At 40.2% G+C, this 1,055,290-nt stretch overlaps 4 protein-coding genes, 1 long non-coding RNA gene, 1 other non-coding gene and 4 pseudogenes across 27 annotated transcripts in view, besides 46 other annotated features; 5 read left to right on the forward strand and 5 right to left on the reverse strand.

Annotated features, from left to right (window-relative positions):
• Positions 18,123-19,322: an enhancer, noted in NCBI's record as "P300/CBP strongly-dependent group 1 enhancer chr2:72107588-72108787 (GRCh37/hg19 assembly coordinates)". NCBI's record gives its function as "activates an origin of replication core promoter dependent on BRD2, BRD4, P300/CBP, MED14 and CDK7 cofactors, with strong dependence on P300/CBP, by STARR-seq in HCT116 cells {active_cell/tissue: HCT116}" and the evidence as "EXISTENCE:reporter gene assay evidence [ECO:0000049][PMID:35650434]".
• Positions 31,006-31,507: an enhancer, noted in NCBI's record as "H3K4me1 hESC enhancer chr2:72120471-72120972 (GRCh37/hg19 assembly coordinates)". NCBI's record gives its function as "activates a minimal SCP1, AML or CMV promoter by ChIP-STARR-seq in primed H9 embryonic stem cells {active_cell/tissue: H9 hESC(primed)}" and the evidence as "EXISTENCE:reporter gene assay evidence [ECO:0000049][PMID:30033119]".
• Positions 31,508-32,007: an enhancer, noted in NCBI's record as "H3K4me1 hESC enhancer chr2:72120973-72121472 (GRCh37/hg19 assembly coordinates)". NCBI's record gives its function as "activates a minimal SCP1, AML or CMV promoter by ChIP-STARR-seq in primed H9 embryonic stem cells {active_cell/tissue: H9 hESC(primed)}" and the evidence as "EXISTENCE:reporter gene assay evidence [ECO:0000049][PMID:30033119]".
• Positions 35,521-35,702: a silencer, noted in NCBI's record as "fragment chr2:72124986-72125167 (GRCh37/hg19 assembly coordinates)". NCBI's record gives its function as "represses an EF-1alpha promoter that drives an FKBP-Casp9 reporter gene in an ReSE screen in HepG2 liver carcinoma cells {active_cell/tissue: HepG2}" and the evidence as "EXISTENCE:reporter gene assay evidence [ECO:0000049][PMID:32094911]".
• Positions 67,535-68,035: an enhancer, noted in NCBI's record as "H3K4me1 hESC enhancer chr2:72157000-72157500 (GRCh37/hg19 assembly coordinates)". NCBI's record gives its function as "activates a minimal SCP1, AML or CMV promoter by ChIP-STARR-seq in naive H9 embryonic stem cells {active_cell/tissue: H9 hESC(naive)}" and the evidence as "EXISTENCE:reporter gene assay evidence [ECO:0000049][PMID:30033119]".
• Positions 69,602-70,481: an enhancer, noted in NCBI's record as "H3K4me1 hESC enhancer chr2:72159067-72159946 (GRCh37/hg19 assembly coordinates)". NCBI's record gives its function as "activates a minimal SCP1, AML or CMV promoter by ChIP-STARR-seq in primed H9 embryonic stem cells {active_cell/tissue: H9 hESC(primed)}" and the evidence as "EXISTENCE:reporter gene assay evidence [ECO:0000049][PMID:30033119]".
• On the reverse strand, positions 121,806-122,136 carry RPS20P10 (ribosomal protein S20 pseudogene 10; annotated as a pseudogene).
• Positions 148,395-148,895: an enhancer, noted in NCBI's record as "H3K4me1 hESC enhancer chr2:72237860-72238360 (GRCh37/hg19 assembly coordinates)". NCBI's record gives its function as "activates a minimal SCP1, AML or CMV promoter by ChIP-STARR-seq in naive H9 embryonic stem cells {active_cell/tissue: H9 hESC(naive)}" and the evidence as "EXISTENCE:reporter gene assay evidence [ECO:0000049][PMID:30033119]".
• Positions 148,896-149,396: an enhancer, noted in NCBI's record as "H3K4me1 hESC enhancer chr2:72238361-72238861 (GRCh37/hg19 assembly coordinates)". NCBI's record gives its function as "activates a minimal SCP1, AML or CMV promoter by ChIP-STARR-seq in primed H9 embryonic stem cells {active_cell/tissue: H9 hESC(primed)}" and the evidence as "EXISTENCE:reporter gene assay evidence [ECO:0000049][PMID:30033119]".
• Positions 150,531-151,031: an enhancer, noted in NCBI's record as "H3K4me1 hESC enhancer chr2:72239996-72240496 (GRCh37/hg19 assembly coordinates)". NCBI's record gives its function as "activates a minimal SCP1, AML or CMV promoter by ChIP-STARR-seq in primed H9 embryonic stem cells {active_cell/tissue: H9 hESC(primed)}" and the evidence as "EXISTENCE:reporter gene assay evidence [ECO:0000049][PMID:30033119]".
• LOC105374798 (uncharacterized) lies at positions 150,576-171,465 on the reverse strand. 4 transcript variants are annotated; one of them, XR_940236.3, is made up of 4 exons: positions 171,376-171,465; positions 170,376-170,582; positions 169,521-169,665; positions 150,576-151,708 (listed from the first exon to the last, which is right to left on the reverse strand). It is a non-coding gene; the product is annotated as an uncharacterized LOC105374798 (long non-coding RNA). The 4 variants fall into 4 exon arrangements; XR_940235.3 differs by having other exon boundaries at positions 170,070-170,582; XR_940237.3 differs by having other exon boundaries at positions 150,576-150,666; positions 151,528-151,708; positions 169,521-170,582.
• Positions 151,032-151,532: an enhancer, noted in NCBI's record as "H3K4me1 hESC enhancer chr2:72240497-72240997 (GRCh37/hg19 assembly coordinates)". NCBI's record gives its function as "activates a minimal SCP1, AML or CMV promoter by ChIP-STARR-seq in primed H9 embryonic stem cells {active_cell/tissue: H9 hESC(primed)}" and the evidence as "EXISTENCE:reporter gene assay evidence [ECO:0000049][PMID:30033119]".
• Positions 158,545-159,193: an enhancer, noted in NCBI's record as "OCT4-NANOG-H3K4me1 hESC enhancer chr2:72248010-72248658 (GRCh37/hg19 assembly coordinates)". NCBI's record gives its function as "activates a minimal SCP1, AML or CMV promoter by ChIP-STARR-seq in naive H9 embryonic stem cells {active_cell/tissue: H9 hESC(naive)}" and the evidence as "EXISTENCE:reporter gene assay evidence [ECO:0000049][PMID:30033119]".
• Positions 159,194-159,842: an enhancer, noted in NCBI's record as "OCT4-NANOG-H3K4me1 hESC enhancer chr2:72248659-72249307 (GRCh37/hg19 assembly coordinates)". NCBI's record gives its function as "activates a minimal SCP1, AML or CMV promoter by ChIP-STARR-seq in naive H9 embryonic stem cells {active_cell/tissue: H9 hESC(naive)}" and the evidence as "EXISTENCE:reporter gene assay evidence [ECO:0000049][PMID:30033119]".
• Positions 169,080-170,279: an enhancer, noted in NCBI's record as "CDK7 strongly-dependent group 2 enhancer chr2:72258545-72259744 (GRCh37/hg19 assembly coordinates)". NCBI's record gives its function as "activates an origin of replication core promoter dependent on BRD2, BRD4, P300/CBP, MED14 and CDK7 cofactors, with strong dependence on CDK7, by STARR-seq in HCT116 cells {active_cell/tissue: HCT116}" and the evidence as "EXISTENCE:reporter gene assay evidence [ECO:0000049][PMID:35650434]".
• Positions 174,428-175,095: an enhancer, noted in NCBI's record as "H3K4me1 hESC enhancer chr2:72263893-72264560 (GRCh37/hg19 assembly coordinates)". NCBI's record gives its function as "activates a minimal SCP1, AML or CMV promoter by ChIP-STARR-seq in primed H9 embryonic stem cells {active_cell/tissue: H9 hESC(primed)}" and the evidence as "EXISTENCE:reporter gene assay evidence [ECO:0000049][PMID:30033119]".
• Positions 222,958-223,458: an enhancer, noted in NCBI's record as "H3K4me1 hESC enhancer chr2:72312423-72312923 (GRCh37/hg19 assembly coordinates)". NCBI's record gives its function as "activates a minimal SCP1, AML or CMV promoter by ChIP-STARR-seq in primed H9 embryonic stem cells {active_cell/tissue: H9 hESC(primed)}" and the evidence as "EXISTENCE:reporter gene assay evidence [ECO:0000049][PMID:30033119]".
• Positions 242,750-243,249: an enhancer, noted in NCBI's record as "H3K4me1 hESC enhancer chr2:72332215-72332714 (GRCh37/hg19 assembly coordinates)". NCBI's record gives its function as "activates a minimal SCP1, AML or CMV promoter by ChIP-STARR-seq in naive H9 embryonic stem cells {active_cell/tissue: H9 hESC(naive)}" and the evidence as "EXISTENCE:reporter gene assay evidence [ECO:0000049][PMID:30033119]".
• Positions 265,601-266,380: an enhancer, noted in NCBI's record as "H3K4me1 hESC enhancer chr2:72355065-72355844 (GRCh37/hg19 assembly coordinates)". NCBI's record gives its function as "activates a minimal SCP1, AML or CMV promoter by ChIP-STARR-seq in primed H9 embryonic stem cells {active_cell/tissue: H9 hESC(primed)}" and the evidence as "EXISTENCE:reporter gene assay evidence [ECO:0000049][PMID:30033119]".
• On the reverse strand, positions 266,903-285,527 carry CYP26B1 (cytochrome P450 family 26 subfamily B member 1). 6 transcript variants are annotated; one of them, NM_019885.4, is made up of 6 exons: positions 285,296-285,527; positions 281,654-281,878; positions 272,809-273,084; positions 272,426-272,581; positions 270,688-270,972; positions 266,903-270,284 (listed from the first exon to the last, which is right to left on the reverse strand). In NM_019885.4, exons 1-6 carry the CDS (start codon positions 285,497-285,499, stop codon positions 269,892-269,894), a joined length of 1,539 nt encoding a protein of 512 aa, NP_063938.1. In that variant the 5' UTR covers positions 285,500-285,527; the 3' UTR covers positions 266,903-269,891. The 6 variants fall into 6 exon arrangements, with proteins under 6 accessions (NP_063938.1, XP_047301075.1, XP_005264490.1 ...); XM_047445119.1 differs by lacking the exon at positions 285,296-285,527 and adding an exon at positions 282,489-282,669; XM_005264433.5 differs by lacking the exon at positions 285,296-285,527 and adding an exon at positions 282,002-282,669.
• Positions 273,491-274,454: an enhancer, noted in NCBI's record as "H3K4me1 hESC enhancer chr2:72362955-72363918 (GRCh37/hg19 assembly coordinates)". NCBI's record gives its function as "activates a minimal SCP1, AML or CMV promoter by ChIP-STARR-seq in primed H9 embryonic stem cells {active_cell/tissue: H9 hESC(primed)}" and the evidence as "EXISTENCE:reporter gene assay evidence [ECO:0000049][PMID:30033119]".
• Positions 276,383-277,346: an enhancer, noted in NCBI's record as "H3K27ac-H3K4me1 hESC enhancer chr2:72365847-72366810 (GRCh37/hg19 assembly coordinates)". NCBI's record gives its function as "activates a minimal SCP1, AML or CMV promoter by ChIP-STARR-seq in primed H9 embryonic stem cells {active_cell/tissue: H9 hESC(primed)}" and the evidence as "EXISTENCE:reporter gene assay evidence [ECO:0000049][PMID:30033119]".
• Positions 284,203-284,725: an enhancer, noted in NCBI's record as "H3K4me1 hESC enhancer chr2:72373667-72374189 (GRCh37/hg19 assembly coordinates)". NCBI's record gives its function as "activates a minimal SCP1, AML or CMV promoter by ChIP-STARR-seq in primed H9 embryonic stem cells {active_cell/tissue: H9 hESC(primed)}" and the evidence as "EXISTENCE:reporter gene assay evidence [ECO:0000049][PMID:30033119]".
• Positions 284,915-285,416: an enhancer, noted in NCBI's record as "H3K4me1 hESC enhancer chr2:72374379-72374880 (GRCh37/hg19 assembly coordinates)". NCBI's record gives its function as "activates a minimal SCP1, AML or CMV promoter by ChIP-STARR-seq in primed H9 embryonic stem cells {active_cell/tissue: H9 hESC(primed)}" and the evidence as "EXISTENCE:reporter gene assay evidence [ECO:0000049][PMID:30033119]".
• Positions 288,842-289,017: a silencer, noted in NCBI's record as "fragment chr2:72378306-72378481 (GRCh37/hg19 assembly coordinates)". NCBI's record gives its function as "represses an EF-1alpha promoter that drives an FKBP-Casp9 reporter gene in an ReSE screen in K562 erythroleukemia cells {active_cell/tissue: K562}" and the evidence as "EXISTENCE:reporter gene assay evidence [ECO:0000049][PMID:32094911]".
• Positions 313,649-963,698, reverse strand: EXOC6B (exocyst complex component 6B). Of its 13 annotated transcripts, none has more exons than NM_001321729.2 (23): positions 963,463-963,698; positions 878,969-879,134; positions 870,736-870,783; positions 868,820-868,910; positions 868,672-868,717; positions 855,768-855,972; positions 713,157-713,333; positions 697,118-697,186; positions 652,708-652,791; positions 652,299-652,345; positions 650,797-650,917; positions 637,566-637,637; positions 636,119-636,216; positions 634,119-634,224; positions 633,095-633,204; positions 629,983-630,094; positions 618,281-618,415; positions 602,825-603,004; positions 517,394-517,535; positions 472,612-472,685; positions 321,740-321,852; positions 320,559-320,570; positions 313,649-317,126 (listed from the first exon to the last, which is right to left on the reverse strand). In NM_001321729.2, the coding sequence occupies exons 1-23, from the start codon at positions 963,573-963,575 to the stop codon at positions 317,000-317,002; spliced, it is 2,448 nt and encodes an 815-aa protein (NP_001308658.1). In that variant the 5' UTR covers positions 963,576-963,698; the 3' UTR covers positions 313,649-316,999. The 13 variants fall into 13 exon arrangements, 10 of the variants coding, with proteins under 10 accessions (NP_001308658.1, NP_001308660.1, NP_001308663.1 ...); NM_001321731.2 differs by having other exon boundaries at positions 320,518-320,570; NR_135773.2 differs by lacking the exon at positions 472,612-472,685.
• Positions 373,925-374,426: an enhancer, noted in NCBI's record as "H3K27ac hESC enhancer chr2:72463389-72463890 (GRCh37/hg19 assembly coordinates)". NCBI's record gives its function as "activates a minimal SCP1, AML or CMV promoter by ChIP-STARR-seq in naive H9 embryonic stem cells {active_cell/tissue: H9 hESC(naive)}" and the evidence as "EXISTENCE:reporter gene assay evidence [ECO:0000049][PMID:30033119]".
• On the forward strand, positions 426,397-426,780 carry RPS15AP13 (ribosomal protein S15a pseudogene 13; annotated as a pseudogene).
• Positions 683,675-683,916: a silencer, noted in NCBI's record as "fragment chr2:72773139-72773380 (GRCh37/hg19 assembly coordinates)". NCBI's record gives its function as "represses an EF-1alpha promoter that drives an FKBP-Casp9 reporter gene in an ReSE screen in HepG2 liver carcinoma cells {active_cell/tissue: HepG2}" and the evidence as "EXISTENCE:reporter gene assay evidence [ECO:0000049][PMID:32094911]".
• Positions 776,106-776,835: an enhancer, noted in NCBI's record as "H3K4me1 hESC enhancer chr2:72865570-72866299 (GRCh37/hg19 assembly coordinates)". NCBI's record gives its function as "activates a minimal SCP1, AML or CMV promoter by ChIP-STARR-seq in naive H9 embryonic stem cells {active_cell/tissue: H9 hESC(naive)}" and the evidence as "EXISTENCE:reporter gene assay evidence [ECO:0000049][PMID:30033119]".
• Positions 776,836-777,564: an enhancer, noted in NCBI's record as "H3K4me1 hESC enhancer chr2:72866300-72867028 (GRCh37/hg19 assembly coordinates)". NCBI's record gives its function as "activates a minimal SCP1, AML or CMV promoter by ChIP-STARR-seq in naive H9 embryonic stem cells {active_cell/tissue: H9 hESC(naive)}" and the evidence as "EXISTENCE:reporter gene assay evidence [ECO:0000049][PMID:30033119]".
• Positions 832,605-832,899: an enhancer, noted in NCBI's record as "tiled region #2924; HepG2 Activating DNase matched - State 8:EnhW". NCBI's record gives its function as "activates a minimal TATA promoter and a strong SV40 promoter by Sharpr-MPRA in HepG2 cells {active_cell/tissue: HepG2}" and the evidence as "EXISTENCE:reporter gene assay evidence [ECO:0000049][PMID:27701403]".
• On the forward strand, positions 859,471-859,668 carry RNU2-39P (RNA, U2 small nuclear 39, pseudogene; annotated as a pseudogene).
• Positions 888,727-889,571: an enhancer, noted in NCBI's record as "OCT4-NANOG hESC enhancer chr2:72978191-72979035 (GRCh37/hg19 assembly coordinates)". NCBI's record gives its function as "activates a minimal SCP1, AML or CMV promoter by ChIP-STARR-seq in naive and primed H9 embryonic stem cells {active_cell/tissue: H9 hESC(naive and primed)}" and the evidence as "EXISTENCE:reporter gene assay evidence [ECO:0000049][PMID:30033119]".
• Positions 898,199-898,267, forward strand: LOC124900538 (small nucleolar RNA SNORD78). The gene has a single exon (XR_007088729.1). It is a non-coding gene; the product is annotated as a small nucleolar RNA SNORD78 (small nucleolar RNA).
• Positions 909,549-910,050: an enhancer, noted in NCBI's record as "H3K4me1 hESC enhancer chr2:72999013-72999514 (GRCh37/hg19 assembly coordinates)". NCBI's record gives its function as "activates a minimal SCP1, AML or CMV promoter by ChIP-STARR-seq in primed H9 embryonic stem cells {active_cell/tissue: H9 hESC(primed)}" and the evidence as "EXISTENCE:reporter gene assay evidence [ECO:0000049][PMID:30033119]".
• Positions 910,051-910,550: an enhancer, noted in NCBI's record as "H3K4me1 hESC enhancer chr2:72999515-73000014 (GRCh37/hg19 assembly coordinates)". NCBI's record gives its function as "activates a minimal SCP1, AML or CMV promoter by ChIP-STARR-seq in primed H9 embryonic stem cells {active_cell/tissue: H9 hESC(primed)}" and the evidence as "EXISTENCE:reporter gene assay evidence [ECO:0000049][PMID:30033119]".
• Positions 962,693-963,203: an enhancer, noted in NCBI's record as "H3K27ac hESC enhancer chr2:73052157-73052667 (GRCh37/hg19 assembly coordinates)". NCBI's record gives its function as "activates a minimal SCP1, AML or CMV promoter by ChIP-STARR-seq in naive H9 embryonic stem cells {active_cell/tissue: H9 hESC(naive)}" and the evidence as "EXISTENCE:reporter gene assay evidence [ECO:0000049][PMID:30033119]".
• Positions 963,050-963,099: an enhancer, noted in NCBI's record as "active region_16020". NCBI's record gives its function as "activates an Ori minimal core promoter by ATAC-STARR-seq in GM12878 lymphoblastoid cells {active_cell/tissue: GM12878}" and the evidence as "EXISTENCE:reporter gene assay evidence [ECO:0000049][PMID:35858748]".
• Positions 963,290-963,459: a silencer, noted in NCBI's record as "silent region_11625". NCBI's record gives its function as "represses an Ori minimal core promoter by ATAC-STARR-seq in GM12878 lymphoblastoid cells {active_cell/tissue: GM12878}" and the evidence as "EXISTENCE:reporter gene assay evidence [ECO:0000049][PMID:35858748]".
• Positions 1,021,116-1,021,276: a silencer, noted in NCBI's record as "fragment chr2:73110580-73110740 (GRCh37/hg19 assembly coordinates)". NCBI's record gives its function as "represses an EF-1alpha promoter that drives an FKBP-Casp9 reporter gene in an ReSE screen in HepG2 liver carcinoma cells {active_cell/tissue: HepG2}" and the evidence as "EXISTENCE:reporter gene assay evidence [ECO:0000049][PMID:32094911]".
• Positions 1,024,925-1,025,314: a silencer, noted in NCBI's record as "silent region_11626". NCBI's record gives its function as "represses an Ori minimal core promoter by ATAC-STARR-seq in GM12878 lymphoblastoid cells {active_cell/tissue: GM12878}" and the evidence as "EXISTENCE:reporter gene assay evidence [ECO:0000049][PMID:35858748]".
• Positions 1,025,073-1,029,823, forward strand: SPR (sepiapterin reductase). Its single transcript, NM_003124.5, has 3 exons — positions 1,025,073-1,025,401; positions 1,025,979-1,026,269; positions 1,029,012-1,029,823. Exons 1-3 carry the CDS (start codon positions 1,025,098-1,025,100, stop codon positions 1,029,200-1,029,202), a joined length of 786 nt encoding a protein of 261 aa, NP_003115.1. The 5' UTR covers positions 1,025,073-1,025,097; the 3' UTR covers positions 1,029,203-1,029,823.
• Positions 1,025,953-1,026,127: a silencer, noted in NCBI's record as "fragment chr2:73115417-73115591 (GRCh37/hg19 assembly coordinates)". NCBI's record gives its function as "represses an EF-1alpha promoter that drives an FKBP-Casp9 reporter gene in an ReSE screen in K562 erythroleukemia cells {active_cell/tissue: K562}" and the evidence as "EXISTENCE:reporter gene assay evidence [ECO:0000049][PMID:32094911]".
• Positions 1,029,845-1,030,346: an enhancer, noted in NCBI's record as "H3K4me1 hESC enhancer chr2:73119309-73119810 (GRCh37/hg19 assembly coordinates)". NCBI's record gives its function as "activates a minimal SCP1, AML or CMV promoter by ChIP-STARR-seq in primed H9 embryonic stem cells {active_cell/tissue: H9 hESC(primed)}" and the evidence as "EXISTENCE:reporter gene assay evidence [ECO:0000049][PMID:30033119]".
• Positions 1,031,184-1,031,273: an enhancer, noted in NCBI's record as "active region_16021". NCBI's record gives its function as "activates an Ori minimal core promoter by ATAC-STARR-seq in GM12878 lymphoblastoid cells {active_cell/tissue: GM12878}" and the evidence as "EXISTENCE:reporter gene assay evidence [ECO:0000049][PMID:35858748]".
• Positions 1,031,674-1,031,963: an enhancer, noted in NCBI's record as "active region_16022". NCBI's record gives its function as "activates an Ori minimal core promoter by ATAC-STARR-seq in GM12878 lymphoblastoid cells {active_cell/tissue: GM12878}" and the evidence as "EXISTENCE:reporter gene assay evidence [ECO:0000049][PMID:35858748]".
• Positions 1,035,266-1,036,627: an enhancer, noted in NCBI's record as "VISTA enhancer hs1025". NCBI's record gives its function as "enhancer in: forebrain[7/8]" and the evidence as "EXISTENCE:transgenic organism evidence [ECO:0001131][PMID:17130149]".
• Positions 1,038,950-1,039,731: a transcriptional cis regulatory region, noted in NCBI's record as "candidate enhancer chr2.2721 targeted for multiplex CRISPR interference". NCBI's record gives its function as "positively regulates EMX1 gene expression with high confidence in K562 cells {active_cell/tissue: K562}" and the evidence as "EXISTENCE:mutant phenotype evidence [ECO:0000015][PMID:30612741]".
• On the reverse strand, positions 1,039,642-1,040,596 carry LOC100419678 (zinc finger MYM-type containing 1 pseudogene; annotated as a pseudogene).
• Positions 1,053,670-1,053,839: a silencer, noted in NCBI's record as "silent region_11627". NCBI's record gives its function as "represses an Ori minimal core promoter by ATAC-STARR-seq in GM12878 lymphoblastoid cells {active_cell/tissue: GM12878}" and the evidence as "EXISTENCE:reporter gene assay evidence [ECO:0000049][PMID:35858748]".
• The window catches only part of EMX1 (empty spiracles homeobox 1), an 18,703-nt gene continuing 17,266 nt past the window's right edge, over positions 1,053,854-1,055,290 (forward strand). The window contains exon 1 of one of the 2 annotated variants that reach the window (XM_011532697.4): positions 1,053,854-1,054,729. In XM_011532697.4, the coding sequence (XP_011530999.1) occupies positions 1,054,723-1,054,729 (7 nt within the window). In that variant the 5' untranslated portion in view covers positions 1,053,854-1,054,722. Of the gene's footprint in view, positions 1,054,730-1,055,183 lie in introns of those variants that run through there. The other variant, NM_004097.3, reaches the window with a different exon arrangement.
• Positions 1,053,931-1,054,548: an enhancer, noted in NCBI's record as "H3K4me1 hESC enhancer chr2:73143395-73144012 (GRCh37/hg19 assembly coordinates)". NCBI's record gives its function as "activates a minimal SCP1, AML or CMV promoter by ChIP-STARR-seq in primed H9 embryonic stem cells {active_cell/tissue: H9 hESC(primed)}" and the evidence as "EXISTENCE:reporter gene assay evidence [ECO:0000049][PMID:30033119]".
• Positions 1,054,549-1,055,165: an enhancer, noted in NCBI's record as "H3K4me1 hESC enhancer chr2:73144013-73144629 (GRCh37/hg19 assembly coordinates)". NCBI's record gives its function as "activates a minimal SCP1, AML or CMV promoter by ChIP-STARR-seq in primed H9 embryonic stem cells {active_cell/tissue: H9 hESC(primed)}" and the evidence as "EXISTENCE:reporter gene assay evidence [ECO:0000049][PMID:30033119]".
• Positions 1,054,549-1,055,290: part of a biological region, named in NCBI's record as "H3K4me1 hESC enhancer GRCh37_chr2:73144013-73144629", that runs on past the window's edge.
• Positions 1,054,980-1,055,290: part of a silencer, noted in NCBI's record as "silent region_11628", that runs on past the window's edge. NCBI's record gives its function as "represses an Ori minimal core promoter by ATAC-STARR-seq in GM12878 lymphoblastoid cells {active_cell/tissue: GM12878}" and the evidence as "EXISTENCE:reporter gene assay evidence [ECO:0000049][PMID:35858748]".

Consider the following 1,055,290-nt stretch of genomic DNA (forward strand, 5'->3'; position numbering starts at 1 on the left):
GATATTTTCCAAAGTGTACTCTGAGTTGCCATTTTTTCCTTCCCTCCCTCCCTCCCTCCCTCCTTCCCTCCCTCCCTTCCTTTCTTCTTTCTTGAGATAGGGTCTTGCTCTGTTACCCAGGCTGGAGTGCAGTGGCGTGATCATGGTTCATTGCAACCTTGATCTCCCAGACTCCGGCGATCCTCCCACCTTAGCCTCCCAGATATCTAGGACTGCAGGCTCATGCCACCACACCCAGCTAAGTTTTTGTAGAGGTGAGGTTTTGCCATGTTGCCCAGGCTGGTCTCCAACTTATGGGCTCAAGCAATCGCCCATTTCGGCCTCCCAAAGTGCTGCGATTATAGGCGTGAGCCACTGCACCGGGCTGATCATTTTTAATATATTATAAATACTTGAAAAAGAGGTGTATTCTGTTTGTAGGATGTGGGGCTTATAAGCATATTATTCCTGCTTTATTACCCAGATGCTGTATGCTCTTGCTTGTGTAGTTTGTCAAATGGTGAAATGGGCTTGCTGAATCTCCCATAATGCCATGCTCCTGTCAAGTTCTTCTTGCATTTTAGCAGATTTTTCCCTATAAAGTCCAGCAGTAGGCTAATAGGTGCATAAATGTTGGTGAGTACTGAAGCAGATGTATCCTTTAGCATTTATCAAGTGATCCTTTGTCCAATTATATTGTTTTGTTGGACATTACTGTGACTTCTGCTCTCTTTTTCCTCATTTGTTTGACATTCTTTTACTCATTCTTTGGCTGCTGTCCTCTGTGCCACGTTAGTATGGGTGTGTCTTTTGTAATTGGCATGTCCTAGATGGATATGCTAGACAGTCATCATCCATTCGTGTTGTGTACCCTTCCTTTTGAGGCTGTTTCATGTTCATTATAGCTCTTCTTTGCTATGTGCACTGTTTCCTTTCCTTTTTCCCAAGTTGGCTTCAAGTTGGTATGGAAAGAGAAGAGAGGCTCTCTGGCGAAGATGGCTCATACCCTGGGTACACTTTGGAGGCTTGCCCAAATTTTTTAAATCTAAGGGCAGTACCCAGATGCGGCACAAATTAAATCATCATCCTCAAACATCCGAGGAGTGCATTCTCACTACAAAAGCCAGACTCAGGGACACTTGGTTCCTGAAGGAGAGACTAGCCCCGCCTGAGCTGCCGAAGGCCCTCAGATCCACCTCGCAGTTGGAGGGAAGCCTGGGAAGCTCTTTGAGCCTGATTTACAACCTGTGGGGCGGCTCTATCCAATACTGGATGTCTCAGACAGAAAAACAAGGTCATGCAGGGTTATGTCAACTCACTAAAGTAAGTCTAAGAGATTCCCTGGTGAAAACAGCAGGCCTTGATAGATAAATGATTTCTTAAAAAGTTAAAATCTTTCCTGGAAGGGGAAGGGAGATCCCTGCCAGATTTCTTTCAGCTTCCACAACCCTGATTCACCTGACTTCCTGCCTCCCTGAACCTGGGGCTGTGTACTTCCAGGAATCTAGGGCCCCACTGTGACTTTCATGGACCCCAAGCACCGTTGCCTTTGTGAGCTTCTTCCTCCGTAAAAAAAAGTATGTATTTATAATTACATTTTACAACTGTGTTGGTAAAAGACTAATATAATTCAATTATTATATGTTACTTTATCTATACTTTTCTCCTGATTTTAATAGTAGATAAAACTAAAACTCTTTAGTGGGTCCTTAAAAGTCTCGTGAGCCCCAGGCACTGTGTCTCCTATGCCTCACAGACCAAGGCCGCTGCAGACCCTAGGGCCATGTGTCAGGATTGGCCAACGGCAGAGGCGATGGGGAGGACTTTGCAAGTGGTTTAAACTTAGGGGTGCTTGCTTCTGAGGCAGAGAGCCCAGGCTGAGAGAAAGCTTCATAGGTCAGCCAGAACAGACAGGAGGAGCGCAAATTGTCTCCAAGCCACAAATGCCTTTCCATCTGCGAAGGCACAGACCTGCCAACCCTCGAATGGGTATGTGGGGATGTGGGGAGGTGCCAAAATGCCCTTAAGGTTTCTGACCACAACCAACAAGAGGGAGAAAAGGCCTCCACACATATGCTGGGACAACAGAGATTTTGTTATGAGCCACACAGTCAGGTGCTGAGGGAGAGAGAGAGCAAAATGAGACCCACCTGGACCAAGTGGCTGCCCAAGAGAGTTCAGGGAAGACTTCCAACATGTTTGGGGTGCTTGTGTTTATCAGAGGTGACCCCCATTCTCTGAATCAGGCTTAATTCTGGTTCTTTTCAAACTGAGTCTCTGAACCTCAGCACTACTGACATTTGGGGCTGGATAATTCTGGGGTTGAGGAGGTGGGAAAGGGCTTTCCTGTGCATTCCAGAACATTGAACAGCATCCCTGGCCTCTACTCACTAGATGCCAGCAGCATCTACCTCCCCAGGTCATGACAGGCAAAAATGTCTTCAGACATTACTAAATCCCTCCCAGTTGAGAAACACTGTTTTAAGATAGCAGTAAAGGGAAATTTCAGGTCACGAAGGAGCCTAAAAATGAGTCATTGGATACCCCAAAAGTTAGACAATACTTAGATATTAGCATAGCCACCTGCTGACAAACTTGCCTCCTTTCCTCCCTCTTTCCTTTCTTCCTTTCTCCCTCCTTCCTTTCTTCCTTTCTCCCTCCCTTCCTTCCTTTCTTTCAAGTAAGGTCTAGGCAGGTCTACCCAACCCCCTAGTTTTTTTGTGGGACCAGATGGACACAGAAGGTTTTGCTCACAACTGGTCATTTCCTTCAAAGGGGAGAGATACCTAGACCCCTTTTATAACATCTTGGGGGACTAGAATTATTGGCCACGACGAATGTCAATCATAACTCTATGATCTCATTTGAGAATAATGAGTAAGTTTCTTTCTATGTTCTGCAATAACAACATTTACCAAACTGGTGCAATTTGGGGCAGAATAATTTGCACAAGAATGTTGTCATTCTTACACATTTCATTTGTCACTATTTGTAAAATTCATCTTTATGGAAAGGTGCACACACATTCTAGGGCCACTGACCTCTTTACAATAGAAATCTGTTAAAATTTGTTAATCTCATTATTCCTTGAGAGAAAATTAATTAATTAATTCTATGATAAGAATGAAGGGACTGTAGACCTATCCAGGGACTAGAAGAGCTTACAGCTCATGAGAATAAAGGTGCCCTCGAATTCCTGTGGTTCGCATCACTAATTCAGGAAAAGAAAAAGACAGTAAAGACATTGGCTGCCCTCAGGGTATACACGAAGTAGGAAGGTGGAGACGGGCAGTCCTGGGGGAGGTGGCTTCACACTGGTTCATGGGGAGCAGGAGTGGCTGCATTCCCATCCTCGGTCAGTAGACTTCCTGAAATGAGCCCAGGGTTCTGTGCAGACTATGCCCATGAGTTTGCCTCTCACGTTAGGGTGCCTGATTACACACAGGACAGCTGTGACAAACAAGAGGCTCATCCCCTACACACAAGCGGGTTCTAGGACATGTGGGATAGATTTAGGAAATGACGAGGGATTTCCAAGTTGCCTTGGGAGGCGGGAGTCATCCAGTCATTTCTGGCCATTGTAGCAAGAAATTTTCGGGCAAACCTTGGGGCAAGCTTGCCTTATGCAGGGAAATCCGATGCACAACTCCAGAAATTAAGTTTGGAAGTAAAGAATAGGCCAGCATTGATGAGCTCTGCCAACCAAGCAAGAAAAGAGGTCAGTGACAGTCTGCTCCCACTCTAGGTGCAGGCAGAGGCTGGGGGAAAAGGGATTGAGTCAGGCAGGAGGCAAAGCTACATCATAGGGTTGTGCACGTTACGGACTGCACAACTGCACCAAAGCTAAGGGGGCATTATTTAATCATAGTCATCAAAGGCCTGTATATGTATTAGCACAGTTTTTAAGAGATGGAAGCAAAGGATCTTGAGAAAGGAAACGACATTTTCCAACTCACATAAAGACATCTTGTGGACAAGTATTGGCCCTGAAAAGTCATCCATCTAATGGTAGTTCCTCCTGGTGGCGAGAGTTCCAATGCTGTTCATATAAGTGGGGTTTTTCTTTTTTTGGTACTTTCATTTTGTTTATTTATTTTTAATGGTGGTATAACCTACATGCAATAAAATGCATTAATCTTAAGTATACAGCTTAATGAATTTTTACATATGGATATGCTCATGTAACCACCTTTATATCAAGTTATCACCTGAATGGCTTAGCTCAATTCTTTTTTGTTTGTTTTTTGTTTTGAGATAGAGACTCTCTTCATTGCCCAGGCTGGAGTGCAGTGGCACAATCTCAGCTCACCACAACCTCCACATCCCAGGTACAAGTGATTTTTCTGCCTCAGCCTCCCAAGTAGCTGGGACTAAAGGTGCCCACCACCACATCTGGCTAATTTTTGTATTATTATTAGTAGTAGTAGAGATGGGGTTTCACCATCTTGGCCAGGCTGGTCTCGAACTCCTGACCTCAAGAGATCTGCCTGCCTTGGCCTCCCAAAGTGCTGGGAATACAGGCTTAAGACACCACACCTGGCCAGGTCAATTCTTTATGGTCAAAAAATTAATGAATCTAGAATGGAAGCTGTACATAGCAATGGCCATGTAGGCCCCAGATAGCTTCTCTCCAATTTTGGACAAGTGTAGTCATTTTTCTTTAAACCATAACCACAATTACTGAGATCCAAGTCTATGTTTTACAGTGCTCGCTGACAGTCCTATTCTATACCCTCCCCTCTCTTGAGTTCTTTATTGCTGGATTATGTCTTCAAGTACATATTTTTCTTCTAGGAAGGGAACTGGGTGCAGTATTCTTTGGACCCTTACATATCTGACAATAGCCTTCGCACATAGGTGGCAATTTGGCTGGTTTGTGTTTCCATTGTAGGACCGTACTGAATAATTTTGTTGCCGTAAAAATCCTCTGTGATTTGCCCATTCATCTCGCTCTCCCTCCTAACCTCTGGCAACCACTGATCTGTTTACTGTTTCCATAGTTTTGCCTTTTCCAGAATGTTATATAGTTGCAGTCATATAGCATGTAGCCTTTTCAGACTGGCTTCTTTCACTTAATAATATGCATTTAAGTTTTCCTCACATCTTTTCATGGCTTGATAGCTCATTTCTTTTTAGCAGTGAAAAAATATTCCATTGTCTGGATGTACCACGGTCGTTTATACATTCACCTGCTGAAGGACATCCTGTTGCTTCCAGGTTTGGGCTATTATTAATAAATCTGCTATAAACTTCTGTGTGCAGGTTTTGGTATGACCATGATTTCAATTATTTTGGGTAGATACCAAGGATTGCAACTGCTGGATCATCTGGTACATGGAGTGTGCTTAGTTTTCTAAGAAACTGCCAAACTGTCTTCCAAAGTGGCTATCCTATTTTGCATACCCATGAGCAATGAATGAGAGGGTTCCTACTGCTCCACATCCTCACCAGCTTTCGGTATTATCAGTGTTCTGGATTTTGGCCATTAAATAAGTGTGTAGTGGTGTTTCATTTTAATTTGCTTTTCTCTAATGACATATGTAGTGGAGCATCCTTTCATATGTTTATTTGCCATCTGTATATCTTCTTTGATGAGATGTCTGTTGAGGTCTTTTGACCGTTTTAAAATTAGGTTGTTTGTTTTCTTATTGTTGAATTTTAAGGCTTCTTTGTATATTTTGTACAAAACAGTCCTCTTGCAAATATTCTATCCCAGGCTGAGGCTTATCTTCTCATTTTATTGACAGTGTCTTTCATAGAGCAAAGGTTTGAATTTTAATGAAATCCACCTTATCAATTATTTCTCTCATGACTTGTGCCTTTGGTGTTGTATCCAAAAAGTCATTACCATACTCAAGGTTATTTAGATTTTCTCCTATGTTATTTTCTAGGAGTTTATAGTTTGCATTTTACATTTAGGTCTGGGATCCATTTTGAGTTCGTTTGTGAAGGGTGTAAGGTCCGTGTCCAGATTCACTTTTTTCTGCATGTGGATGTCCAGTTGTTCCAGCACCCTTCATTGAAAAGACTGCCTTTGTTCCATTGTATTGACTTTGCTCCTTTGTCAGAGATGTTGACGATGTTTATGAGGGTCTATTTCTGGGCCCTCTATTCTGTTCCATAGATCTGTTTGTTTATTCTTTCACCAATAACACGCTATTTTGATTATTTCAGCTTTATAGTAAGCCTGGAAGCCAAGTAGTGTTAGTCCTATGACTTTGTTCTTCTCTTTAAATACTGTGTTAACTATTCTGGGTTTTTTTTTTTTTCCTCTCCACATAACTTCAGAATCAGTTTGCTGATACTCAGAAAATAACTGTCTTGGATTTTGATTGGGATTGTATTAAACCCATAATAAGGCTGGGAAGAAGTGACATCTTGACAATATTGAGTCTTCCCATCCATGAACTCTTTTAATAATGATGTCTCCTCATTATCTTCCTTGGCATTCTGGGAAAACTTCTCAAGCATCCTTCACATCCTTGATCCTCTGCAATGTCAAATTCCCCTTTCCATTTCTAATGAAGATTAAATTCTGTGATGGCATTTCTAATTTCCTTACTCTCTTTATCCATCACCAAACTCCTCTTTTCTCTTAAATTCTTAGTCTTCTCCTTTTTCATTTCAGTCTGATATTTCATCATGTCCTCTTTTATCTCCTTTTTCATATAGTTCACATTTTTTGAATTATTTGAGAATATAAAACATTTACTTCCCAATATTTCTTCTGTTTCCTGTTCTTAATATTTGACAAAAGTGTAATTGTCATATGCATCTTAATTGTGGTGCTTTATTTTGCAGAATCTCTTTGATCCATGCTAGATTCTTAGGCTTCCTCCTGAGGACAAATCAATAAGACCTGGTGTCTACCCAACCAGGGCAACCAGTGAGTGGATTGTCTTTAATTCCCACCACATCTTGATTGCTCTACACATTCTGCTGCAAGATCTTCAGAGGTGACTGGTGATAATTTACGCAATCAGTTCAAAGTGGGAAGGGAGGCAGAGCGATGAGCATGCTAGCAGGGAAGTCGTGTGTCTGGGATACTGGCTTGGTGTTTGGGGAAGCTATTTTCTACTTCCATTTTCCCATTTGATCTGGCCTTCATACTAGGTATAAACCATAGCCTGCTAAGCCTCCTTCCATGGATCAGATCCTTGCCCTCTGCTATGGTTTGAATGTGTCCTCCACAAAATTCACGGTGAAATTTAATCTCCCTGGTGGTATTCTTTTTGGAAAGTGATGAAGTCACAATGGCTTCACCCTCATGAATGGACCAGAGGGAACTAACTTAACACCTTTTGCCTTTCTGCCATCCCACCATGTGAGAACACAGCCTTTGTCCCCTCTGGAGGACATAGCAAAAAGGCAGCATCTTAGAAGCAGAAAGACTGGGGCCTCATCAGACACTGAACCTGCCAGTGTTCTGATCATGGACTGCTCAGCCTCCAGAACTGTGAGGAAATAAATTTCTGTCCTTAATAAATTACTCAGTCTCAGGCATTTTGTTATAGCACCCCAAACCAACTAAGTTATCCACTCTACCAGGAGCAAACTCTACTTCCCTGGAGGCTTTCTGTGCACTATCGCTGCCACTCAAAACCTGGAGCCTCACAGAGCCTCTTACACATGCTGCTGCTCTGTGACAGGGAAGGAGTTCATGTGGTTTGTTCCTCATTTGCTCCAGCTCACCCTCCTCTCTCACCCTCATCCCTCGAGTTAGGGCACGGTGGTAGGGTCTGCAGGCTCTCCTCAACTCACTTCTCTTGAAGGGTGCTGCTCCTCGGAGGGACCACGACAGACCGGCTTTACCACTGTCCCTCAGTGTGTGATCTTGCAGAGTGCCCTTGATCTTCTGCATGTGAGTGGTCCTCTCCCATATTGTCAGTGATGCTGCACATTTCCTACTTACACATTTCTAATACTTTGGTCATTTCAATGAGAATCTTGGGGTGCGGCGAGTAGGAGGAAAGGAGGGAGAGACTCCTGTCCTCACATCGTTTTCTTACTCAGAACCCAGTCACTCTGTCCACCTGTCCATTCATCTAGTTAACTGTCCAGGAGGGTCAGATCTCGGTGAGTCTGGACCAAGTCTCAGCATCCTGTTTGCTTCTGACTCAGCTGACTTGGTCTCATCCTCCTTTTCGTATATCGGGAAACTGACCCCATAGTTCTGGATGTGTTTTTATGTGTCTGTGGATTATCTGATACTATATTTCTAGATCATTGGCCAGTCCAGAGGAACTCGATCAAATTCAGTTGAAATCAATAGGTATGGATGAACAAAAGACATTTCCTTAGAGAGGAGAAGGCACAGCCTGGCTGGGGTGGGGGACTGGTCAGGCTTCCAGCTCTATCATTAATAGGCTGGACTGTCCAGGGAAATAGCCTTCCTTTTGGGGGATATCAATTTTCCTCCTTTTTTATATGAAAGCATTGAATCTCTAAGGTCTTCCTCACTGCTATTTTTGGATTTTGCTGTGAGCCAGGCCCTGCTGTGGAAGAGACAAGAGAAAGGGGCTGGTCATGTTTCTGGTTAAAGAGGCAAGATGGATGCTTGCATCCGCTCGAGGAGCCCTGTACTGTCAGGCAAGAGTAAACTTGGTAACCAAGTATGGGATGCATAAGACTTTGCTGGGAAAACAAAGTGGAAGGGGCCAAAAGGAGAACACAGAGCAATTGGATAAGAAAGAAACGGTGGCAGTCAGGCGGGGTGGCTCACACTTGTAATCCCAACATTTTGGGAGGCCGAGGCGGGCGGATCTCTTGAGGTCAGGAGTTCGAGACCAGCCTGGCCAACACAGTGAAACCCCATCTCTACTAAAAAAATACAAAAATTAGCTGGGTGTGGTGGTAGGCGCCTGCAATCCCAGCTACTTGGGAGGCTGAGACAGGAGAATCGCTTGAACCCGGGAGGCAGAGGTTGCAGTGGGCTGAGATGTCGCCACTGCACTCCAGCCTGGGCGACAGAGTGAGACTCCGTCTCGAAAGAAAGAAAAGGAAGGAAGGAAGGAAGGAAGGAAGGAAGGAAGGAAGGAAGGAAGGAAGGGGAAAGAAAGAAAGGAAGGAAGAGAAGGAAGGAAAGAAAGAAAGAAAGAAAGAAAGAAAGAAAGAAAGAAAGAAAGAAAGAAAGAAAGAAAGGTGTGAAAAAAGAAAGACTAAAAATAAGAAAATAAGAGAGAGAAGGAGAATGAGCAGGAAAGAGGACAGGAGTGGTCAGATGCTGTGGAGTAACAGGGTGGGGAGGCCCAGGATTGGGCTGGGCTGGTGGGGGGTGGGGGGAGATGTACTGGGGAGGGTGTCATTCCTTCTGGATACTGTCTGAGGTGACAAACAAGCTCTAAAGGTCCCATATGTCCTAGTGGCTGCCTCCTTCTCACGTTACATTCACATTCCCAGCCCATCCCGAGCGCGGGAGAGGGAGAGGCAATGGTGCAGTGACGTCCCGGCCCACTAGGCGGCCGCGGGCTCCTCTGAATTCCAGGCTCAGCACAGAATTCAGCCCCTTGTAACCAGAGACCCATTTCCTATTTCCTCTGTTCCCTGGAGAAGATGGGATGGACTTGTGATGAAAGGGATTCTAAATAGAATAAAGGAAACACACACACACACACTTCATGGAAGCAGTTATTGTGTGTGAAAACTAGAACCACTGCAGAGGGGCTGAGGCCAGCCACCACCCATTCTTACCTGGTTTCCTCCTGTCTCTGAAAGCCAGCAGATAGGGGTGGGGGATGGGTTTGGGTCCAGGGTTAGGGTCTATCTTTGGTTAGGGTTAGAGTCAATTGATGGTCAGTATCAGGATCCATATGAGGCCAAGGTCAAGGCTCTGTCTGAGGTCAGGGTTGGAATTATACTGTATTTGGGAAGCAAAGTAACTATGGGATTGCATAAGAAATGAACCATGATGTTCTCTAAGGAAAAAAACCAGGGATGATTCCATGGAGGGGCTAAGCTTCTAGTAAGACCTTGAAAGAGAAACCTGGCAGTGGCAGAGGAAGACCTTGAGGGACTGAAAAGAATGGCTGGACACAATTGAAGGTAATATCAGTGCAAGTCCCCAAGAGATGCTGCCTCCTGATCAGAGTCCAGCTCATCAGCAGATGCTATGTGACCTCCCTCCTGAGTGAGAAGGAGAAGGAAGACACCTGAGCTCCCAGGCCACCCTCCCTGGCCCTGTGGGGGAAGAGGATTCTCCACTGGGTTTGGCCAAGGGCACCTTTCCACACATTCCTGGCCCTGAGTGCCCCTCGGCCCGGTGTTTGCACTTGGGCTGCCAGGGCAGGGGCTGGTGTCAGGCAGGGCGGACACAACCTGGAAATAGGGAGCGGCCGTGGAAACAATGTGGGTCTGGCAAAAGCTCGCTGGCCATGCCCAGGCTAGAGATGGGCTGGGCTGCCCCTGGGGAAGCTGGGGCCTGGGGACATGGAGCAGAAGGGGCCCACTCAGCCCAGAGCCACCTTCTCCAGGCCTCACCATCATGGCCACCGAATCTGATGGCTGCAGGAGGCCCAAGGGCCATCCACCATGTTCCCTGACGGTTTTTATTATGGTCTGCAGCATGCTTTTCAGCTCTGCTTTCTCAAATGATAGCCACTGGAAACACTGCCCTTCTCTCCAGGCCCTTCTGCAGGTATTCCCACACTTGCCGGCCGTCTCCCACCTCCATGAGCGTGGCCTTCGCCCATTAGTCAAAGGCTCCCTGAAGACAGTCCCCTTAGTCAGCAAGTGGTTCTCTGAAAGGCTTTCTTTCTCCTCAATATGAGGAAGGGGCTTCCTGAGGAAACGGTCCCCTCAGCAATCTGGAAAAAGCCCGAGGAAACACCGCACCTCCCCATCAGTCTGGAGACTCTCAGAAGGGATACTTCTCCTATCAGTCTAGGGGCTCCCTGACAGGGTTCCTCCCTCAGAGTCTCCATCATTGTGGTTAATCAAGGAAGGGTCTTCTCCATCAGTGTGGGGTCCTTGAGGGGATGCCTTCCCCTGCAGTGTGGGGTTCCTAAGAAGATACCCCCAGCAGTGTGGGGCCCCTGAGGGGATGCCCTAAGTAGTGTGGGTCCCCTGAGGGCCACAGCTTCAGCAGATTGGGCAACTCTTGCCAATTCCTGGACAAGAGCAGTCAAAGTAAAGTGGAGGTGTCAACCAAGAATCTGAGTCACGCTCAAGTTGATGGTCAGGATAGGATGCCAGTCCACGCCCATGCAGGTTTTAAAAAGAAAATGATGGTGGGCATCATAATGCTTATGAAGCTGGTAATGAAGAGGGCAGTGATACCTGGTGGTGGTGCCAGTGATGGTATGGATGTGGTGAGAAGCTGGAGGCCTTGTGTTTGGTAGTGTCAGTGACGGTGGAAGAGGCAGTGCTGGATGTGGTGGGGAGAACTAGGGAGGTGGTATTGATGGTGGTTGCAACAGTGGGGGTGGCCACAATTATGGATGAGGTTGGCACTGGTGGTGGAAGTGGTGGGTACTGTAAACCAATCGCCACCTGCTGGAGACCTGCCCTAAAAGAAAAGGGTCCTGTGCCAAGGAGAGCAGAGAGTTGAGGGAAGAAGAGGGACATTTATCCAGAATAGCTGGGGGAGAAGCTAAACCATAGTGGAAAGGGGAAACCAAAGCTGTATTTGTATTCAAAAGTGGTTCAAGTTAGACCTGAAACAGGAGCACCAGTGACCAAATCTGAAGCTGTGGAAGTTATAAGCATCTCAAAGTGTGATCCCAGGACCAAGACTGGGAAGCTGAGAGGGGGGAAGCCTCGTTTTTATGGAGTCCCTTGCAAGATTGGGTCTGAGGGCTCTGAAGACCCACAGTGAGCTGTCATGCCTCCGGACTGGCCAGATGAGTCTGGCAAGTCCAGGGCTGCTCCTGACCAGATGGGGAAGGACTCATGGCCAGACCTGTGCCTTTCTTGTCCCTCACCCTCTTTGTCTTCCACTCAGAGGGAAGGTGGGGCTGTGGAGGGAGGTCAGAATCAGTTGGTGAATGTTAAAAATATAAACACACCTCTTCCCAACATGAACTGGGCAATCTGACTCAGTTTGTCCAGGGTGGGGTCTGAGCATAAGTATTTTTAATAAGCTCCCAAGGTGATTCTGATATAAACACACACAAACACACACACACAAACACACACACACACACACACACACACACACACACACTCACTCATCAAGATCCATGCCCAGATACGATATTTGGCAACCCCTATCTCTGCCACTGGGCCGGGGGTTATTTATAGTAGAAGGCAACAATATTTCCACATCATCACTTCTTCACCTGCTCCACCCATAAGGTCTTGGGAGCTGTAGGTGAATAGATGATTTGCCAGGTGAAGAGGTGGGGCCCAGGACTGCAGCAGGGGCCTGGGATGGTCATTTCTTGGTAACGATCTCATGTCAGGGGCCAAGGAAGAAAAGGGAAGTGTTGGCATCCAGCACTTTCTGCCAAGACCTGACTCCACACGGATCCCTGGATGCCCTTGAGAGGAGGCCTTTGGGAGCTTACAGGTTGAGGGAAGGAGCTGGGGAACGTTGAGTGGATCAGTGAAGAAAGAGAGAAGGCTGAGCTTAGGGTGAAGGTGCGAGGGTGCTGGGCAGGGGCTCTCAGTCCCCTTGAGGGGGCTATGCTTTCTGTGTGTAGGGCCCTCCACAGTGCTCTCCAGGTGCACCTGCCCGTTCTTCTAGACCAGCTCCCACTCAGCCTGTCCATGAAGCCTTTCCAGATAGCAGGGCCCTCTTCTTTTGCTAGGCTCACAGCTTGAGTTCTTTGTGTTGGGGATTACACAACCCAGTTCTGATAGTTTTTCTGTTGTGCCATCCCCACTGGATCCCCCTTTCCCCTACTGCCTTCACCGATTTGCAGCCTCCCTGAAGGCAACCGCAGTAGCTCGCATCTCCGCATCCCATTTGTCTTTCTCTGGGCCTTCATTATCAACATGCACATTCAGCATAGAAGAGCATTTGTTAAAATGTTTGGCCTTGATGTGAGAGCGGGATGAGCACCCAATGGGAAGTCAGAGCCCTCGGGTTCTAGCTCCAACTGGGGCCCCTTTCCTGGCTTCTAGGGACCCAATCCAACGGGAAAGACAGGAAAACAGCTTATTCTTGCTTCCTCTCCTTCTTCATCAGGCCCTGGAGATTCTGTGTCCCTGGTTCTAATGTAGCAGCCTTGAGCCCACCAGCAACAGAGAGATAGGTCCTCTTCCCTGGTGCCTACAGGTGAGACTGCAGGAAGAGAAGGGGACCTTGAGGTCACCTTTTTGATGCTGACAATCCCATTCTCTCTCCTTGAGGCTCTGCAAGGGGGCCGCCTCAGGACACAGGCCTCGGGGGAAAAAGGGCAAAGTTTGGCAAATCAGGTTGATTTGACTTGAGTTGATCAAAGGAAACTTCTTAAAGGGGGAGGAAAGCAAGAATGGCCTTGGGAATGGGCCCAAGGACAGCAATGGCTCACTTTGAAGATGGGGAGGCCCTGAAGTGAAGGAAGGGGGTAGCTCGTGGCTGGGCTAGCTGGAGGGAGAGGGGTTTGAATTGGGGTTTGTCCAGGTGGGGAAGAGTTCAGGGAGGCCCAATGTGGGAGGTTTAGGGGCACAAAGGATTTTTGGACCTCAGGTCCAGGGGAAGAGGGAGAGACTGAGGGATTAAAAGCAGCCAGGAAAGCGATGGGCTTTCTCGAGTTCCTCAGTATGTCAGCTGCCACTCGGTCACCTGAGGCTGGGCTGGGCAGCTGCTTCCAGGTGAGAGCAGGAATCTCAGGTCAACTCCACCTCCCAGCCAGAACCTGCAGGGAGTCTGAGGGACTTCTTACCTTCTAAGCCCTCAGCCCGGCAGCTCCTGTCCCTCTGCTGCAGAGGGTGTGTGTGTGTGTGTGTGTGTGTGTGTGTGTGTGTGTGTGCGCCCTTAGGAATGAAGGATGTCAATCTTGGGGAGGGAAGGCAGGGTCCCTGCCTTCTGCCCAGTGGGAATAGAATGGTGCTGGTGGATATTTCTCCATTCTAAATGGGGGACAAGTGAGGAAGCTTCTAAAACTTTGCTCCATAAGCAGCCACCTGTGGAGGCAGAGACCCTGGGGAGGACGAGTCAGGAGCCCCTAAGGGGTGTGTGGGGTGTGTGAAAGCTGGCACCTCCCAGGATGCCCCACCTCTCCCCCTGGGGGCCTGTACAAGGCCCCAGCCAGGCCTCAGCAAGGTGTTTCCCACCTTCCTCCTCTCCCACATCCCTCTCAGGATGTCCTCCCAACCAGGGTCCCTGCTCCCACATTGGAGGTGTCCATGCGGGGAGGCAGTGATGAGGGAAATGAGAGCATATGTCTATACAAAGTTGTGCAAAGACTCATACGCAGATGTTGAGCAACTTTATTTGTAATAGCCCCAAACTGGAAAAACCCCAAATATTCATCAACAGGTGCGTGGATAAACAAATTCTGGTATATCTATCCCATGGAACATTAGTCAGCAATTAAAAGGAATGAACTACTGATTCATGCAACAGCTTGGAAGAATCTCAAAATAATTATGCTAAGTGAAAGAAGCCAGGAAAAAGAGTACATGTTGTATGATTCCATTTATATAAAGCTCTGGAAAATGCAAACTAATCTATAGTGACAGAAAGCAAAGCAGTGGCTGCCAGGGACAAGGAGTGGAAGTTGGAGGGGAGGGAGGGAGGGATTACCAAGGAGCAGGAGGAAACTTTTGGAGATGATGAATATGTTCATTATCTTGATTGTGGTGATGGTTTCACAGATGTATGTATATGTCAGACATGATCAAACTGGGCACCTAAAATAGGTGCTGCTTATTATATGCTCAGTTATACCTCAATACAGCTGTACTAAAAGATGGGGTTGGTGACCGTCATGATGATGGTGATAAAGCTGAAGGAAAAGTTGCTGGCAGGTCAACCACAGGCATGAGTGAGGCCATCATTCTCTAACAGTAATTTAGATATTTGCCTTTCTCTGTGCTGTAGTTTGAATGTGTCTCCAAATTTCATGTATTGGAAACTGAATGCCCAAATGTATACGTTGATGGTATTTGGAAGTGGGACCTTTGGGAGGGAATTAGGATTAGATAAGGTCATCAGGGTGGGGCCTCCACAATAGGACTGATAGCTTTATAAAAACAGGAAGAGGCCTCCTGCGGCAGCTCATGCCTGTAATCCCAGCACTTTGGGAGGCTGAGGCAGGCGGATCACCTGAGGTCAGGAGTTCGAGATCGCCTGACGTCAGCAGTTCGAGATCAGCCTGGCTAACATGGTAAAACCCCGTCTATACTAAAAATACAGAAAAATTAGCTGGGCACAGTGGTAGGCGCCTGTAATCCCAGCTACTGGGGAGGCTGAGGCACAAGAATTGCTTCAACCTGGGAAGTGGAGGCTGCAGTGAGCTGAGACTGCACCACTGCACTCCAGCCTGGGTGACAGAATGAGAGTAAAGAAAGAGAGAAAGAAAGACAGAGAGAGAGAGAAAGAAAGGAAGGAAGGAAGGAAGGAAGAAGACCTGAGCAAGTGCGCCTGCTCTGTCTCACCACGTGATGCCTCCCGCTGTGTCATGGCGCAGCAGGTGGGCCCTCACCAGAAGCAGGTGCCAATGCTCTTGGACTTCCTAGCCTCCAGGAAAATGTGCTGAATAAATATCTATTCTTTATAAATTGTGCAGTCTGTGGTGTTCAGTTATAGCACTAACACACGGACAAGACATCCTAGAAACTGGGGATGGATGAGACTGTGCCTTCTTCATCTCTTCCCCAGCACTCTGTGCGGGGTTCACAGGGTAGCAGGCAGGCCATAGAGTTCATGTGGTCATCTCAGCAATGTCAACGGAGAGGAACAAATGCTACAGCATGAGATCCCCAGGGGGCTGTGGGAGCACAGAGGAACATGGGTGCCTGACACAAATTTTGTGAGGCGGGCAGTCCATGAAGGCTTCCTAGAAGAGTCATATCTGAACTGAGCCTGGACAGGTATGTAGCAGGTATCTAGGCAACGCAGGCTGGGGTGGAGAAGTGTCCCAAAAGCAGGGATGAGTTTGTTGTGTCTAGAAATCATAGGGATCCCCTACCATGAAGTGGGTACAGAGGTTGACATTGGAAGGTGACAGTGATGTCCCAGAGGTTTCCTTCTGATGTGAGAGAGGTCTCTGTCATCTCAATTATCTTGCTGTTCCACTATCCACGTGCCTGCCCTGTTACTAGCCCATCAAAAGTAGGGACAAGGATGCAGAAGATTGTAGAGGTACCCACAGACCCCACCTGCTGTTCCCCTCAATGGAAGAGAGACTGTGTGACTCTGGGAGGCGCCTGATGGATGGGCTTCCTCTCAGGCAGTGTTATGAGATCCCCCTTGAATTTCCACCCTGTGTCCTGTGATGCTCAGGTCTGGAGCCAAGGCGGTGGTGTAAACAAGGCCTGGCCAGTGAGGGTGGGTGTGTTGTTTGCTGATAGATGTCAGCTGGAACAACCTGAACTGGCCCCACTGGTCCCTAGGGGCAACAGGAACAAAGTGGGGAGGATGCGGGTCATGCCGGGCTCTTCCAGGCAGACCAGCTGTGCTCCCCACACACAGGGTGGCCTTGGGCAGCACAGCCAAACCTGCCTTGCAGGCTTGGGGTGAGCCAGAGAGGCAACCTCTTGCCCTGGCTTGAGCCCACCCTGTGTGTGGCCATAGCTTCCATGACCTGCCTGGAGCCCCAGCTCAGCTAAAGCTTTTGTAGGGTGCAGCCACCCACCATAGCAGAGCCTGCCACACACCCTGAGGATTCAGTGTCCTCAGCACTCAGTGACTAGGGGCTACAGGGACCACTCATTCATGGGCGAGGAGATCCCACTTGTGTGGATTTGTCTTGACATGTCATAGTACCTCCCCTTCCCTCTGGCTCCATCATGGTTTCCGAATCATCCTTTCTTCTATACAACAATCCCTCCTCACCGCTGACACTATCCATCTAAAGCCATCATCCGCCCACACCACTCCCTGCCCCTGGAGGGACACTGCTGTTTATTGCGCACCAGCTCACACGGCCACCAGCCCCACCCTGTGAGATCGGGACCCTGACCCAGCTGGAGCATCTGTTCACATCCTCTGTTGATTATTTAAGCGGCGTCTGTCTGCATAGAAGGGTTACAGTATTCTGAAGGGCTGCCGTCCAGCCTTTTCTCCAGGGCTAGCTGCTTTGTTTAACCAGCCTTTGGGCTCCTGGGCAGGTGGTCCCAGGGACTCTGCAGCTGCAGAGATGGCTCTGGGCTCCCACTACCCTTCTCCAGCTTGGCCTCATGCCAGGCAAGAGGCAGGAGCAGGTACCCTTCCTCCCTGCCGGGACCTACCCCACTGTGCCCTCCATCCCTTGTGTCCCTGGAGGCACAGCATGCCGGGAAGGCTGCTCCCTGCTGGCCCTGCTCACTGCCCCTGCTCACTGCCCCATGCTGGGGAGGGGGACGCGGCATCCTTTTCACATGGCAGCTCCACTGATGCCCACAGCAGCACATTCCAGGCCCCAGATCCTTCCAACCAGGACTGTTCCATTCACGAGTCACAGCTCCACAGCAGCCACGTCTCTGCCATGTTCTTGAAAAACAGAGAAGGAAAAAGAAATGTCACAATGACCACTGCACTCGCCATTCCAGGGCTTCTGAGGCCTTTGGTGAAAGCCAACTTGAATCCAAAGCTGGCAGGGGTGGCAGTGGGTGGGGCCAGAAAGGCGGCTGCTGATTGATTGTTGGCAGAAATCACGAGGTTTTACCGGAAGTCAGCCCCTCCCCTTCCTCCAGCTTCTTCCCTTCTGCCTTCTGGAGAGGTCAGGGATGCCTGGCGGACGGCCGTGGCTGCCCCTTCAAAGGTGCTTCCAGGATGCAGACCTGGAAAGGAGCTTAGGAATATGATGACTGTCTATCTGTAGCCCCAAGCCACGTCTGTGTGTGACAAGACCAAGGGTGGTTCAGGAGGCAAAGCATTTGAGAAGCAGATGGCTCTGGAAAATCTGGCCTGCAGGGCTGAGACACTTCCAGGCCATCAAGTCCAAACTCTTCTCTTATAGATGGTGAAAACTGAGTTCTGCCAGCACTGACCTGGGATTTCTGAACTCAGGGTGCTAGGAGCCCTATGGGTTATCCAGGCCTGCCCTTTAGTTTCCTTCCTCATGCTCCCTCTACATACATGTGTGCATACACACGTGCACACACGTGTACCCACACACACAGCTAATTCACTGACACCTCCCTGACTTTAAGATTGTGAGAGTGACATGAGACACATACATGGTGCATGCCTTACACTTACAGGGAGGCCATCACACCTGAATAGGTGCAGCGAACTCTGAGAGGTCTCAGCAGGGTGGAGACAGAACCTGACTGCACCAGGCCCCTCCTGACCTGGGGTTTTCTCGCTGAAGCAGAGAAGGTAGACTGCAGCCCTTTGGCTAGATATTGGGGAGACCAGGAATATGGATAAAATGAGAGAAGGTTTTGGGAACATCAGAGTGGCCCCAAAGAAGGGAATCCCTGAACCCAAACCAGCTGCCCAGCTACTGCTGGTAGCCCAGGTTCTGAGGCTGAGGAATGGGGAAGCCCCATCCCCACTCTTCAGCACCCAGTTGATTGGAAGAGGGAGGAAGCTGGCAGCTGGGGAAAGGTCTTGGGCCAAACATTTTTCCACTGGTGAATCAGAGGACAGCAGTAACAGGAGCCAGGCTGGCCTGACCCCAGCCACCTCTGTGAGTCATAGCTGAGGTCCCTGTGCTAATCTTAACCCCTCAGAGAGGACTTGTTGGGACTTGCCACCAAATCTTGACCACCAAAATAGTCTTGGAGCTGACGTGGCCCTGGAAAGCCCTGGCCCATCACAGAAGGGGTCAGAGAATGGAGCCAGGGTAGAGAGGGCTGGTCTGGGAGTTAGGCTGTGCCCCAGCTCTCCCGTGACCTTGAGCAACTCACAGTGAAGTGTTAGCAAGATGGGCTCCCAGGTCCCTTCCAGACATTCTCCCAGACCAGAGCCAAACTGGGTCTGAGAAGGAAGGAACCAGGACCTGAGGCAGCAGAAGGTTTTCAGGCCAGGTCTGGCCCTGCCCTCATCACAGTTGCTCACCAAGGTCCTCGCCTTTTACAGTGCACAGCTAGTGACAGCAACCTTGGTTCTGGGGCCAGCTGCATCCAAAATTTGTTCTGGGATTTTTGACAAGTTGCTTCACAAATCTCCTTTCTACAGGGAAGGCAGTACAGCTAGTGGTTTAAGGCACTGGACTTTGAAGTCAGACTAACCCAGGTGAGAATCACTTAGTCGCTGGGTGTCCTGGGGCAAGTCATTTAAATGTTCAGCAAATTTCAGCTGCTATCATTACCAGCTAGTATGTCTGGTCCTCAATTATGTCCTTCTATAAAAAAAAGAGGATAGCAAGAATGATTTCTAAGTCCCTTTCTCTAGCTGTCCTTTTCTCTAATCAGGTCCTTGACCCTGCACAATCAATTCAGGGACTGGGACCTTGTGGCAAATGAGAGAACAATGAGTTGAGGAAACATCTCTGGGACTACAGAAAAGGGATTTAAGATGCAACACAGGGACTGTGGTGAAACAGAGGTGAGCTCTGGAAAGGCTTGGTGCAGGAGCAGGAGCCAGGCCAAGTTCTGAAGCTCAGTGCAGGGGGCTGAGGCTCGGGTCTGGGAGACTGGAACCTGAGCCCTGATGGCTGGGAGGAAGCCTTCTCCCCAGCTCAGGCTGAGCCTCAGGTTTCCACTGCATTCTGAGCAGAAGAATCTTTCTTTTCACATCATTTCCCCAGATAATCTTTTCATCATGGTCTGAATGACCATTGTGTCAAATTATCTTAAAAGATTATTGAAAATGTTGCACCCCCTCCTTTTCTTCTAGTGTGCTGGTGTGCATGCATGTGTGTGTGTGTCTGTGTGTGTGAGAGAGAGAGAGAGACAGAGAGAGAGAATGGGGGGAAATTGAGCAAGAGAAAGAACAAGAGAGATGCAACTGTGAGTATCCATTGGTGTCCTGTTAGGGCCATATGAACAGACAGATAGGTACATCCTTACTGTCTCCCAGGGATGCTGAAGCCATGGCCGGATGCTAAGGTGAGAAGGTGGGGGCCTAGAAAGGTTGGACCTACAGCACCAAACTCTTGCACAGGCCAGAAAGAGGCCCTGCTTTCTTCATGCCCAACACTAGGACCTGTCTCCCAGAAGGTCCTAGAGCCCCAGAGACAACAGAAGCCTTCTTCTCCCGGTGGGAATGAGTGTGGGGACCTCACCCTCCAGGGAGCTTGGATGGGGCCAGGGTGAGGGCAGAAAGGATGGAGGTGACCCCTCTTGGGAAGGTAAGACCATATGTGAGCCTAAAAGGAAGATGGGTCCTGGGAGGGGTGTGGTGCTGAGTCTGGAGCACCTCACGCGGGTGGGCCTGTTAGACTTCCTCCTCCCAGTCAGGAGAGTCCAGGAGCACTCAGACGTCCTGGGTGCCTGGCAGGGGAGACAAGTCCAATGGATCTGGGATGCAGGGTGCTGGTGGCACAGTGAAGACACAATGGACATTGTTTATAGTGTTGCCAAAGGCTGGAGACTGCAGAGGCCGCTAAGGAGTGGAGAGTGGAGGAGAAAACTACAATTAAATGGCAACCCCAGCGCCGTCTCAATTCCTGCCCTGATAGGGAGGAGAGGGCAGAGCTAATATGGAAAGGGTAGGAAGGGACAGGGCAATCCCTTGACAGAGAGAGCTTTGACTCAGGGGTCAAGGGAACAGCTGTGGAAGCCTCGGGCACATCTGGCTGGGGCTGGGCTGGAAGAGGGTGAGCCTGTGGCTGGCAGGGAGCCAGGGATGTGGTAGAGACAGATAGGGCCTGTGTTTACTGTCCAGCTGAGGTGTTGCAACAGGAAGCTGGCTGGGGGTGGCAGGGAGGAGGCTGCTCAGGCGGAAACTATTTATCTGAAACAGAAGGAACAGCTGGGGAGGGAGGCCAGGCGCAGCAGCCAGCTTTCCAAGGCCACGCAGGATGCCCGTGCCATGGCAGCGAGCCACCCTATCTCCTGCCCAGCCTGCCTGCCTCGCTGCACATCCAGCCCTGCTGTCCTTGTCCAGAGCAGAGCCAGCTGACCAGTCGTCCCCATTCCTAGTCCCCAGCTGGGGCTGTGCTTCCCAGTGGGATGCCCCACCAGACTGCAGGTTTGGCCTGTGGCTGACTACGCTGTGAGGATCCACCATGTGCCAGGCATTGTGAGATAGGTGTGCGTGTTCTCCAGTTTCCAAAGGTGAAAACAGAGGGCATAAGGGATTTGTCCAGGACCACACAAGAAGTTAGCATTGTGGAAGAAACTGCAACCCAAGTCTGTCATATTTACAGAATCGCTCAGGTGTTCCTGCACACGTGGAGGTGGGCTGTGGGCCTGCCCTTGGCCCTGTGGGACTCACCTTCATCCAGCTCACAGCCCACCACCTGAGAAATCAGCAGACCCCACAAACACCCCCTCCCACCAGGAAATGATCCCTCTCCTAAGTCTCTGCACCCACAGCTGGGCACATGGGAACAACAGCAGCCTCTGAGCAAAGATTTCCTATCACAACCAGGTAAGAGGACCCAGTCTGGCAGAAATCTCCTGGAACTCTCCCTCACCTCTACGGAGGGATCTCCAGAATGATTTGGAAGCCTAGGAAAACCGTGAATGCTGACTTCCCTCCTGAAGGAGGCCCGGAGAAGGTGGGAGCATAAAGGAGCAAAGTGGCCCCCTCTTAGGAAGACCTCTGGATTTCCGTCCAGTTTTGAGACAGTGAAGAAGAGGCAGGGGGAGCCCTACCAAAGCAGGACAGGCTTCACCTCATCCCCACTTTAATACCCATCACGGAATGGAGGCTCCAGCCCCACATTCAGTTGATTCTCAGGGAATGTCATTTCCCACCTGGAGGGATGTTGCATTGCCCATCTCACTTTGTGCCCCAGCTGACACTGGGACCTACCTCCTCCAGGTCAGGGTCTTCGCCTCCTACCTCTCTGTATCCATTCATGGAAGGGGGATGAAATCAACAAGAATGGAACATCTAGTATGTGTCCCTTCATGGGCCAAGCACTGTCACTTTCAGTCCTTGCACACTCCTATGAAGCAAATGTGGCCACCTCCAGTTTTCAGATGAAGAAACTGAATCTCAGAGACAAAGGGACTGGCTCAAGTTCAAATAATGAGTCAGCAGCTGGCTTAATTTCAATGGTTGCGTACTGCACACATATTTCATGTCTGTGTGTTGGTAAAGATAAGTGAAGTTATGCCACATAACAAATAGTCCCTACATCTTAACAACAAAGGTTTATCTTCCTCTCACTGAAAATCTGCAGCAGTACTCTTCAGGGCAAGTATCTTTCAAACTTGTTTGGGGCTGGCTTAATCTGGGGCTTTGTCATCTCATCAGAAGACTTCTCATTCACTGGGGTGGGTGATGAGACTGTTCACTGATGAACTGGTCAGAACTAGCCACATGGCCCTGCTCTACCTGCAGGGGAGCAGGACAAATGGGGGAACAGACGGAATGCTGGTGGGCATGTGGAGTATCTGCCACGGCCATGGATGATGCCGGACACTGGGTCCAGTAGCTTGTGCTGGACCCTAAATGACTTCCCACACCCCCTGGGAAGTCCTATCACTATGAATGCCCTCAAGGGGCTCTGAGCTCTACAGTCGCTCTACCCAGGCCGAGCTACTTCAGCTAGTGTAAGCGTAGGGCCCAATCTCAGGTAAGCCTGGAAGGAAAAACCTCTGTGATAGAATTCAAATTAGACCAAGTCCATATTGAAGTCCTATCTTCTTAGTGGCTAACTTCCCTAGGTAACATTCAGTGGTGACCACCCACTGGGGTCACTTAGCTCTTTCCCTTTCCTGTGTCCTCTAATCCCTTCCCAAGAACAGCCTAGGCAGCAGCATTGCCCACCCCCCCCCCCACCTTCATTTGCAACTGGAATACAGAGAAAGAGCCCGGGGCCATCAGAAGTCCATCCCACTGACTCAACTCATCTTGTCCCCTGGCAAGAGGGGAACTCAGCTCTCACTCTTCTCCTCCTCCTTCCATCTTTCCTCCTCCTTTGCCCAGCACCATAGCTATTTCAATGATTCCAAAAATCCCTAGAGAAGTACAGTATTTTGTATCTGGGCTCCAGGTCCCCCTCATATGTCTAGGGCTGAGCGGTTCCCACAAGCACCCCAACCCTACCTCAGAGGATCTCCTTTTTCTGCCACCAGAATTTCACTAAATGAGGCTCTGCTTTCCCATGCCCAGGACACAGGCATAAGAGAGCAATTATTTGTACTTATCCATCCAGGTCAGATGGGGAGAGAGCCTAGAGGAGCACTGGGTTCCTCAGGGACCTTTTCTGTCCACTCCACAGAGGAACAAGAAGAACCCATATGGTTTCAAAGAAGCAGAGAGCTTCCAGTTGCCTGGACTCAAGTCCTCTAGACTATTAGAAGGATTAACAAGATAATTACATAAAATGTTTAGCACAGCCTTCAAAAGATATTGGAAAAGCATATATAACAACATTACCTTTAAACTCTCTGGCCTAGACTGCTCTCCTGGGTCTCAGACCTGCATATGTGACTCCCCGACATTCCTACCTGGATACTGCACAGGCCAACCTGGTTGATGCTCTCCCAACAGCCATTCATCCTTCACTGCCCTTTTTCTTTTTGTCAGAATCCACCTCCCACATGGAGGCTGTGAAGACCAGAGAGTTGTTCTCCCAGCCTCCTTTGCAGCTAGGACGTGAGCATATGACTTCATCCTGATCAACAGACCGAGGGGCTTCTGGGAAAGTTTTTCTATTAATATAGGCTCAGGAATGGAAGCTCTTCCCTTTGGCCGGAAGTTACTATTTAAAGGTGGTGCCAGGACCTCCAGCAGCCACTTTGTGACCATGAGGGAATAAACCTAAGGTGCCAAGGTTGGCAGACCAAAAGTATGAGAGAATATTGTCATTATGTGATTGAATCAGTGAATGAACCCTGGGATTGTGTGCTATATAAGATAACATGTGCCTTTATTCTAAGCCACTTCCAGTTAGGTATTCGTTTACACCTCTTAATCAGCAAATATAAAAACAAACCCATCAACTCCTTCCTGAGTCACTCTTCCTCCAGAATTCCTCTTCTCAACAAAAGAGTTTCTTCTGCCAGAAATTCTACATCATCACTGCTTTCTTGTTCCTCACTTTTTCCATCTAGACTGTCACCAACCACCTTGACTCTCCTTCCAAAATCACTTCTGTTTCTTGATCCTGCAGGACAACCTCCTACAGGGAGGTCACAGGAAACCCCCTATGACCACCTCCTGCTGGTTTTCCTTGATTCTGGTTTCTTGCCTTCCGCTCCATTCTCCACAGTCCACTGAGTGCCTCCCTGTCTTCTCTGGATGTGCCATGCTCAGTCACACCTCCAAGCTCTTGCATTTGCTGTTCCCTCTGCTAGAATGCCCTCCTCACTTCTTTTCACAGGACTCCTCCTTTTCACAAGGTGTTATTTTGTGAACCCTTTATTGACTCGCCCAATCAGAGCCCATTGAACTTGCTTTGGTGTTGTACTCATCGGCCCTTTTTAGCAATCAGCGGACTGTAATGCCTCATTACCCATATATCTCCCCTGTAAGACCACACCTTATTGAGGTGAGGGAGGGTGTCTCAGTCACCTTTGGACTTCCAAGATCCAACAATGCCAAGCAGCAGCTACTTAGAAATTCTTAGCACAGTGAATGAACAGCTATGTAGAATAAGCTGACTTCTTCTTGAATGTGGACACCTATCGTGGTTACCTATTGCTGTGTAACAAAACTTACTGGTTGAAAACAAAAGTGACATTTATTTTGCTCACAAATCAGATATTTTGGCTGAACTCAGTGGAGACAGGCAGTCTCTGCTCCACCCAGCATTAGCTGGGTTGGGTCAAGGGCTGGGGCTAGAAGCATCTGAAGGTCCGTCTATGAACATGTCTGAGAGTCATTGCCAGCTGTTGGCTGGACCTTAGCTGGTGCTATAAGCTAGAAAACTAATGTGCAGCCTCTTGTGTGCTGGGCTTCCTCACAATGTGTGGCGAGGTTCTGGGGTGAACATTCCAGCAGAGCCAGGCAGTGCTGCAGTGACTTTGATGACCCAGCCACAACGGTCACACGGCATCACTATCACATTCTACTCATCCAGACAGTCATACATGCCTGCCTAGGTTCATGGGGAGGGGAAATAGGTGCCACTTCTTGTTGGGGAATGACAGGTAATATGGTTTGGATTTCTGTCCCTGCCCACAACTCATGTTAAATTGTAATCCCCAGTGTTGGAGAAGAGGTCTGGTGGGAGGTGACTGGATCATGAGGGCAGACCTCCCCCTTGCTGTTCTCATGATAGTGAGTGAGTTCTCACGAGATCTGGTTGTTTAAAAGTGTGTAGCACAGCCCCCTTTGCACTTTTTCCTCCTGTCCCATCCATTTAGGACATGCCCGCTTCCCCTTTGCCTTCTGCCATGATTGTAAGTATCCTGAGGCCTCCCCAGCCATGCTTCCTGTGGAACTGTGAGCAAATTAAACCTATTTTCTTTATAAATTACCCAGTCTCAGGTAGTTTTTAATAGCAATGTGAGAACGGACTAAGACAACAAGGTTCAGGAAGAACATGTTGGACCAGAAATATTGTTGTAGCCATTTTTTTGTTTTTTGAAAATTCAATCTCCTGGCCCAGCACAGTGGCTCACGCCTGTAATCCCAGCACTTTGGGAGGCTGAGATGGATGGATCACAAGGTCAGGAGTTCAAGACCAGCCTGGCTAACATGGTGAAACCCCATCTCTACTAAAAATACAAAAGTTAGCCAGGCGTGGTGGCATGAGCCTGTAATCCCAGCTACTCGGGAGGCTGAGGCAGAAGAATCTCTTGAACCTGGGAGGCAGAGGTTGTAGTGAGCTGAGATCAACCCATTGCACTCCAGCCTGGGTGACAGAGTGAGACTCTATCTCAGGAAAAAAAATAAATAAAATAAAATGCAATCTCCTTTCGTGCCTTTTTAAAGTATTTTAAGTCAACTCTTTGTCTGCCATTCTCCCCAAACTGTCATTTGTCTTCCTTATGAGATGCATGCCCAGGCCTCCCTTGTCCCCTCCTCATAGTGCACTTCTCTGAACATGGCTTGTGGTTTGGTGGAGTGAGCTGGTAACAAGCTGTTAGGAGAGCTGGGTTTGTGATCCAGCTCTACCACATTCGGATTCTGTTAATTTGGATAGGTCACTGGAATTTCATGGGCCTCATTTATTTCCTTGGTAAATAGGAGCTGATGGTCCCTGTGCAGAGGGCTAAGTGAGGTCAGGGCTGAGAGGAGTGGTCGTGGACATCAGGGCAGGGTGTGAAGGCAGCATGTCTCAACCACGGTTCAGTTGCAGGAAACAGAAGACACTGAATCTCTGCTAAGCAGAAAGGGACTTAACACCAGTAATTAGGTGATTACAAAATCACTAGAGGGGCTGGAAGAGTGGGATTGAGGCTGACCTTCTGGGAAATACTTTCTGGATGTGGCCAAGGGAGCTTGTACGCCCATCAAAACCAGGACGGTGAGGAGTCAGGAGGCTTCTATGGGACTGGGGTCAGGAAGTCACCTCCACCACCCCACAAGTGGGTCTCAGTGTTCAGAAGCTGATGACTGGTGTCGTGGTCATCAGGGTTGTTCACCAAGTGTTTCTAGTTCTCCCACAGGCAGATGGTAGGATTAGCCTTCTCTGCCCCCCTGGAGTTAAGTGACCCTGTGACTCAATGAAATATGTGCCACTTCGTAGTGGAAGCTTTAAGTACTATTCTTTAATTTTCTGTATTCTCTCTTTCCTTTGTCACAGTGACCTCAATGCTCCAAGTGATGGTTTTTCCACCAGCCTGGGTTCCCAAGTGTGGTAAACAGAGGCCAGCAGCCCCAACCACCCATGTGATGTGGGGCTTGCTTATTTCTTAGCATAGTGTAGCCCATTCTGATGGGCACAACTGGACACTGGAACATTGCTTGCCTTAGTTATGCTTGCCCAAGGCAAGAGCCAAAGCAGTGGGAAGATAGCACTTGCTGCAATTCCACTTTCCAAATCCCACATCCAGGGGGCAAAACCTGATTTGCATCCAGAATCATAGCTTTAGAGAAGTCTGGGAAATGTAGCTTTTAGCTTCCCAGCTTCTGTGATACTAGGTGTCACTCCCAGTGGATTGATACCAAGGGCCCACCCTTGATATCACACCCACCACAGCATACCCACCACAGCAAACACACCCTGGGGTTCTAAGGGTGTTCCAGCTCAAAGCCAGGGAGAGAGGAGTCTGCAACCTGATAGTTGGGCTGGGTAAAGGGACTCGAGGTACAAAATCACATGAGATGGACTTGGAAGGGCAGGTGGAGGGGAGAGAGCCGGGTTAGCCTTCTACCTCAAATGAAGACCATGATAATACACAGAGAGGGAGAGAGAGACTATGTGTTCTATGTGATGCCTGAGAACATTTCAAGGACCCTAGGCCTAGCTGATTGAATATATTTTGCTTTATAAGTATTGCTTTGTAAATTATCAAATGCTGTGTGAAATACTTCCATTAGACTATGAGCTCTGTATGGGCAGGGAGCATGCCTCATTCATCTATGTACCCTTCACATCTAGTACAGTGTTGGGCACATAGTAGGTGCTCAATAAATGTTTTATGAAGGAAAGAATTTGCCAATGTTCCACTGAGAAATTATCTTGGAGAACTAGACCCAATGTTCCCAGTGTGGTCTGACTAATCAGAACCTGGTGGGAACGCCCCTCCCTGGGTCTCAATATTATACTTCTATTAACGTGGCCCAAGATTGCATGATTCTCCTTGGCAGCCACACTGCACAGATGATTCATATTGAGCTTGAGGTCAACTGGAGTCTCTGGGTCTGTTTCACATGAGCAGCTATTAAGTAAGGCAAGGCTTCCCCATCCTGTCCATATGCAGTTGATTTTTTGAACTGAATGCCTTATGTAACATTTCATCCTGCAGAGTTATAGTCCATCCTTCAACTTCTCAAGATCTATTTGCATCTTAAGTCTTTTCATTCAATAGGCTATTCATTTCTCTTAGAGTTGCGTCATCCACAATGGTGTCGCAGAGGAGTTCTCTATCTCTATGCACTTTCATGACAAAAATGCTGCACAAGTCAGGCCACCAGGGACCTCCCTGCATGTGGATGTCAACTTTTTAATCAGTGTAAATAGAGAATAATCACTTAGCCATCTCTGATTCTGTCCACAAAATGGACAGACTGTCCCAAACTGAAACAATGAAGTATACAGAACTCCCTTGATCTCTGGGACCTACACCAGAAGGGGGAATGAGTTCATTCGGGAGCATTTGCCTTTCACAAAGCCACACTGGCTCCTAGAGATCCTCACATTCTCTTATGGGCTGTCAAAGACATTTCTTGGTTTATCAATATGTATCAAGAATCAGGAAGATGTTCAAATTATCAGAACTACTAACCCACAGCAAAGTTAACAGCTGTTATCTAAGAGTCCGGAGGCAGGGAGATGGCTGAGTGGATTGTGAGATATCCTCTCCATGGAACAGCATGTGCACCATTACAACAATAATTCAAAACACTTAAAAACCCAAAAAACTATGTGGTGAACACAGACAACAAACTTAAATAAAATGTGAACTCAAAAAAGCAAGCTACATGTTTATGTGCACTCCACGAAGGAGGATTTGTAAAGTACTATGCATGCATGGGGAGGATTCAGATATTGTACAAATTGGGTGAGGGAGACCAGATGATGGGTGATTTCTCCTCTCTATTTTGCAAACTTTTTCTACAGAAAGCAGCTTCTGAGGCAGAGGTTGAGTGAAGGCATTTTCCTGGGGATAGTGGCCCAGACAGAAGGCTGGGAATGAAGTGGGGAGTAGGGAGGGAGCTGACCTCCAGGATAGATGGCTGGTTGCTAGGTCCCCTGGCATTGCCCAGGAAGGCACAGGAAATGCACCTCAGGGCTGCCTGCCTTGGGGGACAGTGGGGAGCATTTCTCAGCTTCTGCTTCACGTTGCTCTGAGGTAGGGGCCATAGAGCATTAACTCTCTGGCGATTCCGGGTTATGCATGTGAGGAGATTCCTGGGGAGCCCCTGCCGCAGCACCCGCAGAGAAGCCCTGGGGGTGGGAGGCACCCTCAAGTGTTGCTCACTGATGGTGCAGCAGAGCTGGGGTCAGAAGTCAGGCAGGGCTGAGAGAATCCAATGCACTGTACAGGATGGATCTGACCTAGCTCTGCTAATGATTTTATAAATACAAAAACCTGCCCTGTTCTATGGCTGGAGATAGGCTTCCCTGTCTCTAGCTTCCAAAATCTATCTTGAAAATCAAAAGTCTTTATCCATCTCTGGTTTCCACCTTTCTTCTCTTATCTAAGGGGTTTTGTAGGTCATTTCTCTTGGAGCCCAAAACCCAACTCATGGCAGTCTATTAGAGTGACTTCTGTGCTCTCCCAGACCAAGCCAAACTTCTCCTGGGTGTCAGGTGGCCGCCCCCACATGCACACTGTTCCGAGGGAGGCTTGCTCACTCTCCAAAGAAGACAGGAGCATTTTCAGGAGGCAAGGGTTCAGCCATCCCTCTCATCAAAAGCCCTCGTAAGTTTTGAGGCATTCTGCCCTGGGGTCTGCCTTCTTGACACATTTGTACCATCTGATCTGAGGACTTGGGTTTTTTTGGTGGGGGAGTTATTTTTGTTCTTGGCTGTATGCTGAATTTCCCTTCTCCCACCACCCTATTTCTTGTTTGGTGGCGGTGGTGGTTTTTGTTTTTTTGTCTTGGATTTTTCAAGGGGCCACATTGATCTTTTGAGTCATCTTCTTTGGGCCACTATATTCTCTCTACTTGAAAGCAATCTACTTTCTCAAGGTCCACCCTACACAACTGGTGTTGCCACCACTCCCTTCCTGTAACATTGTGAAGGATGATAAAGTCCTTTTCTTCCCACGCCCCTGTCATTTTACCACTGTGCCCCTCTTAGTTGATCAGAGTTCAGTGTATCCTGCCAGTTCCACTTGTTGCTTTTTGAGAGATTAAATTATCAGCCGGCAAGAATGTAGCAGTCATCCTGGCTTTAGCAGATGTCCTTGTAACTGCAGTCCCATCACTCTGGCCAGGAGCTGGCTTCCGACACTTCAGGGCCTTGATCTTGGACTTGGAGACATACTTCCCCTTCACCTTCCACAAGAGGGCCAGGAGCTCTCAGCCCCCAAGGAGGGGCCTGGGAGAGAAAAGTTGATTAAAAGGCTGTTTTCTCAGAGCAGGTCTTGCAATCTGTTGGAAGCAGAGAAGTGGAGAGTGCCAGGCTTCAAATCTCGGATGCACCACTCACTGGATGTGATTTGGGACAAGTTACTTAACCTCTCTGGGCTTCAGTTTCCACATCTGTAGTTGCTAGAGCTTTCTTGATCTTTCAAAAAAGTGTCAGGAACTGTGGTTTTCCACAAAGCCACCATGACTTCTGCCTGGCTGACAGCAGTTGCAAGATGCCATTGACTATGCCCTGATTTCAGAGAGGCTAAAGTGAAAAAAAAAATGTGCATCTTAGAACCAACGAAATAGTGTAGTATCTACCCATAGAGTTGCTGTGAGAATTACATAACTTAAAATATGCGTAGCGCCAAGAGCAGTGACTGGCACATAGCACCATCTGTGTGTTAGCTATTTGGCTACTGAAGAGAAGAATGGCATTGATGAAGATCTCTGAGGAATGGACGATGAAATGACTCACTCTCCATGGTTCCGCTCTGTAGAACAGGAAATCAACTGTCCAGGGAGGTGCAGTCCCAGCCCCTCTTTCATCCAGACGTATAATGTGCCATGTGACTAATTCTCACCAATGGTATATGGGGGTCTCTTCTGAGCTAAGGGATTATGAAAAATAGTGTGCCTTCTCCACATCCTGCCCATCCACTGGATAATGGAGAGGCCTCTGAGACCCTGTGGGACAAAGGAGCGGCAAGAGGGAAGAAACCAGGATCCCTGAGTCACCACGTGGAGGAAAGTCCTCGGTCAGCCAATAACTCCTACCTTGGATGGCCGTATAAGTGACAGACGAACTACAGTTGAATGAGGCACTGAAATTCAGGGGTTAATTTATGCCAGCACCTTAACTAAACACACACCAATGTGGGCAGCTGTGGGGAGGAAGGGCACCTGTGGTGGGAGCTTGGAGAAATGGAAGAGTGCAATGAACTACAAAGTCAAGGGCTCGCTCAGCATATGCCAGTGCCTCAGAAAACAGTTGACAACATCCAGCCCACCACTCGCCTCCCCAACGCAGTGCTGACTTTATATTGAAGTCTTCATCAACAGACCATTCATTCAACATGTAATACATCTCTACCATGTGTTAGCACGAAGTCCCAGCATGACGGGGCTCTGCTGGGTGTGGTCCCAGCACGGCCCCCCGTCCTGTGGTCAGGCCCCCTCCCCGCAGCCCATACATCATCCTGATGTGCAGAAGAGACCCCATTAATCACAACACCTCATTTGCCAATGTGACTTCCTCGGCTGTGTTCCGCCAGGGAGGGAGGCCCTGCCGTCCTGCGGTGGGTGGGTGGCTGTCCGGGACGGCAGCCTGCACCCTGCAGATGGACAGCATGGCTTCCAAGCCTCAGTTCTGGGCCCTAGAGACAGGCTTCCGGGGGCATCTGTCTGTGATGGGGTCACGGAGGCAAAGCTGAGAGGTTTCCTCAGGAAGCTGTCAGGAGACCAGGGGCTACTCCAGCTCCACCTGGAAGGTTGCAAAACCCCAGCAGCACTACCTGAAGTGAGCTCTGAGTTTTATTTCTTTTTTGTTTAAAAAAATAAAAAATCCAAACACAAAAGGGTTTGTCTGCATTTTCATTCAGTATGTGAATATCAAGATTAAATGGCCTGCGGCTGCTCCTCTGTTCACCTCTCAGATCATAAAACCTCCACAGTGACTGAAAGCAGGAGCCCATCAAGTGGCTTTCTGTTTCCCGCTCTGTCTCCCCAGGGCGAGTTACAAGGAGTCCAAGTTACAAAGTGCAGGCTCCAAGTGGCCTGGCCCCAGGTGGCCTCAGAAGTCCCTGGAATGAGGTTCTCAGAATCCCAGGGCCACAATTGAGTGTGACAGGTTGACCCACGTGGATCCACATTTTCCAAGGTGCCCCTTCTAGGCGCCCAGGCAGGGAGCTGCTGAGCAGCCCCTTTCCCCAACCCCAGCACTTGCCTGGTCCAGCGGGTGGGCTCTAGACAGGGAGCTGGAAGGACTGTCCAGAAGAGAGTGGCCCCGCCTGCTGGTGAGATGAGCCCCTCTCATGCGAGCTCCGTCTCCTCTCACCCCTCCCCAGGATGGCTCCACTGCAAGCCCTTCACAGTGATTCGCACCCATGAGCATTTTACCCAACAAAATGTTACAACCTGGGAAAGATGAATTTGCTCCAAAATACAAAAGAGAAAAATTGGAGATAATAAATATTTAATGAATGCATTCAAATTTTATTAATTGTTCAATTTCATCCTCATGAAAGTTTCTTTCCATTTGAAAACAATTTGTACCTTCGATTTTCTCGCCTTGTACGGATGTCTGGGTCTGATGATGGCTGGGAAGTCGGAGCCAATCGTAAACTAAGCGAGTAAACTTAAGCCAAATAATTTCAAAAGCAAAATTATAAAAATTCTTTCCAAGTATTTTATAGCAAAATAATTCCATTTAATGTGGGATGTGGGTGCATTTTAATTCTTTTATATACTCTGGGGTGGGACCTACAAAAGTTAGACTGTCTGGTTCCCAGGAAGGCCCCACTGCTTTCCCTCTTCCTTTCCTCTCTCCCTCCCTCTCTCCTCCTTTTCTCTTTGCTCCTCAAAATCCTTTCCCTCTGCAGTTTTAAGGAAGTATCAAAGAATCTCCTGCCAAAAATGTTAATTTTTATAAAGATTGATTTGTTACATTTCTGAGGTCTCTCCTGGAGAGAGTCACTGGTGCTGATAGGGATTGCTATTTTTTGTCTCTTCCAGTCCCTCAGCTATTCTTACGAACAACAGTCCACTGCAGTGGACACTTCCTCACAGCAGAAGAGCTGAGGAAACTGCCCCTGGCTCCTCTGTGGCTGGCTGGCCACCTCACTCCGGCTGTAGGGTACTGGGCTAACGCCGTAGGGCATGGAGTCAGTGAATTTGGAGATAAGCCTAAGGGCTCAGCCAGCAACCAATCCATATGCAACCTGCGGTTTGGCTGACAGGCCCTTTTTCAACCAGACAGGTTGGTCACCCAGCAGCCTAGCACCTTTTTGCCAAAATGCTCGGCACCCCCAGGGCTCACGGATGGCCTCCTGTCTCCCAGGAAAACTTGCCTTGAGCACCTGAGTGACTCATGGGGCGGACTCATGAGATGCGGCCCATAGACCCCTCAGCAGGCCTGGCCATTCACAGAACCTAGGGTGCGGCTGAGAGAGCTCCTGGCTCAGGAGAGAGGACCCAAGGATACTCTCTGGAGGCCCACCTGGGACCTTCTCTAACAACCCTGGGGAGGGCCAGTTGTCTCAGCCTGGGGGAGCAAGTTCCAGATTATTTTCCAAGGGCCTCCTAGGAACTTAGCTACACCTAACTCTGCAGTTCCCCTTGCCAGGCCCCTCACCCCCTGTACCCCAAATGGCAACTCTTGAACAGCCCTGCTCTGCTGCCTCAGCCCAGAGTCTCTGTTCCAGCAGCCTCCTCCTGCACTGCTCAGGGCCCCAGCCCCACACCTGGCTAACTCTCCTGTCTTCTTCAACACTGAGCTAAGTTGCCACCTCTTCCCAGCTCCTTCTAAGGTACCAGGAAGGCTTCCCCAATCAACTCTCCTCTCCCCCAGGCCAGACTGATATATAGATAGATGATGATGATGATAGATAGATAGATAGATAGATAGATAGATAGATAGATAGACAGACAGATAGATAGATAGATAGATAGATAGACAGACAGATAGATACATATATACATACATAGATTTAATTGTCACCTCCATCAGACTGTTAGGACACATAGGGAGCATTATCTGTCACTGTGCTGCCCCCATTCCCAGCACAGAGTTGGGCACACAGTAATGATGGATGGGTGGATGGATGGATGGTTGGAGGAGGGCAAGTCTTGGGTCGAGCAGGAAGCTGGCAGATGTCCAGGGGTCTAGAATTAATTGCCAGCAGCTGCTGTCTTCAAACCTCCCCTGGATAGTGTGGGCTTTTGTGAGGCCCAGCGACGAGGCTTGGGGGCCAGATGATTTCCAGTTTTGCTCTGCCCCTCTTCTATCATCTTTTGGGTGACAAGTGTGAGTGTGTTCTCATCTAACCAGGAATATGAGGCCCCAGACCATCTGTCAGCCAGCACGAGCTCTGCCCTTCCTCCCCAGCAGCAGGGACAGGATGGAGAGGGTATGCTGTGATGATTAAGGAGCAGCCTCCAGTGCCAGGCCACCTGAGCGCCAGCCCTGCTCCACCACCTGCTCACTGTGTAATTTGGGGTACATTATTTTACTTTACTGTGCCTCGGGTGAGAGTAGGACTTGCTTTGCTGAGTTGCTGTGTGGATTTAGATAAGTTGATATGCACAAAGTGCTCACACTAGTTCCTGGCACATAGTAAGGAATGTGTGGTTCTAGTGCCCGTAATGCTAAGCCAGGCCCCCAGTCACCAGCCTGAAGCAGGGTTGTGGTCAATGTGAGGTCGGTTAGCATCAGTCTGAATTCAGGGTCAAGATGTGGCTATAGTTCCACCATATGTGGTTTGGGGTCTCCCGAGACATGCTTAGCAAGTTCCTCATTAAGCCATGAACACCCCCTTCAGGAGGTAGGCAGATGTTCTGGCTGCAGGGTGTGCTGGGGACAGAGGTGGTCTCCCCGCTTGCCAGCCCAGCATCCTCCGTGCCAGCCCATCCCAGGGAGGGGCCCAGAACCCTCCTCACAGCCAGCTCCACGTGGCCGTGAGCACCAGGCACTGCCAAGGGCAGGCCCAGGCCCTGGCCATGCAGCACGTGGGAAACACTGGGCCTGTTGCCATGGTCCCTGCCCAGGAACAAGCTAAGTACCTACTATCCGCCTGCCAGGAGGAAGGAAGCCATATTCTGTTCTGGAAATGTCAAGTTGCTCCCCTACCCCTCAGCTCTGCACCATGCAGTGCCTGCCCCAGATAAGCCAGGCAGCTCTGCCCTAGGCCTCCACCTCCACAGCCCTAAAACCAGGCCTGGGGACTAATCAGAAGCAAAACCTACTCCAATTTCCCTTCCACCCAAAAACTGTCGGGACTTCTGTGTGATAAGAAAAGTCTGTGGGAATAAGGATATAGTGACACAGTATAGAGTGGCTTTTCTAAGGCTTGCTTTCTAGGAACCTGACAAACAACAAAATATGAGCAGTTCTATCCGCACATCAAACCTGGCTAGAACCTCAAGACCCAGTTTGGTCTTCTCCAGAAAGCCTTCCCTGATTGCACCAACCCACTATGCCTTCCTTTTCTCAATTCTGTCTGCAACTGTTCTAAATTAGCCCCTAAATAAGCACATTTGACTAGGCCAGAGGCCAAGCTGAGGGCAGCAGGAGGGGTGGGAGCAGACGCCCTCCCTGCACTAATGCTGTTCTCAGGTGGTTCCCACACCTGGGCCTCCCCATTGCCTCTCAGCTTGCCTGCAGCAGGCAAAAAGCAGCTGGCTGCTTATCCCCACCGGAGCACACATTCAGAACCATTTGTCAGCCTCGGAGTCTTCCCAAACCCAGCACTTGGGGGCAGGGGCAGGGGCGTAGGAAACCCAGCTGATCTGCAAACATACACAGAGCCTGCAGCCGGTCTTTCCTCTGCTCGCCCAGGTAGGAACCCTAGAGCCTTTGTGCTTGGAGGACTTGGAGAGGCTCCCTCCTCAGCTCCGTGTGTCCTGTGAGCAAAACTGCAATCCATGCAGGACCAATGGAAGCTGGTCCATCTCTTCTTGAAGCTGGCCCAGCTCTCTTTGTCCATTACTTATTTTACATCCAGAAAACGTTCCCTTATATCTGATTCTACTTCTTCAGGTCCCATTCCCCAGAGAGGTGGAGAACACTGTCTCCATCCTCACAAATCTGGCCCCGACTCAGTCTCTTTTGTTCACTCTCTCTCCTGAACCCCTCTCCCCCAGGTAACTAACTCCCCCTTGTCGGTAGCCTTCCCTGGTCAGCTAGGGGCTGCCCAAAGGACTCCACTGGGGCCTGAAAGCTTTTCCTCACCTCCAGGGCAGAAGCGAAGGGCTGCCCATAAAGTGGGGAGGCATCCAGCCCCCACCTCCAGGCTTCCCGCAGCCTCACTGAGCGTCCACCCCGCTGAAACCCCTGTACGCCCCTGGCCTCAGGCGCATTTCTGAGGGGCAGCTTTTATCTTCCTCCCTTTATCTCTTTGCTCTTTTGGTGGCCTTCCTGAGTCCCTCCTCGTCACCCCACTCAGGACACCAAGGAATAAAGGTTCTATCAAACCATCTGGCTCAAGATGCATGCGGTAAGTAAGGAGTGGGGTACATTGCAGTGGTTCTAAACCCTAACGGGGCTCAGCCATTACCCGAGGGGCTGGTGTCAGACTGGATTCTCTGGCCCCATGTCCCATGATTCTGAGTGGGTAGATCTCGAGTAGGACCTGCACCCTCACCCAAGGTCACATCTCTTGTCTTCGAGCCCTGTGTTCAGCTGCACGGTAAGGGAACGGAGGGAAGAGATGAGGCCGTGCTCTTTAGGAAGTTCACCTGCTCTGCGGCTGCGCACACATGAAACCACTTAGCATAGTCAGCACTGATTAAACCGCCCGGCACTACACGGGGCAGTGAGTTGACTGCCTGCTCAGGGGAGGTGAGGGGAGCATTCAAAGGTGGCTTCATCGATGAGGCAGGACTTGGGCTGGATCTGGGGGCCTGGCAGAACCTGACTTGATGAAGGGAGAAGCAGATACATCCAGGCACGGGGACCGGGGCTCCACGGCTCTGGGGGAAAAAGTGCCAACGGCGGTGTTTCAGACACCGTGGCAGGCTGATGGATGGACCATTGGAGGGATTAACAAATGACGAGGACACAGAGAAGGAAAGGACGGAGAAGAAGAAAGAGCGCTGATATGGTTTGGCTCTGTGTCTCCGCCCAAATCTCATCTCAAACTGTCATCCCCACACGTCAAGGGAGGAACCTGGTGGGAGGTGATTGGATCATAGGAGCAGTTTCCCCCATGCTGTTCTCGTGATGGTGAGTGAATTCTCACGAGATCCGAGGGTTTTAAAAGTGGCAGTTTTTCCTGTGCTCACACTTCTCTTCCTTCTTGCCGCCATGTAAGATTTGTGTGCTTCCCCTTCCGCCGTGATTGTATGTTTCCTGAGGCCTCCCCAACCATGTGGAACTGTGAGTCAATTAAACCTCCTCCTTTTATAAATTAGCCAGTCTCGGATATGTATTTACAGTAGTATGAGAATGGACTAAGACAAGTGGACTCCCCGAAAGGCTGGGATGAAATGTTTCAAATATCTAGGTCAACCCTAAATTCTGAGTTCTGATACCATTTTTCTCTTTCAATCATTAGGGTTAGAGTGAAAACGTGCTCTTTAGGAAGTTCACCTGCTCTGCGGCTGCACACACATGAAACTACTTCCCAGGTTTGGGAGAGGAGCATGGCCAAGAGTGGTCCTGGGCACTGGGACCTAGGCAGGGTATCCTGCAGCCCCAGATCACCCTTTGCTTGGCACCAGCTCCCAGTGTCAGCCTTTCCTACCAGGGCAGCTGACCTCCAACCACCTAAGTACTGTGCAGACCCACTTCTTATTTTTCTACTGAAGTGTTTCATCTTTTCTTATTGATTGATGTAAGTCCTCTCGCATTTGCATTCTCTCTCTCTCTCTCTTTCTCTCCACCCCCACAACTGCTTTCACTATTGTTGCCTGTTTCACTGTCTTGTCCTTTATGCAAGATTCTCATTCTTGCTGCTCAGGTATAATTCCCTAGCAGTAAATACATTTAGGAGATTATATTGCACAGTGGTTAAGAGACTATGCTCTGCAGCTACTCAGTTTGGGTTCAAAATCTATCTCCACTATTCATTAGCTATGTAACTTTGGGTGAGTTACTTAACCTCTCTGTGCCTCAGTTTCCTCACATTTGAAATGGGGATAATAATAGTACTTTCTTCATGCAGTTGTTGAGAGGATTAAGTGAGAAAATTGTTGTAATGTTTAGCATAATGTTGAACACATAATCAATGTTCAAGTGAGAATTATTACTCTAAAATGGAATATATTGATCCTTTGTTTGTCATTTGTTACAAATGTACTAAGAATCAACTGCCCTCTGGGGTCGGTGGCGACTGTTAACTGCAGGCTCTAAGTTTTGCTGAGCTTCAAAGATTGGGGTAGTTTTGCTTATGAGACAAAGCAGGGAAGAGCTGTACTGCTCTGCATAATAGAAAGGGAAGAATTTGGAAGTGGAGGACTCCTGGAAGGCAGAGTGAGGAGGAGAGATGGAAATGAGAGAGGAAGAGGTAAGAGTGAAAGAAAAACATGAGCAAGTTCCAGAATATGATGCTTCCCCAGGACCCTCAAACCTTCAGAGAAGCCCACTGGAGGCTTGGTGCAAATGTGATTCTTTTGGTCTGATTTCTGCACCCCAGATGACATGAAGTGACATCAAGCCATGAAGCTGGGGGACATCAGAGCCAGTTATCCTTGGGTTTCCCTTGCTCCCTTAACTGATAAACCCAAACCATCAAGATGCCTAGGAGAACCAGGAGTTGATATTTGGATTATGCAAATAATTTTGAACCCAGTTTACCGTTAGGCTATGCATTTTCTCTGTGGTTGTGGTGGACACTGTGATACGCCTCCCAGATCTCCTTCTGGGACTGCAGAGCTTGCTCACCCAGTTGCAGAGAGCGCTGCTCACAAAAAGTTCTCAGTGGTTAGCCAACTTGCTCAAGATCACACGTGTAATAGCCATCCAATGTAACAAATTATTCCCAAGCAGAAGCCTAAAACATTTGTTGTCTTGAAGTCTGTGGGTTGGGAACATGGGAACAGCTTAGCTGGGTGGTTCTGGTCTCTCATGAGGTAATAGTCAAGAGTTAGCCAGGGCTGCTGTCATCTAAAGGTTTGACTAGGGCTGGAGGATTGGCTTTTAAAGGTGCTCACTCAAATAGCTATAGGCACAAGGTCTTGGTTTCTCACCCAAGGGGCTCTATGGAGGGCTACCTGTGTGTCCCCACAACATGGCAGCCTTTCTTCCTTCAAAAGGGAAGTCCAGGAAGAAGCTGCTATGTCTTTTATGACCTAGCCTTGGAAGTCACATGCCATCATTTCTGCCACATGCTATTTGATAGAGGTGACTCATAAAGACGTCCAGTCCTCCTGCAAAGGGAGAGGAATTAGAGCTTCCCAATTTGTGGACATATTTTTAAACCACCACAACCCTGCATTCCTGGAGGAACCCACATATCCAATTTATGGTCACCCAAGAATGTAAAGGCCAGGGCCCTTCCCCCAATTCAGGACTACTCTGAAGAGCCATACCAGCTTCAGAGCTCCCTGTGGGGTCAGCTGAAGCCTTCATTGAGATACAACACAGCTCAACTTCCCACTGCCCAATCCTTCCTTTCCTTTCATTTCCTTCCTTCCTCCTTTCTTTTCCTTTCCTTTCCTTTCCTTTCCTTCCTTCTTCCCTCCCTCCCTCCCTCCTTCCTTCCTTCCTTCCTTCCTTCCTCCTTCCCTCCCTCCCTCCCTTCCTTCACTCTTCCTTCCTTTTCACATGTGATGTTCCCAAGAGCACCCTCTGATCAACCTGCTACCCTCTGATTTCCACCTCAGAGTCAGCTTCCTAGATAACACACCTGTAAAAATGGTGGTTGGGTTAATGTGCTAACGTATTTTTCTAGTGTTAAATCTAGCAATCTCTTTCTTTTTGGATTCTGCCCTGTGGGAGTGTTCAGAAAGGCCTTCCAATCCTGAGATGAGATAAATACCTAAATTTTGTTCTAGGTAATTTATGATTTCAAATATAATTGGAGGTTTTAGAACATGTCTTGTGAGATTGGGATCTAATTTCACTTTTTTTTCAGTGTTTCATCAATTGTCCTAGCACCAGTTTTTTAAAATAAGTTTTCTACTGACTTTAAATAACACCTTTACATATGTACTAAATTCCACCATATAATTGAGTTTCTGAGTTTTTTATTCTACTCTAGACTCCAGCCAATTTTTTGATTGTTATATTTTTGAGGTAGATTCTAATATCTAAAAGTACAAGCCATTTTTCTTCTCTTTCAATATTGTCATGAGTTTATGCTTTTAGGATAATTATAGAGTCAATTTGACAAGTGCTCCACCTCCCAAAACTGCACTGAGATTTTGATTGGAATGTATTAAATTTATTGATGTCAGTTCTTCCAAAATATCTTTATAATATTAAAACTAACTTCCCATCAAAGGACATATGTCTACTTATTAAAGTTTTGTTTGAAATGTTTTTTAAAGTTCTTTCTGGTATGGTTGTGTGTATGGAAGGGTATGCATGGGGAAGCATGTATGTGATCCTGTATGAGGGGTTATGTGTGTGTAGGATGTGTGCACGTGTGTTTACATGGATCTCATTGTGCTTATTAAGCTTATTGCTAGATATGTTATGGCTTTTATTGCTATTGGTGATACATTTTTTTTCTTCACTATGCCTCCTAGTTTGTTATTTTTAGTGTATAGGAAAGATTTGAGATCTATGTATCTATTTTTGTTAATAAGCCACTGTCCCTTCTGTTTCTAATATTTTTCTAATTGCTTTGCTTTGGTTTTCTTAGGTAAACAATATTATAATCTGCAAATAGTGACATTTTTCTCTTCCACTTCAATATTTAGACCAACAAAGAGGAAAGCATGACCCTCAAGAGGAAGAACACATATTTGCCTTGTGCTAGTTTTGTCTCCTTTTTGCACACAAGTACTATATGTACATAGTTCAAAATTTTTTTAATTAAACTGACTTGAAATGCAACCATCTATCTTAACATTTGTATTTTCTTTTTCGATTATTTTCTATGCAAATTTATATGTGTATATATTTTAAAATATGAATTTATAGATATAAAAGTAGACGTTATTTGTAACGTGGATTTTAAACTTTCTATATTATGAAAGCATTTTCAGGAACATAAATATATCTATACCATACTTTCATATTGCTGTTATGTCTTTGAATTGTAATTTATTCAATTAAGCTTCTATTTTAGGACATTGAAATTGTCTCCAATTTTTAGTATTCTAAATAGACTTACAATATACTTCCTTTTTAGAATAGTCTAATTACTGTGTCCTTGCCCTGTCCCAGTTAGGATAAATTCCTAGAAATGAAATTGGTGAGTCAAATGATATACATATTCTAAAAAATATTTGATTTACGCCATATTGTCCTACCAACAGTTATAAGGGGATTTATAATTTTGTTCGTTTTGTTGGAGCTTGCCTCATCTTCGCTCTCACTAACTGATTTTATCATTCTTTTTCATCTTTGCCCATCTGAAAAAAAAAGAGGCATCTTATTTCAATGTGAGTTTCTTTGATTACTAGGCAGATTGAATACAGTTGGAAATTGTATCCTTCTTTTGAGACAAACTTACATAGTTGTCTAGATTTAGATTTTAAGAGGGGTGATTATGTAATTTTGTTATTAAATTTTCAGCATTCCATGCATATAAACAATATTAACCCCTTTTTGTTAGACATGTGGCAAATATTTTTCACAGTTTACATTATGACATAATAGCCATATAAAATCACATAGTAAATATCTGTGTATTCTGTCACATGGTCTTATGAAATATCAAGAACTCGTCAATTCATCTCAGAAAAAAACTTTTAAAAAAAGCAGCAAAACACTTCCATTATAGTTGATGTACTCCCTGTTCTTCCTCATGATTGTATTTCCATTACTCCCTTCCAAATCTAATCACTATCCTAATATTTTTGTCTATCATTCCCATGCATGTTTTAATAGCAGTAAAATATATATGTGTATCCATAATTGATGTATATGATAACTGTTTTTTGTGTTTCATGTTTTGAAACATTACATAAATGGAATCATACTGTAATCTGTGTCCTTCCGTAATTTGTTTTGTTCAACATTATGTTTTAGAAATGTATTCATATTGAAATATCAGCTTTAATTCATTCATTTTAATGGAGGCATTATACTCTATTTTATAAGCGTACCACAATTTATCCCTTTTCCTGTATTAGGCACATAGGGTTTTTTCTAAATTATTATTAGAAGAACAACATTGCAATGAACATTATTGTACATGACTCTTTATGCAAGAGTTTCTCCAGGCATATGCCAATACGTGAACTGTCTGCATAACTATGTACACATTTTCAGAGTCCCTAGATAGTGCCAAATAGTTTCCACAAGCAGTGGTACCATTTTACTCTCTTACGAATACTGTCTTTTTCACCCCAATTTCTAGTATTATCAGACTTTACATTTTGACAATGTTATGGGTGAAAAGTGGTATCTCATTGTTTTATTTTTACATCTCCCTCATTGCAAGTGACTTTGGTTCTCTTTTCATGCACTCATTGGCCATCAGGGTTCCCTCTAAGGCAAATCCTTACATGGTTTGCCAATTCTATTTTTCCTTCCCATTGAATTGCAGTATTCCTTTATAACTATACATGTTGCAGATTGTTCTACTGTCTCTGGTTGGCTTAATAAATTTGCATGGTGTCTTTGTCTCAAACCTTAATGTAATCTCACTTATCAGTCTTCTTCTTCAGAGTTTGGGCTGTGTGTGTTTGTTTTAAATACGTCTTTCCTTACCCAAAGATCACAAAGATAGTCTATACTTCCTTTTAAAAATTAAAAACTTTTGCTTTTCATATTTAGATCATTAATATACTTAGAATTTATCTTTTATATGGTGTGACATAGGGATTTAATTTTATTCTTTCCAGATGGATAGCCTGCTCTCCCAGAACCATTTATGAAATAGTTCATCCTTTGCCACTGGTAAGTTACTGCCTTTTCTGGCATATCAACTTTCTGTATCTGAGTGATTCTGTTTCTGTGATCTCTGTCCTGCCCGACTGCTCTCCTTGCCAGTTCCTCCGATACCACATTATATGAATCAGAGCTTTATGGTGTCTTGATGCATGATCAAAAAATTTCCTGTGCAGGTTTTTTTTTCCGAAGTTGTTTTTTTAAAATGTAGTCAAATATAACATTTTCCCACTTATATTTAGTTTTGTGTTTGGAAAGGTATGCCCCACCCAAGATGGCATAAATGTCAGAGGGACAATATATAAATAGTTGATAGCTTTTTCCATCCTTCTCTGTGCCAAAGACTATTCCGTATCTGTTTACTTAGATTCCTGTTTCTTTATCATGTTTACAAAGAATTGGTAGAAAGAGCTGCAGAATCAGAAGGAGCTAGAAAAGAGGTAGGGAGACTTTAAATAGAAAGAGAAATAATTCTAGTAAAAGAAAAAAGTCTATCTACAGGAGAGGGAAGAAGAAGACAGACTTGAGCCATGAATTCTCAGTTTCAGAAGTTTTTGTTGGAAGTTTAAGGGTGGAATAAGGACAGAATTTTGTAGCTACCAGTTGCTATGCATGTGGAGGACACAGAGAATCGCAGAGATGTGGGGAAAGTTTTTTAAATGTTTTGTGGTTCATCAAGAATGTTATTCTCTTATGCATGTGTATACTATCACTACAGCGCATTGGTGTTTACTAGAGAGAGAAAAGATTTAAAGGTCTTTCAACTGTTTTTCTGTATGACGGTTTGACTGTTATTCTGTATAGACTGACTCTTATTCAATGTTGAGACTGAACTGTAAGCTGCCCAGGTTTTATTTCAATAAGTAAAATTCACCCATTTGTTTTTCAATCTTTCATAATTCAATTTACGATTTATTTTAATATGTAACAAATGTACATAGTAGAAAAGAGATGTCCCTCTCATGCCTGCTCTCCAGTCTCCAATTTATCTTCTTCAGAGGCAAATTGGATGACCAGTTTCTTAGGTAATTTTCAGATTTTTTTTCCACATAGAATGATGCACTATATAAAGTGTTTTATATGTTTTTGTCTCCACTGAACACTTTATTTGGAGATCATTCCTCATCAGTGATGCATAAAGGTCTTCCTTCATATTTTGAAGAACAGCATCATATTTTATTATATGGACACAGCAGTGGATTTATTCAGTCCTTTGTAGTGGGCCTTTAAGTTTGTCCGGTGCTTTACTGCTGTAACTGGTATGTTGAACAAGCATGACTCATGACATCATCAAAAGACAACTTTTTCTTCTATCATTGCTTTACAAGTATTTCTTTAGGATAATACTTCCTGCCTTTGTTTGAAAATATTGGCTTTTCTCATGATTTTTCCCTTTTAGTCAAAAACACAGCATCAATTCAGAAGTTAGATCTATTCCTATGTAATAAAACACTGAACTTGACCTACTGTTACATCTTTCCCCCTCTGGCAGGAAACCTGCAGTGGGGAAAGGGCCTTGTCTACCTGCCTCTCTTCCCTGCATCATCCCCCCACTAGTTGCTGTTCCATTACCCAGTGAGGGTCAAGGTGGGGCTGTTGGGGAGTGAGAAAGGAAAGGTGAAGGGAAGAAATCGTTGTTGTCATTTGGCTGAATGATTCTGAATTCTCTGCTTCTGATGGATGGCTCATGCTGCCTCCTTCTCTTATGGAGCTTTTTGGGAGTTTTGGAGGCAGCTCTTCCCTACAGTTCTTCTGATCTGTTCCTGATGGTCTTTTGGGACTCCTTGGCATGGGCATGTGGAGCTATCTCCTTCTTCTGACCTGTTCCTGGTGGTCTTTTGGGACTCCTTGGCATGGGCATGTGGAGGTATCTCCAACCTTGCTCCACCAAATTCTTCTTGGTCTTATTGAACCAGACCCAGGGAAACCTCGGGCTGGTCCTACCTTGGGCACATGGCCCATATCTGGTCTTGGAAACACTCATCTGTCCCTTGACCGAGGTGTCCCTGGTCCCAACACAGCAGTGATTGCAGGGCTCTGCCACTAAAAGTACAAGGCAGCCCTTCTTTGTCTTCTGGATTTCATAGAAGAGTCAATCCCTGGCCCCAGGCCAGTTTAGCACCCTCAAGTCCAGCGTGGGCATTGGTCTTCTGTGTCTCTCACTGCTGGAAGTTCCTCTTGAATTTATCCAAGAGATTCTATGCAACCCCCCTTCCTAGTTGTCATGGTAGGCTCCCACGCTGCTCCCCTAAAGGTACAGTGAGGACCCCATAAAAACAATAGCTCTAAAGAATTCCTTCTCCAAGTCTCCCACCCTGGCGGTCTCTGACCTTGTTTTCATCCTTGATCTGGCTGAGTAACCCAAGAATCATTGCACAGATTCTAGGCCAAATTCCTTTGTCCATCTACAGTAACAGAGGGATCCTATGACACATTCACTGTGGTGTCCTGAGCCAAGAAGATTTCCATGCTAGTATCTTGTTATAATATCATAAATAACACTGCCATTAATATTCTTGTCCAAAGATATTTATTTATGCACATGGACCGGTATATCTACATGAATTGCCAGATGAATTAACAGAAAAGAAATGGTAGGGCCAAAGCGTATGAGCATCCTTTTATTTTACTAGATATTGCCAAATAGCCATCCAAAGAGTTGCACAAATTTTCTCTTCACAAAAAATGTATGAGTACCTGTTTCCCACCCCCTTGATTAGCTTCATATTTACATCTACCTGGATTTATTCTGATATAAATCATATTTTAACTCCTCGCATATACTCCAGTCCCACATATATTAAACAGTAAATTCAAGTGTATTTACTGAATAAATGTATCTTTTCCCCACTGAAATGCCACTTTGATCTTGCAATACATTCTTGAATATTTCTGGACTTTTTCTGGGCTTTGTGTTTTGTTCCAACTGATGTGTTTTGTCTATTCCTGTCCTAGTTCCATATGATTGTGATTATTGCAACTTTATTATACATTTTAATATTTGGTAGGAAAACTCCCATTTCATTACTCTCCTTTTTCAAAAATTCCCTAAATCTTCTCAAAATTTATTCTTTCAGTGACTTGTAGAATCAATTTGCCTAGCTCTAAAAAAAATCCATATGGATTTCTATGAAGATCACAAAAAATTTATAATTTGTGAGAAATTGGAAACTTCCCAGTATTAAATGTTCCCAAATGAGAACGTAATAGTCTCATTAGTTATTTTTTAAAATTTTATCATTCAAATGAGCTTTGTAATTTTATTCATACAATCTATTCCTGTCTATTTCTATAAACCTAAATATGTATGACATTACATATTTGTTACTATTGTATTAAATCATTTTCCCATTAATTTTTAGTTACTATTGACATACAAAAATCTTATTTTTGAACAATCTTTCTAGTCATTTTTAGCTTGTTTTCTTGGGCTTTCTAAATAGGTAATCGTATTATCTGTAAGTAATGATAACATTACTAACTCCATTCTAACATCTATACTACTTATTTGAATTTTGTTTAATTCCCAAGGTTTTCATGGCTACCACAAAATTAAATTTGTAAAATTCACATCTATTAATGTCTCCAAATCTTGACAAAAGTTGTGAGGATACATGCCAAAATGTTAACCGTAGTTATTTTGTCATAACTTCTGTATTTTGGTAATATTTACAGTAAATATCAGCAAAGTCAGCAAAACTAATTTCTGCAATTAATTTGAATCTATATTTTTGTAGTTATCCAAGTCAAGAATGAAAAGAGTATCTACTCTTCTACTTCTAGTGATGATGAATTAACAGAGATAGGATTTGCCCTCCAACCTAAACAATTAGAAGTTGAAATAAATGAAATGACTATTTTTAGATATTGGACAATAGGCAGCTGAGCATTATGGTTCCTGAAGAAAGAAAAACAAATGACGAGATCCCTATGATTGCACTGGGCCTGTAAGCTCTCCAGACCATCGAACAGGGAAGGGATTCCAAGATGTGAATGGCAGTCTCACAAATTTGAGGAAATAATTACCAGGTGTAGTAAGCCATGTAGCAAAAGAGCTTGAAAGATATACATAAAGGTCCCCTTTGGTCTTTGATGAAATACTAAGGTGGTTATAGAATGAAGCTTCATGAGACTGGGAAAAGAATAATCAGGGAGCCACAAGCTGAACAATTCTAAGAGATCAGGGATGGGAGATTCCTTATTGAACATGCAAAGCATTCAGTAGAGATCCTAAAAGAATCACATCTTAGTAGTAGGACTAAGTTAGCCCTAAAGGCCCAGCAGAAAAATGCTTAAAAATAGTCTGTGAAAAGATAAAACTGAACCACTAGTACCTTAACTACCCACTATAACAAAGCTCAATGCTATTTAAAGGAAGACAACAAAATCCAGACTCTCAACAATGTATCAGCATTGATACATTGCCCAGCCTCCAATTAAAAATTTTTAGACATGAAAAGAAGCAGAAAATGTAATCCATAACCAGAAAAAAAATCACTCACTGGTGACATAGGTTTAAAGATACAGAAGGTATCAATGATGGAATTGTCAAAGGTTGCTTAAGCAGCTATTATGAATATATTCAAAAAATTAAACAAGAGATATGAAAATAGTGAGTGGAGACAATGGAAGATATATATATACACATATACATACATACATACACAAACATACACATACCTGAAATGAAAATTACACTGGGTGGAATCAATAGAATATTAGAAACAGCAGAAGAAAATTAGTGAGCTTGAAGGCATAACAATGGAAACTATACAAATGAAGCACAGAGAGAAAACTGGGAAAAAATGAGCAGAGTCTCAGTGATGTGTGAGACAATATCAAGGGATCAAGGGTATAATGCGTACCCATTTGTTATTGGAGTGTCAGAAGGAAACAGGAGAGGTGCATAAAAGTACTCGAAGAAACTGACCGAAAAAAATTTAAATTTGATGAAAATTATAAACCCACAGACCCAGAAAGGTCAACAAACCCCAAGAAGGAGTAACACAAAGAGAACCACACCATTACAAAAATTTCCAAAAAGAGCTTTCATGGGTTTTCAGATTTCTTAATGACTTTTTAAAGAGAAAATCTTAAAGGCAGCCAGTGGAAAAAGAAACATAATATACAGATAAATATAAGCTTATCACAGACTTCTCATCAAAGACTATGCAAGCCAGAAAACAATGGAATGAAATCTTTAAAGCACTGAAACAATGGCTGAGCACCGTGGCTCAAGTCTGTAGTCTCAGCATTTTGGGAGGCCAAGGTAGGTGGATTGCTTCAGTGCAGGAGTTCAAGCCCAGCCTGGGCAACATGGCAAAAAATATAACAACAACAACAACAACAAAATAGCTGGAGGCTGAGGTGGGAGGATCCTTTGAGCCTGGGAGGCAGAGGTTGCAGTGAACTGAGATGGTGCCACTACACTCCAGCCTATGCAACAGAGTGAGACACTGTCTCAACAAAACAAACCAAGACAAAAACAACAAAAAATAAAGCACTGCAGCAAGGTGTCAACCTAGAATTTTAAATCCAGTTAATATTTATTTTTTAAATGTAAGTACAGTTAAGTCATTTTCAGAGAAAAACTGAGATAATTCATCATCTATAGGCTTTCACTACAGGAAATATTAGAGGAAGTAGTTCAAGTGGAAGAAAAATTATATCAGATGGAAAATTGGGATCACATCAAGGAATGCAGAACACTGGAAAGGGTAAATACATGGATAAATATAAAATGCGTTTTCTCATTTTAAAAATTTCTTTAAAATACAATTGTTTAAGCAAAAAAAAGTAGCAATGCATTACAGGATTTAAATCTATGAGGAGGTAAAAATATATGACAACAAAAGCACAAGAGATGAGGAACTAGAAGTACATCATAAGGTTTTACATAATACATGAAAAAGTATCATACCATTTCAAGATAGACTGTGATTAGTTTAAGAGACACATAATAAACACTAGTGCAATCTCTAAAAATGAAACAAAGAAGCATGGCTAATAAGGCAATAATGGAGATGAAGTAAAATTATTAAAATGATTAACTCAAAAGAGATAAAAAGAAAATGTGTAAATGAGACAGACAACAAAGAGTATGATGACAGCCTTCTGTACAACCATATTTATATCACATTTAATGTAAACGGTATAAACCAGAGTTTGGCAAACTTCTTCTGCAAAGGCCCAGATAGTAAATATTTTAGGCTTTGTGGTCCATACAGTCTGTGTTGAAGCTACTCAACTCTGATATTGTGGAGTAAAAGCAGCCATAGACAATACATAAATGAATAATGTGGCCATGTTTAGTCCACAGGGTGTAGTTTGCTGACTCTTGATCTAAATGCTTCAAATAGAAGGTGGAGTTGTCAGTCTATGGAGAAAAGCAAACCCCAACTACATGCTGTAAACTATATTAAATATAAATTCACAGATAGTTGAAAAGTAAAAAGATGGAGAAAGATAAGCAATGTAAACATTAATCATAAGAAAGCTGGAGAGGCTATTTTAATATCAAGATTAACTCAAGAACAAATTATATGTGAGATAAAAATATTTCATAATGATGAAAGAGTAAGTTCATGAAAAAAATATAACAATCATAAATGTGCCTGCACCCAATAAAACAGCTTTGAAATAGATGAAACAAAGGCCAACAGACTGAAAGAAAAATTTGACAAATCCATAAGTATAATTAGAATTTTTAACACTTCTTTCCCAGTAATTGAAAGAATAAGTAGAGAGAAAATCAGCAAGTCTATTGAAAACCCAAATAACACTATTAAGCAACACGATTGTTATGAACTGAATGTTTATGTCACCCTACCCCAAATGTTATGATGTTTGGAGGTGGGGCCTTTGGGGTAATTAGGTTTAGATGAGGTCTTGAGAGTAGATGATGGGATTAAGTTTCCTGTAAGAAGAGGGAGAGACCAGAGACTTTCTGTCCACCATGTGAAGGCACAGCAAGAAGGTGGCTGTCTGAAAGCCAGTAAATGGCCCCTTACCAGGCACTGAGTCCGCTGGCACCTTGATCTTGAACTTCCCAGCCTCGAGAACTGTGAAGAATGTGTCTGTTGTTTAAGCCACTGAGTCTATGGTATTTTGTCATAGCAGCTCAAGGTGACTAAGACAATGACCTAATTGAAATTTATAGAAAGTCTATACATCAACAAAATATATATCTTTTCAAAGGCATATGACACAGTCAGCAGACAGATCATATGCTCAGCCACTTATTCAAAAATCTCAATAAACTAGAAAAGGATTGAACTTTATAGAGTATGTTATCTGGAAACAATTGAACTAAACTAGAAATCAATAAAAGAAAGATATTTGGAAAACACCCAAGTGCTTGGAAATTAAACAAGTCATTTATAAATAACCAATGGGCCAAAGAAGAAATTACATATACAATCACAAAATAGTTTGAAGAGAATGAAAATGAAAAAGGTCTATCAGATTCATGGTCTCTAGTTAAGGCAGTGCTTAGAGGTAAATTTATATCGCAAACCGTTTATATTAAAAAAGAAGAAAGGGGATCACACGTCATCAGGATCTCCTGAGGCTGTGCCATGGGAAAAGAAAAATAAAAAAGAAGAAAGGTCCAAAATTAATAACATAACTAATCAGTCTAAGAATTTACAAAAAGAGGAAAAAAATTAAGCCTAAGGAAGTAGAAAACAGTGATATTAGTAAGAGCAGTAATCAAAGAAATAGGAAACAGAAAAACATGAGAGAAACTCAAAGCAAAAGTTGGTTCTTTGAAAAGAATTTTTCGAATTAGAAATCTCTAGCTAAATTTATCAAATTAAAGGAAGACACAAATGACCAACAGCAGGAATAAAAGAGGGGAAGTTAATTCAGATCTTATATACATTAAAGAGTCATAAAGGAATTTGGCTATGACAATAAATTTGACAACTTACAGGAAATACATAATTTTTATAAGTAAGCAATCTGTTAAAAGTAGATTTAAAATTAAAAACAGTCACACAAAACACTAGGCTCAACTAGCTCACTCATGAATTCTATCAAATATTTAAGAAATAATATTTCCAATATAACTAATCAAGATATAAACTATTTCATAAAATAGAGGAAGAGGCCAGCATTACCGTAATACCAAACTAGATGCAGACATTGCAAAAAGAGAAAATAACAGGACAATATCCCTCACAACATAGACACGAAAATCCTCAACAAAACACTAGCAAATTGAATCCAGCAATATGTATAATGTTGAGCAAAGGAGGTTTATTTTTCCCAGGAATGTAAGGTTGGCTTAACTTTCAATAATCAATCAATGTGTTTCACCAAGGTAAAAAATAATACAATAAAAATTTCAATCAATCAAGAAAAGCACTTGACATAATGCAACTTCCTTTCATGATAACAATTTTCTTTATTTTTATTTTTATTTTTATTTATTTACTATTATTATACTTTAAGTTTTAGGGTACATGTGCACATTGTGCAGGTTAGTTACATATGTATACATGTGCCATGCTGGTGCGCTGCACCCACTAACTCGTCATCTAGCATTAGGTATATCTCCCAATGCTATCCCTCCCCCCTCCCCCCACCCCACAACAGTCCCCAGAGTGTGATATTCCCCTTCCTGTGTCCATGTGATCTCATTGTTCAATTCCCACCTATGAGTGAGAATATGCGGTGTTTGGTTTTTTGTTCTTGCGTTGGTTTACTGAGAATGATGATTTCCAATTTCATCCATGTCCCTACAAAGGACATGAACTCATCATTTTTTATGGCTGCATAGTATTCCATGGTGTATATGTGCCACATTTTCTTAATCCAGTCTATCATTGTTGGACATTTGGGTTGGTTCCAAGTCTTTGCTATCGTGAATAATGCCGCAATAAACATATGTGTGCATGTGTCTTTATAGCAGCATGATTTATAGTCCTTTGGATATATACCCAGTAATGGGATGGCTGGGTCAAATGGTATTTCCAGTTCTAGATCCCTGAGGAATCGCCACACTGACTTCCACAATGGTTGAACTAGTTTACAGTCCCACCAACAGTGTAAAGTGTTCCTATTTCTCCACATCCTCTCCAGCACCTGTTGTTTCCTGACTTTTTAATGATCGCCATTCTAACTGGTGTGAGATGGTATCTCATTGTGGTTTTGATTTGCATTTCTCTGATGGCCAGTGATGGTGAGCATTTTTTCATGTGTTTTTTGGCTGCATAAATGTCTTCTTTTGAGAAGTGTCTGTTCATGTCCTTTGCCCACTTTTTGATGGAGTTGTTTGTTTTTTTCTTGTAAATTTGTTGGAGTTCATTGTAGATTCTGGATATTAGCCCTTTGTCAGATGAGTAGGTTGTGAAAATTTTCTCCCATTTTGTAGGTTGCCTGTTCACTCTGATGGTAGTTTCTTTTGCTGTGCAGAAGCTCTTTAGTTTAATTAGATCCCATTTGTCAATTTTGTCTTTTGTTGCCATTGCTTTTGGTGTTTTAGACATGAAGTCCTTGCCCATGCCTATGTCCTGAATGGTAATGCCTACGTTTTCTTCTAGGGTTTTTATGGTGTTAGGTCTAACGTTTAAGTCTTTAATCCATCTTGAATTGATTTTTGTGTAAGGTGTAAGGAAGGGATCCAGTTTCAGCTTTCTACATATGGCTAGCCAGTTTTCCCAGCACCATTTATTAAATAGGGAATCCTTTCCCCAATGCTTGTTTTTCTCAGGTTTGTCAAAGATCAGATAGTTGTAGATATGCTGCATTATTTCTGAGGGCTCTGTTCTGTTCCATTGATCTATATCTCTGTTTTGGTACCAGTACCATGCTGTTTTGGTTACTGTAGCCTTGTAGTATAGTTTGAAGTCAGGTAGTGTGATGCCTCCAGCTTTGTTCTTTTGGCTTAGGATTGACTTGGCAATGTGGGCTCTTTTTTGGTTCCATATGAACTTTAAAATAGTTTTTTCCAATTCTGTGAAGAAAGGCATTGGTAGCTTGATGGGGATGGCATTGAATCTGTAAATTACCTTGGGCAGTATGGCCATTTTCACGACATTGATTCTTCCTACCCATGAGCATGGATAACAATTTTCAATGAGCTAGGAACAAAAGGTAACTATATCAACCAGTTTTTTAAAAAATCTATGAAAAACCTATACCTCAAATAATACTTAATGATGACACACAATGCTTTCCTCCTAAAGTGGAAAGCAAGACAAAGATGTCCACTCTGACCTCTTCTATTCAGTGTTTTACTGGAGATCCTACCAAGTACAATAAGGCAAGAAAATGAAACAAAGGAATAAATTTGGATAAATATTAGTAAACTCTATTTAGAGATGACATGATCAGGTACACAAATCATAGGGAATCAATCTACCAAAAAAATTCCTACTAGAACAATTCTGTAACTAGAGTTACAGAATAAAATGTCAATAAACAAATATACATTGTACTTTTATATAGTAGCAATGGAACTTCACTGGAAATTAAACATTAAAAAAGCACCATTTGCAATAGCATCAAAAACATGGTATGTTTAGGAGTAAAATTAAAATATATATTTGTATGATCTATACCATGCAACTTACAAAACACTGCTGAGAAAAAGTAAGAAAATTTAAATAAGTAGAGAGAGAGATCATGTTCTTGGGTTGGGAGATTCAAAATCATTAAGATGCATATTCTGCCCAATGAATCGATAGATTCAACTACAAACTCAATCAGCATCCCCGCAAGCTTTGTAATAGAAGTTGACAAGTTGATTCTACAATTTATATGGGAAAGCAAAGTAACCAGAATAGTCAAAATAATTTTGGAAAGAAGAACCAAGTTTGGAGGACTTACAATACTTGATTTCAAAGCTTACTATATTTTACTGAACAAAAGAAGACAGGCACAAAAGAGCATTACTATATGATTCCATTTATATTAAACTCTTGAAAAATTAATCTAGAGAAATAGAAAACAGAGTAATGGTTTCCTGGGGCCAGGGGTGGAGGTAGAAGGTAGAGATTAATTGGGAAGGACCACAAGTGAAGCTTCTAGGGCAATTAAAATGTTCTGTATCTCGACTGTAGTAGTGGTTACATGGTTATATACATTGTCAAAATTTATCCTTCATATGCTTTCAGTGTGTGCATTTTATTGTAGTAAATTTTACCCCAGTGAAGTTTATCTTTTAAAAGAGTACCTATCAAGCTATCCCCATAAAACATAAAGCTCTGGTACATGTTTATGTTTTGTTATGTAATCCCACATTCCTCCTCTCAATTTTTGTCAAGTAATTAGATATTTTTACTTCAGTAGTGTCATTATTGTTTTTATACATTTGTCTTTTAAAAATAGAACTTAAAAAGCCATCTGCTTCAAAACAATATTAAGGACAATTGTTTAGACTTAGTTCTGTGTTTTACGTTACTTCAGTAATCACCACCATTTCTTTTATACCATGACCTCCCCACTTGTGAATTCACTATATTTTTAAGTAAGTCTTTTCAGAAAATGTAGACTTGTGGTATTTTCCCTGAATATGTATATAATTGTATTGCCTTAATACACAAATGACACCTTATCTTGCACATAGAATTCTTGGATCACAACTTTTCCTTTCAAAATTCTACAGATAGATATCTAGTTTATTCCACTATCTAAAGTTGCAAAGAAATATGAGCCCAGCTTGATTGCTTTCAATCTTGAAAAATCTTTCTCCCCTTAGTTTCTGCGCTTGCACGGCCTCCTGATTTCCTCCTATTTCTTAGGACGCTGCTCAACTGCTTTGCAACACTTCTTCCTCTGCTCTTGAACACTAGTGTTCCTTGGGGTCCTGTCCAGGCTCCTTCTTCTTCTCATGTCATGCCAAGCCTTAGATTCAGTCAAGTCTGTACATTAAAGCACTCAATAAAACACATTGTTTTCTTGAAAAATACGAATTGCCACATGAATTCAAGAAGCATAAAGCCTTTAAAAAACAATAAGAAATAAATTGAAAAGATTGATGCAGAATTACCTTCAAAAATAGTACAATAATCTGACTGTTTTGTTACTCAAATGCTCATGAAATTGAGGATTTTCATGCTACACAAACTGTTACAGAGAGTAAAAAAAGATGTAATAGATTACAGTCAGTTTTTTAAACCTAGGTTAATTATGATACAAAAACCCAATAAATACACGAATAGCATAAAATAAACTACTTAACTACTTACCAATGCTAGAAAATCAAATCCAACACTACAGTAAAAGAATAATATAACATGAGGCAATAGACATTATTAAAAATAATGTAAACATGGTTTAATAGGAGATCTATTAAAGTAGTTCACTGCATTTTTAGGTCAAAGGAGAAACTCTATAATCATCTAGATAGGTATGAAAAGGCAAGACAAAATCTGCTTTCTCTTAGGATGCAGAAAATCACAAGGAAATGTTACTTCCCCTCCATAAACAATGTTTGTAAGAAGCCAGAAAATCTACAAAACTGACTTTTCCTGAGCCCATTAGAGCGCTGTTGTCACAAGGCTATAAGATGAACTGGATTTCAAAGAGTGAAAAGCCCATTTGAGGAGAGATGGAACATGCAAACTGGTTTCCTTTGGCAGAACACAGAAGAAAGAGGTGGCAGCAGCCCACTGCTGGAAGACTTTGCAAGCTCTGATATGGTAAAGATAACTGTAGCAATAACAAAACTGAAACTTAGTTCAACTATTGACTAGATTAACTTAACACTTTCCTTACCTCCCCTTCCCCCTGCCACACACTAATGGCCTCACATTAAAAAAAAAAAAAAAAAAAAAAAAAAAAGAGGCATCCCTATCTCAGGGTGTGAGTACTATTTTTTCCTTTTCCTTTTTTAAATTAGAAATGGGGCCTTTCTGTATTTCCCAGGCTGATCTTGAACTCCTGGGCTCAAGCTATCCTCCTGCCTCAGCCTCCTGAGTGGCTGGGATTACAGGCACATGCCACTGCACCAACCCCAAGGTGTAAGTACTATTTATCTCCATCTCTGCTATTTTTCTATACACCATGTCTAATATTCAAAAAGAAATTATAAGACACAAAGAAGCAATTTAAAAATTATCAAGAGATAGGGTGATCAACAGAAATAGACCCACAGATGACTCAGATGTTGCAATGATAAAATAGGCACCTTAAAATAATGGTGATTAATATATTCAGGGATCTAGTGAAAAAGGTGAGCAAAATACTTAAACAGATGAAAAATTTCACCATAGAGTTTGAGACTATAAAAATGTCAAATGGAGAAAATATGACATCAGAGACAGAGAAGAATTTGTTTGACAAGCCTATCAGCAGACAACGCAGAAGAGAAAAGAACCATTGAACTTGAAGATAGGTCCATAGACATTTTCTAAACTCAAGCACAAAGGAAAAAAAGGTTTTAAGTCAGATCCAAAAGCTGTAGGACAACGTGAAATTGGAGTCCCAGAACAAGAGACAAAGAACTTGGAAGAAGAAATATATGAAGAGGTAGTGGGTGACAACGTTTCCAGAATTACTGAAGGAAAACAAACTATAGATCCAAGAAGCTCAGAGAAAAAAAATACAAAAAAGAAATAAAATCTGACATATTACATATAGTCAAACTGCCAAAAACCCCAAACTTTCCCCATATTGATCTATAGTTTCAATGAAATCCCAATAAAAATTCAGTGGGTTTTTTGGTAGAAATTGACATGCTAACCCTAACATTTATATGGAAAAGCAAGAGAACTAGAATAGTCAAAATAATTTTGAAAAACAAAGCTGAAAGACTCAGACTACCTGATTTTAAGACTGTGGTACTGGTAAAATGATAGGTACTAAGATCAATAGGACACACTAGAATCTAGAAATGGACCCTCACATATATGGCTTATTGATTTTTGACAAAGGATAAAAAACAATTCACTAGAAAAAGCATACTCTTTTCAACAAATGGTGCTAAAGTAATTGGACATCACAGGAAAAAAAAATTTCAGTCTATACCTTACTCTATACAAAAATTAACTACAAATGTACCATATACATTAAGGTAAATTCTAAAACTATAAAACCTGTAGAAAAATACTTTGGAAGAAATCTTTTTGACTTGGGGTTTGGCAAAGCTATGACCTAAAAATCATAATTCATTCAAGAAAAAAAATTGATAAATTGGGCTTCCTTGAAATAAAAACTTCTGCTTTTCAAAAAACACAATTTTAAAAAACAAAAAGACACAACACATTTGGGAGAAAATATTTTAAAACACAGATGTAATAAAGAATTTGCATGCAAAATATAAAAGTAACTCTTAGAACTTAATAGGAAGACAATTAGCCCAATTTAAAAATGTACAAATGATTTAAACACTTAACCAAAGAGGATACATGGATAGCAAATAAGCACATGAAAGGATGCTCAACACCATTAATCATTAGGAAAAATATAAATTAAAACCACAATGTGATACCACTACACCCCTAAAATGGCTAATGTTAAAAAAGTTGACAATACCAAATGCTACTGAGGGATGTGAGTAATTGGAACTTTCAAACATTGCCAGTGGAAATGCAAAATAGTACAGCCTCTTATGAAAACAGTTTGGCAGTTTCTTATAAAGTTAAACATACTCTTACTATATACACATGACTCAGTAATTCTACTCCTAGGAATTTACCCAAGAAAAATAAAAACATATGTTCACCCAAATGAGTGGTATGTAAATTTTCATGAGTTTTATTCATAATAGTCCCAAACTGGAAGTAACCCAAAAGTTTATCAACTAGTGAATGGATATACAAATTATATCTATACAATGGAATACTACACAGCAATAAAAAGGAATGCAATATAGTTGTCCCTTCTTAATCATGGTTCTGCATCTGTGGATTCAATCAACTATGGACTGAAAATATTTGGAAAGAAAAATAGATGGTTGCATCTGTACTGAACATTTACAGACTTTTTTCTTATCATTATTCCCTAAATGATACAATATATTACATAGCATTTACATTGTATTTGGTATAAGTAATTTAGAGATGATTTAGAGTATATGGGAGAATGTGCATAGCTTAAATGCAAATACTACCTCATTTTATATCAGGGACTTGAGCATCCATGGATTTTGATACCCATGGGGGATCCTGAAGCAATCTTCTAGGGATGCCAAGGGATGATTGTATTGATACATGCAACAACATGAATGAATCTCAAAAGCATTATATACAAAGCGAGAGAAGCCACACATGAAAAGCTACATGCTATCTGATTCCACTTATTTGATGATATGGTTCGCATTTGTGTCCCCACCCAAATCTCATGTCAAATTCTAATCCCCAGTGTTGGAGAAGGGACCTGGTAGGAGGTGATTGGATCATGAGGGCAGACCTCCCCCTTGCTGTTCTCGTGCTAGTGTGTGAGTTCTCACGAGATCTGGTTGTTTAAAAGTGTGATACCTAGGCCAGGCATGGTGGCTCACGCCTGTAATCCCAGCCCTTTGGGAGGCTGAGGTGGGTGGATCACCTGAGGTCAGGAGTTCGAGACCCACCTGGCCAACATGGCGAAACCCCATCTCTACTAAAAATACAAAAAATTAGCTGGGCGTGGTGGTGAGTGCCTTTAATTCCAGCTACTTGGAAGGCTGAGGCAGGAGAATTGCTTGAACCTGGGAGGCAGAGGTTGCAGTGAGCAGAGATTGCGCCATAGCACTCTAGCCTGAGCAGCAAGAGCAAGACACCGTCAAAAAAAAAAAAAAAAAAAAGTGTGGTACCTCCCCCTGCTCTCTCTTCCTCCTTCTCCAGCCACATAGGATGTGCTTGCTTCCCCTTTGCCTTCTGCCATTAATATAAGTGTCCTGAGGCCTCCCCAGCCACGTTTCCTGTACAGACTGCAGAACCATGAGTCAATTAAACCTCTTTTATTTATAAATTCCCCAGTCTCAGGTAGTTCTTTACAGCAATGTGAGAATGGGCTAATACATTTGACATTCTGGAAAAGGCAAAGCTATAGGAATAGAAATCATCTAGTTCTCCCCAAGTTCACAAGCATAAATATTCTCCATGTTAATTCCTTCCATGCAAATAAACTCACACAAAAACAAATTTGTGTGGGAAAAACTCAGATTCAAGCTTTCCCATCTTAACATTCAGAGGGATGTTTATTACCCATGTTATTTATAATAGACATTTAAAATAAAAGTTCGGCAGACAAGAAGGCAGGCATCCAATTATGTTATAGAAAATGTTAATGACCCAGGGAGATGTTTATGTCAGAATAGGAAAAATAGAAACACTAATAGCTCACAACTATGGACTGGCCACTGCACAATAGGCAGCCCTCTAGATACTTTCTATGTGTTACACCGTTTCATCCTGGCAACTACTATATCATTATTGCTGTTATTGTTTTGTCAATTTCAGATGAGGGACCGGAGGTTTAGGAAGTTGATGAAACATGCCAGCAAGTAAGTGGTGGGGCTGAGATTTGAACTCACGTAGTCTACTAGACTCAAAACTCTAACCATTACACTTTACTGTTTTCTATTCTGCATGGCTTTAAATCTGTACTTACACACACACACACACACACACACACAACATAGGCCTAGAAGCAATTGTACCAAAATGTTAACAAGTTACCTCTGAGTGGGAGTTATAGGTAGCTTTTCTTTTATTTTGCTTCTCTATGCTTTTAGATTTGTACAAAAGACAAAGAGTATGATGTTTATAATGAAGAAATCATATATGTGGTTTAAATAGCTGAAGACACAGTCTTGTCTCAAAAGTTGCATACTCAAGAGACATTACATTCCAAGACCAGAGCTTAGTCCCTGTAAAACAAGTATGTCACCCTAAGGAGGACTTGCACCCCCCCAGCTCTACCCTCTTCTCTCCAGTCCCCCCACCTCAGGAGTCTAGGATGAGCAGAAGCACTGTCTCCAGAGAAAAGCCTTCCAGTGCCTCTGCCAGGCATGCTGGATGGCAGCCGGAGAGAGTCTAGGAAAGTCTAGCTCCCCCTGAGTCTGATGCCACTAGGGCTGGCCCTGGGTCCTCAGCTGGGCACAGGCAGCAAAGACCCAGGTCTCCCACTCCTGAGGATGGGGTGGCCAGATGATAAAGGACATGGAGTCATGAGGCAGTGGTGGCAACAGTTAATAGAAATAAGAAAAGACCTGTTTGATTAAGCCACGTCTTTCCTTCCCAGACCCCCTTTTCTCTCCCTGGGCTGTATTCAAACCCCATTGCATTTGGAGGGAAATCCAACCCATGTGTTTCTGATTCATTTACACTTAACTCATCAAAATCCTGTTTTGAAAGAGGCCATTGGATGGTCTACAAAGTCTGAGCAAAGCTCCCTGCCGCCGCGGGCTGGTTGTGGACTCACCAAATACCCCTTCTAATCCACCAGGCCTGTGGGCAGGCTCTGCACCACAGTGAAGGCTGTCTGAGTGTCTGCTCCCCAGCCTCGGCCCCCTTGGAGCCCTCCCTCACCGCCTTCTGCCTCTTTGAGAACTCCCAGGCTGCCTGCGAGGGTCTGGAAAACTCACACATCCCTGAGGGACAGGCACAAAACATGCCACCCTTCCTGGGCCAAAGCTATGTTTAAAATGAACTTGTAAAGCAAATGCTGAACCCAAAAGAGGGAGGCTCATGGTGAGATCACAGGCATGGGTGGTGCATTTCAGGGGCCTGCAGAGGCCTCCATCACAGTAGGATGCTGTGCTCATCTTAGAGATAAGTGATGGGAGAGATGAGCAGTTGCCTTGTTGCCCAGGACTGTCTCCCACCCAGAGTCAGAACCTAAGTTATTTCTCAGCCTCGGACCTTCTTGGATTGGATTTGAAAGAGAAGTCAGTCTTCCCTCAAGAGCAGGACACCTAGTTCCCATCTTTGGGGCTTGGCAAATTTTCATGGGTCTGTGTGGGGTGGTGTCAGCTACTGGTGCAAAGGCAAGTTCTCCCAGGCAGACATTTGGAAGTCATTAAGCCAAAATATGGTTGACTCAGATACAAAGCATGCCAGAGCTAGAAAAGACCTTGGAGAACTTTGTGGTCCAGCCCCCATGCTTACAGATCAGTCCCCATGAGATCCCCCTCCAGAAGGAGTTGGAGTAAGCCAAGCTCCTCCAACTTGCTGTGTTGGGAGAGCATGGGGTGTGGTCAGGAGAGACAGGAAGTTTGGGTCCCCTCCAAGCAAGGCCTAAGATGAAACACATGGGAACCAAGAATGGAACTAAAAGAGTGAGGACCTAGGTCCTTCCATGTGACCATTACAATGGGCTTTGACTTCGGGGCAACCCCTTCCTTGCGTTGTTCCCTTTGCCCCGTGGTTACTGGAGGGACAAATCTTCAGAACTTGCTAAGAGGGTGTATGCAGTTGGGAACCAGAAGGCAAGCAGTGCTCTGTGGGAAGCTGAGGGGGACACCAGAGGCTGACTGAAACAAGAGGGTAGATGGATGAATAATAACAGAACTGTTTACTGGGGGTCCTTCAACCGTGGAGCTCAGAGAGGTTCAGTAATTTTTCCCATATCACACAGCTACTAAGTGTTGGCACCAGAGTCCAAATCTACATCATCCTGGCTCTAAAAGTCATGCAACCAAATAAATAGTCAGGGGATGGGAGCACAGAGGGGGAAAGAAAGCTAGACATGGCTCTGTGCTCACTGTTGTGCAGGGTTGATACTCAAGGAAGCTCCCAGAAGGAGGTGCTGTGTGCAGGGTCTGGAAGGAGAGGAGCAGCAAGGCTTATGGTGGAGGGGAGGAGGATGGTCCAAATGGAGGGATCAGGTGGGAGCCAGTTGAGGCGCAGCTGCTCTGGGCACTAATGGCATGTGGTGGTTGCACCTGGAACCTACCAGCAGGTGGCAGTATTTCAGAACAAGAAGAGCGTCAAGTCGGTTAGGATAGTGATAGAAAGTAGAGATGCTGAGCTCTTAGCGTGTATTCCAGGCATTGTCGTAAACATATTATACAGAGCATTTCATTGAAGCTGCACGACAACTCTTTGAGATAGGTACTATTATTAGCCTCATTTTCCACATGAGAAGGGTTTAGTAAGGGTTTAGTAAGAGAAGGGTTTAGTACGTTGCTCAAGGCCTCAGAGGCAGGAAATACTGGAACCAAGATTCTTACCAGGCAGTCTAAACCCAGGCCTAAGTCTCTGTAGTTGTAACATCATAACTCAACTGATAGGCAGATACTGCATTTCTACCATGCATTTAGCATTGCACTGGGCTAGGGACTCAAAAGAGATCTAGACAATATCCTTGCTCCTGGGGCCCAGCCAGCTGATTTGGGTTTTACAAATCAATGATTCTAAGCCTCATAATGATTGACAATAGGTACATGCAGGGCAGCAGGTGGTGGGGCTGAGCAATGACCAGAGTCCTCAGACCCGGACTCAAAGCCTGGCTCCTCCACTTGCTGGCTGGGTGGCCTTGGGTATGTTCATTGATGTCAGAGGGCCTCAGTTTTTTCATCCATCTATAATTGGGTATAATATTGACCTCATGAGGATGAAATGTGAGAACACATGTAGAGAATTAGGCATGGAGTAGATCATGTGTTTTACCAAAATGACAGCAAATATCAAATACAAAAGGCAATGGGAGCCTAGAGGAGCAGTCTTGAAGTGAGTTTCCAAGACTGAGCAGTTTGGCTGACAGAGGAGGGTGAGGAGTGCAGCCTAGGAGGGAAACACTGACAAGCCATGGAGATTAACAGGCCATGATGCCTGAAAAAACACGAGCAGGGAGGAAAGGAGCTCAGTGAGCACCCTGGAATTCCATGGAACCAGGCACTGCCATGGGCTCAAGGACTGGGAAACATCACCTTCAGAGGGTTTCAAAACGAGCTGGATTTAAACAAGCAAGCAGATGGCACCAAGCACTCCATCAGCACACGGTCATTCAACCAGCATCTCATGGGCCCACTAAGTGCCAACCACGCTTCTTGAGTTGGTCCAGCCTGGGCTTTTCTTCCTGCACTGTAGGGGTGTCTCTGCAGTTGCTCAGAGCACTGTCTTCCCCTCAACTGGACCCAACATGCTCCGGCCCCTGCTCTGCCCAGAACGTCTGTGAGCAACCTGGTTCTTGTCAGAAGTTCCTGACAAGCTCTGCAAAATCCAGCCCTCTTGTGACTCCACCAGACATACCCCCAGGGGAAGAAAGGGTACCCCACCAGGGCAGGAGGTGGCAAGACAGTCTCTGCCCCCCGGGAGGGGTGAGTCATTCAGGGAGGATGCCTGCCTCAGGCACTGTGGGAGATGAGGAGGAGCCCCGTGTATCTGCAAGCACAGGGTCACCTGAGGGCGTGCAGAGCTGGAAGAAGCTGAGGCATTCAGGCAGCAGGGCCTGTGCCTCCTCTCCGCCTCCATTTCTGACTTCCAAGTCTTCAGAAGCGACAGCTAGGACATCCTCTGGCTCCCCTCCAGCCACACTGTGCCTCCCGCACACACACCTCCCTCTGATTCTAGCCCTCCTTCTCGAGATATGGCAGGAACTAAGGCCAGTGGCTCTTCAGGGTGGATGGGGGTTGACACGAGGGTGCATCTGGCTCTGGTGCTATCTGCACAGAGGTGCGTTCCTTCCCTAGGCCCCCCACTCACACCCAGAAACATGATCATTCATTCCATCATACACCCAGCTGGGGCTGGGGGAGGCCATGACAGGTGGGCCAGCAGGGGTGGTGGGGATGGGGCGCCGCGATCTTCTCCCAACCCCCTCAAAAGACAGATATGTCCCCTCTGAACATGCTGGGGGAGATTATTTTAACAAGCACTTTTGTACCAGGAAATCAGTGTGTTTAACCTAACAAGCAAAGAACAGCCCAGCGGGGCCCATAAATCTAGTTCCCACCTATTAATTTTACGGCCTACATAAAGCAGTGTTGAAGTCCAAAGTATATGTGACCTAAAAAGGCATTGCTCATTCTGACACATATACGACGTGGCCAGGACTCGAACCCTGACCCTGACCCTCACTCCAGGAAGCCAGCTCCCAAGCCTTACAGAGTGCAGAGGCTCATGCTGCAGAAACCCACCCAGGCTCCTTGTGAAAGAACAGGACAGCTGGAGGCAACAACTGTGGAGAGGGCTGGAGGACGTGGGCACCGCTGAGGCTGGGTTAGTGAGGACACCCTGCTAGAGACCCCAACCGCTCCCAGGGCTGACGTGTACAGTAGTGCAGGTTGGTCACTGCCCAAAGGCACCCAGATGAGAGGACAAGTGGAGGCTGAAATCTAACCTGCACCTGATGTACCATGCCTATCCCACAGGGACAGGGCTGCTTCTGTCCAGAGAGGGGCCTTTTAAAAAATCCATGCAAAGGTACTATACAGATTGTCAGCTCCCTTGGATAAATCTCGATCCCCATTCTAACTGTTTCAAATATTGACCCCTAACCAGTGACTCACTGTACTCCCAAACCAATTACATGCCCTCCCACCAGGGAAATCCATGACCACTGTCGACGCCTAACATCAGTTCCATGGGATAATCCCCAACCCCAAGCATGATTTAATAGGGTCACCCACCATGCAGTGACCACAACTGGGCTACTCTGGCCGCCCATAGCAACGGCACATTGATCCCCACAAAGTCATTAGGACAAGAACAACCTCAAAGCTAAGCCAGCTCAATTCCATGCTGATACTACAATAGAAGAAACAAGCTGAGGAACCTGAATGCCAGCGACCCACTTACTACACCCCTGGCCACATGCCGATTTCCCAACCCCGAGTGCACAGCAGTGCTCAGTACCTGCTGTTTTGCCCCTTTAGACTTATGCCCCACCCTCCTCCACCCTGTCTGTACCCAGGAGGCTGACCTCCAGGAGGTACCCCGCACCTCCCCTGCCCTCTAGCTCAGCTGGGGTTCCCAAATGGAAGCCCCTACTAGTGAGCTAAGGCAGGGAGCCCCCACTTCAGAGGCTCGTGCTCTCTGTCAGGGCTTTTGCTTTATCTCCAGGAGTCATGTGGAATTCATGCTCCACAGTCTGTCTTTGTTAGCTTTACCACTGAAGTGTCTTTCTGAGGTTAGGTTCCCGGGAGGAAGCCTGAGACAAGGGTGTGAGAGCAAGTCCTTGTACTTGGGGCTGTGATCCCAGGAAACAACACAAGGCAGTGGCGCTGTGAGCTGGGGAAGGAAGGAAGCCCACCCCAGGTAGATAAATGAGCAAGAGACGATTGCAGGCAAGGCACTCAGGCAGGCTAAGGCCCTGCAGCCGGGGTATTTATCTACCAATTCCTGCCTGTCTTCGTGTTGGCCTATCGCTGGGCATTGGCATCAGGCCGTTCCGGCTTGCTCAGTGCGGACTGAGCCTGCTCCCCCAGCCAACACCCTCAGACAGAGTCACAGGTGCTGCGGCACAAAGCTGTCAGCATATTAAGGATGGTGAGGACCAAGGGTGTGTGGGCAGTAGCATTTGCTGCACTGTTTTTGCCCAAATATTCAAGTAAGTTCGATCATTGGGTCCCCTGGTTTCTGCATTCCCTAAGAAGCCCCATTTAAGAAGGTCCGTTCCCAGGACTTCCCACTCGAAACCAAGTACTGACTCCATAAACTCCCTTTCCACCAATTCCTACAGCCCATTCTCACCCTTGTGTCACAGCGACAGTGACCTCCAACCCCTCTGCATGTGGAACCCTGGCCCAGGTTGTTGGCTCATTCTGACTCAGCCTCCAAGTGTCTGTTTATGAGACTTCCTTCCTCTAGGAGTCATCCTTGAGAGACTCCTCATGCACCCTTTCCCCAACTTCATCCATACCCTAACCCCTCCAACTGAACCTCAAACACTCACTACCTAATCCCCAAACACACACTGCCTACCCCAAATCTGGCTGTACCCTGACCCTCAAACCTATGAACACAATAAGCAAACACCCTCACACTGCAAGCACAGCTGCACCTCGAATCCTCAATCACAAGTGACCCCAAATCATGCTGATCCCCCAATTCCAACTACACACTGATGCCTCAGTTTCATCCCTAACCACACACTGGCCCAAGACACAACCACATTGGAACATTTAGCCACGTGTTTCTCTCTGAACTCAGTCACACATGGCGATGCCCCAACCCCTAATACACACCGGCTCCCTGTCCCAGACAACACACACGCAAACCCTCTCAATTCTAGAAGACACTGATCCACCAAGCCCCAGCTGTTTGCCAGCTGCCCAACCACAGGCCGACCCCAATCTCAATCATGGCCTGTCACTCCCATCTCCAGCCTCCCATGGATCCTAACCCCCCTAATTAGAGCCCCTGGCACAGACACCCCAAGCTAAACACTCACTGACTCCATGAACCTTAACCAAACAATGACCTCAATCCCAGCCAACCCAAGACCTTAAAACAAGGCCACACCCTTAACTCTAGAACTTCACCTCATACGAAGACTTACCAAGCCTTACCAAAGCTGATTCACCAAACTTCACCTCAGACCAACCCTCAGTGTCTCAAGCTTACACTGATCTTCAAACCCCATCCATGCCCTAACCTCCAGCCCAAGTCTACCTAACAAAGACATGTCAACCCTGAAGCCAAATGTCACACTAATGCTCAACCTGGCTACAAGCAGAACACCCCGTGCCAAACCTCACTGCCCCTCCACTTAAAGAGAGGGCACTCTGATGGCAGCCCTAAGCTTGCCCACGGTTCACCGATCCCCTAGCCACATTGAACCCCCAGCTACACTGGGCCTTCAAGTCCTGTACACACACCAACCCACCACAAAACATGCCCAGCCCAACCTTATTCAGTGCCCTTCAATCTCACCCACACCTCAAGGAACCTTTGATTCCATTCTCACAGAGACTACCCAAGTTGAACTGCACCCTTCTTCTCTAGCACAGCTTCACCCCAGGGACCCCGTGACCCCACACAAGCCCCCACCACCACCACAGGGATCATGTTCAAAGGGGGACATCTGCAGCCTCAGTGGTCAGCAGCACCACTCCTGGCTCCTGAAACCCTCCTTCGTGTTCATCTCCGCAACTCAGGGAAGGCACCGGAAGCTGTTGTCTAGCAGCACTGGGACAGCCCAACAATGCTCCTCCTTTTGTCTGTACCTCTCTCGACTACCAAGTTCCTCTCCAAAACACTGGCCTCTTCCACGCGGTGCAATTCCCTTGTTCCTAGTTCAGGTCCCTAGGACCCACCTTGGTAGGCTATACTGAGCTGGTCGTGCTTGTCTGTGCAGCCTGCAGGGCAGAGGGGTCCAGAGCCTGGGCAGTTGTCCTGCTCAGTTGCCCACAGGTTTTATGATCTTGGCTGGTCACTTCTCCTCTCTGGGACTTGTTTGATCCTGTGCATCAGAGGTCAGCACACTACTGCCTGCCAATCAAAACCCACCCTGCCCACTCAGTGACCTATTATCCAAGGCTGCCTTTGCACTGCAGTGGCAGAGAACAGTAGTTTCAAAAAAACTATGCGGGGCTCAAAGCCGAAAATATTGACTATCTGACCCTTACAGAAAAAGCTTGCAGCCCCCCTGTTTTGCATCCCCCTACCTTCCTTTTAGAGGATGTAATCATACTGGAGAGTTCTCCGTGTGAAGGCTTGAAAACAGGATACCCCTCTTCCTTCTCTGGGCTTCTCCAGGAAGATGCTCTTTAATAACGTGTTGATTATTCATTATGCTGATAATAAAACCTGTGATTTCCTGCCCCTCTCCCTGTGGAGGAGGGGCTAAAGGAAGACCACAGGGTCAGAGACAAGGCCTCAGGGGTTTGATAGCAATATTGGGATGCCCCAGTCTTTGTTTATTGTGGAGGTTCTTCCGACATTATTGCTTTTGTTTATTGAAACCCAACCCCCATGGTACTTAGCACCCTTGGCAGTGGGCCCAGACCTGCCCAGGCCCCAGCCTGCCACTCCTGGCCAAGAAGGGAGCCGGGTAGGGAGAGCACTGGCCAGGCCCAATTCTGGAGTCCTGTTTGCTTACAGCCTAAGGCGCGCCCGCTGGCCCCCCTTCTTAACATCTTGCTTACAAGACAAGCATTTGGAGACAATTTCTCATCAGACCTTCTTGTAAACATCCTCCTGGATGCAGCCGGCCTGAGGAGCCCTTATTAGAAACACCTGTGCCCGATGCAGGCCTGGTGAGTGACAGCTTGCAGAGCCACCACTGCCCCCCTGCCAGGCCTGGGGCTGGTGAAATGGGTGGGATGGGAGATGGGGATGAGGGTTCGGGTGATGAACCTCGGGAGGATGAGCCTCCTCCCCACATGGGCTTACTCCCGCAGGGCCAGTGTTGCTGAGGCAGTGCCCCTCCCCTTTCAGCATGGGAGACTCGGTGGAGTCAGGCAGGCCTAGTGCACAGAAATCTCTCATCAGTTCATTCTTGTGGTGCCCCAATTTCCCTACATTAGTCACTCCTTCGAGTTACACATGGTCCTCTTCAGGTTCTCTAAATAAAATGCCAGCTACCCTTCTTCCTCATGCCTGCATCCCTGGGAGCGTTGACACATTGAGTTTCTCACCACTTTAAATGAATGAGAATATTCAAGACTTTCAGCACTGTCCAAGCTTGAGGAGTGATACCTGGGGAGAGGCAGATCTGAGGCTCCCTACATGGACTTTTCAGGCTGGAAGGAACATCGCCATGCTGGTAGTTACGGAAAAAAAGCACAGCCCGAGCCCACTGGCCACGTCTTCCTCCCCAGGGCAGTTGCAAGCCTTCCTCCCTGTACCAACCAAACGTTGTAGCTGGTGTTGATCCAAATCTCCATTGTGCTAAGAGAAGGCAGGAGGAGAAAGGAAGGAGTGGGAGGAAGAGGACCTACCTAAACAGGGCCCTGCACTCCTACATCAATCCTTGGCCACTTATGTCCTGCCACTGGTCTTTTTGTTTTTGTTTTTGTTTTTTGAGACAGAGTTTCACTCTTGTCACCCAGGCTGGAGGAGTGCAATGGCACATTGTGGCTCACTGCAAACTCCGCCTCCTGGGTTCAAGGGACTCTCCTGCCTCAGCCTCCTGAGCAGCTGGGATTACAAGTGTGCACCACCACAGCTGGCTAATTTTTGTATTTTTAGTGGAGACAGGGTTTCACCACGTTGGCCAGGCTGGCCTTAAACTCCTGACCTCTTATGATCCGCCACCCTTGGCCTCCCAAAGTGCTGGGATTACAGGTGTGAGCCACCGCGCCTGGCCTGCCACTGGTCTTTGATGGGACCTTTGGGCACTCCCTTCAGCCTTCCCATGGCCACCTCACTTGGAACTCCTAGCCAAACACCTGAAGCGCTTGCTGCAATCGTGTTTGCTGAATTCCCCTGCCACTTGCCTGCTGCCCTGTCCTAGGACCCGCTGAGGCCAGGTCCTGCATTGGGCCATCTCTCAGCCTCATGGGGGCCTTCTTCTGCTTCTGGGGCTGGACATCTTGATGTGGCCTCCCTGCCTAAGGACTGGATTGCTCTAGATGGAGTAGAGGCTCGAGGGTCTCTCAGGGCCCAACTGAGACAGCCCACACTCCACCCAGCCTCACCTCTGACCTCCCAGGGGACCACATTGCCCTGAGTGGGAAAGAAGAGAGCTGGAAGGAAACCTGTCTCTAATGAGGTGGGCAAAAAGAGGAAGCACACGCTCCGTGAAATAAATTAGTGGAATCTCAATTCCGATAAATCCAGTTTCTTAAAAAAAAAAAAAAAAAAAAAAAGCAACTGGTAGGAAAAGAAAATGTAATTTATGCTCATTGAAAGGAGGCCAGGTTTAAATTGATGAAGTCTCCTGTTTATGTAATAAATCCATTTCCATTCATGTCACCAATATATTTATCCATACATCCTGGTCCAAGTCAAATCTTCATTATTTTATTATTCAACGGGGGGCAGAGGGAAGGGCAGGGGAACAGAGTTCTGTGTCGAATTAATAAAGTCTCACTCTCTCCCCCAGATCCCCCCTCACACAGGGACAATTTATTCCTAAGAAGGAGGCAGAAGAACTGGATGCAATTTATGTGCTTTGAAAGAGACCCAAACGTAATTAGGCAAAGTCTCAAGTTCACCGAGAAATAAATCCCAGAGAAAGTAGCCGGGGGTAAAATTTACGTTCCCTGAAAGTCTGAAAGCTTGTCTCCCACTGGTTCCGCCCCTCCCCCAGGCCACCGTGCTTGGTTCCCCAAGCCTGCCAGGCCCCAGGATTCTCTTCAGTGCCCCCACTTCCATGGGGCCATGTGCCAATAGGCCCCCCAGGGGGAGTCGCCCTGCCTCTGCCTCTCTCCCCACCCGCCGTGGTCCTCAGGAGATCTGAGGGGCTAGTTATGGCAGCTGATGGGACTCAGACTTCTCACCCTGCCCAGTGCATTCACCCCAGAGAAAGGAAGAGCTACCAGGAGTCTCTGCCACCACAGCCAGACAGACGGTTTTTGGGAACAAGGCAGTTTCCTTGTGATACGCCAGCCCCTCCTCAGGGTCCAGCAAGTCTTGCTTTATTCCACTCCTGCAGCTCCACTTTGTTCACACTGGGCAGAGGGTCAGGAGAGGGAGTGCCTTGTTCCCAGGAAGTCAGGAGAGCGTGGCTGGGATAAGGTCTACCTCAAGGAGGGCTGTGCTGCTGAGGTGGACCCTTGGGTGGGGTGGACAGAGCAGAGCTTCCCTACGCCGGAAGCACACAGACTACCAGGAGCTCTGTGTGGGGAGCGCCCACCTGCTCCAGGTTCTCAGTTTGGAAACCTCCATTTTCCTCCTCCAGCCACCAGACAGGTGCCTTGGAACGTAGCTTAGTGTGGCCCTGGGAGTGCAGATGACCTTGGGGCTGGTCTGCCCTTGGCGAAAGGCTTCTGAGCACAGCACACAGGGCTGGGAGTCTGCCCTGCTGGGGGTCATGTTGCTCCTGGCACCGCGAAGAGACCACTTCAACCCACTGTGCCCCAGGGCCTCCTGGTAGAGGGACAGGACCATGTCCATCACCATCCTGGCCCTGCTCCCTGCAACTAGCAGGCATCCTGCCCCTGGCAATGAAGGCAATTGCCCTCGTAAAGGGGACTGGACATTGATGATGAGGACTGACCGAGCCCAGGCTGGGCCAACAGAGAGGGCAGACGTGGCAAGTGACCCACAAGGACTCCTGCTGGGGGCAGGACTGGAAGGGAAGGAGTTAGGGGCAGCTCCCAGGTCTCTGGCTTGAGCAACAGAGTGACTCGGGCAGCTGTTTGCTGCGATAGGGAGTGCTGGGGGCAGAGTTGGGTGGGCACCAAAGATGAGTTTACCTGAGGAGGAGCAGGTTTGGGGGAAGGGCAGGAGGGATAAGCTGAGTTCAGTTTTCTGCAAGAGAGATGGCCAAGACTGCTGTACTTGTGGGGAGGTGTCCAGCTGGGACACAACAAGGCCTTCAGAAGGGAGCACCTGAGAGTTGTTGCCACAGAGATGGTCACTGATTCCAGGCGCAGCCACACTCGTCCAGGGTGTGTGGAGTGAGCCTGGCCAAGACCACAGGACAGAGGGCCTGCAAAGGACCACAGAAGGCACAGCCAGTGGAAGCAGGGGGCATCACGAAGGGGGACGGGTCCAACAGTGTCCAATGCTGAGGGAGGACAGTGCACTGAAGACCAAGATACTTGCATCACTGTTGGTAGTGGAGGATCCAGATGGTCTCGGCAAGAGCCCTTTGGAGGAGAAATGGGGCAGAGCAGAGGCCAGATCTTGGAGCAGGGAAGGAGAAAGCTGGCTGCAGTGAAGCCGAGGAGCAAGCAGAGCTTTGGGGATGAGGTTAGATGCTGGAGCATATTTGCAGCCTGAACAATCACTGACACAGGATGGCAACATGCAGTGCTGGGACCAGGGCTTGCAGAAGGCACCAGGGGGCAGGCTCCCAGGATAGAAGACGACTGGAAGCTTGGAGAGCATGTGAGGCCCTTTTCACCTGAGATGGGAAGGAAGGCAGCTCCGGGCATGAGATGGAGTCATGTGCCCAGCTTGGGGGAGGGACAGGGAAGTGGCATGTTAAAAGCACTCTCTCAGAATGTTGGGGGCACTGCATATTGAGACCCAGGTCCTGCCTTTTCTTTCCAAGCTGATGTTCTTTGTAAGGATGAATCTTGGATTTTCAGCTTTTGCCGGCCACTGGCTGACAAGGTGACCTGTTGAAGGCTGGCCACTGGGCCAGGGCTGGGGAATGTCCAGACTCTAGATAGCACCTGGAAGTACTAGATTCAGGGTCTACTCTCCTTTGCTGTGGTTCAGGGAAGGCTCCTCAGGTGCAGGGTCCCAGCTACAGAGCCTTTTGAGCTTCCTGTATCGAGCAAGCACCAATTACCCATACAAATTAGCAGTGAACTGGATGCCAGGAATGCTGATGCCTTTCTCAAAAAGCCCCAGCCTGGGCACCAACCATGGGCATACTGCCTCCAGAAGACTGCTTCCCATGAGCCACACCTCTGGGGAACAGTCACTGGAACAGCAGGGGGCCAACTGATCCAACGTCCATGTTATTGCTCAACAGCAGCCCGCGGCATATGGTGACGGGAAATGGGCTCACAGTTCAGCCAAAGGGCTGCTGTCTTTGATGATGCAACAACTGCCTTATCTGTGACATGGCAATCTAGAGGGTTCAGAAGGGGAGCTCTTCCACCCTCAGCAACCTCTGTTGCTCAAGCCAGAAATCTGGGAGCTGCCCCTAACTCCTTCCCCCCAAGTCCTGCCCCCAGCAGGAGTCCTGTGGGTCACTTGCCATGTCTGCCTCTCTCTGTGGGCCCAGCCTGGGCTTGGTCAGTCCTCATCATCATGCCCAACCCCCTTTAGGAGGGCATTTGCCTTCATTGCCAGGGGCAGGAGGCCTGCTAGTTGGGGGGAGGAGGGGCAGGTTGGGGATGGCCATGGGCCTGTCCCCCTACCAGGAGGCCCTCAGGTTGACTGTAGGTGACCTGGGCAGGTGTGGCCAGGTGGTTGTAAAGACACTGGAGGGGGTGAGGACCATCTTATGGCCTGGGGGTGGAAAGACTGTGGCTGCTGCTGCCTCTCTGGGGATGATCTCCACATAGTCACATAGCACTAATGGGGACCATTCAGTCTCAGACTGACTTCCCTGATCTGGGCAGCAGAGACTCTGGCTATAAAATTCCTGTTTTATGAGGTTCTCTGGGAAGCCAAAACTCCCCTGGCAGGCCTACCAGGGCAGCCCCAGAGGAGCTCTGCAGAGGAAGCCTCGCTGCCAGGACACATTGCATCTTAGTCACGCTACGAACAACTCAGTTCTCAAAAGCCCAAACACCCAGCCGGCTGTCACAGATCTCAGAGGAGGTCTCTGGCTTCATTATGAAGGGCTGACCATGAATAATGACCCCAAGATCCGGCTCCCGTTGACCCAGGCACAGTAAGAGAAACAGGGTGCAGGGGAAAGTCAGTGCAAGTCCAAGTCTCCGCCTCCATTCTTCGTCAGTCCCCTAAAAGTCCCCCTAGTAGACCTGAGAGAGGGCAGTGCACTGACTCTCCCAGGGAAGAGGATTCATGTGCAAGTGACTCATTGAGGAAATGTTCCCAGGAGAGACCCGCGAAAAGAGAGGGGAAGCAGGGAGGGACAGGGAAGAAGCTAAGTCAGGGTGTGATTTCAGTTGAAGCCCCAGCCTCTGCCTGACCCCGCAGGAGCTCCAGAGCATAGAGTAACGTGCGTCTGTCATCCTAGAGATAAAGAACCTGAGCTTTCACGTTCCTACACGAATTGGGACTTAACTTCAATCTGTCCCAGGTGCATAGAAACTCTTGGCACTTCTAGATCTCCTACAGTCCGGGTGAGGCAGCTCCAGTGACCCGAAAGTAGCTTTCAAAGGTGCACACTCTTAGAAGCAAAGCTTTCAGGAGCTGGGGATGGACACACAGGACTGGCAAAGGGTATGTGGGTAGAGCCCAGTGGCATCCTTTACACCTGGTGATGTCATTGGTTAGAGGTTGCCTCCCAGAGCTGAGAAAATGTATTAAAAGGCCTCTTTGCTCCCAGAGCTCTGAAACATTTGCCTAGGTGGTAGGCCCAAATTTTTGCAAACTGCCTATTCCGTTTCCTGGGTGGGTGCCCACAGGCCGGACCTAAAGCCAAGTCTCTCGTTCCCACCAAAAGGACAAATCCTCTGTTCTGTCAGGATTAGACATACCAGCCTGTTGCTTTCAATCTTAGCAAGAGGTAGCCACTTCTTGTTCTGTAAACTTCAAATGTGGGATCACAGTGACTACCCCCACTGATCCCTGTCACAACATTCCACCCAACAGAGGCCCCAGTTGAAAACCATCCACCCTCTTCCCAGAGTGGATCACACTGGCCTGGCCTTCGGCTCCCAGGCAGGAACCTCTGGGCTGTGTGGTTTTAGTGTTGAACAGATGTGTCCTGAGAACCTTGATGCCCACCTCACAACTCTGGAATCACATAGGAAAAGAAAAAATCCCGTTTTTAAGTGGGATAAGGGAGAACTGGTCCCTAGGCCCCTCCTTTCTCTCTGGGACTTGGAGCATTAGGTTCAGCTGTGTAGCTTTTGTATGATCAGCACAAAGACTAGACTAAGGGACATGACAAGCACCCACTCCTGCAAGGGCTCCAAGCCATCAAGGCTGTGCACTTGGGCCATGACCTGGGCCTTTCAGAACTAAAGTCAATAAACTCTGAACCTGAACCTGAGCTCTTGCAGAGAAGCAATGGAAGATAGACTCTGTGGTCATGGTTCACTTTTCTTTTGGTTACAAAGAAGCTGCCATCAAAATGTTATTAGGAACCAACCATAGTTTGCATTTTTTAATATAATTTTTCCCTTACTTTCCTTTTACTCTCTCCACACCCTGCCAGGTTAGGGGGCTATCTACCCAGACATTTCCTTTTGAGGATTCCTTAATTTTCATGGAAAGTAGCAATCTTCTTGCCTTCTTGCTCAGCAGAGCTCATGGCCATGTCTTAAATCAACAACAGAGGATATTTTCACTCTGGTTGTTTGCCTGAAATTTTAACCTGAATTCTGCTACTCAGTTCTATTCAAAAGCTTGGTTTATAGAAATGGTCATCATGAGGGTAGGAGGGTGATTCGTGGTAATATTGAAAATCTCATTCCCAAATCAAGCCCCGCCATCCTGTCATGACAGAGCTCCTACCTGGGCCACATGGCTTTGAACTCCCCTATAATTGCTGTTATTTAATTGTCTTTTGGGCCTCAGCTTGCATTTCATTTCTATAATCAGTACTAAGTTTTGTATAACTGTATATATGGTTTGAAACTTTGTAAAGTTATCTGAAATGTACTATTTATTATGAGGAATTGCATAAACCTCATCTGTCACAGTACCTATTGCTCCCAGGAGCAATTCATAGGAGAAAAATCTCTCTGATCTCATGGCCAAGAAGCCACAGCCACTGGTCTGCTTTTGAGAATCCTATAAATCATCATCTGTTTCTCTTTGCTTCAGCTGTTAGGAAGCTCCAAGCCAAATTAGCATCCTATCTCTATTAGCACATGTGTGAGAGTTTCTATAGACTAGCTGGGTGGGGGGACGCACATCTTCAACTTTACTGGGTATTATCAATTTATTGTCCATGGAGGCTGCAGCAATTTACACTCCCATCAAGTGAGCCACAGGGTTCCTGCTTCCCCCTGTCATCATGTCATGATGCTTGCTTTTTGCCAAGCTGAGATGTCTGAAGTGGAACCTCATTGCTTCTTCAATTTGTATTTTCCCAATTTTTCAGGGGCACCTTTTCATGTATTTATTGGCCTTGGGGTTAACTCACTTGCAAGTTGCTTGTTCAGAGCTTTCGTCCCTTTTGTTCCATCAAAGTATTTTTCTTTTCCCCGTTGGTTTCCCAATGATTTGTAAGATCTTCCTTTTACTCCTGACTTCATCTTATGCTCTAATCTGTTTTGCCCCCATCTTGATTTCATTCACTATTTATTTTTATATTATTGCTATTATCTGCTCAGACCCTGACACTCAGCAGTGCTGCCCACCAGGGAGAGTCCAGGTCCAGACCCATTCCCTCCCACCAATGCCCAGCATCCCTCTAGGGCTGGGGCCTGGCACAAGACCCTCTGCCCAGCATGTGCTGCATTCACCCTGGGAGCCCAGATCTTTGAGTCCTCTCTGGACCTGCTCGGGGAGATAAGAGGCCATTTCAGGCATGGGGGGTGGAGTGTGGACAGAAAAGGGGCTCTGGAGTTAGGCAGGCCTGGGTTCAAAGGCTGTCTCAAGTCCTTCCCAGCATGTAACCTCCAGCTGAATGGTAAGTTCTTCTGGTCTTGGTTTTCTCATCCTTGTGATGAGAATAACAGTAAGACCAATATCTTGGAACCAATGAGGATTTAAATAAGAAAACTAGATGTAGACATCTCATGCAGCCACCTGGGCCTTTCAGTGAGGGGCTTGTTGAATCTTAATTATCTGTGATATTTGTGGGCTGAGGGGTCTCCCCAGGGCCCTCCTTGCTGCCCTGAGCTGGCCATGCCAACCTTCTGAGGGATGTCCACCTCTGGCCCTTCTCCCTCTTCCTTGCAGCCTTTGGGGGCTGAACCACAGCAGTCAGCCCTCCTGGGTTTCCCACCTAGTGTCTCTGCTGGCTCCTGCCCATCTCAGTTGAGCAGCTGCAGATCAATCCACGGGAGCTCCACCACACCCCACCCCTGCTCACACTCTGCCACCATTGCCTCCTACCCACTGAGATGGAACTCCTCTCTCTCGAGCTGAAAGCTCACACCATCTCCACACTGGGCTCTCCACACACCCCTCTCCCCAGCAGGGACCTCGGCTCTCACCTGCCAGCCTCCACGCCAATGCTCATGCATTTGTCCGTGCCTGGAATCTCAACCACTGTGAAATCGACTTGCCCTTCAAGGCCCTAAGCAAATCCCACTCCCTGCACAAGACCTTCCCAGGAGTCACCCACTACCCTCACATTCCTGGTGCTCAGCTCCCTGTTACTCTGCTACCCTTGCTTGGCTGTGCTTCACTGATGATTGCCTATCTGGTTGAGCACCCAGCTGTGGGGCCAGGTGGAGGCTCCTCTTGCCAAGAGATTGGCCCTGGGGAAGAGCTGTGTCCATCCCGAGGAAGGAGTGCCTTTGTCTAACATGCGCAAAGGTACCATGTGGGCCAGCGGCAGCCCCATCCTGCCCTAAGACAGGAAGTGCTCAGTTCAAGGTGGGGCAGGACATACATGTGGGCTCGGCTGCCCTTGCCAGACAGCACCCTTGCCGAATGGGCAAGTCAGCAGCCTCTCTCTCGAAGCTGCCCCTTCTGTCCCCCCATGCTGCTCCACAGTTTCTCAGGGTTCAGGAATTGTCCCCCGCTGGAGTCAGATCTAGAGGAAGGTCCCATGCCTTCCTTTTCCAGGAGTTGTTGGACATTGAGACCTAAAACCCAGAGAACAGCCAAACCCAGGAGACATAGGTGCCAGGCTGCAGCCCATCCTGTAACTACAAGGCGGTACAGCTCCCTGGGGCCAGGCCAGCAGCACTGGCTTCCTGCAAAGCTTGACCAGAGTGCCAGCCAAGCCTCCGGGGGAGGAGGTGAGGAAGGAGAACAGAGAGGAAGAGGAGGGTGGGGAGGCTACCGAAGGGAGAAAACCGGCTAAGCCAGGGCCCCTCCAAGAGCCCTGCAGGCTGTTGACTGCATGAAGAAGGGCTACCGGAAGGCCAGTGACAACTGAAATCATTCCCCCTCCATTTGCTGCGTGTTTCCTGCCCAGGACGGGGACTCCAGAGGAAAGGGTGTCTAGAGAAAGAGCAAACCTTCCCTGGGGACCACCTTGAGATGTCATCCCTTTGTCCTTTTTTCACTCCCTCCTGGCCCTGCTTCTGCCCTAACCCAGGATGGGGAGAGGGGAGGCTTCATGTAAGGAGGACCCAGAAGTCACACTCCCAGAGGGGCAGGGTGGCCTGGGGCCTGGCCTTCTGCAGACCCCTGGGCCAGCTCCCAACAGCCTGGTCTGTGGAAATTGGATGATGTCCCCCTCCCTTGACGCCCCAGCCCCTGCCTCCTCCTCTCTAGCCCCAGTTGGCAGGGCTTAACTGGACACTCCCTCTGTCTGAGGCCAGTCCCCACCGGGAACCTGGCCAAACCGTCTGAGGCCAGGACGCATGGACAAAACAACCCAGGCCACCTCTGCCTCCACCCTATGGTGTGCACATCTCCCCTGGCCAGAGCACTGCCCAAGAGGAGGCATCATGTTCTCCCACAACTCCAGGGCTGGGACATTCTCGGGCCAAGAGCCAGGAGAGTCCAGCGCAGCAGGCACCTATGCTGACACTCATTTGGTCCAAACTCTTCATTTTGTTGGGGCAACTGTGGTCCTGGAAGGGGCAGTGGCTAACTGTCTCAGGCTCTCCAACAGCCCAGAAGCTCTCTGCAAGGCCCAGGGGTCCCCCTGATTGCTGTAGCAGGATCCCACATCCCTTCTTCTTGGGGAAATGATAGAGTTGGTTACATGTGCTTTGTCATCAACTCTATTTGAAAACTGTGAAAGGATCCGAGCTGCTTGGGAAGAGGCAGAGGGAGGCCAGTAATAGTTTAGTCTTAACAAAATAAAATTTTATGTTCCTTAAATACATGAAGTCACCCAGAACGGCCATTAACAAAGTGTGGTCAAGGAAAGGTACTGGCTGCCTCAGAGATGAGGTCAGAGTTCACTTGTGATTGGCATGCTAACTGCTCCCATGCAACCGGGTGTTGCCAAAGGGCACAGCACTCCCTCTGCCATCTGGAACACAACACTTGCCCGGAGGCCAGTAGCTCCTGTTATTATTATCTTGTTCCCACTAGGAGTTTGTTCAGCACATGTTCCCATCAGCAGGGTCCAATTCCTCTCTGGCCTTGTAAAAGCATCACAAATTCTAAATTAGAGGTGTCTGAGCTAACGAGGGCCTCTCCCTACTCTTCTTAAGTTTCTTCCATTGTGTGTTTCTCATCCCCACCACCGTCTCCCGGCTAGATCTTTAATTCCACAGAGACAGGGACCATGTCTTCTATTTCATCCATTCAACAAGTATTGATTGACCACCTGCCATGGGTTGTACCAGGTGCTTTGGGGAATACAAAACATGAGAAAGCCACGTCTCTGCCCTCAAGAAAGAGACGATGGCTCTGAGTGACTGCGTTGCCTTGCTTTGTGTAGCCATCAGTATTTTTAATGCTATTTTAGACTCTAGCTCCTTTAATACCCACAATAGTCCTGAGGGGGTGGGAGGAGCTATATTGTTTCCACATGTCAGATGGGTAAACTGGGGCTCAGAAAAGCTACCTGACTCCCCCAGAGCCACACAGCCTATTGGTTGTGAAGCTTGAGCTAGAACCCCTGGTTTCCTATCCTTTCTAACAGGGGGCAGTTAGGGACATGCATGCTCACACACACAACCTCCTCTGCCAGCTTGTTGGAGGAGGCTGGATCATGCCCTCCTCTTCTTTGGCCTTGCCTAAGATAGCCCCAAATGTCCCCATCCCCATCCCAGCATGTACAGTTTAAGCAAGTGTAGCTTCATGAAAGTAGAGTCTGTTCTCCCTCACTGGGGGCTTAAAAAAGAAAATGAGAAAAGCAATGAAAAAAATGATATAAGAAATTTTGTATTTAGCCAAATGCTCATAGGAGAGGAGGGGCCTAACTGGCAGGAAGCACCCCCCAACTGCACTCAGCGCCTCCCACAGGGTTCTGCCAAGAGCTCTGCGAAGGAGGTGTCTATCTGTTCAGTGGGTGGATTTTGCACACAGCTTTAAAGAAAACAGAGGCCCCCTAGTTGGCTATAACATTGTCCTGTGGGCTCCCTGGGGACAATAAAGTGGTTCCATCCCAGGAAGCAGCCAGCAGGCAATGATTTTGTGTCTGAAATGCACGCCAGCCTTTTATCTCTAACCCAAAGGGGCCAAGCATGAGTGTGCTGATGGCTTGGTGTCGCCCATCTTCACTGCTAGGGACAGAGCTCTGGGGCAAAAATGGAAGCCTGGTGAACTAAACCGGGATGGGGCACTGGGTATCCTCTCTTCCCTTTTCACAAAGTACCCCCTGTTTATTCCATGTATTCCATTGCTTGACTGCTAGACGATGCTAGCTCCCCTGAGGACATTTCGTGGATGTGGCCAGCCAGGCGCGAGGGGCTGGGGGAAGGGGAGAAGGCAGATGTTGCCACCTGGCCTTCACTCCACAGGCCTGGGTGGAAGTGGGCAGTCAACTTAAAGAGTAAAGAGTCCATATGGGAGGAAGCGACTTCTGGGGAGGAGGCAGGGTTAGACCCCAGAGGGGCCTGCCTGGGAGCTCCCTCTCAGGGATCACAGCAGAAGAGAAACATCTCACGAGTCTGGGGAAGTTTTGTCCCAGGATAGCTGTGGTTTTCAAACTTGAGTGCACATCAGAATCCTCTGGGGGGCTTGGGAATATACAGATTCCAGGGCCTCACCTCTTCCCACCTCCAGTTTCTGATTTATATTTTTGGTCTGGGGTGAGGCCCAAGAATTTGTATTTCTAGTCAGTTCTCAAGTGATGCTGCTACTCTGGGGTCACTTGAAAATCACTGGAGTTTTCTAGAAGAATTGACAAGTTGACCTGCTATAGGGGAAGGTTCAGAACAGAAGATGAGCAAATGCCTGCCTTCAAAGACCTCCTAGCCTGTTCTCCAGTGGTGGTCTGGGACAGTAAGGCAGGGAAGTGGACCAAATGGCATGGAGAGGGAGACATCAAGGCTGAGGTGAGGGATCAGGGGGAGTTGGGTGGGGCCTCCTGGTGTGCGTGTGTGTGTGTGTGTGTGTGTGTGTGTGTGTGTGTGTGTGTGTGTGGTGGGGAGATGGAGTTAGCCTTTCCCTGCCTTGGGAGTTCATTGGAACTGCTAGCTCTGCTTCCACTTCCTACTATTTGACCTCATATAAGTGTCCACAGCTTTCTAGGACTCTTCCTAACATGAAAGTAATTTCATGGGGATTCCTCTCTGTGTCTTCTCCATCCTCCATGCCAAGCCAAACCCCTGCCTCCTCCGGGAAGGCTTCTTTGGCTGCTCCAGCCCTTCTGGGCCTGTGCTCCTGGCTCTCCCCAGGCCACAGAGGCTGGACCACATGTGTTCCTTCTCCTATTGAGCTCCTAGTGGCCTTCACGTGGCTGGGCCACAGCAGGAACTCCACGAAAAATACTAAGCTGACTTAGATTTAGAGCAGAGCTAAGACAGCCAAGAGTGGGAGGCAAGGGATGGCAAGGCCACGGGCTCCCAACTGCTGAGCTAAAAGTGGAAAGTACGATCACAGCCGCGGAGGCTTGGCCTTCTTCCTTCTCTCTCCATCTGCTTTGCAAGGAAGGGAGCAGAGAGAGGCCACAGCACGTTACTCACTTGCTGAAGTCATGGACTGAGGCAGTCAGGGTGAGAGGGTTAGGGAAGGAGGCTGACCTTTCTGTCCCAATGAATGTCCTTTCTAGCCTCTCTACTTACTCAGGCCCCAAATTAGGACATTTCCTGGCCCTCATCCAGTTCCTCAGGAAGTCCATCAAGTCTTCCTTTAACATACACTCACAGCCATCCATGCCCCCTGCCTCTCACTGACACCGCCCTTGTCCGGGCCACCTTCACTCGCCTGGCCCCTGCAGTAGCGTCCGCTCTTGACACTCTGCTCTAACTCCTGTTCCCTCTAATCCACGCCAGCCAGAGTGAGATTTCAGAACTGTAGGTTAGTTTCATCCCTTCCCTGATTAATGCTTTGAAAGGCTCCTCATTGCTCCTATTGACAGAATAAAATCCCAACTCCTTGCCATGGCCTTCCAGCCCGGAGCTGGTCCCTGCTCCCTGCTCACATCTCCCAGCACCCCCGCTGCTCTCCTCCTCACTTTCCTGTGCTGTGGCCACATCAGCCACCTGTGTGTGTTGGGGCCCTCACCCCCAGCCTTTCTGCACAGGCTCTTCTTCTGTCAGAAATGCCCTCCCTGCAACTCCTAACGCAGTCACTGGTTCATCTACAAATCAGGCACACGCTATAAGCTAATGACCACTGGAGGATGGCGTGATTGGATGTTGTAGACAACAATAGCTCCAGGAGGGGTTAGACAGAAAGAATTCGCAGCCCCATGGCAGGCTTGAGGGCAACAGGTTTCAAAGGAAGTGGATTCTCAACTTTTTATTCCTCCTACTGGGAGACCCAGACACCTCTGAGGCTCAGACAAGCAGGGATTCTTCCCAGCGCCCCCGGGAGGCCTGAGGTCCTGCCTCCTGCCTGGGTGGGCATCAGGAAAGCTCAGGGGCAGGCCCGGGCTGCCATCCACATCATACTCCATGTGAATGATCCCCTGTGGTGTGAGCCGCCTGCGGTGTCCTGTGGAAGACACTGTGAGAATCTGTTTCTTAGGGGAGCCGGGAAATAGACCAGTGATGCCTTTTCTTGGGAGGAGGGGTCAGTGAAAATAAGGAACTCACGTCCACTTCCAGGTTTCCACACAATGGCTTCTGCAGGGGGAGTGATAGGGATGCCGGGGAAAGTAGGAGCCATTTGGATTTCAATTATCTCTGGAGCTCTGCCTCATCCCCTAAGGGTCAGCTTTATTTCACGTGTTTGTTGCTACGAGGGCCTCTGGTTAAGGTGATCCTAAGTGATCAATAAGAAGCAAAATGACAGTATGTGATCCCTGTGTCCCTACCCCACTTTGGATCCTGCATCCCATTCTACAGATGGCTGAACTGATAGGCCAACCCCATTGTCACTGGGCTCCAGGACAATTACAGAAACGAATAGCTGTGAAGCCCCTAGCACAGTGCCTATCACAGGCTAATCACAGTTGTCCTGGGTTCTGTTGATGGAGCAGCGATGGGGGCGGGGATTTTGGAACAACAAGAACTTCCTGGCACCTCTAAAATTATACTCCAAAGAGAAAGAATTGGAAGAAAGAGAAGAAAAGGGGGAATGACAGTACTGCTTCCCGATATGCTTCTAATTTGGAGATACTGGCAGAGGGCTGGGAGACAGCGTGGCGGGGGGAGCAGAGCCCTGACCCAGGGCCAGGAGCCTGGGGTCTAGAAGCTGCTCCTTTGAGATCTCGGGCCATGACCTCCCCACTCTGCCTCCATTTCCCCTCTGCGCATGAAGGGGCCAAGGGGAGAGCACCCCAGGCCAGCTCCCGCCCAGCGCTGCAAGTCTGGGATTCTATTTAAGAACATGCAGCCCATCTGGTTCCCATTGAGGAGGCTGCGTTTTCTCAAATGCTGCCTCCCCCTCCCCTGCAATCCACAGATTCCCACCATGTGACTCCATCTTCTCCCAATGGTGTCTGTTTTATGACTTGTTGTTCTGTGTGCGTGATTTGAGTTTGGGGACTTTTTTTTAATCCCCCACACACAGATTCCCCTCCCTCTTCCAGAAAACGTGGAGCCTGAACTTTTGACTGCCTGAAACCCTCAGGAGAACAGCCATGAGGACAGAGAGCAGGAGGAAATGGATGTCTCCACCCGCCTCCTACTGCCGATGTCTCGGCTTCTTGTTCTCTGTTTGAAGCGCTAGTCCTGATGGGTCCTCACGAACCTGGGAGAGCTGAGGCTGGAGAGGCGGCTGGGAGAAAATCAGTTTGGTTTAACAGTTCAACCAGCCAGTGTTTATTGAGCCACCCAGGCCTGTATGTGCTGGAGCTGCAGAGAGGAGAAGCCAGGCTCAGGGCAGAAGGTGGCCACACGCGGCCCAGCAGGGGACAGGCTGGCTGTGGGCTGAGTGCTCACCTCCACCCTGGCAGGAGAGGGCCACAGAGAAGGCTGCCTGGAAGAGGCCATACCCCATCATTTGTTCATTCAGTCATTCCACAGCTATTTATTAGGCCCCTTGTAGGTGCCAGGTCCTGTACTCATGGAAGGAGCTTATAGTCTGGAGAACAGACAAACATCAAACAGATAATGATAAACACGGAAATATACAGGCACACCTTCGAGATATTGCAGGTTTGCTTCCAGGTTACTGCAATAAAGTGCATATCACAATAAAGAAACTCACGAATATTTTGGTTTCCCAGTGCATATAAAAGTTAGGTTTACACTATTCTGTAGCCCATTAAGTGTGCAATAGCATTATGTCTAGAGCAACAATGTCATACCTTAATTTTAAAATACTTATTGCTAAAAGATTCTAACGATCATCTGATTCTTCAGGGAGTCACAATCTTTTTGCTGATGGAAGGTCTCGCCCCATGTTGACGGCTGCTGACTGATGAGGGTGGTGGTTGCTGAAGGTGGGGGTGGCTGCTACAATTGCTTAAAATAAGACAACAATGAAGTGTACCACATCAATTGACTCTTCCTTTCACCAGAGACTTCTCTGTAGCAGGCAATGCTATTTCATAGCATTTTACTCACAGTAGAACTTCTTTCAAAATTGGAGTCAAATCCTGCCACTGCTTTATTAACTTGGTTGATGGAATATTCTAAATGCTTTGTTGTCATTTTAACAATGTTCACAGCATCTTCACCAGAAACCAGTCAAGACACCACTTTCTTTGCTCATCCATAAGAAGCTACTCCTCATGAATTCAAGTTTGATCATGAGATTTCAGCAATTCAGCCACATCTTCAGGTTTTACTTCTAACTCTATTTCCTTGATATTTCCACCACATCTGCAATTATTTCCTCCACTGAAGTCTTGAACTCTTCAAAGTAATCCGTGAGAGTTGGAATCAACTTCTTCCAAAATCCTGCTGATGTTGATATTTTGACCTTCTCTTAGGAATCATGAATGTTCTTAAAATGACATCTGAAATGGCGAATCCTTTCCAGAAGGTTTTCAATTTATTTTGCCAAGATTCATCAAAGGAATCACTGCCTATGGCAGCTATCGCCTTACAAAATACATGTCTTAAATAATAAAGCTTGAAAGTCTAAATTACTACTTAACCCATGGGCTGCAGAATGGATGTTGTGTTAGCAGGCATGAAAACAATATTCATTTGACAATCCTGGCTAACACGGTGAAACCCCGTCTCTACTAAAAATACAAAAAATTAGCTAGGCATGGTGGTGGGCGCCTGTAGTCCCAGCTACTCAGGAGGCTGAGGAAGGAGAATGGCGTGAACCTGGGAGGCAAAGGTGGCAGTGAGCCGAGACCGCGCCACTGCACTCCAGCCTGGGCGACAGAGGGAGACTCCGTCTCAAAAAAAAAAAAAAAAAAAGAAAAGAAAAAGGAAACAACATTCATCTCCTTGTTCATCTCCATCAGAGTTCTTGGTTGACTAGGTACATTGTCAATGTGTGGCAATATTTTGAAAGAAATCTTTTTCTTCTGGGTAGTAGTTATCAACAGCGGGCTTAAAATATTCAGGGAACTATGCTATACACAGATGTGCTGTCATCCAGCCTTTGTTGTTCCATTTATAGAGCACAGGCAGAGTAGATTTGGCATAATTCTTAAGGGCCCTAGGATTTTTGGAATGGTAAAATGAGCATTCACCTTAACTTAAAGTCACCAGCTGCATTAGCCCCTAGCAGGAGAATCAACCTGCTCTTTGAAACTTTGAAGCCAGGCATTGACTTCTCTTTAGCTGTGAAAGTCCAAGCTAACATCTTCTGTTAATGAAAGACTCTTTCATCTACACTGAAAATCGGTTGTTTAGCGTAGCCACCTTCATCAATGATCTTAGCTAGATATTCTAGATAACTCGCTGCAGCTTCTCCATCAGCAGTTGCTGCTTCACCTTGCCCTTTTATGTTGTGAAGATGGCTTCTTTCCTTAAATCTCATGAACCAACCTCTGCTAGTTTCTGACTTTTGTTCTGCGGCTTCCTCACCTCTCACGGCCTTCATAGAATTGAGAAGAATTAGGGCCTTTCTCCAGATTAGGCTTCGGCCTAAGGGAATGTTGTGACGGGTTTGATCTTCTATCCAGACCATGGAAACTTTGGCCAACTGTTTGGCAGAAGGGGCCTAGCTTTTAGCCTGTCTCTGCTTTCAACATGCCTTCCTCACTAATCTTGATCATTTAAAGTGAGAAACAGGTGACTTTTCCTTTTACTTGAACACTTAGAGGCCATTGTAGGGTTATTGATTGGCCTCATTGCAATATTGTTGTGTCTCAGGGAATGGGGAGACCTGAAGGAGAGGGAGAGAGATGGGGAACAGTTAGAACACACACAACATTTGTCAGTTAAGTTCACCATTTTCTATGGGCATGGTTCATGGTGCCCCCAAAAAAATACAATAGTAACATCAAAGATGACTGATCACAAATTCCCGTAACAGATATAACAAAATGAAAAAGTTTGAAAGATTGTGAGAATTACCAAAATGTGACACAGAGACACAAAGTGAGCCCATGCTGTTGAACAAATGGCACCAAGAGACTTGCTCAGTGCAGGGTTACCAAAAACCTTCCATTTGTAAAAAACGCAGTATCTGGGAGGCATAATAAAGTGAAGCGTAATAAAACGAGGTATGGCCTTTTGCAGTTATAAAGTGTGAAAATGCTAAGAGCGATTCTAAAGGGGGTCTCACTGAAATGATCCTTAAGGAAGTGACATTTAAGCGCGATTGAAAGAAAGAGAAGGAGTTAAGAGGGAAAGCGTCTTCCTGGTGGAGGAGAGTGCATAGAGAGGCAGGAGCCTGCAAGAGCTTTCTACCTTCCAGCAACTGAAAGAAGAGCAATGCACTGAGAGCATGGGGGCGGGGTAGGGCAAAAAGCCAGGGCAGGGAGGTGGTGGCCAGATCATCTGGGCCATCGGGAGGCCAGGACTCAGCCTGAGGTCAGAGTCAGGGGTCATTCTGAGGTCAAGTTTAGGGGTCAGTCTGAAGCGAGGCTTATTGCACAGGCACCAGAGTGACAGGCTAGGCTCAGTCTGTGGCCAGGGTTAGGTCTTTGATGCCAGAATTAGGGGTTGGTCTGTGGCCAGGCTTAGACTCAGTCTGAATTCAGAGCGAGAGGCATTCCGAGGGCAAGTGTAGGGGTCAGTTTGAGGACAGTGTTAGGATCAGTCATTCATGAAATATTCACTAAGCATCTCACTGGCCAACTCCCTAGGAGTAGAATGAAGGCCCTGACTGTACCCCTGCTATCCTGCGTCTTAGAGTTAAATGGGAAAGACAGTCATTAAACAAGGAGTTGCCAGAGTAGTTCATTAATAATCATGGCGGCGAGTGCTGCGGATGAAATGTTAGGAACCTGAGACCTCAGAGCAGGGTTACTATGTGGCTGCATAGCAAATGACACCACAACTTTGCAGCTTAAGACAGCCATGGATTGTGCTCCCAGAATCTGTGGGTTGGGAACTGGAAAAGGCATGGCAAGGATGGCTTGTCCATGCAGTCTGGGGCTACAGCTGGGTAGACCCACAGGCTAGAGCTGGGGGCTGGAATCGTTTGAAGGCTGCTCACTCGCACACCTGGCACCTGGGCCAAGGCTGATGACTTCTCCCTGTGGCTTGGCTTCCTTGTAGTATGGCAGCCTCAGGGCAATCGATGCCCACCAAGAAACAAGGAAGGGGAGTTCGGCCCCTCCCCTGATGCGGGTGTGGTGTGATCACACCATAGAAGAGCACCTGGATTAAATGTATTTGGAAACCTTTGAAAAATGTCATCTTCCATAGATACCAGCAAAAGGCAGGTCACTTTAGGCTGTGGTAAGGGGTCCATCCCTGAATAGAAAAAGAGAGTTTGCTCCTGGAGTACACATGGGACCCTTTCATGGTGGAGCCAATCCCTTAGCTAGGTAGCCCCAAACCCACAGGACACACTGCAAGTAGGGTGGGAGGATTCAGGATCGAAGAAGCTCTGCAACTGACCAGGTTCCAAATGCTTCCACCCCTGTGCAGTAGAGAGAACTAACAATTTTTCAGACCTTGGCTCTAATTCTTTATTCCAGAGTCAGTTTTCCCCTGATAAAATGGGGGTTACATTCTCCTGGCCAGAGCAGATTGGAGACCAACATAGTCCAAGCTGATTTGCGGGTTCCCTTAAGCTTGAGGAACATATACACAGGCCTAACTTTGACTGGATGCCAAATTTTAAAAACATTTTATGCTTTTCAGGATGGTAGTTGTTAATAACATTTTGCTGATGAAATTAGAAGTTTTATGAATCAAATTTCCTATGAAATACTAGAGAACTCCATGCCTTAATGGAATCCTATGGCAAAGCTGTCTCTAAAATGAAGAATACTTTGTAAAGTTAAGAATTTCTCCCATTTCAGCTTTGTTGAAAATGCAGATTTGTGTTGACCTGATTTGGGGGAGTGCAGCAGCTCCCTCCTCAGGCTCCAGGCTCAGATTAAACACCTCGTTTGCTCACACTGGTCTTTCTCTGTCATCTGGAGCTTTGTCCTCTGTCTTGGGGAGATGAGAGGAAATGGGTCCTAACATCAGCAAGGATTTAAATCAGAAGTGGACAGAGCCTGGGTTATGTGGGTCTCCAAGAAAAATAAAGACAGCTGGACCAAGCACCAACTGGGAGACTGTAAGGATGAAACTGGAGCAGTGCTGCCTCTGGGACCCCTTCATGCTGTGAATAGAAAGGGCTGCTCACGGTTTGGCTGCTGCCTCCCTGAAAGGGCTGTCTCTGGGCCTGTTTCCTCTCCTTGCCAAGTTGCCCCTGATGCCCATTGCACAGCTCTTGCCCTGATCCCGACAGCACCCCACTCACCTCTGCTCCCTTGGCAATGACCAGAGTTCTGCAACAGCTTGTGGCATAACTCCCTTCCTCACTGGCCTTGGGAAACTCCATGAACTTGGCCCCAGGGCTAGGGTCAGGCAGGAAGTGTGACCCAGATGACCTCATGCTGGGTTCTTGCCCTGCTGTTCATCCTTCAGCAGCTAGTGACTCACCTCAGGGGGGACAGGCCAAGGCCATTTGAAAACGGAAAGCCTTTGGGCCTCTTCCCTTCCAAGGGCTCCAAGAACAGGCCTTTGGCAGTTTTTAATCTGCTCTTCCCAAGGACCCAGAATGAAAGGCTAGATGTTTCCAACCAGGGTTTTTGTTCCCTAGGAGCAGGCAAAGCATCGTGTCTTCCCCATCTGACTTCTTGGAGCCAGGAGCTGAGAAGCCCAGGCCCAGCCTGACTGTGTGGTGGTGACTATGTTCCTTGCCCTCTCTGGGGCCTATCTCTGCACTGCTAAGCTCCAAGCCCTCTGCTCTCAGTCCGTCCCTGCCCTCCTCTCCAGCCAGACATATCAGTCTGCCCCCACACTTCCCCAGATCCTCATGCATCTTAGCCTCAGGAAGCTTTAGCTGCATTTGGAAGAGTTCTGTGGCAAAGCATTTCTTGTTCCCTGAATATTCATGTGCCCCCTTATACTTTCCAGCCCCCTTGCAGTTAGGTGGGGCCTGGTGACAAGTTCTGACCAGTGATTACCTCTTGGCTAGAAAAGCAAACAAGAGTTCTCCTCACCCTGTCCTCTCCTGACACCTGGGAAGTGCACAAGGAGACCTCATATTACAGATCTGCACTTTACAATGTGGTGGCAACCAGCTGCATGTGACAATTTAAATAAATTAGTATGAAATAAAATGTAAAATTCCATTCCTTAATCATACTAGCCATATTTCAATTCCTCCATAGCCACACGTGGCTAGTAGCTACCATAGTGCACAATGTAGCTAGTAGCTACATAGTGAAAGTCCTATCAGACAGCATTGCTCCAGATGGTGACACTGCAAGATGTCAGGTTGCCACCAGCCTGGGTCCCCAAGGAGCAGAGCCTTCTGCCCACCCACAGTGTCCATGCAGCATGAAGGAGAAAGAAACTTGCATTCATAGTGGAGTTGTTGCTTCTGCAGAGCCCAGCCTATCCTGACTGGGAGAGCCTACCTGCATGAAATAAACAGGGAGCAGCAAAAGCAGGCTGAAGAGGACCAAGTTCTAGCTTGCTGGGCAAATGCCATAGGCAATCCAAACAATCCATGTAACACCGAGTCAACACCTTGCTGGCTTTGTTGAGGGAGCTGGCTGAAGTAAAATCAGGGGAGAGCTCCTAGAGATGAAATAGGAATGGGCTGTGGAAAATGGGCAGGGTTCGCATAGGCTTGTGGTTTTCAACCTACAAGAATTTTTGGCGGCCCACCTGGGAAAGCTGAGATAGGTCAAGGAGAAGGGCAGGCATTCCAGTGGGAACACCAGGAGGGTAAAACACATGAGCAAAAGAGTTGGTGAGAATATGAAGGGACTGGACCATATAATTTTCCTTGGGGTATAAGGGGATCTTAAGGAAGCTTTGGAGCTAAGTCAGATGGAAATTGAGAGGTGAGCTTCCCTTTATGTTTCTATCCAGAGTTGGCCAAAAATAAGGAGTAGAAAGCGTAGAGAAGGAAGGATGAGCTAATATTGTCATTAGTGATAGTCAAGGGTGGGGCTGACCTCAGGAATGACAGGCCTGAATTCAATAACTGGGGTTGCAGAGTTCGACTGGAAATTCACAGAGGCAGCATTCTGCTTAGGAATGATCGGTTAATTGGTGATTAATTCATATCAGAAGCTAGTTAACCCAGAGATCCTCCTTCCAAGTTGTAGGCTCAACTTTCCAATCCTCCACTTGGCTTCCCCAGCTGAGTGTCCTCTCAACACCTCAGCCTCTGCCTGGCCAACATGCCACCCTCCCCCCCAACCTGGCAGCAAATGTCATGGCAATCCAAGCACATGGCTGTGGCCTTAGTATCCTCTGGTAGTCACCCAACCACACAGATACACTCAACAAGTCCCACTGGGGCCTCTTCCAGCAATGCCCAGCATCTTTTCCTGCCCTACCTTCTCTGGCACCCCTATATCATAACTGACTGTTTTTCTCCCGGAACACAGCAGCTTCTGAACTGCAAGGCCCTGCCTCCTAACTTCACTCCTTCCAACCTATCCTGCATTCCAAACAAGAGGATGTTTGCCTGGGTCACGCCTCTGTGCAAAAGCCTTCAGGGGATCTCCGAAGAAATCTAACCTCGTCAGCTTGGCATTCAAAACTTTCTACTTGCTGGTTCAACCTGATTTCTTACTACTCCTTCACACACACACACAAAATCCTCACTCCTGCCGTACAGATCTCCTCATTGCTGCCTCTGTCCCTCACTCCTATCATACCCCTCATGTCCCTGGAAGCCCTCCCTGATGGTTCTCTTTTCCTGTCACCTTTCTCCTACTGTTACTGTGAAGTTCAAAGGGGCAAACAAAGGTCTGAAGGCTGGGGCCACCTTCTCCACTTGCTGCCTGTCTGGCCTTAGGGAAGTCACAACCTCTCTGAACCACAGACTCCTCATCTCCTAAGTGAAAATAGTATGAACTTCACAGAGTAGCCAAAGTCTGGAAAATCGCTTTGTCAACCTTGAAGCAATACACAGATGGCAGGGATTGTGTTTCACTTCTGATGCTTTTTTTTAAAGACTTAATTTTATAAGAGCAGTTTTAGCTTCACTCACAATTGGGTATAGGAATTTCCCATGTACCCCCTTCCCCTACAAATGCATAGCCTTCCTCATTATCAACATCCCCCAACAGAGCGGTACATTTGTTACAACTCATGAACCTACATTGACACATCATTATCACCCACAGTCCATAGTTCACATTAGGGTTCACGCTTGGTGTTGTACGTTCTATGGGTTGGGATAAATGTACAATGACATGTATCCACCATTATAGTATCATACAGAGTAGTTTCACTGCCCTAAAAATCCTCCATGCTACACCTGTTCATCATCTCTCTCTCTCTATCCCCTGCCAACCACTGACCTTTTTACTGCTTTCATAGATTTCCATTTTCCAGAATGTTATATAGTTGGAATCATAGAGTATGTGGCCTTTCTGGATTGGCTTCTTTCACTTAGTAATAGGCATTTAAGGTTTCTTCAGGTTTTTTTCATGACTTGATAGCTAAATCCCTTTTACTGCTATATAATGTTCCATTGTCTGGATGTGCCACAGTTTATTTATTTATTCACTTACCTAGAACATCTTTGTTGCTTCCAGGCTTCAGCAATTATGAATAATTGCTAGATCATATGGTAAGAGTGTATTTAGTTCTATAAGAAACTGCCAAATGCCTTCCAAAGTGGCTGTCCTATTTTTCATTCCCATCAGCAATGAATGAGAGTTCCTGTTGCTCTACATCCTCTCCAGTATTTGGTATTGTCAGTGTTTCAGATTTTGGCCGTTCTAAGAGGTGTGCAGTGGGATATCATTGTTGTTTTAATTTGTATTTCTCTAATAGCATATGATGTGGAGCATCTTTTTATATGCTTATTTACCATCTGTTCATCTTCTTTCATGAGGTTTCTGTTAAAGATCTTTAGTCTATTTTTTAATTGGGTGGTTTGTTTTCTTATTGTTGATTTTTAATAGTTCTTTGCATATTTTGGGTAAGAGTATGTCATCAGATGTGTCTTTTGCAAATTTTTTTATTCTGTGTCTTGTCTTCTCATTTCCTTGACATTTTCTTTCATACAGCAGAAATATCTAATTTCAATAAAGTGCAGCTTATCAATTATTTCTTTAAGGTTCATACCTTTGGTGTTGTACCTAAAAATTCATCACCATACCCAAGGTTATGTAGGTTTTCTCCTATGCTATCTTCTAGGAGTATTTTAGTTTTGCATTTTACTTTTAGGTCTAAGGTTCATTTTTAGTTTATTTTTGTGAAAGCTGTAGGCTCTGTGTCTAGATTCATTTTTTTGTATATGGATGTCCAGTTGTTCCAGAACCACTTGCTAAAAAGACTATCTTTGTTCCATTGTATTGCCTTTGCTCCTTTGTCAAAGATCAGTTGACTCTATTTATGGGGATCTGTTTCTGGGCTCTCCATTCTGTTCCATTGATCTATTTTCCTTCTTCACCAGTAACACACTCTAGATCACTACAGCTTTATAGTAAGTCTTGAAGTTGGATAGCATCAGTTCCCCAATTTTGTTCTTCTTCAATATTATGCTGGTTATTCTGGATCTTTTACCTTTCCATATCTTCAGAATCAGTTTGTCAATACCCACAAAATAACTTACTAGAATTTTGATTGGGACTGCTTTGAATATATAGATCAAGTTGGGAATAACTGACATCTGGACAATATTGAGTCTTTTTGTTCATGAACATGGAATGCCTCTCCATTTATTTAGTTCTTTGGTTTCTGTTTTCAGAGTTTTATAGTTTTCCTCATATAGATCTTTTCCATAGGTTTTTATATTTATACCTATTTTTTGATGATAATATAAATGGTGTTATAGTTTTGATTTAAAATGCCATTTGTTCATTGCTGGTATATAGAAAAGTGACTAACTTCTGTATATTAATTTTATATCCTGAAACCTTGCTATAATTGCTAATTAGTTCCATGAAGGGTTTTTTGTCAATTCTGTTAGATTTTTTACATAGGCAATTAGGTACTCTTTGAACAAAAAACAGCTCTATTTGTTCCTTCCCAATCTGTATGCTTTTTATTTTCTTTTCTTGTGTTAGTGCATTTGCTAGGACTTCCAGTACAGTGTTGGAAAGGAATGATGAAAGGGGACAGCCTTGCCTTGTTCTTGATCTTAGTGGGAAAGCTTCTAGTTTCTCATCATTAAATATGATGTTAGCAAAAGGGTTTTTTGTGGATACTCTCTATCAAGATAAGGAAGTTCCCCTCTATTTTTAGTTTACTGAAAATTTTTATCATAAATGGATGTTGAATTTTTATCAAATAATTTTTGGACCAGCCCAACCAACATGGAGAAACCCCATCTCTACTAAAAATACAAAATTAGCTGGGTGTGATGGCGCACACCTGTAATCCCAGCTACTCAGGAGGCTGAGGCAGGAGAATCACTTGAACCCAGGAGGCAGAGGTTGCAGTGGGCCAAGATCATGCCATTGCACTCCAGCCTAGGCAACAAGACTGAAACTATGTCTCAAAAAAAAAAAATGGAATTATACCAACCATAATCTCAGACCACAGTGGAGTAAATATAGAAATCAATACAAAGAAGGTATCTCAAAGCCACACTGTTACATGGAAATTAAACATTTTGTTCCTAAATGACTTTTGAATAGACAACAAAATTAGGGCAGAAATTAAAAAAAATTATGTGAGGCAAATGAAAACAGAGACACAGCATAGCAAAATCTAAGCAAAATCCCAAGCAAGGATGCAGCAAGAGCAGCCTTAAGAGGAAAATTTATAGCACTAAAAGCCTACCTCAAAAAGTTAGAGGGATCTCAAATTAATGATCTAACATCATACCTAGAGGAACTAGAAATACAAAAAACAAGGAACTAGAAATACAAGAACAAATTAACTGCAAAGCTAGCAGCAGAAAAGAAATAACTAAAACTAGAGCAGAACTGACTGACATTGAGACCTAAAACTCTGTATAAAGAATCAATGAAACCAAAAGTTGGTTGTGTGAAAGGATAAACAAGATTGATATACCACTAGCTAGGTTAACAAAGAAAAAAAGAGGGAAGATCCAAATTAATGCAATCAGAAATAAAGAAGGTGACATTAAAACCAATCCCACAGAAATATAAAAGATCCTCAGAAACTATCAGGACACCTCTATGCATGCAAACTAGAAAATCTAGAGAAAATGGATAAATTCATGTAAACACACAATCTCCCAAAATTGAGTCAGGAAGAAATAGAAAACATCAACAGATCAGTATTGAGTTCTGAAACTGAATCAGTAATAAAAAACCTAGAAACCAAAAAAAAAAAAAAAAGCCTGGACCAGATGGATGTATAGCCAATTTTGACTAGACATACAAAGAATAGCTGGTACCAATTCTACAGAAACTATTTCAAAAAAATCAAGGAGGAAGGACTCCTTCTGAACTCATTCTGTGAAGCCAGCATTACTCTGATACCAAAATCTGGCAAAGACACAACAACAACAAAAGAAAATTATAGGCCAATATCCCTGATCAACATAGACACAAAAAATCTTCAACAACATACTAGCAAATCAAATCCAACAGCATATCAAAAAGTTAGTTCACCAAGATCAAATAGGCCTTCATTCCTGGAATGCAAGTTTGGTTCAACATACACAAATCAATAAATGTGATTCACCACATAAACAGAATTAAAAACAAAAACTTATGATCATCTCAATAGACATGGAATAAGGTTTTGATAAAATCCAATATCCCCTCAGAATAAAAACTCTCAAGAAACTAGGCATTGAAGTAACATACCTCAAAATAATGAGTCATCTAAGACAATCCTACAGCCAGCATCACACTGAATGGACAAAAACTGGAAGTATTCTCTTGGAGAACTGGAAAAAGACAAGAATGCCAACTCTCACCACTCCTATTCAACATGGACTGGAAATGCTATCCAGAGCAATCAGGCAAGATAAAACAATAAAAAGAAAAAGCCAAACTTTCTCTCTTCACAGATGTTAAGATTCTATACCTACAAAACCCTAAAGACTCTGCCAAAAGGCTCCTGGACCTGAAAAATGACTTCTGTAAAGTTTCAGGATACAAAATCAATGTATAAATATCATTAGCATTTTTATACATCAATAATGTTCAAGCTTGGAGCCAAATCAAGAACTCAATCCCATTTACAATAGCCGTATAAAAAATAAAATAGCTAGGAACACATCTAACTAAGGAGGTGAAAGATCTCCACAAGGAGAACTAAAAAACACTGCTAAAAGAAATCATAAATGACACAAACGGAAAAACATTCCATGCTCATGGATTAGAAGAACCAATGTTGTTAAAATGACCGCACTGCCCCAAGCACTTTACAGATTCAATATTATTTCTATCAAACTACTGTTATTTTTCACAGAATTAGAAAAAACTTCCAAAACTGACATGAAGCCAAAAAAGAGCCCAATAGCCAAAGCAATCCTAAGCCAAAGCAATCCTAATCCAAAGCCAGAGGTATCACATTACTTGACTTCAAACTATACTATAAGTTTACAGTAACCAAAACAGCATGGTACTGGTACAAAAACAGATACATAGACCAATGGAATGGGATAGACAGCCCAGAAATAAAGCTGCACATCTACAGCCATCTAATCTTCAACAAAGTTGACAAAAATAAGCAATGAAGAAAGAACTCACTATTCAATAAATGGTGCTGGGATTACTGGCTAGCCATATGCAGAAGAATGAAAGTGGACCCCTTACCTTTCACCACACACAAAACTTAACTCAAGGTGGATTAGAGATTTAAATGTAAGGCCTCAAACTATAAGAATTCTAGAAGAAAACCTAGGAAACACCATTCTGGACATTGGCCTTGCGAAACAACTTATTACTAAGTCCTCAAAAGCAATTGCAAACAAACAAAAATTGACAAGCAGGACCTAATTAAATTGAAGAGCTTCTGCACAGCAAAAGAAACCATCAATAGAGTAAACAGACAACCTACAGAACAGGAGAAAATATTTGCAAACTATGCATCCAACATAGGTCTAATATCCAGAATCTATAAGGAGCTTAAACAATCAAAAGATGCAAAAAACAAACAACCCTATTTAGAAATGGGCAAAGGGCATGAACAGGCACTTCTCAAAAGAAGACATACAAGCAGCCAACAAACATGCGAAAATGCTCAACATCACTGATCATCAGATAAATGCAAATCAAAACCACAGTGAAATACCATCTCACACCAGTCAGAAAGGCTGTTACTAAAAAGTCAAAAGACAACAGATACTGGCAAGGCTGCTAGGAAAAGAGAACACTTATACAATGTTGCTTGGAATGTAAATTAGTTCAGCCACTGTGGAAAGCAGTTTCAAGATTACCCAAATAACTTAAAATAGAAGGACCCAGCAATTCGATTACTGGATATATATCCTAAAAGAAAACAAATCACTGTACCAAAAAGACACATGAACTTACATGTTCATCACAGCACTATTAACAGTAGTAAAAACACGGAATCAATCTAAGTACCCATCAATGGTGGACTAGATAAAGAAAATGTGGTACACATACACCCTGGAATACTATGCAGCCATAAAAAAAGAATGAAACCATGTCTTTTGCAGCAACATAGATGCAGCTAGAGTCCATTATCCTAAGTAAATTAACACAGGAACAGAAAACCAACTACCATATGTTCTTACTTATAAGTGGGAGCTAAACACTGGATACTCATAGACAAAAAGAAAGCAACAGAAACTGGGAACTAGTAGAGGGGTAAGAAGGGAGGGGGTCAAGGGTTGAAAAACTATTGGGTACTATGCTCAGTACCAGGATGATGGGATTATTTGTACCCCAAATCTCAGCATCACACAATATACCCAAGTAATAAGCATGTGCATGTACTCCCTGAATCTAAAATAAAAGTTGAAAATAAAAAATAAGAAAATATGAAACAAATAAGTAAATTTCCCTCTAAGCATTTCTTTTGCTGCATCCCAACAATTTTGATAAGTTGTATTTTCATTTTCATTTAGTTTAAAATATTTTTAAATTTTTCTTGTTATTTCTTCTATGACTGATGTGTTATTCAGAAATGTGTTGTTTACTCTCCATGTTTGTTGAGATTCCCCAGTTATCTTTCTGCTATTCATCTGTAGTTTAACTCCACTGTGATCTGAGAGCAAATATTGTGTAATTTCTGTTCTTTTAAATTTGGTAATGTGTGTTTTATGGCCTAGAATGTTACACATGAGCTTGAAAAGAATGTATATTCTCTTGTTGTCAATCAATAGACATCAATTATGTCCAGGTGACTGATGGTATTGTTGAGTTCAACTATGTCCTTACTGATGTTCTCCCTGCTGGATCTGTGCATTTCTAACAGAAGGGTGTTTAAGTCTCCAACTATAATAGTGAATTTATCTACTTCTCCTTGCAGTTCTGTCAGTTTTTGCCTTGTAATCCTCTGTTATTAAATGGATACGTGTTAAATATTATTATGCCTTCTTGGAGAGTTGACCCCTCTATCTTTATGTTATACCTTTTTTCCCTGATAATTTTTCTTGCTTTGAAATCTCCTCTGTCTGAAATTGATATAGCTGTTTCTGTTTTCTATTAGTGTTAGTATGGTATATTTTCTCCATCTATTTACTTTTAATCCATATGTGTATTCATATTTCAGGTAGGTTTCTGTAGGGAACATATAGTTGTGTCTTGTTTTTTGGTCTGCCCTGACAATGTCTGTCTTTTAATTGGTACATTTAGACCATTGACATTCAAATTAATTATTGATATAATTGAATTAATATCTACCATATTTATTGCTATTTTCTATTTGATGCACTTGTTCTTTGTTCCTATCTTTGTCTTCCACTCATTTTCTGTCTTTTCTAGTTTTAATTGAGCATTTTATATTATTCTATTTTCTTTCCTGTCTTAGCATATCAGTTATATTTCTTTTTTAAAACTATTTTTAGTGGTTACCCTAGAGTTCGAAATACACATTTACAACTGTCTTAGTTGGTTTGTGCTGCTATAACAAAATACCTTACGCTGGGTAACTTATAAACAACAGAAATTTACTGCTCATAGTTCTGAAAGCTGAGAAGTCCAAGATCAAGGTACCATTATGATTAGGTCTTAGTCTTTCAGTAAGGCTATGCTTCACAAGTGCTTCTCAGTCTCCAACCTTCTTAGGTGGGACAGGATGACTAGAGTGAACTGGAGTTGCATATTTTCCTTCCCCAGGTCAGTTAGGCTCTGATAAAACCTTAGCAGGTTAGGCTCTCATTAAATAGTTTCTCCTGAGGGCAGGCCTTGTTAAGAAGAACAGAATGCTCTGATGTATTTCAAAATGGTTCCTTTTCCTCCTCCCCATGGCAGAAGCATGAGGGATTTTTTTTTTCCCCTAACATTTACTGTGACAATCTGGTTAAGCTCCTGGAGGTAAAACTCACAGAAGTGTGGGAACCCCCATATAACTGAGTCCCCTGGGAGTTTTAAACTGTGAACCTCAAACAATTCATCAATTACAGTGCAGGTTTTCCTACCCTGGCCCTGGTTCCCTTGGAGGCTTCTGTTCCCAGGTCTCTTCCATAAGCTGTGACTTCCTGTATTTGCCTGTCTGTCTCTTTGATCTGGGGGGCAGTGGCTGCTCTGTGTCCTCATCTCTCTTAGGGATCCAAGAATAGTTGTTGATTTTTCAGTCTGTTCAGGCTTTTGCTTTTTGTTAGGACAGAATGGCGACTTCCAAGCTCCTTACATGTGGATTTGGAAGCTGAAAGTTCTGATCCTCTTTTTATACACACATCTTGCCTACTTTTTTCTCTCCTATAGCATCTAGGTCACAGCAAGGACTCACTAAAGATGGCAGGTGGGAGGCATTTGAGGCCTCTGGGGTAAAGCTTTTTTGGCATCTAGAATGCTCTGTGGGAGCTGAAGAGCTCACTTCTCCCTCCCACTTCAGTATGCACATTCCTAAAATGAAAGGGTTGGACTAGGAGGCCTTGGGGAGGGTGGCCCCAACGCTGCACGAGATGTCCTCCTGCAGGCAGTGTCAGGATTCAGCAATGGGGTCCTTCAGGGAAGGCTGAGAGCCCAGAGCAGGGAGAAGCCAGGGGTTCCTCTCTGTTCTATCTGTTCTCTGAGAAGGATTTCTAGGTGGACAGAAATTGAGTGAAAGGGGGATCAAAAGTGAGGGGCATTTAACTGCGTTTCTATTTTCTGATTACCAGTGCCACTTGATCATTGCCAGGAGGGAATTTTACACCCAAACCTCTGCCAGCTGCAGAATCACAGCCAAGGACTTCCTATTTTATACCCTGAATACCAGCAGGCCCTGTGTGACCTGGCCCTGGCCAATCTCCCTAACCTCATCCCTGCCCCTGCCCACCAACCCTGCCTCTGCTCTCTGTGTGCAGCTATCCTGGTCTTCTGCTTCCTACCGGCCTCACTCCCTGCTCCCGAGAGCTCTTCCATGTGCTGTTCCCCATGCCTGAAGTCCTACTTTCCCCTGGTTAATGCCCACCCACCCTCCAGGCCCCAGCTCACAGGTGGTGTCCCCAGGACCCCAACCACCACTACAGCACCCCATAGATGTTGGTCCCTCTTATATGCTGCCATGGCTCACTGTGCGGTCTCCCACGGTTCTCTCATGGTTCATAAGCACACACTGACATGCTTATTTGCTTCATGTCTGTCTCCGCTATCAGAATGTGAGCTCTAATGAGGACAGGGACCAGGCCTACTGCACTTACCATTTCATCTCCAGCAATGAGTCTGGCATATAGTAGGTGTTCAATAAAGATTTCAGGAATAGACGAATAAGTGAATGGGAAAGATGGGATAATTTTTTTAATCACGCAGAAGATCTTCAGCACCATGTAGGCTGACCACCCTCCAGGCCCCCACCCTACCCCTTGCCATCCTCTGCCCACACCCTGCTCATCCTCACTAGACACAGGAGAAAGGGCCGCTCCACATGGCTTCAGCTGGCCCAGACCTCACACCAAGGCTGGCTGGGCCTGGGTTTGTAGAGGATAAACAGTCCTAATCCAGACAAGCCTTGCTTTGCCCAAGAACTGGGCTTAGACACAGAATTCCGTGAATCTGATTTCCCCAGACCCCACACTCCTCCTCCCTGAGCTGCTGCCTCTACTCCCCTGGTGGGGCCTCTGGATGGGAGCCAGGACTCTGCCACCCTCAGGGTCTTTTGCCTCCCACAGTTCTCTGGCCCCCCAGCTCATAATCTCCCCTCAGCGATGTAAAAATATGTTTCAAGGCACTAACTAGGGAGGTCATTACTTCAAAGACCCTCTTGGCAAATTCTTTTATTGGCCCCAGTTTAAAAAGCCAGAATCTTCTTATAATGGGGCTTCTTAAAGCAGGGCCCACCTGTGAAAATACTGCCCTCTTTAGGGATTGAGCCGGGCAGGGAAGGGCAGGCACCAGGCCCCTTTGCTTCTCCCGGAGGAAGGGTGAGGAGGAGGTTCAGAAGAGCTTAAGAAATGGTCTTTTCCTAAAAAGAGGGAAACTCCTCCTGGCCGAAAACTCCAGATGGGAATTAACACTTTCAGAACCTAGCTGAAGCAACCAGCCAAGTTCTGGCCCCGGGCAGCAGTCCTGACAACTCCTCAGTAGGAATTCTGTGTACTAATGGGATCTTGGTCCAGCCAAAAACTCCCAGCCCTCTGAGCAGAGAGCCTTGCCTCCCACCACCCAGTGAGGGGGGACCTGGTGGAGTGTAAGATCCTGGATCTTCTGCCCCCAGATGTACAAGGCTCCTTATGCCTGGCCCATGTGGCCTCAGTCCCTCCCCTCGGGTTGACATCGGGGGAGTTGTGCTGTCTGCTATAAGCCTCTGCCCTCCCTCTGGGTTTCATCCCCAACGAGGGTCACACAGGCATCTCCTCCTGCCTTCTCAGGGACATCCCTCTTGTGGTTAGCACTCCTGTCCTCGTTATTCAGTCTCTTGCTCTCTATCTGCCCCTCCCATTGGCATTTGCCCAATTATCTGCCACGTTAAAACCACAGCTCCAGCTCCTGCCTTAGCTCCCTCTCCCATCCACAACAACTCATTGGAAGCACACACACTGGCTGTCTTTCCTTCCTCTCCCTTACTTTTTCTTCAGTCCATGGTAGCGTGGCTTCTGTCCCCACCACTTTCCTGAAACTGCTCTCTCCAAGGACCCCAAAGGCCTCTCCTTATTGCCAACTCTGAGTTCAGCAGCTTATGGTTCTGTCTCTTCATCTTTGTTTATATTTTTTTTGTAGGGAGAGGAGTCTCACTATGTTGCCCAGGCTGGTCTCAAACTCCTGGACTCAAGCAATCCTCCCATGTGGGCCTCCCAGAGAGCTGGGATTACAGGCATGCACCACCATGCCCAGCCCTGTCTCTCCATCTTGAAATGCTCCTTTTCCTAGCTTTTCCTAGCTTCTCCATACAACCCACCTGGAGCTGGATCCTACCCTCTGGCTGCCCCTTCTCCTTCTCTACTGTGGGCCCTCTTCAGAAGTCTATTATTGACTCTCCTCTTTTTCTTTCTTAATGTGCTCTCTCCTAAGTGATCTCATCCACATCCATGGCTTCAGTGATTCAAGAATCTTTATCTACAGCCCAGACCTCTCCCCTGAGCTTTGGACCTATACATTCATTCTTTCATTCAATCATTCATTCATTCACCCACTACACAGACTGAGCACCTACCATGGGCCAGGCACTGTTCTCAGGAACAAAACAGATCTAGTTTCTAACAATGTAGTGGAGACAAACAGTGCATAAGAAAGCAAGATCTCCCCATGCAAGGTAAGTGCCACCAGAGTGATAGGCTAGTGTGAGTGGGGGTCAAGAAGGCTGCATCAGTTTGGCTTAAAGCAGGAAGCAGAGCCACTGTGAGTGTTAAAAGATGGGGGCATTGGTTAAAAATAAGACAGTATGCAATTATGGGGAATGCTTGGGGAGCAAAGGTCCTACATGGGCAGTTAGAGGATCAGAAAAATGTCACTTTTAAGCCCCCCTGAAGCCAGACATGCCCAGCCAGAAATGGGAGCTGAGGAAAGTCGGTAGAGAAGTCTATGGAAGGCTGTTTCCTCTATACCTGGTGCTGCAGGGCTGAAAGTAGAGAGTAACTCAGGGATCCATCGGCTCTCAACAGGATTAGGGCAGTTTCCTAAGTGGTCTGCCTGACACTACTTTTATCCTCTTCCAATATGTCCTTCACAGCGCAGCCTGAGCAATCTTTCTAAAATGCAGAACCAGCCATGCCAGGCCGTTTCTTAAAACCCTTCTGCTCCCATGACCTTCAAGACACTGCTCAGACTCCTCTGCAAGGTTTCTGTGGCTGACGGGCCCATCATGACTCTGCCTCCCACCCAATGCTTGATTTCTGCCTCTAATACCACTGCCCCTGTCTGCGTTCAGTTCGGCTGTCCAGATCCTCGGTAGAGAAAACTTACTTCAGCCTCTCACACTCGCGCTCTCATCCAGACCTCAGGACACTCCTTGTCCTCTCACATTCTTTTCCTGGCCAATTCTCACTCATCCTACAGGACTCAGCTTAGACTCCTCCTCCTGTAGGAAGCTTCTATGACACCCACCCCACACACATCTGGGCCCTTCCCACATGCTCCCCCAGATCCCAAATGTCCTCTCTTGGTCCTTGGAGCTGGGTACCTGTGGGTTCGCTTGTCCATGTGCCTCACTGACTGCAAATGCCAGGAGGAAAGAGCTCATGCCTGGGGCACTGTAGGTGCTTGATAAATATTTGCTGAATTAACAAAGGTTTATAAGAACTGTGCAAGAAATCATACAATAATTATTCCATAATGTTCATGTAAAAAGCAGAATACAAATTTTGTGTATTGTAAGACTGTGATTTGTAAAATAGATAGAAGAAAAATACATGTACAGTAAAATAAAAGGGAGGGGTGGAAGGAACTAGATGAAACTGTTAATAAAGTTTTCCCTCTGGCTGGTGGGGCTATGAGTAACTTTTCCTTCTACATTTTACTTTCATATTGTTCTTTAAAGTTAAAAAAAAAATTAACCATTAAATTTTTTTCAAAAGCAATAAATTGCTCTCTTACCACCCAATCCTATTTTTACATTCACATTCCTTCCTAACCACATTTGTTCTATACTTCCTAGAATGAAGATCTCTGTCTTGGACAGAGAAAGCCAAATTTTTCCTTTCAGTAGGAGTTGACTGACCTGTCTTCTCTTTGTCATCTGTTCCCAGATACCATCTGCCAGAAAACGTGTTCCCATCCTCCCTCATTTTTCTTGCTTTGTATGACAAAAGTAATCATGGGGTTTTAAGTTGTATCAGAACAGCCTACTGATGGATATTTATAGACTCACAAATGGCCCAGGTGTGGGCACCCAGATCCTGCTTGCAATGACAAGCCTTCCCCAGAATTCCCAAAGGAAATATAAGCACAGAAGACAAAATAAAGCAAAGGGGTCCTTTGCTCCCAGCTGGGACTTTGCCCAAGACCCAGTGCAGAAGTGAACCAGGTCTCCCTTGGCCATGCTGCGCGATCTTCTCTTCTCCAAGTGAGCCCAGTCTCAGACACTGGAGCTCTTGCCAAGTGAGGAAGGGCAATCCTGAGCACTCCAGCCCAGGGAAGAAGATGAGGGTACATGATGAAGAGTGTTAGCCCTAAAACCCAGAGCAGCAGTGATCCGGGAGGCCCATTCCAGCAGTGGGAGCATCTACCAGATTTACCCAACTTGCCAGAGACTGAATCCAGGAGAGAAAGCAGACCATGCCTCTGGCATTAAGGACTAAACTTTGACCTTGAGCATCTTCATTATCACCTTGAGCATCTTCTCTCTAGTGGCAGCCTGATCCCCCCACTAGAGACCAATACCTAAGACGACTTTTGCATTTTTCCCAAGCCTGAGCTCATTTTGAAATCTTATTTTCTTGAGACAGACCATTCTTCGTCTTTGCTTCTTTCTTTCTTTCTTTCTTTCTTTTCTTTCTTTCTTTCCTTCTTTCTTTCTCTTTCTTCCTTCCTTCCTTCCTTCCTTCCTTCCTTCCTTCCTTCCTTTCTTTCTTTCTTTCTTTTCTTTTCTTTCCTTTCTTTCTTTTCTTTGAGATGGAATCTCAGCCTGACACCCAGGCTGGAGTGCAATGGTGCAATCTTAGCTCACTGCAACCTCCACCTCCCGGGTTCAAGCAATTCTCCTGCCTCAGCCTCCCGAGTAGCTGGTATTACAGGCATGTACCACCACGCCCAGCTAATTTTTTGTATCTTTAGTAGAGACAGAGTTTCACCATGTTGACCAGGCTGGTCTCGAACTCCTGACCTCATGATCCACCCACTTTGGCCTTCCAAAGGGCTGGGATCACAGGCGTGAGCCACCGTTCCCAGCCATCTTTGCTTATTTCGTATTGTATCTGTGCTCATCAGAGAATTCCCTGGGAAGCTCTACATGAAACCATTTGAAATAATTTCTGAATGCCTCCTATTCATCTTAAGGCACCTTCCTTTTATCATTTTTATCATTTCAGGCCATGTTAAGACATTTGAACTTGATCCTGCAGCAAAAGGGTGACCCTTGAAATTTGCCCTTTAGTAGACAGACTTTGTTGGTTTAGTGCCCTGAAAAGGACAGTCTAGCATCAATAGAAAGAATGGGTAGGGTCGGCTGAGAATTGAGGCAGGAGAGTTGCCAGAGGTCATTACGGCAGTTCATTGAGAGACAATAAAATCCTGAACTAGGGCAATTTGAGGAGATGCATCCAAGGGAGTAGGGGAAGGTTTGAGAGCCATTTCTAAGGGAGAGTTTATAGGGTTAGAGGGGGACGGTTAGAGCAGATGAGGAGTTAAGATTGTATCTTAAGATTTATAGCTTGGGAAATAAATTAAATGGTGATTACTCCAAATATGTAATGCAGGAGAAATGGATATCTGAGCAAATGATAATGAATTTGAGATACCCGAAAAGCACTGACATAGTTGGATATTTGTCCCTATCCAAATCTCATGTTGAAATGTCATCACTAATGTTGGAGATAGAGCCTATTGTGAGGCGATTGGGTCATGGGGATGGATCTCTCATGAATGGCTTTGTGCTGTCCTCATGATAGTGAGTTCTCAGGAGATCTGGTTGTTGTAAAGTGTGGCTCCTCTCCCCCATCAACTCTCTCGCTCTTGCTCCTGCCCCCTCCATGTGATGTGCCTGCTCCTGCTTTGCCTTCCACCATGAGTAAAACTCCCTGAAGCCTCCCCAGAAACCCAGCAGGTGCTGGTTCTGTGCTTCCCATACAGCCTGTAGAACTGTGAGCTAATTAAATCTCTTTTCTTTATAAATTATCCAGCCTCAGGTATTTCTCTATAGCAATGCAAGAATGGACTAACACAGGCATCCAGGTAGAAATTTTCAATATATGTTTGAAGATATGGGCCTTGGAACTTGGGGTAGAGATTGGGTATAGAGATGATATAGATACGGATATACATGTAAGTACGGATACAGATAGAGGTGTAGATATAGATGAAGATGCAAATACAGACAAAATATCAATATAGATACATATGAAAGACAGAGATAGAGATAGTCAGATCTAGATATAGCTTAGCACACAATAATTAAAGCCCAAACCAGGATGACTGTTAGAATTTTTCAAGGGAGAAATAATAGCATTGATGACCACTTAAGTATATGTGATAAGAGGTTGTAAGTAGTTAAAAATGATTTCAAATATTTGAGTCTTGGTGTCTGGAAGGACAGGGGTTCCATTGACAGAAAGGCAAAAGATCAGGCTGTGTGGGGAAATGATGGCTGGTTTCAGAGTTGTTGAGTTTGGGATAATGGTGAGACATGCAACTAGAGATGCTAAAAAAGCAACTATGGGATCAGAGTTCTCATTAAGTAAGCCTGGAGATGTAGAATTTGGAATCACAAAACCATAATATGTTAGAGCTGGGAGGAATTTTAGACCCTGCCTAATTAAATATCCTCCTTTTGTGGATGAGGAAGTTGAGACCTGGATAGATTAAAGGCTCTTTCCTCACTTACAGAGCCTTTGCTAGCAGAACCAGAAGTCGAACCCAAGTCTGTCTATACCTAGACCAAAACTTCTGTTACCTGCACAGGGGTGGGCACTGAGAGTATGAAGATAGATATGACAACTTTCTGAGAGAAGAGTGCAAGGAGCTGCTGTGACATTAAGTCACAGCTCTGAGAGATCTGAAATGGTTAGAACACTTGGTTAAAAGTGACAGAATTTTTTTTCAAACTAACTCAAAGCACTAAAGAGGACATTCATTGACAAATGTAATCAATCCATAGCAAGAGTAGGAATGGAACTGGCCTCAGGGATAGCTGGATCAAGATAACAAATACCATGTGGACTGTTTTCTTCATCCATCTCTCTTATCTGTGTGTGAGCTTGATTCTATCAAACTGGTTCTCATACATGATGGGGAACATGGTCACGAGCAGACTCTAGGACTCTTCTCCTTACAGCTTTTGACCCCGGAGGGGGGGGATTTGATTGGCCAGCTGGGATCATATACTAATGCCTGATCAAACTGCTATGATCCAGAAGACATCACGTGGCTGTGGCCAAGAAATTATTTTTCACTGGAAGAGAGGTATAGGAAAAAGGTGCTGAGCAGAAAGAAACAACAGACCCTCTACTATACTCAACAAAAGCTTTAAACACAGACCAGAAAGCCTGAACATCCGGGGATAAATAACATAAGAGAGTTGAATAAGGGAAGACTGTGGGTATAGTTAAGTAATTTGTAAGTTGAGATTCTGGAAACCAAACCAGATATCTATCTGCAAAACATGACAAAGAAGGAAAGGAAAATAGGAAAGGATTAGATGCACAGAGTGGAAGAGAACAGGAGAGAAAGAAATTAGTATGTCGGGTACCACGTGGAATGCAGTTCATGCTAAATCCAGAAGCCACGCCTAGAAAAGAGCCAGAAAGAGCTGTTGTTCCTTCAAGGGTAGGAGAACATGGAGAGGGGCCCATGGCTGCCTACATGGGTAGTCGGAAAGGCTGGGTAAGCTAGGGAGAGGAGCCAGAAGAGAAGCCTGTGGATTAACTTCTCCAGGAAATAGCAGTAATCTTAGGACCCATAAAAGCATGGATCATTGTTTGATAGGGTTACTAGGTGCTATGGTTTGAATGTGTCCCCTCCAATATTGAGATGATGCCAACGTGGTAGTATCAAGAGGTAGGGCCTTTAGGAGGTAATTAGGCTATGAGGGCTCCTTCTTCATGAATGGAATTAGGTGTCCTTATGAAGGGGCTTGATGGAGAGAGTTGATCCCCTCTGGCCCTTAAGCTTTTCACCATGTGAGGATCTGGCACTTTGATCTTGGACTTCCTAGATTTCAGAACAGTGAGAAAATAAGTTTCTGTTCTTTATAAATTACCCAGTCTCAGATATTCTGTTATAGCAACACAAAATGGACTAAGACACTAGGCTAGTGATTAGTAACGTGAGGAGGATATAAAGTTGCAAAAATAAAAATAACCTGTAATCACCACTCTCAGAGGGAACAGTATTGCATTTCAGACAACTGGTTTACGTAAATGCATTTTTTTTTACTAAAATTGAACCTTATTGTACATATTTTTATAATTTGCCTTTTCATTTAACAATATAATATAAATATCTTTTCATGCCAATGCTTGTATTTCTACAATATTTTTACTGGCTGCATATACTTTTATTGTATGCCTATGTCATCATTTATTTAACTAATTCCCTACTAGGGCAATTTAGGCAATATTCAGTTTCTTATAATTTACTACAGCTAACCATTATACACATGATCCTTAACTTAGGACTTAGAATAAAATTTGGACATGTAGTTCCCACTGGAATGTAAATATGTTGTGCCTTTTTTGTTGTTATTTTGCTAGCAACATTCCTTTCCACCTATTGCTGTTAAAAATAATATGTCTAGTATTGGGGATATATTATAAGGGTCTCTTTTCAAATATTTGCAAAGCAGATGGGGAGTAAAGGAAAAATACTATACTACATTTTGTAGGTTTTTATTGGGTTATTTTACTTTTTATCAATAGGTTCTAAGAATTCTTTAAATATTCTTTTAGAAGTCTTTTGTCAGATATGTGTATTTTAAATATTTACACACAGACACCCATCCAGGCTGTGACTTAATTTTTTTATTTTCTTAATGATTTTTTTAAAGAACAGAAGTTTTTAATTTTGATGAAGTTTAATTTTTTGAGTTTTTCTTCTTATGATCATGCTTTTATGTCCAAACTAAAAAATATTTGCATACCTCAAAGTGATGAAAATTATCTCCTACGATTTCTTCAAGAAGTTTTATTGCTTTAGCTTTTACACTTAATTCCCTGATCCACTGTGAATAATGTTTTGTTTATGGTGTGAGGTAAGGGTCAAAGTTCATTTGTTTTTTCACGTGACTATCCACTTGACCCAGCATCATTTGTTGTAAAGACTGTCCTTTCCCTCACTGAATCAGCTTGTCCTCTTTCTTGTAAGTCAATTGGCAATATACATGTGGGTCTATTACAGAAGTCTTTATTCTGTGCCATTGATCTATATGTTCATCCTTATGACACTATAATACTGTCTTAATTACTGTTACTTTATAGCAAGTCTTATAGTAAGACACCACCTATTAAATTTTTAACTTTTTGAATTCATAGCTTTCTAAAACTGATTTACCCTGGCAACCAATGTGCTTATTTCAAACTGTATTGAGATAGCTCAAAATCTCTTTTACGGTAAGAAGACTTACCCAAGAAAATTATGATATTGTGAAAGTTATGATATTGTCAATTATGTATTTGGCCTTTTATGGCATGCAGTTCCCAAAACCCTTGGAATCTCCAGAGTGATAAGAGTGACTTTTGAATGCTAATGAGATGATTGGTGGCTGGGGCACCCTTGATAGCTTCAGAATGGGGGCTGATCATTGGAAAGACTAAGCATGATTAGAAGGTTGAGACTTTCAGCCCCACTTCCACCCCTCCAAATTTCTTTTCTTTTTTTTTTTTAAGTGAAAGCAAGTTTAATAAAAAGTAAAGGAATAAAAGTGGCTACCCCATAGGCAAAGCAGCAGTGTGGGCTGCTTGATATACTATGCCTATGATTACTTCTTGATTATATGCTAAACAGGTGGATTACTCATGAATTTTCCGGGAAAGGGGCAGGGAGTTCCCAGAACTGAAGGTTCCTCCACGTTTCAGACGTTGCCATGGCATTTGTACACTGTCATGGTGCTCCATCACCCAACTTCTGGGGATGGGAGGGGAGTGAAGGTTGAGTGGATCTCCAGTGGCTATTGATGTAATCAGTCATGCCTACATAAGAAAGCCTCCATAAAACCCCAAAAGTACAGAGAGCTTCTGGATAGCTGAACACGTGGAGGTGCCTGGGGGATGGCATGCCTGTAGAGAACATGGCAGCTTAATGTCCCTTCCCACATTTATTGCCCTACGCATCTCTTCCATCTGGCTGTTCATCTGTATTCTTTGCAATATCCTATATAATAAATGAGGAAATGTAAGTAAAGTGTTTCCCTGAGTTCTGTGAGCCACTCTGGTAAATTAATTGAACCCCAGAAGGGGGTTTGTGGGAAGCTGTATTTATAGTAGCTCAGTCAAAAGCACAGGCCACAAACTGGCACTTGCAATTGGCATCCAAAGTGAGGGCAGTCTTATGGGACCAAGCCCTTGACCTGTGGAATCTGACACTATCTCCAGGTAGATTGTCTCAGAAATAAATTTAATTATAGGACACCCACCTGGTGTCCACTGGAAAATTTCTTGGTGTGTGGGGAGAAACCCACACACATATGGTGTCAAAGTGTTGTGTTGAGTGGTATGTGAGAGTAGAAAGAAAAAATTATTTGTTTTTTTCCACCCGAATGGTGCACTGGGTGCACCATTCCAAGTGTAGAAGGTGGGAAAGGTATGTCTTATATCAGAATCACCTGTGCTCCTGAAACACTACAGTTTCATGAAAATGCCTAAGAATAGGCAGCTTGAGGCTTTTAGAATGTTGATACTTTTCAAAAAATACACAGTTTTATAAAAGTATATACCAGTGTAAAACATTTGGAAAATGCAGAAAAGTATAGAAAGACATTAAAATTATCTGTAATTTACTACTCAAATGAACACTGTTAATAAAATTTTCTATGCATATTTTAACTTAAGAATCAAACTGTTTCTGTAGTTTTATATGTTAAGAAGTTAATATTATTTGGGGAATATTGTCCCATTTCATTTAATCTTTTTGAAAACCCTATTTTAATGTCTATATATTTTTAATATATTGATATACCATGATGATATACCATAGTGTAACCATCAACTATTGCTGATTATCTGGACTATTTCCACTTTGCTATTATAAATGTGTACTACTCATCCTTAAACACATCTACATCATTTATTATTTATTTTTAATAAATTTCTAAAAGTGGATTTACTGATTGAAAGAACATAAATTTTCAAATGTTTCTTGACACAGAGGACAAATTTATTTCTAGAAAGTTTTTTTTATCAGTTCATACTCCCACTAGCTGTGAACAACAGTGTCATATCACTCTTGCAAGCACTATTTTTTAAATCTTTGTTAATTTGATAGGTGAAAAAAGATAACTTATTGCTACTTTAATTTGCACATTTTTTGATTACCAGTAATTAATTTTTAATGTGTTAACTTTTCTTCCGCAAATGTTGTTCTCATAACTTTGTTTCAAAGTTCTTAATATGTTAAGAACATTATTTTTTGCCATACATGTTGGAGATATTGTTCAATGTTCTAAATTGTCCATGGACATTTGAAAATAGTACATATTCTTTTTATCTAGGATGCAAATTTTACATTACTACTTAGACTGTTTCGATAAATAATGGTTGGTTTAAAAATGCCTCAAGAAATTTTGCTTTTTAAATCTTTTTCTGCAGAAACCACAAGTGGTAATGCAGTATCCTGGGGCTAGAAATGGCAGGGAACCATCACTTTTCTTAGGCTGGAAAGAGAAAGGAGTGAGAGCAGATGTGGAAACATGGAAACTGGAGGGCCAAAAGGAAGGGCTCCTCTATGGCAACTGACCTCAAGTAAGGAATAGCCAACCTGCAGCCACGCTGCGGGACCACCGCTGGGGAACTAAGTGCACCAGCCCCACCTTCAATCTCCCCCACAGTCTCCTGCTGATGCTTCCTTTTGGCCAAACCCAAGTAGAAGCAAAGGGTGAGAGAGCTGTCAGTGTGGTCCCTCCAAGTCAGCCTCCTGGGACCTAGAGCAATGAGGAGATGGAGGAGGAGTGGATAGCCGGAGGAGAACATGGAAGGCGTTCAGCACAAAGACCCCATCTTGTTAAGAAGTCCCTGCATTTTAACTCTTACCAATAGAAACTGACCTTTTTGTGATACTGTAACTCTGCTTTTTCTGATTTCTTACATGTTTTTCTAATATAACTTAACATATGCATTATTTAATAGTATAAGATTAATTTGATTTTATTTGTTATCTATAGTTTGCACTTATGTTTGAGGATTTCAACTGCAAGCTTACAGGAAGGGAAAAATGCAGACACTGGGCAGAGGATGCAAGTTGTCTGCTAATATCCATTTCCCTCTCCTCTGTAGGAATAGAACCCTCAATCATCATCTGGGCACATAGCTGTTCAAACTAAAGACTACATTTCCCAGCCTTTCTTATAGCCAGGGTGGCCATGAGACTAAGATCTGGAATAGGATGTGAAGGGAAGTGATGTAGGCAATACTTGTCGTTTCCCTGAAGGATGATGCATGAGCCTTCTTTCCCCTTCCTCCACCTCGTGTGGATCGTGGATGTGGTGGGGAGTCATCATGGACCATAGGGATGGCAGAGCAATGAGGTCCCTGGACCACCTGGATTGTTTATCTCCAGACACTAGATGAGAAAGAAAGAAACTTCTCTTTTATAAGTCCCTGTTATTTTGGATGTTACACAAAGCCAAGCCTAATTCCTAACTAAAACGGATATCAAGGGGCAGAATTTCAGCCATTCATTTAAATGGAAAAAGGGAATGGAGATTAACATTTTCTGAGCACTCTCTACATATTTTCACCAATATTATTGCATTTAATCTTCTCAACAATCCTGCAAAATGGGTATTATTCCCATTGTTACTCTTGAGACTGGGGCTGTTAGCTTAAGAAACTTCCTCATCATCACACAGCTATAACCTGACTATACTGGGGTATGACCAGGATGTATCTGTCTGACTCCAAAACCAAGTTTTCCTTCATGTCCTCCTGATTGCCTGAAGATGAATGAGACTCCCAGCTGGGTCAAGAGTAAGCTTATATTCATGCCTTAATCATCTCATATCCTCTAGAACCAGTGTGCTTTTGAGAAACAAATAGATAAACCATAACACCTTCTCATCATAGCAACTACTGTTTACAACTCACATTTATTCTTCAGCTTAAGAATGGCCAGGATCCCTCAATTCAGGGAATTTATGAGTAATGGGAAATGCAAGAACTCAAGCCTCCTATGTCAAAGAGGGAGATTTAGAAAGACTAAGATAGCTCATGCACAAAGTTAAACATTTATGACTCATATACCATTGCCAGCACCATCCTAATACTGCTCTTGATTCAAAAAATGTAACATTCCCTAAGATGTGATTCTATTTGTTTTATTTGTATATTGATGACCAGGCAACAGGAGAAAGGAATTGTAGAAGCTTTGGGTGGTTTTTGTATTTCTCAAGGGTAGTAAGAAAATGAATTGGGTTAGGGAATGTGTCCAGTTCCTTGATATCATTGAGTCATCATTATTACTTAATGAGAGCTCTCTTTTAGATTACTGCTTTGGATCAGCGCTTGGTGGGATGCACTATGAAGTTAGCCTATCTCTAATAATAGTCAAGTTGTCACTGCTATTGTCTAGCACGAGCCTTCATTACTCATTCCAAGGTACATATTCCATGTGCTACTGAAGCTTCCAGTCACTTGGGTAACAGTTTGGCTGGGTTCTATGTGAAAAGGAAGAGAATGACCCCTTTTGTATCTATTTGCCATTTGGCCCCAAAACAACTCTGAATGGTGGTATTCTCTTCATGTCTCTCTTTAACATGTTGACTTCTCTCTTCTAACACACAAGTATGAGGTATAGGTTCAGATTTTTTTGATATGAATATCCAATTGTCACAACATCACTAATTGAAAAGACTTATTTTTATTGAACTGCTTTTGCAACTTTGTCAAAAATCAATTGACCAACCTTACACCATATACAAAAATTAATTCAAAATGGACCAAAGACCTAAATATAAGTGCTAAAATTATAGAAATTATAGAAGTCAACCTAGATGTAAATCTTCATGACCTTCGTTTCTAGATATAACAACAAAAACATGAATAATAGAATAAAAATAGATAAATTGGATTTTAACAAAATTAAATGCTTTTGTGCATCAAAGAACATAATCAGGGAGGTAAAAAGACAGCACACCGAATGGATGAAAATATAGCCTAGGCAATGTATTGAGACCCTGTCTCTACAAAAAATAGAAAAAATTAGCCAGGTGTGGTGACATGTGCCTGTAGTCCCAGGAACTTGGGAGGCTGAAACAGGAGGATCGCTTGAGCCCAGGATGTCAAGGCTGCCATGATGATGTCACTGCACTCCAGTCTTGATGACAGAGTAGGACCTTCTCTCAAAATAAGGGTTTAGTATGCAGAATATATTAAAAACTCTCACAACACAGTAATAAAAAGACAAATAACCAAGTTTTAAAATGGACAAATGATCTGAATAGATATTTCTATAAGGAAGTTATACACATGGCCAATAAACACATAAAAAGATGCTTAGCATTACTAGTCATTAGGGAAAGATAAATTGAAACCACGAGGTGATATCACTTCACACCCACTGGAATATCTATAATTAAAATGTCCTATAATAACAAATATTGGTGAGAATGGGAAGAAATAAGAATCTTCATTTATTACTGGTAGAGAAATGTAAAGTGGTATAGCCACTTTAGAAACAGTTTGACAGTTCTTCAACAAGTTAAATATAGAGTTACCGTGTGACCCAGCAATTCTACTTCTATATATCCAAAATAATTGAAAACAAGGGCTCCAACGACAACAACAAAATTGTACGCAAAGGTTCAAGGCAACATTACTCACAATGGTTAAAGGTGGAAACAGTCCACATGTCCACTGACTGAAAAATGGATCAACAAAATATGGTATATACATACAATGGTATATTACTTAGGCATAAAAAGAAATGAAATGCTGATACATGCTACAACATGAATAAACCTTGAAAAGATTATGCTAAGTGACAAAAGCCAGACACATAAGCCATATATGGTATAATTGCATTTATATGAAATATGCAAGATAGGCGAATCCATAGAGACAGAAATCAGATTAGTGGTTGCTAGAGGGGAGAGGCAAATGGGGATTGATTGCTTAATGTGTACAGTGCTTTCTTTCTGGGTGATAAAAATGTTCTGCTGCACAGTGGTGTGTTCCTATAATCCCAGTTACTTGGGAGAATGAGGTGAGAATATTGCTTGAGCCCAGGAGTTTGAGACCAGCCTGGACAACATCATGAGAGCCCATCTCAAAAAAACAAAAATGAAAAATGGTTATGGAGTTCTGGAAGAAGTTAGTTATGATGGCTGTACAACTTTGTGAAAGTACTAAATCCCATTCAATTGTACACTTTAAGGTTTTAATTTCATTGAGTTCAAATAACCTGCTTTTTTTTCTTTTGTTGCTTATGCTTTTGGTGTCACAGCTAAGACTCTTGTCAAATGCAAGGTCATAAAAATATACTGCTATGTTTTCTTCTAAGAGTTTTATAGCTTTACCTCTTAGGTCTTTGATCAATTTTTACTTAAAGTTTGTGTATAGTATGAAGTTCATAAAAAATTTTAGAACTAGCTTGTGTATATCTACAAAAATATCTTGGTGGGACTTTGACTGGAATTGCCTTAAGTCTATAAATTAATTTGGGGAAAATGAAATCTAATGTGTTGAGTCTCCCAATTCATGAATATAGTATGCCTCTTTATTTTCTTTTTTTTTAAATTATACTTTAAATTCTAGGGTACATGTGCATAACGTACAGGTTTGTTACATATGTATACATGTGCCATGTTGCTGTGCTGCACCTGTTAACTCGTCATTTACATTAGGTATATCTCCTAATGCTATCCCTCCCCTCTCCCCCAACCCCATGACAGGCTCCAGTGTGTGATGTTCCCCACCCTGTGTCCAGGTGTTCTCATTGTTCAATTCCCACCTATGAGTGAGAATATGCAGTGTTTGGTTTTCTGTCTTTGCGATAGTTTGCTCAGAATGATGGTTTCCAGCTTTATCCATGTCCCTACAAAGGACATGAACTCATCCTTTTTTATGGCTGCATAGTATTCCATAGTGTATATGTGCCACATTTTCTTAATCCAGTCTATCATTGATGGACATTTGGGTTGGTTCCAAGTCTTTCCTATTGTGAATAGTGCCGCGATAAACATATGTGTGCATGTGTCTTTATAGCAGCATGATTTATAATCCTTTGGGCATATACCCGGTAATGGGATGGATGGGTCAAATGGTATTTCTAGTTCTAGATCCTTGAGGAATCACCACACTGTCTTCCACAATGGTTGAACTAGTTTACAGTCCAACCAACAGTGTAAAAGTGTTCCTATTTCTCCACATCCTCTCCAGCACCTGTTATTTCCCTCGCTTCTGCCTTGCAGTTTGATCTCAGATTGCTGTGCTAGCAGTGAGCAAGGCTCCATGGGCATAGGACCCTCCAAGCCATGCGCGGGATATAATCTCCTGGTGTGCCATTTGCTAAGACCATTGGAAAAGCACAGTATTAGGGTGGGAGTGCCCCGATTTTCCAGGTACCATCTGTCACAGCTTCCCTTGGCTAGGAAAGGGAATTCCCCGACCCCTTGCGCTTCCCAGGTGAGGCGATGCCCTGCCCTGCTTCGTGGGCTGGACCCACTGTCTGACAAGCCCCAGTGAGATGAACCTGGTACCTCAGTTGGAAATGCAGAAATCACCCGTCTTCTGCGTTGCTCACACTGGGAGCTGTAGACTGGAGCTGTTCCTATTCAGCCATCTTGGAACCTCCTCCCGCCTCTTTATTGTCTAAGGTCTATTTTTATTTCTTTCATCACAGTTTTATGGTTTTCAGATTCTATGTATGTTTGGTAAGATTTATACTGCAATATATTTTGGAGCTATTGTGAATAGTATTTTTTAAAACTTCCAGTTCCAAAAGTTTATATTCACTGCTAGTATATATGAAATATGAATAATTGTGTGTTTACCTTATATCTTCCATTCTTGATAACTCACCTATTACGTCTAGGAGATTTTCTTCAGATTTCTTGGAATTTTCTATGTCATCTGTGAATAGGGAGACTTTTGTTTCTTCCTTTTCAATCTCTATGACTTTTATCTCTTTTTATTGACGTATTACACTTCTAATGCAATATAGAGTAGGAGTGGTGAGACTGAATCTTCTTGCCTAGTGCAAGGAAAAGCAACAAAGGGAAAAGCATTCCATCATTTAGCATTAGGTGTGATTTTGGCTGTAAATTTTTTGTAGATGCCCTTTATCATATTGAGAAAGTCCACTTCTATGCCTACTTTGTTGACTTTTTATCATGAAAGGATGTTGAATTCTATCAAATGCTTTTTCTGCATCAATTAATGTAATCCTATGATTTTTCTTATTTAGACTGTTAATATGGTAGATTATATTGCTTAATTTTCCAAATAGTACTGAATCAATGTGCGTTCCCTGAGATAAAGCTCATTTGATCATGGTGTATTATCCTTGTTATACATTATTGGACTCAGTTTGCTAATATTTTGTTAAAGATTTTCGCTTCTATGTTCGTGAGAAATATTGATCTATAGCTTTCTGTTTTCTTTTTTGTTCTTTGGCTTTAGTACCATGGTACTGCTAAACTCATAAAATAAGTTGGAAAGTATTATCTTCTCTTCTAATTTTTTTGAAATTGTTTAAAATTGGTGTTACTTCCATAACACAATGAAAAAAAACAAAGTATATCAGTAACATTAACATGATGAATGGAACAGTATCTTACATATGAATATTAACACTGACTATAAGGAGCCTAAATGCTCCACTTAAAAGATACAGGTTGATAGAATGGATAAAGAATCACAAACTAAGTATCTGCTGTCTTCAAGAGACTCACTAAATATACATGCACCTCACTGTTAAGCTCCCAGATTCATAAACCAATTATTACTAGACCTAAGAAATGAGATAGACAGCGACACAACAATAGTAGGGGACTTCAATACTCCACTGACAGCACTAGACAGATCATCAAGACAGAAAGTCAACAAAGAAACAATGGGTTAAATAACACCCTACAACAAATGTACCTAACAGATATTTACAGGGCATTCTACCCAATAACTGCAGAATACATATTCTTCCCATCAGCACATGGAACATTCTCCAAGATAGACCATATATTAGGCTACAAAACAAGCCTCAACAAACTTTTAAAAATTGAAATCATATCAAGTATCTTCTCAGACCGCAGTGGAATACAACAAGAAGCCAACTCCAAAAGGAACCCCCAAAACTATACAAATGCATGGAAATTAAACAATCTGCTCTTGAATGATTTTTGGATTAACAATGAAATCAAGGTGGAAATTTAAAAATTATTTGAAAAGAATGATAATAGTGACACAAGTTATCAAAAACTCTAGGATACAGCAAAAGCAGTGCTAAGAGGAAGGCTTATAGCACTAAACACCTACATCAAAAAGTCTGGAAGATCACAAATTGACAACTTAATGTCACACCTCAAAGAACTAGAGAAACAAGAACAAACTAAACCCAAAGCTAGCAGAACTATGAACACCTCTATGCAAACAAACTAGAAAACCTAGAGGACATGGATAAATTCCTAGAAAAATACGACACTTCTAGATTAAACCAGGAAGAAATAGAAACCCTAACAGACTAATAACAAGCAGAAAGATTGAATCAGTAGTAAAGAAAAAAATGCCAACAAAAAATCCCAGAACCAGATGAATTCACAGCCAAATTTTGCCAGATATTCAAAGAATTGGTACCAATCCTACTGAAACTGTTCCAAATATTAAGAAAGAAGGAATCCTCCCTACATCATTGTATGAAGCCAGTATCACCCTGATACCAAAACCAGGAAAGGACATACCAAAAAAAAAAAAAAAAAAAAAAAGAAAAGAAAACTACAGGCCAATATCCCTGATGAATATAGATGCAAAAATCCTCAACAAAATACTAGCTAACCAAATCCAACAGCACATCACAAGGAGAATACATCATGATCAAGTGGGTTTCATTCCAGGGATGCAGGGATGGTTTAACATACATGAGTCAATAAATGTGATACATCACGTAAACAGAATTAAAAACAAAAACCATATGATAATCTCAATAGATGCAGAAAAAGTGCTCCATAAAATCTGGCATCCCTTTAGGATGAAAACCCTCAACAAACTAGGTATAGACGGGACTCATATTAATAAAAGCCATATATGACAAACCCACAGTCATCATCATACTGAATGGGGAAAAGTTGAAAGCATTCCCCGTAAGAACAGGAGCAAGACAAGGATACCCACTTTAACCACTTCTATTCAACATAGTACTGGAAGTCCTAGCCAGAGCAATTATACAAGAAAAAGAAATAAAAGGTATCCACATTGGAAAAGAGGGAGTCAAACTATCACTGGTCACTGATGATATGATTGTATACCTAGAAAACCCTAAAGCCTCCTCCAAAAGATTCCTAGATTTGATAAAAGAATTCAGTAAAGTCTCAGGTTACAAAATCAATGAACACAAATCAATAACACTGGTATATACCAACAACAATGAAGCTGAGAATCAAATCAAGAACTCAATCCTTTTTACAACAGCTGCAAAATATACCTACATATATACATGTATGTATATATATTTATATATATATATATTCATAGGTGTATATATGTACGTAAGAATATTCTTAACCAAGGAAGTGAAAGATCTTTACAAGGAGAACTACAAAGCACTGCTGAAAGAAATCATAGATGACACAAGCAAGTGGAGACACATCCCATGTTCATGGATGGAAGAATCAATATTGTGAAAATGACCACACTGCCCAAAGCAATCTACAGATTCAATGCAATTCTTATCAAAATACCAATGTCATTTTTTCACAGAATTAGAAAAAACAATCCTAAAATTTGTATGGAACCAAACAAGAGCCCAAATAACCAAAGCAATCCTAACCAAAAAGAATAAATCTGGAGGGATTGTATTACCAGACTTCAAGTTATACTATAAGGCAACAGTTACCAAAACAGCACGGTACTGGTACTGGTATAAAAGCATTCACACAGATTAATGGAACATAATAAAGAACCCAGAAATAAAGCCAAATACTTACAACCAACTGATCTTCAACAAAGCATACAAAATCATAAACTGGGGGAAAGGTCAAATGATGCTGGGAAAACTAGCTAGCCACATGCAGAATAATTAAATTGGATCCCTATCTCTCACCCTATACAAAATTCAAATCAAGATGGATCAAAGACTTAAATCTGAGACCTGAAACCATAAAAATTCTAGAAGATAATCTTGGGAAAACTCTTCTAGTCATTGGTCTAGGCAAAGAATTTACGACTAAAATCCCAAAGCCAATGCAACAACAGCAAAAATAAATAAATGAGACCTGATTAAACTAAAAAGCTTCGCACAGCAAAAGAAATAATCAGCAGAGTAAACAGAGAACCCACAGAATGGAAGAAAAATATTTGCCAACTATGCATCTGACAAAGGGCTAGTATCCAGAATCTTCAAGGAACTTAAATCAGCAAGAAAAAAAATTCTTTCAAAAAGTGGGCCAATTACATGAATAGACTTTTCTCAGAAGAAGATATACAAGTGGCCAATACACATATGAAAAAATGCTCAACATCCCTAATCACCAGGGAAATGCAAATTAAAGCCACAATGAGATGTCATCTTACTCCTGCAAGAATGTCTGTTATTAAAAAGTCAAAAAACAATAGATGTTGGCATGAATGTGGTGAAAGGGGGATTCTTACACACTGCTGATGGAAATGTAAATTAGTACAGCCTCTACAGAAAACAGTATGGAGATTCCTTAAAGAACTAAAAGTAGATATGCTAGTTGATACAGCAATCCCACTACTGTGTATCTACCCAAAGGAAAAGAAGTGATTATGTGAAAAAGACACAGGCACATGTGTGTTTATTGCAGCACAATTAACAATTGCAAAGATATGGAACCAACCTAAGTGCCCATTGACCAATGAGTGGATAAAGAAAATGTGGTATAGATACACCATGGAATTCTACTCAGCCATAAAAAGGAACAAAATAATGTATTTTGCAGCAATTTGGATGGAGCTGGAGGCCATTATCCTAAGTGAAGTAACTCAGGAATGGAAAACCAAATACCATATGCTCTCACTTGTAAGTGGGAGCTAACCTATGAGTATGCAAAGGCATACACAATGATATAACGGATTTTAGAGACTCAGAAGCGGGAGGATGTGTGAGGAGTGTGGGATAAAAAACCATATATTGGGTACAATGTACACTGCTTGGGTGATGGGTACACTAAAATCTCAGAATTCGTCACCATATAATTCATCCATGTAACCAAAAACCACTTGTACCCCCAAAGCTATCAAAATTACACATGTATTATTATTACATAACTCAATATAAATTATATAAATTTATAATTATAAAATTCAATATATATAACATATATGTTATATACTCAATTATATATTCACATGTAATTGAATATATGTTATCTATACTGAATTATATATTCATATAATTCAATATGTATGTTATCTATACTGAATTATATATATGTTATTTCTTCTTTAAATGTTTAAAATTCATTAGTGAAATGATTTAAGGCTGGAGACTTCCTTTTGAGATGCTTTTTAACTAAATTCAATTTATTTAATAGTTATAGAACTTCAGATTATCGATTTAATCTTGGTTGAATTTTGGTATTATTCATTTTTCAAGGATTTTGTTCATTTCATTAAAGTTATGGAATTATGTATTTAGAGTTGTTTATTTCCTTATTATCCTTTTAATGACTGCAAGTTCTGTAGTGTTATACACTTTCAGCACTGATATTGGTAATTTGGATATTCCCTCTTTTTTTCTATTGGTCTTGCTGGCAACATTAATTTTTTCATTTTTATTGTGCTTTTTTTTTTTTTTTTTTTTTTTTTGAGATAGAGTCTCACTCTGTAGCCCAAGCTAGAGTGCAGTGGCCTGATCTCAGCTCACTGCAACCTCTGCCTGCCTCCCGGGCTCAAGCAATTCTCATGCCTCAGCCTCCTGAGTAGCTGGGACTACAGATGCGCGACACCACACTGGCTAATTTTTTGTATTTTAGTAGAGATGGGGTTTCACCATGTTGCCCAGGATGGTCTCAAACTCCTAAGCTCAGTTGATCTGCCCACCTTGGCCTCCCAAAGTGCTGGGATTACAGGAATGAGTCACTGCACCTGGCCTTTTATTGATATTTTATCTCATTTTATTTTAACAACTGGTAATCAATTTATTAAAATAGTTGACTTAAGCATCTGCAATGATGACTTCCACCTCAACTCCTGGCTCAGTACTGATGGAAGTAATCTGCTTAACAATCTCAGAAGGACCGTGCAAATCAATGAGTCGCTTGTGGAGTCTCATCTGGAAACGATCCCATGTCTTAGAACCTTCACCACAAGGAGTTTTTCTTGTAGTGATTCTCAAAGTCTTGGTAGGCATTCAAACTGGTCCTTTCACTTTGAGATTCTTTTCCTTTACTTCTCTGATCAAGTCAGCACACACTACAGGGAAATAAAGATCAGGTTTGGCTTGTTTGATTTTTTTATTTTAAATTTCATTGATGTCTGCTCTTATCTTTATTATGTCTTTATTTCTGCTTGTACTAAGCTTATTCTACTCCTAATTTTCCAGTTTCTTAAATGTGTAAATTTAGATTATTGATTTGAAATCTTTCTTCTTTTGTAATGTAGGAATATGAGGCAAGTAATTTCCCTCTAAACATTGCTTTAGCTGCATTCTAAATTTTTAGATTATATTTTTATTTTTATTTCAAAATATTTTTAATATCCCTTGAGACTTTTTCTTTACCCATATATTAGTTAGAAGTACATTAATTTCTATGTATTTGGAAATTTTCCATTTATCTTTCTAGTACTGACTTCTAGTTAATTCCATATTGCCAAACAACATACTTTGCATAATTTTAACTCATTAAATTAATTAAGGTTCATTACCTGACTCATGATAGGTCTATCCTGGCAAACAGACCATGAGCACTTGAAAAGAATGTGAACTCTGCTATTGTTGAATGAGTGTCCTATAAATGTTAATTAAATGTAGTCAGTTGATGATTTGTTCAGTCTTTTTGTATCCTTACTGGTTTTTCTATCTGCAAGTTCTATCAGTTTCTCAGAGAAAAATGCAATGTCTCTAACTATAATTTTGGATTTATCTATTTCTGCTTGTAGTTACATTAGTTTTTGCTTCATATATTTTGAAGCTTTGATGTTAAATGTATATACACTTAGGATTGGTATGTCTTCTTGATTAGTTGAACATTAATCATTATATAATGCCCTGGTAACTTTCTTTGCTCTGAAGCCTCTTATATCTGATATGATTAAAGCCATTTCAACTGTCTTTTGATTGATGTTTGAATGGTTTATCTTTTTCATCTTTCTATTTTTAACCTACTTATATTATTATCCTTGAAGTAAATATTTTGTAGACAGCATATGCTTTTTAATCCATTTTTACAAGCTCTGTGATTTCATTGGCACATTTAGACCACTTACATCTAGCATAATTACTAATATCTTGGGATTTAACATTTACTTGTTGTGTTTGTTCTCTCATTTTTGTTCTTCTGCTTTTCTTTCCTGCCTTCTTCTGAGTTATTTAAACTTTTAAAATTACGCTAACGTACTTATTGTGTTTTGAACATATTTTTGTGCTGTTCCTTTAGTGGTTGCTATAGGGTTACAAAAAACATGCTTAACATTTCAGTGTTCTTAAAAATCAATATTTTAGCATTTTGAGTGGAATGTAGAAACATTACCACTATATAGGCTCCTTTACCCTTCCACCTTTATGTTTTAGTTATTACACTTACATACATTAAAGACCCTATTAGTGGAAAAGCATGATAACTGAAATTTAAAACCCAATGGATATCTTTACAAGTAGATTGAGCCAAGCTGAAAAGAGGATTACTATACTGAAAGATATCTGAGTGGAAACGTCTGGATTGAATCATGAAGAGAAAAAGAAAAGATAGAAAATGCAGAAAAGAGCATAAGAGACATATGGAGCCTAGTGAAAAGACATAACATGCATGTAATTAGAGACCCAGAAGGAGAGGAGAAAGAGATGGAGCAGAAGCAATATTTTAAGAAAACCAATGAGTCAGTAATCACTATGAACTCTAAGAATGATAACTGCAAGGAAAAAACACACTTATGCACTTCATAGTAAAACTGCTAAGAATGAAAACCAAAGAAAAAAAATCTTAAAAGATCCAGGGTAGAAAGACAAATTACCTTCAGGGAAGTAAATAGCAGGATTAATCTAAGTAAATATTGACTCTACATAACAGTAATAATAAGGTCTTGTGGAGTACAAAACATATGTGAAATTAAAACACATGGGAACAATAAGACAAAGCCAGGATGGGAGGCCTTTGTGGCCTTTACATTGCCTGAAACAGATCAATAATATTTATGATAATCTCTAGTGTTAATATATGTGGTAATCTTCTATATCCTTGCTGATTTTCTGTCTATTAAAATAATAATAAAAGAATGTGTACCAAATAGGTGAAAAAAGAGAAAATGGAGTCTTAGGAGATACTTGTTTAATGCAAAAGAAGGCAATAAAGTTAAGTAAATAAAAGCAGAACAATTGGTTTGAATAAAAAACAGTAATATGGTAGATACATATCCCAATAGATTAGATGTAAATGAACTAAAGCCTTTAATCAAAAGTCAAAGATTGTAAGACTAAATTAAAACAATAGCAGCAGCAAAAACAATATGGTTCTTATAAGAGAGAGACTTTAAAACAAGAACAAAAGAATATTGAAAGTAAAAGGATGCAAAATGATATACCATGCAAGTTAACTAAAAGAAAGTTGGTGTAGCTATATTAATAACAGGAAGAAAATAGATTTCAAGGCAAAAAAAAAAACTGGTAGACAGACATTTCACAATAAGTAAGTGTCAATGCAGCAGTGAGACATAACAATTCTAAATTTGTGAACATCTAATAATTAGCCTCAAAATATATAAGAGAGGAATGGACTAAACCACAATGAGAAATAAACAATTCCAACTATGAGTTGGAAATTTTAACACATCTCTGTTGGTAACTGATGGAACAAGAAGACAAAAATCAGTAAGATTTTAGAAAATTTGAAAAAATGTGGTTAACAACCGTGACCTAATTAATAATGGCATTCATTGTACCAAAGAATTTCAAAAGTCAAATTTTTTAAGGATCATATGGAATATTTTCCAAAAATGCTGGGCCATAAAGAAGGCCTCAATCAATGAATTTATGAAAATAGAATAAAACAGATCATGTGCTTGATCATAATAAGGTTAAAAACCAATAACAAAAAGAAAAGTAGGAAAACCCCTAAATGTTGGGAATTAAAAAATATATATCTAAATAACTCATGGACCAAAAGAGAGTAACAATAAAAATTAGAAAAAAAAATTAATTGTATAATGAAGATACAATACATCACAATTTGTGAAATCCAGCTAAAATTATGCTTTAAGGGAAATGGACAAGTTTTTGTTTTTGTTTTTGTTTTTGTTTTGAGACAGAGTTTCGCTCTCGTTGCCCAGGCTGGAGTGCAATGGCGTGATCTCGGCTCACCGCAACCTCCGCCTCCCAGGTTCAAGCGATTCTCCTGCCTCCACCTCCCTAGTAGCTGGGATTACAGGCCTGTGCCACCACACCTGGCTAATTTTGTATTTTTAGTAGAGACGGGGTTTCTCTATGTTGGTCAAGCTGGTCTCAAACTCCCAACCTCAGGTGATCCGCCCGTCTCGGCTTCCCAAAGTGCTGGGATTACAGGTGTGAGCCACCGTGCCCGGCCATTGGACAGGTTTTTTTTTTAAGTTTTTGTTTTGTTTTGTTTTGTTTTGTTTTGTTTTGTTTTAAATACTTCAAGTTCTGGGATACATGTGCAGAACATGCAGGTTTGTTACATAGGTATACACGTGCCAGGGAAATGGACAGTTTTAATGCATATATTTAAAAAGAAAAGCTGAACATTAAATAAGTATCCATCCTAAGAATTTAGAAAAAGAAACAAAAGAAATCCATCCTAAGAATTTAGAAAAAGAAACAAAAATTAAATACATAAAGGGTAAAAGGAAAGAAGTACAAAGATGAGAGCAGAAATCAATGAAAGAGAAAGTAAACATATAATAGAGAAAATAAATAAGAGTTTATTCTCTGAAAGTCCGGTAAAAATTAGGAAGTCTCTACCAAAGCTTATTTAGAAAAAAGTGAGGAATACAAATTATTAACTCAGTAATTAGGCTGCCCAGCTAGCTCAGTCAGTAGAGCATGAGACTTTTAATTCAGTAATTAAAAGGATACTTTATTACAGCTTCACCATAACCCCTTTAAGGGGAGTCTGGGCACAAATCCTAATGGCACTGGAAAGATAATAAAATCATATTATGAACAACTTTATGCCAAAAAAAATTCACTTAAACGAACAAATTGCTAGATAATCTAACTGACCAAAGAGGGCATGAGAAGAAACAGAACATCCGAATGTTCTACTGCATGTATACTACATACATACTACATATGTCTTAAACATTGAATCTATGATTTGAAACCTTCCAACAAAGAAATCTCTAGTCCAGGAATTTTCACTAAACATTTAAGGAAGAAATAACATCAATGTTACACAAACTCTTCCAAAGAATAAAAAATGAGTACGCACTTCCCAGCTAGTTTTATGAAGATAGATGCAAAAAAAAAATTATGAGTTTACCTAAAAGTTATATTCATCAAATTACTAAAACCCAAGAACAAAATCTAAATCACTAGTAAATAGAGAAATACAGATGCAAGTAATAACGAAATGTCACTTTATTCAACAATACCTATTCTAGAGAAGACGTGGAGGCAAATAACTCTAACATTGTTGGTGGCAATGTGAAATGTTATGGTTTTATGAAAAGCAATCTGCAAGTGCCTATAAAATTTACATATATATGCCTATAACCTAATAATTTCACTTCTGGGAATCTAGCCATAACATTAAGAGCACTAGTGTATAAGGGTATATATTTAAAGACATTTATTGCAGAGTTGTTATTGTGGCAACAAAATTAAAACCTGGAAGTGAAATTAATGCCCATAAATAAGGAGATGGCTGAGAATATATGGTTCAGCCATACCATGGAATATTATATAGCTGTTTTTTAAAAATGAGACTAGAAATTTACCTTTCACCCTAGAGGGATTTACCTGAGGTTTTATCGAACAAGATGTGGAAAAGAGTATATAATATTCCTTCTTTATATTTTTACAAAAAACAACAGAAAACTCATTATGCATTGTGTGTGTGTGTGTGTGTGTGTGTGTGTGTGTCTGCACACGTGTATGTGCAATGTAAATGATCACCTCAGCATGGAGAAAAATATGGAAGGTAACATACTGGATTCCCTTTAAATACTAGTTCACTACCATGAGTTCACGTGCTATTAAAGGAGGAGGGGAGAAGAAAAGAGGGAAAAGATGCTAAACAAAACCAAAAGAAACCTTTATTTCTTTATGTAAAATGATCTGTGTATGTGCATAAAGAAATTAAATAACTTTAAAAAACAAAGACCAAACAACAACTTTGTAGTCCTCTTATGAAAGATTAAATAATTTAACATTTTTGCTTCTTCTATCTTTCTGATCATTTCAGACATTTAAAAAATTTTAATCCAGAATTATAAACCCCATTATTTGCTTTCAAAATATGTTAATAATTGAGCTGTTTTTTCCCTTTTTTCTTGTACTTTTATTGAATATTTACAACATTTTTACTTTTAAAAAGTCTTAAAAATGCTCAGTACCATAATTATAGCTTGCCTCATCTTTCCTTTCTTTATTTTTTTCATAACATACATTGCCAACTGAGATCTTGCCATATGCTCATTTTCCTACTGTCCCCCACACCGGAATGCGCATGCGCCAGGCAGGGACTGGGTCTATTGTTTACCGCTGTGTCTACAGTGCCTGAAGGGGTGTCTGGCAGACAGTAGGTGCTCAGTCAATGCTTGAATGAATTTGTGAATGAATACATTTTCTATTTCAACTTCTCTATACTTGAGTTCATTTCACTTACTCATGAGTTTATTTAGCACATATTTAAAGAAGTCTAAATACCGAGTTAGAAATAGGAATAAATGAAGGTAGAAGACATGGTCCATTCCTCCCGAACAGTAAGTGTTCCAGTGGGAGAAAAGACCTGAAAGTCAGTGATTGTTCAGAATGATATGATAAAAGTAAGCATAATGCATTGACAGAGTACCGAGGAGGGGCACTTTAGTCAGACTACTTGGGGGTGCGGGTGTGCAGAGACTTTCAGATCGCAGTCCCCCCGTGAGGGAATCCAGGGCGGCTGGGGAGGGAATAGCTCTAGGACAGCAAGCAGGGCCACATGGCAAGAGCCAGGATACCCAAAGGAATCCCACAGGCCACCTGGCTGGAAAGAGCTGGAGGTGAGCAGGCAGGAAGGGCAGCCAATGACTTCCAGGTCAGCATGACACTCAGGGTCAAGTGGCACAGGTGTGATTGTCTACTGAGGAAGCCAGATGGAATTACGGTAAAAAATATTGTCCTGTTGTCTCTACTAAAGTCAAGTTGGAGGAGAATGGGTCAAGGCAGGTTAGTACTAAATCCTGGGCACCCATTTCCAGCAGAGTTTGCTGGGTCAACCTCTCATCTGAATCATCTCTGGGCTTCTGCGAATGGATTTCTGCCAGTGTTTCTCTAGGGAAGGTGAGATGCAAAGCCTTGAGATGCTGCTGCAGGACTCAGTCCTATGGGTTTGCAGAGGAAGAGGAGCCTGAAAGCTTCCAGTGGGATTGTCTTCTCATGTCTGAGTCAGTGATGAGCTAAGAACTCCTCTTCTTTATACAGCAGCCGTATCTATACATCTCGTGTGAATTCTGGCAATTAGTTATAACAGTTTTTTGCTTAGCGCACTAATTCCCCTTTTCCAGCACTCTTGGGATTAGTAATGATAATAGTAACTATCTATTGGGTTATTACCATGGCTTATCTAATCTTCACAAAAATTCTATGAGGCAGTCACTATTATTAGCCCCATTTCCCAGATGGAAAAACTGAGACTTGGAAGGATAAGTAGCTTGCACAAAGCCATGCAGCCAGAAGGTGACCCAGGTGCATACCCTGACACTCCAGGCTTTACCAACTTACGAAGCCACACTTCCCTTTAATCCTCAAATCACAGAAGTCAGAGCTCCTGTCCCTTGCCCACTCTGTTTGGACTTCCTCAGGAATATTGGTGTGTTCACCCATTGCCTCCTGTGTTCTTCCCACCCTATATATCATCTAGCTCTGGAACAATGCATGTTCAACGTGTTGCCTTTGGTAGGCTCAAGATCAGCTTCCCTCTAGATACTCCTGCTCTCCTTGTACCATCTCTTTCCCAAATGTGGGAGTATCACCCTCCTGCCTTTCCTCTGCTGAAATGAGATTGGGATGTAGAATTTAACACAAGCTGGCTGAAAGGTAGGCTATGGCAGGCAGGATTATCACCCAAGGGGTTTACACTGAATATTATCAATGGCTTCCCTCAGAGTCCACGGGCCCAGTATCCTTCATGGGGACCCTCTGCTGCCTTCCTCTTTTCCTGGATTCCGGCCTGCCTTGCTGGAGTAGAGGCTGAACTGCATGCCCTGTCCCCGCGTGCTACTTGTCACTAAGGCCATGCCAAAGGAGGTGTCCTTCAGTGTGACAGCCAAGGCAAGATCCAGTTGAGTCATATCCCAAGGCTTACAGACAGAAGGCAGTTTCCCTCCCTTAATGCTAAGGTCCACCTTCAAAGTTTTTATTTTCCAGCCCTATGATTAACCCTCCATAAGCATGATTGACAATGGAAAATCAGCTTCCTTCAAGAAAACCCCAGCCCCATCCATGGGAATACAGTCTTGCCCTTTGGCCCTTAAAAGATACCTGAACAGAAAGTTTCAAGTCCAGACATTTCCCAAATTCTAGATTATTTAGTCTTGAAAAACATCTTCTGTGACCTATTAATAGTCTTAGCCAAGCCAAAACCCTTTCTTTTTCATCCTTCCTCCAGCAACCCTGTTGACCAAGCCTGCACAGGCTTTCTGTCATCTTCAGGGTCCCCTCCCAGATCCGTGACCAAATGCTTGAAGAGTAACATAGAAATACCTCCTGAGAACAAGCAGTATGATACCAAGTAAGACAGCCTGATCCAGTCGTTGTGAAAGAGGCATTCCTTTAAAGGAAGTAAATCTGTCTACAGAGTGTAATTCTGTCCACCCCTCTCCACCTCCACCACCCTCATTCATGATAACCTGTTAACATTGTTATGCAGAGAAACTCAGCTCTTTGGAAATCCATTGCCTTTGCTTTGCTTAGTCAGAAGGGTCATTGCTCAAGAGTGAATCCAAGAACCCACCTTCAGCAACAAAGGAAATCACTTGAACCTTTGATTTCATGGCTCTGTTTCAGCTTCAACCCTCCTCATCAGACTATATAAACCCCAGGACCAATGTTTTCTTTTGAGGACCAAATTCAGAATGCCTTGACTTTTTCTTCTGTCAACAGCCTCTGCAAGGAGGAGATTTCCAAAGCAGGTGATTTCAGAGCAACAGTAGCTATCATCGCACCAAGCATCCTTCACACGTTCTATCTTGTTTTCCAGCAAGGAGAATAAAACTCAGTGAGGTTGAGTGGTTTGCCTAATGTTCCAAAGCTAATAACTAGGAGAACCATTATTTGAACCCAATCAGTTTGATTCTGGCTCCAGCCCTCTTAACCGCTTTTCAAGTGGGGAATGAGAGTCTAGCCTGGGAATGAGAAGAATTGCAGACCCATCTCCCCTCTACAGCAGACTGTGGGTACTATGGCATTCTCTTGGTGTGGATTGAGGTCAACATCCCTCCATGGCATATATAGCCAATATTCAGTATTTAGATGACAGAGACACTAAAACCTGATCAGCCTGAACCTGCAAAATCCTTCCCCTGCCTCTACGCTAAACCTGGAGGAGAATGTGGCTCTGTGATGCAGACTCCTCCATCTCCCCACAGTCAAGGAGAGCCAGAGCCAGCGTGTCATCCCTTTGGGATTCCCTTCTTTCCTTCCTTGCTTTTTTTTTTCTCTTCTCTTCTTTTCTTTCCTTTCTTTCTTTCTTTTTTTTTTTTTTTTTTTTTTTTGAGACAGGGTCTCTCTGTCGCCCAGGCTGGAGTGCAGTGGTGTGATAACAGCTCACTGCAGCCTCTACCTCCTGAGCTCAGGTGATCCTTCCACTTAAGCCTCCCAAGTAGCTGTGCCTGCAGGTGTGTGCCACCACACCTGGCTAATTTTTTAATTTTTTGTAGAGATGGGGTTTCGCCATGTTGCCCAGGCTGGTCTCAAACTCCTGAGCTCAAGTGATCCTCCTGCCTCGGTCTCCCAAAGCTCAGGGATTATAGGCTGACATTGTAATTTCTGTTGGTCCCAGCTCATCTCCCCAGCCTGACATCTGCTACAGTTGCTCACTCAGCTCAGTGGGCCCTGACATCACTGCAGGCTCCTTCCCGGGGTTCCATATCAATAAAGTCTTTGATTGGAGGCTACAGGACTAAGTAGAGAGAAGGAATTGGTCAGAGGGAAGAGGTCGAACTGTATGCCAAACTAGTGAAGGTTACCAGCTTAGCTCGGTTCTGTCTATTTTTCTTTCTCATTAGAGTCACTTATTGTGTGCATAGGGCTCTCTCAAGGTTCTCTTTCCCCCTTAGTTTACTGATCATCCTGGTTATTTGTGCTGGATGCTGAGATGGAGTTTGATAACTCTTTGTGGTGTTTCCTAATCCAGGCTCATAAGCCCTGTGTTTAGCAGAGACTCCTTTGCATCTGTGGTATTTGGTTGAGTAAGTGTATGGGCCCCTTTATTTAAATTATTTTACACAAGAGGTAGCTTTAAATGAATTCAGGTCTTGGATGAATTCTCAGAGCACCAAATATCATTGCAAATGTGATTACTGAACCATTGTTGATAATGTTTTTGAGGTCATAGAGAACTAGAGACGGGCCACAAAACAGAAGATTGACAAATGTTGAATATTTTTCACATAGGCGAGGTGGATAGCATGTGGAAATTGCAAACTGATAAGTGTGACATCTCTTACCAATAAGATACCAGGATGGACCACTGAGTAGACAGTTTCTGCACACTAAATCACCATGCATAAACATGGGTTCTCAAGAAATAGCTCATGCCAAATGACCTAGTCTGTTTATACTTGCTTATTTGAATCAAGGATCAGGAAGTACTATAGGCATGGCTCTTCCTGACTGCAGTGAGATATTTGAAGAAGTTTCTTTTGAAATCTTAGTAGATAAGATGGAGAAATGTGAGTTGGCTACTGGTTAATTAGGCGGATTTGTAACTGGCTGAACAACTATACCTAAAGAATATTGATAAAATATTTTTTAATCAACAACTCACACAAAAGTATTTATGACATGCTTATCATCATTTACAAATGATGCCAAACTGCAAGGGATAGCTAATAATTTGGATGACAAAATTAGGATTCTAAAGTATTTTGCCAGACTGGAACTTGGATTAAAGCTAACAACAACAAAGTGAATGGAGATAGTGTGGAGATTTTCCCTTCAGGTGTAAAAAAAGAAATTGTATAAGCACAGGAAGGGTAGACATGAGTTAGCAGTAATTCCTTGCATTAGTTGGGGATGCCTTTGGCTGCAAGTAACAAAAATACCTGATTCAAGATGGATAAGGCAATTTATCATCTCCTATAACAAGGAGACAGGCAAAGCAGCTGTGGGTGTGAAAGCTTTACTTCTCTGAGATACTCTAGGCTAGCAGTTGTCAACCAGGGCAGTTTTGCCCCCAGGAAACATTTGACTATACCTAGGAACATTTTTTGGTTGTCACAACTGGTAAGGTGGGAGTATGCTATGGCCTTTAGTGGACAGAGATGTCATGGATGCTGCTGAACATCCTACAATGTGCAGGATAGCTCCCACAACAAATAATTACATGGCCCAAAATGTCAGTAGTTCAAGACTCAGAAGCCCTGATTTTTTACAGTAATCCAGATCTACTGTCTGGAGCCTTCCCTGAAGTCACATGGGGGAAGGGTGGATAGCTGAGCAAAATTGGGATTTTTTAGGAAGGAAGAAAGGAGGGATGGATGTTGGAGAGTCCGCCATAAAGATACTACATTCATATCAAAAATATTTTTTAATTGATTATGAGCCAGGGTCACTGCCAGCCCAGAAAAGATCTTTGTGTGATTTAGAACTAAGGCACCCCCCTTCCTCAGAAACTTTACTGCCATCTGCTGGAAAAACTACTGAAGGAAATATGTAAATCTACAATAGGTTGTAAATAGAGCCCCCTAGAGTTGTGCCACACATAACCTCACGATAATTTACAGCATGCATCCCTTCTGTGAGTCTAACATGATCCAGCTATATAAAATGGCTGTCAAAGAAGTAGCTTAGGACTTTACAAACAGGAACCATGTGTCCCAAGTAAGGAAGGTCAAAATCTCACCATATCCTACATTGGTCACACCACAGCTGGAATTCTTGGTAAATTCTTGGTTTCATAGTTGAAGAATTTTTTTTTTAAGTGACCAAAGAAAGTTGGACTGGAGGAAGAAGTATCAAGGAGTCATAATATATGAGAAGTGTGTGTGGAGAAAGGAAGGAACTGGAGATGTAGAGCTGGTGAAGAAACACTAAAAGTCAACTGGAGCGTTATCTCCAAGTATCTGAAGGGTTTTAAGGGGATAAGGACCAGACTGAATCTGTGTTTCTCCAAAGGGCAAAACTGGGTCCAATGAGTGAAATCATAGACTCATGAGATATGGCTGGAAGTGACCTTGGTGGTCAACGAATCAAACCCATTTTTCAAACATCCCTCCTACAGTACTTCCACAGCAGCTACCCTGCCAGCACACCTTCAGTGTGATCTTTAGGTGATGCTAAAGTGTTTTACGTTACATTGAACTCTGCCTCCTCTGGCTCTCATCCATCATTCCCTGTCTCCTTAGCTGCTCTCTTGTGACAAGTAGGTTTCAGAGACAGATTTGCTCTACATAACAAAGGAAGTTTCACAACCAGGGTTTCCATCCAGTGGCTTCAAGTAGAAGATGGACTACCATTGGTCAGGGATCAGATCCCTCGTCTATCAAATGAAAGAGTTAAACCTAGAAGATTCTAAGTTATTTCCTGCTATCCAAGTGGATTATGGTCTCTGGGCTACAAAAGTAAGAGTTTGATGTTGCTGCCAAGTTTTTCTTCTCATTTCCTCATCCTCCCTGTACACGTTTGCACGATTTGGCACTTGATTTTACCATAATTAATTTAATCAGCCCCCAACTCATGAACCTTTAGAGTGTTTCCAATTTTTCATTATTACAAACCATACTGCAATAAACATTCTTATATATTACTTTGGGGCACTTGTGTAAATATTTTTATAGGTTAAGTTCCCAGGAATGGAATTGTTGAGTAAAAGGGATAGACATTTTGAACTTAATCTGCCTTAATGATTTGCATTAATTTACCCACACCAATACTGGACAATTGCACTTAATCATTTCTGTCAGACTGAAAAATCTGTATTTGATTTTTTACTTCTTTGATTATTAGAGAAGTTAAGCATTGATTTCTATGAATTGCTCCTCTTCATAATCCTTGTCCATTTTTGTATGAGTTATCAATATTTTGTAAAAGTTATTTATATATTGTGGATATTAATGACTTGTTCAGGTGTATTTATATTCAAATATTATTTCTAGTTTTGAATATGTCTTCTTAGATCTATTTAGATATTTTGCTAGAGAGAAGATTTTAATAAAATCTGACAATGTTTTATGTTATATATTTTAGGCTTTAAGTTATGCTTAAAAAGATGGAAATATTATGCAAATATTCTCCAATACTTTTATGGTAAGATGTTTCATGTTTCATATTTAATTACTTAGTCTGAATTTTTAAAATGCAGTGTCAATTTATTATGTACATTTTTTAAATGAATATCCAAATATTCTGATCCTATTTATTTAAAAAAATACCCTCTTCTATTATGATTGCCACTTATTTACATATTTACTTCCCATTTGTACATATGTGTATCTATTACACTTCCAATTCTCTTTCATTCAACAACTTACCTTTTTCTGTACTTGTATCGTACAATTTTTAATACTGTGGCTTTATGGTGCTTTTTGATTGCTCGTAGAATAAATTCCCTCCTAATTTTCTTCTTTTACAAAAAAATAGAATTGTTTTTCCTTGGAATTCAATTAAATTAATGGAGCAATTTGGGAATAATTGATATTGTTATAGAATTAAATCTACCCATCCAAGAACTTGTGTCTCTTCACTTACTAACTCAAATATTCTCCTATATCTTTGAAGAAAATTATTTAATTTTTATGTATGCCTTATACATTTCTTTTTAAATATGTGACTAATTATTTTGTAGTTAAGCATGCTCTTTGAAGAATTTTATTAAAATTTTCTAACAGGTTTTTGTTGCTATGTAGGAAGCCTATGGATTTTCATTTTTTAATATAAATTTAATCTAGATGCTTCACAGAACTCAGTTTACATACTTGATGGCTGATTCTCTTGGATATGTCATCTATTCACATTATCCACAATCATGACGATTTTTCCTTTTTAATTTACTACATGTGGTTCTTTACTTGGCTTTTTCATTATTTTGGCTAGAACCTCCAGAACAATGATAAATAATAGCCGTGATGGTGAGCATCTTTGTCTTATTCTTGATTTTGGTGGTGTTTCTAGTGTTTAATCATTAAGGATGATGTTCAATGATTTTATGATACTTTTTTTTTTTTTTTGAGATGGAGTCTTGCTGTCGCCCAGGTTGGAGTGCAGTGGCGCGATCTTGGCTCACTGGATTTTATGATACTTTTGTCTATTTAGTAAACTCTCCTTATTCTCATGACTTGCTAGGAGAATATAACAAGGACAAAATTTGAATTTTGCCAAATAAGATTTTGGCATCTATTGAAATTTTGGCATCATTTTTTTTCTTTAGCTATTAATATAAATGTATGGATATCTACTACTGAACCAGACTTGAACTTCTGAAATGCTTAGTCATGATATTTTATCTTTTAATACATTGTTTCACTGAAATTTTCAATAATTTATTTAGGATTTTTACACTTCCATAAATTGGTCTATATGTTGGCACCATCTCTGTCAGATTTTAGTATCAGAGCTAAATTAGTCTCATAAAATTGCTCAGGAAGGACTTCATCTCTAAGTATAGATAAGAAATATTTGCCCTATGGAGATGTGATAGATCTCACTTATAAAACCATCTACCCTGAGGTATTCGGGGTGTTAAGTATTTTATTACCTTTGCCCTTTCTTCTGTGATTATTGGTCTTTTAGATCTTCTGCCTTTTCTTGAACCATTTTTGCGATTTATACTTACATTAGTGGTCATTTCATCTAGAATTTCAAATTTACTAAAATAAATATGTATGTGATATTAAATTTTTAAAAATTCCCTCTACATAAGTAGTTGTATCTTGATATGGCTTGGCTGTTTTCCTACCCAAGTCTCATCTTGAATTGTAGCTCCCACAATTCCCACATGTTGTGGGAGGGACCTGGTGAGAGATAATTGAATCATGGGGGCAGTTTCCCCCATACTGTTTTCGTGGTAGTGAGTAAGTCTCGTAAGATCTGATGGTTTTATAAAGGATTTCCCCTTTCACTTGATTCTCATTGTCTCTTGCCTGCTGCTATGTAAAACATGCCCTTCACCTTCCACCATGATCCCACGTGGACTGTGAGTTTATTAAACTTCTCTTCTTTATAAGTTACCCAGTCTCAGGAGTGTCTTTATCAGCAGCATGAAAATGGACTAATACATATCTACTTTCTTACTGAAGAAATTATGTATTTGCATTCTTTTTTACTCCTTTTTTTGCCAGTCTTAAAAAAGTATCTATTTTTTAATAATCTTTTCAAAAGAATTTCACAAGTAGAAAAATCACATCTATTTTGTTCATCTCAGCATCCTCAGTGACCTTGTGCAGTACCTAGACATAGGCACATAATAAATATTTATTGTCAAGGTAAATCAATAGAAACTTGTTTTGGTTTTCTGTATCAATCCTATTTTTCTCTGTCTACTGCTTCATTTTTTTCATCTACTTTATTTTGATGTTTTGTTGTTTCTCTTCTAGTTTCAGGAATAAAACTCTCAGCCAGTTCTTTTCAAACTTTTATTTATAATAAAATAATTAAACAATGAATTCTACTCTGAGGGTAGCTTTGGTTTCACCCTATAGACCTTCATATATCTTGTTTTTTATTATTAATTTTTAAGTAGATAGCAATTTTTTAAATGGTTATCAATGATTTTAGTTTTAGAAAACCATTTATTTTTGTTTATTATTCCTAGTTTTATTGCACTATAACGGTTTTGGAAATATCTTGAGCTTCTGTTTATATAGTTGTACATGGTCGATTTTTGTAAAGAATTTACAGGTATTCAAAAAGGATTTTTTTTCTATGTATTCGGTATGAAGATAGGAGAATACACAAGAAGAAGCAGGTTTGGGAGAAGATAATGTGTCCAGTCTTAACTTACTGCTTTCAAGTTGCCTGCAAAAATGACAAAGTGTTGGTGTCAGTACGTGGGGCCAACAGATGGGTCTGGGGCTCAAGAAAAAGATGCACCTGGGAGTCATTGCTGTGTGTGGTAGTTAAGGCCAACATGCATGAGATTATCCCAAGAACGTGTAGAGTGAGAAAGGCTGGCTGCATGGGCAGTTGACCACACAGGACCCGTGCTCAGAGGGCATATGCTTGGTTTAATGCTTTGCTGTCGCCATCTTGAATTTCTTAATAATTGTTGAACCATGGACCCACATTTTCATTTTGCACTGAGCCCTGCTAATTATGTAGCAGTTTCTGAGTGTGAAAAGGACAAAGACAAACTGAAGCACCAAGCTCAAAGGGGTGGGCAGTGCAAGAGAAGCCGGGGAGATTTTGATGGAGCCCTGTGCCAGGTTGGAGGAGATGTTGGAGAGTTGGTTCATAGGAGTGACAGAGGCCAGGGTCTCACAAGGGCCATGTTATGCAGAAGAGTTGTGGATGAAGAGGTGTGGAAAGCAGCCAGTTTGCACTGTTTGAGGTGTGAAAAGGACAGGGACCTGTAGGCAACAAGAGTGGACAAAACAGACTTCTAGTTTGGTGACACAGTATGGAGAAAGATTCAGATTCTGACCTCTTCTTCCACCTTCTACTGCCACTATTGTAGTTCATACCCCCACGGGCTCCTGTCTGCACTACTATAGCAGCCTCCTGACTCCTCCCTGCTTCGTCCTTGCCCCCAGTGGTCACGATGATTGTGCTGAAACTTCAGTCAGATCACATTACGCCTCTGGCCAAACCCACCAAAGGCTTCTCATCTCAGAACATCAAGTCTTTCCTGTGGCCTCCGAGGCCCTACTGGGTCCAGTCCCCACCCTCCGTTGCCTGCTACGCTCCCCTTCACTCACATGGCTCCAGCCACACTGGCCTCCTTGGCTTCTTCCTGCACTCTTAACCTGCCTCATAGCTTTACCTGGAATGTCCTTCCACCATTCACTCCTTGACCAACTCCCTGTCTTCCCTGGGCTCTGCTCAAATATAGCCTCTCTGGGAGCTCCTCCCTGGCTGGCCTGTCCATGCCTGCTCCTCCTTACTGTATTTTCATCACATCGCTCAACACCACCTATCTTACTGTGTAGTTACTGGCTTGCTTTTTGTCTTCTCACCCCTGGGAGAGTGGACTATTGGCTTTGCTCACAGTTTGTCTGTTTGGATGCTCTTGTAGAAGGACAGTGGCCCAGGAGGAGATCAGCAGCTATGTGGACCCTATTTCCCAAGCCAAAAACTATGATATGTTGTCTAGTAATGACATAGAATATGTATTTATTTATCTGTTTGTGTATACACCTCTTTGTTTCACAAAAGGATTTAAGGCAGTTTACAAAGATGCATAAAATTCAGCAGGACGACATAAATTAGAAGCAGGTGAGAAAGAAAAAAAATGTAAAAGCAAGGGTAAAGCCATAAAATGGAGCCAAGGATGGGACTAATACAAAATAAACATACTATAAACTTTGATCCATTTGCTAGGGGTGGGCCACAAATTTGGCTCTAAAATTTCTAACAGCCAGTGCCAAGATGAAACATGATCAACTGCACAATTCCCAGGATCCTCAAGATTAAAGCAAACCACTAGCCCAGGAGAAATGCATACATTCCTGATGTCCCAGAGAACAGAAAGAAATGGCTCCTTAACCCCTCCCAGAGATGACAAGGGATAAGACAGCCAGCAATTTGCTCAGAGGCATCTTTGCAGCAGACACAGCCATGAACTTTGTTTCTTACATTTCTTAGCCAGGCTTATGGGAGTCTGACTAATGTGAAATGCAGTTATCTGGTGGGCTAGGGCACAGGGTTCTGTCCAGCCATAGGAGTGCCTGAGCAACTGGTGGAGGGTGTAATCTCCAAATGCTTTCTTTTTTTTTTTTTTTGAGACAGAGTCTTGCTCTGTCACCCAGGCTGGAGTGCAGTGTTGCAATCTCGGCTCACTGCAGTCTCCACCTGCCAGGTTCAAGCAATTCTCATGCCTTAGCCTCCTGAGTAGCTGGGACTACAGGCTCATGCCACCACGCCTGGCTAATTTTTGTATTTTTTTTTTTAGCAGAGACAGGGTTTCCCCATGTTGGCCAGGCTAGTCTAGAACTCCTGACCTCAAGTGATCCACACACCTCAGCCTCCCAAAGTGCTGGGATTACAAGTGTGAGCCACTGCACCCAGCTCGAGTAATGCAGTCTAAGGAGAGCTTCTTTAGGCCAAGCTTCAGGCAGATATCGGGGGACTGTGGGTTCTCATGACTGTCATGAGAACATGACAAGACTAGGTGACAAAGCTTTGTTTGAGATCCACTAGATGTCAAACTGCAAAGAGGTTGGACATCGTCTAGGAAAAATGAAGCAGGTCTAACAAGGACTTGTTCCCTCTCTCAAGATGAGCAAGATTCTTCCCAGAAAACAAGACCGAGATTCTAACAAGACGAAGATTCTTCCCAGGAAATAATGATGAGCCCAGTGCAATAGAGTGCAAGTGACTTCAGCCTGGGAACGGTTTAAAGCAGACCCGTACAAACACCTACCTAATTTGTGTGTGTGTCAGTAAAATCTCCTTCCTGCTTTACCTTCCAAGATAAACCCTTTGTGAAACACATGCCAAGTTAACTGAGAGGAGACCTGCATGGGATAATTAACTGTCGTTAAAAGCCAAGGGACAACCACCAAAAATAATGACTTTGCTGATAGAGTATTTGATCTGAAATCTTTCTTTCTGGCAATAATTAAATAGCAGGGCCAGCTGTGTCCTGGGATTGAATACTGAAATCAAGCTGCCCCAGAAAATCCAGACTGCAGGCCTGTGGGAGAAAGAGCAGAGCCAGCGTGGCCCCTCCCCGGGCCCGCTCCCCACCCCTGATAAGGATCCCAGCCACCTCCCTGCTTCCCTGGGGTGTTGAAAGTCTCCAAGATAGCAAAGTGCCCCTCCTCTGAGATCCTGGGAAGGAAAGTGCTAGGCAAATAAGAAACATGGCATAGGACAAAGAGTAGCTGGAAGACTGGAATTGCAAGGAGGGCTCTGGGCCTCTCAGTTCAGAGCCCCGGCTCCTGAAAATAGGATCTCAGCTCCATGGCCAAGTCAAAGAAATGGGTTGGCAGCCTTTCTGAGTATCTTCCCTAAATTTTCCTTGGCACAGATTAAAACATCCTGTCAGATCCACGAATACTGAGCACATTCAATGACCAAAGTCCAGTATATCAATGTCCTCAAGAAGTGCCCTGCTTCCCTCCTGGCCACCTAGCAACTTCCTCGCTCTGTGAACCACTTCTCGACCTCCCGGCCTCCCCGCACTCCTCATACCTCTTTCTTTTACCTCACTGATACCTGCAGCAGAATTAGCCCCTATAGAGAGAAGTCAGTCCTAACCCTGTGGGCTACAACCCCTGGCCTCCCTGGTCCCCTGAGCTTTGATCTGGCTGCCCTTCTCCATGTTCACACCCTCTTACTTGTTCTCTGGGGTTAGTCATAATAACCCCTCATGTTAACGGGGCAGGAGATCACCTTAGATCTGCCCCACAACCACAAGGAGGTGAGTGGTTGGAGGCTAATTATTATCTCAATTTTACAAATAAAGAAACGGGCTCTGAATCATCCCGTGGTTTTCCCACAGCCGGACCCCACAGTGTCCAGGCAGGGAGCAGAACTCACAACTTCAGGCTCCCAGCCTATGAGCCGCCACACCCATCTCTAAACCCAAAACCAGCCACCAGCTCCAGGAGGAGTCATCCTTGCCCATTGAGGGCAACTGGAGTGCACAGTGTGCAGGTGTGTGTGAGGGGCAGAGGCCAGGAGGTGGGGAGGGCTCTCTGGCGTTCCATCACTTCCATAGCTCCTGCTTCATGGTATCGGGATGACCCAGCCAGAGGGAACGCACGAGTTTCCCCATTGCAACCCTTCACTTTACAGATGGGGAAACTGAGGCTCAGGATCCTCAGTAGAGTGCCCACTATATGATGGGAGCTGGGCACCAGCACCCCTAGGTGAGCACTGGGGGGCCAGATTCTCACTTGGCCACGCACCATGCACACACCTCCCCCTGCCCCTCGAGTTCTTCTAAGCCACCCTGACAAGGCCTGGCTGTGGGTTCTTCTGGAAAGAGAATTGGACTGCTCACCAGTAGCTCCTCCTTCCGGGCCTAGTTTGGCAGCTGACCCTTGGGGTGGCCTGGAACCTTTTCTTTACAATTTAAGAGCCTGTTCTCAGCCTTTCCCACAAAGGGCTTGACCTCAAGAAGCTGATCAGACTCTGGCTTAATGTTTATTCTAGGATTCCAGGACTTCCTTCAAGAAAGGAGTACTCTCCTTGAACAGACAAGCTGTGGCCAAGTGAGGTGGGAAGCCACGGCGGGCAGAACTGGTGGAGTGAGGGCTGGATGGCAGTTGGAGGTGGAGGCGGGAAGCCTGCCTGGAAGGAGGGGTAAGGCTCTGAGGAGGAGGAAGAGCAGGTGCCCCAGGCCAGGGAGAGGGCAAAGAACAGGTTCTGGCCCATTTGGGGCTCCATGAGGCTGCAGCCCAGCCCAAGGCCCTGAAGTCCTAGGACATCCAGTCCCTTGATTCCTCAGCTGGAAAAGCCAAGGCCACCTTTAACTCATATCAACTTTGAATGGTCCTGGCCAGACACCTTGACACACAGGGTCTCCTTGCTGCTTCACAACCTATCTGTGCCTGGGGATTTATATTCCTATTTTGCAGACAAGAAAACTGGGGCCAGATAAGTAAGGTCAGAGCAGAACTACAGCAGCAGCAGGGATTGCAGGGCCTGGCCAGTGCTTTGTCCTCTGCGTAGCCCTTGGCCCCAGCATACCCCGTCATGACCAGATCCCATGCCTCTGGATTGATGAACACAAATGCGTAGCTCATGAAGATGGGCTGGGAATCTAAGACTGCTCCCAGCCAGGGAATCAGAAGTATCCTGCCCCAAACATCAGTATTTCATGTTCAACACTCAACTCACCCATATGCTAATCTTTTTATTCATTTCACTCATCGAGCAAATATGGATTTAGTTCCTTTTGTGTGCCGGGCACTGTGCTCCACTGGAGTTACACAGTGTGATTAGGGCATGGGCTTTCACATGTTATCACTATGGTACACTCGAGCATTGCTGGAATGTCTAGGGGGAAGCTCTGCACCTGAACCCCCATCCCCTCCTGAGAAGCTGTATCCTCTGCCTGACTCTATCGAGGTGAGGGGTGGAGGCTGTGGGAGTCAAGGAGGAGGAGGGAGAGAGAAAGAGCCTGAGAGAGCTGTAAAAGTGAGACAGTAATCACTGGAGAAGTTCTCTCCATCATTAAAGAGGATCTTAATTAAGGTCCCTGAAACAGACACCCAAAACAAGCAGCAGCTGTGGGAACCAGGACTGGCAGGGGGAGCACAGCCGCCCAGGGGTGCTGGGTGTTACTGGCCAGCGCCTCACCTGTCATTAGGGAGTGGGAATTCACCCCACATCAAAGTCAGCCAGGAAAGAATGTGACAAATGCCATTCACCTTCAAAACAGTGATGAAAATAAATGCCAAAGCCTGCCAACCATTGTGTGCGAAAACTCCTCGGGCAGAAGGCCGATCCCCAGAGAGAGGTGAGGTGTGTCCAGCTGAGAAGCAAAGAAGAGGTGCCTGGGTCTGGGAACAGAGCCTTCCCTAGACTGTGGCTGCCTGGACCTGGACACGCCTCTCCTGGCCTTTGGCCTTCAGTTTACCTGGTGCTAAGACCCTGGGAAATCCCTTTCCTCTACTGTCCCACCACTCTGGGATACCTTAATGTGGTTGCTTTACTCTGCTGGTGCCTAGGGAATCAGAGGACATCCTGGGTGGAGTCTCTCCCACCCTTGAAGAAGGACATCGTCATGGCCCGTCTTGGACCCCCTGACTTTCCTCTTCTGGGAGGAAATAACTGGGAGGCAGTTATTTTCTCTTTGTTGTTTATAATATGGACAAACCTTGACCAAAAAAAAAAAAAAGAAGAAGAAAATAACTTCTGAGTCTGGATGCTTCATTACATATGGCGTAATCCAGAATTCGAGGAAACGGGGGCAAGTCGACATCTCAAGATGAGTTTACGGCTGATGCAGGCAGGGGTTAGCCAGTGGCACCAGGCTGGCGGCATGAGGTGGCAGAACGCTCTTAGTGCCGAGCTGTGTCCACACACGCATCGGGTTAATACCGGGAATTGTTCATCTAGGAGTCTTTGGGAGCCTGCCTTTAGCAGAAAGCAGAGAAATCATGGCCCAGAGACTGAGAGACAGAAGCAGAGGTAAAGAGAGATCCAAAGAGAGTTGGGGAGGCGGGTGGGATGCATTAGCCACAGAGTAGTCTTTACTGAGACACCTGTGTTTCCCAAATAGCTTTCTTCTGCCGCTTGAGCTGCAAACCCAACACAAAGAGGCCAGCCTCTCCTCTCCTACCCCCACCTTGAACTTCAGATCCTGTGAATATCCTATGGCAAGTTCAAAGCAAGTTCCAACAACCCCTCCCATCCCTCAGAAGCAAGTGTGGCTGAGGCTTCATCACAGCCTTCCACCAGGGAGGACCCTGAGCTCCGGAAGGCAGCAAAGCAGGTCTGTTTTATAGCCTCTGAAGAGACTTTGTCATACTGTCACCTCACGCTGACCAGACTTCAGTAATCGTGGGGGAATGAGGAGGGCCCCTAATCTACCTTGGGCCTACTTCATATTGATACCAAGGGCCAGAGGAATTCAGAGAGCCGTGTGGACTAGAAAGGCCAGGGAAGGTATCCTGGTGGAGGTGGCATGTGATCTGGGCCTTGAAGGGTGGATAGGAGTTGCAACAGAGAAGAGAAGACACCCTCTGCAGTGGCACCTGCAGGGCCATGAATTGGTGGTAGGGTAGACATACGTGGCTTGAGCCACAGGCGATAGGATGAAAGCCACGTTGGAAGAACAGCTGTGTGGCCCTGCAGTCAGAGGCTGCTCTGGGTTGGGGAGGATACCGTGGAGATATAAATCAGGAAACAAGACCACAGGGATTGCACTAGGAGGTGGCATGCCCAGGAACTGGGGCATCTCTCCTTCAGGACCACATCTCTCCTTGTGGTCACTGAGACACCTTGAAGTGTCTCAAGTGGGACACCAGACCATCCTCCTCTGCATTAAGCATAAGGGAGGCACGAGGTGTGATTTGGCTGCAGCACGCAGGCTACAAGTCTGACCTAAGGGGGAACTTCCTGACTGGGAAAGTGTGAAAATCTCCCAAGAGTCAACGGTGATCTTAGAATCCTTTGCCCTGAAGGCCTTTAACAAGGCCCCTGTCTGCTGACTGCTGGGCCCCACTCCCCACCTGTGAATTGCAGATCCTTAGTTTCCAGGGAGTGGGACTTAGAAAGGTCAGAGTTTGGCCTCTCTGCCACTCTCACAATAATAACAAATAATTACGATTATGGCAGCAGCTGACATTCTATGTTCCAGGCACTGTTCAAAGCGCTCCAAGTGCGGCAATTCGTTTAATCTTCACACGGTCTTATCAGGTACTATTTTCCCCATTCTACAGTTGAAGAAACTAAGAAGCAAAGGCAAATCACTTGCTCCAAATCACTCGGCAAGTAAATGTTAGTGTGGAGATCTGAAGCCGTGATTCTGCGCTCTCTACAAATCTGTGTGTCTTTGAATATCCTCCACTTTGCTCTCACAGCATTTCCCAGGAACCCTCCATACTCCCAGGTCTGTGCATCAGGCAGAGCAGAACTAACATGAAAAAATCAAAGCTACAGCAATTTCATGAATGTCTGAATGCCGCAAGCATCTCTATATGTTATGAAGTTTGGCATGGAATAAAATCAAGCGGCCATTTTTCCAAATTCTAAACGTGAGCCCAGCGTCTGACAAGCGGTTAAACATAGAACACCAAGATTTACAGGAAGCCAGGTGTGGGGTTTGCACTAGGCTCACACGAAAGACTGTGGCTGCTCAGCAAGGGCAGTGGTCTTGAGACTGCAGACCTCGGGGGCACCTCTGTAGAGGGGTGAGGAGGAGACCCCGGCCAGACCTGAGGGCACGGAGGACACTGGCTGTAAGCCAGGCAGCTTCAAACAGGGGCAGCAGCAGGGGCAAAGTGGAGATGAGTGCTATTGTCTAACAAAAAAAGGTGACCCTGAATGTGACCGTCTCTTCTGCTGCAGGAGAATTTGCTAGGCGAGGGGGAAGAGGGGCACCATGGTAGCATGGTCTCAGGTTGGTAGCATAGCCCATGCTCTTGTGATCGTGCCGTCTCAGCGCAATTTAAAAGTAAACAAATATGTAGAGGACAGAGGCTTCGATCAGTGCATGATCTGGACAACATCCGCAGGGCCCATTGTTGGTGCCCTGATTCCAATTTACCCTTCGGTTGCTGGTCTCATTAGAAAGTCACAAGTGTGTTAAGGCTTCCACTCTCAAGACACAACTATCAACTTTTTAAGTATAAACACACTTGAAAAGAAGGGTAAAACAAATTTCCATGCCCTGGTGGTCACTCACACAGCAAATAAAGCGTGAACTACACAAGTTTGTGTGCAGGACAGTGAAGGAAAACTGGGCCAGTGCATTGGAACCGGCTTTCTGACAAAGGATTCCAGAACCTACTTGACAAATGGAATTTCCACTCCCGTCCTGGGAGAATGGCGCACACAGACATGATTAGCTCACCTTGTTTTAATGATCCTGAAGTTTCCCCAGCTCAGAAATCACAGCTGGGCAAATCCCCAGCTGGATGAACACAGGCGAGAGGGTGTTTGTGGTGGGTGGAGGCCCTGTCCTTTCTCCGGTGGAGAAAGCCATTTATGACCTCACGGGATGAAAGGAACTAACCCAGGCCCACTGAGCTGTTATTATAACAATTATCAAGACCTATCACCTCCGTTTGGGAAATGTCCTTTCAAGTTGCAGCGGCCTGGTATACCCTGGCTCACTATTACTCACAATCATTACTGGGTGCCCAGGGCAAATTATGAATGCTTTTCTTCCGATGTGGATGGATACGATCCTGTTTAAAGGGCTGTAGCTTTGCAAGGGGTTCATTAAAGCCACTGCAGGTTAGTGGTAGGGAGCATGTGTGTGCATGGGCGTTCAAGTGCCTGGCTCTTCCATCCCATGGCAGTATTCCCCCAGCTTGCCCAGGTGACTAAACATGCCAACACGGACAGGCGTGGACGGTGTTGATCCTGCTCAGCCTCACTGCTCGGGAGCACCAGGAGGAGAAGGGAGGAGGACAACGGAAATGTTTTCCCAATTTTTTCTCCTGCTGAGTGACTCAACCCTGCCACACCCAACCAGCAGAAGCCTCTGGACACCGGGTTTGGGGCTCCAGGACACGTATGGGCCCTATTTCCTTCTAGAAGTTAACTCAAGACCAGAGTTCTCCCACTTGGGCCTCGTTGTTGTTGTTGTTGTTGTTTTGAGACGGAGTCTTGCTCTGTCGCCCAGGCTGGAGTGCAGTGGCACAATCTCAGCTCACTGAAAGCTCCGCCTCCCAGGTTCAAGCGACTCTCCTGCCTCAGCCTCCCGAGCATCTGGGACTACAGGTGCCTGCCACCACACCTGGCAAATTTTTGTGTTTTTAGTGGAGACAGGGTTTCACCATATTGGCCAGGCTGGTCTTGAACTCCTGACTTTGTGATCCGCCCACCTCGGGCTCCCAAAGTGCTGGGATTACAGGCATGAGTCACCACGTGGGTCTCTTTTTTTGTGGATCCAAGGCCACTTGGAGAAGGAGGCTCCCTCCTCCCACCCCAGCCACTACTAGACTGTCCCCACCACAATAGGCCAATGGGTGGGGGCAGGGGCAGGGGCGGGGGCGGGGGAGGAAGTGGCAATGGATTCTTGGGGTTTTTTTATTCACTACTAAGAGTCAAAGCAATAGATACTTGAGGAAATAGCGTCAAACCTTTAGAAATATCTATTATATCTATACATTCTGTTCATCTTGTAGAAGTGGATACTAAGGCTCAGAGAGGTGGATGCTTTGCCCAGAGGCACACGGCTGTGAGTGGCAGAGACAAGGTGAACCCAGCATTCCCACTCTGGGATACCAAAAAATAGATTTCTGTGCAATCACTTAGGAGGCTGTTTATGCTTCACTGAAAAATGTTTTTGAAATGGAACATTTTTGAGAAATGTCTTTCGTATTGAGTCCTTTGGGACTCAGTAATTTAAGCCTCATGTTAACACTATGAAAAAAGTAGGAACATTATCATCATTTTAAAGATGAGAAACCCAAGCCCCAGAAAGTCACGTGTTCAGGGTTACACAGCTAGAAAGCGGTGGAGTGTGAATTCAAACCCAGACAGCCCCAGTCATGCTCTCTGCACCTTAACATCAGACTCCCAATCCTTCATGTCCCAGCAGCAGACAACTCTTTTGAAAAGACTTCCCACACCCTAGAGTGGCGACTGAATTTCTCCCTCATATCTAGAAGCCCTTCAGGGAGTCAGTCCACTGGACATGAGCTTTGGAGGATAGGCAGGTCTGGCTGGGGCTCTCAACCCTCCCAGAGCGGACAAGGTGTTTTGTACTTAGTGACACTCGACAGATGCTCATGGAGCTGCCTGGACAGACAAGGTACCTGAAAGCAGAGCCTTCCTTTACTGCCATGCTCATCTTCCTACCTCAGGTCATCCTCTTGTCTAACTAACCTTACACGCCTTCAGGATTACAATAATGTTGAGCTTCTAAAATGTATTATATTTTATTTTATTTTATTTTATTTAGAAATGGGATCTTGTTCTATCACTCAGGCTGGAGTGCAGTGATGCAATCATAGCTCACTGCAGCCTCAAACTCCTGGGCTCAAGCGATCCTTCTGCCTCAGCCTCCAGAGTAGCTGGGACCACAGGCGCATACCACCATGCCCGGCGACGGGCTTCTTTTTAAAAGGTCAATTCTGTCCTCCAACAGGGACAGGAAGTGAGATTTACATAGCAACACATTCCAAAGAAGGTATCACAGGCTCTCTCGGGTTTCTGAGCAACATTCGCTTCCTCGGGTTGACTCACTTGGCTTCTCTGCATGGTCAAGACCATCAGCCACTGACCTATGTGGTCCAGTCCTTCAGTTTCCTCCCACGTGGATTCTAGAAGCTTCTGTCTCCTGCAGGTGTAGAGGGTTCCTCTGTCTCAGTCTGGGGTGGAGGTGCACAGGCATCCCGGGTCCAGGACAGGGCTAAGGCAGAGGCAGGGAGGAAAGGAGACAAGCTGAATGGAAGGAGGGCGAGAAGGAGGGAGAGAGCTAGCAGGAGTGTGAGATGACAGGAGAAGAGAAAGGAAGTGAGAGGTGTTTACAATCAGGAAGGCAGCCTCTGGAGGTAAGAGGACAGGAGGTGTGGAGGAGAGAGGCAAAGCAAGAGAGGTGAGGAGTAGAAAGAGGCAAGAGAAAGAGTTGTGGATGGAGAGGACCACGAGGTCCCCAGGAAGGGACAGTGTTGTGCAAGAAGCCAGGGGAGGGACTTGTTTCCCGTACCCTGGGGCTGCCAGGGTTGTCCTTGGAAATAGCTCCCACAGCAAGGCTGCCCCTGGGTCAGGTCAGGGAGAAGCGGGACAGAGGGTGGGTGAGCAGAGACAGCGGTGGGGAGATGGCCTCCCTAGGAAGCCAAGGACACAGGAAGGGAAGAAAGGGGAGAGCGAGAAAGCCTGCCTCTCCGGGCTGGCCCAGGGGTCCCTGGGGTCCCCACAGGCCCCCTGACACAGCCTCACCTTTGTGAAACGGCCCTTCTTTCCTCCAAGCTCTGACGTCCCCCTCCCCCGTGGCCAGCGACACAGCCATGGGGTTGAAAGAACCCTTGGGAGGTGGGTGGGGCAAGGATTCTTCCACCCATTCTATAGACAGGGAGACTGAGGTTCCAAGAGGCAACTCTTCCTGCCTGTCAGTGGCAAAGTGCTTAGAACAGACCCTGGGCACACAGCGAGTGCTTAGTAAATATCAGCCATGGGTATCACTGCCGAACCTGGACTCCTCTGCTCATTTGGACCCCTCCCAGGGTGTGCTCTCTCCACACTTCCCTGGGCCCAGATCCTAGCTCTTGTTTCAGGGAAATGAGTGTCCGGGAAAACCTACCAGGGGCACTGGCAGGAGAGGAGGAAGGGCAGGTGGTAGGCTCCAGCCTGCCCGTGGGCTCTCAATCCAGGCTTCAGGAGGTCCATGTGAACTTGGGTAAGTTACTCAACTTCTTGAGTCTCAGTTTCAGCATCGGTAAAATGGAGGTGCTGATATGTTCCTGGAAGGACTAAAGAGCTAACCACTGTGCCAGCAGCTGGCACCTGTGGGCACTCGACAAACACTGGTTCCTTTTCCTTCCCTAAAGGCAGCCTTTCCACGAACAGCTCATATTGCCATCCAGGCACAAGGACACCAGAGGAGGCACGAAGCATGGGATGCAGGCAAAGGACCCCAGGCCTGTTTTTTTTCCCACGGTCCCCAATATCTAGCAAGGGCCTGGGCTGGACGGCAACGCCAAGAGAGCCCTGTGGGCTGGGGTGGACAAGAAGGAGTTTGAGTACAGGCTTCCCTTGAAATGCAAGTTGTGAAATGTCAATGTAATTATGAAAATGCAGACACAGGAACATTTGCTTATGGGAACTAATGGTTTTTAATGAAGGTAATCAGCTTAGTTAAATCAAATTATTAGCTTTGACAATAGATGTGTAAATAGGTACTTAATGAATTTGTTGATTGTCCCTGCCTGCTAAAAAGACACCACAAGAGTTGTTCTAGGCCCAGTACACACATCTGGGCTCTCCTCTCTGGTTGGGAAACACGCCCCTCCACTACCACACAGACACACAGACACACAAACCTAGACACAAACACATTGGGAGCTCCCCGAGGCAGAGACTGTATCTCTCCCATCAGCTCAGAGGATCTCAAAGGGTGGGGCCCTTCTTTGATTTCTTATGTTTTCGCGTCTCCTTTTATACACTCTCTCTGTGGTTGCTGTCTTGGGGAATCTAAGGTTGAGGGGACAGAGTCAGGAGGAAGACGGAAGACTGTTAAGACATTGGGCTCCTGTATTCCCGCAAACTTGCGCATATATGATCTCATTTCATCCCTCAAGGACCCTTCCTACTATGATTCCCATTTTACAGCTTAGGAAACGAAGGCACAGTGGGAGGGGTGGGTTGGTGGCAGTAGATAGAGGTCAAGCCTGGCTGGGAAGCAACTTGCATTTATCTTACCATGGGAGTGACCTAGGGCCAGGAGGAGGCCCTCATCAGCTGGGAGGAGCGAAAAGGAAATTGCCTAGAATGAGGAGGTAGGAGCCCATGGAGGCAGAAATGAGTATTAGCAGGGGCAGTCAGAAGACGAGGGCAGGTAGGACCCAGGGCCCATTGCTAGGATTCCTTGTGAGCCAGAAGATGGAAATTGGGCCTCACATCTCTGGAGACACCCTGGCAGCAATCACGTCTCCAAGGCTTCCACCTAGGAATGTGTCAGAGAAGAAGTCATGGGGACTAGTTCAGGAAGGGGTACCCAGAGACCCCCCCTCCCCTGAAACACACACACTCTCACACCCCCCACCCCCAGTATCAGCCAGGCAGGTGTCTCTCACAGTGCTGGGGGAAGGGAAGCGGGTCCTAGGGTTCTATGAATAATGCAATGGGCAGGTTGGGGGCTGAGGCAGACAGGCAGGCACTCCCAAGAGACAGCTCACCCACACCACCCTTGGAGATACCATCAGGCAGTTACGCTGCAGACACGGCCGCTCGCTCACAAGGGCAGCAGCAGAGACGCTGCTGTGTCTCACGTGGGGCTTGCAGATGGGACTATTAGTCAGACAGATGGAGGGAGGGAGAGTGTGCTGAAACCACCTCAGGCCCTGGCCAGGTTCTCCTGTCAACAGGCCAGCCTGAGACAGTCCATGGGCTCCTTCCTGATCTGAGGCTAGGGAGAGACAGAGGGCAAGGCCCCGCCCCTGCCCTAGGCTGAGGGAACAGACACAGCCCCTGCTGTCTGACCCCTGGGCTATTGGTGAAGGCAGTTCCCACCATCCAGCAGCCGGGAAGAGCCAGGTCTTACTTAGGGGAGTCACACGTCCTACACGCTGACTTTTGGAGCCTGCAATTAGTTAGAGAGGCAAAATATTCCCCATCAGGAGACCTGAGATTGAGAGCCATTATCAAGAGATCTAAACCAAGGGCTAGGAAGTGGGATATGGGCAGGAGGGAGCAGAGTAGGAGGATATAAGAGAGGCTTCTGGCCCACTGTCCACAGCCCCACACAAGGGGGAGAGGAGACAGCTCCAAAAGGGACAACGATGCCATGTCCATGCATCTTGTTGACCTGGCATGGAGGTGCCTGGACTCTCTGTGTCCACATCTTCCCAACGGAGCCTTCGTGAGGACTCCAGCCCATTTCCAGAGAACTTGTCCGTGACCTCAGGGTGCCTGGACCGGTGTGGTGGGGCTATTTGGTAACTCCATAATTCCTTCCCAGAAGGAACAGGTCTCTTCTCAAGTTGAACCTGGTGATTTAGAAACAGGAAACTGAAAAATTAGCCTGCCCCTGGACCCAACCCTAGGACAGGGGTTCATCGGGATGGAAGAGTCAGACCCAAGGAAGATCGACAGAGGCCTCTTTTCAGCCCCTGGCCCCAGCCATAAATGGTTCCACCCTCTCCAGAACTCTCATCACATATTGTACATTCCTCTACTAGTACAGTGTGTAATAATTAAATATGTACCTCCTTCACTAGATAATGACCTACTTCAGTGCAGGGATGGTGTGCCTGACTCAGAGGGGGTGCTTGGTATTTCCGGGGGTGATCAATGGGTGAAGAGATGAATAAGCAGATATATGGATAGATGGATGGATGGATGCGTGGATGGATGGATGCTTGGCTGGCATATGGACAGATAGATAGATGAACACTACACCCACATCCACCAGCATCTCTAGTGGCCACCGTATGGTTTGCCCTATTCTTGGGTTGGAACTGTATCAGCCCCTCTCCATTCTAGCTCCATGCAACTGATCCAAATGTCCACACAGGTGTCCTTGCCCAGCAAAAATCTTCTTCTCAGTAGTTACCTAGAGGCCAAGAACCATTTCCCCCCACTCTTCTAAAATCCCACTCAGGATTGTGGTTCCATCAGAGAACTTCCACAGCCCCTTTGGCGTATGAACAATGAAGGGGAAAGGTCAGAGTCAAAACTGGAGGGTCAAGAATGGAGGAGCTTCCAAGGGAAAGAGAAACAGAGATCCTGCTTCCATCCAATCCCTACCTGGTCTCTAGAGAGGAAGCAAGAGGTCACTTCAAGGGAGGGATAATCTGGGCACTTTCTATCCCCAGACCCCCTCTGATGGTGAGGCAGAACCTTCAGTAATGGGTGGAATCATGAACTAGAGTTACCCTTACCCTGCAACTAACCCAGCCCCAACCCTTAGTCTAACTCCAATAACAATAGAATAACAAACACTTACATAGCAATTACCATGTGCCAGGCACCAGCCCAAATGCTTTACATACATTTGCTTATTTAAACCTCACAACAACCCTATGAGGCAAGGATTCTTGTTTATTCTCATCTTACATATGAGGAAACTAAAGCAGACTGAGGTTACGTAGCTTATTTAAGGTCAATAGCTAATAAGTGGTAAAGCTGTGACTTGAACCTAGAAATCCTGGTTCCTGAGTCCTTACTCTTAACTATCAGATCATCCCACCAAATGCATTTATCTCTGTCCTGAATTCAAACCCCATCTCAACCCTGATGCCACCCTCCTATAACCCTCACTTCATCCCCAACTCTTAGCACTGCCATCCCAACTCATCCTTTATAATTTGACACCCTCCCCCCCACCCCATAATAGAATCCTCTGGAGATAAATTCCATTGCTAGAAAATATGAGATAAAGGAAAAAAGTAAATACCAGAAGGAGGCAAACAGACAAATCCGGAATGTGGGACATTCCACTGAGCCAACTGACCTGGTTTCTGCAAGAAGGCAATCATGAAAAAAATTAAAAGGGGAGAGAGTAATTCTCTAGACTCAGAAATTTAAGAATTATAACAACCAAATATGAGATATGGCTCTTGTTTGGATCCTTCCATGTTTGAATAAACCACTCATAAAAAGACATTTTTAGACAGCAGGGATAGTTTGATAATGGTTTGGGTATTCAATGATACCAAGGAATTGGTGTTAATTTTGTTAGATGTGATAATGGCATCGTCATCCTATAAGGAAATGTGTGTAATACTGAAGTGCAGCTGATTCTTGTTCACAGTGGTTTTGTTATATAAATTCACCAAAACACTGAATTAGCAAATACTGAATTATTGCTCCCAGAAGAAATAGAATGTTAGGTTCCTATGAGCCTCTGATCACAATGTTTTCCTCAGCTGATACATAATCTTTTTTTTTTCCTTTTTTTTTTATTATTAAAGTTTTAGGGTACATGTGCACATTGTGCAGGTTAGTTACATATGTATACATGTGCCATGCTAGTGTGCTGCACCCACTAACTCGTCATCTAGCATTAGGTATATCTCCCAATGCTATCCCTCCCCCCTCCCCCCACCCCACAACAGTCCCCAGAGTGTGATGTTCCCCTTCCTGTGTCCATGTGATCTCATTGTTCAATTCCCACCTATGAGTGAGAATATGCGGTGTTTGGTTTTTTGTTCTTGCGATAGTTTACTGACAATGATGATTTCCAATTTCATCCATGTCCCTACAAAGGACATGAACTCATCATTTTTTACGGCTGCATAGTATTCCATGGTGTATATGTGCCACATTTTCTTAATCCAGTCTATCATTGTTGGACATTTGGGTTGGTTCCAAGTCTTTGCTATCGTGAATAATGCCGCAATAAACATACGTGTGCATGTGTCTTTATAGCAGCATGATTTATAATCCTTTGGGTATATACCCAGTAATGGGATGGCTGGGTCAAATGGTATTTCTAGTTCTAGATCCCTGAGGAATCGCCACACTGACTTCCACAATGGTTGAACTAGTTTACAGTCCCACCAACAGTGTAAAAGTGTTCCTATTTCTCCACATCCTCTCCAGCACCTGTTGTTTCCTGACTTTTTAATGATTGCCATTCTAACTGGTGTGAGATGGTATCTCATTGTGGTTTTGATTTGCATTTCTCTGATGGCCAGTGATGGTGAGCATTTTTTCATGTGTTTTTTGGCTGCATAAATGTCTTCTTTTGAGAAGTGTCTGTTCGTGTCCTTCGCCCACTTTTTGACGGGGTAGTTTGTTTTTTTCTTGTAAATTTGTTTGAGTTCATTGTAGATTCTGGATATTAGCCCTTTGTCAGATGAGTAGGTTGCGAAAATTGTCTCCCATTTTGTAGGTTGCCTGTTCACTCTGATGGTAGTTTCTTTTGCTGTGCAGAAGCTCTTTAGTTTAATTAGATCCCATTTGTCAATTTTGTCTTTTGTTGCCATTGCTTTTGGTGTTTTAGACATGAAGTCCTTGCCCATGCCTATGTCCTGAATGGTAATGCCTACGTTTTCTTCTAGGGTTTTTATGGTTTTAGGTCTCACGTTTAAGTCTTTAATCCATCTTGAATTGATTTTTGTATAAGGTGTAAGGAAGGGATCCAGTTTCGGCTTTCTACATATGGCTAGCCAGTTTTCCCAGCACCATTTATTAAATAGGGAATCCTTTCCCCATTGCTTGTTTTTCTCAGGTTTGTCAAAGATCAGATAGTTGTAGATATGCAGCGTTATTTCTGAGGGCTCTGTTCTGTTCCATTGATGTATATCTCTGTTTTGGTACCAGTACCATGCTGTTTTGGTTACTGTAGCCTTGTAGTATAGTTTGAAGTCAGGTAGTGTGATGCCTCCAGCTTTGTTCTTTTGGCTTAGGATTGCCTTGGCGATGCGGGCTCTTTTTTGGTTCCATATGAACTTTAAAGTAGTTTTTTCCAATTCTGTGAAGAAAGGCATTGGTAGCTTGATGGGGATGGCATTGAATCTGTAAATTACCTTGGGCATTATGGCCATTTTCACGATATTGATTCTTCCTACCCATGAGCATGGAATGTTCTTCCATTTGTTTGTATCCTCTTTTATTTCATTGAGCAGTGGTTTGTAGTTCTCCTTGAAGAGGTCCTTCACATCCCTTGTAAGTTGGATTCCTAGGTATTTTATTCTCTTTGAAGCAATTGTGAATGGGAGTTCACTCATGATTTGGCTCTCTGTTTGTCTGTTGTTGGTGTATAGGAATGCTTGTGATTTTTGCACATTGATTTTGTATCCTGGGACTTTGCTGAAGTTGCTTATCAGCTTAAGGAGATTTTGGGCTGAGACAACGGGGTTTTCTAGATATACAATCACGTCATCTGCAAACAGGGACAATTTGACTTCCTCTTTTCCTAATTGAATACCCTTTATTTCCTTCTCCTGCCTAATTGCCCTGGCCAGAACTTCCAACACTGTGTTGAATAGGAGTGGTGAGAGAGGGCATCCCTGTCTTGTGCCAGTTTTCAAAGGGAATGCTTCCAGTTTTTGCCCATTCAGTATGATATTGGCTGTGGGTTTGTCATAGATAGCTCTTATTATTTTGAAATATGTCCCATCAATACCTAATTTATTGAGAGTTTTTAGCATGAAGGGTTGTTGAATTTTGTCAAAGGCCTTTTCTGCATCTATGGAGATAATCATGTGGTTTTTGTCTTTGGCTCTGTTTATATGCTGGATTACATTTATTGATTTGAGTATATTGAACCAGCCTTGCATCCCAGGGATGAAGCCCACTTGATCATGGTGGATAAGCTTTTTGATGTGCTGCTGGATTCGGTTTGCCAGTATTTTATTGAGGATTTTTGCATCAATGTTCATCAAGGATATTGGTCTAAAATTCTCTTTTTTGGTTGTGTCTCTGCCCGGCTTTGGTATCAGAATGATGCTGGCCTCATAAAATGAGTTAGGGAGGATTCCCTCTTTTTCTACTGATTGGAATAGTTTCAGAAGGAATGGTACCAGTTCCTCTTTGTACCTCTGGTAGAATTCGACTGTGAATCCATCTGGTCCTGGACTCTTTTTGGTTGGTAAGCTATTGATTATTGCCACAATTTCAGCTCCTGTTATTGGTCTATTCAGAGATTCAACTTCTTCCTGGTTTAGTCTTGGGAGAGGGTACGTGTCCAGGAATTTATCCATTTCTTCTAGATTTTCTAGTTTATTTGCGTAGAGGTGTTTGTAGTATTCTCTGATGGTAGTTTGTATTTCTGTGGGATCGGTGGTGATATCCCCTTTATCATTTTTTATTGCGTCTATTAGATTCTTCTCTTCTTCTTTATTAGTCTTGCTAGCGGTCTATCAATTTTGTTGATCCTTTCAAAAAACCAGCTCCTGGATTCATTAATTTTTTGAAGGGTTTTTTTGTGTCTCTATTTCCTTCAGTTCTGCTCTGATTTTAGTTATTTCTTGCCTTCTGCTAGCTTTTGAATGTGTTTGCTCTTGCTTTTCTAGTTCTTTTAATTGTGATGTTAGGGTGTCAATTTTGGATCTTTCCTGCTTTCTCTTGTGGGCATTTAGTGCTATAAATTTCCCTCTACACACTGCTTTGAATGTGTCCCAGAGATTCTGGTATGTTGTGTCTTTGTTTTCGTTGGTTTCAAAGAACATCTTTATTTGTGCCTTCATTTCGTTATGTACCCAGTAGTCATTCAGGAGCAGGTTGTTCAGTTTCCGTGTAGTTGAGCGGTTTTGAGTGAGATTCTTAATCCTGAGTTCTAGTTTGATTGCACTGTGGTCTGAGAGATAGTTTGTTATAATTTCTGTTCTTTTACATTTGCTGAGGAGAGCTTTACTTCCAAGTATGTGGTCAATCTTGGAATAGGTGTGGTGTGGTGCTGAAAAAAATGTATATTCTGTTGATTTGGGGTGGAGAATTCTGTAGATGTCTATTGGGTCCTCTTGGTGCAGAGCTGAGTTCAAGTCCTGGGTATCCTTGTTGACTTTCTGTCTCGTTGATCTGTCTAATGTTGACAGTGGGGTGTTAAAGTCTCCCATTATTAATGTGTGGGAGTCTAAGTCTCTGTGTAGGTCACTCAGGACTTGCTTTATGAATCTGGGTGCTCCTGTATTGGGTGCATATATATTTAGGATAGTTAGGTCTTCTTGTTGAATTGACCCCTTTACCATTATGTAATGGCCTACTTTGTCTCTTTTGATCTTTGTTGGTTTAAAGTCTGTTTTATCAGAGACTAGGATTGCAACCCCTGCCTTTTTTTGTTTTCCATTTGCTTGGTAGATCTTCCTCCATCCTTTTATTTTGAGCCTATGTGTGTCTCTGCACGTGAGATGGGTTTCCTGAATACAGCACACTGATGGGTCTTGACTCTTTATCCAGTTTGCCAGTCTGTGTCTTTTAATTGGAGCATTTAGTCCATTTACATTCAAAGTTAATAGTGTTATGTGTGAATTTGATCCTGTCATTATGATGTTAGCTGGTTATTTTGCTCGTCAGTTGATGCAGTTTCTTCCTAGTCTCGATGGTCTTTACATTTTGGCATGATTTTGCAGCGGCTGGTACCGGTTGTTCCTTTCCATGTTTAGCGCTTCCTTCAGGAGCTCTTTTAGGGCAGGCCTGGTGGTGACAAAATCTCTCAGCATTTGCTTGTCTGTAAAGTATTTTATTTCTCCTTCACTTATGAAGCTTAGTTTGGCTGGATATGAAATTCTGGGTTGAAAATTCTTTTCTTTAAGAATGTTGAATGTTGGCCCCCACTCTCTTCTGGCTTGTAGGGTTTCTGCCGAGAGATCCGCTGTTAGTCTGATGGGCTTCCCTTTGAGGGTAACCCGACCTTTCTCTCTGGCTGCCCTTAACATTTTTTCCTTCATTTCAACTTTGGTGAATCTGACAATTATGTGTCTTGGAGTTACTCTTCTCGAGGAGTATCTTTGTGGCGTTCTCTGTATTTCCTGGATCTGAACGTTGGCCTGCCTTGCTAGATTGGGGAAGTTCTCCTGGATAATATCCTGCAGAGTGTTTTCCAACTTGGTTCCATTCTCCCCATCACTTTCAGGTACACCAATCAGACGTAGATTTGGTCTTTTCACATAGTCCCATATTTCTTGGAGGCTTTGCTCATTTCTTTTTATTCTTTTTTCTCTAAACTTTCCTTCTCGCTTCATTTCATTCATTTCTTCTTCCATCGCTGATACCCTTTCTTCCAGTTGATCGCATCGGCTCCTGAGGCTTCTGCATTCTTCACGTAGTTCTCGAGCCTTGGTTTTCAGCTCCCTCAGCTCCTTTAAGCACTTCTCTGTATTGGTTATTCTAGTTATACATTCTTCTAAATTTTTTTCAAAGTTTTCAACTTCTTTGCCTTTGGTTTGAATGTCCTCCCGTAGCTCAGAGTAATTTGATGGTCTGAAGCCTTCTTCTCTCAGCTCGTCAAAGTCATTCTCCATCCAGCTTTGTTCCCTTGCTGGTGAGGAGCTGCATTCCTTTGGAGGAGGAGAGGCGCTCTGATTTTTAGAGTTTCCAGTTTTTCTGTTCTGTTTTTTCCCCATCTTTGTGGTTTTATCTACTTTTGGTCTTTGATGATGGTGATGTACAGATGGGTTTTTGGTGTGGATGTCTTTTCTGTTTGTTAGTTTTCCTTCTAACAGACAGGACCCTCAGCTGCAGGTCTGTTGGAGTACCCTGCAGTGTGAGGTGTCAGTGTGCCCCTGCTGGAGGGTGCATCCCAGTTAGGCTGCTCGGGGGTCAGGGGTCAGGGACCCACTTGAGGAGGCAGTCTGCCCATTCCCAGATCTCCAGCTGCGTACTGGGAGAACCACTGCTGTCTTCAAAGCTGTCAGACAGGGACATTTAAGTCTGCAGAGGTTACTGCTGTCTTTTTTTTTGTCTGTGCCCTGCCCCCAGAGGTGGAGCCTACAGAGGCACGCAGGCCTCCTTGAGCTGTGGTGGGCTCCACCCAGTTCGAGCTTCCCGGCTGCTTTGTTTACCTAAGCAAGCCTAGGCAATGGTGGGCGCCCCTCCCCCAGCCTTGCTGCCGCCTTGCAGTTTGATCTCAGACTGCTATGCTAGCAATCATCGAGACTTGGTGGGGTAGGACCCTCCCAGCCAGGTGCAGGATATAATCTCATGGTGCGCCGTTTTTTAAGCCCGTCGGAAAAGCGCAGTATTCGGGTGGGAGTGACCCGATTTTCCAGGTGCCGTCCGTCACTCCTTTCTTTGATTAGGAAAGGGAACTCCCTGACCCCTTCCGCTTCCCGAGGGAGGCAATGCCTCGCCCTGCTTCGGCTCGCGCACGGTGCGCGCACCCACTGACCTGCGCCCACTGTCTGGCACTCCCTAGTGAGATGAACCCGGTACCTCAGATGGAAATGCAGAAATGACCCGTCTTCTGAGTCGCTCAGGCTGGGAGCTGTAGACCGGAGCTGTTCCTATTCGGCCATCTTCTACATAATCTTGTTGTGTGTGAGTTTCTGCTTAAAGGCACCTTATTTAATATATATTGTTGATTCATTAACAGCAAGCTCATGGCCACCAGCACTGTACCTCATGACTAGATAAAGCTTACCTAACACTCGTATTTCCTCCGTAAGACACATCACAGCTTTCTTGTGCTTAAGAACATCAGACAGCCCTGTGCTTGGGGACCCCTTTAAACAGCAAAATCACCAATAAAAGGCACCAAGAGTGTGAAAAACATGGTACTGAAGAGACCATGAAAAGGACCCTTTAGAGTATGAGAGCAGAAACTGGAGGCAGAGCGTCACGATGTTTGGCCTCACCTGGGAACCTAACATCTGGTGACACATTTTTCACCAATGTGCTCGTGTCTGCGAATGACCAAGAGGGCATGATGAGTGCTGATTTTGCATTCCAAATGAATTTTTAAAATAGGCAAATTTGCAAATGCAGACTCCATGAATAGTGAGGGTGAACCGCATTTAAGAATAAAATGGCATGGCGTCCGGGATTTGCTTCTAATCACTTCAGTGGGGAAAGAAAAACAAAAGGATGAGGAAAGGATAGATGAAGCAAATGTTGGAGATGTTGCTAATTGCGGACAGTCATGATGGGTATATGGGATTGGGGGGTCTGTTGCTTGAGGTCCTCAAAGAAGCAGGAACCAAGGTGAGATGAAAGGTGTTATTTTATTAGGGGACATGCCTGTGAGAAAGGACATAAAGGAGGAGCCAGAAAGGCTGGGAGAGCTAACCATCATTCTAAATGCTAGTCTGACCCTGAATGAAGGAGGGAGGGAGAGAAGGCTGGGTAGGTGCACCCTGGAGAGCAGGGCAGCCTCCTGAGTATACGGACAGTCGAGCAAAGCCTGGGAACGTCCCTGAGTGAAAGTCTCTGACAGAGGGTCCCACAGCTCCCATGAAGGAGCTTGCCTTAGGATTCCTGCTGCACTGGCAGGGTCCAGTCCTTGGGAGATGCGGCCTCCACACAATCAGGGTGAGGGCTGAATGCCCAGCACCAGGCCTCACACGCAGCAGGGCCCCTGCAGCAGGAAGTCCGCAAAGCATGCTCTCTTTGTCGCCACATGGAGGTTCATTAAACTAGTCTCTACCATTGAGTATTTTTTGAAATATTTTTCAATAAAAATTAAAAGAAAAAAATGAGGTGGGCAGAAGAGTGTAGGGAGGAGGAAACTGTGACGAAATTACCATGTGTGGCAACATTTGGACTCACAGCATGCAGGCTGATTGGCAGCAGACCAGCCATGTGTAATTCTTCTCCTTTTTTTTTTTTTTTTTTTTTTTTTTTTTGAGATGGAGTCTCACTTTGTCACCCAGGCTGGAGTGCAGTGGCACCATCTCGGCTCACTGCAACCTCCGCCTCCCAGGTTCAAGCCATTCTCCTGCCTCAGCCTCCTGAGTAGCTGGGACTACAGGCGTGTGCCACCGCATCCGGCTAATTTTTGTATTGTTAGTAGAGACGGGGTTTCACCATGTTGGTCGGGCCGGTCTCGAACTCCTGACCTCGTGATCCACCTGCCTCGGCCTCCCAGAGAGCTGGGATTACAGGCGTGAGCCACTCTTCTTATTTTAATACTACAAACTTGTGTAATAATGTCACACAGTTTCCAAATTACTTCTGTGCCTCCCCATTGAACTCTCACACCTACTTTAAAAGATGGGCAGGGCAGGCACTTGGGTATCATTGTACCTGCTGGGAAGATGAGTAAATCTCTCTCAGCACCCAAACCTCACTTTGGTTAAGAGAGTGGCCCCATCACTCAGCTGAGTAGGAGTCAGGTGAGAAGGCTGTGCCCGATCCTCAATCTGGTGACCTCCTACTACCCTTCCGTGGCCCACCCTTCTGGCATTGATACTCAGGCTGGGAGCAGGGTGCCTCCAGACCCTCACTGAGCTGCCCACACTGCTGGGCCCAATGTCCCTTGGAAGAAAGAATGCTTATCTTGTGGGATGATGAGTAGGGTTTAAAGGTCAGCCTGGTAGCGGGGCTTAAAGCTCTGAGGTCAGGGTTAAGGTTTAGTCTGAAGCTAAAACAGGGTCACCCTGAGGTCAGGATCAAGGGACTGTGAGGGGTAGTGACACCCCTCAGCCCCTTGTAGGCCATGGTAGTGGGGATCAGTCCCCTACCTGGCCCACACAGCCCTCTAACTCATTCTCCTCAACCCCTCTGGGTCTGTGGACCGGAGCGGGGGCTGCATCCACACAGAGGTGCCCTGAATTTGTCCCTCAGGCCCATTTGCATCTGGTGCGCCTTGGGCTCACCCAGGAGGATTTCCCCAAGAACATTTCGTAAGCCACCTGCCTGGGTTTAAGCCCACTGACAGCAAGAACAACTCTGGGACAAGCCTTGTCCAATTCCCCACCCATTGCTACAGACTTAATTACAGACCCCAGCTGCACCAAGTGGCCACCTTCCGCCCCCACGGGGGACAGAGAAGGGGGGCCGGTTTGTGCTCCACTAGGAGGCATCAGCAAGAGAAATCAAGAAGCGTTTCCCAATAGTGCAGCCTGGGAGTGCGATCTGTCTCGATGAAACTGTGACCACGGTGGCTACATTTTCTCAGGTCCCTGGTGCCTCTCACTCCTCTTTCTGTGTACACCGCCCCCCACCCCATCTTGTCCCCACCGTTGTTGTTTCAGTCTAATCCCTTATGAGCCCCAAAAGAGAAAGTCTGAATGGCCTGGCACTCTGTAAAAGGAGCCTGAAGGGGGCAATGCTTAAGCCCAAAAGAGAGTGATCCCCTGCTGGGGTGGCGGGCACTATGGCAGCAAATGTGGAGTCTTCCTGATGCTGCAGAAAAGGAAGGCCCAACCAAACTATGGCAGCAATGACTTTCTCTTCTTTAATGCCTTGGCCCCTTGCCAAGGCCTCCAAATGGGCGCCCCCTTGAGAGACAGGCAAGCATGCAGGGTGCTGCTGACTCGGCTGGCAGTGACGGTGCTTCCATGTGCCAGGTCATCCCCACCCCATACCTAATCACCAGCCTCGGAAAAACCTGGCAGTTCCTTCCTGCCTCTCCAGCCACGCCACCCCCCGCCCTGCCGTGGGCCCTTCTCCCCTCTCTCCAGGACCTCGGCAGCAACTTTCTACCTCTTCTCTGCTCAGTGCCACAGTGCTTCAAGGGCATCATTCCCTACAAGAATAGGTCTAAATCAGCGGTGGGCAGGCTACCTGAGGCCCCCAGGCCAAATCCATCCCACAGCCTATCTCCCTAAAGCCTCACAAGCTGCCTGGCTTTTACAGGTGAAGATTTGCCATCAGTGTGATGGTAGGCACCACTTTTACCCCAATTAAGCAAAATATTACACACTCCCTCTCCAAAATTGTAATAGACCTATGTTATTTTCTTAATGTACTCTATTGTTATATTTTAAGTTTCCTTACTAAAAAGTTGTAGAAACATGCTTTCTCTCTTTTTATATAAGTGCCTATAATATCCTTGGTTTTTCCTCCTGGCCCTCAAAGTCCAAAAGGTTTACTGTTTGTTTGGCCCTTTCCAGGAAAAGGTTTGCTGGCTTCTGGTCTAAACTCTTCCTTTGAGTATTCAAAGTCCCTTAATCATAAGCACCCCCTGCCAACCACACTTCACCCCAGCCCCCAACCCAACCATACTGGGTTCAAGTCCCGGCCCTTCCATTTACCACCGTAAGTTATTTGTATTCTTCATGCCCCAGTTTCCTCATCTGTGGAATGGGGATAATGAGAGTAGGATAACTCAGTAAGTTATACGGGGATTGAATGAGTTAGTATTTATAATGTATGTAAAGCAATGCCTGCCACATAACCTGCCTATGTACATGTTTGATAAAGAAATAAAACCTCTTACAGCCCAGTGCCACCTTGAGCACTCCATTCAAGAAGTCCCATCTCCTCCATGTGGCCTCCTCCTCCTTTCACGGAACCCCTACCTGCATATCTTATCTCTGGCTCACAATGGGAGCAGTGATGACTGTCACTTTCTGCTCCCTCTGCCCTGTTTCCTGAAAGCTCCTTGAGGGCAGGAATAATGTCTTATCTTCCTTACTTCCCAGAAGATTACAAAGCTGAATGTAAAATGAAGATACACACATGTAGGAAGAAGTAATTTTCAACAACTAGAACAAAGAAGAGCTTTCTGAACTTAAATGTGAACGGAGCAGTGGTGAAGGGAAATATGTTCAATTTGATTGCCTGGAATGTAAGTCTTCTCCATTTCAAAAAAACAAAAAGGCAGAATATAAAAATCAAATAGGAAACATGGAAGCAATATTTGAAACAAACATGGCCAGTAAAGGGAGAGTTAATCTTCTTAATAAATATACAAAGAATTCTTACAAATCAATATGAAAAAAAAAATCCTAGGATCAAAATAGATAAGTAGTAAAAAGACTTAAATAGAAAAAGTGGAAATATAAATGGCTAACAAAAAAGTAAAATTATTTATACTCATTAATAATTCACAGATGCAAATAAAAAGAATGGCAATGAATAATTTAGCACATGAAATTAATAGATAGTTTTTAAAATAAGAGTATTCAGGCTTGGCCAGGGAACATGAAAATGAGCACTGCTGGTGAGAGTATCAATTGAGCAACTCGGTGAATTCAGCAACATGATTCAAAGGCCTTTAAAACAGTCTTACCCTTTGGCTCAGTATTGCGACTTCTAGGAGGCCAGCCCAAGGAAATCATCAGACAGGTGGATAAAGATTTACACACAGTGTTGTGAAAAATGGAATACAACTCACATGTCCAACAATAGGGGATTGGTCAAATAAATTACGGTCCACCCATATGATGGTAGATTATGCAATGATTTAAAATGATGTTTACAGAGAGTGTTTCATGACATGAGATACAAAATGGTACAAATAATTCAAATGCAAGTATGCTTTGTAAGTGCATAGAAAAGGGACTGGAAGGAAAGAGGCATGACTCCCCAGCTCCAGGACAGGATTGTGGTGCTCAGCCTGCATACCGAGACTGTGAGGTGTCCGAGGCATGGGCATGGATTTCCACGCAGGCCTCTGTGCATCCGTGTGCACTGGGGCACAGTTTTGTCTGTGGTTATGTGAGAAAATGTCTTCATGTGTGGACATAGGTGTGAAAACATGTGCAGAGTATGCTCTGAGTGTGTGCACGTATTTCTTATGTCCAAGTCTTCATGTTCGAGCAAAGCAATTAGCAAGTGATATGGACACTTCTCAGTCTGCACACCTTGACCGTAAAGGGGCCAGCAGCCATTGCCCCAATAAAAAAGTGTTCAGTGCCCTCGGCCCTCAAGCTGGCCCTTGCCAAGGACACTGCTACACCCAAGCTGGGAGTCCAGCAGACATTATGGGATCACAAGTGGAGTAGGTCTAGCCCTGCGAGTTGTGATTAGACGTAATTTGAAATCTCAAGGGCCTAAAAGGAGACTGCAGATGCTTCCTAAGGCCCTGGAGGGCCTGGATCCATGGGGCTGAGGACTGACCCTCGGCTCACTCCGACCCAGCCTGAGAACTGCCCACATGTGGCACCATAGAGGGAAGGCCCACCCGCCTACCCCAGTTTGAGGGGAGCCTGAGCTCTTTGCACAGGCCCACACACTTCTGGCCCATATCTTCCAGGCCTTTCTGTTCCCGTTCCCAGGAGGAGGCCGTGTGGTGTGGTGATTTTCCACTGAGGAGTGCCTGTGCTATTGCCATCTCCCCAGGGCCAGGCTGGCTCCACCTGCTGGCCTGGTTGGCGATAAGTGGGCCCCACCTGTTGCCCCTGCCCCAGGAGCAGGTGGGGGCAGGCCGCCGGGGGTGTGCCAGGATCCTATCTGGAGCACCCAGCCCAGATCATGGGGTGTGAAACTCCATAGACACCCCAGCACCTTCCCCAGAGTCACCTGACCGGGAATCGAACCCTGTTCTCAGTCACCTGACCTGTCTTTTCCCTCCTCCAAGGACTCACCCTCCTGCAGCCAAGTCATCCTGTCCATCCCTCTGCCTCCAAGCTTGGCTGAGGCTCAACTCGGCACATGTTTGTTGAGCATCTACTCAGGCTCTCAGGAGCTCCCTCAGAGCCAGGCCCAGCCACACCGGGTCTGAGTCACCAGCAGCCCTCCTGAAAAACGAGTAAGGGATGACTTAGCCAGTTAATGGGGAAATACCCACAAAACCCAGCCAAGGGTGTGCAGACTCTCAAAAGGCAGGGGGAAACAAAGAGGGACAGAAGGAGCCGGAGGGCTTTTCTGTGAATAGGGAAGAGAGAACTCGGACATTCCTTCAATAGCAACTTTCGAACTCCCACTGCAGGCGGGCACATGCTAGATGCTGGCCACCAATGCCATCTTTGCCTCCTTGGAACTTATAGTCTAGTGGGGAAATGATATTAATCAAAGAAAAGTAAAGTTGCAATGGCATTAGGGGATTTAACCCAAAAGTTCATGGTGCCAGGAGAGCCCGCAGAGACAGTGCTTGCTCTGCTCCACACCTGGAGGGCAGCCTGCCTCCGCCCCACACCACAGGCCCATGGGCCTGGGTTTCCAGCACTGTGTTAGCATCGCCTTTCAGGCCCTCCAATCTCCTAACGTCAGCACAAGCCTTGATCCAGAGTTGTCCGCATGCTGGGTGGTCCTCCCAGGCAGCGGGATGTTCCTGGTGCCCCCCACCCCATGCCCTTTTGTAGCATCAAAGGGCTTCCAGACATCCCCAATGTGAAAGACAAAATGCATGTTCTAACAAACCAGCCTTGAGCAGAGCAGCAGGTGTGGAATGGGGGCTCCACAGAGAGCAGGGGCATCTCCTGGAGAAAGTGATGTCTGCGAGAGAGCTGAGTTCACAAGCTATGGGGCAGAGCGAGGGTAGGGGCCAGACAGAGGGAACGGTGAGTGCCAAGGGCCTGGCAGAGAGGCACATGGCATGAGCCAGGAAGTGCAAGGTGGCCAGGGTGCTACGGAGGGGCCTAGTGGGAGATGGGAGGCAGCGTGGGCCGGCCTTGGGGACAAAAGTCAAGTTCTTGTTCCTACCCTAAGGGTACTGGGGAACCATTGAAGGACTTTAAGCAGAGAGTGACATGATGAACTCTACAACTTAACATCCCACTGGTTACCATGTGGGGAACCAATGGGAGTCCACCAGAGAGGAGCTAGCAGACTGTCGGGAGGCTCCACAGCAGCCCAGGCCTGGGGCCCTGACTCAGAGGGGCAGGTGGGCAGGAGTGGACAGAGTCGAGAGCCATGAAGGAGCAGCCTCCACGGGAGAGTGTGAGGAGGCGGGACACAGGGCATTGTCTATTTCAGAGGGAGGAAAGGAGCACTTAAGAGTGGGTCAGAGAGACAGAGCCCTCCATGGGGAGTTCAGCCCCAGAGCCTCTCACTCCAGGCGTCTGTCCTGTGGGCAGAGATTGTGGGGAACTTCAGGGACCACCTGACCTGGGCTCCATTAACCCACTGGACGTCCAAGGAGAGAATGTAGGGGATTTGGGGATTGAATGCGGAGAAAATTACACCATTATTTTCACCAACGCCTAACTCAACTTTCTTTCAGTTATGTGTGGAGACAACAAACCACAAAAGTATGTAAAAGTACCTGTGACTTTGTTAGCAATCGAAATCAGATATTTTCATATCATTACAGTTGAGAAGACATCTTGAAATATCAAAAACGCTCATCCACATCTTGAAATATCAAAAACGCTCATCCCAATGCAGAAATTATTATACAAAAACTATTAGACCCGCTGCTAGATCTTGTGATGTAAATCACTAATGAGAAGCACATATGTTGCCATAGCACAGACTTGAAGCTGAGTTGCCTCCACTTGGCTTTTCCACACGCCGCAAGCAGCCTCGATTTCACCCACCATTCTCATCAGGGAGGAACAAGGCAGCTGGTCAACCCATGATGGCTAATAATTTGGTGATCTCAATAAACCGCTAAAATTTTGGCTTATCTATCTTTTATTCAGGAGAAATGGAAAGAAACAGGTTTTCAAACAATATAAATTACATATGTTTTTATGTTCAGAATAAGGAATTAACAAGTTGAAGTAATGTAATATATTTTTCCTTATTTGAAATTGTCTTCATTTTATAATCTTCCCACTTTTTATAACTGGCCACTTATAGCCACATCCTCTAACTTATATACACATCATTACTAAGGCTTATTTACAGCATATTTAAAAATTGTTTTATTCTGGTTCGTGGTCACTCACTGCCAACACCTCAAGTTTTTTTGTTTTTGTTTTGGTTTTGTTTTGTTTTTTAACAGGGTCTCACTCTGTTGCCCAGGCTGGAGTGCAGTGGCATAATCATGGCTCAAAGCCTTGACCTCCCAGTTTCAAGCAATCCACCCACCTCAGCCTCCTGAGTAGCCAGGACTACAAGTGCACCTGGCTACCACCACCCCTGGCTAACTTTTTATTTTTTGTAGAGACAGCATCCCACTGTGTTGTCCAGGCTGGTCTCAAACTCCTAAATTCAAGGGGTCCTCCTGCCTTGGCCTCCCAAAGTGCTAGGAGTACAGGCGTGAGCCACCATGCCCAGCCTGCCTCAAGATCTTGGTCTTTGTTTTCCTAAACTGGATCTGTGTCTGAGAGTCATGTCAAAGACTCTAAGCTTTATATCACCCTTTCTCAAAAAGCAGAGCCGTATGCACCAGGTATTATTTGGTTGCAGGATTTGGGTCGGTTGCAGCTTTGAGTCTGGGTCCCAGGTGAGAGGCGTGGCATATAATCGTGCCATGCAACATGTGCATCCTTATTGCAGAAGTACACAATCAAAATAGGTTGGCACAACGTTTTCTTTTTTTAATTCTACTCCAGGGCGTTGTCTACATCAGTGGGAGTGGAGCTTATTTGCATTTTGTCAGTTATAGCGACGTGGTCACAGTGAAACCTGAGTTAGGTAGCATCCTATTTCCAGCTTGAACCGTTTGTGCCCACTACTGACTGGCTACCTGACAGATGCCCAGATTGCCTTTCTCTGAATTAGGTTCTACCTGCCGAGGGAAACTGGTTTTCAAAAACCCTCTTCATGGTGCCCTGAATCAGCCCCTGCACCCCCTATACTAAGAAGCCCGAGACCCACTAGGAATTTGATTGAAACAAGGCAAATCTGAACTAGCTGTTAGGGCATTGGTAAAGAGTGAGGATGGATTATTGTGGAGGCTCCAAATAGACACGGTCTTCCTATAGCACGGATATGAAGTGGCCCAAGGTGTCTCTGCTACCCCACCTTCCCTTGAGGTTCTCCGGTCACCCTCTTCTCTGCTCCCACTTCCCCCAGCCCCCTACCCAGGGAAGAAACTATTTGCTGGTGCCATTTACAGTGATGGGTGCAGCAGTATCCTTTCAAGGAAATTCATCTGTGGTGAGGGGATGTGCCCTGTCCGAAAGTGTGAATCACCTCTGCTGGAACTCTGGGCACTGTAACATGCAATCAGGGGCTCTTTGGAGAAGAGACGTCTGCATACACCTCGAGGAATACAGTCTGCCTGTCTGTAGGGTTGGCCCTCCCTCCAAGCCCTGATCCTTCTTGAGAAAGACTCTGGCTTCCTAACTTCCCACGATCTCTATCAGTAAGGTAGGTATCCTACGAGCGGCCCCTTGCCCTGTTCCCTGGGAGAGAGGACATGACCCAGGAAGTCTCCAAGTACAGGCTGTGCCTGGGGAAGAGGAGCCGGCCGGGGCTGAGGAACCAGAGGAGTTAGCGCAGGAAGGCTTCCTGGGGGAAGAGGGAGCAGCCCTGGGCCCCTCACCAGTACTGCCCCGAACATTCCATAGGCATTCAGAAACTTCTGCAACCTGACCCTCCTGCCCACTCATACACATACCTTATGTTCCTGGCCCCTGAATGTAAGTTCATCCCATTCTGCTGGCTGCTTCCCTGTCCAGAACGCCTCCTACCCACCTCGCTTCTCTGATATTCTTGTGATAGCCTCCACGGAGCTGCTGGGCACTCAACCCACTCAAGGCTTCTCCCACGGCCGCTCTCCAGACCTGGCTGTGCAGTTGTCCTCGAGACTGTTCTTCAGTGTCCATGCCTCCTCCTTCTCCTGTTACCCACAGTGCAAGGGGAATCAGACTTCTTGAAGGTCACAGCTTCCTTCCCTAGCTCAGAGAATTGGGGCAAAGAGTTGGAAATGGCGACCAGATGTGGGGACAGTAGTGACTGTAAATGGAAGAACTCCTGTGTCAGACAAGCCTGGGACTGCACCCTGGCTCCCTGTTTCCCAGCTGGGCCCTCTTGAAACAGCCTTTCCCTTCTCTGAGCCTCAGTCTTCTCATCCACAAAATAGGACTACCCGTATTTGAAAGTGTTTTGCAAACTGCAAAATACTGAATATCAGAATGGAGATCATTACTCAGAAATGGCTGGCCCCATGGATAGATAGACAAGTGAGTGAATTCCAGGCCAGGGCAGGGATTTGGGGCAGACGTGGGTTGCTGCCTGCCTTACCTGTGCATAAGACCAACCCTGGGCAGGAGTTCCTATTTCTTCCCCTGAAATCCAGGAATTTGCCAAACAGGCAGCTCTCACCTGGAAAAAAAGTGACTCAGGCCTCCAAGAGAGCTGGGATGAATCAGGAAGGCAGGGACTGAATGTGGGGCCCCCACCCAGGGGCCTGGGCCTCTCCCAGCAGGAAGAACATGAGTTGGTCCCCAGCCCTCACTGGGTAAGAGGGCAATCCTGCCAAAATGCGCCCCTGGCCAGCCAATGGGGCACAATAATCATCACCACCACACTCACTCCCACATTCCAGACCTGTCGGGGCGCCTTCACGAGTGCTATCTTGTCATGCATAATCTCTGAACCCCAAGTCAGGGAGGCCCGGGTTCCAGCTCTGCTGCTCGTCCTCGGTGTGTGCCCAGGCAATCACGTAGGCCTAGTTTCCTCCTCTGGTAAAGGGGGTGGTGGACTCAGTCGGCCCCAGCCGCTCCTCCTGACGTGGGTGTGGATGGGAGGCAGTGGCTGCAGGAGACAGGAGCACCTGGGAACAGCCCGGGGTTGCAGCCCCAGCCCTGCCATTTGCCAGCTGTGTGGCCTGACCACTTGCTGCTGTGCTTCCTCGGCAGTCCCTAAGAGTCCATCCTGCTCTGACAGGAGTGTGACCTGAGGGAGGTCCTCAGCTGTGACCTCTGTCTCCCTATACCTCCCACTGGCATGGCCAGCTGCTGTCCCTAGAACTCTGCCTAGAATGCACACTAGGCAGCTCAAACCCTGCATGCCCAATATGAAACTCTGATCATCCCCGAATGCCACAAAAGAACCTCCTTCACCCTGTATCCCAGTAAAAGGCAGCTCCATCCTTCCAGTTGTTCAGGCCCAAAATTTGGACTCCTCTCTTTCTCTCTACCCCACAGCCAATCCAGCAGCAAATACTCTGGTGCCACCTTCAAAGCAGATCCAGAATTCCACTGATGCTTGCTTCACCTCTTCCTCACTGGTCCAGGTCCTGTGGTCCTCTGGGCCATCGAGGAAGCCTCCTCTGGGTCACTCTGTCCCACGCTTTGCCACCACCACCCCCCCCCCCCCCGCCGCCCACCATCAGCATTCCCTGCTGCAGCCAGAGGGATCCTTTTAAACCTCAAGTCAGGTCTGGTCCCTTGGGGCCCAAACTCCACAGAAGCTTCAGAGTAAAAGGCAAAGCCTCGAGGGCAGTGCACCGTTCTATTCTTGCAATAAAACCAACTCGGTTTTGGGAAAAAAACTCAAAAGACCTTACAATGGCCGACAGGGCCCTGCATGCTGTGTCCTCCATTACCTCTCGGTTCTCAGGCCCTTCTCCCTCCTCTCCAGCCGAAGCACCCCTTGCTGTGTTCAGCTCCTCTCTCAGGGCCCATGCATGTCTTTCTCCCAGGCAGCCACACGCTCCCTCCCTGACCTCCTTCAAGTCTTGGCTGAACCCAGGCTCTCCTCGGCCTCCGCACTTCCATTGCAACACCCTTCCCTGGCAGCAGACCTGATCCACTTGACTCTCCTTTGTTTTTCCCCAAACCTCATATGACCTTCTAACATACTCTGTCATGCGTCTATGTTTGCTGTTTATTGTCTCTCTCCTCCCTCTAGAATGTTAGCACCAGGAGGGCAGGGCTTTTTATCTATCTTGTTCTTTAAAGGATCCTTAGCATCTGGCACACAGTATGCGCTCAATCAATACTTACAGTGTGACTGAGTGAATAGGCATCAGTAGACTGTAATGGAAAAGAGAACTAGTAATCTGCCATTTCCTAACTGTGTGACATAATCTCTTCATGCCTCAGTTCGCTTATTTGTAAAATTAAGTTAATAATGGTACTTGACTCATGGGGCTGGTGTGTGGATTAACATGTGCTCAATAAATATTGACTGTGACCATGATGCTATCTGCAGAGCATCACTAGGAGGCAGGTGTGTCGCGGCCCACTGAGCCCCTTTCCAGGTCAGGAGATGTGCCCGGAAAGCTTCTCTCAGCTCACCCGGCAGGCTTTTCTTGCCCAGAGCCTAGGGAGGGCACCCCATGCTAAGGAGCAGGACCCCGCTTCAAGGAAGTCGGAGCCAGCCCTGACTCACATGCTCGGTCACCCTTGGATGCTGGGAGTGTGGCATGGAGGAACCCAGGCCAGCAGGGAGGCAGTGGCCAGAGAGCATGGGGCCTCAGATGGGTAGTGGGTCTCTCGGGGGTCAGGGGACAGTCATTTATATAATAGATTTCTCTCCTAGAAGCTGAGAGTAGGTGGCCTTCCCAGCCTGAGCAAACTCTCCCGTTTCTTCTTTGAGCAGCAAGATTAGTGGGCAAACCAGCTCTGACCAGAGAAATCACTAAATCCACTCTTTGGCTCAAGGGAGCCTCAAAGCAGCCCCATAAGAGCCAAGGTCAGGCCCCTCATCAAATCCGTTTAACACTTAGATAAACAGAGGCCCAAGGGGCAAGAGAATCTTCCCAGGGTCCCACTGCCAGAGACAGGTGGAGCTGGGACCGGCAGTCAGGGCTTGAGACCTTAAACCCCGGCCAGTTTCCTTCCGCAGAGAGCTGCCGTTTGAGCCCAGGCCCCTACTCCCTTTCTCCTCAACTGAAGATTGCAGCTGCAATTTGTTTCCAGGTGTTCAGGCCCCAGAAGACTCACGTTTTCACACCCTGTCGCTTGAGGTTTTCTCCATCCAAGGGGGAAAGGTATAGGATGTTTGCATGAGTCCCTCTTGATGGTCTATGAGTTTCTCCAGGCCCCATTAATTGACTTATGATTTATACTCTACCTACTTCCAAAGAGGACATGAAGTAGCTTACCATAGAATACATGCATATAATGCTGCTAACAAAAAATGATAATACATAAAAATTCAAGAGGAGAAAGAAAGACTCAAATACGCCAAACACAGGGGCTAACACAGATCGTGTGATTAAGGGTTAACTTTCTATCTGGGCTCCTAGCAGCTAAGGTACAAGTTGGTGCAAAAGTAATTGTGGTTTCTGCCATTAAAAGGCCACACTACTTTTGAAATCAACCTAATAAAAAGGGCATCTTCGGGAGGCACTGAACCATCTTTTCATCCTCCCCCAGCACCTGGCGTCAAGGAAACCCTTGAAGAATGCTTGAGGCTGACTGAAAACATGGGTGGCAGCCTAAGTTCATGACTTGCTTTGGCCAAGTGACCCCACGGGGACCCATATCCTTACTCTCTGGGTCCCTCCCCAGAGGTCAGTCCTGGGGCACGCCCTGGGTGCCTGTATGGCTCTCTTCTCCGCCCACAGGAAGTGTGACCCCGGATCATGACGTCATGGCTGACCTTGGCATCTGTCCTGCTGCCTTAATGAATCAGGCCTCGCTAAGGAGAAAGCCCCAAGTGGCCAACAGGAATGACTCAAAATGACTTAATTGATTTAATTAACTGAAAAGAGAGGAAAAGAAACCAAACCCTTCTGAGGGCAGTTTGAGTACCTGCTTGGGCAATGAGTGCAATGGAGATGCCCCCGGCCTGGTGGCTCAGGTTCAGGAAACACGTCTCACCCTGGCCCCACCCTAGGGTCCATGGTGCCGGGGCAGGCCGGGCCCTGATCCTCACTGTCTCAGGAGAACCAGGCAGCCAGGGATCACAGCAAGGCCATCCACAGTGGAGGATCAGCCCTGGCTTTTGTGACTTAGCTTTCAAGAGCCAGGCCCTGGCAGACGTCACCCTCAGAAGCTTCCTGCAGGGGGTGGGTTGGGTCAGGCAACCCAGGAAGGACGGGTAGACATAAATAGGTAAGGCTGAGGAGGAGAGGCTTTCTTACGGTGAAGGACAGAGGAGAGCTCTGTGGAGAGGTTGGGCTGAGCCCTGCAGGCCCAGAGTCCCTGAGAAGCTACAAGGAGCAAGGGCGGGCAGGGGAGGCTAGATTAGACATTGCCTTCTGACCCTCTTCAGTGAGAAAACCCTGCTTCTGCAGGGGTAAAGATCTCAGCCTCACTGAGCTGCCCTGCCCTGTGGAACCCCTGATGTGCTAGGGACAGACTATCCCTGACCACTGACATCTACTGAGCAAGTACAAGTGCCAGACATGCTTGGGGCTTCCCAGAGTGTAGCCCATTCCATCTTCATCATTCTGCAGTAAGTAATGCCACTGGCCCCGTTTTGCAGGTGAGGAAACTGAGTTCAGAGAGGTTCAGAGATTGGCCCAAAGACACACAGCTAGTAAATAGTGGAGCCAAGGTTAGGGTCCAAGTGTGTTCAACTGCAGCACGCAAGTTGCTCTTAGCCCCTCCTTGGGCCCCCCCCCGCCCCACCATGGGTGACTGAGACACAACTCCTGACCATGGGGCTCTCCCGGTCTGATTGCCGTGTTCTGTCCTACAGAAACTTGGTCCAGCTGGGAAGCTTTGTTGCTGCTCTTAGGAAGCTCCCGGAAAAGTGTCTAATGGCAGGGCAACAGTGGTGGCGGGGGTTGTGGGTTCCCTTTCATCTGGGAGCTGTAGCCAGCAGGGGCTGGAGGAAGGATGCTCCTTAGGAGGCATCACTGAGAAGTGGACTAAAGAGATAACACCAGCAGAATCCACCTGTATCTTCTCTAAGGCTGAGGCCTCCTCTCCATGTGGGCCTCTCCCAGCAAGGGGGGCAGACAGGCACTCCCCACCTTCAGGGAGCCAGGCTGCCTGGCAGGCGGAGCACTTCAGCCTGGAGCCAGGAGATCTGAAGGGAGGGAGATGCGGTGCTGAGAGGAGATCAGCCCAGAAACCCCCTGAGTGTCTTTCATGTCTGTGCAATGGGTCCATCTGCAGCCAGGGCCAGGGCCCAGCAGAGGCCAGAACTGCGACTGTCTGAATCAAAGCCAGTCCACGGCCAGGGTCAGAGGTCAGTCAAAGATCAGGGTCATGCATTAGTCAGAGGCCAGCTTGAGGTCTCAGCTATAGGTCAAGGGTAATGGGGCTGGGATCAACTTTTAAGCAGTGGGCTGCAGAAGGAAGAGGCTGGGAGGTCCCTTGAACAAGGTCTGGATCAAGAGACTACAGTGAGTCACCAGGGTGACCCCTGGGGTCCTGTTGGCTGTGGTCACCTGCTAGGGAGCGAATGCAAGCCGGGGCTGCGGATGCTCCAGGGGTAGGCAGGGGCCTGCCTACAGACTCCGCGCCCCTCATTCCTCCTGGCTGAGGTCATTCCATTGGCCCAGCCACCCCAGCCTGGGAGGGGAGGCAGAGGTTCTGAAGTGGTTCCCCCAGAGTACCTGTGAGTCATGATCCCTAGGACTGCAGCTACTGGGCCTGGCAGATCGGGGTACCCCAGGACGCTGCTCCCAGCCCCAGAGCCTCATGTGTCAGCAAACGAGAGTCAGTTAAAGGCTAAATCCTACTGAGACTAAGCTATGTGCCAGACACAGTTCTAAAGCTTTATATACATAGTTTCTTTTAATCCAGTGATGTGTTATTACTCAGTTTATAGATGAGGAAACTGAGGCACAGAATGGTTAAATACATGACTCTGGCACTTAAATCCATGCATGGCTTTAAATGAGGCAGCCAACCTCACTCTGAACCACAATATGATTTCAGAACAGGATGAGACTAACCCTCCCCCAACCCCACCAACTCAAGCAAGCTGTGGCATTGCTAAAGGGCTGTGGGCATGGGGACTGCAGACTCCACATCCCTACCATGCTACTTCCTCATAGAAGAAGCTTAAAGCCAGAGTCCAAATCTCTAGGGATGAAATTCCAGGCAGCAGCAAGTTGAATCTTTGGAGCAGGGTGGACTCCTGGCAGTATCAGCCAGGAGTCTCCATTTTTCTTGATCCATGAAATGCCGCCATCCCCATTTGTTTCTTTTCTATTGGACATGGGGCCTTCCAGCAGGCAGCGTACCTTGGGAGGGACTCCCAGTGCGATGTGCTGGCCTCCCAGTGCAATGTGCTGGCCTCCCAGGAAAGTGAGCTAAGAAACATTGCACTTTGGTGGAGTTGTGAGATGCTTTGGTAACTGCGCTTCTATTTGATGTAATGGGGTTAATGAAACTGGGTTAAAATACAGGATTCTCAGGATATGGGTTCCCAAAGGCAGGAAAAGGGATCAGTAAAGACAGTTAAAGGACACAGGACCCCAGGGGCATCGCATTTGATCAGCAGTTTACTCATTCCAGGCACTTCCACAGGTACCTTCACCAGAGTCTCACAGGGAGGAGGTGCTAAAACTGAGATTATCAACCTTTTTCACAGATGAGAAAACTGAGGCCCTCGTGGGGTAAGTGTCGAAGACGCTTTGGAGGCTCCTCTGCAGATGTTCCACCTTGCCCCCTCCTCTGTTGCTGGGAACTCCAATTTTGCCTGAAACTCACCATCCCCAGTTCGTGAGAAGGACGCCCCCACTCAGCTCCAGGGTCTCTCTATTGGCTGAGGCCAGTGGCTTGCCACCTTCCCAAACCCAATCCACCTTTGATAGAAAACATTTTGAGCCATCCCCTTTACTATCCTGAAATGAAATCCATAGATAATATAATTTCAAAGGGAAGCATCAACACAATGCCTTTAACATAAAGGAGAAATATAAGAAGAGTAATTTCTAATGAGCTAAACATGTTTTGGTGTGCAGACGATCAAACGGGACCACAGCACAGGCTGCACTGTGCCGGTGGCAATGCAGACCTCCTGGGGCGCTGCAGCCACTCACACCCCATGGAGCAGCACTGCCAACACTTTGGGACCTTCAGAAGTGGCAGGAGGCTCTCAGTCAAGTTCCAAAGAAAACCATGGAGTATTTTCTCCCACTGTACCTGGTAAACATTGGGCAAGGATGCTTCTATAAAATAGAGTTAAGGGCCTACGCCTGGATCATAAAAAACAGGTTTCTCACCTTCATGAATGACTGACATGACATTAAAGGTCACAGAAGGGACAAATTATTCTATGCAATGCAGGACATTCAAACTTTCCCTGCACCCTCCCCAAACCCCTCCAAATGCCATCACTCCAACAGTCACAACACGCCCGCAGCTTTCTTCTGTGAGCCAGTGCTGTAAGCTGATGACACAGTCATCTATCTCCTTGCCTGAGTATGGCCAACAGGACATAGGGGGGTGGAGGAAAGTTTTCTCATCATGATTGAGGGGAGAGAGAATTACCCCCACTTGTTTACCAGATGTCATTTTATCACTGACCACCCTGAGGGAGACATGGCCAACTGCTGTGTTAGACAGAGGAAGGATGGAAAGCTCCCAGGCCCCTGGGAGTTGAGGGGACTGTCAGCCTGCAGATCCATCTGCCCCGGAACCACCCTGAGTATGGACTCTGCTATGTGAGGCAATAATCCCATCTTGCTTAAGCTATTCTGAGCTGGGCCTTCAGTTGCTTGTTCCCATGGATGTTCAGATACAAGAAGTGGCTTTTCCTGACTTCACAGCCATTCTGGAAATCAGAGCTCAAGTCTCCTGGCCTCAGATGGGTTCTCTCTCCACCTAGTCCTGAGAGATGGAAGCAACCAGGCAGGGTCACTTCTCGGGAAGCTTTCTGGAAAGGAGGCCTCTGAGCCTTCTCAATGGGTGGAGACTCTGAAGGGGCAGACGTCCTGGGGATGGGAAGGGGACTGTCCCCTCCCCAGCTCCTTCCCTGACTCAAGAGACACTAGGATTAGCAGCCACATTCCTCACTAATGTCATCTTTTATGCTTTCGGTGCTTTACAGGCGCCTATTAGAAGACAAGCACTCCACCCAAAGGTGTCTGCCCAGCAGCCAGAACTCCCTAAGTGTGACACAGAGGCAGCACCAGCCTCATCTGCAGTGAGCATCAAAGGCCTCCCTGGGGAAGCCCTCAGCACAGCCCCCAAGGGTGGGAAGGAGTAGGCGGTATGGAAGTGGTGGAGAGGTGGTCAAACCCTCTGAGAAGACCCCACAGTGATGGAAACACAGCAGGACACAAGCTCCTGCTTGACTTGCATCCATCTGCCATGGACCTGCAGATGGAACTGCCATGCAGCACCTACAGACCTCTGCGCAGATTCTCAGCTTTATCCAGGTCCAAGAGGAGCCATCCAAGGTTTGAAGCACAGGGTGACACAGCCACTTCAAGTCCTGGTTTCCCTGAAACCCTTGAGCATCTCCACAGGCCTCCCACTGCAGAACCATGCTGTGGCCTCGAGTTTGGTCCTCAGTGGGAGCCAGCATCTGCACAGCTGCCTTCATGGACAGGGATAATGTCCCTGGTCCAAGTCTTCTGGCCCTTGGGTGTCAGGCGAGGAAGCAGGACACACTCTAGCCCCGAGTTACTTCTCGATACCTCACTTGTAACCCATCATTCCCATGCTCAAGAAGCCACCATGGCTCCCTACTGCCCAAGAGGTCAATTCGAAGTCCACCATCTGCACCCAAATGGCCTCTCAACCTTTTCCCTTTTGTTCACAAACACCAACCCCGAGGTCCCAGCAAGCTAACCTCACAGCGCCCTCGACTTTCCCACCTCCACACCACTGCCTACACTGCTTCCCCAGCCTGGAATGGCTACACCCCACAGGCACTCACATCATCTACAAATCCCACCCATCTCTTAACAACTGGCCCTCCTCTCACAAACGTCCTAATGATTTTCCAGCTCCTGCCGCCCTTGACAACTCCTCAGTCCTCAAAACAGTGGAGATATTCAGCTATCTACCATCAGTCTCAGTAATTACCTTGAACAGTCTCTTTCATCCTGTATTGCTTTTCACATTTTCAGCATTTGTGTTCTTGCCCACCCCCCACTCCATTGTAAACTCTTGGAGGATGCAGACCTGTCTTACTCACACATTCCCAGCACCCAGCATGCTATTGGCACCCACCTGCTAGGAGCTCAGCGAACGTTCTGTGGTTTTGAATTGCTTTTGCTCCAAGGAGTGACTCAGTGATGAAATTGCCTATACAGAGATAACTGGGTGGGGGGAGGTTGAGGGAAGGGTCCCTCCCTCGAATTATTATCATCACCAATGAGTATTTGTTGCATGACTTTGCAAAAGTAATTAGGGAGGAGATTGTTCTTCTAGTCTGTGATGATGGAGTGAACTCCGCAAGCAAGAGATGCAAATGGAACAAGACAGAAGGAACAAGACATGGGATGGAGAATGGGTAGGGACAGAAGCAGAGATTTGGAGAGGGAGCAAGACAGTGACAGGGACAGACAGAAACAGGGCCAGGGATGGAGGAGGAGAGGTACATGTGGAAACAGGCAGGGACCCAGAGAGACGAGCATCAAAGAGGGCAGAGAGGGAGAGAGGAAGACCAACAAAAGCTGAGAGAGGCAGAGGGCAGCAGGGGAGTGGGCCCCTCCCTCCCCAGCTGCTTCCCAGCCAGGCTGGGCCCTGCATCCTCAGAGCCACTCCTGAAACTCCCACATGTTGGGACACGAAGTCCAGGAGGAAGGCAGCCAAACTGGAAAGCAGCCGAGGAGCAGCTGCCAGGCAGCCATGCACCCAGGAAGATGGCAGTGATGAGGAGACGTTGTCCTGTCCCGTGGCCCCACCATCATACCCCCCCAACACACACACACCTGCACACACACACACATACACACACACTGACCTAGCCAAGGTACACTCCTGCACTGGCTGGCTGAGCTTGGCTGGATGAGGAGTACTTTTTCAAGGCTTGACTCAGGTGCCTGCTGGTGACAGGGAAAGGGAGTGGCCCAGCTGAGACCATGGAAGCTGCAGGGGTGGGGGGGTCAGAAACGAAAGGAAAGCTGGGATTAAAGTTTCAGTAACCTGCCTCGAAAGTGCCCAGGTGTTGTGTGGGCCAGGATTCCTGGGTGCTGAGTAAGGCAGCCATCCCCGTGTGGATGAGGAGAGGAGAGGTGCTGGCCACTGGTTGGTGTGAGGTGGGCAGGGGGATGGAGAGTCTTGCCGGGGACTGTGGCCTCCTCATCACCTCTTCCCACCACGCAACACCTTCCTCACAGTCCAGGCACCCATTGATTGAGGGCTCAGACCCCCGCTACTAAGAATGGAGTGAGGTGGTAGGTTGAGACTCAGGGAAGCCTGGGCCTGGGGAGGTCTAGGAACGATTCCTGTGTGTGTGGTGTGGTAAGAGGGATAAAGGATGCCGAGAAAGAAGGGACGAAGAAAGGCAGGGGCTGAAGGGCTTTAAGAAGACTTAGCCTGCCAAACTTCGCTATTCATTCGTGCACTTAAGCAACATTTATTGACACAGGAGAAAAGGGGGGTCCAATCAGAAACCAGCGTGAATAGACAAACCCCAAACCTGATCACAGACTGAACCCTAAACCTGGCCTCAGACTGAACTTTAACCCTGGCCACAGACTCACTGCTAAACCTGTCCTCAAACTCACCCCTAATCCCTAGTACTCCAGCTACACTGAGCCTAGTCTTGGCTACTGGCCACCTCAAAACTATATGTCTCTATCTGAAAAGGTACAGGGAAAGACCATATAAATGTTTCTTGAGATCCCTGTCATCGCTACCACCAACACACAGCACATGGCAGAAGGGCCTGACGGATGACATTTGGCTGCACATTGGAAGGGGTTACAAATGCCATGAAAAGCCCTTGTTTTTCTCTAGCATAGCCCTAATGCCCTTCACAGTTGAATTGCTTCTCCTCCACACCATTCCCTCTCCCTGCCTGCCAGACAAATTTGCCCACTGTTCCCTGACTCCGGACTCCTGACCCTCTCAGAGCCCAATTTCAGAGCCCCTTGAACCTAATCTTACCAGCCAAATACAATCTTTATCTCCTCCCTCTAGCCAATCCCAGCTAGAAGGCTGTCTCCCTCCTCTGAACTACTGCCTCAATGTAAGTTAATAATCCATTTGGCCAAGAATGGCCTTCTATTGTCTTCTTAAAGTGTTATTTTCATTTGCAGAATGACTGCATGTTAGACATACATTCAAATTATCGCCCCAAGTAGGTAGTAATTTTTCCATTGTTACAATCAATGCTGTGATGAACATTCTTACAATATATCTTTATGTCCTTGTATACTTTAAAACATTTCTTCAACCAGAGGAATGTTCTAAACATAATTTTAAAAGTCTAAAAGTCAAAAAAAATTATGATGAAAATTAACAGTATCCTGGCCCACTCCCCCTGCTTCCCTGAGGCTCTTGCAATTTCTTTAGCAGTTTTTCTAGTATTTAACTGTATATATCTAAATAATTTGTTTATATTCTGCTTTCTTGATTAATCAAATTTACATCATTTACTGACTTACTACTATGGAAGATGAAAAAGGGAGCACTCTTACATTGCTACACACAAACATTTCCCCTCTCCCTGGTCTTCTAATAGATCTGAATTACAACATTTCCAAATCTGAGTCAGGTAGTATACTATGATTGCATTTGCTTTCCTGTACAATGTTTAGTTCCTCCTGGAGTCAATAACGGCCTTGATTTTATTTGCCTAGCTTGCTCAATACTTATAGTTAATTCTCTCCAGGCTTTCTGACAGAACCATAAAACCTCTCTAAATAAGGTCAATATCTTCCATTTTTTCTTAGATTTCCTTAACATAGCTGCTGCTCCCATCTGTTCTGGCTGTCTCACATGCCAAAGCACCGTTTTTCTAGTACTTCTTTCACTAACATCTTAGGGATTCATTTTGCTTTTATCTTGTGTTGGCATCTTATTTCCTGGCTCCCCTGTCAATATTTTCTTAGTTTATTCTTTTATTTTGTTGGAACACAACCTCCAGTAGTTTCTTTGGAAAAAATGAGAGATACAAGTTTTGAAAATTTAGATGTCTGAAAATGCTTTTATTCTACTCTCAATATTGATTGAAGGTTTGGCTGGGTATAAAATTCTATATTTATTCTTTAAAGAGCCTTCTCACTAAAATATAGCCAGACCCTAGAAAAATTGCCTTAAATACAATTTCTATTTTTGTAATCATACTCACAAAACATAAGGAAAATGAAAATAACAAACTTAGGAAACTATTCTTTCATCATTGAGATCTATAATTTAGGTCAAGTATTCCCAGCATTGGCTTTACACTAGAATCAGCTGTGGAACTTACTTAAAAAAAAAAAGAAAACTGATACTCCAAAATCTGATTTAATTTGTCTGCAATAGGGATGGGTATAGTTTGTTGGTTTTTAAGGTTTTTCGTTTGCTTGTTTGTTTGTTTGTTTTTAGTGAGAGACTTCTCCCAGTCAGATGTAGAATACTGAATTTTTTATGTGTGTTTTAAAATATACATAACCTAAAATTTATCATATTAGCCATTCCAGTTTGGTGGCATTAAGCACATTTGCATTGTTGGGCAACCATCCCCACCATCCAATTCCAGAAGCTTTTCATCTTCCAAAATGGAAACTTTGTACTAATTAAACACTGACTGTCTATTCCTCCCTTCCCCTAGCCCCTGGCCACTACCATCTTACTTTCTGTCTCTATAAATTTGACTTGTCTAGGTACTTCATATAAGTGCAATCATATAGTATTTGTCCTTTTTCGACTGGCTTATTTCACTTAGCATAATGTCTTCGAGGTTAATCCCTATGATAGCATGTGTCAGAATTTCCTTCCTTTTTAAGGCAGAATAATATTTTATTGTATGTGTATTCCACATTTAGTTTATCCATAAAGCTACTGATAGACACTTCAGTTGCTTCCACCTATTGGCTATTGTGAATAATGATACTATAAACATGGGTGTACAAATACCGGTTTCAGTTTCTGCTTTCTTTCTTCTGAGTACATACTCAGAAGTGGAGTTGTTAGAGTACATACAAATCCTATGTGTAATTTTTTTTTGAGGAACCACAGTACTGTTTTCCATAGCAACTGCACTGTTTTACATTCTCACCAATGTAAAATAAACACTCCCACAGTGTTCCAATTTCTCCATACCCTCATCAATATCTGTTATTCTTTGTTTTGTTTGTTGGGTTTTGTTTTGTTTAGGGATTTTTAGATAATAGCCATTGTAATGGGTATGCAGTGGTATCTTATTGTGGTCTTAATTTGCATTTCCCTAAAGATTAGTAATATTGAACATTTTTCATGTGTTTATTGGCCATTTGTATATTTTTTTGAGAAATGCCTATTAAAGTCTTTGCCTGTTTTTAAATCAGTTTTTGTTTTTGTTGGTTGTTAAGTTGTAAGAATTCTTTTTATATTCTATATATTAATTCCTTATTAGATATATGCTTTGCAAATATTTTCTCCCATTCCATGAGTTGCCTTTTCACTCTGTTGATAATGCCCTTTCGTACATAAAAGTTTTTAATTTTGGTGGAGTCCAGCTTATCTATTTTTCATTTTGTTGTCTATGCTTTTGGTGTCATATGCAAACAAGCACTGCCAAGTTGAAAGTCATGTAGCTTTTATACTGTTTTTTTTTTTTTCTAAGAGTTCTATAGTTCTCACTATAATGTTTAGGTCTGTAACCTATTTTGAATTAATTGGTATATACAGTGTAAGATAGGAATCCATCTTCATTTATTTTTGTGTAAAGATATCCAGTTTTCCCAGCATCATTTGTTGAAAACACTGTCCTTTCCCCCATTGAATAGAGTTGGCTCTTTGTTGAAAAGCATTTGACTATGTATCCAAGGGTTTTTTTTTCTGGGCTCTCTGTTCTATTTTGTTGGTATATATGTCTGTCTTTATGCCAATACCACACTGTTTTTATTACTGAAGCTTTGTGAGAAGTTTTGAAATCAGTAAGTGTGAGACCTTCAACTTGTTCTTTTTCAAAATTGTTTTGGCTACTCAGGATCCCTTGGGATTCCATATAAATTTTAGAATAGATATTTCTATTTCTGCAAAAAATGTTATTAGAATTTTGAGAAGAGTTGCATCAAATCTGTAGATTGCTTTCACTAGTATTGATATCTTAACAATATTAAATCTTCCAATCCAGGCATAGACTTAAAAATAACTCACAATAAAAGACTGTAGATAAAGCAAAGAGCTAGTGTTCTTTAATTTGTCTTTGAATTTACCTTGTCTGCCAAGTCATTCAGCTGAAAACTTCAAAACATCTTTATTAGTAGCTTCATATGTTAATCGATGAGGATCATAATTACTTTTCTTTCTATGATTTATCAATAAAGAATTCCTCAGAATGAATAGCTTCTAGTTGGGATTATGCGGCAGAATTAGCTAAGAGATTTTATTTTGTCTTGTATTACTGCAAAATCCTATTTACCCTATCCTTAGTACATACTGAATCGTAATTTCTAGGGATTTAAAAATAAAACAAAATCTACCTCTAGGTTAAAAAAAAATCTAAGAGCAAACAAAAACAATCAGAAAAAAAAAAAACCCCGAAAAAATAAAAGGAAACTAGAAGAGGCAAAACATAAATAAATATGAAAGAAATAGTGACCCTGAGGGAAAACGCCAATGTTAGCATGTGGTAGAAAAATGAAGAAATCAACCACAAAACTCAATTTGAGAAAAATAAGCACAGGGAAAACAGAAAGCACAAGGTTTAAAGATGTCAATAATCACTACAGTCAAATCACTACTGTTAAATGATGGATATGATCAGAGTCAACTTTTTAAAAATTTATCTATGTGGTGTTGTAAAATGACACACATAATGCATGAAGACAGAGAAAGATTGAAAGTTAAAGGATAAAAAAAGATGTTGTAAGTAAATACTTACAAATAAAAATAGCTAGGGAGCTACATCAATAAAAGATAAAATAAACGTTGAGATGAAAAGCATTATTAAGGATAAAAAGAGTCACAACTTAATGAGAAAAAGTTTAATGTACTGGCAAGATAAAATAATTACAAACTTGTTGGCACCTATTAGAATAAATGATAGACCCAGGGAGGAATGGAAAAATCCGCTATAAGAGTCAGCAATTTCAACACAACTCACTCAATTACTTATGGCTGAAAGGGAATAAAAATCAATAAAGATGTATAGGATTTGAAAGATACACTGAAGAAGCTTGATTTAATGGCTATTTCTAGATCTCAGCATTCCTCAATCAGAAAATACATATACTCCTTAAGCACACATGAGTGATTTACAAAAACTGACAACATACCAGAACATGAAGTAAGCCTTAACGCAATTCAAAGAACTGCTATCATTTCAAACTACAATCTCTAATTACAGTGCAGTTGAATTAGAACTCAATAACAAAAATATAATTATTGTAGACACACATTTCTAAATAATGGTTCAAAAAAAGAAACCATAATAGAAACTTAAAAATGATCAGAGCAGTAGAGCTCAGCTTCTAGCCAACATGGAGTAACGATGACAAGATTTACCCTTTCACCTTACACAATCAGAAAACCAGACAAATATACAAAGCATTGGATAGCAAGCAGCACAGAACTTGACCAACTGAGAGAAGAAAAGCCAAATGTGCCTATTATTTTACCAGCTTACTGGCTCCTGGTCAGAAGGTATGTGAGACAGAAGACAAAGGAGAGACATCATCAAGTAAGAAAAAAAAAATCTGTCAACCTAGATTTTTTACCCAGATAAGTATTGTTTTCAAAATTTAAATAAAATAAAATTTTTAGACAAAATTCGAGAGGATTCATTGTCAGCAGACCTGCCTATAAGTAAAGTTAAAGTGGCCGGGCACAATGGCTCACGCCTGTAATCCCAACACTTTGTGAGGCCAGGGCAGGAAGATTGCTTAAGCCCAGGAGTTTCAGACTAGCATGAGCAACACAGTGAGACTCCATCTGTACAAAAAAATTAAAAATTTAGCTGGGCATAGTGGCACGCACTTGTAGTCTCAGCTCCTTGGGAGACTGAGGTGGGAGGATTGCTTGAACCAAGGAATTCAAGTTTACAGTGAGCCATGATTGGACTACTGCACTCCAGTCTGGCTGAAAGAGTGAGACACGGTCAAAAAAAAAAAAAAAAAAAGGAAAGAAAAGAAAAAGAAAAGAGGCCAGGTGCGGTGGCTCACACCTGTAATCCCAGCACTTTGGGAGGCTGAGGCAGGTGGATCACGAGGTCAGGAGATCGAGACCATCCTGGCTAACACGGTGAAACCCCCTCTCTACTAAAAATACAATTAGCTCTGGGTGTGGTGGCTGGCACCTGTAATCCCATCTACACCGGAGGCTGAGGCAGGAGAACTGCGTGAACCCGGGAGGCAGAGCTTGCAGTGAGCTGAGATTGCACCACTGCACTGCAGGCTGGGCGACAGAGCTAGACTCCATCTCAAAAAAAAAAAAAAAAAAAAAAAAAAAAAAAAAAAAAGGAAAAGAAAAGAAAAGTTAAAGGAATGTCATGGGCAGAAAAAAAATAATACCAGATTGAAAAATGGATCCACAAAAAGAATAAAGAGCACTACAAAGGATAAAAATCACATTTTAATCTCTTGAGAAGATAGCATACTGTTTAACATAAAAATAATAACAATGTGTTTTGCAGTTTACCCATATGTGAAGGAAATGTATAAAAATAGCACAAAGGATGAAGGAAACGGAAATATACTATTTTAAGGTTTGTATAACTATATGTGATGTGACAGTTTAAATTACACTATGATAAGTTAAAGATGTTTATAGTAAACCACAGACAATAATTAAAACATAAAACAAAGTCATAGAGCTAATAAGCCAATAGTGGAGGTAAAATGGAATTTTAAAAAATTATTCAAAAGAATGAAGGAAAGGGAAAAGGGGGGACAAAGAGTAGATTAAATAAAAAGACAACAAATAGCAAGATGGTAGGTTTAAGTTGAAAAATATTGGAATTTTTATTAAATATAAGTGGCTTAAGCACAGAAATTAAAAGGCAGAGACTTTTATTAGATTTTTTTAAGCAAGACCAATTATATATTCTCTAGAAGATACTCACTTTTAATATAAAAACACAGGTTAAAAGTAAAACAATGAAAAAGATATGTCATGCAAATACTATTCATAAAACAGCTGGAGAGGCTATTTTAATATATAGTAGACCCAATATTATCAGTGATAAAGACAGAATAAAGGGGTAAATTCATCAAGAGGACATCACAATCCTAAATGCATATGCAACTATTAGAAGAGATTCAAAATATATGAAGTAAAAACATACAATAGAACAAAGAAATAGATACATTTATGATTACAATTGGAGATTTCAACATTCCTCTTCCAGTAATTGATAGAACAGGTAGACAGAAAATTAATAACAATATAGAAGACTGGGCTAGGTGCGGTGGCTCATGTGTTTAATCTCAGCACTTTGGGAGGCCAAGGCAGGAGGATCACTTGAGTCCACAAATTTGAGACCAGCTTGGGCAACATAGCAAGACCCCATTTCTACAAAAAATTTAAAAATTAGCCGGGCATGGTGGTGTGCACCTTTAATCCCAACTACTTGAGAGGCTGAGGTGGGAGGATGGCTTGAGCCCAGGAGAACAAGCTGCAGTGAGCTATGATCACACTACTGTACACTAGCCTGAGTGACAGAGCAAGACCCTCTCTCTTAAAAAAAAAAAAAAAAAAAGAATACAGAAGACTTGAACAACACTATCAACCAACTTGACTTAATTGACATCTACAGATTACACCATCCAACTATAGCAAAAGACACATTCTTTTCAAGTGTTTATGGAACATTGACCAAAACAGATTATATTCCGTGTCATAAAACGAATCTGCCTAAATTTAAGAGTATTGAAATCATGCAAAATTTCCTTACACAACAGAATTAAACTAGACATAAATAACACAAAGATTTCTGGGAAATCTGCAAATATTTGGAAACTAAACAACACATTTCTAAATAACCCAGCCTTCCATACTTCAAAGAATTCACAATTGAAGTAAAACCATATTTTGAATTGAATGAAAGTGAAAGCACAATCAACCAAAGTGGGTGGATTACAGATAAAGCAGTGCTCTGACGGAAATTTGTAGCATGAAGTGCTTATATATTAGGAGGAAAAGATTATAAATTAATAGTTTAAACGTCCACCTAAGAAACTAAAAAAAAATTTCAAGTTAAACCCTAAATAAGAAAACAAAAGGAAATAATAAAGAGTATAAATTAATTTTTAAAAGGGAACAGAAAAAACAATAGATATCACGAAACAAATAACTAGTTCTTCAAAATACATGAAGTAGGAATTGACACCACGACCATGGTCTCTAAACCTACCAAAGATTCCCTGGGATTATGTCCTCAAGACAAAATAAATAGATAAACAAAATAAAAAATAAACCTAACAAAGACTACAAAAAAATCTCAAACCAATGTCGTTATTCATTATATTAAACCTAAAAAAAATCCTTTATTTAGTCACTTGAATCCAGCAATGCATCTCTAAAAAGGGTAATACAGCAAAACCAAATGGGGTTCATCCCAGAAATGTAAGGTTGGTGTTTACAAATGGTTCCCCAAAAGACATTTGTAGCTTAATCCCTGTAAATTTACATTAACTTATTTGGTAAAAGGGTCTTTGCAGATGAGATTACATTCAAGACTTTGAGATGAGGGGATTATTCTGGATTATCTGGGCAGGCCCTAAATGCCATCACAACTCTCCTTATAACACAGAGGGAGATTACACACCCAGCAGAGGAGGAGGCAATGTGGCCACAAAGGCAGAGTGTGGCATGATATGGCCACAAGTCAAGGAATGCCAACAGCCCTCTTCAGACAACAGACCTCACGATCTGCCAGGGTAGGGGCGGGGCAGGCACTCAGTGGCACAGATTTGGAGAAGGGTCTCAGAGAGTTAATTCCCTTTTTTTTTAACTGCCTCTTAAACAGCTTTCAGAGAAGTCTTTCTATGTTAGCAACTGTGAAAGAAAAATAAATCTCAGGACCTCAAAATCACTAAGCCAAAGGGAAAAGTCAAGCTGGGAACTGTGTCAGGCAAACCTGCCTCCTATTTATTCCTAAATAAGATAGCTACAAAGATTTTTTTTTTAAGTTACATACCTCCCTTACAATTTGCCAACTAGGAAAATCCTGTGGGCCCCAAGATGTAAATGGATAGCTTATCTTCACAGGTGCAGGACAAAGGACAGAACACTAAGTCATCCCTCTGCTCGCCTGAGACAAATGCATATCTGATTGCTTCCTCTAATGTAAAAATGCAGATTCTCTGAACTAGACATAAGTGTTCCTCTACCCAGCCCCCGCCCCACATGTAAATTGTGTATTCAGTGAAAGACTGATTAGACTCAAAAGAATGCAACTGTTTGTCTCTTACCTATCCACACCTCTTAAAAATTTCTTCCTCTTTACCCATTATTCCCTCTTTGCCCTTTAAATATTAAAGCTTTCAAAATCATCTTTGGAGAAGGCATAGACCTGCTTGCCAGGCATGTGTCCTTAACCTTGGCAAAATAAACTTTCTAAATTGATTGAGGCCTATCTCAGATACTTTTTAGTTCACACAACACACATTCCTTCCATCACCTCCTTCCAGAGGTTTCAATTCCCAGGTCTTTTGAAGGTCTTGTGATACAATCCAGGTGAGTTCCCAGGGTTGTAAGATTTGTCAAGTAAATTACCACTCTTCTATTGGCTTTCCAGCTAACAGAAATGGGTTGCTCCCCACGCTGTGGATTCAGGCCTTTTAAAACAATCCCTTTACTGTAGCTTTAGAAAGATTTTGGAAAAGAGCAAAATTAAATACATGTGTTCGATTTGCCGTTCTCCGCTAAGGCTTCCATTTTTCAACTTCCGAAGCTGTGTTGACAACTTTATTCCATTGTCGTCTCCTTGTTATTTTACACTTCTCTTTTAACTTTAGTCAGTCGAGTGGGATTTTAGGAGAGGGCAGAGAGAAATCCACATATTCAATCTATCATGTTTAACTCTCCAATTATCTGCGTAGGCTACATTCCTTCCCAGAAATGGAACTGCTGGTGTCAGAGGGCTTGCACAATTTTAAGACTCTTGATAGAGATGGTCAAATAGTCCTCTAGGAAGTTTGTACTAATTTATACTTGAATCAGTAAGTTATGAAAGTGCAGATTTCTCTATATCCCAATAAGCATTGTGCAATAATATTCCTGTTAAGCTTTGCAAATCTGCTAAGGAGAAAAAATATATCTCATTTTGCATTTATTTTTACTACTGAATATCAATGTATTTATTTGTTAGCTGTTAGTTTTGTGAGTTGCCTACTCATGTAATTTTCCAGTTCTTACAATTAAGCTATACATTTCTTAGTGATTTTTAAGAGCACTTTGTATAGAGAAGATTGACTCCTATATTTTTATTGCAAAAAAATTCCACTTTGATACTTTTTTCTTTTACTTTTTTCATCATAATATTTTCCACAGTATGAATTTATGCTTTTTATGTAGTCAAACTTATCAGCATCTTACTTTACTGCTTTGTTCTAGTGTCAAGAGTAGAAAGGATTCCTATTTGAAATGTATTTTTTGTAAAAAATAAGGAAGAGAATCCAACCATATTTTTGCTTTAAAAGAATCCAACTATGCATGTGCCATTTACCAGACAGCCCACTCTTTCCCTACTTCAATGAAATCTTATCTTTACCTTATACTAAACCCTTATAAACACTTGTCTTTGTTTGGACTTTCTATTTAATTCCACTTTTACATTTGTGTGTTCTGATGTTGGTGCCATACTCTTTTTATTTTTATAGTTTTAAAATTCTGTATATCTTATTATCTGGAAGGGTAAGTATCTTTTCATTACTTTGCTTTTCCATAATTTTGTTGACTCTTCTTTTATATTGAATCTTTACATAAACAGAATGTTTCTGGCAGGTTGAAAAAATCATTCAGAATTTGTGGAAATTATGTACAACCAACAGATTAATTTGAAGATAACTTATCTATTTATGATATAGTTTTCTCACATAGAAATTAAATTAAATGTTATATCTCTAATTATTGCTATTGGGTTGAATTGCATAAAACTGCTTATATTTGACCTTTTGACCTACAAAAACTAAAATTTTATGTTTTAACATAATAGTACTCAAGAAATTGTTTCTTAGAATTGTATTTTCATTCTTTCAATGGAACTCAGATGTAGAGAATTGAATTAATCATAACCATTGGTTTATGACTCATTCTCATTGGTCCACATGTGACCTGCTTTTATGCATTCATTTATTTAGTTAAGTAGGCCATGTGGTAGCTTGTCTTCAAGTCAGGTGCCATCAATTCTTCCCTTTCTTGTATCACATGTTTTTCATCCTTTGAGAGGTAGAGTCTATTCCTCCTCTTGCCTTGATTTCTGAGACTAGGTCATAAGAAGACTTGCAGCTTCTACCTGGGCCTCTCAGTGCAGTCACTCTTGGAGTCCTGAGCCACCATGTAAGAGGTCCAACTACCCTGAGGCCGCCGTGTTGTGAGGAAGCCTAAGCTAGCCCCATGGAGAGAAAGGGAGCAACACCTGACCAATCCCAAGCTGTTTCAGCCCCAGCTGTTGGACTCATCCAAACTGAGACCCCAGCTATGTGGAACAAGATAAGCCTCTCTGTGCCCTATCTCAACTCCAGAGAATCATAAGGTATAATAACAAAGGTTATTTTAAGTCATTTGGCTTGGGATGGCTTGTTATACAGCAATAAGTAATTGAAATGGATAGTTTTAGTTAGTTAGTTAGCTTTAATGATTACATAAGCATCTATGAAACCATCACCCAAAACAGAGGCTTGGGCCTTGACAATAACCTACATCTAAATATATGATCTCCCTCCATCCCATTTCCCTGCCTGTCCCAACTCAAATGAATCATCATCCATCATCCCTGTATTCATCACTTAAATATTTTCTTTTTGTATAGTTTTTCTGCATCTATATATTCATTAAAATATACATTTTTTATTTTAACTTCATAAAAGTGGTATCATGCTGAATCTTTTGGGACTTACATTTTTCACTTAATATTATATTACTATGATTCATCCATATTGTTGTATATCATTTTAGTTCATTTGTTTTGACTACTATGTAATATTTTATCATATGAATTTATAACAATTTATTCATCCACTCTTCCACTGATGGGCATTTAAATTGCCAGATTTTTGATATTTGGAACACTGCTATGAACATTCTTATGCCTGTTTCCTCTGTTGTACGTGTGCAAGTTTCTCTTGAGTATATGTGTAGGATTAGCTCAAAAGGTAGGATAAACTTTAGGAGGTAGTACCAAACTGTTCTCCACATTAGTTGTATCTATTTAAATCCCCACCAGCAAGATTATGAGAAAGAGGTCCTTTGGTTGCATATCCTCTTCAACTTTTGGTGTTGTCAGATTTTCTCATTTTTGCCAACTGGATGTATATTAAAAAACATCCCATTGTGGTCTTAATTTGCATTTTCTGATCACTAATGATGCTGAGCATCTCTTCATCTATTTATGGATGATATGTTTCCTCTTATGTGAAATGTCTGTTCACAGTTTCAGGAAATTTTCTATTGGGTTGTATGTGCTTTTCTTATTAATCTATAGGAGTTCTTTATATATTCTTAATGCAAATCCATTATCTGTAGCTACTGCAAATACCTTCTCTCAGTTTCTACTTTGTATACTTTCTTTTTATTTATTTATTTTAATTTTTATTTTAGGTTCAGGGATACATGTACAGGTCTGTTACGTAGGTAAACTTGTGTCACTGAGATTTGTTGTACAGATTATTTCATCACCCAGGCGCTAGGTTTAGTACCCAGTAGTTATTTTTTTCTGATCCTCTCCCTCATCCCACACTCCACCCTTCGCTATGCCTCAGTGTCTGTTGTTCCCCTCATTGTGTTCATGAATTCTCATCATTTAGTTTGTTCTTATAAGTAAGAATATGTGGTATTTGGTTTTCTGCTCCTGCATTAGTCTGCTAAGGATAATGGCCTCCAGTTCCACCTATGTTCCCACAAAAGACATGATCTAATTTTTTTTTTTTTTTTTTTTTTTTGAGATGGTGTCTCGCTCTTTCACCCAGGCCGGACTGCAGTGGCGCTATCTTGGCTTACTGCAAGCTCCGCCTCCCGGGTTCACGTCATTCTCCTGCCTCAGCCTCCCGAGTAGCTGGGACTGAAGGTGCCCACCACCACACCTGGCTAATTTTTTGTATTTTTAGTAGAGATGGGGTTTCACCGTGTTAGCCAAGATGGTCTCAATCTCCTGACCTCGTGATCCACCTGCCTCGGCCTCCCAAAGTGCTGGGATTACAGGTGTGAGCCACCGCGCCCAGCCATGATCTAATTCTTTTTTATGGCTGCATAGTATTCCATAGTGTATATGTACCACATTTTCTCAATCTGTCACTGATGAGAATTTAGGTTGATTTCATGTATTTGCTATTGTGAATAGTGCTGCAATGAACATTCATGTACATGTGTCCTTATGGCAGAATAATTTATATTCCTGTGGGTCTATACCCAGTAATGGGATTGCTGGGTTGAATGGTAGTTCTGTTTCTAGCTCTTTGAGGAATCACCACACTGCTTTCTACATGGTTGAACTAATTTACACTCCCACCCACAGTATACAAGCATTCCCTTTTCTCTGCAACTTTGCCAGCATCTGTTATTTCTGGACTTCTGTTTTTTTTTTTTATACTTCAAGTTCTAGGGTACATGTGCACAACGTGCAGGTTTGTTACATAGGCATACATGTGCCATGTTGGTGTGCTGCACCCATTAACTCGTCATTTACATTAGGTATATCTCCTAATGCTATCCCTTCTCCCCTCCCCCCACCCCCCAACAGGCCCCGGTGTGTGATATTCCCCTTCCTGTGTCCAAGTGTTCTCATTGTTCAATTCCCACCTATTAGTGAGAACATGCGGTGTTTGGTTTTTTGTCCTTGCGATAGTTTGCTGAGAATGATGGTTTCCAGCTTCATCTATGTCCCTACAAGGACATGAACTCATCATTTTTTATGGCTGCCTAGTATTCCATGGTGTATATGTGCCACATTTTCTTAATCCAGTCTATCATTGATGGAGATTTGGGTTGGTTCTTAATAATAGCCATTCTGACTTGTGTGAGATGGTATCTTATTGTGGTTTTGATTTGCATTTCTCTAATGATTAGTGATGTTGAGCTTTTTTTCACATACCTGTTGGCCACATGTATGTCTTTTGAAAAGTGTCTGTTCACGTCCTTTGCTCACTTTTTAATGGAGTTTTTCCAGTTTTGCTTGTAAATTTGTTTAATTTCCATATAGATGCTGGAAATTAGACTTTTGTCAAATGTATAGTTTGCAAATATTTTCTCCCATCCTGTAGGTTGCCTGTTTACTCTGTTGATAGTTTCCTTTGCTGTGCAGAAGCTGTTTAGTTTAATTAAATCCCATCTGTCAATTTTTGCTCTTGTTGTGATTGCTTTTGGAGTCTTCATCATGAAATCTTCACCAGATCCTATGTCCAGAATGGCGTTTCCAAGGTTGTTTACCAGAGTTTTTATAGTTTTGGGTTTTACATTTAAGTCTTTAATCCATCTTGAGTTTATTTTTATATGTGGTGTAAGAAAGGGGTACAGTTTAAATCTTCTGCATATAGCTAGCCAGTTATCACAGCACCATTTATCGAATAGAGAATCCTTTCCACATCGCTTGTTTTTGTCACGTTTGTCAAAGATCAGATGGTTGTAGGTGTGCTGCCTTATTTCTGGGCTCTCTATTCTTTTCCATTGGTTTATGTGTCTTGTTTTGTACCAGTACCATGCTATTTTGGTTACTTTTGGCCTGTAGTATAGTTTGAAGTCGGGTAATGTGAGCCTCCAGCTTCGTTTGTTTTGCTTAGGATTGCCTTGGCTATTCAAGTTCTTTTTTGGTTCCATATGAATTTTAAAACAGTTTTTTCTAGTTCTGTGAAGAATGTCATTGGTAGTTTGATAGGAATACCATTGAATCTGTAAACTGCTTCCTATCCATGAGCATGGAATGTTTTTCCATTTGTTTGTGTCATGTATGATTTCTTTGAGCAGTGTTTTGTAATTCTCACTGTAGAGATTTTTCACCTCCTGGTTAGCTTATTCCCAGGTATTTCATTCTTTTTGTGATAATTGTGAATGAGATTGTATTCCTGATTTGGCTCTCGGTTGGCTGTTGTTGGTGTATGGGAATGCTAATGATTTTTGTACATTGATTTTTTATCCTGAAGCTTTGCTGAAGTTGTGTATCAGCTGAAGGAGATTTTCAGCCAAGACTAAGGCTTTTCTAGGTAAAGAATCATGTTGTCTGCAAACACAGATAGTTTCACTTCCTCTATTCCCATTTGGATGTGCTTTATTTCTTTATCTTGCCTGACTGCTCTAGCCAGGACTTCCAATACAATGTTGAATAGGAGTGGTGAGAGGGGGCATGTTGTCTTGTGCCAGTTTTCAAGGGGAACCCTCCCAGCTTTTGCCCATTCAGTATGATGTTGGTTGTGGTTTTGTCATAGATGGTTCTGATTATTTTGAGGTATGTTTCTTCTATACCTAGCTTATTGAGAGTTTTTAATATGAAAGGATTTTGAATTTTATTGAAAGCCTTTTCTGCATCCATTGAGATAATTGTGTGGTTTTTGTCTTTACTTCTGTTTATGTGATTAATCACATTTATTGATTTGCATATGTTGAACCAACCTTGCGTCCTGGGAATGAAGGCACTTGATCATGGTGGATTAGCTTTCTGACATGCTGCTTGATTCAGTTTGCAAGTATTTTCTTCAGGATTTCAGCATCAAGAGGCCAATGTTCATCAAGAATATTGGCCTGAAGTTTTTGTTGTTGTTGTTGTTGTGTCTCTGCCACGTTTTGGTGTCAGGACAATGCTGACCTCATAGAATGAGTTGGAGTCCCTCCTCCTCAATTTTTTGGAATAGATTCAGTAGGAATGCTACCAGCTTTTCTTTGTACATCTGGTAGAATTTGGCTGTGAATTCATCTGGTCCTGGGCTTTTTTTGGTTGGTAGGCTATTTATTACTGATTCAAATTTGAAGCTTGTTATTGTCTGCTCAGGGAATCAATTTCTTCCTGGTTCAGTCTTGGGAGAGTGTATGTATGTGTCCAGGTATTTATCCATCTCTTTTCGGTTTTCTAGTTTTTGTGCACAGAGGGGTTCATAGTAGTTTCTGATGGTTATTTGTATTCCTTTTGTGTCAGTGGTAACATCTTCTTTGTCATTTCTAATTGTGTTTATTTGGATCATCTCTCTTTTCTTCTTTATTAGTCTAGCTAGCAGACTATCTATCTTATTAATTTTTTCAAAAAGACCAACTTCTGGATTTGTTGATCTTTTGAATGGTTTTTCGTGTCTCAATTTCCTTCAGTTCACCTCTGATTTTGGTTATTTCTTGTCTTCTGCTAGCTTTTGGGTTTGGCTTGCTCTTGTTTCTCTAATTATTTTTGTTGTAATGTTAGGTTGTTAATTTGAGATATTTCCAGCTTTTTTACACAGGTGTTTAGTGCTTTGAATTTCCCTCTTAACACCGCCTTAGCTATTGCCCAGAGATTCTAGTATGTTATAACTTTGTTCTCATTAATTTCAAAGAAATTCTCGACTTTAGCCCTAATTTCATTATTACCCAAAAATCATTTAGGAGCATGTTGTTTAATTTCCATGTAATTGCATGGTTTTGAACAAATTTTAAAATCTCGACTTCTATTTTTAGGGTGCTGTGGTCTGAGAGTGTATTTGGCACAATTTTGGTTCTTTGGCATTTGCTGAGGATTGTTTTATATCTGATTGGTCAATTTTGGAGTATGTGCCATGTGGTAATCAGAAGAATGTGTATTCTGTTGTTTTGGGTGGAGAGTTCTGTGGAGGTCTATCAGATCCATTTAGTCCAATGTTGAGTTCAGGCTCTGAATGTCTTTATTAATTTTTTGCCTCAGTGGTATGTTTAATACTGACAGGGGAATGTTGAAGTCTCCTACTATTATTGTGTGGGAGTCTAAATCTCTTTGTAAATCTCTAAGAACTTGCTGTAGGAATCTGGGTGCTCCTGTGTTAGGTGCATATATATTTAGGATAGTTAGATCTTCTCATTGAATTGAACTCTTTACCGTTATATAATGCCCTTCTTTGTCATTTTTTGATCTTTGTTTAAGTTTGTTTCATCTGAAATCATGGTTGCAACCCCTGCTTTTTTCTGATTTTCATTTGGTTGGTAGATTTTCCCCCATCCCTTTATTTTGAGTCTATGGGTGTCATTACATGTGAGATGGGTCTCTTGAAGACACCATACCATTGGGTCTCGCTTTTTTATCCAGGTCGTCACTCTGTGCCTTTTAAATGGGGCACTTAGCCCATTTACATTCAAGGTTAGTATTGATAAGTGTGGATTTTCTTCTGTCATTGCGTTGTTAGCTGGTTGTTATGCTGGCTTATTTGTATACTTTCTTTTATATGTCTTTTAGGCAACTAAGATTCTTAATTTTAATATAGACAAATCTATTGATCTTTTCCTTTACAAGAAAAACTTTTTGTGTCTTTTTTCAAAAACATTTTTGTACCTGGAGTTTTAAATTTGGGATATTAATGCGTAAGTTCACAATCTATCTTGAGTTGATTTCTGTATGTGGTAAAAAAGAGGATTCCAATCTTGTCATCTTCTATATGAATAACCATTATTTTCTAGTTATGTTAACATCTTTGCTGATCTGACATGACACCTCCTTCTTGTACCTAAATTCCACACATGTCTGGGCTGGACTGGGTTCTCTATTAGTATTAGTATTTGATGATATAACTTTTTCCTTCCTTTTACTTTTAATTTGTCCTGGTACTTAGCTTTAAATGTGCCTTGTAAATAGCATAAATTTATATTTTAAAGTCTAATCTGTCAATCTTTGCATTTTACCTTGTAAGTCAAATTCATTCACATTAATTCTAATTATTTATATATATTTGGACTAGTTTCTATTGTCTCAAATTTTCGGTTGTCCTATTTTTAGATGTTGCTTTTCAATCCTTTATTTCCTCTCTAATTTGACAAGAATTTTAGCACACTTTCACATTCCTTTAGTCTTCCTTACGTTCCAGCCTCAGTCATGTTGATATCATCTATACCATGGCTTCTCAAATTCTCAAAGGATGTATAGCCCTTCTTAAAAGGCAGATACTGATTCTGCATGATTCTGAGATGGGGCCTAAGACTTTGCATTTATAACAAGCTCCTAGGTAGTAGCGACACTGGTGCTGGTTCAAACACCACATTTTGCATAGCAAGGGCCTAGATTTGTGCCATCCGATATGGTAGCCAAATTTTGGGTTTGCATTTTCTCTTTATACCCTTCATTCAAAATAGCTTTTAGTGTGGATCTTTCTATGACAAACCTTATGAAACTTTCTGGGATTAAGAATATTTTTATTATGCCCTCATATTTAAATGATGTTTTTTGTTTTTCCTTGAGACAGGGTCTGGCTCTGTTACCCAGGCTGAAGTGCAGTGGCACAATCTCAGCTCACTGCAACTTCTGCCTCCCAGACTCAAGCCATCCTCCCACCTCAGCCTCCCGAGTACCTGCGACTACAGATGTGTGACACCACGACTGGCTATTTTTTTTCTTTTGTGTATTTTTTGTAGCGACAGGGTTTCACCATGTTGCCCAAGCTGGTCTCAAACTCCTGAGTTTATGTGATCCGCCTGTCTCAGCCTCCCAAAGTGCTAGGATTACAGGCATGAGCCACCACACCCAACCTGATGTTTTGATTTGATATAAAATTCTAGTGTCTAACTTCTTTACTTCTAATATTTTAAAAATAATATTCTTATGACTCCCTGTATCCAGTGCTTGTTTGAAAACTCTCTGAAAGTCAATCTGATTTTTGTTCCTTTGTGTGAGAACTACTCTTTCTCTGAAAACTTTTAAAATTTTCTCTTAGACTTTGCTAGTCTTAAATTTCACGTTCCCATTTAGTTTTCTCTACCTATTCTCTGCAGCTTCTTTCAATCTAAAGTCTTCTTCTTCTCTTCCTCCTTCCATTCCTCCTCCTCCCCCTTCCCTTCTACTTAACTTTGGGAAATTTATCACCATTATTTCTTCAAATATACCCTCCTCCACATTTTTTATGTTTCTCTCTTTCTGGGTCTCCTATTGTATTAGTCCATTTTCACACTGCTATAAAGAACTATCTGAGACTGAGTAATTTATAAAGAAAAGAAGGTTTAATTGTCTCACAATTCTGCATGGCTGGGGAGGCCTCAGAAAACTTACAATCATGGTGGAAAGGAAAGCAAGGCGTGTCTTACATGGTGGTGGGAAAGAGAGAGAGCAGGGGAAACAGCCACTTTTAAACAATCAGATCTTGTGAGAAGTCCCTCACTATTACAAGAACAGCACTAGGAAACCACTTCCATGATCCAATCACCTCCCACCAGTTCCTCCCTTGACATATGGAGATTACAGTTTGAGATGAAATTTGAGTGGGATCACGGAGCCAAACCATATCGCCTATTATCTAAATATTAGCACTTCTACTTTTCTCTTCCACATGTCTTTGCTTTTTAAAGAATATATTTTCTATTTATTTGTCCTTTTCTTCTTTTCTAAGGGAGATGATTTCAATCTGGCCTTCCAAATTACTAATTTATCCCCCCAGGTAGGTCCAATCTACTACTTATCCTAACTACTCTTTTCTTTTGTTTTTTTTGAGTCTCACTCTTTTGCCCAGGCTGGAGTGCAGTGGTGTGATCTCAGCTCACTGCAACCTCCGCCTCCTGGGTTCAACCAAATTCTCCTGCTTCAACTCTTGAGTAGCTGGGATTACAGGCATGTACCACCACACCTGGCTAATTTTTATATTTTTAGTAGAGATGGGGTCTTGCTGTGTTGCCCAGGCTGGTCTCTAACTCCTGGGCTCAAGCAATCCTCCCACCTCAGCCTCCCAAAGTTCTGGGATTACAGGCATGAGCCACCACGCCTGGCCCAATTCTTTATTTTAACTACTATGTTTTTCATACCTAATATTTCTACTTCACCTTTGTGTTTTCTTGTTCTTCTTCTAAGATATTAGATACAGCTGAGAAATAAAAATAAAATTTGAAGCCCCCCCACAACTGACTAAACAGACCCTGCTCTTGGCCAAGGGGACCCCAGGGAAACCTGAGTTCCTGACAATGATGGGATGGGCGGTTGGACAGGCTTTGTTATACCCTCTTCCCTTGCTAACTGCCATTATGTTTTTTCCTCTAATGTTTAAACAAACAGAAACCAGCCCTTTTAAAATATTCACTTCACTACTGATATCAACCAACCGACTGATGCTGCCCCTCCCTTTTTGCAGTTTGACGCAACTGACCAGCATTCCTTCCTAAGAGACCACAGACCACTGAGTGGTTCTGGCCAGTCTACAGAGAATGCACAGTGAGGGTTTTCATGTCCTCTGCTTCATCTTTTGACATCAGAGGCTGAAAACTACCCTGGGAGCATGCTAATGCCACCATTTTTTGTACATGTGATCCATGAAGGGGCATGAAGCTTAATGGCCCATGTGCAGGTTTCTCTACTCATAAATATTCATGACTCCTCCTAGAGCCTGTTGAATATATATATATTTGCCACCCCATTCAGCATAAATCTCTGTCTTATTCTTCTGACCCTTGAAGTGCTTGTTTCTGGCTTCTGACCAGAGGCTACACTTTCCAGTCTGTGGGAATGGCCTCCCTTCAGGCTGTAACTATTTATGAGAAATAAAACTTTCCTTTCAAATTTATGAACCTCATTATTCTTCAGTTGACCCTGCTAATTAATATATTCTCTTATCACTTTTAGCTTATTACTCTAGTTTTACATTGGCGGTTTGTCTATTTTAATATTTCCTTCTCTGAAGAAATCTGTACTCTGGTTGTGCGTTATTTTTTGTTTGAAATACTGTGAGTCTAATCTGTCTTATTTTAACCTGAACTCATTTTTTCCCTGGGAATATTGCCTTCTGTGTTAGTTAATACAACTAGGAAAAGGCCAGACCCCTGTCTATGTGAGTTCCAGTGAGCTGAGGAGATGGAAGAATCCTAGGGTGAAGAGGCTACAAACAGAAACTCATCTCAACCATTAGTCACCCCACAAAATAACTCTTTGGGACTGGGCTTCATACACCCTTTGGATCCCAGAAAGAAGGAGCACTGTGAGAAGGTTCCCCATCCCCAACCCACCCCACCCAATATAAGTCACCTTCCCTGAGGACTTGGAGAGGGAGGGGTGAGGAAGCAAATGTCCAAAGTTAATTAATCTCTACCTGTTTTTCTTAGTTCCTCAAACTTACCTTGCATTTCTGGAATGGGCCCTATTTTTATAGAGCGTATTATTGTTTTCACATACGAATGCTCTTGATTTGCTAATGTTTTATTGATGGCTTATTCACTAGCATATTATTCGGTAGCTTTCCATTTTGTGCTGTTTCATCAAGTTTTTGTATTAGGTTTAAAAAATTTATTAAATAAATTGAAAACTTCTCCTTTTTTATCTATGCTCTAGAGCAATTTAAGTTGCATAAACATTCTCTCAGGTTTGAAGTACATCACTTGCAAATAGATCTACTTTCTGTTCCTATGGTGTAGTTTGAAGAAGATGGATACAGGTGGCAAAGTTCTTCATAAACTTCTCAATTTATTTCATATTTTTTGCTATATTCAGATTTTCTAGATCTTTTTAGAGTCTATTTTAGTTATACTTTTCTTAAAAACCAACCAATTCATCTGGATTTTCCAATTTATGCATCTTATACTGTTCTTTTTAAAAATAGCTTTACTGGGGGAGGAGCCAAGATGGCCGAATAGGAACAGCTCCGGTCTACAGCTCCCAGCCTGAGCGACGCAGAAGACGGGTGATTTCTGCATTTCCATCTGAGGTACCGGGTTCATCTCACTAGGGAGTGCCAGACAGTGGGCGCAGGTCAGTGGGTGCGCGCACCGTGTGCGAGCCGAAGCAGGGCGAGCATTGCCTCACTTGGGAAGCGCAAGGGGTCAGGGAGTTCCCTTTCTGAGTCAAAGAAAGGGGTGACGGACGCACCTGGAAAATCGGGTCACTCCCACCCGAATATTGTGCTTTTCCGACCGGCTTAAAAAACGGCGCACCACGAGATTATATCCTGCACCTGGCTTGGAGGGTCCTACGCCCACGGAGTCTCTCTGATTGCTAGCACAGCAGTCTGAGATCAAACTGCAAGGCAGCAGTGAGGCTGGGGGAGGGGCGCCCTCCATTGCCCAGGCTTGCTTAGGTAAACAAAGCAGCCGGGAAGCTCGAACTGGGTGGAGCCCACCACAGCTCAAGGAGGCCTGCCTGCCTCTGTAGGCTCCACCTCTGGGGGCAGGGCACAGACAAACAAAAAGACAGCAGTAACCTCTGCAGACTTAAATGTCCCTGTCTGACAGCTTTGAAGACAGCAGTGGTTCTCCCAGCACGCAGCTGGAGATCTGAGAATGGGCAGACTGCCTCCTCAAGTGGGTCCCTGACCCCCGAGCAGCCTAACTGGGAGGCAACCCCCAGCAGGGGCACACTGACACCTCACACGGCAGGGTATTCCAACAGACCTGCAGCTGAGGGTCCTGTCTGTTAGAAGGAAAACTAACAAACAGAAAGGACATCCACACCAAAAACCCATCTGTACATCACCATCATCAAAGACCAAAAGTAGATAAAACCACAAAGATGGGGAAAAAACAGAACAGAAAAACTGGAAACTCTAAAACGCAGAGCGCCTCTCCTCCTCCAAAGGAACGCAGTTCCTCACCAGCAACAGAACAAAGCTGGATGGAGAATGACTTTGACGAGCTGAGAGAAGAAGGCTTCAGACGATCAAAGTACTCTGAGCTACGGGAGGACATTCAAACCAAAGGCAAAGAAGTTGAAAACTTTGAAAAAAGTTTAGAAGAATGTATAACTAGAATAACCAATACAGAGAAGTGCTTAAAGGAGCTGATGGAGCTGAAAACCAAGGCTCGAGAACTACGTGAAGAATGCAGAAGCCTCAGGAGCCGATGCGATCAACTGGAAGAAAGGGTATCAGCAATGGAAGATGAAATGAATGAAATGAAGCCAGAAGGGAAGTTTAGAGAAAAAAGAATAAAAAGAAATGAGCAAAGCCTCCAAGAAATATGGGACTATGTGAAAAGACCAAATCTACGTCTGATTGGTGTACCTGAAAGTGATGGGGAGAATGGAACCAAGTTGGAAAACACTCTGCAGGATATTATCCAGGAGAACTTCCCCAATCTAGCAAGGCAGGCCAACGTTCAGATTCAGGAAATACAGAGAACGCCACAAAGATACTCCTCGAGAAGAGCAACTCCAAGACACATAATTGTCAGATTCACCAAAGTTGAAATGAAGGAAAAAATGTTAAGGGCAGCCAGAGAGAAAGGTCGGGTTACCCTCAAAGGGAAGCCCATCAGACTAACAGCGGATCTCTCGGCAGAAACCCTACAAGCCAGAAGAGAGTGGGGGCCAACATTCAACATTCTTAAAGAAAAGAATTTTCAACCCAGAATTTCATATCCAGCCAAACTAAGCTTCATAAGTGAAGGAGAAATAAAATACTTTACAGACAAGCAAATGCTGAGAGATTTTGTCACCACCAGGCCTGCCCTAAAAGAGCTCCTGAAGGAAGCGCTAAACATGGAAAGGAACAACCGGTACCAGCCGCTGCAAAATCATGCCAAAATGTAAAGACCATCGAGACTAGGAAGAAACTGCATCAACCAACGTGCAAAATAACCAGCTAACATCATAATGACAGGATCAAATTCACACATAACACTATTAACTTTAAATGTAAATAGACTAAATGCTCTAATTAAAAGACACAGACTGGCAAATTGGATAAAGAGTCAAGACCCATCAGTGTGCTGTATTCAGGAAACCCATCTCACATGCAGAGACACACATAGGCTCAAAATAAAAGGATGGAGGAAGATCTACCAAGCCAATGGAAAACAAAAAAAGGCAGGGGTTGCAATCCTAGTCTCTGATAAAACAGACTTTAAACCAACAAAGATCAAAAGAGACAAAGAAGGCCATTACATAATGGTAAAGGGATCAATTCAACAAGAAGAGCTCACTATCCTAAATATATATGCACCCAATACAGGAGCACCCAGATTCATAAAGCAAGTCCTGAGTGACGTACAAAGAGACTTAGACTCCCACACATTAATAATGGGAGACTTTAACACCCCACTGTCAACATTAGACAGATCAACGAGACAGAAAGTTAACAAGGATACCCAGGACTTGAACTCAGCTCTGCACCAAGAGGATCTAATAGACATCTACAGAACTCTCCACCCCAAATCAACAGAATATACATTTTTTTCAGCACCACACCACACCTATTCCAAGATTGACCACATACTTGGAAGGAAAGCTCTCCTCAGCAAATGTAAAAGAACAGAAATTATAACAAACTATCTCTCAGACCACAGTGCAATCAAACTAGAACTCAGGATTAAGAATCTCACTCAAAACCGCTCAACTACATGGAAACTGAACAACCTGCTCCTGAATGACTACTGGGTACATAACGAAATGAAGGCAGAAATAAAGATGTTCTTTGAAACCAACGAGAACAAAGACACAACATACCAGAATCTCTGGGACGCATTCAAAGCAGTGTGTAGAGGGAAATTTATAGCACTAAATGCCCACAAGAGAAAGCAGGAAAGATCCAAAATTGACACCCTAACATCACAATTAAAAGAACTAGAAAAGCAAGAGCAAACACATTCAAAAGCTAGCAGAAGGCAAGAAATAACTAAGAGCAGAACTGAAGGAAATAGAGACACAAAAAACCCTTCAAAAAATTAATGAATCCAGGAGCTGGTTTTTTGAAAGGATCAACAAAATTGATAGACCACTAGCAAGACTAATAAAGAAAAAAAGAGAGAAGAATCAAATAGACGCAATAAAAAATGATAAAAGGGATATCACCACTGATCCCACAGAAATACAAACTACCATCAGAGAATACTACAAACACCTCTACGCAAATAAACTAGAAAATCTAGAAGAAATAGATAAATTCCTGGACACATACACTCTCCCAAGACTAAACCAGGAAGAAGTTGAATCTCTGAATAGACCAATAACAGGAGCTGAAATTGTGGCAATAATCAATAGCTTACCAACCAAAAAGAGTCCAGGACCAGATGGATTCACAGCCGAATTCTATCAGAGGTACAAGGAGGAACTGGTACCATTCCTTCTGAAACTATTCCAATCAATAGAAAAAGAGGGAATCCTCCCTAACTCATTTTATGAGGCCAGCATCATTCTGATACCAAAGCCGGGCAGAGACACAACCAAAAAAGAGAATTTTAGACCAATATCCTTGATGAACATTGATGCAAAAATCCTCAATAAAATACTGGCAAAACGAATCCAGCAGCACATCAAAAAGCTTATCCACCATGATCAAGTGGGCTTCATCCCTGGGATGCAAGGCTGGTTCAATATACTCAAATCAATAAATGTAATCCAGCATATAAACAGAGCCAAAGACAAAAACCACATGATTATCTCAATAGATGCAGAAAAAGCCTTTGACAGAATTCAACAACCCTTCATGCTAAAAACTCTCAATAAATTAGGTATTGATGGGACATATTTCAAAATAATAAGAGCTATCTATGACAAACCCACAGCCAATATCATACTGAATGGGCAAAAACTGGAAGCATTCCCTTTGAAAACTGGCACAAGACAGGGATGCCCTCTCTCACCACTCCTATTCAACATAGTGTTGGAAGTTCTGGCCAGGGCAATTAGGCAGGAGAAGGAAATAAAGGGTATTCAATTTGGAAAAGAGGAAGTCAAATTGTCCCTGTTTGCAGATGACATGATTGTATATCTAGAAAACCCTGTTGTCTCAGCCCAAAATCTCCTTAAGCTGATAAGCAACTTCAGCAAAGTCTCAGGATAGAAAATCAATGTACAAAAATCACAAGCATTCTTATACACCAATAACAGACAAATAGAGAGCCAAATCATGAGTGAACTCCCATTCACAATTGCTTCAAAGAGAATAAAATACCTAGGAATCCAACTTACAAGGGATGTGAAGGACCTCTTCAAGGAGAACTACAAACCACTGCTCAAGGAAATAAAAGAGGATACAAACAAATGGAAGAACATTCCATGCTCATGGGTAGGAAGAATCAATATCGTGAAAATGGCCATAATGCCCAAGGTAATTTACAGATTCAATGCCATCCCCATCAAGCTACCAATGCCTTTCTTCACAGAATTGGAAAAAACTACTTTAAAGTTCATATGGAACCAAAAAAGAGCCCGCATCGCCAAGGCAATCCTAAGCCAAAAGAACAAAGCTGGAGGCATCACACTACCTGACTTCAAACTATACTACAAGGCTACAGTAACCAAAACAGCATGGTACTGGTACCAAAACAGAGATATAGATCAATGGAACAGAACAGAGCCCTCAAAAATAACGCCGCATATCTACAACTATCTGATCTTTGACAGACCTGAGAAAAACAAGCAATGGGGAAAGGATTCCCTATTTAATAAATGGTGCTGGGAAAACTGGCTAGCCATATGTAGAAAGCTGAAACTGGATCCCTTCCTTACACCTTATACAAAAATTAATTCAAGATGGATTAAAGACTTAAATGTTAGATCTAAAACCATAAAAACCCTAGAAGAAAACCTAGGCAATACCATTCAGGACACAGGCATGGGCAAGGACTTCATGTCCAAAACACCAACAGCAATGGCAACAAAAGACAAAATTGACAAATGGGATCTAATTAAACTAAAGAGCTTCTGCACAGCAAAAGAAACTACCATCAGAGTGAACAGGCAACCTACAAAATGGGAGAAAATTTTTGCAACCTACTCATCTGACAAAGGGCTAATATCCAGAATCTACAATGAACTCCAACAAATTTACAAGAAAAAAACAAACAACCCCATCAAAAAGTGGGCGAGGGACATGAACAGACACTTCTCAAAAGAAGACATTTATGCAGCCAAAAAACACATGAAAAAATGCTCATTATCACTGGCCATCAGAGAAATGCAAATCAAAACCACAATGAGATACCATCTCACACCAGTTAGAATGGCAATCATTAAGAAGTCAGGAAACAACAGGTGCTGGAGAGGATGTGGAGAAATAGGAACACTTTTACACTGTTGCTGGGACTGTAAACTAGTTCAACCATTGTGGAAGTCAGTGTGGCGATTCCTCAGGGATCTAGAACTAGAAATACCATTTGACCCAGCCATCCCATTACTGGGTGTATACCCAAAGGACTATAAATCTTGCTGCTATAAAGACACATGCACACATGTTTATTGTGGCATTATTCACAATAGCAAAGACTTGGAACCAACCCAAATGTCCAACAATGATAGACTGGATTAAGAAAATGTGGCACACATACACCATGGAATACTATGTAGCCATAAAAAATGATGAGTTCACGTCCTTTGTAGGGACATGGATGAAATTGGAAATCATCATTCTCTGTAAACTATAGCAAGAACAAAAAACCAAACACTGCATATTCTCACTCATAGGTGGGAATTGAACAATGAGATCACATGGACACAGGAAGGGGAATATCACACTCTGGGGACTGTGGTGGGGTGGGGTGGGGGGAGGGGGGAGGGATAGCATTGGGAGATATACCTAATGCTAGATGACGAGTTAGTGGGTGCAGCGCACCAGCATGGCACATGTATACATATGTAACTAACCTGCACAATGTGCACATGTACCCTAAAACTTAAAGTGTAATAAAAAAATAAAAATAAATAAAAATAAATAATAAAAATAGCTTTATTGAAGTATAATTTACATTCAAAAATTCATCCATTTTAGGTACAGTTCAATGTATTTTAACAAACTAATGCATTACTGTAACCTTCACTGAGAATCTGGAGTATTTTTTACTAGTTAGAGTCATGCCAAAAGTACTGACTGCAAAGGCAGTCGGTATCCTCCCCCAACCTCTGCCCCAGGCAACTGCTGGGTTGCTTTCTATCAATACAGCTGTGCCTTTTCTGAAATTTCATATGAATGGAATCAGATAGAATTTGTCTTTTGCGTTTGGCATTTTTTGCAAAGTATAATGTTTTTGAGATTCATCCATGCACGTATCAGTTTTTTGTCCCTTTTTATTACTGAGTAGTAGTATCTTGTATAAATATACAAGGTTTGTTTATCCATTCACCAGTTGGTGAACATGAGGTTATTTTAAGCTGATGCTCTGGTGGGCTGAAAAAAATGCCCCCCCCACCCAAAAAAATATTCAGATGCAAATCCCTGGAACCTGTAAATGTTACTTTACATGGAAAAAACACCTTTGCAGATGTAATTAAAGATTTTGAGATGGATAGCTTATCCTGGATTATCAGGGTGGGCCCTAAATGTAAGCACACATATCCTTATAAGAGGCAGGCAGAGGGATATTTGACACACACACAGATGCGAAGACCGAGCAGAGGGAAATTTGAAGATGCTGGAGCAATGCAGCCCCAAGTTGAGAGATGCCAGCGACCACCAGAAGCCAGAAGAGGCAAGGAATGGCTTCTCTTGTGGAGCTTGCAGAAGAAACACGACCACGCCAACACCCTGAATTCAGCCCAGTGAACCTGTTTTTGGACCTCTGGCCTCCAGAACTGTAAGAGAATACATGTATGTTGTTTTAAGCCACCAAGTCTGTGGTTAAGTTGTTACAGCAATACTACAAAGAAAGCTGGTATAAACCTTTGTATACAAGTCTATCTGTTGGCATGTTGCTCATTTCTCTTAGATAAACAGAAATGGGATTGCTGGGATATAGGTCTAAATTTATATAAGAAATGGACTGTTTTTCAAAGCAATATATGGGAATTGTCATTGTTTCACATTTTTATCACTATGTGATGTTTTAGTCTGTTCATGCTGCTATAACAAAGTACCTGAAACTGGGTCATGTATTAATATAAATAATCAAAATTTATTTCTCATAGTTCTGGAGGCTGGGACATCCAAGATCAAGGTATCAGCAGATTGGGTGTCTAGTGAGAGCCTGGCCTCTGCTTCCAAGATGACACCTTGAATGCTCTATCGTCATATGGCAGAAAGGCAAACAGGACTTAGTTCATGCCCTCCAGTCCTTTTATAAGAGCACTAATCTGTTGATGAAGGCAGAGCCCTCATGATCTATCACTCCCCAAAGGCCATACCTCTTTTTTTTTTTCAGATGGAGTCTCTCTCTGTTGCCCAGGCTGGAGGGCAGTGGCATGATCTCAGGTCACTGCAAACTTCACCTCCCTGGTTCAAGCAATTCCTCTGCCTCAGCCTCCCAAGTAGCTGGAATTACAGTCACATGCTACCATGCCCAGCTAATTTTTTTGTATTTTTAGTAGAAACAGGGTTTCACCAAGTTGGCCAGACTGGTCTCGAACTCCTGACCTCAGATGATCTGCTCACCTTTGGCTCATGCTTGGATTACAGGCATGAGCCGCCGCACCTGGCCACCATACCTCCTAATGCTGTTGCGTTGGGAATTAAATTTTGACACGAATTTTGGAGGGGACACAAACATTCAAACCATAGTACTTGGTATGATTGATTAACCTTTTTAATTTTAGTCATTCTACTACGTACATAGTGATACCTCATTGTGGTTTTGATTTATATATCCCTGAGCATCTTTTCATGTGCTTTTTTTTTGTCATTCATATATGTTTTTGGTGAAGTGTTTATTCAAATCTTTTTATCCATATTTTTATCCCAACAAGTCAGTTGTTTGCCTTCCTATTATTAAGGCGTAAGAATTCTTTATATAACAAACAGATATGCTTGCAAATATTTGTCCCAGTCTATAGCATATCTCTTTCATATATGTCTTTCAAATAGCAAAATTTTTTATTTTGATGAGTTCTAATTTAATATTTTTTCTTTTACACTGTGCTTTTATGTCATAAGAAATCTACCTAACCAAATGTCACAAGGATTTTCTTTTATGCTTTCTTTTAGAAGCATTATAGTTTTAGCTCTTACATTTAGGTCTATGATCTATTTCATGTTAATTTTTCGTGGTGTGAGTTGAGGATCAAGGTTAACAATTTTGCATATGTATATCCTTTGTTCCAGTTCTAAGTATTGAAAAAGAGTATCCCCATTGACACCCTTGGCACCTTTGTGGAAGGTCAACAGACCACATCTGTTCTATTGATCTGTGTGTCTATCAATCATCACACCAACTCCACACCGTCTTGACCACAGCTTTACAGTCATGAAATCAAATAGTTTAAGTCTTTTAACTTTATCCTTTTTTACAAAATTGTTTTGGATATTCTAGGTCTTTTGTATTTTAGAATCAGCTTGTCGATTTCTATCCCTTTTTCCCCCTGACTAGAAAAAAAAAAAAAAACCTGCTGGGATTTTTATTTGGATTGTTTTAAAATCTATAGATCATTTGGGGGAATTAAAATCTTAATATTGAGTTCTCTAATTAATGAACACAGTATATCTTTTTATTTATTTCAGTTGTATCTAATTTAACTCAGCAATATTTTATAATTTTCAGTATACATGTCTTGCACACAATTTGTTATACTTAGGCTTGATTATTTTAAGATTGTAATGCTCTTGCAATTGAGGTTTTTAATTTCAATTTTCAATTGTTTATTTTTGTATTTTTCTTTAGAATTTTCTCTTTCTAGAGATTTATGCTGTTTCTCATTCATAATATTTTGTGAGCTCTTTTTTGTCTTATTAGCACTGCTAAAGGTTTTCTTATTTTATTAGCCCTTACACAAATAAATACTGGTTTGTCAAATCTGTTGACTTTTCATTTTCTAATTCATTAAGTTTTGCTTTTGTCTACTGGGGCAACCCACCCCCAATATTTCAACACAGGTTCTTTCTATTTTCCATAAGTGTCGGCCAGCTGAGAAATAGAGATAGTACAAAGAGAGGAATTTTGCAGCTGGGCTGCCAGGGGTGACCTCACATATTGGTAGGACCGTGATGCCCGCCTGAGTCTCAGACCAGCAAGTTTTTATTAAGGGTTTCAAAAGGGGAGGGGGTGTAAGAACAGGCAGTAGGTACAAAGAAAGAAAGATCACATGCTTCAAAAGGCAAAAAGCACAACTACTAATAAGGATCTAACAAGGATCACAAGGCAAAGGGCAAAAGCAGAACTACTGATAAGGGTCTATGTTCAGCGGTGCACATATTGTCTTGATAAACATCTTAAATAACAGAAAAGAGGGTTCGAGAGCAGAGAACCGGTCTGACCGCAAATTTACCAAGGCAGAGAGTTTTTCCCCACCCTATTAAGCCTGAGGGTACTGCAGGAGACCAGGGCATATCTCAGTCCTTATCTCAACTGCATAAGACAGATACTCCCAGAGTGGCCGTTTATAGACCTCCCCCCAGGAATGCATTCCTTTCCCAGGGTATTAATATTAATATTCCTTGCTAGGAAAAGAATTTAGCGATATCTCTCCTACTTGCACGTCCATTTATAGGCTCTCTGCAAGAAGAAAAATGTGGCTCTTTTTGCCCGACCCCACAGGCAGTCACACCTTATGGTTGTCTTCCCTTGTTCCCTAAAAATTGCTGTTATTCTGTTCTTTTTCAAGGTGCACTGATTTCATATTGTTCAAACACACACGTTTTACAGTCAATTTATACAGTTAACACAATTATCACAGTGGTCTTGAGGTGACTGACATACATCCTCAGCTTATGTAGATAGATAGCAGGATTAAAGAGATTAAAGACAGGCATAAGAAATTATAAAAGTATTACTTGGGAACTGATAAATGTCCATGAAATCTTCACAATTTATTCTGCCACGACTCCAGCCGGTCCCTCCATTCGGGCTCCCTGACTTCCCACAACATTTGTCATTATTAATTTTTTTCCTTTTGCTTTCATTAGGTTTATTTTGTTACACATTTTTAAAATTTGTTAACTGTTGAATGAATTTTGATTTCATTCTCTCTTATTTAATTATTGAGATGGCATTGTACTGTGACCACTTAGCTAAGCTTGAAGAACTACATTTCACAGAATTATCTTCCTTACATGGGTGCTGGTTAGATTTGGCCCCGTGGGAAATTTACATTGGATTTGGAAGGCAGGGGTAAAGGAGCAGTCAGTCTTTAAAATCAAAGGTCAGTGTAGGGCCAGGTACCACTGATTGCAGTTTATAAATTGTGGAGTATCTGCTTTCTGACCTTGCCAGTGTGGGCAGCACCCAGGCTCTCAGTTCCCACTGGGTCTCCTCCTGCTTCTCAGAATCCTGGTCCTGTTGCATGTGCTGCTGATGCCAGCCTATTACAGGTAGTGACACAGATTCCCATTTGTCCTGATGGGTCTCAGTTCATCCTTACTGTCCCTTACTTCTCATCCCTCTCCCTTCCTGACTTAACCTAAACTGGGGATTTTCACTGGAATTAACAGATGTTTTTGGTCCATGTCATTACTATAAATTTATTTTTAACTTGGTTAGCTCTCTAAAGAGTTTTTTCTCTCTCTTTATTAAATTTTTAACTATGTTACTAGCAATAATGTATATATTACCGAGTTTTATGGTTTTGTTTGTTGCCACAATTTCTTTTACAGCACATCTTTCATATTGGAGTTCTCATTTTTATTCACTTCTCAGTTTTATTTCCTCAAGCAATTTTTCTGAATGAATAGTTTACTTTCTGAATCCTAGTATATCTAAGAATGTCTCTGTGTTGCCTAACTCTCTGCTCTAAGCTTGGGATTTTCATAGGTTTCCTAGGTAACCTGTCTATTCACTTCCCATGCAAGACATAAGCTTGCTACCCCTCCCCCAATCCTAAAGATTCTGAAATGGTAAGCGTCTTACTTTCTAAGGAGGTCTATCAGCACACAAGTGGGGAGAGGAAGAGAAGAGTTGGGGGTGGAGCGCACACAATGGGAAAAGGAATATTCAATATTCTTGAACTCATATCAAACTCAAAGTAAAACTCAACAAAATCTTTTTGACTGGAGATACACAAAGATAGGATGAGAAAATTTTGCAGGGGCAGAGATATTGAGAAACACAGCATCCAGTTCTACCCAGTAAGTCTCGGATTGACTGGTGGCTTCCTTTCTATGTTTTAAAAGCAAATGCAGATATAGAAAGGGTGGATGAATAGGCAGATGGATAAACATAAAGGAAAAAATGGTATTTCAAAAATACAATGATGGTTTGAGCTACCTTGCCTGTCAGAGGGCAGCATTCCATTTAGGAATTTTGTTTCCGTTTTTCTTTAAAATATCTTAGTAACTGTAGCAGAAACTATCTGCTGTCTACCAAAATGCCATCTCCCTTCCCTCCATAGTGAGTTTTATGTAGGAAGTGAATACCAGCCTGACACCACTCTTCCTAGTCTCACTTTCCCCAAGGCAAGGCCACATGACCAGTCTCACCATAGAATGTGAGCAGCAGTGATGTGCACAACTGCTGAGCCTGGCCCGTGTTCCCCAAGACCCACCTCTCCGCATTCCCTCAGCTGACTGAGGTGGTAAGGACTGGAACATCCTGGGAGGTGAATGCTCACATTGGCAGTGTTGTCATCAGCCTGGTTTCCTGAATGACTGGCTGGAGCAGAGACTCCTCCCATCATCTCCCTCTACATGAAATACATCAATTATTTTCAGTCACATGGTTTTGAAGTCTTTTTTTCCATAAGATTTTTCTAATTATTACAATGGAATTCTCAGTGAGTCAAAATCAATTTCTCCCCATTCCCTACCTTCCTGCTGCTTCCATGGTATGAAAAGAGCACAGAAGAAAGGTTGATTGTTCTACAGAAGATTGTGCTCTCACACACAACAGTTTTTATGGGCAGCTTGGGAGAGGGAGAATGAGGTCAACTGGAATGTGAAGAGAAATGTGGAGACAAAAGAGGACCACGGTGACACGGAGTACAACAGAGGAGTAGTCTGATAAACTCTCAGTGGTGGGCATAACTGAGTACAAAAACATCTAATACTCAATGTGATGCAGTCCCTTGGACCTTCAATAAATCCCGCAATGCAAAATTGTCTCCTGTTAAATGTTTATTAGGGCAGAGATTACAGTGTGGTCAAGCAAGTGTGGTGTTGGAGAAACAGCATAAAGTTTAGAGCCAGATTTGGATTCAAGTCCCTTCATTTATGTGTCTGCACAGCTCACATTCTGCGAGCTTGAGTTGCCTCATTATGAAATGACTATATAATTTCCCCTAAGTCTTCCAATTAAACATGGCAGATCGAGCCACTCTTCTGCAAAGTCCCACTCCTACAAAAGTAAAATAATTTTTTTTTTTTGAGACAGAGTCTTGCTCTTGTTGCCCAGGCTGGGGTGCGATGGTGCGATCTCGGCTCACTGCAACCTCCACCTCCCAGGTTCAAGCGATTCTCCTGCCTCAACCTCCTGAGTATCTGGGATTATAGGCATGCACCACCACACCTGGCTAATTTTGTACTTTTAGTAGAGACGGGATTTCTCCATGTTAGTCAGACTGGTCTTGAACTCCTGACCTTAGGTGATCCGCCCGCCTGAGCCTCCCAAAGTGCTGGGATTACAGGCATGAGCCACCAAGCCCGGCCAAATAATTATTTTTTAGGCACAAATTCACAAAGACAAATAGAATAGGAGTAAACAGTCACAAAATATTAAGAAGTCGTGAGTAGACAGCCAAATGATACCTGACAAGACACTGGGGAAAACTCAAAGCCAAATGAATTGTTGGGGAAGACCAAAGATAGGTTCGCTGCGCTTCAGAGCCCCTGAAAATCTAAGAATTAGAAGTACCAGGTAGGCTGGTCGTGTGGCTCACACCTGTAATCCCAGCACTTTGGGAGGCTGAGGTGGAGGGATCACCTGAGGTCAAGAGTTTGAGACCAGCCTGACCGACATGGTAAAACCCCATCTTTACTAAAAACGCAAAAATTAGCCTGGCGTCGTGGCAGGTGCCTGTAATCCCAGCTATTCAGGAGGCTGAGGCAGGAGAATCACCTGAACCATGGAGGCGGAAGTTTCAGTGAGCCGAGATCATGCCATTGCACTCCAGCCTGGGCAACAGAGAAAGACTGTCTCAAAAAAAAAAAAAAAAAAAAAAAAAAAGGGAAAAGAAAAAGAAAAGAAGTACCAGGTATTCCTTGGAAGTGAGAATGCAGGTGGGGCTGAAAATAAAAGGTTTGATTGCAAGTCTTTATGAGGGTCAATTAGCCCCCCCCCCCCCACTGCCCTCTTCCAACCTAACAGAAGACTAGAGTCCCTCTCTCTAAAGAGATCGAGACAGAAGCTCTGAATTCAGCAGCACTGTGAGCAACCAAGGATGGGGGAGGGGGAATTCGAGACTGTAAATAGGAAAATTAGGTGAGCAGAGAGTGCAGTCCCCTCCCCCAACTCTGCCTCTACACTTCTGCATCAGCATTTATGCATCACCCCCACCCCCAGGCAGGAGATTGTGAATCCCTCTATGATTAAACCAACTATCCCCAGAGAAAAGACCTATGGACACTGACATGCAGTGGTTCCCCAAAGAATTATCCAGCCACGCTGTCCTGGAGTGTCACCATAGTCAGTAAGCCTCATCCATGCACATTGTTTCCAGTTTTTCAGTGCCCCACTCTTAAATATGATCCAAGGATTGCCAACATATGATGAGGGATGTTGACAAGAATAGAATGGAGGCAACTGGTTGTCAATGTTAATGACAGTATGTCTGAACTGTTGAGAGAAGTTTTTACTTCCTTCAGAGAGATTTATCAGTGAAAGTTATAGACATTAACAACTAAAAATGGACAATTATTAACCCCAGGGGAAACAAAAAGTTGCACAAGAAAGGAAATGTGTTCATGGGACACTACATGGTGCAGCTGCAATGAATAGATTATGTGGACATAATACCAAGAGTAAATATTGGTCCAACCAAAAAGATAATATAATTCCATTGGAAGACTAGAAGAACAAATACATCTGTATGCTGGGAAAAGAATGGTAGCAAAAACCTCATTTTTAATAGTAGAAGACCAATGCTAATACTTAAGCCTACTACAAAAGTCTGTATAAGCATGATATTTAAAAATATGGCCACTAATGTCACAAAAAAAACTCAAAGTAGCTGCCTCTGGGAAGTGGAATTCAAGCAAGATGAAGAATAAAAATGTTACACTTTTTAAACCATGAACATGTATGACTTTGTCAAAATAAAACACGTTTAAATAAGGTGTAGAAGTTTGTGAAGACGTTTTGTAAGTTGACTTGTACTGCACCTGCATAAATTGTCAAGAATTCTTTTCTCTTTGTATGTTTTAATATGATGTATCTCTCTGCAATTATTAGCCTTCCTGAATTTTTTCTTTTTCCCCTGTGTTCCCTCTTCTCCTGGTTGGGTCCTAATGATTGAGGACAATAGTGGTAGCAATGACAACAGCAATGACAGCTGCTAACCTTCATTATCTTATTTAATCCTTGCAATCTGGCAACAGCACCATGGGGTTCGTACTTCCGGTTCTTAAAGAAAAGCAAACTGAGTCTCAGGAAGATCCTGTAACTTTGCCCAGGTTGCATAATAGCAAGGGGTGGATCAGGGGTTTGAACACAGATATTGTGACCCCGGAGGCTGTGCAATGACACTTCATGCCATCCAGCTCCCTGTTACTGAAGCAGATGGGAAATTAGACGCTTCAGTCTGACTGTGGCTGCTGACCTCAAACCTGTGGCAGCCAAGAGCCATGAGTGGGAACCACCATTAACATAGCACGTGCCATGCCCACTTTGACCATGTGGTTGTTACCTCGCCTGCCTGGGGACCATATCCTTGCTCCCTGGCAAGGCCCCTGAGCGGGGATCTCCCAGTCCCATGATTGAACCTGGTGCCTAGATAATGCTCATAGATAGTACATGTCATCAGCCTGATACCTGACCAATACAACCCCCTTTCCAGCTCCTGGGACCCTCTTTTACTGTCTTCGTTAAGCATCTTCTGCATATAACTTGTGGCCTGCAGCACCTGGCTAAGATCTTCCTCCACTCCCTCCCTGGGAGACTGCACAGCCTAGCTGGGAAAGTCAAAGCCATCAAGGACCCAGAAAATGTTACAAGGTAATAGCACATCTGCAAGGGTGAAATAGAGGCCTCAGCTCAAGACATTGAATGATGAAAGGTGGCCTGAAAGTCTTTGCTAGTTCTCCAGTTGCAAGTGGAAACTAATTCCTTCCTCTTGAACATGGCTAGCTCAGCTTGGGCTGTCAACCAGTGCCTATCCTTGAGACTGCCATGCTGGAGAGCCCACCTGGAGGTGTCCAGCCTGGCAGCTTCTACCTAGGCCTCCCGGAACACTTGTTCTGGGGACTTCAGCCAGGAGTACCAGATGACAGAGCATCCCTGAGAGAGGGAGTAAAGAGTAGGGGTGCTCAGAGAAGGACACCTGGAAGCAGACAGAAGAACACTTGCCCCCTGAGCCCTCCTGGGATTCTGGGGCAATCAGCCTACTGTGCTCCTGTGCCTGAGTCAGGCAAGGGAAGTGGTGGAACATCTCCTCCTGCCAGGGAAGCCCGCCCAGGCCAAGAGCCACACTCAACGGGCCCTGTACACCCTTCAGAGCCCCTCTGCCCTCCCAGGACTTCACAGAGGAAGGGAAGGACAGGCTTCCAGGAAAGCCAAGGCCCAGAGTGAAACAGAGACTCACCAGGGTCACACAACCCATCCAAGGGTGGGCTGGGATGCAGGGATTTTGGATCCCCACTCCTGTGCCTTTCGTGAGGTTGCACCTAAGTGACCACCTCTGAAGAGGTGAAGGAGGAAAGCAAGGGGGGGGAAGAGGAGGGGAGAAGAGAGGAGAAGAGGGAAGAGGAGGTGGTTCATAGCCCAGCTCAAAGCTGGTTTTCAGGCAGGGCCATGGCTGTGTAACTGCTATTCACAGTTCAGGGAAAGAACTTAACCCACTATCACTGTGTGTGTGTGTGTGTGTGTGTGTGTGTGTGTGTGTGTGTGTGTGCGCGCGCGCACGCATGTGCACAAGTGTCAGACTGGAAGTAGTTGTGAATCACACACCATGCTCTGCACTGGGGAAATGTGAGCTCTGAAGAACCTTCCAGAAACATGTGAGCACCAAGACCCAGGCATTAGTGATGGCAGCAGTAGGCCAGCTGGTGCAGCTGCTGCCATCACACTGGTGGCTGAAGGGGGTGCATGGGGAGGAGGTGGACAGCCCCCATCCCTGCAGCCCACCACCCTGGGGCCACTGCGATGGGACTGGGCCAGGTTGTGTGCCCAAGCCACAGCTGCAACCTGGGCACCCCTGTGCTCTTGGGAGCTGGGAGTAGGCAGAAGTCTCACTGTCCTGGGCTCCTGCTCCATGGAGCACCACCCCCCACCATGGCTACAGCTATTCAAACCAGAGCTGCAGACCCAGGCATCCTTGCACTCTTCCCCCACTTGCCTTCACAGGCTTAGAGGTGCCTTCTCCCACAGCCTGGCCTGTCCCCAATTTTGGCGCCCCCCTCCAATCTCAGAGTAGAGTTGGCACTAAGCCCAGTGCTGTCACAGCCCAGTCAGGTGTGCACACACTCCAGGCAGTGCTGACATGCCAGCCTCCTGCTGTCTTGGTCCCCTTCAGACTTTGGGCACTGAGGAGCATGGGAGGGGAAGCTGAGGGGGGCTGAGGAGGGCTGGGTACTGGCCTGCATGTACCCCTTGCTGCCAGCAGCCTGGGCACCATGGATGGTCACAGGAGGCAGACAGGCTACTGGGTGGAAGGGAGTGGGTCCCCAGTGAAGCCCCACCTTCAGGCCAGTCTGCCAGTCCTGCAGACAGGAGGGGAACTCATGGTGCTTTTTCCTGGGCCCACCCATGGCTGTCCAGGGACCAATCAGCACACACCTCCCCCCTCTGACACCCATAAAAGCCTGGGGCTCAGTCAGAGAAGGGCAGACGTCAGAGAGAGGATGGGACAGCCAGCTGCAGAGAGGAGCTACCCTCTCTGCTGAGAGCTGAACACTCAGGCTGACTTACCTACAGGGAGGAGCTACCCACTGTGGGTGTTCTAATACTTAATAAATCTCCTCTTCCTCATGTTCACCCTTCACTTATCTGCGTACCTCATTCTTCCTGGATGCGGGACAAGAACTTGGGCAAAAGCGCCACTGGCCTAGAGGTTTCTGGCCAGAAAACCGACACCCCAAAGATCCCATAATATTAGGACTTCGTACCCAACACTCTGCCCACTCTAACCATTGCTCATAATCAATGGTGATGCCGAGTGCCCAGGAGGGAAGTGCCTGGATGGATATCTGGCCATGCTGACCCACCCATGGTGTCCACTTTCATGCTCAAGGGGGGCGCATGGAGCAGGGCAGTTGCAGGTCACTCTGCTAATGGGGTGCAGGCCAGCCTGGGCCATGGAGCAGCTCTGCACCTCTGGCTCCAGCACTAAGTGTGTGACCCGCAGGCAGGGGGCATGTGCACACAGCACTCGCACACCCACCTACCAGCCTCTGCTGCTCTGAGATTTGTGGGGCTTTTCGCCTGCGAACCCGAGTGACTCAGAGCTATGGGGTTTCCAGAACTGCCTCTCTGTAGCTCAAATGACACAGTTGAGTAATCAAGGAGGTGCAGGGATCAGAGCACCAGTTTTCTGACCCTCGGGGTGCTGTCTGGACCCTTGTCATAAGGGTCCTCTTCCTTCAGAGCCCTGGGCCTGAACTCGCCACCACTCCCAACTCAGCCCCCATAGCAGGCGCCTGGGTCCCACCTCTCTCCCTGCTGCCCCCACCCCCACACCCCTCCTTGGTCTCCATCTTGGCAAGCTGGCCTCCACCCCACCCCATCCCTGTTTGAATTCTGGGAAAGGCAAGGGAGGAATGGAACAATGGCCTAAAATTAGAACCCACAACAAAAACATGGCACTCTGAGTCATGCATTGTTCTTTTGCACTGCTCCAAATGCTGCGTAGCCACATTGGTTCTGGCCCTGATGAGTGCTGACAGCAGGATGAGCACAAGCCAGGCCTCAGGGGAGAGGGGCTGCAGAGTGGCAGCCCCATGGGGCCTGGCTCCTGGATGTCAGAAAACTGGTGGGAGGATGGAAGGCCAGCGTTACCCTTGGGTCAGCCCTGATGGGCGTGGAGATGAGACGCCTGGGCCAGTTCCCTCCGTTTGCGCCACCTTCCATCTGCCTGCCATCGGGCAGCCTCCCGTCAGCACTTCTGTGCAGCACCATGTGCACGCATGAGGTTTCCCGTTCACGGGAAATGACGGCTGGCTCAGAGCACACATCAGCCATGGTCATGATCACCCCAGGAACTGCTGTGCAGGACCTCTACTGAGCCACATGCTTGTCACCTTCTCAGAAAAAAAATGACTCACAGTCATGTTCTCCAGTTTGAACCCACAGGAAGGGGACTATGTCCCTTTACCAGCAAGTGGGGGTGTCAGCATGGAATGTCATCCCAGAAATCTCTTGTCCATCTTTTCGCCACCCCTACTGCTTCCTTTAAGAACAAAACAGTGTTTTTAGGTTCCCTTCATCCCAGGGATCCCCCATCATCACCGCGGGGATGAATCCCCTCATCTGCAGGCAGGTGCAGCCGGCTGAGGGGTGGGCCGGAGGTGGAACATGCTTCTCCCTGTGCTCTGGGCTTTGTGGGAGGAGTGAAGACAAGACAGACAGTCTCCTCATCTTTCAGTGACCCCCTACTGTACTCCAGGGCTCCTCAAAAGCCAGCAAGTGCCAGAACCACCACCCAAGCAGCTGGTTGCAGAGCCGACTCCCCGTTCTTAAAGGGCCTGAGCCTATGGGACCGGAAGAGCTCCACAGTCTGCCTGTCTCTGGTGGTGGAAGACCACTCTCAGAAGCGCGGGCTGAGGCTTGCACACAGTCAGATTCCCGCGCAGCACGTGCACAGGTGTGCCCAGGGGCGAGCGGTGTTTGAAGTGCTTGGGACAGGATGGTCGGAGGAAGGCGTGCGCTGAGCTTGAACGGTTGGCAGGATATGGAGAGGCAGAAATTGGAAGTGAAAATTAGAAAGACAGTGGCCTGGCGCAGTGGATCACATCTGTAATCCCAGCGCTTTGGGAGGCTGAGTCGGGCAGATCACCTGAGATCAGGAGTTCAAGACCAGCCTGGGTAACATGGCAAAACCCCGTCTCTACAAAAAATACAAAAATTAACTGGGCATGGCGGCACATGCCTGTAATTCCAGCTACTCTGGAAGCTGAGGCAGGGGAATGGCTTGAAGCCAGGAGGTGGAGGTTACAGTGAGCCGAGATTGCACCCACTCTAGCCTGGGCTACAGAGTGAGGCTCCATCTCAAATAATAATAATATTAGAAAGATTATGAAGAGCTTTGAATGCTGCCAAGACAGCTGATTTTCACCTGCTGAAAATGGGAAGGGGATGTGGAGACAGACACGTGGTCAGAGCTGTTTTCGGACGGGAGCTGGCAGAATGTGGAGGTGGCCTGAGAGGCCAAGAGGAGCAGTGGTGGGTCCCTGGGCCCATCCAAAAGTCCCCAAGAAGAGGACCAGGACTTACTGGACTCTGCATTCCTGGTTCCCGCCTGGCTCGTGTTAGCACTGGTGAATGTATGTGGTCAGGTGAGTTATGCCTGAGAAGGCTCCTGCGTTGTCGTGCACGAGAGGAGACCAGCCTGAGCTGGAACAGGCTGGTGACGAAGGGAGGGTGGGGACACGTGGCGGCACAGGTAGTGAAGGTGGGAGATGAGGCCTCCGGAGCCCTGGGGTGGGGAGGGGCAGGCTGCGGAGTGGGACTTGGGCCCTGTGTGCGGGTAGGGGGTGATGGTAGAGGTGGTGCAGGGCCAAGACCAGGAATGGAGAATGGATCCTGAGTGGAGTCAGGAGTGGAGTCACTGCTTCTCCAGGACGGCCTCTTGCCCCAAGGCCATGGGAGCAAGGGGGGAGCTGTGGGAGTGTGGGAATGCACTGTGAAGCTGCTCACGTGGCACAGTGTTCTTTCACTGGAGTCCTCAGGGGTCTCGCCCTGCCTTGCCCCAGCATCCACCCACAGACCCACGTGTCCCAGATCCGAGAGGAACATGTCTGCTAAATGTCATCCCCCACAAAAGGCAAGGGACACACTGTCTCCCCTCACTGCTGGTTGGCATTGTAAGAGGAGCCGCTGGCAGCTGGAAGAAAGCTGGAGAGCACCCGGCACGTGGCTGGGCTGCAGGGAATGGGGTGCAGCAGCCACCGGCATCCGAGCCTGGAGGAAAGTCAGGTCTCAGAGGGAATGGGGTGGCGGGGCTCTGTTTAGATTGAAAGAAAATCATCAGACAACCCAGAGCTTTGGTTCCAGTTCAGACCGGCTCATTGGTTTGTTCTCGTTTTAAGACTCTCTCTTTGTTTATAAAGTGTATTTGTATTTGTTTCCATTTGGGATTCAGCAGATGAGTGCAATGAATTCCAGGGTCTGCTTCATGGATCAGCTCAACTTGAACACACGCACATTTCACTCTCAGACTGGGGCGCATCCAGGGATGTGTTGTCTCCTCTCTACTCCCTAGACAGCCCCAGGACAGAGGTGCCCACACAGACCAGAGACGGGGGCTGCCGCACCAGGAGCAGCAAGGGCTGAAAGACCACAGATGACCACTATGGAGACCTCCAATGCCTGGCTCATGAATCATCTCATTTACAACAACTGCATGCTGTCGGTATGATGATTAGCCCTGTTTTACAAACAGAGGGGGAAATTCAGAGAGATGAAAAACCTGCCCATGGTTGTTCCACGGGCACATGCAGAACAGGATTTGAACCCAGGAACCCTGTTCCTGTCTGGCTCCAGGGCCTACCCTGGACCACCAAGTGTATACTTTCTGTACAAAGTACTACTGCTCACAAGAGGGATGTGGCCCCCAGGGCCTTGTCTCCCCTTAAAAGAGAATGTAGAATGAGAAGCAGGGTGGGCAGCGGCCCGGGAGCGGCATGATCTGTCGTGCCTCACCCCCAGAGGTGGCTTGCTCTGGGGCTGCCCCCATGGTGGCCTCTCCCAGGCAGGTCCTTGAGAAGTTGGAGCGATCAGGACTTCCGGGGAACCATGTTCTTGTACTCCCCGGGCCAGGGCAGTTGCAGAAGCCTGGGGCTCAGGCTGCAGAGGTAGCAGGCAGGACTCGGGGCGCCCACAGCCCCGGAAAGATACCTCACCTACCTGCAGACTCTCCTCTTGAGGACTCTGTCCCAGGGGCTCCAGCAACCCCCTGGGAGGCTGCTCAGGCCCCACTGTTCCCCAGACCCACCTCTGCTCAGAGTGAGCCTAAGGTAGGAGCAGGAGAGAGAGCATGTCTTAAGAGAGAAAGCCACCTTCATGAACAGACGCTCACCTGCTCCATTAATGCCAAGGTCAGCATGAGCAATGAGAACCATTACCATTAATCAACAGCAAGGGCTGATCTGAAGCCCAAGTACTGGGAAACAAGACTGGGTCACCTGGGGAGTGGCTGCTTGGCGAGCTGTAAGGTGTGTGGGAACCCACAGCTCCCTGCCAACCTGGGAAGGCTGCCTGGAGGAAGCAGCCTTTTGAGTGCTGCTGGATGTCCCCAACAGCTCTGGGCCCCATTTCCAAAGGCCTCTACCTCCCAAGAACACTGCAGGCTGGCTGGCTCCCATGAGACCCTGAAGCCCACATGGTCAGGAGCAGGAGAAAAGTGGGAAAGGAGAAGTTGCTCTACTGGGGAGGAGACCAGAGGCCCTGGCATCCCCAGGAACTGCACCCCCTGCAAATTTTCAATTCTGCAATCCCTCCCTGACCGAAACCTCACTCCCCAGCTCTTTACTTAGCAGGTGGTCTTGCCTCATGCAAAGAGAACCGGGGCCCTGCTCCTCTATCCAGAGTTGCCTCTGCCTGTCTGCCCTGACCTCTCTCCATCCATCAGAGCTCCCTGCTCCACTGCCCCCCGCCAGCCCCTCAACCCTGATTCTTGGGCCACTCCTTAGTCCCTGCTCTGGACCCACTCCCTGGGCACCCCTGAAATACCAGCTGCCTCCCAGGGCCCCACTGTCCATCCTCTCTGCTCTTCCTGCTCCCCACATGTACAGATAACAACCCCTGTATTGATTCCTTCATTTCTCATAATAACCTCATAGAGTTAGAAGGGCACTCAGTAAATGCTGGCCACTCCTCTTCCATGGAAGGCAGTCAGGAGGCGGCGCCCCCAAGCCTGGTCAATTCAGCCACCCAGCTATGTCAGGCACTGGGCCAGGCATACTGTGATTCTCTCAGTTCATTCCCTGAAGCATGTGAGACCACTGCCATGAGTCCCAATGTCACATCCTTACAAGGCAAAGTCTACAGGCAGAAAAGAAGGCATTTTCCTCCTCCATTGTCTCTTTTTATCAGGGAGAAAACATTTTCCTGGAAGCACCTGATTCCTTGGGCGAATTCAGGCCTGATGCTGAAAACCTAGCTGCAAAGGAGGCTGGGGAGGCCTGGTGTTGGGAAGGTAGTTCTGCCAAAAAGGAGAGGAGTGCCTGCCCATCTGGCTAATGGGATTAAGAGGTGACAGCATGCTGGCAGTCCTCAGAGCCCTCGCTTGCTCTCCGCACCTCCCCTGCCTGGGCTCCCACTTTGGTGGTATTTGAGGAGCCCTTCAGCCCCCCCACTGCACTGTGGGAGCCCCTTTCTGGGCTGGCCAAGGCTGGAGCCCACTCCCTCAGTTTGCAGGGAGGTTTGGAGGGAGAGGCACGAGCGGGAACCGGGGCTGCTTGCGGGCCAGCTGGAGTTCCCGGTGGGCGTGGGCTTGGTGGGCCCCGCACTCAGAGCAGCCAGCCAGCCCTGCTGGCCCGGGGCAATGGGGGACTTAGCACCCGGGCCAGTGGCTGCGGAGGGTGTACCGGGTCCCCCAGCAGTGCCGGCCCACCGGCGCTGTGCTCGATTTCTCGCCGGGCTTTAGCTGCCTTCCCACGGGGCAGGGCTCGGGACCTGCAGCCCGCCATGCCTGAGCCTCCCACCCACTCCATGGGCTCCTGTGCGGCCCGAGCCTCCCCGACGAGCACCACCCCCTACTCCACGGCGCCCAGTCCCATTGACCACCCAAGGGCTGAGGAATGTGAGCGCACGGCGCAGGACTGGCAGGCAGCTTCACCTGCAGCCCCGGTGCGGGATCCACTAGGTGAAGCCAGCTGGGCTCCTGAATCTGATGGGGACGTGGAGAACCTTTGTATCTAGCTCAGGGATTGTAAACGCACAAATCAGCGCCCTGACAAAACAGGCCACTCGGCTATACCAATCAGCAGGATGTGGGTGGGGCCAGATAAGAGAATAAAAGCAGGCTGCCCGAGCCAGCATTCGCAACCCGCTTGGGTCCCCTTCCACACTGTGGAAGCTGTGTTCTTTCACTCTTTGCAATAAATCTTGCTACTGCTCACTCTTTGGGTCCACGCTGCTTTTATGAGCTGTAACACTCACCGCGAAGATCTGCAGTTTCACTCCTGAGCCCAGCAAGACCACGAGCCCACCGGGAGGAACGAACAACTACAGACGCGCTACCTTAGCAGCTGTAACACTCACCGTGAAGGTCTGCAGCTTCACTCCTGAGCCAGCGAGACCACGAGCCCACCGGGAGGAACGAACGACTCCAGATGCGCTGCCTTAAGGGCTGTAACACTCACCGCGAAGGTCTGCAGCTTCACTCCTGAGCCAGCGAGACCACGAACCCACCAGAAGGAAGAAACTCCAAACACATCTGAACATCAGAAGGGGCAGACTCCAGACGCGCCACCTTAAGAGCTGTAACACTCACCGCGAGGGTCCGCGGCTTCATTCTTGAAGTCAGTGAGACCAAGAACCCACCAATTCCGGACACAGGATGACCTGCCCTTGACCTTTCCCCTCTCCAGCCCATCCTCCATAATGATACCAGAGTGACCTTTCTAATCTCAGATTTGACTGTGTTGGTCTCTACTTAAAAACTTTTAATAATCGACTTCAGATAAGGCCACAGTCCTTGATGTGACATATGATGTCTTCCACTGTGTGATCACAACTTCTTTTCCTGCAATTCCCCCATTCAGCCAGTTCAAACTTCTCATCATTCCCTCAAACCTTTCCCTACCCCACTCTTTCCTACCCCACAATCAGCCTGACAAAACGAAACTATTCATTCCTCAAGACACAGTTTCTCTGTGAAACTTCTTTGGCTTCCTCATCCCCCTGTTAGGCCAAATACCTACAACGGTGCTAGCTCAGAGGTTTTCAATCAGCACTTGATGAGGGAGGGAAGGAAGGAAGAAAGGAAAGAGAAGGCAGGCAGGCAGGCAGGCAGGCTGGTCAGAGGTGTTTGAACCACAGTGACCATCTTATATAGAGGCTGGGTAAAATGAGGCTGAGACCGACTGGTCTGCATTCCCAGGAGGTGAGGCATTCTAAATCACAGGATGAGATAGGTGGGCACAAGATACAGGTCACAAAGGCTTTGCTGATAAAACAGGTCACATTAAGGAAGCCGGCCAAAGCCCACTAAAACCAAGATGGTGATGAAATTGACCTCTGGTCGTCCTCACTGCTCATTATATGCTAATTATAATGAATTAGCGTGCTAAAAGACACTCCCACCAGCGCCATGACAGTTTACGAATGCCATGGCAACATCAGGAAACTACCCTATATGGTCTAAAAAAGGGAGGAACCCTCAGTTCCGGAAATTGCCCACCCCTTTCCCAGAAAATCCATGAATAATGCACCCCTTGTTTAGCATACAATCAAGAAATAACAATAAGTATAAGCAGCTGAGCAGCCCATGCCACTGCTCTGCCTGTGAAGTAGCCATTCTTTATTCCTTTACTTTCTTAAACTTGCTTTCAGTGATTATATGGACTTCCCCTGGATTCTTTCTTGAGCAAGATCCAAGAACTCTCTCTTGGGGTCTGGATTGGGACTCCTTTCTGGTAACAGAAAAAAGGAAGGAAGGACAGGAGGAAGGGAACAAGGAAGAAGAAAGGAACGAAGGAAAGGAGGGAGGGAGGAAGGAAGGAAGATGCAGAAGAGGAAGGAAGAACAGAAGGAAGGAAGGAAGAGATGAAGAGAGGGAGGAAGGAAGATGGGAGAGAAGGAGGAATAGAGGAAGGGACGGAGGATTAGGAAGGAAGGGATGGGAGAGAGTGGAAGGAAGGAGGGAGGATGAGGAAGGAACGATACGTATGATGCCCCAGGCATCATTGGGCCCTTTCCTCCTCTGTGGAAAGCATGGAAAGTGCCATTGGCTCCTGGAGTAGCCCCATGGGGCCTCCTGGGCATGACATTTTGTTACACGTGTTAGGCATGAGTGGGGCAGGAGAGGGCTCTCCCCCAACCCGCTGGAAATGGCAGGTGATGGTTTGGCAATTATTGCATTCCCTCTCTAAAAATGATAATTCGGCACCCAGGGAGAGACCAGCTGCTGACGACCCACATTTTTTAACATTAAAAGTGTTAAATGAATGCAGACCCCAGGGAGAAGCGGCTTCCTGGGCATGCGCGTTAAGAGACAAAATGGCGAAGTATGACGTGCCAGGACACGGCACTGGAAAAAGGAAAAATGCTTCAGATGGGCATGTGTGTAACTCCCTAAACACACTGTGCCTGCTCAATTCCAAAGGGTAAGGAGAGCACTGCGCATGCGGGAAGCCCACCCTCAGGGAAGAATCATGGGAAAGAGGCGAGTCTATCAAGTCCTAGGATCACAGTTAAAGCCCCACCTTTTTTTTTTCTTTCACTCTTTTCTCTTTTGAACATTCAGGCGCCCGCTTGGGTCTCTTCCAAGCAAACTTTCCTTTCTTTCCTGTTCTAAAGCCTTTTTAAATAAACTTCCACTCCTGCTCTGAAACTTGCCTCGGTCTCTTTTTCTGCGTTATGCCCCTCAGTCGAATTCTTTCTTCTCAGGAGGCAAGGGCTGAAGTGGCTACAGACCCAGACGGATGCACCTCCCGTAACTCGAATCTCTTCCACCGCTAACAGTTTTGTCCCAGCTCATCGGTGGAGGTTGAACTAGAGACCATCCTCTCATTACTACTGGATTCAAGTAGTTTTGTTGTTCCCCCGCCACCCCACCCCCGCCCCTTGGGATAACTCCCTCCCACTGTGGGCTATTTTCCTAAGCCAATGAGACACACCAAGTGTTTTCCAAAAGATCTACAGCGCTGCAGGGTGCTGCGGTCTCAGTGGAGGGAGCCTTTCTCACTCGTCCCTATGGGGCGCCCTCACATTTAATTCAGCCTATCTCTCCAGCCTGACGGGGCCTCTTGGCCTTTGACCCTGATGCCCTCATTTGATAAGCATATCATCTACGTCTTCAGCTCCATAGCTTCTAGAATCATTACACAGGCCTAAACATCCTGCTGAAACCTCCCTCATGTGACCTCAATCTTTTCCTCCATCAACACCCCTTGGGCGTGGTCATTCACCCCTGGAGAGCTGGGTAGGAGCAAAGCCTCACTCAGGGTGACCTCAGAAGATAGGGAAGAGAGAAAAACCTGCCCCAGCGGTGCTCAGACAGCCCTGTGGAAAAGAAGGGGAGGCCAGGCTGACCCAGGAAGGGTCGACATGTTGTTGTGGCACTGTAAATTCTTCACCCCGGAAGCTGGCATCCCTCCTGCCCCTTCCTCTGCCTCTGTTTCTCCCTCTTCCTGCCTGACTTCTGTGAGTTCCCTCTTGAAATTCCCAAGAGAGTTCTGTTGGCCAGCTAGTCACCATCCAGGATGGAGCACACCAGGCAGGCAAAATCCCACCCCAAAGGATGGCTCATGCACACTCATCTTCAGCCAACAGATGACTTCCTTGGACCCAAGTTCTGATTCCTAGGCCAACCAGCTGTGGCCAGAGGGACAGGGTCCCAGACCACAACTCCCAGCACTTGCTTGCAAGGCTGCTTTCCTGAGAAGCGGTGGTGGGAATGGCAGGCGTGTGGAGTCCCACAGACCAGCACTTCTGGCACCCAGCCCATGAGAACAGAAGTTTGAGGCTTGTAGGCTGTGGGGGAGCTGGGGTCTGGAACTAGACCTGCCCCTGGAGCAGCCGTCTAGTTCCTGCCCCTGATAATGGCACAGCTGGCTGTTATCAGGGGCAAGAAGTGCAGTTGGGCCAGTGGAAAAAGAGCAAATTGGCAGCTGATACTGCCCAGGTAGGGCCCGCCTAGGAGCCCTGCCCAGAAACAGGCAGCCAAAGAGAGGAGCCCAGCAATGGATGTCCATGGGCACCATGGCAGGCCTGGCTCTTATCTTACCAGTGGACTGGAAGACAAGAGACAGGCCCAACACTTGGATGGACTGGAGTTTCTGAAAGGGCCAAAGGCAGAATCCAGACCTGGAAGCACGATGGGGCCTCATATGAGACTGGTTCAAAGGCAAGCCCTAGTCTCTGGATCTGGAGCAGTAGGTCATGGCCAAGCTGCAAATGGGAAATAATATCATTCCCTTACCCAATTACATACATAACTCCTTACATTTCCCACACCCTGGTTGGGGATTATTCCTGAATCAGCCTTCTCAATTAACTGGGAATCCACCTGGCTTCAGCTTAGGGACAGGAAAGAGACAGGGTCAGAGAAGTGCCAGGTAGTCCCAGCCCAAGGGTCTCCATTTGGTCTCACAGGGTGACTTGAGAGACTTGGGGAAACAGACACTTCTGCCTCCCACCCTAGTCCCCGCTCCCACCTCCTAATCTGGAACCCATTAAAAATGAACATGAAGGAATTTCATAGGTCTGTCAAGCAGAGCCAGGTGTGTTCCTGGTGGCGACCACTTTCCTTTCTACAGATTCACAAACTCTGTTTTTATCCACCCAGAGAAGGAGCCTACCTGGGTTTGATGCATTCTGCCCTAGTCCTTCCCCTCTCCAGGTATTAAATTCAGAATGCCATCTGACCACGTGTCTTGACCTCCCTCCCAGTTTCCACACTGACTTGCCAGTGTACAATTGCACAGTTCTCTCCAGACCTGCTGGGTATGACTCGAGGCTTACCAATAGGATTTTCAGAATATCGATTGATTACCCTGGGGCAATGGCTGGGTACTGTCTGAGTAATCAGGTTCAAAAGGGCAGTGATAGAATTGAACATATGCATTTGTTCTGGACCATTCACCTAAGGGAAGAGAAAATTTGGCCCAGGAGAACAGAAGGAGCAGTGGTTCACACCAAGGGGAAGCGCTCCCTGGGGTGTGGTTAGCATGTGAGCAAATTCCTCACTCATTTCATTCGATCAAGTCCAAACTCCTCGGCCTCAATGAGGAAATGAGTCTAAAGCAGCCAGCAGTTTTTCAATGTATTGCTACCGTGCATTTGGAAACATGAACATAAACCAGTAGTGATAAGATACTGGAAAATTATTTCACTTGAAAGGCGGTGAGAAGGCCAGTGAGTTCAAGTGGAAAGGACTTGCTCATTGCTTATCTTAGTCATCTCTTCCCTCCAAAAGTGCAGAAAATTAGAGGCACCCCTAGGAGAGAAGCAGGAGGCATAAAGGTCCTAGAGGACCGTGAGCATGGAACCAGGCATCTGCTTCCCTCCTGGACCTCTACTGACCCCCTCAGCATGAACATTCCAACCACCTTAGTAAACAAAACAGAAACAACATCCTCAATAGCGAAAGGACTAAATAAATTATACAATGGTTTAATATGCATTTAATTTATATTTACTTAATATAACAATACAATACATTTTATATAAAATGGTAAAATTTTATACCCCTGTTAAAATTGGAGTTTTAAGTAGCAGGTGCTGCTTTTATAAGTAAATATCACCATTACTAAACAAAAGCCAAACATTTTGGTTTAGGTTGGGCGTAGTGGCTCACGCCTGTAATCCCAGCACTTTGGGAGGCCGAGGCAGGCAGATCGCCTGAGGTCAGGAGTATGAGACTAGCCTGGCCAACATGGTGAAACCGCGTCTGTACTAAAAATACAAAATTTAGCCAGGCGTGGTGGCATGTGCATGTAGTCCCGGCTACTTTGGGAGGCTGAGGCAGGAGAATTGCTTGAAATCAAGAGGTGGAGGTTGTAGTGACCCACAATCGTGCCACTGCGCTCCAGCCTGGGCGACAGAGTGAGACTCCGTCTCCAAAAAAAAAAGTTTGGTTTAAAAGCATTGATTGGTACAAAGGTATCAAAACAGAAAAATAATAATAAAAGAATTGACTTTACAGGTTATATTAACCCTCCCTCTTTTTTCCATTCAGTGGAAGTCTTTTAATTTGTCTTGCCCACTGTCTGCTGACTCTTCTGATCCTTTGGTTTTTAAATTTTATAGGAGTAGCTTGCAGCGTTCCTGCCTCTCTGGCCTATCCAGTCCCATTCTCCTGTCACCATCTCTGTGGGCTCCCTTCCCCAGCAAGCTTCTCCTTAGAGGAGTCCAGACCTACTACCTCATCTCCTCTCCTCCCATCCTCACCGCAGCATTTTGCAATCCACCCTCTGCCTCTGTTGCTCCAAGGTAACCAGCAGCCTCTGGTGCTAAATCCAGTATGTGATTTTCAGGCCCTGCAGTGCAATTTCTCCGTAGAGTTGGATACTCGGCAACTCCCTGCTTCTCCCAAGTTCCTCTCCTGTTAACTCCCATATATCCTCTCTCCTTGCTTTCCCCCATTGCCCTCCTTTGGGGCCTCTCTTCCTTAGAGGCTGGGGTTCCCCAGCGTTCTCTCCTGAGTGCACTTTCTTCTCCCTCTACCCACAGCCCCCTGAGGCAGAGGACCAATATGACCTCCAGGGACCCTCCTGAGCTCCAGATCCAAATCCCATAGGACCTCAAACCTGGCCTATGATCTCTTCCCCCATGGCCATCTCCTGCCCCTCCTCCCAGTTGTTCCTCTCAGCTGCGGGTTCCACCACCCAACCAGCTACTCGGTCTAAAATGTGGGGGATTTTCTTAACTCCTCCCTTTCCCTTATGGCCCTTATCCAGCCCATTTTCAAGTCCTATAAATGCCTTATCCTTAGTAGCTCTCAAACCCGTTCCCCCTCCACCTCCTTCTCAGTCCTGGTGTCCTCTTGGATCACCAGGACACTGGGGAAGTCTCCTAACTGTCCTTGTTGGCCGTCCCATCCCCATCGCCACCCTCACTTCAATTCATCCTCCACCCAAGGAGTGATTTTTATAAAATGCAAATCTGAGGATCCCATTCCCTTTTAAAAAATTTATCCAGGGGCACTCCAGCCTGGGCCACAGAATGAGACTCTGTCTCCAAAGGAAAAAAACAAAAAAAAAATGTCTCCAGGGGTCCTCGTCTCCTTTGCAGGACAGCCCTGCCTGGGTCAGCCTTCAGCCCTCATTCTGAAGCACCCAGCTCTGCAGCTCCCACCCTGCACCAGGCCTCACCCCTAGTCCATACACCGAACTCTTCCTTTATCTCCTCCAGCAGGAGCAATAACCCAAGCTTCCTGGTCTTAATCAAAATCCTACTGCTATGTGCCCTGGGTTGGCCAACACCTGGCCAGCCTCTAGGAACAAATGAGGCCACCATCTTGATAAGAACCTAGATTTCTCTGGTCCATATCATGCAAGAATCTGGCATCTTACAATCTCCGCTCCAATTATAGGAGTCCCCTGGGCACCTCACCTATGTCCACACACAAGTCCAGTTGCCACCCAGTGGTCTGCTGAGCACTTGTTGGGGATGGAATGTTGCCTTGTCAATGTTTTTGTCTCCCTTCCCCTCTGTGTAGCTGTCAAGCAGTCTGAACCGTCCTGACCCCATCACAACTCTGAGGGGGGATCCTGCTCCATCTAAACCAGGGTTTCTCAATCTCAGCACCATTCACATTTTGGGCCAGTTGGAGGCAAGGGTGGGGCTATCTTGTGCATCATAGGCTGTTTAGCAGCATCACCGGCCTTTATTTACCGGATGCCAGTCACACACACACACACACACAGACACACAAACACACACACACACACCTGTGACAAAATATCTTCAGACACTGCCAGATGTCCTGTGGAGGGCAAAGTTGCCCCTGGTTGAGAACCACTGATCTAAGCCAATTCTGTAATGTCATTCTCTCCCCCAGTTCTCAGTTAGATTCGAATGTATGACCTAAATCGGTTGAATGAGAATGAAGTTCAACCATTGTGTTCAGTGTTCAGTGGTTTTGTTTTCTCACCTGCTCGAGTGTCAACCTGGGAATTGGAAGCAGCCATTTGCAGGAGGGCCAGCTGCAGGATGAAGCTGACGCCATGGAAACAAAACAGAGATGGAAAGAAATCAAGTCCTGAGTGACAAGCTTGGACCTCAAAAGATCAAACTGCCTTAAGCTCACTCATTGCTGGACAGTTCTATATACTAAGGCTATAAATTATTTTGTTTATAGTCCTGTTACTTGCAACTGAAACCATCACTGCTATTAATACATCCTCTGTTTGGGCCAGATCCACAATCTGACACAGGACTCAGCACAGCCACTAGTTACCACTGCCATTTTCCACTGGGCTTCGCTCTCTATTCCTGAGTATGGCACCTGCAGGCAGTGCGTCCCAGGGGGCACTGCCACCAATGTCCTAAAACCCTCAACATGTGAAGCCAGAGGGTCCAGGGAAAAGTGCGATTGAATATCATGCTCCCCTTCATGTTAGTATCTGGGAGAGGACAGCAAAGCTCGTTGCTCTGGCCACAATATTATTCAGAGTTTAGTGAAACAGGCATCTTGAGTTTACTCGCATTGTAGCTCGCTTTCTCTCTCTCAGTCAAAGACAAGATGTGAGCTCATGGGACATGGCCGATGACATATTTAAGTAATAGTCCCCACCTTATGTTAGACTTCCTTAGCCTCTTCAGGGCCAATCAGGGCACACATAGATTTTTCTAATCTTAGAACATATTCTTTCCCAAAAAGCCCTAGCCCGTCAACCAGATAGATACTGGGTTTTTAGCCCAATATTGGTATATTGACCAGCTTATGCTAGCTGTGGCAACAATCAATCCCAAATCATAGTCTCTTACAACAATAAGAGTTTTTATACTGTCAATATTATATTTATAATATAAACATATTGGCTTTGTACATGAATTTATTCAAGGTTCATCACCAGCCCTTCAGCGTAATGCTTTCTCCACTCCAGAGTTTTTTATTCAGATTCACCCCTTGATTAACTGGATTTCATCTCCCAGGTAGTTTTTAAAGAAATACTTACTGGTGCAACAGTGCCAGCATATTTTCGTATTTGTGAATGACCATTGCCTTTAGACTTGAGTGACAGTTTGGCTGAGTGAAAACATGTTGGGTCATGCTTCTCTCAGATCTCTGTAGACGATACGCCACTACTTTTTGCTAATACTGAGGAATATGTCTGAGGCCAGTTGATAATATTTCCTCCTTGTGAGTGACTTGCTTTTTCTGCCTGGATGCCCATATGATTCTTTAGCTTTCATACTTAATGGATGCCCATATGATTCTTTAGCTTTCTTACTTAATTACTTCAGTAACATATGTTCTTTCTGGAACATAATGCACCCTATCCAATTGTACATTCAGGTCCTCCTTTATAGGACAGTTTTCTTTTTGAATTTTTTTCGACTTCATTTATTTTGTCTACTTCCACTGGAAAAAAAAAACTGTTGCATTTATGCTGGATTTCTTTTGCCTGTCTTGAACTTCTACCTCTATTTTTCTATCTTTGCTCTTCTCTGTTTCATTTTATGGGGTTTTTCTTGGGTTTGTCTACTATGCATCTTATTCCGCTTTCAAAAATCAGTTCTGTTCTTGTGATTGCCAGTAAGGTTCTTGTATTTCTAACATGTTTATTATTATCTTACATGTCTGTTACTTGAGCTTTGTCAGCTCACTTTTTATCTCTGTTCATTCTCTTATTGTTGCTTCTTTGGTCTCTTTTATTTCTTCTCTGAGTTCCTCCTTTTCCCCTTATGAGTTTATATTTTCATCCGTTCCTCTGAGATGATGGACAGAGTATATTTTTCTGGAATGTTTCTCCATCTCCCAAGGTAATTTTTTTCTGATATGCATTTTTCATCAGCTTTTTAATTGTTGTGTCTCTTTTCTTATTTCTCTGTTGAAACCATTTTATTGATGATTCCTTTCTCTTTATTCGTCATCATTGAATGGGGAAAGTTGTGTAGGCCAGCTTTTTTTTTTTTTTTTTTTGAGACAGGATCTTACTCTGACACCCCAGGCTGGAGTGTAGTGACGCAATCATGGCTCACTGCAGCCTGGACTTCCTGAGCTCAAGTGATCCTCCCAACTCAGCAGGGACCACAGGCACACACCACCACACCCAGCTAAAAAAAATTGTACTTTTTGTAGAGATGGGGTTTCACTGTGTTGCCCAGGCTGGTCTCGAACTCCTGAGTTCAAGAAATCTGCCTGCCTTGGCCTTCCAAAGTGCTGGGATTACAGACGCCAACTACTGCGCTTGGCCAGCATTTTTCCTAAGAATCATGTCGGGGAGGTATGGAGGAGTGGGTAGGGCAGCTGACGGCTTCACCTGAGACTAACACTACAACCGCTTTCTCACCAAAAGCACTGTGTTCTCCGTCTAGGGGCACAATAGCCTCTGAGGTTCTGTTGACCTCCTCCCATCTTGAATCTTGCAGAGGAGCTGAAAATTTTTTTGTTTAACGTCCTTCCTATTATTTTAATACTTTTTCCTTCATTTAAAAAAATCAGCTATATTGTGATAAAATATGTATGCACTAAAATTCACTCACTTTCAGTGTACAGTTTGAGAAGTTTGGCAATTCTATGCAGTCATGAAACCACTACCACAATCAGGATAGAAAGCATTTCCATCACCCTAAACATCTCGCTTTGTCCCTGGTGTTAACCCTCTTCCGTAGCTGCCCCAGCCCCAGGGAACCACTGATCTACTTCCTGTCACTATAATTTTCCCTTTTTTAGAATTTCATCTGAATAGAATCACATAAATGTCATCGTTTATGTTTTATTTCCTTCACTTAGCATAACGTTTTTGAGATTCATGCATATTGTTGTAGGTATCAATAGTTTGTTCTTTTTTATTGCAATGTAATATTACACGGAAATTCTGCGTTTTGCTTACCCATTTGCCAGTTAACAGACATTTGAGGTGTTTCCAGTTTGAGCCACTTATGAATAAACTGGCTATGAACCTTCTTCACCTACGAGTATGAGTGGACAAATCTTTTTTCTCTTGGGTAAATACCTAGGAGTAGAATGGCTGGGTTGTATGATAAATGTGAACCATACAGTTCTCCAAAGTGAGTGTCTTACATTCCCAAGTAATCTATCATCTTTTTAGTTGATTGTTCTCAACAATGCTTGATATTATCAATCTTTTAAATTTAATTCCATTAAATTTAATGAGAATTCCATCTCATTGTAGTTTTAATTTGCATTTCCCTGAAGAATAGTGAGGTCAAGCATCTTTTCACGTGTTTATTGGCCATTCATATGTCTTCTTCGGTGAAATGTCTCTTTAAAATTTTGCTCCTTTTTAAAACATACTGGATTATTTGTCTTATTATTAGGTTGTAAGAGTTCTTAAAATATTTTGGATACAAGTCCTTGTTTAGATATATGTTTAACAAATACATTCTCCCAATCTGTAGCTGGTTTCTTCATTCTCTTAATGATATCTTTTGAAGAGAAACATGTTTTCATTTTGCTAATGCTCGTTTTATCCATTTTCTTTTTTTATGGCTCATATTTGCTGTGTCCTGCTTCAGAAATCTTTATGTAAGCCAATGTCCCAAAGACTTTTGCCTCTTTTTTTTCTAGAAGATTTATCATTTTACCTCTTACATTTAGGTCCGTGATTCATTTAGGGTTAAATTGTTAGCTGTGCTTTGTGGCTCATGCCTGTAATCCCAACATTTTGTGAGGCCAAACCGAGAGGATCACTTGAGACCAGGAGTTCAAGACCAGCCTCTGGAAAGATAGATTTGCCACTAATTGCTATGAAGAAGACTGGGACGAGTAAGTTGGGAGGGGAGAGAGGCAACTGGGATGCGTAGTGGGCATCCAACTAGAGATGGGCAGCTGAACACACAGATGTGGAGTTCAGAAGAGAGGTCCAGGCGGAACACGTGGATTTGCTAATCCTCAGAACATAGATCATCCTGAAAGCCATGATATTTGATGAGATCACCCAGGATGGGGGCGTGGACAGAGAAGAGAAGAAATCCAAGGGATGAGCCCTGGGACATCTCAATTTTTTTTAAATGATAATTTCCTAAAGAAGCTCCTACTTGTGTATAAAGTCTATGGTTTTTGCCTTTGATATTATATTTAAAAGTCCTTTCTCACCCAGAGACATATAACTATTCATCTATGTTTCTTTTATGGCATAATTTTTTTATATTTAATTATGTTCAGACCTTCATTTCTCAATACCATTTCCCAATCAAAGGAACAAGAGTTCTTCAGAGAAATGGCTGATTCCAAGTCTGGCATAGGGAAAGTACAAAATAAGCCTGGAGCATCTTGTTGTGCCAGAAAGAAAAGAAGTGCTTAGACAACGATGGGAATGGGTCTAAAGGGCACAGGACTCATGGGCCAAATCTGAGACAATTGGAGCATCAAAATGAATAAAGACAGTAACGGGTGATGGCCCATTGAATAACAAAAGAATCCATACTGATAGGATAGAAAGAAAAAGAGAAGGAGAGGGAAGGGAGAAGAGAGAGAAAACTTCCTCATAATAAAATGCCAACTAATAAATACAGAAGGAATGATAGACTTAGAAAATCACCACCTTACAATAATCCTAGTTAATTAATTTAGACACCAATCATGGAATGAACCTGGATCACAAGCTTCCTATGTGCCTCCTGAAGTGAGGCACTGAGCAGGGCACACGTGTCATGCTGTATTCCTGCAAAAATGCATAGCCAGATTCCAAGTATGAAATGCCAGGTAAACATCAATTGAGGGAGATTCTTCAAAACAACTGGCCTGTGTATTTCAAAAAATATCACTGACACAAAAGACAAAGAAAGGCTGAGAAAGTACACCAGATAAAAGGAACAAAAGACGTGACAACAAAATGCCATGAATGATCCTAGATTGAATTCTGGTTGGGGAGAAGGGAGGCCTATAAAGGTTATTATTGGGAAACTGCAGAATTTGAATTGGGACTGAGCATTAGATAATACTATTGTATCAATGCTAAAAATTTTGAATTTGACCATTGGTGGTTACATAAGAGGATGTCCTTATTCTTTGGAGAATCTCACTGAAGTCTTTAAGGGTAAGAGATACAAGTTTCCTGCAACTTTCTTTCAAATGTTACAGGAAATTTTATATATATATATATATATATGTATGTATATGTGTATATATATGTATATGTGTGTATATATGTATATGTATATATATGTATAGGTATATATATGTGTATATATGTATATATGTGTATATATGTATATATGTGTATATATTATATATGTGTATGTGTGTATATATGTGTGTATATATATGTGTGTGTATATATGTGTGTATATATATGTGTGTGTGTATATATATATGTATATGCATCTGTGGGTATATAATAAAACAATTGTCAAATGTCCACAATTAGTGGGTCTTTGTTAAGGCTATGATGGAATTGATTATACTATTCTTATACTTTTTTGGTAAATTTAAAATCTTTTCAAAAAAGGAAAGAGTTAAAAATGAAAATGCATATATGTAATCAAAAGCTAAGATTTCTGTTTACATATGTTTCGAGGAAGGAATCCAACTTAGCCATTATTTAGTGAACACTTATTTTCCAATTCTATGAAATATCTCCATAATCAATAATAAAATCTCGCACATATTTGGATCTGCTCCTGCCTTCCTAGTCTGTCTCATGAATCCATCTGTCTGTTTTTCTTCACCAGTAAATACACTGTAATTGTTGTAGCCTTTAGTTATGTTTAATATCTAGTAGGGCAAGCCCATCCACCTTGCTCTTCAACATTTTCCTCCCCATGCTTCTATTCTTCCAGAGAAACTTACAATAATTTTGTCAGATTTCCTTAAGAGAAAAAAACTCACTGAAATTTTGATTGATATTTAGTCACTTATTGATTAACTGGGAAAATTAAAATCTTATAATTTTTGTTGATTCTTCCTAGAAAAAAAATGCTTGTTTCTCCTTTTGTTCAAGTCTCATTTTGGGTTCTTCTGTAAAGTCTTTTCATTTTCTTTACATAAATCTTGCGCATTCCTTGCTAAGTTAATTCCCATGAATTTTGTTGCTGTAGTAAATGCAATATATTTCCGTGATATGTTCTAATGGCTTGTTCATTATCATAGGAAGGATATTGGTTTTTATAACTATATTTCTGTATTTTGTGACTGCTACCCCACTAAACTCATTTGTTAGCTATACGACATTTTCAGTTGATTTTTTGAGATGTTCAAATTACAAAACCATATCCCCTGAAAATGATGGTGATAATATTTCCTTCTTGGGAATATTTATGACCCTTATTTTATCTTCTTGTTTATTTCCATTGCTAGAACTTTCAGAACATTAATAAGTAATAGTGAAGATAGAGGCATCCTTGTCTTGTTCCTGAACTTAATTTGGATGCCAATGATTTTTCACAGTTAATGATAATGTTGCTTTAGTTTGAGAGAGATTTCCTTTATCATGTTAAAAGAGCGTTCTTTAATTCTTTTATTCACAAAAACATCACCAGGAATGAATTGCAATGTCTTGAAATTTTTCTAAAACTCTGATTTACTAAGCTCTGATTCTGTGCCCAGCTCTGTGCCAAGAATTTTAAATTTACCATTTAATGTAACCTGCACATGACCCTGACTATTAAAAATTACGTTTCAAATTATACAGTAGAAGAACTGACCAAGGACCCAGAGTTGGGAAGTGAAAAAGACAGGATTTGAACTCAGGCTTTCGAAATTCAAGCTCTTGACACTCTATGGCAATGATAATGTGGTTTTTTTTTTTGCCTTAATCTATTAAAAAAATTGATCACATTAAGAAATTTCCTAGTATTGAACAACATTTGCATTGCTAGAATCAGCTCTGCTTATACATAGTGTATTATTAGTGTATTATTATTTTAAACACATGGCTTCATTCACTTTTATAATATTTCGAGTCTGTATTTGCGAAATTAGCCTGCAGTTTCTCTTTTGCCCATCTGGCTGGCTGGCTTTAGTGTCCAGGCAATGCCAGCTTAGCTAAATGACTTGGGAAGCTGCCTGTCTTTTTCCATGCACTAATCCTATTTAAACAGCCCAAAGATGATCTGTTCCTTGAAGTTTTGAAAGAACTTGCCCCTCCAACAGTCTGGGTTTAAAACTTTTTTTTTTTTTTTTTTTTTTTACAACTTTTTCAGCTTCATCTTGAATGGTTAGTCTATTCAGGTTTTCTACCACTTCTTCAGTCAAATGTGGTCGTTTCTATTCTCCTAGAAAACTATCCACTTCACTGATTTTTTCAAGTTTATTAGCATAAAGTTATGAAACCTATTTCTTTATATTTTTCATTTATTTTGCATCATTTCTCATTTCTGCACGCTCATATGTTCTCTTTCTCTTGATTAGGCTTGCCAATGGTTTCTCTAATTCATTGGTCTTTGTAAAGAGCCAGGGACCTTGGGTTTATTTATCAATTTATGTTTCCCATTTTCTAATCCATTAATTTCTAGGGGTTTTGTTATGAGCTTCTTGTTTCTTTGGGTTGTGTGGGTGGTGATCGTAGTTGTTTGCTTTTCTCTTTTTCTGGCTTCTGGAAATAAATGTTTGGCTCATTTATTTTTCTGTGTTGTCATCATTATCATTATGTTCCTTACAAACTGTGATTGATGTTTGTCTTCCCTCTCAGACCCAAGAGCTACTTAGAAGGATAGTTTTTAATTCCCCAAGTGGCCTGATGTTTCTGTTCTTTGCTTACCCTTTGCTTCTTAATGTCTAGTTTTCTTGAATTCTGGTGAGAAAATGTGACCTGTACAATGTATGCATTTTAGAAGTGATTGAGAACTTATCTGGGAACCTGATCTAAGCTGAAAATATTCTGACCTGTGGCTGAAAGGAATGTGCATCTTCTGTAGAGTTCTCCCAGAGGACCCCTGAGCGAAACCGAAGGACAGCAGGCAAAGTGTCTTTAAACCACTCACACGAGCCAGACAAACACAACTCTCTCTCTGCACGGGAGAGAGAAGAAAACTTAAAGAGGGAAAGAGGCTAGGGGATGGGGCTAGGGGATCAAGCGCATGAGGAAATGGTGAGCCTCCCATGCTGTCCTCCTGCCCTGTCTCAAGATGTGACTGGAGGGTGGCCTGGAAGCTCTCCCTTGGGAAACTTGTGGCAGGCAGTGTGGGTGGGATGCTAGGGACCCCTCTAGGAGCATTGCTTGGCTGCTTGGGGTCCCAATTTTATCTGCTTATTGAACAAGAAAAGGCAAAGAGGTTAAGCAGGTATCTGAATGTCATTCATATCAGCCGGACTTGCCATAGCCCCCTCACCCCTACCCTCTGCTGAGAGTGGGCCTGCTCCTTGCTGGCTCTTCTCTCTCAAGGTGTGACATTAGAACTGGGGGCATGGGAAAGAGGAGAATGAGTTAATCCTGACACAATTTCAGAGAAAACAGAACCTAATTACTGCTGGCTCAATGGCTTTTTCTTGCTTAGAAAAAGACCGTGGGCAGCCGCACAGTACTCGGAACCAAAGCTCCGTGTGCACGGCCAGTACAGTGTGCCCCCTGCTTAATCCTTGGAGCAGACGTCCCAGCCCACGATAAACCATGGCCCCCATACACTGTGAGAAGCCCTCTCCACTGCCCCCCTGGGACATGCCCCCTGGCCTTGGGTTGCTCTCAGAGTCTTTCTCCCCATTCTTCTCCTACCTCTGTCTCTCACTGAAGACCCCTCATATCTCTTGAAACAGAAAGAAGAAAATCTCCACGACTTGATACTTCAGAGATGGCAGCTTATTGCTGTGTCCTCACACCACAGGGACACAGAAGGGCAAAGGGACTGGAAGCCTCCCTACAGCCCTTCTAGAAGGACTGAGCCCCATCCACGAGGACAGGGCCCTCATGACCTAGCCACCTCCTAATGCTATTGCATTGGGGATTAAGTTTCAACCTGAGTTTTGGAGGGACACATTCAACCCACAACACCTGCCACCTTCCCTTTAAACTTAATTCATTGGGAGATGTTAGTCCTCAAACTCTGGGTTGAAAACGACCATTGCTTTTTTTTTTTTTTTTTTTTTTTTTTTTTGAGACAGAGTTTTGCTCTGTCGCCCAGGCTGGAGTGCAGTGGCATGATCTTGGCTCACTGCAACCTCCATCTCCTGGATTCAAGTGATTCTCCTGCCTCAGCCTCCCAAGTAGTTGGGATTACAGGTGGGCGCCACCGTGTCTGGCTAATGTTTGTATTTTTAGTAGAGACAGGGTTTTGCCATGTTGGTCAGGCTGGTCTCGAACTCCTGACCTCAAGTAGTCCACCCGCCTCCGCCTCCCAAAGAGCTGGGATTACAGGCATGAGCCTCTGTGCCCAGCCAGAGCATTGCTTTTTAAATCTTACTTCTAGATAATAAAAATTGCTTGAAGTGCCAAATACTAACTCAGTTCCGTAATTAAAAGTATTCCAGTCCCATGTGACAATAAAATCCTCCAACCTGGTTTCGATATTCTCCCCTATCTAAGCTGCTTACAGTGGAGTGGTGCGGGGGCAACTCGGGCAGGGGCCTCTGCGTGCCTCTGCTTCCCCCTTTCATTTACTGGCACCTCTCTGCCTCCCCCAGCCCAATAGCTGTGGCATCTGACCCTCCAAGGCTGGGGCCCGAGTGAGGGGGCAGGGCAGGAGGAGACATAAGGAGACAGGCGCGTTCCACCTGCCGGGGACTGAGCTAAGTAAGACGGCCTTGTGACTTCCTTGTGGCACATTTTCATAGCATCCTCAGAAGCCACGCAGGGAGCACCTGACTGCGCTTGCTATGAAGGGGGAGCGGCAGTGACCTCTAGTGCCCTTCCCATTTCCATGCTGCCTGCCTGTCACTGGCAGGTCCCTGAGCCCTTTCAGGAGGTGGCCTGGGCAGGATTTTCAACGGCTCTAGTCCGGTTGATGAGTTGTCATTCCGCACGCCTCTCCCTGGTCCATGACAAATGGGCACGTCCACACCGGCCCTCGGAGGAAGCAGATGTCTCTCCACCAGTGGCCAGTGTCCCTCGGCCCTGCTTCCCAGCCTCCCCACAGACAGGTGTCAGACCCCAGCGCACTGTGTCCCTCAAGCTCTCGTGTCCCTCAAGATCTCCCAAGGCCTTCTCGGTGGACACTGGGCAAGAAGGACGCTGAGGCTCTGTGAAGAAACTCCCCCTCCCAGAGTCTCTCACAGGTGTTTAGACCCTTGATGTGGGTAAGGGCCCAAGAGTCAGAAAACCAGAGGGTTTTGTTGTTGTTTTTGTTGTTGCTGCTGTTGTTTTGGTTTTTGTTTTTGTTTTTCTAACTCTTTTGTGACTTTGGCATATGGTGTCAAACAGTGGTTCACAACTTTGGGTGCACAGTTGAAATCATCTGGGGTGTTTTAGAAAATGGTGATGTCTGGGTCCCAGCCCCCAGATTCTCATTTAATTGGTCTGGGGTGTGGCCTGGGCCGTGGGATTTTAAAGCTTTCTCTAGGTGATGCTAATGAGCAGCCAAGAATGAGACCAGTGTCCTCAGACTTCAACATGTTTATGAAGTGCCTGGGAGGCTACTGAGCTCCGGGTTCTTGCTCAGCAGGTCTGGCGTGGGCTTGAGAGGCTGCATCACTCCTAGTGATGCTGAGGCTTCTGATTCAAGGACCACACTTAGAGCATCAACGAACTAGAATCTACGTGCCTTGGTAAAACTCTGATTTTTTTTCTAGACTTTATTTATTAGAGCAGTTTTAGGTACCCAGCAAAATAAAATGGAAAGCACAGCGTTCCCATAGAACCCCTGCCCCCACACATGCACAGCCTCCCCCATTATTAACATCCCCCTCCCAGTGGTACATTTGTTACAGCTGATGAACCTGCGCAGACACATCACCCAGAGTCCATAGCTTACTTAGGGGTCACTCTTGATGTGGGACATTCTATGGGTTTGACAAATGTACGGTTGTCCTTTGGCATATGTGGGGGATTGGTTCCCGGACTGTCTGCCACACGCCAAACCCACACATACTCAAGTCCTGCAGTTGGCCCTGCAGAACCCACTTATACAAAAAGTGTACCTTCCTAGAATACTGTATTCTCTATCTGCCCCGGTTGAAAAAAAGCCGTGCATAAGTGGACCCTCTAAGTTCAAACTCATGGTGTTCTAGGGTCAACTGTATTACAGCATGTATCCACCATCATAGCATCATTCTGATTAGTTTCACTGCCCTAACCATCCAGCATTGTTAGGAATAGGAACAATCCCCTATTCTTCCCCCCGCTCCCTACCCCCCTAGTCCCCAGGCAACCACTTAAAACTTAGATTGTTTACATCTTATTACCTATTTAGAATGTTTAAAAATCCTAAGAAGGTATCTTCCTGAACAACTTAGGCAATAATGGCACTACAGCAGAATTTCCCCACTACTAACATTTTGGGCTGGGTAATTCTTTGCTATGGGGGCTGCCCTGTGCATTGGAGGTTGTTTAATTGCATCCCAGTCTCTACCCACTAGCTGCTGGAAGCAATGTTCCCTCTTCCCAACCAACAATGTCTCGACATTGCCTAATGTCCCCTGGGGACAGAATCACCCCCATCAAGAACCACTGATCTAGAGCAACACAAGGAACTTGCAGAATTTTTAAATGTTGTGTCTTTAAAATTTCATTCATTCATGAATTATACTGCTGAGCACCTACTGTGTGCCAAGCAATCCGCCTAGTACTGAGGGATATAAAGGTGAACAAACCAAATGCTTATATAATAATATAACGTCCAGGGGTGATGATTATGTGCAAAAACAAATAAATAAAGCAGGACAAGGAAACTGTGATGGCCTGAAGCAGGGGTGAGCAGGCAGGGAAAATCCTACCAGGAGCGAGGTAGGGAGGGACTCTTTGAGGATGTGATTTTCAAGCGGGAGAATGAAGTGCAGGTGAGTCAGGTGAATATGGGGTGAGGGCAGAGGGTAGGTTGTTTGAAACTGAGGGAAAGCCGGTGCAAAAGCCCTAAGGTGAGAGCTCACTTTAATCCCAGAGCAAAATCTCAGACTAAGCTGAGGATCTGGAGGTGGCAGGACAGGTTTGGAAGGTGATTCTGTCCTGTTCAGGTGGAACCTCACTGTCTCCACTTTTCCCTTTTGCTTTTAGGTCTACGTGATTTGATTTTTCTAGTTCTTCTTTTAAGACACCTTGACCTGTCAAATACAGAGATCCATAAGTTTAAAATCCCCACTATGGATTCATGGATTTTTTTTTATATAATAGCTTTTGCTTTCTATTTTTTAACGAGATGTTACTTGGTTCATAAAAGTTTATGATGTATCTTTATTGTGGATTGTCATTTTGATCAATATAAAATAGCACTCTCTTATTTGCATTTCTCATGCACTACTAATATGTATTTCTGCTCTCTTTTTGTTTGCATTTTGAGTATAATATTTTCCCACTTCTCTGTTTTGCATGTTTCCACTGTATGTTTCTGAAAGAGTATATACTTTGATTTTTTTACATAATCTAAAAATTTTCATCTATTCACAGTAGAATCTCATATGTTGATATTTGTGGTGAAACTTGTATGTTTAGCATTGTTTCTGTAATATTATTTTGTACTTTGTTTTTATATTTCCTTCCTGTTTCTTTTTCTGAATTTACTTAATTGCTTAAATATTTTGGTGTATTTTTCTATAGTAATTTGAAAGTTATGTATACCTGTAGAATAAAACAAAATATTTAAAGCAAAAAAAATTCTACCAATTTTAATAATTAAATAATATCTATAACTGTACTGAAGTAAGATGAGAAATTTAGGACATTTTTCTTTCTTTCTTTCTTTCTTTGCCTATCTTTTCCTCACCTTAAAGTTTTGTCAGAATAATTATTTATTTTGGATTTATGTTCTTTTCCTTCAAGAATTATTTTGAATGTTTGCATTTGGCTTTGTATCCATATTCCAAATGATGATTTAGACATTAACTATTCCTTCCTGGCTGAGTTACTCATGGCTGTTTCTTTTGTATCACTTCTTTCATTCTCTGGTTCTTGATTTTGACTCATTTCTCGGTTGATTGGTGGATCTTTTGGGGTAATGTTTTTAAAGCAGAATTACATGAGTTCCTACATGTCTGAAAATGCCTCTTTCTTGACCTATATATGAGCGACATCATAGCTATGTATAGAATTTTTTCACAATTGTTGTCACTCGAAATTCAGCAGACATTGCTTCATTGTTTTCTGAAATTTAAAGTTGCACAAGTGAAGTCTGGGATGACCTGATTTTTCTCTCTCTCTGTTTCTTTCCTACCTAGATACTGAAAATTGTTTTCCTTTATCCTTAAGCCTTGATGAGTCCTTTTATATTAATGTTGCCCCTTACATCTGATGGCTGACATCTTCCTTCACATCAGAGAAATTTTCTTCTATTATTTATTTGAGTATGGGTATAGTAAATTATAATTAAATGAAAATTTAAAATAGAGACTTTAATGAGTCTATAAAAGCTCCATTGACTCAAAATAAGCTCCCTAAATAAATGTTGAATGAATGAATAAGCAAAGAATGGATGAGTGAATCTTTTTTCTCCATTTTCTTTGTTCTCTTCTTCTTCCTAACATGGCTTTTATGTCTTCCCCCATCTCCATTAGAATTTTCTTCTGATATCTCTTAGAAATTTTCAAGCTACTTTCCTTATTTCATTTGATTTTATGTTATTCATGGCTTACACTTTTTAAATTTTACAGTAGTGATTTTTCATATTTTAACCTTTTCCTTTACAAAAAAATTTTGCAGTTGAGATTTGTTTCTTCTCATGGGTGCAATGAATCTTGTAAAAACTCTAACAAGAGGTATCACATTGTATTTCCTTTTGTTCTGTTTTCTCTGGTTTCTTGCAGTAACTCTTTTCCAAAGGGAACGCATCTGTTTAGTTTCCCTGGATTTGTCCTTGCAAAGCCAGCCTCTAAGATGTCCCTGCAAATTCCCACCTCCTGCCATTCCTGCCCTTCTGTGTTGCCCTCTCTCAATGAACCAGGGCTGATCTGTGAGACCAAGAGTCTCACCATTATGTAGAGGTAATGATGCATGACCCTTGATGCTAGGAGGTCACAGAAGACATTGCAGCTTCATCTTTGTGCTCTCGGATCTCTCACTCCCCAGAAAGCCCACCACCATGTCATGAGGACACTCAAGCAGTCCTGTGGAGGGATCCACCTGGGAAGGAAATAAAGCCTCCTGCCAATGGCCAGCACCACGTTCCAGCTGTGTGAGCGAGTCACCTTGGAAGCAGGTCCTCCAACCCACAGAGCCTTTGGATGACTGCAGCCCCAACCAACAGGTCAGAAGACTGCAACCCAATGAGAGTCCTGGGCCAGGACCACCAAGCCTCTCCCAAATTCCTGACCCACTAATATTGTGAGAGAACATGGTGTTTTATTTTATTATGTTTATTATTGTTTATTATTATTGTAGGCCACCAAAGTTTGAGGTATTTGTTAGGTGAAAATAAATATCTGATACCATCTCCTTCTTTTGAACTCATTGGCCTTTTCAATAAATGTTTGTTTACTTCTGTTTGCTCAGTGTTAGAATTTGACATTGGTTCTGTCAGAGCTTGTGAAGGTTTCTGTTCAAACCTTTCATTCCCAGAGGAGGGAGAAGACAAAAGTTGAGCTATGCGTTAGCTTTATTTTCCCTGACTGGGGTCTGTGAGGTTCATGGTGAGCAGAGGCTTCTATGGCTTAATGAGCCTGGTGCGGGGTGTCTCATCACTGTGTGGAAGGGTTTTCTGAATGGGGATATTTGAACGTCCCTGCTCCACCTAGAAGTGAGCCAGTGAGCTCCCCAGCTCCACTAGCCCTTCCTCTGCCAGCCATGGGGCCACCGTATGGATGTGCTTTCTCGCTTGCACGGACCTCCCCGGCACCTGCATTGCCTCTCCCGGGTGCTGCCACAGGCCCCAGGGATTTCATGGTGTAGGACATTTGAGAGCCAAATGCCCCTTTCCTTCACTGAAGCCCATCATCCAACTAACTCTCCAGACCACATAGTTTAAATTATGTTCTTGACTGAAGTATTAGGGACACCATCAGGAGCAGTAACCAAACAGGAAGAACACACTTGGGGCATAATTTGGCATCATCTTTTACAGCTGAACACATACACATCCTACAAGCTCCTTCTAAAGAAACTAGAATTTGTTCATCAAGAGGTAAGAATGCTCACAGCAGCACTGTTTATGGTAGAAAAAAACTGAAGACAAGCAAATATTCATTAACTGTAGAATGGATAGATAAATCCAAGTATTTTTATTATAGATGGTGGGTTATTATACAGTAGTGAAAAAATGAACCACAACTCCACATGTCAACATGGAGGAATCTCAACACTCACAACGTGGTGCAGAAGAAGCAAGTGAAAGAAAAACGATTCCATTTATAAAATGGCAAGAGTCCCGGCACTTTAAGAGGCTGAGGCCCTTGAGACCAGAAGTTCGAGACCAGCCTAGGCAACACAGCAAGACTCTGTCCCACAGAAATAAAATAAAATAGCAGGCAACATGAAATATTCTTTTGCTTAAGGCTGTATTCCAAGGTGGGAAACTGAGTGATAAACTCGAAATTGGGAGGCCTCAGAAGTTGGGAAGACGCAACCAAAGAGAGCTGTTCTGGGCAGGTGCAAGGCCTGGCAGAGTTAATTTTCTCATCCTGAGAAATTGCTTCATTGGGTATTGAAACAGAAGAAAAAACAGAGTATTTGCTTCATTGTTATTCCTTAACCTGTACACATACAATGTAACAAGTTGAAAAAAAAGATCCTAATCAGCTTCTAGACTCAGATCTTCACAATGCCTGTGTCCTCTAGGCTAGATGTTGGTTCTCCCCCTTCTCCCTCTTTTGAGTCTCAAGCAACTGTCCCTCCCTGTGCCAGAAAATCCCACCCCTGCCCTAGAGGAGCCATGTTAACCAGTTCTTCCAGGGTCCTCAGTCTCCAGAAGCCCCTGTGGCCAGCCAGATTGGCACCAGATTGGCGTCTCTTGGGCCTGTGGTTCACTCCTCCCTGGACTGCCTTGAACACCAGGCAGTTGTTGTGGGAAGTCAGGGACCCTAAACCGAGGGACTGGCTGAAGCCATGGCGGAAGAACATAAATTGTGAAGATTTCATGGACATTTATTAGATCCCTAAATTAATACTTTTATAATTTCTTATGCCTGTCTTTACTGCAATCTCTGAACATAAACTGTGAAGATTTCATGGACACTCATCACTTCCCCAATCAATACCCTTGTGATTTCCTATGCCTGTCTTTACTTTAATCTCTTAATCCCGTCATTTTCGTAAACTGAGGAGGATGTATGTCGCCTCAGGACCCTGTGATGATTGCGTTAACTGCACAAATTGTTTGTAGAGCATGTGTGTTTGAACAATATGAAATCTGGGCACCTTGAAAAAAGAACAGGATAACAGCAATGTTCAAGAAACAAGAGAGATAACCTTAAACTCTGACCTCCGGTGAGCTGGGCGGAACAGAGCCATATTTCTCATCTTTCAAAAGCAAATGGGAGAAATATCACTGAATTCTTTTTCTCAGCAAGGAACATCCCTGAGAAAGAGAATGCGTCCCTGAAGGTGGGCCTCTAAAATGGCCCCATTAGGTGCGGTCGTCTTTTATGGTCGAGCTGTAAGGATGAAATAAACCCCAGTCTCCCATAGCGCTCCCAGGCCTATTAGGAAGAGGAAATTCCCGCCTAATAAATTTTTGGTCAGACCGGTTGTCTGATCTCAAACCCTGTCTCCTGATAAGATGTTTATCAATGACAATGCGTGCCCGAAACTTCATTAGCAATTTTAATTTCACCCGGGTCCTGTGGTCCTGTGATCTCGCCCTGCCTCCATTTGCCTTGTGATATTCTATTACCCTGTGAAGTACGTGATCTCTGTGACTCACACCCTATTCCTACACTCCCTCCCCTTTTGAAAATCACTAATAAAAACTTGCTGGTTTTGCGGCTTGTGGGGCATCACAGAACCTACCGACAATGTGATGTCTCCCCCCGACGCCCAGCTTTAAAATTTCTCTCTTTTGTAGTCTGTCCCTTTATTTCTCAAACTGGCTGATGCTTAGGGAAAATAGAAAAGAACCTACGTGAAATCGGGGGCAGTTTCCTCCGATAGGCAGTAAATTACCTCTTGTGCATGAACTCCTTGGAGTGAGGAATATATCATTTGCAAGGACAAATGCAAGGAGAGGGCCCATTCTGACCTGTGTGAGAAGGTCTGAGAATTTTATGTACATCCTTCGAGTGGCTGGTTTCAGAGCGGGAGATGCATTCACTGACTCAGCACTCACATGGGTGAGTCAGCAGACACCGGCCTGGGGGCCAAGAAAGCCAGGCTCTACAAAACAGTTCTACAAAACAAGCCAGTTGGCCATAAGGAGGTCACTTTTACTTTCTGGGACTCAGTTGCTTCTTCTGTTCAGTGGGATATTTGGACCAAGTGAAGTTCACATCCATTTTAACCCCACGGTCCCTGTTGTTATGCATTCACGGAGTGCAAGGGTCCCCAAGGAGCATAAAGAGGTGGCACTCCCCTTGAGAAAGCAGGGCCACTCACAGCACATAATCAGAGAGCACTGAGGAAGGTCAACTCAAGGCCAAAATCCCTCGCGCAGAGACACGGACCACAGGTGCTGAGAAGAGTTGCCCACTGAAGCTGGGCTTGGGAGCACACGTGAACTGGGGTGGAAACAGGCGGTGTCCCCCTGGCCTCACAGTCCTGTGAGCTCACAGAGGCTCTTCCGGCCTATTTTGGGCATGGGCCTGGAAGGCGCAGCTGGAACCAAGGGTGAGACTGGAACCAAGCTGGAGAGAGGTGAGACTCGAGAGTTTAGATCTGAAAGCCCACGGGCAGGCTGAGCGCAGAAGCAGGCCAGCAGCGAATGGGGAATCTGTGGAGCTCAGTGGAGTCAGATTTCTGGCTGGGTGCTGTGTCCACTCCCCTGGGTGGGGCCCTTTTGCTGGATGTCGGAGTTAAGTGTGACCATCAGACACTCCCCAGTGGCTGAATGTCCAGTCTGTAGACAAAGCTTAGCAGTGTTCTGCCACCAGGCCTATGTCCCTCCCCAGCAGCTATGCTGGGTTGACTCCAGCCAGTGAGCTGATGAAACCCAAGTCTGAGAATACTGGCTGCTCTGTGCCATCTGCCCCGCTCCATCATCCTTGCAACTGGTGGGGTAAGATGGTTGGTCCAGGATTGGGTGGTTTGTGGCTGGGCCAAGAAAGGGAGGTGGGAGTTAGGGGTTGACTTGCCCCAAACTGACCCCCTGTGACCTGGCGTCTCAGAGAGAGAGCTGGCCTCCTGCAGGGCTCCCCCAAAACTAGCCTCAGCCTGGTGCTGAGGCCTGAGGACCAGGGCAACCAGTCCTGGAAGAAGGTAGCAGAGATGGAGCGGGTGTCCCATGCTGAGAGCTGCAGCAGCCTGGCCCCATCAGAGGCAATGGACAGATGCTTTCCTATCCATGCAGCCTACGAGCCCCACAGTCTCAGTCCTTCCAGGCTCTGATTTCTGGCCCTGCTGGGTCCCTGCATGCTGCCCTAATGAGACCAGCAATGAGGACTCGCAAAGCCCAGCTGTCCCTGTCTCTGGAATTTCCCAGTAATCAAATGCCCCCGAAAGCCCAGTGAGTGTGTGCAGCCGGGTCACATTTTCGTTTGCTTGACAGGAGGGGAAAACACGTTTCCCTGTGGGACATTGTCTGCCCTGGGTTGGACTGAATCTTTGTTACTGAGACACCAGTTCTGCTAGTCCCCCACCTAAGTCCCCTCAGGTCTGTCATGACCCTCAACTTCCAACCCCTGGGAGGATGGCTGGCAGGGGAATGAGGCTCACCAGGAGCCGGGGCTTCCTCAGGCGTGCAGTTAGGAAGGCCAGAACCACAGCCGGAGCTGCAAATGCCCCCCAGATCAGCAGGCCTAGCATCCCAGGCTGGCCTGGTGGAGGCTCCCCAACCCTCCCAGCCATCTGGGAAGGCCCCCTCTCTCCAGGTCCTCATGGTGAGGCTGACAGTCACATGCCCCCACCCCCACCCAACAGAGCAGGCACAAAACCCCACCAGCTAATCTAGTCACCCCTCCCCACTCACAGCCAATCGTTCTTCTGTGGGGTTGCATGAGGACCAGAGAGAGAAGTCCCCCTTCCACCAGGGCTGCACAGACAGGGCAGCCCATGGCCCACCAGTGTCCTCCCCACTCAGAATGGAGCCAGACAGAGACATTTGAGGACCAAGAGATAAAGCCAGATCGAGCACCTGGGGGGCTCCCATTTGAAACCAGGAGCTGGCACTGCCTGAAGCGGGAGCCCCTGATGGACTCGGCGGCTCTGAGCCAGTGAGGACTTGTTTCCAGTTCCTTGTCTTGACTGACGGCAAGCGCCCAGGCCTTTGCTCTCCATAGCTGCCGCTGTATTCCCCAGCCTCACCCTCCTCAGTCCTCCACGCAGCACCTGCGGCTCTGCAGCCCTGGGCCAACACCATGAGGACCTGGGTCCTGGACTGGCTGTTGGACAGCTCCGAGGCAGAGGCCCAGAATTGGCTGCTGGGGCACCTCCCATTCCCAGGAGAGTGGGTTGCCCTGGAGCAAGGCTGCCTGGCCTCCTCAGGGAGACCCCAGCCCCTGTCTCAGGAATGCAACTTTCTGTGACAAGCCCACTCCATGGCACAGACTCCAAGCCCTCGCTCCCTGCCCAGACGCTTCGCTGGCTGAGATTGCCCGCGCTCTGCTTTCTGCACACTGCACAGCGCTTCGGCTCCTTAGCTTGAAGGTTTGTGATATTTCTTGTTGGAATAAAATGCCAAACCAGAACTAACGGTGGGACAAAGTGAGCTGTTAGGAAATGCCTCTTTGAGCCACAGCACAAAAATTAGCACAGCATTTCCAATTTTCTTGTGAATTGAGGAAGCAGGCACCTGCGAGGTCCCGTGTGGGGTGGGAGGGCCAGGGGTGGCTCTAAGCCAGCACTGAGGGGAGCAATTCATTCAGTCACCAAGTGGGCCTGAGCACACACATGGCTCATGTCAGCTCAGGCTGGGGAGAAGACCAGAGCAGAGGGCCTCGCCTGTGGTTTGAAGCCCAGGTGCCAGAGGCTGGCGTATCCAGGACAGAGGCCCGTGCCCCTTGCTCTCGGGGAAGATCTGCCCAGGAGCAAGATGCCCAGAAGTGAGATTCTGAGTGCTCCTCCAGCCGCAGCCCCTCGGCGTGTTGTGACAGGGAGGGGCCGAGGCTGGGGAAACCAGTCAGCCACTCTCTGTGAGTCAAGCCTTTGGCAGGCGGCCCCCAGCCCCAGGGCATCTCTGACTCAGCCTGCTGACTGACAGACTAGGAGCTCTATGGACAGGAGGCAGTGAAAGTGCCGGGAAAGGGTGGCACCGAGGGCAGAAAAGGCTCTCAGCTTCCCCAGAGAACTTGAATTGAGCTCCCTTCGAAGCCTGGCCCTGGGGCACCCTCCACTCCTCTCTCTCCTCCTCCTGGCACACCCCCTCTGTCTGAGAGCCTGAGCCTGTGAGTGCAGCCTGAGGGGCAGAGAAGCACACTTCTCAGTCTCTGGCAAGTGAGCAGCCCAGCGGCCCCCCTACTCCAGGGCAGACATCATCCTGCCCTCCAGAGGACCCGGCCCTCCAGTGAGGGTGGGGCTGATGCTGAAGGCTGAGGAAAGATCACTTCCTGGCCTTCAGCCCTTCCACACCCTCTCATGGGCCCCACCCCACTACAAGTTCTCTCCAAGCACTACTCAACACAGGCTTGGGGCCAGCCCTGACCCCCAGGTCGTTTTCTTAAGCATGTGTGCCTCATGGCCTTCCCCCACCCTGTAGAGTGCTGCAGGTTTGGCCCCTCAGGCCACACATGCTCATTTCTCCAGTTTGAGCCCGCACTTGCCCTGACTCTTCTCTATGTTCTCTCCCTCCTCCCAGCCTCCCAGGCACTGTCCCCAGCCTGCCAGGCACTGTCCCCAGCCTGCCACTGCCAAGGAGCCCCCAGGAGCACCCTCAGCCCCAGGGCCACCTGCAGGCCAGAACAGGGGCTGCAGGAAGCTGCACTTCTTCCGGCTTTCTCAGGGCCCAAGGAGGGGCCTGCTCTGTCCCCTTGTTCAGCTCCTTCTCTGCCAGCCCTACAGGAAGGAAAGGAGGCCACGCCTCACAGCTTGTGCCCCAATCTGGAGCTTCTGCACCCGTGCCCCAGGTCCATGGGGCCCCACCCTTACTTGTCTTCACTCTGAGCCTGGAGAGGCCCAGGACTTCCAGAAAGCTGCAGGCCAGGACCCTCAGCAGCTCCTCCCCATTCTGGGAGAAAGCCCCAAGACAGCCTCTGAGACGACTCTGACTTTCTAGCTGTGGAACGTTGGGCAAGTCACTTAGCACTCAGAGCCTCAGTTTCCTCACATGCAAAAAGGGATAATCGAGCCTGGGATATAGTAGAATGATGAATCAAAATACTCTCTTATTAGTTACTATTACTGACAGTTGGTCTGTTTTGACTCACACCTGTAATCCCAGCACTTTGGGAGGCTGAGGTAGGAGGATCACTTTAGGCCAGAAGTTTGAGACCAGACTGGGCAACATAGTGAGAACCCATCTCTACTGAAAATTTTAAAAATTAGCTGGGCATGTGGCACACGCCTGTGTTTCCAGCTACTCAGGGGGCTGAGACAGGAGGATCGCTTAAACCCAGGAGGTTGAGGCTGCAGTGAGCCATGATCATGCTACTGCACTTTAGTCTGGATGATAGAGTGAGACTCTGTCTCTTAAAAAAAAAAAAAGAAAAAAAAGAAAGAAATACTTGAGGTTGGGTAATTTATAAAGGAAAGAGGTTTACTTGGCTCATGGTTTTGCAGGCTGTCCAGGAAGCATGGCGCCAGCATCTGCTCGGCTTCTGGGGAGGCCCCAGGGAGCTTTCACTCATGGCAGAAGGTGAAGTGGGAGCAGGCGTGTCACACGGTGAGGGAGGGAGCAAGAGGTGGGGCCGGCTCCTTTTTAAACAACTGGATCTTGCATGAACTCGGAGAGTGAGAACTCACTCATTGCCACAAGGAGGGCACCAAGCCATTCACAAGGGATCTGCCCCTGTGACCCCAACACCTCCCACCAGGCCCCACCTCCAACACTGGGGGTTACACTTCAACATGCCATTTGGAGGAGACACACATCCAAACCATACCTCTGACCTAAATATAGAGCACTGATTCTGAACCTTAACTGATGATAACATCCCTGGACCCCTTTTGAAAGTGATGGAAGCTATGAACTCTCACCTCCAAGAAGGCACAAAAATAAAACTCGTAAATACAATACAGGTGCAAAGACCTCCGAGGGTGCAAAGGCCTCCTGAGGCCATCCAGGAATCCCAGGTTCATGGCCATCTGGGTCATATCCACTTTGGGGCTCTTACGAGCACTCCTGGACTTCCACACGTGGGAAGGGGATGCAGGGTCATTTGAGGATGGAATAGCGAGGTCAGCTTGATGTGCTTCTGCCGAAGCATTTTCCAGAGCTGTTCACTGTTTTCTACACCCATCGAGTGTGAGGAGCACTTACTGTGGCTGCACTTTTCACCTTTTGCCCCCTTCATGCATTCCTGTGTTCTTCTCACAAGGGCCAGCGTTGGACCCACAGACCGCAACACTGTGCTGGGAGGAGGGGCGAGCCCTTTGCAGGCTCCTGGAGACTTTCATCAGGAGTTCGCCACTGTCCAGCAAGGGCCTGCTGGGCAGCAGACACTGCTTAATTACATTGTCTCATTTAACCCCGTCCAGTGTTCTTCAACACTGAAATGATTCTCCTGCGTGGTGGATAAGAAAACTGAGGCGGATACACCAAGTTCTTTGCTTAATAGAGGGAACAGGCTTTAGGTCACACCAGACACAAGGAACATATCTACAGCCAGAGAATTAGAGACCACCAGATGAGATGCCAGGCCTTGGCAGGGAACTCAAAAGTGGCAAGAATTAGGGTGGCTTGTGAAGAAGTGAGAGCTGGTGGTCTTTTAGACAGGCCACGTATATAGGGCCATGTGAAAAAAAATGGAACATCTTCCTACAGGAAGCCGTACCTGATTTACTCTATCCCACATGAATAATTTCTCTGCTTTGCCTTCCTGGTTATGCACTCAATTTATGTTGAAACTTTTTGGGTTGAGTTTTATAAATATCATTGATACCTGGAGCGGACACTTAAGGCATGATCCGTCTCTCTAGCCACCCCACCTCTCCGCTGCCTTGTTTGTGCTGAATGATCCTGTCTCCTGGGACGGAGCTAACTAGCCTGGAGGAGAACACAGCTGGACCAATCAGATGCACTCTTCTGAGAAACCGAAGTGGGAGACTGGGAGATCCACCGCCAACAAGCCACTGGAGCTGAGTCACATTGATGAGAAGGCAACACCACAATCTCCCATTACTGGGGTCTCCAGGGCAAACCACTTTCTATGGCTTTGAGTTTGGGTCTTCCTTGGAGTCCATGAGACATCCAGAGTCCTCCCAATAAATTCCTTTTGGTGCTGAAGCTACTGCTATTTAGTCTCCTTTACTTGGAATTGAAAGACTCGGAACTGATCTAACTTTGGAGCAGGAAGGAAGCTCACATCCACCTCCTCACTTTTCAGATGAGAGAACCGAGGCCCAGAGAAGAGAGTCATTGATCGAGCACCTCACAGGTAGAGGACGTCAGAGACTGGACTGGACCGCCATCCCCAGATGCCCTGTGCAATACCCACAGTGTCAACTCTGAGGATCACAGCAGGGCTCCCCACACCTGCCTCCTCCAACAGCAGGAATCTCTCAGAGGGAGCTGGGTTAGGCAATGAAAGAGGCGCGGTGGGAAAGAGGCCTGGGGAAGAGGCTTGGAATAGCTAAGTGTGGCGTCAAGTACATATTTGTACTTAGAAGTTTGTAATGCTTTTATAACCAACCCATGCCCTAACTGGGGTTTCAAGTTATTCATGGGTTGTGGAACTCAATCAAGACTTGAAATATGAAATTAATAAAGAAGAGCCACCTGGCTGGTGACAGGCAATGATATGTGGGTTGTGTCTTGAGTTGACACCACAAGTTCGGCATCTGTTGGTGTGAGCCACCCACCCTTGGGAGGTGTCACCAGGTGACAGCCCTCCAAGAAGGGGTTAACGCATCTTTTCCAGCCCCCTAGCAGGCTGTAAACAACAACAAGCAGGTCAGAACTTGAGGATAACTTTTCATTCTTGCTATCAGCCCCAAAGGATATCCCAATTTTTTGGATGAACTGAGATTTGGCCTGATGAACCTTTGCTTGGGATGAAGGTACCTTTGGGTAGGACCTGGAAGTTTAGTTGGAAAGTGTGTGGTGATAGGATTGGGCTGGCCCATGCCCCTTCTCTTCATTCTCTTATCTCTTAATCCATTCAAAGGGATGAAAAACTGGAAAACTGGTTCTAAAACCTGGAATGGGGAATAAATAAGGGAAAGAAGGGGATAAAGAGATGAGAAAGTGTCTGTGGAGTTGACTTGTAAGGTAAACCCTCCACATAGGAAGGGTTGACACTGCCTCTCTGAGAAGAGGCAGCAAGTCCCAGACACAATCCACACCCACCCGTTGGCCTTTTCTGTCACTAATAGAAATCATTGGGCCACATCTGACTTAACTTCACTCTTTTTCTCCACTCTCTCTTCAAACTGGTGGAGGACCTTGGGGGACTTTCCAATTCTGGTTTTTCTTAAAGCAGAAAGACAGCAAACCACACAGGTCAGCTGCAATCCTCTGTACATCTCGACACCTCTGTCTGCATTCAGGACCCCACATATGAAATTCAGCCCTGCTTTGATTTCTTGTAATTCAACAGATGGGCCTGGCATGGTGGCTCACACCTGTAATCCCAGCACTTTGGGAGGCCGAGGAAGGAGGATGGGTCGAGCCTAGGAGTTTGAGACCAGCCTGGCCAACGTGGCAAGACTCCATCTCTACAAAAATTGTAAAAATTAGCCAGGCATGGTGGCACACACCTGTAGTCTCAGCTATTCAGGAGGCTCAGGAGGAAGGGTCACTTGAGCCCAGGAATTCAAGGCAGCAGTGAGCTGTGACCACACCACTGCACTCCACCTTGGATAACAAATTGAGATCCTGTCTCAAAACAAAACAAAACAAAACAGAAATGTGTATTTAGTGCAAGCCTATTGTGAGCAAGGCATCATGCAAAGCACTCAGTAAATATTAACAAAGAAGGCAGGAGAGGTGTTTCATTTCCAGAGTTATCTTATCTTTGAAATTCTAAGACTTAAAGTATTACTTATTCAAATCTTTTGCCATCTTTTTTTTTTTTTACTATTAGATTTTTTCCTATGGGGTTGTTTGAGCTCCTTACATTTTCAGGTTATTCCCTTGTCAGATGGGCAGTTTGCAGATATTTTCTCCTATTCTGTGGGCTGCCACTTCACTTTGTTGATTGTTTCCTTTGCTGTAGAAGAAGAAACTTTTTAACCCATTTATGCCTTGTGTTCTACTATTGGAACGCTAAGCTTGTGGGAGTCATTTATATCCTACTGCTCAAGGTCATCACCAAGATCTGATTTCTCACGCACAAAAAATTTGCAACCTCCAGCATAAATGGGTTAACTTGATGTGATCCCATTTGTCCATGTTGGCTTTGGTTGTCTGTGCTTGTGGGGTATTAATAAATCTTTGCCCATCCCATTAAGCCAAAGTCTTCAACTATTTCAACCTTCTCAAATCCCAATAACATATTTTAATTCTGAATTCTCCCAATAACCAATATCTATGCATCAAAATCTGTAAGTTGAACTCTTTTTATATAACAGAATGATTAGGCTTGCACTGCCTCGCCTCTCTTACCTATCGCTAGGATATTCACAGTTCTTTCTATTTGCATATTTGTATTTTTTAAAGACTTTTTTCTTAGAGCAGCATTAGGTTCACAGCACAATTGAGAGGAAGGTACAGAGATTTATCATATATCCGCTGTCCTCACACATGCATAGCTTCTCCATTATCAACATCCCCAGCAGAAGAATATGTGCATTACTGTTGGTGCACTTTGATTTTTTAGAATACATGCATACACATACACACAGTCATACAAAGCCCTTGGGAACGTGGCTTTGTTTTGATGGAGAAGCAGTTGACATCATAGTAATGCAAATAACTTCACATGGAGCAGCAGTGGCTTCGACTTAGAGCCTCATCACGCTTAAAATGTCATTTACCACCCCCCAGTCCCATCAGTCCACTCACTATCTTGCTAGCTCCTTCACTTTCCTCTAGAGTAACATTGGTCTCCATCTGTGCTCTCCCCCATCACCTGCCCATCTCAACCTTGGGCTGCAAGGTATCATTTATCCCCAAATTGATATACAGGTTTAACACAATTTCTGTCAAAATCCCAGCAAGAATTTTTGTATATATAGACAAGCTTATGCTAAAATGTACATGAAAGGCAAAGGAACTAGAATAAATAAAACGATATTGAAAATGAAGAAAATAACATGGAAGAAATAGTTCTACCCAACTTGATGACTTATTGTATAGCTACCATAATCAAGACAAGTACCCAGCCTGGGAAGCTCCCTGGTCCTACTGGGTTGATACTCCTCTTCCCCACCCAGAGACACCAGGAGTCCAGGTGGAACAACCAAGGTGATTACACCATAACAGATCCCCAGCCTTTGATCAAGGAAGGGCTATTGTGCCACAAGTGGCCAGCCTGGAAGAGCTCTTTATCCCCGCAGGCCAGAGACTCCCTCTTCCTACCCAGAAGCACCAGGCAGCTCGGCCTAGGGAGGCTCCTTCTGCCATTCTGCCAGAAGGGTTACTGGGAGCCTCACTGGCACTAGATAAACTAAGAAAACTGAAATAACATTGCAAGGACTCTGAAAATTAAATTTTCATTGGAACTACAGCTCATAAAAACAAGCCAGGTTCTTTGTGCTAAACCTAATCAGGGTGACTGACTACTGAAATGAGAAATGTATATGGGACCCAGAGTCTCCTAACATCATAGCCAAAATGTATAGTATGCAATAAAAGATCACCCATTATACAAAGATCACAACTTGAATGAGAACAATCAATCAACTGATGCTAACAACAAGAATGAGAACAAACCTTGTAATTATTTGACACGAATTTTAAAGCATCCATCATAAAAATGCTTCAACAAACAATTACAAATTCTCTTGAAACAAAGGAAAAATAGAAAATCTCAACAAAGAAATATACAGTATAAAAAGGAAAGTTATAAAACTGAAAAATACAATAAACAAAAATAAAAAAAGACTCATTACATGGGCTCAATAGTAGAATGGAGGTGACACAGGAAAAAAATCAGTAAATTTGAGGACAGAATAATGGAATTTACCCCATCTGAACAGAGAGAAAACAGACTAAAAGAAGTAAATAAACAGTTTCAAGGATCTATATAAAAATGGCAAAGACCCAACATTTGTATATTGGCATCCCAAAAGAAAGACGGGGGAAGACTAAAAAGTACTCAAAGAAATAATGGCTGAAATCCCAGCTTTGGCAAAAGACATAAGCCCACAGACACAAGAAACTGAGTGAAGTCCAATAGGATAAACCCGAAGAAATTCATGCCAAGACACAGTAAAAACTGAAGATGAAAGGAAAATCTTGAAAGCTGCCAGAGAGAAATGACACATTCATTCTAGGGGCACACCAATTTAAATGAAAATTTCTCATCTGAAACTATTCAGAGCATAAGGAAGTGGCACAATCTTTTACAAACGCTGAAATAAAAGAACTGTCAACTTTGAATTCTACGTTGGGTGAACGAAGGTGTTCTGCAGAAATGAAGGGGAAATAAACGTTCTCAGATGAAGAAAAAAAGAATTTATGGCTAGTGACCTACCTTTAAAGAATGTCGAAAGGAAGTTCTTTAAATAGGAAATGATACAAGGAGTTGTATTGGGGCATCCAGAGGAAAATAAAACAGAAAGAAAAGAAACACGGGTACCTACAATAAACTAAACTACTCCTTATCTCGTAAATCACAATTGATGAAAAAGTAAACCTAAAACCGCGCTGAAAAATGAAGTCTATTACTCTTTAAAAAAAAAAAAAAAAAAGCAGATGCATGATATTTACAATCACTCCAAAGAAAATGAAATACTTAGATACACACTTAAATATCATATGCAAGATATGTATGTTGAAAATTATGAAATGCTGATGAAAGAAATCAGTGAAGAACTAAATAAATGGAGAGACATATGTCCATGGATTGAAAGACTCGACATAATGAAGATGTCATTTCCCCAAAAATTGATTTAAAAGTTTAATGCAATTTCTATAAAAATCCTAGCAAAGTTTTTGCCAACATATACAAGCTTTTTCTAAAATTTATATGGAAAGGCACAGGTCTTAGAATAGGTAGAATACTCTTCAGAAAGACAAATGAAGCCAGGCACGATAGGGCATACCTATAGTCCCAGCTACTCAGGAAACTGAAGATTGCTTGAGCCCAGGGGTTGGAGTCTTGCAACATAGCAAGAACCCGTATCTAAAAAAATAAAAAATTTAAAAAAGAAGAATAGAGTAGAAGAAATCCCCTTACCTGATATTAAGGCTTACTATATAGAAAAAATAATCAAGACAGTGTGGTTTTAGCAGGTGGACTGACACATTGATCAATAGAAAAGAAGAGATGCCAGAAATAAACCCAAGCGAATATGCCCAGCCAACTTTAGAAAAAGATGCAAAAGCAATTTAGTGATGACAGATACCCTTGTCAACAAACGGTACTGGAGCAATTGGAAATCTATAGGCAAAAACAAAAACAGTAACAAAAAACAAAAATCCCACCCACAATAACCTTAGACTTAAATTTCACGTCTCATTTGGAAATTATAGACTTCATTATAAAAAATGAAACTATAAAACTTGTAGAAAAATAGCAAAAAATCTCCAGGATCTAGAGCTAGGCAGACTTCTTAAGCTTGACATGAAAAGCACAATCAATGGGGCCCGGCGTGGTGTCTCATGCCTAGTAATCCCAGCACTTTGGGAGGCTGAGGCGGGCAGATCACCTGAGCTCAGGAGTTCAAGACCAGCCTGGGCAACATGGAGAAACCCTGTCTCTAAATAAATAAATAAAAGGAAAGCAAAGCACAATAAGTAAAAGAAAAATTAATAACGAGGACCTCATGAAAATTAAGAAGTGTTGCTTTGTGAAAGTCTCTGTTAAGAGGATGAGAAGTCAAGCTACAGAATGGGAGGAAATATTTGCATGCCACATCTCACAAAGGACTAATTACTAGAATATGTGGAATATGCAAAGAACTCTCAAAGTTCGGCAGTGAAAAACAAACAATTCAATTAGAAAATGAGCAAGAGACCTGAACATCCTTATTACCCTACGGGATTTACAGATAGCACATAAACACATAAAAAGATGTTTCCCTCGCCATTGGGGAAAGGCAAATTAAAACCATGATGAGATGAGATACCACTATGAACCTATGAGAATAGCTACCATTAAAAATAATGATGATACCAAATGCTGGTGAGGGTATGGGAAACTGGATCTCTCATACATTGCTGGTGGGGATGGAAAAGGGCACAGCCACTCTGGAAAATGGCTTGGCAGTTTCTTATAAAACTAAGCATTCAACTACCATATGACCCAGTAATTGCATTCATAGATGTTTATCCCAACAAAATAAAAAAGTGTGTCCACACAAAAAAGCACACGCAAATGTCCATAGCAGCTTTCTGTGTAAAAGCCAAAGCTGGAAATAATCCAGATGTTCTTTGATGGGTAAATGGTTAAACAAACTGGCACATCTGTACCATGGAACACTACTCAGCAACAAAAAGGAACAGACTATTGATATATGGAACGACTTGGATGGTTTTTTTTCTTTTTTTGAGACGGAGTTTCGCTCTTGTCACCCAGCCTGGAGTGCAATGGTGCAACCTCGGCTCACTACAACCTTTGCCTCCCAGGTTCAAGCGATTCCCTGCCTCAGCCTCCCAAGTGGCTGGGATTACAGGTGCTCACCACCATGCTGGCTAATTTTTTGTATTTTTAGTAGAAACGAGGTTTCACCATGTTGACCAGGCTGGTCTTGATGTTACATGGAAAAAGCCAGTCCCAAAACATTACATCCTGTATGATTCCATTTATATAGCCTTCTTGAAAGGACAAAATTCTAGATATGGAGAACAGATTAGTGGTGTCTAGGAGCTGAGGAGAGTGGAGGGGTGGGGGCAGGGGTAGCAGGAGGGAGGGAGATCTTTGTGGTGATGGAACAGTCCTGTACCTGCATTGCCGTGGTGGGGTCACACATCTACAGGTGTGATAAACAGGCAACAAACTGTACCCATCCAGTCACATGTCACTTAAAAACAGGGATATGTTCTGAGAAATGCCTCATTAGGCAATTTTGTCATGAAACCATCATAGAATGTCTTACACAAACGTCGATGGTAGAGACTGGCACACACCTAGGCTGTATGGTACGGCCTGTTGCTCCTAGGCTAGGAGCCTGTGCAGCGTGTTACTGTACTGAATGGTGTGGACGATCCCGTGTGCTCTCAGTCACACTGTCCAGCCCTGAACACAGTGGCATTTGTGTATCTAAACATAGAAAAGGTAGTGTGTTATGCTATGATGTCACTAGGTAATAGGAATATTTTAGCTCCATTATAATCACATGGGACCACCATCGATTGTGAGGTTCATCATTGACTGAAACGACATTGTCCTGCTGTGCGTTACTGTCCGTTGTACCAATGTCCATTTCCTGTTTTGAGATCCCACTACAATCACAACGAGGTGAAGAGTACACAGGACCTCTCTTGTACTATCTTTGCAACCTCCTGTTAATCTATAATTACTTCAAACTAAGCAGTACACACACCACACACACACACACACACACACACACGCACACACACAGTCACACAAAGCCCTTGGGAGCATGGCAAGAGAAGGAATTGATACCATAAGAGTGCAAACAACCTCACAGGAAGTGGTGAGGACTTCCATTTACAGTGTCTCCACTCTTAAAATGTCACTCATTGCCCACCCTCCTTCCGGCACCCTGGCACAATCCAGCAGCTCTGGTCTTCCCCCACTTGGTAGTTCCTTCCCCTCCCACCTCAGCTGTGCTCTGAAGTAACATTCACATCCACCTGTCCCTGCCTACACTTCCTTCCCCTCTCTACTTTGGGTTGCCAAACCTACACCACCCCTCTGACCCCACTCCAAGGCAACCAATCAGAGAAAGCCATCCTCCTGGCCAGGGGTGGGCACGTGACCCAACCAATCAGAGAAAGCCATCCTCCTGGCCAGGGGTGAGCATGTGACCCAAATTAGGCCAAGCAGAGTCCTTGTAGGGGGCTGCCATTTGACCCCTGCAGCTCGGGCTCAAAGCAAGGCCTTCCACCTGCATCTCCAGGGCCACCACTCCAGGGGAGCCACTCACGATGTGTTCTACATAACATTTGTCTCAGAGGGAATCTAAGCCCGAGTCCCAGAAGAGGAAACTTCAGGAAGGAAGGCATGCCAAAGCCAGGACTTCTGTGGGTGCAGACCAGCCAGGAAGGAGGGGGCCAGAGCCACGCAGATGGATACTACCCAGGCTCACCTGCCTCCCAGGGAGCCTGGTACCCTCAGCTGGGCCAGCTCCCGGCCCATGGCTACTGGTAGCCAAGGAGCCCTCGCTGTGCTTCAAACAGCCTGGGGGTGTTACAGCACCCCTCTCACATGGAAACCTTTCTGGGGTCCCATGTCCCTCGCCTGCTGTGCAGGATTGAGGAGCCACTGGAGGAGGCCAGAGTCTCAGAGCACCAGGGCTGAGCGGGCACAGGGGATTCTTTTCACAGGGAGGAGGCCAAAGCTGAAGGGGCTGGAATAAGAATCTCCTGGGAGGCCAGACGTGGGCATTCTCTCTTTCCTCCTCCTCCCCGTCTCCTCACTTTTGTACCTCCTTTCCCCCTCTCTTCTCCCTCTCTCTTCATCTGCCCCTCTCTCCCTCTTCCCCTCTTGCCTGCTTCTCCGTCTCCCCCTCCAAGGCATGTCAGAACTAAGCAGAACCAGCAAAGTGGTGTCTCTGTCTTCACCTGGTTACCCCCCACGCTGGTCCCCTAGCCCTGCTTTCCCCGGCTCTGTTCCTGGCTCCCAGCCCTGGCCACCCTGGGCAACCCGGTCCAGCCAAGACCAGGCTGTTTTGGAAAAGTGCAGGGAGGTGGCAGAATGTGCGGTCTGCGAGTGCCCTCCAAACTGGCGCCCCAATCCCTGGACAAACAGAGTCCATGTTTGCCTGTCCACAGTGGTCTGTGTTCTCCTTCCAGGCTGGGAGATCCCGCGGGTAGGCGACCGTGTCAGGGACGTCATTGACCCACTGGGCCCATGGGGGAGAGGCAAGGACAGCCTAAGTGATGACAGGGCCAGCCGCCTGCCCAGCTGGGCCCGCCTACCCTGAGCAGGGTGGTCAGGCCGAGGGCAGCCCAGGGACCATGCTTTCATTGCCTCTGCTGCCACACGGGACACTCCACCAGGAGGGATGGAATTTACTCTCTGGAAAACAACCGCCTTTCCTGGCACGACTCCCTGCGGAAGCTGGGGCTTTTCACTGCTTCTCAGGACCCTGGGGGCCTCTGTCCGAGGGAGCCCCTTGGAGTGGGCATGTGCGGGTGGGGCAGGCCACCAGTACTACCTTCTGCTTTTTGTGACTTAAGGGAAGTCCCCCTGCCCCTTTCCCCACCCTGGGAAGAGTGGAGGACTGGGGCAGCGTCACAGTGCGGAGGAGAGGTGAGGCAGAACAGACGCCAGAGCAGGTGAGCTGGGGTTAGGGTTGCCGAGCGTTCTGCTCTGGTGACGTTGCTTCAATGCTGGGTCCTTCTCTTCTGGGTGGCCAGGCTCCGAGACCTAGGCAGAGCGAGGCCCTACACCCCAGGGTGTGCCTGGGCCAGCGTGCTCTGAGCTGAGGTTGGGTCTGACTGACTGTATGGAAAAGAAACGCTGCAGCCGCAAAAAGGCTCTTCTCAGGTCAGCTCAGGGGTGGGCCTTCCCCCTCAGGCTATGGGGATGGGACCCGGGCGGGGCAGAGGCTGGGGCCAGCCTGGTCACGCTGCAGCCTTTCCCGGTTCCCAGTGTGCAGCTCCAGGGGCCGAAGCTCTGTCTCTCATTGCCCTCCCTCCCCACCCACAGCCCCTCAATCCCGGGAACCACCTGGGGTTTTCTCAGCACTGAAAGTCGTGCCCATCACGGGTCCTCGCCTCAGGCCTCTGTGACAGTCAGGCTGTGGATCTTTCCATGAAATGTGATCATCGGCGAAAGAGGACAGGGTTTCAGTCCTCAAATAGGCCTGGAGAATGCTGCAGCCTGTGTTCACCCCACACTCTACTGCCCCTGAGGCTACACATCCTGGGGCTCAGGGTTCTGACAAGGCCTGCAGAAGGGGAACCGGGATGACTGTGTTTAACCCATTTCCCAAACTCATTTGATCATGGAATCTATCTGATCCCACAACACCCATGAAACAGGCTTTGAGAAGTGCTGGCATGGGACGCGAGCCCAGACGTCAGAAGAACTGAATTCTGCTCCCTAATTTGCCACGTGACTGTGAACATCAGTGTCCTCACTCAAGTTAACAAGACAGGCTCAGAGCTCTCGGTCCCCCTGTCCAGCCTCGAAACACCTGGCACAGCCAGCCACAGCCACACTCGGAGCATCCTCCCAGCTGCCCCTCCCCCAATAGGCTGACCGGTTCTCTCTCTCCCTCCCCAGGGAACCTCCTCCTCCCAGGACTCTGTCACAGACCTCTGTGCCCGCATGCAAGGAATGGCGAACTGGCCTCACGGGACGGTCTTAGGGAAGAGCTTCCTAACTGACAAGGTGGATGGGCACTGCTGATGTGAACACAGGTAGCCGGGGAGGACTCTTTCAGTAAGGCTGGGAAGGCAGAGAGCAGAGACGCAACGGAGACAAGGGCGGGTCCCCACGGTTTATTCTAGAAGCCTATAGAAGAGCCACATTGAGTATTTCCAAAATCACAAAATGCACAACATTCATGTTTTTAATATGCAACATGGAATATTATATACAGATTAAAACCACGACAGCAAAAACACTCACACGGTACCAGTTTCATATCAAAACAAAACACACAAGTGCTTTTTCAATATTAAAACGACTGTGATAAAAACATATTAATATTTTGAACCATGTTTACAATAGAGCAAAATTCATATTTTACTAAATAACAAATATTTAACAGCAAAAACTTTATACTAAATATCTATTTTGAATTATAACAAAAATAGTACTTATAATAGTTTATAAAGACAGACACAAAATTATAACATTTATGAAAAAAAAGGTTTGTGTATAAAATAATATTATAGCCATCTGGGCAGGGTCACGGTGGTGCCCAGAACACAAACGCCAGCGCCCAACATCGAAAGTGCTTCAATCTGCAAGCCCGTGGCAGGAAGAGTTTTGTGGGGTTTTGTCTTTTTAAGGTCAAGTTGCAATAGTTAGGGATGATAAGTAAGAAACATCACCCATCTAATGCTAGCTGTATGAAACACACACGCACACGCACAGACACGGGCATCTCACTAGAGAGCTGAAAGGAGGGACCAATTACAACACAGGGATCCTGTCAGCCAGCCAGAGCTTTCTTCAGCTCTCTTCTCACTGCCTTTGAGACCCAGCGGGGCAAATGATCCTTCTTTCCTCCCTCACAGGGACCCCCCTCAGCTTTTCCTTCTCTGCCCCCTACCAGGCTGGCCACCCCCAGGGAAGGCCCCTGAGACCTCCCAGCCCCATGCCCCCTGCCCCTCACCTGGACCAGACCCAGTGGGCTTGTCTGAAGTTCCACTTACTGCTCTCCTAGATACTCAGTCAAAAACAATTGGTTCAGGGCCAGCTGGATCAGTTTAAAGGAAAATGAACCTCCCAGACACTGGTTTTGTGTTGGGGGGAGGGGGTACAGGTCCGGGTGCACCATGTAGCTATGTTGCAAGCTTTGACAAGTCTTTACCCATTCTGGCCTGTTTTTCAGGATTAGGGATGAGCAATTTTGCCAATAATGTCTATTCCACACTGTTTTTTAGTAGTGGAAAAGTAGGAAATAAATGAAACATCTGAGACTCAGGGATTGGAGAGCAGTCTGTGTGGTATGGGCCCGTTCCTATAGTCTATCTTCAGGGTGGCTGTGAGTGGGGTCAGGGTCGGTCTGTGGGGCTGCCTACGGGATCTGGTCTGAGGGAGCCACTGAGGTGCTCACAGCAGCGATCGGGGACTGGCATGTCCTTCATTCTTCTGTGTTTTCGATTTTCTTGTAAAGGGGATTCATTGCTTTTACAACATCAAAAACCAATAAACACAGAAAGCAAGGAAAAATCTAGAGACTCACCAAACGCCCGGAAACCTTCCCCAGGAGGCATCCCAAATTGCCAACACTCAAAACGCCAGTGGCAGGAGCTACTCCTCTTTCACCCAGTCATCCCGACTGGCCAGTTTTCAACCCAATCCCCCTGACAAACCGCACGTAGCCGCCTCTTCAGCTTCAGCTGCGGCAGCCTTCCCGCAGCTGTCCGGAGACCACACAGGGCCCTGCAATCAGCTCCGAGGCAGAACTGCCGCTGCGCTCACCTCCCCCACGCTTTCGCCTCTTCCCCACCCCTGAGCTGGGCTAAGCAGACAGTGGCATAGAGGTGGAAGGGACTTCAAGGACACCTTTTTCAGGGCGGAGGGCAAAGGGGGAGAGTTAAGGAAGGGAAGACGGAGGCCCTTGCTCCCCGTCAGAAGAACCCGTATCCTTCCCCATACTCACGCCTGGAGTCAGGGCCAGTGCACTGGGGTGAACAGGGGCCAAACAGGAAATCGTGGCCGCCTCCAAATCTACCTGATCAGGGTTTTTGACAGGAGAGGGAGGAGGCAATGGGCCACATTCCATCTCCACCAGGGATAAGGCAGAGGCACCGGACTTCAGTCCAGGAGTGAGGCTCCGAGATTAAACCCAAATAATGCCCGGAGCCGGGGAAGGCTTTCAACCCTAGGCCCTGGGGGCTGGGTTTGACCAGAGACCCCTTCCTCTTCACTCACAGAAGTCTCGCCAGGACAGCTAGAACACAGGCTAGGGCATGAAGGGGAGGAGATGTTCACTCCAGACCCCAGCATCCCCAAGATTCTCTATCAGTGAATAAATATGGGGGCGGGCAGCACATGAGCCGCGGGCCTTAGGCGGCTGTGTGTAACAGGGCCTGGTTCAGCAGGGGATGGGAAGGTGGGGGTGTCAGTGCACCTGCCCAGGGCCACCAGGGAGGATGCTGGGGAGACAGGGCCTGGGGCTCCTTTGCCCCAAGGTCAGAGGACAGAACAAGTAGCAGCAATAGGTAATTTCAAATTGTCCAAACTGGTGAGGGAGGGTGGGAACCGTGGCATAGGGAAGGGCAATCTCCAGGTTGGACGCAGCCCCCGCCCCGCCAAGGTTGACTCCTGTTCTGCTACCCAGGATGCTGTTCCTGGGCAGACGCAGTGGGGGCGCAGGAGGAGGAGACGCTGAAGAGTGCGCCCAAGGGGGCACGGCTCTTCCCGTCCCCCAACCCCAGCTAAAAGGGTCCGAAAGGAACGGAGGGAAGGGAGCAGTTCAGAACATCACAAAAACACTGTAGCACGCGCTGACACCTAACACTGTCACGGGCATGCAGAGCCCCTGCCACGCCCTTCCCAGGGGCTGAGCTGATGGTAAATGGGGAGTGGCTGGAGGGAAGCTGGAGCCAGAAGGGGAGCCCAGCCCTAGGAATGGGGCCCACTGGCTTTGGGTAGGGTTTGCCAGGGAGGGGGAGCAAGGGAGGGCAAGTATGGGGGCCACTCGCCCTCCCCGTTCCGGCCCCCTCCCACACACAGGTTTCTACCTCCCACAACCACCACCCCGCTGCCTGGGCTGGGCTGAGGCGGGTGGGTCTTGGGTTAGACTGTGGCGCTCAGCATGGCCTCCGTCTCCGGCAGGATCTCGTTCTGGTTGGAGTCCAGGCCAAAGAACTTGACGCTGAGGCCATCCACGGGGTGCAGGACGGGGACCAAGGTGATGCGGGGGAAGGTCCGTGTGGCCAGCTCAAAGCGGCTGGTGCTAGCCAGCTCCACCGCCAGCACCTTCAGGAACAGCTTGGCCAGGTGCTTGCCCAGGCAGGTCCGGACACCGCCACCGAACGGGAGGTAATGGAAGCGGCCATCCTTGTCCTCGCTCCGCGCCTGGCTGAAGCGATCGGGGTCGAACACGTTCACGTCTTTGAACACGGGCGCTGTGTCATGGGTGTCCCGGATGCTATACATGACACTCCAGCCTTTGGGGATCTGGAAACCCTGGAGCAAGATGGGGGCCGAGGAGTGGGTGGTGAGAGCCAGAGGAGCCCACAGAGGGCCCAGGACTGCCCCCTCCCTGCTCAGCCCCAGATGTTCAAGACCTGCCTTTTCTTAGAGACACCCCACTGTGGCCCCCAAGGCCTGGCCAGCCTGCCCCATTCAGCATGTTAGTCCAAGCCCTTATCTGTAGATGTGCACATGTGACTTCACATATGACACCCAACTTGGCTTCACCTGATGCATTTGGGGCGCACTTCTCCCATCGGACTGAAAGCTCCCTGAAAGCAAGCACTGTTTCCCCATCAGGCCTGAAGTCCCTGAAATGGAGGCTGGTGCCCCGCCTTGCCCCTATCCCGGTGCCCCTGCTCCCCCATCGCCCCCGGTGCCACGGGCCCAGCCTCACATCAAGCTCGAAGGTCTGCAGCACAGTGCGGTAGCCGCCGGAAATGGGCGTGAACAGGCGCATGACCTCCTTGATGACGCAGTCCAGGTAGCGCAGCCCACTGAGCGTGTCCAGGCGCAGTGTGCCCTCGCAGGGGCAGCCGCCACTGTGCAGGATGCCATGAGCCCGCAGCTCATCCCGCAGCTTCTCCAGCACAGTGGGGTGCTTCAGCAGCTGCATGATGAGTGAGGTGCTGGCGCTGGCCGTGGTGGCATAGGCCGCAAAGATCAGCTCCAGGGTCCCGTCCTGCAGGGCACAGAGGAGAGGTGTTGTTGGAGGTGTGGGTTCAGCCAGGCAGGGGCCGCCCCATTCAGTCAGTGGCCCGTGTGCCCAGGTCATCTGTGCTGGGCCCTGCCTGGTTCCTGCAGTGAATTCTGCTTCCTCTGAGCTTCATGTTGCCGGGGCATTAGTGTCACGATGGACACGGGGGTCACAGCCAGTCCCTAGCTGGGCAGAAGACACAACTGCTGTGACCGAGGGCAGAAGCACTGGCCTAGAGTCCCTTGGAGTGGAGCCACTTCTCACTCACTGCTGGGTTCCTGGGCCAGCCCCACAGGCCTGATATGCAGTGGGCTCACAGGAGAAAAAGAACAAATCCCAAGGAGCCAGGCCCTGCGCAGCAGGTGTGCGTGTGTATGTGTGGGGGATGTGAGTCTAAACCCGGGCCTTCCCACTCCCAGTGCCAGCCCCTTCCTCCATCGCAGGAGGAGGACATTCAGTGGGTGATCAGGGGAGCCAATGGGGTCTGGGAGGGAGCCTGGGGCCACTCCCCTGGAGACCTGGGATGAGGCTGAGGGAAGGCGACCCCCAGAGGACCTAAAGACCCCGCCAGGGCTTTCTGGGGAGCAGGACACCAGGGCCATGGGTTCCCCACAGAAAGGCCCCAGCAGGCTATCTCATAGCACACCCTGCATTTTACAAATGTGGACTCTGGGCCCAGAGAGGGCAATGAAGGGACCTGGGTCCATTACTGGCCATGGCAACATCCATAAATCACAAAGCTTCTTGTAGTGGAAAAGCCACTCCAGCTCTTCCTAGCTCCCCAGGAAAGAAGTTGGAGCTAGAATATGGGGAGGCAAAGATAGTGGGCAGGGGAGGCTGCAGTGAGTGTCCATGGGCACCCAGCAGTGGAGCAGGCCTGCAGAGCCCAGGTGGGGATGGGCGAGTGAGCCCTCCTCGGGTGAAACATCCGCCTAAAGCAGGGCAAGCAGGTCCTGCGTGGAGCACAGCCGGGATCCCCAGGGGCCTAGGGGGCGGGGGGGAGGGTGGGAGGGCATGCAAGGCGCCAGCAACCTGAAAAGGCTGGGGGTGGGGGAGGATACCTCACATCCAAATCTCCCCTGCTCTTCCCCAAGGGCTGAGGCTGGTGACAAGCAAGTGGTTTCCCCTTGTGGGCCTGCCTTTCCCTAGATGGCCTTCCAGGGATATTGGGACTAGGAAATGAACTGAGATCATTCCCAGGCCTGAGCTCCCTGCAGGCCATGGGGAGAGAAGGGAGGGTGCCCCACGGCATCCTGCACAGCAGGGGTGGGGACACAGACTTCGCTTCCAGTTTCAAGGTCTCCAGCCACTGCTCAGAAAGCATGTGTGGGGCCAGACTACAGGGGGTAGAAATGGCTGGGCACATTTCCACCCAGGGAAAGCTCAGAATGGAGCCTGGGTGCTGGTGCTGCCCGTGAGGGGCACACGCCCACCCCACCTTCAGCTCCTGCATGGTCATCTCCTTCCCGTGCTCCTTGCTGCTCTCAATGAGGAGGTCCAGGGCGTCCAAGTAGTCCTTGCCCTGTGTGCACTGCAGCTTCTCCCGGATGGCCTTCTCCAGCCCCTTCTGCAGGATCTGCCGAGCCTGAATGCCCTGCAGAGGTGAGGGCTGTCACTCATATGGAAGGGCAGGCTCCCATCTGAGCCTCGGGACCACCAGGGACGACTCCAGCCTCCTCCTACCCCACGCTGACACCTCTCCCCTTTGTCCATGTGCCCTGTGCCTAGGTGCCCATCTCAGGGGTCAGGTCAGCCACCCACCCCCAGAGAGGGGGCTCATGGATGCCCCTGCTCCTCTCCTCCCAGGCCCTGGGTGCTCACCCGCCGGTAGCCACTGAAGGGCAGGTCGACAGGCAGGGAGAAGACATTGTCCACAAACTGCTGGTAGACCTCAAAGAGGTGCCCAAGGTCCTCCTCAGGGATGCTGAAGCCCAGCAGCACCCGGATGGCCATGCGGAAGGTCAGCTTCTGCGCCTCCTGGTACACGTTGATGGCCTCGGGGTGGCTGCTCCAGGCGCGCAGTGTGTCCTGGATCACCAGCTGGATCTTGGGCAGGTAACTCTCCAGGGCCTCGTGGCTGAAGATCTTGGAGAAGACCTGGAAGGCAGAGAGGCAAGTGGGTGAGCCGATTGGCACAGCCCACCCCTGGCCAGCCCCTCACTCTGCCTGAACAATGAATGTGACTGGAGAGAACTTCAGCTTCCACACAACAGCAAAGCCTTGGGAGCTGGGCAGGCCAGCTGCCAGCAAGTCTTTGGGGGATGTGGCTTGTGAGGGGCATAAGTGGGGGCTGGGCAGGGCCAGAGCAGGGCGGCTGCCCTTCCATTGCAGAAGCCCATTTCGGAATCCCGGGACACAGGACGGAAGTGCCCTGGAGAAGTGGAGCACAGTCGTTGGACTGTACAGGGAAGTAGGGGAAGGCCATCGAGGGAAAGCTACTCCATGGGGTACAGCAAGAGAGCCTGAGACTAGACCTCAAGCAGGACTTCCTGGGAACCAAAATTGTCATTACTTGCTGGAAAACACCTACTGGGTGCAGATTCTAGTAAGTTTATTAACAGCTGTGCCATGAAAAGGTCTTCAGTGTGGCCAGGTCCAAAAGCAGGGGGAGATGGGGGCAATGGCTTTCCACCCCTAAAGATCATAAAGACAAACAGAAGCCCTGTGACTTCCCTGCATCTTCCAGGGCCACTGTACGCAGCCAGTGAGTCCTGTTTCCACCTCCTTGTCCTCCGTCCTCCCGGCTGGCTGCGCAGCCCCCCTTGCCACCCTCCTCACCCAGGACTCCCCCGCACAGGTTTTCATGTGTGGAGGAGAGGGGAGCACGTTAGTTTATTTACCAAAAGCCTGTGGGTCTCGCTCATAAGCAGCAACGTCCATCCCACCAGAGTTCAGATGAGAAGGGGGAGCACCCCTGCTACCAGCACCAAGCAAAGGCTGGGAGGGGAGGGACAGTGCAGAAGAGGGAGCCCCCCACTCCACCCCATGCAAACCACACACACGCGCCGCCCTCCCCTACTGCCCCCCCAAACACAACCACCGCATAAACTGTAAATGTGAGAATTTCCCCTGCAGTCAGCTCGGGGAGGAAAGGTAACATTTTCCTGGCCTAGGCCCTGCATGGCTAATGGGAGGGCTGGTTTGCAGAAATAACAGTGCTGGCCCTTCAGTGGCCCAGCCAGGCATTCACAATAGCACTTTCATTCCGAAATTCCCGGTGGAGGGAAGGAGGGAGGGCAGGAGGCCGGCGAGGGGCAGAGAGGCCTGTACTGTTTGGGGCCGCTCCTGCTACAAAGGGACAGCTGAGAGGTAGAAGGACGATAGGAGGTCGCCTGGGTCAGCCCAAGCCCAGATGGGTCATTCACACCTTGCCCAGTTTTGGGGGTCCGAGGGAATTTCCAGGGGACTCTAACTACTGCCTCCCTTCAGAGAGTGATGGATAAAGGCAATGCTTGTTTGCTTCAACCCCCAACCCTCATGTCCTTAGGATTCCAGGTTCAGCCCTTGGGCAAATGAAGGGTCTTGGGGGAATGAGAGGGGGCACTTCTTCTAGAGACCAGCGCTGGCCAATGAAGGGCCCCTTACAGATAGCAGAGAGCCACTGGGTGGGCAGAGAGTAGCACACAGGAGGGAAAAGTGCATCAGGAAACAAGACAGGGGCAGGAAAATCACTCTGCGGCTACCAGGCCTCCATGGCGGGACAGGGATGCCAGAGGTGGGACAGGGAGGGCCAGAAAGGTCATACCTGGCCCAGAAACAGCCAGCCCAGGACCTACTAGGGGTTCTGTCACGAAGAGTGCAGGGTAGGGGCTGGCCAGGGCCCCCAGCACATGGCAGACCTGGTCCTCCTGCCTCTCACCCGGTGCCCTGGAGGCCACGCCCACCAGGCCCAGCCAAAGTCGAAGCTGGTGGGCTCTATGATGCAGTGGGGTGACAGGAAAGGGGCTGAGTTGTAACTGTGCATCATCCAGCAACTTACAGTGTGATCATGGCCAAGTGGCTATCTGCTCCCCCAAGCCTCAGTTTCCTCATCTGTAAAACAGTGAGGTGGAACCAGATGGCCTCCCTTCAATCCACTGAGCACCTAAACACCAGCACCCACCTGCCCCTAAGCAGATGCTATCCCTTCAAAGCTGCCCAGAACTTGGCAATGCTCGAATCCCCTGGGGAGTGCCTTCCAGCCCCTACTCACACACCCCACGTGGGCCATAGTGGCCAGGAGGGGCCATCCCAGGGTTTCAAAAGGGGGAGCACGCAGGGCCCCCACCTCACCCACAGACAAGCCCTGCCCTGCCCTGCCCCGTGGGTTCCATTTCCTGCGCCCTCTAGCGATGGCTGGTTGAACTGCTCCTTCCCAGGCCTTGGGGGCCCTAGAGGGCAGGCAGGAGCAGTCTAGGAAGAGAGAAGGGCCCCGGGGGACCTGGGACTGGACTGAGAGAAGGACTCCAAGGGCAGGGGTCCACACCTGACCCCTGGGGGGAAGGGGTCCATGGGCAAGGCCAGGAGCTAGAATAAGCCGGAAAAGCCACTGCCACCCAGCACCTGCAGGCCCCTGAGGCTGGGGCTTCTAAAAGGAAAGTGAAGGCAGGACCAGGACACTGTCTTGGCCGGCGTCTGACTTGCTGAGTGACAGCCAGCAGGCTGCTGCCCCTCCTGGAGCTGTTTCCCCGCTGGGTTCATGAGAGGCCCGACTGGCCATTCTGAGGGCCTTTCTGCCAGGCTGTCCGTGACGCTCCTCAGAGCCCACCGTGAGATGGAGAAACCGCCCAAATGAGAAGGCCAGCAAAGATGGGTGGAGGGCACACTGGCCCCAAGGGGCTGGGCTCAGAGGTCACCAGGTCCATGCCCCTGCCTCTTGCCCAGCTGCTCCACAGACATAGGGGCCTCCCAGGCCCTGGGAAGCCTCCAGAGCCTCATCCCTGGGTCTGTGCCCGGGGGGTAACAACACAGGCACTTCCCAAAGCCGGGGCAGCTCTGAAACCACCGCCCACCACAAAGGATGGGCGGAGGCAGAGGCGCAGGCTGGGGCAGAGGGCGGCCAGGGCGGCGTCAGGGCGGGCTGGGTCTGAGGCCATCACCTGCTGGGGTCAGGACTCGGGCACACTGGGAAGGTGCCGGGGAGCGGCTCCCTGTGAAGAGAGGAAGGGTTCCTGGCCCGGAGCTACTTCCCTGACCACAGGCATCGCAGGAGCCACGACTGCTTTGTTTCCTTCTGGGGCTTCCCTCGGAATTCCCAAAAGTCAGCCAAGAATGCTGGACAAAGGTCACTGGGAGCCAGCCCAGGCTCAGGCCAAGCCCTGCAGAGGGAGTGGCAGGTATGGACTCCCCACCACGGCTGGTGCCAGGGGAGAGCAAGGGCACTGTCACAGGAGCCCAGGAGCGCATGTCCAGGTTTACCTGCTGCAGCCCCAGAGGCTCAGGCAGGAGGGAGGAGGGCACTCGCCTTAAGGGATGGCCTTGGGCAACTCCCCTGCCAAGCCCCCAAGGACACAATAGGCTCATGAGTCTACACCCTTGGTTCTCTCCCTCCCTCCAGAGTGGGAGCTGATCCCACAAGGGTCTAGGGGTACCGCCAGGGGCTCGTGAAGGCTCAGATTCCCTATCATTGTTTCTACAAAAGCATTCTCCCCAACCAGGCCTCCTCACCCCTCCTGCCTCTCACCCCGTGCCCTGGGAGGGGAGTTGCTCTGTGAACCCCATGGCCCTGCGTGCTGCGCTTGCTCAGCCAGATAGCCTCCCCCTTCTCTGCTGGCAGGTGTGGACAGATGGACATATGGATGGGCAGTAGGAGCGGGTAGAGCCGGAGTGGGGACCCACTGCCCAGGCCAGTGACTCAGACTGGGAGGAATGGAAGCGGCTGCCCAGGAGGGGTGGGGGCCTGGGCAGGCCACCCGGCCAAGCCACCGGAGCCTCGGCCTGCAGAGTGGAAAGAATAACAGAGGGCAGGCAGCCGCTGAGGCAGCCGTCCGCACAGGGGTGACGCCAAGGTGTGTACTTTATATTCAAGCAAGGGGGGTAAGAGAGGACGTCATCTTCCCAGCTGCCTGGCTGCCTCAGCTTCACCCTGGCCCAGTGGAAATGCCAGGCAGCTTCACCCAGAACTGGAAATGTCCAATCTGGGTGTGTGGGGCTGGGTACACTCAGCCCCTCTGGTTGCGAGGAGGCTGGCCCAGACCCCCAACAGGCTCCAGCGGTTGGAGCAAAGCGCCTGCCTGCGATTTGACTCCAGCTGTGATCATCTCACCTGGAGACATGCTCCCCACTGCCCTAACTCTTCCACACATACCTACAGCACAAGGTGGGCAAGACAGGGAGGGGCGGGCAGCACTTGGCAGACACTTGCCGAGCCACAGTATCTGAGATTTGCTTGGCCACTCTTACCTCTGCTGCTTCCAGCCACCACAAACCCGCCTTAGAAAGCTGTGGATGGGTAGGGGCCCTCCCAAGGTCACAGTCCAGAGCGTGGCTGGCCACACCCACCAGAAGTCCTGAACTCCCTGCCTCCCACCACCCCAGACTCCATAGAGCTGCCCTCTGCCAGCCCTGATGGGCTCTGAATTTATCAAAGGGTCCTGAAGGGGATCGTCCTCTACGGTGAAGTCCACTCTGAGGGTGAGGCCAGCTGTCCCCGCCACTCTGGTGTGGTCCCGGCATGTCTCAGGGTCCTGCAGCTGCTTCCTTTTAGGCTTAGGGAACCCAGGACAGATACAGCAGCCAGCATGGGGGGCCCAGGGCCAGGGCAGACCCCACCGAGCCTTCCCACTCCCTGCCAAGGCCACCTTCATCTTCCAAGGCTGGGAGAGTGAGCAAACACATCAGCACCACAGCCTTGGACCCCTCCCTGCCTTGGGAGAAGGACACAGAAAGGAGGGACAGACGGAAGGGCTGGCCCCTGAATCCAGGCCGCCCACCCTCCCGCTGCCTGGCACAAGGGCATGCAGAGGGAGGTGCCCACTCCCAGGCACCCTGGCAGCTGACCGTGGGCTCCCTCCCCCACTGACCTTCAGATAGATCCGCTCCTGCTACCCGCCCCCCTCAGCAGCCCCTGTGCCCACCCGCTGGTGCTACAGTAACTTTTGGGTGAAGGACTTGTGTTGGCAGAACAAAGGCGTTGTGCCTATGCCAAGGGGCTGGGGCAGAGCTCCCAGCAGCAGAGCTGCCTGGCTGTGCCACTGGCCTTTCATCCAACGCAGGTTGGACCTTCTGCCCTGAGCTGAGCCTGGTGGACATGACTGTGTAGCCAGAGGCTGTGCCTTGGTCCAAATGCCTCCTAGAGCCAAGTGTGGGCTAGCCTTCCCCGGGACCCCACAACCGTGGGTCCTCCTGACACCGTCCTCCTGCTGAGGCACCTCCTCGCTTCTCCATCCCAACACAGACCCCAGGAGCACAGGGTTTCCAAGATGGGGCCAAAGGTCAGGGATGGTGGGTGGACAGGCAGGGTTTCTTGACCTCTACCTCCAAAGCCTAGTCCCCCACCTTGGCTTCAGGCCCAGAAGGTCCTGTAGGCAGGGGTCTGGGTAGAAGGGGCAAGACTACCATTCCTGAGGTCTCCCCAGTCCAAGGCTAAGTCCCTCCCTTGAAATACTCTCCAGGTTCCCTGAGGGTATCTCCAGGCCACTGTCTGGGGTGCCCTGAGCTGCTGGCCTCTTGGTGCACTGAGGTCCAGTCCTATCTCCAAAGGAAAATAGGAGAGGCCCAATCCTGGTGGGTAGAGCTGGGCACAGGAAGCTTCTAGAACCATTCTCTAGCTCCTTCTCCATGTTTTGGACAACTGTCTCACCCCCACCTTCCTAACCAGACTCCATCTGCCCTTCTACGGCAATACTCCAGCCTCTCTACACACAAAGAGGGATGGGGTCCCTCCCCCATCCATCAGATACACCCCAGGCCCTGGGCAGGGGAAGGGTAACCCAGGAGGAGGGAGGGAGTCTGAGGCCCTGGCTGCAAGGACACAGGCCTGGCTTCCAGAGATGATTCTGTTAGACTGGGCAAGACTTTCTGGACTTTTTCCCTGGCAACCCCACCCCTGCTGGCCCAGGACCACCAGGGCAGCCAGGGCAAACACCTGGAGTGCAGTGACGGCAGTGAGAAGCCCCCTCCAACACATCTGGTCAGACCTCCCAGAGGTGGGGTGGGCCACCAGCCCCAATGGAAACAGTGACGCTCCAGTTCCCCACCAGCCAGGCCCCAGCACACCTGGGCCCCACTTCCTGCACGTACCTCCTAACCAGGCCAGTCCTGGCCCAGCAGCCCACACTGCAGCCAGGCCTCTAACTGCAGCATGGACCGGATAAAGAGGTGTGCATGGCACACAGCAGCCCCCACCTTGGCCACAGTGAGTTCACCGGGCCTTGGGTTCAGCAGATGAGCCATTCTCTCCAGGACAATCATGGATATTTAGAAACAGTGGCCCTGAGTGTTCTAGTCTCCAGCTAGATTCTACCTACCTAGTTCCAGGACTTTCATGGAGTTCAGTAAACTGAAATCATCAGTTAGGGAGATTTGGGGGGAAGGATCCTTTCATCTGGCTGACTACCCATTTCTCATTCGACCCTCCCCACCAACATGCCCCACGTGGCAAGCATAAAACTGCTACACACAAAGAGGGGGCCCTGCATTTGGCTCTCAGGCCTCTGGCAGGATGAACCAGCTTCTGGTGACTCCCCACCCACCCCCAGGGAGCTAAAAGACCGGCTGTTCTGAATAGGGAGCCATCGCGCCTCAGCCAAGGCTCTCAGTTTCTGCCCCGACCCCAACCCCAGCATCCCCCCTTCCCCCCACCGCATTCCTGAGGCGGGTCATCTGCACCCTCCCTTCCTTCTCCCTCCCCTCTAAATGGACAATGTAGGCCAAAAAACCTTGGGGTTTTCCAGGCAAGCCCTTCCCAGCCAACACCGGGAGGCCCGAGGCCAAGTCAGGCCCAGGGTGGGTGGAACCCCAAGACAACGCCCTCACCCCAAAGCCCTCTGCACCCCAGGGTCTCACACTCTGGTCCTGGCCACACCTCCTTCCTCCTAGCACTCACTGTCCACCCCAGCTTCCAGCAGCCCCAGGCATGCAGGACAGAAGAGGACTCTCCTCCGGGGCCCAGAGACTATTCCCACGGACGCTGCAGTCCAGTGTTGCAGGCTCTCCCCGAAATTTTCTTTGTCTCCTGACCTGGTTCAAGTCTCATTCAACCGCTCTACGCCTCAGTGGCCCCTTCCATGAAAAGGGGACAATAATACCCCTCTGGCCAAAGCCTCTGTAAAGCAGAGATCAGGAAGCAGCCATCTCTTTTGGAGCCGAGTCTCCACTCTCCTCGCTCTTTGGAATGGGCCTCTGGTGGAGTCGCAAAGGCTGAGGGAAAAATAAGTGCCCGCAACTTTGAAAAGCCGAGGCTTCATTCTGAAGCCTACAGCCCCTTCCAGCCACTCCCCAGAACTCCTCTCCCGCCGCCCCCAGGCTGTGGTAACTGCTTCCAGCTAGGAGTGGGGCAGATGGAAGAGAGGACTTTGGGAGCCCCTTTCCAGTTCCTGAAATACATGCTGTATAAGGGAACGGGGGTGGGGGCAGGGATGCAACCCAGTCTCCTCGGTTTGACCGCTCCTTCTTTTGTCTGCCGTTAAGAATTACCCTTCACAGGCTGTTCAGAGAACGTCAAGTGCTACAGGATGCGTCGGCTAGTAGAGCGCTCCCCACCTTCGCCAAGACCACAGCACATGCGGCCCCTGACGGAGGGAGTCCGCCTCCCCACCTCCCCGGTCTGCCACCGCTCAGGGACGGGGGGCTGCCTCTCCCTTTCCTTAGGTTTCAAACCTGGGTGAGTCCTCTGACCCAGTGGAAAAAAATGGAGTGGGAGAGGTCGCGCAGCCTCCCTCCCGGCGGCTTAGGGCCCGCCCGCTGGCTCCGCTTTCGGGTTACTGCAGTTCAAACAGCACGTGCCGCCAGCGCTGGGAGCCTAGCGCAGCCGGGAGGGGCGGGGGCCTGTCCCGTGCGCGCCTCCTCCGCGCCTCCTCCAGTCGCTCGGGAAATCCAAGGGATAAACACCCACTTTCCCTTCCTCTTTCGGGGGGGGGTGGGTGCGCTTTGATCCCCGCTCGTGCCTCGCCTGCTCTCCCCCCGCCCGCCCTTCCCCCACGGCCCAGACCCGTGCGCTCCGCTGCCCAGGCTCGCCGCACCTCTCTGACCAGGCCCCGCCACCGCAGCCCACAAGCTGTCCCCAACCTCCACGCGCAGCCGCCTGCCCGCGACTCCCTTCAAGCAGCCTGTGGTGGGAAGGACAGCTTTGATTTTAGAATGATCGGTCTCCAGTCCTCGGAATTCCCTGGGAAACGTGGCGAAAAGGCGAACGCCGGCCAACTGTCCCGCCCCCTTCTTTTTCCAGCTCTGTGGAGCAAGGCAAGGACAGGCTTTGGACACCCCAGACCCCGCACGCTCAAGCTCTTCCAAGCCACCGTTGGGGGTGCCCATGACGCAGTCGGCCAGCAAGAAAAGGGACCAAGAGGAGGCCGGAGCAGGCCCTGGATCCGGACTCGAGGCCTTGTCGGCGGGGAACTGCGGAGTCTTCAAGCATGGTGTGCAAAGGGGGGCACAGATTCGGTAGGGGACATTCCCCGGGCTCCAGGAACTCCTTGCCCCGAGGTGGGGGAGGGATTGCGCGGAAGAAAACGGGCAGAGTTCTTACCTTGCGCTTGTTGCGGTGGATGTCGCCAATGGAATTGGACACCGTGTTGGGGCCCAGCAACATGCGGGTGCTGCGAGGCCACTCGGTGCTCACGAGGTGGTGCTCGCCCATGAGGATCTTGCGCACGTTCTCCGCGCCGGTCACGCGTATCAGCGGCCGCCCCAACAAATGCGTCTTGAACACGTTGCCATACTTCTCCCTCCGCGACGACTGGAAGCCAGAACCCTGCGGGAGCCACACCCGGGTCTCTCTCAGGGTGCACTTCTGCAGAGGGCCCGCGAGGGAGGGGCGGCGGACCCCAACCCGGGGTACAGTCACCTGCCCCCTCTCCCCACCAAACACACTCACACAGACGAGCACGCAGGTTTTATTTTTCATAGCGTGCACAAGAACTGCGAAGTAGGGCCTAGAGGATAATAAATAATGCAAGGAGGCGGAGGCCCAGGGGCACCCCCAGGAGGCTGTTTTTTGGTAATGACTTTCGAGAGGAAAGAGGTATCCCGGACAGCTGGACCCGAAGCGGGAGTCTCCGCCCCCACCCCCACCCCCACACCCCCACCCCGCGCTCGGGAGCCTCTCGGAATAAATATTTCCAGGCTCCGGGCCACGGGCTGGCGAGACCCCGCGGGGTGGCCGCAGGCCAAAGATTATTTATAGCGGTAAGCGGTCGGTGCCCGGAGGCAGCAACTACAGATGGGGGTTGGAGTTTCCTCCGCTCTCCGGTGTGGCCCGCGCAGGGACCCGGCGGCCCTCGGAGGACTCTGCAGGGCGGGGTCACGGGCCCAGAGCCGCGATTTTCCTAATGCATTTTGCCCTGGAAATAACGGAGACGGACTTTGGTTGCCGCCCTGGAGTTTGGAACCCGAGCGCGGGGCGGGGCGGGACCGGGCAGGGCGACCCGCGCAGGTAACCAGATCCCCGGTGGTGGCGGCGCAAGCCGAGGATGGCGGGGCCGGGGCCGGCCGGACTCTCGAAACGGCTGGCGGAGCCGGCCGGGCGCGGGTACCGGAAACCGTGGAGACCTCAGAGGGGCGGGGGCAAGGGCGTCCCGCTCACCTTTGACGTCGGCACTAGTTACCCCACCCCACGTTAACCCTTCTCCTGCCGGGGCAGCACCCGGCGCAAAGGGGAGGGGCGCCACCTGTCTAGCCGCCCCGCCTGCCAGCCCACGAGCGTACCGACTCGGGCTCCAGATCTACCCGCTCCTGCACCCCCGAGGGGACAACTCAGTCCCCCTAGCCCGGGTTGGTCCCCCTCCTCACTTTCCTTTTTTCCACAGAAAACTACTTCCAGCTAAATGTGCACACACGCCAGTACAGCCGAAAAGTGACTCTGCAGAACCCGGAGCCCTAATCACTTTTCCACATGCGCCTCCGGCCCGGCGCGCGACGGGGAACGAGCTGGGAGCGCCCGCGCAGCCAGGAGGGGGGCTGGGCCGCGGGAACGCTGTCCCCCTCCCAGGCTGGAAGGCGGGGATAATTCCCCCTGCCGTGCAGCCCTTCTAGACGGCGTCTACCCCTTTAAGAAAAATCTAGGCGGAGGTGGGGTGCGACAGAAGGGGTGGTGAGGCGAGGGTTTCCCTCCCTCCGTCTGCTATACCCGTCTCCCTCGCTCCGTCTCACTCTCCGTCTTTCCTCTCCTTCTTTTCCTCTGTTTTTCTTTTCTTTCAACACAAAAGTTGGGTTGTGAATTTTCCGAGGTCGCCGCCGCCTCGCCCCCACCCCCCGCCTCTGATCTGCCTAACTATAATTAAAGTGCGTTTTTTGTGGCATTAATAAAGAGTTATTTGTCCGCCGTTTCCACGGTCTTCACAAAGAGTACTTTCATAGGGGCGGCCGCTCGGGCCGCGAGTCCAATTTATACAAAAATGTTGTATTTTTAGCCCTGGGCTCTGTTTAGATGGCGCTCGGTGGAAACGGAGAGCCCTTGGAGGTCCCCCCGTAAAATCTGATAAATGACTCCGAAAAAATAACGCTGGGATTCAGAGGGCTCTCATTAACCCCTTAGGCGCTCCTGTACACGTACCCCCTATTTCCCTCCTCACCTCCAGATCTAGGGCCCCGGGTTGGAGGGATGGGGAGGCTTAGGTTTCCTCCTCCCTAACTTCTGTGCAGGTTGGACGCTGACCCCCAGGGGCTCTTGTGGGATTCGGAGAAAAGGTCATGGGGACCTGAGGGGGGGCAGAGAGGTCAGGAAACGAAGTGGGGGTGGGTGGTGACAGACCGTGGATTCAGCAGACTGGCTCTAAAAGGCGGGAGCCGTTGCCCAAGTTATTTTATTTCCTAAATTCGCGGCCCAAAGCCTAGAGCACCGCTGCAGTTGACACTTTAAGTGTGGTGGCGAGGGAAAGGCTCTGGGGATTTCTTTGCGGGGGGTGGGGGGGTGATACATCCATTGGTTGAAAGGACCCCCACCTCATTGCACGAACAACCCCAAAAAGAGATGGGCCTAATCCGGGACGTGGAAAGACCACAGGGCAGAGGAACTTCGAACCCCCTCCCCGCCCCCGCTCCGCTGTCACTCGTCCCGGGGCAGGGTGAGTGCGTGTGTGCGCGAGCGCGCGGATTGCACGCGTCTGTTAATTTCAAGCCAAGCTTTCGCACCTGTAAACCCACAGGTCGCAGCGCTCACCTTTCGCTTCACCTCTCTAGTGCGGGGATTGTCAGTTTCAGGACATCCCTGCTTCCCCTAACAGAACAAACGCGCGTACACACAAATACACCTCCCGCAGTTACTGCAGAGGCGCTCCGCTCCCCCACCCCAAGAAGAAAACCGGTGTGTATCACATTGCAAAAGCGATTGTCTGGCACTTGATGAGGTGAACTCCAGGTTAATCTCCCCATTACCTACCTGGGTCTGGTCCCTGACGCGCCTCACCCCCGTTATCACCAGCAGAGTGGGGTTGTGCGGCATCTAACAAGCACACACGCACTCTCTCTCTATGGATCCCACACTCACCTCTCCCAAGTTTCCCTCTCCTGCCAAACTGTCCCCACCCAATAAGTAAATAGACCCTTTTCCCCGAAAGCCTAGAGCCCTGGATTCTCATTTTTCCTTGGGTTACCTTCTTCCTCTTCCACCACAAAACAGACACACTCGCGCGGACCGCGGACCAGGGACACTGTACCTGGCGCTGCCGACGGCGCCGCAGGAACACAGTTTTAAATCGGCAATTCAAGCTGCCACCAGCCCCCTCCTCTCCCGACTCAATTTTCGGCTCCCAGCGACACAGCCAACCCCAGAAAGCCGAGGGCGACTGGGGGCTTGCAGCACCGAGGGGAGGCGAAAGCGGCTCAGGACCGGACCCTCCCCCGGGACCGCGCCTCGCTAGGCGCCCCCGGGGCGCTCCACGCCCCCTGCCAGGCCAGCCGCGACCCAGGCAAGTCCATCTTGGGAGCCCCCTCAGGTCCGGGAACCCCTCTTACCAGCCCCCTGAACCTGCGCCGCGGGCGCCAGTGGTCCCGGAACCGCGCTGCCGGCGGGCTGGGGAAGCCCGGGCTGCTGCGGCAGAGAGGAGGGAAGGGGCGGGGCGGGGACCAGTGCCTTCAGGCTCCCGGCGCCCCCTGGCCGGCCCGCCGCTCCGTCTGCCCCGCGCTCGCAGCTAGCGGACCCCGGAGTGCAGCGGAGCGAGCGCGCCCTTACCTGCAGCAGCCAGTGGCCGGTCTCTCCGATGAGCGGGAAGCCCATGGATCCCTTGGGGATGGGCAGCTTGCAGCTCTTGTCGCGAGTGGCGGCCCAGCGCAGCTGCCACAGCTGCTGCGACACGGCCAGCAGCAGCGTCACGGACACCAGGCACGCGGCGAGGGTGGCCAGCGCCGACACCAGATCCAAGCCCTCAAAGAGCATGTTGGCGGCCGCTCGGGGGATTGGCTGTGCCGGCCGCGGCGGGGGAGGGGAGGGCCCGACGGGAGGGGACCGGAGCGGCGGGGGAGGGGAGGCTGCGGCCGGGGGTCCTGGCACCTCCAGCCGAAACAGAGAAGGAGGAAGGGGCCAAGGGAAAGGGAGTGGAGGCTGCGAGGGGAGCGGAGAGAGGGAGGAAAAAAATTGCCTAAAAGAAGAGAGGAAACACGAGGCGACTGGGGTGCAACTTTGTTTGTTTGTTTGTTTGTTTGTTCCTTTATAGCGGGCTTAGGGGCTGCTCAAGGGGTGGTGAGATGAAGCCGTGAGTCAAGCTGGTGGGTTTGCTCTCCCCGCTACCATCACACTCGGAAAACTTTGGAAAACTTTGTCCAGAGGGAGCCTCTCTCTCGTAAGCCCCTTCCCCTGCTCGGAAAAAAAGAAGGGGGCAGAGAGCTAGCAGAGAGAAAGTGCGGTCGATTTGTCAAAAGTATTGCAGTATGGCCCCAAAATTCCTAGGTGAAAAAAAGAAAAAAAGAAAAAATTCCTGAATCCAAAAATTCCAACGAACCCAGAAACTTTGGGGGCGAGGGAGAAAGCTCCCTGGCTGAGGCGAGTGGAGAGGCCGGAGCCTAAAAGTCCCTGGGCTGCCCGGGGCGGCGCGCTCGAGCCCCAGAGCCGCCGCAGCACCCCCGAGGCAGGAGCGGCGGGCGAGGCGGCGAGGCGGGCGCTGCGGCCCGAGCGCGGGTGCGGAGCCGGCGGGCCGCGGCCGGGACGGGACGCAGCCGGCGACAGAGCCCCGGGCGGGCGATGGGGCGGCGGCGGCGGCGGCGGCGGCGGCGGCGGCGGCAGCGGGCGGGAGGGGTGAGGCGGGGTGGGGTTGGGGGAGGAGGTGGAAAACCCGAGCTGGGCTATTGTATCAATTAAGAAAAGGCAGTCCGTCCCGGGACGCGGTCTCTCGGCTCTGGAGTTGCTGCTGGGGGAAGAAATGGGGAAAAAAGAAAGGAAGGCAAAAGGAATGAAAGAGGGGGAAAAGCAGGAGGCAGGATTTCAGGGCTGGTGGTTTTAAAAGCTTCTCTCAATGTGAATTTGAGTCCAAAGCGAGGCGATGCGTGTGTTTATATAGAGGCGGGAGGCTGCGCCGTGGGCGCCCCGCCAGCACCCCCCCGCCCCAACCCGCGCGCTCACAAAGCCGGAGGCGTGGTGAGAGGCCGGGCCCGCGGCCGGAGCTGGAGAGCGCAGCCCGGCCTCCCGCCCCGCCCCGGCCGCCCGCCGCCCGCCGCCCGCAGCCCGCCCGGGACCCACTTGTAGCCGCCGCAGGATCAAACTCAGTTCACCTCTCGCCTCCTCTTCTTTCTCGCCGGCGTCTCGCTGAGCCCAGCGCCTACAGACGGACGAGATGAGACACACGCGCGCGCACCTACGCGCACACACACACAACACACACGCGCACACACACAACACACACACCTCCGCACACACGGTGCGCACTCGCTTAGTGCCTGCTTGGCTTCTAGGCTCCTTCCCTTCCTCTTTTCCTCCTTCCCAGGTCAGCGGTCCCCTCCTCCAGCTCCGAGCAGTCCCTCCTGGGCCGAAGCCCCGGCAGCGGAGGTCCTGGCCGGACTGCCCCCTCGACTGGCAGGCGCCCAAAGCCCTCGAAACTGTGCCTTAGGGTCCCGAGCTTCCAACCCCCGGGATCCCGCTGGCTCTTATCTCCAGGGACCCCTGAGTTACCAGTCCCAATCCCCCTAAGCCAGATCCCCCATTCCCGATCCCTATATCCTCACACCTCCGATGCTAAGGTCCGCCCCCGCCATATGTCTCTTACCCTACGGAACCTGGAGGTTCTCCTGTCCCCGTCAGCGTCCCAGGCTGCTGACTCTGCAGCCCCTCCTTTCCTGCACATTGGGACCCCCCTCCCCTGCTTTTGTAGTCCCCCTCCACCGCCCGCAGCGTCGGGGAACCCCGATACTGGTCCGGCAAGTGTCCTGCGCGGGGACAAACGCGGCGGCCCCGGTACCCAGAGGCGGGAGAAGACGGGCACAAACGTTCATTGATACAAATGAGTAAATAAACATGCTGGGTGAGCACGGCCACCTTCTCAGCGCTGGCAGCAGAGGGCCCGGCGCGCGTGCCTGTGTACGGTGTGCGTGTGGCCCGGGGCCGCACCTGTGTGTTCGCGCGCGTGGCCTTGCGTCGGCCCGACGTCTGAGGAGCGACGTGGTATGTCTGTGGGTTTGTGTATTCTTTGTAGAGCCATGAGTGTGTCTGCGCATCCGTGCATCTGTCATCTGGCCTCTCCTCCTGCGAGCCTGTGTTAACATGGAGCTGCGTACAGCAACCCCGACATTGGTCTAGCTAATGTCTGCCCCTCTCTCTCCCGTGCATCCTGCTTCCCTCAGCCCCCCTTGGCTCTGGCGTTCACTCTCACACTCCCGGAGCCAGAGTCGATATCCCATCTTTAGTTTAGAGTAGTGTGTGTGTCAACGATACTAGACTCCGCTTTTAACACCTTGCCTGCACCCAGTACGAGTTCTGCTTTAGAGTTCACGAGACGAGAATGTGTGTGAGCGTCTAAGGTGCGCACAGATGTGTTGTCCCTCCCTGTGTGAGCGCTTCCGAGGCTGGTGTGGCAGGAGATCTAAACGCTGGTCTAGCTCCTAGCGCTGGGTCACCTCGGCTTCACTCTCTGCCCTGGAACCCCACCTGGTGGGCAGTTATAGTACTACAGATTCGGGGAAACAATTCCCTCTGCTCCCTTTCCGCACTCGCCCTTCATAGTGGGAGATCAGCTCCAAAGGGCCGGGTTGTAGGCTCCCAAAGCACCCCGCTCCTGTGTCAGTGACCTCAGACGTCCACCCCAGGATGCTTGGGGCCGGACACTTACGAAGGCCCTGTCAGGATCACTGTGGTCCTGAAACAGGGGGCTAGGAAGCACCCTCGAAGCAGGGTGGTTTCACAAAACAGTCACATCTGAACAGGGCACGTCAAAGTGCCAGAGCCACCCCACACCCTATCTGAGGATGAGGCTAACATAAAATGGGGTTGGGGGAGATTGTTAAGGTCTTGCTGGCTTGAAGAGCTCTAAGAATCTAGCCTGACCCCCAGACACAGCACTGGCCACAAGGTGGTGAAATGGGCAAGGTAACCCAGGAAAACTCACCTGTGGAAATCTCCATCTCCTAAAGGACAGACATGCACACAGCTTTATAGAGATGCAGATAGATGTACAGGCTGATACTGAGCACACACACACACACAAAGGATCATTGTCACAGTCACAAAACACCCACCTTCCAGCCACCAACCCAAGAGACCACAGGAGGTGTCTGCCGTGTGGGGATCACAGCCCCAGAAGTCCCCCAACACGCCAATTGCCTTCCTCCCATCCCCTCACTCCTGGGTGGGGGTGGCTTTGTGCCCTTTTGTCCTCCACTGCTCAGCCTCTTTTCCTGTTCAGGTATAGAGGAGGAGTTGGGAGGGTTGTGGAGGAGAAATTCTGAGTCCTTACACCCTGTGCCAAGTGGGATCCTGGGGAAAGTCTGCAGGGATGTCACAGCCCCACAGCAATAGTTGCTGGATTTCCTAATTAGAACCGCCTCTCTGCTCAAATCTCAAAAAGTACTTCGGAAAGATGAAAAGGAGAGCATGGTACTCCACTCTAAGACTTCCTGGAGGTGCTGTGGAGAGTGGGGGTGCTGAGGCCATGGACAGGCTTGTGAAGAGGGTGGCTAGGACAGAGAAAGCTCGGCAACTGTCTTTGCCAGTCAGATTCCATCAGAGGACTTTCTTTCATTAACCTCAGATAGACTTCTGACTCTGATCCCAGACAGAGCCCTGCTCCAAACCTCAGTCTAGCCTGTAACCCTGACCTAAAACAGACCTCTGAGTCTAATCCCAGAATGATCCTTAATCCTGGTCAAAGATTGACCCTGTCTCAAAGTCCAGACTGAATCCCAGTACTACCAAGTATCACTTTGGCTACAAAAGTATGACTGGCCCCTTGTAGACTGCCCCAAAGCTGCGGCACAGCTCAACCCCTGAGGCACTTGGGAGCACAAGTGTGTTCTAGGAGGGAATATTTGCCTCATTCTAGCCTTGGGATGATAAGCCTGTTGCCTAGTGGTCATCCCTCTCCCTCCGGGCTGGTTGTAGGAACTCCCAGACTGCCACGCCCCACCACACACACACACACACACACACACACACACACACACACACACACAGAGACAACTCTTTCCCATAGGCCCAGAGCATACCCCCAGGCTTCAGCTATTGCCTGCAGTGCTGCAGTTCAGGGCCTGCGTCACACGACCCTGTAGCCTTTCTGGCACTTTGAAATCAGTCAGAGCAGCCTGGGACATGAGTAAGGAGATGCTGGTTCAAGTGGAGCTCTGCCTGGTGACATTTGCAGTCTTTGGCAGAAAGGGCCTGGGAAATACAGAAGGTAGGCCTCAGGCACTCGGAATATGCAGGCAATGGGCAAGCACAGCCTCTGCACCCACTTCCCTAGCTCAGAAAACACTGCATACAGGGGCAGGTCTGCCTAAAGTCCTGCTGCTCACAAAGACACAAAGCTACACAGCGGTACTGTCTGCCCTGGACTTGCTACACCCAGGAGAATGAAGGCATTACCCCTTACAAGTCCCTTACATGCGTGCAGTCCTGTGTAGCCAGTAATTCTCTTCCACAGCTATTATATTTCAGTGAGATAAAATAGTGAGATAATACTATTTTTAGATATTAGATTTACTTGTTACATTTTGCATTGATGAGAAAACAGAGGGCCAGAGTCCCTCAATGCCCACTCCCGCCACACATACACACACACACACACACACACACACACACACACACACACACACACACTGTATTGTCCTGTTTCCCCTCCCACCACACAAGCACACATCTCCAGGAGCCATGAGATCCTGTCCATTCGGCAGCTTTCTCTTTGTTTAATGTCCATGCTTCTGACAACTAAAGCCGACAACAGAAGGAGCTGTCAATTTTACACTCAATTTTGTATAGTTTTGGCCTTGAATTTTTTCAATTGATGCTAATTTGCTTTTTTTCCCCTAAAATTATTTCTAATCCTTCCACCCGGAGCCAAACAGAAAGGGGGAAAATGTCCAGGATCAAGACGACCACTTGGCCCTACTGGCCAGGGAGTCCAGAGAGCAAAGAGACCAGGAGGCAGTGAGCAGGAGGCAGAGCCGTGTGTTCAGGGACCAGAAGAGTTTGCGAAAGCCCTCCCAGCCTCTGGCCTGCACCTTGGGCTGTCTAGCCTGAGGGACAAAGCCCAGGATTTCGCCTCAGGGAGCTCTTTGCTCTTAGTCCTGTCCTGCCTTGCTGGCATGAAGGAGTCCTTGGAAAACTCAGCTCTCGGCTCCTTCTCATTCTTCCCAGGGCCTCGGGCTGGCTCCCTTCTGTTCTAAGTCTTCTTGGTACACTGCCTGACAGTGGCGGGGCCCTTTGCCTGCAAGATACCAAGTCCCATGGGGAAACGACATTTCTGAGGAGCTATGGAGGAGAGGGACCTGGGGCGGCAGGTCCTGCCCAGACCCTTCTCCAGAGCCAGAGCAGAAACTGTGACTCCGGTGGGTCAGGGATGCCGCTTTCCCCTGGAACCCAGCTTGTGGCCCCAGATATTCATCCCGAGGCCCAGGTGCCTACCCTTCCCCCACTTCGTGCCCTCCCTCCAGAGCCGGCGCCACAAGATCGGCAGCCCCCATCCAGTGCCCAGTCCTCAAGGGCAGCTTAGAGGGCGCTCCCTGCCTGTGCCCTGGCTGTTCTGACAGGGGCTGGGATCCCTGCTGTCCAGGCTGGGTGGGGATAGGGGTGTATGGTGGCACTCAACCCAGCTCAGCTTGGAAATCACCGCGGTACCAGGAATTCTGCCTTTAGGGGCTAAACTCTTCTCCTCCCCCCACCCCTTGCAGCTTCAGGGGCTCTGAGGCTGTGTAGAGAATTCACTGACCCCCGAAAACCACCGCCTGCCAGAAACCCACCCAGCCCACCCGCGCCTTGGAGAGGCCATCCTGCTGTTTCAGTGTTGCTGAAACAGAGCTGGGTTCTGGGCTCTGTGTGTTTATTTCCTAAAGGCTGGCTTCTTCTCCTTCTTTGTTCCTTAGTGCCACTTGCTCCCACCCCACCCCCAGGTATCTTCGGATTTTGATTTCGTTTTGTTTTAGATAACAACCACTATCCAGGCATCTCTACCTGGCAGAGCCAGATGCAGGCACAGCCTGGCCCCTCACTCCCAGCCCCTCAGAGAGGAACAGTGAGGAGGGAGCCCCTCACCCACTCCTCTGCAGCCTTCTACGAAGGCGGTGGCCTTTGGGAAAGAACTTTGCTTCTTTCCCCTTTGCCTGAATATGAAACAAGCCTCACGTCATACCTCATCTCAGAAATCTCAGCTTCAGAGACTTGCCTCAAAAGGAATTTTCAAAAAGAAGTGGAAATACCCCCATCATCCCCTGTCAAAGCCCCAAACTCAGTCCTTTTCCTCCCACCCCACACCCAACCCCAGTGAAAGCAATCCAAAAAAGGACTTGCCAATGGAGAGGACGGGTAGGTGCGAAGAACGCAGCTGACAGCTGTGTCCAAATCAGCACGGCCTGGAAAAGAGTAGCCTGCTCGGTGGCAATGGGACACCGGCAGTGCCCCAAGCTGGCTGTGGCTGGCAGCGACACTGCTGCAGTGATGGCGTTCCCTCAGGCCCGGGGAGCCAAGAGCCCTTTATAGCCTGAAACCTGCCCTGGCACCGCCTACTGGGCGGTTGCAACGAGGGCCTGCAACTAGGGGAGTCTCTAGGAGCTGGGAGGGCATTCGTCCCAGGACCCCAGGGCCAGGGCCCCACACACAAGAATCTGGGATTCAACCTCCTCCCACCAAGGCAACTGTATGTCCTGGTATGTGTACGAGACTGTGTGTGTGTGTGTGTGTGTGAGTGTGTGTGTGTGTGTGAGTGGGCATGTGCTCGTGCTTAAACGTCCATTCAAAGACCTCAGATCTCATTCCCTCATCCTCTTTCTCTGGCAGTAACAGTTTTTGAAAGGATGGGGAGAGCAGTGTGTTTCTGCTCAGTTTATCAAATTACACTCAGTGACAAAGGACTGAAGTGCATTTTCTTGAAGGCTTGACAATTGGGATCCAGGAAGAAAAAAGAGGCATGACAGAGAACCCAGAGCTTTTGTCGAAGGTAAAACACGGATATGAAAAGAGGGGGGTGTGGTTGGGTGGCTTTCAGTGAATTTGTCTTCATGTTGCTTGGTGTTAAAAACTGCTTCCCCCCACCCTCCACCCAAGCTACAAACATCTCACAGATCCCAGAAATTGCAAGATTGTTGATTTTTAAAAGGAACACTGTTCATTTTGGCACAGGCTGAATCAGACAAGCTGGGGCACAGCCTCCTCCCGCAGGGCCCCCAGGTTCTCTTTCCAGCCTCCCATGCCAGGGAAGCCTCCTCTGAGAGGTCACTTACCAAGATCCAGTGCCCTCCATACTGCTCACTTCAGTCTGTCCAGCCAGCTTCTCCTTAGGGGTACAGTTGGGACAGGAATGGGGTGGGCTTCTCCCTGCCATTCAAAGTTCTGTCCTGCACTTGAACTCCGAGGGTTGCTAGATGGAGAAGAATGGACTCTGGGGGCAGGTTTGGCCTGGAAGCAGAGCACACAGGGGCCCTGGACTGTTTATCTCAGAGGTTCGCATTCTTTGGGAGCAGAAGGGAAGCCAACAACCTAAGTGACCAGCCTCAGGTGCAGAAGGCTAAGAGGAAAAATATCCCCTTATCTAGAGCTTGGAGACGATACCTGAAGCAAGTCCACCCTGCCTGCTGTTCCCAGCTGGCTTTTGTTCATAAGCCCACCACAGGCAGACCAGCCAACTAACCAGGAGCCTCGCCCAGAGACCTCAGAGAGCAGAGTCAACCTGAGAATCTAGTTGGCAGAGCTCTCCATTCCCAAGTCCAAAATGCTACCAAATCACTTCCTCTCGCCTGAGGCTGAGACTCCTGCCCACCGCCTCTCAGGAGATGGAGAGGCAGAGCAGAGAGGCTGGGTGGTGGCCTGCCTGAATATCTACCTTTCTTCTCATGCCTACAGCCCAGCTCCAAGCTCACAGGGGCCCTGCTGCTGGAGCTTTAGCTAGTTTCTTCTCCAGACACTGGTGTGGCGGCTGGAGCATAAGAGAACAATTTCCGGCGAGACTCCCACTCCCCATCTCCACTGTTCTGACAGCCAAGGTTATTCTGGCACATGCCTGTGAAGATTTCACCTGGTCCCCCACTGCCTGGGCCTGACCACTCTGCCCAAGAAGTTCTTGGAAGAACTGTTGCCTTTCTAGTACATTGTGTCCATCAGCATCCCCACCAAAGCTCTATGCTTTCTGTCAAACCCAGCTTCAATACAAGCTCCTTGGTGCCACACCCCCAGCAACCAGATGGCAGCTCTGATATCCTTTCTGTATGGAAAATCCGGAGCACCTCTGAGTCTCTCTTCTAATTTTCCCTCCATTGGTTTCATTCTTTCCTCACTATCCTGCTATTCCAAATGTATTAATTCTTCATGCTTCCAAACAGGCAGAGTGGCTTAGTAGCTAAGAACAAGGGTTCTGGAGTCAGTTAGAAGTAGGCTTAAAATCTGCTCTGCCACTTACTGGCTTGAGCAATATACTTTACCTATCTAGGCCTCAGGTGCTTCTCCAGTGTGGAGAATGGGTTAGAACAGAGTGGGAGTTGAGGCAGGGAGACCAGTTAGGAGACTATGGTGATAACTCAGGTAATAACAGTAAAAGTGATAATAATAACAAAGTAATAAAAACTAACACTTATTTAGCACCTTCCTACCTGCCAGGCAGTTTAAAAAGCACTTCACTTATTTCAGCTGGCCCTCACAGCAACCCCAGGAGGTGGACAGGTAGATACTATTATCCTTGCTTTACAGAGGAAGACTCTGAGATACTAAGTGGTTCAGTAGCTTGCCCAAGTTCATCCATCTGTACTTTTGAGGTTAAATTTAATCTCCTCTAAAATTCAAATCCAGGGAATGTGGATTAGAATCTGAGCTGTTAGCTGGCATACTAAAGACTAAATGAAGCTAGTAGCAGTGATGATGAAGAGAAGTGTACAGATTTTAGAAATATTCAGAGTTAGAATTAAAAAGTGGACAGATTTGGCAACTGATTAGGGGTGGGGGCAGGTGGTAGGGAGCGAGGCCAGGATTCCAGGCTGGGGAACTGGGTGTGTGGTGATGATATGTACTGAGGTGGGGAACTCGGGAGAAAGAGAAGACTTGGGGAACAAGATGTTGAGTTTGGTTTGGGACAGAGTAGGCTCCAGGTGGTGAAGGGATATGCCAATGGAACTGTCTGCTAGCTGTTGGACATAGAGGTCTGGAGTGCAGAAGACAGATCTGGACAGGACAGAGACTTGGACATCATCTGCATTCACATGCTAATGGGGGACACAGGAGTAGAGAAGCCTACACCGAGAGGAGAGAGCCCCAGAAACACCAGCATTGAAGATACAAAGAGAGGAAAGGAGTCTGGGAAACAGCAACCTCTTTCCTTTGCCCACACATCCCGTTTAGCCTCACTTGAAAGTGATTATTTCTTTTGTTTGTTTCCCCTTAGTACTTATTTATTTATTTATTGAGACAGTCTTGCTCTGTCGCCCAGGCTGGGGTGCAGTGATGCGATCTTGGCTCACTGCAACCTCCGCCTTCCGGGCTCAAACGATTCTCCTGCCTCAGCCTCCTGAGTAGCTGGGACTACAGGCATGTGCCACCGTGCCCAGCTAATTTTCATATTTTTAGTAGATACAGGGTTTTGCCATCTTGGCCAGGCTGGTCTCAAACTCCTGACCTCAAGTGATCCACCTGCCTTGGCCTCCCAAAGTGCTGAGATTACAGGCGTGAGCCATCATGCCCAGCTTTTTCCCCTTAATACTTAGAATCTCAGGGTTATCAAGGAACTCGGAAGCTGGCAATTTCAGCCTCCACCTGAAATTTGCATTTAGAGGCTAGTGAGGACAGAAGGGCAGGTGATAGGTGAGGGAGAGGGAGGAGGATGGAGGTGCTTGGGCAAGGTCTTCACATGATAATGCTAGTTATTAAAGCACCAGCTCAGACAGCCCTGGGCTAGGTATAGCCTCTGATAGGGATGAGGCATTGCTCTGAGCAACTGTGGGGAAGCTCCCTGGCAAGACCACCAAATGGAGACCAAAGGAGCGGAGGAAAGCTGGCAAAGCTTCCTCTGCTGGGTGGATGCACACATTTTTGCTCTCACAGATGCTCCTGCCCCTGCTCCCAGAAATCCACATGATCTCTGCCCAGGACACATGCCCAGCCCCTCCCCATTCTCCATGAGTTGGTTCAGGGGCTGAGCTTCATGGCTCTGAGACTCTTGCCTGGCAGGAGGAGGGCCATCCACCACTCTCAGGACCTTCCTACCCAGAGAAGCTTGGCTGCTTTGTGAGGGACCCCACACTAGAGCACATGTGGAGAGGAAAAAGGAAGTCATGCTAGAATGGATGTGGGCGTGGTGTGGGGCAGCCTTCTCAGAAGTCCACACCAATAGGAAAAGACCCTGCATGGCCTTCTGTCTGGCCCCCAGATGTGGGATGTGGGCTTCCCCCTCTGCTTAGCCTCTGAGCTCTCCCCACCAGGACCCAGTTCCCGTGGGCCCATGGTCAGTCTGGGGGAGGCAAGCTTGACTATTATGGTGGAAGGGCAGCCCCAGGCTTAGAGCACTCATCCACTGATCCCTGCGGTCCTGTTACAAGGCTTTCTCCCACCCTTCCTGTCCCTGTTTCTGCGTCTGCCTGATCGCTCTCCACCCCCACTCCAGGGCAGCCGCAGCACTGGTTATAGAGCAACTGTGGAGACGGGGGACATTTGGGCCAGAGGCTCCTCCCAGCCCACCACATAACTAAGCAACTCAACTCAGGCCAAGGACCAGAGGAGTGAGCAGAGCTCATTCAACAGTGGAATGTGGAGTTGAATGGACCTAGTTCTGTCACTTACCAGTTGTACAGTCTTGGCCAAGTCACTTCACCTCTCTGAGGCACAATTTTCTTATAAAACTGGAGAGAATAAGTCTTGCCTTACTGGACAAGTGATAGTTGTGAGGGTCATGCACAAAGATAATGCATGCCAAGCACTTGGCAGGGTGTCAGGCACACAGCCAGTACAGATTCATGGCAAAGCCAAGGAAGCTGAAGCTTTAGGGACCCTCATATGTACAGGCTCCTTTCAAAGCCCTAGAATAATAATTTTATGTTATTTTCTTAAGGAAGTTTCCTCAAATCATACAAGCCTCAGGCTCCACAAATCCAGGGACCTGAAAGGTAGTTGTTGCCCCTCTTGTCCCACCCCATTCTCAATCCACTCAATGTGTTCCCCATCCACTGAGGGAGAGTCGCTCAGTTTGGCCAGGGAGAGTTAAAACGAGCCCAGAGCAAGGCCTCGGCCCAGATGGAAAGCTGGGGTGAAGTCACCCTTCCATGTGAAGGTTGTCCTAGGCCTGGCCTCATTACTAAACTGAGCTTGGTGCCTACTCCTCCCCACACTCTTTGCAGCAGTCAAACCAACCCAGAAACCCATTGAAGACATGCTCTGGAACTCTCCAAAGTTGTGGCCCACTCCGAGCACTGTGTCCCGATCCTGGCAGAGGCTTTGCTCCGAAAATTATGACCTCCTAGAGGAGCCAGTTCTAGGGCTGTGCTAGGCAACACGGAGGCTCAAGAATGGGCCTTAAGGAAAACAAAGGCAACTTGGCTGCTTTCTCGATTAGCACCCGTTCCCTAAGGAGGCTTGGAGGGAGTGGAGACACAGGGCTCCCTCCTCAGTGTCTGAGAGATGGATGGGGCTGATTTTTTCCACGATCCCTCCCCATAAATCTGATTTGGCCCCTCATCTGTCTAGGCCAGTCTCCATGGAGGTGTGCGGTAGTGATGAATGGGCTGCCTGACTAATGTGACTGTGGTGGCAGGGACTGGGGAGGGGCTGTGCCCTGATGGATGGTCCTCATGAGGGCATATTGCATTAGACACCCATAATGCAATCAGCAGGGCCATTACGATACCAATTTGTTGCTCCTCCTTACCAAGGTGGGGCAGTGGATCTGGAAGATTAAGGAGGATGTCAGGACTTTGGAGACACTTGGGGGGATTTTGAGAGGGGGCAAGATTTCCCTGTTGGGGGCTATTACTAGGGGAATAATATGGAGCCAACGAAAGTGTAAGCTGAAAAGGGAAAACAAGGGAAGTGAGGCCCAGAGAGGTGTGACCTGTCTAAGGTCACTTCTGGAACCAGAAGGAAGAAGTGGAATTAGAACTTGAGTCTTCTGCTTTCTGTGCCAGCGTAGCCAGGGATGGAGGAGGGAATGGGCTAGGAGGGGAGAGACAACCTCACTCTGGCCTCGCTGCTGCTGGAGGCCTTCCCACCCCTCAAGAGGTTTACTGAGATGGGTGACACCAATGACTGCTTCTCTTCCAAAAGAAGGTAGTACACTGTGGGTCCCTGTGGAGGGCACCCCACCGAGGGCACCATTCCAGACTACCCACCGCTGTGCTGCCCCTCCTACCTACACTCGTTCTGATCTCTGTATTTTTCTCCTGTAATTTTAAAGTAGGTGTCTAAACATTACACTGTCCAAGTCTTTCCTTATCCTTTTTAAAACAAAATGTTCTTTCCTGCTTAAAAGCTGTTAGCAGCTGCCTGTTGCCTTTCAGGATTGGGGGCCATCACCCGGGCCGCACTCTGACTGCAGCCTCTGTCCCAGCCTCAGCTCTGGGCTCCCTTGGCCTCACCCAGCTTCTTCTGTGAAGAAAGCATACCATGCAGCTTATACTCATAGGGCCTTCATTTAGACCGGATGGGTAGGAAGGTGATCATCATACTACTCAGTTTAACATTTCAGCCAGTGCAGGCTTTACTCTAGTTTCCTTTTCCTCTTCAATTGCCAGCCCCACTCTTGATCCTCAGCTTCTGCCCCTAGATACACACTCCATTGTGTTGATGTATGGCCCTGGTGGTGGATATGTATCCTTAAAAACAGTGCTGTCTTATGTATGGATGCCTTTTTAACTTTCATCAATGATCTTGCACTATACAGCTCTCTTGTTTGGATCTTTAAAGACATTTAACACTGTTTTGAGATTTTTTCATGTTGCCTCATGTACTTCTAGTTTATTACTTCTGACTGCTGCAAAATATTCTCAAATATGAGTGACAGACACCTAGATTGCCTCCAACTGCTCATTTCTACAGTGGCAGTGAATTCATTTTCTCCACGTGTTTAACCAGGAGGGAACTTACCAGGTCCTTGGGGACGTGTGTACAAGTTCTGCCGGGTGACTCTCCAGAGGGCTGCTCTAGTCCAACACTTCAGCAGCTCACAAAGGTGCCGCCTCCCTCATCCTCAACTTGCATGATTCCACTGTCTGATTTGTCAGTCTGACAGGTGTAAAGTGCCCTAAGCCTTTACACATAGCAGTTACCGCTGCTCTGAACATCTTTCCTTTTAATATCATTCTGCTTTAAACATCCTCCTTTCACTGCCTGGTAAACTCCTACTTATCTTTCAAAATCCAAATCTAGTATCATATTCTTTGTGAAGTTTTCCAGTTTGCCATTCCTTCCTTGGTGCTACAGAACATCCTGTGCAGACCATCCTAGTAATTATATCACTGTAAGCCTTTCCTTCTTTCTCATTTATACAACCGCCACCGCCCCCCCCACCACCCCGCCCCCGTCAACCTTGTCAATTAAGGCAGAAATGGTTCCTGCCTCAGGAAACCATGGGGTAGGGGGAGAGAGGAGGTGAGGAAGGAGTGAGGTAGATTGTATAGGTAGGAGCTGGGAAGTCAAGCAGTTAATTATATAAGCCTTTCTCTTGATGGATTCAAAGGACTTTAAATACTGAAATTGTGCATTCTTCTTCATGGTTCCAGTGTCTATGCTGTCAATAAGTGTTTCTCTGAATAAATTATCTCTTAGGTACTTCAGGATCTCACTCAATTCTATCTCAAACAGCTTTATCTTAGCTATTTCTAAATGTTTCTCCCCTTCTGTCTATAACCAAGCCAATATCTCTCTTAGCCTAGAAAGACTTTCTCTTAATGCCAATGAACTCCAGGCTGACATTTCACAAAGGATGGGATGCAAAGGAAAGAGCATGGTAATTAGAATTAAAAGACTCTGGGGAGTTCATGTACCCTTTCTTACACAATGGAGCTAGGTTTGTTGTTTTACACAACCATGCGACAGCACTGTGCATCCATTCTCTTTCCTTCACCAAGCTTCCAAAAAATATCTTCACACATGTCCAAAATTGAATTCCCCATCTTCCTTCAAACCAATCCTCCTCTGGAATATTTTGCTTTAGCAACTCTATCATTTTCCCACCTCCCTGGCTACTTAGTGAACTAGAAGTGCATTAATTCATTAATTCACCTTTCCAGTTGATACTTAAATATGCTCCTCATCTCCATCCTCATTTGCACTGTTCTCAGAGTAGAAGAATCTTCAGATTGGGTATGAGTTTGTTTAGAGACAATGTGTACAATTTAAGTCGTCTGGTAACCTGTTTTGGTAGGTTACATCCCACCCTAACTGCTTCTCCATCTACAGACTCGTCTGACATGTTATAGGAATTGCAAATCATCAATGACCAGCACTCTAGCTATCTTCCCCTGCTCCAGATGAAGTTAGTTTTACAAGTTTTGTCAAGAAACAGATAACCCTTGATACACTAAAGCAAAGAGAGGAAGAATAAGATTTCTCAAAAAATTATTCCTACGTACCAAAACAAAACCTTTTGAAGGCAGCATAGAAACAGTTATGTACGTGGCTGGGCATGGTGGCTCATGCCTGTAATCCTAGCACCTTAGCAGGATGAGGCGGGAGGATTGCTTGAACCCAGGAGTTTGATACCAGCCTAGGCAATATGGTGAGACCATGCCTCTACAAAATATTTTTTAAAAGTTAGCTGGGCATGGTGGTGTGCACCTGTAGTCCCAGGTACTCGGAAGGCTGAGGTGGGAGGATTGCTCAAGCCTGGGAAATTGAGGCTGCAGTGAGCCGTGATTGTGCCACTGCATGCACTCCAGCCTGGTGACAGAGTGAGACTCTGTCTCAAAAAAAAAAAAAAAAAAAAAAAAGCAAAGAAACAGTTAAGTACAGACAAATATTATGAATATTTATATAAGAATCCTAAGTTAAATGTTACCAAGTAAAATACAGATGTTTGCTAAAATAATAAGATATTTTGATTAAGCGTGGCTGAAATAATAAATGAGCCAAAAGATGTTTCAACTTAGGATTTTACTATATTAAAAGGTAAGGGAAAAAAGTGATTTCAATAGAGGCTAAAAAGAAGTATTTGATAAAATTCAACACTAATTTCTTTTAAAAGCTAACAGTAAAGTAGGAAGAGCAGAAAACTCCCTTAACTTGATAAAACTATAGCAAGTCTCACAATTAATAACTAACTTAGAAGCACTTCCACTGAAGCAAGGAGAGACAAGTTCTTACCATTACCACCATTATAAAACACTGTCTGGTTGTCTTAGCCAATTAAATCAGAAAAAAATCAGAAATGCAAGGAAAAATCTAAAGCACAAATATATAAATATTAGTGATAGATCTTGAACCACTTTCTCAACTTCTTTCATGACTATTGCTCTTTTGGAGTGTTCTGTGTTTTCCTGGTTCAATTCAGGTAATACTTATTTTTCTAGAAGCATAATCCATCTTCCTTTAGGTTTACAGATTTATTTCCACAAAATTATATAAAGTATCCTCAACATTATTTATATGGATATTAGGACTATCTACAATAGAATTTTCCAGGGAATCAACTGCAAACCTATTAGATCTGATAAAAACATGCAATAACTTCTTTGGATACATGATGAACATAATCAATAGCTTCCTTATGTGTTTATAACAATAAACTTGGAAATATAATTTCAAATATATAACAAATAATGTGCATATTCATGTGAATTCATTTGAGTAATGTGAATTCATGAGTCATGTAAGACTTATGGGAAGAAAACATAATCCTTTGTGAAATACATAAAAAAGGACCTAAATAGAGACTTACCATGTTGGGATGTCAGTTTCCCCCAAATTTAATAAATTCAATGTAATCCTAATCAAAATCCACAAGAGGTTTTCAAAATGATACTTCACTAATTCTGAAGCTCATCTGTGAAACTAAACACACAAGGAGAGACTAGACATTTTTGAAAAAGATCAATAGTAGAGACTTTCTCTATTAAATATCAGAACATATTTTAAGGTTACATAAATTATAATGATCTCAAATTGGCACAGAAATAGACCAGTAGAATATAGAGTCTAGAAACAGACCCATGTATTGCAAAGCAGTGAGGAATGGGTTGACTGATAATAATAAGCACTTAGGATCTTCAGATAGCCATTTGAAAAAAAAGGTTATATTTGCATTTTATATAACCCCAAATAAAATCTAGATAGATTTAATATTTAAATATAAAATGAAACTAAAATATTTTTATAATCTGGTGGTAGTGGTGGGTGAGAAAGCTTTCTTATGTAAGATATAAAACTCAAGAGCTTAAAGGAAAAGACTGATGATTAAACTATATTAAATTTCAAATATCTGTCTGATGAAAGATGCCATAAACAAACATTACAAATAGGTGAAAGTGGGAAGTATGGGTTAATAATTATGAAACTGTATGCAAGGGTTGAATAACTAAGTAAATGGCTAGTATATGGCAGGAGACAGGATCTCACTCTTGGAGAGAGATAAGCAATAAGGAAAGACTAGAATGATCCCTGGGGTACTGGATTACATTTGGAGACATCAGTATGAATTCAAGTTTTATATATATATAGAGAGAGAGAGAGACAGAGAGAGAGAGAGAGAAAGAGAGAGAGAGTATGCCTCATAACACAAACACACACAGAGATGTACAGATACAGAAACAACTAGAAATATTGTATATACATGCATTATCTTACATAATACAGTATCTAGCTGTCTGCTGAGAGCATAAAAGCAATGACACCCCAGGAGCAATGAGCATACCCAGCACCCAGATCTTGATTTTAAAATACCCCTCTTCAATAAAAGGAACCAGTGCTCCATGAAGAACTGGTTAATGCTAGGGCTAGGACAGGGAAAGTACAAGATAATCTTGCAGCATCTTGAGTATCATAGAGCAAGGAAATCATCAAAAAACAAAAGGATAAGGGTATGTCAAAGGCACACAAGAGCCAGTCTGAAAGAGTTCCCAGTGACCAAACCTGGAATAATTTAAGTAACAAAATAGGTAAGTAACATGGAATTGGATTATAACCCAAAGGATAGAATAAATACGTAAGGCAAAGGATAGCTACATAGATCAATGGGAGAGAACTGAGATTCCAGATATAAAGCCATACATCTACAATTAATTGATTCTTAGCATGGATGCCAAGACCATTCAGTGGGAAAGAACAGTCTTTTCAACAATAGTGTTTGGAAAACTAATATAATTTGAATTGTTCATATACAAAAATCAGTTCAAAGTGGATCAAAGACCTAACTGTAAGAGCTAAAACCATAAAACTCTTAGAAGGAAACAAAGGCATAAATCTTCTTGACTTTGGATTAAGCAGTTCTTTCTTAGATTCTTAGATATTATACCAAAAGCACAAGCAACAACAAGAAAAAAATGGATAAATTTGGACCTCATCAAAATTTAAAACCTTTTGCATCAAGGATACTGTCAAAAAGTGAAAAGACCCATAGAATAGGTTAAAATATTTGCAAATCATATATCTGATAAGGATCTAAAATCCAGACTATCTGAAGAACTCTTACAAGTCAACAATTAAAAAACAAATTGCCCAATTTAAAAAGAATTTGAATACGATATAAAAATGGTCATCATCATGACCATTTTTATATCACATATATTGTATATATTGACCATTTGTATATCAAATGGTCATGGAAAAATTCTCAACATCATTAGTCATTAGGGAAACTCAAGTCAAAACTACAGTGAGGTGCCTCTTCACACCCACTAGGATGACTATTACTTAAAAACATAAACAAAAAAATGGAAAATAGGAAGTGTTAGCAAGAATGTGGAGAAATTGGAACCCTCATATATTGCTGATGGGAATAGAAAATGAAGCAACTGCCTTAGGAAACATTTTGGCAGTTTCTCAACAAGTTAAACATAGTTACCGTATGACACAGCAATTTCACTCCCAGGTATATACCCAAGAGAATTGAAAACACATGTTCAAACAAAAACTTGTATACCGATGTTCATAGTGGCATTATCAGTAATGGCCAAAAAGTGGAAACAACCCACGGGCTCATCAATGGATGAATGGATAAACAAAACATATACAATGAAATATTATTCAGCCATAACAGATATGAAGTACTGAGTATGCTACAACATAGATGAACCTTGAAAACATTATGCTAAGTGACAGAAGCCAGGCACAAAAGGTTGGATATTATATGATTCCACTTATATGAGATGTCCAGAATAGGCAAATTCATAGAGAGAGAAAATAGATTAGGGAGAGGGGAAGAGGGGAATTGGGAGTGATTACTAATAGGTATAGAATTTCCTTTTGGGAGGATGGACATCTTCTGAAGTTAGACGACGTTGGTTGCATAACATTGTGAATATACTGTAAACCACTGAACTGTATGCTTTGAAATGGTGAGTTTTATGTTGTGAGTTACGTCTCAATAAATACAAAAAGAAAGCCCAAAATAAGTGCCAAAAATCCATATAAGTTCATACTAATATAAATAAGTGACTTAAATTATTGGTCAAATAAACAAACAGTATTGAAGAGACAATTCTTTCTTACAGAAGAATTCCAAATAATTTATTGAGAGAGTCTTTGTGGGAGGTAAAGCTTAACCCTCCTGCCCTTCCCTGCCCCTTCAGTATAGGCTGCAGTTAGTGATTTGCTTCTAATAAATAGAATCTGGAAAGGGAAAAGTAGTAATTTTATAGTGGAGAAACCTGGCAAATGCTGCCTTAACTAGTGATGAAGGTTAACATCACCAGTGATGTCATGTGAATGTCATGTATACACTGATATATGATAAGGAAGTCACTTTGCCTTTGGTGTATTCTTTCAAAAAATCCATAGGCCCAATCTAATCAAGAGAAAAACTTCAACACAAAGTGAGGGACATTCTACAAAATACCTATCACTCCTAAAAACTGTTAAGGTCATGGGAAAGAAAGAAAGACTGAGAAACTGTCACAGACCAGAAGACACTAAGGAGATATGACAGCTAAATGCAATATAGTATCCTACACTGAATCCTGGAACACAAAAAAAACATTACTGGAAAAGCTGGTGAAATCTGAATGAAGTCCTAGTTAATACTATGTGCCAATGTGGTATAAAAAGTTTTCACAAGTGTACATTGTAATGTAAGACGTTAAAATAGGGCTTACTGAGTGAGTAATATCTGGAAACTCTCTACCACTTTGCAACTTATCTCTAAACCTAAAATTAGTCCAAAATAAAAAGTTTATTTAAAAGGAAGTGGAAGACTAGGAGAAAATATTTGCTCATATGTACTGAACAAGTATGTAATTATCATCAAGAGGATCAATGGGTCAAGGATCTTGTGACAGACCCCATCTCTTGACAACATTCATTTCCCCCTCATCTCCCTGCAGAAAGCATTCAGACTGGCTCAAATAGTGGTGAAGATACCTTGATATCATGCCCCTATTCTATCCATTTATCTTTCCATTCATGCATACAATCAGTTCATTCAACAAAATTTCTTAAGCATATTTTATGTGGCAGAAACTCTTCTAGATACTGCGGATAAAGCTATGAATAAAACATCCTGCTTACAGCTGCAGGAACTTACAGGGTATGAACCATGACTGGTATTAACCAGACATGATGATCTTACTCCTTCTGGTCATGACTGGTTTGGGGGTGCCCATGTGATCCAGTTCTGGCCAAAAAGATGTAAGAGGAAGTAATATGAAGAGATAATTTTAAATAATAATTTACATTCTGGAGGCTGAGGTGGGAGGATCACTTGAGCCCAGAGGTTTGAGGCTGCAGAGAGTTATGATTATGACACTGCACTTCAGCCTGGGTGACAGAGCAAGACTCCAGCTCTAAAAATAAATATAAATAAATAATTTTGAGAATACTTACATAATTTTAGGGTAAAAAGTAAATCTGTAAGCCTAAGTAAAGATGGAAATCATAGGCTTTTAAGAAAGGGATTCAGCCTGCGTGGCTCTTTATCTCTTTGCTTTTCTTCCTTCTTCCTGCCTGGAAAGTGAATGTGATGTCTGGAGGTGAAGCAGCTTTTCTGTGCCTATTAAAGGATAAACATACTAAGGATGACAGAACAGAAAGACAGAGAGTGTCTAGGTCTCTGCTGCTCCAGTCCTGTATTGTTTATGCTTAAACCTCCAGAATTCCTCAAACTTCAAAAAACAAAAACAAAACAAAAAAATTCCAAAAGCCCCCAAACCAGAAAAAGCCCTACCCATTTCTTCACTGCACTCATATGACATTTTGAATGAGTAGCTGAACACACTTCTAATTGATGAAGTTATCAACAGGCAATTTATTGATAATAACTAAAAATGGCTGAGATGTGGAAAGATGATTCAGCCCAACAGAAACTGGCAATTGAAAATTAATATGCCATTTTTCCTCACTCCAGTTTCCTCACGACAGTCTTATTGAGGGTGTGGGGAAGTGGACCTTCTCCCATGTTGTTGGTAAGGGTATAAACTGGTACAGCCTTTTTTTTTTTTTTTTTTTAAAGACAACTGACATTACTGATCTACAGAATGTTTGTATATATGCAAAAAGATATCAAAGATGTTTGCTTCAGTAGTTCTTGTAATGATTAGCAAGTGAAAGAAAGTTAAATAATGAGGAAATGGCTAAACAAATTAAGATACAGTCATACTGAGGAATACTATGCAGCCACTAAAAAGACCGAGAACGTTATGTGGAATACAAATCTATTTGTGAAAACATTTCAACATTTTGCTATATTCATTTAATTTTTAAAAAAGAAACTAGACTTTATAAAGTTAAAAAGCCTACTTTGTACCCCCATGTCCCTCATTTTTTTCTCCCTCTGCAGGGATAACTACTATACCAAATTTGGTGTTTATCATCTTCATGCACGTTTTAAAGTTTAAATTGTATTGTATTGTTATCTATAATTTAACTTACTTTTTTAAAAAAGTCAATAACTTTAAAAAATGTTTATTCATGTTGACCCATGTAGGTATAGTTCATTTTAACTGCTGTGTAGTATTCTATTAGATTAATAGAATATCTATTTTCCCACTGATGAACATTTAGGTTATTTCTAATTATTCATCATTATAAACAGTGCTGTAATAAACATTCTTGTACATGTCTCCTTGTGCACATGTGGATAGATTTCTCTAGGATATGCACATGTTTAATTCTACTAGATACAGGTCCACAATATGTTGTTCAAAACCTCTGGGGCCAGTTATGTTTCAGGATAAGACTTATTGAATTTTAGGAAGGCAATATGGCATATGTGCCATATATAACACCCTCAGTAGGGTTTGGGAAATAGACATAATCAAATATGTTACTTTTTCTGTGTTGAAAAGTATAAATATCCACATTAAGTGGGATAAATACAGATGATAAATAACTTCCCATTAGGTCAGATTTTGCACCAAATCAGTAAAGAAAGAATGAGCTTTTTCAATTTCTGAATTGCCAGTAAGGGATTTGGATCTGTAACACCAAGCTTCTCTGTAAAGTAGGTGTATTCATTTATCTTCCCACCTTTATGAGATCTTGTTTCTACATATCCTCATCAATAATTGGTAATATCAGACTTTAAGATTTTTGCCAATCTGATAGATGAGTACATACTACTTTCGTAATTAAAACAAAAAAGAACACATAGAACACGAATGAAGAGATCTCATTTTTAACAGTACTGAAAACATAAAACATTCATGATTGTACTAAGTAAGACATGTGAAGAATCCAAATGCAGAAAATGTTAAACTGTTTGAGGAATGTGAATATGACGAGTAAATGGACAGGGCCTTTGTGTTACAAATATGTCCTTAACCTATAAATTATTTTATAAATTCAATGCAACTCCAATGAAATCACAATAGAACACTGGAAATGAAAAAAATTATAAAATTAACCTGGAAGAATAAATATCTGGGAACATTCTGAAAGAGGAAAGTATGGTGTATTTCCTCTAATAGGAATGGGCTATTAGATATTAAAACAGACTACAAAGATATGGTAATTAAAACAATTTGGTAATGGCTCAGAAACAGAATGATCATGACACCATAAAGAAAATCCAGAAATAGACCAAAGATAAATATGAATTAAATATATGATAAAGATGACATTTTAAAATTAATCAATGATGTTGCAGACAACTAGTTAGCCATTTGGAAAAAAGAAAAGGCTGGATCCCTATCATGCTCCTCACATCAAAGGAAATTTCAAATTGATAAATGATTAATATATTAAAAATGAAATATCAGAAGAATACATGGTACAATATTTTTATAATTTTGAAGTGGGGAAATCTAAGTATCACATGAAATCTAAACATCATAAAGGAAAAGCCTTGTAATTTGACATTTCAAGAATGAAAAACCGGCCAGGTGTGATGGGTCACGCTTGTAATCCCCAGCACATTGGGAGGCTGAGGTGGGAGGATCGCTTGAGTCTAGGAGTTTGAGACCAGCCTGGGCAACAAAGTGAGACCCCTATCTCTACAAAAAATAAAAAAAATTAGGTGGGCATGGTGGTACATGCCTGTAGCATCAGCTACTCAGAAGGCTGAGGTGGGAGGATTTGCTTGAGCCAGGGAGGTCAAGGCTGCAGTAAGCCTTGATCATGCCACCACACTCTAGTCTGGGTGACAGAGTGAGACCTTGTCTCAAAAAAAAAAAAAAAAAAAAAAAGAAGAAGAAGAAAACAAAAACATTCTATACAGCAAAAAACACCACATAGTGAATATTGTGGCTGTCTCCTCCACATTCTTTCCACCGTCTTCCCCATTGTGTGGCTGCTATGCAGTTTGTTTGGGGGTAGGTATCCATACCTCCTTACTCTAAATTCCAAGGGTGAGACTTGATTGTTTTAACCTATGGAGGTAATCTTCTTGCCCTTGCCACAGTGATTGGTTCAAGTAACCCTGATAAAAGCAGTAAATTCATGGCATGCTCCTGATAAAAAAGAATGACATATAATCCAATTTAGGGTTCTCAATATTGGAGGCTTATTGGATTAAAAATTCCTTGTTCTTTTAAGAGAGCCACTGGAAGTTTCTGCACAATGTAGTGCGGGGATGTGAAATCTAGAAAAATGGCAGCCATTTAGGCACCATGAGGGAAGTAAGATTTAGGATGGTCTTCTTACCATAAAAGGCAGAGTAGAGGGGAGGAAAGGAAACAGACTTCACATTTTTTTAGTCATTGAATCATACTAACCCTGAATCACCTCTGGATTTTCAGCCAGTAAATATTTTCTGAGTTGGGTTTTTGTTACCTGCAAAATAAAGGGTTCTAACTAATATGAACCAATGAACAAACTCAAAAGACAAACTGGGAAAATATGTGCAATGCAAATGACAAATAGCTAAAATCCCTAAAACAAAGAACTACAAATCAATATGAAAAGAAAATAACCTAATTTTTTAAAAGGCAGACTATCTCAATAGTTCATACAAAAGGAAATACAAATAACAACCAAACAATATCAATAGATGCTTAAGTTCACTATAAATTAAAGAAAAGTAAATAAGAACAAAGGAAAATGATTTTTCACTTGAAAGGCTGACAAAAATGGAAAGAAAACATTAATATTACTTAGGGCTGAGAATTCATAGGGAGACAGATTCTCTCATAACCTATTGGAGAAAGTGTAAATTGGTGATTTTCAAAAGAGTAATTATATACTTTCTATTAACATTTAAATACTCATAGGTTTTTGGGGTTTTTTGTTTTGTTTTGTTTTGTTTTTTGAGATGGAGTCTCATTTTATCACTTAGGCTGGAGTGCAGTGGCCCGATCTCAGCTCACTGCAACCTCCGCCTGCAAGGTTCAAGTGATTCTCCTGCCTCAGCCTCCCAAGTAGCTGGGATTACATGTGCCCGCCATCAGGCTGGGCTAATTTTTGTATTTTTAGTAGAGATGGGGTTTCACCATGTTGGCCAGGCTGGTCTTGAACCTCTGACCTCAGGTGATCCACCTGCCTCGGCCTCCCAAAGTGCTGGGATTACAGGTGCGAGCCACTGCACCTGGCCAATATTCATAGCTTTTAACCAACCAATTCCACTCCTGAAATTGTATGCTATGGTAATACCTAAGCAAGTAGGCAAAGATGTATACAAATATCTTGCAGTATTGTTTATAAGAGTGGAATACTGGAAGCATTCTAAATATTCATCAATTCAGAACTGGTTAAATAAACTCATGGTACATTCATGCAATGAAAGATCTTTATGGGCTTCATAAAGGATGAAGAAATTCTGTATGTTGCCAATAAAATATATTTAAGATAAATTAAGTAAAAAGTAAAACTGTAATATAATACACTATGATTATAATTTTTTGTGACGGTATATACAGATTAAAATAATTAGATAGAATATCATCACACTAACTGTTACTAGTGTGATCACTGTTATGATCAGATGTGGGAAATGGGATTAGGGTTCAGTGGGGAAAGCCCTAATTCTGTCGGATACCCACATACTCATACACAATACTCATCTACACACACATTTATCACTACCACCAGGACCACATCCTGCCCATCAGGAATTAAACTGCTACTTTGGTTTCTCACCTGACTCTTAACCTGTTGTCAACCTGCTCCCTACTCTGTGGCATGACAAGGGTAGGATGGTACATGTTTGTTGAAAAATTTAAAACCACAATAAAGCAGACTAAAAGTTGGCTTGCTTTTTTATTATCTACTCTATGTTGGCAATTCTAAACAATGCCAATGGCAAAATAGCCCTCCCAGCAAGGGTACTGCTCTCACAACCCCCACGTTTGCACATGACTGCCCTTCTGAAAATCTCATTCATTTGACCATGAGTGCCCATGTGCCATTTGCTGGGCTAGGTGCTGCCCATCTTTGCCTCCGTCTCCAGTGTCCAGACCACCAATGAATTCCCACTTAGCTCCTGAGACGGTTACATGAAAATGCCTTCCCTAAAATCTTGGGAAAAAGCCTAATGGTTGCTTAAAACTGGCTATCTGAAAAGCCTTTGGCTTGTCAGTCATAGGCCCCTTACAAGTACCCACGGAAAAGATGTTTCCCCAGCAGGCTTCTCTGGAAAAGGGGATCACTGGAGAGGGCAGGGCCTTACTCCATCAGCTTTAAGAATAAGCACCCCATGGAATAAAAAGAAAGCCATCTACCCAGCATAACCTGAGCCTTGTAACAGAGAGGGGAGTGTGTGGGAAGAACAAGAGGCAGATCCAATTAATTACCCTTAGAAGCAAAGGTAAAAGTTGAAGATTACGAGACCCATTTACAGGAGGAAATAGACCCATCATTGAGCCTAGAGAATGGGAGGATTGTTTAGGGCCAGAAAAGCGTCTCAATGTTCAGATTCCATTCCTTTTCTGGAGCTTTGGAAAGAGGAAGGTCATAGCTTGGGCTTGGAAGTTACACTTAGCAGTGGGTTCAGACTGGTAGGAGGGGGGTGCTGCTGTCTTGGGTCCGATTCTGGGCCCCCAGCCGGCCCCCACCCTGAGGAGATAGAAGCTTCTATCTTCTCTAGGGGCTGGCCAAGGAGGGGGTACCCCCTGCAAGAGGCCCATCCATTACCATCACAACAGCTGATGTCACAGACCCTACAAAGCAGCTGGGGCCCCAAATGCAGAGTAACCCTAACCCCACCAGCGATTGAAACAGATAGAGGGGTAGCTCTCCCACACAATGCCTGGCCCTCACTCCTCTCCTCCTCCTCCTTGCACTTCCTCAAGAGCCTTTGTCTTCTGGTCCCTAGGGCCTGTAGCCTCTCTCATTCCCGGCAAACTCTGTCCATTAAATTCAAAATGAGGCCTCTGGGGAAAGGGTTTGGCACTTTCTTTCCCTGCCTCCTCTTATCTCCCACCAGCTATTCCCCATCCGCATCTGCCTGGCAGGCAGATAAGAAGCCCAGCTGTGAGAAAAGGGGCAAGGTGGTGACTGCTTCACATCCTTGCCTGGGCTGTTTTGATTTGCTTTGTTTTTCTGCCTCAGAGCACCCCACAGGGTTGCTGGTCCCTCTCTGGACAAGGCCTTGGGCCGGAAGTCATAACAGTCAGTGCTGAGGCTGCGGGAAATGTTCTGGGGTGAGTCAGGTTGTTTGACTGTGACGGCCCAAGTCTCTGTACTGAACTCTGTCATCTCCCCAACGAGTTGGCAGCCTCCGTATTTTCAGGAGTGCAGAGTCCTCCCGTCCCCACTCAGGACCCCACCATGCTGAGAGAAAGCCAGGAGTAGCGGTTTCACCGATCTTTAGGTGTGACATGGGGTTCAGGGGGAGGCTCCTGGAGAAGGTGGGTGGCAGACCAGCAGGGCTTGAAAAATCTGTCAGAGCTCTATGAGGCAGGGAGAAGAGTCACTGCTTAGAGCTTCTGGCTTTCCCCCATGGGGAGAGCTACATGTCCGAAGGGATTTGGTTATTATTCAGTACTTTAGTCATGAATCTTTCATAGACATTGATGAAAGCCATGAACCTTCTTTCCAGAAAAAAATGGATGGCATGCACACATGCATGCAAACACACACACACACACACACATCTGCAAGGGTTCTTGGACACCTGGTTAAGAACTCCCAATAGAAGAAGGTGTAAGTTTTGGCACCAAAGTAAGAGTAGAGAAGATTCCATGTAGTGTTAAGGATAGGCTGTCCTCAGAGCCAGGCGGCTGGCTGATTTGAAAGGCGTGTCCCTCTGTTTCATATACAGGTGCTTGGCGGGGATGGCTATCACCAATCCTGAAGTGGACTTGGGGAGAGGATGTCAGGAGGCAGAGAAGCCCTGGACACTTTTGTCCAGCGCTCAGCCATGAGGCATGTTGTGGAATTGGAAGGTAGGGAGGAAAAGGCCTTAAATATTGCATGTGCTATTGCTCAGTTTGATACTGGCTAAGCATTTTGACCTTCCACAGCTCATTTACACTTCACAACAAACCTGTAAATTGGAGACTACCAGTCTGCTTTCATGGATGAGGATGATGATATTTAGGGAGCTCGTTTAGTAATTGTCAAGGTCAGGGGCTAGTAAGTGGCATTGCAGAGATCAAAGCCCCGGTCTCGGGCATGAAAGCCCAGTTGCAGTAGTCAGATTTCTTACTGGAGAAAATTGTTTCTAGTCTATTCCCATTGCTTGTGTGCTAGCCTGGAGGGCAAGCAGGCTGGGTGTTGCTACACTGGCATTGCTGGTCTTACTTACCATGGTTCCAGATGTGCCTAGGAGGTTCTTCATTACATCCCAGAACATACCAGGCTCATGCCAACATTGTACTCTAATATGGTCTGCACCAAAAATACTCATTCCTATGACTTAACAAAATTTGACTTGCATTCCTTCAAGGCCCAGCTAATTAACATTCTGCTTCTTCTGAGCTGTCTTTCCTAACCAGACCCTTTCCTTCACTAGGCCAGGATGACTGTACCCCTCCTGCACTGAGTCTAAAATAGGCTCATCTCTCCCTTTTCTCCAGCCTGGCTTTGTTCTGGATAATCCTACAACACTCCATCTTGACTGGGAGCCTTTCCTTGGCAGGGCTAGTGTTCAACATTGCGTTCTAAGTTGCCTAGCCCAGTGTTCCACATAACTCAAGCATTTCAAAAAGTTCTTCTTGATGATGATGCCAGTGTTAGCTGCATAAGCAGGAAAAAACGTAACCCAGGGGTTAGGGATGTTTCCAAGGCCACAGTACGGCTCCTTGCCTTGTGTGGAAGGTAGGCTTTCTCTTCCCCACTAGGCTCTTGCCTGCTCTAGTCCTCAGTCCAGCTGAGTGGGGATGCAATGTCAGCCATCCAGTTCACCAACCACAGCTGCACTGTGCAAAAAGGATGGAAGAACAAAATACCCATGAGACAACACCGTGGCTTTTGAAACAGGTATGTAGGCTTTCTTGTTTAATAGCAGTTAAAAGAGGAAAATGTACAAGAGGAATAAACATGCTCTTTTCACAGAGGAGCTTTCCCCTAACCATGCGGCCCATCTGTATCAGTAGCTTTACAAGTAAGTTTTAGAGAAAAAAGTTCCCTTTAGAGTTAAAAATGGACTTTCCTAATTTTCTCTATATATGTGCAACTATCTGTGTAAAATAAAAATGCCATTTCCAACACCTTTGTGAAAAGTAATTGTGAATGCAGGCAAAAAAAAAAAAAACAAAAAGGAAGAAGAAGAAGAAGAAGAAGAGGCAATTGCAGTCAAGAGAGGAGTCCTGGGAGAAGGGAGGCTAAGGTAGGGGAATTTCTGCAGCAGTTCCTAGAGAGTGTGCTCAGAGGCCTGATGAGGAAGGTCATGGCCAAAGCCAGTCTTGGGAGATAAAAGGCCGTGGGTCTGGGACTTGCTGAGTAAGCACTTGTCAAGTGTACAGTAAGGCTAGACTGACTTGGAGGACTGGTATGCAATGAGAACAGTGGGCAATGCACCCTGGAAGCTCTACATTCCCTTTGCCAACAGGATCTCACTTCCTGGTTCCCATTTTCAGGTCCTGTTCTTCCCTACCTGCAACAGCTTCATTTATAGCCTGCTCAAAGAGATTTTCCCTATGAATGTTAAAATGATGCAAGCAGCCTATATTACTACTGAAACCTAATAGAGTCCCAAACTGAACTGTCCCTTCAGGAATATAGACCTGGTTTCCTCAAGAACTTGGCCAAGGGTTCATCCTGACCAGAAGCCATACAGGCTTCTAGCCATCTGTGTGCTTGCCCTCTTATTGAGGCCCTCCACGGTACTTCTACATCTCTAGGTATTTGAGGCCATATCTGAGGAGTCTGATGGGTCTGGGCACACATGCTTTGCACAAGTCCTCTCAAGGGTTGGCCCAGCTACAGGTTATAGACAAAACTAAAAACATCCCACTTTTCTAGTTCAAAAACTTGACATTGCTGGTCCCTGTTTTTACCTTCCCTGGCCCACCAAGAGTATGTCTCTACATACAACTCAGTAGCTGCATGTTGTTTTTTGTTAGATAAGGTGAAGGCAGACTAAGAATGGAGAGAAGATATATCAAAGGGTCCATCTTTATGTCTTGAGCTTGAATAAGCTTTTCCTTTCATGGGACTTCTGTGCAGAATAACCCCTATTCCTCCACCTTGTTCACTTTTTCCTGTATAGCACAGTTCTTCCAAGGCAGAGGTTTGAGACCAGACCAGCAATGATGATCCTCTAAAAAGACAAACACTGTGCCATGCTTACACATCTCTCCATTTCCACTTCAAAGTCTCTCAGCACTTAAAGCTGAAGAGATCTTGCTGCAAACTGGGTACTAGCAAAGAGAAGTGTTTTGAACTCTTCTCAAGCAATAGAACTTCAGATTAATATAATCGTTTCTCACTTGTTTCAACAAAGATGAGAGCTTGGCGATGCCATTTTGGCTCCTGCCTTCTCTTGGCTTATCAAGTTCTGGGTGGCAGTGCTCATCCCTTACCCTCATTCTGAAACCCTGGCCAACCATCCAGCCCTCAGGATGAGCCTCAGCAGCATCTATGAGCTCACATGTAGCCTGGTCTCTCCAGCTTTGAGGAAATTTGTATGTCTGTGTGCACATCCTCTTCCCCATGACTATCAAGATATGATAGGATATGGTGAGGTAGGGGGGTTGGGGAGGGGCAAGGAAGTACTTCCCTCCCCAGAAGCAACTCAGTAGCTGACAAAGGTAGTGAAGAATTCTGTTTGATGAGTCTCTCCTCCCATCAATCCAAGCTGGAAATGCCTGTGTGGCTTATTTGTCATTGTTTGGTGATGCACAATTATACTCTTGCCACTAGCCATCTTTCTGCTACTAGCCAGTAGCATCTTTCTGAAGTGTCTTAAAGTACAGTTTCCCCCGACTGACCTCATAGCAAAGCCCTTGCGTTAAGTCTCAGGAGTCCATCTGGGTCAATGAGTGCAGCCTCCACGCTAAGCTGCTCCAGGCTTTAGAGTTTGGAGGACAGGATTATAGGCAATCTTTCTTAGACAAGGCCAAAGATGGCTTTGGGGATCTCAAAAGAGGGTGGGAACCTTGGGCTTGAGCAACAAAATAATATCTAGGATATTATTTAGTGAAGGACAGTTGGGCCAGAGGCAACAAGCCACAAGCCATGGTTGGCTCTGTCGACTTTATGGTAACAATGTCTCCATCCCTAGAGGCATCCAGTCCAGGCATGGCTGCCCCCACAGTGCAGAGCTGGTGACATTTCCTTAAAGATGATAACCAAAAAGCTGGTTTTAAAACATAAAGGAACAATCCCAACTAATCCTCAGGTTACACCTAAGGGTAAGGTAAAGGCCATTTTTAGGCTTCCGAAATCTGAACTATTTCAATGGCATTACTGGAGGAGGCTAAGTCTGAAACGCCCTGTGAAGGCCTATGGAAGTAACTGTTGATTTATGTCCTGAACCAAGTGCTCTGACTGTAAGTGAAGGAAATGAGATGAACAGGGAAGGGATTGGGTCTCTGATTCCATGAAAACTGGCTTTCAAGATCCAGAAAAACTCTTCGAGTTGAGACTCAACACTCCTAGAGCTGGGGCAATATGCAGTTAAACATGGGATCCAATTATTACTGCTGTCTACTTAGCTGTATCCTGCCCTAGAAAAAATTGCAATAAAAGCCTGGGGTTAGATCAGGCTAAAGAAACCGCCATTCTTGGGGGATTGGAATGAAGCTGTCATCTTGCCATATGCCATGCTTGTTCACAAGCCAGTGAAAGTCAGCAGACTGAGGAGATGACCCTCCAGAGCTGCCCTTAGTGTACTAAATAGTAATGTTTGCCATGCCCTTTCCTTGTATTGAGAAGAATCAGCCTCATCTATGTGGTGAATGGGCATCCAAGAGTGAACAGGACATATTTTAGTATCCTTTTGCTTACTCACTCTACCTCCCAGCGCCAGATACCCACTTTTTATGGTTCCTAAGCCCCAGACCTAAGCTTTAGAGCCATGGATGAAAGGTGGTTCATCACTGTGGAATTGATGATACCACCATCTCTAAGATAACACAGATAGTGTAGTAATAACTTCCCCTGAGTCCCAGCCTAGCAACATCTCATGTACTTGCTTATTCTTGTGCCTCTTTTACTATAGGGAAATGTTATGTGAATACTGCACAGGGGTTAATAAAAAAATACATATGCTCTCTTTGAAGAAGAATGCACAAATGCAGGGTCAGCTGGGGCTGGACCCCAGACTGACACAGAGGCTGCAGCAGGTCGCCTCTGTGGGTCCGGGGTCACCCTTCATGAGTGGTGGCTGCTGATGAGTCCTCGGAGCTGCTTGGCCACGGTGTCAATGAGTTTCTGCTTGTCTCGCTCATTTTTCCGAAACTGTGCAAACATGTTGTTCTTGCGGCTAGTATCCTTCATCCTAAACAGAGAAGGAAAGAAAGAGGGCAACATGTTTGAGGAAACAATGGTGGAAGGAGAACCTGCAGGAAGCAGGATGGCAATGCATCTTAACCACTACCCAGAGTAATGAGAGAGTCCAGAATATCTCCACTGTCAGGCCCACACTCACCTACTCATCAGGAAGCTGGCATTCTGGCACCTATAGCCCTCCCAACTTCAGTCACCTTTGGAAACTGGTCAAGACCCAGTTTTGGAGGGGTCAATCTCCCTACCCCTTATACCTGCTCCACCTAATTCATTCTCTTCTCTCAGCAGGTATGTACCTGCTGTAGGTGTCTGGGACAGGGAACAGCTCTGCTGGTCAATAAGCCCTTATAGAATGTCTAGGATCCACTCATTACCTCATGAACCTACTAAATCCTGATAGGACCTTTGAGATAATATTTGAAAGGTAAAGCAGGAAAAGTGTTCTTAACTAGCAATTCCAACAGAACATGAATAACTGAAGGCCACTGTATATTTCTAAACCTCACTCTAGCTGGCTACTCTATCCTATCCCCAACAAAACTAAGGGCTTGACTGACCTTTTTCCTTTCGTCTCAGGGTAAAGGCACATAGGTGGTGTGGTGGCTAAGAGAGTAGAGTGCTGAGGAAAGCATGGGCCAAATGGCTGGGCCATCCTCTCACTCCATAAACCAGAGCTTTTTACATGAGAAGCCTTTGAGTTCTCAATGGCTGTCTGTACCCCTGGACCTTTGACCTTTGGGTCATGCTAAAGCTTCATAGATGGCATATTCCTAGAACACAAACCATGGGTAATTCTGGCCAGTGGTTCTTTCAGACAGACAGCCCTAACTGGGAAACATGGACAAGAAAGTCAAGACTAGGCTGAGATGGTCACAGAACCCCCAAGTCTGACTAAGCAACTGTGACAGAATTCAGGAATCTGCTATTCCCTGCAGAGGGCCCACAACCTCTGACATCTATTGGTGGCCACTAACTCTTGTCCTAGCTGCTGCACACCAGACCCATATCCCACAGCTAGTTCCAGTGTTAGACAATTGAGAACATGCCAAGACAGATTTCTCTCTGGGATAGGGGCAGGCCAGTCTTCACCAGAGTTGGGCCAGCCCTCTGACTTCACTGCTCCCTGGGCTGTATGGAGACAGGCTAGAAGAGAGGAGGGAAGGAACATGGCACCGGGCTATAAATTGCCCCCAGGCTATTTCCCAGGGGACTTTGGGCCAATCCTGCACCATTTTCTCCCCCACTGTGGGTGGCCCTTTGCAGAGGAGCAGATTAGAGGCCAGTGAGTCAAAAAGCCAGAGATTCCCACAGGGGCATTTATGTTTGGTATATATGATATAAATTTACAATATATATATTCCATAAGGGCATTATATATGGCAAAAAGGTTCTAATGAGCACCACAGCTGTATGGCTCTGGCTAACAGTGATAGCCACAAACTAATTAAGAATTCTTTCGGCTGGGCGCGGTAGCTCACGCCTGTAATCCCAGCACTTTGGGAGGCCGAGGCGGGTGGATCATGAGGTCAGGAGATCAAGACCATCCTGACTAACACGGTGAAACCCCATCTCTACTAAAAATCCAGAAAGTAGGCCGGGTGTGGTGGCAGGTGCCTGTAGTCCCAGCTATTCGAGAGGCTGAGGCAGGAGAATGGTGTGAACCCAGGAGGCGGAGCTTGCAGTGAGCCAAGATCACACCACTGCACTCCAGTCTGGGTGGCAGAGCGAGACTCCGTCTCAAAAAAAAAAAAAAGAATTATCTCACTAATCTAAGCTCAAGAGCCTTCAGGCTGGAATTACTCATCAAGCAAACTCAGAACATTGAATATAAGGTACGACCACCCACATGTGGAGGCCTGTGCTTGGAAGGGAAGAAGAAGGGGAAGTGACTGCGCTAGTTGAAGAGAAAGCACGAGGGTCCTTAAGACTCTGATAATTACTGTATTTGTTCCCTAACACACTAGTTGCACAATTACATTTGTAGAACTGGCCTAGTTTTAGATAGTTCCAAAGAAAGATTCCCTTTCCTCCGCTGAGTATACAATATATCTAAACATTAACAACAACAGAAAACAAACAAAAAGAAATGAAGAAAACCACTTCCTATATTCATAGGACATTTAGTTTAATATCCTACATTATCATTAATTTCATGACTCCTGGAAGCAGCTGAGAGACAGGCAGCCCGCTGGCTTTTGGCTCCCACAGGGAAGCTCCTGTAATTATCTAGGAGAAAGAGGGTAGTCTTTGGCCACAAAGGCTAGAATTTCTTGGCCATTAAGACCTGGAGTTGGAACTAGGCACTGTAAAGATAAACTCAAGTACCCTGAGGGCTAGTGGTGGCCTGCTGGTTTCTACTCAGGAATGCTCCAAAAACAAAAGTCAGCCCTCCCACCTTCCATCCCATTCTGAAAGCCCAATATCCTGTTCTACTTTATTAACAGCTATGGCCACCTCTCAATGATGCAGGGGCCACTTCTTTTCCCTCAATGTCTTTAGCAGGTCTTTTGTCTTTCTGTTTCGCCCTGCTAAGAAGGGCCAGGTTGAAAAGGAGAGTCAAGATCTGATGGTAGAACTGGCTGTGGAAAAGCAGGAATAGGTCAGGTAAAGGGGTCAATTCCTATGAGGCTGGGAGATACGGATTGTAGTGATCTGGATGCCCTTTGCTCTGCTGTGTTTGGAAGGAAGCTTTTAAACTCTTCTGATTGCTAGGGCTAAGCACATAGTTTCTTTACTGGCCAACGCTCCAGAATGGTAGGGAGAGGCTAATTATTTTAGACTATTGTTGAGCCATAGGGAGTGGATAAGCCAGTATTTCCTAGATCCAGAGATTCCTGGGAACGGAGGAGTAAAGGACTGCTGAGAGATGTAAATAACTGAAGGGAATCCCAGAGCCCATTTGAAGGACACATATGACCATTAAATATGACCATTTAAGCACCACCTCAAAGGTCAAAATGTTCCCTTCTTTCAGCTTGGCACCAAGAACTGTGGGATTAAGCCTTGCCTCTAATAAAGGGTCTTCTATAAGAGATGCAGGTTCTAGATTTTAAAGCCACCAAGAGGTAGGGGAGGCTGCTGAGGAGCTCCCTTCGGTCAGGGCTTTATTTCAGGCCCCACACTAGCAAGAGTATTGAGTGTGCCAAGAAGCTGAATGGGAACAACCCTTTACCTGGCACAATGGGAGAAAATCCCTGCCGCCACTCCCAGCCCCAAAGGAATTAGTAAGCCAAGGGTCACTGTAAGGGCCAAGGATAGAGAAGGCAGCCAGCCAGTTGGCACCAGGCTGGTTTAGTAGATTAGTATGTCAGGGCGGGGACAACTCAGAGGCTAGGGATTTTAGTGTAGTCATTAGTGTCAATGAGGAAACCAGAAGGACTTGCCTCAAAGTGATGGAAAAGGCCCAAGTGAATAATATACTTACTCTCTAGATATCCTAGGGCGGAAGGTCAGTGGGAGAGAGAACCATGGGAAACAAAGTTAAAATGGAAACATCAATCTCTGACGTGGTCAGGAGAAAACTGCAGTCTGAGTTTTTAGTCTCTTGGCTCCAAATACATACACCTGCATCATGCTCTTGCCTACCCTTCATCTCTTCCCCTTTTCTCCCCCTTTCATATTACATAGTAAGAAGGATAGACTTTGACCTCTCCTTCTGCTTAAGGCTCCACTCTGACTTCCTGGACTCTGAGCCTTGTCTTCCTAGGATTTGAGACATGGTTGACTGGCCATATATGTAGACTTCCTACACTGCCTAGATGCAGGGCATTCTTCCAAGTAGCTGGGGCTTAACTAGTTTCTCAGATTTCAAGAGAAACCTGCCTTTTTATATGGGTCTTGGTCTCTGACCTGCCAGCTCTCTAATAGATTAGCAAAGCCAGAGCCAGGCTGTAATACATAGCATTTCCCAGCTTCTGGGTGACATATTTGTTAGCCCTGAGATTTCCTGGAGCTGCCTAACTTACTTTCAGTGGTAGCACCTCTGCTTCAGAGAGGCTACAGCTCTGTGGCAGGGAACCCTCTGCAGGCTAGTGACTGCTTAAGGCAAGAATTAGACACCTTCTCCAACACAGCTTTGTTGGGATAGTCAGCACAATAAAGCTCAGTCTGGCAGGGGGTGGGAGCTGGGAACAGATGAAGGTTTCAATAATTCTAAATAATTTCCAGGGATTCTCTACTAGGAACCAGAGAAACCATCTGTTCTGTGGAGTTGCACTATCCATCATCATACCCCAGGTGACTAGGGCAGCCTCATTCTGTTCACCAGGCTGGCCTGAGCCCCAAACCGAGCCATTTTTTTTTCTCTTGCCATATCTAGTAAGAGACGCTAGTAAGAGACCCATTAAACTAGAAGGTAATGTCAGAATCCAATTCTGATCCATACTTGGCCTGGCTTGTTGGGGGCTCAGGAATTAATAAGCCACAGGAGGAAGACTGGCCTGCCAAGTCCAGTGACTGAGATTGCTGACAGCACCCAGGGCCTATGGCAACTTCCAGAACAAGGCTATCTTTCAAGGTATTGGCAGTGGCAAAATTATCTTCTACGCCAACCCCCAATCCCTGTCTCCCCACCTCCCAACACAGACCATTGGACAAGGTACTCACTTCTCAAGCAGGGTCAGAGCAGTCACTGGGTTTACCCGGAGGTACTTGCAGTTGGGCTGACCATAGTCAGCAAGGTAGGTTGACCAATCCCACTGGATGAAAAGATCCAAAAGCTGTAAAATATCCAAACCCCACCCCAGGGATTAGTCAGACAGACAAGACAAACCAAGATTCCAGAAACTTCATCATCCTTCACTACCAGCTAATAAATTGGATATATAAAAATTAAAATATAATAAGAAAAAGAACAGCTGCAGACTATTCTTTCAACCAAGAAAATAAGTGAGTAAACATTAGATGGCAGACTTATCTCTGCCATAAGCAGTATGGAAACATTGCTAAGACTATATGCCAGCAGTCAGCTCTCAGAGGCAACCCTGTAAAGAAACTAACACGGGACTGAATCAAATATGATAATAATATCATAATAATTATTCACTTACTCATTTAATAAATACTTATCAAATGCCTTCAACATGCCAAGAACCATTCTCAGTATTCAACAAAGAACAAATAAAGGTGGATGTAGTCCAGTGCCACATATACAATTGTTTGAACTTCAAGGTTAAAAGGTCTGGGTTCAAGTATCAGTTCTGTGACTTGCTGTACTGACTTAGCCCAAGTGACTTAGGTAATACAGACATATACACATGCCTATATACAAATAGGACACACAGATAACACAGAAACACTGAAACAAGGCATAAATGGATCATGTAGCATTTATAAGAGGCAATATGTGTTACGTCTATGCAGACACAGGCTAAGAAGATGAAATCAGGGCCATAGTAGATTAGCCCATGATTGAGGACACAGAGTCTAGCTAGAATTGGGTTATGAGTGTTAAAGAGAAGTGCCAAGAGCTAGATGTGTGAAAAGACAATGAGAGCTTTCTGAGGGTGAGCTGAGTTCTGACACGGGAGATTTTGACTGAGAGAAACTAAACTTTTGTCAAAGGCTTTCCTTCCCAGTCAGTTTTAGCCTCAGACATCACACTAACAAATATTCAAAAATTGTAACTAAGTAAAACAAACAAATAAAAGCTTCTAGAAGGGGCACAGTCCCAGACTCATATCACTGCATAGAGGGAGAACCCTCACAGTACTTTTTGACTCAAGACATTCTCCATTTCTCCCTTTCCAGGAGATAGGTAAGTGCTGATGAGGACAAGTAGATGGCTGGTTGTGCAGAACAAAGGCAGAGGGCCAAGAGTGCAGTCATATCCAATGCCAGAGCCTGGGCTCTAGGCACACCTTCCTCCATGTCTGTCTTCACTGTGCAGCTGGGCAAACAGGCAGTATGGGCCTTGCCCTGTTTGGCCAAGTCTCCACTTCATCCAGTTTCTTAGAATAGCTGTTATGAACTTCCTGAAGCAGGATGGGAATTGGCTGAAGTCCCAAACCTAAAACTTAGAAAAGTCCCTATACCCTCAGCCAAGAAAGGGATTTTAGAGATGAGAGAAGGAGTGGGGGAGAGACAGGCACACTGGTTGGTCTGGGCCAGGATGGTCCCAAACGGCCCCTCAGGCCATTTTCAGGTCATGCCTATTTTCATTAGCAAGTTAAAAGGCTTCTACCACTTCCTTCTGTTGACCCAAGGCCTCAGAGAGTTATCCTTTAGAAGAGAATTTCCCTTGACTTTCTACTCTAGTATCAGTATTTCTTTCTTTTTTTTTTTTTTAATTATACTTTAAGTTCTAGGGTACATGTGCACAACGTGCAGGTTTGTTACATATGTATACATGTGCCATGTTGGTGTGCTGCACCCATTAACTCGTCATTTACATTATGTATATCTCCTAATGCTATCCCTCCCCCTCCCCCCAACCCCACGACAGGCCCCGGTGTGTGATGTTCCCCTTCCTGTGTCCATGTGTTCTCATTGTTCAATTCCCACCTATGAGTGAGAACATGAGGTGTTTGGTTTTTGTCCTTGCGATAGATAGTTTGCTGAGAATGATGGTTTCCAGCTTCATCCATGTCCTTACAAAGTACATGAACTCATCCTTTTTTATGGCTGCATAGTATTCCATGGTGTATATGTGCCACATTTTCTTAATCCAGTCTATCACTGTTGGACATTTGGGTTGGTTCCAAGTCTTTGCTATTGTGAATAGTGCCACAATAAACATGTGTGCATGTGTCTTTATAGCAGCATGATTTATAATCCTTTGGGTATATACCCAGTAATGGGATGGCTGGGTCAAATGGTATTTCTATTCCTAGATCCTTGAGGAATTGCCACACTGTAGCATCAGCATTTCTGTCCTGTAGTCTTCAAAGACCACTCAAGACAGCTCCACTTTACTTGCTTCCTGGGACCACGACAGGTACTGAGAGTACCCCTTGTTCTAAAGTTCTTTCAGTACTGTGCTTTACACATTTCACTATATTTTCCTGCAACTCCTAGGGAAAGAACTATGAAAAAGGATAGCGTTTTTTCAATTAAAATTTTTTTCACAAATAAAAAAAAAACCCTAGGAAGCCTTTTACTATTTGCCTATTGAGGAGCTGATAAGAAAAGTGAATGAAAATCAGAAAAGTCTAGTTGGAAAACCATTTCTTAAAGCTATTTTAGATATTACTTTTTCAGCATATATGGACATATACATGCATGTAATAAAACTACCTTCTTTTTAAATGAATTCCTAATTTCTGTGATGGAATTAATGTATTAGTATTTCAGATTTATTGCTAATACTACCATGTATTTCTGGTTAATGACACATGGGAAGTCACTAGTGGACAGTGGAGAGAAGTTCATGGCTTAGCTGTAAGTTATGGGATCTTTGGGGTGTCGCTTTTCTGGCCGGAAACCTGTGGCCAGTGGCACCTTTGCCTGAGTTTTGCTCTGGCCCACTGGGTTTGTTCCACCCACTTGGCCTGGGAGGCTGAGCTCATGCCTGCCAGGGACACTGGAGTCAGGTGTGGAGCAGCAAGGGGTGTGTGTGAGTAAGTGTGGAGTCCGGCCACTGAACAGTCAGACATGCTGGGTGCTGCCATGGGGTGGGCAGCTCCAGGTGCCGGCATGGGCACCAATTCTCTGTGAGAATGCAGCTGGACCAGGTGCACTGCATGCAGCTTTCCTGGATGGCACCAGGGAATGTGGCAGCACCCAGAAGCTTGGAGATGCCAGGAACCACAGGGCCCCAAAGAGGGAGTCACAGCCCTGGCTCAGGGAGCTCCCAGGTCTGGGCTCTACAAAGGGCTGCAGCTCTTCTCTCCTTCTCTTCACCCATAATGTGGCAAGCAGGGGGCATATTTCAGCCATGTTTGTGTTACCCCAGCTCTTTTAGCCTTACCATTCAGTGGGTCTCAAGTTCTTTTCCTGCGACCAGGAAGAATGAGGTACACAGACAAGCAGAGGATGAGAAAAATGAAGAGATTTATTGAGCAATAGAACAGCTCAGAGATGACCCACAGTGGGAAGCTCCTCTCAGTAGCCAGGGTGTCCCGGCAAGTATTCAGCTTCTAGCAGAAAGGGTTGCTCCTCTCTGCAGGCAGGTTGTCTCGATAAGTGTTCAGCTATCAGCAGAGAGAGTGGCTCCTCTCTGCAGCTGGTCGTCCTGTTGTCTCTCTGTCCTCTCCTCTGCTCTGGCTGAGCCCAGGGCTTTTATGGGCCTCAGAGGGGAGGAAGTGCATGCCAACTGGTCCACAGGCAGCCAAGTCCCTACTCTGGTCCGTGGGACTGGCAGCCTGGTCACAAGCCTTCAGGCCTTCTGTGGCCTGAAGGTCAGGCCTCACTGGGGACCTGCCCCATTCTGCCCAGGAACCTGTCTGCTTTCTGCTCCCATTCATGGCACCTGGGGTTGGCCCCAACTTTGCTCCGAGATTGGAGCAGCACTGACAACAGGGAGAAACCATGTAGTGGGAGCAGGCACTTCCAAGCCTACAAGGGCAGGGAGGGCCTTCCCAGGCCCCCAAGAGTGAAGGGATGCCTGGGTCTGCAGCCACAGTTTGGGTGGCTGCAGCTGTGCTGGGGGTGGAGGACCGGGTTCCTGCCTGCTCCATGGAGCAGGAGGCCCAGGTCTGCAGCTGTGGTTTGGGTGGCTGCAGTTGTGCCCAGGAGGGTAGGGCTCTTGCCTGCTCCCCAGCTCCCACCAGCTCCATGGAGTCTGCAGCCCCAGTCTTGCCTCCCTGCTGCAGCCAGCATGATGGCAGTGGTGGGCCATTTAGGGCAGCCACTATCATCATAAGGATTTCCATTTTTGTCTTCCTGCCAAAGTCAATGCCAATGGTGAGCCTAAGAGCTCTGGAATGACAAGCTATCTAATTTATTCCCCTACAGTCATGGAAGCTACATAACTCTATTAAGTTCAACCACCATGAGCCTATAGATCACACTCTGGGTCCATGTTGCTTCCCACAGTCTTTTAGGGTGGCCTGAAGCTAGGTCATATGGCCTTCTCTGAGACAGATGGACAGAGAGTGAACTCTGAGGGTACTTAACTAAGTTAGCTGCTTGGAGGCACACTTCTACTGGATTCCATAAAACAGTGTTAGAATGAACGGCCAAGAAAACCAGCAGGTCTATTTATCCGTATAGTACTTTGATTTCCAGACTGACTTTCAAGGTCAATCAGACCCTCCCAGCCTGATTCTCCACATACAACAACCTTGTTAGATTGCTATAAATTCTCCTGCAAGGACACTCAATCATCATTAGTGACCACTAATATTCCTTTTTTATTTTTAAATCTTTCATTTGGAAATATTTCAAATTTATCAGAAAGTTGAAGGAATAAGCATAGTATAAAGAGCAACATATTGCTTCCATCCAGATCCATCCACTGTCAATATTCTACCCCACATGCTCCAGCACTTGAATTCTCTTTCTCTTCACACACATACACCCATGCATGTACACATATGCTATTTCTTTTCTTGAGTTTCTTCAAAGTAAACTGAGACTTTATTCCCAAATACTTCAGTGTTCCTAAGGATTAGGAATATTTTCTTATATAATCACAGTATAATTTTCAACTTCAGTTAATTTAATGTTGATATGATCCATATTCAATTTTGTAAGTTGACCCAGTAATGTCCTTTATAGCCTCTTTTATTTTTGTTCCACTACATGATATAATTTTAGGATTGAGTATTATGTTTAGCTGTCATGTCTCTTTAGTTTCCTTTAATCTGGAATATTTATACAACCTTTCTTTTTCTTATATGATATTGATACTTTTGAAGAATATAGTTCCCCTGCCTCCATTTTTTCCCAGTTTGGTTTTGTCTAGTGGCTTCTTGTAAGATTCAAGACTGAATTCTTTAGCAGAACACTATGTAAGTGATGCTATGTCCTCCTCAGGGTATCACCTCTGGAGGCATACAAATGCTCATTTTTCCCTCATTGGTGATATTAATTTTGATCACCTGATTAAGATGTTGTCTGATTTCTTCCAACATCTGGTTATTATGTTTTCCTTTGGAACTGTGAAGATTTAAGACATTCAAATATCTGTTATCCAGTGAGGATTCTTGCCTAACCCAATCTTTACTATGACGGTTGAAAACTGCTGATATCTCAACACCATCCTTCCTTGCACATTTATGAGTTGTCACTCATTCTACTGTAAGCAAGTACTCTCTCTTCCCTGCTATTAATCTATCTATCCATTTGTTATTGGCACAAACTCGCCACCGTGCCCCTCCCCTCCCCTCCCCTTCCTTCCTTTCTTTCTTCCTTCCCCTTTCTTTTCTCCTTTCCTTTCCTTTCCTTCCTTCTTTCTCTTTCTCTTTCCTTCATTCTCTCTGTCTCTCTCTCTCTCTTTCTCCTTCTTCTTCTTTTTTTTTTTTTTTTTTTTGAGGCAGAGTCTCGCTCTGTCATCCAGGCTGTCACTGGGCTCACTGCAAGCTCTGCCTCCTGGGTTCACGCCATTCTCCTGCCTCAGCCTCCCGAGTAGCTGGGACTACATCTTTTCCTTCTTTCCCTCCCTCCCTCCCTTCCTTCCTTCTTCTCTCTTTTTTCCTAAGAGACCAGTTCTTGCTCTGTTGCCCAGGCTGGAGTGCAGTGGTGCAATCATAGCTCACTGCAGCCTAGAACTCCTGGGCTCAAGTAATCCTCCCACCTTCACCTCCCTGAGTAGCTAGGACTACAGGCACACACCACTATGACCAGGTTAACTTTTAAATTTTTATTTTTGTAGAGATGAGGTCTTGCTATGTTGCCCAGGCTGGTCTGGAACTCCTGGGCTCCAGTGATACTCCTGCCCCAGAAAGTACTGATTTCTAAAGTTACTTAGGTTAGTATTTTCTTTGTCATTACTTTCAATATGGTTGTGTTTTTCTTCTATAATTCAGCTATGTTCATTTTTCACTGCTTGTGTTCCATTTTTGATTCCCCCACATTCCAGTTGATTTTCATTATTAATTTTGGGGTATGTGAAACAATACTATAGTTCTGAGAGTAACAGCAATATAAAAAAGTGTTCTCAGAGAAGTATTACTCCCTCCTCATCCCAACCTGTTCCCATTCTCCCCACTTCTTTCTACATATTTCCTATTCATTCCTGTAGATAACCAATCTAGTTTCTCGTTTATCCTTCTTTTATTTATTTTACGCCAATGAGCAGAAACATATGTATTTTCTTATATCTTCCTCTTTCTCTCTTGAAGGGTAGCACATCACAGCTACTCTTTTATGCTTTGTTTTGTCATGTAATGGTGTATCCTAGAACTCACTCCCCAGAAGCTCATTCCTCATTAATGATTATATTCTTGATTTATTCATGAAAATGCGGTTTTTGTAAACTAGGTAAGTAAAGTCATTTTCAAGGGACAGACCAGACATTACATTTTGGAGCATTTCATGTTAACTTGGTAGAATAGGAGAGTGTTAGATTTTTAGAGTAGGAAATTCTGATAAATGTTAAGGCTAATTCAATCAAAAGCAAACTCAACCCATCATTAATGATGCTTTGATTTCAAACACAGAGTTATCTGTTTGTGGTATTTAATAGAACAGGGGAACTAAACTAGTGTAGTGGTTGATGTAATACTTTATAAGCTATATAGGTTAATTAAAATGGTAAATTATGTGATTACTGGTTATTATACAAAAATGTGTGTAAGTGGAAAAAGATATGACAAGGGGAGACATTTGTAATCAGTTTATATATTCAACAGGCCACTATGATAGGATACTTTTTTTTCTTCCTATATAACTTTTATCTGTGTGACTCTTAACTAGGGCTTTGGCAAAGTTCTAAAGCTGCCTCTGCTATATTTCCTTGTTTTTTTCAGAAAATTCCCTTAGCTTAGAAAGACTCAAATTGTAATTCTGATTTCATGGAGGGTGGGAACAGTGGAGAGGACCAAGAACTAGAAAGCATAAGCAACTTGCTAAAAATCACAAAGTAGACAAGTGGTAGAGACAGTTTGTTGGCTCACACTCCCCAAGATGCCACAGCTGGTTGTTTGTTGTTGTTGTTGTTGTTTTGTTTTGTTTTGATTTTTTAATCCTGATTGATTCTGTCTGAGTTAGCTACTCATCTGAGACTAGGCCAAATTTCTGAACAGACTTTCTTTTTTGCCAGAGTAGCTGGGAAAGACTAGAAAAATCCAAACAAGCCAAAGTGGAAACCAGTCCAAGGCCATACAGTGAGTTAACTGGACAGAGAACAGACAGCATTATAATAGTAGAACAAATGCAAAGTTCCAGGAATGACCTTAGGAATGCGATTATTATTAGGATAAAGCAGGACTCTGTTGATCCTTGTTAGTGCACACAAATATACATGTCTCCAGCAGCAAGTCTAGAAATAATTCAGATGGATGAGTTGCTCATGGCTAAAGGATTAGAAGGAAATCGTCAAATAAAAATTAAGGGCAATATTCAAGCAAACCATCCGGGGGGTACTTAAGTTTTCTTTGGCAGAAAGGATTACCCAAAAAAACTCAGAAAATAGAAATATGGAGCCTGGTGGAGAATGGCCTGCTTGTTCCTCCTCCTGGACTGTCTGTTACCAAATCAATTCATATCATGCCTATTCATGAGTGAAGAGAATTGTTGGACGTACCCTACCTTCGTTGCCAATTCTTGGGATATGAGCCTCATCTCCCACGTAGACAGGAGCTCCCCAAGGATGGGGATTATGTCTTTTCCTTCTGACTCCTCAACAGCATAGACTATCAAATGGCTAGATTCTCAGCAGGTAGTCAGCAAAGACATGGCACATGGAATTAAATAGGTCAGCTAACATTTTGTAGCAATGATACTGGCCAGATGGTGGGAGAGACTTATACTTTGTGCTTCTCATATCAAACATTCAAATGGACCAAACCTAAGCTCCTCTTGCCCAGCACTAGAAGAAAAGTTGTATAAGGAAGAAGGAAGCATCAAACAGGAGATGTGATACCTATGACAGGTGAGTGGGAATCCAGTCCCAGACATTTGAATTCAAGGTTCCAATGGAAGACACCTATGACTAGTGACTGGGAACACAGCAGATGTTTGGTGACATGTGGGCTGGGTCTTAGTAGGCAGCATGGGGCCTACCTCATGTTAGAGAAAGCCTCCTCTTTCCAGAAAACCTGCAAAGATTCCATGGGAAGCAAAGGGTAGTATGAGCTAAGGTAGGCATGCAGACAGACACAGATGCTAAGACACACTGACAGTGACCATACCCCTCTTCCCCAGGGGTGATTTTCTTTACATGCATGTTTTCGCTTGAACAGGAACACTGAGTCCTGTAGAGAACTGCGCTCCCAAAGCAGGTGCATCCTTGAAGTAAATTTGATGTAGGAAAACCTGAATTTGCACTTTATATACATTCCAGAAGAATTCTTCATGTTAAACAGGATAGACTACAAAATGATTTCAAATAACATGCTTTTCTGGGACACTTAACATATAATCCAAGAAAAATTCTAAAAATTCTACCTCTTCAGAGCATGGCCACTGTATAAAGTGCAGTCCACTTTCACTAACATACAGAACACTAACCCCAGAGCAGCTTCATTTGTCCACTCCCTGCCTTTGACAGGATGAAACTAATTACATCATTATAAAGTATTTTCATAATCACTGATCCACATCTGCCTTTTTTTGGAGGCAGTAGAGCACAGCAAAAAGAGTTCCAAGGCTGAGGGTCCTCTGACTGATAGTGTGACCCCAGGCATGACACCAAATCTGTTTTTCTGGTTCAGATGTGGAATCATAATAGCTTCTATCAGCAGCTGAGAGCAGATTAAGAGAACAATTGTAAAGTCTACTAAAAAGCATAGAATTGACCAATGACCCATTTGTGTTTATTGCCCAAGATTTCCTCCAACTCCCTGTCTCTGGTGCTGGGCCTCTGTGATTCAAAGAAGGGCATCCTGAGTCTGCCTCCTGTGTCTCCTCAGGAGCACTTCCTGACACAGAAATCTGGGCAAATGTAGAAAATGCAAAGCAGGGCTTATTTCGACAAACATAAATTGAGTACCAACAATGTCTCAGTCACTCTTCTAGGTACTGCATATGAAATGATGTTAAGACGTTATCTCTAGTCTTGAGGAAATCAGTCTGGTAAATAAATTGATACAGAATGATGTGAATACCCTAACAGGTACTCTAACAGGTTACAAAGAAAGTTCAAAAGAAGGGCATCTAAGCCTGAGCCAGGTAGGTGGTGACTGGTAGGATGGGGTGGGGGTGTCAAGCAAGGAATCTGACATGGCTAGATCTCTCAGGAGTGCTTTGGGAATAACCAAGACAAATGAGGCCTCATATGCTAAGCTAAGGAGATTGATTTTAGCCTAGAGACTTCTCTGCTTGTTCTCATCACTGCTGCTACCTGCTTTTTTCTAGATCAGAAGATGGAAAACTAAAGTCACCACCTGTTGTAAATAAAGTTTTGTTGAAACATAGCCATGTTCATTGATTTACATAATTATCTATGCTGCTTTTATGCTATAATAGCTGAGGTAAGTAGTTGTGACAGAGACCATATGACATGGGAAGCTTAAAATATCCACTATCCAGTCTTTTACAGAAAAGGTTTGCCTGTAGATCCAAGGCAGGGAGGGCAGTATGCTCTGAAATTCTCTCAGATGTAAGGCATTTAATACCTAGTAAAGAAAGAAGAAAAAAATGGCTTTAGAGAGACCCTTCCCATTATAATGAGATGGCATAAAATTCATTATCTTAACAACTGGCGTAAGAATTATTTTATGGGAGAAAAACATGTTTGGGGAAATATCCTGCTTGGTGAGACCCCCAAGGTGCCAAGACATCTAGTAGAGAAGGTAGAAGGAATTTGGTATTCTGGTTCTTGAGAGGCAGAATGTGAAGAGAGGAGATTAACTAACATGTGTGAGAAGGGCTAAGAAGAAAATCCTTCATGGTATTGTGGTTCCAGACAACTTTGGAGACCTGGGGAATCTAGTAAGTGACTTTTCAAAACTGTTTGCTGTGCAATTCATGACACAATCAACCTTCTTTACAAACCCAACCCCTCAATCCCGGTCTTTAGACAAATCCACTCTGCTCCCAATTGCTTGGGTGAATGATTTCTCTCTCTCTCTCTCTCTCTCTCTCTCTGTGTGTGTGTGTGCATATGTGTGTGTGCACAACTCAGAGCAGAAGCTGTTTCACACCTAGAAAGCTGCAGAACTGCCCTATGGAACTGGGAGTGCAGGAAGCAAGAAGGCTGGAGGTGTCTACGGATTCACAGAAATCTGGAGGAGGCCTTTGGATTTTCCATAGGCTATGGAACTGTGGTAGAGAGAGGTTCCAAATTTTTCTGATCTCTGTAGATTAAGGGGGTCAAGCTTATACCTGAGCTTTGCAACAACGGCCAGTAACAGGTTGGTTCCTGGCCCTACGTCTGAACTCCTCTTCTTTTCCCTAGTTGAGTGAAGGCAGAAGAAGAGGTAGGGGAAGGCACAAAGAGTGGCTGTGCAGCTCCCTGCTTTCCCTGCAGCCCAGCTCCAGGTGGATGGAAGCTTCATTAAGTTCTTTATCAGTGACCAATTGCCTATCAGCAGCTTCCTCTGAAAGGGAACATCACCCTGAGAAATATTTATTTGCCGCATAAATGTGGATTTATAGGTTTTCTGTCTAAAATTTTCACCTTTTCTCTCTTGGTAAAGAGAAAAAAAGAAAGATAGGGAGGCTTCAGATTCTCCTGTTGTTACCAGCTGGTGCCTAGAGGAAGACTCCCAAATAAAAATGCCAACACCAAGTATTCCTTTGAGTCCGAGACTGTCCTGTAGGGCCATTTCTCACTGATGACAGCATCTATCCTGCTGCAGGGACCAGAAGGAAAACCTATTATCACACTGGCTGATAATAACCATGTACACATACATGTTCAAGGGGAGGATGGGAGGCCCCTGTCATGGGCTGACTCAGTTGTCCCTTGTTGGGGTGGCAGAAGCAGGCAGGTGTGAATTTTCAATGGAACTGCTGCCACAGATGTTGTAGGAGAAGAAGGTAGGAGCCATGGACCAGTGTTTATTTTCTTGCAGTATAGTGTGACTTGTTAAAGGTTCCTAGGTGGGTGAATTAGGGACTATATTATTGAGTTGTTAACTAAACTACCCTCCCTCTCTGGACAAAATGACTAAGTGGCTTAAATAAAATCCCTGCAAAGAGACCACAGAGTGAAGACAATACTAACAATGTAAGTGTAAGCAAATATCGAGAAAATGGCAGAGCTCAAAAATCTCCTAATCATAATACAAGCTCTTTATCAGCCACATTATAAAATAATAATAGTAATAAGCTAATCAGATTTGATAAGTCAGTCCCCCAAATCTGAAATTATCAAAAAAGCTATTTATATTATTTGTATTCATTATTATGAAAAATGAAATTTACTTAACCTGAGTACATATTGTGCCTTGAATTATTAATATTAGTATGTGTGTATGTACAAGCAGACTTTCAAAGGTAATGATAATGTTCTGTCTATTAAACTGCAGTGGGAAGAAAGTTATATGTGGGAATAACCTTTTGCAGCTACTCAATGTCTAATTATAATTTATTAGTAAATTTTTATACACACAACTATATTAGGGGTCAGCCCTTAAAATGTCTTTTACCAACAGTGAATTTCAATCAAAAAACTTTGGAGACACTGGGTGATAACCTGCAGGAAAAACTACTGCAAATTCATAATGAAAATGATTCAAGTTATTTTTTATAAATGGATAAATTAAGAAACATAGTTGTAGAAAATTACATCTTGCCTTATATGAGTCATTATTACAAATTACAACCCAGGCATCCTATGATAGGCAGAAGAAAAAATACCTAACATTAAGGGATCGTAAAGCAGGTAATGTCCTTATACCCTGGGTAAATTTAGAATAAGCTAGGCTCTCTGTGGCCTATGAAATATGCTTGAGTCTGGTAGAAAGACTCAGCACTAGACAAATTAACTTCTTAAGATCTTTAGCCCAACTAGATATGCATTTAAAATCAATTTTGTTTACTTGGATTTGAAGGCTAGAGACTGAGTAAAATTGCAACTCAGAATTTCATTGCCAAATTTTGGAACTAATCAATAGTTTCAGCAAAGAAGCATTAGATAAGTGGTTCTTGACCACCAAGGGATCATTTTTGTTTGTTTGTTTTCCATCCATAAACTTCAAATTTCAAAAGGGTTCTGCCTCCCAAACATTTTGTTAAGTAAACACTAGTTCCCAGGAAGACGATAGTTTCAGACCTATAGTGGTGGTATATTTGTTACTTCCTTTGTCATTAAGTTCATTTTCCTCCTTTCAATTCTATTTACTAATTAGTTTTTATGTAAAAATTTAACGAGCCACTTCAAGTCTACTTTGGACATAAGTGGGATTAAATAAATAGATAAAAAGTGTTCACCAGCATGCTATCTGTCCTTGAGGGTCAAAGGAGGGGCCCAGGCATTGAGTACCATATGCATTCAGATCAAGGGAAAATCAGGCCCAAAATATTTTAAGTTCCAGTCTGCCAAAAAGTTGGGCATGATTTAGGTAAACAGAAGAGAATGAAGGGAATTTCAAGCAAAGAGACTAGTGGAAGCAAAGGAGCAGAAATAGGAGTAGCTGAGATGTATTCAAAGGAAGAAGAAAATAGACATTTCTTGAATACCTATTATGTGCCATACTGGGCTAGTTATCTTACTTACCCATTTCATTTGATCCCGAGGAAAATCAACAGCAGAAGAGGTAGGTACCTCCATTTTATAGATAAAGAAAAGAAATCCCAAAAAGGTTAAAAGAATGGGCCAAAAGGAACATATGCAGTAAGTGACAGAGTCAGGACTTGGACCCATGACAATCTGACTCCCAAGCCTGATCTTTTCCTCCATTCCCTTTCGAGCCTCTGTCAAGGGCTAATTGGATGAAAGCAGAGGGCATATAAAGGAATAGCAGTGAAGAGGCTGAAGAGGAAGTGGTGGGGTTAGACTATGCAGAGTACTGGAGTACTGACTCTCAGTCTAAGGACTTAAAAATAATCTATATTCCACGGGGAGTGGTAACATTTCAGTAGCAATTTATTTAGTGGGATAAATTTGGCAGTAGCATACAAGATGGACTAGAGGAGAAAATTTCTAATCAGGAAGATCTGAGACAATGAGGATCTGGATTGGGATGGCAACAACAGGATGACAGAGGAATGGCCACTGTCTCAGGTCGGACTGAAGGATTTGAAGGCTGACTGAATGTTGGAGGAGACAAGGAAGACTAAAATGTGATCACAAGGCAGGTTTTTCAAAATCAGTTGCCTTTAGAGACCAGGCACACAATATAAATGAATGAATCAGGCAGATGAAATATGATAGTGGGTAGTGGGGGCTATGGAAAACTAGAGTACATAATCCTCCTAAAGGCATTCACATTTAGATGTTTTAAAAACATTATGCCAATCACTCATTGGGCCATCAGTCTGAAACTTTTGTATAGGGTTTTGAAGCTGGATAGGACACAGGACAGAGCAAAGAGGAGAATGTTGGATATTGCCCCATGATCTACATGCCTCTCACATTCCCAGAGCGTTCTCTCATTGGCAGGGTATACCACATTAATTAGGGTCATTACCAGTCCTAACTTTTGCCCACCAGCTGAGCTGACATATATGTCCCACAAAGAGGACATAGGGCCAATATGAAAAGAAACATATTTCAGGTTCAAGCCAGTGTTGTCAAGCCTGCTTAGAACACCATGTTTTCAGATGAGCTAAACAAATGGCCTTCAGAACAGATCCCAAAAGAACTCTTGCCTCCAAGGAAAACCAACAAAGCATTAAGGGCCTGCTCTCTCACAGAGCAGGCTGCCTCCTCCTTTTCCCCTTTCTCTACTAGCTGGGTCCATTTTGAAAAGGACTTTTCAGATCAGGCCAAGTAAAATTATAAGGCAGAGAAAAAGAAATTTATAGATATTTACTGAGAACCAAGTGTTGGCTAAGTGACATATGTTTAACTTAGATAACGTTATTGGATCCTTTACATAATTCTGTGAGATAGGTTATTATTTTGCTAGATGTGAATAAGAAAGTAAATAAATAGCAAAGTAGTAGTAAGTACAAAGTAAGTAGTAAGTACAAAGAAAGTAGTAAATAGCAGGCCTTAGATATGAATTTAAGTCTCTTTAACTCCAAAGCTACTAGATTTGAAGTTAAGTCTCTTTAACATCCTTCTACTATGCCAAGAGCTCAGGTCTGCACTGTTCCCCATAACTGTTCTCATTCCAAACAAAAGCAGATGAACCAATACATCTCTGAGTTCTTTTGTATGTGTCTTTTGCTTAAGCTATGCCAGTACTTACACAATTCAACAGGAAACAACACTGAAATCAGATGACTACTAATCTGGGGTGCATGGGTCAGGAAAGTCCAAAGTGGGGACCATATTTAAATCCTGGTATGAGGCAACTATGACTGTGTGACAAGGGCTGGTTGAATCATTGCCTGGCTTTCCTAGCCTTTATTCATGTTTAAAGCTGGAAAGAACCTCCAAGAAGAGCAGAGCAGAAACTCAATGAGATTCCAGGAAGCAACAGAATTCACTAAGGGAACCACATGAAGAGAGAGTGGTGCAGTAAGTGTGAATATCAGACGAAAGAACAGAGTCCCACCCAGAGCTGGCTAGTGAGTCACTGTGATTTCTGACAACCACTAGGCTGTAATATTGAGCCACACACCACGGAAGATTGGAAATTCTATTTAGATTTTCAAGGTGATTTTATTAGACAGCTGACTTAAAGGGTAAGGCTACCTTACAGTTCAGCACCACACTCAATTCCAGGATCCTCAAAGGCAATGCATACAAGCAGGCCCAGTAGGTAAGTGCTTGCTAAAAATCTTGGCCAAGTCTAAGAAGCAAAACTTGCTGAAGACTATTCAGAAATACGTGTTTGTATTTGGGAGGATGGGGAAAGTGAAGAGATATGTCTTAATTTTTCTCTTTGTCTTTGCTCACTATGAATTTTTATAGGCAGAGGGTAAGGCTGGCTACGGGCCTCTGGCAGGTTTCAATGACCAAGGGCAGTTAATGCTCAAAGAAACAGTGAGGTTTTAAATTACCTAAACCCTAGTAGGACAAATAGCTTCCTCTCCACCGCCATTCCCCATCACCATGAATACCCTTCCTTTTCTATCAGAATCTCCTTTCTGTCCTCATGCCAGAAACTGTCACAATATTACTTCTCAGAATTCTCATCTAAGGGATCAAGCATCCTACATGAAACAATTTTTGCCCGAATTCTGCCTGGCATTTTCAAAACATCCTGAAACCCTAGACCTTTTAGTTTGTTCCATATTATCTGTCTTTTGGTTAACAAACATACCATTAGTCATCCTGCTTTCCTTTGGTAGCTGCAGACATATTCTTTCGGCTTTTGGGAGGTTTTTATTTTTATTTTTATTTTGAGACGGAGTTTCATTCTTCTCACCCAGACTGGAGTGCAACGGCACGATCTCGGCTCACTGCAACCTCCACCTCCCGGGTTCAAGTGATTCTCCTGCCTCAGCCTCCCGAGTAGCTGGGATTACAAGCGTGTGCCACCACCCCCTGCTAATTTTTGTATTTGTAGTAGAAACGGGGTTTCACCATGTTGGCCAGGCTGGTCTTGAACTCCTGACCTCAGGTGATCCGCCCACCTTGGCCTCCCAAAGTGCTGGAATTACAAGCATGAGCCACTGCACCCGGCTTGAGAGATTTTTAGACTTCTGAAATAGAAGAGAGAAGACCAGTACTGTAGCCCTGGATTTGTCATTAGTAGCCTTGCAACTCAGGATTCCTTCTAAAACTCACATTTACTGATGACCAGATATCTAATGTCCCTCCAGCTCTAAGATTCTAAATCTAATGAATTTCTTTTTAAAATAATTTTTATTTATTTATTTTTGGTAGAGACAGGGTTTTGCTATATTGCCAAAGCTGGTCTCAAACTTTTGTTCTCCCACTATCTTGGCCTTCCAAAGTGCTGGGATTACAGGCACAAGCCACTGTGCCAGGCCAGTGAAGCTATGGTATAGAGAGTAGTTCTTAGCATTTAGCAGAAATGGGACTGATAAAATGATAGACCGTGAGGAATTGTAGAGAACTGTACTATTATTTCATCTTGCACAGGAGGAAACTGAGGTCTGGAAAGATTCATTACAGCAAAGCTACCATGAATGGGGCTGTGGTTGGAATACAGGCCCCTGATTTGAATCCACTTTTCTTTCTAATATATGATGCAATTTAATCAGCTAGAGGAGAACAAAAATCTTTGAGAATAGTACACAGGTCAGGTGCCTAGAGAGGTGAAGGAGAAGGAAAGGGAGTTTCGTTTTTTAATTAAAAAATAAAAATAAAAGAGAATGTAAAATCCATCTTACCTCAGTGAACAAATGTTAATGATTTGTCCAGTTTACTTCAGATCCTCCCTTTGTTTTAAAAAATAAAACATCATAAATAAAGATGAAATCCCCCTGCCTTCTCTCCATTCTTTCACCTTCCTGATGAAGGCTGCTATCATGATTTTGTTATGTATCTGCTATATGTTTTTATGCTTTTAATAGATAAATAATATATGGTAATGTTCTGTTTTTTAGTTTATATATATATATACACACACACACATACTAGGCATACATATGTGACATTATACATAATATTCTGCAACTTGCTTTTTTCATTCAATCTTATGTTTTCAAGATCCATCCATGTTGATCCATCTAAATCTAGTTCATTTAACTGCCAAATAGTGTTTTCCACCGCAGAAGTATACTTAAATATACTACAATGTATTCATCAATTTTTTCATGATGGAAATTTGTACAGTTGTGTTTCCAGATGATAGAAGAATGGGGTGTTGCTTGTGCCCAGAAAGCAGGCAGCCTGCTAGGTGAGTATGGTGAGAAGGGGTTATCATCCTTTATCACTATATATGTGAAATGATGTAAAAAAAAATAGCAGGCCATTTAGTGAACCAGCTTAAATACTCCCTGAATTTGATCCCACAGCAAGTGGCAGAGAAAACTCAGATGATTAGTTCAGGAAGGACTCTTAATGAGATAACTGAAAGGAAATTCATCTCTCCTTGGAAGAGAACATGGAGAGGAATAAAGAAAGCACAGTAAAGCTGACATCACTATGCCTACCCTGACCAGAATTAAGATAAACACAAACTATTTCTTCTCTGAATTGTAATGTTAGGGAGTTACATCCCCATTTCTAAGTCTTTGGGAATGGATCAGCAAGTCTCTATAAGATTTTCAAAAGTATTTGAGGCTGACCCAGGATGGTAGAGAGGAACAGGCTCTGCTTCCATAGTTATTGTGTGAGGTTGCAAGTTATTGAATTGAGAGTCCAAGTTTACATTTTCCTTGAACTTCAATAAATTACTGAATTTATTGAATTCAGCTAAGTGCCCACTACCAGTGTTTGGGTTGGATGGGAAGAAGATACTAGGAGAAAAAAGAAACCTCCTTGTTGTGGGAAAGCTTGGTATCATTCTCAAAGATGCTAGGATGGAAAGACTTCTTGCCTTATTCTACATGGACAAGCTTAATCTTCTAATTTCTTGTGTGGCTAAGCAATAAGGTCTTAGTCTCTGATGGCAAGGAAGCCTTGATCCAACATTAGATCTATGTATTTATCATTTCTGGTCTATATATGGCTTGTTGTGCAGCAGTTTCTCAATCAGGTGAATTTTTAAAAACCTGCTCCAATTTCTTGAATAAGGATATGAGAGGAGACACAGTAAGTGAAAGCACTTGAAAACTTCATCTTGTTATTATAGTTAACAACACCATTACCACAGGGTATCCTTATTATTCAAGGAGATTTTTAAAAAGCAACTAAAAACTGCCCTTTGTGAACTTTAAAACAACAGGAGTTGTTCTGACTTTTGCTTCAATGTAATATAGACAGCAGCCCCTGGCTTTCATCCAAGTTACAATTCCCTTCTCCCAACCCCAGAACCATCATGTCCATATTCTGTGTGAGCCCAGGACAGACAGGTATTCTCCAGATTAGCATTTATCCACATGGCTTGTTCTGTGGAAGCAGAGTTCCCTCTAGGACCTTACCAAGGGCCAGATCATAAGCAGTGATTATTTGAAGGGGAACACCCACAGTTTATACCATGAGCAAGCTGTGGGAGAAAAAAACCTATTTTTTTTACCTGAGATCTCTCCCATGTCTACAAGAAAATCATTCAGAAGTAGATACTAAGGTGACACTGAAAAATCACCTTGTTTTAGCCAGTCTCCTTGACTAGTCCTTCTCATCTAGTGACGAGTCACATTCCTGACTTGAAGATCTCTTTAGCAGCTAAATATTCCCCAAACTTTCCCACCTCCTGTCCCCTTTATGGATTTCACAAACATTTTATAGCACTGAGCCGGGGACAGAGGGTAGGGAGTTTAGGAATCCTGAAAGTCACACTGAGGAGGGTGGTGAGGCAAATCCAGACCATTCTGCCTAAGAGCCGGCCAGTTCACGACGTTCATCGTTTCTTACTTTTGTGCCTTTGGGCAAATTACTAACCTCTCTCTAAAATGAAAATAATATTTGCCTTGGTAGAGTATTCAGCATAGTGCCTGGCACAAACGTTCAGCAAATACTGGCGATGATGATGATAATGACAATGAAGATGGCAAACTTATTCCTGCCTTCACTTCTTCACACTTGCTGTTCTGATTTACAATGCCTCTTCTTTTCTCTTTGTCCTATCTAAATCCTTCCCATTCTAAGAGAACCTTAAGAAGTCCTTTTCAATCAGTCCCAGGCACAATATTTCAATTGGTAGTATCATAGCCTATCTTAAATTATGAATTATTTCTTTTGTCTTGTCTCCCCAGGGAGATTATACGCTCTTTAAGAACAAGGATCTTTTTCTGTGCTTCTACCTGACACATGTCTGAGCCCATGGTATGCGTGATATACTTAGCATCGAGTATAGTCAAGGGAATTTCTATTTGCTGGTCACAGAGTGGTACTAAGCACAGTACAAAGGGAATTTCACAGCTAAAGGCTGTGTCTTTCTGGCTGCTCAACTGGACTTCCATTATCAATTCATACAACTAAAATGGTCCTATATTGGCTACAGGAATAAAAAGTCTATATTCCCTGAATGAGCCTCAAATGAGTAAGAGATTATAGAAGCTAGTTCGAGATTTAATACTTAACCACCAAGAATTCACTAAGCAATTATTCCTGCTCCTGATATTGGAGAATGAATTGTATTCCCACATTCTCAAGAGGGCTGCTGAGGTACAACAGAGGTATTTCCCCCATGCATGTCTGTACTGGCCCAGAGGCTCTGGACCATCAAGATATTGAGATTATGGCAAATAAGAGTTGGTAAGAAATCATCAAGTGGCCACTGCTCTTCTGTAAGTTGTTGACGCTCAGGCTGTGGGCCTTCAAGGTATTATACACTGCATCTCTAAGCTTCTGGAATTCTCTGGCCTGGAGGCCTTTCTGCAAATGGGCTGGAAACTATAGCATAGCCCTACAATGGGAAGGAACTTCCAACGGAGTTCTATCTTGATGCTGTCTTCTGCTTTCTCTGGATACCAGCAAAGTCCCTGTCCTTCTTCCTCCTATCTCTAAGGTCAGATAATAGACACTCTCCCCTTTCAGCCTGTGAGCAGCTTAAGGCCTTGTCCATTTTTGTCTTATTAGTGTTCAGCACTGTGTGGTAGAGTAGAGAAGGATCTCAAAAAAATGTGTTCTGCCTGATAATTATGAGAAAGTATTGTAGGAGGCCACCGTTGTGGCAAGGCCCTGAATGTATCAGAGCAAACACCTCTCCCTGAGCTCCCCGCCCTCTGGCTCCTTGAGGTTCTCTGGGGTCCCGGGGTCTGGCTCCACAAGGTTCTAGTCTCTGCTTTCTGTTGCTGTTTCTTCACATTCTCCAAAAGGCAGAGAATGGGTGGAAAGGCTCAGCCACAGGATACTGGACTGTTTACAGTTGGCCAGGCCAAGATTAGCGTGAGCACAACATATGCCAAGTTCATTGGAAGTTACATTTTCTCTTTGTTTACACATTAAAGGGGAGAAGACCAGAAGAAGAAAAAAAAAAAAGCAGGTGACCTCCTGTTAACCTCAGCCGTCTGCAAAAGGCTGCTGCCCTCACCTCTGAATGAACTTTCAGATTATCTCAGACAAGATTCACCTTGCGCTGAACTTGTACGCCTGCTCTGAAGCCCCCAGTCACGTAGCTGTGATTAAACATTACAGAGTGGCCATAAATTTACAGAAGTATTATTGTGCCTTGCTTTCCTCTTCTTCTTTGGGAGAGGAAGAGGGCAATGGGTTTGGGGTGGGGGGAGTTAAAAAAGGGAAACACACAGTCAAACAAACAGTTCCTTTTCACAGCTCTGAACAAAAGAGAAAACATTGCATAGGTGTCCCAGAAAGAAGGAGAAAGAAATTTGGCCATGTGAGAGAAATTAAAGCTCTAGAAGCCTGCAAAGCCTAAAACTCAACGGAATAGCTGAGGTGCTCCTGGTCCCATTTCCAGACAGTCTGCAAGTCTACAGATGAAACACAAACCTGCTCTGGTCCTTGCTCCTGGCTTCTCATGAAGGGTATCCCTGAAATAATACTTTTGCCAGAGAGAGAGAGAATGGAAGAGAGAGGGCATGAGGCAACTGACAGAGCAGCAGGCAGGGGAAAGAAGGCTGCAAGACAACACAGTTCATTTTGTTCTTTGAGCTGCTATGAGAGATGAGGAAGCCCCAACATCTGGGACATTTAAACAGAGACTGGATAAAGACTAGACCGTGTTCTAAAGGAAACACCCTGTAGCTGTACCCAGGAGACTGACCAGATGACCTAAGAACATTTATTTCTATGATTCACTATTTTATGCTTAAAGTAGAAAAAAAAAAAAGGATATTCCACTGAAGTAAAATTTGTTAAACCCTCTAGGATTCCAAAGCCAAGATACGCCTGCAAAAGGCCTGTGCTGACCATGAAACAATGAGACCTCTATAACCAGAAAAGGCCAGGGAATGCTCTATTTAATCCAAAACAATTGTAAAAAGTGGTCAGGAAGCCCAGACTGAGGTGATAGGCGCTGGCCAGCAAAGCCACCTTTGGAAAGGAGTCGCTCTGTCTCTGGTTACCCTATGGCAGTGACAGGGGTGCTAAAGAGGCTCATTGTTTCTATAGTTGGCAAGGCCTTGCCCATAAAAGCAGCAAAGTCCAGGGTCCATCCACATGAGGAAGGCGGTTGATGGCTTAGCTTAGCTCTGACTCTCAGCAAGATCTCTTGCTGCTTTTAAGAATCAGCCAGGAGTCAAAAAACAGGCCTGTGGAAATTCTCAGGCATTGCCTCTGACACACAGAGATGAGCCAGGAAGTGAAATGGCCAGTGTCAGGGCAATATTGGGGATATTGAAGTTTTGCGTGGGAGTTCTGAAGTCAATCTCTGGTCCCCAGGGGCAACCTGTGTTCAAAACTCTGGCCTGGACTTGGAGAAGAAACAGAATGGATTCCTGCCTCTCAGTGTGAGTTCTGTGAGAGACGAGACTATTGGGTAGAAACACAGGGGAAAAAGGATAATAAAATGTACATTCATTGCAAGCCAGATGGGCCAGGTATATATTAAATGCATTATTGGTACAGTCTCAATTAGTGTGATTCTAAGAGGAAGATACTATTTCTCAGGCCTATTTTACCGATAAGGTAATTGAGGCACAGGACAATTTAAGCAACTGCTCAGAATCACACTGCTATTAAGCAAGGAAGTCAGAATCGGAAACCAGGTCTATCTGATTCAATGCATCTTTAAATATGAGAGTAAAATCTTAGAAACATAGAATCAAGGAAATCTACCAAAGTTCATGCTAGGCAGACTGAATAAAGTGTCCTCCTCCTTTTCCCACCATCCTTCAAGACCCTTCTTAAGTACCCATCTCCTTTAGGAAACCTCCTTGAACACTACTATCAGTTCCTTAGATTTATCCCTTCTCTGAACTCCATTTGTACCTATTGTTCATGGTGCACAGGAAGCACTATATCACATATTTTTCTATTCTTCCAGTGTTTGTGCCTCACAGTTGAACTGTTGATTATGTCAGTAAACCAGATGTTGATATACAGAGAAACCCAAGTGTTTTATGCTTATATCTCCCAGAATAGAATGTCAACTCTTTGAGCAAGGGACACACAGTAGAACCTCAACATACTGTGACTAAACTCCACAGAGACTAACAAAAAGCTCTTGATGTATTAAATAAGGATACACTTTATAATAAAGAGAGTTGTTCATTAGTGGAATGTGCTGGAACAGAATGAGTGAAATGTGTGAATGTGTGAAAGTAGAATAAGTTCTACTTCTTTAGTATTTTTCCTCAAGATAATGTAGTTTTATTGTGTATTTCTTTATAAAAACAACATATGCTTTTTGCAAAAAAAATTCAGAAAAAACTTATTTAATTCAGAAAAGCATAATGGGAAACCATCATCCATAAACCTCATTCCCTAGGCATAATGACTGTCAACAATTTGGTATCTAGCCTTTAACACTTTTTTTTCTCACCAAAATAGAGCAAATTATAGATACTGTCAAAAGCAGATTTTTCCCACGAATTCAGAATAGACATCTTTTACATGTAAATACATATAGATAAATGTAACCAATTTTAAAGACTTCACAGAATCTATTTTTAACAGCTATATACCGTACTAACTTGAACAAATCCCTTATTGATGGGTATTTTGAGATTTTTCCCCAATCTTTTTCTACATTACCCAATGTCTTGATGAAAATACTTGAATATACATCTTTGTACATTTCTTCAAGTGTTTCCTTAGGGAATAGTGTGAGTTACAATACAGCACAGTGGTTAAAAGTGTCAACTCTGGATCTAGATAGCAACTCATCAGCTTTGTGAACTTGGGCAAATCATCTAACCTCTATAATCCAGTCTGATCATTTATATAATGCAGATAATAGTACATATATAATTAGGTAGGCATGCATATTGAAATAGTTAATTCACGCAAAAGCACTCAGGACAGTGCCTTTTATGGAGTAAATGCTGAACAAATGTTAGCAATGATGGTGATAATTGATGATAAGGATGATAATGGTAAATTCCTGGAAGCAGAATTCTAGGTCAAAGCTTTTGATATCCATCAATAAACTGCTTTCCAGAATAGTGTAACGATTTACATTCCCATTAGCAGGTATCACAGTGTTTTTGAATGGAAGTATTAGATGTTTTGATGTACATTTGTCAAAACACTAGAGGGACTATCTCACTAAACAACAAGCTTTAGGTTTATCATCTCAATGATCCCTTTCTATCATAAAATACCATGCTTCCTTGCCCTATTCCTAAATCATATAAATGTAATGAAAATAATAAAAACAAGTTGAAAATCCCTGGAACACCTTAGAAGGAGAGTGCTAACTTGCACTTAGAAAGTGCTTTATAGTTCACAAAATGTTTTCAAATATATTCTCATTTTTCGGTTCAAACACCACCTAACTTATTGGCTATGCAAATTTATACTCTCTAACTGGGACAAGTGAGTGATGATTAGATTACAAAATAACCAAAGGGATGTCAGGTTTCATCTTTTTAAAAAAAATTTCAGTTTTTATTTTAGATACAGGGGGTATATGTGCAGATTTGTTACGTGGGTATATTACACAATGCTGAGGTTTGGGGTACAGATCCCATCACCCAGGTAGTGAGCACAGTACCCAATAGGTAGCTTTTCCACCCATGTTTCCCTCCCTCCCTTCCCCATCTAGTAGTCTGCAGTGTCTGTTGTTCCCATCTTTATGCCCATGTGAGCTCAATGTTTTGTTCCCACTTATAATTGAGAACATGCAGTGTTTGGCTTTCTGTTCCTGCATTAATTTGCTTAGGGTATGGCCTCTAGCTGCATCCATGTTGCTGCAAAGGGCATAATTTAATTCCTTTTTATGGTTGCATAGTATTCCATGGTGTATATGTACCACATTTTCTTTATCCAATCCACTACTGATGGGCACCTAGGATGATTCCATGTCTTTGCTATTGTGAATAGCATGGCAATGAACAAACAAATGCGTGTGCCTTTTTGGTAGAATGATTTATTTTCCTTTAGGTATATACCCAGTAAAGGGATTGCTGGGTCAAATGGGAGCTCTGTTTTAAGTTCAGGTCTCATCTTAACCCTTTTCTAGAACCTAAGATCCAGCCCTCTGCCTCAGAATGAAACCCAGGGTACCTGCACCCTTTACCTCAAAAACACCAGTTCCAAAGAGCTCTCTTGTATTCTCTTACTAGAAATCTTCCAATGTCACTAAGCATTAAGAAACTCCTTTTCTGTGGATTTTAACCTTACAATACAGCTTTTTCTCTCTACTTTCTAGAAACTCTTACATCAAATGAATACATAGGCAAGGAGTTACAGATACAATCTTGTTACCATAAGTAGTTTGAAATATTTAATCTTGCTGGGCACGGTGGCTCATGCCTGTAATCCCAGCACTTTGGGAAGCTGAGGAGGGTGGATCACCTGAGGTCAAGAGTTCAAGACCAGCCTGACCAACATGGAGAAACCCCATCTCTACTAAAAATACAAAACTAGCCTGGTGTGTTGGCGCATGCCTGTAATCCCAGCTATTCTGGAGGCTGAGACAGGAGAATCGCTTGAACCCGGGAGGCAGAGGTTGTGGTGAGCTGAGATCGCGCCATTGCACTCCAGCCTGGGCAACAACAGCAAAACTCAGTCTCAAAAAAAAAAAAAAAAAAAAAAAAGAAAAGAAAAGAAAAGAAAAGAAAAAAGAAATATTTAATCTTACTTAGTTGTCTCTCCCTTCATTAACTGTGAGCATTTACCAGGACTGAACAAGTAAAAGTCCCTTAGCTGTTTCTATCCTGCTCCAATAAAATCTTCTTTCTTAAATTTTCAGGTTTCTGAGGCTGAGGTGGGAGGATGGCTCGAGCCCGGGAAGCAGAGATTGCAGTGAGCCAAGATTGTGCCACTGTACTCCAGCCTGGGCAACAGATCCAGACCTTGTCTCCAAAAATTTTTTTTTCAGGTTTCTAAAGAAGCAAAGCTCAGACTTCCCTAAAATTCTTTATCTTAGCACCCTCCTCTGCTAATAGGAAGTGTGAGCATCTCATTCTATTAGAAACTACATGTGTTTCAGCCAAACACCCAGTGCAGACCTATGCTTATAGCAGAAAAAAACAAATGGCTCCTTTAAAAACTGGGCTTTTGTTACATTTCTGATCACTATAGCATTTTTTGCTTAAGTAAAGGCTTACAGCTACATCAGAGAATTAGTGTTGTAACTCATCCTGCGTGTGTCAAAATCAAGGCTAGGGTGCTGAAAATACAACTGTGCATATTTGAATACACTCTTACTTACCAAGGACAATCATCAAGGCAGACTCTTTCTTAAAATTAATGGTATTTAAATTTGGTCCTCAGTGATAAGATTTTTATGTTGTTGCTTTTCACATTCAAATATGATGCACCTAATGATGCTGCTACACATGGATTATGCAGGCATAATTTTTAAAAAAGAATTATAAATACTAAGACTTTCTTTTGGTGGGTATCTGTAGCTGCCATGTGTAGGGTGTGCTGATCTTTTGGGTCCTAAACCTTTGCTTGCTCTCAGCCTCCTCCCTAGTCTCCCCTGATTTGTCTCCAAACACTGTTTTTTAGGCATCTACTCAATCAACCTTCATTGAGTATTTTCTCTGATTTACTGTCATGCAAAACGCTGTGAGGACTCTTAAGAAAGGAGAAAATACAACCTCTTCCCTCAAGGAATTTACAATTAATTAAGGAGCCAGATCCACATATTTAAGTCAATCGAAATGCATTTTTATGGACGGCATATTGCTAACTTTCCATTAATCCTAAACAAAATGAACACGTCAATGTGAAGTACGGTAGGGATCACCACAGAAAGTTTAGAAGGAAGAGCAGCAGACAATAATATTTTGTTCATACTGGATAGCTGGATACCCATTTCCCAGCACAGTACCAGACACAACAGATACTCAATAAATGTAATGAACTGCCCCCTCTCCTGACCTGCCATCTATTTCAAAGCTAAGGGACTAGGTGTTTTCCAGGATACCTACCTTCCCCAAAGGGCCCCTGAGTCATTACAATCTCCAGAAGGTTGTACAGTTTTCTGGCAGCTATCCCAAAGGGGGCTGTGCCTCATCTTACAAGTCAGTGTGTCTACTTCTCCAGGCACAGTGCCCGTGGAAGCTTGGTTTGCACTTTGTTTTTCTTGTGGGCAGCAGCAAGGTGGGATTACAGGTCTTCAGTGGTGAGGTGGAAACTTTGGAATCCTTGCCCTTGTTTCCTCAGCAAAGCACACATACATCCCAAAAGGTCAGTCGGCTGTGGACTCTTGGATATTATGGCTGAGTTACAAGAGAACAACCCTTGTTTACAAAGGCATTTCTTCAAAATGTTTTTGCTTGGCACTTATTTTAGGGTGCTGATTAGCCTGAGTTAAATGTTATCTGTAGAAGGTGAAGCACCACCTCCGGTTCCCTCCAGGCAGCCACAGCTTTCTCCAGCTGGGGTTGATTCAGGAAAGTATTAGCAATTTTACCCTCTTCCCTCTCAACCTGAAATGCATCCTATCTTCACTAACTGCCTGGGCGCCTGCAACCTGTAAGACTCATTCCTCAGTGGACCAGTTTCCATGTGCCCTTGCAGAGACTCAGTTAGTGACGTACTGACAGGTGATCCTAGAAAGTCATATTTCTGGACACAATTTCTCCAAAAAAATGAAGTTTTTGGACTAATTGATTTCCAAGGGCCCTTTTCCAGTTCTGAAACTTACTTTCTATTAATAAATGTTCCATATTCTCCAATGAGAGACTGAGGTGAGAAAATGGGCCCTCCTCTTCTGCTAGAGCTGTACTGTCAGGCAAAGGAAAGCCTTGGGAGAAGTCTGGTATAAGCTCAGGACTAAGGCTGGGCCCTGTTTTTTCTGCACATGCACCTTTACTCACTCACCATTTAATGAATGCCTCCATGTACCCAAGACAACGTGAAGCCATAACAGAAACAAAAACTTTGTCCTTGCTTAAGATGGAACTTTATGCCACACCCACCATAAGCTGGGTTTTATGGTGATTTCACATGAATCACCATGCATAATGAGGTTGCTAGAAGGTGATACGTAGAGTTCTGAATGATTTTTAACATACATCTCCCTAATTCCCATGGTAAATTTGATATGTGGTCAGGTAGCATAATCTTAGATTGCTATGAAACCAATGTGATTTTAGATAAAAGTATATTTGTTTTTGTCAATCTTAGAAACTATATGAAGGATTTAGGAGGTTGTATATCAATTTGGTTTACCTGTTGCTTTGGTTTGACTTTTTCTGTTACCCAGTGTTATCTTATGCTGCTTAAAGTTTATCCCAGTGATTCTCAATGGTGGACTTTTTCCAAACCACATAGCTCTCCCAAAGACTCACTGCTCTAATGAGCCATGAGCCTCTGACACAGATGGGAGTGTGTGGAATCCCTTAAGTGTGCCGAAGTGGAAAAAAAAAAAGAGGCTCCATTGCTTTGGAATATGCAGAGGGCATTTCTCCCTTTGCCCCAAGAATGGTGTATCAAAATGAGTGCTGTTTCTAAAGGTGGTTGACAGGGTCTGCCCTAGGCCTAGTTGGTGCCTGTCTCTGTAGGAAGGTATAATTTTGCCCTTGGGGGATGTCTAGATGTAAGGAGCAAAAACATTGTTTTCAAAGGGTGTAATGGTATCCACCAGCTACCAACAGCCTGATTCAGCTCTTAATTCACTCCACAATTCTAGTTTCTTGGGGCAGGGCAGGCTGTTTTATGACTTGTAGAGATTTGCGTTAATTACTAACATATCATAGAGATAAATCTGAGTTTCCAACACACATAGGAACAGAATAGCCCTAGAAAATAATAGCCCTATAAAAGAGGACTTGGAGTTGCTGGTACTGAGAAGGGATAAAAGAAGAAAGCAATAAAAAAAATTAAATGTCAGTATCAAGCATATTAACTGAACTGAAAATCCCTGAGTGCATAATAAAACGCCTTTAACTTAATAAAAATGCATTTGACTTAGACAATAATGGAGGAAATGGACCAAGAATTTGCAACTTGTATCCTTCCAGGTTTTTCCTCACAACTTCTATCTTATGTAAGAGAAGCAGAGCTCAAGCCAAGGATAATCAGCCTTTCAGGAATGTATGGAGAGTGACAACTCTTATGTTCTCTATCTCCACTATAAAGTGAACAAAAAAACTTGAATACCAATTGTAGTACATGATGCTTAGGTTAAATACAAAACAGTTCTTACTATAGCAGGATAAGAGGCACTTGAAGGAGAACCTTAAGTGGTGTAGTAGAGTGTGTTTCCAAAGATGGCTGCAACAGTAACTCCCATCCCATGTGCTGTTTTGCAAAATAACACTGTCACTTTCCCATCAAGAGGTAGAGCCTATTACCATCCCTCTGAATCTGGGCTAGCTTTAGGACTTGATTTCCTCAAGAGAATATGACAAAAGTGATGCTATAGACCTTCTGAGGCTGGGCCTTAACAGATACTACTAGCTTCTGCTTCACCATTTGGAATGCTGACTCCTGAAATCCAGTTGCCAAATAAAGAAGGTTAAGCTAGCCATCTGGAGAGGTAAAGAGAGGTCTCAGCCTCCCAGCCAACCCTGCCAAGGCACCAGACTTGTGAGTGAAGCCATCCTGGTATTTAAGCCCCAGCAACCATCCGATTGCAACCTCATGAGAGATGCTAGCTAATACCACGTAAAACTGCCTAGCTGAGCCCTGGCCAAATTCCTGACCCACAGAATAATGAACAAATAAAATGGTTGTTACTTAAAGTCACTAAGTTTGGGGTTATCTTGTTAATGTAATAAAAAATAAACAGGTGGAAATATTCCTCCTAGAGAAATTCTAGGAAAAGGAGAGACAGCCATCTGTTTTGTAAACTTAGGCAGAGGCAATCTGTGGTATCAACTTCACCTTTCTGGATTTAACAATCCACTGGACATGGAGAAAATGGAGGAATGAATTGCCTTAGAATCTCTACAGTGACTCTTGTTAGAACTTCAGGATGGGACTTCCTGATAGGGAGCCTTCAAGGTGTGCTATGATCTAAATGAGTGCATCTCCCCAACATCCTTATGATGAAATCCTAGCTCCAAGGTGATAGTATTAGGACATGGGACCTTTGAGAAGTGATTAGGTCATGAGGGCAGAACCCTCATCAATGGAATTAGTGCCCCCATAAAAGAGACCTGAGAGAAACCTCTTACCCCTTCCATCATGCGAGGACACAGCAAGAAGTTTCCATGCCAGAAAGTGTACCCTCACTGGACACGGAATCTGCCTTGATCCTGGACTTCTCACAACTGTGAGAAGTAAATTTCTGTTGTTTCTAGGCTACCCAGTTTATGATATTTTGTTATAGCAGCCCGAATGGACTAAAACAACGGGAAATTGGTTTTTCCTCTGTAGGCTGGTAGCTCTTGGAACAGAAACTCTTCTTGTTTAAGAAGGTGCTCCACTGATGCTGTTCTGCCCACCACCCCATAAAGCCCATTCCTGCTGTGGAAAACTAAAGTCAAGAATACATCATTTCTGTTCATATTGTCATCTGATATTATTGAAAACTGTGACTGGTGCCTGGAGCACAGGATGTGCTAAGTATCCTCCCTTAAGATTACTTCTTATCGGCCGTGCACGGTGGCTCATGCCTGTAATCCCAGCACTTTGGGAAGCTGAGGCGGGCGGATCATGAGGTTAGGAGACCAAGACCATCCTGGCTAACATGGTGAAACCCCGTCTCTACTAAAAATACAAAAACAAAATTAGCCGGGCGTGGTGGCGGGCACCTGTAGTCCCAGCTACTCGGGAGGCTGAGGCAGGAGAATGGCGTGAACCTGGGAGGCGGAGCTTGCAGTGAGCCAAGATTGCGCCACTGCACTCTGGCCTGGGCGACTGAGTGAGACTTGTCAAAAAAAAAAAAAAAAAGATTACTTATTATCACACATGATTGTGGTAACCCAAGCCCCTTTTCAGTGCCTCTTTTGGCTAGGATTCACCAGCCAATCTACCACATTTCTGTGGAATCATTTCTTCTATTTCCTTTGTGCTGCCCATACTTTCCACTTATCAGCTGATCTGCAGTTAGAATGAATCAGGTATGTGAGGAGATGGCCACTTGCAGGCTTCTTTCTTTAAGACCAGATCAATGCCATTGATGGGAGATTCCCACCTACCATAAAAAGATTAATTTGATTTTATGAACAGAAACAAAAGCTGAGAACTCAGGGGAAGCTTTTCCAAAAGGTTGATGCTATGTTTTTGCATGCGAAAATTTTGCTTTGGGGTTGTGAACTCTTTAAAACAAACAGTTGAGGTCATTGTTAATGGGAGACAGGATGACTTGCATAGTTTCTGTCAAGACTGACTGCTTTTAGGGAGGAAATGCAGCAAAGAGGGTTGGGCTCTTTCACAATGATCCATCTTTCAAAAGCACAAGTGAATGCCCTCTCTCATTAATCATAAGAGTCTGGCTTATATTGGAAATGGGGAGCAAGAGCTACTCGTGGGGACATCACATCTCTTCTCTTGCTGAATGGTGAGAGGGCCAAATAATCCCATCTTTCCACTTGCCTACTTAAGGGACACTTCTCTTGGCAGGCTGAACACCAGAAGAAGGGATGGATATCCAAATCAGTAAGTCTTACTGTTTCATGGTTCTCCTTTGAGGTAGGATGTTATGGAGGAGAAATTATGTTTCATTCTGGGATTGCCCTGGACCAGGCACAAGTTTCATGGCATCTCTTTAATTTATCACTCTAGCGTCACCCAGTAACCAAAAGGCCAAAGCAGATGGATCTTCTCCTTCACATTATCTCACCAAACTGTCTCACTCCCTTATTTCACACAACGCTTATTACCTAAACCTAATTTCCAAGAAAGAAATCGTTATGATCACCACCCTCAAATGACCAAGGAAATCAGAGTAAAAACTTCATAGGAAGTTGATTGCAGAACCAACTAGACTGAAATCTAAAGAAAGACAGGCACCTTCAAACAGACAGGGGACATGAGCTTTTGCTTACCTGGGACAGATGATGGGTGCCAAGCAAGCTGAAAGAAGGCAGCTAAAATTGTTAACAACTAAAAGCTGAGCGCGTACCATGAGTACAGAACCTTTGGGATCAATATACATGAGAAATTTGCACCTGTTAGGAGACTTCTTTATAGACTTCATTGTTCATAAGAGATTGGAAACAGGGGAGGAGACCAGAAAAGGCCTCCTTCTGGAGGCCTTGAGGAGATGTATAGTAGTCACTGCAGGAAAGGAAAAAAGCTTAGCCTTAGGTGCTTCTGTCCTTTCTCCATTGCAAAAGCTGTAGGCTGCTGAGGAAAGAAAGGGCAGCAAACCCTATTGCCTTCAGGGCACAAGGGAAGACCCAGTGCAGCTGTGGTGAATGGAATAAAAAACAAACCAAAACAAAAAACCCTTGTATCTATGGGAGAAAGACAGAAAAAGGAACTGGGTCCAGATCCTTAGAGGTCCCTTACTGCTTAGGTAGGAAAACGATCACCGAGAATGGAAAATATGAACACTTCTACCCCTCAAAACCAAGCTAGCAAGCAATGAATAATCAATGCCAACACTAAACTTCTGGGGTAGAGACACTGTAAGATGAAGCACAAAGGGAAGACTTAAAACAAGAATGTCTACTTTTTGGGCAAAGGACATGAATAGACACTTCTCAAAAGAAGACATTTATGCATCTGACAAACATATGAAAAAAAGTTCAACATCACTGATCATTAGAGAAATGCAAATTAAAACCACAATGATATACCATCTCACACCAGTCAGCATGGCAATTATTAAAAAGTCAAAACAACAGATGCTGGAGAGGATGTGGAGAAATAGGAATGCTTTTACACTGTTGGTGGGAATGTAAATTAGTTCAACCATTGTGGAAGACAGTGTGACCATTCGTTAAGGATCTAGAACCAGAAATACCATTTGACCCAGTAATCCCATTACTGAGTATATACCCAAAGCAATATAAATCATTCTTTTATAAAGACACATGCACACATATGTTTATTGCAGCACTATTCCAATAGCAAAGACATGGAACCAACCCAAATGCCCATCAGTGATAGACTGGATAAAGAAAATGTGGTACATATACACCATGGAAAACTATGCAGTCATAAAAAGGAATGAGATCATGTCCTTTGCAGGGACACGGGTGAAGCAGGAAGCCATCATTCTCAGCAAACTAACACAGGAACAGAAAACCAAACACCACATGTTCTCATTCATAAGTGGGACCTGAACAATGAGAACACATGGACACAGGGAGGGGAACAAAACACACCGGGGCCTGTTGGGGCCAGGGGCGCAAGGGGAGGGAGAGATACTTGGGAGGCTGAGGCAGGAGAATTGCTTGAACCTGGGAGGCGGAGGTTGCAGTGAGCCGAGATCACACCACGGCACTCCATCCAGCCTGGGCGACTCCATATCAAAAAAAAAAAAAAAAGTATAGTAACCAAGGTATGAGAAGGTAGCCTGAACCAAGGTATTCTCCCCTCTCCTATTTTGTAGCCCAATTTTGTGAACTAAAGGTTTACACTGTGTGTTTCCCATAGAATACCACTATTATTCCTTACTTTCCCATTGCAGGCCAGCCCTGATAATACCAATATTCACAGGTCAGGAGAAGTTGGAGGTTAAAAAACATCATGCAATTCTGGTACCTAAACCTCACAATCCCTCCCTCTTAGCTACTTTCTCTCCATTTTACTTGAAAAAGGAGGGTCAAGAAACAGGATATTCTGAGTTGGTAGAGCACAGATACCCAAGTCAGACTTCTAAACTCAGTGGCACAGAATCAGGGTATTAACTACCTCTGCTACACAGAGTCCCTCAGCTACAAAAAGGAGCTAGTATTTAAAAAAAGGTACATTCAGAGCACTCACTGTGTGCAAGACTTTTTATGTGCCAAGTGCCTGCCAACAAAGTAAGAAAGAAAAACTCCCCCATTGGGGAGTTTCTGGTCTAATGGCCAAGACATGGTCTTACAAAACAGGGGCCCTCCTTGTTCAAGGTAGAAGAGGATGAATTTACCTTCAGAGGGCCAGACACAAGAGTGGAGGTCAGGGAAAATGATAAAAGACAATCACAGCATGAATATGGATGACTGAGGGCTTCCTTCTTGGGGTCTGCTTCAAAGGACTGATATCTGGCATTTTTAGTTAGGAACTTCCAGGAATTGAAAAGATGATGAGCATCTTGAAGTCTCCTTGATTATGCTTTATTTTCTTTATGCCTCAACTTGGACAGGACCTAGCATATAAGCATTTAGTAAGTAATAGCACTAATATGGTCATTATGTACCAGACACTATGCTAAGCATTTTTATATATTATTTTAATTATATTCAAACAAGATAATTAAAGGTGGCAGGGTTTATTAGTAAACCCACTTTACAGATGAAAAGAATAAGGCCACAGAAGTTAAGTAACTTGTTCCAGATCACTGAAGGGCTCTTTGGAAAAAGGAGAACCCATGCTATTAGGGGAGATGAAGGGAGGAGGTTTTGCCGGTTTATAAGTCAATGCCCAGTCAGAGGAAAACAATTTACATACTTGCCTTTTGTCAACTATACCTCATAAACGCATTTGTGGATGTGCACAGTAAGGCTGCAAAGTGGCAACTTAGCGTTCAAGTCATCAGCAAGGTGAATGTTTCAGGTTGCTTCCTATTCTAGTAGCTACAAAACTTTAATCCTAAGCATAAAGTCATTTACAGTTTAGCATTTATGCATATTCATGAATTCTTTGATCCTGTCTTAATTTCTAGGGACTCAACCTAGAATAAAGAGGCCACTCAATAAGGGTCCCAGAACATAATATGTGTGTGTGTGCATGTGTGCATATGTATATGTATGTATTTATAACAATTACTAATCACTTTAATTAACCAACTTAACCTGATTAGTAATGATTTATTTCTTCACTGTCTTCTGACACTGTTCCTTACATTGATAAGTTTTCATTTGTTCCCAGAACCTCTTCTTTGCATTTATCCCTCATTGCTTGCTCCAGTTTTTATATTGCCTTGATCCGTCAGCTCTACTCTTAATATGCCATTTCTTTTTTTGTTTGTTTTTTGAGATGGAGTCTCGTTCTGTCACCAGGCTGGAGTGCAGTGGCGATCTAGGCTCACTGCAACCTCCGACTCCCTGGTTCAAGCAATTCTCCTGCCTCAGCCTCCTGAGTAGCTGGGATTACAGGCACGTGCCACCATGCCCAACTAATTTTTGTATTTTTAGTAGAGACAGGGTTTCATCACATTGGCCATGATGAAACTCGTGATCTGCCCACCTTGGCCTCCCAAAGTGCTGGGATTACAGGCATGAGCCACCACCCCTGGCCAATATGCTATTTCTTAAAAAAAAAAAAAGGAACAAAGGAAAAAAAATGGAGAGAATGAAAATAACAACCAATGTCTTAGTAACTTAATTGTACCTGTGGTTGTTTGTATCAGGGGGCCTTGCTTTCTATGGGCGACAAGAGGCACTGGCATTCCATAGTGATAATACTGAAATAAAGGATTGGTCTGGGATTCCTAAGACCAGAGAAGAGAAGGCTGAAGGGAACATCGATTGCAATCATCAAGTGCCTAGCCATGTGTGAACACTGATAACCGTTACTGGTCTCACTTTCTAAAGCTTGGCTCAGACAGTGGCAAGAGGGAGCAAGGGGGAAGGAGGAGGGGGAAGAGGGCAGGACTATATGATCTTCAATGATCATTACCAGATCTGGGACACAGACCAATGGTTTGGACAGCAGAATCCAGCTACTAAAGACTTCTCTGCTCTCAAATTTTAAGCCCCTCTCTCCATGCTGCAATACTGCTTGAGTTCATACAATAAGTCTTATGTCAAGATTAGCAGTTTATAGTATTGTCATTCTAGTCTTGAGGACTCACAATTTTACCTCTTTCATTTTTTCTCCTCCTAGCATTCCTCACTCTTTAAATATTTAGTTTATTATTCTTTGTTTTCCTTCTCTTCCCTACTCTATCTAACCTAAGCTAAGTCAAACAGGAAGAGGAAGGAATTAGTGTTGTTAGAGGGTCAGCCATAGGTTTTCTCTTTTCATTTTTTTCTGCTCTGGCCTCAAACAAGTAGCACTCCCTAAATATGAAATAATGAGGCTGCAGCATCCTTCTGCCTTAATCCATCACCTAATTATAACTATCATTATAGCACTTTCAGTTTGCCTCATTTTATTTTCACAATCTTTTTTTTGTAATTGGTAGTACAAAGATCATTAGTATCCCATGTATTTATGAAAAACTAAGGCTCAGATTGGTTAAGTGATTTGTGCTGATGGAGACACAGTTGAAGACGGGTCCATGTACCATGAAGTTACTGGGGACCTGACTCACGGTACAGCCTCCGGTAAGTCACTTAACCTTTTTGTGACTAATCTCCAAAATGGGGATGAAAGTATCAACTTACTTCTCAGGGAAGCTGCAGAGATTAAGTAGCCAATAAACAATTGTAAAGGGATTTGGAAATTTCAAATACTACATAAATGTTTTAATAAGCTTTTAATGTTAAGGCTCCACTAGGTATCCATAGATGGAAATCAGGTGAATTTATCTGCTGGCATTCGTATTTTCCAGGGCCTGAAGAAAGTGGATTGAGCTCGTTTAAGGACTATACTCCATTCTTTCTTAATTGCTTCTAGGTGCTGGCCCTGCTACTTGCAAGTCCTATCTCTGCTGCCCCTCCCCCAGTTGAGCCCAAGCAGATGTGTTGCTCTCTAGAATCTGGCCAAGGCAACTAGAAAATACAGGAAGGAGGGCTGCCTCCTCATGCCCCCTGGGGGCAGCAGAGATGATCACAAGCAGACTCCTATCATTAGCCCTAGAAACCTTCCAGATGGGCACTCTGACCTCCAAGAAAACATCCCTAATAATTTGCAGGGCATTCAAAGAAAGTACTGTGTGGTTCTGGCCACTAAAAAGTGATCTAGGCTTGTATTTCGGATCTTCAGGCTATATATTTCATCCCTTCAATGAAATTCACTTAACTTGTTTTATAACAAGCTTATTATATTGCATAGGGAAATTCGTGACAACATCATATCAAAGAAAATATTTGAAATCAATTTACTTTATAAGAAAAAAAATCTCTAAAGAACGATGAAGACAAACTGTGCACGATACACTACTGCTGTACTAACCTCAAACATTGTACCCTGGGTAATGTTGTTCAGTTTTGTGACTCTAAAGACATTTATTTCCTTATTAATTTTTTTAATTGAGGTATAATAGGTGTACATAGTTTAGGGGTACAGGTGATAATTTAATACATTCACATACTTTGTAAACACCAAATCAGTTTACTTAGGATATCCATCACCTTAAATATTTGTCTTTTCTGTGTGCTAGAAACATTCAAGTTATTCTCTCTAGCTATTTTGAAACGCACAATAGATTACTGTAAACCATAGTCACTCTACTGATCTGTTGAACGCTAGGTCTTATTTCTTCTATCAAACCATGTATTTGTAGCCATTAGTCAACTTCTCTTCATCCTTCTCCCACACCCTAGTTAGTTCCCATTTCTTTTCTGAGACTTACTTTTCCAATCTGTAAAACAAACACAATGGCTTCTGTCAAAAATCTGCCTCAAATGAAAGTCACTTTAAGCCAGGATTGACATTCAGTTGGTACAACGAGTTTCTACTTGTGAAAAATAAGACTAAAGGACTCTACGTTAGTTACTAAATTTAAAAATGCCAGTAAATTTTAAATGATAAACCATGGCTCTCCCACTGCCTGCAAAGCTATTCTCACAGATATCCGCCTATTTCATCTCCCTCAAGGCACTGTCATCTCTCACCTCAATCAGGCCTACTCTGACTACAGTATTTAACACTGCAACCTGTCCTCCCAAATCCCCATACTCTCCAATCCCTTTCCCTTTTTCTGCTTTCTAATTCCTTCTACAGCACTTATTTACAACTACAACTACAGAATCTATTATTTATGCTTATTATTTATCTATTTCCTTACTCGTCTACCCTAAACTGTAAACTCCATGAGGTCAGGAATCTCAGCCTGTTTTGTTCATTGATGTATCTCAAGTGCCTGGGACATAGCAGATGTTTAGCAAACATATGGTGAATAAGTGAATGAATGAATAATCCTCTAAGAATAATTAACTTTTAAATTACCCAGGGGTAGAACTAATTTCTTCTGAATTGTCACTATACTCAGCTCAGGGTTTGGGCCCAGAAGATATTTAAAATCATGTTCTATTTGATTGACGTTATATCTGAAAATCATAAATACTCTGTGACTAAATTCTTTTATCTGTCTTCTCTTTGGTTTGGGGAAACTCTTATGAATTAGCCAGCCAATTAACAGCATCAAGATGAGGAGGTGAAACTGGGTAAGGGCAAGGGAGATGAAGGAAAAGGTGAAAGATGACTGAGCAGAGATCCAGAAGTATTGAGAAATGGCCAGTGAACTCACCATGATAAGTCAGTAAGAGCTTCATGGAGAATTCACTAATGGAATAGCCAGGGAAGATGGGGACTCTTTTAAACATGTACAACTTCTGTTCTGTTTTTTGCTGGATCCCACTACCTGGTGTGTTCTAGGTACTTGAATAGTGAGTCCTAGAAGATATAGGGAATACTATGACTGCCACTCTACACTGCTCTAGGAAAATGCAATGTGTGGAAAAGTTCAAAGGGTTGGCTCTGTGTCCACAATTGATCGCAAAAGGCTTTCTACAGGAAAGGTGGGCCTTAAAGTATGGGGGAAAATGTTTTTTGTGTAGACCACAAGAACAAGTATATAATGATTATATTTTTATAGGCAGAGCCAAAGGCAAGGGACAGTTTATTCAAGAAGCTTCTTAATCATTTTAAAATACAAAAACCTTGTATATTTGAGTGTCACTGTATCTAGTTATTGATAATCTCAAAAACAAATAAAATGCCCTGGACTAGAAGCTAAGCTGATTATCAGCTGGAGAGAGCACATAACCTTTCTTCTTATGATACATACAGTGTCTCATAATTGTGTCCTTATGGGGTACAAGTATATTCCTCAGGAAATATCTGGTACTAGGCTGTTTTAGAGATAGGTCATGCAGCTGGTGGGCTACATGGGTCATTTTTGTGGAAAATATTATTATTATTGCACAATGAGCTGTGTATCTCATTTAATGCATCACCAGCATTTCAAATAACTTATCACAAGCTACTTTGAACCCTAACTGGGCAGAGGGAACTCTCCTGCTAGGCATCTCACATATTCATTATCCTTCAGTAACTAAAGCAATAAGGTGAGGCTGACGGCTAAGGCACTGAGGAGGTACTTTTATGTAAGGGTTTGCAATATACTCACTCTCTCTTCACAGATTAGTGGTTATATATGTGAGTCACTAGCACTGAAAATGTGTAGCAGCAATAGCATCTGTGTTCAGTATGTCTCTAAGATTCATCTTCTCTGATCTATACCCCTGCCTCCATCCTATGCCAAAAACCACAGCTGCCTGTTCCTTGGTCACCAGGCTCTGCTCTAATTCGTTGAAAATGTAGAAGGAGCCCAACAGGCAGATAAAGGTATGAGGGTTAACTGATTTCAATAGCTAACAGTCACTGAGAGACCACTACTCAGAAAATACAGTGGAAAAACAAAACAACAAAACACAAAGACTCATTCAGCTTGTTTTAAATCGGACCATACACACTTAGACTTTGGGAAAGTGAGTAAACCACCAAGTTATGAGTGCAGTGTATAAAAGATAAAAATCTGAGTTATCCCTTTGTGGTTACAGATTATGAAACCATTTCAGGCTCTCCCTAGACAGTATTCCTGATGAATAGTAGATTGCAAACAGAGCAAGCCAGAAGGGTTAGCATCTCTGATTACTATCCTGTTAAGATTTTTTCCCAAGCATCCTTGTATAGTTTAAAATTAAATTTTTTGCCTTTGTAATCTGTAGCCTTTGTGTATATATCATCTAATGAAAAGGGCTTTTTTGAATTAAAATGGTGTTTGGAAAAAGAACATGTGTTTCTGATTTACTATTAAATACATTTATAAAGACAGAAGGCTCTCAGACCTAGTGAAGGCCTGTTTTTTGTTTGTTTGTTTGTTTGTTTGTTTGTTTTAAAGCAAGAGTCCTGTAACACTTCAGGAGGACAGAATCCCTAATGCAAACACTCAGATGGACTGGGGCATAAGTTTTTGGGTAGAGAGTAATTGTGGAGCCTAGGAATTCAGATTTGTCTTGTCTGACCACCTTAGGGGTAAACACACTGCTCTGTCTTTTCCCAGCTAGTTGGTGAACTTGGCATCTATTAAACAGGACATTTTGGAATACAGGCGATTCCAATTATCACAATGGTCTTATGTTTCAAGGCTGTTTGTTTATAAACACAGCCACTTTCTGTTTAATTTCTCTCCTATTTTGGTTTATTTAAGCTCCAATTTTTTTCCAGCACCTAAACGAGGATTTTTGAGATTTATGCCTGGCCAGTATGCATTAAATTAATAAAAGGTATTAGAAATGTATGTTATATAAACATCTAGTTTGCATTTGCTAGTAATCAGGGAAATAGGCAACAAAGCAATGAGAAGTTGCTATTTTACACCTAACGATTAGCAAATAAATTAAAAATATTAACTCCTCTGCAAGGTTTTGGTAAAATCAGCATACTCCTCCACTGCAAATAGCACGATGACAAATCATTTTGAAAGAAATATTACCTTATCTCTTGTGAATCACAAAATATTTCTACCCCCTACCACAACGATTTCACTCATAAACATTTACCTGAAGGGAATCATCTACTAGACTAAAAATGCTATATGTACAAAGATACATACTACTCAATTCTCAGGAAAAAAATTTAAAAATAAAATCAACAGTACAAAATTGGAAACACACTAAATAAATGGATTTCAAGTAGGGTACAAGTACTCTTTCATTGGAAGGATGTACATCAGAATCTTCTTGGAGAGAAAAGGAGGAAGGAACAAATAAATATATGTGTAGTTTCAAAAAGCATATTGAGAATTATCACTGCTCTTATTTATTTGAGACAAAGTCTCGCTCTGTTGCCCAGGCTGGAGTGCAGTGGTGCAATCTCCACTCACTGCAGCCTCAACCTCCTGTGCTCAAGTGATCCTCCCACCTCAGTCTCCCAAGCAGCTGGGACTACAGATGCATGCTGCCACGTCCAGCTAATCTGTGTGTGTGTGTGTGTGTGTGCGTGTGTGTATGTGTGTATGTGTGTGTATATATATATATGTATACGTAAGTGTATATATATATATACATCTATGTGTGTATATATATAGATGTGTATATATGTGTATATATATGTCTGTGTATACATATATTTCTGTATGTGTATATACATCTCTCTCTGTATGTGTGTGTGTGTATATATATATAAATACACATACTTTTTTTTTTTTTTAGTAGAGATGGGGTTTCGCCATGTTGTCCAGGTTGGTCTCAAACTCCTGGGCTGAAGTGATGCATCCACTGTGGCCTCCCAAAGTGCTGGGATTATAGGCATGAGGCACCGCGCCCAGCCTATTTTATTTTAGACATCAAACTGCTTTATTTTATAATTTGAAATAATACTACATAGGATATCATATTTTTATGTTCATTAAAAGAAGTATAAGAAAGTTTGAGAAATGGCAATATAAATATCAATAACAAGTCTAACAACAGTCAGAAAATTATAACAAAACAACAATGACAAATTAATGCTTACTGAGCACTTGATGTGTCAGGTATTGGGCTAAGTTCTTTGCAGACATTATTCTTTATTAAATTTTCATATTTCTAGGTGAAAGAGTTGTTGACACATTTGACACTGAATTAAAAAATCATTATTGGAATGAGATAGTGACATAAATATTCCTTTAGTGGCCCTAGAGGACAGGGAGGATCCGAGGCTTGGGTTTACAAGCCTACGTGGAGACTGTGAGACAATTACTTAGACTTGTCTATGGAGCAAGGTTAGAATTAAGACTTCTGTGTGAAGACAGGGCTCTTCAAGAGCTGAACCTTGGTGAAAGGGTAGACCAGAAAACAAATCTACCCCTTGGTATAGGGAGATGATAAGGAAACCTTTTTATCATGGCATACTAAAGTAAAATACAGTTTTACATTTTTCACCCCCTATCCCTATTCATTTAACTATATATTGGGCATTATTTCTTATCCATATATAAAGCACCTCTTTATTAGTATCCTATTAAACAACTATAAAAAATGACACAGTGAATAATTTGGTAAATGCATGTAAGTATATAAATCTGTAGGACTGAGTCCCTGGAGTGGAGCTGCTGGATCAAAAGACATGCACATCAAATTCCCTCCTCAGAAGTTGTATCCATTTATAGTACTACAGCAACAACCGCGTATGTGACTCTCTCGCCACACCCTAAGAAACAGTGTGTTGGTAACTTCTAAAAGACTAGAAATCGAATGTAAAACCCCTTTTAAAAGAATAGAAAGAGAATGTAAAACAACCATTTGCTGGAAAAAGAGGGGAAAGGGGATTTAAAAAACAATCAAATAGAAGACAGAGAGACTAAGGAGATATGATGATTGAATGCAACGAGGTATCCTCAACTGGGTCTTAAAACAGAAAAATGGCATTAGTAGAAAAACTAATGAAATTCAAATAAAGTCTACAGTTTAGTTAATAGTAATATATCATTGTTAATTTCTTGTTGTGACAAATGTTTCACTGTAATAAAAAACAGATGTTAACATTAGGAGAAACTGAGTAAGGGCACACAGGCACTCTTAAATACTGTCTTTGCAACTTTTCTGTAAATCTAAAATTATTCCCCCAAAAGTTTATTTAAAAAAACAGAGCGAAAAAGACAAGGCTATCCCAGCAGGGGAGGAGGCAGTAGAAGGAAAGACATGAAGGAAGAAAATAGCACCATCCACACAAGGAACTACAGGGCAGTTTGGTGTTGCTGGAAAGTAAAGTTGTACTCTTAATGTGTAAGTTGTTTCATTATTCCATTTTCCCTGCCATTCCCTTTAAAAATCTAGGTTTACTTAGGTTGTCATGTTTTACAGAAAAAGTGTGAATTTAGGTTTTATGTTCACTTTGACTAGGTCATAATGTCATTACCAAAGCACTCTCATTCTGGCAGCACTTATGAAGGGACTAACTTCGCTCATTAAGTCAGTAGACCTGGCACATCAGTGAATTGGTTTTCAAGGTACAGTATGTGAACAGCCAAGTGGTGATTATTATATATATTTGACATCTCTGTCAGTCAATTAAATAATGTCAAAAGCAAAAACAAGTGTTTTAAGATTTGGGAATCTGCCCTCTTAACCAGAAGCAAATTTGTTAGATAGGTAGGAAGCAATGGAATTGACAACCACTATATAAAACCAAAAGAATTATATCTGCATTCCATACATTCATAGCTGTAATGCTAACATTTTAAAACCAAAATATAAAAAATAAAAGATAACAAAACAAGAGAAGCAAATAAAAGGTATGATAAATAGCACAATAAGATGTTAAAAAGGAAAATATGACAGCAATGATCTAAATTCATCAGTTAAAAGATAGAGGTTCTCAGATTGTATTAATAAGCAAATCCAACTATATGCTGCCTATAAGAGATAAATTTAAAATATGAGGATGCAGAAAGTTCAAAGTCAAGCAATGGAAAAACACATACTGAGCAAGTACTGAAAAGGAAAACCGGTCCAGTAAAAACTATCAGGTGAAAAAGCATTAATAGGAATAAAAAGGGTCACTACACACTAGTAAAAGAATAATTCACCAAGAAGACATAAAATTTCTAAACTTGTACATAACCAATAACATAGTCTGAAAACACACAAATACACAAAGTGAAAACTGAAACTATTATAAGGGTAAACTGATATACCATAATCACAGAGGGAGATTTTAGCACCTTCTTTCAGTAACGGATAAAAGAAGATTTTTAAAAATTAGTAAAAATGTAGTAGATTTGAAGAGCACAACTGATATGTTTTATCCACTGGATATGTAACATTGCATTCATTTACCAGAGAATACACATTCTTTCAAGGATCCATGGAGCATTTACAAATATTGGCCACAAAGATGCTATAAAGCAAACCTTAATAAATACCACATTCTTTTAATCACTGAAATAAAATTATAAATAAATAACTTAAATCTATATGTCTTCTTTTTAACAAGAGTCTTTCCCTAGGATGTTTATAATTTTACTCAACTTAGCAAAACAACTTTGTAGTGTAAAAACAAAACTAAGGAGGTGATAGCTTTATTTTAGTGTTACACAACTAATGTGGCTTCCTAATGTTATTCACCAGGCCAAGAAGAGTATTGATGATGGAGGAAGAGTGATTGCAAAGATAAAATGATATGAAAGGGCAAGGAATTTGGGGGAAGGTATGATTGAAGTATAGATGAGAGAGAAAAAGTAGAAAAGGCTGTTAAAGTAGATTGGAGTCAGGAAGTTCGGATTTTACCAGGAGAAGGATGTTTGGTTTTGGTCATTTAGGCAAAGGGAAGCGATCAAAAGTGTCTAAGTATGGGGCTGATGAGGTATGGTAGGACATGGAGTTGACATCACTTGATAATGCACCTTATGTCCAGGGAAATGAGTAAAATGGGAGAAAAAGAAGAATCAAGAATAAATCTCAGGTTTCTTTTTTTTTATTATACTTTAAGTTTTAGGGTACATGTGCACAACGTGCAGGTTTGTTACATATGTATACATGTGCCATGTTGGTGTGCTGCACCCATTAACTCGTCATTTAACATTAGGTATATCTCCTAATGCTATCCCTCCCCCCTCCCCTCACCCCACAATAGGCCCCAGTGTGTGATGTTCCCCTTCCTGTGTCCACGTGTTCTCATTGTTCAATTCCCACCTATGAGTGAGAACATGCGGTGTTTGGTTTTTTCCTTGCGATAGTTTGCTGAGAATGATGGTTTCCAGCTTCATCCATGTCCCTACAAAGGACATGAACTCATCATTTTTTATGGCTGCATAGTATTCCATGGTGTATATGTGCCATATTTTCTTAATCCAGTCTAACATTGTTGGACATTTGGCTTGGTTCCAAGTCTTTGCTATTGTGAATAGTGCTGCAATAAACATACGTGTGTATGTGTCTTTATAGCAGCATGATTTATAATCCTTTGGGTATATACCCAGTAATGGGATGGCTGGGTCCAATGGTATTTCTAGTTCTAGATCCCTGAGGAATCGCCACACTGACTTCCACAATGGTTGAACCAGTTTACAGTCCCACCAACAGTGTAAAAGTGTTCCTATTTCTCCACATCCTCTCCAGCACCTGTTGTTTCCTGACTTTTTAATGATCGCTATTCTAATTGGTGTGAGATGGTATCTCATTGTGGTTTTGATTTGCATTTCTCTGATGGCCAGTGATAGTGAGCATTTTTTCATGTGTCTTTTGGCTGCATAAATGTCTTCTTTTGAGAAGTGTCTGTTCATATCCTTCACCCACTTTTTGATGGGGTTGTTTGTTTTTTTCTTGTAAATTTGTTTCAAATAAATCTCAGGTTTCTTAGTATGAGTGACTGATTGAGTAGTGATGCCTTTAATGGGGAGGAGGAAAAGAGAAAAATGGTAAAGCAGGTAGAAGAGGAGAAAAAGTAACACATGGAGTTCAGGATATACTACATTTGAAATAGGGAGACGTCGTTAAGATCTAACTCCAACAGTGATGGGAGCATTTACGAAGATTACGAAGCAAAGAGAAGCAGGCGGAGATTAGGAGTTAGAAAATTCAAGTTGCCTGAAATTGAGCAAAGCAGGGTCATGTTACCATTTGCTTTAAAGCTACACTCTTTATGACAACAGGACAAGTTTAGTGCAACAATTTATGGTTCTAACAATAAGCAAGACACCTCTTTCCAGACCTGAAAGAAGCCAGGTATTATCAGAGGGAGACAGGCAGGGAGCTCCCCAGTGAAGGCTCTAGAGCATCCCATAAAAGGATGAAGAGAGAGACAATCCACAAATGCAAATATCTATTCAATTTTCATTCTATTATAGTTATATTCATAGTTAATACTGTATGAAAATGTTTATTATAGAGTCACCTGCAAGAGCAAAAATAAGAAATAACCTGAATTCCCAATGAAGATTCAAATCGGTAAATGATAGCATATTAACTCAAAATATTTTTTAGAAAAGTTGCCTATGTGCAAATGGATACCACGTGCTACCTAATAAGTTGCCTTAAAATTTACACTGTTAGGGAAGCTTTGGCCATTTTTGTGGTACTGGATATAATTATATCACAACAGGGGACTCTTTCTGACAGGTATTCCCATCTCAAAGCATCTTAAAAAGGCAAGATCACTTCACTGTACAATGTTACCTAGTTAGAAAACCAAAGAAGGAACAGACAAAGCAGGAAAAATGAGGTGAGTAAGGAGGGGGAGGAATGGAACAGCACTATTTCCCAAAGTACATTCACAAGAGTCTCTGTGGGAAAAAAAAAGGGTTCTGCAACTAGTAAGTTTGATTAACTATGGTCAGTGCCATATTGAGGGTTCTAAGTCCTGCTATAAAGAAACTCACTAAAATTTAACTCCGCGTGTCCCAAATTTATTTACTATGGAACTCCTTCACTGCGGGACACTTATTAGCATGCTGTGGAACTACAGTTCTGCTGAATGTACTTTGATAAATATGAACTAAGTTAGAAAAAATTATTTGATAACAAAGTAGCTTTGGAAAGGGAAGAACTAGTAGAAAGACAAGATTGAATTTGGGAGGTCTAACTTCTGAATGATGTCTTTAAGTATTTAAAGGCATATCACTATCTTTTTGCAATGCAATTCCTTCTTGTGTCAAATGAGGATAAGAATTTATTTCACCTCTATTCTACAGTCTCTTATACTAACATGAGATGCCAGCAGTGAGGGTCATAAATACATAACAATGGATCCCCTGCATTCTAACATTTTAACTAACGACCTGGTCCATATATTTAAATGAGGTTTTAAAAAACTCTTCTTGTTAGGTACTAAGGAAAAGAAGAAATAGGTTGTGTGAAAAGCTTACAATAGCTGGTAAATAAGATTTACATATAGGATAAAATAAATTTAAGTGTGCAATTGTTAGATATAGACTCTCAGTGCTACTAGAATTCAGAGCAAAGAACTATTAAAGCTAGTTGTAGGAATTAGGATTTGATGTGAGTATTGAAGTATTGCTAGGAATAGTCAGATAGAGGATATTTTAGGCAAGGAACAATATGAATGGAAGCAGGAATAAAAATGACATATTCCTAAGATGAAGAAACAGGCTTTCCAGGTATGTGTTGGAGAACAGTAGTTTTAAAAACGTCAAAAGAAACAGTTAAAATGCTTTTCCAGTGAATGAGAACAGCTAGAGATAAAGAATAAAGCAGTTAACATTGATTTAATAAAATCAAACTTACTGAGTATATTTGACTTAAGAGTACCCATGAAAAGTAGAATCCAGTTCTGGTTCAACACAGTGAAAGATTTCCCCAACTTTCCCAACTTCCTATTACCCATGAATATAGGCATATATACACTCCCTCTCTTTCTCTGCTCTCACTCTCTCTAAATAATGATAGCACTGTAAATTTAAAAGACCTGATTGCCAAATCTGGGGAAATAGATTAGTCAACAAGAGTGCTGGGAAAACTGGCTGTATGAAACAAAACAAATTAAATCTTAGTTTCAGATCCTTCTCCAAAATAAATTATAGATGCATTTGTAATCTAAATATTTTAAAATGGAACAGTAAAGAAGAAAATGGGGGTATTAATCTTATTTCTGATTGTGAATCAGAATCAGAATAGAACAATAAGAGAAATTCTTATTCTTTTTGAAGAGTAAAAGCAATCAGAGAAATCACAAAGGGAAGTTATACATTTGAATACATACAAATTTAAAATAAGTATATAAAAAATGGGCAAATAAACTGGGAAAATGTCTTCCTTTAGTAAATATGAAAAAAGAGTAGTAACTCTACTATATGAAGAGCTACAACTGATGAAAATTTGATATGCCCATGAAACATGGGCAAAGGACAATGGAAATTATGAAAAACTTCACCAATGAAGAAACACAAATGCATAATAAACATTAAAGAATGCTCAGCTGCAAGGGCAATCAAAAATGCAAATCAAAAGAATGAGATACATTTTGACTATTAGCAAATATATATATATGTGCTTATACACTGCTGGTGGGAATGTAAATTAGTTCAGCCATTGTGGAAAGCATGTGGCGATTTCTCAGAGAACTTAAAGCAGAAGTATCATTTGACCCAGCTATCCCACTACTGAGTATATACCCAAAGGAACAGAAATCATCCTACCATAAAGATGCAAAAAAAATTATATATAATTTTTTTTTGAGACAGTCTGGCTCTGTCACCCAGGTTGGAGTGCAGTGGCACAGTCTTGGCTCACTGCAACCTCCGCCTACAGGTTCAAGCGATTCTCCTGCCCCAGCCTCTTGAGTAGCTGGGACTACAGGCGTGCACCACCACTCCTGGATAATTTTTTGTATTTTTAGTAGAGATGGGGTTTCAATACGTTGGCCAGGCTTGTTTCAAACTCCGGACCTCAAGTGATCCATCTGCCTCAGCCTCCCAAAGTGCTGGTATTACAGGTGTGAGCCACTGTGCCCAGCCTCTGCCTATTAGCAAAGATTTTTTAAAAACTGAGAATATTTAATACCGGTTATAGTGAGATTAAAATGGGCCCTCTCATGTATTATACATGGGAGTAAATTGGTAAAAATGTTCTGGAAAGTAATTTGTTAATATGCATAAGAGCCATTAAACATTCACATAGTTTAACCTAGTAATTCTTCTTCTGGGAATTGATCCTAAGGAACTCTTAAGAAAATCTAGATAAAGATAAAAATACCAGATGTTCATTGTAGTGTTATTTATACTAGGGCAAACCAGAAACAATCTAAATGCTTAACCACAGAAAAGTCATTAAAAATTGTACTTTAAAAGGCAGAATATAAAAAATAATGTTTGTGTAGTTGTTAATAATAGGAGATGCTCATAACATTAAGTGAAAACTGCAAGACACAAATCTATGTAAATAATATCTTAAACATTATTTCAAATTTGTAAGATACCATATTTCAAAATGTCCATAAGAAATATGTATTACTTTTATTATAAAGAAACCCGGGCCAGGCGCAGTGGCTCATGCCTATAATCCTAGCCTTTGGCAGGCTGAGGCGGGTGGATCACCTGAGGTCAGGAGTTTGAGACCAGCCTGTGCAACATGGTGAAATTCCGTCTCTACTATAAACACAAAAATTAGCTGGGTGTGGTTGCGGGTGCCTGTAATCCTAGGTACTTGGGGGGCTGAGGCAAGAGAATCACTTGAATCAGGGAGGTGGAGGTTTCAGTGAGCCGAGACCATGCCACTGCACCCCAGCCTGGGTGACAGAGTGAAACTCCGTCCCAAAAAAAAAAGAAAAAAAGAAAAAAGAAAGAAACCCTAGTACATAAGATACCCTTTAAAAAGCTACTATGAGGACCAAAAATCTCAAAGGATCACATAACTGTGGAATCATATTTTTGTAATTAAATAAAAGACACCAGGAAATTCAGGCAGGGTGGCAGGAGAGGCCAAGGTGGTGGACTAGAAGCAGCTCAGTGCACCATGTGATGGAGAGGAAAGGAAGGGGCTGGTGAACACTGACCCTGCAGGCCAATCACCTGAGAAACCATGTCGGGACCCATCAAGGCAGCAGGGAACACAGAGGGCAGAGAGGAGTGAAGCTGGGCCCCAGCCTGTCTGGGCTCTGTGGGGAGCCAGGAAAACCTCTCCAACATGGGAAAGGGGAGAGAGGGACAGCCACCTGGAGGATTCACACTCTCCACAGGAACTTGAGCAAGAATGGGAATAGGAGAATCCCCCTCACCCTCCTCGCAAACCCCCACTGTGCTTCTAGACTGAGGCAGAGAGCCAGCTGGATATTCTGTGGGGGCAACTCTTGAGTCCAGGGGGACCTCTACAAGCCTTAGGTCCTAGAGCAGACCAGAACCAGTGCCATAGCCTCAACAGAAGACACAGTTGTGGCACCTGGGAGCACTAAGATTGTTCCACACCCTCACTAAATGCGGCTTCACTCCAGCTTCTGGCCTATCGGTCCTGCTTCAGCACGACTTTGGCTGGCAGCCACAGCTTCCTGCTGTCCCAAGAAGCACCCTACGGCAGGGTGTGTGCCCCTACCTACCCCCACCACTAGTAGCCAGGTGGGCAATGCCTGCTAGAGCTTCCAGCCCAGCAGTCCCACTTCTGGGTGAACTCAGCTGGAGGCTGTGGCCTTCTGCTGTCCCAGGAAGCACTCGGATGGTAAGGCGTGTGCCCCATCCACCGGACACTGGTAGCCAGGTGGGCAATGCCTGCTAGAGTGTCCAGCCCAGCAGTCCTGGCTTCCCATATGCAGAAGATTGAAGCTGGACCGCCTCTTTTTTTTTTTTTTTTTTTTTAAGACAGAGTCTTAGGCTGACGCCTAGGCTGGAGTGCAGTGGTGCAATCTCAGCTCACTGCAACCTCCGTCCCCCCGGTTTAAGCAATTCTCTGCCTCAGCCTCCTGAGTAGCTGGGATTACAGGCACGTGCCACCACACCAGCTAATTTTTTGTATTTTTAGTAGAGACGGGTTTCACCATCTTGGCCAGGCTGGTCTTGAACTCCTGACCTCGTGATCCACCTGCCTCAGCCTCCCAAAGTGCTGGGATTACAGGTGTGAGGCACTGCGCCCAGCCTTCTTCTTTACTTTATGTACAAAATTCAACTCAAGATGGATTAAAGAATTAAATGTAAAACATAAAACTATAAAAACCCTGGAAGATAACCTAGACAATACTTCTGGACATAGGCCCCCGGCAAAGATTTCATTATGAAAACACCAAAAGCAATTGCAACAAAAACAAAAATTAATAAATGGTACCAAATTAAACTAAAGAGCTTCTGCACAGAAAAAGAAACTATCAACAGAGTAAACAGACAACCTAGAATGGGAGAGAATATTTGCAAACTATGCATCTGACAAAGCTCTATTATCCAGAATCTATAGGGAACATAAATTAAGCAAAAAACAAACAAGCCCATTAAAATGTGGGCAAAGGACATGAACGACACTTTTCAAAAGGAGATACACATGCAGCCAACAAGCATACAGAAACATGTAAAATCATTAGAGAAATGCAAATCAAAATCATGAGACACCATCTCATACCAGTCAGAAAGGCTATTATTAAAAAGTAAAAAACAAAAAAAAACAGATGTTGGCAAGATTGTAGAGAAAAGGAAATGCTTATACACTGCTGGTGGGAATGTAAATTAGTTCAGCCATTGTGGAAAGCATGTGGCGATTTCTCAAAGAACTTAAAGCAGAAGTATCATTTGAGCCAGCAATCCCACTACTAAGTATATACCCAAAGGAATAGAAATCATCCTACCATAAAGATGCAAGCATGTGTATGTTCATTGCAGCACTATTCACAATAACAAAGACATGGAATCAACCTAAATGCCCATCAACAGTAGACTGGATAAAGAAAATGTGGTACATATACACCATGGAATACTATGTAGCCATAAAAAAGAATGAGATCATGTCCTTTTCAGAAACATGGATGGAGCTAGAAGCCATAATACTAAGTGAACTAATACAGGAACAGCAAACCAAATACTGCATGTTTTCACTTATTTAGCTCACTTAGGAGCTAAATATCAAGTACACACGGACACAAAGAAGGGCAGAACAGACACCAGGGCCTACTTGAAGGTGGAGGCTGGAAAGAGGGAGAGGATCGAAAAACTACCTATTGGGTACTTTGTTTATTATCTGGATGACAAGATAATCTACACACCAAACCTCTGTGACATGCAATTTACCTATATAACAACTCTGCACATGTATCCCTGAACCTAAAATAAAAGTTAGAAAAAAAGAAATTTAGGCAGAATTGATAAATCTAGCTTCTAGATGATGCTGTCTAGAAACTGAGTGAAACATAAGAATAGGTGTATGGGACTTTCCCATTTATAACTTCCTTTATTCTAGACCCCTTTCTCAGCCACAGCCCTTTGAATATGCTGCCTGTTTCATGTGGTGCCACCCTTGTCTGCCCCTTTGCTGCACGGTTAAGGTCCTTGGTGTCTCGGTAGCCTTTCCATACCAATGCAGCCTCTGCCATCACCTTTTCTTCCCACTATTTGTACTGCTTTTTTGGTATTTATAATACGCCACTTTGCACTGTGGCTTATCTTTTTATAGGTATATTTTGCCCCCCCTTCAAGGGCACTATAAACCTTTCAAGGCTAAAATAGCCATATAGAAGTGCTTAACAGATGTCAGTTGATGATAGAGCTTAAAGGACAAATGCTATATTAATCATTCTGACTATTTCTGAGAAGAAAGGATTCCTACTCACATTTTACAGAAACAAAAAGTGATGTCTAGAAGAGTTAATTTACTTCCCTTGGATTCTTGAGCTGAACCAAAATGAACTGAGAAGGTTCCTCTCCTTACTAGAGCAGGCAGCCTCTTGGCAAATCAAAGTGCATAATCCCTTCAGTAACAGTGGTTGCTTACCAGCATAGTCAGTATTGATTTATGCTTGCAGGCACATGGCAGCTGGAGAATAGGGCAGTAATATTGGGCCACTAATACACAAGACGAGATTAAATGGTTTGAAATATTCTGAATCCTGGTTTTCTCCGAGCTTAGAAAATGACCTATTGGATATGTTATTCTGAGGGCAAAGAGAAATAGAAAAATCACATCCTGGCACTGGCTTGTCATTACTATCTTTAATTTAGATTTCCAAAATCGCCAAATATTTGGTTTTTAGGTACAATGTAATTTTCAATACACTTCCCAGCAAGACAGCTACCAATAAATTCAAGTAATTTTAGTTTCTGCAGCATTTCTTGGAAACTTCATGCTGGCACTGTCCTTGTCTCTGAATTGTTTTGGCATGTTTGGCCCATGATGATTCAATCAATTAGCAATGCAATTCACAGGCAAAGTGGCTGAAATTTTTGTGACTCAGCAGAAGAGTCTTGAAAGACATGGTTATTTTCCTGGCAACTTTTGATTTAATTGTCATCTTGCCAGATTTAGTATAAATAGATTAATAGTGGGACAAGCAAAGAGGGCTATCAAAATTCAGGGGACCATGGGCAGTCTTAGTTTCTCCTGCGCTGTCTCAGGTGACTCCACTGCTCTTTGGCAAAGTCTGTACTACCTCTGATAACTATCAACAACAGATTACGAGTCCCATATTTAAACACAGCAGAGTAGTAGTCCTGTTTTTCTCTTCTGGAATGATTTTCTACTTGCTAGATAGAAAGATGACATTGCTATAAAATCTACACATAGTTAATATTTCCTGAGACCTCAAGTTAGAAAGACTTGGGGAAAAAAAAAGGCATAGTGGTCCATGGAAAACAGAAGAATGTGGAAGTGCCAGTGCCAGGTAGAGGCCCTTAGGTAGCTCATTCATTGATTCATTCACTCAAAAATATTTATGGAGCACATAGGAAGTAACAGGCGTTATATGAGGCTGTGGGAATACAAAACATTAAACTCCTGAAGTTCAATGTATCACTTAGATGTCAATTTGTCCAAGCTAGCAAGGCATGTGTGCTGTGTGACAGGTATCTGGTCACTGGGATGCCACATTTAGTTTTGCTCATTGATTTTTATCATTGGCCAGATATATTTTCTCTTAGAGAATATAATCAAGAGGTTGAAAATAAGTATGCAAATTTCAAATCAAACATGTTTAATAGAAGAGGGCAAATATTTCAAGGAAACAGAGATTCAGCAAATATATCTAAGAAAAAAAATATGCAAAGAAACCAACATATGGATTATGAACAAAACACAAAGAAAACTGACTATAAATGAAGTAAAGCCTCTGGCTAAAAATCTAAAGCATGCTACACTTTGCTAGATGGCAAAGTGAATTTAAATGTGTTACAGAGTCAACCCTATCCTTACCCTCACCCCCTGCCTGACCTCTGAATCTCTGTGTAATTGCCAGTTCGTGTCGGACTTCACATGCTATGACTCTTTGATTTCTGCTTTGTATAATATATTTCTACAGAGTCTGACATTATGGCAGCAGAGGCTATAAACTGAGTGATCCTTGGAGGCTGCTGACTTGAAGTGTGGATGGAGAAGAGGCAAGAGAGAGCCAAGACTGGAAAGAAAGAAGGAAACAAAAGTTTCTCTCACTTTTGGACTTAGGGAAGCATTTGCTTTTTTTTTTTAACAGCTTAGTTAAAATATAATTCACATACCATATAATTCCCCCATTTAAAGTATACATCTCAATTGTCTTTAGGATAATTACAGGATTGTGCAACCAGCACCATAGTCACTTTAGAACATTTTCATCACTCCAGAAAGAAACCCTGTACCCATTTTCAGTCACTCTTCATTCCCATCCCCCAGCTTCTGGCAATTACTACTCTACTTCTGTCTCTATAGATTTGCCTATTCTGAACATTCATGTAGATGGAATCATATAATATGTGGCCTTTTGTGCTTGCTTCCTTCACTTAATGTATGATTTTCAAGGCTCATTCATGTTGTGGCACACATCATTACTTCATTCCTTTTTATTGCTAAATAATATTTCATTGTATGAATATTTTGTTTTTCCATTAATCAGTTCATGGCCATTTGGATTATTTTCATTTGTTGGCTATTATAAATAATGCTGCTATGAACATCCATGTATAAGTTTTGGTATGGACAAATGTTTTCATCTTGAGTATATACATAGGAATGGAATTGCTGGGTTATATGGTTAACTCCCTGTTTAACTTTTTGAGGAACTGCCAGACTGTTTTCTAAAGTGGCTGTACAATTTTGCATTTCCCCAGCAATGTATGAAAGTGTCAATTTCTCCACATCCCCACCAATGCTTGTTGTTACTTGTCTTTTTTATTCTAGCTATCCTAGTGTGTGTGTGATGGTATCTCTCTTGGTTTTTATTTTAATTTCCCTACTGACTAATGATGCTAAGCATTTTGTTCATGTAATTGTTGGCCATTTGTATATTTTCTTTGGAGAAATGTCCATTTAAATCTTTTGCATTTTAAAATTATGCTATCTTTTTATTATTGAGTTGTGAAATTATTTATGTATTCTAGATATAAGTTCCTTATCAGATATATGATTTGCCAATATTTTCTCCCATTCTGTGGTTTGTCTTTCCACTTTCTTGATGGTATTGTTAGCAGCTCAAATGTTTTTAGTTTTTTTGTTTGCTTGTTTTTTAGACAGAGTCTCACTCTGTTGCCCCGGCTGGAGTGCAGTGGAGCAATCACAGCTCACTGCAGCCTCAACCTCCCAGGCTCAGGGGATCCTCCCACCTCAGCCTCCTGGGCAGCTGGGACTACAGGTGTGCACCACTGCACCCGGCTAATTTTTTGTAGAGTCGAGGTTTCACCATGTTGCCCAGGCTAGTCTCAAACTCCTGGGCTCAAGCAACCTTCCCACCTTGGCCTCTCAAAGTGCTGGGATTATGAGCGTGAGCCACTGTGCGTGGCGTGTTTTTAATTTTGATTAAGTCAAAGCTACTTTTTCTTTTTTCGAGTGTGTGTTTATACGGTGTTGCCTAACTCAAGGTCAGAAGATTTACTTCAATGTTTCTTTCTCAGGATTATAGTTTTAGCTTACATTTAGGTCTTTGATACACTTTGAGTTAATTTTTGTGTGGTATAATTAAAGGATTCAACTTCATTCCTTTACCTGTGGATATCCAGTTGTCACAGTACCATTTGTGGAAAAGACTATTCTTTCCCTCACTGAATTGTCTTTGCATACTTGTCAAAAGTTAATTGGCCATAAATGCAAGAGGTTTTTCCTCAACTTCAACTCTATTCCATTAAGCTACATGTCTATCCTTAGTGCCAGTATAACACAATCTTGATTATTGTAGCTTTGTACTAAATTTTGAAATCAAGAAGTGTGAATCTTCCAACTTTGTTCTTTCTCAAGATTGTTTTGACTGTTCTTTGTTTCCATATTAAGATCAGCTTATCAATTTCTGCAAATAAGTTAATGGGGATTTCAATAGGAATTGTGTTGAATCTATAAATCAATTTTGAGCATTTTAACAATATTTAGTCTACCAATCCATGAGCATGAGATATATTTCCATATATTTTGGTGCTCTTCAATTTCTTTCAACGATGTTTTACAGTTTTTAAAGTAAACCTTGTACTTCATGTTAAATTTATTACTATGTATTAATATTTTATTATTTTTTATTTTATAAGTGAAGTTTTCTTCATTTCATTTTTAATTTGTTCATTGCTACTGTACAGAAATATAATTAATTTATGTAATTTCTGTATAATATACCAAGGTACAAGTACATGGTTGTATCCTGCAAACTTGCTGGATTCATTTGTCAGTTCTAATAGATTTTTAGTGGATTACTCAGTATTTTCTAAGTATAACATCATGTCATCTACAAATAAAGATAGTGTTACTTCTGCCTTTCCAATCTGAATGCCTTCTATTTCCTTTTCTTGCCTAATTGTCCTACCTAGTACCTCCAGTACAGTGTTGAATAGAAATGGTAAAAGTAGATATCCCTGTCTTGTTCCAGGTCACAGGGGAAGGCCTTTGCTTTTTAAGCAGTTTTCGAAAGGTTTAATGCTTTCTTCAAGAGGAAAAAACAAATAACAATACAATATATCCAAACAGAAAAATGCACTTGAACTCCTATTCTTGAGTATCAAAGCCCAAAACAGAAAACCATTCTAATTTAATACTTACGGAAAAAAAAATAATAAAGCAACACTAAAATGTATAGTGCTTTAACTGACTGTTGAGGAAACAAGGGAGTATACATAGGAATGACCTATATATATTCCAAATGACTTTTACTCTGAAGTTCTCTTGAGCCCGGATGTTAGCGAAAAATTAAAAGGATGAGGTTGTCCATGGGGGTTCATTTGAGATGGACAATGATAGTGACTGGTCAGACCCCTGGCCTACAATCATCTGCTGGATAAGATAAGGCACTTACCAGACCTCTTAATAGGAGTGTTATATGCTACTATAAAGAAAAAAACAAAAGAAACACATTTAAACCATGTAGCATAAGTTAAAAAGAGAAATAATGACAACTAGTTTCTATTCTAGCATATAAGAGGCTTAGAATTTGTCACTACAGTTCTTACAACAAAGAAAAAGTGAATAAAAATCAGGAAGTCATATTAGACACATCAGAGATTAGAGTCACAGGGCAAATCACTGCCTCAAAAATTGGACAAACAGGCCGGTGGATATAGAGAATACATTTTACTGGAGCAGAAACAAAGAAGCAGAAATAACCACTGGAGCCAGTACTAGGGCAGAAAAACTGAAGCTATAATTTGCAATCAGCTAGAGGCTTATTGTGGACAAGATTGAAAGATAAAAACTGAATATAAAACAACTGTGATTAATATGCTAAGGGTTCTAGTGGAAAAATGGACAACATGCAAGACCACATGGGTAACGTAAGAAGAAAAATGGAAACTCAAAGAAAGAATCTAAAGGAAATGCTGGAAATAAAAAACACACTGTAACAGAAATGTAGAATGCCTTTGATGGGGTCCTCAATAGACTGTATATGGCTAAGGAAAGAATCTGAGCTTGAACAAATGTCAATGGAAACTTCAAAACTGAAATGCAAAGAGAAAAAGTATGAAAAAGGCAGAAAAGATTTCTAAGAATCATGGGACAATTGCAAAAGGTGCAATATATTTGTAATGAGAATATCAAAATGAGAAGAAAGAAAGGAACAGAAGAAGTACTTGAAGTAACAGAATTTTCCTAGAGATATCAAACCACAGATCCAGGAATCTTGGAGAACATGAAGCAAGATAAATACCAAAAAATCCTACACTTAGAGATAATCATATTCAAACTACAGAAAATCAAAGGCAAAGAAAAAAATCTTAAAAGAAGTTGGGGAGGGGGAGCGTCAGGGGAGAATCTTACCTATATAGAAGCAAGAATAAGAATTACATCTGACTTTTCTCAGAAACCATGGAAGCAAGAAGATAGAAATATTTAAAATGTTGAAAGAAAAAAATCCACCAATAAAGAATTCTAGACCTACAGAGATTATCCTTCAAAAGTGAAAGTGAAATAAAGACTTCCTCAAACAAACAAATATTGAGGAAATTTGTGCTGGTAGACCTGCTCGCAAGAAATTTTAAAAGAAGTTCTTCAGAAAAGAAAGAAAATAATATTGGTCAGAAAAGTGGATCTAAAGAAAGAGCCTGGCCAGGTGTGGTGGCTCACACCTGTAATCCCAGCACTTTGGGAGGCTGAGGTGGGAGGATTGCTTGAGCCCAGAAGTGACCAGCCTGGGCAACATACCAAGACCTCGTCTCTACAAAAAAATAAAATGAAAATTACCCAGGCGTAGTGGCACACAGCTGTAGTCCCAGCTACTGGAAGACCACTTGAGCCCAGGAGGTCGAGGCTGCAGTGAGCTATCATCGTGCCACTGCACTCCAGCCTGGGTGACAAAACAAGACTCTGTCAAAGAAAAGAAAAAGCCCTAAATAAGGCATAAAGATCACAGAAAATCTTAATTTTCTTATTCTTAATTGGTCTAACAGACAATACTTTCTTTAGAACAAAAATAACCAATGTATTCAGCAACTATAGTTATGAATAAGTGAAATAAACGAAGTAATATTATAAGGGACAAGAGGGAAGAATTGGAAAAACTCTGTTATAATGTATTTGCACTCACACATGATGCAGCATAGTGTTATTTGAAAGTAAACCTGGATTATCTGTAAATGTATATTGCAAACTCTAGGGAAACCATATGATATGCTAAGAGAAAAGAAAAAAGAATTATTGAAATGTTCAATTAAAATCACAGAGGGCAGGAAAAGAATGAAAGACAAAAAAAGGAACCAAGAACAAGGCAACCAAGAGAAAACAGTAACAGATATGGTAGATATTAATCCAACAATATCAATAGTCACTTCAAACACAAAACGGTCTAAATGCCAATTAAAAGACAGAGATTTTCAGAGTGAATAAAATAATAAGACCCAATTATATGTTATATATAAGAAACTATTTATTTATAGGCAAGGTCTCACTCTGTCACCCAGGCTGGAGTACAGTAGTGCAATCATAGCTCACTGAAGCCTTGAACTCCTGGGCTCAAGTGATCTTCCCACCTCAGCTTCCTGAGTAGCTAGGACTATAGGTATGTGCTACCACGCCTTGCTAATATTTAAATTTTTTTTGTAGAGATGGGGTCTCACTGTGTTGCCCAGGCTTGTCTTAAACTCTTGGGCTTAAGAGATCCTCCTTTTCCTAGTGTTGGGATTACAGGCATGAGCCACTGTGCCTGGCCAAGAAATCCATTGAAAATACAAATACACAGGTTGTATCAGTCTGTTCTCATGCTGCTATAAGGACATACCCGAGACTGGGTAATTTATAAAGAAAAGGTTTAATTGACTCAGAGTTCAGCATGAATGGGGAGGCCTCAGGAAACTTACAATCAGTGTGGCACTTCATCAAGGATCTAGAACTAGAAATATCATTTGACCCAGAGATTTCATTACTGGGTATATACCCAAAGGATTATAAATCATGCTACTATAAAGACACATGCACACGTATGTTTATTATGGCACTATACACAATAGCAAAGACTTGGAACCAACCCAAATATCCATCAATGATAGACTGGATTAAGAAAATGTGGCACATATACACCATGGAATACTATGCAGCCATAAAAAAGGATGAGTTCATGTCCATTGCAGGGACATGGATGAAGCTGGAAACCATCATTCTGAGCAAACTATCGCAAGGACAGAAAACCAAACACCCCATGTTCTCACTCATAGGTGGGAATGGAACAATGAGAACACCTGGACACAGGGTGGGGAACATCACTCCCTGGGGCCTGCTGTGGGGTGGGGGGCACAGGGAGGGATAGCATTAGGAAAAATACCTAATGTGAATGACAAATTAATGGGTGCAGCACACCAACATGGCACATGTATGCCTATGTAACAAACCTGCACATTGTGCACATGTATCCTAGAACTTAAAGTATAATTTTAAAAAATAAATAAAAACAAGAACAAAAACGAAAAAACAAAAGAAAATTATCAGGGATAAAGAGGAACATTACATAATGATAAAGAGGTTAATTCTCCAAAGGGACATAACAGTCTTTAGCATGTATCCACCTAAGAACAGAATGTAAAAAGTACATTTGGCAACAACTGATAGAATTGCAAGGAGAAATATGTTAGTTCACTATTATAGTTAGAGGCTTCAACAGACCATTATCAGTAATTGTCAGATCCAGCAGGCAGAAAATCAGTAAGAAAACAGCTGAACTGAATAGCACCATCAATCAAATAGACCAAATTGGCATTCATATAAAACTTCAACAAAAGCAGAATATACATTCTTCTCAAAGTCATACAGAATATTCACTAAGACTGACCACGTTCTGGGCCATAAGATATACCTTAACAGATTTAAACAAGTAGAAATGATACAAAGTGTGCTCTAATAATGCCATAATGGAGCTAAATGAGAAATGTAAAAAAGAAAGATGGCTGAGAAATGCCAAAATACCTGGAGATTAAACAGTACATTTCTGGATAAAGCATGAGTCAAAATAGTCATGTCAAGGGGAATTAAATAATATGTTTAACTAAATAAAAATGAAAATACAACTCATTAAAATTTGTGGATGCAGCAAACGTAATTTTCAAAAGGAAATTTATAACATTGAATCCATAAATTACCAAAGAAGGAAGATCTAAAATCAATAATCTAAGCTGCCACAAAAGAAAACTAGAAGAAAGAAGAGCATATTAAATCCAAAGTAATCAGAAGAAAAAAAAGCAATAAAAATTAGGGCAGAAACCAATAAAACTGAAACATAAAACTGATGAAAATTGACAAAAACCTGGTTCTTTAAAAATTTCAATAGAAATGATAAACTTCTAGCCAGGCTATCTAAGAAGAAAAGATTGAAGACACAAATTACCAATATCAGAAATGAAAAAGGGGCTATCATGACTGATACACCATTAACATTAAACTAAGAATAAAGGAATATTACAGGAACTAGTAGCAACTATAGCGAGGGTGCAGGATACAAGATGAATATATAAAGGTCAATAGCTATCTTATATACCAGAAATGAAGAACTGGAATTTGAAATTAAAAACATAATATCATTTACATTTGTCACTCTAAAAAATGAAATACTTAGGTATAAATTAACAAAACGTACAGATTTATATGAGGAAAACTACAAAAATATGATGAAAGAAATCAAAGATCTAAGTAAATGAAGAGTTATTCCATGTTCATGGATAGGAAGACTCAACATTGTCAAGATATTAGCTCTTTCCAACTTGATCTATAGTTTCAATACAATCCCAATAAAATCCCAGCAAGTTATTTTGTGAATATCAACAAACTGATTACCTAAAGTTTATATAGAAAGGCAAAAGACCCATTATAGCCAACATATTACTGAAGGAGAAGAATGTCAGAAGATTGACACTACCTGTTTCTAAAACTTACCATAAATCTGCAGCAATCAAAATGGTGGGTATTGGGAAAAGAACAGACAAAGAGATCAATGGGACAGAATAAAAGGTCTACAAATAAATCCATGCAAATATAGTAAACTGAACTGTATATAGACAAACAAGGAAAGGCAATTTAATAAGAGTCTTTTCAGCAAAAGTTCCTGGAACAACTGGACATCACCCCACATGTATGGACAGACAAACTGATACATCCATACAATGGGACATTATTCAACGTTAAAAAGAAATGAGCTATCTAGCCAAAAAAGACATGGAGCAACCTTGAAAGCATATTGGTAAGTGAAAAATGCCAATCTGAAAAGGCTATATGTTGTATGATTCCAAATATATGACATTCCTGAAAGGACAAAACTATGAAGACAGTAGTTGCCAGGGGTTCAGGGAAAGTGAGGGAGAGAAGAAGAGGCAGAGCGCAGGGCAGTGAAACTATTCTGTAATGATATATAATGGTGGATACATGTTATATATTTGCCAAAACCCACAGAATGTACAATACAAAGAACAGACCATTATGTAAATTATGGAACTTAAAGATAATGTATTAATATTCACTCATCAATTTTAAAAAGTCACCTTTTAAAAAAACATCTGAACTACTGCAAAAAATCTCCAGATTGGTCTCTTACACTGATTCTTTCTGTAGTTAGAATGATTTAAAAAACAAAAATCATTAGATCAGTGCCTTGCTTAAATTCCATTGATGGCTAATTGTTTTTTGGATAAAATGTGATTCTTTTAGTTCCTCAAATGTACCAGTCTTTGCCACTCTTTTAAACAAATTAATTTACTTATTTTACTTTTTTACATAGGGACAGGGTCTCACTATGTTGTCTAGGCTTGTCTTGAACTCTTAATCTCAAGCAATCCTCCCACCCCAGTCTCCCAAAGTGTTGAGATTACAGGCATGAACCACCATGTCCAGCCTTGTGTCACTCATCTTCAAATTTCAGTTTGGATGTCACTTCCTAACAAAAGGTGTCCCCAACTCTTACAGATAAAGCTAGGTCCCTATAAATTATGCTTCCCTAACACTTTATATTTCCCCTTTCATAGAATCCAACTTACTGTCATATTAGACTGCCTGTTTTATTCCCTAGAATGGTAACTCCATGAGGGGAGGACCTATAGTTTTCATTGTTATATGTGTAGTACCTGGTACACAGTAGGTGCTCAGAATTAGATGACTGACTTACTGATGTAAGTCCGGAATGCCAATACTCTCTGGAATAGGTTAACTAATTGATTTTTTTTTTTTTTTTTTGAGACTGGGTCTTGCGCTGTTGCCCAGCCTGGAGTGCAGTGGCGCAATCTCAGCTCACTGCAAGCTCCGCCTCCGAGGTTCATGCCATTCTCCTGCCTCATCCTCCCGAGTAACTAGGACTACAGGCGCCCACCACCATGCAGGGTCTCACTGTGTTTCTCAGGCTGGTCTTGAACTCCTGGACTCAAGTAATCCTCCTGCCTCAGCCTCCCAAAGCACTGGGTTTACAGGCATGAGCAACTGCACCCAGCCTGGAATATGTTAATTTAGGAAGCAGTTGTTATCCTATCTATGGAGACAGAGCTAAACTGATCTGGAATACTGGGTAAGAGGCTGGAGAATATTTCTCTGAGATCATTTTCCATTTTAAATCTATAAAGGCAGGGAGGTGAAAGAGATGGCCTTCTAAGAACTTGTTTTTTGAGGTTTCTGAGTTTCCACAATATAGTTTCCCATGGTGTGATCCATATTTAGCAACTTTACAGTTCTTTGCCTATAGAGGAAAATGGTCCACATTGTACCAAACACACTTTTCTAGAAGAGGGTAACAAAATCTGCTACCTAGAAATGCAGAAGATAGGACTTTGTGCTATAAGGCAAATATCTTTTATCATTAAGAATATGAAAATAATCTTTCTGATAAATGTTTTTAATTTATTTAGTGAACAGAGATGCTGTTCTGTGGATTATTTGATCTATTTTATTCCCATCGCAGAAATGAAGAAGTGGAAAGGCAAGACATGGGCAGACCCTGGGAGTTGTACTGCTGATACCACCATGTATCCAAGATACAGAATTATAACTCCTACTGTGAGGATCTGAAAATTGTTGAAGGTACAGCACTAGGATACCTAAAGTAGTAGGGGAATGAATTCAGCAGAGGCTACTGCCCAAGAGAAAAAGGACACTGGGGTTGCTGTCATTATCACACAGATGTAGTTGTTTGCTTAGTGCTTTTAAAAAAGTTTCTAATCTCCCTGTAGCTCTTCCAAAGTTTCTCAAGGATAATATACTGTGATGAACTGATGGTGTGTCCCTGGCCTTTCCAGGTCCGCCCAGATGTCAAAAGTCCTCCCTTTTAGATTTGCTATGAAATTAAGAAACTTTTCGGCTGGCTGAAGTTTGTAACTGCAACTACTCACGTAAACTCCCAGCTCCTTTTCTACAGCTGCCTTGGAAAGCAAAAATGGGAAATTTGCAAATTTTTTAGAATATGATGATTGGTCCACAGATGACATTCTTTCTGTGAGGGCAGTGGGTAGATTTTTCAAAGTGAATACTTTTGGTCCTTTAATGCTTTGTTTTGATTCATCTTATGGGGAAGTTTGGAAGGCATATTAAGATGTTCTGAATTTGAACTTGGATCTCTTTCTTAAGAATCTTGGAGAGTCATCTATTTTTTATGGTGTAGGTAAAAGATGCCTGGAAAATGGGAGATAGACTAGCTGTCCCTGAGGAGGCTTTCACCAAAGATTCTATAATAATATACAACCAAATCTCAGAGAGTGATTCTGTCAAGGTTATGCTCTGGGATATTGGTTTGTTCTCTAACCTCTTAGAAACAATTTCCACATTACCTGACTTCCTCTGCCAGAATCTGAACTACTTAGACAATACAAAAATGATGATGACATGAATAATAACTTTAAAAAGTGTTATCATTTTTTCATTATTAAAATTCCATGTCCCATGACAGGTATAAGTACCTACACTATCCTTATTCCTTTAATCTTCATTTTGTGTTCATATTTATCAACTAAATTGAAGCTCTTTGAAGAAGGGATCTAGGTGTGATAAATAATCATTTTATCATAAATAGCACTTAGTAGAGACACTTCAAATATAATGGTTTTATCTGGATTCGTAAAACTGTAAACTCTTCACAGGGAGAGACACTTTAGCTTAAATTTATCCCAATTTTCACTATTTTACCATGAGCCATAAACAGCATAGGTTCACTTAAAGAGTGGTATCTGAAATTGATTCAGCTTCCTGAATATCCACAAAGTTTTCCACCAAGACATCAAACTCTGACCATTTATTTGGGAACATCAAAAGTTCATCTTCACCTATAATTACACCTTGTATGGATCCTGCCTGTCTTGTTCATTGCTTAATCTCTTGTGTCTAGCAGAGTAAATGCTCGGTAAGTATTTGTAGAATAAATGAAAAAGAGTTTTACATTAACATCTAGCTAAATTATTATTCATACTGCCTACTACCAAAAAAAGACACACAGTGGCCTGCAACATTAAAATATATACAATATAAGACAAAACAGAAAAAGAATAGATTAGAAAAATAGGAAAGAAAAACAGATGAACCAGAAATCTGGGTGAATTGATCACTGTCAAAGAACATTAAATGTAGTGTTACTGGCTTCCTGGTTGTCAAATAAAAAGAGAAAATACATCAAATTTCTAGTTTCAACAGAATTCATCTGAAGAGGCAAACAAGGCTGGGTGTGGTAGCTCAAGTCTATAATCTCAGGCTTTTGGGAGGCCAAGGTGGGAGGAGTGATTGAGCAGAGGAGTTTGAGACCAGCCTGGGCAACATAGTGAGAGCGTGTGCCTCCAAAACAAATTTTAAAATTAGCCAGGCATGGTGTAATATGCCTGCAGTCCCAGCTACTCAGGAAGCTGAGGTGGGAGGATTACTTAAGCCCAGGAGTTGGAGGCTGTAGTGAGCTAGGATCATACCACTTATACTCCAGCCTGGGCAACAGAATGAGACCTTGTCCCTTTTATTTTTTGAGACGGAGTCTCACTCAGTCGCCCAGGCTGGAGTGCAGTGGTGCAATCTCGGCTAACTGCAAGCCTCCCGGGTTCACGTCATTCTCCTGCCTCATCCTCCCGAGTAGCTGGGACTATAGGCGCCCGCCACTACACCCGGCTAATTTTCTTGTATTTTTAGTAGAGACGGGGTTTCACCGTGTTAGCCAGGATGAGACCTTGTCTCTTTTTTAAAAAGAAAAGAAAAAAAAAAAGGAGGTAAACAGTTTCTTGGCACTGAATTCTAGGAAAGAAATTTTTTTGCATGAATTCTTATATGTGAGATGGTAGACAAAAAAGTATACAGGATTTTTAACTTTGTAAAAAAAATTGTAAAATGTCTTCCAAGTGGGTACTTCTAACATCAGTATCTACAAAAGTCATATGGGTTGTTTATTTTCACTATCACTACCCAATAATTTATTTGCTTCTTATGATCATTCCTGTTTTATGACAAGAAAGCTATGTCAATGGTACAGGAAAAAAATTATCTTCTTCTTTGGAATGGTTGGTAGACATTTACCTAATTAATAGCTGGTTGAACTGCATGAAATTGCTGTTTTTATTGAATATTGGTAGCTTCATACATATTGGTAGTTCAACTTAATATAATAGCTTTATCAAGTTGTTTAGGTTAAACATAAGGGGTAACTCAATCCTGATTTACTCATTAGAATGTAAGCTTCCTGAATGTAGTGACTTGGCTTATCTCATTTACTGTAGAAACCTTATTGTCTGGCACATGGTAATACACTTCCTAGCGACTGAATAAATGAATGCTTTACCTTTGAGTTATTTCAAGAAAATCTTTCATGCAGAATGTAACACAAAGCTTAAATGACATAGTAGAGGAATCTATGATCAAGTTTCAATCATTTTTATAATTTGGGGGATGAAAACAGTCTCCAAATTCTTGTATAAGCACGGTACCGATCAAAGTCATAATGTATTGCTTGGTTGGAGCCTCTATTACATCAGACCAAATTAATCAGTACCTTTCTGATCCTGACAGTACTGTCTAGACAGGAACATATTTTTTAAATTATAATTTAATTTAATTTTTTGAGACAGGGTCTTGCTCTGTCACTCAGGCTGGAGTGCATTGGCATGATCTTGGCTCATTGCAACTTCTGCCTCATGAGCTCAAGCAATCCTCTTAGGTCATCCTCCTGAGTAGCTGGGACTACAGGTGTATGCCACCAGGCCTGGCTAATTTTTGTTTTTTTTTGTAGAGACAGGGTTTTGCCATGTTGCCCAGGCTGGTCTTGAACTCCTGAGCTCAAGCGATCTTCCCACCTCAGCCCCCTAAATTGCTGTGATTACAGGTGTATGTCACTGCACCTAGCCAGATATGAGCATATTTGGCAAGAAAAGTCAGATCTCTGTAAGCAATAAATTTACTTGATTTGAAATCTATTATGATTTTTTGGAAAATTTACAGTTCCTCTTACTCATCACTTGTAAAAAAAAAACCTCAATTTCAATTTGTTTCCTGAAGATAAAAGAAGCACAGGTCTTCATTATTTCACTTGCTTACTTGGGTTTTTGTTTGTTTGTTTATTTTTATTTTTGAGATGAGGTTTTGCTGTTGCCCAGGCTGGAGTGGAGTGGTGTGATGAAAGCTCACTGCAGCCTCTGCCTCCTGACCCTCTTACCTCAGCCTCTGGAGTAGCTGGGTTAGTTGAGTAGTTGGCTAATTTTGTGTATTTTTTATGGAGACGGGGTCTCACTATGTTGCCCAGGCTGGTCTTGAACTCGGGAGCTCACGTAATCTGCCCCCCTTGGCCTTTACTTGCTTACTTTGTATTTAATATTGGCAATGTCTCCATAGTTGCCTTTTTTTCCTTTTGCTGTCTACTTTATTTCTTAGCATGTTTGTTCCTGATCTTGTTCTTTGAGGAACTTTTCCTACTTGGATTCCAAGCTTTTCATTATAAACTAATCTCTTAGGTTTTCTAGGCACTGTGTGTGCAAAGTGTATACAGGAATTTATGTTTAGGTAACACAATTTGTTTTCCACCACATTATAATGATCTAAAAGAATATTTAACTTAAATGCCTTATCTGGAAGGAGTGGATATGACAATGACACACATGCTGTCATATGCATGTCAACTGGGTTAGGTCTCCAGGGGTAGGAATAGATATGAACCACATCCATTCCACTGTTATTCACGTGAAACTAAAGGTATTCATTTGCAAGATGGGTAGAACCACTAAGAGGTTAGTTAGTGGGATACATGTGAGAGTTTGAAGACAGCATTTTAATTTTTATTTTTTAAGTAGGACAAATAAGATGGATAAAGTTTCAAGACATAATTTCAATAGCTCTTGAGACAACTGAGTCCCAGGCAAATATACATTTCCCCATATTGTAATTTTTCCTACAGAGAATGTATTGATTATAGCATGCAATGACAATGATTTAGTATTTCCTTGGTTCTGCCCTTTTGGAACTTTATCCATTATGTATAATCATGAATAGCGTAACTATAACTGAAATAAAATTTAAGCCTTTTCATTTAATGTTTAGCATGTGTAAAACCTCACATCTGATCAACATCAACATTAGATAACTAGTTTAGTTTACACAATTTTATTACCAACAAATCTATCAGCACTCTTGCAACTGAACCCATATTTCCCCCCCTTCTTCTCTTACAATGAATGAACAATCCTTGTCCCATCATTTCTGCACTTAATTCCACTCCTTTGTGTATACTCAAGGGCATTATTCCTGCAATTATCCCTTTTCTCCCTAAAATCATCAACTTTTCCCTCTTTACTGGATCATTCCTATCACCACATAAATGTTGCATTATCTTTCAATTATTCTACTACTGAGTAGTATTAGGGCACAAGAAAGGGAAGATGGGCATTGGAGCCATAGAAGGGGTTACAGCAACTTTTGGAAATTATACAATTTTACTTAATTGCATTTATATAAACAGGGGTAAAATTTCTGCCACTATTGCCTATGTAAACATTCTTCACACGTGTGTGTGTGTGTGTTTGGGGGCTGATGAAATACACATCCCTACTGTCTACTATTATCATAGGAGTAAAATACTGTTCCACGAAGTTTTTCTCTACACTGAGAACAATGTTGCAAGGCAATATAATAGAAAGTCATGCCATTGCACTCCAGCCTGGGTGACAGAGTGAGACTCTGTCACAAAAAACAAACAAACAAACAAACAAACAAAAAACAGAGTAAAAGCTTCAGTTTTGTCATCTGGAAGATTTGGGTTCACATCTTGGTTCTACTATAAACTTTGTGATACTGAATGAGTCACTTCATAGTTCTGAGCCTCAGTTTCTCAACTATACAATGGTAATGATAATACCTGCTTTACAAGTTGTGAGGAATGAATGAATAATACACATAATACACATTAAGCACATTGACATAAAAATCACAGATCAGGGAGGGAGGGGAGCATGGGTTGAAAAACAACCTATTGTGTACTATGCTCACTATCTGGGTGATGGGATCATTTGTGCCCCAGCCCTCAGCATCATGCAATATACCCATGTAACAAACCTACACATGCAACCCTTAATCTATAATAACAGTTGAAAAACAAATCACAGATCACAATACTGGAAAAGAGCTTTAGAAGCAATATGCTTCACTTACATATGGAAACTGCAGTGGATAATGGTGAACCTCAAAAAAAATATCCAATCTATAAGGAACTTGAATTTATAAGCAAAAAACAACCCCATTAAAAAGTTGGCAAAGGACATGAACACTTTTCAAAAGAAGACATACATGTGGCCAAAAAGCATACGAAAAAATGCTCAACTTCACTAATCATTTGAGGAATGCAAATCAAAACCATGAGATACCATCTCATACCAGTCACAATGGCTATTACTAGAAAGTCAAAAAATAACAGATGCTGGTGAGGTTGCAGAGAAAAGGAAATGCTTATACACTGCTGGTGGGAATGTAAATTAGTTCAGCCACTGAGGAAAGCAGTTTGGTGATGTCTGAAAGAACTTAAAACAGAATTACCATTAGACCCAGCAATCCCATTTTCAGGTATATACTCAAAGGAATGAAAATCATTCTACCATAAAGACACACACATGAAAATATTTTTCCGAGCACTATTCACAATAGCAAAGTCATGAAATCAACCTAAATGCCTATCAATGGTAGGCCGGATAGGAAAATGTGGTACATATATGTCATAGAATACTATGCAGCCATAAAGAAGAATGAGATCATGTCCTTTGCAGCAACCTGGATGGAGCTGGAAGCCATTATCCTAAGTGAGCTAACACAAGAACAGAAAACCAAACACCGCATGTTCTCATTTTTATAAGTGGGAGCTAAATATCGAGTACATATGGACACAAAGAAGGGAACAAGAGGCACTGGGGCCTACTCCAGGGTGGAGGGTAGGAGAAGGATGAGGACTGAAGAACTGCCTATCAGGTACTATGCTTACTACTTGGGTGACAAAATAATCTGCACACTGAACCCCTATGACATGCAATTTACCTACACAACAAACCTGCACACATAACCCTTGAACCTAAAATAAAAGTTAAAAGAAAAAAAGATATGTTCGGCTGGGCACAGTGGCTCACGCCTGTAATCCCAGCACTTCGGGAGGCTGAGGCGGGTGGATCACAAGGTCAGGAGATCAAGACCATCCTGGCTAACACGATGAGACCCCATCTCTACTAAAAATATAAAAAATTAGCTGGGCGTGGTGGTGGGCACCTGTAGTCCCAGCTACTCAGGAGGCTGAGGCAGGAGAATGGTGTGAACCCAGGAGGAGGAGGTTGCAGTGAGCCGAGATCACACCACTGCACTCCAGGCTGGGCGACAAAGCAAGACTCTGTCTCAAAAAAAAAAAGATATGTTCAAGTCTTAATCTCCAGTACTTAGGAATGTGACCTTATTTGGAATAAGGGTCTTTGAAATCATCCTGGATTAACTGGGTAGACCCCTGAACCCAATGATGGGTATCCTTAAAAGCAGCAGAAGAGTAGAAGACATGAGGAGAAGACAGAGGTGGAGACTGGAGTTATGTAAGTCACAAGCCAAGGAATTCTAAAAACCATTAGAAGCTGGAAGAGACAAGGAAAGAGTCTCCCTTAGAGCCTTCAGAAGGACAACGGCTCTGCCAATGCCTTGATTTCAGATTTCTGGCCTCCAGACCTGTGAGGGAATAAATTTCTTTTGTTTTAAGCCACCAAGTTTATAGTAATTTTGTTACAATAGCCATAGGAAACTAATACAGATTTTGCTAACTACAACATAAGTGCTGTTGTACTAAATACCTAAACATGTAGAAGTGGCTATGGAATTGGGGAATGTGCAGAGGCTGGTAAACTTTTGCGGCAAGTGATAGAAAAAGCCTAGATTGAAGATATTCTTGGTAGGAATATACACAAACATTAAACACAATTCAGGGCCAGGCGTGGTGGCTCACACCTATAATCCTAGCACTTTGGCAGAAAACTCGGCTGAATTATGTACAGTTGAGTAGAAAGTAGAGCTTGTAAGCAATGAATTTGTATATCAAGCTGAGATTTCCAAGCAAAATGTTGAAGATGCAGCCTGATTTTGCCTCACTATTTATGGTAAAATGTGATAGAAAAGAGATAAATTGAAAAAGGAAATCTTAGGCAGAAAGAAACCAACACTTAATGATTTGGAGGGTTCTTGGCATATACAGATTGCAAAGGATGCCAAAATTAGGAAACTTACACTTAAAGAAAGTATGCTGTGGATATCAAGCCAAGGGTGTGGCTGGACAACCTTTTGCTGAAGAGACTTGGCATGTGTCTCATTGATCCACTCAACCATCTCAGCAGAAGCCAGAAACAGATGGGGTTATCCGGTAAAGATCAATGCAGGACCCTTCTGTCTAGTGGCAGGGATCCCTGTGACATACACAGGACACCTACAAGGTTTTAAAGAATGCTGTATCAGCAGAAATACTGCCAGCTTAGAATAAAGGGAATGGAGACAAGACAAAGTGAAGGATTGCTGTTGGGCTTAACAAAATTCTATAAACAGAAAAATGGGCTGATAAAGCTACTTAGCTGCAAATATATACTACCCTTTAAGAAAAGGAAAGGATGACTTCTAGGTCAGAGCCATGGGTGCAGAAGTAGACACTGATGAAGCCACCACAGGCCTGGAAGGCAGCGCCAAGAGCCATAGATAATTAGTTCCAGGCCTTGAAATCTAATGTAAATTGCCTTGCTGGATTCAAACTTGCTTGGAACTGGTGGCTCCTTTATTCTCTCAGTTTCCCCCTTTTGGAATGAAAATGTCTATTGTATCCCTATCCCACCACTGTATTTTGGAAACAGATCATTTCTTTTCTAAGTTCATAGTTCCACAGGTAGAGAAGAATTTTGCCCCAGGGTGCATCATACCCAGAGGGCCACCCATATCTAACGTAGATGATTTAGGTGATGAAATGTGGGACTTTTGAGCTGATGATGTTTAGATGAGACTTTAGACTTAGAGTTAATGCAATAATGGATTGAGACTTCTGGGGATGTGGGGAAAGGCTGAATGTGTTTTGCATGTGGAATAAATGTTAATTTTTGAGAGCCAGAGGATAAACTACATTTGGTTGGATGGTGATACCAAAAAAGATTTGTCCAAGTCATAACCTCAGGTATCTGTGAATGCGAGCTTATTTGGAAACAGGATCTTTGTAGATGTAATTCAGTCAAGGATCTCAAGGTGAGACCATTCTGGATCAACTGGGTAGGCCCTAATTAAATGACAAAAGTCCTTAAAAGAGAAAGAACAGAAGACATGAGGAAAAGAGGTCATATAAAGACCGAGGGAGAGATTGGAGTAATACAAAGCCACAAACCAGGGAGCTCCTGGGGCCACCAGAAGCTGAAGGCAAGGAAGGATTCTCCCTTAGAGGATTTGGAGGGAGCACAGCCTTTCTGATATCTTGACTGTGGCCTCCAGAACGGTTAGAAATAAAATTCTTGCTTTAAGCCATTAAGTTTATGGGTAATTTGTTATGGCAGCCACAGGAAAGTAATATCGCAATGAAGACACTATCAAATCATTTTGCAGATAGGGTGACTAAAGTTTAGAAAACTTAAGTGAGTTCAGTTCATAGAAAAAGCATGAAATAGTTGATCTTTGCAATTGCTGCTTCAGGGTAGAATGAAAAGTAACTGGAATGGGAATTAGATTAGGGTTCTAGCTCTGGCTTTAGCTGTGTGACTGGGCAGATCACAAATTCTCTGGGCATTAGTTGCTAGTTCTGTAAAACTGAGAGTAGAGGTAATGAGTACAGGTTAAGTATAGTTTAAAACTGGCTGATCATCTGAATCGTGTTGGAGACTTACTTACAACTATAGATTCTCAGCCCTCATCACACTGCCCCTACTCCCAACCTGCTAAATGCAACTTGAGAAATCAGCTCTGAAATCTATCTATTTTTACAAAGCTGCAAGGTAATTCAAGATTAACCAAGTTTGGGAATCACAGAGCTAGATGATTACTGAATCCCTGCTAGTGCTAAATTTTATATTTGGGATTAGAGACATATTATCATAATTTCAGCACTTAAATATTTGCATGGATTGAGCTGTGTATATGTATGAACACAAGGAGGCTGAATGTAAAAGCAGGTATCTGGAATCTATTTATTCCAGGTTCCAGGGGCATGGAATTTGGGCCTAAAGTAACCCTCAATATCCTTTGCTCTGCATAAGCAGTCACTGTCCCTAGGCTGACTCCCTCATGCCCCATCTCATCATGTTCTGGGAACAAAATGACTATGCAAAGTGTTTTCTCTCCACAAAGACAACGCACATATGTGACACGACACAGGCCAGGTGAAACAGGTATCATTCAAAGTGTTTGAGTACAAACCAGTCCTAACATGGATTTGCCACATCTGAGAATAATATTCACAAAATCTTTTCCATCTTTTAGAAGTCACGGAGCTTAAAAAAAAACCATATCTTTGTTTCTTAGCAAAGGATCTGTTTGACTAAATAAGTTAAAACAACAACAACAACTCATGCTTAGGTTATCTTCTTGGCTCTCAGATTAACCTTTTTCTTCCCTGAATTTAATCTCAAACAGACAATATTAGTATTGGATAAATTACATTTGTTTTAGAGCCTAAATTTAATCATTAAAATTAATTGATCCTGAGTAAGCCCAATCTTAGCAGAAGGAAAAACCACTATTAATCTTTGGTCATTAAATCAATACTGAAGGCAATGTATTATTCTAATGTTTACCGCTAGCTTAATGCAGTGTGTTAACAAGGCCTGTTAACACATAAAGCTTGAATTACATGTCTGTCAGCTACCAGAATATCCTTATGGAGACAGGATTTGTGAATTCTGCAGAATTAGTATGACTTAGAAAGATCAATGAAACACTGATGCCTTCCTATTCTGAGGAAGATCAAAGCAGGAGTTATTTTTTTCTGTTCATTTCAAACCACCCAATTTCCCAGGGCTGGGCTAGTCAACCATAGCCGACATAGCCATGGGACAGTACGAGGTTGATGGGAGGGGGTCACATGGTCCCAGACAGTTTTCTAGTTCCTACAACTCCAGTCTCTTTGAAGAGTTGGAGTTAAATGGGCACAGAAATATCTCAGTCAAGTGCTAGGACTCTTCCCACGATTCTGTTTTAAGTCCTGCAAAAAGGGCATTCTCTGGGAACTTCCATCCTGAAATTTTTAGAAGGAAATTGGCTTACTCACTAAATTTCATAGTCTTTTAAGTAATTTAAGGCTAAAAGCCTATATATGATTAGATTATTACACATTCTTTAAAGCTAAATGGTCCACCATTCTCGCAACTATTTCTTTTTAAACTCTCAGACTAGTCTGACAGAGGCAGCAAGAAAACAGTGTTGTCTTTACAAGTCAAGCATGAACAGTACCAAAGCATTTCTTATCTCTCTTATTAGTCTGTGAGCTCCTTAACGACAGGGTTGATGTTTGTTTTATCTTGATGTTCTCAGCACTTACGCCAGGGCTCAACATGGAATAGATGCTCTATGAATGCTTTTATTTTTTATTTTTATCTTTTTCTTTTTTTTTTTTTTTTTTTTGAGACAGGGTGTTACTCTGTCATCCAGGCTGGAATGAAGTGGCACAATCATGGCTCACTGCAGCATTGACCTTGGGGGCTCAAGCAGTCCTCTCACCTTAGCCTCCTGAGTAGCTGGGACACAGGCATGAACCACCACTCCTGGCTAATTTTTTAAATTTTTTCTTTTATAGAGATAAGGGTCTCCCTATGTTGCCCAGGCTGGTCTCAAACTCCTGGGCTCAAGTGATCCTCCTGCCTTAGCCACTCAAAGTGCTGGGATTACAGGCATGAGCCACCACACCAGGCCCTAAGAATGCTTTTAGAATAAATAAATGAGTGAATAATTATAATAATAATAAAAGGTTTTAGAAGGCCCAAGTACATACAAAGACAGTAATTATTCCATGAAGAATTTTAAACTTGGCTTTTCTTGTCACTGCAGCTGTTACTGCTTCCTAACCATCCCCTGCTAACATTAATTTCAAAATTTTCAAACATACAGATAGTTGAAAGAATTTCACAGTGAACATCCATACACTCACCATCTAAATCTACAATTTACATTTTACTATATTTTATCATATATATATTCATCAACTATTCTTTGACACATTTTGAAGTAAGTTGTACACAATTTTATCATGATACAGAGTTCAATACTTGCTTACAGTTCTACTTTTTATTTTGAAGTAAAATTTATATATGATGAAATGCACAAATCTTAGGTATACAGTTTAGGTGTGTTCTGAGAAATGCATACACTGATATAACCCAAACTCCTATTAAGGTAGAATATTTTGATCACCCAGTACCACCTCTCAGAGGCAATCACTGCTTTGATTTTTTTCCCGCCTAGATTAGTTTTGTTTGATCTATGAATTATAGATTGTCACCTGTAAAATTTCACATAAACAAGATCATACAGTATGTTCTCTTTTGCATATTTCTTTCATTCAGTATGTTTTAGAAATGTGTCCGTGTTGTTGTGTGTATCAGTAGTTATTTCTTTTTTATTGAAGAATAGTATTCAATTGTATGTATATACTACAATTTGTTTATCCATTCTCATATTCATGAACTCTTGGGATCTTTCATCTTCTTTAAATTACTAATGCAGTTGCTATGAACATTCTTTTACAAGTCTTTTCGTGGACATATGCTTTCATCTTGGATAAACAACTATGATTGCATGTGCTGGGTTATAAGGTAAGTACCTGTTTACTTTCATAAGAAACTGCCAAACCATTTTCCACAGTAGTTATACCATTTTATATGCCTACCAACAATGTATGAGAGCTCTAACTGGGTTGCTATAATTAGCCAATTTTTTACTGAATAATTTAGCTGCAGCCAGTGTCACCCTAGCATGCCATGCTGGATTTTTTGCTTTGAAAGTGTAGCAGTGCGGCCAGGCACAGTGGCTCACGCTGGTAATCCCAGCACTTTGGGAAGCTGAGGCAGACAGATAGCTTGAACCCAAGAGTTCAAGACCAGTCTGGGCAACATGGAGAAACCCTGTCTCTACAAAAAAATACAAAAATTAGCCAGGGGTGGTGGTACACAGCTGTAGTCCCAGCTACTCAGGAGGCTGAGGTGCGAGGATGACTTGAGCCCAGAAGGTCAAGGCTGCAGTGAGCTGTGATTGCGCCACTGTACTAAAACTTGGGTGACATAGTGAGACTCTGTTGAAAGAAAGAAAAGAGAGAAAGAGACAGAGAGAGAGAGAGAAAAAGGAAGAGAGAAAGAAAGAAAATGTAGCAGTGATTGAGCTCCCTCTTCATGTTTATATATAATAAGGTTTATATATGATAATAAGCAGTCACTAGTCAATTTAATTATATATTATAGAAATGTAGCTATATGAAGGGAAATTGAACTATGTGTATATCCAAGGGGGATGCTATGGTCCATGGAGACTGTTGAACTTCCAGCGATATCACAGGGTGAGGTGAGGTTGATGAGGGCATTAAGAAAATACGTAACCTACTTCTAAAAATCCATTCTTTGTATCCAGCCTGTAGGATAACAGAAGTCGTATCCAGTTTTGATTGTGCGAGGCAACAATTATGAGCAGAGTGTCATTAGCAAAACCTCTGTGAAGTTGTAAGCAACTGATTTAAAATATGTCACCACACAGATCAAGTTCAAAGATTCCCTTTTCCTGCCCCATGGCCAATAATCTAGACAGGATTTCAAACACCCTGAAAGTGTAACGGAAAAGAATATCATATAAAACACAGGCTCCAGAAGACTCCGGCAAGGGGAGTGGGGGAGTAAAAATGAGCCATCCAGATAATTTGATAAGAGAACAGAGAAGATTTTGGCAATTTCCTTGTAATAGCCGCAATTCTTGGTAACTTAATCCTTGAAGGGATGGTATGGGGAAGATATTCCCACATGCAAGAGGGGATTCCAACAGAATTCCTATTAAAGAGACTATCCACCAAAACCGAGGTCTTATTTTCTATCTGGTGATAATCTACAGAATTTCTTTTCTCTAAACCATTGATTTAGAAATATGAAAGTTACTAAATTTACCCAGTTTAGAACAACTATAATTCTGGTTACTCTGCATGTGTCTGTTGCATGACATCTGTGATATCATGACCTCCCTCTGTCTGTTCTTCAGAGACATGGAAAGATGAATAAAGAGTTTATGTTGACAAGGTCTATAAACTAAGCAGTTCCAAACATACTCTTGCAGGCTCCCAGAATACAAAGAAAAAAGTAATCACTCCAAATGACCCCCAACTATTTAGAATTTCATACCATCAAGTCAGATGAAGCAAAATTGCTACCACCTGTAAAGATTCAAAGAAATACAAAAATCACTAAGAAGAAGGAAAAAAAAGTGGCAGATGTGCTTGGAGGGAGGCGGAACAAGTAGAAGAACATGGTTGGAGCACCCCCTCCAGGGAACTCGTGATCATATCAGAGACTGAGAAGTCCAGCCAGATTGGAAAGTTCTAAAACAACATGCCTTATCTATTCTCATACTTATAATTTTAAAGAAAAGTTTGTTTAAAAAGTACAGATCTTTTAGAATCATAGAGTTGAAGGCTGGAAGGAGTTTGGGTTTGCCTATTTACAAAATCACAGACTTTTAGCTTTGGAAGAGACCTTGGGAATCACTTAGTATAATTTGCTACCCAATATAAAACACCCCTTGTAAATGTGAATCTGTTTTCTGCTGGCATGCCTCTAGTTAAAGGAAATATAGCCTGTTCCAATTTTTGAGAACTCCAGCTATTGTCAAGTTTTTTCTCTTATATTGAGGCTGCTTTCCTTTAACTTCCAATCACAGGTCCTAGTTAGCAACGCAAAAGTAAGTATATACATATAGTTCTCGACAAGTTATATTTTCATATATTTGAAGGTGGATATTATAAATCTACCAATCTTCTCTTTCTTTAGGCTAAAATATCCCAAGTTCTTTTAACAAGGTTTCTCAGCCTCTTGCCAGCCTGGTTAACTTTTTCTTCTAATGTACTTTAGCAGCGTCCTCCTTCAAATGTGGTGCTTGAAATGAAACGCAATGCCTTAGGTATGGGCTTATTATCATAGCTAACTGCCTCCAATTACAGCTGATGAAAGAGATGCCCAGGAAGGTTAGATTACTTGCTCACATTTACACAGGCAGGTAGTGGCAGAGATGGAAATAGGACATAGATCTCCTGATTTCAGTTAGTATTCTTTCCCTATATCTCACTGAAAATAACCTATCAGTTAGAAAAAATCTGAATTTGTCTTTTTCAATATGGATAACAGAGTTTTTGTGATGACAAAAGGAATTAATGAAAAATAATGAGTCTTAGGATCAAGAACTTCCTTCACCTAGGCCAGCTTAATTCCTTTCCTTGGGTCTCCACTCCTGCCCACAAAGGAAAACAAGATGTATCTCAGGTAACCTCTCTGTGTAAAGAAGGTCTTGAAGGATCTAGTAGCAGAGGATCAAAGCATATGAGTGGCTTCTGGTCTTTGTTTAAGAGGCCCAATACTATAGCCCAGACAGGTTCCCTGCACCTCCCAGCTGAAGTCTCAAACTTATTGAGGCAATAGTATCCCTGATATTAAAGACAGCTTACAAATAATAAAGACATTCAGTCTACAGCCATACCACCCTGAATGCACCCAATCTCATCTAATCTCTGAAGAAATTCAAAGCATTAAATATTGGTCTGAGTTGTGGTGGGGTGGGGAAGCCTTGGCTTATAAGCTATACTCACCTTTTAATCAATTTTGAATATAAAATGTATAGAGCAAAGATGCAGAATGAAGCAACGTATATTACGTCTGGGGCAATAGAAGTTCAAGAGCACTGAGCAAAACAGCATTCTGGTTTCATACTGGTTGAGATTTGGCTTAGGAGCTTTCATTGTCTATCTTTCCCACCTCCCACAAGTTTTGCATTCATCCTTCAAAATACATATGGAATTAATTCAATATATACTTACTGCAAATCAATAAGACAAAAGGCATTGAGAATTCAAATTCACAAAAAAAGAGAATAAGGTCTGCCTTAAAGAAATTCAGCAACTAACAATAAGACAAACATGTAGACAATAAACAAGCCACACTGATATTAGAGAAAATGGATAAACAGAATATAGCCATACCTAACACTGAAGATTTTCCTCTGAAAGCAAGATCCAAAGTTGGGGGGGACAATTTAGAATTAGAACTAATTTTTGATATCAGATTGGAAATGCCATGAAAGTCTCACAATACAAGAGATCCAGGAATTCCTTTCTTGTCAATGGACTAAACTTGCCCTATGAAATTAACCGGCTCCCAGAGTGAGCTGCTCTGGATAACAGCCTGCCAGAGGAGGTTAACAATAGGATAGTAGCCAGTGTCAGACCTGGTCTGCATGTTTCTGTATGGTCAGCTGTGCAGTACTTTGACTATGACGTACCTGAACTTTCCATGACTGAAGACAGGTTGCTGGGATGAGACTACGCTCCATGGCCAAAAGTGATATTTAATCCTTGTTTGTTTGAGAGTGGGGCACTGCTATGTTTGGAGTAGAATATGAAAAGAACAACTGAGAAAGCGTTGGGGCAAGCCACATTGTCCTTCCCCTCCTGCCACTGTGTAGACTAGTAAGCAGAAAACTATTATGCTGGACACAAGCCAGTCTTATCCCCAAAGCAATAAATTTTACAAGCCAAATAACAAATAGAAACTAAATCTATGAATGCTGAATCCACTGAGAAATCCAAAAGAGAAATATCAATTGTCTATTCTTTCCCAAAGGGGTTGGAAGGAGAGGTTGAATAAAGCAATTCTATAAAATGCAATCCAAAAGCCCTCATTGTTTACTGCATGGTAAATCATAATGGCAGGAGTGGTCTTATCCTGTTATGCTGGAAAATGAGCTAGAAGATGATAAAGTCACAGCCACAGCCACTAAATAAAGTAAATAAATACTTTATCCACACAGCAGAATATCCAGACAATGCACAGTCTCACTGTTCTCAGCCACTCCTGCAAAGGGAAATTGTCTCTTTCAGCTTCTGCTACAGGCACTATAGTAAAGCATTCTGACAGCCAGCCAGCCAGCCAGCCAGCCAGACAGGCAGGCAGAATGCTATGAAGATTCTGAAAGGAGTTTGCTTAGAATACCACAGAGTTGGTGGATGTTTCAATGGCATAGGACATTTTACTTCCTTTTTCTGAATTAAGGAATGGGACTACACCTAAGTGTATAAAAAAGGATAATGAACCAATACAGAGCAGATGTCATATACTGTATGCTCAACTAAACCATGTTGATCTTTCCTGCCTATAGAGCTGAAGACTGTCATTCCATCCACTGAATGAGAACAATGTTAAAGACATTCATGGGACCCAGAGTCTCTTCTTTCTATACTCAACATTGACACTATTCCCAACTTTCTTCTCTTACTATAAACATATACCTTGAGGCCAGGCGCAGTGGCTCATGCCTGTAATCTCAGCACTTTGGGAGACCGAGGCGGGCAGATCACCTCAGGTCAGGAATTTGAGACTAGCCTGGCCAGCATGGTGAAACCCCGTCTCTACAAAAATACAAAAAATTAGCCAGGCGTGATGGCAGGTGCCTATAATCCCAGCTACTCGGGAGACTGAGGCAGGAGAATTGTTTGAACCTGGGAGGCAGAGGCTGCAGTGAGCCAAGATCATGCCATTGCACTCCAGCCTAGGTGACGAGCGAAATTCTGCCTCAAACAAAAACAAAAACACCAACAACATATACCTTGATATGGTTTGGCTCTATGTCCCCACCAAGATCTCACTTTGAATTGTAATGATCCCCACGTGTCAAGGGTGGGGCCAGGTGGAGGTAATTGAATCATGGGGGCAGTTTTCCCCACGCTGTTCTCATGATAATGAGTGAGTCTCACGAGATCTGATGGTTTTATAAGCATCTGGCATTTCCCCTACTGCCTCTCATTCTCTCTCCTACTGCCTTGTGAAGAGGTGCTTTCCTCTATGATCATAAATTTCCTGAGGCCTCCTCAGCCATGCTGAACTGTGAGTCAATTAAACCTCTTTTCTTTATAAATTACCTAGTCTCAAGTATGTCCTTATAGCAGCATGAGAACATACTAATACAGTACATTGGTACCACAGAGAGTGAGGTAGCTGCTATAAAGATACCTGAAAACGTGGAAGCGACTTTGGAACTAGGTAACAAGCAGAGGTTGGAACGGTTTAGAGGGCTTAGAAGAAGACAGGAAGACATGGAACGTTTGGAACTTCCTAGAGACTTCCTGAATGGTTTTGACCAAAATGCTGTTAGTGATATGGACAATGAAGTCCAGGCTGAGATGGTCTCAGATGGAGATGAGGAACTTCTTGGGAACTGGAGCAAAGGTGACTCTTAACTATTCTTTTATTATTATTATTATTATTATTATTATTATACTTTAAGTTTGAGGGTACATGTGCACAATGTGCAGGTTAGTTACATATGTATACATGTGCCATGCTGGTGTGCTGCACCCATTAACTCGTCATTTAGCATTAGGTATATCTCCTAATGCTATCCCTCCCCCCTCCCCGCACCCCACAACAGTCCCCAGAGTGTGATGTTCCCCTTCCTGTGTCCCTGTGTTTTCATTGTTCAATTCCCATCTCTGAGTGAGAACATGCAGTGTTTGGTTTTTTGTCCTTGCGATAGTTTACTGAGAATGATGATTTCCAATTTCATCCATGTCCCTACAAACGACATGAACTCATCATTTTTTATGGCTGCATAGTATTCCATGGTGTATATGTGCCACATTTTCTTAATCCAGTCTATCATTGTTGGACATTTGGGTTGGTTCCAAGTCTTTGCTATTGTGAATAGTGCCGCAATAAACATATGTGTGCATGTGTCTTTATAGCAGCATGATTTATAGTCCTTTGGGTATATACCCAGTAATGGGATGGCTGGGTCAAATGGTATTTCTAGTTTTAGATCCCTGAGGAATCACCACACTGTCTTCCACAATGGTTGAACCGGTTTACAGTCCCAGCAACAGTGTAAAAGTGTTCCTATTTCTCCACATCCTCTCCAGCACCTGTTGTTTCCTGACTTTTTAATAATTGCCATTCTAACTGGTGTGAGATGGTATCTCATTGTGGTTTTGATTTGCATTTCTCTGATGGCCAGTGATGATGAGCATTTTTTCATGTGTCTTTTGGCTGCATAAATGCCTTCTTTTGAGAAGTGTCTGTTCATATCCTTTGCCCACTTGTTGATGGGGTTGTTTGTTTTTTTCTTGTAAATTTGTTTGAGTTCATTGTAGATTCTGGATATTAGCCCTTTGCCAGATGAGTAGGTTGCGAAAATTTTCTCCCATTTTGTAGGTTGCCTGTTCACTCTGATGGTAGTTTCTTTTGCTGTGCAGAAGCTCTTTAGTTTAATGAGATCCCATTTGTCAATTTTGGCTTTTGTTGCCATTGCTTTTGGTGTTTTAGACATGAAGTCCTTGCCCATGCCTATGTCCTGAATGGTAATGCCTAGGTTTTCTTCTAGGGTTTTTATGGTTTTAGGTCTAACGTTTAAGTCTTTAATCCATCTTGAATTAATTTTTGTATAAGGTGTAAGGAAGGGATCCAGTTTCAGCTTTCTACATATGGCTAGCCAGTTTTCCCAGCACCATTTGTTAAATAGGGAATCCTTTCCCCATTGCTTGTTTTTCTCAGGTTTGTCAAAGATCAGATAGTTGTAGATATGCGGTGTTATTTCTGAGGGCTCTGTTCTGTTCCATTGATCTATATCTCTGTTTTGGTACCAGTACCATGCTGTTTTGGTTACTGTAGCCTTGTAGTATGGTTTGAAGTCAGGTAGCGTGATGCCTCCAGCTTTGTTCTTTTGGCTTAGGATTGACTTGGTGATGCGGGCTCTTTTTTGGTTCCATATGAACTTTAAAGTAGTTTTTTTCCAATTCTGTGAAGAAAGTCATTGGTAGCTTGATGGGGATGGCATTGAATTTATAAATTACCTTGGGCAGTATGGCCATTTTCACGATATTCATTCTTCCTACCCATGAGCATAGAATGTTCTTCCATTTGTTTGTCTCCTCTTTTATTTCATTGAGCAGTGGTTTGTAGTTCTCCTTGAAGAGGTCCTTCACGTCCCTTTTAAGTTGGATTCCTAAGTATTTTATTCTCCTTGAAGCAATTGTGATTGGGAGTTCACTCATGATTTGGCTCTCTGTTTGTCTGTTATTGGTGTATAAGAATGCTTGTGATTTTTGTACATTGATTTTGTATCCTGAGACTTTGCTGAAGTTGCTTATCAGCTTAAGGAGATTTTGGGCTGAGACGATGCGGTTTTCTAGATATACAATCATGTTGTCTGCAAACAGGGACAATTTGACTTCCTCTTTTCCTAATTGAATACCCTTTATTTCCTTCTCCTGCCTAATTGCCCTGGCCAGAATTTCCAACACTATGTTGAATAGGAGTGGTGAGAGAGGGCGTCTCTGTCTTGTGCCAGTTTTCAAAGGGAATGCTTCCAGTTTTTGCCCATTCAGTATGATATTGGCTGTGGGTTTGTCATAGATAGCTCTTATTATTTTGAGATACATCCCATCAATACCTAATTTATCGAGAGTTTTTAGCATGAAGGTTGTTGAATTTTGTCAAAGGTCTTTTCTGCATCTATTGAGATAATCATGTGGTTTTTGTCATTGGTTCTGTTTATATGCTGGATTACATTTATTGATTTGCGTATATTGAACCAGCCTTGCATCCCAGGGATGAAGCCCACTTGATCATGGTAGATAAGCTTTTTGATGTGCTGCTGGATTCGGTCTGCCAGTATTTTATTAAGGATTTTTGCATCAATGTTCATCAAGGATATTGGTCTAAAATTCTCTTTTAAAGAGTCTAGCAGCATTTTGCCAATGCCCTAGAGATCTGTGGAACTTTGAACTTGAAAGAGATAATTTAGGGTATCTGGCAGAAGACATTTCTAAGAAATTTCACTTGGGTCATCTCAACAAATAAAAATCTCATATGCATCAAGACAAAATGACTCAATGAAATCAGTCATTCTACTTCTAGGTATACTTCTAGGTAAAACTCCCCAAGAAACACTCATATATATGCACAAGGAAACAAACATAAGTATGTTCCATGAAGTACTATTTGCGACAGCAATAAAAATGGGAACATCTTGAATGTTTATTAATAGAAGAAAAGATAATAAAGTGTGACATATTAATATAATGGAAGACTATACAACACATAAAAGGTTTTGGGTTTTTTTGTTTTGTTTTGTTTTTTTGAGACAGAGTCTCACTCTGTTGCCCAGGCTAGCGTGCAGTGGCATGATCTTGGCTCACTGCAAGCTCTGCCTCCTGGGTTCAAGCAATTCTTATGCCTCAGCCTCCCGAGTAGCTGGGACTACAGGCCTGCACCACCACACCCAGCTAATTTTTGTATTTTTAGTAGAGACAGGGTTTTGTTATATTGGGCAGGGTGGTCTCAAACTCCTGGCCTCAAGGTGATCCACCCACCTCTGCCTCCCAAAGTGTTTGGGTTACAGGTGTGAGCCACTGTGCCCAGCTCAACATATAAAAGGAGAAAATGAAATGTCATTATTGTCATGGAGAAATATTGAAAATAATAATGAAAAAAATGTTGCAGAATGATGCATAGTATGACACATGTACGTAAGTTGGAAAATATACAAAGCAACACTACCTGTTGCTTGTAAATACTAATTGATATCGTTTGGATGTGTATCCCCTCGGAATCTCATATTGAAATGTGATATCCAATGTAGGAGGTAGGGACTGGTAGGAGGTGTTTGGGTCATGGGGGCGGATCCCTCATGAATGACTTGGGGCTGTCCTTGAGGATAATGAGTGAGTTCTCACTCAGAGTTCATGTGAAATCTGGTTATTTAAAGGAGTGTGGCACCTCCCCACCTCTGCTTCTTGCTCCCATTCTTGCCATGTGACATGCTGGCTCCCCTTCACCTTCCACCATGGTTGTATGCTTCCTGAGGCCCTCATCAGAAGCAGATGCCAGCCCTGTGCTTTGTGTACAGCCTACAGAACAATGAACCAATTAAACCTCTTTTCTTTATAAATTATCCAGCCTCAGGTATTTCTTTATAGCAATCCAAGAATGGACTAACATACTCATATATGGCTTAAAAGCATTTAAAAAATCCCAGAAAGATAAATACCAAATTCACAGAGGAAATGGGCTTGCCTAGGCCTGGGGATCAAACACGATGTTATATATATTACAATGTGTTCCTTCTTTTATTTCTTCTCCTTTAACTATGTTTCTTTTATATTTATTCTTACTAACTCTACAGATTTCTAAATAAAAATAAAGATGAAACAAATAAAAATGTTAATTTTCAAGTCTGGACAGTGGGAATACAGTATTTGTTATTATATTTAAATTTCTGCCAAAAAAAAAATAGTTCTTAAAGGGGCCAGTCACTTGACTGTATTTAAGGTATGGAGAAACACATATATTGGGTGTAAAGAATTCTGAACAGAAGTAAAAACTTAGCACTGTTTAACATTTCCTCTGAAAAGGCAGAGAGTTCATGGCTATCTGAATGAATGCTTGCTATTTTAGGTATGAGCCAGCCATTCAGCTATACTGGTTCCAGGCAAGGTCACTGGAGACAGCAGGTAAAACAAGATAACAATTAAGATTTCTACCCAGGCACAGTGGCTCACACCTATCATTCCAGCACTTTGGGAGGCTGAGGTGGGCAGATTGCTCAAACCCAGCAGTTCAAGACCAGCCTGGGGAACAGAGGGAGACCCTCTCTTAAAAAAAAGGCAACCTTTGACATCAGAAGATCTGGGTTCAACTCCTGGTTCAGCCACTTAGTGTCACTTTGACTAAGCTGCTTAACCTCTTTGAGCATTAGTGTCTTCATCTATAAAATGGAAATGATAATTTTTATATCACATGGTCTTTGGAGAATTACCTGAGATAACACTACATAGATTTGTCTAGCACACAGGAAATCTTCAAAGAATGACAGAAAAAAATAAAAGGGTTGAGGAAGCATTTTTCAAGAGTTTTTTGAAGTTAACTAATCTTTTCTTAATTCATCATATATGAAGAATATGGCACATTCCCATAATAATAATAGGGGATGTGAAGAGGTGAAGAGGTTCAGGATGTGAGGTGGTAAACAGGGACAGAAAGCCTCCCAGATGTGCCCCAACCCCTCATATCTTCCCATCATCACTGGTCTGGGTTAGCAGTCCCTAGGCCTGGGTATTTTAGGCTCACAGAAATGCAGAGGCATAGCTGGTGGCAACTCTGGACGACTGCTCCCTCCAAAAGCATAGGTTCCAGAGGTCACAGCAATGAGATTTCCTGTTGGCAGCTGCTAAAACCCCTGGGTGGTCAAAATTTGGAGTACTGGAAGGTAGTGGTGGCTGGTTTTCATTCTAAGAAGCCTGGAAGGAGTAGGAGTGGTCTCAGGGGATCCTGAGCAGGTGTCAGAAGGCAAGCGTCCCAAACAAAGGCTGAAAAGTTTTCCTAAAATATCTGTCCACTCCAAGTCTCACTTCTCTCTATAATAGGGACAATGCTAGATGTCACATTCCTCCAAATATCAATAAGCATTTGAAATAAAAGACTAAAAAATTTGAACTCTTCAGACATATTTAACCACTAACTTTGAAGAAACCTTCAGTGAAGTCCATCTACCTACCCAACACCCTTGCCCACTTTCCTACCCATGCTATCCAGAACACATCATAAGTATCTGTTGAAGACATAATAAAATTGCTTTTCTTAGCTGCTTGCTTCTCATAAGCATTTTTTGGTAACTACCATAACTTTATCCAAAATGTATCAGTAGCAGATACAGATTTCTCCTTTAATATTTAATAATTTAATAATTTATTGAAATTAATAATGCATTAAATTTAATAATTAAATAATAATTTATTAATCTTCAAAAATTATGATGATCAGAAAATGAATAAAATTGAATTTCCTTTGTATTAAGCCTCACCTAAATGGTTCCTTCCCTAGGGAAATAGGTGGCAGAAAATTTCTAAAGTAATCTAAATGTTTCTTGCTGAAATTTAAATCTCTGCTCTTTGAATCTTCTTTGTGTGTACAGAATAGTTTGGAAGGAAGAGATGAGCAATTCAAGCAATGTTTGCTAGCAGTTCTCAAGTACATAATTGCTTGAGTAATGCTCCCTCCAGATCTTTCTCTCAGTCCAGAGACAGTGCCTATTGTTTTAGCAGCCAGGTACTTTGACATGTTTCCTATTATGTTGAGAAACTGAGGGAACAGGTGGTATGAGGGATTAAGTGACTTGATTGGGACCAAGAGTAAGGGGTTTTAAAACTCTTCCCCTTTCATTTGTTGGGATTTGTTCTTTTTGTATGCTGGTCTGCATTCTCTCGAGTTTAAATTAAGTAGGTAAAGATCACAGTGAATATTCTGACTACTTGAGAGTAATAGTTAAAATCCTAGCCTTTTGAATATCTTGCCTATCCTGCATCCTTGTGTGAGTCGCCTACATTAAGCAGTATCTCTTGAGGAGGAGGCCTTGAGAGTCAAAGTCTGTCAAATGAGGTGTTTCACAATAGAGAAGGATGATCTACTGAAGGAGAGAGTTGGGGAAGGAGGCAGTGAGAGAAGGAGAGAGGGATACAGAGAGAGGGACTGAAGGAGGAAGGAAGGTAGGGAGGAAGAAGAAGGGGAAGGAGAGGGAGAAAAAGAAAGAGAAGGAGACAGAATCTACTGTGTCCTTTTGATTTTAGGGAAAAAAAAAACCCTTGTTATGTTGGTCCTTATATAATGTAAAGTAGCCTGTTTACCTCTAGAGAAAAACTCACGTTTTCATCTTGACAAATACTTCTGGGTTTGCACATATACCACAACACATTATACATATTTCAAGATCAAAACTGCACCTGCAGTTCACAATGACCTATATTTTGCCTTGGTCCCCGAAAGCTGCTCTGTAGCAAAGCCAAGTCAAAACAATGCTCAAGGAAAAAAAAAATGCTGAAAGTTCCTGGCAATTTCCCTTCCACTCCACATGCTGCCAAGGTCACATAGAGGTAAAGCTGAACTCTCCATTTGGCCGTTTTTGCTTTTTCCTCCCCTTTTCCCCTCCCTCCACTTACGTACATGCTGATATAGTTTATGGTCTGTACCTCAATAGCATTATCACTCTGGGTTTTTATCAGACTTGAGGTCAGTGGAAGTAGGAAAGGAGAATGGATGTGAGTCTGGGTGTGGCAAGTTCCTATTGCTTTATCAGGGAGGTAAAAAAGTGAATCCACCTAGTATGCTTCTGGCTGTGAAGTGCAGTGAGGTGAGCCAAGGTGCCAGGGGGTCACTAGGAGTTCATCTTGGATAAGTGCCCAATGTTTGCAGGACTTAGCTCATCAACTTTTCTAATTTGCAAAGATGTATTTCCTGTTGGGTTTCTTCATCCCTGTCATCTAGGGAAAATAATCCAGTATGCAGCCTGTTTGGTGTGTACAGAAAACATCCCCTTCCTGAATTAAATCCAATTATGGTAATTCATTCAGCAAATCCTGTGATCACTGGCACAAGTTAAACTGCACAGGGTGGAGGAGTTGGGTGTTAAGCAAAGGGGACTATCTGTCAAGTATACCTAGGTGCTTTCCTCATCACTGCATTGACCTGTACCTGAACCTATTCAACATCATCTACAAACTACTTAACCTTGGTGTGCCGTGTTTTCGTCTCCTATAAAACAGCATTTCTCACTGTTTATTCCTAAATTGCTTCTGTTACCTGCTTAGAGAGCCCTGGAGAGTAGAACAACTAAGCCTTAGTAACAGGAAAAGAACACAAGATTAAATTTTAAGAGTTGTGCTTCTGGATTTTGAGACTGAGAGTTGGCTGACGGGGGAGCCCTATGGGCTAGCCGTGAATAGGATGTTATTGGCATCATTCTTTTGTGCTAATTTATGGTAGAACTGGCCATTGCTTGGGTCTTACTATTAGATTAGAATGATTAAAAGTACAAAGCAGGTGGGAGGAATACTGAATAATTCCCTCCTATTAAGTTTAGGTCAAAAATATTGCAGAACACTAAGGAAAAGTGTTCATTTTCTGAGACACTGCATTAAGGAGAAAGTAAAAGGTGAGATTTTAGACTCTGCTCTCCCAGTTACAGTCACACTGCCCTTACATCTTTTCACCTGACCTACTTTGAAATCTAGGTGTGATAAACTATAATGGCAATAATCACTTCCACTCAAACTAGAGGACTTTCTCAAATCAAGGTATCCATGGTCAAGATACATTTCAAGGTATTGAACTCCCTGCTGAAATACACAAAGGCCCCTTAACAATTAGTTCAAAAAGCAGGACATATATCAATGTAAAATACTTTAATTTCTAAGCATCTATCTCGTTGGAAATTATTTGACTTCCTTTTAATTCTATTTTTTAAAAAGATGTTTACTTATTTGTTTGTTCATTCATTCATTCATTTAGCAAACATTAATTGAACAGTTGTTGTGTGCCAGGAACTGAGATAAGGATATAAAAACGAGTAAGACAACAATCTCTATCTTAAATAGTTCACAGCCTAGTAGAGGAGACATACAGGCAAATAAACACAGTATAGTATGATATGCTGCAACAAATCTTTGTGTAAGGTGTTCAAGAAGTATAGAGGGTGGGCCAGTCCCTCCCTGGGAGAGTCAGGGAAAGGTTCACAGGGGAGGAAGCATCTGACCTGAATCTTAAAAGTTGAGTAAATGTTTGCCAGAGAAATAAGTGCCTAAAGGGAAGAAACTTTGCTATGTCATGCTTGGGGAACAGCAACACATTTGATGTGGATATACCAAGAGAATGGTAGAAAATTAAACTGGAAAGGCAGGCAGGGGCTGGCCTGAGAAGGTACTTATATGCAAGGGCTTAGGACCTTCCTTGGAGGTGATAGACCTTGAAGAGTTTTAAGCAGAGGAATGATCAATTTAATTTGTCTTTCAGAAAGGCCACTTTAGCAGTAATGGGGGTGGGGACGGGTCTACTATGCGAAAGCAGTGGGAACACTGAGAAAAATATGTAAAATAACTATGATAAAGTTTATGATACATGCTGATGTTAATGTGGATATCTATGTAAGTTTTATAATATATCTGCCACCATTACACATGCTATAGACAATATAATAAGAGTTCAGCGTTTGGAATGAAATGATGAGGGAAGGCTTCACAGGAAGGCAGGTACTGAGAAACAAATTAATCCCAGAGTATAGAAATAGAACAAATAAACTATGATGCTTCTAACTATCTGAATGTGTCTGTAAGTTGGAGAACATGTACCAGACATTGAAATCAGAGAAATAAAATTACCTGAGGTCCTACACATTTAGACAAATACTCCAAGTTACACAGAAATATAACACAGAAGTCCAACAAAATCTAAACAGGATCCTGAAATGGGACTGTAAAGTCAATTTTTTAAAATACTAAGCTGACATGATCATGCCTATAATTGGTGTAAAGATTCTAGTCCATTTCTAAGCTTGTGCATTTGATTGAGATAAAATACACTGGACAAATACAAAGTATTTTGCAATGTCGAACCTTAATCACCAACCAAGTGAAATGACATTTACTTGAGATAAGGAGCCTGGGTTACCAGTGAGTACCTTGTAAAGTTTCTTTTTCATTTAAGTATTCTACAGGAAAGACAAGAGTATTTAACACAGGCTGCTATTAAGGGAGGAGTTTGGGAAGACAAAGCAGGTTTATATGTGTGTCCTAACTGAAACTTCTTTTGAAATAGGAAAACTTCAGCGTCACTTATACACATAAATACTTAAACTAAGCAGAGACGTGAACAATTAGATCATTCCAATCTCATGAATAGTGTAAATCCACCCCGTAATAAAAGCCATTTTGGATTATTATTCTTTGTTTATTAAGCCAACAGAAGCATTCATTCCAGCCAGCCTGTCAAAAGCACAGAGTGAAGCTAAACAGTTTGTTTAGTCTAACGAAAGATGTTCTCAGCCAAAACAAAAGGGACCCAAATTTTTTTGCTTTTATAAAGTGTAACTTTACCGTGGAATGATATTACATAATTAGAGGGAATAGATAAGAAGACAGAGGCAACAGAATGATGCAGAGTTCTTTTTTATTCAGTGTGACAAAGGGATGAGATGGATTTTTTTGCCAGTCTAAAGCAGTGACCAGCTGTCATGAGTGACTGTCAAATAAATCGTTTACAGTATTCCCTTAACCTAGTACCCACTTGATAACTGTAGCACCATTATTCAATTTCGTCGATTATGTGAGCTAGTAATTTGCATATTTACTTTAAAATAACATTTAATGGACAAGATAGAGTTAAAGTTTATCTGAGATACATTCATTCTACACCATAAATGACTTCACCACCCCTCCCTGTCATTAACAATGCTAAGTTACTGCTGTAGGGTTTTACCTACCTCATTTTGAATAGTTCCATAAAGTTGTCTAACCCATGTGTCAACAGACCACTTGGAGTTCAAGCAACACTTCATGGCTCACAGCTGGTAATTACAAAGTTTCCCTAAACATGTAGATGCTATATGATTTCCAAATTGCAATAATCTTCTAGGCCACTATCAGGCCTGGTAACCTCTCATCACTTCAGAAATCAATTCACAAAGTGAGCATGTCAAGTCATTTTCCTCAGCAGTTTTAACCAATGTTATGCTTCACATAGACATGGATGGTCAAACTCATTTTTATTTTCTTATTAGTGCTGCTCAATTAATCCTCAACCCTCTTACAATCAGCACTAAAAAAGATATAATCTTTCTACAAGTACAATTGGCCCTGGACATATCCTGATTTCACCTGTTCAGGTCTCTGGGTATTCAATAAAGCAAGTTCAGCCGCTGTGCCAAGAGGCCACACAGAGTTCAAGGTAACACCTCACAGCCATCAGCAGGTTAATTATAATTTCATTTTCAAACACACCGACTACATGCTTGTTTCAACTCCAAATGACCTTACCTGCTTAATTTTTTTTGGGGGGTGGTGGTCTACATGGAGTAAATTTCTGTCAGCAAAGCTGAGAGGCCACTCGGAGTTCATGGTAACAATTCATATTTGTAACAGGTTGCCCAGACCTAAATCCTCACCTTCAAACATTCCTGAGAGAGCACTTAGTAGCTATGAAGGAAGTAGGGAGTGGGGGATGGAGAAGGAAGAGAGATGGAGATAGAGGAGGGTGGAAAAGGGAAGGAGAGACACAACACCTGACCTCTGGAGTGTTTTGAGGGGTTCAGTGTCAATGGCCATTTTAGTGAGGTGATTCTGGCTCATGGGAGAAGGGCCTCCACTTTGGGGGTAGACTCTTACAGGAGTTTCTAGATACCCGATGACTGCATCACTGCCAGAAACAAAACTGGCTCAAAAGCAGCCTTGTATTAAATTCTTAAGTGATCACAATAGTGGAAGTTTGATTCTGCATGGAAGGGACCTGGGACAAAAGCTGAATTCCTGCTACTCTCTCAGTGAGTAGGTATAGAAAAGGAAGTTCTCAGAGAGGTAGGTGTTTTCTCCAGACAAGGGCTCTTTCTCTTATCATTTAGGCTGAAAGAGCCCAGTTAACATCAATGAGAGGAGTCATTTCAGATGTGATTTTTTTACATGTATCGTGTGCCAGAATGACAAGTTTTGTAAAAATGCTCTCTAGGACCAACTGACCCATTTTCCTACTTAAAATCTCAAACTAGTGGCCTGAAAGCTTTTTCTCAGGAATGCTTTCTGCTTAACTCATCACTCACACTGTGTGAAGTGAAATGGAAATCTCATTTCCCATTTCACAGAGCTAAGCTGATTTTTGTTTTAATTATTTTTTTCAAATGATATAAATGACTCAACTGCTCATAGTATTAACTTGTTCATTTTGTAAGTTGACTTAAAGAGACCAAAAATAAGTATAGAATCCAATAACATATTTTATTCTTGGCCATCTATTCCTCTTGAAACAATTATGAGTAGTATGGGACCTTACCTCAACTTGCTTTAAGTCTTCCCTGGCACTTAAATCACCACCTGGTTGGTCTGCATGTGCTTTCTTACAGCCTGATATGCCTTGTCAATCTTCTTTGATAAAACGACAATTTCTATACTGTTCACTCATTCCTTCTTCAGAGGATCATTTTGGCAAACAAGTGAGTAGTATAACAGCCCCTTTCACTCCTAAATCTTAACCACAGATTATCTCAATGCTGATTTCCAAATCAGGGAGGTAATTTTTGGTTGCTGCAAGACCATAAAGCATTTAGTTAAGTGCCCTCCCATAAAAGACTGAATGTTTTGTTATTGTTGCTGAATCCAGTGATTTACATTTTTTCAGTTGCAGAGCCTTTCTTCCCCACAAATAAATTTTATAAAAAAGTCCAATATATAAAAATATAGAGTCAAAGCTGCTTATGCAAATTTATGATTTCCAAATTGCAATAATCTTCTGGTTAAACCACCCAGACACCTATCAGCTCAGTCCTTCAACCTTCCTCCATTCCCCCAACTTCTACCACCACAGCATAGAATCATACCCAAGGGAGCTCAATAGAACTACTGGCTTCTATGCAACACAGCTTCAAAGCTAGTAAGATATGGATGTTGGTAATAATTAGAAAGTATGTATTTGTTTTTTTTTTTTCTTTTTCTGGAGATAGTCACCCATGCTGGAGTGCAGAGTACAGTGGCACAATCTTGGCTGACTGCAACCTTCGCCTCCTGGGTTCAAGCAATTCTTGTGCCTCAGCTTCCTGAGTAGTTGGGATTACAAGCGCCCACCACCAAACCCAGCTAATTTCTTCGTATTTTCAGTAGTAGTGAGGTTTCACCATGTCAGACAGGCTGGTCTTGAACTCCTGACCTCAAGTGATCCTACTGCCTCAGCCTCCCAAAGTGCTGGGATTACAGGTGTGAGCCACCATGCCTGGCCAAAAGTAGGTATTTGTAAGTAGCAAATCATTTCACCAAAATTAATTATACCCCATTTTTTTTTATATAAAATTATCATCTCCATTCTGTAACCCCAGTGGACACTGGCTGTTTTTCACCTTTCTTCCAAGGTTACTAATTTTGCTCAGTTGCAATATATATGTATGAAATAAAAACCAGAAATTGTAAAAATTAAAAAAAATTATCATCTCTTGAAGGCGGGAGCTTTGGCCTGTTTATACGTTCTTCTCATAAGTCACAGCCCATACTAAGCATTCAAAAAATGTTTGCTACATTAAACTCAAAAAATACACTATCTGCTTCAGATAGGAAAAATTTACTTTCAGTGCAGAATTTGTCATTTTGAGTGAGCAGGAATGAAATCTCCTTCTCTTCCTCACTCTGCATTCACCCAGAAATCCTGAGTCATCACAGGGATCATATGAGACTAGTCATCACATCAGACTCTATTCATTGCAGAAACACTCCATTTGACCTTCAACAAGGTGACAACCTCCATGCATCTCAACTTTCCTTAATGAGAAATGTAGAGGGACAATTGAAAGCTGAGGCCTTCAATACAGCATATTTGGTCTCAACTTTCCCACTTATAAATGGCAACAATTAAACTGATCTTTTCCCTTGTCTGACATTCAAAGGAGGTGGTGAGTGTCAAACCAAGGCAAAGAAGTCATTTAATGTCTGCTTTTCATTTTAAGAGAATTGTTCCTTCTCAATCAACAATCAGCCAAATATATATTGATATCCTCTGGGGTCCTAAAAAGAACATTGAACTTGAAGTCAAAACACTGGGACTCAAATTTAGAATTTGCTACTTAATGGCTGTATGATATTGATTGAGAACACTTTGGCATCTGTTTCTCATCTCTGTAGGTGGCATAATAATTGCTACCTCACAAGATTATTCTTCAGATAAAAAATAGGATTTATGAAAATATCTAGTACTGTTCCTAGTGCATATTTGATTTAGGGCCTCATGTGAGACCCTAGGTACATAAAGGGTTAAAGGAGACATACAAAAGAAATGTATCGACTTTGCAAGTAAATTGCCACAATTTTGAATACTGAGGCAATTTGTATTTAATATCCACAAGGCTCAAGGATACAAGCTCACCTCTAGGGGATTAAAGCTGTGGGATGAGTGTGGAAAAAACTCATGGCTCTGGGTTTGTTCCAGGGTAAGCCTCAGGATATATTAAATTCAACTAGATTCAGGACACTACTAAGATAAAAGGCAGAATCAGAGCCATATTCAATTTGTAGGGCAAGTATACCAATAGTTGCTCCATGATACCAAAAGGATTTTCATTCCAATCACCATATCCTTCCCTTCACTATCTCTTCCTTCTTACTCTGTTTCTCTCTTCCTCTTTAGTATTTGAATCAGGGCTAACCTGGATCTAGAACAGAGAGACTGGATATTCTCAGAAGTGAAGAGTCCTGTGGTCACAGTACTATATTCCAGTGCTAAGATCTGTTCCTGTATTCCTCTGCTAGGCCTTCTGGAGTTACAAAATCACACTTTAGTTTCCCTTTATGTGACCCAGTCCTTAAATTAGAATTTAAATGGCTAGAGTAGAGGATCAGATGGATTTGGAAATTTGGACCTTGATGCACACAAAAATTGTATAAGGGCCCAAATATTAAAGAGTAGCTTTTTTTGTATGTGATAAAACATGATTCTGAGCTACAGACCATATTCTTCACAAAATTTTAATAGCAAAGGAACTCCTACTAAATTTACCTTTCTCTTATGGATCAACATTATTGAAATAGCAGAAAAAGTGTAGATAATTTTTCTTTCTTTTTTATGTTTTTGAGACAAGGTCTGGCTCTGTTGCCCAGGCTGGAGTACAATGGTGTGATCTCAGCTCACTGCAACCTCTGCCTCCCAGGCTCAAGCCATGCTCCCACCTCAGCCTCCCGAGTAGCTGGGACTACAGACATGCACAACCATACCCAGCTAATAATATTTGGGTTTTTTTTGTTGTTGTTGTTTTTGTTTTTTTTAAGAGACAGGGTTTTGCCATGTTGCCCAGGCTGGTCTCGAATTCGTGAGCTCAAGTGATCCACCCACCTCAGCCTCCCAATGTGCTGAGATTATAGGCTAAATTTAGATAACTTTTTTAAAGGTACTGAGCCATTTAGAAACTCATGACTGAGGAATAACAACATCTAACAATGATGGCAACAACAACAAAAATCTGCTTTACTGAAACCAAGAAATGCTTCTTAAAAATACATTTTTCATTTGTCTCATGGCAAGCATTTATTGAGTACTTAATCTATGTAGGGCCTTAGTCATTACAACTTCTGGTCTTCATTAATTTTTTTTATCATTCTAGTTCTTCCATTTTCCTCCTTTCTTTACTTTTATTTCTCTGTTTCATTATCATATTCTTTTTTTGAGAGTCCTATCATAGATCAGTGATGAAGCAGGCATCACTTATGCCTGCTTCATAAATTAATTCAGATATGTTTCAAACACATTAACTCACTACTTTTTCTGCTTCTTTTTACACACCTGTGCTCATAACCCTTTTTTTTTAGAAAATGTCAAGATAACACAGATGTTAGAATTAAGCAAAAAGAAATGACCTGTATACCAATATGGGTATAAAAGTTTAAAATGTTAACCTATAAGAATCACTGGACATTAAAATTAAACATAACTTCAGAGATCATTTAATCTAGCCATGCTTAGGAACCCTTGAGGTTTCAAAGTGTTAAAGGTGGTAATGACATCAGTTAGAATTTCCATTTTAAGTCACTAAACAAGTTTTGGGGTATCATGGAGTAATTTGTAGCAGACCAATATTCTATCAAAGACAATTAGAAAAACCAGAGACAAACATTTTAAAAAATAAAAAGGCTGCTTGGAAGCATCAGAGAGTTGCTGAGGCATCCAGGACTTGAGGATACAAGATCTGGAAGAGAAAGGGAGCTCACTGAGATGAATACAAAATGCCACATACCATATATTTTTGGTGTTGAAAGAGAGGCAAAGAGGCTAAGAGAACTGCTGGCAAACTCACAGCTGGATAAACAAAAACGAGTTTGATGATGCCAGGGGAGCAAGAGTGCAGAGAAAAGGGAAGAACAGAAAACAGCCTATTGGCATAGGCCAATGCTAAGCTATAGAGGGCAAAGGGCAGAAAGCCAAGCAGAAAATGGCTAAAAAATAGAGTTATCTGAAGACTCCTAATGCTGACAAGATAAAAATTGGAGTCCAGGTTCCACCTAGAAGGAGCCTTGCTAAAATGCACTATGCTCCCAGTTGGGACACATAAAGGGATACCTATAATAGTTGGTATGAGCAAAATGTAGACTGAACCTTCGAAAAACTACATTGCTGCAAAACTGCATTGCTGCTGCAGAACTACAAAGTTCCTGAATGTATTGAGGTGATGATCCCCTTTACTCTGGATGCCTGCCAGAAAATAGAATGAATCTCTCTAGAAGAGAATATCCAGGGCCACTACAATTTTTCATGTCTAATGGCTGGGATTCAGTAAAAAGTTATCAGACTTATCAAGAACAGAGATATGAGAAAAGCAGACAATAGAAACAGTACTACAGGTGAGTGAAATCAGAAATAGACTTTAAAATAGAGAATAAAATACAGAATTTCACCACACAATTGAAATATTTAAAAAATAAATTCTAGCTCTGAAAAAAAGAATAGTTAAAACTAAGAATATAGCAGAGAGATTTAAGAACAGATTGGATAGAGGATGAGTAAACTGGAACACTGGTGAGTACAAAATGTCTAGACAGAAGCAAAATCTAGACTGAAGCGGAAAGCAAAACAACATATGTGCATATACAGTCCCAGTGGAAGATGGAGAATGGGGGAAAAAGACAATTTGAAGATATAATAACTGCAAATTTTCTAAACTGATGAAAGACATCAAGTCAGGTTCAAGAGGAATCTTAAACCCTACACAGGAAAAACACAAAGAAAACCATGTGCCAAGGCACATTAGAGTAAAACTGCCAAAAACTGAAGATGAAGAGAACATTCTGGGCAACACAGTGAGACCACATCTCTAAAATAATAAAAATTTTAAATAGACAAATAAGAAAGATACATCATCTTCCAAGAAGCTGCAACAAGACTGATACCTGACTTCATTTTTTAAAATGAGAGAAACCAGAAGACAATGGAACTACATATTTGAATGCTAAAAGAAAATAATTGGCAACTTAGAATTCAATACCCAAGGAAAATGTTCTTCAATAATGAAGCCCTCCTCACCCCCTGCCAACAAAAAGACTTTTCCAGGCAAACAAAAGCTGAGATGATTCAACATCTGTAGGCCTACACTAAAATAAATATTTTTTAAAATATGAAAAGCAACAAAAGGGTAAATAGATGGATACATGTAAATAAATATTGTCCATACTAAAAATAATACTGATGATCTTTGGGATTTAAAATATGAAGTCAAAATGCACAATAGCAGCAATAAAAATGTAGGAATGGAATAAATTGAATTAAAGTAGTCTAAAGTTGAAGATTTTCTGGGATTTGTTACAATTATATTAGACTAATAAGAATGATTGTTGTAGAGTTTAGGATAACCAGTAAAAGGATAAAAGACAGTATAATTAACAGGCTAATAGAAAATAAAAGTAGAGCAATAAAATATAATTACTGTTTTAAAAGGCAGGAAAGGAGGAAAAAGTTAAAAAAAAAAGAAAGGGAGAAACAGAAGTAGAAAACAGAAAGTATAAGAGTATATTTAAATCCCAATGTATCACTAATTAATGTAAATGCAAATTAACTAAATACTCCAATTAAAAAGCAGACCTTATTAGAACAAAGAAGCAAACACTCTCCACGCTGCTCATTAGAGCATACCTTAAAAATAACAATCTTGAAAAATTGAAAATAAAATGATGGAAAAACACATATCATGCAAATGCTAGCCAAAATGAAAGCTGGCATGACTATACTAACATCAGACAAAGTAGACCCTTGGGCAAGAAGCATTAAAAAAGGAATATCACAATGTTAAAAGAGTTGATCTGCCCAGAAGATGCAACAATCCTAAATTTATATGCACCTAGTAACATAGCATTAATATATGTTAAGAAAAAATGGCAGGACTAACAGGAGAAATAAATCCATAATCATAATTTGAGAGTTGCACACCTCTTGATAACTGACAAAACAATTAGAACAAAACTAAAAAATCATTAGAGATATAGAATACTTGCCTATCATGATTAACAAACTTGATTTAATTGATGTCTATAGAACACTACACCCAATAACTGCAGAAAACATCTTTTAAAGGACACATAAGACATTTACCAAAATATACCATATGCTAAGCCAAAAGGTTGAACAATCTTCAAACGACTAGGAATAATTCCACTATGTTTTCTAACCACTGTAAAATCAAGCTAGAAATCAATATAAAAAGACAGCTGCAGAGACTTCAGTTTTCAGATCTGTATGAGAGGAGCTTGGAAGTCACCACTCCATTCTAACAAGTAAAAGCTGAACAAACTGAAAAATCAACAATTCCTAGATTTGTAAAAGAAGTAAGAGCACAGGGTAAACTGCTGCCTCTCAAATTGGAAGGACAGATAGATAAAGAGAGTCACAACATACTGGAAGCAGAAACCTCTATGGGAACCAGTGCTGCAGTAGGAAAACTTGAACTGTAGTTGAGGAATTGCTGAAGGCTAGGATTGGACAAGTCTAGAGTTAAAAGTTCCAGGAGAACCCAGCCATGGAGGAGTAGGGGGAGGGGCATGATTTTGTGAGTTTTAACTCTAGGAGGTTGGCCAGATTCTCACAGTAAATATCAGAAAAAAAATTCTTCTGAGTCTCAGCAGGGAGAGGGGTAAAGGAACCATTCCTCTGTATTTCTTAACAAGATCTGCCCCAGGAGAAACTAGTCAACCAAACCCTAACCTAATCCCTAACTTACTGTGATTTTATCAAAGCCTAACTGACCTGGGGGAGGGGAAATAACCCAATTATAGCCAGCTATAGTACTCCATGTGGAAGAAATATTGTGAACAACTTTTTGCCCACAAATTTGATAACCTAGATTAAATGGATCAATTGCGTGAAAAACACAGTCTGACAAAACTCACACAAGAAGAAGTGGTCAATCTGAAAAAGCATATAAATATTATAGAAATTGAACCAATAATTATAACCTCCTAAAACAGAAAGCCCCAAGTACAGATGGGTTCACTGGTGAATTCTACCAAATATTTAAGGACAAAATTATAGGAATTATTTACAAAATCTTTCAAAACACAGAAGTAGAAGGATACTTCCTAATTTGTTTTACGAGGCCAGCATTACCCTAATATCAAGTCTTGCCAAAGATATTACAAGAAAACTACATATCAATATCACTCATAAACATAGATGCAAACATCCTCAACAAAATATCAGCAAATCAAATCCAACAATGTATAAAAGAATCGTATACCATAACTAAGTGGGATTTATCCCAGGTATGCAAGGTTGGACTAACATTTGAAAATAAATCATTGTAATCCATTATATCAATGGGCTAAGAAAGAAAAATTACACAAACATATCAACAGATACAGAAAAAAGTATTTGACAAAATCCAACATTATTCACGATAAAAACACCCTCAACACAGTAGGAAAAGTTTATCAATTTGATAAAGAACATCTACAAAAAACCTACAGCTAACATCATACTAAATGGTGAGAAACTATAAGCTTTCCTACTAAGATCAAGATCAAGAACAAACTTTCCTACTAAGATCAAAACCACTCCTTTTCAACATATTATTGGAAGTCCTAGCTAATGCAATAAGACAAAAAAGGAAATAAAAGGCATACTAATTGAAAGAGAAGAAAGAAAACTGTCTTTTTTTCTTTTGTAGAAGACATGATTTTCTATAGAAAATCCAAAAGTACTGACAAAAAAATTCCTGGGACTAACAAGTCATTACAGCAAGGTTGCAGGATACAAGGTTAATATACAAAAATTATTCACTTACCTATATACCACCAATGAACAAGTAGAATTTGCAATTAAAAGCAAAATGTCATTTATATAAGCACCCCCAGAATGAAATGCTTAGGTATAAATCTAACAAAATATGTCATCAAGATCTACATGAGAAAAACTATGAAACTCTGATAAAATATCAAAGAATAACAAATAAATGAGTTATTTCATATTCATGGATAGGAAGACAATATTGTCAAGATATCAGTTCTTTCCAACTTGATCTATAGATTCAATGCAATCCCAATATAAACCCCAGTAAATTTTTCTATGGATGTTGATAAACTGATTCTAAAGTTTATATGAAGAGGCAATATATCCAGAATAGCCAACACAATATCAAAGAAGAACTAAGTCAGACTTTGTTCACTCTCAGACTTCAAGACTTACTATAAAGCTATAGTAATCAAGGCAGTGTGGTATTGGTGAATAACTAGGCAAATAGATCAAAGCAACAAAACAGAAAGCACAGAAACAGACCCACATAAATACAGTCAGAAAAATATATATAAAAAAGATAGACCTCTGATGAGCAAAGGCAAAGCAATGGAACAAAGATGTTCTTTTCGACAAATGTGCTGGAAAAACTGTACAATCACATGAACGAAAGAAAAGAATCTAGACACAAACTCACAGCTTTCAAAAAAATAAACTACAAATGGATCACAGAAATAAATGTAAAATACAAAACTATAAAGCTCATAGAAGATAACATAAGAGAAAATCTAGATAACCTTGGAATTAGCAATGACTTCTTTTTAGATATGACTCCAAAGGCACAATCCATGAAATACAATATTTATAAGCTGGACTTCATTAAAATTAAAAATTTCTGCTCTGCAAAAGACACTCAAAAGAATACAAAGATAAGCCACAGACTGGGAGAAAATATTTGCAAAAGACACATCTGATAAGGGACTATTATCCAAAACATACAAAGAATTTTTAAAGTGCACAATAAAAAAACAAACAATCCAATTAAAAAATGGAGCAAAGATCTTAACAGATACCTCACCGAAGAAGATATCATGGCATAAAATAAGCATATTAAAAAGACGATCCACATCATATGTCCTCAGGGAAATGCAAATTAAAACAATAATGAGATACCACTATACACCTATTAGAATGGCCAAAATCCAGGACACTGCTAAACACCAAATGCTGATGAGAATGTAGAACAACAGGAGCTCTCACCTATTGTTGGTGAAAATGCAAAATGGTATAGTCACTTTGGAAGACAAATAGTTTGGTGGTTTCTTACAAAACTAAACATACTCTCACCATATGATCCAGCAATTATACTCCCTGATATTTTCCCAAAGGAATTGAAAACTTATATTCACACAAAAATCTGCACATGAATGTTTATAGCAACTACAGTCATAATTGCTGAAACTTGGAAGCAATCAAGGTATCCTTCAGTAGGTGAATGGATAAATGAATGTGGTAAATCCAGACAATGAAATATTATTCAGCACATTAAGAAGAAATGAGCCATTAAGCCATGAAAAATTATGGAGGAAACTTAAATGCATATTACTAAGTTAAAGAAGCCAGTCTAATAAAGGTTACATACTACATGATTCCAACTACATGACATTCCAGAAAAGGCACAATGAGGGGGACAAGAAAAAGATCAGTGGCTGCCAGGGGTTGGGGCAAGAAGGGAATGAAGAGGTGGAGTACAGAGGATTTTAGGGCATCAAAATTACTACGTATGATACTATAATGATGGATACTTGTCATTAGATATTTGTTCAAATCCATAGAATATACAACATCAAGAGTGAGCCCTCATGCAAATTATCAATTTTGGGTGATAATGATATGTCAGTGTAGGTTTATCACATGTAACATACCACTCTGGGGGGAATACGAATAATGAGGGAGGCTATGCATGTAGAGGGGGCAAGAAGTACCTAGGATATCTCTGTATATTCCTCTTAATTTTGTGGTAAAATTAAAATTGCTGTAAAAATACGAAGTCCTTTTTAAAAAAAGATACCTAGCAAATCCAAAAATGGAAAAGAGTACCCTACTAAATTACTCATGTTTCAAGAAGAAATTAAAACGGAAATTAGAAAATATTTTGAGTTGAATGCTAAAAAGAAAAACATATCAAGATCTGTGGGGTAAAGCTAAAAATGTGTCTCAGGAAAATGTATTGCTTTAAATGCACACATTAAAAAATAAAGACTGAAGAAGAATTATGGATCTAGGTATGCATCTCAAGAAGTTAAAGGATAGCAAACTACTATTGCTGCTGCTGTTACTGCTAATAGAAAAAAAATCAGAGAAATAGAATATAAATGTAGGCCGGGCGCAGTGGTCAAGCCTGTAATCCCAGCACTTTGGGAGGCTGAGGTGGGCAGATCACGAGGTCAGGAGATCGAGACCATCCTGGCTAACACGATGAAACCCCGTCTCTACTAAAAATACAAATAAAATTAGCCGGGCGTGGTGTCAGGCACCTGTAGTCCCAGCTACTAGGGAGGCTGAGGCAGGAGAATGGCGTGAACCCGGGAGGTGGAGTTTGCAGTGAGCAGTGATCACGCCACTGCACTCCAGCCTGGCCGACAGAGTGAGACTTCATCTCAAAAAAAAAAAAATAAAAATAAAAATAAAAATAAAAAAATAAAGAATATAAATGCAAAGTGGAATCAACAAAGGCAAAGAAATGCTTCTTTGAAAAGACTTGTAAAAATGATAAACCTCCGTCAATAATGTGAAGAAAAAAGAAAGAAGGCACAAATAACCAATAGTAGGAATGAAAAAGGGTATATAACTGCAGATCCTACAGATATTAAAAATATAATGAGAGAATATTATGAATGACTTTATGCCAACAGATTTGGAAATTTAGATGAAACAGGAAAATTCCTAGAAAACACAATTTACCAAAACTGATATAAGAATAAACAGAAGATCTGACTATTCACTTATGTATTAAAGAAATTAAGTCCATAATTAATAAACTTCCCATAAAGAAATTTCCTGGTCCATATAATTTCACTGGTGAATCTTTATAACACTGAAGAAAGAAGTAAGGCCAATCTTACGTAAATTCTTCCTCAGAAATAAAATTAAGGAATACTTCCAATTTATTTTTATTAGACTTGTATAACTTTGATTCTAAAACCTGAAAAGGCTATTTTATGCAAGGAAATCCAATAGAAAATTTGGCAAGGGACATGAAATGGTACTTCAAAAATAAGGTATCAAAATGGCCAATTAACATATGAAAGGTTGCTCAACATCATTAGTATTAGGGAAATAGAAAATAAACTTACAATGAGATACCATACACATTCACTAAGATGGCTAAAAATAAAATACCAATATAATACCATGTGTTTTGGGGATGTGGAAGAACTTGAGTTATCTTTGCTCTTGGTATAAACTGATTACAATCACTTTGAAAAACTATTATTAGCTACATACATAGATTCCATGACATACATAGACTCTATGACCTGCAACTGCAATCCTAGGTACATATCCAACAGAAATGAGTACACTAAAAGATATATACAAGACTGTTCACAGCAGCACTATTTGTAAAAATAAAAAAAAGACAAGACAACAAAAAAACTCAATCTGTAAACAACCCAAATGTCCATCAACAATCAAATAGAGATCAATATAACAAAGTATGTCATAGTCATATAATATAATACTTTACAGCAATGAGAAAGAATAAACTGCTTCATACAACAGTTTGGATGACTCTCATCAATGTAATGTTTAATGAAAGAAGCTAGACATAAAAGAGTAGATACTATATAATCCCACTAGATACTATATAATCCCACTCATATAAAGTACAAAACTGGCCAACTAATCAATCTGATAGAAATATATATATATATATATACAAACTCTTTCCGTGCCACCAAAATGGTACACATGAATGTCCTGGATGATGCTCCTAACAGCATCAACAATGCTGAAGAGAGGCAAATGCCACATTCTTATTAGGCTGTGCTCCAAAGTCATCGTCCAGTTTCTAACTGTGTTGCTGAAGCATGGTTACATTGGTGAATTTAAAATCATTGAAAATCACAGAGCTGGGAAAATTATTGTGAACCTCACAAGCAGGCTAAACAAGTGTGGAGTTATCAGCCCCAGATTTGCTGTGCAACTCAAAGATCTAGAAAAATGGCAGAATAATAATCCCGCCAGTTTAGTTTCATTGTATTGACAACCTCAGCTGGTATCACGGACCAAGAAGAAGCAAGATGAAAACACACAGGAGGGGAAATCCTGGGATTCTTTTTCTAGAGATGTAATACATATTTACAAATAAAATGGCTCATGGGCCAAAAAAAAAAAGAAATATACATATTAATTACTTCTGGGTGTGAGGCATTGGAACTGGAAGCAGGAACAAGGGGCCTTTGAGGGATGTCGGTAATATTCTGTATTTTGATCAGAGTTTCATGAGTATATTCACTTTGCGAAAATGCATGAAGCCATATAATTATGATTTATAGATCTTTCTGTTCTATAATAAAATGTTTACTTGAAAATGTCAATAAATAGAATACTTTCCCTCTTTAAATATGTACTGCTTGAGATCCTCTAAGTGAATACAGATTAAGTCATGAGTAGCAGCCAGTGGATCAGAAAGCTGTACTCATGATCCAGTCACTCGGTTGGTATTCCACTCAGCTGAAAACAGCTGGGTGCTGTGAGTGTGTGTCTGTGTGTGTATGTGTGTGTGTATTTTTTAACTATTACAAAATTTGAAAATGTTCTCATTTTTACTCATTGTGATGGTTAATTTTATGTATCAACTTTACTGAGCCACAGAATGCCCAGATATTTTGTCAAGCATTATTCTGGGTGTCTCTGTGAGGGTATTTCTAGATGAGATTCACACCTGAATTGGTAGACTGAGTAAAGAAGATTGCCAGCCAGGTACGGTGGCTCATGCCTTTAGTACCTGTAGTCCCTGAGGCTGAGGTGGGAGGGCCCAGAAGATCGAGGCTGCAGTGGGCTATGATCACACCATTGCACTTCAGCCTGGGTGACAAAGTGAGACCTCATCTCTAAAGAAAAGGTAGATTGTTCTCTCTAATGTGGATGGGCCTCACCTAATCAGTTGAAGGCCTGAAAAAACCACAAAGGTTGACTTTTCTGTGAGAAATTCCTCCTGCTTGACTACCTCTGAGCTGAGGCATCAGTTTTTATTTGCCTTTGGACTCGAACCAAACCATTCACTTTTCCTGGGTCTCAAGCCTGCTGGCATTTGGACTAGAACTACACCATTGGCTCTCCTGGTTCTCAGGTCTTTGAACTTGAACTGTAATTATATCAGTGGCTCTGCTGGCTCTCCAGCCTGCCAACTGCATATTTTGGAACATGTCAGCCTCTATTATCATGTGAGCCAATTCCTTATTAATCTGTATGTGTGTGTATACAAATTTATATAGATACATATTACACATCTTTTATAGACTCTTGTTTCGGTTCCTCCAGAGAACCATGACTAATACACTCACATATTACCTACATTTTGTCCATAATAGATGATGTTAAAGGCAGAAAACATAAAGAAAAGTAAAACATAAAAGTAAATGAAGACCATAAGAATAATTACAATTTTTCAAACAAGTCTCAAAGATGATCTTCAACAAAATTTGTAATTACACTTACTGATCAGAATCCTTATAATATACATAAAAATATACTTAGTCTTTTAAAAATTGATACTTAACATAAAATGTTTGTATTCATATGACTTTTTATTTACTGGGATTTAACATTATTCATATTGAGACTATTATTTTTAGAGAAATACTTGTACTTACTAGCATGAAATACTTTAATTTTATTTAGAAACCAAACTTGAAAACTATAAAAAAACGTTTTTAATATTCACAATTAAAAACTTCAGACAACAGGTTATATAAGTTGATTGATTTGGATCTGTATTTGGATGTATATTTGATTTCCAAACAATTCAATAAAACATTACAGTTAGAATATCCAAAAATTATGTTTTCTCTTATATAATTAGCTTAAAAATCTATTTTATATGGGAAAAGATGAAATGTATTTAATTGAAATGTATGAATATTATATTGAAATCAAATATGTAATCTTTAATAATATGCAAAATCTGAATTTTTCTTTAGTTTGCTTCTTTATCATATATCATTAAAGAATGACATTATCTTTTAAGTTCCAGAGAGGGCTGATAATGAGATTACAATTACTGTAAATTCCATAGCTCATAAACGTTTGAAAATATTAATTTAGTATAATTTCTATCCCCAGCTTTTATAGACAAAGAAACTGAGGCTAGAGCAGTTAGACAATTTGACCGAGGATATATTTTTAGTTTGTGGCAGAGTCAGGGTAAACGTGCAAGTTTCTTGATTGTTGATCCAGTGTTCTCTGCAGCAGCACAAGATATCTGTCTCTTCTGCATGATGAGTCATTTTCTTAGCTCCACAACTGATTTTTCACATGCACAAAAGAACCTGGTCAACTATAGCTATTAAAAGGCTGCCATGTCGGACTGAGAAATTCACAAATATAAGGGATCTTTACATTCTCCTCCACCTTCAATAAATTTGGCTTTCATCAGTTAATGTCTGAAAACATCTTTGGATAACTTTCAGTAGAAAAACAATACATCAGGAATCTCAGCGGCTGAGAAGGGAGAGCTTTTCCAGCTTTCATAAACAAAACTTCAGTGACAGCCTCTTTTAGGTTTTGGATGTAATTTTCCTAACTGATGTTTTCACTGTGGTGTGCCTTGGTTGTTTTCCACTCATTAGCTAATTGTGAGGGAAACCATATTTATGTTGATGCCACATCAGTGTGAAAAACTGATCAAATAAAGTAGAAGTCTGCAGTCTCTCACTGAGAAAAGCTGGAATCAAGTCACAATTCACATGTGAATGAGGTAAAGACAAGGTACATCTACAAGAATACTATTGTCCTGCTTCTGGTTTAAATGATTAGTAGCTAATGACACAGGCTCAAGAACTTCCCATTGAAATATTCATAAAAATTTAAAGAAAAAGTTAAAACGCTTAACAGTGCAAAAGTCTAAAACGGATGGTTAATCTATTGCCAGGATTGAAAAGGATTTTCACACTAACAAGAATGGAACAGATTTGAGAATCACAATCAAAGGTTAATACAGAACAGACTCACCAGTTTTCTCCATTCTTACCCCTGACTCAGTAACCAGGCTCTGTAATAGTGTTTTCTAACCTTGAGCAATTTTCTGAAAACACAGATTCCTTGGCTTAATTTCTAGAGATCCTGATTCCATAGGTATCTGATGGTGGTGATAGTGGTGGCAGGAGGATCCAGAAGTAAGTGTGTGTGTGTGTGTGTGTGTGTGTGTGTGTGTGTGTGTACCTTATAAATCCCATTAAGTGAATCTGAAGATCTACCAGGTTTGATAACTACTGGTCTATATCAATCCATAAAATTGAGTAGCTGTCCCTCTGTTGCATAGTTCCTGCTTTTTTAAAATATAATTTCTGTTCTGAAATAGGCTCACAAGTAGTTGCAGAAGTAGTACAGAGTGTCTGTATATCCTTCAGGGAGGTTCCCCTGATGATAATACCTCATATAATCACAGGACATTGCCAAAAACCAGTTAACTGATGGTTGGTACAGTGCTAGGAATTCAGATACAGACCCTGTTTGATTTCACCAGTTTTTACATGCACGCTTTGTGTGTGTGTGTGTGTGTGTGTGTTGAATATGATTCTATAAAAGTTTATCACATGTGTTGATTCATGTAACCATCACAACAATCAGAATATGCAGAACTGTTGCATCATCATAAAGAAACTCCTTTGTTTTACTTACTACTAGTCACAACTTCTTCCTTCTGCAACCCTAACCTCTGGCAACCACTGATGTGTTCTCCATCATTACAGTTTTGTCACTTACAGAATGTTATATAAATGGAATCATATAATATAAAACCCTTTGAAATTCACTTTTGTTTCCCACTCAGCACAATGCTCTTGAGAGCCATCCAAGTTTTTACCAATAGCTTAATATTTTTTATTGCTGAGTAGTATTCTATTGTACAGATGGGCCACAGTTTGTTTATCCTTTCATGCACTGAAGTACGTTTGGATTGTTTCCAGTATTTGGCCATTATGAATAAAGCTGCTTTGAACATTCATGGACAAGTTTTAGTGCAAACATGTTTTCATTTCTCTAGGAAAAAATGCCAGAAGTGGAATTGCTGATTTGCATGGTTTGTAAACATATTTAATTTTATAAGAAACTGCCAATCTATTTTCCAGAGTGATAGTATCATTTTATGTCCCCACCAGCACTGTATAAATGAGAGACTTGTTTGCTCTGCATCCTCACCAGCAGTTGGCTTATTAATTGCTGTTCATTGAGGCACACAGAGCTGGATATCCTAAATGAGTCCTAGGGACTCATTTCAGTCCCTACCTAGTGCTTATGTTTTTATAATATAGTAGAATGATATACTACAGAATATAGTAGAAGAATGGAGACACAATATGGGCACAGATTGGAGGACCCAAGGAAGAAGATATGTTGGGGGTAACAGCTTTTCCATTTATCCTACTGGTTAATATCAGAGAAAGGGACAATGAGGGTAGGCTTATGATAAACAGTAAACCATTAATGTTTCATTAGATGAATAATTGTTAAAAATGAGATAATTCCTAAGTAGATAGGAATTGCATATGTCAATGTGCCCTTCAGCTATGGATCTGAGATGGGCCATCCACACTCAAAAATAGGGCTAATAGGTATCTGGTTTTTAAAAGTGAAAGTCTGGTTTTGGAGCTTTTGGCTTAGAAATAAACACATGCTATGGTGTGACTTATGGGCCAACATTAGAGGCTTGTAATAAGTAATACAGTCCTAACTCCTTACTTGGATATAAGAGCATTAATTTTCTTTTCTGATATTTCTGGGGACACTATATGGCAAACAAACCCAAGTAGACAAGACCGTAGTGAATCATACATCTGTTGAAATACACAATGTATTTGAATATTTCCTTTTATGATGAGTAATCAGGAAAAAAAAGCTATGGAAAAAGGCTCTAGGATTACAGTAAGAGACCATCAAGTTCCAGAGGAAAAGAATATTTCTGGAAAGACTTAAGACAGAAACCAGAGGAAATTAAAAAGTAAAAACTGCATTGCATTTTCAATAGGATGTAAGGAAGAAGTCCACAATAAAAGTAGTCATGATAAGGGAGACAGTGGAACCAGTGAAAAAAAAAAAACAATAGTAGAATTTCAATAAACATTAAAGTTAGTAATAATCACAACTTCAGTAACTTGAACAACAGATATAAAGTACAAGTCTAAATGGCTTTCATAAGAATTCGGAGATAAAAAACACAAAGATAAACAGAAAGAAAAGATGGTTTGTATGGGGAGGCCTAAGAATTTAATGAACAATTATGTATTGTTTACCCTCCAAAGTTAATATTTATTATAATCATTCTACTCTCCTGTCCTCAAATTGATTTTTTACAACAGAAGCAGACCACCAAGAATCTAATACAATTGATAAGCTCTATAATTTTGACCAATGAAGCTCTAATTTCAAGGCATTCAGAATCAGGAAATGCCCAGCTAATTTTTGTTTTCCTTTTTGTAGAGACGGGGTCTCATTATGGGTTGCCCAGGCTGCGTTTTATTTTTCTTTTAACATTTCAGAGTCACTTTTTGATATTAAAGTCTTTGCTTTTTTATTTTAAGCCAGTCTCAGCCTTTTAGTAGGGACACAATCTATTTACATTTATTATCATAATGAGGATTCTTGGTCTTGTTTTCTATGGTTTTACGCTTTGTTGTTTCCTTTGTTTTCTTTCATTTGCTACATAGATATTTTCTTTGATTTTGTCTTTGCTAATAACGTAGAATATATATAAATAATCTCAATTCAATTTTTTAAATATGAGCAATTAGTTTCAAGAATAAAAGACAATCTATTCCACACTTCTTCTCATTTCCCAATCTGATTGAGATAATTAGGGATTTCAGACTTTGTTCCTTATTTTTAAGTATTTAAAAATATTTACATAAAGTATCTTAAATGTTTTTAAACATTAAAAATATGTCTCTCAAAAATTACTCTGGCTGGGTGGGGTGGCTCACGCCTGTAATCCCAGCACTTTGGGAGGCTGAGGCCAGTGGATCACGTGGTCAGGAAATCGAGACCGTCCTGGCCAACATGGTGAATCCTCATCTCTACTAAAAATATAAAAATTAGCCGGGCATAGTGGCGTGCACCTGTATTCCCAGCTACTCGGGAGGCTGAGGCAGGAGAGTCGCTTGAACCCGGGAGGTGGAGGTTTCAGTGAGCCGAGATCGCACCACTACACTCCAGCCTGGCAATAGAGCAAGACTCCATCTCAAAAAAAAAAAAAAAAAAAATACTCAGACCTCAAGATGTTTTAAAAAATTTTAATGATATCTACCAGTACTTCTATACAACTACATCCTTTTCTTTTAAACTATATACATATATTTCTAATGCCTAAAAACATGAACAAGTTGATTATGGAGACTTTTCTCCTTTAAAAGTTTTATAAGAGTTTTCACTTTCTTGCATGTAATGCTGTAGAGCAGGGAGTGGTAAACTTTTCCTGTAAAGGGCCAGAGAGTGACTGTTTTAGGCTTTGCATGCCACACTTTCTTTTTCTGTTGCAAGTACTGAACAGGTAAGTTAAAATTGTCCCTTAAGTTTAATGAGTGTTTATATGAATAGATGCTGAGCTGTTGTCTATGGTCAAGGAACACCACAGTTAGTGTTTACTAAGACAGTAAGAAGTGGAACAAGGCTTAAAGAACTACTTTCTGAATATCAGGAACTGCATGCTGTATGATTGAAGGTTTGCAAGCAGAGAAAAGGTGACTCTGCTGAGTTCTTGAAGCATCTGTCTACCTAAAGGCTGACCATTAGACTATATCACATTTTAAACTCCTTTCTAATATATTTATTTTATAACAGATTAGATTATTGTACATAAAATTAAGAAGAGAAAAACAGACTTAAAATACGTATTTTTTTCCGAATGTAGAAAAAGAGATCATACAAAAGAGGAAGTTAAACATTTTGTAAGGAGCGTTTCCAGTAAGTACTACTTCATAATTTCTCTGTGAAATAAATACAAGGACATCCCCTTAAAGATGAAGAATTCAAGGACTAGAGTGGCTATGGATTTGTCCAAGGATACCCAGCAAGTGTTATAACAGAATCCTGAACATGTATGTCTCAATTTTGAATAATATTAAATAATAATATATTAAAATAAATTTGTTCCTGAATAAATTAGCATATAATCCTGAAGTGCTGAATATAGGATAATATTTCTTCATTCTGGCAGTTTCTAATATAAAACAGTAAGTTTCTAATGTGATATAGTATGACCTCGCTGAAATAGTACCTTGATATGTTTGGGGGAGAAGAAACATGGGTCTTTCAGACTCTTCCAGAGAAAAAGCCTTCGAGTTGCCAAAAATCAGACAGTCAAATTTCCTTGGCTTTCTAATGACAATGCCACTGTCCTCTTCATAGCACACATAAACAGAGAAGAAGGGAAGTTCTAAAGAACTCCATAAATATTTAGATAAAGATAATTCATTATTTATTGAGAGACCCATATGTATAGCATACATTTAGATGGAGAGTAGAGCAGATAGATGAGGATGTCATAATTCCATGATTATTTTTCTTTCTATTTTGCCTGCTCCTAAAAAGTGTTCCAGGTGTTTCACAATAAAAGGGATGTATACATAATACACTGAAAATGGAAATAGAGAAGACATGATCATAACTAATTCTCTAGGTATTTAAGGAAGATGACTGTCAAGGAGGAGAGAAGAGTAAAACACATCTCAAGAGACTAAAAATAACTAGGTGTAATAGGATGAAATTAAGCAAAGGAAAATGCAAGATAAACACAATGGTTTTCTGTTTTTTTCCTCAGTTTCTAATCATGAATGAAATTCCCCAAGGAAGATTAGTTACAGTCATGTGAAAAGAAGACTATTCCTTCGGTGCTATTCTGCAGAGGCTAAACCTGCAGAAGGAAGGAGGACAAGGAACATAATTTTCTAAATGAGATTTTCCACCTTTACATTTATTCTCTATAATTTGCTATATTTTGAAAAAGTAAGTAATATGTGAACATATTCTTAAAGGTTGAAAGAATGCAATCAAATAGAAGTGGAAATTCTCCCTTTCTTCCCTCCTGAAACCCTATTCCTTCAAGATGAAAAGATAATTTAGCTGTTAACAAATATAGATTATAATATAGGTAAATATAAATTTTTAGGCAAAGGTGGGATTTCACATTTTAAATTTCATATGTCTTGGAAATCTTTGTTACTTTTATTTGAGGTTCAGGGATACATGTGAAGGTTTATTATATAGGTAAACTTGTGTCACAGGAGTTTGCAGTATGGATTATTTTGTCACTCAGGTACTAAGCCCAAAACTCAATAGTTGTTTTTTTCCTGTTCCTCTCCCTCCTCATTTTCCTGTTCCTCTCCCTCCTCACACGTTCCACCCTCAAGTAGGCCCCAGTGTCTGTTCTTCCCCTCTTTGTGTCTGTGTGTTCCCATCATTTAGCTCCCACTTATATATGAGAACATGTGGTACGTGGTTTTCTGTTCCTGTGTTCTCCTTCAGTTCTGCTCTGATCTTAGTTATTTCTCGCCTTCTGCTAGCTTTTGAATGTGTTTGCTCTTGCTTCTCTAGTTCTTTTAATTGTGATGTTAGGGTGTCAATTTTAGATCTTTCCTGCTTTCTCTTGTGGGCATTTAGTGCTATAAATTTCCCTCTACACACTGCTTTAGCTGTGTCCCAGAGATAATGGTACATTGTGTCTTTAAATGAACTTATTTATTTCTGCCTTAATTTTGTTATTTACCCAGTAGTCATTCAGGAGCAGGTTGTTTAGTTTCCATGTAGTTGTGCAGTTTTGAGTGACTGTTTTAATCCTGAGTTCTAATTTGATTGCACTGTGGTCTGAGAGACTGTTTATGATTTCCATTCTTTTGCATTTGCTGAGGAGTGTTTATTTCCAATTATGTGGTCAACTTAAGAATAAGTGCAATGTGGTGCTCAGAAGAATGTATATTCTGTTGATTTGGGGTGGAGAGTTCTGTAGATGTCTACTAGGTCTGCTTGGTCCAGAGCTGAGTTCAAGTCCTGAATATCCTTGTTAATTTTCTGTCTCATTGATCTGTCTAATACTGACAGTGGGGTGTTAAAGTCTCCCACTATTATTGTGTGGGAGTCTAAGTCTCTTTTTAGGTATCTAAGAACTTGCTTTATGAATCTGGGTGCTCCTATAATGGGTGCATATATATTTAGGATAGTTAGCTCTTCTTGTTGCATTGATCCTTTACCATTATGTAGTGCCCTTGTCTCTTTTGATCTTTGTTGGTTTAAAGTCTGTTTTATCAGAGACTAGGATTGCAACCCCTGCTTTTTTTTTAACTTTCCATTTGCTTGGTAAATATTTCTCCATCCCTTTATTTTGAGCTTAGGTGTGTCTTTGCACATGAGATGGATCTCCTGAATACAGCACACTGATGGGTCTTGACTCTTTATCCAATTTGCCAGTCTGTGTCTTTTAATTGGGGCATTTAGCCCATTTACATTTAAGGTTAATATTGTTATGTGTGAATTTGATCCTGTCATTATGATGCCAGCTGGTTATTTTGCCTGTTAGGTGATGCAGTTTCTTCACAGTGTCGATGGTCTTTATAATTTGGTATGTTTTTGCAGTGGCTGGTACCAGTTGTTCCTTTCCATGTTTAGTGCTTCCTTCAGGAGCTCTTGTAAGGCAGGCCTGGTGGTGACAAAATCTCAGCATTTGCTTGTCTGTAAAGGATTTTATTTCTCCTTCACTTATGAAGCTTAGTTTGGCTGGATATGAAATTCCGGGTTGAAAATTCTTTTCTTTAAGAATGTTGAATATTGGCCCCTACTCTCTTCTGGCTTGTAGGGTTTCTGCAGAGAGATCCGCTGTTAGTCTGTTGGGATTCCCTTTGTGGGTAACCTGATTGTTCTCTCTGGCTGTCCTTAACATTTTTTCCTTCATTTCAACCTTGGTGAATCTGACGATTATGTGTCTTGGGGTTGCTCTTCTCCAGGAGTATCTTTGTGGTGTTCTCTGTATTTCCTGAATTTGAATGTTGGCCTGCCTTGCTAGGTTGGGGAAGTCCTCCTGGATAATATCCTGAAGAGTGTTTTCCAGCTCGGTTCCATTCTCCCTGTCACTTACAGGTACACCAATCAGACGTAGATTTGGTCTTTTCACATAGTCCAATATTTATTGGAGGCTTTGTTCATTTCTTTTCACTATTTTTTCTCTAATCTTCTCTTCTCACTTTATTTCATTGAGTTGATCTTCAATCTCCGATATCCTTTCTTCTGCTTGATCAATTCGGCTATTGATACTTGTATATGCTTCACAAAATTCTCGTGCTGTGTTTTTCAGCTCCATCAGTTCATTTATGTTCTTCTCTAAACTGGTTATTCTAGGTAGCATCTAGATGAATTCTAGGTAGCATCTATTCTAGATGAATTCATCTAACCTTTTTTTAAGGTTTTTAGCTTCCTTGCATTGGGTTAGAACATGCTCCTTTAGCTCGGAGGAGTTTGTTATTACCCACCCTCTGAAGCCTACTTCTGTCAATTTGTCAAACTCATTCTCCGTCCAGTTTTGTTCCCTTGTTGGCGATCCTTTGGGGTGATCCAGTTGTGATCCTTTGGAGGAGAAGAGGTGTTCTGGTTTTTGGAATATTCAGCCTTTTTGCGCTGGTTTCTCCCCATCTTTGTGGGATTATCTGAGTTTGGTCTTTGATGTCGATGACCTTCAGATGAGGTCTCTGAGTGGATGTCCTTTTTGTTGATGTTGATACTATTCCTTTCTGTTTGTTGGTTTTCCTTCTAACAGTCAGGCCTCTCTGCTGCAGGTCTGGTGGAGGTTGCTGGAGATCCACTCCAGACCCTGTTTGCCTGGGTATCACCAGTGGAGGCTGCAAAATAGCAAAGATTGCTGCCTGTTCCTTCCTCTGGAAACTTCGTCCCAGAGCTCTAGAGCGCTCCTGTATGAGGTGTCTGTTGGCCCCTAGTGGGAGGTGTCTCCCAGTCAGGATACATGGGGGTCAGGGACCCACTTGATGAGGCAGTCTGTCCCTTAGCAGAGCTCAAATGCTGTGCTTGGAGATCTGCTGCTCTCTTCAGAGCCCTCAGGCAGGGATCTTTAAGTCTGCTGAAGCTGTGCCCACAGGCGCCCCTTCTCCCAGGTGCTCAGTCCCAGGGAGATGGGGGTTTCATCTATAAGTCTCTGACTGGGGCTGCTGCTTTTTTTTCAGAGATGCCCTGCCCAAAGAGGTGGAATCTAGAGAGGCAGTCTGGCCGCAGTGGCCTTGCTGAGCTGTGGTGGGTTCCGCCCAGTTGGAACTTCCTGGCAGCTTTGTTTACACTGTGAGGATAAAACCGCCTACTCAATCCTCAACAATGGCGGACGCCCCTACCTACACCAAACTTGAGCATCCCAGGTCGACCTCAGACTGCTGTGCTAGCAGCAAGAATTTCAGCCAGTGGATCTTAGCTTGCTGGGCTCCATGGGTGTGGGACCCACCAAGCCAGACCACGTGGCTGCCTGGCTTCAGCCTCCTTTCCAGGGGAGTGAATGGTTCTGTCTCGCTAGCGTTCCAGGTGCCACTGGGGTATGGAAAAAAAACTTCTGCAGCTAGTTTGATGTCTGCCCAAATGGTTGCCCAGTTTTGTGCTTGAAACCCAGGGCCCTGGTGGCATAGGCACCAGAGGGAATCTCCTGGTCTGCCAGTTGTGAAGACCATGGGAAAAGTGCAGTATCTGGCCGGAGTGCGAGTGCACCATTCCTCCGGGTACAGTCTCTCATGGCTTCCCTTGGCTGGGGGAGGGAAATCCCCCGACCCCTTGCACTTCCTGGGTGAGGCGATGCCCCACCCTGCTTCAAATTACCCTCCGTGGGCTGCATCCCCTGTCCAACCAGTCCCAATGAGATGAACCGGGTACCTCAGTTGGAAATGCAGAAATCACCTGCCTTCTGCATCAATCTCGCTGGGAGGTGCAGGCTGGAGCTGTTCCTATTCGGCCATCTTGCCACCTCAGCTCTTATTATTTTGAGGTATGTTCCTTCAATACCTAGTTATTGAGAGTTTTTAACATGAAGGAGTGTTTAATTTTATCAAAAGCCTTTACTGCATCTCTTGATATAATCATGTGATTTTTTGCCTTTAGTTCTGTTCATGTGATGAATCACATTTACTGATGTGTGTATGTTGAACCAACCTTCTATCTCAGGGATAAAGCCTACTTGATCATGGTGGATTAGCTTTTTGATTGTGCTGCTGAATTTGGTTTGCAAGTATTTTGCTGAGGATTTTTGTGTCAATGTTCGTCAAGGATGTTGGCCTGAAGTTTTCTTTTTATGTGTTTATGTCTCTGCCAGGTTTTGGTATCAGGATGATGCTGGCCTCATAGAAGGAGTTGGGGAGGAGTCCCTCCTTCTCAGTTTTTTGAATAGTTTCAGTAGGAATGTTACCAGTTCTTCTTTGTTCATCTGGTAGAATTTGGCTGTGAATCCATCTAGTCCTGGGCTTTTTATGGTTGGTAGGCTATTTATTACTGACTCAATTCAGGGCTTGTTACTGGTCTGTTCAGGGAACCAATTTCTTCCTGGTTCAGGTTTGGGAGGGTGTATGTGTCCAGGAATTTATCCATCTCTTCTAGGTATTCTAGTTTGTGCACATACAGGTGTTCGTAGTAGTCTCTGATGGTTATTTGTATTTTTGTGGGGTCAGGGGTAACATCCCCTTTGTTGTTTCCTATTGCTATTTCTATTTTGTCTCTTTTCTTTTTTATTAGTCTAGCTAGCAGCATGTCTTACTAATTTCTTCAAAAAACAAACTCCTAGATTTGTTGATCCTGTGAATTTTTTTTGTGTCTTGATTTCCTTCAGTTCAGCTCTGATTTTGGTTATTTCTTGTCTTCTGCTAGCTTTGGGGTTGGTTTGCTCTTGATTCTTTAGTTCTTTTAGTTGTGATGTTAGGTGGTTAGTTGAGATCTTTCTAACTTTTTGATGTGGGCATTTAGTGCTATAAATTTCCCTCTTTTCATTGCCTTAGTTGTGTCCCAGGGATTCTGGCATGTTGTATCTTTCTTCTCATTAGCTTCAAATAAATTCTTAATTTCTGCCTTAATTTCATTATTTACCCAAAAGTCATTCAGGAGCAGGTTGTTTAATTTCCATGTAATTACATGCTTTTCAGTGATTATTTTAATCTTGATTTCTATTTTTATTGCACTATGGTCCAAGAGTGTGTTTGGTATGATTTTGATTCTTTTGCATTTGCTGAGGATTGTTTTATGTTCGATTGTGTGGTCAATTTTAGAGCATGTGCCATGTGGCAATGAGAAGAATGTATATTCCTGTTGTTTTCGGGGGGAGAATTTTGTAGAAGTCTGTCAGATCCATTTGGTCTAATGTTGAGTTCAGGTCCTGAATGTCTTTGTTAATTTTCTGCTGCAATGATCTGTTACTTACTGTCAGTGGAGTGTTGTTATTGCACAGGAGTCTAGGTCTCTTTGTAGATCTCTAAGAAATTGCTTTATGAATCTAGGTGCTCCTGTGTTGGGTGCATATATACTTAAGATAATTAGGTCTTCTTGTTGAATTGAACCCTTTACCATTGTGTAATGTCCTTCTTTGTCTTTCTTGATCTTTGTTGGTTTAAAGTCTGTTTTGTCTAAAATTAGGATTGCGGTGCCTGTTTTTTCTGATTTCCATTTGCTTGGTAGATTTGCCTCCATCCTTTTATTTTGAGCCTATGGGTGTCACTGTGTGTGAGATGGGTCTTAGGTAGACAGCATACCACTGAGTCTTCTTTCTTTTTTTTTCAGCTTGCCACTCCGTGCCTTTAAAATGGGGCATTTAGCCCATTTACATTTTTTATATGTGTGGATTTGATCTTGTCATTGTGTTGTTAGCCGGTTGTTATGCCAGCTTATTTGTGTGATTGCTTTATAGTGTCATTAGTCTGTGTACTTAAGTCTGTTTTTGTATTGGTTGGTAACAGTCTTTCCTTTCCATATTTAGTGCTTCTTTCAAGATCTCTTATAAAGTGGGTCTGGTGATACCAGACCCCCTCAGCATTTGCTTATCTGAAAAGAATCTTATTTCTCCTTTACTAAGGAAGCTTGGTTTGGCTGGATATGAAATTCTTGGTTGAAGTTTTTTTCTTTAAGAATGTTGAATATAGGCCTCCAATCTCTTCTGGCTTATAGGGTTTCTGCTGAGAGATTTGCTGTTAGCCTGATGGGGTTCCCTTTGTAGATGACCTGCCCTTTCTCTCTGTCTTTCAGGGGCTCTCTGTGTTTCCTAAACTTGACTGTTGGCCTCCATAGTGAGGTTTGGGGAGTTTTCAAGGATGATATCCTAAAATGTATTTTCCAAGTTGTTTCGTTTCTTCCCATCCAATTCAGGGATGCCAATAATTTGTAGATTTGGCCTCTTTACATAATCCCATATTTCATGGAGGTTTTGTTCATTTCTTTTTATTATTTTCTCTTTATTTTTTTCCTGTCTTATTTCACAGAGCCAGTCTTCCAGTTCCAAGATTCTTTCCTCAGCTTGGTTTTTCATCTCTATCAGATCAGTTATATTATTTTTTATATAGGCTATTTTGTCTTTCTGCTTCTGTATCATTTTATTATTATTCTTAGTTTCCTTGGATTGGGTTTTGCCATTCTCCTGAATCTTGGTCATCTGTGTTCCTATCCATATTCTGAATTCTATTTCTGTCATTTTAGCCAACTCAACTTGATTAAGAACCTTGTTGGAGAAGTAGTGTAATCATTTGAAGGACATAAGACATTCTGGTCATTTGTGTTGCTGGAGTTCTTGAATTGGTTCTTTTTCACCTCTGTGTGTGGGTGTTCCTTTAACTGCCAGGCTGCCTCTGATTGAAGTGGTCAGGCAGGGGCAGGATGGTTGTGCAGAAGTCCCACGTTGGGCAGCCCTGCTCAGTGAGGAGAAGTGAGGACCAGGACCTATGTGGAAAACATTCTGGCCACTCTTCCGTGAGGTGAGTGTTCTGTGCTAGGGGTTCAGACTAGCCCCTGATCCTGCCAACTCTGCAGAGCTGCTTCCCTGGGTGGGGGAGGTTTCTCTGTCTCTGTGTCACTCCCAGGTGGGCGTTTATCCTGCCTTGCTTTTCTCCATTCTCCAATCTTGGAAATCATTTCATGTTAGTACATATGACTGCCTCAACCTTTTTAAGGAATGTGTGGTATTCCACAGTATGATTGGTCCATAATTTAGCCATTCTTCTATTAATGGATATTTAAATTTATTCTAATTCTCTCTCTTATACACAATACTATAATGAACATTTTATACTTATATTCTTGTACATATGTGAGTATTTCCTTAATAGAATATTACTGAACAGAAGAGAATACTGGAGGTCAAATAGAAGATATCATTTAAAATATTGGTAATTACTCAAGCTGTCCTCAAACATGCCACACCAGTTTATACTCTAATTTATAGCTTCACATATTTTTAACTTTTTTGTTCCTTTGCCCAACACTAGATATCATGGATTAAATTTTTTTTTACCAATCTAATAGTTGAAAAATGAGAGCTAATTATTATTTTAATTTCCATAGTTAGAAAAGGTATGTATGTTTTCATTTTAAGGGGGATACTTTAAAGTCATTCTAAATGAAACAGACTTTGGAGCAGAAGGAGTAAACTTTGCACAGCAGAAAGTCAACTCAAAGATCAACCTCTAGTAAAAAATACTCTTCATGGTATGAAAAGGTTAGTTAACTGTGCATTCAGCAGAGCCCTGTTTTTGGTTATATCAGTTCTGTTACCAATCTCCTTTACAAAAATGCAAAACTGCTATTTAGGAACCTGACAGCTTTGAAGCTGCAAGGGCCCCTAGACAATAAGCAGCAAATTCAGTAAGATTGGGGCTAGGTTATTTTGGGCAAGTATCAGACAGTTGAGATTGAGAAAAAGGTTTCCTGAGAAAGTAGGAGTCCAGAAGCTGCTGGTACAAGTATTGGGAGCAGACATATCATACATCTAAAGTGAGTATATATCTAAAAGATCAAGAAGTTCCTGAGAGGTACACTAAATCAGAATAACTGCAAGTCACATTTATTAAATATTCACCATATGACAGGTAGTATGCTAAGCACTTTCCATGGATTAACTTATTTAATCATCACAAGTGCATGAGGTAGCTATTATTATCTATATTTTGTTGGTGAAGAAACTGAGGCACAGAAAGGTTACGAATTTGTCCAAGGTCATACTGCTAAGTTCATGTAGTTAAATGCCAGGTTAGCCTTGGCTCTGAGGCTAGAGGGGAAACTTACTTATTTCATGGAAATGTTTAGAAAATTAAGTTGAAGAAATATGGGTGTGTGTATATGTATATGTATATGTATATGTATATGTATATGTATATGTATATGTGTATGTATATGAATGAGATTTTGGTCCTCACCAAATCATATTCTTATCTAGTTGTCCCTTGTAAACCCTGTGAAGGAAAGTTAGAAGTTTTGTCTTCATGCAAAGGTAATAGGTACCTGTGAATACTAAAATTGTATAATCAAATTATTCAGCTCAGAATGCAAAGTAGATTATGATTATTAAGTATATACTGCATTCTACATAAGAGATCTATAAGACCTATAAGATCTAATATGATCCTTGGACAAATTCATAAGCTTTCTGTCTCTGTTTCTTCACTAACAAGACACAGATAATAATAGCTACCTCATGGACTTGTAATGATTAAATAGTTATATAAAGTTTCACTCTAATGTACTGTACCAAATCTTTGTCTGCTCTAATAAACAAAAAATTTCAATGTATTATTATGCTCCAAAATTTTAGAAAACTAATGTCTATCAATTCTTCAGAATAATTTTATGTTTGCTAAAACTGTGAACACTAGCTAATTAGATTCAAGTTATCCCGAGAAACCAGTGAAATAAAAGGGTTACAATCTAGGTCTTAGAAGTTCTGATTTTGTTTACATAATACATGACCAGGGCCTTCTGTCTTGTTCTCCTATTCCAAAAGGGGGAGCAAGCAGCATGGCCCCAGAGTCCTGAGAATCCTGAATACATTTTTCCTTCTTGGGGAGAGCAGACTCAGTTGAAGAAAAGAAGAACACTTCCTACCCGGACAGGCTGACACAGTAAGGGATCTCTCAACATACATTCACATTAAAAAAAGAGATATTCATAAATATCATCCATTTAAACATTATTTATAAAAAACAAGGTAAATAATAGATCAGAATTAAAATGAAAATGTATACCGTTATAATAAAATATTCTCATTTCACAGTTTCTGAAACTGAGTTCTAGAGAGTTAGGTGACTTTACCTTAAATAATGACTCAAACTCTGCAAGTGTTTTCTAGTTTTAACATCAAAAAATACATTTTTATATAACTGTGTCATTATAATATGCTATTTTCTGACCTTTTTAAAACATTACTTTGTTGTACATTTTTTGTGTATTATGCCCCACATGTGCATTAACCTAGTCCACAAATTTGTTATTTTAATGGCAATATTCAATTATAATTAACATACAATAGTTTAACTTTTCTCAACTGTTAGATATTTGTAATGTTTCTCATATTTCTTTATTAAAAATAGTAACGGTGCAGCTACAAACATCTTATGTGGTACTTCTCTTTTACCCTCTTTAAGTAATTTTATAAAGATAAAGGTTATTTTCAGGTCAAAAATAGTGGTCAGTTTTATGACCCTCGTTGTATACTGCTAAACTATTCTCCAAAACAACCCTGGCAATTTACTCAATTATATCTAAGTCTACACTTCCAAAAATCTTGTCCGTTGTAATGGGCAGTAAAGTTTCCATATGCTCTTAATCTCCAAAATTCTGGGAAAAAACATGATAATAGTTCCTAATTACTAGTCATACATTTCTAGATAATTCCATTTTATTTAAGATATTTGTATCTGTGTTCATAAGTGAGATTACTTTCATGTTGCTTTTTTAGGTGCTCATTTCATCATACCTTTTAGGATCAGGACCATAATAATTTACTTCATATGATAAACTAAAGAACCTCCTAGTGTGTTTTCCCAAGTCCATAAAAGCCTTCTTCCTATCTCTCCTCCACATTACAATCAGAACAACCTTTTAAATACTCAAGTCTCATCACATTCATTTCTTAAAATCTTCAGTGGCTTTCCATGACTGCAATGGTATAGTCCAGTTTTTTTTTTTTTGAGACGGAGTCTTGCTCTGTCGCCAGGCTGGAGTGCAGTGGCGCAATCTCGGCCTCCCAGGTTCAAGCGATTCCCCTGCCTCGGCCTCCCGAGTTGCCGGGACTACAGGCGTGCACTACCACGTCCGGCTATTTTTTTTTTCTTTTGTATTTTAATGGAGACAGGTTTTCACCATGTTGGCCAGGATGGTCTCGATCTCCTGACCTTGTGATCCACCTGCCTTGGCCTCCCAAAGTGCTGGGATTACAGGCATGGGTATAGTCCAAAATTCTAACTTGATCCATATGGTTCTAGATCATCTGGCCACGCATGCCCTTTCCCTCTTTGGTGTCTTCAAATGCACTCACCGTAAGATTTCCACTCCCCTCACTCCAGCTGCATTTTACTGATCTACTCTTGAATGCCATTAACATCTGTCACCAGGCTAAAGCTCTCTCACTACCCAGTTCAGTTTATTCAAAATTACTTATTCAATGTCTACTGTCTCTGATAAACTATATAAAACTCCATTTTCTACAGCAAAGGTTCCCTTTTTTTCAGGCTATTAGCAAGCAGGCATTCTTTGCCTCAGGAGTTTTAGAACATGATACTGTATATAATGTTTCCCTATGAGACTATAAACCAAGGTTAAAGGCCAGTTCTTATACATCTCTTCCACTCAAAGTTTAGTATACCTTGCATTCAATAAAGGTTAATGGATTCCTCTAGTACTCCAGAGGAATAACACAAAGAGTAAACTTAATAAAATCTGTATCAGACAAATACTCTTTGTTTGTAATATAAAATAGAAGAAATAACCGTCCATCGCAAAGACATAGTTATACTGACTTTCAGAGTTCATTGTTGAAAATTCATTAGAATTTCTGAGTTAAAGCATTTGACTCATTTGAAAGCATTATATAATTGAATAGGTAAAGAAATCTCTTCCGCAGAGACCTCAAAGAAGGAATACTCAGCAAAGACCACAACACCTCAATATTTTCTTTTTCCATTTACCTCATTAGGTCCAAATAATCCTAAACCCTCCAGGAAATGCCCATGTGTCCACTGCATATGCCCAACCAGAACTATCAACCCCAAATACTACCTCCTTTCCATGACAGTGGATCATATCTTTAAACATCTCAGCTCTGGAGTCATAAATTTATGACATTATTAATTTTCAAAATCAATTATTGTGTACTGTAGACATATTGAAAACCTAAACCAAGAGACCTAAGAAATGTGGAAGAAGGACAGTGATGAAATAAATAAGTAATGGAATGGATAAGAAGGAATACGTTAAGCTAAAGTAAAAAAACTTTTCTAACTAATTCACTTCTGCTACTGAGAAGACACCTGTAAAATGAGAATAACAGTAGTATTTATCTCACAGAGGTGTTGGGAAATTTAAGTGAGTTAGTATACATAAAGTGCTTAGGAGAGTGCCTGGCATTATTGTCATTTCTTTTATTAGGTAGCTGGAACTTAAAGCTTTAAGTAAATAAAAGCAATGGGCTAACATTCTGGGCCAGGAAGACATCTTCTAGTTTGTTCAAGGCTAATAGCAATCTCTATATATGTACATTTCTAGGGAAGTTTCTGATATCCCAACATTATGACATTTCCCATCTTAACAGGCAGGCAGTTCTTTATAATAACTAAAACTACTGTAGTTAAACAATCTTATCTGCTTTCTTTTACTTTTTATTAGTAGGAAAAGAAAGGAATTTTCTATAATTTAAATGAAGATGATGACTATAAATGTCTAGAGGAAATACTTACACCAAACTGCTTTTACTTTCATAAGAGAAAAATAGTTTCTATTAACATACAAGATGACAAATCAGATAGAAATGAGACTGATTTAAAACCTTAAAAAATAAGTCATCTCAAGCAGAATTATGAGAGAGGAAAAGATAACCCTATGACCAAAGGGGTGATGTTGCTTTCTATACCAATCAAAATTGCCCTGAAGTCTTCCTGCTTTCATTTTTCTTTATTTCTGTGATTAATCCTAAATGACCACCTAGTCACTTTTCTAGAAGGAAAGCAAGACAGAAGAAACAGATGAGAAGTAGAGCTTAGAAAGAGGAGAATGATTTGGCTACTATAGGGGATTAATTTGGGTCTCATCATTTGGTGCCAAGTTAATGATAAATACTTGTAATGTTTTTCCAAAACTTTGCCTTCAAGTGAATCCTTGATATATGCCCCTCACTCAGGTGAGGAATTACTGAAAATTAGGCTGAACCTCGTTTACTCGCTAATCCAACCCTTTAAATAAAAACAAGAAGACACTAAATCATAATAGCATCTAAGTTAAATCCCATGCCTGGATTATTTCTCTACATGCTATAAAGTCATTACCCATGCTTATTCCAATCTCTCTAGCAATTTTATCTATTCTAAGATTTCTCAAATTCTTTCACTCACTGATGCTAGTTCAGCACACACATATAAATAAGTTGACTATTCCTTACCATTTCCTGATTATCTACAGTGAAACTTAATTTACCACTTTAACTGTTTTAAAATGTACAAATTCAGTGGCACTAAGTACATTCATAATGTTGTACAACCACCATTACCCATCTAGTTTCACAACTTTTTCATCAGCCTAAAAGGAAATCCATACCCATATTAAGCAGTCAGTCCTCATTCCCCTGTCCCTGACATCCACTAATCTACTTTCTGTCTCTATGGATTTGCCTATTCTGAATATTTCATATAAATGGAATCATATATGACTTTTTGTGTTTGACTTCTTTCACTTAGCATAATTTTTTCAAGGTTCATCCATGTATCAGTATTTCATTTCTTTTGATGGCTGAATAATATTCCATTGTAGAGATGTTCCACATTATGTTTATCCATTCATCAGTTGATAGACATCTGGCTGGTTTCTACCTTTTGGCTATGGTGAACAGCGCTGCTATAAACGTTCATGTGCAAGTTTTTGTTTGAACACTTGTTTTCAATAATTTTCAGTATATGTCCAGGAAGGACATTCCTGGGTCATATGGTAATTCTGTTTAACTTTTTGAGGAAACACTAAACTGTTTTCCACAGTGGCAGCACCATATTACATTCCCACCAACAACGAATGAGGCATCCAATTTCTCTACACCTTTGTCAACTTGTTATTTTCCATTTTTCAAAAAATTATAGCCAACCTGGTGGGTATAAAGTGGTATCTCATTGTGGCTTTGATATGCATTTCCCTAATGACTAATGATGGTAAGCATCTTATCATGTGCTTATTGTACATTTGCATGCTTTCCTTGAAGAAATGTCTATTCAAATCCCTTGCCTTTATTTAAATTGGGTTGTCTTCTTATTATTAAATTGTAAGAGTTCTTTATATATTCTGGACAGAAGTCTCTTACCAGTTTTATGATGTACAAAGATTATTTCCCATTATATGGATTGTCTTTCACTTTCTTGATCATGGCCTTTGAAATAAAAAAGTTTTTAATAAAAAAAAAGCAAACAAAAGAAACAAAAAGTTTTTAATTTGATGAAGTCCAATTTATTTTTCTTTTATTACTTGCTTTTTTGATGTCATATTTAAGTATGATGCTTCCTTTGATACCTAAGATATGTCAATGTTGGCTTTAATTTTTATTACAGTAATCACTATCATTTATTAAGCCTCTACCATATGCCAGGCATTTTACATGTGTTATTTCATTTAACACACACACACACACACACACACACACACACACACACAGAGCTAGTATTAATATTATAGCCATTTTCAAGAGAAAAGAAACAAGCAAACTCAAAAAGGTATTTTCTCAAAGTCATTCAGCTAAGATATAACAGAAGCAAGATTCAAACTCAGCTCTGTCTAAATGCACAGACCACACTCTTTTCCTCTCTTCTATACTGCATTCTGCTATTGTATAGAATAATATAAACTGACATTGACAAGAAGAGAGGGAATATATGTTGTATTAATGTTCTATTGCTTCCATAATAGTACTACAAAGTTAGTGGCTTAAGCAAGAGAATTTTATTACCTCATAGTTCTGCAGGTTAGAAGTATAATACGGATGTTACTGAACTAAAATTAAGGTGTTGGCAAGGTTACATTCCTTTCTGGAGGCTCCAGGATAAGATATGTTTCCTTGCTCATGTGGATTGTTGGCAGAATTCAGTTCCTTGCAGTTGTAGAATTGAGATCCCCATTTCCTTGCAGGCTGCCAGTTGAGGATCATTCCCAGCCTTTATAGAGGCCACCCGTACTCTTTGGGTCATGGCCTCCTTCCTCCATCTTCAAAACCAGCAGGGTAGGTGGAGTTCCTCTCACACTTCAACTCTTTCCCCCTTCTTCTTCTACCTCATCTCTCTGAACCACTTTTTCTGCCTCTTTCTTCTGCTTTTAAGGAGTTACGGGATTAGATTGGACCCACCAAGATAATCAGGATAATCTTACCATCTCAAGGTCTTTAATATCACATCTGCAAAATCTCTTTTACCCTATAAGGTAACATAGTCACACATCCTAGGGATTAAGATGTTGACACCTTGTGGGGAGGGAGGATATTATTCTGCCACACACACACACAAACAGATGTATATTTTCAGCCAGATAGAATACAGAGAGTAAATGAAGAACAGAGGACTGAAGATAAATCTCTGAAATACAATATTAAGGGATGGATAGAGGAAAGAAGACCCAAAAGAAAGTCTGAGAAGGAGCAGGGGGATAGGCTTAGACTAGATCTAAAGGGACAATGATCTTGAAGATTCTTATGTTTTGTCCTGTTCATGATTTATTGATTTCCTCACTTTATTAAAGCTCTTTTGCCAAGTCTTTTACTTCCTGGTCTTGTCATCTTTAACGGTGCTGATACTTGGGGAGTGACCACACAAATTTGAATTTTGGACATATATCCCGAAATACCTCAGAACACTCAGCCCATGAACTGCTAAATTAGCTGAACATTCAGAGACCTTTTCCCCATGAACATCTTGCTCCAGGCAATGGAATAATAGATCATTGCTAGAACTTCCTAAAGCAAGGTAGCTGGAGAAAGCTTGCAACATCTAGATGGTTGGTTCCATTACTGGCAGGCAAGGTCCTTACCTCAGATTTTCAAAAGGAGAAACCAAGCGGGCCATCCCCTGTTGTCAATACTTTTTTTTTTTTTTTCCCCAACTGAGTCAATTAAGTTCTATGAGGTAGAGACATGTGAATTGAAAAGTATTAATTAAAAGAGTTGGGTGGATCCTGCGTCATAAGCTGAGGATCATTAGTAATAGGAAAGATAAAATGCCTCCTACTAAATAAATGCCATCTTCTAAAACTCAAATATAGGAATTTTTTTTGCAAGCACACATAAAAAGTTAAGGGTGAAACCATCTTTAAAGAGGACAAGTCTATTGCTAGTGAGGATGATTAAGAGTCATAGGATATAAGAAATCAAAGTGAAATACAAAAATTAGCCGGGTGTGGTGGTGGGCGCCTATAATCCCAGCTACTCGGAGGCTGAGGCAGGAGAATCGCTTGAACCCAGGAGGCGGAGGTTGCAGTGAGCTGCGATCGCGCCATTGCACTCCAGCCTGGGCAACAAGAGCAAGACTTTGTCTCAAAAAACAACAACAACAACAACAACAACAAACAAAAACGACAACCAAAAAAAAAAAAAACAAAAAACAAAGTGAAAATGAGGATTATCTAACCTAATTTTTTCATTTTACATTGGGGAAATAAAAATACAAAGCAGAGACATTCCCAAGATCACCTAGATGCTGGCAGTATCACAAGCATTCTAACCTCCTCTTTAATGTTCCAAATTCTGAGGTGATACATAGAAGGTGGCTCCATTATTGCTAAATTGATGCCGATTTCTCAGCCACTTTATTCTGGTGTCTCGATGAGGGGGATAAAAATGAGTGAAACCATGTTAACCATTACTAATGTAAGAAATTTTAGCCTCAGCACTATTAGAAAATCAATAAAGAACACCATTCAAAAACAATAGGGGTAACACATGGATACACAGAGAGGAACAACACAGAGAGGAACAACACAGATTGGGGCCTAACGAAGGGTGGCGGGTGGGAGATGAGAAAGGATCAGGAAAAATAACTAATGGATACTAGACTTAATTCCTGGGTGAAGAAATATTTGGTACAACAAACCTCCATGACACATGTTTACCCATCTGACAAACCTGCACATCCTGCACATGTACCCTAGAACTTAAATAAAAGTTAAAAAAATTCATTACTTATATAACAAAAAATATAGGGGATGATTTATGAAAAGCAATGAGCTGATTTTGTGCAGGGGCCAGTATGCCTAGAAAACCATAGACAGTATACAAATCAAGACTCACTATCTCTGCATAAGAGATTTTAGAAGGGTGTGTATATGTAAAATTACCACTAGATTCTGGAGAAAGAAAATAGGAAAGAGAAAGTAGGAAAAAAAGTTAATGGCTTCACCTCCGCCACATCTGCCTTTTTGCCAAGACTTTAAAAACTCTATTACCTCACAAAAAGCAGGAGCCAGAATAAAGAAATCTCTGAAACCTATGCTGTCCAGCATATTATGGGACACAACTAACATAAAATTACAGCTTTTACATTCTTATCCAGAATGAAATTTTTAAAAAAATCACATTTTGAGGAGTCAGTTGTCCTATCTGGGCCTCCCAATCCAAGCATCTATGCAATTAGCCAGTCATAGATTTAGCAATTAAATACTATAATCCCTGTCCAGGCAATGTGCTACTTGAGAACAGTGAGCTGTTGCCAGATGCCCTGTAAAAGCAGTGGGAGATTTCAGCAGGCTAGACCCTCCAGGACACTGAGAACCACATTGAGAAAGGGGATGAAAGAAAAGGGCATGAGGAAAGTAACAGAAGATGCCTAATTAGCCCTAAATAGCTTACTTTAGATTTCTCTGCCACCTCTCGGAATATACTACTGAATTATAATTACCCTAACTTAAGGCTGTGCCATTTAACTATCTTTGTTATGATTATTGTTATCCAAAATATTGTATTCCTGCTATCACTTTGCCCTGTCTCTTCCTGGCATACTGACACTTATTATCCTGGGTTGTCACAATCGCCTGGTTATCAACTAAATTATCCATGTCTCATTATACTCTACTCTACTCTGCTGGAATAAGAGGCTACCCTGAACAATATTAAAATTCACAACACACTTTTCCAATTGGAGTCAGTTTTCAGTTTACCAAAACACTGCTTGCAAACATGTTCTATGAAGTTACTTGAACCATTTCAAGTCAATTTTGCATTTCTTGATAATCTGGTTTTCCTTAAGTCTCACTGCCAGTTGTGACAGAGACTTTGGCACCTGGCTCATAGTTTTTCTCTCCGTACCAAATGTATCATCATTATCATCCTGGGTGACAAGTTACGGAGGAACATTTATCAGCAGGTATGTATCAATCTATATTGTGAATCAAAGAAATCCAGAACCAAGAACACTTTTAGGAAAATCCTGTCTCTACTTCATAGAAAGGTATGGAGTTTATATCCGATATGTACAACAAACTTTAAAACCAATGATCAAAAACTCTTTCTAAAATTCCTACTTTTAATGGTACGGTAGCTTGCTTTGTAGAACAATTCATGCCTAAAGTTTATTAACCACTTAGTACTTAAAACTAAGGCAAGCATGTTGAGATTACACTTTTTTCCTTCAACAAATCCTTACTGAAGGCCTACCATGTATTAAGGATTGTTCCAGGCACTAAGAATAAAGTTGTTCAGAAAATGTGCAAAATTCCTACACTTATGAAAATCATTTTTTACTAGGGGGAAGAACAAGATATGTAAGATGTAGAGTATACTACAAGATGATACATTCTTCAGAGAAAAATGAAGAGGGAAGAGAATAGAATTTTGCTTCGGTTATGGTTTGGAAGGAGGTGGCAGAGGTAGTCAGAGGGAAGTTGCAATCTTAAATGGGAAATGTCTCAATTAAGTGAACTTTAAGTGACTTGAATATCAAGACCTGAACAAGATGAAGGAACAAGTAAAACAGGTAGCTGGAAAAGAGCCTTCCAGAAAAAGTCATATCAAGTGCAAAGGCCTTGAGATGGGAGTGTACCCAGCATGTCTAGGAAACAATAAAGGGGCTATCAGAGTGAGAACAGAGTAACTGAGGAAAAAGTAGTCACAGAGTTAAAGGGTGTATGTGTGTGTGTGTGTGTGTGTGAAGGTTCTATAGGATCTTATAGACCATTAAAAGGACTTTGGTTTTTACTTAGTGTGAAACAGGAAGCTCCTGTGGGATTTTAGGAAGAGGAATGATATGATCTGACTTGTTTTAACTTTTTCATGCCTTTATTGTCCTACTGATTATGGCCTGTAGAGGGGCAAAGGCAGAATCATGGAGACCAGTTAAAAAGCTATTGCGAGAATACTTAATTATTTGAATCATGAGAAGAGAAATGATAGTTAAAAGTGGTTGGTTTCTGGTATATTTTAAAGAGGGAGAAAACATAATTTGCTGACAGATTGGACGTGTGATGTGCGAGAAAAAAGAGTCAAGGATGACTCCATAGTTTCTAGTCCTAGAAGAAAAAGTAGAATTGCCATTAATTGAGATGAAGAGAGCTGTAAAAGGAATAGGTTTTTATGGGGGCAATGGGGAAATCGGGAACTTACCTTTAGGACATTTTAATGTATAATAAAATATAGCACACTAAGAATGTTCTATTATCATAACTGATGAAGATAATTATATTTCTAGCATACAGAATAAGGCTATGTTATATTTTCAACACATTAATCAGTCTTACTCAAAACTCCTCACTACTTCAGCAAGGATTATTTGTAGACTACTTTAGAAGTCACTCCTAGAAAGATTTTAGCATCTTGAATTGGTTGTAGAGTTTGGATTGTTATTCTGGCATAATTTTGGAGCTCAGTTAAGTAGGCTATATATGTCTTATAGAGACATAACAAGGATGAAATTCTGGATGAACTCCAAGCATGTATTTACATTAAGAAAAATGGCTGCCATAGGAATAAAAAGGCAATACCTGACACTTGAACCCAGGTGCTCACCAGAACTGGAAGAATATGAGCAAGTATTTAGTCTAAAAAGTCATCTCCTGTTGAAGCAGTAAGAGTGATTTATCAGATGAGGAGTTATGTTCCTCTCTGGCATGAACCATCTAGCTGCATGGAGCACTTCCTTGATAGCCCTCCTTCAGTAGCTCTCACTAGAGAAAGTCCTCATGTACTAGGTTCCAGGAACTGCCACCTAAGTTCCCTTTACCCACTTTACCCATATTTGGTTTTGCCTTTTCCAGGGCTGTGACCTCTGCAATTCATTTAATAAGATTAAAGTAAACTGATAATGAAGAGCAAGGAGTAGGAGGAAAATGATGAATCTATTTGTGGGAGTTTGAGTACAAATATTATTCAGAAATTCAATCTAGGTCCATTTACTTCTAAAATGCCACAAAACAATATTAAGTCAATACATTCAGCAAGCAATTATGAAATAGGAACTATGTTACCCACTGAGGGATGGGGAATTCATGGATAAATAAAACAGGGTTCCTGCCCTTAGTGAACTCAGAAGCTAATGGTGAAAGCAGATGATTAAACAAGTAATTACAAGAGCATTTGTAATGAAGGGGCATACAAAATGTCAGGGACCCAAAGGGGGGACAATTAAATCTGCCTGAGGAGGTTGTGAAGGATTTATAAAGAAGATGACATTTGAGCCAAGCTGTGAAGGAAGAGAATGCATTTGTCACTCTACAGAGAGAGTACTCTGTGATAGGCAGAGGCAGCCTAAAGCTTACCCAGCTTTGGGATCAAGGAGGTGTTAAGAGTAGTCTAGGGAAAGCTTACATGGGGAAGAGTGACAGAAATAGACTAGAAAGATTAGCTGGAACCAGACCTGCTTTGCTAGGGGTTCATCTTTTGTTTTATGGGCAAGAGAGAGCTCTTAGGCTTTTTAAGCAGGCAAATGCTACCATGATAATTGTGGTTTGTTTTTTTTTTTTAAATAGTAGGTGGCAGAAGGGAAGAAAAGAAAGAAAAGTCATCAATAGCAAGGGCATAAAACAGATCAAGAGAAGTAAGAAAAAATAGAGTTTCATACTTTGCAGAAATAACCATGAACATATTCACTCCCATGCCCCTTTCCCATCCCCAAAACCTATCGATACCTCCCTCTAACTAAATTAAACATCTCTATGCCCTATCATTTCATCAAGCAGGCAATGAAAAAAGATATGCCACACAGAAAGACAGAAGGAAGATGCTGGTACCTCAGAAAAAACACACAGAAAACCACCTTGTCCCATTTAATTATTTCTCTCAGAGTTTATAAGGGAAGAAATAATTAAGAACACCATATGGATTTAGAACACAGGGAAGCATGTATGAACACATCACACACACACACACACACACACACACACACACACACTGCTTGTATTGACAAATGATAAGAATGATAAGCAGTATAAACACCAAGAAGAATGATTACATCTGTCTTACCTCATCACACACATTCACTTTTAATAATGCCGCCAATTTACTATTGTTTGAGATCATTCTTTTTAACATAGCCTTGGTGTACCAGTAGCTTTTGAGAACCACTTCCTCTCCATTGTCACTCCTAGTTTCTTGTGGTTCCAAGACACTAAATACTAAAGACTACTATAGTAGCTTATGAGAGGGCCATAATATTGCTATAAGGAGCCTGCTGCTTGCCTTGATTAGGTTGAAAGCATCAAAGCTCTGGAAAGAATCTAGGAGACCTCTCTCTGACTGATGTTTAGCTTAGATGAACACCACAATCCTTAGATTAGGTTTTTAGAGCATATTTCTTTTTTAACACGGTCCAGAAAATAGAGAAGTTACACCCTCACTTTGCTGGCCAATAGAAGGCTCTTTTCTGTAGTACCACTGGAGACAAGCAAAGGTTTGAACACTTTTTATTATCAGCATGGGATTAAATTCTCCAGATGACCATAGTTTTCAGAGACATTATGAACAGTGATTATCGAATGTCTTGGTCACAGAATACTTTTATAAAAAATTAAAAACCGAAATAAAACTAAGAAACAACATCAGTTCCTACTGACCCATGGTAAAATCAATAACAAAAAAAGGCAAGAATCATCATTTCTAATGGCACAGCAATACTTCCCTCCTCCAAACTCATACAGTGCTTTCACGCTACTCATTTGGCACTTAATTACATGCTGTATTTTACTAGTTGTTAATTTTTTTTTTTTTGAGACAGAGTCTGGCTCTGTTGCCCAGGCTAGAGTGCAATGGTGCGATCTCGGCCCACTGCAATCTCCGCCTCCTGGGTTCAAGCAATTCTCCTGCCTCAGGCTCTCGAGTAGCTGGGACTACAGGTGCATACCACATGCCCGGCCAATTTTGTACTATTAGTAGAAACTGGGTTTCACCATGTTGTCCAGGCAGTTCTCAAACTCCTGACCTCAAGTAATCCACCCACCTCTAGTAGGTAACTTTTTAGAAGTGTTAGTTCTGCTTCTCTTATTTGATTGTAATACAGTAAGGTTAAATTAGATATGCATCAAATCAGATTGCAAAATACCTTCCATCAGAGAATAGGGCACTAAGAATTGAAAATATGGACACTAGTAAATTCATATCCTTACTGAGATTCATGGGCCATTTAATACTACTTTATGTGTAGCAATAAAAAGTGGAATATGAAATAAAGGTACACTCTAATACCTATGAAGTTAATAAAAAAAAAAAAACCTTAAAATCATAAGAACCTATGTTGGTTGGGCTTCTATAAAACTGATGCATGATTATACTTCCCGAAATAATTTAAATTGGTATAACCCTTCATTAAGAATCAGCAATAGATTTAAAACCCATAAGAATGCTTACAACTCTTATATAAATAATTTACATTAAGGAGTAATTCAGATTAAAAGGCTTTAGATATGAATATATAATAATTTAAATATAAAAACAAAACATTAGAAATAACATATAAGTTTAGAAATAATGGCTAATTAAATGATGGTCTGTAAAACTGATGGACCATTTATAATAAAAACTTTAATCAAATTAAGAAATAAAAGAAACTTGCTTAACGGACAAAGGGCATAAAAAAACTTATACCCATCATCATATTTAATGGTAAAAGACTGAATACTCCCCCACCCACTAAGATCACAAACAAGGCAATGATACCTGCTCTCAGCACCTATTTAACCTTGTACTGGAGTTCCTAGTGCAATAAGACCAAAAAACAAAAGGTATCTAGACTGGAAAGAAAGAATCTAAAACTGTTTTTATTCACAGATGCTGTAATTGTCCACCTATAAACTCCCCAAAAATGTATAAAAAACCACTACATCTGATAAGTGAGTTTAGCAAATTTGAGATTCAACATCAACGTACAAAAACCAATTGTATATTTCTATATATTTGGAATGAACAATTAAACATCAACATTAAAATAACAATGCCACTTATAATGAATATGGAACACTTTGGAATAAATCTCACAAAATATGCACAAGATTTGCTGAAAACTACAAAGCACTAAAGAGAGAATTCAAATAAATGAACACAGAACTGTGTTCGTGGATTAGAAGACTAAAATTGTCAAAATGTCAATTTTCCCCAAATTGATCTCTGAATTCAACATAATCCTAATGAAAATATCAGCAAGCTTTTTTTTTTTTGAGACGAAGTCTCGCTCTGTCGCCCAGGCTGAAGTGCAGTGGTGCGATCTCAGCCCACTACAACCTCCGACTCCCTGGTTCCAGCGATTTCCCCTGCCTCAGCCTCCTGAGTAGCTGGGACAACAGGCACATGCCACCACAACCGGCTAATTTTTGTACTTTTAGTAGAGATAGGGTTTCACCATGTTGGCCAGGATGGTCTCGATCTCCTGACCTCGTGATCCATCCACCTCAGCCTCCCAAAGTGTTGGGATTACAGGCGTGAGCCACCACTCCCAGCCAAGCTTTTTTTTCTTAAGAAATTGACAAATTGATTGTAAGATATATATATTTATATATATTTACATATATATTTTTATATATTTACATATACAGTTTTACATATTTGTTCATATATATTTACACATATATGGCTTAGAATAAACAAAACAACTTTGAAAAAGAAGAAAAAGTTGGAGGACTTGAACTGCTTGATTTCAAGACAATATAAAAGTAAGATCAAGACATAGCAAAAGGACAGACACACAGGTCAATTGAACATAATATAGAGAATGCAGAAGGAGACCAACACATATGTGGTGAATTGATTTCTAAGAAAGGTATCAAGGTGCATCAATGGAGAAAGCATAGTCTTTTTAACAAATGGTGCTGGAACAACTGTACATGCCATATAAAAATATGAACCTTGGCCATACTTCATATCATATTGAAAAATTAACCCAAAACATATCATCATAGACCTAAGTGTAAAACCTAACAGTATGAACTCCTAGATGAAAACATAGGAAACAGACCTTTGTGACCTTGGATTAGGCAAAGATTTCTTAAGATAGGACACACAGAGCGTGAGACATGAAAAAAGTGACATTATAACTGTATGTCACTAAAATCAGAAGAAAAAACTTAAGCTTTTTGAAAGATACTGTTAAGGAAATGGCCTGTTGACCAGAACATATAAAAAACTTTCACTACTCAATAATAAGAATTATTTTTAAAACTGAATAAAATATTTGAACAAATACATTAAACACAAAAGAAGAGATACAAATACATTAAACACAGAAGAAAAGAAACTGAATAAAATATTTGAACAAATATATTAAACACCAAATAAGCACAAAAACAGATTCTCAGCATAATTAGTCATTAGGTTAATACAGATGAAAACCTCCGCGACATATGTCTATACATATATCAGAATAGCCCAAATTGAAAAAAATACTGACAATACTAGCAATGTGCAGAGCAACTGCAATTTTCATATATTGCTGGTAGGACTACAAAATGGCAAAGCCACTTTGGAAAGCAGTTTGATAGTTTCTTATAAAGTTAAACATACACTTACTATATGACCCAGTAACTCTAAAGAAATCAAAATATATGTTCACATAAAAACCTGTACACAAATGTTTATTGTGGCTTTATTCACGATAAACTTTGGGAGGCTGGGGCAGGTAGAACACCTGAGGTCAGGAGTTCAAGACCAGCCTGGTCAACATGGTGAAACCTCGTCTCTCCTAAAAATACAAGAATTAGCTGGGCATGGTGGTGAGCACCTGTAGTCCCAGCTACTCGGGAGGCTGAGGCAGGAGAATTGCTTGAACCCAGGAGGTGGAGGGTGGAGTAGCTGAGATGATGCCACTGCATTCCAGCCTGGGAGACAGAGAGAGACTCCGTCTCAAAAAAAAAAAAAAAAAAAATGGAGTACTAACATATGCAAAAACAGAGATGAATCTCAAAAGCACCATGCTAAGTGAAAGAAGAGAAAATTAAAAGTATGTTTCCGTTTATACGCATTATTCCATTTATATGGCATTTTGGAAAAGACAAAACCATATAGTGCCAGAGATCAGAGCAGTTGTTGCCAGGGAATACAGTAGAGGGCGAAGAGTCATTGCAAAGAGGCATAAAATAAATTTCTGATAAATGGAAATATTCTGTGATCTTGGTAGTGGTAATACAACTGTGTAAGTTTGTAAAAAAATTTATAAAGCTGTATATTTAAGAAGGATGAATTTACTGAAGGTAAATTATGCCTTAATTAACCAACAAATGAACAAAATACTGTCTAATCAAGTGTTGAAGAGGATGTGAAACAACTGGTATGCTCATCTACTGCTGGCAGGAATGGAAAATGGTACTTTGTAAAATAGTTGGACATTTAAAAAAATTAAGTTACACATACACTTATTATAGGCCCAACGATTCCATTCCTAGTATTACCTAGGGAAAATAAAAAATATATGTTCATACAAACAGTTGTACATGAATGTTCACAGCAGTTTTACTCATAATAGCCCAAACTGGAAAGAACAAAATGTTCATAAATGTCAAAGGTGAATGGATAATTATGATATATCCATGTGAAAAACTATAACTCATCAATAAAAAAGAATGAACTATTGACACCCCCAACACCATGGATGAATCTCAAAATATTATGCTGAATCAAAGAAGCCAGACACAAAGGGTGCACAAAAGAATATAAATTCTAGGATTTACATATAATTCTAGAAAATACAAACTAAGCTATAGTGATAAAGAGCAGATCAGTGGTTATTTGGGGACAAAGGGATGGGACTAATTACAAAGACACACAAGAAGCCTTTTTGGCATGATAGAAATGTTCTTGGTTGTGGTGGTGGTGGTGGGTACATGGAGTTGTACACTTGAAATAGGCACATTTTATTGTATATTAGATTATACCTGAATAAAACTGATTTAAGAATTAACAGCCTAAAAATGTTTAAGATAACCAAAACAGCATGGTACTGGTACCAAAACAGATATATAGACCAATGGAACAGAACAGAGGCCTCAGAAATAACACCATACATCTATAACCATCTGATATTCGACAAACCTGACACAAACAAGCAATGGGGAAAGGATTCCCTATTTAATAAATGGTGTTGGGAAAACTGGCTAGCAATATGCAGAAAACTGAAACTGGACCCCTTCCTTACACCCTAAACAAAAATTAACTCAAGCTGGATTAAAGACTTAAATGTAAGACCTAAAAGCATAAAAATCCTAGAAGAGAACCTAGGTAAAACCATTCAGGACATAGGCATGGGCAAAGACTTCACGTCCAAAATACCAAAAGCAATGGCAACAAAAGCCAAAATTGATACATGGGATCTAATTAAACTAAAGAGCTTCTGCACAGCAAAAGAAACTATCGTCAGAGTGAACAGACAACCTACAGAATGGGAGAAAATTTTTGCAATCTATCCCTGACAAAGCACTAATATCCAGAATCTACAAAGAAACAAATTTACAAGAAAAAAACAAACAACCCCATCAAAAAGTGGGCAAAGGATATGAAAAGACACTTCTCAAAAGAAGACATTTATGCAGCCAACAAACATATGAAAAAATGCTCATCATCACTGGTCATTAGAGAAATACAAATCAAAAACCACAATGAGATACCATCTCATGACAGTTAGAATGGTGATCATTAAAAAGTCAGGAAACAACAGATGCTGGAGAGGATGTGGAGAAATCGGAATGCTTTTACACTGTTGGTGGGAGTGTAAATAAGTTCAACCATTGTGGAAGACAGTGTGGCAATTCCTCAAGGATCTAGAACTAGAAATACCATTTGACTCAGTAATCCCGTTACTGGGTATGTACCCAAAGGATTATAAATCATTCTACTATAAAGACACATACACGTGTATGTTTATTGCGGCACTATTCACAATAGCAAAGACTTGGAACCAACTCAAATGTCCATCAATGATAGACTGGATAAAGAAAATGTGGCACATATACACCATGGAATACTATATAGCCATAAAAAAGGATGAGTTCATGTCCTTTGCAGGGACATAGATGAAGCTGAAAACCATCATTCTCAGCAAACCAACACAAGAACAGAGAACCAAACACCGTATGTTCCCACTCATAAGTGGGAGCTGAACAATGAGAAGACATGGACATAGGGAGGGGAACATCACACACCAGGGCCTGTTGGGGGTGGGGGGCTAGGGGAGGGACAGCATTAGGAGAAATACCTAATGTAGGTGATGGGTTGATGGGTGCAGCAAACCACCATGGCACGTGTATACCTATGTAACAAAACTGCACATTCTGCACATGTACCCCAGAATTTAAAGTATAATCAAAATAAATAAAAGAGAAAGCAGGATTTAAAAAAAAAGTTAAATATAAAAGGACATAGGCATTACAAATAAGCATATAAAAAAAAAGACCAGAAAGAGCCCCACAAAATAAACAATTGTGTTAAGATAGAACATTTAGTTAGGGCTTATTTTTCATCTTTGATAACTATTTTTAATCTACTATAGTAATATTTTCATAAACAGTACTTCTTAATAGAGAAAAATAAAGCAAATGACTTGTAATTTGATTAAACATGAAAAATTAACTCAAGGCTTAATTTCTTTTCAGTTACCTCTATGCTCAGAAGAGCTCAGAACATTTAATAGTTAGCATTCTCAATTCCTTACTTTCTGAGAAATGGCAGGAGCCCCAGTATGAGCCATTAGCCAAAGACACAAGTATCCTGTCATGTAATGAATCAGCAAGAGTTAAGTGATCACTCCAGGTTGCCTGACTTTCATCTGGATACCATTTCCATGCAGGCAGACTTCTTAAGTAGGCCACTACAGTACAGTGACAGCAATAGTAGAAGTAACAATAATAGCTACTTCATTAATTAAATGCTTACCGAATCATAAGCAACATAATTATATTGTCTTATTTAATGCTTACTCCAACATTATAAGCCTTATAAGCTATTTAAAATTTTCATTTAATAGTCTAGGAAATGACACCTCAGAGAGGTCAAATAATTTGCCAAATGTCACAGCTAGTAACGTAAGGTCTGCTCAGTTCCAAACCTAATCACCATGCTGCCCTGCCACCCAGTAGAGGGTTCCTGAAATTTGTGGTTACAGAAGCCCTATTTTTCTGATGCTTGAGGGGTTGAAGAAAAGAGGGAGACACTAGAACTTAATAGACCGAGGCAGAATTTTCTTTCTTCATACCTAAGGGGATTTGGAAAAATGCTGAGCATTCAGCATAAAGAGACTCCAAACACAACTCTCTGCTAACCTACTGGGAACAGATCTTAAGTCTCTGGACTGACTGGGATCTTGCCTATATAACTAGTCATCAGAGCCCATTTTTCTTTTCTACTGTATATTCTTAGCCAGTGTTACAGTATAAAACATGAAAAGGGAATATCAAAAGCTATTCTAGGAAAACAGGCTGTCCTTTCACACAAATGTTATCCAGAAAGGCTTCATGCCCACGTTGAATTTCATTTCATGTACAACAATCCCTTAACCGCATCTGAGAATGTCGCATCATCTCTCTCACTCTCTCCACATTCTCAACAAGTTATTTTACCCTTAAAATCAACAGACCAAGAAAGAAATGATCCTGGCGAATCAAGAAGCAGCTATTAATATTTAAGAGATGAGAATCCCATAGATATAGCTGGTTGTGTCTGAAATTGTTCCCTTTGCAGATATGTACCCTACACAAGGCTCCTTCCTTGGGTACCATTGCCTCAGAGGATCGATCTCCCTAACTGTACTTTTGCCTCTTTAACTCATTCATTCTGGCTTGCCTCCCACTGTACTTCTTTCTTTCATTCAAGCCTGGTGTTTTATCTCCTGCTACCCAAAAGGTTGTCAGAACTGCTACAAACCGAAGGGCTTTCATCTTCTGCTTGTCTTCACATACCTGCCATTTATAATAGTTTAATCTGACATGGCCCACGGTGCCTCTCATTCATGAGCTAGCATTTCCAGACACAAACTCTCGAGGGAAGAACCCTCAAAGAGGTCCAGAAGCAACCTGATTCCTGTTCTATCTTCACTTGTCCTCTTGGGACTTGACACTTTAGACTGTCCTTTCGGTTTTCTACCTTCACTGATGCTGTCCAGTTCCCCTTTCATAATCGGTCCTACCTCATACCTTTACCCATTCCTGGTTCCTGGACTTGCCCTAGAAGGAAGTGTTTTAACACTCAGATTAGGGTTCTGGATTCTCCTTTTGGTCCTTGCTCCCCAGGGATCCATGCTTGTAACTGTGGCTCCCAGGTAGTTAATTCTTTTATAGCTAAGGGTGCTTCTTTCTTGGTAAACTGAACTATGTCCTAGTTGCCTCAATCTGGACCTTTGGTGTCACTCTCTGCTGCCCTCCACCGGCTACCAGTAGAATGCAGTAGTTAGAAATGGGTTCCAAGGCTTTTCCTTGGCCTGTAAGGGTCCTCTAGTAGAAAGCTACACAGTGCAGTTAACGAAGATGAGATTCGTGTTCAAAACCTAGCAGTTTTCATTCAACCAGTACCACTACAACAGCCTCTGATACCACTGCTACTCCCAGGGAAATTCACTGGTAATGACTCTCCTGTCCCTTCTCATAAAGATGTGATTGTCTCAAAAACTTTCAAATTCCATGTTTGTGGATATGCATATTCATGCTGTATGGTAGAGGTTAGGGAGAAACCTTCTGAGTTCCTCAGGCTTGGTTTGTTGGGAGAAGCAGAAAGTAGTGCAATGCCTCAGGCTAGACAGGCAGCAAGGCGTCTCACAGGTTACCTAGGTCCCCTATGATACAGCGTGAGAGGATTGACAATGCTGTCTGTGGACTAAGGTAGCAATTGCTAGGTGGCTTACTATGTTATGCTTGTTAGCTCTTCACTCAAAAGCTGAAATGGAATGGAACCAATGCCTTCAAACTGACTGACTTTGCTGTGAGGCTATCTAGAGTGATGCTGGCACCACGTCCACATCAAAAGTTACAGTCATTGTTCTACTGAAGCAGAGGGGTAGGAGAGTTGTCAAAGATTAGACTGACAGTTCTGTAAAAGGTCATTCTAACACCTAATGGAAAGGGTGTTCTATTAGGATGGTGCAAAAGTAATTGTGGTTTTTGCCATTAGTTTCAATGGCAAAACCGCAATTACTTTTGCACCAACATAATATACTCTGGTGGAACCTCTAAGTAGTAGGGCTCTGCCTCCAAGGATGAAGCGGAAAGTGCTGGGCAAGCCAGCGTTTGGTTAGACTGTGGCAATATGGGTTGAAAGCAACAATGGAAACTCTTAGCCTGGGAGGCCCATGAGTCAGAAGGCCAAACCTCATTAATTTTTCATGGGGAAATATGTCAAAAGCCTGGTATTTTATCTCCTGCTACCCAAAAGGTTGTCAGAACTGCTCCAAACTGAAGGACCTTCAACTGCTGCTTGTCTTCACATATCTGCCATTTATGATAGTGCCTGTCATTCATGAGCTAGCATTTCCAGACACACAAACTCTCCAGGGAACAACCCTCAAAGAGGTCCAGAAGTTACCTTTCTACCACATACAATTGTGCAAAGAACCAACTGTTTGGGGCTTACATTGCTACTAAGTGGGTGTGCTTGCTCTCTGAGGAAAACCACAGTGGAGTTCATCAGCCCTTCCACCTTCCCTTCAAGGACCCCTTCCCCATTAAAATAAAAATAAAAAGGAGTCTACCTCTCATAAGACTACCATGGTCTTAGTGTGGTTATCATCTACTACGAATACTCCCTCTCCCCTGATTCCTAATCTCCTGAAACAATTCCATGGGGACTTTTAGGAAGTTAGACCCCTGAGGTGCTAAAATGATTTTCATAGTAAGAGGATAATGAATAGAAAATGGCCTTCCAAACATGCTATGATGCCACTTGGCCCATTAAATTTTGGTCTTTTCCTGGTACTTAAATGACATCTTACATGATTTTCTATACCAAAGATTTCTGCTCTGTTTGGATATTATTTCATGAGGTCCTGGTCTGCCAAATATGAACTATTTGTTAAATCAAAAAATGCCCTGAGGTAGAATTTCCAAACGCACTTCCTCCCCAGTTAAGAAGCTGGTATGAAGTGAGATGAAGTCTTGGCAGTTCTAGAGCAGATTCTCCTCCAATCAATTAAGGACATTCTAGCAAATCCCAGAATTTGTTACATATTACTGGCAATTCCTCCTACTAATTTCCTCTGATGGCTCTAGTTACTAATGTCTCAAGCAAGGGAAGGAGATAGATCTTTTTTGCAGAGACTACTAAAGCATTCCAGAAGCTGAAGACTTTATTCATCTGTGCCCTATCCTTGCATATGCTGATCCAGCCTTTGCTATAAAGTCAAAGTTCTAGCTCAAATGGAGCCTATTCTCATGGTGTTCCTTCTTCTATTTTTCACAGAACCATCCCCAGAAGCTGTTAGCTCTCCCCTACCCATACTTAGGAATAGGAATTATTTCCTGTCAGAGCTTCCTTTGATGCTGGAGGTATCATCTTGAAGGTTACAGGCATCTGTCAAAACAACTTGGGCAATACAATTTTAGCAAAACGACCAGAAAACTCTGCTTCCAAAAACCAAAGGACCATCTTTTGAAGTTGACCATCTTATTTATGTTGGGCTGCTAAACCACAGCTAAAATGTCTTCTCTGAAAGTCTGTGTATCTGCGTACAGCAGAGTTGGCCTTGCCCTAGAGATCTTGCCAGAAAACTCTATAGCTGTTTCCTAAAACGGAACTATGGCACCAATACAAAAAAAAAAAAATCTAGATAAAGTGACATCCCTTGGAGCATCAGGCCACCTGAAGAGAGACTATGGGGAGAAGAGAATGTTATACAAGAATGCAAGCTCCATAAAGGTAAGGGCCTGTTTTATTCACTGCATTGTATCTACTACCTGGGCTAGGCACAGTGTTGAATAAATGAATGAACATTTCCTGATTAGGGAGGTCTATATCTATATCCAAGTGCTTGCTGTGGCTATGTCAAGATCTGAAATATGGTCTGCAGGACATGCAGTGGCTCTGCATCTGCAAAGAGATCTGTGCAGGTGGTCTGATAATACTATATCTTCTTCTAACCACCAAATGCCTTTGGGATATGATGACCCTGGATTTCATTTCTCATCTGCCCTCCTCATATATACATGCTACTCTATCAGTGGTACAGATAATCTCTTCCAAGATAATGTACTTTATGGCTTAACTCATTCCTTCTAATCCTATTATCCACAACAGTCATAGTAATGACATCTTCTAATTCCATGAGTTATCAAGTTATTTGACTTCTGACTATGGTATAGATGGCTCCCAGTTTTATAGGCCATTATTTGACATCACATACAATCTGAAGGTCAACAGAATATTTCAACTGAGCGCTTGGAGAGTATCTCTACTGACAACATTACTGGTCCGTACACTTCCCAACTGGAAGGTTTGCAAACAACTGTATTTTCTCTACCAAGAATATCTTTTCATAAAAACTTTCCCCTGCTACCTACCCCCACACTTCTCTTCATCAACTGCTCAGTAGCTGTTCAGTAAACACTTGGGAAAACTACAGTTCATCTCCCAAAACCCAAGTTATATTCCAGCAAGTTCAGGACCAGTATTAAGTACATGTGGGAAATGGCTTCCTGTTAACAGTTTAATGGTTATAACGAAAAACAGAAGACTGACATCTCTGACCTTTTGAGATATGGGCCTGCCCCACCCCAGCCCCACCTCCTATGAAGCCTCCTAGTTAGGGGACAGTTTAGACTGGTTATGGTAAAATATTAAAAAATAAATCCTATGGACTACATGTCTTTTTGGTATATTGCTGTATCAGAAAACAAAGATCAGCTTCTGATATAAATGGGTTTTCTACTGAGGCTAAAATACAAATAATTATTAAAGTTAAGATTTTTTCCTATGAGTCACAGCAGTCAAGCAAAGGGGGGAATGTTCCTTCTAGGAACACATAATATTCACTAGACTTGGGCAATTTGATTTGAAAATCAAAATTTTATTGAAGAGGATCATGACAGGATGAGAAGTAGGAGGGGCAGTTCTACATAGTTAAGTTCTTGAGTTGTTCTCAAGTTTTCCTAACGGGTGTTAACTAACCAAAGGTACGGGTTTTACCTCTATACCTCTAAAAGGAATAGCAGCAGTATTTGTTCAACATCTCAAAAGAAACATGCAACTATTTCTCTTAGGTCCTATAGTTGTTTTCAAGGCAGGTTAAGTGTCTGCAATGGAAATGCACTGTGTTTACTTTAGATTGTAGGTTAGAAATTGGGGAATAACTGGCCTAGAGGGAATATCAACAGCTCAATCTAAAAAAAAGCCCTAGATATCTTGGGATGGCTTGCTGTATGAGAGTCGTTGCCAGCAAGCTCCATTCGCGAGATCTGATGCAATGTCACAACCTAGTTCATTCAGCTTTATAAAAACTTAAGTATATATCAGAAGTAAATAACTGTTGGGGCCAAGGAACAGAAAATAATGGGATGTTACTAAGAAAAGGAACACCCTCAAGCCTTTGACCAAACATGGAAGGTAAACTATCATAGATTAAATAAATAATGCAAACTATTATCCAAGGAAGTTAAGAAGCACTTACAATGAATGTGAATAACAGAAATGTGAAATGTTTCAGGGTAGCCTGTAAATAGTAGCATTTAATGAGGAGAATAGATAGGACATAAAAGAAGAGGTATATGAGGAAGACAAACAACAAAAAATAATATGAGAAATTAAGAAATGGGGATTTAAAGAGATCAGCCTAATACTTAAAAGAGAAAAGACAGTCTAGATCCTAATTAAACTAACATACAAAACACCCATGTTTTTAAACAAAACTTAAATCTGCTATTTTCTATGCTTTAAATATTTTCTTCCCTTAACAATGCTTGACTTTCAGTGTGACTCTTCACCTTTTCCATGAAATATTTTATAGCTACTCAGGCACACATAGGCCTCTCTACTTCACGGCCTCTTTTTGCACTTATAGGTACAAACTTGCTCTTCATTTGCATTGTTTATATATGTCTTATAGCTCAACTAGAGTGTAAATTGGAGTTTATGTCCCTGTTTCTTGAATTTGGACTGGACTTGTGACTAGCTTCAGCCACAAGAATGTGGTAGAACTGATGGTTTGCTAGCTCCAAGTGTAGGCTTCAAGGAGTTTGCGCATTTCCTATTGCTTTCTTGGAACTCTGCCAAGATGCCATGTAAATAAATCTAGGTTAGGTTGTTTGTAGATGAGAGATCACAGAGAGTAGAAAAGAGTAGTCCTAGCTAAAGCATGCTAGACCAACCAGTCCCTAGCCAATCTAGCAGCAGACCTCAAAGTATGAGTAAGCCCAGCTGAACCTACCCTAAATTGAGAATCTGTAGAAATTTGAGCTTCATAAGTAGTTCTTGTTTTAAGCCAACATGGGGTAATTTATTTTGTAGCAAAAGTCACCGAACTAACTGAAACATACATAATGGCTTCATCCTTCAATGTAGTACTTATCACAGTGTGCCTTATATTAGAATCAGGAATTTGCTGGTCATTCCTTTGCTCCCAGAGGGCACAGATTATACTATATTCATTTGTGTATTCCCACAACACTTAGGTTGTGATTTGTACACAGTAGGCACTTAGACTTTGATAAAATAAACTGAAATGAAAATCAAATTCTAGTGTTGATCAGCATTATCTACTTAATGTTTAACCATGGAAGAAAAATATAAGCCATGCCACTGTTTAAAGAATAAAGTAAGTACTGAGAATCTACTATTGGTCCTTTATTATAATTCTCAATTATGAACCATTAAAGGTCAGCACTTGGTGTTTACATGCCACTTCAAGATAGCTAATTAAATGAGCCTTTAAGCTACCCTTCTCAAAATTCAGCATTAGCCCAAATTTGGATTTTGATGGAAATATACACATATATTTGATTTTTGCATGAGAAGTCATACTGCAATCCTACTTATAAAGATAGAAAACACAAAGTGTTAAAGAAGGGGATTTTGATTTGTACTATCTAATTCACGATATTATTAATAGTAGGTTTTCCAAACTCAGAAATCTGACAAATGAGGTTTAACTTATTTGTACTTTAACTCTGAAGTGCCACACAAAAGTAAAATATCTTGAAAGCTTGTATATTCAAAATGTCATTTCTCTCTTTCTCTTAAGAAGTAGAAAAGTGAGAATAGGACAAGTAAAAAAGGATGAATAGTTTTGCTATCCGCATCTAATTTGCTTCCTAATGAAATTCTATAACTTTTAAATGACCGTTATTATAGTCTATACAAAGATGATTTCATCAAATATTCCACATTTTGAATACTTTAAAATTATTCATTAAATTGATACTGTCTGAAACTCTCTAAAGCAAGACACTGTGGAAGCATGCTCAGAATACACATATAAGACAGCAAGGCAAATACACTCAATGACGGTAAAAGAATATCCTTGCTGCACTGCACTGGGGGCAGATCCTCTTCTTACATGAGTGTGTACCCTATAATTTACCTTAACTTGGGCTTCCTATTTAATATTTTTATCTTTGGCTTATTAAGGACATAATGATTAATTCAGTTAAGCTAGATAACTGACTCAGGAGGTCAGTTATAGGTTTAGATAGGTCATTATGTAATGAAAAAAATCTGTGTTCTTAATAATATGTCTGAAAGAAAAACACCGACCAGTGAGAGTAGTATTCAGTTTTGGTCCATAAAATCAACCCTGTAAGGACTAGATGAGAAATAGGTAACAATGTGACATGTGAAAAAGACTCAAATACTAGCAAATAGGAAGCTCAATAAATGATGAGTAGGAAGCCCATTCCTCTAATTGGGGATGCCCAAATAAAAATATAAAGATTTAAAGGGTTAAGGTTAAGTGAGACAGATTTTAGCCAACTTAAGAAATATCTTTCTAGTAATCATATTGTCCTAAGGTGGAACTTGCTGCTTTAGGGTAGTGGAACCTCCTCAAGGAAGATATTCAATCAAAGTCTGGGGTGCTGTACAGGGATTGAAGTATAAAGCCAAATGTTATACTACATAATTTTTGAGATTAGCCTCCAATCCCAAAATTCAAAAATTCTATTTTAGAAGCCTAAATATTTAAGAAAACATAGTCCCAGGTTTTCTGTTTAGAGTTTGAACATCTCTGTAGTTCAGAAGCCTCCTTTTAAAATGATGCTCACTTTAAATAAGTTCTGAGAATGACTAAGATGAACTGCAAAGAGAGAAATATTTTCAGCACAGGATGTGGAGAGATCATTTTTTTCACAATCACTCAACCTACCTGAGGTCTACTAATAATGAGCTACAGACCAAGAACTAAAGAAGTTTTTCAAACAATCTAGGTTAGAAAAATTATCCCTTTAAGCTGCTTCAGTAGAGACAGGTATAAGTAGAAATTAGGTGACAGATTGAATAGAAAGAGGCATACTCTTTCATTACCAGTAAAATTTTGGATTTTGGGTTTCTACTATTAAAACATTATAAAAGCAACTCTGGGAAGAGAAATGTAATAGAAAATAGGAACTTAAGCATAAATGACAGTGCTCACTGAGAGCTTACAAGTACTTGCACATTCATTCCCGACTCTGATCCACCTTATTTTGGCTGTGCTTTCTAACTTACTCCCTTAGTTAACATTTTCTGTGAACACTAGTTCCTTTCCATAGGGACCAAAACCACAAACTAGAGAGAATAACCATGCTTCCTTCTCATGAATAGTGAGAATGGAAACATTTTTCCTTGGTTGTGTTTCTCCAGTGAAATTCAATTTCTACTTTCCAAGAAAAGCCAATTGGGTTAGAAGTTTCTGAGAAGAAACAGGAGGGTGGGAGGGAATCCAACAGATATCACTCCACAAACCCTAAACCAAAATCCCAATCTTTCAATCTTACATCAGTCAAGGGATTAAAACCTGAATGTCTCAGTTGAGTTGCTACATCTACAGGTGGAAGGTCTTAAGTGTGGGAAGAGATTGTTCCATTTGTGATCATGCTGGTGAATCCTTAATGTGCAAGAGAACCCCCACCTTGGCCCCCAAATATTAAGTTGACACACGTTTCTGGGACACAGCCTGAATCCTCAAACTTTGGCAGGTCTATAGACACACAATTTTCTGTTTTCTGCTTAACAGTGCTTTCCAGAATTGTCATCAGATGACAGATTACACCACCCATCTACAAGGATTCAGGGGTAGCTCAGGCCATCCATTATGGGTTAAAAGCTGTTCCAGCATGAATCGAATCACAGTGGTAAGGAACTACCGATACAAGGGGTCCTGCAGCTTTAAGAAATACCCTGGGCATCTAAAAGTTTTCAGAATGCAAACTATGTCAGCTCTGAAAACAAGAGGCACTGCATCATTATGGCAGGAGAAACAAAGCCAGCCCCCTTTTTTAAACAGACAAAAAAAAAAAAGATTGTTTTAATAGGAAAGAAGCATCAGTCATTGATTCTTACTTCATTCACACTTTCTATCCAACCCCATCCATCTTAAGAGTGAAGAGATGACAGAGCCCAGTTAACTCTCTCCCTCACTAGGCCCCCGCTCACCCTGTTCCCTATATCCAAACCACCAAGGCCTACCAACCCACCCAGTTCAATCTGCAAGAAACAGTCCTATAGAATGACTGGTTCTATCTAATGGGCTTCCCAAAGCTCAGGTATGCCCAAGTATCAGCTTTCATCACATTACTTTAATAGGGTTAGCATCACTGGTCCAGGCCTTTTCTAATCATCTTCAAAAACGACCACTTAGTTACCCATGGCTGACAACATTCTACAAAGGAGGAGGCGGGAAGACTTAAGGCAGCAGGAAAAAGTCAACAAACCAACCAACAATCCAGAATGTAAAATATTTCATTTTTCTTAAATGCTGCTGGCCACATTATCTACAAACAAAACTTCTCCAAGCAGGCAGTCTCTGCATCAGTGCACCTGCTTAGCATTGGTTTGCTGAGTTATCTTTTTGCTATGTCTGCAAAAGCCAACAACAGCACAATGGGTCGCATCACTTGAGGGTCACTTGAGTCCCTCTACTCTGGGTCCCTCCTCCCACCCCCGCCTTCCCTTCTACCCACAAAACCTTTAACTCCACCATAGCTAAGGATCCCAGATAGCTAAATAAAAGAGGTGGCCTCAAATACAGGGAAAACCCTTAGGTCTCCAATGTGAATCGCCAACGCCAATCCCCCTCCCTTCCCCTTTTCCTTAAGACCTGATGGTCTTCAGTCACACATCTTAAAAGAAAAACAAAAAACAAAAACACAAAGACTTACTTGTCTCAAGTCGATGAAGGCCAACTGCAGCGTGTCCTCCTGGAACCCAGGCACCGGGCCGGATCTGGCAAACTCTGTGGGAAAGAAAAGAGGATAAAAAGCGCCTTTAACTAACCATGGACAGGGAGATTGGCAGACGGATGACAGGGAAGACAAGAGAAGCTGGGGGAGAGGAGGACCAAGCTTCTAAGGAGTCATGTCTCTCTCCCTTCAGCTTCTTTGTTTGCCCTTCAAAATTCGTGTCATCAAAACACCATTAATTCCAGCATCCTGACAGCAAGGAAACTGTACTAATTCGACCTGAAATTTATTCCCATGAGCTGCGCTGGGCTTCAGAGTATTTGTTTTGTGAATGGACAAACAACTTGCAAAGGAGGAGGGAGTGGGGGAGAGAAAAAAGTTTTTCCTCTCAACACAATAAAATCTTCAGCTGTGAAACTCTTTTCAGTTCCAAAAGCTATTTATATTTTAGATCGCTGAAGGAATTTTCTAATTTCACGCTTGTCACCTCATTCCCCAAGCATTTATCAAAAAATATTCCCTGCTACATCATTAATTATTCCCTCACTGATTATTTGTATTATCTCATGACTGCATTATTGCACACACACACACACACACACACACACACACACACACACACACACACGCATCCCAGAAGCAGAGGCTATCCCAATCCATGACTTGGCTTTTGAGCAAAGGAATATTTACAGATATGAAAAGGTCCATCTGAATAAACCTCACTGCAAAACTTAGGGAACATTTGCACATGTCTGTCCTTCTAGTGTATTCTTTGTCCTTGACTTCTACTTCCATTCCACTCTCAAAAATTCTTTCTTCTCCTTTCTCTACCCCAATTCAATCTTAGCCTGAAGAGATTACATGAATACTATTTGCAATTTACAGTGGCACCTTGGGTACATGCTCAGTTTATGACTCTGGCTTCTATGTCGTTAACAAGAAGATGGCTGTACAGGGATATAAGGACAAAAACTAGTAACAGTTAAGAATGTCAAATTTTATTGTCCCTGAGCCCTGCTTATTATGAAATCAAAAGGTCTTAAGTTCCCTATACACACACACATACACACACACACCAAATTCAAAAGTTGGACAGTTATACTATTATTCAATTCTTTCTATGAAGCCCGTGGCCAATCTCCTATTTACCTCAAAAACAACTCAAGTGCCTGTTCAAAGCAAATATGAAAAGGAACGTTTTCCTTCAAATTATGCTTCTATCCAGTACTGAATTTAAGAAACTATACAGAGTTGGTATCATATTCTTCTTTTGCAATCAATAAAATCTATCAAGATATTTGCATATATGTCTAGAAAATTACTTCCAACAACTAGTGGCTGGATAGATCCAAATGGTAATTTGTTGAACAAGGGTAGGAACTTCTGTTCTTTAAAAATATTTTCCATTTGGGGGCTTCTCAGACATAGCATTTCATAAAACCCTTGCCCCACTTTTAAAATTATGCTAACAACTTAGTTTGCAGGAATTATGAGAACATTATACAAAATGAAATTTAAAGCAATTTATTAAACTAATTAAAATATAGCACAGATGTATTAACAATATACACAATTCTTATTTTGACATTTAAAATTAAAAATGCCTCATTTTTCATTTTAATGAGATAAATTATATGGCATGCTTGGCAGTACTAAAGTTTCTATTTGCTTTGAGAAGAAAATTCAAATGCCATATATAAATTAATTCTATCGTATATTGCCCAAGTGATAACACTTTTTTAAAAGAGTAAAATTCTGGCCAGGTGCGATGGCCCATGCCTGTAATCCCAGCACTTTGGGAGGCTGAGGCAAGTGAATCACCTGAGATCAGGAGTTTGCGACCAGCCTGACTAACGTGGTGAAATCCCGTCTCTACTAAATACAAACAAATTAGCTGGGCATGGTGACACATGCCTGTAATCTGAGCTACTTGGGAGGCTGATACAGGAGAATCACTTGTACCTGGGAGGTGGAGGTTGCAGTGAGCCAAGATTGCATTATTGCACTCCAGCCTGGGCAACAAGAACGAAACTCAGTCTCAAAAAAAAAAAAAAAAGTAAAATTCTAAAACTGTATGAAGATTTTATGAAGGCCATGTTAATAAAAAGCTTGATATAATCCATTGTTTATATCTACAATAGCCAATATCTGTGATAACCTTGTATACAGGAGCTATTTGAGTTAAATGTACAATTTTCCTATACTATGCTCCTGTTAATAGCAATTCTTTGAATTACAGCCACAGCTATTCTTTTTGACTACTTGGATTGTTAGGTGATCAGCTAAAATTAGCTTCCCATACTTGATGGTTTCTTCCAAGGATGTTGGATTATCACACTTGGCATTGCATAACTCAAGTCTATGCTGTATCACTTGAAGCATCTGAAGACTTCTCTGTCAGTTCAAACCCTACTTGTGTCAAATGGCAGCAACTATCAAGATGTTCTGCCATCCTATATATGTCCAACTCAACAGAATCACCCACCTGAATGCTTGGGAGCTGGCTACACATTCTTGAATCTCCTTATTGGGCATGCTCCCTGGGGCTAATAGATTAAGCTGATGAAACAACTTAGGAATCTGGATGTGATACATATTTAGTTTTCGGAGTCACTTTATGGACCTCATTTTTATGACACACTGAATCTTCCAGGTTCCCAAAGGATATAATGGCCTTTTAAGTTTGATTGCCCCTTTTATAAATCAAGGAATCAAAGAATGACAGTTGCATCAGGTATGATAAAGTAAAGAAATTAATTTTCACATATAGTTTATGGAAATGTTTAATGACTATATATTCAACTTCATATTTGTATTTTTTCTCATTGCTTTATGTATATAATTCTTGTCTTCCCACATAGATAGCAAACTCCTTAGGGATAAAGACCATTTCACAAAACCAAACATCCACTCAAAATAGTAGATGTTCAACCAATATTGTGTTTTAGTTAAATAAGTTACACAAATAGCAAGATTCATTGGGCACATGTACTCTTCACTGCCAATGAAAATCTCTGGATTATAAGGGGTCCTTAATCTGAGTATCAATAAACAGGCTTTAGGAATTCATGAGCTCCCTAAAATTACATGCACATTGATTAAGGGGATGGACTTTGGAGCAATAAAAATCAGAATTTGAGCCCCAGCTTTCCACTTAGTAGCTCTATGGGCTTACACAATTTACTTAACCTCTTTACACTTCAATATCTTTATCTCAAAAATGAGGATAATACAGCATTCCTTACAGTGCTGCTATGAGGATTAAACAGAATAACACATGTAAAGCAGTTGGCAGAGTGCCTAGCATAATTGAGTATCATTATAATTAGTTTTTTAGTGTAAATATGAATTTCTCTGCACAGAAGGTTCATAGCGTACACTGAATTCTCAGAGGGCTGGTAGCTCAAAAAAGGTTAAGAAACACTGTTCTATATCAAGAACAAAACATAAGAAAAAATTCAGCTATGGCTCAGTGATGAGTTAGTGAGTTGGCATTGCAAACTTATTTATAGGCACTATTTAATTACTTCATTTAAAGGAAATTGATATTAAGTATTAGTGTTTTAGCTACAGCATAGCAATTTTCATTAGTATTGTTTTAAAAATTTAATAAATGTATAAAATAGGTATTTTGTAATTTTGTGACTCAGTATGCCCTGGGAAACATGATTAACTTTTTACATATATTAAAAAATGTTAATAGCATTAGAAAATGTGAATATTTTTTAAAATATAGGAGACTTTGTATACGGTCTAATTTCAACTATATAAAATATAATACGCACAGAAAACATGATAGTAAGCACTCACTTCATAATGTTACCCAAGGCTGCTACAGACAGGAAGGTTATGAGGGTGTTTTTTTTTCTTCTTTATATTTTATAAACTTTGAAAATAAATACAGACCACTTTTATAACCTGAGAGAAGGAAATGGAAGAACACACACATACACATACACATACACATACACATACACATACACATACACATACACATACATACACATACACATACACATTATGTAGTGAAGCTCATATTGCAGTACTTTCCCTAGTAACAAGAGATATAATTTGTTCAAGATTTAGCATTATTGGCAACTAGGATTGGTCTGTAAACCCAAATTCTCAGATGCTGCTTGATAGAAAGAAAAGAGGAAAACTACCACATGAGAGAGGGGCAAGAGGCTCCCAGACTCTTGTAATATGCTGATGCATCCACAAATTGATTATATGTACACACAAGAAGCCTCTCTTTAGAGCTGTTAATTAAAATTGTCCTTCTTTGACATAATAAAAAGGGGAAATACATGCAATTTTGGCCAAGCAGAACCAATGGATACATAGGTCACAATGGAAATTCGCTTTGTGGACTTATCTTTGCAATCCAGAATTTTTAGTAGGTTTTCAGTATCTAAGTGATCCAAGCCAGCACCAGAGATTCTGAAGCATTGGCAAGGAAAGCAAGGTACTTGCTCCACTCAATGCAGAACCAAACCCCACCTTTGACCAATTCCTGTTACTGGGAGACTGAATCAAAGTTCAGTGAGACTAGCAAGGTGGCTTCTTCTTGGGAAACTTGTTCAGGATAGGAGAGCCTCTGACAGGTACCAACCCATTCTCCAGAAAGCTTGGCTCTTCCCAGCAGTTCTGCCCTGCCCCTGTCCAAGCACGCATGGTAGAAACTCACAGAATCAAAGCTGGTATCAGGACCTGACTCCAAGATACCATTTGCAAATGTGCAAAATCTTTCAATGAGGAAACTGCCAATTCATTTGAAATTTATGAAGGAAACATCTTCACTTAAAAAAATTAAAAGGAGGTATACAAAATAGCAGGAAAGAAGGTATATTGTCAGTAAATGTATCAGAGGAGAAAGAAAATCACTAATATACTTTACTTGCCAAATATCTAACTCTTCATATTCTCATACACACAAATATATATGAGATATGGTAATTATTTTTAAAAACTATTAATTTTTCAAAAATATGCTATAATTTTATATTTCTAATAATCTTCACATTATAATGAAGTTACCAGAGGGGAAAAAGGAAGGATGCCACCCATTTCAAAGTGCTTTCTAGACTTCTTGAAGGCTGATCTTAAAATTAACAAATTCTGTCACTTAGTCGAGGGGAAAGAAAAAAATTAACTTTAATTTGGTATATTCATACTTGGCTGAAGAAAGCAACATATATAAAAGAGCACAGAATACTAAATTAGAATAAAATGGTAGAGTGAGAGTTAGGAGGGGCCTTGAGAAGTCAAAATAACTGAATTAGTCTATAATCTATCTACATATATAGGACATTTGGGAGTTTATCAAAAGAAGTCTGTGAGAAAAAATATAAAGCTAATTTTTCTAAATCTTTGCAAAATGCCATAGAACAGGAAGAGCTTTCAAAGGAAGATGAACAAGGAAAAATCTATTTCAGAAAAGCAAAACTAGCACAATGTCTGGCAAGTATGTAAAATAGCAATTTTGGGAGAAAAAATAACTTGTTCAAATAAGAGGAAGGTGAAAAGACAATCTGCAAAATGTTAACAAGAGGGTCCTAGATAACATCAGTACAGTATTGTTTCCAGTAAACTTCCAGTTTAGACAATGGACACGATAGCATCACCTGCTCTTGCTGAATGGATTAGGGATTGGTTTTGGCCAAAATGCCAGATAAGTAGGGAAAAAAAGCATAAAATCCTAAGCTATACTGGGTACTTGTTTATAATTTAAGATCATGTTAGGTCACATGTGTTTTTTCGTGGGAATGAAAAAATAAGAGCTGTTGTTGCTGTATTAACATAACGGTTTCCTGGTATCTGGCTCCCTGGAGCAACAGATGAAGGGTGTGCTAGACTATGAAGTGTCTAGGGAAGCCAAGCCTTCTTGCATCACATCACAGTGGTTCCACTAAGCTAATTACAAACAGGAGTTGATGTACTCCACAGGGAATCCAATTCAGATCCTACTGGTCAGAGAAGGGACGGCCAGAACATAAGGAAGTAAGAACGAAGGGAGAACAATGTCAAGGAGAGAGAAAAGGAGGAGGAGGTGGAGGTGGAAGGGAAAAGCTCCTTGGAGATTCATCTGAGTATACTTGTCTAAGTATGCTTGTATGGACATGTAATCATACAAAATAGATACCATTAATTATCTAGGGTATGACTGTATGATGTAAATTATTCTTTGCGTTTTTATAATTTAAATATGAAACTCACTAGATCTCCAACTTCGAGAAAGACAGGGGGCTGTAGGACATTGTGCCTATAATGAACAATACTGTATTGAATACCTAAAAATTTAAGAGGGTAGATTTCATATATGTGTTCTTACCACAATTTTAAAAAGAATAATATCCACAAATCATGTCTGACAAAGGACTAGTATCCAGAACATGTAATAAATTACTACAATAGACTCGTGTTAGCCTTAAGGACACAATAGACTGAAAATGAAAGGATGAAGAAAGACATTCTATGGTAACGATAATTAAAAGTATTGTCTTATATCAGACAAAATACACACTTTTTGGTAAAAATCTGTCACAAAAGACAAAGAAGGTAACTATATAATGATAAAGGAATCAATTCATCAGGAGGATATGGACCTAACATTGGAATACTTAATATATTAAGCAAATATTAACAGAGCAGAAAGGAGAAATACAGCAATACGATGACAGGGGTCTTCAATACCACATTTTTAACAGTGGATAGATCATCCAGACAGAAAAGCAATAAGAAAACATCAGACTTGAACAACACTATAAACCAAATGAGCCTACCAAATATATAAGAACATTCCACCCAACAGTAGTAGAATATATATTTTTATCAAGTGCTCAGAGAACATTCTACAGGATAGGTCATATGTTGAGTCACAAAACATGTCTTAACAAATTTAACATGATTGTAATCATCTTAAGTACCTTTTCTGAGCATAATGGTATATAAAACCAGAAATCAATAACAAGAAGTTATAAAAACTCAGAAATATGTGGAAATTAAACAATACACTTCTAAATAACCAATGGGTCAAATAAATTAAAAAGGGAATAAAAATATATTAAGACAAATAAAAACAAACACAATATATCAAAACTTAAGGGATGCATAAAAAGCAATTTTAAGAGGGAAGTTTATTCTTATTAGAATTTATTAGGTATCAGAATTATTAGATATTTATTAATACCTACATTAAGGAAAATAAAAGTTCTCAAATAAACAACCTAAATTCACACATCAAGGAACTACAAAAAGAACCAACTAAGCACAACGTTAGAAATGATAAAGATCAGAGCATAAGAAATGAAATAGAGACTAGAAAAAAATAGAAAAGATCAATAAAACTAAGAGTTAGCTTTCTTGAAAAGATAAACAAAATTGACAAGCCCTTAGCTTGAGCAAAGGACCTAAATAGACATTTTTCCAAAAAAGACATACAAATGACTATTGGGTATATGAAATAGTGCGCAAAATCAAAAGTCATCAGAAAGATGCAAATCAAACCACAATAAGATAAAACCACCCTACAACTTGTTAGGATGGCTATCATCAAAAATACAAGATATAATGAACGTTGGTGAGGGTGTGGAAAAAAAGAAACCCTCGTATACTGTTATTGGGAATGTAAATAAATACAGCCATTTTGGTAAAGAGAATGGAGGTTCCTCAGAATATTAAAATGAGTCAGGTGTGGTTGCTTCTGTCTGTCATCAAAGCTACTCAGAATGCTGAGGTGGGAGGACTGCTTGAGGCCAAGACCAGCCTGGGCAATATAGAGAGATACTGTGTCTCTGAAAATATCAACAACAACAACAACAACAAAAACCCAAAAACAGAAAACAATGAAAAGAAAAACAGTTAAAACTATAGTTACCGTATGATCCAGTAATCCCACTTCTGGGTATATAGCCAAAGGAAATGAAATCAGTATCTCAAAGAGATATCTGCACTCCCGTGTTCACTAGAGCATTCATATTCATATTCACATTAGCCATGAAAGCAACTTAAGTGCTCATTACTGGTCAATGGAGAAAGAAAATGGTGTATATATACAATGGAATACTATTAAGCCTAGTGTGGGGATCTTTTACAACCTTGGTTAATTTCTAAACATTAAATTTTAGATTAATAATTTTTCTAATGTATTCTTCTCTTAAATAAAAAACAAAAAGAAGGCTGGGTGTGGTGGCTCACTTCTGTAATCCCAGAACTTTGGGAGGCCAAGGCAGGTGGATCACTTGAGGCCAGGAGTTCAAGACCAGCCTGGCCAACATGGTGAAACCCCATCTCTACTAAAAATACAAAAAGTTAGCCGGGTGTGGTGACACACACCTCTAGTTCCAGCTGCTTGGGAGGCTGAGGCACAGGAATTGCTTGAACCCAGAAGGTGGAGGCTGCAGTGAGCCAAGATCGTGCCACTGCACTCCAGCCTGGGCAACAGAGTGAGACTGTGTCAAAACAAACAAAACAAAAAGAAGTTGCCAACCACTGTGATAATAATACTAGCTTTTATAATTGCCCATGTATGTACCTTGATTGAAATCTTCATTTGTTCATATGGCTTCAAGTAACTGTCTAGTATACTTCCATTTCACTTTGTAGGATTCCCTTGAGCATTTATTGCAGGGCAGGTCTGGTAGGAAAGAAGTTCCTTAGCTTCTATTTATCTGGTAGTGTCTTAATTTCTCCCTCACTTGAAGGATAATTTTTTTCAGATATGTATATAAAATTACAGATATGTATATAAAATTATATGTATAAAATTACATATACATATCTGGAAAAATACATATTGATAGTTTTTTCTTCTAGTATTTTGAATATATTGGCTTACTGTGTCTGGCCTCCAAAGTTTGTAATAAAAAAAATCTGCAAATCTTATTAAGGATCTTTTCTATGTAATGAGTCTTGTAAGCACCAAAACAGAAATGCTTACAAAGAGTCTTGTAAGATCCTTCCGTTCATTTTAATTGGAGTTCTTCTGGCATGTTTATATTCATATCTTTCAGGAAATTTAGAAAATTTTCAGTCATTATTTCTTGAAATATTCTCTCTATCCATTTCTCTCTCCTCCTCGGGGACTTCCAAATGGCTAGACTGGCCCATTTGATGGGTCTCACATGTCCCTTAGGTTCTGTTTACTTTTTTCAATCATCTTTCTTTCTATTCCTTACTCAGTAATCTCCATTGTCTTCTCTTCCCATTCATTGATTCTTTTTTATTTCTGCTCAAATCTGCCTTTGAATCCATTTAGTCCAATTTTCATTTGTTATTGTACTTTTCAGCTCCAAAATTTCTTTTTTGTTTCTTTTTTAGGTTTTATATCTCTTTATTGCTATTTCTATTTTGCTCATACATCATTTCCATGAATTTCTTCACATCTTTCTTTAGTTCTTTGAACATCTTTATGAGAGTTGTTTTAAAGTCTTTGTCTAGTAGATCCACCATCAGGTCTTTTCCAGGAGCAGTTTCTGTTGATTTACTTTTTTTTTTTGCTTGCATGGGCAATACTTTCCTGTTTCTTTGTATTCCTTGCGATTTTTAATTGAAAACTGGACATTTGAATCTAATAATGTGGCAACTTTGGAAAAAAAATTCTTCCCCTTCTCTAGGACTTGCTGTTTTTTGTTACCGTTTTTGTTGATTGTTTTGTTGATTGTTATAGACCATGTCTATGGCAAGGATCAGCCTGATATGTAAACTCAGGTCCTCTCACATCTTTTCTGAGCAGATGCCTTTCTCTGGACCTCTACGGTTAGTTTCTAATTTTCTCCAATTATGCAGTTGCTTTTGAATGTCCTAGTCTTTAATGTTTGGCTCCCAAATGGGGAAAAAGAAAAAAAAATGAAGAGAAGTAGGGGGAAAAAAAAGCACAAGCCCTTTAAATCTCCTGACATCATTTTAGCCAGAGGAGCAGGAGCAAACAACAATCCTGGGAAAACAAAAAAGAATGGTCGCCCATCTCCATCTGAACCTCTGTGATTAGAAGCAGCATTCAACAATCAGAAGACAATTACCCAATATTTGGAGGACAAGGTCATTTTTGCCCACTCTGGCTCCCATAAGCTGTGGGTAAGCTGCTTTGGGAACACACGCACAATTGCCTGCCATGGGACTGGGGTTGAGGATGGGTAGCTATTAGTGTACTAAGAAATAAAATTGATAAAAGTTAACCACACTTTAATGTCCAAGCCTTCCCCTGGAAGTTGCAAGCTTTTTATAGACTCTGCAGTTCCAAAACAGTTATATCAGACAAATTCTGCCAGTGTAATTATTGCCTAGGTGGGAAAACTGATTCCTGGTACTTCCTATTTCTCCTAGACATACTCTTATCATCAGCCCAGTAACTGCATTGCTTGGTATTACTCAAATGAGTTGAAAACTTATGTCCACATAGGAATCTGGGAATGGATGTTTAGAGCAGCTGTATTTATAATTCCCAAATCTGGAAGCAACCAAGATGTCCTTTAGTAGGTGAATGGATAAATAAATGGTGTTATTTCCAGACAAGGGAATATTATTTAGTACTAAAAAGAAATGGGCTATCAAGCTATGAAAAAACACAAAAGAACCTAAAATGCATATTACTAAATGACAGAAGCCAATCAAAAAAGCTACATATTGTATGATTCCAACTATATGACATTCTAGATAAGGGAAAATTATGGAGACAGTAAAGGATCAGAGCTTGCTAGGGGACAGAAGAAAGGGAGGGATGAATAGGTGCAAAACAGATGATTTTTTAGGACAAGGAAACTATTCTCTATAAAATTACAATGGCAGATTCATGTTACTATATATTTGTCCAAGCCCATAGAATGTACAACACGAAGAGTGAACCCTAATGTAAAGTATAGACTTTGGGTAATAAGGATGTGTCACTGTATATTCACTGATTATAATAAATGTGCCACTCTCGTGCAGGGTGTTGATAGTGGAGGAGGCTATACATGTGGTAGAGCAGGGAGTATATTGGAACTCTGTACCTTCCACCCAATTTTGCTGGGAACCTAAAACTGTTCCAAAAATTAAAGTCTGCTAAAAATTTATTTATAAAAAGGGCAGAGGAAAGTGAAGGCTAACTCTAACATATTCTCAAAGGTTTTTTTTTTAATAGGAAATGTGATTAAAATTGATAATAATGAAGTCTAATAGCAAATGCCAAACCAGTACTCCAAATGTATTTATAAATTTTTTCTAAAGTTCAATTCTCCTATCTTCTTACAATTGAGAACTAAGACAGATAGACATGGCTTTTTAATTAAATAAGGAATTAATCTCCCATAAATGAGAAGATAGCCACAAGCACGAAGAGTCCTTCCTGCTGCTGCTAAATAAATAGGCAGATCAATCTCCATCTGGCTGTACCATGTGCATTGAGAAGAAATGAGGATCTAGGCACTTGCAGTGAGTGACTAATGTTAATGACAACATACATTTACCTGGAGAGAGGCATTGTTTTAAGAGGAATAAACCTAGAAAACTGGAGAAGCTTATTTCTATGTCTTGCCTAACATATAAGAATAATCAGTAAATAAGGAAATTAGTGGGTTGAATCTCAAAAGGTAAACTAAAAAACAATTTCACTTCAAGATTTAAAAAAACGAAGACGATTATCATTTTCTACCAGTTCATGGAGTCCATGGGCACTGGGGGCCTTTACAAAAATGAAGTACTGCTTTTTATCTAAGGAAATATTCTAAATGATGGATATGACTATTTTAGCTATATTCACTGAATTAAATCAGTAATTTTTGCAATATGTGGTTCCTTATGAAGGAGGAAGAGTTAAGGAAAGTAAAGAATATAACAAATGGCAGAACAATAGCAGGCTATATGGCATTGGATTTTCCCTTAGTATTCCATAGACAAATAATAGCCAAGGATAACAAAGATGTTCTACGATTTCAACCTACAATCTTGGGATCCCAAGATGAAAGGAGTATTTGTAATTGCTGAAGACTTTCATATTAATAGATTTTAAAAGGTCAAAAAAGTTAAGTCAGTGAACTAGTTACAATCTAATCCCTTTAAATCTATTATTTCAATATGCAACTCCCACCCTAGAATATCAAAAACAAATATTCACTTTACACATTCCTTTTTATACATATAAAATATTCTTTTCATTAAAATACATAGATCTATGTAAAGTCACAATTTTCCTCCAAGGTTCCCAAATGCTTCACAATTTTTCAAAATAAGGGTCAATTTCACCATATATCTTTTAGAACAAGGCCTCTCCCAGTTGGCAATCAGCAGTGCTTCTGTGCATAATCTCTAGGAAAGTTGAAGATCTGCCATGAAAGGGGTGGGTTTCCTGAGAGATGAGAAAGACTGGTGTTCCAAAGCAGTAACTTTATATCCTTGATATTTTTACTATGCTTTTAAGAACTTAATTTTATCCATGTGTTTGTTTGGCACTGATTATTCTGCCATATGAACATATATCCGAAGCTATGGCTATCTGAAATTTTACATTGAGAAAGCATTCTGCAGGACATTTAACAGAACAGTGAAAATCAATTCTCTAGAAAAGCACTGTCTAAACAGAAATGTAAACCACATGAGTAATTTTTAGATTTCTAGAAGACACATTACAAAAAGAAACAAGTAAAATTAATTCTAAAATTAAGAATATATTTTATTTAACTCAATATATCTAAAATATAATTTCAACATGAAATTAATATTTTTGAAATTATTGAGATATTTTGTATTCTTTCAAAATCCAGTATGTACTTTACACTTACAGCACATGTCATTTTCTGACTACCCACAATTCAAGTGCTCAACAGCTTTTTTGGCTGGTAGCAATAGTATTGAACATTGTAGCTCTAGATGACATTGATTATAACAAACGGAAACCAAAATGAAGTACGTAAAGAATGACTTAAGATTCTGGAATGACAAGGAAAGGGCACTATCAAAACCCATAGCAATATGAATTCTATTTTTATATTGGCTATGAAATTGGAATTGAAGGAAATGCCCATGATACTACACTATGGCTTCTTGTGTTAGTCTATTCAGGCTGTTATAGTAAAATACCATACATTGGGGAGCTTATAAACAACAGAAATTTATTTCTCATTTCTGGGATGGGAACTCCAAGATCAAGGCACCTACAGATTCAGTGTCTAGTCGGACCTGCGTTCTGGTTTATAGATAACACCTGCTTATTGTAGGCTCACAGGTAGAAGGAGTAAGGGATCTCTCTGGGGTCACTTTCGTAAGGACACTAATCCTATTTACAAGGTCTCTGTCCTCTTGACCTAACCTAAAGTCCCCACCTCCTAATATAGTTCCCTTGAAGTTTAGGATTTCAACATATGAATTTTGGGGGAACATAAATATTCAGATCATAGGACTTTTATTCAGTTCCCATTATGAGAAAATTCTCTTGGTATTTGGAACTTAAAAAATGTTGCCCTCTTAGATAATGAGAGAGCTATATATTTTGTATATGCTTCAACAAGCCTGTCAGTACATTTTTATTATCTCTCTACAAATCCTTTACTTGTATTCTTCTCTTCATCTCATTTTTGCTTTCTTATATCTAATTTATTCATTTTTCAAATTTATCATGTTGAAAGTGGTCACAAATCACTTTTGGAAAGCAATAGGATATAACGTTTTTAAAATGAAGACAGCTGATCAGCATATAAGTTTCAGGATAAAAACTCTCTGCCTCAGTTTCCCCAGCCAATGATGACAGTAGCAAACTTGAGCTACAACTGCAAATACTGCAACTTGTTTTATAAGTGTACAATATAAAATAAATGCTGATCGTTAACAAGAAAAATATTAGGACTAATGTTCAGGACTCTTGAGCAAGGTGGAGGTATGGCATACATCACAAAAAAAGCTGAGAGTCAGAAAATTATAAAGGTAGGTTCCACATGGGGTGTTTCTCAGGTTAAAAGAGCTACATTTTTTTAAAAAGTCAGCATGACCCATTCCAAGCTGAAAGGAGATGATGTTTCTCTCATATATATTTCATATATGGTCTTACAATCTGCTAGCAAAACTTAGTCTCATACTCTAAATTAATGTCCACAGAAAATGAACATATCATTGGCTGAGGTAATGGGGATTCTAGCCCTTGTAGAATTTACTAGCTATGTGACCCTAGGCCAAACATGTAAGTTCTCAGTGCCAGATGTCTCAGCTGTAAAATGAAGATAATAATATTTCACTTGTTTAAAGCTATGGGACTGAATCGAATACACTCTTGAGGTCTGTGATATAATAAGGAATATATCTGGTCTTTGTCCCTGGCTCCTGGCATAGAGCTTCAAAAACTCGTGGAATTTCCTGAGTGATGGAATATCTTTTGTTATTTATAACGAGCTCCTTTTGGCAATATCTGAGTTTATGTTAATGAGGTAACTGATGGTGGGGTCTTAGAGAATCTGAAGGGAGGGGCTGGCCATGCCATAAAGACCAATTATGGGATTGAACAGTTGGAGCTTTGAGCCCCATCCCTGACCTCCAGGAGGCGAGAAGTACTGGAGATTGAGCTCAATCATGTGACTAATGATTTAATCAATCTTGCCTATGCAATAAAACCCCATATAAAAACTCTGGACACTAAAACACAGTGCAGTTTCCTGATTGGTGAAAACATTGATAAGCTGAGAGGGAGACACACTCAGATTCCATGAGGAGTGGACATGGAAGATTGCTATTCTCCCCACCTCAGCCAAGCCCTATGTGTCTCTTCCATTTGGTTGTTCCTGAGTTGTATCCTTTATAATAAAACTATAATTGTAAGTACAGAGCTTTCAGTGAGTTCTGTGAGTTGTTCTAGCAAATTATTGAAACTGAAGGGATTGTGGGGAGCCTTAGTCTGTGGTTGGCTAGGCAGAAGTGCAGGTGGCCCGAGGACACCAGAGACTTGCAACTAGAGTCTGAAGTGGGGCAGTCTTGTCGGACTGACCCCCAATTTGTGGGGACTCTGCTGACTCTGGGAAGTTACAGTTAGATTGAATTGTAGGATACTCAGTTGGTGTCAGGGAATTGTGGTCAGAACATAAAGTCCAATCCAGATTAAGGGCAGTACAACTCGATATTGGGTCCATTTTAATAACTAGGTTATAGCCATATATGTCCCAGCAGAAGTAATTGTGAAAACTATTGGCCTTGGATGCAATAAAATAACAATATGCATTTTTATCTACATGGCCACTTCTTCAATGAATTGAAAATTTAAATATATTATATTAAAACAGTCTTCATTATTAAAGACCGTTTTTGATAATGGCATAGTAAAACATTATGCATATCTTTCCTAGAAGAAGTTAACATTTTCTATATTTTCTAGTTTTCCTTCTTTGCTTCATGGAATTGTTCTAGGATTCGTTGATAACTTTTCCCCCAATATAGAATTTTAATGTAAAGTATTAAAACAATGATCTAACATCCAGGCTAAATTTATGCAATTAGATCAATATTAACATAGATAACAGTCTGTCATTCTGCTTATAAATGCTAATGAATTTATTTTCAGAGGTCAAGAGCTAGACTTAGGATCTATCTTATTAGAGAATATAAACTTGGAACTAAGAGCTCAGTTTGATGTGGTGTTTTCCCTTTTCTCTTTTCCTAAAACAAACAAATTTTAAAAAATAAAAAGGAGAAGAGAATCTCTGCCAGTGAAATCTGAGACCTTAAGCTGGTAGTTATTACGTAAGGCGTCAAAGATTTGACTTCAGACACAACAGGAGCTCTAAAGGAAGCATTAGGCATTTGAACTCTTAGGTACTGCTGAGAGAAAGAGATTGGTGTTTAAAGGGAATTTAGATTAGTTTGAGGAAAAGGAAATGAACTTTTTCTCAAGCTACATAAGCAACTTCTTTCCATGATAGACTGGTGCTTTTTAAGGAATATCTCAAGTGCCAGTAGGTATGGAGGATAAATCAGCATTTCAAGTATTAAAAGCAGCCCTGTCTTTAAAATGTTCCTTGTTGAAAAAGCCCTCACAAATGCTTTTGTAGGGGAGAGTCAAGAACCTCACCCTTTCCCCTGGTTAATTGTCTGGGCAGGGGATCATGCTACACCTTGTTTCCATCCATTGACGGGCAGACAGCTGAGAAAGAGATTCCAGTGAGTCAGAGGGGAAGGGCAGGCCTCAAGCAGTCTGACAGCTGGATTTGGTAAAAAAGTGAGGAGACCTGAAATTCTCCAGAAAGGTACATCATTCAGAATGAAAGGCGAGAGAATGACAGAAAGAAGAAAAATTTTATTAGGAAAATTTTACTGATGCCTACAAAGAAAACAAATTAAGAATAATTTCTCTTTTATTTGTGGTCCCATTATATGTTTGGTGTTATTTACAATTAAACGGTTCATAGTCATTTGGCTTAACAATAGCGACGTAAGAAAAATAACCACTGAACTTCTCAGAGGAAGTGAAATAAATACCTTGTTTCTTCCCTTTCAAATCAATTTCTGAAAGACTTGTTTACAAACACTGACTCAACGTCTTTATCTTCCATTCATTCCTCAACTGCAATCTGGTTTACACCACCCTACTTCCACTAAAAGTACTCTTTCTTTGGCTTCCTTCTTACTAAAGCAACACTTTTTATGTCCTTAGGACATTTGCATATAACCTGTAATATATGGGACATGCTTATACTGTAAAGTAATTTGTTTATCTGAAACTCACTTTTTCCCCTGAACTTCTAATTTAATCAGGCATCCTGTTTTTTATCTGGCAACCCTACTTCTAACTGGTTTTTACATCTAGTCTTGCCTCTCTCCTATGGATTTATCACCCTTTTGCTATAATTATTTTTCCAAAGTAGAAAATGACCATGACACTCTCATAACATAAACAGCTCTCAGTGTTCTTAGAATAAAGTATATGCTTCTTAATACATCTTGCAAGATCTAACAATAACTTATCTTTCCATGAATTCCTTATGACCACCCCACTTCATTTCACCCTATTCTTTAGTCAAAATGAACTAGTTTTAGTCCTCTAATTTAAGAGACCTCTTCAGTATGCTCTTTATTTTCTCTCACAATTTGTACATACTATTGCCTTTCAGAACACACTTCCTCACCTACTTCACCACACTTGATGGGTAACACCTAGTCATCTAGTCCAATTGGGGATTTTAGTGCAACCCATTTACATATAACAAATTACTGAAAAAATTCTAAAAGGGATTAGCTGAGTTGCACAAATTCATAGCTATTAGTGGTTAAACAAAAACAAAAACATGGGCCTCAATTCACCCATCCAAATGTACATTATCCCACTAGTGACCCTACCATACCACCTGCTCCTTCCAGAAAAGGAGTAGAAAATAGAGTAGAAGGAAAATAGAGTCAACTACCAGCACAGAACATTAAAGGCAAGGCTTTAAAAAGCCTATACATTGACTTACTAGCTTTTGGAACGTCAGGTTTTCTAAATGGAAGTGTTGGCAATGATATTTCCTTCAATTTTTCTAAATTTCAATCTTAGAAATATGCTATTGAGAATGCTAAGGTGATATTTGGGTTTTTTTCTCTCTCTCCTTTTCTTTCTTTCATGCACATAAATGCAAATAGATTAAAGAGAAAGAAAGAGGACAAATTTTAATACTGTAATACTAGAAGTAGATTAAATATATGATTTAATTAAAACAGCAGAATCCAAATCAGAATCTGTTAAATGTTGGCATGCTGGAGTGAGTAATGATGGAAAGGCATATTTTTAAAAATGTCTTACTTAAAAAAAAAAAGATAAAAGTTAGGACTGTAATCATTTTTTTTTTTTTGAGATGTGTAAGGCGTTATCTACATAAAGGCAGTAGATGGATTAAAATGTTATGGGAACTTCTTGTAGACCTGTGTAGAAATCTGTCAACTTGCAACAATTAAAATAATTTCTAAATAGACATGGTATTTAATATGGTTTCCTGGTTTATACCCTATAAAAGCGCTCAATTAATACAGTTTACTGACGTCCGCCCTAACAACATGAAGTGAGGGCCAAAAAATATATTAAATGTACCAGTGTAAACACTGGGAGACAAGCAAGAGCAGTGAATGCATCAGAAATTCTTGGGAGATTGGGGCATACTATGAACATTAGGACTTTGGCCTACATGGGTGAAAGGAAGAACAAATGGCTTGAAGGAAGGAGGGGCACCCGTGCTAAATAAGTAAAATAATTTTCAGCTGAAGCGATGTTTGGAGTTCGTTGATAGAGCAGAAAGAGATGGCCACACACTGCCCTTGAGCTAATGGTGAGGTCTCTGGTTTGGAATGATGATTAAGATGGGTTGTTCTTTCTACTGGCTCATTTATCCCTGAAAATGCTTCTATGTGTTTTCAAGCAAATTACAAGGATCAATCCCCATAATGAAAACTTTATATTTTGTTGTATTGTATTGTATTGTATTGTATTGTATCGTATTTTTGAGATGGAGCCTCGCTCTGTCGCCCAGGCTGGAGTGCATTGGCACCATCTCGGCTCACTGCAACCTCTGCCTCCCAGGTTCAAATGATCCTCCTGCCTCAGCCTCCCGAGTAGCTGGGATTACAGGCACCTGCCACCATGCCCGGCTACTTTTTTTGTACTTTTAGTAGAGACAGGGTTTCACCATGTTGGCCAGGCTGGTTTCAAACTCCTGACCTCAAGTGATCCGACCGCCTCACCCTCCCAGAGTGCTAAGATTACAAGCATGAGCTACCATGCCCAGGTGTAATGAAAACTTTAAATAATTGTTTCTTAAAATTTCTAGTAAAAAAAAAACAACAGTAAAAAGGCTTTGGAAATTAAGAAATTCCTACGATATACTATTTTAACTGTGACAAAACATGTTTTACCAAGTCTGGAACCAGGGTCAAGTGATATGAAAATAGTAATAACCACAACATAGTTTTCTTCTTTGAAATGGCATTACTTATTCTTTCTGGTCCATGAAACTTAAGGTGTAGCTCTCAAAGTTGCAAAAAGTAAGAAATGAAATCTGAAACAGTTAAGATTGAAAATGCAGAGAAAGAAGGATGGAGCAGCAAGCTTCGGATCACAACTAAAAAATAAATCTGTCCCTCTCCTTTTCAAAACCATGTATCAGGAAAATGGTCTTTTAGAAACTATTAGTTGAATAAGTTAGATCTCCCCCTGCCACTGGCTCCCCCACCCCAATATCCCTTGAAATAAAACCAGAAGGAAACAGCTAAACAGTTTCAAAGAGCAACCAGCCACTGTCCATAGTTAGAGATGGAATAAGTACCATATTTACCAAACAGCCAGACAGAATTTCAGGGTATTGAAGGAACTTGCCACAGAAAAGAAGTTCATTTGTGAATTATGATCTTTCATGTAGTAGATCCTTTGTACTCCCTCATCACGAACATTCTTGGCATCCAAGGTAAGTTCTACTACCAGAAACAGTACTTTGTTTGTGTTGGCCAATCTCTGAAAGCCAATAGCATGGCTTGACAATGATGTATGTCAGGGTTAGAGCAGCATGATCCATCTCCATTTTCTTGACAAGGATGGCATCTTAGGCCACGATAAGGAGGAACAGGTTGCTTGCCCCCACTGTTCAGGTTGGCAGCACCTACTATCAAATGACCAGGTATCTGGCAATGGGCTCAGAGAAACAATGACTGCCTTATCTTCTGGAATTCAAGGAACTTCAGCCCATAAACTAAAATAACTGCTGAGTGGGTACTACTCATTGACCCATGTCTGAGAAAAGCCCTCTCAGAGAGTATAGGGTCCATCATCTGTAGTCAAAAAGAAGTGACATTGCCATTTGAATGGCCAGGAGGGCTTCTATTTGGGTCTCCATAGCTAAGAAAGGCATATCATAAAAGCACAGCACCGAGCAAGGACAAGCCTTGTAGGCATGGTCAGATAAGAGCAAACAAAGCAGAGCTTTTGTACTGCCTATTTTTGATGACAAAAAGATTTGCAGTTTGTGTACTTCCCACACCATTTTAGATCTAAGGATCCAAACTCAATCCTGCTTTTAAAAAGAACTGGTAAGGGCCTGGGAGGTGGAGGAGAGACAATCTATAAATTCCCAAAGAAGCTTTTACATAAATTGACTGAGAGTTGTGTGCCTGAGAAAATGATATCAGACTATGGTCGCTATTTTCATCCTACACATTCCCACTGCACTTGAGTTTTCGGTATAATTTCTTATATAAAATATCTGCAGTGTGCCAGCTCCTACAGAGAAAACAAGGAACACAGAGAATGAATGAGCTATTGATTACTGTATGCATATATACACATACTCATATATATAATTGCCAACTTATTGATTCTCCCTTGTAAATCTATACGTTTCACTGCAATTATTAAATTCAAATGAGAATTTTGAAACACTAATACAGAATGAAACTGAAAAAAAGGAAACCAAATGATAAAATGAAAGAAGAAGGTATGCTCTAACAAAGATTGGCGACTCAAATCCCTATATATTTCCAGTAGAGAATGAAAGCATTAATTGTAAAAAACATAAAATATTTCTCTGATTCCATTAACCAGTCGAACAAGCAAGAGACAAAATTCATTAGCCATGGAACTTTTCTCATAAACCAAGTTATAGTCTTCATGATCTTAAGCAATAACAACTATCCTTAGATTTCCACATGTGCAGTGCACTGCAAATTATAGAAAACAAGTTTATTTTTCTGCATACAAACTTGAAGTCTATCATCAATCTTCTGACTTAATGCTTCTCAGATGAGAGACTGCAGAAAGAAGCAGCTTATTTTAAAATTATAATTCAGAAGGATGAGGCTAAGGATAGCAGGTAAGGGATTGAAAATTATTGATACTGAAACACACAACATGTCCTTCAGTAGTCCACCCATAGGAAATTTGCATTTTAAAGCACTATAAATTCTCTAACAAAAGGGACATCTGTTATTTTCATTTAACCTAGTAGATGAAGTTTAAATTTTTATTGGGTTCAAACTTCCTCCATTTGTCTCTCTTTAAACCTTACATTCTTAAGATTGCTCTCTTTTAATTCTTGAGGAGGTATCAAATGTCTAAGATATAATTGGTAAAGCATCCTTTGGATAAGGTATTAAAAATATTTTTTAATTGAAAAGGAAGTACATTTAAAATGTTTTATAAGAATTCCTTAGTATGAAATGGTGCTGTTTGCTACAATGATTAAACATTTCCAAGATTTATTTAATTTCACGTAAAGCCAACTTTTATTTTTAAAATACATTTCTACTAGTATGTTCAGGTTCAGATACCCAGGTTTCCAAAATAAATTTATTCATATTCTTTAGTTTCTTCTGACGTTCAGGACTGCCTAGCTAACATGTTGTACTATGGCAACTCTGATCTCATAACCACACTAATGTCTCTACCAGAATACCACAGTGCTTCAGATCTTAACTAGACAGTTTGATTTTCCTGTGAAACCAACATTATCCAGCCAGGCATGGTGGTAGATGCCTGTAGTCCTAGCTACTCAGGAGGCTAAGGCAGGAGGATTGCTTAAACCCAGGAATTCAAGGCTGTAGTGTGCTATGATTGCCCTTGTGAATAGCCACCATACTCCAGTCTGGGCAACATAGCAAGATCCTGTATCTCAAACAAAAAAACAAACTAACTAACTAACATTACCCCAAAGTAAACAGTATAAGGCAGACTATATGAGAGAGTCCCAACTTAAAGAATCACATATAAAGTTTCTTTTAGTAAAAAATTATTGACCTTATTACATAGCCATTGACTTTACAAGAGCCCCTGATAGCAAACACCCAACGCTTGCTTTCTGCTTGCATATACTCTAAATATAGTAGTCTTCCCCTTATCTGCCATTTCACTTTCCATGGTTTCAGTCATCTATGGTCAACCACTGACTGAAAATATTATATCGCTGCCCTTGCATTGTGGGGCCATTATTGGTGTAAAATAAGAGTCACTTGAACACAAGTACTGCCATACTAAGAGAGCAGAACTGAGAAGTGAGACGGCCACTAAGTGACCAACGATTAACAGGTAGGTAGCATATAGACCATGAATACACTGGACAAAAGGATGATTCATTTCCCTAAGTGGGACAGTCAAGATTTCATCACACCACTCAGAATGGTGCACAATTTAAAATGTGTGAATTGTTGACTTCTGGAATTCTCTTCACTTCATCTCATCACACAGGTGTTTTATCATCTGACATCAATATAAAAAGATGAAGGGTAAGTATAGTACAGTAAGATATTTTGAGAGACAGACACCATATTTATATTACATAACAGCATATTGTTATAATTGTTCTATTTTATTATTGTTGTTGTTAATATCTTATTGTACCTAATTTATAAACTAAACTTTAACATAGGGAGGCATGTATAGGAAAAAGCATAGTATATATAGTTATGTGTTGTATAATGATGTTTTAGTCAACAATCAATTGTATATATGATGGTGGTCCCATAAGATTATAATGGAACTGGGCTGGGTATGGTGGCTCATGCCTGTAATCCCAGAACTTTGAGAGGCAAGGCAGGTGGGTCATTTGAGGCCAGGAGTTTGAGACCAGCCTGGCCAACATGGTGAAACCTTGTCTCTAAAAAAAATACAAAAATTAGCCAGGCGTTGGTGTTGCACACTTGTAATCCCAGCTACTTAGGAGGCTGAAGCAGAAGGATCATTAAACTCAGAAGGCAGAGGTTGCAGTGAGCTGAGACAGTGCCACCGCACTCCAGCCTGGGCAACAGAGCAAGACTGCCTTTAAAAAAAAAAAAGATGATAATGGAACTGAAAAATTCCTATTGCCTAGTGATGCTGTAGCCATTGTAATGTCATAGTGCAACACATTACCGCTTCTGTTTAGACACACAAATTCTTACCACTGACTGTGTTACAACTGCCTATGGTATCTAGTACTATTATACATGCTGTACAGGTTTGTAGCCTGGGTATGTAGCAGGCTATATACCATTTAGGTTTGTATAAGTACATTCTATGATGTTCACACAACAATGAAACCACCTTACGAAGCACTTCTCAGAACCCATTCATGTCACTAAGCAATGTACGACTGTATAAGGTTCAGTACTATCCACAGTTTCAGGCATCCACTGAGGCTCTTGGAATATATACCGCATAGATAAGGGGTGACTACTGTGTAAGTCCCCTGGTAAACATGGCATAATACATAACTATAATGAAAACTACATAAATATATTTAATATTTATCTAATAATTACAATATGTATTTATGTTCTGTCACCTGTAAAGCATTTCACATGCATTATCTCATTTAATACTTATAACAACTCTCCACAGACATAAAGCTATCCACGTGCTCCCCCTTCTCATAATAAATCTTAATATCTTGGAACTAAATGGAAATTCAGATATCACCTAGTCCACCTTTCTCATTTTATAAATGAGGAGCCCAAAGCCCAAGCAAGGTTTAATGAATGCCCAAGACCAAGACCATAGCTAGTCGTTGGCAAAATTGAAGTTGTAATACAATGACCTCCAGCCCAGTACTCTTACCAATGATGATGATGTCTGCTAACAATTACTGAGCATTTACAATAGCAATTATTCACTTAGTTATCACATGTCTATGAGATAGGTACAAATATAACTTCATTTTACAAATGAAAAAAATAAGGTTTAGAGAAGTTGAGTATGCCCAAACTACTAAATTGAAGATCCAGGTTTTAAAGGACAATCTATTTCTATTACCTAAGATTTTAATTATTATGTATTATATTGCTGGCATATTAAGAATTGACTGTTGGTGGTAAATATGGTTTTATAATCCATCCAAATTTGTGGTAGGATGTATGCACTAAAATTGCCATTCATTGACTCTCCAGTTCCATACCATGCTAAGAGAATATTCCTTAAGATTACAACCACATCCTAGTTTTCTCTATTATTCACATCTCATGATATCTATCCTGAGCTACTTACTACCTCAACTCCCTCCCATCTTCAGAGCTAACCAAACAGATCTACAGACTGAAGTAATTGCTAATTGCATCATATTTATTCACTCAAAAAATATTTATTATTAAAGTACCATATGGCGGGCACTATGCTAAGTCCTAAGGAGATAGGACTGGGTGGGGCAGACAAGATCCTTGTCCTAACTAATCTGCTGTTTACCTTTTTCTTAGACTCTATGAAATGCGTATATTTAAAATAAGCCCTTCTTTATTCTTGAACTGGTTTGAATAGATTTTTGCTCCTTGCTGTATTGTTTGAATGTTAGTGTCCACTCTAAAATTCATGGTGAAATTTAATCTTCAGTGCAACAGGATTAAGAGGTAAAGTTTTTAGGAGGTGATTAGGGCATAAGGGCTCAGCCATCATGAATGGGATTGGTAATCTTATAAAAGGAATGGAGGAAACTAGCTAGGCCCTTTTTGCCCTTCTACCCCTTCTACCTTGTGAGATCACAGCATTTGAACCCTCCAGAGGATGCAGCAATAAGTTGCCATCTTGGAAGCAGTTTTCAGGCCCTCACCAGACACTAAACCCGACAATGCCTTGATCTTAAACTTCCAGCCTCCAGAACTATAGGAAATAAATTTCTATTATTTATAAATTACCTAGTCCCAAGCATTTTGTTATAGCAGGACAAACGGACTAAGACAGTTGCAAATAAACATACTCTAATTAAGACAGATTATTATTAGGGAATGAGTTGCCAAACAAAAGAGAAAGTAGAATGTTTGGAATTAGTTAGCAGGTAATGATAGGGAAAAGAGGATTGAGACTTCCCTCCTGATATGTATACTTATTTGTATATTTCTGTTTGTTTATTTGTCCCCTCCAAATCTCACGTTGAAACATGATTCTCAATGCTGAAGGTGAGGCCTAGTGGGAGGTGTTTGGGTCATGGGAGCAGAGCCCTTATAAATGGCTTGGTGCCCTCCCCACAGTAATGAGTTCATGTGAGAGCTGGTTGTTTAAAAGACTGTGGCTCCTCCCCCACTTCTCTTGCTGGTTCTCTTGCCATGTGACATGCTGGCTCCCCCTTCTCTATCTACCATGAGTAGAAGCTTACTGAGGCCCTCACCAAAATGAGATGCTGGCACCATGCTTCTTGTACAGCTTGCAGAACCATGAGCCAAATAAACCTCTTTTCTTTATAAATTAACCAGCCTCAGATACTTTTTTTTTTTTCAGATGGGGTCTTGCTCTGCCACCCAAGTTGGAGTGCAGTGGCACAATCTCAGCTCACGGCAACCTCCACCTCCCAGGCTCAAGCAATCTGCCCACCTCAGCCTCCCACGTAGCTGGGACCACAAGCATGTGCCACTATGCCCAGCCAATTTTTGTATTTTTGGTAGAGACAGGGTCTCATCATGTTGGCCCAGCTGGTCTTAAACTCCTGAGCTCAAATGATCTGCCCACCTCAGCCTCCCAAAGTGCTAAGATTACAGGCATGAGCCACTGCACCTGGACTTCTCAGATACTTCTTTATACTACAAGTTCATTTCCCAGGATGGAAAGCCAACAGTCTGTGGAACTTGGTAGCCAAGCTTATAATTAAGGTATTATCTTAAGTCACTTATGACCATGTTCCCACTGAGGGAGAAGCTATGGAGGACTAGTGTCTGCTGATCAATTTAAAGAAATTGAGGAATATGAGCCATGTGATCGCTTTTAACAACACTGGGTAACTTAAGATAAAAATGAGGCCAATTCTCGTCCTTCCTAGAATGCCCATCTCAGGAATCTAAGGAAACACAGGACTATAATGAAGCTCTATTGCAGTAATCCCCTTCCTTCTGCAGCTGGATAGTTGAGAAAGCTGAAAATCAAATAAGTTGATTTCAAGTTTCTGTTGCCTTCATAATCCCATCATATTTTCTTGATAAATGCAAGGATAGTAAAAGAAATCATGGAACCTCAGGAGAATGGCGTGAACCCGGGAGGCAGAGCTTGCAGTGAGCTGAGATCACACCATCACACTCCAGCCTGGGCGATAAAGGAAGACTCCATCTCAAAAAAAAAAAAAAAAAAAAATTATGGAACTTTGACCCCTTATTCTTCTCCAAAATACTTTCCATTGCAACCCCATTCCCAGAGAAGAGTAGCATTTTGCTCTGCTATGCTCTGTCCCTTACTGAATCTTGTCTTATAACTAGGATCTACATACAACAGTGTTAAGGGTGAAAAGAAAAGTAAGAGTAGAGAAGAAAGGAATTACATCCAGAAGGAAATGTAAGAGTTTTCTAGGTAAATTCAGCAAAAACAGGGAAAACTGCGTGGTTATGCATTTTGCACTACTTCTTCAAGGATGACTAAACATAATTTTGATTGACAACTTAATTACTCTAGGACATCTCACTGGAGAAGCTTGATTTAATGTAGTAACTAGTAGTTACTTTCACAGTTTGCTGATGTAAAGGTCCCTTTGCATAATATAAACTTGAAAGGCTGCAGAAGAAAAATGCTAGTGTGGATCTGTCATATATGCTTGCCCTATGTTTCTCACCAGGGTCCTCAGGACTCTCCACTATTCCCTTTTCCTCACATTAGGAAAAGATCTGTAATGGAATGCCTGAAGCCCTGTGAGGGAATCTCGGACCAAAGGTGGATAATTAATTATACGGAACTGGAGAGGCAAGAATAGCTGGGCTCAAGTAGTGGAGAAAACAAAATTAAGTAGGCAGAGTTATGCCAATTGGTAGTTGTTGATGCCTGGTACCTAGGGTTCAGTGAGATCTCTTTATAAAGATTCTTTAGTTCTGATGTCCCAGTGACAAAACCACAAGCAAGCCTATTAAGGACTGCCTAGTTAATATTCACTAAAACATCTCACACCTGAGTCAGAGGAGAGTCAGCTATATCACAAACCTGTAGCCATTTATTTTTGTGAATATATACAAAGAGATGGAAACTTTCAAACTTTTCAGGAACTATTCGGATACTGACTTTGAGACAAAATAAATTCTCCAGGGATGATGTGATCTTTCAGTCAGAGTGAGGAGGTTAAGTAGTAAATGCTGTTCTGCCACTAGTATATATCACAATAGACTCAGTGAGACCAAGAATTTACTCTGAAGTTGTTTCCCTAAATCCTGTGTTTAGGCAAAATCTCTACATTGGTTTCCTTACCTGTAGAGTGAGGGTTATTATGGTAAGAATGGTGATATGGAAGGCTTTAGAAGCCCGTGTTCCCTTTCAAAAGAATTAAACCAAAGCATATTTAATTGACCATCAAGATCTGAGAGAATCTGATAAGATGCATTCTATCCCTCCTTTTCATGGATCCAGTTCATACTGTGAAAAAGATTCATGGATCCTGGGAAATGATGGATTACATTACATTTAAAAAGATGCAATTGTTGCTACATTTCCTTGCAAAGAAATGTGTCCTGGATTTGGTTTAATTATATTTTTAATGTACCAATCTTTTGAATAATTTAGGGAACTATGCAGATAACTGAAAACTGAAAATGTTTAACATTGTAGACCATAAATCAGTAGAAATATGAAAGAAAACACATAAAGGCATATACATAAAGAAATAATTATAATTAATTATAATAAATAACATTTCCATGGCTGTTTCAAATGATTTTATATATATTATCTCATTTGACTTTATAACAATAATGTGAGACAAATATAGCAGGAATTAGTATTTCTAGTTTATTGATGGGCTCAGAGAGGTTAAATGAATTGATTCATTCACCCTCGTGGCTTGAATTATCATACAAATATATGCTGAGGCTACCAAATCAACTCTACCATAGATTACTGCAATAGCCTTCTAACTAGTCTCTGAGGCTCCTGCAAAATGCAAGTTCCTTCCAAAAATACAAATCTAATACAGTCACCCTCCTATTTAAAATCCATGATTTCTCATCTTAACTCCAGCCTCCAACCATGGTATTTTGCATAGAGTAGGGCCCACATATATCTGCTGACTGAATGAGCAGATTACTGAATTAATGCTGGTAACAAGTGGTTGAGCTGGAATATGAATCTAGACTTCCTCATTTTGAATATGCAAAGAGAAAGCTTAGGAAATTCCAAACCCAGACACAGACTGAATATTCCTAGTGCATGAGGGATACAATAGCCTAAGTTAGATCTAGAAGTTATTAGGCAATCAACACCTGCTGGTGTTTAAATCTCAGTTTCTCTGCCAGGATCCAGTGCTCTAATGTTTAAAACCAAATATAAAACATATAAACATACTGAGATCTAAGATGAAATCCACACAAAGCAGAAAAACACAGAGGTCATTATCAATTTTTAAAGGAAAAGTGATGATTTCATCACACCTAGTAAATTTCAAGTGACTTCCATCTTAGAGTTATTGGGTTTGGTAGCCTGTCAGCAAGAATTACCTAACAATAATACTCCTGTTATATAATGGCACCCTAAGCAGTAGTTACCATCTGTAGAAAACAGCTGAACTGACTGATTGCTTGTAAAATAATCAAGCCGAGAATTAGAAAATCATCAGTTCTGGATCATACTTTTCAGGACAGCCATAGAAGTTTCACAGACAACTATCAAGAAGCAAAGTCAATTTATTATACCAAATTAAACCTAATAAATTCACAATCTGTGACAAAGTTTCAAGTACTCTGCAAAAGACCTGAGATATGCTGGATATGCTTAATATGAATTAGCAGATTTGCTAACTGCTGCTACTGATGATGATGATGATGATGATGATGATGACAAAAATAGGAGCAGCTAATAATTAGTGCATACTTAGTGCTTTACCACACAATGAAATACAGCCTTTCATGTATTATCTCATTTGATCCAAACCCTCTCATCTTTATATTGTTCAGTACTATTATTATTCCTACTTCATAAATGGAGTTGTAAGGGGTTAAATAATTTACATATGGTAACACTAAAAGTAAGTGGGAACCTGAATCCATTCTGTTGAACTGACTCTAAAATCTATATTCTTAATGACTACACTATCCTAGCTGAATATCTCAGGCTCTTGGTAGTGCATATAATACCTCTATGCATTTGGGACCTAAGAAAATGGAAGACCTGACCTCATATTCAAAAACACTCAAGGTATATTCACATTTCATCTTGTCCAGAGTTTGATTTCTTTTAGGACCTATACAGTTCTTCCAAGGACTCACAGACAAAAAGGGAAAATACCTCATGCACACACCACTGGGTAGAAAGATGTAAGTGTTAATTATCTTGTCATTTGGGACTGCTTTTATACGCCTCTGTATAGTTACTTGAATTTTATGTATCATTTCTTTAAGATTTTTTTATAGACCACTGAGCATCTAAAGAAAAAAAAATGAGGGGGGTGGTATAGGGAAAGACATAGAATAGAGTTCTTTCTTTTAAAGTAAAATAAATGTCCATGGAAAGTTTTTGACAGACAAATTACTGCCAATCAGGAATGAAACATTAAATTCTAAATCAATGAACCTTAGTGGCTCTAAAATATATGAGGAAAAAAAATTTCACTGCTGATATTATGGTTATTCGTGGACTGTCAAGCCCTTCAAATGTTGGCTTCAATCTGATTCTAAGTCTGAAAGGTTATTACAAATACCAAATGGCTTTTCAGATAAGATATTGGCTCTCTGGAACCCCTTTTACATGGTTAACAAACTCTGTTGTGTTTCCACCTTTTCATTAAATGCTCTTTTAGTCTTAACTGAAAGCTGGCTCTGCATTAAGGATGTAGATTCTCCTACGGTTCTCTCAAGAAGAAGCTGCTCATTCAAAATCAGGCCATAAGATGGGTATTATTCTTACTCTTCAGTGTTTCTCCCAGTCCATCATCACTCCTCCAGAATGTGCATGTATTTCAGCTTTATCATCCTTCATCCCTGTTTATCTCTTATCTCTGTCAAAAATCCAATCTTGTAGTTGATCATTCGCAAAAGTTCACCAGACTTTGTTATTTAACCAGTGGTATTGGTTGATTGCCTACACCAAAGCCCTTTCCTTCCTTTTCTTTATAAGAGAATGAGCTTCTATTTTTTCCTCAAAATTCAGAGAAGGATGACTTCATTCTCATCTCAAGAATCAATTTTGACTGGTTTAGCCAATCATTATGTTTTCAATCTCCTACTAAATAATTGGTTAAGACAGAGGAATGTGAAACAACTTTGGCTAATTAGAGGCAAGGAATGTGGCGGGCAACTTATAGAAACAGTTCTGTTGCTGTTATATATTATCATGTCTAGGTGAAAGGCATGGGAGTGTGCTTATTTATGAATGGTAAGATTAGAGTAGTTTTTATTTTCTTCCTGTACTTTTCTTTTTTCCCCACCATTTTCCACAATGAATAGATATTACTTTCATTAAAAAAAACCCCTAAAAATCTTGAAAAGTATTCACTTGATTCTGCTACTGGTTATGATAAACTAATAGGCACAGCACTAATCTTTCCAGTGTGAAAAAAAAATCCTGGAAACCTGGAAAACTGTACAAGGAGTCTGAAAGAACGGTTTTAGATACTGGACAAGAGGTAATGCAGAATTATGATCCCACAGACATAATGATACTGAGAGCAGGAGAGCAAGCGAGGCAAGCTAGCCTAGAGGCAGCTTCCAGGATGTGCTATAAAGCAGGCAAAGGGAGAGAACTGAAACAGAACATGGTTGTCTTACTGAGTTGAAAAGTCAGAGACTAGAGCCCAGGAGTTCAAGGCAACAAGTATTTACAGGACTGAGTATCAGAAAGGAGGATGCTACAAAAGAGAGCATCCAGGAAAACTACAGAAAGGTCCTTTCGGTATTTGGTGGAGTACTAATTTGTGTTTGTAGGGGAGGCAATTACCAAAGGCTGGAGAAAGAACCATTAGAAATGAAAAGGAAAAGAATCTGTGAAAGTCTTACAGGGATGACCATACTTTGTGTTTCCACCAGCCAGAGTTTAAAGACCTCCAAGCTATCCAAAGCATCATGCAGAATTCTCCCAAGGGTACTGCTTTAGAACTGGTGACAAATTAGACCTAGACAAAAAGCTGCTATGGACCCACTAGATACTTAAGAGCAAGTCTTGAATGAATCCAATTGCAAATAACTAAAATCCATGTGCAAACAAAATATAATATTATTTAAAGGAATACAACACAGCATCCAACAATATGAAATGTAAAATTTCACGAATCCAGTAAACAATGACCAGGATGCAAAGAAACAGGACAATATGACCTATAATCAGGTGAACAATATCAATAACCTGGAAAATATACGCATGATGGAACTGGTAGAACAGGACTGTTACATAGCTATTATAAGAATGTTCCATATGTTAACAAGGTAGAGGAACAGGAATATTATGAAGAAAGCAATGGAAGATATCAAAAAGAACAAAATGGAGTTCATATAAAAGTAAAAAAAAAAACACCTCAAATGACAAATACATTGAAATAGATAAACAGCAGATTAGATACTGCAAAAGCAAAGTTCAAAGAACTCAAAGACATCAATAGAAAGCATCCAAAATGAAGTGCATAAAGAAGAAAAGAAGATTGAAAAGAAAATAAACAGAGTATCGGTAACCACAGGACAATGTGAAGTGGTCTAAAATATATGTAAAGGAAGTTTCAGACACAAAGGAGAGATAGAAAAGATATTCAAAGAAATAATAGCCAAAGCCTTCTCAAATTTAATAAAAGGTATAAACTTGCATGTCCAAACTCAATGAATTCTAAGCAGAATTAACATAAAGAATCCCACAGAAAAGACACAGCCTAATGAAATTGCTGAGAACTAGTGAAGAAAATCTCAAAAAAGTAGAGAAAATGAGACATAATTTGTACAAAGGAACAAAGATAACAAAAAGCTTATCATCAGAAACTATATCAATCAAAAGAAAATAGTTGGAACTCTTTAAAGTGTTGAAAGAAAAAAAAAACCCTATTAACCTAGAATTCATTATACAGTGAAAACATCTTTCTGAAGATTTTACCAGAAAAAAAAAAAGTTTAGAGAATTTAATATAAGTGGAATTGCGCTATAGTGTACATTGAAGGAAGCTCCTCAGTAGAATAAAAATGATATCAGATAGAAATCTGAATCTGCACAAAGACATGAAGAATGCAGAATACAGTAAACACATGGGTAATTATGAAATATATATGAATCATTTCTAGACATTTTATAAAATAAATGAGTGTTTAAAGCAAAGATGCAGTAATAATGTATTGTGGGGTTTATAGACTATGTAGAAGTAATATGTATAACAACAATAGCACAAACAAAGGACAAAACATAGAAGAAAAACAATACTTTTGTAAGATTCTTACATTAATGCAAAATGGCATAATATTATTTTAAGGTATTCTGTGTTAAAGATGTATATTGTAAATCCAGGAACAATAACTAAAATATACAACAGAGTCTGAGCTAATAAACTATAGATCACATAAAAAAACACTGATTAATCTAAAAAAAAGCAATGAAAGAAGAAAAATGAACAAAGTATGAAAAAGGAAATATAAAATGAATAGCAAGATGGTAGATTTAAGCCCAATCATACTGAAAATTACATTCAGGAGGTGGAATAAGATGGTAGAATATATGATTACATCATTTGTCTGATTCCTCCCTCCCCAACCCCACCCCTGCAGGAACACCAAATTTTAACAACTATCTGCAGACAGAAAACCACTGGCACAAGAACCAAAAATCAGGTGAGCAATCACGCTACCTAGATTTTTACATCATATCGCTAAAAGAGACATTGAAGATGGGCAGAAAGACAATCTTGTATTGCTGACGCCACCCCTCCCCCATCCCCTGGCAGTGGTTGAACGGCCTGGAGAGTTTGTGCACTTGGGAGAGGGAGAGTGCAGCAACTGGGGGACTTTACATTGAACTCAGTGCTGCCCTGTCATAGTGGAGAAAAAATTGTGCTGGCTGGGCTCACTCAGAACCCACACATGGAGGGAACATTTGGACCAGCCCTAGCCAAAGGAGAATCATCCATTCTAGAGGTCAGAACTTGAGCTCTCAGCAAGCCTCATTGCCACAGGCCAACATGCTCTGCGGTCTTGAGTAAACTTGAAAGACAGTCTAGAACACAAGGAATGGAACTCTTAGGCAACTCTTAGTGTTGGGCTGGGCTCAGAGCCAGAGGATTAGGGTGGTATGTGACTTGGACAGTAACCCAGCCAGGGCAGCTAAGGGAATGCTTGCACCACCTCTCTGCCAATCCCAGGCAGTGCAGCTCATAGCTAGAAAATGAGTCCTTCCTTCTGCTTAAGAAGAACAGAATAATGATACAGGGGATATCACCACTGATCCCACAGAAATACAAACTACCATCAGAGAATACTATAAACACCTCTACGCAGATAAACTAGAAAATCTAGAAGAAATGGATAAATTCCTCGACACATACACACTCCCAAGACTAAACCAGGAAGAAGTTGAATCTCTGAATAGACCAATAACAGGCTCTGAAATTGAGGCAATAATTAATAGCTTACCAGCCAAAAAAAGTCCAGGACCAGAGGGATTCACAGCCAAATTCTACCAGAGGTACAAGGAGGAGCTGGTACCATTCCTTCTGAAACTATTCCAATCAATAGAAAAAGAGGGAATCCTCCCTAACTCATTTTATGAGGCCAGCATCATCCTGATACTAAAGCCTGGCAGAGACACAACAAAAAAAGAGAATTTTAGACCAATATCCCTGATGAACATCGATGCAAAAATCCTCAATAAAATACTGGCAAACCAAATCCAGCAGCACATCAAAAAGCTTATCTACCACAATCAAGTGGGCTTCATCCCTGGGATGCAAGGCTGGTCCAACAAATGCAAATCAATAAACATAATCCAGCATATAAACAGAACCAATGACAAAAACCACATGATTATCTCAATAGATGCAGAAAAGGCCTTTGAAAAAATTCAACAGCCCTTCATGCTAAAAACTCTCAATAAATTAGGCATTGATGGGACATATCTCAAAATAATAAGAGCTATCTATGACAAACCCACAGCCAATATCATACTGAATGGGCAAAAACTGGAAGCATTCCCTTTGAAAACTGGCACAAGACAGGGATGCCCACTTTCACCACTCCTATTCAACACAGTGTTGGAAGTTCTGGCCAGGGCAGTTAGGCAGGAGAATGAATTAAAGGGTATTCAATTAGGAAAAGAGGTAGTCAAATTGTCTCTGTTTGCAGATGACATGATTGTATATCTAGAAAACCCCACTGTCTCAGCCCAAAATCTCCTCAAGCTGATAAGCAACTTCAGCAAAGTCTCAGGATACAAAATCAATGTGCAAAAATCACAAGCATTCTTATATACCAATAACAGACAGAGAGCCAAATCATGAGTGAACTCCCATTCACAATTGCTTCAAACAGAATAAAATACCTAGGAATCCAACTTACAAGGGATGTGAAGGACCTCTTCAAGGAGAACTACAAACCACTGCTCAACGAAATAAAAGAGGATACAAAGAAATGGAAGAACATTTCGTGCTCATGGGTAGGAAGAATCAATATCGTGAAAATGGCCATACTGCCCAAGGTAATTTATAGATTCAATGCCATCCCCATCAAGCTACCAATGACTTGCTTCACAGAATTGGAAAAAACTACTTCAAAGTTCATATGGAAGCAAAAAAGAGCCCGCATTGCCAAGTCACTCCTAAGCCAAAAGAACAAAGTTGGAGGCATCATGCTACCTGACTTCAAACCATACTACAAGGCTATAGTAACCAAAACAGCATGGTACTGGTACCAAAACAGAGATATAGACCAATGGAACAGAACAGAGCCCTCAGAAATAATACTACACATCTACAACTATCTGATCTTTGACAAACCTGACAAAAGCAAGAAATGGGGAAAGGATTCCCTATTTAACAAATGGTGCTGGGAAAACTGGCTAGCCGTATGTAGAAAGCTGAAACTGGATCCCTTCCTTACACCTTATACAAAAATTAATTCAAATAGATTAAAGACTTAAATGTTAGACCTAAAACCATAAAAACCCTAGAAGAAAACCTAGGCAATACCATTCAGGACATAGGCATGGGCAAGGACTTCATGTCTGAAACACCAAAAGCGATGGCAACAAAAGCCAAAACTGACAAATGGGATCTCATTAAACTAAAGAGCTTCTGCACAGCAAAAGGAACTAACATCAGAGTGAACAGGCAACCTACAGAATGGGAAACAATTTTTGTAATCTACTCATCTGACAAAGGGCTAATATCCAGAATCCACAAAGAACTCAAACAAATTTACAAGAAAAAAACAAACAACCCCTTCAAAAAGTGGGCGAAGGATATGAACAGACACTTCTCAAAAGAAGACATTGATGCAGCCAAAAGACACATGAAAAAATGCTCATCATCACTAGCCATCAGAGAAATACAAATCAAAACCACAATGAGATACCATCTCACACCAGTTAGAATGGCGATCATTAAAAAGTCAGGAAACAACAGGTGCTGGAGAGGATGTGGAGAAATAGGAACACTTTTACACTGTTGGTGGGACTGTAAACCGGTTCAACCATTGTGGAAGACAGTGTGGTGATTCCTCAGGGATCTAAAACTAGAAATACCATTTGACCCAGCCATCCCATTGCTGGGTATATACCCAAAGGAATATAAATCATGCTGCTATAAAGACACATGCACATGTATGTTTATTGCGGCACTACTCACAATGGCAAAGACTTGGAATCAACCCAAATGTCCGACAATGATAGGCTGGATCAAGAAAAGTTGGCACATATACACCATGGAATACTATTCAGCCATAAAATATGATGAGTTCATGTCCTTTGTAGGGACATGGATGAAGCTGGAAACCATCATTCTCAGCAAATTATCACAAGGACAAAAAACCAAACACCGCATGTTCTCACTCATAGGTGGGAATTGAACAGTGAGAACACTTGGACACAAGAAGGGGAACATCACACACTGGGGCCTGTTGTGGGGTGATGGGAGGGGGGAGGGATATGCCTAATGTAAATGACAAGTTAATGGGTGCAGCACACCAACATGGCACATGTATATATATGTAACAAACCTGCACATTGTGCACATGTACCCTAGAACTTAAAGTATAATAAAAATATATATATATAAAAGATGAATTAGAGGACACAAAACTCCTCCTCCAAAAAAAAAAGAAGAACAGAATAAAGAGGACTCTGTCATGTGTCTTGGATACCAGTTCAGCCACAGTAGGATAGGGCACCAGGCAGAGTCATGAGGTCCCCATTTCAGGCCCTAGAACACAAATCAATAACAAGTAACAAGATTGAAACCATAATAAAAAGTCTCCCAGTAAAGAGAAGCCCAGGACCCAGTTCACTGCGAGTTCTATCAAACATCTAAAGAAGAACTAATACTAATCCTACTCAAACTGTTCTGAAAAATTGAGGAAGGAATACTTCCAAACTCATTCTACAAGATCAGTATTACCCTGATACTAAAATCAAAGACACATCGAAAAAGAAAACTACATGCCAACATCTCTGATGAATATTGACATAAAAATTCTCAACAAAATACTAGCAAACTGAATTCAACAATACATTAAAAATGTCATTCATCATGACCAAGTGGGATTTATCCCCGGGATGCAAGGATGGTTCAACATACACAAGTCAATCAATGTGATACAACATATGAAGAGAATGGAGGACAAGAACCATATGATCATTCCAACTGATGCTGAAAAGCATCTGATAAAATTCAACATCCCTTCATGGTAAAAATCCTAAAAAATCTGGGTATTAACATTACCTCAACAAAATAAAAGGCATGTATGACAGATCCATAGCTAGTATCATACTGAATGGAGAAAAACCAAAAGCTTTTTCTCTAAGAAGTGAAACACAACTAGGATGCCTACTTTCAGCATTGTTTTTCAACATAGTACTGAAAGTCCTATAGAGCAATTAAACAAGAAAAAGAAAAAAGGGTCATCCAACTCGAAAAGGAAGAGGTCAAATTATCATTGTTTGCAGATGATATTATATTTAGAAAAACCTAAAGCCTCCACCAAAAAAATGATAAGAATTGATAAATTCAGTAAAGTTGCAGAATACAGAATCAGCACACAAAAATCAGTGGCATTTCTATATGCCAACAGTGAACAATCTGAAGAAGAAATCAAAAAGTAATCCCCTTTATAATAGCCACAAATAAAAGTAAATACCTAGGAATTTACTTAGCCAAAGAAGTAAAGGATCTTACAAACTATAAAATACTGATGAAAGAAATTAAAGAAGACACACACAAAAAAATGCAAAGACATTGCATGGTCATGGATTGGAAGACACAATATTGTTAAAATGCCCATATTACCCAAAGCAATCTATAGGTTCAATGCAATTCCCATCAAAGTACCAATGACATTTTTACAGAAATAGAAAAAACAATCAGAAAATTTATATGGAAACACAAAAGACCTAGAATGGCCAAAGCTATCCTGAGCAAAAAGAACAGAACTGGAGAAATCATATTACCTAACTTCAAATCATACTACAGAGCTATAGTAATAACAACAGCATGGTACTGGCATTAAATCCGACACACAGACCAATGGAACAGAATAGAGAACCCAGAAAAGAATTCACATACCTATAGTAAATTCCTTTTAGAGAAAGGTGTCAAGAACACACACTGACTGGGCGTGGTGGCTCACACCTGTAATCCCAGCACTTTGGGAGGCCGAGGTGGGAGGATCATGAGGTCAGGAGATCGAGACCATCCTGGCTAACATGGTGAAACGCTGTCTCTACTAAAAATACAAAAAGATAGGCGGGTATGGTGGCACACACCTGTAGTCCCAGCTAATCTGGAGGCTGAGGCAGGAGAATTGCTTGAACCTGGGAGGCAGAATTGCAGTGAGCCAAGACTGCACCATTGCACTCCAGCCTGGGTGACAGAGCAAGACTCTGTCTCAAAAAAGGAACACACACTGGGAAAAAGACAGTCTCTTCAATAAATTATGGTGGGAAAACTAGAAATCCATATGCAAAATAATGAAACTAGACCCCTATCTCTTGCCATATACAAAAAGCAAATCAAAATGAATTAAAGACTTTAAAATCTAAGACTTCAAACTATGAAAGGACTACAAGAAAACATTGAGGAAACTCTTCAGGATATCAGTCTCGGAAGACTTTTTTTTTTTTTTTTTTGAGATGGAGTCTCGCTGCAATGCCCAGGCTGGAGTGCAATGGCGCACGCAGTCTCAGCTCACTGCAACCTCCACCTCCCGGGTTCAAGCAATTCTCCTGCCTCAGCCTCTCGAGTAGCTGGGATTACATGGCCAGCTAATTTTTGTGTTTTTAGTAGAGAAGGGGTTTCACCATATTGGCCTGACTGGTCTGGAACTCCTGACCTCAAGTGATCCACCCACCTCAGCCTCCCAAAGTGCTAGGATTATAGGCATGAGCCACCGTGCCTGGCCTGGGCAGACATTTCTTAATTAATACCGCATAAGCACAGGCAACCAAAACAAAAATGGACAAATAGGATCACAACAAGTTAAAAAGTTTATGCACAGCAAAGGAAATAATCAACAAAGTGAAGAGACAACCCACAGAGTAGTAGAAAATATTTGCATACTATCCATCTGGGAATTAATAACCCAAATATATAAGGAGACAAAATACTTTATAGGAAAAAACTAATAATCCAATTTAAAAATGAGCAAAAGAATTGAATAACTATTACTCAAAAGAACACATACAAATGGCAAACAGGTATATGAAAAGGTGCTCAACATAATCGATCATTAGAGAAATGTAAATCAAAACTACAATGACATAGCACTTAACTCTAGTTAAAATGTCTTTTATCCAAAACACAGGCAATAACAAATGCTGGAAAGGATGTGGAGAAAAGGAAACCTTCATATACTGTTGTTGTGAATGTGAATTAGTATAACCACTATGGAGACGGTGTGGTGGCTCACGCCTATAATCCCAATACTTTGGAAGGCCGAGGTGGGTGGATCACGGGTCTGGAGTTCGAGACCAACCTGGGCAACATGGTGAAACTCCATCTCTGCTAAAAAATACAAAAATTAGCCAGGCATGGTAGTTAAGCCTGGGAGGCAAACATTGCAGTAAGCCAAGTCATGCCACTGTATAGCCTGCGCCTCCAGAGTGAGACCCTGTCTCAAAAAAAAAATTTTTTTTTAAATCCACTATGGAGAATAATTTGGAAGTTCCTGAAAAAAGTAAAAATAGAGATATCATAAGATCCAGATCCAGCAATCCCACTGCTAGGTATTTATTCAAATGAAAGAAAATCAGTACATCAAAGAGATTTTATATCTGCACTCTCATATTTGTTGCAGCACCATTCACGATAGCCAAGATTTGGAAGCAACCTAATTGTCCATCAACAGATATATGGAGAGAGAAACTGTGGTACTTACACACAATGGAGTACTATTCAGCCACAAAAAAAGAATGAAATCCTGTCATTTGTAACAGTGATCCTGTTATTTTAATGAGCTGGAGGCAATTATGATAAGTGTTAAACCAGGCACAGAAAGACAAACATTGCATGTTCTCACTTATATGTAGGATCTAAAAATCAAAACAATTAAACTCATGAAGCTAGAGAGTAGAAGGATGGTTATCAGAGGCTGGGAAGCACAGTGTTGAGAGGGAAGGTGGGGATGGTTAATGAGTACAAAATAGTTAGAAAAATGAATAAGACCTAGTATTAGCACAACAGGGTGGCAATAGTCAAAATAATTTAATGGTACATTTTAAAATAACTAAGAGTATGATTAGATTGTAACACAAATGATAAATGCTTAAGGAGACAGATATTCCATTTTTCATGATGTGATTATTACACATTGCATGCCTGAATCAAAATATCTCATGTACTCCATAAATACATATGCCTACTAGATACCTACAAAATTTAAAAAATTACATTCATTATAAATCACCTAACCAACCCAATTAAAAATAAAAGATTGTCACACTGAATAAAAAAGCAAAACCTGACTATAAGCTGTGTACAACTTCATATTTTTTTAAAAAATTAAAAGAGAAAGATAGAAAAGAATATACTTATGCAAACACAAGGTCATAAGGAAGTTGAGTGGGTCAATACCAGTATCACAAAAAGTAGATTTTTTTTCAAATAAGACATATTACTAGGGATAAAGAGGGTCATTTCATCATAATAATAATCAGTGCATCATAGGGACATATCAGTTCTAAGTAGTATGCACCCAATAACAGAGCTTCAAAATGCATTAACCTGATAAAATGGAAACTGACAGGATTGATATTGATAAATATAACTGGAGATTTCAACTCCTCTCAGTAATTGATAAAACAAGTATAAAAAAATCAGTAGGAATACAGGAGATTTGAATAACACTGTCAATCAACTTTACCCATGTGATGTCTATAGGCTACTCCACACAGTAACAGCAGAAAACACATTCTTTCTAAGTGCAAATGGAACATTTGACTAGACCATATACTGGGTCATAAAACAAGTCTCAACAAATTTAGAAGAACTGAAATTATATAAAGTATGCTCTCTGATCAAAATGAAAGTAAATTAAAAACCTAAAACAGAAGTATTAATGTATCTAAAAATTTTCTAAATATTTGGGAAGTAAACAACACATTTCCAAATAACCCACAAGTAAAAGAAAACACAAAAGTAATTTGAAAATACTGAAATGAATAAAAATTAAAACATGACATATCAAAATTTGTATACTGTGGCTGGAGTAGTACTTAGACAATAATTTCTAATACTAAAATGCTCATATTAGAAAAGAAGATAATCTCAAATAAATTATCTAAGTTTCTACCCAAAAGAACTAACAAAAGAAGAGCAAATAAACAAAAAGTAAGCAGAAGAAAAAAACAGTAAAGGTGGAAATGAGAAAGCTAGAAATTAGCTAGGCATCTGTTAACATAGGCTCAAGCCTTCTTCATGTGGTCTCTCCACATGAGCTTGCTTAAGTTTCTTCAAGCTTGGAAGCCTCAGCGTAGCTGGACTTTTTACACAACAGCCAACCAAGATGGAAGCAGCACCATCCTTTACAGCCTAGCCTCAGAGTCACAAAGGGCCACTTCTGCCACATTCTGTTGGTTACAATCAACTCACAAGCTTGCCCAGATTCAAGGGGAGGCGAATTAGATGCCATTTCTTAATGAAGTAGTCTCAAGGTTCTAGAAAAAAAAAATGTGTTAAGGAAGATATTGTTGTAGACATCTTTGAACAATGTAATCTATATTATAGATCTGGGTTGACATATACTATCATTTCCATTTAACCTGAAAAACTACCTTTTACATTTCTGTGGTGCAAATCTGGTGACAAATTCTCTCAGCTTCTGTTTATCTGAAAATGTCTTTATTTTCCGTTTATTTTTGAAGGATATTTTCACAAGACATAGAGTTTTCATTGACAGGTTTTGTTCTGTTTTTCTTTCAGGACTTTACAGATATTCTACTGCCTTCTGGTTTGCTCTGTTTCTGATAAGTTGGCTGTAGCTCTTATCACTGTTCTTCATTATGTACTATACCTTTTCGTCTTTGGCTGCTTTAAAATTTTTCTCTTTATTATTGTTTATTTAGCAATCTGATAACAATGTGCCTCAGTGTAGCTTTCTTTGTATTTATCTTGATAAAGTTTTTTGAGCTATTTAAATTCGTGTGTTAATACTTTTTCTCAAACCTGAGAAACTTTGAACCCAGTTATGTATTAGGTCCATCTTATCTTTTAAATTACTGACTATATTAAATTATTTAAAGCCCCTGTCTGCAATTTCCAACGTATGTGTCATCAGTGGATCTATTTCTATTGTCTATCTTTTCTTCTTTTATGGGTAACATTTTCTTGCTTCTCTGCATGTCAAATTTTAGCTTTTTGCTGTAAAACTGTGTATGCTATGTGCTTGAGAGCGTGGAATTGTTTTTTTCTTCCTCATCCTTCAAAGGCTATTGAGTTTTGTTAGAAGGCATTTTTTTTTTTATCGGCAGAGTCACTTTATCTTGTGAAATTGTTAGGGTGAAGAGTAGCTCTTGGGGTTAATATCCAAAATATGTCAAAAACTCAAACTAAACAGCAAGAAAAATAACTCGATTAAAAAATGGGTAAAGGACCTGAATGGACATTTCTCAAAAGAAGATATGCATATGGCCAACAGGAATATGAAAAGATGCTTGGAATCACTAATTATCAGGGAAAGGCAAATTAAAACCATAATGACACATCAATTCATACCTAATAGAATAGCTACTATCAAAAAGACAAGAAATAACAAGTGTTGAAAAGGATGTGAAAAAAAGGAAATCCTTGTGCATTATTGGTGGAAATGTAAATTAGTACAGCCATTAAGAGAAACAGTATGGGAATTCCTCAAGTAGTTTTAACGTATACAACTACCATATGATTCAGTAATCCCACTACTGAGTATATATCCAGAGGAGATGAAATCAGTTTGTCAAAAAGATATCTGCACTCCTATGTTCATTGTAGCATTATCGCAATAGCCAAGATATGGAATCAATCTAAGTGTATATCAATGGAGGAATGCATAAAGAAAATGTAATATAAATAGACAATAAAATATGGAATATTATTCAGACTTTAAAAAGATGGAAATCCTGTCATTTGTGACAACATGGATGAACCTGGAGGACCTAATGTTTAGTAAGAAAAGGCACAGAAAGACAAATAGTGCATAATCTTACCTATACATGGAATCTACAAAAGTTGAACTCATAGAAGTAGACAGCAGAATGGTGGCTGCAAATGAACTCAAAGAAGTTGAGTCATATTGGTCAAATAATACAAAATTTCAGTTAGGAGAAATACGTGCAAGAGATCTATTATACAACGTTGTGACTTTAGTTAATAACAATGTACTGAAATCTTGAAAATTGCTAAGAAAGGAGACTTTGTTTTTTTAACCACCTAAAAAAGTATATGAAGTAATATATATATTAACTAGCTCAATTTAGCCACTCCAGAAGTATACATATTTCAAAACAACAAATGTACATGATGAACATATACAATTAAGAAAAAAAAAACAGAGGAGCTCCTCCTCTAGAGCTTTGAGTAGCACTCTTAAGACCTCATCTTCTGCGGTCTTACTAAATGCAAAAGATGTTTAGCTGGACTCTTCCATTCTGGTTGGTCAGAATTCCAATGTTTCCATGTATGTTTCCAGTGACCTTTGGCACCCTTATTCATCTCACAGACCTCCAGTGGCTGTTCTCTGCCAAGCCTCACAGAGTTTCACTCTGCACATGGCTACTAAATGTTTTTACCGAAGACTCAAGGTCTCTCCAGTGCTGATTAATAGAACTACTTCTTTGAACAACTCCTTGCTCTCTGGTACCTTGCTCCACCAATCCCAGCTGTCACATCAGCCCTATATGCCAGTCTCTGGGATTTTGCTTTTGTGTTTTCTGTGTAAAAACACTGCTTTTTGTTTGGGCTCTGCTTTCCTGTGTTACTGTTTAGACAGTGTCCCCAGACAGAAAAATGGAGAATGGCAAGATTACCTTATGTGTTTCCCCTTCTTTGAAGGATCACAGCCTTTTTATGTCTTCTGTCTAATGCATGAATAGGGTTGCTTCATGTAGTTTATCCAATTTACAATTGTTTATGGCAAAAGGGTAACTTTGATACCTTTTACTCTGTGATGGCTGTAACTAGAAGTCCTATTAATGCCTTTTTAAATTAAAAATAGCACTGCCAATAAAACCTTAATTTCCATACATCAAAAGTCAACCAAAGGAAACTAATAAGTAGTAAAATAAAAATGTGGGGCAAGGGTGTGAGCAGACTCGTGTAATTTCCCATTATTTTAATTTTCTTAGAATAAAAAAAATTCCAAGAGTCACATCATTTCTTGTTCATTTTCATTTCTCACCAACAGCTCTTCATTCTTTCCTAACCAAAGCCTAATTTTGCATTCAACTTCGAGTAGATGATTTATGATGAGTCAACTATGCCAATAATGATGCTCCTATTTTACTTTGTCAGATACTCAATCTCCCAGCCTCCCATAGAGCTGGAAGTGATCATATGGCAGTGTTTTATTCAATGAGACATACAGGAAAGTTTGTCAGGGATCTCCTCAAAAGGTTCTTATTTTCTTAATAAAAGGAATAGGTGAAGGCTGTTCCATTTCCTGTCTTGAATGTGGGTCTCTTCTGACTGTAATATACATGAGAATGAAGAGTTCACACTCTAATTATACCAAAGGAGGAGAAACAAAAGAGCCTGGGTCCATAATGACATCACTGAGCAACTAAACCAATACAGCAACTGACTGCCTTTGAGAAAAATAAAATTTATTTGTTTAAGCCACTCTTTAAGTTTTGTATTTCTTATAATAGAAAGCATTTCTGACTAATTAATGCACATACCATTTGTTCTTTAAACTAACAATAGTTTGCATATAAGATGTAGCTAGTTTTTAAATAGAATATTAGAAGAAAGTAGTTAGAAGCTGCATTCTTTTGAAGCCTTTGGACCAATCAGGTTTTCTTTAGTGTCTATTAAATGCACGCCTCCCTTATATCACCCCATAGATTACAAACTTCCTTGTAGCTAGAGATCTTCTGTTTTAAATATGAGTCTAAGCACTTCTGGGAGTTCAAATTAGCTTGCTGATAAACTCTATTTCTAGATGTTCTATAAGTTATCTCTGTTATCTAGGTATTCTTTGACTGCATTAGGAACAAGGACCCTAAACACCTAAAACTTTTTTTCCCCTGACAGAAATGAGTTTGCTGGTAAGATAAACAAGCACAGGGATGGTCACTGTCTTACGTTCACATTCTCTGACGTCCAAGTTGAACTGCTGTAATGCTCCCAAGGTGAGCTGCCGCACTTCAGCTTCCAACAAAAGTTGCATCAAGGATGTGGCTAAATGCTTGCAAGCTGACATACACGCTGTCTGGGCCACCTTTCCCTGAAACACAAGAGTGTAAATCATAAAGTTAATGCATCTAACATAAATTAAAATAAAATTTCAACAAAACTTAAAATTACTTCTTTTTCAATTAGGAATTTCCCTAAGGTTCTCCTCATCATAATACCCTTCCATTCAAATAATCTTGGAATTAAAGCATCTGATGGCAATCATCTTATATAATAGCTCCGTCACCATCAGTCATGGTAGCTGTAACACTAAGCTAAAATTCACAAAGCCCAGTTATTTAGTCAAGAATTACTTCTTTTCTAAATTGACATCAAACAATATTCAAAATTTTAAGTAAAGTGAGAAACAATATTCTACAATATTGCAGAATACAATATTCCACAGAGAATAAATTTCAAAAACTTCCTTCCAAATTAAAAAATTCTTAAAAATAAAATGTGAACAATAATCCCCACTGTATCTAGAAACCAGTGTTTACTGCTTTATGATTTAACACATATAAAGTGAAAATAATTATGGCCAGGAGCGGTGGCTCACGCCTGTAATACCAGCACTTTGGGAGGCCGAGGCGGGCAGATCACAAGGTCAGGAGATCGAGACCATCCTGGCTAACACGGTGAAACCCAATCTCTACTAAAAATGCAAAAAAATTAGCTGGGCGTGGTGGCAGGCGCCTGTAGTCCCAGCTACTCAGAAGGCTGAGGCAGGAGAATGGCATAAACCCGGGAGGCAGAGCTTGCAGTGAGCAGTGCCACTGCACTCCAGCCTGGGGGACAGAGAGAGACTCCGCCTCAAAAAAGAGGAGAGGGAAGGGGAGGGGAGGGGAAGGTTATTTAAAACAAAAAGATTACCTGAAAAAAATAATTAAGGGGATGCATTTTGTTTTCTTAGAAAATACTGAGATTTATGAATATAAACTCTAGGTCAATTTTGAAAATATGGATTTTAAAATTAATATTTTAGTGTCTTCTTTAAAAGATTCAAAGTACTCTACATTTAGTGAATTACATAAATTTTATATCTGTTATTTATAATCTGTTTCAAAATACAGGATGATGTTTTAAAAACACTATGATCAAATTATTTAGTGAATCATCCTTCTTTTTTGAAATAACAAAATATTTCAGCCATACAGAAAAATACAGAATCATCAGATAAATACTTAACGTATCCCCTAAACATTACAAATACAGTTTAAGCCCCGGTGTGACCTCCTTAATCATGTTCCTCCCAGTCCCCACAGATGACCATTATTGGTATTAGGTATCCCATTTGTTTTTAAAAAGTACTATTATGACAAGTATATAACCAGAAACAATATGCTGTATTATTTTACATATTTTGAAACTTTCTATAATATTATGTAGGTCCTTCTGCAACTTCCTTTTTCAGTTGAATATTATGAATATGAAGATTTTGAAGTGTATTGTATCTAGTTGTAGTTTATTCCTTTAGTTGTTCCATAGTATTCCTTTTTGGAAGTATACCACAATTTATTTGGCCATTCTTCTCATGCTGGAGATTTAAGTTATTTCTTTTTCTTTCTTTCTTTTTGTTTTGGCTATTATAAACAGAGTAAGTCAGTTCTAGTAAGAGATCATGAAAATGCAAGAGCATGACTACAGTGTCCCTTTTATATGTTTTTTCATATGTTATGCTGGGCCAGGGTCTTCAATGAATCTAGCAGGCTTTAAAGAGAAAAACCATAAATAAATAATATCATACTACATTTTAAAATTTACATAATTTTATGTACTTTGGATAATTTCTTTGGAATTACTTTTTGAAGCTACTAGGATGAGGGGTATCAAGACTGTGATCCATAATGCATATGCTTATATGTGAAGACAAACACAAGTGAAAACTAGACTCCCAAATATCCAGTTAAATGACTCTGCTTATGGTATGTTCTGATTTGCATTGTCCCCAGATATTTCGTAGAGTATTACTTCATTGCATAATCACCAGCAGTTTTATAAGTTTTTCTGCTAATTTTTCTACCAATGAAACAAAAGATATTTTATGGATTTTATGTCTTTGATTACTGTGTGCAATTGAATATTTTCTAAATTAGTATTTATTTGACTCAAATCTTATTTGTAGCATAAAAAATAATGATGACCTATTTCAGTATACAGACTATAAATTTTCCTCATCTCCATGGTTTCATTTGTATTTTCTGATGGGCCACACTCTGCATGATTTAAAACAACAAAGGAGGTAATTTAGAGATCAAGTGGAACAGACACAATAGAGGCAAAAACAAATTCTAAAGAGAAAAGTCACATCATAAAAGAAATCCACATTAAATTACTTGGTTTTAATTAAACCCACCAGAGACCTAGGACAGGCACCTCCAAAGAAAAACAGGGTTCAACATAATGGTCTGGCTATGCCAACTGTGAACTTTCAGAGGGGACAAAGGTATGAGACCAGCACAATACTGAACATTATTCCCCATCGCTTGCTTTTGTCAGCTTTGTCGAAGATCAGATGGTCGTAAGTGTGTGGAATTATTTCTGGGCTCTCTATTTCATTCCATTGGTCTATGTGTCTGTTTTTGTACCAGTACCATGCTGTTTTGGCTACTGTAGCCCTGTGGTATAGTTTGAAGTCAGGTAACGTGATGTCTCCAGCTTTCTTCTTTTTGCTTAGGATTGCCTTGGCTATTCGGGGTCTTTTTTGGTTCTATATACATTTTTAAATAGTTTAGTTCTGTGAAGAATGTTATAAATAGTTTGATAGGAGCAGCATTGAATCTGTAAATTGCTTTGAGCAGTATCGCCATTTTAACTATATTACTTCTTCCTACTCATGAATATGGCATGTTTTTCCATTTTTTTTGAGTCATCTCTGATTTATTTGAGCAGTGTTTTTATACTTCTCATTATAGAGCTCTTTCATGTCCATGGTTAGCTGTATTTCTAGGTATTTTATTTTTTTGTATGGGATTGGGTTCCTGATTTAGCTCTCTACTTTGGTGCTATTGGATGCTATTGGTGTACAGGAAGGCTACTGATTTTTGTACATTGATTTTGTGTCCTGAAACTTTGCTGAAGTTGTTTATCAGCTCAAGGAGCTTTTAGGCAGAGTAGCCATATGCAGAAGATTGGAATCAGACTCCTTCCTTGTACCATATACAAAAATCAACAGAAGATGGATTAAAGACTTAAATGTAAAACCTAAATCTATAAAAACTTTGGAAGATAACTTAGTAAACACCTTTCTGGACAAGGGAACTGTCAAAGATTTCATGACAAAGACCCTAAAAGCAATTGTAACAAACGCAAAAACTGACAAATGGGATCTAATTAAACCTAAGAGCTTCTGCACAGCAAAATAAACTATCAACAGAGAAAACAGAAAACCTACAGAATGGAAGAAAGTATTTACAGACTATGCATCTGGCAAAGGTCTGATGTCCACAATCTATAAGGAACTTAAACAAATTTACAAGCAAATAAACAAACAAACCCCCTTAAAAAGTAGGCAAAGGACATAAACAGCCACTTTTCAAAAGAAGTCACACATGTGGCCAACAAGCATATGACAAAATGTTCAACGTCACCAATCATTAGAGAAATGCAAATCAAAACCAAAAGGAGATATCATCTCAAACCGGTCAGAATGGCTATTATTAAAAAAAAAATTAAAAAAACAGACACTGGCAAGGTTGCAGAGAAAAGAGAACACTTACACACTGCTGGTCAGAGTGTAAATTAGTTCAGCCATTGTGGAAAGCAGTGTGGTGATTCCTCAAAGAACTAAAAACAGAGTACCCATCAACCCAACAATCCTACTATTGAATATATAACCAAATGAATATAAATTGTTTTACCATAAAGACATATGCACACCTATGTTCACTGCAGCACTATTCACAATACCAAAGTCATGGAATAAACCAAAATGCCCATCAACAGTAGACTGAATAAAAAAATTAGGTACCTATACACCATGGAATACTACACAGCCATAAAGAAAGAATGAGATCATGTTCTTTGCAGCAACATGGAAGGCACTGGAGACCTTTATCCTTAAGAAACTAAAGCAGGAACAGAAAACCAAATGCCTCATGTTCTCACTTATAAGCAGGAGCTAAATAAAAAGAACACATGGTCACAAAGAGGGGAATAACAGATGCTAGGGCCTGCTTGAGGGTGGAAGATGGGAGAAGTGAGAGGATCAGAAAAAATACCTTTCAGACACTATGCTTAATACCTGGGTGATGACATAATCTGTACACCAAACCCTCATGACATGAGTATACCTATATAACAAACCTGCCCATATACTCCTGAACCTAAAAGTTAAAAGAAAACAAACAAACAAAAAATGAAAACAAAGCAAAACAAAAGGTGTGAGACTCTATAGCTTTTCAACAATGAGAGTGGGAATAGAGTGAATGAATGAAGCAAGACTATATGATCATCTCAATAGATGCAGAAAAGGCATTTGAAAAAACTCAGCCTCCTTTCATGATTAAAAAAAAGCTCTCAACGAATTAGGTATAGAAGGAATGTAACTTAATACATTAAAAGCCATATATGACAATCCTATAGCTAATGTCATACACAAAAGTGAAAAGCTGAAATCTTTTTTTTTAAGATTAGGAACAAGACAAGGGTGTGTACTCTCATCATTTCTAATCTACACAGTTCTGGAAGTGCTAGTCACGGTAGTTAGTCAAGAGAAAGAAATAAAAAGCATCCAAATTGAAAATGAAGTTAAATTGTTCACTAATTGTTTGAAAAATATATATGATCTTATATAGACAGAACTCTAAAAATTCCACCAAAAACTGTTAGAATAAACAAATTCAGTAAAGTTGCAGGATACAAAATAAACATGCAAATATCAGGTGTGTTTCTATATGCTAACAACAAACTATCTGAAAAAGAAATCAAGCAAAAAATGTCACTTACAACAACTATTTAAAAAAACTTGGAAATAAATTTAGCTAAAGAGATAAAATATTTGTATATTTAAAAGTATAAAACAATACTAAAAGAAATTTAAGAAGACACAAAGAAATGGAAAGACGTATCATGTTCATGAATTGAAGGAATTAATATTGTTAAAATGTCCATTCTACCCAAAGTGATCTACAAACTCAATGCAATCCTTATCACAATACCAATGACTTTTTTCAAATAATAGAATAAATAATGCTAAAGTTCGTATGGAACCACAAAAGACCCCAAATAGCCAAAGCAATCTTTAACAGAAATAACAAAGATGGAGCTGTCACATAGTCTGATTTCAAAATCCAATACAAATCTATAGTAATCAAGACAGTATGGCACTAGTGCAAAAACTGATACACAGACCAATGGAACAGAACACAGAACTCTGTAATAAACCCACACATTTATGGTCAACAAATTTTTGATAAAGATACCAATAACACACAATGGGGAAAAGATTCTTCAATAAATGGTGCTGAGGAAACTAGACATCCACACGCATAAGAATGAAATTAGTCCCTCATCTCACATTGTAAACAAAAAATAATTCAAAATAGATTAAAGACTTAAACATAAGACCTGAAACTATGAAACTACTAGAAAAAAAAAACAGATGAAAAAGCTCCATGACATTGATCTGTACAATGACTTTTTTTTTTGTATATAACCACAAAAGTACAGGCAACAAAAGCAAAAACAGACACACAGGATTACATCAAACTAAAAAGCTTCAGGACAGCAAAGGAAACAATCAAAAGTGTGAAGAGAACCTACAGAATGGGGGAATATACTTGCAAACCACACATCTGATAAGGAGTTAACATCCAAACTATATAAGGAACTCAAACTCAATGACAAGAAAAGAAATAAACTGATTAAAAAATGGGCAAAGGATCTGAATAGACATTTCTCAAGAGAAGACACATGAATAGCCAAGACGTATATGAAAACATGTACAACATCACTAGTCATCAGAAAAATGCAAATTAAAACCACAATGAGATACCACCTCTCATTTGTTACAATGAATATTATCAATAAGACAAAAGGTAACAAGTGTTGGTGAGAATGTGGAGAAGAGGGAACCTTTGTCAACTGTTGGTGGAAATGTAAATTAGTATAGCTACTATTGAAAACAGTACGGAAGTTCCTCACAAAATTTAAAATAGTATTACTGTATGATCCAGCAATCCTACTAATGAATATATACCCAAAGGATATGAAATCAGTATGTCAAAAAGACACCTGCACTGCCATGGTCATTGGAGCATTATTCACAATAGCCAAAATATGAAGTCAACCTATTGTCCATCAATGGATGAATGTAAAAAAAAAATCTGCTATATATATACACACACACATACATACATACAGTGGAATACCACATATGCTCATAGGCATGAGCAAAAAAAAAAATGATGTAAAACAGGAACTTATATTTAAAAGAGAAGCAGAGGGCAGAAGTTTAGAAAAATTGCAGCCTGGTCATGTAGTAGAAAAGAACAGCCCATTTTCAGGAGAAGAATTCAAGCAGGCTGCTGAGCAACCACTTGCTAGAGGAATCTGCATAACTAAAAGGAAGGTAAGTGTTGATAGCCAAGACAAAGGGGAAAAGGTCTCCGAGGCAAGTCACAGACCTTTAAGGCAGCCCCTCCCATCACAGGCCCAGAGGTTTAGGAGGACAGAATGGTTTCATGGGCCAGAACCAAGGCCTCACTACCCTGTGCAGCCTCAAGACACTGTTCCCTGCATCCTAGCTGCTCCAACTCCAGCCTTGGCTCAAAGGTGCATAGGTACAGCTCAGGCTGCTACTTCAGAGGGTGCAAGCCATAAGCCTTGGCAGCTTTCATGTGTTAAGTGTGTGGGTGCACAAAGTGCAAGAGTTGGGATTCATGCTAAATGAACAGATTTTAACTGCTCTTGCCTAACACACAGAGAAAATACGGGAAACTATGTGAGATGATGGATATGTTAATTTGCTTCACTATAGTAACCTTTTTACTATCTATATGTATTCTGTAACATCATGTTGTACACCTTAAATAAATGTAATGTAATTTAACTTTTTAAAAATAATTTTACATTAGTGTCCGTTTTGTGCCTAGGTTCTTTTGCTCAGCATGTTTCTGAGATTCATTCATACAGTTGCCTTTTTCCTGATTTGAGAAGTATTCAGTCTTTCATCATTAAGTAAAATGTTAGCTATAGATTTCTTATAGATATCCTTTATCAGATTACATAAGACTAGCCTACACTGCTGACAGAATTTTATTTTTCTTGAAAGGGTGTTCAATTTTGTTAAGTGCTTTCTGTGTACATATTAAGATGAGCACATGGATACACTCACACACACAGTTATATAACTTATACAATACACCTTACTTAGGCACAGTGTATCTTTTTAAAATATAATGCTGGATTTCATTTGATACTATTGTGTAGAAGATTTTGAGTCCGTGTTTATGCAGGATATTAGTCTACAGTGTTCTGTTCTTATATTGTCATTGTTTGATTTTGCTATTAGAGTAATGTTGGTCTCATAAAATAAGTTTAGAAAACCCTTTTGTTTTGTGAAGCATTTTGCTTAGAATTGGTTTAATTTTTTTCAGAAATGTTTGATAGAATTTACTAGTGAAGAAATCTCAGCCTGTAGTTTCTTTGTGGGAGGGTTTTTAAAATATAAATTCAAATTCTTTATTACAAATAAGCCTATTTGGGTTTTCTGTTTATTCTTGAGTAATTTGTAATTTGTGTCTTTTATAAATGTATAATTTGTGTAATTCAAAGAATTTAACCAAGTCACCTACATGGTCAAATTAATTAGAATAAAGTTGTTCATATTTTACTTGACTATATATTTAGTCTCTGTAGTTTCTGAGGTCTGTAGTGATATTCCTATTTTCATCCCTGACATTAATAATTTGAATCTTCTTTTTTTCTTAACCAATGTATTTTTTTTAAAAAATAGTGTTTTATTTCTTCCACTATTGTGTCCATTTACTATTTCATTAATTTCTGCTCTTATATTTATTATTTCCTTTTTCCTATTGAGCTGGGTTTCAATTTGCTCTTCTTTTTTTAGCTTCATAAGACAAAACTTGGACTTTGATTTTGGATCTTACTTTTCTTATAACATAAGTACTTAAAGTGATCAATTTTCCTCTAAGCTAGCAGTTCTCAACTGGGGGCAATTTTGTTTCCCAGGGACATTTGGCAATGTCTGAAGACATGTTTGGTTGTCACAACTGGCAGGAGGTGGAAGGAGGGGAGAAACGCTACTGGCATATCATGGGTAGAGGCCAGGGATACTGATAAACATCCTATAACACCCTGGACAGTCAAACACACCTGGTCCACAATGTCAATACTACCAAGGTTAAGAAACTTTGCTCCAACCAGTGCATTAATTGCATCCCACAAATTGTGATAAGTAGTGTTTTCATTTTTCTTCAGTTCAAAATATTTTCTAAATTTCTTTGTGGTTTCTTCCTTGAGAAAGAGGTTATTTAGAAAAATGTTGTCTAATATCCAATGATTTGGTGATATTTTTGGAATATATCTGTTATAGATTTCTAATTTAATTGTGTTGTAGATGACTAACATAGTCTATACAGTTTTACTCCTTTTGAATTTACTGACGCATGTTTTATAGCCCAGGATGTGGTCTAGCTTAGTGAATATTCCAATATGCACTAAGAAAAAAAAGCTGCTATTGGTGGTGTAATATCCTATAAATAGACATCAATTAAGTCAAGTTGTATGATAATTGTTGTTCAAGTCTTCTATAGCTTTACTGATACCCTATTTATTTTAATAATTTTAATTTTAATAATTACTGAAAAGACTTAAAATTAGCAGCTGCAATTATGAATTTGTCTATTCATCTTTTCAGTTCTGCCAGTTTTTGTTTGATGCATTTTGAAGATTTGTTATTGAGTGCAGACACACGGTTGTAATGTCTTCTTGATTAATTGACCCTTATATCATAATGAAATGTCAATTTTTATCCCTAGAATAATCCTGCTTCTTAGGTCTACTTTACCAGACATTAATACAGAAACTCAATGTTTTAATGATTAGTATTTGCATGGTATATCTTATTCCTTGCTATTACTTCTGACCAATCTATGTCTTTATACATTAGAGTGATGTTCTTGTAAGCCAAATATAGTTGAGTCATTCTGCTTTATCCAGAGTAATAAATCTCTGCCATTTATTCAGAGGGTTTACATCATTAATTATACTTAATATAATTCACAGTACGATTGGATTTAAATCTATTATGTTGATCTTAGTTGTCTTTTTGTCTAATCTGCTCTGTTTCCTTTTTCCTATTTCCTGTCTGCTCTTATATTACTTAAGTGTTCTTTATAATGCTATTTTATTTCCACTTTTGACTTAATAGTTATATTTCCTTATTTTATACATTTAGTATCTGAGGCTTTGTAATAAGTCTCTTTAAATTATCACAGTTTATCTTGAATTATATTACACAATTCCATATATAAAAACAGTATTCTTGCATTTACCTCCTTCCAGGTGATTATTTTCACATATTTTACTTCTATATATGTTATCAATATATACATTGTCATTATTTTTGCTTTTAAAGTCCATTACATATTAAAAAACAAAAATTGAGTAAAAACTTTTTTATCTTAACTACATATTTTTCATTTCTGGTATTCTTTGCTCCTCTATGTAGATGCAAGCTTCCATTTTATATTATTTCTGAAAAACTTAATTTGATATTCCTGAAATTCATGTCTTCTGTCAATAAATTCCCTCAGCTTTTGATCATCTAAAAAAGTCATTATTATACCTTAATTTTTTGCTGATTATAGGATTCCTTGGTGATGGTTCTTTTTTATTCTTTCAGCATTTTAATCGTGTCATTTCATTATTTCTGGTTTGCATAGTTTCTGATTAAAAAGAAGTATCTAGTCATTTCATCACTTTTTCTCTGTATGTACTATGTATTTTTTCCCTAGTTGCTTCTAAGAGTTTCTTTTTATCGTTGTTTTTCAGCAAGTTGTTTTAATCAACTTTCAAAAATTTTTAGTCACTATTTCTTCAAATACTTTACCTATTCTTCCTTCCTTTCCTCTTTTTCCGAGAAGGCAGTTAGACAAGACATACTGTCTGTCCCCCAAGAATCTCAGGTTCAGGAAAAATTACTCCTCCATTGAATTGCTTGAACCTGGGAGGTGGAGGTTGCAGTGAGCCGAGATCGCACCACTGCACCCCAGCCTGGGTGACAGAGCGAGACTCTGTCTCAACAACAACGAAAAATTCTTCCTCCATTAATTCTCCTCTATACGTCAGTTTGCATGATTTCCATGGCTATGTCTTTTAAGTTCTCCAATCTTATTTTCTATAGTTGCTAATTTCTACTAATACAATTCAGTGTAATTTTCATTTTAGATATTACATTTTTGTTATTAGAAGTTCCATTTGATTCCTTTTTGTATAACTTCTATTACTCTCATTTTATTACCTTTAAATATTGAATATATTGAGCATGTGTGTATGAGCATATAAGCATTTTTAAAGCATTTGCCTTCTAATTCTGTCACTTCTGTCATGTTTGGATGTTTATATGGACTGATTTTCTTCCATGTTATGGATCACATTTTCCTGTTTCTTGGCATATCTAGCAAATTTTTTATTGAATACTGGATATTGTGAATGTTACTGTTGAATATCAGTACTTTGTTAAATTTCCTTAAGGAGGGTTGGGCTTTGTTATTGCAAACAATTAAGTTACTCCCGGATCAGTGTGAAATTTTAAAGTTTACTGGTATGCACTTTTATGCAGAGATCAGAATTATCTTTTATGTAGAGGCCCAAAACTATACTATTAGGTCCAGGACTAATGCTGCTTTAGACCCATGACTAGCCTCTCATTGCTGTCTCTGCTGTATGCTTCAGTTCAGTGGGGCCTTCACCTTCTTACAGGTTGTAATTTGAACATCCCCACCCCCATCTCTTCATCTGAGTTCTGGCAATTGTGCTTAGCTTCTGTGCCCTCACAATTTGATGGTTTGTTTGTTTGATTGTTTGTCTGACCTCATGGACTTTTCGCCCTATACATTAATAGCTTAGTATTCAGCCAAAGCCTCAAAAGAATCTCAATGCAAGGTTATTCTTCCCAAAACTCTTTTTCATTTCCAAACTGCTTCCTAGCAAATTTCAGTTATTTCGTCCCCAAACTCCAGTCGTTGTCTTCTTACCAGTATTGCTATGCTTTGCCTGGGTTCACCCTTTCTTGCACTGCAGTGTTACAAAGTACTTCTAGGAGATTGCTGGGTTTACACTTCATTTGTTGGTCTTCTCTCATGGATCACTTTCCTGCACTCCCTGCTGTATGGTATTTAAAAACAGTTGTTTCATTTATTTTGTACAGTATTCTAGATGTTTATGGTTGAGATCAAGTCTGGTACTAGCTACTATACTGTGGCCGGTAGTGGCTACCTCAACATTTTTTGAAATATATTTTTGCTGAGTACTGAAGTGTGCATTGGCAGTTTTGTTCTCTTTTGGAATTTTATACATTTCATTCTGTTGTCCTCTGGCCTTCATCATTTTTATACGAAGTCAGCCACAATTCTTACTGTTTTTCCCATGAATGTGTCCTTGTTCTCTGGCTGTTTGTAAGACTTTTTTCTTTAATATTGGCAATCTGACCATTATGTGCCTAGGTATAGTTTTCTTTAAGTTTATCCTGTGTGGGCTGCTGAGCTTCCAGAATCTGTGGATTGATGCATTTCTTCAGATACAGAAAATTCTCAAGCATTCTCAAGTACAAAATTCTTTAAGTACTGCTTTGTATCATTCTCTTTCTCTCTTCTCCTTCTGGGACTCCAAATATATCCATTTAAAACCTTTCAACTGTGTTCCACCTATCTCATATGCTCTTTTCCATTCTTAACATCAAAAATAAAATTTTTAGTGCTGGACATGGTGGTGCACACCTGTAATCCCAACTACTTGGAAAGCTAAGGTGGAGGATCCTGTGAGCCCAGGAATTTAAGTCCAGCCTGAGCAACATAGTGAGACTCAAATCTCTTTTATCACTCTGTGTGTTTCAGTTTGGGTGCTTTCTACAGACCCATATCTGAGTTCACTAATCTTGAATTCTGCTTTGTTAAGTCTGTTTTTAAACCCACTCAATACATTTTTAAAAATTCATGTAATGAGCTGTTATTATAGATTTTATATTTTGCTATTCTAGAATACATATTTCATTCTTTTTTTAAAAATCTTGATTTATAATTTAAAGGCTGTGCAGGTCCTGGTTCCTCATTTCTGTTGCTCACAGGCCCGCTGCTCTGGAGTCAGGGTTTTCTGTTCAAAGGCATGGATACACAAGAGATTTTCAGCTGGGCATGCATTCATCAGCTGGTAACCCTGAAGCAGTGGCTTACCCTTGGCCTTGGTCAACATACCAGGACTAAGAAGCTGGATGTGCAACAGCTGAGCTTTACATCTTCTACCTCCATGCCTCTGGGTCCTGTTGCAACTTCCCCTGGTGGCATTCAGTGCTAAGTTCCATAATGGCAGTCCAGCTTGGGCAGCAGCCCAGTGAGGATTGAACCCCAGCTCAGACCCTGGCCATACTCCACATCTGATTCTTAATCTCTATTCAAATAATTCATCTTTGATACAATTTGTCTATTCTTTCCCCTGTTTTCTTTAACATGTTAATCATAGCTATTTTGAAGTCTTTGCTAACATCAATATCCGGATCAGCTCATGATCTGCTTCTACTGACTATTTAAACCTTTGATTTTAGGTCAGTTTTCTCCACTTACTAGCACCTTAGAAAATTTTGTTTTGTGTGGCATACATTGCAGATAAAGTGGTATAGAGAGACTAGATTATCTTATCAGCCCCAGCAGAGTTTTGAGTTTTGTTCTAGCAGACAGTTAAATTATTGATGGATTATCTTGATTTTGTCAGGCTTGTTTTTAAACTTTATTACAATGGGTCCACATTAGTTTTGCCCTTACTCTGAAAGGACCTTATACTTAATCCCTGTGTATGACCTCATTGATATTTTAACTGAAAGCACAAAGTGCTCATCTGCTCTCTCTGTGGGCCCAATTCTCAATGTCTCTGCTACGTAATTTCTAGAATATTTGCTCAGCAATCAGTATGCTAGCAGCTGCTGTCTTCAAAGCCCCCAGAGTGTGCCCTATGCACCTGCAGCTTACAGCTTAGAAATGAGTCAAGGAAAAAGGGGAACTTAATGAAGGTTTGGTTTTTTTGTTTGTTTGTTTGTTTTTGGGGTTCTTTTTTTTTTTGAGACAAAGTCTCACTCTGTAACCAGGCTGGAGTGCAGTGGCATGATCTCAGCTCACTGCAGCCTCTACCTCCCAGTTCAAGCAATTCTCCTGCCTCAGCCTCCCAAGTAGCTGGGACTACAGGCGCATACCACCACGCCCAGCTAATTTTTGTATTTTTTTAGTAGTGATGGGGTTTCACCATATTGGCCAGGCTGGTCTCGAACTCCTGACCTCGTGATCCACCCACCTTGGCCTCTCAAAGTGCTGGGATTACAGGCGTGAGTCACCATGTCTGGCCAAAGATTTTTTTAGGGGAGTTTCTTCTCCATCTTTTCTCTCCTCTTTGGTATCCTGCTTATCTAAATCCTATACTTACAGACATCCAAAACATTGATCCCTTCTTTCACTTAGCAATAGTGTAATTTTATATTTTCTCCAGGTTTTTATGGTTGTTTATGATTAGAGGATAAAACTGATACCATGGTATCACAATTAGAAACCAAAATGAATCTTTTTAATTTACTAAATTTATATGAAACCAGAAGAAAACTATAATAGATATTTAAAGAATTTCTTTCTGGTCAAGAATCTTCTAAGCTTTAGTCTTGATTTCCATTGTCATCTAGGCAAACATTTTTGCTTTATTTACAAAATGCTTATATATGTGTGTCTTTTGAACCCAAATTTACAGTAAAGGATAAAGGGTGTAGCCATTAATCAGTGCATGCCCAATTCAAAACAACAATAACACCACCAACAAACACCTAATGTGTTCTACTGGCAAGGACTAATAATAGTGTCAGAGCAAAAGCAAAGAAAAAATATATATAAAGATAAATAGAAAAATTACAGATGTGTGGTTTAATAAAAACCAATATACACTTTAAATGTGATGCTCTAGAACACTGACTTTAACCTTTGTCTCAATTTCCTTATCTGCCAAACAGAATTATTATAATAGCTAAATAAAAATAAATCTTATGTAGCATTTTTAATACAGTACCTGGATTATATGTTAAGTACTTAGTCAATATCTTCTGATTTATTACAACTTTTATTCCTATGATCCTATATAGTAAATAATTGAAAATGACATTAGGTATATTTGCTTAAAATGTAAGTATTTTATGAATGCATCATATTTTACAAAGTATATCTTTTATAGTCATATGATTTTGTTTTTTTATTCTAATAATTCTGTATGTGCAAAAAAGTGGAAAATGTATTTCCTGTTCTGAAGCAAATCAAGGAGAACAGACAATTAAGTGCTAAATTGAGCATAATATTATGAGGGCACAATACTCAGAGAAGGTTTCAGAAAAGTGGTGGGGCTTGCTGGGTGACCCTCATTACATCCCAACAACAATGACATGGGAATTTTTTTAAGTGGCTTAAAAATTGAAATGGAGGTAATATAAAGTATCCTAAAAATAACAAATATTACTACTGTATAAACCTCCATAGAATGAGAATTACTCATAATGGAAAATAAAAATTCTTCCTTTCTCTTTCCTCAACTCCTGTTCAGGTTAAAGGTTAACTTTATCAAGTCATCTCATTAACAAAGACATGTCTTTGAAATTATTCAGTCTTTGCTATGCTTAATGTTTCACCAGACTACAACCAAGATGTCAAAGAATCTGATTCAAATATTAATGAGCAAAAGGTCATGATGAAATAATCTACAAAGCCCTATTAGTTCCTGTTTTCTGACCCTATCCAATTCCCATTGCCCTTTTTCCAGTTCTCTCTTACTACACACATTTACAGTCACTGGCTTGGTTTCAAGACACACCCTCTCAACTGTAATTTCACTTAAAGTGCATTTTAAGTGGAGCCCTCCCAGATGCCAGATCCCCAATCCAAGGATGATCTGTAGAGGTATAAAGTTAAAATTGAAAGGAAGAAAGGGAATCAACCAAAAACTAAATCCAATTTTGATGCTTAACTACTAGAACAAAAAAGAGAAAAGAAAAAAAGGAAAAATAAAAAAGAAACTTTGTCTTTCAAACTTTCCAATAAGCCATTTAATAATGTGACAAAGCAAGAGTATTAAAATATTAACTAAAGCTTCCAGGAAAACCTCTATAATCTCAATTGTTTATTCAAGACCTTTACAAACCTCATAAAAAATTAAGTGGGCTTGGAAAAAACACACCACAGCCATAGGAGAAAGTTTACAAAATACAATGGTAGACGCCTGACTGTCTGCCAGCCAGTCTCTTTTAACTTCCACATACAACTTATTACTCAGTCCCTAACTGGTCAATACCCTAAATAAGAGCATTTCTCCTCCCAAACACCTCATTAGCCCTAGTTTCTTTTTTGCTTTTTTGAGCTAAAGTATCCTGTAGGTGCTTTGGTCATTATTTTCTGCCAATAACAAATGCTTCATTTCAGAATATTTAAAACCTTAGGCTTCTCTGAGGGAAATCATTTAAGATATGCTTTACAAGAACTTAATAAGCTCTTTAATTAACCTCAATATGGGAGAATGGTGCATGAACCAACACATCCATATTATGGGAAATGGTAGTAAAAACAAGATAGGACTAAAAAGGAAGTGATATGGAGAGAAATAGCAAAGATTTGGGTTCATATTAACTTAGGGTCAAATCTTCACACTTTTAGTTATGTGACCTTTGGGACAGTTATTTAATCTTGGTTAGACTGATCTTCCTCAGTAGTGAAATGCAGATAACGTCACCAACCTAATAGAGACTGTTTGCAACAAATGAGATAATATAATATACAGCCCTGTACAGTGTATGGCACATAATTGGGGCTCAATGAATAATAGATACCTTATTATAAAATATTCCCATCATGTTGAGAAGTATTGTCCATAGGTTAAGGGAAATTTAAAAGGAAATTTTATATGGGTGTCCCAGATAGAATTAAATATTCCACATTTCTTGAAAACTGATTATAGTAAAATTTAACATAAAATTTTAATATGAACTAGACTAACAATCAACTTTCATACACCTAGAAATCCACTGAGTTAATCACGTTGTAGAGAAGAGAACATGAAATGTAAATATTTCACTCAGTTTGAGAGGATACTCTTAAATAATTTATATCTTTTTGAAAAATGCCATGTATTCTCCCCACTCTCTTCTTCACTGCTTCTGAATGGCCCAAAAAGGAGCTGTAAAAGAGGAAACTTCATCACAGTGCATCTGTGTGAAAGCACCAAAATATGTTAACAATTAGAGAAGAGGAAACCTGAAAGACTGCCTTGTTAATTAAGGAACTTGCTATCAAAGAACTCATTAAAAGGTAATGAAACCAAATGGCTATTAAAATAAATATCCACTGAAAAAAATTTGCCTGGCTAACAGCCCCTCAATTTAGCTTCTTCTAAATATTCCTAAACAGCATAGAACCAGAAAAAGAAGAGAAGCCACAACAATGCTAAAATAAAGATTAATGAAATCACAAGTGATCCTAAGCAAAAGACAAAAGGTGAATTGAGAAAAACCTACTTAGGACTCAGAATATGGGACATCAAACATCTATCCCCTGTTCTCGGAGTTCCTGGATAAAGTGTTACAGAGAACCAGGATCTATAGTTTGCTACTCCTAGCCATTATGTTAGAATATGGTTTCCCTTATTCCTAGTGACTCCATCACCTACTCTGCTACTCAGCCTCTTTCCTATGTAAACATGTAGAAGTAAAAGGTAAAAAAAACCCTGCCAAATTGTGTTATTGAAGACAAATAGTCCCTTGAGCAAAGCAAAGTAAGAACAAGAAATAAGAATCTTTGTAATAACAGGTGATGCTAGATATTTATTATTTACATTGTACTCAACAAATTCAGAAAATTTTCAGAGTTCCAGACATTGGCGACTGGGAGAAGATGCGAACTCTACTGAAAAAAAAAAAAACATATTTTCAAAATATGTTGCCTTTTTACTCATTATCTATGTTCTCCCTTATACCCCAATAATAATAATCCATGGCAATTACAAAAATTATAATTCTCAGCCTGTTGTCAGATAGGAAAGGCAAAGAATTTGAAAGTACCAACTCCTGTAGAAGCTCTTTTGTCTCTTTCTCCTCTTCCTTCTTTCCTTCTTCCTCATGACTTTAATATAATTGTGATGGTTAGAATTTAGCAGCTATCTTGGAACCTTGAGGAAATGGTCAAAAGGATAACAAAGACCTCAGCCCTGATATTCCTCAGTCTCTGACTAATATCATTTCTGGAATTCTTCTTATGTAAGAAAATATACTATTGCTGGGTGCAGTGGCTCACGCCTGTAATCTCAGCACTTTGGGAGGCCGAGGCAGATGGATCATGAGGTCAGGAGATCGAGACCATCCTGGCTAACACGGTGAAACCCCGTCTCTACTAAAAATACAAAAAATTAGCCGGGCATGGTGGCATGCGTCTATAGTCCCAGCTACTCGGGAGGCTGAGGCAGGAGAATCGCTTGAGCCCAGGAGGCAGAGGTTGCAGTAAGCCGAGATCACGCCACTGCACTCCAGCCTGGTGACAGGTGAAACCTCATCTCAAAAAAAAAAAATAAAATAAAATAAAATAAAATAAAATAAAATTATATATATATACACTCATATATTCAAGGCATTGAACTTGGTTATCTGATACTACTGACACCTAATAAGTATGTGAAATTCAGTAGAATCTGAAATCATATGAGAGATGTGCACATCATTAGCATATAAATGATGTGAATATAAAGGATGAGAAAGCCATCAAATGGGGCTGAATAAAATGATCAAGGGCTATCTACTCAACTTGTTTGTTCAAAGTATACAATCTGTAAAGATCCCACCATATCTGAGGTAGAGAAAGGAGGGAAATAAGATACTAGCATGGGGCACAAGAAAAAAATACTGCAAAACAAAGGAAAGGGTATAGCATTTGTAATGGTTAATTTTATGTGTCAAATTGATTGAGCCACCAGGTGCTCAAATATTTGGTCAAACATGATTCTATAAGGGTGTCTTTGGATGAGATTAACATTTGAATCAGTAGACTTGAATAAAGTACACTGCCCTTTCTGATGTGAACCTCATCAAATTAACTGAATGCCTGACTACAACAAAAAGCCAGACCATCTTGCAGTTAAGTCAGAACTTTTCCTAACAGCCTTGAGTTGAAACATCAGTCTTTTCTGGCCTTTGGACCCAACTAAAGCATCAGCTCTTCGTGGGTTTCAAGCCTGCCAGTGTTCAGAATGGAGGTCAAACCATAGGCTCTTCTGGTACTCAGGCATTCAGACACAAACTGAACCTACACATTGACTCACCTGGCTCTCCAGATTGCCAATTTCAAATCTCTCTCTCAGGACAGGCCTGGTGGCTCACACCTGTAATCCCAGCACTTTCAGAGGCCAAGGCAGGTGGATCACTTGAGGTCAGGAGTTCAAGACCAGCCTGACTAACATGGTGAAACCCCGTCTCTATTAAAAATACAAAAATTAGCTGGGCATGGTGATGTACCCCTGTAATCCCAGCTACTTAGGTGGCTGCAGCACGAGAATGGCTTGAACCCAGGAGGCAGAGGTGGCAGTGAGCCAAGATCGCGACACTGCACTCCAGCCTGGGTGACAGAGCGAGACTCTATCTCAAAAAAAAAAAAAAAAACTGTCTCTCTGTCTACACACACACACACACACACACACACACACACAATTGGTTTTGTTTCTCTGGAACATCCTGATTACTACAGCATTTGAAAGAGAGAATAAGCAAGTCTTAACAAATTATATATTGAATGATTGAAAGGAAAAGTTCAAGAAACTCTTTGGTATCTAGAGTATAAAATAAACTGTTTTCAATGTAAGAAAAACATAAAACAATAAAAAGAAAATAGTAAATCCTCCCTAATTCATTCTATGAAGCCAGTATCACCCTGATACCAAAGCCAGGCAGTGAAAAAGAAAAAAAAAAAAAGAAAAAAATTATAAGCCAATATCCCTGATTAACATATCAACTATGTATGAGCATATGATCCAGCAACACATCAAAAATATAATATAGCACAATCCAGTGTGTTTTATTCCAAAGATGCAAAGACAATTCAATATATGCAAATCAGTAAATGTGATTTGAAAAAGCATTTGATAAAATTCAGCATCCCTTCATGATAAAAAACATTCAACAACTAGGCAGAGAAGAAACATACCTCAAAATAATAAAAGCAATATACAACAAACCCACAGCCAACATCATACTGAACAGGGAAATGTTGAAAGCATTCTCCCTAAAAACTGACACAATATAAGGATGCCTACTTTCACCACTCCTATTCAACACAGTACTGGAAGTCTTAACTAGAGTAACCAGGCAAGAGGAAGAAATAAAAAGTATCCAAACAGGCAAAGAAGAAGTCAAACTATCTCACTAAAAGTATCCAAATAGACAAAGAAGGAGTCAAACTATCTCTCCTTGCTGATGATATGATTCTATACCCTAAAGACAATACCAAACGATTCTGGGATTTGACAAATAACTTTAGTAAAGTTTCAAGATACAAAATCAATGTACAAAAATCAGTAGCATTTCCATACACCAATAATAATCAAGCTGAGAACCAAATTAATAACTCAATCACATTTACAACAGCTACAAAATTATAAAATACCCAGAAATACATTTAACCCAGTTGGTAAAAGATTGCTACAAGGAAAACCAAAAAACCTTGTGTCATAGATGACACAACCAAATGGAAAAACATTCCATGTTCATGGACTGGAAGAATCAATATTATTAAAATAACCATACTGCCCAAAGCAATCTACAGATTCAATGCAATTTCTATCAAAATGCCAATGTGATTTTTCACAGTAATAGAAAAACCAATCCTAAAATTCATATGGAACCTAAAAAGAACACAAATAGCCAAAGCAATGTTAAGTAAAAAGAACAAAACTGAAGGAAACACATTATCTCACTTCAAATTACACTACAAAGCTATAGTAATCAAAACAGCATGGTACTGGTATAAAAATAGCCACAAGGATCAATGGAAAAGAAGAGAGAACACAGAAATAAAGTCACATATCTATAACCAACTGATCTTCAACAAACTCAACAAAAATATACACTGTAGAAAGTACCCCTATTCAGTAAACAGTTTTGGGAAAATTGGATAGCCATATGCAGAATAATGAAACTGGACATATATCTCTCACTATATACAAACATTAACTTAAGATGGATTAAAGACCTAAATGCAAGACCTGAAACCACAAAAATCATAAAACAAATTGTAAGAAAAACTCTTCCAGACATTGGCCTGGGGAAACAATTTATGACTAAGATCTCAAAAGCAAATAGAACAAAAATGAAAATAGAGAAATAGAAAAATGGAACTTAATTAAACTAGAAAGCATCTGCACAGTGAAAGAAATAATCAACAGAATAAACAGACAAAATACAGAATGGGAGAAAATGTTTGCAAGCTATGCATCTGACAAAGGACAAATATCCAGAAGCTATAAGAAAGTCAAACAAATCAACAAGAAAAAAATAAATAACCCCATTAAAAAATCGGCAAAGGACATGAGCAGACAATTCTCAAAAAAAGACATACGCAGCCAAAAAAAAAAAAGAAAAAATGCTCAACATCACTAATTATCAGAGAAAAATAAATTAAAACCACGATGACATACCATCTTATACCAGTCAAAATAACTATTATTAAAAAGCCAAAAAAACAACAGATACTGGTGACAATGTGGAGAAAAGGGAATGCTTATACACTGTAGGTTGGAATGTAAATTAATATAGCCTATATAAAAGACAGCATAAAAATTTCTCAGAAAACTAAAAAAGAACTAAAATTTGACCCAGCAATCCCACTACTGGGTATCTACTCAAAGGAAAAGAAATCACTACACCAAAAAGATACCTACGTTCATATATTTATCACAGCACTATTCATAATAGCAAAGATAAGGAATCAACCTAAGTGTCCATCAACAGAAGGTTGGACAAAGAAATGTTATATATATATATAGATAAATATAGATACAACATTTATGTTAATGAGCTCCAAGTGGAAGGACCTCAAAGAGATGAGTTCCATATAAGAAAATGTTATATATGGCCAGGCGTGGTAACTCACGCCTGTAACCCCAGCACTTTGGGGAGGCTGAGGTGGGTGGATCACCTGAGGTCAGGAGTTTAAGACCAGCCTGGCCAGTGTGGTGAAACCTCATCTCTACTAAAAATACAAAAATTAGGCAGGTGTGGTGGTGGGCACTTGTAATCCCAGCTACTTGGGAGGCTGAGGCAGGAGAATCACTTGAACCCAGGAGGCGGAGGTTGCAGTGAGCCGAGATCATGCCATTGCACTCCAGCCTGGGCAACTGGAGCAAAACTCCGTATTTAAAAAAAAAACACAGAAAATATTTTATATACATATATATATATATATATATACATATATACATATATATATATATATATATGTGTATATATATATATATATACATATATATATATATACATATATATATATATATATATGTGTATATATATATATATACATATATATATATATACATATATACATATATATATATATATATATGTATATATATATATATATATGAAAAAGAATGAAATCATGTCTTTTCCAGCAACATGGATGGAACTAGGGTCCATTATCTTAAGTGAAATTACTCAGAAACAGAAAGTTTCTGTTAAAAAATAAAAAGAATCAGATACCCAGAAACATTATAGCATAAATACAAAAAATTAAAGACAAAACTAAAATTATAAAAACAGCTAGAGAAAAAAAATTATAGCATCAATAATATTGACAGTTGACTTTTCAACAGAAATGACAAATGCAAGAAGATAATGAGATTGCTGACATAAGATTTTTTTTAAAATCCTTCAAAAATGAAGAAAAAATAATTTTTTAGACAAAAAAATGGCCTCATAGAATGAGTTAGGAAGCATTTCCTCTTACTATTAGCAAAATTTTAAGAATTTGTGTTAATTATTTTTTAAATGTTTGGTAGAATTCTCCACTGAAACCATCTAGTCTTGGACTTTTCTTTACCAGGAGGCTTTTGATTACAAAATCTCTCCCTTCTCTCATTATAGGTCTGTTAAGATTTTGTATTTATTCTTGAGTCAGTTTAGGTAACGTGCATGTTTCTAGGAATTTGTCGATTTCATCTAGGTTATCTTTACATAGTTGTCACAAATTACATTTTATACATTTGTCCTTAATAAAATGTTTACAATTATATTTAAGCATTTGTCTATTAAATCATGTAGAAATAAAATGAGGAATTGTAACCAAAAATATAACACTGATTTTTATATTTTCCCATGAATTCACTTTTGCCAAAGATTTTTATTTCTTCATATGGCCTTCAGTTACTATCTACTTTCCTTTCATTTTACCATAAAAGAATCTGTCAGCATTTCTTGTAGGGCTTGTCTAGTTGTAACAAATTCCCTCAGATTTTGTTTACCTAGAAATGTGTTAAATTCTACATTATTTTTGAGGAAACATTTTGCCAGACATAGAATTCCTGGGCTTTCTCAGATAGTTTCTGTCAATGTATTTTGCTACTTCGAATAGGCCATACTTTCCTGTTTTGTTGTATATTGTGTGATTTTTGTGTTGAAAACTAGATACTTGAATAATATAAGGCAGTAACTCTGGAACTCAGATCCCCCTTTCAATGGGGTTTGCTTTTTTTAATTGTTGAGGCTATACTAGCCTGTTTTTTAGTGATATTTTCCATTATTTTTGCAAAGACTATATTCCATCATGGATGATCATACAGTCTCTGTTCTTTCAGCTCATGTAGAGCTGAAGTTTTGAGGGAGATTTCCTTGAATAGCAGGAGCAACAACAAAAAACAAACCCAATAAAAATTTTAAAAACCAAGACCAAAAAACCAAAAACAACAAAACACAAGTCCCAGTCATTGCAAATTGGATCTCTGTTGGGAGATTTCAAAATTTATACAGGCTTGCACTGAGCCCAGAGATTTACCTCAGGTGAAAGATTAGGGTCTATTTAAGTCTTTTCTGAGTGTATTGCACTTAGCATGCACATGGCTTTATAAATTTACCAAGCTTTTCTTCTTGGGGTTTAGACAGTCTATTGTATGTCTGCATTGTAATTTTTTGTTCCACACACCTGTAACTTTTTATTTCACTTTATAACATTTTGAAACACTGCTCATCACTTTTCTGGTCTGAGTTTTAAGTTCCACAAAACAAAGGCAAGTGTCTTCACTGAAGTGGCTCTAAATAAGTCAGAACAGACATACACAATAATTTGTGCATAAAACATACTCTAGGGCCCAGTGTGGTGGCTCATACCTATAATCACAGTGCTTTGGCAGGCCAAGGTGGTAGGATTGCTTGAGGCTAGGAGTTTGAGATCAGCCTGGGAAACATAGTGAGACCTCATCTCTACAAAAATAAAAATAAAAAATAAAAAATAACCCAGGCATGGTGGTGCATGCCTGTAGTCCTAGATAAGAGACTGAGGTGGGAGGATGGCTTGAGACCAGGAGTTCAAGGCCACAGTGAGCTATGATTGTGCCACTGTACTGCCCACTACAGTCCAGCCTGGGCAAAAGAGCAAGACCCTGTCCTTAAAAAAGTAAAAAACTTAAAAATAGAGCCAAGATGGCCAAATAGGAACAGCTCCAGTCTACAGCTCCCAGCGTGAGCGACGCATAAGACTGGTGATTTCTGCATTTCCAACTGAGGTACCGGGTTCATCTCAGTGGGGGGTGTCAGACAGAGGGTGCAGGACAGTGGGTGCAGTACACCGAGCATGACCCGAAGCAGGGCAAGGCATCGCCTCACCCAGGAAGTGCAAGGGGTCAGGGAATTCCCTTTCCCAGTCAAAGAAAGGGGTGACAGACGGCACCTGGAAAATCAGGTCACTCCCACCCTAATACTGCGATTTTCCAAGGGTCTTAGCAAACGGCACACCAGGAGATTATATCCTGCTCCTAGCTCGGAAGGTCCTATGCCCCTGGAGCCTTGCTCATTGCTAGCACAGCAGTCTGATATCAAACTGCAAGGCAGCGGGGAGGCTGGGGGAGGGGCGCCCACCATTGCCAAGGCTTGAGTAGGTAGACAAAGCAGCCAGGAAGCTCGAACTGGGTGGAGCCCACCACAGCTCAAGGAGGCCTGCCTGCCTCTGTAGACTCCACCTCTGGGGGCAGGGCATAGCAAAACAAAAGGCAGCAGAAATCTCTGCAGACTTAAATGTCCCTGTCTGACCACTTTGAAGAGAGTAGTGGTTCTCCCAGCACGCAGCTGGAGATCTGAGAATGGACAGACTGCCTCTTCAGGTGGGTCCCTGACCCCGAGTAGCCTAACTGGAAGGCACCCCCCAGTAGGGGCAGACTGACACCTCACATGGCCTGGTACTCCTCTGAGACAAAACTTCCAGAGGAACCATCAGGCAGCAGCATTTGCTGTTCACCAATATTCACTGTTCTGCAGCCTCCTCTACTGATACCCAGGTAAACAGGGACTGGAGTGGACCTCCAGCAAACTCCAACAGACCTGCAGCTGAGGGTCCCGACTGTTAGAAGGAAAACTAACAAACAGAAAGGACATCCACACCAAAACCCCATCTGTACATCACCATCATCAAAGACCAAAGGTAGATAAAACCACAAAGATGCGGAAAAAACAGAGTAGAAAAACTGGAAAGTCTAAAAATCAGAGCGCCTTTCCTCCTCCAAAGCAACGCAGCTCCTCACCAGCAATGGAACAATGCTGCATGGAGAACGACCTTGACGAGTTGAGAGAAGAAGGCTTCAGACGATCAAACTACACCAAGCTAAAGGAGGAAGTTTCAACCCATGGCAAAGAAGTTAAAAACCTTGAAAAAAAATAGACGAATGGCTAACTAGAATAACCAATGCAGAGAAGTCCTTAAAGGACCTGATGGAGCTGAAAACCATGGCACAAGAACTACGTGACAAATGCACAAGCCTCAGTAGCCGATTCAATCAACTGGAAGAAAGGGTATCAGTGATGGAAGATGAAATGAATGAAATGAAGTGAGAAGTTTAGAGAAAAAAGAATGAAAGGAAATGAACAAAGCCTCCAAGAAATATGGGACTATGTGGAAAGACCAAATCTACATCTGATTGGTGTACTTGAAAGTGACAGGGAGAATGGAACCAAGTCAGAAAACACTCTGCAGGATATTATCCAGGAGAACTTCCCCAATCTAGCAAGGCAGGCCAGCATTCAAATTCAGGAAATACAGAGAACGCCACAAAGATACTCCTGGAGAGGAGCAACTCCAAGACACATAATTGTCAGATTCACCGAAGTTCAAATGAAGGACAAAATGTTAAGGGCAGCCAGAGAGAAAGGTCAGGTTACCCACAAAGGGAAGCCCATCAGACTAGTTGCGGATCTCTTGGCAGAAACTCTACAAGCCAGAAGAGAGTGGGGGCCAATATTCAACATTCTTACAGAAAAGAATTTTCAACCAAGAATTTCATATCCAGCAAAACGAAGCTTCATAAGTGAAGGAGAAATAAAATCCTTTACAGACAAGCAAATGCTGAAAGATTTTGTCACCACCAGGCCTGCCCTACAAGAGCTCCTGAAGGAAGCACTAAACATGGAAAGGAACAACCAGTACCAGCCACTGCAAAAACATGCCAAATTGTAAAGACCATCGATGCTAGGAAGAAACTGCATCAACTAAAGAACAAAATAACCAGCTAACATCATAATGACAGGATCAAATTCACACATAACAATATTAACCTTAAATGTAAATGGGCTAAATGCTCCAATTAAAAGACACAGACTGGCAAATTGGATAAAGAGTCAAGACCCATCAGTGTGCTGCATTCAGGAAACCCATCTCACAGGCAGAGACACAGATAGGCTCAAAATAAAGGGATGGAGGAAGATCTACCAAGCAAATGGAAAATAAAAAAAGGCAGGGGTTGCAATCCTAGTCTCTGATAAAACAGACTTTAAACCAACAAAGATCAAAAGAGACAAAGAAGGCCATTACAGAATGGTAAAGGGATCAATTCAACAAGAAGAGCTCACTATCCTAAATATATATGCACCCAATACAGGAGCACCCAGATTCATAAAGCAAGTCCTTAGAGAACTACAAAGAGACTTAGACTCCCACACAATAATAATGGGAGACTTTAACACCCCACTGTCAACATTAGACAGATCAATGAGACAGAAAGTTAACAAGGATATCCAGGAATTGAACTCAGCTCTGCACCAAGCAGACCTAATAGACATCTACAGAACTCTCCACCCCAAATCAACAGAATATACATTCTTTTCAGCACCACACCACACCTATTCCAAAACTGACCACATAGTTGGAAGTAAAGCACTCCTCAGCAAATGTAACACAACAGAAATTATAACAAACTGTCTCTCAGACCACAGTGCAATCAAACTAGAACTCAGGATTAAGAAACTCACTTAAAACCGCTCAACGACATGGAAACTGAACAACCTGCTCCTGATTGACTACTGGGTACATAACGAAATGAAGGCAGAAATAAAGATGTGCTTTGAAACCAACGAAAACAAAGACACAACATACCAGAATCTTTGGGACACATTCAAAGAAGTGTGTAGAGGGAAATTTATAACACTAAATGCCCACAAGAGAAAGCAGGAAAGATCTAAAATGGACACCCTAACATCACAATTAAAAGAACTAGAGAAGCAAGAGCAAACACATTCAAAAGCTAGCAGAAGGCAAGAAATAACTAAGATCAGAGCAGAACTGAAGGAATCAGAGACACAAAAAAACCCTTCAAAAAATCAATGAATCCAGGAGCTGGTTTTTTGAAAAGATCAACAAAATTGATAGACTAATAAAGAAGACTAGCAAGACTAATAAAGAAGAAAAGAGAGAAGAATCAAATAGACGCAATAAAAAATGATAAAGGGGATATCACCACCGATCCCACAGAAATACAAACTACCATCAGAGAATACTATAAACACCTCTATGCAGATAAACTAGAAAATCTAGAAGAAATGGATAAATTCCTCGACACATACACACTCCCAAGACTAAACCAGGAAGAAGTTGAATCTCTGAATAGACCAATAACAGGCTCTGAAATTGAGGCAATAATTAATAGCTTACCAGCCAAAAAAAGTCCAGGACCAGAAGGATTCACAGCTGAATTCTACCAGAGGTACAAGGAGGAGCTGGTACCATTCCTTCTGAAACTATTCCAATCAACAGAAAAAGAGGGAATCCTCCCTAACTCATTTGATGAGGCCAGCATCATCCCGATACTAAAGCCTGGCAGAGACATAACAAAAAAAGAGAATTTTAGACCAATATCCCTGATGAACATCGATGCAAAAATCCTCAATAAAATACTGGCAAACTGAATCCAGCAGCACATCAAAAACTTATACACCACGATCAAGTGGGCTTCATCCCTGGGATGCAAGGCTGGTTCAACATATGCAAATCAATAAACGCAATCCAGCATATAAACAGAACCAATGACAAAAACCACATGATTATCTCAATAGATGCAGAAAAGGCCTTTGACAAAATTCAACAGCCCTTCATGCTAAAAACTCTCAATAAATTAGGTATTGATGGGACGTATCTCAAAATAATAAAAGCTATCTATGACAAACCCACAGCCAATATCATACTGAATGGGCAAAAACTGGAAGCATTCCCTTTGAAAACTGGCACAAGACAGGGATGCCCTCTCTCACCACTCCTGTTCAACATAGTGTTGGAAGTTCTGGCCAGGGCAATCAGACAGGAGAAGGAAATAAAGGGTATTCAATGAGGAAAAGAGGAAGTCAAATTGTCCCTGTTTGCAGATGACATGATTGTATATCTAGAAAACCCCATCGTCTCAGCCCAAAATCTCCTTAAGCTGATAGGCAACTTCAGCAAAGTCTCAGGATAGAAAATCAATGTGCACAAATCACAACCATTCTTATACACCAATAACAGACAAACAGAGAGCCAAATCATGAGTGAACTCCCATTCACAATTGCTTTAAAGAGAATAAAATACCTAGGAATCCAACTTACAAGGGACGTGAAGGACCTCTTCAAGGAGAACTACAAACCACTGCTCAGTGAAATAAAAAAGGATACAAACAAATGGAAGAACATTCCATGCTCATGGGTAGGAAGAATCAATATCGTGAAAATGGCCATACTGCCCAAAGTAATTCATAGATTCAGTGCCATCCTCATCAAGCTACAAATGACTTTCTTCACAGAATTGGAAAAAACTACTTTAAAGTTCATATGGAACCAAAAAAGAGCCCACATTGCCAAGTCACTCCTAAGCCAAAAGAACAAAGCTGGAGGCATCACGCTACCTGACTTCAAACCATACTACAAGGCTACAGTAACCAAAACAGCATGGTACTGGTACCAAAACAGAGATATAGACCAATGGAACAGAATAGAGCCCTCAGAAATAATGCCGCATATATACAACTATCTGATGTTTGACAAACCTGACAAAAACAAGAAATGGGGGAACGACTCCCTATTTAATAAATGGTGCTGGGAAAACTGGCTAGCCATATGTAGAAAGCTGAAACTGGATCCCTTCCTTACACCTTATACAAAAATTAAGTTAAGATGGATTAAAGACTTAAATGTTAGACCTAAAACCATAAAAACCCTAGAAGAAAACCTAGGCAATACCATTCAGGACATAGGCATGGGCAAGGACTTCATGTCTAAAACACCAAAAGCAATGGCAGCAAAAGACAAAATTGACAAATGGGATCTCATTAAACTAAAGAGCTTCTGCACAGCAAAAGGAACTAACATCAGAGTGAACAGGCAACCTACAAAATGGGAGAAAATTTTCGCAACCTACTCATCTGGCAAAGGGCTAATATTCAGAATCTACAATGAACTCAAACAAATTTACAAGAAAAAAACAAACAACCCCATCAACAAGTGGGCAAAGGATATGAACAGACACTTCTCAAAAGAAGACATTTATGCAGCCAAAAGACACATGAAAAAATGCTTATCATCACTGGCCATCAGAGAAATGCAAATCAAAACCACAATGAGATACCATCTCACACCAGTTAGAATGGCGATCATTAAAAAGTCAGGAAACAACAGGTGCTAGAGAGGATGTGGAGATACAGGAACACTTTTACACTGTTGGTGGGACTGTAAACTAGTTCAACCATTGTGGCAGTCAGTGTGGCAATTCCTCAGTGATCTAGAACTGTAAATACCATTTGACCCAGCCATCCCATTACTGGGTATATACCCAAAGGATTACAAATCATGCTGCTATAAAGACACATGCCCATGTATGTTTATTGCGGTACTATTCACAACAGCAAAGACTTGGAACCAACCCAAATGTCCAACAATGATAGACTGGATCAAGAAAAGTTGGCACATATACACCATGGAATACTATGCAGCCATAAAAAATGATGAGTTCATGTCCTTTGTAGGGACATGGATGAAGCTGGAAACCATCATTCTCAGCAAACTATAGCAAGGACAAAAAACCAAACACCGCATGTTCTCACTCCTAGGTGGGAATTGAACAATGAGAACACGTGGACACAGGAAGGGGAACATCACACACCGGGGCCTGCTGTGGGGTAGGGGGAGGGGGGAGGGATAGCATTAGGAGATATACCTAATGTTAAATGATGAGTTAATGGGTGCAGCACACCAAGATGGCACATGTATACATATGTAACAAACCTGCACGTTGTGCACATGTACCCTAAAACTTAAAGTATAATAAAATATATATATATGTATACCAATAAAAAAAACTTAAAAATATAGACATGTTCTGCTCCCTTTGGAACTAATAACAGGGTCCCACAATGAGAACATGGGATGCCGTCGTTCCCCCACAGAGGAAGGTGAGGGACAAGCGCAAGTAAAAATTGCACACAGCTTTTCAATATTTCTAAGTTGCCTTTATCTTGATTCAACATTCGTTTTTCTGCTGTAATCCTTTGACTCTTCCCCAGAGTTCTGACAAAATTGGTTCTGACAGTTTCTGCTTATTCTTCAATGTTTCTGTAGGACGACTTTGAAGCTGCATATTCTGCCACTTGCAACCATCATTCCCAGAGACTGCTTTTCTTAAGTCAAGCAGCTATATCACAAATTATATGTCATAGATCAGCAATGTTCAATCTTATTTCCAATGATGGGTACCATGGTTCTTGATGGAACGTTTCTGAAAATTTGTTCTCCTTTTTTATGACTGTCTAAAAACACAAAATGTGTGGTCTGTTTCATCTGAATGCTTGTAGTTATAACTGAAAACTACTATGTGATTTCAGTATCTCAATTTGTGTCTGTGTTAACACTTAGGTTAGTATCAAGTAAGCAACATTGCTGCCACAAGCAAAAGGCTATACACAGGCCTTTATGCAATTTTATCAGGTGAAAGTCAAATCAGCTTACCAAACAGTATGAAAACAGTCTTACAATGGTTAAATAGATGAATATGGTAGAAATACTGAAAAATCACACACCACATGTTAAAAGATATTACTATATTCATGTTGAGTACAGCAATTTAGCTTTGGTAAAACAACACTGATCTTATGAAGCTAATTTTAATTTTACTTATATTGGTTGTAAATATTTATATTTAAGTTATAAATTTGTTTTTGATTTATAGATATATAAGAACTATATGTATAACATTTATACCTACTTTATACACATATAGGTAACACTACTAAGAAAAAAAAATAACCATTGGGAGAGAATTCTAGTAGTCAAGGAATTTTAGCTCTGGTACATGGCCGACTGAGCTGAGATAAAACATAGAAATTACAGGTGAGGCACAGTGACTCATTCCTATAGCCCCAGTACTTTGGGAGGCCAAGGCCGGTGGATAGCCTGAGCTCAAGAGTTCAAGACCAGCCTGAGCAACATAGTGAAACCCTGTCTCTACTAAAAATACAAAAATTAGCTGGGTATGGTGGTGCACGCCTGTGGTCCCAGATACTTAGGAGGTGGAGGTGTGGGAGGGTCTCTTGAGCTCGAAGAGGTCAAGGCTGCAGTGAGCTGTGATTGTGCCACTGCACTCCAGCCTGGGTGACAGAGTGAGACCCTGCCTCAAAAAACAAATAAACAAACAAAAATAGACACTATCAATTAAATATAATAATACTTTTAGTAACACATCTGAGCTTCAAAAAAAAGGAAATCTCTTGGTGCTAGAAAGGAACAGGAAACAAGCCAGAGGAGCTCTTAGGCTGATTTTGCTGAGATCTCAGGAGGACATAAGGCCAGAATTACATAACAGCTACATATTGGATTTTAGTACCAATACAGAAATAGGCCCTGGTTCTGCAGAAGCAATGGAGAAATAAACTAGACTCCAGCATATAGATGGGACCTCAAAAGGCTATACTTTTATTGAAAAGGGAGGAGATTAAAGCGACACGGAAGCTTGGTTTCCCCTGTGCACTTGGTGGTGGGGAAAAAACTAGTTTCTCATGAGAAATCAAATTCCAAGTGTGGGTTTGCTGCCAGCATTTATAATACACATGTAGTATGTGAATGCCTAAGCCATAATATGAGCAGAATCTGGTCGTGGATTAGTAAAACCCCTGAGACAACCAGGAAAAACAAATGCAAAATAGCTCAGTAGGTATATAACCTAGGAAACATGAGTTTCCACAGTAAAGGTGATTCCCGCAAAAATGAGTTCATAATCAAAAATTTAAAACTGCCTAAAGAAATGATGCCTGAGGAGATAGAGTCTAAAGTTCAACAAGTAGAATCAAAAGCTAAACAAAAACCTGAGATGAAGGAACTTTTTGAAAGTTAGATAAAATATGTATGTTTAAGATGAAAAACAAGATAAAAGCAATTTAAATCATTACAAAATAATAGCATACTATGAAACAAACACATATGAAAAAGAACCAAACAGCGCTTCTGGAAATATACTATCATTGAAATTTAAAAATTAATGAATGGCATAAACAGTAGATTGGACTAGAAAAAAATCTGAAGAATTATGAAGAATGTAAGTCAAAGATATAAAAAGATAAAAATCTCAACAGTAACAAGAAAGAAAAAACAGATTGGTTATAACCAAAAAATAAATAAGACTGACATCAACAACAAGAGGCTACAAAACAATGAAATATTATCTGTTATAGGCTGAAGGAAAATTAGGTTTAATTCATAAATCTAACACTAGCTATAGGTGAACAGAGGTGAAATAAAAATATTTTCAGTTAGGGGATCAAAGATCACTGAAATCTGAGAACACTGCTCTAGGTAACAACCAGAAGCCCACAGAGTATGCATAGTCATTGCAAGTCATAGATACACATCCTCTAGGTGCTAGAAAAGACCTCAAGTAGTGGCCATCTGATTCAATCCACTATATGAATGATTACCACAACACTGCTATTAAGAGAATGTCTGGAACCTAACACAAACGTCTACAGAAAGATGAAGCTCACTAAATCAAGGAGACACTTTTGCCAAAAAGTTATTTTGCTTAGTCCTACTTTTTGGAGCTAAGATAACACTTTAGCTACTGAGGCAACAATTATATATCTTAACCCTTTAAGTTATCTCTTTTTTTCCCTAGGCTAAATAAATAAAATGTCTTTCACATATCTCCATAGGATTTAGTTCTTAGTTATTTCTAGAACACAGCATTTTCTTTTAGAAGTACTCCAGCTCATCATCACCTTTTTTAGACTATAAAATAAGCAAAATAATTGATCCTGGCCTGTTCTAACCAGCATAAAGTAGAAGAAGCTTTTGTTCTAGACCAGAAGTTCCCTTCCTTTCCTTCCTTTCCTTTCCTTCCTTCTCTTTCTCTCTTTCTCTCCCTCTCTCTTTCTTTCTTTCTTTCTTGAGACAGAGTCTCGCTCTGTCACCCAGGCTGGAGTGCAGTGGCGCGATCTCAGCTCACTGCAGGCTCCGCCTCCCGGGTTCACGCCATTCTCCTGCCTCAGCCTCCTCAGTAGCTGGGACTACAGGCGCCCGCCACCACGCCCGGCGAAGTTTTTTTTGTATTTTTAGTAGAGACGGGGTTTCACCATGTTAGCCAGGATGGTCTTGATCTCCTGACCTCGTGATCCGCCCACCTCGGCCTCCCAAAGTGCTGGGATTACAGGCGTGAACCACTGCGCCCAGCCCAGAAGTCCTTAAACTTTAGCATACACCACAATTACCTGGAGGAGTTATTACAACACAGGTTTCTAGGCTAATGCCCAAGTTTCTGACTCAGAAAGTCTGGTATAGGGCCTGAAATTTTGCCTTTTTTTTTTAAGAGATGGGGTCGGCCAGGCACTGTGGCTCATGCCTGTAATCCCAACACTTTGGGAGGCCGAGGTGGGCAGATCACGAGGTCAGATCGAGACCATCCTGGCCAGTATGGTGAAACCCAATCTCTACTAAAAATACAAAAATTAGCTGGGTGTAGTGGTACGCACCTGTAATCCCAGCTACTCCGGAGGCTGAGGCAGGAGAATCACTTGAACCCAGAAGGCAGAGATTGCAGTGAGCTGAGATCACTCCACTGCACTCCAGCCTGGTGACAGAACAAGACTCCGCCTCAAAAAAGAAAAAAAAAAAAAGAAAAAAGAAAAGATGGGGCCTCTCTATGCTGTTCCAGGTTGGTCTCGAACTCCTGGCCTCAAGTGATTTCTCACACTTCAGCCTTCTGAGTAGCTGGGATTACAGACTGTATGTATCACCACACCTGGTGAGATTTTGCATTTCTAACAAGTTGTCTAGTGATATTGACTCTACTGTTCCATGAACCTCAGTCTAAGATCAGTTTAGCTTTTTGGCAGACCTACAATCTTGTTGACTAAATCTGAACTTGCAGTCAATTCAAATTCCCAAGTCTTTTTTATAAGCACAGTTGATTTTAGTAACCTACTTAATATTCCCATTTCTTGTTTTGTAACACATTGATAAAATCAACAAAAAGCATGTTACAGATGCCAAATCACTAATTATATATTCACATATGAAACAGAACATATTATTCTTTATATTTTAGCTTTAATTCATGAGCTAAAAGGAGTTGAAGACCTCTGTTGTCTCCAATTTTACAAGTGAGTCAGTTTTTGAGATCTCTTGGTGTCCTTTCCCTGACATTAAGAGAATTCCAAGGCTCTGCACTGAGTATTCTACAAATAATTTTTCTAAAGTCCCATAACAACAGCACAATTGCTAAACAATGAATCAACTACACAATGCTTTCCAAAAACCCTTGAAAAATAACCATTGGCTGCTTCTCAAGTGTATGAATAGTTTATCTTATTGTCCAATTACTAGAGGTTCAAAAAACCAGTTTTATAAATACTTATCCACAACGGAAAAAAAAATTAGTTTCAAGGTTGAGTGCTTGACTCCAGTTAGCTAATGTGACAAGAAGACAAAGAACCCTGCCAATTCCACATAACAGGGACAGAGGCCCTCTGTGCAGGGATCTTAATATGCTAAGAGAACAGCCTTTTAAGAAACAGATGCACTCAGTGTCAATCAGCTAAACTTTAGAAATTAATGACCTTCACTAGCTTTGCTTAGTCATTTTTTGGTGCCAACTTCTTGAGTACCCAAGTTCAATTCAAGTCAGTTTGACAGATTCAAGGTACATCCCAAGAATACGATACTCAACTCTACATAAATTTACCAGCTCACTGAAAGGGCTTGGCTCTGTTAATACTTACCCTAATTCAAGATGTTTTGGTTAGCACAGGATCAATGGTCAGATAATTGCTAGATTACAATATAATTCTATGACATTTCTTTTATTATTAGTTTTTTGTTTTTGTTTTTGTTTTTGTTTTGGTAGAGACAAGGTTTCGCCATGTTGCCTAGGGTGGTCTCAAACTAACTTAAGACTGTGCCCACTGAGTTGGCTGAGTTAAGTTGATAGTAAGTACTCTTCTGTCAGTTATTGGGTAGAAATATTTATGCTAAATGATATTAACATTTTCTGTTTTTAAATATTTTTCATTTAAGAAATAAAATCAATTGCTATAGCAACCCTGAGGGATCCTTAAGACTCAGGTATTCATTTACATTTTCAAGTCAGGAAAGATAATGAGCTTTACGGTTCTAAATTCAGCTAAATTAAAGAAGCCAAATATCCCAAATGATGCCTTTACGTCAGTCTCTCAAATACTTAGCTATGGAGATCTGAAAGCTTACAAATTGAATTCCTGACTGTTAAAAGCAAAAGATGCTGAGCCTGGAGTCCTCCAAAAAAAAAAAATACAGTGATTAAAGGCTGACTCATTGTGGCTGTGGCAAAAAAGTAGTAAACTCTTCATAGATAAAACAAACAGAAAACACCTATATTTGAAAAGTACCCTGAACACTGTTAAAAATATACTGACAATGTGCTTTAAAATGTATGAAAGTCATTCCATCTGTGGTTTCTTTTTTTTTTTTTTGAGAGTGTACTCAATCACAAACAGATGCTACAGCTGTCTCACAGTGTCCAAAGTGTGATGATCGGACTTAGATCCAAGATTCTACTAGATTTAACCATGCAAGCATAAAAGCCAACTGAATAACACTGTTGATGGAACACTGCTTTTCCTCATTAATGAGGAAGAATAGGCAGCACAAAGTGAAATTTCTGACTATGCATTGACCTCATCACAAAGCGATTATGATCATGGTACACATAGTATATATAGTATATATGGAATAGTGCCAAATAGCAGTAATGGATTTATTTACATTATATCTTCATTATTAAAGTGCAGAGAAAACGTGATTTCTAAGAAAGCTTGAAGGCTTATCTTCTTCAGGATTCTAGAGATGAATACACAAACTTTGACCAATACGGTAGTGACTTATCAGGCAGTTTAAATTAGGTTATGCTGCAGTAACAAAAATTCCCAAATCACTGTGACTTACAACTACAAGGGTTTATTTCTTGCTAATGTTACACGTCAGCTGTCAGTCAAGCTGAAGATGCACCCCTCTTCTAGCACAGCAGCTTTCATGGCAGAGGGATGACAGCCATGGCAGAAAAATGTTTCTTAAGGATTCTGTTTTGAGGTGACATCCATCCCTTTTGTTTACATTTCATTAGACAAAGGAAGTCACACAGCCAAGCTAGATGTCACTGGGTGGGGAATTAGAATTCTCTCATCAAGAGAGCCAGCAAATAATTGGGGAAAATAATAATGCTCCTCAGAGGAGATAACCCTAACTCCTTTCCAATTATGGCAATAGACTCGCCAAGTCTCAGATCTTGTGATAACCCTTATTTAAAATCCAAATGTGGTGCGTTTTACTCTGGAGACTAATAAACTAAAAAGACTAGTTAGTTGCCCCTCAAATATCTAACATATAACTGCAGAATGGGAATGATATAACTTGCACATATCTCCAAATTGGAAAGAGGACAAATGGGAAACACAGCAGCCACTTAACTATGTAAATTCTGAAATTTTGCTGGGCAGAAGATGCAGGGGCTGCTGCTTTGCCCTGGGACTGGGAAACATTCTTTAATTGGGTCCTGGTTCTTCTCTTTGGGAAAAGTTTCCCAGTTTACTGTTCTCTGAGGCTGCTGGTTCTGCCCCATAGGAGGTTATTCCTGTTCCTTGATCTTCCTTGGGTCTATAAATAAGGGATTATAGAATATGCCTCCTCTCCACAAACACACACACTCACTACTACCATGTTGGTGGCTGAGAAGCTTTCTCAGGCTGCTTCCTAGTCACAGAAGATTAGAGGCACACAAGTCATTAACAATCGCAGACTCTTTTACAAAAAGCATCCTGCTTTTTGCAGGACCTTGACTGAATCCCTGGTGTTTTGGTAACAATACCACATACTCGTTCGGTACATTGTCTGATTTCTAGTTACCTCAGGTGACAATATAATCAAAAGTTTTATCATAGGAACCACCTTCTGTCCATCCCCAAAATCAATGTCATATCTATTAGTTATTTTTTAAAGTATTAATTACAATAGTATCCCATTCTGGTATCAATTTTTTTATCAGTCAGCTTATACTCAATTATAATAAAATAACATACAACTCATAAATCTCAGTGGTTTATAAAACAGTTTCAATTCTTGCTCAAATTACTGTCAGATACTCTGGCTTTGTAGCATTTTAATTCACTCTGGTCGACCAGGCTGGAGTGCAATGGCGCGACCTCTTCTCACCCCTCCACCTCCCAGGTTCAAGAGATTCTCTTGCCTCAGCCTTTAGAGCAGCTAATTTTTGTATTTTTAGTAGAGGCAGGGTTTCACCATGTTGGCCAGGCTGGTCTCAAACTCCTGACCTCAAGTGATCCACCTGCCTTGGCCTCCCAAAGTGCTGGGATTACAGGCATGAGCCACCATGCCTGGCCAATTCATTGGTCATTTCTGTTTCTTTTATAAGATGTCTTCCATATTCTTGCCTCATTTTTCTACTGCTTATAATTAATAATTTGTAAGAGTCAGATGTTAACCTCTGTTATATAAAATAAATATTTTCCTATTCTGTTATTAGTTATCCAGCATACTCTTTAATTTTAGATTATAGTATTTTGCACATACACAAAATTCAATTTTTAAGACAAATAGATTTTGTAACAGAGAAAAATGTATATGTTTAGTCTTTTAATCCTCCTGGTGTGTTGTACATTTTTATGGTATGATATATAACTCCCTTATTCAATTTTGAGTTTATATTTGCCTTAAGTTCTATTTTATGTAATGTTTATATCGCAATATTTATTTCCTTTTCCTTCACATTCGCCTGTAGTATCTTGTCACACATTTATTTTATATATTTTTATCTTATTTTGAGTAGCATCTCTTATAAAACACACAGAGGTGAATTTTGTTTTAAAGAAATCCTGGGAGTTTCCATGCTTAAAATTTATTTTACTATTTTCATATTTAAAGTGATTATTGACATGTTTGGACTCATTACTATCATCTTATTTCATATTTTCTATCTTACCACAGTTTCTTATCTTCTCTAATTCTAAACTGGTAAAATTTGCCTTTTATGGTTTTCCCTTCTGCTATTATATAGCTTTCTATTATGTATCCATAAATTATTACTCTGAAATTTTAAATTCATTTAAAAGATGTAATTCAGTTAGTGTCTACAGTTAATCAATATATTGTATTAATTTAGTCATTCATATTCTCGTACAAACATCACCAACATCCATCTCCATAACACTTTCCATTTTGCAAAACTGAAACTCTATACCCATTAAACAAGTCCCCATTACTCTCTAACCTCAACTCCTGGCAACCACCATTCTGCTTTCTGCAGGGTTGTTCTATCCAGTATTGAGAGGAAAAGTATTGAAGTTTCCCACTGTTATTGCAGAACTATGTATTTCTCCTATCAGTTCTGTTAATCTTTGTTTTATATATGTTGATGGTCTGTTAGCAGATGCATAAGCATTTATAACTGTAATCTCCTTGCAGTACTGAACATTTTATTAATATACATTGTTTTTGTTTCTTGCAACCTTTATTGATTTAAAATCTATTTTGTCTAATATTAGCATAGTTGTCTCTGTTCTCTTTTGGTTACTGTTTGCATGGAATCTTTTTCCATGCTTCTACTTTGAACCTGTTTGTGTCTTTAGATCTAAAGTGAATTTCTTATAGATAGCCCATAATTGGACCATTTTAAAAATCCATTCTGCCAAACTCTGTCCTTTGACTGGAGAGGTTAAACCACTTATATTTAAAATAATTACTGGTAGAGGAGGGACTTTCTTTTGTCATTTGCTATTACTTCTCCAGAAGCCTTACGACCTTCTGTCCCCCCCTTATTTCCTGCATTACTGTCTTTTTTTGTGATTAGTTAATTTTTTTGTAGTGAAATATTTAGATTCATTTCTAATTTCTTCTTTTGTGTATCGAGCTATTTTCTTTGTGGTTATAATATAGGTTATGTTTAACATCCTAAAGTTATCACACTCTAATTTGAATTTATACCAGCTTAACTTAAGAAATAAACAAAAACTCTGTTCCTTTATAGCTCGATCTCCACCCCTTTCAGTTGCTACTGTCAACAAATTTACAAATTTATATAGTGTATGTCTGAAAAACTAGATGAATAATTATTTTTAATGTGTTAGTCTCATAAATTATGTAGAAAACAAAATGTGGAGTTACAAACCAAAGTTATAATAATATTAGCTTTTAGACTAACAATTGTGTTTTTAAAATGTTTTAGTATCTAAAATCATATCTAAAACAAAAAGCAGAGTTACAACTTCTCATTACAATAATAACAGCTTTCATAATGGCCCACGTATTTACTGTTGCTCAGATCTTTCTTTCTTAATGAGGCTTCAAGTTACAGTCTAGTGTCCTTTCATTTCACTCTGCATGACATTCATTAAGATTTCTTGCAGGAAAAATTTAGTGGTAATTAAGTCCCTCAGCTTTTGTTTATGTGGGGATGCCTTACTTTCTCCTTCACTTTTGAAGGACAATTTTTCCAGATATAGAATTCTTGGTTCACAGTTTGTTTTTTCTTTTAACACTTTGATATAACAGCCCACTGCCTTATGGCCTCCAACATTTCTGATGCGATATGTGCTCATAGTTTTATCAAGGATTCCTTGTATGTGACAAGTCACTTATCTCTTGCTACTTTCAAGGTTCTCTGTTTTTCAAAAGTTTTATTTTTAATGTGTCTTTAGTGTTGGTCTCTTTTAGTTCATCCAATTTTGAGTTTTTTGAGTTTCTTGCATGTTGATATTCATGTCTTCCAACAATCTTGGAAAGTTTTCAGCTATTATTTCTTCAGATATTCTACTTTCCCCTTTCTCTCTTTTCCTTCTGGGGTACAACAATGTGCATAATAGTCGGCTTGAAGGTGTCCCATAGGTCCCTTGGGTTGTGTTCGCTTTTCTTCAATCTTTTGGCTTTATGCTCTGCAAACTAAACTCTTCCCATTATCTTCCCTTCTAGTGTGCTCATTCTTTGGTCTGCCTACTCAAATCTGTCTTTGGATATCTTTAGTGAATTTTTCACTTTATGTATTATACTTTTCAGTTCCAGAATTTTGTTTTGGTTTCTTTTTAAACCTCTTTACTAATATTTCCATTTTTTCCATACATCATTTCATTGATTTTTTTTCCACATTTTTGTGTAGTTCTTTGAGAATCTTTTTTATTATTATTATACTTTAAGTTCTGGGGTACATGTGCAGAATGTGCAGGTTTGTTACATAGGTATACACGTGCCATAGTGGATTGTGGCATCCATCAACCCATCATCTACATTAGGTATTTTTCCTAATGCTATCCCTCCCCTAGCCACACACCCCTAAACAGGCCCCAGTGTGTGATGTTCCCCTCCCTGTGTCCATGTGTTCTCATTGTTCACCTCCCACTTATGAGTGAGAACACGTGGTGTTTGGTTTTCTATTCTTGTGTTAGTTTGCTGAGAATGATGGCTTTTACCTTCATCCATGTCCCTGCAAAGGACATGAGCTCATCCTTTTTTATGGCTGCATAGTATTCCATGGTGTATATGTGCCACATTTTCTTAATCAATCTATCATTGATGGACATTTGGGTTGGTTCCATGCCTTTCCTATTGTGAACACTGCCACAGTAAACATACGTGTGCATGTGTCCTTATAGTAGAATGATTTATAATCCTTTGGGTATATACTCAGTAATGGGATGGCTGGGTCAAATGGTATTTCTAGTTCTAGATCCTTGAGGAATCACCACACTGTCTTCCACAATGGTTGAACTAATTTACACTCCCACCAACAACGTAAAAGCGTTCCTATTTCTCCACATCCTCTCCAGCATCTGTTATTTCCTGACTTTTTAATGACCACCATTCTAACTGGCCTGAGATGGTATCTCATTGTGGTTTTGATTTGCATTTCTCTAATGGCCATTGATGATGAGCTTTTTTTCATATGTTTGTTGGCTGCATAAATGTCTTCTTTTGAGAAGTGTCTGTTCATATCCTTTGCCCACTTTTTGATGCAGTTGTTTATTTTTTTCTTGTAAATTTGTTTAAGTTCTTTGTAGATTCTGGATATTAGCCCTTTGTCAGATGGATAGATTGCAAAAACTTTCTCCCATTCTCTAGGTTGCCTGTTCACTGTGATGATAGTTTCTTTTGCTGTGCTGAAATGTCTTTACATATACTAAATTCCCAAATAGCCTTAAGTCTATTTCTAGATTATCTATTCTATTACGTGGAACTACACATTCTTTATATTATTCTGAAGGCCAAAATTTTGCATGATACTAACCTTCCAAATTAGGTGAGAAGAGTATGTTCTCTTTATCTTTTTAAAATTATTTTATTGATCATTCCTTTTTGTCACATTCTAATTTTCAGATAAATTTCACCTACTTTTAATAAATTCCAAAGCAAATTTCAGAAGAATTTTTATTGGGCTGCATTGTACTAATGACTAATTGACATTTTACAAATATCTTGTCACATATGAAAAGATTATTTGATGACACTGTGTAGTTTCAGAAATTTCCCAATATAGCATTCACATACTTTATTCATAAATGTTCTAATATTTTTGTTGCTACTGAGAGGTGACAGCGTGCTGGCAGTCGTCACAGCCCTCACTCGCTCTCGGCGCCTCCTCTGCCTGGGCTCCCACTTTGGCGGCACTTGAGGAGCCCTTCGGCCCGCCGCTGCACTGTGGGAGCCCCTTTCTGGGCTGGCCAAGGCTGGAGCCCACTCCCTCAGCTTGCAGCGAGGTGTGGAGGGAGAGGCGCGAGCGGGAACCGGGGCTGCGTGCAGCGCTTGCGGGCCAGCTGGAGTTCCGGGTGGGCATGGTCTTGGCGGCCCCGCACTCAGAGCAGCCGGCCAGCCCTGCTGGCTCCAGGCAATGAGGGACTTAGCACCCGGGCCAGTGGCTGCGGAGGGTGTACTGGGTCCCCCAGCAGTGCCAGCCCACCGGTGCTGCGCTCGATTTCTCACTGAGCCTTAGCTGCCTTCCCGCGGGGCAGGGCTCGGGACCTGCAGCCCGCCATGCCTGAGCCTCCCACCCACTCCATGGGCCCCGTGCGGCCCGAGCCTCCCCAACGAGCACCACCCCCTGCTCCAGGGTGCCCAGTCCCATCGACCACCCAAGGGCTGAGGAATGCAAGCACCCGGCGCGGGACTGGCAGACAGCTCCACCTGCAGCCCCAGTGCGGGATCCACTAGGGGAAGCCAGCTGGGCTCCTGAGTCTGGTGGGGACGTTGGAGAGTCTTTATTATCTAGCTCATGGATTGTAAACACCCCAATCAGCACCCTGTGTCTAGCTCAAGGTTTGTGAGTGCACCAATTGACACTCTGTATCTAGCTGGTCTGGTGGGGCCTTGGAGAACCTTTATGTCTAGCTCAGGGATTGTAAATACACCAATCAGCACCCTGTGTCTAGCTCAAGATTTGTGAGTGCACCAATCGACACTCTGTATCTAGCTGCTCTGGTGGGGCCTTGGAAATCCTTTATGTCTAGCTCAGGGATTGTAAATACACCAATCAGCACCCTGTGTGTAGCTCAAAGTTTGTGAGTGCACCAATCGACACTCTGTATCTAGCTGCTGTGGTAGGGCCTTGGAGAACCTTTATGTCTAGCTCAGGGATTGTAAACACACCAATCAGCACCCAGTGTTTAGCTCAAGGTTTGTGAGTGCACCAATCGACACTCTGTATCTAGCTGCTATGGTGGGGCCTTGGAGAACCTGTGTGTCCAAACTCTGTATCTAACTAATCTGATGAGGACATGGAGAACCTTTGTATCTAGCTCAGGGATTGTAAACGCACCAATCAGCGCCCTGACAAAACAGGCCACTGGGCTCTACCAATCAGCAGGATGTGGGTGGGGCCAGATAAGAGAATAAAAGCAGGCTGCCCGAGCCAGCATTGGCAACCTGCTCGGGTCCCCTTCCACCCTGTGGAAGCTTTATTCTTTCGCTCTTTGCAATAAATCTTGCTACTGCTCACTCTTTGGGTCCACGCTGCTTTTATGAGCTGTAACACTCACCGCGAAGATCTGCAGCTTCACTCCTGAGCCCAGTGAGACCACGAGCCCACCGGGAGGAACGAACAACTCCAGACGCACTGCCTTAAGAGCTGTAACACTCACCGCGAAAGTCTGCAGCTTCACTCCTGAGCCAGCGAGACCACGAACCCACCAGAAGGAAGAAACTCCGAACACATCTGAACATCAGAAGGGACAGACTCCAGACGCGCCACCTTAAGAGCTGTAACACTCACCGCGAGGGTCCGTGGCTTCATTCTCGAAGTCAGTGAGACCAAGAACCCACCAATTCTGGACACACTACTATGAATGGGATTTTGATTCATATATAAGATTTTATATATGGGTTTTGATTCATATATAAGAAAATTAAAAATTAAGAATTTATTAAATAATGTGTTTTTATGTTGCAAATTGTTCTCTAGTTAAGTTTCATGGTATTCTAGATATAGGATCATATAATTGGCAAGTAATAATTTTATCTCTTCTTTTCCCAACATTTATAACTTAATGCTTTTACATAACTGCTTTAGCTACCACCTCCAGTGAAAAATATTAAATAATAGTGGTACTAGGAAACAATCTTTGTTTTGTCCTACAAACATCTACTCACACATACATGCATGCACCCGTGTGTGTGCATGCACATACATACACGTGCACACATACATACACACATGCACACACACATGAACACACACACTTATTTTAAGAAACTGTTTATCCGTTTTGGGTTATATATATTCAATAATATCAAACGTTTTTTAGGTATTCAAAATGTAATATTTTTATTTCTTCATTACACATTACTGAGAATTTTCTTGCAGCAATTCAGCATTCCTGGAATGAGCCTCATTTGGCAAAGGAATATATTCTTTTAATACACTGTTGAATTGCATTTGCTACATTTTCTAAGATGATTCTCATCAATATTGTGCAAGATTGACTTGCAAATTGTTTTTGTCTTTTCTATGTCAGGTTTTGTATCAATATTATGTTGTCTAATAAAGGTTACTGTTATTTTTGCCCTCTTATTTCTATGATTGGGGGACAGTTTTAATATGCCATAAGTTAATATTACACAATTCTTGATAATTTACACAAAATTCATCTGTGAAGCCATCCAGAAGATGTAATTAACAGGTAGAGGTAGATAAGCTCCTTGACAGTTTTATTCTTTCCATTATGCTTTTTTTTTTCATTAGATTTTTCTATCTCCTTTTAAACCAGTTTTAAATTTCCTGGAAGTCATTCATTTAACCCACATTTTCAAATTTTAGTACATATAAGACTTGTGTAAAATTGTAGCATTCTTTTAATTTTTTCTGTATTTTAAGTCATCTCCCAATTTTTATCCATAATTTTCTGTATTTTTGGCTTTCTTCATTTCCCCAACTAATGACTTTTATATCATCAAAAAACAAGCTCTTAAATACATTAAGTTGATATTTAAACACAGATTAATAGTTTTCATTATCAATTCCTGTTGCTTTCCTTTTCTTGCTGATTTTTTAAAAACGTATTTGTTTTTCATTCTTACTAGATTAAAACTGGAAAAACTGAGGCTATAAATTTTCCTTGAAGTATGACGCTAATTGTAGCTCTATTTGACTTCTTCAAGTTTATTAATATGACTACTCCTGTGATCAAACAATTATCAAATAGAAACATATCTAATTATCAGGATTACTGATACACAGATAATTTGTTGACTATATCTTCATATTTGATAGCATCACATTTTTCTTTTAACTTTTATTTTAAGTTCAGGGGTACATGTGCAGGTTTGTTACATAGGTAAACATGTGTCATGGGGGTTTCTTGTACAGATTATTTCATCACCCAGGTATTAAGCCTAGGACCCATTAGTTATTTTTCCTGAATCTCTCCCTTCTCCTATCCTCCTCCCTCCTATAGGCCCCAGTGTATGTTGCTCTCCTCTATGTGTCCATGTGTTCTCAACATTTGGCTCCCACTTATAAGTGAGAACATAGCATCACAATTTGAACGCAAGTTATTCTGACTCCACATTTTGAGTTCTTAACTCTTATTTTCTATTGCCTCCTTACCTGCTGTTTGTTTTATATCTTTTGCTTTATGGCCTGGATTTTATTAGTTTTGAAATTTCCCCTTCTTCCCCTCAATTATTAATTTAGAAAATACATACAACTGTCAGGTTTTAGGTCTATTAGTGATGACTTTATGTATTTAACATTATATTTAAAATACTCTCAAGTGTCATTAACTATAAGATGCTTTGTTAGTTTTAAATGATCTTGAAAGAAAATATGGTGCCAGTTACAACTACATGTTATTACTGATTGGAAGACATATTCTAATTTCAGAAATGTTTCTTAGAATTGATGAAATACAATAGTATGCTTAAGCCACATTTTTCCATTTATATACATCAAAAACAAACTGTCCTCAGAAAGATGAAGCAATCAGCATATTAATATGACCTTCCCTCCAACCCCTCTCCCCAAATCTCCATTTTGCCAGTTCTTTCTGAACTTTTTGTCTCAGTTAACTATCATCAAATTATTATTTACCTTTTATTTAAGAATTCCAGTATTACATCCCCTTTTCCTAGTCTGTCTGATTTTATGTTTAACATGTTAATCACCAATCCTTCTAGATGGTAATTTTGCCATTTATGCATTCCTTCTTTTGATTCACCTTCTATGTAAGTTTTTAGAGACAGATCATAAAAGCTATAATTTCTTACTTTTTAAATTTTCACCTATTTTTCTTCAATACTCTACAGATATTATAGTGTCACTTGAAGTCAGAGAAAAAAATACTTGATTTTTAAAAACATTGTATGTGACATTTTTCTTAGTCTAGTCATGCTTATGAAATTTTTTAAATCTTAAAAGTGTATCTTTTAGTCTTTATTACGTTTTCCTGGTATTTAGTAAACCTTCTCAATCTATAGATTGCAATTTTAATTTCAGGGATAGCCCTTCCCTCTATATCAATAACATTTCCAAGTAGTTTTTAATTTCTACCTCACTACATTTTGTGTGATTTTTTTCTGAAGTATTTCCTCCAACTCATTAAGAACATCTGCTACATTATTCACTCTACATCTTCCTGGGTCTAATGTGGTTTTAATTATTTTTGATAGCTTTGCTCATCCCCATCTGCCAACACTTTTCTAACCTTACTTTAGTATCCTTTTATCTATATCTTGATCTCTTAAATCTCTTCCTTGATCTCTTATCATAAAGCCTAAGATCATTTTATCTCCTTGAGAGTGTTGAAAATTTTTCTTAAAATGTTCTTCATTTCCCCAAATGGTTCTTTTTTCAAAATATTTTCCTTATTTGCCTTTGTATTTTCATTTATTTTATTTCTTTTTGGTAGTACTCATATACAGGTCTGAAGTTGACATTTATATTATAAGAGGGGAGTTTAAGTATATCTGCTATTTGTTATGATTAGTGTGCTTGAGTTTCTCTACTTACCAGGTCACTTTTTCAAACATACTTCTATAAGATGAGCTGCAAAGCTAGAACTGGGATAAGAAAAATAGAGAGTACAAAGCGATCCTCTGTCAGACCCCACCTCTCCTATCAGTCCCAATTTGCTATTTGCCACTCATATCCCCAGTGCGCTTATTTCCCAGTTAAGTGTTACTGGTAAGAACTTTCTGAATTTAGGGACATATGTATCAGCATTTGACATCTAACTTTAATTTAGTTCAAATATTATCAATGATGGCAGTGGCAGGCCATCCGGAGCGGCCGCTGCTACCACTCCAGCTGCAGAGAGGAGGTGCAAGCAGTGGCTGCAGGGGCAGAAATGGCGGCAGTGGGTCACCTATGCCCCATGTCCCCGAGGCAGCCAAATGCACTGCTGCCACCCTCGTGCAGCCAGACGGGATGGGCTCCCAGGCCCGGAGCCTCAGCCACTCCAGACCCTGGCTCTGCTCACCACTCTTGCCAACAGCCACTGCAGAGAGGGAGAAGGGGGTTGGCAGAGCTGGGCCTGGGGCAGTGTGATGCTTCACAGAGCCCGCAGCAGCCAGGGACAAGTGGGAGCCCCCCTGGAGCCAGCCGCCCCGTGGCCACAGCAGTGGGGCCTGGCCGAGCCACCCGCTGGCAGGGGAACAGCATGGTTGGGCACAGAGGGGTGGACAGAGAGGGGCCCAGTGAGGACCTCAAGCCCCCACCCCAGGCTGAAAGATGTGGCCAGGGCTGCCAGCATGCTCCATGGAGCAGACGGGAGCCCCACCCTCCCAAGCGCAGGACTTGGGTGTCTCTGCACTCTGCACCCTCAGGGGCCCAGGAAGGCCTCCACTGCCCCCGCAGCCTCAGGGGTGTCTGCTCCCATTACCTGGCCTCTCCCCACTCCTGGTGCCCACTCCCATCTCGGAGCAGGGTTGGGGCTAAGCACAGGCACTGTCATAGCCTGGCATGGTGTGTACATGTTCGGGAGCAGCACTGACACGCCAGCCCCCTGCTGCCTTGGCCCCCTCTGGACTTTGAACACCAACAAGCATTGTGGGGAACATGAGGGGGTGCTGAGAGGAACTCAGCACTGGCTTGCAGGTGACCCTTGGCGTGAGCAGCCTGAGCAGCCTGGGTGCCATGGTCGGCAGCAGGGGGCAGACGGGCACCCTGGTGGAAGGGGGCGGGACCCTGGTGAGGCTGTACCTTCAGGCCAGGGAGGCACTGAAGGCTGGGGGCTAGGCTGGCAGTCCCACAGACCAGAGTGGGAACTTGCAGTGCCTTTTCCAGTCCTGCCCATGGCCACCCATGGACCAATTGGCACACACTTCCTCCCCTGAGGCCCACAAAAGCTCTGAGCTCAGCCATAGCTGGACAGACAATGGGACAACCAGCTGAAGAGAGGAGCTACCCTCTCTGTTGGGAGCTGAAACATGTTGGGATGTCCTGCCTGCAAAGAGGAGCTACCCTCTCCTAGAAGCTGAATACTCCATGGAACACCCTGGCTATAGAAATGAGCTGTACCCCGTAGATCTCCTCTGAGCTGTTCTATCACTCAGAAAAGCTCCTCTTCCTCTTGGTCACCCATCACTTGTCTGTGTACCTCAATCTTCCTGGTCACAGGACAAGAACTCAGAACCCACCAAATGGCATGGCTAAAAGAGCTGTAACACAAACAGGGCTGAAACACACCCCTTGTTCGCCACGTTCCAGGCAAAGATAAGGAGACAAGAGCTGTGGCCCTTGGGGGAACCCAGACCTGGGAGCTCCCAGAGCCAGGGTGGTGATTCCCTCTTTGGGGCCCTGTGTTTCATGGCATCTACAAGCTTCTGGGTGCCACCACATTCCCTGGTACCAGCTGGGGAAGCTGCTTGCCTTGCACCTGGTCCAGTTGCAGCCTTGCAGAGAGCTGGAACCCATGCCAGCACCTGGAGCTGCCTGCCGTGTGGCAGCAGCAGACAAGTCTGACTGCACAGTGGCTGGACCCCATGCTCGCTCATACACTCCTCCCAATTCCACGCTTGACTTGCAGTCTCCCTTGGAGGCATGGGATCCAGATCAGTAGCATGAGAAGAGCGCAGCCTACCAGGCTGAGTGGGTGGAAAAAGCCAAGCGGGCACAAGCAAAACTTGGGCAAAGGCACCAACAGCCAGAGGTTTCCAGCCAAAAAAGCAACACCCCAAAGATCCCATAACAACAATATCTAGAAAATAGCCTTTGCAATAAGTGGAATGGAGCCAAGGTCACTGCTATTGTTTCATTTATGGCTAAAGCTTACACCTCTATCCTTGGCTCTTTTCGTCCTTTTCAGAGAGCATTTCAAGAACAGCAATCAGCTCAATCAGTCATCTTTCTTAGAACTCCTAGAATTTCAGTTTTCACATAAGTTTCCAATGATTTAAAGTAAAAGATGAAAGCAGATGAAAGATCAAATAGACCTTTTTAATTTGTGATAATATTTAAATTTTATGTTAAACTTCAAGTGATGTAAGACAATTTCACTAATTTAGCTCTTTTAAGGCACAAGCAAACAAATTATCTTTACCTTTCATTTGATCCTATGACCCTGTCAATATTCTAAAACTTTTCTGAAAGTCATCATGGGAGTCACATATCCTGATGTTTGCATTTGATGCCTAAAAATATCCTGGACACTTTTTGTCAAATGAGCACCAATTGTTTTCAATGGACTAACCTCACCATTGGGTTAGCCATTCCTATCCAAAATAGAAAAGAAAAATAAAAACATGAAGATATTGAAAGATAACTGAAACATTTTTTAAGTTGAAGATTATTTCAGGATGATTAAGTAAGTCCTGATCAAAGCAAACAGGCCTCCTTTTACCAAGAACAAGTAATGACAAAATGTGAGCATAAAGTGGTTCGATTTGATATATACATACATCAGATCTTAGATAATCATAGCAGGTAAGACATTAATGATAATCATTCTCTGAAACACTTTTGGAATTCCCTTTTAGAACAGCTTTCACAACCATTATTTTACTAATTTCAGTGGTAGCAATTATTTACTATCTGAAATTTTTTAATGTTTTAATTCAGACACAAAAAGTGATTCTCAACTGGGAATGATTTTTCTCTTCAAGCGATGTTGGGCAATGCCTGGAAACAGTTTTGGTTGTCACAAGTTATGAGAGGGGGAACACTACTGGCACTGAATATGTAGAGGCCAGGAATGCAGCTAAACATTCTGAAGTGCATAGAACAGCCCCCACAACAAAGAATTATCCATCCCAACATGTCAATGGTGCCAAGGGTGAGGAACCCTGCATTAGAGTCAAGAATGATGAAAAAGATGGGAGACTGCTTTAGCATAGTCTCTTGCATTCTGTGGGCATTTAACAAATATTTCTTGGATGAAGGAATAATTAAGGGAAATGACACTGTTTGGGATGATAAATTATCATCACAAAACAAAAGGATCCATACAGTGGCTCTAAATATATTGCTAAGGGGAAAACTGTATAGCTTTCCAAGAGAACTATTTTGAAGGACAAAATTTTGAAAGAACGTAATAATATAATTGCTTTAAAAGCCACATACAACTAAAGACACAAGAAATCTGAGAAGACTACATCTTTTCATCTTATTACTTACAGAGTTTTATAAGACAGGAAAAATAAAACTACTGATGTAGCCAATACCTTCTGCTCATCTATAAAGTTGGTCTTTTCTTCCAAATACTATATGTGGATGGAATAGATGGTTCTCCCTACAAATCTTGAAATCTGCTTACAATAAACTCTGAGTAAAAAGATGTAACTGTAAAACAACCTATAAAAATTTGGCTGGGTGTGGTGGCTCATGCCTGTAATCCCAGCACTTTGGGAGGCCAAGGCGGGTGGATCACTTGAGGTCAGGAGTTTGAGACCAGCCTGGCCAACATGGTGAAACCCTGTCTTACTAAAAATACAAATAAAAAAACAAAAATTAGTCAGGCATGGTGGCACATGCCTGTGATCTCACCTCCTTGGGAGACTAGAGCAGCAGAATGGATTGAACCTGGGAGGCAGAGGTTTCAATGAGCAGAGTCCACACCAGTACACTCCAGCCTGGACAACAGAATGAGAATCCATCTCAAAAAAGAAAAAACAATTACTCCTTTGTATCTTAAAAATTCATATCAGAGAAGGAACTAAATTTTATCTCACTTAAGATATCATTTCACTAGCAACCAAAGTCCACTGAAAGAAATAAATAACCTTGATTAAAGGAAAATAAATGGGCAGAAGAATTCCTAAATGTCACTATTTTGGTTAAGCTATTCAAACAAACTGAGCTGCTGACACTGCCAATCCTGCCAATGAGAAACATAACATATTATGCACTAAAGGGAACAAATTCCATAGCCAGAGACTTGAGATTGGTTTTTGGGCTAACCAATTCATGGCTATGGAAACACAGACTGAGTGCATAACCATAAAGGTCCTAAGTTCCTCCACTGATAAATGGGGATGCTAAAAAGCTACCTTGTTGGGGGTTGCATGTTATTATTACTTTAATCATAATGGAACTAAAAGATCAGAGAGCTCACTCTGCCTAATTTAATTTCATAGAGCACTAAGGCCCCAGTATCATTTTTAAGTATTATAATTTTTAGCGTTTAATACTTAGTGTTTAAATATTATAATTTTAAGTAGAATACTCTTACCTAATATAGAAACTCTCATGTGACATATACTTTTAGAAAATTCATAACTTGGCTTCAAATAAGATTCACTGACAATTTTATGATGAATTTTAATTATTTTTATTTTTTTAGAGATGGGGTCTCAGTCTATTGTCCTCCAGGTGGATGCAGTGGCACAATCACAGCTCACTGCAGCTTTGAACTCTTGGGCTAAAGCAATCTTCCTGTGTCAGCCGCCTGGAGAGCTGGGAGTACTACTATGTGCCACCATGACTGGCTTGATTTCTTTATCTATCTATCTATCTATCTATCTATCTATCTATCTATCTATCTATCTATCTAAGACCAGGTCTCTCTGTGTTGCCCAGACTGGTGTGGAATGCCTGGCCTCAAGTAAGCCTCCCAGATAGCTCAAATTACAGGAGTGAGCCACCACATCCAACTAAATTTTTTTATTATTATTATTCTACTTTCAGTTCTGGGATACATATGCAGAATGTACAGGTTTGTTACACAGGTATATATGTGCCATGGTGGTTTGCTGCACCCATCAACACTTCATCTACATTAGGTATTTGTCCTAATGCTACCCCTCCCCTAGCCTCCCACACCCCAACGAGCCCTGGTGTGTGATGACCCCCTACCTGTGTCTATGTGTTCTCACTGTTATACTCCCACTTATGAGTGAGAATATACAATGTTTGGTTTTCTGTTCCTGTGTTAGTCTGCTGAGAATGACGGTTTCCCACTTCACCATGTCCCTACAAAGGACATGACTCATCCCTTTTTATAGCTGCATAGTATTACATGGTGTATATGTGCCACATTTTCTTTTTTTTCTTTTTTCTTTTTTTTTCTGAGACAGTTTCAATCTTTTTTCCCAGGCTGGAGTGCAACGGCACAATCTCAGCTCACTGCAACCTCCGTCTCCCAGGTTCAAGCGATTCCCCTGCCTCAGCCTCCCAAGTAGCTGGGACTACAGGCACACACCACCATATCTGGCTAATTTTTTGTATTTAGTAGAGACGCAGTTTCACCATGTTGGTCAAGCTGGTCTCGAACTCCTGACCTCAGGTGATCCACCCACCTCAGCCTCCCAAGCCACATTTTCTTTATCCAGTCTATCACTGATGGGCATTCAGGTTGGTTCCAAGTCTTTGCTATTGTGAATAGTGCTGCAATAAACATACATGTACATGTGTCTTTATGGTAGAATGATTTATAGTCCTTTGGGTATATACCCAGTAATGGCATTGCTGTGTCAAATGGTATTTCTAGTTCTAGATCCTTGAGGAATCACCACACTGTCTTCCACAATGGCTGAACTAATTTACACTCCCACCAGGAGTGTAAAAGCATTCCTATTTCTCCACATCCTCTCTAGCATCTGTTGTTTCCTGACTTCTTAATGATCCCCATTCTAACTGGCATGAGATAGTATCTCATTGTGGTTTTCATTTGCATTTCTCTGATGACCAGTGATGATGAGCCTTTTTTCATGTTTCTTGGAGGCATAAGTGTCTTCTTTTGAGAAGTGTCTGTTCATATCCTTCACCCACATTTTGATGGGGTTGTTTTTTTTCTTGTAAATTTGGTAGATTCTGGATATTAGCCCTTTGTCAGACGGATAAATTGCAAAAATTTTCTCCCATTCTGTAGGCTGCCTGTTCACTCTGATGTTAGTTTCTTTTGCTGTGCAGAAGCTCTTTAGCTTAATTAGATCCCATTTGTCAATTTTGGCTTTCGTTGCAATTGCTTTTGGTGTTTTAGTCATAAAGTCTTTGCCCATGCCTATGTGCTGAATGGTACTGCCTAGGTTTTCTTCTACAGTTTTTATGATTTATGTCTTACATTTAAGTCTTTAATCCATTTTGAGTTAACTTTTGTATAAGGTGTAAGGAAGGGGTCCAGTATCAGTTTTCTGCACATGGCTAGCCAGTTTTCCCAACATCATTTATTAAATAGGGAATCCTTTCCCCATTGCTTGTTTTTGTCAGGTTTGTCACAGAACAGATGGTTGTAGATGTGTGGTGTTATTTCTGAGGCCTCTCTTCTGTTCCATTGGTCTTATATCTGTTTAGGTACCAGTGCCATGCTATTTTGGTTACTGTAGCTTGCAGTATACTTTAAAGTCAGGTAGTGTGATGCCTCCAGCTTTGTTCTTTTTGTTTATATTGTCTTGGCTACATGGGCTCTTTCTTGGTTCCACATGAAATTTAAAGTAGTTTTTTCTAATTCTTTGAAGAAAGTCAGTGGTAGCTTGATGGGAGTAGCATTCAATGTATAAATTACTTGGGACAGTATGGCCATTTTTATGATACTGAATATTCTTATCCATAAGCATGGAATGTGTTTCCATTTGTTTGTGTCCTCTCTTATTTCCTTGAGCAGTGGTTTGTAGTTCTCCTTGAAGAGGTCCTTCACATCCCTTGTAAGTTGGATTCCTAGGTATTTTATTCTCTTTGTAGCAATTGTGAATCGGAGCTCACTCATGATGTGGCTCTCTGTTTGTCTATTATTGGTGTATAGGAATGCTTGTGATTTTTGCACATTGATTTTGTATCCTGAGACTTTGTTGAAGTTGCTTAACAGCTTGAGTTTTTGGGCTGAGACGATGGGGTTTTCTAAATATACAATCATGACATCTGCAAACAAAGACAATCTGACTTCCTCTCTTCCTATTTGAATACCCTTTATTTCTTTCTCCTGCCTGATTGCCCTGGCGAGAACTTCCAATACTATGCTGAATAGGAATGGTGAGAGAGGGCAACCTTGTCTTGTGCCGGTTTTCAAAGGGAATGCTTCCCGCTTTTGCCCGTTTGGTATGATATTGGCTGTGGGTTTGTCATAAATAGCTCTTATTATTTTGAGATATGTTCCATCAACACCTAGCTTATTGAGTGTTTTTAGCATGAAGGGGTGCTGAATTTTATCGAAGGCCTTTTCTGCATCCATTGAGATAATCATGTGGCTTTTGTCATTGCTTTTGTTTATATGATGAATTACATTTGTTGATTTGCATATATTGAACCAGCGTTGCATCCCAGGGATGAACCCAACTTGATCATGGTGGATAAGCTTTTTGATGGGCTGCTGGATTTGGTTTGCCAGTATTTTATTGAGGATTTTTTGCATCGATGTTCATCAAGGATATTGACCTGAAATTTTCTTTTTTTATTGTGTCTCTACCAGGTCATCATATCAGGATGATGTTAGCCTCATAAAATGAGTTAGGGAGGAGTCCCTCTTTTACTATTGGTTGGAATAGTTTCAGAAGGAATGATACCAGTTCCTTTTTGTACTTCTAGTAGAATTTGGCTGTGAATCCGTCTGGTCCTGGACTTTTTTTGGGTGGTAGGCTATTAATTACTGCTTCAATTTCAGAATTTGTTATTGGTCTATTAAGAGATTCAACTTCTTCCTGGTTTAGTCTTGGGAGGTTGTATTTGTCCAGGAATTTATCCGTTTCTTCTAGATTTTCTAGTTTATTTGCGTAGAGGTGTTTATAGTATTCCCTGATGGTAGTTTGTATTTCTGTGAGATTGGGGGTTATATCCCCTTTATCATTTTTTATTGTGTCTATTTGATTCTTCTCTCTTTTCTTCTTTATTAGTCTGGCTAGCAGTTTATCTATTTTGTTAATCTTTTCAAAAAACCAGCTCTTGGATTCACTGATTTTTTGAAGGGTTTTTCATGTCTCTATCTCCTTCAGTTCTGCTCTGATCTTAGTTATTTGTTGTCTTCTGCTAGCTTTTGAATGTGTTTGCTCTTACTTCTCTAGTTCTTTTAATTGTGATGTTAGGGTGTCCATTTTAGATCTTTCCTGCTTTTTCTGTTGGGCATTTCGTGCTATAAATTTTCCTCTACACACTGCTTTGGCTGTGTCCCAGAGATTCTGGTACGTTGTGTCTTTGTTCTCATTGGTTTCAAAGAACTTATTTATTTCTGCCTTAATTTTGTTATTTACCCAGTAGTCTTTCAGGAGCAGGTTGTTCAGTTTCCATGCAGTTGTGTTGTTTTGAGTGAGTTTCTTAATCCTGAGTTCTAATTTGATTGTGCTATGGTCGGAGAGACTGTTTGTTATGATTTCCATTCTTTTGAATTTGCTGAGCAGTGTTTTACTTCCAAATGTATGGTCAATTTTGAGTAAGTCCTATGTGGTGCTGAGAAGAGTGTATATTCTGTTGATTTGAGGTGGAGAGTTCTGTAGATGTCTATTAGGTCTGCTCGGTCCAGAGCTAAGTTCAAGTCCTGGATATCCTTGTTAATTTTCTGTCTTGTTGATCTGTCTAATAGTTACAGTGGGGTGTTAAAGTCTCCCACTATTATTGTGTGGGACTCTAAGTCTTCTTGTAGGTCTTTAAGAACTTGCTTTATGAATCTGGGTGCTCCTGTATTGGGTGAATATATATTTAGGATAGTTGGCTCTTCTTGTTACATTGATCCCCTTCTTTGTCTTTTTTGATCTTTGTTGGTTTAAATTCTGTTTTATCGGAGACTAGGATTGCATCCCCTGCTTTTTTTTTGTTTTTTTTTTGCTTTCCATTTGCTTGGTAAATATTCCTCCATCCATTTATTTTCAGCCTATGTTTGTCTTTGCACGTGAGATGGATCTCCTGAATACAGCACACAGATGGTCTTGACTCTTTATCCAATTTGCCAGTCTGTGTCTTTTAATTGGGGCATTTAGCCCATTTACATTTAAGGTTAATATTGTTATGTGTGAATTTGATCCTGTCATTATGATGTTAGCTGGTTATTTTGCACATTAGTTGATGCAGTTTCTTCAGAGTGTCAATGGTCTTTACATTTTGATATGTTTTTGCAGTGGCTGATACCGCTTTTTCCTTTCTATATTTAGAGCTTCCTTCAGGAGCTCTTGTAAGGCTGGTCTGGTAGTGACAAAATCCCTCAGCATTTGCTTATCTTTAAAGGATTTTATTTCTCCTTCACTTAAGAAGTTTAGTTTGGCTGGATATGAAATTCTGGATTGAAAATTCTTTTCTTTAAAAATGTTGAATATTGGCCCCCACTCTCTTCTGGATTGTAGGGTTTCTGCAGAGAGATCTGCTGTTAGTCTGATGGGCTTCTCTTTGTGGGTAACCTGACCTTTCTCTCTGTCTGCCCTTAACATTTTTTCCTTCATTTCAACATTGGTGAATCTGATGATTATGTGTCTCGGGGTTACTCTTCTCAAAGACTATCTTTGTGGTGTTCTCTGTATTTCCTGAATTTGAATGCTGGCCTGTCTTGCTAGGTTGGGGAAGTTCTCCTGGATAATATCCTGAAGTGTGTTTTCCAACTTGGTTCCATTCTCGCTGTCCCTTTTAGGTACATCAATCAATCATAGATTTGGTCTTTTCACATTGTCCTGTATTTCTTGGAGACTTTGTTCATTCCTTTTCATTCTTTTTTTCTCTAATCTTGTCTTCATGCTTTATTTCATTAAGTTGATCTTCAGTCTCTGATATCCTTTCTCCTGCTTGATCAATTCGGCTAATGATTCTTGTGTATGCTTCACAAAGTTCTCGTGCTGTGTTTTTCAGCTCCATCAGGTCCCTTATGTTCTTTTCTAAACTGGTTATTCTAGTTAGCAGTTCCTGTAACCTTTTATCAAGGTTCTTAGCTTCCTTTCATTGGGTTAGATCATGCTCCTTTAGCTCAGAGGAGTTTGTTATTACCCATCTTCTGAAGCCTACTTCTGTCAATTCATCAAACTCATTCTCCATCCAGTTTTGTTCTCTTGCTTATGAGGAACTGTGTTCCTTTGGAGGAGAAGAGGCATTCTGATTTTGGAATTTTCAGCATTTTTGCGTTAGTTTTTCCTCATCTCCGTGGATTTATCTATCTTTTATCTTTGATGCTGATGACCTTTGCATGGGGTTTTTCTGTGGGTGTCCTTTTTGTTCATGTTATCACTTTTTCTTTGTTAGTTTTCCTTCTAACAGTCAGGCCCCTCTACTGCAAGTCTGCTGGAGTTTGCTAGAGGTCCCCTCCAGACCCTGTTTGCCTGGGTATCACCAGCAGAGGCTGCAGAACAGCAAAGACTGCTGCCTGCTCCTTCTGTTGGAAGCTTTGTCCCAGAGGGGCACCTGCCCAATGCTAGCCAGAGCTCTCCTGTATGAGGTGCCTGTCAACCCCTGCTGGGAGGTGTCTCCCAGTCAGAAGGCATGGGGGTCAGGGACCCACTTGAGGAGGCAGTCTGTTCCGTAGCAGAACTTGAGTGCTGTACTGGGAGATCCACTGCTCTCTTCAGAGCTGGCAGGCAGGAATATTTAAGTCTGCTGAAGGTGTGCCCACAGCCGCCCCTTCCCCCAGGTGCTCTGTCCCAGGGAGATGGGAGTTTTATCTATAAGCCCCTGACTGGGGCTGCTGCCTTTCTTTCAGAGACGCCCTGCCCAGAGAAGAGGAATCAAGAGAGGTAGTCTGGCTACAGTGGCTTTGCTGAGCTGTGGTGGGTTCCCAGCTAAATTTTAAACAATTATTTTGATAACTAGCTTTTTCAATAAATTTTGCTGCATGTTAACTCCTCTCATATGAACACTGAATTAACAATTTGCTCTTATCTAATATGCATATAAGAACAAAAATTGTATCAGATTGTGCTCTTACATAGGTCTTTAATGACAGCAAATAATTAAACCTAGAGTAAATCTATTTAGCAATATATTAAAATTATTAATTTATTTCAGTGGTGAATTATTCCTAAAGAACATTTTTAGGACAGCTGGACTACTAATGCAATTTATGTGATTAAATTTGCAATACTTCAAATCATGTCACTATATTCTTCCCCAGAGAAGCAATCTCATTTTTATAACCTCACCATGTGGTTAGATCATTGAGTACACATTAGGTACTCAATAAATGTTTATTGAACTAAATTGAAAGCAGTGAACTTGAAATTCTAGGAGCTCATGTTATTCTAAAGCTGTACACGTGATAATAAAACAGACTAAACAATGCAAAGGAAACAATTAAATTAGAATTGTATTACACCAATTTACCTAGGATGGTAGGCTATGAAGATATATTAAAACTCAATCAGAAAAACACCAGAAAGAAAAATGTGATGATTCTGAAGCTTGAGCCTGTAGCTATCAATCTTTGTGGAAAAAAAAAAAAAAAGTTGGCTGGGCATAGTGGCTCACACATCATCCCAGTGCTCTGGGAAACCGAGGTAGTAGGATCACTTGAGGACAGGAGTTTGAGACCAGCCTGTGCAACATAGAGAGACCCCATCTCTACAGAAAATTTAAAAATTAGTTAACTGTCGTGGCATGTGCCTGTAGACCTAGTTACTCAGGAAGCTGAGGTGGGAGGATCACTTAAGTCCAGCAGTTTGAGGTTGCAGCAATCTGTGATTGTGCCACTGCAGTCAATACTGCACTTCAGACTGGGTGACACAGTGAGAACACTATCTCTCGAGAAAAAAAACAGAGAGAGAGAAACATTCATATAGACCAGTATATTTCATGTTTTCTTTTCCTTACTCTTTTTGAAATCACCTTCATTATTATGGTAAAATAAATGTAACATAAAATTTAACATCTTAAACTTCAACTCACTTTTAATGCACTCTTTTTTCATTAACACCTCAGGTCCTGCTTGAGAGTCTTGCTATAGGGTGTCTGAAGGAAGATATGCAAATATCAGAGAAATTGGCTAGGCTAGAATTTTCTTTTAAAATATTTACTAAAGCCTAATTTTACTTAACTTACACTATGCTGTCTTGAAAAACAGCTATTAATAAACTATTAGGAAATAGTAAGTTAATTCCAGAAAAGTTTTCTGATGCTATTACTCAAGAACTAAAGGCAGAAAAATCCTACCTCTGCTGCTTAGAAGCTGTTACCTTGGGTATCTTACTTAATTCTGTGTGAATGATCTTCATTTGCAAAATGAATAAAACAATTCTGCCAATCTCACAGGATTCTTAAAGAATAATTATTTGTAAAGCAACATAGAACAGTTAGTATATTCTATTGATATGTAAGGTTTTTTAAAGAAAAAAGTAAAATTATGCATCTTGGGGATATTTAACTAGGGTTCTCTGAATTTACTGAATTTGAATGCTGCCCTGTCTATCGAGGTGGGGAAAGTGCTCATGGAAGATACCCTGAAATACGTTTTCCATATTGGTTCCATTCTCCTCAGCACTTTCAGGTACACAAATCAATTGTAGATTCCCATGCTTTTTGGAGATTTTCTTCATTCCTTTTCATTCTTTCTTCTCTGTGCTTGTCTGCCTGACTTATTTCAGAGAGACAGTCTTTAAGCTCTGAGATTCTTTAATCTGCCTGATCTATTCTGTTATTAATACTTGTGACTGCATTATGAAATTCTTATGGTGTGTTTTTCAGCTCTGTCAGGTTGGTTGCATTCTTCTCTATACTGGCAATTTTGTCTGTTCGCTCCTGCAATGTTTTATCATGATATTTAGCTGCCTTGCATTTGGTTTCAAGGTACTCCTTTAGCTCAGTGAAGTTCGTTTTTATCCAAATTCTGAATTCTACTTGTGTCATTTCAGCCATCTCAGCCTCAGCCCAGTTCTGAACCCTTGCTGGAGAGGTGATACAGTCATTTGGAAGAAAGAGGGTACTCTGGCTTTTTGAGCTTTCAGTGTCTTGCACTGATTCTTTCTCATCTTTGTGGGCTTATCCACCTTCAATCCTTCAGATTGCTGACCTTTGGATATTTTTTTTTATACAAATTGGCCACTTCTCCATATGGCTGCTGTGGTTTGCTGGGGGTTCATTTGCTCTAGTCCCTAGGCACCTCGAATTTTTGGGTACCTGGAGGTATCAGCAGTGAAGGCTGAGAAACGCAAAGATAGCAGTCTTCCCCTTCCTCTGAGAGCTCTGTACCAGGGAGGTATGGACCTGTGGCCAGCCCAAACGCACCTGTAGGAGGCGACTGAAGACACTGTTGGGAGGTCTCACCTAGTCAGCAGAAATAGGATTGGGGACCTGCTAAAATAAGCAGTCTGGAAATACTTTCATAGAGGAATTGTGCTGTGCTGGGGTCCATTTCTGTGCCCAGTTGGCTTTGGTTCTCCAGGGTCGTAATGAAAAAGAAAAAATGTTAAGGACAGTGAGAAATAAAGGCCAGGTCACCTATAGAGGGAAGCCCATCAGACTAACAGTGAAACTCTCATTGGAAACCCTACAAGCCAGAAGAGGCTGGGGGGCCAATATTCAACATTCTTAAAGACAACTCAAAATTTCATATCTGGCCAAACTAAGTGAAGGAGAAATAAGACCCTTTTCAGACTAGCAAATGCTGAGGGAATTCATTATCACCAGACCTGCCTTGCAAGAGCTCCTGAAGGAAGCACTAAATATGGAAAGGAAAGAACATTACCAGCCACTGCAAAATACACTGAAGTACACAGACCAGGTACACTATAAAGCAACCACATAAACAAGTCTGCAAATAACCAGCTAACATCATGAGGACAGGATCAAATCAACACATTATCAATACTAACCTTAAATGTAAATAGGCTAAATGCCCTAAATAAAAGACACAGAGTGGCAAGCTGGATAAAAGACTAAGACTTATTGGTATGGTGTCTTCAAGAGACCCATCTTACATGCAGTGTCACACATAGGCTCAAAATAAAGGGATGGAGGAAAATCTACGAAGCAAATGAAAACCAGAAAAGAGCAGGGATTGCTATCCTACTTTCTGACAAAACAGACTTTAAAACAACAAAGATTAAAAAAAAAAGACAAAGATGGGCATTACACAATGGTAAAGAGTATATTTTCACCCTTTATCATCTGGTTATTTTGCAGACTTGTTTATGTGGTTGCATTATAGTGTAACTGGTCTATGTACTTCAGTGTGTTTTGTAGTGGCTGGTAACGGTCTTTCCATATTTAGTGCTTCCATCAGGAGCTCTTGTAAGGCAGATAAGGTGGTAACAAATTCCCTCAGCCTTTGCTTGTCTGAAAAAGATCTTATTTCTCTTATTTCTATTCAATAAGAAGAACTAACTATAAAAATACAACACACCAGAAGCTCTGGGACATGGCTAAGGCAGTGTTAGGTGGGAAATTTATAGCATTAAATACCCATATCAAAAAGTTACAAAGATCTCAATTTAAAAATCTAACATCACAACTAAAAGAACTAGAGAACCAAGAGCAAACAAATCCCAAAGCTAGCAGAAGACAAGGAAAAAACAAAATCAGAGCTGAACTGAAAGAGATAGAGAACCAAAAAACCATTCAAAAGATCAACAAATAAAGAAACTTTTTTTGAAAAAAAAATACAATAGATAAACCTTTAACTAGAATAATAAAGAAGAAAAGAGAGAAGATTCAAATAAACACAATCAGAAACAATAAGGAGGATATTACCACTAAACCCGCAGAAATACAAATAACCATCAGAGAATATTATAAACACCTCTATGCATATCAACTAGAATATCTAGAACTAATCGATAAGTTTCTGGACACATACACCCTCACAAGACTAAACCAGGAAGAAACTGAATCCCTGAACAGACCAATAATGAGTACTGAAATTGAGTACTACCACTTACCAACCACCCCCCGCCCAACAAAAAGAAAAGCCCAGGACCAGACAGATTCACAGCTGAATTCTACCAGATGTACAAAGAAGAGCATGTACCATTCCTACTGAAACTATTCCAAAAACTGAAAAGGAAAGACTCCTCCCTAATGCAATCTATGAGGCCAGCCTCATCCTGATAGCAAAACCTGGCAGAGATAAAACAAAAAAAGAAAACTTCAGGCCAATATCATTGATGAACATTGATGCAAAAATCCTCAACAAAATACTGCAAATCAAATCGAGCAGCGCATCAAAAAGCTTATGCACCATGATCAAGTAGGCTTAATTCCCAGGACTCAAGGTTGGTTCAACATATGCAAATCAATAAATATGATTCATCACATAAACAGAACTAAAGAGAAAAACCACATGATTATCTCAATAGGTGCAAAAAAGGTTTATCAGAAAATTCAACATCCATTCATGTTAAAAACTCTCAATAAACTAGGTATTGAAGGAAGATACCTCAAAATAATAAGACCCATGTACGACAAACTCACAGCCAACATCACACTAAATGGGAAAAAGCTGAACACATTCCCCCCCGCAAAAAATGGCACAAGACAAGGATGCCCTCTCTCAAGACTCATATTCAACATGGTAATGGAAGTTCTGGCCAAGGAAATCAGGCAAGAGAAAGAAATAAAGGGCATTGAAATAGTCTGCAAACTATCCCTGTGGTTTCTAGATTCTATATCTAGAAAACCACATTGTCTCAACCTGAAAGCTTCTTAAGCTGATAAACAACTTCAGCAAAGTTTCAGGATACAAAATCAATGTATAAAAATCACTAGCATTTCTATACACCAACAACAGCCAAGCTGAAGCCAAATCAGGAATGCAGTCCCATTCACAGTTGAAACAAAAAGAATAAAATACCTAGGAATACAGCTAAGTAGGGAGGTAAAAGATCTCTGCAAGGAAAATTACAAACCACTGCTCAAAGAAATCAGAGAACACAAATACATTTTTAAAAAGTCCATGTTCATGGAAGGGAAGAATCAATATTGTTAAAATGGCCATACTGCCCAAAGAAATTCATAAATTCAATGCTATTCCCATTAAACTGCCATTGACATTCTTCACAGAACTAGAAAAAACTATGTAAAAATTCATTATGAACCAAAAAAGAGCCTGAATAGCCAAGGCAATCCTAAGCAAAAAGAACAAAGCTGGCAGCATCATGCTACCAACTTCAAACTATACTACACGGCTACAATAACCAAAACAGCATGATATAGATACAAGAAAAGACACATAGGCAGGGCGCGGTGCCTCACGCCTGTAATCCCAGCACTTTGGGAGGCTGAGGTGGGTGGGTCACTAGGTCAGGAGTTCGAGACCAGCCTGGCCAATATGATGAAACCCCATCTCTACTAAAAATACAAAAATTAGCCAGGCGTGGTGGCGCACCTGTAGTTCCAGCTACTCAGGAGGCTGAGGCAGAAGAATCACTTGAATCTGGGAGGCACAGGTTGCAGTGAGCCAAGATCGCGCCACTGCACTCCAGCCTGGGTGACAGAGCGAGATTCTGTCAAAAAAAAAAAAAAAAAGAAAGAAAGAAAAGACACTTAGAAAAATGAAACAGAACAGAGAACCCAGAAATAAGACCATACATGTACAACCATCTGATCTTTGACAAAGCTGACAAAAGCAAGCAATGGGGAAAGGGCTTCCTATTCAATAAATGATGCTGGGATAACTGGCTAGCCATATGCAGAAGACTGAAGCTGGACCCCTTTCTTACAACATGTATTAGTTCATTTTCATGCTGCTGATAAAAACATACCTAAGACTGGATAATTTATAAATAAAAAGAGGTTTAATAGACTTCCAGTTCCACATGGCTGGGGAGCCCTCACAATCATGGCAGAAGGCGAAAGGCATGTCTTACATACCGGCAGACAAGAGAGAATATGTGCAGGGGAACTCCCCTTTTTAAAAACATCATATCTCATGAGACTTATTCATTACCACGAGAACAGTGTGGGAAAGATCTGCCCCCATGATTCAGTTACCTCCTACTGGGTCCCTCCCACGACATGTGGGAATTACAGGAGCTATAATTCAAGATGAGAGTTGGGTGGGGACACAGCCAAACCATATCATTCTGCCCATAGGCCCTCCCAAATCTCATATCCTCACACTTCAAAACCAACCCTGCCTTCCCAACAGTCCCCCAAAGTCTTAACTCATTTCAGCATTAACTCAAGAGTCCACAGTCCAAAGTCTCAATTGAGACAAGGCAAGTCCCTTCCACCTATGATCCTGTAAAATCAAAAGCAAGTTAGTTATTTCCTAGATACAATGGGGGTATAGGCATTGGGTAAATACAGCCATTCCAAGTGGGAGAAACTGGCCAAAACAAAGGGGCTACAGGCCCCATGCAAGTCGAAATCCAGCAGGGCAGTCAAATCTTAAAGCTCGAAAATGATCTCCTTTGACTCCATGTCTCACATCCAGGTCATGCTGATGTAAGAGAGGATTCCCATTATCTTAGGCAGCTCTGCCCCTGTGGCTTTGCAGAGTACAGTGTCCCACCCAGCTGCTCTCACGGGCTGATATTGAGTGTCTTGTGGCTTTTCCAGCTGCACAGTGCAAGCTATAGGTGGATCTACCATTCTGGGGTCTGGAGGATGATGGCCCTCCTCTCACAGCTCCACTAGGTGATGCCCCAGTAGGGACTCTGTGTGGGGACTCCCAACCCACATTTCCCTTCTGCACTGCCCTAGCAGAGGTTCTCCATGAGAGTTCTGCCCCTGCAGCAAACTTCTGCCTGGATATCCAGGCATTTCTATACATCCTCTGATATCTAGGCAGAAGTTCCCAAACCTCAATTATTGACTTCTGTGCAACTGCAGCCTAAACACCACATAGAAACTGTCAAGACATGGGGCTTGCACCCTCCAAAGCCAGGGCCTGAGCTGTAGCTTGGCCAGTTTTATTCATGGCTGGAGTGGCTGGGATGCAGGGCACCAAGTCCTTAGACTTCACCACAGCACAGGGACCTTGGGCCCAGCACATGAAACCATTTTCTCTTCCTAGGCCTCCAGGCCCATGATGGGAGGGGCTGCCATGAAAACCTCTGACATACCCTGGAGACATTTTTCCCATTGTCTTGGGGATTAACATAGGGATCCTCATTTCTAATGCAAATTTCTGCAGCTGGCTTGAATTTCTTCTCAGAAAATGGGATTTCCTATTCTATTGCATTGTCAGGTTGCAAATTTTCCAAACTTTCATGCTCTGTATCCCTTTTAAAATGGAATGCTTTTAACAGCATCCAAGTCACTTCTTCAATGCTTTGCTTTGAAATTTCTTCAACCAGATACCCTAAATCATCTCTCTGAAGTTCAAAGTTCCACAAATCTCTAGGGCAGGGGTAAAATGCCACCAGTCTCTTTGCTAAAACATAACAAGAGTGACCATTGCTCCAGTTCCCAACAAGTTCCTCATCTCCATTTGAGACCACCTCAGCCTGAACCTTATTGTCCATATTGCTATCAGGCTTTTGATCAAAGCCATTCAACAAGTCTCTAGGCAGTTCCAAACTTTCCCACATTTTCCTGACTTCTGGGCCATCAAACTGTTCCAACCTCTGCCCATTAACCAGTTCCAAAGTTGCTTCCACATTTTTGGAATGCAGCAGGGCCCCACTCTACTGGTACAAATTTACTGTATTGGTCTTTTTTCACACTCCTGATAAAGACATACCCGAGACTAGAGAATTTACAAAAGAAAGAGATTTAATGGACATACAGTTCCACATGGCTGGGGAGGCCTCACAATCATGGTGAAAGGAAGAACAAGTCATATGTGGATAGTGGCAGGCAAAGAGAGAGAGAGCTTGTACGGCTAAACTCCCCTTTTTATAACCATCAGATCTCATGAGACTTATTCACTATCACAAGAACAGCATGGGAAAGACCTGTCCCCATGTTCCAATTACCTCCCACTGGGTCCCTCCCACAACACATGGGAATTCAAGATGAGATTTGGGTGGGGACACAGCCAAACCATATCACAACCCCATTAAGAAGTGAGCAAAGGACATGAACACACACTTTTTAAAAGACACACATGTGGCCAACAAGCATATGTAAAAAAGTTCAATATTACTGATCATTAGAGAAATACAAATCAAAATCGCAAGGAGATACTATCTCACACCAGTCAGAATGACTATTATTAAAAAGTAAACAAAAATAACAGAGGCTGGTGAGGTTTCAGAGGAAAGGGAACGCTTATACACTGTTTTGGGGAGTGTAAATTAGTTCAACTATTGTGGAAAGCAGTATGGCAATTTCTCAAAAAGCCAAAAGCAGAACTACCATTTGATCCAATAATCCCATTACTAGGTATATAACCAGGGGAATATAAATCATTTTGCCATAAAGACACATGCATGCAAATGTCCATTCACTATAGAAAAAACATTAAATCAACCTAAATGCACATCAATGACAGACTGGATAAAGAAAATGTATGGGAGGCTGAGGCAGGAGAATCACTTGAACCCAGGAGGTGGAGGCCGCGGTGAGCCAAGATCATGCCACTGCACTGCAGACTGGGCAACAAGAGCAATACTCTGTCTCAAAAAAAAAAAAAATGAAAAGAAAGAAAAGGTGGTATATATACACCATAGAATACTATGCAGGCATTAAAAAAGAATATCATGTCTTTTATGGGAACATGGATGGAGCTGAGGCTATTATCCTTACCAAACTAAAGCAGGAACAGAAAACCAAACACCCATGTTCTCACTTGTAAGTGGGAGATAAATGACAAGAACTCATGAACACAAAGAATGGAACAACAGACACTGGGGTGTACTAGAGTGGGGAGAGTGGGAAGAAGGAGCAGAGCAGAAAAAATAACTACTGGGTACTAGGCTTAATACCTGGGTGATGAAATAATCTGTACAACAAACCCCTGTGACACAAGTTTACCTACATAACAAACCTGCACATATACCCCCAAACTTAAAATAAACGTTTTTTAAAAAAGAAAATCCTGCTTCAAACTAACAGAATTTAAGAATGTTGGCTGGGCACAGTGGCTCACGCCAGAACTTTGGGAGGCCGAGGCAGGCAGATCATGAGGTCAGGAGATCAAGACCGTCCTGGCCAACATGATGAAACCCTGTCTCTACTAAAAATACAAAAAAATTAGCTGGGCGTGGTGGTGCACATGTCTGTAATCCCAGCTACTCAGGAGGCTGAGGCAGGAGAATCGTTTGAACCAGGGAGTTGGAGGTTGCAGTGAGCTGAAATCGCACCACTGCACTCTAGTCTGGCGACAGAGTGAGACTTCGTCTCAAAAAAAAAAAAAAGAATGTTAGAGATTGTTCAAACATCCACCTATGTTGTATTCAACTCCTTTTACCACCTCTAAAAACCAAATTTATCTTTGGAAAAATGTTCCTCTTATAAAGTTCTTCATTATTTCTATTCCATTAAACTCTGAGCTAGTTACTTGAGGGAAGGACCATCTTTATTTCATTTTTGTATCATTAAAACTTAACATAGTGCCTCACATATGATAGACACCTAAGAAATGTCTATTAAACTAAGATCTATCTCTCTGGAAGTACCTAGCAATTATCTTGTAATGAAATCAAATAAATCTATTTGATATACCTTCAAATATATGAAGGTAGTATGTTACCCAGAGTCTTCACACTTCTATACCAAAAAAACTCAAGTCGTTTAGTCACTCTCTTCTTTATGAGCTCCAGTATATTGACATCATTTCTAAATGCAGGGCCAGAATAAAACTCAATACATTAGGTGTGGCTAGACTAAAATACAGCAGATACTGGACCACCATGGTGCTAATTTCAGAAAATGTATTTCTATTAATAATAATGCAACCTAAATTAACATAACCTGTTTTCAAAGCTGTATTTCACTAGTGACAATTTCTCTACACTCTCCAAACTTTGGTCATGGGATTTGATGCTAAGCTGTGTCTTTCCTTGTACTTGTACTTTGTACTTGCATAGATGAATTGGGGGATCCAATTATGGTTATACTTATTATATGCAATCTTACTTGCATTAGTCCTCTCCTCTAAAATACCAATGCCACTGACATGGTAATAACCATTCATTGTCTCTCACCAGAAATATTAGAACATTTGCTAAATGATTTCTTGGCCATCATTCATACTATACTCTAATCCACTCATTAAACTGCAAAATGACTGCCCCTAAATGCAATTTAATCAGTAACTTCCCGTATTCATTTATGCTTCTTCACCATTTTCAGTAGAGTCCAATTTCCTTATGTGCCATTTAAGGCATTCATGTTCAAGACACTATCTACGATACTAACTTCATATTCTACAATAGCCCAAAAAATATCCCCTTATATTCTAAAAGTTCCATGAATAATTTCATTCCCCTGTTTCTTTACATATACTATACCCTCTGCCTAGTGTTTTTTCCTTTCTCTTCTACCAGATGCCTACCATGCTACCAAACTGTTATATAATTTTTTGATCCTCTTCATCTTTTTGAAGAACATAATTGTCTGTCTCTAGCTAGAGAACACATCTCATTCTCTAAGTAAATGGTATTCAAGTTAGGTGATTAGGTAATTATTTCCAAAATCAACTTATAATATAGGTAATATCTTACAATGTGACAAACAATATATTTTCAATATTTGTCTGCTTCATATATTTTTATTTAAGCTATACTAAACAAGAATAACCTGGGGTAGAAAATTAAAGATATCTATTACCATTGTCTCCCAAGTAACAAAGAAATTTTACTGTGGAACACAGAATAAATGAACTAAATGTTAAGCCAGGCAACTAAAATAACAAGTTATATGTTATTTTATATGAAAGTAGAGTATAAGAATTAGCAAAAATGATTATATTTTGTACTACTAAAAAAAAAACTCCCTTGGTTTGGAGCATCTGGTTAAATCAATAATATCTTCAAATGTAAATGGCCCAAAACTAAGTTCTCTATAAATACTGAGTTCAGAGTTGTGTTCAAACAACTAGACAGGAAACTAACCACAGATCATTTCACTTTAGTGTAAGCTTCTGCCCAGTTTTGGATGAGACACTATTACTGTCACTGTTGCATCTGGGAAGATGGCTAAGTCTTTTGGGCCGATAGAGAGTGTCATTAGCACTCTTTTATATATTCACAAGTTTAAAAAGAGTCGTATGAAATTCATAGCGCCAGACTGTGAAAAAAGACAAAAATAAAACAAGCCTATTGTTTCCCTTAAACTTAAGCCTAAAAGAAAAATATACCTCAGCTCATATTATAAAGCTTTTGGAAATCTCCAGCCAGAGCAATAAGCTCTAAATTTGTTTTAAGCACTCTACTTTTGAAGTTATGTTGCTCATTTCACTTTCCAATTTGTCCTACAGCATTGTCAATTTTTTTTTTTTGAGACGGAGTCTCGCTCTGTCGCCCAGGCTGGAGTGCAGTGGTGCGATCTCGGCTCGCTGCAAGCTCTGCCTCCTGAGTTCACGCCATTGTCCTGCCTCAGCCTCCCAAGTAGCTGGGACTACAGACGCCCAGCTAATTTTTTTGTATTTTTAGTAGAGACAGAGTTTCACCATGCTAGCCAGGATGGTCTCGATCTCCAGACCTCGTGATACACCCGCCTCTGCCTCCCAAAGTGCTGGAATTACAAGCGTGAGCCACCGCGCCTGGCCAGCATTGTCAATTTTTTTTTTTTTTTTGCATTGCAGTTATGCAATAATAAAATTATAATGAATTTTTAGAAATGATCCCTTCCAGTGAAATTATATAACCATACAGGACCAATATAAATATTTTCATAGATAAGAAAAATACAAAAATATAAGGTAAAAATTCCTCCAAATTCAGGCCTTGATCTAAAATTGTCTTCACTATAAGTTTAATGTCTAATATGCTTTTACAGTTATTATTTTGGATGACCTTTAAACATTATACTAAACAGATGTTGTGGCAAACTATATACCAAGTAATTCCTCCTATATGGTTCCAGCACATACAGGCAGAAGCACAGGAATCTCTGGGTTGGAAGACTTAGAGTTCTAGTCTAATACTCTGTCCGACACATGGATTGCCTTTGCACCATCCCAGAGAATCAGCTATTCTCTGTCACAATGTTGTCCATGAATTAACTAGTTCATACTCTTATTTATCTCTGTCTAACTTCTACTTTGTAGAACAACTTATAACAGAAAGAGCAACTAGGTATTCAAATCTTACTCTAAATAAAATACAGCAAATTAATAAGGGTCAGGAACAACATTTATGGCCACCAGGTGTACATTCTTTTCTATCTATAATAATTTGACAATCTCTCCTTTGGAGAAAATAATAAACAGACAAAATCAGTACTCAAGAAAACTGTGACAAGCTCCCCAGAATTCCCATACCCTATTTATGTAGAGAGGTTAAAATGGCCTGCAAAGAGATCTTAAAGAAATAGAAAAAAAAATAGTAAAACTCTGGTATGTGGATATGATCACTTTGTCGGAGTGCTTCCCAGGTTTTCGGACTAAAAGCATTTAAGCCAAATATCTGTTCCAGCTCCATTAAATCAGAAACAGAGTGGCAAGTTTACTAAAGGGACCTGAAAGACAGAGGTCACATGACATAGAGGGTATAGACACATTAAAAGTTAATCTCACAACTATCACATTATTTTAAAAAGTAAAGGAATTAAAACAGTGAGAGAGTGTACTTGTTAACTAATATCAAAAGAGAGTCAATAAGACAAGTAGATATTCATGAGATACCCCTATGAAGATGTCATGGTTTGGTAGTTTTAGGTAGTGATGTTTTTTAATCAAAAGCAGATTAAAGTCCTATATTCCATAATTACAGGAATTCACTGAATCATGCAGAAGGCCACTGGAAGTTTCTCTTGACTTTCTACAGTTAGCATCAGTAAAATAATTGTGTTACATTCAGTGATCTTCCCTCAATAGCATAGAATAAGTATGATTAGGAATAGTCATAGTCATATCATTAGCAGTTGACTGGGGCCATAAACTAACATTAGAGCTAGACTAGGACTAGAATTTTTAAGCATTACTATTGAAGCCATAAACCTTATGCTCATTAGACTCATTCCCTGCGCTACTCAAGGGAGCCAGGTTCCACCAGGAAGGTAAAAAGATAAACAAAAAACACTGGAAGGATCCCCATGGACAACTGCTGAAGGGAAGGGAAACCCTAAGGAAAGATCACAATTACTTGTACCCTAGGGAACCGATACCTCCTATTTCCTTTACCACCTGCAACGTAGCATATCAATGTGATTCTTTTAATAATCTCACTGTATCTGTTTTACAATAGCAAAAATATAGATATTGTCAATATGGCACAAAGAATATTGTTTCAATGAAGAATCCTTAGATTTTACATACTTCCAGATGGAATGCGTGCTCACAACTAGGAAAAATAGGCACAAAAGAAAATTAGCCTTACAAAAGGTTCATGTCAAACTTCTTGAGAGTATAGAGTTAGGGCCTGTTTGTCTGTTGAAAGACTGCTTCCCATTTTCAGATCTCTGTCACCTCCTAATCCTAAGATTATTTTTCAAAGTAGTTATCAAGATGAAGATTAAAGGCAACTTAAGTAAAAACAAAAAATAGTAGGCCAATAAAACAAAACACATAGACAAAAACATGAAATAAAACTTCCTTGTTTTGTTACCATCTTAGAACAGTTAAAGACGGTAAATCATTCAATTGCAGAAATCTATAAAGGCAATAAGATAATCCTACATGACATAAAAATAACAAGTGGATGTCCTTAACAGAAACACTTTAAAAAATATGTAACATAATGCATTCAGGGATGTATTGCAGGGTAGAAAATTCACTTTTTGTCTTTGTGCCTGTGTGTGTGTGTGTGTGTGTGTGTGTGTGTGTGTATCCCTAATCACTTTTTAAGAAGGTAGTTTTTCCTTAGGAAGAGAGTGGACTTCATCTATCACCAAGGAGCTAAAGACCAAGAAGCCTGCAACGGCTAATTCAAAGACAGGGAGGTCCCGGGGGCAAGTACGTACTGTGATTTCCAACATTGTGTGTTATTTGTTTGGAGAAGTTCAAGCACTTACTGAAGTATATTAAAATTGTGGCTATAGACTACCATGAAAGTATTACAGAAGAGTGGAATATACCACATTCCTGTTGCTCATTTAACTGTGAACTCCTCACCCCACAACATGTACAATATATATGCTAAGGTATCCTGACACCAATTTGCAGGCTCAAATTTGTCCTCTTGTCAAAGAAGCAAAAATGTAGTTTAGACTGACCTCATCGCGATATTCCAAGCAGTAATATTTTCTTCCTTTTGAACTTGGATTATTACCTTTACAGTGCACTCCCAACATCATTCTTAATGAAGTGGAATTATAAGAAATACATATTTATAATAAAGAGCTGTGATCAAAATAGATGTCAGGTAAAGACAAATAGTCATCTGAGTTGGAGGACACTATTCCATGCATGATGTCCCTGTTAGACATTCCAATCTCATCATAACATTGACTGGATATTTACTCAATGCTGGCCATATTAAAATGTCTGAGATACTTTCCTTCAAATAACATGTAACATTAGTTCATAATAGGGGAAAATATAGAAAATAATATTTAAGATCATATATCCAAAGTTTCAAGTAGAAAATTGAGACAATAATATCTACAGGAGTTCACAAGAAAATCAAACCTTGGGGTATGAATTGTGGGAAAAAGGGTGAACAGTCATAAAAGACCTCATGGGGAAAACAGGTGTTAAGCTGTATTTTAAAGGAGGGAAAGATTTGAAAGTGAGATGAGAAGTCATTCTGAGAAGGAAAACCATGAGCAAGAATCTACAGCCAGGAATAAGCATAGTATGTTTGGGAATGATTAACAGATATATTTGGCTGAAGTTACAGCTTTATGTAAGGGAATTACAACAAATGCATTTAATGTGGATAGTAGTTATACTTTAAAATGTGGGGATTATTAAAAATTTCTGAACAGAGAGAGTAACAGACAAACCAGTGTTCTTGGAAGGCACATCTAGAAATAAACTGACATAAAAATAAACTCTGCCTATGTTCTTCCACTGCTGCTCTTCTTTATAATGATCACACATCCTCAGTTGTCCTTAGTTGTGCTTTATTGTTCCTGATCTAATCACAACCATGCTTCTCAGTCCCCTTGCCTAGAAGTTTGCTTGGAAACCTCAATTCAACAGCACTCCTACAGACCCAAACACCTTCCTTTAGACTTAGAAATATTAGGGGAAAAGCAACTAGTTTACTGTAGCAAAAAGAGTATATGCTTTGGAATTAGGGAGAACTAAATTTAAATCTGTATTCCAAAAATATATTATTTATAAGATCTTAAGCAATGATTTAACCTACCTATACCTAAATTTAATCTGTAAAAAGATTAAGTAAAAAGTAAAAAGGGGCTACTTCGCAAACAAAGATGAGATAAATGAAGGATACTGGCACGTAAAAGAATCTAAAAATGTGGATATTTTTTGTTTCACTTTGAATTTATAAGCAAAAGGAAATCTGAACTGAGAGAGAAGCTGTAAAGATCTAAAACTTTTTTAAATAAAGGAAATGTTTAAAGATTTTTAAAATGCCAACAACAATTTTGAAGAAAACTAAGAAGTCACATAACCAACATAATTATTTTAATTTAAAATATTTCCTGGTGAACTTTTTTCTCACTATGAACATGTTTTTACATGTTTGCAATAATTTGTCTTATAAAACTTTCATTTTATTTCTTTCATTTAACATAAGTGCTTTGCAAAGTTATTATTTAATTTCACAAATTAGTTTTCATAAATACATAACATTTCACTGAATAATAGTATTAAAGTTTATATAACAGTTTGCCTATCATTACACAGTTAAGGTTTTTAATTATTTGCTGATATTAGCAATGATGAAATAACTGTTTTCTCCTCAGATAAAACTCAACACCCCACAACTTTAGCATCAATAAGAAAGAATGCAAGCCACTTCATCTTTTAAACGTATTGTATTAGTCTGTTCTCACTCTCCTATGAAGAAATACTCAAGACTGGGTAATCTATAAAGAAAAGAAGTTTAATTGACTCACAATTCTGCATGGCTGGTCAGGCCTCAGGAAACTCACAATCATGGCAGAAAGTACCTCTTCATAGGACAGCAGGAGAGAGAATGAGTGCTGAGAGAAGGGGGAAGCCCCTTATAAAACAATCAGATCTCACTATCATATGAACAGCATGAGGGAAACTACTCCCATGGTTCAATTATCTCCACCTGGTCCCACCCCTGACACGCGGGGATTATTACAATTCAAGGTGAGATTTGGGTGAGGACACAGAGCCAAACCATATCAGGTATCAAAGATACTAAAGTGACCAAGTATAGCAATATCTAACATATTCTCACTGGAATCTCTGACTCTTACCAGGTGCAGTGGCTCATGCTTATAATCCTAGCACTGCGGGAGGCCAAGGCAGGAGGATCACTTGAGCCCAGAAGTTCAAGACCAACCTGGGCAACATAGTGAGACCCCATCTCAACAAAAAAATAATAAGTTAGCCAGGAATGGCAGCACACGCCTGTAATCCTAGACACTTTGCAGGGCTGTTGTGGGCGGATTGCTTGAGCTTGAGAGGGCGAGGCTGCAGTGAGCTGTTATCACATCATGGCACTCCAGTCTGGGTGACAGAGTGAGACTATCTCAACAACAACAACAACAACAAAAAGGAATAGAAAAAGAAAAGGAAATCAAGTATGAAAATTTGTAAGTGTGGAATTTTGCAGTATGTTAAATTCTAGATTCTCCTTATTTTCTATGTTATCAACAAAAATAGGATTAGAAGTAAATGGCTCTATTTGGAACCAAACATACTTAAGCTTTTATTTAATAATTACAAGAGCAGAAGAAGACTCAAAGGTCATTATCATTAAAGAGGCAAAGGACTACTGGCTGGATACTACCAGAAAGAACAGCTCTGGCTTGGTAATAGTAGCTTTATGGGGAGAAAAGTTCTAAGTAATAGCTCAACACACAAAGATATTTCTGAAGAAATACAAAACCTCTAAAGGATTTAAGTTTCTAACTAAACAAAAGATCCCAATACCACATTGATAAGAAGCAAATGTTTTTTTATTTCAATGTACTCTATGTAGCTCAAATAACGTAACTGTTAACTGCATGGAAACAGGAAACATAAATCAATCTCTTGATAGGCAGAAAAATCATTAGTAAATCAGTAATTTGTACTCCATCAGGGAAAACGAAAAAAAAAAATCTTGAATCTTGGATCTACCTATGTAATTAATGTAATGAAGAAAAATGTGGTTGTGTCCTAAAGGATCTGATGCCTCTAGCCCTTTTTAAGGACACCTGAAACTTCTTTATTTTGTTCCAGAGAAAGTCATAGGAATTGGGCTAAATTACAGTCATTTTTATCAGCAGATGACAGAATTTCCACATAAGGTGTCAAAGAAGGGAATTCAAGTTAGGTTAGAAACAAGCAACCCACTTATTGGTATATTTCCCATTACCAGATAGAGTTTCTACTTTATGGGGATGTTACCACAATTTACCACCCGTTCCGGGAATTGTTCTGGTCACCATGACCAAAATTTTATACACTAACAAAAAAGATTCTGAATAAGAATCCCACAGAGAAAAAGGTATTTAAATGATGGCTCTATGAAACATAGCTTAGTGCTTCTCATATAGAGTTTAGAGGTATTATATAGCCTAGTGGGAAGGAACAAGGACTTTGGAGGCAGTTTACACCCCAGATTCACTAACTCTAGATGAATAGTTTTTGACACAATAGTAAACCTCTCTATGTTTACTAATGTGTAAGCTAATCTAATTTTTCTTTTCTAATTTGTAAACTGGGAGAATAACAATGTTTTCAGAAATTTGTTGCAAGGAATAAATGAGAATATATATTAATACCTACATACAGGTACATTAGAATATATACACCTACGTGTGTGTGTATACATATATACATGGGTGTATATCTATAGACACACAGAGAGAGAGAAAGAAAAAGAGAGAAACAGAGAGGGAGAGGACACTTTGTACAGTACCTGGTATATGGTATGTACTCAAAAGATAGTAGCTATTGTTAAATGTTAAGAGACAGCTTGATATAGTGAAAAGAACATGACACAAGGAAAAATGACCTAGGATCTAGCCCCACTATTGATTAATTTTCTGACCTCTGGGCAAGACCCTGTTAGGCCTCAGCTTCCATATTTGTTAAATGGGGAAAATAGTGACTGTCCGTATATCATAGAGGTTGCCCTTTTGAAAAAAGAAATGGGATAATGACATATAAAAGAAATGTGAACATTACTAAGTAATAATGAATGCAAGGCATTTTATAATTAAAATTCTGTCACTTGAAAACAATACTCTTTCTTATTTGGAGAAACAAGAGAATATGGAAGGAGAAAGACCAATTCAGAATTTCAACCTAAGCAAACTTTTGGTCATTATCTCAAAATAATAGCTTTTGACTTCTCTTTTCTATAATTAAATGGTTACTTTTAATGACATATGACTCAAAAATGATTGTCAATGCCCAGGCAGGAATTCAGTTACTTTATTATTCAAAACAGGTAAACTCCATAAAAACTTACTATGCACTATTTCATGCAAGCTGCTGCACTATACACAGAAATACAGATGAATAGGACAAGGTCTTTATCCACAGGGTTCACAAGTCCATAGTTGGCAATCAATCTAATAGACACGATGGTATAATGGAAAAAATTTTAAGTCAAATAAATTTGTTTAAATCCTAACCCTTTCACCTATTTGCTGTATCCCTTACAAAGTACATATCCTCCTTGAGTTTATGGTCTCATCATAAAATGTAATAATAATATTAATACTTATCTGATGGGGGTATTTTGAGTCCTCATCAACTGGGATGACATATAACACATGTAAAGCATTTGGAACACAGCAGATGCTTTAATTACCATTGTCTCCTTTCCTGAATAAAGTACACAAATGAATGACATGTCCAGCCCAAGGTAAAATTTAATTCGTGCCATTTTAAAAAGTGCCACAAAGGAAGATGTCACATCTGGTTAGGAGAACTGGTAAGGCCTCATAGAAGGTGTGGTCCTTGAAATGAACCTTGAAGTATGTAAGATTTTCAACACACATAGTTAAAGGGCAGAAGCAGTAAAAGTAGACGAAAGGCATGGGGGGGAAAAAAAAAAAAGACCCAGGGTAGAAAACAGTTGGGTGTGCTTAACAAAGAGCATTACTTCATTATGGGAGGAGAATCTTTGGTAAATGGAAAACAGAGACAGAGACAGAAAAAAGACAGAAAGGTAGTTTAAGGTCCCATTATGAAAAGTCTTGATGGACACAGAAAACATTTTGTACTTAATGGGAGTACTGACAGTTTGTACTGACAGTTCTTCACTAGCAGCATAATTTGGTTAGGTCGGAGATGGCAGCAATTCCTGGAAATAAATTCAGTACTAAAAGAAATGTCAGTTTTGAAAGGGTTTTAAATGGGAAGAATTTCAGAAACTTTTATGTAGGAAATAATTTTCTCTTAAGGATGACCTAAGAGAAAGTAAGGCCAGGGATAGGTATCATTGTATTACTAGACAAAGAAACTAGGAGAATTTCCACGCTTAACCCACAAACCAAGGTCGGCTATGAGAGATCTTGCCCTATGTCATACAAATTAACATTAACAACAGACAGAGAAAACAAATTCAGGATTCTATCTTCTGGGTCTGTTACTTGAGACAGCATTTCCTCTCTTAAGCATTTCTGAAAGATAATTATCAGGATAACAAGAATAAATTCTCAAAAACATGCTCTTACGCTGAGCATGCAAAATGGGTAACTGTGTATGCAATTGTAAATTATACAACTGAAGTCTGAAAAAAAATGTCTGTGTACTTACTTCATCTGTTAACTCAAGGGAAACAGTAAGATTTAAAAACCCTAAATGTGGAAAATATTATTATAATCATTTCTGGGTGCCTCATGAAGATAGGCAGGCTGCCTAAGTCACAAAAACTTCAAGGGAAAAAACAGTTGCAAAATTAAATAATTTTCTCCTCTGACCACTGCCTATCTAACAATGAGAATAATCTGCAAACAAACACACTCGGATTCTCCCTCTCCCTCTCTCTCTGTGTCACACACAAACACACTTCTGGACACTGACGTATTCCGTTGGCTATGTTGCTGCTGTGATGTGGTAAAATATCCCTGAGAATTAAGAGAAACTGGGGATTCCAAAATGTAAGAGAACAAGACAGAATTTGCCTTGTCTTTCCAGTCCTCTCTATATACATTTTTTCTATCAATCAATCCCTCTCTGAGAGAGAGCCACTTCTGTCAGGGAATTTCAAATATGAAAAGAAAATATTTATAGTAAGTAAAAGACAAATGATTTGGGTTCTTTTTCAGAAACGAACTCTTTTCTCTCCCATTCTTTCTCGAATAATGCCCGAAGGCAAATCTTAGACACAGCTCTGTTTTGTGACTAATACAGGGTTCCATGAGGAAATTATGTAGCATTCTAGGGAAGATAAACACAAATGTTAGGCAATCTATTTTGTGGAAACCCAGATGGGGTAGTTTAAGAAGTCATCTGATTCTAGAGAATATAATGGTTGGTGAATCCAATTACTTTTAAAAGTGTAGCTTCAGAAAAGTGTAGACAAGACAGAAATATGGCACCAATGGAAGCAATATTGAGGACTTAAGCCTGTCAGTTACTTCCTACTTTGATTCTGAATGGTACATGGTAACTGGTTCTACAGCCTGAGTGGTAGAATCAACTCTATCCACACTGAGACGTTTTATAGTATTTAGGTAAAAACGACAGTTTAGAATAAACAAAAGAGGGGGAAATAAACCTCAATTAGTTATTTACAGTACAGCCTTGCAAGAAAGTTCACAACTCTACAGGTAAAAGCATGCATTTTAATTCAGACAAGCACCAGGTTTGATCCACATTACTGCTTCTAAATGACCTAGAGGTTAAAGTAAGGAGTACAAAGTGTGGTGCTGAAATATGACAGCATGATGAAATGGGGACAGGTGGGCTGGCAAAAGCAATTAAAAAATATAAATTAGTAATTAAACACAACAATTCTTGAGGTGGAAAACAATTATTCTAAATATCACCTCCACATACCCCCAGCATTATAAAAGCTGCAGATGTTTCAATTCAGAAAACATTTTCTAAAAACACAAACAAAAAGGAAAACCTAAAAGCTACAAAGAAATAAGGATAAACCCAGCATATAAACAGAACCAAAGACAAAAACCACATGATTATCTCAATAGAGGCAGAAAAGGCCTTTGACAAAATTCAACAACCTTCATGCTAAAAACTCTCAATAAATTAGGTATTGATGGGACGTATCTCAAAATAATAAGAGCTATCTATGACAAACCCACAGCCAATATCATACTGAATGGGCAAAAACTGGAAGCATTCTCTTTGAAAACTGGCACAAGACAGGGATGCCCTCTCTCACCACTCCTGTTCAACATAGTGTTGGAAGTTCTGGCCAGGGCAATTAGGCAGGAGAAGGAAATAAAGGGTATTCAATTAGGAAAAGAGGAAGTCAAATTGTCCCTGTTTGAAGATGACAAGATTGTATATCTAGAAAAACCCATTGTCTCAGCCCAAAATCTCCTTAAGCTGATAAGCAACTTCAGCAAAGTCTCAGGATACAAAATCAATGTACAAAAGTCACAAGCATTCTTATACACCAATAACAGACAAACAGAGAGCCAAATCATGAGTGAACTCTCATTCACAATTGCTTCAAGGAGAATAAAATACCTAGGAATCCAACTTACAAGGGATGTGAAGGACCTCTTCAAGGAGAACTACAAACCACTGCTCAAGGAAATAAAAGAGGATACAAACAAATGGAAGAACATTCCATGCTCATGGGTGGGAAGAATGAATATCGTGAAAATGGCCATACTGCCCAAGGTAATTTATAGATTCAATGCCATCCCCATCAAGCTACCAATGACTTTCTTCACAGAATTGGAAAAAACTACTGTAAAGTTCATATGGAACCAAAAAAGAGCCCACATCGCCAAGTCAATCCTAAGCCAAAAGAACAAAGCTGGAGGCATCATGCTACCTGACTTCAAACCATACTATAAGGCTACAGTAACCAAAACAGCATGGTACTGGTACCAAAACAGAGATATAGATCAATGGAACAGAACAGAGCCCTCAGAAATAACGCTGCATATCTACAACTATCTGATCTTTGACAAACCTGAGAAAAACAAGAAATGGGGAAAGGATTCCCTATTTAATAAATGGTGTTGGGAAAACTGGCTAGCCATATGTAGAAAGCTGAAACTGGATCCCTTCCTTACACCTTATACAAAAATTAATTCAAGATGGATTAAAGACTTAAACGTTAGACCTAAAATCATAAAAACCCTAGAAGAAAACCTAGGCAATACCATTCAAGGACACAGGCATGGGCAAGGACTTCATGTCTAAAACACCAAAAGCAATGGCAACAAAAGACAAAATTGACAAATGGGATCTCATTAAACTAAAGAGCTTCTGCACAGCAAAAGAAACTACCATCAGAGTGAACAGGCAACCTACAAAATGGGAGAAAATTTTCGCAACCTACTCATCTGACAAAGGGCTAATATCCAGAATCTACAATGAACTCAAACAAATTTACAAGAAAAAAACAAACAACCCCATCAAAAAGTGGGTGAAAGACATGAACAGACACTTCTCAAAAGAAGACATTTATGCAGCCAGAAAACACATGAAAAAATGCTCACCATCACTGGTCATCAAAGAAATGCAAATCAAAATCACAATGAGATACCATCTCACACCAGTTAGAATGGCAATCATTAAAAAATCAGGAAACTACAGGTGCTGGAGAGGATGTGAAGAAATAGGAACACTTTTACACTGTTGGTGGGACTGTAAACTAGTTCAACCATTGTGGCAGTCAGTGTGGTGATTCCTCAGGGATCTAGAACTAGAAATACCATTTGACCCAGCCATCCCATTACTGGGTATATACCCAAAGGACTATAAATCATGCTGCTATAAAGACACATGCACACGTATGTTTATTGCGGCACTATTCACAATAGCAAAGACTTGGAACCAACCCAAATGTCCAACAATGATAGACTGGATTAAGAAAATGTGGCACATATACACCATAGAATACTATGCAGCCATAAAAAATGATGAGTTCATGTCCTTTGTAGGGACACGGATGAAACTGGAAATCATCATTCTCAGTAAACTATGGCAAGGACAAAGAACCAAACACCGCATGTTCTCATTCATAGGTGGGAATTGAACAATGAGAACACATGGACACAGGAAGGGGAACATCACACTCTGGGGACTGTTGTGGGGTGGGGGGAGGGGGGAGGGATAGCATTAGGAGATATACCTAATGCTAAATGACGAGTTAATGAGTGCAGCACACCAGCACGGCACATGTATACATATGTAACTAACCTGTACATTGTGCACATGTACCCTAAAACTTAAAGTATTAAAAAAAAAAAAAGAAATAAGGATAAACCATGGAGTATACAATTCTAGGCTTGCACTGTACATAATATAGATATTTAATTTGTGTATATATTAATTAAAATAAGATCACATCTCTTTTTCCAGTTAAGAAATAACGAATATATTTTTAATGAATAAATATAAATTTACATTAATTTAATGAATATCACATTATATGAATATACAATAATTTAGTTTGTGAACACATTTGTTTGTTGGATTTTTAATTTATACCTACTCCTCGCTATACAAAATACATTGTATTAAATATAGTTACATCTGAATATTATAATACAATCATGATTATTTCATTAAGTTCAAATTCTAAAAGGGGAATTACATAGTAAAAAGGTAAGCACATTTTAAGGGGTTTCTGAGGCATATTGAAAAACTGACTCCAAAAAGACTACAATAACTAGACCCCTAGCAGCAGGTATGAAAATACCTATTTCCACAAATATTTCTTATAAACAAGGAGTGTTACCATTTTCTTATTTCTGAGTAGTTTATAGTCAAAAATATCACACAAGCTTAATTTGTATGTCTTATTAATAGAGTTACAAATTATGTTCATGTTATCATTTTTTACCAAATATTGTCCATTTTTGCTTACAAATGAATTTCAGAATGATTTCATTAAGATTCTTCCCTAAACAAATTTACTTGATACTCACTGCAATTAGATTAAATTTGAAAAAACTTTCTACAGAATGAAATACTCCCATCCTGGAATACCATATATATTTGTGCATAAGAAAGTCTCTTTTATATTACTCTGTGATGTTGTCACATTATTTCTAAATTGACTTGCTAAGTAGCTGCATAGAAAAATTATATCTATGTCCCAATAGTAAATAAGACACTTTTGACACTATATTTTCTATGTGGGCATTGCTAATATAAGAAAAGTTTATTTGTTTTCTAAGTGAATCATCTAACCTAAACTCTTATTGGTCTTAATGAATTTTTAGTATGTTCTATTTAGATAATAATAACCTATGAATAATAATATGCATGTGCTATGGTTTGAAATGTTTGAGCCTTGCCAAAATTCATATTGAAATTTAATCCCCAATGCAACTTTGTTATTTTTTTTAATTTTTAATTTTTGTGGGGGAGGGCACAAAAATTTCAGAAGTGATTACATCACTCATTAATTGGATTAGTGCCTTATAGAAGGGATTGGGGGAGTGAGTTTGTCCTTTTTGCCTTCTCTGCCACGTAAGGATACAGAGGTGCCATTTATGAGTAACAGGACTTTATCAGACACTGAATCTGCTGACATCTTAATATTGGACTTTGCAGCCTCCAGAACTGTGAGAAACAAATTTCTGTTGTTTATAAATTTCTCAGTCTACAGTATCTTGTTATGGGAGCAGGAATGGACTAAGACATGCATGGCTCATTATAATGTAATTTATTCTTTTTTTACATTTATTTTATAGAACTTCTAAAGTGTTGGTGAGAAGCATCTTCACCCAATTCCTGTTGTCAATGAAAATAAATGTTTTATTGTTCTACTGTTCAATCTATGGTGGCCACTAAATTTCAAATAGATGTTCTTTATTTTGTTATTAAAATATTATACTGCTTGGAATTTAGTAAACTTTGTTTTTAAATCAAGAATGTAGCCTGGATGTAATAAAATGTCTTTCTAGAATACATCAAGAAACTGTATCTCCCTCACCTAGTAATATGATAAATTATATTAACATATTTTTTTAAAATATCAAACCATCCTTGCATTTCTGGAATAAATCCTACACACTAGTACAAAATTACTTTCTTAAAACACTGGGAATTGACTTGCTAAAATTTTATTTATTTTACTTTTATCCATAATTGTGAGATTAACTCATAGTTTTTTTGTGTGTGCTCTTTTTGTCTGGCTTTGGTATCAGGATAAAGCTAGACAAAATGACATAATTTTCTGCAGATAAATGCTCCCACTAGGAACAACTAGGAGAGGAAGTAAAACATGTAGAAAAAACATATTAAAAGGCATCAGGTGCTGTGAAGCAATGAAGACTAAAGGGAATAAAACTGCAGAGAGGACAAAACCTTTTAAAGGTGAGGTGAAAATCTGCAGCTTTCCTTGTGGGCATTTGAGGAACGTAGACAAGGGCAACAGACTGAGAATCTTAAAACCAGGCAGAGACTAACTACTAGGGGGCGAAAAAAACTTGGAATCTTTGCTGCTTCCAACAGACTAGAGTGCCACAGTTAGAGGTTTGAGGACTAGTTTTACCCTCAAGATATTTACTGAATTCTAAAGCTAAACGGCTGAGGAAAATAAGGGTTTAAGCCAAAATCTTTGAAAAGCAAGGAGATTTCTCACAGTTTCACAGTGTTTCAGAGAAAAAGACTCACTAGTAGAAGAATGCCTAAAAATGACAGGAGCTATCTTAGTCCATTCAGAATAATGTAACAAAATCCCATAGACTGGTAGCTTATAAACAAAAGAATTCTCACAGTTCTGGAGGCTTGGAAGTCCAACATCAAGGTATCAGCAGATTCGGTGTCTGATGAAGGCCTATTTCCTAGTGCGAAATAAAAAAGGAGTCTTCTTCCTGTATCCCCGTATCCTCACATGGCCACAAGGAACAAGGCAGCTCTCTGAAGTCTCTTTTATAAGTATACTAATCCCATTTGCGAGGCTCTACCATCATAATCTATCACCTCCCAAGGCCTCACCTCCTAATGTAATCACACTGGTTATTAGATTCAACATATGATTTTTTGGGGTACACAAACATTCAGATCACATAGGAGCTGAAACCTCATTAGGGATGGTAAAGTAACACTGACAATCCCCAACACTTTTTTTCCCATCAGCAATTGCTGATACTGGGTACTGCTAAGTCTCCTTCTCAAGACATTTACCAGATTCTAAAACGAAAGAGTACAGGAGGCTGAACAGACAAGGTTTCTGTGAAGAGCAGGAATTTCTATAGTCCTCTTTGGTGCTAAAAAGACAATGACATATCAGGCAGTTTTTAAAAGCTCTGCAGAGCCATATCCTACCAACAAGGGCAAACAAAGTACACTACAACTGCAACCCAATATTAATCCAAATCAGTCCATGATGGTACTAAGGTGGTCAGCTTCAAACCACAACCCACCTGCCCATTCTATTTACTAAGTAAAGGAAAACATGAACCTTTTCTGGTGGAAGATAACACCACCTGGAATCTCTACATATTTTATACAATGTCTAACATCAACCGAAAAATATTAGAAACAGACAGGACCATATCACTGAAAACCAAGAGAAAAAAAATCCACCAATATGTATGTATAATATATATAAGAAGTAGTAAAGAATGATTTTGAATGTCTATAATTAATATGCTTAAGAAAACAGAGAAAACATAGACAAATTAGATAAAAAAGATGGAGCATTTCATCAAAGAATTTCAGTTTATATAAAAAAGTTAAAGAATATTCTAAAACTAAAATATACATATCTGAAATTCTAACTAAGTTTCTTTTTTTAATTCTACCAAGGCTTTTATATTGTCTTTGTACTAATTACCTTGAACATCATAGGAAGATAAGCAGACATAATACCAGGAACCATTTTCAGATGAAAAAAATGCAAAGGTCAATGAAAAAATGATGGAAGTAGCCTCTACATATCATTAAAGGTTAATAAATATAGCATGCGCCTTTATATACTGAAAATCTTCCTGGGTAGTTACAGCAGAAACTAACATCTTTCACCAAACTAAATTATAAGGAAATCTTTTTATATATAAAGGACAAAGTAAGCAACTGCCACTTACAGGAAGGTGTGTGAATACAGCAAAGGTGCTACGAAGAAAGGCAATGAGGTCTACCAGGTAATCACTAGCTTTGTTGCCCAAATCTCCGGTCATCCAGTCATAGTCTGCCAGCTGTAGGAACTGGTCAATCTTCTGGTTTAAGTTGGTATAAATCTCTTCTTCAGCTGCATGTCTAGCATCCTGTGAAAAAATATAAAATTTGAAAAATCACTCAGATTTCAATATGGGCAGAAATTTCTATGAGCTTAGAGCCATCTGACATATCCATTAAGTAACTGGGAATATAACTGGGAATACTGAGCCATACATATCACAGTCTTCTTTAATTTTTTCTTTTTCAAAACCATTGTGTAGGTTTTTTCTAATTTTTTGTTTGCATCCTAAGAGATGCTAAAATGAAAGCAGAATGCCCAGATCATATAAGTTTGACATACCTATATAAAAGATTATGATATACACTAGCATATTAAAGGCTCTAAGAAGTATGGTGAGATTAATATTCTTACAAAAATATTTTCAGGACAAATGATCATACATTACTCCACAACAACCAGTATTCCAATGCTAAAATTCCATCAACACAGACTTGTGCAGAGTAAGTTATGAAGTACCTGCCACCACATTCAATATTCACTTTCATTCTGATCTTCCTTAACTTCTGTTAAATACTCTCTATTTAAAACTCTGTCTTCCCGTGGAATTCATGAGATGGTTTTCTCCTGGATTTCCTTTTACTTCTCTGGACACAAATCTTCTCACTTTCTTTGGGTGATTTAATGAAATCCAATAGCTTCCAGTATCTCTATCTTCAGTACAGATCTACTACAAAATCATTCTAATTCAACAATCATATATGCGAGTGTTTCATGGACATCTCTGACCCAGACAAACTTTGAAATAAGTGCCCAGGTGCAGTGGCTCATGCGTGTAATCCCAGAACTTTGGGAGGCCGAAGTGGGTGGATCACTTGAGGTCAGGAGTTCGAGACCAGCCTGGCCAACATGGTGAAACCCTGTCTCTACTAAAAATACAAAAATTAGCTGGGCATGGTGGTGGGAGCCTGTAATCCCAGCTACTCAGGAGGCTGAGGCAGGAGAGTTGCTTGAACCCAGGAGGCGGAGGTTGCAGTGAGGCGAGATTATGCCACTGCACTCCAGCCTGGGCGACAGAGCAAGACTCCACCTCAAAAAAAAAAAAAAAAGAAAAGAAAAGAAAAGAAATAAGTAGGTCCAGGTTGAGACTCATCATATTTACCACTCTTTACCTGTTCAACTCAGACCAAGGCAGAGATCTAAGCAAGATCTTAAATTCCATTCTTTCCTCCACAGTCAGAAAATGAGTTCTGTAAATTATATCTCCCAAATTTCTCTGTAATTTGTACTGCCCTCTACATTTTCACGTTTTAAAAGCCAGAATAATTTTGCAATATATTTACATACTATAACATAGTTGGTGACTATGTTTACTAATGTGAACAATGCTTTATAAAATTTGATTGATAAATAAAAATTATACAAAAATTATATATTTGTGACGTACAACTTGATTTTTGAAATATGTATACACTGAAATGGCTAAATTGAGCTAAGTTGGATGCAAAAGAAACTGCTTTTAATGGCAAAAACCACAATTACTTTTGCACCAACCTAATAATTAACATATGCATTACCTCACATACTTATTTTATGAGGTAGGAATACTTAAAAGTACTCTGCTAGCATTTTTCAAGAATATAACACAGTTATTAACTATAATCATCATGTTATAGAATAGATCTCTTGAAATAATTCCTTCTATCTAACTGAAAATTTCTATCCTTTGACCAAAAACTCCCCAGCCATATTCCCCAGCTCTGGTAACTATCATTCTATTTTCTGTTTCTATGAATTCAACATTTTTAGATGCTACACATGAGATCATGCATATTCTTCTTTCTGTGCCTGCCTTATTTCACTTAATATAATGTCTCCATGAGGTTTCCATGCTGTTGCAAATGGCAGGATTTCCTTCTTTTGTAAGACTGTATAGTATTGCATTCTGTATACATACTACATTTTCTTTATGCATTCACCAGTTGACAGACACTTAGGTCAAATCAATATCTTGGCTATTGTGGAAAATGTTACAATGAACATAAAAGTGCAGATATCTTGATGACATACTGATTTCATTTCCTCTGGAAATAAACCCAGTAGTGGGATTGCTGAAACATATGATAGTTCTATTTTTATTTTTTGGGGGAACCTCCATACTGTTTTCCACAATGGCTATACTAATTTACATTCCCAAGACCATACAAGGGTTCCCTTTTCTCCACATCCTCTCCAATACTTACCATTTGTCTTTTTGATAATAGTCAACCTAACAGGTGGAAAGTCATATATCATTGTGGTTTTAGTTTGCATTTTTCTGATGACTAATGATGTTGAATATTTTTTCATATACCTCTTGGTCACTTGTATGTCTTCTCTTGAGAAATGTCTATTCAAAAGCTTTGCCCATTTTCTCATCGGGTTGTTTTCTTGCTATTGAATTATTTCAGTTCTTTATATATTCTAGAAATGCATGCCTTGTCAGCTGTATCGTTTGCAAATATATTCTGCCATTCTTTTTTATTTATTTTTTTTTTGAGATAGAGTCTCACTCTGTCACCTAGGCTGGAGTGAAGTGGCACACTCTTGGCTCACTGCAACCTCCAGCTCCCAGGTTCAAGCGATTCTCCTGCCTCACCCTCCCGAGTAGCTGGGATTACAGGTGTGTGCCACTATGCCTGGCTAATTTTTGTATATTTAGTAGACATTGTGTTTCACCATGTTGGCCAGGCTGGTCTCGAACTCTTGACCTCAAGTGATTCGCCTGCCTCAGCCTCCTAAAGTGCTGGGATTACAGGCGTGAGCCACCATGCTCTGCCTGTTCTGCCATTTTGTAGGTTATCCTTCAACTGTTGATTGTTTTCTTTGCTGTGCAAAAGCTTTCCTGTTTGATATAATCAATCTGATTTGTCTTTTTTTACATTTGTTGCCTGTGCTTTTGGGGTCATAGCTTAAAAAAAAAATCATTGCCCAGAACAATGTTATGGAGATTTTTCCCTATATTATTTTGTAGTAATTTTAGTTTCAGGTCTTATGTTTAAGTCTTTAATCCATTTTATGCTGATTTTTATATATGGTGTGAGATGAGGAACAAATTTCATTCTTGTAAATGTGGATATCCAGTTTTCTCAACACCACTTATTTTTTCAGAGACTATCCTTTCCCCTTTTGTGTGTTCTTGGCATCTTTGTCAAAAATTAACTGACTGTACATGAGTAGGATTATGTCAGGGTTATTTTGTTCCACTGGTCTGTATGTTTTTACGCCAGAATCACGCTATCTTGATTATTATAACGTGTAGTAGATTTTGAAGTCAGGTAGACTGATGCTTCCAGCTTTGTTCTTTCTGCTCAAGATTGCTTTTGCTATTTGGAGTCTTAGTGGTCCCATATGAATCTTACTATTATTTACTTTATTCCTATGAAAAATGCATTAGAATTTGAATAGGGATTCCATTGAATATGTAGATCACTTTGGGTAATATGGAAATTCTAACGATGTTAATTTTTCAATCCACAAACTAGGATATCTTTTTATTTCTTCAATTTTTTCTTCAATGTTTTGTAGTTTTTCAACAGGTCTTCTAAATATTTCAATGAGCACTTCTATACTTTCATCTTTACATTACTTGCATAATAATCTTAAGGTGTCCTTGAATTTCTGTTTTGCTAAAAGTCTTTTTCATTAATAGGCTTTATTTTTTAGTGTTTTAGGTTTAAAGAAAACTTAAGCAGCAAGTACACTGCCTCTGTACATACCACTACCCTCCAGGCTACTACCCCTATTTAAAATTGGTGTGGTACAATTTTTACAATTAATGAAACAATATTGATATTTTATTATCAACTAAAGTCCCTGGTTTACATTAGGGTGTAATCATTGAGATATCAAGTTCTGTGGGTACTTAAAAATGCATAATGTCACTAATTCACCATTACAGTATCATTTAGATAGTTTCACTGCCCTAAAAATTTACTGAATTCCACCTATTCATCCATCCAGGATTTTCTCTACTGATTTTCTATACTGGTTTTCATTTTCATTGATTTCTGCTCTAATTTTCATTATTGGTATTATTATTATTGCTCACTTTAGATTTAAATTGTTCTTTGCCTAGTTTCCTACGGTGTAAGTATAGATTATTAAATTTAGATCCTTCTTCTTTCTAATATATGTTATTAATGGTACAAATTTCCCTCTGAGTAATGCTTTCACTGCATCTCACAAATTATAATAAGTTGTATTTTAATTCTTGTTTATTTTGAAATATTTCTCTTGAGACTTTTTTTGACCATGTTTTATTTTGAAATATGTTGTTTAATCTCCAAATAATTTGACATTTTCTATCTTTGTTACTCATTTCTGGTTTAGTTTCACATGGTCTGAGAGGAATGTTAGTATAATTCCTATTTAAAGGATGTTCTATTGCCTAGAACATGGTGCGTCTTGGTGAATATTTTGTATAAGTTGTTGTTGGATAAAACATTCTATAAATGTCCATTAGATTCACTTGATGGATGGTGTCAGTCATTTCAACTATATATATACACTGATTTTTCTGCCTCCTGGATTTGTCAGTTACAGTAGAAGTGTTCCAGAAATTTTAATGACAATAGATGTTAACATATAAAATAAGATTTTAGTATCTTTCAAAATACTCATATTTTTCCATCTTTGATCTTCTAAAGTAGTAAGTAACTTTGAAAAATTTTCTAATACTAATCATTCACGCATTCCTAACCTTACTTCAATCCCTCATTTATTTGTATGTACTTTTAGATTTTGCTCAGAATTGTTTTGGCTATTCGTGTTCTTTTTTTAGTTCCCTATGAATTTTATGATTGTTTTTTCTATTTCTGTAAAAGATGACACTGATACTTCGTTAGGGATTGCATTGAATCTATAGATTGCTTGGGGAAGTATGGTCATTTTAATGATATTAATTCTTCTGATATATAAGTATGGTATTTCTTTCCATTTGTTTGTGTCCTCTTCCGTTTCTTTCATCAGTGTTTTGTAGTTTTCATTGCGGACATTTTTCACCTCCCTGGTTAAACTTATTCCTAGGTATTCTAATGTTTTTGAAGCTATTGTAAATAGGACTGCCTTCTTGATTTCTTTTTTACTGTTTCATTATTGAAGAATAAAAAGGCTACTGATTTTTGTATGTTGATTTTATATCCTGCAACTTTACTGAATTTGTTTTTCAGCTCTAAGAGTTTTTTCTTTTTAATATTTTAAGTTTTAGGGTACATTGCACAACGCGCAGGTTTGATACATATGTATACATGTGCCATGTTGGTGTGCTGCACCTATTAACTCGTCATTTAGCATTAGGTATATTTCCTAATGCTATCCCTCCCCCCTCCCCCTACCCCACAACAGGCCCCGGTGTGTGATGTTCCCCTTCCTGTGTCCATGTGTTCTCATTGTTCAATTCCCACCTAGGAGTGAGAACATGTGGTGTTTGGTTTTTTGTCCTTGCTATAGTTTGCTGAGAATGATGGTTTCCAGCTTCATCCATGTCCCTACAAAGGACATGAACTCATCATATTTTATGGCGCATAGTATTCCATGGTGTATATGTGCCAACTTTTCTTGATCCAGTCTATCATTGTTGGACATTTGGGTTGGTTCCAAGTCTTTGCTATTGTGAATAGTGCCGCAATAAACATACATGGGCGTGTATCTTTATAGCAGCATGATTTGTAATCCTTTGGGTATATACCCAGTAATGGGATGGCTGGGTCAAATGGTATTTCTAGTTCTAGATCCTTGAGGAATCACCACACTGACTTCCACAATGGTTGAACTAGTTTACAGTCCCACCAACAGTGTAAAAGTGTTCCTATTTCTCCACATCCTCTCCAGCACCTGTTGTTTCCTGACTTTTTAATGATCGCCATTCTAACTGGTGTGAGATGGTATCTCATTGTGGTTTTGATTTGCATTTCTCTGATGGCCAGTGATGATGAGCATTTTTTCACGTGTCTTTTGGCTGCATAAATGTCTTCTTTTGAGAAGTGTCTGTTCATGTCCTTCGCCCACTTTTTGATGGGGTTGTTTTTTTCTTGTAAATTTGTTTGAGTTTATTGTAGATTCTGGATATTAGCCCTTTGTCAGATGAGTAGGTTGAAAAAATTTTCTCCCATTCTGTAGGTTGCCTGTTCACTCTGATGGTAGTTTCTTTTGCTGTGCAGAAGCTCTTTAGTTTAATGAGATCCCATTTGTCAATTTTGTCTTTTGTTGCCATTGCTTTTGGTGTTTTAGACATGAAGTCCTTGCCCATGCCTATGTCCTGAATGGTATTGCCTAGGTTTTCTTCTAGGGTTTTTATGGTTTTAGGTCTAGATGGAGCCTTTTAGTTTTTCTAAATGAAAGATCGTATCATCAGCAAAGAAGGACAATTTGACTTCCTGTTTTCCAATTTGGATGCCTTTTATTTCTTTCTCTTCTCTGACTGTCCTAGCTCAGACTTCCAATACTATGTTTAATAGGAGTAGTGAGAATGAGCATCCTTGTCCTGGGGAATGGTTCCAGCTTTTGCCCATTCTTAAAGGAAAGGCAGTCAACCTTTTCCCATTCAGGATGGTGTTAGTTGTGGGTCTGCTATATGTGGCCTTTATTATTTTGAGGTATGTTCCTTCTATATTTGGCTTGTTGGGAGTTTTAATTGTGAAGGGATGTTGAATTTTATCAAATGCTTTTTCTGCATCTATTAAGATGACCATATGGTTTTTACCCTTCATTCTGTTGATGTGAAGTTTCACATTTACTTATTTGCATATACTAAACCATCCTTGCACTCTTGGTCTAAATCCCACTTGATCATCATACATTATCTTTTAATTAAATTCAGTTTTCTAGTATGTTGCTGATAATTTTTGCATCTATTTTCATCAAGAATATTGGTCTGTAGTTTTCTTTTGTTGTTGTTCCTTTTTCTGGTTTTGGTATCAGGGTAATGCTAGGCTTACAGAATAAGTTACGGAGAATTCTCTCCCTAATTTTTTGGAACAGTTTCAGGATTGGTATGAGTTATTCTTATATGTTTGGTGGAATTTGGTGGTGAATCCACCTGGTTCTGGGCTTTTCTTTGTTCAGATACTATTTATTACTGCTTCAATCACTGCCCGTTATTGGTCTGTTCAGGTTTTCCATTTCTTCCTGATTCAATCTTAGTAGGTTGTACATTTCCAAGTATTCATCCATTTCCTACAGATTTTCCACTGGTTACCATATATTTGTTCATAACAGTCCCTGATGATCTTTTCTGTTTCTGTGGTATCAGTTATAATGTCTCTGTTTTCATTTATAATTTTATTTGAGTCTTCACTGTACTCTTCTTGGTTAGTCTAGCTAGTGGTTGTTATCAATTTTACCTTTTCAAGGAACCGACTTTTTGTTTCATTCATCTTTTCATATTTTTCTTTTCAGTTCTACTATGATCTGCATTATTTCCTTCTGATATTGTGGATTTGGTTTGTTGCTGCTTTCCTGTTCCTTGAGGTATATTGTTAGATTGTTTATTTGAAATATTTCTGCTTTTTGATGTAGGTGCTTATTGCTATGAACTTCCCTTTTAGTACTGCTTTTGTTGTGTCCCACAGGTTGTGATATGTTGTGTTTCCATTTCATTTGTTCCAAAAAACATTTATTTCCATATTAATTTCTTCATTGAACCAATGGTTGTTCAGGAGCATGTTGTTTAATTTCCATGTATTTGTATCATTTCCAATGTTTCTCTTGGTATTGATTTCTAGTTTTACACCATTGTGATCTGGGAATATACTTGATGTGATTTTGAATTTCAAAAATTTGTTGAGATTTGTTTTGTGGCTTAATATATGGTCTATCTTGGAGAATGTTCCTTGTGCTGATGAGAAGAATGTGTATTCTGTTATTGTTGGGTAAGATGTTCTCTAAATGTCTGTTAAGTCCTTTCGGTCTAAAGTCCAGTTTAAAACAAATGTTTCTTTTCTGATTATCTGTCTCAATGACCTGTTTAGTGCTGGCAGTGGGGTGTTAAAGTGCCACAATTTTATTATATCAGAGTTCACCTTTTTATTTAGATATGGCAATATTTGCTTTATGAATCTAGGTGCTCCAGTGTTGGATGCCAATATGGATTTGGTGTTACATCCTCTTGCTAGATTGATCCCATTATCATTATATAATGACCTTATTTGTCTTTTTCTTACTGTTTTTTATTTAAATTGTTGTATCTGAGTATAGCTATGCCTGCTCATTTTTTGTTAACATTTGCATGGAATATCTTTTTCTATCCCTTTATTTTCAGTTCATATGCATCTTTAAAGGTAAATTATGTTTCTTGTAGGCAGCATATGGCTAGATCATGTTTTTTTCATCCATTCAACCAGTCTATATATTTTAAGTAAAGAATTAAATCAATTTACACCCAAAATTATTATTGATATGTGAGGTCTTCCCTTTATCATATTAATTATCTTCTGGTTATTTTGTGTATTCTTTGTTCCTTTCCTTTTCTCTTACTGTTTGTTACTGCGGTTTGGTGGTTTTCTGCAGTAGTACTATTTGAGTCCTTTCTCTTCTTCATTTGTTTGTTTGCTTTACCAGTGAGTTTTATACTTTTGTGTGTTTTCATGATAGCAAATGTCACTCACTATTTCCAAGTTTAGAATTCCCTTGAGGAATTTATTGTAAGGCCAGTGTAGTGGTGATGAATTCTTTCAGCTTTTGCTTGTATGAGAAAGATTGTATTTCTCCTTCATTTATGAAGAATAATTTCGCTGGATATAGTATGTTTGCCCAACATGTTTTTTTTTTTTCTTGTTTCAGCTCTTTCAAAATATCATCCCATCACCTCCTGGCCTGTAAGGTTTCTTCTGAGAAATCCACTGTTAGTCTGATGATGATTCCTTTATAGGTAACTAGATGCTTTTCTCTTGCTGTTTATAGAAATCTTTGTGTTTACATTTAGATAGTTTAACTATAATGTGCCGTGGAGAGAATACTCTTTTTGCATTGTGTCCTTTTGGGGATCTCAGCACATCCTGTATCTGAATGTCTAAATCACTCATTGGACTTGAGAAATTTTCATCTCTTACTGCATTAAGTAAGTTTTCCAACTCTTTTTTATTTCTTTTTGCCTTCTGGAACCCTTATAATTTGAAAATTTGGTCTCTTATGATGCCCCGTATGTAATAAAGGCTTTGCTCATTCTTTTTTTAGTTGTTTTTTCTTTTATTTTATATAAAGAATTATCTTCTAGATCTGAAATTCTTTCTTCTGCTTGATCTAGTCTACTGTTGAAGATTTTGAACATATTTTGCATTTCATTTAATAAATTCTTCAGTTCCATAATTTATGTTTGGTTATATTTTTGGTATCAATCTCTTTAGCAAATTTCTTATTCATATCATGCATTGTTTTTCTGATTTCTTTGTATTGTTTTGCAGAATTCTCATGTTTCTCACTGAGCGTCTTTAGAATCAATCATTTAACTTCTTTTTCTGAGATTTCATTAATTTCTCTTTGGGACCTGTTGTTGGAGAATTATTCCTTTGGAGGTGTCATATGTCCTGGCTTTTTCTTATTTTCTGTACCATTATATTCATATCTGTACATCTACTATAACAGTCACTTCTTGCAATTTTTTAAATTTGCTCTGGTAGGGGAGGACATTTTCCAGAAGATGTATCTATGCTGTTAGTTGGGTAGGACACTTTGGTTGTTATTTTGAGTGCAGTAGTGTAAACTCTGTACGATTCCTTCAGGTATAAATAGTACCAGTGGTATCTATAATTTCTTCAGTGGCTCAGGGTGCAATTATTAAATGAGGCTGTGGTTTTGCTGGGGACTGTAACACCAGGTAGGTCGGTCTTTGAGCCCCAGTGGTGGCAGCAGTGGGATGAGTATGTGTGTCTTTGGGCTCCAGGGTGGTCTGGCACCATTGTTAGTGAGTCCAGATGGGCCAATTGTTGAGTTTCCAGACAGATTACTTGGATGCCAGCAGTGACAACAGTAGGTGGGGTGGGTGGGGATGTTCTTGAACCCCTGGGGCAGCCAGCTTGATGTGAATGATGACAATGGCAGTGGCAGAAACATCCTCTTAGTCCCAAGTGGTTCACACGGGTATTGGTGTTGGTTGCATTCAGCCGAGTGGGCTGGTCTCCAGGCACACAGGTGGTGTATGCAGGTAGGTGCCAGCTGTGGTAGTAGCAGTCATGTGGGTAGGCCCGACCTCAGGCACCTGGGAGGAGTGTTCAGGTGCCAACTGTGGAGGACAGGGCTAGGTGATCCTCTTGCTTCTGGTGTGCTCTGGCACAGGGGTTGGGGGGTGGCAGGTCAAAGCTGAGCCAAACTTGTCCTCAAGCCCTCTGATAATGAGTATAGGCACCAGATGCAGTAGTTAGGGGTGAGGCAATCCCTAGAAAAGTAAAATGCTCTGATGGTAGGTGGCAGCAGCTGTGCTGGTTCCCTGCCACTGGGGAGGGCAGTGCCACCTTCAGTATTGGGCAACCTAGGTTAGGTCAGCAGGTGGAAAACACACACACCATTTTCACCACAGCCCAAGTGGCACTCTTTCCTCAGCCCCTCTGCCCTAGCTGATACATTGCTCATGCCTCAGCCTCAATGGCAGCAGCATGCATCATGATAGCATCTCGGCCCCTGGTGTGGGTGGCCCCTGGTCACTGGCACCTAAGCTGGGAGGCAGCAAGTGTGCTTCTCCTGCACCTCAGCCCCAGTACCAGTGGTCTCCAGGATAATGCGCTATCTGTTGGAGTCAGGGCTCTAAGATGGCGGCTTGCTATAGCTGCTTAGGTCTCATGGAATGTGTGTGACCTGGTGTGAGCTCCTTCCCTGGACCAGTGCCATCACACAATCTCTCAGCATCTTCCTATGTTAGTTTCAGGGCAAGTGAGGGTCAAGAGACTCTCCTATTGCCAGGATTTCAGGACTCCATAGTGGAAATGGAAACCACTGAAAGTTTCTACTAACCCTTTCCTCGTATTAAGGAGTCTCCCTCAGCTCCCAGCTGATCCTACTGAGTAGACTGCCTAATTTCCTTCCCCTTCCTTGGTTTAGGCATTTACTGTCACTTTTCTATTGAATTACAGTGTTCTCTCTTGGGTGGTCTATTTGAAATGTGATCATCTACTCATTATGTTGGTTCTTCTTAGTGGAGGAGGTGAGTATGAAATACCTCTAGTCGGTCATCTTGAAGCTATCCTCTTTCATATCTTTTCCTTATCACATCATATCTATTTCCCTATAGGTCCTCAAATTTATTAGCACAGAGTTACAGTCTTAGGAATTCAATTCCTCTCATTCTGAACTGTGAGTAATTGTGATTGATGTTGTTATTTCTTCCTTCTTTCCTCTCTTTCCTTCCTTACTTTCATCTTTTCTTTTCCTTTTTTTAGTTCTTCCCTTCCTTTCAATGAAGCACAGTAGAATGTTTATTTTTTTAAATGCAACATCCCTCACTTGAAGTCTTTCAAAGACTTTAGAATAAAGTCCAAATTATCTACTAATATAAAACAAAGTGCTTCTCAGGTTGGTATTTATCTACTTCGGTATCTCACTGCCATCCTAATTCTATGCTGAATACTGGCTTTATTTTATCATTTAATCTTTGCACATGAAGTTAAAATATCCTTCACTCCCTCTATATCCATTCTCTGCCTATAAATATCCTGCTGGTTCCAAGATCCATTCCAACTTGTACTTGTCTGGGAAGTCTTCTTTGGCGGTCCTAAAGGTGGAACCTCATCCTCTTGGGAATTCTCCTCTGTTGAGCCTGTCAATGTTGAAGTCCCCTGGTGCTCAATCCTCACATCTTTCCTCTATGTATACTCAAATCCCAGAAGAAAGTCCATCCTGTGCCATCAAATATCATCTTTACACTGGTGAACTCTAAATTTTTATCTCTAGCTATGATTTTGTCCTGCCAATTTAATACCTCTATATAGCTATGAATTAAACATACCAAGCTTAATGTATCAAAAATGGAAGTCTTGATCGTATTTCTGCTTTCCAAATGCATTTTTCTCTAAGTGTTCCCCATCTCAGTAAACAGTATTCATCCAGTGTTCTGTTCAAAAGTTTTGGAACTATCTTTGACTCCTGTCTTTCTCTTAATACACACACCCAATCTAGTACTAAGACCTGCTATCTGTACCTTCAAAAATATTTCTTACCACTTCTACCTCTACCACTCTAGTCCAAGTGACCACTATCTCTTGCCTGGAGTATTGCAACTACCTCCCAATTAGACTTTCTTCTTCCCCTTTTATTAAATTACAATATATTTATTTCCACATAAAAACCAGTATCACATTAAATGATAACTCAGATCATTACCCCCCACAACTCAATCTTCTAATGACATCACATCTCATTTCAGAATACAATGTACAGTATTTATGATGGCCTACAAGGCCAGAAATAATTTAACTCCTGAATACTTCATCTCTTATCGTCCATACCATTAGTGATAGATACATCATTGCCAGACTGACCCCCTTACTATTTCTTGAACACATCCATACCTACCACTGTGCTGTCCCCTTTGACAGGAATGCATATCCATCAGAAATCCAAATGATTTAATTTCTCACTTCTTTTTGGTCATTTATTTTTTTTTCCCTAGTTCTTATCACTACTTGCCATTACATTAGATTTTTTTGTTTGTTTATCATCCACTAATTCATTAAAATATAAGCTCTGTAAAGTGAGGAGACTCACTTTTTTGTTCATGCCTGAAACTTTTCCTAATTTGTAGTAGACACTGTATTAAAACTTGTTCAATAAATGAGAGATTGAATACATCTAATGTATTATTCCAGTATAGTGGGTGTCTTCTCTGTAAATCATAAACTTTAAGTCCAGGGACAAAGTACTTTTTCTGTCTCTCCCCAAGAATCTACCAGATGATTACACAGTAGATACACAAGCAATATTTATTATGGAGTAAATTAATAAACACTTTCATTCTCTTTTGTAAGAGAGTGAGGAAAATCTTATGAATCAGGAAAGCTAAGGACGCCAGCTTGATTATGTCACACATGGCAGAAATAAGAGGGAACTCTGCAAGAAAATACCTTAAAGACCTTCAGACTCTTTCTACCCCTTTTCCAGCATAAAGGTTTCCATCTGCAAGGGAAAGTTTTCTGGAAACAGTAGCTTAGGAAAATACACAACATGTAGCTGTTATAATTGCCATGTTTATATTGAGTTCTGGGTTAGCTAGTCTGAAACAGCCCTGGTAAAAAATAAATTTTCAGTGTGTTTTAAGCAATCAGTGTTTCCAATAAGCACTGTCAACATGACCTTTAGTGGTCTCCAGAACTTCTCCTTCACTAAGTATTTAACTGGCTGTTCAGCCCCTATGGCTTCCTGTCTGCCTTTAATTTTCCCTCAGCATTTTTTCATGCTAGAGCAACAACAAAATACACAAGCCATCCTTTGAGAGAATTTCTGAACATAAGTTGAAAAGCTATTGACATAAAAAATTGAGACTGGTTGAGAGAAAGAGTATCAGTGGATACCACATATTCTTCTTTTGATAGACAAATGAACCTCACGTTCTAATTCCCTAACTCCCTATTATCTACTTAACACTGAACTATTTCTTTTACATTTTCTTTCCTAGAGAAATTTTGGCTTTCACAGAAGAGCAAGTATGGAAATTTTTTTGATAAATCTAATGCCCAAGCTCCATAATAATGCTAGTATTTGAGAGTAATTATAATTCCTATAAAACTGCCTGAGGTCATTCTGAAGCTCTGAAAGCTTTTGTCATATTTTCATACTCATTCTCAGGGCCTTTTTATTAAGTCATTCTTTTCCTCACTAAAAGAACATCTAAATTAGTATCATTAGACATTGTGAAAAATTAGTAAGTCATGATATGAACATAACATTATGTGTAATGAATTTTAACTAATCTTATTATCATTTTGAAACAAATAATTTACAGTAATTTAATGAATGTGTAACTTAACCTAGCAGCTGACCTAATCACATAGATACATAAAGAATACTTTCTGATTCAACATTGTGTTTTTTTCAAACAATAGAAAAATAGTAAGTCACACCAAAAATTTTTATCTGTCATAAAGTATAATAGCAGTATGAATCAAATTTCATTTCTTCTCTTGCGCCTACTGTCAAAAGAATGTACCAAAAATAGAGAAAGAGGTTAAGATGATGGGAAAAAGCAGACTACAGGGGACATAAATCATGGTTCCAACTCTACAACTGTATATTTAATTAATATCAATTTCTGGATCTCAAAAGGGTGACATGGAATATGTTTCAAAACTAAAACAATCAAATAACAATATAAACAAAAAATCAAACCATATAAGTAGCCTATATGTTAGATCCATATTTTTAATGTTTGAGATGTTGTCCTATTACTTTTACTGCTTAATACCTATTTAAAGCTCACATAAATATGAAGGAGTTTATTAAAGCTGCTCTAAGCTATAGCATTTACTCTCCAGAAACTCATCTACCATCAATCCTTCTTTTGTTCTACATGACTGTCATTTCTTCCCATTTGATCCAGCTCTGGATCAAAACTAGTGCTGTGGACATATGAAATTATAAAATTGCTAACTGGAAAAGCAGGGACAGAAATTCCTCACTAAAAAGTAAGATTAAAAAATTGATCACAGGGCCGGGTGTGGTGGTTCATGCCCGCAATCCCAGCATTTTGAGAAGCCAAGGTGGGTGGATCGCTTGAACCCAGGAATTCGAGACCAGCCTGGGCAACATGGCGAAACCCCGTCTCTACTAAAAATACTAAAAATTAGCCGGGCATGGTGGCACACGCCTATAATCTCAACTACTTGGGAGGATGAGGCATGAGAACTACTTGAACCCAGGAGACAGGGGTTGCGGTGAGCCAAGATTGCACCACTGCACTCCAGCCTGGGCAATAGAGCAAGATTTGATTTAAAAAAAAAAAAAATTGGTCACAGGATACAGAGAGCAGGGGACAGCTTAGTAGAAAATTTTAATTAATGTTAATGTCAGCCATAACTATGATTATCTAGACCATACTTAAGAACTGTTGACTGTGATGGGGGTTCAACTTAGGAAATAGTGATTTACATGTACAAAACATAAGGAAGGGTTTAGAGACACAGTTGTAGTTGTTTCATTTTGTTTCGTTTTGTTTAAACACCCAAAAACTCGCACTGGTATTTATTTTTTCAAAGAAAATAGAGAAGGGAAACCAAACATATCATAAACACTCATTCTCAAGAGCATGTTATAAACCATCTTACAGAAACAAGGCCATGTTAGGTAGAACGTCCCAGACTGTGTACACCAGAAGCAGTTCCACAGTACTGTAGGGCCCTCTCACCTTAAAAGTTGTGGTGCCATAGAGCTTGGTAGTGTGAACTGTCTCTGGAAGCACATTAGTGATGTTGGTGATAAATTCTTCCAAGTACTTACAGGATTTCTCCAAATGTGTTGTATTGATAATAATCTGAACAAGCTAGAAAACAACAAACACATGTAAAAGTCATTTAACTACTCACCCCAGGATGAATGGCTCAATATGAATCTGCCGGTACAAAACAAATGTAAGGCATAATGGAAAAGGCCATCCACATTCGGGCAAGGGGTATGTTAAAGCATGGGCTTTCATGTTACCTCTTCTAGGAAGTTTTTGATATGGTCAGGCTTTGTGTCCCCACCCAAATCTCATCTTGAATTGTAATCTCCATAATCCCATGTATCAAGGGAGAGACCAGGTGGAGGTAATTGAATCATGGGGGCAGTTTCCCCCATGCTATTCTCGTGATAGTGAGTGAGTTCTCACAGATTTGATGGTTTTATAAGGGGCTCTTCCCCCTTCACTCACACTTCTCCTTCTTGCTGCCCTGTGAAGAAGTTCTTTGCTTCCCCTTTGCCTTCCACCATGATTATAAGTTTCCTGAGGCCTCCCAAGCCATGCTGAACTGTGAGTAAATTAAACCTCTTTCCTTTATAAATTACCCAGCCTCGGGCAGTTCTTTATAGCAGTATGAAAATGGACTAATACGTCCTAGCATTCCAAAACATTTTGTATTCCCCCATATTATGGGAACACTTATCACTGTATTCTAAAGGTATGTTTTCTTCTGTTTAAAAAAGATTAGACTAAGAACAGAAATTGCTACGGTTTAGCATGATGCCTTCCAACTAAAACATTGCCAAATGAACTAAACAAATAAATGATCACCAAAAGAACAGGAATCATTAAAATGGCAACAAGACGTTTCAAAATTAGGCATGATGAACAGAGATGTTAGGAGAGATTACAATATGTTAATAAACTACATCAGTTTGTGGAAGAAAGAACATGGGCATCAAAGTGAAAGTAACCAGGGAATTAATGACTTACTTTATTATTATTACTTACTGATCTTGTGAAATTTTCTTATCTTTTATAACCCTATTTCTTTATCTGTAAAATGTCAATAATAATGTCTACTTCACAGAGTTATTGTGAGGATTAAATATTCTGTTGTCAACACTATTTCCCTTTTCTTACATAGAACAGATCATTAAAAAGACAGTACTGGTTAAAAAAAAAGTTGTCTTCTATAAATTACTAGAAGAGGAAGATAAAGAAGAATAACTATTATTGTCTGTATAGAATTAAGGATTCTAAAGACCTTCATGATTCATTTTCCTACACTGTTTTCCCAAAAACTTGGAAAAGTAGTTAAAGGGACATAATTATAACTTCCATTTTATTATAACAGAAATGAAAATGAAGTGATTTTCTTTAGATCACACAGCCTAAATGAAACTAATACTACGTCCTGTACCTTCCAATTATGGACTCATCTAAATAACTCTGCCAGTGCCTTTTAGCATAAGCATAATATGGCAGCTCTGAAGTGCTGCATGATTGTGTACATTAGACTAAAATATAAGATTCTGGGCCTGCAATCAACTGGACCCCAATATGCTCTGATTCTACTGTCTGTAAAAAGAAGAGGAAAAAAAGTGGTATCTATTACTTATTTCTTAACTATTAAACCATAAAAATGTTCATATTCCTTAGAGTCTAAAAGAAATACAAACAGGAAATAGAATGGACCTTTTTTTTGTCTTTCTTTTCTACATCTTTACTTTCCATTTTCACAAAAATATGTCTGATGGTGAGGTTGTGGCAGGTAGCGGGGAGTTTTGGTGTGTAAGGCAATGAATTAATCTAGGTCTTTTGGTCTAGTGAGACAGTGAGCCAAGAGGTTGGGGGGTGGGGGTGGCATATGACACAAAGCAGAAACTGGAACTAAAGATGAGGGTGGTACTACACATGTTTACAATCCATGATATTTCAAAACAACGTTAAAAAGTTTGAATTTAAATTCAGTAAGAATCATATCAAGCTGTAGGATATTAAACAAAAATACAAATAGGACTATAATCAGAAAATACATTCTCACTTCTTCTACATCATCCAGCACAGGATGAAAGCACACACTTCATTCTCAAAAAATACATGTCAACTCATAAAGACAATGTTTTAGTACTGGTTTCAACTAAGAAAAAGTGTACCTTCTACTCCACTAAGGATCATCCTGACAATCTTAGGAAGATAACTACTTTGAAACACAATAACAAAGGGCAAAAACACAGCGATACAATTCGAATAAATTCTCTTAGATGAAAAGTTAGGGCAACACTGGGACTAGATCTCTATATTTTCCCCCATAACTCATCAGACAAGTTCATATACATCAGCTCTCCTTTCCATTCATTCCATAGTTTTAATTCAGAAATTTTGAGTTTTGAACACAAGACTACTACGTCCTATAAAATTACCAAAACAAACAACCTTTTAACTTTGGAGTGCTCTAGGAAAAAATATCCACCAAAATAAGCAATTCATCACCCTCTTGCTTTCATCATTTTCTCCTTCAGAGGAGGACTAAAATCATTTAAAAATATTTAAGTTGTGTGAATTAAATCATTCATCTTCCTGAGTGGGAAGGTGGCTACTGGAAAGGTTGTCTTGATGTGGAAGTCAGAAAATTAAGAGAGTTAATCTGAGAACTGAAAAATTTCTATTTTAAAATCAGTATTACCTATGGAAACACATTCTGCCAATCAAAAGAAATCCTAATAATAAGGAGGAATCATGTCATGTTATCGAAATAAAAAACAGTGGCAGTCAAAGAGAAAATTATCCTGTTTTACATGATATTGGCAGTTAAAGAAAAAAAAGGGAGGTGGCTTCACTGGGTACAGTAGTAATTTCCCATGACTTTTTAAAGATCTGTCAACACAAAAGATCACTGTGAATTACATCAATTGGCTGTCAGTCACTTTTTGAAATGTTTCATTGCTGAGCATAGAATAGACTATTGAGACACTCTAGGATTACAGTAGATACCATGTCATTTTCAGAGAGAATATTGTCTGTTAACGAGGACTAAGTGATAACTACTCCTGAATGACAGCTACCAAAATCCTTACAAGGGCATTTACTAATGTAAAACCAGAGGCTTTGGGCATAATTTCAAATTGAAAGATAAAATGAAGCAATTTCAGATAACTTCCCTCAGAGTTTGAGCTCCCTTGATGATATTTTTAACGACTACTTCCCAGTCTCTTACAATATATAACACTGCAGTAATCCAAACTGTCCTAAACATTATTTCAAGGACATAAAACTAATAATAGATCAAATATTGATTATCTCTTACATAAAGTTCTATGAGAATTGTCAAAAAAGAACATTATAAATCAAACGACTATCTCTCACAAGTAAATGACACAAGTCACTTAAGTGAAAAACCATTAAGAATTGGAAAATTTTTCTGTCTCTCCTTCCTTGTATCGGAGAAAATCTAACAAGAAAGGTACATAGCACACCTTGGAGGTAATTTCTTTTTTTTTTTTTTCAATTTTACATTAAGTTCCAGTATACATGTGCAGAACGTGCAGGTTTGTTACATAGGTGTATGTATGTCATGGTGGTTTGCTGCACCTATTGACCCGTACTCTTAAAGATCCGTCCCCTCAGCTGGGCGCGGTGGCTCACGCCTGTAATCCCAGCACTTTGGGAGGCCGAGACGGGCGGATCACGAGGTCAGGAGATCAAGACCATCCTGGCTAACACGGTGAAACCCCGTCTCTACTAAAAATACAAAAAAAAAAAAAATTCAGCTGGGCATGGTGGAGGGCGCCTGTAGTCCCAGCTACTCGGGAGGCTGAGGCAGGAGAATGTCGTGAACCCAGGAGGCGGAGCTTGCAGTGAGCCGAGATCACGCCACTGCACTCCAGCCTGGGCGACAGAGCGAGACTCCGTCACAAAAAAAAAAAAAAAAAAAAAATTCCCTCCCCTCATCCCCAACCCCACAACAGGCCCTGGTATGTGTTGTTCCCTTCCCTGTGTCCATGTGTTCTCATTGTTCAACTCCCACTTATGAGTGAGAACATGCAGTGCTTGGTTTTCTGTTCGTGTGTTAGTTTGCTGAGGATGATGGCTTCCAGCTTCATCCATGTCCCTGCAAAAGACATGATCTCATTCCTTTTTATGGCTGCATAGTATTCCATGATGTATATGTACCACATTTTCTTTATCTAGTCTATCATTGATGGGCATTTGGGTTGGTGACTTTGCTACTGTAAATAGTGCTGCAATAAACATATGTGTGCATGTGTCTTTATAGTAGAATGCATGTGTCTTTATAGTAGAATGATTTAAATTCCTTTGGGTATATACCCAGTAATGGGATTGCTGGGTCAAATGTTATTTCTTGGTTCTAGATCCTTCAGGAATTGCCATACTGTCTTCCACAATGGGTGAACTAATTTACATTCCCAGCAACGGTGTAAAAGCATTCCTATTTCTTGTGGAGGTAATTTCTCCTCCAAGCCTGCTCAAAACACCCCAGTGGAACCTGAACCATGATGACATTCTATTCTTGACAAACCCCAGAAAATATCTTCATCATCTTCCATAGTTCAAAACTAGCCTTAAATTCCAAGAAGATGTTTCCATTCCCAACTATAAATTAATTCTGGAGTATACACATCTGCATATATTAAAACTGCTTTTAGCATGTTTCCCAAAACAGACAATTCAGTACAATAAACCTTCAACAGGACTAATCCAAAGGAAGAAAATGAGAAGTCACACTCTTCTTCATGCCACCAATGCCTCTCAACTGTTAAATTTGCAAAACAAAAAATGAAATAGTAGCATTGGTTCTCATTCACAAAAATGAGCTATCACATAGACTTCAAGGGATTTGATCTCCATTTCACCCCAGTCAGGGTACAAAAAACTGTGTCAACCACTCATTTTATACCATCTCCATGATTAAAATACCTAAAATACTAAAATACATGAAACTCCTGGTTACGAATTCCAAGATAAAGTACAAAGTTTATATTTGACTAGACTTAAGTACAAAACATTTTAACAACGTGAGCAATATCACTTCTGTTAACAAGAGAGAGGGGAGATAAATGGAATGTGGAAAATGAGAGGAGAGAATCATATGGTCAACAATCTAAATTATACTAAAAGCAAAGAATAAATGCAAAGCACTAGTCATTTCTTCAGGTCTCTACTACCATATTAGGTATGTCTAGTGCACTACATCACAGTAGTGCCCTGTGATCATAAAAATACAAATACCCAATATGGTTTCACCAGAAGGAACTCTGAACTTCTTTCTACATATTATAAATAATTAAACATAAATACTACTGTAAATTATAAAGTATCAGATGAAAATATAACCAATTCTTTAGAACTAGTATTGATATGAACTGATATATTGCAGCTTCCAGCTAAATATGATTTAAGAAAATACACAATCATGGCTGAGCGCAGTGGCTCATGCCTGTAATCCCAGCACTTTGGGAGGCTGAGGCGGGTGGATCACCTGAGGTCAGGAGTTGGAGACCAGCCTGGCCAATATGTTGAAACATTGTCTCTACTAAAATACAAAAATTAGCTGGGTGTGGTGGCACATGCCTGTAATCCCAGCTACTCGGGAGGCTGAGGTAGAAAAATTGCTTGAACCTGGGATGTGGAGGTTGCACTGAACCGAGATCAGGCCACTGCACTCCAGCCTGAGAGACAGAATGAGACTCCATCTCAAAAAAAAAAAAAGAAAAAGAAAATGTACAATCATGTTAGCTAGTTTCACTTTAATTCATGTACACTAGTCAAGAGTGGGCACTTGATGCTACCAAATAATCACATTATCTGGCACAAATCAATTTTTTTTACACACTCCTAGAGGACTTCAACACACCTTCTTTCTCCTTCAACTCCCATGCTTGCTCTCCCATCTGTAGGTTTAGCTGAAGACCCTGCATTTGCTGGGAAAACTGAGCATTTGGGAGCCTGCCACCATAATACTTACCCAACCACTACCATTTGCATTCACACACTCTGATTCTTACCTGTTACCAGAGGTGAACTTGACACTATCTAATGCCAATCCCTTTAACTGTGTATTCTATCTTAAACTCTCTTACTTAAGGACATTGCATCAGAGATTTCTCCCTTTCTGCTACATCACCCATTTTTCTGCTCTATACTGTATCATTCCCACAATAAATAACAGACTGTTATCTGTCCCATTAAAAAATAAAACAAAAAAAAAAACCTGTCTTAACCGACTTCCCCTGCTAGCTATCACCCCATTTCTTTGTTTCCTTTGGTAACAAAATTTCCTGAAAGAGCTGTCTTATATTTGCTGTCTCTAATTCCTCTTTTCCCATTCTTTAATTTTTTTATTTACATAAACTCTTTATTTTAGGACAGTTTTGTATTTATATTTACAAAAAAGTTGCAGAGTTCCCATATACTCCTCACCCAGCTTCCCTTATTGTTAACATCTTACATTACTATGGTACATTTGCCACAACTATGGAACCAACATAAACGCATTACTACTAATTGAACGCCATACTTTATTCAGATGTCACTAGTTTTTCCTTAACGTTCTTTATCTATTTCTGGATTCCATCTAAGATACCACATTACATTTAGTTGTCACGTCTTCTTAGTCTCTGGTCTGTGACAGTTTATCAGATTTTCCTTCTTTTTGATTACACTGACAGTTTTTTGTTTTGTTTTGTTTTGTTTTTGTTTTTGTTTTTGAGATGGAGTCTCGCTCTGCCACCAGGCTGCAGTGCAGTGGCACAATCTCGGCTCACTGCAACCTCCAACTCCCTATTTCAAGCGATTCTCCCGGCTCAGCCTCCCGAGTAGCTAGGATCACAGGCACGTGCCACCATGCCCAGCTAATTTTTATATTTTTAGTAGAGACGGGGTTTCGCCATGTTGGCCAGGATGGTCTCGAACTCCTGAGCTCGTGATTCACCCGCCTCAGCCTCCCAAAGTGTTGGGATCACAGGCGTGAGCCACTGTGCCGAATCCTACACTGACAGTTTTAAGGAGTACTGGTCAACTATGTTATAGCATGTCTTTCAATTTTTGTTTGTTTAATGTTTTCCCATGCTTAGACTGGGCTCATGGGTTTAGGGAGGGAGAACACAGAGGCAAAGTGCCCTCTCATCAAATCATATGAAAGGTACATACTATCAACATAACATCACTGATGATGTTAACCTGGAACACTTGAGCAAGGCAGCGTCTGCCAGTTTTCTTCACTGTAAGGTTACTTTTTTCCTCATTCTACCCTATACTTTTTGGAAACAAGTCACTAAGCACACTTCACAATCACCTTGTAGTGGCAATAGTATCTATATTAGTTATTTGAAATTCCTCTCTGCAGGAGCCATTCTCTTTAAAACCTACTCAATCAGGAGTTTCCTTCCACCATTTTATTAAAAGCGCTCTTACCAAGGTCACCAACTTATTCCAAATTGCTAAATCCAATGGCAATTCTTCACCTTCTTTTTATCAATCAGCAGTATTTGTCATAATTCATCACTCTCTCATTCTTTATATAATTTATGCACACTCCTGTTTTTTTTGTTTTGCTTTTTCCTACTTCCCTGGTGGCTCCTTCCCAATCTCCTTTCATGGTTCCTCTTTTCTCCTGATATCTTAATATCAGAGTACCCAAAAGTTCAATTTTCATCCTCTTTTCTTCTCCATCTTTATTCATTCCCTCAGTGATAGTATCCAGTAGCATGAATATAAATATTTATATTCTCCCCAATTTTTATCCCCTGGCCAAACCTCACTTCCAATCTGCAAATTCATATACACAACTGCTTACTCAACATCTCAACCTATATGTCTAATAAACACTATAAATTTAATATGTCTAAAATCAAATTCCCAATGTTCTCTCACAGCAAATTTAGCTCTGCCTAAAATTTTTCCTATCTTAGTTCATGGTATATACAGCCTTCTCGTTGCTCAAGTCAAAAAATCCTGGAGTTAGTTACTTTCAACTCTTCACTTTTTCTCTTCCTTTATATCCAATCATCAGGAAAGCATGCTGGCTCTACACTTAAAATCTTATCACTGTCCATAGCTACCACCCAGTCTCACTGGATTTCTGCCATAATTCCCTAACTAGTCCCCTTGTTTCCATCCTACAGTATATTCTCACTACCATGGTCAATGTGATCCTCTCAAAATATAAGTCAGATCAAGTCATTAAACAAAATCCTACAATAGCTCCCCATTTCACGCAAAATAAAAGCAAAAGGCTTTACGACGGCCTACCATGAATGCTTGATACCTCTCTAAACTAACCAGTTGCTTCTCTTCCCCTTGCTCACTCCACTCCAGCTACCCTAGCCTCCTGATTTTTCCCTCAACTTGCCAAGAACTTTCCTACCTTCAGGCCTTTGCTCTGGCTCTAATCTCTACCTGAAATTTCTCCTGCAATAATAACTTACCCTCGAGGTGCTGCTATAAAAATAAAACCAACCTAGAACATCTACTAGAATCCTGATTTCCTTAACCCAGGTGCTTTTTCTTCTCTCCATAGCATTCACTACCTTTAACCATACTACAAAATTGACTTAATTATTTTGTTTATTATTTATTATCTGTTTTTCTCTGGTAGAATGTAAGCAAGGATCTCTATTGTTGTTGTTATTGTTCACTGATTTATCTTAAGGGCATGGAATCAGTGCCTAATAGAGAGTACATATTTTAAAAATTGTAAAGGTAATAAACAAATTATCTTAATAGAACCTCTTGTTCTAATTTTTTTTACTTCTCTTAATTAAAAAACTCCATTTCTATACTAGTATTAATCAGTGCTTGACTGCTTAGACCTCTTAATAATAACAGGTAATATGCATTGAGTATTTGCTATATACCAGGCACAGTAAGTACTTTACATGCTTCACAACATTCCTGTGAAATACATGCTACCATTATCCCCATTTTACATAGAAAGCAAAGTAATTTGCCCAAGGGCACAGCTATTACGAGGAGGGCCAGAATTGGAACCCAGGCAGTATATATTAGAACATACAGTCTTAACCAATACTCAATTACACTTTTCATAGACCTTATGAAGCAGCCCTAGGAAAATAGCCATTCTCGCTAAAAAAATAATGAATAGTCACATAAAGTTTGAAAAAGAAAGGCATTCATGTTCTAGTGGTGCTAAAACTGAAAGGTAATTTTGAATTGGCTCAACATGGAGAAACAAAGAAGCCATGAGGAAAAAAGATAGAGCATATGCATAGAAAAAGAAGAGACTGTGTAACCCCAAAACAGAGTAAACACTGTGTAACCCCAAAACAGAGCAAACACTGTGTAACCCCAAAACAAGAAGGGCAGGCAGAGAGACATTTGTCTATAGGAACTTCCAATTCCTAAGAGAATTATCTGACATGCTGAAATAGGAATCTGTAAATTTTGTGGGCTTATCATAATTCTATTATCTCTGACTAAAACAATATCCATGTTACTATGGACCTCCTGTAAAAATCTCAATTTTTGTTAGGATGAAATAATTAAATCAATATGGAAGGCAGTACAATACAGTAGAAGTGGATAGGTTTGGGGAAAAAAACCTAGATTTATGTCTCATTTCTACCATGTTTGCTAGCTGTATGACCTCAAGCAATCTCCCTGGACTTTAATTAGGCTGTCTATAAAATGGGAATAATAACACATGCCCAGCCTGCTTCAAATGTTACTGTACTAACTGAAATCAAATTTGTGAGTGAGCTTTGAAGAATATAAACTGCTCCACAAATGTTACCTATTATGATGATGATTCCAGATGTGAACTCACTTTAGTTACTCATAAAGGATGTGTCTTCTCTTTCCAAAGGTAGGTAGTATAATTATTCAAAGTGTATCTCGTTAGTAATAAAAAAAATCACTTTATGTGTATGTGTCTATACATGTACACACCACCATAATAGCCAAAACAAACAAAAGCGTATGCATGTTTCTTCATTCATATGCAAAGATACTGAAAGTATAGTTCCCTAAAAACACCCAATGACTAAGGAATAACATTTAGTATTCAATGAAATGGTGCCAAAATTACACGGTTCTTCCTTGATAACTTCGTACTTGTTCTTCCTATTATTACCTGACCCGTACAGTGTTTCCTGAAACCCAAGCTGAGAAGTTACGCCTTTCTCTTAAAATGTCACAGTAAACCAATGGCTCAGCCAGAACTGAACCCAAGATTCTTCTGAGGCCAAAGCTATTTCTATCAGACCATGTTCTTGCTATGCTACTTGTTATAAAATTGTTAAGAGACTGCTAAATTAAATGACATAAAAACAGTTACATGAAGAGTTATAATGAAGAGATAGTTCACAAAATAAATAATAAACTTCCCATCCAGAAAAAGAAAACACTATAATCTAACAAAAGCAGGAGGACTTCCTAATTTTCACTCCAACCTTCCTTTTCTGTAACCTTCTTGATTATAAAGGAGGTTAGCTATTTTTCAGATACATAAAGGCAAATGCCTAATATTTCTGTACTAGGCAATAGAAAGGAAGCTCTGTAAAATGAGGGGATTATCCCAAATAAAGTCTAAGGTAATTTTCAATTGAAAGAAAAGTTTGCTATAAGTAGAACTCAATCACTTCCAATGTCCCATCTTATTTTTTTTTTATCTTAATTCAGAGAAAGAGAAAATAACTCCAAAATCAGAAGTAAATGCCCACCTGGCTTCCAGCTGTCTTTACCTATAGGTCAGTATCATTAACCTTTTGCTGCGCTTCACCATAATCCTTGACAGTGTACATTTTAAATGTCAATTTTTTCCTAGAGTAACAGACTTCCAAACTGCACCACCTCTATAGGTAAAACAGATGGCAAACAGCCTTTCCCTTTCCTTGTGAAAAAAAATTCTTCTAAACTCCTCTCACTTTAGGCACTATAACATCCAGTGAAAAACAGATTGAGGTTACTACGCAATCTTGAGTTTCCAAGGGAGAGAACTTCACATCTTTCTAAATTTTAGAACTACACACCAATAGACCAAATCTCGTTTGCCAAGGTACTACATTCAATATATGTAAAATATCCCTCCTCTTTTTATGAGATTCCATAAACCTCCACAGAAATGTGACTATTGCCTTTTCTACACATTCCCTTGATCCCAAATATCTAGTCCTTTTGCAAACAAACTACAAGCTGATAAAGAGTAATTTACCTTTCATACATATGAGATATCTTAAAAATAAAGGCTGAGTCTGACACTAACCAAGAACTATGATTGCATTATCCTAGGTATCAATAACTGATGCAAGCAAAATGTGATTTCATATTCTACGTTGTACATGAACTGCCATTCACTTGATTGGAACCTGATGCTCAATATATTCTACAAACAAAAATATTTGTGTATAATCAATGCCAGGTAACAGAAATGTATTCTAACAACTTCAGAAAGGAAAACCAGTTAAGCTAGTGAAAACAAAGAGAAAAACGACTTTTTTAGAAAAAAATAAATAAATTTTTCAAAGGTGACCAAAGAAAAGAACAAGAGATTTCATTTTGCACTTTCACCATTAGAAGCCTATCAGGAAGAGCATGTAGAAAGTTTTAACGAATTCAGACATAAGGCCCAGAGCTTAGGACATCTGTTCACATACTGGCTCGGCTGCCTTCATTAGGAGCAGGTTTACCTCAGTAAGCCCAATATTCTTCCTTTTAATTACATTCTGCAGAGAGTTGCTCAGAGTCCTGGTTAGCAACAGGTTTGTTGATTTCCGAATCATGTCATCAACTTCAGTTGAGCTGAAAAAGAAGCATTAAGAGTCAGTCATAGCAGGTAGCAGAATTATTTCGGCAAACAAACGGTGCCAGTGGTATTCGTGGTAATAATAATAAAATAATAATAGCAGCAGCAAATAATACTTATTGTAAGTCAGAAAAAGTACTATAATAAACTCTCCTAGCTTTTGTTGGCTGAAAAAAAAATAGTTTGCCTTCATTTTTGAAAATTGTTTTTCTGTCTATAGAATTCTGGCTGTTTTTTTTTCTTTATTTCTTTGAGTACTTTAAGGATGTCACTCCATTTTCTCTGGCTTGCATAGTTTCAGAAAAGAAGTCTATTATAATTCTTATCATTATACTATCATGTAATTTTTATTTTTGGGAATGCCTTCTAAACATTCTCTTTACCTTTCATTTTCACCAGTTTGAATATGATGTCTTTAAATATTTTTGTTTGTTTCTTGTTGTTGCTATTATTTATCTGAATTAGGGTTCTCAAAATCTTGAATTTCTTGTTTGATGCCTTTCATTATTTTTTTGAATACTCTCAGCCACTTTAATTTAAAGTATTTCCTCTTCCCAGTTATCTCAGTCTTCTACTTTAATCTACCATTTGAAAATGCCCTACAGATCTTGGGCACTTTGTTCTATTTCTTTCACCTTTTCTTCTGGGTTCTATATTGTCATGCTAGCTCACAGTACACTGTTAACAATACATTAAGACTTTAGTTGATTTTGTCTTTCTCACATGAATGGTAGTTACACCTTTCCTATTCTGCCACAGGTGCAGGAGTCTGTCCCCTTAGAGGGACCAGTCCCATCATGGTTTTCGGACTACTTAGTTTCCTGCTGACTTCGCCTCTCTGATGAGTTCCAAAAAAGTTTTAATTTTGTACCTTCTCTGTTTTTCTCCCCCCCCCCCCCCCGCATTTTTACATAGGAAGCAATATTCTTTCCAGTCTTCTATACTGTAGACAGAAACAGAAGTATTTTGCAGTAATTTGCTTTAAAAAAATGCTGTTTGTGCATGTATTCACATGCAAGCAAGATTAAAAGAAAAAAAAAACCATATCAGAAGTGTTATTACTATGTGGTAGAGTTTTGGGTCATTTACATTGTCCCTCTTTGCGCTGTTCTTTATCGCCTGAATTCTTTAAAAACATTTAATTTTATTAATATAATGTGAAACAGGATCTCTCGCGTATGTATGTGGGTGTGTATATATTCTATTTTTTTAAGATGAGTATGAATGCTAGAAGAGTATTTTACCATAGAAATGCCATGTGTTTGCTATTTTAAAAAAATCTTTCTTTCAAAAAGAAAGTTTTACGTATTCAGAATTCATGCAATTACAAATTTTGTCAATATGTATAATGCTTTTTGGCCTCTTCTGTCTAGTGTAAAAGAGAAAACTAAGAGAATAATTATTCTTAAAGCTGCATTAAAATCTGAATGCAGCGGTTTCTCTTGTTTTGAGAGCCTGCATGTAAAAGAAATAATGGTTTTTATACAAATTGTCTCATGTTCCATGTTAGCCTCCAAAACAGATATGACTGACAAAGCAATCTCTGTCACTCCAAGTTATAAGGTAAACATATTCCAGGATATAAGATAAATGCCAAATGAAGAGTAAAAGGCATCTAGCTTTTTCTAAAATCCCCAAGTTAAATATTTTATTTAAATATTAAATGTGAAAAGTATCAAAGGAAGTTTTCAGGCAAAAACTTCACATATTCAGGCAAGAAAAAGGCATCTGACATTATCCCATTACTAATATTATTCCTTTACCATATTACCTTTCTTCCAAAAGAAGATAGAAAAAGTAATTTTGCAATCAACTTGTAATGATTTATCTACAATAATATACCTAACATACCCTACAGACAATTATCTGATATAAGGTCACTTATATTAATGAAGTGGAGGCCAGGCAGGTGGGGGATGGAAACCCAGGGTAAAAAAGTTTTGGTTTGTAACTTCAAAAGACAATCTATTTTCAAGAGAACATTTCTATGAAAACAATTTCATTTTCAGAGAAAATGACAAATTAATTGTACAAACCCCATGTTTCATTTATTTTCTTAGTAAGAATAGTTAACAAAGAAGTGACTCAAACTATTCCCCAACTATGTTTATTTTCAGAGTAGCCTGGCATACCATGCTTTCCATTCATTTCATACATACACTCATTAAAAAAAATTTTCCGAGCTGGGTACAGGGGATATTGTGTTGAACAAAGATAAAATGTTTCCACCCTACAAAAGGATGGAACACAAACATCCTCATTTGTGTTTGGCTTGGCTTGTATGTTGCTCCAGCACTTATTAATTGTTCAGCTTCTTAATTAGACTAGGTACTCCTTGAAGACAGGGACCACATTTTCAGCAACTTAATTATTTCTATACCAAGCAGCATCTGACAAATAATACATTAGCCAAAATCTACGGTGAATAAACCAATACATGAATAAAGAAACAAAGGAGCCTACACTCTAGCACGTATAGAAAATATACATATACAAGTAGAGCAATAGTGTTTCCAAAGGATTTTATCTGATACTCCCCTTTTGGCCTTAACATTTCATTAAGTAGAATGTCAAAATCAGTATTTTTTGTCTATTTTTTTTTCTATAGAGATGGGGGTCCCACTATGTGGCCCAGGCTGGTCTTGAACTCCTGGATTCAAGCGATCCTCCTGCCTCAGCCTCCCAAAGTGCTAGGATTACAAAAATGAGCCACTGCATCCAGCCTACCATTTTCTAGTAAACTGTCATTAATAAGTGTTGAAATGCAAATCTATAAAGAATAAGATAGATAATATAAATTTTCAAAATTATGCAAAAGTTACCAATCTTCTCTTTCATCGTGACTATAGAAATACAGCAGTGCCATGCAGTGAAAAGCTAATTATTAAGATTTCCAAAATCAGGGCTGACGGGACTATCAAAAGTTTTTCAGAATATGTAAATACATGGAGTCACAATCTTAGCATTGGTTACATTTCTACTATTTTGTATTATACCTTAGATGAAGATCTTCTGAAAACTTCAGACAAGCGTAGATAAATTCTTTAATTTGGTTGTAAACTTTTGGCACAAATTCAGAGAAAGGAAACTTTTTTGGAAATGGTTGCTGTAAATGCAAGAAGTAATGAAATCAAGTCACAAACCAACGAAGATTGAAGATATTTATAAATTATTTAGGTTGCAAAAAGAACATTCTTTCACATTGTGAATTGTCTCCTTAACAAACTCAAATATAAGAAAATATCTCCCAAAGTTTTCTGATATTAAAAAGACATAAATTTAAATAAAACAATAATTCAAATGTCCTTCATCATGGAAAGAGATAAACAAATTGTGTTACATACTCAGCAATAAAAATGAATGAACAATGATACATGCAACAATTTGGACGAATCTCAAAAGCATTATGTTATATCAAAGAAGTAAGTCTCAAGAAGTTATATACTACACAATTCCATTTATATGGCATTCTGAAAAAGGCAAAAGTAGATGCACAGAGCCCAGGTTTCTGCTGTCCTGGGGCTGGGTTAAGGGAGGGGTATTACAAAGGGGCATCATTAAATAATTTTTTTTTTATAATAGAGCTATTTGGTATCAACATTGTGGTAATGGATACATAACTCAATACATTGTCAAAATCAGCAGAATTGTACACCACAAAGTGTAAATTTTATGTTGTGGGGAAAAAATGTCTTTAAATTTTAATAAAAACAAGTATTTCAAAGTGTAAACTGAATTAGAACATCCGCAGCAATCCTCCAAACACTTCAGAGGTAATAGGATCCAAAGCCATCTGCTGATTCCCAAATCAGGAAATTCTGGTCTTCCCCAAAAAGAATCCTTCATCGTCAGAAAGGTGATTAAAGTGAAAAAAAGAAAAAGAAAAAAGAATCCTTTGAAATTGTTTTAGAGTTCTAACCCATTGAGTTAAAGGTAATGCTTTCAATCAAACTGATCCAATGAAAGCTTTTAAGAGGATGCCAAAACAACCAGAGAAATTTATTTTAAAGTATTCCTTACCTTTTCCAGTTCTATATCTTGAAATGGGAATTGTCCTACCACCTTTTTGTACATCTCTTCACTTGTTACTGGTATAGGACTGTAGTTGTCAGAATCAAGTATGTTTCTATAAATGGAAGGATAGACAAAGGGAAGGGAAGGATAGACAAAGTGGGGGGGTAGGGGAGGGGAACAGAGGGAAGGTGGGTTAATCACAAATATTTTTCTGATGAACTCCAATCTTAATATATATGCCACAACCCAAAATGAACATTTCCCAGTCCCTATTATATTCCTTCCACAATATAGCTATTTGGTTTTGGATTTAAAGAAGACAAAAAGAAAACTATCCTCTGAAACAAATGGACCACAATTATAAACATATCTCTTAGGAACTGAGATTTACAAATAGGACAGAACATTTCAATGTAAGTGAGAAGTAAACAACAAAAGAATGTGTGCTCTAGAAAAGGCAAAGATATTTTCTGTTTGGTTTAATATGATATATAAATGTACATTATTATTATTATTATTATTATTATTATTATTATTATTATTAGAGACAGGGTCTCGCTCTGTCACCCAGGCTGGATTGCAGTGGCATGATCGTAGCTCACTGTAACCTCAAACTCTGGGGCTCAAGCAATCCTCCCGCCACAGCCTCCCAAGTAGCTGAAACTACAGTTGTTCACCACCACATCGGGCTAATTTTTAATTTTTTTGTAGAGATATAATCTTGCTATGTTGTCCAGGATTGTCTCAAACTCCTGCCCTCAAGGGATCTTCCTACCTTGGCTCCCAAAGTGCTGGGATTACAGGCATGACCCACTGCACCTGGCCCATTGATAAGGTTTTTAAAATCATGTTCTATTCTAACTTTCAAAATTGGCAAACAGAGTAACTTCAATAATAAATTCAAACTATTTTCATTTACTTTACCTACTGCTCTATATCAAGGATGACTTTTTTTAAATCGATAGGTTCTCTCTCCTTAAATAAACTGGGCATTCTCTAATAGTAGGGAACATACTACCAAAATCAAAACAGAAGACTCACTGAAGGCGTCAGATCAGAGCATCTAAGACTATGGATATATCATGTTATTAATTTTCAAATATCCTATAGAGATAAGACTCCCTTAAATACAATTATACCATTAGCTAAATCTAGGTTTTAGAAATATAAATATTTATATTAATATACAGATAAATTGGACTAAGTGATGATCAGAGATATGTTCATAAACGAGAAGAGTAAGAGTAAAGGACTAATGTAAGATCTTGAAGCTATAAGAGTTTGAAAAGAGGACAAACTGATCAGGGAAAGGGGTCTTGCAATAGGCAGCATAATCACTTAAAGTAAAGGAGTAAAGGTATAAAAAGAGAAGAAAGTCAAATGAGTTGACCTGGATTATGTGCCAAGAGCACAGTTCGAGAAGACATCTGTGAGTGATAGATGTGACAGAATAACTTTCTTATTATTGTATGCATGTTGCAATAACTACTTAAATAACAGGCTTCAAACACTGGGCTGTAATATGCCCCTTTGCTGTGTGTGGAGAGGGAAGATGATGAGGAACAACATGAGTGAGTCATCCAAACAGATTTTCCGAAAGCCTAAATTATTCCTAAGTGCTCAAATGTTACTCACTATAATTGAGTTGTAGACTAGGCATGAACCTCAAAATGAAAACCAAATAACAGAATAAGATGACACCAAGATGATCTGAATGACATGAACCAAGGAATCTGATATTTATCGAAGGAAACAAAAAGGCAAAATAGGGTTTGGGGACTTCCCACTACAGTAGACACTAATACACTGAGACTGGATATCTTGGGAACTTAATTTTGGACGTTCTAACAGTTTATTTGAATTCTGGATCATAACCTAGAGTAGCTACAAAATATAAGTAACATATACTTGTTGCCTATAACATCTGAAAACCTTTGCGCATAAATACATGTGTGTACACTAATGTACATGAACACACACACATATGACTATAGATAATTTCTCACCTGAAAATACCTGCCCACTTCTTTAGCAGAGTTTCACTATATTGGTCTCTGATTTCTAACAGCATGTCAAAAAGCTGATTTACAGGGAAACCATACACCTGAAACAAAATAAGAAAATCACTTCAGTGTCTAAGGAAGGAGTTTTTTTTTCGGTTTTTTTTTTTTTTGGCAAAATGAGAGGGATAAGATACTGAAAAACATTACATTCTTTGAACAGCAAATTAAATAAAACCATTTAGTAGAATCTTTCATTCACACCTAATATCTAGCATTTATCTCTCAAAAATTAAATAATACCTAGCAAAATGTTTAAGCCAGTGAGAAAAAGATGAAAATTAAAATCTATATATAAAGGGTATACTATGGGATAAGTCCTCCCTACATCCCTTCCTATAAGTCCTACTACCTATAGTAAGCGTTCACAGAAGGGAGAGAAAGTAAAAATGCTTCGAATCTCATCCACTTCTAATGCTATTCTATTAGATATAATATGTGGTTCAAATCAACCACCATTATTCAAGATGGTAGTTAAAGAAACTGCAAACTAACTCAGCTGCCATATATGAATTAAGAACATTTTGAAAAACTAATGTAGTCAGTAGTTCAATTAATTGATTTGATGTGAGAGAAAAAAAGGAGGTGGAAACTACATATGAAAACATAATGGCTCAGGGTAAAGTTCAGGAAATGCTATAAAAGAGATAAAAAGACCTAGTTCCTAGGAAAATAATAAACCCAACTTAAAACTAACAGGTAACTTATCCAAGCTTATGTAGATTTTTTTTTTTTTTTTTTAAGACAGAGTTTCACCCTGTCGCCCAGGCTGGAGGGCAATGGCACTATCTCAGCTCACTGCAACCTCCACCTCCCAGGTTCAAGAAATTCTCCTGCCTCAGCCTCCCAAGTAGCTGGGATTACAGGCACTTACCACCACATCCGGCTAATTTTTGCATTTTTACTAAAGACAGGGTTTCACCATGTTGGCCAGGCTGGTCTCAAACTCCTGACCTCAAGTGATCCGCCTGCCTCAGCCTCCCAAAGTGCTGAAATAACAGGCGTGAGGTACTGCACCCAGTCAGATTTTTTTTTTTTTTTTTGAGATGGGTCTCTATCACCCATGCAGGAGTGCAGTGGCGAGATCATAGCTTGCCACAGGCTTGGACTCCTATGTTCAGGCAATCCTCTCACCTCTGCCCCCAGAGTGCCTGGGACTACAGGAATGTGGTACTGCTACTGGTGATTTTTTATGTTTTTATTTTTTGTATAGATGGAGTCTCACTATATTTCTGAGGCTAGTCTTGGACTCTTGGACTCAAGCAATTCTCCTACCTCAGGCTTCCAAAGAACTATGATTACAGGCAAAAGCCACCAGACCCAGTCAAGAAAAAGGTTTAGAGCTGATTATAATACCAATCTAGATGAGCATATGTAAACAGAAATCACATACCTGAAGTGTGTCAGCAAAAAGCACAATGAGGTTCTTCAAATCTAACACAAGGTTTGGATCAGAACAGTAAGACTAAAGTAAATAAAAGACAAAGGAGGAAAAACATGTTATTAGTAAAAATGCAATTAAATTTTTATTTATTTAATTGTTTAGCGCTTTATCTGGCAAATTCTTTACCTGGTAAATTCTTTCCCTAGAAATAATTCAACACTTCCCTGGTACAAGGTAACACCAGGTTCAGCCAGGGAACAGCTGAGTACAGCAAGTTCAATAACCATGATCTATATTTTTAACACTTGGGAATTTAAAAATGCACTTCTAAATAACTCTTTGGTTAAAGAAGAAAACAAAATTGACACTTTTAAAAATGAACAACTATAAAATACTTCATATCAAAAACTATGGTATGTGGCTAAAACCATTTTCAAAATAAATTTGTATTTCTTTATGTAAACATCACAAAACACAAAAGATTGAAAATAAACAAACTAAGCACTGAACTGATGAAACTATGGGGGAAAGCCAATGAACCATAAGTAAATGAGAGAATAAAATTAATTAAATTAAAAACAGAACCTAATGAAATTAAAAAAGATATGGAAGATTTGATTAAATAAACCAAAGACCAAGTTAAAAATAAAATCAATTAAATAAACAAATCTTAGACAAAATTGATTAAACAATAAAGAGAAAATAAAAAACATGAGAAATACAAAAGAGAAAATAAGTACAGAGGAAAATAAAAATTACAAATAATGTCCATGTATAACCTCATATCAACAAATCAGAAAAGTTAACTGACATGGAAAATAATTTCTGTGGGCAGGATACAAAGATGTGTATGTCATTATTGTAAAAATTCATTGATTTTGAGATTCAAATTCTTTAATTATAATTTTTGTTACTTGCTCTCTCATTGGTCTCTCAAGTCCTGAAAGAGGTGTTTTGAATTCTCCCACAATTATGCAGCTTGTCCGTTTCTCTTCATATTACTAACAGTTTTTGTTTTATACATATTGATGCTTCCTTATAAAAGGGCTATTACCTTTTCATTAGATTAAAACTAGTATCGATACCAAATATCCATCTCCTATCCCATTTTAAGATCTTCAACTTCATTTCTATTTTCCTTGTAGAATACCACCACTTCCGCTTCCCCTTCTTTATTTTCAATCTTTTCAGCTAATCTTAATATATGAATATCTCCTATAAACATAGTATAAAACTTTTTAATGCTTTGTCATTTCCTAGTGATATGGTTTGGATATTTGTCCCCTCCAAATCTTACATTAAAATGTGATCTCCAGTGTCAAAGGTAGCACCTAGTGGGAGGTGTTTGGATCTCTCATGAGTAGCCCAGTGCCCTCCCCTGAGGTAATGAGTTCATATGGGAGCTAGTTGTTTAAAGAGCCTGGCAAACCCACCCCTTGCCCTTGCTCCCTCTCTCACAATGTGACACACTAACTCCCCTTTGCCTTTTACCATGACTGTAAGCTTCCTGAGGTCCTCACCAGAAGCAGATGCTGGCACTATACTTCATGTACAGCCTGCAGAACCTTGGGCAAAATAAACCTCTTTTCTTTACAAATTACCCAGTCTCAAGTATTACTTTATAGCAACACAAATGGATTGATAAACCTGGGATTACTGACATTTACGAACCTAGTAGTCAAGCCACTTTTCGATATGCTTTTTAAAATTTCCACTAGTGTTTTTATTGGGTCAGCTCTTTTTAATTATCTTTTCATGGTTAATAAATTATATCCTTTTTGCCCATTATTTACTTGAAGTAAAATTTTGAGTCTTCATTAAAAAAACAACAACAACCAAAAAAAAAACCAAAACAAAACAGAAAAAAAACACTTTTTTTTTTTTTTCCCACAGGGTTTCACTCTGTCACCCAGCCTGGAGTGCAGTGGCAGGATCATAGCTCACTGCAGCCTTGACCCCCTGGGTTCAAGCAATCTTCCCACCTCAGTACCCCCAAGTAGCTGGGGCTATAGGCACAAGCCACCACACCTGGTTAATGTTTTTTTATTTTTTGTAGAGATGGGGTTTCATTATGTTGCCCATGCTGGTCTCAAACTACTGGGCTCAAGCAATCTGCCTGCCTTGGCCTCCCAAAGTACTGAAATTACAGGCATCAGCCACCACACTTGGCCTAAAAAAACTCTTAAACATGATGTCTCTCCTTTTGTAGGAATTAATAGCATTAATTACAAATAATAATACGTCATTTAGATTTATCTATGAATTGTACTAATTTTTGGCATACATTTTATTTAATCCTATCTCATCTGATATTTTGGATTTTGTTTTTATTTTTTGAAGAATAAGAAGTTCTAGAAGATAGGATGGGTAAAGAGGCTGGGCGTGGTGGCTCACGCCTGTAATCCTGGCTCTTTGGGAGACCAAGGCCAGCAGATCACCTGAGGTCAGAAACTCTGGGCCAGCCTGGCCATTACGACAAAACCTTATCCCCACTAAAAATACAAAACTTAGCTGAGCATGGTGGCGCATGCCTATGGTCCCAGCTACTCATGAGGCTGAGGCACGAGAATTGCTTGAACCCGGGAGGCAGAGGTTGCAGTGAGCAGAGATTGCACCACTGCACCCCACCCCGGGCAACAAAGTGAGACTATATATCAAAAATATAAATAAAAATAAATACAGGATGGGTAAAGAGTAAACTTTGAATCCTCACATATTTAAAAATGCCTTTATTTTGCCCTCTAACTAAAATACAAAATTTCCAATATAAAAAATTGTCTCCCGCCATTTACCCTGTTTGACACTCAATGTATCCTTCCAACTTTAAGAATCTGCTCTTTTTTCACTACACTGGAATTTCCCCTTCTTTTATTTTATTACTACAGTCCCTTCTTTCGTCACTGTCTTTCCTTTCTAAATCTCTATTAGATACAACCAAAAGTCTACACCAACTATTCTTGTTTCTTAACTTTCCTTTCCTATTTTCTGTCTCTGTGTCTTTGCTCTCTGTATTTTGGGGTCAGCATTTGACTTTATCTTCTTGATCAGCATCATATACAGTCTCATCTATTTAATCTCTGAATTAAATATCTCAATTCTTATCATCATAAACTTCTAAGAAGCCAATTTTTACTTTGGATTCATACCATCCTTTGGCTTGCTTCCATCATTTTTCCCCTGTTATAATAACTTGGATATCTTAAGGAATCTCTCACTTGTTCTTGGCTTTGGTACTAGTTTGAAATATTATATAACAATTGTACTGTGGTACAATTAATAACTGATGAGCCAATATCAACACAAAATTATTAAACAAAACCCATAGTTTACATTAGGGTTTACTCTGTGTTATATATTCTATGGGACTTAACATACATAAATTGATATGTTCCACCATCATATTATCATTGAGAACTATTTTGCTGTCCCCCAAATACCCTGTGCTCTGCCTATTCATCCCATACCTCCATCTCCCAACCCCCAGGCAACAGGGATAGTTTTCTTGTCTCCATAGTTTTGCCATTTCCAGAATGGCATATAGTTGGGATCATATAGTATGTAGCCTTTTCAGATTGGCTTCTTTCATTTAGCAATATGCATTTAAGGTTCCTCTGTGTCTTTTCATGGATTGATAGCTCATTTCTTTATATCACTGAATAATATTCCATTATATGAATGTACCACAGTTTGTTTCTCCATTCACCCACTGACAAACATGGTTGCTTCCATGTTCTGGCAATTATAAACAAGCTGCTATACACATCTGTGTGAAGGTTTTAGTGTGGAAGTAAGTTTTCAACTCATTTGGAAAAATTCCTAGGCATACACCTGCTAGATTATATAGTAAGACTATGTTTCATTTTATAAAAAACTGTCAAACTGTCCTCAAAGCTGGCTGTACCATTTTCCATTCCCACTAGCAATGAATGAGAATTCCTGATGCTGCACATTCTCTCCAGCATTTGGTGTGGTTCGTGTTCTGGATTTCCTTGATGACATAGGATGATGAGCATCTTTCTTTTTTTTCTTTTTTTGAGACAGGGTCTCACTCTGTCTCCCAGGCTGGACTGCAGGGATACGATCGTGGCTCACTACTGCCTCAGGTTCCCGGGATCAAGAGATCCTCCCACTTCACGCTCTAGAGTAGCTGGGACCACAGGCACATGCAACCATGTCTGGTTAATTTTTTAATTTTTTTTGTAGATGGTGTCTCACTAAGTTGCCCAGGGTGGTTTCAAACTCCTGGAATCAAGTGATCTTCCTGCTTTGGCCTCCCAACGTGCTGGCATTACAGGCATGAGCCACCATGGCTGGCCTTGTTTTCTTGTTTAATTTTAAGACGTCATTGTATATTTAGAACAGCAGTCCTTTATCAGATATGTGATTTGCAAAGATTTCTCTCAGTCTGTAGCTAGTCTTTTCATTCTCCTATTGTCCTTAATTTGTATCCACCTAAATACTGAGACTTAATCAATATTTTTTCTCTCAACATTATATAAGTGGAAATAAGCCATATGTATAATTTTCTTTCTCGCTTCTTTCATTTAACATTGTACTTGTGAAATTCATGAATGCTATTGTATATAGCTATACTTTGGTTATTTTCATGCTCTCTAGTATCCAATGTTTGAGTTTAACCCAGATTATCTATTTTACTACTGATGGACATTTAAGTCATTTCTCATTTTAAAATCCAACAATGCTGGAAAGATATTCTTGCATGTTTATTATGGTGTATTATGGCAAATTACTGAAGAGAATATAGTTAGAGAAAAGTTGATCCATGGGGATCTTTAAATTTATAAGATATTACACTTTTTCAAAGTGTCTTATCAATTTAAACTTATTCCCTTCGTAGTGTATCAGAGTTTCTATTGCTCCATATCTTTATCAACATTAGTACTGTTAATTCTTGAATAATGTTACCTCATTTGGTTCTAATTTGCATTTTACCAATATACTAAGAAGACTGAACACCTTTCACATGTTTTCCCAGCCAGGTGGATTCCTTCTTTGGTAAACTGTTTGTCTTTTGCTCATTTTTTCTCTTTTGAGATGTCTATCTTTAATGTAATGATTTGGTAGGAATTCTTCATATATTCCAAATTAGTTCGTGCTGTTATATACAAATACCATTTTTCACTAAGTGGCATATTTTCCTACTCTTTTGTGAGGTTTTTTTCTTATAATTTTATTGTAGTTTGATGTTTTGTGTCTGAATCTTTTCCTTTATGGATAGTGCTTTTAGTTTTCAGTTAAGAACTCCTTCCATATCCTGAATCATAAAGATATTTCTCATATTATCTTCTAAAAGATTTATGGTTTTGGCTTTCACATTTTCATATTTTATCCACCTGAAATTCAATCTTTGGTGTATATTTTCCTCCATCATGACAGTCAGCTGTCCCATTGCTATTCATTCAAGTCTGTCTTCTATCCAATGACCTCCTATGCCACCGACCTCCTATGCCACCTAATATATATCCCAAGGATCCATATATGTGTGAGACTGTTTGAAGGTCCATTATCTATCCAATGACCATATCAGAGGATCTTAATATGATTTTTCAATTGTCTTGATATCCAAATACATTATTCTCAGTCTTAAGGAATCTCTCACTTGCTCTTGGCTTTTGTACTAGTTTGAAATATTATAATTAGGTTGTAAGGTACCCATCTTCCCTATAATAAAACTATTGAAATTTTGATTGACACTAAATTAAATCTATAGGTCAATTTTGAAAGTGCTGATATCACTGTAATAATAACTCTTCCAAACAATGAACATGGTTCATTTTTACCTAGGTCTTCTTTAACCCATTTTAATTTCTGAATGACATTTTAGAATTTCTCCACAGGGGTCCTGACTATCTTGAATACGTTTTGGAGGACTGCTTTTATTAGTTTAAGGAATTCTCTCCAGTTTCTAATTTACTAAGAAATTTTACCATAAGTTTATTGTGCATTTTATTAATTGCTTTTCTGTATCTACTGAAATGACTATATATTTTTTGTTTTTTAACCTGCAATTAAGTGCATTATATTAATACACTTTGTAATATTGAACTAAGCTAGCATTTGCTACTAGAAACTCAACCAAATATATTAATATTTGTTGTAAATGGCTGGATTCTGTTTTTAATATTTTAAGATTCCTGATTTATATTTATAAATAAGTCTGATCTATATTTATGCATTTACAAGTTCTTATACTACCCTCATCTGGTTTCATTATCAAGATCATGTATGCATTATAAAAGGAGTTGCTACAGAAGAAGCAGGATTGAGAAAAGAAAAAAACATAAAAACGCAAAAAAAATTAAGATGAATTGGCATTTCCTTGTGTCTATTCTCTGAGTATTTATGTAAGAACAAAATTGAAGATAAAACTGCCTAGATAGGAGATTTCTTTGATGGAAGAATTTTGACTGTTTTTTCTTCTACTTCTGGTTCACCTTTATCCTGAAAGGAATAGCCCTTTCCAGCTTAATGGGGGAAGGGCAGCAGATTAGACTCTCCATCTTGAATAGGCCCAAGAGGCTGTGAAAATCCAAGTTTGAGTTATGAACTCTGGACTAAGAAGTTACCTCAACGAAAAGGCAGCTTGAGTGTTTAACCTATCTATCTACTTATTTCCCTTCGATTTAGCTGAGTAATTCCTTACTATCCTTATTAAGTACTTTAAGACTTAAATGAATATCTTATATATAAAATACAGCATTTCCAATTGTTTCTGGCTGAGGGATTGGTATTAATAACCTAGTCTTCTACATTCCTAAAATCATAAATATTACTTTGTAAATTTTTCTTCCAGCCCATAATTTGTATTTGCTAAAGAACGGCCATTCTATTTGTTTATTGTTGTCTCCCATGTGATATAATTGGTTTTCTTCAAATATTTTATGACTCTTGGCTATTTGTTCATATTTTGGACTGAAGGACTAGGTTGATTAGTATAGTTGAATCTTAAAAATATCTTTTCAGTATTATCATATTATCATTAACAATCATATTAGCAGATCTTTTAATATTGAACCATTCCTGAAATGAACTCTCCTTTATACTAGGCATATTAAATCTTTTAATATATTGCTAAATTTACTAAGTGAAGTAGATTATGTAAGATCTTATGTTTTGAAATCAGCACTGAGAATGTTGCACATATTAATACATGAAATATTGAATCTTTCAAAATGTTTCAATTTATACTAATAATTTAATCAGAAAAAGTAAAGAGTAATTTTAAACAGCCATATATAATGCTAGAAAATATAGACACATTTGATAAATAATGTAGTCACATAGCCAGAGTGTTTTTGAGATTTGATTTGATGTTTGGGTTGTTCTTATTTTGTTTGCTGGGTACTACTAATAAAATAAATAGTGTCATGAAATACAGTGAGCATTTGTGGTACCAACACTCTGTCTCTTAACGTATAAAATGGTTCAATGAGTAAATCTGTGTTAATACTGAGTTGTTTCTTAATAACTTTGTCAAGATATAATTCCCATACCATATAACTCACCCATTTAAAGTACATAATTGAATAGTTTTTAATTGTTTGTATATTCACAGGTATCTGCAACCCTTATCATAGTCAAACTTTGGAAATTTTCTTTACTTTAAAATGAAACCTATGTAACAAACCTGCACATCCTGCACATGTACCCCAGAACTAAAAATTAAAATTAAAATAATAAAATGAAACTCCATACATACCCTTTAGCTATCACCTCTTTAATCCCTAAGCAACCACTAGTCTACTTTTTACCTCTACAGATCAATGCTGAACTAATGATTTTTTAAAAAGAAGGTATTTTGTCATTTATTCTTCAGTTAAAAAGAATATACAATAGATCTACAAAGAAAAACTCCCTTAAGATTAATGTTCTCCACAGATCTACACTTTGAAAAGAATCAGCACACTTGAAAAGTGTCCTGCTCTTAATAGTATCAAATAAAATTTCATGCTGAAGAAGAGAGGGTGCATTTTTGTACTGCGAGATTTAGAGATCTGTTACATTCCCAAATGTATCAGGAACACAAAAAAACATTGCTTTAGAAAAAAAAAAAAAAGACAGTGCATGGAATAAATCTGATTTCTAAAGGAAAGATAACTTTTTTCAGGAAACAAAATAAAATTAGAGAATTCAGTGAAATGGATAGATATAAAATAAACAAAATCAGAAACTTTTCACCCACAGAATGACAGTAATACTAGTTAATAAATATGATGGGGGAAAAAAAAACCTTCCACAAAATATTACCCGCAAAAAAAAAAAAAAAAAAAAAACACCTAAAAACAGTACTTTGATGGGAAGTATTATTAAATATTTTACCAAAAGACATGAAAGGCAAATAAGTAACAAAAATACATATCTTCTTTGGTGAAAAATACCAGAGCCTGAAATGTGTCAATTAATCTACAGATTTACTGCACAACCAAATTATATCTCAATTTTTAGGGGTGTGGACTAGAGGTGGAAGGGTTGTAACAAAGTGATTCTCAAGTTGACTGGAAGAATAATAAGGGGATAAATAGCATATTTTAAAAAGACGATTTAAGAGGATACACATATCTTATAAAAAATTAAGCCGGCCGGGCATAGTGGTTCATGCCTGTAATCCCAGCCCTTTGGGAGGCCGAGGTAGGCGAATCACCTGAGGCCAGGAGTTCAAGACCAGCCTGGCCAACATGGCGAAATCCCATCTCTACTAAAAATACAAAAAAATTAGTCGGGCATGGTGGCAGGCACCTGTAATTCCAGCTACTTGGGAGGCTGAGGCAGGAGAACCACTTGAACCCAGAAGGCAGAGGTCGCAGTGAGCTGAGATCGCACCATTGTGCTCCAGCCTGGGTGACAGGCAAGACTCTGTCTCAAAAAAGTAAATAAATAAATAAAAATAAATAAAATAAATAAACAAAAATTAAGCCACACAATGTCAGATACAATAATCACAATGTTGTATTGATTCAAGGAGCGAGAATTCAAATCATATGACCTAGAAATAAACCTGAGTGTATACATAATATAATATATAAAAGGTAGCCTTCAAAATATGTAGGGAAAGGAGAGATGGACAGACTGTTGTTTCTGCCCCCAAAACTCACCTATTAATGCCCTGTCTCCCAGTATGGCTATATTTGGAGATGGGGCCTTTGGGAGGTAATTAACATCAAATGAAGTGATACAGGTGAGGCCCTAATCCAGTGGGATTGTTCTCCTTATAAAAAGAGAAGGAGAGAGCAATCCTTCTTCAGCAGGCATACACTGAGGAAAGGTCAAGTGAGGACAGAGTGAGAAGGCAGCCTTCTGTAAGCCAGGGAGAGAACCCTCACCAGTAGCTGACCATGTGGACACCTTAATCTCTGACTTCCATTCTCTAGTACTATAAGAAAATAAATTTCTGTCATTTAAACCACCCAGTCTATGATATTTCCTTACAGTAGCCTGAGCCCACTAAGACAGTAGATTATCACAATGATGTTATTGGAAGTGATGAGTCATTTTCAAAATAATTAAAGAGAGTCCAATCTCATACCCTATGCTAAAATAAATTTTTTATGGTTGTAGAAAAAGGAACTACAGAAATACTAAAATCAAATAAAGATAAACACATATGCTTTGTAATGAAGAACACATAAATTATAAAGTAAATATCAATAAAATTAACTACTCAAAAACGTTAAAACTTTTTGAAGCTGCAGAAAAGGTAAGAGACATTAAATTAAGAAAAAATATTTACAACATATTGTCAGATGAGGTTAATATTAACAGCTAATGTCCATGTTTTAATAATATATAGTAAAATATTTAAAAACATGAAAATATAAGATAAAGACAATGTATATGAACAAGAAATTCTATGAAGATATACAAATGACATGGAAGAGATTTTCAATATCAGTATTAATTTTTCCTTTATTTATTTCTTTTTATTTATTTATTTATTTTTTTGAGACAGAGTCTTGCTCTGTCACCCAGGCTGGAGTGCAGTGGCACTGTCTCAGCTCACTGCAGCCTCTGCCTCCTGGGTTCCAGCAATTCTCCTGCCTCAGCCTACTGACTAGCTGGGATAACAGGCACATGCCATCATGCCTGGCTAATTTTTGTGTTTTTAGTAGAGACGGGGTTTCACCATGTTGGCCAGACTGGTCTTGAACTCCTGACCTCAGATGATCTGCCCTCCTCGGCCTCCCAAAGTGCTGGAATTACAGGAGTGAGCCAACATGCCCGACCTAATATCAGTATTATTTTTTAAAAGCATAATAAAATAAGATACAATTTCTGAAATTAGAAATTATTTTCTGTTTTTAAACATAACTTTCTGTGGAATAAAAAGAATAGGGAAATAGGCATTCTAGTAGATGCTGCTCAGAGTGTTAAATAGTTCAATAGTTTGGGAGAGCAAATGAGCAATACCTAGAACCTAAGAAATGTCCAAATACTTTTACTCACTATTTTCATTTCTTAAGAACTTGCTCTAAGTCCTTACACATAACCATGTGTAAGGACATGGTTATAACAGTATTTACTGCAATGCTTTTAATAGCTAGAAAAAAAACAAAACCAAAAACTTTCTTAAAAGCCCAAAATATCAAATGAATCAATTAAAAATAATAATATAATCCTACAATGCAATATTATATATATTAAAATTAAATCATATTCATCAGACATTAAATGAAAAACACAGCATGTTCCTACTTAAAACCCATTATATATTGTATAGTTTATTTATATATTAAAAAAGGGACTTTACATTTATATATCAGAAAGCTAATAATAACCATGCAAGGGATGATGACTAAAATGTTCTTAATAATCAAAATTTCTATTCTAATATAGAAACATATTTTTATAATGTTTATATGTTAGAACATACAACTCAATGGGGAAAAAGTAAGGCACTCAAAAAATGATCCGAAGACAATGGGTGCACTACCACTACAAAAAAAATGAGATCCTTAATCATACTATAAATGAGAGTAAACAACAGGTGGTTGTAAACATATAAATGTGTAAAAATCTAATTATAAAATAGTTAAGCAACTTTTTAAAAATCTCAGAACACACAAAAACATGTAAAAAACATTTCAAGTTTGCCAGATTTTATTATAACAGAAGAATAAAATGATAAAAATGTCAGATCAAGTCCTTGGTTACATACGTAAAATGAGAGAAAATTAAACTTAAGTATTATCAGATATATAAATATTTAAAAGTTCTGTATACTATAACAAAAACCATAAGCAAAAATAAAAGGAAAGAAATATTTGCAACATATTCAATAATGACATATCCTCTTTGGATCAAACCCACATACATATTAACCAATCTCCTAGAACTTGCTGCTTAGATGGCACAAAGGCATCACAAAGTAATCATTTCGAATGTAAACTCATCATCTCCCCGCTCCAAACTATCAAAACTGCTAACACTATCATCCAAGAAAGGAAACCATTCACCTAAGCATTTCCTTGATAGTTCTTTTCCTTTTACCTCTTATATCTAATCCATCAGAAAGTACAATTAATCTTACTTCCTAAAAATCTCTTGAATTCAACCATATCTCTCAATACTTACTATCACTCCTTGACCCAAACTATCATTATCACTTGCCTGGAATACTAGACTAGCCTAGTAATTGTTTTTGAATTCATTCTTACCCCTCATCCACTATCCACACTTAAGCCAAAACAATCTTTCAAAATGAAAATCTGATCATCTTACTCCATGTTATCCCACCTTCACCTTGAACACATCTATACGTAACACATTCCATTCAGCCCACTGTTTAAAAGGTCAAGTAGATTCTAAATAACATGGCATCTACCTACTTCTCTTTTCTTACTTCACCCTATGTTCTATCCACTCTGGACTTCTTTCAGGTCTCTGAGAGGGCTATGTTCCCTTAAAATAGGTTTTTACACACAGTATTTACTCTGTCTGGAACACCTGCTGATTAATTAGAAAAGAGAGTTCATGGGTCATGGATGATTTTTAAGTTTCTAGCTAGCACAACTAGATGGATACTACAGTCACTTAAAGAAATTGTTTTAATGCTAAATTATCTTCCGTCATTGACTCCTCACTATTATTCCTCAAACACTTTGAGATAAGAGCCCTTGCACTACTGTTCTTTAGGACTAAAATGATCATTTAATTGGTCTTCTTTGCATAAATGGTGACTCATTGATATTCTAATCTCAGAGTGCCACTTCAAAAGCAAACACCCTGTTTCCTAATCTGTCATTCTATTTTCATTGTCTGCATTGCATGATCACTGTCTGACATTCTTGTTACATGTTTATTGGATATCTCTTCCAATCAAAATATAACTCTCTGAGAGCAAAGACTATCTATCTTGTTCATTGTCATATTCCCACTGCCAAAGCATAATCAATCTTTAAGAAACACGGAAGGAAGGAAGGAAGGAAGGAAGGAAGGAAGGAAGGAAGGAAGGAAGGAAAGAAGGAAGGAAGGAAGGAAGGAAGGAAGGAAGGAAGGAAGGAAGGAAGGAAGGAAGGAAAGAAGGAAGGAAGGAAGGAAGGAAAGAAGGAAGGGAATTCAGAGCCAGCATTCTATAACTGAAATAAAGTGGATTATCACCAAAAATATATGCCACATTAAAATATATCAATAGATCATGGGAACAGAACATTGGGCAGCTTAATATGTTATGAACTTTTTTTTTCAAAAGGTAACAGTAGAACTGTGAACTCCAAATCAGTGTTTATAATATTAACAGGCACTATAGAAGGCAAAATGGTATAGTGGCTAAGAACATGGGCTCTAGAGTCAGACCATCTGGGTTTCAATCCGACTTCTACTTCTTATTGTATGGCATTAGGCTGGTTACCTAACCTCTCTCAGGTTCAATTTCCCAGACTATAAGGTAAATATAATAATAATAATAATACCTACCTTTCTAGGGTTGTATTGAGGATGAAATAAGAGAATATGTATGAAGTAAACAGAACAACGTCTGACACATAGAGAGAATAATCAATAGATATTAGCTGCTATTTTCTTATTGCAAAGGGCTTCTATAAAAGTGAGCTCAGTGGTAGAAAATGTGATAATTTGAAGCAGCTACTTCTATGTCTTTGAAGGACATCTATAGCTCCAAGTGAGTGATTCCAAAGACATACATATGTTGATTTTAAAGCAGTAAAACACTGAATATATAGATAATCAGCTCTAAATAACAACTTCCCTTGGGCTTCTTACATACCGAGTGGGTACGGAGTGCTGCGATGGTTTTTGAAAGTGCCATTTCCCACAGTTCATCAATGTAGGCTCTATTTACTAAGCCCTGGGTTGTATGTAAAATGTGATCTTCAACCACAAAAAAGCTAAGATTGAGGAAAAAAGAAAGCACAGCTGTCAGAAATTACAGTTTTATTACTCTCTCTGGGGTTTGACAAGCATTAAGAGATACCATCAAATGCAAAGTTAGTGGTCATTTTTTTCTTGAAGAAACTTATTCAGTAGAATAAATGAAATCAGACTACTTGGACCAAAAATTATGTCTGTGATCATGACATCTTCATAACCACTCCTAGAGAGATCAGAGTTACATTTCTATTAAATTTCTATTAAATGTTAACAATGCTATCCAGTAGTTTAAAAGAGAGGAAAATGTGTAGAGGTAATGGAGGCAAATTTTGTTATATTAAGAAAATACCCAGCCATCAATGCATTTCAAAAAAACAAATTTTAAAGAGATCATAAAAGCTAATATATACATCATATATATATATAATGTATTCTCTATATATTTTAAGAATCCAATGCACAAAATATCAAAATAATTCCCATCATGTGGACTCTATCATCAAAGTCTTGAAAAGGCATCATACAAAGGTTTCAAAAATGTGAAGTTACGTTTGAACAATCTTGTGGCTTTTTGTTATTATGCATTTAAAATGTAGCCTGCATTGTCTTGCCTAAATATTCATATTAATGAAAAAAGTCTTTATTAGGGAATTTTTATGATATATTTTAATAACTACTAATTACATTGAAACAATTTAAATCTGAAAAAAATAAACCTGATGAAGAATCCAAGTTATTTCCTTTTCTTTTAACTGCAAAGTCATTATTTTGCAATTAGAACAAGCTGCCAGTATTGGGATGTTTATTTGGGAAATGTAATTCCGTACCACTATATACACCCTAGATGAGGGTGGCAAACTATATAGCCTATGGGATAAACCTAGCCCACTGCCTGTTTTTATAAAGATTGTTTTATTGGAACATAGCCATGCTCATCATTTACGTATCATCTATAGCTACTTTTGCACTATAACAACAGAGCTAAGCAGTTGTGAAAGAGACCATATGGCCTACTAAGCCTAAAATATTTTACTATCTGGCCCTTTTGGAAAAAGTTTGCCAACTTTTGCTGATTATTTGGTTCCATTTACCAAAAACAAAGAAACAAAACATCAAGTGTAATAAGATTACAATTCAATGTTTTTCTCACTTTATCCACAAAAATGCCCTCCAGCAATATAAAGTTGAAACCAGCAGGGTGTTCCTTTTAAATCATTAGAAAATCAAAAACAAATCTTGTCTTAAGGATTAAAAAAAAGAAAATGAAAAGAATTTCCTAAGGAAAACCTGATTTATTTTTCCAACATTCACAACTCTATGTATGGAAAGAGTATAAATTTCAATAAATAAATAAATAAATAAATAAATAAATATATATATATATATATATATACCTACCCTACAATTTGATTAAAATACTTCCTGTAGCCATCTAAAGTTTCATGCTGCAACAAAGCAAAGAAGAAAAAGTTATTGTTTCTGTTTTGTTACATTAAGACTAAGTTAAAATCAGTCACTTAATCTCTTAAGGCTCAGCTCCCTAGATGATATCTGATAAGGTAAAAATAATAATATTATCTACCAATGAAGAGGAAATATGACAGCACATATCTAGTACTTAGAACAGTGCCAGACACACAGCAATCAATAAATGTTTTCTTACTGCAAGTCACATCCACCAAAAGTGGTCTCAGAATGACAGTAAACACACACACACAGACACACACACACACACACACACACACGCATCAAAAGACATCAAGGAGGAAAAGTAAAAATGTGAGAAAAGTGAAGATGGTAATCCTACCATGTTAGATGGAGGTTGAAGTACCAAACGAGCCTGTTTTCGCCTCTGTTTTCGGTAGTAATTCTCAAATGTTTCCCGGGCACCCTGTAAATAAAGAAAAGAAAATGGGTTGACACAATTGGACCAATTACTCTTTTATTTCAAGGGAAAAGAGAAGGTCCCAGGTCTGGAATTTGAGGTAGTATCACATTTCTCAAAATCTGCTATTTTAACATTGATGATAACAATAGAAAATACAAATAACTATTACCATGTATTGAACCTTAGTTACAAACCTGTAAGGATGTGTACAAAATATCCTTACAAGGAACCTACCAGAACTTAATCACCAGCACACCAAAGCTGGTTTCTGAATCAACTGTCTCAAATTCACAAGAATGCAGGGAAACCAACCTTTCCATAAGTTATGATAACAGGTAAGAAAATGCTCCTTAAAAAACTCACAGAACATTCCAGAAGAAAAACATCAAGAATAAAAATGAATCATGAACAAAGGGGCAATGGGAAGCAGGAAAAAAGCAGGAATTGAGAACAGTAAATTAGTATTCCCCCTTAGGTTATAATCCAGCACAGGATTAAACCCAAAAAACAAAAACAAAAGCATGAAGATTCCTGGTGCACAGCCCCACTTTTCGTTTAGGGTTTCTGGGCTTAAAATGAGAAGTGCTCTACATAATAATATCTGACTCATGAGCTGTGTACTGGGTTGAATAGTGGTTTCTCCAAATTCATGTCCTTCGTGGAACTTCAGAATGCAACCATATTTGGAAATAGGGCCATTGTGATGTAATTGGTTAAATTAAGATGTGATCCTATCAGTGGAGGGTGGGACCTTAATAGAGTATGTCTGGTGTCCTGAAAGCCGAAAAGAATAGACACAGAGACACATGGGGAGAACACCACGTGATGACAGAGGCAGAGAATAGAGTGATGCAGCTGCAAGCCAGGGAACATCAGAGATTGTTGATCACCAGCAGGCACTAGAAAAACACAACAAAAGATTCTACCCAGTCTCAGAGAGAAAATGGCCCTTATCATGCCTTGAGTTTGGAATTCTAGCCTCCAAAACTGGGATAGAATACATTTCTGTTGTTTTAAACCACTCAGTTTATGGGGCCTTGTTACAGCAGCTCTAGGAAATGAATACAAACTCAGTGTGTTTAGATTATCACACCCCACTTATTACTGAATTCTTCTACTTTTATTTTTACTTTTATTTTTTTTGAGACAGCATCTCACTCTGTCACCAGGCTGGAGTGCAGTGGCACAGTCTCGGCTCACTGCAACCTCTGCCTTCTGTGTTCAAGAGATTCTCCTGCCTCAGCCTCCTGAGTAGCTGGGACTACAGGTGTGCGCCACCATGCCCAGCTAATTTTTGTATTTTTAGTAGAAACAAGATTTCACCATGTTGGCCAGGATGGTCTCGATCTGTTGATTTTGTGATCCACCTGGCCTCCCAAAGTGCTGGGATTACAGGCCTTAGCCACCACGCCCGGCCCTGAATTCTACTCTTAATCCAAAGCTTTTCTAAATAAATAAGAGTAAAAATGAAAAGAGAGAATACCAGTGGTAAAGAGAACTGACTTTGGAACCAGAGACTATTATTACATTTGAATAGTGACTCTGCCCCTTACTAGCTGTACAACTGCTATAAATAGCACTATAACTTCCTACCACTAATTTAAGTTCCACTATTTAACTTTCACTAATAAGTGTGCCATGGTTTTCTCATTTGTAGAGATGCCAACATCATATGGTTGTAATGAGGATTTAGAGGAGTTATAAAGCTCTTAGAACAGTATCTCATGCAAGCGCTTATTTTAAAAATAAATAAGATAAAATCAATGATTAAAGTAAAAGCCCTGCCCACCTAAAAAAAGTATAAATGCCACGCAATACCTAGTTTAGTTTTCCTCTGCCTTCCTGAAAAATTGAAGAACTTTATTCAAGATGATTTATTTGTTAGATTCCCAAACTGGTCCTAAAAAATTGGGAAAGTCGACTTAAGGTACTAGTCATGGAAAGACACTAATGTAGCTCAGGGGTTGGCAAACATTTTCTCTAAAAGGCAGGATAGTAAATATATGAGGGGTTGGTGGACAGCTACTCAATTCTGCTGGTGTAGTGCAAAAGCAGCCATAAACAAGACATAAACAAGTATGGCTGTGTTCCAATAAAACCTTGTTTATGGAAACAAATTATAATTTTGCACAGTTTTCACCTTTCATTAAATATTCCTTTTCTTTTGATTTTAAAAATGTAAAAAACATTTTTAGTTCACAGGCCCTTCAGAAACAGGCAACAGGCTGGATTTGGTTCATGGGTTATGGTTTGTTGAACCCTGGTGTAGCTTAAAAACAACAGTTTTAAAGTTCTAAAGTGATTATAACTGTATACACCCGAGTTTTTCCTTCCTAGAAAATGAAATCGAACACTAGGACAGCATTTCAAAGCTTTTTTCATCCATACATTAATGAGGAGGCAAATGATTCCATTTAAGAAATAAGAGGAAACTGTTAGTTGGTTTGTTAAAGTTATTCTCAAGTTGTCACCATTTCACAGCATAGTAGTATTATTAAATCTTAATTACATTCTGTATACACTAAAGGGCTTTTTATTTTAAGGTTAACAGCCCTAAAGGACCTTTATTATTGTAGTGTGACATTACATATTCAATATGCTTTGGAGCCAAGACACACTTACTTGAGAATTTAGAGAAAGCATTCCTCTAATTATACCACACTATACTCATTTAATTTTTTGTTATAAATGATAGAAAATACATAAGATGGAATTCTATATAAAAACCAAATCATGAACTTCTACTTAATTCTAAACTGGGTGTAGCTTTGCTTTTCAAGTATTCCTCAATAGGATAAAAACAAAAGACAAGACCAATTTATCTAATAGGTCTGGCTTCCCATTTACAAAAATGAGCTGGAGTTTCCTTAGTGGCTGCTAAATTCACCTTTCATTATTCTATTCCCTCTGCCAATTTTGTCAACTCAATACTTAAAGGTGGAATTTGAGACGTAGATGTTTGACCAGTCCAGTTGAGTAATTGGTGCAGTGCCTGTCTATTCACAGAGAGGTCACTAGATGAGCTACAGAGGTTTCACTTAAGCTCCAAGCTCTTTCAATCATTAACATTTTTTAAAAAGCTGCTGAAGACATAAGCAAATAGATATAAAACAATAAGCAGGCAAGTAAAACTTGGATTTTTTCCTACTTTATATCATTAGTATTACACTGCTCCAAAAGTTTTGTGTTAATACACACAATCTCACCAAAAACCAAGTCACTTAATATATACTAAGTGGTTACCATGTGATTGGCACACTGAGAACAGTACCTGTACTTACTGAATTTATAGACTATGGAAGACTGACAAACAAGCAATTATATTAAAATGAACTACAGAATCCTATGGATTAAAGTAGGGTGTGTGTGTGTGTGTGTGTGTGTGTGTGTGTGTGTGGTGGGTGGGGGAAGTGTCAACGAAAGCTTCTTCGAAAAATGATGTTTATACTTCTAATTGACGAATGAGTCAGAAGAATAAGCCAGAAAGAGAGAAAGGGAAAAAAGTGTTCCTGGAGGAGACAAAGAGGCTGAATGGAAAAAAAGGCATCACATATCCTAAGAATCTGAAAGAAGTTCTCCATGGCTGGAACTTGAGGTGTAAAGTACAGGGCTGACAAGAGATGAGGCAGGAAAGCTTCATAAATTATGTTAAGGTATTTGTACTGTAGCGACCATAAGAGTTTTAGATATTTTGGAAGTTGTACTGCAGAGAGTAAAGAAAGGGAAAAATTAAAATTGAAAAGATCAGTCAGAATCTGAGACGTATTTAGGAGGTTTAAGCTGGAAATTAATTGGATATGGGTGATAAAGAATAGGAAGGAAAGAAGGCTGATACAAAGTTTCTAACCTGGGTAACTGGTTTGACAGTGGTTTCATCTGTGAGAGAGGGAACATAAGTAGATGGAATAAACAGTACATCATTATTCACAGATTCTGTATTTGTGAATTTGCCTACTTGCTAAAATTTATTTGTAAACCCAAAAGCAATACTCATAGTTCTTTCATAGTCATTCAACAGACATGTGCAGAGGGGTGAAAAATTTGAGTTGCCTAATGCACATGTTCCTAGCTAAGGTTTAAACAAGGCAATGCTCTGCCTTCTTATTTTAGTTTTCATATTGTAAACGGGTGTCATTTTCATAGTCTATCCAGTGCCACATTTTTTACATTTTTGCACTTTTTGTTGATGATTTTGCTGTTTAAAATGGCCCCCAACCATAGTACCAACGTGCTGTCTAGTGTTCCTAAGCTCAAGAAACAATATGTGCCTTTGAAAGAAGGCACAAGAAAACTGTGATGTGCCTTACAGTGAAAACCAACATGGTAGATAAAACTCCTCTCAGGCATGAGTATAGTGCTGTTCGCTATGAGTTCAATGTTAATGAATCAACAAGATATATTAAATAACATGTCCTTAAGCAGAAACACTCATAAATCAAGGTTATGCATTCATTGGTTGATGAAAATGTGACCAGAAGCTCACAGGAAACTAAACCTGTATTTCTCCTAAAAGCAATGGCTCAGTATTCGCTCACTCAGTGTTTCCAGTGACTTTATAGAACATAACTATCACGAATAATGAGAATTGACTATATTTGGGAAGATTAATAATGATGACTTCTGTACTGGGCATATTTAATTGATGACTTCCAAGTGCCAAGTGTTTGGGAACTGACATATTTGCGTCTATAGCTTAAGAGAATCATAATCATTAGCAGAGAGATAGTAATAAAGGCCCTTAGAGAAAGGGCTCTAAGAAATGCTTGTAGAATTAAAGTACAAAAGAACCTAGCACAAAACTCCAAAGGACATGGGCCATGAGGAAATGTGTGGCTCTTTCTGATAACTCAAACATAACTTTGAACATCAACTACTTAGAAAAGACTTTTCTACTACTCAGCTTAAAATGGAAAATTTTCCCTAACACATAACCCTTTTAATTCTTCAGTTAGCACGTATCTCCATCTGATATTGTTTACTGTCTGTCTCCTCTTGTTAGGATGCAAGCTCCATGAGAAAAAGTCTCAGTTTATCTTGTTTATTGTTGTATTCCCAACTCCTACAACAATGCCAGACACATAACTGGTATGCAATTTTCAATAAATGATCAAAAGTGTGAATAAATTATTAATCTATAATTTATTATAAGCCTCTACTTTCATATTTGCCCTTCATCTCCTACTGCAATAATCATTTACTTGTAAGTATTCCTATTCATCTCCTCATGTAATTTTTCGATCTCCATTTATTCTTCTAAAGTTTTTTGTTCCTGTTTCATAGAGGCAATTCTTTTTAAGAATTTTCTTTTGATTCCTATAGAAAATCACTTTTAGCATCACATTTCTTCTGGATTTTTAGGATGATGTTCTTTGATCCCTTCTATTCAATACATTTTCTCAGACAACATTTTGTTTTGTTTTCCCATTTACTCTATTTTGAATGAGAGGAGCTTTCAGGCTTGGTTTGTGGTTTGCATTTAGCCCATTCACCATTTATCTGGCTATAGATCTAACATCATTATGGAAGTGGCAACTCATAGGTTGATGTGCCCAGGTCCAAAGACATGCCAAAGGCAATCTACAAACTGATTTCAGCATCCAGCAAGCAATTGGCCTATAAAATATGAGCAAATATTCTCCTGCCACACAGTTGCCAGTGTTTAATAATCTGAACTTCTTAAACTGAATAAAAACCAGAGTTAATACAGGATCTTCCTATATGTGCTCTTGTATGGCACTATTATTTTGAATATTCTCCAGCACAGGATGAACTGTACAGCCACCAGCAGTACCCCAATTCCCCAATTCCCCAATTCCCCTTATCCCATACTCTGAGAGCTTAAAATGGAAACTCCACACACCACAAGGGTTGCCAACTGCTATGGTCTGAATGTGTCCCCCAAAATTAACATGTTAAAACTTAACCACCAACATAGTAGTAAGAGATGCGGCCTTTAAGAGGTGATTAAGTGATGAGGGTAGGGCCCTCATGAATGGAATTGGGACCCTATAAAACAGTTTGAGGGAGTGGGTTTGCACCCTCCCATCTCTTCTGCCATGTGGGCAGAAGAGTTCCTCCCCTCCATTCCTCCCTCTGGAGGATAAGGCAATAAGTTGTCATCTAGAAGAAAAGAGCAGCCTTCACTAGACAAAAGAACCTGTTATTGCCTTGATCTTGGACTTCTCAGCCTCCAGAATCCTAAGAAATAAGTCTCTATTGTTTATAAATTACCCAATCTGTGGTATTTTGTTATACCAGCACAAATGGACTAAGACACTGGCTAATGTATTCATAAATTCAGGATCCTATTTTCAAGCTAGAAGGCATACAGTGGGAAAGGTAAAAAATATCTTCTGACTTACAATTTGCTCTGTTTATAACAGCAAAACACATCACCTAACAGCTAGATTTCTCAATCCAGTCAATTGGCCCAACAGAGAAAATTTTACTTAAATTCAGACAAAATGTTAATTATCAGCCTTACTTATTAATGGTGTAACTTTTCAGATTTTTATGCATCTAAAGTATTTTGGTAAGAGTTAAGAAAGACAGACATAGAAGGCAAGCAAGGCTTTGTTTAACTTTTTTTTTGAGATGGAGTCTCGCTCTGTCACTCAGGCTGGAGTGCAGTGGTGGGATCTCAGCTCACTGCAACCTCCGCCTCCCGGGTTCAAGCGATTCTCCTGCCTCAGCCTCCTGAGTAGCTGGGACTATAGGTGCATGCCACCACGCCCGGCTAATTTTTTGTATTTTCAGTAGAGACAAGGTTTCACCATCTTAGCCAGGATGGTCTCAATCTCGTGACCTTGTGATCCACCTGCCTTGGCCTCCCAAAGTGCTGGGATTACAGGCATGAGCCACTGCACCCGGCCAGTTTAAAGTTTTTTATATTGAATCCATATATACCATCTGGAATTTAACCTAAATACTAAAGACTGTATTATTATAAAGAAATCTCCACAACAATTTTTTTTATCATTTAGTTAAAAAGAAATGATATAAGAAGGGCTAAATAACCACAGCACATATCCTATATTTCCTTAGTGGCCAAACAAGAGAAAAAATATTCTCCAAGCCCTGTTAAGCTCTTCTTCAATTCACTGGCTACTTGATTTACTAAATTCATATTTAATTTAAATATTTAATATTATATCACACCCTATGTACTACCTGGGGAAGGGCGCAAATGGTCAAATGCTCCAAAAGCCATTGCTGTTCCCGAAGTCTAATAATTAATCCTATCACTGGGTTTTATCAAAAAATAACACACTTCTCAGGCAACATTGGAAATAGTTTCTTTTTTTTTAACCTTTTGTTTATAGCTGTGTTTTCTACGTTGTTTATCTTTTTAAGTCATTTATTACAAAAGTAAAATATGTGACTTGTAGAAAAACTAGATAACACAAATTGGGCAAAAAGAAAAAATGAAAGCCATTCATGATCTCATAATGCTTACTTTTTGATGTACTCCCTATTCGATATATTTTCTCAGATCTCGTTTTGTTTTATACTGTTCTGTTTTCCCAACTCTATTTTAAGCAAGATGACATCTTTCTAGATCATACTTTCTTTCAGGCTTTGTTTGTGGTTTGCATTTAGCCCATTCACCAAGATCTAATATCCTTACAGACTTTCCCCTTTTCTAAATAGATAGCTATTTCACATGTAATGTACATATACACGCATATAAATAAGGTCATATTCTATATACTCTTTTCATTGAACTTTGCATACAAAAATCTGTTCTCCAGCATCATAATTTAGCATGATCCACTTTCACTCCACAACAGTGTTCCAACTCCTTTTCTTCCAACACATTGCTACAAACTGTCACCATACAAATGCTAGAACTAACATGGGCTCTGAATGAATGCTTAAAAATAAAAATAAAAACACAAGTGACAACTTTGAATTCTTCTCCATGTGTCCAGACACTTGTCTGGATAAAAACACAGGCCACTCAATATGGGCAAATGAATGAGGCTTGTTTTTGCATATAAAAGTAGTAAAATTTACTACTAATAAAACTCAAAGCTGAATTTTAGCTGCTGTAGGTTACAAATGTACACCAGTAATCAAATAAGTCAGAATCACATGATCCCATTCTTGGGAGAGAAAGAAACGGCCAGATGAAACACCTTTCCAAGGATTTCCTTTTCTTCATGAAATGTGACAATGTTCATCATATACACAGACATCCAGAACATTTCAAACCATTATTGAGCTCCATGCCTCTAAACATTAGTGGCATCTTACATCCTTATTTTTGCAGGGAAAAAAAATTTATACTGAGAAATACTACTTCATATGGGCAATATATCTACACAGCAGGCAGAAAGGGACAGACCTTATATTCTCTTCATTAAGATTTACGGCTGGGCGCGGTGGCTCACGCCTGTAATCCCAGCACTTTGGGAGGCCGAGGCGGGCAGATCACGAGGTCAGGAGATCGTAGCCATCCTGGCTAACACGGTGAAACCCCGTCTGTACTACAAATACAAAAAGAAATCAGCCGGGCGTGGTGGCAGGCGCCTGCAGTCCCAGCTACTCGGGAGGCTGAGGCAGGAGAATGGCGTGAACCCGGGAGGCGGAGCTTGCCATGAGCCGAGATCACGCCACTGCACTCCAGCCTGGGCGACAGAGCGAGACTCCATCTCAAAAAAAAAAAAAAAAAAAAAAAAAGATTTACTATGCCATTATTTGGCTAAACAGCTCCTTATCTACTGGCTATTTCCTGGTAGACATTGGTATGGGGTCTATTGGAGAGTGGGCTGAGTTCTTCACATCTGTCACAATAACAGAAAATTAACTCTTGGATTGAGAAGCAACTAAGGACAACCATACAAAGAACAAGGGAAGGGAAAGGAAGAAGGGAAGCACACACCATTATTCTTCCGCTTCTGCCTACAGGAAGCAATATTTCCACTAGGTCTTGGGGAAAGCCTGTAATTTCACCACCCTGACTGCAGCTGGAACTCCCTTTTAACTGTCACGGCATCCAAGTGAAGACAGGTTTATACAGAGTTTAAAAAAAAAAAAAAAAAAAAACTGAAAGGGCCATTTTAATTTGCTTCCATGTGAAAAGGGGAGTACTTTTCATACAGCCCCATAATGATGTTCAGCGGGATATTACACTTCACCATATGGCTAATTTGCACAGCAGGCTCAAAGCAGAATTTTCTTTCATTAGAACTGCCCTAAAGATTAGACTACAAAAATATGTGAAAAGAACAAACCCAAGATGCCCCCTATTGCTTAAATCTAGGAACACTGAATTCCCAGATGTAAAATCCAATTCACAGTGTTCCCATGACAAGGTCATTCAAGAGTCATGATGGTATGTGTCACAGCTCCATTTCTATGTATTAGGGCTTTGAAAAATGTCTAAACCACAAGTTTACCTATATAATAAACCTGCATGTGTACCCCAGACCTTAAAATAAAAGTTTAAAAAAACTTAACTGTATGTTTTAAAATAACTTAAAAAATGTAACTGGATTGTTTGCAACTCAATGAATAAATGCTTGAAAGGATGGATACCCCATTCTTCATAATGTGCTTATTTCACATGGCACACCTATACCAAAACATCTCATGTACCCCACAAATATATACACCTAGTATGTACCCACAAAAATTAAAAAGAAAAATGTCTAAACTTCAAGAGCCACAACATTGTCAAAACACCTCACAAAAAAACTGTATATGGAGAAAGGATACTTGCTTTGATAGATAATTTATCATTAAAAATATCATTACTTCCAAAGGCCCCAATTCTTGTTATCACTCAATTAGCCTACAGAACTAATCTACATAAACTAGTGACCCTTATTTGAAGAGAGTAGAGGCAGTCTGATGTTCTAACAGAGCCCTGTTTATTTTTAAGGTTCCCTTATAACCTGTTTGTCTTGGCATTTCCTCCTGCTGCTATATCCCAAGCATGAGCCATAGGAGAGCATCCCCTCCGGGGACCGACAGAGTCTGCAGAATTTTAAAAAAAGAAAAGAAAGAAATCTGATGTTTGATGATTATGGAGTAGTTGAGTCTGTGCTTTTGAAGAAAGTAAACATTATGATTAACAATCTTGGCCTTTGTAATTAGCTTCCCCTTTCCAAGACAGAGTGTTAATTTATTAAATATTTTAACAAAGAGTCTTTTATTATCAGATTCAGTTTGGCTGGCTCCTTTCATAGCATTACCAATTACAACCAATAAAGCTTTAATTGATGACTACTTTTTATAACCTTTGACCCAAGATGATAAACAGTTGTAACTTAGAAGCGAAAGGGTAAACCTCAAAGGGAATGGTTCTTAATCATACTTAGCAAACCAAACTGCTTAAAATTACAACTTACCTACCTGGCTAGAACAACAACAACAACAAAGGCAGACTTCCTCAATGATGAAGGTTAATTCATTAGAAAAAAAATTTGGATTTCACTTTTAAGATAAGTATCCCTTTTGTTAGGGAAACCCTAACCTGAATTATCTGCATATAACTGTGCACCTTAATTACCTAATTATTCAAAGAATATGATTTAATCAATTTGTAGACAAGAACATTTTTAATATAAAACAAATAAGGTGCAAGTTATTTTACTATTTAAAAAAATCATTAAGACTAAAATTACATCTCCCCACCACCCCCAAATCCCATCATTTTCTTCAGCGGTCCATAACATACCAGTTACAACTAAGGGTATGTGAGAACAGAAATAAACCAAATTATTTGCCCAGAAATAGGACACCAAAAATTCTTAACTGAGTGTCTGCATATGATGAGAAAGGAGAGTCATTGCTTTTATTACCATGAACAAAATGAGGCTTTTCTATATTTTCTCCAAAGAACTATTCCAAAAGTTGGTAGTTTTCTAAAGTTATTATTCATATACCCAATTTCACACTTGCCAATTTTTAAGTCTTTTCTGACCTAACTTACACTTGTCAATCTTCTAAACTGCTAAGGTAATTCACAGTTTGGAAGTTTAAAATTTTCCAGACAAATAACTTAATCTGTTTCACGTTGCCAAAAGGAATAGAGGCTCTGAACAATTTCTAAAGGGCCAATAGGAAAATGTGGCATTTAAAAATGTAAATTAAAATAATACCAACATGTTACAGATGAAGGCAGTGAGAGATTGTTAATAGTCCTCATAATGGAAAGTACTGGCTTAAACAGAAGGTACAGTATAAGATTTTATACAAAAAAAAAACTAGGCATATAGCTTCTAAGTGACTTCCCATGTACATAAGGAAGTCAATGCCAGGAAAAGCACAAAATCTGAGGCTCAAAGTACTTTATAAACTGAGAGCTATACATGTTATTTTTATGATATATAAATGTATGTAATGGATATTTTATTAAAGACACATGGCTTCTCCCAGCATCTCAAAATCACATTTGCTACACATACACACACAAAAATAGCCTTTTGTATAGTTAAGTGAGGGTTGGGGAAATCTCGTATAAATAATCTATTCCTTCACTCCCCTCATTAACAGAAACTGTACAGAAACTGACCAATTTAGAATCTAAGAATAAATAAATCTGTCATACTGAACTTCAGCTGTTCAGAAAATGAGACAGAATATGTAAAAACAGAGAAAGTGGATAAATATTAGATCTATATCTGGTAAATAATGTAAGAATACAGGTGAAGAGAAAAAAGCAAACTAAAAGCTGAATAAAATTTGCTTCATCAGCAATTTTTATTCAGATTTTTCATTATAATTAATTATAGATTCACATATAGTTATAGGAAATAACAGAGACAGACCCCATGTGCACTCTATCCAGTCCCCCAAATTTAAACATCTTAGGAAACTATATTGTGCACAATATTCACATCCAGGAAACTGATATTGATAAAATCAAGACGCACATTTCCAGACTACAAGGATCCTCAAGTTGTCTTTTTATAGCCATATCGACTGCTCTCCATCTCTACTTCCTAATTCACTGCTAAGAACCACTAACCTCTTCTCAATTTCTATATCATTTCCATATTCATTTCTATGTAACATATAATTTTGTCATTTTAAGAATGTTACAAAAATGAAATTAATGGGGTATCCATCCTTTCAAGCATTTATTCATTGAGTTGCAAAAAATCCAGTTACACTTTTTAAGTTATTTTAAAACATACAGTTAAGTTTTTAGGAGTACGGAAAGGAGTATGTAACCTCTTTTGATTAGCTTATTTCACTCAGCATAAATCTCTAGAGATTCATCCAGTTTGTTACATATATCAATAGTTCTTTCCTTTATATTGCTGTGTAGTATTCTATTATATCAATGTACCACAGGTATTTAACAATTCACCTGTTAAAGAACATCTAGGTTGTTTTCCAGTTTGGGGCTATTATAAATGAAGCTATTATAAACACTCCTGTGTAGTTTACTGCCTGAAATCTACTTATTTTCATATCATTTATTTTTATTTCTCTGGGACAAATGCCTAGGAGTGCAACTGCAAGGTCATATGGAAGTTGTTGCTTAATTTTTCAAGAAATTGCCAAATTGTTTTCCAGAGTGACTATGCCATTTTACATTATACTATTTTATATTCTTACCAGCAACCTCACGAGCATTTGATGTCACTATTCTTATAGCAGTGTAGTGACTTTAATTTTAATTCCTCTAACAACTAAGGATGTTGAGTATCTTCTCATGTGCTTATATGCTATCAGTATATCTGCCTCGGTGAATTGTTTCTTCATGTCTTTTGCTCATTTTCCTACTTGCATTGTTTCTTTTGTTTTTTGTTTATTTGTTTTACTGATGAGTTCTTCAAAGTATTTATATATTCTAGATACATAAGGACTCATTTCCTGGATATATGATTTGCAAATATTTTCTCCCACTCCACTGTATCTTTTACCCTCAGCAGAGTCTTCTGTAGAGTAAAAGTGTTTAATTTTGATGAGGTTCAGCTATCCAATTTTTTTCTTTTACACTGAAAGAAAGTTAGTACTTTTAGAGGGAAATTTAAGAACTCTGCCTACCCTTAGATTCTGAAGATTTTCCCCTATTTTTTTCTAAATGGTTTGAAGTTTGTATAGTTTTGCATTTAAGTTCATAATCCATTTTGTATAAAATGTAATAATAATTTCTGCATAAAATGGGAGGTTAGCTCAAAGTTCTATCACGCTCATTCTCGCTCTCTCTTTGGTCTATGGCTGTTCAATTCTTCTGACACTATGTGTTGAATTATTTTTGTCTAATATTTTTGTGAATCTATTCCTGGGTTCTCTATTCTGTCCCACTCATCTAACAGTCTAGACTCTGCCAATACCATGCCATCTTGATTGCTATAGCTACATAATAAGTCTTGAAATTATATGAGTTAATTTCTCCAATTTATTCTTCTTTTTTTAAAATTTGTCTTAGCTATTCTAGCTATTTTGCCTTTCAATACAAATTTTAGAATAATCTTGTTTGTATCTACAAAAAGCTTGCTGGAACTTTATAGGAATTTCATTAAATCTTTGTAAAAACCTAGGAAAAATTGGTATCTTTACTGTGTTAAGTCTTCCAATCCACAAACACAGTATGTCCCTCCATCTATTTACATATATGATTTTATCGATCAGCATTTAGTAGTTTTCAGCATACAAATTCTGGAGATTTTTCTTAGATTGAAACTAAGTATTTCTTTTTGTTAAACAATCATAAATAATATTATATTTTAAATTTTGGTATCTACATATTCATTGTGAGTATACAGAAGAACAATTGATTGATGTATGTTATCCTATATCCTGCCATCTTGCTGCACTCACTTATTAGTACTAGGAAGTTTACTTCTTAGTCCTAGTACTGGATTCTTGAGGATTTTCAATATAGACAATCAGCAGGTTATTTGCAAATAACACAGTTGTATTTCTTCCTTTCCATTCTGCATGCCCTTTATCTCCTTTCCTTGCTCTAATGCACTGGATAAAACTTCCAGCACTATATTGAATAAAAGTTGTGAGAGCAGATACTTTTGCTTTGCTCCTAATTTTAGGGGGAAACCATTTGGACTTTCACCCCTAAATATAAAGCTAGCTACGGGGTTTTGGCATGTTTTTTATCCAGCTGAAGAAGTTTTGTTGTTTTTAAATCATGAATGTGTTTCGGATTTTGTCAAATGCTTTTTCTGCATCAAATGATATGATCATGTGATTTTTCTTCTTTACACATCCCTGAAATAAACCTGACTTGGTCATATATTCATTTTATACATTACTGTAATCTACTTAACATTTTGTTTTAAAAATTTTGCATCTATATTTACAAGGAATATTAATCTGTAGTTTCCTTTTCTATATTAATTTTACCTGGCTTTACCTTAAGGGTATTAACTTCATAAAATGAATTGGAAAGTGTACCCTCCATTTCTGATTTCTGTAAGAGATTCTATAGAACTGGTGTTAATTCTTCTATAAATGTTTGGTAGCATTCTCCAGGGAACCCATCTGAGCCTGAAGATTTCAGAAAGAAGTTTCTGTTTCTTTGGATTGTTTGTTTGTTTGTTTTTAGAGATGGGATCTCACTATGTTGCCAAGGCTGGTCTCAAACTCCTGGGCTCAAATGATCCTCCTCCCTCGGCCTCCCAAAGTTCTGGGATTATAGTTGTGAGCCACTGTGCCCAGTCCTAGAGGGAAGTTTTTAAATTATTTAATTCAATTTCCTTCATAGCCATAGGGTTATTCAAATTATCCATTTCATATTGGGTGAATTGTGATAGTTTGTGTTTTTCAGAGAATTAACCAATGTCTTTTACACTGTCAAATTTATGTATGTAGAGTTGTTCACAGTGTTCTCTTATTATCCTTTCCATATCAATAGTGTCTCTATTGATATTCCCTGTTTTAGTTTTATGTCTAATATCAATAATCTGTTTATTCTTTCCTTTTCTTTGTCAGTCATGTTGGAGGTCTGTCCATTTTATAAATCTTTTAGAGGGAAAAATCTCTTTATTTCACTGATTTTCTCTACTGTTTCCTGCTTTCAATGTCAATGATTTTGGCTCTTATTATTCTTCCATTCATTCTACTTGCCTTGGGATTATTTTGCCTTTCTTTTCCTAGGTTTTAGAGATGTCAGCTTACATTATTCGTTTAAGACTTTTACTCTTTTCCAGTGTAAACAGTTTAGTGCTATAAATTTCATTTCAAACACTGTGTGCCACAAATCTTCATTTTCATTCAGTTCAATATACAATTTTATTTCCTTTGAGACTTCCTCTTAGACCCAGGCATTATATGTAAGTGTATTATCTAGTTTCAGTTTTGGAGATTTTCTTGTTATCGTTGTGTTACTAATTTCTAGTCTGATTCCATTGAGGTCTATGTGTGATTTCAAAATTTGTTGAGGTCTGTTTGGCCGGGATATGCTCTGACTTAGTATGTTTTATGAGTGCTTGAAAAGGATGAGTATTCTACTGATGTTATGTACAGTGTTCTATAAATGCCAGTTTATCATCTTATTGGTTGATGATGTTATTTCTTCTATATTCTTACTGAAATCCTGACCAGTCATTTTATCAATTTTTAGGAGTTTTGAAGTCTTCAACTATAACAGTGATTCATCCATTTACCCTTTCCGTTTTATTAGTTTTTACTTCACATATTTTGCAGTTTTGTTGTTTGGGGCATAATCATTATCATTTAGGGTTATACAACTTCTTGATGGATTGACCCTTTTACCATTATATAATAAACCTCGGTCTCTGGTAATTTTCTTTCCTCTGATGTCTACTTCATTTTATATTAATAGAGATTATTCTGCTTTTCTTTGATCAACATTTGCATGTTGTATTTTTCCCTTCCTTTTCACTTTCAACCTGCCTATATCATTATACTTAAAGTGATTTTTCTATAGACAATATGTCTTAATCCATTTTATCAATATCTGCCTTTTTATTGATATATTTAGATAATTTACATTCAATACAATTATTCACATGTTAGGGCTTACATCTGTCAGGTTTTTTTGTGTTGTTTTATGTTCATTCTCTTTGCTTTTAGTTTGCTTCCTTTTTCTTGCCTTCCTATGGGTTCCCTAAATAACCATTTTTTAGAATTCCATTTTTATTTATTTGTAGTGTTTTCAAGTGTATCTATTTATACATTTGTTTGTGGTTAATGTAGATATTACATTATATAGACATAATTTACCATAGGATACTGGTGTTTCCATTTTACCAGTTCCAGGGAAGAGTAGAAACCTTACTTCCCTTTACATCTCTATCCTCCTCCATTTATAATACAATTGTCTGAAATATTTTCTCTACATACTGTCAGCACCAAATCAGAAAGTACCGGCAAATCAAAATGTCATTTATAGAACACTCTTAACAACTGTAAAATATACATTCTTTTCAAGCGCATACTGAACATTTACCAAATTATACTGTATGCTAGACCATTAAGAAAATCTCCTTAAGTTTCAAAGTGTTAAAATATGCAGGGTATTTTATCTGACTTCAGTGGAAATCTAGAAATCCTCAACAAAATGATAGCGAGTAGGTAATTTCCCAAGACAGAAGAGTATCTAGGTCCATTTAAAAGACTTGTGTAAGAATGCCATAGCAGGCCAGGCACGGTGACTCACACCTGTAATCCCAGCACTTTGGGAGGCCAAGGTGGTTAGATCACGAGGTCAGGAGTTCAAGACAAGCCTGGCCAACATGGTGAAACCCTGTCTCTACTAAAAATACAAAAATTAGCCAGGTGTGGTGGCAGACTCCTGTAATCCCAGCTACTCGGGAGGGCTGAGGCAGGAGAATCGCTTGAACCCAGGAGGTGGAGGTTGCAGTGAGCCAAGATTGTGCCATTGCACTCCAGCCTGGGTGACAAGAGCGAGACTCCTTCTCAAAAAAAATAAAAATAAAAATAAAAAAGAATGCCATAGCAGCTTGATTTGCTATAAGCTCCAAAGCGGAAACAGCCCAATGTTCTTCAATATTTATAAAATGAAATATCACCCCAGGATCAAAAGGGAAAATACTGATAAATGCAACAACATGCATGAATTTCAAAACATACGTATCAGACAAAAAAGTATTTATCTTAATAAATAAAACATAAACGTTCTATGCATATACAAAAAGGAAATGAATGGCCTCTAAACACTAGAAAAATGTCCACAGTGAATAGTCATTTCAAAAATGCAAGTGAAATTAACAATGTACCATTTTTTCCCTACCAAATTAGCAAAAGAAAACAATACAATACCCAGTATTGTTGAGAGTATGGTAAAACCATACACCAAAATTCTTTTTCTAAGGAATGCAAAGTTTTGACTTTTCTGAGTGGCTAGTAGGTATCAGAAAACTTTAAATGAATATTTCCTTTAATTCAATTTAATAATTTTACCTAAAATGATAATCAGATAAGTGAGGACAAAAGTATTTAAGGCCAGGCACGGTGGCTCACACCTGTAATCCCAGCACTTTGGGAGGCCGAGGCGGGCGGATCACCAGGTCAGGAGTTCGAGACCAGCCTGACCAACATGGGGAAACCCCGTCTCTACTAAAAATACAAAAAGTAGCCAGGTGTGGTGGCGCGCGCCTGTAATCACAGCTACTCTGGAGGCTGAGGCAGGAGAATTGCTTGGACCCAGGAGGCGGAGGTTGCAGTGAGCCGATATTGCGCCACTGTGCTCCAGCCTGGGTGACAGAGCGAGACTCCATCTCAAACAACAACGACAAAAAACAAAACAAAAAAAAAACAATGCTTTTGACTCTGGCATCTACCATTTGTGACTACAGACATAGTAGCTATCAAGTAACACAACTCTGGGATAACTATGTGGGATGACTTCAGGCATCAGAAGACATCCTACACAGTAGAAATAAATTTACCTATAATAACTTTCCCTAAAATTATTCCTAAATTTCAACAAAAGTTATTTTGAAATAGTCAAATATCTGAAGGTCTCCCTTAAGAGGGTACTAAAGCAATGCCTGGAAAGAGGGGAAATTTTTGCTCTTTTCTGAATGGGAGGACCCAAATGCAGCCTGATCCTGGAACAAACTGCACAATAACCTGGCATTATGAGGGCTATTTGGCAATTCAGTGAAGGATGATCTACTCTAAGACTAGTCCAGAATGAGCTTGGCTGTGCCTAACTTAAATCTGGCAGTGATCCTTTCAAAACAGCAGTATTAGCACCTGCCCCTCCCCTCCTGATTTTCCCAAGCAAGTCAGGTCTACATTGAAGAGCAGAGAGCACAGGATAATTTCTCATTAAAAATAAATCCTTAGGATGAACTTTAGAGAACTGTCTCAGCAAGGCTGAAATTTTACATCACAGTTGCAGAATTCTGACAGGCCCAAAGAGACCTTGTATGATGACACTAACACATTATTAGAGTTTCTCATAAGGCAACACTCCCAATCTTTGAAGCAAACTGTTAAACATATTTGCCCATCATCTCTCACTACCCAGTCATTTTTCTAAGCCAAAACCAATGTGGTTTATATGACTGTCTTTCTCCAGGTCCTTGTATCTGATTTCCAAGTTCTTGCCAATATTAGAAGGTAGGGCATGACTATAATTTTTAGTGTAGTTTTTCCAGAAACTACCAAGAACATTATTTCATTAAATATTGTATAAACAGCTCTTTCTCCTCACACTTCAAATACCAAAATTAATGAAAAATAATGCCAATGTATTTATTTTTTAATAGTACCTTCAGAATGTATCATTTTAGAAAAAGTCTTTGTCTTAACTGCACAGTATTTGCCCCTGTAACAGAAACATCAATGATACTATAAAGTAAAAGGAGGTTTCGAATATGACTCATAAGAACAGGCTTTGATCCAAGTTTTGCCAGTCACTATCTCTGTGATCCACTGAGCAGATAAATTAATCTCACTGAACCTCAATTCCCTAAACCATCAAGTGAATATTAGATATTCACTATAAAACCTGTGTATGTCAGATTGGCATAGTGAGACTCAATGAGATAAAGTATGTATGAAAGTGCTGTGGGAAAATACAAAGCTCCTAAATTTGAAAGGATTCAGCAGTGTGGGATGTTGACTATAAAATAGCTTACGGCTATAACTATGTAGGGTCAAACCAAAAAAAAAATGACAAAAATTATTCTTCCTTCTAATGAGCATGTTATAACTTTGGTTATTTTCTAGTTTTGTACTTTCAAGAACTGCTTGAGGAGGAGATAGATATAGCACTAAAAATTAAACTACATCCTCAGGGCGTGCCATGCTCATAAAGAATATTTCACAAAGGCCACAGGGGATAAGTACTTTGAATTTATATTGAAAAAACAGAAGAAGAGTGAAATAATCTATGTTTCAGGTTTAAAAGGCATACAGTTAAAACTTAAGATGATATACTTTAACTTTATACTTCATAAAAATAAATTTTACCTAAGAGGCTTGATTGAGGTAAGGGTTGGATTTAAGGTTTGAGGAAGTAGAAGAGGCAACTTTACGTACGCTTAAGAAGAAATTCTTATTATAAAGAATTAATATACATTAAAGATTCGTCATACCTAGTATGTACTAGGTAGGCATAGTGATAGCTAAGAGTTTATAAAAAACAATCTAATTATCTCATTTATTCTTCTCTACAACTCTTTATGTTGCAATTGCTGTCACTATAAGAAAACTGAAAGCCAAAGTTACAAAGATCACTGAGAACAATGCAATTGTTTTCTGATATTATCTCATGTTATTTCTACTATACTATTCTTTTCTATGCAGTTTTTTCTGCTTAGTCCCATAGTCTCCACTTCCAGACAAGTGTAGCTTTTGGTTTCTTTTTTCCAGGAATGGATGAAGGTTTCCTTCTAAAACTCTCCCCTCCCTCAAATCACACTTTTAAGACTAAGTCACACTTCAGGCCTAAAGTGGTTTCAGGAAACCTCCATCAAAACTATTTCAAAGAAGGAATGTGTTTCCCATTAACTAGAGATAAAAAGCCTAAAATGCAAATACTAAACTTGGTAAACAGATCATATACATCTCTTTGCCTATTTTAACACATACTCTTTAAGAACAAGAAACTCCTCAATACCATTCAAGTTTTTAGCAAGGACCTCTTTTTTTAAGAAAGGAATCCCTAGATGTACCTCTTCAGAGTCTATTGTGCTACTTGGTTTGAAACCCACAGGTACAGAATAAAATGTACCTGCAACAAATATTTGCGAAATGAATAAAGTATAGTTCTATTAAAGCACTAGTTACTTAGTTTTTTGTTGTTGTTGTTTTTGTTGTTTTCTGTGGAAAGACTGAACTTCAAAGAATGTGTGGTGACTAAGAATTCATATTAGGGATATTAGAGGGGTACATACTCCATGCTGTAAGCACCAAAGTCTTTTCATATTGGTTCTCTAAAATGGGTAAGGAAAACCACTTTTTGTGTGGCCTGACGTGTGCATTAAAGGCCTTAAAAAGAATTGCTGGTTTTCAAGTTGCACAGAAGGAAGATAAGAAATATACAAAATCAGGCCAGGTGTGGTGGCTCACGCCTGTAATTCAAGCACTTTGGGAGGCTGAGGCAGGCGGATCACCTGAGGTCGAGAGTTCAAGACCAGCCTGACCAACATAGAGAAACCCCCATCTCTACTTATACAAAATTGGCCGGGTATGGTGACGCATGTCTGTAATCCTAGCTACTAGGGAGGCTGAGGCAGGACAATCACTTGCACTGGGGAGGCGGAAGTTGTGGTGAGCCAAGATTGCGCCATTGCACTCCAGCCTGGGCAACGAGAGCAAAATTCTGTCTCAAAAAAAAAAAAAAAAATTATATACAAAATCTTCCACCAGTGTTTTATGGAAATTCTGTCAAGATGTTCAGGCTAAAAGTAGTGTTATAGGAAAATCCCAGTGACAGCCTTTTGACAAATACTAATGGGATATCTCTGATAATATGACACTCAAGCAGAAACAGTTTAAAGCATTTTATTAACTTTTTATAGGGAGTCACATATAAAGGATTGATTTTAAAATGTTCCCTCAGTTCAAGATACATTGCTGATGCATGCAGTCTTGCTATTTTTAAATTTGTTCTCATTCATGTCCCATTTCCAATCCCATTCCCCTCATTAGTACAGCCACCCATTTGAGAATATAAGATACGTCATTCAAGTCAACATTTTATATTTATTTCTATTAAAATATGCTTTTAAAATAAACATGTATAGTATTATTGAGTTTGTTTTAATTTATATAAATGAGATTGTACTGTCAACTGTATTATTTCTTACTTTGATCCCCCCAGCATCATATTTCTGAAATCTATATGTATATATTACCATATTTGAATATTGTTTGTTATTTATAATTGTTTGCTATATGTTGCATATTGCATTCAATCATATGTAAATACCAATTTTTAAATATCTTACCATCACTTTTTTAAAATTGTAAAGGTTTTTGTTGATACAAATTAGATGTACATATTTTTGGGGTTGTAAATACCAATTTCACTAACCCATTCCTCCAGTAATGAATACCTCAATTAATTGCCTCTCCTCTTGGCTACCAGAAAAAATAAGTACCAAAATAACTGTCAAAATAAATATCCTCATAAACTTTTCCTTGTAGAAATATAAGAGAGCTTCTTTGAGATATGGGCCATCACAATGTGGCCTCAAGTCTTGACAGCCAGCCACTACTAGCCTATACACCACAGCAACTTTGGATGAATCAGAAAAAAGTCTCCCAAGTCACTACAAACTTCCTATTAACACTATTATTTGAGATCATTGATTTTACAAATTAAATTGAGGAGAAATTAACAACTTTGCATTGTATGAAGAACCTATCTATGAAGAGTTAGCACTCTCCATTTATTCAGCACTTCATTTATGTCCTTTTAAAGAATTTTGAAATTTTCATCATAAAGGTCTTGTACATATTTTAGGTTAATTTCTATGTAACCTCTTAGAAGTTTCTTCATGGATATAATTAACGTAGAGAAATGCTACTGTGTATGTTTTGCTGATTTTTAAACCCATCTATCTTCTTTCCTTTTTTTTTCCCTCATCCTAAGACTTTGGAAATAATGTACATGGTGGGTAGTAGTGTGCATCTTTGTCCTAGCATTTGTCTTTATCTTCTTCCTGACTTTACTGGGAATCCCTCTAAAGTTTAGTTATCCAGTAAGATCTTTCTTGTAGATTTTTCACAGATGCCCTAATTTCTCTGTAGCTAGAACAGTTAAAAACACAAAACAGGCCAGGCGGGCTGGCTCACACCTGTAATCCCAGCACTGGGAGGCTGAGGCAGGTGGATCGTATTACTTTAACCCAGGAGTTCAAGACCAGCCTGGGCAAGATGGCAAAACCCCTGTCTCTACAAAAAATACAAAAAAAAAAAAAAAACCCCACAAACACCTGGCCAGGCATGGTGGCACGTGCCTATAGTCCCAACTACTCTGGAGGCTGAGTTGGGAAAACTGCTTGAGCCCAGGAGGTTCAAGGCTGTAGCAAGCTGAGATCATGCCACTACACTCCCAGCCTGGGCAACAGAGTGAGACCCTTTCTCAAAAAATACATATATATGGAGATTTTCCTTACAGTTCTGAGTAGCTTATATAAAAATTCTAGCGGAATTGATGGAGATATAAGCACGAAGATTTCTGGGTCATATTGATTACTTTTATAAACATCAGGTTCTTATTAATGAATCAGGTTGTCCAGAGACACTCACCAAGGTTTTAAATTTATTCAGATACGGTATATCAAGTTGACAAAAATTGATGTTATTTTTGAGATGTATTGACCATCATCAAAATTCAAAGAAGATTAAAAGAGGGCTCAATAAAATCATGGCTGACATTCTTTTACGAAAATGTTAAATATAATAGCACTAGAAATGACTAAGACTTTTTTTTTTTTTTTTGAGACAGGAGCTAGAGTACAGTGGCATTCTCATAGCTCACCATTAGTTACCTCAAACTCCTGGGCTCAAGCAATCCTCCCACCTCACCTCCCAAAGTAACTAGGACTGCAGGTACGTACAACCACAGCCGGCTAATTTTTGTTTTTAATTTTTAGTAGAAATGAGGTGTCGCTATGTTGCCCAGGCTGGTCTCAAACTCCTGGCCTCAAGCAAGCCTCCTGCCTTTGCCTCCCAAAGTGCTGGGATTACAAGTGTGAGCCACTGCCCAAGAAATTTCTTCACTATAAGAGAGATGGGATAAAATGCTAAGGGTTCATTATATATTCATTGATATCTGATAAGCAGCGATGTTCAACAGAAATATAATGTAAGACACAAATATGAACACAATATATAATTTAAAATCTTCTGGTAACCACAGTAAAAAACAGGTGATGCTAAATTTAATAATATATTTTATCTAGCCTAATATATCAAAAATCTTATTTCAGTATGCAAATCAAAATTATTAATATTTTACATTCCTTTTTTGGCGATGAGTCTTTGGTGTGTATCTTACACTTAACAGCACATCTTGATTCAGAATATTCATGCTGCAAGTAATCAAAAGCCACAAGTGGCTAGTTCCTACCACATTAGATAGCACAGCACCAGTCTAAACCACACAGAAGAGAAACTCTGTCCAAAGCCATAACAATAAACCATGTGTTGTGCATACTAGAAGTACGCAATAAATATTTATTGAATAAATGAATGAACAAAGTAAATGAAGTGAGACATCCTGAAGCAACAATACAGTACAATGCAAACATATATATAAATAGACAAATCAAACAGAGAGGATTTCACTCTATGTATAGTTCTCTGCACCAAACATCTCTGGCCTGCTATGTTACTACTGTAGTTCTCAAGTTGTAGGACAGAACTCTATGGATGAGCCGCTTGAGCTGGGAATAGGCATTGGCAGAAATAACGACTCTCAGATCACAGCCAGAGGAGCCAGTGAAATACATATAACAATGCCTCACTAACCTCAAGTACCATTTTTTGATCAATGGGATAAGTTCAAAGTATCTAACTCACTAGAACACAGCAGTATCCACAAAACTGAAGCACAAAAGCTGCCCCAAAACCCCAGAGTAGTGCAAGACCTCCAGCTGACAAAACAGCCTACCCAGAACGCTTGATTTGCCAGTAGAGCAAAGAAAAGGAAAAAAGAAGGGGGAGGGGAGCATCTAACATACTTCTTCTGCCCTGTTATTTCTACTCCCCACGATGACAAGACCTTTGTGAGCAGGCAAGGGAGTTGAGAAGAGAGAACTCAATCTCTGCAGTCCAAGCTGCTTCACATTTTTCAGAAATTACTACATGTTCAAACAATGGGATATTTGTCAAAGTACAACTTGATCACCAGAATTCATCTGTTTTTCATAACCACATTTGACCTAAACTGTGCTGACTAAACAAGGTACCCTGTGTTTTGCAGTCTGGAAAATGTGGCTCCCAACATCACTTTTAGACTGCACTAAAACCTCTTGCCCCTAGACTACAGCCTCTTGGTAACTAAGTGCATTCAGATTAGGCCAAGGATGATGTTTGCTGGCTTTCCTTGTTACATTAATCACCAGATTCTCATTTCAACTCATATTTTGGTTAACTTTTCTCTTTTTTATAGGTATCTTATCAAGAGAGTATAAAAGAGCTTCAAAATTTCTTATATCTTTTCCTTTCCTGTGGGCTATGCGTGTGTGTGTGTGTGTGCGCGCGCGCGCGCGTGTGTGTAGTCTGCATATATGACTAAATATAATTTTTTTATTATTATTATACTTTAAGTTTTAGGTTACATGCGCACAATGTGCAGGTTAGTTACATATGTATACATGTGCCATGCTGGTGTGCTGCACCCATTAACTCGTCATTTAGCATTAGGTATATCTCCTAATGCTATCCCTCCCCCCTCCCCCCACCCCACAACAGTCCCCAGAGTGTGATGTTCCCCTTCCTGTGTCCACGTGTTCTCATTGTTCAATTCCCACCTATGAGAGAATATGCGGTGTTTGGTTTTTTGTTCTTGCGATAGTTTACTGAGAATGATGATTTCCAATTTCATCCATGTCCCTACAAAGGACATGAACTCATCATTTTTTATGGCTGCATAGTATTCCATGGTGTATATGTGCCAACTTTTCTTAATCCAGTCTATCATTGTTGGACATTTGGGTTGGTTCCAAGTCTTTGCTATTGTGAACAGTGCCGCAATAAACATACGTGTGCATGTGTCTTTATAGCAGCATGATTTATAGTCCTTTGGGTACTTTAATTTTTTATTTAGAAATTTCAACTTACAGAAAAATTATAAGGAGAGTACCAAAAAAACTCATGTAGCCTTTATCCAGATTCACGTTGTTAATATTTTGCCCCATATGCTGTATCATTTGCTCCATACAAATCATTTTCTACATATATATATTTTCTTAACCATTTGAAATTATGTTATATGTATCATATCTATTTATTCCTAAACACTGCATTGTGCATTCCCGAGAATAGGATAATTGCTTACATAACCACAGAATAAAATTTCTGAAAAGTTAACATTTTTCTAATCTACTGCCCACATTTCAATTTTGTCAATGGACCCAAAAATATCCTTTATAGCGTATTTTCCCAAAGGTAGAGGATTCACTCTAGAACAGGGATAAGCAAACCATGGCCCATGGATCAAACCCATTCCATTACCCGTTAGGTAAATAAAGTTTTATTGGAGTACAACCACTTAATTAATTAACATAGTATGTCTGGATGTTTTGCACTGTAACAGTAATATTAAGTGGCTATGAGAGAGACACAATGGCCTAAAATATTTACTATCACAACCTTTGCAGAAAAAGTTTGTAAATCCTAGGTTTATGACAATGTGTTGCATTTCGTTGTCTTATCTCCTTGGCTTCTTTTAATCTGAAAAATTCCTCAGCTTTTCTTTATCTTTTGTGACTGGCATTTGATATGGTTTGGTTGTGTCCCCACCAAAATCTCAACTTGAATTGTATCTTCCAGAATTCCCACCTTTTGTGGGAGGGACCCAGGGGGAGGTAATTGAATCATGGAGGCTGGTCTTTCCCATGCTATTCTCATGATAGTGAATAAGTCTCACAAAATCTGATGGGTTTATCAAGGGTTTCCACTTTTGCTTCTTTCTCATTTACTCTTGCCACTGCCATGTAAGAAGTGCCTTTCACCTCCTGCCATGATTCTGAGGCTTCCCCGGACATATGGAACTGTTAAGTCCAATTAAACTTCTTTTTCTTCCCAGTCTTGGGTTATGTCTTTATCAGCAATGTGAAAAAGGACTAATACAGAATATGTGAAAAACATTCCTTTCTTCCTCCCCTTATTTCCTTTTTCCTTTATTTCCTTTCTTCCTCCCTTTCTTCCTTCCTTCTTTCTCTTTCTGGCCCCTAGACTATAGTCTCTTGGTAATTAAGTGCATTCATAGAGGTTATACAAAAGCCCTTCTCCTCCTAACATTGCATGGTTTTTTAATCTCTAGATTATAATTTTTATAAAGGTAACATTAAATGTGGATGGGTTATGGAAATGTACAGGTTTTCTTGCTTATCTGTGGATCTATGTCAACACACATATTAGTCTAGTTCCTAGTCTTTTTCCTTTCTCATTGCATTCTTTAAAAGTCCTTTTTATAATATGAATATGTGGTGAGGAGGCAGGTGTAGGTGGAGTGTGTTCAGGTTGTGAAAAGAAATGTTTCTTTATGATTTAGTAATATTCCCAGCTATTACACCAGGTGTTTTTACATAGACTTTTTTCATTTCATTCTCGTAGAGACACTGTGAGATAAATACTATTATTTACAGTGTTTCGTCATGTTGCCCAGGCTGGTCTCAAATTCCTGGGCTCAAGCAGTCTGCCTGCCTTGGCCTCCTAAAGTGCTGAGATTACAGGTGTGAGCCACCACACCCAGCTGACCTCATTTTCACACTGTAAAAAGTATATCAACATTTCTTATAATTTCAGGGCAATGAGAAATCTCTAACCTTAGTTATTAACACTCCATTTAATAGAACAACAAACTATACTAACCTCAGTCAAAATAACTACATCTTCTTAGCATACTTCATAGCCTTTTACAGGTCTCTTAATTTTTCACATAGTACTTTTCTGAAGTACTGCATTCATTCATTCATTTCACAATTATTTATTCAGCTCCTTCTATGTGGTGAGAATAACCCAGAATTCTAGATTTTCAGAAACTCTAGTTAAAGATTCTGAAGTAAAAAAAAAATGAGATGGATCTTGCTTACATTCCCTGAGAAAGTCTTGAATAGGGACAGGCGAAGAGACTGAGCTTCTAGTCCAGTATTAAGCCCCTAAACTATTTCACCTCCAGATTGCTGGTTTCAGTTTCACCTCTGGAGTTTCTAGCATTTCACCTCTAGATTGTTGGTTTGAGTTATAAGAATCTGAAAAAGTAAAGAATCTATTACAGTTCCAAACTCAGCTTTTTCAAACTTTCACAATTTAAAATAAATCAATTCTATTCATTGGTTAAAAAGCAAATCCTTCATTACACCTGCTATAACCAACTGTAAATAAATATGAGCTCCAGCTATGGTATTTGTTTCTGGTAAGAAGATCATTTTGGTATATGCTGCTGAATGACCAAAATCATCTATAAAAGAAAAAGAAACTCCTTTTCTCCCTTATATGATCTTTCACTGTTTAGATCATGAGGCTCTGGCTGTAGTTATTTATGTATCCCCATCATGACATTCAAAACTATTGGGACAAATATTAAACCAGGTAATAAAGGGCATCTTGAGCAAGCCACAAAAACCTCTGAAATTTTGAAAATTTAAAAATGAACAAACAAATCTGGCAGTTACAACCAAATTAGGTTGTAGGGAAAAAATGTAGAAATAGGGAAAGGAAGCAAAATGTGTAAGAGATCTGATTGGACATCTGAGTTAAGGGAGAAAAGGTTGTAAATAAAAATCCAGAGATCTCAGTAATGGAAGAAATTTGGTATTATTTGGAAGAGTCACCAAAAGGAAGAAAGAAAATGAGAAGTATGTTTCAGGAAAGAGAACTGCCTGTGCCAAGGCATCATTGTGAGAGCACATGGAGTATGGTGTATCTGGCGCATAAACTGTGAGTAAGCAGGAGGAAAAGAACAACCAGAAATGAGGTGAGAGAGTTAGGCTAAGGACAGAATATGGAACACTGTACAGACTATATAAAAAAACTTAATTTATTCTGAGAAAAATGGGAAACAAATATTTTAAGCACTGTCTTGATAAGGTTAAAATTGTATTTAGAAGGATTACTGGGTGTTACATGGAAAATGAATTGTTTCTTCTTTGTCAGAGCTTGAAAAGGAGTTATCAGATTATTGTGGTGTCTAAAACTATTTACATGAGATATTATTATTAAAAAGAAGGTAAGCACACTTGAGAAGTTTAACCTTCCCAAAGTAAGCATTTTGGAAAAATGAATGCAAGCATGTCTAGAGATCAAAACAAACACACACTCTCTCTTTTTCCCCCGCCTTGTTTTATTCAAGGCTAAATGATATGTATGCCCATGGGTAATAAGGTCACCAGGTTAAAAGAGCAATATGACAATTATGAAATGTTAGATCACAGCTACTACAAACCGGAGCCCATTAGCCCATAGTGCAGGAAAGTTATCACTGTAACTGGCTTTTCCTGTGTCCTTATCAATGCAGTGCACAAAGTATCTCACCCTTAGTTTTTTCTCTAAGATCTATGTAGTGTTTATGCCTATCTAACCTCACCAGGCACTAGTGGGTCAGTGAAACTAGGAGGCAGTAAGATATGGCAGGAGACTGATCAGACAACCTGTTAAGTGTCAGAGACGGACTAGGAGTTACCAAATATTTCAGGGCAAACTTTCCACATTAAAAAATATCTCTAAAGAAACTACTTAAAATACATTCTTATTGTTCAGGAATACTCAAGATTACCATGGAGACAAATCAGAAAGCTTCCAGCTCTTTTCCAATAGTATAAATTGGGTCCTCAAAGGTGTAACTTGCATTTGTTTTAGATGTTGTGAAATAGCAGATGAATATTTTGAGATGGAAAATAAAGTCCATTTAAAATGAAAATAAAACAATTACAGACAGATCAAGAGGAATAGTGTCTAAATATCCACTCCTGAAACATTAAACAGTCACCTGAATTTCTTAAAACTAAATTTCAAGGCAGAAACATCAGAATTCCTCTCTAAAACCAATGATATCCCAAAAGATTTGAAAATGACACCTATTCATTTCAAATTACTATTCTCAGGAAAGCTTTTCCACTAAAAGCTCCATGTTTTTTTTTCTTATTTCCCAAGAAAAACGTATATGTTTCAAATAAACATGACGGATTTTTTTTAAAACTGAGTCCTCATCAGGTCTCTTACAAAGCAGCTTTTCTTTAGATCTACTAAATTAGAAACTTTTTGAGAGCAGAAAGTGTCCTTGCCATCTCTGTATCTTTCAGTGTATTAGGACGTGCTTGCTTCAATAAAGTTTAACTTTTCTTTTTTTGGTAGATCTTCTCAGAATATACTTAAATATACTAATATTAACTGTAAAAAGCCCAAGACAGCAATACAGCACACCAAGTTTCAATGACATTTGAAAGAGAGGGTGCCCTCTTTTATATTTTTTAACAGATAAATTGATGATACTAGTGTTTCCTACAAATACAGCTCCAGAAATGACTTTACAAAGATCTGAATCATCAAATTGTATCTCTGGCAATGCTAGACTTCTAAATACACCATTTCCCATTTCTCATCACTGGTAAAATAAAGTATTGGTTCCCTATCTTTGTAATGTCATCTTTGTAAATATTTACAAAGAAAGAAACTTATTCACAAACCCTAAGCACCTAGAATTTTGCATTTTTACAGGCATTTCCCATTTGCCTTAATTTCTAGTAAAGGAATAGTAAATGACCCCACTTGTGTTTATATAAAAACCAATTTAGATGTTAATTCAAGTATCTTTGTGAGAAATTGAGAATTCAAATAACAGATATTTACTACAGTTACATAAAATTAATTTTTAAAATTTCCAAGATTTAAAATAGAATCAAGACACCTCTTTAAAAAAATACTAGGCTATGGGAAGCACTATCAATTTTAATAAAAGCTAAAATGCCAGTAACAGATCTATTTGTTTATTACCTTTCACTGCCAGATCAATGGTTGGTGAGATGCACTGGCAAAAATGATATGAGGCTGATGTGTATCTTTTTTTCATTTGCCAATCAATTTTCTTCATATCAAGATATACCAAAAATGTTTGACTACATTTTTTGAAGTATTTCATTTAAAAAAAAATCAAATCGACTATCGAAAATACACCCAATCCTTCAGATTAACTTTAAGTGTATGTTCCAATTCTTAACACTAAATTTATGGGTTATTAAATAATTACACTAAATTTGTTTGTTATTAAATAGCAACAGTGCTTCTGGTAAAAATGCAAGAACAAGAACCCTAAAATCTTCACTCTGGTGCCAAAAAGGAACTATTTCATAACACAATTCAGAGTGAGGTAGTCTCTACATAACGAGGTGTTTTCCCCATATTTACCACATCATTTATTTAATGTAGTCAAGTTTATGAAGCACTATGAAATTGCACAGCAAAGTGTTATATAAAATCCAAGATGCTATTATGTTAATATATATAAACAACAACCCTTCAAATACTACTACAAAAGTATCTTAAGTCTAACTTTGAGAATATTAAAACTAATGATTTTTAATGAAAACTTCAGTAGCATTTTAGACTCTTGAGTTATTTATTTCCCAAGTGCTTTACTGTAATGTTCAATAGCAACTAAAGTTCTTTAAACAATTTCATTAAGAAATTATCTTAACACCTCAGGAAACATATCACTTAGAACTGCTTATGTCTGTCTGTTCCTTTTTCCACTCTCCTAATCCTTTCCTTGCTATTATCTTTGGTTACATGACTATGGTTTCCGTAGTTTCTCCCAGCTTCCAGTATAGACTATACCAGTAGAAATCTTCAGATTAGAGTGGGAGAACCATGTTCTAGGAAGATTATTGACCATCTTACACCATTCTACCCTATATCCCTGCAATGGCCATAAGGGACTATAAAGAGATTATGGCCAGGCATGGTGGCTCTCATCTGTAATCCCAGCACTTTGGGAGGCCGAGGTGGGCGGATCACCTGAAATCAAGAGTTGGAGACCAGCCTGGCCAGCATGGCAAAACCCCATCTCTACTAAATATACAAAAACTAGCCAGACGTGGTGGCACGTGCCTGTAATTCTAGCTACTAGGGAGGCTGAGGCAGGAGAATCGCTTGAAATCAGGAGGCAGAGTGAGCCAAGATGGCGCCATTGCACTCCAGCCTGGGCGACAGAGCGAGACTCCATCTCCAAAAAAAAGAGAGAGAGAGAGAGATTATGAGTAAATTCTAGCTCTGCTGCTGATTCACTTCTTCTAATTATAGCCAAGTCCTCAAAAAATATATTAAAAGCAAATTAGTAGAAACATATTCTGAAATGTAACACAATTACTATGCTCAGGGAGATCAATTAATAACACTTCTCATAATTGTTTCTAAATCTCTGCTCTGCATCCCTTTAAGCAGAAGAATTCAGGAGACAAAACTATTAGTTTAACTGGTGAGGCTAACTTACCCCTAACAGAAAAACAGGTCATCAGCTTGCCATGCATAATGGCTGCTCAGGGAATAAAGATTTATGACACAGAAATAAGGTCACTTTGAAATATGCTTTTAGATTTAGATTTTGGCAAGGCTTCCAAATTTAAGAAAAAGACAAGGTGGTAGAGAGTTCTTATGAGGCTTATACAAGGAGATACTCAAATGGAATTGGGGAAAGCCATTCTGGGGCAAAGGTCTGTAGTCAATAGATACCTGAAACCTAACTCTGTACTTCCCTTTAGAGGAGGGATTCTTTCTGGGTCTATGGATGAGATTCAGGGAATTGGCGAAGCCTCTGAAATTTTAAGCCAAATGTCACATGCATGCACATATGTGCATTTTGCCTGGTGAAAGCATTCAGAGCTTTTGTAAAATCTCAGAGGCCCCTTGATTAAGAAAATTTAAGAGAAATACTGTACTTGATAGAGCCTTTGTAATAATGAATTCACTGCACAATGATATTCTCAATTCCCTTATATCTTAGGGTATTTTATAGTCTCCTGTAGTGAATGGAGCAGAATTCAATAAAAATGAAGTTCTTATGATTCATATAATACTGGGGGATTGCTAAAAATGTCCATGTATTTTAATTGCTATCGCTGGACCCAAGATGTCAGAAATCTTTAAACTTTTTATTATAGTATAACACATACGCAGAAAAGAACATTAATCAAAGGTGAACATTTTGTCAACATTTTTTAAATCTAGGAATTTAAACTGCTCATGAGAAGATGATGTACATAGCTGAGATCAAGAAACCACAAGAAGATCACATACAAGACTCACAAACTAAGCTTATGGATACATTTATAGGTTTGCCCCTCTAGTCTCTCCTAATGACACCTAAGCTACTTGTTATGGGATGTACATACACCCTTCCAGTGATAGAAGGGTGAGGAGTGAACTGAAAGCAGATTCAGAAAGATGTTTCATTGTATAAAGGAGCTTAAAGTACATGCAGATCTTTGTCCAAATTGAGCTGGGTTTGAGGATTAGGGCCGACTGAATCAATAAAGTTCATAAATATCTACAAGACAGAATAGTTTGTCTTCATCAGACACATAGCCCACCCGTCTTTATAACTACCAGTTCACTACATACAAGAACCTCAAATTATTATTATTCATCATTTGCTTAACAGTAAAATTTTTAGTTTTCCCTTTTAAAAACATATTTTTCAATTACTATAAAATGATATTTTATATCCTGCCCCTTACCTGCCCAAATCTAAACTGTACGTGAATGTGAAGATTTAAACCATATAAAATTTTTTAAATGATTCCATAAAATACTTCTACCTTTGCCCTGCACACTCCCACTGCATTATTTTATCAAAGACCATGTCTCAATTAACCACTATCTGACCCTTGTTCACTTTCTTCCCTCCCCTCCCCCTGCCAAAGTTTGCCCTTCCTGCCAAAGTTCAGCACTTCCTAGAAAAGTCTCACTGCCTGTTTGATATTGTACTTCACTTTAGTCACCAAAGGAAGAATTTGCAGGTGCTTGGCCCCATCTATAAGACCATGACCGAAATCTGACCTCCTGTTACAATACATGAACTCCTGACCTACTGATAAGGCTGGCAGATATAAGTAGGATTTTTCAAATAATCCTTTGGGAATTTATAAGCAGCAAAGCCATAAAAGGGGGGTGAGTGGAAGGTCGGTTTCACTAAAAATAATAAATATTGCCATGTTTATTCAAAGAGTGCCTTGTTATCCTCCAGGCCAAAAGTTCAGATAAACACTATTGTAAATGACAAAATATTAGAACTTTTTGTTACTTATGTTATGATCCTTCCGTTGGACACCAATAGAACTGTTTTCCCTCATATAGGTCCCAGCCCTGATATTGTGTAACAGTCCCCGTGACTAGAATACTGAATTCATCTGCAGGTCAAAAGGAGAGTAATTATCGTTCAAAATCAAAAACAAACATTTACTGATTATTACATACTACTAATACTAAGTGCTAAGTACTGGGACTAAAAAGAGGTGAATAAATATAATACCTGCCCTAAAAGAGCTTACAATCTATTGAGGAAAAACAACATATTTAGAATATGATGATATAATAAAGTTAAGCAGTAATATAAATATACACTGAATCCTATGTGAAGGAGTAGGGGGTCCACTGAGTTCAAGCTGAAACATTAGAAAAAACTGCTGGATGACACAAGTAAAAAATAAATAAGTGTGTGAACCCGGGAGGCGGAGCTTGCAGTGAGCCAAGATCGCGCCACTGCACTCCAACCTGGGCGACAGAGTGAGACGCTGTCTCAAAAAATAAAAATAAAAAAATTTAAATAAATAAGAACTAGTAAGATAAATGAGAATAGTAATTCAGGTAGAAGGGAAAGAATGAGAGGCATACATTCAAAGAACTGGAAGCATTTTAGTATCATTAAAGTAAAGTAAGAAAATATGGATGATAAGACATGGAAGACCGTCTATACTTTTATATACTATATTGTATTCTATACTTCTACATTTTACTCCACAGATAACCAATCACAGAATTGTAAGCAGCTAACATATATATCAGATTTGTATGTTGAATAGATTATTATGACTATAATGAGAACTGAGTTAAGGGCTTAAGATAATGGTAGGGAGACCAGATAAGGAGACGATTTTCAATAATTCTGATGAGAATCTGAACTAGGGCAATAATTTTAGGATAGGAAAAGATGAGATGGAGTAAAACTGTATTTAGGAAATAACATTTGGAGATTGGATGGTATTCAGAAAAACCCAAGAGTTTATGTTTCTGGCTGGTGACTACATAGATGATACTATTATCTGACATAACTAAAAATGCAGATGGGCAGGAGGGGCAAGACATAATGCCTTCATTTTAAAACACAGGGAGATACAGAGTTTATGCTGCCTGTGAATATCCGAAAGGTTCTGTTCACTAGGCAATACATATAAGTCCAAAGCTCAAGGGAAAGCTGAGGACTAAAGATATAGGTTTGGAAGTCATTAGGGTTCCAAATCATGAGAATAGAGTATATCATTCAAGAAAGGCAAGACACAAAGAAAAGTGGGACAAGGGTAAAACCCTGGGAACAATGAAGGACACTAAGAAGAAGAAAAGCTCACAAAGACCAAAACAGGCAACAAGTATCAGAAAGGCTGGTAGAGAATTAGAAAAACATACTGTAAAAGAAGACAGAGATTAAGAATTATAAGGCAAAAATGATCAACAAAGTTGGAGCCAAAAGGTCCAGGAAAATACAGTTTCAGGATAGTGCTAAGAACAGAAGATAAATATACAGGGTTGATGAGAGAATGAAAAGGGAAGAAGTAGAGACAAGCATTAGAATGTAAAGGAATGCGAGAGATATGGTTTATTTTCTCCTCAATCCCCGTTTCTCTATTCCTAAATCCTTTTTCTTAAGTTCCAACAGTAATATTAATTATATTACAAAATAAGAAAAAAAAATTACAAACATTTATATTAAGTAATCCATTTTTTAAAAGTCTTTGTAATTAATATTATGAGGAACTATCCTTTACCATGCAGTAATGCCAATTTGTGACTTGAGAATGGGATAACAAAGAAAGAGAGGTAACAAATTACAGCCCCAAAAAGGCTATGAAGAGTCAGCACTAGAAGTTATACATGCTTTGGTCCTTCCTTTTCTAATGGAGATATCTGAGTATTTATTTAAAGTCCCTATAGACCTAGAAAATCAATGTCCAGAAAATAAACATACATTCTCCAGAAAATAGAACTGAGTTTCTACCACTAACTGTACCTTTTCAAAACTAGGAACTACTGTGAATGGGAGAAGAGACCTGTTTCTGCCATATAATCAATGCCTTATTAATTGCTATAGAAAATTTATGAATATAAAATACTTCAACAGTAGGGAATATTACTGTGTATAATTTACTTTTAAATGGGCAGTTTAAGGTCTTCCTGCTTTTCTAGAGCTTTATCATCTCTAAATAATAACCAGTATGCCTTAGTTTCTACATAGCTTAGGACTACATATGGTCATCGTACAATTAAGAATATGTAAATTTTTAAAAATTTGTATATTGACGACAGAGACCAGAACCCCTATCTACATGTCTATAGTTTATGCCAAACACTTTTAAAAATACCAATACTGTGTCTAACCATTAGCATCAGAGATACATAACAATTACGAGATAACTGCCATTTATTTTTTTTTTATTTTTTTTTTTTTTTTTGAGACGGAGTCTCACCCTGTTGCCCAGGCTGAAGTGCAATGGCGCGATCTTGGATAACTGCCATTTATTAAATGACAATTATGCATGCAAGTGACTGAGTTAGGCACTATTTATTCAATTTATTAATTGTACTATGTAGGTAATTATTATCCTATTTCATGTATGAGAAAGGTAGCCTAACAACATACAACTAGTAAATGTGTGATTAAATTATTTCAATACTCATGAGTCACCACTGGAGTTCACTTGAGCAAAATCTGTCATATTTTAATATCATAAAATCCGGAGTCTCGCTCTGTCACCCAGGCTGCAGTGCAGTGGCGCGATCTCGGCTCACTGCAACCTCCGCATCCCGGGTTCAAGCGATTCTCCTGCCTCAGCCTCCCAAGTAGTTGGGATTACAGGTGTGTGCCACCACACCCAGCTAATTTTTGTATTTTTAGTAGAGACAGGGTTTCACCATGTTGGCCAGGATGGTCTCGATCTCTTGACCTTGTGATCCACCTGCCTCGGCCTCCTAAAGTGCTAGGATTACAGGCGTGAGCCACCGCACCTGGCAAACATAATAAAATCTTTTTTTTTTTTTGAGACGGAGTCTCGCTCTGTCCCCCAGGCTGGAGTGCAGTGGCGCGATCTCGGCTCACTGCAAGCTCCGCCTCCCGGGTTCACGCCATTCTCCTGCCTCAGCCTCACGAGTAGCTGGGACTACAGGCGCCCGCCACCACGCCCGGCTAATTTTTTTTTTGTATTTTTAGTAGAGATGGGGTTTCACCATGGTCTCGATCTCCTGACCTAGTGATCCGCCCGCCTCGGCCTCCCAAAGTGCTGGGATTACAGGCGTGAGCCACCGCGCCCGGCCATTAAAATCTTAATAGCTTATAAAAACTAGCATACACACAGTGATGAGATACAATGCGGTCATACTATAATCATTCAAAGAATGTAACTTCTCTCCTGGTGTAATGTAATCATATTAAAGCATAAGGCATTAACTTTTATACATCCTTGCTTCTCCAAATTGATTTCATGAAGAAGAGAAATTCAGTAAGTGTTTTTTTAAACAAGGAAACAAATAATAAGATTTGAGTTAACATATGTTCAAACAAATGTACTAGATTCTTTAGTTACCACTTATTTATTCATTCAACTATTTAATAATATTTACTGAGTACTTACCACATGCCAAGTAATGTTGGTACTGGCGGATATAACATTAAACAAAATAAACTAGCCATTTCACAGACCTTATGTTATTTGAGGGAAAAAAATTCATTAAATTTTTAATTATGAGGCTTACTCTTAACCTTAAAACTTGATGTGAATAAACATGATTATTTTTCTATAGACTATTGGCTTAATTACAACTGTGAACTCCCTTATCCAAACATACGATTGAAGAGAGTAAACAAAATAATGAAGCACAGAAACAAAATGTTAAGGAAGAAAGGAGTCAGTGTGTGGCAAAGGAAAAATGCATATTATTGCATGTGTGAGTTCTACACAACTTTCAAGGAACAGATAACTCTTATATAAGTTGTTTCATAAAATAGAAAAAAGGGGGAGATGTCCAACTAATTTTAATGAGGCTAAAACAACACTGACTTACAAATCATCTAAGGACAACACACCAAAAATGAAAATTTCAGGGCTGTATTACATATGGCCAAACCACAAACACAAAAATAAAAAATAAAGCAACAACAAAAAGGAGTTAAATTCTACAGGATGTTATAAAAGTAGTAACACATGCTCATCAAATTGAGTTTATCTAATAAACACAAGGATATTAATATCAAAAAAAATCTATCAATGAAATTCACCATATTCATAAACTAAAGAATAAATATATTAATATGTATAGAAAACTAATTCAATAAAATTCAACAGACATTTATGTTTTCTTAAAAGATTATCAAGAGTCTAGGAATAACTAAATAAAAATTATTTACCAAAAAGCTATATAATGATTAATCAATGAAAAAAGTCAGATATATTCTCTTTAAGATTAGAAATCAGACAAAGAGTCTTACTATCACCTTACTGAACAACAAAGCAATGATGATTCCAGTCAATACAGTAAGACAATAAAAAGAATAATGAGATATAGGAAAAAAAAGTCACTATCTACAGACAATATGATTGACTACACAGAAAACTTAGGAACCCAAATGACTATTAGAACCAATAAAAGAGTTGAGCAAGGTTTCTAGATGTGAGATCAACCTATAAAAATCAATAGTTTTCCTCAATATCAGCAATAACTAATTAGAAAATAAAGTAGAAAACCACAACAAAAACTAAGTATTTTGCTATTTATCTAACAAAGAATGCCCAAAACTATTAACATGAGGTTGGGGGAAAGCTCAATTAAATAATTTAAAAGATCTTCCTCTTCCATGACTGGGATGACTTAGCATTATGAAACTGTTAATTCTTCCAAAATGTAACTACAAATTCAATCAATTCAAATCAAAATTCTAGAAGGACTTTTTGAATAATCTCAAACTTACTATAACATATATATGGAAAAATAAAGATCTATAAATAGCTAATGCAATTTTAAAGAAGAGACATGAGAAGGGACTTATTTTATACCATCTATATTTTGATATATTATAAAATATAACAAAAAATGAGCTCAGAAACAGAACAATGTAAATATTGAAATTTAGTATATGCCAGAGGTACTACCAGAAATCACTAAGTGACATACAGATTATGTAGTAGATGGAATTGATAAAACTGAATTCATCATATGGAAAAAAATAAAGCCTCATATTATACAAGAGGTCTTAAAAAGTTCATGGAAAATGCATATTATAAAAACACTATGCAGGAATTTCAAAATATTTTACACCAAAATAAGCTTGTACTAACTTGTTATAATATGTCTGAACAGGATCTAGTTTGAGGCACTAAAAAGTATAAGACATCAATTTGAAAAGAGCCTCTATTGGAGCAACATGAATTCTGCTAAAATTGAAGCAAGCACAAATATCAAATTTATGGTAAAACTTGGGTAGAAGAATGGTGAAATCATTGAAGCTTTACAAAAAGTTTATAAAGACAATGCCCCAAAGAAATCAGCAGCTTATAAGTGGATATTTGTTTTAAGAAGGGATGAGACAATTTTGAAAATGAAGCCTGCAGTGACAGACCATTCACATCAATTTTTGAGAAAACAATCTTGTTTGTGCCCTAATTAAAGAGGACTGATAATTAACAGTACAAACAATAGCCAACACCATAGACATCTCAATAGCTTTAGATTACACAATTCTCCCTGAAAAATGGAAGTCAAGCAGACTTTCCACTCAATGCAAAACCACTGCACTCAGATCCGCTGCAGAAAAGAGCAGAGAACTTTCAATGGAAATTTTTAAAAAGTGGGGGATCAAGATCCTGAACCATTTATGATATGGTTTGGCTCTGTGTCCCCAACCAAATCTCACCTCAAATTGTAATCCCTATGTGTCAAGGGAGGGAAGTGATTAGATTATGGGGGCAGTTTCCCCCATGCTGTTCTCATGATAGTGAGTGAGTCTCACAAGATCTGATGGTTTTAAAATGGCAATTTTTCCTGTCCTCACATTCATTCTCTTTCCTGCCACCTTGTGAAGAAGTTGCCTGCTTCCCCTTCACCTTTCACCACAATTATAAGTTTCCTGAGGCTGCCTAGCCATGCTTCCTGTTAGGCCTGCAGCACTGTGAGTCAATTAAACCTCTTTTCTTTATAATTACCCAGTCTCAGGTAGTGTTCTTTTCTTGAGTGAGTTCACATTGCATATGTAAGTTCTACACAACTTTCTTTGTTTTTATTTTTTATTTTTTTATTATACTCTAAGTTCCAGGGTACATGTGCACAACATGCAGGTTTGTTACATAGCTATACACGTGCCATGTTGGTTTGCTGCACCCATCAACTCGTCATTTACATTAGGTATTTCTCCTAATGCTATCCCTCCCCCAGACCCCCAACCCCTGACAGGCCCCAGTGTGTGATGTTCCCCGCCCTGTGTCCATGTGTTCTCATTGTTCAACTCCCACCTATGAGTGAGAACATGTGGTGTTTGGTTTTCTGTCCTTGTGATAGTTTGCTTAGAATGACAGTTTCCAGCTTCATCCATGTCCCTGCAAAGGACATGAACTCATGCTTTTTTATGGCTGCATAGTATTCCATGGTGTATATGTGCCACATTTTCTTAACCCAGTCTATCATTGATGGACATTTGGGTTGTTTCCAAGTTTTTGCTATTGTGAACAGTGCCACAATAAACATACTTGTGCATATGTCTTTATAGTAGCATGATTTATAATCCTTTGGGTATATACCCAGTAATGGGATGGCTGGGTCAAATGGTATTTCTAGTTCTAGATCCTTAAGGAATTGCCACACTGTCTTCCCCAATGGTTGAACTAATTTACACTTCCACCAACAGTGTAAAAGCATTCCTATTTCTCCACATTCTCTCCAGCATCTGTTGTTTCCTGACTTTTTAATGATCACCATTCTAACTGGTGTGAGATGGTATCTCATTGTGGTTTTGATTTGCATTTCTCTGATGACCAGTGATGATGAGCATTTTTTCATATGTCTGTTGGCTGCATAAATGTCTTCTTTTCAGAAGTGTCTGTTCATATCCTTTGCCCACTTTTTATGGGGTTGTCTGTTTTTTTCTTATAAATTTAGTTTCTTTTGCTGGAGTTCCACACAACTTTCAAGGGACAGAGTGAGTCCCCAGCTTTGTTGCCCAGGCTGGAGTGCAGTAGCATGATCTCGGCTCACTACAACCTCCACATCCCAGATTCAAACAATTTTCCTGCCTCAGCCTCCTGAGTAGCTGGGATTACAGGCACCCAGCACCACGCCTGGCTAATTTTTGTATTTTTAGTAGAGACAGAGTTTCACCATGTTGCCAGGCTGGTCTCAAACTCCTGACCTCAAGCAATCCACCTGTCTCAGCCTCCCAAACTGCTGGGATTACAGGCATGAGCCACTGCACCCGGCCTCAGGCAGTGTTCTTTATAGCAGTGTGACAACAGACTAATACAGTTTCCTTGAAGAACTATAGCAGAAGAGAAACATGGCTTTCCCAGTACAATCCTGAAGACAAGGCACAATCAAAGCAATGGCTACTAAAAGATGAAAGTAGTCCAGTCAAAGCAAAAGCAGACCAGTCAAGAGCAAAGGTCGAGGCAACAGATTTTTGAAATGCTAAAGGCATTTTTCTTGTTGACTTTCTGGAAGGCCAAAGAACAATGACACCTGCTTGTTATGAGACTTTTAGCCAAAGCTCTAGAAGAGCTATGCCTGGGAAAGCTTCACTATACAGTCCTTCTCCACTACAGCAATGCTTCTGCTCATTCCCCTTATCAAATGAGGGCAATTTTGCCAGAGTTTCAATGGGAAATCATTAGACATTCACTTTATAGTCCTGATTTAGCTTCTTCTGACTTCTTTTTGTTTCCTATTTTTAAAAAGCCTTTAAAGAGCAACTATCTTTCTTCAGTTAGTAATGTACAAAAGACTACGTTGACATGGTTAAATTTCTAGGACCCTCAGTTCTTTAGAGATGGGCTAAATGGCTAGTATAATTGCTTACAAAAGTGTCTTAAACTTGATGGAGCTTCTGTTGAAAAACAAAGTTTATATTTTTTATTTTTATGTTTTAGTTTCTTTTTTCCATGAACTTCCTAAAGTCCCCTTATATACAATGATGAACCTAAGATGGGTTAAGATGAAAATCTAAATGGTAAAATATTAAATGTAGTATAAAGTAAATACTCTGTGACAGCAGGATAAAGAGGTATTTTAAAAAAAAACTCAAAAGTTTAAACTTATATGGCTAAAATTGATGGATGTGATTACATGGAAACTAAATATTTCTGTTTCATTGAACATAACATAGACATAGTTTAGAGTCTGGTGACAAATTGTGAAAAAAGGACATTTTAAACATTCTAAACTGTCAGTATCTACAATATATGAGGAATTTCTGAAATTTCTCTTTCAGAAAGGAGGGAAAAAAACAAGAAACCCGATTAAAAAAAATGAACAAAGGTTAAAAATAAGCACTTTATAGAATAAAAATCTAAAAAGATCCACTAGTCTATAAAGAAAAGCACAATTTTTACTAATAACCAGAGAAATGCAAACTAGATCCATAGCGCAACATCATCTGAGTAAATTAAAAGCACATACATATACAAATCACTATATATTTTTCAAGGATATTTACACATCTATGACCATATATTACATATATTAGTGTTATTATTCTTGGAGATGAGAGACAACTGGGCTTGTAAACAATGAATGAATGGAAAAAAATATAATGAAACAAAATAAAATCCGGGGGGGGGGGGGGGCCTTTATGAACTGATAATAGAGTGTCACAGTCTAAGATGTATATGATTTCTTATCTATACCTGTGATTGAAAAAGATTGTCAAATTGTTTTAGATGCCTTGATACAATTCAATCTACATTTGGCTTCACCTTTATATAACATGAATGGTACATGTGCAGCCATAAAAAAGAATGAGATCATGTCTTTTGCAGGAACATGGATGGAGCAGGAGACTGTTATCCTCAGCAAACTAATGCAGGAACAGAAAAACAAATATCCCATGTTCTCACTTATAAGTGGGGGCTAAATGACAAGAACTTATGAACACAAAGAAGGAAACAATAGACAGTAAGGTCTACTTGAGGGTGGAGGGTGGAGGATGGGAGGAGAGAGAGAAGCAGAAAAGATAATTTTTGGGTACTGGGCTTAATTGCTGGGTAATGAAATAATCTATACAACAAACCCCCGTGACATGAGTTTACCTATGTAACAAACCTTCACATGTATCCCCAAACCTAAATTTTTTTTAAAAAAAGAATTGTACATATATCAGACAATATTAATTTTATTTTTGTTAAAAGTGTCCGAAAATACACAGAACATAAATAATGGTGGGCTCTAGGTGTGAAATCGTAGGCAATTATAATTTTATTTTCATGTATTATGTTTTATTTCATTTTTGTAACTTTAAAATTTCTAAATGAGTATATGTTACTTTAGTAGTAAGATATTCAGAGCTTCTTTATAAAACCAAAAAAAAAAAAGAATGTCTTCTGAGAAATTGCTGCTACTGCAATATTAAATTCAATTCTAATGCCTCTCCACTGTTACATGATTCTAGTATGGACATTTAAACCTGTGAGACATACTTATATTCAAATGTAAATACAAAAATCACATTATAAGGCTACACATTATTTTTAGTATTCACTATTTTAACCACCTATTTAAAAAAAAACAGCAAGGAATTGTAGATTGAGAGAGAGGGAGTGTAAAGGGAGGGAAGACAGAGGAGAAAGAGAGAAGAAAAGAGGAAGATGAAGAAGTGGGCAAGAGAGGGAGAGAAGAGGAAACTACCTGATTTTTAATCTAACCAATAAAACTACCACAAAATATTTCAGACCATAAAGTCCATAGCTCAGTATCCCAAATTGTCAGGAGTAATGACAAAGTGGTACTATGTTAAATATGTGAACAAAGAGAGACCAGGCACGGTGGCTCACGCCTGTAATCCCAGCACTTTAGGAGACCCAGACGGTGGATGACCTGAGGTCAGGAGTTCAAGACCAGCCTGACCAACATAGAAAAACCCCATCTCTACTAAAAACACAAAATTAGCTGAGCGTGGTGGCACATGCCTGTAATCCCAGCTACTCGAGAGGCTGAGGCAGGAGAATCGCTTGAACCCGGGAGGCGGAGGTTGTGGTGAGCCAAGATCATGCCATTGCACTCCAGCCTAGGCAACAAGAGCAAAACTCTGTCTCAAAAAGAAAAAAAAAAGATATATATATACACAAATAAAAATTGATAAGAGACTGGGCAATAAGACATACTTGAACATATTAAAAACAACCTGATATAAGCATCACTGAAAGTTTCTGTAAAAAAAATCGATAATAGGCTTCTCTCACCAATTTGTCTTGGTTGCTAGAGTTTAATTTTTGACTTACTTTCTGTGTATCTATGTGTCTGCATGTGAGTGTACTACCAAAATGGAGAAAGGGATCATTTCTTAGAATATTATTAACATCTATAATATCCCCCACACAGAGAGGTTCCCTTTTCCATATGCTTTATATGACAAAAGGAGTAATTGTCATTAGGAATAAAAAAGTAAACATTTTCACAAATACTATTTTAATGTGTAAAGACAGAATATTGTTATTTAAATAACTACATTATTAAACTAAAAACAGAAATCTGGATGTATGACTATTTCTAGTCATAAGCTACTGATTTATTGATGACTAAGAAATGTCACTAGCCATAGCATATTACATAAAAACATGAGATTCAAAATTGTTTTTTATAATTAACAGTCCTTAAACAACAAGAGTTTTCTCATTTTTCACTCTTAATAATAAACAGAAAAACTACCAAAAGTTGAGAGAGCAAAGTTTTGAACTCAATGGACATCTTTATTAGGCAGAGCCAGATAAAGACTCACCAGGACAGAATATATATGTAGACATCGATAAACTGGAGAGAAATCCACCAAATCTTGGGCCCCAGGTACCTGCAAACACAAGATTATAACAAAAAAATTCAAACAAAGCTATTAAAAGCAACTACATTAATTGTTACTACTCAAGTGTTTGGTTCTTTTTATAAAGGCCAGTTCTAGCTTGTAAGTGAGAAATACAAAACAAACAAAAAAATAGGTTTCCAAAGACCTAGTTCTTATGTTTTAGCCATAGAATTAATAAACCGTGAAGATATACACCAAGGCTGGCACAAAGCCCACAAGGATGGGTAGCAAAGAGAAACAGGTGGCACCAATCCTGCATTTGCCTTTAGAGATATATCTTTGACCATGGGACTCTAAAGGGAAAATAAGAACAATGTGAGAATACACCTTTCATGACGACTTTGATTTCTAAAAGACATGATAGTGTACATAAAAAACTAAGTTTTAGTAGTCAAAAACAAAACTTGCCACACAATATGAATCACGGCCTGCCAGCCAACTTCTGAAGAACACAAGAATTCGTCAATACTTAAGTCAACATGCAATCAAAATACAGAAATATGCTATGAAAAGAGGGGAGATTATGTGAAAAATAAGACAAAGAATGGAAAAGTCAAACCAAGAAGTAATACCAACGTATTTTAATGTGAATAGTGTATGTTAATTAAACCTAGACATCAAAAGAGAAAGTAAAAGAAAAAAACATCAGGTAAGAACTGGAGTCTAGTTTCAATGCCAAAATTGATTTGCTATGTGATCTGACAAGAGTAATTCATAATTTGGTCTCGACTACCTAAGTTGAAAAAAAAATCAGCTGATTTATAGGGATTTAATAATAAAAGGAAATATTGAAACTAAATGTTGAACAAAACAAAATAAAAAGAAAATGAAAAAATTACATAAAGAAACATTCAAAATAAAGACCTACCAGTTTTTACTATAACACTGGTAACTATATAATTCATCAGAATATAAGCAGTAGGCACATCTAAATTGGGTAGGGCTGATTCATAATTACAAGGTCATTTTCCCTTATTTCATAAAGTAAACCTCATTTCTTCTTTTGGGGCATAGCTTCTTTACCAAGATACTTTTCTTAATGAAATCTACTAATTCTAAAATTCAACAGCACAACACCTATGTTGTTTTCCTTCTGGAACCATCACACCTTTATATTTATGGGTTCAAACTTATTGACTATTCTGTTCATCTGCTTCGCACCCATGAGAGCAAAGATTAAATCTCTATATTTAAGTTCCTTGATAGCACTGTATACTCTGTAAGCACACAACAAACTTTTAAGTGAATCTAAAAACTGATAGTAAGATGGTCAATATCCTATACCATGGTCCAAGAATAACTTTACTTTAAAAAAAAAAAAAAGTTTAAGAAGAGGTAATGAGCATTGCAAATTACTGAAAAAAAATATGGAGAGATGTGCAGCATGCAGTTTAAAAACAATAGGATTAAATAGCATATAAAAATTGTATGAGTGCAAATGGACACTCATTTTCATCTTAATAACACAAAGAGTCCACAGGTGATCATTTTAGGCACCCTTATTTGAAATGATCACAACACTAAAACATCTTTACAGTCTCCTCTTTCGGACTGCAAAGTAGAGACCCAAAGGAAATTTATTTTATCTTGACAGAAAACCAGAGTCTATTTTATCTTGCCAAAATATGAGGAAAATTTCTTTTATCTTGCCAAAAAACCAGAGCCTACAGCTAAGCAAAACACATTCTCAAAAGAAGAAAAATTTTAAAACATCAAACATGATATTCACAATAGTATTTAAACTATATAAAAACTACACATGCATATGAAAAAAATATTTAAAAGTTTGATCTGTATAGGAAATGACACGTTTTTCTTTTATTTAGAATTAATGATTTTTAAATTCTTTGTTACATATTTACAAAAAGTTTAAAGAATTTTTCTTACATAATTTTGAGTAGCAAATTCAATCATAATTTTGTTTATATGTTCTTCTTCATGTAGCTTATTTTGTTTAACTTCATCTCAGAACCATAGTTTCACTCAAAAGGAAACTGCTTGTAGCCATTCCTCAGACAAGGCCTTAGCCCTTTTATATGTCAGACCCATCCTTGTAGAATGAACATCTAAATTAAGGGAGAATTTCCCTAGAAATCTGTGATAAATAAGCTAACACAGCCACATAACAAAGACGTTTTGTTACTAATGGGCTAAGACTGGTTTATCTGGGCATACTATTTAAAAAAATGGATATATTTAGAAAGGAGACAAAGGCCACTTTTTGTCATCTCCAACGAATATTTACAACCAAATCTATTCTCTCTGAGGCTGTTGTGACATCATTCTATCAGCTTCAAACTGGCTAAAGTGCTCTCACTTGTAAGTATTGTCTCTTATTTCTTAGCCACTGGAACCACCATCCAGTTAAGTCTTCCTAAGCATAAGACTGCCTGCTTTGAAAGCAGTACACAGAAATCTAGACAAAAAGAGAAGGGAGTAAAATGGGGCTTCCGTTCACAACCTTTACCTCTACTCCCAAAATAGCCTAATATTTAGAAATCATTTTTCCTCTATGCTCCCCTCTGTGAAGAACACTAGGAATGAACACTGTGAGGAACCAAGAAGAGTGCTGTGAGGATAAAGCTATGTAAAGTATGCACTGACTCATGTTGCTTAGTGCGAGATGTGTTTTCTCTGCTGCCACTAATGAAAAAAAATCACAACTACAGAAAGGCAAAAGGAGAAGAGCAACATACATTGGATGTGAAGGAATGCTACAGGTTTGGAAGAATAAGAAGTGAACTTTCAAAAATCTAAATAAAAAGGGGTGGGGAAGAGTATCAGAAGAAAATGTAGTTTTTCCCTACTCACAGAAATGGGTTGTTTTAAGGTCCACATCTTGATCTCCATTTAAAATACTAACTCTCTGTCAAAGCTATATTCATACTTCTTCCTTTTCTTTGACCCTGTCTCCCCTCAAGTTGCAAAGAATGATTCAAGCAGGTTTAGGTTTCAGCTGGGGCAGAGGGAGGGGTCCAAGGACACTTTCCTAAGCTAACAATAACTTTCTAATGGTTTCTGTCTCCTAACAAAAGCCATGACTCCTTCTTTATCAGCTTCATCTAATTTTTCCTTTCCAAAGAAAATAACACAGCCCTTGCATTTTACACATGTCCAAATTTGACAAATCATTATCGACTGCAACTATAACTGATAAGAGATAACTTTGTGGTAGGACGTTGTCATTTCCTCTCATAAGGGCTTTCTTTCTGAGATACAGAAACATGATTAGAATAGTTAAACATTTCCTCTGCCTGGCAGTCAGGAACTCAAGACTTTAAGATACTGGAGTCTGTATTTTTCTAGAAGTTCAAATACATCTATGAAGATACAAATAGTAGCCACAAATAGTATATTCAAGATTATCCTGCTTTTTTAACTAGTTGTTTTCCTTAAGAATTCACGTGAAATAGTTTCATCACCAAGGACAGCAGCTGCCTAATTCCCTAATAGTTTCTGAATGGAGAGCATTAGTGCCTTTTGCCAGTTCAAACCTTTTTCCAGAGGATCAAATAGTAGGTAAGATTTTACATTCTATAACTAAGATATCTGTGCCTCAGAGCATATTATAATATTACATAAACTAAGAGAACTAGGATACATTTTTTAATAACGGATAAATAACGAGCTAGTAAAAGAATTTGAGGATGCCTGAACTTCAGTATCCAGAGGTAGATATAATGGAAGCAACTATTACATTCTTCTATAAATACACATTCACAATTAGAGATCATTGATAGATTAGGCACATGAATTGGTATCTAATGGATCCTACTGGCATCCACGTTTGGTATCCACTAGATACCAATACATATGGCTAATCTGTTCGTTTCAATACATGATTCTTACATTTTTATAATACCAATTAACAGCTTCAATCAAAGCAATAGTTCCTAGTTTTTGTTTGTGGAATATATTTGTTGTTAAATAGCATTTATATTCTATAAATATGGCACCTAACACATGGGACCAATGTATAGATGACAAAAAAGAGTCTGAAAATAGAGGATGTTACAAAATAAATATAAACTTTAAAATGGGATTAATCAAAGGCCCCCTGAAAAAATATTATGAGCCCCACAGATAATATTTACTACAGAAGATATACAGATTTAGCATAGATATGGGAATATTAGATGATGAGGTGAAAAGAAACATCAACATTTCTGATTACAAAAATTTTTACAAAACGCCAGGATGTGACTTTTAGGATATCTTTTTCTTCTTCTCTAGTACATCTTAGTTCAGGTAAAAGAAAGTCTCTAAGAACGGAAAAGTAAATGGTTAAGTTCCTCTCATGGCACATGAGGAAAACGCCTTTACATATTAAAAAAAGGATATTTTGATTTTTAAAATGCATGATGCCATTCAAGTTTTAACAGATATATTCATTTAATATTTTTCTAACCCTTCCCCCAAAAGGATTCAGAGTTCATAAATATTTTCTACTATTTTAAAAGACTCACTAGTGAAGGAAGGCAGGAAAGAAAAATTATCTGCAGGTAAAAATATGATAACTCTACCAGCTTTACTGCTGGGTAAGCATACCCTTAGAAAAGGGGAATACACTATAAGAAAAGATTGCTTGCCTCCCTCTGCTCAAGAAGAGGAGCGATATACTATGACAGATTTACCTCTACTGCTGATAAAGACAGCACATTAAAATAGAAATGCATTAGTACACTCCAGCCCTATTGTTCCCACAGCTGCACCAGAAGATACACAAATACACAGACACACACACTCTCTCCCTCATACACCTACACGGCATTTATTTTTCTCTTAAGAAGGCTTTCAAAGTAGATGGATCATCCAAAAAGAGTTTGACAGAGATTTGCAAGGAATTTAGATATCTTTCTCACTAATTATTTGAGTACAAAATAGTTTCTCCGTATCGGTAAATGAATGCAGGGACTTGGTGCCCATTTCTGAGCATTACTTAGATCTCAAGTCATTAAAATGTACCAGGCATTTTTCTGCAAAGAGAAGACAACAAATGATTAGCTGAAGGAGCACTGACTTTGCATTCAGAGGATCAATTTTGACAGCCCATATTATGTCTATAAGCCAGGAAATGTCTGGCAAACATTTTTCACCAGTGTGCATTTCAGAACTATGTTGCTTCCCAAAATTCAGAGAAAAGAAGGGTAGAATTCATTTGGATATGAGCTTTTATGCAGCTAGACTAAACACCACAGAAACACCAACAAACTGGAAGGCCTATAATTTTAAGTGACTAGAATTAGCAAAAGCATAAAGAATTTTCTAAACCTTTGAGCATATAAGAATACTGTGGCCAGAACCCTATCCTAAAAAAGCACAAAATTATGCCAAGGAGCTTCTCACAAATTATTAGGATTCTTTCTGAAAAATCCCTAAGCAGATTACCACTTATTAATTACTCAAGTGTTTGCACTAAGCAGAACAAAATCAGGAAAAACCACCATTTCTCCTTACTGAGGCACTGCAAAAAACCTGTGCCCAAAGTCAAAGGATAGTCCCTCAAGAATTCTCTGCTTAAAGCTGAACACTGAGGGCCAGGCATGGCGGCTTACACCTGTAATCCCAGCACTTTGGGAGGCCGAAGCAGGTGGATCGCTTGAGCCCAGGAGTTCAAGACCAGCCTGTGCAACATGACGAAACCCATCTCTACAAAAAATTGCAAAACTTAGCCAGGTGTGATGGCACATGCCTGTACTCCCAGCTACTCAGGAGGCTGAAGTGGGAGGATCGCTTGAGCCTGGGAGGACGAGGCTGCAGTGAGCTGAGATCATGCCACTGTACTCTAGCCTGAGTGACAGAGTGAGACCCTGTCTAAAAAAAAAAAAAAAAAAAAAAAAAGCTGAACACTGGTGAAACAAAAATTCAAGTGGTCTTTATTTAACAAGGGTCCACTATATGCTATGAAACTCTAAACCTTTAGGCAAAAGAGGCAATTTTGCACTACTTGGTATTAAACGTAAAAGGTCTGGGAGGATAAAAAATTAAGATGAGGAAAAGTAGGTTAAAATCGCTACATTATTATAGGTAAAGAACAAATATCCCTAATATATAGAGAACCAATAATGAAGAAAAAAACCAAAATCATTCAAAAAATAGGCAAAAGACATAAGCAGTTTATGAAAAAGATATACAACTAGCCCTGAACCTTATTAAGATACTCAACTTTACCCACAGTGATAGGAATGAAAATTAAAACTACAAAGAGATATGTTTCTTATCTATGAGAATGGCAGAAATTCAAAAGCTTAAAATAAATACTCTCTTAAAGAAGCTGTAAGAAAATAGGCAACTCATGCATTGCTGGGGTGGGTGGTGGGGTATAGAAAATAGTACAACCCCTATGGAGGAGAATTTGACATTATCTAACAAAATTATACGTGCATTTACCCCTTGACTCAACCATCCTGCTTCTGGGAAACTACCCTGAGGATATAGCTCCAACCACACGGAAAAAATAGTTCTCAGGTTTTGTTTTGTTTTTTTTTTTAAGTTTTAAAGTGTTTTGCGTATGGTAAAATTCACTCTTTCTAGTAAACAATTCTGTAAGTTCTGACAAATGCATATAGACCTGTAATCATCATCATAATCAAGATAAGAAGAAACAGTTCCAGCACTTCCCAAAATTCCCTATGCCCCTTTGTAGTAAAATTGTTTCCTGATGCCTAGCCCTTGGCAAACACTGATCATTTTCTATCTCTAGAGTTTTGACTTTTTAGGATTGTCATATTGATAGACTCATATAGCATGTAGCCTTTTGAACCTGGCTTCTTCCATTGAACATAATGCATTTGAGATTCATCTGTATTGTTTCATGCATCTGCCGTTTATTCCTTTTTATTTCAGAGTGGTACTTCAATTATGGATATACCACAGTTCATTTATCCCTTCATGCATTGAAGGACATTTGGGGTGTTTCTAGTTTTGGTACTATATGCACAAAGCTGCTATAAATATTAAGCTTCAAGCTTCTGAGTGAATATGCTGGTTCAATACCCAGGAGTGGGATTGCTAGGTCATATATATGACCACTCCTGGCTGTATGTTCAACATTATAATAAACTGCTAAACTGTTTTCCAAAGCGACTCTATCATTTCACATTTTCACAGAAATATATGAGTTCCATTTGCTCTATATCCTTGACAGTACATGGTAATGTCAGTTTTTTTTATTTTAGGTATTCTAATAGCTGTACAGTTAAAACACTACTTTTTAATAAGAAAACATTGGAAATCATTTAGTGTCCATGTATAGATTAGCTGAATAAACCATGGTACATCCAAACAATGGAGTACTATTTAGCAGTAAAAATAGAATGAGAAAGATTTCTATGAACTGATATGGAATAATTTTCAAAATATATTTCAAATAAACAAAGTACAAAAATATATATGTATTATGCTATTAATAATTACGTTGCTTGAGGTAAAATGAAGGGGATACACACAAAAACTAACAACACTCATTACTTACAAAAGGTGGGTAGGAGCAGTGTGGAAAGGATAAGGATGAGAATGGGATTTCACTGAATATATCTTCTTATATAGTTTTGCCTTTGAATCATGTTCATATTTTAAATAGTCAAAAAGTTAAATAAGGATAGTTGAACCCTAAAAAATAATACAAAAAGAAACAAACGAACCTAATTATATATCAATTTGGTAACAATCAAACAGAAGAAAAAAAAATTAGCCAAAAGCGTTTGAACATAGTACTCTGAACTATACAGATTTAGTGGGATACACTGTAGGATCAAAAGAACTGTGAAGAAATCTTGAACTTAATAACTTTATTGCTTTTAGTGACATTTGCATAATTCTGCAACTATTTTCTGGGTATTATATAATTATCCAAAAGATTAAATATGCTGATACTCTGGAAACCAGAATATTTGCAAATACAAATACAGAATGACAGAAAAGACTTACTACATTAGATTGGAATTAGAAGTACTAGCTTTAACTCGTGATTTATTTTTTTTAAGTCTACACATTAATGTAGCAGGTGTATTTCTTAGCTCTGTCCACAAAAGGGGTATACCTAATGCCCATGTTAGTTTCTAAATATCATTCTCCAGTAAAAGAAATTAGAACTCTCTGAAGAAACGGCTGATGCCAGGGCTAGGGCAGAACCTGGAGTTTCTTGTGGAAAAGAAGAGAAATTAAAGAAAAGAGCAGAGCTCAAAAACTGGATGGATAATTTGGAACAAGTGGAAAATGAAAATGAAAGACAAGATGGAATATAACTCATTGTATATAAAATGATTATCCATGTGCCCATACTAACACTACAAAAAATAAGGGGAGAAAAGGAAAGTTTTTTATAGAAGAATGCTGACTCATAAATGTGAAAGAAATGATAAAAATAGAAAATCACAGCATCTTATAACAACTATAGTAACATATGATTCCAGAAAGTGGCATCAATGAGTTCTAAAACCAGTGGGTAACAAGCTGTTAGGGAACAGGATAGTCACATGGTCTAATGTATTACTAATTACAAAGTGGGACGGGTACCTTTATGGTGAAGAAATCTAGTGAACACCATCTTAACCAATGTATGCCTCCAGATGTGATGCAATGAAATGAACTTAATATTACCTTTGTAATATTCCTGCCAAAAATGATTAACCTGACTCTAGTCATGAGGATACAACGAGATGTACCTGAACAGATGGATATTAAGGGAGACTAAACAGACATAAAAATCAATGTGTAAAATTTGTCTTGATGTGGCTGCAAGGAAAAAAACGAAGGAAAAAAATCTGCTAGAAAGAACATTATTGGAACAACTAGAGATAGTTGTATAAAGGTTGTATATTAAGTGGCAGTGTCACCATCAATGTGAAATTTCCTGATGTAATCACTGTATTATACTTATGTAGAAGAATGTCATTGTCAGGAAACACAGATTACAGTATTTGGAGTTCCAAATATTATGAATGATGCATGCCACTTTCTTCCAAATGGCTCAGTTTTGGGAGAGAAAAGAAACATACACATACACACACACGCACGCACGCACACACCTATTCTTTCAAAATCAAATTTTTCAGAGAGAGGAAGCGTCAAGTTTTAATAAGTGGACTATTTAAGTGAAGCGTATATGGATACCATATGTGTAACTTTTCTGAAGATGTAAACTTCTTCAAAAGTAAAAGAAAATTTTTAAAAGACGCTATTACAGAAGAGGTAAAATTGAGGGGTCCTTCAGATAAAAGTAGAATAAGGCATTCTTGGCAAGAAGAAGGGGGTAAAGGATTATATTCCACAGTTGCAGTTACTAGCAACTTAGTGCAAGGTGAAGTTTTTTGAATAATCAATGAGAATATAAAAGAGAAATTCTACAAGACCTGAAAAGAGAGGTAGAAGTTTATAACTGAGGCAAATGATTTCAAAATAACAGGGCACTTACACTATCACCACAAAAAAAAAAAAAAGAAAAAAACCTTGAGTTGATGTGAGTCCTAATATATCTTTACCAATGGATAGACCTAAAAGATCAAAGACTGGGAATAAGAAAACCAAAACAGAACGTCTAAAGCATGCCATAATGTTTCCATTCAACCTTCTAAATTGTCCTTTTGGTATTTCATTATATATATGGGCACCTACTTTTGACTGCATATGTCCTTAATAGGCCAGCTTTCATTAAGAAGTTAAAATTCAAAGCCTACAGGTGTCAATGGGTATTGGGATTAAGTGATGGATGCTGGCAATTTTAAATCATATTCTCTTAATAGACATACTTTGTATATGAAATATCAAGGACTATTACTTATTTTTACAAAGCACAACATTATTTTTTTTTCACATCAGTGTGGCCCCGTCAGTCTGTTTTTTATTTTGCCATTTTTTTGGATAGACACCCAATATAAGCAGTATTATATTTTTGTCATCACATTTAAACCATATCCCTGACGGCAACACTGCTACTCAAGGCCAGTCTATTACTACCATGCTTAGAAAAAACTAAATTAGAAATCTAGATTTTTATGTGAATCTAATTGACCTGCAGAAGTTGGCAACTAATTTAAAAATTTTTAAGCATTGTGTAGGCCAACAACCAGTATGCAAGCTGTTTCTGGCCCATCGGTTGCCAATCTGCAACCTCTGGTTTAAACTCTAAACTTCTAAAGGCAGCCTTTATTTAAGTTTAAGTTTAAACTCTAAACTTCTAAAGTAGCCTTTAACTTATCAAGGAATCATCTTCATTTTCTGTTACCTTACTGTCAATAGAAAGTTTTACAATCAATATTTTGAAATTTGGGTCAAATATCACAACCACTATTTTTTTACAAGCAATTTGACATAATTATTGTCACTATTTCATAGGTAAGAAAAGGGATGCTGAGAGAAATTACATAATTTGTCCCAATACCACAAAGAAAAAAGCTTGTACATTCTAAAATAAATCTTTTTTGTATACTTTCCAAACACCCTGTGTTATGACTAAATTGTGTTATGACTATAATTGTGCTCCCCCGCAAATTCCTATGTTGAAGTCCTTAGTCCCAATGTGACTGTATTTGGAGACTGGGCCTTTAAAGAGGTAATTAAAATTAAATGAAATCATAAGAATGGGGTTCTAATTCAATAGGACTGGTATCCTTATAAAAAGAGGAAGACACACATTATAAAAAGAGGATGTAAGCAAAGAAAAAAACTGTATGAGGATACGGCTAGAAGGCAACTATCTGCAAGCCAAGGAGAGAGGCCTTAGGAGAAACTAACCCTGGTGGAACCTTGATCTTGGACAGCCAGCCTCCAGAAATGTGAGAAAACAGATTTTTGTTTAAATCACCCATTCTCCAGCATTTTGTTATGGTAGCCCTAGCAAATTAATACATCTCATTACTTCAAAATTACTACAGCACAACAATAATCAAGACATCCCAGAAGGCTTTCTATTACATGGCATTTGTATTTAAATTAACAATTCCCTCCTGTTGATTCTATACTTCAAAAGAGACACCAAAATCTAGAGAGATAAATCTGACATGAATCATTTGGTCAACAAATATTTATGTGACCCATACTCTATGACAAGTGGTGTGGATGACATGGTTACCACTGTTCCTTAACAGTTGGTAAATAAATTAAGAGAGGTACACACTAGAATATGTGACATGTCATAAATGTGGTATCAATGAAGTATTCTAAGAATGCAGAAGCTCTGAAGTAACCTAGAAACAAAGTAGAAAAAATACGCCCTGCTTTTTCAAACTATTTCTTAATACTGCTTTATTTCAGCAGATTTTTTTTGTTTATAGTAGATGATGTTCATCAGTCCATGCAAATATACATTGTCAAAAATTAGATCAACTTATAGTTCACCTTTATTCAAAAAAGCACATGGTCATAATGCCACAACAGTAACTATTATATACTGATAGTCCTGTATGTACAAGGACTGTGACAAAGGCATTATATACATTATTTCATTCAATCCTCACAACAAGCCTATTCTCAGTAGATATTATCACCCTCCTTCTCAAAACTAATATGTTATCTTGAGGGCTTCCTTGCATTTTATCTTCAAATATCTCAAAATTGATATTCCTGATGAGTCTAGATCCATAAATACATTCTCAATCTAAAATGTTAACTACTTCTGATTTTTTTTAAGTTCTATCTAGATATTTAGAGAAGAACATTAACACCTGCATATGCCCACAGGGTGATTTCAATCCCAATTTCCTAAATCATATTTCCATTAAAAATCAATTGAATTGGCTGGGTATGGTGGCTCATGCCTGTAATCCCAGCATTTTGGGAAGCCAAGGCAGGAGGATCACTTGAAAGCTCAGGAGTTTGAGACCAGCCTGGGCAACATAGTGAAGCCTCATCACTCCCTCTTTTTTTTTTAATCAATTGAATTAAGCTGTTGATCAGAAATGGTTAAATATCAGCAGCTTCATATAGTCCAACCTTAATATATGATTAGTTTTTTTAAAACAAAAAAAACCTCATCTTGTGACTCTTTTATTAGCTTAGCCAATAATAAAATAAAAATAGAGAACTTTACTAGAAATACGTTTCTTTATAACACCCTTCAGCAATCATTAAGAGACTGACTCTTAAACTTCAATAAGCTGAGGGTGGGGAAGAGAAAAAAAGAAAGACTGATTCCTTCAGATGGTTCAACATGTAAGTTGTTTTTTCATTCAAAATGACAATTTACTTTTGAGACTTCATCCTCAGTTCCCCAGGCTGTTAAGCTTTTCCCATTTCTAGTACAAACTTTATTTCAGGTTAACAATGTATTAACTGTCTATTTACCATGTGTAGATCCATGTTCTAGGTGTTTAGCTTTTCCTACCCACCTTATTCCATGATCTCCTCTTATGCATCATTAAGCTAAAGACACAGTAATAGCCTTAAAATGTTATTCAATGAAAAAAATGTATTAAGTATATTTGCATTGAAAGCACAGGAAAGGGTAAAAAGTTCTTCACAGAGTAAAGAAAGTACCTAAACTTGTTAAACTAGAATTATAAAATTTTATTTAAAATGCTGGTAATACATAAGCAACAGATTTTAGAAAGCAAACTTAACTTTCTCTTCAAGTACTGTATTTATTGCCAGAAAAAAGTTTAAATCATATTTAAAAAAAACAATAGAAGACCCAAACATTCATTTGTTTGTTTTATGTATATACTAAAAAAGCTTTGTCATGTTTCCATATCGTCTTGTAACTCCAAGTGTGCTCCAGGGACCAGGAGCTCCATCCTCACCAGGGACCTTGTTAAAAAATGCAGACTCAGACTCATTCTCAACCTGTATAATCACAATCTGCATTATAATATGCTTCCCAGGTGATTCCCATGCACATTAAATGTCAAGAAACATTGTTGGACAAAACAGTTCTTAAGTTGGGTCCTAGGGGTAAAATGAATTCCACAAACCCCCTGAAATTTCATGCAAAACATTTTGTGACAGAATATATGTACGTTTTACTGGGAAATGACTCCATATATTTTTATCAATCTTTCAAAGTAATACATAACCCCAAACAGATTAAGAATGACTGCCATACAGGGATTCTATGCCACAGTTACCATGCTTACAGATTAAAAGTCACAATATTCCAAAAACTATGCAGTTCTCAATGAGGTCTGTTGAAGAATGACAAGAATGAAGGTCAGAACGTCACAGTGGGTCACGAAAGACCTTATCTGAAGAATTTATTCACACCATGCAAGAACTATGCCAAGAAACCAGTTTGGAAACATCTAAATAAATAATTCTCTACATGAGGTTTGAGATTAAGAATGTGCACTTGAAGAAGATTCAAACTGAGAAGTAAATAAATATAAGGTAGAATTTTTTTTAAGATAGAATGCCATTAGATGACAGTGAAGTGCCAAATTTTTGTTTTAAGAGCTCAATCAGCAAATCTTTAATATGAATTGCTTGATTTGAGATATGGAACCATTTAAAAATATTAACTTCCAAGTACATTCTTACAGTACTACTTTTATGAGAAACCTCCAACACATTTTACTAGTCTCACTTTCCTCATCTTCTCTGGACCTCACAGGACAAGGCAAAGAAGGAGCATGGCACAAAAATTAAAAGGAACTTACCCAGGATCTTCAATAGGTCAATGATAAAGAATGGTTTCCTTTCATATATCATGGTTTCAATGATATATAAGAACTGTGTATATATTTTATTTTTCATCTTATCATCTAACCATCTCTTCAGGTACTGTATTATCCAAGGGCACAGACTATGTCTAGCCCATAAGCCACAGTATCTGACAGAATTCCATCTTGTTCATGGGTACTCAAAATGTAGATTAAAGGAGTTAGTTGGTCCTTCTTGAGACTGATGCGTTATTGTGCAACTACTGTGACTGATCATCTGTGATGGAATCTAATATCTGAAAGTTTGTCCTCCAGGGTGGATCCACATCTTAATAAGCCAGTCATTCCAGGCAAGAAGGGAGAATGCTAGAAAACATTCAGGGGAATGAAGTCCCCTCTATCTCTTTCTATCTCCATGAGTCATTAGGCCAATAGTTGGTTCATTTTACTTTAAAGTGGCCCAATAGATAACACTCAAAAGACTTTTCTTAGCTCTATTAAGAGCTATTAAGAGTTCTTGCAATCCATGTGCAATAGGGATAGGATGAAACTTTCAAGCATTATTAACTATTAATGTACTTCATTTACATAATAAACATATCCTAGTACAATATAAACTTTAAAAATGATAAATAAAATTATTCACTTAAATAGCAGAAGTGTGTCCCCTCAATAATGAAACGTATATAAAAGAATGTAGTAGTTTACGGCTGGGTGCGGTGGCTCACGCCTATAATCCCAGCAATTTAGGAGTCCGAGTCGGGTGGATCACGACGTCGGGTGATCCAGACCATCCTGGCTAACATGGTGAAACCCCATCTCTACTAAAAAATACAAAAAATTCACCAGGCATGGTGGCGGGCGCCTGTAGTCCCAGTTTCTGGGTAGGCTGAGGCAGGAGAATGGCGTGAACCCAGGAGGCGGAGCTTGCAGTGAGCCGAGATCGCACCACTGCACTCCAGCCTGGGCGACAGAGACTCCATCGCAAAAAAAAAAAAAAAAAAGTAGTAGTTTACATTCTTATGATAGCTCCTGTTCTATCAAACTTAAATGCTAAGGTTGTAGACATAAAAATAACATCTTTATTTGTTTTTCAGCTCAAATAGTTTAAACATTGCCAATTCAACTTTTGAAGTCAAAGAGGAATAATAATAGAGGCAGGCATAATGACAATAGAGATACATAACAGAAGTCAGCAAGGAAGAGTAATGAAGATAGAACAGAAACCAATGTTTTCTCACCACCCTTTAAGGAGCAGGGATTTGTGAAATCCTATGGGGTAGAGACTACTGCCTCTACTTAATAGGTGAAGACACTCAGTTTAACGATTAAACAATTTATCCAAGACTACAAAATTAGGACAAGTTTTGGGGAAGAGAGAAAAGCACGAGAGTAGTAAGGGTATAACAGGAGACAAGTATGGGGAAGAAATAGTGAATCCAGTTTTATCTGGAGAAAGGAAACAAGCACTTACAAAAAAAAGGCTACTGAGTACAAGAGTAAATGATTCCTTACATGTCAGTGGCCATTTTAAAAGTAAATGATATGATTATTAATAATTTTTTAAAACTTAAATGGCAGAGCCAGAATTTGAATACAGTCAGACTCTAAAGCTCATGCTCCTAAACACCACACTCACAAAGAGACATCCAGTTAATGCAAATGATAAATATTTAGAAAAAACATTTTAACAGGAAGTCTCAAAGGTCATAATAGTTTTATTTTTAAAAACACATTAAACATACTTCTAACAACAAAGAAAGATAGAAAAATATGTACTAGTTAAGGCACTTAATCTTATTCTTCCCTGACAGTGACACAGAACTAATCTATGAGGTTATGAATATGTCACAAAATTCCCAGTTACCCTGTAATCACTCATATATTTATTTCCTCCAGAAATGCAAACTCAACTTTCTGGAATCTTTGTGTATTTTCCATCTGAGCCATTTCTCAAGGTAAATAATCTATTTGTTCACTCTTCAGCTTTCGAAGTAACATTTTTTTGTTTTTCTGGACTAACCGTTGCAGTTTCAGCCGAGGTCACCTAGACCTCCTGTCTCTAGGTAGGTAAACTCTACTCTTCCTTTAATGTAGTTCCCAGCCAGTACAGAATTTAAAAACCCTGAAACTTTTCAAAATAGAGGAGTGAATTTAAAATTTGAATTCTCAAAAAAGAATCAGGATCTAAATTATCTTAGTATATCTTCAATTTCCTTAAATTGAGCCTTATTTGTATTCAAAATGGTATTTGATATTCAGAAGATCACACAAACTACATTATATGGATAAACTCTTCATCACATCTCAACCATACTATTTAAGCTTAAAAATAGTCTCACTTCCCAACATCAAATGTTACTTACCTCTTCATCATCTTCCTCGTCTTCAACATCCAGAATTCCTGAATCCTGTTCAGACTTCGGACTAGTACTTTCTATCTCTGTATCAAAGATTATATATGCATCTTTCTTAGATTTCCTCTTGCTACCTATTCTGGGTTGTTGCAAGACGATGTTATCCAGGTTTCTTTGCTGCTGGGCCTAGGATAGAGAAGAACACACACAAACACACCAAAAAGGTGGGGTTAGGGAGAGAGAAAGAAAGAAAAAAAGAAAAGAAACAAAACTTAATTAAGCTTTCAACAAACTTCTAATTTTGAACAAATTGATATCTTAACGAAAATACTACAACAAAAGGCCTTAGTACATAAAGTTTTAGTATCAGATATAAAACCATCACATTAATGTATACCTTTTTAACCCTGGAGCCATCGTATTTTAACTCATTTTCCAAGTTAACACAGAAAACAGATAATCAGTCAATATCATCATAAGGCTTTTCAAAAATATCCATTAAATCATCACAAAAAGAAATCTATCCAGTTTTGCCTTAGTAGGCCAGGAGATTAGTGCAAACGCCTAGCATTTATCTCTTACAAGAAAATACCACATTGAGACCATAATGCTTGGAGGAAAAAGGGTGGGGGCTTAGAATTAATTTTAATACATTTAGGCTTAAGAGACTGTTAAAAACAGTTATGTGGATATAAGAGACCAATGAAATAAAATCAGGAGAATGAATTATCTTCAGTAAGTGATTTGAACTAAGTAATCCAATAGGATTCCATGACTGTGATCTGTGGAAAGCAGGGTTATAAAGGGTTTTAAAGGGTTTTTTCTTCTGAACCCTAGAAAAGGTAGTATAATCCCTTCAGCTTAAAAAAAAATAGACTGACATGGTGGCATGGTTTCAATAGATACAGAGAAGTAGAAAGTGGGACTATCCAGAGTCAACAACAGAAGCATTAAACCACACATTATTAGAGCTAGAAGGTACCTTAATTGCCACTCAGGAAACTGAGGCTAGAAAACAAAGGATTTGCTTGAAGTCACAAGGCAAGTGAGTGGTAAATCAGAAGCTCAAAGTATGGTCTCCTAAATTTCAAATCAGTGACATTTCCACTACATCAACAGTCCCTCAAAGCGTGACCAAAATGTTTCCCAAAAATGAGTTGTGGTCAAATCAACAGGAAATACTGCGTCCCATGAAGCCTTCTTATAGATATGCAAGGCACACTAACAGAATAAAAGCTGGGAGAAGTCCTATTTTAAAGAAACTTGTTTAATCTGGTTTAACCCAGCATGTTCCAAAAACATTTCCCAAGAGAACTTTCCTTTTTGCTTTCTTTTAATGTAATATTTGGTATTACCCCAAGATAACAAAGCTTGAGAATGTGACCTCTGAAAGTATACATTTCTTAATCAATATAAGATATTTCTCCTCAGTGGCAAATAGAAATTAGTTCAGGGAAAAAATCAGTCTCCAAATCTTCTGCATAAGGTTAATGAAATGAAGATAAATATAAAGTATAAAAAGTTAGTCCAGGAATGGTGAAATGAGACAATTATAACAAGGCAGAGAAAAACTTCAACTATGTGAACTAGTTTCTGCCAAGAAAATGAAAAGAATCTACATTCCAGAGATTTGAATCAATGGACATACTTGTTTCTCTGCATATCAGCCATTGATATTTTGGTTAGATTTACATAAATACATGGCTTCAGTAACAAACTGAGATAGAGAAGTACCCCAAATCATTTAATTTAGGTTTGTACATAAGACACAATATCCTCCAAGCCTTTCAGAAACCAAGTTAAATAGAATATTCTATTGTTCTCAAAAGTAAGATGTTCTTCCCCACTTACTTCCAATGCAAAATATACAAAAAGGGATCAAGGACTCCGGGGCACAAAGGAAGGTAGAACTTCCTTTAAAACTTTCATATTTTTAAAAAGCAAGCTTTCAACTAGAGAGTGATCATTTGCTCCCTTAACTCTATCCTCTTGCAGTACAGCAAAACCAAACGATTTCATAAGTCGTATTTTATTGAATCCCAAGTTAATTATATTTCCTTCACAATCAATAAAATATTGTCAGTGTTTCAAAAGCAATGAACAAATGAAAGTTATCATCTATTCAAAATGTATGTTATGGTACTGGCAGGAGGTGGTGAAGACTAAATACTGATATAAATATATAAATACATATAATATATATTAAAATGAAAATGTGACATTGAAGTCCATGAAAATCAAAAAAAGAAAAAGCCCTTCAGAGATCTTTTCTAACATGCTATGCTGTTTCATCAAGATCACTGATTCTATCCCTTCAGAGACCATCATTATAATAATGTGTCAAAGAAGCAGCTGACTGACTTCTGCTGACTGGGATGGAATAGAGGGAGAGGGGTACAAGGAATACAAACAGCAGCTAGATCTTAGAAAGCATCTAGGTGTTTTCATTTTCTTAGTTGTTCATTCTATTTGTAAGTAATTTTTACACACTTAACCACCTCTTTCTCAAGAGTACTTCATATATATTCTTCTCTGATTTCCTAATATAGAGAAATTGAGCAAGGTTTATTCCTCAAACACTTATCTCTCAAATCACTCTTTCTACTCTCCCAAAACCCAGTAGCACAGGTCTTGTTTCCTATTACTAATGTGTGTTCCACCATCACCTCATTTCCATCACACCTAAAATGGAACTCATCACCTTCCAATTACAATCCCCCTACCTAATACAGCCAGGCTCTTCTTAAACCACATTTGTTCATCATGTCAATTAGATATAAGGGAAATTGGGCAGGTGGGGAGAGGGATTTAAACAAGTCTAAACTTCATAATCTAACACTTAGATTCCACCATAATAGAAGCTAAACCTAATTTTCCAATGTACTTACCCAATACCCTCCAAGATGAATCTTCCAATTGGATGAGGCTCTACCTCCTAATACGCTGGGTAAATTTCCACTTCTATATCCTTAGTTACGCCATTTCTTTACCTGATTACCTTTCCTTGCCTCAATCTAACCCTTCCTACAAAACCCAAGTACAATTCTTCTTCCTTTAGGAAGCAATTTCTCACTGCTCTAACTCATGATGCTTCCTCTCTGTACTCCTACCTTCAGTCAAACACGTGTTAAAAGTCTACATGGTACCAAGCATTGTGTTGCACACTGGTGATACAAAGAAATAAGATGGAGACCCTGACCCCTGAATCTCACATCATACTATTACAGGAAGCAAATCAACAAATAAAGGATAAATATGATAAAAAATAAATATGATTTTTCAGAGATAAATGAAAAAAGTAACCATTCCAGAAGAATGAAGCAGCAGGAGAAGGACTATGTATGAAAAAAATATTATCCACTCAGGAAACGGCAAGTAACTTTGTATAATTAGAGTATAGGTTATAAAGGAATAACAGGAGATAAAGATGCTATATAAAGCAGTTTCAATGTTAGAGAAACAATGAAAGAATGTAAGCAGGGGAATAATGGATCAGCTTTACAATTCAGACAAACCCTCTAGGAGTCAAGGAGTGGTCAACTGAGAGAAGACAAAGACTGGAAATAGAAAATCTAATATACATCACTAAAACAGTCCAAATAACATTATGAGAACTTGAATAAAGGTAGCAACAGATTACAAGAAGCAAAAGTAACAGAATTAACTGACTTAAATGTGGTACATGGAAGAGAAGAAGGAAATAAGAATAACTACAAGTATTCTGGCCGTGATGACTAAACAGTGGGGCCATTCCAAGCAATAGGAACCATGAAAATAGTAAGTTGAATGCAGGATAAAAAAAGATGAGTTCCCTAAACCTGTTGGGTATCCAGGTGAAAATGACAGTAAAGCACCTCAGTGTATACAACTCTTTCAGGATAAGAAAAACACTTTACCATTCTTAGACTGCCCCAAGTCCAGAAAGTGGCATACACATAGTAAATTTAGATATTTATTATATAAAGGCAACAGGTAACAAAAGGGAATTCATGTGAAAATGAGATTTGGCCCAATAAAAACTTATAAAAGACTTGACTTGAGTGCTTTTCTACCCATTAGAAGTTAGAGGAGAGCCCACAAGCATGACCTAACCTGGACTGTCAAACTAATTCACTATTAACACTTCTAAAACTGTCAAAGTGTGTCTATGAGGCATCTTACACAGGCCATTAAATAAACATTTATTGTGGAATGCAGCTTCCAGGGCTACCTAGCAATAAGACTCAGAGAGTTAAAAATAATAAGAATCAAAAGCTAAAGGCTCCTGACTTTCTCAATCCAATACTGACCTCTAGTGGATTAGAGGCATACAAACAAATGACCTTTAGAATAAGAAACTAGTTGAAAAGAAGATTTAGGCCTTAGAGGCCAAATATAATTATATAGGCTTCAATAACAGGGGAGAAACAAAGCTTCTTGGAGAAAGATAGGTCTTACTCTGCAACTTATTAATTGGGCAGGTTACTTCTCTCTGCAATATCCTTATCTATATATATAAAAAAAAATTAATCAAACCTACCTCAAAGCTGCCACAAGGCTTAAATGAGAAAATACATGTGAAGTCTCTTGAATTAAAACAAACAAACAACAACAACAACGAAAAACAAAAAAAAGCAAGCTTTACCTATCTTGCCTCTGAAAAAGAAATAAGAATTTTTTTTTTTTTTTTTTTTTTTTTGGAGACAGGGTCTCACTGTCATCCAGGCTAGAGTGCAGTGGCGCGATATCGGCTCACTGCAACCTCTGCCTCCTGGGTTCAAGCGATTCTCATGCCTCAGCCTCCCAAGTAGCTAGGATTACAGGCACGTGCCACCATGCTCGGCTCTGTTTTTGTATTTTTAGTAGAGACATGGTTTCACCATGTTGGCCAGGCTGGTCTCGAACTCCTGACCTCAAATGATCCACCCAACTCGGCCTCCCAAAGTCCTGGGATTACAGGTGTGAGCCACCACACCCGGCCAGGAATCTTGTTTCACTATCTACTATGGAAACATCTGAAACCCAGCAATATTTCTATACATAATAATTAATGACATCTAATATCACTGTATAACAAATTTTGCATTTACATACATTTCAAGTGTTATGTTTCTGTAATGGACACCATTGGTGCTCCACTTAAATCCTCTGTTTCACCTCTTATTCCAGCTACCATCAGCAACCAGTTCTGAACAGGCCTGGAAGCATCACATAATATAACCTGACATCAGGTTACTTGGATACTTGGATACTTACAGTACACTTCTTGCTGCCTGCCCTAGGACTTTTCTAATACCAGAATGTGGAACCCCACAAGAAGTACTCAGCACTCCTGCAGCACAATCTGGAAGTAAAACAACCCTTGAAAAGGAGCTGACAGAAATGTTTCTTTGCTTTGTTCCTTCCATAGTCAGTTCCAAAAGTCCTCTCAGAGAGTCCCATGGATTAAGCAACCAGACTGCCCTAGCATTATACCATTGTACTGACTCTCCCACCTTCTCTTTTCATTCCTCCTAACTCTTACTTCTGTTCCATGAGATCATACAATTGAATAAACCAGTCACATATCAACTCCGCAGGCTAAGAGAAACCAAAGCTACAATAACATCCCATCAACAATACAGTAAAGTGGAATTGTGATCCCTTGTTTAGTGTCTGAAGCCCAAAGGATAACCATGAAAATAAATGTCAAAATCAAGATAGGAAGAATCCAAAGATGCCACTTCAAGTCTCACCAAACAAAATTAACTGTAAAAAAGCTGTAGTTTCAAACCAGGGTTTTTTCACACTTATCAGGACTGGCTCTGGACTACATCTTTCTTTGGCAACCCACTCCAGTATCAGATTCGAACAAACAAAATGAAAACAAAACAAAAAAGTGATTTAAAATGAAGGAAAAAGACCATCTTCAGATAATCTCAAAAAAGTTATTTGTATGTTATTGTCCGTAGGAATGTGTTTATGTGAACACATGCATGTGTGTTTCATGTGATATTTTAAAACAAATAAATAGACAAATAGTTTTCTTACACCTTCATCATGACCCAAAGGATTTCCATCAATAAGGTTATTATACTTAGGACCTTTTTTATTTAAATCGAGGAAGGTGGTCACTATACCATCTTTAAAGTTCTCATAGTTACCCGAGGCCCAAGCAGATCTCCAAGTTCCTCAAGCACTCATCTCCTGGACAAGGAGTTTGGGTTGCCTCCACCTCCCGCACCCTGCCCCTGCTGGCCAAGGCAGAGAACTTGGGACCAAGATTTCCCTGCTCCACACCTAGGCATACCTCTGGGCACTTGGTGGCCCCCCACTGGATTCTCCTTCAGCACTAGTGCTTGTGCCTTCCACTGGCAGACCTGTAGGTGGGCCTGCTGGGTCTGACCCCTCCCATCTTACCCATCACTCCCCTAACCCCCAGGGCAAAGCTGGGAGCTGAGACCAGGGTGCACTCCACAGATCAGACCATTGCCTGAGGCAACAGAGAGCTTCTCCCAATAAACAAGGGTCAGATATATACCCAACCACATTGGGCACAATCAGCACTGACCCATATGCACCACCTACTGGCTTCCAAGTTCAATCACAAACTCAATATAAAATCTGCGGACAGAAGTTCATAGGCCATAGAAGAAAAGCCAAAAGACCCTGCCCAACATTCTCGGTAGTTATAGGCCTTAGGGAAGGTGAAAGAGAAGGGGAAATATATATATATGGGCAAAAAATAAAAATTTAAAAATTCTATCCACACAAAAATGATTACAGGCCAGGAGCAGTGGCTTATGCCTGGCTGTAATCCCAGCACTTTGGGAGGCCAAGATGGGCTGACTGCTTGAGCTCAGGAGTTCCAGACCAGCCTGGGCAACATGGAGAAACTCCATCTCTAACCATAAAAAAACAAAAAAATAAAAAAAGGCTGGGCACCTGTGGCTGTGATCCCAGCTATTCTGGAGGCTGGGGTGGGAGGATCACTTAATTTCAGGAGGCGGAGGTTGCAGTAAGATGAGATCATACCACTACACTCTAGCCTGGGTGATAAAGTGAGTCCTTGTCTCCAAAATAGAAAAGAAGTACAGAATTTTTTTTTTTTGAGATGGAGTTTCGCTCTTGTTGCCCAGGCTGGAGTGAAATGGCACAATCTTGGCTCATTGCAACCTCCACCTCCCGGGTTCAAGCAAAGAATTACAGAAATTAGAAGTCTCAATGTCTCCAGCTGAGAAGGAAGCAGTACAAATATTCTGGCACCATGAAAAATCTGAATGTAGTGACACCACCACAGGATCACACAGGCTCTCCAGCAATGGTTCCTAACCAAAACGGAAATTTAAAATTTAGGGTTGGGGAGTGATGGGTAAGATGGGAGGGGTCAGCAGGCCCACCTACAGGTCCCCCAATTGGCCAGGCTGATCTCTTCTTTAACAAATAAAGAATTCAAAATGGATTGCAAAGAAGCTCAATGACATCTAAGAAAAGGTTGAAAATCAACACAAAGAAACTTCTAAATTAATCAAGGAAATGAAGAGAAAGATAAATACATTAAAAGAAATTAATTAGAGCTTCTGGAATTGACAAACTCACTTAGGGAATTTCAAAATACAACAGAAGGTTTTAGCAACAGGCTGGACAAAGTGGAAGAAAGAATTTCAGACCTTAAAGACCAGTCTTTAACCTAACCCAGCCAGACAAAAATAAAGAAAAAATAATTTTTAAAAATGAGCAAAGTCTTCAAGAACTATGAGATTATGTAAAACAACCAAACCTATGAATTACTGGCATTCCTAAGAGTGAAGAAGAAAAAGTCAACAACCTGGGAAACATATTTCAGGGAATAATTATAGGTAACCTCCCTAATCTCACTGGAGAGGTAAACATACAGATATTAAAAATCCAAAGAACACCTGCAAGATACTACACAACATGAACATCATCAAGGCATATAGTCAACACACTATCCAAGGTCAACTCTGAAAGAAAAATCTTGATAGTAGCTAGAGAAAAAGGTCAAATCACATACAAAAGGATACCCATGGGGCTAACAGTGAACTTCTCAGTAGAAATTTCACAAGACAGGAGAGATTAGGAAAATATTTTCAGTATTGTTACAGAAGAGAAACTCGAACCAAGAATTTGATATCCAGCCAATTAAACTTCATAAGCAAAGGAGAAATAAAATCTTGTCCAAACAAGCAAGCACTAAGGGAAGTTGTTACCACTAGGCCTACCTTAAAAAAGACCCTTAAAGTTCTCTGGTTTTTTTTGTTTTTGTTTTTGTTTTTTTTGATGGAGTCTTACTCTGTCACCCAGGCTGGAGTGCAGTGGCATGATCTCAGCTCACTGCAACCACCACCTCCTGGGTTCAAGCTATTCTCATGCCTCAGCCTCCTGAGTAGCTGGGACTACAGGCGCACGCTACCATACCCAGCTAATTTTTTGTGTTTTTAATAGAGATGGGGTTTCACCATGTTGGCCAGGCTGGACTCAAACTCCTGACCTCAAGTGATCTGCCTCCCTTGGCCTCCCAAAGTGCTGGGCTTGCAGGCATGAACCATCCGCACCCGGCCCCTTAAGGGAGTTCTAAACATGGAAACAAAAGAACAATACCTGCTACCACAAAAGTATACTTAAGTACATTGCCCACAAGACCCTATAAAGCAATAACAATAGAAACTACAAAGCAACCAGCTAACAATTTCAATATTAACTTTGAATATGAAGTCTAAATTCCCTACTTAAAAGGCACTGATATGCAAGTAGGGTTAAAAAAAAAAAAGAAAACAAGACCCTTCCATCCTGTCTTTAAGAGACCCATCTCACATGTAATGACACCCATTGGCTCAAGGGATTTGGGCCTACTCATAGGCACAAATAGAAAACAAAACAAAAAAAAGCACAGGCTACCATTCTTATATCTGATAAATCACACTTTAAGCCAACAACTATAAAAAAGGACAAAGTAGGGCATTATATAATGACGAAAAGTTCAATTCAACAAGAAAACTTAACTATCGTAAATATGTATGCACCTAACATTGGAGAACACAGATTCATAAAACAAGTTCTTCTTGACCTAAGAAAAGACTCAGACAACCACACAAAAATAGTGAAGGACTTCAGTACCCCACTGGTAACAGACAGATCACAGAGGCAGAAAACTAACAGACATTCTGGACCTAAATTCAACAGTGGACCAATTGGACCTAACAGACATCTACAGAACACTTCACCCATCAACCATGAATATACATTCTTCTCATTTATACAAGGAACATACTCCAAGATTGATCACATTGTTGGCCATAAGGAAAGTCTCAAATTAAAAGAAAAAAAATTGAAATCATACCAACCACACTCTCAGAGCACAGTGGAATAAAAACAGAAATCAATACCAAGAAGATCTCCCCAAACCACACAATTACATAGAAATTAAACAACTTGTTCCTGAATTACTTTTGAGTAAACAACAAACCAAGACAGAAATCAAAATATTCTTTGAAATAAATGAAAACAGAGACACAACATACCAAGATATCTGGGATGCAACAAAAGCAGTGTTAAGAGGAAAGTTTATAGCCCTAAACATCTACCTAAAAAAGTTAGAAAGATCTCAAATTAATGATCTAACATCATACCTAGAGAAATGAGAAAAACAAGAACAAACCAACCCCAAAACTACTAGAAGAAAAAACCATCAGAGAAGAATTGAACAATACTGAGATGCAAAAATGCATACAAAAGATCAATGAAATTAAAAATGGGTTGTTCTAAAGAAAAAACTAGATTAATAGATTATGAGCTAGATTAACAAATAAAAAAGAGAGAAAATCCAAAATAGCACTATCAGAAATGACAAAGATGGCCAGGTGCAGTGGCTCATGCCTGTAATCCCAGCATTTTGGGAGGCCAAGGCAGGTGGATCACCTGAGGTCAGGAGTTTGAGACCAGCCTGGCCAACACGGTGAAACCCCATCTCTACTAAAAATACAAAATCTGCCAGGCATGGTGGCACACACCTGTAGTTCTAGCTACTAGGGAGGCTGAGGCAGGAGAATCACTTGAACCCAGGAGGCAGAGGGTGCAGTGATCCGAGATCACGCCATTGCACTCCAGCCTGGGCAACTGAGTGCAAAAAAAAAAAAAGAAATGACAAAGGTGATATTACAAGAGATACCACAGAAATATAAAAGATCCTCAGGGCCTAGTATGAACACCACTATGCACACAAAGTGGAAAATCTAGAGGAAATGAATAAATTCCTGGGTAACACAACCTCTAAAGATTAAATCAGGAAGATAGTGAAACCCTGCTAGACCAATATCGAGTTCCAAAATTGTATAAGTAATGAAAAAAACCTACCAACCTAAAAAAAGCCCTGGACTAGATGTATTCATACCCAAATTCTACAAGATGTGCAAAGAACAACCACTGGTACCAATTCAACTGACATACAGACCAAACAACACAATAGAGAACCCAGAAATAAAGCCACACACCTACAACCATCTGATCTTCAACAGTCGACAAAAATAAGCAATGGGAAAAGGAGTTCCTAATTCAATAAATGGTGCTGGGATAACTGTGTAGGTATATACCAAAGAATGAAGCTGGACCCCTGTCTTTCACATATACAAAAATTAACTATGATGGATTAAAGATTTCAATGGAAAACCTCAAACTATTAAAATGCTAGAAGAAAACCTAGGAAATGTCATTCCAGACATCAGCCTTGGGAAATAATTTATGTCTAAGTCTACAAAAGCAATTGCAACAAAAACAAAAATTGATAAATAGGACCTAATTAAACTAAAGAGCTACACAACAGAAGAAACTATCAACAGAGAAAACAGACAACCTACATACAGAATGGGAGAAAATATTTGCAAACTATGCATCTGATATCCAGAATCTATAAGGAACTTGAACAATTCAACAAGCAAAAACAAATAACCCCATTAAAAAGTCGGCAAAATACATGAACAGGCACTTCTCAAAAAAAGACACACCGCAAACTTGGCCAGGCGCGGTGGCTCAAGCCTGTAATTCCAGCACTTTGGGAGGCCGAGGTGGGCAGATCACAAGGTCAAGAGGTCGAGACCATCCTGGTCAACATGGTGAAACCCCGTCTCTATAAAAAAATACAAAAATTTGCTGGGCGTGGTGGCACATGCCTGTAATCCCAGCTACTTGGAAGGCTGAGGCAGGAGAATGGCTTGAACCTGGGAGGCAGAGGTTGCAGTGAGCTGAGATCGCGCCACTGCACGCTAGCCTGGCGGCAGAGCAAGACTCCGTCTCAAAAAAATAAAAAAATAAAAAAAAAAGAAGACATTCATCAACAAACAAAAATACGAAAAAATGCTCACCATTACTAATCATCAAGGAAATGCAAATCAAAACCACAATGAGGTACCATCTCACACCAGTCAGAATGGCTACTATTAAAAAGTCAAAAAACAACAGATGCTGGTGAGGCTGCAGAGAAAAGGGAATGCTTATACATTGTTGGTGGGAATGTAAATTAATTCAGCCACTGTGGAAAGCAGTTTGGAGATTTCTCAAATAACTTAAAACAGAACTACCATTTGACCTAGCAATCCCATTATTGGGTATATATCCAAAAGAAAACAAATCATTCTACCAAAAATACATATGAACTCACATGTTCATTGCAGCACTATTCACAATAGCAAAGATGTGGAATCAACCTAGGTGCCCATCAATGGTGGACTGGATAAAAAAAAAATGTGGTACATATACATCATGGAATACTAGGTAGCCATAAAAAGTAATGAAATCATGTCCTTTGCAGCAGCATGGATGCAGCTAGAGACCACTATCCTAAGCAAACTAATGCAGGAACGGAAAATCATATACTGCATGTTCTCACTTATAAGTCAGAACTAAGCATTGGGTAATCATGGACATAAAGATGGCAACAATAGACACTGGGGACTGACTAATAAAGGGGGAGAGAAAGGAAAGAAAAGGGTTGAAAAATTAACTGTTGGATACTATGCTCACTATCTGAGTGACAGGATCATTCACATCCCAAACCTTAGAATCACACGTGTAACAAACCTGCACGTGGCCACATGAAACTAAAATAAAATTAGAAATTATTTTTTAAAGTGATGATGATAATAATATGTTAGGGCCACCTTATCTTTAACAAAAAATACATATGTAAAATAATTGTGTTGGTTTTGTTGATAAAAATAAACAAATAAATAAAATTATAATCATTGGGCGTCAAAGAGAATCATCAACAGAGTAAAAAGGCAGCCTAGAAAGTGGGAGAAAATATTCACTAATCATGTATCTGATAAGGGATTAATACCCATAGTATATGAAGAATTCCTTAAATGCAACAACAACAACAAAAAAAAAACAACTAACCCAATCTTTTTAATGGGCAAAATAGTTGAATAGACATTTCTTGAAAGAATACATACAAATGTCCAACAAAAATATGAACAGATGTCAACATCACCAATCATTAGAGAATACAAGTTAAAACCACAAGGAGATATCCTCACACCCATTAGGAGGGTCACCATTAAAAACAAATAAAATGACAAGTTTTAGCAAGGATGGGGATAAACTGGAAACCTTGTGCATTGTTGGTGGAAATGTATAATATTTTCCACTACAGAAAACAGTATGTAGGTTCCTCAAAAATATTTAAAATGAAATTAAAACATTATCCAGAAATCCCATGTCTGGTTAAATATCCAAAGAATTTAAAGCACGAAATCAAAGAAATACCTGCAAGCACATGTCCGTTGCAGCATTATTAACAACAGCCAAGAGGTGAAAGCAAACCAAACATTCATCAAAGGATGAATGGATAAAGAAAATGTGGCATATACATACAATGAAATATTATGTGGTCTGAAATAAGAAAATTCTGTCACATTTTACAGCATGTATAAACCTTAAGGACATTATGCTAAGTAAGCTAGTCATAAAAATTAAAAACAAAACTGTATGAAACCACTCATATGGGGTATCTCAAGTAGTCAGACTAATAGAAATAGAAAGTAGAATGGTGGTTGCTAGGGCTGGGAGCAAGGGAATATGGGGCGTTAATGTTCAGTGAGTATACAGTTTCAATTTTGCAATATTAAAAAGTTCTAGAGATTGGCTGTACAACATTGTGAATATACTTAACACTACTGAACTGTACAATTACAGCTTGACCACACTGGAAAAAAAATCAATTAATAATTTTAATTTTTTTAATTATAATTGATATCCTTAGCCCTTTGAAAATTGAAAGGTTTGACTCCAGATTATAATTAAATATTTATTTCATTGGTGGATGAGGAGGTATTTGTACTATTAGAACTCATTTTAATGATGGACACATAGAGGACATTACAATTTGTGTGAAGCAATAATGAAATTTTTACAGAATTCTTTAGTGAATTTGAGTAATTCCCAGCTCTTTTTAAATATTACCTTTTTCCTTTACATAGACATATACGCACTCACACCAACATGGGTTAATTGCACTTACTTGATAGATTTCTTCATAGGAAAGTAAAAAATTAAAAGAATTACTATGAAGAAACAAAAGGCAGTGACGCCAAGAAGAAAAAAACACCAGAAAAGAGTCACGATACCTAATTTGTTCTAAATGCGACTATTTGTGTAATCTTGTGTCATTTTACTCACTTAAAAAATAAAAAAATTTGAGCCTCTTAAAATAGATTTAGCCCTAAATTCTATATATTCATTATTTTGACACTTGAAACAATATAAATTCAGTGCAAAAAAAGTAGAATATAACATTTATCTTACTTCAAAAATGAAAAAAGAGATAAATTTTTTAAAACCACAACACTTTCTGATAAGACAGTTGACACAAACTTAGTAACTCTTTAATAATTAATACGCATATTTGAGTTGAAATAACTAATTCAAAGGGAAAAATTAATTTATTTCATTTCCTTCTACCATCTTCAACAAAGTATTACGAAGTGCTCTGAATTTCTGAAACATTATCAAAATGCAAAACAGTCAGTAGTATGTACTGAGTATTCAGAATACTTAAATTAAGAACACATTCCAGGAAAAAAAAAAGTATTTTTTGTTAAAAGAGTAATGTTTTAAATTTTGGCAATGAACGGGATATGCAGGTCTATCTGGTAATTTGGCTCCAAGTGATCTGCTGTGAGGTAGTGTCTACATGAAAATTAGTTTTCACCTAGCAAAACTAAGGGGAATCTAAAAGGTTGTTGTGAGTGTGCACAGTGGGTCACTAAAATTATCTCCCCATGTCTACTTACTCTCTTTTTTTCTCCTCATATGTTTGCACCAAAAAAAAATGATATAACAGATCTGATATAACTTAGTTGACATGGCATTGAATGGAAAAAAAAAATGATGTGTTAGAAAGCCACATTTGGATTTAAACATTCTGTTTCAAATAAAGGCTTCTGTAAGAAGTTCAATGAAAAGAAGAAATTCAAAGACCACATCAAAGTGAAGGGCAGTACTCCAAGCTGCCCTCCAAAGAGGGGAGAATGATGAAGGAAGCCAATTTTTAGCAGAGGAAACATGTACCTTTAGTGTGGTTTACTAGAAAAGCCAGGACATAACGTCTCCTATCCTGTAAATTACCTTGACAATTGGGCATAATCTTAGGATTTTGGTAATGTTGTGGATAGAAGTCACTGGCTATATAAGTTGCTAATGAGATGAAGGATGGGTGATTCAAACGCATATAAGACAACTTATCATAGACAAAAACTCCATACAAAGAAATTTTGATTATGATCCATTCATATTATACCAGTAGTATAAGCTACTGGTAACAAAGCAAATCTAGAAAAATAATATGAATAACATTGTAGTTTATAAACATAAGTAGAAAAGTTATAAAAATGAAAATCTATGTTCACACTCCAAGAGTATTTTAAGAAAAGCTATCAAGAGACCCAATCAATACATAATAGAAATATTAACAAGAAAACAATATGTTACTATGCTATGCTTGATTCATATTCCCCAGAAATTCTACATATAACAACAAAAAATGGCAAAAAACTAAGGATCTAAAGCCTAGCTTTGTCCACATTGAGGGTTTTTGTTAAAGATTCAAAAGCTTAAAATTAAAATCATTCACTTCACTTTACGTACAACTGCCTAGCACTGTAACTAGCACAGAACAGATAGTTTTTAAATGAGTTTCTTTCTTCCTTCCATAATCTAATGTTTCTTTATCAATAACTTCTGCTAACATAGAAGGTATATTTTTATGGACCACACTAGACAGGTATGATCAGTATCATTACAGGGAGATAGATCATATCTCTACTACCTATTCCTTTAAGAAGTGTCATAGGAAAATGGATAGCATAATTGCCATTTAGTCAACCTATGAAAGACCAAACAAAAGAACCATAATCTAGCTTATAACAATGAATTAAAAAGTTGATCCCAATTTCTTACAAAAATTGAGTTTTGATGAACCATAGTAGAGAGCTAAGAAGTGTGTCAGAGAATACAGAGAACATCTCTATTACCTGTTCTGTAAAAAGTGCCATAGAAAAAAGAATAGCAAAAATTGCAATGTACCCAATCTATGAAAGACCAAACATTGTAAATTAAGATCTAGTTTATGAAAATAAATTAAAAGACTAGTACAAATGTGTCACAAAAATTGAGGAGTAGGCTATCAGAGTTAATCAAAATGAAGTTATTAAAACTTCTAATTTGGACCATCTGTCTACATATGTGATTTTTAAATGTCTTATCTTTATCCACCAATGAAGCTAGTGATGTTTGTTTCAAAAATAAATGCAAACTAAATTGTTCTGTGATTGTCACTGGAGCTGATTATTACAAAGCTGAAAGACAGCTACTGTTACCTCAGGTTCAGAATAGTTACTGCTCATTTTGTCTGATATTTTATGAGTCCTTTTAAGAGACTGAGACACACAATATTAAGAAACCATTTATAATAACCCTTTGAATGGCATCATATTCCTAAGAAACAATATTACCAAAAGCAGCCTTTCTATAAGAAGAAAAAGAGTACAAAGTTAACAAAAAATGACAGCAAAACGGCTCAAGGCTAGAGACCCATTTGAAACTTTTAAAATCTTCCTAAAATCAGATGGACATGTGTTCTCTTATTGCTAGGTATAAAACTATACACTCACACAAACTTCTGTTTCCAGTTTTAACTTAAAAGCCAGGTGTTTCTCAAGATATTAAAGGTTCCTATACATCCTCCTAATGAAATTTAACCTTGTTATCACAGCAGGTATTTAGTCCAGTAAAAATAATCAAGTTTACAGTCATTAATGTGTAAATCAGAGAGTCTGTAAATAATTTTGAATCTAGAAATATCATTATGTAGCAAATAAAAAGGGCAAACTAAAGGAGGAAATATAAATGTCTGCTAATAGGGAATCATATCACGAAAAAGAATAAGAAATTTATACAACATAAATATGAAGAAATATTGCTCAATTAATTTTTAAAAACCATGTATTGAAAGAATAGTTACATGGAGAAATGTTCTTAATATTATGTTGTTTTAAAAAAGATATTTATATATACAATATTATCAAAATTTTATAATACAAATGTGAATATAAATAATTGTAAAGAATATCCACTTCTGGCAATGGTGAACTAGATAATTTAGATAAGAAAAAGAACAACAAAGTATAAAAGCCGACTGTTTAAAGGCATCAGAGAGCTAAAAAGATGGCAAAAACCTTTTGGGCCAGCATCCAGGAAAGGAAAGTGGGGAAGAGAGACCAATATTTGTAGCCATTCTTCCTTTGAGGGCATTTGCCAATATTGGAGGGGTGACAGAGTGACTAAGTGGCACTTTTGACAATGCCAAAGGATTAGAAAATAGACACAAAAGTCAAGTTCCAACAGGTAGGAATGGCCTTGATATATCCCTCACTTTGGGTTGGAGCCCTGAAAACTTGAACTCTATGACAAGGGTACACCAGGATTAGACTGACTGTCCCTTGCAGGAACCCATACTAAGCATGAAACTGGATTAAGGTAATTACAAAGTATTAGTGTCCCCCAGGATCCTAGAATAATACTGTCCACTGGTGTCTGATCAAAGCAAACGTGAATCCTCTCCAAAAAAAGATACCATCATCCCAGACTTTCAGTGGTTTCTACAAACAATTTTGACACGACAGTGCTGTGGTGCTGTGATATAATAAGAAATATATATTTGGTCTTCATCCCCACTGCCCAGCACAGAGCTTCTAAAACCCTTGTAACTTCCTAAGTGACAGAGGTGATGCGAGCATCTTTAGTTATAATATTTGGTTTTGTCCCTGGTTTCTGGCACAGAGCACCTGAACACCCTTGGAATTTCTGAGTGTAAGAGGAGTGTCCTTTTTATTCATAAGCCCCTTTCAACCATACCTGAGTTTGTGCTAATAACATGACTCTTCGCAGATAGGGGCTGGTTACTAGAGGAATCAACCACAGGATTAAAGGGTTCAAATTTTCAGCCCCACCCCTTGACATCAAAGAAGAAAAGAAGAGGTGGAAATTAGTTCAATCATCAGTGGCCAATGATTTAATTAATCATGTATATGCAATGGAACCTCCAAAAAAACCGTAAACAACAGGGTTGGAGAGCTTCCAAGATGGGGAACACATCAAGATGCTGAAAGGGTAGCACGCTTGAAGAGGCCATGGAATCTCCATGCCCTTCCTCCATACCTTGTCCTATGCATATCTTCCATTTGGCTATTCTTAAGTTGTACGCTTTCTAATAAACTATGTTTATTAGTAAGTAAAGTATTTCTCTGAGTTCTGTAAACCATTACAGCACATAATAAAACCTGAGGAGGGAGTCATCAGAACCCCCAATTTGTAGCCAAGCTAAACAGAAGGATGGGTAAACAGGGGACTTACTTCTTGGGATTGTTATCAGCAGTATTGTAGGACTGAGTCCTTAACCTTTGGGGTCTGCTATACCTTGTTAGATAGTATCACAATTGCGTTAAATTGGAGGACATTCAGTTGATGTTCAGAGCGAATTATAGAATTGCTTTTTGTAGAAAACCATTTGCTGTCAGAAGTGTTAGCAGAATAGAAAAACAATTTTTTCCCTTCAAATGCCGGGGATGCAATCAAAAGTAACCAAGCTCAAAGGAGATAAGACAAGATGAACAAAAACCAATAGGGATCTTAAAAAAAAAAAAAAAGAGGAAGGAGATATAACAGAGCCCTCAAATTTGTAATTATTAGATACAGACTTTAAGGAATCAAAGGCAAAACAGCACTACAAACCCAACATTCAATGGATAAAAATAGAATATTACAAACAACTTTATGCCTATATATTCAACAACTTAGTTGAAACCAGGATGTAAACTACTAAAGCTAACTCAAAAAGAAAATGATAAACTGAATAGCCTTGTATATATTAAAGAAATGGAACATGTAGATAAAAACCTTCCAACAAGTAAAACACAGGGACTGTTCGTTCCCTAGTAAATTCTATCAAACATTCTGGTTGTTGTTATTGTTGTTGTTGCTGTTGTTAAGACAGGCTTTTACTGCGTTGTCCAGGCTGGAGTGCAGTGACATGAACACAGCTCATTGCAGCCTTGACCTCCTGGTCTCAACTGATCCTCCAAACTCAGCTTCCCAAATAGTTGGGACCACAGGGGCATGCACGCACGCCTGGCTAATTTTTTTAAATTTTTTACAGAGACAGGGTGTTACTATGTTGCCCGGGCTGCTCTCAAACTCTTAGCCTCAAGCAATCTTCCCACCCTGGCTTCCCAAAATGTTGGGATTACAGGCATGAGCCACCACAACCACTCTGTATTAAACATTTAAGGAAGAAATACATATCAATGCCACACAGCAACTTCAGAAAATGGAGGAGAACAGGATATATCCAAACTCATTTTACAAGGCCAATACTACCCTAATACTAAAGACTAGAGTCAACCTAGCAAACAAAAAGGCAAATGAGCACAGTGCTTTACAATGACCTATCTAAATTTAAGTAGGGAAATGCCTGAACACCCAGGAGATGATGGATGCTGCCCAGCCACCTCCATACTTTGAGTAAGATGTACCTCCAAAGAAAGACAATTATATATGTTTGGAGAAAGTGTTTTGATACAAACAACCCAACTTGTTTCTGCTGTCTTCCTATTACTGCCAACTTATTCATTACCCTGATCATAACAAGAAGCTAAATGACCACTATAATGTATTTTCTATGAGAAAAAAGATTTCCATTTGTTTGGTTGACTAATGTACCTAAATATTTGCAACAAAACCTGGCATTTAGAAACAGTAACAAATGGTTAAAATAAATGGATTTCTACACAAAAATTTAAAACCAAAGTTTTCCAGCTCTCTAGCTCATTTTCAAAAGGATGATTCAAATAGTATATAATTAAAGAAAAAAAGATACCAAAGAAAATCTATGCACAATATAGTCTTTAGAAAATACACATCTAGAAATTAACATTCCCATTCAAAGACAATTAATAAGCATGGTGACGCCGGACGCAGTGGCTCATGCCTGTAATCCCAGCACTTTGGGAGGCAGAGGTGGGCAGATCACTTGAGGTCAGGAGTTCAAGACCAACCTGACCAACATGGTGAAACCTCATCTCTACTAAAAATACACAAAAATTAGCCAGGCGTGGTGGCAAATGCTTGTAATCCCAGCAACTTGGGAGGCTGAGGCAGGAGAATCACTTGAACTCAGGAGGCAGAGATTGCAGTGAGCCGAGATGGTGCCACTACACTCCAGCCTGGGCAACAGAGCAAGATTCTGTCTCAAATATATATATATAGATATATAGATATATATATCTATATATATATATGACAATTAATAAGCATGGAGAAGAAAATGAACAAAAAGGAAAGATATGTAAAGATAGGCTAATAATATAATTTTAAAAATAAAAATAATTGTATTAAAATAAAAAATTTTGAAAAAATAATTTTGTGTAGTAAAAGAAAAAACAAAAACTTTTCTATAATATCAAGAAGTTAAGAAAATATGAATACTACAGAAAAAGTTATCAAAGAAGAGACACAACATGCTTTTATAAAGTAATATGTCAGAAGAATATTCTTTTAAAGAGTGATGAGAGTTAATGGAAGAAACAGAAAAAACTTAAAAGCAATACAGAACTGAAAACCCATTAGAAGCCAGAAGCAATACCAAATTAGGGTCATAAAGGAGAGAAGTGACACAAATTTTTTTAAAAGACATAGATACACAATAAGAAGACAGACAAAAATATGAAAGAAATTAGAGAAATGATGATAAATATGGAAGACTGACAATGGAATGCCAACATACTGTAATTACTTTCAGATTAAGAGAAAAGAACAAGCAGAATATAAAAATGCTGAAGGCTAAAAAATGTTTCAAGTTCTCAATTTGCACAAATAAGACTACCATGTTCCAAAAGAAATAATCAATACCAAAATATAGCCTAGAAAGATTCCTGAACTTGAAGTCTAAAAATCTTATCACCAAGTCAAAAGAAGCATACCGCACCACAAGTGGTGGAAAAAAGAAAAGGAAGGCCTCTGGCTTCTCCTCAGTAATAATAGATGTCAAAAGACAAGAGGTCTGGTGAGACAGCCCAGGAAGAATGAGTTCTAAAAATAGTATAAAAAGCCAAGGTGGAACAGACTTCTGGTTTCAGCTCCAAAGTGTGAAAAGCTTAGAAGCTGTGACTCCCATATTCACAACAAGAAAAAAGATGAAAAACTAGAAAACTCTTCTCAGATCCATCAGAGAATTGAGGTCCCAAGACAAGATGCTTCCCAGAAAATTAGAGAGACAGGTGAATACAGAGAAATCACAACTATCATGAGCAGAATCCCCTGGTGCCTACCCAGTAACAGGTAGGAAAACTTAAATGATACATAATTACTGGAACAGTGTTAAAAGTTAAAACTCTTTAAGAGGCCCAGTCTTAGGGGGGCTCCTGAGTTTTACCTTTAGGAGCTTTCCAAGGTTCTCATGGAGAACATCCAAAAAAATCCCCTCCTGCTTCCAGCAGAGAAAGGAGAAACGTAACCATTTTGAAATATGCTCCCTCTAGTCTTCCTTTCTTACATAAAGGAAGAAAAACATAAAGGAAGAAAAAAGAAGAAAAAGAAAGGTCAAGAAACTCTGAAGGTCACAGTCCAGGAATGTTGGTTCAATATTTTTTAACAAAGAGAGAGAGATTTAATCATAAGGCTACAGAAAGCTTCCTACCTCCAACCCCAAAAACCTTACCACCACATTAATAACAGTGAATTACAACAGAAAGAGCTATAAAACACTGTTTAAAAAGGAGCTACTAGGGAAAGCTAAAGACAAGGGAGAGAAAAACAAGGACACAAGAGGAAATTGAAGGCTCTGACACCAAAAATTACAGTAAACATTAAATACAGACTAACTCCTACCTAGATAAACATAAATACTCATATTAAAATCCTATTTATCTCAGATCTTAATATCTAATGCATCATGTCTATCAGAGAGGGTGGAATGGGGAATAATTATTGTACAGCTATCTCTATTTACTCCTAAAACATTTCCATTATCCCAAAAAGAAACCCTATATCCAATACCCTTAAGGTTTCTTTCTGGGATAATGGAAATGTTTTAGGAGTAAATAGAGATAGATATACAAAACTGAATATACTAAATGCCACTAAATTGTTCACTTAAAAATGGTTAATTTTATATTATGTAAATCTTACCTCAATTTAAAATTTTTAATTCTTAAAAATAATACCAATAATGGATTAGGTTATTATAGTTTATGGATAAAGGAAATTAATGACAGCAATGTTATAAGGAACTAGAGGGAGGAACTGGGAATACTCTGTTACAATGTATCTGCCCTACTATGAAGCATTACACTGTTATTTGAAAGTGGACTTAGATTAATTATAAATGGATATTGCAAACCCAAGAACAACTGGTAAAAATTTTTAAAGAAAGTATAATTATATGCTGAGAGGGAAAATGGAATTCTATAAAATACTCAATTAAAAACCATAAAAGGCAGGAAAAAAAGATTTTTTTAAAGGAACAAAGGACAAGTATAATAAGAATATAAAAGTAATAAATATAGTAGCTATTAATCCAACTAAATCAATAATCACCTTAAATGTGAATTGTCCAAATATAGTAACTAAAAGAGATGGAAAGAGTGGATAAAAAGAAAGACTCAGCTATATGTTGCCTATAAGAAACCCACTTTAAGTATAAAACCACAGATAGATTAAAAATAAAGAGATGGGGAAACATATACCACACGAACAGTAACAAAAAGAAAGCTGGAGTCACTATATCATTTTCAGACAAAGCACATTTCAGAACAAATAAAATTATCAGGGATATAGAGAGGTATTACATAATGATAAAGGAGTCAATTCTCCAAGAAGACACAACAGTCCTTAGTGGGTATGCACCTAACAACAGAGCACCAATATGCATAAGGCAAAAACTGACAGAACTTCAAGAGAAAACAACAAAATTATTATTATTATTATAATGGGAGAATTCAACACACATCTATCAATAATTGAAAGATCCAGCAGGCAGAAAAGCAGTAATAGCTAAACTGAACAACTGGATCTACTTGACATTTGTAGAATACTTCATTCAATAACAGCAGAATACACACTTCTCTCAAGCTTACATGGAAAATTCACCAAGGCATAGCACACTGATGGCCATAAAACACACTCAAAAAATTTTAAAGAATAGAAATCAAAAGAAGTACCCACTCAGACCACAACAGAATGGAACAAGAAATCAATAACAGAAAATTCCAAAATATTTTGAGATTAAACAACATACTTCTAAATAATACATGAGCCAAAGAAGTCTCAAGAGAAACTTTTTAAAAATGTAAACTAAATAAAACCTAAAAAACAACTAATAAAAATTTGTGGTATAGAGCAGAAACAGTGCTTACAGGGGAATTTATAGCATTGAATGCATAAACCAGTAAAGAAGAAAGATCTAAATTCCACCTAAGGAAACAAGAGAAAGTGTAGCAATATAAACCTAAGCAAGCAAAAGAAAAGAATAATTAACATTGGAGTAGGAAACGATGAAATTGAAAATAAGAGAACAACAGAGACAATGAAATGAAAAGCTGGTTCTTTGAAAAGACTGGTAAAGTTGATAAATGTCTAGCCAGGCTAACTGCAAAAAGGGAGATAAACAGAAGCCATATATTACAAATAGCACAAACATAAGTGAGACTATCACTACTAATCCCATGGACATTAAAAGGATAACAAAAGAATATTATGAACAAATCTATACTCATGAATTTGATAACTTTGATGAAACAGAGCAATTCCTTGAAAGACAATCTACCAAAATTAGTTTACTGAAAAATATGTAATTTAAATATATCTGTATCCCATATCTGTTAAACAAATTGAATTAATAATTAATAACCTTTCAAGACAGAAAGCAGCAAATCCAAATAGGTTAGCTGGTGAACTCTACCATTTATGAAAGAAATTATTGAATTCTCTACAATCTCTTCCAAAAAATAGAAGCAGAAAGATGCTTCCTAACTCATTCTATTAAATCAGCATTACCATAGTCCATAGTATCAAAGCCAGATTTAAAAACTTACAAGAAAGGAAAAGTACAGGTCAATATCTCTAATGAACACTGATGTAAACACCCTCAACAAAATATAGTAATGCAAATCCAACAATGTATAAAAAGAATTAAACATCACAACAAGTAAGGCTTGTTATAGGTGTGTAAGGCTGGTTTGACATTAAGAAATCAATTAATATAATCCATCACATCCATAGGTTAAAAAAGACAAAAAAGATCATATCAAAAAACAAAAAATAAGCATTTGACAAAAACCAACACCATTCATCATAATAACTCTCAGCAAACTGCTAATAGAAGGAAATTTCTGAAACTTGATGAAGAACATCCATAAAAAACCTATATCACATCATATTTGACAGTGAGAAACTAGATGCTTTCCTCCTAAGATCAGGAACAATACAAGGATGTCACTTCTCACCACTACTATCCAACATCATATTGGATGTCCTAGCTAATGCAATAAAGCAAGAAAAGGAAACAAAATGTACATAAATTGGGAATATAACTGTCTTTGTTTGCCAACCACATGATTGTCTATTTTAGAAAATTCCAATGAATCACAAGGGGAAAAAAAAAAGCCCTCCTAAAACTAAGTGATTATAGCAAGGCTGCAGGATAGAGGTGAATATACAAAAGTCAGTTGCTTTACTAAATTCTAGCAATGAACAACTGGAACTTGAAATTCAAAACCCAGTGCCATTTACATTAGCACCCCAAAGAAACAATTACGTATAAATCTAAAAAATTTGTACAAAACCTATACGAGGAAAACTACAAAACTGTTATTAAAAAGACCAAAAAAAAAACAGAAATAAATGAAGAGGTATTCCATGTTCATTAATAAGAAAACTCAATATTAGAATATCAATTTCTCCCAAATGATCTAAAGATTCAACACAATTCCAATAGAAAATTCTAGTAAGTTATTTTGTGACTATTGACAAACTGATTCTAAAGTTTGTATGGAAAGGCAAAAGACACAGAATAGCCAACATAATACTAACGAAGAGGAAGAAGATCAGAGGACAGTGTCCAACTTTAAGACTTACTATAAAAGGTAAAACTGGCCAGGCACAGTGGCTCACACGAGTAATCCCAGCACTTTGGGAGGCCGAGGCAGGCAGACTGCTTGAGCCCAGGAGTTCGAGACCAACTTGGGCAATATAGTGAGACCCTGTCTCTACAAAAAATACAAAAATTAGCCCAGTGTGGTGGCATACACCTGTTAGTCCCAGCTACTGGGGAGGATGAGGTGGGCGTTTCCCTTGAGCCTGGGAGGCATAGGTTGCACTGAGCCAAGATTGTGCCACTGCACTCCAGCCTGGGCAATGGAGTGAGACCTTATCTCAAAAAAAAAAAAAAAAAAAAAAAACTACAATAACTAAGATTGTGTGATATTGGCAAAAGAACAGAAAAATAAATCAAAAGAACAGAATACTGAGTCTAGAAATGGACCCACACAAACAGAGTCAACTGATCTTTGACTAGAAAATGAAGAAAATCCAATGGAAAGGAGAGTCATTTCAACAAATAGATGATGGAACAGCCGGAAAGCCTCATGCAATAAAATGAATGTAGACACAGACCCTAACATGGTTCAAAAAACTTGACTTAGACCATAGACCTAAATGTAAAACACAAAAATATAAAACTTCTGGACAATAACAAGAGAAAATCTAGGTAACCTTGGGTTCAGTTACAACTTTTAGATACAACACCAAAAGCATGACCTATGAAAGGAAAAAGTAATAAACTGGAATTCATTACAATTTAAAACATCTCTGTAAAAACAATGTTAAGAAAAAGAAACACAATCACAAACTGGGTTAGAACACAGTAAGAAAATGAACAACCCTATTTAAAAAAAAAGGGAAAGGATTCAACGAATACCTCATCAAAGATATACAGATAGCAAATAATCACATATAAAGATGTTTAACGTCATCTGTTATGAGAAGATTTCTAATTAAAATAACAAGTAGACACCATTATAGACTTGTATGGCTACATATATATATATGTGTGTGTGTATGTGTGTGTGTGTGTGTGTGTGTGTGTGTGTGTGTGTGTGTGTGTGTGTGTGTATATCTTTTTTTCTTTTTTTCCTGAGACGGAGACTCACTCTGTCACCCAGGCTGGAGTGCAGTGGCGTGATCTCAGCTCACTGCAAGCTCCACCTCCCGGGTTCACACCATTCTCCTGCCTCAGCCTCCCAAGTAGCTGGGACTACAGGCACCCACCACCATGCCCAGCTAATTTTTTTGTACTTTTAGTAGAGACGGGGTTTCACCATGTGTTAGCCAGGATGGTCTCAATCTCCTGACCTCGTGATCCACCTGCCTTGGCCTCCCAAAGTGCTGGGATTATATGTGTGAGCCACCGCGCCCAGCCTGTATGGCTAAAATTTTTAAAAGCAACAATAACAAATGCTGATGAGGGTGTGGAGCAACAGGAACCTCATTCATTGCTGGTGGGAATGCAAAATAGTACAGACACTTTGGCAGTTTCAAAGAACAAAACTAAATGATCAACCAATGGATCCATCTTACCATATGATCCACCAATCATGTTCCTAGTTATTTACACAAATAAGTTGAAAATTTATGTCCACAAAAAAACCTGCAAACAAATGTTTATAGCAGCTGTATTCATAATGGCCAAACCTTAGAAGCACCAAAGATGTCTTTTGGTAAGCAAATGGATAAATAAACTGTGGTATATTCATACAATGGAATATTATTTGGAAATAAAATGATATACACCATGAAAAAGCAGAGAGGAACACTAAAAATGCATACTGCTAAGTGAAAGGAGCCAGTTTGAAGGCTAGATACTGTATGATTCCAATTATGTGACATTCTGAAATAAGCAAAACTACAGAGGCAATTGAAAGATCATTAGTTGCCAGGGGATTGGTGGGAGAAAGGAGGAGGAATGAATGAGAGAGAATGTTCTTCTAAGTGGTCTAGGTCTCTTATAAACCTCTACCTAATTATTTCCCTTTTCTCAGTAAAAGATCATCTGCTGAAATGTAGGTTCAGGTAAATTTGGAGGATTGAGCAACATGAGAAGTTTGAAATAGTCACCTCAGAAAAAGAAAGCAAGACTTAAGAGATGATCATAAGAATTTATAAGTAGCCATGAATGTCTTGGTCAGCTTAAGTGCATGATTATAGTAGATAAAATCAGGATAATTATATTACTGTTTCCATGAATGAATATAATTCTCAGTAGCCATAATGTTTTTCTTGTTATGGATTTTATGCTTAAGTCTCTTCCTTCTTCATTAAAACCAACATACTCCACGTGAGAAAGAGACAGAATAATGAACATAGTGATTAATGGTTAAGACATAATATTCTCTCACCAATAGAATAGACCAACCAAGTTGACAGCTCCATATTCACATGCCTATCAATTAATTAAAATCTTTCAAATATCTGACTGTTACTTTAGAATCCATCTGCTATAATAGATGGCTTATATAGAACAGCAATCTGATATAAATTTTAATTCCTACTAACAATTTGTGAGTTCATGTCAAAATATGCTTTTGATTATAAATACTACATACATACAATTCCTGTTGTATATATTAATAGCATCATTCTGTCACACAGGTTATTGACTTCTGCTAACATATCCAAGACACATAAAGAAAGATGAGCCCCAAATTCAAAACGAGCAGTCTGTTGAGATCGAACATCAGCCTTAGATCAAAATTAAGCATTCCTCCTCCCCACTCAGTATACTTGGATCTGAATGAAATTAATCACAGCCATCAATGTCTAAAAATGACAGCTTCTAGGAGATGGTGACACACAAATTTTGTTGGAACAAGGGCCTGGCTTTAACCTGAGTCATCAGCCCCTCTCTCCCCCATAAAAAATAAGAGGAGGATGAGAAGCAACACTAGGTAGAAGAGGAGTGGGTGGGAGGGAAAGAAAATAGTCAGGGTTAACTTGTGTACGGACAGATGGTTTTTTTTTTTTTTTGGTTGTTTTTTTTTTTAAGAGCACTTTCTTTACCACCAGGGAATATCAATGGCCTTTTAAGCAGTTTCACATTTAAATGTGTGTTCTGACAGTCATGTCAGAGCCTGGGTAAAAGCCTTTTCATGGAAATCATTAAAACGAAAAGATCCAGACAAGAGGCCTGCTTTTTTCCAGGGAGACAAGGTGGAATAGAATAATGTCACTTTTAAAAGATGGAAGTACCGTAAACACTGAAGGGATAGATGAAACACCTTCTTTACCCTCCCTTCCCCTCCCCTGGCCCCCCAGCACCTGAGAATTTTTACCTGCTGCTGTCTAGAATACTCTATTATAAATAGTCAAGGATCCTTGGGGATAAGATTAGGAGTGAGGAGAAAAAGAAGAAAAAGCCTACAACTGCACATCAGCTTGTGATTCAAAGCAGGAGGGAACAGAGCAATCCCAGAAGTATTCCAACAGAGCTGACCCTCCTGGTTCCTATGCTCCCCGTGTGTAACTCATGAAGTCTCAAAGCTCTTAACTTTAAATTGCTGAATCATTCCAGCAAGTGGTGTGTACCTATCTGCTGGTAAGAAATAACAGCATTCATTCCTTGCTTCAGCCATCATTTCCTTGCTTCCCACTGGTAAGTGCTTTGCGGCCCACTGTCAATACTGAAGCAATGCTGACTACTTCTCCCTAGGAAAACTGGAGGTTGAGCCAGTCAGCCATGAAGGGCACTTTATATCTTGGCTCAAACACTAGGCCCTCTGCAAAAGATGTTTTTTGTTCCTGAAAGACCACAGAGATACTGGTATTTCCCTTACCCAAGTTAACAACTTTTCAAGGACTTCCCCCACCCACTACACTTTTCCCTTATGGCTCTTTTATTCCCCCTTAATATCAGAACTGGAATCCTGATATGCTAGAATGTTTTTTCATTTATATGTTCCATAAAGATCATTTCTAAATGATTATTAACTGTGCCAGAAAAAAAAAATCATCTTAGATTTATTAGTCCCTGGTCATTTGACACTGACGGAAGTTTCTGTCACACTGATCTTCTAGATTCCCTTAACAATTTAGTGACTCTAACAAACTTAGGAAGAAGTATAATACAAAACCCAAAGTCGGTGTTACTGAAATAAATCTCATACATGCCTAGAGACTTCCCCCTGAGAGCTAGCATTATTCACAATCTTAAACCCACTTAAATAAAAAAACCCTGTGAGTAAACTCTGGTTTCAGATTCGTCAAAGATAACTTTGAAATTTTTACTTTACCCTTAAAATGAGAAAATTCCTACCATCCTTTTGATTCTTAAAAAGAAAACAAAAAAGAATTCAATAATAACGTTTGTGAGTGTTCTTTATGCACCAGGCACTATAGTAAGCAGAAAATCTGGATTATTTTATTTAAATTCAAAAACTCTACAACATAGATACTTTCATTATTTCCACTTTATAGAAGAGGAAACTAAAGTTTAAAGAAGTGCTTTAAGTGATTACAAGTTATAAATCCCAGAGAGTGATAGAAACAAGATTTGAAGGCAAACCAATGAGACTGGGTGTACCCCATGTGCATAACTCATGTACATAACTGTACTTCTATTACTGATCACATCCAAACCAGCTTATATTAAAATAATTTATTTCTGAGTCTGGTCCATACTATGATAGAGTTAGAGAAATTATTACAACATTCTTGGGGGAGAGAAAAACACTTCCTAGTTAATAAAGTCTTCTGTGAAGACCAGCTTTTACACAAATTATTTCTTCCCCATTACTGACAATTAAACAACATTTAAAGTAGTAATAGCCTATTATGTAATAATTCAATGGTACATGTGTGTAAAAATAAAAGCATCTCCTATCACTTAGGAATCCCATAAAATCTGAAAGCAAAACACAGCCTATAAAGATTACAATTAAGAATCTCCAACTTGGCCAGGCACAGTGGCTCACGCCTGTAATCCCAGCACTTTGGGAGGGTGGATTATGAGGTCGGGAGTTCAAGATCAGCCTGGCCAAGATGGTGAAACCCTGTCTCTACTAAAAATACAAAAATTAGCAGGGTGTGATGGCGGGTGCTTGTAATCCCAGCTACTCGGGAGGGCTGAGGCAGAAGAATTGCTTGAACCTGGGAGGTAGAGGTTGCAGTGAGCCGAGATGGCACCACTGCACTCCAGCCTAGGCGACAGAGCAAGACTCTGTCTCCCAAAAAAAAAAAAGGAAAAAAAAAAGAAAAAGAATCTCCAACTTACAGAGTGGAATACTAAAGTCCCAGGATGAGAACGTATGTCACTTAAACAGTTTACCATGGGGAGGGCTTCACAACCCCAAGTCCCAGCTAATAATCTCTTCCCAGTCTCATCTTGATTATATAATTGTCCTCTCAGCCCAGAGGAAAAGCATTTTATAAGTTTATACTAGTTATCACTATATCATATTAACTTGTCTCAAACATAAAAGTAACCAAATTATTATCTTTGCATTTTAAGTTCACAAAATCATTGTAATAAGAAGAAACCTTTATTCTTTTTCTGTTTGTTTGGTAGGAAGAATCACCCCAGTGGCATTCCAGGAAAAATAACACTAGCACATGTATATACTAAGGACTGCGTCATTAACTAATCCATTCCAGGCAAACAACTTTCAGGAAGGTTTATTTATTTCTTCTTGAAATCCCTATAAGCCTATTTTCTCCATTTAATCCTCAGAAAATATGAAAAGACACGTAAAGAAAATGTAACTAAAACAAACCTTCTTTGTAACTGAATTAATTGTATAGTCTCATAACCACCTTTACCTCAATCTAGTATCATAAAGATAACACTCTCGATATGTGTGACATATCATATAATATGTGAATAACTCAGTACCTATTTACTTTATATGACTTTAGATAAAATGACTAAATGACTTTAGATAAAAACCAAAAATACAAAGCTATATTTACTATACATGTAATGCCCTCTACAGGCCATCAGTGGAATGAATCAGAGAGACAGAACTAAATACAGATTTCTCAGAGACTTAGTTATTATGCACTAACATAATTTATTTTCTACATAGGCCAATAGGAATTAGTCTCATTTCTAATCTACATAAATTTCAAACAAAATTTTCCACATTCTTTCAATTCTTTAAATGAAGTCTTTCAAGGGCCCAAATCGTCATTTACCCAGCTTATTTATATTCAATGTACTGTTAAGATAAACGGATTTTTATATACCACCACTGCATATATATATATACATATGCCATAAGTTAACAAGTACACACACACATACAATATTAAACAGGCCTATGAAGTAAACAGTAAACATTAAAAATTATACTCTTCATTTATATTAGTACAAACTTCCATCCATCTCTACTTGAAAAAAATCCAGATATTAGTGATGGTTCTATACAAAATTTAGTCTAAGGCAGAAGAATCACTTGAGGACAGGAGTTGGAGACCAGCCTAAGCAAAACAGTAAGACCCTTTCTCTACAAATAAATAAAGTTTAGAAGATAATCACTTTCCAGAAATATAAATGCAGTATATTCACTTTCTTTCTTTCTTTTTTTTTTTTAGACAGGGTCTTGTTTTGTCTCCCAGACTGGAGTGCAGTGGCCCACTCTCGGTTCACTGCAACCTCCACCTCCCAGGTTCAAGAGGTTTTCCTGCTTCAGCCTCTCGAGTAGCCCACCATGCTCTGCTAATTTTTGTATTTTTAGTAGGGACAGGGTTTCACCGTGTTGACCAGGCTGGTCTTGAACTCCCGACCTCAAGTGATCTACCCACCTCGGCCTCCCAAAGTGCTGGGATTACAGGCATGAGCCACCATGCCCAGCCAACTTTCTTTGAACCTAATGTTATCAAGATTTGATCTACCAAACTTTCCAAAAATCACCCTCATGACTAATGCAATACAACATGACAAAACAAATTTATTTCAGGGGAATCATTTTCTCCTTATTAAACTCATGATATTTTAAACATATTGCCATTCTCAGAACAGTATTAATTAAGATTATGGAATAGGATGGGTGGAGAACACAGAAGAAAAGAAAAGGAAAACAAAGACAATTTTTTTAAGCTCCCCAAATAAGGTTAGATTTGAACTAACTCCAATTCTAAATCTCAAGCTATTTCTCCAGATTATTAACAAAGTCTTTCTCTCATCACTTACAAGAGAATAAGTTCCTGACATAAAGGATTAGCTCAGCCTGATTTCTTCTCTCTATCTCGTGCACTCTCTTCTGCCTTCCACCCTTCTGCCCATGGAATGACCCAGATGCCAGCGCCATGCTTTTGGATGTCCCAGACTCTAGAACTGTGAGCCAAATAAACCTCTTTTCTTTATACATTATACAGTCTGTGGTATTCTGCTAAATCAGTAGAAAATGGACTAAAATACCTACTCAATTTTTTTAAATCATCTAAGTTTTGGAAAATCTCTCTCTCAAAAAATAAATTTTTTACAAATGCTGTATAATACTTAGTCCAAGTCTTTAGGTGAATATTTTATATCTTAGAGTCCAGGGCATAGTCCAGAGTAGAGTCAGTCATTCACTGATCTATACACAGAAAAAAATCAGCCTTCCTTTTTAATGGGGTTTACATGGTAATTGAACAATTAATAATATTATAATTCTTGTAAGTTAAGCAAACTTTACAAACAAAGAAATTTTCTAATATTCTGTAAAACATATTGGGTCAGTTAAACAGATATGACTTCAGTAGGGTTTTCAAGTGGGTGGTCAGAGGCGTAGTACTGAAATTTTCATAATCATTTAAGTGACAAAATGAAAGGAGTAAGTATGAAACTGATGCTCAATGGAAAGGAAAAGAATTCCAATTCACAGTAAACAAATGACATTAAAGAAATTATCAGAAAGGACAAAAAACAAATGGGATATTATTTGAAGGTAGGATTGTTTTACATAAATTCAGCAAATATGAAAGAAGGCAATAATCAAAATAACAAGTTTAAAGGAACTAAATGATGCTATTTAGACCTGAATAGACACTGCTAATAAATAAAAACAGAACACAACATACAAGATTCTAACAATTCCTTCCCTGAACTCTTGAAATTTATGCATATGAGAATGGAGCATTAATATTTGGTACACAAAAGCCCAAAGCTTTAAGGAATTTGGAAAAGCCGTAAGAAGTTCATATAGTACTCTACTATCACAAAGGAATACAGTAAACAGAGGCAAGTTTCAAAAGCAGAAAATAAGGAACAAACAATAAAAGTTCAGCAAGATTTCCAGATACTAAAAACAGTTAATTTCTAGAATAGCCTTTTTCTAAGTGGTGAAAAGTCCTTTATCTCACAGACCATTAAGAGTAGTTTATAAGCTAAAGACCATTTATTTCTCAGTTTTAATGATCATCAGTAGCCTAATTCTTCCTGCTAAAACTCAACTTCACATCTCCTCCCCAAAATAGTCAAATATGCACACAATCATTATTAAACCAAAGATTCTTTACAATTTCTTTTATTGTTTACACACAGTCAGCAGCTATAAAATTTAGGGCTACTTTCCATTCATGTTAGTGTTTCAGCAACTCACGTCAAAGCTGAAAGAAATTTCTTAAAACTAAATGTTAAAAAAAGGAGTTTCAACACCAGTTATGCTGTAGATGGCTACAAAACTATTTCCTCAATAAAAATAATACCAAAAAGTGAAAAAAAATTATTTAAAAAAGCAGAAGAGATGTGGATGGGGAAAAATAAAGAACAAAGTATCACAAAGAGATGAGCCCTCCCTATGTTAGCAGAGACTGGCAACCATTTTTATCACTAGGGACAGATATCAAATCTAGGTCACAAGCAGAAAAAGAAATAAATCTACCATGGATGAGGAACATTATTGTAACCAAGAGACAACAAATTTTTAATACTGACACTTAGGCTAGTGTAGGGGACTGGAATCTAGATGAGTCCCAAACACAAAGCCACTTATTCTCACCTTCCAATTACCACCTCACTTCCCAACTCTACCCACAGGTTTATAATTGAGTAAGCACTATGTAGGAAGATCGAGATGGTACCAGAAAATACAGGGAGATATAGTGTTCAGATCACAATACCCTGTTGGAAGAGCAAACAATCAAAAATTATGAGACATGGGAAAAAGCAGAAGAATGTGACTCATAATCAGGAGAACAAACAGCAATAGAGTCAGACCCATAAGTAACCTAGATATTCAAATTAGCTGACAAAAACTTAAATAACTACTGTAAATGTGTAAAGAATGTAGAGAAAAGACTGGATCAAACAAGAGGGAAAAGGTAGACCATTTCAGCAGAGAAATAAAAACTCAAAAATGAACCAAATAGAAACTCTAGTACTGAAAAACGTAATATCTGAAATAAGGAACTTACTGGATGTTCTGCCAAATCCCCCTCTGCGAGAAACACCCAAGAATGATCAATAAAAAATAAAAATAATTAAAAAAAAAAAAGTAGACTAAACAAACCAGAAGAAAGCATTAGTAAGTCCAAACTATTGAAGTGCAGAAAAAAGGATCAGGAGCCCCTTCATTAATATCTAGGAGTATGATAAAAGTATAATTGGATTCCCAGAAGGAAAAGAACAAAAGATAAAGTAGAAAAAAATATTTGAGGAGATACTGGCCAAAAGTTTTCCAAAACTGATAAAAGATTTCAAACTAGAGGTCCAAGAAGATCAATAAACAACAAGAAATATAAAAACTAATGCACATGCACACACACATAGAAAAAGCCTCATACTTAGTCAACTCTGTGCAAGTAATAAAGGGAAAACATTAAGAACAGCAAGAAAAATTAGACACATTATATTTAGGGAAAAAACAATTTGAATACAACTAACATCAGAAACAATGAAATCAGTAGACAATAAAATGACATGTTTAAAGTGCTGAAGAAAAAAATTAACAGAATCTTGATCTGGTGAAGATAGCCTTTGAAAATAAAGATGGAATAAACACATCCTTAGGTGAACGAACACAGAGAAACTGTTGCTGGCAGAGGTCTATAATACTATGGGTACTATATTAAATATTAAAGTAAGTGCTTCAAGTGGGTATGGCTATCTTAATATTAAGCAAATCAATCTCAGAACAAAGCATATTATCAGAAATATAAACAGTCAAACCATTTAAAAGATATAAAAAACTAAAAGTATATACATAGTGTGTATACATAGGTTGGCATAACATAAATTACTTTGCGCTATCCATTGAAGAGAACTATTAAAATAGCAAAACCACAATTACTTTTGCACCAATCTAACAGAAGCAGTGACACCTCAGTAGAACCAAGTACTCCCAGCAACCAGATCTTGGTTTCTAAATACCATTCTCCATTAACGCAGTGTTTAGTGCTACATGGAAAAGAAAATGGATGATTCTTGGACTGGGACAGGGATTAAGTAATTGCTGAAAATATAAAAATATGGGGGTACATTAAGGGACATAGAAGGTAGCCTGAAAGAACTCCCAATCTGAGCAACAAAATAAATAACATAGTATTGTATTAAAACTCAAAGTATAAGATATTAGTGGGTCCATACTGATATAAACAAAGGAGCAAATCAATAAATTAATAAGAGGTGGGGTAAGGTGGGGAGAGAAGAGACAAATCTTCCTTACAGAGGAATGCCAAATAGTTTACATAGATACCACAGCCAAGAGGTGAAATTTAATACCCTCCACCACCATGCCCCATGCCACCACCTTAAGCATGGGCTGCATTTAGCGGTCCACTTTCAAGGAATAAAGCCAAAAACGGAAAACTCCGCAGTGAAGAAACCTGACAAACACCACCTTCCTTGTGATGAAAGTTCACATCACCAGTGAGTGATGTCATGTAGATATCATGAATTCCCTGATGTGATATGATTAAAAGGGCACTTCATTTCTGTGGTATCCTTTTCAAAAATCCATATCCCACTCTAATAATAAGAAAAGCACCAGATAAACCCAGAGTGGGAGACATGCACCAGTACCTCCCAAGACTTGTTAAGGTGGCCAGGTGTGGTGGCTCACACCTGTAATCCCAGCACTTTGGAAAGCCAAGGCAGGTGGATCACATGAGGACAGGAGTTCAAGACCAGCCTGGCCAAATAGCAAAACCGCGTCTCTACTAAAAAATACAAAAAATTAGCCGGGCATGGTGGCACATGCCTATAATCCCAGCTACTCATGAGGCTGAGGCACGAGAATCACTTGAACCCAGGAGGCGGCAGCGAGCCGAGATCGTGCCACTGCACTCCAGTCCCAGGAAAAGAGCAAGACTGTCTCAAAAAAAAAAACAAAAAAAGGCTTGTCAAGGTCATGAAAAACAAGGAAAGATTTAGAAACCATTACAGACCTAAAGAGACTGACAAGACATGATAACTAAATAATGTGCTACCCTGGACTGGATCCTGAAACAAAAAGAGAGTATTAGTAGAAAAACTGGTGAAATACAAATGAATCTAGACTTTAGTTAGTAGTGATGTGCCAGTACTAATTTCTCAGTTTTGACAAATGTAAATGTAAGATGTTAACAATATGGGAACTGGTTGAGGAGGATATAGGAACACTTCATATTATCTTTGAAATTTTTCTGTGAATCTAAAATTTCTTCCCCCAAATCATAGTTGCATAAATAAATAAATAAATAAATAGTCTAGCTAAATGTTTAACAGTAGGAGAGTTGGTAAACAAACTAAGGTACAACTACATCATGGGACATAGTTCTGAAGCTGTCAGAAATAAAGAAATTATATGATAAAAGTTTATTTTATATAACAGTTTAAATGTAAAAATCAGAATTAAAAACCATATACATAGTATGATCTAAATCTTATAAAACGTACATACACAACTATACTGACAAAAAAGCATAGAAAGAAGACTATAAATTAAACAATAAATATTTCACATTAAAAATTATCATCTTGGGGCCAGGCGTGGTGGCCCACGCCTGTAATCCCAGCACTTTGGAAGCCTGAGGCGGGTGGATCACTTGAGGCCGTAGACTAGCCTGGGCAACATGGCAAAAACTGTCTCTACTAAAAATTTAAAAATTAGCCAGGCGTGGAGGAGCACACCTGTAGTCCCAGCTACTCGGAAGGCTGAGGCACGAGAATGGTTTGAGCTCAGGAGGCAGAGGTTGCAGTGAGCTGAGATCACACCACTGCACTCCAGCCTGGGCAACAGAGCGAGACTCTGTCTCAAAAAAAAAAAGAAAAAATCATCTTGGTGCACCAAGTATGATAAACACTACTGTGCCTTAGCAGCAAAAACTTCAATTCTATGATTCTCCTTTAAAGTTTGTATAAAGGTAGTATCCTAAGTGAGGCAGATGCTGGTCTTTGCCTATCCATTATCAATTCCCTCCTTCTCCCATAATAACAGAATTCCAATCTTGCTAGAAGTGGCAGTGCGCTTAAGTAAAAAAAAAAATCACATTTTGAGATGTATACAAAAGTCATCAGGTGAGGTTTCTACGAATGCTCTTCAAAAGGGGAAAGACAACTCAGCTTTTGCTTCCTGTTTTCTCCTTTTCTTCTTGCTAGAGATAGAACCACCATCTTAAAATTATGGGAGGATAAAGCATCAGGTTAAAAGCTACAACTGGATTTGCGTGCCTGAGCAGAAAGACAGAAGAGGCCTGGGACCCAACTAGCATCATACTACTGCTTCATCAGCCCTAGATGACTGCCTACCTCCCTATACTTCCTTACAAGACAAAATAAACTCCGTATTTGTTTAAGCCCCACTGTTTCAAGTTTTCTCTTGTAAGCACATGTATGCATTCCAAACATTACAGAACTGATGTCTGTACTCAAAAAAGTTTCTTATTGGATGTCTTTAAAGAACAAAATACATTTTTAAGAAAATCATGCAGCTAGCTCAGTAGCATTTGGGGTTTTTTTAAGCTACAACAAATGTCAGCTTCAATTTTCTGGGATGGGTGAGAGAGGAATCATTGCATCATTATAAGGGCGTAAAAAGTCTAAGGATAAACAACTGAAGATATTTTAATGATGATAAAATCAGAGTTAAATATTTCGATGTATTTTTTGACTTAATGATCAGTGTTCATATAACAAAACATTTTATTAAGCAGGCATTTGCTGGGTGGAGTTCATTTGGAGTGAAAAAAGTAATAAAACAAGATCTTGTCTTCAAACAGGGTCATAATCATCCTTTAAATGTTTGTAAACTATCTTAACAAAATGAAACAAGAAAGGAAACAAAAACTATTTTCACTTTTTTTAAGCCTATAGTCAGTTATAATAAACAACAACAATAAAAAACTGGGGGGAAAACTCCAATGCCCAGATAAGGAAGTTAATTGAATTAATGAAAAATATTATATATTCATTAAAATAATATGGAGACTGTGAAAATGCAATAAAAAGCCCAAAAACTTTAAACAAAAATACAGAACAAAAATAATATGCATAGACTCTTATAGTTATACAAAAACAAAGTATAAATCAGACAGGGTCATAAAATCTAAAATAAGGAATGGTTTGCCATTTTTTCTTCATATTTCACCAAATATTACTTAATATCAAATGATAAAACAGATTATGAAACTAGCAACATATATATTGAAATCTTCCCACTGCAAAATACACAAAGTACTGGATAAACAGAAAGACACTTGAATTTCATATGTAAGCATGCATGGAAGCAAAAAAAAAAAAATCTAAAAGGTCCAAAATTAGAGGATCGTGGAGAAAAAATATCTTAGTGGCCTATAGCTGGGGTCAGGAAACTATGGCCCACAAGCCAAATCTGGCCTATAGTCAGTAAGCTTAGTTTTTAAATCCTTAAATGATTGAAAATAAAAAAGTTGTCTTGACAAATGAAAATTCTATGAAATTCAAATTTCAGTGTATAAAAATAAATTTTTTTTGCAACACAGCCATGTTCATTCATGTTAGTATTATCTACAGCTGCTTTCCACAAACCACAAAAGCACAGTTGGATAGTGGTAACAGAGACTATATGATCTGTAAAGTCTAAAACATTCTCTATCTGGCCGTTTATGGAAAAACGGTTTGTCAACTCTTGGCCTAGAGCTTCATTTTTAATGAATACACAAAGGGAATAGGAATTAGCGCCTCTGGCTTATGCAAGGCAAGGGATCAAACTGGAAATGCTGTTAGAAAGGCACTAACAACAAAAGGACTAGACATTTAATAAAAAATGAAGTAGAGAATATATATCCCACAAAATCATAGTGTACAGACACATGACTGCTTTGACAATGACTCTTCATGAAACAGGGGCAGGGCAGGGAACCAGGAGATAAAGAGGGGAATTTCCTTAAGCATTTATGGACACTGAACAGCCTGTATATGGATCTGGAGCTCAAGAAACACTAACTTAAGAATTTAATTTAAATTGGACTCAAGTAATCAGTGGTCCCCACCTCCCAATCACCTGACTGACGCTAATACAAATTTTCTCAGAAGGACCATAGCATCAACAAATAAACTTCCAAATAAACTTTGGAACTTCCAAATAATAACAACAACAAATCATAAGAGTAATTAATTATATTTCTAGTAATGGAGAGCTAGGTTACTCAAACCAGCACTTCTGCTTAAAACAAGTAAAAACGTTAGCTAAAATATTCAAAACATAAAGTCAAAAGCACTGAAATGCTAATAAACTACTGCAGAACTACAAGGACAAATTCTAGGAGAAAGCTCATACCCAAAGAAGTAGGGAGAATACTAAAACACTAAAGACAATCCTGAACTGAGGGCATTTGCCAATTACAATCCAGAAAGAGGGGTTCACTTTGGAGCTTGAAAAGAGGAGGGCAGAAGTGAAAACTCCATCCAAGATGATCCTCAGGAGTCTTATAAGAAATTCCCTGCCACACAGAGCTCCAACAGACTACACCATAGAAGTAAGAATATACCATAACTAAATCTCCAACTAGAGAGGAATGCAAGGAAGCTTCCCTTGGTGCAGAGCAGAACAAAATATTTAAATGGGGGAGGGAGGAGGTAAGGAAAGAAAAACAAAAACAAGATGCTGGAAAAGCTGTGCTCATATCTAAGACTTCATAAGGTTGTACTAGAGATAAAGACCATCTAATATTAAGATTCAGACATCTAATAACAAAGCTTCAATATAAATAAAACAAAAAGTGAAAGTAAACACACTGATATAATATACATATCAACTATTATATAAATAATTTTATATATGAAATCATACTATGCAACTTTCAGGTCATGAATCTTACATTACTATTTCTCATTTCTAGGACTATGCCATCTTCAAAAGTCCAACTTCAGTTTGTTAGAAGGAAAATTTTAGACGAATTAAAATTAACAGAGTTCAACTGAGCAAAGAACAAATTGCATTATCGGCCTAACCCCCAAACCAGAATAGGTTCAGAGCTACTCCAGGGCTGTCACATGGTCAAGTAACATTTATGGTCAAAAAAAGAAAGTAACATACAGAAAATAGAAGTGACTCTAACACATTAATCACGTTTGCGGTAATGCTGATATTAAAAAAAAAAAAAAAAACCACTGTGTGGCCAGGCACATAAAAGTAAAGCACAAACAATTATGTATAGTATGTAATGTTTAATAATGATAATAAAGAACCACATTACTGGTTAATGGATGTACTATACTATACTTTTTATCATTATTTTAGAGTATAGTCCTACTTATTTTAAAAAATCAGTTAACTGTAAAGCAGCCTCAGGCAAGTCCTTCAGGAGGTATTCCAGAAGAAGGCATGGTTATTATAGAAGACATCATACATGTTATTTCCTCAAAGACCTTCCAGTGAAACAAAATGTGAAGGTGGAAAACAGCAATCTTGATGATCCTGACCCTATGTAGGCCCATACTAATATACATGTTTGTGTCTTAGGTTTTTAAAATTTTTCAATGTAAACCAAAATAAACACAAATTTTAAAAATAGAAAAAAGCTTATAAAATAAGCATATAAAAATACCTTTATACAGCTATACAAAATGTTTAAGTATTATTAGAAAAGAGTCAAAATCTATATGTTGAAAACTAGAAGACACCAATGAAAGAAGATGAAGAAGATACAAATAAAAGATATCCCATGTTCATGGATTAATATTGTTAAAATGGACGTACTACCCAAAGTGACCTAGAGATTTAATGCAGTCTGTATCAAAATACCAATGACATTCTTCACAAAAATAGAAAAAAAAATTCTGAAATTCATATAAGAGCAAAAAAAAGACCTTAATAGTCAAAGCAAACCTGAGCAAAAAGAACAAAAGCTGGAGACATGACACTACCTAACTTCAAAATATACTACTAAGCTATAGTAACCAAGTGAGCAGGGTATGTGCATAAAAACAAATACACAGACTACTGGAACAGAACAGAGAACTCAGAAATAAATTCACATAACTACAGTGTATTAGTCTGTTTCCATGGCTGGGGAGGCTTCACATTCATTGCTGAAGGCAAGAAGGAACAAGTCACGTCTTACATGGATGGCAGCAGGCAAAGAGAGAGCTTGTGCAGGGAAGCTCTAGTTTTTAAAACCATCAGATCTTGTGAGACTTACTCACTATCAAGAGAACAGCATGGGAAAGACCCGCCTCCATGATTCAATTATCCCCCACCGAGTCCCTCCCACAACACATGGGAATTATGGAGGCTACAAGATGAGATCTGGGTGGGGACACAGAGCCAAACCATATCATTCCAATCCAGCCCCTCCCAAATTTCATGTCTTCACATTTCAAAACCAATCATGCCTTCCCAACAGTCTCCCAAAGTCTTTACTCATTTCAGCATTAACTCAAAAGTCCACTGGCCAAAATCTCATCTGAGACAAGGCAAGTCCCTCCTGCCTATGAGCCCATAAAATCAAAAGCAAGTTAGTTACTTCCTAGATACAGTGGGGATACAGGCATTGGGTGAATACAGCCATTCCAAATGAGAGAAATTGGCCAAAACAAAGAGGCTACAGACTCCATGCAAACACAAAATCCAGTGGGGCAGTCAAATCTTAAAGCTCCAAAATGATCTCCTTTGACTCCATGTCTCGCATCCAGGTCACTCTAATGCCAGAAGTGGGCTCCCACGGCCTTGGGCAGCTCCACCTCTGTGGCTTTGCAGGGTATAGCCCCCCTCCTGGCTGCTTTCACAGGCTGGTGTTGAGTGTCTGTGGCTTTTCTAGGAGCATGGTGCAAGCTGTGGGTGGATCCACAATTCTGGGGTCTGGAGGATGGTGGCCCTTTTCTCACAGCTCCACTAGGTGGTGTCCCAGTAGGGACTCTGTGTGGGGGCTCTGACCCCACATTTCCCTTCCACACTGCCTTAGCAGAGGTTCTCCATGAGGGACCCACCCCTGCAGCAAACTTCTGCCTGGGCATCCAGGTATTTTCATACTTTCTCTGAAATCTAGGCAGAGGGTCCCCAAAGCTCAAATCTTTTTTCTTTTTTTTTTTTTTTTTTTTTTGAGGCAGGAGTCTTGCTCTGTCACCCAGGCTGGAGTGCAAAGGCGCGATCTCAGCTCACTGAAACCTCCACTGCCCAGGTTCAAGCAATTCTCCTGCCTCCACCTCCAGATTACAGGTGCCCACCACACCATGCCCTGCTAATTTTTGTATTTTTTGTAGAGATGGGGTTTCAGCAGGTTGGCCACAGTGGTCTCAAATTCCCAACCTCAAGTGATCAGCCTGCCTCAGCCGCCCAAAGTGCTAGGATTACAGGCTTGAGCCACCGCGCCCGGCCAAGACCCTGTAGAGTTCTAATCTTTGCTACAGACTCTCAACAGATGGTTCAACAAGTTTTACAGGAATAATACAAAAAAACAATTCATGAGAGACTATTTTTTTAGACCCTGTTTCACCCCATTCGGGAGGTCTATGATTGCCTCTTAGTTGTTCAGTAAGACATCTTAGTTGTTCAGTAAGTTCATCTTGACTAAAAGTGGGGACTGATAATGTTGAAATTTACCTGAGCCCTCCACTCCTAGAAAAGAGGAAAGATTAAGAAATCCCTTCGGCCAGGTCCAATGGCTCACACCTGTAATCCCAGCACTTTGGGAGATAGAGGGGGGTGGATCACCTGAGGTCAGGAGTTCAAGACCAGTCTGGCCAACATGGTGAAACCCTGTCTCTACTAAAAATACAAAAATTAGCTGGACTTGGTGGCAGATGCCTGTAATCTCAGCCACTTGGGAGGCTGAGACAGGAGAATCGTTTGAACCCAGGAGGCGGAGGTTGCAGTAAGCCGAAATCGCACCATTGCACTCCAGCCTGGGTGACGAGAGTGAAACTCCATCTCAAAAAAAAGAAAAGAAAAGAAAAGAAATCCCTTCATATTATTGTGTTCTGAGAAAAAGCTAACCACAAAGGACAATGACATCTTCACATATTCCAAAATAAGACCCACCTATACCCTTCTTCAATGACTCCTTTTTTCATATAGCACCCCAAGATTTCCCTTCTTGAGATATTCTTCATTAATGAACATTCTCCCTATTGTAATAGCCTGAATAAAATCATCTGTCTAATGTATTTGTCTTTCACAGCAATTCGTTAGTGCCTATTAAAGCATTCCTTATGAGCCTGCAATACCATGTCTATCAAGGAAATATTAACATGAATGGAAAAAAAGATGGATGTGGTACATGTTGCTGCTTGCTTAACCTACATCCATTCCTCTACACTCATCCCCTTCTTAACCTGAAATTCTCAATTAAGATTTCATCCTCTTCCATTCAACCAGGGTAATTCTGGAAACTAACCCTACTCTCAGCACCCTGCTAAGTACAAAGGTAATCCCAACTCCTTACCATACTCATTGGTTCTGAGACCCAAGTCTCAGCCAATTAGCAACTGAAATTCCCTTGATAACAGGAACTGATTTAGGAATTAGCATGTGACTTAATCTAGGCCAACCGAGTAAAATAGTGTTGCTAATGAACAACTGGAAGAGAAGCTTTGTTGCTCTTAAAGGAAAGCCAACAGAAAAGCTGTTGAACAACAGAAAAGCTCTTCTTGAGGTTGCAGCTACGAGACCTGGAAATGTTACAGCCATTCTCCTACCACATGGAAAGCCAGCCTAAGAACAAAGACAGAGAAATACACAGCCAGAGAGAGAGAGAGAGAGAGAGAGAGAGAGATTAAGTTGGACCCACTGGATCAAACCAACATAGATCACATCTTCCTGTATGAAACAATGACCCAATCATTTCCTTTTTTGATTAAAAGAGTCGAGTTGGGTTTTCTTATATTGTTTTACTGGCAAAAGCATTATACCTAATTACAAAAATAAAGATTGTTCATGGCAGCATTTCCCATGGATTGTCCATCCATTAAAAAAATGGAAAAAGAGAAAAAAATTTGAGACATTCATAGACAGGATAACATATGAGTAACTTATAATACAGTAGAAAATTAAGTGTATTTTAAAAAGAATGAGGAGGAGGGAGAACAGGATGGCAGATAAAAGGCAGCCAGGAAACACCACTACCAAGAAGACAGACCAAAGTATGGAATAAACCACCATAATTTGGGCAGATCTTTGAAGAGAAAACATCAAGAATAGTGAGAGAGTCAGCACCAAAGTCGAGATTGAAGAGGGGGAAATCTGGAAGCCCTGAATGATACCTGAATACCTCTAATGGCTCCTATGAAAAGGGTAAGTGAGGGAACTGAGGGACAGCTCACTCTCACAACAGACTTCTGGGATCCTAGCAACAGGAGACTCTGCATCCCTGATTGATGTGTGAGCTAGCAGGGGGATCTCCCCAGGGAGCAGGCAGAGACAGGCTTTCAGATGACACAGAGCCTGGGAGCTTCTGTGTGCTGGGCAGCTCTGGTGGAGAGTGGCCATAGATACCCATCCCCTAGGACTTCCCATATCCCTCTGGCAGGCACTGCCCCAACTGACCTCTGATGAAGAACAGAGAAAGGACGGCTTCCCCGCAGGACTGGGGTGCATCCATTCTGCAAGTCCTCCTGCTCACTAACCCAAGCCAGACTGAGGTGCATCTATTCCTCCCAGTCCTTCGAGGAAGCTGGCCTCACTATCTTCTGGGTCAGAGGTCAGTGCCTCCCAAAGGGATATGGGCAGCCTCTGCAGCCCAGGCTGAGTGTGTTGCTATGTCTAAGTAATTTCCCAGTGACCCAGGAGCCACAACAGATCCTCCAGCCCAGCTGGAACCCGACTTCAAGCCACAGGATGCAGTGGGGATGTTGTGGGTGGTGGGGGGCAGGGAAGAGCATCAGGAAGAATGGCTAATAGATGCTGGGCTTAATACCTAGGTGATGGGATGATCTATGCAGCAAACCACCATGCACACATTTACCTATGTAACAAACCTGCACATCCTGCACTTGTAACCCTGAACTTAAAATAAAAATAAAAGAAATTTAAATAAGAAATTTAAATAAAAGAAATTTAAATAATTTTAAATTTAAATTTTAAATTTAAATTTAAAAGACCTCAAACTATTAAAATGCTACAAGAAAACCTAGTTAATACCTTGCTCAATATCCGCCTTGGCAAAGAATTTTTGGCAAAGTCCACAAAAGCAATTACAACAAAAAATATAAATTGAAAACCGGAAGCAAGTTAAACTAAAGAGCTTCCATACAGCAAAAGAAACTATCAACAAAATAAACAGAAAACCTACAGAATGGAAGAAAATATTCATAAACTATGCATTTGACAAATGTCTAAAATCCAGAATCTATAAGGAACTCAAATCAACAAGCAAAAGACAAATAACCCGATTAAAAATGGGTGAAGGATATGAACAGACACTTCTCAAAAGAAGAAATATAAGCAACCAACAAAAATATGAAAAAAATGCTCATCATCACTGATCATCCGAGAAACGCAAATCAAAACCACAATGAGATACCATCTTATACCAGTCAGAATGGCTATTATTTAAAAGTCAAGAAGCAACAGATATGGCAAAGCTATGGAGAAAAGGGAACGCTTATACACTGTTGGTGGATATGTAAATTAGTTGAGCCACTGTGAAAAGCGGTTTGGGGTTCTCAAATAACTTAAAGTAGAGTTACCACTGGACACATCAATTCCATTACTGGGTATATGCCCAAAGAAAAATATTTTGATCACTATGCCAAAAGACACATGCACCCATTATGTTCATCCCAGCACTATTCACAATAGTAAAGACATGGAATCAATCTAAGTGCCCATCACTTGTGGACTGGATAAAGAAAATGTGGTATATATATATCATGGAATACTATGAAGCCATAAAAAAGAATGAAATTACTACCTTTACAGCAACATGGATGGAGCTGGAGGCCATAATCCTAAGCAAACTGATGCAGGAACAGAAAACCAAATACTGCATGTTCTAACTCATAAGTGGTAGCCAAACACTGAGCATATATGGACATAAACATGGGAAAAATAAACACTGTGGACTACTATGGGGGAAATTAGGGAGGGGGATGTGGGTTGAAAACCTACCTATTGGGTACTATGCTCACTACCTGGGTAAAATATACCTATGTAACAAATCTATACGTATCCCCTGTATCTAAAATAAAAGTTGAAATTTGAAAGGAAATATATATATTTTTTCCTTTTATAAAAAGGAGGACAGATGAGGTAGCTGGACAACCAAATGTTTACACTTCAAAATGAAACCAATTTAGAATTCTTTGTCTCACATGTACATTAATACAGATGAATCAGATACATATAGAATAATCAATAAAATCATGTATGATGATATTACTGAAATTTAACCCCATCTCATCAAAGGAAGAGCTTGGCATCCTGGAAAAGCATTGTCGGATATTTTAATGTGGACCAATAAACACTAGGAAAGACAACTTCTTCAGCATACTTCAAAAAAATGAGGTATTACTTGTCAATTAAAACTAAATTTTTAATTAAGATGTTTATACATTAACTTAAAAAGATGTCCATGCCACAATAAGTGAGGAAAGAAATAACTTTCATTTTTAAAAAAAGAAAGAAAAAAATTATATTGGTATAGAAAAAAGTTTATAAGAATATATGTTAAATCATTACAATGACTACCTGTAATATTATAGGATTAGAATGGGAAAAGATTATTTTCATATTACACACATGAAGTTTATATAAGTTTATATCTTATAAATAACATTTTAAAAAACTGATGAAGTACAAAAAAAAAAAACTCTTCTCAGCCCCACCCCAGATCAACTTAATTAGAATCTGCACACAGTAAGATCCACAAATGTTTTAAAAGCTACTCAAAATTTAGAATATATGAAGAACTCATAAATTATTAAGAAAAAGACAAACAACCAAAATGTTTCTATATGAAGTAAAAGAAAGTGAACATTCTGTAAAAGAAGCTATCCAGGCTGGGCACGGTGGCTCACGACTATAATCCCAGCACTTTGGAAGGTCAAGGAGGGTGGACAGCTTGGGCTCAGGAGTTTGAGACCAGCCTGGGCAACATGGCAAAACCCCATCTCTACAAAACAAAAATTAGCCAGGTGTGGTGGCGTATGCCTGTGGTCCCAGCTAGTTTGGAGGCTGAGGTGGGAGGATCACTTGAGCCCAGGAGGCAGAGGTTGCAGTGAGCTGTGATCTTGCCACTGCACTCCAGCCTGGGTGACAGAGCCCAGACCCTGTTTCAAAGTAAAAATTAAAAAAAGAGGATATCCACATGGCCAATAAATATATGAAAACATCATTAGTTATTAGGGAAATATACAAATAAATAACATAATGTCATAAGAAAGGTTAAAATTAATATGAAAATACCAAGTGTAGTTAGAATGTGAAACAACCAGAATTCTCATATTCTGTTGGTAGAACTATAGATTAGTACAACTACTTTGAGAAACTGATTGGTAGTATCTACTACAGCCGAACATATGCATACCCTAGGATCCAATCAAGATAAAGGTTATAGGGACTGAACTGGAAGGGGGCAAGAGAGGAGCTGCTGGGACACTAATAATATTCGGTATCTTGATCTGGGTGCTGGTCAAATGGGTATGTTCACTTTGTGAAAATACATTTAAGCTATCACTTATGTATAGCTTTGATGTATGGATATAATACTTTTCTGAAAAGTTTATATAGAAATAAAAAAATCCATTAAAAAAATTATCCTGAGTATTCTCCTCTTCTCAGTCTACAGTGGGGTGTTCTCTTCCAAGGTCATATCTTCATCTATCATATATGCACCCTATAGATTTACATATCTATACCTCTAACCTAGAACTCTTTTAGAGGGCTAGAGATACATTGGCAAAATCAGAATTGACACTTGTTCAAACAGATATACTTTAAGTATTTGCTCAACATTTATTTAGACACCAGGGTAAATGCTATATGAGTAAGTACAGAAAAGGACAACAGAAATAGAGCTTAGCATCTTCTCTATTACCTCTATTGAGTTTAGGCCCCAAACTGAAAAACAGAATACAGAAACAATGCCCTTCAACTAACCAATTCTAACTTCCTTAGAGAAAACTGCCAAAGTAATCTATTATTTTAACATTCCCTTTATTATTAGTCACTACCCCCCAACTCCACAGATTTATTCAAGTATATCTGCTCCCATAATGTTTCAGTGCCCTGTCAATGACCCAGCTGACCAGCACCTTAATTAGACTCAACCACTGAGTTATTCATCTGTTCCATAACCTCAGATTAAATATCTCCTATTCAAAAGGTTCAAAAAGTTTTACTCTTACAGCCTCCACATCCCCATACTGCCAAAAAGCAACACAACTTTGAAAGTAAGTACTTCTATTCCTATTCTTGCTGTAACCTTCCCATAAACTCCTTCTATGATAAATGCACAATCCTGCTAGCCAACTCCAGACAGGCACCTAGAAGTCAACTTTGATACTGTACCTGCAGTTCGTAGCAGTACACATAATGAGTGAGCTACCTCTGGTTATACTTCTATAGCAGATAACAAAAAACTAAATGCCGAAAGACAATTAATCTATTTACTGTTTTTAGTCCTCTGAAATGAAGCTAAAATAAAGGATGAAGATATGAAGAGCAACTCTATATTTTCTCCCCTCAGATCAAAATCAGATCATCTTTTTTTTTTCCTTTTTTGAGACAGGGTCTTGCCCTGTCACCCAGGATGGAATGCAGTGGCACACACTCCTGGGCTCAAGTGATCCGCCCATCAACTAGCATGCACCACCATCCCTGCCTAATTTTCTTTTTTATTTTTTGTAGAGACAGGGGTTTTGCTATATTGCCCAGGCTGGTCTCAAACCCCTGGCATCAAGGTATCCTCCTTCCTGGGCCTCCCAAAGTGTTGGGATTATAAGCGTGAGCCACTGCACCTGGCATAAGTGCTTCTAAAATAAAATACAATGATCTTACTTATAAAAATAAGATGCTCTGATTTTGACCGGGTGCAGTGTCTCACTCCTGTAATCCTGCCAATTTGGGAGGCCAAGACAAGAGGATCATTTGAGACCAGGAATTCAAGATCACCCTGGGCAACAACATAGCAAGATCACCACTACAAAAGAATTTTTAAAAATTTAGCCAGGCATAGTGGCACATATCTATAGTACTAGCTACTCAGGAGACTGAGGCAGAAAAATCACTTGAGCCCACAACTTCAAAGCTGCAGTGAGCTATGATTGCACCACTGCACTCCAGCGTAGATGACAGAGCAAGACCCTGTTTCTTAAAAACGATAACAACAACAACAACAAAAAGCATTTATATAGTACCTACCACTAGCCAGGTACCATTCTAAGTAGATTACACATGTTATCTTATTTAATTTTTATATCAAACCTATAAAAGAAGAAACAGACACCAGTAGGTTAGGTGTTACAAGGTCACATAAATTTCAAGTAACAAAGTTCAGATTTGAAATGGACTGTCTGCCTATAGAGTCCACACAGCATTTTATACTCTTCTACCTCCTAATCAATGATAACAGCCTAGCAACCTGTCTTTCCAAACCTTTATTTATGCAAGAACATATAGAAGTTTTTTTTTGGGGGGGGGGTGGGTTGTTTTGTTTTGTTTTTTGTTTGCAGAGGCAGAATCTCGCTATATTGTTCAGGCTGGTCTCCTAGCGTCAGGTAATCCTCCCACATCAGCCTCCCAAACTGCTGGGATTACAGGCATGAGCCACCACACCTAGCCTAGAGAGTTTAAAATACATATATATATGAATATATATGTATATGTGTATATATATACCTAAAAATATATATATATACCTAAAAAAGACTTTCAGTACTGTTTAACATTTATTCATTTATCAAATTCTAAATGAAACTGAAATAGTCTTTTCATATTTGCCTATAATTACATAGTTAAACACATGTCCAGAACCCTCAAAACAGCTCTGCTACTTTCACTGCTTACTGTTCTCTCTCACACAAAATTGATTGCCAGACTCTGGAGAGGGATTGGCCCCCTTTCCTGTCCATAAAGAGGACAAGGAAACGTCAGTTTCTAGTTTCCCCTATTGTCCTCATTCCAGCAGATAATGAGAAACTCACAAGTAACACATCTGGAAAGAGAACTTTTTCCTCCCAAATTTGCTAGCATATGCCAAGAAAGGCTCCAGGCCATACCAATTACCTCCAAATTCCTACACTTTTGTCCAAGATCCCAAATGTAATGTATTCTCTTGAGACTGCTGGTCTTTTACTGAATTGTATAAATATCAGAGGATATTCCTATTTTCCTTCTAGTGCTACAAGACCACCACAGCGGATTATTACAAACCTATGTTCAGGAATATCCTCACCTCCAATTCACATGTGGTCATCATTTACACTAAACAATGGTTTTCAACTGAATTTACTGTGGTTTTTTACAAAACTATTACTTTTACATGGTTTCAAAGAGACTAAACTTATATGTTCTGGCTATCCTTCGAAGTTCCTACTAATCTATTCCTTCCTTTTGAATTTACCCTCATTCAGAATTTAACAGCAGCCCTTCCTTTTCCACATCAGGACTATATACATAAGTCAAGCAATCTAAAGCTATGTTTTTCCCAATCTCCCAGAAACCTCACCAAACCCAGAAAAATAATAAAAAATTTTCAAAACTTATTTTTTCACATAAAGAATATGAAAAAGTGAAATAAAGATAATCCTCAATTCATTCTTGTAGATGAACTCACATTCAACAATAGAAGTGAAAGGCTCTTTCAGCATTCATCTAGCTGTATTTAATCAAGAAGAGAAAAAACACTGTCTAACAAGATTTCAGCAACTCCTAATTGTATTTGGAGTTCATCTGAAAATAATAAATAGCTGGCATAATAGATCTCAAATCTAAATTAAGAAATATTTTATGATTTAGCCTCATCCAAAGATGTTAGGTTCTAATTTTTAGAGGTATCTTCTCTAGATTTAAATGGGTTATCAGACAAGATGATTTTGGAGTCCTTTCAAACTGTGAGATGCTATGAATTCTCTTATTTAGCTTTCCTTGACCATTCCATCAACAGTAGCCGCTCCCTTTTCTGATCACCTTCACTAGGAACTGCCTAGGATGTTTGTGTTTATTTGCTATTTATATACCATCATGTTAGTTTCTATGTGTAATAGTTTTGTCTTCTCAAGTAGATAATAACGACAAAGACAAAATTATGACCTTTTAACACTTTTTGGTATCTAACTGGCATAATTTCTACATACCATTAAACACTGCCAAGTATGAGAAGGAAGAGCGTTTTCCCTCCCCACTATGCCAGAATCTACTTAAATGGGAGAAAACCCCTTTTTTGTTTTTATATTGTTTTTTAATATATTTGTTAGCCACCTAATATATATTCAGTCTTATGCTGTGGGCTAAAGATTGATCCCTGCTGCACAATGATTTTAATTAAGAGGATTCTGGTCTATGCCTTATTAGACAGATAATAGTATTCAGAAGAAACTTTAATTTCTTTTTAATGAGCCTAAATGAGTATTCTATTGCAGAGGGTGGGTGGGTTGAAGATTTATGGAGGAAGACAATGTATCAGATAAATAACATATGTTTTGTAGTTAGGGAAGGAGAAGTCAATTTCTGAGCTGTTATGAAGATAGAGGATGGAGGGCAGAATTCCTACACAGACTTTTAGTAAGCAAAATGAAAAATCAGTGTCTTGTTTTTCTTTAGCTGTTCTGACTGCTATTCTGCATGCAAAATTTTTCCTCTCTTCATCTCTGCTTCTCAGATTACTGAAAGTCAAACCAAATTCCTTCTCTAGTTGAGTCTAAGACTTTGCAAATGTACATATTAAAAACACTCTGCATTTCAACAGTGTTCCCTTTACTGGTGCCACATCAGAGACCATTGCCTGACTGTACAATGAATTGCCGATAATACAGCAGAATCTTTGTAATTTGACAAACTATGCTGCACAGATTCTTATGCAACCAGTATTCCATCCATATAAATCATTCCTGTGATAGGTAAGTTTTTTGGATACAGTTAGTTTCAAGTAAAAAGTATTATATTTTTATATTCAAAGAAAAAATCAATAAAGTTAATAATAAAAGTTCTTACATGAGTTGGTAATGAAGAGTGTTATCAGTTTCCATGCATAATTTGGCCACCTTGGATGTATTCACTTTATGGAGCCCTAGCAGAAGGCTATTTTTTTTCCATGCAATCTCTCTTTTTGGAGAGAAGATGATCTGTGTGTCCCTGGTGCATTAGGTCAAGGTTAGGAAATTAACTCGCAAGAAATTCCTCTATTTCTCATTTTTAGTTATGTTGCCCAGGCAGGACTCAAACTCCTGGGCTCAAACAATCCTCTCACCTCACCCTGCCAGGTAGCTGGAACTATAAACATGCACCACTGCACACAGCTCCCATTTTTGTTGTGTTATTTTTGTGATGTATGAATTTTTGTGAATACATTTGTTGTTCTTACTTTTATAGGGGTAGGATTTAGAAGCCATTTGAAGTGGAGAAATCACTTTTTAAATGCAGTTTTAAGCAAACATGGAATTTCCAAATTTTAAACAGTATTTTATAAAATAATATTTTATAAGAAGTTTTTATAGAGATGCTTTTGGAGAAAATGATTTTGTAGAAAATTATTATTGTTATTATTTTTTGAGACAGGATCTTGCTCTGTCCCCCAGGCTGGAGTACAGAAGCACAATCATAGCTCACTACTGCCTCAAACTCCTGGGCTCAACAATCCTCCCACCTCAGCCTCCCAAGTAGCTAGGACAACAGGCATGCACCACCACTGCTGCCTAATTTTTTCTTTTAATTTTTTGTAGAGACAGAGTCTCACTGTGTTGCTCATACTGGTCTCGAACTCCTGGGCTCAAGTGATCCTCCTGTCTCAACCTCCCAAATCACTGGGATTACAGGTGTGAGCTCCCATGCCTGGCCCTAGAAAATTATTTTTAAATTAATCTTCAATGTATTGAGTCTTATAGGATTATATAACATAACAGTTAAAGGCTGTTTGTGACCCCTAAAATTCATATGTTGAAATCCTAACCCACAATATGATGGTATTAGGAGGTGGAGTCTGTGGCAGCGATGAGGTTTAGGAGGGTGGAGCTTTCATGAATAGGATTAATGCCTTTATAAAAGAAACCCCAGAGACCTCTCTCTCTGTCTTTCAGCCACATGAGGATATGAGAAGATGGTAGTCTGCAACCCAGAAGAGGGCCCTCACCAGAACCCAACCATGCTGGCACTCTGATCTTGGACTTTAAGCCTCCAGAACTGTGAGCAATACATTTCTGTTGTTTATAAGCCATTGAGACTACATACAGTACGTTGTTACAAGAGCCAGAAATGACTAAGGCAGAAATGTATATAAAGTACATATATATACTTAAGGCACTCAAAAATCTAATCCCTTTACTTTCTGCCTGTGCCCTAATCTTTCTCCAATGGCAAAGCTTCCTCTATCCATGTAATATAATATTACCCTCTTGGTGTCAAAACAATACAAGTCTAATCAATTTTCCATGTTTAACCCTTTTAAAATATGAAGCCATTTTGATGGCCACAAAAGTTTTCTGTGTTCTAGGTTAAAAACATCTTTAGTCCTTCATATGCAGTAGTATCTTGTTAGAATGCTATTCTATTTTCTGTCCCCAAAGATATTCTGCTTCACTTATATTCCCTTGAACTGTGACACACAAAGCTAAATATAACATTCCAGATGTATTCCAAACAGAACAGAACAGGCCTATCACCTCGCTCATCCAGAAACTAGAGCAGTACTATTCATACAGCCTTGGCTTTTTTGAATAACCACATTGCAGTGCCTCCTCCACCTCCCCACATGCACTGCTTGTAAACTGTTCCAACCTCTACTTACAATTAGTTATTTAAGATATAAGAATAGAAATTTCACAATAACTCAAGATAAAATTTAATTCTATTAGATGAAGCCAGATTCAAAATTCTGTAAAGATCCCTCAGAATCTTGTTTCTGTTATTTATCATATTCATTTGCTATGAATGGAAATATAGTGAGCATACTCTTTAACATTTTGATTCTGATGGAAAAGCCAGTATTCAGCACAAAGGACCCTACCACACAATAGCAGCAATCTTCTGTTCTCACAGACTCATCTATCATTGTGCCTTATAATCAACCAGTTGTCTGTTGATCGGTCTTTTTATTCAATTCCTATTTCTTCACCTTGTATAAATACACTGACTAGGATGGCAATGATGTATAAAACAATGTTAAAAATGAAGAATAGTTACAAGAAGTGAATTACCTTCCAATTTGTAAATGCACCATCCACTTTTGCCTTCAGGCTTTGTAAACTCTGTCTTCTACCCACAACATGCCATCCCCAGAGCCCTGACCTTCATCAAACTCCTTTCTCTCAGCTAATACACCACTTTTTATAGGAAACCTTTGATCACTCAAACCTGGGTTAGATATTCCTCTTCTGAGATTCAGAAATACATTATGCTTTCTCTATTATAATACTCATTATTATAATTTCTTCTTGTCCTTAATACTCAACAAATTGCAAGCCTTAGGCAGCTTGCCATGAGTAGCATTATATAGGCCAAGCCTCAAGCAGCCAACCAATCCAGAGGTAAACATTCAGGACTGGAGCAAAAGGTTTGGTTACCCACCATTTCATAAGCTTTGGGGACTAATTCCATCATGCCTCATATCCATTTACCTCAGTGACTGAAGCCTAACCCTCTAACATGCATCATCCTCTAGCCAGTCATCCCCACATGCTCTCTGGATCTCCTAAGTGTGAGATCACAAATGTGTGGTCTACCAATATTTAGAAATTAGGAGAATTCACACAAACATCCAGGTTGTCAATATCTCTTAAAAAAACAATTATGGTTTGGTAAGATCAGGCCTATACTGCCCATGGAAATAAACATCTAGAGATTAACAGTAACTAACTCCCCTTAGACCTGCATTATCCTCTCTACACTCATTCTCATACCTGTTAAATTCCCGGAGTTAACTGAATATGCAAAACCTGTCCTAATAAAACCATTTCTACCCATGATCATGACTTCTTCTCCCATCTCTTCCACTAGGACCTCTGGAATCTCATTCTGAGATCATCAAACTTCTATATACCCTTCCACATGATACAATAAATATTTATTTTCATTCCAAAAAGAAAAAAAAACTTTCTACATTTTTAAAAACAATAATTCTGCCAAAAGTTAGGAAATACAGGGTGACTGCTAGGTCAAAATAAAACATAAAAGAACTCTTGAGCTAGTTAATTAAACAATTAAATAGTAGAAATATTAATAGCAATCCTAAATCATACTAACTGTATTTGTGCCATGGAAAAAAAATTTCTAAAGCCCAAGTGCCAATCTCAGGAGGAAGTAGCAATATGAGTAATCATGTAGTGACACGGTAGTCAACTCTAAAGGAGAAACATTGGCACTATATCAAATCACCAAACTAAACTAAATAATCCCAAAGTGATGTCCCAACATAGCAAACTACATAACAGTGCATTCATCATGACTTTGCATTACCACCACTAATCAGAACATCCTACAAAAAACAAAATAGTTATAGAAGAGAATAAATGACAATGTGTGAACAGGCAATTAGAGCACAGTTAACGCTCACTGATAGTTCTAAAGTATAGGAATGTGTGTGTTTGTAGATGTATGCAAGTGTGCATATATATATATATGCATATGTGTATATATGTGTGTGTACATATATGTATATGTGTATATATACATCACTGTTTATAAAATAATGTAACATTTAAATGAGTCAAAGATAAATTATCCATAATCCCATATCACTGTTAATATATAGGACCTCTATGGCTTTACTCTATCACTCCATCCTACATATATATATGGAGTGATATAGTAGTGTGTGTATATGTGTGTGTGTGTGTGTGTGTATATATATATATATATATATATATATATATATATAGAGAGAGAGAGAGAGAGAGAGAGAGAGAGAGAGAGAGAGAGAGAGAGAGAGAGAGAGAGAAAGACAAGGTCTTGCTCTGTCACCCAGGCTGGAGTACAATGGCACGATCACTGCTTACTGAAGCCTTGACTTCCTGGGCTCCAGTGCTCCGCCTACCTCAGCCTTCCAAGTAGCTGGGACTACAGGCATGCACCACCATGCCTAGCTAATATATGTATTTTTGATAGAAATGGGGTTTCGCCATGTTGTCCAGGCTTTCTCGAACTCCTAAGCTCAAGCAATCCACCCGCCTTGGCCTCCCAAAATGCTGAGATTACAAGCATGAGCCACCACGCCTGGCCCACCCCATCCAATCATAACGCTTAGCTGACACCAAACCTGTAAAAGAAAATGCACAAACACATGTACTTTGCAGGGGTTACATATTCATAACAGAATACAAGGATTATCAAATGCATGGTGATGCCAACATGAAAAGCAATTTAAAGTAAATTCCCAATGAATTAAAGAGTTATATAAAGAAGGAAAACACATACAAACCATTTTTTAAAGTATCAAATATAAATATACAAATAGAAAATCAAAAAAGTCAGAAAGATGAATAGGTGATGCTACATGAAAATGGATATAACTGATGATTTAAAAAGAAAAAAAAGCTAAGCACAACTTCCCAACAGAATAGAAGTATGAACATGGGAAATGAATACACAATTCACAAAGGAGGAATAGACCTAGTGGATAAACATGTGTTAAAACATTTAGACTTACTAATGATTAGAAATGCAAAATTTTAAAAACCTATGAAATTTTAAAAGACTGAAGAAAAGAATAATATCTGTTGGCAAGAGTACAATGAAAGAAGCTCTCTGAAAGAATCAGTAAAAATGTAAATGTAAAATATCAATTTGGAAAACTCCTTTTTAATGTGTAGGAAGAACCTTAGATGTGTCTATATTCTTTAATCCAATAACTCCATCTCTCAGAATCTATCCTAAAGAAATTATCTTAAATATGGAAATGGTTATGGTTATATAGTTGGTATTTTAATATTTTTTAAAACCTGGAAATAATATAACATCCAGCATTTAGTAAAAATAATTTACTGATACATACCATAATGACTCTCTAGATAATAACAAACATTCAATAAAAGTAATGTTTGCATGGGATAGATAGCAACATGAAAAATACTTATAAGTAAGTCTCAAACACTAGCTTCTCTCAATTTTTTTTTATTTTTTTATTTTTTGAGACAGTCTCCCAGGCTGGAGTACAGTGGCACAATCATGGCTCAGTGCAGTCTTGACCTCCTGGGCTCAGGCAATCCCCAAACCTCAGCCTCCCAAATAGCTGGGACTACAGGTTTGTGTCACCATTCCCAGCTAATTTGTTAATATTTGATAGAGTTTGAGTCTCAACTTCAGGCTGGTCTCAACTTCAAGGCCTCAAGCGATCGTCCCACCTCAGCCTCTCTAATTGTTGGATTTACAGGCATGAGCCACTGCACCCACCAGACACCAGTTTTCTTAATCTATACCTTGTGAACAAACTTCCTGAAACTAGAATGAACTTGTACACTTTCTGGTATACTCATTAACATTTTTGTTTTTTCTACTTTATATTATAGCATGTATTTCATTCTGACTCTTTTTACCACTCATTGCAAAATACAAATTCTGCCTTTGTGATCAAATATTAAGCAAGTTAACAAAAAGTATTCCGTCTGCCATCAGGTGGAGGCACGAGGATTCCAAATAGAGAAGCACATTCCTGGAGACCTCCAACCTCCTACCCCTATCCCAGGAACGGGGGAATAAATTAGGCAGGATCATACACTGTATGTTGTTGTTGTTGTTGTTGGAAGAAATTAGCCAGGATCACACAATGTATGTTGTTGTTGTTGTTGTTGGAAGAAATTAGGCAGGATCATACAATGTATGCTGTTGTTGTTGTTGTTGCTACTGCTGCTGCTGTTTTAATATCACTTCCCCCATGCCCTATATCCATCAAGATTTTGATGCCTCAGAGAGAACCCCTGGTGTAATTAAAACAAAATGGACTCTGGTCCATTCTAACTTTCCAACCTTCAATAAATTACTTTAGCTCCTAGAGCTTCAGCATGTTCACCTGTAAAAGAGAAAGAATAATATTTGCCTTATAGGTTTATCTAAACATTAAATTAGCAAACATAGGCACATATGTAAATACAGGTAAAACACCTGGAACAGTACCATGGAGCTGACTCAAATAAGGTTCACTTCCCCTTAATCAAACTGCTGAAGTGTCTAAGACAGTATAAGCTGATAAATAAAACAGGGTCTGTCCCATTAAATAACTTAAAGTTTTCTGAGAATAAAAATAAACTTTAAACAAGTAATCACACTAATAAATTTTGCATAAGATATTGCAATATGTACTATGAAGTAAAAGTTAACAGTGTTATGAAGTAGAGCAGGGATCTGACTTAGATTGCTGAGGATCAAGAAAGCTCCCTTTGGAAACATATTTAAGGTAAAATCTTTAAAATAAATAGGAGAGTAGGACAACGAAAATAAAAACGATCCAGATGGGAAAAAAAAAGAGCATGCGTGAAGGTCCAAAGACAGGCAAAACATTGGTAGCTTAAAAAAAGAAAGAAGAAAAGAAGAAGGCAGTGGTTGCAGCAAACTGAGCAAGTAGGAGAAAGACTCAAGAAGAGACTAGTAAGATACAGGCAGCTTTCATGTTGAGAAACTACAGCCCATGACTTAAAGCCAATCTATAGCCTGTATTTGTACAATCCTAGTGCTAAAAATGTTTTTTACATTTTGTAAGAGCTGTAAAAAATGCTAATGAAAAAACAGACTTTCATTTCAAGAAGACAGAATAGATGCACTTTTCCTCCTCTTCCCGCTAAGTACAACTAAAATACTGCAGCCCCATCATTACCCCACCAAAAACCAAGTAGGAAGCCAAGACTTCCAATGCCTCCAGGCTATAATTTGGTGCTCCAACACATCCCCACCTTAGGGATGGTGTCAGAAAGGGCAGAGTGGGGAGCTTGGATTTTACACACCAACAGAAAGTAACAAAGAAATCTTACATGGTGTCAACAGACATGTGATAGAATGGTAAGCAGAAATAGACAAATCCACACTTATAAATGGGGACTTCAGCACCTCCACCTCAACAACTGGTAGAACAATTAGGAAATCAACAAAGATATAGAAGAATTCACCAGTACCATCAAGCAACAAGATCTAAATGACATTCATAGAATAAGGTTCAAAAAAGGTTCACATCTCCTTAATCAAACTGCTGAAGTTTCAAACTTGTGCTGTCCTTATAACAACAGAAAAATACCCATTCTTTACAAGTATCAACAGAACATATAAAAAGATAGACCATATTATGGGCCACAAAACACATCTCAACAAATTTAAACAAATAGAAATCATAGGGTGTGATCTCTGAAAATAATGAATCTCCTACATGCTTGGAAACAAAAAAAAAAACTTCTAAATAATATATGGGTCAAGAAAACATCTCAAAAAAAGTAAAAATACATAGAACTGAATGAAAGTGAAAATAAACCAAACCAAAATTAGTAGGATATAGCTAATGCAAGGAGGAAATTTCTAGCACTACATGTATATACATTAGAAAACAGGAAAAGTCTCAAATCAATAATCTAAGCTTCTACCTCAAAAAACTAGAAAGAGAAAAGCAAAGTAATTCTAAAATACACAGAAGGAAGAAAATCATAAGGACAAAAACACAAATCAATTAAATTGAGAACAGGAAAATGTTAGAGAAAATCAATGAAACAAAAAGGTGGTTCTTTGAAAATATTAGTAAAATTGACAAACTTCAAACAAGACTGACAATGAAAAAAAGAGAAAAAATACAAATCAGGAATGAAACAATGGCTATCACCATGGGCTGTGCAGACATGAAAGGAATAATAAGGGAATGCTATGGTAGAAAAGACTCTACACATATAAATTTGACAAAGTAGATGAAATAGACCAATTCCTCAAAAACTACAAAGTACCACACCTTCCCCCAATATTAAATAGATAATTTGAATAGTCCTATAACTGGGAAGGAAATTGGATTTACTGAAAAATCTCCCCTTAAAAAATCTCCAGGTGCATATGGTTTCAATAGAGAATTCCACCAAACATTTTAAGAAGAATTAACACCAATTCTACACAATCTTTTCCAGAAAGCAGAAGAGGAAGGAATACCTCTCCAACTCATTTTATGAAGCACTGATGTCAAAACCAGACAAAGACAGTACTAAAATAGAAAACTACAAACCAATATCCTTCATGCATTTAGATAAAAATACCTTAGCAAAATACAAGTAAACAGAATTCAGCAATTTACAAAAGGAATTATACACCATGACCAAGTAGGGTTTATTCCAGGAATGGAAGGTTGCTTGACTATTTGAAAAATAAATTAATGTGATACATCATATTAACAGACTAAAGATACAACAGAAGAAAGGAAATCTAAAGAAGAAAAATGAGGCCAAGGCAGTAGGATTACTTGAGGCCAGAAGTTCAAGAAAAGCCTAAGCAACATAGGCTTAGGCTATAAGAAACAAAAAATTTCTTTAAAAAATTAGTCAGGTGCAGTGTCATGCATCTGCAGTTCCAGCTACTCAGGAGGCTGAGGCAGGAGGATGGCTTGACCTCAGGAGTTTGAGGCTGTAATGAGCTATCATCATGCCACTGCATTACAGCTAGGTGACAGTGAAACCATGTATTAAATATCTTTTAAAAATAAAGAAGACAAGAAGAGGAAGAGGAAGAAAAAAAGGGAAGGAAAAATGGAGGGAAGAAGGCAGGGAGGGAGGCAGGGAGGGAGGGAGGGAAGGAGGGAAGGAAGGAAGGAAGGAAGGAAGGAAGGAAGGAAGGAAGCAAGGAAGCAAGGAAGGGAGGGAAGATGAAGAAGAAGGAGAGGGAGGACGAGAAGAGGAGGGAGGAGGAAGAAGGAAGAAGAAGGAGGAGGAGGAAGAAAAAGATGAAGGAGGAGAAGGAGGAGGAGGAGGAGGAGAGAAAGAAGGAAGAAGAAGAGGCAGCGGCGGCAGCAGCCACAGTGCTAGAGAAAGAGGAAGAGGAAGAAAAAGCACCATATGATCAAATCAATTGATGCAGAAAAAAATGTTGACAAAATCCAACATCCATTCATGATACAAATTCTCAGAATACTAGAAATAGAGATGAATTTCCTTAACTTGATAAAATCTACAAAAACTTCATAGTAAATGGTTAAAGGCTGAATATTTTCCACCTAAGACAGGGAACAAAAAGATATGCATTCTAACCACTGCTATTCAATATAGTACGTACAATTCTAGCCACTGCAATGAGGCCAAAAAAAAGAAAAAGCACACATATCAGAAAAGAAAAAATAAAACTGTCTCTATTTACAAATGATATGATAACCTATGTAGATTATTCCAAGCAATCTACAAAAAAAAAAACTACTAGAACGAATAAATAAGTTCAGCAAAGTCACAGCATATAACATCGATAGCAAAAGACCAATTTCATTTGAACATGATACCAATGAGCATGTGGACACTGAAATTAAAAATACAATACCACTTATAAAAATTGTTAAAACAAAAAGATATACAAAGGTATAAACCTAACAAGTTATGTACAGAATGGACATGCTAAAAACAACAAAACACTGATGAAAGAAGTCAAAAACCAAAATGAAAAAAACATTGCATTCATGAATTGCGAGACTAAATATAGTAATAAATATGTCAATTCCAAAAAACGCCAAAAGCAATTGCAACAAAAGCAAAAATTGACAAATGGGATCTAATTAAACTAAACAGCTTCTGTACAAAAAGAAACTATCATCAGAGAGAAGAGACAACCTACAGAATGGGACAAAATTTTTGCAAACTATCCACCAATGAAGGTCAAATATACAGCATTTATGAGGAACTTAAACAAATTTACAAGAAAAAAACAAACAACTCCATTTAAAAGTGGGCAAAGGACATGAACAGAACCTATCCAAAGGTCTCATAGTCTGGCCAGGTGCAGTGGCTCGCACCTGTAATCCCAGCACTTTGGGAGGCAGAGGTGGGCAGATCACTTGAGGTCAGGAGTTTGAAACCAGCCTGGCCAACATGGCAAAACCCTGTATCTACAAAAAATTACAAAAATTAGCCAGGCATGGTGGCACTCGCCTTTAGTCCCAGCTACTGGGGAGGCTGAGGCATGAGGATAGCTTGAGCCCAGGAGGTGGAGGTTGCAGTCAGCCAAGATCACACCACTGCAGTACAGCCTGGGTGACACAGCAAGACTCTGTCTCAAAAAAAAAAAAAAACTGAAACCAAATGATAATGGAAATATAACATACCAAAACCTCTGGGATACAGCGAAAGTAGTACTAAGCAGAAAGTTTAGAGCAAAAGTAGTATATCAAAAAAGCAGGAAAACTTCCAACAAAAAAATCTAACCATGCATCTTAACCAGAAAAACAAGAGTGAATAAAACTCAAAATCAGTAGAAAATAAAAAATAAAAATCAAATCAAAGCAGAAATAAATGAACTTGAAACAAAGAAAACAATACAAACAATCAGTGAAAGGAAAACTTGGTTTTCTGAAAAGATAAAATCAACAAATCTTTAGCCTGACTAAGAAAAACAGAGAGAAGGTCCAAACAGATAAAATCAGAGAAGAAAAAGGAGACATTACAACCATTACGGCAGAAATTCAAAGGATCACTAGAGGCTACTATGAGCAACTATATGCTGATAAATTGGGAAAACTTAAAAGACATGGATACATTCCTAGATGCAAACAACTTACTAGGGTTGAACAATGAAGAAATCTAAAACCTGAACAGACCAGTAACAAGTAATGAGATGGAAGCTGTAATAAAAAGTGTCCTGGAGGGGAGTGCAGGATGGCCGACTAGATGCAACAAGGTGGCACAGCTCCTACCGAGGGACAAGACAACTGGTATAATCCAAACAGATCTTCTGAGAGAAGGTACCGAGAGTGAACAGAGGGAAAGACACAGAAGCTAGGCTGGAGGGACAGAAAGCTGGGAACCCTACATGAGGCTGCAGCATACCCGGACTCGTTCCTGGCCCACAATAGCCCCAGGAGAATGGGTGAGTTGAACTGGCAAGGAGCAACCTGTTCTCATCATGGGTCTCTGGAACCCCGGCAGGAGGAGATGCCTCAACCACCACAGACACTCGAGTTGGCAGCGAGAGCTGCTTAGAGAAGTGGTAGGGGCAGCAAGCCAGCTCATGTGGAGCCTAGAGGGTTTGGTGCAAGAGTGTCTGTAGTGGAGCATGGCCAAGAATAGCCATCCCCCTAGGCTCAACGTGCTTCCATAGGAGACTTTAGCCCTAGGGGTCCTGAACTCTGCAGGGTTGTCTTGCCCATCAGACAGGGCCAGACCAACATGAGCACCCCTTGGTCAGCTGCCCTCTTCCAGCCTGGCCACGCCTCCTTGCAGGGCAACCTCAGGTGCCCTGGGGGCATGTACCATAGCTTCTACACTGGCAGACAGTGCCTTACCAGGGAAGAGCTTGAGTAGGGCAGCCCCTGTGACCATGCACTATCTCACAGTCTCCCTCCCCATACTGCAGCTTCCTCTGGGCCCACAGCAGCTCCCCACATTGCTTTGCTGGTGGTGTCTGCACAGGCGGGTTTTGCTTTCCTTGCCACAACAGCACACCTGAGTACAGTGTTCCCCCTGCCAACCAGGTTTCAGATGGAGTCTTGGCAGACAGAGTGAGACAGCCCTGACCCCACTAGTGCCCCATCCTTACACTAACACTGCGAAGAGAATGGCACATCCTTCCCTATGCTGGGTGACCACTCCTGCTTCCTGGGCACAGAGAAGGCACCCAGAAATGCACCTGCCAGCACCCTGCCCCTGATCCAACACCACCTCCGGCATGACTGCACAAAGTTGCCATCAAGGGCCCCGTACACCCCCAAACTGCATTGCCTCTGCCACTGTGGTGAATGCCGGCATGGAGGCAGACACCCTGGCACCCACTAGCAGTTTGCCACAGCTTCCACTACTGCTGCTGCTGCCATCCATGTGCAAACAAGGACAAATCCCACTGTCACTGCACTACCAAACGTTATGGTTGACACCACTTATCACAGTGTAGTGACCAGCAGTCTGGGAGCACATAAGGACCCCTTACCAACACAGTGGATTCCTAACCTTGAGAAGCCAGAGAAAAAAGTTAGAGCCCAATACAAGTCCCCCAGAATTAGAGTACATAGTCCAGGAGTTGGGAGCTAAGTGTTGGCCCCCTAAAATCTTCCAGAAACAAAGCCAGTCGGCTGAATCCACCTTATACCACAATCGTATTCTCAAAGTCATCAATAGATTAAAGGAAAAAAACCTATCCAAAGGTCAGCAAGCTCAAGGATTAAAGGAAGATAAGCCAACAAGGATGAGAAAGAATCAGCACAAGAGGCCTGACAACTCAAAAAGCCAGCGTGCTTTCTTTCCTCCAAACAATGGCACCACCTCTCAAGCGAGGGTTCTGATCGGGGCTGAGATGGCTGAAATGACAAAAACAGAATTCAGAATATGGATAGGAATGAAGATCATTGAGCTACAGGAGTATGTTGAAATTCAATCTAAGGAAGCTAAAAATCATGGAAAAAAGAATGCAGGAGCCAAGAGACAAAACAGCCAGTATAGAAAAGATGGTAACTGAACTCATAGAGCTGAAAAACACACTATAAGAATTTCACAATGCAATCACAATTATTAATATCAAAATGAACTAAGCAGAGGAAAGAATCTCAGAGCTTGAAGATTGGCTTTCTGAAATAAGACAGACAAGAATAGAGAAAAAAGAATGAAAAGGAATAAACAAAACCTCTAAGAAATACGGGATTATGTAAAGAGACCAAATCTACAACTCTTTGGTGTCCTGAAAGAGATAGGGAGAAAGGAACCAACTCAGAAAACGTATTTCAGGATACATCCATGAGAACGTCCCCAACCTAGCTGGAGAGGCCAGCATTCAAATTCAGGAAATGCAGAGAACCTCAGTAAGACACTTCACAAGAAGATCATGCCCAAGACACATAATCATCAGATTCTCCAAGGTTGAAATGAAAGAAAAAATAAAGGCAGCTGGAGAGAAAAGGTCACCTACAAAGGGAAGCCTATCAGACTAACAGCACACATCTCAGCAGAAACCATATAAGCCAGAAGAGATTCTTCTTAAAGAATGTTGAATATTGGCCCCCAATATTGAATGTTGAATGCAATGACACACTCAGGCTCAAAATAAAGGGATGGAGAAAAATCTGCCAAGCAAATAGAAAACAAAAAAGCAGGGGTTACAAACCTAGTTTCAGACAAAACAGACTTTAAACCAACAAAGATCAAAAAAGACAAAGAAGGACATTACATAATGGCAAAGATTTCAACTCAAGGAGAAGATCTAACTCTCCTAAATATATATGCACCCAACACAGGATTAGCCAGATTCATAAAGCAAGTGCTTAAAGGCCTTCAAAGACACTTAGATTCCCACACAATAATAGTGGAAGACTTTAACATCCCGCTGACAATATTTGACAGATTATCAAGACAGAAAATTAGCAAAGACAGGAAGTCTGTTCCAAGATGGCCGAATAGGAGCAGCTCCAGTCTGCAGCTCCGAGCGTGATCAACAGAGAAGACGGTGATTTTTGCATTTCCAACTGAGGTACCTGGTTCATCTAATTGGGACTGGTTGGACAGTGGGTGCAGCTCAGAGAGGGCGAGCTGAAGCAGGGCGGGGCATCGCCTCACCTGGGGCACAAGGGGTCAGGGGATTTCCCTTTCCTAGCCAAGGGAAGCCGTGACAGACTGTACCTGGAAAATCAGGCCACTCCCACCCAAATACTGTGCTTTTCCAACAGTCTTAGCAAACGGCACACCAGGAGATTTTATCCCACGCCTGGATTGGTGGGTCCCCCACCCACGAAGCCTTGCTCACTGCTAGTGCAGCAGTCTGAGATCAACCTGCAAGGCAGCAACCTGGCAACGGGAGGGGTATCCACCATTGCTGAGGCTTGAGTAGGTAAACAAAGCAGCCAGGGAAGCTCAAACTGGGCAGAGCCCACTGCAGCTCTGCAAGGCTTGCTGTGTGTATAGACCCCACCTCTGGGAGCAGGGCATAGCTGAACAAAAGGCAGCAGAAACTTCTGCAGACTTAAACGTCCCTCTCTGACAGCTCTAAAGAGAGCTGTGTTCTCTAAGCACAGTGTCTGAGCCCTGAGAACAGACAGACTGCCTCCTCAAGTGGGTCCCTGACCCCTGTGTAGCCTAACTGGGAGACACCTCCCAGTAGCGGCCGACTGACACCTCATACAGGAGGGTACCCCTCTGGGACGAAGATTCCAGAGGAAGGATCAGGCAGCAATATTTGCTGTTCTGCAGTATTTGCTGCTCTGCAGCCTCCGCTGGTGATACCCAGGCAAAAAGGGTCCGGAGTGGACCTCCAGCAAACTCTAACAAACCTGCAGCTGAGGGTCCTGACTGTTAGAAGGAAAACTAACAAACAGAAAGAAATAGCATCAACATCAACAAAAAGGACATCCACACCAAAACCCCATCTGTAGGTCACCAGCATCAAAGACCAAAGGTAGATAAAACCACAAAGATGGGGAGAAATGAGAGCAGAGCATGGGTAGGAAGAATCAATATCGTGAAAATGGCCATACTGCCCAAGGTAATTTACAGATTCAATGCCATCCCCATCAAGCTACCAATGACTTTCTTCACAGAATTGGAAAAAACTACTTTAAAGTTCATATGGAACCAAAAAAGAGCCCGCATCGCCAAGTCAATCCTAAGCCAAAAGAACAAAGCTGGAGGCATCACACTACCTGACTTCAAACTATACTACAAGGCTACAGTAACCAAAACAGCATGGTACTGGTACCAAAACAGAGATATAGATCAATGGAACAGAACAGAGCCCTCAGAAATAACGCCACATATCTACAACTATCTGATCTTTGACAGACCTGAGAAAAACAAGCAATGGGGAAAGGATTCCCTATTTAATAAATGGTGCTGGGAAAACTGGCTAGCCATATGTAGAAAGCTGAAACCGGATCCCTTCCTTACACCTTATACAAAAATCAATTCAAGATGGATTAAAGACTTAAACGTTAGACCTAAAACCATAAAAACCCTAGAAGAAAACCTAGGCATTACCATTCAGGACATAGGCATGGGCAAGGACTTCATGTCTAAAACACCAACAGCAATGGCAACAAAAGACAAAATTGACAAATGGGATCTCATTAAACTAAAGAGCTTCTGCACAGCAAAAGAAACTAACATCAGAGTGAACAGGCAACCTACAAAATGGGAGAAAATTTTCACAACCTACTCATCTGACAAAGGGCTAATATCCAGAATCTACAATGAACTCAAACAAATTTACAAGAAAAAAACAAACAACCCCATCAAAAAGTGGGCAAAGGACATGAACAGACACTTCTCAAAAGAAGACATTTATGCAGCCAAAAAACATGAAAAAATGCTCACCATCACTGGCCACCAGAGAAATGCAAATCAAAACCACAATGAGATACCATCTCACACCAGTTAGAATGGCAATCATTAAAAAATCAGGAAACAACAGGTGCTGGAGAGGATGTGGAGAAATAGGAACACTTTTACACTGTTGGTGGGACTGTAAACTAGTTCAACCATTGTGGAAGTCAGTGTGGTGACTCCTCAGGGATCTAGAACTGGAAATACCATTTGACCCAGCCATCCCATTACTGGGTATATACCCAAAGGACTATAAATCATGCTGCTATAAAGACACATGCACACGTATGTTTATTGCGGCATTATTCACAATAGCAAAGACTTGGAACCAACCCAAATGTCCAACAATGACAGACTGGATTAAGAAAATGTGGCACATATACACCATGGAATACTATGCAGCCATAAAAAAGGATGAGTTCATGTCCTTTGTAGGGACATGGATGAAATTGGAAATCATCATTCTCAGTAAACTATCGCAAGAACAAAAAACCAAACACCGCATATTCTCACTCATAGGTGGGAAGTGAACAATGAGAACACATGGACACAGGAAGGGGAACATCACACTCTGGGGACTGTTGTGGGGTGGGGGGAGGGGGGAGGGATAGCATTGGGAGATATACCTAATGCTAGATGACGAGTTAGTGGGTGCAGCACACCAGCATGGCACATGTATACGTATGTAACTAACCTGCACAATGTGCACATGTACCCTAAAACTTGAAGTATAATTTAAAAAAAATAAATTTAAAAAAAAAGAAGCAATAAAAAAAATTAAAAAATAAATAAATAAATAAATAAATAAAAAAGAAATGAGAGCAGAAAAGCTGAAAATTCAAAAAAACAGAGCGCCTCTTCTCCTCCAAAGGATCACAGTTCCTTGCCAGCAACAGAACAAAGCTGGATGGAGAATGACTTTGACAAGCTGACAGAAGTAGACTTCAGAAGGTCGGTAATAACAAACTTCAAGCTAAAGAAGGATGTTCAAACCCATCACAAGGAAGCTGAAAACCTTGAAAAAAGGTTAGACGAATGGCTAACAAGAATAAACAGTGTAGAGAAAACCTTAAATGAACTGATGGAGCTGAAAACCATGGCACGAGAACTACGTGACACATCTACAAACCTCAATAGCCAATTCAATCAAGTGGAAGAAAGGGTATCAGTGATTGAAGATCAAATTAATGAAATGAAGCAAGAAGATAAGTTTAGAGAAAAAACAGCAAAAAGAAATGAACAAAGCCTCCAAGAAATATGGGACTATGTGAAAAGACCAAATCCACGTTTGATTGGTGTACCTGAAAATGATGGGAAGAATGGAACCAAGTTGGAAAACACTCTGCAGGATATTATCCAGGAGAACCTAGCAAGGCAGGCCAACATTCAAATTCAGAAAATACAGAGAACACCACAAAGATACTCCTTGAGAAGAGCAACCCCAAGACACATAATTGTCAGATTCACCAAAGTTGAAATGAAGGAAAAAATGTTAACGGCAACCAGAGAGAAAGGTCAGGTTACCCACAAAGGGAAGCCCATCAGACTAACAACGGATCTCTCGACAGAAACTCTATAAGCCAGAAGAGAGTGGGGGCCAATAGTCAGCATTCTTAAAGAAAATAATTTTCAACCCAGAATTTCATATTCAGCTAAACTAAGCTTCATAAGTGAAGGAGAAATAAAATCCTTTACAGACAAGCAAATGCTGAGAGATTTTGTCACCACCTGGCCTGCCTGATAAGAGCTCCTGAAGGAAGCACTAAACATGGAAAGGAACGACCGGTACCAGTCACTGCAAAAACATGCCAAATTGTAAAGAACATCGATGCTAGGAAGAAACTCCATCAACTAATGGGCAAAATAACCAGCTAACATCATAATGACAGGATCAAATTCACACATAACAATATTAACCTTAAATGTAAATGGGCTAAATGCCCCACTTAAAAGACACAGACTGGCAAATTGGATAGAGTCAAGATCCATCAGTGTGCTGTATTCAGGAGACCCATTTCACGTGCAGAGACACACACAGGCTCAAAACAAAAGGATGGAGAAAGATTTACCAAGCAAATGGAAAGCAAGAAAAAAAAGTGGGGGTTGCAATCCTAGTCTCCAATAAAACAGACTTTAAACCAACAAAGATCAAAAGAGACAAAGAAGGCCATTACCTAATGGCAAAAAGATCAATTCAACAAGAAGAACTAACCATGCTAAATATATATGCACCCAATACAGGAGCACCCAGATTCATAAAGCAAGTCCTTAGAGACCTACAAAGAGACTTAGACTCCCACACAATAATAATGGGAGACTTTAACACCCCACTGTCAATATTAGACAGATAAATGAGACAGAAGGTTAACAAGGATATCCAGGAATTGAACTCAGCTCTGCACCAAGCAGACCTAATAGACACCTACAGAACTCTCCACCCCAAATGAGCAGAATATACATTCATCTCAGCACCACATAGCATTTATTCCAAAATTGACCACACAGTTGGAACTAAAGCACTCCTCAGCAAATATAAAAGAACAGAAATCACAAAAAAACTGTCTTTCAGACCACAGCGCAATCAAATTACAACTCAGAATTAAGAAACTCACTCAAAACCGCACAACTACATGGAAACTGAACAACCTGCTCCTGAATGACTACTGGGTAAATAAAAAAATGGAGGCAGAAATAAAGATGTTCTTTGAAACCAATGAGAACAAAGACACAACATACCAGAATCTCTGGGACACATTTAAAGCAGTGTGTAGAGGGAAATTTATAGCACTAAATGCCCACAAAAGAAAGCAGGAAAGATCTAAAATCAACACCCTAACATCACAATTAAAAGAACTAGAGAAGCAAGAGTAAACAATCTGAAAAGCTAGCAGAAGGCAACAAATAACTAAGATCAGAGCAGAACTGAAGGAGATAGAGACACAAAAAACCCTTCAAAAAAATCAGTGAATCCAGGAGCTGGTTTTTTGAAAAGATCAACAAAATTGATAGACCATTAGCAAGACAAATAAAGAAGAAAAGAGAGAAGAATCAAATAGACGCAATAAAAAATGATAAAGGGGATACCACCACAGATCCTACAGAAATACAAACTACCATCAGAGAATACTATAAACACCTCTACGCAGATAAACTAGAAAATCTAGAAGAAATGGATAAATTCCTCGACACATACACACTCCCAAGACTAAACCAGGAAGAAGTTGAATCTCTGAATAGACCAATAACAGGCTCTGAAATTGAGGCAATAATTAATAGCCTACCAACCAAAAAAAGTCCAGGACCAGACAGATTCACAGCTGGGTTCTACCAGAGGTACAAAGAGGAGATGGTACCATCTCCTCTTTCCTTCTGAAACTATTCCAACCAATAAAAAAAGAGGGAATCCTCCCTAACTCATTTTATGAGGCCAGCATCATCCTGATACCAAAGCCTGGCAGAGACACAACAAAAAAAGAGAATTTTAGACCAATATCCCTGATGAACATCGATGCGAAAATCCTCAATAAAATACTGGCAAACCAATCCAGCAGCACATCAAAAAGCTTATCCACCACAATCAAGTCGGCTTCATCCCTGGGATGCAAGGCTGGTTCAACATACGCAAATCAATAAACGTAATCCATCACATAAACAGAACCAATGACAAAAACCACATGATTATCTCAATAGATGCAGAAAAGGCCTTCGACAAAATTCAACAGCCCTTTATGATAAAAACTCTCAATAAACTAGGTATTGATGGAATGTATCTCAAAATAATAAGAGCTATTTATGACAAACCCACAGCCAATATCATACTGAATGGGCAAAAACTGGAAGCATTCCCTTTGAAAACTGCCACAAGACAGGGATGCCTTCTCTCACCACTCCTATTCAACATAATGTTGGAAGTTCTGGCCAGGGCATTCAGGCAAGAGAAAGAATTAAAGGGTATTCAATTAGGAAAAGAGGAAGTCAAGTTGTCTCTGTTTGCAGATGACATGATTGTATATTTAGAAAACCCCATCTCCTTGGGTTGATAAGCAACTTCAGCAAAGTCTCAGGATACAAAATCAATGTGCAAAAATCACAAGCAATCCTACACACCAATAACAGAGAGCCAAATCATGAGCGAACTCCCATTCACAATTCCTAAAAAGAGAATAAAATACCTAGGAATCCAACTTACAAGGGATGTGAAGGACCTCTTCAAGGAGAACTACAAACCACTGCTCAACGAGATAAAAGAAGACACAAACAAATGGAAGAACATTCAATGCTCATAGATAGGAAGAATCAATACCATGAAAATGGCCATACTGCCCAAGGTAATTTACAGATTCAATGCCATCCCCATCAAGCTACCAATGACTTTCTTCACAGAATTGGAAAACAACTACTTTAAAGTTCATATGGAACCAAAAAAACAGCCTGCATTGCCAAGACAATCCTAAGCAAAAAGAACAAAGCTGGAGGCATCATGCTACCTGACATCAAACTATACTACAAGGCTACAGTAACCAAAACAGCATGGTACTAGTACCAAAACACAGAGATAGACCAATGGAACAGAACAGAGGCCTCAGAAATAACACCACACATCTACAACCATCTGAGCTTTGACAAACCTGACAAAAACAAGAAATGGGGAAACGATTCCCTATTTAATAAATGGTGCTGGGAAAACTGGCTAGCTATACATAGAAAGCTGAAACTGGATCCCTTTCTTACACCTTATACAAAAATTAATTCAAGATGGATTAAAGACTTAAATGTTAGACCTAAAACCATAAAAATCCTAGAAGAAAACCTAGGCAATACCATTCAGGACGTAGGCATGGATAAGGACTTCATGACTAAAACACCAAAAGCACTGGCAAGAAAAACCAAAATAGACAAATGGGATCTAATTAAACTAAAGAGCTTCTGCACGGCAAAAGAAACTACCATCAGAGTGAACAGGAAACCTACAGAATGGGAGAAAATTTTGCAATCTATCCATCTGACAAAGGGCTAATATCCAGAATCTACAAAGTACTTAAACACATTTACAAGAAAAAAGCAAATAATCCCATCAAAAAGTGGGCAAAGGATATGAACAGCCACTTCTCAGAAGAAGACATTTATGCAGCCAACAGACACATGAAAAAATGCTCATCATCACTGGTCATCAGAGAAATGCAAATCAAAACCACAATGAAATATTTTCTCACACCAGTTGGAATGGCGATCATTTAAAAGTCAGGAAACAACAGATGCTAGAGAGGATGTGGATAAATAGGAACGCTTTTACACCGTTGGTGGGAGTATAAATTAGTTCAACCACTGTGGAAGACAGTGTGGCGATTCCTCAAGGATCTAGAACTAAAAATACCATTTGACCCAGCCATCCCATTACTGGGTATATACCCAAAGGATTATAAATCATGCTGCTATAAAGACACATGTACACATATGTTTCTTGTGGCACTATTCACAATAGCAAAATCTTGGAACCAACCCAAATGTCCATCAATGATAGACTGGATTAAGAAAATGTGGCACATATACACCACAGAATACTATGCACTCCCATGTTAACTGCAGAACTATCCACAATAGCCAACATTTGGAAGTAACCTAAGTATCCATTAACAGACAAATAGATAAAGAAAATGTGGTACATATACAGAATGGAATACTATTCAGTCACAAGAAAGAATGAGATGCAAATGTCATTTACAACATGGATGGAACCGGAAGTCATTATGTTAAATGAAATAAACCAGGCACAGAAAGAAAAATGTTGCAATGTTCTCATTGATTTGTGGGAGCTAAAAATTAAAATAACTGAGGCCAGGTGTGCTGGCTCATGCTTGTAATTCCAGCACTTTGGGAGGCCGAGGCAGGAGGATCACTTGATTCCAGTTCAAGACCAGCCTTGACAAGATGGTGAGACCCCTGTCTCTACAAAAATTTAAAATTAGCCAAGCATGGTAGTGCACACCTGTAGTCCCAGCTACTCAGGAGGCTGAGGTGGGAGGATCACTTGAGCCCAGGAATTTGAGGCTGTCATGAGCTATAATCACACCACTGCTTTCCTACCTTGGTGACAGGGAGAGACCCTGTCTCTATTTAAAGAAAAAAATAAAATTGAACTCATGGAGATAATAGAATGATGTTTACCACAGGCTGGGAATGGTATTGGGTGGCAGGGAGTGGGGATGGTTAATGGGCACAAAAAACAGCTAGATAGAATGAATAAAATATAGTATTTATGATAGCACAACAGGGTGAGTATAGTAAATAACAATCAAATTGTACATTTAAAAATAACTAAAAGAGTATGATTAGATTGCTTGTAACACAAAAAGCAAATGCTTGAGGTGACAATGTCCCATTATCCTGATGTGACTATTATTACACATTGTATGCCTGGATCAAAATGTCTCACGTATCATATAAATATATGCACCTACTATATGCCCACAAAAATTAAATTTTTTAAAATCTGTGCAGCAGCAAAAGAAAAAAATCTAAAAAATGAAAAAAATTAAATTTTTAAAAACTAAATAAATAAAATTTACATGAAAATGTAAAGAAACTAAAGTAGCTAAAAACAATTTTGAAGAAAGAAGAAAGTGGGAGAAAGCAGTCTACCTTATTGCAAGACTTATACAGCTACAGTAATCAAGACTGCGTGAAGGGACACACACATAATTCAATGGAACAGAAGAGATCCCAGAAACAGCCCCACAGTACAGCCAACTGATTTTTCCCAAAGGTACAAAAGCCTTTCAATGGAGGAAGAACAGCCTTTTCAACAAATGGTGCTGCTGGAGCAATTTCATAAACATAAGCAAAAAAAAAATGAACCTCAATCTAAACTTCACACCATTTGCCAAAATAAATTAATCATAGATATAAATGTAAAACAAAAACCTGAAAACCTTTCAGAACAGGGGTCCCCAACCCACAGGCCACGGGCCAGTACCGGTCCATAGCCTGTTAGGAACTGGGCGCGGGGCACGACATGAGCAGCTGGCCAGTGAGCATTACCACCTGACTTCCGCCTCCTGTCAGATCAATGCAGCATTAGATTCTCACAGGGGTGTGAACCCTATTGTGAATTACACATCTGAGGGATCTAGGTTGTGTGCTCCTTATGAGAATCCAATGCCTGATGATCTAAGTTGGAATAGTTTCATCCCGAAACCATCCCCTACATCAGTTTGTGGAAAAATTGTCTTCATGAAACCAGTCCCTTGTGCCAGAAAGTTGGGGACTGCTGTTTTAGAAAATAGATAAAAGAGGCTGGGCACGGTGGCTCATGCCTGTAATCCCAGCACTTTGGGAGGCAGAGGCAGGCGGATCACGAGGTCAGGAGATCGAGACCATCCTGGCTAACACGGGGAAACCCCGTCTCTACTAAAAATACAAAAAACTAGCCGGGCATGGTGGCATACGCCTATACTCCCAGCTACTTGGGAGGCTGACGCAGGAGAATCACTTGAACCCGGGAGGTGGAGTGAGCCGAGATCGCGCCACTGCACTCCAGCCTGGGTAACAGAGGTAGACTCCGTCTGAAAGAAAGGAAAAGAAAAGAAAAAAAAAAGAAAAGAAAAGAGAAAAGAAAAAAGAAAAGAAAAGAGGTAAAAGACATAGAAATATATTTACTGAAGAGGATATAGGAATGGTAAATATGCACATGAAAAGATGTTCAACATCACTACAATTCCTATCAGAATGGCTGTTACAAAAAAAAATGGCAAAATCAAATACTTCAGGGAATGCAGAGAAATCAGATCCTTCGACATAGCTGATAGGAATGTAAAACAGTACATCCACTCTGGAAAATGCTTTGGCAGTTTCTAAAAAAAAAAAAACAAAAAAACAAAAAACCCAGGATTTTGAGGCTACAGTGAGCTATGATCACACCACTGCACTCCAGCTAGGGTGAGATCCCATCTCTTAAAAAGAAAAACAGATATCTTGAACCCTAAGTTTACCAAGAGACTAGTATCACCCAAGTATTCATAGAAAAAGTGAATCAACCAGTCAATAACAGCAATAAAGACAGCCTAATCTGAGCGTTCACTATGGACCCGCAATTACATAAAGTAATATCTGTGCTTTATCTGTTTTAATCTTTCAACTACCCTTTGAGCTAGGTTAATTAAACTGTGGATTATGAAAGTTAAATTCTGTGCTAAAAATCTTACTGTTAGGAAATGGTAGAGCCAGGACTCAAAATTCAGGCAGTATGAACACAAAGCCTGTAGTTCTAATCCATGATTTAATACTGCCTCCACTAAACTACCCTCAACCTTCATTTGTGAGGGAACAACCAAATAAAATACAGGAAATTACAAACAAGTGAGGTGGGCAGAACTGAATTGATATTAATTGAGTTGACCTTTGAAAAGACACCTGAAAGGAAAACCTCTGAAGACACAATTGCTCTAAGAATAACTAATCGATTAGTAAAAGATGTTATTAGGTTGTTGCAAAAGTAATTGCAGTTTTCAGCCATTAAAACAGCAAAACTGCAATTACTTTCACACCATCCTAATACAATAGTTTCTTATTTAGTGAGCACTAAGTAACACTTTGTGACTGGAATGTTTTTTGAGATGGAGTCTCCCTCTATCGCCCAGGCTGGACTGCAAGCTCCGCCTCCCAGGTTCATGCCATTCTCCTGCCTCAGCCTCCCGAGTAGCTGGGACTACAGGCACCTGCCACCACGCCTGGCTAATTTTTTGTACTTTTAGTAGAGACGGGGTTTCACTGTGTTATCCAGGGTGGTCTCATTATCCAGGGTGGTCTCGATCTCCTGACCTTGTGATCCGCCCACCTCGGCTGGAATACCTACGTTTTTTACTGAGCCTAAAAAGATTTAGACATCCATTCGATTGAAAGAGAAGATATATATATGACACAATGATACACAGATCCAGTATAATAATTTGGCCTGCCTCTGTTAGGGGTAAGAATTAAATGCCTTCTAAAATTCTCTTTCTAAATAATCTGTGATCTCTAGTTTCAAATTTATTAATTTTACAAATTAGTCAATATTTTTACTTTCCTAAATTTCTATAAAATAAAACCATACAGAGCCAGGTAAAAGAATTACGACATATAATGTATTAAATTTCAAATTCCACCCTCCTCCCCACAAATAAGAAAAAAAAAAAAGCCTGAGTAATTATACCTAATAAACACAGTAGCAGGAACGTCAACCTTTGAAAGAGAAAGGAGGCCAAAAAAATGTGTAACCATCTGGCAACCATGCAGTATTTGAGAAAATGTTAGTGTTCTAATTGAAATCTAATTGAGTTTGATTTACTTGTCAAGATAATTGCTTCAGTATTAATTAAATATGTCTCCTGCAGCTGCACAGAAAGCTAAACCTTACATTCTGCTGATTATATAGGATACATATCGATCATTCAAGTCAACATTGCTAGGCTCATGTTACACCAAAAATAGCTCTCTGTATATTGATTATTAACATCTCAGATTCTGACATTAGTTATTTCTCAATAGATGAAGAATAACATTTCTGAAATCTTGAGAGGAAATTAGTGAGGCTACTTAAAGACTAGTCAGAAAACTATTCACCATCAATAATATATATATATAAAGCATCTTATATAAATATATGTATATATAAATGATTGTATACATTATGAGATTTTTACTTTTTTCTATGAAATTATATATAATTATACTCTATATCTAATATATAAAATATGTAGTAATATATAATATACGTAATATAATTATATAAGATAATATATAATAGGCATATATTTTATATATAATATATAATCACAAAGAAAAAAGGAAAAATTAGGACCACGCATGGTGGCTCACACCTGCAGTCCCATCATTTTGATAGGCTGAGGTGGGAAGATCACTTGAGCCCAGGAGTTCAAGGCCAGCCTGGGCAACATTGTGAGACCTCAGTTATATATATTTTTTTTAATTTTTAAAAGAAAACATTACTCTTTTATAATCCTGTTGCCATTTTCCAGAAAGCAATATGTTAGAGCAGGAAAATACTATAAATCATGCTGCTATAAAGACACATGCACATGTATGTTTATTGCGGCTCTATTCGCAATAGCAAAGACCTGGAACCAACCCAAATGTCCAACAATGATAGACTGGATTAAGAAAATGTGGCACATATACACCATGGAATACTATGCAGCCATAAAAAATGATGAGTTCATGTCCTTTGTAGGGACATGGATGAAATTGGAAATCATCATTCTCAGTAAACTATCGCAAGAACAAAAAACCAAACACCGCATATTCTCACTCATAGGTGGGAATTGAACAATGAGAACACATGGACACAGGAAGGGGAACATCACACTCTGGGGACTGTTGTGGGGTGGGGGGAGGGGGGAGGGATAGCATTAGGAGATATACCTAATGCTAAATGACGAGTTAATGGGTGCAGCACACCAGCATGGCACATGAATACATATGTAACTAACCTGCACATTGTGCACATGTACCCTAAAACTTAAAGTATAATAATAATAAAATAAAATAAAAAAATAAAAAATATTGCCAGCAACCCCCCCCCAAAAAGAAAGAAAGAAAGAAAATACTGACGAGTTGAAAGAGATCTAAAAATCACTAATTTTGCCCCTAAATTATACCTCTAAAAGAGGTACAATATTAATTGACTGACCAAAGTTCTTGATTTGATACCTAACATTTGAAACTAACTTCTAAGTAAAGGCTTTATCAAATATATTTTTCCCATATATATGCTTCATTGGGATACACCAAGCTTCCATAGCTATGATTACAGCAATGCTACAAATGAATCTAAATGGATATTAAGTATTAATAACAACAAAATGGTTGTAGGTCTGGTACAAGTACACTGGTTTGGAATAACCTTTGATAATGTATTATGGTACAATGTCATGAATTTTATTTATTTTTTTTTTTTTTTTTGAGACGGAGTCTTACTCTGTCGCCCAGGCTGGAGTGCAGTGCCGCGATCTCTGCTCACTGCAAGCTCCACCTCCTGGGTTTGCGCCATTCTCCTGCCTCAGCCTCCCGAGTAGCTGGGACTATAGGCGCCCACCATCGCGCCCGGCTAATTTTTTTGTGTTTTTAGTAGAGACGGGGTTTCACCGTGTTAGCCAGGATGGTCTCGATCTCCTGACCTTGTGATCCACCTGCCTTGGCCTCCCAAAGTGCTGGGATTACAGGCGTGAGCCAATGTCATGAATTTTAAGGAATGCTTTTAGAGATCAGATTTTTCTCCAGCTTTCAATCTACATAGAAGTCTTTAACAACTGTCTTCCAACATGTCTTATTCCCAAAAGGTGTATATATCAAATCCCAAAGTTAGTTTCCTAATTTCTCTCAAATTTATAATTAGCAGGGTTAGACAAGACAAACCCAAAGGAAATAAACAACAATCACTTCGTGTTGCAGAAGAGAGGGAGACCTAGGTTTCAAAACTGATGTGTAGAGTTTAAGTCTGGTTTTGTCCTGTTATTTTTGGCTCCTCCAGAGATGTAAATTAAACAACTAAGTGTCTTTTTTTCCTTTATGGATTGTATGTGAAATGCTTAGATGCTGAGCACAGAGAAGAGAATGAGGAATCTTTTCTTTCTTTTCCTGATGATAAAACTTTATGCCAGAGCTATTGTAAATTTTCAGTCCAAAAATACAGTGCCCAACAGCTATTATCACCCATACATCAAGACTGCCACAAATGTTCCATCCACAAAAATCTCTCAGGAAGTTAGTAGGCTTTATGATTTTATAGGTTAATTAAAGCGAAAAACTGAGCATGTTTTCTTGGGCTTTATTCTACATGAACTATGTCAAATATTTTCCAATAAAGAGACAGGAATACTGATTGAAAACATGTAATACCACGCATAAATAGTAATAAATAATTAACTCATTCTCATTATTTACACATATTTATCTTTTGAAAATTTGTAGCCCATATAGAACCAAGTCTAAATCCTACCTGTGCAAGTCTTTCACAAATTAACCATACTTCTGCTAATACCCTTCCTTAGGAGAACAAGTATGGTTTTCCAACTTACGTGAGACACATATTCAGTGTCCAGAATTACTGAATCAATTATTCAAACAAGTAAACAGATTTTAGTAATCACTCTATTAAAATGCTAGAAGAAGTTTATGCAAAACTCCCTATGATTACTTACTTCAATAGATGGGGAATATGGAGGTCAATTTAAAAATTAAAGCATACATACTATTAATAACTGCATGCTAACTTATTCAAAACTGTCAAGAATTTTTTTAATTCTTTAAATTTATAGATTTTTTTAAAGGGCAAACTAAAAAGAAAAATCAGGCAGACATCAGACTTCTACCATAAATGCAAGAAGACAATGGAGGAAGATACATTCTGAAGAGAAAAAAACATGTGGCACAAGATTTCTATATTTAAGAAAGTTGTTACCTGTAAAAGAAGGGGAAAAAAAGAAAAAGAAGTCTTCAGATTTACGGTGGTTCCAAAACAATTCCATTCACATAAACTCCATTTAATGTAAATGTATTGAAAAAGTACATGTATTCAAAGATGCACTCCAGTCAAACACAAAACAAATCAAAATAAGAACCTAAAAATAGAGAAACTCCAGTATCCAACGCCTGGCAATAAGCACTAAAATATTTAATTTAAAAAATTCAAAATAATTATTGAAAACATGATGACCAAAATTACAAATTGCACTTTTAGTAGAAAATGCTTTTCAAATTTATCATATTGAGCTAGTTAACCATCCCTGAGATATTTTGCAAAGCCTTCCCATTTAAACTTCCGTAATTTCTTTTAGAATATCTTAATCTATAAAACTAAATAGACCTAAAGAAGATCAGAATAAATGAAGTTACAGACCATGTTCCTAGATAGGATGCCTCTATTGTAAATATGTCAATTAATCCAGTAATTAAATTAGAAATAGAATGTAATTCCTTTGAAGGTTTTATCACTGTTTCTTTGAAATGTGACACTTTTTAAGGAAATGTTGGAAATAAAAAAATAAATAGACTAAAATGCCTAAAAATGCCCAAAAACATTTTGAACTGAAGAATAATGACAGGGAAACTAAAATATCTGATGTTAAAATATACTATAAAGCAATGATGGTTATAACAGTATGCAATAAACAGGAGAGAAAAACTAATAGAACACAAAGCCCACGAACAGCCGAAGTAAATAAAAGTAGCATTTCAAATTAGTAGGAAAAAGTTTAATTGTTCAATAAATGAGAAAACTGGATAATCTTTTGTGAAAACATATATTATCAGATTTCTATCTCATACTAAAAACTATATTGTAAGAAAATAAAGGAGAATAACTAATTGTAAAATGAAGAAAGACTTCAAACAGAAAACAAAGAAAAAGTTTAAAAGACATGATTACATAAAACTAAAGCTTCACATCTATGCAAGGAATAAAAAAAGGTAATTCACAAAAAAAGAAATAAAACAGTCAAAAAATTGCAAATTGAAACAGTAAGGTATAAATGTTTCCTTTTTATTTTAGAAAAAGTTTATTTGAAAAACACAGCTAACCAACAGACTGGATAAAAAGCTCCCCCCTTATTGAGTAAGGGTGAAAGTCAAAATTCTTCTTTGAAGAATATTCATTATAGTTGATTTTAAAATAATTTAAAAATCCATAAAACTGCCGCTCAGAGATGACTACTACTATCAGTTGATATATGTACTTTAAGTCATTTTTAGTGGTGTGTAAGTGTATGTGTATACACAAACATATATGAATATAAACATACACTAAATATTTATAACTTCACTTATTTTATTTTATTTTATTTTTGAGACGGAGTTTCGCTCTTGTTGCCCAGGCTGGAGTCCAGTGGAGTGATCTCGGCTCACTGCAACCTCCACCCCCTAGGTTCAAGTGATTCTCCTGCCTCAGCCTCCCAAGTAGCTGGGATTACAGGCATGCACCACCATGCCCAGCTAATTTTGTATTTTTAGTAGAGACAGGGTTTCTCCTTGTTGGTCAGGCTGATCTTGAACTCCCGACCTCAGGTGATCCGACCGCCTTGGCCTCCCAAAGTGCTGGGATTACAGGTGTGAGCCACCGTGCCTGGCCAACTTAACTTATTTTTTAAGACTAGATCATCAATATCTATTTTATTGACTACTTAACCATATTACCACAACTGTCTTTTTTTTTTTTTTTTTTGAGATGGAGTCTCGCTCTGTTGGCCAGGCTGGACTGCAGTGGCGCTACCTTGGCTCACTGCAACCTCTGCCTCTCAGGTTCAAGCAATTCTCTTGCCTCAGGCTCCCTAATAGCCGGGATTACAGGTATGCACCACCACACACCCAGCTAATATTTTTGTTTTTTTTAAGTAGAGATGAGGTTTCACCATATTGGCCAGGCTGGTCTCCAACTCCTGACCTCAGGTGATCCGTCTGCCTCGGTCTCCCAAAGTGCTGGGATTATAGGCATGAGCCACCACACCTGGCTTGTCATTTAATATTAGGTCTTTCCTCTTTCCTTTTCTTTTTTTTTTTTTTTTTTTTTTTTTTTGTGGAGCTTTTGAGCAATTCTCCTGGCTGGAATATGGGTAGGACAACTGAAACTCAAATAGCCGTCTTGGAACTGGAGGTAGTACTGACAAAAAGAAAAAGTTGGGGTCTCTGATGATTTTGTGGAATAGTCATTACACTAGACTTAGAGAATCTACCATAAGAAATTCACATAAGAGAAAAATAAAGCACTCGATACATATTAGCTATTATTATGTCTGAAATGCATTTACTTTTTTTAATGTTCACAATATACTACTTGACTTTAAAAGCTAATCACATAAAGAATCACAAAAACACACACTGAAACTATATCAGTGGTCACTTCTAAGTATTAATTATATACAATTTTCCTTTATTTTTATTGCCCAGCTGTTCTGTATTGAGCAAGAATTATTCTCATAATTTGAAGAAATATATATATATATAATTAAAATAAAGCACTACATATTGGAAAATAAAGTTCAGAGAACAGGTTAATATCCAGTCCAGCTCTTTAAGTTCTTTCTTCATTAAACCATACTGAAGGTAACAGAGAAACATCTTCAAAGAACCAATTTAGATATGCCCTTGATCTTAAAAGGATCAATCTACTCTGAATTAATTGGAGCAGACAGAAGAAACAGGAAAGGAAAGAAATCAAAGATAATTACATACTATATAAAAACTAGGGGAAAAAAACTAAAAACTAGTAAAAAAAAAAAAAAAAAAAAAAAAAGGATAAAATCAACTTAACAATGTAACAACCAAAAAAAGCTCAATAATTTACAGGGACCAAAAATACTTTTCTTAATGTTAAGTGCACCAAACATTTTTCTTTCTGTTAAAATAATTTGTAATTGTTCTTAGTGTCATGGCTGAAGTCTAAGTTTTTCAAATATTATAATGGATCCAAGGAAGAGCAAATCAACTAATTCCTCTATCAGTGATCATCTCTAAATATAAATTATATATAACTAATCACTCTGACACTATAGTACTAGAGTCAACATAGAGCTTCCACTTGCCTTCCCTACACAACTGGCCATTTGAATGTTATCATTCTAATTGACAAGAAACTGAGAAAGAGAAGAGAGCTACAAAAACACTTTCTAGTAAGCGTATATACTTCTATTGAGAGTTAGTATTTTCATTTTTCACAAATATAGTTTTATTATTTTATACCATAATTATAATGGACCCCACTCCATAATCAGGAGTTACTTTTAGATAAAAACAAATAAACAAAAATCCTCTGCATTCTCTTAAAATGGCCAGATGAAAAAGACACACTTGTTTTTATCAGATAATGATAAAAATTATACAAACCATGATGTCTTTTTACAGAAAATTCAGAGTAAAGCACGAAATATAGTACATTTCTTAAATCAGTTTCCTGGTATTTATTTCCTCTTCCGCTTAGTCGTACCTCCTATCCACCATCATTTTCATTACCATATTACTGTTCATTTAACTCCAGTATTTATAGTCTGTCTTTTCCCAGACAGTATCTCAAATTATTTTTGGAAGTAGGTAGAAACATACAATGAATTAATAAACTGGAATATCCACAATATGAAAACAATACAGTCTTTTGACTACATTTTAATTTACAAAACAGCCTAAAATGAGATATTATACTCCCATCTGAAGAAGATAAAGTCACACAAGAAGCAAATAACTCTCATGAGATCTCTAGCAAATAACTGTCATGGGATCTCTTGCAAGTAACTCTCATGGGATCTCTTGGTTGAATCAACTGACCTCAAAAAAAGAAGACCCCTAATCTCTTGCTCTATGTTAGGCAAAAACCTTTCCATCTACTCATGATTCACTTTACACTGAACTCCTACAATTTTTTATTCCAAATCCTCATTATTTTATCTTAAGAAAATTGAAGAACTGTGTTAACAGCTATATTTTATTTCCCCAAGTCTATATAAGGAATCTGTATCTTGCTATACAACTGCAGACAGGCTTCTATGAGGGTTTTGTTGTTGTTGTTTGTTTTGATTGGGGTTTTTTGCATCCAAAATTTCACTATTGCAGTGACCACAGTGTTGGAAAATGGCTCCTAAGCTGGAACCAGAACAAGATTTCAAAAAATTTATAAATAATCATTTCAAGAACACATCTTTCCCTATTTTATCCTGCAAAGACAATATTTTATTCAGGAACCACAAACTGTCAACTTCTCAGCATACCCAAAATCCCACTTAGCTCTGTATTGTAAACAGTATAGTATTTCACTACCACATCAATAAATACAATTCTTAAAAGAATCATTTTTATGTTTGATTCACATTTGTTGTGCATATGCCAATGAACCTAAGGTATTTGTAATGTTAGACTCTTAAAATCTTTAGCTTACAAAAGGGTCAAGCAATCCAAAAACAGCAAAAGGTCTATCCCATGGAGACAAGTATGGACAAAATCTAAAATAAGGAATCACAGCATAAACTGGTATGATCGTCTGTTGTACTAATCCACCTTACTCTCTCCTTACATCAATCCTCTTTTTTTTTTTACAGTGAGTGTAAAGGACTGGCTATTAAAATACAGTCTACTAAATAGGGAGTACTATCCTAATGTTTTAAAACCATGATTTACCTCATCAAAAAGCTGGAAAAAAAAAAATAAAGCCATTGGTAATTTAACAATCTTGAATGGAGTGAACAAAAAATACTTATTGTACATATTTCTAGTGACATCTGTAGAAGAGTATTAAGAAAGCATTATCCTTTCTCAGCCTTAGGAAAATTAGTCTTTTCTATTCTCCTAAATTAATAAGAACAGTATAGAAATAAAACACTTTCTAATGGCACAGATAAAGAAGAATTACCTGTTGTGTCATCAGAATTTTGCTCAGAAGCAGAATACAAAAATTATCCTCATTCAATGTCTCCTAACAAAACTTTGTCTCCACCAATGCATTTGATTATTAATTATCCTATCAGAGAATATTCTCAATTATAACTATGGCAACATCAAGAGAACATTTATTCTGTAATTATTTGGTCTACACACAAGAGAGTGTGATTTAGCTCATTTCCTGTAAACTTTCTTTAATGGAGTCTAATTTCAGGTAAAATGAGGTAAGTATATTGAAACTTCTCTAAATAGTTATAAAATGATGACAGAAGTATTGGAGCAGCTATTTAAAGACTCTGAAAAAGTAAATCATAGTAGGTAGATTGAGGAAGAAGACCAGAAGTTGAAGTATTACACAATTGGCACTAAGTTTACCTTTTTTTTTTTTTTCCTTCTGGTATCTCCTAGCCTGGACTCAATGTACCAGTGACTTGGAAGTAGGCAATGAAACTCCAAGACCAGTTGTCTAGTTCTGGCTCAAGGAGCAGAAAAGGAACACCTAATGCACAGAGAAAATAAAGAAATGCCCTTTTTTCTCTTTCTTTTCTCTATCTCACCATAGCCCAGTAGCAATCTCTAGGCAAAAGTGGCACTGGCCACTAAAGAGAGCCCACAGGAGCTCAAACTCTAAGGGAGGAAAACCTTTCTCCCCACTCTGGAGCTATAGGGCCAAGAGGGTGCATCCAAACCCAGTTATTTTTCCTTTCTCTCTGTCCTCCCAGAGTTTACCTTGGGATGAAGGGGCAATTGGAGAAGTCCACACCAAAGTGAAGTAACAAAAGACCCACCTTTCTAGCCAGAGGACAAAAAAGAAAAGCAGCAGGAAACTGAAAATCAATGGCACATAAAGATTACGAAGAAAAAAAACTAAATTGTCCGTACTCACAGATAACGTAATTATCCATGCTGAATATACCAAGGAATCTCAAAAAAAAAAAAAAAAAACCTACAACAAATAAGTGAGTTTGACAAGCTTGTACAATATAGGGTCAATATCAATATCATAAATATCAACAATACTTCTATAAACTGGAAATAAACAATTTAAAACCAAAAAATTCTAAAATCATTTATAACAGCTCAAAAAATATGAAATAATTGATATGAATCTAACAAAACATACACATGATTTAGATAATAAAAACTACGAAATGCTAATTGAAGAAATAAATTTGTGTACTACACAAATTCAGCTACAGATTCGATGCAATTGCAATTAAAATCCCAGCAGGAATTTTTATAGATAGAAACAAGCTGATTCTAGAATTTATATAGAGAAGCAAAGAAACCAGAATGTTAAAAACAATTATTAAAAAGAAGAATAAAGTGAGAGGAATTACACTATTAAATTTTAAGATTTATTTTAAAGCTACAGTAATCAAGACACTGTACCACTGGGAAAGGGATAGATACCAGTGATACTAATCGACATCAGTAGAACAGAACTGACATTGCAAAAATAGATTCACACTAATATAGCCAGTTGATTTTTGACAAAACTGAAAAACAATTCAATAGAGAAGTAATAGTTTATTAATTATATGGTGTTGGAACAATTGGAAAAGAAAGAAACTGGGGAAAGGAAGGAGGGGAGAAAGAAAGAAGAAAGGAAAGAAGGAAGGAAGGGAGGAAAGGGAGGGGGAGGGACGGGGGAGGGAAGGAGAGAAGGGGGGAGGGGGGAAAGGAAGAGAGGAAGTTGAGGAAAGAGAGAAAGAGAAGAAACCTTGAACTAAATCTTACACCTCACATGAAAATTAACTGAAAATTGCTCATAGATCCAATTGTAAAACCTGCATTTGGAAGAAAATCTTCATGTCCTAGCATAAGACAAAAAGTTCTTAGACATGACACCAAAATCATGATCCACTTTCTAAAAACTGATAAATTGAACTTCATGTTTTGTTCTACAAAAGACACGGTTAAAAAGCAAACTACTGAGTGGAAAAAGATATCTGCAAATCACATATCTGGCAAAGGACTTGTATCCAGAATACATAAACAACTCCCACAATTCTAAAGTAAGAAACAAACAATCCAATTTAAAAGTGGGAAAAATGTTTGAATAGACACTTCACCAAAGAGTACAACTGAATGTAAAATAAATACGATGAAAAGATGCTCAAGATCCTTAGCCATTAAAGAAATGCAAATTAAAACCACAATAACCTATCACTACACATATAAAACCTAGGGGAAAAAGCCAACAATACCAAGTGCTAAGTGAGGATACTGAGCAACTGGAATGCTCAGATATTGTTGGTGGAAATGCAAAATGGCCCAGCCATTCTGAAAAACCGTTTAGCCTTTTTTTTTTTGAGACGGAGTCTCACTTTCACCAGGCTGGAATCGCAGTGGCACGATCTCAGCTCACCACAACCTCCGACTCCCTAGTTCAAGTGATTCTCCTGCCTCAGCCTCCCAAGTAGCTGGGATCACAGGCATGCTAATTTTTGTATTTTTAGTAGAGATAGGGTTTCATGTTGGCAAGGATGTTCTCAATCTCCTGACCTTGTGATCTGCCCACCTCAGCCTCCCAAAGTGCTGGGATTACAGGCATGAGCCACCCCACCCGGCCTAGCCATTTCTTAAAAAAGTAAAACTGCACCTACCCTAAGACCCAGCGATCTCATTCCACAGTATTTACCATAGATAAATAGAAACATATTAACTGGAAACAAACCAAATGCCAATCAACAGCCAATTCTATAAACAACTTGTAATACATCCTTACAATGGAGTAATACTCAACAATAAAAAGGAATAAACTATTGACACACACAATAATTTGGATTGATATCAGAGGTATTCTGCTGAATGAAAGAAGCCAGTCTCAAAAGTGTACATATGTATAATATATGTCCCATTCTCAAGGAGACAGAACTATGGTGACAGAGAACAGATAAGTTATTTTCAGGATGTAGTGAAAAACATGTGACTATAAAGGAATAGCACAGGGAGTTTTAGAAATCGATAAAAAATATATAAATAGCTAGAAAGCCTTAGCTATGAAGGTTTTCTTGAAGAAGCTTGAAAATTACAAAACACTTCTAAATAATATACGGGTCAAAGTGGAGTCTCAGGAGAAATTCGAAAATATTTTCAACTAAATGAAAATGAAACCACAACTTGTAGGATGCAGTAAAACCTGTGCTTACAAAGAAATTTAAAGCTGTTTGATTCCAAATGTATTACATTTTGGATAAGGCAAAATTATGGAGATAGTAAAAAGATTAGTGGTTGTCAGGGACTGGGAAAGGGAGGGGGAGGGATGAAGAGGTGGAATACATAGGACTTTTAGGGCAGTGAAACTATTCCATAATATTGCTATGGTATATGTCATTATATATTTCTTAAGAACTATAGAATATACAATGCAAAAGGTAAACCCTAATGTAAGCTATAGCTTTAGTTAATAATAATGCATCAATATTGGCTCATCAATTATAAAAAAAAGTATTACACTAATGCATGATGTTAATAACAGGGGAAACTGCCTCAGGGTGAAGGTGAAGGGGTATTTGAGAACTCTGTACTTTCCCTTCAACTTTTCTGTAAACCTAAAACCATCCTAAAAAATAAAGTCAACCAGGAATGGTAGTTCACGGCTGCAATCCCAATACTCTGGGAGACGAGGCAGGAAGATGGTTTGAACATAGCAGTTTGAGGCCAGCCTGGGCAACATAGCAAGACCCCATATCAACAAAATAATTTTTTTAAATTAGCCAGGAGTAAGGAACAAAATGGCTGACTAGACACAGCAAGGAAGTGCTGCTCCCACTGAGAGACACCAAAATATTGAGTAAACCAGCATACTTCAAACAGATCTTCAGAGAGAAAACACTGAGACTCAGTAGAGAGGCAATGAAGACACTGAGGCTGAAGAGTGGGGAAGCTAGGATCCCAGCACGGAGTTGCTGAGAGCCAGCACTAGTTCCCAGCCTTGAATGGCTCCTAGGGAAGCGGGGAGTGACATTGAGGGTGGGATGGCCCACTCTTGCCACGAAACTCTGGGATCCCAGGTACAAGAGATCCCATGACCCCCCACAGACAGTTAAATTAACAGGGGGATCTCCCTGGAGAATAGGCAGAGGCATAACTCCAACCTGAGCAGAGCCCAGGGAGTTTTGTGCACAGAGCAGCTGCAGCAAAATGTGGCCATAGGCGCTCACCCTTCAAGGCGATCCATCTTCTTGTGAGTAGCTCTAGCCCCAGCTGATCACTAAGCCAAGAGACAGCAGGACTGTCTTTCCCATGGGACTGGAGTACATCTATTCTGCAGTCCCCCTGCCCAGCAGCCCTTTGAAAGGTTCCAGTTTGGCTTCTCCCATAGGAGTGTGTGCACAGCGTAGCCTCTATTGTGCAGCCTGGGTGCTATGCTGGCAGCCCTGCCTGAGTGCTTTCCCAATGGCCTGAGAGCACTTTGGATCCACTGATACAGCCAGTGCCCATCCCAGAGGGGCCAAAGGATGGAGCTGTGGGCCCAGTCCCAACACTCCAGAGTTGCAGCATGCAGCTTGGGAGTGTGAAGCTAAGATCTGTGGCCAATCCTTGAGCAGGGAAGGAGCTCCCACTCTGAGAACACTGAAGAGGGGTGGGATGTGGGTTCGAGGGCTGGCACAGGAGTGGGGCATGCCTCCCTCCGCAGGGCCGGTCTGGGAAGAGTGCACCCTGTTTGCCAGCCGCAGCCTCTGACAAAGGGAGCACCATGGCCCAGAACACCCAACAAATGAAACACAGGTGCAGTGCCAGTGATGGAAGGGGGCTCCCCTAAGGCCCAGGAGTGGACCTGGTGAAAGAGTCATCTCTCTCCCACACACACACTTGGAAAAAATATTTGAAGATATATTCCATGAAAAATTCCCCAACTCACTCAAGAGGTTGACATGCAAATTCAAGAAATATAGAGAACCCCTGAGTAATGCTATACAAGATGACCATGCCCAAGGCACAGTCATCAGATTCGCAAAGGTCAATATAAAAGAAAATAATATAAAGGCAGCTAGAAAGAAGGGTCAAGTCACTTATAAAGGAAATAGCATTAGGCAAGCAGCAGACCTCTCAGCAGAAACCTTATAAGCCAAAAGAGATTGGAGGCCTATTTTCAGTGTCCTTAAAGAAAAGAAATTCCAACTAAGAATTTAACATCCCACCAAACTAAGCTTCATAAGCAGAGAAGTAAAATCCTTTTCAGACAAGCAAACACTAAAGGAATTCATTACCACTAGACCAGCCTTAAAAGAGGTGTTTAACAAAGCACTAAATACAGAAATGAAAGAATTATACTGACTGCCACAAAAACACACCTAAATACGTAGCCCACAGACTCTATAAAGGAACTACGCAATCAAATCTATGAAACAACCAGCTAATAACACAGTAACACAATCTCACATATCAATACTAACCTTGAATATAAACAGTCTAAATACCCCACTTAAAAGGCACAGAGTGGCAAGGTGAATAAAAAGATGACCCAATTATATGCTCTCTTCAAGAGACCCATTTCACATTTAACACTCATAGACTCAAAGTAAAGGAATGGAGAAAGGTCTAGTCTATTATACAAATGGAAAATAAAAAAGAGCAGGGATTGCTATTTTTATATCAGATAAACCAGATGTAAACCAACAACAAGCAAGAAGGACAAAGATGGGTATTACATAATGATAAAGGGTTTGATTCAACAAGACTTAACTATCCTAAATATATACACACTCCACAATGAAGCAGCCAGATGCATAAAACAAGTTCTAGTGAAAGCCTTGAACACCCTACTGACAGTGTTATACAGATCATTGAGAACAGAAAACTGACAAAGAAACTCTGGACTTAAACTTGATGCTCAAACCACTAGACCTAACAAACATCTACAGAACACACAATAACCACACAATATACTTTCTTCTCATACGCACATGGAATGTATTCTAAGATCAACCACATGCTTGGTCATATGGCAAGACTCAATTAATTTAAAAAAAATTAAATCACCCCACACACACTCTCAGATCACAGAACTATAAGAAGACAAGAATGCCCACTCTCACCATTCCTATTCAATATAGTGGTGGAAGTCTTAGCCAGAAAAATCAAGGAAGAAAAAGAAATGAAAGACATCTAAAAATGAAAAAAGAAGTAAAACCATCTGTCTTCACTGACTATATGATTATATACTTAGCAAACCCTAAAGACTCCACCAAAAGGCTCCTGGAAGTGATAAAGGACTTCAGTAAAGTTTCAGGATACAAAATCAATGGACAGAAATCAGTAGCATTTCTATACACCAATTACATTATAGCAGAGAAGCAAATCAAGAATGCAATCCCATTTACAATAGACACACACACACACACACACACACACACACACACACACACACAAAGAAATGCCTAAGTATACATCTGATAAAAGAGAGGAAAGATTTTTCTTTTTTTTTCTCAGTGGAGTCTCACTCTGTCACCCAGGCTGGAGTGCAATGGCGCCATCTCAGCTCACTGCAACCTCCACCTCCCGGGTTCAAGCGATTCTCCTGCCTCAGCCTCCCGAGTAGCTGGGACCACAGGTGCATGCCACCACAGCCAGCTAATTTTTTTGTATTTTTAGTAGAGATGGGGTTTCACCGTATTAGCCAGGATGGTAACTTTCTCCTGACCTCGAGATCCACCCGCCTTTGTCTCCCAAAGTGATGGGATTACAGGCGTGAGCCATCATGCCCGACCAAGCAGAAAGATTTCTATAGAGAGAACTACAAAACACTGCTGAAAGAAATCAGAGATGACATAAACAAATGGAAAAATATTCCATGCTCATATTTAACAGATTGGAAGAATCAATATTGTTAACATGGCCATACTGTCCAAAGCAATTTACAGATTCAACACTATTCCTATCAAACTACTAACATCATTTTTCAAATAATTATAAAAACCTATTCTAAAATTCATATGGAACCAAAAAAGAGCCTAAATAGCCAAAGCAATCATAAGCAAAAGGACAAAGCTGGAGGAATCACATTACCTGACTTCAAACTATACTATAAGACTACAGTAATCAAAACAGCATGGTACTGGTACAAAAACAGACACACAGACTAAGAGAACAGAATAGAAAACCCAGAAATAAAGCTACACACCTACAACCATCTGATCTTTGACAAACTCAACAAAAAGAGCAATAGGGAAAAGACTCCCTGTTCAATAAATGGTACTGGGATAACTGGTTACCCATATGCAGAAGAATGAAACTGGACCCCTACCTTTCATCAGATTCAAAAATTCACTCAAGATGGACTAAAGAATTAAATGTAAGACCTCAAACTACAAAATTCTAGAAGAAATTCTAGGAAATACCTTTCTTGATATTGACCTTGGCGAAGAATTTATGGCTAAGTCCTCAAAAGCAATTGTAACAAAGATAAAAATTGACAAGTGTGACCTAGTTATACTAAAGAGCTTCTGCACAGCAAAAGAAATTATCAATAAACAGGCAACCTACAGAATGGGAGAAAATATTCACCAACTATGCATCCAACAAAGGTCTAATATCCAGAATCTATAATGAACTTAAATCAACAACCAAAAAACCAATAACCCCAGTAAAAGTGGGCAAAGGACATGAACAGACACTTCTCAAAAGAAGGCCTACAAGTGGCCAACAAACATATGAAACAATGGTCACCACCACTAATCATTACAGAAATGCAAATCACACAACATCTCACATATCAATACTAACCTTGAATATAAACAGTCTCATCAAAAACACAATGAGATACCACGACACATTAGTCAGAATGGCTCTTGTTAAGAAGTCAAAAAATAACAGATGTTGGTGAGTCTGCAGAAAAAAGGGGACATTTATACACTATAGGTGGAAATGTAAATTAGTCTAGCCACTGTGGAGAACAGATGGGCCATTTCTCAAAGAAGCAAGAGTTGAACTACCATTTGACCAAGCAATCCCATTACTGAGTATATACCCAAAGGAAAATCAATTGTTCTACCAAAAAAAAAAAATGCAACCCATATCTTCATTGCAGAGCTAGTTACAACAGCAAAAAAATGGAGTCAACCTAGGTGCCCAACAACAGTAGACTAGATAAAGAAAATATGGTACATATACACCGTGGAATGCTATGCAGCCATAACAAAGAACAAAATTATATCCTTTGCAGCATCATGGACACAGCTAAAAGCCATTATCCTAAGTAAACTAATGCAAAAACAGAAAACCAAATACCACATGTTCTCACTTATAAGTGGGAGCTAAACACTGGATACGCACAGCCATAAAGATTGGAATAACAGACACTGGGGACTACTAGAGGGGAGAGAGAATGATAGGGGCAAGGGCTGAAAAACTACCTGTTGGGTATTATGCTAACCACCAGGGTGACATATTCAGTTATACCCCAAATCTCAGAATGACGCAATATACGTTTGTAATAAACCTCCACATGTACCCCCTAATTCTAAAATAAAAGTTGAACAAAAAAATTGCTGGGTGTGGTGGCATGCACCTGTGGTCCTAGCCACTTGGGAGTCTGAAACAGGTGAATCACTTGAGCCCAGACGTTTGAGTCTACAGTGAGTTTTGATCACACTATTGCATTCTAGCCTGGGTGACACAGCAAGACCTTATATCAAAAAATATATTATTATTTATTAAAATAAATTCTATTAGTTTAAAGAAACAAAAAAGAAAGTCACATTCAAATATGGAAAAATAGTCATAAATCCTGTCAACATTGTTCACCAGTATCTCAAGAACAAGACAGCAGCAAAAAGTTCTAATCACTGTAAGTGCAGAAGAAATTTTCACAATGCTCATAAATGGGTGGTTCACTGCCAAGCTTTCCTTACCCAATATCGAATTAGTCATAGAAATCTAAGAAAGATGATTCACTTAAAAAAAAAACAGAAGGGAAAAACGAAGTCAAGAAGTGATTCTGATTTATGAAATGGGGGATGGCGGTACCATTTTCAGAGTTTTTTTTTTACATGCTTCAGCGCTCCAAAAACAAATGTGAGAAATTAACACTAAAATAAACATATCATTACCATCAATATCACCAACTACTTAAATGTACATCTATACAATTACAGAAACAACAAACCAAACAGTATCCTTTCCTAATTATTCATAAAATGTTAAAACATGATGCCATAATCCACCATTTTTAAAGAGGAGAAACAGAGATGAAACATGCTATCGCACTTTAAACTAGGGATCTCTATACAGTCTGTGTGTTGCGGGAAAGCATGTGTTGAGAAACGCGTGGAAGTTGTTTTATCACAATAATTAGTATGGTAGCCAGGCACTATTGGCAGCAGGTAGAGCCAGGGATGCTAGACAACCTGAAATATGTGGGATAGTCCTGTAAAATGAAGAAATATCCCACATCACTCTCAACTATCTGATGTCCCTGTGGACATTCATGTAAGTCAAAAGAAAATGCTTGAATTAGTTACCTGAACCCACAACTTAATAGCAGTATTCATGAAATATGTTTTGCACAGCTTTAATATGCACTGAACTTACAGAAATGTAACAGCCATATAAATTAGGGGAAATTGTATTTTGTAGTTTTTTCATAACTCTACAAAAGTTGCTCACTAACTCAGAAAATTAAGCACCAATTGTAATGCTGCTTATGGCATTTAAACTGCAAATACAGCATGCTGGAATGAGTTTGTACTTTAGCACACAAGGTATCTGTAAACAAGTATCCAACTACTTCACTATGCTGTCAATATTTCATTATGTCTTCAAGCATTTATAGATGAAAATATATAATATTTTGTTATAAATTATTTTCATTTTATTTCCTGTTTATACTACATTTAGGGCATCATATTTTTGTGAATTGTGTAGATATATTATTAATAGCTATAAGTTTAATTATTTCAAGACTGTAAAAGGGGCATCATAAAATATTCCTTATAAAAAGGCAGTATTAGGTTTGACAGAATTGAACCAATAAGTTAGACTATATCATTTCTCCCCTGGAATTCTGCAATATTTCTCAATTAGGTCTCTCTTTGTTTAATCAGGCCTAGACACTGCTTACCCTTACCAGTAAGCCTTCCTAAAAGATAAGTTTGATCATGCCCCTCTGCTATTCATAAATATTTGATAGGGCTGACAGTAAAAACCCCAAATCCTCAAAATGGCATTCAAGACTCTGTGATATGATGATATTATTTGCCCAACAATCTTTCTTTTCAGGAAATTGCTCTACTTCTCACAGTGAAAACTTTCTTTATTATTAAAGAACCTGGAACACCTCTACCTTCTGGCTCTTCTGCTTCTTTACTGAATGCTATTCTTAATCTCTTTTGCTGGCTACTCTTTTCCTCATCCTCTCAATGTTGGAGAGTTTCTGTGCTCAGTCCTTGGAGTTCTCTCTTCTCTACTGACACTTATTTTCTATGTGATTCCATCCAGTTCTATGATGAATCCCAGAATTATACTAGCAGCTTAGGCCCCTCCCATGAACCTCAGACTCATAAATTCAATCCAATCACTCTACTCAACATTTCTACTTGGATGTCTTAGAGCTACCTCAAACTTAACATGTACAAAATCAAATTCTAAGACTTGGAACTGTGAAACTACCAGAAAAAAAACATTGGGGAAATGCTCCAGAACACTGGATGGACAAAGATTTTTTGTGTAGAACCTCAAAAACATAGGCAACAAAAGCAAAAATAGACAAACAGGATTACATTAAGCTAAAAAGCTTTGGCACAATAAAAGAAACAATCAAGAAGGTGAAGAGACAACCAAAGAATGGAAGAAAATGTTTGCAACCTATCTATCTGACAAGGGACTAATAACCAGAACATATAAGGAGCTCAAACAACTCAATAGTAAAACAAAATCTCATTTAAAAATGGGCAGAAGATCTGAATAGACATTTTTCAAAAGAAGACATACAAATGGACATTGGGTATATGAAAAAGGCTCTGGCTGGGCACTGTGGCTCAAGCCTGTAATCCCAGCACTCTGGGAAGCTGAGGCGGGTGGATCACCTGAGGTCAGGACAGTTTGAGACCAGTTGCCAACATGGTGAAACCCCGTCTCTACTAAAAAAAAATAAGTAATTCGCCGGGCGTGGTGGTGGGTGCCTGTAATCCCAGCTACTCGGGAGCCTGAGGCAGAAGAATCGCTTGAACCCGGGAGGTGGAGGTTGCAGTGAGCCAATATGGTGCCATTGCACTCTAGCTTAGGCAACAAGAGCAAAACTCCGTCAAAAAAGAAAAAGAAAAAGAAGGAAAGAAAGGAAGAAAGAGAGAGAGAGACAGAGAAAGAAAGAAAGAAAGAAAGAAAGAAAGAAAGAAAGAAAGAAAGAAAGAAAGAAAGAAAGAAAGAAAGAAGAGAAAAGAAAGAAGGAAAGAATGGAGGGAGGAAGAAGGAAGGAAGAAAGGAATGAAGGAAGGAAGGAAGGAAAAGAAAGAGAAAGAAAGAAAGAAAAGAAAGAAAGAGAAAGAAAAAAGAAAAGGCTCAACATCACTAATCATCAAAGAAATGCAAATCAAAACCACAATGATATCTCACCCCAATCAGAATTACTTTTATCAAAAAGACAGGGAATAGCAGGGTGCTGGCAAGGATATGGAGGACGGGGTACCCTCATACATTGTTGGTGGCAATGTAAATTAGTACAGTCACTACAGAGAACTGTATGGAAGTTCCTCAAAAAACTAAGAACAGAACTACCATATGAGCCAGCAATTCGACTACTGGGTATATATCCAAAAAAAAAAAAAAAAAAGATGAAATCAATATATCAAAGAGATATCTACACTCGCATGTTTATTGCAGCACTACTCACAACAGACAAAATATGGAATCAACCTACATATCCATCAATGGATAAACAGATAAAGAAAAGCCGGTATATGGCCAGGTGCAGTGGCTCACGCGTGTAATCCTAGCACCTTGGGAGGCTGAGGCAGGCGGATCACGAGGTCAGGACATCGAGACCATCCTGGCTAACACGGTGAAACCCGGCCTCTACTAACCCGGGAGGCGGAGCTTGCAGTGAGTCGAGATCGCGCCACTGCACTCCAGCCTGGGGGACAGAGCGAGACTCTGTCTCAAAAAAAAAAAAAAAAAAGAAAAAGAAAAAGAAAAGAAAAGAAAACGTGGTATATATACACAATGGAATACTACTCATCCATAAGAGATGAAATCCTGTCAGATGCAGCTACATGGATAGAACCAAAGGTCATTACATTAAGTGAAATAAGCCAAGCACAAAAAGACAAATATCACATGTTCTCACTCATATGTGAGAGCTTGAAAAGTGGGTCTCATGAGGATGGAGAGTACATTGATGGTTACCAGAGGCTGGGATAGGTTGGGGGATGGTGGTGAAGAGAGTACTAATTGATACAAACATACACTTAGAGGAAATAAGACCTGATGTTCAATAGTGTGACTACATTAAACAATCAATTGTACATTTCAAAATAGCTAGAAGAGAATAACTGGAATGTTCCTAGCATAAAGAAAAGATACATATTTAAGGTGATGGATATCCCAATTACTCTGATTTGATTATATGAATGTATCAAATTATCACATATACCCTGAAAATATGTGCATATAATATGTATCAATAAAAAAGAAAATATTCAGAAAAAACAATTAAAATAGCAATAAAACAATAAATAATAATATTTTTTAAATCCTCCAGTGGTTTCCTTCTCACTCAAAGACAAGTCTTTACATTGACTCTCAAGGCCTACATTAGTATTTACCAAGCCTGGGTACATATTAGAATCAGCTAATAAAGGATACTTTTAAAATATACTAATGCCCAGGTTCCAGCCTCAGTAATTCAGATTCAACTGGTCTAGAGGGTAGGGTATTGGTATTTACTGAATGAAAGGCTATGATTGACAATAACCTGCCCAGCCGTTCCCAACACAGGGATGCCTACAACTCTGGCTAGCCAGAGTATCCCATTCCTCCGGTCTTGTTTTGATTGAGCATATGATTCAAGCTAAGTCATATTCTGGGCTTTTGGTGAAGTTATCTGGTGAAGTATATGGTTAATGTTTAACATTATGTAAGCCCAGAGCTGCTGAAGGCCATCATTGTCACCCTTCATTGTTAAAGTCTCCTTAACAATAAAGTCTTAACAAAGAAAAGCAGATTATTTAGCACACTAGACCCATGTGTGTTTAAAGGGAGATCCAGTCCTGAAACTTTCAATTATAGGTGCCAGTAAATTCCTTTCTTTTACCTTACCTTAGTCAAAAAATATATATTATTATTTTTATTTTATTTTTTTATTTATTTTATTATTTTTTATTTTATTTTTTTATTTTTTTTTGACTAAGGTAATTTAAGTTAGGTTTCTATCACTGGAAAGAAAATAATTCCTATCACAATTATAAGCATGTACTTAGTTTTTAAATTCCTAAGATTAGTCTTTTACCACCATCAGCCCTCAATTAGACAGCAAGACCCATAACAGAAAAATTATTCTCTTCACACTTGTATCTATCACATTAATAGTACAGTGTCTGACAAACGGCAGATACTGAAATATTCATCTACCAATGAAACGATTTGGGGGGGGTTTCATATTTAAAACTTCCCTTCATTTAGAAGTAACACTGAAGAAGGATATTTGCTTTTGCAGAAAGGATGGATTCTATGACTTTAAAGGTTTCTGTCACCACTTTGATTTTATGAGACTCTATAATCTCTTTATATCAGTGACTTTCACCAGAAAGTTTCAGCTATCTCACTTCACCTCTCCCCAGTTTGGTCCTTTCAATTCCCACCAATCAAGCATACTCCCAATCTCATTTCAAGGACACCATCCTTCTGAGATTTCTCTCAAGTGTTGCTCTATGATTAAGAAGGTCCTACCTTCTACAGATGATCACACTCCCCATCTTCTTATAGAAAGTATTTTGTTAATTAATAGTCTTGGAACCAGTGCTATCTGAACATTCAGTGTTCTTCACCTTCACACATTTGTCCACAAACATTAACGTAAGATGCATTTCTACATATTTTCATTTACTACAATCATTTATGTCTATCGAGTGGTAATGAATCGTATACCTTTTAAAAGGCTGTGCAGGCCGGGCGCGGTGGCTCACGCCTGTAATCCAAGCACTTTGGGAGGCCGAGGCGGGCGGATCACAAGTTCAAGAGATTGAGACCATCCTGGCTAACATGGTGAAACCCCGTCTCTACTAAAAATACAAAAAATTAGCCGGGCGTGGTGGCAGGCTCCTGTAGTCCCAGCTACTCAGGAGGCAGAGCTTGCAGTGAGCCGAGATGGCACCACTGCACTCCAGCCTGGGCGACAGTGTGAGACTCCATCTCAAAAAAAAAAAGATTGTGCAACTGACTGAAAAACATAAATAATGATAAATAGATAAACAGATAAATAGTGATTATCTGTTTAAATTCCAAAGGCCTAAAGAATACACAGTGTCAATGTAACTAAGCTGTGCAATGCACAATAATACATGTGTGTAACAATGATATTTAAATGCTTCCTAAATATATTCCTTTTAATATTTTTAGGCTAATACTAAACTTTGATGCATAAACCCTCCACAAAATCGGGTTGACGTGTTCTTTACATACCACTCAAAACAAGCACTACTAAAATATCTTGCTCTACTATGATTTGTACAGGTATACACCCAAAACAGTACACTCCAGAGGAGGCTGATAAATGCTATATGATCAAGGAATATCACTAACTGGTTCTTTGAACTTTGTACTGACTTTCATGTTTGGAACTCTGTAACACAAAACTGCCACAGTTGATTAAAAAATGAAAAGCTGAACGAGATCTCTCCTGGTATAAAGATAGCATTTAAACATTCTATTAGTCTGATAGCATTAAACAGAATCTTCTGAACAACCTACCTAAAAGCTGAGATTCTCTGTAAATGACTGTGCAAACTGGATTAATTATTTGAATTTTTTCTTGTGGAATCTTTACAGCTCATAAGATCCCCTGACGCAGTTTCAAGCAGCTAAATGCCTTAAACTGGCAGGTCAAACATCAAAATTAGAAAACACAGGCCAGGCACCATGGCACATGCCTATAATCCCAGCACTTTGGGAGGCCGAGGCAGGTGAATCACTTGAGCCCAGGAGTTTGAGACCAGCCTGGGAAACATGGCAAAATCCTGTCTCTACAAAAAATACAAAAATTAGCCAGGCATGGTGGCATGTGCCTGTGCTCTCAACTACTCTAGAGGCTGAGATGGAGAGAACCACTTGAGCCTGGGAGGTTACGGCTGCAGTGAGCCAAGATCACACCACTGCACTCTAGCCTGGGTGACAAAGTGAGACCATGTCTCAAAAATCTTTTTTAAAAAGTTGGTGGGGGCGGGGGGGCGGACAATGTACAAAACACAAAGTTTTCTATTTATCCTTTATCTTTGGCTCAGTATACTTATGTGGTGCTTTCCTCTATGTTCTACTAATACCTCCCTGGCACTTGAATCAAGCTATAGCTCCCTCTGTAGTAGAAATTTTTTTTTAAAGACAAACACACAGACACCCCTTCACTGACTTTTTCCAAAAAAGTTCTCATTGAATAGAAGATAGACTCCAGAAAACAACCCTTATGAAGGCATATGGCATGAACAGACCAGGCTCTGAACTAATATGTGTACAATTCATTCTAGTTTAAAAAAAAAAAAAAAGAAGAAGAAGAAGAAGGTTTTCAACTTTTGAGAAGGGAAAAAAATCAGTTTTACTTATGATAAGCCACTCTTAGTCTTTAGAGAATGCCCTGGCCATTTTCTGTCTCTCAACTCAGAACTTCAACCTTTCAAATTATTTTTTAAAAAGGTTCAAACACTACAAAGCATCTGATTTAGTGAAAAGCACTTTAAATACCTCTCCAAGTACTCCCCACAGGATCAAAATGTCATAGAAATGTTGTAAACACTATCAGTCATGTTCCAGAGAACAATTTAAACAAACATTGTTTTGCTCTTTTGTCTGGAAAAGTAATTTCTGAAGTGAAGAGTTCAAAACTTTTAGCCCTACATATTACGCAGTAAGAAAAAAAAATACATCTTTTAAGCATCAGAAGCAGAGTACACAATAGGCTTTGTCTTGTTAAACAAAAGAACATGCTTTTCTTTTCAATCATTTCCAGCTGTATGATCTGGCCTTCACAGAATCAGAAATTAACAGCATATGGCATCTGGCTACCTGCACAGACTACATATAAAATTTGAAATCTTCAATAAGATTAACGAGTCTAGTGGTTGAAAGTGGAGGGGGAACCACCGAACACCATTTCTTATACAGAGGCAATAACTCTAACCAAAGAGGGCAAGAAAAATCGTCCCTACCTAATCAGATGTCAACTATATTCCTGTGAAGTGACTCATATCACAAGATCTTTATACCTCCTAGGCAACTTTTAAAAGATACTACCACTGGCTACATAACTGTTTTGACTTTCAAACAAGAAAGGAATTCTACCAAAAACCCCCAGAACAAAAACGTTCTGGACTAATCCACCTTATGAGAGATACATGAGAGTGATGCTTTGGACCCAAATGAGCCAGAAAGAAGAAAAACACAAATGACTATCATTCTCATCATAAATAAATTCCACTAAATCTTAGTAGCAGAATGTCTTTTAGTCTATTTGCGTAGAATCTTACCCTAAGATTCAGCCATACAGCCCAAATCTCTAATCTGATTCTCAGCTAGCGTAATATAAACCCTAGAACTTCCTTCCTGTAGTTGTACACAGATGGGGGAATGAGTGTAGGATAGCAAAGAGTAAGTATCAGCAGTGTGCAATGGCTCGCATCTGTAATCCAGCACTTCAGGAGGCCAAGGCAGGCAGATCCCTTGAGCCCAGGAGTTCAAGACCAGCCTGGGCAACATGGTGAAACCCTATCTTTATTTTTATATTTAAAAAAAAACAAAAAAAGGAAAAAGGTATAATAAGTATCAGCAAACTTAGAAGAAATATCTGCTCAAAACAGTCAAGACTGATCCTTTCCTCCCCCTCCCCAACTCTTTCCTCTACAGCTTCAGACACCAAACACCTTCAAGTCTACTCTTCACACTTTTAATTCTGTTTCATCTGGATCCTGTCCAAAACACTCTGAGTTGAGCTTCAGTGGGCCTAGAAGTCAAACAGTGCTACATTCTTTGACAGTTTACTTCCTAACTCCTAGGAGAGAGAAAAAATGCAGTTTATTCACAAATATCATCAAAGGTGGGTTTGCTTAAAGTAATTTCATCAACAAAGTTTAATTCTGCCTTCAAGTCTTTGGATTTCATAAAAGAGTACTCAACAGTGCCTAACATGAAGACATGTAGAAAATCCAAGCACATTTAGAACAGAATTGAAGTCTCTTAACGACATACAACTCAGAAAATACAAAATAAAAAGATGAGCAATCCATGAGGAAGTTAACTACTTCATTATTTTTAAGACATGCATGGTCTAAGGACAATCAACCACTGGAATTCCTAAATCAAAGACTCTTTTAGTGACAATAGAGGATTGCTAGATTGCAGTAGGACTCTCTAGATTTAATTAAAAAAAAATATTTAAAAGAATAACAAACATGTTTTCCCTCTCAGATTCTCCCTCTCTCTACAGTTCTCACCAGGACCCTGACAGCCTGACAACATCAATGTATTGCACATCCTGAGGCACTAGGTCAACTGCAGGAATCTATCACAGCTGTTAATGTTTTATCTTCACTTGAAATTTCAGAAATGCAAATGCAATGTACCAACAGCTGTTCACACTTTCAATTTTTTCTTGCAAAGCAGGTCATGAAATGTGGCTCGCTAAACATTTGTAACACAGTTACCAATTTGTGTTTCAAGGCCTATAAATACTGCTGCCACTAGTGTACAATCTGATTTCACTGCCCAGTAGTGAAACAGTGCGGCTAGAGGTCCACCAGGAAGGAGATATGTCTGCTTATTAAGGAACTGGGGCAGGCTGGGCACTGTGGTTCACGTTTACAATCCCAACACTTTAGGAAGCCAAGGTGAGCGGATCACTTGAGGCCAGGAGTTGGAGGCCTCTTGGCCAACATGGCGAAACCCCACCTTTACTAAAAATGCAAAAATTAGCCAGGTATGCTTGCACACAACTGTTGTCCCAGCTACTCGGGAGGCTGAGGCACAAGAATTGCTTGAGCCCAGGAGGCAGAGGTTGCTGTGAGCCAAGATCGTGCCACTGCCCTCCAGCCTGGGTGACAGAGCAAGACTCTGTCTCCAACAACAACAAAAAAGGAAATGGAGCAGACTGATAGCTAAAACACACGCCACAACAGTCTGTTTAAATTAGAACATAGATACACTAACATGTATGCATGCACACATCAAATTAGTGAGCAATATGAATTCTCAATACGTGCACCTAATTAAAATTTGTGAGGACCTATTGTTTTGTAATCTACTAGGATTTCATAAGACACAAAGAAAAAATACCTCAAGATACAATCTCTCTCCTCTAAAGTAAACACACCAACAGGATAACTCTTAAAATTATTCCACATTATCAACCACTTTGAAATCCTAATGAAAGTTATGGATCTTCTCCCCAGAAATACATGCAGATAAACACATCTTGCATATAATCTCTTTTTTTTTTTTAAACAGAGTCTGATTCTGTCACTCAGGCTGGATAGTAATGGCGTGATCTCGGCTCACTGCAACCTCTACCTCCTGGGTTCAAGCGATTCTCCTGCCTCGGCTTCCCAAGTAGCTGGGATTACAGGCACATGCCACCACACCCAGCTAATTTTTGTATTTTTTAGTAAAGACAGGGTTTCACCATGTTGGCCAAGCTGGTCTTGAACTCCTGACCTCAAGTGATCCACTCGCCTCAGCCTCCCAAAGTGCCAGGATTTACAGGCGTCAGCCACCATGCCCAGCCTATCTTGCATATAACTTCAAGGGGTTAATAGACCTCCTGAACCTTTTGAATGGGCCTCAGATTAGGAACCCCTGATTAAAACAAATATATTTAAAGGTAAACCAAAGAAATGTGGGTTTCTTAGTTGTAATCTGTCAAGATTATGTTTTTTGGAAGTGTATTTTCATTAAGAAAAGGAAGGAAGTTTGGCAGAAAGAATAACATTTCTGATTTAAAAACTGGTAATCCCATGAGATTTCACCAATGGCATAAAGTTGTAAAATGAATTGGGAGGAGGTAACAGAAAAAGCAAAGTGTGCATTCATAATTGGAGAAAATATTCTCCGAAGAAAACAGAAAAGAGGAAATATAAAATTGTTAAATCTTAGAAGCTGATGGAAATGGCAACAAAAGGTTTCAAAAGAGAAATGGAATATAAACAATGCTTGGCTGGAAACAATGATTCTGGTGGTATTAGCAATGGTGACCAGTCAAGGGAAGGCTGCACGGATTAGAGGTTAAGAGCACAGACTCTGAACAAATGATCCTGGATTGACTCCTAGACCTAAGCAAATTTTTTTCTTTCATAAAATTTGGATGAGATTTATAGATTAAATAAGAATACAACATAAATATAAATTTCCTGATTTTCATAATGTGATTATATAAGAGAATGCTTTTTTCCTAAAGATGTCATTATCTCTATAATGAATTCTAAAGTTGTTTAGGAAAATATATATGGATAATAAAAGGAGAAAGCAAATATGGAAAAAATGCTAACATTTGGGGAATCCAGATAAAGTGTATATGGACTTGTTTGTGCTATTTCTGCAAGTTTTCTGTAAGTCTGCTATTATTTCAAGAAAAGGGTTCTAAAAAATCATAGGCTCTGAAGTATGGCTGCCTAGCTTCAAATCCTGGCTCTGCTACTTATTAGCTATGTAACAATTGACAAGTACATTTTTTAACTTCTCTTTACCTATTTCCTAATTTGTAAAATTGAGACAATAAAAGTATTAGCCCAAGTTGTTGTAAATAATAAAATAATAATCAGAGACTTCATCTAAAGCATTTACAACAGCACCTAACAGATAAGAAGCATTTTGATCTGGCCTGGCTCAGTGGCTCACGCCTGTAATCCCAGCACTTTGGGAGCCCAACACGGTAGATCACCTGAGGTTAGGAGTTTGAGACCAGCCTAGCCAACATGGTGAAACCCCATCTCTATTAAAACTACAAAAATAAGCTGGGTGTGGTGGTGCATACCTGTAATCCCTGCTACTTGGGATGCTGAGCCAGGAGAATCACTTGGACCCAGGAGGTGGAGGTTGCAGTGAGCTGAGATCTTGCGACTGCACTACGGCGTGGGTGACAGAGCAAGACTCCATCTCAAAAAAAAAAAGAAAAAAAAGGAGCACTCCAATCTTCATCATTATTGTTACCATTATTTGTTTTTATATAACCCTTTTCCATCCCCATTTCACCACACCATTCTCTGTCTTAGATCAAGTCAATTCTAGGGGAAAAAAGACAGAAGCAAGCAAACTTAATGGGAAAAGTTATGGTTCTTTAGTTAGAGGTTTATCGCTCTTCAGTGTGGACTCCCAGCCTCCAGACTGTTCCTCCTTTAACCTATCCTCTGAATGCTGTCAAGGAATCTTCAATCTTCACACACACACCCGCTTACATACAACTCTGATAAGTTTATGCCTTCTTAAAACCTTCAATGTTAGCTTTAAGGATAAAATTCCAATTTCTTTAATTTAATATATAAAGTCTATCATGATCTAGCTGCAACATACCCCTTTGCTCTCATCTTTCAACACACATCCATAAATATACCCTTCACTCAGACCTCAGAGAATTACTTGTCCAAGCCCTAAAATAGAATATTCTCTTTGCCTGGAATAGAATTTCACCCTTATTTATCTAGCCAACTCATATTCACCCTCAAAATTTATCTCAGTCTGATGCAGGTGCCGCTGTGAGCACACCAAAACTCTATATGCATGCCTCCAATATGGTATCATACTATAATCACTAGTCTGTTATGTTTATTAGGTTTTAAGTCTTAGATGGCAAGAGTCTTAAATGTCTTTTAAGGCTCTGAATCCCAACACAAAACCTGATATAATAAGGGCTTTCAATTACTGTTAAGTGAATGAATCTCTTGACAAAAAAGCAATAGTTTATAGCAGCTCTTAGCCACACCCTGATTAGTCCTAAAAGTCCAGTATGTGTGTACACATAGGATAATCTATTGGGTAACAGATGAAAGCATTTGTCAAATACAGTGGACTATATACTTGAGCCAACTCTATACTTAAGCAAGTATATAAAATATTAGCTGTGTACGTTTTAATCTTTAAAAAAAAAAACTAGCTCTATGACTCAAGAGTTCAGAAAAAGTAGATGGCAGTATAGTTGGTAAGAAAGGGGATTCCCCTGAACACATATTCATGAATTTCCTAATAGACAATAGCCACAACAATAGGGTAGTCTTGATTTATTAAAAACAATATAAATCACTAAAAATGCTTTTGCTGTCATTTAAAATGACAACTCTTCCACTAAATCCCTTCTCTCCACTAGCCAAGAAATAGAAGGAAGGCCTAATTTTAGTTCATAAAGTTATTTCTAACCAGAATCTCTTAAAAAAAAAAAAAAAGAACTAATACAATCTCTCTCTCTCTCTCTCAGAAGGCTTTAAATCATGTCAGTTACAATGGCTGGTTAATTCCTAGAACCAAAGTCTTGACCAGAGTTCCCCTCCCCACCATAAGGTGGGCAAAACACATGGCCAAATAAAAAAGGTGCCAGAAAAAGGCCCTTGAGCTGTATTAAACACAATGAAAATAATGTTTGAAAATAGCATCTTTCCCAGCTGGAAACACAATGGCTCCAACCATTTCCTCATTCTTCTTAAGATTTCTTTTTCACAAATGGATATACTGACATTATTTTTTCCATTCAAGAAACAAAATCCCAGGAGTTGAGGATCACAATTTAAACCAGATAAAATGCAGACAGTAGTAACATAAAAAGTCCACAAACTCTAAGACATATTTTATCAGTTTCCTTTTTTATATTCTCTACCTCCTTTTCTTCTTTTTACCTTTTTTTAAATTCCCATCCCTTCTGTAAGAAAACTCACTAAGAAGCTTCTTGAAAGAGAACATGTTTCAAATGAATTTCGAATGGAGCAATGATGGGCTCACATAAACCATCAGAGTGACCATAAAGGGATAAGAAGAAAGTACAGAAGAAAAACAGAACTATTCATTCAATTGATAATTTTAAAAGATATAAGTTGCCTAGTGACAAAGTTACTGAGTATTGATATTTAAACTGATTTGCCTCTGACTATTTATAAACAAAGCCGAAAAGAAAATCAGAAGGAGAAAATCCCTCTTGATTCCACATACAAAGTAGAAAGGTTAAGAAGCTATTCCATGGTATTATCTTATATACTAGACCTCCAAATCCTATCGTGGGGTTTCAGGTAAACACTGGATGAGATATATCCACTATAATTATTATTTCTTTCAATGAACCACTATAAAAGTTCTCATGTAATTCCAGGGCTCTGTGGAACAACATTTAAAAGCCACTGGAAAAGTTGTCTATTCCTAACTCCAACTAATTTGCTATACTTCTTAGAATATCAAACTCTATCAACATTTGACAATCTTGTTACCCAGGTACACAGACAAAGGAACAGCAATAATGTCATACTAACCTCACTTAAAGAGTTTTTGCACAAACTACCATGTACTCCCTGCAGTCTCTACTTAGAAAAATATTTACTTTGAAAGCTTTTACCATCTGAATCAGTTTCACTGGATTATGAGTTCCTAGAAGGCAGAGCTATGTGTTTTTCATTGTGGATTCTCCACCTTCCTCAACCCTGCCCGCTCAGAGCTTTACACATAGCAGATGCTCAAAAAGTGACTTTTAAAAAAAAAAGAGAAAGAATCCAATGTCCAGTAACAGAGGAAGAGTTAAATTATGTTATTTATATAATAAAATTTTTAAAATGATTTGGTAGATCTATACTTATGGACATTAAATATGTCTAAGGGGTGAATGGAATGGCTATAATTTGTATGCATAGTTCAAGCCCATTTTTCCAAATATATATATATAGACATGACTGCATAGATAAATAAATGATTCCCATTTATACATAAGCAAAAATCTAAACCTTTTTCAACAAAATGTTAACAGTGGCAATCTGTGGGCAGTGGGATTTTGAGTGATGCTTACATTCCTGTTCATATACACCTTTATATAATATTTAAAAAATTTAAGTAATGAATAGTAGTTTCTCCCATAGATATCAAAACAATAAAGATGTTTTCAAATGTGGGGGAAGTCAAGTAAATTGACCTTTCTAAGCCAATTACTATTCTTCTTTTCCCCAGTTCTCTGAAGTGACTTCAGCCCAGCTATCTCTCAGATTGTTGCTCCTCTGTCATTTAGTTTATCATTCCACCTTTTTTTCTTTGTGCTTTCTTCACCCATTGCTTCGCCCATGTCCCAAAACAAGGCAGATAATTCTCTATCTAGGCCACTGCAATTTACTTACTTACTTATTTATTTGAGACAGAGTATTGCTCTGTCACCCAGGCTGGAGTGCAATGGCGCAATCTTGGCTCACTGCAACCTCCGCTTCCCGGGTTCAAGCAATTCTCCTGCCTCAGCCTCCCAAGTAGCTGGGATTACAGGCGCCCATCAGCACACCCAGCTAATTTTTGTATTTTCAGTACAGACGGGGTTTCACCATGTTGGCTGGTCTTGAACGCCTGACCTCAAGTGATCTACCCGCCTCGGCCTCTCAAAGCGCTGGGATTAAAGGCATGAGCCACCGTGCCAGACTGCAATTTATTCTTATATCCCTTTCATCTCTTATTCCTCATATCCCAGACTAAACCAAAATAAATGTTGACCACCATGAGATAACACTACACACCCACCAGAATAACTAAAATTTAAAAGACTGACAACAAATAATGCTGGCAAGGAAGTACAGCAATTGAGGAAACAAAATATGGTAGAACTACTTTACAAAAAGGTTTGGCAGTATCTCATAAAATTCTGATCCAGAATTCCACTGCTAGGTATATTTACCCAAGAGAAATGAAACATATATCCACAAAAAAACCTTGTATAAGGATGTTCATAATAGCTTTATTCATAATAGCCCCAAACTGAAACATCTCAGGTATCCATCAATAGGACAATGAATCAATTGTTAAATTCATATAAGAGAATACAGCTCATTAATGAAATGAACTACTGAAACATGTAACAACATAGAGGCATCTCAAAATTATCATGCTGAGTAAAAGAAGCTTTATATAAAAGAGTACATACTGTATGATTCCATTTATATGAAGTTCTACAATAGGCAAAACTAATCTATAGTGGAAAAAATCAGAACAATGGTTGCCCATGGGGAGGCAAGGGGAGAGGACTGAGTGGAGAGGGAAATGAGAGAAGTCTGGGATGATGGTAATGTTCTATAACTATTAAGATAGGGGTTTAGGTTAAGCAGGCAAGATAGGGGTTTAGGTTAAGCATTTGTCAAAAACTCGCTTCAGATTTGCGTAGATTTGAGGTATTTAAAATTTACCTCAAAAGAAAAAAAATCAAATATTGACCTCTAACTAATATTATGCATCCTGAAGTGTTTAGAGGTGAAGTGTACCTAGGTCTCAAACTCACTTTAAAATGCATAAATAAGATGTGATGGGTTGATGGATAATAGATGGATATATAATAAAGCAAGTTGTAAGAGATTAATCATATTGATAGAATCTAGGTGGTAAGTAAATATGGTTGTTGACTACACAATTTTCCCAACTTTTCTGTATGTTTGAAATTTTTCAAAATGAAATGTTAAGAAAAAAAAAGTAAACTTTGATCTCCAAGTCAAATTACTTTTTGCTCAGTCTCCAGATATAGTCTCATTTTGTGGCAAGCAAAGTCAATTTCCCTCTACTTAGAGCAGTAGGCAGGCGTATTCTGTGTGCTACTTAGCAGTGGGGGTCAAAAGTGGTAAATTAGCAAGTTTGTCCAGAGGGAAGATTGGTCCCAAAGGATGAGCCGAAAAGGACAGTCACTGATGCAAAGCAATCAGAGTGACTACACTTCTACTGACTGTAACAGCACCTATGGTAACTGTTTTTTTGATCCAAAAAAAACAACAGTACTTTCAACCAGTACTAGATCCCCTTTAGGGGAGTCTGCCACTACCACCCAAATACTCACTAACATTCTTAGGCAGCTTTTCTACTCTAAGTACAACCAGAAGTACCTTCTAACAAAAACACACACAGCCTTGAATTGTAACATGGGACAGATTTATGGAATATGGAAGACATTAAAGTATTCGCTTTCTCTCTGAAAATAAAGAGTGCAGACTCATAAACAATGCCTAAAAGGCATTTCAGCAGCTTAATCCATGCAGGACATGTTTTGCTTTTTGAGACAATCAGGAACTATTGGGTACAGGAAGCCATAAACAACAAGAATTTGGCTTAAGAAGGAGAACAGAATAAATGTTTTTTATGGAAATCACTTAACATTTTTTTGAAGGGGTTTATTTATATGTGACAAAGCCTACAAGACAGAACTTGTATATAAGTAGCAGCTCTTACAATACATCAACCATTGACTGACTTCTCACGACAGTGGCACCAAGCAGGACCAGTCTGTCAGCATTTCCATCAACAACTACATTTGCTGAGCTTGATAATTCCCTTTTTTTTCCCCAATTTTCTCCGGACAGAGGAATCCACTTAGCTGGTTCTCAGCATTCAGGCTTAGCCAAGAGTTTTTCTTCTTTTAAGTTCCATGGTATATGAAGTCTGAAGTTTGGTAAAGTGGATTTCCTTAGGTAGGCTCAGTCTTTTAAGTCCAAGGAATGAAAGAAGCATGATAGGAAAACCACCCACAGAATTCTGTAACTTAACAAACATGCTACATATAAAATTCACTGAGTTAATAAGGTTTAACATAGAATAAAACAAACAGTACCATGGGGTAGAGAAAGAGAGAGATACTCTCTTAGAGAAGAAGTACTATTTTCAATAGATATCTTAGAATGTACAATTATTATCTGATATTCCTAAAAGCAAAACAACTTATGAATAAGGTACAGATTTTTTGAAACAGGTAGTATGTGAAAAGTCCGGGTTTCAGAGATAAAGAATTAGTGTTCTGTTTTGAGGCTTCTGTATAACCATAAGCAAGATACTGAATTCTTTACTTACCCCGTCAATAAAGTTAATCAAACTTTCTAAATTATTTATGTTCAAAGACTTGAACTTCTCATGCAAGCCATAATAAGTATTATTGGTATGAGTCTTATTCCTTCTGACTACAAAAGAAGAAGCCCAGTACAATACATATAAATAGCACCAACATTCCAAATGATATTCAATATGTCCTACACAAATAGGGAGTACATATCTCATACATACTAAAAATCATAAAACCTTCGCTTCAGCTGGGCGGTGGCTCATGTCTGTAATCCCAGCACTTTGGGAGGCCGAGGCAGGCAGATCACGAGGTCAGGAGATGGAGACCATCCTGCCTAAGACAGTGAAACCCCATCTCTACTAAAAAGACAAAAAATTAGCCGGGCGTGGTGGCGGGCGCCTGTAGTCCCAGCTACTCGGGAGGCTGAGGCAGGAGAATTGCTTGAACCTGGAAGGCAGAGGTTGCACTGAGCCAAGATCACGCCACTGCACTCCAGCCTGGGTGACAGAGCCAGACTGTGTCTCAAAAAAAAAAAAAAACCTTTGTTTTTTCCCCAACTTCCCAACTTTCATTCTTATGTTTTTCTTACTTTATAGTATTTTATGGATAGGCTGGTAAGAAATAATTACTTGAAATATTTTTCTTCAGATGCTCAGAAATATATAAATTGTTAATGACTGGGGCACTATATGCAACCTAACATTTTGTTCAATACTGTTGGCTGCACAGCCGTATTTTATTTTTATGTTTTCTTTGGTGAACACTAACTTCTATGACTTCAAGTTAAAGATGGCCAATCAAACACATGCACTAAGCTCACCTCCCTCCTCAAAACTTGACTAAAACAAAATTAAATAGCTTTTTTTTTTCAGGCAAAACCCCACAAAATCAACAGGTACAGAAGAAAAACCAACAGCAACAAAAATTTTGGAAGTTAGTCCAGTGTGGTAAGGAAACAACGTTAAGTAGGGAAGAAATCCAAAAGGCAGTTTGATTATAACACATTGGTAACACTGGGTATCTCTGGAAGGAAAGGCAGAAAATGAAGCTTAAAGGGGTTAAGCTGAAAGTCTGCTTAAGAGGAGGTTAGACCCTGAGATCACCTTTCTCACTTCATCTTGCCAAACAACTGTCCCTCTCTCACCACAGCAAAAAGTTGGAGATTTATTCTTTATATACTATGTACAGTAAAATAAAGCATCTCCTGACTGGCACAGCTATCACAATTGAGGAGAAGGACACTATTCTGAAAACAGGGGATTAAGTATGAGAGCTTACATAGTGCATGCTGATATCCCCAATCTTCCCTCCCCCACCACACACAGACATCTTAAAATGCTGGCATGCAAGAAAAATTCTAGAAGCTCATTGTTGGGGTAATTTTACCAGCCCCTCCAAAAAAAATCACCAAAAGATACTGACAAAGGACCCACTCCCAGCCCCACCAAGGTAACTGTCCACCCAGATCACCCTAGTATTAAAGGGAGGGAATGGGAGAATAACTTCGATGGGAGTTGACATTAAGTATCCTATGTCTTGGATCCACTATAAACCCACATTAATTGCTGAGCATGTACAGAAATAGGGTCCAGACTTTTCAATGCTCTTGACTACTGTCTTATTTTAAGTTCCCCCAGAAGGAGAATCTGAAACAAGGATTTGAGTCCAAGAAATTTACTTAGGAGAGGACCCCAGAAAGGATAAGTAGAGACATGAGGAAGTGAGACAGGAAAAGAAGTCAATAAAGGATATGTTATCAAGCAAGTTAGGTCAACTAAAACTTATTTTCATGGGGAACTCAGAAATGGCATAGAATACCTGCCTCAGAGGTATTCCACACCATCCTCCTTCCTGGTGGGCAAGGAAGCTGAAGTATTTATACACCAGCTTCCATGAGTTATGAGCTGAGGACTACTGGGGCAGGGGCAGGGGCAGGGGCAGGGGGCAGGAGGAGAGAAGAGGTGGTATTAATTCCCCATTTCTGGCTTCCAGAGAAAGCCCTTTGGCAAAGAGATGCAGGTGCTAGCAAACTGAAGGTTCAGTCAGCATGCACTGAAGGTAAGAACTAAAGGGATATGAACAAGGCATTAACAGCATCTGCTACGTCCACCATGATAACTGAGCTAATCTGTGTCACTATCTTATTCAATGTAAAAATCACTCTTATAAGTTCACTCTTGAATTCTTCCTTGTGTTTAAGAAAGCTAATACCTAGTAGTAAATGACAGGGGTCCAAACATTATCAAGCACTTTTACCAAATTATCTATGCACAACTGTACAACATTTTAGTTCATGGTACTAACCCGATCACTCTGTATTATAGTTAAATATTAGTCATCTCTGTTTTACCAATGAGAAAACGAGCCTAAAGCAATAAAGTGATGCATTAGGTCCAAAAGAAAATTGAGGTAAAAATAAAAACTAAACTTATGACTACCATTTTAAACTTCCAAAACATAATGTTTATTAACTTCCATGTTCACAATAATTATGTCAATTCTCTGCTATAAGAATTTTAGCCCAGAGCAACTGAGCAGAAATGTACGTTACTTTATTTCATGATTGGGTAGCCAAAACTAAAAATCATACCTGGCTGTAATATGAAATTTCCGAAAGGTAAATGCAACCTGAATGTCTCCTAGGCCCATTAACCAGAGCATCCTTTTAGGTTACTCTAACAGTATTATATCTCTAAACCCATTGGCTCAAAAACATCACTTATCAAAGTGGTTAAACCTCAGTCTCCACTCATGTTCTCACTCACAGCGCACTTCATATTTCTATAGGAGTCTCTCTCTCTCAGTCTCTCTCTCTTCTTCACAAAAATACCTTCCTTTGTAATATCTACTTTGTTTAAAGATAGGTACACCACAGTAGAAGGACTGGGATTCCTAATGATATAATCTTTCAGTTTCATATCCTAGGGGATATAATTGATTGGCTATGAAGTGAGGTTAGGGGTGAAGACTAGGTCTGAATGGTTGAATCAATGCTCCTTTCTGATATTCGGGCCCTGTGGCAAACTCCGGACTGCTGTGCCAGGATCCTTACTCACACGCTTGTTCTCCTAGGGATTCTACTATCTCTCCTTGCAATCTGATCACCACGTCCCAGTTTAAGTATGCACAATTGTGGGCAGAGTTTGCCAACTTTCCCATGAGTCCATAATGCAGCACAGGGGACATAGCTAGGTGCATACTCAAGTGTCCCTAAGTTTTCTGGGACAATTAAAGAGACTGTCGAAAGCATACATAAAATATCCAGTGGAGTATTGCTAAGCTTCTCATTCCAGCTATGACTAAGCCAAGACAATTTGTTATACAAGTTTGAATTCTTCACAACAGGAGGACAGAGATGGTTTATCAAAACCCAGAAATTAAACTGTTAGTTCAAACCAGTTTATTGCCAAGTTTCTGTAGCTGGCTTGCCCAAAGAAGTTGCTTTTGTTCAGAGCACTTATTTTTCTGCCTATGAGGCTATGAGGAAAAAACACTGACCTACTTCCAAAAATGTCAATAATAACATAAAACCTCTAAACAGATGTTTCATATCATCAGTAATATTTGCATCATTTGACTACCATCTTGGGTACATGATAACTAAGGATAGCAGTGTTATAATTAACAAATATCTCTTTCTATAGATCATAAAAATGACTTTGGCCTTCTTTTCCCATATCCCCATGTCCCTATACATATTCCAATGATTTATTTCCATGAGAAAAATTCTTTATTAAGCAGAATATCTTACTTTCTAAGGTAAACTAGCCTGATCATTCCTTTATTCTCAATTTCCCTCAATATTTAAAATATCAGTTGATCATGTCAATTCACTATTCCTGAAAAGGTTCTCATTTGAGTCTTTATTTTGAATCCCTTGACAATATCTAATATAAGTCTTTGTAATTAACAGCCACACAAAAAAAGTCACTGATTAACTACTACTGACTTTACTAACTTACCAAATGCAGTAGTCTTTCTAAGCAATTCTAAGCAATTCAACAACTTTTTATTTACAGTACTAGTCTCAGTTTCTAAATATAGAGCCTGTTATATCTTCTTAGTTTTTCATGAAGTATAGGCTTTCTTACACTAAAGATTTCTGGGGTACTTGGGGCTCATTTCCACATGTCCACATGGCACAACAATACAGAGAAAGATGCTGGACATGTCAGGTACTCAGTTAACTTAAATTCTTCTGTGGCTTAAATTGTGTCTCCCAAAAATATTTGTTCAAGTCCTCATTCCTAATACCTGTGAATGTGATCTTATTTGGAATTAGGGTCTTTGCAGATGTAATAAAGTTAAATGAGGTCTTCAGGGTGGGCCTTAATCCAATATGATTGGCATATTTAAAAGAAGACGCTGGGCATGATGGCTCACACCTGTAATCCCAATACTTCGAGAGGCTGAGGCAGGAGGATGGTTTGAGCTCTGGAGTTCAAGACCAGCCTGGGAAACATAGCAAGACTCCATCTCTATTATTTAAAATAAAATAAAATAAATACAATAAAAAGAAGAAGAGATACAGACACACAAGGAAAATGCTGTGTGATGAAAAGGGAGAGACTGGAGTTATGCTATCACAAATCAAGGAACACAGAGGATTGCTGGCAGCAACCATAAGCTAGGAGAAAAGCATGAAACAAATTCTCTGTGAGCACTGAAAAAGGAACCAATCCAGCCTGGATTTTAGATTTCTAGACTCCAGACCTGTGAGATAATAAATTTCTGTTGTTTTTTAAAGTCACCTAGTTTGTAGTACTTTGTTACAGCAGCCCTAGGAAATTAATAAATCTACCGAGAAATAGAACTATTAACGGAGGGACCAAAATTTAAAAGAAAAAATCTGAACACACAACATAGTTTAGCTTATAGAAAATACCATTATGAATATGAAGTTGAATAGGTTAATCAATAATATTTTATAAATAACTTTTATTCTATTTCTCATTAATATCTCAGAAAACAGAACTATATGGGTAAAAAAAATTTAACAGGAACGCTTATAAAAAGAAACTATAAACTAGCAGGGCTTCTCTGGGATCAATACAATGTTGTATATCTATTTTTTTTTTTTTTTTTGAGATGGAGTTTCGCCCTTGTCGCCCAGGCTGGAGTACTGTGGTGCAATCTCAGCTCACTGCAACCTCGGCCTCCTCAGTTCAAACGATTCTCCTGCCTCAGCCTCCTGAGTAGCTGGGATTACGGGTGCCCACCACCCCACCTGGATTTTTTTTTTCTATTTTTAGAAGAGATGGGGTTTCACCATGTTGGCCAGTCTGGTCTTGAAATCCTGACCTCAGGTGATCCGTCTGCCTCAGCCTCCCAAAGTGCTGGGATTACAGGTGTTTGCCACTGCGCCCAGCCCCTGTTCCCCTCTTTATTCTCTCCATAGCAAATACCACCATCTGACATACTGTATAGTAACTTGTTTTTAACATATACACAATAGCTATGTGTTGATTGAAAGAATAAACGAACAAAGGTAATCTTTCACACATAGAATAAGTTAATGAGGTGAAAGTGTTAATTATTATATGCTTACTAGATGATTACTGATATGATCACTAATTGATTAGCATATGCTTACTATATGATTATTATATGCTTACTGTATGATTACTGATATGATTACTATATGATTACTAATTCCTTCTCTATTATTCCTGCTTCTCTTTTACAACTTTCACTACACTAAGAAGTGTATAGAATTTTCCTCTTCCTTTTTCACCATATTCTTTTTTTTTTTTTTTGAGACAGAGTCTCGCTCTGTCGCCTAGGCTGGAGTGCAGTGGCACGATGTCGGCTCACTGCAAGCTCTGCCTCCCGGGTTCATGCCATTCTCCTGCCTCAGCCTCCTGAGCAGCTGGGACTACAGGCGCCCACCACCATGCCCGGCTAATTTTTTGTATTTTTAGAAGAGACGGGGTTTCACCATGTTAGCCAGGATGGTCTCCATCTCCTGACCTCGTGATCCACCCACCTTGGCCTCCCAAAGTGCTGGAATTACAGCCGTGAGCCGCTGCGCCTGGCCTTTTTCACTATATTCTTTATCAATTAAGAATGCTTCACGTAAGATGAAGCTTCCTTTTAGTAATTGACCCATTTGAAACTCTAAGATGGTCCTTAGAAGAAAGAGGCACTCACTAGGATTTAGTGGCTGACTACAATCCAGCTGCATATTTCTCTCTGTGCAAAATATTCTACAAAAGCCCAAGAGAGGAAACTAAGTGGAATCTTAGGTTTCAAACTTCTTTTACATGAAGTCAATACTAATATCCTCTGGGCAAGTCCTATTTGACCCAACTAAAACTCTAGGAGAAAGAAAAACAGATTATCAACTCCCCTAAACTATCCTTAAAGAAGATTAAGTCAAAAATATGGTTTAGAAATAAGTATCTTTGTGACTGAAACACTGAGCTTTAATACCAGAGGAAACTGAAGAAATTGTATGAAATTCAAGAAAAGCTCAAAAATGGTAGGCAAACAGCTCTAGCATTTTCTCTTTCAGTTCCCTATATATTCCCTGCCCCCACATCCAAAGAAGGAAAAGAAGCAATCTGAGTTAACAAAAAAATATAACACATCTCAGAAAACACTTAAAAGCAAAACAGACTCAGATGGTCTCACCTGGAAAACTAGAATATCTCCATATGTATAAGGTTTGCAGGTTTTTTTTTTTTCTTTGAGACGGAGTCTTTCTCTGTCATCCAGGCTGGAGTGCAGTGGTGCAATCTCAGCTCACTGCAAGGCTTGCAATTTTTTAAAAGGAGTTCATAAAAGCATGTTCTGAATAATAAAACGTATTTATTTTCCTAATCCAGGATCTGCTGTGTATAGCTCTTTTCTTTGCCTATGAAGTTGTTTAAATTATGCCTCTCCACCTCAAGTATAATTTAGATGACAAAAAATCTTACAGTGAATCCCCAAAGCCATCCTTTGAATCATTCTGAAAAATAAAAGGCCAATGCACAAGATCAAACAATACTTTATTATCTGGAGCAGAAATTCAACATGATGAGATACATCAAGGTTTGGTCGGGTTACTTAAATCCATAAATCAATATTATTGTGGCTGCTTTGTACTGATATTTAGTACCCATGCTACATTTTGTAATCCCTAATCTGATACCTATTCTCTCGGATTCACCCATGAATTAGAAACCTGGTTTACTTCCCTATTTATCTACTTACCTTCCTCTTTCCACAAACTTTTCTTCCTTTTTTCTTTTTTTTTTTCCTTGTGCCACTCATCCTTACTCCTCTAAATTTCTTATCCTTTCTGCTTTCCTAAAAAAATATATCCAAATCCCTTTAAGGAACTGATGGTTTCTCTATCCTAACTTGTCATAAAAGCAGGGTGAGGAAATGTGACATGAGATACTAATGTTGTCTACATTGCTTTTGAGGAAGTGTTGATCTATGCCTATGATATAAATGCATATTTCTTTCTAAAAGAATGTCCTAAGGAGACCTTGAATCTAAAAGCTCTGGATACAAATTTTCTGCTTTGAAAAGAGCTTTCTTCCTTCAAGAATGAACTGGTGGGGCATGGTAGCTCACACTTGTAATCCCAGCACTTTGGAAGAGGCATTCACAGGCAGATCACTTGAGGTCAGGAGCTTGAGACCAGCCTGGCCAACATGGGAATCCCATCTCTACTAAAAATACTAAAATTAGCCAGACATGGTGGTGGGCGCCTGTAATCCCAGCTACTCAGGAAACTGAGGCAGGAGAATCGCTTGACCCTGGGAGGCGGAGGTTGCAGTGAGCTGAGATGGTGCCACTGTACTACAGCGTGGGTAACAGAGCAAGACTCTGTCTCAAAAAAATAAAAAATAAAATAAAAGAGTGAACTTCACAGATCTTATCTCAGTGACTCACAAATCTAGTTTCAGAAGATAGATAATTCTTCCACCTCCATATTTTTGGTCCAAGTTAGATTTTTAAACAAATGTTCAATGGGAATGGAGCACTGACATGTAATACTATTATTTCCATATGGGTTTTGTTGTTATTGTTGTTTGAAGGGGAAGGAAAATAAAAAGACTTTCTTTTGCATTAAAATGCCATAGGAACAAAGGAGTTGCTAAAGAATCTTGCATGTTCCACAGGCTGTGTATATACACATGGCCGGAGTCACCTTTCCTTTTGCAGGCTTACATATTGCTAAGATAGACAGGTTTCAGCCCTTCCATTTGTAGCAAGACATTTTCTCTGTATGTCATTTGGCAGATGCAGTTGTGGGACTCTGCCAATTCACCCTGGAGCCCTCCATTTTAATCAGTATCACATAAAGTTTAACACATGCTTTGAAATATGCACCAGATTCAAGGCTTTGCCTGGAGACGGGGGTGGGGATGCTTGCTACAAAAACACATACCATCCCAGCCGCTACTCCACAAGCAATTATCTTTCACCTTTGGCTGAACCAGGAGAACTGTCAACACAGGCACACTGCCAACCAGGGGAGAGGTTACAGGGTCAAAGCGGGAAAGACGGCTGGATGCTTTGGGGTTCAGCTCGGACATCTGTTAATCTCTCTGGCTACATGGAAGAAGAATTCTCTTTAGTCACCAAGACACAGCTATAAGAGAAGTAGCTGAGAGTACACTAGAATTTTAGCAAGGCTTTTCTAGTAGTAAACTTAGTAAAAGCACAAAGCTCCTGCAGTACAATAGGACAACCACGTATGAAAAGCCAAAGAACTCAGATCAGCAAATTCACGTACATCAGGAAACTGCAACTGTGAACTGGGCTGCGTAGACAAGAGGATTAAAACAAACCTCATATGTTAGGAATAAACACTTGTTTTCTTCATCATAAATACAAGTTAAAAATATATGAAAGTATTCTTTAAGGTTTTTTTTTGAACAGAGAAACCAAAGAAAAGTTGTCATTGATACTTTTTTCAAAAAAAGAAAAATTATTAAAGCATAGATGAAGTGTCTCCATAAGTATCCAAAAATAAACAAATAGCTAAAGCAGAGATGAAAGTCAGGATCTCCCTAACTCCAGGATACAAACCCCCAAACACAAACACAGACACCCACATAGACAGAGTTAAGATCTTTCCTAAAATGCCTATTCTAAAATATATGAATATTGTACCTCTTCCACAAGTAAAACTCATCTCTCATAACAAGAATAAAAAAAAATTATCTTAGGTGTCATTTACTAACCATTTCTGAAGGCTAGCCTAGATCTTTGCATTGAAAAGGGCTCTAAGGCTCACTCCAGTGCAGTGGGAAGAGTGCCATGCTGAATCACATCTGTCAGGGCTGACACTAATGGACATAACAATACCACTTGTGGCACTTAACTATTCCACATCAGTTAGACCAATGGCTCCGAAGTTTCAAGGTTATCCAAAAACAATCTACTGGTGTATATATATATAATTTTCATCTTAAAAAAAAGAAAGAAACTAAGTTACTAACATTTGATTTTAAAATAACAATGATACCCTTCCTTACTCTCCATATGTCAGTCATGTATCACATACAGAATTCAAACTATACTATACTGGGGAAAGACAATGCAGAATAATTGACAGTAATATTCTCATTTAGTTATTTTCTTTCAGTTTATTGTGCTATATTGCAGATTATAGGTGCTCAGATAAATAAAACTAGATTATCCACTTTTAAACATGTACAAAATGGACAAATGGCCTTAAAATATTCCTAAAATATTCCTGTGGTTTGTAAATAATGCTAATAGTAGCACATGTAAATGACAAGAAAATAGCAAGGTTAATACCTATCTTCAACTTGATGTGCAAAGACCATTATAATAACGGTCCCCAGTAGATCATCTCTCCCTGTGCCCATGTGCCTTTGCAATGTGACACTGCTGCTTCTTTCATCAAGAGATTAGAGCCATTTCTCCATGTTCTTGACTCTAAATTGGCTGTGGGACTTGTTTTGGCTAATACAATGTAGTGGACATTGTCAGATTCTGGAGACTGGGTTTGAAGAGGCACAGCAGTTTGATTTCTCTCCCTCTCCAAACCATAACGCCACCATGCAATGATGAAGCAGTTTAGTCTACTGGGGAATAAGACACCATGTGGAGAACTGAGATAACCTATCCAACAACTAACACCAACTGCCAGCCAGGAACATGAGTGATTCCTGGGGAGGCCAGAAGACAAATTCCCTAGCTGTGCCCAGACTGAAGCGCTATCTATGGTATCATAAAAAAATGATAAGTCAGTATTGTTTTAAGCCATTAAGTTTGGGGTGGTTTGTTACACAGCAATGAATAACTGATACACCTGCTAAGAGCCCCTGGTCAAATATATTATGTGGTAAATATAATGATCAGATATGACAGAAAAGAACATACAAAATTTGAAATTATCAAGAAGGCTATCTGTACAAGGAATTTAAATGTATTATTAACAATGGACCTCTCTCTAAATGTCTATCCTGCCTTAACATACTAGCTAATGAGAGTAGTACATGTGTGTATGATTTTTATATACAGATATAGATATAGATATAGATATAGATATAGATATAGATATAGATATGGGGTATACACACACAAAAATATTTTATTGATGGCAGCCCATAATCAAAAAGGTTTGTAGCCACTGACTGAGCTAATGAGAATAGTACACATATATCATTTATAAATACAGATATTGGGCACAAATGTCCCACTTCCTTTGAAGAAAATTCAAAATTTTTTAAGAAAATCTCTTAAAAATTTTTGAATATTCCTAGTAAGCTGCCATGCACTAGGTCATGTAGTAAAGCTGAAAAAAAAGAATCTCTTCAGGTTTGGCATGGTGGATCCTGCCTGTAATCCCAGAACTTTTGGAAGCCAAGGTAGGCAGATCGCTTGAACTCAGGAGTTCAAGACCAGCCTGGGCAACAAAAAAGACCTATCTCTACAAAAAATACAAAAATTAGCCGGGCATGGTGGTGCATGCCTGTGGTTCCAGCTACTCAGGAGGTTGAGGTGGGAGGATGGCTTGAGCCTGGGAGGCAGAGGTTGCAGTAAGCCAAGATTGTACCACTGCACTCTAGCCTGGGCAACAGAGCCAGACCCTGCCTGTCTCACCTCTATTTCCAAAAATTAGAAATTCCTAACTATGCCAGAAAGTAAGAGTCTCCATAGTTCTAATATTCTTTTACTAATAGAATGCGTCTGCACTTTATAATATTGTGCATACTCCACCATCCCACAATATTTTACTTACTACACTAATATCACTACAACTAAGATAGTGATCTCAACCAACTGGTAGAAAGAATGACAAAGAGTGTTAAATCTAATCATGCCCCTTTCTAGCCCTAACTTAAAACCCTCAGGGACCTATATATAAAGACCGAATTTCTTAGCATGGCATATTTCTATATTAGATCAATGGCAATATCATTCAAAGAGACAGGAAATAAGAGAAGAAAAGCATGTGGTGGTTTGGTGATGGGGAGGGGGAGTACAGTGATACAGCCAATGAAAGGAGAACCTTGGGCATGTCAAGTGCAAAGTGGAGTCACTGGAGAGGGGAAGATTGAAAAATAAAGGGAGGAGAAAGAGGAATTAACTGACAGTACAAGGAAATGACACAGAGCACAGGTGGAAGAAATAGCCTTAACCAGAAGGAATCACCGCTTCCTCTGAGAATGGAATTAAAGCAATAAAGAATGGTGGAGACAGATAATTAAGGAACAAGAGTGCTGAAAGCCAAGAGAATTTCTGCCTAATAGCCCTCAGTTTCTCTATGACATTGGTTAAGAGATAAGGTTATCGATAAAGAAAAAGGGAGCATCTCTGTAAAGAAGGAGGTAAACTCTTCACCAAAGTAAAATGCCTTTTCATGTCACACTGAATAATATTAACATTTAGATGAATACCAATTTTATGCTTACTCATACTATATTATCTCTAACTATTTCAAGTCAAAATTAGAACATTTTTCATTGTTATCTTGCCCTTCTCTATTTCTTGTGTACTAACTGTACAACAGAAATAAGGAGCAAGAAAAAAATAAGTGGCAAAAGCTTGAGAAGTTATAGCTAAACCAACGTCTGAAAATACAACCTTATCCAATTTTACCACTGCCGACAGCAAAATGAAATATAGGTCAATTTATTCTCTGACACCAATCTATTATCTAAACTTGGCTACTCAGAAAAGTATACCAACATCTTGAACCTATTTGTTAATATGTTAGTGAGGTTAGCACCCATTTTCACTAATGGTATAAAATTAAACTGAGATGCTTACAATTTTATTCAATCTTTTCTACTACATACTCTTCACAAATCATGAAGAAACTAGAAAAGGAACATCCCAGAATATACTACTGATTCTGACATTGATACGGACCTTAATAATCTAGAGGGCTCTCACAAGAACATATATCTATTTCAGAGAGTGTCTAAATCCCCTGACATTTTATGTGCACATGGTAATTTTTCTAAAAAAGAAGGTTCATGAGTTTCACTACATTCTCAAAAAGTTTACATCCCTAAAATGCTTATGAACTATTGCTACAGATAGCTCCCTTCTCCAAAGTTAATAGAAGAAACTCTGCTTGAAGACGTATCAAGAAAGTCAAACATGGCCGGGCGCGGTGGCTCACGCCTGTAATCCCAGCACTTTGGGAAGCCAAGGCGGGTGGATCACGAGGTCAGGAGTTCAAGAACAGCCTGGCTGAGATGATGAAACCCTGTCTCTACTAAAAATACGAAAAATTAGCTGGGCATGGTGATGGGTACCTGTAATCCCAGCTACTCAGGAGGCTGAGGCAGAGAATCACTTGAACCCAGGAGGCAGAGGTTGCAGTGAGCCAAGATCGCGCCACTGCATCCCAGCCTGGGCGACAGAGTGAGACTCCGTCTCAAAAAAAAAAAAAAAAAGAAAGAAAGTCAAACAATACATGCCCCATTAGGCCACAGACTTCTTCATTAGGGAAGCTGGGAGAGCCATATGTTTAGTAGACTAAGAAAAGCTGAAGACACTCTGTTGGAAAGTAGGCTGGACTATTTTTTGGCATTTGTTTGCTTTCTTATATGGTTTATTTAGAGGTAAAGGAAAGGTACAAATTAATAACAGACTTTAGCCTGATTAAAAAAAACAATGTTATAGTACTGAAAAACAGATAATCATTACCCTCAAATCCTCTGGCACCAGGGTAAAATTACCAAATCCAAGGGCAGGATAGCCCGCAAAAGTAGGCTAAGACCACCATGGTTCAAGATAGCTTTTAATGGCACTACACACAAAATCTAAGCTAAAAATATGGCTTTCTATATACAGTCATCCCTCAGTATCCACAAGAGATTAGTTCCAGGACCTCTCTGCAAATACCAGTATCTGTGGATGCTCAAGTCCCTTACCTAAAATGGTGTAACATTTGCATATAACCTATGTACATCCTCCTTTATATTTTAAATCATCTCTAGATTACCTATAATATCTAACACAATGTAAAAACTATGCAAATAGTTGTTATACTATATTGCTTTTATTTGTAGTATTTTTATTGTTATATTGTTGTTTTTTATTGTTTTGGTTTTCTACGAATATTTTCATCGGCCACTGGCTGAATCTGTGGATTTGGAGGGATGGCTGCATCCTGTTAGATACAAAGACCACAGAAACACACACACACACACACACACACACACACACACAAAGTTATCCGTGTCAACCACCAGACTAGAAGACTTTGAGAGAGTAAGGGCTATTCCCAGTTTTTTAAATCCTGACCAAATTTCTTAAGGAAATTGAAGAACAGAAAAATCTATACATTTAGAGACAATCTTCTTACTAAGCTAACAGCTGTCACGTGAATTCCAGTTTTGTTATTTGCCTCATTTTCTTCTCTGCTTAGAGGTTACAGTGAGTTCCTCAACACATATATAAAATATTTCATTTGTTCAATCAGTAATGGGGTCGAAATTGTATGTTTAAAATTCAGTGGTTACAGAGTTTCAGTTTGAGAAAATGAAAAAGTTCTGGAAATGGACAGTGTTGACGACTGCACAACCATGTGAATGTTCTTAAAGCCACATAACTGTATACTTAAAAATGATTAAAATGGGGCCAGGCGCAGTGGCTCACACCTGTAATGCCAGCACTTTGGGAGACCGAAGCAGGCAGATCACCTGAGGTCAGGCCTTGCCAATATGGCAAAACCCCATCTCTACTAAACATACAAAAATTAGCCAGGCATGATGGAGGGTGCCTGTAATCCCAGCTACTCGGGAGGCTGAGGCAAGAGAATCGCTTGAACTTGGGAGACAGAGGTTGCAGTGAGCCGAGATGGTGCCACTGCACTCCAGCCTGGGCGACTCTGTCTCAAAAGAAAAAGATTAAAATGGTAACTTTTATGTAATATATATTTTACCACAATAAAAAATCCATATACTGGTAGGTACAGAGCGGTGTTCACTGGAGGAGAATCAAGATAAAACTGTACCTGGCCAGGTGCGGTGGCTCACGCCTGTAATCCCAACATTTTGGGAGGCTGAGGAAGGTGGATCATGAGGTCAAGGAGATCAAGACCATCCTGGCCAACATAGTGAAACCCCATCTCTACTAAAAATACAAAAATTAGCTGGGCATGGTTGTTGTGCCTGTAATCCCAGCTACTCTGGAGGCTGAGGCAGGAGAATCACTTGAACCAGGAAGTCAAAGGATGCAGTGAGCCGAGATCGTACCACTGCACTCCAGCCTGGTGACAAAGCAAGACTCCATCTTCAAAAAAAAAAAAAAAAAAGCTGTACCTAAGAGAAAAAATTCCACCTGGGATTTCAAAGATAAATTGTATCTAGAGATATCAAAGTTGAATATAATAGTCATAGGTCTCATCAGCAAAGTAAACACCTAAGAAAGGCAGGAAAATATTAAAACTCTTAAAATATCCATGGAGAGTCTCTGTCCCTAAATGCATATGTCAAAAAAGAAAAGCAAGGCAGTACACCTAGGTTCTGTGGGAACAAAAAGATGAAATCAATTCAGATTCATGTCCTCAAGAAATTGTCAATAAATGATTATCATAAGGAATTCTACTTCCCGGAGTCTATCTTACCTACAGGTTTCCCTCCTCCAAATACCTGCCCCAGAGCTACTTTGTCACCTAGTATTCTGCAAGTGAGTCCTATGTAATTTAAAGTCCACATTCTTCATGGTGGTGTGCCATAGCCAGAACATATCTTAACCATCAGCACTGCAAACTGTTTTTAAAAACAAGGGCTTTCGAATGTTCTACTTCCCTTCCAGTTAACCTCTCACTGGTACAGAAGGCAATTATCTCCCATGACAAGCCACTTGTATTTCTTTTTTTTTTTTTAATTATACTTTAAGTTTTAGGGTACATGTGCACATTGTGCAGGTTAGTTACATATGTATACATGTGCCATGCTGGTGCGCTGCACCCACTAACTCGTCATCTAGTATTAGGTATATCTCCCGATGCTAACCCTCCCCCCTCCCACCACCCCACAACAGTCCCCAGAGTGTGATATTCCCCTTCCTGTGTCCATGTGATCTCATTGTTCAGTTCCCACCTATGAGTGAGAATATGCGGTGTTTGGTTTTTTGTTCTTGCAATAGTTTACTGAGAATGATGATTTCCAATTTCATCCATGTCCCTACAAAGGACATGAACTCATCATTTTTTATGGCTACATAGTATTCCATGGTGTATATGTGCCACATTTTCTTAATCCAGTCTATCATTGTTGGACATTTGGGTTGGTTCCAAGTCTTTGCTATTGTGAATAATGCCGCAATAAACATACGTGTGCATGTGTCTTTATAGCAGCATGATTTATAGTCCTTTGGGTATATACCCAGTAATGGGATGGCTGGGTCAAATGGTATTTCCAGTTCTAGATCCCTGAGGAGTCGCCACACTGACTTCCACAATGGTTGAACTAGTTTACAGTCCCACCAACAGTGTAAAAGTGTTCCTATTTCTCCACATCCTCTCCAGCACCTGTTGTTTCCTGACTTTTTAATGATTGCCATTCTAACTGGTGTGAGATGGTATCTCATTGTGGTTTTGATTTGCATTTCTCTGATGGCCAGTGATGATGAGCATTTTTTCATGTGTTTTTTGGCTGCATAAATGTCTTCTTTTGAGAAGTGTCTGTTCATGTCCTTCGCCCACTTTTTGATGGGGTTGTTTGTTTTTTTCTTGTAAATTTGTTTGAGTTCATTGTAGATTCTGGATATTAGCCCTTTGTCAGATGAGTAGGTTGTGAAAATTTTCTCCCATTTTGTAGGTTGCCTGTTCACTCTGATGGTAGTTTCTTTTGCTGTGCAGAAGCTCTTTAGTTTAATGAGATCCCATTTGTCAATTTTGTCTTTTGTTGCCATTGCCTTTGGTGTTTTAGACATGAAGTCCTTGCCCATGCCTATGTCCTGAATGGTAATGCCTAGGTTTTCTTCTAGGGTTTTTATGGTTTTAGGTCTAACGTTTAAGTCTTTAATCCATCTTGAATTGATTTTTGTATAAGGTGTAAGGAAGGGATCCGGTTTCAGCTTTCTACATATGGCTAGCCAGTTTTCCCAGCACCATTTATTAAATAGGGAATCCTTTCCCCATTGCTTGTTTTTCTCAGGTCTGTCAAAGATCAGATAGTTGTAGATATGCGGCGTTATTTCTGAGGGCTCTGTTCTGTTCCATTGATCTATATCTCTGTTTTGGTACCAGTACCATGCTGTTTTGGTTACTGTAGCCTTGTAGTATAGTTTGAAGTCAGGTAGTGTGATGCCTCCAGCTTTGTTCTTTTGGCTTAGGATTGACTTGGCGATGTGGGCTCTTTTTTGGTTCCATATGAACTTTAAAGTAGTTTTTTCCAATTCTGTGAAGAAAGTCATTGGTAGCTTGATGGGGATGGCATTGAATCTGTAAATTACCTTGGGCAGTATGGCCATTTTCACGATATTGATTCTTCCTACCCATGAGCATGGAATGTTCTTCCATTTGTTTGTATCCTCTTTTATTTCCTTGAGCAGTGGTTTGTAGTTCTCCTTGAAGAGGTCCTTCACATCCCTTGTAAGTTGGATTCCTAGGTATTTTATTCTCTTTGAAGCAATTGTGAATGGGAGTTCACTCATGATTTGGCTCTCTGTTTGTCTGTTGTTGGTGTATAAGAATGCTTGTGATTTTTGTACATTGATTTTGTATCCTGAGACTTTGCTGAAGTTGCTTATCAGCTTAAGGAGATTTTGGGCTGAGACGATGGGGTTTTCTAGATATACAATCATGTCGTCTGCAAACAGGGACAATTTGACTCCCTCTTTTCCTAATTGAATACCCTTTATTTCCTTCTCCTGCCTAATTGCCCTGGCCAGAACTTCCAACACTATGTTGAAACCAAGCGGACCTAATAGACATCTACAGAACTCTCCACCCCAAATCAACAGAATATACATTTTTTTCAGCACCACACCACACCTATTCCAAAATTGACCACATACTGGGAAGTAAAGCTCTCCTCAGCAAATGTAAAAGAACAGAAATTATAACAAACTATCTCTCAGACCACAGTGCAATCAAACTAGAACTCAGGATTAAGAATCTCACTCAAAACCGCTCAACTACATGGAAACTGAACAACCTGCTCCTGAATGACTACTGGGTACATAACGAAATGAAGGCACAAATAAAGATGTTCTTTGAAACCAACGAGAACAAAGACACAACATACCAGAATCTCTGGGATGCATTCAAAGCAGTGTGTAGAGGGAAATTTATAGCACTAAATGCCCACAAGAGGAAGCAGGAAAGATCCAAAATTGACACCCTAACATCACAATTAAAAGAACTAGAAAAGCAAGAGCAAACACATTCAAAAGCTAGCAGAAGGCAAGAAATAACTAAAATCAGAGCAGAACTGAAGGAAATAGAGACACAAAAAACCCTTCAAAAAATTAATGAATCCAGGAGCTGGTTTTTTGAAAGGATCAACAACATTGATAGACCGCTAGCAAGACTAACAAAGAAAAAAAGAGAGAAGAATCAAATAGACGCAATAAAAAATGATAAAGGGGATATCACCAACGATCCCACAGAAATACAAACTACCATCAGGGAATACTACAAACACCTCTACGCAAATAAACTAGAAAATCTAGAAGAAATGGATAAATTCCTGGACACATACACTCTCCCAAGACTAAACCAGGAAGAAGTTGAATCTCTGAATAGACCAATAACAGGAGCTGAAATTGTGGCAATAATCAATAGCTTACCAATCAAAAAGAGTCCAGGACCAGATGGATTCACAGCCGAATTCTACCAGAGGTACAAGGAGGAACTGGTACCATTCCTTCTGAAACTATTCCAATCAATAGAAAAAGAGGGAATCCTCCCTAACTCATTTTATGAGGCCAGTATCATTCTGATACCAAAGCCAGGCAGAGACACAACAAAAAAAGAGAATTTTAGACCAATATCCTTGATGAACATTGATGCAAAAATCCTCAATAAAATACTGGCAAACTGAATCCAGCAGCACATCAAAAAGCTTATCCACCATGATCAAGTGGGCTTCATCCCTGGGATGCAAGGCTGGTTCAATATACGCAAATCAATAAATGTAATCCAGCATATAAACAGAGCCAAAGACAAAAACCACAATTATCTCAATAGATGCAGAAAAAGCCTTTGACAAAATTCAACAACGCTTCATGCTAAAAACTCTCAATAAATTAGGTATTGATGGGACGTATTTCAAAATAATAAGAGCTATCTATGACAAACCCACAGCCAATATCATACTGAATGGGAAAAAACTGGAAGCATTCCCTTTGAAAACTGGCACAAGACAGGGATGCCCTCTCTCACCACTCCTAAGCCACTTGTATTTCTAAAATGATATTTTCTGTTTTCAAAAATTTACAGATACTTTAAAGTTCAAATAAAGATCCATTATCACTGTTCTGTTCTAATGGCTAACTACACACAGAGAGCTCAATGACTGGCTAACTTCATACACACACGTGCATACATACACACACACGTGCAAGTAAGCACCACAACCTGACAAAGCCTCTCCTATCCCCTCACACAACTGTCCTAATCTGATGATAATTTCCTCCTCTGCACACACACTCATGCATGCGCACACACACACACACACCCAATAAAAAGGAACAACTTAGGTGGCCACAAGACCTACACAATTCTTTTCATTTACAAAATTTTAACTTTTCTATGTTTTGGGTTATGCGCTCATTTCTCTGTTGAGATCTTAAACAAGAGGGAATAAAAAAAGTGCCTCATTCCCAATCACTGAGTAGCCTAACAATAATTAATTAAACTTTATGGCAGTCCTCATTACCTGTTGAATGTGCTTCCCAGCCTATATTTCTGATCCACTTCATTATCAATGACCAGAGAAAAGAATAAACCAAACTTCATTGGGATAGAAGAATAAATGTATCAGTTACCTAGAAAATATGCTACATATTTATTGTTCTAACAAGATATTTTTTAAAATTTGGTCAAGTCCTTCTTCACTTATATTAATACTATATGAATGCATCCCTTCTGGATAATTCTTTGCAAAGCACTAAACAAGACAGATAGATACACATGATATTCACAAGAAGACACTTGTGAACAGATTTCTGGAGGAGAATAATCACTTTCCAATGAAATACTTTCCCAGAGTCATTCACCCCGCCAAAAAAAACCAGCTGAAAGGTGTGTGTGTCATGGTCAGGAGGCTGGGACAAGAGGACATAAGGAATGTAATTGTCTGGTTGAAAGGTTAACTTGCCTTCTTTTTTGAAGACAAGGTCTCACTCTGTCACCCCAGCGGCAGTGCAGTGGGTGCAACCATAGCTTACTGCAGTCTCCATCTCCTGGGCTCAAAGCGATCCTCCTGCCTCAGCCTTCCAAGTAGCTGGGACTGCAGGCATGTGCCACTACACCCAGATAATATTTTTTTTGTTTTTTTTAGAGACAGGGTCTCACTATGTTGTCCAGGCTAACCTGCTTTATTTCTTTTGGGTAACTATCATCAGCTGAAACTCTGCCTTGGATTATCTCTCAGAGATTTTTACTTTTCTGTACTTTGTTATCATTACATTACTTTTAGCCTAGGACGACATTCAGACTATGGCCTCGTGGAATGGATTTTTAAAAACAGCCACAAAATTCTTTGACACTCATCCTATCAAGAGATAGGTGTCTATGACCCCTTCCCTTGAGTATAGCTGTCTTGCAATTGCTTTGACCACTATAACACGACTTCCAAGGCTAGGTCAAATAAAGTGATAAAGCTTCCACTTTGTGCTTGGAGCCCATAAGAAGTTCAACCATAGTGATATTTCCATGCTGTGAGGAAAAGTCACATGTAAGCACTCAAGTCAGCAAATCTAGTCTTTAAACCATCCCAACAAAGGTGCCAGAGTTGTGAATGAAGGGGCCCCCTTCCAGCTCTCAAGCCTAAGCCCGTCTCAGCCTTAAAATCATCCCAGCTGATACCCCAGACGTCTTGGGGACAGAGTCAAATCATCTTCACTGTGCCCTTACCAAATTCCTGACCCACAGATTTTACAAGCATAATAAAATCATTGGTGTTTTTAGCTACTAAGTTTTATGATAATTTGTAATGCAGAAATAGTAACTGGAACATTATATATCCAAATTTAATTCAAATGCACCTTATTATTAAACCTGGAATATCTTACACAGCTTTATATGAGATTTCTCATCCTTCTAAATTCTCCTAACATTTTATCTTTATTTCTTCCATGGCACTTATCATTTTCTACCTTATAGTCCTATTATTCATGTATATTTGTCATTTTTCTTTTCTTTTTTTTTTTTGAGACAGAGTCTTGCTCTGTCACCCAGGCTAGAGTGCAGTGGTGTGATCTCAGCTCACTGCAACCTCCGCCTCCCAGGTTCAAGCGATTCTCCTGCCTCAGCCTCCCGAGTAGCTGGGATTACAGGTGCCAGCCATCACGCCCAGCTAATTTTTGTATTTTTAGTAGAGACTGAGTTTCACCATCTTGGCCAGGATGGTCTTGAACTCCTGACCTCGTGATCCACCTGCCTCAGCCTCCCAAAGTGCTGGGATTACAGGTGTGAGCCACCGCACCCAGCCTATTTTTCATTTTTCATTAGAAAACAAAGTTCCTTTAGGACAATGTGTTTCTGCCTTGAATACCATAATGCCTACCATAGTATTTTACATATTATAAATACTCAATACATATTTCATGAATGAGTGAGTGAGCTAATCAAGATTAGGTGAGAAAGAGACATTAATGCTATAGAGGAAAAGAAATATATAGCAGATAAAAGGAAGAAATAAAATAGTTATTGAAAGGATAAAAACATATTGAAAGGATAAAAACAAACAACATGCATGTGTTTTTCTTTTGGAAATGTGCTGAAAGAATTCACAATGGATCAATACACTTGACTCTACAAAATATTAAATTTTCAAAAAAAAAATTTAGAAAATAAAACCCAGACTAGGGAAATATTAACCTCCTGAAACAAAATAAAAGTCTCTATTGTATAAAGAGTTCAAACCTTTTATGGAAAAAATCAAGTTCCCAATAATATACATGATAGAAACTCACACAAGGAAAGGCAAACATATAAACAATAGATAGGGAAAGGACATGGAAAAATAGCAATGACATGTTAGGATAGTGGAACCACAATCCTGCACAGTTCAAAATATTATTAAAACACTCATAAACCTTCATATATTCCAGGATGATCTTTTAGTAACAGAACTTTAAGCTGATGGAAACCTTAATTTACATGCAGTAAAATTTACATTTGTGTACACAGTTATACGAGTTTTGACAAATGCATACAGTTGTGCAATCACCACCCTAATCAAGATACTAAACAGTTGCATTTACCCATAATATTCCATTTATACAATATTCTAGAAAAGCCAAAACAATGGAGGTGGAGAACACAGATCAGTCATTGCCAGGGGTTATAAATGAAAGGAAGGTTTAACTACAAAGAGTAGTATAAAGGAATTTTGGAAGGTGATAGAATTATTCTCTGCATCCTGTTTGCAGTAGTGGTTATATGAGTCTATACATGTTTTAAAATTCATATACACCAAAGAAAAGTGAACTTTACTATACGTAATTTAAATTAAAAAATTTTCACAGACAGATTCTTGCTCTGTCACCCAGGCTGGACTACACTGCTGCAATCACAGCTCACTGCAGCCTCAAACTCCTGGGCTCAACCCATCCTCCTTCCTCAGCCTCCTGAGTAGCTGGGGTTACAGGCTTGTGCCACCACATCCAGCTAATTTTTTTTTTTTTTTTTTTTTTTTTTTTGTAGAGACAAAGTCTTACTATGTTGCCCACACTAATCTCAAATTCCTGGCCTCAAGTGATCTTCCCACCTCAGCCTCCAAAGTGCTGGGATTATAGACATCAGCCACCAAGTACAGCTTATAATTAAAATTTAAAAAAAAAAACTACTTTAGGGTTATTTGCTAAAACTTCTTCTCAAGATGTAGAAGGATGTGAGAAAACACAAGTCAGCTAGATTTCTCTCTCTTCTAGATCATCCTTAAGTCTATTGCTTTGGCCATCCTGAACATTTTGAATATTTCTTCTTCTTTGCTTATTTGTATTTCTCTATATTTCAGTTCCCTTAGCATTATTTTGATGGGGTTTTCACGCCCAGTAAAGAAAACATCTGCCAGAGGACAAGACTAAAGCACTTGCTGAGAGCACAACAATCCTATGAATTCTCAACTGGGTTTCTCCAGGGCCAGGAAGATCTATCCCCCAGGTTGGAGGGCACATCGCAGGGATTGTTGGAGGGCTCTAGATCCAAACCTCAAACTTGGCTTCACTACATTCTGCACACGTGGCAGGGGTCGAGGGTTGCTGAAAAGAAACTACAGCCACCAGTAAACTCAATTGTTCATATCAAGAAGTAAGTATCAGCACAGAGGAAGATGACAAAATACTGAACTCAATGTATAGCTTAACCACGTAACTGAGAAACACAATCACCAGGCTCATGAAATTATTTGAAGAGACTATAGAAAGGCCAAGAGCCCAAAATTAAATTTCTTTTTTTTAATTTCTTTTTTCTAATCTTTGTTTTTGTATTTTGGACCTGCCACTTCAAGACCAAAATCAAATTTCTAAGAATAAAATAAAAAGATGCATTTAAGTCTCATAAATTTCTACGGTTTAGATTGCTTATGAGAACCAATATAGGGTTTGGTTTCTCACTGACATTAAAGCCATCACTGAAAATATAGCTTTAAAAAAAAACTATTTGTTAACATTGAAATCTGAAAACAATAAGGAAAATCTTTTAAAGTCATATACATAAATTCCCTTCCCAAAGCTCATACTGTCCAAAATAAGTTTATTTAAAAATACTCACAGAGAGATGTAGTTGCAATTGTTCAATAAGAAAATGGAGTTGTGAACAATTGGTACCACCACCGTGCCCAGCTAATTTTTTGTATTTTTAATAGAGACGGGGTTTCACCAGGTGTGAGCCACCGCACCTGGCCAAGTTACTTTTTACCCTAAAGAACAGGAACCAAACTGCCATACTGTCTTTAAACTAGATTTTAAAAATATTGCTTTCTGTGGGGAGCCAAAAAACAAGTTAAATGAACAAAAAATAAATAAATTAGATTTAAGGAATAAATTATTTCTCTTCTCTCACCCCAACTCAATATCAGTAAAGAGACACTGATCTTTTAAATTTAATGGTCATATATGTGTGCTTTTTCACTGAAGTCAGGTTCAAAATATTTCAGAAGCATATGTAATACAAGTAATTTTTTAAGGCAAGCAGAAAAAAAAAATGTTTAAAAATGAGATCCCACCTTACCCCAGACCATTCATTTAGGCAAAAGAGTAAGAAGCAAAAATTGGTACAAATATACAAATATCAAAATCAAGAAGAAAAGAGAAAAGAAAGTAAATCCAGGAACACCAGACCAACTTCTTTGACTACAGAGACCACACTCTGTGCATGTTTTGCATAATATCTAGCATACAAGAGGCTTCAACAATACTTTTACGTGGTGGTGAATACATGGTCTATGTGAACTCAGTCAATAGTACTGTGCCAGATCTAAGTCAAAAGATGTTCTACACCATACATTAAAGAGTAAATTTTGCTGTAGTGAAGACTTAACCACAGAAAGCAAAGGTTTGAAAGGACCATGATGACAACTAATCTTACCCAAGGGTCAGTTCTTTTAAAACCATTTACTCAAGGAATAATGCCTAGGAGCCTTCAATATCTTTTATAGGCAATTAGTTCATTTCCTTAAATCAGTTACATAACCCATATAATCTGGCAAAGGCAAGTTAGAATTGTAAAAGTAAATAAATCCTTCCCCTTGTTAAAAGGCTCACACAGAAATCAGCCTAGACAAGAATGATTACATTACAAATGTTATTTAGTCCCACAAAGCCTAAAGCAAACTAATCAAAATAAGAAATACAGATCTTCTCTCCTGTACAAATCAATTCCATAATAAGTGAAATCCAGAAATAAATTTCAAAAGGAAAACTAGAAAACAGTCGACAATTAACAGAACTTTTTGAGGATTTTTTTTTTAAATCACTTCAAACTAAAGTCACTGTTCCAAAATAAGATATACACAGCATTTTGGAAACACACAGGAAGAAGATCAACACAGAAAATGGAATAGGATAAAATGGAGGGGTTTTCTACTGCTCTAAAGATGGCTCTATTTCACACGGCAGAACCTACATGTATGTCCACTAAATGCTTCAATCTACTTCTATGTTAAAAACAAAATGACAACAACAAACGCAATGTAAGAACCTAAAAGATTTGTTGAAAATAAAAATATGACTGCTTAACTTAAAATTCACTACAGTAGCCCGCCAACCTCTTATCCACAGAAGATATGTTCCAAGTTCCCCCATATATCCCTGAAACCATGGATAGTACCATGCCCTATATAACTGTATATACCTATGACAAAGTTTAATTTATAAACTAAGCACAGGAAGAGATTAACCACAATAAATAATAATAAATGATAAAATAGAACAATTATAACCATATGCCAGTATCATTACTCTTGCACTTTGGAGCCATTATTAAGTAAAATAAGGGCTGCTTGAACACAAGCAGTCAATACCCACAGTAAATCTGATAACCAAGAGGGTTACTAAGTGACTAACAGGTGGATAGGGCAGGTAGTATATACAGCATGGATACGCTGGACCAAGGGGTGATTCTGTCAGGTGGGACAGAACAGGAGATTTCATCACACTACTCCAGTGAACAACTTGAAGTTTATGAATTATTTCTGGAATTTTCCATTTAATATTTTTGAACTGCAGTTGACTCTGGATAACTGAAACCATGAAAAGTAAAACCATAAATAAGGGTGGACTACTGTACAGTACTAACAGTAAAATGGACAATTTTGAAACTCCTCCTCAGATTCGCTAAATGATTGACCTTGTACATTTTCTTATTTTTCTGCAGCTTCCCAGGTATATTGGAAGAAAGACAGAAGACTGAGAGACTTCTAGCTAGACACCATTTTAAACAAGACTATACAATTGTTTCCTAGATCCAAAGGCAATATATCAATGTACAATTTTTTTAAAGTAATTCTATTTGAGGCCAAAATAATAGAGTGTATTAGTTTTCTTTTCCTGGGTAACAAACTGCTATAAATTTAGCAACTTAAAGCCACACACAATTACTGTCTCAGAGTTAACTCATGGATCAGGAGTTCAGAATGCCAGTATTACTACTGGGTCTGGGTCCTTTGTTCAGAGTCTCACCAGGCTGAAATCATGGTGTCAACCATTGCTGTGGTCTCTCTCACCTGGAGCTCAGAGTCCTCTTTTAAGCTATTAAGGTTGTTGGCAGAATTCAGTTCCTTGTGGTTGTAGGACCAAAGTCCCCATTTTCTTGCTGGCTGTCAGGTGGGGATCATTTACAGCAACTCAAGGCTGCCTACAGTTTCCTGCCATGTGGCCTTCTCCAAAAATGGCACTTTGTTTCTTCAAGACCAACAGTAGAGTATCTGCTGGAGCACTGAATCTTTCTAACATCTTCTATCTCTGACCTCCTGGCCCTCTTTTAAAGGATCTCCCCTGATTAGATCAAGCCCACTCTCTCAAGAAAAAGTGATTTTATTGGATGTACATACAAGGTGGCAAGAATCCTGGAGGACATTTTAGAATTCTGTTTAACACATGCAATTAAAGAAAAAGAGCTTCCTAGTGATAAAGTTCTATCTAAAGACCTTTAGATTTTAAACCACATGCAATTAAAGAAAAAGAGCTTCCTAGTGATAAAGTTCTATATAAAACCTTGCATACAAAAGAATGCATAAGCCACATATGCTTCAGAGGATCCTCAAATAGTATTTTTTGTGTTTTATCTTTTAATAAAATTGAACAACAAACAGTTTGAGATTATAATCTCAGATAACTTTATTAGAGATTAATTTACTCATTGAAGTTTAATTAGGGTAGAACCCTTTAGTGATGTTTTGGCTGATATATCCCAAAAAGAAGCCTATGTACCAACCTGGCTCCACACTATCAAGGACAAAGTCCACCCATGGATCACTGCAGCAACTCAGGACACATTGGGTAGAAGAATAAAAAGAGGGATGTTCACCAAGAAAAAGCACTCACCTACATAATTTCTAGAAGAGCCCAGACCAACTGTCAATATTAAGTAAGACTTTCAAGTCTGTTTTCTCAGTACAATTCTAAAGAAGCATACTTAGAAATGTTTGGAAAAAGAAGTTACCATGATACAGGAGGAATATAAGAACAAGAACAAATTCTTTTTTTTTTCTTTTATTATTATTATACTTTAAGTTTTAGGGTACACGTGCACAATGTGCAGGTTAGTTACATATGTATACATGTGCCATGCTGGTGTGCTGCACCCATTAACTCGTCATTTAGCATTAGGTATATCTCCTAAAGCTATCCCTCCCCCGTCCCCCCACCCCACAACAGTCCCCAGAGTGTGATGTTCCCCTTCCTGTGTCCATGTGAAGAACAAATTCTTTAAAGCCAATACTGTGATTGTCAGACTAAAAATAATAACAAAGTTCTAAATAGCAGCAATGACAAAGCTAAAAACTGAATTAGTAAATTAGAAGGCAAACACACAGGGAAAAATGATGAAAAGATAAGATTGTGAAGAAAAAGCAAGAGACGTGGAAGATATTTATCTTTCTAGGCTATATGATAGCAGGTTATAGCAGAGACTAGCTTAGCTATTCATCAAACCTATTTCTTCTTCCTCCTGATCACATAGCTAGAGTATATTTCCAAGCCTCCTTTGCAGTGATTGACCTCTGGCCAATATAATATTGGCAGAAGTGAGATGTGCCACTTATAAGCTTGATCCCTAAAAAACCTCCAGGCATTACTTACTCTCTTTCCCCTTCTGTGGTACCCTTGAAAGCCACAAGGTGGAAGAGTCCTAGATCTCTTGAGAGTCACCCACCAGGGACATGCACTTTGGTATTTACATAAGCAAAACATAAAATTTCTATTATTAGATTTTAGAGTTTGTCTGTTATAGCAGGGAACATTATTTAATGAATACAGAAACAGGTGTTGGAAATATGGTGTTGCCCCCAACAAAAAAATCTAAAATAAAAGACATGGGTTTAGTGGTCAGGCAGTGGGCAGTAAGAACATATATTTAACAAGTTAAAAGGCTGAAAAGCCCTATAATACTGTGGCAAAACAACTGGTAAAATTGGAACCTATAATAAGTGAATAGGCATACCACATCCCTACTGGGCCTGTTGCACTATAAGTGAATAAAGAGTAAGAGTTATAGTGTACACTGGTATTCGCTTTCTGCTTTTGGCAAGGTAGTGCATAAAAACGATAAGCTCAGAAAAGTATTAGCTCATTTGCAGACTGAATTTATAGGGAAAGAAGTAGTCCCAGAAACTTAGGCCTCACAGAGTTAGAAAGGTGAACACATACAGATCTTAAACAATATGAGAAAAAAAAAATAGTAAAGGCTTATGCAATGAAGTCCCAAGAAGGCTTCTAGTTCAACAAAGTGACTCAACTCTAAGGCAGAGATCAGATTCAAGCATGATCTTACCACCCACTGTTTCACATCACCTCAATGTAAGGCCATCAAACTGAGAAAGAAGCATGAAGCAAGGGCTATGCTCCCCAACCTCCACTACTTTCCCAAAGAGAGGAGAAGAAAAATAAAATAATTCTTGAAAATTATATTTAGGGAAGAACAGTGGGTATGGTGTCTGCACAGAACCTATTGGAAAGAAAAAGATGAGATGCCTACTACATTTTGAGGGAATGATAATGTCAAAAAAACACAAATGTGGACTAAATTTTAATAAACGTTTGTGCCAGGCACAGTGGCTCATGCCTGTAATCCTAGCACTTTGGGAGGCCGAGGCGGGTGGATCACGAGGTCAAGAGATCGAGACCATCCTGGCCAACATGGTGAAGCCCCGTCTCTACTAAAAATACAGAAAACTAGGGAGGCTGAGGCAGGAGAATCACTTGAACCCGAGAGGCAGAGCTTGCAGTGAGCCGAGATTGCACCAATGCACTCCAGCCTAGTGACAGAGTGAGACTCCGTCTAAAAAAATTAAAATAAACGTTTGTTCAGAACCTTAAACCAACCCTCAGGCAAAAAGCAAAAAGCAGGCAGTAAAAGACATATATAAATGTAAATGTAGACACAATTGCAGATATAGATATATAGATATAAAGAGAGAAAGAGAAGTATGCCTCCTAAGGAATGTATATTTCCCAGCATCTACTTCAGAAGTATACATTTAAAATATATATATAATATATAAAAATAAAATATGTACATAAATATATATAATATATAAAAATAAAATATATATATGAAAACAAGGAAAAGCCAGCGTGCAGCTAGGAGCTCAAGAGAACAATGAGCAAAGGAGTTCCTTCCAGGGAATCAAGGTCTAAGCAAGGAAATTCCCCTACTACCAGAGCAGAGGAACTTCACGGGGCCTGCCTAAGTAGATTATATGATTTGTTATGAAGCAGAGAATATTGTTTGTCTCTGGTTCTTCCCTTTTCTAAATGAAAGGTTTTGTTATAGTTATTTTATTCTAGCTTCTTCATTGTATATTGGGGGTGGGAGGAGACACCAGTGCAGATAACTTGCAATTTTAGTTGAGTAGTTACCAGCTCATGAGGAACCATGGCTGAATCTTATGGAGAGGGTTGAGCATCCCTGGAAGATACTAGATTTTGAAATGGATGTAGTGACTACATGGGCCATTGGACTGTTGCCCCCTAAGGAAGGAGTGAGTGTGTTCTATGTATGAGAGAAAGAATGAAAAGATATTTGATGACCAGAAGGTAGACTGTGCCAGATACTAGCTATTATTCATCAAACCTATTTGCTCCTCCTGTTAGAGAATGAGTGAGATTACATTTTCCAGCCTCTCTTACAGCTAGGTATGGCTATATAATTAAGTTCAGACCAACAGAATATGGGTAGAAGTAATGTGTGGCATCCATGCCTGGCCCTTAAAGACCCTCCCACATGCAACACTCTTTGGTCTTTCCCCTTCTGAAGCAATCTTCAAAGCCATCTTAAAGATGGAAGAGCCATACAATGGAAGGATTCTAAGTACTTAAATCACCATTGCAAAGAAAACCATCACAAACCAGAAACACTATTTTGGGCTTGAGGCAGTGAGAAATAAACCACTTCCTCTCCCTCTTATCTGGGAATTCAAACATTTATTGAACACCTACTACGTACAAAGTACATGGTATTTTCTCTCTCCTATCTTCCTTACACTCTCGGTACTACAAAAGATTTTTTAATGTGTTAACATAACATATCTTTACTCAAGGATCCTGAGATGAAATATTTTATAGGAGAAATGAAGATTTCTCAGTTAATTAAAAGTCCTGGATTCACAAAAGATTTCTTCATCATTTCTTTATATGACAAAAATATAGCAAACAGCTAATAGTTTACACAGATTGAGTACCATAGTAGACAAATTCATTTCAACCCAACCTGAATTCTAATGCAGGATCTGACCTTTACAAGGTATTTGAACTTGAGGCAAGTTACTTCCCTCCTCTGGGTCTTAATTTCTTCAGATAATTAAGGAATGAGACCAGCTGGCCTCACGTTAAATAAAGTAATATTCTTCATGGCTTCCTCTTTCTTTCATCAAAAGGGAAGTAAATTAATTTCTCAAGCAGAGGCCTAGAAAAAGCAATTTTTAAAAAGGCAACTTCCATAGAGGCTTTGTACTACACTCTCCTATATTTTAAAAGCTTAGGAAAAACTGAACCAATCACAATAAAGACTTATCTTAGAAGATAGCTTCATTCCTGTATTCAAAATACGTACCCAGCAATGCTAAGGTATATTGTCACTGATTAATTTTATTTCTCCATCACTATAAGCAATGAAATCATATAATTATTTCTATCAGGTTTATCATCTAGTTTTAAACTCTGCACTTTGTGAAGTATAACACTGACAAAATTTAAAGGAAGAAAAGGGAAATATCTGCATTCCCTGAGGAAAGGGTAACTGGAGAATCTCTTTTGGAGGATCAAATAGATATTATAGATCAAATAGACATCTGAATAGATTATCAAGGCTAGTCGAGACCTAAAATATGATTTGAAATATAATCTATTCCCTCATTCCTCACAGAATGATAAAAACTACAAATGATCTATTCAAGAACACTATTGTTTACAGAACCAAAAAGTACTTTCCATAAACAACTGACTCTTGTATTTGTTGCTGTAGGCTACATCATCAGGTATACTAAAAATTTTTAATAAAATCAATGTGACAAATTTCAAGTGAGCAAATGCCATTATAAAACATTACTGACCTTTCATTCATAATTTAAAAAAAGAAATTTAGATGTTCCTTGTGACTTTGGTGACTTAGGAATGAAGATTTTTTTAACAAATGTATATACTGCTAACATATTTTTTAATATATAAGCTGTTAATAAATCCTTTTCTTTGATCATAATTCAAAGCATTTCCTAATAGGCCTTTTTTCACTGATACCTATTAATATCAGAAATATGCATATATAACATGCTATCTTGCTTACGTAGTAAATAATCAGCCAAAGACACATGCAGTACAATTTAGGTCATTAACTAGAAGGAGAACTTTAAAATATCTTAAGCTACAAATTATATGCAAAGTCAAGGGAAGTATACAAACAGTAGAAAAATTTCTTCATAACCTCAATGTAAACCATCACAACTGATCAATATTTACTGAACATCTACAGAGCAAATTGTCCATTGCTCTGTTAAAAAAATGAAAACATTTTTAATCATATGTTTCCATAAATATGAAGGACTTCCCTAAAATGATAAGAAACTTGGATAAGATAATGACTAGACACTTGGCAAAGAGAAACCTGTGTTTAACTCAATACTGATAAAGCCACTGGCCAACCTATCATAAACCCAAGACCTACTTGCTTCATGGCAGTCTCTCCAATTTTGTCTGAATGTTTGCGGATGCTCTCCAGAAAGTCTTTGAGATCGGACATAGAAACATCTTTTATTTCTTCTCGAAGCTTGGGGATGTTGTCCACCATCACCTTGCAGAATCGATAGTGGCTTACTTGAGGCAGGTAGGTATGCTCTAGATGTTCCAGAGTTTTCAGTGCAGGATAATGCCTACAAAAGGAATTGATCACCTTTAGCTCACTCAGTTTTCTTTAGGGTTAGGCAAAATGTCTAGCCTGAATTGGTTTTCACTGTGCATTAACACAAATCCAGCATGAAGTTTTAATGAGAACATCAGTGAAAAGAATCTCAAATTATTAAAAACTAATACATACTTTAAAAGACCAGGAAATTATAATCAAAAAAAGATTTTATCCAAAGAATGCATAAGATTTAAAATAGCTACCAATAAAATTAATGACATAAGAGAAATAAAAGGGGCCAGGCATGGTGGATCATGCTTGTAATCCCAGCACTTTGGGAGGCCAAGACAGGTGGATCACTTGAGGCCAGGAATTTGAGACTAGCCGGGTCAACACAGTAAAACCCCATCTCTACTAAAAATACAAAAATTAGCCAGGCCTGGTGGCGCAAGCCACCTCAGAAAGCTGAGGCATGAGAATCATTTGAACCCCGGAGGCGGAGGTTTCAGTTAGCCAAGATCACGCCAGTGCACTCCAGCCTAGAGGACGAAGTGAGACTCAATCTTAAAAAAAGAGAAATAAAAGGAAATAAAGAATGATTGTCTCAATGCCAAAAAAAAATTCATCCTATAAAATGAAGTATCCAAGGCTAGACTTCCAACTATGGCACACAGAAAAGCTTGGCAAATCTTCTATCCAAAGAAAACAAATGTAAACTATCCAAAACAACTATTTCAGGGTTCTGGAAACTAAACAAAAGAGAACAACAAATCAAGAAGTGTTTATTCATAATAACTGCTCAACAGTGGGACTCTGTAGCTTTCTTGCCTGGGGCTACTTCCAACACCCTCCCCCTCTAATTCCTCCACCCCTGGTCATTGGCCATGGCTAGTCATGAAAACCAGCAGCTTTCCTGAGATGAGGGGCTGACACAATTTGGAGCAGAGGGCAAAAAACTCATATTGAGAGATGCTGTTAGTGAAAGTAGCAAACTCAGTAAAAATAAATAAATAAATTAAGAAAAGTCTCCAGCTCTACTGGTCAAATGTTACAATTTGGGTTGGGGCAAACAACAGACCAAAGGACTAATCAGAAATTTAACGGGGAAGTCATAAAAATAAAAGACCTACAGAAGGGCTTGATAAACTCCGCAAGTTGCTAGCCGGCTGAGAGGCTATGCATACCTGCAGGCGACACCTAAAAGGGTCTAAGCAATCCACTCATCCCTGGCTGACTAGGAGGCTGTAGACAGGCACGTGGGAAACCTAAGAAGGTAGGTAAAAGTTTAAGCTGACTTTAAAACTGCTTTTAATGTAGTCCCTAACCCATATACAAACTCATTAGCAAAGACTGGAAACCTTACTCACTCAAGTTTGTTTGAGCATAACCTCTAACCAATCATTAGCTGATGACTATTTAAAAATCAAAGTGAAATATGATACCTTGCTAGATAAACAAAGACAGAAAATTCCTTGCTAGCAGACCTGCCTTACAAGAAATACTAAAGGAAGCCTGAAAGGAAATGACAGCAGATGGTAACTTGAATTCACAGAAAGAAACAAAGAACATGGGAAATAGTAAATACATGCTAAATATGAAAGACAAGTATTTTTTCTCTTTTCTTAACTTCTTTAAAAGATAAGATTTTTTAAAGCAATGATTATAACACTGTATCATTGGGTTTACAAAATATTTAAGTGTAATATATCTAACAATAACAGCACAAAAGAGTAGGAAAGAAATGGAGCTAATGGAAGCAAAACTACTGCTATATATTTACCAAATTTATAGCAGCAGTGACCTCCAGTAGACTGTGATAAGATGCATATTATAATCCATAGAACAACCTCTAAAAAACCAAAAATATATATCATTTGAAAATCAACAAAAGAATTCAAATAGTACACTAAAAATATATAACACAAAAGAAAGCAGTAAAGGAGCAACAAAAACAAAACAAAAAAAGACATGAAAAATAGAAAACAAAGAAGAAAATCCAACCATATCAATAATTACATTAAATGTGAATGGACTAAGCACTCCAATTGGAAGGCCAACATTGTCAGGACTTAAAAAGCATGATCCAACTACATATTGTCTACAAGAAACACACTTAGATTCAAAGATACAAATAGGTTGAAAGTAAAAGAGGAAAGAAGATATGCCATAAAAAAAAGAAACCACAAGGCTGGGCACAGTGGCTCATACCTATAATGCCAACACTTTGGGAGGTCAAGGTGGGCAGATCACTTGAGCTCAGGAGTTTGAGATCTGCCTGGGCAACAAGGCAAAACCTCATCTCTACCAAAAAAATTACAAAAAAATTAGCCAGGTGTGGTGGCGTGCACCCGTAGTCCCAACTACTTGGGAAGCTGAGGTGGGAGGATCACTTAAACCCGGGTGGGCAGAGGTTGCAGTGAGCTGAGATCAGCCCACTGCATTCTAGCCTGGGTAACAGAGTGAGACCCGTCAAAAAATAAAAATAAAAAATAAAGGAAACACAAAAGAGCTGAAATGGCTGTATTAATATGAGATACAAAAGACTTTAAGCCAACAAATATTGCTAGTAACACAGAGGGACATTCCATAAAAAAAAAAGGGATGATATTTGTCTAATAGGAAAGCTTCTATAAGCATAGAAGGACAAATAAAATTAAGATTAATAAAGCTGAATAGGTAGAAACGAAATAAGTTATGCAAAGAAAACATAAGAATAAAGAGAAAAACTGGTAACGTTTATTTGTAATGTGTACCTAAAAGATTAATAGGCCAGGCGTGGTGGCTCATGCCTGTAATTCCAGCACTTTGGGAGTCTGAGGCAGGCAGATCACTTGCGGTCAGGAGTTCAAGACAAGCCTAGGCAACATGGTGAAACCTCTTCTCTACTAAAAATACAAAAATTAGTCGGGCATGTTGGTGGGAGCCTATAATCCCAGCTACTCAAGAGGCTGAAGCAGGAGAATTGCTTGACCCTAGGAGACGGAGGGTGCAGTGAGCTGAGATCACACCACTGCACTCCAGCCTGGGTGATAGAGTAAGACGCCATCTCAAAGAAAAAAGGTTAATAAACTTGAGTTGTTTTTGTAAAAAAAAAAAAAAAAAAAAAAAATGAACAAAGAAAATTCACAAAAGAACCAAAAAGGGCCAACATATGAAAAAAAAAAAAAAATGTTTAACTGATATGTGAAAAAATGCAAATCAAATTGCCAAATATTTCTTAAAAAATAATTTGTAATACATCAGGGGTTTCAATAATGGAATTCACAGCCAGCTGACAAACAGGTTTTTATTAATGACACAAGTTTTCAATGAAGAATTTTAGCAAAACAACTATTTTAAGCAATTGCATTTCCAAACAAAAAAAAGATGCACAGCAGTATGTATAAGCCTCTTGAATTATAGAATTATTTATATTAGCAAATAAAAAAACTAACCTAGATGTCTAATAAGAAGTAGTAAAAGGCTAATAAAATAGCAAAATGTTTACAATATTGTTGAATGAAAATCATTTCAAAAAATAGATCTAATTGCCTCTTGGCCTTTTGGCTAAGATCAAATTTAATATCTGATATATCTTATCAGTTTAATATCTGATACATCCTCTTATCAGAGGACAATATTTATTAAATGGATTTTTGCAGCAGGGAGATAAAATGGGAACTTATTTAGTCCACTTCATGCATCAACCTGGCATTGCAGTACCTCCAGGAATGGTGCTCTAATTGAAAAAAAAAAAAAAAAGATCTTACAAGTATAATCATAATATTCTTCAAAATTATAAATACTTACACATATAAATTATGAACATGTATGCATATATGAGATATATATCACTGGAAACACACACACACACAAAAGTAGAGAGCAAAATGAGAAAAATAAATACAAAAATGTTAGGCATATTTTTCCTTTGGATGGCAATATTACGAGCTAATTTCCTTTGGATGGCAATATTACAAGATAATTTTCTCCTTCATACTTTTAATTTCCTAATTTCCATGTTTCCCATGATATATTTGGTATAGGAAAAATTCAGTTCCATCCTTAAAAAGAAAAAAGACTTATAGCTCTATTTTGGACTTTAAGAATGATTTTCACAGCAGATACTTAAACTCTTCTTGCTCTAATGAATTTAGTACCACAAATGCTAAAGACTAGAGACTGGTTTTACTTGGTTTTTTTGTTTTGTTTTGTTTTGTTTTAATGTTTTCCCTCATGTGTTCCAAAAATCAAAGTCTTTGTTTAAGTAAATGGAGGGAAGAAAGTTTTATTCCCCCTAAATTTAGAAATAAAAGTACAAATATAGTTAAATCTGAAATCATTGCTCTTATTAAAATTTTACAGGCTCAAAAACAATACAATTCACATGGTTTAGTGTAAACAGAATGGTGTTTATACTACAATTAGGTATGAAGAGCTATGTGCAATAAAATGCAATTCCTCTAGAGAGAAACTTTAGAACGGATAGAAAGCCAAAAATTAAGCCAAAAAGATAAACACACTTTGGGGTTTAGTTATATTTTGGAACATTGTTTATAGAATGAGGAAAATTCAACAATGTTGTCTGCAGACGCAAGGCACATTCACTGATGAGACACATGGCTCATGCTGAAAACATCTGGTCTGTCAAATAGCTCCACATTTTTCAAGGCTAATTAGTACAAAACCCAGTGATTCCTGGCAACAAAGAATGTCACCCTATTTCCCCATTTTCCCTTCCCAGTATAGTCACATTTTAACTATAACAAATCAGTAATATTCAAATGTCTAGTCTATTTCAATATCCGTGACAGGTTAAAGAATGATAGCCAACTAACACCTGTATAGCAGGCACCAAAAGAAAAAAAATATGTCCAGTGACCACGGAAATCCAAAATTAGATTTTGATGTACTTTTGACAATCTCCAAACATTATTAAAACTGAATCAAAAGGCAAATTCCTAAGTTTCACTTGTATGTGTGGTCACTCTCTCCCCTCTTCTCATGCAGGCTCCTTAACAGAGATGCAATCAGAACTAAAGTAAAGAAAATAAAAGCAGAGAATAAAAGGGAGGAAGGCAGGGAAAGAGGTTCTAAATAATCCTACAAACTGAGTAACCATGATCAGAATAACAGACATGGTTGAATGCTAAAGCAAGAAGAAGAATATTGATTCCAAGCAAATTAAATTTTGGTACTTTCTTGCCATACCATGGAATTCTTTCACAGTGATGGTTTCTAAAATTCTAGGAAGTGATCCTTGAAAGCAAATTGCAACTATCTATAAGAAATTTTTTAAAATTCAGAGTATGATAAAATATGAAATAAAAACTTTCATCACAGAAAAATATTAGTGTCATTCCTAATCAAAGAGCATCATTAACAAATACGTAATTTCTTCTGTGCGCTAGAGATAGAAAGATGTTCAGATGTCTTTCCCTAGGGAGCACAAAATGCAGTAGAAAAATCAGTATTTATAGCTTAAAAAAAAAAAAAAAAAAGACTTCTAGCTACGAAAGCCTAACAAGGAACAGACATGATCTCTCACTTTATAAACAAGTAGAATATTGGCAAAAATATATGAAACAGCCATTTTCAGACATTGGACATCAGGCAACATAGAACTGCTATCTCTGTAAAAAGAGAAACAAACAAGGTGAGTTTAATAATTACCAGGATTATCTACCTAAAGTTGACTTCTAGGTCATGGGCACAGCCAGAAAAAATCAAAACAGAGCTCAGCAGCCTTGCTGACTTAAAGAATCAGTGATAGTAGCTCAGGAAAGTTGATTCAGCTTGAAGTTGTGTGGCAGAGTTCCCCAAAAAAAGAGCAATGCAGAAAAAGAACTGCAGAAATTTACACAGGGGTTCCCTTGAGTCTGCTAAGTACTAGGACAGGCATAGAGAAAGTGAAATTCCACATGGATAGGTAAAAAGAAGGAAGGAAGGGAGAGAGTGGGAGACCAGCCAGGGGAAGGTAAGATGAACACTTCCACAATCTCAGACAAGGCAGATAAACATTCAAACTCTGAACAGTCAAAATGAAGAGTCGTTGGGGACTCCTGAGCTATTCAGAGTAGATTATAGACGGATCAAGTCTTACTTAGTAAAGCTGAACTTCCCTGGAATAAAGGTGGGCCTTTAAGCAGAGCTTAAAAATTGGGTTTGAAGGTAACAAACTGATCTGCAATCAACTCACCATTCGCTAAAACAAAGCCCAACACTCTCTAAAGGAAAAAAAAAGCACCCCAAAATCCAGAGACTCATCAACATAATGTTCATTAATCAATCAAAAATTTCTGGACATGAAAAGAAGCAAAGAACTGACCTACAACCAGGAAAAACAAAATCAATCTGCAGAAAGATCTAAAAAAATACCAGAAGTGGCAGAATTCGCAAAGGAGTACATAAAAACAGCAATTAGAACAATGTACATGTATGTAAAGAAAAACAAATAATAAAAGAAATAAAACATAAAAAGCTAAATGTAACTTCTATACATGAAAAATATATTATCTGCAATGAAAATGTCACTGAAAGGGACTAAAACATTACACAATGCAAATGAGAGAGATCAATGTGCTCGAACACAGCCATAAAATCTATCTCAAATAAAGCACAGAGAGGGCTGAGGGGGTGGGGAGAAAAGATCTTCAAGTCACCTGTGGGGTTAATCAAGCTGTCCAACATAAATATTAATATAACTAAAGTCCCAAAATGGTGATGGGAAAAGGACAAAAAAAGAGTTTGTAGAAATCAGGTCAACATTTTCCAGATTTTATGAATATTGTAAACCCACAGATCCAAGAAGCTAAACAAACCACAAGCAGGATAAATACACACATGTGTGCACATATTTACACCAAAGTGCACAAAATCAAACTGCCTGAAAACAAATGATAAAGACAAAAGTTTTAAAGCAGCTAGAGAAAAGACATACTACTTACAGGGAGACAAAGGTAAGGCTACTTATACATCTCTCAGAAGCCAGAAGACAATGAAATCATCATGTCTTATAAACTAATGAAACTATAAACCTCAAATTCTATATCCATCAAGGATTTTTTTTAAATGAAGGTAAACAATGAGATACTATTTCACACCCACCAGGATGGCTACATTAAAGTCAAATAATAAGGATTTTTTTTTTTTAAACAGACTCTCACTCTGTCGCCCAGGCTGGAGTGCAGTGCGCCATCTCGGCTCACTGCAACCTCCGCCTCCCTGGTTCAAGCAATCCTGATGCCTCAGCCCCTCTGAGGAGCTGGGGTTACAGACACAGACCACCACACCCGCCTCATTTTTGTATCTTTAGTAGGGATGGGGTTTCACCATGTTAGCCAGGCTGGTCTCAAACTCCTGGGCTCAAGCAATCTGCCCACCTCGGCCTCCCAAAGTGCTGGGATTACAGGCGTAAGCCACCACACCTGGCCTGGGTAGACAATAATAAGTATTGGCTAGGCTATGCAGAAATTGGAAACATCTATGCTGCTGTTGGGAAGATAAAAAGGTGCAGGTGCTTTGGAAAAGAATCTAACAGTTCCTCAAAATGGTAAAACATACAGAGAGACAAAGTGCACCAAATGTTTACCATGCGACCCAGAAATTCTACTCCTAAGTATATTTGCAAGAAAACTGAAAGCATATGCTCACACAAAAGCTTGTAAATGAACATTTGTAGCAGCATTATTCGTAATAGTTAAAAAGTGATAATAACCTAAATGTCCATCAACTGATGAAAAGGTAACTAAAGCAGTATATATACAATGAGAGAGTATTCAGCCATAAAAAGGAATGAAACAGTGATACATGCTACAACATGAATGAATTTTGAAAACCTTCCATTATGCTAAGTGGAAAAAGTCAGACACAAAAGGCTGCATATTGTATGATTCCATTTATATGAGATGTTCAGAAGAGGCAAATCTATGGGGTCAGAAAGTAGATTAGTGGTTGCCAGGGCAGCGAGGAAAGAGGAATGGGTACCCTTTTTGGGGTAATGAAAATGTCCTAGAATCAGCTAGTGATGATGATGTTACAACCACGTGAATGTACTAAAATCTATTCAACTGTACACTTAAAAATGATGAATGTTATGATATATGAATTGTAATTCAATTTAAAAACTGAAGGTGAAATAAATACTTTTTTCAGAAATACTGTATTTCTGAGAGAATTCATAGCCAGCAGACTGATCCAACAAGAAATATTAAAGGTTGTCATTTAATCAAAAGGGAAAAATAATACCAGATACAAACTTGGATCTACATTTAAAATAATGTGGGTAAAATGTGAGAGTTTTTCTCTTTAATTTTTAAATTTCTTTAAAAGTTACAGCAAAAATGAACATGTGTGGCACTACACTATATTGTTGTCATAGGTCTTATGACATAATAACTTAACAATAATAACATAACAACAATGACATAAGGGAGGGTAAAATGGAAGAATATCATTATAAGAATCTTGCATTGTGTGTGATTTGGTGTAATATTTAAAGACTCATTGTAAGTCATACATTGTAAAGATAGAAGGAACCAGGAAAAAAATAAAATACAGTCAGCCCTTCATATTTGCAGGTTCCAGATCTATGAATTCAATCAACTATATTGATCAAAAATATTTTTTAAAAAACACAAATAAAACCAAACAGTGTAACAACTACTTACATAGCATTTACATTGTATTAGGTATTCTAAGTAATCTAGAGATGACTGAAAGTTTTCGGAGGATGTGTATAGGTTGTACGCAAATACCATGCCATTTTATATAAGGGACTTAAGCGTCTACACCTAGTCCCCTATCCCAGGGGTTCTGTAACCAATACACTGAGGATACCAAGGAAAAATTGTAAAACAAAGAGGTATAAATAATAGGGCATTACTAAATATAAAACAACAACCTGAAATATAGAAATTGATTTTTTAAAAAGATAAGAATACACAGAAGGAACAAAGAACAGGTAGGATAAATGGAAAATACATTAGAAGACAGTAGATTTAAACCCGTATGTTGATAATTGTATGAAATGTAAAAGATCTAAATAGTCTCATTTAAAAACAGAGATGGCCAGATGAGAGATTTTTAAAGAAAGCAAGATCATTCTACAGAATAACTGGCCTGTAATCTTCAAAAGTAATAAAGTCATGAAAGGCAAGGAAAGGCTGAAGACAGTTCCAGACTGAAAAAGACTAAAGAGACATGACAACTAAAAGCAACATGTGATTTGAACTGGATTCTTTTGCTAGAAAGAACATGATTGAGACAATTGGCAAAACTTGAATTGGGTATGCCGATTAAGTGCTAGAAATATTTCAAAGCTAATGTCCATTCTCTATCGCACTGTGGTTGCATAGAAGAATGTCTTTATCTGTAGGAACCACATTAAAGTAATTGGGGATGACGGTGTGTCATGTTAGCAACTTACTTTCAACTGGTTCAAGAAAAAGACACCGTTATTTATACTGAACTTAAGAAGGTCTAAAACTAAAATTTTTTGAAACCCACAAAATAAATTTGATTATACCAAAACTTAAAACTTCTACGCAACAAAAACTACTAATTATATAATGTTAATAGGTAAGCCATGCATTGGAAGACAATATATAACAGGAAAAGGCATCCAAAGTATATAATTCCTATAAATGAAAAAGAAAACAATAAACAACCTAAAAGTGGTCAGGAAGTAGATGAGAGAAAACCCACATGCCTAAAACCTAAATTCACTAATAATCTAATAAAAATAAAATAAAAATCACAATAGTGATCTATCATTTCACAATCACGAGAGACTGGCAAAAACCAAAAAGTTTGACAATATAGATGTTACCAAGAGGTAGAATAACAGGACCTCCCACAAAATAACAATGGTAGGATAAATGGGAAATCACCATAGAGAACAACAATAAGATCAAAGACAATGTAAACCCTTTCTTTGATCCAGCTGATCTCCTTCTAGATATAGACCCTAGACCAACAGAATTGGCATCACCTAGGAACGTGGCAGAAAATGCAGAATCTCAGAAATGATCCCAGCCAGACCTATTCAATCAGAATCTATATTTAACTAATCCCTATGATATCATTTCCATGCATAGCAACATCTAAAAAACAACACTCTCAAGAAATTTTGAATGTGAGTCCAAGGAGACAAGAACAAGGATATTCATTGTACCACTGTCTGTCATAACTACTGGAAACATACCAAATGTCCCTAATAGTATCAGTAAGGATAGTTATAGTAATAACCACTCCCAAACTCTCAGTGACTTAAAACAAAGATTTAAAACTTACTCATGTTATATACTCATAATGGGTTGGCAGGTATGCTATGCTCCCTGAAGTGACTCAGGGACTCAACCAGCATCTTGGAGTTGCCATTTTTCAAGAACAAGGGAAAATAAGAGAACTCTGGAGCAAAATTAAATGCTAAGCCCAAAAGTGATACATATCACTTCTGCTCACATCTTATCAGCCAGAAAAAGTCACATGGAACTGGGAACCCAGGAAATATACACAGGGAACCCAGGAAATATAATATTACCTTGCACCAAAGGAAGCAGCTAGAAATATTGGTGAACAGCACTTATGATAATCACTGGAACTGGCAGGGGAAATGTGAACTATTCATATAATAGACTACCATGGAGTGATTAAAACGAGCAAACTGTATCTATACACATAAAGAAAATAAGCTGCCTACTAGTATGCAAGCCCCAGAGGGTAGATATTTTTATCTATTTTATTCACAGCTGTATCCCCAGAACCAAGAGTAATGCCTAGCGCATAGTAGGTACTCGATTCATCTTTGTTGAGCGAATACACAGATCTCAAAATGAGGACTGAGAATCATCTACATAAACTTTTTTAGACACAAAACAAAACAATATATGATTTATAAATATTAAAAGCACAGAATAGAAGAACATTCAATAAATTTATGATACTGGTTTCCTCAGGGGAGTAAGGAAAGGAATAGGACCAAAGAAAGGAACATAAATTTTAACTGTAATTTTTTAAAGTATATATATACCTCTTTCTGTCCATATATATGTTTTATATATATACTATATATTTTTTTTCTTTACACATATATGAATCAAAACTAGAAAATTGTTAATATCTGTTAATTCTGAGAAGTTGGTACACAGGTGATTTTTTTTTTTTTTTTTTGAGACAGATTCACTCTGTCACCCAGGCTGGAGCTCAGTGGTGCAATCTTGGCTCATCACAACCTCTGCCTCCCAAATTCGAGCTATCATGTGAGCCAATTCTCATGCCTTGGCCTCCCAAGTACCTGGGATTACAGGTGTGTACCACCATGCCCAGCTCCTTTTTTTGTTTTTTAGTAGAGATGGGGTTTCTCCATGTTGGCCAGGCAGGTCTTGAACTTCTGGCCTCGAGTGATCCACCCGCCTCAGCCTCCCAAAGTGCTGGGATTACAGGTGTGAGCCACTGAACCTGGCTCATGGGTGATTTTAAATTCTCTATAATTTTAGAACTTTACTAAAAGGATATTAGGGAACTAATAGTACCTTCATATCTCAGACAGAACTTCTCATAGTGTTCTATCCATGTTCTCTTATGAGAGCATGTCCTACTATTTTAATGTCTAATGATTCAGCTTCACAATTCTTGAGAATTTTGAATTTTTATCCATATTTATATTCTTATCTCAATATTAAATATATTTTAATTGTATACTTTTTCCCTCAAAACCTAGGTAAAATTAACATTCCAGGAAGATATGCTTTGATTATCCTATAGCTTCATATATCCCCATCATACTACAGGGCATCTCAGGGCAGAGAGGTTGGAGATGCTTATTCTAGTTTGGGGAGCAGAACTATAGAGTCACTGTAGATTTTCCTTTAGAAGAAAACAACATACAGAAGAGAAATCCTCTGAATTTAACCTCACCCTTCCCCTTTACAATAGTTAATTTTATGTGGCAACTTGGCTGACCAGAGGAGCCAGATATTTGGTCAAACATTATTCTAGATGTTTCTGTGATGGTATTTTTTAGATGAGATTAACATTTAAGTCAGTAGACTATGAGTAAAGATGATTACCCTCCATAATGTGAGTAGGCCTCATTCCACCACAGGTGAAAACCTTAATAGGAAAAAGGCTGACTGTGCCCAAGGAAGAGGGAATTCTACAGAAGAGTCCCTTTGGACTCAAGCTATTATCTTAACTCTTCACTGGACTCTAGCTTGCTGGACTACACTGCAGCTTTTGCTATACTTGCTATACTCCACAATCATGTGAGCCAATTCCTTAAAATAAGTACTTCCCTCTCCAGTAGGTAAACAGACAGAGACACACACACACACACACACACACACACACACACACACACACGCTATTGGTTCTGTTTTTCTTAAGAACCCCAGTTAATGTACTCTTGCACCAAAACCAGTACTATTTTCTTCAAGGACACTATTAAATGAATCAAAACATATCTCAAACCAACTATCACTAAAATAGGTATATGCTTTTCCCTAAAAGACTGGGTCTTTTAAAAATCTAACTGTAAGTATTATTTATTAAACATAATACATGACAGAACACATTAGCATACCACTAATATATATAAATAAATCTAGAATGAATCAATAAATATACAAAAGGTTAAGATGTTAGAAACTTAATTTTTTGAAAAGTTATGCTAAATATGGACCTAAACGTATTCTAAACAACAGAAATTTTAGATAGTAAAAACTGTTCGATTAAAAAAAAATCTTACCTTTTAGTTTTCATCTGGTCCCTCAGTTTGCTGTACATCTCTAGGACTTAAAAGAAAGAAAAGAATACACAAACATGATTTAGAGAAAGCCTAATTAAAGCAAAAAAAAAATTACACCAAGAATCCTTCTCCATTTCCAGTTCCTCACCTGGAAGACACAGCATTAATTTATCAACAGTGGCAGAAATATTTCTCTGTTGTAGTCGACACTGCTTCAGCTCTTCCATTGCTATTACCAGCTTGGCAAGAGGGAAAAAGACTGAATTATGCCTATGGCTGTAAATAAAAAGCTTTCAGTCACATTTTTCCACACTGTGTTCAATTCATCAGAAAATCCCAGACAGTTTCATAGTAAGACCTGCCAAGTGAACTAAGGAACTGCCTTTCCTAACCAGTAAAACATTCCTGCACAGTTTCCCGCTTTCTCCCCAAGATACATACAATACTAGGAAGGGCTAGGTAAAATGAAGTCCTAAAATACAAGGGTTATCCAGGAGAAAAAAACTATCTTCAACTAAATCTCTATTTCAACAAATAAACCCACACACTTAAAAGATGTGGCCTTTCTAAAAGTTACAGTTTGTTGAAAAGTAATTCACTTTTATTCCCCTAGCCCCAGTTTTAAGGGCTTCTATCAGAAGTCATACCATAATATAACTAGAAGAAATTGTACTCCACAGAATTTAGAATGTGAGACAAACTTCTTCAAAAAGTAATAATCTACACATCTACTTGCAGCATTCATCCTATACCCATACCTAAAAATGTTATTATCTGCTTAGATACCATGCAGAAAAGAACAAGAGAATGGTCCTAAGTCACTGATAAAACAATCAAAAGCTAATCTTAAAGGTTATTAAAATTAAACATCAAAAAAGTATTAGGTGATAAGAAAGAAGCATGATAACAGAGAACAGTCATGTACTACAAGTCAGAAAACCTGGGTTTTAGTCCCAGCCTTGCCAATAACTATGTAAAATACAGCAAATCATTTGTTTTAGTTTCCTCATCAATAAAACAGTGATAATACCTGTCCTGATTTTGTCGGCCATGAGGATCAAATGAGCAAATAGATATAAAAATATTGTAAACTGTGATGGTTTAAATGGTAAATATGTCAATCAATAGAATCAATGATTTTTTTTATGGTGGGGGGATAGAGATGGGGTCTCCCTTTGTCACCCAGGCTGAGAGTGCAGTGGCGCAATCATGCCTCAATGCAACCTCAAACTCCTGGGCTTAAGAGATCCTCCCACCTCAGTCTCCCAAGTAGCTGGGACTATAGACATGCACCTCCACGCCTGGTTATGGTTGTTTTTTTTGTTTTGGGGGGCAGGTAGAGATGGGGTCTCACTATGTTGCCCAAGCTGGTCTCAAACTCCTGGCCTCAAGTGATCCTCCCACCTCATCCTCCCAAAGCACTGGGATTAGAGCGTATAATCTCAGCCACTGTGCCTGGTTGATTAATCTTTTAAATAAATATTTGTTGAGCATCCACACTGTGCCAGTCACTATTTAGGTAGATGGAGGGGATACAGCAATGAATAAAGCAAACAAAAATTCCTAATCTCATGGAGTTTAATTTCCAATGGAGAATGACATACAAAAAAAAATATAAGTAAAAAATATGTTAAATATAATATCAGAGCATGACAGGCACAATGAAGAAAAAGTGGGAAAGGATCAAAAGAATGCACGGGTGAGAGTGAGACTACAATTTCAAATAAGGTGGTTAGGAAAGGCCTCATTAAGAAGGCAACATTTGAGCAAAGATTTGAAGAAGGTGAATATTGAGGAAATAACATATCAGGCAGAGGAAGAGCATTACTGTATTATGACAAGTCGATGATTTAAAAGCACAACTAAGAAGCCTGTATCCTGTCTCCTTAGACTTCCCAGTGACTATGTTCATTTAATTCAGATAAACATTAGGAAAAGCAACAATAATGTCCAAGTACTTCCAACATACTACTTACAGTCTTAACCACTAAATGAATAACATAGTCATTAAAAGAGAGTGGCATGAAACAGAAAAGATTTCTTCAAAAGGTAAACTGGTCTTACTTCCTTTCCCTCATGTTGTAGTTTTCTATTAGTATCCGTCACTTGATTCTGTGGAGAGAAGACAATTTAAACTCATAAAAAACAAACATTTAGACAATAGTTGAAAAAGATCTAAATTTAATATGAAAAGATTAGGAATAGGCAGTTAAATATTTTCAGTACTCCACTACATATTGGTCCAGTGGCATTCTCTTGGGTTTAAATTATGTCAACTTTTCTACTGGATGTTTGCATGACCTTTTGAAAAGAAAAATTTGCTAACAAATATGGTGAGTTTAGAACAGTTCTAAACTAAGCTACCATAATAACTAAAGATCGCACTTTAACTTTGGGGAGACAAGAGGAAAAAGGGGAGAGAAAAATAAAATAGAAAGTACAAATTTTATACAGATATTCCTCATTTCACCAATGTATTCCTAGAAAAGTTGGGTATACACTGAACTTGTTAACTCAAGTCAAAGTTTCCCTGTTTGCTTATTATCTTATTTTTAGAAAATGCTTTACCTTAATTCTTTTTGGATCATTAATTCTTAACAGCTCCTAACACTTCCATACTTCCATTTTTCCAATATAATCTCTCCATCAGATAGTCAAAAATTTGTGAATAAGCCCTTAAATGATCCAGAGTTCATTATATAAAGGAAATGGCATCTACTTTTTTTGATATTCACTCTTGACATTTCAATGATGGAAAAAATTAATTATATAGGATAGTAATTTCCTCATCATCTGTGATATCAAAACATAAGCAATACTAACTTCTAAAATGTTGTTTAATAAACGCTTTCTAGCCTTCCACCAGTAATTGCTACTCCTTATACTTTTAGTGCATCCCCTAACCTAGCATTTCCTATTATGTCCCTTAGGACATCAAGAAGTGTTACTTAGCAGGTACTCTGCACATGCACACAGCCATGCACATGCGAGCACACACAGTCTCACAGACATAAACACACACACAAATACACACGATATGATATGCACTGTAAATGCCCAAGAAAGGGATATCATATAGGATGTTTTCCAAATTTATCTAACGTAATACCCTTTAACTGAAGATCTTCTCAAGGAGCTAGTTTTTTAAAAGAATACACTTTTGAAATCACTGCTCTGAACGATACACTATACCTGGACTATCATTCAAAGCAGATTACCATATGCACCTCCATCCAAAGCCAAAATGAAATCTGAACTCCTCCAGGAAGCCTCTTTAAAGTACCAGAAAGGGAGGCAAGAAATCAGCAAATTCCCTCTTTATTATTTAATTAATGGCACCACATGTGAAACACTTTGTGGTTTTATTGCACTGAGCTCAATACAAATTAAGAGTGATAAAGCCGTCCAAAATGCACATCTAAGACAATGTTAATGGAAGCATTGTCTAAAAGGGGGTCAGCAATCTGTTTCCATAAAGGGCTAGATGGTAAATATTTTAGGCTTTGCAAGCCATACAATCTCTGTTGTAACTATTCAACTCTACCTCTGTAGCAGGAATGCAGCCATAAAGAAAATAAAGGTAAATGAAAGGTCATGGCTGTGTTCCGATAAAACTTTATTTACACAAACAGGAGGCAAGCTGGATTTGGCCTAAGAGACAGAGTTTGCTAACCCCTGGTCTAGAATAAACGTGATGGTAAGGTAGTAATACCACACTATGAAATTTACAATTGGATGCCACATTTTAAGAAGGCTTTACAAGCTGAAGCATGGTTAGAAGTGAACACATTTGCAGAGGGAGTCAAAGCTAACCACAGGAAAAACAGATGAAGCCATTTTTAGCCAAGAAAGGGGAAAAATATTCACTTGGAGACACTATACCCCATACCTGGACCCTATATACTATAAACCAAACTTAAACAATGGCTGCCCTTCAAATATCTGAAGAGCTATCAGAAGTAAAGTGGCTCCGTAAAAATGGAGCTTATTACTCAAACCAATGTTTGTTACTAGAAAACAGTATTCAGCTCAATATAAGAAAAAGTGTTCAAGCAATGTGAATAAAAATCATACGGGCTTCCTTGGGTGATAATGCTATCCCCATTACAGTAGTTATTCAATAATAAATTAGATATTTTTTATCCTAAACTGGAGGTCTCCTAAAATACAACCCTCCATAATACTCCTAAATTCAGCAACATTATCTACTAGAGTAGCCTTGTTTGCCTTATGAAGGCACCATTTCTCACTTTTTTTCACCTTAAACTCACTGTAAAAAATACATTTTCCATTGCAACTCAGTACACAAGTATAGGGAACACACACACAATTTTCAAGAAACAATGTTTATCCTTAGTACATGTAATGCACTCTCTTGTTTTCTATTCAATTCGATTATATTTAATTTCAGTTTTTGTCAAAAATACTGATCAAGGCACACTAAATTAATTTCATGCAAACCATGGACGTAAAACATATCCCTAGGAACCTAATGAATGCTTCCAGTAAGAAAGATAATAACTGTGGGCTAGGTGCAGTGGCTCACACCTGTAAGCCTAGCACTTTGGGAGTCCTTGTCAGGTGGATCAACCTGAGGTCAGGAGTTTGAGACCAGCCTGGCCAACATGGTGAAACCCAGTCTCTACTAAAAATACAAAAATTAGCTGGGCATGGTGGTGCATGCCTAGAATCCCAGCTACTTGGGAGGCTGAGGCAGGAAAATCGCTTGAACCGGGTGGGGGGACGTGGGTTGCAGGGGTGGAGATTGCAGTGAGCCAAGATCGTGCCACTTCACTCTAGCCTGGGCAAAAGAGCGAAACTCCATCTCAAAAAAATAAAGATAATAACTGTGTCAATACCATTCAATAACTATTTCAATGCGTAACAATAAAAAAAGGCCAGGCGCAGTGGCTCACACCTGTAATCCCAGCATTCTGGGAGGCTGAGGCAGCAGATCATTTGAGACCAGGAGTTCAAGACCAGCCTGGCCAACATGGTGAAACCCCCTCTCTACAAAAATACAAAAATTAGCTGGGCGTAGTGGCATGCACCTGTAGTCCCAGCTACTTAGAAGGCTGAGGCTGAGGAGAATCACTTGAACTTGGGAGGCAAAGTTTGCAGTGAGCCGAGATCACACCACTGCACTCCAGACTGGGTTGACGGAGCAACACTCTGTCTCAAAAAATTAAAAAAAAAAAAACAAAACAATAAAAAGAAACTATACCAGCTGTCTAGGATGCTACTTCATTTATTTCAAAGAAGATAAGTGTGTGTATGTATACACTGAGAATCAAAAGAAATAATGGGCATCTTAGAGTACGATTTCTTTTCATTGGTATGTTGAAATAGCATTGACAGTTGTAATACTTTTTACATTGTCTAAACTATTTCTAGAGTTCAGGAAACTTTTTTTCATTCATTGAACCTAGGTCAAATGAATCCCCTTAGAGCAGAGTCTCCCAGGTGTCCTGCTAGACATTAATCCCCTCTGCCCTCAAAGTAACTGGGTGGAGCCTGAAACAGACTAAAACCCTAAACCAGTAGCCTCCAGTTCAAGTATTCCTGCTGGGGCATCCTCAGCAAGTTGAAGGAATTTGCAACTTGAAGAAATTTGATGGAAGGCAAGGGAAGTAAGAGGAAAAGAAGATGAGTACCAACCAACAAGTGATATCAGCAATTCAGGAGCATTATGAGCTATATTCAGTACTACCCTGCCAAGGAGGTATTCTACCACACGACTACTTCGATAACCAGAGACAAAACATTGTGCTGACTATCATGGACCAGGGCACCAAGGAGCTATGGGAGAAGTGTGGGATAGAGGTGTCTAAGAAGCATAGAAAAGAACAGCCCAAGATGAGTATAGAAGATGGGATGGCTAGGTGAGGACAAATAGCATTCACAGGTCCTGGCAGGAAACCCCCTATCTCTGTTTTCACGCATTTCAGATACTTTTGTCCAGCTAAGGCTGATCAGCGCACAAAATTTAAGGATTACAAATGTATGGACCAATAAATAGAAAGACGCACTACTAAGATTCTTTAATATGGCCAGGCATGGTGGTTCATGCCTGTGATACCAACACTTTGGGAGGCTGAGACGGTCAGATCACTTGAGGACAGGAGTTCAAGACCAGCCTGGCCAACACGGCAAAACCTCCTCTCTACTAAAAATACAAAAATTGGCCAGGCATGATGGTACATGCCTGTAGTCCTAGCTACTTGAGAGGCTGAGGCATGAGGCACAAGAATCGCTTGAACCCAGGAGGCAGACATTGCAGTGAGCCAAGATTGTGCCACTGAGCTCCAGCCTGGGCAACAGAGTGAGACTCTGCCTCAAAAAAAATTAAAAAAAAAAAAGTTCTTTAATATACTTTCAGATGGTTCACTTTTTTAATAGATGTAGAAATAATTCAATGTTTTGTATCACCTACTTATGAGAAAAGGTTCTCTTGAATAGTGTCTATGAGAAATTCAAACAGGTTATCATTTTTAAAGTCTTGATTACATTTGCATAGCATATAGTCATTTTAAGCAGAAAACTAAATATTTAAAAAGTTATTTCAGGCTGAGTGCAGTGGCTCAGACCTGTAATCCCAGCACTTTGAGAGGATGAGGTGGGCGGAACTCCCAGGCTGAGGAGTTCCAGACCAGCCTAGTCAACATGGTGAAACCCCATCTCTACCAAAAATACAAAAATTAGCCAGGCATGGTGGTGCACCTGTAATTCCAGCTATTTGGGAGGCTGAGGAAGGATAATCGCTTGAACCTGGGAAGCACAGGTTGCAGTGAACCAAGATCACGCTGCTGCACTCTAGCCTAGGCAACAGAGCAAGACTCTGTCTCAAAAAAAAAAGTTATTTTACGGTAGCAAGTTCAAGTTTCTCATTTTAAAATGATGAAACATTTTAGAATGTTTAGAACAGTTCTATATGTTTAGAACATTTCTATATATTTGTAATATATCCTAATACTCTGTATTTTATTTTTCTTATTATAATACATAAAGAAAATGTAAAGATTTTTTTAAAACAAGTCTCATGTTCCCCCAAAAACACTCTAGCTTATTCTTAGGTGCCTGCCATTCAAATATGACTTTCTATGTGTGCTGTGACAAGAAAAGGGTTGGGAAGCATGCCCTAGAGGACTCACTCTATGGGTTTCTCTATGAAGTCATCAGAAATTGTTCTCAATTTACACTCTCATGTTCTCATGCATGTATACATTTTTTAGAGAGAAGATTCAAACTATTCATGAGATTCTGGCCCTCTCCATTTCATTCCCCATATGAGTGACTAGAACTACCAACTACTGAGTCACCCAAACCAGAAACCTAAGAGTCATGGGCTCTATTCCAGATATATGAGATACCATATCTCATAAGCATCTCTGCAGTCTGCCCCTTCTTCACCATCTCCTTAGTTTTAGTCTTCCTCATTTTTTAACATGGATTTCAACTTATCATTTTCCCATATTGAATGAAAATTTTGTATTAATGTGTACACTTCAAAACTGAGTTTTCTGATGAACATTCAAAATCGTCAGTTGAAACTGCAGGAAACTTAAAATACAAAGAAAAGCATTTCAGATACTTTTGTCCAGCTGAGGCTCATCAGCCCACAAAATTTAAGGATTACAAATGTATAGACCAATACATAGAAAGACGCACTATTGAGATTCTTTAATATGGTCAGGCATGGTGGTTCATGTGTGTAATAGCAACACTTTGGGAGGCTGAGACGGTCAGATCACTTGAGGACAGGAGTTCAAGACCAGCCTGGCCAATATGGCGAAACCCCATCTCTACTAAAAATACAAAAATTGGCCAGACATGGTGGTACACACCTGTAGTCCTAGCTACCTGGGAGGCTGAGGCATAAGGCACAAGAATGAAAACATTAAAATTATTTATTATCAAGGGATTATTGATAACATTTTGGTATATAGTCTTCTAATCTTCTTTAATGCTTATTTATTTACATGTAAAGTATGTGCATTTAGTTTATAAAAATAGTCATACTGTTCATACATTTTAATCAGCTTTATACATTAAGCAAACATCTCTAATACTTTCCCATGTCAAATATCCTCTGTACTGTAGTTTATTATTATTTCAAATAGATGCACCACAATTTCTTTTAGTAATCCTCTATTAAGTGATGTTAGGAACACTTTCAAGTTTTACCTATTAAAAGAAAACATCATATGAACATCCTTGTACATGCACTTACAGCCTTAGAATAAATCCTAAAATTACGTGGGGTTTTAAGTATTGACACCTTATTGTTTAAATTTGCATTCCTTTAATTTTTTTCCAAATTGTAGAGCTCCTTTGTATTTCTTCTTATGTAAACTGTACGTTATTGTGTATTTCTCATTTTTCTATTAGAATGTTCACATTTTTCCTATTGATTTACCAAGAATCTTCATATATAAGGATATCAACAATTTGCCATATGTGTTTGTAAGTATTTTTTATTATTTGCCTTTTAAGTTTTAATTTGTAGGTAGAATAGGTTCTTTCCTTTTAATGTTGTTACATCTCTCAATTTTTTCTTTCTGGTTTAGAAATTTTGTTTAGAAATGTCTCAAAATAATATAAATATTCACCTATATTTTCTACTAGTTCTTTCATGGTTTTATTTTTTACATTTAACTCTTTAGTTCCTCTGAAATTAATTTCAATATGTTGAATAAGGAAAAGACCTAACTTACTTTAAATGAAAATAGTTAAGCATTAAAGAACATTAACAATAAATCAAAAGACTGTTACCTCTAGAGTAGAGAAAGCAACTGAGAGGGGTACTATTGAGAGATTTAATTATGATGGCAATATAATTTCTTAAGATGGCTGGATACTGTTGTACAGGTCCATAAATTCTTTTTTAAAACCTTAGGACCTAATGTGTTTAAACTTAAGCATTTTGGAAATTTTTTAAAGATATTAAGGTAAATATTGTATATTACATAATACCCCCACCCAATGGGGACTAGGATAGCACCATATAATCAAACATGCTAATATTTCTGCAGCAAAACACAAAAATTCATGCTAAATAAAATAAGAAATTTGATAGCTTCATGTGATTTAGGTCATGAAACTATCTATAATCAATTGAGTTTTTAAATTATTATAGCTTTAGAATACAATATAATGTCTGACAGCCCACTTTGCCCCTTAGTAAAACTGTTTCTTTGCTTTCCTTACCAATATATTTTTTAAACGAATTTTACACTCACTGTCAAGTTAACCCCATGCCCAGGAAAATCCTTTTAGGATTCTAATTCAAATTTCAATAAGAAAAAAAGAATTAAAAGCATAAGGACTTGAAAGAAGAAAATAAAACTGTTATTACTTACAGATCATATGAGGAGTGTTTACATAGAAAACTCAAATTACATATAAATTATTAGAAATAACAGAAGAGCTTACTGAAGTAGTTAGATTTAAGATCAATAAGCAAAATGAGTTATCTAAGATAAGTGACTTTGCTATGCCAGGGACCAGACAAATGTGCCTAGCCTCCTTCCTGGACCTTAATCAGCCACACCAGGAAATAACCTTCATTCTTTGGTAGAAGACCCTCCACAACAACCAACGGTTTTTTTCTTTTGGCCTAGGTGGCATGCTACAAAGAATTTTATAGCAATGCCTTGAAATTCTATCATTCTACAATGATAGCTTTTATCCAGCAAGGAAACAGAAACATGAAGAGTCAAACTGAGTTTCTGTTTAAAAGAACCAGCTACTGATCACTGGTTCTGGTCCACATGTAGTTATCCCAATTAAAATATAACTTTAAAAGGGTAATCTTGGCTGGGCGTGGTGGCTCACGCCTGTAATCCCAGCACCTTGGGAGGCCGAGGCGGGCAGATCACGAGGTCAGGAGATCGAGACCATCCTGGCTAACACGGTGAAACCCCGTCTCTACTAAAAGTACAAAAAAAATTAGCCGGGCGTGGTGGTGGGCGCCTGTAGTCCCAGCTATTCGGGAGGCTGAGGCAGGAGAATGGCGTGAACCCAGGAGGCGGAGCTTGCAGTGAACCGAGATCGCACCACTGCACTCCAGCCTGGGCGACAGAGCGAGACTCCGCCTCAAAAAAAAAAGGGGGGGTGGGTATTGTTTTTAGCTAAAAAGCCATACTCTCAAGAATGTACGTTTCAGTATAAATTCCTTTCTAATTATACAAAAATCTTCACTACAAATATGTGTTCTATGTTATAATCCTTAATCCTTTAATCCTAATCAAAACCCCAACACAGGACGGAGAAACAGTATCTCTTAGAGCCTTCTTACTTTGAGTTTCTGGGCTTCTCCTCTCACTTTCAGCAGTTCAGTTATAGAGTCCACAAAGCCCTGGTAATGAAAGTTGCACATTTTCTCAATTTCTCGGTCGTGATTACGGATACGAGTTTCAAGCTTCTCCATGAAACGTCCATGTTCTTCACCATCATAAACAGACCTTTAAAAAAAAATGGCACGAAGATTATACCATGGTTACTTCTAAGAAGGAAAAACAAAATTATAAATCCAGAAGCAAATTTAGGGCACATAAGCCACAAAATAATCCAACTGTATATTAACATGCCTTATTGTTAAATGAGTATTTTTAAGGAAAATCGAAACTTTTGCTTTCTTATTCATTCCAAAATATTTGACTGCCTGACAGTATTTGTCACAAAATTCTCATCATAAAATTAAAAGACTGAATTACAACTCCCTTGTATCTTTCTTTTTCAATTTAACTAGTCTAGAAAAGCTCAATTTTAGTTAAATTCAACTATCCAATTGCTCCATGAGCATATTCAAGAAATTGAACACAGCTAGAGAAAAAACACACAGCTGTGCTGGCTAGACTCAGGGTAGCCATGTAACTACAAATCTAAATTAGGCAGTCAATATCGCTAGATAATTCTACTACAACCATTCCCCCATCTCACATCCCAGAAAAATCACTTTGTATTCTAAAGTACTTATGTGTGGGAACCTTACCTTGTCCTCTCCTCAAATGTTCATACCTTCAGCCTCAGCTGCTGATCTGACTATATACTTTACAGAAAAAAACAGGCACAAAGAACTACCTCCTCTTCCCTCATTAAAATCAACCAGTCTACTTTACATTTGTAGCTCCTACTCTCCACCCACCAGTAACGATAAAATAAGTGTTCCAAGCTCGTATCTACAATTCAGTCCCTCTTGCTGTCTCAAGAATTTTATTCCTGCAAGTTTTCCCATTTATCCCTCCTTGGTAACATATATTTCTCCCTCTTTACTAGATGATTCTCATGTGTATATAAACATAACTTTTATTTAAATATAATTGTTTTTATTTTTTTAATAAAAGATGAAGTCTCAATATGTTGGCCAGGTTGATCTTGAACTCCTGGCCTTGGACAGTCCTCACACCTTTGCCTCCCAAAGTGCTGAGATTACAGGCATGAGCCACCAAGCACAGCCTATACATGTCTTTTTAAATCCTGCCCTTAACTACACATCCCTCTTCCCTTCCCAGCAAAACTCCCTTCCACTTCCTCACTTCTTTGCCTTACTAAAGTATTCATTGTACTCCACCTAATAGCAGCATTTGATATGGTTTTATATTCTCTCCTTCTTTAAACACTCTCTCCAGTAGACTTCAATGATACCATACTAACATGTTTCTTAACCTCTCACTGATGTGCCTTCTCAATATCCATTCTCAGCTCCTCCTCCTCTATTACATTCCGAAGTATTCCTAAAATCTCTTCTCTTCTCCACCTGTGCTCTCTCATTAAGCGAAGCCATCTAATTCCATGGCTTTAAAATATCATCTCTGTAGTGCTGATTTCCTAATCTATAATTCAGAGCATTTCCCTGAGCACTAGATTCTAATATCCAGCTACTATTTAATTCCAATTGGGTTTTTAAAAGCCATCTCAGTATTTAACGTAGAAAAAAAAGTATTTATTACTAATGTATCTCCACTCCCATACCTGTTCCTCCTCAAATTTCCCAACCGCCTACCCATCCCATCACAGCTAAAGGCACACTATACAATTGCCCAAGCCAAAAATCTAGGAATGACTCCTAATCTATCTCCTTCCATCACATACCCTATCCAATACATTAATAAGTCCTGACAACTCAACCTCCGAAACATGTCTTAACATTTACCATATTCCACCATTTCCACTAAAACACGATCTAAATCTACATTACCACCACAATGGACCAATGCAACAGCCTCCTGACAGTCTCCATTCTGCACTTTCCATCTACTCCACCCCCTGCCCCAAAACAGACACTCCACACAGTAACAAAAATGATCAGAATTAAAATCTTGATTCTTTACTGCTGCCTGTAAGGCCCTACATAATGTAACCTCACATTACCTCTCTAACCTCATTTCTCTCCTTTCTCTAGTTCCCACCCAAATTCCCTTCCATCCTCTAAGTTCCAGCTACCCTGGCTTTTTTTAAAGCCTCTTCCCGCCTCAAGAATTTTGTTTTTGCAGTTCTTATACTAGTAATGCTCATCCCCTATACCTTTGAACAATCTCTTCCTCCTCACCGTCCATGATATGTTGTCTATCTCCGCCTCCCCACAACCCACCTCAACTAGATTGTAAGTTCAAGGGCAAGAATTTTGTCTGTCATACTGTACCTCTATAACAGTGCCAGACAGGTAGTAGACAATAAGTAAACATTCACTGAGTAAAGAATGACTAACACTATCTCTAAGGACTCTTTGATTTCTGACATTTGTTCAAGAAATACTCATTTGCTCATTGCCAACATTTTCTGGTTCTATAATCCTTTCTGGGTACTGGATCACTATGCTGATCCTCTGGATCAGAAACCACACCCCCCACAGGAGGTCAGTTCTACCACCCAAAACTCAGCAGTAGCCATAGATGAAAGGAATAGTCATGCACTGCATAATAATGTTTTAGTTAACGATGGACCACATATATAATGGTGGTCCCACTGTATTATCTAGTGAAGTCATAGGCTTTGTATTGTAGTGCAACACATTACCTTTTCTACATTTAGATATACAAATACTTACCAGTATGTTATAACTGCCTACAGTATTAAGTACAGCAACATACTGTACAGGTTTGCAGCCTAGTAGCAATAGGCTATACCATATAGCCTAGGTGTGTAGTAGACTATATACCATCTAGGCTTGTGTAAGTATACTCTATGATGTTCACACAACAACAAAATCACCTAATGACACATTTTTTAGAACATATCCTCTCTGCTAAGCAACATATGACTGTACATGTTTGGCTTCCAGTCAAGATTCTGAACACTTACTTCAGAAAAGGCAGAGCAATCTGGATTCATTCTCCTTCCTTTGAAATAAAGGGAGATTGTCAAATAAATTATAAACAATCTCTGCTTTGACAAGTAGGAAAACTGTAGAATAACCACTTGCCTGAAAAAGCTGTTTGGAATACATAAGAGAATCTACCGTTGACATTTCAAGTAATCTCAAATAAGCTTAACTTTTCCCCCTTTCAAAGGAAAGGAAAAGAAAGGTTTCCATGTAAAGATACTGATTTACCTTGACACTTGGAGAACGTGAAGAATCACCGAAAACTCCTCAATATAAATTGCATAAGCTGATATATTATTCAATAGTAGACAATCTCTTGGTTTCAAATTCAGTACACCCTGACTTGACTCAATATACTTCTAAGTTAAATGGCAAGTATAGTTCATTCTACTGGGTAAAACTTCTTTTCATTTCTTCCCTCCAGAGATCTACGGTAACGTCACAAAAGACAACCTCACAGAAAAGCAAATTCCAAAGTTAAGAAATGCAGAACTTATATTAATAATGCCTCCCTAGGCTCTCTGATCTTCCTATTTAAAGAAAAAAAAAATCAAAAACCTAAGAAAGGAAATGTGGATTTTAGCTGCCTGACTATGTGGCCTTCATCTTAGCACTGTAATTAGCTTGCTATATATAGGTCTTTGGCCAATCCAGTTAATCTCTCCGACCCTCAACTTTCTCATCTAGAAAATAGGAAGCAATCAATTACAATTCTCTTAAAAGTACTAGCTTAGCTTTAAGTATCTACAGTTCGCCTCCACTTTCAAGTTTAGTCAACAATGCTAAGATCATACATTTGTAGAATAGTATAAATAGGCAGTAGTTCAAAACAAGTTAATGGATCAGGGGTGGTGGCCCACACCTGTAATTCCAGCACTTTGGGAGGCCAAGATAGAGGGATTGCTTTGAGGCCAGGAGCTTGAAACCAGCCTGGTCAACATAGTGAGATCCCATTTCTTTAAAAAACAAAATAAAACACAAGTTAATAAAGTTTCTACCTGCTTATCACTACTCTCCATCTGTTACTCCTATCTTAGGACCATTATGATTGTAATATTCTCTTTAATTATTATGCAGAATAACATGAAAGGTTTGCAGTAGATCGCCAGAGTATTTTGAGAATTAAAAAAAAAGAAAGAATAAAACGTAAAACACCCATATTTAAAACAGGGGATAAAGACTATATTTAAAAGACTTTGTGTTCCATAGGTATGTTTCAGGAAATCCATGATTCCCAGATCCTAGGTGGATTTTGTATATATAGGTAGATGTACATATATGCATTTTTAAGAAAAAAAGTTTCCAATAGTTTCCATCTGGTTACCAAATAGGTTAAAAACCACAAATTTAAAGATTTTATTTCAAATTGTCTACCAAAGGAAGAGGCAATTATGACTGATCACTACCTAACAGTTCACCATGAATCAGCATTTCAAGCACATTTAAATATAACACTTTGCTAACCAACATATCCATCAGATATAAAAGGCTAAAAACAAAAATAAACAAGACTTAAACACTGAAAAGGTCAGAAATTTACTACTGAAGCTAATCTAATATCAGTAGTCAACAATGCAGTCGAACAAAGTGTGGCATTTTTTTCTTTTAATACCTTAAGGTAGAGAAAGACTGCCATCTAGTGATGGCCCTTTTCTAACATTCCTTGAAATGATGTGGCCTTACAAGTAAACAGGACCGCTTAAAAATCTAAAAACTATATTCCATAATACCTGTTGGTCAGAGACTTATAGCTGATTACTAAATGATATGTAAGGTACTCTAATGTTTAAATTTCCATTACTATTAGAAAGCAGGATCTTGAGAACAAAGGCATAGGTTTTTGACATGTCCAGGTTATGTTGCAGTTAAACAAGACAATCTATGGAATAAACTGCACCACTAGTTTAATTATTTGTGATAATCTCAATAATATTCTTAGTAAAGTATATACTTTACTATAGTACTTAGTAAAAGGCAAACAAGAAGAAATATATGGAAATTAACTAAACTTTTTATAGCCTAAATTTGACTCAACTAAATAAATGCTGCCATGTGGAGTCTGGTTTCCAAAAACCCCCAAATAAACCACCGGTTTGTGCAAAAAGTAAATTATTTATCCTCGTATAACTATCTGGTGCATAGCTCTAGATTTCATAATGATACTATATCCATAGCCCACCTAAATTTCATGTGCATATTAAGAGATCTTAATTTATAAAATGGCACTTGAGTAATTCTGTTGAACAAATATTTACCATTCACCTGTACCAAACCACTACAGGATTATATCACTTGCTTAGAGCCTATATTAATTCAAATTTGCTTGTCAAAGAAGGAGGAAAAATAATGTTATAAGCATTATTTCATTTAAATCCAATGCATCTTATAAATTAGACATTATTCCCATTTTATAAATGAGAAACCTGTAACCCAAGATGAAGCAACTTGCCAACTTCACATAGCTAGAAAGTGTCCTCTCTACTGCATCAGTCTATCTCTTTGAACAAGGAAAGCAAGCAGGTGGCATGGGCCCCCAAAATGTTAGTTGAAACAGGTCTTAGAGATGGAAGACAAAGCTCTCATTGTACACTCAAGGAAACTGAGGCCCAGGCAAGTTAAATGCCTTAATCAAAATTAATTGCTTGCTACGATACAATTAGGCCTGACCCCCAAAGAAAACAGAAAAAGCTAATGCAATATGAAGCCCAACACAAAGCTAAGTGGTTTAAAAAGAGAGAGAGAGAGACAAACTTCTACTTCAAGATGAGTAAGTTGCCTATTAGTTGTGCCTACACAACTATTCTCTTCTTCCTCCTATTGGAAGAGTCCCAATTCATTCTGATATTTCTGTCCTACCACAAAGGATAAATATTAATTAGTCTGTAAACCAATCATGGTAATTGCATTCTCTTTGTGAGTGACCAGTTAATATATGGTGGTCAGTGACACACTTATCTCACCAATGAGAAGGAAAATCTGGCAGTGAGGATCCAAGAAAAGGTTTTCTTTCCTGAAGCATTCAGGAAAAGAAACTGCTTTTCCTGCCTTAGACATTGTCCTGTGAAAGCATAATGTTTGAGGATGCAGTAACCATTCTGAAAAGGAAGAAGATATTGCCCAAAAAATCTTAGAATGGCAAAGGGGAAAATGGAAAACACTCGGCTCTTTGATAGTGATGCAATCCTGAAACAGCCCTATCTCCAAACATCATGTTATATGACTTAATAAATTTCCCATTGTTTAAGCCACTTTCCCTTGATATTCTGCTACTTGCAAAGGAAAGTATCCTAAATGATGCAACATTGTTCAGTCTTCAAAGGTAACAAGCAAATCAAAGAAACAACCAAGAGCAAGTCAGAGTCTACACACTTTACAAAGCAATCTTGTTCCCTGGACCTAGGCCATTCTTCTCCTTTTGCTTCTAGTTTAGTTAAGAGTAACTCCCATTTGCCTCTCAATTTTCAGCTTGCACCTTTTCTGGGAAACCTTCCCTAATCACATAGATTCTATTATGTGCTCCTCCTCGGTGATTATCATTTTTACAGAATTTATTAAACTATATCTGATTGTCCATTCACTTGCCAATCTCCCCATACTAGAATGCTAATCTCCTTGTGGGGAGAGACTATGTCTTACCCATTTTATCTCTACCTGCTGGCACACAGCCTGGCACAGAGGAGGTCCTCCATATAAGATGAAGATGGAAAAAGGTAGGAGACTAACTGATGAGGATTTCTAGTTGTTTCAGAGGTGGATGCAAAAGTGTATCCCATGATACAAAGCATTTCTGTTGAGATGTTTTCAGAACCACGGAGAACTTCAAGACACAATGAACTGAACATTTTGGTTTTTGTTTTTGATTAATTCAAGGAAAAATTCCAGAGTTTATTCTGGTCTTTTCTTTTTCATATATATGTTTTTAAACTTCTGTCATGGTTTTATTCCTCAAACATTTTCTTCTCATTAAGCTCCATAAAAGCATCATTAGTATTTTTGTTTATTCCAAATGTTAAAAATAAAGTGGAAAAACAGATTTGTGCATGATGTTGAAAGAGAAACTGCAGGAGGTCAAAAGGAGTTTAAAGTCCCTTCTCCTTACTTCAGTTTGTCTATCAGTTTAATTCCAACCTTAGTATTGTAATCTGGATGCTCTGGGTGCATAACGATGAAGGAGATCAATCAGATCATCATCAATGACAGGAGAAGCATATGCTAGTTAACATGAATTCTAACTGAACACTATACCCAAATATTTTTGTACTGCCACAGGAGATCAAATACATTCAAATCCTTTTTCCAGCTCTGAAGATACCAAGGTATCCAACTGGCTTCACACAAAGATAGCCCATATAACCAAAAGAATGCTGTGATGCAGATTTCTCTCAAGGCAGGAAGGGAACCCCAATGATGGCTATTTCCAGAGGAATAAAAGCAGGGTGGAGCAGCTTCAACTGACACCTAGCCAAAGGGCCTACTAAAACCTGGTTTTGGTTAAATACCACAGGAAAGTGGAGAAGGGGGAATTGTCCCAAAACATCAGTCAAATCAACAACAGACTATTAGGAAATAAACTAATGAAAACAAGGAAACTCCAAATTAAGAACATAGAGACTGCCATAATTGCTACTATGATAATGTCACACTATTAGAACAAGTAATCACCAACAGTAACTGAAGATATAAAGGCAAAACAGGATTATTAGTGGCTTCACTTTGTCCTTTGTATCTATTTGTGTTAGGTGCAAAAAGATTTTATTTCATTGTATCTTTCAGTGGTGGTCATGAAATCTGGCAGATAAAAGTTAGATCATGAATGTTGCTGCTAATTATAAGATAAGATATAAAAAAGTACCTCTACAGCCTGGTGATACTTATTGACTCTAACCTAGAAAACTGCTGAAAGCAGAGTACTAATACAGTTGTTTAGGAGTTATAATACACTTGGTAGGTTAGCTCTGGTCTCACTGCATGTAATTCAGTGTGTTAAGTTTAACACTTAAACATGTGATGTTGGAGCTAGATGAAATGACCAGTTCACTTAGTATCTATCATCAACATAATGAGTCTGAATCTAGGGCATGTTGATAAAACTCTTCCAGATTCTTTACAAAAGATATTCAGTAGCAGGGTGGTGCAAAAGTAATTGCGGTTTTGCCATTACTTTTAATTTTTGCCATTAAAGCGGAAAGTAATTGCAGTTTTGCCACTACTTTTAATGTTTGCCATTAAAAAAATCACAAAACTGCAATTACTTTTGCACCACCCTACATATTTAATTAAATAATTACTCTGAAGACATATGCAAATATTAAGAGACTGTGTATTAAGTATTGAAACATGATTCTACTGAGAGAAAAAAGAAAAATGAATAATTTTTGGAACACTTCGGTCTCCACACTTAAAATTATCATTATGGTTCTGATGATAGGTATCATTAAGCTATTAACAGAGAAAGACAAACCAATAATGGTTAACACTAGTATGGTAGAAACACAGCAGTGAATAGCCATGATCCACTTATGCATGTAGATTTAATGTGGACTTAACAAAATAGACCATGCAAGTTTCCTAGAATCTCTGAATCAAACCCTAATAAATGTAAGTAACCTCATTTGTAGATGTATATGTTATGTATACTATATATATAAATGCATGTATTATATATAGTATATATGCTATATATGTGGGTGACACATATATACATATACATACCTCACACACACACATACCTACACACACACAAACACACACACACACTTTTTTCTAATTTTCTGAGAAAGAACCAGACCTAACAACACCACATTCAACTCCTGGTCCAATTTCACCCGTAAGTGGTTGTTTGCTGATACCCCATGGCCAAAAGTGACCACAATTTAAAACTCTTTAACTCTATAAGCAATTAAGTACATGAAAGAGGATGGATGGAAAGGCATCAGAGTAGTTTCCATCCTAAAACATAATAAAGAACAAAGCAGGCAAAATAGGATGAAGTTCCATGAACCGTATGGAAGATTGGATACACTGTGAAAAACATTTCTACTATCAAACTCCTAATCACCTCTAACCACCTCTAACCTAATCTCTCTAATCACCTCTGACCTAATGCTTCTATTTTATAGCCATACAGAGAAAAAGAGACATGGCCTATTGCCCACACAAGATGGGGAGTCAAATCAGAGGCCTTCAAATGAATGAAGCGAAGATACCCCAGAATACATCATTAGTAAAAGATAAAATAGAAAAACACTTCCTCATAAAGGGAGACTGCAAGTAAACTTGCCTATCTGGTGTTAGCTCTGGGTGAGGGAAGGAGAAAACTCCCATGATAATTTGAAAGCACATGCCAGCCTTCTCACAGAAGGGAGGTCTACACTCATACTATCAATCTTCTGTGGTCTGAGAAATCTCAACTGACAATTTATTTTTAAAGTAGTCCCAGCATGGTTGTTAATACCCTCAAATAACCAACTGAAGCAAAGGCAAATCTTCTCCAGAGAAATATACCTTAACCTATACTTCTAGGAATTCTCACAAATAATACTCCATTGAACTGGAACTTAAGTATCAAAAGTCATAAAACATACAAGGAAACAAAGTATAAAAACAAGAATCAGAAGAAACACAAATAGCAAAATCAGGCTTGCAATGGCTTAAAATTAATATGTATACATTAAAAATAAATGTGTAAGATGTTTAAAGAAATATAAAAAGGAATTACCAAGAAAAGAAAAAAAAACTATCAAAAATGAATATATGAACCCAAAATATCTGAGACAGGTCTCAGTCAACTTACAGAGTTTATTTTGCCAAGGTTAAGAACACACCTGTGACATAGCCTCAGGAGGTCCTGATGACATGTGCCCAAGCTGATTGAGATACAGCTTGCTATTATACATTTTAGAAAGACATAATACATCAATCAATACATGTAAGATTTAGATTGGTATGATCTGGAAGGGCAGGACAATTTGAAGTGGGGAAGGGCTTCCAGGTCATACGTAGATTTAAAATTTTTCTGATTGGCAACTGGCTGAAAGAGTTATTATCAGTAGAAAGGAATGTCTGGGTTACAATAAGGGGTTGTAGAGACCAAGGTTTTATCATGCAGATGAAGCCGCCAAGTAGCAGGCTGCAGAGAGAATAGACTGTAAATGTTTCTCATCAGACTTAGATTTTCAGGTTAACTCTGGAATGCCCTTGACCGAGAGGAAGGGTCCATTGAGATGGTGGGGGCACCTTAAAATTTTATTTTTGGTTTACAAATAGATAATCTGGAAATGAAATATAGAACTTTTAGAATAAAAACTATAACAACTGTTATTTGAAACAAGAAATGGAAAGGAAAATACTTAACTAGGAGGTGTATATATAAACAGTACAAAATGCAGAAAGACGAAAGACGGAAAACACTAAAGAAGAGAATGGAGAATACAATGGGTTTAATGGGAGCTCCAGTAAGAAATAAGAGGCAGGTAAAATTTTTTTAAAATAGTTGTGAAGTTCCTAGAATTGATAAAAGATGTAATGAAGTTGTGATCCTCAAAATAAAAAGACATAAGCCTTACCAAAAGCAGCCCCATCTCTGCTCAGTTACATCTATCAAACATTTAGAACTGGCTGCCTATTTATCCCTTCTCTTCATAGCTAAACTTTGGTAGCATGCAGAAGCTTGCTATGATGGAGCTAATTATATAAATATATGGACCCCTAGACCCATGCAAACTTTTGGTATGTCTTTTATCAGCTCATTCTTCCATTACTTACAGCATCATTTCCAAACTGTCACCATTCTCTTTAAGATGCCAATCTCAATCCTACAACTGCCTTTCACAATAAATGGTGTTGTCATGTATTACATTTAAAAAATTCAGGCTTATTAGGCACAAAATATTCTTAACTTCTTGCATTCCAATACACAAATCTGTCTATATCTCTGTCTACCCTGATATTTGTTCCTTCTTATCTCTATGAAATAGATAGGTCATCTCAATGCAAGACTAATCCTATGTTCTAAAAATCTCATATATCTTCCACTCCAGGAAGGTTATTCCATCAATACTTTCTTTGGTGGGGGGAAGCTGATTTCTTTCGAAACATGCCCCCATCTTAACAAAACAACACAGCCCATTATTTTAAAGAAAAAAAAATGCACTAAATGAAAATCTCTCTTCTGATAAATTTCCTTCTGGCATCCTTTCCCTTCCCTTTCTCTCTCTCACTCTCTCTCTCTCTCTCTCTCTCCCTCCTTCCCTCTTCCCTCCCTCCCTCACCCCTGCCTTTTCTCAGTTAAGATCTTAAAAGAGCACACTATACTTACTGCCTCCATTTCCTCAAATTAGACTCGCTCTTCAAACCAGTGTAATCTGTTTCTTACCTATAACCACTCACAATGAACATATTCTTGCTAAAGTCAATAAAAGACTATTAATTGTCAAATCAAATATTCACTTTTAATTTCATCATTTACTTGACTCCACTTTTGTATGTGCCACCATGAACTATCCCCTCTTTTTAAAATCTCTATTCCCACGGCTTCTATTACACTCCTTCTTGGTTCTCCCCATTCTCAGTCTCCTTCAATAATTCTTCTTCTTCCCTCTACCCCTGAATACCTCCTTGACCACTTCTTCTCACTCTTCACATATATATATACCCTCAGAGATCTCATCAATACCTCAGTTGTTAGTATTAAACAAGTCTGGTTACCAAACCAATAATACCAGGATATATCTCTGTCAAGTCCTATAAACCTGACTCAAAGACATCGCAAACCGTGCATGTCAAAAACTACTCGGCTGGGCATGGTGGCATGTACCTATAGTCCCAGCCACTCAGGAGGCTGAAATGGGAGGATCTCTTGAACCCAGGAGTTCAAACCCAGCCCAGATAATATGGCAAGGGGCATGTCTCTTGAATTAAAAAAAAAAAAAAAGAATTTAACTTTCTACCCAAACCCACATTTCACTCCTAGTATTCACCATCTCAATTGAAGATAACACCAGCCACTGAGTTACCTAAACTAGAAATATGTACATTAACCTTGACACCTCACTTCACCTCACACCTCCTCATAACTAGTCACCAAGACCTACCGCTTCTAATTAAATAATGGCTCTTCTATGCTCTTTCCCCTCCCTATTCTCCCCAGCTACTGCCTTGACTCATGTCCTTATCATCTCTCTTCTGAACACTGTTTTTATCACTTTCCCCTTATATTCGTAACAATCCATCTTCAATACTTCTTTGACAGTAATTTTTTAAATGAGACCTTGTACTTGGAAATTGAAAGACAGAAATACACACACATACACACAACTTCAGGATCTTGTTTCAGGATCAAGTCCAAAGTCCCTAGCATAGTATGTAAGATGCCCTCCATGTCCAGCATTATCTCTGAATACTCCCCACATTCACTCTACAACTCTACTTGAAGTTCCTTGAGTGTAGCATGTATTCCCTCTGCCTGCAATGTCCTTACCATCACTTCTCTGGCAAATTCCTACTCATCTTTCAAGGTTCAGCTCAAAACTCAACTCTTTCCTAAAACGTCTCTCCTTAATACAACTACTATAACCTGATACAGAAGCTCCTTACCTTTTTAGTTTTTAGGATTTGTTTTTGTTTTTGTTTTGAGACAGGGTCTCACTCTGTGTCCCAGGCTCAATCGATCCTCCTGCCTCAGCCTCCTGAGTAGCTGGGACTACAGGCAGGCACCACCATGCCTAGCTCATTTTTTTGTAGAGACAAGGTCTCACTATGTTGCCTGGGATGGTCTCAAACTCCTGGGCTCAAGCAATCCTCCCACCTCGGCCTCCCAAAATACTGGGATTACAGGTGAGAGTCACCATGCCCAGCTCAGAAGCTGCTCTTCTTACCAACAAGGTAGAACACAAGAAACTGCTTTGGTTCATAAAACCAAAGCAGCCACGAAGAGCTTAAGCTTGCATACTCTGGAGGAATTTATACCAAACAAGATCATGAGTCCATTCTTTAAAGATTCAAATTCAATACCATTTTTCTCCTACTTGCTGATATGAGGCATCTTTTCCCAAATGACACCAATTTCTTTTTTTTTCTTTTTGGTAGAGATGAGGTCTTGCTACATTGCCCAGGGTACTGTCAAACTCCTAGCCTCGAGCAATCCTACCACCTCAGCCTCCCAAAGTGCTGGCGTTATAGGGTGTGAGCCACCACACCCAGCCAAATTTAATCTACAATAACAGTCTCTTGCAGCATGTATTAGTCTAGTTCTATGTATTTCATTTTTTTAATAGCTTTTTTTTTTCTTTTTTTTTTTTTAGAGACAGTATCTCACTCTGTTGCCCAGGCTGGAGCACAGTGGCACAATCATGGCTCACTTACAGCCTCTAGCTTCTGGGCTTAAGGGACCCTCTAGCCTCCGCCTCCTAAGTAGCTGGGATTACAGGCATGCACCAACACAAGCAGCTAATTTTTTAAAATTTTTTTTTGCAGAGATGGGGTCTCACTATGTTGCCCAGGCTGGTCTCAAACTTCTGGGCTCAAGCGATCCTCCCACCTTGGCCCCCCAAACTGGTGAGATTACAAGTGTGAGCCACAGTGCCTGCTCATAGTCTAGTTCGATAAGGAATATATTTAAAAATCTATTTTTTTTAATGAAACAAAATCTATTGAAGCACCTAGCCCTATCCTTGATAAGGAGTGTATGATAAGGATATAGGATAAGAATTACTCCTTAACAGTCATGGTATAATCATTCACCAACTGGCTCTCACTTTGACACTGTATAAATTTGAACTGGCCTTGAACCTATGAAGCCATATGTGGTTTGAGGTGAATTTCACCAGGAGTACTGTCATCTTGTTTTGCCTCAAAGTTCTTGAACAAATGCCTAGTATTATCCAGAAGTTACATTAGGATAATGGGCCTAGAAATGAATGGGCACCACTACTAATGATATTTACTGGTGGAAAGCACAGTTCATGTCCTTTTGCTTTGAAATGTTTATTTGTTCATATTTTTGAAAGGGTACTACGGTGAACACTCTATACAGTAATGATTTATTTACATGTCTATCTCCCCTATAAGACCATGAGTTCCTTGAGAGTTTACACCTGGAACAATGGCTGTATCCCACAGAGAAAGCATTATAAAGTGACAAAGAGCCAAAGCAGTGCCCAAAAATGTTTCAACATTTCATCTTACCCCAAAGAGAAGCACTAGAGTTCAATAATAAATATTTTTACCAAAAAGTTAATTCAAGTTCTAGCAGTGCAAATAATTTGCACTTCAGCTAAAATGTTAAACAGAAAAAGAAAGAAACAGAGGAAGAAAGGAGAAATTTAGATGGCTAAAGGAAATCTATTGTAGGAGGAGAGTAGTGTCTGGCAATAATTTGTTATTTCCCTAGCTCTCCTCTAACCTCCTCTGGAAGCTAGGAGAAGGAAGATGATTAAACTGCAACAAGACCTGGCTCTGAAGAGAACTGATGTTTCTGGCCCTTGTTGCCAACAGAAGGGGGAGGGTGACAGCAGTCCCTACGGGCTTTTAGAAAAAATTGCTTCCAGGTGGAAATTTTTTATGGTACTGAGCAGCCTGGAGCCATTTTTGGCTTTACTTCTTAACTACTGATGATTAAACCATGGACAATCAGGCTGCAACAATGGAAACAGACAGCTCTCAAACATCATGGTTATATGCTCCAAATTACAAAGTTAACTCTCAAAGGAGAGAAACATTTTGTTGGCAAAATCTTTTTTTAAGGGGGACGTTTTTAACTGTGTTGGGGCGGGGGTTGTCAGGTGGAGTCTGTTAAAGATTTATATTTGGTAAAACATAAAAGTAGCCAAGAACTCTGTATCATAATGATAAACATCAGTCCCATGCCAAACCTAGACACTGTAATGCAGAGTCATAGGGAGCTGAACAAAGGACAATGCTAAATGTCCTGGTATTTCAAAATTTTTCATTACTTTATTTTGGCCTGGATTAAGCATTCTATTAAATGATTATCATAGATGTCTGTAGGGAAATCCAGCCACACAACATGTGGGACAGCTAAGTCGATTTATAACCTAATCATGGTTCTGAAAAAAGTTGTGATATATATTTCTGAGTTTGGAGTGATGGCTCAAGAACATTAGCAGAAAAAAGTTACTTATAGTACCAACTCATATGAAAAGCAAACAAAAACAGAGACCAATTATTTGACCACCCAGTAATTTAATCTATGCTATTTTATTACTGCACTATCATCCATACCATTAAAGGTTAAATTCAGCCCAAAATTATAAAATAGTAGTAAAAGTAAGCATTTTTAAAATACGTGCCAAATCCTGTTAAACATTTTATATTCACTAACTCACTTATTCCCCAAATATAATCCTAGCAGAATAGTTATTATCATCATTTTGCACATGAAGCAACCTTTTTCACATTGCCAGTACATAGAAGCATTTACCTTTCCCAGGTTGCCACAGTTATATAAAGTATAATAAAATGAAGGAAAAAGGATGAGGGAAAGGAAAAGGAAGATGAGTAAAAGGAAGAGGAAGAGGAGAGTAAGAAGGAAGGTGAGGTGAAGAAACAGATGTAAAACTATATACACATTCAATATAAAGATAAATATGTTCAAATATTTTAATTCAATTCTATAGAAAACAATCAAGGACAGAAAGAAAACCAGCAAACTAATACAATGTTTAGATGATGCAATTCTGAATTTTTTCTATTTCTGTATTACTTTATCTATTACTTAAATAAACATGTATTGCTTTTCCAACTGAAAAAATAAAATGCATTTAAGAATCTAGAATAGTAACTGGTTCATAGTAGATGCTCAATAAAATATTACTTAAAATGAAAACCAAACAACAACAAAAATTCAGTGTAACTACAAGTCTAATTTTCAATAATTATCTAAAATAAAATAAATGCTTAAAACAATAATGTGGCGGTTAACAATAACAAAATGGAGTCACTTATGTCAAAACTTTAACCAAAATGAAGTCGGGGAAGGCCATAAAGAAACTCTCTCCCTTGCATTCCTGAAATATCTGGACATCTTGTTAGTACTTGTACACAGAGCAAACAGAGATTATCACAGGAATTTCCTCTGGCCTACAGTATTTCAGATAAGACATTCAGACCTGGACAGTTGCCTAGCAACAGCTATCTCCCCAAATGAATTAGTGCCAACCCCTGCAATGTGTCCCTGAGACCAATGAGCTTTGTTTCAAAGCAGTTTGTGTAAATTTCTCTTTGTCTTTAAAAATTTCCAGTTTGTCCCAGTTTTCCTCATGTGGGCCCATGATTTTCATAGCATGTACACCCTAGGTTGCAAGCCTTTGCTATTACCAAATAAACTCTTTTGTTCTAGACAGCCTATCTCTCTGAGTTTCTTTTTTAGGTTGACAAATGAAATGAAAACTCCTTCTCAGGATCGATCCCTCACAAACCCAAGAAGCAATCACCACTGGTCAGAATTTTTAAAATTCAGTGTCTTTTCCATATTCTAACTTCCTCTTGTAATTAATCATGATATCAAAATGGTTTTAAAACATACATATGGGCCAGGCACAGTGGCTCATGCTTGTAATCCCAGCACTTTGGGAGGCCGAGGCAGGAAGATTGCTTGAGCCAAGGATTTCGCAACCAGCCCGGGCAACATAGCAAGATCCCAATCTCTACAAAAGGTTATAAGAATTAGCTGAGCATGGTGGTGTGTGCCTGTGGTTCCAGCTGTTCAGGAGGCTGAGGAGGGAGGATCACTTGAACCTTACAGGTCGAGGCTGCAGTGAGCCATGTTTGCACCACTGCACTCCAGCCTGGGTGACAGAATGAGTGAGACTCTGTCTCAAAAAAAAAAAAAAAAAAAAAGTACATATATTTGATATCCTGAAATTCTTAATTTGAGAATTGATGTAGCAGATTCCTAGATCCCTTCCACTGCAACTACAGAACCCATAAGTTAATGTTATTTTATTATCCCTCAAATGGGAAGGGGAAAGAAGAGAGTAGCTTCAATGGTTATTATGATGGAATCTCTGTTCTATTACTAAATAACTTGATTTGTCAACTGAAAAAGTAAGCCACTTTCTTTTGCTTCCTAGTCCACTTACAAGATATGCAAAAAAAAAACTCCCTACAAACATCATAAAGCTATTTACAAAGAAACATTTTAGACAAAAATAAATCTGGTCCCCCTCCTCTCACATCATAGGTGCCATGTTTCCATTAGGAAACAATTTTGTGTGTTTTTTCTAGAAGCATTTGTCTGAGGACAGTATAGACTAGCCCATTTTAATAAACTCTTTAACATTGAAGTGTACAGGGAAAAAAGGAACCTCAGAGATGATCCAGCCCAATTTCACAGACATAACAAATTTTCCAGCTATGTCCATAAATACTAGTCCAAGTTCTGCTGGAACATCTCTAGTAAAAAGAAGTTCACTGCAAAGCAACCAATCCCATTTCAACAGCTGTTGCAAAGTTCTTATAGAAAACTAAAACTTACCTTTCTATAATTTTCACCATTTATCTTATTTTTGCCTTCAAAGGACCAGTGAGAACAAGTCCTTGATCCCTTTTTCTCCTTCTCCAGACTAAACAATCTCAAATTATTCAACTATTCTACATATAAACAGCCTTTCAATTGTAGTTTTACCCTCTGGACATGTTCCAGCAGTCACTTTTCTTTAAGTGTAACAACAAAGGCAGTATAGCACAGTGGGCAAGAACACAGGCTTCATAGCCAGACTTTCAGGATTTGAGCCTTAGTTCTACCACTTAATAGTTGTGTGATCTTGGGCAAGTTTATTAAACCTCTGTATACTTCAGTTTCCACATCAGCAAAATGCAGATAATGGTAGGAACCAATTCATACAGTTGCTGTGTGAAGATTAAATGAGATAATGTAAGAATTCTGAACAGTACCTGGCATACAGAAAGCATTCTATAAATATTAAAAATTTTTAAATCAAGCATGGTCAAATGAGAAAAATAAGGCCCATCTCCTTTAACCTTGTTACTTAGCTCCTATTAACAGCCTAATACTAATGCTTATGCAGTTTTGACAGTCATATCATGCTATATATTGAACTCAGAGTCATAAAATTTTTCCATGTGTTTTTCCATATTGCTATAGGCATGTAGTTGATACTCTGAATCTACAATTTACTACTATTAACTATGGTTCATTTTTCCAGTCTTGTGAGACCTTTTGGGACAATGACTTTGCCATTTCAACTTTTCATTTCAATGTTTCCCTTTGTTAAGTAGGTACAGAAAGATTTTCACAAAAGAAAAAATCCACGTGGGAAAGGGCAGAAACCCAAAAAACTCTAGAATCTAAGACAGAAGAACTGAAGAACCCTGGCATGCACCAACATTTAAACGGAGATTTGCTGGTTTCCAATTTTAACGGGGAAGACTGTTAATCACAAAACATCAAGTAGAGACTTGAAAAAGTTAATATTGATTCTTTAGAAAAAGTCCAGGAAATAGAAAAAGCCACCAACCTCACTTCCTTAAGCCAATATTCAGCCCCCTAACTGTGTCCAACTTGGAGAGAATTTGCCACAAGCCAAAGCTTTTAATGTCCCTACCTTTTGAAGGCACAGTAGTAACAATTCCCAGAACAAGGGAGTTGCGTCAGTGAACTCTCTGCTCTTTCAAGTTGGAAGGACAGTTGATTCACACCATGTGTCAGAGAGAAACACCAGTGAAAACCAAGTGAGATAAATTTTAGGTCTCCAGAGCTGTTTAATATTAAGCTGTATTAAATCATTGTTATAGCAAATTATAAACAAAATATTTTGTTTACCCTTCCTCTCATATGCTCCTTCTCTTGAAAAGAAATTTTAAGATAATTCATAGTTCCAAGGTCACAGATGCTCCACCAAAAAAAATCATTTCCAAATGTTAGCATCCAGAACCAATGATCTGGATCATACTCCCAGCAAACTTCCCTGGCATATCATAGAGTAAGCTTTGCTACATAACCTTTTAGGTTTCAAGACAGTGTTAGTTTACTGATGGTCACAGACTTAGAGGAAGACTTCACTTTTGTCAACTGTCTCTACATGAAGTCATCTTAGTGTCCATTCTATTCAATAATTTTACTTTCTACTTAGATCAAGAAATCAACTATATGTTAAACTCCATAAATAATACTAAGTTGATTTTGTTTTTAATACTATGAATGGTACGACTAAAACGTGAAACATGTAATAATGTTCATCAAATGTCTGACCTGAAATGAGCATGTAGACAAGTTAATTTAACACTGAAGAAGAAAAGAAAAAAGACCTGAAACAACCTTGATCTACATGAATTTATTTGAAAAAATGGTCCTAGAGCAATGAAAATAAAATTTAACACAAGTGATAACAAAACTCAAACCATAAAAGTTGAGGAAAAACTAAACCAACAATACAAATATTTTAAGATAAAGCTTAACATGTTAAGAGACATCTTTCTGAAAAGAGAGACCACTAAAACTGCATGATTAGTTCAATACAAGGAATTAAAAAATTACAATGGGTAACTGTGGAAAGCAAATTTCACTTCTCTCAAAAATGACATATGATGCCAGGCAGGGGGGCTCATGCCTGTAATCCCAACACTTTCGGAGGCTGAGACAGGTGAATCACCTGAGGTCAGGACTTCAGGACCAGCCTGGCCAACACGGCGAAACCCCATCTCTACTAAAAATACAAAAATTAGCTGGGTGTGGTGGTGTGCACCTATTATCCCAGCTACTCAGGAGGCTGAGGCAGGAGAATCACTTGAACCCAGGAGGAGGAGGTTGCAGTAAGCCGAGATTGTGCCACTGCACTGCAACCTGGCTGAAGAGCAAGACTCTGTCTCAAAAAAAAAAGACATATGATTAAAATTTGTTAGATATCTACCTGAGGCCTACTGTACATTTTCATTACTCTTCCATTATCAATAGATCAATCTGGTTTGGGCTGTATAACTTCTTTAGAGAATCTGATATTCTACACAGGTGAACTCTAAACTCAACAAAGTGATGATCTACTGTGACCCCAATCATCACTAAGAAACAAAGTTGCTTGCCAATAAATTACTTCTCCAAAGCATTGCATTTAGGGCACTCTCCAAAAGCTATGAAATATCACCACCACATTCTAGCTCTCCAATTTATAAGGTAACTTGATTATTTATTTAAAGAGGGAAAGCAGCAGCATCTTTTTTTTTAATGTTCAAAATAGATCAAACTAAAATAGACTTTTAAAGGGCAAGATAAATTTGACTATTAAATAATAAAATAAATGGCCTCAGCAAATTAAATAGACACTGTTTTCTCAGAAATTTAACAAGATTGGCTATGTTAGGTGGTTTGGGCATTTTCCTGCCATAGGCTCATTTAGTATCTATTGACTGAGAATTTACTAAAAACAAAAAGAAAAGAATATCTTCCTTTGAGGGTGCCCATACTATAATTAGTAAGGAAATATATAAGAAACCACAATGAAAAGTAATTATAAAACTGTTCAGGAGCTAAGGATGGTAGCATATGCCTGTAATCCCAGCTACTCAGGAGGCTGAGGTCAAAGGTTCTCTTGAGCCCAGGAGTTCAAGATCACCCTGAGCAACATACTGCTCATCTCAAATTTAAAAAAAAGAAAAAAAGCCAGGCATGGTGGCTCATGCCTGTAATCCCAGCACTTTGGGAGGCTGAGGCAGGCAGATCACAAGGTCAAGGGATCAAGACCATCCTAGCCAACATGGTAAAACCCCATCTCTACAAAAAATACAAAAATTAGCTGGGCGTGGTGGCATGTGCCTGTAGTCCCAGCCACTTGGGAAGCTGAGGCAGCAGAATCACTTTAACTGGGGAAGCAGAGGTTGCAGTGAGCCGAGATGGTGCCACTGAACTCCAGCCTGGCAACAGAGTGAGACTCCGTCTCAAAAAAAAAAAAAAAAGAAAAGAAAAGAAGAAAAAACCTGTGTATAAAGTAATACATTTAAATCTGTTACACTTAGGTGATATAGCATGAAAAATAAAGGAATGTTCAGCACAGAAATGGATTAGTCAGAAAAGGCTTCTTGGAGTTGCTAACAAACACTAATAAAGAAAAATAAACCTTAAAAGCAAAAGCAGAGGGAAGAAAATAACACATAAAACACAAAGAAAGAATGACTGCAGACTTCTCATCCAAATTATATAAAGAAGAAGACAATGGAAAGATACCTGTAAAGTGCTAAAGGAAAAAAAAAAATTGTAAATCAAGAATTTTATACCTAGCAAACATATCAATCAACAAAGCAAAACCTTAGAAAATTTGTTGTCCGCAGACCCGCACTATAAAAACTGTTAAAGTAAGTTCCTCAGGCAAAAATAATATAAAATCTGTTCAAAATCTGGATCTTCACAAAAGCATAAGGAGCAAATAAACTGGTAAATATATAGGAACATATAAAATATTATTATTATTTTAAAATGTTTTAAAAGATAACATTTAAAAAAAGATTGCTGATTGTTCAAAGCAAAAATAATGATAATGAACTATGGAATTCAAAACACATGTAGAAGTAAAATATAATTAATGATAACTCAAAGATCAATGGGTGAAATGAAAATACACTGTTTTAAGGATTGTATGTTATATACAAACACGTACAATAGCATTTGAAAATACATTGCAATAAGTTAAAGATGCATACTGTAAACCCTAAAGCAACCACTAAAAACAAACAAAACAAAACAAAAAACACTAAGAAGGTATACCTAACAATGGAATCTTTAAAAATATTTGGTTGTTCTAATTCAGTTAAGGAGAATATGAAATGAGAAATAAAGAGAAAAAAAAAGATAAGACAAACAAAAAACAAACAGCAAGATAACAGAGTTAAACCTAGTCATATAGGTAATTGTGTTAACATAAATTATCTCCTCTTATCCTGTTTTCTTTATAATTAATTGAGTATACTTCCATTTCCCCCTTCCTGTATTTAGAGCTATTGTTGTCATTCCTTTGTATAGTACCTTGGTGTTGTTTTGCTGTTTATGTTTATCCTGCTCAAGGAGTTGTTTGAGCTTCTTGAATTTCCATTCCTGTTTTCCAGAGAAAGTCAATTTGAACGTGTTTTTTCTTTTTTTTTTTTTTCTTTTGACAGGGTCTTACTCTGGCACCCAGGCTGGAGTGCACTGGTACGATCTTGGCTCACTGCACACCTCCCAGACTCAAGTGATCCTCCTATCTCAGCCTCACAAGTAGCTGGGACTACAGGTGCGTGCCACCACACCCGGGTAATTTTTGTATTTTTTGGTAGAGATGGGTTTTCACCATGTTGGCCAGGCTGGTCTTGAACTCCTACCTCAAACAATCTGCCCTGCCTCAGCCTCCCAAAGCACTGGGATTGCAGGCATGAGCCATCACACCCAGCCCAATTTGAACTTTTATAAATGTTTCTATTTTTAATTTTTGAGAAGTAAGCCCATATCTTCAAATAATATAATATTGGATGGGTGTGGTGGCTCATACCTGTAAACCCAGCAGCTTGAGAGGCCAAGGCAGGCAGATTGCTTGAGCCCAGGGCTTTGAGACCAACCTGGGCAACATGGTGAAACCTTGTCTCTACAAAAAATACAAAAATTAGCCGGGTGTGGTGGCATGCCTGTAGTACCAGGTACTCGGGAGGCTGTGGTGGGAGGATCACTTGAGCCCAGGAGGTCAAGGCTCCAGTGAGCTGTGATTGTACCCCTGCACTCCAGCATGGGCGACAGAGCGAGCACTTGTCTTAAAAAATTAAAATAATATAAAATAAAAAGATAATATTGCCATTTTCCCTTTATCCATTTTAGATATTGTCTATTTCCTACTATAATTGATCAAAAATTACCTCATGATACCATATCATTCCTTTTCCTCTCCTCTCAATACTTATATACCCCTTTTAGTTTTTCTAAAGATTGCTTTTGTAATATAAATAATATAGTTATGCTTTTGTTTCTTGTATTATTAAAAACAGATTATCTTGATTCCCAACTATGCAAAATGAAGCATTACCTCTCCCTTATTTTCTCTCTTTTTTTTTTTTTTTTTTTTTTTTTGAGACAGAGTCTCACTCTGTTGCCCAGGCTGGAGTGCAGTGGTGTGATCACAGCTCACTGTAGCCCTGACCTCCCAGGCTCAAGCAATCCTCCCACCTCAGCCTCCAGAGTAGCTGAGACTAGAGGCATGTGCCACATCCAGCTAATTTTTTTATTTTTTGTAGAGATGGGGTCTCACTATGTTACGCAGGTTGGTCTCAAACTCCTGGGCTCAACCAATCCTGCCTCAGCCTCCCAAAGTGCTGGGATGACAGGCATGAGCCACCGTGCCTGACCCCCTTACTTTCTCTTTATATCTTTTCCTTACTTTCTCCAACTGTGGAAATGAATTTTACACTGATAGAGTTGATAAACACATATATTTTGTTCTATAATCATAATTGTTTTTCATAGATGGCCCATACTTTGTCTTTGCAAACAAACAAATAACATTTGCATTATTTTAACTATACAAATATTCTTCACTTTTAAGCCAGATCGTATACTAATATTGCCATTCCTTCCTGGCTGGAATCCCTTTGCCTGTAAATCTCTTTCTTGAAATTCTCCTTTCTCCTGCTCCAATCTAAACTGATACTCCCAGCCAGGTGTGGTGGCTCACACCTATAATCCAAGCTCTTTGGGAAGCCAAGGTGGGAGGATTACTTGAGCCCAAGAGTTCAATACCAGCCTGAGCAACATGGTGAGACCCCATCACTACAAAAAAAAAGGGACTTGATAAGGTCCCTTCCATTTAGGAAGAAAAATTTTTAAAAAATTAGCCGGGCATGGTGGCACATGCCTGTAGTCCCAGCTACTTGGAATGCTGAGGCAGGAGGATAGCTTTAGGCCAAGAGTTCAAGGCTGTAGTGAGCTCCAGTACACTCCAGCCAGGGCAACAGAGCAACACCCTCTCTCAAAAAAAAATTTAAAATAAAAATAAATAAATGAATACCTCTCCAGGTCTTCTGCATACCTGTTTATGATATTCTTTCCTGAGGGACTAACAGAACTGCTCAGGCAGTCAGGCGTGGTGGCTCAGGCCTATAATCCCAGCACTTTGGGAGGCTGAGGTGGGTGGATCAGCTGAGGTCAGGAGTTCAAGACCAGCCTGGCTAACATGGTGAAACCCCCCTCTCTACTAAATTACAAAACTTAGCCAGCCATGATGACTGGTGCCTATAATCCCAGCTACTGGGGAGGCTGAGGCGGGAGAATCACTTGAACCCGGGAGGTGGAGGTTGCTGTGAGCCGAGATTGCGCCATTGCACTCCAGCATGGGTGACACAGCAAGACTCCATCTCAAAAAAACAAAAACAAAAACAAAAAACAGAACTGCTCCGGCAACCAGAATCTAAGGGAACAGAACACTGGAGAAGAGGGGAATAGTAAGAATGGGTCTGCCAATATGCTTCAGTCACTTTTTCCCCCTCAAGGTAAGTACCAAATCTCCATTCAAGAGGCTGAAGTTCCCGGGAAAGGGAACAAGCAGAAAGTCAAGACCAAAAGGCAGGAAAATCAGCTTTTGACAGTTTTAGAGAATCCCGGTACCTTAAATTAGAGGCATAAGAGGTTAGAATCCTGAAGAGGAAAGATGGGAAGAATACATAGCACTGTTATTATTTTCTCAACACATTTGCTGAATTCTTAAGCTATACAAAGAGAGAGGTTAAGATAAGCAAAAAGACTCAGAGAAGCCAACAGAATGTTAGGTAGTATTGAGGTATAAAGGAAAGAAAAGAATTAAGGATCTACCAAGGGAAGGGCTCCTAGTCATCACTCCAGGCTCTTTGGAATGTCTGGAGGACAATAGCATTAAGGCAGTAATGAGCCACACCCTAACTAAAGCTGAACCCTAGATTTAGCCAGCTCAGTCGTTGACTGGATTAAATATTGCCATACCATCTGCCTTACCAAAAGTGGGAGCAGAGGGGAGGGACCTTCACTTAAGGAAGAAAACACTATCCAAAACCTCCACAATTTTTTTAATGTCTATTCAGTCCAAAATTACCAAGTGTGCCAAGAGAAGATCACATGACTAAAAATCACATGACTAAAAATCAAGATTCACAGATGATCTAGATATTGAACTTATCAGATAAGAACTTTAAAAATGGCTATGATTAATACCACAAGAAAAAAGGAAAAGAACAAAACACATGAGAAGATGGAGAATTTCACTACAGCCTTACGATTTGTTTTTTTATTATAAAACTGGAGAAAACCCAGAACTGGGTTTTTAAAATTCCGAACTCCATAGATGGTTTACCAGCAAATAAGTCAATTGAAAAAATCCACATTGAGGTTGGGCACAGTGGCTCACACCTGTAATCCCAGCACTTTGGGAGGATGAGGCAAGTGGATCATTTGAGGTTAGGAGGTGGAGATCAGCCTGGCCAACATGGTGAAACTCCATCTCTATCAAAAATAGAAAAATCAGCCGGGCGTAGTGGTGCGCGTCTGTAATCCCAGCTACTCGGGAGGCTGAGGCACAAAAATCGCTTGAAACCGGGAGGCAGAGGTTGCAATGAGCCGAGATCACCACTGCCCTCCAGCTTGGGTGACAGAGTGAGACCCTGTCTCAAAAGAAAAAAAAAAAAAAAAGGAAAAAAAAAATCCACATTGAAGCCCAAAGAGAACAAGGAAAGGACAGGATGTAAAATACAGAAGAATGTAAGAAAAATGAAACATGGGACACCATCAAAAGCCCTCAGCCAGCAGTTCTCAAAATTTTTTGCCTGGCACTATTTTTATGCTCTCAAAAAATATTGGGTTTCCTGGCCGAGTGCGGGGGCTCACGCCTGTAATCCCTGCACTTTGGAAGGCCGAGGCGGGTGTATCACCTGAGGTTAGGAGTTCGAGACAAGACTAGGCAACATGGTGAAACCCCGTCTCTACTAAAAATACAAAAAATTAGCAGGGTGTAGTGCCGGGCGCCTGTAATCCTAGCAACTGGAGAGGCTGAGGCAGGAGAATCGCTTGAAACCGGGAGGCGGAGGTTGCAGTAAACCAAGATCGCGCCATTTCACTCCAACCTGGGCAAAAGAGCAAAACTCGGTCTCAAATATATATTATAATATATATTTCCCTTGGGTTTCCCAAGAACTTTTGTGTATGTGTTATGTTTGTTGACATTAGCCACATTAACAATTGGAACTGGGCCAGGCACAGTGGCTCACGCTTGCAATCCCAACACTTTGGGAGGCGAGGCCGGCGGATTGCTTGAGGCTAAGGAGTTTGAGACCAACCTGGGAAACACGGCAAAACCCCATCTCTACAAAAAATACCAAAAAAGTTAGCTAGGCATGGTGGCATGCACCTGTGGTCCCAGCTACTCAGGAGGCTGAGGTGGGAGTATCACCTAAGCCTGGGAGGTGGAGGTTGCAGTGAGCAGAGATTAGACCACTGCACTCCAGCCTGGGAGACACAGAGACCTTGTTAAAAAAAAAAAAAAAAAAAAAAAAAGACCAAGTCCGGTGGCTCACGCTTATAATTCCAGAACTTTGGGAGGCCGAGGCAGGCGGATCGCCTGAGGTCAGGAGTTCAAGACCAGCCTGGACAATAATGGCGAAACCCCGTCTCCACTAAAAATATAAAAATTAGAGGAGAGTAATGTCATGGGCCTGTAATCCCAGCTACTCGGAAGGCTGAGGCAGGAGAATCACATGAACCCGGGAGGCAGAGGTTACAGTGAGTTGAGATCATGCCACTGCACTCCAGATTCCAGCCTGGGGGCCAGAGTGAGACTCCGTTAAAAAAAAAAAAAAAAAGAAAGAAAGAAAGAAAGAAATTGAAACAGAAGAAAAAAATTACATAAAAGAACATACAAGTATAAATAACATTCACCACTGAAACAATGATATTTTCACATCATGCAGCCTCTAAGAAACTCAATTCTATTCCCCTAGGAGAATGCAAGCTTTTTTTTTTTTTTTTTTTCGAGACAGAGTTTGGCTCTTGTTGCCCAGGCTGGAGTGCAATGGTGCGATCTCGGCTCACTGCAACCTCCGCCTACCGGGTTCAAGCCATTCTCTTGCCGCAGCCTCCCGAGTAGCTGGGATTACAGGCATGCGCTACCACCCCCGGCTAATTTTGTATTTTCTTTCTCCCCGGCTAATTTTGTATTTTGTTTCTCCATGTTGGTCAGGCTGGTCTCAAACTCCAGACCTCAGGTGATCCCCCCGCCTTGGCCTCCCAAAGTGCTGGGATTAGAGGCGTGAGACACTGTGCCCGGCCTAAGCTTTTTTTTTTTTTTTTTAAGTAAATAACATCTAACTGATATTATGAAAATATTTTTAAATCTGTAACTCTCCTGAAAGAAATTTTATCATTGTATAATTGTGCAGAAGCAATACTTAAAGACATCATAGCCAAGTATATCTAAAAACTTATGAAAGATATCAGTCCATAGTTTCAAGCCCTATAAACCCAAAGCATGATGAATGTAAAGAAAACTATACTTGGCCAGCCGTGGTAGTTCACACCTGTAATCCCAGCACCTTAGGAGGCTGAGGCAAGAATATTGCTTGAAGCCAGGAGGTCAAGACCAGCCTGGGCAACAAAGCTAAACCCTGTCTCTACAAAAAAAAATTAGCCAGGCACAGTGGCATGTGCCTATAGTCCCAGCTACTTGGGATTAGACAAGTTCTGGAGATAGGTGGCAGTTTTGGCTACAGAAAAATGTGAATATACTTAATGCCACTGAACTGTACACTTAAAAATGGTTAAAATGGTAAAGTATATGTTATGTATATTTTACTGCAATTTTAAAATAAGGTGAAATACAGACATTATTCATACAAACAAAATAAATGAGTCCTTCACTAAAAGAAATGCTAAAGGGAGTTCTGCATACAAAAGGAAAAGTGACCTCAGAATGAAGCACAGAGATGGAGGAGGAAATGAAGAATCAAACAAAAGAGTAAACATACATGAATGGTGACTCTACGAAATAATAAGGATAATGTTGTGTGGGAACAAAATTACATGTAAAATTAAAATTCATGACAACAGTGTAAGATGTAGGAAAGGATAAATGAAAAAGTGTTACATATTCCTAGCAGTGTCAAGGAAGTGATAAAAATATTAATTTATATTATACTCTGAGTCAAGGATACATGCTGAAATTCTTTGAGTAATGTCTAATAACTAAAAAAGGAAGGGCCAGGCCCAGTGGCTCACACCTGTAATCCCAGCACTTTGGGAGGCCAAGGCGGGCAGATCACCTGAGGTCAGGAATTCGAGACCAGCCTGGCCAACATGGCAAAACTCTGTCTCTACTAAAAATACAAAAATTAGCCGGGTGTGGTGACACGTGCCTGTAATCCCAGCTACTCGAGAGGCTGAGACAGGAGAATTGCTTGAACTCAGGAGGTGGAGGTTGCAGTGAGCCGAGATCGTGCCACTGCACTCCAGCCTGGGCGACAGAGCAAGACTCCATCTCAAAAATAAAATAAAATAAAATAGAAAGAAGAAGAGTCAATAGACAGCCAAAAATAATAAGAATCAAGAATAAGCACTTAGGGAAAAAGAAAAACCAGCAAGTATCAGACTTCTCCACAGCAACATTGAACACCAGAAGACAAGATACTCAAGGAAACAAAACATGAGCCAAGAACTTTAATTTCAACCAAGCTAGCCTTTAAATATAAAGTCTATAGAGCTAAAATTTGAATATACAATAACTCAAAAATTGTTGTTCACATAAGTCCTTCTTAAGGCAACTACTAGAGGAGGAACACAAACCCAACTAGATGACAGGGAAAACTTCAATAAAAAAGAATGTCAATGAAGACTGAATATATTTAACTGCAACTCTAAGACAAAAACAAGGTCAGATTAAAAGTGATCAAGTATGATACATAAAAATAGTACATAAAAATTATACAACTAAGAAAAAAAAGAGAGAAGATAGAAAGTAGAATAAACTAGTCAACTATCTTATACCAGTAACTGTGAGCCAAAGCTAGGCAAATCAACTACAGGTCTACAATCCCTAATCGAAAATCCTTGTAGCAAAATGTTTCATAATACCAAATTCTGTACATTTAAAAAAAATACAGCTCATCTGTCACATATTATGTAACATCCCAGTAAGATCTTAAGCATTCCATAATCAAACACATTCATATTTCAGCAGTAAAATATAGGAATATTCACAAAAGTGGTAAATATAAAGATTATTAATATATTAAGTCAATTCACATCAGGTTTTCTTGCCAAATGAATTAAGGCAGATTTTGACAACAAATAGTTTTTAGAGCCTTTAGGATTTGGGGATTACAAATGAGAGATTATGGGCCAAATCAAGTATGCTTGACTACAAAGTAAAGCACTAAGATAATACTATTCCCTGATATTTAATGCTAAGAGGAAAGAATAACAGAAGAGTACACAAGTTAAGTTTCATTGTTGCCCTTGGGTGAGAAATCAGTAAATATTACCTTCAGAGAGAGACAGAGAGAACTGAGGATGCAATACAAAGGAACCACAAGAACAAAAATACAATTTTTTAAAAATTCAAAGAAAAAAAGGAAGCCATTAGATATGGCTTCATGGTAGTGTCTTCCCCCTCGCCCCCAGAAAAATTATTTGACTTGACACTAAGTTGTTTTTAAATAATGATTATAGTGCTCTTCATTTCCAACTTACTACACTTGGAAGAAACAATTGCTGATGAGCATAAAGTCACTAGGGGGCAGCAGAGCATAAAGAGTATCCTCTGAAAAGTGGTGACAACTACAAAGTTATTACATAACCAGAAGTGTCTTCAACTGCTGAAAACATTTCATACTCATCACAAGCACAATAAAACACTCGCCAATTAATTTGTAAAAATTGCTTCTAAGATATTCATTATATTCTTTATAATTGTTGTAATTTTTATTTTGAAATAATTTCACATTGCACAGAACTCTTGTATAGCCTTTATGCAGAGTTCACTAATTTTTGCCATATTTGTTTTATCATTCTCTCCCTACATATATATGCATGCTTATTTTTCTAAACCATTTGTAAGTAGGCTTCATATATCATGCCTGTAAAACTATAGTCTGTACCTCCTCTCTCTTACATAATGATAGTACCATTATGAAATTCAAGAAATTTACATTGATACAATTATATCTAACCCACAGTCCAAATTCCAATTTTGAAGATTATCCCAATAATGCTCTTTAGAGCATTTTCATTTCCTACTGGAAAGTATCCAGTCTAAGATCATGAATTACATTTTGTGGTCATGTCTCTTCAGTTTCTTTTTATCTAAACAAGCAGCCAAATTTATGGACAAAAGACTACTTTACATTATTAAAAATTACTGAGAGCCTGGATGTGGTAGCTCACATCTGTAATCTCAACATTTTGTGAGGCCAAGGTGGAAGGATCGCTTCAGGCCAGGAATTCAAGCCCAGCCTGGGCAACATGGTGAGACCATATCTCTAAAAAAGAAAGAAAAGAGGAAAAATAAAAATTACTGAGTACCCTAAAGAGCTTTTGCTTATATGAATTATATATATATTAGTATGTGCTATTTTAGATATTAAAACTGAGGAGCGATGTCAGCAAGATGGCAGAATAGGAGTTTCCAACACACATCCCTTCACAGAAACATCAGTTTGAACAAACATCCAAGTACAAAAATATATTCAAAAGAACTAAGGAATCCAGGTAAGAGATCACAGCACCTAGGTAGAATGCAGAAATAAGAAAATATACATTAAAGGGGGTATGAAAGACGGCTTCACATTATCCATGATTCCCTTCCCCCAAGCTCACAAGAGAGACCCTCGCTGGAGGAAAACGAGAATGATATGAGCACCCTACTTCACTGGGGACCCCAGCCCCAGGCCTCCCCAGTGAATTTTGGTGCCAGGCCAGCCGCCATGTACCTAAGCTCCAGGCCAAATCCAACACAAGGACAGCCAGTGACCTAAGGCTCCAGGCCTGCCCCTGCAGGACCAGGCTTAAGGCAAGCTCCAGTGCCAGGATGGCCCCCAAAGCCCCAGGCTTCAGGCCTGCCCAATAGAACCTGGTGCCAGGCAAGTCCCCACAGAAACAGGTTCTAGGCCCAGCCACATGGTACCAGGCACCAGGCTCACCTCCATGGAAAGAGACGCCAAGACTGCCCCATTGCCAGTTAGTCATTGTGGATCCAAGCTTCAGGCCTGCTCCTGCAGACCCCATTGCCAGCCCAACCCAGTAGATCCTTTTACCAGGCTGATCCCCATGACCCCAGAATCCAGGCCCACACACCCAGGCAACAGGACTGATCCTATAAACCCAGGTGCTAGGAATGCCTACCTGCTGACCCAGGGACCAGGCCAGCCTACCCAAGGACTTCAGAAGAAAGCCAACCTATGCACTCGACCAATCAGCCTGTTCAGAGATTCTGAGTAGGCTGACTGGGTGATGGGCTTTCCCTGCCAAAGCCAGCCTGTAAAGACTGGAAGAGGTACCTACATCTTCAAATGCACAACTACCAAACCAAAGCCAGAAGGATCACAAATAAACAGGAAAACCATAATCCCCCCACCCAAGGAACAAAATAAAGCTCCAGTAGCCAGCCCTAAAGAAATGAAGATCTACGAACTGTCTGAAAAAGATTTCAAAATAATCATCCAAAAGAAATGTAGAGAGCTACAAAAGAACCACAGAGAACTATAAAAGAACATGTACAACATGGTAACTATAGTTAATAACATTATTATATTGTATAATTTAAATTTGCTAAGACAGTAGACCTTAGATTTTCTTTTTTTTTTTTTTTTTTTTTTGTGAGACAGGGTCTCACTCTGTTGCCCAGGCTGGAGTGCAGTGGTGCAATCATGACTCACTGCAGCCTCAACCTCCCAGGCTCAGGTGATCCTCCCATGTCAGCCTCTCAAGTAGCTGGGACCACAAGCATAAGCCACCATGCCCAGCTAATTTTTTTCACATTTGTTGTAAAGATGGGATTTCACCATGTTGCTCAGGTTGGTCAGGAACTCCTGGGCTCAAGCAATCCACCTGCCTCAGCCTCCCAAGGTGTTGGGATTACAGGTATGAGCCACCATACCGGGTAGATCTTAAGTTTTCTCACCAAAAAAAAAAAAAAAGGCAACTATGTGAGTTGATGAATATGTTAATTAGCACAATTTTAATAATCATTTCACAATGTGTATATATATCAAAACATCTCATTCTATACCTTAGGTATATACTTTTTAAAATTATACCTCAAGAAAGTCGGAAAAAAAAACTAAAACTGAGAACCTTGAAAATAATTAATTCATTTAAAATTAACAATGAACCCACTACAAGTTAAACAGTATATTTTATACAAATAAAAAACAAATAGTTAAAATAGTTTGTTTTACATTTGTGAAAGTCTCTTTAATGTCGTCTTAACAGAAGACATCTGGATTCTGTAGCCTCTGCATTCAACCTATGGCAATGCGCAGTTTTGGTTAAAGTATATGAAGAAAACTCAGCCTCACAATACATGTAACTGGAAAACTAAAAAGTATTTTCAAAGACTTTTCAGATAATTTTATATAAATATTCTTTGGTATAATTTTAGAATGTGACAAATGATACTTTCTTAAAGTTACAATGTGAAATCTGAAACCACATCAGTAAATTTTTTGTACCTTGTTACATTAAAACCCATTAGTCTATGTTATACTTCAAATGAATATTTCACGTGATTTTGTAACATCAGGCACTGGTCATTTAAAAAATACTGATTCACTGGGTTGTATAGGTTTTCCAAATATTGATATATTTCATTACATAGTATCAAAAAACACATTCATTAATATTATCACCCAGTCTTACAAGAAATGTTTGTAAATACTGGCAATCTTTGGAAGGGCAACAGGCTACCTCAGTGAAAATATGAACTGGTAGCAACAGAAAATTCTGCATATGTAGTCCAAATAATAAGCTGGTGATTCTGTAGAACACAATAATAAAGATGAGCTGAAAATCTAATCATAATAAATAATACTACATTATCACTATCCATCAGAATGGGTGAAATAAAAAATAGTGACAACATCAAATACTGGTGAGAATGAAGAGAAACTACATCACTAATACTTTACTGATGGAAATATAAAACAGTACAGCCAGTTGCAAAAATATTTTTGAAGTTACTAAAAAAACTAAATATACACTTACCATACAGTCCAGCCAACTGCACTCCTGAGCATTTACCCTAGAGAAATGTTAACTTATGTTGAAATATATATACATATAAATCAGTACAGGAATGTTCACAGGAGTTTTATTCATAATAGCCAATGAATGGTTCTTTCTCCTCCTGACAAAAAATATGTAGTATCTTTTTCAACACCAATTCTCTGACACTACTGATGTCTCACAATTCTAATTAATTCTCACACTATCTGCTGGAGTTAGCATCAGACTCCACAGGTTAAGGGCTCAGTCCCATAAAACTGACAAACATCATGCATCAGTCACAAACTAAGTGCCCAGATGTCCCAGATTTTTGCCCAGCCAACTACAAATTCAAGTGTTGCCATGATGCCTCCCCTCCCTACCAGGTTCAATAATTTACTAGAATAATATAGAACTCAGTTAAGCACTTTGCTTACTTACTCTTACTGATTTACTATTGAAGGTATAACTCAGGAGAATCCAAATGGAAGAGGTGCATAGGGAGAGTTATGAGAAAGAGGGGGATGCAAGGAGCTTCCATGTCCCCTTCAGACATGCCACCTTCCCAGCAACTCAATGTGTTCACCAACCTGGAAGCTCTCTGAAACTCCTTATTGTTTAGGAGTTGTTAAGAAGGTTTAATTACATGGGTATGATTGATCAAATCACTGGCCATTGGTGATTGGGGCTCTCTCCCCTCCCTGGAGGTTGGGGGAAGAAGTTGAGTATTCCAACCCTCTAATCAAGGCTTGGTCTTTCTGGCAACTAGCCCCTCCCTCTCCTAAAGCTATCTAGGGCCTCATCAAGAATTATCTCATTAGCATAAACTCAGGTATGGTTGAAAGGAGCTTCTTATGAATAACAAAACATAAACCTATGGCCTTCTCACTTGAGAAATTCCATGCAGTTTAGGAATTCTGTGCCAGAAGTCAGGGTCAAAGACCAAATGCAATTTATTATTATGCCACAGTCCAAAACAAGAAACAGCCCAGGTGTTCAACAGGTAAATGTGGTATAACAATATCATGGAGTACTATTCAGCAAAAAAAGGAATAAACAATTTATGCTCACAACAACAAATGAATCCCCAGAGAATTATGCTGAGATGCTGAGAAAAAGAAAAAAAAATACCAAAAGGTTGTAACATATGACCTCATTTATACAGCAATTTTGTAATGACGGAACTTTAACAATGGAGACAGTGGTTGGCAGAATTAGTGATGGGGAAACAGGGAAGTGGATATGATTATAAAAAGGTACCATAGCAATCATTACAGTGATGAAACAATTCGATATATTGACTGTGGTGGTGAATACACATACCTACATGAGATAAAATTGTACAGGACTAAATATATACACACAAATGCCTATAGTAAAACCATAGAAAACTGAATAATGTAGGTGAATTATATCAATGTCAATATCCTGGTTTGATATTATAGCATTGTTTTGCAAGATGTTACTGAGGGGAATTAAGTAAAGGGTACATGGAGTCTCTCTCTAATTTCTTATAAATTGCATCACTATAGAGCAGGCAATAAAAACATATAGAGATAAATACACATACACACACACATATATACATATACCCTTACATATGTAATTTCTTATAACTGTATGTGAAACTGCAATTATCTCAACAAAAATTTCAATTAAGAAACCAATACTACATATCTAAAAGGAATTCAGAATAATATTTTTATACTTTTAAGGTAATGAAGGCCCTTCTAAGCAAGATATCAAATTCAGAAGCCACAAAGAAAAAGACTGGTCGATTTTACTAAATAAAATGTTAACCTTCTGGCCAGGAGAGGTGGCTCACGCCTATAATCCCAGCACTTTGGGAGGCCAAGACGGGCATACTGTTTTAGCTCAGGAATTCGAGACTAGCCTGGGCAACATGGAGAAACCTCATCTCTACAAACAATACAAAAATTAGCCAGGCATGGGGGCACACACCTGTAGTCCCAGCTACTCATGAGGCTGAGATGGGAGGATCACTTGAGCCCCAGAGGTGGAGGTTGCAGTGAGCTGAGATCGTGCCATGCCACTGCACTCCAGCCTGGGTGAGACAGCCAGGTCTCAAAAAAAAAAAAGTTAAGTTTCTGTATAAGAATTTGCAATATGAATTAGGTGAAAAAATAGACAACAAAATGGGGAGATGTATTTATAAAAGTTAATACAAGATGAATATCTGGGACATAATACATATATAACATACAATATATAACAGTAGTTCCAAAAGGAAAGGAGAGAAAGAGAAAGAAGTTGGAAGAATATTTGAAGACATAATGACCAAAAATTTCCTAAATCTGATGAAGAATATGAATATATACTTCCAGGAAGTTCAACAAACTCCAAGTAGAATAAACTCACAAACATCCACACCAAGGCACATTATAATCAAACTGTCAAAATACAAGACAGGCCGGGAGCAGTGGATCCTGTCTGTAATGCTAGCACTTTGGGAGGCTGAGGTGGTAGGACCACCTGAGGTCAGGAGTTCAAGACCAGCCTGGGCAACATGTTGAAACCCCATCTCTAATAAAAATACAAAAATCAGCCAGGCGTGGTGGCACATGCCTGTAATCCCAGCTACTTGGGAGGCTAAGGCAGGAGAATCGCTTGAACCTGGGAGGCAGAGGTTGCAGTGAGCCAAGATCCTCATGCCACTGCACTCCAGCCTGGGCAACAGAGCGAGACTCTGTCTCAAAAAAAGAAAAACAGACTCTTGAGATTCTTGAAAGCAACAAGAGAGAAGCAACTCATTGTGTATTAAGGATCCTCAATAAGATGAACAGCAAATTTCTCATCAGAAACCATGGAGGCTAGAAGACAGTGAGATAACATATTTAAAATGTTATTTTAAATATTTTTTATTTAAATTTTTTAAATGTTGAAAGGAAAAAAACATTGAGCAAAAATTCATTACCTGGCAAAACTATCCTCTGAAATGAAAAAGAAATTAAGATATCCCCAGATAAACAAAAACTGAGAGACTCTGTCACTAGTAAACCTGACCTTTAGGAAGCACTAAAGCAAGTCCCTCAGGCTGGAAAGAAAAAACACTAAATGGTAACTCAAATCTATACAAAGAAATAAAGAAAACTGTTAAAGGATAACTGCATAGGTAAATACAAAAGTCAGTATTATTGAATTTTTCATTCGTACCTCCTCCTTTTTCCTATATGATTTAAAAGACTGCAAAAAACAATACATATCTCTGTTGATGAGCATACATTGTATAAAGATGTAATTTATAATGACAACAAAAAGGACAAATGGAGCTATATAGTAACAAAGATTTTGTATACTATTGAAACTAAATTGGTATCAAACCAGATATTCATAAATTAAGATGTTAATTGTAACCCCCAGAAAAATCACAAAGAAAATAAGTTAAAATTTATAGTTTATAAATGAATGAATCAAATTGGTACACTAGAAAATACCTATCTAACACAAAATAAGGCAGCAATGGAGAAACCAAGGAACAAAAAATACAGAAGACACACAAAATAAATAGCAAAATGGCAAAAGTAAGTCATTCCTTATCAGTAATTACAATGAATGAAAATGGACTAAACTCTCCAATTAAAAGGCAGAGATTGACATGATAAGCTGTTTTGCTGTCATTTGTTTGTTTTCTTTGACATGATGGACTTTTTAAAAATAGTAACAACATGATCCAACTGTAAGCCATGTATAAAACACTCACTTTAGATCCCAAGATAGAAATAGGTTGGAAGTGAAAGGATGGAAAAAGATATTCTAAGCAAACAATAACCAAAAGATTAACTGAACAAACCAAAGGAGAGCTAAAACTAAACAAAACAAGCTTCAAGACAAAAATAGCTGCAAGAAAAAAGGGACATTATTATTTCTATTTTAGAGGTTCAGAAAACTAGTACTCAAACTCTATTCTGCATACTGCTCCTTCTAGAATAATGTACTGTTTACAATAGAAACAGAATTAACTCTTTGGTGCCTGCATAGGTAGGAACAAATGTGCTGTATACTAGTTACCAAAAAAGTACCATTTCATACACTGGTGAGGAGGCCCTGGTTAATGTTTAGCCTATTTGTGCCAAACAGTTATCCTTTCAGTTCAGGAAAGGGATGTACTAATCTGACAAACACATTCAAGCGAAGGACTACAAATCATGACTAAGATTTGCTATTAGTCATCTCCCATTCTTTCTAAAGACTTCACTCCTTTGGGGTAAAGACTATCATACACAAGTAAAGTTTTTCCCAAAATGTCATGTTTCAGAGGAAAGTTAAGATCACCGAGTTCCAAAATTCGTTTTCTTCAGGGTTATTAATTTTCTAAAAATATAATAGAGCAAACAAATATATTAGTTTTTTTAAAAAAGCAGGATACAACATAACACATGCATGTACCTGTCTGTATGTTAATACAATATTAACATATACAGTGAATATGTCCATATATAGTATGTATAGTATAACATAAATATTACAGTATTTATAAAAACAATAGCTCATGTTTCTTCCATGTTTACTTCTTATAAAGGACTGTTCTAAACATTTTTCACTTATCATCTTGCTAAACCCCAAAACTACACCCATGATACAGGGTGACAGTATTACCTTCATTGTATAAAGAAACTGAATCACAGGCAAGATAAATTGTTTGCCCAAGTTACAAAGCTAGTGAGTAGAGCCATGATTACAGTGAAAGTATAAAAACTCAGAATCCCACACTCATCCATTTCTCTATCTGCCACTGTATTATAAGCATATATATATTATATTATATAAATGTACATATTATAACTTGCTGTCCCCATACAAAATATATATAACATTATGTAACATCATAAATACATTTGTTATACATACACAAATTTTATATATATACACGTGTGCATGTGTGTTTCAACAACATAGAAAACATGTTCAAAATGTAAAAAAAATTATCAAGCAAATATGCTAAAATAATAAGTTTATGAATAGTTTTGCTCCGCTTTAAGTTTTTCTAACTATTGCCATATTTACATCAATAAGCATTATAGTGGCAACTATTTTGGTCAGACCCCAAGCCCCATGCCAATGCTCTCTGGCAAAAGACCACACACTCCACACCCCACAGCCATAAAATTAAACATGGGACTAAGTTTGGGCCAAGCATAACATCCCAGGTCCCAGAACACATAAGAATTAGACTATTGTCTAAGGGGTGGGGAATCAGATCATTTTCCTAAGATTATAATAACTGAAGCTGACAAAAAAAAGAAAGTCCTTTTCCTCTTTGGTCTCAGAGATACAATAGATGCCTAAAGTTGCTGGTGTATGCCCGTTGCTTCATGGGAAAAGTCCATTTTAGTACAAGATGAAGACAACGGAGGGAGAGAAGACACAGAGGTGGGAGGAAAGAGGCAAGTCTGAAAAAGAGAAGAGACCTTCTGGTCAATACAAAAGTCCTTTCTTACAGTCTGACCTAATACCAACTTCACCCTATGTTTTCAGATGCTTGGTATAACTTAAACTTTTTTGTTTAAGTTAATTCACACTGAGTTTCTGTCACTTGCAACCAAAGAGTCCCAACCATTACATGTATTATTTTCATAATCTGGAAAAAAAGGCAAAGAAACAATTCTATGCTGCTTATATCTTTTTAAAAATGATCTGCATAACATTTTGTATTATTAACATATAAACTCCAAAAGAAAAGAAATATAGCTTACTAAACAATAAAAACATACCTACAATACAATGAATTTTCTAAATTTCCAAATGCCCTTATGACAATAAAATCAAAACAAGAAATCATTCCTCTCAGCAGAGCAAAACAGGACTAAAAGAACAAGCTCTAACACTTTATAAAATAACCTGATTATACAAAGATTTTTTCAGCATTTTTTGTTGTTATTGTTCTATTTTTTCCTTCTATTTATCTTCAGAACAGTATAGGTAGAACAAAACTGCATTGAAAAACCTGAAGTATTCTGTGCCCTAAAATATTTTATCTAAATCTTGAAGAGTTGCTATGTACTCTTAGCTGCATTCATGTAACTTGGCAAGCTGTCAAAGGTTTCCTTCAATTCACACTACACACGGCAGATTAGGCAACAGGACATGGAGTAGAACCTAATTCTAAAGTGACTGTTTTTCATTTTAAAATACTACCTTAGGCTATCTGACACCAAATTTCATTGAGTAGATGACAGTATATGATATGCTTGCTTTATCTAAAAAAGAGGAAGTCAGAGTAAATAAAGAATTCAACAGCAGCTATACCAATTCCCTTTACAATGGTATTTCCTCCCCGTGTAATGGCTCAAATTACAGAAAATCTGAGGTTGCTATTAAGCATTAAAAAGGATAAGAAAGTCCTTGTTAGGTTGTTTTTGTAATTGTTACACTAAGGAAAAAAAAACTTTTAAATTGGGTTTTCAGGGGTTTTTATTTTTATTTTGTGCTTACAAGTGATCAAATTCCTAACTAAATTACTACTCCCAATGCTCCTATTAATATAACCATTGGTAGATTAATCTTTCTGTCATAAAGTTCTGGCCATGCTATTCTTCTGTCCCTTGAAAAAGATACCAAGTCCTGAATCCATATTGAAGATTCTAAATAAAATCTAAATTTCTGAGCTCAACAGTCTAGTACTTTCCCAATCTTACCCTAACATTTCTATCCATTTTTTCTTCATACTGTTCCTCTACACAAGGTTTTCTCCTCTCTAAGCAAACCGATTTTTTTTAATCCTATAAACAGTCTAATTGCCAGGATAGACTAGATTATGCTACTATAACAACCAACCTCAAAATTTCAGTGGCTTAAAACAATAAAGATTTCTTTCTGGCTGATGATATGAGTCCATTGTGGGTCAGCAGGAGGCTCTCCTCTACAATGTCCTTACTCTGAGAAGCAGCCAATTATCTAGAGTCAGTAAGCTTTTTCTGTAAATAGCCACAAAGTAAATATTTTCAGCTTTATGGGACATATGGCATCTATCACAACAATTCAATTTTGCTGTTGTAGTGCAAAAGCCACCATAGACAATAAACAAATGAGTATGGCTATGTTTCAATAAAATTGCATTGACAAAAATTGGCAACAGATCGCATGTGGCCTGCATGCCAGTTAGCCAGAGCACTGCAGGTCACTGTGACAGAGGAAAAGCACAGTGAGGAAATAATAGACTCTTAAAACTTCTACTTGGAAGTGACTCATACGACTTAAACTCATATATGATTGGTCAAAACAAATCACATGGCCACAACTAACTTCCAAGGAGAAAGGACATGCAATCATACGTACCTGGAAGGGAAAAAGAAATATTGAGTATATAGGCCAGGCGCAGTGGTTCGCACTTGTAATCCCAGAACTTTGGGAGGCCGAGGTGGGAGGATCATTTGAGGTCAGGAGTTTGAGACAAGCCTGGCCAACATGGTGAAACCCCATCTCTACTAAAAATACAAAAAATTAGCTGTGCATGGTGGTGAGCACCTGTAATCCCAGCTACTCAAGAAGCTGAGGTAGGAGAATCACTTGAACCCGGGAAACAGAGGTTGCACTGAGCTGAGATCAAACCACTGCACTCCAGCCTGGGCAACAGAGCGAGACTCACTCTCAAAAAAAAAAAAAAAAGAAAAGAAAAGAAAAGAAATATTGAGTATATCATCCTAACAACATCACAAAGTATATTTTCTTGACCGTTTCTTGTTTCTTCCCTACTATTATAGAATGCCTAAATCTCCTTTATCTACAAATCCAAATCCTAGCCATTCCTCAAAACTCAGTTCAAATATCACCATCTCCAAGGATTCTGCATCTCATAATTTCTTTTTGGCTTAGATTTACCTTTTCTTTTTTATTTTTTAAAATTATTTTATTGATACAAAATTTATGCATCTTTGTGGGAAAATGTGTGATATTTTGTTACACGTATAGACTGTGTAATGATTAAGTCAGGATACTTAAGGTGTCCATCACCTCAAGCATTAATCATTCCCATATGTTGGGAAAATTTCAAGTCCTCTGTTCTAGCTATTTTGAAACAGACAAAACACAATTGTTAACTATAATCACCCTACTCTGCTATAGAACATTAAAACTTATTCCTTCTAACTGTGTATCGGTACCCATTAACCAGCTTCTTTTTATTCCCTCCCACACACCCACCCTCCCACTCCTCTGGTATCTATCATTCTATTCTCTACCTCCAGATTAATGTTCTCAGTTCCCACATATGAGTGACAACATGTGGTATTTTTCTTTCTGGGCCTGGGCTTAATTCACTCAACAAAATGACATCCAGTTCCATCCACCTTGCTGCAAATGACATGATTTCATTCTCTTCTGCAGCCGAACAGTATTCCATTGTGTATACCTCGTTTTCTTTATCCATTCATCCATTGATATGCACTTAGGTTGATTCTGTAGCTTTGCTATGTTTTTTGCCCTGCAAAACAGCATGGAAGTGCAGTTATCCCTCTGATATACTGGCTTCTTTTCCTTCCAATAAATACACTGTAGTGAGACTGCTGGATCACATGATAGTTCTATTTTTGAGAAACCTCCATACTGTTTTCCATAGTGACTGTACTAACTTACATTCCCAAGAAAGTGTATAAAAGCTCCCTTTACTCCATACCCTTTCCAATATCTGTTTGTTGGGGTTTTTTTTTTTTGTCTTTTTAATAATAGCCATTCTAACTAGGGTAAAATATATCCATGGTTTTGATTGCATTTCTCTGATTAGTGGTGTTGAGCATTTTTAATATACCTGTTGGTCACTTCTTTTTCTTTTCTTTTTTTTTTTTTTTTTTTTTTTTGAGATGGAGTCTCGCTCTGTCGCCCAGGCTGGAGTGCAGTGGCGCAATCTCAACTCACTGCAACCTCCGCCTCCCGAGTTCAAGTGATCCTCCTGCCTCAGCCTCCTGAGTAGCTGGGATTACAGGCTGGGCCACCATGCCCAGCTAATTTTTGTATTTTTAGTAGAGATGGGGTTTCACCATGTTGGTCAGGCTGGTCTCAAACTCCTGACCTCGTGATCTGCCCACCTCAGCCTCCCAAAGTGCTGAGATTACAGGAGTGAGCCACCACACCCAGCCCCTGTTGGTCATTTCTATGTCTCCTTTTGAGAAATGTCTATCCATGTCCTTTGCCCACTTTTTAATGAGAATAAATGTGGAGATTTTTTTCCTGTTGTTTGGATTCTTCGTATAGTCTGGATATTATCCCTTATTGGATGAAGAGTTGCAAATATTTTCTCCCACTCAACAGGCTGTCTCTTCACTGCTGACCATTTCCTTTGCTGTGCAGAAGCTTCTTAGTTTAGTATATTCCCATTTGTCTATTTTTTGTTTTGTTACCTGTGCTTTGAGATCTTAGCCATAAAATCTTTGCTTAGACCAATGTTCTGGAGTGTTTCCTCTATGTTTTCTTCCAGTTGCTTTATAGTTTCAGGTCTTATGTTTAATGTTTATGTTAAATCCTTCTTGAGTTCATTTTTGTAAACGGTGAGGGGGTCCAGTTTCATTCTTCTGCACATGGATATCCAGTGTTCCCAGCACTATTGATTAAAGAGGATATCCTTTCCCCAATGTATGCTTTGGGTGCCTTTGTCAAAAATCAGTTAGCTGTAAGTAGGTGGATTTATTTCTGGTTCTGAATTCTTCTCCATTGGTCTATGTGTCTATTTTTATACCAATACCATGCTGTTCTGGTTACTATTGCCTAGTAATATATTTTAAAATCAGGCTGTGTGATGCCTCTTGCTTTGTTCTTTTTGTTCAGAATCAATTTGACTATTCAGGTTCTTTTTTGGTTCCACATGAATTTCAGAATTGTTTTTTCTATTTATATGAAAAATGACATTGATACTTTGATAAGGATTGCATTGAATCTGTAGATTGTTTTGGGTAGTGTATTAGTCCATTTTTACACAGCTGATAATGACATACCCAAGACTTGGAAGGAAAAGAGGTTTAATTGGACTTACAGTTCCACATGGCTGGGGAGGCCTCAAAATCAAGGTGGGAGGTGAAGGGCACTTCTTATATGGTGGCGGCAAGAGAAAATGAGGAAGAAGCAAAAGCGGAAACCCCTGATAAACCCATCACATCTCGTGAGACTTATTCACTATCATGAGAATAGCACAGGAAAGACCATACACCATGATTCAATTACCTCCTCCTGGGTTCCTCCCACAACACGTGGGAATTCTGGGAGATACAACTGAAGTTGAGATTTGGGTGGGGACACAGCCAAACCATATCATTCCACCCCTGGCCCCTCTAAATCTCATGTCCTCATATTTCAAAACCAATTATTCCTTCCCAACAGTCCCCCAAAGTCTCTACTCATTTCAGCATTAACCCAAAAGTCCACAGTCCAAAGTCTCATCTGAGACAAGGCAACACCCTCCCACCTATGAGCCTGTAAAATCAAAAGCAAGTTAGTTACTTCCTAGATACAATGGGGATACAGGTATTGGGTAAATGCAGCCATTCCAAATGGGAGAAATTGGCCAAAACAAAGGGGTTACAGGGTCCATGCAAGTCCAAAATCCAGGGGGCAGTCAAATTTTAAAGCTCCAAAATTATCTCCTTTGACTCCAGGTCTCACATCCAAGTCACACTGATGTGAAAGGTAGGTTCCCACAGTCTTGGACAGCTCTGCCCCTGTGGCTTTGCAGGGTACAGCCTCCCTCTCAGCTGCTTTCATGGGCTAGCATTGAGTGTCTGCAGCTTGTCTGCAGCTTTTCCAGGCACACAGTGCAAGCTGTCAGTGGATCTATCATTCTGGGGTCTGGAGGACAGTGGCTTTCTTCTCGCAGCTCCACTAGGCAGTGCCCCAGTAGGGACTCTGTGTGGGGGGCTCCAACCCCATATTTCCCTTCTGCACTGCCCTAGCAGAGTTTCTTGATGAGGGACCTGCCCCTGCAGCAAACTTTTGCCTGGGCATCCAGGCGTTTCCACACATCTTCTGAAATCTAGGCAGAGGTTCCTAAACCTCAATTCTTGACATCTGTGAACCCACATGCTCAACACCACATGGAAGCTGCCAAGGCTTGGGGCTTGCACCCTCTGAAGCCATAGCCCAAGCTATACATTGGCCCCTTTCAACCACAACTGGAGCAGCTGGGAACCAGAGCACCAAATCCCTAGGCTGCACACAGCAGGGACCCTGGGCTTGGCCCACAAAACCACTTTTTCCTCCTGGGCCTATGGGCCTGTGATGGGAGGGGCTGCCTGGAGACATTTTCCCCATAGTCTAGGGGATTAACATTAGGCTCCTTGATACTTATCCAAATTTCTGCAGCTGGCTTAAATTGCTCCCCAGAAAACGGGTTTTTCTTTTCTATCACATAGTCAGGCTGCAAATTTTCCAAACTTTTATGCTCTGCTTCACTTATAAAGTTGAATGCCAGGCTGGGTGTGGTGGCTCACACCTGTAATCCCAGCTCTTTGGGGAGCCAAGACAGGAGAATGGCTTAAGCCCAGGAGTTTGAGATCAGCCTGGGCAAGACAGCAAGACCTTGTCTTCACTAAAAATAAAATAAAATAAAAAATTTAAGTAAGACATTCTACAAAACAAGGAAGCAAGAAATGCTTTTCTAAACAATGAAAGTTAATATACAGAAAATATTGAAAGAATCGTAACAATGAATAAATATTTATTTAGGGTTAGATTATGTCCTCTATACCAACATAGATGCCAGAAGAAATACAAAGAAATTATATGACAGTCTGTGACCTAGAAGTTGGAGAAACAAGACATGCACACATGAAATGATAGCAAGTACAAAAACTATACCATAATTCAAACACTTATTGAGCACTTACATTCCAGATACTGTATTTCACACTGAGGATAAAACAATAATGAGCAAAATACTATCCCTCCTTTCAAAAACCTCAAAAACTATCAGAGGTGACTAATGTAAACAACTATAATGCAATGTCACTTGTACTATGTTGATGATTTTTATAAAATGCTATGAGAACTAGGATCAAGAAAATAATTGTTTCTGCTTCTAGAGAAATACCAAAACTGCCTTCATTGAAGAAGTTATTTGAACTGTTAGGGTATGCTAAAACCTGACTATAAAGAGCCTATATGGTAGGCAAAAAAGAACCAGCAAAGATCTGATCTGGATTTTTTTGTAAGTTTATGGCAATAGTATGGAAAATTCGCTGACCAGTAGTCTATATACTCCACTAGGGCAATCACCATGTCTGTCTTATTTACTGATACACTCAGTGCTAAGCACAGCATTTCACACATAGTAGACCATCTTAAGTATGCTTTTGTTGAAAAAATTATAAAAAATGAAACAGAGACGCTAGTAAGGAGGGTGTTGTCCAAGTGAAAAACAGTGAGGGCTTAATTAGGGCAATCACAATGGGGAATTGTTGATTACATCAACACTGAGTTGCCTTAATTTAAATGCCAAATTGTATGGCTTATGAACTATAGGAACTAAGAAAAAACAAATACAGATACAACAGAAGCAATCTGATCACAAAGAAATCTCACAATGAACTATAAGCCAAAACAACTACCTAACAACCTTAAATATATTATATATTGTTGGAAAGTGATTCCATCAACTGGTACCAAGTATGAATTCATCTCAGAAAACCTTTAAAAAGTCATCTCAATCCCCAGGGTTTTATTTTATTTATTTTTTTATTTTTATTTTTTATTTTTTTTCGAGACAGAGTCTCACTCTGTCGCCCAGGCTGGAGTGTGGTGGCGCAATCTCGGCTCACTGCAACCTCCGCCTCCTGGGTTCAAGCAGTTCCTTCACCTCAGCTTCCCAAGTAGCTGAGATTATAAGCATGTGCCACTTTTGTATTTTTTTAGTAGAGACAGGGTTTCACCATGTTGGCTAGGCTGGTCTCGAACTCCTGATCTCAAATGATCCGCCTGCCTTAGCCTCCCAAAGTGCTGGGATTACAGGTGTGAGCCACAGTGCCCGGCCTCAGGGTTTTCTTTATCTTTTTCTTTTTTTTTCCTTCTGATTTTCCATAAAAGATAGCTTTAAGGAAAGTTTAAGATTATAACTTACTTTTAAATATGACATAAAGTTCAAGAAGGTTTTAATTAAGACCCAGAAAGAAATTACTGGTCTAATTTCTTTGTTTGTTTGTTTGAGACAGGGTCTCACTCTGCTGCCCAAGTGCAGTGGTATCATCAGGACTCACTGCAGGTGATCCTCTTACCTCAGCCTCCCAAATAGCTGGGACTACAGGCACGTGCCACCATGCCCAGCTAATTTTTTTGTGTATATTTTTTTTCTTGTAGAGATGGGGTTTCACCATGTTGCCCAGGCCAGAACTGGTCTAACTTCTAAGAGATGACACTACAAATTCAATAGACTAAAAAGAAGACCCATTCAGCTATCAGAACTAGGTAAGAGAGACATGAATAAAAGACTTTTTTTAATACTTGGTATCCACATTTTTACTATTCAAGCATGACCTTAAAGAAATAATTTATAAAAGGGATGAGATAATGCCTACCTCATAGTGTTCTTACCTGACATAGTTCAGTAATTTTCATATAGCATAATAGTTAAGAACAAAGACTCTCTAGGTTCAAATCCCAGTTCCTTAGTCTACCTGTTATTTCTATATTATTCAACTTCTCTGATCTTGTTCCCTCATCTGCCTCATAGGGTTGTTGTTTTAAATGACTTAATATGTAAAATTGATTAAAACAGGGCCTAGCACAAAGTAAGTAGTAAATAAGCATTAACTGTTGTTATTATTAAAAATACTCAGTACAAATATAAGTGTGAAGTTGAATGTGAAGGCTAGTCATTTAGCCTCTGCATGAGCCTAGCAAACAACACAGCATCAGTGTTTCAATTAGCAACATTCTGGAAAGTGGGGTTCTTTTTTTGCTGTTGTTTTTTTACCTGCAAACCATGAGGTATCGAATCTGGGGTTCTTAACAACATATATCCTTCAGGAATATCAAGAATCTGCCAGCTGGGTCTGGTGCAGTGGCTCGCACCTGTAATCCTAGCACTTTGGGAGGCCAAGCCAGGAGGATCACTTGAGTCCAAGTGTTTGAGACCAGCCTGGGCAACACAGTGAGACCCCATCTCTACAAAAAATTTTAAAAATTAGCCAAGTGTGGTGGTATGCACCTGTAGTCCCAGCTACTCCAGAGGCTGAGGTGGAAGGATCGCGTGAGCCTAGGAGGTCGAAGCTGCAAGTGTGCGGTAATCGCACCACTGCACTCCAGCCTGGGCAACAGAGCCTCAAAAAAGGGGGGCGACCCTGTCTCAAAAAATTAGAAATGATAAAAACAAAAAGAATCTCCCATATTCCTTGTGCTACCACTGGCAGAACCTGAGCAAATTATGACCTCATTCTTTGCTTTAGTTTTCTCCTAAGATCCTCATGTCAGCTTTTTCTCTAGGATCCTGGACTGAGTCACAACTTCCCCACTGAATTCCTGATTTAGGCTCTTTCATGGGCTGTGTCTAGCTCACTCTGGGTGTGGTGCCATGTTTGGCACCATCTCTTCTAAAAACACTGATGTGGTGGAATTCAGCTGTATTTGAGCTGGTTTATCTTGCAATTTTCCACTGGGTTTTTCTAATTAGAATGAGCAAAAGCACAAAACATAATTACAAGTTCTGTACTTAGCACTATCAAGCCTCCCAAAATCCCAAAGGAACTAAGACTTTTGTCATCTTCTAAGAAGCAGTATTGACAAGTCCCACCCAGATTGCCAATCATTATGATCAAATGAGCTAACATACGTGGTACATCTAGCTCCAAGCAATAAATGCTAATTTCTTTTGACTCTTCCTCTACCTACTTCATCCCCACCCTGAGGCAATGTATGATGAAAAACTTTAGGAAAGAGACTAAGATGGGCATGTTTGGTGGTTTGTTGGAGCACAGCTTGGAGACACTGGCATTCTTGACAACAACTCTGAGTCAAATGTGAATTAATAATAGTCTCCCACTTCATTTTACCTATGTCTCCCAAGTTCCTAAATGTTGGGTCTGATTACATGAATATGTTTGTATCATGATTAATGTTCATATCAGAAACAAAACTAGTTCTTTTTATGACTCAGAAGGCAAAATGTTCTACCTTTCAGGCAGAATGTGAAAATTAGGATAACTACTAACTGATGACACCAAATTTAATTTTCTTGCAGCTATATAATAAAAAACCAATCTGACATATAGAGGAAAAATGTATATAGATAAGTAAATATAGGAAAATGTCAATAATTAATTATTGAATCTAGGTGATTGTTCTTTCGATTTTTTTGCAAGTTAGGGATTTTTCTCAATAAAAAGTTTGGGTAGCAAAGGGCAGGGGGGAACTTGACACACTCATAGCCTAACACTCCCAGAGTTCAGAAAAATAAATAATTCACTGTCTACACCATCTAATTCATAGAAAACAAAACTGCTCTGATTTTTTTGCCTCTATTCATAAATTTTACCAAGTCCTATACCAATTTACCTGGATGCTCACAGATTTCCCCCATAAGGCTACCACACTCAGAGAAATGGCACAGGGCTGACTAGGAAAAAGAATTCCCATCTGGCAGCCATAAATCCCCATGCTAACAGTAAGTTGAAATGGGTTGTTCTGATAAGGGTATTTCCAGCCTCTAACACAAAAAACACTTCCACCCAAGGTAACAGTAGAAACCTTTGGTGAGATAATTCTTTAAATTTTTAAATATAAGATGGAAAATACTGAATACAATCACATAAACCTATGAAAATTAAAATAGTAATATAGAAGCACTAAGTTGTGAGTTTCTACAAACCAAGTGGCAAAAGTGAGGGTTTTTCATCTAAATCGAAATGAGAAAGGAATTCTGCATTTAGTTTTCCATCAACACTTCAACTGCAGGGAGAATAAATCTATAATATGCGCTTTCATAGGGAAAAAATTAAAATAAGGTAAAGATGGTGACATTTACAACTAGTTTCTGGAACCTGAAGCAGTCCCACAAAAGCTATGCTTTCAACTTACTCTAGGCTCCCAAAATTTTAAAGTTAAATATAAACAAATTATTCATTTCGCCTTTCTTAAGTAATATAGGAGGTAAGAAAAAAGTAGTCCATTTTAATCCAAAACTACTACGTAGAAAACAAAATAAGAGTCTAGAAAATTAGACTAGGGCATTACTATTAGAATTAACAAGTAGCTGACAATATAAATCTTGATATCACTACTATTCTCTAGGTGGTTTTTAACAAGCCACTTAACTATATCTTTATGCTAAAATAGAAAACAATATTAACCATACTTTCTGAACTGAAAATAGGCCTATTGAAAATAAATTTGATACCACATGTTCTCATTTGCATGTGGGAGCTAAAAAAAATTGAACTCAGAAGTAGAGAGTAGAACTATGGTTACTAGAGGCTGGGAACAGAATGGGGAAGGGGAGGATGGGGAGCCATGGTGCATGGATACAAAATTACAGCTAGATAGGAGCAATAAAGTTCCAGTATTCTACGGCATTACAGAGCAAGTATAGTTAACAGTAATTTAGTGTATATTTTCAATAAATTATTGAAATTTCAATAACTGTCATCTGCTAATAGTTATCCTATTTTGAACGTTCACAACACAAAGAAATGATAAACGTTTGAGATGATGGGTATGCTAATTATCCTGATTTGATCATTACACGGTGTATACATGCATCAAAGTATTACTCCGTATCCTACAAATATGTACACTTTGCCAGGTGTGGTGGCTCTGGCTCGTGCCTGTAATCCCAGCACTTTGGGAGGCTGAGGCAGGAGGACCACTTGAGCTGTGGAGTTCAAGCCCAGCCTGGGCAACATCGTGAGGCCGTGTTGCTACAAAAAAATAAACAAAACTAGCCAGGCATAGTGGCACACTCCTGTAGTCCCAGCTATTCAAGAGGTTGAACTGGGAGGATGGCTTAAGCCGAGGGAAGTTGAGGCTGTGGCAAACCAAGACAGTGCCACTGCACTCCAGCCTGAGCAACAGAGTGAGACCCTGTCTCAAAAAACTAAATATATAAATAGGTACAATTATTACATGCCAACTAAAAATAACATAAATAAATAAATTTAAGATCAAGGGCCACATAAATGCTTATTAACAAATAATAATGATGTGAGAACAAATGATGTGAAAGCTGGGAAGTAGTCAATACCCAAAGGATATGTATCTACAAACCTAGTGGATAAGCAATCTTTAATGAAGTCATCTTTTTAAACCTTCAAGTAAATAGTGAATCTGACTGCAAACTATCAAATCTGGCCTCACCACAATAAACATCAAAGGCAGCGAACATATAATGAATCAACATGAAATATAATTCAGCAGCCAGCCCTGTAAGTTTTTGCCTGTAATCTTGAATTCACTGAAACATAGATTCCAAATAATTTCCCAAAATCCAAGCTTCAGCATTTCAGTCTGGGCTCTGTTAAAGAATTTATCCTAGATGCCTGGAATAAAATGGATTAGTTCAACCAGGTTCTGTTGCCTAGCTATGGAATGATGGAGCACCTCCCTGGAAGTGGATAGAATCCAATGTTCTTCAGTAGACCTTTCTCAAGATACATCTCAGCTAATTACTTCTAAGAGCATTCTGAATACAGACTAAGAACTATTTTCTAAAAACTTCCAAGTCAAATTTAATCATTAATAACAGCACAGTGAAAAAAATCTTTGTTCAAATCCCAGCCTGGCCACTTGTTAGATATAGAACCGTGAACCCTTTGTCTAGGTGTAGAACTGATCTGCTGTGAAATGGTAATAATGACATCTAAGCCAAAAAGATATGAGTTAACTCCGCTTATCCTAACTGAATCTAGTTTTGGGGTTATTTTGAAGATTAAATAAAATAATATGCCCAGTTAGCATGGCATATGACACAAAGTATCAGTAGCATCCAAATGTTTCCTTGTCGTTACCATTTCTAGCTTTTCTTCTTACTTCAATTTCATCCACTTTTAAATTTTATCCTCCCTAGCAAAAGCCTATAGCATCTGCTTCGAGTCATGATGAGACATACAATATAATAAGGAAAATAGTACACTTAGTGTTTACTATGAGCCAGTCACTGAGCTAAGTATTTTATATAGTTTATCTCAATCCTTACAACTTTCACTAGGTGGTTATATTATTCCAGTTCACAGTAAAAAAACCGAGGCTAATGGATGAGATAATTTGCCCAAAGTTGCTTGGTTACCACAATCATTTTTACTTTTACTCTACCAAGTATCTCTCTCCAATCACTATCTTGTTCCTTCCCACACAGAAAACCATTACCTTAACATTTCTGGTAACCACTTTCTTATTCTCCTTTATATTTCACTATATATGTATACATCTACAAATAATATTGATTAGTTTTGCCTATTCTTAACTATTTTACAAAGGGAATCAGAGGACTGCATTCTTTTATGTTCTGTTTATTTCAGTATTATATAAGTAAGGAGCTCAATCCATGTTGTTCTGCCTTACCTATGGTTCATCCATTTTCATTGTTGTATAATATTCTACTGTATGAACATACTATAATTTATTTATCAATCATATTATTTTTGGACATCTGAACTGTTTCCATGTTTTAGCTACTGTGTACATTTGTGCTGTGAACACTTCCTTTACACATAACCTGAATTTTGGGAAATGCACCAAAATTTCTTTAGGGTAGTAGTCTTCAAACAAACATAGATCTACACAAAGGGTACATAAAGAATATACAAAGACTTTCCAAATGTTAAGTGTGCATATTGTGTTTCACGAATCTAACTCCAGACCCACAACTTTCATACACACTCTTTCCTAAAATAAGAACAGCCTGCATTTAATATAGAGTAACTTTACAAAATAAAGGCTTATCTCTCACCAATCCCAAATCGTACTATCATGCATTGGTTCCAAATATAAAACGCATAGAAAGGTAAAATGCTTAGTCTTGAGAGCAGAGAAGAACTACCAACTAAGAGTAATGTAATAAATTCTATAATGGAGATATGAACAGGTATGGTCTTTAGAAGTAAATAAAATAAACGACTGAACTAGCTGGAGGAGTCAGGAAAAAAAAGAGATGACATTTGAACGAGGCCTTGAAAAGTAAGTATGGCTGTCAGGTAGAAAATGATGAAAAGAACACTTCTTGCAAACAGGTTAGCGAGGTACATAGGTGTAAGAGAAAGTCACTGGGTAGAGTTACAGGAAAAACGATTAAAGGGGAATAACTCAACTAGAAGATGAGCTCCTTTTGCCTCTGAAGAGGTATAGACTTGAAATAGAAGAGGGTATCTAAGAAAAGAGGATGCCAAAATAATTTGTACCCAGAGTAGGAAGTATGACATGGGCAAAAAGCTGGTAAATAGTATGTAGAGACATATTAATAAAAGGGAAGAGAAGAGTATGTTGAGAAAATAACTCAGCATCCACCGAAGCCATGGTATGCCAGCAGGAGCTGCTCTAAATCTCAGTCCAGGAAAGGGGTGTCCCCTGGGGCTCATGAGAGATAAATACAAATTTATAAACAACTAATTACCCTCTTGCTAATCACTGCCATGTTTTTCAGTACACTCACATTAATCGTCATATATAAACATCCTGTCACATGCTAAATAGTTCCCCTTGTAGAAGCAGCTCAATTTTGATCAAACACAGATAATCTGCCAGTTGGCTTGATGTGGAGCTCTTTTTCGAAACCACTGTTTCTCTAACTATGGCATCTTAAGTATGTGTCACATGAGTCTCCAACTGGCAGTCACATGGATCTCTTAACACAGTATCAGCTGCTCTGAAATGATAACTGCCTAACTTTAGGGTGACCAGAGCTCACCAAAGTAAATGTCACATAACCTTTATTTTTAGTCAAACAATCCCAAAAGTAATCCTGAGATTTGGTGAATATTACCCAGATATCTTGAGGAGATATAGAGAAATAAACAGAAAAAAAAATTCATATAAAACATACTAATAATCAAAAACACTTTAATCGGTTCCTACCACTTTATAAATACCTATGTCCTCTGTTCACTTCTTGGAGAAGGTGCTGATAGATTATGATCAAACCAGAAGCAGATAAATAAATTCATTGTTATTTGATAAATGACCAAAGAAACACTGAGCACCTACTATGACTCACTCACTGTATATACCAGGTGATAGAAACAAGGAATTCATAAACCTGCTCAGGAAACAAACGTGAACAAGTACAAATAATGAGCAAATTGCTAAAACAGAAATACATAAAATAGGAAATAGAAGTAGGAAAGAAATTAACAGAGAAATTCTAACAGGAAATGAGTCAGGAAAACATCACAGAAGAGATGCCATCTCACCCCCTTGATTACTAGGATTCTATCCAGCAGAGGTAAAGGGAGGAAAGGAAAGAGATGAAATTCAAAGCAAGTACAAAGGTAGAGCAAAGGCAAAAGCATGGAAGTACAAAAACACATGCAGTCGTCTAGAAATAACAATTAGTACAGTGTGGCTACATCAGTGGTTCTCAAGCCTAACTGGAAAAGGAGGGGTCTGGGCACATACTTTTTTGTCATTTCACAGATATTTCTGAGGTACAGAAAGGTATGAGAATCACTGGGCTAGAAATAGAGATTACTAGGGTTGGAAGATAGAATTAGAGGAGAAGAGAGCCAGAGGTTAGGCCAGGGCTAGACTGAAAAGGCCTTAAAAGCCAGGATGGACCTCTAATCAGCCCCTCTGAAAATTAGTTCTATATAAACATAATTTTGGTGAAAGGAACAAGACATTTCATCACATTTGGATTCCAGTTCCCCCAAAATATTAAAAATATGTTTTGTAAGCAATAAATCAAACAAGTTTCTAAACAAGTGAATGACTCCTGACTAACATGGTGAAACCCCATCTCTATTAAAAATACAAAAAAATTAGCCGGGCGTTGTGACGGGCGCCTGTAGTCCCAGCTACTCAGGAGGCTGAGGCAGGAGAATGGCGTGAACCCGGGAGGCAGAGTTTGCAGTGAGCCGAGATCACGCCACTGCACTCCAGCCTGGGCAGCAGAGCAAGACTCCGTCTCAAAAAATAAAGAAAGAAAATAAAATAAAACAAGTGAATGACAAAAAAACTGCCCCTTTTCTGTGGTAGACAGAATAATGGTCCCCCAAAGATGCCCATGTCCTAATCACTGGAACCTATGAATATATTAGGTTACATGGCAAAGGAAAATCAAGGTTACAGGTAAAATTAAAGTGCTTATCAGCTGTGAGATATGGTAATTATCCTGGATTAATCAGGTGGACCCATTATAATCACAAGTGTTTTTTGTTTGTGTGTGTGTTCGTTTTTGAGACCAAGTCTCGCTCTGTCACCCAGGCTGGACTGCAGTGGCACAATCTCGGTTAACTGCAACCTCTGCCTCCCAAGTTCAAGTGATTCTCCTGCCTCAGCAAGCAGCTGGGACTACAGGTGCGTGCCACCATGCAAACCTAATTTTTGTATTTTTAGTAGAGATGGGGCTTTGCCAGTGTTGGCCAGGCTGGTCTCGAACTCCTGACATCAGGTGATCCGCCCACCTTGGCCTCCCAAAGTGCTAGGATTACAGGCGTGAGCCACCAAGCCCAGCCTTCAGGTATTTTTAAAAGTGGAAGAGGAAGACAAAAGAAACTCAGAGAGGCTGGGTGCGGTGGCTCACGCCTGTAATCCCAGCACTTTGGAAGGCCGAGGCGGGTGGATCACCTGAGGTCACGAGTTCAAGACCAGCCTGGCCAATGTTGGTGAAACCCCATCTCTACTAAAAATACAAAATTAGCCAGGTGTGGTGGCGAGTGCTTGTAATCCCAGCTACTCGGGAGACTGAGGCAGGAGAATCATTTGAACCCAGGAGGTGGAGGTTGCAGTGAGCTGAAATCATGCCACTGCACTCCAGCATGGGTGACAGAGTGAGACTCCATCTCCAAAAAAAAAAAAAAAAAGCCTCATAATGTTTTAACAAGCTTGGTTTACATAATCTTTTCCCCCACTAGACAATGTGCTCTTCAAGAACAGGAACTCTATTTTATTCATCTTTCTATCCTGAACACATATTAGGCACTAAATAATTCATTTTTTAACAAATGAATCTCTTCGCCTCCACTTTCATGTCTCTATCTTCCCCTTCCGTCCCACAGCTCTTGTTTAGAATCCTAATTTAAAAAAAAAAAAATCTTCCTATCCCATAAATCTTGGCACACGCCATAGGCCCTCTACCTTGCACGACCCATGTTACTCAACATAGTGAAGATTTGGAGGAAGAATGCTCCTAGACATCCCCACTCATTTCCACTGCTAGAGGAGACAGCTAGCTCAATCTGCAACCAGAGGCAGTATCACTCCATCCTCAGGAGAGCACCCATAAAAGAGGAGGGGATAATTTATCAAGAGGGAATAAGATTGTATTACAAAGTAAACTTCCCAAAAAGGCAGAGTTAATGCTATACAAATATATCTCAATTTAAAATACTTCTCAGAAGGGGAGGCACAGAGTAAATTAAGCTTCTGAGAGGACTTCAAATTGAGGAAGGGAACTTTAGATAAAAGGAATGGGAGTCATAGGAATTGGGATCTATGAGCATCATCATGCTCCTAGCCAATGGGCACAACTGACCACACCATAATTTTCTTTGATTCATCTCTTCCCACACTAACTAGGCAGCATTAATTTGGTCCTCTTCCTCAGCAAGGATGATCTTCTGAAGGGATAAGGAAAGAGCTGTTTTTACAAAATATTCCTCAGTTTTTGCTATATCTCTGCCTAGTCCTGACAAAATAAGTCCCTTTTCTCCGATCCTCTCAGAAAAGGAAGGTACTCTAGGTAGCTAAAGAACTTCCTATTTTTTAGTTTAATGTGGGAAAAGAGATAATAAAAAGATAAGAGAAGGTCTTAATATAGTAGAATATAAAAGATAAAATGATCTAGAATTTGGACATTTTATAAGAAAAGGAACAAAGTAGGGAATGGATTGGAGGGAAAAGACTAAGTAAAATATACATATGTGGCCGGGTGCAATGGCTCACGCCTGTAATCCCAGCACTTTGGGAGGCCAAGGTGGGCAGATCACTTGAGGTTGGGCGCTTGAGACCAACCTGGCCAACATGCCAAAACCCCATCTCTACTAAAAATACAAAAATTAGCCAGCCATGGTGGCAGGCACCTGTAATCCCAGCTACTCAGGAGGCTGAGGCAAGGGAATCACTTGAACCTGGGAGGCGGAGGTTGTAAGCTGAGACCGTGCCACTGCACTCCAGCCTGGACAACAAAGCGAGACTTCGTCTCAAAATTAATTAATTAATTAATTAATTAATAATAATAATTATCAGCATATGAAGAATTTTGTTTCATCCCTACCCCCCAATGGAAAAAACTAATCACTCAAAAAAGGGATGATGCAACAAATTTCACTTCCTATATTTCTAATATTTTGTGAACTGTTGTTTTCCTTGAGAAGAAAAATATATCTGACATTCAGAAAAATTACTTAACATGATTCTTCAAGTTAAGAATTTGAGTATACTGCCAAAGATAATCCCAATAAACTCTGCTCTCTTAATTTTGTCTTTACTTCCCTTGGGACTAACACAGTAACTGACAAAGTAGATATTTAAGAAATGTTTATAAACCAAATAAATAAGAACACCTACAAAGACAAAAAGTAAATCTGGCCATTTTCCATTCTGAAGATTTACCTCTTGCAAAAGACAAACATAAAAAATGAGAATTCATTCTGTGTAACTCTAGAGAGCAGAGAAAAATAATTACATCTAATTTTTAACAATTCTTAAGCTACATTTATCACAAACTCATAGTCACCTTAACCAAATTCTAATTGAAAAAAAAAAGGCATACAAAATTTGAATACTTTTTTTAAAAGTTAAACTCTGATCTGTAACATACTGGCCTAAAATAGCACCATGCGAGACATTTTTAATACTAATCAAAATAACTATGTGGAGACTCAAAAGTGCTAAGTAGCACATATTTGTGAGACACCTAAGCAGGTTCTAAGATTCCAAGAGAAAAGAAGTATATATACGGTGACCCACACACTTTGCCATTTTCAAATATTTGGTCCCTTAGGTTGCCATAAACCATAAAAATTCCATTATTTCAGCAAATAGTAACTAAAGTATTCCATATTATATATATTTTTATTTTAAGTTTTAAAGACTGAGCCACAAAAGATAGGGAACACAGGCCAAAGCAACACCATAATTACTCATAAAAACATGGAGAAGATGATATGTATCACACACATACAGTTATAAAGTTCACTAATAACCCAGTAAAATAAAAGCCTGTGCAACTGGGTAACAACAACAACAATAAAAACCCTGATGGTAATATGAGATAATAACAATAATGAATTTATTTCCAGGTATAATTATATGTAGTCATTTGACCTACATATAAAATGTGTTCTAAGGTTGGGTGTGGTGGCTCACGCCTGTAATCCCAGCACCTTAGGAGGCCAAGGTAGGTGAATTGCTTGAGCCCAGGAGTTTAAGACCAGCCTGGGCACACATGGGAAACCTCGTCTCTACAAAAAAATACAAAAATTACCCGGGCATGGTAGCGCGCTCCTGTTGTCCCAGCTACTTGGGAGGCTGAGGCAGGAGAATCGCTTGTGCCCAGGAGGTCAAGGCTGCAGTGAGCCAAGATCTCACCACTGCACTCCAGCCTGGGTGACAGAGTGAGACCCTGTCTCAAAAAAAAAAAAAAAAAAAAAACAAACATAAAATAATAAAATAAAATATGTTCTAGGCAGGGGCTCAGGCCTATAATCCTAGCATTTTAGGAGGTCGAGGTGGGCAGATCACCTGAGCCTAGGAGATTGAGACCAACCTGGGCAACATAGCAAAACCCCACCTCTATTAAAAATACAAAAATTAGCCTGGCATGGTGGCATGTTCCTGTAGTCCCAGCTACTCAGGAGGCTGAAGTGGGAGGACCAGTTGAGCCCAGGAGGCCGAAGCTGCAGTGAGCTATGATGGCACCACTGCACTCCAGCCTGAGCCAAAGAGCAAGACCCTGTCTCAAAAAAGTAAAATAAAATGTGTTCTAAAGTTTTAAAATGTACTTTAATATAAAAGCCTATGCAAAAGAAACTGTATGTTTTTAAATGTTTATAAAAAGAATAAACTTTCCTTTTTGAAGAAATAGGAAAACCAAAACAAAACACTTGATTTCTAACATAGAGGTAAGATAATTATTATTCAGAATTCAAAGTTTCTCACTATTTTAAAATAGTGGCTCAACCTGGTGGCTCATGCCTGTAATCCCAGCACTTTGGGAGGCCAAGGCAGACGAATTGCTTGAGCTCAGGGGTTCAAGACCAGCCTGGGAAACATGGCAAAACCCCATCTCTACAAAAAATACAAAAATTAGCTGGACATGGTGGCATGCACCTGTAGTCCCAGTTACTCCAAGGGCTTAAGTGGGAAGATAGTTTGAGCCCTGGAGGCAGAGGCTGCAGGGAGCTAAGATCATGCCCCTGCACTCTAGCCTGGGCAACAGAGCAAGACCGTATCTCAAAAAAAAAATAGTACACAGGCATTAAAAATTGCCAATATACCAAATGTGAACATAAAAAGAATTTATGAAATAATCGATTTTAAAAAGTAAAATGCATAAATGTGTTTTTTCAAGTATCTGTAAAGAATAAAATATATAGTTTTTATTGATCACTTATTATTCCCAGGCATTCTTCTAAGCTCTATATATGTAACTATTCATTTAATTTTTATAACAATTTTTTGAGATAAGCACTATTCTTATCACCCAGTTAAATGATGAGTAATCAAAGGAAAGATAAATTGATTTGACCAAAGTGTAAAAAGCCAGAGTTCAAAACTAGGCAGGAGGACTCCAGAAAGTTATGCCATTCTGCCTGTCATAAAAAAATCAAAATACCTGTTGTTTAATTTATAGGTAAATTTTTTAACTTAAAAAATGTTTCTTTTTATACTATTTTGAAGTTAATTTAGTAATAATAACTATTAATAACAGGAAACATTTAATAAAAGCGCTGACTACAAGATAGACATCATTTCTCACAACAGCCTTGTAAGACAGCTCCCCTTATTAGCTCCATTTTACAGATGAGAAAAGTGAGACACACAAAGATAAAGTGACTCACCCAAGGTCACACAGTAAATAAGTAATAGAGCCAGAAAGGGAATTCAAGTAATCTAACTCCAAAGTCTGGACTTGGACTCTTAACTACTACACCACAATAAAATTTATGTAATAAAAAGAGATAAGCCAACATTATTTTTATGATACCTTTTATAATACCTGAATAGAACTGGATCTAAAGTCAAGATGATGTACACTCTATCAACGATGTAAAATAATGGACTTTCTCCATCTACCTAAAGGAACAAATATTATGATACCCTCTTTCCCTCTCATTCTCTACTGTGGTGATTACAAATAACCAGTTTTTCAAAGCTTGCTAAAGAAACATTAAAAACATTAAAGACACATTAAAGTGCATTACAGTGCTTAGGAATATCAGAATACGTATTTGGGCTTGGTAGAACTGTGACAGATACAAAAGTTCAGTTCAGATATATGCCCCAAATTAGGAAGCCCCTTGTTATCTGCAGAAAATGGCAGTTTGAAAATAAGCCCTGTATAGAACAGCAATTTCTACTGAGGTATAGAAAGAAAACATTAGCATCCCTGCTCTATCAATAACTGTACCTTGTCCTTTTAAATTTCTATATTTCTGTGTATGTTTGATAACATACATAAATATTTTAGTACTTGCAAATAATTTATAATTAAAGACACTTAAAAGAAGATAAGTGTGCTCTCTGTTTATCAATAAGTCAAAAAATGTAGAGACAATTAACAAAATGAAAAAATACATCACTGAAAAAATGGTTTGACTTTATTTTAAAGATTTTCTTTTCACCTAAAGTTTCAGTATATTTTTAGTTGTTTCACTGGTCTCCAGATGATTCCTAAAGCACTATGTTGACTGTCTCTATCCTGCAGTAAAGGCCCTTTACAGAAACTTTCAATAAAACTTATGAAGGATAAATAATGCGTCTGTCATCTAAGAAGGTGCTTTCTGTAACATGAAAATAAAGAAATGACTGGAACAGTGTTTTGAAGCTCACCAAGATTAAATAATCCTATCAAAACCACGATGGAAATTTGAAGGGGTACTGTAGAACTAAGGACCCTCTCTCCATTCCATACCTATCAGAATTCTTATTTGCTCCAAGAAGAGTCATTGACTGTCTTAAAGAAAACCTTTCTACCATGAGAAGATTCACGTAAAAGAAGTTATTACAGTCTCCTTAAAACCATTTCATTTTATAGGCAAAGTGCAGGCACTGTTAGTGGAAGTCTCAACTCATACTGCCTTTCTGGAAGGCAGTTTGGCAATATGCATCAAAATTTTAAATGCACATCTCCTTTGACCCAGCAATATCATTTCTTGGAATTCATAATAAGATTATTAGACACATATATAAAGATGTAGTATAAGAACTTGTGGCTGGGCACTGTGGCTCATGCCTGTACTCCCAGCACTTTGGGAGGCCAAGGCAGGCGGATCACAAGGTCGGGAGTTCAAGACCAGCCTGACCAACATGGTGAAACCCCATTTCTACTAAAACTACAAAAAAAATAGCCGGGCATGGTGGCACGTGCCTGTAATCCCAGCTACTCAGGAGGCTGAGGCAGGAGAATCGCTTGAACGCAGGAGGTGGAGGTTGCAGTGAGCCGAGATCACACCACTGCACTCTAGCCTGGGCAACAGGGCAAGACTCTGTCTCAAAAAAAAAAAAAAAAGTGTCTGCTAAAAAACTGCAATCTGAATGCTTACCACTATCATTGGCTAAATATATTGTGCAATCTATATAATACTATACTTAATATATATCTGTATCTATTGTGTATTGTTGACTTTTAGTAGGCTATATCAAGTATAAATTGAACCATTTTAAATAAAATTATAAATGTATATAAATGCATAGAAAACATTTGAAATGTTTACCAAAACATTTACCATATTGATAATGTGGCTTTAAGTAATTTTTTCTTTATCATTAAGCTTTTCTGTATGGTTTAAATTGTGTTACTATATAGTCGTATTATTTCAAAATCAGAAAGAAAAGGCCCTTTTCATCTTGGGAAAAAAATTCTAAGATTCCAATAGTTTTCTCAAAGACCTAAACCTACTTCCTTTCATGCTAGATGCTATGAAGTATAGATACAGAAGAGAACAATTTTATCTTACAGCAGTGGTTCTCAAAGTGTGGTACCTGAACCAGTAACATGAGCATCATTTGAAACTAGATAGAAAGGCAAATTCTCAGGCCCTACCCCAGACCTATTGAATTAGAAACTCTGAGGGTGGAGCCCAGCAATCTGTATTAACAAGCCCTCCCAGTGGTTCTGATACACTCCGGTTTGAAAAACACTTCTTAAGATGAATTCAAAACGTGGTGATCTGAAAGACCAATTTAAACTCCTCTTGGAATTGTTAGTGCCACATACATCTCAAACAAATACAGGTAATGTCTCCACCAGTAGATCCTGCTTGCTGATAAACTTTGGGGGATAAAGACCCCAAGCATATTCAAAATATCAGAAATAAGACAGTAACCCCAAGTGCACTGACCTGCACCATGACTAATACTGATGCAAAAAGAACAAATAAAATTCCCAAAACCAACTATAGAAATGACATCTCAAAATAGTGAATAATATAAAAAACTTAGTGCTACCCAGGGCAACTCTCTGGAAATTCTGAGCAAAAAAAAAAAACAAATGAACTTGGAATCCCAACTGACCACACAATGACAGAATCACAACTGAGTAATAACCAAATCTCTGGCAAAGATGTGAGGTTTATTCAACATACAATGAAGCTATTAACTGGATCTAAGCATTGTCATCTCAACATGGCAAGAACATCCATATTAAGGCTTCATTTACGAAATTGTGAACAAACTAAACACATCAAAAATGAAAGTCCAAAACACTTTGAGAGCAAATTAAGAGCTCCTTTCTGCAAGGGAAGAAAAAAAATGCTGTCAGTATTAAAATAAGGAAAATGTGGGAGAAATAATAAACACAGGGAAAAAGGAATGAATACATAGACCATTCACTTAAAATTATTGCATCTATAAATGCAACTTTAAAGAGTTCTCATTTAGTTTTGAAAGAAACTTTTACTACTTAAAAGTAGGGTCTATACTTGCCTGCTGGTACCTTTCCATTATTCAAGACACTTGGCTGCCATCTGCTGTATAATTGTCCTAATAAATATACAAATCTACATTGTCTAAGCTATAAATGGCACAACCTTAGATATGGTACAGCTGAGTACTATACAACCAGCACAACTGTACAAAGAAACCATACTTAAGAATTAACCTAAGTTAGGCCATACCCAAACTTCCATAGTAAATTAGAAATCTTAAGACATCAGAGTATATAGTTCATAGAGGTTAGGCTGACAGGAGCTTCTGAGCTATGTATATCACCTAAAGCTTCATCTTTACAAGTTATTAGTGATAAAGCAACACAGCTCTGGGATTCTAGGTTCAGGCAGACAAAGAATAGGTTGTTCTCTGACCCTTGGCTTTCCATCAAACAGGAATGATACTGCTTTCACTAGTGATTCTAGGATGTAGAAAAAGCAAAACTAGTTCAAGCATTTTCCTGCAGACTCATTCTCTTCATATGCTTCTGAGTGAATTTAATTTTTATTTACTTGTTTATTTAATTGGTCTGACTGCCTATTTTGTCTATTATGCCTCAGAGAACAAGATTGCTACAATAGACAAGGTCTAATGCAGCTCTTCCTAGAGCGCATAGGAAAATGACGGATCTGCTTATTAGTAAATCATTATTATAGTGACAACATACTGATTTGGATAAAATGTCATTTAAAAATTTTATCTGATGAACGGAACCTAATGGTGCAAAACAACAGCACCAGAAATAATTTTGCAAAAAATGCTCATATTTCTACTCAAGTATACAAAATCTGAATTTCTGGACCAGATAAAATTATCACTTACCCTTCATTTAAACTTTTTTTTTTTAATTTTTTGAGATGGAGTTTCGCTCTTGTCACCCAGGCTGGAGTACAATGGCACGATCTCAGCTCACTGCAACCTCTGCCTCCTGGATTCAAGCAATTTTCCTGCCTCAGCCTCCCGAGTAGCTGGGATTACAGGCACGCACCACCACGCCCAGCTAATTTTTTTGTATTTTTAGTAGAGACGGGGTTTCACCATGTTGGCCAGGCTGGTCTCAAACTCTAACCTCAAGTGATCCACCCGCCTTGGCCTCCCAAAGTGCTGGGATTACAGACGTGAGCCACCACACCCGGCCAGCCTTTAAACTCTTAAAAAAGATATCCCAGATACCATCTCCATACATGATTGCCCTTAGAGATTAGCCAACTGACGAAACCAAGGAGAATCAAGAGAATTTCAAAGTATTTCTAGTAACTTGTTGCAATAAAATGAAAACCTTCTAGAATTCTGCCTCAAACATCTTGAGAAATTTCTCTCCTCCTATCAACAAACTGCTGTAACCTAAAGCTGATCTAAGCAATATGGGACTTGTCCTCCTGGTGCCTAGTTTGTCAAAGACTGCCAAGCAGCAAAAACAAAACTCCTCACAAAGTTTGTGAAATGATGTGAGAAATAAAAACACAATGATGACACCTGTGATTTCTTTTTCTTTTTTAGAATTAACTTATAATAAATTTCTGACTTATTTTACTAAGTCTGGTAACGGACAAATTCTGGATCATGTTGTCCAAAGCATGAATTTGATAACTGAGGTGATGTCAGTTTACATCTGGTGCACCTTTGTAGGCTTAGTTTTCCCAGCTTTATACACTGCCAGAACTTTGTATACTAAAAGAGGCTACTTTCTTTTTCTTTTAATGGCAAAACATATAATTTTACTATTTATTTTTAGTATTTGTCAAGGCATAATCAACAAATGAAAATTATATAAATGTATGCTATACAACATGATGTTTTGATATATGTATACATTGTGAAATGATTAAATCAAGGTAATTGGCATATCTGTCACCTCACATACTTTTTTTTTGTGGTGAGAACATTTAAGAGCTACTCTCAGCAATTTTCAAACATATAGTACTTTATTAGTAACTATAGTCACCATGATGTACAGTAGGTCTCTTAAAGATTTTCATCTTGTCTAACTGAAACTTAACATACTTTGACCAGTATCTCCCCATTCTGTCCTCCTCCAGCCTCTGGCAACCACCAACCATTCTACCCTCTGCTTCTATGAGTTAAATTTTTTTCAATTCCACATATAAGTGAGATCATGTAGTATTTCTCTTTCTGTGCCTGGCTTCTTTCACTTAGCATAATTCCTTCCAGGTTCATCCATGTTGTCACAAATGACAGGATTTCCTTCTTTCATAAGGCTCAATAGTATTCCACAGTATATATAAATATATTTTCTATTTTTTCTTTTTTTATCATTTCAACTTTCATTTTAGATTCAGGGGTACATGTGCAGGTTTGTTAATGGGTATATAGCATGATGCTAAGGTTTGAGGTACAAATCCCATCACTAGGTGGTGACACAGTACCCAATAGGTAGTTTTTCAACCCACACTCCACTCCTTCTCTCCCCACTGAGTAGTCCACAGTGTCTACTATTCCCACCTTTATGTCCATGTGTACTTAACATTTAGCTTCCACTTATAAGTGAGAATATGCAGTATTTGGTTTCCTGTTCCTGTGTTAATTTGCTTAGGAATATGGCCTCCAGCTGCATCCATGCTGCTGCAAAGATCATGATTTCATTCATTTTTATGGCTGTACAGTGGTCCATGGTGTACATGTACCACCTTTTCTTTATCCAATCCACCACTGATGGGCAAAGACCAAGTTGATTCTATGTTTTGGCTATTGTAAATGGTGATGCAATAAACATACAAGTGCCTGTGTCTTTTTGGAAGAACGATTTATTTTCCTTTAGGTATATACCCAGTAATGGGATTGCTGGATCAAATGTTAGCTCTGTTTTAATTTCTTTGAGAAATCTCCAAACTACTTTCCACAGTGGCTGATCTAATTTACATTCCCACCAGCAGTGTATAAGCATTCCCTTTTCTCTGCAACCTCACCAGCATCTATCATTTTCTGACTTTTTAATAACAGCCAATCTGAGTAGTGTGAGATGGTTGTCATTGTGGTTTTGATTCGCATTTCTCCAATGATTAGTGATGTTGAGCTTTTTTTTTTCATATGCTTGTTGGCTGTATGTGTGTCTTCTTTCGAAAAGTGTTCATGGCCTTTGCCTACTTTTGAATGGGGTTTTGCTTTTTGCTTGTTACTTTAAGTCCTTATAGGCTGGATATTAGACCTTTGTCAGATACATAGTTTCCAAATATTTTCTCCCATTCTATAGGTTGTCTGTTTTCTCATTTGATAGTTTCTTTTAATGCACAGAAACTCTTTAGTTTAATTAGGTCTTATTTGTCAATTTTTGTTTTCATTCCAATGCTTTGGTGTCTTCATCATGAAATCTTTGGCCGTGCCTGTGTCCAGAACGGTATTTCCTAGGTTCGCTTCCAGAGTTTTCATAGCTTTAGATTTTACAGTTAAGTCTTTAATCCATCTTGACTTGATTTTTGCACATGGTATAAGGAAGGAGTCCAGTTTCAGTCTTCCACATATGGTTAACCAGTTACCCCAGCACCGTTTATTAAATGGGGAGTGCTTTCCCCATTGCTTGTTTTTGTTGATTTTATCAAAGATCAGATGGTTGTAGGTGTGTGACTTTATTTCTTGGCTCTCTAGTCTGTTCCATTTGTCTGTGTGCCTGTTTTGGTACCAGTACCATGCTATTTTGGTTACTGAATCCCTGTAGTATAGTTTGAAGTCAGATAATGTGATGCCTCCAGCTTTGTTCTTTCTGCTTAGGTATGCTTTTGCTATTCAGGCTCCTTTTTGGTTCCATATGAGTTTATGGAACCAAACTCCCATGTTTATTGTAGCACCATTCACAATAGCCAAGATTTAAAAGCAACCTAAGTGTCCATCAACAGATGAATGGATAATGAAAATGTGGTACTTATATACAATGGAGTACTATTCAGCCACTAAAAAGAAAGAGATCCTGTCATTTGCAATAACATGGTTACAACTGGAGGTCATTTATTTGCGGGATCTAAAAGTCAAAACGATTGAACTAATGCAGATAGAGAGTAGAAGGTTGGTTACCAGAGGCTGGGAAGGGTAATAGGATGGTTCAGAGGAGAAGTAGGGATAGTTAATGAGTACAAAAAAAAAAAATCAAAAGAATAAATAAGACCTAGTATTTAATAGCACAACAGGATGACTATAGTCAATAATAATTTAACTGTACATTTTTAAAACTAACTAAAAGATTATAACTGGATTGTCTGTAACACAAAGGATAAACGCTTGAGGGGATGGATACCCCATTTTCCATGATGTGATTATTACACATTGCATGTCTGTGTCAAAACATCTCCTATAGCCCATAAGTATAACACCTACTATGGCTACAGTAAGTTCTCTAACCAGAAAAGAAATGATTTAACAACAACAACAAAACAGGAATCCTGGAACATCAAAAAGGAAAAAAGAACACAATAAGAAAAACTATAGGTAAAGACAATAGGCTTTACTTTGCTGAGTTTTCCAAACTAGGTTTGACACTAGAAAGAAAAATTATAACACAGTCTGATATGATACTAATGTTTGTGTAGGAAATATTTAACACAATTGTAAACAGTGGATGATGTAAAGAGATATAAAGAAAGACAAAGTTTCATTCAAACTGGTAAAATGACACTAGTAGACTATAAGTTACATATAAATAATGTAGCATCTAGAGAAATCACACACACACAAACTATACTAAAAAGTACACTCAAAAACACAACAGAGGGCAAGCATGGTGGCTCATATATGTAATCCCAAAACTTTGTGAGGCCAAGGCAGGAGGATGGCTTGAGCCCAGAAGTTCAAGACCAGCCCGGGTAACATAATGAGGCCCAGTCTCTACAACAAATAAACTAATTAATTAATTAATTAATTTTTTAAAATGCTAGGCATAGTGGTACACACCTGTGGTCCCAGCTACTTGGGAAGCTAAGGTGGGAAGATCAACGGAACCCAGGAGATCAGGGCAGCAGTGAGCCATGATCACACCACTACAGTCCAGCTGGGCAACAGAGCGAGATCCTATCTCAAAAAACACAGCTGAGTGCAGTGGTTCATGCCTGTAATTCCAACACTTTGGGAGGCAGAGGCAGAATTCCTCAAGCACAGGAGTTCATGACCAGCCTGGGCAACATGGCAAAACCCTGCCTCTATAAAAGATAAAAATTAAAATATTAGCTGGGTGTGGTATAGTCACAGCTACTCAGGAGGCTGAGGTGAGATGATCACTTGAGCCTGGGAGGTCAAGGATGCAGTGAGCCATGAATACACCACTTGCACTACAGCCTGGGTGACAGAGTAAGACTCTGTCTCAACAACAACAACAAGAGCAGCAGCAGCAGCACAACAAACAAATCAAAATAGAGTTCAAAATAAATGTTCAAGTATAACACAGAGGAAGGCATGAAAAAGAAAACAGAAACAAAAAAGGAAAGAATAAACAAAAAATAAAACTTCAAGCTTAAGCCTTGGGATATAAATAATTACATTAAATGTAAATGGTTTAAATACACCAATTAAAAGATAGAGATCAACAAAGTGGATTTTATAAAACAATACAAGTATATGCTGTTGATAGGAAATTCATTTCAAATATAACGATACAGGCAGGTTCAAAATGAAAGGATGGAAAATGACATATCATCCAAACATTGATCAAAGCAAAGCAGGAATGCCTATATTATCATCAAATAAAGTAGACTTCAGAACAAAGAAAATTATCAAAAACAGAGAAGGTCATTATACAATGAAATGATCAACCCACCAAGAATGTAAAATAACCCAAAGTAAACAGCAGGAAGGAAATAATAAAATAAGGACAGACATCAATAAAATTTAAAACAAAAACAACAGAGAAAATCAAATAAACAAAGTTTCGGTTTTTTGAAAAGATAAAATTGACAAATATTTAGCAAATCAAAAAAGATGACACCAAGAAGACATAGCAATACTAAATGTGTATCAAACAACAGAGCTAATAAATATGTGAAGCAAAACGGATAAATCTGAAATAAGAAACAGATAATTCCACAATTATACATAGGGACTTCACCACCCCTCTCTCAACAATTGATAGAACTAATCAATTGCCTCTGTCTAGACAGAAAATCATAAATCAACAGATAACACCATTAACCAATGAGATTTACTCAATATTTATAAAACACAACACCCAACAGCAGTTGAACACACACTATTTTCAAGCAGCCACAGAACATATACCAAGAAAAAGCATATCCTGGGCCATAACACAAACTTTAACAAATTTAAAAGAACTGAAATCATATACAGTATGTTCTCCAACCATAATGAAATCAAACTAGAAATCAGTAACAGAAAGATAGGAAATGTCCAAACACTTGGAAACTAAACAACACTCTTTTAAATAATTAATGGATCAAATAGGAGCCTAAAGGGAAATTTTATGAAGCTTGGGCAAGATGGTGAGACTCCCATCTCTACAAAAAACAATTTGAAATTAGCTGGCTGTGGTGGTGCACGCCTATATTCCCAGCTACTCAAGCGGCTAAGACACGATGATTCTTTGAGCCCAGCCTGAGTGAGAAAGCGAGACCTTGTCTCTAAAATAAATAAATAAATAAATAAATAAATAAATAAATAAATAAATAAATAAAATACAGTGAAGTGTATGAAAATGAAAATACATCATATCAAAACTGATGGGATACAGGTAAAGCAATGCTTGAAGGAAAAATGTATACATTTAACACCTTAAATGTATACATTAGAAAAGAGGACAAATCTCAAATCAATAATCTATGCTCCTATACCACAAGAACCTAGGAAGAAAAAAGTAAAATAACCCAAAGTAAGCAGCAGGACAGAAATAATCAAATAAGGACAGACATCAATAAAATTTAAAACAGAAAAACAACGGAGAAAATCAAAGTTTGGTTTTTTGAAACCATAAAATTGACAAATATGTAGCAAATCAAAAAATATGACACAATACCAATATAAAGAATGAAAAAGGGAATATAACCATACGTCAGTAAGCAATAATAAAAGAAAACAATAGGCCAGGCATAGTAGCACTTTGGAAGGCTGAGGCTGGCAGATCACTTGAGTCCAGGAGTTCAAGACCAGGCTGGGTGACATGGCAAAGCCCTGACAAAAAGTACAAAAAGTGGTGGCATGGTGGCACTCACCTGTAGTTCCAGCTACTCAGGAGGATGAGGTGAGAGGATCACTTAGGAGGTGAAGGTTCCAGTGAACCGAGATCACATCACCGCACTCTAGTCTGAGCAACCTCATATCAAAAAAAAAACAACACAATAGACCAGGTGGGGTGGCTCAGGCCTGTAATCCCAGCACTTTGGGAGTCCGAAGTGGGAGGATCACTTGATGCCAGGAGTTCAAGACCAGCCCGTCTCTACTAAAAATTCAAAAATTTAGCCAGGTGTGGTACACACCTGTAATCCCAGCTACTCAGGAGGCTAACACATGAGAATCTCTTGAGCCTGGAAGGCGGAGGTTGCAGTGAGCTGAGATCGTGCCACTGCACTCCAGCTGGGTGACAGAACAAGACTCAAGACTCTGCTTAAAAGAAAAAAAAAGGCACGATAAATTTAACAACTTAAATGAAATAAACCAATTCCTCAAAAAATACAGACTACAACTCACCAATATGACACAGTAATTTACACAGTCAATTGAATTTGCAATTTAAAATCTTCAAGCCTAGAAGGCTTCATTGAAGAATTCTACAAAATATTTGAAGCAGAATTAGCATGAATTCTAAAATCTCTTCCAGAAAATAGATGAGGAGTGAGGCGCTACTTCTCAATTCATTTTAAGAAGTTACTATTACTCTATCAAAACCAGACATAAGACAATAAAAAATAAATAAAATTATAGACCAATATCTCTCATAAGTATAGATCAAAAATCCTTAACAATATATCAGCAAATAGAACTCAGAGACAAATAAAAAGAAGTGTATACAATGACCAAGTAGGGTTTATTCCAAAGAGGCAAGGTTCATTCAATGTTCAAAACAGATTTCACCAGACTAAATATTTTAAATCACATGATCATATAAAATGATGCATTATAAGCATTTAACAAAATTCACTCTTTCACAATAAAAACTCTCAGAAAATAGGAATAGAGGAAAATTTCCTCAAATTGATAAAGAGCATCCACAAAAAAACCTAAAGTTAACATGATACTTAATGAGAAAAGACTGAATGCTTTCCTTCTAAGATCAGGAAAAAGGCAAAGATATCCACTTTTACCAGTCTTAGCATAGTCCTAGATGTTCTAGCCAGTGAAATAAGGAAATAAAAGGCATAAAAATTGGAAAATAACTAAAACTCTCTCCATTTGCAGATAACACTATTGTTTACACAGAAAATTCCAAGGAATCTACACAAAAACTCCTAGACTAACAAATGAGTCCAGCAAGATCACAAAGATACAAGGTAAACATACAAAGATGAATTGCATTTCTATATAATAGAAAATGAAGACACAGACGCCGAAATTAAAAATACAATAACATTTAAAATCACTTAAAAAAAGAAAATGAATTACTTGCAGATAAATCTAACAAAATATGTGCCAACCTTGTATGCTAAATACAATGCTGAAAGAAAGCAAAACAGATCTCAATAAATGGAAATACATACAATATTTGTAGATTGGAAGACTCATTAGTAAAGATGTCAATTCTCCTCAAACTGACATTTAGATTTAATGCAATTTCTATCAAAATCTCAGCAGACTTTTTTGCTGATGTAGAAAAGATTATTCTAAAAACATATAAGGTGGCCTGACACTGTGGCTTGTGTGTGTAATCCCAGCTACTAGGGAGGCTGAGGTGGGAGAATAGCTTGAGCCAAGAGTTAGAGGCTGCAGTGAGCTAAGATTGCACCACTGCACTCCAGCCTGGGTGACTGGGGGAGACCCCCATCTCTAAAAAATAAATAAATAAAAATTTATAGAAAATTTTATATAAAAAGGCAAAGAAACATTAGCTAAAACTTTTGATAAAACAAGATTAAAATATTCTGATAAGATTAAAGATAAAGAAGAATCAGTCTACCAGTATCAGGATATTACATATAGCTACACCAATAAAGACAGTGGCCTGCTCCATACAAGGAAAAATTGGTAAGCTGGACTTCATCAAAATTAAAAAAACTTGTGATCTGCAAAAGACCCTTTTAAGAGGGTAAAAAAACAAGCTACAGAGTAGGAAAAAAATATTTGCAAACCACATATCCAATAGACTAGTATCTAGAATAAAGGGGATCTCTGTATTATTTCTTACAACTGCATATGAATTCTATAATTATCTCAAAAGTTTAATTGTACTTACTTCTTTATTTCAGAGACAGGATGCCACTCTGTCACCCAGCCTAGAGTACAGTGGCATGACATTGGCTCACTGCAGCCTCAACCTCCTGGGCTCAGGTGATCCTCCCACCTCAGCCTCCCTAGTTAGTTGGGACTATAGTGCATGCCACGATGCCCAGCTAATTTTTGTTTTCTGTAGAGGCCAGAGTCTCATTATATTGCCTAGGCTGGTCTCAAACTCCTGGGCTCAAGTGATCCTCCTGCTCAGCCTCCCAAAGTGCTGGGATTACAGGTGAGCTACCACACCCAGCCAAATTTTAAATATCAAATAACAAAGTATACCATCAAATCCACATTTATCATTTAAAATGCCTCTAATAATCTATTTTTCTTGGGGTTTCAAGAGCTTTTCTCATTTCACTTTCCTCTTATTTTTGCTACTCCAATGCCAAAAGATCATTGTATACCTCTTCCTTACAAATGTCAAGGAAATCCTTTACCTGACCAAAAACAAAATACTTGGCTAGCTGCATTATTTTTTTCCGTTTTAAAAAATGTATTCCATAAATATGACTTTCCTTAAATCAAACTCCATACCAAAAATTTTCATAGGATAAATTTAGTCCAGCCCAATGTCTGCTGTTTTTCTTCACTCATATTGCTTGATAAGACCACATTTCATATCAATATCTTTAGAATTTCATTGTTTATTAGCATCAGAGCTTCCCCAGGAAGTAGAAATTGGTTTGCACTGTGATGATTCTTGCTCGTTTAGATATTTCACTGGACAATGTGTGTTTTAAAATTCTAAGTTACAGGAAGTGGTAGGGAGATACAAAGTCAAGCACAAAGAGGAGGAAAGAAACAAAGGCACAATTTGCAAAGGGAAAAAAAACATAAAGAAGCAAGTTTTGAAAACTGATATGTTGAGAACAACAAGAAGAAAGAGACTTGGCTGGAATGTGCAACAAGATGTCAGTATGCCACTACACAATATCATAGTACCAAAAGATATGCGTGAGTCACAGAATCTGTCATGTTCCAGGCCTGTGAAAACAAGGTCAAATTGAAAGTCTGTGTTCCTCCACAGCTTTTTAATCAAAAACTATATAATGAAAGAGAGCCTATATTTTAATCCAAATCATCACTTTTGGCAAATGGCCTTCATCATTTATCTAACGTACAATAGAACATTTATTTAGAGTTCTAAACACTGGAAGCGTCTAAATACTGAAATGATAGAACTGTTATAAAAGAAGTTCGTTATTGTTGTCGTTGCTTTTGTTTTTGCTTTTATGTAATAATTAATCAATTATCAAACCACAGTAGTAACTGAAGGTAAATTCATGCAAGTTCAAAGTGCATGTCAATATGATGATCTTCAAGACTGAATGACAAGTAGGTGTTTTAACAGAGTCCCAGTCCATATGTATTATCATAAATCAAATTAAGGTAATCTAGTTAGTTGCATTGTGATGGTTCTTGCTCCCTTAAATGTTTCACTGCGTAATGTATATTTTAAAGATCTAACAGGTTTGCAGGTATGCAATTTATATTACATGCTTAAATTTCTTTCATCAAATCATTGTCCTCTTGGGAGTTAACAGATCTCAATTTTTTAAAAAAATTATAATTCTGCCGGGCGTGGTGGCTCACGCCTGTAATCCCAGCACTTTGGGAGGCCAAGGCAGGTGGATCACGACGTCAGGAGATCAAGACCACCCTGGCTAACACGGTGAAACCCCATCTCTACTAAAAATACAAAAAATTAGCCAGGCGTGGTGGCAGGCGCCTGTAGTCCCAGCTACTCCGGAGGCTGAGGCAGGAGAATGGCATGAATCCGGGAGGCGGAGCTTGCAGTGAACCGAGATCGTGCCACTGCACTCCAGCCTGGGCGACAGAGCGAGACTCCGTCTCAAAAAAATAAAATAAAATAAAATGGCTTTGTTTACTGATACCTCTTTATGACTAAAATAATAAAGAGGCAGGTTTGAAACTTTCGTTTCTTAAAAACAATGGTTTATTTACCAATCACAACTAATTCCACTGTACATACTCGTCATGCATTTAAGCAACATATAACCATCAAAGGTTTTTTACCCTGGGCGCCCAAATATCAAAAAGAAAAAAATCCGGGCCGGGTGCGGTGGCTCCCGCCTGTAATCCTAGCACTTTGGGTGGCGAGGCAAGCGGATGGCTTGAGCCCAGGAGTTCGACAGCAGCCTGGACAACAGGGCGAAACCCCGTCTCAAACAAAAATACAAAAAATTAGCTGGACGTGGTGTCGCGCACCTGTAGTCCCAGCTACTCAGGAGGCTAAGGTGAGAGGATCGCTTCAGCCCAGGAGACGGAGGTTGCAGTGAGCCAAGATTGCCCACTGCACTCTAGCCAGGACAAGAGAGGGAGAGACCCTGTTTCAAAAAAAAAAAAAAGAAAAAAGAAAATATCCCCCTTATAGAAAAATAAGCAAAAGACATACACAAAAGCCCTTAAACATATTATTGTGAGATTTTCAGCCTCACTCACAATAAGAAAAATAAAAATAAAAACTACACTGAAACACTACTTATCACATCATATTGACAAAAGCCCAAAAGTCTTTGGGTTGTTGAAAAAGCTACGGAGAACTTTATTGAAAGAGCTACAAAGAAATGAGCAATCTCATAGACTGCTAGAGGGAGAACAAAATGGTACAACCTCTAAAGTGGGTAATACCTACCAAATTCCAGATATATTCATCATTTTACTTAGCAATCTTACTTGTGGGAATCTATCCTATAGATACAGTACGAAATGTACAATAGGCCTAGCGCAGTGGCTCAGGCATGTAATCCCAGTACTTTGGGAGGCCAAGGCGGTCGGATCATTTGAGGTCAGGAGCTCAAAACCAGCCTGGCCAATATGGTGAAATCCCTTCTCTACTAAAACTACAAAAATCAGCCGGGCGTGGTGATGGGCACCTGTAATCCCAGCTACTCGCCAGGGTGAGGCAGGAGAATCGCTTGAGCCCGGGAGGCGGAGGTTGCAGTAAGCAGAGATTGCGCCACTGCATTCCACTCTGGGAGACAGAGCAAGACTCCGTCTCAAAAACAAAACAAATAAAAAAAGAAATGTGCAATAAAAAATGACCAATATTCAAGGCTATCCCTTCCTGCATTATTTTTTCTGGCAAAAGGCTGGAAATAATCCAAATATCCAGAAACAGAACTAGTTTAATAAACCATGATATATTTACATAATGGAATACTATGTAGCTATTTAAAAAAAATAAGGAAAACCTCTATATACTGATATGGACAAATCTCAAAAATATATGTATAACTAAAAAACTAAGCTGCAGAAGTCTATACAATAACACTATTTATTTTGTAAAAAGGAGAAAATAAGATAATATATGCTCCTATTTGCATAAGAAAGCAATGGAAGAATAAACAACAAACGAATAAAATGGGGAAATAGAAGGAATGAGACAAAAAATGTTTGTTAGATCTATGATTCATATCCTTTTCTTTCCACTTTTTAAATAAAATATTTCAAACCCACACAAGATAATTTACCTATATCATTTTTTATTTTCAAAATTACAGTAGATAAGATTTCCAGGAGCTCAGGTTCCTCAGAATTACATATTTGATCTGATGATAACTAACAAACTCTTGAAATTTAATACAGGAATACTTAGCAAATGCTACACTCCCATTTAATTTCTCTCTATGGCTACTAATTTTTCTGTGGTGTGAATCTAATCAATCAGATAACAAATCAGCATAACCTCCACTGGAAGAGCTTCAATGAAAATTGTTGTCTATTTAACTCAAACAAAATCAAACACAGAGCCCATTGCTAGCTAACTGAACCAAATCAACATTGTCTTATTAGCCACAGATTCTTCATAATTTTTTCATTTTTCCAGTTTGCTTGATAACTCAATGAGGACATTTTTTAAAAACAAGTTTCTCTTTATCAAACCACAAAAAAATTTATTCTCCTATTCCATATTGTAATGAAACTTATTTAACATTATCCACCCCTTTTTACCCAAATGTACAATTTCAACTTTTTGCTAAATGTTAAGCTTTATTTATATAACATGCACTCAGATCATAATGCTTTCATCATTAGAGTTACTATTCTTAAACCTGCAAACTTTTGACAGCACTACAAAGAACACTGAGGAATGACAGGCTTTTTAAAAATTATTTTAGATTACACTTCTGACTGATGAAGAGAAAGAAGAACTATAAAGTTATATGTAGTTATAAAAAACATTTCTGATATGTAGAGGCTTTTGAAATTTTCATTAGTTTTATTTTCTCTCAAAAAGAAGTCATATTTTTAAGACAGTTAATCTGCAAATCAGTTAATTAATTCCCAGATAATTAACAGTTGGTGATACAATTTTTTAATTCTTCTATTCGTTCAACAAATATTTACTGAGCACCAACTATATGCCAGGCACCCTTTGGGTTCCCAGGATACAGCAGCAAACAAAAGAAACAAAATCCCTTCCCCCCTTGAACAGACATTCCAACAGGGTAGACAATCAAAAATAAAATGTCAGGCTGTAATAAGTTATTCAAAGAAAAGTAAAGTTCCTCCCTTTATTGTTCCCTATCCCAATAATTGGCATCACCATCATCTGATTGCTTAGGCCAAGAGCCTTGGAATCATCCTTGATCCTCTCTTTAATTCCCATAACTAATCCATCGTTTTGGCACTACCTTCAAAACATATTCTAAATCCAGCTACTTCTCATCACCTCCTCCCTATTACCATATTGCATGCCATAACCATCTCTTGCCTCTTATTACTGCAAACATCCCCTAACTGGTTTCCCTGTTTCCTCTCTTACTCTGTCTCCACACAGCAGCCAGAACATTCCTTGTTTGTTTGTTGTTGTTGTTGTCATTGTTTTTGAGACAGAGTCTCGCTCTGTCGCCCAGGCTGGAGTTCAGTGGTGCGATCTCCACTCACTGCAACCTCTACCTCCTGGGTTCAAGTGATTCTCCTGCCTTAGCCTCCTGAGTAGCTGGGATTACAGGTGCCCACCACCACGCCAGGCTAATTTTTGTTTTGTTTTCTTTTCTTTTGAGACGAGTCTCGCACTGTCTCCCAGGCTCGAGGGCAGTAGCGCGATCTCGGCTCACTGCAAGCTCCGCCTCCCAGGTTCACGCCATTCTCCTGCCTCAGCCTCCCAAGTAGCTGGGACTACAGGTGCCTGCCACCAGGCCCAGCTAATTTTTTTTTTTTTTTTTTTTTTTGTATTTTTAGTAGAAACGGGGTTTCACCATGTTAGCCAGGATGGTCTCGATCTCCTGACCTCGTGATCCGCCCGCCTCGGCCTCCCAAAGTTCTGGAATTACAGGCGTGAGCCACCGTGCCAGGCCATTTTTGTATTTTTAGTAGAGACACGGTTTCACCATGTTGGCCAGGCTGGTCTTGAACTCCTGGCCTCAAGTGATCTGCCCTCCTTGGCCTCCCAAAGTGCAGAGATTGCAAGCATGAGCCACTGTACCTGGCCACATTCCTTGTTTAATCTAAGTGACCACATGTCACTTTCCTGCTCAAAACTCTCCTGTACTTTCCCATAATGCTCAGAATAAAAACTCTCCTGTACCTTTCCATAACATTTAGAATAAAATCAAAGTCTCTTTCTTAGTCTACATGATCTGGACCCTGACTACTTTCTTACCACCACTTCCCACCGTTATCCTTTTCCTGAGGGCCTTGGCACTTACTGTCCCCTTTGTATGGAAGGTATTTCCCTCACAGAGAGCCATATGGCTTGTTGCTTCACTCTATTCAAACCTTTGCCAAAGCTACCTTTCCTAATCCCCTAATTGAAAGCAATAACCCAGTCATTATGTAACATTAATCGCTAAATAGCACTACATTATATATTTATTCATTTATTCTGTAAGTGCCCACTCCGGACTCTATAAGCTCAATAAGGATAGGGACTTGTCTATATTGCTGCCTGCTGTACCCCAGAGCCTGGAAGAGTATCTGGCACATAGACATTGCTCAATATTGAATGAATATATGAATGAATCAATTCATTAATAAAGCCACTAAAGTGACATCATTATAATGTATAAACCTGTATATAACATGTTAACTGAAAAAGCAAGACACATAATAATCATCTAATATTTAATATAATAACATGCATATAAAAAAGTTAAGAGGAAATATAAAAATATAAAAGTGGTGGAAAGGTAATAGAATTAAGTTATTTGTTGTTGTTTCTTCTTAAGTCATTCTATTACATTTATAATTAAAATATAAAAATGTCATTTTTAAAAGGGCACTACTATTAAAAAATAAGCATGAGCAATGGGAATGTTCTTCCCCTCAGTGATTGTCAAGGACGGAGTATATCACAATCACCTGAAGGGCTTTTATATATTTATTTCCTATCTCCTCCTCCTTTCTCTGCTCCACCCCAAAATAACCCCTCCCAGGATTGATTATTGATAAGTATTATATCCCTTAGATATGTGGGACCAGGAAAAGGAAACAAAAAAAATAGGCTAACCACTAAACTAACAAAACTCAAAAAATAGAAATACTTAAGTCCACATAGCAAACCCAAGGGTAAAGGTGGAAGATGACTCACACTTGAGTGACCAATGCCTAGCAGGTACCATGGCACCCCATCTACATTGGAGGAAGAGTATGAAAAGAAAAAAGAGAGAGAGAGAGAGAAAGCATCATTCATGCTACCTGCTAGGCAGTAGTCCTAGCTTGGTACCTTGCATTGTACCATGAAGGATGCTTTATCTTCATTTTTCTAATCACTTTTTAGATGAGAAAAAATTGCCCACTTGGGTGGTAAGTTGCTTATAAAAATAAATTGATTTAATTTATTAAAGAGAGCCATGGACCTATAATGAGAAAGTGTCACGAACCAAGGATTATGATTAACTGATCTCTGTAAAGATGAATTAATGGGAGAGGGTGCTGGATGGAAAAATAAGAGCCATGTGGTCAAAGGCACAGAAGTAGTAAGTGGATGCCACATCCCCATATTCACTTATCAAATGACCTTAAATAAAACAGCCTTTTGAAAATATCCCCCTCAATTTGTTTCTTGTTTATAAAGAGCTAGCTTTATAAACAAACAACTTAAAAAAGCAAGACAGAAAATTATTCCTACACCCATAAGTAAAGCTTTGTAATAATAAAATATATAAGGCAAAGTTCTAGAAGGAAAAGCACCAAAACAACAGCAGCTGTGTTATAGAATTGTAAGCAATTTTTAATCTAGTTTCCAAATTCCATATGTTGACATACTGTTTTAACAGTGAAAAAGGTAACTGTATCATTAATATACTTTATGTTACATAAGACTGAGTAGTATGACACAAAATAATTCCAGAAGACAATAATCAGTCCCTAAAGTTATTTACCAAGATCAAATATAGGAATCAAATCATTCTTATGATACAGGAATTGAGCCAAAAAGAGAAAAACTTTCGCTGAAAACTAGAGCAAACTTCCCTGGGTGAGAATACTAAATGAAGGAAGTTAGGCTAGCTAGCAAAAATCACATAAACTCAATAACAGGGTTTTCAATGTTACATTTCTGCCACAAATAAGGAACATAAATCATGATAAGGAGATCAAAATAAATCAACCAGGAATCTGGGTTTTTTAAAAAATAAAAAAAGCAGTCAACAAATGGTGTTGGAACAACTGGATATCCACATGCTAAAGAATGAAACTGGACACTCCTCCTTACATTGTAAACAAAAATTAACTCAAAATGAATCACAGATCTAAATGTAAAAGATAAAATTATATAACACTTAGAAAAAATATAGGAGCAAATCTTCATGATCATGCATTACGCAAAAGTTTCCTAAATATAACATCAAAAGCATGAAACAAAATAAGAAAAAAAATGATAACTGGAATTAATTTAAATTAAAAACTTTTGTGCAGCAAAAGCTAAGAACATGAAAGATATCAAAAAATGGAAAAGACAAATCACAGAATAGGATATAGTATTACAAATCATATATCTGATAACAGGACATATTCAGAATACATAGAGAACTCCTACAACTCAACCAAAAAAAGAAAAGCAAATAACCCAATTTAAAAACGGGCAAAGGATCCAAAAGGGATAAACAATGACCAATAAGCACATGAAAAGAACAGCTATTACGGGAATGCAAATCAAAACTACAATGAAATGCAACTTCACACCCACAAGGATGGCAAAGTAAAAAAGATGATAACAAGTGTTGACAAGGATGTGGAAAAATTGGAACCCTGATACATTGCTACAGGAATGTAAAATGGCGCATGCACTTTGGAAAAACAGTCTAGCAGTTCCTCATAATGTTAAACATAGAGTTACCTTACAGCCTAGAAATTCCACTCCTAGGTACATACTCAACAAAAATGAAAACATATGTCTCTACAAAAACTAGTATACAAATGGCCATGGCAGCATTGTTCCACAGCCCCAAAATGGAAACAACCCAAATGTCCATCAACTGATGAACAAATAAAATGTGGTATATCCACACAATGGAATATTATTCATCGATAAAAAGAAATTAAGTACTGATACATGCTACCACATAGATGAACCTTGAAAACATTCAGTTACCAAAAAAACCCATATTGTTTGATTCCATTTATACAAAATGTCCCGATGTCCAGAACAGCCAAACCCATGAAGAAAAGTAGTGATTGCCTAGGGAGAGAGAGGGAACAGAATGGAGAGACCACTAATGGGTACAAGGTTTCTTTTTGAGTAATGAAAATTTTCTAAAATTAGGTTGTGGTGATTGCTGCACAACTCTGCGAATATACATACCCAAAACCATTTAATTGTATACTTTAAATGGGTAAATTGTATGATACATGAATTATATCTCAATATAGTTGTTTTTTAATGGCAATGTATTTCAATATTAAATTTTAAGTTTGAAAACAAAATCTTAAACAACAATTAGACTGAATGTTAATTGCTATTACCCAGAGTACCAAGTGAAGAAATGACTTCTACTGAGTAAGTGATATAAAGGAAAAGTAGAGATATAGGGATGGGATTTGAAAAATGAAAACAGGGAGCTATTGTTCATAAATGATTTGTCATCAAAATTTTAGTATTTATAACACAAAGCAGGAATGAACATTATTTTAAAAACAGGACAGGCAGGCTTTAACATCTTACAGGCCTCTTTCCAAAATTAGGACTCACAGATAACAAAATAATTTTTAAGGTAAAGACAAAGAGAGAGATAGCTACTTTCCCAAAAGAGTTTGCTAGGCAACACCCTCTTTATGTGTGGATATGCTTGGGCCTTTCAGAATTACAATGAAAAAGAAGAGGTGGTATATCCTTATGATAGATGGGAATCTACCAACATTGCATGTACAGCTCAAAACTAAAGTAATAACAGTAATATAATGAAAAAGTCAAGCCACTGTGACTCCTCAAACAAAAAGGAGTAAGACTGGAAAAAATAATCCGTATCATAGCAAAGAAAGAAAGCAAGTAATGATACACAAATAATAGCTGGCAAAGGAAAGAGTCTGGTTAGGCAATACAGCCAAGTGGATTTTTTTGAAGAGCAGGTATTTTAGGGATATACTAATCTAATATCTGCTCTCAATTTACTTTCTGTGTTCGTTAGTTTCTCTTCAGCTAGAAAACCCATCTCACGAACAGTTAAGAATCTGGTGCCTTTACAATGTTACCTCAAAAGATGAAGAAAGAGGAAAGACATACTATGAAGAAGAAAAGTTCGAGGTTTACAACTGAGAGTAGTTAAGGCAAGAGAGCTACTGCCTTAATCAAACCTGTTTCATGATAGTGATGAAAAACAGGAGATAATGACAATAGAGGCACATCCCAAGTAAGGCATGGGATCTGAAACATCAAGTCTGTGCATGCTGCTGCCTCTGAACGGGATAAGGAAAAAAGGTGAGATCATCCCCTATGAATATGGGTAGGGACAGCTAGACTAAAGACAAAGGCAGTGGGTACTCCTTGTATTATAGGATATTCAAGTGAATGAACCCTGGGTCTGACAGTAAGACTCAGTGTAATCTGCTAAAAAAAAAAAAAAAAAAAAAGTTGAGATCAAAAATGATGAGCCCATAATAATCATATAGGAAGTCAAGAAAAGCAAGTAAAACTGGTAATGAGTCTCAAACTTTCTTTTTTTTACAGTGTCCCCTTAGGGCAAAAGACCTCTTAATCCATCTATCTACACAAAACCCCACTTTTCAGTGAAAAAACTCAGTAACAACAATGAAACAAGTTTTAGGGAGACTGGGTAACTTATATTTAAACCGTAATGTATATACAGTTGACCCTCTGTATCTGCAGGTTCAACCAACTTCTCAAATCAAAGTTTTAAGAAAAAAAAAAAAAAAAAAACAAAAAACAAAAAAAAAGACAGTGGCCAGGCACAGTGGCTCAAGCCTGTAATCCCAGCACTTTGGGAGGCTAAAGCAGGTGGATTGCTTGAACCCAGGAATTCAAGACCAGCTTGGGCAACATGGTGAAACCCCATCTCTATATGAAATATAAGAAATTAGCCAGGTATGGTGGCGAACGCCTGTAGTCCCAACTACTCAGGAGGCTGAGGTGGGAGAATCACCAGGAAGTCGAGGCTGCAGTGAGCAGTGACGATTGTGCCACTGCACTCTAGCCTGAGCAACAGAGTGAGACCCTGTCCCAAAAAAAAAAAAGAAGGATGGTTGCATCCGCACTAAACATGCTACAGACATTTGTCTTGTCATTATTACCTAAACAATACAGTATAACATATATTTACATGGTATTTACATTATATTTGGTATTATAAGTAATCTAGAGATGATTTGAAGTATACAGGAAAATGTGTGTAGGACCATTGACCCTTAAGAGCTGAAGAAAATGGGAATTGAGAAAAGCACAATGGTCCTGATCATAAGGCAATGGGGGTTGGTGGAGAGACAGGCAACTGTGTGGAAGAACTGGTCCAAAAAAGGGAGCTAAAAGTCACTTTAAGGGACAAAGGGGCCAGGCACGGTGGCTCATGCCTGTAATCCCAACACTTTGGGAGGCTGGGGTGGGAGGATCATTTGACCCCAAAAGTTTGAGACCAGCCTGGGCAACATGGCAAAATCCCATCTCTACAAAAAGTTTAAAACTTAGCCAGGTGTGGTGGTGGTGCACAGCTGTAGTCCCAGCTACTCAGGAGGCTTAGGTGGGAGGATCTTAACTCAGGAAGTCAAGGCTGCAGTGAGCTACGATCACATCACTGCACTGCAGCCTAGGAGACAAAAGGGGACCCTCTCTCAATAAATGAATATTAGGTTGGTGCAAAAGTAATTGCGGTTTTTGCCATTGCTTTTAATAAATAAAGAGACAAAAGGCAAACTACTAAGGATAGTTATGACCAGGGGTGGTACTGGCAGAAATGTGCTAACAATGTGTCCTGGAGAAGGAAGCTGTGCAAGTGGAGAGGAGGAGTAATTTCCAGCCTGCCCTCCAATTAGTCTTTCCTGAGTCAACTTACCCCAAGAAAACGCAAGCAGTGAGTAATAACTTTTCTGATGGGAGGGGCAGTGACCCAAGACTGTGCAAGGAGGGTAGGATAGTTATCTATGTATTGGCTGCATGATCAGAATGCATAACAGTAAGGGATAAGGATGAGTTGGTTCTAGGACACCAGTAACATGAGGGGAAGGGGGAAAGTAGTTCAAAACTGGGCTTAGTGAGTAGTTACCAACAGTAAGTACAGGTAGCCGATAATCCCCAGCTGAGGCAAAACAGTGGTTAAGTGTCTGGGTCCAGGCTATCCGAGTAGGAATCTGAGTCCCCCACTTTATTTTCTCTGTGACCTTGGGCAAGTCACTTAACCTATCTGTGCCCTGTCTGTAAAAGGAGAGTAATAGAACCTACCTAATACGGTTGTTTTGTAGCTTAAATAAGTTGCATTTGTAAATCACTTTATACAACGTCTTGGACTTTATGTAACAAGTGCTACCTAAATTTGTTAAATAAGTTGAGGTAAGTAGGGATTTCTTTTGACATCTCCAAATAAAATGGAGATGTGCGTGCAAAAAAAAATGATAACTGGGGGGCGGCAGCAGGGTCAGTTTTCCCCAGCGATGAGGAGGCTGCACCGTGGGCGAGGGTCGTCCTCGTAACAGGGAGGCAGGGATAAAGGAGCAGCGGCTCCCAGGAGAGGGGCGCGGGTTGGGGAAACTTCCATCCAGGCCTAGGATTTCCAGGGACTCGTTTCTGAGAAGTGGCTGTGATTCTGAGGCAAGACTTTGATTTCGAGCACTAGACCATGGAGTGAAATTCTGTGTTGTCTGAAGAGCAGGACTCCTGTCTAGGGCAGGACGTAGTTAGAGACGGAGGGAGAAGGGTGATGTCCCCAGGGGGAAGATCTGCCGGGAGCCACCACCATCTGTCGGGCGCCCTCTCGTTCCCCAGCGCCGGACCAGCCTCGGAGGGAGAACGAAGGCTGCTCCTGCCCCGAGGGAGGCAGCGGGAGGGTCCTGAGTCACTGGGCTGTAGGGCGCCGGGAAGGGACCCCGCGTCGGGGCTGCGAAGGGAGACCCGCCTCGCCCGGTATGCAGGGTCTCTCCGAAGGGAGGGGCCGGCGCCGGACCTGGGGACAGCCGGCCGGAGGCCCGACCCAGAGGAGCCTGCCCCGTCCCGCCCGTTCCCGCCCCTCTGTGGTCCCGGCACCCGGGGTACCTGAGCGTGGGCCCGATGCAGGCCGTGTCAGTGCTCTCGATCTCTCGCAGGATCCGCTCGTGCTCTGCCGCTGTCTCCAGGCTCTCCGCCTCCGCCATCTTACCCCGCTCCATAGACTGGGGGCGCCCCGCAGCGCGTCCCCTCCGTCGGCTCGGCTCACCTTTTCCCTGCCCCACAATGCCGCTCCCACCACAGGCTCCACAGCCGCCCCAGCCTCTGGCTACCCGCAGGCCGACCCCTCCCTCAGGCTCGACACGCCCCCTTGCGTCACCGCGTCCGTCGGCGTTCTGCGTAATGTCCGCTGGGATTTGTAGTTCTCTGGGAAATGCTAGGTTGGATTCCATTCATTCATACATGGAATCCGCAAATACTAGTTGAAGCCCACTGTAAGCAAAAACAGTTAACGACAGTGCGTAAACAGTGATGATCAAGTCAGGCAGTGGCACTAAACCTACAAATTCTTGTTTACCACCTTTGCCACAAAGTGCCAAGGCTCCGTCGGCGCGAATAATAAAGTCTAACTTAATGTCTGACAGAGGCCTTACAGTCTAGTGGGGGAGACACGGGGAGCTGGAGAATTCAAAACTGTGAGCTGTAAGCCAGTTCCGATAATGGAGTTCAGAGATCTCTTCTGGTTGCCAAGGCTTCATAAAGACACTGGGTTTCGGAGGTTAAAAGGCATAACTGGAAGGTGTGAGGAGAATCCAGACAGCCAAAAAGAATTTCATTTGCACTGACGTGTAAAGACGTAGTAGTAAGGGATGGGTCTGGAAAGGTTCGCTGGAGAGAAATTACGAGGAGCCTTAAATACTGGGCTGATAAATGTGTACTTTGTTCTAATGGTTCCACTGATCCAACAACCAACTGCAACAGAAGCACCTGGAAACATTTTTTTTTAATACAGACTGACTGACAGTCATACATCTGGAGATTCTGATCCAGGCATCTGCATTTCATGAACTCATCAGTTACAATTTAAAAATCGGATTTATTAATCATTGCTTGAGTTTTTACGTAACACAATGAATGGGAAGGCACTGAAGGTTTTTTGGGGGTTTGTTTGTTTGTTTGTTTTTGAGACAGTGTCTTGCTCTGTCGCCCAGGCTGGAGTGCAGTGGGGCGATCTCGGCTCACTGCAAGCTCCGCCTCCCGGGTGCATGCCAGTCTCCTGCCTCAGCCTCCTGAGTAGCTGAGACTACAGGCGCCCGCCGCCACGCCCGGCTAATTTTTTTTTTTTTTTTTTTTAGACTGAGTCTCGCTCTGTCGCCCAGGCTGGAGTGCAGTGGCGGGATCTCAGTTCACCGTGAGCTCCACCTCCCGGGTTCACGCCATTCTCCTACTTCAGCCTCCCAAGTAGCTGGGACTACGGGCCCACGCCCTGGGACTACCACGCCCAGCTAATGTTTCGTATTTTTAGTAGAGACGGGGTTTCACTGTGTTAGCCAGAATGGTCTCGATCTCCTGACCTCATGATCCGCCCGCCTCGGCCTCCCAAAGTGCTGGGATTAGAGGTGCAGGTTTTTAAGAGGAGTGACACAATCAAAATGTGGGCGTTAGGAAATTTGGTGAAGGGCAAGTGTGCAAGATGTGCAGAGACAGAGAATTTGGAGATAAGGCAACACTGTAGGAGATGAGAAGGCCTAAACCAGGGAAGCAGCAATGAGAATGAAAAAGAATGAACAAGTAGGAAAAACATCAAAAAGAGAGAATTGACAGGATTTACTAGATACCAAAAAGGTTAGATATTACTCCAAGGTTTAGTACCAGAGTGACTAGTAGAAGAGAGTTTCCACTGACAAAAAAAAAAAGGCATGAGAGAAGAACCAAACTGGAAGTTTAGGCTAAATAATTTGTGCTACAACCATACTATAGACTATTATGCAATCATTAAAAAGAAAGACAAAAGACTCTATGGTCATACATGAAACTGTCTCCAAGTTGTAGTTGTTGAGTGGAAAAATGCAAGGCATGAAACAATATGTAGACTCTGTCCTCATTTGTTTTTTAAAAGAATAAATATTCATATATACGCTTTGATATATATACACACACACATATACATATATATAATATTACATAGATAGAATCTGTCTGAAAAAATGCCCAAAAAACTGTTAACAGTAATGGCATCCAGGAAAAAAAAAATTGGAAAGAAGGAGTTTGAAGTAGTAAGAAGGTAATTTGTAATTATCATTTGCACTCTTGGAATTATTTTCCTTGTGCATGCACTGCTTTTTTAATAAAAATAGTAGTCATGACCTAAGAATGCATTTTAAAAATAAACAAACCAGTAGTAAGGGGAATGGGTTACAAGTCCTGATTTGCCAAGAAGAGAGCAAGTTGATAAACCTGTCTGTCTCTAGATAATCTCTGCCTGTCCTCGTTTTGTTTCATTACTCATGTTTAAACAATTCCAAACAGATGTAGGAGGGGTAGGGAGAGTATGGAGCCTTTTGTATTTCTAAAGATCTCTTGAAATACATGACCGAGGGTCCCTTCAGACACCCATTTTAGCATCTCACTCAGCAAGTTTTTCACCCATCCAGGCTGCTGCATAGACGACATACATTCAGCAGTAGTTAAACTAGCTTCTGCTACTGTCAGCAGTTTTTGTGAGCCTCCACAGAGGCCAGAGGCCACACATCTCAGCAACAGGAACAAGTCTGCAGTAAGCAGTATTGGAAACCTCCAGTGAAGATGGCAAGATGGCCTGTCTAATGTTTATGTCCTCCAAATAGAAAGAATGTGAGTCGCATTGATTCAGTTCCAGCATTAGTGGTTAAAATGTTTTGAGCAGGCTGGGCACAGTGGCTCATGCCTATAATCCCAGCACTTTGGGAGGCCGAGGCAGGTGGATCACTTGAGGTCAAGAGTTTGAGACCAGCCTGGCCAACATGGTGAAACCCTGTCTCTACTAAAAATATAAAAATTAGCTGTGCATGGTGGCAGGTGCCTGTAATCCTAGCTACTCAGGAGGCTGAGGCAGGAGAATCACTTGAACCTGGGAGAAGCAGGTTGCAGTGAGCCAAGATCACGCCACTGCACTCCCGCCTAGGTGACAGAGTGAGACTCCATCTCAAAAACAAACCAAAAAATGCACTGAGCACTTTCTGTGTGCCAAGCACAATATACAAAGTAAGTACTTCACATATATCAACCTCATTAAATCCTTACAACAATCCTTTGCAGTAAAAATCACGTGTCCCATTTTACAGATAAGAAAGCTGAAATATTAGGCAACACCCCACATCTCACATCCATTAAGTAATGAAGCTGGTATTCGAACCAGGTCAATCTGATTCAAAGGCCTATTTCCTAACCAGTAGCCCATGCTGCCCCACCCAGGCCCTTCACGGCCACGAGTTTATTATGTGACCATTCTGCCACTCTATCTCTGCTTCTACATTAATATAATGGATTGTATCATTTCTCAGAACCCTTCCAAAACACCTTGGAGACCTCTTCACAAAACCACATCCCTCCACTTACCTAGAATGAACTGGTTTTCTCTTCTGCATGAGTAGATAGGCAGCATCAGCATTCTCACTGCTCTCCACTGCCACATCTAGGCTGTTGTTTCAACACCCTGATTCCCTAACTCTCCTTTGAAGTCTAGGGCATCAGATTATGCCATAATTATCTACTAATGTCCATATTTCTCCGAAATGTTACTTCTTGGCTCACAGTTTTAGGGACAGGAGGTAGGGAAATTCTGGGCAGAGGAGCACAGGTCCCCAGCAAGGGCCCCACCCTCAAGCCTGGAACCACAGACCAAAGTGAGAACATATATCCCTGTTTTCTTGCTCGAATGTTGCCTTTTCCAAAGCCACCCATGGCCTGCCCCGCTCCCCATCCTGTGCCCATAAAAACCCCAGGCTCTACTGGCAGAGAGGAGAAGCAGCTGAACATCAGAGACTATGGTTGAACATTGGAGATAAGGGGCTTGACTTCAAAGGGACAGCTTGATGGAGTAGCTCTGAAGGAAAATTACCTTCCTGCTCTGTCCCCTTTACAGCTCCCCTTCCCACTGAGAGCCATCTTCCTCAGCAATAAAATCTCCCACATTTACCATCTTCAACTCTGTGTGACCTCATTCCTCCTGGATGCCGGGTGCAGGTGCAAAAGTCTGTCACACTGACCCTCCACTGAGCTGCTAACATTTAAGCTGTCCATGGATGACAAAGCTAAAAGGACACTGTAACACTTCCTCTGGGGCTTCAGGGGTCACGGGCTCCCTCCCCTAGATACTGCCACAGGACCAATACGGAGTTGGGTCTTGCTGGTGCCCAAAGGTGCTCGTCCCAGCTCCTGCACACAGTCACCTGCCCTCTCCCTCCCACAATAGGTAGAGCAGCAAGTGAGTGGAGTTCACCCCTGCCAGTGCCCATGCACTCCAGTTCCCACCCACAAAGGGGTCAGGGAAATTTCCTTATTCAACAGTTTTTCTCTCCACCCCATTCCTTATCATGATCCCAAGGAATTTCAACATTGGGACTGTGTGTGCTGACCACTCTGACTTTACTGATCGATCCCAAGTATCCCAGCCAGGTTCCTGGTGCCACATGGACAATCCATTCATGGCTTCACCTTCTACCTTAATATAGTAAGTCCTAACTTAAAATCACCATTAGGTTCTTGGAAACTGAAACTTTAAGCGAAACTGTGTATAATGAAACCAATTTTACCACAGTTCATTGATATAGACAAGAGTTAAGTTTCTACAGCCTATTTCTGATCTCAAAAACATCATCGAACTTCTAAATAAATACCAAAACACTTCCATTGCTAAATATTGAAATAAGAGCTAGATATACATTTTTAAAAGTTTAATAAAAACAAATAAGATAATGATTTACCCACTTTTTGGTGAACCAGTGAGTGACAGCAATTGTAGTGGTGGTGGGTTAAATCAAGGAATAAATGTTTACAAGACAAAAATTATAAGGAGTACCTCCTACCCAAGGTTCAAAAACAATCACTGAGTGCTTTAGTACAGCATCATTTATTGTTGTGCACCAAACAATTATCAGATACTTTAGGATGTCTTCTTGTACATTAAGTTGTATTCATTCATTTTCCAACTTGCTTATTCCAATTCAGGGTTGCAGGGGGCCAGAGCCTATCCCAACAGCTCAGGACACAAGATAGGCACCAACCCTGGACAGAATGCCATTGCATGGCAGGGTGTACTCACACACATACCCACACTCACTCAGAAACAATTTAGAGATGCCAAGAACCTAACGTGAACATCTTTGGGATGTGGGAGGAAAACTGAAGTACCGGGAGGAAAACCAAAGTACCAGGAGAAAATGCAGGCAGACATAGAGAGAATGTGCAAATTCCGCACAGACAGTGGCCCTGGCTGGGAATCTATTTTTTTCTCATCAAATGTCAACCTAAAAAATCCAAAAGTTCAGAATCTAATTTAAAAAGAGTTTATTCAAGCACAAGGGTTGAAGAGGGCCACCTGGGAGCATAGATTCAAGTTGCCCTGAATAATACACACTTCAATTAGTGGCAGTTACAAATGGTTTTTTGGGGGTTTTTTGGCGGGAGGGGATGGTTTGAGATGGAGTCTCGCCCTGTTGCCCAGGATGCAGTGCAGTGGCATGATCTTGCCTCACTGCAATCTGCGTCTTCCAGGTTCAAGTGATTCTCCTGCCTCAGCCTCCCAAGTAGCTGGGATTACAGACACCTGCCACCATGCACAGCTAATTTTTATATTTTTAGTAGAGACAGGGTTTTGCCATGTTGGCCAGGCTGGTCTCCAACTCCTGACCTCAGGTGATCTGTCTGCCTCAGTTTCCCAAAGTGCTGGGATTACAGGCATGAGCCACCACACCTGGCCAGTTACAAATGGGTGGGGTTTTTTGTTTGTTTGTTTATTTGTTTGTTTTTTGAGATGGAGTCTCACTCTGTTGCCCAGGCTGGAGTGCAGTGGCGTGATCTTGGCTCACTGCAACCTCCGCCTCCTAGGTTCAAGCGATTCTCCTGCCTTGGCCTTTCAAGTGGCTAGGATTACAGGCTCCCACCACCATGCCAGGCTAATTTTTGTATTTTTAATAGAGACAGGGATTTCACCATGTTAGCCAGGTAAGTCTTGAACTCCTGACCTCAGGTGATCCACCCGCCTCAGCCTCCCAAATTGCTGGGATTACAGGTGTGAGCCACCTCCCCCAGCTGCAATTGAGTTTTTAAAGGAAAAAACAAGAGGCAGTTTCTAAGTTTACCAAGAATTTACATTAAAATAATATAAGCTATTGATTGGCTATAAATTGTTCTTTGTGTCACAAACTCCAGGAATATGAAGATAATGGGTGAGGCAGCTAGTCAGGAACAAAATATATTTTAACAATTGCCCCAAGCATGGGTGTGGGGGTAGGACTAATGCCCCATACTCAGGTCTCTCTCAGCCTGATAAATTTTGCATAACTCACAAACTCAGACAGCTCTGAGCTATCTTTCAATTTTCCAATATTATAACAAAATGACATTATTTGGTTATTCAAGGACCTGCTATATTCCATAAACACTGCTCTTCCCCCAGGACTATTAAATTCCTCTCTCTGACTCTTTTCTGTACACCTCTTCCTCTTTCTAATTTCTATGAGACCTGCACTTTAATCCTGATAATCCCTGATTTCTATATAATCATTAGTGTCTTTTCCTTTTATCTAAGACAAATTTGGATGGAATTTCTTCTATCCAAAATTTCAATTCAGAGAAATCTGAGTTTGCTTCCTGGCTTCTCCATTAATCAGCGGGTGAGTTTGGGTAAGTTATACGGCTTCCTCAAGCTATAATTTTCTCAAACATAAAATGGAGTTTATAAGGCCGGGTGAGGTGTCTCACACCTGTGATCCCAGAGCTTTGGGAGGCTGAGGTGGGAGGATTGCTTGAGGCCAGGAGTTTGAGACCAGCCTGGACAACATAAAGAGACCCAATGTGCCTGGACAACATAGAGAGGCCCAATGGCTACAAAAAAATTTAAAGATTAGCCAGGAGTGGTGGTGCATGCCTGTAGTCCCAGCTCCTCTGGAGGCTGAGGCAGGAGGATCATTCGAGCCCAGGAGTTTGAGGCTGCCATGAGTTATGATCACACCACGGCACTCCAGCCTGGGTGACAAAGGAAGACATTGTCTCAAAAAGAATGGAGCTTATAACCTATACCTTAGGCAATTGTAAGAATTAGAAATAATTAATGGAAGGGGGCCTAGCCCAGGGCTTGTTGGAATAAGTTAGCTGCTACCCGCGTGTATCCCCATGAACCACCAATTTGACTAAATCTTCTCTAATTTTCTAGCTTCCTTTAACATACTGATCTTCCACCATACCCACATTGCCAATCTCTCCTCTTTTGTGGAGTCCTGATAAGATAAGTAAGCAACAATGAGGAAGGGGTCCCAGATGGGTAGAACAATTTTTCTGAGAGATGACTAATCACAGACAACCCGCTGGCACAACATCCTGTTCCCAATACCTCATTCTGCACATATCCCCCTCCAGTACGATTCTAAAAAACTTCCCTCCAACCCCTGCCTCTTTGCAGACAACTCCTTCTCTGCTATGCTGCCCATTGCACCTTGCAATGTATCTTCATACTTTCTCGAATAAATCTGCCTTTCATTACCTATGACTGTCTTTGTAAATTCCTTTACCACCTGCCATACCTGCCCCAGCCAGTCACACACAGGACACCCTTCTATTGAAATCAGGAAATAAGACTGTAACCATGGCAACTAGCACAGACACATTTATGTTACTCAACATCATTTGGAACCTCAGGGTTCCTCACCCAACCTTTGACTTCTAATCCTGCTCACAGCATCAAGTTAATTTTTTTCTTTAAACAAAAATTTATTTTAAGTGGAGATGGGGGGATGGTCTCACTATGTTGCTCAGGTTCGTCTCGAACTCCTGACCTCAAGCAATCCTCTCGCCTCAGCATCTCCAGTAGCTGGGATTACAGGCACCAGCCACCACACCTGGCTCACAGAATCTATTTATAAGCTTTTCCTCTCTACTTAAAACCCTAGTTCTACTCCCCATCCTTCTCATTCTTAGGAGATACCTTTGTCTCTCACTTTTTCAACAGGCCTACCATCCATCATTAAGTCCTCATTTTCCCTCCCCTTCACCATCTTTTCATCCAATTCCACCCATGTCCTGTGTAAAAGTAATGGAGAGCCTGTCATTCTCCAAAGTCGACTTCCCATCTCTTTGTAACAGTCCTGTCATAATCTCTTTTCCCTCTTAGAGCTTCAGTCTCCCCTCTTTGCTTTATCTTGACCAGTAAACACACATTTGAGTCTTTACAACCAAAGGTAATTCCCTCAACCTGGCTCCCTGAGCTATTCCAGTTCCTCCATTCCCTTCACTCCTTGGAAATGTATTTTACACTCCTCCTCTTTACCTCTCCCTTGCTCTTAATGTCTTAACTCAAACCACTCCAGACAAACAACTTTTCAAGGTGATCCTAAACTTTCTGATTGCCAAATCCAAAAGCATTTTCCAGCCTTCATCCTACCTGACCTCTACTCATTATTTGACATTGTTGACTGCAGATGTTGTATGGAACCGAGAAATAGGAAGAAAAGGGGAGTGGGCCCCCTTTCATACCCTTAACTCAAGTCTTCACAAAATGTTAGAGTGCAGGCCTGGTTGACTACCTGTCTGTAGTTCATTGCATTAGTATTCCCAGTTCTTCACTTGTCAGGTGATTTTGCAGTTCTTCCCACTACAGGTGGAGTATCATCCCCTGACTCTTGACTTTGGGTTCAGCCATGTGACCTGCTGTGGCCAATGGGATAGACAAGTGTTAATGAGAGGCCTGAAATGCACTTAAATGGTTGGTCTTGCTCTCTTGCCTTTCTGGTCTCAAACACTATGAGAAGTCCATACCTAGTATAGCCCACTGGTCCAGGAAGAGTGAAAGACATGTTGAGCAGAGATACCCAGCCAATCTACAAACTGCAGCCTAAATTAGAGCCACCCCAGCTGACCACAGCCTCTTAAGTGAGAAACAAATACTTCGTGTTGTATGCCACTGCCTTTTGGGTTGGTTGGTTACATAACTTTTTTGTGACAATAGCTATCTGATACACACTTCCTTCAAAAAAGTTTATCTTACCTTAGCTTCTGGAGCACTTCACTCTTCTAATTCTGCTCCCATTGTACTTGAGCTTCTTAGTCTTCTCCACCATGTTTTTTAGTCCATCTACAAGCTCAGTTCTCTTTTCAGCCTTCTTTTCTAGCCACTTCTCACTCTCTCCCTGAGTGATCTCATTTAATCCCAGAGGGTAAAAAATAATTTTACATTTGACTTTGAAAGTTTTCCTTTAAACTTCAGACCCAGATGCTGGCTGCCTTCTGAGCATTTCTGCTTAAAATCCTGCTACCACTTCAAACTCAATATTTTTTTTTTTTTTTTTTGAGACAGGGTCTGGCTCTGTCACCCAGGTTGGAGTGCAGTGGGGCGATTATGGTTCACTGTAGCCTCGACCTCCTGGGCTCAAGTGATTCTCATGCTTCCACCTTCCCAGTAGCTGAGACTACAGGTGCATACCACTATGCCTGGGTAAAAACTCAATATTTTAAATGAATTTCTGAATTCATGACAAAATCAGCTCTGACTCCTTCCTATCTTCTCTCTGACAGATAAACCACCACCTATTATTATTTATTCAATAGCCACAAATTTGGGTCGTTCCAGCCCAGTCCTACACAAAGACAAGAAACCTGGGGTGAGTCACTGCACCTGAGCAGATCCATGGACTGGTTGCCTTGTGCCAACATGGCTGGGACAAAGATCAGTCTCTGGAAGTTTGCCCTCCAAGCTTCATTCAGAGCTTGGTTCAGAAGACAGACTCAGAACAATTTCATCTTTGCTTCCAATCATAATGGCCCCCTGACTACTATTCCAAATGTAAACCCCTCAGACTATCTCTCTCCCTCACTGCTCTTAATTCCTCCTCACTACTGACTTGTACTTTAAGCCAGACTCTTTTAACTTTTTCCCAGAATACTCCTGCTACTGCCCCCCTTAAATGAGCTTTGGCCTCCCTTTGATAACTCTATATCCCTTACAGGCTTTCTGAGACAAAGTTGATGGTTCTGTTCTTCCATCATCATCCTCAATGCCTGGCCCTGGTCCTCTCACTGCACTGCCTTCCAAATGCCAACTGTGAATCAATCATCCTTCTCTAGTCCTATGCACCTGAAGTGCCAAAGGCAACTGGAGAAGAGAGCACAGATGTGCAAACTGGTGCTGCCACTACCCTTAGGTACCAATCTCTGCAAAGGTCTGTGTGCCTCCCTTCCCCAATGCCTTCTACCTGCCCCTAGTAAACTCACATTCATATTTACCTGTTTGACTGGAAACACCTCACTAATTTTCTCAAGCTCTAGAACTCCACTACGCACACATGCACACAGAGTAGTTTGCCTCACTCCTCCTCATTTAAAAAAAGACATCACTGTATGAGAACTCCCTTATTCCAGTACTATTGCTACGTTACAAGTCATGCCAAACTTAGCAGCAGCAGCATATAACAAGAGCTATTTTCCTATTCTCATAGATTCTGTGATTCAGTGTTTTCGGTATATTCAAAGAATTGTGCAACAATCAACACAATCAATTTTAGAACATTTTCTTCACCCCAAAGAGAAACCCCATACCTATTAACAGTAAGTCCTCATTTCAACCCAACCTCCCAAGCCCTAGCCAGTTACTAAACTATTCTAGCGCTACAGATTTGCCTATTCTGGACATTTCGTATAAATGGAATAATATAAAACGCGACCTTGTGTGTCTGACTTTTTCCAGTTACCCTAATGTTCATAGCATTCATCTATATTGTAACATGTATCAGTACTTCATTGCTTTTTGTGGCCAAATAATATTCCATTGTATAGCTATACTACGTTTTCTTTATCCATTCATTAGTTCATAGACGTTCGAGCCGTTTCTATGTTTTAACTATTGTCAGTAATGCCACTATGAATATTCACATACAAGTTTTTATATGGATATATGTTTTCAATTCTCTTTTTTTTTTTTTGAGATAGGGTCTCACTCTGTCTCCCAGGCTGGAGTACAGTGGCATGATCATGGCTCCCTGCAGCCTCAGCCTCCCACCTCAGGTGGTTCAGCCACCTCTGCCTTCCTCCTGAAGAGCTGGGACTACAGGTGTATGCCACCATGCCCAGCTAATCTTTAAAATTTTTTGCAGAGATGGGGTTTCGCCATGTTGCCCAGGCTGGATGTTTTCAATTCTCTTGTGTAGCTACATAGAGAGTAGAATTGTTGGGTCATATGGTAACTCTATGTTTAACTTTTTTTTTTTTTTTTTTTGAGGCAGGGTCTTGTTCTGTCACCTAGGCTGAAGTGTAGTGGCATGATCATAATATACTGTAACCTTGAACTCAGCCCAAGTGACCCTCCAGCCTTGGCCTCCCGAGTAGGTAGCACTATAGTTGCAAGCCACCACCGCTGGCAATTTTTGTCTTTTTTATAGAGATGGGATTTCGCCATGTTGCCCAGGCTGCTGTCAAACTCCTGGGCTTAAGTGATCCGCCTGCTTTGGCCTCCCAAAGTGCTGGGATTACAAGCATGAGTCACCACTCCCAGCCTGGTTTTGTATGTTCTTTTCATTTTAGCTATTCTAGTGGGTATGAAGTGACATCTTATTGTTTTGATTGCATTTTCCTAATAGCTAATGGTGTGAGCATCTTTTTCATTTGTATATCTTCTTTGGAGACATGTCTATTCAGATTCTTTCCCCATATTTCAATTGGCTTATTTTATGTTATTATTATTGTTGAGTTGTAAGAGTTCTTTATATATTTGGATATAAATTCCTTATCAAATATGTGATTTACAAATATCTTCTCCCATTCTGTAGATTGTCTTTTCACTTTCATGATAGAGGTCTTAGAAGGATAAAATGTCAGCTAAGTTAAATTTATCTATTTCTTCTGTTGTTTATGCATTTGGTATCATATCTAAGAAGCCATTGCCTAACCCAAGCCAATGAATGTTTATCCCATGTTTTTATCTAAGAGTTTTATAGTATTATCTCAGGTCTGTATCCATTTCAAGCTAATTTTTATAAATGCTGTGAGGTAGGGCCCCAAATTCATTCTTTTTCATGTGGATGTCCAGTTGTCAACATACCATTCACTGAAAAAGACTATTGTTTCCCTATTGAATTATCTTGTCACTCTTGTTGAAAATCAATTGATCATAAATGTAAGGGTTTATTTCTGGATTCTCAATTATATTTCAGGCATCCATATTTCTACTTTTATGTCAATACAACATTTTCTTGATTACTGTAACTTTGTAGTAAGTTTCAAATTAGGAAGGGTGAGTCCTCCAACTTTGTTTTTCTTTTTCAAGATTGTTCGGCTATTCTAGGTCCCTACATTTCCAAAAGAATTTTAGGATAAGCTTGTCAATTTCTGCAACAATAACAACAAAAACAGCCACCTAGTAAGTTTTGATAAGGACTTTTTCAATCTGCAGTTCAGTTTGTGGGGTATTGCCATCTTAAGAATATTAACTTTTCTGATCAATGAACATGGCATACCTTTCCATTTATTTCGGTCTTTATCAATTTTTTTTAGCTGCAAAACAAAAATATTTTACAGATTTTAGCGCCAACTCTTGCACTTCTTTATTAAAGTTACAAGTTTTTGGAGAAGAAGGGTCTTCCCTCTGTTTGTCTTGGTCAGTCTAGCTAAAGATTTTTCCATTCTGTTGATCTTTTCAAAGAACCGGCTTTTGGTTTATTGACTTACCCTATTGTTTTCTATTCTCTGTTTCATTTATTTGTTCTCTAATCTTTTTGTTTGTTTGTTTGTTTGAGACGGAGTCTCGCTCTGTCGCCCAGGCTGGAGTGCAGTGGCACGATTTCAGCTCGCTGCAAGCTCCGCCTCCCGGGTTCACGCCGTTCTCCCGCCTCGGCCTCCTGAGTAGCTGGGACCACAGGCGCCCGCCGTAATACGCCTGGCTAATTTTTTGTATTTTTAGTAGAGACGGGGTTTCACCGTGTTAGCCAGGATGGTCTCAATTTCCTGACCTCGTGATCCGCCCGCCTCGGCCTTCCAAAGTGCTGGGATTATAGGCGTGAGCCACTGCGCCTGGCCCCTCTGATCTTTATTATTTCCTCTCTTCTGCTTGCTTTAGATTTAGTTTGCTCTTATTTTTCTGATTTCTCAAGGTAGAAGATTAGGCTATTGATTCGGGAACTTTCTTCCTTTTTAATATATGCATTTATAGCTATAAATTTCCCTCTTGGTACTGTTTTAGCTGTATCCAGTAAGTTTTGGTATGTTGTGTTTTGATTTCCATTCCTCTTGATAAATTTTCTAATTTCCCTTGTGATTTTGTTTTTAATCCACTGGTTATTATAAAGGTGTTGTTTAATTTCTATATATTTGTGAATTCCCAAATTTCCTTCTGCTACTGACTTCTAACTTAATTCCATTGTGGTGCAGAACGCAGCTTTTGTGTTATTTCAATTTTATTTTATTTTATTTTATTTTATTTTAGAAGGAGTCTCACTCTGTTGCCCAGGTTAGAGTGCAGTGGCGCAATCCTGGCTCACTGCAACCTCTGCCTCCCGGATTCAAACAATTCTCCTGCTTCAGCCTCCTGAGTAGCTGGGATTATAGGCATGCACCACCACACCCGGCTAATTTTTGTGTTTTTAGTAGAGACAGGGTTTCACCATGTTGGCCAGGCCGGTCTCAATCTCCTGACCTCAGGTGATTCGCCTGCCTCGGCCTCCCAAAGTGCTGGGATTATAGGCGTGAGCCACCATGCCCGGCCGTTATTTCAGTTTTTTAAAATGTATTTGTGTGGTCTATCAAAAAGAGTGTTCTATGTGCACTTGAGAAGAATATGTATTCTGCTGTTATTCAAACCTATTGTACTCTTGTTCCTAGTTGTCCTACCCATTATTGAAAATGGAATAATGAAAATAATGAAGTCTCCAACTATTTTGTTGAAGGATTCTACTCTTAAATATCTCTTAGGTGCTTCAAAATTGATTTTATGCTCTCTCATGTCTCAAATTCATCCAGTTAATGACACCCAGGTGCTCTCACCAGAAACTTGGTGGCCATCCTGGATTCCTCCTTTTTCCTCATGTCCTACATCCAATAATGAACCAAGTCCTGCTAATTTTGCTTTTCTGTTCATTCCTTTTTATCTCATCCATCCCTTCCTAGTCCAGGTCCTTGCATCTCACATCAGATCTATTATAACCAGTCTACTTGCCTTCAGTCTTAACATTGTTTTGCTAATGTTCTTCATTCCACCTGGAACAGCACACTGATTCTGTAAGACTTAACTGCAGAGTTACCCTGTCCCCTGGGGATTCTTCCCTATATGATCTCATTCTCCCCTTTAGCCTCATGATCTCCTGTGTATATCTCTGTCCTAGAAGTTATCACATGATTTTACCACTTTTTTACCCACAGGACAGCTCTTTCTCTCATTGCAGAGTAGTGAGGAGCACAGGCTCTGGGGTCGGACTGTATAGTTTAAAATCCTGACTCTACCAGTTTTTAGTTGTGTGATTCGGCAAATTATTAATCTCTCTATGCTTCAGTTTCCTAATCCATCATATAGGGATGATACTAGTACCTACCTCATAGGATTAAATTGAAGTAATAGATGCAAAGTACTTAAATTAAGTGTCAATCTTAACATTATATTCACTTTGGTGGCCCCAGCACTTTAAAAAAGGGCCTGGCAGAGAAGGTACTTAGTTAGCATAGCTTGAACTGAAATAAGTTAAACTACTTGCTTTTTTTTTTTTCTTTTTGAGATAGACTCTAACTCTGTTGCCCAGGCTGGAGTGCAGTGGCATGATCTCCACTCACTGCAACCTCCACCTCCCAGGTTCAAGTGATTCTCCTGCCTCAGCCTCCCAAGTAGCTGGGATTACAGGCGCACACTACCATGCCCAGCTAATTTTTGTATTTTTAGTACAGATGGCGTTTCACCATGTTGGCCAGGCTGGTCTCGACTGACCTCAAGTGATCCACCTGCCTTGGCCTCCCAAAGTGCTGGGATTACAGGCGTGAGCCATGGCGCCCAGCCTATTCTGCTCTTCATGTTTGAAATACTGTTCCCCTTCCTCTCTGTTGCTTAATTGATGAATTCATTCTTTAAGATCCAGCTTGTGTAGCTTTCCTCTGTAAAGAGAAGACTTCCCTTCCACCCCAGGCAGGCAATCACTCTATATTGTTCCTGTCACACTGTGTGACTTTGAGTCATTGCAATAATCACAGCCACCATTTATGAAGCACCTGCTGGGTGCTAGGACTATAATATGACTTTTTTCATTTAATCCTCATGATCATCCTGCTGTAAGCCAAGAATTGTTGTCTTCATTTTATTGATTAAAAAAACTGAAGCCCAGTGTGGTTAAATAACTTGCCCAAGGTCAGATGGTTAACAATCAAGTAACAGACTGAAGTTAGTAGCCAGGCATAACCTCAAAGCTCATACAGCTTTTATTTTATTTTTATTTTTTATTTTTGCTTTTAATAGTTTGCAAGTCTGCCTCTCCACGTATACCATGAGCTTCTTGGAGGCAGAGATCTGTTCCAGCAGATGGTTCTCTTAGAGGAAGAAATATGTCTCCCTATAAGGCCTAACATTTCCTAGGTGCAGTGCATCAATTGCATCAATACTCCTTCCTTCTGTCTCTCTCCATGGTATCCAGGGATGATTCTATGCTGGCAGAAGGATAAAGACAAAGAATGATAATTGAGCAGCAACAAAAGCAGCTCAGCCCCCAGGGCCCTCTTGGCCATGTTTGCTGTTCCAGGTGTCACTGGGGACTGTGCTCGAGGCCTCCCTGGAGTCTGAGCTCACTGGGTCCCCTGGGCAGTGATGTCACCCTCCTGCTCTGCAAGGCCCCTGAGTCCACAATCATACTGACATCACCCATGTTTCCACGGGGCTTAGTAAGGAACTCAGACCTCGCCCACATGTCCCTGCCTGAGACAACTTCTGTGATCTTGATTTTGGGGGTCCATTCCTTTGCTCAGAGTTCTCTTTCTATGAGTGGACAGCTTTCCTCCCCATCCTTCACCCTGACTTATCTGTCCCCTATAATTGTAAGCTTCACACAGTACTTTGCTCTACTCAAATGGCCTGGAATCTCTGACACATTAGTCTAAATTGGGAAGCACAGGGGATTAAAAAAAATGATCCTCTATAATTTTGTCAGACTGGAAAAGGGAAAAGCTGAACAAGAAGAAATTAGGGCAACTCATCAACTTTTCCAGCATCTGGCTGTGACAGGGATCCTTTAAAGTAGCTGGAAACTTGAAGGGCTTCAACTCTGAACTTTGAGGTTTTTCACTTGCCTGTCTCCATTAGCCTTAAGGAAAGCATCTCCAGAGAGAGATTCTCTCCCTCTAGCCACCAACCCCTAGTTTAATTCAAATTCGGCAAGTAATCATCAAGCAACCAAACAGACAGCTGTTTACCCTAATACTTGGCATTATGGGATATGCTTTAAAACCCAAATGTGACAGACATTTCTCTACCTTAAATCCTTACATGGCCCCATTGCACCTAGAATAAAATCCAAACTATACCATGGCCCTGGGCACCTTCCCCCTGGCCACCCCCAGCTGCATCCTGTTCCCCTCTTCCTGTGTCCACTCCCCTCCAACCACATCAGCCACCTTTCAGGCCCTCAAACACACCAAGACCTGGACCTCTTCAGGCTTTTGCAATTTGTATTTATGTTGAGAGCTGCATGACAAGTCAGAGGTCATAGGTCTTAGGTTAATTATCTCCTTAGAGACGGTAACAAACAGAATGTGGACCACTTGAGCATGGCAATTGAAGTTGCAGTATTAAAAGTCAAAATTGAAAGGATAGGGAGAGCCTGACCATTCTAGAATGCAGCACTGGGCCCAGGCCTCAGGTCAAGATGCTGCTCCAATAGAGGAGCAGAGGCATGGGCTATCTTAGTTCCCCTGGTTCCTCTCACTGGTACAGCACTGGCTTAGGGGCCAGCTCCTGAGTTAGATCATCTAAGGCTACGATGAAGACTGCATTCTTTTCCTTCATCCCACTCATCCCAGTTTGTAATTAAATAATAATTGTTTGTGTGTTTGTTTTCGTTCTCCCTCACCAGACTGTAAATCCAAGGGGAGGCAGGGACCATGTCTGATTTGTTTAATGTATTCTTAGAACCTAAATCAGTGCCTGACACATAGTAGGTGCTTAATAAATATTTGATGACCAAACGAATGATAAAGGTGATCTGTACCTTCAGAGAGCATCTCTCATCTATTTGGGGAAGCTGGTATAGCATACACAAAGCAAGTAGACATTGTGTTTTATAAATTGGGTATGCAAGAAGTGGTGCATTACTTCAATTCCCTTCAATCAATTTAAATCTACCTCCAAATCCCCATTCTGCTGGATTACTGGGAAATTCAGTCCCAATCCAGGGTTGGGAAAAGACCTAGGGGGCTTTCCTAGAGCAGAACATTTAGGGGAATCTCCAAATGAGATGCTTATTGCCCCAGCCTTGGTGACCTTGTAAGGTAGCTCTACGACTCCCAGACCACTCCTCCCCTTAGGAAGTATTGTGGGGTTAGGACCCCTGGGGTCTGGAGTCCACTCAGAGGCCATTCCTTTCTACCATCTCACCACCTCTCCCAGGTGCCCCAAGGGGGCAGCCTAGGGTTCCTGCCTGCTTGGGAACCACCCCCAAATCTTGAAGGGCTCTCCCTTCCTCTCTGCCCTCTCCACTTCAGCCTTATTCCTTCAGATACTAGCCTGCTCCTCTTCCCCAGGGAGCATCAACCCAGCACGGAATTTAGATTTCCTTCTGACTGCTTTCCTTTCTGCTTTGCCATGCTAATAGCTCTGCCAATGGTATCCAAAGCCTGGCTGTCTCGTTGGAATGGGAGAAGAAAATCAGGAGAATGGAAGACAAAATAAAAACTTGATACGCTTGATACATTATCGTGTTCTACACCAAATAGGAAACTCTACAAAGGCAGATACAATAAGGTCCTAAGTTGAAAATAATCAAGTACCAAATGTATGGTGTAATCAGAAGTGTTTGAGGTTAGTTTATTTCTCACCTCTAGTCTGTCTCTAAGGCCCCTCTCTCACAACCTATGTGCCCATCCTAGGCAATCTAATTTTTTTTTTTAAGAAAGGGCCTTGCTCTGTTGCCCAGGCTGTAGAGCAGTGGCACGATCATGGCTCACTGCAGCCTTGACCTCCCAGGCTCAAGCAATCCTCCTGCCTCAGCCCCTTCCCACTTCCCTACTGAGAAGCTGGAACTACAGGCATACACTACTTGCCCAGCTAATTTATTATTATTTTTTTTTTGAGATGGAGTCTCACTATATTGCCCAGACTGGTCTCAAACTCCTGGGCTCAAGCAATCCTCCCATCTCGGCCTCCCAAAGTTCTGGGATTACAGGCATGAGCTACCACACCTGGCCAGCAATCTAATTTTCTTGCACACTAGAGAGACACCCCTGAATACACATTTACACCATGAAATCTTGTCAATTATTCTACTTCCGCAGTGACTTGGATCTCTGCATTTCTCGCTTGCACCATTGCTATTACCACATGTCAAGGTGTAACATCTTGTGCCAGAACTTTTATAATAATCTACCAATTTATTTTCCTAAAGTCCTCCTTCACCAGTATTCATTCCTTTGCTCTTCTATTCAAAAAGTATTTTTGGAACAATGACGCTGACACCAACTGTGTGACCTTGGACAAGTTGCTGATATCCCTAGTGCTTCCATTTTTCAATCTGTAAAATCCAGATAACAATAATAATATCTCTCCTATATGAATGTTATATTGTTATAAGACATGCCTAAGGCTGGGCATGGTGGTCCATGACTGTAGTCCCAGCACTTTGGGAGGCCAAGGAGGGAGGATTGCCTGAGCCTAGAAGTTCAACACCAGAAACATAGGGAGACCCCATCTCTACAAAAAAAAAAATTTTAATTAGCTGGGCATGATGGTGCACACCTGTGGACCTGGGTGCTCAGGATGGTCAGGTGGGAGGATCATTTGAGCCCAGCAGTTCGAGGCTGCAGTGAGTCATGATCATGCCACTGCACTCTAGCAACAGAATAAGATCTGGTTTCAAAAAAAAAAAAATGCCTGGCATATAAGTAGTGCTTGATAAACGTTGGCTATTTTATTTCATTTGCTGTTGCTATTGTAATTGTTGTTGTTGATATTACTTGTCAGGCATACTTAGATGCTGAAGATACAGTGGTAAACAAGAGAGGCAAGATCCCTGTGCTTATGGAGCTTACCATATGATCAGGGGAGAAAAAGGGATGTGTGTGTGTGTGTGTGTGTGTGTGTGTGTGTGTGTGTGTGTAAAATCTCAGATAGTTGCAGAGGCTATTTAAAGAATTAAAATGGAGTGACATACTACCCTTATCCGTTAAGATGGTTATTATGAACAAACAGAAAATAACAAGTGTTGGTGTGGATGTGGAGAAATTGGAATACTTGTACATTGCTGATAGGAATGTAAAATGTTACAGCCACTATGGAAACCACTGTGGTAGTTCTTCAAAAATTAAAGCTAAAACTACCGTACGATATAGCAATTCCAATTCTAGGCCTACAGCCAAAAGAATTGAGAGGAGGGACTCAAAGAGATACTTGTACACCAATATTTGTAGCAACATTATTCACAATAGTCACTAGGTAGAAACCACCCAAATGCCCATTGACAGATGAATAGATAAAATGTGGTATGTACATACAATACAACGGAATATTATTCATTCTTGTTTTTTTTTTTTTGAGATGGAGTGTTTCTGTGTCACCCAGGCTGGAGTGCAGTGGCACTATCTCAGCTCACTGCAAGCTCCGCCTCCCAGGTTCACGCCATTCTCCTGCCTCAGCCTCCCGAGTAGCTGGGACTACAGGCACCCGCCACCACGCCCTGCTAATTTTTTGTATTTTTAGTAGAGACAGGGTTTCACCGTGTTAGCCAGGATGGTCTCGATCTCCTGACCTCGTGATCCACCCACCTCGGCCTCCCAAAGTGCTAGGATTACAGGCGTGAGCCACTGCGCCCAGCCCTTATTCATTCTTAAAAAGGAATGAGGCCAGATGCAGTGGCTCACGCCTGTAATCCCAACAATTTGGGAGGCCGAGGTGTGCAGATCACCTGAGGTCAGGAGTTTGAGACCAGCTTGACCAACATGGAGAAACCCCATCTCTACTAAAAATACAAAATTAGCCGGGTGTGGTGGTGCATGCCTGTAATTCCAGCTACTCAGGAAGGCTGAGGCAGGAGAATCACTTGAACCCAGGGGGTGGAGGTTGCAGTGAGCCAAGATCACGCCATTGTGCTCCAGCCTGGGCAACTCTGTCTCAAAAAAAAAAAAAAAAAAAAGGAACGAAATTCTGACACATGCTACAACATGAATGAAACCTGAAGACATGCTAAATGAAATAAGCCAGACACAAAAGGACAAATATTGCGTGACGCCACTATGACGAAGTGCCTAAAACACTGAAATTCATAGAGACAGAGAGTAGAATGGAGGTTGCCAAGGGCTGAGGGGAGGGAGGAATGAGGTATCATTGTTTAATGGATACAGGGTTTCAGTTTGAGAAGATAAAAAATTCTGGAGATGAATGATGGTGATGATTGCATGACTATGCGTATGCACTTAATGTCACTGAATTGCACACTTAAAAGTGGTTCAAATGGTAAATTAAGTGTTACTTACATTTTACCACAATGAGAATAAGTAAACATTTTTTAATGGAGTGGCATAATGAGCCTGCACAGGTCATTTCTAGACTGATGGTTAGAGAGGGCATTTCTGAGGAAGTGAAATTTAACCTCAAGCTCTGAGTGACAAGAAGCCAGCCATGAGAAGACAGTGGGTGAGGGGGAGCAGGGCAGGCAAGAGAGACAGAGAGTGCAAAGCTCTAAGGCAGAAACACATCTGGAGTGTTCCAGGGACCAAAAGAAGGCTGGTGTAGCAGGAGCAGAGAGGGCAAAGGAGGGACAGCCAGCTGGAATGGAGGGTGAAGAGGTGACCACAATCACCATGGACAGCTCTTTCAGGAAGTTTTTCTATAAAGAGAAACAGAAATAGGGCACATGTCAAAGGGGCTGCTGGGGAGATTTTTATTTTTTTATTTTGTTCAAGATGAGAATGATTGAGTAGAGGGGCAGAATCAACATCACTCAAGGGAGAGATAAAGTTGGAGGACTAAAGTCCTTGAGTAAAGAGAAGGACTGGAACCCAGACCACTAGCACAGTGTTTGGAGAGAGCTGATACCAGCACGATTCCACATTACTAAATTTAACAGTGCTGGGACAGGGCATAACACAAGAACATAATATGTCCTTACATTAGAAAACACTGAGACCAAGTGAAAATAACTGATTGCTCTGGAAAATATCTGCTCCTGGAAGGTAATACTATGAACCAGTGAAAATAACTTGTTCATGAAGACTCACTTCAAAACTTTCGCCTAACTGTGCCCACCAATCCTTAGCTGTTTTATATTTTGTTATCCAGTCCTAACCAGTTTTCCACTTTGCAAAACCCACCTTAAAACCATCCAGCTCAGGCCCTAAAACTCTATAAATACCCAATCCTAATTTCCCCATTTTGAGACACTACTAAGATTCCAGCAAGGGGGTATGGTCCCTTATTGCAGTGAGTCTAACAAGTTACTTTCAACTTGATTTTTCTAATGGTATTTTGGGGAATCTGCAGTTAACAGTAGCTTTTGATAGGGGCAGGGGTATTCATCCATTTTAGCAGGGCAGAGGCTACAGATGCAAGTATCTTGAGGTTTAGTTTTTAGAGATGTGATGGAATCATATTACTAAACCATAAAAATTGCATCACATCTACCACGTATTAGTTTCCTATTGCTGCAGTAATAAATCACCACAAACTTAATTACTTAAAACAACAAATGTATTACCTTATAGTTCTGTAAGTCAGAAATCTAAAATGAGTTTTACTGGACTTAAAGTGCCAGCAAGGCTGCATTCTTCCTGGAGGCCCTAGGGTAGAATCCATTTCCTTGACCTTTCCAGCTTCTATGGACTGACTGCATTCCTTTGCTTATGGTCTCCTTTAATCCTCAAAGCCAGATGTTCAACCACTTTAATTGCCGCTTCCTCATTACATCTTCTCTGACCCTGATTTTTCTGCATCCCTCCTCACTTATAAGGACCCCTGTGATTACACTGGGCTCACCTGGATAATCCTGACTAATCTCCCATTTCAAGATCCTTAATCACGTCTGTAAAAATCCCTTTTGCCATGTAAGGATTATTCACAGATTCTACAGATTAGGATGTGGACATCTTTTGGAGCCACTATTCTGCATACCATACCCTATTATAAATGCTTAATGATTATTGCCAGCAAAATGAAACTCAGACTTTTAGCATGGCACTAAAATCCAGCCCCTTCCTAACCTTTCTAATATCCTCCATCGTGATATTCCTTATTCAACCCTACCCATTCACTTTATAAAAACGTATTGAATACCATCTATGTGCCAGATATTAGGTACTAGGAATATGAGAAGAGGAGATGATAACACATAAACAAATAATTATAGATGTCAGGTGTGATCAGTGTTATAAAGAAAATAGAGCAAGGTAAGGAGGATGGGGAGCAATGGAGAAGACAATGCTAGGTGGTCTTGGGAGGCCTTTCTGAAAGGGAGAGAGCCATGTGAAGACCTGGGAAACATACAAGAGCCTGAGGGACCAGCAACTGCAAATACCTTGAATACTTCCCAGCTGGTTAAGGAACATCAAGGTATGGTCATCAGTGGAATGAGTGAGGAGAGCAGTAAAGCCATGGACAGAGAAGTAACTGGGGCTGGATGGAAGACTTGGAGTCTTCTAAGAAGAGGAGTGTCAGGATCTGACTTATGTGTTAAAAGGTTACTATGGCCTTTCTGTGAAGAACAGATTGTCAGACCAGAAGGAGGGAAGCGGGCACATAAATTAGAAGGAGGCTACTGTGACTGTTTGAGCAAGAGACGATGATGGCTTGGACACAGTGGCAGTCTCACTACAGGGGTGGTGAGAAGCTTTTGGATTTCAGATGTATTTCGAAAGCAGAGCTGGCAAATTTTGCTGATGGATTAGACATATGGTGTGAGAGAAAGAGAGGAGTCAAGGATGATTCTAAGGTTTTTGGCCTGAGCAAATGGAGGAATGGAGTTTCTGTTTCTAAGATCCAGAAGACTTGGGAGAGATCAAGTTGAGGAGGTGGGTGGTGAAATTAGGAATTTGATTTTGAACATGTTAGGTCTACTTTACATTCAAGTTGCAGTGTCAAGTAGGCAGTTAAATATATGAGTCTAGAGTTCATGTGAGATTAGGGTTGGAGATGCAAATTTGGGAGTCATAAAAATGTACATGTTATTAAATCCATAAAACTGGATGGGATTCCTGAGGGCATGAGCACAGGCAGAAGAAGAAATCCAAGGACTGAGTCCCGGGTTCCCTGATATTTAGAGGCTTTTCAAACCCAAAATGTCTTCTCCTGATCTTTACTGTGCTATTCCTTCAGCCTGGAATATCTTTCTCCAACCCCACCACTATCTTTCAAAATTGTATTCCAACAAGAGGAAAGGGGACTTTGGGGCACTTCATTTTTCAGCCCTTTTCTGAGGATGAGGGGCACCGTACTGTCTAGGCTTCGTGTACTGTGGCAGGTAACACAGACATAGCCTTGTCTCTTCTTTCTTGCTGAAAGAACTTGAATGTAGTTCAAGGCAGAGTGTTGGGCCCTAGGATGTAAGTAATAATTGTCTAGTGATTCTCAGTCCTCAAGTGCTTCAGAACCACCCATGGAGGTTAAAATGGTCAATTCTGCTATGCATATTGTACTACAATATTGTTTTTCAGTTCAGGCACGGTGGCTCATGCCTGTAATCCCAGAACGTTAGGAGGCTGAGGCAGGAGGATTGCTTGAGCTTAGGAGTTTGAGATCAGCCTGGGCAGCATGGTAAAACCCTGTCTCTACAAAACGTTAGCCGGGCGTGGTGGCGTGCACCTATGCTCCCAGCTACTCAGGAGGTTCAAGTGGGAGGATCACTTGAGCCCGGGAGGCAGAAGTTGCAGTGAGCCCAGGAGGCAGAAGATTGTGCCATTGCACTCCAGCCTGGGCGACAGAGCAAGACCCTGTTTTGAAAAATAAATAAATACATAAATAAAATAATAATAAATTATTTTAAAAATTGCTTGTGGAGATTGTTTAAAATGACAATCCTGGTTACAGCCTCAGAAATTCTGACTTAGCTGGCCTGGGTCATTGGTACTTTTTAAAAAGCTGCCCAGGGGATGATGATGTGCAGCCAGGTTTGAGAACCATGAGACAAGAGTGACAATTCTGTTCCCCTTTGTAAGATGCTGTGTTAGAAACCAGCTTCCCTAGAGTGACCATGTAACCCAGTTCTGGCCAATAAGACCAAAAGGAAAGCTTCTGGGTGCTTCTGGAAAATGCTTTCCTTCCTGACTAAAGAACAGCCCATTCCCAGTCGCTCGCCCCCATCTTTTTTTTTTTTTTTTTTTTTTTGATGAGATACACTCTAGTAAATTCTGTTCTCTTTCATTCTATTTCATTATTCCTTTTAATTTTTTTATTTTTAGATTTTATTCTTTTTTAAAATTTAATTTTAAGTTCCGTGATACATGTGCAGGTTTGTTACATAGGTGAACATGTACCATGCTCACCTCCATCTTGAATAGAGTTGGGATGCCCAGAGTTCTTTCCAGGACTCTGTGGGCCTGTCCCGCTCTGCTGCTCCCTGAGGTGGGAGACGCAGCTCAACACCTTCCACCTCCTTCAGCTCCCACCCGCAGGAAGACGTCTCTCATCTTCCCGGTGCTAGGGTCCCACGCCAGTGGACGGTCCTCCGGGATGGGGTCCACACTGACATGGCTAGGTCTGCAGCGAGGGCAGACATGGAGACCCACATACCACATGTCTGCTGATTTAGAAGTTATAAGTCAATCTGAATAAGATATGTTCTACCCTCATACCTTAACAAATATACCTTTCTGATGACCTAGAAGACCAGATTTGAATTTAGAATCATCGGACTGCTCGGCTTTCTGTGTGAGAACGTGGAGGTGCGGTGAGGAACACTCTTTGCCTGGTCTCTGACCACTAGATTCGCACATGCATGGATGCCTTGAACGTCCAAGCTCCATCCACAGCTGCACAAACGGCGGCTTCCTTGGCCACTCTTTAGATGTAGAGGCTGAATATACCGGCAGCAGCATGGTCTGCCCTCAGGATGAGAAGGAAGAGACCCACACAGGTGCCAGAAGAGAGCTCAGAGCCAGTTGGGCAGGCAATTCTGGAGTCCTGGGCCTTGGACCACGGTCTACAGGGCGAGGCACAGGTTTTGGGTGGGCACTTCCATCCCCTTGGCCCCGTGGACGTCTCAGACACTGTAGAGGACCAGGCTGGCAGAGGGTCAGCACCTGATCCTCTAGCACATCAGACCCAGGGCCCCTTTCATTCAGGCCGGAGACAGGGCAAGGGGTTACTGCTGTCGGGAAGCTCAGCCCAGCTCGCCTCCACATTGCTTAGCCCTCAGGAAACTCAGGCAGCTCAACACTAATGCAGGCTGCTTTGCTGCTCCGCCTTCCTCCCCTCTGCTATCTGTCTTCTTTGATGCTTAGATAAACCAGGGCAAGATCAGGAATTCCACTGTCTAAGCTGACATACCTCAGGAAATGGAGCGCCATTCTCTCCCCAGTCTCTGTGAATTGTCCTCTTGGAGTCTCTTCTTGGCCTGGCTTGTGGCAAGAGGGGCCAGGAGACTTGCGCCTCATAGGAGTCTGCTCTCCCAGAAGACTCGTGGCTCCTCCTTCCTCCCTCCTTCTCATAGCGGGGTGCTGATTGTTGTCCTTAGTGGGACCATTTTCACCTCCTCTTCATAATCCCTGGAAGAGAGGTGTGATTTAAATTCTTGACAACTTTCTTTAGGAATATGAGGTACTTAGCATTTTTGCTTGTTTATTTTTGGAATTTTGTTGTGTGTTTTCTGTTTGTTTGTTTTTTGTCTCCAGCTTTGAGCCTTAGCTGTCATTACCAGGCAAAAGGAAGAGCCCCACTCAGCACCCGTTTCCGGTTTTACGGCCCAGGCACTGTTGAGCAGACCACTATGTGGAAAGCCAGGGAGGATAATAGCAGCCCCCCAATGAGGCCACGAGCCCCAGAAGTGAGTACCTCACCTCAGCAGCCTAGAGTCGCTGCCTAGAATCTGTAGACTGCTAAGTTCATTACCATCCTCTTCCTTCCAATTTTTTGACATTCTGGGAACTTTTAACATCTAGAAGCATTGGAGGGATTTTTTTTTTTTTTTAAACAGGATCTCACTCTGTCTCACTGGTTGGAGTGTAATAGTGCAATCATAGCTCACTGCAGCCTTAACTTCTCATGCTCAATCGATCCTCCCACCTCAGCCTCCCCAGTAGCTGTGACTACAGGCGTGCACCACCATGCCCAGCTAATTTTTTAAATTTTCTGTAGAGATGGGGGTCTCAACTCTGTGGCCCAGGGTAGACTTGAACTTCTAGACTCAAGCAATCCTCCCACCTTGGCCTCCCAAAGTGCTGGGATTACAGATGTGAGCCACTGTGCTCAGCCTTTTGTTTTTGTTTTTGCTTTTTTACAAAAATATCCTCTAAAGACAGTTCACAGAAAAAGAAAAGAAAGCCTGGGAAACAAATGAAAAGATGTTCAGCCCTATATATAACAAGAAAAATTAAAATTAAAACTTATACCAGGGCCAGGCATGGTGGCTCACACCTGTAATCCCAGCGCTTTGGGAGGCTGAGACAGGAGGATCACTTGAGGCAGAAGTTCGTGACCAGACAGGGAAACATAGCAAGACCTTGTCTCTACAAAAAAATTTAAAAATTAGCCAGGCATGGTGGTGCATGCTTATAGTCCCAGCTACTCGGGAGGCTGAGACTGGAGGATCACTTGAGACTAGGAGGTCAAGGCTGCAGTGACCTATGATCATGCCACTTACACTCTAGCCTGGGTGACAGAGTGAGACCCTGTCTGGACACAAAATAAACAAAAAACTCCTTATACCAAAAGACCATTTTTTACCCATCAGGTTGGCAGAAATAATTTTTTTAAAGTTTGGTTATAATGTATGTTGGAAGAGTGTGGGGGAAGAGGCATTTCCTACATTGCTGGTGGAAGTACAAATTGGTTCTACATCTAGGGAAGGCAAATTGGCAGTGTTGATCAAAATGACAAGTGCCAAATGACAAGAGCAATATTTTATAATCCAACAATTACACTTTTAGGAATTTATTCTCCAAATAGTCTCACACATGGAAATGACATCATTCAGGTACCATTGTTCTCTCTTTCTTTATTTATTTTCAGACAAGGGTCAAAGCATGATTTTTTAAATTTTACTTTTAGTAAAGACAAGGTCTCACTGTGTTGCGCAGGCTGATCTCGAACGCCTGGGCTCAAGCAATTCCTCAGCCTCCCACAGTGCTGGGAGTATAGGCATGAACCACCGCGCCCAGCCCACATACTGCTGTTTTTAATAACAAGAAGAAACAACCTAAATACCCAACAGTAGGAGACTTGGTTAAATAAATTATAGTAAGTCCACACAGTGGAGTACTATGCAGCAGTAAAAAAAAAAAGTGAGGAAGCTTTTTACATAGTGAATCAATAACCCTCTATATACTTTTTCTTTTTTTTTTTTTTTTTTTTGAGACGGAGTCTCGCTCTGTTGCCCAGGCTGGAGTGCAATGGCGTGATCTCAGCTCACTGCAACCTCTATCTCCCACTTCAAGCAATTATCCTGCCTCAGCCTCCTGAGTAGCTGGGATTACAGGCATGCGCCACCACACCTGGCTAACTTTTGTATTTTTAGTAGAGACGAGGTTTCACCATGTTGGTCAGGCTGATCTCAAACTCCTGACCTCAAGGGATCCACCCACCTCGGCCTCCCAGAGTGTTGAGATTATAGGTGTGAGCCACTGTGCCCAGTTTACATACATATTTTTAATAAACTTTTTATTTTGGAGTGATTTTAGATTTAGAGAAAAATTGTGAAAATAATGCAGAGAACTCCTTATACCTTGACTCAGTTGCAGTTTCCCCTGATATTATCATCTCATATTACGTGGTATGCTATCAAAACTAAGAAACCAGTATTGGGACATTTCTTTTAACTACACTCCAGATTTCATTTGGATTTCACTGGGCTTTTCCATTAATGTCCTCTTCTGCTCCGAGATCCAGTTCAGGATCCCACACTGCATTTAGTCATTATGTCTCTTGGTTTTCTCAATCTGTGGTAGTTTTTCAGACTTTCCTTGTTTTTCATGAGCTTGATGGTTTGGGGCAGTACTGGTCAGGTATTTTGTAGGCTGTTCTTCAATTTGGGTTTGGCTGATGTTTTTCTCATAACTGGGCTGGGGTTACAGGTTTTTGGAAGTAAAACCACAGAGGTAAGGTGCCTTCTCATTGCATCGTAGTGACGGGTATATAAATGAACACGATGCTTACGTGACATGCCATGGTTAAGGCAGTGTTTGCCAGGCTCTTCAACCCTAATGTTACTACTTTTCCCTTTCCAAACTGTCTTCTTTAGAATCTAGTCACTAAGTCAAATCCACCGTCATGGGTGGAAGGCGAACTCAGCTCCATGTCCTAGAGGAGGAAATATCTACATATGTTAAATAAAATTCTTGGGAAAGGAAGATCTCTCTCACCACCCCCCATTTACTTATTCAAACACATATTTTTATCATTATGAACACATGTGTATTTATTATATTTAGGGCAATAATTCAATACCATACTATTTATTTTATTGTACAAATTGTTTCAGCTTTGGCGGCTGGGAGCTCCTTTAGGTTGGTTCTTGTATCTTTTGACATGCCCCCATCCTGTTGTTTTTTGAGCATTTCCTTGATTTTGATTCTGTTGTTTGGAGGCCAGTGGCTAGCTTCTCTCCATCTCTCTGCACCTGGCTCCTTCCTCAGTGGCCTCTGGCATTTCCTACACTAGCCCCTACACCCCTTGTCTCAGGTTGGGTTGGACTAGCCCATCATGGAGGGCTGAAGTCAGAAAACACCCCCGCTCAGCTGTGTCTGTTGCCAAGGCAACTAAGGAGCCCTGCAGGAAAGCCCAGGGGTCCAGCTCCCAAGTCTCCTGCCACCTGTGGTGCACTGAGTCCTTGGGGCACTGGGGGGGGTGGGGGTTATGTCAGTCACATAACCTCTGTCACTATGGCACTCTGGTGCAACTTCTCCAGGGACCAGGGCCCAGGGAGCTCGGTCTACAGAGGAGCAGCTGGCTAGCTTTTCTCCACGGTTCTGGGGGAGGGCCCAGCTAGTTGAAGTCACACATTTGTTGAGCTAAAGTGACCACACCTTGGGATCTCACTCTGCTCATCTCACTCCTGTATGTTTATCTTCTTACCAAAAGCCATCCTGATTGCTCCCTCTGAGGTGATGGACAGAGAAAATTTTCCCTCCAAGGACTGACAGAGAAAGAACAACGGAGATGTGGTCGTCTGCTGGCATCCATGCACTTGTGCAACTAGCAAAGCACCGAGTCCACAGGGAAAAGGGAGAGAAAGTGTAAATGAAGGTGCAATTGTGTGTGGAAGGCTGAGTGTGGTCACAGGAAAATTGCCTCATCCTTGTATTGAAATGCATCTTTCATCCCTCAACCCCAGGTTCTAAGTAGGTTCCCTCTCCCTCTCCTCAGCCAGCACCCTCATGCCACCATCATCTCTCACTTAGACCACAGCTTTATCCTCCTGACATGTTTACCCCACTCCAAATCATTTTGCAGATATTTTAAACATAAATCAGATTATATCATTAATCTGCTTCAAACCCTTGAACGGCCCTCCATTGATATCATGATAAAAACCCAAACTGTTCATCCCCCAAGCCCCTACTTTACCTTGCACCACTTCCCCCTCACTATCCAATTTCAAGCTACCTCAGCTGTTCATCACACTGGCCCCTTACCCTGGGGCACTCCTCCCTCCACTGCCCCCATCCCTCATTTCCATTCCCCTTCATCCTCCACACCTTATTGCAAACATCACTTCCCCAAGGAAACCTGCCCCAATCAAAAAATCTAAATTAGACCATGAGATATATTTTCTTAAAGCTCCTGTACACACTCCCCAATTCATAATCATATAGTTTTCTGATCATTTTATAGTGTCTGTTTACCTCACTACATTGTAAATTCCTTGGAGGTAAACATGATATTATTTTGCTCACTGTTGTATCCCCAGTGTTCTGCACAGTGACCAGCATGTAGTAGGTGCTCAATAAATCTTTACGGAATTGATGAATGAAATCCACTTCTCCTATACTCCATTCTCAGAGACAGATATTATCATTTAGTCTTTGCTCACGCCAGAAACCAGGGAGCCAGCCTTGATGACTTTTTCCCCTCATTCCCCATGTTGTTGTTCACCAAGTGCTGTGGATTTCACCTGGTAAATATCTCTCAAATCCATCCCTCTTCTATATTCATCTATCCAGTTTCTGAGTTATTGCAATAGCCCCACACTGGCCTCCTTGACTCCAGCATTGTCCCCTCCAAGCCATTTTCCACACTAACAGAAGAAGTGTGTGATGTCTGCAATGCACATCTGATTAAGTCATAAAGCTGCCTTCGTGATAAAATTCCAATATAGACCCTTAGGAGGATGTAGCAGATCTGTTACTGACCCTGCCAGCATCCCCAGTGTCTTAGTTCGTTTCATGTTGCTGTAACGGAATACCTGAGACTGGGGAATTTATAAAGAAAGGAGGTCTATTTGGCTCATGATTTTGGTGTCTGGAAGGTTCGAGACTGGGCAGCTAGTGAGGGTCTCACACTGCTTCAACGCATGGTAGGAAGCAGAAGGGGAGTGGGTGAGTGCAAAGAGATCACATAGTGAGAGAGGAAGCAAGAAAGAGAAACTGAGGAAGCCAGATTCTTTTTAACAACCTGATCTCCAGGAATTAATCCATTCCTGAGAGAGTGAGTGAGAAAACTCACTCACCCCTAAAAGAGGACATTAAACTACTGCCTTCATGACACAAACACCTCCCGCTAGGCCCCACCTCCCAACACTGCCACATTGGGGATCACATTTCAACATGAGTTTTGGTGAGGACACACTGCAACCAAACCATAGCACCAGCCTCACGGGGCTCCATTCATAGCCTACACCTGGCCATAGGAAGCCACATGTTTCTCAAACAAACCATTCACTTTAATGTTTCTGGGCTTTGCAGACCACTCTAACTTCTACACTTAATTACCCACTACTCATCCTTGAAGATGACTTCTGGGAAGGCTTTCCTGATCTCTCCCCACAACAACATGGAATGAGATCCGCATCCCACATGTCCTCCCTAGACTCTGTGCCAGCCTTTATCACAGCATGAAACACACTGAGGTATAATGTCAGCCTACTCAGCCATCTCCTCTATTTTGAAACCTTGAGAAGAATAGTCTTCCCTTATTCCTCTGTTTCCAGTATTCAGTAATGTGTCCCAGTAGTGTTTTACCACTTCCAGAGCATATTCATATGCTTTATCTGGTTCTACCCTCTCAACAACTCTATGAGGTAGATAAGACAGACATTCTTATCCCAAATTCCAGAAAGGAGTTACTGATTGCACTCTGAGCCCATGGCAAGATAAGCCCCCAGTCCCCTGTGTTCCCAAGTCTAATGCTCATGCCTCTGGATAAGTATTTACCAGGTGATCCTCTGCTCAGATCCAGAATGCTGGGCTGGGCTCACGTACTCATGCTGCAAATTGGAGAACCTCAGGAGAATCTGGCCAGCCTAAGAAAGACGACTCAGGTGCTGACATTTGAGTTCCCTGGTGAAACATCTGGGCCCCTCCCCTGCCCCCAGTTCACTTACCACTGGAGGACTGGGAGAACACTTTTCGCTCTCACTGGCCCACTGGTCAGTGAGTGCCCACCTCTCTCTCTCTCTCACACACTCACACAGACACACACGCATATGACTTCCAATCAACTCTCTAATGCTCCTCTGGATAGCTAAGCATCACCAGACATTTGAAGAAACCCTCCAACATGAAAAACAGAGACCATGATAAACAGGAAATAAAGGAACTCAATGGAAACAGACACAATATAAGAAGTAGAAGGAAACTAAAACAAGCAAACAAGAAACCCCTCAAATTCCCACCATTAATAACATACACAGGGAGATAGCTTTGTTAAGAAGAACATATCTTACCCATGATATAAGATGAGAATTTGTTTTTATTTCTGTAACAGCTTCATTGGGACAAAATCCACATGTCATACAATTCACACATTTAAAGTGTACAATTCAATGTTTTTAGTATATTCACAAAGTTGTGCAACCATCACTACAATTAATGTTAAAACATTTTCATCACCTCGAAAAGAAAACCCATACCTTTTCCCTATCCAGCCTTAAGCAACCACTAATTCACTTTCTGTCTCTATAGATTTCTCTATTCTGGACATTTCATGTAAATAGGATGATATGATATACAACATTTTGGCTTCTGCCACTTAACAATGTTTTTAAGTTTCACCAAGTTGTATCAGTACTTCATTTCTTTTTATGGCTGAATAATATTCCATTATATAAATATACCACAAAGTGTTTATTCATTTGTTCGCTGATGGGCATTTGAGTCGTTTCTACCTTTTGACTATTATGAATAATGTTGCTATAAAAATTTATGTAAAATGTTTTGTGTTGACATATGTTTCATTTTCCTTAGGTACATACGCAGAAGCACAATTGCCAGGTCAATTAGTAACTCTACGTTTAACACTTGAAGAACTGAGGAACTGACAGACTGTTTTCCAAAGAAGCAGTCCCATTTTCTTATATTCCCACCAGCAATGCATGAGGATTCCAGTGTTTCCCTATCTTCACCAACCCTTATTATTATCTGACTTTCATTTTATCGTAGTGGGGTGAAGTGGTGTTTCATAGTGAAACATAGTTTTGATTTGCATTTCCCTGATGATGTTGAGCATCATCATGTGCTTATTATTAAATTTGTTTGGGGGAATGTCCATTCAGATCTTTTGCCCATTTTTTAATTTTTTTTTTGAGACAGGGTCTTGCTCTGTTGCCCAGGCTGGAATACAGTGGGCAGTGGTGCAATCATGGCTCACTGCAGCTTCAGACTTCTAAACTCAAATGATCCTCCCACCTCAGCCTTCAGAGTGGCTGGGACTACCAACACATGCTACCATGCCCAGATAATTTTTTAACTTATTGTAGAGACAGGGTCTGACATTGCCTAGGCTGGTGCAATCAAGTTCTTTATCAGATATTTGATTTGCAAATTTTTTTTCAAATAAAAAATGATGACCAGGGGCAGTGGCTCACGCTTGTAATCCTAGCACTTTGGGAGGCGAGGCAGACCAATCACTTGAAGTTAGAAGTTCAAGACCAGCCTGGCCAACATGGCAAAACCCCGTCTCTATTAACAATACAAAAATTAGCCAGGCATGCTGGTGCACGCCCGTAGTCCCAGCTATTCGGGAGGCTGAGGCATGAGAATTGCTTGAACCCCAGGATGCAGAGGTTGCAGCGAGCTGAGATCACACCACTGCACTCCAGCCTGGGTGACAGAGTGAGACTCATCTCCAAAACAAAAACAAAACAAAACAAAACAAAAGATGAAGCGGTAACTCAGGAAACCTTTATATTATTGTATTATTCATAAATCAAAATAAACCTTTGTAAAACAAAATAACTAAGTTTCTAAACATTCAGTATATAGAGTAGCTGCTTAAATAATTTATATCTGGAATGGACTCAAGTACAGAAAATTCACTGTGTATTAACAACAGTGGTGTCTTAATGAAAGCCAGTGCTGTGTTGTTCATCTTGTTGGAGGCAGTGTGGCAGAATGATGCAAAGCTGACTCCGAAGCCAGACTAGAGACCAAAGGATTTTGAGAACAGGGAGACCTCTCCTACCTGTGCAGGTACATGAAAGGCAAGGCTCCTCCGGACTGTACATCGGTGGAAAACCTTTAGATTCTGCTGCCACCTTGTGGTGGTCAGATTACAACATGGTGCCCCATGCTCTTGGGTTTTGCTAGGGCTCCTGCTTCATTCAGGTCTATTGTAGGGACAAAAAAAAAAAAAAAAAAAAAGACGAAGGCAAGCATACATAGTATTTTGTATATGCATTAAACAAGAATAGACAAAAAAAAATTGTTTAAGCATGAGAGATTATAGCACAATGATAAGACCAGTATCTTTGGAGCTATTCTAACTTCATTTATACCCCAAACTTCATTTATACTCCTGACTCAGCATTGGACTAGCTGTTTGATGCTGGGCAAGTCACTCTTACCCCTCTGTGAGCACTGTCTATTAAGTGGCAATAATAATAGTACCTCTCTCATGATGAGAGGTTAAATGAGGCAGTGATTGTTTGGCACTGAGTTCCTGGCATATGATTCTTGGTTAATAACAAATGATTGATATAGGTTGTATTAGTCCGTTTTCATACTGCTATAAAGAACTGCCTGAGACTGGGTAATTTATAAAGAAAACAGGTTTAATTGATTCACAGTTCAGCATGGCTGGGGAGACCTCAGGAAACTTACCATCACGGTGTAAGGTGAAGGAGAAACAAGGACCTTCACGAGGTGGCAGGAAGGAGAAGTGCCGAGCGAAGGGGGAAGAGCCTCTTACAAAACCATTAGATCTCCTGAGAACTCACTCACTATCATGAGAACAGCCTGGGGGAATCTGCTTCCATGATTCAATTACCTCCACCTGGTCTCTCCCTTGACACGTAGGGATTATGGGGACTACGATTCAAGACGATATTTGGGTGGGGACACAAACCCTAACCATATCATTGGTGAACAAGGAAATCAGGCTAGTTCCTTTCTGGGAGCCTTTTCCTTTTTTTTTTTTTTTTTTTTTTATGTTGGGTGCAAAATTGGAACTAACCAAAATTCTTGGTTTATAATGCATGTTCATCACTGGTCATGGAACACACACAAAAAAATGTGCTTGTGTGTTGGGAATGGATGCCTAGAAACTATCTGGATGCAACAGTTTAGTGTAATTCCAGGATTGAAAGAATACAACACACACCCACTTGTGAACACACATACATATATACACACATACACTCACACAAAAGGGGAAGCACATTCCAATTGGTTACAGTAACTCATTTCATCCTTATGCCAATTTTGTCCTAAAGGAGGACCGTTCCCTATCTTATCTAGGATATGCAGGTATGGAACCTGCAGGATTTCAAGGTCACCTTTAAATCTAGTGGGCATGAGCTTTAACCTATGAGGAAGGATGCATTCTGACTCTTTTTTAGAAGGATACAGTGAGCAAAGTGGAGGGAGTAAGACCCCCTACTGAGACAGATGGCTAAGCCCTTCCTGAAGGATAAGGTAAATAAGGGGTTGGTATTTTGCATTTTCTTCTAGTGAAATTTGTCTTTCAGCATTTAAAAATAGCTAACTCTGTTCTTTTATGAATTATTTTCATAGTTATGTCTTTACTCTCTTTTTAAGGGCTTTTTTATTTTTCTAAAATTCAAAGTTGAATATTCAGTTTATTAATTCTCTCTCAGCTAACAAAAACTCTTAAAGCTGTGAAATGACATATGAAAACACAGCTTTGTCATGTATCTCACACTTAAAATGTTGCATTTTCTTATTCATTTTTTCTCTAAAGAATCTGATATGGTCATCTTGATTTCTCTATGACTCTCGTGCTATTGGATAATTTTCCCTCTTTTTTGATTTTCACGTGGCTGGTTTTCAGGTTGTTTTGTTTTGAGGTATTCACTGGTTACAATGTGGCTAGAGGGTGTGGTCTATATCACTTCTGCTTCTGGAAATTTATTGAAATTTCTTATATGCAGTCCATTTTTATGACTATCTGTAGCTGATATGCTTTTCACAGGCCACAGGTTCAAGTTTGGTTAGAAAATGTAACATTATTTTCTATTACACAGTTTTCCTCTATTTTGAATATCCATTACTCCTAATGCATGTGCCCACAGACATTTTAAAATATAATTAAAAAAAATAAAAACCACAACAAACCACCAACCACACACACACCTAATGTTAGTCATCTCCAGGTAAACTCAGTAATTTTTTTCCAAGATTTTCCCAGTTAGTGTTTCCCCTTTTCCCAGGGGGGTTGGATCTAAGTCGTGGAGGTACTTTAGTAGCATTAAGGGAGGGTCATCTGAATGTTCTGGGGTCATCACCTTTCCACTTTAGTATCCATTGAGATGTACGTCATCTTCCCCTCCCAGCCTTTGTCGCCTTCCACAAACTTTGCAGACATTAGCTTAGTGACCTGTTTCCCACGTTTCCTAGTTCTGGGCACATGCATTTCTCCATCGGACCTCAAGGCCACTTCCACTCTCCCAGCCACCTGAGTGCCCCTCTTGGGCAAAGGGAAATCTTTGCATATTCTCGCGAGCAACTCTAGTATCTGAGGAAACGTGAGGCTGACCAATCTCCTCCAGTCCTTTGACAACCTTAATTGTTTGCGCGGCTACTGTGGGCTGACTTCTGCAAGGCTTATTGATTCCCTGTTTGTTCCGGAAATGTGCACTTGATGTGATCTCACATCTCTAGCTGGGGGGATTTTCATACCCCATTCAGGGCAGTTTCAACCCCTGAGAGCAGGTGCAGTGGACAAAGGGCACAGCCCCTTCCCAGAGACCCACGCTGCATCAGACTCTCGGTCTTACCGACGTCGCTAGTCCTGAGGCTGCTCGCCCCAACCCACCAGGTCCCGGCTGCGCTTTGGCGCCACCTAGTGGTGTCTTGGCGGCTCTGGCGTAAGCCGGCTTAGGATGCTGAGGGTGCTGTTGGGAAGGAGTCTCCGCCAGGCGGGGCCTCCCAGCGGAGCTACGAGCTCTCCAGGATCCGCCCGGTTACCGATGGCACTTGCTTTCTTGGCGGCTTCTGGGGAGACCGAGCAACGAGAGCACCGAGGACACAAAGGTCCACTTTCTACTTCTGGGTTTCCAAAAATAAGGCGGCCTGAGTTTTCAGCGCCTGGTCTTCCCACCACACCCTACCAAAGAAAGGAAATCACCTGGCGTAGGAAACAAGCCCTACCTTGCGCTTGTTTTCAGAATTCACAGATGGTGCAGGCGTGTTACCGTCGGGTTTACCCACTATCCCTCTATGCGTGTTGTGGGCACCTGAAAAGGAGGTGATAGCCCCTCTCTGTAAATGTGCAATTCCCCCTGCCCAGCCAAGGGAGACGCCAGGATGCAGAGTGCCAGGGTCAGGCAGGGCAGGAACCCAGGCTGCCGCAGCCGAAGGAGAGAAACCAAAGTTCCAGCCAACCCAGCCAAGCGAAGTGTAGCCAAGAGCTGGGAAGGAGAGAAACGGGAACCCGAACGAAGTCCCAAAGGAAGAGGCCTACATCAGAGCCCAAGCGTTCAAAGCAGCAAACAGGAGACGTGGCTGGAGGGGTTCCCTGAGTCACAGAGGCTGGCTTCTCATAGGGAGGGGCCCCAGGAGAATATAGGCCACTGAATTTTTTCCTTAAGTTTTATTTTGTCTGATATTAAATTTGCTAAACTTCTTTATACCCAACTTTTAAAACAATATATTATCTTTACTGTGGAAAAATGTGGAAAATTGGGGAAAACACATCCTGTATAACACGTAGAAAGGCTGCTGTTTATTTGTGTGCATGTGTGTGTGTATATATATATACATGTTTTCTAGGGATGCTGGGACAAATTACCACAAACTGGGTGACAACACAGATTTATTCTCTGCCATTTATGGAGAAAAAAGGCTGAACTCAAGATGTCTGCAGGGCTACCCTCCCTCCAAGGGCCCTAGAGGAGAATTTTTCTTGCTTCTTCCAGCTTTTGGTGACTCCAGGAGTTCCTTGGCTTGTAGCTGCATAACTCCAATCTTGGTATCCATCCTCACATGGCCATGGCTTTCTCTGTGTCTGTGTCTTCTCTTCTGTCTCCTATATAAGGATCGTTAAATTTAGGACTCATCCAGATAATCTAGGATGAGCTCATCTCAAGATCATTAACTCAATTATATCTACAAAGATACTATTGAGGAGCGTGGGTATTAGGACATGGATGGATATTTTTAGAGGTCATGATTCAACCCATTACAGTGTATGTGCATGTGTGTGTGTATATATGTATATGTTTTATGCACATATATATGGAGAAACAGAAAAAAACAAGCTACGATTCTACTATTCACATTTTGACGCATTTTCTTCAGGTGTTGGTGTTGGTTTTATGCAGAAATAAAACTTTTAAATGAAATTTAATTCATAGATGATATACGGATTTTATTCTATTTTCCATAATGATTTTTCCATCTTTAAATATTAATTTAAAACATAACTCTAATGGTTGCATCATAAACTATCTTAAATGTGCTATATTTTATTTAACCATTCAATTAATATTGAATACATAACTTTTTGGTGCTATAAATAAATGATGAGGTAGTGAACAAAGTAATAAAAATCTAGCTTCTAAGGAACAATTTGTTGTTTTTGCCACCTCACATCCATTGCCCCTTCTTCATAATATTACCTTAATTTTTCTTGGGGAACTAACATTTCTCTATTGGCTAATGATTGGCAAGACGATCAATTAAGATGCACTGAATATTTTTAGATTAAAAAATAGATGTGAAACCTAACTTACGATAGTTGGATGCTCTCTCCATAGCAACTGAATCTTAAGAAAAGTAAGACTGAAAACAGCTGTAGCTGATTCATCTGGTAGCTGATTCATCCTGTAGCTGATTCATTGTTTTCTGTTACCTGGTTCTCCAGAGCCACCCTGGTTCCTGCCCTTTTGGGGCCTAACTTTTCAGCTTTCTTTTTCAGTTCTATTAGCTGAACCAAAAATTTATGTTTTATTTTGTCTGAGTTGATTTCTGCTTTTGCAAACAAAGAATCTGAACTTCTACAAGGTGAATACTTCTGATTCATTTGTTTTTGGTATTTTTTGCTTTCTAATACAAATATTTAGTAATATAAATTTTCCTCTGAGAACAATTTTGTTGTTATACAAAATTGTTTTCTCACTGCTACTTTTTTTTTTTTTTTTTTTTGAGTTGGAGTCTTGCTCTGTCGCCCATGCTGGAGTGCCGTGGCGCGATCTCAGCTCACTGCAACCTCTGCCTCCTGGCAATTCTGCCTCAGCCTCCCAAGTCGCTGGGACTACAGGCACATGCCACCATGCCCGGCTAATTTTTGTATTTTTAAAGATGGGGTTTAGAGATGGGGTTTCACTGTGTTGCCCAGGCTGGTGTCAAACTCCTGATCTCAAGTGATCTGCTGGCCTCAGCCTCCCAAAGTGCTGGGATTACAGGCGTGAGTCACCATGCCCGGCCTGTTACTATTTTCTGAATAGACTTTTATTGCTTTTACTTGAGTTATTTGGAAAGATGATTTTAGAACACCAATTGATTTTTTGGACAATTATTTTATTGCTGTTTTTAATTTTGTGACAGTGTATTAAGAGAATTTGGGGTATTTATGGAAATCTTTATGTATATGTTTGTAGATGTTCTTGAGTAATTGAAAAAATAGCTACACACACACAGCATGTATCTTTTAAGTCAAAGTTTTAACTGTATTGTTCATGTCTTTTGCTATTACCCAATATACCAAAGCCACACAAACACACTATGAGAAAAAAGTACAGAACAATATCACTTGTGAACATACATGCAAATATGATCAACAAAATACTAGCAAACCAAATCCAGCAGCACATTAAAAGAATTATACCCATGACCAAGTAGGATTTATCCCAGGGATGGAAGGCTGGTTTAATATATGAAAAGTAATCAGTGAAATACACATTAAAAGAATAAAAGACCAGCCTGGCCAACACAGTGGAACCCCGTCTCTATCAAAAAATACAAAAATTAACCGGGCATGGTGGCGCATGCCTGTAGTCCCAGCTATTCAGGAGGCTGAGGCAGGAGAATCACTTGAACCCAGGAGGCAGAGGTTGCAGTGAGCCAAGATTGCGCCGCTGTACTTCAGCCTGGGCGACCAAGTGAGAGAGTGAGACTCTGTCTCAAAAAAAAAAAAAAAAAAAGAGAGAAAACCCCACATGATCATCTCAATTGATGCAGAAAAAGCATTTGACAAAATGCAACACTCTTTCATGATAAATACACGCAATAAAATAGGAATAGAGGGGAACTTCTTCAACATGATAAAGGCCATCTACAAAAAACCCACAGCAAACATCACACTCAATGGTGAAAGACTGAAAGCCTTTACACTGAGATCAAGAACAAGACAAGGATACCCACTTTTGCCACTTCTATTAAACATAGTACTGGAAGTCCTAGTTAGGACAAGTAGGCAAGAAAATGAAATAAAAGGCAGACAAATTGGAAAAGAAGAAGTAAAATTATCTCTATAAACAGATGACATGATCTTATACACGGAAGAACCTAAAAAGTACACACGTGCATGCACACACACATACACATACACAATAGAGCTAATAAGTGAATTCAGCAAAGTTGCGGGATACAAAATCAGCACACAAAAATTAGTTGTATTTCTATACAGTAGAAATGAACAGTTCAATGAGGAAATTAAGAAAACAATTCCATTTTAAAAACAAAAAGAAGATACTTAGAAATAAATTTAACTAAAAAGGGACAAAACTTATTTACTGAAAAAAAACAAAACATTGCTGAAGAAAATTAAGGAAGACTTAAATAAATGGAAAAATATCCCACTTCGTACATTGGAAAACTCAATATTGTTAAGATATAACAGTACTACCCAAAGTGATACACAGATTTAATGCAATCCCTACCAAAATTCCAATGGCATTTTTTTCTTTAACTGTTTTATTTTCTCAGAACTGGAAAAACCTTTCCCAAAATTCATATGGAATTTTAAGGGACCCCAAAGAGTCAAAACAATTTTGAAAAAGAACAAAGTTGAAGGGCTCACACTTCCCAATTTCAAAGTCTTACTACAAAGCCACAGTCATCAAAACATGGTGGTACTGGCATAAGGATAGAGATATAGATCAATGGAATAAAGTCAAAATAAATCTTCATATCTATTTGGTTTTTGACAAGGGTGTCAAGACTATTCAATAGGGAAAGGACAGTCTCTTCAATGGTGTTTTGGGAAAACAGGATATCCACATGCAAAAGAAATGAAGTTGGACCTTTACCTCACACCATATGCAAAAATTAACTCAGGATTCAGGGAAGCACCAAGAATCTGTCTCTCCACCTAGACAACAATTACACTGGCAACATCTGTCTGATGTAACTATTTTAGAACTGTGGAGTCTACTGAAAGATTGCAACTTCTAGGAAAAGGTTTGGACCTTAACAGGTAGTTAATTTCAGTCAGTTTTAGCTCTTAGCACAGTAGCAGCAATTAATTCCCACTCCTGCCCCATGACAGACAGCTGTGCATGTGTTCCTGCAGTAGATGCAAACAGCCTGTGGGAGCCAAGGGTGGGCAAAAAGGACCTTGTCCTTCAGCTATCAGGGATCTGTGCTCTGATGGCCTACTGCTGCTTCTAATCACAGAGGTGAAGACAAAGGCACTTGGGAAGGCTGAGGTGGGAGGAACATTTGAGCCCAGGAGTTGGAGACCAACCCAGTCAACATAGTGAAACCCAGTCGCTACAAAAAATTTTAAAAACTAGCTGGGCATAGTGGTATGCACCTGTAGTTCCAGCTACTTGGGAGGCTGAGGTGGGAGGATCACTTGAGCCTGGGAGGTCAAGGCTGCAATGAGCAGTGATCATGCCACTGTACTCCAGCCTGGGGGAGGAAGGGAGACTCCATCTCCAAAAAAAAAAAAAAAAAGACAATGAGGCAGCAGCTATTGTTGTAGTATCTCCCCCAACTGTTGCAACTCCCTCCCTCTCTGGCTGAAGTGACTTCCAGGAGATTTAAAATGTTAATGCCCTTTTTTTCTCCCTTCATTTTACTCTTTTTTCCTTTTGGAAGCCAGACAAAAAAAATAGTAAACCATTAAAAAAAAAACACAAAAGCTCAGCCTTCTGAGCTTAGAATTAAAACATAATGCTAATGGTTGCATCATAGACTATCTTCAATGTGCTATATTTTATTTAACCATTTAATTAATATTGAACACATAACTTTTTGGTGCTATAAATAAATGATGATGTAGTGAACCAACTAACAAAAACCTAGCTTCTAGATTCCACATCCACAGATTTAACCAACTGTGTATCAAAAAATATATGTTTATATTTAGAAATGGGTTCATGCTCTATCGCCTAGACCAGAGTACAGTGGGATGATCATACCTCACTGCGGTCTTGAACTGCTGGGCTCAAGAAATCCTCTTGCCTCAGCCTCCCAAGTAGCTAGAACTATAGGCATGCACCACCATGCCCAGCTAATTTTTAAGGTTTTTGTCGAGACGGGGTCTCACTATGTTGTCCCATCTGGTTTTGAACTCCTAGCATCAAGTGATCCTCCCATTTTGGCCTCCCAAAGTGTTGGAATTACAGATGTGAGCAACCATGCCCAGCCTAAAAATATTTTAAGAAAACAACAATAAAAATAATACAAATTTAAAAACAATTCTGAATATAGTATAACAACTATTTACATTGCATTTATATTGTATTAGGTATTATAAGCAATCAAGTATGTGAATAAAGTATATGCGAGTTGTGCATAGGTTAAATGCAAATATTATGCCATTTACATAAGAAACTTGAAAATTTATGCATTTTGGTATCTACAGGGTATCCTGGAACCAATCTTTCACAGATACCAAGGGACGACTATATATGTCTTCCAAAAGTGAGAAAGAAATTAAGACAATCTCAAATAAACAAAAGCAGAGGGAGTTCACTACCACTAGAGCTGCCTTGCAAGAAATGCTCAAGGGAGTCATGCAAGGTGAAATGAAAGATACTAGACAGTAACTCAAAACCATATGAAGGAACAAAGATCTCAATAAGGGTAAATACATGGGACATTATAAAAGCTAGTGTATTTTAACAATAGTTTGTGGCATCATTTTTTGTTTCTACATGACTTAAGAGATGCTATATGACAAAAAGGGACTAATACATTTTTTTCAAAAATATTAGTCTAAAAGCCAGTATTGCTGGGTGGGGTGGCTCACACCTGTAATCTCGACACTTTGGGAGGCCAAGGTGGGAAGATCACTTGAGGTCAGGAGTTGGAGACCAGCTTGGGCAACATAGTCTCTACAAAAAATTTAAAACTTATCCAGGCATGATGGCATGCACAATAGTCCCAACTACTCAGGAGGCTGAGGTGGGAGGATCACTCAGCCCAGAAGTTTGAGATTGCAGTGAGCTATGATTATGCCACTGTACTCCAGCCTGGGCAACAGAGTAAGACCTTGTCTCCATAAAAAAATAATAATAATTTTTTAAAATATAAAATATAGCCAGCATTACTATAACTTTGGTTTGTAACTGTGCATTTTGATTTTTACATAATTTAAGAGACTGCTGCACTTAAAAGAATTATTAATTTAGGTTTTCAAGCACAAAATATATAGGGATGTAATTTTGTGATACTGACAGCTGAAAGTGTGAGGACAGAGCTATAAAGGAACAGAATTTTTGTATATTATGGACATTAAACTGGTATAATTTCAAGTTAGAATATTATAACTTTAGAATAATAAATGAAATCTCCATGCTAACCACAGAGAAAACAGCTGTATAATGTATACAAAAGGAAATGAAAAAGGAATTGAAAATTTTCACTACAAAATATCAACTAAATGCAAAAGAAGACAGTAATGTAGGAAATAAGGGACAAAAATCTACAAGGCATATAGAAAACACCCAGCAAAATGACAGAAGTATCTCCTCATCCTTCATTATTTTAAATGTAAATGAGTTAAACTCTCTAATCAAAAGAGATTAGCAGAATGGATAGAAAAATATGATTGAACTATATGCTGCCTACAGGAAGCTCACTTTAGATTCACAGACACAAAAGATTGAACATGAAAGAATGGAAAAAGAGACTCCATGCAAATAGTAACCAAAAGAGAGCAGGGGTTGCTATTCTAACAATGGACAAAATAGACTTTAAGTCAAAAAAGATTAAATGAGACAAAGAAGGACATCATACATTAATAGGAGGTTCAATGTAGCAATAAGGTAAAATAATTATAAACATTTATACACCTAATAACAGACAATCAAAACTTGTGAAGCAAAAACTGACATAATTGAAGAAAGAAATAGACATTTCTAAAATAAATGTTGGAGACTTTAAAACCCCACTCTCAATGGGGAGACTGATTTGAGTAATAAGAAAACTCTGGTCTCCCACACAGCTGGCTCTGCTTGAATTAGTCTTTTTCTATTGCAATTCACCTGTCTTGGTAAATCGGCTTTGTCTAGGCAGCAGGCAGGGTGAATCCACTGGGCGGTTACAGTGCAATCATAGCTCACTGCAGCCTCGAATTTCTCGGCTCAAGCAATTCTCCTGCCTCAGCCTCCCAAGTAGCTGAGATTAAGGCACGTGCCTCCTTGCCCAGCTAATCTTTATTTTTTGTAGAGATGGGTCTTGCTATGTTACCCAGGCTGGTCTCAAACTCCTGAGATCAGGTGATCCTCCTGCCTCAGCACCCTAAAGCCCTGGGATTACAGGTACAAGTCACTGTGCCTGGCCTTACACTATCATTCTTATTGGATATTTTAATCTTTTTTCAATTCTACATAGAATATTGTTCTGATTATATAGTATGTAGGTCAATGTAAGTAAATCAATCAGTTCTTAATTCTCATTCTAGCTCTGCCATGTCTAAGTTGCCTCAACTATAAAATGGTGATAATTTATTTCAGAAACATTGTAAGAACCAAATGAAATAATGTATTTGACTTTATGAAAATATATTACATAAACTATGAAGTATCATTATTCTTTGGTATTCTGGTATTCTTGATAATTCAATGTATAAGACTATTTCATTTAACTTCTTTTTCAGTTAAATATATTTTTTGATGAAAATGTATTATAAAGCACCTACTTTCAAAAATCAAAAGGGGCTGAAATTAGTTGTAAAGTAAAAAGATAGAAAAAATAGGAATTATGAAGTTAAGAGATTATTCTGGTCATTGTGGATAGCAAGTAGAAATGGTACTAATTTATAGCACTCATAATTTATACATGAAACTAAATAATCATGTTTACCAATCAAAACAATACGAAAAAGAAGAGAAAAGCAAAAAAAAAAGCAGACATAAAACTAGAAAATTCACAAACTTATGAAAATAAACAACCAATAAATCAAAGTAGAAATTCAAATGACAATGAAAACATAACATACCAAAATTTATGGTCTTGTGCCTTAAGGCAGTGCTGTAGTGGAAATTTATAGCTATACATGTTTACATTAAAAAAGAAAGATGTCAAACCTAATTTTACAACTTATGGAACTAGAAAAAGAAGAACAAACTAAACCCAAAGCTAGCATAAGAAAGGAAATTTAAAAGATGAGCACAGAGATCAACAAAATAGAGAACAGAAAAACAATAAAGAAAATTAATAAAACCAGAAGCTGGTTCTTTGAACATAACAAATATTTAGCTAGATAGACTTTTAAAAAATGAGGCCAGTTGCAGTGGCTCACACCTGTAATCCCAGCACTTTGAGAAGCTGAGGCTGGTGGATGACTTGAGCCCAGGGGTTTGAGACCAGCCTGGGCAACATAGTGAGACCCCATCTCTATGAAAATATTTTTTAATTAACTGGGTGTGCCCCTTTAGTACCAGCTACTCAGGCGGGTGAGGTGGGAGGATCACTTGAGCCTGGGAGGCTCAAATGATCAGGCCACTGCACTCCAGCCTGAGAGATAGAGCAAGACCCTGTCTCAAAAAAAGAAAAAAAAAAAAGAAGAAGAAGACACGAATTACTAAAATCAGAAATGAAAGTGGGGACATTATTACTGATTCTACAGATACAAAAAAGATTATAAGAGAGTGTTATGAACAATTGTATGTCAACAAATTTAAAAACCCACATGAAATGAACAAATTTCTAGAAACACAAAATCTATCAAGGTTAAATTATGAAGAAACAGAGAATCTGAGTAGACTTATAAAGAATAAGGAAATTGAGTCACTAGTCAAAAATTGAGTCCTGATTTGGGGGCATCAGAAAAGCCCTAGATCTAGACCAGGCACACTGGCTAATGCCTGTAATCCCAGCACTTTGGGAGGCTGAGGCAGGCAGATCACTTGAGGCCAGGAGTTCAAGACCAGCCTGGCCAATGTGACAAAACTCTGCCTCTACTAAAAATACAAAAATTAGCCAGGTATGGTGGCATGCACCTGTAATTCCAACTACTCAGGTGACTGTGGCTCTAGAATCCCTTGAACTCAGGAGGCAGAGATTGCAGTGAGCTGAGATTGTGCCACTGCACTCCAGCCTGGGCAAAAGAGCGAGACTATCTCAAAAAAAAAAAAAAAAAAAGAATAAAAGAAAAGCCCTGGATTTGATGGCATCACTGGTTAATTCCACCAAACATTTAAAGAACTAATACTGATCCTTCTCAAACTTTTCCAAAAAATTGAAGAGAAAAAACTCCCTGACTCATTCTATGAGGTCAGCATTACCCTGATACCAAAGCCAAAAAAGAGACTACAAGAGAAGAAAACTACAAACTAATATCCCTTATGAACACTGATGCAAAAACCCTCAACAAAATACCAGCAAACTGAACTCAGAATTACTCACCATGGCCCAGTGAGATTTATTCCTGGAATGAAAGGATGGTTCAACATTTGAAAATCAATCATTATAATACACCATATTAACAAGACCTGGGGGGAGGAAAAACCACTTGATCTTCTCAATTGATACAGAAAAACATTTGACAAAATTCAACACCCTTTTATGATAAAAATATACAACAAACTAGAAATAGAAGGAATATTACCTCAATGTAATAAAAGCTGTAAATGAAAAACCCACAGCAAATATCATAATCATTGGTGAAAGACTGAAAGCCTTTCCTCTAAGATAAGGAACAAGGTAAGGATGCCTACTTTCACCACTTCTATTCAACATAGTACTGGAAGTCCCAGCCAAAGTAATTAGGCAAGAAAATGAAATAAAAATCACCTACAGTGAAAGGAAGATGTAAAGTATCTACCATTTTACTTTCCCACTAACAGTACACAAGAGATCCAACTGCTCCACATCCTCAAAACACTTGTTATTTTCTTTTCTTTTTTTTTCTCTCTTTTTAAAATAGCCATCTGGTGGAGCACAGTGGCTCACGTTTGTATCCCAGCACTTTGGGAGGCTGAGACGGGAGGATTGCTTGAGCCCAGGAGTTCGAGATCAGCCTGACCCCCTTGTCAGATAGGTTGGTGAGGTTGTGGCTGTTAACAGCCCAGAAGGAAGAGGTGGCCCCCCAGTGAGAGAGAGAGGGACACTTACTCTTCGAATGACCCTCTTATTTGCAGTGAGGAAGAGACAGCAGAGAGTGTTCTCTGTCTATGCATGCGTGCAGAGGAAAGGCCACATGAAAACACAATGACGAGGTGGCCATCTCCTGCCAGACACCAACCCTGACAGCACCTTGATCTTGGGCTTCTAGTCTCCAGAACTGTGAGAAAATAAATGTCTGTTGTTTAGGCAAAACAAAAAATTAATTCAGAATGGATCAAAAGCCTAAATTAAGAGCTGTACTGTATAACTCTTACAGTTGTAATCTAGTTTTAGAACCCTTCTATCACTCTAAAAAGTTATCTCATGCTTATTTGCAGCTCATCGCTCTTCCACCCCTAGTCTGAGAAAACCACTGATTTGCTTACTGATTCTATAGTTTTGCCCTTTCTAGAAATTTCATATAAGGGGAATTATACAATACATAGTTATGCATTGTCTGGCTTCTTTCATGAGGTTCACCTATGTTGTGGCATGTATCAGGACTTTGTTCCTTTTTATTGTTGAGTGTTGTATGGGTACAGCACATTTTATTTGTCCATTTACCATCTGATGGACTTTCACACTGTTTCCAATTTTGGGCTATTGTGAATAATGCTGCCATGAACGCTTGAATACAAATATACAATTTTTTGAATTGTATTATCACAGTGTTAATCGTCAGATTTTAACAATTTACCATTATAGTAATTCATCACTACTGTCAGTTTGCTCTTGTGGTCACTATACTGAATATTTGTAATTCTAAATAGATGCTCATTTTCATTGGAGGTAGGTACCAGAGCAAAATATTTTTTTGGCTTTCTCTGCCATTCAGACCCTGCTGATGGTGATGTTGCTACCATGTTATTGAGCCTTTCTTTCTCTTTAATAGTACCTGATCAAGGTAAAAACATCTTCTTTCATTCTTGATTAAAGATGAAGTTGATGGTGACAGTACATTTTCATTATGGCAGTTTTACAAACTGAAGCTTTGTGCACTGCTGAAAGAAAATGTTTTCTGAATATTTTCTGTTTTTTGAGACAGAGTCTCACTCTATCACCAAAGCTGGAGTGCAGCAGTGGCCCAGTCATAGCTCACCGTAACCTCGAATTGCTCGGCTCAAGCGACCCCCCTGCTTCAGTCACCTGAGTAGTTGGGACTACATGTGTGCCACCACACCACGCTAAATTTTTAAATTTTTGTAGAGATAGGGTCTTGCTTTGTTGCCAAGGCTGGTCTCAAACTCTTGTCCTCAAATGATCCTCCTGGCTCGGCATCTGAATATTTTCAAAATCAGATTTAAGATAATTGCCCTCAAATATAATTTTATTTACAATATTTTTCCCATGTACTTGCTGCTTCAAACAGTCACTTGAGAAAATATTTGCCTTTAAATCCAGAATCTTGAAATAGGATATGATGGAACAATATAATTTAAATTCTGAATTCACATCTGTATTAGTCAGGATTCTCTAAAGGGACAGAAGTAATAGGATATATGTATATATGAAGGGGAGTTTATTAGGAGTACTGACTCACAGGACCACAAGATCAAGTCCCACAATAGGCCATCTACAAGCTGAGGAGCGAGGAAGCCAGTCTGAGTCCCAAAACCTCAAAAGTAGGAAAGCCCACAGTGCAGCATTCAGTCTGTGATCAAAGGCCTGAGAGCCCCTAGCAAATCACTGGTATAAGTCCAAGAGTCCAAAAGTTGAAGAACTCGGAGTCTGATGTTTGAGGGCAAGAAGCATCCAGCACGGGAGAAAGATGAAGACTAGAAGTCTCAGCAAGTCTGCTCTTTCCAACTTCTCCCTGCTTTATTCCAGCCACACTGGCAGCTGATTACATGGTGCCCACCCAGATTGAGGGTGGGTCAGCCTCTCCCAGTCCACTGACTCAAACGTTAATCTCCTTTGGCAACACCCTCACAGACACCCAGGAACAATACTTTGCATCCTTCGATCCAATCAAGTTGACACTCAGTATTAACCATCACAACATCTGCATCTGAGGTTTTACTGCACGCTCATCAGCTTCAAACTCGTCACTAGCGTAAAGCTGATAGGAGAATCTTTACGACAGGTTTCAGTGAAAGAAATATTGCCCTCACAAGACAACTGAGTTGGTTACATCTACAGCAGGTTCCAGCCAGTAAACTCTTCTCTGCAAATCACATGGGTTGTTGTGTTGTTACAGTGATCTGCAAAGTAAAAGGTCAAGGCTTTATTTTGGTATTTAAGCGGACTTCTTAATATGTCATAAGTGTTGCATTATCTTTTGTGAACATCTTGAATAAGTACATGACAAGGAAAAGGCAGTTCCACAGTATCTTGTATACCACATAGTTTGCTTTGGCTGAAGAAGAATATAGAAAAGGTCTACTCTCTGTTTATTGCCAGTAACCCATGGTGCTATCTTATATTTTAAAAAGACTTCTGGTTGCTTCTTCATGTCCAAGTGTCTGATATAGAAGGTACAAAAGTAGCACATTTAATATCATTAACCTTTTTATACACAGCAGACTTTAATTCTAGAAACTGCTTTTAGTAACACATTTTATAGAAGGAACTTTATATCTTCATCAAATGTCAAAAATTCTTCATCTACTACTAAAAATAGTTGGCAGTCTATAGCAATATTTTTGTCAAGCTTTCTGTTTAAATTTTTGCATAGACTCAAGAGTAAAAGGAACTATCTTCTTGAAATATTTTTATGAAGTCTGTTGTTTTGAAATATGATTAGTAGAAACAGAATGGGTTTGAAATACCTCATTTCCCCTAAACTTTTTTTTTTTTTTGAGACAGAGTCTCGCTCTGTCGCCCAGGCTGGAGTGCAGTGGTGCGATCTCGGCTCACTGCAAGCTCCGTTCCCCCCCGGGGCTCACGCCATTCTCCTGCCTCAGCCTCCTGAGTAGCTGGGACCACAGGCGCCTGCCACCACGCCCGGCTAATTTTTTTATTTTAATTCATTGTTTATATTCTATGTTAATCAAAGCTGTTTCAACATGGTAGTTTTTCTACTTCATTTTAGAGTTTTCCTCCTCATAAACTCTAGGTTAGCAAAGTTGATATTCTCCTTTGAAGTCATCCTCAACAAGATGTAAACAATTCCCAAATAGGACTTTTTCTTGAAAGACCCAAAGCTAAATAATACTAAATAAATAAAAATTAAATACAGTTTTTGAAGACTTCTTTGAACGTTATGAATGCTAAAATACCAAGCAAGTCTACAAAGATTATAACTCTATTATCACTCCTTATTCTTTTTTAAGAACATTTATGTTTTTAAGAAGCTGTTTATTTGTTTATTTTTTGAATAGGGAATACATTTATATGGCTTAAAAAGTCAAAGTAATGCAAAAGGTACACTCTGAGTATATCCGCTTTCACTCCAACTTCCCTCCCCCTCCTCTATAGTTAACTAGTTTTATAATTTATTGAGGATCTTTCCAGTATTTAATATGTGAATGTTAGAAAATCTAAGTATATATTTTTATTCCCCCCTTTATTGCACAAGATTGCATTTTGCATAAGATATACTTTTTTCCATTTTTTACTTTGCCTTCTTCATTCAGTATATATTCTAGAGATCTTTTTACATCAGTATAAAGAGCAATTTTCATTCATTTTTATAGCTGCATATTATGCCATTATGTAGGATGTAACTTAGCGTATTTAACTAGGTCCATTTGGATCTTTTCCAATCTTTTTTTGTTATAAGCAATGCTGCCATGCATGACTTTGAACACAAGTTATTTCATGCACGTGAAGTATATTCGAGGTAAATTTCCAGAAGTGGGATTACTGGTCAGAGGATAGAAACGTGTAATTTTGAGAGATATTTCCAAATTGCCTTACATAGGATTGTTATCTTTTGGGCTCCAATCAGCAATGCATAAGAGTTTCTTGCCAAAATTATGTGTCATCAAACATTTGGAATTTTGTAACCAAGCTCATAGATGATAATTGGCATGTCAATTTTGTTTTAATTTGCAGTTCTCATATTTTGAGTGAAATTGAGCATCTTCTATGAGTTTAAAGTCATTTGTATCTCTTTTTCTGAGAACTATCTGTTTATATCCTTTGCCTGTTTTTATATTGGGTTGTCTTTTTGTCTTGATTTCAATGAAATCCTTATATATTTAAAAATAAAAAAAAGTTGTGGGGGCCGGGCGCGGAGGCACTTTGGAGGCCAAGGCAAGTGGATCGCTTGAGGTCAGGAGTTCGAGACCCTGTCTCTACTAAAAATACAAAAATTAGTTGGGCATACTGGCATGTGCCTGTAATCCCAGCTACTCAGGAGGCTGAGGCAAGAGAATCCCTTGAACCTGGGAGGCGCAGGTTGCAGCAAGCTGGGATCGCGCCACTGCACTCCAGCCTGGGAGACAGAGTAAGACTCAGTCTCAAAAAACAAAAACAAAAACAAAAGACAAAAAAAGAACGCTTTGTCAGTCTTATGAATTGCAAAATTTTCCTATTTTTCTCTGCCTTGTAACTACTTTTTTGTGTAGTAAAATATATCGGTCTTTTTTTATTTGGTTTCTAGACTTTGATTCATAGAAAGGCCTTCCTCACTCCAATGTTACAAAGAAATTCGTCCATATTTTCTTCTACTACTTTTGAGGTTTTATTTTTTTCTGTATAAATCTTTGCTACATTTGGAGTTTATCTTGATGAATAGCGTGGGCTATGGATCCAATTTTATCTTTTCCAGATAGATATCCACTTGTCATAACACGATTTATTAACATTGAGATGCATCCTTTATCATAAACTGAATTTCCCCATGCTAGTCATCTTTTTCTTTACTTTTCTTTCTGTTTCTTTGTGTGTCTACTCATGTGCCAAAACCATACCATATCAATATTTATGGTCAGACTAGTCTCTTTCAATTGCTCTTCTTTTCAGACTCTTTCTACCCATTCTTTTCGTTTTTACTCTTTATTTGGAAATAAATTCAAATTCACAAATAGTTGCAAACATAAAGTAGTACAAAAATAGTCACATATCCTTTCATTTGTTTTATAGTTTCATCTTCTCTTCTTCTCCTTCTCTTTCGTACATAATTTTTTTGCTGACCCATTTAAGGATAAATTTCATACATCATGGCCTTTGCCCCTAAGTTCCCCAAGTGTGCATTTCCTAAAAATACAGATATTCTTTTAAATAACCACACTACAATGATCAACTTCATAAATTTACATTGATACAATACTTGTATCTCTTCTACCATTCATGTTTTTGCCATTTGACCCAATAATACCCTTTTTAGCATTTCTCGCGCCTCCAGTACAGCATTAAGCCAGTGCCCAGCTTTACATTTAGCTTATATCTATTCTTGCTTGTTTCATTTGATTAAAAAACTTGGTATTTTTATCAAGATTATATTAAAATATTTAATTAATTTAGGGAGAACTAACATCTTTGTAATGTAATGCCGAGTCTTCCTGTTCAAGAACACTTTATACTTTTTTATTCTGGTCTACTTTTTTGTTCTTTGGTGAAGTTTTAGTTTTCCTTATATACATTTGCACATTTTTGTTAATTTATACCTACTATTCTCTCTTTTTTTGCCCTATTTTATATGGACTTCTAACTGGCTGTGAAACTATTGATTTCAGAATATTTATTTTATACTAGTGGCCTTACAAAGTTTTCTTATTGTTTGTAGCAGTTTTCAGTTGTAATTTTAATTTTTTGCCTGTATTATTACTTACAATTTAAATAAATACTTATTGAATCAAAAGAAATAAAAATTTATTCCTAAATTATCTATCTCACATACTTTTTTTTTTTTTTCTGAGACGCAGTCTCTCTCTGTTGCCCAGGCTGGAGTGCAGTGGTGCTATCTCAGCTCACTGCAAGCTCCGCCTCTGGGGTTCACGCCATTCTCCTGCCTCAGCCTCCCGAGTAGCTGGAACTACAGGCGCCCGCCACCACGCCTGGCTAATTTTTTAATATTTTTATTAGAGACGGGGTTTCACCATGTTAGCCAGGATGGTCTTGATCTCCTGAACTCGTGATCTGCCCGCGTCAGCCTCCCAAAGTGCTGGGATTACAGCCGTAAGCCACCACACCCGGCCCCTATCTCACATACTTCCTTAAGGTTTGTATTAGCTCAATCTATTCCCCCTATTTACTTAAAATCTCTTTTTTTGAGAGAGAGAGAGAGAAAGAGAGAAAGAGAGAGAGAGAGAGACTCACTGGGTCACCCATGCTGGAATACAGTGGTGCCTTCCTGGGCTCAAGTAATCCTTCCTCCTCAGTCTCCCAAGTAGCTGGGACCACAGGCATGTGCCACCACACCCAGCTAATTTTTTAAAATTTTTTATTTCATAGAGACAAGGTCTCCCTATGTTGCCCAGGCTGGTCTCAAACCCCTAGGCTCAAGCAATCCTCCTACCTCAGCCTCCCAAAGTACTAGGATTCCAGGCATGAGTCACCATGCCTGGCCTACTTAAAGTCTTTTCTTGATATTTAAAATTAATCAATTTTTTGATACTTAAAATTAACAGCTTTTATAGTCATCATTAATTACCTCATAATTTTACTCTAGCAATAATACTTCAAAGTGTAACAAAATATCAACATATAAAAAGTATATAATAACTGCTGTTTTCACTTCAAGTTACATCTAGCATGCTTACTTGGATTTGCAATGAATATTCAGATGTCAGCTATAATTCTTAATGACACACCTCATTTGTCTTACTGGCCTTTTTAAACACATTATATTGATGGCAACATATAATTTTGAGGGAGGCTGACACTGGCATCTTCTAATCTGGGGGGGCGGTCACTGCAGAGACTACTGTAAGCAGGGACAGAGGCTCCATAGATTAGAAACAGGCAGTGACAAGAGGAGAATGTGCCCTGCAAACAAGCAGGTCCATATGGGAGAAAACCTGTTGTAAACAGGGAAACATGGAATGATCGTGGGGGCTAAGAACAGTATTCTGTGCTTCAGCTGTAGATCTGCGACCAAGATTTAACAGTAACAGAAAAGTGGATAGTGAGTAGGTTTCATGTAAACTACACATCCTGCCCTTGGCATTTTCTATTCCTTACCTCTATCCTCTCTTGAACCTACTTCAATCAAACTTTTGCATCCACCATTTCACAGAAACGTCTCATATGAAGGTCACCAATGACTTCCATGTTATTAAATCAATTCTCTAGGTACTTGACTTATCAGGAGTTTGTGACATTTCCATAACACATTTCTTTTTGAAGTACTTTAAAAACTATATTATACTTCCAAGACATCACAGTTTCCTGATTTTCCTCCTGCCTCCATGGCCAGTGGTTCTCAGGCTAGAAATGTTAGATTTAACAAACAAAAATACAGTTAATCCTGAATTTCAGGTAAATAACAAATAACTTTTCGTATAAGTTTATGCCAAATATTGCATGAGATAATTATGTATTAAAAATTATTTGTTTAAAATACAACTGGGTGTCCTTTATTTCATTTGGTAGCCCTATATCTGTCTGTTTTTCTGGATTCCTCCTTATCTCCACAACTTCTCTTCTCCATCTATACTCACTCCCTAAGTGGTCTCATACTATCTTGAGGCTTTAAAAACTATCTATCTGCTGAAGACTTTCAAATTTGTATCAACAGTCCAGACTTCCCCTTTTTACTCCAAACTTACATATATGTCTACTGATATCTCCTCTTTGATATCCAGTGGGCATCTCAAGTTAACACAACCAAAACTAATTTTTTTTTTTTTTAGATGAAGTCTTGCTCTGTCACACAGGCTAGAATGCAGTGGCATGATCTTGGGTCACCGCAACCTCTGCCTCCTGGGTTCAAGCGATTCTCCTGGCTCAGTCTCCCAAGCATCTGGGACTACAGACATGCACCACCACACCCAGCTAATTTTTGTATTTTTTGGTAGAGATGGGGTTTCACCATGTTGGCCAGGCTGGTCTTAAACTCCTGGCCTCAAGCGATCTGCCCGCCTTGGCCTCCCAAAGTGCTGGGATTACAGGCGTGAGCCACTGCACCCAGCCCCAAAACTGAACTTTAATCTCCTCCAAAGAACCCTGCTCCTTCTGCAGTCTTCCCCACCTCAGAAAATGGCAATTTTTATCTTCCCAGTGCGAAGGCCCCAAACTGTGGAGTCATCACCAAGTATTCCCTTTTTTGTATACGCCATCTCCATGTCTTCAGCAAATCCTTTTGCCTTCGTCTTCAAAATGTATCCCCAAATGAATCACATCTCTGGAATCTCTCATCTGTAATACAGAAACAACCTCCTAGATAGTCTCCCTGCTCCTTCCTAGAGTCTATTGTTTATTCTCAAAACTGAAGCAGGAATGATTCTGAGTCTAAGCAGATTCCTTATGCTCAGATCCCTCCAGTGCTTTCCCATCTCTCTCCTAATAAAAGGAAAAGTTTTACAACCACCTGTAAGGCCCTGTACAAATCTGGCATTCCATGACTTCTCTGATCTAAATTCTCTCTGCCTTGCTACTACTACTAAAACAACCCTGCTCTTTTCCTGTTCTTCAGAAAACCCAGGCACCCTCCCACTTAGAAGCCTTTGTGCTTTGTTTTCTCTGCCTGAAATAGTCTTCCTCTGGATAGCTGCACGGGTCACTCTCCCACCTCCTACTGCTGTCTTCTCAGATACTATGCTTTCAATGTGGCATTCTCTGATCACCCAGTATTAAATTGCAAGCACTCTCCACCTCAGTACTACATAATTACCAACCTTGTTTTATTTTCCTTTGAAACTTATCATCATGTGTATTAGTCTATTTTATGCTGCTACAACAGAAGACCTGAGATGGGTAATTTATGAACAATAGAAGTTTATTAGGCTCATAGTTATGGAGGGTGAGAAGCCCAAGAGCATGGCACAAGAATCTGGTGAGAGCCTTCATGCTGCACCATTCCATGGCAGAAGGCAGAAGGGCAAGGGCAAGAGAGCATGTGTGAGATTGAAAGAAGAAGAGAGAGCCAAACTTTTTTTTTTTTTTTTGAGATAGAATCTCACTCTGTCACCCAGATGGGAATGCAGTGGTGCGATCTCAGCTCACTGCAACCTCTGCCTCCTGAATTCAAGCACTTCTTATGCCTCAGCCACCAGAGTAGCTGGGACTATAGGCATGCACCACCATGCCCAGCTAATTTTTTATATTTTTAGTAGAGATGGGGTTTCCCCGGGTTTCCCAGGCTGGTCTCGAACTCCTGAGCTCAGGCTACCCACCTGCTTTGGCCTCTCAAAATGCTGGGATTACAGGCATGAGCCAGTGCCCAGCCCAAACTCACTTTTCTAACAAGCCCACTCCTGCAATAATAACTCACTCCTGTGACAATGACATTAATCCATTCACAAGGGCAGAGCCCACCTGGCCTAATCACTTATTATGCTCTACCTCTCAACACTGTTCCATTAGGGATTAAGTTTCCACCACATGGCTGGGTGCCGTGGCTCACATCCCAGCAATTTGGGAGGCCCAGGTGGGAGGACTGCTTGAGTCCAGGAGTTTGAGATCAGACTGGGCAATATAGTGAGACCTCATCTCTACAACAAAATTAAAAATTAGCTGAGCATGGTGACATGCACCTGTAGTCCCAGATACTTAGGAGGCTGAGATGGGAGGATCTCTTGAGCCTGAGAGGTGGAGGTTGCAATGCACCTAGATCGCACCACTGCACTCCAGCTTGGGTGACAGAGTGAGACCCTGTCTCAAAAAAAAATTTCCAACACATGAACTTTGGGGCACACATTCAAACCATAGCTGCATCCAACATACTACAAGTTTTACTTTATTTTTTTATTTTTGGTCTGTTTCTCTCTCCAAGAATGTAAGCTTGAGGAAGACAGGAATTTTTGCCTATTTTGCAAACTAATGTATCTCCAGCACCTATAAGTAGCATGAATGTGGTCTCTTCAAAGCCTGGTACTTGGTAGGCACTCAATAAATAGAATAAATAGTTATTGAATGCATAAATAAATGAATGAATGAAACTAAATACGCATAAAGCAGCTGTCACCAGGTGACAGATTATTGAGAAATCCCAGAGCAAAGGAAGCAATAAAGAAAAGATGAGTTTGGGAGGGTAATGAAAAGCTCAGTCTTGGCAGAGAGGAAAGCAGAGGGACCCTGGCTGTCTTTTCCTTTCTTTCAACCTACTAGTAAAAGACGGGAGCTGTCCAGCATGGACCTCCTGAAGTTGGAGTGCCGCTGCAGGGACGAAAGCCTGCTTTCCTAACCCTGCCCAGGATCACTTCATTGCCATCCTTTATCAAATACACCTTTGTTCCCTGTGTGCTTATCCTTCCCAGTCCTTTTCCCTTTACTCAAATGTGCCCAGAAAGCCCATGAGCTACATGAAGTCTTATTGTTCCCAAGCTTTTCAAAAAGCTTTACTCACTCCAGTAACTTCCATGCCATTAAAGTGATGACTGGGATGACAGAAACAGTGTCTTCATAAATGTATCCATTGAAATGTGTTTGGTGCTTCCTTTGTGTGTATCTCTCAAAAATAAGCTTTTCAAATTTGGTGAAAAGCCAAGATTGGGGGCTCAATAGTCTAGCAAATTTCTTAATGAGGAAGCCCTGCTTCTCTATCACACACCTAGTTGATTGAGTTGTGTGTCTCCCCTCCCCAACCTCTAAAGACATGTCTACTTGAATCCTGTGAATCCCAACAAGTTTCTCATCTCCATCTGAGACCACCTCAGCCTGGACCTTATTGTCCATATCACTATCAACATTTTGGTCAAAGCCATTCAACAAGCCTCTAGGAAGTTCCAAACCTTCCCACAATTTCTTATATTCTGAGCCCTCCAAACTGTTCCAACCTCTGCCTGTTACCCGGTTCCAAAGTCACTTCCACATTTTAAGGTATCATTACAGCAGTACCCCACTCTCAGTACCAATTTACTGTATTAGTCCATTTGCCCACTGCTGATAAAGACATACCTGGGGCTGGGTAATTTATAAAGAAAAAGAGGATTAATGGAATCACAGTTCCATTAATCTGTGGATTCCATTAATTAACACAGTTAATTCCATTCCATTAATTAACACAGTTCCATTAATGTCTGGGGAGGCCTTACAATCATAGTGGTAGGTGAAGGGTGAAAGGCGCATCTTACATGGCAGCAGGCAAGAGAGAGCTTGTGTAGGGGAACTCTCACTTATAAAACCATCAGATCTCATGAGACTTATTCACTATCATGAGAAGAGTATGGGAAAGACCCGCCCCCATGATTCAATTAACCTTCCACTGGGTCTCTCCCATGACACATGGGAATTGTAACACATGGGAAATATAATTCAAGATGAGATTTGGATGGGGACACAGCCAAATCATATAACCTGCCAATATTTATTATCTGTCTGTTTTATTTTAGCCATCTTAATGGATATGAAGTGGTATCTTATCGTAATTTTGATTTGTATTTCCCTGATGGCAAATTATGTTGAATATCTTTCTATGTGCTTATTGACCATTTGTGTAATTTCTTTGGATAAATGTCTGTTCATATACTTTGCTCACTTTTTCATTTTACTTTTGACTTATAAGTATGGCTTTTTTTTTTTTTTTTTTTTGAGGTGGAGTCTTGCTCTGTCACGCAGGCTGGAGTGCAGTTGTGAGATATTGGCTCACTGCAACTTCTGCCTCCTGGGTTCAAGCAATTCTCCTGCCTGAGCCTCCTGAGTAGCTGGGACTACAGGTATACGCCACCACGCTCAGCTAATTTTCATATTTTTAGTAGAGACAGGCTTTCACCATGTTGGCCAGGCTGGTCTTGAACTCCTGACCTCAGGTGATCCACCTGCCTCAGCCTCCCAAAGTATGACTCATTTCAAAAACTTTGTTATTTAGAAATAATTTCAGACTTTTACAAAGTTGCAAGAATAGTATAAAGAATTCCTGAATACTTTTAATGCAGATTTCCTAAATGTTAACATTTTACCTTTGCCTTATTCATTCTAATTTTTTTCTGAAACATTTGAAAGTAAGTTGCAGATATGATGCCCCTTTACTAAATACTTCTGTGTACTTCCAAAAACAAGAACACTCTCTGATATAACAATAGTTCACTGGTCAAAGTCAGGAAATGATTCAATGCCAATAACTAACCTACAGACCTTATTCAAATTTCACCCATTCCCCTACCCATGTCCTTTATCAGGCTTATGTTTTTAACACAATTTTTACACATTTCTTACCTTTCAGGCATTTGTATCTTTTTAAAAGAGTTACTGTTGGCCAGGTGGGGTGGCTCACACCTATAATCCCTGCACTTTGGGAGGCTGAGATGGGAGAACTGCTTGAGTCCAGTTCAAGACCACACTGGGCAACACAGCAAGAGCCATCTCTATAAAAAAACACAAAAATTAGCGAGAGCAGATAATCATCTTCCTCAGAAAAGAAGAATTTTCCAGACCCTCTCCTAGTATAGGAAAACCACGTTCTCCTTAGGGGCTGTTCCCAAGTGGTTCCTCCTAGAAGCAGCTAGGTTCAGAAGAGTCTAGGTCTGATTTTTTGCCATCCCTTCATTGTTCCCTCCTTTTCTTCAAAAATCTGGCAAATGGTAGAAATTTAACAAATGTCAAATGAATGGATGGATGGGATCGTGCTTTCATCAACCTGTCTTCTAAGGCCTGGAGAGCAGGGAGAAGCTATTAAAATTCTTTAAATAGTAAGCTGTTGGGCCAATGAGATCTTTATCTTCAGTGTGAATAGGTAAGTGAAAAGCAGGGCAACTTCAAATGGTATACACATATACAGAGTCTTATCAGCGTTAAAATACCAAAAGCTTAAAAAACAATTAGCCAGGCGTGGTGGTGCGCACCTGTAATCCTAGCTACTCAGGAGCCTGAGGTGGAAGGATTGCTTGAGCCCAAGAATTCAAGGCTGCAGTAAACTGTGATCACACCTCTGCACTTCAGTTTGGGCCACAGAGCGAGACTCTGTCAAAAAAAAGAAAAAAGAAAAGAAAAAAGCCTTCCTCCAAGTTGTTTCTTCCTTAGAGTTGGCAATAATAGTGGAAAGGCGGTAACTTTGCTGTTTAGCCCCAGGGGAGGGATCAGCCCTGTGGGGAATTGGGCTAAGTTATCAGAGGTTACTTACTGCCCTTGCTAAACTCTAAAGAGATTCGTTTTTTAAAAACTGACACACAATATTTGGACATATGTATATACACAATGGAATACCACTCGGCCACTAAGAAGGAAACCATGAAGAGATTCCTTTTTAATATATGTAGCTGCATGCCAACTTGTCTCACGTTCCTCCTCTCCTAGAAAAAAAAAAATGTGGATTTTTCTGAAGCACCTGCCTGGAGGTACAGACAGATGATTGCGCAAACTTGAAGCTGAAAGTGGATGGAATTGCTGCCAGGGAGACTGTAGCATGAGCAGGAGCAGAATCCTGGGGAACACACTTTTAGGGACAGGAGTCAGAAATCTCAGAGAAGCAGGGGTTACTGGTGGGATCACGGAGCTGCTCAGGGCCTAGTAAAAGGGAAAGGTTTTAATATCATTTGGAGCCACTGTGGTTCTCCCAGAGGAAGCTCCTGTCATCCAGAGAGCGGTGAGCTCCCAAACAAGCAGAGACTTCAATTCCTAAACAGGCATAAGCTTCATTCAGGGTGTTCACTGGCCACGACCAGGGACGCCCAGCACCCAGTGCAGGGCCTGCCCTGGAAGAGGTCAGTAGTGCAAAGTTAGGGCTGGAACTGGGAGGAAATTCGAGCATGCGTCCCAGCCGGAGGCTGAGCTTGCGGGCGAAGAACACGGCAGCGCTGGGAACCGGGCTAGGGCTTTCCGTGTGGGCCGCGCCTGCCGGCCCTCTCTGTTGTCCCACTTGGCACGGACTGGGCTACCGCCACGGTTTGACTTCCGCCACCAGCAACCAAGGGAACCAGATCCCAAGGGAACCAGCACCCCTGGGCGCTCGCGGCCCGAAGCCTGAGGTTCCCGCCCCGCCCCGGCAGGGCGGCCCCGCCGACACCCGTAGCGGTCCCGCCCCCCGCGGCCGCACCGCCTCCTGCCTGGTCTCGGGTGCCAGCGCCGCCGGCGGAGAACAGGAGCATGGAGGGCGGGCTGGGGCGTGCTGTGTGCTTGCTGACCGGGGCCTCCCGCGGCTTCGGCCGGACGCTGGCCCCGCTCCTGGCCTCGCTGCTGTCGCCCGGCTCCGTGCTTGTCCTTAGCGCCCGCAACGACGAGGCACTGCGCCAGCTGGAGGCCGAGCTGGGCGCCGAGCGGTCTGGCCTGCGCGTGGTGCGGGTGCCCGCCGACCTGGGCGCCGAGGCCGGCTTGCAGCAGCTGCTCGGCGCCCTGCGCGAGCTCCCCCGGCCCAAGGGGCTGCAGCGACTGCTGCTTATCAACAACGCGGGTAAGACCCCGGGGCTGGAGCGGACTCCCCATGTGAGCGCCCACTTCCTCCACCGCTGGGGAATTTAAGGGCTACTCCTAGGGGTCAGATAGGACGCCTAGAAATCTAAAGCCCTAGTTGTTCCAGCTTGAGTAGCAAGTGGAGGCGAGGTGTACAGGAAGACTCGGTGCCGTCGGGACAACAGTCTGCCCCCACTTCCTGGAAAATTGGCCAGCCGGGTTTTCCAAAGCGCCTGTAGAACTTTCCCGAGCCCCTTGCTCTGCGCCCTCTGGCGGAGGCCTGAGTCAGGGCTTGGAGTCTCCAAACAAGTAAACTCTCTGCTTCTCCAAAGGACCGCTAGAGCTTTCCTTCAGCCCCACGGCAAGGCAGGTGCCTTCTCATTCTGCAGCTTGGGATGGCTAGGTTCCCCAGCTGTGTCTTTCCGCAGAGCTGGGGAAGAGAGAAGCCTCTTCAGAAGCGCTAGGCAGCTTCCTCCTCTAGGTCTGCATGGGAAGAGGATATCTGGAGGAACTTGGGAGGGCTGGGGAAGAAGAAAGCCCCGCCTGCACTGAGTTACTCCTAAGGGTTGGTTTTTCAGGCTCTCTTGGGGATGTGTCCAAAGGCTTCGTGGACCTGAGTGACTCCACTCAAGTGAACAACTACTGGGCACTGAACTTGACCTCCATGCTCTGCCTGACTTCCAGCGTCCTGAAGGCCTTCCCGGACAGTCCTGGCCTCAACAGAACCGTGGTTAACATCTCGTCCCTCTGTGCCCTGCAACCTTTCAAAGGCTGGGCGCTGTACTGTGCAGGAAAGGCTGCTCGTGATATGCTGTTCCAGGTCCTGGCGCTGGAGGAACCTAATGTGAGGGTGCTGAACTATGCCCCAGGTAGGTGGGAAGTCCTGCCGTCCCTGTCCTCCAGAACCCACTGGTGCGCCTCTGGGGGCTGGGCAAGCGGCCTAGTCCGCCCCCTCCAGGAAACAACCCACAGGATTTTGTCCTTGAATCTTGACCCATCACCCCTTAGGGGAAATACAGACCCAGGGGAAATAGAGGTGGCAGGGGCCGGGGATACTGGTAGAGAGTGAGGAGTTTCCTGGACTGGAGGGTGGGGCAGGAAGGTCTGAGGTATTAGATGGAGTTTGGGAGAAGACTGGGGTTTGAGTTCCAGGCCTTCCTCATGTGAAATGGGGAAGACGCTCCCTGCCTCACAGGGCACTTGGGAAGACTGAATGAGATACTGTATGTGAAAATGACCCTGACCTGTGAAGTGTTGCCTCATTGTTAAATAGGACTGACCACACTGTATTGTCTGCATATGTTTGCTTGCCTCCTTCCCTCCCTTGACAGGAAAGCCTTTGCACTATGCAGATGTGTGTTCCTAACACCTAGCAAAGCACTACACTAAGGCAAGCTGCAGGACATGCTAGCTGTATGGAGAGCAGACAGACTTTGTTGAGTGCTGACCATCCCTGGCTGAACTGTGCTGGAACACTATTGAGGATTCTGGGATAAATAGAATAGATCCCTTGCTCTCATGAACGCCAAAGGACAGGGAGTCTTGTGATACTGGGTCTAGTTTCTGATGCCACAGCGCCCCTGTCTTAATAGTGAGGAGTCTCTTTTAGGCTTGAGGTTGCTGCAATCAGAAGGTGGTGACAGAGCAGCCATGGAAAGCCTGAGCAACTTGGGCAGAAATCCAGTAGCCTGTGTCCCTGGGGAATAGGGTCAGGCTCCCAGGGCAGACAGGTAGAATGGCCTGCACAAAGCACAGATGTGGCAGGGCTGGATCCCACCTTGCTTTCAAGTTCTTCCTCATGTTCTCCAGTACCCCAGCCCCTACCACCCCTGCCCCCCAACACACATGCACAATTATTCTCACAACCAACATTCAACTCATCATCCACTCTGAATTCAGCCCAAGGATTCGCACAAACAACAGTGACCAAATGTAAGCTACAACCAGGAGCAGAGCAGACTCCAGAAGTCCACATGGCTGCGTTTGGTCTCAGGAGGCTGCCCTGGGCATTATGAGGGAGCTGAGATTTTCAGGAGGTCCCCAGGGCCTGAACCAAGGCAGAGGCCAGTCTGGTTTTCATTTCGGTCTCAGGAAGAATGTTCTAACAGGTGCTCAGAGATGGAATGGGCTGTTTGGAAAGGCAGCAAGTCCTCTCTCAGCAGGGATGCACAGGTCATTGGAAAATAGTCAAGGACCAGGAGATAAATTCTCCCTCCAACCCTGGAATTCTCTGATGTTCTGCCCTCGAGGACCATTAACTGCAAATATTGGGGTGCATGAGTGATTCCTATGTGAAGAATAGAACGTGCTTGCAACAGTTCAAGAAGGGAACAATTCCTTTAGGTGGGGAGACTAGAGATGGCTTTATTGGAGGTAGCTGAACTGGACATTGACCTTGGTTGTTGGCAGATGGAAGGCATTCCTGATGAAAGGAAATAAAGGTGCGAAGGCTCACTGTGGGCGTGGCAGGTCTTCAGTTTGCCTGTAGAGTAGGTGTGCCCAGAGGAGGGCAGACTAGGATGCCTTGAGTATTAGGCCAGGCTACTGGGAAGCTGTTGAGGGGTTTTGAGCGGAGGAATGTTGTGATCCCAGTGATGTTTTTGTTTGTTTATTTGTTTGTTTGTTGAGATGGAGTCTCACTCTGTTGCCTAGGCTGGAGTGCAGTGGCACGATCTCGGCCACTGCAAGCTCCACCTCCCAGGTTCACGCCATTCTCCTGCCTCAGCCTCCCGAGTAGCTGGGACTACAAGCGCCCGCCACCACACCCGGCTAATTTTTTGTATTTTTAGAAGAGATGGGATTTCACCATGTTAGCCAGGATGGTCTCAATCTCCTGACCTCATGATCTGCCCGCCTCGGCCTCCCAAAGTGCTGGGATTACAGGCGTGAGCCACTGCACTTGGCCTAGGCTCAGGCAATTCTAGTGCCTCAGCCTCCACAGTAGCTGGGACTACAGGCATGTGCCACCACACCTGGCTAATTTTTGTATTTTTAGTAGAGACAGGGTTTCACCATGTTGGCCAGGCTGGTCTCAAACTCCTGACCTCAAGTGATCCTCCTGCCTCAGCTTCCCAAAGTGCTGGGGTTGCAGGTGTGAGCCACTGCAGCTGGGCCCCAGTGATGTTTTAGTAGAATGAGTTTAGTAGAGGGCTACAGAAGGAGCTGAGGCAGGGAGAGAAGCAAGGTTGTAAAAAGGGCCTGATTGTCGGGATGTGTAGATGCTGAAGGGTCCTACCTGGTGCCTGGTTGGCTCTGGGGACGATGGGGGAGGGAAGGAGGAAGTGATGGACGTTTTGAGTCTGGGAAAAGAATACTTCATTAATAGAAATGGGAATGTCAGGAGGTGGTGCTGGTTGGACAGGAGATGAGAATCTTGGTTTTAGACATGGTAGTCTAGAGGGTCCATGTTCAGTGGGCTTTTGAATTTCAGTCCAGAACTTGATGGTGACAAATTGGAGCCTTTGGCAACCCTGACCACACATTTCAGCCAAGATGACGTGTTTCCTCTGGCCAGACCTGACTCAGCCCCACCCCCGACATAAAACAGGGACCTGAAACCTTCTGTCCCTGCCTTGGCCATGTTCCCTCATCGTCTCCTTTTCATCCTCTAGGTCCTCTGGACACAGACATGCAGCAGTTGGCCCGGGAGACCTCCGTGGACCCAGACATGCGAAAAGGGCTGCAGGAGCTGAAGGCAAAGGGGAAGCTGGTGGATTGCAAGGTGTCAGCCCAGAAACTGCTGAGCTTACTGGAAAAGGACGAGTTCAAGTCTGGAGCCCACGTGGACTTCTATGACAAATAAGCCCATGTTTTTGGCTTCCTGAACCTTTTTGCCCCCACTTTTAGACATACCCCAGAGCCCTGTGGCTCCCCACACCCTGCCATAGGGGCAGTCCTGCCTTACACATAGAAGCATTCATGCCTGCTGCCCTGCCCTCAGGCACAGCCAGCTGTGAGCTCCCAGGTCATTGGCCTTACCAGTTGTCAGGAGTCTGTGCTGTGCACCCTGGGTTATAAGGAGGCTTAGGAGAGAGGTTATGGGTATTGGTGTCTCTATCCCCAGGAATAGAACTTAAGGGGTGGGAAGAACAGGAAAAGAAGCTGGAACACAGAAGAGAGGAGGTTGTGTCTCTTGCTCATAGCAAGCCTGTGGGTAGAGGAAAGAGTGATCTGGTGTCGAATAGGAGGACCCATGTAGATTCGCAGATGGCCTGGATGGGAGGAAGGGCAGACGGTACATGTCCCAGCCCACATAGATGCCCCTTGCTGAGGGTAGCAGGACCTTCTGTTGAACTTTGTGTCCTCACTCTGATGTCTCCTTCCTTCAGAATCTACCACCCCTCCCCCAGGCTGGGAGAAGGGGCTCCTGGGTGTCTGTATACACGCCAAAGGCAGATACAAATAAAATACAGATTGTCCTTTCTTCATGCTTGCTTTCTCCTCTGATACAGGGCCTATGACTGACTGCCTGGTTCACTGGGCCCAAGGCCATTCCCAAGGCAGTTAACCCAAAAGTGAGGTGTTGTCCTTATTTCCTAGGGAGCTTTCCGGGGGCCATCTGCCTCCAGTCATCAGGCCCCACTCAGTGGCAAGCCCAGGTGCAAAGTTGCCCACAATCGGCATGCCTGCTTTTTTGTGCTGTTGCCCACGCTGACCCCAGCCTTGATAGCCCTTTTCTCACCCTGGGCTATTCAGAATACCCATCTTTTAGGGCCCAGCTTACAGCCTGCCCTCCACATGGCCCTAAAGCCTGGGTCCTTTCCCCAACTCTGTGGATTGCCAATTCCACCCCCTGTCCACGTGGCAATGCTGTGAATGGATGCCAGCTGCTATTGGCCCTTTTGGCATTGTCCATCTGGCCCATGGTCCAGGTCGTCAGTGGGGTGGGCTTAGGACCAGCATGCCTTTGGGGGAGATGGGCAAGATTCCAAGAAAGGGAAGCTCTGAGAAATCAGGGCTGCAACCAAGCCAATCCTTGTGCAGGTTGGTAGACATAGGCTGGGCTGCGAGCTCCACGGCAGTGGTGGTCTGCAGCCAGCACCCTGGCCCCTGGCCATATTTGGGAGAAGGAAGCGTGGTCCCCTGCCCGCTGACTCCAGGACTCAGCCTGCCTCTGAGTGTGCAGAAGGGAACTCCTCCTTGTGCTCAGCAGAGGGCGCATGGAGGCCGCGCCTTTTGCTGAAGGGCAGGCCCTAGGCTGAAGCTGGCAGTGCCCTGCCTGCTCCCCTAGGAGGGAATGGGCGAACTTTTACCTGGTCCAGCAGATGCCTTGCCCTCATGCCCCCATCGAAGTAGAAATCACTGGGCTCAGGTTCCTGCTCTGCCACAGCTGGTAACCCAGGGCAAGTTTCTTCTCTGTGCCTCAGTTTCCTTATCTGAAAAATGTGGATTATAATGGCACCTACCCTGAAGGGTTATTTTGAACATTAAGTGACCTAATGTTTGTAAATGTTCAGCACAGTGCTAGCATTGTGGTAAATGCCCTGTAGATGCTAATATTATTTATTGCCTTTAAATATCAAGATCCAGCTCATCCTGGAACTCTGCTGGAAGCCTCCTCTCCTCTAGACAGTTCAGACATCCTCCCCTGCCTGACTTGAGGCAAAAACTCTCACTGTACTGCCCCTATTCAGCCTCCTGGAGGTGAGGGTGGGGTCTGGTCTGGATACCTTGTCTTGGATTTACAGGAAAATGTGTGAACTTTGGAGTCAGGAACCTTCAGTCCCACTACCTTGTCTATGACAGAGATGCTGTGGGGTGTTGGGCAGAGCCCTGCTCTCTCTCTGGGCTTCAGTTTCCTTAGAGCAGTGAACTCCAAGATTCTTTCCTGGACACCTTCGTCTGAGGTGTTTCCAGTGTGGTGAGGCCATGGATTATGGCAGCCTGGGCTGCCTTTCATGACGTGGTGGGTGGTGGGTAGGTTTCCTCACCAGGCCCCTTGCTCCTGTGGGAGTGTGAGGGTGGGCAGTGCCAGTCCAGCTCCTTGTGGATGATCATCGGGGTTGACTCTGTACCTCCCCTCTAGGCTGGTTGGCCAGGGGCTTAGTGAGGAGTACCGCTTGTCCCCACGAGGTGGCGAGGCCCTCCCATGCCTGACATTTGTCTTCTCTGAGCCCAGAGATGTAAGAGCTTCGGAAGTGCTCTCTTGGGCTATCTCTCCCTGCAGCCCAGGATTCTGGACTCTCGGGCCCCCAGGGAATTGGGGAGATCAGAGATGGGCAGCATCACTCTTCCTGTCAGGTCCCGAGGCCTCTTCAGTGACCCACAGTCTCTGCCCTCAGGGATTTCCCAGACCTTGCTCCCAGCCCTGGACTCAGCCTCCCCAGGTCCACCCACACTGAGGCATGGAGGCTTTTGTGGCGGCCTCCAGGCCATAAGCAGCCACCCTCCAGGGGCTAACCATCTGTGTTCCCCAACCGCATGACCTGGCCTTGGCCACCGCACACATGAGCACACGTGAGTGCACACACACAAATACATGCCTGCACATGCCCAGGGCCCAGCTGCTGGAGCGAGCAGGGCCATAGATGAGCTAAAAGACAAACGAGGTTCCTCTTTGTCTTTGGTGTGAGAGCGCTGTGCAGTTTTTGGTTTTGTGTTTAATACACCTGCACTGGGGCCAGCAGCTGGCCTGTAAGGAGCAGGGGGAGTGAGGGGAATATTCCAGGCCAAAGCCAGTGTCCAAGAGCATGACCAGCTGGGATTAGTCTGGTCAAGAGGTTCCCCCGAATCCCCAATTCCTGTCCTTCCTCCTATGAATACATATGTGTGCCCCCACACCCAGGCTGGTGCTGAGTCTGTTGTCAGCCATCAGGGTCACCCGCCCGGGATGTACTCCATCCTAGCATCTCCCCGTGCCTCACCCCAGAGAGCTAAGCCCTGGAATGCTGCCTCCTGGCCTCCTTCACCTTCGTCCTTTCCCATAGAACATGGCCTCATAGGCTAGCATGCATGCGATAATTCTGACTCATATGGCAGGTGAGCACACCCAAAAGCGCCCAGGCGTGCCCTCGCTACTGGGCTCCCGTGTGATGACAGGGAGGTGGGTGAAGATGACTCCAAGTCCCCTGGGGTAGAAACCCCCTGAGGTGGCACCTCTCCAGCCCTCACATCATCTCTCAGTGATCTGGGGTGTAAAAGCAGGGGAGTGGACCAGAAGCCACTAGACAGCTTGCTGGAAACCAGCTGAGGAATCACTCTGAACCTCTGGGGTTAGCTGGGGGAGCCGATGGAGGGTAGGGCTCTGAGCCTGGAGCGAGCCATCCTTGCCCCACTCCCCAGTCCTGAGGTCTCCCACCTGTGGTGCTGGGAGGCGGGGAGCAGCACAGATGTTGTCTCAGACTTTTGAAGTAGAGCCCACTCCCACGAGGGAATGATTGTTACTTCCCAGCCAGCCTCTCCTACCTCACCCTTTGTCTCTCCTTTCATCCATGGTAACTCCATCTTCAGCCCTAAGAGCCCTTCGTGTGAGCCAGGAGAGTCCCGGACTTCTTTTTTCAGTGAGGAGCTGGGGGAAAGGAGGAAGGGAGAGAGAAGGAAATGCCTATCCCTTGGGGGCTCCTCCCCCAGATGACCTTAGTGCTCAGCGTGGTTCCTCAGCTAACTAACCTGAAAGCTGTCTAGCAGCCTCTTAGTCCACAGGACTGCCAAAGGACAACCCCAGATCCCCCTATCTGACCCCCAGGGCAGGAGCCCTATGCAAAGGACAGGGACAGCTGCATCATTTTGTGGAACAAAATGAGCTTTTTCTAAGAGTCCCTCCTTGAGGCTTGCCCAGGTGACACACGAAAGGGACCAAGGGCAAAGTGAGGAGTTGAGAGGAGGTAAGTCCCCTCTCTGCTCTGGAGCATCCAGGCAGAAAAACAAAAGCAGACACCTTGAGAGTCAAAGACGGAGACAGGGCGAGCTGGACAGTGAGAGAGGAAGATAGAGAGAGGGACAGAAACACAGGGAGGAAACAGGCAGAAAGATTCGAAAATGTAGTAAGACAGATTTAGACGAAGGGAGAGAGATGGCGGGAGAAGCCACACACCCTCACACACTCACACACGCTCATACTCCCTCTCTCTCTCCCCCCTCCCTCTCTCTCTCACATACACACACTCACACACACACACACCCCGGGCATGCACTCACGCAGCCGCCCTGAGCCTTGCTGGAAATAATCCCGTTCGCGACGCCAGGGCCTCAGCTGCACAGGCGTTGCCGAGCTGTTACCTTGCACATCTGTCAGCTCCAAATGTAGAAGCTGTCATAGGACAGTGTGTGTGTGAGTGTGAGAGTGTGTGCATGCCTGTTCCTCCCAGAGAATTCTGAGGACTTGGTCGGCAGAGGGAGATTCCCAAGGGCCCGGAGGCTCTCCAGGAAGTCCAAGCCCTGGAAAGCAGGTCTGCTCCTTCCCTTCCTGCACAGGGAGTGGCCACGGGGCCGCCCAGCTTTATGAGATAGCCCGCTGGACTTGGCTTCTGTGGCCTGGCTCGGCCACTTACAGCCATGGGGCTCTGGGCAGTCACTTCTCAGAGCAGCTGGGTCTCCTGCTTGTCAGGTCGAGATGTTGGGTAGCTATGCCACCTGGAAGGAACCCAGAGAGGGGGTGATGAGCACCTGGTCTGGTGTGTGTCAGTCACTTCTGGTAGTCAGGGATTTTTCTCTGAGAGCTGGGAAGTCCTTCTTATGTCTGACTCCCACTTCTGGGAATGTATCCCGCACCCAGGTCCCTCTGGGGCACCGAGAACATTGCCCTCCTCTGACCCACTCTTCTCCACACCACTCTCCTTGCTGGACCTGAGGATGGGCCTTGGGCACCGACTCCGGGCACAAAAGGTCCAAGAACCTCAAACACCAAGTCTCCAGGAGCATAGGGTGTTGGCACAAAGCCTGGAGGATTTGAGAATGTTGAGCCTTTTCCTGTAAGGATCCTTGGGTAGAAATTTTTCTCTGGTGACTCTTTCCAGGTTTTCAACCCCCCTCCCTGGCCCCAAATGTCAGGACGCTCTTTTTTTGTGTTTGCACTTCCTCCTGCTTTAATCTAAGCTTATCACAGAGAAATTGTATAGCAATGAGAAAGAGGCCCCAGAAACTATCTAGTAAGGAGGGCAGCTTTTTCACCCCAAGTAAGAGGAAAGAGGGACCCTGGCCAAAGGGACCCCACCCTGTATTGGTGCTCTTCCCACAATGCCATGCCCACCCCATTTAATCCTCCCGTGATCCACGGAACTGACCCCTTGAAGACTTGAATACAAAGGCCCTGCCACCCATCCCACAGGCTGGCACCCTCACGCCTGTCCTGGCCTCATCAGAGACCATCTTAACTCCAGGCCATCTCTCATGCTGTCCTCAGATCCATGGTTCTTTCTGCCCAAAGGCTGGATGGAACAATCTAACAGGCGTTGTATGCTCATGGTGCTCACAGCAGGGTGTTCTGAGAGAGGAGATGAAGCCAAAGACTTGTATCAGTGGTTCGAGCCCAGAAGCCATCACCCGGAATATGTTCTCACCAGGGACCTGGGTCTCTGTGTATGCACATCACGGATACATATGAATCAGACATGGGCCTGCCCTGGGCCCAAGCCGTGTGTGTGTGTGTCTGTGTGTGTGTGTGTGTGTGTGTGTGTGTGTATATATATATATATATATATATAAAACTGTTTGCCACCCTAGAATTAGTCTTATGCGGGTTTGAACATTCAGCTTTTCTTATGCATGGAGGGGTGTAATTGTGTGTGTACCTGTGTATAAGTGTTCTGATGTAAAACTTACCAGATAATGGTGTGGTGTGCAAATGTGGGTTTGGGTGTATAGCTGTACATGCACACCTATAAGCCTATTGTGTGAATGTAAGCATAACTTTGAAAACTACTGTGAGCGCACATGAGCATTTGTATTTGAATAACAGTGGGTCTGTGGGTTTAAATCATGTATGCATCAACAATGTACATATATGTGATTATGAGTGCTGGTATATAACCACATGTTGTATTTCTGGGTTGCTCTCCATTCATAATTGGGTGTGCATGTGTGCGCACGTGACAGGTTGTTACCTTGCAAGCAGGAACTCATGCAAAGCTGTGCATGAGATTTATGTGTGTGTGATTTTGACACGGGGCTGGTGTCCCTGGATAAATGAGTGTGTTCAGGCCTGTGACTGGGGTACAACAATTGTGTGTTGAGAAACTGCAGACAGCCCTTAGGCCATGTCCAGCGAGAAGGAAATGTGTAAATGTTTGTTGAACACAAAACAGAACAGCCACAAAATGCCAGGCCCTGTAGTGGCGCGGCAAATCGTGGAAGTTTTTTCCTCCCTCTTCATCTCTCCCTCTCCCCAGCATCTCGGCCCCTCTCTGGCGTGGTTCCCTCACACCTAAGCCCAATGGTGTTTTGCAGGCTTTCAGCTGTTACCTCAGTCCCTCCTCGCCTCATTCCCGATTCACTCCGTTGCTATAGGTATGTTTGAAACCCCAGCGTGGTAGATTTTAATTAGTCTTCCTACAGATGGCCAATTAACATTCATTACTTTTGCCTTGAGCGATTAATTATGAGTTTGGATAGAAAAGGAGAGAAGAGGAGAGGAAGATGGGCAGGTGAATGAAAGGAGAAAAGAGAAGGGGGTTTGATTGGGAGTTTGGAATTTTTACACAGAGCAGGCTGGTGGGGGAGAGGGTGGGAAAGAGCCGTTTCAATCCCCTCACTCCCAGCGGCCTCCCTCAGCCCACAGCTGCTCCGGGCCCCTAATCGGCTTGGCTGGCCCAGCCCTCCAGGAAAATAGAGCTCACACCCTCGTTTGGGAGGCCTTAAGCCTTTGGTGTTCCCTGACCCCAACCCTTTCATAATACCGGCCCTCTTGTTTCTTGTGCCAGAGCTGGGTGGGAACTGTGTCAGGAATCGCCCAAAATATTGCAGATAACCCAGAAAGGAAGCTCTGCTGCCAGTCACTCCTTGCTAGAATTGCAGTGGTTCACTATACAGATGAGAAAACTGAGGCCCGCATAGGAAATGACTTCCCCCACCTCAGGCCCCTTGGAAGGTTGGGGAGAGTCCAGCTTTGTTGACTCCCCAGCTCAGTTCTCTTTCTGCTGCAACCAGGGTGGTTTATAAAGATTTTGTGCAACATTCCATGAACAGGCTGATTTCAAACACAGTTCACATTCTTCTCTGTGCACCTAACTGCCAAAAGCTCCTGTGATTCCCCAGCCCATTGAAAGACTCCTTGAGTGTTGTTGCTGGGTTCAGGAGCCGCACCTATGTTCCTAATCCTAAATTCATTCCAGGAGTGGGGGATAGATGCCTAAATGTAAACAACGGTCTTTTGGGTGGTAGGATTCCAAGTGATTTTCGTCTTCCTCTCTCAAATCATCTGTATTTTTAACTCTCTGTAGCACAGATGCATTATTTGAACAAAATAAAGTATATAAGCTATGCCTTCATTTACTTGAATTTTTTTCAAAATCTATATTGTAAAAAGAAACAAAGAAATCCATGTTAGTTTATGATCTTTTTTAAAAGACCACAAATATGTACATCAAAATTTTGAACACTGATTACCGCTTAAATCAGCCTGCTTGAATTCAAGTCACAGTTCTGCCACCCACTTCAACAGTGTCCTCATCTGTTAAGTCGAGTTAAAAAGAATATCCATCTCATAGGGTCGTGAGAATTAAAATAATACATGAAAAGTCTTAGAACGGTGTCTTGTATCTAGAAAGAGCCCAACAAATGTTATCTATTATGAATATTAATAACAGTAAGATTTTTAAATAGTGGTTATCTGAGTGGTGGGATTTTATCGAGGTCTTTTTGTTTTTCTGTATCTTGAAAAGTTTTCCACAGAGAACATGCAATACCTCGATAATAATAAGATAGTGTAATTTGGAAGAGAGAGAGGAAGGAGAGAAGGAAGGAGGGAGGGAGGAAAGGAAGGAAGCAGGAAAGGAAGGAAGGAGGGAGAGAGAGAAGGAAGGAGGGAGGGAAGGAGGGAGGAAAGGAAGGAAGGAGAGAAGGAAGGAAGGAAAGAAGGAGGGAAGGAGGGAGGGAGGGAAGGAAAGAAGGAAGAAAGGCAGCAAAGCAAATGTAGTTCTGCTGTTTTAGACCTCTATTAAATTTCCATCATTTTGGCTGAGCAAGGTGGCTTACGCCTATGATCCCATCACTTCGGGAGGCCGAGGTGGGCGGATCACCTGAGGTCAGGAGTTTGAGACCAGCCTGGCTAACATGACGAAACCCCGTCTCTACTAAAAATACACAAAAAATAAAAAAGTTAGCCAGGCGTGGTGGCGCACGCCTGTAGTCCAAGCTACTGAGGAGGCTGATGCAGAATTGCTTGAACCAAGGAAGGGGAGGTTGCAGTGAGCCGAGATCACCCACTGCACTCCAGCAGTGTGGGCAACAGAGCGAGACTCTGTCACAAAAAAAAAAAAAAAATTCCACTATTTTACCCATAGTTGTAATAGTTGTGGCTGTGGCAGTTATAGCCTATGTCCCCTGGAGGTCTTACTGATAGCATGGCAAACATTCTCACCTCCAGGAAACCCCCTCCATCTCCTCTCCTGCTTGGCTAACTCTTCCTCATCCTTCACATCCTCAGCACCTTCCTTGGCCTATCCCACTCCCTGCACACGCCTGGCCTATGCCGTTCCTGTGGGGCCTCTTTCCTTCTGGGGTTGTGTGGTTTACTGTCCAGATGTCTGGTAAGTGGGAACTGGAGCCCAAGCCTTGTCTCTCAGGGGCCCATTGTGGTGTCTGCCAGTCAGCGAGCATCCCCTCCCTCTCTCCCAGCACGCTGCCTCTGCTCACACTTCATCTTTGTTCCCTTTGACTTCAGCATGCATGCAGTCCCGTTCTCAAGGCCTAGGCTCACACTGAACTGCAGCTTCCTTCCATGTCTTTCAGTTCACATTTCTAAAAGGGAGCATCTGGTTGGCCTAGGGCCTCTTTTTGAGCCTCTTCACTGGTCAAGGGAGGGTTGGCTGCAAAGGGCTGTGTCTGGGGGCCTGGACTGATGTTGCAGGATGGGGCAGAGACAGACAGGGCTGTCCCCAGGACTGGGTAGGGGTGATGGGTGGGCTGCAGCCTGGGAGAAGCATCCATGTGCCTTTGTGGAGGCAGAAGGAGAAAGAAGAGCTAAAACCAAAGGCTCCCTGGACACACTGGAAACCCAGACATGGATGTGGGAGAAAGGAACCTCTCTGACTCTCCTTTCCTTTGGTGGGGACGGGCCATAGATTGAGTCAAAAAGTGGGTGAGGAAGGCCTGAATTTCTGTGTGAGAACCAAGGGTAGTGGCCACCTTGTTCTTTTCATGTCATGGCCGCAGAGTCCGTGGTCCCTTCCCAATGGCTTTCCTGAGTTGTAAAAATGCAAGTGTAAGTGGCAATCTGACAATTCCAAAGGGCACTGCTTAGGGGAGGTGGGTAGAGAGGGCTTCTTGGAAGACATGAGACTAAAACACGCCTTGAAGGTTGAGCAGGGTTGGCATTGGTGGGGAGAAAGAAGGCACGCTAGCTGGCCAAAACCTTGTGAGCAAAAGCACTGAGCGGGGAATGGGCATGGGGTGGGAATGCGGATTCCAGCTAGCTTGGTAGTTTGTGGTCTGTTAGAGAGAGGTGGGTGAGACCAGATAACAGATGCCTTTGAAGCAGAGGGGCTTACATGGAGCCACTCTCCTGGGGGCAAGTGTCTACATTATCAGGCCCCTGTTCTCAATAGTAGGCATCTGAGACTTCTCCAGGCTTCTCCCTGCCACTGACGGCCACCATCCAGGGGATCCAGTTGAGAGGCCCCTCCTGCAGTGCTTTCCACACTCATCACATCCTTCAGCTGGCCGGATTTCCTGACTGTCCTCTTAACCTAATCAATCCATTTCCTAGTGTGCCTGGAGACCATCTGCTGTAGAGGGGAGTGAGATAACAGACATAAGCACTACTCTCAACGTCTTAAGAGCTGCTCAGGGGAGATAGACATGGGTAGAGAAGTTTCATGTTAAAGGAGGTGCTCCTGACCTGGAATACAACAGGGCTTTGGGGTGGGGGGATGAGGATTGAAGCCAGGAGGGCCTCTCTACAGGGACAGCTCTCCTGGGCTGACACTGAGGTGCAGCCCTCACAGGCTCCAGGCATGGTCCCACCTCCCTGCTTTGCCACACTCACTCTGCCCCCTGCCCATTACCAAATATCCCTCCCTTTTGGGGCCCTTAGTTCAAATGCCTGAGAGAGCCTCATTGAGCCTGAGCCTGGCCCCAAATCAAGTTCAGTAATAAGCCCAAGGGGACCACCCTGATGCAATCGGCTGTGACCAGAAGGAAGGCCACGGGGTTCACCTAGGACCAGTAGGGGGTGGGTGGAGGTGTGGGCACAGCAGGCAGGGACACAGAAAATTTTTGCATGTATCTAATTATTTCTTCATTTAATATACTGTCCCATGAGAAAGTGTTGCTGAAATTTCTTTCATTTTGCCATTTATGGTTTTTGAAAAACATAAGTTTAGTAATATGGCCACTATTTATTGGAAATAAACATTTATACTAAATTGTTTTTCTGAAGTAGTAGGGGAAAATGTATTACCTTAGTTACCATGAACTTTTTTTTTTCTTAAAAGAATTTTTTTCCACTTTGAAACCTTTGGGGGTTACTTATTGGCATAATTTCTCCATTCTCTCTCGAATGGTTTAAAAATATTTATCACTTCTTTCAGATGACAAAGCATGAAATGCTTATTTAACCTTTGATGGGAAAGAGAAGAATGTCTATAGTTTCAATTAGAAGCTCCTTAGAAAACCAGTGCCTGTAATACTTAGCCCATTGTTTACATTTTGTTAAAATTTATAAACAAAAGGTGAATTCAAATTTGGAAACCAAAATCAGCCAAGACCTCACTGCACCAGCCACCTGTATATTTCAAAAAATAGCTTGACACATCTTTCCATGTTTGAATAACCTGCAGAAGCCCCTCAATCATGACCAATAATCCAACACATTTTCAACAATTCTGGAGTTTCCAGTATCCCTTCACTCCACTTACAAATGTTTTGAAAATTTGCCAGCTTTTCAGAGATGCATCAATAGTGTCATACAAATAATTGACAGTACTGAGATCACTTCAGAGTTCTTTCATATCCCGACACATCTCAACACCAATAAATCCCCAAGATGTACATGACAATGTGTGTATAAAGCTCTTGGCTCATCTTCCATAAACGTTGTGGCAACACATTAAATCTTCCACTTGTGTCAGCAGCTCCAGTGTAGACACAGCCATACACTTTATTAAAATCAGCTTCCAAAATAATTGGGTGTGAGAGCCTCCCAGTGATACTATCTATACCCATGTGATATGGTTTGAATGTGTGTGCCTTCCAAATCTCTGTTGAAATGTGATCCCCAATGTTGGACGTGGGGCTTCATGGAGGTATTGAATCATAGGGGTGGATCCCTCATGAATGGCTATGTTCCCCCCTCTTGGTAATGGGTGAGTTCTTACTCTGAGTTCTAGTTGTTTAAAAGACTCTAGGACCTCCCCTCACCCCTTACTCCCCCTCTCACCATGTGACACGCCTGCTCCCACTTTGACATCCACCATTAGTGAAAGCTCCCTGAAGCCTCACCAGAAGCTGAGCAGATGCTGGAGCCAGGCTCGCACAGCCTGCAGAACTATGAGCCAAATAAACCTCTTTTCTTTATAAATTACGCAGTCTCAGGTATTTCTTTATAGCAACACAAAAACAGACTAACACATCATAGCACCTGTGAAGGGCTGTTTAATTAAGATGGCCTTGGACATTTTCTGCAGGGAGCTTGCACAGGTTGAGAGCTGGGCACCATTATACCCTCAGCTGTCTCATTGTATCTTATGAGTGGTTTATGGAAACAATGCCCATGTATATTATTTCATTAAGGTACATGGTATGTACCATGTATATGCACATGCTATGTGCCAGACACTATTACTATTCTAAGTGCTTTACCTATATACACTCATTGGATCCTTCCAAAAAACTCTAAGGTAGGTTTTATGACTTATTCTCATTTTTCAGATAAAGAAAGTAGCACTGAAAGGTTAAGTAACTTTCCTAACTTTCACAAGTTTGCACAATTTGTAGAAACCAACTTAAATTAGTTATAAAGTTCTCTTTTTTATTTCAAACTCAAAACACTTGCCTTCATTTGCAAATTAGATCCCCTATGCCCATGGCAGACACAATTTTCCCAGAAATAAAATATCTTCAACTTCAAATACATCCTACTTTCCTCATTAGGTTTTAGTTAGCCAGGTAATACTTTACAAAAGACAGTGTATGTCACCAAAAAGTATACGTTTACTATAAAACTACATCAAATATAAATGCATTTTATATTTTTTCTCGTGTTCTGAAAACTTCCAGCAATTTTTTCAAGTTATGATTGTTCTTTCATTCCTGAGCTGTGTTAGCGAACAACTAGAATGGGAACAGAATTGCATGTCTTTTATAATGCTCTGTTCCACCCATGAAAAATCCAATTACTCAGATATTTCAAAAAATGTTTTCATTTGCCTTGAACTTTTTATACTTTAAAGGTAGTCTGGGGGTGAGAAGGCCCATTCCTTCCTTTCCAATTTCAAACCATGTGCAGAATCTTGGCTTAAAATGTGTTACTCCCTCTACCCACCCTTATGTCAACTCTGATTTCCTCTTGATGATGAAATATTTGACTACTCCTCACTATTACTATTGGCATCATAACTTGATGATAAACTCTTGGAAATTTTTGTGAAAAATAGAAACTCAAACCTTTGTTTTGACATCACTTTTTAGATTCCTGTGATTTAAGTATTTATTTAGAATTGCTCAGTGATTGTGTTCCATCTACAAGAAGAGAATGCCAATGACAGATTCTCTAACACTTCTTGTTAAGACACTTTCCATGTTTTCTCAGTTATTTTCTAACAAGATTAATGTCCCAAAGCAAGGCTCTTTCAGCCTAGTGGCATACTCCTGCTATAGCCTAGAAACCATGGATTTAAGGTTTTTCTACAGACTGTTTTTATTAAGAAACTGTTTTATTGCTATTTAATGATCTTTTGTCCTAGTTTTTTAAATTCTATTTTTTTCTCTTTTACTAATTTGGAAGTAGTAGCCCATTTCTATTCCTTGGATGGCATATTTCATTTCTCTAAATCTAAAGTTAATCATAATCTTTACTCTCCTTTAGAAAAATGTACGATCCAAATGTACTTTAACTTTGATCAACACACTACCCCAACTTAGATGCTGTTGTTGTTCAATACTTATTTCTATTTTTTTAGTCCCACAAATTATGCAATGACATTACTGTTTTATATAGTCAATATTTATTTATATTGTATTAACTTTACTCACTATTCATCCTTTCACCTCAAACTTTTCTTCTACAATAATTTTCTTTCTGCCTAAAATTCCTTTAATGAGGGTCAGTTGGTAGAAATTTTCATTTCTGATTTGTTTGAAAATGTCTTTATTTCACCCTTATTTTGAAAGACAATTTTTGCCAGAAATACAATTCTAAGTTGTAAGTTATTTTCTCTCAGTGCTTTGAAGATATATCCCACTCTCTCCTGGCATCCACTGTTGAGAGTTGGTTGTCAGTCCAATTGTCACTTTCTAGTAATCTATATTTTCTCTCTGGCTACACTTTCCTTCCTTCCTTCCTTTTTTCTTTCTTTCCTTCCTTCCTTTCTTTTCTTTTCTTTTTTTAAGACAGGTTCTCTCTCTGTCACCCAGGCTGGAGTGCAGTGGCATGATCTCGGCTCACTGCAACCTCTGGCTCCCAGGTTCAAATGATTCTTCTGCCTCAGCCTCCCGAGTAGCTGGGACTACAGGCACACGCCATCATCCCTGGCTAATTTTTGTATTTTTAGTAGAGACAGGGTTTCACCATACTGCCCAGGCTGGTCTCAGACTCCTGGCCTCAAGTGATCTGCCTGCCTCGGCCTCACAAAGTGCTAAGATTACAGGTGTGAGTCACCACGCCTGGCCTCTCTCTGGCTACTTTTAAGATCCTTTTTCCTTACGCATTCTACAGTTACATTGCCTATATGTAGATTTGTCTATCTTGTTGAATTTCAATGGGCTTTCTTATTTCAAGGATTGGTGTCTTAGTTAATTTTTTGTGGTTTATAATGGAATACCTGAAACTAGGTAATTTATAAAGAAAATAAATTTATTTCTTACAGTTATGGAGGCTAAGTGCAAGGTTGAAGATACCACATTTGGTGAGAGTCTTTTTAGTGGTGGAGACTCTCCGCCGAGTCCCAAGGCAGCAAAGGGCATCACATGGAGAGGAAGCTGAGATGCTAGTTCAGGTCTCTCTTTCTCTTCTTATAAAGCTACCAGTCTCACTCCCATGATAACTCATTAACCCATTACTCCATTAATGGATTAGTCTACTCATGAGGACAGAGCCGTTATCCCTTATGACCTATCACATCTTAAAGGCTCTACGCTTTCATACTGCCACTTTGGAGATTAAATTTCAACCTGAGTTTTGAAGGGGACAAACATTCATACCATAGCAACTGGCTTATCAATTTTTAAAAAATTCTTAGCCATTAGCTCTTCAAAGGAAGCCTCTCCCTGAGTCCCTCTGTTTTCTACTTCTAGAACCCTGGTTAGATACACGATAATCCTTTGGACACAACACTCCATCTCTCGTAACCTCTTGATGTACCCTGCAGCTTTGCCTCTCTATGTGCTGCATTTCCTCAGCTCTTCTGATTTCTAGTTCATGAATTCTCTCTTCTGCTACATCTAATCTGCTAACTTCTTATTGAGTTGCTAATTTCAGTTATTATAATTTTTATTTCTCTTTGGTCCTTTTCCAAATCAGCTGGGTCCTCTGTTTACACTGAGTTGTAATTTATATTCTGTAAGATGCACAAATCTGAAGTGTATATCTTGATGAATTTTCCCCTACGTGTACATCCATGTAAGCACCAGGTTAAAATATAAACATTTCCAGGACCTCAGAACATTCGACTGTGCCACTTTCCAGTCAATAATTCATCAGAGATAACTGCTTTTTTTTTTTTTTTTTTTTTAGACAGGGTCTCACTCTGTCGCCCAGGATGGAGTGCAGTGGCACAATCATGGCTTCCTACAGCAGCGACCTCCTGGGCTCAGGCAATCCTGCCTCAGCCTTCCAAGTAGCTGGGACCACAGGCGTGTGCCACCACACTTGACTTTTTTTTTTGGCGGGGGTGGGGGGCGGGGGGCAGGGTAGAGACAGAGTCTCCTTATGTTGGCCAGGCTGGCCTCAAACTCCTAGGCTCAAGGATCCTTCTGCCTCGGCTTCCCAAAGTGCTGAGATAACAGGCGTGAGCACCTGACCTGCTATTCTGACTTTTATCAATGTAGATTAATTTTGCCTGTTCTAAGGTACCATATAAATGGAATCTTACAGCATATATATTTTTCTGTCTAGCTTCTTTTACCCAATAATGTATTTAAGATTTATCCATGTTGTTGCATGAATCAATAGTTGGTTTTTGTTTTTGTTTTTGCTGCATTTCATTGTATGAATCTAGCAATTTATTCATCCTGCTGTTTATGGGAACATGGATTGTTGCAAGTTTTTGGTGACTGGGAACAATCACTTGTAGACATTTGCTTTTTTTTTTTTTTTCTTGCTCTTGTCCTCCAGGCTGGAGTGCGATGGCGCAATCTCGGCTCACTGCAACCTCCGCCTCTCGGGTTCAAGTGATTCTCCTGCCTCAGCCCCCCGAGTAGCTGGGATTACAGGTGCCTGCCACCACGCCCAGCTAATTTTTGTATTTTCAGTTGAGATGGCGTTTCACCATGTTGGCCAGGCTGGTGTAGAACTCCTGACCTCAGGTGGTCCACACGCCTCAGACTCCCAAAGCCACCGCGCCCGGCCGACATATGCATTCTTTTCTCTTGCACATATATCTAGGAGTAGAATGGCTGAGTGTTTATATGTTTAACTTTATTTCAAACTGTCAAATAACTTTCCAGAGTTGTACCATTTTGCACTCTTATGCAAGGTATTAGTTTCTTTTTAATAACCTCTTTTGTGACATATTAAACCTAATTATTTTATAGTCTATATTTGATAATTCTAACATAGGTGGTCTTTTTGCAGGTCTCATTCTGCAGTTTGTGATAGTTTATTTTCCTGCATATTTGATGACTTTTGATTATGAGTTTATCTTTCTCGGAACTTTATCTGGGGGAATCGTTTGGCTATCAAATGTATTCCTCTAGAAGAGGAATAAATACACTTGTTTTCTTCTTCCAAGACATACTAAATTTTCAGCCTGGGGTCTTTTAGGGGCTCCTAAAATGTTTGGTCCCACATCCAAGTGAGAATGGGGCTGTGGTTAGAAACTCTGAGGAAAACATGTTTTCTTTTTTTCCCCTCTACACAGAGCCAAAGCTGAGCCAGGCACATATGCCCACCACCTCCCTTTGTTGGGGTGAAATTTTTTCTCATTCACTCAGTAAGGATGTCACCTTTCGGGAATCTTTGATCTGATTTCCTGCCTTGGATGAATCCCAAGTGTTATTCCTCCCACTTGGAGCCCTTTACAACCCAAGCTCCGGGCCACCAGAGAATTGAAGTTTGTTCCAACACACACTGCAGCTTCAGAACTCATTTCCTTGTCTCAATTCAAGCTTTCTACAATCTCTGGGAAACTGGGGATTTTTCTTTATTTTTGTGACAGTTCAACCATCATTCTAAAAGATATTTTTAAGACTAGCAAAAGATTATTAACTAATGTTGAATGGTAAATATATGGAAGTTTGTTATACTGTTCTCTCTACAAAATATGTTTAAAATTTCATGTAATAAAAGTTTCCTTTTAAAAAAAATTCCCGATAGAGATTCACAGTGAGATATTTAGGACTGAAATATCATGATGGCTGTAATTTACTTGAAAATACTTCAAGGCAGGCACAGTGGCTCATGCCTGTAATCCCAGCACTTTGGGAGGCAAAGATGGGAGGATTGCTTGAGGCAAGAAGTTCAAGACTAGCCTGCACAACATGGTGAGAACCCCATCTCTCCAAATAATAATAATAACAAAATTAGCCCAATGCAGTGGTGTACCAGCAGTCCCAGCTACTTGGGAGGCTGAGCCCAGGAGTTTGAGGAGGCAGTGAAGTATGATTGTGCCACAGCACTCCAGCCCAGGTGACAGAGTGAGACCCTATTTCTGTTAAATAAATAAATAAATAAATAAATAAATAAAATACTCCAGAGAAAAAAGGATGAGGCAAAATGGAAAAACGTTAATAATTGTAAAATCTAGGTTACACGGTATGTGGGTGCTCGTTATACTATTTTGTCTACCTTTATGTAAGTTTGGAAATTTTTATAATAAAAAGTCAAAATAAAACAAGTTCTTAGATGTTCTGTACTGGGAAGGCTCTCTGGACCTCTAGTGTACTGTATTATTAGAAACAAATTTGACATCATGTTCAGATAATTACACTCACAAAGAAAGAATCTACAAATGACTCTGGCCAAATTATTCAACAACTCAGAAAAGATACGAAATGCCTGTGCTGTGTAATACAAAGTTGTTCAGATCCAGATATGAACAAATAAATTTGTGTAAGTGGGCAGTTGGGGAGGTAGGCAGGTCAGCAGGCCAGCAGAACAACAAAATAGGTAGGGATGGGCCTACTGAAGTGTCTTGACATTGAGCTATACCAAATGGCCCCATTTTTTCATTGCATTTCATGGCCCAGATGTCTGCTGGTTGATAGTCCCATCCATGTAATAGTAAAATCACACTTCCTCCCTCCCATAGGTCCAGCCCCTCTAGTTTTAGGAAGGGGAAGCCATCTCCCAGCTCCAGCCCAAATCTCACCTGCTCTCATTCACCTCCTATTTATGCCCAAGATTCAGTGTGCCCATTCCAGAACTCCTAGGGGCTGAGCTTGCCTGGAGCCCCATTGAGCCAATCTCTCACTACATAATCATCTGATGCAAGTACATTTCCCAAAGTCCAAAAATTCCTTCTAAACTGAAATTCTGAGTGAGCATTCAGCAGAATAGCTCAGGGTGGGCTTTGGCAATTCAGGTCAAAACACTCTCTACCAGATTAGCTGGGTGTGGTGGCTAATCCCTGTAGTCCCAGCTACTTGGGAGGCTGAGCCAGGAGGATTGCTTGAGCCCAGGAGTTCGAGGCTGCAGTGAGCTATGATTGCAACACTGCACTCTAGCCTAGGTGACGGAGTAAGACCCTGTCTCAAAAAAAAAAAAAAAAGAAAGAAAAGAAAAGAAAAAAAGAAAAAAAAAGTCCTCTCCCAGTGGGAGATGAAAATATGGACCTTCTCACTCTTCATTTTCCAGTTCTATGGAGAACAATTTGAATCAGAATGCATACACACTCCCAAGAAGGAACCCTAATTTTCAGAGACAGAGCTGACTAGACCCAAATGTTGAAAAGAAACATTTCCCTAAGTTAAATTAACCTGCAAAAATGACATCCTGTTATAGAGAAGACATTTATACATTATGCAGAACACTTGAGCTTGTGGTCTCTAATAGATTCCATTAAAGAATTAAGTCTTTGGTTTATCTTTGCAAAAATGAGGCATCCGTTGAAGTGGTTTATCTTTGCGTTTACAAGGCATCCATTGAAGTGTTTTTTTTTTTTCAGAAGAAAGGGATATTTGCTCCAAGTTCACACATTTTATGTAATAGAGTCACACTAGAAACTCTGAATTTATAGTCCTTCCCACTCAAGAGTTTAGCCAATTATTGGGCAGGCTCCCAGTTCAAAGTGTCTGGGTTTCCGTTCCCAGCAGTCAGAGGCTCTGCAAGAAGCATCTTCTTCCAACATGGGGCCTAGGATGGGAAGCCCACCCTGAGGGTCAGGCAAGAATTCCACCTATCTTGGGAGGTACGGCAAACCCTACAGGGCAAGGACTGTATATTCTTTACGTTCTATTATGATGAAAACTTGCATTTTTACACACCTCAGAACAAATGGAACCTTGAGTCATGTTTCTCACATTTTTATATTCAGTCAACAAATCTTTAATGAACATTTATTATATGCCAGACAACCGTGTTGTGTTGGAAACACAGCAGTGAACAAAATAGACGTTCTCATGAAGTTGGCATTCTAAATAGTTGACTATGTGCACTACTGAAAATTTTCCTCCTCTCAGAAGTTGGACTGATACATGCTCTGGAGTAATTTTTTTTTTTTTTGAGACAGGGTCTCACTCTGTTAACCTAGGCTGGAGTATAGTGATTTGATCATGGCTGACTGCAGGCTTGAACTTTTAGGCTCAAGTGATTCTCCCACCTCAGCTTCCAGAGTAGCTGGGACTACAGGCATGCACCACCACACCTGGCTAATATTTTTAATTTTTTGTAGAGACAGGGTCTCGCTATGTTGCCCAGGCTGGTCTCGAACTCCTGGCCTCAAGCAGTCTTTCTGCCACAGCCTCCCAAAGTGCTGAGATTATAGGTGTGAGCCATTGTACCTGGCTTGGAGTAATGTTTTTGAGCAAAGCAAATGTACAGGACATGCACAGAGAGGCACAGGGAGCACAGAGTCCCTGGATGAATGCTCTGGCTGGTGGCAGTATTGTCACAGGGCAGGCTACCCAAAGGTGAGCAGAACACATGAGGCTAGACAGGTACAACTTGCTCATGAAGAGCCTCGAATGCCAAGCTTAGGAGTTTGAACTTTATTGGAACACTGACACTAATAGTTAATGTTTACTGAGTGCTTACTATGTGCTAAGAGCTATGCATGAATCACCTCATTCTAATTCTCTTAACTCTCCACAGCAGGTCTTATTATTTCCAGATTGCTGATGAAAAACTGAGTCACAGAGAGGTAAAAAAAAAAAAACAAAAACACCCTGGGTCCAGAGTTGTGTGAAAAAATTTTAACAGGTTAGAGTTGTGTTGTAGAAATCTGGTAGCCAGCCACGTGTAAGACGAATTGTAGAAAGGAGAGATCACAAATGGCTATCATAAGAGAATCACTGGGAAAAGGTAATAAGAACCCAAATTAGAGGCAAGGAGAACAGAAAGAAATGAAAGAATGCAAAGACTGACTGGATGTGCACAGCAGTGACCGAGAGAAAGGAGGTATCACAGGTGCCTCTTAGCTGCTAAGCCTGGGTGTCCTGCAGAAAGGGGCAGCTATTATCAGAAGAGAGAAGCCAGAGAGAGGCACAGATTTGGTGGGGATGATGTTGAGCTCCGTTTGGGGGTATGGTGAGTGTCTAGGGGGCCTGTAGGAACCCCTCCAGAAAAATTCTCACAAGCATTTGAAAATCAGTGACTTGATCTGGAGAAAAATATAGGGCTGGCATTACAAACCTGCCGGGGTCTGCATTACAGTATTGGTTGAAAGTGTGGAAATTGATAATGATAGATGGTTGGTAGATACATAGATAGATAGATAGATAGATAGATAGATAGATAGATAGATAGATAGATAGATAGAATAAATAGCATGATACATGGAATGAGGGAAGGGCTAAGGATAAAGATGCCTTCATGGATGCCCACAGTTAGGAGAAGAAAGTAGAGCCCATGAAGGAACAACTCCCAGAGTTTGCAGATCCAGGCAAGTATCTTGTTCAGAAAATAAAGGGAAGGGAGTTTCCAAAAGAAAAGGGGGTTGAAGGTACTCAGATGCTGAGGAGCCTATAAACAATTGTGACTAAAAAAGACTCAAATTTGGAAATAAGGTGTCCTAATGAACATTTCAGAGGATGGAGAGAGATTCTTAAAGTCAGCCTTTGGAAGAATAACTATATAGAACACTTCCAGAGGCCAAACTAGTGACAATGGATCAAAAGAATTAAAATATTGCATATCTGGAAATTACACAGCTAGAAATATGTAGAAAAGAAACACAAACATGCGGTAAGATACAGCTATGGAGCTGTTTGTCGAAATTTTGTTAAAACAGTGAAAATCTGTAAACTGTATTAATGTCCAACAATAAAAAATATTTAATGAGAGGCAAAGATGCTTTGATTGGTTATAAAGATAAAGAAGTTACAATACTATGTACAGTATGATCCTTTTTTTAAAGGGAGGCACATATAGAAAGAACTGGAAGGATATACTGTAAGAATTTCACGATGTTTGTTTCTGGGTAGTAGGATTTGACAATTATAAGATCTCTGTTTTCCCTTCACTCCCCCCTTTTGGATTATCTGTATTTTTTATAACTCTGTCCAATAGACATATAATGTGAGACACATAATTTTAAATGTTCTAGTGGCCACATTTAAAAAGTAGAAAGAAATAGATAAAATAATCTTCTTAAGATATTTCATTTTACTCAATATATCCATTACTATGTGTAATCGATATAAAAATATTAATATTTTAAATGTTTTAGCACTAAGCCTGTTTAACACTAAATGCAGTGGATATTCACATTTACAGAACATCTCTGTTTGGGCCATCCACTTCTCAAGCACCACATTACCGCATTTGGCTCCTAGCACGGCTCTATGAAATAATAGCAGTTAATATTTATCAAAAGCCTACTATGTTCCAGGCACTGCTCCAAGTTCATCAGGTGGAGATTATAACTCATTAGGTCTCAATAACTCCATGAGGTTGAACTTATTGTGCTCTCCACAAGCACGTGTTGCTTGCCCTTGTCCTCATACCATAATGAAATGTTTGGAGCTTTTGCAAAAGCCATTTTCCTAATATGATGGGCATCCAAGTCTGGTTGCAAAGGCTTGGATAGAGGGCAAGTGAGAGAATTGGAGAGAGACTAAAAATCATTCAAGAAATTTTGTGGTGAAAAAGACAAGTCAAAAGACTGAGAGAAACATGAGGACAGAAAACTCTTTGTAAGGCAAGGAGACATAAAGATGAAGTCAGGCTGAATAGGAAAGAAGGAGGTGAAAGGTGAAAGAGAGATGGCTGGGGGTGTGGCTGGTCCAAATTCTCACAAGATCTCTGTTGGAGAAACATTGCCTGGCTTGTGCTGGTGGCGAGATGTACATAGCAGCTTCCCAGCTAGAGGGAGCAGGGAGTCATGGCCTTGTGAGGGAGACAGATGGAGACACACACAACCCCCATCGCAGGTGAATGCTATGAAAGAATGGGGTGGAGGGCTTCCCAGGGAGATGAACTGAGTTTTAAGAACGAAGTTAGCCAGCAAAGAAGCAAAAGGAAGAGGATATAGACTTGAGGATTACATCACTGGATGACTGAGCCACTGATTGGATGTGGAGGATGAGAGAGTGATGCTTTGAGGTGATTCCCAAGTTCTCCGCATGGACAAAGGCAGAGACAATAACTTGTACTGAGTGCTCTTTGGAGTCTGACATTGATCCAGTGCACCACATATGTTATCTCATTTACTCCTCACAGAGGTCCCGTATAACGCTTGCAATTTCACAGATACGCAAGCTGAGGCAAAATAATTGGCCCAGGGCTCACCACTAATAAATAGGAGAGTCTGGATTTGGGGCCAGGTTATTCCAGAAATAGAGAGAGGGAGGGAAAACGTTAATGTGGGGCCAGAGCCAGAACAGGTAGGCTAGGCTGTATCAGCCTGGGAGGCATCGGGCTATTCTCCAAAAAGTGAGGCTCCGGGTTGCAGGAGATGGGACCTCCAGGAAACTGGTGGGAGGCTGGACAGGGGCAAAGTGAAAGGTAAGCAGCCTGAAGATGGGTGGGATGTAGTGGACTCCAGCGTGAAGAGCCTCCAGTCTCTGGCAGAGCTCAGCAGCTTGGGTGGGAGGAAACGAAGGGCAGGGAGCAGAAGGTGGTGGGGGGAACGGGTTTTGGTTAAGATGGGCAGCTGTCCAGTGGTGAAGAGGGGAAGTATTTGTGTATACGATCAGTTGTGGGGGATGGTGGTAGAGGGAGCAGTATGAGAGTCTGGGAGGAACAGGGCAGGGGAGATGGCACAGGAGAAGATTGGGGTGGGGGTGGGGGCACTGATACTGAATCCAGTACACAGAGGCAGGCTTAGAGACCCCCTGAGGGTGACAAATTCTTCTCTTAACTTGCTGCAGAGGAAACGACAAGAGAATAGGTCCTAAGAGGAGTGAAAATAGAGGAAACTGGCCAAGGGATAAAGATAAGCAGAGCTATGGAAGAAAAGGAAGAAAATTAGGGAATTACTGGAGAGGAAGCTGACAGAAAGGGGCGCTGGGAGAGGAAAAGGTGAGGGAGGACGAAAACGGAACTCCTATCACCCAGCGCATTCCAGCACCCCCTCCCCCTCCCCCGGGAAGTCTGCGACTGCATCCTCACAGGGATGGAATGGGAGTGGAAGCTAGGCCAGGCTGGGACCCCGGGGCTGTCCCAGCCCAACCAAGACGGTGACCAGACTCAAGTTACTGATCCTCCGCTGTTTCTTCATCTGTAAAGTGGAGTTAATGACAGACAGCTGGATGTCAACGTTTTTTGTTGTTTGTTTTAGAGATGGGATCTCCCTGTATCGCCCAGGCTGGAGTGCAGCGGTATGATCACGGCTCACTGCAGCCTCGACCTCCTGGGCTCGAGAGATCTTCCTGTCTCAGCCTCCCGAGTAGAAATGTCAGCATTTGAATGCCTCACAAGGGAAGGTGGTGTAATAAAAGGTCTATTGATTTAGATATGAACAAGTATACCCAGAGCCACACGAATGAAAGGAGGTGGCCAGTGTAGATGCAAGTCTAGGACGGTCGGTAGATTCCAAGCTTCTCTACCTGCCCAGTTAAACAAGTTCGTGGCCCCTGGCCAGCCTCTCGGTGGGGGTCTGCGACAGAACGGGTGGGATTCATTACCAGGCTAGGAGCGCAAGGCCCTCGGGCCGGGTTCAGCTTGCTGGGCTCCTGTCTTGTCTCAGCCCCCAGCACTTGCTCTGTCACCGCAGAGCACAGGCCCAGGCAACGTTTACCCAACTGAACCCGCATCCCTGTGGGAACCTTGTTCCAACAAAATCCCGTCGTTGTCTCCTTCCATATGGAACGAAAATCTCCTTCTGTACCTCTGCCCAGCTCCGCACCCCCGCCCCCTTAGAGATACGGCCTGGTCGGGTCCTGGTCCCCCCCTCGGCGGCGCTTCCACTTTTCCCAGACTGAGGGTGGGGAAAAGGAGGAGGGGGAAGAAATCAGAGGAGGAAAAGTCGGGAGGTAGGGGAGCCGGGAGACAGGAGAGGGGGAAAATAAAGAGCCTGAGACACAAACGAGAGGAAAAGACCATCACAGAAAGCTGGAAATCTCCGGAGAGGCCAGCGAGAACCCGCGCTCCCCACGGATTCCATCATTCCTTCCGAAGGCGCCTCTGCGGTGTCTCAGCCGTGCCAGGCCCCGGGGTTCCCAGGACGCGGAGGAGTGCTGGGTGCGGCCGCCTCGCCTCCCCACCCCTGGCCGCCCCTCCCCACCTCGCCCAAGGGGGCCGGAACGGCGTCGGCGCGCGGGGGCTTTTCGGAGCAGTCGAGTGGAAAATAGACTTTAACCCGCTTTGTGGCGGCCGGGGCGCCCTGAGCGCTCTCCAAACCACGGCTCCCGGCGCTCAGGCGGGCCGCTGCCAAGACCCGGCCTGGAGTCCCCGCAGAGTTGCGCGGCGCACGGACCCCGTGGCCTTGGGGCGTCAGGAGGCCCAACCCAGATCTGCGCGCCCAGGCAGCGCTCAGGCCGCTAGAATGGACCCCGGCAGCGGCGAGGAAGCGGAACTCTCTGCGGCTCCCTCTCCGCAGTGCGCCGGCAAGGTCCAGGTCCCAGCCTCCCCACCGCCGCCCGCGCCCTCCTAGGCCTCGGAGCGGCGCCTTTCTGCGGCCTCGAAGGTGGGGTGGGAAAGTTTGGGGAGTCCCGGCTCTCACAGCCTGTCGTGAGAACTGCCCCCGGGGAATTCGTCCGCCGTACGGAAAAACTGGCCGGAGCAGAGTCGTCCGCGGTTCCGCGGTCGCGGGTGGAAGGTGAAGGTCGAGGGAGGTCAGGCTGCTTCTGCGTGTCCTGACGGCTGGCGTGTTCTCTTGAGATGGGCTCGGGCTACTTGGCCAGCTTCAATTTAAGCCACAGTGTCTCCGAGGCCCTGACCTGGTCCGGCCCGCCGACACTTGAGCCCCCAGAGCCTCAGAGAAGGCGAGGGGGTGGATCTCCCAGTGCCGAGGCCCGCCGTCCTGGTCCAAGCCGGTCGCGGCACCGTGTCTGGGCACTGGAGCTGCTTCCAGCCCCGCGAACAGCTGGAGGGTGGCAGTGGGACCGCTCCGGCGGCTTCTCCCGCGCAGTGCCCCGCCTGGCCCCTTGTGAAGGGAGTGAGCGTCCCCTTTCCAGAGCTGTCCCCCGTGACATCCAGAAAACGCGAAACCTCAGGAACAAGGTCGCAGCTTCAGACCGCGGCCCAGGAGGCCGATGGTGGGTGAGTGGGAGAGTCCCGGAGAGCAGGGGGGCAGAGAGCTGGTTTTCGGGAAAACCAATGTGTTGGACCCCAAACATCCACCCTCCGCTCGGATCCAAGTTCTCTGAGAACTGAAACGACATCCCGGGACGAATGGGAGAGTTAGGCTGAGCTACACACCGGGGAGGGGAGGGTTGGAGTTTAGCCCCAAGCCCTTCGGACGCCTTCTTCGGCTCCCGCGTGGGTTGAGACGGCGGCACGGCCACCAGACTCAGCTAAAGGGCGGAGTCGCGAGGAGAAGCCAGTGGCGAGGGGAGGAGGAGGCCTGGATCTCCCCGCGAAGGCTCCAGTCCGGCTTTTGCCTCCGACTGCGGGCTCCCTCCCCACCCGCCGTCCCTCGCCCCGCCCCGCCCCGCCCCCCACCTTGGGGCAGGTGAGCGGCGGCCAATGGGCGAGCGCGGGGCAGGTGCCCGCTAACTCGCGCCTCGCAGCGCTGGGCGGCCGGGGCTGGGCAGGGCAGTGCGGGGACACCGGGGGCTGGGGTCGGTCCCAGCGGGACTCCGAAAGGAGGGAGACGAGCTC

This window comes from Homo sapiens, chromosome 2, assembly GCF_000001405.40.
Source record: "Homo sapiens chromosome 2, GRCh38.p14 Primary Assembly".
NCBI classification, from domain to species: domain Eukaryota; kingdom Metazoa; phylum Chordata; class Mammalia; order Primates; family Hominidae; genus Homo; species Homo sapiens.

What these genes read in the sequence shown, in the direction of transcription:
- CYP26B1 (NM_019885.4), bottom strand. Translation starts at nt 285,499, where the DNA reads ATGCTCTTTGAGGGCTTGGATCTGGTGTCGGCGCTGGCCACCCTCGCC. An exon ending in TCCACCGCAACAAGCGCAAG is followed by an intron (nt 273,085 to 281,653) that starts GTAAGAACTCTG and finishes TCTGCCTTCCAG; the next exon opens with GTCTTCTCCAAGATCTTCAG. An exon ending in CCTTCAGTGGCTACCGGCGG is followed by an intron (nt 272,582 to 272,808) that starts GTGAGCACCCAG and finishes TCACCTCTGCAG; the next exon opens with GGCATTCAGGCTCGGCAGAT.
- EXOC6B (NM_001321729.2), bottom strand. Translation starts at nt 963,575, where the DNA reads ATGGAGCGGGGTAAGATGGCGGAGGCGGAGAGCCTGGAGACAGCGGCA. An exon ending in GAGAGACTGCCATGAAGCAA is followed by an intron (nt 713,334 to 855,767) that starts GTAGGTCTTGGG and finishes TCTCTATCCTAG; the next exon opens with GCCCAGCAGCAAAGAAACCT. An exon ending in CCTTCATCGACTTGAGACAA is followed by an intron (nt 321,853 to 472,611) that starts GTAAGTCTTTGT and finishes GATATTTTACAG; the next exon opens with CTTTTGGATCTTTTCATCCA.
- SPR (NM_003124.5), top strand. Translation starts at nt 1,025,098, where the DNA reads ATGGAGGGCGGGCTGGGGCGTGCTGTGTGCTTGCTGACCGGGGCCTCC. An exon ending in GCTGCTTATCAACAACGCGG is followed by an intron (nt 1,025,402 to 1,025,978) that starts GTAAGACCCCGG and finishes TTGGTTTTTCAG; the next exon opens with GCTCTCTTGGGGATGTGTCC. An exon ending in GGTGCTGAACTATGCCCCAG is followed by an intron (nt 1,026,270 to 1,029,011) that starts GTAGGTGGGAAG and finishes TTCATCCTCTAG; the next exon opens with GTCCTCTGGACACAGACATG.